Source organism: Pezoporus wallicus, unplaced genomic scaffold, assembly GCF_028554395.1.
Source record: "Pezoporus wallicus isolate ANWC-B61680 ecotype Strahan unplaced genomic scaffold, APGP_CSIRO_Pwel_v1 contig_4161, whole genome shotgun sequence".
In the NCBI taxonomy this organism is placed as follows: Eukaryota; Metazoa; Chordata; class Aves; order Psittaciformes; family Psittacidae; genus Pezoporus; species Pezoporus wallicus.
In genome coordinates this window covers 1,594,225-2,548,975 of record NW_026639584.1, presented here as the reverse complement: position 1 = coordinate 2,548,975, position 954,751 = coordinate 1,594,225, and the positions used below count along the sequence as shown (strand labels likewise).

At 40.5% G+C, this 954,751-nt stretch overlaps 7 protein-coding genes and 3 long non-coding RNA genes across 18 annotated transcripts; 6 read left to right on the top strand and 4 right to left on the bottom strand.

Moving 5' to 3' along the window:
- Nucleotides 1–9,402: 9,402 nt before the first annotated feature.
- On the bottom strand, nucleotides 9,403–528,261 carry SLIT3 (slit guidance ligand 3). Of its 3 annotated transcripts, none has more exons than XM_057415155.1 (37): nucleotides 527,995–528,261; nucleotides 527,654–527,906; nucleotides 500,640–500,711; nucleotides 496,430–496,501; nucleotides 475,829–475,900; nucleotides 266,004–266,075; nucleotides 240,558–240,629; nucleotides 219,577–219,648; nucleotides 214,299–214,462; nucleotides 199,099–199,240; nucleotides 184,425–184,496; nucleotides 177,548–177,619; nucleotides 167,185–167,256; nucleotides 155,274–155,417; nucleotides 153,185–153,348; nucleotides 139,422–139,572; nucleotides 138,137–138,211; nucleotides 129,693–129,836; nucleotides 126,431–126,574; nucleotides 120,945–121,108; nucleotides 118,150–118,282; nucleotides 107,862–107,930; nucleotides 106,667–106,738; nucleotides 106,410–106,481; nucleotides 100,110–100,181; nucleotides 90,537–90,700; nucleotides 86,354–86,478; nucleotides 71,405–71,502; nucleotides 65,064–65,203; nucleotides 51,311–51,404; nucleotides 45,266–45,403; nucleotides 36,893–37,133; nucleotides 34,747–34,877; nucleotides 16,508–16,662; nucleotides 13,805–14,090; nucleotides 11,554–11,762; nucleotides 9,403–10,493 (listed from the first exon to the last, which is right to left on the bottom strand). In XM_057415155.1, exons 2-37 carry the CDS (start codon nucleotides 527,836–527,838, stop codon nucleotides 10,255–10,257), a joined length of 4,563 nt encoding a protein of 1,520 aa, XP_057271138.1. In that variant the 5' UTR covers nucleotides 527,839–527,906; nucleotides 527,995–528,261; the 3' UTR covers nucleotides 9,403–10,254. The 3 variants fall into 3 exon arrangements, with proteins under 3 accessions (XP_057271138.1, XP_057271139.1, XP_057271137.1); XM_057415156.1 differs by having other exon boundaries at nucleotides 528,088–528,261; XM_057415154.1 differs by having other exon boundaries at nucleotides 527,654–528,261.
- Nucleotides 387,507–391,943, top strand: LOC130602356 (uncharacterized). Of its 2 annotated transcripts, none has more exons than XR_008972888.1 (4): nucleotides 387,507–388,424; nucleotides 388,731–388,841; nucleotides 388,920–389,017; nucleotides 391,702–391,943. It is a non-coding gene; the product is annotated as an uncharacterized LOC130602356 (long non-coding RNA). The 2 variants fall into 2 exon arrangements; XR_008972887.1 differs by having other exon boundaries at nucleotides 387,507–388,659.
- A 74,159-nt stretch (nucleotides 528,262–602,420) lies between the features above and the next one.
- Nucleotides 602,421–623,158, top strand: SPDL1 (spindle apparatus coiled-coil protein 1). 2 transcript variants are annotated; one of them, XM_057415119.1, is made up of 13 exons: nucleotides 602,421–602,443; nucleotides 603,836–603,883; nucleotides 605,705–605,880; nucleotides 607,307–607,483; nucleotides 607,794–607,988; nucleotides 608,311–608,460; nucleotides 609,021–609,119; nucleotides 609,985–610,095; nucleotides 612,653–612,793; nucleotides 614,255–614,364; nucleotides 615,432–615,619; nucleotides 616,551–616,896; nucleotides 622,703–623,158. In XM_057415119.1, the coding sequence occupies exons 3-13, from the start codon at nucleotides 605,722–605,724 to the stop codon at nucleotides 622,845–622,847; spliced, it is 1,821 nt and encodes a 606-aa protein (XP_057271102.1). In that variant the 5' UTR covers nucleotides 602,421–602,443; nucleotides 603,836–603,883; nucleotides 605,705–605,721; the 3' UTR covers nucleotides 622,848–623,158. The 2 variants fall into 2 exon arrangements, with proteins under 2 accessions (XP_057271102.1, XP_057271101.1); XM_057415118.1 differs by lacking the exon at nucleotides 622,703–623,158 and having other exon boundaries at nucleotides 616,551–617,510.
- Nucleotides 623,159–626,920: 3,762 nt separating this feature from the next.
- On the top strand, nucleotides 626,921–794,360 carry DOCK2 (dedicator of cytokinesis 2). 3 transcript variants are annotated; one of them, XM_057415140.1, is made up of 52 exons: nucleotides 626,931–627,235; nucleotides 635,343–635,426; nucleotides 638,231–638,271; nucleotides 639,988–640,043; nucleotides 640,183–640,297; nucleotides 641,659–641,807; nucleotides 643,320–643,455; nucleotides 646,136–646,290; nucleotides 646,894–646,975; nucleotides 647,458–647,593; nucleotides 648,173–648,248; nucleotides 649,242–649,318; nucleotides 649,668–649,793; nucleotides 650,663–650,787; nucleotides 652,260–652,358; nucleotides 653,646–653,718; nucleotides 653,800–653,903; nucleotides 656,032–656,215; nucleotides 656,318–656,415; nucleotides 657,104–657,193; nucleotides 657,442–657,542; nucleotides 660,086–660,220; nucleotides 663,424–663,532; nucleotides 670,226–670,296; nucleotides 670,974–671,080; nucleotides 682,498–682,646; nucleotides 688,822–688,917; nucleotides 723,707–723,805; nucleotides 725,218–725,312; nucleotides 741,114–741,192; nucleotides 751,534–751,634; nucleotides 751,723–751,781; nucleotides 754,616–754,764; nucleotides 762,039–762,124; nucleotides 766,324–766,480; nucleotides 767,762–767,802; nucleotides 768,363–768,453; nucleotides 769,551–769,670; nucleotides 771,009–771,098; nucleotides 772,460–772,564; nucleotides 774,803–774,944; nucleotides 776,553–776,634; nucleotides 778,314–778,398; nucleotides 779,865–779,951; nucleotides 780,284–780,460; nucleotides 781,735–781,818; nucleotides 785,037–785,174; nucleotides 787,473–787,600; nucleotides 789,299–789,479; nucleotides 790,802–790,922; nucleotides 792,010–792,152; nucleotides 793,540–794,360. In XM_057415140.1, exons 1-52 carry the CDS (start codon nucleotides 627,181–627,183, stop codon nucleotides 793,612–793,614), a joined length of 5,544 nt encoding a protein of 1,847 aa, XP_057271123.1. In that variant the 5' UTR covers nucleotides 626,931–627,180; the 3' UTR covers nucleotides 793,615–794,360. The 3 variants fall into 3 exon arrangements, with proteins under 3 accessions (XP_057271126.1, XP_057271123.1, XP_057271125.1); XM_057415142.1 differs by having other exon boundaries at nucleotides 626,932–627,235; nucleotides 640,201–640,297; XM_057415143.1 differs by lacking the exons at nucleotides 779,865–779,951; nucleotides 780,284–780,460; nucleotides 781,735–781,818; ... (4 more) ...; nucleotides 792,010–792,152; nucleotides 793,540–794,360 and adding an exon at nucleotides 779,673–779,857 and having other exon boundaries at nucleotides 626,921–627,235.
- On the bottom strand, nucleotides 693,424–702,011 carry INSYN2B (inhibitory synaptic factor family member 2B). The gene is made up of 3 exons (XM_057415144.1): nucleotides 700,427–702,011; nucleotides 697,390–697,464; nucleotides 693,424–693,928 (listed from the first exon to the last, which is right to left on the bottom strand). Exons 1-3 carry the CDS (start codon nucleotides 701,803–701,805, stop codon nucleotides 693,742–693,744), a joined length of 1,641 nt encoding a protein of 546 aa, XP_057271127.1. The 5' UTR covers nucleotides 701,806–702,011; the 3' UTR covers nucleotides 693,424–693,741.
- A 735-nt stretch (nucleotides 794,361–795,095) lies between the features above and the next one.
- On the bottom strand, nucleotides 795,096–826,119 carry LOC130602352 (uncharacterized). 3 transcript variants are annotated; one of them, XR_008972885.1, is made up of 3 exons: nucleotides 826,087–826,119; nucleotides 820,580–820,663; nucleotides 795,096–795,235 (listed from the first exon to the last, which is right to left on the bottom strand). It is a non-coding gene; the product is annotated as an uncharacterized LOC130602352 (long non-coding RNA). The 3 variants fall into 3 exon arrangements; XR_008972884.1 differs by lacking the exon at nucleotides 826,087–826,119 and adding an exon at nucleotides 824,855–824,940; XR_008972883.1 differs by lacking the exon at nucleotides 826,087–826,119 and adding an exon at nucleotides 820,940–821,369.
- Nucleotides 805,148–808,237, top strand: FOXI1 (forkhead box I1). Its single transcript, XM_057415145.1, has 2 exons — nucleotides 805,148–805,997; nucleotides 806,855–808,237. The coding sequence occupies exons 1-2, from the start codon at nucleotides 805,424–805,426 to the stop codon at nucleotides 807,406–807,408; spliced, it is 1,128 nt and encodes a 375-aa protein (XP_057271128.1). The 5' UTR covers nucleotides 805,148–805,423; the 3' UTR covers nucleotides 807,409–808,237.
- A 31,460-nt stretch (nucleotides 826,120–857,579) lies between the features above and the next one.
- CUNH5orf58 (chromosome unknown C5orf58 homolog) lies at nucleotides 857,580–894,802 on the top strand. The gene is made up of 5 exons (XM_057415134.1): nucleotides 857,580–857,671; nucleotides 892,730–892,840; nucleotides 893,292–893,374; nucleotides 894,170–894,263; nucleotides 894,696–894,802. The coding sequence occupies exons 2-5, from the start codon at nucleotides 892,813–892,815 to the stop codon at nucleotides 894,800–894,802; spliced, it is 312 nt and encodes a 103-aa protein (XP_057271117.1). The 5' UTR covers nucleotides 857,580–857,671; nucleotides 892,730–892,812.
- A 1,729-nt stretch (nucleotides 894,803–896,531) lies between these two features.
- LCP2 (lymphocyte cytosolic protein 2) lies at nucleotides 896,532–927,300 on the bottom strand. The gene is made up of 21 exons (XM_057415088.1): nucleotides 926,985–927,300; nucleotides 924,314–924,376; nucleotides 920,609–920,655; nucleotides 912,202–912,267; nucleotides 910,921–910,952; nucleotides 910,051–910,088; nucleotides 908,555–908,753; nucleotides 907,751–907,851; nucleotides 907,130–907,199; nucleotides 906,847–906,930; nucleotides 905,825–905,850; nucleotides 905,721–905,740; nucleotides 905,510–905,614; nucleotides 904,574–904,604; nucleotides 903,967–903,979; nucleotides 902,786–902,906; nucleotides 901,222–901,271; nucleotides 900,245–900,348; nucleotides 899,306–899,383; nucleotides 897,938–898,093; nucleotides 896,532–897,326 (listed from the first exon to the last, which is right to left on the bottom strand). Exons 1-21 carry the CDS (start codon nucleotides 927,060–927,062, stop codon nucleotides 897,204–897,206), a joined length of 1,605 nt encoding a protein of 534 aa, XP_057271071.1. The 5' UTR covers nucleotides 927,063–927,300; the 3' UTR covers nucleotides 896,532–897,203.
- On the top strand, nucleotides 905,825–908,548 carry LOC130602318 (uncharacterized). Its single transcript, XR_008972873.1, has 3 exons — nucleotides 905,825–905,889; nucleotides 906,610–906,685; nucleotides 908,348–908,548. It is a non-coding gene; the product is annotated as an uncharacterized LOC130602318 (long non-coding RNA).
- Nucleotides 927,301–954,751: the final 27,451 nt, after the last annotated feature.

The following is a 954,751-nucleotide window of genomic DNA, read 5'->3' as shown; positions in this document are numbered from 1 at the left end:
TCACTATTGAAATTTTAAACAAGCATTTACATGCATGTTAGAGGATACCAGAATTCAGCTGCTACCTGGAAGTTAACTTGTGCCTGTTCATAAATAAATATACACCGTGACTGTAAAATAAAGTCTTTCATTTCCTGCCCGTCACCCAGCTCTGCAGTGTGGAATGTTCGCTGTAAAATGAGCTATCCAGTGCTGCCAGACGTCTCTGGTGGGGTTGGCATGAACGGACCTGCAGGAGGTTTTCAGGACCTTCGTCCTCAGGCATTTTTTCCAGTGCCTGCACTCTGGCTCTGTTTCCTGCACACCTCCTAACTCCAGGGGAAATGAAATACCATCCCTGGGCAGTGCTGGTCATAAACACATACATGCAACTCCGACACCCAAGACAAACTCAGTATCCAGCCTGACAGCTGTCCAATTCCTGCTGTCTTGAAAGCAGCAGGAAACGTCCTGACCCAGCCTTTCACTACAGAAATGATAATTCTCCCTTTCCAGCAATCATAGAATCATAGAACAGTTAGGGTTGGAAAGGACCTTAAGATCATCAAGTTCCAACTCCCCTGCCATGGGCAGGGACACCTCACACTAAACCGTATCACCCAAGGCCTTGTCCAACCTAGTCTTGAACACTGCCAGGGATGGAGCATTCACAACCTCCCTGGGCAACCCATTCCAGTGCCTCAGCACCCTAACAGGAAAGAATTTCCTCCTTATATCCAATCTAAACTTCCCCTGTTTAAGTTTTAACCCATTACCCCTTGTCCTGTCACTACAGTCCCTAATGAAGAGTCCCTCCCCAGCATCCCTATAGGCCCCCTTCAGATACTGGAAGGCTGCTATGAGGTCTCCACGCAGCCTTCTCTTCTCCAGGCGGAACAGCCCCAGCTTTCTCAGCCTGTCTTCATACAGGAGGTGCTCCAGTCCCCTGATCATCCTCGTGGCCTCCTCTGGACTTGTTCCAACAACTCCATGTCCTTTTTATGTTGAGGACACCAGAACTGCACACAATGCTCCAGGTGAGGTCTCACGAGAGCAGAGCAGAGGGGCAGGATCACCTCCTTTGACCTGCTGGTCACGCTCCTTTTGATGCAGCCCAGGATATGGTTGGTTTCTGGGCTGCGAGCGCACACTGAAGCCGGCTCATGTTCATTTTCTCATCAACCAACACCCCCAAGTCCTTCTCCTTGGGCTGCTCTGAATCTCTTCTCTGCCCAACCTGTAGCTGTGCCTGGGATTGCTCCGACCCAGGTGCAGGACCTTGCACTTGGCATGGTTAAACTCCATGAGGTTGGCATCAGCCCACCTCACAAGCGTGTCAAGGTCCCTCTGGATGGCATTCCTTCCCTCCAGGGTATCAACCGAACCACACAGCTCGGTGTCATCGGCAAACTCACTGAGGGCGCACTCAATCCCACTGTCCATGTCAGCGACAAAGATGTTGAACAAGACCGGTCCCAACACTGATCCCTGAGGGACACCACTCGTTACTGGTCTCCAGCCGGACATTGAGCCATTGACCACAACTCTTTGTGTGCGGCCATCCAGCCAGTTCTTTATCCACCCAGTGGTCCATCCATCAAATTGATGTCTCTCCAATTTAGAGACAAGGATGTCGTGTGGGACAGTGTCGAACGCTTTGCACAAGTCCAGGTAGATGCCATCAACTGCTCTACCCCTGTCCATCAGTTCTGTAGCCCCATCATAGAAGGCCACCACATTGGTCAGGCAGGATTTCCCCTCAGTGAAGCCATGCTGGCTGTCACCAAGCACCTTGTTGATTTTCATGTGCCTTAGCATGCCTTCCAGGAGAATCTGCTCCAAGATGTTGCCAGGCTCAGAGGTGAGACTGACTGCTCTGTAGTCCCCAGGTCATCCATTTTCCTCTTCTTGAAAATGGGGGTTATATTTCCCTTTTTCCAGTCATCGGGCACTTCACCTGACTGCCATGATTTCTCAAATATGATGGACAGTGGCTTAGCAACTTCATTTGCCAGCTCCTTCAGGACCTGCAGATGGATTTCATCAGGTCCCATGGAGTTGTGCATGTTCAGGTTCTTAAGATGGTCTCAGACCAAATCCTCTCCTAGAGCAGGCCCAAGCTCTTCATTCTCACAGTCCCTGCATCTGCCTTGCAAGACTTGGGTGGTGTGGTCAGAGCCTTTGCCAGTGAAGACTGAGGCAAAGAAGTCATTCAGAACATCAGCCTTCTCCAAATCCTGTGTAGCCAGTTCTCCTGAGAGCTTCCTAAGGGGGCCTAAAATCTCCCTAGTCTGTCTTTTATTTGCTATGTACCTGTAGAATCCCTTCCTGTTAACATCCCTGTTAACATTCTAACTGGGCCTTAGCTTTCCTGACCTGGTCCCTAGCTTCCCGGACAACATCCCTGTATTCTTCCCAGGCCGCCTGTCCTTGCTTCCACTTATTATAAGCCTCTTTTTTCAATTGAATTTTCCTCAGGAGCTCCTTATCCATCCCAGGAGGTCTCCTGGCCCTCCTGCTGCACTTCCTTCTAGTTGGGACGCAACACTCCTGAGCTTGTAGCAGGTGATCCTTGAATATCAACCAACAGTCCTGGGCCCCCCTGCCCTCTAGGGCTGTATCCCATGGAACCTTCCTAAGCAGGTTCCTGAAGAGGCCAAAGTCTGCTCTCTTGAAGTCCAGGGCAGTGAGCTTGCTGCACGCTCTTCTCACTGTCCTGAGGATCTCAAATTCGAGCATCTCATGATCACTGCAACCAAGGCTGCCCTGGAGTGTCACATTTCCAATGAGCCCTTCCCTGTTGGTGAGCACGAGGGCAAGCATGGCACCTCTCCTTGTCGGCTCCTCTATTACTTGCAGAAGGAAGTTGTCTTCCACACAGTCGAGGAACCTCCTGGATGGCTTGTGCCGGGATTCCGTGATTCGGAGGTTGTTTTCCTTCAGTCAGGGGCAAAAATAGGTATTTTGTGCATGGGTTTCTTAGGAGCAGGTTCTGAATTTGAATCCACTTTGAGCTCTTTTATCTAGTAAACCCTCTTCATTTTTGTCCCCATCATGATAATTAATGAACTGAGGGCTGTTTAGTTAAAAACAAGATCAGCAAATCTGAATGTTTGGTTGAAGTACTGCATCACAAGGAGATGAAACGCTTTAGCTGAACATCACCAGTATATAAGAAAACAGCCCAAGCTCAGCTCCTAGCTATCTTTTGTCCATCTCCGAGTAGAGGTTTAGCTCAAACTAGAAGCTTAACTTGGCTTAACTAGAAGCTGGCCTGCAAGAGGCTCAGGACATTCCTTGATTTCAGATCAATCCAGGTGATTTATAGTTTTTTTTTTAGATTGGATTTACTTGTTTGTCAGTCAGCACACTGCTTTGAATGTCCCATAGGTAAGAGTAAATAACTCTGAAGGTGAGTGTATGACTTGCTGTATAAATGTATAATCAATTCCAAGCAATAGTCATTAATGACTACCTGAAAGTACTATACGGTGTCTGTGTGGGATGAAGCCATGTGAGAGGATTCTGCATAAGAATCTCATTTGTTTATTGGTATGATGAACTTGATCTATCTGGATCTTAGTGCTTTAACGTATTTAGCTCAACATAGTGAAGAAAAAAGCAAAAAACTATTAAAAACCCCAGCAGTTCAATGAGTGCTTTACCCGGAAGGAATTAAGGCAGCTGAAGAGATGTGAAGTATGCTGGTGTGTAATTAAGGAAGTTTAAGCTCCTCTGTAGTAACTGCCAGTTGTGCAAGCTCTTATCACATGCTGGGTGAAAATGTCATGTGCTGCGAAGCCCCAGTGTATATCACCTTGTGGTGTTTGGTCCCTGTAACTTTGCTCTGCAAGCAAAATCTCTAAGTCAGGGCTGAGTCATTTGCCTGTCATTAAAACCCTCCTCGGTGGAGGATGATGGCTTCAGTCCCCTGTCACTTCACAAAACCTTGGTTTCCTCAAGTGAAAATGCCTTGGTTATTGTCTGCCTTGTGCTGTGTCTTCAGCTGTATTTTTAGGTTTCCGATGAAACAGTTTCCAAGGATGAGGCTGGGGAATAACCCTGCGCTGGACCAAAGCCTCTTGCCGTTTTGCCATGGAGGTGAAATCTGTACCTAGCTTCCGGCTTTTTCAGTTCTTGTAGAAATTAATGCACTGCCCTAGAGCAGGATCTGGGTCTCAGCAAGGTGGTGGGGCAGGATGCAGGAGCACGGGATTGCAGCCTGCAGTGCCGCAGGTTCACTGTCCGTGCAGGTGAGGCATGGCACAGGAGCTGCCCAGTTGAATGCCGCTGGCGGAAGATGAGCTGGAAGACTGGACCACCAAAAATGTGGTGGACTGGCTCCCTGTGAGGTTTTAGCTGTCCCTTGAGCAGGGACTCATTTAACCCTCTTTCCTCACTGCCACACACCTCTGAGGTGGATGTGTACTTTGCCTCCCCAGCTACGACACATTTGTAAATGACTATTTTTATGTTAAAGGAGCCATCCTTGTGCCACGGGCACATGGTCATAGACAGAAGTGGAAGGTGGTGTCTTTCCCAGACTACCTTGAGCATCACTTTTCTTTGAAAGCACTGACTCCCTGGAAAGGAGAAGGTCACATAGGAACAAGATGCAAAGCCATGCAGTGATTTCTGTTTCTCCTGCTTGTGAGTATGCATGGTGGTGTAAGTTTGAGCTTCCTCATGCTAATAAGCGCTGCTTGCACTCTGTGTGTGCTCCGTTACATGCCTGAGGAGTTCCTTGCTGCCTGCAGGGCTCTGGGCACTGGAGGTGCTCAGAGGAGCAGCTGTGCTTTCCTCGTAGACAAGAGGTATCATGGGCTTCAGGCATGTGCACCCAGCAGCTCGGAGCAGAGCCCCAGCAGTGTGCATGTGAGCAAGCGGCAGGAAGAGTAGGGTAAACATCAGAATCGGTTGTTATTCCATCTGGTGCTAGCACCAAAGTGATGGTGGTACCACCGCCACCAGCCTGGTGATATTGCTGTGAGGGCAGTGTCCTGAGGCCACCGCAGAACATAGGTGCCAGCTGCCCCATGTTCCAGCACACAGAGCCATCGTGCTGCTGCAGAGGGGTGGGACCAAGGAAGTGCTGCACACTCTCAGGTCTCGCACGCGCCCGCCTGGGGCTCGGCAGCATCATCCTGCTGGGGAGCTCCTGCAGCATTGACCTGGTGCCGTGTGGGAGCTTGGGGGCAACAGGGGCTCCTTGCCTCACAGGACCAACGTGGACAATGCCAGGAAGTTGATGGCACGGGATCAATAAAACCTGAGAAAGTATTATTTAAAACTCCCCAGAAAATCCATGCACATGTGCTCCTCTGACGAGCAGCTGAGGAGGTTAGGCTTGTCTAGTTTGGAGAGCAGGATGCTCTGCAGCTTCCAGAGGAGGCGATATGGAGAGGGAGGTGCTGAGCTCTTCTCACTGGGAACCAGTGTCAGGAGGCATGGGAATAGTTTAAAACTGTGTTGGAGAGGTTCAGACTGGACATCAGGAAGCATTTCTTTCCCAAGAGGATGGTGAGGCTCTGGAACAGGCCTCCTGGAGAGGTGGTCATCGCCCTAAGCCTGTCAGTGTTCAAGGGACGTTTGCACAAAGCCCTTAACAGCAAGCTTCAGCTGGGCCAGCCCTGGATTGCTCCGGCTGTTGGACTAGATAGAAGATGGTTGTTGTAGGTCTCTTCCAACGGAAGTCTGGAAAGTCCATTCTATTCTATTCCATTCTATTCTATTCTATTCCATTCCATTCCATTCCATTCCATTCCATTCCATTCCATTCCGTTCCAGTTCCAGTTCCATTCCGCCCGTTCCCCGCCGAGCGCCGTGGGCCGAGCCCTGCGACGCCACCTGCTGGCAGGCCCCGCGCATGGCCGCGCCCCGCCGGAGCTGTTCGGGTGTGCTCGGGGGGCGTCGGTGGCGTTTGTCCGCGCGCTGCTGGTGTTTCAAACGCCCGTCACTACGAGCGGGGAAACAAGCGACCCCGACCGCCACCACAGGGGCGAGGAACAGAGCAGCCTCTGCCTCGGGCAGTGACTTGCCTCGGGACCCCGACCGTCCTGGGCTGGCCACGCAGTGATCCCGCCCGGCATCTGCAGGGATTACTGGAGAACAGCCTGGGCTTGGCAAAGCTAAACCACAGCTGGCCCGCTCAACTGTGGGGCTGTCTTCTGTGAGCTGAACTGGGAACGGGGAGCGAGCTCCTAAAAGAGGTCACAGAGACCAGAAGCAACAGGGAACAACATAGACCCCACAGCCAAACACCCGGCAAACAGCAACACCATCCAGGATAAAAACAAATGAAGGAACATGGTTTTTCCATGTTGTTCACCTCAGACCAATGGCTAAACATCAATACCTAGAGTCCTGCATGCAGGAGCACAAGCATTTCATCCTTAGGCTGTGGCTGCTTGCATCCTCACTGAGGAACCCGTGAGCTGTGAAGCCACGAGCAACACAAATAAATGTTGTGCAGACCAGTTACCAGTACTGAGGCATTTCTGAGCAATTCCCAGTAGCATTTTCAGTGGGCTCAGCTGGGTTTGCTTTAGGTGAAATGCTACCATCTGCTACAATTACATAGTTACTCTTTATAGTTCAGGCTTAATGATGCTTATTGAGGTTGAGTGTTTTTGTTGGCTGAGTCCTGTCACCAGCTTGGCACGGAATGGCAAAGGCAACTCTAAGGGCTGTAGTTTGAGGCATAATTAGCAATATGTGAGCATTTCACAGGGGCATGGGTGACGGAAGGATGTGGTGGGAGCTCTGCTTTATTCTGTGCTGAGGCTGCAATGCAGGAAACAGAAGAGGTCTGTTCCATGGGGGTCAACAATAATAAGCAGGCGCAGAGGTGTGGCAAGTTTGAACATCTGTGTGTCAGATCCCTGTCACCCACTGCTGGCTGTGTCACTTCTGTTTCCTCAGCCATGGAGGAAAAGGACCAGGTTCAAAAACTATGTGGCTTAATTCATCTGTGCATGTAAGACCCCTAAAAGATGAGGTTGTGATGCCCTGAAAGTGTGTAACCACTGTTCATGCTGTGTTTAACCCCGGCCATTCTCTGGTGGGTTTGTCCGAGAGGGATGTGTGTAATTCCTGCACCGTTTCCCATGAGCTACCTCCCATACTCCGAAAGGGGGACTCAGCACCTCACATACACATAAAAATGACCCACACCACACTGTGTGTTACAATCTTCCATAACCCAACAATTTATTTAAACTTACATCACAAGGAGAATCTATTAATAAAATACATCAGTTCACACCAGTCTGCATTGCCATTTTTTAAGGGTAAGCATCTTTCTTCACTTTATATTAAAACTTTATAGAGGTAAAAACTACTGCATTGTACCCGCAGTTCTGGAAATCTAGTGTAACATCAGGCAGGTTACAGAGGAACTTTCAGAGCTGATTACACTTCAGTTAACCTCACGTTTTTGGCACATCTGAATGCTTTTTATTTTCTTCTTAACATAAAATAACTCTATAGCAAGTCAGAGAATCATTGACATAAAAGCATCACTATCCAATGGCAAGTGCTGCCAAAAAGCATACAAAAATTGCATCATTTGGTTACAAAATAGATACTCTTAGTTCTTTACCCCAAGGCTTAACATCGAAGTGCTGCGGCAGAAAAGGGCCAGGACCAGGGCCAGCCTTGCCGAGCTGCTGCTGGTCACTTTGCTGCAAGGCTTTGCTTCCCTAAATCCCAGGGTGATGTGCTAACAAGGTGCCGGTGGCTTTCGCCTTGCCAGCGGAGGCTTCTACAGCACCCTCCCGCAGGAGAGGGTCCGCGGGTCCATGTCACCTCCTCCTCAGGAGTGCTGCTCGAGGGACACGGTGCACACATACAGAGCGGTGCTCAGGAGGGGCCGTGCTCCTGCACTGGTGGCCTTGGCACTGTGGTGGCTGCAGGTCCTGCGGTGAAGCACACAGAGCCGCTGCTCCGGCCGGGCTGCTCCTGCCTGGCACTGCGGCAGCTGCTGCCGTGCAAGTGTAAGCAGGAACAGATCACTGACGGTAGTGCTGGGCCAGGCACGTATTTGCACAAGTATCTGCAGTTGTCTTCACCTGCTTGCTGTGGGTTTGGGTGCTTTTTGTCATACACCACGAACTCCAGCTGCTGTGAGCTTTTGGTGTTCTATCCAAAGTAAAAAGCAGCCCTTGGTGCTTGCAGCCGGGGTTAGTTTTTCCCTGGCTGTTGAGCTGTACTGTTCCGATCGGTTTGGCACATGAACTAGTCATTGGTTTATGTTTCACTGGTGGCAGGCTCCACATGCTGCTGTTCAGTGAGATGGCTATTGTATTGGTTCTGTCCCTTCTGCTCATGTTGCTCTGGCAGAAACAAAGAAATAGGAGTGAATTGCTGCAGTTCAGGAGAGACTGATGTAGCAGATGTAGCACTTCCGAGCTTTCTGGTTGCAGGAGAGCTGGATGGTCACTTTTCTTTAAAGGAAAATGAATGCTGATAGCTGCATTCTGTGCATCTTCCCAAAGCTCTGGTCAAACAAAATCTCCTTTTTCTTGATTCAGCTCTCCTACTACTCCTTTGCTGAAGCCCCTTGTCTGAAATCCTTTCTGCTGAGGCCAGTGAGCATTCCCAAAAAGAGCTCAGGGCTGATAGGAATCCTCCTTGCCTACCTCCCCTAGAGAAACTGAAGAAAGGACCTGAATACTTGCTGTGTTACGGAAAGAAAGAAAGTACACTGATAGTGGACCAGTGGTTGATGGGATGTTTGAAACTTACAGAAGAGAAACAACAAGGTATCCATGGTACTCTTCGCATGTAACTTACTGACCCGGAAAGGTGGCCCTGACAAAAACCCTCCAAAAACCAAACTCGCTCACAAGTCAGTTTTTGCCTCACATCCGTGGTGAGAATTCAGCCCTGCACCTATTCCCATTTCCTGTTCAGCACTGGCTCTGAGCACAGCCAAAGCTGGTGGGAGTCCTTTGGGAGGCACCAGTGCAGGGCACGGAGCAGTGCGGATGGAGGAGCTTTGGCTGAACCGGTCGCTCTGCACCAGAGGCAAGAACAGGGTGGGATGGAGCTGCGACACCTCTCCTTGTGCAGAGAAGAGAGTGCTGCTGCAGTGGATAAAGCCAGCTCGATACCTTCACCCGGGTATAGTGCAACTTCTGCTCATGTAAAGCGCTGTGGGAAGTAGCCAGCTGCTTGGTATAGAGTGTGGATGAAGAGGCAGCTACAGCCCAGCTTTCACCCCTGGCTCCTGGGGCAGGAAGGGCTGTTCTGCTGCGGGTGTTACCTTCTGGCACCAGCAGAACGTTCATGCTCTTTACAACCTCTGCAAGTTAAAGTGTCGAGGCGCAACAAACTATGTAGCAGTGCATTCCTTATATTTCATGTACAAAAAAGGGCTCAAGGCTGGGAGCAAGAAGGCACAAACTTGGGAAATAACATAGCTGAGGAGTTTACACAAAAGTACTATGTCATTTATTAGGCATTACTTAGCACTTAGTTCACATTTTGCCCCCAAATTTCCCAAAGCAACACGTTTCCCCACTTCCTTTCCCTTCGTCCCCTTCTTTTGGATAAAGCTGCCTGTGCTCTATAGATACAGTTGCTGCAGAATATAATGTGAACACAGATAAATACAACATACACAGCAAAAAATGTAGTATAGTATTACAATAGTCAAATAATGTCGTTAGCCTCAAGCTGCGGCAGTGCCTATAGGGAACCAGTTCAAGAGGAGCAAGCGGAGCCACTGTACAGGAGCAAACAGCATCGGCAGTGTCAGGCAGAGCGAGGGACTGAGGGGACGCTTCCTCAGGGAGCCTGGGCAGGATGGATGGATGTCGGGAATCACGGGATCTGCTCTCCTGGGACACCCAGACAGCGCCTCGGAGACTCCTCCAGCCCAGATCAGTCCTGTGGCAGGTCCTTGGAACACCTTTACATCGGGTCACTGTGCGCACACCTGCAGTCACCCCACATTTCTCCTTTAGGCTAGGTTTGCTTTAGAATCTTTTTTTTTTAACTTTTAACTTTTGATTTTTTTTTTTTCTTACAACTGTTAAAAAAGTTTCATGGTAAAAATAGCTCACTATATGATACATATACCCAAAGTGGTGCGATACTTTATATAATAAAAGATGAAAATAGTCACTTTCCATAATAAAAATAAGTTCTATTTTTTGCTTATTTTACAATATACTTAATAATTCTTTTCTTCTTCTTCACTCTGAAAGTAAATAGGTCCCATTTTGATAGCGCTTCTGAGTCGATTAAAGTGGCAAGAGACTGGAGAATGGCTTATAAGCACTTGGAGCAGCCGCATTCCACATGTCTCTCCAGTTCCTCCATGAAGGTGGAGCCATCCATGCACTGGAAGAAGTATTTCCGCCGCTTGCTGCGGAGGGGCACGCAGCACTGCCCGCTGCCGCACGCGCCGCGGCACTCCAGGCGCGGCACTTTGGAAGCAGTGGCACACGACGTGTAGCCCTGCTGCTTACGGACAACTTCCCGGATGATGTCTCCTTGGCAGAGGTTCTCTGCAAGGCAACAGAGATGGGAAGGAAACAACATGTGGTAACTATTGCAGCAGGTATTCCCCAACCACCAGCCAGCAGCCCTGCGCTTGTAATGATGTTCAAGGCAAACAGACTGCATGAGAAGCACCTTCATCTTTTACTGCTTCGGACCTGCCATCAAACCCGAGCCGGTGTTACACAAATGTGCAATATCCGGCACAAGGCAGAGGCCTGCTCGCCTTGATCAGCACTTCTGGAAGTGCTCTAATGAATGCTGAGTGTTGAATCCTGCAACACTCCTGCAAAATATGGATTAGCTGGACTATGTCTGCTTCTCAGGCTCACGGGTCAGCCTGCTCCACATGGTGTTAGCGATGTGGGATACCCAAAAATGTGTGTGCTGTTCTGCAGTCACTGTGCAGCAGCCACATTCTGGTGGGGCTGTGTCTGTCTGTAATTTGGGAAGTTTGTGGTTCATTCACAGGAAAGGCACAGCCGGAATAAAACTAATACAAGCCAGCTCCTTCCTTCTGTACAGGAACACAGAAAGGCAGAAGGGATGAAGCCAGGACTCCCTGAGTTCCCAGGGAGCTTTTTCAGGTCAGGGCAGCACAGCTGGGCCCTCAGCAGAGCTGGAAAGCCCAGCATGATCTGTGGGATTCCCCAGGAAACCCACCCAGCTGCACAAGGGAGAGCAAGCTGGGAATCTTTCCTGCCACCTCGGGTGAGCAGTACCTCCCTGGTGTGCAGGCTGAGACCTTTCCCAGCACTGCAATTAACCGATCCCTGCTGGCTGAGAGTAAACCTTGCAACAACCTCTCCTTCAAACATCCCCCAGGATCCTGGGAGCAGCAAGCCTTGAGGATTCGGGACACAGAGAATTAGACTCTTCACTACCCATGTCACCCTTTACATACATTTGGATAGCAGCTCGCTAGCTATTGTGTGCGTCTTTCCTCCCCCCTCTATTGCCCTGCAGAGGCTGACTTGGCTTCATCTTCCACTATTTGCCATTTACCCCTAAATACAAGTCACATGGATGAGAGGCAAAGCCAAAGGTGTGACCCAGAGCCATACATACCTCTGTCGCAGTGCTCCCCGCTGTAGTTGGGATCACACTCGCAGTAGGGCTCCCCATGCTCTGACACTTTACACTGTCCATGGTTGCACTTCAGAGTCCTGCAGGGATTTGAGGAATTGTTCTTCTTGTCACAGTACATGCCTGTGTAGCCCTCCATGCACTTACAGGTGTAAGCAACATTGGCCACCATGCACTTACCGTGCAGACACCTGGAGAAAGAGAAGCATTTAGAGCTGGCCTGTGTTAGCTGCGGCAGTTCCTGTTCCCAGGGAGGTTTGATTTTGGCATTTCTGCACACATCATTCCAGGATACTAATCCAAAACTAGCAGTTCAGTGTCAAGCACTCTGAAGAAACTGTGAGTTTTCAGGGAATCCTGGATAATGTTCAGAGAATACATTTAGGATTTGTGATCCTACACGATCTCTTTGGGAACCATCAGGCTGCTCTGCGAGCATGGACCAACGCTTGGCATCCCCATGAGACAACTCACATCTACAGCACCACGTGTGGAGCTAAGTGCTGACAATCAAGCTGCATGCCCAGGCTTCCTTAGCAGAACTGCTCTACAAATACTATCAGGTGATGAAAAACAGTGTGATAAATGAGGGTGCCTGTGGAAAAGCCAAGTGCAGGCTTCCTGATGGGCAGCTGTACCTGAAGGGTTCTCTGGCTCACGTGGTTTGCAGGGAGCTCTGGTGTTCCTGAGGAATGCCACAGGGAGGATGTTGGTCCTCAGCAGGTTCTGACACCACCCCACTTCGGGGACAGGGACAGACCTGAAACGGGCTGAGGACAGAGAAGAAGGCAACACTGCCCAGCCAGGGAGAAACTGCTCAGGGCTTGTAAACCTTTGCTGTATCAGGCCCTACTTGACGTGAACCCATGTCTTCCTCTTATTTTGGTTTGTTTTCTTTCTGGTACTTTAAAATTGTTCTCTGCTTATGTTGAATCCCTGTACACAAATCACTTTAAGCTTTGAACTAAAAAGCACAAATAATAAAAGCAGTTTCAGACAGGTCAAGACATGCAAAGTAATAAAGGCAGTCACAGTCTATATAAAGCAGGATTTTCTGCCTCACTAAACAAAGGCATGCTTGGGTAGTAACTCTTGTTACCATCAGCTAGTCACCTTTCCTCTCCAAGTGCTGGAGCAGACAGTGCAGCTGGGCACCACACTGCCCTCCACACAAAGGGCTTAGCTTTAAGGAGGCAGCTCCAAAAGGCTGAAGTGATGTAATGAAAGGTGGAACAGTATGTGAGCATTAACAATATGCACAGCTACTTTTCCTTGAGAGAACCAATCTCTCATCACATAAACATCTGGAACTCCTTTATTTTTCTCTGTCCAACCAAAACATGTTGATGTTGATGTTGGAAATTCAAGGAGACATTTGGGTCTCTGAGTGTTTCTTCACTTGTGTCTTCATATTTGGTCTGTAAACTGTCAGGTGCTTCTCAACACCTTCCAGGGTTCTGTACTTTGCAGAACTAGACCCAGAAGCAATTTAACTCTGCCAAGTTAAATTTCTGCCATGAAGAGGGTGATTATTCACGGTGTCAATTTACCTGTCAAAAGTAGGTGCTTGTGAAAAGCTCCTTCCACCAATAGTGCAACCAAAGAAGCTTCTAAAACAAAAGTACTTCCATCTGCTTGTGGAGCTGCCCACTGCTCTGTGTCAGAGCATTTCCTCCAGTGCTTGCCATAAGTAAGCTATTTACCCAGTGTCTCTGATGGATGTGGTTACTGAGGCCTTTGAACTGTGAATGCTTTACACTCCCGCTCCCTTTGCATATGACCCCACGCTATCCTTTAAACTTGCATTTTAAAAGGGTGTTTCAGAGTGCAGTATTTAGAATTGTTCATGTTGGAGCCAATGACAGTGCTCAGGGCCTGAAGCTGCTGTGAGCATACCCCTATAGCATGACCCTCCACCTCACAGGCAGCTCAGCACCTCAGACGTGAGCCATGCCCATCAACAGGAGGCTTTGTATTTGAATGTGGAGTCCCAGCTGAAGGCATGGCCTGCAGTATTAGCACCTGAGCTCCTCCAGGACATCTGCTCATCTGCAGAACAAGCAGCATCAGAACAAGAAGTGGAAGCTGAGAGTTGCCACGGGGGCTGACTCACAACTCCATGCGTGAACCCAGCACCTCCAAAAATAGCCAGATGTGGGTTTGTAAGATGAAACGTAAAACACACATTAGCTGTAAAGCATCCGCCCTCCCAGCAGCATTAGTTTGAGCTTACCTGTGGTTAAGACACGGGTCTCCAGTCTCCTGGTCACACAGGGGGCCCGTCCAGCCTGGGTGACATTCACAGATCACACTTGCTTTCTCCAGGGACCGGCAGATGCCGTGCTTGCAGATGTTGCAGGACTTGCAGCCAGGAAGGACTCCCAGGGACTGCTGTGGTAAATCCTTGAAATCCTGCAGCTCGTTGTTGATGCGGACATCGTGGATACAGCCATGGAAGCCGTTCGGTGTCTTATCTGCACCCTGGCGCAGCGACGACAAGCCAGAGGAGGTTGGGATCCCTTCAGAGAGAGACATAAAGGGAAGGTTTGCTCACAGTTACAAGGGCAGTACAGAAACTGTAATTGCTAACGTTACTTTTGTCACAGGATCTTTAAAGAACTAATTTGCACAGGACCTCTGTAAGGTAGCAAAGACTCATTGTCCTCATTTTGCTAATGGAAATAAACAAAGGATACAGCACCACAGCATTGAGACAGGGAGTGGAAAGAGTCCACCCCATCAAAACCAGCGCAGGAGAACTCTGGAGACAGGAAACAACTTTAGGAGGCCAGGCCAAGCCTTTGTGCTCTCCATCCTGCTCCAGCGCTTGAAAGAATTCCCATGCTGAGGTGGCCAGCAGGTTCTTTAGGATGTTTTCCCCTCCCCACTGACATCCCCTTAGGCTGCACTAGCATAAAATCCCAGACTGGTTTCGGTTGGAAAGGACCTTAAGATCACCCAGTTCCAACTCCTGCCACGGGCAGGGATGCCTCACAATACAGTGCCTGATGAAGAGTCCCTCTCCACATCCTTGTAGCCCCTTTCAGACACTGGAAGGCTGCTCTGAGGTCTCCACGCAGCCTTCTCTTCTCCAGGCTGAACAGCCCCAACTTTCTCAGCCTGTCTTCATACGGGAGGTGCTCCAGCCCCTGATCACCCTTGTGGCCTCCTCCAGACTTGCTCCAATGGCTCCATGTCCTTCTTATGCTAAGGACACCAAGAATTTGCTATCCATAAGTGACTCCACTGTTAAAGGTGGTCTTAAAACAAGCCAGAATCTTTGTTTAAGTGTGTGATAGGAGGAAAGTTGCTAAACCAGGTGATGTAGTTGGAGACGGACCAAACTGGGGGTATGTGAAAGCCCGGGTGTCTTGAAGCTGAGTGTATGACGGGAACAACTGCTCCGGGGTAGTGCAGTTACTTTAATGGACCAGTCTCCAGTGGGAGGGCAGCTGCTATCTCTGGGTATGCTGCACACAGACCAGTGGCATATGCAGCACAGCGAGGGTTTAGAAAGAAGCAAGAAGGATTTTAATGGGCAACCAAAGAAGTCTCCACTGAGCCCTTCTGGCACCCAGCAGTCCTTCACTTCAGGTCTCAGGTTCGTCCTGTGAATGCATTTTTTGTAGGACCCTTTTGAGAATCAGTATTGATCCACAGAGCTCATCCATTAACAAAACTTTTCCACGTGGTTACTTCCAAGTTCCCTGTGGCTAAATTGCTGTTGGTATCTTTTATGCTATGCTAAAGGGAGAAATTGTGATGGCCTCATCAGCAAATCACCTTTGATGCATAATGCTCTTTAGCAGCCTATAACATTCTCAGTATGAGCCCATTATCAAGGTTCAGCTCTGTACAAAGTAAGATAAGCCACAGTTCTGATTTACAAGGGCAATATTCAGGGTTCCGTTATGAAAGTGTTATTAAGGGGAATTATATACAAAAGGCTTGACCAGCACCAAGTGAGGTTTATAACAGTTTCTACTGTTGGCTTCAATGAATTTCTTGGAAAAAGACCAAAGACCTTCTGAGTCTATAATTGTTCTGCTGACTGTTGTATTTAGAATTGGCTGACTAAAAGTTCAAGAACTCCATGTCACTGAAAGGGACAGATATCAGCATTCAGTCCAGAACAGAGCTGGAGAAGGGGGTGGCTGACGAAGCCAAGCCAACTGGGCAGAGGACAGCCTTCACTCTGTCTCTCATATTCGCACACCTAATCTGTGGGATACTCATTATTCTGGACATCTGTTCCCCATCCCACTTGGCCTCGCCTTCCCCCCACATTCAGTACTGAATGTGAACAAACTTCTTAACTGAAGTTTGGTCAGTTCTGAGATCTTTCTAATACTGGAGCTCTGGCTTCAGTTTCCAATGAGATAACTACAAGCCAAGTTCTCAGTCAGCTTGCGCTTATGTGTATTAATTATATGGTTTGGAGGTTTTAATCCCATTCCCACCTCTCCCTCTTTTTTATCCTGTATAAAATGCCCAGCAGCAATACCACTCATTTATGGTATATATATAAACCTACTGACTACTGAGCTGCTTTTTTTTGCTGTATCTGTTTGTGATACTTTAATTGTATTCTTCAACCACCACATCTCGGTGCCAGCCAGTTCTGAAAGCTTTAGAAATGACAAACTGTTGTCACCATAGCTGTATAGCCCAGGAGCTGCCAGTGCGGAAGTCAACTTCCCTGCTCTGTGGTGAGAGCTTGTGCTGCTGTGTGCTGGGGCACCCATGGACTGTGGAGCCAGAAGCAGAGCAGCAGAGATGTGGATTCCAGGCTTCTGTTCAGGGAAGCAGCCTCTGGCAGAGGGAACAGCAAAATGCTGGTTTCTCCCCGCCTGGAGAGTCCCCTCCATAGGCTGGAAGATGATTTGCTTCTGGGAAGACGTGTTACAACCTCAAGGTCTAGAGCAAGCCACTGTACCTCCAATGTAGAGTGGTGTGTTGAGGCTGACTGAAGACTGCTTCTGGAGTTTCCCCAGACTCTTGGGAGTCCCCTTGTCCACCACCAGGTTCAGAGTCTGATTCAGCATCACGAGCTCCACACTATGAAACTGCCCATCGTTTACTGTTTCCACGCTAAAAGTAAAAGAGAAAAAGAGAATTAGATGATGTTAATAATGAACAGCCTCTCTCCTGTGCCATCCTGCTACTACACCTTGCAAGGCACAGCTCCCATTCCATGCTCCTTCACAGTCACTGTGTTCTCAAGGTTTCCTCTAGTGTGAATCTTCAAGGTACAAATCTAAACACCACTGATGCAGGCATAAATACCACTGTGCAGGCAGTACCTCCACATATACAACACTCAAGAAAACAGCAACCAGGGGAACAGCTACTGCAGTTCTGCTTCCCAGGGCAGGAAGCCCAGTGCGTAGCTACAGGATATCTTGGCTTTGGTGACAAAATGAGTGACAATGCCCTGTTGCGTGCTCTCAGGCACAGCTTGCCATCCTCTGCCACACTGCCCATGTTGCAGGCTGTATCACTCAAATGATTTCCTCTTGCATGGTTACACTTGGAGCATTTACCAGAGCAGGGGGGCTGCAGCTTGGGCAGGAGACCGGGGGGGCCACTGAAACCAGCATTTCCTGAAGTATCTTGTAAGCATATGCTGAGGTGTAAGGAGGGGCTGAGCTTCTTAGAGCCAGAGAAGGAATTCAGGAGGTTTTGGCTTACAAATGGTGGGGTACTTTGACGAACAAAAGGGTGCTGGAGAGGGACTCTTCCTCAGGGACTGTAGCGATAGGAGCAGGGGTGATGGGTTCAAAGTGAAACAGGGCAAGTTCAAGTTAGATATAAGGAAGAAGTTCTTTCCTGTGAGGGTGCTGAGGCGCTGGCACAGGGTGCCCAGAGAAGCTGTGGCTGCCCCATCCCTGGCAGTGTTCAAGGCCAGGTTGGACACAGGGGCTTGGAGCAAGCTGCCCTAGTGGAAGGTGTCCCTGCCCGTGGCAGGGGTTGGAGCTGCATGAGTTTTAAGGTCCCTTCAAACACAAACCATTCCAGGATTCTAATAGAAGAGTCCTACCTGAATGCAAGGAAAACTCACAAGTTGCTATTCCTCTTTGAGGACCATTTTAGGTGGAGTTTGAGTCTTGAGAATAATACAGCGGGGACTTCTGGGGGCAGAGGGAGCAGGAGACCATCTGAGCAGACAAGATATTAAAGATGCCCTGTATTTACCCCTCAGGTGTTTGTAACACTGATTTTCCAATGCATGGAGCCTGTGGTGAGTCAGATAACTCAGCAGCTCTTTGTTAGTCTGCACCACATACAGTGTTCACCTTCACCCTCAGCTCAGGCTCCCCGAAACCAAAAGGTGCAGTGATACGATTTAATTTGCATCACACCATCATGTGTTTATTTTCAGGGCAGCTACAGCTTTCTGGCCTTTATGCTGCCTGTGGAAATGCTCTAAACCAACCTGATACCTTCATGTGCTGATAAAAGCAGGGAGGGGCAAGGGTGGGATTACCTGCTCTTGAGCAAGGAGGGGTTCATACTAGGCTGGCAGTTATAGATGTGATGGGACTTGTCCACTGCTGTAGAGGTAATTGAATGGTGCAGCCTCTGCTCCAGGCACATGCAAACACCAGTGCATAATAAGGATCTAATAGCAGTAGCAGTTACAGCCAGAATTAGCCCGTGGGCTATGTAAACTGCCCCCACACATGGTGCTGCCAACACACCTTCAGCCTGGCCTGCGAGCACCCTCTGCCAAATGCCTCCCAGCAGCTGGGTGGTGGTTCTGTAATGCATGGGTAGAGACAGAAAGCACCAAATGTGGGATTTAGGCATCCTGAGATCCTGCTTAACCAACAATATGGATTTGGGATCACTGCACAAGTGGTAAGTACCATATTAAAATGCAAAAGGTTAATATTAAGAATGGGTTTCTGTTTATTCCAATGGCCTGTAAGCTCAGCATTGTCTCAGTAAGCTGCAAAGCCACAGGTCTGGTTCCACTGGGGTGTTCTGTAAAGCTCCAGCACAGATGTCTCAGCTATTTTCCCAGCTTTTCCTTCCTATCAGTGAGAGGAACAGGCACACTTAAGGAGTCACTCATCTCTAGGGATGAAACCACCATTAAGATGTGTCTACCTCTTAACCTAGATGACACGCTGCCCCTCTGTAGTGCCCAGTCCTGCATAACTGATGTGCAAAGCTTTTGTAGCATGTGAATAGGCCCTCAGCTTCAGAAACAAATTACATGACATGGAATTTACTGGAATTCAGTTGTTTCTGGAAGAAGTCTCGTTTTTCAAGTGTTTTTCAGTAGACCTGACACAACCAATTATACATGAGCAATGTCAGGCAGCGAGGCAGCTCCGCAGGCGTTTCTGAGGGTGTGCTTGTCCAAGAGTGTGCTGCTGTTCCAGATCTGAGCTAACAGTGCTGCTGCCCCACAGGTTTTGGGACAGATCATGAGCACAAATGCCTTTAAAGGTTTACATAAGACTGCACAAGCTATAAGCTGGCAGCAGTGTGTGAGCACCTTCACTGTGCACCTTCACATAACCCTGAGGCTAGCTCTGTCACAGAAGGGGAAAGCTCAGCTGGACAAACTGCAGGACAGTGGCTGCTGCCTGTCCTCAGGGTGTTGAGGGACCCCAGGAGCCCGGCCTAGGTAGCCTGGAGCTGCTGGTGCCGTGTGAAGTGTTTTCAGGTGACCTTGCACAAAATCCAGGTGCAGTGATCCTGCAGCCTGCCTCGGAGCGCAGCTCTGCCAGGCACTGCAAGCACGGAACTGTGTGGCTGGGGCAGGGGGCTGAGGACTGACCCATTGCCCAGGGTGACCCAGCGGGTGTCACCACCGCATGCTGCGGGGCCCACACCTCCTGCAGGATGCTTCATTCAAATGAATTTGGGAACAGCCAGTCCAGACATTCTGTTTGGATATTCCTGAACCCTGGTAAGTATCTGTCGTGTTACATGGAACAGCTGTGTAAGGGTAGTATGCCGACGGGTGATCCCTGGGTGATCCCTGTGTATCCACTGCTGTGTTGCAATGCTGAATTCATAGGAGTGAAGTACTTCCAGCTGAAAGGTGAGAGATAAGTGGAAAAGCCTATTTGTGACTGTTGGTCTGTGCAGAAGCGCCAGTGAAAGGATGAAGCACAGCCAAACTCCACGAGTGTGTGAGCTGAGCACTGCAGAGGGGAATGGATGTGTGCAACAGGGAGCCCTTCCTGCTGGGATCAAGAGCTGAAGCTCACACACAAAACTCCATCGTTATCTGCAGAGGGCCAAGCTGTGACCATGTGTCAAAAGATAACACTATCATGTCTGGCAGCGCTGGCTCTTCCTAAGGCCAGGATTTCACTGGCATTAATCTCCCACTCCTCCGCAGCATGTGTGTTTCCCAGATTATGCCTTGACCAACAGGCAAACACAAGTGTGTGTGTCCCGATGGCAGCAGCCACTCCACATGAGGCCCCAGCCTGTCATCATCCCCATGGCAGGGGTTATGCTGGGAAGGAGCTGGTACATGTGCAGGGGTGTTAATTCTGACTCTTGTAACTGGGAGTTACAACAGTCTGTGCCTGGTCTCCGAGAAACAATGTGATTTACAGCCATCACCCGCACTGCAGGTTTGTAAAGCAGATAAAGTCCAAGCAGGCAAAGCACTCATTTGCTTTCCAAGACAACGCAAAGATACGATAGAAAAGCTGAACGTGGACAGCCAGGATGGCAGAGACTCCCCAGCCAGGAGACACTTGTGTCACAGCACTTCTGGCTGTTGCTGACAGAAAGATATTCAGATGCCTTTGGATTTTGACAGAGGAGACAACACTGAGGGAGAAACCAGTGCTGAGAGAGATGCTACATGAACTCTCCTTGGAGCCTCCTCTGCAGCCGGGCCTTTAGGAGACTCGGCAATCGTCTGAGACAGTTGGAGACAGTGGCTTGGCTGGAGATGAAGGGAGGAAAGCCACAGACATTGAGCAGTGCATCACCAGGCAGCTCTTAGCACAAACTGCTGCGCTCGGCTGGATTTTCAGGGGGCCTCTTCCTGACCCAGCATTCTGCAAGGGGTTTGCTGAAGTCTTGCTGGGGATCAGGTGGGTGTCACGGAGCCCTTCCTCCTGCAGCACCCTGAGGTGTGTAAATACCTGCCTCCGAGGAGGTCCATCAGCAATCTGCACAGTGCCAGGGGCTGTGGGGTGACCTGATGAGCTGTGACTCAATAGGTTGTGACCCAGTGGGCTGTGAGTTGATGGGCTGTGATGCGATGTGTTGTGACCTGATGGGCTGTGACCTGGTGGCTGTGTCCTGATGGGCTGTGACCCAATGGGCTATGACTCGATGGGCTGTGACCTGATGGGCTGTGACCCGACGGGTTGTGACCTGATGCGCTGTGACCCAGCAGCTGTGACTGGGTGGCTGTGACCCAATGCGCTGTGTCCCGATGTGCTGTGACCCAATGTGCTGTGTGCCTGATGCACTGTGTCCCGATGCGCTGTGACCCGATGTGCTGTGTCCCGATGCACTGTGTCCCGATGGGCTGTGTCCCAATGGCTGTGACCCGATGTGCTGTGTCCCGATGGGCTGTGTCCCGATGCACTGTGTCCCGATGGGCTGTGTCCCGATGGGCTGTGTCCCAATGGCTGTGACCCGATGTGCTGTGTCCCGATGCACTGTGTCCCGATGGGCTGTGTCCCGATGGGCTGTGTGCCTGATGTGCTGTGTCCTGATGTGCTGTGTCCTGATGCGCTGTCTCCCGATGCGCTGTGTCCCGATGGGCTGTGTGCCTGATGTGCTGTGTCCCGATGCGCTGTGACCCGATGTGCTGTGTCCCGATGCGCTGTGTCCCAATGGCTGTGACCCGATGGGCTGTGTCCCAATGGCTGTGACCCGATGTGCTGTGTCCCGATGGGCTGTGACCCGATATGCTGTGTGCCTGATGTGCTGTGTCCCGATGCGCTGTGTCCCGATGTGCTGTGATCCGATGGGCTGTGTCCCGATGTGCTGTGACCCGATGGGCTGTGTCCCGATGTGCTGTGACCCGATGTGCTGTGACCCGATGGGCTGTGTCCCGATGTGCTGTGACCCGATGGGCTGTGTCCCGATGTGCTGTGTCCCGATGTGCTGTGACCCGATGTGCTGTGTCCCGATGTGCTGTGTCCCGATGTGCTGTGACCCGATGGGCTGTGTCCCGATGTGCTGTGTCCCGATGCGCTGTGACCCGATGGGCTGTGACCCGGTGGCTGTGACCCGATGGGCTGTGTCCCGATGCGCTGTGTCCCGATGGGCTGTGACCCGATGGGCTGTGACCCGGCGGCTGTGACCCGATGTGCTGTGACCCGATGGACTGTGTCCCGATGTGCTGTGTCCCGATGTGCTGTGTCCCGATGTGCTGTGACCCGATGGGCTGTGTCCCGATGTGCTGTGTCCCGATGTGCTGTGACCCGATGGGCTGTGACCCGATGGGCTGTGACCCGATGGGCTGTGTCCCGATGTGCTGTGTCCCGATGTGCTGTGTCCCGATGTGCTGTGACCCGATGGGCTGTGTCCCGATGTGCTGTGACCCGATGGGCTGTGTGCCTGATGTGCTGTGTCCCCATGTGCTGTGTCCCCATGTGCTGTGACCCGATGGGCTGTGTCCCGATGTGCTGTGTCCCGATGTGCTGTGTCCCGATGTGCTGTGACCCGATGGGCTGTGTCCCGATGTGCTGTGTCCCGATGTGCTGTGTCCCGATGTGCTGTGATCCGATGTGCTGTGATCCGATGGGCTGTGTCCCGATGTGCTGTGTCCCGATGTGCTGTGTCCCGATGTGCTGTGATCCGTTGGGCTGTGACCGGGCGCACTGCGGGGCTCCGCCGAGGGCAGCGGCGAGGCGGGCGGGCAGCAGGGGGCGGTACAGCACCGCGGACGGGCCCGGGCCCAGCGCTGCTCTCGGCCGTGCGCGGCCCGGGCTCGCTGCTCTCCGGTTACCGCAGCACCCGCGCGTCCCCGCCTGCCCGCGGCCTGGCGCTGCCGGCCAAGGCCCCTGTGAGGGGCTTTGCTGCCTCACGGGGCAGTCACAGCGCAAAGCCACGGAGAGGGAAAGGGGCTGAAGGGAGAAGCTGCACGGCTGCTGGATGTGAGCCAGCGGCTCTTCTCAGGGCACCAACAACCAAGTCCTGGCCCTGGAGAGATCTCCAAGCTGTTAAAAAAGGGGGAAAATATAGGCATTTTAGCCAGCTTTCAACTGCAGTGTTTTGGGCCACTACCTCTGGATAGTGTATAGCTGACAGTAGAGACTTGCTGGAAGAAAGGGAGGAATTACGGTTGAAGAGTAAGCAAGGACTTTCAGGAATTTCGTAATTAACTTGCTAAAAAAAGTACGTGCTGAAAGGAACCAAAAGACCAGTTTCATATTTATATAGCGCCTGAAGACTCTTCAGGCCCCAAAGCCGCCTCAAGAGCAGGCTGGTGGGGACCCAGTTTGCCAGGCAGGGTCCCGACAGCACCTCCACGGGTCCTGTGGCCAGCCCGGTGCTGCGGAACCGCTGCAGCTCAGCTCCCTCCCAGGTGCAACCAGGTCTGGTCCGTGTCCCGCGGGAAGCGATGTACCGCACGGCCGGCTCCGGTCCCACACGGCCCAGCCGGGGACACGGCTGCTGCTCCCCGGGCTGCAGCACCCTCACCCTTCTCCCCGTACCTCTGACAGCCCGGGTACGTGTCTGCCACAGCCGTTACCCCACCTTCCCCAGCGTGAGCCTGGCCGCGGCACCTCACCAGCCTTGGCGCAGGGAAGCGCTGCGTGTGTGAGGAGAGCCCCGCTTCACGGGACGGCCCTGGGTGCTCCTGCTCCCTCTGCGCCCGGGGGGAAGCTCGGAGCTGCCCTCACCGGGAGGAGGCCCCTGAGAGGGCTCGGCAGGAGGCTCCTTCAGGGCTCCCATCGCAGGGAGCTCACCCGTCCGAGCAGCTCCAGCAGGGTGAGCCACGGATCCATGCACAGGGCATTGCACGCAGGTCAGGACATGGCCTCTGCTGCGGGCTCAGGCTCCAGAACACGAAGAAGTGAATGTGGAGGGATGTATATCCAACACAAAACCCTGGGCAGTGTATGAAAGAACTGATTCCCACTCTCATTTTTGATCTATTCCACTTCTGTTTTCTTCCCCCTCTACCCCAGCCCCAAGCACACACAGACGTTATCAACACTGACTCCCCGTGCTCCAATACCCATGAGGGATTTCAAGCGGAGCCACTATAAACACGCTAGCGAACAGAAATGCATTAAAGGCTTAAAGCATTCAATTTGAACTTGTAAAAATCAGGTTTCTGGGTTATTTTGTTTCACTGACAGACACCTTCAGCGCAGACAGCAGAGAACAGCAGGGCAGGGAAGTGAAAAACAAAATAGCTTTAAGTACCACAGCAAACCATGTCACTGAGGAAACATAACTATTAGTTATGCAAATGAGGACATCAGTTCATTAGCTACAGTCTCCAGATTTTCCTGACCTCTCTCTTAATAGGGACATGCCTTATCTGAAGCACAGAACAAAGCAAACAGAAGTGACTGGGGAGTGAAGGCCGAGGGGAACGCTGAACTTAGCTGACCTGTGAAAGCATCTGCAGTAGAAGGGAAGGAGCAAAAACACATGTCAGAAAGAGCACAAGGAGCTTGCAACATGTGGGAAGAGCAGGCACTGGAGAAGAGGTACCAGAATCCAGGAACACAGGGTGAGAGCTGCAGGGAACAGCATGAAGATGCCCGCAATGAGGGAGCTGTGACACTCACACCATGCCAGGCTGGCTTCAGGTATCAGCACTGATGGGTTTTCACCTTTCCAAGCTACAGTTACCTCCTGCCCTTAGTTCCAGTTATAATCAGTCCTTGGCCTAAAACAGATTTAAACTTCTCCATGGCAACAAAGGCAAAATCATAACTGGAGTAGTGTTTGTGCTACCTCTCCACTAACACATCACTTCAAGCACTGTCATCTTCAGAAGCCAAAGAAAAAACACATGTTGAGAAAAAAAGAATGAAAATGCTAATGAAGCGCAAGACTCAGGAACTAGGAGGTGAAGGAGACAGTAAAGCACTTGAGTTCATTTTCAGCTTAAAATATACTCTCTATTGTTAAGTCCTGTTTTATGTGACTTGAGCATTAGGTCTCCTAGGCTGAGATGTTTTTCCTTGATACCTCCATTTTCATTTGCTGGGTTTTAAACCTTTTCTCCTCCTTACAACTCTAGACCACCCAAATAAACCACCTTTCTCTTCCTGGTGTTTACAGCCTTTAACCACTGGCAGCTGATTACCGTATCTCCCTTAATGATCGTTTGGCCAGGCCAATGCATATCTAATTTCCAGTCATAATTCAGTTCCTGCAGCACCCCTGCCAACAGTCAAAGTGATTGTATTACAGACCTTCCAAGGGAAAAGCAGGACCTTTTTTGTACTCCTGCACCATGCAATTAACACAATCCTGAGCTCTTTCGCTGGGTTATTCAGGAAAGGGTCAGATTCATGGCCAGGGCAAACACTCCTTGTTCACAGGGAATTCTCACAGTGTCCTGACATGGGAAGATGGTCTGACACCTCTCTCCAGCCCCGCTGCTGGGAGCTGATGCTATGCTGCTCTCCTGCAGCATCACTGTGCCTCTGCAGAGCTGAATGCTTCATTCTGCTGAGAATTTGTTAAATGCAAGTGTAATGGTAGTAAAAATAGCTCCAATGAGCTCCTCAAGCTCAAGGCCCCTCCTGAATGACGGATCACAACATTCCTGCCTTCCCATCTTACTCCACCAGAACAAGTTCACACATCACAGCACACAGCACACTGTGGTGCAATGAGCACGTCTGTGCCTGCACTGTAACATGCACCATATAAAATAACAAACCCACTGAGTACAGAGTGTAACAACCGTCACCCGAAGATCCTGCAGTGCCGCTGGGACTCATTAAATCAGAAGGCAGGTCCCCGCACACACTGCACAGCCCAGCAGGGACAGGACCGAGCAAAGAGGTGACACTGTATGTGCGTGCTTGTGTGGCACACAAGGGACTGGGGACAGAACACGGTGCCTGGATTTACTTTTTAGCACCATTATCAAACACTATTGAAACCATCTCTGCCACTCAAGTGGGTATCAGATCTCAGGTTCCGATGAAGAAATCCATCACATGTCATATCTACAGCTGTATGCCACTCCTTCTACAAAAATAATAGAATCATAGACTCATAGAATGGTTTGTATTGGAAAGGACCTTAAAGCTCATCCAGTTCCAACCCCTGTCATGGGCTCGGACCCCTTCCACTAGAGCAGCTTGCTCCAAGCCCCTGTGTCCAACCTGGCCTTGAACACTGCCAGGGATGGGGCAGCCACAGCTTCTCTGGGCACCCTGTGCCAGCACCTCAGCACCCTCACAGGGAAGAGCTTCTGCCTTAGATCTAACCTGAACTTCCCCTGTCTAAGTTTGAACCTGTTATCCCTTGTCCTATCACTACAGTCCCTGATGAAGAGTCCCTCCCCAGCATCCTTGTAGCCCCCTTCAGATATTGGAAGGCTGCTATGAGGTCTCCACACAGCCTTCTCTTCTCCAGGCTGAACAGCCCCAGCTTTCTCAGCCTGTCTTCATACAGGAGGTGCTTCAGTCCCTGATCATCCTCATGGCCCTTATCTGGACTTGTTGCAACAGCTCTTCTTATGATGAGGACACCAGAACTGTACACAGTGCTCTAAGTGAGGTCTCACGAGAGCAGAGTAGAGGAGCAGGATCACCTCCTTTGACCTGCTGGTCATGCTCCTTTTGATGCAGCCCAGGATAAAATAAACAAAATCCACTGCTATTTGCCAAGCAGAACAGCCGCTGCCAAACCCACCTCTTCCAGCAGCACTGGGGCGTGCTGGCAAACACAGAGCTGTGGGGCACGTTTCTATGCTGGGAGGAAGCACTGAAGTGATTGTGCACAGAACCCTTGGTGCTGGTTCTGCACACACGGCCTCTGCCAGACTCTATCTATTGAATCCAGAGCCTGGTGCTTGGTATAGATGGGATACAGATCCATCACACATGGTACACATCTACACTCTGTGCAAGTTGTCATGTTTACAAGAAACTTACAGGCAGGAAAAACCCAAACATGTTGTATTAGCTTGCTACATGTTGTTGGAAGGAAAGCCCTCACAATTCAAGGCATGAGCCAGTAATTAGTGCATAGGAAGTTTATACAGTCATTTTGACTATGATTAGGTTTATTCCATCATTGTCTACTACAAGAATACTTTAACCTTTCTCCGATTCAACCATTATTAACTAACTTTGGCAATATACAATTGGTCTAATGACCTGTATCAAGGTATTTTCTCACAAGAGCATGCTTCCAATACACAGAAACCAAACTGACTGCTCAGAAGGTGGACTCACAGCAGCACCAGCTTGTGAGGGCTCAAGCTGCCAGGACCACTCTCCCAGTTTCACTGATGCTCTCACTAAAAGAAACAGCGGGGCCATGTCACAGACAGATGAACGACTAGCTCAGCTTATCTGCTGGGGTGGAAGAAATAGTGCTTAATTCCCAATCACTTCTGGTTTGGCTGGGCAGTTTTAAGGCTTGACGTGAACTGGCTAAAATTCACCCCAGCTACTGACTTTGAGTGAACAGGGAAAACCATTTATAATGCAAGTTTCTGCATTCTCAGCAGCAATTTTCTTTCGATAATAGAGCTATATTATTTTTAGTCATAAGTCAAATCACTGTCTAGAACAACTTTTGCCTTCAGCACTCATTTTGACACAAACCCAAGACTACTTTAAACATGAAAACCAGCAGGAACCTGTGAGGTGCTGAGCTACTTCTAGAGTTCAGCAATCTTTCAAGAGCAAAGACTTCTTCCTTCTTGATGCTCCTGGAAACACTTAGTGGCATTAAGGGAACAGTTAACAGTCTCCACTGCAAAGTGAAATGTCATCATAACTGGGAAGGATTTGCTTTCCACCTTTGCATGTAATCCCCTGAGGTGTCCAATACTGTCAAGAGAGAGGAGCTGCATGGGCCCAGTATACTGTGATGTGAGATTCAAACTAGAGGCCAAACTCAAAGTATTTTAACACATTGATTTATTTTGGGTGTCCCCCTGCTTTTGTTAGTTATGAGCTATCCCAAACTCATCACCTCTCGTTTCTTCTTGGGATTACTATTGGCATCTTGCTGACTTCATTATGTTTGTATTACTATTCTGTGCTGAAGGAAATCAACATTGTAATGTTACTGTACTAAAGTTATGTGTACACATGTGTACTGCACTCCTCTGTGTAACTCTTACTCCAAGGCTGATCAACAAAGCCACCAGTGGGGATAGACACAGCATATCTGCCCCAGCTTCCCTCCTGTCCCCTTCGGCTGAAGTTACAGAAAGAACAGCAGGAGCCATGCAGAGGACAGGGTCAGGGACTGTAGTACCAGGGTACACGCCAGCTTTGGGGTCTGCTTTAGAAAACAGCAAATCAATTCACCTAACGAAACACAGACTACTGACAGTTTGCTTGTGTGTTGTCTGTGCGTTAAAGCCAACACAGACAGCTTCAGAAGGGATCTGGGAGGAGGAGGGCTGCCTTCTGCCACCCACCTCTGGTTGGTTTGGATCTGCAGCACTATTCTGTTTCTTTTTCTAAACAATGATCAAAGTGTAGATGGCCACTTTCCTAATCAAAAGGATACAAAGAACATCTCTACTTTACCTTCAAGTGGTCATGATACAAGTTAATTCAAAGAATGAGTGAGAATGGGATGAAACCCTTTGTGGCAGAGGAGCAGCTACTCAGTTGATTACTTTCACTGACTGTGGCATGAGTTCTCCAGAGTTCAGTGATGAGTGCTGAGGGAAAGCCAAATCCAAGCACCCTACACACATGTGTAAGGTCAGAAATAAAGCTGTGAGGCTGCAGCACAGGGTTTGTGGGTTCTCTTTCAGAGAAGAGAATGAGCTGGGAGGATGTGAGGAGAGATGAGAAACAATCATCCTTGCAAGAGATTCTGAGGAGATTTACAGAGAGAAACATTAATTCAGCTTAACAAGACTTTGCCTGCTGAGTCCTCAGCATCCTGAAGGACAGAACTTTCCCCTTCTTAAGCTTCAGCTCAGCAAAAGAAAGTTTCTGAATTTCATGAAAGCAAATATTTGATTCTAAACTAATGATAAAAGTTAGATGATATTTTAAGGTGCTGGCCTTACATTTTCACTCTCCTGAAATCTATGGAAATGCAGTGTTTGTGGTTTGACAAGAACTCACACACTTGTCTTTTTTTGTCCCATTTATATACACCAGAGCCCTTTATCAAGGCAAAAAATTCAACTGTCCTTTGCCTGGGCTCATGCAAGATGTATAAGCACATTCAAATTTTACAACTTCAACTATGCAGGTCAGAGTTTAACACTGCTTTCTTTAATTATCTTTGATGCAAAGTCCCCAGGGAATACCTGAAAAAATAACATTGTGTGATAGAGTGAATAAAATGAATTGCAAAAATGCAGAATTGTTAAGAGCGCAGTGCTGCCTCATAGAAATCTATGAAAAACAGTTCATTTAGAGACCATCCTGCAGTATCAAACAGGGACAGGCACAGCACAACTGCAGACCAGGAAGAGATTAGGAAGAAAAGGACCAGTGATGCAGTGAGCTCTGCAAAGAGACTTTTGGTAAAAACTGGGTTTGACAAGCTCTAATAATGTACATCTAATAATGTACATTACATCTAAGAATAACAAATGTCTTCACTCCTCCAGCATGTTCCTCCCTACAAGGCAGTGAATTAATGGGGAAGCCTCCCAGGCTTTTCTTGCAGATAAGAGCCTAGAGCACAAGTGTGATGGGGAATGGCTGAGGGACCTGGGGGTTCAGTCTGGAGAAGAGAAGGCTTGGGGGAACCTGATCGCTGCCTACAACTGCCTGACAGGAGGATGGAGCCAGGAGGGGGTAGGCTCTGCTCCCAAGGAACAAGGGATGGGACAAGAGGAACCGGCCTCAAGCTGCACCAGGGCAGGTTTGGATGGAGCTGAGGAACAATTCCTGCCCCAGAGGGTGCTCAGGCATTGGAACAGGCTGCCCAGGGCAGGGCTGCAGTCACCGTCCCTGCAAGTGTTCACACAGCGTGGAGACAAGGGGAACAGGTGGACTGGATGAGCTTAAAGCTGTTTTCCAACCCGGTTGATTCTGTGATTCTATGACAAGCACTTGCAGCCAAGGAGAGGTGATTACACAAAAATCTCATCTCCCTCATCTTTGGCATGTCTGGAAGTTCTTCCATCACAAAAGCAACTGCTCATCCTCAGCACCAGAAGCAGAGGAGGAGTCCATGAGATCTGAGCAGAAAGCAGGGTCAGCTGAGGAGCAGCAGGGGCTGGGACATGGGGACATGGGGCTGCACAGTGAGTGCTGCTGGGTGACAGGGAATGGCACAGGCAGCTGCAGATGCTGCTGGATAAGTGTCTTGTGCTGCTCCACAGCCTGGAGGCAGGAGGGAGAAGGAACCTAACCCCCAGGACCTGCAGCACATGGCTGAAACACTTTATCTGCTTTTTGTGCATTTCTGTACTTTGTGTGCACAGATTTAGTTTGTCATCCTGCAGTCATCACACATGGGACAGATACAGGAAGAATTTACGCTCCCTTACTCCAGGCCTTTTGCTTTAACCACAAGAACATCCATCTATGGTGTGTAAGAATTAGCAGGACCATGAGAACTGCATGACACAATCTATAAGAGATATTTGTAACGATGTAGAATTCTTGAAAATAGATTAAGGGTAATTTTAAAAGGAATTATAATGTAATTTGGGTGGAGGCTCTACAGAAAGACAAATACAATTAGTTCTTATGTTTTCATGACTGCCTTCTTCCGCACTGCTGTCAGGAAGCCTGCATGAAAACACGCTATTTTATACCAATGACATCTGCATCTTGCTCTTTAGCAGATATGACAGTCTGTATGCAACATGGCAATCTGGGAACTCTGGAGGGAATTACATCAGTAGTTTGTGTCAAATTTCTATGTTCCATTTCTATTAGGGAGGATTAATATAGCAGCCAAATCAATATGACTGTATGGTAGCATAAAACCTATTTAAAAAGATAATTTACAAGCAAGATCTTATCTCTGGTTCAAGGAACAGATGCAGGAAAAAAGACTGAAAGTAGGAAGTTGAATACAGTTCAACAGATACCAGTATCAATGGCTGAATGCTGAATTACCCACTCTTTGTTAATTTAAACATTAAACAATTGGTGTGTGGTGGTAACTAAGAGCAGCACATTCCTCATCAGTTGGTATCTTTGCGATAAGGTGTCACTGTGAAAGATTTACTTTATTTCAAGAACTCACTGTTGGCTCAGTACTAAGTGCTGTCACAGCATGGAAGAGTGATTCTCACCAGTGCAGAAACCAGGAGGTCAGTAAAGCACTCAAGCAAGTTTTCGGTTCTTATTTGTGCCTCTATAGAGTAATTAAACTGAAAGAAACAGCAAATAGGAATCCTACTTCACAAATAGATCTCCTGTAAAATGCCTACTGTGATATCCAGGAACCCATTACTCTGCAGGTGACCAGTGAGGAGTTCCAACAACAGAGCAGTCAGTGAGTTCAATCCTTGCATATTCATGCACTAGTATTTCTTTCTAACTTGATGAGAAATGACAATACATTTTAGGTAGTCTTTTCCATTGGACATTTGCTGACCTTTATCTGACTAGAATGAAAGAAAAGCCCAAGGTCAACTCTAACCTTTCTATCCAAACATACCACAGGAATGCATACATGTAAAGCAAATCTGAATGTATAGCAAGTTAATCTTGGTCTTTTCTAGACTATGTACTGCAGTTCTACTTAAATCTGCTCAAAGGAGCAACAGCAATAGTCCCACTCCAATAGCCCTAGGAAACCTGCCTTCACAGAGTACATGAAATGCATTGCTCTTTCCCAGCCCACCTGCAACCTGCTGTTATGCCACATCCCTGCCCTCAGCCTCCTTTTCCAACATGAGGCCACCCATGGAATACACTGCAGAATAAATTCAGAGCACACACCTCACATCTCTGGTACAGACCTTCCCCTGGCTGTATGCTGAGGGGCTTGGGTCAGCTCTGCAGTGTCACACTGTGTACTTCATGTGTCCAGCACCCTTCTGCTGTAGACTGAGAACTACCACCAGGTTCACCATACACTCAGCTGGCTTCCCACCCTGTCTCACAACAGGTTTTACCTTATCTCTACAGAATATTACCTGCATTAGCCAAGTACTTCACTAATTTTACTGTTCCTAAGTACTATTAATAAATCTAATCATGAGGACTCTGATGAAGCTAATGTGGCTTGCCAATGACTTTCCACATCCCATCATGGGAGTACCTGAAATGCCAGCAAAACATCTCAGTTACAGCACAAGCCCAGGTCAGTCACTGACTCCCTGCAGCTGCAGCTGGCACAGATCCCTCCAGGCAGTGTTTTAAGGCCTCCTCCTCTTTTGGCAGACTTTTCTGAGGAAAAACAAGAGCCAAAGCACTGCTCATCTCTTCTGAGAAGTGGACCCTTTTGGAGGATAGCAGCACCTGATCCACCCCTCAGAATTAACCTAATAGTCTTTCAACAGAGCTTCTCAAACAGTCCTCTTTTGATGAGGTTGAGATTTAAATCAAGCATCTAAACAAGACGGCAAGGAGTAGGCAACAGAGCAGGGGACTCTTTTACCAGTGGGGAGGCTATGATCTGAATGTTACCGGTTCTCCTGGCAACCTTATTATTGATGAAAATGAAAAATGGCAGAAGTTGAAGAGTTCCCCAAATTCTTAGGGCTTAGGTAAAACGCATCGCACTGACTCAGCTGTTTGTTTCATCTAAATGCAAGTTAGGAGGCAATGCAATTAAAAGTACAGCTTAACTCATGGGAGCCAGTACCAGATACAAAAGCACTTTCATTTCCCTGGAGAAAGCCTCTAAACCATCCAGAAGGTATTAGCAACAGAACTTAGATGGCCAATGCCTGAATAATGAAATGACTGACCACTGGCCAAGCTACTAAAGGAAATGGGGGATTTTCCATTATTTGGTGTTTTCCTGTAGAAACTCGACGCCAAGCTGGAAGTCGTGTCTTAGCCAAACAGACTTTATGCCTTAGTTAAAAGTCAAACAGGCTCTACAGGGAGGTCAAACTGGATCCACTCACATCTTCTGCCCTTAAATCCCATGATGGTAAGCAGAGGAGCAGGTTCCTTCCCCCTTCCTCAGCCCTTAAGGAAAACAAGTCTTTTAATCTATTTAGAAGCCCTTTCTGACATTCTTAGCTGCAGTTTTTCTCAATCAGCCTAATCTTTCCCCATCAAGCTCCATGCTAATCCCATTTTGCACCACTCCTTAAACTAATAAAAGATTAGAGTGACATTTCAGAAAGGGCATTGTATTAAGCAGCTTCTCTCCCATCTCAACAGATCACACAATACAAAATATAGTGAACAGGCAATTAATCTTATGGTAATGAGGTGTCAGTCTGAATGGAGACCTCCTCCTTGATCAATATGAAGGGCGCAGGAACAATGAGGACACTGCTGCTCACCAGCTCTGGCAACTTTGCCAGAAGGCAGCAGATCCATGAAGTGTTGTGACGATGGCAACAGCTCTCGTCACCATAGGGCTCTGCCCTTGACAATGGAGAGCAAGCATTCACACTGCTCTGCCACCCCCTGCGCTGCCCACACATAATGAGCTTTTCCCTATGTTCTATTTAGTGGCATAAAACTGTTTAACAACTTCAGCCTTGCTCTAACATGAAATCAATCAGGATTATAACCACACACAGAGAAATTTTTCACACCTATCCAGCTGGTGAAAATCACTGTCAAACTACTTTCTTCATTCCTCCAGTGGACAAGCCTTTGCTCTTCCTGGTGACATGTCCACATCAGTATTATCCCATTTTAGACAGAAAGAATTTTTTCATTTTCTTAAACAAGTCACCATTCCCCTTCAAGAAGACTATGGAAAGACAAGGGGTGATGGGTTCAAACTGAAACAGGGGAAGCTCAGGTTAGATCTAAGGCAGAAGCTCTTCCCTGTGAGGGTGCCGAGGCGCTGGCACAGGGTGCCCAGAGAAGCTGCGGCTGCCCCATTCCTGGCAGTGTTCAAGGCCAGGTTGGACACAGGGGCTTGGAGCAAGCTGCTCTAGTGGAAGGGGTCCCTGCCTGTGACAGGGGTTGGAACTGGGTGAGCTTTAAGGTCCTTTCCAACCCAAACTGTTCTGCAATTCTGTAAGTTTTACCAAGTGCTGAGAAAACATTCTAGAAGAAGCACCAGGCCATCCTGGCCAGTGATACCTGGAGACATCCTTTCACTTGCTCTAATTGGATGCTTTTCCTTCAAGAGCCAGTTGGGCTGGGAAATCAGCTTTTCTGCATACACAATGCCATGAAGCTGCACCGAACATGAGACTGGTCACAGCTACATATTTACACTGCACAAATTTGAGCCACAGGGCTTAAATCAGAGTGGAGTTAAACCTGGAGTTATACCAGGGAAAGGGCTGCTAAAGGAGCAGTGGAGAATGTGTAGCACCTCTCCCTTCCTAGCGAAATACCTCTGTGCATAGGTTTCACTTTTACATTTGCTATTCTTTCTTGTGACTAATGAATAAAACCTCTGGGTTTGACATCTCCAAAAGTCAAGTGTCTGAAGGTGAAACTGTCCCACGATTTACCTTTGTAACTTGCGCTTTTTTTCGCAGTTTGGTAGTTACTACTGAGAGGGGTAAGAGTTCTTCCAAAAATATTCACCCTGTAGAGGGATTCAGCCCTTCTTCTACTTAACGTAGTGTAATCCTGCACTTGTACAGTCACTGTTCTGTCTTGGTACGGTAAATAAATGCTAAATATCAACATCAAAGAAACTGATTATCTGGAGCTATTTCAAAGACAACATTCACCCAAAACTAAATCTTTACAGTAGGTGAGAAAGCACAACAATTTTCTGCAATCACAGCAGGACACGGTATCCCTGTATTGCCAGTAAATGTCAATTTTCACCATGCAGCCTCTAGCTAAATCTTTATTCTGATTTTCTTATCTAATAATGTACAATAAAAGAGAGACCTTGAGTTAAAATAAAAGGTTCTTCTAAGAATCCTACCTCTTCATCTTTGTTGGAAAGTCACTGTCTTGGTAAAGCTCAGCTATTTACCTGTATACTGTGGTAGGTGGAGAATTCAGTGTGTCGTAGATGAGCCTCACGTGTCCTTGGTACAACTCCAGAGCCAAAGGATCGTTGTCTCCTTTGTATAATAAGATGCCATTGTCCTTGTCCGTTGCTACCTGTGAAACATTAATAGCCAGGTAAGGTTGCTTAGTAAGGCAAGGTAAATATGATTAATAAACCATATATAAAAGCAAGAATGAGAGCAAGCTCCATGAGACACAGGAAGGTCTTGGTGACATTGAGTGCACTTGGACGCAACCAGGTCGGCCTCCCACTATGGGATGGCTCCCTTGCTTCAAATGAGAACTAGCTGTCAGGAGATGAAAGCTGCAATTTATTTGATCCCTCTTAATAGACTGTTGCTGTATTTTTGGTGACAAAAAAGTTTATTTCCCAGCTACTACCCCAGCTTGAAGTGGAGGTTTAGAAAATCAACTCTGGCAGCAGGAGTGTGTCACAGTGACAAGGAAGCAGATTTCAGCAGGCACCGATCTGTTCACAGATATCTAATGTATCACGTATCACATGTATGTTCACAAAGAAGGGAAGAAGGACCTGACCCCATATCCACCATAGCCGTGAGTTATTCACTCAACCCAAGTTATTTGCAAGCCATGCCGATTTCAAATGGGATATTTAGAGAGTCAGGAAGAACAGAGTAGCCTTTATCCCCCACACTTGAGCCCTTTTAAGTAAGATGTCCTCTATCTTTTCTTAATAATCAATGTTGTATTCTAATTTTAATTCACTTGTGATTAATGACTGGATGCAATACTAAGCTGGGGAAAAAAGAATTGAGAACATCATCTGCATGTGTAAAAATCACTTTTGTTCTTCAAGCTCTGGCTGATGTAAGATGTTTTGTACACTTAAGAAAACAATGCCCATATTTTCAGCTTTAAAGTTGACCTGTAGTATGTGGAGCCTTCAGGGAGCCATATTTTAGAGTGCTCATATTTATAGAATCTCTTTTGTGGTCTTACATAAAAGGGATTTAAAAGGAAGAAAACCTGGAGTTTCAATTATACATGAATCAGCTTCATTTTCATTTGAACAGTATACTCAAGCTATTAAAGATAAATATTAATTATGGATTTTTTTTTCCCTTAGAATAACCTTTGCAGGAACCACCCTTTAAAAATCTATTCCTAAGGAGGAAATTTGTTCCTCTTTCCCATGTCTTGATGTTGCTATTTTAATTACAACCAAACTCCACCAAATAAGTCTAGAATATGATTTCCAACTGTGGAATACAATCTTTTCAAACTGAGAAAATAAATGCAATGACATAAATATGCAGGTGTGATTTTTCTTCTCTTGTCTTTTGAAATGTTAGGCTTCATTTGCAGGGGGAATCTAACATAGATACAGATTAGCTATCAGTGGTCTAAGGGAGATTATCATGTCATACAGGTACTCTACAAGCCTCTTTAGGAGAAAACAGATAAAGCTAGAAATTATCCCCTCATGTACTTTGGGATATTAGGAGGGGAAGATTAGTTTAATGTTTACTAGACTGTGAGTACAAATAACTTCAAAATCACTTAAATATCTTATTTGAGTAAGTGTCCAAAACACCTTTGATCCACAGTCATAAAGAAGCCAGTGGTAGCATGGCACTTGGATAGCGATTTTCCATTGCCGTCTGAATCTTAGACCTCAAACCCAATTTAGGTGTAACTACAGGACTGTAACAAAATCCTCCACCTTTCATCTACTGAACGTGCACTGTGCGAGAGTAAGCAAAATATTGTCTGGAAAGGCCATTTAAAAAAAGAGAAAAGAGCAGCTCTTAGTAAGGGTCCTAGTATTAAGAACTAATTCCTACAGGATGAGCCTCAATGCTGTCAATCAGTAAGAAGCCAGGGAGGTTTCCCAAACCATCTCTATTAAATCGCCAGTCTGGGAGTACGGGAGTGGTGAGATTCTGGAGGCAGGTCCACAAAAGTACAGTGGTGCCTCACTGTTTCTTCAGCTTTCAATAACGTCAGAGCAGGCCACTGGCTGACAAGCTGATCTCTAACTTTGTCAGCATCTTGGCCAACAGATCCCATTCCTTCAGAACAAAAACACCCATAAGAGCACATGTACTGTTACTTAGGGGAGCACTGAGCTGGCGACTGCTGCTCACCTGGAGGGAGATGTTTGCCTGAGGGCGGATTTTGGCCGAGGGCAGCTCCACGTAGGAATCCTTCCCCACGAAGTTGACGGTGATGAGCTTCTCGCACTTCTGGCCTGCGAAGCCAGCGAGGCAGCGGCAGACGGGCTCGTGGTGCACGACGATGCACTGCGCCCCGTTCTGGCACTCGTAGTTGTCACACGGGCTCGTCTGCAGCAGGACCATCGGCGGAGGAGTCTCACAGAAGAGTCCACTGCAGAAGGACAAAGTGGGCTCAGTCTCAGCTTGTTTTAAGGAAGGAGACATTTTCAGATGCTGACAGGATGCCACCACTGTGGGACAGCGACGTGAGAGTCAGCTGCCATGTGCCTGCTTTGCTGTGTGAAAGCCTTACAGCACAATGCTGTACAGAGACCTCTATGCTGGGTCTGAACAAGCCAGTTCAAACACTGAAAGCAGCTCATGCTGCACTACGCACTAGCTATTTAGCCCTGCAAGGGACAGCAGTCTGTCTACAATTGCTGCATTCCATACAAGTCCCCAGTAAAAACTGGGAGCAATTTAAGCCCAAACCTGCAATATCTCCATCCTAGGCTTTTTGATTTAAGTCTATCTCTGCTGTTGTAAGTGGCAAGCAGGAGGAAAATCCTCTACTGTTAGTACTTTCTACAGTCTCCTCGCTTGGTTTACTGTATATCAGAGTGTATCGACAAATGGACAACTGCTAACAGGCTTCAGAAGCAATGCACCAATACCACACTATTTGCTGGGCAGTGTCCCTGAACTGGTTTCTAACAGCAACAGAATCATTCACTTTATTTTAGCTGAGTTTGTGGTTGTCAGTGTCCTGGATCAGAACAATGCAAAGGAAAGGAAGCTCTCCCAGCATCAGTGGTAGCTGAGAAACAAATGCCAGGTCTGAATAATCTGGAGGAAGTGCTGTGGTTCAGCCATAACGATGTGAGAGGCTGAGCAAACCCCCCCGTCGGTGCCTGTGAGCCCTGGGGCTTGGGCCACATCACCCAGGAGCAGCATTCCTGGTCCCCAGGCTCCCGGCTCAGGGCGGCTGCACCCTCACCTGTGACGGGCTGTGCTGAAACATCCACCCCAGCGGGGCCGGAGCAGGGAAAAGGGACCATGTGCACAAAGCTGCAGTCATCGGTCACAGTGTGCCACATGTCAGGATAAAACCCTCTGCCCAGGTCACCCACTGGGCCTGTGGGACTGCAAAGGGACCCAGCCAGGCTCTCTGGCTGCTGCACACAGTGTGCTGTGCCTTTATACCCCAAACTTCTCATTACAGCCACTGTTCAAACCCAACAAACCCTTTCTGCACTGAGGAGAGAACATCAGCGCTTCGCATGGAGGAGTTCTGTGACTGCTTGAAAATGTGTGGCCACTACAAGGGTGAAAACTTGCTAGGTGGTGAGCAGGAAGCGAGTGCCAGGCTGTGCTGGGGGCACCTGTGTGGACAGCTGCAGTGAGGGCTGGGGCTCAGGCTTGAATCCTTGTTCAGCTCTGGGTCACTCACTACAAGAGAGACATTGAGGTGCTGGAGTGGGGCCAGAGAAGGGCAATGGAGCTGGTGCAGGTTCAGTGTGGAGAAGAGAAGGCTCAGGGGGGACCTGATGGCTGCCTACAAGTGCCTGACAGGAGGATGGAGCCAGGAGGGGCTGGGCTCTGCTCCCAAGGAACAAGGGATGGGACAAGAGGAAACGGCCTCAAGCTGCACCAGGGCAGGTTTAGATGGAGCTGAGGAACAATTCCTGCCCCAGAGGGTGCTCAGGCATTGGAACAGGCTGCCCAGGGCAGGGCTGCAGTCACCGTCCCTGCAAGTGTTCACACAGTGTGGAGACGAGGCCTCAGTGCCATGGGTTAGTGGTGGCCTTGGCAGGGCTGGGGTAAGGGTTGGACTGGATGAACTTAAAGCCCTTTCCAAACCTGTTTGATTCTGTGACTGTGTGTTACACAGCGCTGACAACAGCACCACCGCTGAGAGATGTCCAGGAGAGGACTCTGGCAGAGCTGTGTTTGTGCAGTGAATAACCCCCAGCCCCACCCTGGAACAGTGAGATCTCACTGGGAATTTCCTGCCATTCAGGGAGCACTTTGTGGAATCACAGCACTCTCATAAAAACAAAGCAAAAGATGCCCCAGCCCTTACTCCTCTCCACTCAAGCAGGTGATACTTGGAAGCTCAGGGAATTTCTAGGCAACCTTCCTGGATACAATTAGAATAGAAACCCAAGCCATTCCCCTACAGTATCTATTACCGATTCAAGACGTGCAAGAACAGCAAGTAAAAAGCTGCAACATACTCGAGCAATCTTGCTCAGCCACAGAGACCAGGACGTGCTGCCTGTGAAACAGAAGGAAATGGAGATGACTGCTTTCCTTTTCCCATTTTCCCATGTGGAATTTTGCACAGAGCACCATGGCTCTATCTTCAGCACTCTGTGGAATGAGAGCCGAAACCTCTCCCTGTCCCTGTTCTCCCAGCACACACTCTCTGGTCAGCCTCTGGGAAACACAAAAGAGAGAGGAATACGCAACAAATAGGGATAGGCTAAATCCTGAACTGCATCAAAAGCAACGGAGCTGCCCTGCTCTGAGAGAAGAGACCTGGAGCTTTACATTACTACTTGAAGAATACCTTGAAAGATGCAAATATTTGGGATTGGCACCTGGGAGAAGGTGAGGAAAGCTCTCTTTTCCCCAGGACTGCAGCAAAGGGGCTGGCACAGCATGGAATACCCCAACCAGCTTCCTAACTGCCCTAATCTGTATGTGGGCCTTGGGGCTGTCCTGCTCCAGCCCTGGCATCACTGGGGGTCACATACACAGACACACGGATGTTTCCTTCTCAGCCAGAACCACCTCTTGGTACTTCTCAGGAAGTGCATTTCAACACTTTTCTTACTGCATTGCCCTAAACTTCCTTTATTCACCACATGGATGGAATGAAGCTTCCCAGCCAGGCTCCCCATGGCCATCCCATTGCTACCTCGCTGCTCTCAGGGTAGGGAGATGTGGTTGACAGAGACCTCTGATCTTCCTTCTCTGCCAAGTGCCACTGGGGGCTGTCAGTGGGCACAGTCATGGGCTGCTAATAGCATTAGCTAACAGTTCAGGGAGGGGGTAAACATCCTCTACCAGAAGAGCACAATCTTGCACAGGGACAAGCTAATCTAGTCATTGAGACAAGTGTGCCTCCACAGCGTGATCTGGCAGGCAATGCTGCTGGCAGCCAACAAACCCCATTTACTCTGCTCCAAGGAGTATGTAGACGAGATGCGCAGGGTTGAGTGCAGTGGGCAGCAGTGGGAATGGGAGCATGGCAGGCAGGGGAGTAACTGCACATGGGTGCATTGGGCTTGTGCAGCAAGGTCTTGTTGGGGGGGGCTACAGGGGTGGCTTCCATGAAGCTTCTGCTAGAAGCTCCCCCATGTCTGACACAGCCAATGCCACCAGCACCAAGCTGGACCTGCTGCTGGCTAAGGCTGAGCCACCAGTGCCAGTGGTAGTGCCTCTGGGATAACAAGTTTAAGGGGGAAGGAGCAATTGCAGCCAGAGAGGAGTGAGGAGGACATGTGAGAGGAACAGCCCTGCAGACACACAGGTCAGTGCAGTAGAAGGCAGGAGGTGCTCCAGGTGCTGGAACAGAGGTTCCCCTGGAGCCCATGGTGCAGACCATGCTGAGGCAGCTGTGCCCTGCAGCCCATAGAGGTCCATGTGGGGCAGATGCCCACCTGCAGCCCATGGAGGTCCATGTGGGGCAGATGCCCACCTGCAGCATGGAGGTCCATGTGGAGCAAATGCCCACCTGCAGCATGGAGGTCCATGTGGAGCAGATGCCCACCTGCAGCCCATGGAGGTCCATGTGGAGCAAATGCCCACCTGCAGCATGGAGGTCCATGTGGAGCAAATGCCCACCTGCAGCCCATGGAGGTCCATGTGGAGCAGATGCCCACCTGCAGCCCATGGAGGTCCATGTGGAGCAGATGCCCACCTGCAGCCCATGGAGGTCCATTTGGAGCAGATGTCCACCTGCAGCCCATGGAGGACCCCACCTGGAGCAGGGGGATACCCAAAGAAGGCTGTGACCCTGGGGGCAGCCCATGCTGGAGCAGGCTCCTGGCAGGACCTGTGGTCCTGTGAAGAGAGGTGCCTGAGCTGGAGCATGTTTGCTGCAGGAACTGTGACCCCACAGGGGGATCACACTGGAGCAGCCTATGAAGAAATGCAGCCCATGGGAAAGACTCAGCATGGAAAAGTCCATGCAGGACCGTCTCCTGTGGGAGGGCCCCCACATTGGAGCAGGGAAAGAGTGTGGAATGTCCTCCCCTGAGGAGGAAGGAGCGGCAGAGAGAACGTGTGACCAAAACCTCCATTCCCCATCCTCTGTGCTGCTGGGGGGCAGGAGGTGGAGAAACTGGGAGTGAAGTTGAGCCGGAGAAGAAGGGGGGGTGTTTTAAGGTTTAATTGTTATTTCTCATTATCCTACCCTGATTTGGTTGGTGATAAATGAAAGCTGGGTCTGTTTTGCCTGTGCTGGTAACTGGTGAGGGATCTCTCTCTGTCCTTAGTGTGACCCACGAGCCTTTCATCCTATTGTCTTTCCTCTGCCTAGCTGAGGAGGAGAGTGATGGAGTAGCTTTGGTGGGCACGTGGTGTCCCTCCAGGGTCAGACCACCACAGTGGGAAATGGTTGTTTTTGTTCTTGGGAACATTTCTTTGTGAGCACACCTAAACTATGAACTAGTCATAGACTAAGAGACTTCCCCTTCCTGAGCCAGCCCCTTTGCTGCAGCTTCTTGGCAATCCCTTCACCCCCCCCCAGGCCACTCTGTTCCTGGAGGGTTAGCACAGCACCTTGGTGCACATAGCACCACTCAGCAACAGATCCTTTGGATTCCCTTTGCCAAGAAAACAAGGGAATATTGAGAAAATAGCAACAGCCTCATGGGAAGATTGATGCACAGAAAGCAATTCTTGCCAATTTAAGGTAGTTACTGTAGTAGCTGCCTCTTGGCACAGCAGTCAGGCCCAATGAACTGAGGTGAGGACACATCAGAGCCACGTCCCTACCGGCAGGCAGGCACTGAAGTGCACTGTCCATCTGGAACACTTCCCTGTTCAAAGCCTGCTTCCATTAAGTGTGTGATCTCTCTCCAGCGCACGCTTTTTGGCTGGCAAACATGTCAGGAGCACCAGCAGTGGGATCAAATGAGGTCTGACCTCTCAGCCCTGGCTGCTGTCAGGTGTGACCAGCAGAAAGGAGCAGAGCTGACCCAGCCCACGAGCTTTGTTGTACCTAATGCCAATCCCTTTGTTTTGTCTGTGAGCAACAAGTAGAATGCAGGAGGAAAGTCACTGTGTGTAATTCTAATTTTATGGAAGTTAAAAATAAGAATAATAAAAAACCCATGCAACCCGCAACAGCCTCCACTAACAGAAAGCAAATGTTGCACGAAGCCAGTGTGTCTGTGCTTGGAGCTGCTCTGAATGACTCCCTGAGCTCCCAGTATGCTCCTGCACAACCCTTCCTTGCTGTGGGATCCTCCAGTGGGTGGCTTTACAAGTGCAGCTGTCCTGCTGCTGGCATCTAGGAGCTACATTAGCAACAGCATTTGCCAAGGCCTTTTCTTCTTTCATTTTAAAATATTTTGAAAGTATATTTTTAGACATCATTAATACTATTTATTCCCCCAGCAGTGGAATGTGCAGCACAGCCCGCCTTGCAGCGAGCTTGGCCAAGCTCATTCTGCCTGGTACAATCTCATTTATTTCAGTAATCACTGCAGAGTTTCCTGCAGCAAACTATCCCCGTGGAGAACCCTGAAGCATGTACCCAATGGAGGAACAATGCTTTCCAACAGGCTCAGGAGCCCTAATGTGTGCTTCCTACCAAAGCAACATCAACCAGGACAACATTGCTGTGAGCCTGGTTGCTAGAGGGAAGGTTTGATAAGCCAGGTCTCATCCTATGGGGTTTACTTTTCAGGAAGAAAGAGTGTTGCTGAGTGGTAAGGAAAGGTGCTGTGTGGAGCACACTACACAAGAACAGGAGACGCTAAGATGGGAAAACAGGCGTGTGCGTGTTGGTACTATTGCTTTTTGGGGCTGTCACCAGACGTGTCATTGTGCACATGAGGCCCAACATGGTTGAGAAATACCAGCATGCCATTTGTTCAACTGTGCGAGGATGCAAGTTTTAACATCCTTCTAATGTGTGACTTCAAGTGGCTTTGACATACAGCACAGTGACAACCACAACACTGCTTTAGCTCTATGCATATATTACAACAGCAGAAGTACAGATAGCTGGGAGCTCACTGCAAACTCATTGCTGGGAAATGACTCCTGATGCTTAGCCAAGAAACTTTATAAATCCTCATCTCAGGTCTCCCTGTTACCTTTGTCAGACCACCCCTTGTGTTCACTCCCTCTCATCAACACTTGCAGCCTTCAAATACTTGCTAAGTTATCGCCTCGCCACACAGCCCAGCGCCTGAGGCTCGCTTCCTGAACTCTTGAGTCTATAACCCTGAACATCAGAAGGCTGAACTCTGCCAATCACCATCTTTGCAACTGCAATCTTAAGAGGGGAAAAAAAATAATCAGAACCCCCTTCAGAGCATCAGGCTTTAAACTACAAAAGGCTGGAGTCATGGAAAGAATAATGAACAGAACGTATTTTGTTAGCAGAATTTTAATCCTGAAATCAAACAAGATCAAGGACTATTCTGCATGGAGAACACAGGGGCCTTCAGCTTGCTCTCTGCCTTGGCAGGGGAAGTCTGATAGTGCTCACTGTGATGTTTTTCTTCTAAACCACTCTTTCTCTCTTGCAACTTGCACAGGAAACTCAAGGAGGTAACATGGACTAATGCAAACTAAGAAAGCAAGCAGGAGACCTCAAGTTAATCCTGGCTCTGTTGTTGACAGGCAGCAGGATTAGTTTCCTTGACCAAGCCTACCTTGTGCTATGAAGTGCTGTCTAGGCTAGTGGTTGATTTTGGAGCATTGTGTGGGAAGATGTTTTCTCTTAGAGGGCTTTAGTGGAACGAAGGCCCCTCACCTGAGTGAGGGAGCAGGCTGGGTCCTTGGTGTGAGATCAGCCAACCCAGGGCACTAATTGCCAGCAGAGCTGCTTCTTACACAGGAAGGGAGGCAGATCAGATTCCCACCTCCCCCTGCTGCTCTGCTCAACTGTGTCACACTCAGAATGTCTCTGACAAACACTGCCCATCACACTCATCACTGCCTGGTACTGACAGGCATCAGGAATCAGGGGACTCGCAGCAGAAGTCTCCTAGTCACTACCATATGTGGACTCCGGATACAGCTTTGCAATCCAGTTTTTCAACTCTAACAATTAGATAACAATGAGCATTTACAATTCCACTGTGGGATAGCCACTTGTAATCCTTCCCAGTCACCAATCTGCAAGACCCCTGAGGCCACTAAAGGGACTGAAGCAGAGAATGAAACATGGAGAAAAGGGCATGAATTTGCAACACAGAGGTATCTGATAGCCTGTAAATAACAAGTCTGATTCTGTGAAACCACGGGCTGACATCATGTTGTACATCAATGCCTATTCAGGGAAGGCTGTCTGCTTTGCAATAAAAATGTGTGTTGAGAGAGAAAAAAACCCAAAACCAGCAAGGATGAAAGCAGGAGGAATGAAAACAGTTGTAGATACGAAGCAGAGAAAATGATTCATAAGCGTTCCTGCGATTTCTTCTTTGTTGAGACTGATCTTTTCAGGTACTCCTTCTTTGTCTCACGTGTGTATTTCAAACACAGAAAAGGTTTAGCTGGAAGGAAGCCAGTATCCAGCCTCAGGCAATGATTAGTGAATCCATTTGGAGCAGCACACTTATCTTTGACAGACAGAGATTTCCAGGAGTCAGATATATTGGCAGCTGCCAGAATCAGAGGCAATTTACTGCCAAAATCGTGCTGAGCCCATCCACCACCAGGTACAGAGATAGTGGCACAGAATCTCCAGCCTTCTGTTTTCTTGCAGCCAGGTTCATATATCTCATTTTATTATCCTTTGCTCACTCTCATGCATGCACAGTTTATCTCCATATCATTTCTGTGAGGGTACTACCTAGTGTTTTACCAGGACTGCTGGGGCAGGCAGGCACACTAACACAGCACTGCACGAAAGGCAAATTTCTCTTTGCAAAGCAAGAATCATCAACCCCCTGCACTCCACGAACTACCTGAGACCTACTTCAAGATCTGAAGCACTGAGCTATCCATTCATGTAGGACTGATGCTACATATACAGGCTGATCAGCACTGGAGATGAAAACAGTTTACGTGCCCTATCAGTACAGAGGACAGTCTGGGAGGAGCTGACTCACGTACCTGAAGCCCTGAGGACAGATGCAGGTGTAGCCATTGACTGCATCTACGCAGACAGCTCCATGGTGACACTTATGGCCCACACAGTCATCATCATCTATTTCGCAGTGTTTTCCGCTGTAGCCCGGCAAGCACTCGCATCTGCAAGACCAGAGCACGGCTGTTAATAGCTTGTTTCACCATCCACATCATCAGCACACGCAGGTCCAGCACCGGTCTGATCCGAAACACAAAGGTGTTAGCAATTATTCCTGGAAACATCAAGCACAATTCCTGCCATCAGCAATGCTCGAATCACTCCTGCATGTCTGCAGCTGAGGTTCTGCAATCTGCTTAAATCCAAGCCCAGCAAAGCAATATCATCCTACTGCTTATCTTCAGCCAACTCTGCTGAGAAGGGTGATCATACAGTGCTCCCCTATTATGCTAAAGATGACAATATCTTCCCTAACCTTACAGCCTCACTATTCTGCCCTGGCAATTGCCCTGATGTCTCAGACTGTGATTCCGCCAGTGTTTGCACAGTGCCGAGTGTCTGAGGTTGACCCTGTGCAGCTACACAGAGCACAGTAAGGTTTCACCTTCCAAGTAGAAACAATTTGCAAGCAAGCCATCAACCTCAGCAGATTTTAGGAAAAACCATCAGTTTTGAGATCACCACTGGTCTGCCATTCATTTGCAAGGCACAGAATCATAGAATCAACTGGGTTTTCAAAAGACTTTTAGGGTCATCAAGTCCCACCTTTAAATAAACAGCAAATGTTGCTGCAACTATGGCAAGTTGTCTCTGAAGCCTGTCCTTTACCTGCTGCTATGGGGTAATGCCATTCACAGGAATCACACAATGGGATGTTCCCAAACCTGCAGACATTGGCTTTGTATTTTATTTTATCCAATTCTCCAGTTTGTTGTACGAAGGCTGCATCAACATTTCTATTATAAGCCTTGCAGAAGTTTATACCCTGACAATAGAAAATACATCCCCAAGTCTGACTTGGAACAGATCTTGCGGGATTGCTGAACAGCCTCTTTCTGAATGTATAGTGAAGACAACATTTAGTCATGAACACACTTTAGTCCACGAAACACGTTTTACTCCTTCCAGCTGGATGTTACTGCACATCTGGAAAACAAAAGGCACATTGCTTCGACCTAAACAAGGGAAGGGCTACAGTTAACTCCAGCAATAAAAAAGAGGCCTGCGCTCTTGCTGGAGCCCCTTGTTTAGACCCAGCAAGCTTGCCACTGAGAGCTGGAAAGGAAACAACATTATAAAGCTGAGGGAGGTGGCATCAGGAGAGAAACTACTGCTCCACCAACCCATTCTGCTGGCCTCCTCCTCCTCCTTGCCAGAAGCCTGGTTGGGTAAGTGCAGGAGGAGGTTCCTTAGGGACCTTTCCTTATGGAAATGCTTTTCAGAGGAACAGGACACATGGGAGGTGATGAGGAACAATGTCTGTACATTGCAGACAGCAGTCACTGCGCTGATTTGGTTCTGACTGACAGTGTGCTTTGGGTCCTGGCAGCTCCCCAGCTCATCGGGGCAAGGCAGCAGGTCCTCGGTGTGCTAATGACCAGTGCAGGGCTGCCACAGCAGCAGGCCTTCAGCAACCCCTAAGTTCAAGTGATGGGAGGAATGTGACCTTCAGCCTCCATATCAAAACATGGCTTGTGGCTGGCTAAAGAAGGAGGAAACAGGGCAAAGCCTGCAAACCTGCAGGCTGTAGGATGGATAATGTTATGTAGATGCACATACTTTCTTTTTCCATTCTCCCCAGAGGAGAGGCCCCCATCGTGACCCTCCGCAGCCATGGGGTGCTGGATGGTCCAGCCCTGCATGTCTGAGTTGCTCTTTTACCCCTTGGTGGCTCAGGGAATACTGTGATTAACATAACGGAGATGACAAAAGAGAGCAAAAAAAGCAAAACGTGTTCTTCCCCCAAGCCATAAGACACTAGTGATATTTTTTGGCAATGTTTTAGTCACACCTGCAAGCAAATAATGTCAATCAAAAGACTTTGAGGGGGGAATTGGCAGCATTAATCCTGTTGCTTTTTATTGATCCCTGCAGTCCTAATATAAAGTGATGTAATAACGAACGATGTGCAGTTCCTTATTCAGAGCTGCCATGCATCAATTTTATGATGTGTATTGGCTATCTCAGTAATGACAGAACCACCACTTTTCTCTGCAGGGCTGCATTAAATCAGCATTTTAAGCTGTCAGGTAATAATTCCAAGCTTTAGAATAATAAAGTATATTTATACCATGCTCCAACATCACTCCAGTGAATGGAAAAACATGCTCCTTTCCTGAAGGTTTTTTTTTTTGAAGTAATTTCATTGTGTTAAATGCTATTTTTTGTTCATTTTTGCTTTGTTTTCTTGTCTGGCATACAGAAAGCTGCTCTTCTTCTCTAGTAACAGCACAATAAAGATGTGGAGGCTGAAAGTGAGGAAAGCCACCTGCAATTTTAGCTTCAAAAGCAAAGTGTTCTGCGCAAACACACACTGAAATAGTCCAGTTTGCTTCCAAGCTTGGCTTTCTCTTTAGAAACATGGAATTCCTATTGGGCCAGTCATTTTGGAGCATTTAGTGTGTCACATCTATGTGTATGCCTGGAGGAAAGCAGATGAGAAGCACAGCCCCAGGAGTGCATCACACAGCCTCTTCCTCCTGAAAACCCATGGACCTCCCCATTATGGCCTGGGAAGGTATGTTAGCTCCATCCCTATCCCACACAGTGCAGCAAGTGATGAAGTGAAGATCAGTAAAGTACGATGCAGTACAGAGGTGACAAAGACACTTTCATAGTCAAATCCTGGTAAGACAGCAATTGACACCATTAGATCAGTTATTTCATTTCCTTCCAGTGACAACCTGACAGCAGTACACTGAAGATGTTGTTTTCTGCTACAGCCTAGTAGTGATGGCAACATTCCCAGGGAGTGCCTGAAACCATGTCTAGTGGTATTTAAAACGCTGGCCTACCTGAGGGGGTTTCCATCTGCATGCATTCAACGTCTGTTGCATTAAAGCTGTGAATCATGGCTTCTATTGCAGGGCCAGAATGGAATTTCCCTCCCCATATCAATAAATAACTTGGCTTCCTATTTTTTCCTGTCTTTGTCATCTTTTCCTCCCTCCACAAAGTTGCAGAGCAACTAGAGCTGAAGGCACGACAGGCAGACTGGCTGGTGTCCTTGCTGCTATGCTGGTCTTCACTGGTGTGTCCTATTTACCTGCCCAGGGCACAAACCTGACAGGGGGATGGTCAGCTCAAGAACAAGCCTGAACCCTGCTATTAATATTCCCTGTCCCTGGAAGCAGAGGGGAGGACTGATTCATGAGCCTGACTCACTCTGCATGTCGCACTGCACCACACCATTACGTGCTGGATGTGTGGTATACCACAGGTCAGGAGATCAAACTGCTCCAGCCATCAGCAGCAACACAGGACTAGAGGTGGCTGTTTTCAGTGAGACCCAGCAGGCACCACACATCACTGCAGAAGCTGCTGCAGGATCGCAGCCCATTTCTGAATGGTTTGAGGCAAATAAAGTATGAAAGAAAAAGCAACACTTGGACAAATCCATGTTCAAGGTTGGCAGGCTCCCTCACCTCTAAGTCTGGCATGCAGGAAAGCAAAATGGCACAGAAGGAATGAAATTCCAGATTTTTGGGTAGCATTCTATGAATAGTGGGAAAAATAATGCAAGAAACAGTAGCAGAAAATACTCACAAGTTGTTATTTAAACTCCCCTCAGGGTTTAATGGCACCACTATGAACACTTTTCTAGCAAGCAAGCAAAAAATAATGATGTCTTATTTATTCAGATTGTTTGGGTGACAGGTATGTAAATGTTTCCAGAAAGGGTAAAACCATTCAGGACCACAGATGCTCCATCCCTTCATACATCCAGCAACACAAGGTAATGTGAGTTACAAGCCTTTGCCTGGTAACATGATGTAGCTACTGGATTAGCTGAATGATGGATTAACTAGGAATGAAAGCTGGAAAGAACATCAGGGACTATTTATGGCCTGGTAACACACCTTCTTATCCAGCCCCTGTGCATCTTTTCAGAAACTATCCCAATGATTCAATAGTTCCGTCTTCCTCAAGGGCTGGAAATGTTTCTGTCTGGAGTGTTTTCCCCCCAAAGAAAGGCCCAAGTCGTGCAGATGGGTGTCCAGCACAGACCCAGCTGCCCTCCTGAGAGCCAGCAGCTCTGAAGTTTTGCTTCACTTCCTTTTAACTTTACGAAATGTTCTTTGGGCTGCATCAAAAGGAGAGTGACCAGCAGGTCGAAGGAGGTGATCCTGCCCCTTTGCTCTGCTCTCATGAGACCCCACGCGCAGCATTGTGTACAGATCTGGTCCTCAGCATAAGAAGGGTATGGAGCTTTTGGAGCAAGTCCAGAGGAGGCCACGAGGATGATCAGGGACTGGAGCACCTCCCGTATGAAGACAGGCTGAGGAAGTTGGGGCTGTTCAGCCTGGAGAAGAGAAGGCTGCGTGGAGACCTCAGAGCAGCCTTCCAGTATCTGAAGGGGGCCTATAGGGATGCTGGAGAGGGACTCTTCATTAGGGACTGTACTTGATAGGACAAGGGGTAATGGGTTCAAACTGAAACATGGGAAGTTCAGGTTGGAGATAAGGAAGAAGTTCTTCCCTGTGAGGGTGCTGAGGCGCTGGCACAGGGTGCCCAGAGAAGCTGTGGCTGCCTCATCCCTGGCAGTGTTCAAGGCCAGGTTGGGCACAGGGGCTCTAGTGGAAGGTGTCCCTGCCCGTGGCAGGGGTTGGAACTGGGGGAGCTTTAAGGTCTCTTCAAGCCAAACCAGTTTCAGATTCTGTGTGTCACTTTATTCTGAAGTGCCACTGGCGTCACCGGACACCCTCTGACCCCAACTGCACGTTACGAGGAAGACCAAAGAGCAGTACCATCTCTCCCCTGGGACAGCCAGCCAGCGTGCTGGGTGAGACGTCCCTTGCCAAATCCACAGCCCTGTCTTCCAGGAGGGATCCATGAGCACCATGGGTGCACTGGAGTCATGAAAATAAGCACAGAATGTAGCTCACACTGCACTGAACTCTCTTGAATTGCCTTCCTTTCTTACTTCTTTGATTCAAAGGTCTTTTCCTGACAAGCTTTCCACAAAGTTTGACTTTTCAATTGGCTATTTGCTAAATTGTTCTGCAATTCTGTCACCACACAAGTGATGAACACTGCTATATGCACCTCTCAAAACACCCCAACCCCCATATCTGCAGGTTGCTTTACTACCATTTAAACCATGGGGATTTATTTTGCCCCTGTGAAATGCAAATGCAAATGCAGACTTCACAAAATTAAGCATGACCTGGGCGAGGCTCCTCTCTATGGCCAAGGAAGAATGTGGTTCCTGGGGAAGAGTGTTCAGTTCAGCTGCTTGCTGCTGCTGTCCAGGACAGGAAGTGTGGGGAAAGGAGCCCCACTGAGGCCAAGGCTGGCCTGTGCCAGTGCACCCCAACACCTCCACCCATCCTGAAGGCAACAGCTGAAGAGGGGACACAAGAGAAGACTCCTGACCTGCAGCTTTCTGCTCTGGCCACAAGTTTCTCTTTCACTTCTCAGTGGTTAGAATGGGGATTGGAATTTCACACTGAGCCAGTATGGGCTGAGGAGAGCTGGTTTACATCAGTTAAGGCTCCTGTTACACTGCCTGAACTGATGGACACCCAAAGGAACAGAAGGAAACTGTCTTTAATTTCTGATGCAGGACAAGATACTTTGCAGTAACTGTTGCAGAAGTCCTCCTTTTTCCATGCTCTCTTCCAGAGGACTTTCTCTGTGCTGGTGGTACTTCCATTATTTTCAAGTAAGCCACAGAAAACTATAAAAGTCTGTATGGTTGCATTGGAATTAAAATGTGTCACAGTCTGAAGTATAAACAGTCTTGCACTGTTTGCATCAATCTGGATGATTTTTATCTCAAACTCACTGCCAGTTCAGCCATAGTCAGGCCAGGGGATGGATGTGCCCAATGTATGGAGACACACGCTTACCTGGTTCCTTTGTCAAGGGGAAGGCATTTTGACTCATGTTGGCATGGATTCAGATCAGGAACACAGTGGTTAATCACCTCATCACACAGCTCACCTGAGGAAGGAAAAAGCAACACTGCTGTAACACAGCTTGAACAATCCTGAAGCAGCTCCAGACATGATGGCAAAGGGATGGCAAAGCTCCCTAAACGTAAGCAGCTCAGTAGTTCAGCAGTAAGCAATGCTATTGTTTATGAAGGCACATGAGACTTCATTAAATTGAGCTCCTTTGACCTATAGCTGTTTCTATCGCATGAATTTGAAAGGCTGGTACAAAACGTACTGACATACAAATTCCGCTTGGTGACAGAGGAAGGATCAAACGGACAGTTCCTGACCCAGAACCTCTTCTATCAAACCAAGAAAGTGACACAACAGTGAAGTTGCTTGTTAGATGTCGTGGTTTAAGTCCAGCCGGTAACTCAGAACCACGCAGCCGCTCACTCACTCCCCCACTTCTTCCTCCCCCTGATCCCAGAAGGATGGGGAGGAGAATCCAAAAAATTTAAACCCCACGGGTTGTGGTAAGAGCAGTTTGGTAACTAAGGTACAACACAAACCCACTACTGCTACCACCAATAATAATAATGACAAGGGACATAGCAAGGGAAGAGAATACAACCGCTCCCCACCCGCTGACTGATACCCAGCCAGTACCGGTCTGGGGCTGTTGGTAACTGCCCCCAGTTTATATACTGGCCATGACATGCTGTGGTATGGAATACCTCTTCGGTCAGTTTGGGTCAGGTGTCCTGTCTCTGCTTCCTCCTGACTTCCTGGGCACCTCCTCCCTGCCAGAGCATGAGACTCAAAAAGTCCTTGGCCAGAGTAAACATTGCTGAGCAGCAATTAAACCATTGGTGCGTTATCAGGGTTGTTCTCAGGCTAAATCCAAAAAGCACAGCACTGCACCAGCTACTAAGAAGGAGAAAAATGACTGCTACTGCTGAACCCAGCACATTAGACCATAACATTTTCACACTGAAACATGTTTTAGCCGTAGTTACTGCTCTGCCAAAGAAGCTGGTTGGACATCATTCTGGAAAAGAACAACAACCCACAAGCCTTCCCCCAAAACCTCTGCGACTCTCAATAATAGGAACCAGCTTTAGGACTGCATGCAATTAGGGAACATTCAGTATTTGTAAGACAAGTACTAGCCCTATTGTGCTCACAGGGGATGATGTCTGTTCAGACAAGAATCCATCACATGTGAGCTCAGCTCAGCTGTTTCAAGGTATGGTGTGTTACATGCTATGCACCCCCCCGGATTTGTATACATTTAATAATTAATAGTTCTAGAAGGTTCAAACCCAGATAGTTTATTTAAATACCATCCTTCTTGGAGTCCTAAATTATTAGGTCACACTTCAGTACCCCAGGATTTGAGATGCAGCCAAAGACCACAGGAATCTTTGCCTTCCCAAGAAACCTTCCCCGTACCTGCCAAAGCCTTGCAGGCAAAGCAAAAGCCAGGTGCTCTCAACACGGAAACCCCTACAAGCTACAGTCCAAAGTCCCCTGTGCAGCTATCACAAAACCACATCTGCAGGGTTTCAGGGTTAGGTGTATTTTGTGCCTGTACACGACACATACCGTCACATGAGCAACACATCATGCAGCTAGTGTGGGGAAAAGGGTAATGTGGGAGGTGCTGGAGGGCTGGCAGGGTTTAAACAGGGTTTTCATGAAGCTGCAGCTCCACCTGCCTTGGGAGAAACTCCATTTTCAAAAGTCCTTGTCTTTCTGAATGTACTGGCTACACAGAAACACCTGAATACACAAGTCCAGCAAACCCCAAAGATTGCAATTCAGATGGAAATTGCAAATCAGAACCATTCATCTTCTAACAGTGATCTGGCAGGGATGATGGAGAGCACAGTTTCGAGGCTGGCTCTGGTGGTGACAGGTATGGTTTAAGTTTTTAACACCCCCAGCTCACTCCTTCTGGTTATTTCCCCCACATCTCTGGCCTCCCTTCAGTATGAGCCACACATCTCTTTATTAGGCTCTTAATATTAGAATGGAAGTATAATGTGTATTTGCAGAAATTACTCTATTTTTTAGTTGCTGTCTCTAACGTATCTGGTTTGGAGAGTTGTGAAGCATTAGTGAGAAAGTGCAGCAAGAATACAAGTCCTGGAAGCGTGAGAGAGGGTACTATCAGCATAAACTCTGTATTCATGTGCCGGGCATACCCTCATGACTTTTTCCTGGCTGAGTTTGGCAATACCAGAAAGGTCTGGCATGGCAATCTGCAGTGGACAGTTTATTGTTCATAGTATCAGTTATATTCCGTCTGGAGCAAAGGAATCCCTGGAAGCCACCACTATTAAATACTACCAAGTATTTTTACAGCCCTGAAGTCTTGGGCAAATGTAATGAATGTATCCAGCTCAGGAGGGGACATGCCAACATGCCAAGGAAACTGAATGCTGCAGATCTATGGGAACCAAGGCAACCTCATTCACTGGACTTGATGTTTGCCACTGTTCTTTGCTACTCCACAAAAGCAACTAAAGATGTTCAAGTCTTACAAACACGAACACAGCTGTCACTGGGGACAGCTATTAGCACACTTTTGAGGTGGCAGAACTGGAGACAGGTCTATTTAGCAAGCAATCCCCAAACCCACCGTCCACCAACCCTCCTGAATGCTAACAAAGTGACTTCCTCGGCCTTTGGGCATGAACATGAGCAGGTCAGTACTTGCTGGACGACTGCCAGTTCATCATCCTGGTATTCCTCATGTCCCCTGTGTGCTATGAACCCCACGTGAAAATAAACACACAAAAAAGCAACCGATTGGTGACATTAAAAGGACTCAGTGATCTAAAGCTGGAAATATTTTTGGAAGACCATTTAATGAGTGTGGACAGATGCCTTAAAACATCACTAAAAATGGTCAATGCATACTTTTGAAGTTTCCTTTGCTTTTTTACTTTGGTTGTTTCAAAAAAAAGGGAACAGGCTTTAGAAAAAAGAAAAAAAGAACAGTTTCATAAACTCTCAAAGGAAACCATAATTCTTCTTAAAGTATTCTCCTCAAAAGCCTTGACAAGTGCTTAGAGATCCAGTAAAAGTCTCCCCAAATGTCAAATATTATGACTCACTGTGTCATTCTGAAGGCACCACTATCAAAATGTAGGAGAATTCTAGGCTAGGTACCAAACACAGCATCCAAAAAATTTATCATTTTTCATGCAAAACTTGGAACATGTAAGGATCCTTCCTGTTATTTTTCCCATCTATCACTCATTAGGGAGCTCACTTGGGAATGCCTTGCAACTAGAGCAGCCTCATCTCAGGAAGAAAATTCTTCTTGATAGATGATTTCAGGCTCCCCCAACATTCGCTACATGCTGCAGAAAGCATGCCAGGGTAATAAAACACTTTCTGCAAACTTTTTCTGCAAAGCAAAACCCAAGGCACCAGCTATGCACAGACTTTCTCCTACTTTAGTCACTCAGAGAATATCTGGGCCAAAAAAATCTACCCTCAGACCTGGAAGTGCAATAATCATTGGCCACTTTAATGTCAGTATCTGAGGAAAAATCTGATCCTCTTTTTTTTGGAGTGACACAGGGCTGCTTCTCTGTGCAGCAATTAAAGGCCCAGTCCAAATTCCTCATTGGATAGCTATGTGAACCTAAAACCAAACTGGACATTAATCTTAGGCCAACTTCTAGCAGCACTGACTCTCTCTGTGGAAAATATCTGATCACCCTAAAAAACCCAGAAAACTTCAGTGTAAAGCCTTCCCAAAGGTAGAAAACAACCCAGCCTCCCCATTTTCCTCTCTCCTACATATTCTCACATCAGACCTCCAACTTGGGTACAAAAGGGTTTCTGAAATGGCTATATCAAAGTCAGCAAAATGACTATCTCTTTTCTAATCAGTTAAGCATTTTTTTTTTATCCCAAGTAATGTTTTCTGTTTCATCAAGGCACTCTTACTCTCTTGCTCAAGGCCAGGTTGGACAGAGCCTTGGGTGACACGGTCTATTGTGAGGTGTCCCTGCTCATGGCAGGGGGTTGGAACTGGATGATCTTAAGGTCCTTTCCAACCCTAACTATTCTATGATTCTATGATTCATCAAAGCCCAAGAAAATAGATTATAACATGCAATGCACCCCACCAAAAAACAGGTTAAGACTAGGTCAGATTCACAAGAGAAAAGCAGTTTATGCTGTCAGATTTTACTCTTCTTAATAGCTGGACATATTAGGTCACTGACGTTGTCTGGTATGTAGAACTGAGGTATGACATGAAGAGGGTACCTTTTTGAGGATAGGCACATCCTCAGCTCTGCGAGCACTGCATTTCAAGCTTCTTAAAGCTGGTGGCGGTGTGCTGGTCATTAGTGCTTCTTTAGGAGAAGGAAGCATTAGACACATGAAGGAAGCAGTATGATCTGCCACAAACACACAACTCTCAGGTGAGAACCAAGCTGTGCTGGCAGGTGGAATACTATGTGTGGATCTCCCAGAAAAAGAAACAGGAGAGAGAAACCCCCCCAGACATTACTAAAGCTCTTTTGCCTCTCTGAGCCTACCTCCCTCATCCCCTTCACCAGCACTGGTCGTTGCTTTTAAAAGAACACAGCAAAACATATTTTTTTTGTGTCATGCAGCATTTTCCTGGTCTTATTTTGTCAGCAAAATCATGAATTTTATGGGGCTTTCACATACACCTCTCACAGGGCTCACTGCTTATGAAGAGCTGCCAAGAAACATGCTTGGGCTTTTCTGTAGCCTTCCGCATGTCTCAGAAGGAAGCCAAAACAACAATAGAGCAATAAAGATGACTTTTACACATAGTTTAATAATCATCTTTCTTTTTTTTTTCCATTCTGTGCTGTCATGAGAGCTATTTATTTCATGACACATTAGACTTTTAAAACCAGGGTCCAACTTACACTATTTCTCCTTAATCAGTAAAAGAGAGATTGGATGCAGTGATCTTATTTTACTTAGTTATCTGTAAGTAAAGCTGCAGTTCTGAAAAGACAACCTAGACCACCACCACTTTGCAACCAATGAGTTCAATAGTTTTTCTCTTGTTTCACATGTCAGTTCACAGTTTCACATGGGGGATACTTTGGTCTCTCAGTTCAGAGTATTCACAAAGTAACAGATAAAGGAACACAGGAAATAGTCTCATCCTTAATGTAAGAGCAGCTTTTGCAGGGCCTGGAAGGCTTAAAGCAAAAATGCTGTCAAGAATTTCACAAAGGTACTTGAGAAAAGGAAAGTGCTTCCAGTGAAGAAAGGATGAAGGAAGCCTGGCCTTTATCCACAGAGGAAACTTCTACAGCCTGCACAGGGAGAAAATATATATTGGAATGGTTAAATGCTATGGTGCAATTTGCTGAATTTTGCCAGGTAAGTCAGAATGGAATCTTCTTTTTTACTGCTCATAAAAAACACTGCACTGTTTTTATCGTAAGAGATTACTCATTTTATACCTAACAGCTTGCATCAGAAGAAGATGGGGCTTGCATTTTGTTTTCCTCTTCTCACTTTCCAGTTATTAAAAAGAAGTCAGCGCCAACTGGAAATCTCAGGAGAACACCGAACCTAAAACTGGCTGAGTGGAACAGACATAGGCTGTTCCTCCAAGAAAACACTTCAGTGAGGAATGTTGTTGATGTTTGATGCAGAATATTTGAGGTTCATCTTCGAAAATAATAAAAAGTCTTCCAAACTGTTTCAGTTTGCAATGAAGAAAATTCAATGCAGATTTTCAGTAGCAAATGCACTCAGAGGCCATGTTAGATCCCAAAATGTACATCACCTGCATTGCACTGTAGCAGGATTCTTTCTGCATCATTAACGAAGCTTGCTCTTGCTCGCTGAACACTGCCCACAACACTTGGTAGGCAAAGAACCAAAAGTTATTTTAGGCTTTTTATTCTGTCCTAATGCTTTAAAAATTTAGACCTGAGTTTTCATGTATCAAGTTTTGGCCTCTAAGTGGGAACCTGGAGTTAGATTCTCCATGGAGATTCCCAAAGTGGCTTGCTTTTCAGAATTAAGGATACCTCTAATCTTGAGGTTAAACAACGGGATAACAATTAAACAACAGAATTTAGGGAGAGAAATAAGGAGATAATTCACTCTTTCTGAATCTCAAAGAAGGAATTCATTCCAGTTCTACGCAATGCCAAAGGATGAAAACTCACATTTAACATCACAAATGCCACACCACCACAGTGTGTAAAACATACACTGAACCAGACAATTTCCAATGGTGTCACAAGGTACTAACCTGCATATAGCATTATCCCCCAGAATGACTGGAAGAGATCTTCATTTTGCTGGACCCCCTACGTTTCTGAGCCATATTATTGCATATGGATGTTTTCCATTATGTGATTTGTCTGGAATATGTCTGGAATTTGTCTGGAATCTATTGGGATCAATTCAGTTATTCACACAATCTAGTACATCCAGCCACATCTGAGATGCCAGATATTTTCGGAGCCATCCTTTCCAGGCTGTCAGACAGGACACTGGACACGCTGTAGACTCAAGCTGGTCTGAATGGGGGAATGGCGGCTGTGGCCTGTTCATAAGGCTCTCTCTCTGCCACTCTCTTCTCACACTGTTTCCCTGCTCCAGCATAGGCTCCCTCCCATGGGATACAGTGCTTCATGAACTCCCCCAATGTGGGCCCTTTCCACAGGCTGCGGTTCTTCAAGAACTGCTCAAGCATGGGTCCTCACTATGGGATGGGATAGGGTTCTTCAGGAGCATGGGCTCCTCCTCTCCAGGGGCTTCAGCTCCTGTCAGGACCCTGCTCATTACATGGGCTCTCCTTAGGCTGCAGCCTATTTTGAGGTATATCCACGTGCATGGGGTCTTACACAGGCTTCAGCGTGGATATCTGCTCTCATGTGCTCCTTCACGGGCTGTGGGGGCAAAACCTGCTTCACTTCACTGTGGACTTCTTGGGAGAAGGGGATATTTCTGCTCCAGCCCCCCAAGTACCTCTTCCTCCTTCTTCTTCGCTGAGCTTGGTGTTTGCATAGTTGCTCCTCTCACATTTTCCATCAGCACTGCCGATGGGCTGAGCTTTGGGCAGTGGCAGGGCAGCAGCTCCTGATCTCTTCTCACAGAGCCACCCCTACAGCCCCAGCCCTCCCCTGCTACCAAAACCTTGCCACGCAAACCCAATACCATTTCTGAACCAATAGAGGTCTCTGGAGAATATTTTATATGCAAAAAGATGTACTCATTTCCTCCTAACACTGTAGAATCACAGAATCAGCCAGGTTGGAAAAGACCTTTAAGATCATCAAATCCAGCCATTCCCCCAGGACTGCCAAATTCACCACTAAACCATGTCACTAAGGGCCTTGTCTACATGTTTTATCATGGTGTTAGAATGCTGAATACACTGTCTATAGATGAACTCTGTCCCTTCCAGCTTTATTAACTATGCGTTAGGCGCCACCTGCCAGTAAGCAGGTAGTATCGGGCTTGTGGTTAACTTCTAATCCTCTGATATGCTTCTTCACAGATTGGATTTAATGAATTGTGAATCCCATTTGAGGGTGATATTCACTCCACCCATCCTTTAAGGCAGTAGTAGCTGACAATCCATTTTCCTAAAGAAAATGTGGTGACGAGAGAAATTCTCCGATATATCTGGTTCCCCAAATATGACACACTACATTTTACAAGTGGGAATATGACCAGTAAGGAAATCCTGGAGCAGAGACCCCAACATGATGGGACACCCACACTGAGACTAAAGACTGGCTGCAGCGCTGCCAGTTACTGTGCTATTTCCTTCCTCCCTCCCAGCACAGAGTCCAATCTGATAGCAATGGCATGTGGTTCTCTCTTATATAAAACAGGGCTGGGAATGGGTTTAGGCTCTCAAACAAAGCTCAAAACTTGCAGCTCTTCCAGCATTTCTCATTCATAGTTATACAAGTGGGAAATGTGGGAGCCTTATTATTTTTTGCACAGAAAGCAAACACACTTCACATTTGCCAAGCAACTAAAACTGAGAAACTTCCATGTAAGACAGAACTCCTCCAAATAAAAGGAAGAAAATCCACTCAACTTTGACCACAATTTTCTCTATTTGTCTCAAGGAAATTACAGCTAAAGTTTCAACATTTTAAAAGAGGCTGATAGTTAAATGCTTGTTTAAGCCTTCAGTGCTTATTAGGCAGTCCATATCCTTGCGGAACCACAGGGCTGAACCACGCTACCTAAAACCTTCCTGTTCCTATAGCACGCATGTAGTTAAAAACTCCCAAGGGGGAAAACCCAACCTACAGCGCTGCTTCAGCCTCACTCAGCTGGTACTGCTGCCCACTGGTGACTGCTGCACATCCAGCAATGGCTAGTGATGGGAAACAGGCTGGAGAGCTCCAGAAAAGGGTGTCAGCCACAACTTCTTTCTTCCAGAGCTGTTTGGCTTGACTGAGCGCTTGGCTTTGGCCATGCAACATTACCACAATCAGATACGCCAGAAAAAGGGACCATAATCACTACCAGTGAATAGTGTTCTGCCTAAAAGTAGCATAACTGCAGAAATCTCAGATACCATCTACCACAGGACACCACAGGTCCCCTAAGGTAAAATAGATCTTTGCCTTCTCTTCCAAACACATAAAATCAGAAATAGTTTCTAGCTTTTTTTCTGAGAGATACGTTTTTTCTTCAACATGTGATACAAACCGCTTACAGCTTTTTCCCAGGGACACAAACTATTTTCAACCACTTGCTTCCCGCTCTCCCTGCCGTGGAATGCCATGTATTTTAGAAAAGACCTATTTTCAGTAGTAGAAGCCACTGCCTGTTTCTTTTTAGGTTTCAGAACAAAGAGGTGTGGCTGTTTGAGGGTTTATAGGATCCTTAGCAAACCCTGAATATTTCCTGATTTGTTTTGGGTGTAAGCATACATATGTCTGCTTCTGGCTAAAATCAAACACATAGGAGGAAGAAAAAGCCACAGCAAACAAACAAGACAAAACAGACTATTAAGTAAAGCATAAACCCATTCAAAGTACATGTTTGGTACAGCCCATTTGGTCCTTTACATATGTTTGGACTCCTCTTCAAGTGAAAGCACAGAGGATAGTGAGACTGAAGAGGGGATCTCTTTTTGGAGGTATGAAACTACATGAACTGTAAGCAAAACAGTGGCTCTCAAGACAGTAGTGAATAGAAAACAGGAATGCAAAGGAAAAATTGTATGGATTTTGTCCTATGTTTCTAACCACAAAGTTAGGGAGACAGCATAATGTTTATATCATCAGCTGGAGATGGGCCATGTTAAAGCCCAAAAGATAGAAATGAGAAAAACACAAAAAGAATGAGGGTGACTGATCTAAATTCATAGTTTTCACTTTCGATGTTCCTACAGATGCTTGGTTTTGAAGAGGAGGAAAGCCTATAAAACTGTAAGGAGAAGCTGTAATCCATCAAAGGGTACAACCAGGTTGTAGACCAGCCCCCAGGCTGCTCAGGCTTTAGAGCTGGCTGGAGTTTGGGTACACGGTTATTCTGCAGGAAATATATATGTATAATTTAGCTTCAGGATTAAAATAACCACTTGGGGAGAGGGAAGAAAAAGACATCGGCTTGCAATAAAAGCCATCAGGACTCTGCTACACAGCACGAGTATCAGTCTGATCATGTAAAACCAGGCAACAAGCATTGAAAATACTGACTTCAGGAATTGTGAGGAAACCTGGCGGTGCAGGTCAGGGCCTGAATCTTCCTTTATGGCCATAAGCTCCCTGCCTATCCTCCCTCTCAGTTTCAAGGAATCTGTTTGTGTTTGCACATTGTTTTAAGTGAGTAGCTGGAAAGGCCCTAGGAAGGAGGTTATTGTGAGTGCGGGCTGGGTTTGGAGTGTGGGTGGGTGGTTTTGGGTTTTTTTTTTAAATGAAAGTGAAATGGAGCTGGAGTGTGGGAAATTCCTTCCCTCAGCAGTCACTTCACAAATGGGCCATTTTTCATCTCCCTGAGTGGGGGAAAAGACTGTCACAGAACTTTAAAGGAAAACACTGCAAAAAGTTATTAATTGAAGAAAGATCTTTGGCCTTCATTATTCCAGCCAGTGAAAGCAAAACTTCATTATTTGAGATATTGTTTCCTAAAAGAGCTGTAACAAGTAAAACTCGTCAGACAGAGATAAAGCAGGAAAATACTAAGGTATGGAAAAAACCAAACCCTGGATACTGCAACTCTGTTAACAGTCAGCAATTTCAACACATGCATTTTTAATTTGCATTTCATTTAGGAACATAGGATTTACTATCATCATTTAACCATTTGCCAACTAAACCGAAGTGAATCCTAAGTATTTCTTAACACCACCCATACATGCTCTTGGATCTTCTTCCTCCTTGTATTCAGAGTATTCTTTGTATGAAAACATACATTAATTCCATACATGCAGTGTTTACAGTAATATCATTGCAGTCTTACTCCAAGACTGTAAGAGTGATGAGGGATTCACACTACCTACTTCACAGTGCTCCCAGAGCCTGCCTGCCCCTACAGTCAAGAAAAGAAGCAATCTGCAATAGCTGAGCTGGACATTTCTAACCAACAGCCTGAATGTTACTCAAAACATCACAGACCATCAGTAAAGAACCATCTAGTCTGATCTCCGGTGTAACGTAGGCCATTCTTGAACTAACTTGTGTTTTAACTACAGCATCTGCTGAGAAATCCAGTTTGTATTTAGTGCCAACAACTCTTGTACAATTACACTGGTAGACATGGATGCTCTGGATCTGTTCAGCCATGAACGTCATGCTCACCAAAGAACCTTCTAAAGAAACTTCTGTTCTCCATCCACGTGTTTGCTCTGACTGCCTACGCTTTGTTAAGCCAAGTAAGTTTTTTCTGGAGGTTTTCCAGGACCTATTTTTAATCCCCCAATGTTTTTTTATCTTTCACCTCTAATCCTCTTTCCCATCTCTCAACCCACTTCTTGAATTCTGAACACCAGAAGAGAATATAGTATTTGGGCACAACATAAAGGGATACTGCCTATATTTTCTGTCTTACTTGATACACCCTGCCTATGGATATCACTGCCCTTTTAGGCAAAGTGTCACACCGGGTGCTTATTGTCCCCCAGATTACTTCATAGAAAAACTACTTCCCTGTAGATACCTCCATCAGCCATTCTTTGTTCATCTAAATATAGATAAAATCCATACACTTGGCAGCTCTGAAGCACACAGTTTGCTAACACGATGTTTAGCACAGTCAGCTCCTGAGAGGGTGGCAGGTACCTCCTGCACCTTTCTGAGCACAGGAATAAGTATTCCTGACCCCTCCAGTGACCTGCTTTCTCTCTGAAATGTTAGCATTCAATGTTCTTCACATATTCAACACAATGTTAAAGTCATCTGCACTTACCCTGTTTTTTTTAAGAGATACTGCCATAGTAGCTGCGTGTGTTCCTTCAGTATAAAAAGGTTTAAAGAGAGTATATACAGAGATGCCCTGAATGTCACAGGAGACTACAGGCAAACTCTTTGGTCAAAGATCCTTCTCTTTTCAGGTCATGTACACAAATCCTTTCAAAGTGTTTCTTCACGACTTGTTTATGTACTGCCAAGGAATTTGCTTAAGCTGCTGTTCATTCAATCAAGTCATTTCAGATAATGGCCAATTTCTTGTGTTTGGATTCAACTCTTAGAAGACCCTCAAAACCATGGCTCAGATTGACTTGGCTGGTATGTAACTTATGTTTGGCTGATGTTTTATATTCTTCCGGCCATTTCATGCTGTTCCCTGCCTTTCTGCTCAGAGAGGTTCAGGTGCACCTCTGATGGGTATTTCATCACAGCCAGCTGAGTCCTTCCCAGTGACTGATCAGGTGGGATGAAATATCCCTCTCCAAAATGGAGGTAAAACAGGTTAAGGCAATCCTTTCATCACCAAACTCTTCCTATTTTTAAGCAACATAAACTATTGTAACCCTTCAGGTTTTCACTTATGATTCATATTATGTTTTCCAGAAGTAATTCCTGCTCTTCTTCAACAATTCAGTTTGTTTCAACTGTAGTCTGAGCCATTGCCTGCATTGTGATAAAAAATGCTTATTGCATGCTATATCCAATTGTGTGCATCCCACTTACAAGACTGAGATTTAGTATTTGACAAACTCCTGCTAATAAGCGTAAGCACAGCACAGGCAATATTCAGGGAAAAATAAAAAGAGCTGGAAGTTGGTTAAAACAGATTTCAAACCTGATTGTGGATTATCATATGAGTCCTCTGGTCCCTGCCCACACCTCCACTTGAGAAGAAATCTCTATCTAGTTCTTTCCTACCTTTTTCGTCTGTGAAAAAAAAACCCCACCCTGCAACATGCTAAAAGGAAAGTGCATTTGCATATGTACTGCATTCAGTTCCTTACTAGATGTGTCTTGGCAAATTCAGGGCAAATATATTTCCTTTTGTAAATATAAAGACTCCTCCTCCTTGTGTAGAGTTTGACTTGAAACCACCCAGGAGCAGCTCGTATAAACAGTGCACAAGTAAGCACAATGGGCTTGACATCCTATGAGCAAAACCCTCTACTCCGCTAAGCTGAAGTTTTTCAGTTTTTTTTTGGCAGAAATATCATTTGAGAACTCCAATAAATGTACATTCAAGTCATAAGGCTTTTCTCAGCTCAAGATTTACATGGGCCCCCTTTGTATCAGCCACAGAAGTATTTTAAGAGTTTGGAAATTCTAGAAGCTTTCCTCCTGCCTTACTCAGCCACTCAAGCTTGATTCTCATTAAATCCCCTGACATGTAATATATTCCAGTGTACAAGAAGCCCTTCATTACTTCTCCATGCTTAGAAGGTAATAAACTCATTTCAAAGAATGGAAGTAGGAACTATTGCAGGTGTTTCCTTACCACTCCATGGTGAGCCAGGAAGGCCGTGCTAACATGGTTTGAATGAGTCAATGGTGTGCTCCAGTGATGACTTGAGAAAAAGCATTTTAGATTCCACTTAAGAGGGTTTCTGCTCTAGCAGAAGGTTTAGGAAGGAATTTATCTGAAATGCAGGATGGGCTCTGGAGTTACAGATTCCACTTCCAACTCAGTTACCAACTTCTGTCACTGTGGACATCTGCTGAGCTACAACTGAGCTCACAGTTTCTTACACAGCCTTTGCTCTTCCACTTGTGAAACGGACATAATGAACTCAAACAGCACACTGTCAGCTCATTTTACTTAATAACTAAATAAAGAGGAAGAAAAAAAGGGTAGGGAATGCGTCTTGAGGTCTCAGGTAAAAGCCATGCCCCTCTTCTCCTACCGTAATTTCAACAGGAACTATCTCTATTTTCCAAGATTCAGAACACATCATATATATCAGACTCTGCTCAGTACTGGGAATATTTCTGAAACACATTTAGAGACTGTGTGTGCAGAAGTACAGATACCTCTGATACCTTCAACTTCATTATTTTTTACTACCTTTTACAGTGAGGAATTGGTATTTTGACTCAGAGCTAAGTGGCCATGTTTGTGAGCATGTGTATTGCAATATCGGTAAACTAAAATCCTTCCAGTAAGGCATTCAGGTTGCTTTAAAATGGGACTAGATTCCTGGTTAATTATGCACTCTTGGACAAAGTAAATGTGAGTTTGGTCCCTTCCCTTCAGGCACTGAAGGGACTCCTCACGGATTCCTGTTCTTTTTTTGGTTGTGGCTCCCTCTTACCTGTGTAGTTAGGAGGGCAGATACAGACATAGTTGTTGATCCCATCCACACATGTAGAGTTATTCTCACAGTCATTATCCTCGCAGTCATCTGGGTTTATTTCACACCTCTCCCCCTCATACCCAAGGAGACAAGAACAGCTTTGGAGAAAGAAAGAAGATAATCTAAGTTAGCATGGCTTGGAAGGGGCAGGAGGTTTGAGGTATATAACTGAAATTAAAACATATAGTAGTGAGTTGCTGGAGCCAAATTCACTGCTGCTGTGCAGTACAGAGCACTTTAACCCAATGCATTTTGTGAAGGATGCAGCCTGAGGGTTCATGGGGTCATGCAATCATTTACATGAGACATAAAAGCAGCAGCAGGAGACAGCCTCTGTCATGCTTCCCTTTGCGGACTCTGTTGATAACGCTAGCTCTGAGTTGAAGTAACCAGCTCCAGGGTAGGAGAGTAAACACCACAATGTTCAAATCTTTGCCTTCTCTGTTAGTGATTTTGGGAGTGTGGGGATTCTTGCCTAGCAAGGACTGCACAATCACAGGGCAACTTGACAGCTTTTAGATAGCTCACTCTCTTTGAAGAACAACGGCTCGAATTGAGTTTACAGACATAACATTTTCTTCTCATTACCACTTTGTCACTTGTCCAAACAAGAAATGGTTGGGAATGATTGCTTTTACAAGCGCAATAAGGTTTCAGTACTTCTGCAGCTCCTCTAACATCGTTTTGCAGAAGAGCTGATGATGTCTAGGTAATTCAACTAAAACACAAACAAACAACGGTTCTGTGAGGATGTGGACACTACTGAAGAGTAATGACACCAAATATTTTCTCTCACAAGTCTGTGATGCATGGTCCCTAGAGGGAGTGTAAGAAACTAAGTGGTTGAGGAATGACATTTTTTTCAATCTCCGTTTCATCTCTAGATCTAAAAGTTCTGGTTGCTAAGAGAACCTTTATATTTTAAACTAGCTGTAAGTGGTGAAGAGGTGGAGGCCACAGTTTAAAAACACATGTTAAGTGCTCCAGGTATTTCAGTGGCTTCTAAGAAGCCGGCAATGACATTTGAAGTTTGGGATTGCCAGTATTGGTGTTCACTAGTCACAGAAGGGGGGGAGGGGGGGGGGGGGGCGGGAATGTGTGGAAGGGAAGGGTCATTTTGAGTCTCAGTCCAAACCACACATTCACTCAGCTTTTCATTTCCTTTCCCATGTAAGTTCTGGTGGCAGAAAAGGAACTGAACAAATGTAAAGCACTACTGATTGATGAGGATGAAAACCAGAAAGCACCAGCGTGGTCACACTAACTGCCATCCACTGCTTTCTGAAACCAGGGGCATTTCCCATGCAGAGATAGCTGCAGGGTACTTTGTGTTCAACTCAGATGGACAAGGTGGACCTAAGGTGGTTATCCCTCTTTCTGGGATAGGTGTCATGGAGTTGGAGTGCCCTGAATAAATAGGAGATTTTCAGATCTGTGAATGATTGCTCTCAGCATGACATTTGCTTCTCTTCCTCCTGTGTGCCACAGATGGAGCAGAGTGCAGGGACTCCCAAGGGAGGGATGGACAGGGCTCTGCATCTGCGTTCAGTAGGTCCTAGGTTGGACCCTGAGGATAAGGTTTGATTCTTTACGATATGTGCAACCTCAGAAACTAAAGGAATAACAAAGAGGAGGAAAAAAGGGCAGGAAATGTGTCTTCAGCCACCACAACAGTAAGATCTTGTACATGGGTACAGAACAGGCATATAGGTCACATGCTAATAGTCATCTTCATTCAGTTCTGCAGGGACCATTCCCAGGTCATGAGAGTCAGAAAACCTTCACTATGAATAACCAAAACCAAACTGCTCAAATAAATCCAATTTAGGACACAATAAATCAATAAAGAATATTTGCTTTTCCTGTCTCAAGCTCATTATTGCTAACAAAATACGCCCTCTTGCTGACCCTGCAATGATCCAGAGGATCACAGGAGGCAGATAAGGAAGAAGAGCTGGTACACCATCTTCTTTGTCAATACAACTGTTAGGGAGGGGGTTAAAGACATGTAATTAAATACAGTGACACATTCATCATGTCTCCCTTTTCGATTACAAAACCCCATTTTCAGGGGTTTCTAACTCAGCCATAAAAATATGCTCCAGGCTGTAACTTGGCATCCAAGGGCCCAGTTTGGGAGCACAAATTCTTCTCTCCATTTTAAGAAAAGCAACAAGAGTGGCTTTGTGCTGGTTATTTTTATGTGAATATAACACCATTTTCCTTCCACAAAAGGACTGGGACAGCTTGGATGTATGCAATTAAAAATGACATTATTAAATACTCTCACAGTAATTGTTCAACTCAGTAGAGTTACCATTAGTAACAATACATATGGGATTGTTAACATACAATTGCTCAGTATTAGGACACATTCCACACTGAAGGAAATGTCAGCATAATTGATGACATTTGGCTACTGGTCCCTGTGTATTACAGGGAGTCTTTACATGCTTACATATGATTCTTTATTTTGATTTGCATTCAAATGTGCCAAATCTAAGGACTGAAATTAAAGATAAAACACACAACTTGGGACCCGCATTGAAGCAGATGTTGAAAGAGTTGCAGTTTGGATTTTCTCAGAAAAAAACTAAGAAGAAAAATGAAGTTTGCCGAGTGAGTGGAAGGTCATCAACCCGGGCTCCAGCTGACCCAGAGAGAAAATGAATTCCAGAGGCAACGATGAAAACTTTATCCTGACTAAATAGTGAAGCAGTGTGAGACAGCATTTCATCTGGACCTCGGGAACAATGGAGCCACGCAGGGAAGAGTTATTTTCTAAGACACTGTGACTGCATTAAAGTCCAAATTCCCTATTCCTCTAGTTTAGAGAATTTCTGTTAGTGTTGTATTTTCCTACAAATGAATAAACTAAAACCGAATAAACCCCCATTATCCTCATGAAAGCAAAAAGGAACACAGAACTTCAGGGCAACATTTTTGGGGTAAACTTTTAGAGCTGAAGCATACTGACAATGTTGGTAGTTTACTGTATTAACTTTTTTCCCCACAAAATCTAATGAAACAATTTAGCATCTTCTTATTAAAATAGGCATTGTATTAAAATAGGCAAGTATCACCTTTCAAAAAAGATCAACTTTAAAAAGAGATAGTAAATTATTTCAGGAGTATTACAGTTACTTGGTAAAGGAGCTTTTGACATCTACATCCCAATGGAGTAGCCTCTAAGACTGGAAGTGCAGTGTATTTCCTTGAACAAGGCTGAATTAACACCAGGGAGTTAATCAGTTCCAGGATTTTACATTTATGAGGGAACCTAGAGTTTGTGGCAAATGCTAAAGAAAATGCTCTGGAAAAGGGAGGAGATTTTAGATGGAGAAAAGTTAAAATCACCCAGAGACTTGGCTTCCCAACACCGCAGGTTATCAAAGATAAGCTGGTTGCCTGTGGCTAACTGAAGCAGAGCTGATAGCTCTGCCTCCCTTGTCAAAGACTTACTTACAGGCATACTAAATGACTGTCTGATTGTCCATCTTTTTTAATCAGTCTCAATAAGCACCATTCTTGGCAACCTCTTCTCAAAGAAAACATAGATCAGATTAGATTAGAAAGAGCAGTTCAAAGGGAGGAAGAGCCAAGCCACACTGGCACTTGACCGTTCTTTAATGCAGAAGTCACCCCTACCCAAGAAAAGAGAATGTGAGAATTAGTCAGAATTGAGAACGTGCAAGAGTAAAAGACTATGAGGAGGACTCAAGAACTCAAGCTGAACCTCTGCTCTTCAGCTGTCCCACCAGGACCTGCTATTACACCAAATCTGAGCGTCCCAGTCCCCTGCTGCTGCCAGCCCTGGTGGGTACCAGGCACAGTAGGCAAGTCAGGCTGGACTCCCAGTCACCGCTAGGAATTTCCTGGGGAACATCACCACCTTAGCATTATTGAAAAGGTAATTTTCTTGTCTAAGGCTACAGAAACTTGAGAGTTAAACAGCTTGGCATTTCATAGGGAGAGAGTTTTGGCTTAAGTTTCCTTCTTACAAGAGTAAAGATTTGACAAGTTTGGCAGCAGAGCTTGTATCTGAATATATTTCCCTAGGGAAGAGAATATACAGAAGATATAATTTCTTTTACAGGCCACACAACAGAAAAATCCAAGGAGGCCCCTCATGAAAATGTTTTTGACATCCGCTTCCTCACGGCATATAATCTAAGGCAACGTTTTCCCACCGTGATGAACACAGTCTATATGCACGTAACTCTGACTGCTGCCATCCACTGGAGAGGACATTTCCCACCAAAAAACCCCAGCCCAATCTATCAACCAAACTGAATCACAAAGTATTTCTTTATCTTCCCTGTCACTGACTGTTCCATCCCACACCACATAACTCTATGACATGCTAAAGCTCCACGTTCCTCTTCTCCAGAGCAGCTGGGGCTATGGACTGACTGAATTAGAAACATGGAGAGAAAACAGAGCAACGCATAAGCTGAACATTCAATTTTATGAAGCAAGATTTTGATGAGATATGGTTTTATGTGTCTTTTATTAGACCAACCGAAACTATATAAATAACTATAAAAGCAGAAACCTCCCCTAAAAAGCCTCAAATGTTGTTAAGCAACAAAACCACCCCTGCAGTTTTATAAAGGATCTCAAAAACTACACGAATTTGGAACTGAAGCAAAGCCTCTGAAACTGTAAAATTCTTCATGAGAAAATTTCAGAAGTAGCTTTTATTTCAGGTCATTCCAAACTTTTTACTTTCTACCACAGAACAGAAGTGCTGAAGAAAAGCCTGATCCAAACTCCACGCTGAAGCCTTTATTCTAGTATTATGGATGTTATAAAATGTTTTACTAGCATATTTTTAGTATCAGCTAGATTTTGGAGAAATGAGTACTGAGTGACAGAAAACAGATATTCTATTATGGTATAATTCTGCTTTGGCATAAGCTGGAAAAAGCTATCTACACACTGTTACATGAAGGTGACCAGAAGGGAACCCAAACTGAAGACCACTAGACCTTTATTCTTCTCAAGCAGAAACCAAACCAAAACTTTTACTCCCAAAATTGCTTGGCCTGCTTAAATCTGAATCAAGAAGAGGTATATCAGATCAGAGTAGTGGTTTCTCCAAACCTAGAGGGTCTGTGAAGTACTGTGATCATTTGCATAACTGTGATCTACAGAGCCTCCTTATCCTCTCCCACCACCATGCACTGGTATGATCCTACAGACCTCTGCCCAAGAGATGTGCTCTTCTGCTGTGCTCAGCGCCTTGTCATGAGTGCGCAAGCTGAGGTCTAAACTGCCCTTCATGGGCCCTATTTTGAGCCAATTGTGTTTTCTGACAGATGATATGGGTTTGCTGACTTGGTTAACAAACAGTTAACCTCGGTTGGAACAGTCTTAATCACAGCTGAAACCAAACTGGAATCAAAATGCACTGGTTTGACTCCCTGCTCCTACCATTTATAAATCTTGCATTTTCATGTCTCCCTCCAGCTGCCATGGGTAGGCAGCTACACATAGGAGAAGACAAAACAGCGGCCTCAGTAATGTATAAGTTTGTAGAAGTGAAGCTTTTGTATATGCCATTGAAAGAAAAGTGCGGTGTACTTTCGCACATGTTTGGTGAAAAGAAAGTATAAATAGTGAGGACTAAATCTATGAAAATTTCAGCAACTCTCTTCTAAAAATAAAAATTCTATCAACTTTAATAACAAAGAGTGGCTGAAGCCTCAAACTTGTATTTTCTCAGCTGTCAAGAAGTGCCTTGTAGCGGCACAAATCTTTCAGTTCCTTCATGAAAATTTCTAGACTTTTCTTGGAGTATCCCCACCTATTCTATATCATTCTTACATGAGAAAACTGAAATCTGTCTTGTCCAGCTGCAAAGGTTATTCTCTGGCAGGCACAGATGGGGGGATCTCTCCACGTTTTCTAATTGTTTCTCCTAAGCTTGTTTGTCTACAAGATTCTTCAATATGAAAACATTTTGCATCTGGTTGTTGAGCAACAGATGCTTACTTTACAAATATAAAAAAAGGGTATGTGAGTTTGAAATGCCCCAAGGAAAATTAGCATAGAGATAACACAATGCAGAACAGGGAGACTGCTCAAAATAGCTCTTAAGAGTACATTCTGTGAGAAAATAAGGAGGCCTGTTTAAGAGGTAGTGATATGTCACACCAATGAAACCATATTAATTACTTTTTATGGCAAATAGAAGTGTCACACACTGTAGCTTTTATAAAGTGGCCATTATAGTTCATTAATACAAAGTAAAAACACATTTAATAGCTCATTTTAAATGAATTTTGTGTTACTACCTGAATCCATCTTTATTTGCCTCGGTGAGGTGGCAGGTCCCTCCATTCTGACATGGATTTTGGACACAAGAATTAATGGGCACGCTGCAGTCACGACCCTATTTGGGAAAATTCAGAAGAAACAAGGTTAATAAGACACGCCATCTCAATCAATGTCTTTTGCTCCTTCACCTTATGCACGGCACCATTTTCAAGAGGTCTGTGGTCTTCAAGTCACATCACCTAATGTTCTCTACTGATGGTTCACAATTTAAGTGAGAAATTGGGCAACGGGTCTGGTGGGTATCTTGGTATCTGTTCAGCTTCAAGATTTTAGTTAACTCTTTCATTTGCCTGGTTTAAGGAAACAGCTGGTTTTGTCACAACTTTAATACATTATCATCTCTAATGCTAGTTACAATGAAAAAAATTAATCACGACCACAGCTAAGCAGAAGGCCACACAGTCAGCACAGGACCACATAGCACTCTTTAAACCATATTTACCCAGTGCTCACTTAAAACACTGCAACAGTACACCGTGCTCATTGCTACGTGTTGTCAAAACCTGAAGGGGAAAATCCGTGTTTATCATGGGAGCTGAGTTTGAATTTCTGTACAGAACACACCAAATCCTGTTTCAGATATTATCACTGCATCAGTTCCCTTCTTAAAGATTGCCCTGAAATAAACATCCGTTCCAAATGAACTCCACTGTTACCAACTGACTGTTTATTGGCTCTTCAAGGCATTGGCAGATTTCTCTGGTCATTATATTCTGCTGATTACAACAGGCTATTTGTAAAGTTGGCAAATCCATCACAGAGTTTGCTCTTGCTTTTCAGTTACTCACACAGTAGGGTGGAATAAAGACACCTGAAAGCCTCAATACTCAAGGGATCTGTGCAATCACAAGAAGTTCAAGAGATCTCTCTACTCTTCCTCCTGAAGGTCCCGTTAGCAGTGGCCCTCTGCCAGCCCATCTACTGGAAAGCTGATACATGACTGCAATCAAGCTGAGGAAAATATCTCAGGAGATACATTAATTCAGTCACAGTTGCCAGGGCTTGTGCCTTGTTATTGCTGTTATTTACGTTGTACTTTAGAGGAATTACAATGGTAAATTTAGTTCTAAGTTTCTAAACAAAGAGAGCAGATGCCAGCCTGTGACACTGGTTCCTAGCAGCTGAAGCTTCTGTGTATGAGTACTGATCACTATCCTACCACTGCCAATTTATCCGGCTGACAATACTCAGAAGTCATTCCGTTCTCCATCAAATTTGCAACAGCCTCCAACCCTTTTCAGACTCCACATACCTGGTGTGATGTACTGGAATGGGGGACACTCAGATGACCGTGTTGACAAAATGAAGCATCTTGATGCTTCAGCCATATACTGTGCATGAGAGCACCAGCTGTTGTTTTTCCATCTAGCTTCGGACTTTGTTGTTCTCACAAGATACACTATTACATTAGAATTAAGAACAGACTTTGAGAAGCCTAACATTGTACTTGGCAGATACCTGACCATGATTGGTACCTGACTTGCCTCAGGATGAACAGTCGTGTTAGAAAAGGCGTACAAAAGGAATGTTCAAGGAGAGGGAGCAACTACTTTGGAAGAATACACTATAAAGACTAGGATTCTTCTGTCTAGAGAAAAGAAAACGGATGGGGGTGATATGACTGAGGTTTACAAAATCATGGAGGTGGTGAATGCAGAATTTCACACACTGAATCCCTTATCACCAGAGGGACACTTACTGATGTTAGAACATTAGTGTAATGCAGATAAAAGAAAACACTTCTTCTGAAGCATGAGCTCCTGGGATGCTTTTGCCACAGGAAGTTGTGAAGTCAGATAATATAAAAGCCATTAGATAAATTCACATACAATGGATCTAAATTAGAAATATGAAAGGCAAGAGGCAGACATGAGCTTCTCCAGTTGGATGACTGTGGGTGCTAGGAGAACTGGAGAGGAATCGTGTCCAGGCTTGTGTACTCTCCCCAGATAGTAAAGATTTGCTGCTGCCCCATGAAAGACAGAATGCTGCAGTAAATGCATCAGAGACCTATTATGGCATTTCTCATGTTCTTATGTTAAAGTTATTGAAAGACTTATTCGGTTCTCAACAAGGGAAATGTTCCCTACCTTTTCTTTTCAAAAGAACCAAGGTGTTCCCTGAACCAAGACTACCTGTCTTTGTGCATTACAAGGGAATGAACTCTAAGGAAAATCACATGCTCAGCTCTTGACCAGTGTGCGCATTTCCAACAATGTGCCCATCCCGGAGGTGACAAGGATTGTGCTGGTTCTCTGGCAGTTCAAGTTCCAATCATGCTTGAAGTACAGTATAAATAACAGCAACAATCTGAATTTGCCTCTGGAGTGCTTATCTTGACATTGGTGCTACCTCCATTAAGCCTAATCAAGGCATTAAAAAACCCAAACCAGCCTGTAGTGAACTTTACTACAGAGCTCATTTGATCTGGTTTGTCCACTCATGATGGTGGGCTCTCCCTTTCATGTAACGCAGTTCGGTCCTCCAAACAGCCTGAGATCTTCGGTATTTTGTCAGGTAGGACATATTGCCATCTGACTGCAGGAAGAATTAAGGCACATGGGAATTATGCTTTTGTCCAACACCACAGAGAAGTTTGTTACACAAACATAAGACAAAGCTGTATGTCCTGAGGCTCTGTCCCCAGCATTCCCAAGAGAGGAGAAGCAGCTCTGAGTGGTAAATTTGTGCAAATAGAAGGAAATAGGGACATCATTTTCCTTGGTTGAATGAGAAGAGAAACACTTCCAAGGAACAACAGAAAGTCCTGGCCAGCCCCTTGCCTCACTGTGTGCTCATTCCCCCAACACAGCAGTGCAGGCAGCACGTGAAGCCCTCACCCAAGACCTGGCAGAGGGCTTCTGCTTCATCTACGCTGCGCCTGCCAAGCAGCCTGTCCTTCTCCATTTGAAATCCCGAGCCTCCAAATGGCTCAGGGAAGAATTGGGAAAGCGCCGAGGGAAGCTCCTGCAGGTTTTATTTTGGCACCATGCGGTCCGCAGCCCTTCACGGATGTGAGCCATGCAGCATTAGCACTAATCCACTGCCACCCTTCTGCAGCACTGCCTGTGTTCTGTCCATCTGTGTTTACCACGTTATCCCAGAGGAGCTGGAAGATGCCATTTTGATATTTCTAAGATCACAGATACTTTTCCTGTGTCCCTGAAGAACTGGCTATTTTATAGATACGTCACTAGCATCAGTTACTTCTTTACATATGAACTCTTCATCCCTCTATCACTATATTAAGTCCTTTGCAGCTAAGCATAGCAAGAAGCAAAGCAGCATCTGTTTTTCTGAAGTGTTTTGTCAGTTGAACATGGTGTAAAACAGTCCCATCACTTCTACTGCAATTATTCAGATTATTTCGAATGTTCTTGTAAAAAATTAATGAAGATAAATGTGAAAATGAGAGCAAGGCATTTTCAGTCTCTCTCGCTGGCACATGAAATTTCTCATGACTTAGACTTAGCTCATTTCTGTACTGATCATGGCTGAATTATTGGCTTCTTGGGCCTCAGGCACCATGGAAACCGATTAGGATGTGCTGCCGAATCCAACTTAATTACAACACTAGGTTGCCGTGTGGCTTTAGGAAAATTACGAGTCTCTCTGACTCGGTTTACTCATTGTAATAAATGGGCAAATAACACTTAATACTTCAGTGAGGATTATCTTCTTCAAGCTGACTTTATCAATAGCACATTGAGAGGCCACAAAACAAGTACCATTTCTCTAACACAGACTATGACAAAACAATTCTGGAAGGAGAGAAGTTGCAGCAAATATTGGTACTAATAAATCTACAGCAAAGCAAGAGCATTTTATTTCTCCATGAGACTGTCACTACCCAGGAGAGCCTAAAGACATTCTAGAAACATCTTCCAAATGAATAATGGACTTCTTCAGTCTCAATTTGCAGTAAGACTGTTCTTCCTGGAAAAATGGAATTGCTGTCAAGCATCACTAAAATTAATTTATCTGTGAGTTGGGAAAAACTCTTTGAATTACATTCCCTGGAAATAACTACTGTTACAAAGGAGAATATTGTCTATTTGCTTCAAGATTAAAGAGCCTTTTAATGAGGTCTGAATCAGAAAAAGAGGTGCAGTCTTTGTTTCAAGAATAGGCAAGAAGATATGACTGTCTCAGCAATTCACAGGAAGAGGATGAAGGTCCCTCTGTGTGCAATATTTTATTTGTAGAGCTTTTTTAAGCTGCAGTAGTTTTTTTGTCTAGTCTGATAGGAAAGCATCTGATCCAAATGCTTTGATGCAATTTCTCTCATTTTCTGTAGGAGAGGAAAGGATTAGGTGTTGAAACATACCATTTCTGTAGCTAATCAGAAGACATATGTTCAGAGTCCAGCTGCCTTTTAAAATCAGAAGTATCTCAGCCTGTCCAGACTTTATCTGGGCTGCTCCAGCTCCATGTTTTGGTGAATGAGAACAGAAACTACCCCTCCTACTTAGAAAGTGTCAGCTCTTCATGTCATACTCAGCAGCAATTAACTGTACCGGGTATCAGTGCATATACAAGCTGTTCCTCAGTACTGCTTTGCCAAATCCTGGCCTTTATAAGTAGCCAGGACTGGAAAACATTACAGCATGATTAGTGAAACACCTGAGAACAAGTAGCAAAACCTAATAAGGACCTCAGGAGGAAGACCAGAGGATAATGTGATAAAAAAGCACTCATTTGCTTTGACACCGTTCCCGTCACTGCAATGATACTCTAAAATGAATTGTCACAAATTGGTATTGTCTATGGAAACTGAAAGCTTCATTCTAGATCGTGTGGCAGAGATAAGACCTCTGTCCATTTTAATGTGATCCTTCACCCATTTCTAACAGCAGTGGGCCCAGATAAGAGGTGGCAGCATAGAGCTGGCCACAACCATGAGGTAGAAACCTGCTGGTGTTTATACACCACGATCAGTGCTGACCACAGGAGAAACGTGATCCAGCCGGCGATGAAGGCACTGGCAGACAGGCAGCAGTCCGTCCAACTGCAATGGTTTGTGAATAGGGAGCCCTCTTTCCAGCTAATGATAGCCTTGTTCAATGACTATAATGTTCTAAAGCATGCTGGAAAAATGAATTAGACAAAAGAAATAGCAAAGTTTATTTGAGTTGTTAACAATATACAACGTGTTCATAATAAACTCTCTTTGGATGGTGTAAGTAGAGAACAGATGGCAGTGCTCATGTGTTTAGTAAAGATACTAGACAAAGACAAATATAGCTAATCCAGACTTTAAATCAAGAATGAGGAAATTTTCATAAACAACTTAATTATTGAGCTCCAAATACAACTAAAGCTTTAAGGGAAATCAGAAAAAAACTACCAGGCACAAAGATACCGTACTGCAAACCTAGTCCTTTATGTTTCTAATAGTGGAAGTAATGCATCTGCATAGAACTGTCCCCCTCACAAATATTCACCCACTTGTCTTGTGGGTGTCTTGGTCAGAAGTTAATAATCAATTATTATTTCAAGTAAAATTAACAGAAAGACAAACGGAGGCATGCACTGTGTTCTGTGAGGGTGCATTCAGGAATGTTATCCAAACTTACAAGTATCTGCCAGCTGTGAAATTTTAATCTCTGAATGTTGTGAAATGAAGAAAGATGGGACACCTCCAGCCAATATGTGTAGCTTTGCTCGGCTTCTACAGAGCTTGGGAAGTATTTTATTAAACAGCTTTTGAACAATTCTGATGTATGCTGAGAGCTCGAGTGTAAAACACATCTGCACATGCCTGTGGGACTTGTTCATATATTCATATATAAGCATGCATGCATTCATGTATTCAACCTGCAAATGTCTAACAGCAGAGTGAAGGGCTAAATGTAGTGTGCAAACAAGTCGTGGTTCCTGGTGCTTTGTATGGAAGAATCAGATGAGATGAGGTGAGATGAGAGGGGGGAAAACCATCCAGAAATTATAGAAGACTGAAACACAGCACAGAAAGTTTAACCTCTTGCATGGATTTTTTTTTTTCTTGACTTTAGCTTCGTTTTATGCTTAGTAAAGTGAGAACTATGATCAAAGCTTTTCCTGAAGTTATGGCATACAGCTATCCAATAAGGCATAAACTGATGCTACAGTCTTTTACCTAGTGGCATCTTTACCAGTATCTTCTTCCATCATTTGAAACCTTTAACCCTCTGTCATAACTAGTTGAAATTGGAGAGTAAACTGAAATATTCCCAGGGCAGGAAGGGAAAGAGTTGTTTCATGAACAAAGTTCTATCACATAAACCTGAATTCCACTAGAAAAATAAACTGGGAAATATGAATGAGGTACACAGCACTTTCCCTGTAATAAATACATTTAGCAGCCACAAATACAAAGGAGAAAGAAGAACAATTTTGCATAACTGGCCAAGGAAGGTCAATGCCATTAATTCAGCTACACACCCAATACACCGAATTATTACAAGTTTGGTAGGAAAAATTCTCTCAGGTTCTATTCATGATTGTGCATTTCAGAGGCTTTCAATGCAAAGAAACCCAGCATCTGCTGTAATGAGATTGTGAAAAGGGAAAGTGTTGCGTGAACTTCAAATCTTAAAGCAAGATATGAAAGCATGCCATCATATGCTAATCACAGCATGAAGGAGTTGATGGACACCTCTGCTACACACCTTTGTGAAGGGAATACTCACTTATCAAATAGAGATGTTGTAAACTGAGTATGAACAAAACTAACTTTAAAATATAAAAGTAATCTAAAGCCTTTTGCAGGAAGAGCTAAAAAATCTGACATTGGGAATTACTCTACTGAACCATTTGAAACGGATTTTCTAATGGACTGCATGGATATTAGGATATGCGTAGGCAGCTTACACAATGATATCTATATACAGTCTGGAGCACTTCAGTAGATCCACGTGATACTGCTCCCTTGTTTATGCTCTTTCTGGCCATGGACATAATGGCTAAGCCTCAACCTGGAAAAGATGTAGATGATGCTCACTGGCAAGGTCAAAGAACTACAAAAGCTGGCAGGGTGTATGCTAGATCCATCTGCTTAGGCATATATACAAATTATTTGGCAAGGCCTGGATAGTATCACAGCCATTTTGGATCAGATTGCTTTGAGACTGCCAGGTGGAAGTTGAAAGATTTTGATCATCTGTTGTTCACAAAGACGCTGTGACTCTTCCTTCTGAACACAGACCTTGCTACAGACACACAATGTCTCTGACGCCTCTAGGTTAAGATATGCACAGTGGTGATGAATTAACTATTTCTCTTTAGTCATCTGCCCCAATGGGGTAATAAAAATGTAGCTTCTGAGGATTGTTGCTTACAAGGCAATTAATTTAACATGAAAAAGCAATTAATTTCATCCAATTCTAGTTTTAAAAAGGTTTAAAACAAATTTGAATTTATCGAGACAATTCTGCTTCCTTTTTTTAGTTCACTATTGGTGATTTACAGCTGTACTTACACTGACACAACAGCACAACAAAAAATTTGCCCACTGTCAACAAGCATCATGAGAAATACTATTTGCTAAATGGCATACAAGCTGGACTATGAACAGAAGATACACTGATCCTGGTTTTGGTGCTGCCCCCCTGCCATTTGGCTGATTTAACTTCCTCTGAAAACTCATGTTACTGTCTGAAGTGAAAATATTAGTTATTTACACCCCACCATCTTCAGCACTCAATACTTACGTTCTATGCCAGCTAGCTTCATCCTGCACCTGATTAAACAAGGACTGGGTATGGCAGCAGCACTTAGTGACTTCCTTGTCCTTGTTAATAAATCACAATTGTCAGTTTATAGCAAATTAGGTGAACACTGCTCTCTTAAGCCTCATTTTATTCAAATCAGAAAGATTTATCATCCTCCAGGGTATAATACACCTTCCATTACCTCTGTAACTAGTAATCAAGGATATGCCTGTCAAAGGCAAAGTGCAAGGATTCATCATATTATTTTTAAAACTCTGGTTCTTCTCCTGTGAGTCTGAAATTTAATTCTCAGTGGACACCTGAGGTTTATTTTGCAATTACATTCATTACAAAGTAAATCCTCATTGTCCTTCTAAACTTCTCCTTACATAAGCACTTTGGGTTTCAATGCTCTTTTGGGCTTTTAATTGATGACAGAAGATATCTCCTCATTAATCTATCACTGAATCAATTCACATAGCACAGGTCTGAATTGAGTCCAGCGGTACCAGACTGGATGGGGCAGGTGCTCTAGAGCTTCCAAGGTTAAACTGCGTGATGCAGACTGTGTGAATGTTTTCAGAGATGCAGAAGAAAATTAGGGTCACTGAAAATAGTTGATTTTGCCCCGGGTTTCCTCTGTACATGATATCCAACCCAAAACAGTTGATGCAAAGAGGACATTGAATATTTTCTACGTAGTCTCTAATTCAACCAATATTAATGAATGAGAACAATATTTTTGGTACCTTTAAGGGTCTACTTATTTTAAAATACATGTTGCAGTGACCATAAAACTTTCCCTCTCAGGCTATCATAAGCCAGTGCCTCTTTTTTTAACATGAACACTGTAGAGAAAGTTATAAAGACTGGACATTTGTACAGAAACCATAATTCCTATTAGTAAAAAAAAAAAAAAGGAGTAAAACAAAATACAGATGTACTTTAAACTTACTGTTCAGGGCAATTAACCTATGCCTATCACTTAAGCTACTGAATGCAGCCTGCATGACAGAAGGGGGACACATGACATGCAGGAACCCAATAAAGCCTAATTCTCAAGCTAGACTGGCATAATAACATTTCTGTTAACAGAAGAAGGTTTACTCTCACATGATAAAGCAAGTTTTCTTTCAGCTTAGTCTCTTTACAGCAACTTCTCCAATTCCATCATCCCCAAAGGAAAGGGGAAAATGAGGCAATTAACCTTCTACGACAATCTTTGTTCATGTTTTGGACATGAATCGTCAAGTCCAGTCAATGCCAAGAAAGCCTCAAGGATAATAGATAGACAATCACAAGAGAATCTAACAGCAAGGATTTTCAGCTGTGACCACCTACTTCAACTGACTCAATTATGCAGAAATGGTGGGATGCAGAAAATTAAGAGCTGGTTAAACTGAACTTGATTAAGCAGAGTTATAGCAACCAGCAATCACTTGAAAGGCAGACAAACCACACGTGAAGAAAAATTATGATTTAGAGTAACAGGACCAGGCAAACGTAAGAACAAAAGCCTGAAATTCAGACTAAATGCCAATAAAAACTTCTCCTTTAGCCTGGGAAAAGAAAGATTGGAAGTCTGGTCTCTTAAGGCATTTAGAACTAGACCAGAAAAAAAGCAGTAAAAACAAAGTGAGGGGAACTAGTCCACATTGAGAAAGAAGTGAATGTGATGGTGCCCACCTGTGGGTATAGCTTACTATTATTCTGATGCAACACTGATCAAACACAGCAAATGCCTGAAGCTGCTCAACATCTGCTTTCTTGTTGGTCTAAGAAAAATGGTAATACTTCTTCAGAGCTGGCTCTATTGTTAAGAGCCCTCATTAGGACATGCCACAGTATATTACTGTGTTTTACAGGGCTTGTGGTGGGTGCACACATGCCTCACCACCTCCAGCCAGCAACTGTGGTAGTAATCCCTCCTTAAGCCTTTCAGTTTTATACTCTTCTAGATGTAAATCTCATTTTTCTTTAGAGCTACTACAGCAGAAAGGGTAAAAAGGAAAAAGGAAGAAACACAAGTCTGATGCATACTAAGCTTTATGGAACAAGAGCATGCAAGAAAACACTCTGATTTCTGCAGGGTTTCTTTCTGCCCTAGGAGCATTATATGAAATTATAATCACCTACTGCTGACACTGGTGTTTGCCCTAAAAATCCATACATAAATATAGGTCTACTCATTTTACACGGCCACCCATTACCTCTCACCCCTAAAGGCTTTTTGCTTTATTTTACTAAGAGTGGAAAATGCTTCTTCAACATTCATTAGTAAGTATTTTACGTATTGTTAAAATGAACAAACAAAACATAAACCACCCCAGATCACATAAACACACGCTCCAGGAGGATTTATTAGAATGAAAGTTCAAGGCAGAATCACCTTACACAAACAGGATTCTGCTGCCCTGATTTCTTCATATGAAAACTTGGCACTGAGCTCACATTCCAGTGCCTGTCCCCCGACCCTGACACTTGTTGAGGAAAGAGGCCAAGACAGAATAACTTGTGAAGGCAGAGATGTTTGCTCTCCTGTCTCACATGCATGAGCGGAGGCTGGCTTAAGAGTTCCTTCCAATTTCTCCTCCTTTTGCAATTTCAACTCAGGGATAGATTTGTGCTCTGAATAATGTATATGGGGACTTACATGCTTATAATAGATCCAAAGAAACAAAAGCATGGAGGTATGCTAACAGCATTAGCCTAACAAACCAGCCAGGGACTCTCACATGGCTGACATGTGCCAGCAGCCAAGCTCCATACATTCATATAACCCTGCCCAAATCAGCATAACCCAGAGACTGGCCCATTGCAATAAGCTTGCACTGTCTCGGCCTTGAGCTGTAAGAGCTGCCCAGAATACCCACAGCTGAACAACCACTGCCATATCTATGTTTTAAGATCAGGTCTGTGTGGAACACTGCTCAAACAGCCGCCAGTATTGCAGGACTGTGACGAATGATTCATGTAATGCTACAGAAGTACATGGCAAAGTGAAAATAGAGCAAACTGCATCTGCCCATGCTCCAGGGAAATGCCAGGCCACAGGCATCCTCCCAAACAAATGATGCAGCCAGTGCAGCACAGAGTTCATGCTAATGCTGTGGGGTCTGTACTGATGTAACCTGCACATTAGTCCTGTATGAGCAGTCACAGCTACATCGATCCGCTCAAGGGCTGGCACACTAGTTCTAACTGTGTACGACATGTGATAGACATGAATCTCATGTATCCCAGTGGCATTCTGCTCTGAGAGTCTCAATTTCTAACCCTGTTTCCAGGGATGAAAACCTGGCATAGGGGGCGGGGAGGAGGAAGAGCCAAATTCCTATCAGAACTTTGGAGCCAGCTTCCTCACTAAGTCACATTCTGGCTTCACTAGAATGCCTCCCACCACAAGAGTCTGGCTGCAAACAATACATCTCCCCCAAACCCAAGAGCTTTACCCAGGATTTTCCAATTGTATCTGCCATTCTGGATGACTGGTGAAATTGTCTGAACCCTTTTGAGATACTGCAGTGCTGCTGGAAAAGTCAGGACACTGGCTGAACTCAAAAGGGAGGTGAAGAGAGTTGGATAAAGTTTACAGAGCAACTCTACCAGACACGATCAGGATCTGTTGCCTCAGCTGTGGGCTGTGCTAATTTCACCTGTCTTCACTTTCCACTTCAGACAGCTTTTGGCAACAGCAGTGCCCAGAGTTGACAAACATCCTGTATCCCAAAAGCTCAGGCTCCCATTTATCTGAGCAATTGAGGAGGCTGTGGCGATGCCTGGGCAGATAGTGTGTGTCATGTTCCAGGCTGGCAACGGTCTTCTATTTCAGATAAAATACAGATAAAAAACTTTCTTAAAAAAGAGATAAAAAACGCTCTTTTCCAGTTCCACAAATAACTCTATTTGGAAGAAATAAAATTATTCATCTTTTGTTGTTAATGCATTTTAATTTATTTATTTTTTTTTTAAAGGGTAAAAGACACAAAAATCAGCCCCCCAAAAATCCAAGAAGGCATTTTCAGAATATAACTATAGCAAACTACACTGCTGGTTTCACTCACCTTAGTTTTTACTACACCTATTAAGTAAATCCTCTCAATGGCTTATTGATTATTCTCTTGAATTCTAATATCCCTAGACTTGATTGTACAGTATCAATGGGAGTCCATCAAAGCCACACACTCTGAAGGATAAATGAATTACCTCACTGTCTAACCCACACCTATTATTTAAATTATCTTTCAAAGAATGCTATGGAGAAGAGGAAAAATGTAGTAGTGAAGACTAAAACTATAGGCTTTTGAGACTGCAGCTCACAGAATCCCAGAGTGGTTTGTGTTGGAAAGGACCTTAAAGCTTACCCAGTTCCAACCCCCTGCCACGGGCAGGGACCCCTTCCACTAGAGCAGCTTGCTCCAAGCCCCTGTGTCCAACCTGGCCTTGAACACTGCCAGGGATGGGGCAGCCACAGCTTCTCTGGGCACCCTGTGCCAGCGCCTCAGCACCCTCACAGGGAAGAGCATCTGCCTAAGATCTAACCTGAGCTTCCCCTGTTTCAGTTTGAACCCATCACCCCTTGTCCTATCACTACAGTCCCTGATAAAGAGTAGAAGTACTGGCAGAAGTTCCTGATTCCATCAGGCACCAGTCTGGCAAGTGGTAACTCAGGTGTCTTTCTGCTAGTTGGCCTACTGTTTTTTTCCTGAAGGCTAGCATGAGCATGGGGAGCCCACAAAGCAGTCTGTAACTGCCTTCTCTTTCCAGGGAGCTTTAGCAAGCCGTCAGCTCATTTGAATGAGCTTACATTTGGAAACAGGGTGGGTTTTTCACTTTATTGATGCACTCTTCCACACAGGATTTTTTCAAAATCTACATCAAACAAGGAAAAACAAATGCTGAGAGGGCAGATTTAGGGCAATTTATCAAGGTCTGGGAAATAGCTTCCAGATGGATAGAGCTGTTTGGTGCTGGCTGGTGAGAAGGAAGCAAGGTATTGTTATTGAATTAGCATGAATCTCTGGTGGAGAACTGCATAGTAGATAGAGTGCTTCTTTCATATGGTTTGCATTTGGACTTGTCATAGTTCATTTTTATTCAAAAACCTGTGGTAAAGACACGCAGGTTTTTTTTGATTATTAAATTTCCCCCAATTCCCCCGGTACTGTTACCCAGTCAGTATTTTTCAACTCTGCTCTAAGTGCCATGTCTGGCTCTGTTTGCTCTTTGCCATGCTTGGATGACAGCTTGGTGCTTACAAGCTCACAAGTGGTTTTAGGCTTTACAGTCACACACTGAATGTTACCTGAGAAAGTGTGAGAGAGGAGAAAAGCTGGATGCTCAATGAGATGTTTAAACTGAGTAACTTCAAGAGTTTATCAAAACCAAAGCAAAAGGATGCAGACCGAGGTCTAATGCACACAAGAAAGTGATTGCTAGTATAACCAGAGGATTCTTCTTGTTAATAAAGCCTCCCTTTGTAAACAAGTCTTCTAGCAGTATAAATGCATCTATATGAGTGCATTTGCTAATACAGAAATACTGTAAAAGAACAAAACAAAGAAACAAAACTAAGGACAAAAAAAATACTCAAAACCAACAAAATTCTACTTTGAATAACCTGGATACCTCAATATGTGCCTTACAGAGTAAGACTCACAAAAAGATTTATGTATTTCCTGCTAGGTTTGAAAGCATTTACTTTTCCAGTTACCCGCACAGCCACCTAGTCCCACCTGAAGCATTCAACCTAGTTTATGTTACCATCAAATAAAAATGACAGCTCTTCTATTAACCTGAAGAGATAAACAGCCATAGTCCCTCACTGCAAAGACAAAGCAACTGCTACCAAGCAGTTAGTTTCAGTTAAACAAATTTCTGACAATGCAGAAATCTTTTAAGATCCTAGAAAAGTTGCTGCTGATATGCCAATGAGGAGAAGGAGTTTTAATGACAAGGCATTTCCAATGGCTTTTTCAGTTATTTAGGACAACTGTTGTTTTTCCAAGTAGTGGGTGTGGGGGCACTGGGGTGAAAGACAGGAAACACACTTTACATCTTCCCACTTCCACAATTACTCTTACCATCTGGGATGTATCCCAGGCAAACAGAGAAAGGAAATGGCAATTTCATCAGAACCAACTAATTCCTAAATCTTACCTGAAATGTAAGATGGATACTTGTGCTTACTTCCCACATGTATGTCTGGTTTTACCCTTCTTCCCCCCCCCCCCCCCCCCCCCAATTCTTATTACTCTGTGTATTATAAGCATCTGCTTCAACTGACCAAGACTCTGTAAGAAAGATGCAATGCGACAAAGAGAATCACAGTCTCCAGGATGCAACCTACTTCTTTGGCCATAACATCCAATCTCCCCCAGGCTGTGAACAGATCATATGCCTCATTTATTACTTATACTTAATCCTTAAGCTACTGACTACTGAGCTAGGTTTCCAGTTATATCAACTCTGAAACAAAGTCTTGGTAGCCTCAAGCTCTCATGATGCAGTGTTAGCAATGGCAGTTACACACCACTACTGAAGAACCTGTATTATGCAATGACATGATTTTCTGATTTTCAAATGTGCTCTAAAGAAGCTGACCCTGCATGCTCACAGTGCTCATCTACCAGATTTCTTTTGTGATTTGCACATCACTCTATGGACATTAGTGCTCAGAAGTCAAGGGACAGCTGAGCTAGTGGTTGTGTCTGATCAGTTATCATCTTTCTGCTAATCAGGCTGTGCAAGATGTAAAGCAGGTATCAGCTTTCTGTCACCATGGACCAAACTGGCCCTTAATTCTCATCTGAACTGCCTCCTCGTTGACCTGGCAGCATATGAAATGGTTAACTTGTTGCTGACAAAAGAAAGAAATTAAAATGAAGATAAAATCAGAGAATGCCAGAGGTTAGAAGTGACCTCTGGAGATCATCTGGTCCAACCACTGGACCAGCAAGTTGCTCAACTTCAACATCTTGCAACTACAGCAAGTTGCTCAACTTCAACATCTGTGTAGTCACAGCACAGAGAAATGCCTCCCCAGTTGTACAGGATAAATCTCCAGTTGTACAGGATTACATGCAATCTGCATGGTTAAGGGATCTTTTAAGCTCAGCTGCCTATAAAATTGACTTCTCATGGTACAACAACTAAGAAAACAGAAGGGGTGAGGAACACTTGATTGCTTTTCATGTAGTTCATTTGTAGTCATACCTTGAAGCCAAAAGGGCAAGTGCATTGGTAAATCTCCAGTGGATCATTGTTGCACGTCCCATTGTTCTTACATGGGTTGGAGAGGCAGGGGTTACACTTGGACACAACACTGATATCCACTGGCTCTGGAAAGGCAAAACACAGGAGTATTAATAGACAACTGGATTACAAAATGAATAGTTCCCATCTCACACATACATTCTTTCCTAATGCAGTATTCACCCTGCGCTGGCACAAATGCACGTGCTGTGGGTGCAACTTTCCACAACAGCATGGGATTCCCAGGGATCAGAGAGCTTCTAAGTACTAAATCAAGTGCTAGGCAAGTCTCAATGATGCTGATATTCTCCTGGACATGCAAGCATCAGCTCTGAAAAAACATGCTGGGAATCTCCAGAGAGTGGGCTTATATATATACAAATATATATATAAATAATATATATATACAAAATTGCTTTCAGTAATTTTTCCTTCTCTCAGTGCTGGAAATTCTGCAATAGCAACCCATAGGGATCTATAACGTGACATTTGTATGGCTGATAGCAAGAATGAAAGTGCAGACACAACAGCAGAAAAAGAAAACATGCATAAGAAAGATTTAGTTAGAGGCTTATGGAAATATTTAAGTGCAAATGTTCTACCATCCTTAATTTTAACAGAGGTGAAAACTGATTTTCTTCTTTTTTCTGCCCAGAAGTTTGATTATCAGCATTCTGCCATTGTAGGCAGAATGCAACATAGGCAAACACGCAAAGATGTAAACGGCTGCAGGTAAATACACATGGCTATATTTAAACCATTTAATAAACCACATTTTTTAACAGAGCTCTTTCAGAGAAGTAGCGATGTTTGTGGCTGAGCAGGGAAACAAACAGACCAACACAAAGCTAAGTACATTTGGGGTACCAAGTCAATCCATATGTTATGGTTGAGATTTTACAGAAAGCTAATTTAGACAGCTATATTTAAAGAAATAGTGATTTTGAAATGGCTACATTTCAAACAACATTGAGTTAAAGGCTTTTACACACAGAAAAGGAAACCTACCAGTTTTAAAGGGCTTAAATTGCATCAGATAGGAAAGACTCTAAATTAATTTTATTTTATTTTTAAGGAAATGCACATTAAAATAACTTAAAAATGGTCCTGTCCCAATCAGAAGTGGGCACAAAGTTTCTGTTATTGCAGGATAGATGATAAAAACTAAATTGTGGAACATCCTGAAAGTGAAGAACAGAAGTTTATCCTTGATATTAGAGAGAAGGTGGAGCTCTAGAAGGTTACCAAAAATCCCTTCCAGTTAAGGATTTGTTTTGGACCATCCTGTATGAGAAAGAAACTTTCATTATTAACTTTGAATAACTGCATGCATCAACGTTGGGTAAAACCGTGACAGAGATGGGTACCAAGGAGCCTCAGCTGAGAAGCACCTGCAATGCAAATACATATCCTTATCTTTTACAGACAGTGGTGTTATCAGGGCCACTGCCTGCAGAGTGCACCATGCAATAATGAGGACAAAATACACAAGCAACAAATCCAAACATTGAAATAAAAGATTGATGTTGTCCTCTTCTATCTTTTTGTTTCTGTATCACTAAATGCCATACATGTTTTTAAATTGAAGTTAGGACAGCAAGAGGAACTAATATCTGAATTTCTGGCACTGACAGGGGGTGGAATGTGACATATCTGAGCTACTTTTGTCTTGGAAGTAGAATATATGAGGAATATACAAAGGTAGCTCCTCAGAAAGCTCATGAGAAGGCAGCAGTGCTGCTCTTCCGGATTTAGAGGTCACTAAGCCAGAATTTGTTCTATTATGTATTTATTTCATAATATACACACATACATTTCCCATTTATTCCTATGGCATAGATCAAAGCTAATCAATGCAGGACCTAATAAGAACAGTGTTAGTTCCTAGCAGTTAAGTAGTTCCTTAGTTTGCCCTTGTGGATTTGATTTATAAATCCATATAGCAAAATGCCCTCAGCCCAGCACATTCCTTTCCTCTACTGCATAACTACGAGGGCAATTTAATAAAAAGCAGAGCTGAGTGTGCATGACTTGCACATTACATACTTCCATTTTCTTGGCTCTGCTGAGACACATAACCTTGTGCTCAGTCACAGGCTAAACCCCACATTTTTACTAGAGTAAGTTACACTCCACTTGGTTTTAATGTCAAAGTTACTGGAGGTCACAGAGGACACCTAAGCACTACGTTTATACAAGCACCTCAAGGTACCCAGCTCAGAGTGGCCTGACCCCTGCAGCAACGACGCAGGCTTTAGGGCCTGGGGGCTCAGCCCACCCTGAGCTATGTGCTAACACTGCTTGAGCTAGGACTGAATCTACAGAGGCTGAAGGACAGACAAAGCCTTGGACACTGTCACCCCACACACAGTCGTAATCTTCCACTGTCACAGGCCATGCTCATGGCTCCAGACCGAAGGCAAACCTGCCCTGGACACTGTAATAAATCCCCTTGCCTTACCATAAAAGAGCACCATTGATGTCTGACAGGATAGCACAACACATTGGATCTTAACCATGCACATGGGAAGTGGGTTTCATTAGGCTACCAAATCATGCATTGCTCTTCAAAATACATGTATTGTGATGAGAAAAAGTAATATTTTTCTATGGCCTGGAGTTTCTTGGAGTATACTGCAACTTGTCCAGACCATCAAGTCTCTTCTGTCCAAAGACCACCTCCAGATCAACACTTTTTTTGTCTTTTTCTATTCAGCTAAAGTAAGCCAGTTGGACAGCATGGGAGACAGCTCTCCAGCTTTCTACTAGACAAAACTAATATTTACACAAAAAACACAGAGGTGTTTTTAATAGTCTGGATCATGGGTTTACTTATCTCTTGCCTAAGAGTTGCTTGCTTAGTCTTGAGAGAAAGTGAGCGTGACTATTGAACTAGCACACTTTCAGAATGAAGAAGTCATCTAGCTTCTCTTCCTGGATTAATTTTCAGACCCTGTTTAGCATGTAAATATGATCATTTTCTTTGTTTCACTTTGCGTGAACAAGTACATGGTACTTTTAATATTTTAGAGTATAGCTGTACTTCATATTTGAGAGTCTGTAGTAGTGATAATTATAGTCAGAGTTCTGATAGTTTTGAAACTGACATTTCAAAGTAATTAAATTATAAGGTTACAGTTATTAAAAATATATTTGAAAGTACATAAAATTCAGCTCAGGCTTGGGAACTTGCATTCTAAACTTATCTCAACACAATCATTTGTTCAGCAGTTTAATCCTAGCCTCTATAAAATCACACTGCCGAGCAGTACTGCAAATGCGCATGGCACTCCAAGAGACATAAAACCAGCCTTTATGCCCTCATTTCCATTTCTAAGACCCTTTCTGTTATCCCTTTTCCACTGTAAATACAGCTTCATGCCTACGTACTTGCTAGTAACGTGAGCGAACCTCCAAAACTTACTTTACAAGAACATGAGAACTATTCTTACTGTAATATTGGGATACACAGCTATATCCAAACCTACCTAATGCAGTAGTAAACTACTTACTTTATCCACAAAGCGTGCTCCTTGTCCTTGCTCTACCTGCTCTCTCCTGCAGCATACTCTTACCAACAAGGACCCCTAATTGCCCATAGCTGACCCTCACCCCTCTCCTGAAGGAACATACACTCTATTCAGACATGAAACATTTTCCATGACCCCCAGTTTCTGACGCAGAGCTGATGAGGACAGTTTGCAGATCTTCAAATGCAAATGTACTTTTGGTAAATACTTGTTCCAGAAGAATTCTCAGTTTCCCAGTTTTCACGTAAAGGTACATAATAACCAGAGCGCTCTGTATTTTTAAATAACTCTACCAAAGTTTTCTGGTGTAGCTACAAAGCCAAGACCAATTTATTTGCTCAAATAAGTTCTAACAACATCCTATATGCTAACTTGCCATTATATAATCTGGTGCAGCAACAGGAACACTAACTCTTTGAGGTTTGCTGGGTTTCCTTCCAGTAGTGATGTCAACTGCGCTTTGTGGAACAAAATGCAACTTGAATGTAACGTGATGGTTCAGAAAATAAAAGCCAAACCTGATGCCCACCCAAACTCACTTTAAAACCAAAGAGTTCCCAAAAGTACAGAAATAAAGCACTGCACCTGAGGAAAAGCCTCCAGCTTGCCCCTACCTTTGCACTGGAAGTGGTGCGTCGGTGTTGTGAGCAGCAGCCTGTCCACCATGGCATCGGGCCCGCTGCAGCGGGCTATCCCCGGCTCCTTGTACCCAGCCTTCACCCACTCGGAAAGCCAACGGAGGTTGCAGTCACAGTGCAAAGGGTTGGTGCCCAGAGCCCTGGTGGTGTAAAGCAATGAGCAGCAGTTATTTTGGCTTGCAAGCAAAGACAACATCCCTGATCTCACAGAGGCACATTCTATTCTACCCTTTTCCAGGAATGCTTTACTTCAAAATGTGGAAAAGATCTTTGGAGTGTACAGGAAGCATTGTAGATTTATCTCTTCCAGTATTCCCACTCTTCTCCTTTCTTCCCATCATTGCTTAGGAGGTTGTATAAATACCTAACAAGAAATCACTTTTTCCAAACTATAAATCGCTTTTTCAAACAGTTGTGCTTGAGCAATGCCTCCAGATATATTGCTTTCATCACATTTATCACATTGGCTTATTCTACTTCAGTCTTTGGCCTTTATGAGCATATTCTGACAGTGAATTGTGTAATTTAGGTTGGATCTGAGGACTCGTGTTACTGTCTCCTCACCAGATGAAACATATATACAGAGGATACCCCTGTTTTACGAACTGCAACCTGGTGTCTGCTAAGTTTGTTTATGGCTTGAAAACACATTTCCTGGTTAACCCATCACTTGAGTTAGGTCAGATGGCTGAAGCAGATGTACTCACACAATGTAATTATAATGCATAGAACTTTTTCATTATTCATGGAGATCTATCCAAAGGAAAACAAACCTTTTAACCTTAAGTTTAGGTGCTGCCTTGCTTCATTTATACTATTTTTTTTGCTTAAATAAAGTGTCTTTTCAGGCAATCAGTCAATTCCCAACAAAGTTCAGACTTCAGAAAAATAAGTTTAACAACGAATTTTTGAATGTCTGAAGAAATGCATGTTGGAAGCCTGAATTTGTTTTGATGGAAGTAAATGTAAGGCTTTAGCTGTACAACACTTGAATTGCCATGGGAAGAAAATTAACTAAATAAAGACTAGCATTGGGAAAAGATACTAAATAAATCAGTAAGTTAAACTGAATTTGAGACTTCATTTCTATCTGCATATGTTATAAACTATTTTTAAGATGGTATTTTAAACTCAAGCTTCTTTCAAATAAAACCATATCAGACAGGATATTAAGATAGAAACCTCAGTAAATTTGTTGATACATTTCTATTAGAGTGACTAATGAACCCACTGTGCCCTAGACAGATTCATAATGGGAGTTCACGGGTTCAAACCCTGTCTAGGGCTCATTCATCAAAATTAAACGTGTACTACAGCACACTATTAAAAAATATCCAGCCATTCCTTCTGTAAATCCATTGCTTACAATGGAAAAAAACCTACTGAGTTGACTTTCTGACCCTGTAACTGTGATCAACCTGCTCACTTGGCCAAATTCAAACAAAATTCAGCAGTTGGACCAAGAAATTCACTTTAGCGTTGAGCAGCTTCCATATACAAACTGGAAGAGGGAGGACAACAGAAAACTAGTAACTGTGCTAATTAATCTTTATAAACTGCATTGGAAATAAATCATAGAATCTCAGACTGGTTTGGGTTGGAAAGGACCTTAAAGCTCACCCAGTCCCAACCCCTGCCACGGGCAGGGACACCTTCCACTAGAGCAGCTTGCTCCAAGCCCTGTGTCCAACCTGGCCTTGAACACTGCCAGGGATGGGGCAGCCACAGCTTCTCTGGGCACCCTGTGCCAGCGCCTCAGCACCCTCACAGGAAGAATTTCTTCCTTATCTCTAACTTGAACTTCCCCTGTTTCACTTCGAACCCATCACCCCTTGTCCTATCACTCCAGTCCCTAATGAAGAGTCCCTCTCCAGCATCCTCGTAGCCCCCTTCAGATACTGGAAGCTGCTATGAGGTCTCCACACAGCCTTCTCTTCTCCAGGCTGAACAGCCCCAACTTTCTCAGCCTGTCTTCATACAGGAGGTGCTCCAGCCCTGATCATCCTCATGGTCTCCTCTGAACTTGCTCCAACAGCTCCATGCCCTTTTTATGTTGAGGACACCAGAGCTACACACAGTGCTGCAAGTATGTAGAGAGTACTCCAAAGCTGCTCCGTGGACACTAGAAACTATTACCATCGTGTTGTACAACTACAGAAATTATCCCATGTATTTTTCTGTTCTTTTGTTTGTGTTTCTGGTTTGGGTTGTTCCGGTTTTGTTTGGTTTTTTTTTTATTTTTAATTTCTAGGAATTATTTCAGGTGAATTACTGTATTTTCATTCACGAGTTCTAACATATTCTATTTCTTTGCCCATTATAGCAAAACATTTCCAGAAGACAAAAATATCTTGTGCTGTAAGGAAATACCACCAGTAGCATTTTCAACATGTTGTGCAGATATTTCTGTTCAGACACTGTTTTTTTTTGAGGCAGCCTAGAATAAAGTCCATTAAAATAACTCTAGCCATGATCATGTGGAGAAACAGAGGAGGGGACAGCTTATTTTTATAGGTAACTAACATAAATTTGAGTAAAGTCGAGCTGATTCAACAGGATTAGTAAGATGAGCTGTTCATAAAAACCACATCTGACAGGAACACCTGCTGACAGCATCTATTCCCAAAGGCTTCCTTGGGCAGTCCCTGGAGCATCAAGAGGTCAGGTTATGTGTGGGCAGCATTTGGGAAACTGAGTCGATTGCAGAGCTGTGTGCACCAGTGAGTGGTGAGTACAGCAAACGCAGAGACTGACCTCACTGAGGTCTCATTTCTACCCCAATGGATTTGGGGTTCTTTTTAAGTATCAATATATGCGGTCCTTCTGTAGAGCTGTAACATTTTTACCATTGCCTTGGACTAAATAACTTAAGTCATGGCTTAGATGATTCTATGATGACCTCCCTGTGCCTTTAGCGAGGTGTATCAGGTACACAGTTTGCTGTAACAGTCACATTACAACAATGAGATGTTTACAGTGTCAGTTGCTGGGGTGAGCAGCTCCAGAGAGGATGCCTTCAACACCGGAGTGGGGCAAGCTCAGCGTCCAGGAGCCTCAACTCCGAGCGGCGAGAGCCACCGAGGGAGCCTCGGGTCCTCGCCAGGCCTTGCCCAGGATCCGGCAGCTCAGCTGAGGCGAGCAGGGACTCACAGGGAGCAGCACCAGGAGGAGCGGCACCAGCCCCGGGTGGGTAAAAACCTGCCCTGGGAGCGCGGCGAACAGGGCGGTCGGGGCAGGTTGTGGCGCAGAGCGAGCGGGATGGTGAGCATCGAATTATGGCCACGGCCCGGCCAGGGAGCTCTGCTCTGGCTGCCCCGGCGGCGGCAGCGTAGGCACCCAGGCAGAGGAGATGAGAGGGGAGGCTGCAGTGCAGAGCTCGGGGTGCAGAGAGTGCCTGCACTGGTCTGGTGAGGGGAGGGTGAGCAATGGGCAGGGCTGCACCCGGTGCTCCCTGGTGGAGGTGCTCCTGCAGCAGCGGCTGGGCTGCGGGATGCTATTAACAGACTGCAAGGTGTCAGAGAAGCTGAGAGGGAGCAGCACGGCTTGCTCCTGGCCCGAACTGTGCAGGTGCCTCAAGCGTCCCCTGTAGCTCATGGAGGAAAGAAGGAGGCCGTGAAACTGGGAAACAGCAACGAGGAAAAAAAACAACAAAAAAAGGAGGAAGAGGACAATTAAAAGCAAGGGGCTTCCTCCTGAATCTGTTGTCCCCACCCAGAACCGCTTTGCTGTTCTGCCGGGGGCTGATGAGGAAACACCCTCGCACCATGAGCTGATGCACTGGTAAAGAAGATCTCTACTGGTGCTGCCAGGAAAAAGCGGTGGGTCGTAGTAGTAGGGGACTCTGCTTTGAAAGGGACAGAAGCACTCGTCTGCCGGCCTGACCCCATCTCAAGGGAGGTGTGTTGCCTACCAGGGGCATGGATCAGGGATGTGGCAGAGAGGCTGCCTGCTCTAGTAAGTCCCGCTGACTATTACCCTCTTCTGGTGACCCATGTGGGTGCTAGGGATATAGACTGCAGCAGCCTGGAGAACATAAAAGAAGGACTACAGAGCCCTGGGAGATGGTTAAGGGTTCTGGAGCTCAGATAATCTTTTCGTCAGTTGTCCAGGATACAGGGGAGGACCTGAAAAAAGCTAGGAGGATTGGCCAGGTTAATAAATGGTTAAAAGGGTGGTGTCATAGTCAGGGGTTTGGGTGTCTTGAACAAGGGACCAAAGTTCATAGGCCAGGTCTACTGGGGGCTGTCTACTGGGGGCTGGTGGAGATGGTCTGAGGGGTTTTGGTAAGAGGCTTGCCAGACTGGTCAAGGATGCTTTAAACTAGCTGTTTAACTGTTGGGGGAGGGGGCATCATTCCATCCCAACACACCCAGTCACTTGCCAGCACCTATAATAAATACTCGGAGCAATGTAGAGATATCCCAGCCGCTCCAGCCAATGAGCTGGCTTCAGTTGGAGCTCGGCTCAGATGCCTCTATACAAACGTCTGTAGCATGGGGAACAAACGAGAGGAATTAGAGATGTGTGCACATCTACGGGGGTATGATATAATAGGCATCACAGAAACATGGTGGGATGGCTCCTATGACTGGAGTGTTGGAATGGAAGGTTATAGGCTCTTTAGAAAAGGCAGGCCCAGCAGGAGGGGAGAGGGAGTTGACCTTTATGTTAGGGATAGACTGGAGAGTATGGAACTCTGTCTGGGGACAGGTGAGCAGTTAACAGAGAGTTTGTGGGTCAGGGTTACAGGGAATACAGCTATGGGAGACATTACTGTGGGGATCTGTTACAGACCACCTGATGAAGAGGAATCTGCGGATGAAGCACTCTACAGACAGATAGGAAAAGCCTCATGCTCGCAGGCCCTTGTCCTCATGGGGGACTTCAACCACCCTGATATCTGTTGAAGGGACAGTACGGCCTGGCACAAGCCATCCAGGAGGTTCCTCGACTGTGTGGAAGACAACTTCCTTCTGCAAGTAATAGAGGAGCCGACAAGGAGAGGTGCCATGCTTGACCTCGTGCTCACCGACAGGGAAGGGCTCATTGGATATGTGATGCTCCAGGGCAGCCTTGGTTGTAGCGATCATGAGATGGTCGAGTTCAAGATCCTCAGGACAGTGAGAAGAGCGTGCAGCACGCTCACTGCCCTGGACTTCAAGAGAGCAGACTTTGGCCTCTTCAGGAACCTGCTTAGTAAGGTTCCAAAGGATATAGCCCTAGAGAGCAGGGGGGCCCAGGACTGTTGGTTGATGTTCAAGGATTACCTGTTACAACCTCAGGAGTGTTGCATCCTGACTAGAAGGAAGTGCAGCAGGAGGGCCAGGAGACCTCCTTGGATAGATAAGGAGCTGCTGCTGAAACTTCGAGGGGAAAAGAGAGGCTTATAAAAGGTAGAAGCAAGGACAGGCAGCCTGGGAAGAATACAGGGATGTTGTCTGGGAAGCTAGGGACCAGCTTAGGAAAGCTAAGGCCCAGTTAGAATTAAACTTGGCTAGGGATGTTAAGGATAACTAATTAAATTGCAAATAAAAGACAGACTAGGGAGATCGTAGGCCCCCTTAGGAAGCTCTCAGGAGAACTGGCTACACAGGATTTGGAGAAGGCTGAGGTTCTGAATGACTTCTTTGCCTCAGTCTTCACTGGCAAAGGCTCTGACCACACTACCCAAGTCTTGCAAGGCAGATGCAGGGACTGTGAGAATGAAGACCTTGGGCCTGCTCTAGGAGAGGATCTGGTCTGAGACCATCTTAAGAACCTGAAAATGCACAACTCCATGGGACCTGATGAAATCCATCTGCAGGTCCTGAAGGAGCTGGCAAATGAAGTTGCTAAGCCACTGGCCACCATATTTGAGAAATCATGGCAGTCAGGTGAAGCTCCCGATGACTGGAAAAAGGGAAATATAACCCCCATTTTCAAGAAGGGGAAAATGGATGACCCGGGGAATTACAGAGCAGTCACTCTCACCTCTGTGCCTGGCAAAATCTTGGAGCAGATTCTCCTGGAAGGCATGCTAAGACACATGATAAGGCACATGCAAGCACAACAGGGTGCTTGGTGACAGCCAGCATGGCTTCACTAAGGGGAAATCCTGCCTGACCAATTTGGTGGCCTTCTATGATGGGGCCACAGAACTGATGGACAGGGGTAGAGCAGTTGATGGCATCTACCTGGACACGTGTAAAGTGTTCGACACTGTCCCACACGACATCCTTGTCTCTAAATTGGAGGGACATCAATTTGATGGATGGACCACTCGGTGGATAAAGAACTGGCTGGATGGCCGCACACAAAGAGTTGTGGTCAATGGCTCAATGTCCGGCTGGAGACCGGTAACGAGTGGTGTCCCTCAGGGGTCGGTGTTGGGACCGGTCTTGTTCAACATGTTCATCGCTGACATGGACAGTGGGATTGAGTGCGCCCTCAGCAAGTTTGCCGATGACACCGAGCTGTGTGGTTCGGTTGATACCCTGGAGGGAAGGAATGCCATCCAGAGGGACCTTGACACGCTTGTGAGGTGGGCTGATGCCAACCTCATGGAGTTTAACCATGCCAAGTGCAAGGTCCTACATCTGGGTTGGAGTAATCCCAGGCACAGCTACGAGTTGGGCAGAGAAGAGATTCAGAGCAGCCCAAGGAGAAGGACTTGGGGGTGTTGGTTGATGAGAAAATGAACATGAGCCAGCTTCAATGTGTGCTTGCAGCCCAGAAACCAACCGTATCCTGGGCTGCATCAAAAGGAGCGTGGCCAGCAGGTCAAAGGAGGTGATCCTGCCCCTCTACTCTGCTCTCATGAGACCTCACTTGGAGTATTGTGTGCAGTTCTGGTGTCCTCAACATAAAAAGGACATGGAACTGTTGGAACAAGTCCAGAGGAGGCCACAAGGATGATCAGGGGACTGGAGCACCTCCTGTATGAAGATAGGCTGAAAACACTGAGGCTGTTCAGCCTGGAGAAGAGAAGCTGCATGGAGACCTCATAGCAGCCTTCCAGTATCTGAAGGGGGCCTATAGGGATGCTGGGGATGGACTCTTCATTAGGGACTGTAGTGATAGGACAAGGGGTGATGGGTTCAATGTGAAACATGGGAAGTTTAGATTGGATATAAGGAAGAAGTTCTTTCCTGTTAGGGTGGTGAGGCACTGGAATGGGTTGCCCAGGGAGGTTGTGAATGCTCCATCCCTGGCAGTGTTCAAGGCCAGGTTGGACAGAGCCTTGGGTGAGATGGTTTAGTGTGAGGTGTCCCTGCCCATGGCAGGGGGGTTGGAACCTTTCCAACCCTAACTATTCTATGATTCTATAATTCTAATGTGAATGAAATTTGGTGAACATTTCCTTGCAGGCTTTAAACAGCTATGGAAAAAGCAATTGAATTATCTGGATCTCGGTGTTGTTCTTCCAATTGCAGATCAATTTAAAGCTATTACAAAAAATTGATGAAAATAAAGTTTTGCCTATGCTATATGACTATTTCTTTGCAATTCTAAAGGTTGATTTGATACTTTCTCTTCCTTGCCCCCAACTGTACTGCTGCAGAAGGCCCAGGGTGGTGATCTGCTCACCACCTTGGGAGTGGGCCTTCTCCAGCCACCACACCTACCTTACTCCTAGCCACACAGCTTGTGTATTTACATAAAACTTTGCTCTCCCTTGCATTGTGAGTTTGATGAGTAGCAATTCCTTGTATAATTTCCAACATTATCCCAAGTGCACACTTCCTCCTTGAAGATCTGTGTATCAGAAGGAGCTCAAAATGAATTTATTCTCAATTATGTATGATTTTGCTTGGATAAGCACAGATTATTCTGGCATGTGAAAAGCAAAACCATGGTGGTTGCTGAAAGTTTCAGGATCCTTTTTAAGAAACTGGAGAACACAACTGCACTGTAAAATTCAGTTGTTCAACTGTGCAAATTACACCCCAGACAGGTCTTATTTATTTTATGGATCCTATTTATTACTGTTCATTTGAGCTTTGTGTATTTTACATTTCTGGCAGCACGTATATCTAAACAGTGAGACTGCAGTGCTTGTATTGGGCCAAAGGGGTTTTTATCACTCCCTAAGGTGAACAGTTTACCCAGGAAAATTGTATCTGCACTTCATTTAAAGTAAACTCTGAGGAAAATCCAAACAAATGGGGCATGATATGTTTATCTCTTGAATTCTAAAAATACCCTCAGAAGCCAGATTCCCATTATGGAAGGTGTCACCGTGCTTCCAAGAGGAGGTACAGGGCTTTGGCTCAGCCTTGCATTCCAAAACAACATACAAAATTACTTGACTACACTGGGAAATGTGAATACGAAATACATTTTGTGCAGAACAAGTATTTTCTCTGACTTGGATACCATGGCATAAGCTTGAAACAGAGAAGGTGATTTCTCAGTTGAAATTGCCTGAGCTGCTCACATAAGATTTCTGTCCCTACCAACCTAAGATACATTTATGTTTTGCTGTCCAGGGGGAAAAGGAAGGCAGAAAGCTGTTACATAAAATAACCAGCCTGAGGACATCCAGAAAATACGTAAATACGAACTGAACCTTGTGTTCAGGTGAGTGCTCTGGAGGGCATGTTTGCACTTGCAAAGAGAGAAACAGAGATAGAAATAAAAACCTATGTCAAATGCACACGTATCTGTATGTCTTGACTTGTATACATCAGCATCACATCATGTGCATGAGCACAGCATCAGAATCAACTTGTGCACTAGCCACTTCACAAAATCACCTAGACATACCCAGGTCTCTGGTTACTTCAGCACAGTAATTGGGAAACATGCTACCCAAATTACTGTTCCTTTACATCTACTGTCTAATGATGTGAAGTATTATCACACATTATCTCACTGCAGAGCCGTTTTCTGTTCAACTCTTTTGGCACCAAATGTTACACTTCAGGTTTATTTTGTAAGAATTTCAGCTCTTTGTCTTTACAGTTCTTTCATCAACTGAATTGTGTTAAAAAATATCCTGGACCTCCACGAATACAATAGTAATTTCCTGAAATAGCTTGAAATGTCTAGTAATTTCTGCTAATTATGGAATGAAGTATTAATGCTGTAAAATGACCAATTTCCATATGATTAAATATATGTCTGAAGTAGTGATTCATCAAGGAGTTCATATGCTGACAGCATTTCAGTATTCAAAACATATGACACTTATTAAGCAAAGAATTCACATTTGCTTAATATTTGCTCTTTGTGGGAGGTTTCCTGTCTCACTCTCAGACCATAACACACTCTGCATTTCACAGAGACAATACTGAAAGAAAGCTTTAAACACAAAGCCCACAGAGGAGAAAACTGTCACATTTGCTCATTTAGTTTTCCTGAAGAAAAATATTTTGGTAACTAATAACAACAGATTCCAGCATTTTTTGATTTCCTTTGAACAGATGCACCATGACCATCCACAGCAGAATATGGAAAGTGAGCAGGAAAACCAGACAAGCTGTACAACTTTTAATTTGTAATAACACGTACTGTTATACAAATCTGAAACCCTTAGTCAAACAGATGAACCCAGGCAGAAGTACTTACAGATGGGACAGGGATACCAGGTCGTTGAAAGAACCTTCTGGAACACTGGAAATATCGTTTCCATGGAGTGTCCTAGAAGAGGGGAGAAGCAGGATGGATCAAACCACCATATTTTATCTGCTCCATATAAGTGAAGGAATTAGGGCTTACAAAGGGTATTTAAGTCTGTTTCTTTGAGAGTTTCTATGAGCTTCACAACTCCTTAGCTTCCACGCTTTATTACTTCTACTTCTAGATTTTGGCATTTAAAATAGTGATACCGTTGGAACTGTTGGTGACTAATTACAATTTCAATTACAAAGGTGACATACTATTTATGCTATTAAAAGTGTATTGATGACAAGCAGAGCCCCACATATAGACCTGTATTCGCTTACAGAATCCCATTAGCCAGAAAGACAGAAAAAACAGAACAGGGAAAACAGGAACTGTGGAAGTTAAATTAAATATTGACTTCAGAATGATCCTAGGAGAGAACAAGGGTCCATGAGGGCAAGTATCACTGCACCTTCACATCCCACTTTCCTATTCTTACAGTAGGAAATACCTGTGTGGTATTTTTACAATCTGTTTGACAAATACATTTATGCTACCAGGGAAAATACTTGAAATCAGTTGTTTTAGGCCCTTATTCATCCTGTGCAAAGAAACAAACATATTTCTAGCAGAGTTTTCAGGCTCCTTGTGAAAGGGTTTTCCACTGTTTCCAGGACAATTGAAGCAGCCGCTTTATCTCTTTTCTAAGAAATACATTTATGTGTGTGTTACATAGGTAAGGATAAATGAAAAGATTTTTCTTGCAGCTTGTAGAGCATAATCCTTGTATTCAGAGTGGCAGACCCAAGAGTAAAATTCATTATTTGTGATTACTTGTGGTTTTCATTGCAATAGTAACTGAAGGCCCTGCAACACAGTAGGGCACCATCACAGATGCTTTGGCAGACAGCGCTACGGTCAGATGAGAAAACATGCAGCAACAAATGAATGTGAGGCAGGGCACAGGATGCTGGGGGTTTACAACTACATGAAACCCATTGAGAAGATACACAGTCATGTAAGATTTTATTTAATTTGATTTATAAATAAAATCAGCTACTCAGCTGCTGCATCCTCCATATCACTAGATAACTACCTGGTAAAACAATAGCATAAAGAAAAATAGTTATAGTTTATCCTCATTTTTCTAGTTTGCACGTCACTGAATAGTAGTTTACTACTACTCATAATAACAGACGGAAGTCATAACGAGCCAACAAGAGTAGATGCTGCTGGATCTCACTAGCTGATGTTTTGTTTTGTTTTTTTTTAAACAAAAGTTGGTAGAAAACTTGCAAAGGAAAAGGACATCAATATTTTAAAGTTGCATTTTTTTTTGCCCTTCTCCCCTGAGCTGGCTCAGTTCTAGCAAACTGCTATATTCTTTATAGCCACTTTCCCAGGACCAGGAATTACTGTCAGTGTTCCAGATGTGGCAGAGGAGGGTGGAAAACAGAAATCTGCTGTCAGTTTTGTAGCAGTTCTTTTCCTGGAGTCATTTATTTTCTAACTCACCTGGTGATTTGTGGAACACAACATCACATCTTACCTTTCATTTCTGTGACTGTACAGAGCCTTGAAAGGGTGCACACTGAGCTTAAAACAAACCAAACCTGTGGGCCCATGGAAATACACAGTAGCCCCAGATGAACATAAAACCATCTGGGTTTGCATCCTTTCTTCCCCAACATCACTGTAAGCTTCACCAGGATGTACATGATGCTTTATAACTCTTATGAATTCTTCCTTTACATACTACTTTACACCAGCATACACACAGCAAGGAAAGCCAAACTTGCCAAGGATACACCTTGCCAAACACACCTTGTCCTGCCTCACATGGCAGTGAACTAGGTTCATGGGGCTGTGAACTAGGTGAGCATAAGCAATGTTACCATGAGCACATTTCACAGCTGCTTATTACAGCTTCAGTTTCTGTTTTATTGTACCACAAAGCTTTTCTATAGAGCATGAAACCACAAAAAGCTACAGCAGAGTTATCCTTCTGGCATCTTTCTCCAGTTCTTAATGCCAGTACATCAGAAACTTCCCCTTCCAACATCTTGGGTCTGAGATTTTCTTTTAAGCATACCTAGGTTTTTGGCTATTAATAATACTGGCATGTAAGGATAGATCTCCAAGCAATTCATCTGCACAGGAAGGATACGAGCTCCCACGCAGTAACTCCAGATAAAGCACACTCACTAATTCTATACAGAATGACCAACTGACTGAGACATACCCCACAGCTACTAAATAGGAGTTATTTTTGTTGGTATGAGGATGCAAGATCAGGCCTGGTCAAAAACTTGTCATCCAAGTGTTTCCTCCTTCAATGAAATGAGCACATTTGAATGAGCAGCCACACAGAATGAGCCTATATTCTGATCTTTTGAACTACTCAGAGGTGTGCAAGACAATCCTCTCTGAACAGACAGCAGAATGTCTATTTATCTTCCTGTCAGATCAGTTGCATATATTCTGTGAAGGGGCGCATTTTCTTTCCTAGATGCCTTGGAAACTCATCACAAATGCAAGCCCATTTGCTATGAATGACTTCACTACATGTCTCAAAGACTGAGGTATGTTTCCTGCATTTTAATAAGAGAAACCACATCAACAACATCATCACCATGCAGCTAAAATGAAACGGTAAATGCTAAACCCCTTTAAACTCACAATAATAAACAGGGGTGAGAGAATTCAACAGTGTAATAAAATCTTCTTCCTCTTGGATCAACAACAGGAATCTTACACATTTGAACACTTAAAGCACATACAATTATGTGTGTATTCTCCCTCAAAAGCACAACTTCCTCTTGCCTAAACAGTGGTAAGCAGCAGGGGTATGGATTTAAGGTGATGTGGATCTCCTCTCAGAGCACGTAGTAACAAAACACTTGAATTTTTGAAACAGAAACTCTCTTCTACATGTAATCTCACTAACTTACTACTTTGCCTTCAGGTAAGGAACACTAGGTTACTTCAGACACAAAGGGAATGCTTTTTCAGCAAGCTATGATCTACCCTGTAAAGCCAGAAATGCGGCTAAAAGCTTGACTGAGCTTGCAGAGCCACATCCCATCAAAGGCAAACACCTACAATGAACCCCAAAGGATGCCAAACCTTGCAGGAAACAACACAACTTGGATGTCAGAGGAAGCAGGAAACCAAAGTGTCATTGCTCAATGTTCAGTACAGTGATGCTTCTACAGATTTATTGCATAGGTTCAAGCAGTCATTATGTGATGCAAAAAAAACCTCATACCAAAGCCAAATGAGTGCAGGATCCAATAAGGAAAATGTATTGCAAAAATTATTTCCAAAATTATTAGTGATAGCTTTATCATCAAACACATTACTATGTTTGTGTAGGCTTTGAACTGCAGTAAATATCCACTGGTTTTCATTAAAACTAGAACATCTTATCTTAGCAGAATATTCTGCAGCTTATTTTATCCATATAATAAATATAACATGGAAAATTGTTTAGTGATCTGAGAAAGTACTTTTATTTCTGGACTTTGCCTCTTCATTGAATCATGACAATATGTCAGAAGTTACAACATTGCATACAATAAGAATAATCTTGAAAATAATCAATTCAGGTCTATCAGAGAGTTCTAATATTTGTAATTATTTGTAATTAATTTGTCTCAATCTCATTTTTTTTAATCCATTCACATTTAGCTTCTAAAAAGACTAGCTTTGGACAAAAAGCCCCAAACAAAACCAAATTGCCAATGTTTCACTGCAGTAGCTTTGGTGTAAAAACTACTGATACCAACTTTTGCTTATTAAAACCTCTTCAGGTTCTATGTTGAAACACCTCCCCAGCACACTATGGCTGCCATTAGGGATAAGCCAGGTGAAGCCTGAAGAGAAAGGGCCTGATTGTGTAAAAACACTCATACATATTGAGGCTTAAACATCAACATGTTGACTCTGCAGTTTTCTCAGTTATGCTGATAACTGTAAGAGAGGGAGGACAAACACAGATATCTGTCAAAGACCAACTTCATCATACAGCTATGATTATTCTGATTTTCAAATAGATATTTACTATATAGGCAAAAAGCAAAGAAAACATAAGGAATTGGGAAGACACATGTGCCTGCATAAGAAGTGTCTGCTACCTTCAAAGGCAATGAGAGCTCTATTTTCATTAAAAAACGAAAGTGGAAATTGTTTTACTTTTGTTTTCTCTTTTAAATTCCCCTGAGAATATGGATAATAAATGACAATGCCAGATTGCACACTGTCACTCAGAAACCATTTTCTCCCTGGAGAACTGATTTTTACTAACAACATAGATGACATGTGGCAAAAGTTGTAGCTGATACCATAGTTTTGTGGGCCATAATAAATCAAATCAATCTGGAGGCTTCCAAATGCATGCAGCAGAGACAGAGATTTTCATTTAGGCTTCATTTTACTCATGCTGCTCTGTGCAAGACAGGGAGGGCTTCTCCCTTGAAGAAGGAAGATATTCTTTCAATTTGATTAGCAGATAATTTAAAAAAGCCAAAAGATAACAAACGTTATTAAAATACTGTCCTTTGTTTCTGTCCATATGTGGCCTTCAAGAAAAGAAGTAAAAAGGCAAACTGTAGGTACTGGAAAGAGTGAGACATGGTGTATCTACACTGTAATTCAGGGCAGAGAGTCCCACACTAGCTTTAATCAAGCTTGCGTATCAGACACAGGCCAGAAGACAGCTCCATATGGAATAATTTATTTGGCCATGAACAGAACATATTCATCTGTGGCTGAATTTCAGGATTCATGTAACAGCTCGAATGTGACCATCCTAGTGCACTAGAAATCAGAGTCCCAAGCCAAACTTAAAACAACAAATCCAAATCACGTATCTTTCTTGGTTTTACTAACGAAAACTGGATATCAAAAGCTGTCTTGTAAGTTAGGATGCTAAAACCTAGATATCTATTTTACCACTCAAATCACAGTGAAAGAGCTTGGACAAACATCATTGCCTTATTGCTTCCACAGTTACAGTACTGCATATATCAACACCTTAATTCCACACTTAGGGAGTCAGTGGACATCAACTACTGTTCTTCAAACCACAGAAACTTCTGCTTGTGAAATAATAGCATGAAGTTTCAAAGGACTCAGAACATACTCTTCAGCTCCTCCGTCCTGACCTTTCAGTGTTCAAAGACCTCTCTCCTGCAGCAAACCGAATAATCCCAGCACACACAAGCTATTGAATTCATTTGCTTTCAGTTGACCGTGCAAGTAATGGTGACCCACTTGTGTTGCTGGGCAAAAAAGGGAAGAACGTGAGGAAGAAGGTGGCTTTTCCACCTTGACGTAACAGCAGCACATGGGGTAATGTGTCCACACAAACAATGAAGCACACGCAGCCTAGGGTCTGTTTCTGATGGGGCAGGTGGGGAGTGGAAGACAGAAGCAGGAGTCAGTCTACCAGATGCCTAAGAAAAGCTGGTGGGGGGCTGCTTGCTGCAAGGAACAGACCCACATCCCATACTGAGACAATATAAAGATGACTTTCAGAAGAAACTGTAAACAAATTGTTCAATTCAGAAAACTGCTGAAAACAGCTACACTGGAAAGAAAGAGTACAGAAAAGGATCTCCAAAATAAAAAACCACACATGGACACCTGAGCATGCCACCAGTCAACATGAGGTGAAATTTCATTCACAACAACATTAGAGACAGACATCTCAGCATTACTGGTGCCTAGCCACTGGCTTCACTTACTCATTGTTTTAGTGGTGTTCTTCTATCTTACCTTCAGAAGATTGCATTTTTATGTAAACCTTGCCTGCAGGAATCTGAATTAATAGATAACATTCTAAACATTCAGCGGGTTTCCGTAGAGACACTCTTGCTGAAGCACCCAATGGAACCTTACACTCTAAAACATCAGTTTTTCACAAAAAGTCTTTTCCTGTGGGGCACCCAAACATTGTTTAAGTAGAAGAGACAGACCCTGTCTCTTGGAGGGCTGTTTTCATGATAGTTCTTGCCCCTGAACTATCAGAGGAAAGACATTTGTCCTGCAAATGTGTAATTGCTTCTTTTCAAGGTTTAGCATTCACCTGCATTAGTCATTACCGGACATATTGCACCTAAGTACAAGTACATTGAAGCTAATTGTGTGAAAATATTTACGACTACTGGATCAAGTGAAAGCCATCTGCTCATTAAACACCTCCTGCCACCAACAGCATTCTAATAAGCTGCAACTCAGCTGCATTGAAGAAGTGGTACTTACAGCACTCGAAGAGACCTGAGCCCATGGAAGGCATGGACTGGAATGCACCGGAGTCTATTGTAACTCAAGATGCTGGAAAAATGAGAAAAAAGAGTTACAGCATTCAATTTTTGTTGATTATTTCACTACCAACCCAAACACAAAGCGACATAGAAAGCCACATATGCTTAAGTAACAAATTATATACTAACTGTTCAACACCTAAGGTGGTATCTGAAAAGCAATTACAACTACTACCAAAACTCTGGACTACTTACAGTGTTGATAACTGAGTCATGTTGGTGAAGGTATAGTTGGTCAATACACTTATGCTGTTGTTGCTCAAATCACTGAAGAAACACACAGAGAAATATCACTTATATTAATGGAGAAATAAGTCTTTTTTAAAGTTTACTTAGTATCTGCAAAGCAAAATGCTTGAAGCAATTAAAAAGTCACATATTATCTACTGATGTATTTTGTAACCCTGAATAAGCTCTAAAAGCAAAGCCCGTCAGACTCCCCTCAAAAGCCTCAGTCAGAAATATTAAGGCCTATTTTCAGCATATAGCATTCAAAAAAGAAAGCATCAGTGAATACATGCAATATTTTTGAAGAAGGATAAACAATAAATGATACAAGCACGGGTGAATATGTACTGTACCAACTTGCTTTGCAATGTATCACAGACATACCATTTCCATATGTTCTTCACACTGACAGCTACTAGAACAAAATGTCATTTTTCATTTGGAAAAAGCCTTTTAGGCTCAAATAGAACATTTTGGTTTGTTGTTGCTCTCCCTTGAAAAACAAAATTAGAAATATTTCCAAAACCCCCCACTCTTTTAAAGCAGAATTCCAGCTTTCCTTCCATATTTTGGTCTGAGGTTGTTCTGCCCATTTGACTGGAGTATCTACAGAGCTGATTCCAACAGCATCTGAAAACGTCTCATAAATGGCTCAGCCAAGAAATTTCACTCCTGTGTATCTCAGGGAGCAATTTACTGAACAAGGTCTAGTTGTGTCTCTACCTGCATGAATGTTCAGAGCAGAAACACCTATGCAAATTTTCATTGCCTTAGCATTATAAATACTGCCTCACCTAGAACAAATTAATGCCATCTCCTCTGCTAATGACCTTTACAGCCTTGCACAGATAAATCTGCCAAGTGAAACTTGCAGACTGTGTGAGAGTTTAGTCCTCTCGCAGAGACTGGAAGCTCCTGCAGAGGAAAGGGCTCCGGTGCTCTCACTCACCTCGCTCTTTCTACACTCTTTATGAACATTTATTGGCAACAGTGGCCACTGTGAAATTCTTTCCAAATTTAAATTACAGAAGGGGCTTGGGGTTTGTATGGTTTTGTTTTTTTCTTTTCTTTTCCTCAAATACACACCATTTCTGTTCCACCTACAAGCTAGTGCAGAAAGAGGCAGGTAATTTTCCTGACATTGAAACCAGGTGTTTCTTACATCAGTGTGAGGTGTCTGAAGGTGGAGAGTCCCTTCGGCACAGCAGTCAGATGGTTTCCCTCCAGGTACCTGAAAAATGACAGATTTGACAATTACACAAACACGTTAACAAGAACTCTTGTCCTTCAATCTACAGCGTGAATTGTCACTCGAATCACCAAGGAAATGATCTTTGATTCACTGCTATGAAACTGTAACAGTTTCTTCTTTATAAGTGAATTATCCCACATGCAAAGCATATAGAATCATAGAATCATAGAAGAGTTAGGGTTGGAAAGGACCTTAAGATCATCCAGTTCCAACCCCCCTGCCATGGGCAGGGACACCTCACACTAAACCATCTCACCCAAGGCCTCGTCCAACCTGGCCTTGAACACTGCCAGGGATGGAGCATTCACAACCTCCCTGGGCAACCCATTCCAGTGCCTCACCACCCTGACAGGAAAGAATTTCCTCCTTATATCCAATCTAAACTTCCCCTGTTTAAGTTTTAACCCATTACCCCTTGTCCTATCACTACAGTCCCTAATGAAGAGTCCCTCCCCAGCATCCCTATAGCCCCCCTTCAGATACTGGAAGGCTGCTATGAGGTCTCCATGCAGCTTCTCTTCTCCAGGCTGAACAGCCCCAACTTCCTCAGCCTGTCTTCATACAGGAGGTGCTCCAGTCCCCTGATCATCCTCGTGGCCTCCTCTGGACTTGTTCCAACAGCTCCATGCCCTTTTTATGTTGAGCCTATTATTAGTTATTATTATTATGAGTTATTACTGAATTATTATTAGACTTGGAAACAAATAAAGGATCTTTGGCCTACAACAAAAATGATCATCTGGTTCTACTATGACAGCAACTGAAGAAAGGGAGAAAAATTGTACAGCTTGTGCCCTGAACCTAAGCTTACCTTTAACAAGTTACTGTAAGAATGTTGAGTTCTGACTGACCCTGTTAGGAGAGGTTTTGTCTTTGCACATAAGTTCCTTGTACAGCCAGACCTGGAAGAGGAGCTGCACTGCCATGTCTCTGTGTTGCACAAAGTCTCACTTGTTCCAGTGTCAACACAAACACCCATGAGTTTGGTGGCACATCCTTTACAGCACTTCCTGCTATGGGATACACACACTCATCACCTATCCTTTCCAAAGTATGCTGGTACAGGAGGAAAGCTTGGTACAAATTGAACACTGAAGACCAAATTCTCTTTGAATACAGGCTCCTCCTACAAGCACTAGGTGTATTTAAAACAGCTTGTGTTTCCAGGGTGGAAGTTGTCTGAGACACCATGGAATGTGTCTCTATTCAGACACATGAACAGCAGGGCTAAAGCACGTGGCAGCAACGAGATATGGGGCTTCTCCTATTTATTACCATAAAAAAGTGAGACAGAGCTGGCTTTGGGGTGAAACTGCACCCCTGGAAGATACCAAAGTAATAAGGCTCCAATGGAAACTGACCACTACAGTGCCATGACACTGTCAGGGTGACTCCAGACATCTGCCAGAAGCTGCAGAGAGACAAAACCTGGGAGACAAATCCAACCTTCTCAGAAATAGTGTGTAGGAAGAAGGCAGTCCTGGCCAAAACCAGGACACTCCCTCCACAGGTGAGGATACAAGGTGAAGTGGTATTTCCCTTCCTTACAAGATACTTGTGGAGAAAAGCTTACCCAAGGAAGTGGTGAATGCTCCATCCCTGGCAGTGTTCAAGGCCAGGCTGGATGGGGCTTGGAGCAAGCTGCTCTAAGGGAAGGTGTCCCTGCCCATGGCAGGGGTTGGAACTGAGTGAGCTTTAAGGTCCCTTCCAACCCAAACCAGTCTGGGATTCTGTGATTCTATGATTTTTCCTAAGGTAGACATGGGCAATACAATTGATGTGGTATGTTTTGAGAGATAAGGAAGCATAGCCAGGAAACGCTGCCCCCAGACACGACAGCACCCAGTGTGCTGCCTCTACAGCTAGAAATATAACCCAATAATCATGGTAAGAAGTTTTATCCCACACATACCGTTTCCTTTTCTTTGGCAATAGACCTCCTTATTCTGCATTTACTATAGCAAATAATAATAGATTATTACTGTGCTGCATGTTCTCTCTCCACATTAACTGTAACAACACAGAGATGTTTGTGTAAACTAAAGCCAAGAAAACTTTATTTTTACATCATTTAAAAATAAAATCTATAAACACCAATAATTCCTTATATAATGCACTTTATAACTGTTGCATCTTCCCCTTCTATGTCAGCACAGTGCTCTCTCACCATTTTCTGCTGCTTCAGCTCTCTTCTGAACTAAAGTACCCCAGGCTCACGGTTACCTGCTCTGTCTGTGTACAGGATCCCACTGAGGCAGAGTTATTTCAGAGCATACGGTGGAGGTGACCTTGCTCCTGCTAGGATTAGGCCAGACTAACAGGACCACAGGCTCTTGCATTACCAAAAGTAACATCCTTTCTTAATGGAAATCCCCCAGTTGAACAAATTCTTCTCTCCGTTCACAATGATCACAAGCATCAAGTGACAACACTGCCGAGCAAACAGACCTTGCAAAGTAGTGGCAGCTGCTCTGCTGACACAGACCATCACAAACCAAAGCATGGGTTAGTTATGCCACATTTACACCTCCCATGGACGTTCATATCCAGCAAGTGGAAAGTCACTTGCTTCATTTTGACTAGATTCGTTATAAATTATATTGAAAATTGAGTTCCTTGGTGAATTCACTCCATAAATTGTTACACAGAAGACCCTCAGAACTCGGGCACATGTGTTACTATTTAAACAGGGCAGATCATGTCTCATTTCCCCAGTCATGCTCTGTGATGGACGCAGCAAGCTGCTGGGAGTCTGTGCCTTCTCTTTCATCCCAGAAAGTCGCAAATCTTATACCCATGCAGCAGCGTAGGTTAAGGTTCCAGTCTTTTTTTCAAATGCAAAATCCAAGGGATTTCCAAAGGAAATCAAAAGCAGGTCATGCATTATGTATTTGGAAGCTATATATGAATTTCCTTTAGGAAAGGAGATTCAACTCTTGCAATGTGTTGAAATCTGCAGAAATATATTTTCAGTATATTCTCTTGTTGATCCCAATATGAAATAGCCTGCAATTTGAACAAACTGATGATGGCTAGCCAAGGCTTTCCCCTCGTTTTCCTCTCTGGTGCAATCAAAAGTTGAAGGTACACATTTTATTCCAGCACTTCATTATTCAGGCTAACAGACATGCGGACCCCTAGAGTTAAACCCCTACAGAAGATCTGCTTTGAATAGCTTTGGATTTGTACTGCAAGCAATTCCATGGTTATAGAAACGTGGTAGCAGAAAGCTGCAATGCTTCTACCAGTGGTATAATTTCTGAATAAACACACTGAAAAATTACCGCTAATATACTTCTGATGCAGGCATAAGAATAATTCCCTACTGTTAAACCTCTTACCACATTATACTAAGAATGGCAGCGTTTTCTAACAAAAGGCATTCATTTTGAAAGCACATTTAAGAGCAATGAATTTGAAATAACCAGAGCTTTTATGGCATAAGAGCATGCCAAGAATCAGGAGGATCCAAGATGCAACACTGGAAGACACCGGTTGCTGCAGGGGAGCTGCTGCTCGCTGCGGGCCAGGACTGTCGGAGCCGGGACATGGGGACAGCAGCTCTGCACCTTGCTGGGCTGAAGGTGATGTATGGGGCTGGAAGGTGGACACAGGGAATCGAATCACCCATTCCTGAGGGTGAAGGGGTGCAGCTCAGTTACAAGACTGCTTATTTATGTTTACATACATATCAGTGAGGAAACATGGAGGAAGCTACAGACCCCTGCCCAAACAAAACAACACAAGCCAGAACAGAATGATGCAGGGGGAAGATTGTCGCTGTACTTCTTTTCAATCCTTAGCCAAAGGAAGATGATATGCATGGCATCTGGTGTTCAAAGAAATTCTGGCATGAATGAAAGAATTCATGCTCAGAGTCAGGTTAATCAATACATAGCCAGAGTCAAGAGCGGGTGTCAGCTGCCTTAACTTAGACACACTGACTAGTATCCAAAGCAAACTCATTTGCTTCCTAAAGTCTCTAGATTCTGCAGTTGGGGTATCAGATTGGAAATTGGTTTTTACCCATGACTGCTGCTGGGAATCCTGAAGTCTCAATAATTTGTAACCAGGAAGCAATTACCAGAGCCAACACTGAAAAAACCCAAACCAAGCCACCAAATACCAACCAGGGAAGGCTTCTGTGGGGTCTGGCCATGCCTCGCTCCATGCCTGCACTGCAGAGCCCAGTGCTCGCAGCAGCCCCAGGGCTCATCCAGCAACTGCCACACACATTAACATCACATATAAAATATTTAAAACTATGCATAAAAGTTGACAGCTGTTCTTTTTTCCAACTTGTCTATTTTTATACTGAAACCACTTGGATTGGAGGTGATATAACCACCAGCACAAGGTGCCAAAGCGTCATGTAACGATTGGAATCACTTGGAACCTTTTTTGCACTGAAATGTCTATTCAGCCATAAAGTCAAGCTCACAGCAGCAATATGTGCTAAGAGAAGAAACTGGAGAGAGAAATCAGTTCTCAGGCAGTAATTGAAAAGGCACAAAGCATCTCCTTTAATTTCTTTAAATATTTCATGTAGAATGTTACCTTACAAAAAAAGATGGTACTTGACAATTTTATGCAGCTCTAAAGTTAAGTTATAGTCTGAACTTTTTGATGCAGATACCCAAGATCCTAAATTTTTGAGGCAAGCTTCATTTCCTAAAACTGGTGGTCTGGAAGAGAATTGGGCTGTGAAAGATGGAACATCCACAAAGCATGAATTTTAAGAGCTTCAATTACAGTTTCTTGAGAAGAAACAAAATTCTAGTACAGATCTAGGTACAAATCTGGATCTTGAATGTGCTTTACTTTTGGCAGCTCTGGATTTTGCTGTATTTGTACATCAGATCCCAACCTACAGGTTTGATGCACAGAAACATGGCTGTGCTTGGGAGAAAAGTGAAGCCCTGAAGTTAAACTCACCTTCAGTCTCTATTGGTGCTAAAGTCACCTTTCTGATATGTACTTAAACTTCGTCAGTTACTGAACACATTATTTGATATTACTGACACAATTTACTTTTCTAAACTCTCAGATTTGAAATGCAGATTTAAGTCCTCTATTTCCACTGTACCTAAAATATCCTTGCACAGAAATATCCATTCTCTCAATGAGAGGATTTTCCTCTGAAAATTGAATGAAAATTGAAAAATGAAAAGGAAAATTGAATTTCCTCTGAAAAGTGAATTAAGCAGGCTGTAAAACCTTTTTATGACACAGGACTATTTAAGCCCAAGCTTTGATCTAAATTGTTTTTCTCCTTTATTATCAAAGGAAAAGTCACTGAATTCTGTGTTAAGGGTCAGTGTATAAAAGAATTTGTATCCTCAAGCAGATGATTTTCATCAGATATCTCACTTCAGAGTTATCCTTTTGATCAAGAGCAGTATAGAAAAATGCAACTAAATGGCTACAATATTCTACACGTACCATAACTAACTGCTTAGAGCACATTTATTGCAGCAATTTGCATGGCCCAAATATGAGCCACTGGTTTTAGTCACAAGTCAAGAGAAAGCACAAATGCCTTGTTGAAAGATGGAAAGGAGGGTTGAGATTGGTGGTAAGTACCTCCAAGTAGATGTGGCAGCAAATTATGGGAAGCAGTATCCTCTGGCAAGTGCAGATACAGCTGAACAAAGCTGCTGTGCTAAGACTGAGGCAGCAACGGGCAGCAAACTGGAGGTGGGAACCAAAGAGCTAAAAGACAGTTGAGGGGATCTCTGCTAGGAGCCACTTGTGAAAACTGTTGTGCCATGTACTGAATAAGCTTGGAGGCTAGATGAACCTACCAAAAACACACGTGGGAAAGAGGTTTGTGAGGAGAGAGAGAGAAATGGCAAAAGTAATGCAAATATTAATACGTATTAACATAAATGGAAAGAAAAATGATCACTAACAGTGATGTATGGATGCAGGTTTTTCCTAACAATCCCATCAGTGCTATCATATAGCTCAGTGTCAAAACAACATTTGGAGTGTAGAGATGACATGATTAGTACATATTTATTCTAAAATACACCAGGCTCATTAAGTTACAGCTTATGCACACGCCGTCCGCATTAACTGCCTCCAGTGTTTTTCCCCAGTGCAAAATATGATTTGCTGTAGGTCCATAAAAGCAGCTGGATGCTGTCAGATAAGACTTTATTAGAAATACTCTACTTTTGTGAAAATAAAAAAAATATAAAAAAGAAAACCCTAGTGTTAGCATACTGAGGTAATATGGAAAGGGAATAAGAGCATGGGAAAGTTAGTTCAAACAGATTGGGGTGGCGGGGAGGGGATAAAGAAAAGGAAGGCCTGAAACACTAAGCAGCAGCGAGGCTAAGCTCCAAACCTGCTCATTGCATCAACATTTTACTTCTGAACATCTGGACTAGAAAACCGAGTATGTTCAAAAACCCCAAGGCTTCTTTTCACAGCAAGCACAGTGGGAAAGCAAGCAGGCAGTACGTAAATATACAGCAAAGGAATTTGTAAGGACAACGTAAGACTTGCCTATTCCCAAGAAGCTGAAAGAAGGCTTGCCCATGATGACGGGGTTTTGTGAAGGAATAGCTGGAAAACAGAAACTTCTTGCATCATCATCCCTCTAAAAAGCCAGGAGACCTAGTGATCTTTTCCACTCTATTCTAGATGGAAGGTTTCCCTGCCAAGGTAATCCCTCCTCCCAAGGGTGGTACAAACCAAACACAGGGACGTCTCCTGTCATTCCAAGCTCTAAATGTGAAGGAGATAATGGTTTTCACATGTTTTGTCTATATACACATCCAAAACAGAAACTCGGGAAGAAAGCTGGGAGGAGTGAGCCTGCGTCTCCAGTCCACCATGTAATAAAACATTGCCGTGGATCTTTTTCGCTGAGCTTAGGAACATGGAAATTTGACCCAGCAAAGGGTAATGTATTCCCTGTGCGCCTGTGCAAGAGATACGTTCATTTTTGCATGTTGCTATTTAATACCTGTTACAATGAAAAAAAATCTGTTTAAGGCTATTTTACGACCTTTAGGAGAATTTAAAAGAACTTCTGAGAAGGCTCCATTCAGACATAACAGACTGGTTTATCTCGATACATGGCCGTTCTTTTTCTTTAACCATGTTGTGCAAAAACACACTGCAGTTTAATCAGAAGCACTGCAGCTAACGTGCCTTGTGGATAAATATATCAATCGTGGAAGTTTATTTTTAAGTTTATTCAAACTTAAACAGGGGAAGTTCAGGTTAGATATAAGGAAGAAGTCCTTTACTGTGAGGGTGCTGAGGCGTTGGCACAGGGTGCCCAAGGAAGCTGTGAATGGCAGTTTTGAAGGCTGGGTTGGACAAAGCCTTGGGTGACACTTGGTCTAACATGAGGCATGTTAGACCATGGCAGGAGGATTGGAACTGGATGATCTTAAGGTCCTTTCCAACCCAAACCATTCTGTGATTCTATGATTCTATAAATGTCAGACTGGCACATTTGTAAAGATTCCACTAAAATGCTCCCCTGCATTACAGAATCATAGAATCAGCTAGGCTGGAAAAGACTTTCAAGTTCAAGTCCCTGTTGAGGCCTCTGCAGGGAGGGAGCTGTGGGCTACTAGGACAAGAGGCTCTTTTACACCCTTGTCCTCCCCTTGGCATCATTTCTGTTCCTCATGATCCTGGTTTTCTGTGAGTGCCTGGTGGGAGCAGGGAGACCCCAGCACACTGCCAGAAGTCTGACAGGAGAGTGTGGAAGGGGAGACAGGGAGCATAGGCTGCAGTAACACAGGGCAAGGGTTTTTAATCTATCTGAGCACCTGACCGCTGTATTGCTGAGAAAGGAGAATAAATCCCTGCCCTGGAGGCTGCTGTGGCTCTCTCAAGCCATGCAAAAGCCATAGTATCTTCTGCAGCAGGTAACTTATGCATTTCCTGGTTTCAGGTGCTAAACAGATCATAGAATCACAGAATAGTTAGGGTTGGAAAGGACCTTAAGATCATCCAGTTCCAACTCCCTGCCATGGGCAGGGACACCTCACACTAAACCCTGGCACCCAAGGCTCTGTCCAACCTGGCCTTGAGCACTGCCAGGGATGGAGCATTCACAACTTCCTGGGCAACCCATTCCAGTGCCTCACCACCCTCACAGTAAAGAACTTCTTCCTTATATCCAATCTAAACTTCCCATTGCTGCCACAGAAACAAAACAGCTTTAAGATTATAACCTTAGGACACAGTTCAAGGGACCCAGGACTGCCCTAGGGAAATGGGGGTATTTTAGTGTGAGGAGTGTAAACAGACTGAACAAGATCAGTGTCTTTTATCCTGTGTCCAGATATCTGTTGGGTTCTCTCTGCCAAGTTATAGCTGTCCTCAAAGAAAAGCAAGAGGTGGGGTTCCACAGAAGATGCTGTTTACAACAGCAATGACAAATCTCAAACACAGAACAATAAAAACACTTAAGTTCATGCTAGCAACTTGGGACCTAGGTGATATAGTTCCTTCTAGATTATGGGCAGCACCTTATCTCAGTCTGGAAGCAGAAGGCAGGCAAGTAAGATTATTTTTTTTTCTTTAATATGTATAATTTATTTCATTTCTATCACAGTTTTGACAGAGACATGACATTTTTAGTGTCAGTACCTGCAGCTCATCTTTTGGTATAGATACAAATAAGGAGCTCAGTTTATGTTGGTTGAGAGGAGAGTGAGATCAGGATTGAATTTTGAGACAGCTGGGACAGATTCAAGGTTATATTTGCAGAACATGAAATATTCAGAGCCAGCCAGGCCATGGCTGACTGTGTTCTGCTGACACATTTCTGGATTGAAAGCAGAAAGCTGAACTAGAGGCTTGCAGCGCCAAGAGGCTCCTACTGAAGAAGACAGTCACGTAAACTCTGATGAACTCAAACTGCTCAGTTCCAGGCTATTGCCTCATTTGCCAAGAAATAGCTGAAGAAATATAGCAGTTTTCAAGAATGTGAGATTAATTTCACTCTTTTTGTGAAAGCTATGTCACCAGTGTATCAGATAGTATCAGTAAAACTCAATATGCAAAATTGAAATAGAAAATCTTCTCAGTGTGGCAGTGGAAATCAAAGTAACATCTGTGAGTTCTTATTGTTGGCAAGTCATATTTGAATGCAATGAAACCTGAACAAGAACAGAGCAGAAACCACCTTGCAGGTTTTTTATCAAGGATGGCAGTATATAAGGGAATAGTGGGCCAGGACTTATCTTTTAATTCAAACCACTATTAACCATGACCTGGTCAACAGTGTCTCAAGGACATATGCTCCTCAGTCAGCAATAAAGTCTTGTATTTGACTACAACACCAGTAAAAACAGAGCAAACCCCATTCTCCCATCATTAAAATGATGTGTACTTTATTCACCAGCTGCCTTGTTAGAGAAGAGTAAAAATAATACTAGACACTAAAAAATGGCAGAATCAGATTATAATTCATTACAAAAGTCACTGAACATACCAACTAACTCAACCAAGTACTTTCACATAGAAATGTTGATGAGATTGTAACAAGTTTCAGTAACAACTCACCTGGGATAGATTTGAATAAGGACCTGAGGGGGAAAAGCTCAGTGTTTCTATTGCCAACTGTTAAGCCAAGCAGTTCCACCAGTGTGTTTTCTTTCCACGGAAAAAACCAAAATCGAGTATAAAGTCATAGCGAGGGGTAGATGAAAAGACTAGAAAGACGGTTCTCAACTAGGATGAATTTACTTTACAATTTAATGTAATTATCTGTTATTTTAGCCATTTCATGAGGTTTAGAGGAAAGAATTCATTGTTTGTTTCCACCACTGGCTTTCTTTTCCCCCTTTTTTAATCTCCTCAGAGGATAATTAGCTCACAGCTGGGTAAATCAGGAACATACTTTCATCATCCTTTCAAACTGCCTGTTGAGAGCTTAGGCTTCTCAGAAGCACTACAACATTGTTTGATACTAATATATGCATTTGTTCCCTACGTGCAAAATTAATAGGTACAAGGATAGATAATCTCTGTTCCTGTTACACAGCAATGTAGTCAGTCAAGGGACAAGTATAAAAATAACAGTGAAAACACACGGAAAGCACCAAAGCACAAAACACCAGTCACTAAAGTCAAAGGCAAAAACCCTGAGGACCTACAAAGCCTCACTATGATGTAATTTCATTAACTTCTCATGAACGAAGCTATGTAAAAGGTAACTTACAGCTCAGTCACGTCTTTGGGAATTCCTTTGGGCAATATCCGCAGCCCTTTGTTGCTGCAGCGTACCACTGAGTCCACACAGGTACACTGGGAAGGGCAGGGAGGTGAAAGCAAGCAGCTGCTTTCTTCATTACCTGCAGTGGGAGAGAAACGGAGCATTAGGGAGGCAGCTTTACAACCCAAAGTCATGCACCTTGAAGAGAACTGCTTACAAGGACCAAGGAGGAACATCCCTGAATCCAGGGTAACCATCACAATAAAGCAGATCCAATGTTTTGGATCAAGGGGCCTTCACACAGGCTCTGCAGGCAACATGAACAATGGCTCAAAACTCAAATAAATAGATTTTCCAATAAATGTTTTCTTCTAAGGAATATCTACTTCTCTCTAGTTTTGCAAATGACAGTAAAATTAGTTGTGTGAATCACAAAACCTCCCCCAGCCCAATGTACTGGTTGAAATGCAGAACTAGACCAGAACATTGCCCTTAAATTAATCTAGACAGAAGATATCTGCTATCTACTCTGCTTTAGGAAGATTTTTTTTAAATTCAGCTTTTTAGCTGTTTATTTTTCTCTTTTTAAAGTCAGCCTGGCACTTCATTTATCATCTGAATTGTAAAACCTCATTGTTTTTGACAAGGATAACCAGGCAAAGAACAAACTGAGCAGCATACTTCCAACTGCTGGTGATCCATCTGTGCACACATAAAAATATCTACTTTCTCCAAAAGTGGTTTCAAAGGTCCATAAACAGCAGATTAAATCTTGTAACAGAAGAACAATGGGCTTTCTGCAGAAGAAACCAACTCTTTGAAGTTAAGAACATTAAAGCATTCATTTTCCCTAAAAGCAACAGGCTTAGCAAAGCATAAGGCAAATGCATGCTACAGTGTCATGATGTATATGAAAGGAAACACTTAGTGGCACATTCTCTAGATGACAGTGAGAGGAACCACACAACTGTTGGTGAGTACAGGCAGCCTGAGCCGACCCGCATGGAAACACAGTGCTGCAACCCGCAAGCACACAACCAGCTTGCTTTAACTTTGTTCTAACTGCTCCAAGGACTAACTGAGACGGATCTGTTTCCTTCTTTGCTCTGCTGGAAGTGCCCATGAGCACCAAGATGATAGAATAAGACTGGAAGTCCTGATGCAAGATAACAAAATTACCCACCAATGTATGGGTAGGGAATTGTTCGTATTCAGAGGGACGGAGGAGCACAACCAGCCTACAGAAGAACAGGGAAGAATTTTTTTCTCTTTTTCTCTCCAGCAGAGCTTAATGACTGGAAACTGAATTCAAAGCCTTTCATAAACCTGCAGGAAGAGCACGTTTCTTCAGCATATTCAATTTTCCCCTAAGCTCTGTGTGTTACACCCTGCCACCATCTACCTTCCGTTCACCGCATCTGTCTGAGTGGCTTTCTGTGATACAGAAAGCTCTCAAGTGTGCAGTGTCATTCTGTGGGCTAGGATTGATTTATTTATTTCTCCCAAACTAAGAGAAAATAATTCTTTACTGACTAAACTGAAGTCCTTTGAGCTCTGAGCCCAAGCTTCGGGGCCTGCTGCCAGACTGTACAACTGGGACAGGAATTCATTTCCACTCTAAGTAGGAAACTTCTATCACCTTCATGGTCTCTGTAGAGCTATGACTAACTGCAGCTCTACCATATCTGGTCTTAAGAGGCACTCACAGCCTACAAGTCAAGTTAGTCATGCAGTTATCAGTCAGTTTTTCTCCTTACTATTCTCTTTAAAATCTGCTTGATCAGAAGACAAAGAACTACCTGCAGAATGAAAGAAATGTCAGTTGTTTGCTTTTTTTTCGTAAAACCTATATGGATTCAGCAAAGCATCACTGAGTACTTTCAAATACAACTGTGGTTTAACTCCATCCAGTAACTCAGAACCACGCAGCCGCTTGCTCACTCCCCACTTTCTTCACCCCCGAGCTCCTGGAGGGACGGGGAGGAGAATCCAAAGAATGTAAACCCCATAGGCTGAGATAAGAACAGCTCGGTAACTAAGGTATAACACAAAACCACTACTGCTACCACCAGTAATAGTAATGATAAGGGAAATAACGGGGAGAGAATACCAGCGCTCACGACCTGCTGACAGATACCCAGCCCGACCTGAGCAGTGATCTGGGCCTTCTTGGTGACTGCCCCCAGTTTATACACAGGGCATGACGTGCTGTGGTATAGAATAGCCCTTTGGCTAGTTTGGGTCAGGTGTCCTGTCTCTGCTTCCTCCCGGCTTCCCGTGTCCCTCTTCACTGGCAGAGCATGAGATGGAAAAGTGCTTGATAGGAGTAAACATTACTTAGCAACAACTAAAAACGTCGGTGTTATCAGCGCTCTTCCCAGTCTAAAGTTGAAAACACAGCACTGCACCAGCTACTGAGAAGGAGAAAAATGACTGCTACAGCTGAATCCAGTACTGTATTCATACCTATTATTGGTGAAACTGAACAGCATCCAAAACTAAAAGACTTTCCAAGCAAGCACTGTTTCCACAGGCTTCACATTGTTAACTAAGTGTATGAAAAAGGAAGTGGGAGGAAGGGCCAGGATCACACCAGTATTACCTAAAGGAGAGCATTTGTCTAGAATAATTTATTCTTCTATTTAGGTGTAGATAGTAGAAATTCAGAAACAGGAAATCAGAAGAAAAATGAACTCCTGATAGGAAACAATGATCTCTTCATCTCTAGATGGCTCTCTTCCTCATCAGTGCTCACAGAGGTGCCAACATTATCATAATTGCCAAGAATTGGCTTTTCTTACCATCACAGGTGAAGTCCTGGACATCTACATCTTGGATTGGAATATCCTTTAAGAAAAAGGGTTTCAAGCAGCGTGGATTTCCACTGACAATTCTCTTCTTCCTCAACCATTTTCCCAGCCAGGCCAAATGGCAGTTACAATTAAAGGAGTTAGCCAGCAAATTACTGAAAAGGAAGAAAACATAATTGCATCAAACATGAACATACAGAAATACAGAAATAACTACAGAAAGATGATGGTTCCAAATCCAAGCTCTTTCCTGCCATCTGTTTCTCTGAGATCCTCCTCTTTTCTACAGATCAGGGAAGTTCTATGCAGGCTTCAGACTAGGACTGAGGTTGTAATTAAAATATATGCATATACATGTTTATAAATCAAAGTACACACTGCTACAACTATTATTTAGAGATACTGACACCATTATCAGGGCTGTATTTACAGTGGATTTCAACCCAAGCTACCACTCACATCCAAGTCTAAACTCACCTCACACACTGCACCCACAAATCCATGATTTTCAACAGGATTACTTGGGGTAATGCCATGAAAAGCTTAGCACTGAGCTACACGTACCGCCCCCCATGTGGCTTAGCACACCAGTCCTTGCCCCAGTGTGCTCATGCTTCCCACTCACCTGTATTACAGCCCACACAAACCATTGTCAGCGGGAGCCACTGGCAAGCTGAATTTGGGTTTCCTATTGAAATAGTAAGGATAGCACTCTGCATGCACTAATGTACATCTAAAAAGCAGCATTGTCATCTTAGACCACTTCTTACGAAGCTTTCTAAGGTTAGTGTAGTAAAAAGAATCTGCTCTACTGGCCCATTCACTACAATCTACTCTAGTTGCAGCCTTGCTGCAACTGTGCTGTGCTGCGCAGTACCCAAAGCAACCACCTGACATCGTCTGTGAGAGGGATGGATTCTTAACTCACCTTGGGTTAGCGGCATTTAAAAAAAGGAAAGCCCTATCCAGCCTGTTTTAAGCCATGAAAAAGTAGATGTGCAGCAAGTTTCTCAGTAGAGCTCCTGTATCATTGATAGTACAGAAAATATATTATTCATTCTATTTCTTAATAGGCTGTGATCCTTTCAATGAGTGTGAGAGTTGTTTTAAGCATCCGTCTTTCCAAGCTAACTAGAAGTAGTGCTGAGTGTCTTGGAAAAACACTTTCCTGGAGTCCTGTGCTGAAATGCCTATCCATAACCTGTGCGTAAGGAGTTTTGTGACTAAACTGCAGATTAAGGAAAGAGGCTGATATTCCTTCCAAAAAACCCAGAAGGCTGACTATCTAATATATACAGACAGGGAGAATCAATGGCCTCAGTCTAAGGTTGCCTCACCGAAAAAAAATGAACTGTCAGAGCCCCATGTATGGTAAACAAAGTACCTAAACTAACAGCAATGGAATTCTCACATCATATCTGAATATGTCCAAGAGTTGTTATTTTGGTAATACAGACAAAAGATGATAACGGAATTTCTCTAAAGCACATCATATCTTAAAGACAAAAGAAAAAAATAATTAAGGCCTTAAAGAAACAGGCACTTTAAATGCAGGTGGAGTAGCCAAAGACCTTTAAGTCTTCACTTGCAACATGCTTTTACAAACCTAAACATGTAGGTTTTCAGCCAACCAATTCCTTCAGAAAACAATAGTGCTGAAGACAAAAACATATGGCACAGCTGAGGTGTGGCAGCAAGAAAACAAACCCAAAGCAGGTCTTAAATTATATAGGTTCTAGGCCAGCAGCACATACCCACAATACGACTTACAGCTGCTTTTGCATTGTAAAGGACCGTACTTCAATCACTACACTAGCCTGGAGCTCCGGGTGTGTAATTACATGTGGATCAAGCACAGGCTGTTGTACGTTGTGTGTAGGGGGAGAACTGGGGGCAGGAAAAAACTCAGCATAATTGTTCCATAATGAAAATACTCAACCTCCTTCATGCTGACTAGGGTTTGAAAGTAAGGCTAACTTGCAGTATAAAGGTGAGAAATGAACAGGTTCCGTCAGAGCTTTCAGGCAGAATGTGCAGAAAAGTCCTGAAAGGATTACTCTAATTCTAGTTACTTTCCTTCTGAATTGTTTTTCATTTTCTTTAATCCATAATGGGAACACATGCAGGATGCCTTGTATATTTTCCATACTGACACACTTTGGCATGAGCAGAGTGTTTAAACCAAATGTTTAAACCTCCAACGCTAAGTGAACCAATGCTTCAAAGGCCACTTGTTCCACTGATGGAAGTGAGTGAGATCATATTCACACAACATCTTCCGTGACACAAATCCGTTAGAATGAACTAATCCACAACTGGAAACAAGCAGCAGGTGTTTGTGGAAAACCAGCAGCTCTGAAGTAAAGAACATTTTGCACATCTAGAAAGCAACTTCCTGGGACACAGCAAGAACTCTCAAAAGCATTCAAATGGCAAATCAGAAAATGCTCCCATCTGAACAGTAATGAACCCTTCTACAGAGGAGAGACTGTCAGCAACAACCCACAAACCCTCACTTTCTTCTTGGCAAAAAGGTTAACACATGAACTAAAATTTATTAAATCCTTGGATCAGAATTTGGATTATGTTTTTCTTAGGAACTAAGAAATCAGGTTTTACAAATAAAATTAATAAACAGAGAAACAAACCTCCTGTTTTGAAATCCAAGAAACTGGGTAAAAAAGGACAAATTTCTCTTGTCATGCATTACACACATCCTCCTGGTGTAGCTTTACATACTTTAGCAACACCTAGATTTTGTTCTTTGTCCAGCTGCAGAGTGATTTGTTGCTTTAATGTACTATGAAGTTTAAATATGTCCCTGTGTATTTCCCATGGCAAGACTGTGATGCAACTTTTAGAAAAAAATGTAAGATCAAGGCTCTCTATAAGGGATCAGGGGGTTGGAACTAGATGATCTTAAGGTCCTTTCCAACCCTAACTATTCTATGATTCTATGTGGGACAAGAGATTCCCTACTCGAAAAGCAGCTGAAAGGCCAATTCCTTGTGAAGGCTTAATTTCCAAATCTGGCTATTCAAGTGGAGTTCTCAGGTCATACAGAGTAATGTTGGGCAGACAAATTGTTATAAAACTTCATCAGTAGTAATCAGAGTTTCTACGTGTAAGGCACTGATTTATCCATTCAAACAGAAGCCAAAGCTATCAAGCTTTTAGCAAAGATGTTGTACTAACATTAAATTCACAAGTGTTTACTCAAGGACATGGACATATTTCTAAAATCATGGAGGAATACAAGTCCTGAGGAATGAAATATGCATATCCAACTGCAAGTGTCTCCTAAAAACTGCAAAGAAACCATTAGAATACTAATGATTTAAATAGATTCTAGTGACCTGTTAGACAAACATACTGAAACCCATCTGCATACTGTTGAAATTAGGTTGAAAACGTATCCTGGAATTCAGGTTACATTTATTCTAGAATAGTTTCATGTCATTCTGATGAACCAGTTCTTATTCTGGCTCCACGCAGCTATCAGAATAATAATTCATGGAAAACCAGTTCTGCTCACAAATAGGCCCACTTGAGTGTGTAAAGACTGAAAGACATGACTGAACTCTCTGTATGCAGAAGTGCAGGCAGACTTCAAATTAGAACGCTATAGCAGCTAGTTTGACCAGTAACAAATAAAAACCTCCTATTTTTTTTACCAATAACTTACAAAATACATGTTCTTCCTCTATTAATAACCATTCATCAGGGCATTATTTCCAGAGCTGTTTGTGTATAGATAATATGAATGAGGCTGACTCACAAAGAGCAACAACAAAAGGAGCAACAGTTTCTAGTGCTGTAAATATGCCAAGATAAAAATGGAAATGTTAAACTTTGTATGAATTTCTGGCTCACATTAATAGATGCAAAAATAAGTCATTACAATACCCGATTAACTCCCAAAGTGTGGGTTGAACAGGAAAAGCAGTCATACTATCTATCTTCAGTGGTGGTGTCATCTAATACATCCACCTACAGTGGAGAACTGCTAGGAAATGAACACATCTGAATTTTGAATTTATATGTGAAATAGCACTATGGCCTTAAACCAATGCCTATAGAAGTGAAAAGCATCCCTTCTCCTACCTGAAGATCAAGAACAGGGTGAAAATGTGTCAATGAACAAGCTTTTCATCAAGACATGGCTAGGAACCTGCCATGAGCAGCATGATTAGAGATCATTGCCAAAGCAAGGCATTCTAATTAACAGCAGCTTTAATTGCTGTTGTTAGAAATAGTAATAATCTTTACCCACAGTTGAAAACAGAAGAAAGTGGGCTATCTTCTAACAAAATATGACAAACATGCTTTATGCAAACAAAGTAGGGACTTTATAGACTGACTCAGAGTCACAGCTATTAAAGATGCAAGTACAGGAGTCGCAGGCAGGCACTGCTTGCAGCACAGGGAGAACAAGCTTTCAGCAAGTAGCACTCGCTTTGAACACTGACTTGAAAACAGTCAATAAAATGAATCTGGTTGTGTCTCTCTCTTTGACCACCAATTTCAAGGAGGCTTTTGGGACTACAGAAAGTAAATGGAAGAGAAGTTCCTCATGCTGCATGAAGCTTAACGCCAAAATCAGAGCTGATCTGCTGGTGAAAAGTTCTAACAACAGAATGAATATATGAGCAACAAAATAACTGATATTTAACACTACTTTTTTTCCTCCAAAACATGATGGAGAATGCTTTCAAAACCTGAAATACAGTAGCACCAACAGTATATTTTGACTGGACAATTAGGATGTAGTTTCAGGGCAGACAACTTCCATTAACAGCAACATCGGGGGCCCCATTCACAGCTGGAAACAAAGGGCAGACTTTCGTTCCATATTTATCAGTCTGCACTTTATTAAAATGGACACACTACCATAAGCATGTGAACATATTTAAGAAGCAAGGGGAGTACTTCAAAGAAGGATAGAGGTTTATCAGAACAGCTTAGGATGGGATTTTTGAGTTCACATTCAGCAGGACTTGAGTATTTGTCCTCTTAAGCTCTTCTAAAAATCTAAGCATTAGCTGGTAGGTTTCTTCTGATATTTAACTAATTTAATTGAAATCCAAGAAAGCTGTTCTTACGAAATTAGACTCTACTGAAACTAAAGCAGCTTCAGGGAGCTAAAGTGTATGACAAACTATGCACTTCTGAAGCGGCAGAGCATCTTTTACATGAACTTCTGCTGTGCATTGAATAGATTACGACTGCACAAGAGTCGCCCTGCCCCAGCCTGGCAGCCTCCAAGTGTTTTCAGCCACTCCAGCTGAAGCAATTCCTATGTTTTTCAACTGTTTTCTTAAATACCACCTTGAATCCTCCAAACATGCAATTGCAGTAGGATGGGGTTTTCTTTTGCTAAATGGGGTTTTCTGTACATGAACAATAAGTAGCTTGATTTTGCAAAAGCACAGAATAACAGCATCATGACAAGTTCATACCATAAAAAGATAACTTACATTGTAGACAAAGAGACTAATGTGCTGAAGGCTCCAGGGGTGATAGTACTGATGTGATTGTCATACAGAGAAAGAAGCCTCACTGAGCTCAGTCCAGCAAAGGTGTCATTGTTTATACAGCTGATAGAGTTGCTCCTCAGCATCCTGCAAGGATTAAAACAGGGAATTAGGAACTATGGGGGGTGATGGGATGGTGAGGATGGTGGTGTATGATTTCAGGATAGGAGATCCTTTATCTAGGGCATCAATGCATGCTTTGGCAAGCACTGTGCTCTACTTTTATTGATTGCTGAAGTACAACACAGCTATAGGAGGGCTACATTCATGTAAACACTGTCTCATGAATTTAAAATGCCTTTCTTCCACACAACATTAGAAGCTGATGATCCACACCTCGAAGTAGGACACAATTAACATTACAACTAGTGAGAACCTTGAAATAAAAGCTAAAGTCTTCATTTAGTAAATATCTGAGAGTAAGCAAAGAGGTGTTTCAGAGATCAGCTGAGAAAGAATGCCAGAAATGTGTGACAATAACAATACTGGCTGTATCCTGTCTACTCCTGTCGTGGATGTAGAATCTGTGGAATCCACACTGCATAAGTATGGAAGGAAACAGCATCCTCAGCAGAAATCAAGGAATAGCTTAAGAAAGAACCCCAGACCTAACACAAGCTTTGAAATGTCATTATACTCATTAATTGACAAGACAGAAAGCAGTAACCATCCTATAAAATGGTCTTTGCTCAGTGTTTGTACCAGATGAATCAGTGCTGTGTTTTGGATGATACATCTCTCTGAGTTGTTATGGTAACAATGAATTCAACGATAAAGCCCAATTAATCCGAAAGGCTGTAGTATCTTGTTTCACTCCATAACAAAAAAGGCTCACGTATATTTGTTACACTGCATGCCAATCAACATCTGGGGCTGTAAGCATCATTACCCTGGTGTGATATTCCTATTTAGGTGAAAAATTACCCAGTAATTAAAGCATACTACCAAAAATCCACAAAATATATGCAGCTCATGCTGCTGTTGCGGTGAATTGATCCTCGTTAATTCCTTGGTATCAAATTCATGCAGCGAACAACGAAAATTCTGGCTCCTTTAGGAGTCTGGATTTAAATCTCAGATTGGTATCCACCAGATGGGTACTCAGATGCTACATCAATAGATACTTGAAAAATACCACAGAGAGATTAGACATGGCTGGGAAGAAATTCACAGTGTAATCACAAACACTCAGTGTTTAAGTCCTGAGCATAACATTGCTTTTGATTTACTGTTCTCTAGGTACATTTAACATCACAGGCTCCATGGTCTCAACAGTTCTGGTCTTGCAACTGTGGTGAAACTGTGCCAGAAAAGCATCGCAGGGCTCAGACCCACACACCTTAACATGTGGAGTACTAAGCTGCCTGAAAGCCAGGTCAAGATCACAAGCTCTAAAATGAAGGGGGCAGTAAACAGGACGAGTAAGACCTTAGCAACAGTAGGAAACATCTGAATTCTGTATGTAAAGTATCAGACTGTAGTACTGCAAGATGGGGTAACTGAATTTGGATGCCAGTCTTGCACAGTGCTTTATTACATGTCAGAAAACAGTCTTTTAAAAACTGGACCATGACCCTGTCCACTGAGGCCTCTTTATAAAAGATCACAATCTTAATGTTCAGAGAAAGTCAATTAATGGATAGAAATATATGTTCCTCAAGCCAAAACCTTTGGTTTCGAATCACAGTTCACGGTGCACTGTGTGCCCTTCCTGCAGGAAAACTTATACTTACAGATCCTCATATCATGCTGTGTATATTTAGACTGCTTTATGGGCTGGGGGGAAATGTAGGTCAGGTCAGCAGGATAGCTTGACTGTTAAGCATCTTTTTATTAAAAAAGGCTGAATTTTATTTAGGAGCACTGCCACAGGCTGCTTTACACTATAAAAATTAATTTAGTGTCTATGGGCGCTATTTTCAAATCCCTCACTAAAGTGCATACATTAAATTAAAGAACAGATGGCTGCAACTACAGAAAAAAATATTAAAGGAACAGCAAAAGGAAAGTTCCCTATTCATCATTACAGGCCAAAGTCCTTGAAGGAAAGTTTTCTTTCTACACTTGAGTAGGGACTGAAGTAATCATGCCACTATATTCTGTAACATATTTGTTGCAAATGAATAAATCACAGATTTTAAATTGCATTTGATTCCTAGAGTCTGTTTGCTGACAGCATCCACCTAGTCAAGTGCTTTCTTCCCACAGCAGGGAAGACTATGCAAGAGATGTATTTTTTATGTACACAGCATAGATACTGTCTGGCATGAATCTCTGCTGTCACCAGAAGCCTAGTCCCTGACTGCTTCTCAGGATGGTGGATGGGGTGGATTAAACATTATCTTGAAATCTTGTTTATGATTCCTCTTCCAATATAACTTTTAACATGAAGATAAATTAGTGTTAGCAGCTATGAGTTTACATGTGTTAGTTCTCAGAAATAAATCAGAGCACAAAAGTAATACCAAACTGATTCCTTATTCATCTGGGCTCTGTCTCCTTCACATTCTCCCCAACAACAAGCATATGAATAGTATACCCACACCATTTTTATGGTACTTAGCGTGGGCAAGAAAGAGCATGCTGTGGCTAGTCCAAAGCCATACCTGTGCTTGTGGGATATACACCTGGTGCAGAGCGAGTGGCCAGCTACCTTCTGTCAGCAGGACCTGTAACAGTTTGGTCATGCCTGCTCTGAAGTTGTTTAGCTCTACCTGTTTTGGTAGCAGTAATAACTTGAGTCTTTCCTTTCCCTACTGATTTCTTAAGAGTTTGCAGGATATTAAAAATCTTTTAGGATCCTAGCATACTCTGGGGTTTGGTTTAAGCAGACCAACAGTTTCAATTTGGGTGAAGGCTGAGCAGAAGGATGGATTAAGAAACAGCAAATGTGTTCCTACATGCCTTGTTTCCATAGGAAATAACAAAATAATAGAAGTTTTAAATGATTAAAGGTGCCTCATTTGATCATGAATTTCACTATCATGTTACTCCTGAAATTTTTGAAAATCTGTTTTTTTACACAAATAGCAGATAATTCTCAAAGCTACCCAGGGCTAGAAATATATTGAAGACTTCGTGACAGTGATGCAAAACCCTGCCTTGGAGCTTGCTGTCTAGAGACATATATTTTAGCAGGCACTGCTGAACTTGAGCACTCCCACTCAACTTAGAGGGATAGAGAAAGCCAGGTCTTTGCACTTACAATGTCTTTAGCCCTGAGAGGCCTCGAAACATGCGTCCGTGCACTGACTCCAGTTGATTCTCTGTCAGAATCAGCTCCTGCACTCCTGAAGCTCCATCAAATGTGCCTTCTCGGATCTCCTTGATCTTGTTGTTGCTTAGATTTCTGGAAGGACACAGCCAGTCACAATAAGAAAGTTGTTACTGTTCTATTCCAAACATATGTCATCACAAGGGAAGGAGGAAGATAGGAAGAATATGTGCCTTTTTGTAGTTATCTAGAGACATTCTTTCAGCAAGAGGAACGTAGAGAAGTTCAAAAGCGTACCTACTGTACTTACACATAGTTTGCCTTCACTCTTCAAGACCACAGTAATATCAGATATATCAAAAGTCTTTAAGTTAACAGTATTACCAGCTTTTACACCTCATGTCATTCTTGCTTATAAATGTCTCATGGATACAAAAAGTGGGGGTTTCTAACATCTGATTTATGTCCATGAATTTATGGACCACGCTTGGGACTGGGGGCTCACCCGGCAAGAATCATGTAATGTTACTACCACGGAAATAGGTGTCACACACTGGAATAAGGCCCACTTTTATTTCGCGTGCTAAGACCCTTACTCTTTTTAAACTCGGCACAGGAGTAACATACAAACCTGTGTAACTGCATGTACCTGATGTAAATTCCAATAGTTTCCCTCATGAACTTGCAGGCACCTCTCAAAATGAAATGAGCAGCACTTAATCCTCAATTCACAGTTTCTGCAATATGCAGCATTATTTTCTAAATATTTACTCTGCCTATAGAGTCTCAAGATGTTTGCTTACAGATCAGCCTGGGAAAAGTTCAATCTACAAAGTCAAATGAACTCTGATGAAATGCAAAATCACTCTTTTGAATATTTCATCTTTGTGCAAAACCCAGTGAATCGACAACTTCTGAATGACAAAACGCCATCAGAGATGCATTAAAATAAATGGCTTTTAATTATTTAAAACTTTTCTATAGAAGTCCTTAAGCACATTAAAACCTTGGGCTTCAGTCCTTCAAGCATCTCCTATGATGCCCTGTATAGATTACGATGAATGAACCTATTAGTTTAGGTTTACAACAGGAAACACTATTTATTCTTCCTTTTGCTGCCTATAACAAAAAAAGAGAAAGTAAAAGACAGGCTTTTGCTCCCAAGAAGATGCCAAATTCCAACATTACTAATCATACTGAATAGCACATTATTCCATAAATGATCCCAGTAGACATGCAGCATGAGTAGTAGTTTCAGACTCCAAGTCCAGGTGATATAAACAAGTGACAAGGTATCAGATTAACACCTGGGCCACTCTGCTCAGAAGAACAGGGCAATCTTGTTGGGATAAAAGTTGACAGAAGACATGGGAACAGCACAGCTTGGCCTCAGATAGAGATATGTGGGTCTTGCTCTTCGCAGAAGTCATCACTTAATAAAAGAAAGCCAAGTCTTGGAGCTGTGTTTCATGTGGGAAACTTGAGAACGCTGGTTCATTGCAGAACAACTGTCAGACAGTGGGCCCTACAGCATGTGGCCCATCACCTCTTGTGCATTCTGTGATCAGAAAGGAGTATGCCAGCTATCAGCCAAAAATAACATTAAAAAATACAGAAATACTTACATGCAGATTTTGCTTTCCAGAAGTTTAGTACTTTGTGCTAACACTCACTTGAAGAGTTTATGTTCAATGTCAAAGCTAGTCAAGGAAGGATATTCTGACATATGCATTTAATTTTGGGCCTCAGCTATTTCTTTAGTGGAAATGCTTATAGCTCAGCATCTCTTTTGAATACTGGCATAAAGAAATGCTCCCAGTGATCCTTTTCCTGGTAAAGATCATGTCATGATGCATATTTGCACAAAAATACATGAACAAATAAATAAATGCTTGTGGGGGGGGGGGAGGGTGTTACTACAATGCACAAAGACTTTGACTTTCAGTTCACAGACTGCAAACTGACATACTTGTAGTTACCAAGTCTTATTAATATTTTTAATATCTAAAAGATATTTAGGCACTTGGTGCAATTTTAATGGATGATCCAAAGCAAAAGAAAGAGCAAATACTGGAGAAAAAAGGCTGGCCATAATTTGTAAAGAAATTGGCACTTTCATACAATCCAAACCATCTGAGTTTTAATTGCTGCCAAAGAACTCCTGTAGATAGGCAAGTTCACTCAGCTGAGTTAATAATGCCGGATCATTTCAACAACACAGAACTATCCAAAAATATTCTAGTGGTGTTAGAAGAAGCCAGTTTTATAAACCTTTCCCATGCAAAAGATTTGAAAATCCAAGATCAAATGCTATGGTGAAACTTGAAAGTTGCAAGGCAGAGAAGAGACAAGCTTTACAATAATAAATAGGCAAAGGAGGCCAGGTTGGACAGGGCTTGGAGCAACCTGCTCTAGTGGAAGGTGTCCCTGCCTGGGGCAGGGGGTGAAACTGGATGAGCTTTAAGGTTCCTTCCAACCCAAATCAGTCTGGGATTCTATGACTGTCAAAGCAGATGTTCTGCCAACCTGGATTTCTTTATTTGTCTTCCTGAATTAAAGCTTCCCATAAGGGACTGCAAAGACAAAGAAAAGGTAGAGGACAGCTCTCATTTACTACAAAAAATTCTGAATGTGTCCTCCTGGAATCCTGCCCTACTTGAATAACAAACATGAGGAATTACACACTCTTCAGTCTACAGCTGCCAGCAAAAATGACCAGCTGATACAATCCTTGAAAGATGAAGGCACTGAAGCTTTGGCCTGCTTTGCAGCTCAGGAGAGCTCTCCATCATCCTTCCCAGCACTAAAGAACTTTTAATAGATGATCATGGCACTTGATAAGGAATTTACCTAATTGTTTTTAATCAGAAAAACACTTCTGCGACTTTACAGCAAAGTCCCATCAGAGAAAAGCCCATCCTCTTACAATGCTCAGCTTTTGTAAGGAATTCATGACATACTGGAAGACAATGAAAAAGAAAATGGATCTTGAGGAATTCCCATGATACCTGTGCCCTCTGGCAGGGCCCAAATGGGAACCTATAGCAACCTGGTCACACAAGAAACGTTATTGTTTCCATAAGAACTCTCTGATTTACCCTGGTTATAATGTTTAATCCTATTTCCAGACTTTTCTTTTGGGTAAGAGGTCAAAAGAAGTTTTCAGAAAGCCTGGGTTTACTTTATGTGGGGCTATGAATAGGAAATGAACAGATCCAAGGAGGTATCAAGCTGACTTTGCTCACACAGCTCACTTTCCAGTCAGATTTTACTTACTTGATGGCCATGGTTTATAATAGCATTATTTCTGTGGACCTTGTAACTTCCAGAAAATGAACTCTGTTCTGTAGAACAAGTGACAGATGAGTGCAACCTCCATTGCCATGGCAAAATTCATGCTTAGGGGAAGGAACAGTAGGTAACAGCTGTTTCCAAGGACACAAACTACTTTTACCTCCCCAAGAAACTTGAGATGCTGTTTTTGGAACTGACTGCTAGACTGCAAACTTTATCATGATTCAATTTTATTTTGCATGTGAAATGTGTTAAATCCTGGGCTGACACTCCATGAAATTCAATGTGGGAAAAATATTGACAGACAAATTAAGCCTCCAAAAGCAATGATACACTAGAGGTGGGTTTGGCAATACCAGCTATTGCCAAGACAGCCTGACACTTCCTAATGTAAGACCACGCTTTATGTTCACTTTGCAACTTTGGCAAGAGGTAACAGTATGAACTGTTAAACGTCCCTTTCAGGTTTGAAGGTATCACCTTGTTTGAATGCGAGCTCACTGCCATTTTTAACTCTACAGAAACAGCTGCTGGGACCTCAGTGGGAATGGCCAGTCCCACTGATCTCCTATAGGCAATGGGGAGTGGGCACGCTCTGGAGCTGACAGCTGGAGCTGCAGCCTGTCCCGATGGGTCAGCATTCCATTTCAGCAAGCAAGTGTATCTCTGTGCTCCCACTGAGTTACGTACCCAGGGGGGTTTGGAGCCTAAACCTGTTTGCCATGGCCAGAAGACGCCTCCAGGGTCTCACTGCCAATGGAAGCCCTGAAGCACTGGATTATTTCTTCAGTGATTAACAACTTGAGGTAGTCCCAGGGAGTCATGGGGTCTCCAGGCTTGCTTCAGGATCAATTTGGTCACTGCTGTCAGGAAAGAACTGCTACTTCCACAAAGGTAAACCCCTGACCTCTGCGAATGGTGGCGTTGCCCCTCACCCCTGCCTGACGTGGGATCTTGCTTGTGTGGAGTAGGATCTCCCTTGGGCAATACCGTCGTCTGTAAAAGGCAGATGCTTCCAGCTCCCAGGCTGGCAGGCAGCAGATCCTGGAGCCTTTCTATCTCACAAGGACAGCATATTCCCAAAACCTCAAGTCACAGATGTGCTCTCAATCTCATGGAGCTCAGAAATTCAGCCTTGTATTCAGAATCATAGAGTCATAGAATAGTTAGGGTTGGAAAGGACCATCTAGTTCCCAGCCCCCTGCCATGTGCAGGGACACCTCACACTAAACCATGTCACCCAAGGCTCTGTCCAATCTGGCCTTGAAGACTGACAGGGATGGAGTATTCACAGCCTCCCTGGGCAACCCATTCTAGTGCCTCACCACCCCCATATGGAAGAGCTTCTGCCTTATCTCTAACCTGAACTTCCCCTGTTTAAGTTTTAACCCATTACCCCTTGTCCTATCACTACAGTCCCTAATGAAGAGCTCCTCTCCAGCATCCCTATAGGCCCCCTTCAGATACTGGAAGGCTGCTATGAGGTCTCCACGCAGCCTTCTCTTCTCCAGGCTGAACAGCCCCAACTTCCTCAGCCTATCTTCATACAGGAGGTGCTCCAGTCCCCTGATCATCCTCGTGGCCTCCTCTGGACTTGTTCCAACAGTTCCATGTCCTTTTTATGTTGAGGACACCAGAACTGCACACAATGCTCCAGGTGAGGTTTCACAAGAGCAGAGGGGCAGGATCACCTCCTTCGACCTGCTGGTCATGCTCCTTTTGATGCAGCCCAGGATACGGTTGGTTTCTGGGCTGCGAGCGCACACTGAAGCCGGCTCATGTTCATTTTCTCATTGACCAACACCCCCAAGTACTTCTGTGCAGGGCTGCTCTGAATCTCTTCTCTGCCCAACCTGTAGCTGTGCCTGGGATTGCTCCCACCCAGGTGTAGGACCTTGCACTTGGCATGGTTGAACTTCTCCTGCACTTCAAGCAGATTCAAACTGCTCCTTTCAAACTGCCCTGCAAAATGCTGGCAACACAGCTCTTGGAGCCTGGAAATCACTGCAATGCGACTTAAGCTGTAGAGACAAGTCATCCCTTTGCGCCTGTGAGATCAGGTGAGGCAGGATGGTAAGAACACAGTGAAAACAACATCGTTCAAGGCAGTCTGGAAAACCCACCGGAGAACTCAGTAAATTACCTCTGGACTGGGTTAGACCTGTCTACAGGAATGCACATTGCCTTTTTATTCTACTGTAAAAAGCATCAAATATAAGGATGGGTTAAAATGTGAGTTATAAACCAGCATGATGTAAATGGGATTTTGCAGTTAATTATTGAAGTTGAGGCGTTGGGTTTTGTTTTTTAAAAGGCATATGCTGATGTATTAACCTTTTAAAAATCAGCCAAGGAATCTCAGCAATTTAAATCCTAAATAGCATGTGGCATAACTTTGCATTCTGGGTCTGTGACCTTTACATTTCTATATCAAGAATTCCATTTTGATTTACATTAAAATGTATTAAAACCTGCGCTGACACATCATACAATAAGGTTCACCTTAGAAGGAATACTTACAGACAAATTACAACCCAAAAGCTAATTATACATTAGAGGTAGCGCTGGCAGTACCACCTCTTGCAAAGGTGGTCTGAGACTTCCTTTTTCTTTGTATATACTTACTTTATAACATCTGCAATATTCAAGAGAATGAGCTGCCAGTTGAGGTCCTCCTTGTCTTTAGAGGTAGACACTTTCTACCTTTCTTTTTCTTTCTTTTTTCTTTTTTAAACGGAGGAAGGAAGTTCACCTATTCCAGAAAATGAAACTGACCAATGTACCATGGTTCCCATATCTCAAACCTCTTTTTGTGGAAAGACCAAAGCACTCACATTCTGATTTCAAACTTGTTACTTGGTAACTACCATGTAGGTGTTTAATTCAAAGGATACATCTTCATTGTGAAAATGTGTTAGGGTTTGGCTGAACTCTTAGTCTTTAACAAAGAGCTTTAAGATTCCTGCCACATCCAGGAAGACTATAAGACACACTTCTTTGGAAAATTTGTATTTCAGTAGCTAATTTTCCAGAGATTTTTTTTTTCAATTCAGATTCTTCTTCAGATGACATCTTCTGATGTCTCTCAGGACAGAGATACTGTAGTGACAGGACAAGGGGTGATGTGTTTAAACTTAAACAGGGGAAGTTTAGGTTAGATATAAGGAAGGAGCTCTTCCCTGTGAGGGTGCTGAGGCGCTGGCACAGGGTGCCCAGAGAAGCTGTGGCTGCCCCATCCCTGGCAGTGTTCAAGGGCAGGTTGGACACAGGGGCTTGGAGCAAGCTGCTCTAGTGGAAGGTGTCCGTGATGGTGGTAGTGGTTAAACTGGATGATCTTAAGGTCCTTTCCAACATAAGCCATTCTATGATTCTATATTCTATGATAATGAGGGTTTCATCACTATTCTTCCTCCTTAACTTAACAGCAGCTCGATGAAGAGCGCATGCATTGCATTCCTGCCACATACAGGGATTTGCTGCATTAGGACCATCATCAGCGGCAATCCCACCCACTGATCTTTCCCTACATTTCCCTTCTTGCATATGTTTATGGTTTAAATGTTGCTCCACTTACACAAAAAATAAACCCTTTGCAGAAAATCCCTTTATTCAAATTGAGATACTTCTTTCCAATCAGCTGGAAAAAGAGAAATTAGCTTAACTACAAAGACTGACTAAAGAGCCTCTGCTTGGAGGCTGCCGCTTAAAATCTGTATGACAGAGACCTTTTCTGAGTTGTAGGGCACAAGCCCTTTCTGCCATCCATCTGAACTGCACCTGTACACCTCGGTTCTCATGTCCTACCAAGAAATCTCTACAGAGCAGAAAAATCTTTTGTTTCCCAGGAAACAAAACCTCTTAAAAAAACTCTTGTAACTCTTTCATGTTGCATTTATGTACAACACTGCAGCCCAGTTAAGGCACCTGAGTGACTGATGGGAACAGAAGGACAGAGCTGGAATTTGCCCACATTAAGTTTAAATCCTTCCAGCTCTTACACCTCCCCGATTTTCCAGACTTAAATCCTGAAGGTTTCATGAGGACAGATGCTTTCCAATTCGTGTATACTTCTATATACCACACATTTTTCATGCCCACCGACTATCTACTTATACAGACAAAACAGCACTTCAACAATGTCAACAGCCTTTTCTAAGTGCACCGTAGCTACAACTTACAGATCATTCATAAGCTATGAAGCTGGAGTATATGATTAATTCCCCAAGCCTGGCAGCCTGCACTTGCACAAACACAGCCCCCACTCCCAAACCTGCAGCGCTGCATATGAAGCTCCTGCAGAAATAAAACTGACATAAGAATCCCACTACAGTGGTCTCCAAAGCCCCATAGATCTTACATGGATTCCAGTGGCAGGGGAGCTCCAGATGGTAGCAACCACGTGAAATGAATGCAGCAGAAAAAGCCTGGGTGGTTGGTTTCCCTAAATTACCTTGACTTGAGCAATAAAATCTTACTAAAGCAAACAGTTAGATGAGAAATTAGCAATGGGGCCATAGGGTTAAAACTTTAAATAACTTCAAAAAGAACCATTTGGAAGACTATCAGGAGGCATCTAACATATTATCCTCTTTCCAAAACACAGCTCTTATTAAATATAGACATTGCCAAGACTCAGGCTGTTAACAGAATCATATTTGAATGACTGATCTCTAAATTAGCTAAATGAGTCTCCTTTCTAAAATAATAATGATCAAAAGAAGCTGCCATCATCTGCAGCTTGTAATATTACTTTCCTTTGACTATGTGAAGCAATCACACTAGTTGGAGTCACACAATACAGTCAGAAGACAAAACCAAAATGCTAAATTCTGTAGCCATCTCTAACAATAAGCACAAATCTGAATATATTCTGGGACAGAATTCCCTCCAGTCTCCATGAGTCAAAGACTTTAACAAATATAGTCTAAAGAATAATGAAGTGTCAGCCTAGGGATCTTCCTGTGTCACTGCGGTTTACTTGGGTCTGTCCCCTAACAGGTAACTCACTCAGTTTCCTTAAATTCATATTTAAGAAGAGATTTCTGCTACTGCAGTACTAAATTCTAAAAACCATCATCCCTCCCCCCTTCCTTACAATCCAAGGCAACGTGTGTTCTAACAAGCAAGTGACTCAAACTTACATTTTTCGGAGGTTGGGCAATTTCTTGAAGAGCCCGATGGCTTCCAAAACAGAAATATCATTGTCATTCAGACGCCTGATAGGAACAAACAAAGAGACATTTAGTACTTCACAGATGCCTACAGATATATCTCTGTGACATACAGGGCTGCCACACAGAGAACTATGACCTTTGTTAAGCAAGATCCTATCTGCCATCTCTCTCAGACTGCCAGAGTGAAAAGAGTCTGGCTTTGAAGGAAAGGGAACATAGAAGAGTTTCCATAGTAAAAGCTTTAGATGCCTTTAATAGTGTAATGCCAAAGGACAGTATCAGAATGCCTCCTCCTTCCAATGCACAGGATAAGGGATTATTAACCTTAACCATTACACAGCCTTGTTTGCGTGACTAAATCTCCCTCATGCGTTCTGCTACAAAAGACATGCAATTGGAGATGTGGCCTGTCTAAAGGGAAGGGATCTGATTTCAGGTTCTTTCCCATCAAAGTCTGCTGGTCTTCAAAACCAGTGCAAAGGCCACTGGCTTATACTTCGCATGCAAAATTCTTCTCTGATTACATGTAGCTCCATTTTTCTGTGTAGAGACTTCACTGTGTTTCTGGTAGTCTCTCACATTTTTCTCTTAACTTCAGATCAACAATTTCTATGAGGCTTTAAATAGAAGTATAGTAAGAATATTAACACAAAAAGAGAACTGTGTTTGAAGGGGATACTAATATAGCAAGGAGACAGATTCTTCAGCTACTAAGTAATAAAGTAATAAATATTCTTATATCTCTTTAGCATTATAACTCTGAAGTATCTCTAAATGCAAATACATGTCACAAAATCACTTGTAGCTTAACAGCACATTGGTTTCAGTGAGAGCCATTTCACCCAAGCAGTAGGCACTGTTGAGATGGAGAGTTCCTGATCACAGATTTAACTCAAAAGGGTTAATCCATTTCTTAAGGAAAAATGACCAGATGCAAAGCCAAAGGGCACAAAGGCAGAATGGAAAGGAATCAGACAGCTTGGGCCACATAACAGGGCAGCACTTCAAGAAGACTCACACAGGCAGCTGATGCACAGGGCCACGGCTCTTTTCTCATCCCCACAGTTGGAATGAATGCTAAGGAAATAAGAGAGTTGTGGCGCTCCTTTGAAATAAATTAACTTCCCCTCTTTCACACAGGGTTTAAAGTAGAAGGTGCCTTCTTGAAATGCTCTGAGTCCCTTTTATAGCCTTTAAAAAGCAGAAAACCCAACATGCCCTGCTGAGCACAGCATGGAGAGCAAGCACTTACAGATCAGTAGTATATTCAGGAAGGTGACTGGGTAATCGGGTGAGTTTTTGGTTAGAGCAGTCTACAATTGTTCCCTCGCAGCGACACTTCTCGGGACAGACAAGGTCCATGAAACACTTCCCAGTGAATTTACTTCTGTAATCCTCTGACCCTGCAAGGAAAGAAAAACACATTCCAGCAAACAGTTCTGACAACAGCAGCAAGCAAAGGTTTCATGGAATCCATTCTCAGCACCACCTCTTGTCAGCTCACAGCTCCTGCATGCTATTTTAATACTTGCCAAAGAGCTTTGTTCAGCAATCTTTCAAGTTACTCCAAGACTGGCCTCTGGTTTTTCACTCTTCCCTCGACACACTGATTCCTTGTCTGACAAACCTACCTACCTGTTAAGGTATGTTCCAGCAAAGTCACTTTTCCCCCATGTAGTCCAGCAACACGGAAAAGGGATGTTGTGAAAGCAGGAGCTACCTTGGCACACTCAAATGACAAAGGATTTTTACGGATGTCATTAAAAAGTCCCAAATTTTCAGAGCTCAGCTCTTGGAGTTATGTTTGAAAGCAGTCTTTTACGAGAGAACCTTGTCAATTTTCCAACAATTAGATACCTTTATTAACTATGTTAAACAAACAGCAAAGGAAAGTAATAGCAGTTTAAATCATTTTCATTTTAATTAAGGAACGGGTAGACCATACTTAGTGAGAAGCACTCCCTAATGTACCATCATACCATGATTGCCAGACCTCTCAGACTAGGTTTTTGACCCGTTCTAATGAAATGCTTTTCCAATTAAGCCCAGTGAACTAATCCGTCCCTTCCAGGTTTGGTTTTTCTCTTTTAATAACAGCAGGTTGGAAATCTGATCTCTGTGCTTCAAGGAACCAGGAGCATTAATAAATGTGTATGTAAGCAAAGCGTTGCCAAGCCCCTACCATGCAATACTTGCCCACTCACTTCATATTTCATAATGGAAGTACTGGAATTGTCTCAGGAACCAGTGACATTCCCAACAATTGTAACTACCAAGAAGTAGTTTTTAACTTTTCCAGACTTTTAAAAGTCAATTGCAAGGCCTTCTCAGGAATGACGTGAGCAGGTTCCGTTTCTAAGAACCTGAAAACATCAATAAAGACTTAAACCTGAGATGAAATTGGTTTTTAGAGACTTGATGACATTCAGCACCTGCTTCCCCTTCCCAGACTGATAAATACACCTCTGCTCATTTTATGACCACATGCTATTTTCCATAAGAAAAAAAGAAGTCACCTAAACCCACTATTATTTTAATTCATGTTGCACATTACCTCCACAGGCTGAGGCACCGAAAGTGAGCAGTTCTGCAGGCACTCTTAACATTGTGATTCCACAGATACACTCCAGTCTAGCTTTGTAATTCTGAACTAGATTATCAGAAACATCACATACAGCTTTGGACATTACCTTCTGTGGTGCCAAGTACTTTGCAAGTTATCATGCCGATTGTAACTTCTAGATTTGTAAAGTCTAAAGTCAGACTTCACGATTGTTTTACAGGTTGACAGCACAGCACTTAAAATATTAGGATTACTGGGCATTTTAAAGTGTAACAAAAATACAGTCTAAGCCTTTCCCCACACCACCATCATTTAAACTTTCAAAACCCCCATCTGATTTCCAGGCCTCAAAAATCCAGGCTTGGTAGTCAGGCTAAAATATCAGGTATATTATGGCTTGGCTACAAGAACATACAGCTATTCTTTTTCAGGTCTATGGGACAGTACCTTCGGTTGTTTATGATTCCTTGGAAATAATGCTGAAGCTGAACAGTTGCCAGGACCAGAGTTGATTAAACTGCCACAGTTATAGTATACCTTGAAAAACCCACCAAACTTTTCAGTGATCAGAGAGTGTCTTGGAAATCCCCAAATCAACCCTTGAAGAAGCACTTCTAATCCTTACTGTAAAAGTTTTCCTGGAAAGAATAACCACAAACACCATGAAGTTGCACAAGGTAAAAGTTTATTCAGTATAATTTTTTGTCTACTGGTGGACACAAGATTCATCTTGCTATGGCAAAACAAAAGAAGGTTGGGAAAGTGGAATGCTTCATGAAAGACAAAAAAGGGGTATATAACATTAGAAGGCAAGAATCAGGTTTTGGTTTTCTCTCAAGCTTTCGGGCAAAGTAAATAAAGAACATTTATCACATTTTGACTTAGCAGCTTCACTCTCCTGAAGCCATATGACTTTCCACACTCCATCAGCTGTAAGAAGTTCATCTTCTAAGTAACAGTTACCCAGGTAAGCACTGAGTCTGAAGTAATCAATAGCATATATATGCTCAGCAAGTAGTCATCTGTTAGCCTGTGAGACAGCAGGAATCACCTGCCAAAGACTAGATAAAATTTACTATTTGACCTGAGCCTTGAGATTACTTGGGCAGGTGGCTGCTTTATTAAGATATTCCCATCTGGGGTAGTAATGTGAAATTCAGCCATCTGTTTGCAGAGCTATTTAAGTGTGTATATTCATTTCTCCACACAGGGCTTTACCAGTGTACTGCTGCAGGGCTCTGAGTGAACATGACTGGATTCAGGAAGTGCAGTTAACTGTCTCAGGTATGTAGTACTTCTTACACACTACGGAATCACCTGTGGAAACCCATTGAAAAGAGATGCAGGATGGAACATGGCCTGAGAGTTTCTGGTCATTTCTAAAATTAGAAAGAATTGTTTGCTGTAAAACAAGTAGCCAAGGCAACAGCAAGGCCTGTGTTTAACGGAGAACAACTGTGTTTACCTGAATTGCTAGCTACTCTTGATAACGTTTTCATTTCACAACCTATGTGACATCATGTCGTGGGTTAAGCCCAGCCGGTAAGAAGGAGTAAAGTAACTGTTAGAGCTGAACCCATTACACAGCACTGTCAGGTTCCAGGGCACTGCAGATCCTCAGTATCATAACCCAAACACACATGTCATTCTACAAAACAGCACATTTCCAATTTTAGATGCTTTTCTAATACCCACATGGAAAAATTAAACAGCAGAAACAAACACCTTTTGGTCCTATTCTTCTTTCTAGGCACTGTTTAGCAAAATAAGTTGGTTTTAAAACTTAGGTTTGCCCAAAGGACATAAAAAGAGTGCTGGATGATCTGTTCTGGAAAAAATCAAGCTGTCTCAACAGGGGCTTGAATATATTCATCCTAGAAAAGATGGATCCAGCTGCCTCAAATTTGGCACCAAAAATATCATCCCTGAGATCACTTGGGCCAAAACTTGGACAAAAATTCGGGAATCCTGACACTCATTTTTTCATATAACCATGAGGTCACAATTCTCATGGGTTTTCAGGGAAAAAAGGAGGTAAATTGTCATAGTTTCACATCACTACTATTAACCCTTATCAGTAATCACAGATTAAATCTAAGAATCTCAGATGTCTTCCTTCTGATGGCTCCACGACAGATTTGTAACAAATCTGTCAGATGAGGCAGCATTTCTGTATAAGAAAACTTCTGTATGAGGTTCTCAAAGTCCTTTATGAATAGGTGTCATTATCTCTACTTTACAAAGGAGAAAGTTGGGCACAAGCATGTTAAAGACCCATCTAAGCTGTCAAAGCTAAAATGGCCTATTTGCACATGCTGGCTCATCTGTGTGCTATGTAACTGCTGTATAAGGCTCTTTTCAGACAGGCCATGGTATCCACATCATTTTAAGAGATAGAAGCCAATGCTTTGCAGACTCTTCTGAAGTTCTGCTCCCGTATACTTCTTCAGAATGAAATTCCAGCACATTAGGATTGCTCAGCTGAGGTCCACAGTGATATTAAGTAGCTTGCTATTACAGAAATGGCATCCAAAGTGGACCTCAACTAGAAGGACTCACTGGACAGCTCAAATAGAGACATGTAGCACATGTTATTTATAAGGTAAGAAGACAAAAATGATTTTTCATCTCTGCAGGTATGTCTGGAATCACCCTTGATTCATGTTAATCAACAGGATGCCTAACTTCTTCATTCTAAGAGCAATTAAACAGATTAATTATTTAGAAATGGTTATTCTGCATGCAAGCCCTCCGGGAAGTCTGTCGCAAACATCACTAGGGCTCCCCCCTGCAGTGCCGGGAGCCTGGTCAAGCAACTCTTCACCTTTTGCAGTTTTCCTGTGAGGAAAGGGGAATCTCTCACCTTTTGATGCTTCTGAAAACAGCAGAAGTATCCCAGCATGCCATGCGGCAGGGAGTATGCAGCCTTCCATGGTGCTTGACAGAACCATGTTCCATTTGTATTGTTCTACCACATGGTTAGATCAAGCACAAAGGAAAACCCCATGAACAGCCAGAGTCAGAGTTAGGCAGCGCCAAAGAGAGAAGAGCGTTGAGAGGAAGCAGCATGGAGAAGCACAAGCTGAAGGTTCACGGAGAGCTGCTCTCCACTCCACCCATGCAAAAAGGTGCTGGATACAAGAGGTCATCCTTTATGCTCTAACTGCAGGAACACCCTGGAGCACAATTGGGGTTAGTGTACAAGAACAGAGCCCAGGCGAATTCAGAGACAGAACTAATACGACAGAAAATGCTACCAAAGGACTGCAAACAGCTTCTTCCAGGAAGGATGTGCGACTTTCACCACATATTGAGTGCCCAATCTATTCTGCTCTTTATTAGCTACTTACTCTCTCCTGGTGTCTCCTTTCAGTGTAAATGCTGTTTTGGTTTGCTCCATTTATTTAAGTGCAATCTCAGACATACCGCAGCACATATTAAAGGAGATTCTGAGCTGATGGCCAAGCTCTGGCATTAAATGCTCCCCAAGCTCCTTTTGAGCCTGATTTCAGCTCCTGGTGGCCTCTCACGCTGGTAGCACTTACACTAACAATCTGTAATTACCACTGCTTTTGTTTTTTTCGACTGCTCTTTACAGCAAGGTAGCACACACATGCTACTACAGAGTTATTAAGGCAACCAGGAGCATTTTGGTATTCTGTTCCTTGGCCTAATATTTGTTATGTTTTGTACATCATTTGCTGACGATGTATCATTCTCTTTCTGACATCCTGGATTATTTCAAACAGCTTTACTTCTTGTAACTCATTCCTGCAACTTTGACCCTGAAAGTAGGGCGTGAGGTTTTGGCTTGACTGCTCCCACCGAAATGAAACTCCCATTGACTTTAATGTCTGCAGAGCTATGCCAGCGGAAGGTGCTTGTGAAAGTCACATCTCAAACGTTCTTACAGCCTTCATGAATGAGAGAGGAAGTGCTTGTCCTCTGCAACTGCTCAGAACATTCTGCTGGACTCCACTGAAGGTCAATGCTTGTGCTCTTTAAAAAAATACCACTTTCCTTAGTAAGAGGTTTGCATTGCCCAAAGAACGCAGTCAGCATTAAGCATATTATTCATTGCCTACATGGAGAACAATGTGAGTACTTGAGTAGAGATGACAGATAATACAGCAAGGGGCTCTGCTTCACCATTTTGCTATGAACCAGCGTTACTATGCAGAAAGGCAACATACAGTTACTTGGGGACTCCAGAAAATAAGTACAGTGTTGACTTGGTCACCTCATACTGTGGGTTTGCACACAGCAATGGAAGTAAGACAATTGGATTTACTGTCGACCTTTACAACCTAAGAAAGCAGCTAAAGCAGTTTTTTAGGTGAACCTAGCACAACAGACCTTCATCCCCCACAAGCTGCCAAACAAGCCAGAGTCCTGAGACAAAAATTAGATTATTAATTTTCTCTTGTGACTCATGCAACATGGAACAAAGAACCATTAATTTTCTTCTATGATTCATCCAAAGTATGCACAACCCTGGAATCCACTCCTCATTTATTTACAGATTATACCTATAACTAGTATTCCTGCCAGTAATTTTGTACGACTCGAGCAAAGGATGATGCAGAATTTCGTGTTTCTACACTGGTTTGATAATGCAGCAATTCTGGCACGGGTTTTTCTGATAAATTCATCCGCATTACTGTTAAGCAGCGACAAGTAATATTTTGTGTCTTGTAAAGACTTTGATATTATATACCGATTTACAGTATTAAGTGGAATATCTGCAATAAACTCACTCATTTCGGTGCCAATGAACTCTTTCAGCCCTACTAGAAACAAATTTAGTCCGAGCCCTGCAAGCGTCTTCCTGAGAACCCCCCCGGGAACATTTGGAACAAGTCTGCGCCTCTGCTGCACTAATTAAACACCGCTTACAACAACTGCCTCAGCTAATCAGCAACTCCAACGAACAAGAGGTACCAGCACACAAAGAAAAGGCTGCCAAAGTCCTAATTTATGTCCCCAGAATACAAGAGAGGTAAAATAATCCACATGCACATTCTGGCCTTTCTGCTTGTTGCAGACTGTTGCAAAACATGTGCAGGAACAGAGCCTCCTTTTTTTTGGTTGGTTTTTTTTTTGTGCTTTTTTTTTGTGGTTTTTTTTTTTTTTTTTTTTTTTGTTTAAACCAAACCAAAACAGGGAAGAACATTATTTTAAATTACATATATATATATACATATATATAATCTTTTGGATGCGTATAAGATCATTCTGCATAAATGTTTCCAAAGGAAAAAAAAAAGGTTGAAAAAGGAATGACCGTACCTCCAAATATCTGCCAGTTTTCATGAAAACCTCTCCCCTTTTTGACAGACTGTATCCAGGCAGCACTGTATGGTTTGGCCTTGGCACGAGTTCACCTTTGGTAAGCCGACAGCTGTTGGTTTATCAGTCACCAAACCTGCAGTTTGCTAAGAATTTGTATCTAGGCCCCTGTTTTTAACTCCCATCAAGAGTAACACCTCAGGAGACTGCTGCAGTCTTGGAATAGTCACATGAAAATTTACTGTCCAACTGCAGGTGCAAACACTGCTGCCCTGGTTTTAGCTGATTAGCTCTCTTTATACCAATGCCCTCTCCAATTACTTTCTTTATCCTATTCAAGTGACCACTATATACAGACAAAAAAGTGCTAATTTTGCATCTCTGCTAAGTGTTGCTCAGTTTAATCTCAACACACACCATGGCAAGTGAGAGAAGAGAACAAACTTTGCCCTACTGTAGTTTTTGAGGTGTGTGAGTTACAAGAGCAACCACTCAGCTTTCTGGCATAGCTAATGAGGACACCTCCAGAGGACAACTCAGCTCTCAAGTGGGGAATCTATATAGCTCCGTACTCTGCCTACACAGGAAATCTAGGACAACTATGTTATTTGGAGGTCTAAGTGATCTGAGGGCAGCTGTGACTCAACATGCATTCTCCCTCAAGTAAGGATGTTGGCTGGTAACAAAGCAGGTCAGATATTTAGCTTTTCCGAAGACTACATCTACTTAAAAACAAAATGAGGCACAACCCTAAAATAAACTTTCTAACTGGGACATGTCAATTTGCTTTCTTACTAAGAACCATACTCTGCCAAACAGACCCACCTGCTCTATGTTAAGCTTATACTTCCGTGAGTAAACCAGTTTCCATCCTGCCTACTTTCCCCCTACTATAGTGCAGGAAACCTTCACCATCCTACTCATCATGAGCAAGGGAAGAGTTAGAGGAACTGACACAAATATTAACAGAAAGATCTAAATTGCTATCAAAGATTTAAAGAGAGGGCTATAATCAGAATACAGTACAGCCAGATTACTTCTGCAACAGGAACCTTTTGACAGGACAAGGGAATTCAGCTCCATTACTATTAGTCATAGCAGTCATGTTGTGCTCTCTAATGACTTCAACTTCAGGAACATGTCATGCAAACCACATCTCAGATATACTCAGTTACAGTGGACGGTGAAGACTTCAGGTTCATAATTATGAATTCAGTCCAGTATTTAATCTGCAGGTGATATGTTGCTGTTAAACAGCCTGCCATCCAGACAGAATTATTCTTGAGCACAACAAATGCATATTCTCAGTTTTGCTATGTTCAGAGTTTCTGAAGGTACTTTTGCTAAGTCTTTTACTGCATAAACCCAAACCAAAACACACAGAAAACCCCCACAGAAAGAACTCTGAATCCAGTTAACTTCCCAGTTTTCCAGATCACAGGCAATTTTTCATGGCCCTTTCCCTCATTCTGCTCAAGCAAAAGCCCTGTGGAGCAGAAGTGCTGGAGTTTGGCCCCAGAGAAGATTAGGTTGGATATTAGGAACAATTCCTTCCCCAGAGGGTGCTCAGGCATTGGAACAGGCTGCCCAGGGCAGGGCTGCAGGCACCGTTCCTGCAAGTGTTCACACAGCGTGGAGACGAGGCCTCAGTGCCGTGGGTTAGTGGTGGCCTTAGCAGTGCTGGGGAACAGTTGGACTGGATGAACTTAAAGGGCTTTCCCAACCTGGTTGATTCTATGACATTTCCCATTAACATGTCCATGCACCACCTCCTGCATGGACAAACCTCCAAGCTGCCAGGGCTTGGTGCCTGCTCAGGCAGGAGCTGCTGCAGACCAGCATGCTAAGGGCAGGCAGAATCGTGACTGCCCGAGCACGTGTCACTGCAGCACTGGAACCAGGCAGACAGTGCAGCTGGAGATCAGGCAAAAACAAAGACTATTTACTTACTAAAACTGGAAGGAATTTGTAAAGTTGTCATCAGAATGACTGGCAAATTACAGGAACGACTGGAGGGTGTTTCAACCAAAAGATCTGGATTAAATTCACTTGTCATTCATGACTTTTTTAAACACTGATGAGGAGTAACAATTTATTTCACCTTTAATTTTGAGAGATCAAAGAGTTTGAACAGTGTTTACATGTCAATAAGAGCAGAGAAGGGGATAACCTAGGGAGCGCAGGGGCCAGGAAACATGTAGAATACTGTTGGGACCAGAGAAAAAGCCTTGATATGCAGCCTATGTTTTCCTGACTGGGAACACTCTGTCCATCGCAGCTCTATACTTCTGCGGTTGAAACAATGCAGCAATAGAAGAGAGAAGGAAATTTCAGGTGATCACAAGTAATAGGAACTCTGTTTCAAAGTAGGCAGGTAACACAAGAAAGGTGAAGATGGATGAAGATAGAGACCAGAAAAGGCACATAAAGAATTAATACAAAACCTGCAATCAGTAAGAAGAGGTTTTATCAAATGCCGTCAAGAATTATGAGTGAACAAGCAGCAACATTACTATGTAGTAACAGGGGATGATAACACAAGAGATACAACATTAACCCTAAATATTCAAGCCCTGGATCCGTATGTACCACAGAGGCTGATTTTGATTTGGCTTGGGCTAACAAGATGCAGTGTCCAAAAAGGAGAGAATTGTGATGACAGATGGTTCACTGTCCTCCTCCTCTTATTCCCTGTGCTTTTGATTTGCACAGCACTATCTGGAGCTGAAGTCACTAATTGCAGTCAGTTAGATATCATGTATGCCCCAATGTAAGAGGAAGCAGGAAGACAGGTTTACTACACAGTATTTTAAATAATAACCATATTTCTAAGATTCTTATTTCTACCAGTTAGAAGGTAAAAAGCTTTTGTGACGTGATGCTCGTAGATATGCATATTCTTTGACCACTACCAAGAACGGCTTGTTTCGGAAGGGCAGGTGGAACTTTCATTGCTTTTGAAATACACAATATATTGAAAAGCATAAACATACCAAAGGGAAAAAAAAAGATACACAGCTGAACACAAGGGCAAGCTCTCTGCAAAAGCTATTTCATACACAGTGTCACACAGCAATCGAGGATTCTGCCAACTCTTGAAGTGACAATAAGCTACCACAGAGACAACACAATCTGCTCACAGATTCAATTCCCTTTCTCCTAAAGCCCAGTGCTGCTTTAGAAAACAAAGCTGCTGTGTAGAGAACTTAATCAAATGCTACTGGGCAGAAGATACTTGTTGTTCTTTTCCTCCTATTCCTACCAAGAAGGGAGCCTCCAGTGACCTAAGGCTGGCAAGTACCATTGGATCCTTAAGTTGTCACAGTGGGCAGATGAAGCCAAAAAGAAAATGATCATCAGAATTTTACTGTTGCTACTGAAAATGACAGTATTTCCCTTTTCTAAACAGAACAGGGAGAATTAGTCACAGCCTGTTCCTCCCATTTCTCTTTCAAGAAAAACCATTTTTAGTCTCTGATTCCATAGCTGTGGGGAGAGAGTTGAGCAAAGGGGAGGTTTATTATTATTTTGGTGCATCGCATGAAATGGCAGGCAGAAAACCACAGGAAATAGTATCCATTGCAATCTGAGGCTTAAACATATTTGATAGCATATTCAACAGCTTTGCTTGTCTCACAGCCCCAGGCAAAACCATGCCCCTTTCCCTGCTGTTCCTTCATTTCATGCTATAGTGCTTCCAATTCTCCTTTTAAAAAGAATTATGTACCTTATCTACCTGTTGCACCGAATATCCTTCCTATGGCCACTCATAACCTTTGCAGATGTTGCTCCATCATTCTCAGTAAAAGCTTGAGTCATTTGGTTCAGGGAGGAAAGAGCATCTGGGAGAAGTGCCTCGATGATGAATTAAAACAAGAAGGCAAGTTATTCTTGCTGATTGCTATCTAAAAGGACACTATGGAGCTGGAATAAAATCTGAGGGAAACAACAATATGCAGAATGAATTTTGCTAGATCTTATTTTTTTTTTTACTGTGCTGCTTAGCTTTGTCTTCACAGTTTCATTCAATTGATCAAATACAGTTCTATTTAGCCCATGTGCATCTCAGAATGTGTCCTCTTCACACGATCTTCTTGATGTTCCTCTACTGTTTCTGACTGATGAAGCTTCCAGCATCCCATCTTTTCTTCCCCATTCCTGCTAACCAGTCCTCTTTCCTATCCTTGTAGAAAAAAAGCACTTTCCTTGTTGTGAATGCTCCATCCCTGGCAGCGTTCAAGGCCAGGTTGGACAGAGCCTTGGGTGACATGGTTTAGTGTGAGGTGTCCCTGCCCGTGGCAGGGGGGTTGGAACTGGATGATCTTAAGGTCCTTTCCAACCCTAACTATTCTATGATTCTATGATTCCTTCCTTCTGCTAATGTCCTGAACAACCAGATTTTTTCTCATGCCGGGTCTTTACTGACAGTCCCCTTTATGATCCACTGTAGAATCCCAATGAATGGGAAAACACACAGAATTGCTTCAGGACAACCTCAGAACTTTACAACTTCAAAACTGGTCCTATTCCGGATTCCAAAGTATTAAGTTTACCTAAGCTGAATTACTCCTGTGTGATCCTGATGCTGGCTGAGTAACCCTATTCCCACAGAGCTGACACTTTCTGTTCATCCTTATCACTTTCCTAAGGTCAAAGACCAGGTCAGGATAGAATCCCTCACATTGCTTCCTTAACCAACCCCTCATATTCACTGAGTTCCAGCCCCACACTTCTCTCTGACCACTGCTTGAAATGTATTAAACAAACTACATGAAAATAACAGGATCCTGAAACAAGAACCCTTTGAGAAAAGGGATGCACATTTACTGAAGGATTTAAAATAAAAATTCTTTTCTCATACAATCAGCAAACGATGTAAAAACTCAACAGAATCCAACAACCAGCAAGGACACTGACAAGTTACTAAGCATTGCCATCCCAGTGGGATTGTGCAGGCTCATCCCTGAGTAACATAAAGCACTGCTCAAAAGTCCAACTTTGAATGATGAAGATTCATACCTCATGGCCTTTTCTGCACAAAGACGTGCTGTGTTAAATCCTGGGATGAAACATATTCCTCAAAATGAAACATGGAAAATTCCTGCTAAATGCCAAGTCTGAATCAGCCGTGATTCAAAAGGACAACTTGAGCAGAGCAGGTGCCAGGGATGTCTGTTCTCTGGATTGATTTACAAACTAAGATTCTTCTAAACTATTAGATGCTCCCTGTCTCATGTGAGCAGACAGCGAGTCGAGCTCAATGTATCTCATTGCCATCTGGAAACTCTACAGGCAAGGATATCTTCTCTATTGAGCTTTTGAATAGAATTAGTTTTCATCCAGCTGAAATCTTTGTTCTGAAGCTGTACAATCCCTGCTCTCCTCCTTCATAAGTCAAGTTTATGCCTTTTCCATGTGGTTTTGATATACTTGTAGAACTGGAGACCAAGGAAAAAACAGCCTAATGCCTCAAGGAAAAGACCCCCAAGATAAGAACTTACACACAGTATTATTCTCAGCATCACCAGGTACTGTGTTCTGCATTCTTACTCCTCTTAGCTATGACCTTTCATAAATGATATCAGGTGGCGTTTGCCTTATCCAATAGCCTGTACCATTGTTCAAGGCATGTCTGCACATACATAATATTAATTTCTCTAGCCTATTAATAAAAGCAGGAGAAAATAACAATTGCAAATTGGGTGCAGATTTATCCTGCTCTGTTTCTGCAGTCTATTTTCCTTTCTAAATTATATTTATGCATTTGAATTTCCAGTTTCTTTAAATATGAATATTCCTAATTATGTTGTTCCTATGATGGACACAATCCAAAAAACACCAATAAAAGTATGTCCTAATTTCAGTTTTGGTTATAAATTTTGTGGCTTGAGTCACAAGTGACTGAAGACTTAACATTCATACCCTGGTAAACCTGACTGCAAATGAAGTTATCTTTATTGTATTTTCTCCATAAAGAGAAGGTTTAGCTCAGCATATTGCTTGCAGAGATACACAAAGCACAACGGCTTGTTTTGGGCTGCTGCCATTCAGCTTCATGCTGCAACCCCATCTAGAGTCATTAATCTTTTACCACCAGAACACAATTAATCACGGTTGGTTGTTTTGTGGGTCTTTTTTTCTTTTCTTTTCAGGAGAAAAAGACAGAAATCATAGTAATTTTCACAGAAAAACATTGCCAGCAGTCTATCAATAACACTCATTTTTCTTCTCAGTACACACTAATAGGTTTGCTCACTGAAACGTGCTTGTCTTTCCGGTATACAAAATGCAGTAAACTAAAATACATATGACCAAGAGAAAAAACACAAGAAACCTCAGTCTGTCTCGTTGTACTGTGTAAGGCAATAAATGTCATTTTAGTGATAGCTGGGCCATAAATAAAATATGGATAGGCTTGAGAAAAAGGTGTTTATGTTACCTCAGAGCTTATTTTCAGGTGGAAACATTTTTTTCCATCTAGCTCACACAAGACAATATCTTTGCCTAAATTATGATGCAAGTTTTGATTCAAAACTTATTAAACCCCCCAAATCTTACCAACTTTGATGGCAGTTTTACTGGAATTAGCTCATGCTACTTGTGGATATAAAACCCCCAAACTTTAGCCCCAGCTTCCCTCGCATCCTAGGTCAGAAATGCCCTTTGACAGTGGTATAAAAATCTTACTTGTACTGTTTTCAGCCTTTTAGGTCTAAGAACTTACTTGAGCTCAGCTCTAATTAAGGTCAATAAGAGTTCTGCCTGAATACAAGAGACAATCCATCCACCTTCCTCCCCTTCAAAATATGACATTTGCCACATGGATTCACATACATCTTCGTTGTTTTCCTTAGACATTTTACAGCCTAGCAATTCTTTAAAATTAAATGTCACAAGCATTTCTTTCTTTTGTTTGTAAGAGACACAAGAAGTCAGCTACAGACTGCTCCCTTTTTTCTTTTTCCTTTTTTTTTTTTTTTCCTTTTTAATCCATAAGGTAATTGGCTTTCTGGAGAACTAACTCAATTTTCCAAATTTAATTTTCAAAGATGCTCCCTAATATCCATTATAGCAAACACTGTCCTGCAGATTCAATTAGTAAGCTCTCTGGACCTGCTTATTTCTGAATTGAAAGTGCACTACAGCCTGGATAAATGAATTACCTGAGCAGCGGAACTTCTTGCTCTTGATCTGGCTGATTCGCTTGTTGGCAAGGCGACGCGGATTGCTGCACCGAGCGCCGCTGGTCTCTATCGGATTATCCTGCAGGTAATCAGCCAGCCACTTCAAATGGCAGTCGCACACAAATGGATTCTGAGCTAAATGTCTGCAAGAAGGATGGGATGTTTAATCAGAAGTGACCTGTGACACTGTGCTCCATCATTGTTTTTCACACACGCGAACCTGAAGAGTAGAGTAATTGAATAAGCTTCCCCCAAAACCCCAGGCCTGGCGGAAACCACGCAGAGCTGCACATGAATGGGAGAATCCTGTCAGCTCTCACATTTCGGAGCTCATTAAGCCTGCTGCAAGTCCTTTCACAGGGGAAACAAAAATTAAGATAGCAAAACCTGCTTTAAAGGACACCAAGTCCTGTGTTTTCTCCTGACAGCCTGAAATGCTGCCTTTTGAGGGAAACGCACCTTTTCTGATGCACCTGACCTGACGATCATTTTGTATCCTGGCTTAAAAGAAATTTTATTGGCAAGCTCAGTTTCCTAGGGATCCAAATGTGATTAGTGAATCTTGGCTCTGGGCAAAGCCAGAAGAGATCCAGAAGTCTTTCCTCAAGAGTGAAATAGATATTTGCATATACTCATCCTGTGGAATAACATTCCCTTTATATGCATTTTTTCCTGGAGCAAAAATATTTTACTTTTGAGACTGCACTGTTTATGCAAGACAGAACTTAACTTTATCCTTTGCACAACGTATTCCCCACACAATCGGAAATAGGCATTGTAACATTGATTCTAACTGGATATTTAGACTTTGTTAATAGAAGTCTCAGAGAGAAACAGCATTTCTCTGCTGCTGTTATGATTCGCTCTGCTTGACAAAGTTGAGCGCTGTATCAGGGGAGTTTGCCAGGTCTTTCCCAGAGCCTGATTCTGATCAGTTAAGCTGACTTGCAGCAGTCCCTCTAACTCCCAAGGAAGCAGGGCACAACTCTGCAAAGACAGTTTTAAATAAGACAGATGTTTCAATTTGGTTTGGACAGAGGTGTAAAGCTGTAGCCTCACAAGAGCTTTGCTCTATTACTGCCAGTGTGTTTTTTCCACCTGAAGCAACTTCTTTTTCCTGTTTGCAGTTATATTTATGAACTGTCACTTAACAGAGTTAAGTACAGAATACAACAGGATTTCAGGGAGTGGGAAGTGAAAGCATAGCAAAAAGCGCCTCAAGATACTAAAGATTACTGTTGTAGTAGAGCCTTTCCTGGTGTGAAAGGTCCAAAGAACAAATCAGCACATAGAGAGGGGATATGGGATTGGTCTGTAGCTCTAGAAAAAAGGCAGAAGATGGCAATCACTTGGAGTACTAGAAATGGGAGAACAAATCAGGAAATTTCATGAAAAAAGTGGCTTGCTGTGAAGCAACAAGTCCATCCTATGTACTGGCCACAGGAATGCCAATAAAACCCCATGGAAAAGGAGGAACTTTTAAACCTTAAGGGTGTTGCCTCATAAGATTGACAAATCGTATACCTGTAAATGAACCTTCTCTGTCGCCCCTGTTAATGGATGCATCTCTGTACATACACAGCATGTTGCAGCAGCAGAAAGCATGGTAGAGGTGGGGAGCATAACTGGGGAGGAGTTGTACATGCTTTCAGAAATCAGGAACTATACAGCAGGATGCAGACCCAGTAAGGAGAGATGCCAACTCATTAGCCCATTAAAAACTGTTAGGCAATGGTTTTAAAAGAATTTGCTGCTCATATATTGTACAGGCTCAAATTTACATATTATCTTCCCTACAAACAGGATGAATGAATTACTCTGTGAGCTTAAAACACTTATGACATTCATGTCACTATTGGCAGGCTGCATCGATAGCTGGCTGTGCTGAATTTATGCAATACTTTGTTTTCTTGTGCCTTTTATTTCTGTCAGAAAAGGAGGGGCTGGTGTCTTTGGGGTCTCTTCCAATTGCCTTCACAGATTTTTGTTAAAAAGCCTTTGCAAAGACAGGCAACAGCTTTGGGAGTGAAAGAGAGGGCTGTCATTTATGCTACGCCTTCATACTCACAGAGTCTGGATCGATCGGAGAGGTGCAAAGAGACCCTTGCTGATGGTCTGCAGTTTGTTGTCATAAAGAGATAGCAGCTTGAGATTATGCAGACCTTGAAACGTGTTTACCCTCAGGCAGTTGATCTTATTGGCATTGAGAAGCCTGAAAACAGAGGAAGGGTTTATAATTCATTAATCTTGAAACAATCAAATGAAGATAAGACTGAACTGTGGAGTTAAATCTGAAAAAAATAACCCAGTCACCAAAGTCAACCCACATTTAAAGGTCTTCATTTGCCTGTTACATTTAAAAAGTGAAAACCCCACAGTCAACATCAGTATTCTCATAGTGGGGGAATACACATGTCACAGTGCTGGCTACCTTAAAATACTTAAAATATGTCTTTTTTTAAATGCCCAGGCCACCCCTCCCCATTTGTTCAAAATTCTATATAAATATTTGAAGGTGCCTTTAGCTGTGTATCTTCAGCTTGATATACACAAAAACTGCAAATACTCCCCACCCTGCAATTCCATGCACGCACTCATACACCAAGGCCACAGTGAGAAGAACCCTTTTTTATTCTGGTTTTCTCTACCAGCATCTGCCTTAAGTCTAAGTGAAATTGTGGAATTTTGTCCTCTTTTGATAAGCAGTGTGAGGATAATTTAATCATGGACAGAAAGAAAACCTGATTCTCCTCAGAGGCAAGAAGAGAGAAGTGTAGGGTCTGGACTAAAACTTACTGAAAGGCAAGGTCACTTCATAAGTAAGGGTAGGCAAGCCGTGCACCAAGTTGCTCAAAGGAGTTGTGCAGTCTTCATCATTGCTGCTGAATAAAGCCATGAGCAACCTTCTCTGACCTAGTAAGGAGGCTCTGGTTCTCCAGTCTCATTGCTAGCGGTCACCTGAGGTCCCTTTCAACCTCCGCTGTCCTACTAATCTATGAACCTACCCCATTCCAGTTACTCCAGATCCCTGTGGAGGTGTGGAAAAGCAGCACAAAGGCAATTTACATCCTTATTTTATTTTGCACCTCTAAACAGCAGCCCGTTGCCAGAACTAATCAGTTCAGCCAGAAAACCTTGGATGGTACTTGTGCAAGTTCTCTTAGATTGTTCAGCTAGAGTTCTGTCAGGTATAACAAGTAGATACTCTCAAGAAGCTGGAGCTCCCTCCAAGACACTCAATCACAAAGACACTTAAGGTTGTCACTGTTGTCTGCATATGCGGTATTTTACACTAAGAAGATAGTCAGGAAACGACCTGTTCTTCTCTCAAAAGCCAAAGCCCACATCTTTAACTACTATCAACCTGACAAAAATGGTACATTGCAAACATATGATGTTAACTCAGTTTTCTTGATCACAAAATTCTTGCTACTTAGTCAATGAGTTTGAAGAAGCTTAATATTACAACACTGTGGCACTCTATGAGGCACCATACTAATACTAAATCAGAAGACTAATGTCTTTCTGAGCAAAAAGGAAAAGATCTCCTCTATTCTTCAGCAAACAAATATACCATCTTAAACACATCTCTAACAGCACAGGGAGCTTCCAACAAACTGCAGATACACCACTACAGACAACAGGGCAACCCCTCAGGGAAGAAATGCATGCTAGTTAGCTGTTTTCCCTTTGCTCCAGAAGGTACTTCCTCTGCACAGCATCCTGCCTTTGCACTGCTGAAACCTTTGGACCATTGTACCCTCATTGCAGCTCCCTGCTCCTACTGCTGTTTTGGCAGAGCCCCGTTACTGCGGTAAATGGCTATGGCAATTGTGATACATAAAAGATGGAGTACTTGCGTAAAGCCCTTTACCCAAGGAGAAAAGGAATGCAGTGCTTTGGAATAAGAGGGCATCAGAGCCCAACTCACCTTCTAGCCTACGGAAAAGTCAATACCAATTTACCCAAATTTTCTTTATATGGTGTCAAAATCGAAGTTTGACCTTAGATAAGAGAAAGTCCCAAAGAAGGCAATGATGGATAAATGAAATTACCTCTTTTGCATGAACTAATAGCTAAAAATAAGCAGAGCTAGGACTGACCCCTCTGAAATCTGTATTTCGGTGACTGATAATTGCATGACACTTAATCCACCAGAAGTAAAAAGGTAATTTTCATATTAGGCTACAGGAACAGTTCCTCCTATGCATTTGACTTCTGAGATTCTGCTCCAACAGCAAACACCAATGTCATCTCTTGCTACTTGTTTCTTATTGCCATTCATACATCCAAGTCAAAGTAGTCTCATTCTCTCTCAGTTCTTGTGCATTATACATTGCTTTTTCAAGCTTGGACATTATTTATTCCATAAAAAACAGGTTAACACGTTATTAGAAGGCAGAATCAGCTACTTAGATTTATTTCCTGGCATGCACTCTGGTATTACAAACCCTTTGGTTTCTATCCCCTGCCCTTGTGCACTAGTCAAACATGGTCTTCTGGCATTGTAAATCAGCAGAGATTGGTTCCATGACAGACGCCTGGTACCTAGATTATATAGGAAGAAAACTGAAAGCAAGTATGTACTTCCATTTATTTTGGTGGATGCTAGTTTTTTCCCTAATATTACAGTAATATTTTATGCTGCAAGCAGTACTTGTGACAAAGCATAAAGCTGACATGAAAATAATCTCAGTCACAGAGAATTTATAACTGAACTACAGTTGTATTTGTATATGGGGACAACCAGTACGTCTTCCTGTGCTGCTTAAGAAGTGCTCACACAGCAGAGCTGCACTGTGCAGGTACTATTCACTTGCAGAGCTTGAAGTCTAACCATCATTGATCCCGCTCAATAAACCCTCGGATCAAAGCTGACCTAGAGCTGCACGGAATAAGCAGGACTCGAAGCCATTCTCTGATTAGTTTCAATAAAATACGAACAAAACCAATGCTGCAAATCAGAATTTACAGTGTGGCAAGTTTTCCTGGCATGAATGTTCAATGACTGAGTTCATGGTGTTATTATCTGTGGCAGTTCTGTAGGAGCCAAATACCAAATACGAAAGACGCTGATCCTGTAATAGCCACAAGTACAGAGACACACCCTCTACTTTAAGCATCAGAGAAAGCAACCTGGAACAGGAAAGTGCTTGTACAGGATGTTTACAAGTGGGAATTCAGATCCTACACAGTTTTCTGAGGTGACAACATCCATTCTGTATATCATCTATACACTATACATGCAGTCCCTAAATGTAGAGAGGACAGAGAGTGTGCTCAATAGTAATACAGATGTGGCCATACTGGATGGATCGTGACATAGATCAATGTCCCATTTCTGATCAGAATCTGCAAGAAAGGGGGGCAGGGCGCAGAGAGAGAAAGAAAGCAAAAAACTGTGAGAAAGCTGAATAAATAATCCCTAAAATATTTTTCCTCCTACTTCCTGGGAGTTAGAGGATGACTTTTGGCCAGAAGCATTAAGGTTCATGTTCCTTCCAAAAACTCTGTTATTTTAAAGTATCCCCTCTATGACTATTCCCCTATATAAATCCCAGTTCTTTGCTTAATCTTTCTTCACTATCATAGCCTCCCCAGTGGCATCTAATTATTAATAAGATACACAAGGCTGGCCTCACAGAGAGTTAAAAGTGGCTCTAAGAAAATGTTTTTAAACTAACACAAAGGCATATGAGAAAAACCTCCTTTAGGAAACAGAAACACTGACCTTCCTTAAACACTGAACCATGCTGTAAAATAGACAAAAGGTTCCTTTCCATTGGACTCTCACCAAAAGAAGAGACAGTATTAAAAATTGAGTCTTATTTTAGCAAGCATTAGATGGTATTTATTTTGCCCCAATTCATGGTGAAAGTAAATTCCACTGCTTTCCCTATTTTGTTATCAGCTTGATTGGCTGAGATTTACACACGGCCTCCAGATGTGGTGCAGCATTCAAAAGCAGGTTAAAAATTCAAGTCGAAATAAAACTGCCTGCTACCCAGAGGGATGATGGATTATGAACTCAAGTCTCCATTTCCATCCCTCTGGCTATGTTAAGAGCATAAAGAAATCTCTTTAAGCCTAGGACCACCACAGAACACAGGCAAATGGTTAAAGACCTTGTGGTTTACACGCCACTGAGAGCAATGAGCAGAGCAGTATTGCAATTCCATGAACCCATTTCCTGAAACAGTGCATTTGTCCACACACACTGAAATAATAATGTGTTTCAGCTAAGCCCTTTGAACGAATGTGTGCTGAAATGGCACTGTAATTGTATCAGCTGCTCATAAGGACCATCTGCATAATTAAGATGGTCCCGTAATTGAATTATATGCCCAAACACAGTTTCAAGTGATTAACATTTAAATAACATTTTGAACTCCAAACCCAAAATGAATGAAAAAAATTGTTTTTTAAGAGAAAACGGGGATGTTTATAATGGCTTTTACCCTTAGCAATATTTGTATTTTCAGCTCAGTGAAGTCCAGTAATCAAACTATCAGCAAATAACTATATAACCGGGGGAATGAAACAGCAGCCTAGCAACCTTAACCCATGCTGGAGACTGCAGGTTAACTTCTGGTGCTACAGGATGGACCAGAAATCACCCAAGCTACATAAACAAGCCTAAAAGGAAAGTATGAGGGAGAAAAGATGCACAGAGCCACTGGGAAACTTCTCTTTCCTTTTCAGGAGGTTTGTGCTTTGACAGCAATGACAGCATGAGGAGAATGAAAATGTTTGGCACCCCATGAACTGGCTGGCACATCCCACATGCCAGACTCCACTGCTGAAAATGAGAACTCACCAGAGAAAGGCAGATGTAAAATGCATAGGAGACTTGTATGGGAGAGGAGAACTGGGTAACAGTTTTGCATGGGTAACAGCAGAGTACAAATTGACTTTTATACAGTATCCCTAGCCAAAGGCTTTGCCTACATTCAAAGGCACTACAGGGCAGCAAAGAAAGCACCCTTGGCAGAGAACATTCTTTAGGATATACAGTACCTGTTATAAAATAAAAAATAAATTTTGCATGCTTTTTTTCAGCATTTTCTCTTGAAATTTCCAGGGAACCAAGAGTCACCTTTGATTTAACACAACTTACTGGGGAGAACAGCTGAAGCACCAATACGGAAGTACCTGATCAGGTACTGCCATCAAAGCAGTCAATGACAAGGAATGTCTAAGGACAGAGTTGTTTGTACCCCTGCTTACTTATTGGCAAAATACTTGTAGTAGGATCCAGGACCATTTTAAAATGGCCTGGAGTGTAGGGCAGCAATGTGATTGCCCCTCACCAAGACAGAGAATCCACTAAAATTTACATTTTCTATGTGATGACTGACCGCTGAAGAGTCTGTCAGTGCTTCAGCAACCAGTGACCTGATAACCAGTGTGAAATCATCATCATGCTCGCTTGAACCAGCTTCAAGGGTTCCTCCATGTTCAGGAAACTGGACGATGGTGATGAGAAATTTATTCAACGTGAATTAAAACGGGAATGTTGCAAGCTGATAAGGAGTTAAGAAGGAAGCACAGAGCATTTTGAAAGTCCTGTTTTGGAGAGATTTTTCAAGGCCTCCTTTCATTTCTGATCTGTAAGACTGCAACTCCAGTTGAACGCCATCCATAAAACAGTACTTGTGTTACTACTTTGAGAATTATAAGCACATGTTATCATAGCATCTGGACTTCTGTTCCTCAAAATTCAATAGTGTCTAACTTAGGCATGCAGATCAGGTCACGGTTGATTTTAGGTAACCACATAATAATTCAGATGCACAACAGAGTAAACACATTTTCTCTTCCTGCACTACCGGGAAGTTAGTTTCTTGTGCAATAACAACTAGGAGAGTTTCTGTCAGGTGAGTCCAGCTTGGAGCACCGGCATCAGAAGAGCTAATGAATTACACGCTGACGTACAAACTAGCGGTTGCTTTGGGAAGCTGCATGCAGATAGGCTACAGAAGTGATACAGAAAGGGCAGATGCTCTTGCAGTCTTTCATTAGTGCTCAACTGTAATTGTATTTCTGTGTCTGGCAGATGCTGCTCGCTCACTTTAACAGCAGTTATTGAGTTTAGTAATACCACAATAGCAGCCTAAATGCAAAAATCTGAAGGAAAAAAAGCATGAGGCAAACAGCTTGAAAACAACTCTAAAGCTATTAAGGAGGACTGTGCAGAGAGCATTCTGTCCTGGCCCAGAAGGACGAGGACTGCATAGTATCTCTGCTGTAGCCAGGAATATCTTGAGTAATCAAGGGGAAAGTTCACATGTCATTTTGCTAAGAATTTAGAATCACAGAACCCAGAAACGTCATAGCTTGCAAAGGCCCTCCAGAGGTCATCTGCCTTGAACACTGCTCAAAGCATGGCCAATTTATAGATATTCGATGCAGATATTTACTTTATCCGAGAAATAATTATTTCATCAGGTCACAGGTTAATCTGGACTGGCAGAAAGCTGGAGCAGATTCTTGTGCTGTCGGACTGCCCAAACCAGGCTGAGCCGTAAGGTCAGACCAGGTTGCTTTGAGTTTAACTCAGTCTGGTCTTTAAAATCTTCAAGGACAGAGAATGCGCAACAGCCTGCTCCACTGCTGGGCTTCTTGTGAAAACGTTTCCTCTTACATCTAGACAGAAGGTCTCTCTTTTAATGCTTGTTTACTCCAGGAGAAAAATGAAGAGCTCCATAGAACATGAAGCTTTTATACATCACTTAAAGCTCAGAAGATTGCTATGGGAAGGAGGAGAGGCTACTGTGCTATAAAGGACTTGGAAATGGAAAACTGTAATTTCTTTATTTTGACATTTATATACTGTTTAATGTTTAATGATGCATCACTCTTTAATTATGTTTATGTATCTACCAGTGTAATGTATACAATACAAAACAGTGGAATTCATGTACATTCCTCACAGTAATTTTGTATTTCTTTCTCTCTAAATATACTTTGTATGAGCTTGTGCTTCACGGGATTTTCTTTGAGCTTCTAACAAGCTCCAAAAGTATACAATTAATAACTGGTAGATTCTATTTTAAGCTCTTAAGTACTGGGATTCAACTCACAATTACAATTCAACACAAGCACTTCAAACTTGACAAATTTGCCATGGAGACATTTTCCAAGCAACCTCTCCAGAAGAGCTATGGGAGCACCAAGAATCAAGCTGTTCATCCAAGGAGAAACAGCCTAAAAAGCAGGTTAAAAAGAACTGCTCAAAGCAAGATTTCACTGGTTTAATTTTGGGAACACTGGTAATAGCAGTTCCTGACAGTACATCCATGACTTGCCACTTCATATTAGTCTATTTTAAACAAAGGTCAGCTGGAGTTGTAAATATGAGATCTAGCTCCAATTTTAAACCAGGTTAGATGCTTGGATCTGGAGGTCTAATTTTTCACCCCTTTCAAAGTTATTTTGCCTGTTAACATGTCAGACTTCAGGCACTAATATGATCATTGGTCTTTTCCAACTACACTGTTGAGTTTTCCCTAATGATCAGACATTAGGGAAAAGAGGAGAAGGCTGTAAGCCTTGGCTTTGTTTTATGAGAGAGGAATACAACAAACCTCTCATTTTAATATATATGTATCCCAAGAGTGTATCTACTTCTAGCAACATCAAAATGGAGTCCACTATGGGGATTCTCTCTTGCCCAGCGAGCCATGGGGATCTCAACCATAAGCCTTAGAATCAACACACCTGAGCACTTGTATGATCAGTAACTATGCAAAGTAAATTTCCTCAAGGAAAAGGATTTATTGAAAACTGATACTTGCCACATATTAGAAAAATGAGGTTTCATCCCCCTACATTATTCTGCTATACAATCTCTTTAAACAGTACAGATTTTATGATACTCCCTTGTTCCAGAAAACAGAGCACTGTGAAGCATACAGTGTATAACCATAATAAAAAGGCTCCCAGAATGTTTGTTTTAATATGGTTGCAGAGAGGAAGGTCTATTACTTAGATATGAAAAAGTCTGTTAACCAACTTTGTGCCCATTATCCACAGCTCGCTGTCCTGAGCCACTTAACTCCTGTTTCACAGCAGGCTGGCTCCGCGTATTTGCTCATCTGGGAGCAAGCAGGGCACCCGTCAGCTTTATCTGTCACAGGGCTGCTGAGAAAGGAGTTACACAGTGTGATGTGGTGTCCCCTGCGCAGTGACTGGCGGAGGTCTGGCAAACTCAAGGGCTCCTGAAAGAACTTGTCCACATTCCAGGAAAAATGAAAGACAGGAGAGAATGACTTTTAAATATAGTCCAGTTTCTAGGCAGATCAAGGTTAGTCAAAAGCCTCCTGGGCAGGAGTTCAAACTGGCCACATCTAATGGTTACTTGAAAACTTCCACCTTACACTGGAGCCCTTTTCATTCTTTTGATATTTAAATGCAAGTTATACACAAGATGATAATTAATCAAATACTATGTCACATCTTGGATGGATTGTGGGCCCAGTGAAATGAGTTTCACTTTACTGTAAAAAAAAAACCAAACCAAAAATCAGACTCCAATTATCCCTTTCTGGAAAACAGTGCAGTTCCCTAAACCCCAAACAGACCTGAAATTCTCAGAAGACACTTGATCCAACCTGCTGAACAGAAGAATGTATGAGGCTAGGTTAGAGCAGTTACGGTAGCTTCCTAGTAGCCTCTCTCCTGGCAACTTCAAACAGGAGATAAGGAGAATGACATAAAATCATAGAATCACAAAATGGTTTGGGTTGGAAAGGACCTTAAGATCACCCAGTTCCAACCCCCTGTCATGGGCAGGGATGCCTCGCACTAAACCATGTGACCCAAGACTCCATCCAACCTGGCCTTGAACGCTGCCAGGGATGGAGCATTCACAGCTTCCTTGAGCAACCCATTGCAGTGCCTCACCACCCTCACGGTAAAGAACTTCCTTATATCTAAGCTGCTGTTCCCCAGAACAGACATGTAGTTGGACTTCTGTAACAATGCTTGCTGCTGTGATGGTTACAATTGCAGACATAGAAAGCATAAGATTTGTGAAATCAGCAAATTAACAGAAATCCAATCATAACTATTTATTTGAGGACTATTAACTACTTAAGATAGCTAATTGTAATGAAGATTTCAGAAACAACATTTTAAATCAAACCCATGGGGATCAAAAAAATAACAACAAACCAACATAAACACCCCCCACCTTCCACCAAAAAAACTTCATTATCTAACCATGCCTGGCTAGTTTCTTGCCAAATATAATACAATATTGGCTTACCCACCTCTGTCTTGAATGTCAGAAATACAGAATTCTAATGCTAGCCAGGTGGTCTAAAACTTGTTCGGATTTCTTAATTTCCCAGACACCAGAGCCAAATGGGGCAGCTGAAGATGCTGTCATGCCTGAGCTGAGCATTACTTTGCCCAGCTGCAGTGTTTCTGACATCAGTGATACTGTCTGCAGATGTAAGGCACTTACACAAACCAATTCTGTCAGAATAAAAGTGGAATAATCTGGACCTATACAGGATATTTAAACAGAAGGAAAATGACATTTCTGAGAAACTCTGATGAGTCTTATCCAAACCAGTAAATAACAATATTACTGCTCTGCAATTTCTTAGTAATTACTTTTTCCTTCTAAATACAATCTGAACGATTTTATAGAGGACCCACAATAATCCCTTTGCTGATTGTGTCCTGCTTTACCATAACACCAGCGCACTTTCAGAAATGCTTCAGTTTAGGAAATTAGACTGGCTACCAGGGTACCTTAATCAGAGCATTCTTATCAGTGTGTCTCCAGACTAATAAGAAGAAATCCAATCTAGAGCCCACTGAACACTAAATTACATCTAATCATAGGGCACCCTTCCAACTGTTCAACAGCAGGTCTAAAACCAACGAATGCCATTTATTTTTTTCTGGTATCCATTAAAATGCTACAAGCAATCCATAATAGCTGCTTCAAAGCCACGGCTGGAAACGTGTGCAGAGATTTGTTTGCATTTAAAGCGTGATCATTCATCGCTTTCCTTGCCAAAAGCTACTTCAAACACTTTCAAGAAGATCCGGAAAGGTTCTAGAGCCACAATACTCTTGGAATCCCATAATAGACAACCTACTCACATGTTCATATGCTCAGCTTGAGAATGTTTAAAAGGTTGAAGTACAACACCTTTTAATGGCTCTCTGGCATATATATTTTGCTAATTCAAATTGGAAAATGACTGCATCTTAGCTTAAACATGTAAAAGCTGAAAGCCAGCACTATGTTCATGCAAAGACTATGATATAAAGAAGTTGAAACTGGCTTAATGCTTTATGCAAAAGTTCTAGACCCACATTTTTATAGGACACCATGAGCCACATGCTGTGTATGTTTCTTTTTCCACTGGGAAAGGTCCTATCTGTTAAGTGTCCAGGGTTAGACAGAGCAACTGTGTATCGCTCTGACCTTGCAACCATTAAATATTTGGGGGCAAAGACTATAATAAAGCTCAGATTTCTCTAATATAGTTTCTTTCTCAGAGGTCAAAGTGACAAGTTAAATTTTAGCTCTCATTTTGGTTGCATCATCTTCACTGTACTGAGTACAATCTGAGTCTGACAATGACTAACATGTCACTTATATCAGCATGTACCAAGTCCCAGCTTTGAAGGACTTTCAAGCTTATTGTTCTCTCACAGGGCAAAGTACTTCCCCACTAAATACACAGTGTTCATTTACTGCACAGGCTGGCCACAAAGACACTGAAGTACAATGAACTGGTGAGGGGTGGGACAGGGAGAAGAAAGAAGCTGCCAGAAAAAGTATGTGCAAAAGGTGAAGACAAGTGAACTGGCTGTGTGCAGGAGGAGATAAACAGCTTCCAAGCTCAAGGGTTGTCATAATCAAACCAGGTGCACTCTTGCTTGTCTGTCTCTAGAACAGGGTGTATTTGCAATTAAGATCTTATGGATAAATTACACGTCTGAGCAGTCCTTAACATATAGAGCAACTATTCCAGGCTTCAGTTCTTCGGTGTTGCTTCTGGATTTCTAATGGAAACCTATGCTTATTTTTAGATGGCATGTAAGTGCAGCAAAGACTGCTAGCATAGAGTGATAGGTTCAACGGGAACCATGAACTTTGGGATATTCATTTCTGGTTATGTCAACTCGGTAAGAAAGGCTTAAAATGGCATGTCTAAAAGTTACTTCATAAACGTTATTGTTCTGGTCTAAACCAGAACTGATGAATTTATCTTATATCACCTTTACTTTCTGAGTGCATCATCCATGATGGCAATCAGAATGTTAGCAATACACATATTAACCACACTTCACTTCTGCTCCCTCTATTGACTGGCTGAAATGATAGCTGATTTCTCTCTTTTTGAAGGAGTTACTGGTTCCTAAAGTGATTATGGAGACAAGAGTAAATGAAATTTGCAATTTCACATCTGGGTTAGGAAATTTGTTATGCTACATTAATAAATACTGAAGAGTGTATGTATACATCTTACCCTGCTCATGACTGTGTGTTAAATCACACATGGTATAAAATACTCAAACAATATATTGTGAAATTATTTCTGTTGCAACTAAGCCCCATTGCCATGTTGCTTCCATATGCTTGTGACACAGAAGCCCTCAAGGATCTATTCAAGCACAAATGCTAAAGGTGTAAAAACAATCAGGCAACATCCCCATCCACACATCATCTGGTGACCCAATTTCCTTTCTTGGACTTCACCAAGTCTTCATTTCCTCCCCACACTTAAATCCTCTGTGTCTATTATCCATTATGCACACTGTGCTATAAAACTGTTGGCACCTTCCTTTTTTTCTTGAGCCCTTGCATCCCTCTTGCCTGACAGAGAAACAACAGCCTAGCACATCCCAGTGAGTTTTCAGTGGAAAAGGTGATTATAATAATGTCAGAAGCTGAAAAAAACAGTATATCAAGCTAGGCTGTAAAATAAAGAGGGAGGGATCATACTCACAGCAGCTGCAGAGACACAAGATCATCAAAAAGGCCCTGGGGAATCTCTGTGATCTTGTTTCCATAGAGCACTCTGAAAGATTCAGGAAGACAAAATAAATAACAGACCAGTTTAGTGTCCTCCCACCTCTCTGCATTATCACCTTTATTGATCTTGTGCACCATGCCCAGGATCTGTGGGCATTTCATTTCACTACTTATCTCATTTGCTTTTCTAAGAGCACATGGTACTAAATGAGTCGTTATGATTCAGGCTTCGTCTGGTGTTGGAAAGCATTTTTAATGTAGAAACTGGACATCGTCCAACCCCCCTATCTGAAATATTTTTCATTCTGTTGAGGGATTTTTTTTTCCCACCCTTTTTAGAAATATTTTAACCATTGAAAGATACACTGTCTGATGTAAAATCCTAGAATTCTGCTCAGCGATACTGAATTTAAAAGCCAGGGGAGCATAAGCTGGTTGTAGGTAAAATTACATGTAAGTGAATTACTTAAGATACAATAATTGGCATTAAATGTGACAGAGGCACCACTGGATAAAATATTATGGCTTCACCAGCTGCTGTTACCATTTTAACTAGGTAATGAAAAGAAATTCAACCTGAACTGGAAACAGACATATATTTTAGAAACTCAAAAAAGATTTAGGTGGAGTTTGGTTATAAAAATCAGTAAAGACCATAAATATACATAACCTGATATCCATTATTCATTTTTAATATTACAAATATTTCCCTTCTAATGGAAAAATGCACATTTCTTCAGAAATTGAACTAAAGGGAAAACCAGACAAACCCACCATTATGCTGTGTTACCTAGCGATGAGAGCAGAATCATATGTGACAGGCACACCTGAATTTCAATCACAGCTGAAGTATTTACTTGTGTCATTTCTGCAGTTGGCAAAATTTGTCAAGCCCAGGAAGTGAGTAGGAGCTTACGTGTGTCCTGGTAAACGGGAAGAAGATTTCCCTCCCTCTGAAAATTTTACTCCTTACCTAAACATTTTAATATATTTCAAATAGGTAAAGCCAGTATTGATGTAATTTCAATGCTTTCTATAGGACACAGTAAATGCTTATAAAGCACCTCATGCCAAAACTTTGTTCCTTATGTGCCATTAAACTTGTTAATTCCCTAACGTTTTAATGTGGAATAACATGTTAGCAATTAATCAACTAGCCATGTGAGGCTTGGCTGCTGCCTGAAATTCTGGCTTATGCTGTCTTTCAACATTTACAACATTAGGGTGGGCTGAACATAGTGAAAACCAAACACTCAGTGTGATGGACCATTTACAATACCCTCTGGCCTTCCCAGAGTATCGCCACTTCAGTTTACTCTTCATCAGTCATTGGAACTATATCACCTCTGTGGGAGAGTTCCCAGAACAGCTCTTTTCTGAGCCTAAATAAAATGAATCTAAATAAAATAACACCACTTAGATAGGAAAATTTAAACTTGAAACTTCATTTTTCATTACTTTTGTAGTTTAGCAGGAACTGAACTCCTAACTCAAGAAACTAATGATCACCCAGCATTCTATTTTCTCTCAACACAAGTTTGCAGAGTCAGGAGGTTGGCTTTTAAATGTACTGTTTCACTTAGTGGCTTTTTGTGAGTAATGTATGCTAGTGCTGCTAAATTTTTCTGTTTCACAACTTCAGCTTCAGAAGACGCATGCTATTTCCTACTTTAACAAAATTTCATGCAATGTACATGGACTTTTATACTCTACCCCACACTAGACAGAAATGATGGCTGAGCTTTGAGAGGTCTAGCAGGTCCATTTAGGTAGCAGTTTCAAAGTCACTGAATTTCACTGGGCTCTAAACCAACGTTCACATGCTGACTCTCAGACTTCTTTCTGAACAAAGTAACTGATGTGAACCCCTTTATCAGGAAGCAAAACTTCTGCAAATAAAATATATGAGGTTAAAATGTTAAGTTAATGCCCACAGAACCCAGTATATTTCCACTTCAGTTTCCCCACTTTCTGAACATTTCTTTAGCAAGTGCATCATCTGTATACAAAGTTTAGATTCTAAGCTCTGTGATGTTGGATGAACATCTTCCTTAGTTTTGTGGAGTAGCAGGATCATCAATGCTGATCAATAGTGCACAATAATATAGCATCTGAAACCGAGTTCAGAAGCTAAGCTCTACAAAATACCCATGGAAAGTAGAAATAAAAATCCCTATTCCAGAATAAGAGTTATTCTGGCTTACACTTATGTAAGGTAAAACCTTAAAGAAATGTCAACACACCCAGTGCAGTTGCTAATCATGGTACTACCAAATGTAAATATCAAAATAAGACTCTTACTGGAGTAATTTTTCACTTTTACTATAAGAATCAGAAGGTCATAGTGCAGTGTTCCATTGAACTGAAAAGCCTGGATGTGTTTATATCTCCTCTATTATTTTGAGCAAAAGAAACCAGAATAAAATAGCTTACAAAATAAAATAAAGCTTCAATTTTCAGAAGCCATGTAAAGAAAAGCAGCATTTCCCAACCTAATTGGGCTTATGTGCATGTGGCACATTAACACTGGAACAAATTAACAGCTAAACAAAAGTCAGTATGAGAGCTCAGGCACTCGTCTCTAATTCATATTCATGTTCAGCACTACACGGAGCCAAATTAGCTAATGCCATTGTCTGCCTGCCATGGCAGAGCTGGAGTCAAATGGTCCGACAGAAAGAAGCAAAGAGGAGGGAAGGGGAAATACATAATGCATTGCATCTCATTTCTTCAGCTCCTTATTTCCATTTCCTCTAATAAAAAGCACAGAAACTCATTTTGTCTAAGACAGGCAAGAATACTCATATCAACAAATAGGAATCTTGGTCAGGTTCTTGATCCAAGATGTTTTTGTCCTGAATGTACCAAGTGCTGCACTGCTAACTACTAGGAATGAGCCAGCCTGCAGAAAGGACAGGCCAGGTTAGGTTAGGGACACCCTGTTACTGCAGCTGCTTTCCTGTATGTCCTGCCATTGGGTCCATCTCACCGCCATGCATCAGTATGTCCAGAACAGCAGCCTTAGGGAAAAGAGAAACCAAACAAACCCCCAAACAGAAATACAACGTCAAAAAGCCATAACAGGAACCTCAGCCAAGTCAATTAAAGAACTTCATTTAAATTTCCAATGTTATTACCAACAGGGATACATTTTAGGAGATCTGCCTATGGCATTACAAGTTATAAAACTCTGTGTTCACTTCTACCCTTCAGATGTGTTGCAGGACATGCAGGTGTCCTGGCTCCTGTGCAAGCTTGGCACAGCAGCACAACCCTCCTCCTATCCCCTAGCACCTGACAGTTTAGACCCCAAATATTTTTTATTAAAAATACACTAACAAAGTTAATATCTAATAAAATCAGCTCAGTAACTGCTGCCAATAGACAGCACATCAGTGAATCAGAATGACATTTATTAGAACACAAAAAAAATATGATACGTTTTATTGTGTGCTCTTGACTGTTCATTTGCTTCTTAACTTTGCTGAGAGACCAAGTTAGCCACACGTCTGACCAGCACCATTCACTGTTGGTTGGAGAAGGTATTGCCCTAAACATGATGTACATTTTTGGAAGAAAGAGAAAAGGGAGCTGCAGCTTAAGTCTATATTCACAGAGCTAAACTTAAAAGTAGTAACTAAAGACTAAGCCAGAACTGACTGAGAGACTAACAGGTATCCTTTTCCTTATTGCTCCTTTCTTTCTTTTCTCACCACATAAGAGTCTCTTTGCAAAGATGGAAACCGGTCCGAATGGAGAACAGTCACAAGGATGTGCAAACACACCAGACTTGCCCGTGCACATATTTTATCCTTGTCTTTTCCACGAGGCAGGTATATCGCATGCCAGAATGACCAGTTTGAAGAGTCAGTCACTGTATTTTTCACTCAAAGTTCTCACATTTTATTGCTGGTGGCTTTCTAATATAAGCAAGTTGCCGTTATAGCTCAGGGGCAGCTGAACCACCCGCTGAGCAGCATGTAGCATCAGCTCACCAGTTCCCAGCTAAATGCTTTCAGCAGGGCCACAAAGGACAAGCTGCAGCTCTTTAAAAGTACCTGGTGGACTGGCTCACTAATGGCAGCAGTTTTCAGGCTGCCACCAACCTTCCAAACAACACAGCTAAAGCACAGCCCCCCTGCTGCACTGAAAGCACTGGAGATCTCTGGAAGAAGCAGCCTATTCAGTTGAAGAGTTATTATGGATCTTTAATGAGAAATCATACAAATATATAAAAGACATAATGAGGCACTATGTTTCTGAAGCCTGGTTCTAGCATAGTATTTTCATATTTCCCAGAAATGTAGCTATTCCAAACCACAATATTAGATTTCCAATTAAACAATAGTCACTATTAAACTTCAAGTTTTGCAGATTAATCCAACTGACGTGCTAAGCAGTTTAAAGTGAAAATAGTCACTGCATAGCTTCATCTAAAAGCCTGGGACATACCAGACAAAGAAAGGACTGGAAGCACACATAGCAATGAGTACGTTACCTTGAGTGAGAATGTAATTAAGCGTGTAACAAACCTTATCTTGAAACATAAAAGTCTCACTGATTCTTCAGTGTAGACATTCTGACCTCTTGAACAATGTGAAAATTTGCAAAGACTTTCCCAACACACAGCCTTTCATACGCACTGAAGTTAACACACCACCTTCTGAGGCTGTGAAGCAGTAATTGCTGTGGTGTCTCTATTTCACAGTCCCTCGGTCTACCTTACTTGCAAATGTAGCTGCAATTCAGCTGCTTCGTTAAGTCAGATCCCAGAATACAGACATCTTCCCCTGGAAGGTGCCACAGAAATTTTTTGGGGTATGAAAGCCTACCACAGAATCCCTTACCCTGGACCATATGGTTTCCAGCTAAGTGTTGCTTTATTTTGGCTTGGCTGAAACATTCTTACTGAAGTGTCAAATTTTGACTTTATGCGACGTCTTTTTCAGTCCTCAAAATGCTTTTAACTTTCCTTCAGACTATGAAAACAATTCTTGCTAGGAAGAATTACATTTCCCAAACTATGCACCATGGCACAGGCTCAATAAGAATTCAAGTTTTTTAAGAGGAGGAATTGACAGGGATAAAAACAGCAATAAATTTCTCATCTCTGAAAAAAACGTAGACATATAATTTTCTGTCCCTGCACTATTTCATATTTCTTCAGAACAAGTTAGGCTAAATAAATCTCCGTAAAACTATCCCAAGCAATTTGTTACCTTAAAATAAGTTTGGCAGTTATTGCAATAGACAGTGTTTTACTGCAGATTTCAAATCACCATGAATGACACGACATACATCATCACCCAGGAGATGATGTCTAAATGGGACTGCTATGTCAAAATCTAAGCTGTCTCTTGTCTTTGTGCCCAGGCTGATCTAAGCTTTTAAACTGTTCACTAGCTTAATTCAGTATATGAACAAAACCAGAGGAATTCTCCCTCTGCAGTGGTCTTAACTTTAATTCATTTAGTTTAACACACTGAAGGCTTAGACTATTTTGTCATATCTCATAAAATGTCCCCAGACAGTCTGGATATGGCCTTCCAAACCTCCATTTGTGGGAAGTCTACTGACCCCAAGAATAACATTTATCTTCGATCCTATTAACAATAACCAAATGCTGGTACAATTCTCTTGCTGATATTAGACAGATTTTGAGCTGATTAAATGCAAAATTAATTTACTTCAGAAAGTGCATGCAGCAATCTTGAAACATGAAACTCTTCATAACTTAGCCCCTATGTTCCATGCCGAGTTATTAACCACTCCAATTCCAGCAAAGCTCTATTCTAACCACGTACAACATGTACCACAGCACGTCATGCCCGCTATGTAGAACTGGGGGCAGTTACCCGGAAGAGCAAGATCACTGCTCGGTCGGGCTGGGTATCAGTTGGCGAGTGGTGAGCGGTTGTATTCTCTCCCCTTGTTATTTCCCTTATCATTATTATTATTGGTGGTAGCAGTAGTGATTTGTGTTATACCTTAGTTACTGGACCTCTCTTATCTCAACCCGTGGGAGTTACATCCTTTCCATTCTCTTCCACACCCCTCCAGGAGCTGGGGGAGGAAAGGGGAGGAGTGAGTGAACAGTTGTGTGGTTTTTCTGAATTACTGACTGGACTTAAACCACGACAACCAGGTACTAGCAGTAGAGCATTTCTCAAAGTTTTGCTTAGAATGAAGATAACACCGTCTTTTGCAACCAACCAATTCTGCCACACTTCTCAAAGCAAGGGAATTATTTGCTCTCATGTTTATGCTGAAAGAAGTATTGGATGGCAAGACTAATCCCTCCAACACAAAAGCCATGGCTACACTACCATGGCTCACATCTGTGCTGCCTATTGTCATTTTTAGATTCAAATAATTCTAGGTTTCTCAGTTTCAATATTTCATATGGTCCCGAGTACTGCACTATCACTACCTCTCACAGCCTTTAACATATACACCCTTGTATCTTCTCTTTGAGACAGAGAAATACTTCTGCTTTTCCAAGCGGGGAGGCTTTGCTATAGACAAGCAGTTTATTTGTCCAACAGGGTCACTAGAATTATCCAACATAACTTCTTCCTCCCAGATCCCACAGCGGCACCTTTAACACTAAGGACCCTTTTGCGAACATCACCCTCCGTTCTCCACCAAGCTCTCTAAAACTCAAAACCAACCTGGATCTTACTATACCTTCAGTGTGGTCTGTAAGTAGGTTTGAAGTTTTCTTCATACCAAAAATATGCTAAGGATCTAAGCCCTAGTACCTAAATACTGAAAGGGAACTTTGGACACTGTAGCAGAACTAAATCCACAGCCCCAGAGCTGACCATGACTCACAGTGTCACTTCATGTGACACAATAAGGGGAAAACGAAAGGCCAGAAAACTCCTGGAAGAAGAAAATATGCTCTTAAAGAAAAATGATTCCAGTTCCTCAGGGAAAAAAAAAAAAAAAAAGAGAAAAGCAAAAAGCCCAAATACTTCTAAGAAAAATGAAGCAGAAGTTCCTTGTTCCATACAGTCATTATATGAATAGGGAACAAAATCCCACTGATCCCACTGAAAAATGGGATGGAGACAACTTCTTTCATGGAGAAGACAACTTCTTTTCCCCTGAGTGTGAGGAACGGAGATGTCTTAAGTCCTTGCAAGAACAAGGTTGCCTTTCTCTTGCTAAATGCAGAGAAAACTTAAGGTAGAAATGGCTTATTTAAAGTGTTAAGATTCTGTGACCTGTTTGACTCCCATAGGTGGATTTCTTGTTACAGAAAATATATAGATGTATAATGTATAAAACTTAAATCTTTTAAAAGTGCAAAGTGATCCATGCTAGCAGGTCATAAGTTTTTATTTTAAAAGATTTCAGTTTTATACATTTTGGGGGGAACTGCTTCTGTAATAAACATTCCTGTGCTTTGAAAACTATAATACACCATTTTTTCTTCCATCCCTCCATAGGTACAATAGGCAGAGCACTCTGAGAAACAGTTCTGCCTGGAAACACTACCCTAAGTTCGCTCCAGAAGAAAGTAGAGTAGCAACCCACTATATATAGGGCTCCATTAGCCAGCAAGACTAACAATGCTGGCTGTCTTCCAGAGAAGCACTTTCACTCTCCTAGACCCATAGGGAGCACTGCAATTGCATGCGAGCAGGGAGTAAAGGGAGGAGCAGAAAATGGGAATAATGCGGGAGGGAAAGGCATGGATTTTAGGCACTACAGCAGTACTTCATTTTTAATGAAAACCAAGTTGCTTACTTCCATTTGTGCATTAGCATTTTCCCCTCCTTTCTTTGTATTTTAACTCAGCTAGCTGAGATGTCCAGCTGCTCTGGCAGAGATGAAACCTCAATGGTGTCTCATTAAAATGTATGCCACCGGTCACATTTGACTTACATATACAAAAAATAACAGTTTCTCTCCACTGAGCTGAAGCATTGTATGCAGAGCAGCCTTCCTTCAGGGCATGCAGATGACTAAAGGTACTGGGCCCTCAGGCACCAAAAAGACTGAGCCGCTTAAAAGAGAAAACACAGGTAAGCAAACTCTCCTACTTCATTTCTGCCTCCTTGTTCTTTCCCCTTGGGCAGTTTCATTGGGAGGGCTAGCACTTCAAAGGAGTCATCTTCTCTAGCACTTGTCTAAGGTTGACAGAACTGTGCTGGTGGTTAGAGCAGAGATCAGATGAAAGAAGATCTTCTACTTTTCATAAGTAGAAACCTAGGGGAGGTTTCTTCAGAGAAACCCAGCTTCTGCAGAAGAGCAGATAATCTTGCTCCATGATGATATCTAGGGCTCAGAAACTGGAACACCTACACAAGTGACCAGCAGGGAAGAACCTGCCAGAGGTCTGGGTGACAGGTCATAAACTAACTCTTGTCTATCAGTCACAGGGAAAACACTTGTAAGACCTACCTGCAATGAACAGCAAGAGTAAAACCTTTCAATAGAAAGTAAAAGCCAACGGCACGCACAGTGGACAACCGAACCTAGAGAAGGAGTCTGACAATTTCAAGGCTGGAGTCAATACTCTCCGACAGAAAAAGGAGAAACAGACTGTGTGTTACACCAGCTTTGTGTGGCTGCAGAGGGAAGAAACTGAGGCAAACACTTAACAAAGGAAAGACTGCTCAGAGGCAATACCCTTCTTGTGCTGCATCTCATCTCTCTCCCCTCTCTTTTCCCCCTTGGAACCTCCTACTGTTAGCTTCAGCACTATATTACCCACTTGGATATAAACATATTCAAACATCATTTACTTAAAATACCATTCTGGATGACTGGGCAGAGAATACAGAGTCATGTCAGTTGCTTCTGTATGCAAGTCAAAACACTATAAATTCCCACCCAGTTTATATTCTCATTTCCTCTCTGTCCACTCTGATGTGTTCTGTCCCTCTCCTGAGGCCACCTGGGAGTATCTGAATTAGCTACAGCTAAAGCTGAATAACTTCTGCATTGGCAAGTCAAGCAGTAGAAATGTCTTGCCTGTCCAGCTTGCTCCCAGCCAGGAGGTTTGCCAATACCAGAAAGCTGTAGCATTGCAACATCAGCAGTAGTTTCATACTAAGCCAGAACTGTAGTGCTCAGTAAATGTCATTCTCTTACTGAATCATTTCCAGACAGCATTGGGGGATTTGACCATTTCCACAGCATGTTGAATAACACCGCCCTGACTACTCAACAAAGGCTAGCAACACTTAATATATATTTCTGGCATTCTCCCAGCTGGATTCAGGGCACAAAAAAAGGCCCATCCTTCTGCAATCTGGCTCAGAGTGTACTGAAACATATAAGCGTAGTACTGAATGAACTTCTAATATTAGCACTAGTCAACAAGTTATATAGGGGGTTTGAATTTTCCAGTATTCAAACAATAAAATTATAGCAGCTTTTAGAAATAAACTACATCCTTAAAAATAAAACTGTGTTACATGAATATTAATGAGCTAAATGTTTTAAAACTGTCTTTACTATTAATGCAGGCAAATATTATTCCAGTTGAGCTTACCCTCTTCATTTAACCTGGGGCTCTTTCTAACACTCTATTCTACTTCATTCTCCATATGCAGCTTCTGACCTTGCACTGCTCCTTTTACCCATTAAAAGCTCCACTGTTTTAATAGTGCTGTGGGTAGCTAGGTTGAAATATAGCTGCATTTAAATTCAACTTGGTGCTAAAACAGTTTCTGTGTTCTATAAAGAGAAAGGAATGGTTGTCAAGAGATCCTGCCTTCCTTTTATCTTTTGTATGGAGTCATATTTTAGTCCTCTTCCAGCTTAATAAAGTAGTAATTACAGCTAAGAAATAGAAACATTTTCTTAAGGGCTTAGGTTCTTCCATCACTAGTTTGAAAAAAAACACCAAACCCAAAACCCAATAAAACCAAATAAACAAAAAACTCACAAAAAAGTGTAATCTCAAGTCTTTAATACAGGAGAAAAATTCAGCAAGGAAGAATTCCCCCTAACTCCTCCCTGATGAACACCGCCAAACAGTGTCTGAGCTATGATGAGGGTTTTGTGTGCCATGATGAATTGGGGGCCATGGATTAGCCTGCAGGTGCACATGTACAGCGTATCAACCGATGCACTGATTTGAAGAAGTGAACTAATCAGTAACCTTGGGGTGTTCATCCACAAAAGAACTTACTAGAGATGTGTAAACAGTTCTTCCTAACCTTTGTGACCAGAGTTTCATTTGTAAAAGATCAGATGCTTCACACAAGCTGGCAACTGCACACAGAAATGTAAGTTCTCCGAGACAGCCCATTATCATCTTTATTTCTCTTACATGCGAGCTCTCCCCAAATGCCCATTCAGTTCTATTTTCTACTTACAAGGAAATGAGAGACTTCAGGCCTTTGAATGCATCAGGTGCAATGTCAGAGATTTGATTCTTGCTGATGTCTCTGCAAAGAGAAGGGAGAATGAAACAAAACAAATCATAAACAGGATTTTGATGTTTTGATGACAACATTTCAGCTGTAGTTTATTGGAAGAAGGTACCTGAAACAAACCCAGAATTAAACTATCATAGAATGTTGGCGGAATGATGAACTACATAAGGACACAGATAGGTGAATTGCAGGAGCTTTCAGAAAACCAGTCAGTACAACAGCCTCAATAAATAAGCAGCTCCCCTGTTAGTCAGGTCTTACATTATATGGACACTGAGACAAAGAGCTTTATAAAGAGCTTTGAAGAACAATGGTGAAGTTGATAAAACCATCTTAAGGGCTATTAATAATGGAGATCTCATTGTGACTCTGTGGGGTGGCCCTCAAGTGTGAGGAGCAGCCTCTGACAAAGCATAAAGTTTGTCTGACGTTTAAAGGTAGGAGTGGAAGGCTAACTTTATAACAGTACAGAAGATCATATATTGATTGTAAGTGAAATGATAGATAAGGTGAGGAAAGGTTCCAAATTAGCTGAAATGTACTGGCAGGACATGCATTAAGGAAGATGATGGGATTAATGGCATCAGCATAGTGTAGGCACCAGGGTAATGGCTTTTGTGGCAGCAAGACTGTCTACAAGAAGAAACTTTGTCATAAACAATATGTAAAGATGAAAATATTCAGCATAAATACCAGAAATGTAGTTTTATCAAACAAAATTCCCATCAAAACTCTAGAAAATTCCACTAAGAGCTAGTCCCAATCTATATAAAACATTATCAATAAGTCTTAGGATGAGAAAATACTTCTGAGGTAGGACTTCCTTTTCCCACACCATCTCTGTTTTATAGCAATAGGAAAGAGGATGGAAATAAACTACTCAGGCCCTAAATCCAAAGCAGGCACCAGTACCATTGAGTACTTTGGCACTGCAGCAGTTTTGTTTTTAATGGCCTAGAGAAAACAAGCAGCACAAAAGTCTACCATGACCTAGATCTGGTGAGGCAGGAGGGAAGAGAGTTGACACAGCACTGCCAGGTCTCACTAGAGTTTTCAGATACTTTGAGATTGCCATTTTCAAGGGAAAGTGTGTTCCTGGTTTGGAAAATACCCTTCAATTTTAATTATAACCAACCACCTATACAAAGACAAATACAGACTATGCCACAATTTCCTTATACATGGAGGCAAATTTATTACACTTGGGACCAGATGCTCAGAACTGAGTGCCTCTACAACTACCTGAGAGGAGGATGGAGCCAGGAAGTAGCTGGTCTCCCCTCCCAGTTAACAACTGACAGGAAAGAGGAAACAGCCAGGGGAGGTTTAGACAGAGATGAGGAACAATTTCTTCCCCAGAGCATGCTCAGGCATTGGAACAGCCTGCCCAGGGCAGTGCTGGAGTCACCCTGGAAGTGCTCACACACCATGTAGATGAGGCCCTCAGTGCCATGGGTTAGTGCTGGCCTTGGCAGTGCTGGGGAACTTGGACTTGATGATCTTGAAGGTCTTTTCCAACCTTGTTGATTCTATGGTTCCTATTACGACTGTCACTGCAATCCAATCTTTCTATCAATCAGTTCAACCAGGTGCTTAGCTACAGACATAACTTCCAGCCACCTCATTACATTCACTGACAGCTGGTATCAGCTTGTACCAACCAGTACTATCAAACCTTTACCCTGACAGCTGAAGCAGCAGTCATGCAGTATTTCATGTACATGTTCACTGTTATTTCCAATGGGGCTCGTGCTAAGGATCCCAGTCAGACTCTAAATAAACATCACTTGAGCAAGGACTTAGAAATCAAAAGTAGGAAGGTTTTCCATTCTAGATGTATTTTGAGCTACAAATACTGTTGGCTAAAATTTTTATGAAGTCCTCTAACTATTTTCAAACTTAGCCACATAAAGTGGGATTTTCTTCAGTCCTTTTATTAGGTTTGTTTCTTTCATAAAGCCTGTGAAACAACTATATGCAGTTTACTGATGTTTTCTATTACAACGTCATGCTTACAAGGACAGCATTCAATGAAGCTTTCTGGTTCTTCAGCTCAATTCACAGCAGCCAAATTTGTGACAGTTAAAGTAAGAATATTTATTTTTATACAGGGTTTTGTGAAACTTGGTTAGTGCCTGGTAGCATTTGCTGCTTTTTATCTAGTAATTCTTAGGTAAGCAGAAGTCTGATGTGAATCTACACTATCTACTGAGGAACATAGTAAAACCTATTACAATCACATGAAATCATGAGTTGCTGAACAATGACAAGCATCTGAAAAAGGGCATCTCGTTTTTGAAACAAGTATTTCAGCACTGTTTTTTGATTCGCTACATTTCAACATTCCCATCCTCTGTCTCTCCCCATGTCCGGATGCTAATGAGTGTATAACTAATGGTGCCTGAACGTGCATAAATGCCATGCTGGGTGATGACACTCACTTCATGCAGATGTACTACAATCAGCATTAGAAGATAATTAGACACATTATTTCCTTTCCATTAGAGCCCAAGCTCCACTGCTGTTGGATAAGGAGGCTCCATCTCCTTCAGACTTGACTGAGGCAAAGGGAGTCAATTAAGTCCTTGTACTTTTGTTTTCTTCTTTGGGTCTGCTTTGGTAAGATCATCCTATTCTGTGCTTGATTTACATCAAGAGAAAGAGATACAGGTTTTTCTAACCTGCACAACTAAGTCAATTTAGATCACATACGGCTCATCTTCACGCTTTAGGATATCTCTGAATCGCTCAGCAGAAATGTGGCTCTTGGGCTGGAAATGTAATAAACTTATCAGGATTCCACCCAGGCAGGGAAAACATTAGTCACCTCATTCTAGTCTCCCTGCACCTCTGACAGCACAGTAGAGATCTTCCAAAAGGCTGTTGAACACACCTTGGAGGGTGGCTATGTTCAGTTCCCACTTAGGGACATAAATTGGTTTTGACTTTGCACCAGGGGAGAAGGGGTACCCTGTGAGTCACTGTATAACATATGACTGTTTGGCTTAAATGTCTTTACTGTAAAAGGTAAACAGAATATATCTGTTCTGTTTGTGAAGCAGAACAGATTCATTTTTAGATGCAGCCAAATGGAAAACTATTGGATAAATATTCTTTTTGTTGATTAACATATTAGAACAGATTACTTGATTATCTCTAACATGTAAAATGGGCTGTTCTCATTTGATAAGAGTACTCAGCAAAATTCCGTGTCAATTGTGGTTTAGGTTTTAGGAGCTGCTTAACAAAAGTAGCAATGCCACAGAGCTACTGAGAAGACTGTGAAATCTGAATGTATTTTCTGCTAATATATGGTTAAATTAATCTGACAACATGAAATGCCACTACAAGCATCACAGCTGAAGAGGTACAACCACTTCTTTCAAATTGGCTCTATTTACTTGGCTCTTAGTCTCATGTTACAAACCTGCTAGTTAAAAGCCTCAAAAAAGCAAAGACAAAATGAGAGGTGATGACATAAACTTTGGAACTCTTAGGTTAGAAGTTACAGTACTATGGTACAAGCACAGCTGCTATATAAATGTCGTGGTTTAAGCCCAGCCTGTCACTCAGAAACCACGCAGCTGTTTGCTCATTCCCCCCACCCCTTCCTCCCCTCACTCTAGAAGGGATGTGGAGGAGGATCGAAAGAATGTAACTCCCACGGGTTGAGATAAGAGCAGTCCAGTAACTAAGGTATAACACAAATCACTGCTGCTACCACCAATAATAATAATGATAAAGGAAATAACAAGGGAAGAGAATACAACCGCTCACCACCGACCGACCAATACCCAGCCCGACTGAGCAGTGATCTAGCCCTTCTGGGTAACTGCCCCCAGTTCTACATAGCGGGCATGACGTGCTGTGGTATGGAATACCTCCTTGGCTAGTTTGGGTCAGGTGTCCTGTCTCTGCTTCCTCCCAGCTTCTCCTCCTCCCTGGCAGAGCATGAGACTCACAAAGTCCTTGGTCAGAATAAACATTACTGAGCAACAACTAAAAACATCGGTGTTATCAGTGCTGTTCCCAGGCCGAAAGCCAAAAACACAGCACTGCATCAGCTACTAAGAAGGAGAAAAATGACTGCTACTGCTGAACCCAGGGCAGTAAATTAATTCAAAATGGCATGTCTGGGCTTGGATACTCCATGCCATAATGACAACTTCTGTCTCCGGGGCTGGGATGTATCTCCCTCAAGCCCCTCAAACTTCTGAAGCCCTTGAACAACTGAGCACAGAGCTAGGACCTGCTACATTCACCCCCAAATCAGGGGAACCATCATCCCAGATGATGTAATTCAACTGCATATTTAAATCCTATAGGCGTCAAATGTTCCTGCTGAGACAGATTCATTAAATTTCATGTAATTAATTGTGTGAGAAGATGTGGGCAATCATGATGAAATCCAATACACAAAAGATTTCAGCTCCTTTGCTAAAACCCAATCCCCAAAATAACTTTTTCACCCTGGAAGCTACTGAAGAGACAGTCTAAACAGCAAATTCAGCTAGATGCAAATGCAACACTCGAATTAATATAAATACACCTTCTGCTACCATCTTGACCTATTAAGTCATACAAAGATAATCTTGGACAAGCGGCTCTTACCTAAACATTATTCTCAGTTATCCAATTATTTAAGCACAGAAAACTGCATAATCTTGCAGGAAATACTCAGTATCAAAATACTGAGAGTGCTGCAAGTGAGCAGTCCATTATCCCTAGCATTCTTGCATATTTATTCACTGGAAGGAGAAAAATACATTACAATCCCCAGTACTATCCTCTAAATTCTATTAAAATATTATTATATGTAATAGTTAATAGCAACAACAAAAATAATGTCCCTCACTTGTACCCTGGGTAGGGCATCAGTAAATTCAATCAATACTCCTCATGCTATTGCACTGCTCATTGAAATCAAAGTGACAGAAATGAAAAAAGGCTGACAACTTCAGTGATTCCAAACATGTCCTTCCTCTGTAAGGACAAGGAAGGATAACTCTCTTGCTTGAAGAGGTGCTTTTCTGACTGAAGTATATGTCTGTGTTAAAACCACAAGGAATCTTGCACGCTGTAAAGAGGATGTCAATAGTCTCTTCAAATAGTGAAATAAATGACCTTAATTAAACTTTATAGAACAAGAGTGATGTTCATTTAGAGCTTCACTGTCCAGCAGGAATGAAACTTTAACAAGGAGACAGGTCAATAGTCAAATGGCAAAGCATCACGTTTGTTATGGGACATTCTGCAGCCTAGGTATCTATCCCAAGTTCTTCCCCAAAATGCTGTCATATTAACTAAGCTTTGATACAGATCATCTGGCACAATAACTTATTGCTTAATTTCAAGTTCAGATCTCAATGAGTAGACAACTGTACTCCAGAAAGCTGTTAACACAACTTGCTAATGGAATTCTGCTGTGAAATTCTAACATTAATCATTCCACACAGTAAGCGCTGCATTGGGCTTAGCAGCCAGTCAAGTTAAAGAACATTTTTTGTCAATTCCCATAAAACCAGAGTTCACCAATCATGAAAAATGAAAGGATGGTAAAACATTGCCAAAATCTAAAATTAGTCATACCTCAGAAAGAACTAAGTAGAGACTTCAATAATGAAAAAGTTGCAAGTTAGGTCACTGAAAAGGGATCCATCATTTTTCACTGAAATTACTGTCTTGCTATCTAATACAGTACTTCTTTAAAAATACATACAGCTATATTGAAAGCGAGACAGAAGAATAGAGACTCTGTAAGATTGATGATTTGGCCTGTTAAATATTAAGATCTATATTTACAGCTCTCCAGCTCTAGGAACTTGGTAAGTTTGGACTGGCAAACACAGTAATTTTACCCTTAAATCCAAAAGTACAGCGCAAGATCCTGTCAGTTTCCAAAAGGATTAGCTACCTGATAAACACAGAATCATAGACTAGATAGGTCTTCTGTGAACTAAGCTGACAGTTTCTTAAATAGAGTAAGTATTGATTACATCAGAAAACAAGAACTGTAATGGCACCCTTTTAGCAGTCTGAGCTAAAACTGAGCTAACAAAGCCTGAATGACTTCTGGAAACTACTGGTCCAGTGGTACCCATCATTGACTTGATACTCTGGTGAAGTGGGAGTAACTTGCTTTACCACTGTCTGCATTACTGTACTACTGTCACAACATCTCTCAGGTATCACTTAAAACTGAAAAGAAAGGCCTACAGGGGGAATGCCCAGGTTATCTGCATGAGAGCACTGCTACAAATCAGGATTGTTTTATTTAAATCCAAAGAGAAAACACGAGAGCTAATGACAAAAGAATTGTCTGGGTCTCTACTGCTGATTCAGAAACAGAGAAAACAGGCTCCAGCAAGTGTCTTTGTTTCCTTCTAAACAGCCAAACCATTTCAACATCAAGGTATCAAATGCACTATAAAAAACCTTAACTACTCTGAAAGAACAGGCACTCCTGCTGTAACTGGGGTCAGCTAAACTGAAGTGGTGCAGAAACCAGAATGAATGAGGAAATAAATAGAACTTAAAGTCTTTTCTGAGGAAGCAGATTTGAAGTTTGAACAGACTAACAGCTAATTAGCTCACATCATTTATAATGGGAAATGAAATTAAGCATTATTAAGGCTTTCATGCACTGTTAGGCATCCTGAACCAAATTCCATTGTTGCTTACACTTGGAAGAGATTATTTGTGCAATCCCTGGTGATTTCAACATAGAAATTGCCAATATGTTTCTAAAATAAAGATACTGAACTTGAAGCAAGAAGATTCACGATTGCTCTTGCATGCTGGTCTTATTAAAACTTACATTCTCTTTAGCTTCTTGTACTGGGTAAAAGCTCCAGGGGGAATGATTTTGATGAGGTTTTGTTCCAAACGTCTGAAAACAAACAAAGTAATATACATGTTAACTACACAATTATAGGACAGGAATGACATTAAACATGATAGAAATTTTTATATAAATATAAACCAATTTTATAGCGTTTTAATAAGAAACAGCCTTTTCTTTTGAAAGTCACTAAATGGAGAAAATACTGAGAAAATAACTTTGAAAATAAAATAATCTCATTGATTACACAAAATCTGTCCAGAAAACAGACACAGGCTATAGACATTGCACCTTTAAAGCTCATGGAGTTAATAAAAAATAGTAGGTGTATTTTATTACTACTTAATCAAAGTTAAGGTAGCAAATGCAGATGTCTTCCTTGACTAGCTGTTGTAAATAGAACTCAGTTATCTCAACTAAAAGCTATGCTATATTGTGAGAGCTTAATAAGTAGCTTAATAATACTATCAGAGCAACTCAGGAGCAAAATCTGTGGGAATATGCTGAAAAATAAAGCAGAAATCCCTGATACAAGAATCCAGATTTTTAGGGAGGGGGGAAAAGTGTATGTTAAAGCGGAGCAAAAAGGACTGTATCTTCCTATTTTAACTACCAAATACTGAGGGTGCTCTAAAATATGGTCCAGACTACATTAAAATGCTGCTGCTTTCATTTCTGAGCTTTGTTTTGAAAGTCTTCTTTATGAAGTATCATAAATGCATGCACCACTAACATAAAACATAGCAGCTTTAAGCTAGCACATACAGTAGCCACTAAGATTAATTTCTACTCCTTCCCAAAAGTATTTTCAAGTCTTTGTCAGCAAGTTCCCCAAATTCCTGCTAAAAGGACTATGCTTACCTCAGATGAACCCAAAACAATCATCTCAATTAGAAATGTAAAACTGGATCCCCATACAATGAAGTCAAATAACCCTGGCAGCTAGAATTCCACAATCGGAGTTGGAACTGAGAGCAAAATTGGATTTTACCTGGCTCTTAGTTACTATTCAAACATTATGTATTTTTCCCAAAGATGTCATAAAAAGAAACAGTTTAAATAGCAAAAAAATCTGTGGTTGGAAATGGTTCAGAATTGAAACACAACAACATACTAGAATGATAGAATGAATCACTCCAGTCAGTTAGAGCTGCAGCAGCAATGCAGAGGGGAGAAGAAATTTTAAATCCAAGAACAGAGATAAAATGAGATGCAGGCAGAAGTAAACCATGGGTTTTAAAGGAACTGGGAATAACGTAGAGAAAATGTGTAAGGCACATCAACCCCCTATTGCACAGCCTCTTCTGTTGATGTGTGCTTTCAATAGACAAAAGAGGAATGCCCTTGAAAATAAGAGATTTTGCCAGCTCAGTTATACTCCAGGAAGCCATTAAAGTCCTGAATATCATGACACTTGCACAGTCAACTTGTGCAGTCAGTGTGCACACACTCTTTTATTTCTGTAGCATTCTATTTTAAAGGTTGTGACCAGAGTTAATTCTATTCCTTGTTTTGTGATTTGAATTAGTGCCCGAGATTTCCCTTCCAGTTGGTCTAAATATAACATGCTTCTTTTCTGGCAAGTCCACAGTGACATGCAAATTGCTGTAAGCTTCAGCACACTACTATTGAGTGTTTGTCACCAGAATTAGCAGTACACATACTCTTCCCATAAAGGCTTTTTGTCAGCTTGCCAGTTTGGTGTTTAACTCTTCCTAAGTATTTTTGTGTAGAGACTTCTAGGAACAAAGAAGGGCCATGCCTGTCCAATTCCCTTTACTTGGGATGGAAGCTGGGGGTTCACACAAACTGCACATGGACACAGCACAGCAGTTCTTACAGGGAAAGTCAGCTCCAGTGGCAGGCAGGAAACACGGCCCCTTTTCTGTAATCGATGAGAATTCCAAGGATATTTTAGTGACTCAAAGGCAAAAGCAACCAAAACTGGAATACCACAGATCCTGAGTAATAAGAAAAAATGAACTTTCTAGAGCAGGTGGAGAGGAATACAGGAAGAGTTGTTTCAGAAAGCCACCTTCTGAGGAGGAACTGGATTCTTCACCCATTCCTCTACAATTTGCAGCAGATGGCCTGTACAGGAATAGATGGACAAGGCTGTTGTCATCTGCTACTGTATTTTCACCTTAGCACCTCACATTTCCTTACGGAAGCTATCTGTAAATGAAGGAATAAACACTACACTTAACGCATTATGCTCAGCACACTGCATCTTGCAGATGCTACCAGAGATGCAACAAGCAGTACTGTGTGCCCTCATCAGGTGTGTTTGCAGGTGGATTCCAGCTTGGGCACAAACGAGTTGGTCTTGGAGCATTAGATAAAGTGCAACATTAAATTATCAGGTATTTTAAAAGTATGAAGTACTTATCTGACCCATAAATGCATGTTATAGATTGGCAGGCATTGGCTGAAAACCACAACGCAGTTACACAACCGAGACAGTAGAAACCAAACTATTTGTATTAATACCTTGTGCTTTCACTTCATCTGGGCTCATAAATGACATCTGAAAGACAGGCTTAAATATCCCTAGGAAACACTAGCTTTTGCCAGAAGGGGTGCTGGCAATTTCAAGGTGATGAAGGCTTAATTATTAACCAGTGTTATTCACAACATAATGGGAAACTGCTGCTAGAGGTGTCATCTTTCAAATCAAGTGAAAAACAGTTCTTACCTAGTAATGTGATTTTTTTAGTGAAAAGCTAATCTAACTTTTACAGCCACCTTTTATTTCAGAGAAAATTACCTCATTTACCTAGAATATGACCCCTGGAAAACTGTATTTCATGGTCTAGCCCTGCATACTCTGAAGTGCTGTCATATGCTATAAACCCACCTGTGCCTGTGCAAAGCAGTATCAGTGAGTTCATTTTCTTGTGTATCACCAGAACACACTATAAAAGAAATGTAAAACACACCTGAGTACAAGAGACACAGCTCTAAAAGGCTAAATTTTGATCGTTTGAACCATCACAGTCAACATTTATTATAACTTGATAAAATCCTCCTCTGGTATTTCATAATAAGATCTATTTAAAAGATAGATAAATACAATGCACAAAATGGATGAAATCCACTGGCCACGTCCAAACCTCTCAAGTGCTTTTGCTCCTCCTTTCGGTTACCCATTTCACTGTGCCTGCTGTATCACTCAGATGAACCGAAGCCTATCTCCCCCCTTGTGACACACAGCAATGCTGCCTGCCTCTTGAAGCTTTATTTCAGTCTTTGACAACATCAAAGGACAAGAACAATTTCCTTTCTCTACTCTCACATATTATTAGAGATTGGAACATATGAGGGCCCAATGGATCCAGACGCATTTTTCTTGTAACAATGTGATGCTAGACAGGACAAAGTCATCCTCCTTCCTACTCTCTTGAAATGACTTTGCAGCAATGAGAGCAAAAAGTAAACTTCTTGGAAAAACAAAATAGTAAAACATATAGGGGGAAACTATGCAGTTAAATCTGAAAGACTATCCTAGAGTAAAGAATAAGCACTCAAATTCCCATGCTAATACATCCTGAAGATCACTGAGGTACAAACCTTTTCATCACCTCCTCATCTAGTGACTGTACTGCTCACACCCAGGATGCCAAAACACAGAGGACTAAACTCTGCTTAATGCAGCCTTAATAGAGGCAGCTTCCTCTCAGGAGTGAAGAAGCCATTTGTCTTGAAAAGTGATTCCCCCTGCAGAGTGGGGAGACAGACAAATTAATTTGGACCTTAACTATCTCTCTTTCATTGAGGGAAAGAAAGAATTTGTTATTTGGGTCTCTAATGGTGCAGTTTGCTAGCAATTTTCCCATTTCAAACACTGTCTCAGCTGCTAATGTGTAATGTTTTGTCAAGCTTACCTACCCATAACATAGACAAATCACTCGCTTGCAGAGGAAGAGAAAGAGACTGAAGCATCAGTACTGATAATTCTTAGCTGTCAGGTGAATAGAGCCTACAAATGAGACAGCCATGCTCTATTACCAGTGCCGGCAAGCTCTCGGCTGAGACATGCCAGAAATGTCCCTCTGCATTGGGCAGTCATGAACTTCCCTGCTAGGAGCGAGTGAATGAGCTGGATGGCTCCTTGGATCACGTCGTTCTGCTCCCAGGGCCAGGGCTCTCTAGGGCTCGCATCACTCAGGCAGCCAATAACCAAAAGCAATCTCTGACAGAGAAAAAGCACAAGATAAGCTCAGTGTGCAGCACACTCTGCTCTGGCAGGATGCATACAACCTGTGTGAAGGTTGCTAGGAAGGGCAAACCCCTCCTTCTCTCCTGCCCCATCGGCAGGGATTTGCAGCGAGCTGGCTAAGGACTGTCTGGGGGAAATCAGCACTTGCATCCCTCGCAGTGACAAAGCCCAGGGCTGGGGATAGCCGTTTATATTAGGAAGGAAGAAACGTCTAGAGCACATAACAATCAAGAAAGAGACTGTTCCTCCTTGCCAAGGAGTGAGAACAACTGGATCATAAAATCTGCTTGGATCATTAGCTTACATTTATCTCATCTATGTATCTTATTTTACATTTTGGAGTCTGACAAAGACAAGTCACAGGTATATTTTCAGCATTTAAGAGGAAAACACCACGCTTAGAATCTGGTTGTCTTACTACCAATATGGGCTAGATTTGATCCCTGTTCTGACCCCTTTCCTGCCACTTTATTTGAAATACAAGCTTTATTCTTAACATCACAACAGGTTCAGGTAGCTGGACTGAAGTATTTACCCAAAGACAGCCCTGGGTAGGATGCATCCATGCCGGGAAGGAAGGCATCCTGCCCTGCATTTACAAAGCCCAAACCCACAGCCTATGCTGTAGTGAAAGATGCAGAAGCCGCAGTTATCACCCTTTACACCACAGCACTGCAGCACTGCATGGGGCGCTGCTCTGCAAAGTGCAAGGCAAAAATCTGCAGTCCTGTTGCTTCAGAATGTGTTTAGGGACCTACATTGCCAAAGAACAGCCTTTTTGTGGCTCTGTCTCTCATGCTTCAGTTGTCTGACAGGTAGACACCAAAGTACACTGTGGTGGCAGGATATTCAGCTTGTTTTAGCAGACAACTAAAGCCTTCAATCCACCTGAGCCAAAGACTCTACCAGCACTATAAACCCTCTAAACACATGGTTCTCCAAGACTTTTATACTGCTGCCTTTCATCGCAGCACCTGAATGACTTCCAAATGAAATTAATAATATGTATTATAAATCCCTCTCAGTGAGTCTGTCTTAGGAACTGGAGAGCTGAGAGCCAGTAAACTGTCTGCTTATATTAAGACAAGGTGACAGCTAGAGTTTCCCTTCATATCCTGATGTTTGGTGGTGATTTCCAGGGTCTAGCTGTCGAGCTGCTGCTATAGTTTTAAAAAAACCTGCTTCTTAAGTATTCACCTAAGGGCAGATCTTTGATAGACAAAATGCTATCAAGAATGAACTGACTTTTCAAAATAAATATATATATATCTAGAATGCTGCAGAGGTAATTCTGCTCACCCAAAGACATCTTTCACAATGAAACAAGATGTTTTGATCTATTCCCTGATAGCAGTGTACACCTAGGAGGAGTGCCAGTGATACTAGATTTCCTGACAGCAGTGTGTTGAGTTTAAGCTGACATAACTCTGTAGTTGAGCACTTGGTCAGGTTATCTGCTGGTAAATGCTGAATGTACAATGGCAGTCACATTATGAATCCACCAGATTCACTGTGGTAGGTGAATTTGCCATCAAATGCTGTGCAGACAAACAGGAAGACACCAGAGAGAGAAACCTGTATGCTGGTACTTCGCAAAATGTCTGACAAACACCAATGTCTCTATCAACATAAGCAGCTAGAGTGCAATAATACACTGCCAGACATCAAGTTTTCCATCTACCACTGTGATACTCCACATTCCCAACTGGAACTTTTAGCCCTTCTCACCACCTTTCACTGTTACTTCTCCTGCCAGTCTCATTCCTTGCTTCATCCCAGAGAGGGGATGCAGGCATGCACCGAGCACGCTGCTCCTGCCTGAGCTGTCTCTCGCTGCCATGCCACAACTGTCTGTGGGGGAAAACAGGGACTTTGAGTGATATTTGTATTAGATAAAAAAAGATCTCTGCCTTTCTGTTCATTCCATTCATTTGTATTAATAAAGCTAAATCTATGTTCCTGCTGGACTGAAGTGATCTCTCAGGAAAAAAAGAACGCACACTCAAAAACCTCAGTCCAAAAACCCCACCATTCCCAAACCTGGTAAGGTTACTAACTCCTGCACAGCTTGCCTGCGTCAAACTCAACTGCACATCATTGTTGCTTGTTTTAAAGAAATCTCACAGCAGAGGAGAAAAGAAGTAAAAAATGATAGCGCCAAAATGAAAATGTGCATGAAATCTAAATTTATCAAAACAAAACCATCTTATGCCTATAGATGACATTAGCAACATTTAATTTTACAAGTAAAGATACAAGAAATAAATCCTGCTTTGGCCCTATAGCAGAACCCCCCTGTGGTTACTGCTGGTTTCTAAAGCTGGGAAACAGCTTCCCATTTCCCTGAATCTGTCTCAGCACAGAAAGCACTTTTATTCTTAACATTTCCCATATATTTATATTTTCTCTACTGATTCTTAATGTAAACTATTTCTTTTATTATTTTTGTGTCTTGCCCTCATAGAATAGAAGATTTTTCTACATATTTTTGGCCAACAATAGAAACCTCTTTTTTATATTGAAGGCCAGGAGCGAATGACACAGTTTGCCTAGTGAGATCCAGAAAGCAGTAGTCAAGTTTGACATGCGACACTGTCCAGGGCCAATTTACAACAGTGAATGAAAATCATATTATAGGATGCAACTACAGAAGCCAACCTGATTCCCCAGGCAGAGAACTTGCCACCAGAGGCAGTTACGGAGCATTTATTACTGTGCTGGCTTCAGCTACAGTATTTACTGGAAGCCTGAGAAAATGATTATCATTTTCTTTTAAGAGAAAGAACAATACTCAATGCACAACTATTATCCCTCTATCCCTAAAGTTTACAGCTTCTACATACCTATAGTCTTGAAAAAATAATAAGCCTTTGCCTTTAAGAAGCAGAGGATTTCACAGCCAGTTGTAAATATACATGAAATTGTTATGGTGCAGTTAATTTATAATTTATGTAAGAAAGAATTGATTCTATTACAATAAAGAGAGTTACCAGTGCTCAATTGCTTTATAACAGCCTTTTTGCCTTTATTTTAATCTGTGGAAAATTGATTTTGAATATACCAGTGATTTAAATGCCTGGGATTTGTTGATCAACTTCTTCAAATCACAAAAGCTTCATCAAGATTTGTCCCAGCTCTCCTACAACCCAGACTCCTACAGGTAGAAAGAAGGTAATTTCTTCCCAAGAGAATCACTAAAGCACCAAAAGCAACAAACTCATCTGTCTACAGGTCCGTTCACAGCACTGCACAACACAGTGGTACCCTCATAACAGCAATTCTCTAAGTAGCAAATGCATCAGGAAAGCATTAATTAAAGGTGGAATGAGCAGAACATTACGCTGCAAAATTACTGCCTTGAAGGATAGTTGGTTTGTTTTCATTTTGACAAAAACATGAGAAAACCAACACTTAAGTGCATTAGATTCTCTCCTTAGTGGATAAACTCCATCATTTTTCCTAAGAGTAGAAATCATGCACCAAAATCCAGCACTCTTCACAAACTATCAGTCACCAATTCAGCTATCAATAGTGAGAATGATAAACTAAACCAATATAGAACAAGTGACTCAAAATTGACCTTAAGCCACACCTAGATGCTGGTGGGCAGGTTGCCATCCTATTTCACTCTGCTCAGAAGACAGACTGGAAACTGTAGTTATTATATCCACAGATATGGGTGCCTAAGCAGCACTTTTCTTTGAGGGACTGTCAGCCTCTTTGTCTGGAGTAACTAAATCAGCATTTAAATAAAAGGTCCCCATTTCTGATTTAGATACATCCTATTCATCATTACTCTTGCTTTATACAAGCACATTTCTCCTAATCTCACCAGACAGAGAGTATTGTAAAGGTTAAGTAACAGTGAAAAAACAAGCTTCATATGAAAAAACACAGGCTGGAAATCTAAGATCAGCTTTAAGATCTAAGGATCTTTAGATTTTGGAGTTTGATTTATAAGTCTGCAGATGACTGGGACTTGGCACTCCAAACTAATTAGTGCTGCACAGCACAACGTGTTCAAAGCACAGCTCCTATTGACTTCTGCTGCAGCTGCGAGTCCTCAGCACTTCTGAATGTCTCAGCTGAGTCAGCCAGAACCCGGGATTACATCACTAGTGACCACCCACGAAAGTTTGGGCAAGTCACTTGCCCAGAGTCAACTCATAAAACCACTGGCAGGAACATACATCCCAACCCTCTGAACAGCATTCCTGGGATGAGCTTCCCACAGCCCCCACTGGGGAATGTTCCTGTCTCTGCAACAAACAAACAGATCCCATACACACAGGCTTGTCTGCCACACAACCCGGATGCATCCCTAGACAACAAGAAATGAGTCCAGTCTTTTAACAGCAACATGAGACTATGCTGTAATTACAGTGCTTAGTACAACAAATATATACAAAAGCACTGAATGAAGACTGCAGCTACAAACATTCACTCTGGCATATTCTTTCTTCTTTTATATACTTCTTCTTTTTAATAATATATTTAATTTAGTGAATCTAAAACCAGAAGTTGAAATAACTAATTCCATCACAAGGAGACTCATGTGTAACAAAAGTACAACTTGGCCTTTATCTCTAAGTGGATTAGCAATGGTTAAAACAGTAAATTGCGTGTAGTCTAATACTTAATCTCTGCACATGGTCACTAGTGCACAGAGACACACAAATTACGGTTGGGTTTCACCAGTACGCTGTGACAAGGCAGGAAGGCTCTGGAAGACGCGTGTTTCCTGGTGGGAAGAGATGCTTCAGCTCCATCTTCACTTGTGTGCCTCTGTCCTGGTCCCACAGCCTGGCCAACCTCATTCATGCCACCCAGTGTCTCAGCCTCTCACCATATCCCCATAGCCCAATCTGTCGAGCTGGTGTCCCAGGCTCACTAGCAGCAACCTTAGGCCTCAGCGCTAAGTATTCCTCACTTTATCAGACATGTAACACTTACCAACCTGGCTTGATTTCCTTTGTTCCCAGCCTTTCTCATCATATGATTTGGTTTTTCCTCATTTGAGGTCAGCTGCCTTTTCTGAAGAGTTTCTGTAGCGGGCCAGACCAGTCTTTATTCTCTCAAGTGTCTGTCCAAGCCCACAATCCAGCCCTTAGCACTAGCAATTCATCAAATCCTTTTCTTCCACAACCTGAACGTCCTTCAGGAAAGCAGCACCCAGTGCCAGCGCTGGTGCCAGTGGTCACTGCCCCGCATCCCAGGAGCCTGCTCACCACAGCGTATGTTGTGGTTTAAGCCCAGCTGGTAACTCAGAATCATGCATCCGCTTGCTCGCTCCCCTCCCTTTCTTCCCCCTCCACTCTCGCAGGGATCCCAGAGGGATCAGCATTGCTCCCAGACTAAAGCTGAACACACAGCACTCCACCAGCTACTAAGAAGGAGAAAAAATGACTGCTACAGCTGAACCCAGGACACCCCTGCACCACTCACTCCAGAGCAGACAGCAGCAGGAGGACCAGCACTTGGGGGGGCTGTTCCCCACTTCCACTCAGGAAGGTCTTACACAAAGTTCTACAAAACACAAAGGCAAAAGTCAAGTCCCTGCACTGCTGCTTTAAGGTGTGCAAAATGCTCAGACAAAAGCTGTCTGGAATATCCTAAAACACAGCCTTGTTTGCAGCAATAAATAAAAAAAGAATAAATAAGCAGATCAGTCTGAAATGGATGAACAGCATGAAAACCTCATTCTGAAGAAGGACCAGTGGAACAGTGAGTTGGGCAAGAGATTGGGAGTTACTGATCACTCACCAGTACTGGGATGCATCAAGTGGACCTGGCCCACAGGATGTTGAAGCAAATACTGTTTGAAACCCCACAGCCAGGGCTAGCAATGCCATCATCCCAGTGCTCCACATCTGCAAGTGCAGGAAAGCTGTGCTTTCCCCAGCATCAAACCAGCCAAACACTGAGAATGGGCAGACAGCGCCAGAGCTCAGATCCATCCAGCCCAGTGTCCTGAGCCAACAACAACCCAAACCACATGCTGAGTGAAATCTGCTGCTGTGGCAAGAGTGTTTCTCACACCACCCTTCCCAGCTCCCACCAGCTGCAGTGCAGTGACTCTCCCAGGCACAGTTGGAAGCTTTGGATTTCACAGGTCTTTACAGTCTTGATGGGCTGAGCTGTCAGTCAGCCTGACAGGCACTGCCTGCAAGGCTGCGATCAAGTCTGATCAGAATAACAGATTCTGTGGAGGCTCTGTCTCCTACTAGTTTGGAGGTGATCCCTCCCTGCATCCAAGATCAAGTCCATTCTGAATTCACATTCTATTCCCTATTTGTCTTGCATGTGTTTTCTCTCACCCTTTCTAAATAAATGCAACCTTCTCCTTTTATTGCAGGTGCTGTTCCAATGCAGTGAAATGACATACTGTTCATTTACCACTAAACCATCAAGCCACGTTTGTTTGGGTATTTTGCAGTAAATGCCTCCAGGTGCTTAATGACTTTTTCTTCTCAAGTATTCATGCAAAACTTTGCTGTGCTTATTTTCATGTGTTTCTCTGTAACATACACTGTTCTCTTCTGAACAACACAAGAGAACCACTTTGTAAGCAGAGAATCTTTTATGACATTCAACACACAGTCTGTAATCCTCAGCTTCAATTTCTTGTAACTCATTTCACCTCTGTCAATTTGGCTGCTGATGTCGGCTCCACACTGAACAAGAGGCTTTAGAGAAAAATGAATTGCATTCTGAACACTCTAGCTACCTATTTTATGAAGTTATGGAAAACCAAGGCTGGGATACAGATTTCAAGCTTTTCTAAATTCCTTTATTTAATAAAGGGCATTCTTGCAATGAGGGCCTTCAGGATAATACACCTTGGGGAGAGGTGTAAAGAAGTAACACAACAGACTTCCAAGTCATACATGGCAGAGGTCAGCAGCAAGGGAAAATTAGTGTCATATGATGCTTATTTTACGGTTTGTGATAGGTTTTTATCAACAAAAACAAACCTAGGACTTGTTGGCAGCTTTGTCAGAGAAGGTTCTGCCTACCCATGTTAATGAAGAAAGAAAGGCTGAGTAAAAGATCTTTAATTAATACAAACCACAGTGAAATGTAGGTCACCTTTAATAACCACATTAGAGTAACAGCTGTGTGTTTGCTGTAGAACAGTTTGTCAGTCAAAGGGTTCCTGGCAAGTCCAATTTAGCTTATAAAGAAATCCCGAGTCAAGGGGAAACACAAAAGCAAGAAAGCTGTAACTGAATGCAACTAATAACCAGCGAAGGAACCTGGAAAAGCCCCAAGTGGAACTGAGGAAGGCAAAGGCATCATTTTAATACTATCATACAAATATTATGAATGTCCTACAATCTATGGGGGGAAATGTATTTTAGTGGAATGAGTGTTTAAAACATTAGCTAGAAACTGCTGAATGAAAAATACACCATCTCAAGTAGAATTCTACGTAGCAGCAACCCAGCCATGTAGTTTGTTAGTACCCCATTACCACAGGAGGTGAGAGTCTCTACTAAGAGTTACACCTCTCAAAGGTGACACGGATCAGATCATAGGACTGCAGAGTTCAGAAAGAAGCATTCAGCCAGTACCATTATAGCCACCTTTTATGAAAAGCGCCTGACTACATGCATGCCAACCATGGGGGATAAATCCCAATGGGAAAAAACAACAGTAGTGCTGAGAGCAAGATATGTGGGCTGCAGCACGCAGAGAGAATTTACTTGGCCCCATTACTATAACATTACAGCAAAAGAGTATTATTCTCCCTATTCTATCAAATCTAAAGACCATCATTATTCTGTGTGTAGGTGGAACCAGACCTCTGGATGGATTTTATATTGAATAAGCCCAAAGCAGCCTCAGACAAACTGACTTTCTGAGCAGTGTGACAGACTTCTGCATAAACCAGAATGGCTACCTTGGTCAAAAGAATCTATGTCACGACTTTTCCAGGAAAACTGTCGCTGCTCCTTCCATCTTTCCAGAAATGTTTTTCTATGTGGCTACATCCTTTACTCTATGAGACACTGTTTAATACATTGCCTTTGGATTTAAGGTTAATTGCTCTTTTTCATTAGTACTTCTACAAAGTGAAAATACCATTTTACCAGTAGGAAAACCCATGTCAATGATGTCACTTGCTAAGACTTATTCTGATAGAATCATAGCACCACAGAAATGGTTTGGGTTGGAAGGGAACTTTAAAGGCCATCTAGTCCACCCCCTTTCACCTCTGCCATTAACAGGGAGATCAACTAGATCAGGTTCTTCAGAGCCCTGTCCAACCTGTCCTTGAATGTTTCCTGGGATGAGAAATCTACCACATCTCTAGGCAACATGTTCCAGCGCCTCACCACCCTCACTGTAAACAGACAGAATTACTTAAATTTCTTTACGTATTTCTTATATATCTATTCCTTAAAAAGGAAATACTAGTGGGATTGACTCCATCAGAAAGTAGCAATAAATGTTTTCATGAGGGTTATGCTCTGAACTACGTGCTAGTGAACTGCAAAGGATATTTGCAGGATCAGAACAATGTAAGAGGCTTATCTACAGACAAAGAATCGAATAAGTACTGACTGAAGTGCAAAACGTCTGACGGATCTGAACCATTAAACCATGTGCTCAGAACTTTACATGGTGTTGTAGGGATCTAGCAGGTTTATAACCTTCAGGTTATGAAAGTTTCTTAAAATATTACATGCATCTTGACTTCCTACATTATCATCCGATCTAAAGGCTCTCCAAGTCTTCCTTCACTTCCTGCTTTCCTACGGAGACCTTCTAAGTTGCTTTTACTATAAGTTGCAGGGGTTAGGTTTGGGAGCTGGAGCAACCAAAATGGAGTCAGGACTTTCATACTCAATGCTATTACAAGCACACTGAAGGTGAATGTTTTCACTTGCTTTCTTACACTGAGGTGTGCCGCTGTATGGAGAGGGCTGGAGCACCCCAGCCTCAGTCTTCCCAATTCTCCTAGCCCAACCCTCATCTGTGAGCAGGTCTGGACCAATTTCATCCTCTGACTCTCATTGTTGCACCATTCATTCCAGCCACTTCTGAAAATTTGGAGGCCATCTGACAGAACTGGAAACAGGACTAAACACTGAATATTCTCAGTGTGCCAAACACATATATATTTTCAGCAGAATTCTAACTGACTTTCATGCACAGAAAACCAAGTATGTCATGCATATTCTGTGTGCCGCAATACACTGGAAGCGAACACAATCGACACATTCTGGACTTCCTCATGAGGAAGGATAACAGGCATTCAGAACAGCTTGCATAAGAGTTTATAGTTCCTGTAAACATCTTTACATGCTCTAGATACATTTTCAATAATGTTAATTTTAAGATGTTTTTATTTTTTGCATTTACTGAGCTAGTTTTTTCATTTCTAACATATCTGTTCTGTGGAGATGCACAACTGAGCATAAGCTGCCTCTAAACTGTTGTGCTGAGGTAGCAATCCAAACAAATTTGAGGTGATTCTTACATTGTAAAAGCAACTGATAAAGTGACTTAGAGGAGTGGTTGTGTAGAGTGGATCCCCTGTAAACAATGAAGCTCATCATCTTTCTTGGCCACAAATGTCACATTTCTGGCATATCATAGTGAGCCAGACTACATACAAGCATTTCAACTTTATGCTACTGAGTTTTGCTCTGCAGCAGTATTTCTACAACAAGGAGAAGCTGAATAATCCAGTGACTATACCAATATTTGAATTCATCCTCTGTAGACTGTAAATGCTGGTTGAATGCCAGTAACCTCTGTATGACAAGCACCTAACAGGAAAAGGATTGATTAGCATTCCCTACGGACTAACCAAAAGCAACTCGGTTTATTGTAACAGTAATTCAGGACCACAGTAGTACGCAGTCACGGACACAAAGATAGATGATTACAATTCCTAAAGGCAGTGAAGACAAACAAGTCTGTAAATCCACCATCTGATTTCACAACACAGAAAAGTCACAAAAATGTGAAAGAAGTGGGAATAACAAAATGTGAAGACAAGAAATAGGAGGTGATATCAGCAGGGACAATGTGTTCTCATGTCATACTTCATTACAAATGCATTTTGCCAAGCTAACAAAAAACCCTACGAACTCTCAGGGACTTCACCAACTAAAGATAAAACAATTTGATTTCAGAAAAGGGACTGTGCATTTCCTTTTCCTGACTATAGAACTGTAATGCTATATCTGTGAGATGGAAACACATTCCAGACATAATACACCAAGAATTTCATCTTGCTTAGGGCAACTCCAAACAAACTCAAACAATCCAAACAATCAAAAAAACAAAAGAAATGAACTACAATGTACCTAACTAATATCTGCTCAGAACATGTTCCTTTCTTCCACACAGGAGGCTATGACAGGGACTGAAAATGGAGAGACATGGAAAAGAATGGTGCATTGCATTGGCACTTACATTTCCCAAATGTCTTCTGGGAGGTTAGCTGGAATTTCTGTTAAGCCCTTTCCTCGACAATCCACCACATTGTTGCTGCAGGTGCAGGCAGATGGGCAAGTGATGGAACTGGCACTGCACGATGGAGGTTCAGACTGGGAACCTGAGACAATGAAAACATCAAAGGTTGGGTTTGAAAAACGATTGCCTGAAATTTTAACGCCAGAATACATCAGCCCCTGTGTTTCCACATCCTTTTACTATATTAACTGATAATTTACTGGGATTCAGAGAACATCATGTGCTACACATCAACTGCAGAGAAAACGCGTCAAAGATTACTGCGTTATTATTATTCCTCGGTCTCCACTCTACACATCTCTTCCCCTCATGAACAGTTCTTTGGTCGTCTCCATGATCAACCATATCAACTTCTTCAATAACCCTTAAGATCAAGCAGTATTTCCAAAAATTATCTTCGCGTAGAAATTTCCATTACACAAACATTCCTGGAGGATTTTTCCACACTGAGAGAAGACTGTCATCAACAATGACTTATGGTTTGAAATGAGGTAACCTGTTACGGCAAAAGGACTGCAAATATAAAGCTAGCTTTTTCAAGATCAGACAATACAGTTAATGGAAACACAAAAAGAATTTAGAAAAATGTGAATTCAAACCTTCAGATCCTGGCTTAATCTAATAATGCCACTGAAAGAAAGGAAGCTACTTACAGAGCAGAGGTTTAGCATGAGGAGTTGTTCTATTACATACTAATCAATCCATTGGATTCAGGTTTAATTAAGTTTCATGAAACTGCAGCAACTATGTCAATTTTACTCAATAATTATGATTCTTACATTTAAGATTTTGCTATATACATACACATAGATAAAACAGTTCTGCTACGCTGAGGTTATCAAGATGCAGCAATTATTGACTTATTTATGGTGAGTCATATACCCAAAGAACACATAACGAAGGAATCCTCAAGTATCTTTTTGACCAGACACTGACTGAAGGCTCATGTTGGTAAGAAGTGAGAAATTCACAACAGAAACCTGGTATTTCTTTTCAGGCTACAGTAGATTGTAATCACTAAACTTATTTGGTCTTTTGGTTTGAAAAAAACTCACTTCATAATTGTAAAATCACAAATCCATGTGAAAACATGGAAAACAATACATAAAGCTGTATATTTGTCTTGGAAAAGACACGTGAATGATACTTTCGTGAATTATAACCAGAGGTGACAAAGCCCAAAACCAGTTATTTGTATCAGTTTGCAATCAACTATCATTATAGCAATTAACATCTTATACCAGTGCAACATTCTATAGTTTCTTTCTTGCTCTATGCGTCTGGTTCAGTCCTTAACTCTGCATAACAATGTCAACTCACTCAGCAAACCTACATGTGTTCTTATTATCAAAGACCTGAAAACAGCTGTGAAAAGTCAACATCAACATGCTCAGTGGCACCTCTAAGTATCCTTATTCTGAAAGGCAGACACAGGTTGAAAAGATGTGAGCTGAAAAGCTCTACAGCTGGCTTTACACTTGCAGAGGGAGCCCTCCTGGAAAGGGGAAGACAATTAGTGCAAAATCATGCCTTCTGTTAGAAAGGCATCAAATTCTGATGTGAATTCACTTTGTTTGTCCAAATTTCCTTCACTTCAAGCAAGCAGTCATCCCCTTTAAAGATCATTTTGTAGCTGGGGTGACAGAACTGCCTTATATTAAAGCATACAGCTGAGTTTCAGGATCACATCCCTGCTTCAAGTGTGTACAAAATGTTTCCAAGTTAAAGTATTAGGTTTGATTTAAGTTTTTTAATTGGGTCATCACCTGACTTTCTGTCAGGACAGCAGGAAAAAAACACAGTTTTCATAGCCCTGTGTTTTAAATACAGCTTTCACCAATGCCCATCAGTGCTATGAGAGACTGTATTTTGACAGACCAGATCCCAGAACTCCCATTCAGACAACCAGAAACTAGGTTTTCAGAGGTAGTAACCATCTTGGAAAGGATCTCAGAGGACATTTGTGGCATGTGTAGGAGTCAAATTCATTCTTTATGAGAGCAGGCAGCTGCTTTGAGATGATACTAATGATCCTCTTTGCTAAAGTATCCCGTCTCATCTGTAGTCCACTTTCCAGCTTCTATGACAGTTGCAGATAAGGAGTTTACCAGCAACAGTCTTTTATCTCAAAACAGAGCTGGCTTTAGTGCTAAAGGAGCTTCACCCTACAGAATCAACTGGGCAAAAATCTACTGTAAAAAAATAATTTAACAATGTTATTAAAATGTAAATCCTAATGCATATAGCCCAAAGGAATCAAGCTCATATTTATCAGGCAACCTGAACTTTGACTTGTTCCAGCTTCAAAATCTTAGAATCACAGACTCAGAAAATCAACCAGGTTGGAAAAGACCTTTAAGGTCACCGAGCCCAGGACTGCCAAGCCCACCACTAACCCATGTCACTGAGGGCAAACTGATCTGCCCCTCATGGCTGCCCCTTATGATCTCCAGTCACAGCCACACATCTGCCCCCCCATAGTGGCCCACACTAGGTACCCTGGGGCCACTAGGGGCCTGTACCCCTCGTGGCCACCCTTCACCTCCCCGCAAGATGCCCCCTTATGGCCACCCCTCATGGCTGCCCCTGCTCTCACCTCACGATCTCTCCTCATCTCTCATGGCTGCTGCTCTCCCTCTCCCACTGACCAACGTCCGTGACGTGCCCCGGCACTGGTGGGAACGGCACATGTCCTCCCTGCCCACCCGCTTTGACTGCCTTGTCCCAGCACAGTCCACAGACGCGCCCCATGCCTAATGCAGTATTTCGGTTGGATAGACTTGAGCTCACCAAAATCCGCAGCAGTTCAGTATGTACCTGTGTAACAGGCAGGACAAGCAGCTCTCCTGGTCCGTCTTCCAGCAACAGAAATGCAGGTCAGACATACCGTCATTGTGGATTAACAGATTTCCTTCAAAATCAGTGGAGCTCTGCCTTCCACGGAGTCTAAGATTTTAACTGTGACTGCCTCCAAAAGTAGTTCATATTGCTTCAGAACACACACATGCCTCTGTTATGTTTGCGTAAGAACAAGAGATTTGTTCTTGCAACCTGACGGCTTACATTTTACATTTTCTCTTTGTCTGCCCACCTTGTGGTACGATGCCCAACTCAAAATGAAGAATTTTGATTGAAGCAAACTTTTAGGGATAGGGAGAATTTATCTGACTGGGAGGAAACGCTTCAGAGCAATCCTTGCTCTCTGGGAGGCAAAAAAGAAAGTTGGCAGCAAGGTCAAATCTTGCACACAGCCTTTATCCTCACACGTCTGATGTGCTTTCTGAAGAGACTTTGTAGAGAGGAAAATGCATTTTTCACAGTTGTGACATTACAACATACCTCTGTGGGTTACAGAAGCAATAATACACTTCCTTTTCATTAGGGCATCACATCAGACAACCCCATGGACTGCCATTTGGAGTTTTAAGAATCTGTTCCTGACTCTACTGCATCCAAATCAACAGGAGGAGATTCAGTGGAATTCAGATCATCACCACCATTGTGGGATGCAGTACTGCAGAGGTTATTACCTGAAAAGAGGTTATTACATAGAATGCTCTGAAAAGAGAGAGGAAAGACAGAAACCCATTTCCCTTGCACCAACAGCAGGTAGCAATGACAACAACGTGACAGTATCATACTACAGTTAGATAACATGCAACTTTCCATCAACTTTCTGAATGGAAAGGCTAAAGGCAAATCAGAACAGGATTTGTGCTGCCCACTGAGCCTTTCAGATCCTCTCCAAACAAACGCTGTACCATTGGTATGCTATCAGCATTGTTCTCGTACTAAATCCAAAAAGCACAGCACTGCAACAGCTACTAAGGAGAAAAAAATAACTGTTAGAGCTGAACGCAGGACAACCCAATATATAGAATCACAGAAGGGTCTGGCTTGGAAGGAACCTTAAAGCTCACCCAGTCCCAACCCCTGCCAAGGGCAGGGACCCCTTCCACTAGAGCAGCTTGTTCCAAGCCCCTGTGTCCAACCTGGCCTTGAACACTGCCAGGGATGGGGCAGCCACAGCTTCTCTGGGCACCCTGTGCCAGCGCCTCAGCACCCTCCCAGGGAAGAGCTTCTGCCTTAGATCTAACCTGAGCTTCCCAAAGCCAATAGGAGTCCTTTCATTTACCCTCAATTTAGACCCAAACCCATTTCCCTGAGATTTTCCACTATGAAAGAGGAACTTCAGTGTGGACACAGTTTTGATTTATGGCTAGTGAGTAAAACAAATAGTCAATTAGTTAATTAGGGAGGTCCATGATGTCAAAAGACAGACAGAAAGCAACATAATCATAGAATAGTTAGGGTTTGAAAGGAACTTAAGATCACCTAGTTCCAACCCTCCTGCCATCTTTACTCTTTGTGCAGACGTAACCAAAGGGGCATGAAAAAAAAACAGCTTATGCTGAAAGTAAATAAAGTAAAAAGGAAAGAGGCTGTCTTTGTGCACACTTTTTATTTTACACCACATATCATGATGATCATAGATTTCTCATTTCACTTAAAATAGGATGGAAAAAGAGAGTATTTTTATAAACTTATTTCCTCATTATAAGCTTGAAATCTCTGAGCGCCCCAAAATATCTGGTAGTCCTGCCACTTTCAAGTGACATTTTGTGCTTAGAGTAAAAATACTTTTGTTTCCATGCTGAAAACAGCCCTTTATATTTGGTGATTTCTTCCTCATGAGCAAAAGTAGATTTAGTCTGTAGACATACGAAAAATTTAATGAATAAATTACTCTCTGCATAAATTGCCACATTATTATCAAATGCTTTTGCTTATGTTTTTCCTTTGCAAAGAACAAGATACTGTATTACATATGCATAGTCAACAGGCATGTGGCACATATTCCACCAGCTCTTACACAAACAGTCATCTGTTCAGGTAAAGTTTTCTTGAATAATGCTATAAACAGAATTTCAAATCTGATTTGGGTTTAACTGCTTCAGTTAAATGAGGATCTGTTGGTAACTTCCTAGCAGATCCATACAATTAAAGCACAAAAATATCCAAGAGGGTTTAAGCAGTTTAAATTTGTGTAGTTGTAGAGAGGAAGTAGAGAAACACCTGGTCAAGAAAACAAGTCTAAGTAGGCTATGGAATATAAAGTTCTTGAAATTAAAATTTGGGTATAATTCTCATAGGTATGAAGAGTGTAAGCACACAGAGGCAACACAGCCTCTAAATAAGGATATTTGGAATCTAAAAATGAACTCTCCTTTTGCTGCCAATTCTTCTACAAATGATACAGGAAAAGTGAGAATATTTCAAGCTCCCTGTGTGTGTCCTTCACAAGTGCAGTGAACTCCTTACAGCGTGGATGCCACAAAGAGAAATGGCTGCAGACAAGCCAGCTGCATTTAGATGATTTCCCTTATGAAGTTCTTGTATCAGTCATCTTGGCATCTCAGCTCTTTTCTGATACACAGCACCGCTAGTTCAATAAGTTCATTATATTTTTCTCTAAGAGATAAAAATCAACACAATTATACATTTGGCTATTAAAAATGACACTAACAATACTTGGAAGGAAGCTCAGAACACGATTAACAAAAATTACCACACTTTTTTTGTGCCTGATGTAATGCAATGACAGCCTCAGTGATTATGGCAGTTAATATCTGGCACACCATTAGCCTGTTACAGTCTCAGACTATGGGTTAGGGGGAGAGAGGAGGCAGGGGAGAGACTTAGGACCCAGCAGTTTACAGAGAAATAAAGTGCTGGCTTTCAAGTAAGCATCTCATTGGCCTTTAGCCTTTGAAGAGCAGCAAATAGAGCGATCTCACAATTAGAATGGGATGGTTACGGTGTACAAATGAACAGCTTAAATGTCACAGGCATTTAAGGTAAATTTTGCAATTACTAAGTAAACTAAGCTCATTTGCACTGACACCCAGTGACGGCACACTAAGTGTGTGCTTTATTACATCCTCACCTACCCAATTGCCTCTGCAGCAGTTCTTTTTTGCTGGCATAATGGTAGTTATTTGTAAAAATTATGAATGGATTTTAAGATAAATCTTCCAAGATTTATGGTTAAAATCTGTGTTGACATTAAATCATTCTAAGTATAGCAAACATGAAATTATTGATCTATAAACAAAATACTACAAGCATTACAGATCTGTGGATATATTATGACCTTTTGTGGCTTAATTAAATACCCCATTGGATCTTCTTATAACACTGGGACATCTGAAATTAGCTACTACTTCATGAGCTACAGTTCTCACAAGGCTTCCAGTAATACAATGTCAAAAAGATATGTAAAGAGGATGTATTGTAGTCCTGCTGAGATGCATGTGCAAGCCAATCATAACTGACTATCTGCAAATTAACATCCCTTATTGATGGCAAATATTCCACTAATGGAGAAAACTTTGTACAAATATGTTTATTTTACAGCAATGTGCAGCAAATGGTTTATGCAAATATTTCTATCTCTGGTTGTTCAACAGCTTTTCACTGAGCACAGCATTAAGGATTGATGATAAAGTAACTTGAGCCCCTGATTGAGGATGTTAATACTATCAAGTTCATGGCATGCAAAAATTTGCTATCCATGAATATTCATTATTTGATTCAAGTTCTCTGTTTCACTGAACATTCCCAAACAGCAAAATATCTGCTAAAAATTCATGGCACATGAGCACAACCGTTTTGTACCAAAGCCAACACCAATTGCTTTACAAATTGTGAAGAATAAAAAAAGCAGTTATCCAATTGCAGTGAAAGGGAAGTCTGGTGCAATGAAGGAAGCCTACTGTATTCTACAAACACCTACTCTGTGTGTTTCAGAATGTATCAGTAAAGTAACACCATTACAAATCAGACCTTCGCATTGTCTTATCCTAAAAGCACTAATATTGCAATTACTTAATTAACAATCATAGCGCCAACATTGTATGGAATACTTCTAAACAAAATGGAAGAAGGTAGAACAAAGCAGACACCTGCAACTGAGGTTTAGTAGGTAGATCTGTCCCTCTGAAGGATTAGTAAAACAGAATCTGTGAGACAAGTCCTTTCAAAGCTATGACAAAGGTGGTTTTCTCTCAGAGAAATTTATTCCATCTAAGTCTTCCATAGAAGTGACTGAAAAGTCAGAGCTTGAACGTATCCTATGCCCTGTGCCCACTCTGAGCCTTTCTTTGAAGGTCTTTCTCCAGCCTTGTCAACACAGGCACTTTCTCCCTAAAGCAGCCAGAACTTAACTATTGCACCACTGTTAGCGTGTATTTGGTTCTCTGGGTTTGTATAATACTTCCTCTTCCAAAACAGGCTAAAGATTAGAAAATAATGCTACTAGGAAGTCTTAAAGGTGTAGTCCTTCTGCAGTTCAAATGACACCTAGGCACTGTAATGCTGTTAATGCCAATGCCATGAAGGCGCATACGGAGTGACATTTAAAAATAGGTCCAGAAATACTACAGTGAACTTATAAATATATTCAAGCATAAAAATGAAGAGGAAGATAAAATATTTAAGTTACCTGCACAAGGTAAAATGATAGATAACAGTCTTGATCAATTGCAAGCCTAAGACGGGAGTATAGTTCTGGGATGGCCTTCTAAACAGGTTATCCATTAAAGAACCTGAACTGTTTCACATCTGATGAAGTTTGACAAAGTTATGGAAGAGATAGAAAAAGTTTAAGACTATGCTTTGGGTCCCCTGAGTTAGATTTGCTGCTACTGGAAAAGGAGTTTTGAACACGACTTGATTTTGTTTCACTGCACATTTGTCTTTGCCTCTTTCCCCCACACCCTCACATCCTGCTGCAGCCAACATAGGTCTTTCCCTGCCTCGGCACGTTTTCTTCAGTAAAAGGAGGAAGATGGGATTCACTTCAGTCAGACGCAGTACAGACTGACACAGCTTTTGAGGGGGTGTCAGGCAGGAGATGACATTTCTCCTGACAATGGCACCTGAGGGGCCCAGCCTGGGCTTGAGCTCATCCAACGGCCAGATCTGAAACACTTAAAGAAACACTTTTTACCAGAGGAGTGGGCAAGGACTGAAGCTTGAGGCACTGCCCCCTTCCCAGGGCCGCTTTGGAATTCCTTGGACCAAATTCTCTGGCATTTGGAACATGCTAAGGAATGCAGGGCATTAGGGACCTTTCTTGCCTTCCTCCTGGGACGGGCTGAGGTTGCTGCTTTGGTCCTGTGCAAGAGACCTCAGGTACATTCAGGGATTTTATGGTAAGTGGATCTTGTAGAATGAAACTCTGACACGTCTGCCTGCGTTGGAAGGAGTTAACTCAGGGAGCCAGGGGATCCCCTCCGCTTCGGTGCGGGCGTCTGTGTGCTGGCAGCGGGGTGCAAGGCCCCGTGAGGTTCCACAGAGCCCTGCTGAAGACACAGCGAGCCCGCTGGGAAGCTGGCGTGTTGGAGGAAGGGCTCGACAGCCCAGGGCAGTAAGGAGTGAGGTAAGAAGTGTCAGAAACAGCCCCACGAGCAGCAAGGTCAGACACCGAGGAGGGGAGGAGGAGCTGGAGCCCATCTTCTCGCCCCAGCCCTGGTGGGGGGCAGTGAGAGCAGCTGGGCCTGGCAGCTGGCCATGGTCAGCCCACCACAGCTTCAACGCACTTATAGAACACCACTACAAGTCATCGTCAATGAAACAGCAACACAAGAACCTGAAGTTGACTGCATGCAGCTTTGTATTTGCCATCTATTCACATATGGAATTGTGCAGCCATTTTACAAGCAGCTCTATGGTGGGTTTTTTTGTAGTTACTCTTGTTAAGTGTCTGTAAACATGTTGCCAAATGCATACATTTATCAAACAGAAGAGTTCTACACATTTCATACTAAGGCTTGGCCGCTTCATCAGAGTCCTTTCCTTCAAATGTAACACCACTGCTCTCTGTGAACCAGCCCAGAGCAAAGCTGTGCCACTGACCCGGACCAGGACAGACCACCGAGGTGTGTTCCCACTGTACCCTAAACCACTGCCAACACACCAGTAACAAAACAAGCCCCTGATACGGGATATTAGCAGAAGAACTAATCCCATTATTATTCTTAGAACAACAGTTCAAAAGCTCAATGGCTGAATAATTATAACCCAACCTGCTGTTATTAAATAAGCATTAAAGAGCTACACATATTGCTTTGGAGAAAAGACAATTCCAGAAAACAAAAGTAATTATACTGAAAAGGTAAGACATCATTTCTGGGCAGTAAATATAGTGTAATATAAAGCCAGTTTTCAGCTTTGGTCTTCAAAGAAATATTAAGTGCCTTAATAAATATGTATTCATCCCTCAGATTTGCAAGACAGGCCTTCAAATAAAAACCACCATATGCGGCATCTTACATATGAAGCAATTCAAGAAGTAAATTCTGACAGTATGAAACAACATGACTGCTAGTGCAACAGTAAATTTAAATTTGTAATCAGAAACCTAATGGAAAGGGAAAACAAACAAGCTCTGATAAATCGGATTAGTATCTCTCCCAGCCTCCCACAGGATTTCATTTGAGGAGAAGCTAACAAACACACAGTATTGAAATGTTTCTTCAGACTAAATGTCAATGTTAGTCTGTGGCAACAATTTATAACAGGGGGTAAAAATTCAGAGTTCCACAAAAATTTCCTGAAACCAAATTTAAAGCATAATGTTTACCAAAGCATTTTAAAAGTCAGACAATGCCCACAGTCCTGCATGGACCCCAGTGTAAGGGCACTTACTGGGTCTGTTGATGGTCACAAAAGCATGAACCCACTTGACAGTGAGAAGACCAATGTTATTTGTCTAACACAACACACAGGTCACTCTTTCGGGAAGAGGTCAGAGTTAGATGAAATGATTAAGCTCACTTCTAACAGCAATAAAACATCTGCACAATGGGATGTTTCTGCATGGCAGAAAGTGACATTCACACACACACACACACACACAGAGAAAAGACCTTCTCTGACTCCTACTTTGTCTGTTCAGCTCCCTGTGACCACTGGGACCAAGGGCAGCTCTTGCCTGCATAAACAGGGATGGACTGCATGGAGAGAAACTGCTCTGCTCCCCCACGAGCAATTGCTACTGCCCAGCATCACCACAATCTGCATCAGCAGCACATAGCTGGTTTCAAGGGAGCACCTGTGTGGCAGTACCTGCATGTCCCATGTTGAAAGCAGCGGGTCTGCTGCTAGTTCTGCAGATACACTATCGCACAGCGTCTTTAAAACCGGGGCAGCTGGGGGGGAGCTCCGCTACTCACGCGCTTTTCCTCTTACAGCTTCTGAATGTTCTTATTAAGGTACTAAGCCTGAGGAGTGCTATTTTATTAGTTACTCATTGTTGGCTGCCTCCTCAACATTATGCTACGAAGTTATTAGGAGAAAAATGGAGCAAGACAACCTACTATGTTATGTGGTTAGAGCCAGAGAGTAACAGCTATGTTCAAAGACCATTTGACCTCACCTAAACAAATAAATCTGTTTCCTCATTAGGCTTCCAGGCTGCACTAAGCTGCAGGAAGCTAACATTATCTTCCTCTGCATTATACATCAGCTGCAGCCTCTCTGTATGAACCAGAAACTCTGGATCTTCAAGTGATGTTTGGATCAATCCACTGTTTTGTTAAAATCAGTATCAGTTTACTTAGCCAGAAATCACTGAATGCTTGACTCTGGTAATGATTTCTCTGTTGCTTCAATTTCAGACTCAATTTTGCACCAATTTCAGACTGAATTTTAACTTATTTAATCCAAATGATGTACCCTGATTTTCTTCAGGTTCTTGTAGATCCTTCAAATGGGAACTAAGGATCAAGAATCAGACAAAATGGTTTCTAATGACAAAGAGAATGGATACAGCTTCCCTCTCTACAATGCATGTTTCATTATTAAACTAAACTATCTTAGAATAGTTCTTAAAAATCACATATTTTAAACTTTCAAAATTTCATACTGCAAGACACAGAGCTCCAAATCAGCTCCAAATTAACATCAGGATTTTATAATCTGGTGCTTCTTACCTGAGAAAAGAGTGAATTCAGTAACTGTTAGAAGTATCAGTCCCTGGTCTATTCTACAAAATCTCATCCAATCTTCATACTCCACGGTAAATGCCACCCACTGTAAAATATCTCAAGCTACTGGCCAAAACTCTAACAGATCTGTATCAACCTTCACCTTCAGAGTCAACACCAAGCCCTAATGTACTGCCTGCCTCAGAACTGTCAGCAACAGAGGTGGTGCCTCCCACCACCCACTGCAACCAGCCCACCGTCCCTGCCTGCTTGATGACCAGATCATCTCCTCCAGCAGCCCCGGGAGCACTGATGACATTCCAGCTGTTCTGACAGCTGAGGACTGCAGTGGCTGAAGTATGCTACACATCAGTTTGAGGTACAATGCTCCTGAATGTATTTGCTTTATTCTTCGGTGCATATTCAGATGCATATTTATTTCTTCATGTATATACTTTGGAAAACCAGAATGATTTGTCATTTTAGTAACACCCAAATGGGGTCACTCACTGAGTCCTGCACAGAGCACTGAAAAGACTAAGGTGCTTCATGGACGCACTGCATCGGTTTGCAAAGCTTTATAGCCACGCTAGTGCACGTGAGAAAACACATCATGATTTAACTGATCAATATGTAGACTAATTTCAACTTCCATAAGTAAGGAGCAGGCAGAAGAAAAATCAAAGAGCCATAATAAAACTTATATGAGAGGAAAATGAAATAAAATTACCATCTTAAGGAGGTCAGAGGAGGACAAGAGACAGACAAATAGGCACTGAGAGAGCACGTGTGTTTGAGAGAGACAGAGAGACAAGGTTAGAGGAAGAGGAGGCAGTTCAACAGTGAAACATCTGAACATGGGAAGGAAGCTGGGTCTGATCCAAGCAAAGGCTGGAAGGCTCTAAGAGGTACTGAGCATAAGCCAGCATCCCCAGATGCTTCTCTGCTAGCTCAGGGAATATAAAAAGAAACCATTCCCAGGGAACAGAGCGCAGGTAGTGTTTCAACTGATATAAAGTCTTTGCTTAGTGCACTGTTTCCTCTCATCACAGCAATGTGGCAGTGAATTGCAGGGTTATGGTGGAGAGAGAGGTGAAATACATCATGCTGTCTATGTGCAGGACACCAACAGGGGCACTCTAGTTCCACACAATTTCCCCTTCTACAAGGCACCGTCTTGCAGGAGACTGGCTCACCAAATGCATCCCAGAGCTCAGCAGACGGCTGTGCAGGACGAAGATTGTGTTTGGAGGCTTTGTTGGGAACAGATGGCTTTAAAGCTCAGACCCAGGAAGGCTGCTCTGTTAGGGGTCGCTCTGGAACAGAGACTCTCCTATGAGGAGGAGCTTGCTGAAAAGCTAGCCAAAGGCTCTGGTGGGTGACAGGGCTGCCAGCAGCACTCAGTGTTCCCTCCCAACAGTGAGGGGTCATCTAGCCCCAGTCCTGCTCATTTCTGCTCCTCACCTTTCCCTTGCCTCCTAAGCAACTCAAATCCAATTAGACATATTTGCAAATCTACCTCCACGCAACTGTGCACCATTTAATCCTACACCTTCACTTACAGTTTTGACCCAAATGCTCACGGGCATGAACAAGTGAAACCTGGAAGAGCTTTTCCGCTGCTCACAACTTGCCTACATGTGCCATTTGAATTGATCTCAGTTTACACAGATATATCTGCATGTAACTCTGACCTCAGCAACATTATCTTGAGAGACTTTGCACCTAATGCTTATAAGCATCACAGCACAGGACTGCTAACATACTGTCCAGAAGGAATGCAACCATTTGGGTTCCAGTTATGGCACTTCTTCATCAGTGCGTCACTTATGCTTTTTAAAATTTCACTTCCAAATTTCACAAATGTTTCCAAAGGAACATCTGTGATAAAATTAAAAAAAAACCCAACACACCTATTTTTGCAGAGGGTTCAAAGAATAACCAGAAGTCAGTTTTTCAAAGAGGATTTTCTTCTTTCCCCAAAATTCTTTGATCCTACTCTTTCTGCTCTGAAGAGTGCAACAGGACAAGTTTTGCACTGGAATGCTCTGATGAAGCCCATTTTACAGCTGAGTTTTCTTTTGCTGCGATGAAATTCCCACTGCCATAAAAACACAAGTGCTTGAAGTGCTGAGCCTATACTGAAACAGAGAAGTTCACTACCTTGTATTTCAGCTCTTCGTAACTATGATGCAAAAGCAGCTTTCACTGCCGGCTTGGGGCTAGTTACAGTGATTCATATGAGCTTAAATTGTATAAAATTCCTTTGCAGAGGGACAAGATCAGTTCACTGTTCGCCTCCAGCCCAGCTTGACTTCATAGTCAAACATGAACAAATTACGCTGTAAAATCAGCAATAAGAACGGTAATAAGGAGCAGAGAAGATTTATCTCCTCTTTAAACTAGCTGTCCATGTAGGTTTCTGTCAAACTAGCACATACTGAGTACTCTGCTAAATCCTCCTCTAAAATGATCTCTTCAAACGCATTTCTTTTGCAGTGTATTTCATTTCCCAAGTGAGGGTCAGGGATGCACCTGACGGACTGTCTCAATGGAGGCTTCTTGCCTTGAATTTCTATTGATTTATTTTTTTTTTAAACTGAGGCCAATTGAGAGTTTTCTTGTACGTTTTGGGTCCAACAGGCAACTCTTAAAAACCTTTTCTGTTCTGGAAGCCACAGTCTGCACAGAAAACTCTTATCTAGATGAGTTCTGTGCACGCTACATTTCTCATTCAGCAATTATTATCTCTTCTCTTGATTTAAACAACTCCTTTTTTCTTCCCTTCACTGTATCATAAATCCAAATATCTGAAATTCAGACCCCATCTGAAACTTCATTTCATAAGAAAAAAAAAATGCTGTGGTAAAATCTGATTCTGCCAATAGCTTAATTTATTTTTCCCATTTCTTTTATCCTTCCTCTCCCAAGACTGTTAGATTTCTAAACTTTTAGTTAAAATTTGGATGTCATTTGTCAGGTATTCTGGGCAGCATCGAATCTCTACAACTGCGTAGAAGCTGCTCACCACTCTTGAAAATCATGTCACAAAAATCACTGGTCCACAACTACATTTGCCTTGTGCCCACAACATTTCCTGCCCAGCTCCAGCGCTTGGTATTAATCTACATCCATGATATAGTTATGGCGATCAAACCCTTCTTCTCTAACTACAACCACTTCTCTGTCATATGTAAGTGAAACCATAGAAAAAAAGCATCCCTAAAAACATTTCTAGTACAAGCACTTGTTCTGCATTTCCCTCAGTCACCCCATGTACTCAGAGGATAAAGCTTTAGAGCTGAGAGAGATGAAGAACCTGATACCACACGACTCACAGTCTATCAAGATTAGGGCTCACACTGACTTAGTAACAAGCTCCTTGTGCTACTTACCATTTGCCTGCAAAACTGTCTCCAGACTTGTGCCTGGGATCTTCCTTCTTTCCCACAGCACACGCACTGCCATGCCTCTCCCCTGTCAGATCAGTTCCTGTCAGTCAAATTCAGAGATCTCTTTTTCCAAGCTCTTTATTTTTCCCTCTCTTTTTTTTTTACTTTTTCTCCTTCTTCTTTTAAGAAAATGTATAACGAAAGAGCCAAATGCAGTTCCAGAGACTTCATGAATAGGCCCAAGATATAGACACATGGTTTGCGAGTTGGCTGTGTATTATCAGCCCCATTTATCATTGCAGAAACTTGTAGAATAGCAAAGTGCATTGTCTCCCTAAGCATCCTGTCCCTGGGATAAAATCTGCTCCTCATGTTCTATAGTCCAGTGATTTATCAACAGAAATTAGCATTTTCTATTTCGTTTCTTTCGTATTCCAGTCAGCTCTTGAGCTCTTCCCTTGAGAAATACCAGATTATCCACACTTAATTGATTTCTGGTGTTGATATCATTGGCAGTGCTAAAGCAGAAAACATGATTTCAAAACTGAAACGTTAACTGGAATCCAATAATCCTTATAAAGCTGAAAAAACTTAACAATTTGATCTATTCCATTACAGTTTAGCTGTGATAAAACCAAACAGGACTGCTACTGAATGGCATTCAAACACAACATAGTAATTTTCCACTCCCTGTTTTTATGTGAACATCAATATAAACCCATCAGCTGATAGATAAATGAATGGTTGGCAGCATTACCAGAGCAGACAAAGTCCTTCTTCTGCACATCTGCCACCAGGAAGCCGCGCAGGTTGACGGGGGCCAGGCAGAAGGTGAACTGCCCGATGGTGCGGCGCTGCCGCAGCCAGTCCGACAGCCAGGCCAGGTGGCAGTCGCAGTGCAGGAAGTTGGAGTGAAGCCGCCTACAAAACACACAAGAACCCTCAAGTTATCAACAGCAGTTTAGACATAAAACACAAAGCAGAGCAAGCAAGTACAAGTCTGTCTCTTCAGCACAATTTAGTAGGATCATTGCAGTTTATTAATTAAAGTTGAGCCAGGTCTTGACTCTCTACATTGACAAATAAGTTACAAACATCTACACATACATTAGTGCTGTTATTTAAAATGGCTTGGAAGAATGAAGTTAAATAATGGCCTGCCTACAGGTACTTACGAGCTGGCCATTCCAGTGAAAAGAATATGAAGAATTTAAGATTCCTCCAAGTAATCACTTTGTGATTTCATATCAGAAACAACCGCATGAATGTGGTATCTTTGAGTGAATTCAAAGGATGGCTTCATAAAAATGAGGACCAGGCTGAAAAAAAGGGTAATAGGTGATTCTCTCTCCTTGGGGAGGGGAAAGAGAGAACCCTCCACACACCAGCAGCTATTGATCCCTTGTATGCTCTATTTCGAAAGGCCACTATGGATGGGTTCTGGACAGAGCAACCTGGTCCAGTGGAAAGTGTCCCTGCCCATGGCAGGGGGCTGGAATGAGACATCTTTAAGGTCCCTTCCAATCCAAACCATACTATGATTCGGTGTCCCTGTGTTGCCTGGACAAACTCATCAATGCTCTTTTTATTGCGGTACTTTAATGCAAGTATGCAGTTTCTAGACAGGAATCTTCATTTCATGATGAAAAAGGGGACCATGATAGGGTGATGCCACAGAGCAACAGAGGGCTGCTCTTTGTAATGGAAAGTCTGTCCACCGGTTCCCTTCTCAGCCTGCTTCATGCCTGGGACTAGAGACTGGCAGAAGCATTATCTCATTGTGGAGGGAAGTCTGCAAATTGATGATGCATTGAGGGAGCAAATCTGGTCATTTTAACAGCTACCACACTTTAGGTCAAAACAAAAGCCCAGCATATTCATTATTTCATTAACTGTAATGAGTCAGACATTCACAGTGTTATACCAAAGCTGAAATGATAAAACAGACTGAAAATCCTGTCAGAAATAGCTAGACAAGGCATTATTCACTTATATTACAGGCATTACATTTAAAACAACCCACAGAATCAGTGTGCACAGGATTTTTAGCCTTGTCCATCCACCAAAGAAATCAACTGTCTATGCGAGATCTTCATCCTGCTGAGCAGCACCAGCACCCAGGCTGACAGTCCCCAGCTTTGTATGTTTGGGGTGGAAAGTCACACTACAAGACCACAAATCTGGAACTGAGAGTTTATCCTGTAGGGATGGAGGATGCTAGTCTCCTGGGAGCACTGTGTAACATAACTGTTGCAGAAGGATGCCTAGAAAACCTTGTGCCTGAAGCTATTTAATTGAAACTGCAGTAAGTCAGATTTCTAGCAAAATGTTTTGTTCTGATGAACCATTAATCTGCCTGGAACACTTTTTGTTGGTTGGAAGAATGAATAAATACATTTACAAAGAAAAGAGAACAAATATAATCTAGCCAGAAATTATCCTAAGACTGTGCTCTAACTGCAACTTAGGAAGCATTTCATTTAAATCCTTAGGGTATTTTCCCTTCCTACCATGGCAATCAAGAACGATACTGAGAATCATCTTCCTCCAGAAGAGCTCATCTCACACCATTCCCTGCATCCCCCGTGTGGATGCAGGCAGGCAGGAATAGTAACCCCACAGTTTCACAAAAAGGGGCAGCTTTTAGTCCTAAGAGTTGGGTTTTCTTACTCACTAAATTGGTACTGCTGGTGTCAGGGGTTCTCCATGTCAGCAGAGCAAAGTGCCACCTCTGCCAGCTTGCCTGACTCAGCAGAGCCCAGCCTCATCGCCTGGTCAAGTGTTTTGTGTGGATATTCTACAGTTTGCTTTGGAGAGGAGGCCATTCGAGAGCCTATCAAGCTAACAAAGCAGCATATTAGAATATATTTTTGATAATTATATTAATGAATACAGCCACAGAAAGACTTTTCACAGTACTTCAAATGCATAATGCACCAATTCCCTGTGAACATGAGAAGCATCAAAGTGATTTGGTACATTTTCAGTTTATCCTTAAATAAAAAACCCAAAAGAAATTATGCAATTACCTATCTCAGCAGTCCCTCACACATGCAGAGCCAACAGGCCACTTACCATTAAGCAAACAGGTGTGGGGAACATGTTTTAACATAAATAAAGCTGGTTCAAGCAAAGGAAAGCAGATCAATAAAAACTAATTCCTGTCACTTCCAATCAAGGCGAAGAGATCAATGAAACTTAGCAACAGTTAAATAAAATAGGTTAGCACAGTAAAGATGATTTCTTCAGGTGCTTCAAATCTTACTGGGCTTTTTATTTTTCTTTGCCTTGAGAGTTCTTGTCCAAGTTGAATATGCTCTTTACTTTCACTTTTCCTTCTCGCTTCTTAGACAAGCAGATTGTTTTGAGAGCCATGAAGACAAAGCTATTTATCCACAGAAGCAGAAGCAGTTGTGGCACAAGCGGCCCCAGAAGTCCTGCTAATGGATCTCACTAGTGTGTAAGAGGGACACACAGAGGTCAAACACTACCCATGCCACAGCTGGGTGGGAAAAAGAGCTTGTCCCTCCTTAAGTAACATTCAGACCAGGGATCCCCTACAAGAGCTTCTTGTAAGAAAGCCCATCTAAGTGAGAAGCTACTTGAGAAGCTGAGCAAACTGACGATCCTTTAAGGAAACAGTAGTCACCAAACTGTAATGAACATCATTCATGATCTGTTTGGACTGAATTTGCATCAACAATGAAGAGATTAAATAGTAGATCTTAGTCAGCCATTACGTCTCAGACTGCTTTCCCCTTTCATGCTAACTGCTCATTGAGGCTGTATATTAATGCAGAAGGTAAAGGTTATCAAGTGAAATAAATCAAAGAAACTAGGAAGATCATTAACATTCCCCCCCAAATAATATTTTATATAAATATTTTACATAAATGAACAAAACCTGATGAGTTTTAGATGTGTTTAAGGGTATGTTAGTTATTTGGTTATTATTAGCCATTTACCTAAAACTTGGTTAAATGAAAACAGTATTAGCCTAAATTCTGAACAGAAGAAATTCAGAAAATACTGAGTAAGATGCAGCTATGTAATCTTATTCTGACAATAATTATGGTTAATAAAGTATTAATTGTGAAAAGTGCTAAGATGGATAGAGGAAAAAAAATTACTATGAAGGAGCAGCTGAAGAAACTAGAAAATGCTATTTCATTCTTGTATTTCTCTTATATTTATTGCTATTTTGATGACTTCTCTGTGTCTGTTGAAAAAGGTGCAAGAAAATATAGAAAACAAAACTATTTTTCTGTATTTCCACCTGACTATGTAGAGGTTTTTAACTCCTATATTGAACTGCTCGGAAGAGCGCTGGATGCTATTTGGCACTCTGTGGAGACTGAAACATGCCATTTGATACTGATGAAACTACCTTTACAGAGCAGGAGGTGAATGAATATGAATGCAAGTTTGCAAAAGTTGCCCTTTTTGCCACAGACCTTAAATTAAATTTCCAGCAAATCCTTTTAGAGTGGGTCAGCATTCATGTTCTATAAATGTGGCTCTCAGAATTCAATATAAAAAGCTTCCCTTTATAAATCCTATTTATGACTTCCTTCCCCCTTTTTTTTCCTTTTCTTTTTTTTTCCTTTTCCTTAATTACAGCAGAGGGGGATTAGTCAGTGTAAGTCCCCAGGGAGCTATATACAAAGCCATCTCTGAAATTAAACTAAAGGGAAAATGACAGAAGGCATTGAGCTCTGGGAACAGACAAGACTGCCTAATCTGAAGAAGACAGGCAAATTTTCTGGACCACTGTGACTGAATGAGAAAAGGCAAAACTCCAGGAGCCTTCACCCTGCACCTTTATCCTCTTTATCCATTCTTTCCTAAAAGACAAACATCTAATTTCCATTTCATTACTTACATTAAGATCTGTGAATGTCACCATTTAATGAAGAAGGCAGATTTAAATCAGAGATTATTTTACTCTGGTTGACATGAGTAAAGCCATTTTTCTTCAGTTCTGTTAATTTACTTGATCTGGTTTTACACATGTGTATGTAGCATCCTTGAGGCATTTTAGTTTTTCGATGTTGTAGAAAATTTCCAGGCTGGCTACTATTTCTCTTTCTTTGCTTTTAGGACTACATAAATCTTGGTTGAGTTTGAGATTTTAGAGTCAAAACCCAGAGATACTTTGTTTAAACATGACTTTTCCTGAAGCTGTGTATTCCCTAAAGAAATTTAAAGGAATTATTTAAAGAAAATGGTTTTGGTAGACTATGGCTAAATTATACAAATGCACAGAGTCTTATTTCAGTCTTTGTATTTTGGTCTACTAAGGCTGAACAGAGCTCTTCCAGTGGAATGGTGCCCAGCTATAGAAACATGGATTTGACGTAAGAGAAGTCTTTATAAAAAATACATCAGATTCAGTGACATTTTGTTTCAGAAAGTAGCTGGAGAAGGAACTTTTTTTTTCAAGTTCTTTAAAAAAATGTCTTGTTTCAGAAATTAGTATTCTGAATTCAAAAGAAGAAATAGGATTTAAGGGCAGGATGTTAAGGAAATTAAGTAACTTGATCCATCTGAGCAGTTTTTACAAGGTTGATGGTGTTCCAGCGTGGAACACATTTCACATTATGGGTTTTCCTAGGTGGGGGAAATGCTAATTTCATTTCCAGGAAAATTCAAACTCTTGATAAAACCAGATCTAAGTTCACTGTTTAAACCCAAGGAACCACTGTAGGGCTCTGAAGGCACCCCCCCACCTTCACAGCCTGGCCCAGCCTCATTGGGGCTCCAGACCTGCCCCAGCCCAGCACTGCAGCACAGCCCAGGGGGACCACCAGCCCCTGCCCAGCACTGGCCTCCTGTCCCTGTCCCCATCCCTGCCGTGGCTCCCTGTGGGACGGGCCCAGCGCCACCTCCCTCAGGAGAGAGCAGTGAACTGGTCACAGTGGGAGAGGCTGGCGTAAGATTATCACAACACAACAAATACCCAAACATTGGCTTACGCCATCCTCCTCCTCCTCCTCATTATTATTATTATTATTCTATTTGAAGGTATTACTTACAGAGTCCTGATCTTTGGCATATGATTGAAACTGGTAACAGGAATGCGGGTGATGTTGTTATTGTTGAGAGTACTGTTAGGAGAAAAAAAAAAGAGAGAGAAGAAAATAACAGATTGATCAATTATTTACCTTTCTTCACCAACACACCATTTACAGAAACAAGCAGCTAAAACTCTTGGTAATAAATCTGGCAGGCTGCAAGCAGCAAGAACATGCTGACCAATACCTCAGACAATCTGCAGCCCATCATGAAGGATATTGTTAAGGCAACGCAATCAACAGCTGTATAAGAATGGCTGAAGGTTGCTATTTACCATGCCTGAGCACCAAGGAGGGCAGCAGATGAAGTTTTATCGACCACTGGAACAGATCCAGACTTTCTGGATAAGCTGCCACTTTGCTTGAAAAGCTGGTGCAACTGGAGCAGAGGAACATCAAACTGGCACACCGCAATGTGAAAGCTTCGCACTTAGAGCGCTCTCTCTCACATAAAAAAAGAGCTGTTGACTTGCCCAGGCTTATTAACACAGCCAGCTTATACGGCCAGACAGCTCCAATTGCCCTTTGAAAACACACTGACTCTTTCTTTAGTTGCCTTATGAAAAAACATATGGGTAGTGGAATGGATCAGAATAAAACATGTCATGACCCAGGCATATAAGGATTTCTGCTCCTCTATGAAAGCACAGCTTAAAGAGAAAATGATCCCAGCTGCTATAGGGACCCCCTGAGCGCTTCTTATGAAAAATGAACTGACTCGATTATCATCTTCTGAGTGTGCTGCTCCCATCTATGGAGCTCCTAATTATATCAATGACTCTCCAGCAAATTAGAAGATATAAAGTTTATCAAGATGGCACAGGAAATGGAAAGCACTCCAACAGGGCATAATTGCCATGCTCAAAGTGCACCAGCTCTGCAGCTCAGTTTGCCATAGGAATCAATGGGGCCATGTCCCAGCATGGCTGGTGCTGCTCTGGCTGCAGTGGGGTGTCCTCTGCTTTATGTAAGAGGCCCAGCACTCCACAGGATCACACTGGGAGAAGACAGCGCTTTTGTGCGTTTGTGCTGAAGAAAATACTGAAACAGCCTGAAAAGGCATGTGACCCTTCCCTGTGTGAACTATCTAGTTGTGCGATATTACATATTTACAAAGGACACTTCATCAAAAGCTCCTGAAGACCTTTACAGAAGTTCAGTGGCCCTCTTGGTCATCTGCTGATTTAAAAACATTTTTACCGTTCTGCCCAGAAATCCCTTGGTGACACGATCATCAGCAGATTAAAGCTAAATTGGATTATACCCTACTAAGACTGCTTTTCGGGTACCCAGGAAGACATACAGGCATACTGGCAGAGCCAGGAGGTTGGAGGTAACACAGCCATGCATAGGTACAGTCAGGAGGGGTGTGTGAGCAGGCTCTGGTACTGGCAGCAGCGGGCTGGTGCTCCTGCACTGCATCGCAGCAGGGCAGAACATGACCACGCTGTTAGTAGGGTGGTAGCTGGTACTTCAGCACAGTGCTGCACCAGATGGATGCAGTACTGATCTGGAGCCAGCCTGGGGACTGACATACCCATGACAGCAAACTGCACCAAAAGAGCAAGATCACCCTTCCTTTCCAAATCTGTGAGCAGAGGGAGTTATGGCAGTAATAGCAAAGTTTTGGAAAGCTGGAATCTGCATGTCAGATCTGCTGCCAGAGATCTGTGTCAGTCAAGTCACACACGTTCACACACCAGGCTGGTAAGAACTGTAGGCCTTAGTACACTGCCGCTTATAGTAGAATAGATAGTATTAATTCCAGATCTTCTGGAAAACTTGCTGCTGCCAAAACCTGGACAAGAAACACCCAGCTAAGCATTGGGATCAATGGGTATCAAAATCAGGGGTTTGTGTATTCAATTTTTCAATATGCAAAGACTCAAACGCAGTCTATTACAAAGTTACTGGATAAGATGAAGAGGGGAATAGTGCCAGGTTCAGAAGAAAACCTAAGAGTGAGCTCTTACAGCTGTCAGCCCTGTCATTTCCTCAGCTATGCATCACAAGCTGCACATGTCACCACCTTACGGTGGCTTCAGTGCTGCAAGCGAACACAGTGACTATCAGGGTATATCTGATACACTGTTGGCCTGAGCAGCTCTACCTTGGAACTCCTGCTAATGTCATGATCACACACATCTCCCACTGTGGCAGCTTATATGGTGCAAAATGAAACCCTCTGTCATACAACTGCTACTGCTCAATTATCTTATGCAGCTAGTGATGGGGGTTGGAATGACATGAGCTTTACGGTCCATTCGATGGGACAAGGGGTGATGAGTTGAAAATAAACAGGGGAAGTTCAGGTTGGATGTAAGGAAGAAGTTCCTTACTGTGAGGGTGGTGAGGCGCTGGCACAGGGTGCCCAGAGAAGTGGCAAATGCTCCATCCCGGGCGTTCAAGGCCAGGCTTGGGCGACATGGGGTGAGGTGTCCCTGCCCACAGCAGGGGGCTCAAACTGGATGATCTTAAGGTCCTTTCCAACCCAAACCATTTTAGGATTCTATGATTCCAACCCAAACCATTCAATTATATAATAAAAGCAAGCATACGCAATTTCAGCAAATGAACACAACCTCTCATAAGGTGCATACATCTATACATCAGCACACCCACCCTTCAATATCTGTATTTGATATTTGCATCTACACATGCATGTGGGGAAGCTCGAACAGGGCTCACAAATGGAATTTCTAATTGCACCACCTTTTCTTTTTCTATAAACATAGAAATATAATTCACCTTCTGCCTCAGTTGCCTGTGCCATACAAATGAGCTATGCACTTGGAAGCTTTTAGGTACACACCGATAAATAAAAGCCACATGGAAAGTCAGCTCATAACAATTAAATCACATACAGAGCTGATGTCTGCATGGGTCACGGCATGCACTACAGGAGTCAATGGAAGCCACAGGAGTTCAAGGGAAACTTTCTATTGATCTCAGAAGGACGTGGAGTGGATTCAGGCAGAACGGGACATGACAGCAAGCTTCCTTCTGCAAGGAGGGTAGAGAATACCCTGTCTCCCAGTGCAATTCTTCATCCAGATGCGGAAAGGTCAGCCTCTGCTGTCTGACTCTGTGATTCCAAAGTATTTTAAAATCTCTTAAAATATTTCTGCTCTACACACAAAACATTCTCCCAACCACAGAGTATTTCTACTCTTAAAATGTCTGATGAGAGTGGCTCAGGTTTTGCCCCTAATAAGCACAGGTTTCCCCTTATTCATCAACAAATACATAACCCTCCTTCCAAGAATCCTAAGTCACTGCTGAATTAAAGTACTCCTTAGCCACAAATTTCACAGATAACTCTAGCAGACAGCTAATGCGCACACGATTTAGTAGCATACTATTTCATTGATATTTAAATGTTAACCATAATGGAGGCAATAAAACATCTATGATAACAGCAATTATTTCAGAACAAAGAAGGCCAAACACTGCAAAGGGCACTAATTGACAGTGAACTGTGCCTCACAGGAGCTGTAGGAATTTAACCCTGCTGAGCAGGATGTGCCAGACACACACCTCCCACTGCAGGAACTCCATGGATTTTGCATGCGGACGGTTTCGGGTAGAGGTGGGCTCTAGAGGCACTCTGTAAAGGTTTCCCAGGCACATGAAGCATTCCCAGCAATGAGGTTTTGTGTCCTGACAGAGGTAAGGGCACAACACAGGGGCATTTTTAACGCATGAAGGAAAAAAATCAATCCTGCTTCACTGGTGTTCCACTGCTAGCGGCTCCGAGGCCCCTGTTTCATTTTGATCCGATGTTTCAAGTCCATAGAAACAGCCATGCAAACACCAGGAAGCTGCTAGAAAGAGAAAACTTCAAGAATCTTCCAAATCCTCCAACATCATGTGGGAGAACTTGTATTCTGCAGAGTTCTCCCCAGCTTCATACCTCCCGTCTCTTCCAGAACCCAATCTACCCTTGTCCCTTGAAAAAGCACTGTCCTCTCAGTTAGAAGTCCTCACCCTGTAAACTATTCACATCCAAAATGCTGAATCAGGAAACCGAGGTTATAGACAATATTATTTATGCCAGCAAACTTCCCACCTTGGGCTGTGATCCTTGTCAGATCTTGCAAGCTAAGCAGAAGCAGACTGCAGCAGTCCTAAGGATCCTCCAAGGACTACTTGGAAGATACATAATGTGGGATCAGCAGTCTTTTGAGGTGGTGCATCCTCCACCAGTCTGAGCTGTCACAGTCCCATTGACTCCAATTTACAACCCCAGAGGAACTGCACCACTAACTCATTCCTCTGCCAGTTGTCCAAACTGGTTAGAGGCACGCATGGAGCTGCTTTCTTCCTTCTGAAGAATAAAGCTGATTTATAACCCCTACTAATCAGGTCTCTCTAAAGGAAAGACTGCTCGCTCTGCAATCCTTTGAAAACAATTACCTATCTCCTTCCTCTAACTTTTTGTGCAAATTCAACTACATGCAGTTGCATTTCTATTCTCTTCTGACTTGCTCCAGATTCATGTACATCACTGCAATGTGATTACATTAAAATCATTAACCTCCAGAAATGACTGTCATGTGTGCATTTTTAACGTAATATTTATGCATTATTCTTTACTCTTCTCCACCCTCCTGAATAGGAATGCAGGTGTTCAGGACTAGGTGAGAGCCAGAAAGAGTCCGTACTCCTACTGCTAGGAGAAATTACACAACTTCTATGGAAGGTACTTTGGGGAAAAAAAAAAGAAGGAAAGGGTTTAAATTTTGAACCCTACTAATAATACATGTATTTTAGTTTAAAAACGCAGGAACTCCAAGCACCCTCTCATGTTCCTTGGACTGAGAAGGCAGAAATCCCTGGCTGTTAGATCAATAGTTAAACATTCTCAACTCTGTAAATTACAGAGTACACAGAGATTTTGTTTCTCCTACTTGGAATTCAATTAATGACATAATTAAGAGCGCATAATGAATATCAGAATGCCTGGTGATTTACTCATCTGAAACAATACTACTTTCATTCCCACATTTCTACCTACTGTGTTCCAGTTAAGTACTAGACATGAACCAAAAGGATCTTCTGGCAATGATGTCAGGAGAAGTTACACAACATAACAGAATTATCTGAAACATTAACTATTTAATTTCTTCTATTAGTATTCCCCTAAGGACACTGTAAAGTAGTAACAGTCTTCATGCTTTCCAGTCACATTTCAAGTGGAAAAATACGTCAGAGGTTGGGGTTTTTGTTAAACACATAACACTGATGACAATACCACCTGCTACATCCTAGTTTAACAAAAGCTGTCATATCCTATTTCAGCTTGGCCAAAAGAAAAGACACCATGCAAATGTCCATTTTCCTAAACACAAGGCATGTGGCATAACGTGCAGAGGTTACTAGCCGTGAATCATTACAACATCCATGGCCATGCTTCTTGTTTGCAATCTGAAGGGATTACAGTGAAAGGGGAAGGGGAGACCATGTCGTGTGCTGAAGACGTCCTTTGTTTTTTGATGGTAACGGAGACTGATTTCCATCTTCACATTCCACTTGTGCAGCCGATCAGCACAAACAGCTAATCAAATTGAGAAATTATATGGTAGATTAAATTTTTGATTAACACTTTTCCCCAAGCCTTAATAAGCATCTACCAGAGCCACTGGAAGTCTGCTGTGCTGGCCATTCAGCTTTTTGATACATGCCAGGCTGCTTTTGTGTCACATCCAGCTGATCACGGGACATGGCAGCATTTGCAGAAGCCTCAGTTAGACAGAAATATTCAGACCTGATTACTGATAGGTAAATGGAGAAAGAGGGCTAAAAAGGCACCAGCTCATTTATTGTATTTCTGGGTTTGAATGCCTTTTGCAATTGGGCACCAGAGATTCTTTACATGCTTCTAATATACATGATTCGATAGCGGGAAGCCTGCAAACAACAGTCCTCAGTTCTATGTGCCTACGGGCTTGACTCTAAAGTTACACAATGATGTCCATTTCCTTTTCCTGCTCAAAACTCCCTCAACACATTGTGGAAAGAACAAGGTGCTGAGCTGCTTCACGCTGTGATAAACCTGTATTTTGAAAGTAAGACTTGGAAAGGAGCAGAGAAGCGGGTGGGCATGGCTGGTGGGAGCAGGCATCTCAGGCGCTGTGGCACTGGTGCACTAACAAGTCTAACATTTCCTTCTGTCTCCTTCAATTACAGCACTGCTTTATCACTGTATGCTCCTTGGCTGCGTATGGAATCCGTGTGTTGTGCGTCCATAATACCATGTAATTGGGCCTAATGTAAGACTATTATCTACGTGCATGCAATGGATACTGCAAATGGGGCATCTGCAGGCTGGTAACATTCCCAAGGGTGAATTACTGTCATACTCCCCGATTACTACTTCTCCCACAGCTGCCATAGTTTCCAGGCTTCCTATCCCCAGTGCAACCATACATCAGTAAATGAGACTGGAAAATTTATTAAGCCTTAACCAAGGCATCTTCAAGCATAATTAAGCCTCTCATGTAAATAGTTTTCTTGATAATGTTATTTCTGTTCAGAAGTGGGTGAACGGATGCAGAAAAGACTGAACAGCACAGCCCAAACTGCCAGTGGGGCTGAGGAGAGAACACCACAGCCTGGCCCAGCAGAGACAGAGACAACTTCTGCAAGACCCCGAGGCTCTGGGGGTAGTGGGGTGTTGCTGAATGAAAATACATGAAGAAACCCTTCCACAGTGTACATGCGGACTGAACTTGTTGACTCCGTGCCAGATTAGACACCTCCATCAGTATTTATGCACATAAAGCAGAGATCTCGGGGTCTGTCTGAAACACTAGACATGAAACATGAATTTGGGTGACTGCATTAGCAGCAGACTTTAACACTGACAGTGACAGAACCCTAGACCTCTACATTAGCAGATTCACAGCACTTGCTCTTCAACCTCTCCCCAATTACATAAAAAGCCATTGCAAAGGGAAAACAAATTCTCTGTTCCTTGTATTCAGAAAGGGTTAAGCAAAGCAGTAACAGGTTTACATTTCAGAAGAGGGAGTTCTGATTAGGTTACTTACAGGAAAAATACAGAAAACCCCTGTTACAGGGTGTGCAGGCATCAGCAGTGACAACAGGCTGACCGAATCCCTGGTAGGACTGGCACAGAACCCAGTGGTCCTGCCCTGGGCTGGGACAACACAGGACCACTTCAACCCCCTTCCAGCCCTCGTGTACCACCTCATGTAACTAACAGCAGGGGCATTTTATCAATTGTGAATCTAGATACACTACTGCTGTAATTAATGGTTGCAATTAACATTGAGATGGTAGGGTAGAAGCTGTAATTTCAATAGCTGTAAAGAGCTGTTTTTCATACGGATCAGAAGGAATTTGCATGAAATTAAATATTTACTGTTTCTCACGGCCTGAGGTGAAAAAGCAAAATGGCTTTGGCACTCCATCCCTCAGCACTCAGCACAGGCCTCACCCTTGACTTTCAAGCCATCCACGATTTGCTCCTTATGCAAGGTCCAAACTGGATCTCTACATGGTTCTGGTAAGCCCCGAGTGTTTCTTTTAGTCAATCCTTTGATCTTCCCATAGACTCTTAAAGTTAAAGCCCATGGCTGCCATGTGGGTATATAATGAAAGCAACTGATGCTGCACTGATCAATCCATTACTCTCCACTGTCAGAAAACATAATGATCTCACAAGGGGTCTTATTCACTGACATAGCTCAGAAGAGCTCTGATCTGGCACCTCAAGTTAGCAGCAAGAACAGCAACAGCTGGGTTTTTGTCTCAATATTTGTACCCAACTCTGAAATGAGTTGGCACTGTGCAAGGGCTATTTTTAAACACAATGTTAGCCCAGGCAAATATAATCTTCTAAATAGTCTCCAGGTGACATGTAAAGTCCACTGAAATAAGTAACAATAACTAGTTGCCAGTTTGTGGTTTCTGTTCCAGTACTAGTCTTGCTCATGGGTTCCCGTATGTTCTTGTCACAGCAGAGAGGCTCTAGCACTGTTAACTTGGGAAGCTGACATCAGAAACATCACTAGTCTCAAGGATACAGAGGAAAGAATATGCTTTTCTAGAAATGTATGAAAAATAAATAAGTTTACCATGGAAGAATGCTCAAACCTGCCAGCAGTGTTCACTGCTGCAGCTGCCTGATTCTTCCCATTCTGTGGCTGAGTTTAATTTGCATATAACTGTTAGATTTTAACTAGTTAAGCTTATAAAGGCCAGATGTTTATGGCAGATTTTCTTTTTTCTCCTCGAAGAAGTGAGATTACTTTCAAAACCATCAAGCTTTGGGGAAAGTGGGTTATTCTAATAAAAAAAATTCTTTGCTTAAAATGCCTGTTTTGTCACTTGGCAAGAAGCAGGGTGATCCCATTTGCCCAAAGTGATCGCTTCACAGCATATTAACTTAAGTCCTGTAATTGCTGCATTAACTCTCTCTAGAGACTGGCTGTGCCTTGGCTGGAGTCTCTGGGACTGACAAGGTCAGGAGCTGAGGATAAGGGCAGAGGAGAGGGAGCGACAGGCCCTGCAGCCAAGAAAATGGTTGGGCAAAGAGACTGGGACAAGGAATATGTGCAAATAGCTAAAAGAGACCATAAAAAGACCCTACAGGCCTGTACAATCAAAGAATGCGTTGTCATGTGTACACAAGCAGCGGTAAAACTAAGGATGCTGGTGACTGATGCTCAAACTTTCCTAGTGTTATCTTTAGCCCTGGATTTACATTATAAGCGCACATACATATCATTTTGCCTGAATTTACTTACTTACACTGACACACAAATAAATAATATATGCTAAAACAAGATAAAGTAGAAAATATGATAATAGAATAGAATAAAATAAAATGAGCTAAGCCAAGGTAATGTAAAATACAAAATAATAAAGGTTATACAGAGAATGAGGCTACACGATTCATTTAGGTTGCGAACTTTGTTAGATATTAAGTCAAGAATGTCATTCACATGGTCTTACATGAAATGCCTTACTGCTTGCCCTCAAGGATGCTGCTCTTTTTACATAGAGAAAGACATATCTATTTTCCCACACAATCAAATTGCCTCTATCAGCTGTATAAAATACAGGTACCCGCTGCGGCCCCCAATTCTTTCTAACACCTATGCCCAGAGAGAGTTGAAAAAGCTTTTTAGAGAAATTTCAATCAGCTTTTCAATCTTTTACATGACACTTTAATTCTAGGCAGAAAATATAAATTCAATTCAGCCTGAATGGAAATTTTAGCTATAAAAGCATTGGTGCAAAGAGAAAAGAACACAGGTTGGAATTATTCTCCCACTGCTTTATTTTTAAATTAAGGAATCTCCAATGAGTAATTTTTCTAAACTCACATATGGCCCCAGAAACACTGCCTTTAGGTTTTTATGAATCATGGGATTTACTCAAATCTTTGCCCAAAGGCTGCACATTTTTAGTACACTGTACTGGGAATGGCTGCTGTGGCTCTATGTCCCAATTACATCCATACATTTCTGTAAGCACTTGGACTCTGAGAAAGAAAAGTATTTGTGCAAACACTGAATAAATGTTCTATATCATCAGGGTGGTTTTGATGTTTCTCTGTGGCAGCTGATTTCCAGGGCTGATACTATTGCCTAGAACCAGTGGGAACAAGTCCAATTATCATCACCCCCAGACCAGTGTCCACTGAACTCAGAACAATTCCTGCTGCTGATTTCAGCAGGGTCTGAATCTAGTCCCCGCAATCTATTTATTGAGGTGCAGATTTTCACAGGAGCCACAGTGACCAAAAATGTAATTGAATAAATTTCAGCTCACCCAGGCTGTGCTTTGTAGATTCATTTGAAAACCTCTTGTTCAATGAATAACATAATTAAATTAATAATAGGAATTTTCATTTATTTCTTTCCCAGCTTATACAGCGATCTCTCTTTTGGTGTTACCCAACTGCATGCACGTCAGGTACTGTAGTTTATGGATTCTGTGCTACTCCTGCCAAAATCAATGGAAACTGGATTGAGTTTTTGATGCATACAGAGGGCTGAAAGCCTCCAGAGTGTATTCATGAAAAAGAGACAACAAGAGTCAGATCATACAAACCTTAAGTTTGACGCATCAGTACTTCAGCAAAATACAACAGCTTTCTCAGGTTCCTGCCTGAACAGTTGTTTCTGCTTAGTCCCTTCTGAAACTAAAGCAGTCTTATAAACACAATCCAATTCAAACTAACACAGTCCAATTCTGTAATTTGAAAGGAGCAAGCGACTTGTGCCATTTGTTCAGGCTGAAGGTATTGAATGATGATTTCCAAGGTAAAAGGTTTCAGCATTCAGTCAGCTGAGTGCTGCAGTTTTCTTACAGGATTCCACCAAAAGAAATTCTAAAGAAACTGATTAAATCTGGATCAGAGGGGAACAATATAATTCTTCAATACTGTGTTTTAATTTGAGTACAGTGCAGCCTTAATGCTATAACCCTACAGTAAAAGCCTCTGTTTTGATAGATTTCCCTACCATAATGAACGTATTCTTTTCATACTTGTCAGTGTAACACACCCCAGGACAGAAAAGGCATTCCAAGTGGCAGACAAAAATTAGTTTTCCTTTCAGAGCTGGAGGAAGTGACACTGTAAGGGGCTGTGTGACAATATTCACTCTCTTTGGGGCGGTCATTGTGCCAGCCTGTTGCGACTTCATCAAGTGCCGCAATGCGGCACTGCGGATTCCTGCAGGTCCAATGGTGGCCACTAGGACCAAGGGAGAGACAAGCTGGCCAAACCCAGCGATGCAGCAGGCAGCGGCTTGGGATGATGTCTATTACTGTTGTATAAATCTTACAAGGAATAGAAATGGCACTGCAGCAGTTCAGCCTGAGTAGCTGATATAAGTGCCAAAGGTTTTGCTGAAGTCTTCAAGGAGCCGGGCAACAGGCAACCTTGGAGAGTGGGCTGCCAGAGCCCCTTGTTCCTATTCCTCTCCCACGGCAGACCTACCAGGTCCTGCAGGCAAAATAACAACACTTGTTCCTCTTGCCAGAGCAGCCCCTTAATTTCAGGAGCCCAGTGCCCCAGTGCTGCTGGCTCCCAGGGCCATTGGGATTCCCACTGGGAGAGAGGAGCGGGAAGATGCCCTGAAAGGCATCATCAGCATGGTGCAGCATGGAACCACACAGGCAATCCTTAGCTTTCAGCAGCAGAGGAAGGAAACGACAAAACTTTTAAAAAGGGAACCTCACCTTTACTGCCAAAGGTGGCTCCCCAAAATGCAAGAGATACAGACCACATTTGTGGAGTAATTTTATACTGTAGCAGTATGTGCTGCCCCTACCTGCAATGAATACATGCTGGACATGAAGGCTAATATATAAACTAATATAAATCCGCATGAACGAAATAGGGAACGTGCGATATACACATACTGTGAACTTAGACTTGCATGTATGAACAGTTGCTAAGGGAAAGTTACATTCATAGAGGAAAGAAATGTTTTGAAAGAACAAAGACAACACGCAGCTCCTAGACAAGGGCAATTACGTGTTTCTTGGTGAAACTGGAAAGGGATCTGCTTTCCATCAGGATTCTCTTTCAGTATATTAGCGCTGGATCGCGCAAGAAGGTCAATATGTTTAACAGCACCTCTCCAATTGTTAAATTTCTCCCAAACACCACCAATACCTGTTTATATTCATGCACGCGTATGCAATACAGCTAAGAAACCATAACAATTTGAATAGCAAATACTCACAGTGCTTCATTTGCGTTCAGTCCACAGAGTAAAAAGAAAGTGCAAAATAAAATATACACCGAAAAAAAAACGATGCCCTCATGGTCTGTTCAGGAATGTTCTACAAGCGCTAGAAGTAGCTAAATAAAAGGAGTTGTACAGATGCTCTCCGTACTACCTGCCTGCATACAGAATAAAACCTAACTGCCATTGTGGATGGTCTCTCCTGACTGCTTCAACCTAAGTCTTGGCTGAAGCGCCTCACCTGATCGCTACCGCCCTGGCGTGGATGGGAAGACGGGGTGTCTCGCAGATAAACTGGACCCAACCCTTTTAAGACATGACTGAAATTGCCCAAGGAGCCAGTCAGAAGCCCGGGTGCTCGCGGAGGGGACTACCCCTCCCCAGAGCCCGCCCAGCCCAAGCCGCCTCTTGCACCAACAGGGGCTTCTCAGCGGCCTTCAAGCGTCGTCGCAGAGATGCTGCATTGCGGCAATTTATTTATCACAGGAGCCAAGTCCAAAGCTGAAAGCCATGGACAAGAGCCGCTTTCCCCACCCTCCCTTCTCCAACAAAGCACTTGTAGTGACAGACACAATCTAAGAATCTAATGGCAAAAGATGCGAAAGCAAATCTAAATCACCAACCTGGTGAGCAAAGACCTCTCTCAGTAGATGCTCCTACATTGCTTTATCACAGCCACCAACGCAACTTCCACAATTTTCTCTTCTATTTGACCCTTAGATAAACCCCAGTCTCAGGCACAGTCTGGCTCTTGCAAACCACAGATACTTCACACCATCCAGCACAGTGAACACAAGAGGGATGAGTGCAATTTTAATGGCACTACTGTCCATTGTTTCCTTCAATGCCTTTATGTAGCCACCTCATTTGATTCTCTTTCACCTGACCAAGCTATTTCCTCAGGTATCCCTAAAGTACTCAAGAGCAACATGGTACAGCACAGCAAAGGTTTCTGGATGGCCCTGCAGTGTTTGTTTCTAAGGACCTGCAGATGTCATCCACCACTTGTACACACAAAAACAATGCATTTGAATTATTCACCCTAAAACAGAAACTTGAGAAATGTAATTCCGCTTCAGAAGTATCAAACCAGTTAACATGAAATTGCTTCATTTATGATAACATTATGATAAATTAACATAGAAATCATGATTATTTGGCTTCAAATTACTGTGAAATTGTTTTATACTTACACCCCTAATGCAGCTCTTAATTTTTCTCTTTTCTGAAACACAGAACTGGATATCTATGTAAAGAAATTGATGCTATTCATATTTCTTTTAGAAGTTATTACTATTTCTTTGCTGATTTAACCATAACATACATGTTCTTCTCATCATACATACTTACACTCATGTATACTTACACTGTATGCATAACCTTGCAAATTGCAGGAAAAAAACACTATTTGATTTAGATTTAGATTTATTTCAATCAGAAGCCTCTACCTATGCATTTTCCAGGTGCAGATGAAGCTATCTACTTCACTTATTAAGCTAACTACACATTACTGTTTTGATTTCCAATTTACTACAGACACAACATTAGTGTTGCAGCTAAAAATATTGAATACTGCTAATAAATAGTACCCTGCGCCCAGCAGCTGCAGCTGAAGCTTAAATATCTGACACAACGCTTCAAGTGGTAGACCAACAATTCTGCTGCACAGAGCTCCTATCATAATTGTACCCTCTCTTTCAGGAGAAGCCAGACTTTGGAGTCCTCTCTCATACAAAGACTGGCTGCAGCACAAAGCCTTTGTCTGTGTTGTCCTACCAGCACAGCAGAGAGACAAAAGCAAATGCTGAAAAAGACAAACCATTCATACCCTATAGGTCACATACAATACCCTTAATTGCACACAGGGAGAAAAGGCAGTGACTATTATGTGCTTTGAAACAGTTTCTGTTTCAATTTTTCCTGTTTGGTGACTGACCCCGGAGCAGGCAGGAGTTCCCAGAGTCACCAACAGTTTTGGACCCCAAAAGGTGTCACAGACAGGCTGAGGACATGTTGGTATATTTGATACTGGTGTCACGGAAACCTGTGCCATGCAGGCATGCAGCCTCCTTCCCCAGCCAAAGAGGCCTTATTAATGCTGACAGCATTCCATCCAGCTACCCAAGGACTGTCATCCAGCTGCTCTGGGGAGGCGAATCAACTGCGACTTCCAAATCATGGCATAAACTCACCTACCTTGAACTTGTTACTTTCACTCAGATCTCTGTCATCACCTCAACTTCATCTGCTGGGAGCTTTATTCCCATCATATTCTTCAGCTCAGCTTTTGGTTAAGGTGCCAAGCTGCATGTCTGCATTAAATACACAGTTGAGAGTCCTCTGGATTGAGTTGTTCACATTCATTTGACTTTCAACAGTCAAAATGCTTGTTCTACATCTTTTATATTACTGATGAAGAAACTGTATTAGTCAAAGGTGAGGGAGGGCAGGTCACAAGATGAGGAGAGCATGCAAATGAAACAGTATCATGGGAGAGGTTTGCCAGAAATCTCTGTCTCTGGAGTTTCGACTTTGGAGTCTGTCGAAGCAGTGACTGCAGCACCAGTGAAGGGCTTGCACTACACAAGCCTTAAACCCAGGCTTCCTCAAAAAGCATACTGGGCAGTGATTCATGAAACTAATAATTCTAACCTGGCATTGCTCTTATCTTGGTAAGTTCTGCAGCCTGCATGGCTCCAGGCTATTCTGAAAGGGAAAAAAACCTCCAACCTAATAGGAGCAGGAAAGGTGAATGAGCACAGCACTCAACTACTACATATGCTCCAGGAAGGGAAAAATCCATCTTTTCTAAACACGTAATGTAATTAGGCACCCACACTGAGGATTGATAGAAGTGTTCATCCATTTGCTGGGACATGCCTGGAATACTGCAGGATTAGCAAAATCATTGATCAATGAATTTATGCAAATATATTCTCCCCATAAAGACAGACTTACATTACCTCTGTAACAGGCACCAGTGGTTTTCAGAGGCCCTCTCTTGCCTGCTCTTATTTTGTTTCAGCTGGTCTTTGATATAAAACCTGTCACCACGATGCCATCTGGACAGTGTTCCTTTCACTGTCTTGTACCTCTAGCCTCACATTTTGCAATATGTTATAGAACGGAGGTTATCTCAGATTTCAGCTCCATATCTTGTGCAATGACACTACATCTCCCACCGACGTGTATCAGCACATAAAGACACTCCTTATCAAGCAACAATCCAACTACACCATCTTTCCTCCATCAATCCTTTACTGCAATTGTGTATCTCGTGTCACTGGGGTCCACTGGGTGTGCAGTGCCTTTCTAAGAGTTCTCCAGAAAAAGCCCTTGCTGCAGTTAATCTTATCTCCAACTGATTTATAGAACAAAACCCTTGTAGTAACCCGCAGGAGCATTTCTCCTTCTTTTAAGACCTACAGCGATACAGGAGGCAGGAAGAATGGGCAGCGTATAAACTACAAAACATTCTAATAAGTAATGGAGTAAAGAAAACTGGAAATTACTATCTGTCCACTGATACCTCTATACTGTGGGTGCACTGTTTCCCAATTGCCAAACTGACTTGTGTTCTTCTTCTGGCACAAATTGATTGTCTGGGATACAGGCTCAACACAGAAAACGGAGGATACCCTTAGAAAAGCCAAACTCCTTGGTTTTCATCTAATTTCACCTAACTGGTAGTTACTCCAATTACTCATATCCTACCAATGGTTACTCCCTTCAGTTCTGTGGCACATATTATGTACATGCTGACTGACGAAATAACTAAAGATTTTAAATTCATTTTCTTGATTTACATACATTTGAGCTAACATACACCTTTGGGTAAAAAAAAAACCAAAACACAATAATTTTAACTTTACTGTACTCAAGTATGAACAAGTAAACCAGCTATGCACAACATTTTAAATAGAATTCTCATTTTCATTATTCTATTTAGATATTTTGGTATCAGTTATAGGAACCCAATTTACAGAGCTCAAATTGGACCCTGATTGCCTCAACCGACCATAATTTCCAGCAAAATAGAGGAGGAAATCACATTTGTGTGGCATTTTCAGGCTTTCATTAAGCAATGACATCTCATATATTTAGAATTATGTCATGACATTCGCTCCCTGACTCTCCAGGTTGGGAAAGCAAATACAAATCTTCTATCTAGCTAAGACATGCCCAGAATAGCATTCTGCAAATGAGTAAAAGCGACTACATAACTGAGTGCTCAGCATACACAAGGCAACCCTGGGAACAATTAAACAGCAGCTGTAGCACAAAATAAAGTTTCTATGACTAAAGGTAGTGCGCATTACAAGCACGCTCACCCCGACATCTCTATCAGAAATTGCACAGGTTACTAAATGTTTTATGAAATAGAATCCTTTGTAACAGGAACATATTGGATTGAATAAAGTAAGGATGAATGAGCCTATTCTGCTTGTAAAATGCTCGGACGGCTGATGTGTCAGACAACGACCAGGGGTTGCAGACCACAGCTAGTCTGGCAGAGCATGCTAGGTCCCCTGTGCCGAGGCACAGACCAAAGGAAGGCACCGTGTGGGGCTGGAGCTGGGTGCTCTTCTGAGGAGCAGGAAGAGGAGGCACAAATGTTTGCAGAGAAAAGGTTAGGTATGCAAACACTAACTTGTTTCTTTTAGATCAAATATTTAGGGCTCACTTGGAATTGAAGTCCCAACTTAAAGTCGCAGGGAACATTTGGGTGGCTGCAGTTGCACCAATATTACTGGTGAGTGAATCGCCACAATTCAGAGCCGAAGGGTGGGTTCCTGCATGTGTAGTTCATTGCTGAAGACTCAATGACAGAATCAATGCTCATTCATTTAAAAAAGAGGGTGAAACTCAGGAAAAGAGGTTTTTCAAGCTGGGAGATATGGAAGACACACAACAATTAACATGGTTAACAACAACCAAACCCCCAAATCATCCCGTACTTGCTCTATACAGGAAGAAATCATTTTCTGCCTTAACAGAAAACTCTCCACAGACCTCCTAGGATTAGCTCTTGGTATGGTAAAAACTTTTGGGTGCAAAATCTGTTTTTTTTACAGAAAATCTGCAATGAATAGGATGTGTTCATGCTCCAGACCCTCCGGCTATCACTCAAAGTAGGGTGAAAACCACCTTTACAATATAAACCAAGGAGAACACTCCATCTAAGTTGCCAACAGCGACTCCTGATTCTCTCTCTCCTATCCACATGGCACAACTGCCATGTCACCGTGCAGGTTTCAAGCTACCCCCGTGAGGCAAGCCAGTAATAAATAAAGTAAAGGCTTTTTTTTGCTAAATTGAGTTCTGTATCTTACTGTCCAATGGGTCCTAAAAACACAAGTGCTGTTCAGCCCTTCCAGTCTAATGATAATAGCACATCCATTCACTTCAGTTTACCCAGTTCCAAAGAACCTGCTGAACCACCTTCATTTCAAGGAATTTCAAATTCCTTTTATTCATGTACCCTAAGAGACTGGAGGTGAAATTCTGGACATTTGGAAATACAGTTCTGGACATATCTCTAGCCTACAAAGGATATGAACACTGCATTGCACATGCGTTAAGGAATACGGCACAATTATTTCGAGGACTTTAGGGTCTGGGGTCTTTTGTATGGTTTTGTGAGGTTTTTAATAATCTTTCAAAGTTCTACACTAATACATATTTCTCAGTAATACTGTTATTGCCAACTACTGCCACAGGACATAACTAAAAATTAAGCAGAGCAGAAAACCTCCTACTAATAATGACACTATAGTTAGGTAAAGTTCCACATTCATTTTCTTCTACTTTTCTGCACATTTCCAGCAGGCCATAAGTTAGTTAATAACTTGTGCCACCCCTGCAAAAAAGCATGCTCCTTTTCCATTTTGTTACTGGTTCAGTGGTCGCACACACCTTTCTCTGCCTTGGAATGCAAGAAGAAACCCACTGAAATCTGCTTTATCATCTTATGAAAGGGGGAGAGGAAATATGTCAACAAGAAAAATCCTGATTTTAGCAACAGATTAAAGGCAAAACCTTTATGGGAATAATACAGAAAATCTGACAAATGAACAAACCAAGACCCACTGCAAATACCAGGAGCTTTTTAAGGAAGGATGTCAGTGCTGCATGTAATTTCTCAGATACTATTTCACCTTGCTGCAGGGGCAAAGACAATCAATAGAAGGCACCAAAGCACTTCATAGTCAACACTATTGCAGCTTTTTAACCCAAAACTCAGTCACCAGTAGCACTTGGCACCTTAATTACAGTCTACATAGGTCAGATCATAGGATCAGGGATTAGGACAATTGGAATATGGAAGCTCATAAACAAAGCAGTGACCAAAAGACTGTGTGTGCTCTGGGAGCTGCAGACAGCACCTTGGGCTGGTCCAAGCTCCAGCTGAGGTTAGCACCTCATTGCACCAGGTCAGGTACTGAAATTAGCCACAAATTTCAGCCCTGTTTCCATCTCTGCTCTCTGCTATTTGTTGCTACAGGGATGTATTCATAATGTGGAAAAAGAAAATAACAGTAGTGAGTGGAAACAGCTTGTTGATAGAAGAAATAACTAATGTGGACCATAGAGAGCTCTTCAGTTTGAAGGACAACTGCACAACTTTCTCCTCTTCCTACATCTTACCAAATCACCAAGCTCTTCGCACTCCTGGGTTTTGAGGAATTCAAGGTGAATGAAGAGTGCAATCCAGAAACCAAAATGCTTTTAAAGAAAGTGTTTGGGGTTTTGTTAAAGTAATGCTCAGCATTTGGTGCCCTGAGTTATCTGCAGAATTTAGAGCTCTGTAGATGGGTGGGTGTGCAGAGAAAAGATGCAGAAGTGGAAACGTTTGGTACCAGAAAGGTCACAAGTTTTCAGGAAGCTAAAGAGGAAATAAATTATTTGGTACTTTTGCAAACTCTCCAAGCAGAAAATTAGAGTAATTTTTGCCAGAACCATTAAATATTTCCTACACATTGCATTACAGGTTAAAACATATCTGCATAAAATACGTTGTGGGTTTGAAATGATGAAATTTAGTTTCACTTAATATGCTTTGATGGTTCAAATTGCTTTATTTTTTTAACATTTCTGACTTTTACAACTGAAGATATGATATTCTCTGGGGCATTAAGCTAATTAATTTTGATAGAGAGATTAAATACTCAAACTTTGAAGAAAAACTTGGGAAAAAAAATCAGATTAGGTTGGAAATAGAAAACTCCCATTTTGTGACTGCAAGAAAAATACCTCTAGAAATAGATACTATCAATCTATTTTCTCATCTTTTAGAAATAAGATTGATTTTTCCTGTAGCAGTATGTCTGTGCTGAAAATTAAAAATGCATTAAAGGGCTGATTAGGATGTATTTTATATATTCCCCTTTTCTCCCACCCACAAATAACTGGCATAGAATTAACTGATTAAAAGCAGAGCAGTAAATAAACTAATTCAACATTTAATACATTCTGGGGTGAAGAAATGCACTCCCAGCAACTTTTTCATAGCCTGCAGAGTCGGTATATTACAAAAAAGGCTCATTTATTATCCAGACTATTTCACTGAAAGCCATAGCACAGTCTGTCTGATTCACTCGCTGCAGATAGGGAAAATCTGCCCATCAAAAAAAGAGAAAAGCCTCAGTTTTAGAGGTGTTCATGATTTCTTTCTCCTTGTTTTCTCTCCCCACACAGCAGACTTTTCAATCTGACAGACAAGCAAAACTTCACAGTGGTAACACGTTACTTTTCCTGAAAAGTGCTATTCATAAAGAAATCAAACAATATTCTTGATAAGTTGCCAGATGAGGAACTCTGCAGGTACCTACTGTTAGCTCAGTATGAGCGACACACACTCTCTGATCCATAGCAGTACCCCAGCCTGGGACACAGAGGGGCCCAGCTGACTGTGATGGACAAACACACACAGCCACCTCTCCCTGGTCCCTCAGAAAACTGAACTTCCTTCTGCGGAAACTGACAGCGAAACTCCTTTGAGCATCAGTGCAAGCTAGGTAGAGCCCTTGGGGATGTTTCCCTGGGGAAACATCAGCTGTGTTTTCAAGCCACTGCGGTGTGTGGCACAGCACTGCCTATATACCCGGTTATTTTGCCTGCTTTCAGAAGCCAAAGACAATGTCTAGAGTCTGCAGGTGCCAGGTCTGTGTGAGGCAGGTGCTTCCTTTAACCATGTAACATTTGCTGTTTCAGCCCCTGTGACTTAAAGGCAAGGTTTCCAGCAGCCTGAGCAGGCCCTCCTTGCTGTATTTAAGTATACACTGCTTCAGTGCTGGACCAGCTGCAGTTCAGATGCTGAGGGTGTCTGCTCCCTACCACCCCGGCTCCCTCTCCATTTTGGCTGAGGACTGTGTGCTTGCACAGGTATTAACACTTTCAGCTTTGCAGTGTTAACTTTCAGGTAACAGGGAAAGCTTTGTATCAGTTCATATAGTCAAAACCTACCCCAGAAAAAGTCTCTGAGTGAACAAGTAACTATTAGTAATAAGCAAATTATCTACTCAGATACTGAGTTCTGGGTAATATTGGATTTTACATTACAGTGACGGTGCTCTAAATCCAATGTGCTTTTTCTCTGTTAGAGTCAGCATTCACTGTCAAATCCTTTTTTCTTTTTTTGGTCTGTGCCGCAGCCTTAACAGCCGATGTGTAAAGTTTGTGGTACATGAAGAGCACAACGTGGTGTTATTTCAGCCCTCAGAGAAGGATCCTCCCCAGAAGCCAATGACTGCACTGAACAAGCCTGCCAAACGCCTGTCTCTCCTCCCTCTTACATACCAAACACCTTTTAAACAGCTTTTTGTCTAGGGCGATCGTCAGATATCTCATAATATTGTTGCTCCCCATGAACCTGTTACCCATCCGCTCCCCAACATTACACAGAGCTGGCCAGGTTGCTGGCTGCAGAGCACAGCTCGGACGCACTTTGAATACTGCTGAACCCCATCTGTTCCACGCAGCAGCAAGCACGGCAATATCCCCATTCCTCAGGAACAGCAGTATAGAAGTCGTCTATTGTGGTTTAATTAGCAGTAACCCCAGGCTGGGGGAAGCGTGAGATCTCACTCTGCTACCTACAGCCCTGGTGCGAGGTGGGAAGGGAGGATAAAGCCCCCCAGGCTCCCCCAGCACTGCAGCACGGGCAGAGCTGCCCCCCCACCGCCCCAGCACAGCACCAAGTCAACTCACAGGATCTCCAGGTCGCGCAGGGCTCGGAAGGCTCCATCTTCGATGCAGCTGATCTGGTTGTTGTCCAGTTGCCTGCAGAAAGGAAGGGAGAGGATGAATGCTGGCGGGGACGGGCAGAGCTGTCTGGGAGCACCAGGCTGGGGCTTCCCCGTGTCCGAGGTGTCCCTGCACCCCCTCGCAGCGCCTGCTCCCACCCGGCGCAGGGCTGGCGGCTGCCACGCTGCGCTGGCGGTGCTGCTGCTGCCTGACAGCGCCGCACGCTCCCGCGCACTGGAGCCTGGCAGGTCTCAGTAAATATTAATTGTGCTTCTTTTTTTTTTTTTTAAAGGCAGAAGGGAGTAATTTCATTACATTGGGGCATCCAATCCATTATGAGCTTTTACCGGCATGTCACTGAAACAATTTCATTAAGCTAAAGGCCTGTAAATCATTGGAGGTCACTGGGCTGCCCTCCGTGACCTCCCAGAATGCCTTTTTTTCCGTTTACTGGAAGTTGGAGTCCTCTGTCCTGACAATACTAAATCTCCAGGCTTTATCTGCCCGAGAGCTGTGAGAGTGCACAGGGAATATACCAATTCCAAATTAGACCCAACTAATCTAATTTTATAGTCTTTTTATTATTCTAAGCACCAAATGTCTGTGGTGGTTCGATGCCTCTCTGCATTGTTACTGGTCCCATCTGGTAGCCCATTCTATTGAAAGATTTCTGACTAAATACAGATTCTGTCTAACTGCATCAGGGAGAGCAACCCAGTGACAGAAAGCATTATACACACATACACTTAAGACGCTATTTTGCTTCAAAATGTGTAATTTAATATTTGGATGGTGGAGTTCTCTCATTTGTCTCCCTGCATATGCATGATTTCAATACATTTTACAATATATGCGATACAGCAGTACAGCTACATCTGTCTCTTTTGCTTCGAAAATTAAAGATGTAAGTTGCAATTTAAAATTCAGTGATTAAATTTTCTGACATCTGATCTCTTAAATTTTACACTTGGAGAAATAAAATTATTTACCTACCCATGTGGAAGTGAAATATCTGCATTTCATAAAAACAGACTCAGGCTCCTGACTCTATATTATACAGTCCTTTGCACAACATAAAGTGTAGATGTAGTGAGGAATGGACGGTTTGTCCTGTGTGTGTAAAGTATCATACACAAAGATACCAAGATTGCATTGCAGTTTCTGGCTGCTATTAAAAAATACTAAATATATACACAGAGATAGCAAATACATTACACCCAAGTATAATGTATTTGTATAGTTATACCAGCTTCTACCCAATTATTTCCTGTGCCTAAGTTTTGGTCTAAATAGACATTTGTCACAACTCTTTTATTATACTACAATAAAGCACAGACAGCGCAAATATAATCTTTATGCACCTCTTTTAAGGATTGAGTTTGACCGACTAACATTGAGCATCTTGAATATGTATGGATTTGACAACTACAGGAAACTTATCCTTTGCAGTTTGTATCCTAATGTAGTCTGATCTCGATGTGCATAAAAACCCATACACCCATACACCCTGTAAGGTCTACTTCAACCTGACAGATACCGGCATGCACAATCATCCTAAATGGACTTTTCTGTAGCATAAGACTTAATGCATAGTATATATACATATGTATATAGGTGAAGACATACATATTTATGCTCTGTTTCTCCCACCACCTAGCATAGATGCTAAAAACTATATATTTTTGACTGCTGGGAGGACCAGTGGCTGCTGAGAGGCTTTTTCTGAAATCCCTGGTTAATTGTGTGGGTTGTTAAAAATTCATTGCTCAGCCAGAAATGATGCTACATTTCAGGGGGGATAAACTTAAAATGAGTTAAATATAATGCTGGTTGCACGACTGAGTACTTTATACTTTGCTTTATTAAGCATAAAGTTGTCACATGCTAGCATGATGAAGAGAAAGCACGGGAACTTGAGAAACACCTCTCTCTTTTTCTATGGGAAGTAAAGCACTATATATGGCCTATTTTTATTTGAGTTAGACTATAAACTGGTGTTTTTTTGCCAAATACACTAAAATGAGCAAACAAACCCAATATTCAGTCACAAAGTCTTCTGATTAAAGGGTTTCACATGAGGTGTATTGGATTTTTAAAAAAATGCTACTCATAGATTGATTTTTGTTGAAAAAGCATAATGACAATCATATTTCCATAGGCCCAGTCAGCTGGTGCTAACAACCAGGTTTAGTCTGTGAACAACTCACCTCTGGATGCCCAGAAGACACTCACCGAGCATGACAGTAAATAGGGAAAATATTTGTTTCTGTGTGCCCCATAGAAAAAATGGGCACATTCTCTGGGGACACCCACACACTTAATGCTTCTTTGTAACAGAGCTCACGTCTCCTGGTATCTATCAGGCTAAAGTATTCAGACCTGCATTAAACTCTAAGCATGAGAATTTCTTCTCAAAATGAGCAGAACTAAAATTAGGTATGACTTTTTAAGACCCTTCACCTCCCATTTATTTCTTTGTGTGTCAAGATGGAAATTCTCTTTCTTTGCCTCTCAAGAGCCCCCTGGTGAGAGGTTAAGCAGAGAGTAGAGATTTAAGAGTTTAAAGTCTAAACATCTTCCTTCCAAGACAAGGCTTAAAGTTGTGAGTAAACTTCACATGAAGCTTGAAGGCAAAGGCAGGTGCTCAACTCATACTTTTATACCTCTGAAAAGAAAACTCCTGTGATGTGGGCAATGCACAGAAGAGCCATACCTAACATTTGTGGATAAGAACATCTCAGAATCATAGAATAGTTAGGGTTGGGAAGGACCTTAAGATCATCTAGTTCCAAACCCCTGCCATGGGTTCTTCTTGCCTGAAGAAAAGTAATCATGTGCAGAGAAAATGAAAATTCAACTTTGAAAAAAAGAAAGAAAAAAAGGAAAAGTCAGAATTTTGGAACAGGCGGCACTTCCTGGAGGAACATGGGATGCTGCTCTTGTTTCTTCACTGCTGCCATCTGGATGGAGCAGTCGTACACACGGAGCACTGCTACCCCAGGCACAGATCAGTTGCTTACAGGTGAACTTAGAAAATGGTCTCAGCTAGCTAGATTTAAATGCCATCTCTATATGTCAGTGTTCATACCCCTTCTAGAAGATCTTTTCCTCCTTAGTATTACAAACAAGGTGTTAGGCATGTAATGGTGTAACGTAATGGCGAACAAAGGTCAGACAACACAAGCTCAGATTTAAGAGACAATTTTAACACGGACAAAGTCACTTTTTATTCTTCCATTTACTCCTGCCTTTTGAAGGAACACAGCATTTACCACAGACTATCTGAAACTACCAAGTGATTCAACTGCCTCTGAAGAAAATGAGGGTTATCATATGGAAAATGTGAGCCTCTGTATTTAAGAGACAAAAGGGTGAATGGAAGCCACAGCAACTGAGCTCTGTGAAACAGCCACACAATTCATGGCACATTATAAAAGCTACAAGCCAAACCATGGACAAATAAGCCCTGCCCAAATTTGAACCTCCAGATTTTTGCTACGGTACATAGACATCTAACTTTTATTTGGGTTAAAGTGCTTGTGTTAAAGCCAAAGCTCTCATGAACAAGAGACAACACACTGGACCTGGGCTGGGGATATCGTCAGAAGGGTTCCTGCTCCAACAGCAGTGAGAAGAGATCGCAGCCTGGGAAACCCAGCAGCTCATTTGTGATTGAATTACCCATTGTGACCCTCAGAGGCTCCAGGGATCCGAGATTTCCATGACAGGCAATTAGCAACGAGCAGCACCAACAGATACAAAGAGGAATTCCAGAAGATCTCGGAGAATGGAGAGAACCACTCGAGCAAGGAAAATAGTAAATGGGGATATGGGTTTGAGGTGAAGTGTGACACAGATTGATACTTTGAAAGAATACAAGAATTCATAAAACCATTTGGAGAATTAGGCATCTTTCATATGGTAGAGCTGTAATGCACAATGCTGCATGTAGTATCATAATCTGGCTAACCTTGACTAGTCTCGGTTTTCATTAAAAAGCAGGAAAATTGTGTGACTAAATTATATGCACCTGATTGATCTCTATCTTAAAAATTGATGTTTTAAAGAAAAAAAATTATATAATCACCTTTCTATGAAATGAGAAATAATGATGATTCTTAATAGATTGATATCGCTGGACAGTCTGTGGGTTGGCCAAGACACCACTTTAACTGTTTAAAACACAATTCCCTGACAGAGCATAACTCCAGCTTATCCATTTAGATTTGTACATCATCTATCATACATGAGAATAAAGTTCCAAGTAACATTTAGAATGAATAGGATTTTACAATGTTGATATTCTTTTGCCATTTGAAATCATCCTTTAAATACTGAGGTTTGGAAGTTTTGCTAACAACAATAAGGAATATTTACTTTACAAATGCATTTGAAAGAAAATTCCCAAGCAACAAAGCTGATAGAATTTTAATCATGCTATTAGAATTAAGGTTTTATTTTCTTCTTAACCCAAAACTATTCTAAAACATTAAAGAAGTGAATTCATCCGGGGCAAAATTTTCCAAAACAGAAATAACCTAATCTTTTACTAACATTAGTAACTACCAGCAAAAGTTCATGTTTAAAACGCTACATCTGTACTACTAGCATGCTTCCCCGTAGCACACCAACTAATCTGATGCCATACATGCTTTCAGTATTTTTCTGCAAATAGCCATCCTCACATTCATGAGAAAGAGGTCCTTCAAGCATCATCATTTCACAGTAATGAATAGTATCATCAGTGTTTTGCACTTCGTTTCAGTGATGGGGTTCTTTTTCCATTTACAAAAACTACTAAGGCCACCGGAGAGCTCAAATATTAATCTGGTTTTAATTATACTGTGACACTAGTTTAATTACTGTAACATCTTTCTACATTTTGTCCAGAATCTAGTTAAATAATTAAATAAAAGCCTGTATTAACAAGTACTGTAATAAATACTTCTCAGCTTTCTTTGTTTCTCATACTGTTCGGCATAAAAAGAAGTGTTAGAATAGTAGTGTATGAAATTACTCTGCTAATGTTACAGATATTTACTGCTACAGATCCCAGATTAAGCAAGAGCCATTTCCTCATTAATAAAAGACTTGCCTATTAGCCATAATTAAAGGTGAAGTATTTAAAGGAATTTTCAATAGCCATCTCACAGGATGGCTCTCACTGTAACTTATTATAGAACTTACAGAATTGTTAGGAAGACAAAGAATTTGGTTCATTGAAACTCCAAAAGACATTTTCCTCAAACCTATTCACTTTTTTCCTAATCCAGCCTGCTGGGTCTATGCTACCAATGTGCTGCAAAGTTTAGACCCTAATCCTGCAGCTCTTCACTAACCTGCAAGAATTAGAGAGATCCTCTACAACATTTATTGTCCATCCTCCAAAACAGCCCTTATATAACTTTGGGAATGTTAACACTTCAAAGGAAAGTGACACCAAGACATCTATGTGAAATTTCTCACATGGCAAACTAAGGTCCTTATGATTAAATTGATAAGGAAGCACCGTTAAGTGGTAATAGATGCTCCTTTAAAATCATACGAATTCAATTAAATTGAAAAAATATAGATTTTTTTCAAAGTGCTTTTCATGCATTTTTCATGTTTAATTTTTACTTTCTATTGATGCTTTACTAAAATCATTCTAGAAGAGCTTGCTTGTATTAGAAAACCTAGAAAATGGATACGTTAAATTCAATATGAAATTAACTCTCAAGTGGAGTAAATCGGTGGTTCAGAACAGCAGTGACAAAGCTGCTGTGAACAAGCTGAAATCTCACTCTGCGAATTTTACAAGTGTTCCAAAATTCCTTTTTTGTGTTTTTTTCCTAAAGATGTGGTTTTGCCAAAGGCTACAGTTGAAGCATTGTGCAGAAACAGCTCATCTGCATTAAATAATTGGGCACAGTCCTACTCTCTGCTTCAGTTATCATAACCACCCTATGTTGCCAGGTTGTTAAACAAGGAGGAAGGAATATCTGATCTGGAGGAGAGACTTGATTTTAAATACATACTCCGCAGACTATTCAAAAGTATCAAGTATTTACTGTAAGTTGTATTATTACGTTAACTCACAATTCCAGCTGTTGCTGTCAAAAAACAGACATCATTCCAGCTTAATGCAAAACTCAAGTGGCAAATGAGCATGCCAACTACTCGTGCCTCTTCCCACAAGGATAAATACAACAAAACCAAGATTTCCTTTCAATATCGGGGGGGTTACGACAATATTTTTTCTTCTTTCTTTAACTCTCATGGTTGCTGATGTAACAAACAGTGCATACCAAGCACAGAATGGCTGTCTCCATAGCAATTGGGGCAGGTTTTGCCGTTTCCCTAGTTACTCTTGACTGATAACCATCTGTTGTTCTCCTCTGCCATAGCCCCAAAGGGGAAAAGGGGAAGAAATGAGGAAGAAAAAAAAGGGTGTTAGAGAATAGGAAAGTTACTTACTATAGTGGTTTTTACATTTTTCAGAGGATTTGCACTTACTTAAACCTTTATTTACTGTTATTTTCAGTTGACAGGTATCAAACACCATACATAAAGAAAAGTTTATTCCTGAACGTTACTAATCATTCACTTAACTAACAGCAGGTCATACTGGGGAGTCATATTAGGAATGTTAATAGGAAGTCATATCACTAGGGATGTTACTATGAAACTGTGAAAAAGCTGAAACTAAGGCACTTATATAGAAAAAAAATGTGCAGATATTTAACCTAAATAATTGGTAGACATTTGCAATGTACACAGAGCATGGGATAGAGCAGCGCAGCATCCACTCAGCTGCTGCAGGTGGGACAGGATCACTAAGGCACTGCTACTTCCCATCTGAACTGCAACAACTGTTGGAAGTTACCTCTGTGGCGATCACTTCCCTCAAACCTTGAGGCCCTTCCTCCCCTCCAGCAAGCTTTTGTGGTGCTACAGGGGAGACACAGCGGGACCGCAGGGGCAGGCTCTCCATGCCTGCATCCTTCTTTGAGGACAGCAGCACTGCTGCACTTGCACCATGGGCAGCCTCTACGGTCCTGCTGCCCAAGGTCTGCACCAAGATATGCACCATAACAGGGTCACACAGACACACGGACCATCCCGGTATTAGTTACATGGAACTAATAGCACGTAAGTCATGCTCACTTTGAAGGAAAACCAAATAAGCCTCCACAGGCAAGCTGCTATGGCAGATCAATACCGTGCAGGCAACTGGGGTTTGGGCTTTTTCCTTGAAAATGAGGCTGTGCCTATGTTCTGGGTAGTAACAAATTCATTACAGAACCAAAATGTACAAAAGAGAAAGAATGCTTCATGCTGGAATATCGACATTTATATCAGATATCAAAGACAAAGGAAATGTACTTGGAGCTCTCCTACTACTGAGGAACTCCCCCCACTGTATTTCTGCAACATGGCTTCAGTAGGCCAGAGGACTGCAAAACACTGCAGAGCAGTACAAGGGGTAACGGTTGGACCTGATGATCTTAAAGGTCTTTTCCAACCTAATTGATTCTGTGATTTTCTATGATCCTAAGGAGGCACTGCTCTGCTGGGTCTTATCGGCAATGGGACAGGAGATGTGCTGGACACAGATGGCACTGTTGCTGCCCTGAAGACACCACCAAAGGGCTTCCCAGCTCCTGCTAGCGGGAGCTCCAGCAGCACAGGGCTGCCTAGGGCTTACCAGGACCACGGCTAAAGATGCTTCTGGTACTGCCAGGATAATAGGTGGGATGCAGCGAAGCAGTGTGGTTATTTAACACTAAGCAAGGGTGCTGCTTAGCAAAAATCACAATTCTGTTGTTTCATTATCTATACATTTTAATTTTTTTTTACTAATAATGTATGAAATTCAGCTTTAAGAGGAAAAACCAGAGCTCCCGTGCCTTTAAGAGGCTTTGTTTTTTTCAGCAAACATGAAGTGAAGATTACATGCTGAGATGGAGGCCGCGGCAGAGAGCAAGTGCAACCAACCTCGCGGTTAAGTGAAGGTAAACGGGCCCAGGGCCAGCCACCACAAGTACCTATTTTACACAGTTAGGAAGATGACAGAGCAAAAAGGAATCTTGACATTCGATTTCCAGCCATTTGTCCCCTTCAAAATCACATATTACATTAGATTAATTCCATCACCCGCAGTCATACCACAAATTGAGGTATGTTTTCAGGCTCTTAAGACAAAAATTAGGAGGAAATTATACCAAAACAGTAAATGTTGTGAGTAAAGACACAGCAGAGTGTCAAACTTGTTACATGGCTGGTAAATTTGGGCAAACCAGTAAAGATTCTTTTGGTTTGGTGACTTTTTTTTTTAATTAGAAAATTAATACTTAGTAGATGAATACCCAAATAATTATTTTACACTTACACACTGTGGTATCTTTGTATAACACACCAATAAATGTTTCAGGCAGATGTTGGTTTATCAGACTGTTTTGAAAAAAAAATTGGACAGTTACAGCTGTAAAGGGAAAAACAGGTTTAAACATCTCAGTGCCCCTGATACGGGCTTCCAGTGCTGATCCTGCTTAGCACAGGCTCCGTGGCTTCTCTACAGGGTTCCAAAAAGCAGACCATTACATCTTTAATACAGCTCAGAATTTAGGATGAATATGTGGCACTCCAGATGATGAAAGGTGTGGTGGGAGATGCTTCCAGGGTTTTTTGGTTGGTTTTGCCCCTTTTCTACTCATCGAGCAACAGCAACTTGCCTTTGAGACATGAAATTTAAATTATTCTAGTAATTTCCACTGTAAAACTGGCCATTGACAAATAAGCAATGAAAAATGAGTGTTTTCAATTATTGTAAGATAAGAAGCCATTTGACTTCACTACAGCTTTGTCTTATTCACTGCTGCCTATCAAAGGCAGGGATTTTGGTTTTAACATGCAAATGCTGAGGTCCACATGCAGCTCCAGATTCCAGCTCCTCATTCTGATTGCACATACCTCTGTTTTGCAGGTATGTGACTTCTCAGGCCTACTGAAAATGAGCAGCAGACCCAAGTACACCATGTAACTATGCTCCTAAGGCTGTAGCCCTCTTACTGATACAAACCAAGGTCAGCAAAGGATACTATAAAGACATCTGAAATTTGTTTTCCCGTGGTTGCTTCAGTGCACATGCAATGTTCTGATCCTCAGTTTTTAAGAGTGTTTGTATTTGTCACTTCTTAGCATCATATCTCATTTTGCAAGTCAGATCTGTGGTTGACTTTAATCAATACTAGATAAGCATATGGGCAGGTTTAGATGAGTTGGAGCTAAGGGTGAGAGACATTAGAATTCAACCTGAAGCTTCTGAGCTTTTAAGGCATTTACCTCAAACTTCATTCTCACTACTCAAGGCAATGAATTCAAATTCAGCATCCAAATTCCCACTAGAATTCCTTCTTATGGTGTGACTCTGTACTTCATTGACTCAAATTTGCTTGTTCTCCTATGTGATTTCAAACAAATAAGTTAACATAAGGTGTGCTTTGGATTTTTGCATTACCAGCTTATGCTACAACTTTAATGAACGGGTGGGTTCTCGCTGTGCACTTTGATGTATTTATTTACATTTGTACTATGCTCATAAAAATAGTACTCTGTCCTTCTTTGGGCAATCTGTGCTTACATATGTAACTTATGGAGATACATAAGTGCATTTGCTTACTCATATACGTGTAAGCAAATAACATTCTTGTTACTCTGAGAAGACTGGTAAAGGGTTCAAATAAGTGCTAAAATCTGTTGGTTTATTACTGTCACAAAGTGGGGTATCCTCATGAAACAGACTGGAAAAAAGAATCCAGTGCTCCCGAATGAGGGAAGATCCCTCACTGACAAAGCACTGACTGTCTAAGCGTGACTTCAGGCCTGAAGGGGTGTTGGGTCACCACCCCACCGGGGACTAGGAGACTATTGATGTGAAAGCACCTTTGTCACAGCCACCCCAAAACGTCAGGAGATCATTTCACGCTGGCAGGAGGTAAGCTGTGAGCAACTGCAGAATGGAGACCATTGCCTGGAGGCTGCTCTGGGCCATCCACTGTACGCACTTAGCTTTAACTTCTGCACTTCCACCAAACAGCCTTCTCCAAACTTGCAACCTTTCATTTCAGTGCTGTAAGTATTGCTTTGTCCTGTCTGCTACATGGTGAGGAAACCTCGTTTCTGTGTGTATTCAGAGCCTTGTCCAAGATTCCTGAGCAGGCCTATCTAAGGGTGACTTCTCATTATCAGCATTGCTGAAGTCCACTCATAGACATGAAATGGTTTTCTGGCAGTTATACATGGATTTGAAGACCTATTCTTCTTCCTCCAGAAGTTGTCCATACTCAATCATCCTATGACATCTTTCATGAAGATGTCATCACACAGACTATGTGACTTGCGTTCTCCTTTGCCATCCACTCTTTTGCCCAAGTCTCCACCACGTCTGGAACACTTGCAAAACACACCTACACTGTCAATGAAGCGCCTGCACATAACAAATGAAAGCCCAAAACACTTAACAGGTCATCTTCAGAACAAGGAGGGTTAGGAAAGAATAACCAAGAGAGAACTGCAGGAAAGGAAAGCAAAGGACCTGATACACCAAATGGGAACCAAAATTAATGTTGCTTTTCATTCTCTGGGGACCAATTTTTAAATACTTTGAGAAGTGCTATGGTAATACACAGCAAATCAGATTACAGATGATGACAAAAAAGCCATTTTGTTTGATTGTTTTCAAGCCAGCCAAATTCATGTCATGTGTGAAATATTTATCACCCGGGGTAAGGACAGCAATCCATCCTGCAGATTTATGTTTACAAGCACTCCGCACAAATGCTCCTATTTGAACACCCCTATGAACCATAAGCATCCAATATGTTTGGACCAGTGCATTCAGTTTTTGTTAGCAGATCATTAACTTGGTGAACAATGTTTTAGTGAAGCAGTGTGGCACTGCCATGCATCCTGCAGGAACAGGGCACAGAGCATATGTGACAACTCTTCTGCATATTCACCGGGGGGGATGTGTTCCCACCTACACGAAAGCATAGGTCTATTTCTTTTAATTCATAAAAGAAAATGTCATCCATCTATTTTAGGCATTTACGTGACTGCTGTAGTACTGCAGTCCCTTACCCTTAATGTATATACTCCTCCTCCCGTGGGTGCTCGTCTGTCAGCAGAATAGTGAGGTTTTACAGCACTGCAGGAACTGAACCCAGCACTTCCAGTTCCACTAACCTGCATCATTTCTAAATTCAAATAAGCTTCCCTGGCCTCAGGACATGCAAAGTACCAACACAGAACATAGAACAGGGAGAGTTTATATCCAAAGCGCTGAACACTACTCACTGCGATAGGCAGCCACTGATAATGTTACTACTGTCATGTTTATAAAGATACAGGTGAAGCATGTGTAGCAGCACTCATGCTTTACTGAACTGCAGTACTTTAAAGTAAAAATGTCATCAAACCCCCTATTACTGGTTTCTGAGACTCTCACATAAGTTTATATCTTGGGTAGAAGTTAAAAGCAGCCTAACAGGTGCTGAAGTCTGTCTTGCTGTTTTCCTTCTGGACTGCTATTCACTTGGAGAGATTAACTGCTGGACAAGGAATAACTTGACCCTGGATATGGAACTTCACAGTTTAGAAAGCTTCACACCAAGGGACAACCATAACCTCCATGACAACACACATTGCAGAAAACAGGACAATAGATCACCCTCAAAGGGCTTCATTCCACCTTGCAGGAGATTTGAGTAAGGTAACTAAAAAGCCTGTATTTATCTGTAAATGCAGGACTTCCAGTGAACAGAAATGTGAAATATTCCATTTAAAACTGGTAAAACAGCATCACAAAATAACTCCATCCCAATTTAAAAAGAAAAAAATATAGGTGGAAGATGGCTTACCATTAGAAATATTGTTGGTATTAATAACTAATTTTACACCTTTCATCTAACATCAACAGGAAATATTGCACAGGCAGTGTATATACATGATTTCCTAGAATTTATAACTTCAAGATTTTTCTCCACAAACTGCTAAGTTTTTGTTTTAAGAAGAATTTCGTTCTCAAATTAACAGGTGATTTCTTAAATATCAATGATTACACATCTGAACTGTTCCTTCACGTTTACTTAGCAGCCACTGAATAATGATTCTACAAGTATGACAAAATCGAAACTATTAAAAAAGAATCTTACAAGTTAACCCATATGATCTGAAATTTCCTTGCTAGGTGGTATTTTTTATTAGTATTTTTTCTTGACATTCCATAAATGTGTTCCTGGCAGAGGCAGCTGCTTCCTCTGCCAGGATTGTTTTAACAAAAAGGCAGTCATGTGCAAGAGAACTTTTACTCCCCAGCAGGATTAGGCAGCAAGTTGGGATCAAAAGAGCATAGCAGTTACCTTGCCTGACCCTTTAACCAAAATATCAACCATCTAATTCATACTGAACTGTGACAGCACTGAAATTGAACGGCCACAGAAAAGCCTTGCCCCAAAGTTTTCTTTCTTGCAATCAAAGCAACAAATCTTTTGTAAGTAGGTAAAGAGGATACCTGCACAACTGGCTTCCCAGACATTCCTCTCATCCTTCTCAGTCATCCTCCTGAGAGTGCTGCTTGCCTAACTTATTGGCAAGAGATTGCTGCTATCCCCCAGCCTGCACATTAACCCTTAATGATGCTTTCCAGCTGCTCCACAAGCAGTGAGAGCTCCACATCTTTGAAAAGCAAAGTGAACTGAAGGCTGAAAGCTAAAAACCAATCCACCACCACCAACCCCCCCATCAAACCAGTCCCCATAACTGCAAGCCCCCTTCTCCAGTGAATCATTCCAGGCAAGCCTCTTGACCTCCTTGCAGCAGTTATCTTCCTTCTAAGACTGGGTTTAAAAGCAGGACCTAATCAATACCTGATGCTGTATATGACCTGAGCTTAAGTGTATAAATTGAATACAAAATAAAGCAGGTTCAAAGGTGAAACTCATGGACAGGGCTACTGAGAGGTCACAAAAGAAAGTAGAAGGAAGAAGAAGGAAAAAAGAAAACAATCTCATTTCTAAAGCTGATTTCCACACCAGAAAGATGCATTTCCCACCACACATCATAACAAGCAATTTTTAATGTGGATGAAAAAGAATAATGCACTGAAAGGTAGTGACTTGGGTGCAGTGATTTGCATGTTGTGTCCCTGGATATGCAGCAAGAACTGCTTATAGGACCTTAATGAAAACCATTAGCCTGAAGAAACCCTGTGCACCACAACATTTTTATATAGCTCTTTAGCTCATCTGTTTAAATGAGTGAAATTCTCAGGTTTAGTGGTTGTTGGAGAAGCACCATTCTAGCATTGACTGCCTTTTAAGCAACTTCTGATTGTCAGGATCTTGAGGCAGAATTATATAGGGAAATACATTGATCCTTCTAGAAAGGCTCATGTTCCTTCAAAAGAGCAAGTAAATCTTCACTTGCCATAGTAAAATAAGAGAAATAAAGAAGGATTTTAAGTGTGAAGATGGCACATTGGACAAGCTGTGTATGCATATTCTCACAGTGTTACTGCACTACTGTTCAATGATTTGGAAAAACAACTCCAAAAAGAGCATTAAAAAAACCCACAACAGACTGGAGCAGAGGTTATTTCCACATGAAGACAGAATTCTCTCATTTGTTTCTTTGACATTTATGGGACCACCAAAGGGTAAAGAAAAGCAAAATTAGATCTCACAGGGTTTTCATAGGAAAAAAGTGGAGGAAAATTATATCCTGTAGCAGAAATCAGTTGTACAAATGAGACCATCATCTAAGAGCGCTTTCCAATGCTGCTCTCTTGCATTTGCCTTGTGTCATCTGGTCTTAAACAAGAGGGGTTTTATTCTTGCCTACCTCAAAGCTACTTTACTGAAGCCATTCTCAGATTTACACCTAGACAAACAACTTTGCGCTGATTCTACTCATCTCCTAACAGATATTTGCATGTCTGAGGACTCCCTCTGTGCTCCACTTAGAGTTAGATCCGTACTTCACATTGGAAGAAAACATTGCAGATCCAAGCACAAACATGATTTTTTAAAATAAAATGATCTTCTTAATATCCATGTAGGATTTACATGAGCTAAGCTGCTTGTGAGGACATTTTCAAATGAAGCAGCAATTTAGCTGTTTAAAAAGACTGCATAATATCCCTTGCTGTATAAATACAGTGAACATATGTTCATATAAAACCAATTTATGATGAAAAGACTGTAAAATACAACCATACCATTACAGTTTAATTCTTTTTTTTCCCTCCGAAAATGTCTGCCTTTCAAGGCGTAACAATTTTGGACTGAACTGTAATACAGGTGGCTTCATTTTGCTACAGCCCCTTTATCTCCTGGAGCCACCCAACTGCAAGATAGTGAAGCCCTGTAACAGACAGCATCACTGAATGAGACCCATAATCACTTCTTTCCATTCTGTAAATGTGGTAAGAAACTGCACAGGCTTTGTAGTCGTAGTCCTTGTTCTGCTCTGGCACAGAAAGCTGCAGATGAGATGAGGACTGACAGTGGCCATGCAGCAGCCTTGCTGAGGTGGCGTCAGGAAGGGGGACATTCATCTTATTCTGTGGTCAAGGAAGAGCAATGCAGGAAATCTATTCCCCCAGTCAATTACTGAAATGAATTTCTGAGCCTAAGTAATTGGAGAAAACAAGAATCCATTTACTTACTTGGTTTGCACTAGTGTTTTCATCACTTTTGTTAACGGGGTTAGATTAAAAATAGTAATTGTGTTACCCAGAAAAAGTGATGCAGTATTAAGCAAGAACCGAGGAGGTTTTATTCACTTTAAAAGGTAAAACAAATCCAGGAACACTCTTGCCCATTTACAAAACGCAATATCAAAACTGCATCCCAGTGAGATGGCAAAACAACTGGAGACTCCAGAGACCCACAGGATCTCAGCCTGGAAAGCCAAAAGCACTCCCTGCAGACTCCTCTCCATTCGGCACAGAACTAGTCCTGCTGGACACATCCCACAGCAAAGTGTGGCACTGCCACTGAATGAGCAGGCACCGCTCTTGTGCCAAAAGACCCTTTTTCTCCCTGGCTAAGACATGTGCTGCACTGACTGCAGAGCCAAGCTGAAACATGGGGAGAGGGGGAAGAACAACAGAACAGACAGCTCAAGCTATGGTTTTAACTTTGTCCAGCTGGAAAGGTCAAGAGGAGAAGGCAAACTTTATTCTGCTGGTGGATGGTATTTACAACCTCCATTTATTCATGGAGTCTGCACTAGAATGATATTGCTATGCTGTTTTGGCTAGAGACTGCCTAGGCTGACCTCTCCATGCCCAGCACAGCACCGGAATAATTCCATACAAAAGGTTTGCATTAAATGTAATGAAGCAAATGACAAAATCAATAAACCTGGAACGGTGCGGCTATCATAAAAATGACGTAAATTCAGAGTTCACAGTGGTTATGAAGCTATGGAGAATTATAATTAAAACCAGCACTATCTTTTTTTTTAGAATGAAAGTTCCTTTTGACAATCACAGATGAATGCTACAGGAAATCCTCAACAAATGTATTCAAAATTAAGCTATGGCACAAAGACAGCATAAATTATACAGTGATAAACTGTAAGCATAGGTTAGCCTAAAAAAGTACATAATGAAGAAAATTTGATTTTCATACTTTTTCAACTGCTGTCATATCCCATTTTAATCAAGTTTCATATCAAAAGGACTGTAAGAATACCACAGGGCCTGTTTTTAAATCGTGGTATTTTCTGGAGTTTGTTTCTGTCAAGGAGACTTTTGTAAGACTATTAAACCAGAAAAGGGCCAAATCTGCTATTCATTACTCTCCATCCAACAGCAGCACTGCACCACGGGTGCTGCATCAGAATTTATCTGGCCTTTATTAGGATAAAAGAATAATGAGCCCAGAAAGCACCGAGTGAGAGCTCAGCAGAATAAGCGAGCAGATAAGTAATCTCTGGGAATATCAGTTGTCACCATGACTTGTTGTAGCAGGTTTCAAACCGCAGATAAGAGATCCCATTCAGACTTGGGGGTGAGGTTCTTCTTTGTCAAGCTCTGCACACGGAGCTTATGGCCTCGTGTTAAAATTTACACCAGTGACACACGTAGACAAGTGAACTACACACAACTCCCCAGATGCCCCAAAATGAGTTTTCAAATATTTTTCACCTCATCAAAGAGAAAATTCACTACAACTTTTAAAAGTGACCCTCAAGCCTGGGGTTCTCACACCCAAATGCTGAACTCCAGTGCAAATGGTTCACATGGCTCTGTCAGACGGGCTGATCTTCCTGATGGGAGGCAGCACATCATGTCACACTTCAAACCCCCACTGATGACCAAGCTGCATTACTAGCAGCTACAGAAGCAGCCCTTTTAGGCAGGATCAGGCAATACATTATGCAAAATACAAAGCATAGGGCAGATCAGAACAGAATTTGAAGGAGATGGAAAGGACAACTTAGGCCTGCGTGGTCCACTTCATCTTTCTTGTCATCAGCATTAGGATTTTACTAGATGAACACAGGAAGTGCAGACTTTAAATGATCCTTGAATACATTTCCAGAAAAGGAAAAAACTGCTATTTATGCTTGCCTTACACCTGTTAAGTAGTATTTTAAAATCAATGGTTTGCCCCCAAATTGATATTGAAAACAATATATATTATGGTGGACATACTGAATACGGAAATGTGGTAAATCAAAATTATGCATGAGCTTACTATGGAGGTCATCAGCTTTTTTCAGAAAAATGAAAACTTTAAAAATATTCAATTCCACCATACTAAATGCCACCAAACATACATCCTCCCATACTAGATACTTCTACCCTTATGTAGCTGTATTTCATAGGTAGAACACACCAGGGAGGTATTTCAGCGTTTATTTATTGACATTTTACTCAGGGGAAAGCAACCTTTACAGTGAGGAAATCTGTTTCTCAGGAGTGATGGTTCAGCTTTTAATGAGTTGTCAGTGACAGATCCCTTGTGGCTAGCTGAGCCCACAGCCATGGGCATCCATGAAACAAATCCTTCCTGCAATGCAAGTGGACAGGAGAACAGAGCACACATTCCCTCTACTTAATGCAGCTGCTTTCATTTAAAATGAAAAATAAAATAAATCAGCAGTGTATTTTCAATCTGTGAAATCCATCTCAAGTGAAGTACTAGGGGTGGCGTAGCACATCCAACAGATTTAAGATCATTCTGTGCTGGTTAGTCCACCTGGTGTTTTATTTATGTGCAAGGGACATGGGAAAGGGGATTACCTAAAACAAAACCTGTTTTAAAAATGCAAGTATAGTCTGATCACACTCCCAAATATGACATATGTTTAAAGGCCTCATGAAACGGCTCTGGAGTTTTCCAGTATTTATCATGTGTGCTGCAGAATTTACAGGTTATCAGTCTGCACATGTTTCTGCCATTGCTCCCTGATGCATTTGGGACCATCCCAGGTTGTTCAGGAATAAAGCCAGGAATTATCATTCCTTTTAGCAACTCTTATAAAATACAAGAATATCGTGCAGGTTGGGACCAAACCATGCAGCTCACCACGTGAAGAGCTGACATAACACTACTGCTGAGCACTTGCAAGAATGAGCTATCAAGACTGAAATGAGCTCACTAGCTGGCAAGGTTAGTGCTGAGCCAGCATGTTTTACATCAGTGGACAATGCAAAAACCCCACAAAACTATCTTCCCAAGAAGGTCATTTTGAATAATGACTATTCTTATGATGTTACAAAAGATACATGCAAAAGTTTCAGGATTGTAATGTCACTGAAAACCACAATATTTCCTGACAGTCATGACAAACTGGTGAAGAGCACAGCTATTCTCACAGGGCACTGCCTGTGTGTACCATGTTCCAGAGAAACGCAGAATTAACTCCTTATTCAAGACACTTTACTCGTCCTCAGCCATCCTGCATGAGGCTGTTGTGTGAGGGAAGGGATGTAGGGACAGCATTCCACACTGCAGGACATGCACCCTTGTGCACAAGACACTGCTACAGACAGACAGGCAGCACAGATGGATGCATTGCCACTGCTGCACAAGTACAGACAAGAAGGCTGGGCCTAGTCACTGTAGGCAGAGAAGAGACTGCTGAAAAGGATGTGGTAGCAGCCATGATGTCCCTGGCATGGCTACACAGCATTTAGGTTTCCTTGCTTTTTTCTCTGCTTTTTTCTCTCACTATAAGATAGACAAAAGCAGATATTTCTAAAGATCAGGACAGGTAAATTATAAAGGTTAGTGATTCAGAACTGGAAGACAGAAAAGTGAAGGATAATATATGCCAACCTGTCCTCAGGTAGGATAGCCAGCAGCAGTTCCCAAGCCAAGCTGTGATCCACAGCCAGTCAGTCCCTGCAAAGGTGGGCCATGACTCTTAGGAGGCAAATGAAGTGCTCAGCTTCTGTGTCACCTGCCGCTGGCCCTGTGGCTGAGGCCAGCTGAAGGTGTGAAGAAATACACATTGCTGTTTCACAAACCGCCCACTCCCGGCACCCAGCCGCTGCTCGGTTAGTTACGCACATCTCACCCAGCATTCTGCACTGTGCAGGGAACATGCATGTGCATTTCAATCAATCATATCTTCTTAATGAGTTAATTGTGAAGTCTGTGCTTTCCGCATTTATTCGAAAGGGGAGAACAGATGGCAACAGCTCAACCCAATATATTCATAAAATTAACTTACGCTGCAGGTGATGTTTCTCCAGGAAGGCAGCAAGTTGGTAACGTGTTATTTTAATGTCATAATAATACTGCATTACAATGGAATTTCTAGGAAATCAAATGTGATGGCCACAGAGATCTCTCTTGAATTCATTACGGTCACTACCACAATGAATACCAATTATAGGACACAGAAAGGAAAACACTGTTGGAATACATTGAGAGCAGTGTGAATTTACAAATAAGGAGAAGGAAAATGATTTGCAAATCCTTAAGGCTGAAATAACACAATCTTTTCACACCCTAAAGAATGCAAAAGACTTGTCTAACAAGGATTTCCAAATAGCTGTTTCACTACCTCTGACCTGTTTGCCAGCCCTGAAAACACTCACAAATACCAGCTGAGATCAAAGCAACCTGAAATCTGTTCTGTAATAGAAATATATCCTTTCTTTAAATGTTCATGCATTTGTAGTTAAAACATACTGTGCCTTTCATGCACATCATCAAATACAGACACATGTTGTTCAGCCTATTGAAAGGCACATAAGCAAATACACAAGCCAGGATGTGATAATCAATTCTCCTCCGCTTTTATTTGAGGCCAACCACTGATTTCAGTAGACTTATGCCAGATTTTACACCAAACAAGTGGAAAATCTGGCCAACTGTTTATCTTCCTCCTTTTGTTTTATTTTACCACTGACTGCAACACTAACACTGAATACTGTGCACAATAGTCAAGAAACTAAGGCCAGGAATTTCAGAGGGCTCAGGATAAGAGTTTCCCTGGAGAACCCAGCATCAAGGAGTTAAGTTTTCTAGGCAACATTTCATTAAGATACACTGCATATTTCTGTATGGCAAATAATTCACCATCACTTGCTTTCTGCCAGGGAAATGGCTACACACAAATCAATCATTATTTCCTTGGGTTTGTTCAGTATTTTAACTTGGCAGGTCTGTTTAATTATTTCTATTCTATGGCTGAATGGCAAAAATTACAAATATGCTCTGCGGTGCTGGTGATGATGGATAAAGCATGGACAATTTGGTATTTTATGTAGGTGAATGTAAAAGACTTCTCAATGTAAAGAGCAAGTTCAGCTTTTTCCACAACCTGAATGTGCAATCTAGATGTTTAATTTTTGGAAAAGTCACCTGGATTGATGCTAATAGTAGCTGCATGCAGAAAAAGTAAAGAGTATCTTCTAAGAAAAGCCATTTCACAAATAAGAAACTCAAACTAATAGTCACAAAACCATTTTACAGTACTTGCAGAGCTCTGATTTTTTTTACATTGCATTGGTAATGCAGCCACTAGGAAAATAAATGTGTACTGACTTCCAGAAGTGTTAAATGTTACATATGTGCTGCTGCATTTTTTAAAACCATCTAAATGCTTACTTTCTTCCTCCAAAGAAATCTTTAGGGCTATAAAGAAGGATATTACCCACAATTTCCTAAGTGGCCCCAGGACGCCAGAAAAACAGCTTGCAGGTCTAGTAATATGAGCTATTATCTTATGTGCCACTGAGAAATATTTAGACAGAAATGCAATGAGCCTGTATTATCATGACAGATGAACCTGTTAGCTCATGTTTTTTTTCTGAATCTCAGTGCTACAGAATTCTCTCTTTTAGTCAAAGCCTCCAAAAGGAAAAAGGCAGAAGCTGAATATGCATAGAAGTGAGTTCCAGTGAATCAAGAGCAAGGAATGGCAGCAACTTCCCACAGAAAAAAGCAGTAACTGTGATTTCACATGGCTCTAGCTCAGTGTGGGGCTCAAACAGGGTGTCCACACTGTTTGGTCATCTGCCCCTCTGCTCTCCTCTGCACTGCACACGTATTCATGGTTTCCTTTCAGTGAATTATTCAGTTTCCTTGGCTGAGAGATGCTGATGTCAAAGAACTCATACACAGCAGCATGTGAACCTTACAGTATGGACACAGGCCAGTTCTTAACACCCAGCCCTGCCACCAGCACATGCTCCTGGATGTGGATCACGGATGCTACATTGACATAGACACCAACACCAATCTGTGCACTCTGCTATATGCAAGATGTACATTTACACCCTCGCTGCTTACAGAAGTAGCTTTTCCTTCAGTCTGAAAGGTGCAAGATGGGAATGGGTGACAAAGGAGTAAAGGCTTAGAGGAACAACCACCAAAATCCAACCAGTTTAGTTTCTGCTTGGTGGTAAGCCTTGGGCTATTGATTTTCCTTACCGCAATGCTGCAAGGCAAAGGAATAAACTGTCAAGAGATGGTAAAAGGACACAGGGCAGCAACTTGCCAGAAGGGTAATACTTTGAAACCTGCCCTTTCAATTTCTTATGGGGAAATGATCCCTGCAAGCACAACAAGCCCTGATATCATCATACCTCCAAGAATCACACACCCACAGTGCTTTGTGACCCCCATGAAGCTGGGCTGGTTATGGTCAGGCTTCACAGTCCTGAAGAGAGCACAGGAAGAGGAAGAGCTAGGAGCATACTGCCAATAACCACAAGCAACACCTTGAAAGAATGGTTGCTGCTGTTATAGGATCTTGATCTGAGTCAGCCTTTGCATGTTCCTATCTGGGAATCTGGCTAACCCAACAGGAACTGCAGGAATGCCTCATCAGGGAAACACTCATTTGAACGCTAAAATGTGATACAAGCAGGGCAAACGTGCAGAAATCCTAGAAGCAGCCCTATATATTTTGATGATGGAAGGCCAGGGCTGACAGTGCTGAGTTAGCCCAAAGCTCAACAAGACCCAAACCCATAGACTTTAATTCCTGAAATGAATGTGCTTTCTTAGGGCTAGATTCCTGCAAAAAACATTTCCTGTTCTCCGAGTAATAAGTAACAGAAATTGAATACAGGTGTGTACTGCAAGCTGGCCCTCGCCTGCCCTTTCTTGTTCAACTCTTTTAGGCCTCCTGAGCAGTATTTCTTTATCTATTCTACAATATATTCAAATTTTCAGTTTACACCAAATTCCCATATAAGTTCATTATTCCTAATGGACATTATCTGCTAACGATGCTTCCTAAAAGATGTATAATCATTTCTATATTTTAGTTATAAATAGACTTCCTAACTCACTCTTTGTGTGCAGGTTCTTCCTTTGATTTTATAGTCAAACAGCAGAAAACACTTCATACAAAAATAATTCACATAACAAAATTTCCCTCACTTGGGAGTTTTGAAACCTCATCTTGCCAGCCTCTGCTCTGGGTTTGTCCTCTGCAAAAGCACTGGCCTTCCTGACATTTACAACCTCTTCCTTCTAGCACAGCCCTTATGCCATCCCATCTTCCTGGGCTCACTGCTTTGCTAAGGGAAGGACAAAAGATAGAAAGGTTTTACCATTTAAAACAAACAAACAAAAAAAAAGCATGGTGGGAAATAGCCTGAAACATTGCTTTTTATAGCACTTCTTTCTTTCCTACCTTAATATTTGTTTTTTTCAATGACCAAGATTTTCTCCGTACCAAGCCACTGCTGCAGCCCTGGTGCTTGAGGGACATCACCAAAGGCTTCCTGGCTTGGCACATGCAGCAGCGCCTCAGCACCCCTTCAGTTCCAGATTTGCTTTCCACCAGTATATTCCACCCGGACAGAGCTGCCACATTGTGCTGCTTGGCACCCACAGGAATTCACACTGAGTCCTTAGGCTGCATATTTCACAGGCTGCATCCAAACAACATTCATGCCCTAGCTTGGACTATTGCATCAACTGCTTATTTTTTCCCTGAGGGAAACTTTCCAAGCTGCTGTTAAAGACAGCATCATTCTGGAGACTTCTGCGTGTTCTAGCACTTGCTGTGTCCCTATTATAATATCTAGAGTTATTATTTTTCTCAGAACATTTGGACACTTTATGTAGAAACTAGACTATGAAGCCATGTTAAATGTCAAGGTATGAAAACAGACAATTCCATTCCACCCTGTCCCCATATGAATTTTAAAGATATCTAGAAATGATTGGGGTGTGGGGGAGAATATATGACTACACATCTTCTGTCTAAAACTCTCCAGAATCCCTCAAAAACATGCTTTAGAAGGTGAAAGAACTCTGAGACACCACAATAAATCTGCAAAGTGATAACCATAGAAACGGCCAGCCCTGCTCTTCTCATGTTAGCACATGTGTCAGAGTCACCAGGCGACTGGCACTGCAGGTGCTGGAGCAGCTGAATGTACTGACAGGCACAGACTCATCCTCCTCCTCTAGGTGCTTCAACACTCGTGCCTGTTGGCATGGTCATTTCTGTGACTCAGAAGGGAGCAATTTGGCTGCCAAGTCTATACTGAGAATGGGAATTGGCAGGTTTAAGCTTACTGCTTAAAGCTTCAAGAGCTTTAAACATGAACTTGGTTCAACTTGTATCACACCCCTATAGCTACTGCCGCAGACATTTTAATGTGCTTCCAGCAGCAAGTTGGCTCAAGATTTGTCACATTTTTCTCAGCAACTCATAGGCCACTAGTCTGTGTCTGGAAGCAAGTCACCTGAGCCAATGACTCACCCTGGGCACACAGTTCACCCACTGCTCATAAAGAATGCCTATAGATCTGAGCGAAACATCTCCTTCTGCTGATGTTTATCTAAACAATCAGTTCTTGAGGCTCCCATCAGCAAATCTGTTCATTAGACACTAAGCTCTGTGCTGCTGCTGAGCCAGAGGCTGGACTAGGTGACCTCCAGAGGTCATTTCCAACCAGAACTATTCTATGATTCTGTCATAATTTCAGTATTCCTGAAAGACAGAAACAGTTGCTACAGGGAAGTACTTTTGATACTGAGACTTCTACAGCAAAAGAATGGGTATTGCCTAACTTGACAGTTACAGCTTTTTGAAAAAAACACAAAAACATCTACAGAGCTTCTATAAGTACTCCATCCGTCCCTTGATATTGGCTTATGTAAAGGCGAGACCCTGGTTCCTTCTGCACTGAGATTGGATGCATAAATTAAAGAACACTGATTTTTCTGACAGCTCGCCAGAGGTGAAAGAGGCAACTAATACTGAGTTATAGCTGGGAAGTTAGATTTTCTGAACAAAAGACCATCTATCACTCCTCTAGATGACACAATGTAAGTAAAGCTGATGCTAGCGTGATAAAAAAGCAACAGTTCTGTCTAAAATACAGAAACTTCTTCCCACTATAAACTATATTCTACAGTATTTTCCTATGTGTTAAAAAGCAGACCTGCTCACACAGGTCCTCTGATGCTCCTCCACTGAAGAGGAACATTAAGAGTACAGATTCAGAGGAGTTTAATTGGCTTCTTAAGATGTTTTTTCTTAGGCTGAAATTTTCAGGGAAAAAAGCCCTTATACCTGAACAGGTAAAGTCCTTTGTTGAATATACATGAAGTAAGTACCAAACCACTGAAGAAATACAGGCCTAGTACGGTGAATGCCTTCAGAACAGCTGTAAGTGTTACAGGACATATATAAGTCTTGATGTTCTGTCTCAGAGAGCACAGGGTGGCACAGCACAGTGTTGCTCCTGTGTCTGTGTTTTCCAGCCTAGGGGAAGTCCTGCTTTGGTCTTTTGCAGTACAAACCCCAGTGATGTGATATTCCCTGCAACACAGCATCACCAGAAAAAGTACAACACAGTGCTTTGCCCTTGGATGCAGATGTGGTCATGCTCTGAGTTCTCTTGACTGCCCTTAACAGTTTCCATGCTGTCTGTAGGAAAAAAAATCTAGCCTGGATGCAAAGGAGGTTGTTCATTGGGGCAAGAAGTGAAAACAGAGCACAGGTATGTTGCAAGAGTGTTTGTAGAAAAGTGCTTCTATTTAGATCTCCTTTAAGCTGATTCTTCTATTAAATAAACAATAAAAAAATCCACACTGTTTTTGCAATGCTTACAGCATGGAACGTGTTGGGGTAGCAGATTTCAGGTGTGTGGTGTGGTCATGCAGTGCTAATGCTAATGGCTCTGAAGTGGTTCTGAAATCCTGACTCGCTGCCAACTTGTGGGCTGTTATTTCCTTTTCCAGTTCACCTTGTGTTGACTAACAATGCCAATGATGTGTTGGCGCATGGGTATGTGCAGAAATGCATTTCTGGTATGTAACATGTCAGAACCTCTTGCAGCTCTGCAATGCAGAGCTGGAAGGCATTATCTACACATATTTCAGACTGTAGGTTACAGAAAATTGCTAGTTCAGACTCATTCATTAGCACAAACTGCAAAAGCTGGTTTTATCTTTTTAATGACTCTTTAAAGATACTTTACTTTTCACTACAAACTGTCAAAGCATGCACACAGCGCCTGCGACCGTGTACCACATTTTGCCAGGCTCACTTCCCACCCAAGTGCTGGGACATAAAATTTCATCTAAGTGATTTGATTTCTAACTCTACCAGTTCTTCCCTTATGCATATTTTGCACCAAGACCATGATTTCAGTGGATTTTGCAGAACAACACTACAGGGAGTGGAAAAGCCTTTAATGATACTTTTTCCTTTGCTCAAAGCTTCCCCAGGTGTGTTGCACAATGCACACGCATCCCAAATAGGCATGTGAGGCCCTTGATGATAACCTGCTGCACACAGCAGGGTCCACAGCTCCCTTTTGTGTTGCAAAGAGCTAATAACCATGTGGCACTCAAACAAATAGTAACAGCCAGATGTAACCTAGGGAGAATGGTTTTCACTACAACTAGTAATGAAGTTGTCACTTACAAATTCTTCACATCAACGATTCCTCGAAAGGCCTTTCTAGGGATTCCTTTTATCTGGTTTTCACTCAGGTCTCTGAATAATGGAAGAGAAAAAAAAAAAAGCATTGTATTAACAAAGAGAACCAATTTCTCAAATCTAAATAAAGGCACATACACAAGCTTGGCAAAGGAGATGTTTCTGGATTTGTTACACCACACGTTCTCAATTATCTCCTCCAGAGGTCTGCGGCATGAGCTGAAATGACTGTCCAAAAGAAACCACCAGGATTCGTGATACAAATGACAGAACTTCCAGAAAACATCACTTGTGGTCATGACATTGGCACGATGCCACGAGTCACTGGCAGAGTACCTGCAGCCAAACCTTAAGCCCTGAAATTGCAACCCTGTAGTGGAAATGTAATCTTCTCACCATGCTCCTGTTTGTTTACTGACTGCAAAACCCCTGGCTGCCCCTGCTCAGATTACAGCCCTTATGTGAAATTAAGAGTCAGGAAAAACATGACAATCATTCTCGTGTGAGCTTTGTGAAAAGATCTCGATCCACTGCATGAAAAAACCCACTGCACTGTGTTTCATTGGGAAGGACAATAGTTAACCTTGGCTAAACAAACCCAGCCAAACAAACCCCTCCAAGCCCCACAACAGCAGCAATTCAAAATAGCCTTCTAGTATTCAAATCATTTGAAAATATTTCAACTGAAATCACTACATCTGCATTGTGAGCACAGGTAGAGCATGAGGTGCAACACTGCACGCTGCAGTTTTGTGTTACACAACCTGCATTCAGTTGCTTTTTTCTTTGCTGCACTATAAATACTTCCCCTGGAATATTCCAAGTTCACAGCCCTCTCTAAGTGCCAATGGAGGCAGGAAGGAGGGCATCAGGAATGGGAGGGAAACGGACACAAAATCAGAAAGTTGGAATGATTTCAGGCTAAGGAAAAGCAGCATTCACAATGATTTCTTTGCTGGTGCCCTGTCAGCATGCAAAAGAGGGAGCGATTTCACTCCAGTTTGGGGTACAAACTGGGGGAAGAGAGAAGTGCAAGAACATGAAAGGAAAGCAGAAAAGTGGGAGAGAAAAACAAGAAATAAGCAAATGCAGCAAATGGAAGGCACAGGGATTGCTGGACAAAAGGACAAATAAAGGTAGTACCATGGCGCAGGACATTACAGTGCATCACTTGGTGTGGCTGTGTTCCTATGTTATACAAGCCCAAGACTTTGCTCCATTCTCAAAAAGAAACTCTGGCTTTCTAATGACTATTAAACCGAATGGCAGTCATCTGTACTAACCTCAGATACTCTTTTCTGTAAGTACATTTTGTGTTGCAGCAAGGCTCCTTTCTAGTCTCCACCAAATTAGCTTTATCAAATGAGAGGCCAGAAATCAGAGCCTGTCACAAAAGCCCACATTGACATTGCAGGTCAAGACGTGTCACACAGGGCTTTCTTCTGCTTTCCATCAGGCAGATAGGGAAAAAAAGGGGACTATGTCCTTGTCATGAGACTAATTCAATTTATACCAGTCAGGCAGTCTACACCAAATTCTCAAAGAAGCCACAATTGTCCATTCAGACTATTGCAAACACAAATGTGCTGCTGGGTACAAGTCTCTTTCTCAAGGCAGATTAACATTCTTTGCAACCTCCACAATTTGTTTAACACTGATCCACACCGTGACCCTTGCTTCACCTCCCCTTTCTTCTGCCAGCAACAAAATATTAGTTCTTTAAAGGCAGACCTTCAACCCAGACAAATGATCAGGCAACCCGGACAGAGAAGAGTCACAAGTAAGTGTATTTTAGACCTGTAAGAAGGAAGTCTTATGTTGAAGACCAGTTTCATGACAGGGAGTCTCTCTGGTGTGACAGTGAGGCACAGCAAAGCCATAGCTAGTGGTAAAATCCTGACAAAATGGCTTAGCAAGGCAAAAAACTGGTAAGATCGGAAAGCAAGAAATATGCAAAGCAGGACAAAAAGGGCTCCAAAAAGTACAACTGTGTGATCAAAGCAGAATTGTGAGATTAAATAAAACATTTTGCTTGCATTTCTCTGGCATTTTATTGTGCACTATTTCAAATAAGGTTTAAAAATTAATTAGTTCAAGTATTTTTTTTCCCTAATATTATTGTGGTCTGAAAGGGCTAATTCACATTTTGCTTTGTGCTTTGTCTTTCAGCTCTAGCAGGCAGGCAAAAAAAGGTGACAGTAGGAAATTAATCTATTTTCTATGACAACCTTCTTGTAAACTGCATTAATGTTATTTTCCATTTAGGCACTCTCCTCTGGCTAACAGAACTGCCTCTCTAAACGTCCAGGATCATGGCCCCATTTCATAAACCTCTCCAGTGGTTTGAAGAAGTGACACCTCAGTGACGCAGTGTGGAAGAGAGCTGACAAACATTGCTTCATTTCCCGTAACTGCCTCCTCACAGTTCTAATCATCCCTTTCTGAGGTCCTCAGCAAGAGTGCTCAGCTCTGCTTCCTACCACCCTGCCAGACTTTTGTTAAGCATCTTTCATAAGCAAGCAAACAGCAAGCAGACTCAGCCTCTGCATTCACAGCTCTGCTCTGAGGGAGCAGACGGCTCTAACAGCAACTTGTCTACACAGTCTGTCTTCAGGTTCTAGCTTTTCATTCCCTACTTCTCATAACATAATGGGAGGCTCTCACTGAAAGTATGTAAAGTAAGTATTAGCTGTTAACTGCAGAAAACCAGATAAAATTAAGGAGAGGCTAAAATAAAACCCTAAAAAAATATACAGAAAAGAAAATGAATCATGGCAGTCAAGAAAAAATACACCACTGATCTCAAGAAAAATACATTATGATTAGTAGGACATTTCCTAGTTCATAGTCAGAGGTTTCAAGCCACCTATTTATGTAATGGAAGACGTTCAGTGCCTGGGTGCATGGTGGATCCTAAAGAGGAAATGCGAATTTCCAACTTTAGAGAAACATACACTTCCAAACCCCCCCACCCTAGGAGGTGATGTTGGAGACCTGACCAAAACCACTTGACCTAAGTACAAACGTGCCACTTTGTCAGACGCACCCTCCTTTACAAGGGTCCTTCTGTACAGAAAGCAGCAAGCCCAGCAATGGCAACATTTGCATCTTGATAAACCAGACACTTTGAGCTACACAAATGTTTCTAGATTTAATTATTCTTCCTGGGTTTTTTTGATGCAAACAGGCAAGTTTCATCCCGTTCAATCTGCCGCACGGCTCTCAAGCAGTGCAGACAGCACAGAGATTCTGCAACCAGGCACAGCCTCCAGAAAATGCAGTCTTCTTTTGAAAGTGTCCCCCTGCTTCCTTCACACAAGGGTCCTGCCTGATGGAAAGGAGCTCCAAAGCCTCGGCAGCAGATCACAGAGGAACTAACTGAGGGGAAAGCACAGCAAGCGGTGATACTGGATATGTTTGACCAACAGCTTCCACAGCCAGCAGTCTGTGGTGAAAGCCCCTAAGGAAACAACACTCTTATTTCAGTGATGGGGAAATGAAGCCACAGAGACATTAAAGAACTTGGACTTCGAGTTTGCATAGATCAGAGATGCAGGAGCTAGCAAAAGCCAGCTGCTGTGGCTCACATGCCCTCGCAGCACAGCAGAGCACACGTTAGTCTAACCCAACCTCAAACAAGAGCTGGCACAAGTCAATAGGTTATTTTAGGTTTTATTTTAACTTAGCTAAAATGCTTTGGACACAGATTAACTCCCTCTGCAAGTCTAATATTGTTTTTCTGATCTTCAAATGTGAATTGCAAGAGCCTGACTGATAAAAGGATTGGAAAGGAAAAAAAACCCACCCAAAACTGCTGACGCTTTCAAAGTGCCTCTGCAGTCTTCGCTATAATGCTGGGTTTAGCTTCCTGCTTTAACGCTGCTTACCGCATCCTAAGGGAAATTTCATCTAACACAGCAGTCAAATACACAAAGACTTGGGTTTGTATTTTGCCAGTGTCAGAACCTGAATCCATTACTTGGGACACAGACCCTGTGAGCATTCCTAAAATATGAGTCTTCATTTGAACTACAGATCTAAAACATTACAAATAGCTACTTTAATATAACTTGCAACGTTACAGTGCTACTGAAAATAAGATGTATTACGTGAAAACAAAAAACCATTAACACTGAGAGCATTATGCTGAGGGTTATCTCCCTTTTCAAAACCAAAAGGATCCGCTAAGCATTTACCAGTGATTTTCCAGATCTTTTTTGGCAGATTCTGAAATTCAAAAAGACTTTTTAAACAAACAACTGCTCAGAAAGCATCTTGATTAAGAAGTATTTCTTATAGTTGAACTCTCCTGGCTTTATTACTTCTCCTGCTCAAATGGGCTAAAAGAGAGATCACCATTCAGTGATAGCCAGTAAAGAACCAGACGTGCCTTTAATGTCTAAAAAGTTTAATGCAAAACCTTACAGAACTAGTCATCAAGAGCCAATGCTTCACAGCCTAACATGTATCTTTCCCGGTATGTTATTTTATGTGGATCCCATCATAAAACTGCAAACCTACAGAGTTAAGCATTAACACATGGAACCCGTGTTCAGCTAAAATGAAGGAAAAATCCAGAATAATTAACCTGATTCCTTGAAGCACGTTTTACTTTATCCACAATCCAACTGCTTCATGGAATATGAAAGGAGAAGCCCCACTCTTTCTGCAGCAGCTGATACAAACCCATAAGACAAATACTGGTTGAGAGTGCAAAATAAATATTGTTTCCCATCACCTCTTCTCGATGCAATAATATTGAAGAGTTCATGTTGTTTTCTTGCTCTGTACAATAAAACTAATGGAAAGGCCTGAACAGGGATGCTAAGTGCCTGCTGTCACTAATGCTAAGAAGTACTTTGCCCGCCAGCCTCACTCCTGCTACAGAATGTGCACCTGAGAAAAAATGAGCATTAGTTAATCCATGTGGGTAGCTTGTTCACGTTCTTTTACCAAACAGCATTTCTGGGTTAAAAACATTACAGGCTTGTGCATTTACCAAAGTAAAATAAAAAGTTCTTGAGGTTTTGTGCACTACTAAAGTTTAGAGACTATTCTTCAACCCAACATTCCTTTACAAGTGCACTAAACCCAGACTGAACTACTCTGCCAAAGGTCACATACTTGACCCAATTTGGTCACTGCAATTTGTCTCATTAGAATTAGCTTTAATTTGTACAGCATGTTACACATAAACTCTCTCCCACAATGTTTTACTGAATTAAATAACACAATTAAGGAGTTAAAGAGTAACAGATGAGAGAAAATTAGAGAGTATAATCCAAAGAGAATAGGTATCTGTAAGTAACACATAATAAAAGATAAGCCAGTCAGTGAAGTGGGGAATGATGCAAGGCAGGTTTTCATAGAGAAAGAGCTGCAGGGAAGGTAACTTCTGCAGCCAGAGAGCAGGCACAGGGAGCAACAGCTACTAAAGGAAGAATCTGCAAGACAAAATGGGGTAACATGCAAAGAGGTAGAAAGACTAAGGAAATCCATAGAGGAAAAAAAAAGTTTATTCAAGTATATCTGTAACAATCACAGCACAGAATATTAATATCCACAGTGTCTCTTTCTTATAACATTTGCAAGGAAGCTTTGTTGTGCCCTGGACTTTCTATTCCAGTCTACAACAACATGCAATGCCTCAAACCCTGCTTAACCTCAAGCGTGGCATAACCAGGATGGTAAAACCAGCAGCAGAACAGCTACGGCACATATTCCCTTCCAACTGCTACAATATCTTCTTGCCCATTGATAGAATGCCCCATCAAAGAAGTGAGCAATATTACAGTTAACCTGGTCACATCCTCCTAGGCAGTTTCAGCCACTCATTTCCCTGCAACCAGTGCAAAAGTATGGCAATCCATCTCCTCTGCCATAAGCATGCCCTTGCAAAGCTGTGCCTTAAAAGTGTGTTAAGAGTGAGCCAAGAGAGCAATCACCATGCTTGAGGTATGCAAGAAAAGGAACTGAATTACTTGTGTGGTAAACATATCCCAGGCATAACTGCCAGTACACACAAGCTCAAGGATATAGACATTGAAATCAGATCAAAACAGACTTTCTAAATATATTCAACCACATCTTTTAAAATGGCCTCGTACCACATTAAGCTAGCATTCCACTTACAGCAAACAACAGAAGAAGAATTTTTCCTGCCTTGCCAAAATTGGGTGGCCTTTTTTTAATAGTTAAAATCAATATTTAACATTTTCAACAGCTAAACACTATTCTTATCTGTAAGCTATTTTCCCAGTCCAAAACCGGTCAGTATTAGAGTTTTTCCCACCACAGATGGGTTAACAAATAACTGCTGAGGACAATTTGGTAACTTTGAGCCTTGTAAACGCAAAAGATAAATTAAAGATATTTATCATCTTCCAGTGGGAAAAGCCCTGACCAAATGAGCTCACTAGGACAGCAATAAGAACAAGCTGTGGCAAGTGTGACTCTCATGTCAGCAACTCCATACTCAGGAGGGTCCTCACGCTCAGGGAAGCAATGACTTCTCCCTTTCTTAGGTTCAGTGTAAAAGATGGCATTTACCACACAGCAGCAGTTCTAGCTCTCTGAAAGGAAAAATGGTTGAGTCTTGTTGCTGATGCGTGACAAGGCAAGAGCTGAAGAACAATATATTGCACTATTCTGTGGAACTTTGTCATCGCTGCTGATATCCTAAAAGGAAAAGAAAAAATTGCTTCCTGCTACTCCTGCAATAGAAGGACAGATGTTGACAGCATCCCAGTTCTGCAAAACAAAAGCAGACGCTGCAGATGTTTTGTACCCACAGCCACGCAAGGTGATTGTGCTTTTGCAAATACAACACAGGTGGCTTTCAGTTCCTACTCTGGGAAGGAAGCTGCTGAGAAACTTCTCGTTTTGGTTTGGTTTGTTTGTTTTAAGGGAGGGAATTTAGCTCAAAAATGCCAATTAAGCAGTCCTCACTGCTTTCACACAGTCACACACCGCTGCGCAAGTACTACTGCTAAGCTTGCAGAAGATAAACACCACATTTTCTTTGTTGATCTGGGTTTACTGTGAGGTGATAGATGCTAACCCTGTACTTCTAGACTTCAACGCTCGGCCAAAGCTTCACACATTCTGATTAACCCAAGACACAGACACATCCCTTCATTCTGAAGGATCCTGACCAGAAGCTGAGTTTAGGGTGTTCCCTAAACAATCAAGGAGGAAAAGGATCTCAGCAGTAGGTAATTATCTTAGCATCATCTTCCACCTTCTCCAAGGCCAAATTAAAACCCATCTGTTAATGAAGACCTTCTAAGGGATCTGACGTGCATTGACTTTACAGATTGATGACTTCTGCCCTGACACAACTGCAGGGATCACTCAGTGCACGGTGAAGTCTTTCTAAACATTTAAAAGAACAGAGGATACATACTTGCGTGCAGATCATAAGAAGTTTCTAACAGTTTCTCATCACTTCAAATAAACAAAAATCTGCTTTGCTTCACTACACCAGACACAGTGCTACAGACCTGGCCCCACTGCACCCACCACAAGCCAGAAAACAAGTCAATCTACCAGAGTACCTCTTACAACACTAGAAAATATTCTCATATTGTTTGAAATGAACTGTAAAATCATCCATGTGTCAATGACCAATAAAAAGTAACATTTGTCTTTATGACTTTTACAGTTCTTTCTTGCTCCTCCTGCCATTTCAAAATGTCGAAGCAAGAGGGATTGGACAGGACTTGGGAGACTCTTCTGTTAAAACCACCCATCTCGAGACAGATCCGAGTTCTTTTAGAAAGCAGCATCTGTTTTGTCTTTTGAAACATACACACAGAAATTACATTTTACCCCAGTGCCTTTATACTCAACTTTGGATCCATCCAGGAGCAGGAATTGGAAACTGACTGACAGCAGACACAAAGGAAACCCTTGCAGAGAAGCACCCGTCTAGAAGTAAGATAAAGCTTCTGACTAATAAAGTACAATAAGGCTTCTTTATTAGGAGGATTTAATGTAGATTTTAGTGCTTTAGAGAATGGTATCAATTTGCTATTTTGTGGGAAGAGACAAAAAAAAACCACCACCTTGAAAGTCACATACATTAGGTATTCCACCTCATGCAATTTCTCCAGTAAGTCTTATGGCATGGGGTAAAATTGGCGTGCCAGTAGAGAGGCAGAATGCACAGTTCTGACAACACAGTTGAGTTTCATTTTGATAGGAAAATTTTCTCATGTGGAATTATCCTGTACTGCTATACATCTGCAATAGGATTACTGATAAACAAAGTGCCCCCAGTGCGATGCTCTTCTTACTCAATGCCAAATTCTACCCATGCATTTCTATTCCACTTTTCTCTGAGCAAGCAAGATTACAATACAGAGGTGCTGATATGATTTAGTAGGAATAACATACATCTCAAAGAGGTAGAAGCACTGACACAAGTGGCAAGAAATGATTCTTCCTGTGATTTTCCATTTTGGTGAATATTTGAATTCATAAAGCTCTCCTGCTGCTTATTAATGTTAATACTTTCTAAACTGGAGATTCAGCTATGTGGAGGCTCCTGTATTTTAAGCTAATAAAAAAAATCCCACAGGTTTTGTACTGTTAACCTGTCTGCTTTTTAATTCTGTGTGTTGAGCTGTACTGGAAGGAAACCTTGTGCATCTTCAGATTCTAAAAGCCAGCAGGCACTATTACCTTCCCCTGAAATCCACAGACCCAAACCGAGCCCCTATTTAAGCCCAGTGTCATCACTGAAGAAAAAGATATTTGCACTTTATTGAGTTTATTGGCTATATCTTTTTAAAACAATATGGGGAGCCTTTACTTTAGGAGATAAACACACGAAATCGTAAAGTACAAAACAAGAGCTAATAATGTGCACCATCACCGGACAACTGATCAGGAGCTGGAGGAAGAATTGCTCTTTAGTGATCTTTCCTGACCTCATTCTGCCTTTGTTAAGTATTTTTATAGTAAAGAAGTTTTTGCACTTTATTGGTATATTCAGAGAAACACCTCCCTGACCAGTGATATTGTTATGTACCCAACCATGACATCACAGAATGAGAACGATGGTCGTAACAGTATTCATTCCATTCAGGCTGTGACCCTGTACTTTGCTATGAAAATATATTATTTTCATAGGAGTAAGTACAAATTGCATGGTAAAGATCTGGGCTTTATTTGTTACAAAGTTCTCCTGAAAGAGGCCAGTGATTTAATTTGCTTGCACAATTACCACACACAATTGTGGCTATATAAAAGTCACAAAAATTATACAGGATCCACGGATAGTAAAAACAACTACATTGACATTCCATTTATTCTAGTGAGGTGGAAGTAAATTGCAAATTACCTGAATGCAACGCAGTGAGAAAAACAACGTTCTAGCTAATCCTGGGTTATCAAGAGCCTATTATTCTGTGGTAAGCCATGTACCAGCGGAAGAGCGGAACACTATTGCTTTAGCTGCAGTAGTAGTTTTACAAAATTATAATATTGGACCCACTGCAGTAATATTCAGCAGTTTGTACTCCACTATCAGGTTGCGAAGCCCCAGACAAAGGACAAAAGAGTTTCACGCATCTTGTCCCTTTTTTCTTTTATATTATTTTACCTTCTGTATTCCTTACCCAACTTCACCTTTGTGTATTTCTCCAGCTACGAATCGTTTCATCCCTGAAAGCCCCTGTGAAACACTTCAGTCTGCTTTGTAGCCTTAATTCATTTTTCTATGTGGATATGACATCTAGATTTATTAGACCACGATGTAATACCACAAAGTGGTTAATGCTATTGGGGATATTCATGCCAGATGCAAGTGTTTCAGTAATGCCGGCTGCTTGTTTTTAGGGTAGGTTCCATGAACCCACAAGCAATTCAATTATTTCAGAGCAGGTCCACCCTGACCATTACAGCTGACTGATACCTACAAGCCTCATTCTGCTACTTATCCACACGTACAGGGAAAGATTCACTGAAGCATAACCAAATAGTTTCTTCTTTTCAGTGACTATCCATGTAGGCAAAGCACTTTCATGTATCCTACTCCATGGACAGACAGTTTATCATTCTATAGTGCTACACTTTAGAAAAAGGCATTGAAATAGAATATAGGTGTTTTAAATACAGAAAATAAAAATGAAGTATATTGGTAGAACAAAAGTAACATATGTAAATGTAAAAAGTAACATAACATAGATCTAAACCTAAATTACCTTTCACGTCTTATGAACACAATAATATTTGGTGGAATAAATTCTACCAAAACAAAGTTAAAATTGGAATCATGTCAGTCAGCCTATTAGGTGTTTTGTTATTTGAATGCTTTGACATGTCAGTTCCCAAGGAGCTAAAACTTTATTGAAGACTAAGTTAAAATTAAGACAATTCACAAGAAGTAACATTCTCCCCAGGACTTCATTGCCCCTTACAAACAAGCCTGGCCTGAATAAGATCCAAGCTGAGTTATAAACCCCAAAGCCAACCAAATACTGTATTATGAAACCCTCCAGATTCCAATTTGAAAACAAATTCATGTTTTATCCCCAAACAAACAAAATCCTCACAGGGAGATGTGGGCATGTGTGACTTGTTTACAGTAACTCTCCAAGATTCTTGTGGTGCATTGTGAGCTTTATTCCTGAAGCCGACAAGGAAACGAGGGCACTGCTCTGATTCATCAGCAAATGCCTTGCTTCAGCGAGCTGCACGAGGCTTTATTTGCATAAAGCCACTTCCAAAAATGAACCCGGCTTTCCTCTGACTCACTATCAAGCATGTTGCTGCAGTTCAGATTGACAATGTCAGCTTGGAAAATGAAATTAAATGTAGAAAAGCTGAGTGGGGAGAGGGAGGAGGGCCTCCTGCACAACAGGCTCCAAAGGGAACCAACAAGAAGACTACACACTGCTGTTTCATTGTTGAAGCACTCCCAAATCAAAGAGTATGAAATTCCAGAGTGATCTGATTTCATCACTGCTGGGAATGATGATGACTTTCTCTAAAAGCCACTATAGATACGTCAGTCTCCAGGAGAAACTATGCCTGACAGTAACACTTGACTTCAAATCATCCCTAAAGTTTCTTTCATTAGGACACCTCTGTTCAAACAATTAGCCAAGGGGATGGCATATGTATATGGCACAAATAGTTCCATCTTATCAAAGCCCCCCAGATTTAACTTCATTATAAAGCTTGGAAAGTTTACATGCTGATATTATTTATTCACATCATTGCTTCCAGATGTATGTACAGAAAACCAACAATCAAGAGGCAGAAACTAAGAGTCAGTCAAAAGAAGAAACCCCAATACACAACAATTTCTGCCTCGCAATTCCATACACAGGGGTTTTTGTTTGGTCCCAGAAAGTAATTCCTGGTGGAATCTTGGTTTTATTCCAGCTCAGATGCAATCACTCTCCCTTTCTTTGAACAGTTAATTTCTGGAAAGACAACTCTAAATACTGGGGGACTGTGCCTAACCCAGAAAGTGGTTTTCTAATTAAACCTATCCCACCCTGTTAAATGTGTATGATTCTGACATAGACTATGCAACTGTAACACAGATGGTTCCAATGTTGTTTCTAGCTTGCACTCTTTGTTCCGTCTTTCTGAATCATAGAACATAAGAATGATATAAAAGAAGAAAGGCAAAACAAATCCTAAATGGTAGGGTTGGGATGCATTAGCAACACTTTACCAAGGACCGTAATACTGCAGAAGTATAGTTTTACACCCATTAAATAGTTTGAATTTTCACATGTAACATACATGCTTTGGTTACTAATACTACACAAGAGCCAAAGTTATTTCTCTCTATATGAAACATATTTGGAAGTATTAAACACAAGAATTAGAAGAGTCTATATTAATACAAAAATAGAAACAAAATCAAGGTCTTTCAGTAAATACTGAAAGGCTGATCTTGGCTAATGGAAGACAAAATTCACTCTAAGACAGGAGACTTCAGCTTTTCCACTGGGCCAGGTCAAAATCATGTATCACAAGAAAACATGTGCCATTTTCCTGAAATAGCCCAGGACTACTGCTACTGATTATTTCAGTAAGTTCTATACATCAATCCATAAGCTACCTCCCTGGGGGTTTACATGGTGATTGTGCAGTTTGTATGGCAGACAGCATCTCTCACAGAGAAGTCAGCAATGAATAGTCTCATTGACATCTGCCATTCAGATCCTGACCCCAGGTTATCTCATGAGACATTCAACAATCACTGCACTCTCACTGGTGACTGCTGCTCAGCCCAGCACATCTGAGCTGGTAAAAATGAGAAGACCCAAATGAATATGCTCTAATTCCCTCGGTTTTAACTCATCACCTTTAAAACAACCCTGAGAAGCATGAGAGGGGAGCAGGAAGGAGCCCAGTGCCAGTCTGTGAAGCCTGTGAGGGGAAATGCTTCACACTCCACCTCTGTTGAGGGCTTTGGCACACAACTGATGCCTTTGGACCAGAGATATCAGTAGTTGTAGTTTTAGCAATGCCATGGTGCTCCTCACTAAAGACACAGCAACACGTAAGATTTTCTTTACCTTGCAAACATCCCTTAGTTATCGTCATTCTTCTCTAGCAGCAGTGTAGCTTATGGAAACATTTTTCACTTTATTGTACTGAAGCCTTAAAATGTAGATAAAAGGTAGGATGAAGCAGTATCAGTGCACTGCAATGGTCCCTGGGGGAACTTGCTTCCTTCAAAGGCCACCTGCATGTTGTAGAAATAACATCAATGCCACCAGGACAACAAGAGATTGCTTATCAAAGCAAAATAGCGATGTGAATGTGTGACCAAGACTTAGGATTACATTTCTAACATGGGTAGGTTTCCACAGTGGTCAAAAGCCACCTACTGATGTGGAAATGTCCCTCCCAGCTCTCTCTGAGAGGTCTTCAGCAGGGCATGGGGTATGGCAACATGTCGCCCTGTGTGCTCCCTCATTTGTCCCTGTGCTCACAGAGTGGCTGCAGGAAAAGGCAGAGGAGCAGTTGTCCTTTTGGCTGACACAGTGCGCTACAACTGGACATGTTACAAGGGGACAACTGGATCTAAAGGGAATTTTTAACATTTCCTTAGGGCATCTTCTTCAAAACCAAAGCAGGTCACCCATGACCCTTCACTATCATGGATAAACCCTTACTTGGCAAGTTTCTCATGCATGCTCCTCTGGCAAGGCTGAAATAGTTCAGGCAACTGGGAAAATACCTAGATGACTGTGTCCAGTCCCATTCCAAAAGAAAGGATTTACAATGTTTTTGTAGAAGGGAAGTCACAGGAGCCAAGCTCATTTGCTTGTTGGGTTTACTCTAACCCTAAGCAAGGACCTTCCTTGCTTAGGAGCTTCCTGTGCATCTAAGGCTTCCACACTGCAAGCATCTTTGCTAAGACACCATAAAATTTCAGAGCACATAGTTAATGTTCAAATGGCAGAATATATTGATCCTCTGCCCATCCCCTAGTATCTTAAGTTTACCCAGAAGACTATTTTATTTAATTAACTTGGGGCTTTATTAATATAAATATTCCACTATTGATCATAAGAGAAGCTGACGCATGTTTGAGTCAGGCATACATCAGATCCATTTAATAGAGCTCCACTTAGAAGAGTAGTTGGCTCTAAATCAAGGTAAATGGTAGCAAGTGCTCCTTTGGGATGACAGGGCTTAGCTGGATCTATAACATTTTTACGGAGGTAGGTTTTTTAAAAGCAAAGGAGTATGGAAATGAGGTATGAAAATGGTCTCTCCTTGCACATATCAATTAAGCATGTCAATACCTTAATTAAATTGCTCAACTTAATGAGATTTATACCAATGAATATGGTTTATAGTTATAATAGCTTTTTTGGCTACTGTTCAAGGTGTCAAATAAATTGCGAAAAGAGGATTAAAAAAGTAGTAATTGACATTCTGAACCAAAGCCAGTATTTTTTTCTCTCCTTTTTTCCCTTCATTCATGTGATTTTGGAGAACATATAAATAAAGTAATGAAGCCTGTAATAGCTTTGCTTTAAAAAATGACTTTCTTTTCCAATTCTAATCCTTCTTATCAAATTCTTTAAGTAGCACACCATTTGAATTAAGGAGCACTTCAACCTAAATGATTACAGGCCTTTTTCCCCTTTGAGGCTCACTATTATGCCTTTCCTCCATGTAAAAAGGAAGCAAAAACTTTTTGATCCAGACATGCAGTTACTATAAAGACTTTTGTATCAGAGTAGGGTAGCGTAATGCCTCAAAGTAAATGGATGTAACTCAACCAGCAATGGGGACTTCTGTTGCCATCCTGGACTTACTTCGGTTTTGTATCCTCCATCTCTGGCCAAACGTAACTTCCCAAATCCAGACCACAAGTGAAGAAGTTGTGCAGAATTGTCTCCAAAATGTGTATTTTGGAGAAGAAGCTCCTCCTGCCATTCAATGCAGAGTGCTCTAACTTCACATTGCAAGCACCAGTAAAACAAAGTAAAAAACTACTAACTCTCTACTACTAAAGTATAACTCCAAAAAGAAAATGGTATTTAGTCTGCAAGCTGCCACCCCAGGTCTTGCTGGGCTCACTAGCTTCCCAGTGGGAGGCAAGTCTAAGTTGCATTGATCAGAAACACCTACTGGATTGGAAACTCTAGAATATGGAATCCAATTTTTTATGTAAAAACTATCCAACACAACCATAGAAAATGGCAGAAAACCCAAAAATACCTCTTGCAGTCAGAAAGATGGACGAATCTCATCTAGCGGTTAAAAATCAGCATTGGATGCTGCATTTCCTGGCATAATTTATTGGTTCCACCCTAAATATACTTTTGCAACCTTGACAAAGTCATCTTCTGTCTCAGCAACTGGGTTCTCCATCACATGACAAGGAACACATGCCTATATAGGTGAGAAATACCCCATTCATGTGTAAAACTGTGAATGTATTCTCAAGTGAGAAGTGTTACACAAGTGCCTTCCTGTGCTCACCAGCAGACTGAGGTGACCAGCAAACACAAAGCACCTTTTCCTCTGCCAAAAATAGACCAAGGAAAGAGTTCCTTTCACATGTCATTCTCTCTATTGCTGTTTAGTAACCAGTACAGGAAAAACTGAAGATAAATATCGTCCCGGGGAGCTTCGTGAACAAAACCCCCATGTAAAATAAGAGCATTTATTATATTATTCCTTCATCTTTCAGCTGAATCAGGTACTGAATTTTATTGGAAAAATAACATCTAGCGCAAGCCTCAGCATAATTTAAATTTCAGGTTTCTATACGTTTACGTTCAAGCTGGGAGATTTTGCCTGTAAATACATCCAGAAAGTATTTATTTTACAGTCATTTTATGATCTGTACTGGGCTTTGTAAAACCCCTTACTAAAGTGTACTTAAAAGCCAAGTGTGCCTTGACAGTGGTCATTCAGAAGGAAGAACTGTAACAGCTGTGTGCTTTTCCATGTCAGTCAAGGCCTTACTGCTGGTCAGCTTCCCCAGACCTTCCCCACTCCAAAGCTACCAGAAGTATTTCAAACTGTACACTTCAATGACAGTAAGAGACATGCATTGTGCTTTGACTTCATTTCTTATCCGTACTAAATGTTTCTCTGTAATGCCAATCTCATCTTTCTGCTCTGTCAAAACATTACATTGATTTCTTCAGCTGAATTCCATGGCAGCATATTGTGTGATAGTGAAGGATAAACTCCTTGATATAAATCAGTTTGTTAAGCTAAAAAAAATTTAAAAAATAAAGAAATTAAGAATGATGGCTGAAATGTCAGGAAAGAAGAGAAGGGATATTTTGTATAAGCCTCATCCTTCCTCTCTCCACTGTTCTTACACATATTTAAGATCTGAAATGATTTATAGTTGGTTAACACAAGAATTTGCTGTCTTCATAGCAGTGCGTCTCAAATACTGAAGTACCATTATTTAAATAAAATAGAAAAACAATTCATATCTGATTAGGATACCCACTATTTTGTCCAGAAAGCTGAACTACAACCAGCTGTTTTCTGCTGAAATGGCATTATTCACTTAGGTTGTTCAATTACACTCTGAACATCACCCATTTCGGTGCAGCTTTTTATCCCTCTACTCTGGTAGTCAACAGGTAAGGCTAAAGAAATACCAACTGCTAATTCCTCACACATTTATAACGGATAAACTACATCTCAGGAAGAAGATAATGTATTCCAGCCAGCTGATGGCCTAAACAGGATGTTATAATACAAAAAGCCAACGCTTTTCCACTTGATTTATCTCCTGTGACCTCTTGATAAGCAGAGTTTCTTCATTACAATGCGTGTGTGGATGCGGCTACAGCTGCAACCATTTTACAGCTACCCAGAAATCAGAGACCAGTGTGTTTCACAAGTGTCTTACACTGTTGTGTACTTTCAAGGTGAGTTTGCTTCCTCTGCAAATGAAGAGCAGCTTTGTGCCATTCCTCTTGCCTACTGAAATGCAGAATTTGACAGCCAAGCAAAGTGTCATTAGGTTTGTCACAGCAGGCACAGCTGAACTGCTGAGCTGTTGCTGGGGGCTTTGGGCTGGGGAATGCAAAGGATGACAACACTTTCACATATGACTTGTGTATACTGCAATTCAGGCTTTAGAACAGAAAAAGTTCATCCTTACCTTTAACGGTTGACTTTAAACCCTAGTACACTTCCAGAGCCCTACTACTGCTTCCAAAAGTCAGTGATGAATGCAGGTTTTATTCAATATTCAAAGTAGCATTTTTTTCCTTTGTCTGCACTGATGACATTAAATTGGTTTGTTATTGCATGGTACAGCCGTGAAGTAGCTCCCCTCTTTCATTCATGCCTAGAATTCATTCTCATGGTCATTTGTGAGACTGCAGATACAAGGGGAATATTTTTAACTTAAATAAAAATTATTAGAGTTTTCCTTTTGAGTTCATTTAAGACTAAACTTCATTTCCTGTAAAAAGCTGACAGATGTGACATCTCAATATCTTGCCTCTGGGAAACAGCAGTAGCTGCACCATTATCAGAAATTACTTTAATTTTTAGCTGTCTTAGGGAATGTTGGAACCCAAGAAACAAAGAAAGAGAGTATAACAAATTGACAGGTTATATGTAACCTTTAAACAGGCATTTATTTGCCTAGTTTTTCATCCACTAAAAACGAAAACCAGCACTAGTTTCAGCTTAGGCAACACTACAAAGCAGAGCTGAAACCCCCTGGTGATTACTGAAGTGTTCTGCATTTATGAATAATGGGGTAGATTTCCTTGGTTATGGGAGAGTAAATTTAGTTTTTCTTCACGGTGTTTGCTCTAAGCCAACTATACAAGTTTGTTATAAAATATGCTCTGTTCTTCTTGGAAAAGGATGCACAGAGAGGTGCCTGTATTCAAAGAAAAGAAAAACATTTAATCGACGACGTTATGCAGAACCAAACCATCAGCCACCCTTAACGAGAAAGTCCTGTTAGACTATTCACATGTTTGACTGATTATTCCTTATTATTTGAGAGGAAGATTGGGTTTTCTTCAGTGTTAATGAGACTGAAGATTTGGGGAAATGACTCTAAACCTCAGGAACTACAGAATCAAAGCTGGAATGCCCTAATGAGCAGATTTTCTCACTATTAAAGAAGTTACTCAGAATTACAGATAGATATGGATATATATATACACATATTACTAAAAAATGAGGTTACCACGTTTTTTTGACCACCCAAATGGCACACATGACTGCAACATGAAACTCAGCTGATGCTGTAGCATTTTATGGCAGCATTTTCTGTGAATAACAAGTTGCAGGAATCCGGGTTTTGCTGTAACACCAAAACACACTGTCCTTACTGCACAAGTGTCAGAAAACATTTTCTGGAGACATTTTTCCAGTCCTTTGATGCTCCACAGTACTCTAACTTGCAACTGCAAGCACCAGCAACATTAACAAAATACAAATCCACCTTCGTTAAAACATTGCTCCATTTGCAATATCCAGACTGCTCCATTTGTAAGCTGCTCCCCAGGCCCTGCTGGCCTCCCTGCACATCACTGCCTGTACCCCTCCACACCTTTGCTGCAGCAAAGACTTAAAATTTGATATTAAGACCTCAGAATTGAACCCTTCAATTTATAAACAGAAACACAGTTCATTTACTTGAAAACTAGACTTACAACACATTCCAAAGGAAATAAGTGTTCTTCAAACAAAACAGAATACTGCTTTAATGAGTTATTACTTTAAGTGCTACAGGATGAAGAGGTATATTTTACTTAAATGCCAAATTATTATTAAAAACATAGGGGCCAGGGGAGAATAATTAGAGAATGTTTCTTGTGAATAGATTTAGATTTAAAACAGTAAAGATGTTTCTTCAAATTTAAGTGTGCTCTTGTACAGAAAAGACAGTCACCATAATATGCAGGTTGCTGGCATATAATGCTCTATTATTTTTCACTTAGTGCTCTGTAGGCTGAAATAGAAAACAATATATTGTCTAAAACTAAGAAAATACTTTCAATGTGTAACAGTAATACTACAGATTTAATTTTTAAGCAAATCAGCTAAGATTAAATGAGCTAAGGATACATACAGTCAATAGGTATAGGATAAGGGACTGAGTTAATGCTTACTAAGGTAAAAAGTGTGTCCTTTTCTAGTGGGGCTGGTCACAAAGAGATTCTCCATGTATAACATGGATGTAACTCCTACCTACTTGAGCCAAAGTGAAGTCCATTCTGTCTTACCATCAAACAGTGTCACATCACATCTAAAACTTGCACAGCACTTCTGGTTTTCCACGTCAAATGGGAACTTTGAGTATTTAGTCAGAAGTGAAGGCCAGTATTAACCAGCTTGCATTAGAGCAGTGTATATCTGGGTATTCTGAAATTCAACATGTCCTTTTTTCAACATGCAGTAATGATGTTTTGAAATACTAGACAGATACATCTAGTGATTACCAGATCTTCTTTTCATGAGAAGAAAAGATTTCCTTCAGTACCTACCGGAGGCCTAAATAAAAAAGGTTCATCTCCTTCTCTGAGAGAAAGCTGACCTGCCATGTTCCATTTGGGTGGTTTAAGAATATGTCAACAACTGCACTTCTTTCTGTCTCCTCGTCCGTCCTTTCCCAGTGCTTACAGATCAACCAAGGCTAAAGCAAGCTGAATGTTTTCTAAGGGCAAGGCTGCCTCTCACACTATGGTCATAACACTAGGAAGCTCCATACAGTTCAGGCCTAGTGTAAAGATGGTGCTCTTAATGTCCTAAGCTTTGTTGTCTTATGGACAGCTCAGGCTTAGGCAGCTTCATGCAGCTCCATTGCACACTGAGAGTCTGCTTTAACCATAAACACAACCTATCAGGAATGCTACAAAGCATCCTAAAGGAAGAGAAAATGATCCCTGTGTCTCTGAAAAAGATCTTTTTGGTAGTAGCTGCTGGAGAACAGAGGATGGGTAAAATTTGCTGCTTGGGTGTTGGCAGCTTTTCTTTTCTCTCCCCCTTTTGTTTTGAAAGGGAAAAACATGAATCTGTAGGGGGTTCACAACTGCTTTTTCAGCTTGCTCTAATGACAAAGGTTGGCAAGCCTCATTTCCAAAAGCAAACTTGTTTTCTCAAGGAAATGGAGGATTTTCGGGTGACTTTGCATTTCAAAATAAGATTTTTCCGAAATGACCTTTAAAACCTCCATCCGTTGGCCAACATTGCCATGGCTCAATGAAATCTCAGTGGTCAACTTTTACTGGTTTTATTTGCAACTCAATCTATTAAGAAAACAAAGTACTCTCTAAAGCCTGAATGCTACTATCTGCTTGGGTTGAGTCTGCTGACAATGCTGATTGTTTGGGTCTTTAGAGATTTATCAAGAAATTATTATTTCATTCTAAATGACTATTGCATAGCAAAGATGGAAAGGAGGGTGAGAACCATCAAAGTTTTAGGGTGAACTTACCCTTTATTTTATACTATTCTAGGCTAAACAAATTTTTGCTGAAGGTATTTTCTCTAGGCAAATATTAACTAAGTGCAGGTAGGAGAGACAAGCAATGAAGAAAAGTTACTCAAATATGAAACTCAACTTCATTTGTTCTCCATAATTAAAGAGCAGCTTACATTCTCATGCTTAAGTTAGGACCTTATATCCTCCTTTCAAGAAAGCTTATACTGAAGCATTACCTAGTCAGTGTTCTTTGAGGTACATGCAGCTATACATATATGCATTTTTAATAAACTGAAATTAAGTGAAATTTCATGTCCTGAGCCACATTAATTAGAAATATTTAATTATATGAGAAACCAACAAGAACACCACCACTACACCTATGCACTACACACATACAAAACCCCATGGTTTTGTATATAATTCATGGGAATAGGGAAGAAAATCAAGAGTGTTACAACTTATCTCAGGTTGAATCCCACTATGAAGACAGATAAGGAGTGCAGTATTTTATTCTCCGTGACCACTATCATAGATTGAATGTCTGCAGATAGAATATGCTTTCATTTTTTCTCCTTTCCTGGGCTTTTGTCATGGATGAGCCACCTCAATCATTGCCAGTATCATTTTTAACTGAAGACAATGGGACTTCTCTTTATGAGAAACAAAACAACATAATGGGGCTGGGGAAGTCATGGAATGAAGAAGCTGATTTGATTTGCTTTTAAAGTTCTCTGGGCTCTAACCAGTCTCTCATCCTACCACAGAGGAACAATAACTAAGAGCCACAGGGATGTCTCTCTCAGTCCCATCCCCTATGCTTGACCTAGTACCTATGCATTCATCTCTGGTCACCTCTCACTGCTTCCACCTCTCATGTACTGCTTTTGGATATTTGAGTTTTTCCAGGAGCTCCTTGTTCCTCCTTGCCACATTTTCTTGAGCTGCTGCTCTTTGGGATGGACTAGTTGAGCCTGGAGAAGATGGTCCTTGAAGATGGACTCATTGTGCATCTGGTGCACTAAATGTCACACAGAGCCAGTCTGAAACTCTCTAATTACCTGGAGTTTAAAACAGTTCTATGTAAGGGTGCTTTAGAAACATTTAACTGTATTTTATTTCCTAGTAATATCTCTTTATGACAGTGGCCAACTAAGCTCCTTATGTGATTAGGAAAACAGTTTGTCCTCTTTTCTGTAGAGAATTAGAAATTTTGGCTTAGTTTTACATGTGAGGGAGTGAAGAAGGAGAATGGGAAAAGTGGAACTCCAACACACTGTAAATTAAACACATTTCCAAAGCAGTCTCACTGCTGTTAGTATCACAGCTTTCTTTTCTCTTACTGGAACTATGAATGCAGTGACAGTGCCATGGTGTATCCCAACACAGCATGGAGCAGGGGACAAGTTCTCATCTGTGTATATGCATCATTTACTGTACTTTGCACAAAGCATTACTGACTGCCCTTCATTACTGCTAATGGAATCTCAAGGTCAAAAACCAGTCAGAAATGTCTATTCTAAATAAAATGTATTGAAGACACTCTGCCCAATGTCTTTTACATAGGTTTCTGGTGAGACTTGGAGTATCAAAAACCCAGTTGACCTTTCAAGACAGAAAACATTATCAGCTGCATGGATTTAGATTTTAATCTGTTTCAATTAAGTGTACCCATGGAGATTATATATCTCCTGTGGGCTACTCACAGTTTGTGACATGTTTTATCAATATTCATTTTTGCTCCCCCATGCTCAGAGTATTCTCCCACATAGTGGTCTCCTATCATGCATATGTATGAAGCCTCTGGTGGGAGTGCTGGTATTATAACAGTGCTGGAACACTCTGGCATGCTGTTATTAAAAAATATCTCTTCTGGATGTTTAGTTTGCGTGTCTCTCCCTTCTCACATAAAACAGCTGGACGGCATTTAGAATAACCCAAACTCCTCACTGGGCAGGATGAATGACATGTTTGAATTCGCAGACAGAGAAGGAAAAATACAACAATCTGACAGAAAAAGTGAAAAAAACAAAACCAAAACCCAACCAATAAAAACCACCCCAAAGCAAATAAAAAGATTCGTTCCTCCCACTTCTGCTCAGAAGCTGCAGCACTGGACAGGCTCAGAGCATCAGCAGTGATACAGTGATGTGTCCCCTGTGTTAAACATGGAAGCTCATCCCAAGATCCCAGCAAGCACTGATTTTGATGACATTCAAACTACTGTCTCAAATATTTCATCACTTTTTGTTATCATAGAGAGAAGCTGATTTTCTGGAAGAAGGAGAAGAAGGAAGAGCTGAACAAAGTTACAGGTTGCCAGAACAGAACTACATGTTGGTTTTCTTCACTTCCCTGAAAGTAAATAAAATGAAAAGAAGTTTTTGTACCAAATAAAAAGTGATATTTAGCAGCTATCAGATCATCTGTTGAAAAGGAAAGGCCTTTTAATGACAAGTTGGTTTTAAACTCTGAAGAAGGGAAGCAGAAGGTTAGGAAAGCACCAGATAATGGACCCTCTGATGGAGCATATGAGGCTGTTACAACACACAACCAGCTCAAGAGTAACTGAAGATTGGATATCCTGTGCTACTTTGGACATATAAACATTTTGTATGACACTAGTCACTGCTGCATGAACATACTAGACTGCTCTACATTACATTCAGAAGTCTGACTGGTTTGGGTGATACTTACAACATTAGCAGTTGCATAAGGATTTATAACTTCCCCTAGAAAGTAAGTTATAGCACAGGAATTTATAACTTTTCCAAACAAGACTGACACTGGTTTATTTATATTGAAGTTTTGGTTTTGGGTGTTTGTTTGTTGTTTTTTTTTTTTGAGAGAAACATCTTTTGACAGTAGAATATACTGGAAGATGCAAAAGCACTGAACTTAAAAATGTTCTGCTGTTAAACAAGTTAAAAAGAGAACACAGAAATGTTTTCATTTGGATACATCACTTTTACAAGGCGAGAGTTACAGTCATACTGCGTATGTACCAGTCTGCTTAGACCACGAGGGTTAATTTTATAAGGGTTTGTTCAAGCATATTGTTTTTTTTCCAATGAGCTCCATTAGCCAGATGCCAAGCTGCTACATTAAACAGCCATGGCAAATCTAATGAATTCAGAAAAAGAGAAGCACATGAAGAAATTTGCACATGAAGAAATTTGCACATGAAATCAGGTAATGACAGGGAAGAAAAATTAAGATGTATTAAAATAAATTTAAAAAGTCCACCATTCAAGTTGTGGAGAGATTCTAAATGTGAGGCCCGAGATGGTGCTGTGTTTATCATACCTATGGATTTTACTCTCGTAAGTAAAACAATATTTATTTTCACATGGAAGCACTGGGACTTGAAGTAAATCCAGACACCAGTAAATATTCCCGACAAAGGATTACTTTTCTGTTGAGGGAGCAGAATAATTACAAGATCAATTAAAATGTTATCAGACTGTTTCTTGGAACAAAATTTTGTGTTTACCTACATTGCTGTGTCATTATTGCTCACAGGCCTATGGAGGCTTGGTGAACACAGCAAGCAAAGAGCAGAGAAGGGATGCCAGGGCTCATTTCAGATGCTAACAGAGTTTAATGACTAGTTTTCTTTTTCTTCCTTTTTTAAACAAGGTAAAAGTGATGTAGGAGCCCAACCGTGTTGCTAACAGAAGCCAAATGAACCACAAACCCATCAAAGCGGTATGATGTGCATTGTTAACCCAGGGCATGATAAGCCTCTATCAAGAAAAGTATTAATGGTCCTATTCTTTCAGCTTGAGATATCTAGAATTATTTGCAGTTTCAATCCCTTTTTATACAGATTAGTTAGAAGTGGGTAAGTACCTGAAGAAAACAGCCAGTGAAACAACACATAATGTATATATATACTGCAAGGAGCAGTAAACATTCTGTCAAACATTGACTGCTTCTCTTCACACAAAGAAGTGGTTCTGCTCACTGTTACATTGATGCATTCTGCTACCTTGGCTTCATCCAATATAGGCTTTCTTGAATACACAACCCCACTGCAAGTGGGGGTTTGCTAGTGCAACAAAACTAAAAGGGACCATCGTTACCACCACAATAACCAACATCTTGAATGAAACAGCAGTGAGACAGATCACTTTCTCCTGCTTACAAGATGCAAGCAGAAATTAAACTGCCCCAAAATCACCAAAATTCAGTAATATGAGTCCTCCATTGTATGATACAACATTATTAGTGACAAGATGATTCAAATTCAGCTCAGTAGTACCAGCTCCCACGTCTTCCCTCTCCGCCTGTAACATATGTGCATGTATGAGCACACATAAACATAGTATTAACTATTAGATAGCATATATAAAGATATGTATTTCAAACGCTATGACTCGAACACAGACCACATTTGATTAATTAGTTGCACAATCTCTAAAATACACCTATAATATATTCAAAATAAACATCGAACAGCTACATTTCATGAAGGAGCAACCATTATTTAGAAACTAATAGCCCATTACTAACTTGGCAGTTAGTAACGCCTGAATCTAAGCCTAAAGATGCCATGAAAGTACAAATTGTTACTATCAGCAGAGAAGTTTTTTGTTTTTTTTTTAATCATAGAATCACAGAATAGTTTGGCTTGGAAAGGACCTTAAGATCACCCAGTTCCAACCCCCTGCCATGGGCAAGGACACCTCACCCTGGACCATGTCACCCAAGGCTCTGTCCAACCTGGCCCTGAATATCCTCTCCAGGGGTGGAGCATTTACCACTTCTCTGGACAATCTGTGCCAGTGCCTCACCACCCTCACAGTAAAGAACTTCTTCCTTATCTCCAACCCGAGCGTACCCTGCTTTAGTTTGAACCCATCCCCCCTTGTGCTGTCGCTACAGTCCCTGATGAAGAGTCCCCTCTCCAGGATCCTGGTATAATCATACCACATTAATGTAAGGCTTCAGCGTAAATATAACCATGTCTACATAAAAAATCAGCTCTGCTATACTGGAACCACTGTGCTATTGAAAATTTTGATTCCTGACCCAACCCCTTTGTAATCAGGTTTCTTGTGTAAGAATCATTTGGGTGTTTTCTGATTTCTTTCCCATTTTGTAATAATAAGCAAATAACATGGGTTGCAAGGATATCTGTGGTTGTAGTGGGACAAAAATATATATCAGTTTGACTCGTGTACTGTACGCTACACTCAAAACACCTTTAAAATGTACATGCATTTTGCTACCTGCAAACTTAGAAAACGATTCAAATATATTTGCCAGAACAAAGCTTCTTTTCCCCAGAGAGGCTGATGTCCCAGCCCTCTGTGTTACTATGGAAGCCCTGTGAAGTTGAGCAGTGGTTGCACAGCGCTGTAGTTTGAAGAAACAATCTCTTCTCTGTATTTATGTGTACTTAGGAACATCTCATGAAAAACATACAACTCACACCTCACCATGAACCACTTGGTGTTTTTCAGAAGAAGTTTTAAAGCTAATAATACAACAGAAATGGCTTTGTCTTACATGACACAGCAGTATAGATGGTTTAGGAGATTCATTTGGAAAATCTGATGGAATCACTCGTTTCTGTCCTAGCAAATCCATCCCACAAATGTCAGCCAACAGTCCTGCTGTAAAACCCCACCTGGCTTTCTCCAACTGTGCAGAAGTCACTGCACAGAAATGCCTTCCTCATCTGCAGTACTACAACACTGATAATAAAGTGTATCAGTCATGGCTTTGATATTAGTCGGAAGATAATAATAACTAAATTGCAGCATACAAAATGAAAAAAGATCTCTTCCAAGGAGCAGTCAATGTTGAAACTCAATACAGTAATAAAGGTACTTGTGTAGCAAGCAGGCCAATCCTTACTAAATATACCAAATGAATCCTGACACAAGTCCATTTAATACACTCTCCCGCTCTCTATGCACGCTCTTTCCATTAAAACTCCATTGTGCTGATCTACTCTAATATTACCTTGTACTGAAACTACTGCCCTCAGCTTTATCTTCCAGGTAATTCTTAGCAACTGTGCACTTTGCTCATCTGCCTTTCTGCTACTAAGGAATAAACCAGCAAACACTTTTAAAAGGTGATTCTACAAATATTAAGATTTAAGCATAATCCAAACTGTGCCCTTTAGTGTCTGAGAAGGCTGCCTGGGGATGCCATGAGTGAAAATACAGACACACCTTGTAGCCCAGAGATTCCATGTGGGAGAAAATACATCCACCTGCTATGGAAAATGGAGGGATGAAGACCCTAAAATAAATGGCCATGCTTCCTCAGTAAAAGACACTGTGAGTATTATAGAGAAGCTACTTTACAAAGAAGTCTACTGAAGATACTGTTAACCTCTCAAAACCCATCATCTTCACTCACACTAACATCCTTTGCCCTGCAACTCTTTGCTCACAAAGAACATGGAGAAGCTCCTGAATGCAAATGATATGGATAGAACAAAATGCCCTCAGGTTCAAATCCTATAAACCACCTCTAGCTACGTTTTTACAAGCTCTTCCTCAAGATATGTTTAATTAAAATAAAAGCATGATATATGCCACTGTACAAAGCTATTCTGATAACCAGAGCAGCCAAGAAATAACGACATAAAAGTTCCCCTGAAGACAGTTATTTTAGAAAGGCACACAGATTACTGCAGCTGCAGCTTGTGGCCAATTTATCACATGCCTATTAATTTTTCCAGTACTTCAAGCGTGTTTCAGGAAGATTTTATGGAAAAGGAAAGATAAGGCTTTTTGTCTAATCTCTGCCTCATGAGGCAGAAAAGGATTTTATTCATGATAGCTTTTTTTGTTCTTTTCCTGAGGAAAACCTGAAAAGGAGAATCTTCTACTCAAGCCTGCTGGGCTTTAGTTGATGTTCTGTATGCTTTTAGTTAGAAAGTACACATTTCTCATTTGTTTGTTGTGGGTTTCCCAGGACAGGCTTGACATGACAAATTATTCCTTCTCTAGAGAAAGTGTTTGCAGAGGGGTAGTTTATGCCACACCAGACATAACAGTATCTGCTCCTTGTCCAAAGGCTGGGACAAATACAAAGCACATGGGGAAATGGAAGTACCTTCAGCCTCCTTGTGGTGATCGCAAAGCACTTCACTGGCCGGATCCTAAACATTGCAAGACACCTTTCTTTAATCTTTTTTAGTTAGGGAAAATGGAAGAAAATGGATTATCTAAGTCCTCACACAGATGCTATTTTTGGAGACAGAAAATAAGTTAAAACCCTAATAATTCTCATGTAACCCCTTCAACTTAGTACCATGCTGCTCTGGGATGGTAAGCAAGCTCTTCTCTTGGCTGGCAAGACGAAAACATCAGGCAGTGTAAAACAGGTTTTCCCCCAGCTGGGTTTGGAGGCCACAGGGCTCCACTCCGACTTCTGTCCCTGCAGTGTATGACTCTTCTGTCCTTTGCATATTTCTCCTTCACTGGAGAGAAGAGTTTATTCTTTGTTGTTCCCTATGCCATCTGATTATTCCATCCTCCTCATCTTCAACATGCTTTCAGGAAATCAGATGGCAAACAACAGTCCCTTCACAAACACCACAAGAAGGATCGCTTAAGCCAGTGACTATTATGGATTACCAACTATTAGACATAGCTTTCCAAGCAGGGGTGGCCCCTGACCCTCACAGCGCTGGCCACACAACAACCTTGCAGGGCTGTCACCGCCTCCTGGCAGTAACTAATGTGCTCAAGTCACAGCTGGAGTTCACAGGTTTAAGCAGCCTCCTTTGCACCACATAATGGTGTCCCACAGTAACTTTGTGATGCATTTTTTAGAGCAATGCCTTTTAATACTATGAAAGATCACTGCAAAGGCACAGGTCTGAATAACTCCCTCTGAAACTTCACAGAGGTACTGATGAACAGCATACACAGAACATACTACCAGCCTCAGCGTTAAGAATCTTGCCTGTGTGGTTTGTCAGAATTTCCAGCTTGCTTTATAAGTCTGACCTCCAGAACCCTGCCACGATCACTGCCCTAGCTATGAGACAGCTAAGCACAGATTTTTCTGTGAGGTTTGTTCTTTTCCACAGCACCAGTGCTGCTCACCATTGCTGTCCCACCAGAGACTGCTGCCCTCACTGGAATACCACCAGCACGGATCAGGGAAGTAGACCCACACCAGCTGAAAGGAGCCAAGTCAGCACTGCCACTGTTTACCAGGTTAAGCTAATGGAGCTGGATCAGGCAACAGACAAATTCCATGAACATCTTAACCACTGCCCACCAAAATGGGCATCTGGAATCAGGCTTTGAGGTGAAATCTTAGGCAATCAGCAGTAGCTGTACAGCTGGTGGCTGGCTGAACACAGGAAGGACCATTCTTGAGCTGGCAGGCCAAGCTTCCCACACTTCATCAAGGCCACAAAGCAGTAAGAATATTTAGAGGAGGACTCCTTAAGAAAAAAACAAGCCTTTGGGGCAGGAGATATGGAAGAACTCTGATTAGCAGCATGGTACTACATTTTTTGGCCAAACCATGACCTCAACACATTTTTCTGTCTGAAAGCAGCACTGAAAGGTGAAGAAAGGTGTAAAGGGAGCACAGAAAAAATAATTACCAAGTATCCTGGCATTCATTACAAAGAGCTGGATACACAACCACAGAGCAGAGAATCAGCTCAGTCACAGCTGAGTTGGGAAGACAGCTCTGGAGATCATCTAGTTCAGACTCCCTTCTCAAAGTAGGGCTGACTGGAACAGCTTGCTCAGTTTCCAAATTGCTACATTTTCTGTATTTCGATTTGTGCTGGTTGCACTAGGCACCACTGAGAAGAGCCTGGACCCCTTGTCATTACTTCCTCCTCTCAGGTATTTATACCTTATTATTATAGCACGTATTTATTAATCCCCCTCTAAACCTTCGATTCTCCAGGCTGAACAGTCTCAGCCTCTTAAGTCAGATGCTCCAGTCCATAATCTTTGTGGCCCTTTGATGAACTGTCTCCAGTAAGCCCATGTCTCTCCTGTATAGGGTCACCCAGAACCAGACCCAGCACTCCAGATGTACCACACCACTCCTTGCATCACCTGCAAGCTTGCTGAGGGTGCACCCTGTCCCACCATGTCATTCATGGGGATGTTAAACCATGCTGGATCCAGTAATAACTGCCAGGGTACCAGCACAGGCTGATCACTGTCAGATGCTGTTGCTGGTAACAACCGTTTGCAAGCCCGGCAGCTCAGCCAGCTTTCAAGTACCGCACTGTTAGTTCTCTAGCTCTACTGCATCAGATTGTCTGTGAGAATGTTATGGGAGATAGCGTTATGTTACTGATAGGAAAGTCACTTAATTTTCCTACACTAGGATCTCTGAACTTGGGGCAAAGTTTCAAAAGCCACAATAACAGCAAGAATCAGCCCTCCAAACTAACACTGAACAGAGAGATGTGTTTTTACATGGAACCAGAAGCTCCAGTTTCTCCCAATAGCTAAAGGGCAAGATACCTTTGCTGTCCACTAATCATATCTGTTTCCTGCATGCATGGATGTTGATATAGGGATCCGACTCCACAGATCAAGAAAGCAACAGTGTTGATGCTCAAAACTTACATTCTATTAATAACCCTGCTATACTTTGGGAATCCAGAAAGTCCAAAAGTCACATAAATTTCAGACACAGTTTTCCTGTTTGTATGGCCTTAAGAAACTCTCTTAAACCTCAAGCACAATGCACCATAGTACACAAGCACAGTAGGCATATGACACTCATGTTACTAACCTTGCTCAACTCTGCACTTATAAACATGAGCTGTAATTCAGAGATACTGATGCATATTCCAGGTCACATTTTTGATTTTAGTTAGACAGATCACAGATATAAATTGCACGGAATTAGCCTTATCTAAACCTATATAATATCCAGTGCAAGAGAGCTGTATACTATATGAAGGAACCCAGTATAGTAACTGTATTCATCACTTTTAAGTCATAACCTATACGTTTGCAGACTTCTGTTCTGACACAACAATTTGCCCATGTACAGTCCTTGTCTCGCAGGAAGCCAGGAATTTGTTCATAGACACACCCTGCCATTAGTTTTGTATCAGCTCCTTTCTGCTGCAAGACAAACCAAAAGTACTGCAGAGGACACAAAGACTACTCCAGCATAATAAAGTTCGTTTTTTAGCACCCTCCATGCTCAGTGATAGCTGAAGGAGCCAAGAACATATAGAATAAATTTTGAGAGTTAATGTGCACTGAACAATGTGTGTATACATTATTAGAAATTAAAATACCCAAAGCTTTTTCACAAGGAAAGGAATGCTGTCTCTCCCTGCCACGCTTTGATAAATGAGGATCATTAGCTAGCAAGAAATCAAGAGAAACCTCTGCTGTTAAATTGTTTTCTTTGCTCCCACAGGTATGACAGCTTCACACAGAACATCTCAAATCTAGCAGTCAGTTGTCCACTCCCCAATAACACTATTTCAAAGATCACCTGTAAGCTTATTTATAACTAACCCATGGCTTCTTATTGTTATTGATACCATTTGAATAAAATAGGTGAATAATAAAGCCTGGTTACAAACTCCAGTACCCACCACCTTTCTTGTCTTATCCTGTTACGTTTACCCTCCATGCCTTCCCTTTCAGACAGCAGCAAGCACTCTTTCAGCCAAAGGAGAAGGAAAAGGAAGCTTTCCATTCTTTCCTTCTGCAAGACAGCTTGGAAAACAGGCAACAAGCATCACACATTCTCTTCTGTTTGAGAGGGTTCAAAACCTGCCCTTCCCATCAGAAGAGGGAGTCCTTAACATCATCCCAGTGGCTCTGCTGGGGAGAGCAGTCTCTTCCACCCTCCCCCTTGAAGTTGTGCCACTGACAAGAAATAAAACAATCTTCCCTGGAAAGGTATCAGAAAGAAGCAGGAGTAGAGAGCAGCAGTTAAAAGAGTTGCCCGGAGGAAGGAAAACCTGGATTGCCAATCCTTGTTGCAAAGCTATTTATATACTTTATCCAGTGACACACATACAAAAGTAAAACATGAAAGTGATCTCTTGTAGAAGCTGGTGGTTTCACAGGCACTGGATTTTGCCCTCATCTCCCCATTACCGGTATCATGATTTCATACAACCGACTTTCAAGATGAATGGCTCCTGATTCACGGCTGGCTGCGTGAAGTCAGAGTAAACCACTTAATCAGATTAACTGATCTAGTAAGTAGGGAGCTGCACAAAGGTCTTAAAGCTCCAGTTTGCCTCCCCCAGTGCCATCCTTCACACTCATACCCAGAGGGATTTTTTATCACGGTCACAAACAAATTCTCCCAAAGACGCACCCAAACCACCTCAGCAATGACCTCGTTAGAGTCTTCAAATCCTTCAGCATCAATATTCAGGGTTAAAAAATAAAACCCCAGCCAGTTACATGTATTAAAATATCAGATGTGTTTTATTGTAGGTGTAGTACGTAGTACATTCCTTTAAATTAAAAGACATTTCCTTCCCCTCCTTTGCCCATTCCCTCTCCCCTTAAAGAGTAGGACAGGGCATGCTGCTTTTTCCTTAAGAAGCACACCAGATTTCCTGTCTCAAACACACTCTATAATTAACAACCAGCAAATAATGAGTACCCAGGATATATAAGTCTATTAGAGTGCTGGCAGTGCTAAAGACTCATGCTGTTTCACTGTGGGCTCCACTTGAAGAGGTGATTTATGGAGGACATTTTTTCATTAAGTAATAGCAAATGGTTTCCACCCTCACAGTACCCAGCAATCTTCTGGGAACAGAACAGCAATATTGAGTCCTTTTCTGGAGAGGAACATTTCAAGGACTTTGGCTAGAACATAAAATGACAATCACTTATTCAAGGTCAGGAAAAAATAAGGGCAAATACAACCAGAGGTTAAGCATAAGGTGCTTGATTGCATAAAATCTGTCAGTTAGAGAAATAATACAGTTGCTTTCAAAACTACCAAAGGCTCTAACTATACCCTTGCAAAATAAAACAAGGGCCAAATTGTCACCAGGTGTCTCAACTGATCATGACTATTGCTACTTCTCTGGTCATTATTGCCCCTAAACAGCTAAGCTTTTATTTCCCTTAATTACTATAAATACTTTTACCTTGAGTAAATCATATAGAAAGCTTTACTTATAAAGTGACAAAGCTTTGAGGACTGCCTGTGCGTCAGCTAATACCACCTAATCATTTGAGTTACCAACTTCCTTCTCCCCTAGGAGTAACCATACAGAAGAAGAAAATACAATTACAGTGGCACTCCTGCTATTGCACATCTACTTTCTCTGCAGTCCTCCAGTGCTATTTACCATGAGACTGTGGCTGCCAGTAAGGATTTCTCCAGTGTACAGACATGCAAGAATCAAAACACCTCACCTTCTTAGGTAACTCATTTGAGGCATTCAGATAGTGTAGCAATCTTTCAATAAACTTTATGAAATTTATGGTGTTGTGGTTTGAGCCCAGCCAGTAACTCAGAATTGTTCTTCAGATGTCATGGATACAAATGCTGGCTTATCAGGAAAAGTACACTCGGGTCTCAGCTCATTGATTTCCTCAGATGTTTTCTCCCCCCTGCAGTAATTAAAAATTCCTGCCTGCATTGAAAAATCTCAGTACAGGAGTTCAAGTAAGTACCTATAGCTGCTAACACAGCTTAATTTTCTGAGTTTCCCAGAGCAGATTTGGCTGTGACCTGGTCCCACAAGACAGGAATACCTGATAAAAAAAAATCACCTCCATATATTAAATTCATTTAATACCCCTTTTGTGTTACAATACAGGTTTTTCTTATGAATCAGTACAGTCTTACAATAAAGTATGACAACAGGATAGAAAATCTGAAGTCCCTATGTAATTCAAGGAGTGAGCTGAACACTGCAAAATCAGTTTATTTCAAATACACAGCAGAACTCTGAAAGAACCTATGTCCCTGTAACACCAATGTACCATGGCGAAGGGGAGAATGAAAACAGGCTGCAGGCAACACCAACACAGAGAAATACAGCTACATGGCTGTTCTCTAACCAAGGACATGCCCTTCTGCAGTACTCACTGGAAACACAGGCAAAAATACAGCTTCATCTCACTCCTGAAAGCACCATAAATGAGAAAGCACTGTTGCAGTGATCTATACTATAAGCACACAGTTTTCTATCAACACACATAACAGTTGGCTACATGTTTACCTTTCCATTTAAATTGAATTGTAATAGCCTGAAGATGAGAGGAAAACAACTACAGAGCCCAGCAATTTTTTCAGTCATCATCACTTTACTACTTTTCTTTCCCTCAGTACCTCACAGAATGGAGGGAATTTTGCAAAAACTCCAGCTCCACTCTGGAACAAAGCAGTTTTCCCAGAGTTCAAAAGAGCAGGAATGCTAGGTTATAATAAAAGAGGGGCTCTGCTTTCTGAGCCTGGTGAAGAGGGTGAAATCGGAGGCGTTCCATATCCACACACTCCCGCTGAGAGATGAGAAGCAGCTCCCTAGGGGCTCTGAGAAACACATGGCAGGCAGGGCTCCTCACATGGGGCATGCCTGGGGGATACAATGAATATATGCATTTTGGGAACGTTCTCATCCCAAGAGCTCCCAAGGCCAGTTCTACACACTGAGCGTCACCTCCTGCCTGCTGGATATGGTAACATGACCCTCAGAGCAGAGAAGCATTCTGCCTGTCACTGCTGAAGCTGGGATTTGCTGGTGAAATCCAGCAGGCCCAAATCGTACAAAACACTTCAGTGGTTATTATAAATCTTACATGGCAAAACATGCTTTCCATAATGTCTCTGTGAAAACACTCCCAGACTCTTCAGTAAGAATCTTAATCTGCCTCTCTTAAAAATACAAAACCTGCTCTATGTGCTCCCTAAGAAAAATGGGTCGTACTTGTTACTGCCTTCTGCTCAGTTTTCCATTTGAATGAAGCTATATTTTCAAAAATCCAATGTATTTTTTTTTTATCCTACAGGAGCTGGCTAATATTCCTACCCAGATGGAAGCCTTGGCCCTCTAACATCACATATTAACATGCTACAATGTGGCATGCACACAAGTCACTTACCAAGAGCAGCCATTAACAATGAGATAAAATCACACTACAACAACTTTAACATTAACATGCAGTTTACGTATAACTGTTTCAAAAATAACAATGTTTCATAAATAACTGCTCCATGATTAACTAAAACTTCTGTTCAATGCCACCATGCTTTTCTGTCATCTATCCACTCATGACATTTTCTAGAAATCTTATTTTTTCACATGTACTTTCCCATGCATGGCAAGGGGTACAATTTCAACAAATAAACCTTCCACGTGCCCAAATTTCTCCTCAATATGTTTAAGAGCATAAACCCTCATATTTTTAAAGATTTAATAACTTCTGTAAAATAACCAGTTTGCAAAAGTAGTTCCAGTTCTAACCCCTGGCCATGGGCAGGGACACCTTCCACATGGAAGGAGCAGGTTGCTCCAAGCCCCTGTGTCCAACCTGGCCTTGAACACTGCCAGGGATGGGGCAGCCACAGCTTCTCTGGGCACCCTGTGCCAGCGCCTCAGCACCCTCACAGGGAATCTCTCAAAAAATCTCAGAAAAAAGAAGACAAAGAGTAGTCAGCACAACTACACACATTTATTTCATGGGAATCCATGAAGTACTCTTAATATTCCTTAAACTGGACAACTGAAGATAGAAGCAAGGGTTCAGAGTCTGCACAGATTATCTTACTCAGAGTTGGATCCTTCTAATCTTAACTACTTTAACTGATGATGCTTAAAGCTAAAGTGTAGATTAGAGCAAAAGCTCAGATGCTTCAGCAATCCTATACTTGGGTTTTAAAAAGGAGGAAGGATTTGCAGAATTCACTTTTAGTCTAAGTTCTCACATACCCAAGGAGCCTGGATTTCATCCTACCAGAAGAGTGTGCAATACCCTTTTGACTTGGATAAACAGGGAGATCCCTGCTTACAAAAGACAATGCCTTTAAAGAGGAAGACTTCCATCTTATATTTACTCTAGGATAAATACTATTTTTTATTATTTAATATAAATACTATAATTAGCAGCTGAGTTAATATGCAGTATTTGTTAGCTGATTAAAAAACGCAGCTTAACTAAAGCCTGGTGGAAAGTGTATTTCCAGTGTTCCAATAAACAGTCTGTCTTCCCAACACCCACAGCTGAAGAACTTTCCCTACTATTTAGCAATATTGCAAAGGGTAGAAGAGGACGCTAAACATCATTCTGCAACTGCCACATAATTCTTCAGCAATACCACTCCCTTCCACTCAACTTGATCCTGCCTAATGTTAAAGATGAAAAGAGCAAACCCATTCATTATCCCAGGCCTGTTTCAGCAACTCTATAATTTTAAGTACTTTTATGTGACACAAGTGCATGTAGGAAAAAAGACGGATTTGTGTCCACTTATGCTGATACATAAACATTTAAGGTCTTCATCTCACTCTTGCTCCAGGGACAAAGAAAACTAGGATTTTGATTAGGATGTATCTTAATGAGTGTTACATGATGAGAAATTGGTAAAGTGTATCCGAATATTCACCTAGGATGGAGCAGCCCCTCCAAGCAGAATGACTGGTGGTCATTTCGTAGCGAGGCACTTCCCTTGGTGGTGGTAGATGTGTATTAAAACTCACTCAACTCAAAGGGAGCTCTGATGTGCATGTCCCACTCCCCACATTAGTGCCCTAGCCACTTGACTTTTACTTTAAAGGATAAACTAGCCTGAAAAGTTTGCTAAAATGAAGTCTAATTCTCAAGTAGTTTCAAATGCCTGAACACAGCTGGTGGCTAGCAGTCACTATAGTGCCAAACTTACGTTTTCTGACAACCATACACAGGAATGCATGGCCAACCCAAGGAAGTTGGTATCAGCTCTGCCAAGTGAACATCACTCAGCTCACAAAGCTATTTTTCCATAGAGCTGTTGAGAGTGTAACATTACTATATATGACTGACATGTTTAACAGAATCTTGAGTTTCACATCAAAAATTATAAAAGAATATAATTGTATTATTTTGCAGCTACATGAAAGACATGTTCTCCTGCAATATTATGGAATCTATTTCCTTTTCATGTACAGCATCTGAATAAATAATTTACACGATGCTACCAAACAGAAGATTCTGGTCAAGCAGAAGACACGTTAAGTTTAGTTCTTGCCAGTATCTCAGACATTTTTTAGCTCTCTGGATACTAGGAGTCTGTCAGGTAAATAGCAGTGTTCAGAATGGAATTTGTCAATAAGGGAATCCAGCTCACCTTGGAGCAATGCTGGGTTTAGGTACTCTGGTTTCAGGGATGTGAAAAGACAGAGCTTGATACTTGATACAGTGCTAGGAGGAGCACAGGAAAGAAAATGATAAGCTCTATCAGGAGCTAAGTGAACAATGCTGGAAATCATCACCACTGGTCTCTTTTTTTGGTGTTCATCTGAGTATTATCGACTGAGAAGGATTAGTATGAGCAACGAGTTTAGACATGGCTTCAAAAGGGAGTTGTCGATAACAGCACTGACTATCCTTGCTGACTAAGGCAAACGCTGCATATGAGTTACAGGAAACACTCACATGGAAAGGCTGAAGATACAAGTCAGGCTTTCACCATATCAGCACAACTGGTTTACAAAGATCACCCAAAAGGGTTTATTACTGTATTGGAACTAACTTGATATTCACCAGGGGCTGCACCACTCAACCATCTGCACCACGTTTCCAGCATGCTTAACAAGAGAACAGAAATAACTAATGGCAGTGTTAGACATTTAGCTGGAGGTACAAGAACAGGCTGAGAAACTTGCAAACATTTCAACTGACCCTGAACAAAAGACAGCAAAACAAATGGTATTCTTACACACATTACACATTAAAACATGATCTGCAGCCTAGGAACTCCTGGATTAAAACCTCAAAGTGTTACAGCGGGAAAAGCAAATAAATATCAATGAAATAGTTTGCTTTCTCATATTAAAATCCACTGTAGCTTGTTCATTAAGTACCAGTGCTCTCGTTATTTAATAGTGTTGCCTCAACTATTTATCATGCATAATAGCATTGCTAGTGTTTTCTTTACTCTTCAATGCCTTTAGGGAGGGGGACAAAAAATTACTTGTTTACATCGTTCTCCAAAAATCATCTAAAGCTTAAGTACTAAAATCATGGTATTACATCTATGCCGGATGATTGAGCATTATTCACAATATGCACAAAGTTTAAAACCATACTGAATGAAAGGTGTTGGTATAAAAAATACAAACTAATGTCTCAAAGAAGTCTTAGTCTTGATCAAATCTATTGAATTTTCCTTGTTATTTTTAGTCAAATAAAGATGTGTCTCCTAAATACTGAGATGCTTCTGGGATCCTTCAAAATATGTGATTTTGAAGGAAGATCTCTACAAAGCAGGTAACTGAGTGCAAATCCCATTGACACCTCACAGTCAGCATACTTCCTCTGCCAAAAATAGCCCCAAAGTCCCTCATATAGAAAAATCATGGAATGCCTTAATTCAATGCATAGCAATAAAGGAAAAGTTTTCTGAAAATGAAACTACTGAGATACCAAAAAGGATAAAATTCTCAGTAATAAAAGATCACTTGATTCATTTCTTTGACTTCAGCATTTCAAATTGAAAGTCTTTACCCTCCCCAAAAGTTTTGATTTCATATAAACAGCAGATTGTTAAATTGCACTTTAACTTCACTTCTTTCTATCACTCCGCTAACTGCCAGTGAAATCTCATTAGAGATGGACTTTCCAGCAGTACAATATGGTTCAAACATTCAGCCATGCAGTGTACCTAATACAAGAGACACCCTATTAAGCCAGATGATTAAAACACACACATATTCACTAGCTTTTATGGCAAAGCTGCTTTAAGACCAGCAGCAAAACCAGCAATGAAGTGAGACAGAACATTTTAGAACACACTTTAATGACTCACCAAAAGTAACCTCCATAGGGCCAGCTGAGGCTGGGCAGCCTGCGAGGATACCTGCTGGCAGGGACTGGGTGACACTGAAATTAGAGCAATGCCTGTTCTGGAAACAGGCTTATTCCCCACTCATTCATTACTTGGAAATGTAGGGAAGAGATTAACAGAAAAATGCTTAATTAATTATGAAGAGAAAAACAAACAAACAAACAAACAAAAACACAAAGAAGGATTTCAAATATACAAAATTATAGTTGCTTCAGATATGCATAAATTGAGGGAAAAGTTACAGAAAACCAGCACATAATACTGTCATGCAAAATACTGCAGTGATATAATGCTGGGAATCTGTGAAGTCAAGTGCCACATTAGGTAGGACCATCTGCTCACTAAAGCCTTCTTCATAGAATCAAATCTTAGAATGGTTTGGGTTGGAAGGGACCTTAAAGCTCATTCAGTTCTACCCACCCTGCCATGGGCAGGGACACCTTCCACTAGCCCAGGTTCCTCCAAGCCCGAGTCCTTTTTTCCCTATAAAAGTCCTTTATTTTTCTCATTCAAAGTAAAAGCTTCAAAAAAAGGGCTGGATTCACAGATGCAAAGAATATTTAGAGCTGTATTGAAGGGGTCTGCCATAGGGCCAGTAGCTTTTAGACAAGGAGTTTCAATTTCCCTAGGGCAAACTGAGAAATCAGCCAGGGAATACTGAGATAGGAACAACCTCAAGTTACTCCACAGGTGTCTACATACAGTTATTTGGAACAGCTACTGACTCCTAGTTTAATGCAATAGAAGACAAGCTCTGTGTGTCAGTCCACGCATATATTAACCTACTGCACTTTCACCTGTGGAAAAAGTCTTTTCCACACATATTACCAGATCACACATCATCCCATAGCTGCAAAAAGCTGCCTTCCAGCTTGTCCACCTCATAGATTTTTAAAAGTTCTCATGGAACTGAAAATTCTTCATGGAAATGGAAAGTTTACCCAAAAGTTGACAGGAAATTAACTGATCACAAGAGTTGAATTTCTGCACCAGTATCTCCTAAGGATGACCACGTCTTCCTTGCAGTCTTGCTGGCCTGGGAAGGGCCAGTGAGAAGCAAAGGAAGTTTCCCTCCAGGCTTAAATCTGTACCCATCTACACCTCACCCAGCAGCAGGGCTGCTACATTCCCCTTCATCCTATAACACAGACGCTGGACTACAGCAGTGAGACTGCATGGCACAAACCTGCCAGAAAATGGTATGCCTTGGGGTGGGGATGGAGGAGGCTGGCTTAGAAGCAGAAGTAACCAACAACCTGTAGCTGTCTCCTAACAACAGCCTGGCTTTTAAACAAGCACAAACCTATGTGCTGCTATTGAGGGAAAAAGATCCTGCTCTGAACGATTTGTAATCCACAGTCTCGAAGACTTCTAAACACTGTTATCCAAGAGTGCATTTTATAATTTATTTGATGAATAATAAAAGCTACTATCTGGTTTTCAGAAGAGAGGATTATAAAATAAATATTAAAATGTACATTCTCTATTCAGGACATAACAAACAGAAGTGAGACTCTCAGCTGGCTGGGTAAGCAGCGAGCTGTAATGACTCCATTAAATAAAATCTATTAAGCACATCTTTGAACAAAAACTCTCCTGGAAACACTGCCCACTTGAATGAGCATAAGGAAATACTTCATGTTTGCCTGTAGAAGTGGTATTTGCCTACTAGCAACAATAATACTGTAGAATTTTAAATTGTTTTTTTAAAAAAGCATTTTTAAAGGGGGTGATTTTTAAAAAAGTTCATTTCTAAAAGCTGAAGATGGTGTCTGTTCATATTCCAAATACAACCAAGCCAAAACAAATGCAGAAAAATATGAAGACTAAAGGATGTAAGAATTCCTTCTACTTCTAATGACTTTTTGTGATACAGCTAAAATTTATTTAATGCATTTAGTTTAATTAATGTGCAGGTGATCCAATTCACACTTCAGAATCAAGGAGCTCCTTTAACACAAGGATAATCTTTTACCTTCTGCAAAAGACTAAAATAAAATGACTTTTCTGTATCAACTACAAAGACTGACAAATACGTGCATCAATGGATAAACTCAGTTCTCACAAGCAACAAAAAAAAACTATAAAAAGGCATATATATTCATGTGCATTTTTTATTTTGCAGCTAACAAGAAATATGATTAATAACCAACTATAACATAATATCTCTGATATCCTGTGGCCAGATGCCTCTGAACATGATGAAACTTAAGTGATCCCAGTAGAAAACTTATGACTTTCTCTCACTCTTTCTTTAAAAGAAATAATTAAATGGCATTTGACACGATATTGTACATGCTGAAACTGTATTGTATATACTGAAAACCAGAGTGGCACACAAACAGGGGAAAAAAAGGACTCATTTTCATGTCCCTGGAGTAAGACTGGTACTGATTGTTTTGAACCTTGCCTTGCCATGCTTTTGCAAACTTCAGCATCAGTGCTTTGAGGAAATAACTTCTACACATGGGAGAAATTCAGTGTGCACATGGGCTTCAAATCTACAGCGCAGTTCTTCGGGGTTGAAAGACACTGACTGTAACCAGAAGGAGAAGAACTACTTTATAAGAAATTGTTATAAACTTCAGGTCAAACATTGCATTGAATAAAAATGCCAGAGGAGAAGAAAGAAGGTGGACCAGTGCTCCTTTAAAACAGGCTACAACAGGAGACATGTAATTTCAACATGAATATTAATGTATGTTTTGAGAAGAAAAAATAGAAGGAATCCCAAATAGCTCCATAATGACAGATTGTTATCACTACATTCTAAAATAGGAAGCTTCTTAATATGTAAAAAGCATTCATGCAAGCCTTAGATAATGAGGTTTGCACGCAGTGTCTGAGGAACACAGTGCAAATCAATCACACTGTAAGACTATACTCTCAAGTCTTACTACTTCAACAGCCTAGGAAGTGCTGCGAGCACCCTGCCTGATGTGCTGCGGTGGTGTTGTGAACTGGAAGTCACACATGAAAGGAAAAAGGTCACATACATGAATGTACTACAGTATCAGTCACACTGCAGATGAAATCATCAACACCCAGTCACCCTACAGCGCCCTAGTATCATTTTTTAATTCATAATATAATTTGTAGAAAGTGAACACAGTGCTTTAATTTCTTTGTTTTATGACTATTCAGGATTAGTTTAAGACTGTAGATTAAAGGTGTGAAACCAGAAGATATACCACACATACTGTAAATTAAACCAGCCCTAGAAGGTTGGTTTTGAATTTTATCAGAAATTAACTTTTAGAGCAAACTTTGTGAGTAATTCTAATTAACTTCAAAACATTAACATCATATATGATTCAGTATAAGCATCCAGGCTAGGAGCAACTAAAAATATTGCACATATTGGAGCATGCTCATATCCTCATAAAAATATTTTAATATCAGGTCAATACTCCTGAAAAGTTGAAGTTAAGAGGACTGAGCAAAGCAATCAAGAAGGTGTGACCTTATTCTTCAAGATTTAACTTTTTTTAATGCTGCCTTGGATAAACAGTGTACCTCCTATGCCTTAGTTTAAATCTCCTCTAATAATGATCACATACATCAATCACAAATACTGTTATACTAATATGCAATAGAGTAACAATTGTCAAGATACTTCAAGAAACACAAAAATATCATCAGCTTATGTAAAAGAAAAGATAATGCTATAGTAGCAGGGCAATAAAGCACATTATTATTTTAAATTGAAACAGAAAATACTAAGTTTGGAGAGGAAACGTGTTCATTGCAAAAATTAATAAGTTGAGGATGGTGGCAACAGTACCTGGAATTCTGAGACCTCCCAAATACTGCTTTTCTTTGATTCCTTCTTAAATTTACATATACCTATGCTAGCCCTTCCCAGTTTCACTGAAGAGAGAATACTTTTGCAGTTTGAACTAAAAGACTTGCAGAACTGAATTACAACCCCCAGAAAACAGAGATTTAATAGAAGCATCAAAGGACCACAGCTGCACTATTGGATACCACTCTAATTAATATTACATAATCCATACAACACATGTGATCAATTTAAAGGTCCCAGGCGGTTCTTAAGTGAATGAATGCAATTTGTAAGCTCTGATCTGTCACTTCCACTTAGACCAGAAGTGTCTACATTTCGTATTACGTTGTAATGCACGCTGGAAGCCTGTATCAGAACTCCAATTACTCATGTAATGATCAAGTTCCATGGGCATAATTATGAAATGGGGAAGACAGGACCTGTAAAATCATGAGATGATGGCAAAAGAAAGGTAGGGATAACAGCAGAAAAAAGTTACAAAAGGGTCAAGTGTAACCTGCTTGGAATAGGCTGCAGTTATTAGCCATTGGCTGGCACTGCAAAGAGGAATTTGTCAAAATCTGCCTTAATTTAGGGTAACTTTCCACAAAGTGGAAAAAAAAGAACAGCTTAAGCTCTGTACTTAAAGGAAAATTAGGTGCTGAATCTGGGAAAGCTTCAACAAAAAGCATGTCTTATTTCCTATGCTGATTCTACTACAGCAGTTAAGAGGAACTACAGTTTCAGTCCTTTAGCAATTCACCTGGTAAAAAGAAGACATATGTATAAATTCAGCGCTGACTGGCTTTGATCAGGAAATGAACTTGCCTTACTTGCCATAAGAGCTGCAGTTTTCACAGTAAACTTCGTAAGTTCCAAAATTTGAACTACTGAACTATAGTCCCATTTAGAAACTCTAAAAGGTTACACTTGGTTAAGCTTGAAACCCATCTTCATAACAGGAATTAGAAAACTGAAATGCAATAGATCTGAGATTTTCATAATAGGATAAGCGTCTTGTTTTAAAAGAACCACCAAACAAAACAAAAAAAAACCCTCACACCAGGGACAACAGGAATGGCATCTTTTTGGCAAACTTTTCAATTAAACAACTAAGTGTTGCAGCATCTTTAAAACCTATTCAGAAATTGCCCCCAAAATTATTATTATAATAAAAGACTCGGAAATGTCTGAATTTCACAGAAAACAAAGCTTACAAGCCAGGTTTGCTAGTGAATCAAATCCAAATACTACCATCAAGGAAGTCTCTAAGACAATTAAATTTTCTCCCCAGCCAGACTTCACATCCAAGTAACACTGTTTTGCACTGAAGCCAGGTACAGCACAGGTCTGGAAAGGAGGTTGCTGGCTGGCAACCCTGGGTCTGATACATGCACAAAATTTCATGTGCAGCTATTCACCTTTTCTGGCTTTCTTTTTTTTTTTTACAAAGTATATTACTTATGAGATGCTGAAACAAAGCAATTTGAAAATCATCTAGCATTGCCTACAGAATAGTAAGTCTTATTCAGAACTAAAATAAATTGCTTTCATGTTTTAGTGTATTTTTTTTTCCCTCAGATGTTACATAGAAGAAAAGATACTATAATTACACTCACTAAATATGCTCCAGGTAATTATTATGCTGGCTTTCACTGAAAGGAAAAGAAAAAAAAAGAAGGAGAAAAACCATTTCAGGAAGGGCAGGGGAAAAGCCAAGGCAGTGACTTTGGCAATGTTCCATTACACCCTACTTCAACTCTGTGGCAAAAATCTCATTGACTTCAACAGGGTCACAAATTGGTAGGAAAGAGACAAGCAGAATAGTTTCAAAACAATTTTAATAACTGTTTCCCTTTCTCAACTCCAACAAGCCACTTTTTTATGCTGCTGTTGTTGCAGTTCCTGTACATCAGTAGAGAAAGTGGCTCTTCGGTAGCCTCCGAAATGTTGGATTTTGTGCAGAGAAAACACACCAAGACCCATCATGCATGGAAGAGCATAATAATCAAAGTGAAATGTATTTAGTGACAGCGTGGTTAATGCGAGTGAAGTGTAAGGCTGGAAATGGAAATCTGCACGGTCTGACTGGTTAATAACAACCATCACTCACGATGTTTGCGCTGATCCAAACTGGAAAGAAAGAAGAAAGAAAGAAATGAGGGGAAAAAAAAACCAACCAAGCGATAAACTGTGTGTTATGGAAGAATCACACCTACCCGAAGTAAATAATTGAAATGATTTCTAATCAATCTAGTATTTTTAAAAACAGATCTTTCAGAGAGAAGACACAGCATCTCATCACTGTGATTAGCAAAATGGATTCCAACATTTAAAATACTTAAAAATTTGGGATGTTTTGTTACCCTCCAAAATGGACATTAACTAGCAGAGATGGCAACAGGCAGCAACTATAACGAGGAAACACAGAAACACTTCCCCGCTGACCTAAGCTAGTTTTGAGAAAACCCATCTCCAGGATGCACACGATTCCCACCACAGGTCAGGCGTCCTCAATACTCCGCGTCACTCCATGGAGCCGTGTGTCCCCGCCCGGGCGCCTCGCTCCGGTACGCTCAGCTTTTCCGTGGCTAATCTTTTTACAATGAACTTAATCCGGTTAACGGCAAAGAACAGTGAAATGTCAGAGTAATTGGATAACAGCCCGAGCTTCTGCAGTTGTGTCACGGCGGCAGCAGGCGCTGTCCGAGGCGGGGGACACCCGCCAGCGCTGACGGGCTGCAGCCGCCCTTGGCCGCTCCCTGCCCGCGCTGCTGAGGGCGACCGGCACAACTCCAGCAGCCCCACAAACATTCAAACCTTAATTAGAACACGTTTAATTTACATTACGTTTTTGTTAACTATGAGCTGAGCAGCTTCCCTTACCGGCTTTGGGGCACTATAAAATACCCCAATGGACGTGCGTTTTCCAGTGTCTCTCCTCAGCAGCCAGGGAGCGGTCTCCCCGGCTCACCTTCCCTCCTCGCTGACCCTTTGCTCTCAGCTGTGACCCGAAGCAGCAGGGTGAGGAACGCCATAGCCGCGGTGCCAACGAGGCCGGGACCTCAGCACCCCGCCGGGTCTGTCCCGCGGGGGAGCGCGGTGTCGGCTCCTCAGGGAGAGGCAGCTCTGTGAGGGGACCCGGTGGCAGCGGCTGCAAAGCCGTGGGGCCCTGCTCGGCGCCAGCCGGGCCCTGCTGAGCAAGGGAAGCGGCAGCAAGGGGCACACTGACTCGTGCGCCGCTGCCCCGCGGCCTCTCGGCCTCCTGAGGAGAGCAAAGGTGGCCGGGGCGCAGCCGGGTGCGGGCGGCCCCGCTGCAGGCTCACTTTCCACATCTCCCTACCAGTTCGCTCGGACGTGCTGGGGCAGGTGGGCAGAGAGAGTGTGTACGAATGGAACACGGCACTTCGAGCAGAAGAGTGTCGGCTCACATGTATAATAACAAAGCCCGCAGTATCCCTCTCCGGGCCGTCACCTAACACTGACCAAGGCGTGAGCAGCTGAAGCGCCCTGCCCCAGACCCCTGTCCACCGCAGAGGCACAGGTACAGCGGAGCTGGGGGGGCAGAGGAGGGGCGGCTGCTCCTCGCTCGCGCACCAACAGTGACACCTGGGGGAGGCAGCGGCGGGATGAGCCGGAGTCCTCCCCTCCGCAGGTGTCCGAGCCCCCGAGCGCATCACCCGTAACCCAGCGCTCGCCCTCACAGCCCGCGGGGAGTTACAGCCTGTCCTGACCAGTAACCAGCTCCTCAAGTTCTACCCCCTGCTCATCCACTTGCTGGATCTGACTGTGGCCAACTGTAGAGTGGCCTTGGCTTGCCGTGAGGAGCCACGAGGTCGCTCAGCACAACTGCACACCCAAAATTATGAAAACACACAGATACTTCTATTCTTCTGATTGGCAATGCAAGTTGTAAACTTTGCCTACTGCAGGTGTAAGATTCTTTTCACTAATGCACGTATATTTCCTCAAAAGGAACTACCATTTTGACTAAATATTTTACACGGAAAGAATGAGGTTTTTTTTTTTTTTTTAAAAAAAAAAGTGTGTGTGGGGTATTTAAAACTTGAAAAGCTCTGTAGTTTTTGTTAACTACAGAGTGAAAACGCAAACTTAATGGTGTACTCACAGGAAGAAATGACCTCCCACACTTTCTTCGCTCCCCCCAGTCTGGACCAGCCTCTCAACTCCCACACTTGACTTCTTACCTCCCCCCTGAAGAGCCTGACTCCCTGCCCACAGGGTCACTATTTATTTGTTATTCTTATCTCCAGGGCAAAGGACTGGAGAGGGCCCCTGCCTGCACTGAATTATCACCTGCCTTCCCCTCACTGCGATGGAGGAAGCCAAGCGGCTTCACCCGGCTTGGAGATGGGAGTCTTGGCCGCGTTCTTCCTCTGCAGTGCTGTTGGCATTGGTGCAGGCTGGGCACGCCGGTGGGGCAGTGGCAGCTCTGCAGCCTCGCACACATCAGCAGTATAACACTGAATGAGCAGTCCCAGGTGGTCACTGGAGTTGCTTTGCTCTGTGGGTGGCCCTAGCAATAAGGTCCAATTCTCTGAAAATAAACTGTACATCTCGAGCAACTAGTTCAGCATTGCAAGGAACTGCACAGATACATGTGATAACACAATGTAATCTCAAATGTTTCAGTTACTATAACTATGATTAACAAAAATCATTGCAAATTGCTCAGTAGTAATTAACTTGACAATAGCAGTTTCCTTCTCTCTGACTTCATTTGCTGTCCATAGCTCAAAAGCTATGTTGTTTCAGGGGCTTTGCATGGAGAATTTAGTGATTTTCTCTATTTTCAAGTCAACACCAAATGGCTCTTGGGAGACTTTGCTTATTTTCAACTCAAACTCTTCCAGAGAATGTTTTTAGTACAAGAACTTGAGAGAAGTGGCTCATTACAAACCTGTAACAACTTTTTTTCCTCCAAAACCTATTTCTTCTCCCTTACATGACTATTCTCTATTCCTTTCCATCAGGAGTACACTACTCTGCAACACCAGACCATTGACTCTTTCTAACAAACTCAAGAGATCAGTGCCTCAGGGAAGTTTTATGGTGCTGCTCAGGTTGCATTACATGACATCGGCAGAGATTTGAGCAGAGCACCCCTCCAAGAGCAACAAGCACAGCTACCAGCAGTGTTGTAGCTTTCCCTTCACAGCCATGTGAGCTGGACACTGGGGGGGTGAGCCTGACCAGAGGTGCTTACGGCTTGGGGACAGGCCAGGCCATGGCACAGGATCAAATACAAGCAAGAAAAGTGTGAGAAGGAAGCTACTGAAATATCTATGCTTACATTACAGGTTGTAATTGTAATTGTAATGTACAACATTACAGGATGTGCTTTATTGCTATAGCAGCAATGTGCAAAAAGCCTTTGCTCCTCCTGAAGATCATTTTCCTGTTTTAAGTCTGCCTTTTCTATATACTTCAGGTTAGGAAGCAGAAACCATTGCAGGTAGATGAGAAGTTTCCCAGACAGAACTAGTGATTTTATTTTGCATGAAGCAGCAAAAGCAAGGAATCTCAAATCACTAATAAGAAAAATTACTGTTTCTGGAGCATGACTCAAAATGTGAATTACTGAACATGTTTCATGTAACCAGTATAGAGAAAGGAGGTTTGGGAAACGGAGAGGTTTAAGGATACCACTCCAGTCTTCAAAAGGGCAAAACTAACCGGGCAGAGAACAAGGAAGTTTACTAAATCTAGTGACTCGATATACATATAGAAGTCACAATTTTTAGGTCTTATTTCATCGTAGGAGATTACATCTCAGAAATGGTGACCATGTAATTACTCAGGGCAGCAAATCAGACTGTCACAGGCAAAACCAACACCTAACACGCACACAGACAAGCAAGCAGACATCATCTTGCTGCACTGTCCCCTCTTGACAGCACACTTCTCACGTACTGCAGCAAGAATGAAAACTTGCTGCAGTCATTCTAGCAGTACACAGTCATCTCAGCTAATACAGCCAAAAGCAAAGCTGATTCTTTCTGATGGAAACAATCATAATCTTTTGCCTGTACATTAGGATATTTCCCCCTTGAATGCAAATAAAGGATGCAGTCAACAAATCAGAACAAAAGAGGATAGGAAGTGTTTATGCCATGATAAGGACTGAAAGAATACATGAATGAAATGCTGATGCCGAGTGGAACCTGTCAAGATAACAATCTTACAAGCTTCCTTACTAAATAAGGACTGAAAAACACTGTATAGTAAGCAGGACTGGAAATTCCAAGCACTATTCCAGTCCCTGACAGTTCAGAGTATAGTTTTACAGAACAGCTTATTAAAAATTATTTCTCTGTAATTGTATATACAAGAGTCCACAGAGTGACAGAAGTGTGGTGCAAGCGTAGTATATCAACACTACAGACCATAAAAAGGCGTAATGTTTTTGCACAGTTACATGCAAAATTTACAGCCTTTACAACAGCCAGATGACTTTTTAGTCATTCACACTCAGGATGTATTAGAACTGCACTAACTCACAAGGCTGATGTGTTGTAATTAGCTGGGAGTCCCAGAAAGCTATTGGTCACGGAACAATTGGATGTTCTGAAAATTTTCATCATTAATAATAAATTATCCAAGCGCTATCACATTATTAAAGCCAGGAAGAGTCATGGGATCAATAGAAAACAAACCAATTATCAAATACAGAATCGCTAAATCAGTAACTCATGAAAACCAAAGCTTTTTGAAGGCATGGCTCACTCCATACACTGTAGGAACACACAAATTTAATGGCCTCTGAAATATTACATTTGTAAGGTAAAGCCACAGATAAAAAATAAACAAAAAAGAAGCTTTAGAACTCTCTGCTCCTACAGTTGATGAGAAAATAGGGTTTGCCCTTAAAACAGTCACCCTGCTGTCACCCTGTTTCACAGTGTTGTCAGGGCAGAGTGCTCAGTATCTTGGATAGAAAGCAAGCGGTTCAGAGTCTTGGGCAGCGACCATGGGAGCCACAAATCCACCGGAGCAAGACTGACTGCCAGACTTGTGGCCTCCCGGGTGGCCACATCTACTGTACGAGCACCCATGGACACTGCAGACCAAGAACTGTTACATGGTAGAGAAGGAGAGACAGCACAAGCGCACACACCCCCATGTTAGCAGGGGTGCACAGGTCTAGCCTTAAGCCCTACATTTTCTATAATTGGATGAATTATCAAATGCTGCCACGCACTTAGAAATGTAATTGGTTGTGAAATATGCTAAGGAGTTCAAAAGTGTACTTTGATGTAAATAAAATCATTTCTTGCGAAAGATGTTGGCAGTATTGTATTTTATTTTCATACAAAAGGTTGGAAATGGTTGCTAACAAATTTTACTGAAGACGGATCACTGTTCTAAAAGGATGAAATGGACAAGGGGAAAAATAAATATCAGTAGAGGCCAGAGCCTGATAGAGCTGAAGTTAAAAAGAGACCTCATTTTTCTTTCCGTCCTGAACATTACAGCTGTAACAGCTTTATTACTACAGCTTTATATGTGTTTACATTTTTTGCTGATTGTTGGCATTACAGCCACATCTGGTATCATTTTTCTTAACTTGCCTTATTACCATTTGTAATGTGTTTCCCCCCACTCCCTGAGCCTCTCAAGGATCAATCTTGCCTTGCCATTCCACCCTACCTTGCCCTCCTACCTTCTCCTCTAAGTGTCATACTTTCCAAGACCTTCTTTCAAGAGGTAATGACAACATGAACAAACCTTTTTAACTCTTGATTTTTTTTAACTGAGGAAGAATGCAAATAGAAGGGCTGGTTTGACAGCGTGACTGTTGGGCTGTGCCAGCTCCACTCTCATAACCCTAATTCCAACTCCCACTCTAATCTGCTAGCCAAACAACATATTTAATTATATCCTGCTGGTAGTACCAGGCCCAGATAACTGTTGTGCTGGCAGTGTTTTCCTAAACTGACCCTCTGGCCAATATCTCAGCTTCTACAGCTTAAAATACATTTCAGGCTAGAGAGTATAAATTTATCACCTGAGAGACACCCCCCTGCTTCATTCAGCACTGAGTTATGGGGATGCTGCCATCCTCTGAAGCAGTCCACATCAAAGAAAAAACACAGCGTCTCCTTTCCTTGTTCTATGTTTCTAGCTTCAAGTAATTAACTATCGGCGACATTTGCACATTTTCACACTAATTGAGAACATACAAAATAATTGTTTATCTTAAGAACAGTTTTAAAACGTGAGGGAATCTTCCACTCCCGCTATTAATGAAAAAACAAAAGGTCTGGATTGTTTTGTTATGGTTGGAGGACTCGAATTTGTCATTATAATAGAATGCAGTTCACATTGGGTAAAATTAAAAATTAAGAATTAATGGTTCAAACTATTTCAGTTGATCAGAAAATACTTATTTCACACCAGCATTTCTACCGGGAAATGAAATGCAATCTTCCAGATCAAAATGAGCGTTACACAAGTGCCAAAGGAATTGTCAGGAACAGAGCACGGGGAATGCTCCTATCAAGGAGGCAACAAATCTAAATTTGGAAAAAGTCATTCTTCTACTGCCCTTGGAGGCATCTAATAGATATTTATTCTGTTAAGGAAACAGATATCTAGGTAAAACCACTGTGTAGGGGAAAAATAACCCCAAAACTGTTAAAGCTCTCTAGCAAGACTATAGGAAATGGGACACTTCTGGAATGGTTGTGCTATTGCCTAAAGAGACTTGTCACTTGGGGGTGGACTTCTAAGTGTTGAAGAAGCCTGGATTTGGTGGCTACTAGATAAAATCATAGCATCAGCACATGAAATCAGTAACCCCATCACAAAACTAGTATTTATATCACAGTGGAGGTTTGGAGCCATTGTAAAGAGGTAGGACTCCACTGTCTCATCCCAAGCAGAAGGACCTCACTTCCCAAGCAGAAGGACCCTGTTCCAAAGACATTCTCAAATCAAGATGTACCATGTCAAGGTAACAGTTACTGAGCCCACAGATCTTTTCAAGGATTTGACTTCAATGCCAACCTTACCCATGAGCTGCCCGTTACAGAAAATTTACACAGGTGGGGTCCATGTGCTAAACATGAGTATGTTTGAGGAAGTTTGAAAGGTGAAGACAACTCCGGGGGGGGGGGGGGGGGGGGAAGATGCAGCATCTCCTTGTGTTCATATCATTGCCAATGCCTGCATTTGGTGGGTTTTGTTTCCTCCAAAGTGTAGTAATTCCAACAGAAGAAATTACAACTGGAGATAGCTCTTCAGCACAGATTCGCTGGTGTTTAATCGTATTTAGAGTGCATTACATAAAGTTTTACCTCTGACACTCTATTTACTCCTGCCACTTAGAGGCACTCATGGTCTTTGAAAAGATGTGTCAGAACAGGCAGGTGTTTTTTATTTCATTTTGACATGCAGGTTTTAAGACATTATATGAATGACACTGTCTCTGGTGGTATGTATGGTTTCTAAAGTTGGACATGTGCTGCCGAAACATAACACATTTCAAAGACTGATGCTTATTGTTCCTAACATACAACAGAAGTTGTATGGTGAGGACTCAGCTCCAATCATTTCATTTTCTCTCCACAAGCTATTACGGCTCTACCCTACCTATGAAGAAACATCCTTTTTCACACCTGGAAAAGAAGGTGTAAAAAGCAGAGTGGTCTCTTCGCTTTCTAGTGCCAAGGGTTAAGAAAAACCCATGTGTTTTAAGAGAATGTGAACCTATGAAAAAGTTTTGCACTGGAACTGGCAAAGTTGATCCAATTTTTCTTTCTGGATCAACAAATGCTTGTAGACTCCTACTTGTACCTGCATACCTCCCACCCTAGCAGTACTGAAATGGGTGCAAGCTCAGGCCTTCAGTGTTCCACTGCATTAAAGTCACTTCAGCTATGGCTGTGCTCATGTTGAAGTGCAGCACCTCACCAGGAAACTCAACATTCAAAGGTTTGCTGCACAGATTTTGGGTTTAAGATCTGTGTTTATAGACAGATATATACAAGCTATATTTAATGCATGTTGCATGGTGCCCTTCCTAAACAACTGAGGAAGACCCCCAAGTGAGTAGAATCACAGAATCATAACCATAGAACAGTTTGGGTTGGAAAGGACCTTAAGATCATCCAGTTCCAACCCCCTGCCATGGGCAGGAACACCTTCCACTAGACAATCACCCAAGGCCCTGTCCAGCCTGGCCTTGAACAGTGTCAGAGATAGGGCATTTACCATTTCTCTGGGCACCCTGTGCCAGCGCCTCACCATCCTCACAGTAAAGAACTCCTTCCTTATATCTAACCTGAACTTCCCCTGTTTCAGCTTGAACCCATCAGCTCTTGTCCTATCACTACAGTCCCTGATGAAGAGTCCCTCTCCAGCATCCTGGTAGTCCCCTTCAGATACTGGAAGCCCTGCATGATGAGCTATTCCACACAGCCTCCAAATATTTTCAGTACAGAAAAGGTGGTTCTCTGCAGAACTAACAAAGATCAGTTATTTCATATTAAGATTTTTCTTGACTGCCTTTTTTTCTAACTCTCTAAGTCTTGTTTACACATGGAAATCAGGAATCATTGGGAGCTCTGCAAGAAAGTAACTATTTCAAATGAAGATGAAAATGTGGATATAGCTGATCAAGAGCATGTAATTCCATTTCTCCTTGCTATCCTGTACTTAATTACCTAGAAACCTAGAAACCAATCAAATTAATTATTCTTCAAATAGCACAAAATCACCAATACTGGGAACTCAAGTACTTCATTTTCCACCTCTGTTGATAGAGGCAGCCGAGCCAGCCACGCCATACAGGGAACACTGTGCAGTCCAGAGGTTGGAACTGAATGCTAAGACCAAGATACATACATTTGCACAAAACATGTTCCATTTTTCAGGGTTCAAGTTTATAGCATTCCCATGACAGAAGAAACGCAGTGTTATTTAAAATGGTTATAATAATGTGCTTTAGAAGGGGCATTGGAATTCATGACCTCAGGAGTCCCCTCCACCCTGAATTATACTAGAGTTCTAATTCAGATTGTTAGACATTTTTGTCCTCTTTCTAGCTTTCTAAATTTCAACACACAAACCTGATGTATATGGTAATCTAAAAAAACCCAAGTTTTAATTTTTGTGACAGTTTAAGGACAAAAGTAAGAAAAGGCTTCTAGATGGATAAAATCTGATTCAATAAACCAATGAGCATAGTCAGGAAAACAAGATAATTTGTCTGACCTGAGGACGGGTCTGCATTCTCCAAACCCTACCCTACTTCTTCCAGCTCTACCAGTAAATCTAAACCCAATGAACCTAGGTGTGCCTTAAAAAAAATGCACAGAAGGGATTTATTTCCAAGATCACACCTAAAGCAGCACAGCTGTATGTGGCTGTGTTGAACAGCTCTGGGTCAGTACAATCTCAAAACACCAAAGACCAGATGTCTCAAAACACCAGTGACTGAGCCACTACCCCATTACTGAGAGAGAGCCCAGACTCTCCTGCTCTTGCATCCAAATCCTCACTGTGCAAGCTCTGCTTAGTTTGAAACACTGAAAAATCTCAGCTTAAATTGACAGGACTTCATAAGGCAGAAATGAAGAAACAAATCAAGTGAAACTTTTGAAACACCTGAGGAAATCTAAAGACAGGCTCCTTCCCCTCTGTGCCCCTAAAACACCACATTGAGAAAATTCAGAAAAGAAAACGCGGGGTAAAGAGAATTGCAGCAAGTGTGTGAATCAGTTAAAGAGGATCAAAAATAAAGAGGAGGAGAACACTTCTCTACAGGTATTTAATGTCCTTTGCCTTGGCAGACACAAGAGAGATGGGGGAACTACAGTACTACAGCTGAACGCAGTCATGCAACTTTCAATGGAAAAATGTGCCCAGATCTGCCCCTCCAAACTTTCTTCCTGTTGCTTTACAGTAGGTTGGCAGTGATGGTTTTTGTTTTACTTTTCACAAAAACAGTTACCAAAAAACCTGCAGAGATACTTGGACTGCAAAATCCAGTTATCAGGAAATCTGGAAAGCCATTGTGGCGTAGGCAAACGGTGCCAGCCCTATAAAAGACAACAAGTGCTGTAAATGGAAAAGGCTTGGCCTCAGCTCCACATGCCTTGATTATTATTCTGATTTTCTGGATTTGTGTCTGGAGTTGGACACATAAAGGACTGGGGCAGCAGACAAGAACCAGCTAGTGGGAATGACAGCTGTTATCCATATCCTGACAGAAGGAGGACTTTGCTTCTCACAACTGGGACCAAAATATGGTTTTCTGTGAGTATCTAAGGATGGATAGGTAAGAATTGGTGGTTCACTGAATAGGAAGTTTCTTACAGGCAAAATGGGGTCAAGATGTTAAACGAGATCCTGTACACATTTTCATCAGGAATATAAAGGGTCTTTGTCTTTTAGGGGTGGGTGAAATCTTTCCTCTTATGGATTAAATATTTTAAATATCTTAGTATTTGTGCACCCAGGGGAACATGAATATCTTACAAACACAGTCCCAACCAATCATGCAATCTAAAGAGAACGCCAAGTCTGGAAGGCATATTGAGCGTGGCCTGCGACGATGATATCATCAAGGTTCCCGCAATGGGAAACACATGGTACCAATTCCTCGCATTCCCTAACCTGTACGCATGAAGCTTCATCCAGCTCTGATCACTTCAGTGACAAAAATCAAAAGACATCAGGACCTAAAATTATGAAAATAACAAGCTTGGGGTGCCTGAATTTCACACAAATGTCTCATGTTGGGATATACTTTTTTTCCCAAAACCCAGGTGTACTCTCAACTGCTAAACAGCGTTAGTCTGAAAGTCAGCAGAACAGCTTGAGTTCACTCCTGATGCAGAAATGTAAGCCGTGATCTGGAGTTGTTTATTACTAAGCGTGTCTCGGAAGGGCTGACATTAAAGCAAACTCCTTCTTCCAATATAAACATACATATGTTCATTGAAATACGGAAAAACCTGGCAAAAGAATTCCATAAAAGCTAGGTTACCAGATGTAAGTGCTATTGTCGCTGTTACAGCTCCGTGGAAGCACTTAATCATGCTGAGAAATGATGCTTCCTCCCTGTGAGCTGAAGTGCTATCTCCTTTGTCTTCCTGTGTGTTGTACACCCTCAGGAGCTATTCATCGTGCCTTCTGCTACTCATACTTGATGCAGTTCATATGCTTTCACATTCGTCTTTGACAGAGCTCATGGGAATTGTGCTGTCAGGAGGGAGCCAGACTAGATGGAGATGGAGACATATTTGAAATGGCAGAGGATGAATCTCTAACAGTGAACTCGCCGTACCTGGGGTTTGCTACACTTGCATTTTGGAAAAGCTTATTCAAAGCAAGCCATACATGTCTAGGAGATGTAGAATTCTGGAATATGTGGAAGAGAAATGTTTGCTGGCAAAAATTATGTATGAAAACAGCTTCTATGCATGTGGTCAGAGAATAAAATTCTCTCTTCCTACTGAGGGAAATGACACAGCTCAGAAAACTCAAAGTCATTTTCTGTCTGTGAAATTTAGAAAATGCCTTCAGTTCAGACAGCATCTCTTACTATTTTGACAAGAAGATACCGGATACTTCCACAGGCATCTTCTTCAACTTGAGAAGGAAATTCTCAAGACAACTTATTTAGAGAAAGAAAACAGGGAACACACCTTGTTAGTTCACTAACACATAGATTTTACTTATTGATTTTCCAGGAGAAATGTCTACTTTATTTCAGTGGAAACCACAGTACTCTCATTCCCACTTTATACGTGAGATGAACAGAAGCTCAGAAAGATAAAGGGACTTATTCAGGAGAAAACCATAAAATAATAGACTAGGGATAAAACCCAAGCTGTCAGAGTATTGGTTCAATGTGATGTCCTCAAGGAACATACCAACAGTTTATGGATTAGAAAACAGGAATAAACACTACTGAAATAGCAAGAAACAAGCCTGAAATTTCCACACTGATATTGCAAGGATGTCTTTAACAAGGAAAAAAAAGTATCTGGAAGTTTTACTTGAACTGTAACTGGCTGGAGTGTATAAACTACTCCCACGTGAAGCATCATACTGTGTCATTCTACATAAAAGCTCATTTGGTGATTGAGAACTTGTAAACAAAATGAAGCTCAAATGCAGAGGAATCACAGCCAGTGTATTTCAGAATAGTCACTGCGATACAAAAAACGTGTCATACAATTCCAGCTCCCTGTATGTCACATTCTACAGAAGGTCCAGATGTGTTGAGAACACAGCCACTATTTCCCAACTGCTCAACGTGCTTTGCAGATACACAAATGTTATTATGTCCCAAAATAACGGTCTCGTCTTTACTAACTATGATGACCCCGAAGAGCAATTATTTTTTCAGGGCCAGAAAGACAATGCCCAGGAGAGGACTAATGCAGAACTACCCAGCACAGCGAGTTCACCTGCAGTGTCAGCAGACTGAAGTGAAAAAGCTGAGATCTGCAACAAATTAAACTCAAACAGGTGAGCTCGTGAAAACCTTTAAAATATTCTGGGATTGCTCAAGACCTTTTAGATATGTATAAAGCCTGTAGTTTTTACATGTTGAGATATCTGCATGTATGGAGTCACGTTGCTCCATCTGGCAGCTTCTTCTCAAAGGACCTAGAGGACCAGGCAAGCATATGTGGGTCTAGAGAGGGGTAGAGTGGGAAAGCTCACTTATATCTGCCTTCAATTGTTTGGCTCTAGCCAGAGCTATGAAGATATTTAGATCCAAATGCATATGTATATTCACATTATAAATATATATATGTTTTTATACAAATGCGCATGAAATGATGCCTTTAGAAAAGGAATTTAAAACCTTTTTTCAAAAAGCTCTTTTTAAAAAATAAATATCTTTGTTCTTTGCTAGAAAGGAATACACAAGTAAAAAAATATATGCATCTTTCCTTGAGGCACTTCAACACTTCCTCTTTCCTCTCCCTTTCCTCTATTTTCCTTTATTTTTTTCTCCAACGGTTTATGTATAGTTTCCCATAAGAAAGAATTTACTATGCGACAAATGCTCCCCTTCCTATCTATCTGGCAACATGGTATCAGGATGCTTTTTTTTCTGCTGGATGCTGCACCCTGAAGTATGTTATCACTCTAATTACAGTATTTGTTCTAATAGGGATCTTCCTTACTGACAATAGTCCATAAATAATAAATATTCACTTCATAATAACCAATAATAATAAATACAGAGACTTCATCTTGAAGTGAGACAGTGTTGTATGACCTGTTTTCTCACATGCCTTTCACCAGAAACACTTGGCCTGTGGTTCTATGTAACATGGCATTTTTCAAGGACTCAGTTTGAGCCTTGCATTGGATGGTCATAACTGACCATTAAGACATACCTCAGGGCATTCTACTTTGAGCAGTCATAGCAAGTTGACTGAAATACATACTCCAGACATCAAATAAATTCTAACTGCAAAATAAAAATGCCACCTCAGAAAAATTCCCTGTTCTTCAGCTCAGCTTCATAACGTGAAGTGGCTTTGAGATTTTGGTTGTTTTTCTTTTAAATGACAAAGACTAAGATCACCTTTTAGTTCCTAAATACACAAGATAAAGAGCCCACATAAAGTTTCTCCTTGTAACAGTCATTTTCACAGAAGAAAAGAGGAAGTCCAACTGTTGAAGACACTCTGCAACAGAGACCTGCAGGCACCATTAACTCTGATGCAGCCGCACACATTAGTGCTTCAGCATAACAGCAGCTAATGACCCTGGACACTTCCTGAACTGACTGATACTGGCTCCTAATGGACAGAGGCATGAGATCTGCTCCATTTCTCTGTAAGATACCTTTATGACAGATGGCATAGCCTTTGGTTAACCACTGATCAATAAAGCATTTGTGGAGTTTCTTTTTAATATAATAGCTATTTATCAAAACTGTCAAGTCATTTTAACATATTAATAACAGTGTGGAAGCTCATGTCTACCTGGCCTGAGTTTCTCCTTTCTGTTGTTTATAAAGTAAAAATCCCAAGAACCCCAAGGCAAAGGAGTGTTCTGACTTTACTCACGATTTTAAGTTTTCTAGAAAATGGCAAAAAAAAAAATAAAATCCCACCTGAAAACTATTTAGAACAAAAGTCACTTATCAGGAATAAAAGATTTTTCCCTTTCCCATGTGTGATTCTTAAGCCAGACACACACAGGCTAGGATCTAACTCCCAAGTATAAGCTTCTCCCATAGCAAGACTGCAGTTTGCTCTTGTTACTGAGCAAGCTGAGAAGAAAATTGTATGAAAATGAAGCCTCTACTTCTCCACAAACTCTTCTCACACTCACCAGTCATAAATTGTGAACCTTAAGGAAACTAAGTCATGCACCAGACAACACAGTATTTAAAAGATACAAATGACATCTCCAAGCGGGTTTCCTCCCATCATTTTCAATGTGAGTAAAGATTGCTGAGCAATCTCAACCCGATGTTTTAAAAATAATCCCATTTATCTGATCCAGCACAAGTAAAATTAAATGAGGAAGTCACACATGAAATCAGGCAATACAATCAAAGCTTGTAGAAATCTACGTAAGATACCCTTATGTTGAACAAAACCTCATTCAAGTTCTGAATGTACATTCACCAAATGAACTCACAAGAATAAGACTGCTGACATGAGCCCTTGTGTAGTCTGATCTACTCTACATAAAACAAGGACTTAAGGCACTAGTAGAGACCTATAACAAACTGGACCAAATGTGTTTCCCAGGGATCTTGAAGGGACCACAACTCAGGACATATTGTCCTGGTTAAAAACGATTCCAACACAGACAAGGCTTCGCCAAAGGAAAATTCAGGATCAGGACCTAGGAAAGGCTGGTTCATATGAAAAAGTCCCTCACAGGATCTTGCTGGGAGCTCAGTGTAAGTTGATGTGTCTGAGCACCTACAGAAAAATAACTGGATTTCACTGTCAACATGCTCTGTCTAAAATGTTTCCAGTAATTCCAGCTCCAAGATGTGCCTTTCCATAATGCTGCAATACAACAGAATTGAACTAATGCTTTATTTCCTTAAAAACTTGTCTAGAGTTCAAGTTTTATTTATTTAGGAAGTCACATAATGTATAGTCAGCATAATAATTTCCCATGGCAAATTAAAGCATTGTTTCAAGACACATTCACACCTTGACATTCACATTACCTATTTAGAGCATGATTGATAAAAATGCCTGTCTGTATCAAAAAATACAGCAGGAGAGTGTTTCTTTAAGGATTCTATTTATGTGTTTTCTGTGAAAGACTGCATCTTATATTAAATTCAGTCCTTGAAATACTGTAAGTACTGTATAGTTTCCATTCTGTAACTCCTAATATTATTATTTGTTTAGCAGAATGCCTTAAAAGGTGCAAGAATTCTCAAGTCTATAGTTCAAGCCAATAGTCTAAAGAAAGAGAAGCAGTATAGTACTTAGTAAATTACTTAACTAACACAATTTTAATCCCATGTCTAGCCTATTGCTCTCATGATAGTCATCAGGGGGTAATAGAAGGAAAATAAAATTTCACTTTTCAGCATTAACTTTACAATTAAACCAAGATTTAAGACTATTTTTTTTCTGCTTCCCCCTTAAATTTGCTGATGACTTTAACTGTGACTCACACTTTTCAAAGCACACTCATGCTTTCTGAAATACAGGGATGCAGTAATATGGCTTTATGGTTCAGTTATAGCTACCTGATTTATCGAAACCGTCTGTAATTATACTGTGGAACATTCCATAAACAATTTCTGGATTGGCATGGTTTAAAATTTGATGGGGACAATTTGTGTGGAATTATGAGACCGAATCAGACAACTGATTATAACCAATACTAACAGAAGACAAACTGGACAAACTCTTTTAAAATGGATCATGATATTGGTAAGTGAATGATCATTTGCTGATGACAAAAAACAAACTACTTAGTGATCAGAACTCTGTTAGGAAAACCAGCATATTCATGGAATGTTTTCAGTTAGTTCATCTATAAGAAGAGAGTAAAAAAAGCCCTTAGCAATATGGACACATTTACACTGCATTAATAAAGCAGTGCATAACTATTCCAGGCAGCTAGACCAAATTATCTAAGATTAAAAGTGAACCTGAGGGAGCTCTAAGCCTGGATAAAACAAGTCACAAAATCACTTATATCAGCCATATACCGAACAGACCTAAAAAGATGCACGATAAAGGGGATGCAGAAGTCCGTGTAATCACTGTCCAGTTTCTGGCTACAGTAAAGGATATCAGAGCAAATGTGACCAAAGATGACCAGTCAAAGCACGGCTTTCCTCCTGCTGGAAACACCATCTAGACATTCATAGGATAACATTCCTACTCACACCTTCAGAGGAACTTTCTCCTTAGAGATTGCTAAAAGCAGCTCCATCAAACTAAGGGCAGCATTAAAGAATATGCAGGAAAGCCCAACCTCAGCCATCTGACCATAACTGGAGAAAGACCCTAGAATCACCTGCCGGAAGCATTTTGTACCTTGGATTTCCCCAAAGTAGACAGATATTAATTCCATGAGATCCTTAAGGAAAGAGCTTAAATTGTAAAGGAATTTGAACTGGTGACAAAAATCTAGAGCAGAAGCCACAGAAGCAGAAATGTAAGAACATTCTGGGATGTCCACAGTCAGAAAGAGCTTTAGTGAACTCAAACACCTGCCTCCTGCAGTGGCGCACAGCAGAGAACAAGAGAGGAGTGTGCAAAGAGGGCACTCACGCAGTGGTACTTATCCAACTAACCCACACTGGCCAGTAAAACACACCCACATCAAATAAATAGTCCGTTGACATCATGGCTTCATTTAATTCAATTTAAGAATAAAAAGGAAGCAAAGTAGATTATTTGGAAAGAATTCTGAAAAGAAAGCTCTCATAATGACACCTGAACATTCCTTGTTTGACTCTTTTCCTTGCTCAGAGCATTCCCTGCAATCCTAAAAACTGGAAATCAATGAGGGCTATGCACAGTTAAAAATTGCTTTAAAATACTCTGAAAAACTGGGAGTTATTGTTAATTTTAAAGTGGATTTTAAGTTTCTTTACTGTATCAACTTCAGTTTACTCAGAACTAACTTACGTCATCAGTGAAATAACACCAATGCCAAAGGGAAATGGCTGGAACTTTGAGATTTCTATGGCAATATGCAGCAGCTGAAGCCATGCCAAAAAGTTATCTTGTGCTTGGATAATTAATGCTGTTTACCAGCCAGCCACAATGAATTACCATATATTCATCCAGTGTGGAATATTTTCCTCTTCCTTTTTTGCACTGGTGCAAACCATAAATTTATTTCCAAAGGGATCCAGATGCAAACCCTCAACATTTCTGTAGGCAAAATAAAGTACAACGTATGTTCCTCTTGGCAAATACAACATGCAAAAGGTGCCTGGAGATATGCTATACTGATTATGAGATATTATTGTGAGGTTTTATTATCCTTTTAAACAATAAAACAAGAAAAGAAACCAACATAAAAGCAAGCAGTTCTGCACCAGATGTAAGAATTTAATGCTATCCAACCCTGACTAGCATTTGGAACATGTGCTTCAAATACGAAACTTTTCTAAGTCTCCCCAGGTGAGCAGTCGATCTTATCTTGCAATTCCTGCTTCTTTTCAAACAGTGCAGAGCACAACCATGCAGCTGAGTGATCCTAAGAACATTAAAGCTACAGCAAAGCAGGGGATTTGGTTCAACACCCTCTTCCTCGAGTAAACATTACACTCAAGAGGAAACATTTCATTGCACTAACAGCTGAGAACCTTAGGAGGGAACAAAAAGAAGATGGAACAGTTTGGGGCTTGTCCTCCCCCTACCACTTTCATTTTTAAGTGACCTTTCCTAAGATGCTCTGTGCAGTTAGTGTAAAAACTTCACTCAGTCTTAAAATCTCAGATTTTAAAAATACTTCTTGGTCACATATGGTGAAAAAGGTTTTCAAAGACATAGTCAAAAGCTCAATCCAAAAAACTGGGGCCGAGCTCCTCTTCTTCAATAGATCTGAAATCATCTCTTGCAAGCATCTCATTCTAAAATTGGAGATCTGCAATCTCTGAAGAAGACACATACACAAACATGATTTCCTCCCATATTTACGGCGACTTCAATAAAATTACAGCAAAAAAAAAACCAAATTATATGCGAATTCATGGGAAAAGAGCATTTCCTGGAAATGTTTTTCAGATGAACAGTACCTTTCCTTTATTAGACTCTCTTGCATAAGGTCTACCTTGAGGGAAGAAGAGCATCTGTAAAAAAGTTACTTTGAATTTCAGCTACTTTCTTTAAGTGGACATGACGGAGAGAGTTAAATGAAAGCAACATATACATGAACAAGTGGCAAATCAGCTTTCTCTTGAGAAAAACAGATTATGAAGATGTTTGCTCTCCTCAGCTGACATCTGTAAAGGCTTAACTGCTAAAAGGAGCATTTAGCTCACTTCAGAGAAATCTGAAGTACCCTGCTACTAAGTTCTGTTTTCCAACTAGTTCTTATTTACAGTGGAGATATTAAATATTTATTATAGCAGAAAGCAAGCATTTTCAGTTGTCCTGACTCGATGGCTCTCAGTGAAGTAATAGCTTGCTTAGGTTTTTCACATGAACCTACCATGTCATTGCCAAGACACCAACGGGCCTCCACCGCTTGACAAGGGCCTGGACACAGAAATACGTTCACCTGATTTCCTGACAATTTACAGGTTGACAGCTTGCTAAAAGAGGAAGAGCAACACTACAATAACAGCTGACAGATGCTGCTTCTACTAACTTCCAAATTCCTTAAACCTTTCCAAAAGCACATGCAGAAACTGATCTGCTCGCCTGTTGACTTTCGACTCCAAGCAGCGATGTTCAGATGCCACTGGCTGATCAGTTTACATGGGATATTTTTACATGCTTCAAATGCACGTGAACCACAAATGGCAGAAAAACCTAAAACTACTCGTATTTCTCCTTACTACTTCGAAGCAACACCTGTAGGAAATTTCTAGAATCTAAATTTCAATTACAAGTACAGTGTTAAATAATTGATTCTATTCCATTTCCAGGCACCTGGTTATGAGAAAGATCACACCACGGCATTCGTCACTCTGTGCTGATCTGTATCTTCTTCATTTTACATGGGCCAGCCCTATTAGAATGAAGGGCAAAAGCACCACTGTTGAAGGATACCTAACCTAGCCAACAGGGCTAAACCACTGGTGTGGATTCCCCATTTGATCGAGTGCCTTCTCTATTAGCATTCAATTTTATAAGTGCTGATGACACAGAAGTCGTGCTCTTAACAATTAATGTCATTTGGACAAACTTGGCAAAATCTAAAATGTTTGCTTTAGCAAAGATTTTTTCCCTACTCGTGTGCTTTACCCTTTAAACTAGAATGCTAGCAGATTTTTTCGCTATTTATTGGGAAGCTGTAAGCAAGAATGGATCCTAAAGCATACACTCAGTTTATAAGCTGTTGATGCCATTTCTTTCTAATGAGTACTGGAATTCAGTACATACAGATATGATTAATCTCGTCTCAACTACCTAAATGAACTTAATAAATAATATTTTTGGGGGGATCCTAAACAAAACAAAAAAAACCCTTCCATTTTGAATCACATCTTTAAAGTAATATCAAGGTATTTGCTAGTTTCGAGAGACTGGATCTGTCAATGTCTTAGTACTCCAACAGAGAAAGAGAAGATGCCAGACTCGCTACACCAGACTTCAGATGACCAGTGAAGCTGAAGTGTCATGGGGAGGCTGTGCCCTTAAATGCAGCACATTACTAGCAGAGGAAGAATGCACCGGAGCTGAACACATGGAGAAGGTGATCTTCGTTAAAACTTCTTCACACCAACAGTAGTGATGTGAGTTACTGTAGCATAGGATAGAGTTTGCAGTTTAGTTGCCTTCTCCTCAAGTCTAGGACATATATATTATACATGACACTCTCTTTGAACACATGTTTTTTTCCACCTCACTGACTTGATTTTAACTTCCACACTAACACCACATATGAAATCTTGGTGGTACCATACACGGAACTCACAGTCCAGGATAGGCAATTGTATCCTGAGGGGTGGGGTGGAGTATCTTGTTGGAAACATATATTATGGATGCTCAGATATTCAAATACAACTGACTTTTATATAGATGCTCTCTGCTGGCACATGAATGAGGACATGGGTTAACAAAAGAAGTAAAAATAGACTGGAAATACGTACAAACCTAACTGTTACTGTTATTCTCCACTGAGAATTACAGCATAAATATTTTCTTATCCCATCCATTACTAGGTAAGTGGCGAACAAATAAGAAAGAAAACACATAAACAAAAACAACCCCAAGAAATCACTTAATTAAAATATTTTTTCCTTGTGTCCCTCTTCTCATCTTGATCCTATAAGCACATGCACCACTGTGCTGCACTTCCTTTCTTCTGGGGAAATGCTAATCATGGCCTAAAGGTAAACAAGGTTTATAAGCAACATAGTTCCTTTGGGAAGGCAGGAAATAGTGTTTAATTTGCTCTCTGGTATTCAGAGGTGGTGTGCAGACTACAGCAGAACATACCTCAGTGCTTACCTAAACAAGTAGTTCATAAAAGAAGTCTGCAAGACTTAACACTCTATAGCTGCTCACAGAACCCTTTTGAAGAGTAACATTTAGCACCTGATCTGCTCCATGTGGCCCTACTGATGTTTCATGAGAAACCCTGAAGGATATTGTGGTCCCCCAGTTACTTTAATCATTGTTTAATTTCATTGGGCAAGACTTCAATGGGCTGACTGCTGTAGGCAAGCAAATATTAACTTTCAAACATTATTTATGTAATGGAGGAGATGATGTACAGCTCTCTTGGGCAGTTCCCATGTTTCTGTCACTGACTTGTTTCTGTTCAAAGCAGTCAGGGGAGAAAAAATAAGGCTGGTTTAGGATAAATCTGGGAGCTCTGCAGGTACAGCATACTTGATTGCTTAATGGCCAGTGTTAGATAATGCAAGATTCTGTAGTCTTCAACTTGCCTTAAGTCTCCAGCACCAAGGTCATACACATTAGGAATGTTCTCCTGTGCCAGGACTCAGCCTGATGCTCAACAAATCCTGTAACAAACCTTGCCACTCTGCTGAAAGTTATTTCCCCACATGACAGCAGGGAAGGAAGGGAAGCTGTCAATGTGTCCTTCCCACAACTGAGCACAGGAGTCAGTTAAACCACCTAGTTTACATGGGGGTTTCTAAATTCCTGCAGCTCTAACCTTCTGAAAACTCTTCTGAGAGGAACAAAGCCAGAGCAGAAGCTAACCTCCAAGCAAAGAAGGCTGATATAGGGCAGAAAACAGATCTCCATTTTACTGTAAGCGACAGCTGGATGAATTACACAAATCATCTGTGTCTCTTCATTTCCTACTGTCCATCAGCTGTACTTATGCATCCCTTCTTCTGCCTATCTTCAGCTTTAGAAGACATGTACAGTACAACTTGTTATTTTCTGCCCTGTTCTTTCTAACACCAGTCTCAGTTCATTGACCTGTATAACTCATTGATTTAGCTAATGCATTATCTGCAACACTGTGTATTATTAACCAAGCTTGGTCCTTTAAAACATTGCCATGACAACATATCAAAATAACATACTCGCATTTGTCTGGCCTATAAAATGATTTCTTCCTTTTCATATCATCCTGAGAAAAAGAAAATTAAGCATAGATTGCTGTATTCCTGCAGCAGTAGCCAGATTAGCACCTGATAGCCTAATCTTGTTTTCCCTGAATGAGCTGCAAGTCTCTCATCTTGGCCCCTTCCCCTTGTCACAGGTATTAGGAATCAAAGTTTTCTGCCACATTGACATACACTGTTAAAAAAAAACAACGGATTTCTGAGGATATAAAATGCTCTCAACTTCCACCAATTCCAAAAAAAGGCAGGAAACGTTCCATGCAAACACTAAATAAAAGGCTTTTTCAGAGGCACAACAAATACAGAAATGCACTGAACCACTGCCAGGAAAAACTGCAAGCTCTTTGCCCTCTCTCACCTAACTCAAATGTCTCATACCTCCAAGGAAGAGAATTCCAGCCAACATCATATTCTGTGTTTTCTGCAAAGTCATCACTGAATCTAATGTGTAGGACTGCAACCGATTATAGAAGAAATGAGAACATCATTAGTAGAGCTATAAAAAGCTTGAGAAATTATGTGGGGTGATGCACTCTGGTAAAAACATTAAAGCTAACTCTTACAGTTTGAAAAACACAGCTAATATCCATACCTTCCCTGCCTGTTTGTCCTTTCCCTTCTTTTATTAGAAAAGCTCCAACAGTTTGTTCCACCAGACCAGCAATTTCCCTCAGTTAAACACTTGCATGGTCTTTACAAACAGTGAGAGGTGCTGAGGACATTTTACTGTACTGCAAGAGGGAAGGAAGGACTGTGCCACTGCAGCACAATAAAACCTGCGAGGTTTCACTACTTAAATACTTATTTTCCTAATCAAATCATTTGTTTGCATCAATCTTTCTTCTTACTTCTTCAGGGGTAATGTCACAAACTTACATTTCTATGCAATGGAAATAAGCCAGAAGTTGGTGTGCTTTTTAGCAAAGCCTTGTTCATTCATTTTCTGATACCTCTGCTCATCCAGCAACTCTGGTGGTATGAATTCATGCTCACTCTCCAAACAGTTATCTTCTGTTGGTCCAGTTTGACGTTTTTGTGCCTTTTTCTTGGTTTAAGGATTTTGAATTGTAACTGACTAATCTGATTCCTTCTGAAATCACAGCGCAGAGCAGCTGAGCTCCCAAATGCTGCCAGTTCATGCGTAGAAGACCCGCAGCCTTTGGAAAGGCGATACTGGAGCAGGTTACTCACCTGAAATTTTCTCTTTAACCATATTCTGTAAGATTAAAGTAATGTTCATGGTCCAAACGCCCTAAAGCAAAGCCTGGACACTGAACTTCAGTCTCTGCTGAAGATCAAAGCCAAGTGCGATTCCTAGAACAGAACGGTGAACCGGGCCTCATCCTCTCGCACGCAGGTAGCGAGCAGTGTTGATATGGTGCCCTCTGCCGATCGCCGAGCAGCTCAGCCTAGTAACAGCCATAACTCTGCCCACCCCGGTTCCTGTTGCTTTGAGCATACAGGACACGACTTGGTGCCCTTTTAAAACAAGCTGCAATGATCCAGATGCACGCTCCCAGCATTGCTCGGCTGCCGTGGAGCCTTGTGCACCTCGCTGCTTCCATGGTGAGAAAGGGAGGAAAACAGGAGGCACCAACCCTGCAGGCAGTCTCCCCCAGACCTCACTTTTCAGCTGCTGCTGAGCAAGAGCAGGTTCCAGCAGCCCAGCTCCGACTACCGGGATGGAACAGCCCATTACTGGAGCAGCGCTGGCCTCCTGCAGCTTCTCAGAGCGAGAACAACCCTGACTTGCTGTTGTGTTGCCACTTCTTTTCTGCCAGCAAAATGCTGAGCTTCCTCCCTGGTAATGAGCTCGAATGAAGTCTCATTAAAGTTCAGCACTGCTGAGGCCCGCTGATCAAATCCAGGGCTCGCAGTGTTCATCCGCGACCGAAATCTGGACAGACTCATCACTCACAGCACTACAGACACCCAGGGTGCAAACTGAAGATAACAAACCCAAAAGCCATAAACCAGTGTATTTTGAAGCTCTTACTCTACAGATAGATCTGCTTCCTGAGGCTAAGCAACCAAAATGCAACCCACCATATTCACAGTATTAGACTGGCAGCTCCTTCAGGTGTCATGACTTGCAATGACTGCGCTCCACTCTTTCAAGAGCAAACCATTCCATTGCAGTAGGTTATAAAGGTTCCTACGTATCAGCCCTGACATATAAATAAATTCTGTATTTCATTTCTACATGCCCAGATGATCAAACAGAAAAAAAATGCCAAATACATTCCATACCTAATAGTTTAGACACTGACGTTGTTCAATGTTAAAAGCACTTCTTCAAGTGTTTCAAATATTACAAATGTAATCCATACATCATCCTGACTGGAACCTCTGCATAGCTCCATGGTCAAAAAATGGAACATTTCCTTTAAAATTTGGCTCCCAGGAGAAATAATCACATTTGTGCATTCTTTGCTATTTATCTTAAGGCATTTTCTAATTTGGATTAATATCTGTTCCTCACGCAAATATTCACAGTAAGAATTTTAGTCTAAGAATATTTGTGTAAAGAGAAAACCTGAAAACCCCTTTTCCTAACCCTCAATTTAAGGCTTCTACAACATCTTGGTTGTGCTTAAGAAAGGTATTCCACATGTTTCCCTTGTCACTGCCATTGAGACAAAAGACTGTCTTGACCATTGATAGAAGTAAAACTAGGATTCTAATATATTTGGGGTTTGCTTCTGTAACAAGGACACTTCAATATGTAAGATTATTGTATAACTATTTGTCTGTACCACAGTAAAGAGCCAGTTTTGCTCATAGAAATCTTACTCTGAACAAAACACTATGTTTACCTGCCTAAACTGCCTGGAGAAAACTGACACTATGTGGAATTTCAAGATAATGATTTGCCTTGCCATGCCAAGGGGAAAAAAATCCATGCTTCTTGCAAGTAACTATATGAGATTCATCTAAAACAATGTGTATGAAGTATGCTACTTAGATTCATCTTCTGTTGGTTTAGGTTCCGTTAGTGAAGGAAGCAGCCAGACAAAGCTACCACCCTGCCATCCCTTGCCTTTTCCAGCTTCCAACCACAAGACACTGTATCCCAGCAAACAATGCTCACAGTTAACACAGATCTAGCTACACAATTCCCTTATCAAGCCATCACTGTACGATGTCCATCACTGGTTCATTTGGGTGTTGGTAAGCAGAATGCCAGCCCTTCCTCCCCAGCAGTGACCTCAGCTCACCTGTCAGGACATTACCACATTGAGGAGGAGCTAAGCTGAGCTCACACCAGCCCCATCTGTCCTTAGTTCCGAGCCACACACACTTCCATTCTGCACATCACATGTTTTGGAGAAAGCTGGGCCCAGTGTGCCATCATTCAAATGTAATATGATACTTTCACCACCCTGTTTGTCAAAGAAAGGCTCTGGGATAAATGAAAGGTAAAATCCTTAGAAAAATAAACTCACGTCTGTAAAATATTAGCTGATGTTTTCATAACTTTTTCAGCAACTATAGTTTCTAATAGATCGGCTGTGACTATGCTAAGCTTTGTGAAGTCTGAGTGACAGGCACAGACATATTGCACCTTTTCCCATAATGCACAGGTATTGCATCCTCCACACTTGCTGAAAAGGACTGCTTGGGCTGTAATTTGTATTTTACATACCTGAAGGTGAACTGCAATTGGAAACTTTACAGCATGTTTTTGAACTGTGTTATTTCAGGGAAATTTATTGACTCCTGAGGTTGTGAAGGTATGAAACAAAGGCATATTTTTCCTATGTTAAGCAACTAAAAGCATCTTTCCATACTTGTGACTGAAATTCACGGGTAAATATTTTTCATGCAGTTCTCCCAGAAAACACAGGTTCACTGTTCACTGTATATTCACTGCAGACATAATCTAACTGCTGAAATAACCCATCTACAGCACCTACATGCTATATGGTTTTACTTCTCTCTTTTCCTAAACCAGATATTATTTTGCACCAAGAAAAAGTTTATTCTCTGCCTGCCCTGCACTGTTGGTCTTTCTCCTTCCCTAAGTTATTTTTTACTGTCTGCACTATATTTCCCACTGGTACTATAAACCTATAATACTGTTTTAACAAAAATCATTTAAGTCAGGTCCATGCAGAGATGTCATAAAAGATGTGAAATTCAGTGCAGAAAGCTGGGAGTGGCTGGATGGCCGAGAGCATCAGCAAAAATAAGCTTGTTCTGTCTGTACTTTCCAAACTTGCAGCTCCCTCCTCCTATGCCAGCTCAAGACAGCTCTTCAAGCTTGCAGCAAGAAGGTGAAGGAAGGCGGCAGGAGGATTAAACAGCCTGTTGCATGCAACAGTCATTGCTCACAAAACTCACGGTCCCTGTTTACTTACTGAACAAAACCACAAGCCATTCATTCTGCAATTCACATAGGAAATCACACTCTGAATATGGGGCTTTGATTTCAGTCATGTTCGCAGTGCTCAGGATGTGCCAGGCACTGTAAATACTGTCACAAGCACACATGAGCTGACACAAAGCAAACCAGCCAGGCGTTTAATACAGCTTCAGAACACACTCTATACACTGTCCTGATGAAGCTGTAAGACCCTCGAAAGGAGATCAGTTTCTCTGTAAAAGATGGTGATTACCTTTACATTCAGAACCTTGCTGAAGACAGACAGTTCTGTACAAAGACTATCATTTCTGTAATTTATTTATTCCTAGGAAGTGGATATTCAGCAGCCATCTGTTCAATGTGGTGGTTTCACACTGCAGAGGAAAAACTCCCTAACTGGGGGGGCCTAATACACTTTTACACCTGGATTCCTCCATGATGCAAGAGACTTATGAAAGATGAAAGGAGCGTGGTGAGAAAACTCCTCCTTACAGATAACTTTGCCAAGGACAAAACAGGACAAAAGACAAAGGTAAGGAGGAGCTCTTGGGTCATCTCAGGTATTGTGTACAGTTCTGGTGTCCTCAACATAAAAAGGGCATGGAGCTGTTGGAACAAGTCCAGAGGAGGCCACGAGGATGATCAGGGGACTGGAGCACCTCCTGTATGAAGATAGGCTGAGAAAGTTGGGGCTATTCAGCCTGGAGAAGAGAAGGCTGCGTGGAGACCTCAGAGCAGCTTCCAGTATCTGAAGGGGGCCTATAGGGATGCTGGGGAGGGACTCTTCATTAGGGACTGTAGTGATAGGACAAGGGGTAATGGGTTAAAACTTAAACAGGGGAAGTTTAGATTGGATCTAAGGAAGAAGTTCTTTACTGTAAGGGTGGTGAAGCACTGAAATGGTTTGCCCAGGGAAGCTGTGAATGCTCCATCCCTGGCAGTGTTCAAAGGCCAGGTTGGACAGAGCCTTGGGTGCCAGGGTTTAGTGTGAGGTGTCCCTGCACATGACAGAGGGGTTGGAACTGGATGATCTTAAGGTCCTTTCCAACCCAAACTATTCTATGATTCTATGATTGCTTTACTGTGGACTGTAACTAACGCAAAAAGCATCTGTTCCAAGTGGCACTAATGACATGAGTAACCATCTTTCTTAGACTTTTAGATTTATTTAAAACTTCAGATTTAAAGATCACAATGTTCAAACCTCTTCAGCTGTAACACACCCAGAATACAACAGATACAAACTTTGGGAGAAAATGTTTGTAAAGATATTCCAAACAGTTTACCATTCCAGTACTTGCAGTTTAGCCCATGACCTCTTTTAATTCTGAGCAGTCTGAAGAATGATTTAGTGCTATTTAAAGAGCTTAACTAACTTTAAAGTTTAGAATAGAATAGCCCAAAACTGTGTCTTACAGAGAAAATCTTTGCAAAGTGATATCTAGCATGGGGAAAACATTGGCCTCCCTGTTTCTTCTGCTTCCTAGTAAGGGGAAACCATAAAGCATAAACCACTTTGCTCTCCCCTCCTGCTGTAGAATCAGTGAAATAAATGTTCTCGACGTTAAAACGACATCCTAGCTTGTGAAAATACACTGAAAGCTACACTACTTAAAGCCTCTCACAGTGTTTGTAGGGTACATCAGGAGTGCACAGCCACTCACATTTGTTTTCCTCTTCAAAACCCCCACGTGCTTCAGTGAGTTACCCAGTTAATTACAGAAGACCAAGCAGGGGAGCAGAACAAAATCTGCATGAAGGTTTTACTGGTTTTAGGCAATTTTGCGTGGATTATTTTGCCTAAAAAGAAATAAAGGGAAAAAAAAAAAAGAAGGAAACAAAAGACTTGCTTTTTCTATTAGAAATAGAGTTTGATTTTGACTGGGTAATAAGAATTTATAGTGTTGTTGAAAGGCCGTGGAGACAGGCCTGGAACCTGAAGTCAGTTTTTGACTCATAGAACAAACACAAACTCTACGAGCACCTGCCCCAGGAGGCCGGTTAAAAGCCCCTTGGACCTGACCTGGAGAGACAACAGGCAGAGGTGAAGCAGGGCACCTCGCTCCCCATCCCACCTGCACCATTCCTATTTCCTACTTATTTAAAGACAGAGGAAGAGTGTGTGAAAACCAAATTTACCACCTAGGAACAGTTCAGGGAATTCTTCAGAAATGTGCTTTGAAAGCCTGCCTACTTTGAATGAAGCATCGGACCTTCTCGAGGTCACTGATGGGGCTTTAGGTCTTTGTTACTAAGCAAACAGCTAATTCTAGAGCCTTCAAAAAATGGGGGGAATAGAATATGAATTCACAGACAGACAGCAAACCCAGAAATAATAGCTACATTCATGAGAATAGCTGTTACTATTTAGATTTATGGAGTGTGATGTACTAATGTGTATAATGATGCAGACAATCTAATGACTCAGAGTGCTAAAAAGGGGGGAAAAATAAATCCACAGAAGTCACAGGATTGACTTTCAAGATTAATGGGGAGAAGCCAAACATTCCAGATGTTCTAATCCAGTCTTCTTGTCTCTATGCTACAGAAAAGCACCTTTTCCCAATGAAAGCACACCATCTTTCAACCTGCACTTTTGTTCCCATTACCTCTCATGAATAGTCAATTTTCATCAATCTGCTTTTGCTTCCACTTATACAATCAAACATAGGTGATGTATAAGACATATTAATAAGTCTCTCTAAAGACAAAATACTATATAGTAGAGGCATCCATAATGTGTAATTTATGAAGATGAAGCAGAACAGTGTTTTCTCATAATTGCTGTTTAAATTACACCAAAATACTGGTATCAGTTCTAAACCTGCCACTGTCACCATTTTTCTTCTGCTGGGAAACCAGCAGTATCGCAGCTAAGTACATGCTCTATTTACTGGACAAAATTTACTGTTCTAATTACTGGACCTGTTACAGCTAATGGAAAATAAGAGTTATTGGGGTTTGCTCTGAAGAGGAAAGCTGTTCAACAGCAAGGTAACAGTAGGATATAAAAGAGACTGGGGAATCTGATGAGTCTATGTCTTGCTGTTACTATGGAAACCAGTGATTATAACAAAATATTCACATTTTAATCGTGTTCCCTAGAGAACTGACATCCTTAAATTAACTCTGTTTTTGAATCCAAGATTTGGTTAATTTACTAATCCGATACCAGCCATGGAAAAGTCACCTAGTAAGTCACAGAAGAGCCAGGCTCGTTCACGCAGGCCCCATGCCCAAAGCTCCCACCGACAGGCTAGTATCAAGTAGCACAGTTCCATTTAAGCTATTGCAAACCCACCAATAGCTTCACTGAGCATCTGGACTCCAGCACACAGGTCTGCTGAATGTTGAGTTCCATTTGTTCAAAATGAAAGAACTGACCTCTGTGTGAATACCAGCAATTTTAACTCTCAAAACAACATCCTCTATTGGCAATGCCCAGGTTTTCTGAAGCACCTTTCTGAAAAGGACTGAGTAACATACAGCATAAACTGTGCAATCACACTACAAAGTACTCAAACCCCCACACCTCAGCATTATCTACAAGGCAAACACAAGTGTCCAGAACATGGACTGAACATAGGATACAGAAAACTGGAAGACTAAAGAGAAAGCAACCCCTTCAACTCTTAATAGTTTCAAGGGATGCCTGCTTAGATTTGAACTTCTGGGAGGTGTGAAAATAAGTTCTTCATCGCTGCCAAGACTACACTTCTATTCTTGACAGCTAAGAATTTGATTGCCTGGCTACTTGCAAGGCCTGCATTCTACTTGCAAGGCCTGCATTGCTCTCTCTAGTTCAGTCTAACAGTCACTGTGACAAATCTGAAAGTCAGCCCCTGTCATGTTTGGACCTTTTGTAATACAAAAAAACAAAACAAAACCAAACCAAACCAAAAAAACCCCACCTCTGAAGCTAAAAATCAGTTAAATGAAAAGGCTTTTTATAGAAAGAGTATGATAAACAGGCTTATGTAGGAAGCAGAATCTCAGAAGTGCTTTGAATATCACAGATACGTATCTGTGATGAGCAGAGCCTAGTTGGTTTGCACGGGTGGAGCTTGACTGCTGCTGGAGACATCTTTTGGACAGAGGTCCCTCAGAGATGCCAGTCCTTAACACTGTCTTAACACAGACCTAACTCTCAGACAGACCTTTAAGTAAAGATATTGGGGTTTTCCCCTTTGTATTTTGTTTCTAAGCATGCAGTCATACAGCCAACCTTGTACTTTGCTATATTTAACTGACTCTTCCTTAATCAGGTATAGCAAGAGAAATCTCAGCATGACCTGCCACTATGTTCCTTGGGAGCAACAACTTTTCATAGGCCCACAGTGTGATTTATAGCCAAAGGATATTTGGGGCTCCCCAAGAATTGAGGAGGGCTTTACCCAACAAACTGCAGAGGGCTGAGTGGCTTGGCAGGGTCAGTGTGGCAGGGCAGTGGTGCAGCCCTTCCACGACAGCTGGAATCACTGCCGCAGGAGAAGCAGCCGGCTGGAGGGAGGAGGAGAACTTTTGTGATTTTATAACTAATCATGCATGTGGTTGCCACATTTGAAACCCCACTCAGCTTCCCACATAACAATCATTCCCTGTTACAGAAAGTCACACGCCAGCTTTCGGTCTCCTGCCTCTGTCTACCCCTGTCAGATGGAATCTGGTGACGATGCAGAGCCAAGAATGTGCAAACAGCATGCCTGACTCTGCTTCTCATCTCTGCATTTCAACAGAGATGCTAAGAGATAAACAACTTGCTCTGAAACACAACTGCGCTCTGAGGACTATATACAAATGCTTTGCAAGTACATTATTGTTCCCGATTAAACAAAACCCCAATTCCATTTTGAAAAGCCTTAAAATGCAAAATCCTGAATTGTGTTTTTTAGAGGAGCAGTAAGAACAAGTTCAGTAAGTTAGCTTCCAAATAAAATAAAGAAACCAGCCTTTATTAAATTATATGTAAGGGGGTCAGAGATTAAAAATCCTCTGCCTCTCATTATTAGACTTGAGATGACAGATTCATTCCAGAGCACAGAAGGAAATATATTATCCCAAAACAGGATATGAAGTTCAGTCCCAATAGATTAGTCTCTGTTAAGTAAATTTATTGTCTAATCTTTTAACTCTCCCCCCAAACTGCTGCCCAAGATCCTCTTCCCTATCAGGATTAAATCCCCTTTCCTTTCCTCTACAACCCTGCCCCCAGAGCTCCTCAACAGCACTGCCTTCTGGTCTCATTCCCGGTAGGGCTTTGATGGTGCGTAAACCTCCTAGAAAAACAAGACGGGATGGAAGTAGAAGGGCAAGGACTTACAACTGCAATCAACCAACTAATAAAACCATGCTGTGCTCTGAATTGTTAGGCAGAAGAGGAAAGCAGGATAAATGTTTTGCTTGCTTTAAGCAGCAGCAGAAATGCTGGTGGTGAGCTCTCTCTGTGTGTTTGTGTGTGCCTGGAAACCACTTTGTAATTTGGATACAGGCATTGACAAAAACCTTCAAAAGAGCTGCATTAGCATGAGTACTTTCTGGGAAGAATTAAATGTACTATGTGGAGCTAGAAGGCACATCAAACAAAGAGCAACTCTATCCCCTTTTTGTTTACCAAGGCAGAAGCAATCTTCCATACAATGATACATTTCTAATACAGTGTTTAGTCTAACTTTAGACTCCATGAAATTATTTGCAAAGACAGGGATTCCCAAAAAATTCCAGTAGAAAAAGGCAGCCTCACCCTCATCTTCCCTTTCCCTCCCTTTAATTACATAAAATTTAATTGTATGATTTAATTGCATGAAGGAGACCCACTATGACAAAACCAGACTAGCAAAAGAATGCCCTTTCAGAGTGGTGCAGCTAGAAGGGTTTCTATATGGACTCTAAGATGGTTTTACAACCAAGGAGGACAAACATTTCACAAGGACCACAAGTACAACATGCAATACCCCTAGAATCCCCGACAGATTCAATTTGCAAAATTGCTTGTGATTTCTTCCTTCAACAGCAAATTATGAAAGGACTTCCCCTCAGCCCTTTGCATGTTTTCCTGAGCTGGGATGTACCATCCATATGCAAAAAAGGCTGCAAAAAATTTGGTTTCACCAACAGAGTGTGCTGTCAGTTCGTTATTAAATCGAGGGCATCATTAAGAGAGACTTTCCTTGTGGTTTTAGCTGGAGAGCTGTTGGAAAAACTCAGTTCTGTAAGATGTTTCAACAGCTATCGCCACTGAAAACAGTTGATTTTCACAGCATCTGCTACAAAATGCCATTCCTGGCTACGTCTTACACTGCTGATGATGTACAGTCCTGAGCTGCACAACTGTTTCTTTGCAAACCCTTCTCTTATTTACTTTGGAGTTTTTCTGTTTCTCTTTAGCCTGTGGGTGGAGAAGGCATGGGAATCACAAACAACACAGCTCGCATTACCAGTGGTTAAGATAACAATTCCTAGCCATGAAAGTATCCTTGCTTAGACTATTTTTTTCCTCAAAGTGACTAATTCTGGGATGGTTACTCCCTTGACTTGCACCCTCCCATTTCGGTTCACCCCATTTTCACACCATGCCGCATGCCAATTTTTATTACTGAAATTTATTTCTAAAACCATCACTGTGGAACAAGACCAGGTTAAAAACCCAAGCTAACTCAAGGAAAGAAGCCTTCTTTTCTGTGTAGTGTTGGTTTTGGTTTAATCCATAACTTTTTCATGTTTATACTGATCTTTAACTGATTTAATGATATCTCACGGCCAAATAAAGTGTTATAGATTCATTTTCAATGAACACGTAACACCACTCTCCAGAAAAAGAACTCTGTATTCTTCTCATTGCACCTGAATGAAAATAAGGTACATACAGCAAAACCTAAAGGTCTTCAGCCAGAGCCTGCATAACCCATTATACACATATTCAGCTTCTCTTTCCTTGAAAACCCATTCTTCAAACATTTACACATTTGTAAGTAACCAAAAAGACATTTGTTTCTTTCTGCTGATACAAGTCACGCAGCAAGCAGTGTCCCTCTGTACTCAAGCATCACTTGGAAAACTGGCTTCAAGTCATCTGGTGAAAGACTATATGGGGCTACATAGTAAACTGATCTACCAGACATCTGTAAATGACTCCCAGTGCAATGTACACGAGACGCTTACATCTGCATAGAACTATTTATGGGCACTTACAAAACGGGTGCTCACACACCCACTGAGCAGGCTCTGTCTCTTCTGGGTGATCAGCTGAGCAACGCTCTCAACATCCTTGAAGCACAGGTCTGACTTCCTCTGATAAGCCTTACTGGAGCTCAGTGGAACGAGCCACATAGGCTCTACTCGGAGAAATCATAGGTGTTCAGAGCACTGGAAGAGCTGATCGTATCTGCTGTTAATGTAAATACGATGCCATTAAGACAAATCTAAAGCAGCTACCCAGCTGGGACTTTGGGGGAAGCATACTAAGGACAGGGTCTATCTCTACCCAGATGTATGCAGCAACACTGCACAGTTCTGACTACACTAGACAAATGCTTTACCCACTCTATTTTATTTTTTTTTTTGTCAGTGACAAGAGGAATACTGAGAATCACCTACAAAATGATATCAAAGGAAAAGAGGAATCAGGACAGCAGTGCTACGCATGCCTGACTCTCTCTCCACCTCCCAGCACCAAGTCCCCTAGTCCTATTTCATGGCAGAATCTGAGAAATGAATCATCATTTCCATTACACACAAGCAAATGAAACTAGTTTTCCTTTGTATTATAAACATTTGGCTGAACTGATCATTTAATGTGAGAATTCTCAGATTACAACAGCAGGAGAAAGAAGAACAAACGCTAACACTACTAAGTCAAAATTCAGATGCATGACATGAACTGAAAGCCCAGATGCCAAATGAGATTCTATCCATAGATTTTAGACCAGAATAGGCTACTGTGTTTGTGAAGTCTAATCTCTTGTATAACACAGACTACACTTACCTACTGCTAATTTACAGGAGCCAGCAATACCACACCCTATCTATTCTGAGTCTTTAAAAGCGATATACATTCTCTACTAACCACTAAATGATCATTCACACATGCAGGATAAACAGTACATGATCACGGATATTTTTCTGCTATATTAATCTCTACCCTCAAATAAGCATTGCACCATGGATCAGATATGGTCAGAAACATTAACATCTAAACTATGGAAAGCCTTAGTCTAATCAGGTTGAAAGATCTCACTCGTGGGACTGGCTGCTTTCAAAGGTGACACTGATATCAGTAATAATACGCTATCATTCAACCAGCTACTTGGAATCAAGCCGAACTCTCAATGCCATGTGAACATTACTAAATGGAACTCTCCAAATCACACCGAGCACTACCAAACAAGAGAAAAAAAAAACCCAAAACACCCCCCCTCCCAGTTGCCACTCCATCGACTGCATCTTTAAATCACTTTCTGCCTGTTTCATTATACAAAACTTGACTTTCCTGCCTCCTCTTGGTCTCCACCTATTGTACCAGACTGCAACAATGATATTTTAAAAGTGAGTGCAACTACAGCAAAAGGATTCCAGGTGACTCATGAACACACAGGAACGTGACCCAAATGCGACAAATTCACACATCCCTCCTTCTAATCCCACTGGAAATTATGAGTGTACAAACAAGTGACAAAATTAGTCAAAAGTGTAATGCCTGGAGTTATTTATTGTCTACTCTTAGGTACAATCAACCACTGATTTAGAGACTCCTTAGAATTCCAACTCACAGATATAGTCTAAATTATACATACTGCAATGATCACTGTATAAGAACAACATTTGTGTGTTATGTGTCAGTGTCCAAACATGCCGTTCCCATGTTGTAACCTCCAGCCCAAGCATTCCTTCTCATTGTGTGCTGTGCATTTGATACACTGACTCAATCAGAACAGATAATCATCATGTATTTGGGTAACTCTTTAAACAGAATCTCACAAAACAGATGTAGACAACTCACGGAAAAAGTGAAATTTATTTTGGAAGTATACTCAAAAAAAAAAAAAGGAAGTTATCATCCTACGAAGTTTGGATTAAAAAATTAGAGTTCCAGTTTCATAATGAAAGCCAAACATACCAAGAAGGCAAGACAGAAATCCTTACTAAAAAGGACTGCTTTAGGAATCAGTTTCTGAGTTCAGAAACTAATTTAAAACCCAGTGCATTATAAACCCAGATTCATTGCCCATCGCTCTGCTGCTCTCTGAATGCCAGCGTGTCATTTCGGAAGGGTCACAACAAAACAAGCAAAGGAAAATGTAAGGATATCTCTTGATACAATAAAAATAGAGTGACTAATGTGCATGACTCAGTTGCATGACTTTCTACCAAGCGTATTCACAGGGACAGAAATAACACTAAATCACAAGGAATATATGGGAAAATTATTTTGGACCAGTAAAAACCAGTTATGCCACAAAAAAAATGCCTGGGTCTTCTGAGCAGTAGCTTCTTGTGCATGCTGCAGCTAACAATGGTAGAAATAGGATCTTTGTCTCCTCCTACTCTTCACCCAAATCCCTAGAGACACAGGATAACTCTAGCTGGAAGGGAAGCCTAGATTAGTGATTGTCCCTAGTCTAAAACAGGGCCAGCTCTGAAGTCAAACAAGTTTGCTCACTGCTTTATCCTTTCTGGTATTCCGAATGTCTGAGGACAGAGATGGCACAATCTGTTTGGGCAGCCTGAGGTCCACTGCTCAACTGTCTTCATGGAAAACCATCTGCTCCTTACCTCTAGATTTCAAGATACAGGGTGTAGCACACAGAGCAACAGAGCATCCTGAAGAGTAATCTACTTTTGCAGTAAAATTGTGAAGCTGATTTTTAAACACAAGGCTTCACTTAACATCTAAAGCATTCATGCTATATTGCTTACAGAAAGTTACTCTTGTCTGTCTTGTAGGTAACATCAAGAAAAGCTGCTCTTGTGACTCTGCAGATACCAGACCTGAGTGGAAGCAATTTGGGATTGAGAACAGTTGGTGTAGCTGAATGAGCACTAATTTGGGTCTACTTAACCTCTTCACATGGCTTAATGGGGAGTACAAACCCCAGATCTGTTACATCTGTCCAGCCCTAAGCATATGAACAATACCCACCATGCACCTGAGAGATTTTAATGCCATTAGGAATGGCAGAGTTCCCTGATGGATGTCATACCAGAAGCACACAGTTCTGCACTTGCACTAAGGAGAAGGAAGAGGAAGGAAATTCAGGAGTATGTGGTCATTGCCATACTATTATACATTACTTTGTGAATTTACTTCATATATATTAAGTATATTTGTAATATATCATAAATATGATTAAACAGCATTCCAGATTTGTTTCAGACTCAATTTGAGATGCTAAAATAGCTGATCTCCAAATGAATTATGAAGCAGCTTTTTATTTTCCCTTAGTGCCTACCAAAACCTGGAAACATTCACAATTTTAGAGTGAATAAATAATTAAAACACAGCAAGATACTAGAAAGCCATGACCATAAATTCAGAGTCTTCATAGCTGCTGCATTTGGCTGTGTGCACTGCAATGTAAAATAATGAAATTGTGAAAGTTATAATGAATTTGGTAACAAATGCAACTGTTAGCCCAAGAGAAAACTGTTAAAGTAGTAACTTGATTTTCTTGGCATCCCCATTCTATATTAAGCGAATGAAAGAAGAAAGAAATGCAATTTATGTAATGATTTTTGCAACAAGTATCTAATTGATTTTTCTGCCTCCACTACATTTTACAAATAGTCTCATAGTAACTGTTTGGTTTAACTGAAAATATCACACAGATGCTCCTGTAGTGATACTAATTATGTCAAATTTTAACCATAAGGAAATTTTTTAAAGCTAGACAATGTATTCTATAAACGAAACACATCTTACATTGGAAAAACTAAAATGCATGAATAATACAGCAAGAAAGTAGGGCCAAGTAATCTATTCTAATTGTGGATGTCACACTTGCCTCACTAGAATGTAACAGCACATCAGTAGGCAGTACAGCTCCAGTAGTGGATGGGTTCAGCACACTTCCAGGATACATACTTTCCTTTAGGTTTCAAGAGATGATTTTCCTTGCTAATGCAGGCATGCATAATATGACTCTCCATCCATTTTACTGCTCTTCAAGAAAAAACAACTAATTGTACCATCATTCATTTCTTACTGAGATTTTCGCATGAGAAGCTGGCATAGCTTTCACGTTTACCCAACTCTAGGAGACTACGTGTCCATCACAAGTTAATAAAACACTGATGTAGCCAGTTCCTGTCTTCAGTCCTTTCAAGCCAGCACCATCTGCCCATCTGGAGCTGTGCTGCCCTGCTCCATGGTCTTGCAAGGGTAGTGCCCTGATCTCCTGAGGTTAACAGTCCTCCCCACCACTACTGCCTGTCATGTGCTGAAGGAGGTATTTAATTTCTTGAGCCTAAAAATGAGTAATGCTCATGAAGAATGGAAATTTCTGGTCAGTGACTGGAATACAGATCTTCGAAGAAACTTCCATCACAACTGCAAGAAAGAATTATCTTTCCTAACTGACTAAGAATTATTTATTAACTGAATTTAACCAAGAGAACATTAGGTTTTGGTCTCCATTCAGACAAGCATTGGTGTGTGGTTTCTCTTAGTATTTATTTAGTGAGGATTTTGCAATCACTGAAAGAAGAAATGATACATTTCTGTTGGGTTTACCTCCTTGTTCCAGCACATGGTGGTTGTGACACAAAGTGGGCAATATAGCATCTGATCTGCAATGACTTCAGATGTTGGAGGCCGCTGTTAATGAGTAACATTCACCACCTGACAGCTGTGGATCTCTCTCTACTGGAGCCCCTCTGGAAGGAGCAAGCTTGCTCTGATAAATGCAGTTTTGCATGGAGACGACAGATGGTCACTCTTCTATCAGAATCAGAAGTGGGTGACTATTTAGTTCTGTTTATTCTGCATGTCAAACACTGGATTTGCTAACTCGCTGTTTGGACATGAAGACACCTAATTCAGGTGCTTGCTGTAGCAAATGGATACATCTCAAAGAGCTAAACAGGTAATTTTCCTCTAAAACCTCTTGAAACAGTAGTAGTGAGGCATTTCTCTCACATACAAGTAAGAAACTACACAACATAACACAATGTCTGACACTGACATGTACAACTGAGTAATCGCATGCAAGTGCAACAGAAAGCCATTGGTAATTACATGAGCAGACTTGCTATCTAAGCTTTGCTTGGCCTTTGAGTTATACCATTTAGTATGTCAATAACATCAGCATCTTTCTAGTTTCACATTTCTCAACTTTTCAATTGAGCCAATAACATGAAAGAACATTGAATTTACCAAACAACTGGGGCAATCCCAAGGAAAAGCTCCAAGCCATGGGCTAACCTCAAAGGTTCAGTTTTGTTTGTTTACCCTAAATGCATCTAAGATCCTTCACATGATACTTTGCTATAAACAAATAAGTTTTCCAACTGCATTATGTTCATAACAAAATCTTGACCCCTTATAGCCTATGATGATTACAGTACTCTGGAATAATTATAGAACTATAATAATTCCAGTGCTCCATGTTAATTTCTCAAAAGGGGAAGAATATATTATCCAAGTGCAGGCCACATTTGTGGAAAGCACCTGATGCAAGACATGTTCAGCTCTGGTTCCACAAGTCCTTTAAAAAGGACCCTGAGGTTTTTGAACGGCAGCCTTGATCTACACTCGCATCTGGTGGCACAGCCAAGCCGATGCAACACTGAACAAAATGCTTCACAAGCAGCAACACCACAGAACGAGAAATCACGGTGTCAGAATGGCTTTCATGGTTCATATGATCCATTTCTTATAGTCAGAACCACATTTTATTTTTCTTTTAAGAAAAAAACCCACGTAATTTAAAAAACTTGTTCCTGAAAGAAACCATTCTGGCAAACCACAGCTTTCCTGACTCAGTTTGCTTCAAACCAAAGCATCAACGTTACACCTTTTCAGACAGTGAGACAGATACAAAAATGCTAATCCTTGGTGAGAAAACAGCTCCATTTCTCTCAAGGAAAACCCTTCTGCCAATCTACTTCCACAAGGAGGAGATCAAAGTCTTCAGCAGGTGCAGAGAAAAACATTAATTAGATTATTCTGCACATTTCAGGGGGTTTTAGAGATTCTTAACCACAGGAAGGTAAAGAACCAACCTTGAACCCACTCTGCAATCCAGCTTCTGTTGCTTCAGCAACCGGGTAACTGACAGTGACTGAGACTAAAGTTCTAAACTTTAAAGCAAAGTCTGGCAGTGATTTTCCAAGGGTGCTGCAGCCAGTACTCACTTTAATTGCTATTGAAAAATCCTTGGAAAAACTACGCGGATTCTGTAATGAAGTATTAGGACATTAAAACAACTTTTTCAATGTTTCTTCCCAATAAAAACATACCATTTCCCTCTTTTTCAGAAAGATGTCTCATCAACACAGAACATTCATTTTGCCAAACACGAACTTTAATCAAAAGTCTGTCCTTTTGTAGAGGTGTAAGTAACTTTGTTATTTAATTAGCTCACTGGAAAGCAAGCAATTCTGACACCTTGCAGTGCATCACAAGGGAAATACAGCAAATGGGCACATCAATAGAGGACAATCGATATAAATTAAGTTTTTCCAATATTTTCTTGAAAGTGCAACACAGGAGAGAAAGAGATCTGGTTGTTAAGGAGAAGGAGGCTTGCTGAAGTACTTATTGAACAAACAACTGTTTTCATTTACACAGCTAAATGACTACTTCACATCTGTTTTAACAAAAACTAGTTGCATGCTAATTATACCTGTCTGGTTTGGATTACACGATTAACATTTTCTTCATGCACATCAAGCCACAGATAATTATTACTTCATCCACAAATAGTAGACATTATATTCAAAAGCCTGTATTGATATTATGCAACAACTATCATGTCACTCCTCGCTGCATGTCAAGGTTAGTGCCTTCATCTCCTCCACCCAATTAACAGCTACATCAGCAAAGTCTAGACACACACTCCCAGCAGCTGCAGTGCTGAGAAGCTGCCCTACAGCTATGCTCTCAGTTGCTTGTTTCCTTTGATAGCACCATGGCACCACAAGTTAACCCACCAAAGATCAACTGAGCCTATTTATATAGTCCTTCCCTTTCCGAGCCAAAGTTAAATGAAGTTGAAGGCAGCATCTACAGGACAAACCATAGTCACAGGCTTAAAGGATTAGAAGAAGCCATTGTTTTCATGTCAGACATGTTTTTATAATACAGACCATGTCTATTCTTGTTATTTCATTTTCATCATCACACCAGCTTTTCAGCAGTCAGCCGACCCTTTCCCACACCACAGTTTTAAAGGCTCATAAACATTATCTTTATTATATTAAGAGAGATTCAAACATTTTAAAACAGATGTGAAGTCGCTCCTGCCAAGAGCCTACACACAGTGTGATTCAATAGGATGTGGGTGCTGTAATGCACTCAAAACCAGTCATTCTAAAACTCTGAGCTCAACTTGCTGAACAATTATTTTTGTCTAGGAAAACAAAAGCTTCAAATAAATGAAGAGCTCCCATCTGCCCGGGACTAAAAGTGATCTGATGACCTGACTATGGATGCTCCTCAAAGATGCTTCCATTGACAGCATCTGTGGACACAGGAGTGATGGAAAAATAAGGATGATTTTTTTCTTTAGTGCTGTATAAGGCAAACAGCGTCCATCACATCCTTCATGGTGAAGAGAGACAACAGAAATTCTATCACTCACTGTACGTAGCTACAGGTTGGCCAAGTTTTCCCTTCACACCAGTGGCTCACAGGGGCTTAAATTCCTGTCACATACCTAACAGCCACGAGCCCAGCTCCAGCAGATCAGCTTTTCCTGGGCTGTGTGGTGCTCAGACTTCCCTGCCTCCTCCCTGGGATTTGCTGTAAGCTCTTCCCTCTGGCGCCGCAGCTCCTGGAGCTCTCACGGCTTTTTCTCCGCACCATTTGGAGCTAAATCAATGTTTTTCCCACAATGCAGAGTTGATCCATGTGGCATCAGTATTTCTGTTTCCATTTCCTCTCGGCAGCCGGTAGCTTTGGTTTGCTAACTTTAAAATCTCTCTGTGGTGATATCCGCAGGAGTTTTTCTGCATGTGTCTCTTGGAATTTACCACGTTCATCTGTAGGTGGTCAGCTTAACTTCTGAAACAGCTGAGAACTTTATGTAAAACAAACAGAAGGTAGTCTCAAGAAATAGCCTTTCCTCAGATAAGGATACAGTTGGTCTTGGTTATGGGGTTGGCTTTTTGTTGTTCATTTGGTTTGTTTGGTGGTTTATTTTCCCCTTTACTCCAACACAATCCCATGCCTCTTGTTAGTAGACAGAGAACATCTTTCAGTGGATGGCCAGGAGGGGGGACCTGCTATGGCTGATACACGGGGAGAGTCTGGAGATAAAGGTGCCACAGCTCTGCTCCGAGACACCTCATTTGCAACTTGCAAGGGCAGTAGCACAAAGGGAAACTGAAGAATGAGTTAATGAGTGTCTTCTGTAACTGGTAAAGATTCACATTTTCCAAGCAACAGTATACAAATGGATATTAGACTAATATTAAACAATGGGATAACAGTGAGGTTATTTACAGGTTATCATAACCAGTTTTTTGTATTTCAGAACCAAAGATACAGTACTAGGAAGTTGATACAAACTTTCTCCAAAACCACCCAAAGTAGCTGGCCCTTGGACTGGTCAATACAACACAAACCACTCCAAGCAGGAAAATCACATGCCTACAAACCCATTAAAGCAGATGGTGTGTCCTCTGTGGCGCATCCTCCAGATACCACGCTTTTGTTTCTTACTTAAAACCAAAGCAAAGAGCAATATAAAATCTTAACATACCAAACTCAGTGTGCAAGTAGGGATGTGCCTGGAGCAAAATATTCTAATTTTCCTGAAAACATGCAGTTTGTTCTTTGGATTAAAGCCATCTCTTATTCTGTTGGCTCTGCCCCCTCAGGGCCAGGCACTATTCAGCTCAATAACCGTAAGGTTCTCACTTGCAGGGAAATAGGAAGGAGTTTAACAAATCACAACATTTTGTTCATATTTTACTCAGAGGAAGCATTTTCTACATTTTCTCCCTCTTAGTGAAGTCTAGCGAAATTCCACCCAACCCTTGGATAACTGCTTTACTGAGACTAAAAGTTCACTGTCAGATCCTAGGGTTCCCTACCAACCAAAAAGAAAGAGAAAAGGGGGCAGGGAAGAGAAATGCTTCTATGGAGAGAATTAACTAATGAGCTTGCTGAGGCTTACTTATATTGCTCCAGAGACTTATGAAGACCAGGGCTGTGAACAGTGCTTGCGCATATGTACAATCACCGCTCACATGCTGCGGAATGCTCTTTCAACTAAAAAAAATTCTTTTGAAATTCCTTCCCAATGATCCAGGATTCATTGGAATTTGAATTCCCACCGCTGTTCAATGTCAAATAAAGAGGAAGATATGCGGGAGAAAACAGAAAAGATTTGTGCGATAGAAAACCTGACTTTCAGCCAGCCTGCCGGTGCAGTAAATGATACAGCCGCTGGCAATTGCTTTTATCACCTCAACGAAAGGTTGGCAAAATGGGAATCAGTGCACCGCTACTCACTGTTGTTGCTTTGATTCCTGTTTTGCTTGCTCTTGGTTCAAGGAAGCGAAAGGGACTGGGGGGAGAGCTGGCATTTTTGGTCCCCCAGAAGGCCAGTTGAGATAAGCATGGCCAGTGAGGACAGCGTGGGAAAAATTACAATTTGACTTCTCAATTGGGAACTGCAGTTATAGAAATAACTTCACCAAACAAGAGAACCATTTGAAGAGTAAAACGTCCCTTTGTTTGGCTCTAGGGAGTTGATAGAAAAGCTCCATGTAGCACAGATTCACTGAAGAACAACTATCCCAACTCTGCTACAATGGGATAGTAAGGATGCAGAGATAGGTGCACCTAATATTTAAACACATTTTTTCATAGAGAAATTCATTTACTTAATTTACTTTAAAGTTTAGAAATGAGGGATTTTAAACAGAGAAAATTAGCTTGAAGACACATTCTTTTGCAATATAAAAGGGTCTTTCATTAATCCCTATTTAATTATTTCTCCACACTTAAATCAGCTCAACATTCAAAGAAGAAAGAATGACGCAAATAATTTCCAAGGAAATGCTATATGAAGCTCAAGAAAAAAAACAGAGTTCAGTTCTACTTGTCCCTCTTTTTTTCTCCTCTAATACCTTCCCTTCCAGGCAACTGCTCCTGAATGCCCCAATGAACAATTTAATCTCATTTCCAAAAGACATTAAAAACTAAAACAAGGAGATATTGGCTACTTCAGAAATAGCTCTTCCAGCCAAATTTACTAATGTACTTTCAGAAAGAGATCTTAGACTGAAGGAGAAGAAAGGGCTATTAAACATGTACATAAAAAACCAGAACAACAAAGCTCTTAGCTGGGTGGAACAAAAGCAGCTGATGTTTACAGGCAATTCATATATTAAGTTTTTAAAAGGCAGTGAGGATGAAGAAGCTCCATAGGTTGAGGAGCTTCCAGGAAATCTGCCTTACTGGTATAGTTTTTTTCAAGCTTAGCTTTTCTTGATAAAAGCACAGGAAGGGCATTCAGGACCAAAGAAGATTAAAATACCAAGCCTTCTTTCCCATTTTTCCATCTTGCTTTTACCTCCACAGATCAAACAAACGACATTAACAGCCTACAAAGCTACCAACAAACAAAAAGCATGCAAAACCATGTAATAAAGAAATGCGTTTCATATTTAGAAAACAGCTTAGCATGATAGTGGGGTAAAGGAAAATCCTTTTTGCAACAGATCTCATGCAAAGAAAATTCACAAGTATATGCCAATGTTTCAGAAAGTAAAAACTAACAAGAGGTGCACACATCTTTAGCATGAGTCTCTTCCCAGCTTCTTTTCTCACTTCTGTTTTTTTTATTTCCCTTACAAAACTTTGAACTTGTACTTGAGATTCATGATATGGATTTTATTAATCAGCAAAGCAATCTATGCCTGCTGCTCACTGCAATTTGTCCTGCTAGAGAAGACAAAGTGCAATGGCAGTTCCCAAACAGCGTGGCCCAGGCTGCACCATGGGGCTGTTGTGTCTGCCTCTAAAATCAGTTAAAATTAGGCTCTGCTGGGAAGGGGGGGGGGGGGGGGGGGGGGGGGGGGGGGGATAGATGTGTCTTTTTTTTTTTTTTTTTTTTTTTTTAGGAAAAAATTAAAATTTAAATACAAAGCTGAGCTCATCAGGAACTGAAATTGCAAATTTGTTCTGGTTTTAATTGCGAATTACATTCTGCAGTTCCTTCACCTGTCCATGGAAGAAAACCTTTGTTCAGATTCTGTTTCCTACTCTGTCCCTCTTGAAGTTTGTCCAACATCAGAAGAGCTGCAAACAGCAGAGAAAACCAAGCCAAGTTAATGACTGCTCCTATCTTCTACACAGGAACACAGGCAAAGCTGAAGCAAAGGCAGCATACCTCTATGAGTAACAGGGGGAAAACACCTCTGCTCTTGGCCACAGTGGTGTCCCCCCTGACTGACTGCTTTTGGCGTGTTAGAAAGCCAGACTCAAACTTTTTTCATCAGATGTAGCATTTAAAAAGTAGATCCTCTGTTGCTTAAGAAAACCATGCTCTTGATACAGCCCTGTCCTCCTCCTGTCAGTTCTGAAGCCCGTCTTCCAGCTATCTCCAAGCTCTCAGGCTATTTCTATTAGAGGTGTCAACCCCTCTGGGAGATGATCAGAACCAAACATTGTCACGCATGTGAGAATGTGGCAGAGTAAACTTGGCCCTCCACAGAAAACCGCGCTGCAAAGATAAATCAAAATCCCTAGGCAGCATTACACATACGCAATATTTTCACAGATAGGTGGAGGAAACATCAGCTTTATTAAAAATGTGCCAACTAAACACTCCCCTGTGCAGTACAAACTGCTCCGCCCAGCACATCCTGCACACGTGCACCCATGGGTGCTGGCGCAGAGAGGAGGTGGCTCTACACCACGCTACCCAGGGTTCAGGGGAATTCTCCTCCTCCTTCATTCATCTCCCTCCCCATCCTCATTTTCCCTGCATCACACTCCTATTAACTCCTCTGCAGATTCCTAATGTGTCTTGTTTGGTGGCTCACAGCCAGCCTGCTGTCACATCACCCACAGCTCACAACACAAGACCGAAAGGAAGGAGGCGAAACTCCCCCGGAGCCGCCCGTGCTCCGCGGCACCACTGCAGGGTACTATTACAGGAAACACTTACTGGCAGTCCCAGTGTTGGATAATGCTGATTGATGAGCAATGACAGCACTTTTCAAAGTGTGGCATACATGGACATGCAACTAAAGTAGGAGATTGGGGAAGCACAGCAGCAACCACTATTTAGACATGAGTTATCAGATAATTCTGCTATTTCCTCTGTTAGGGAGAACATACAAAAGTTCCCCTAATTTAGCTTTAGTTAATATGCACTGCCTCTTTCTTACATTTAAATCTTCTGAAAGCTCCTTGAAACGCAACCAAAGGTTACACCAGAGGTTCAAGTCATACATGGCTTTTTCTGGGTGTTTCTTAAAGATGCCTGACATTGCTGTGCCAGTGGTAGCAACGGCAAGCACAGAAACAGAAGCATCTAAGCAGATACAGGAAGAAAAGAGAAATGTTGCAAAGGAGGAAAACACAACAGTAATGGGAGCCTTCCATTACCTCCATGGAAACTAGATAACGTCACATCAGGAGGCATTGCAGAGCCTACATCCAGGGATATGATTAGCAGCAGCTTCGCTGAACAGCCAGGCAGGAAAGCCACACGCAGAGCAACAGTTCACTTAACCCTGAGCAGTGTGTGGTACCTGACTAAATGTCAGCAGTGAAGAACTGCTCTGCAGTAGTGACCACAGCATCCTCCAGTGCAATATCCCTGCTGGAACAGAAAGAGGTAGCTTGTGGGATTTTTTGTTTAGCTTCAAAAGCAGAAACTGCAGAAAAGTAAGAAAAAGGAGTTTCTTAAATTATTTCAAAGGAGTTCAAAGAGGCAGTTGACACACTAAGCCTGTGGTGAGCAGCACAGAAACTATTTAAAGACACAACATTGAAGATTAAGAGAAAATACCACTTATCAAAAAGCACTTTAGAAGGACCAAGAGAAAGCCATCACAGCTGGAAAATATGGTAAAAGACACCACAAAAAAAAGGAGGAAAATATTTTTCCAAAAGCATCAATAGGTCCAAATGACAGGATTATGGACTCACACAGATTCAGTGCAAAAATACAATTAGGTGGGCTTAACAAAACCAAAACAACAAACCCCCCAAACCTGCCACAAAACCAACATGCACAAAAGAACTCACAGGAGTTCTTAAAACCAGTAACATTTATCAAAAGCGAGAACCCTGCCAGAAAGCCTAAAGGACCACAAGATAATCAAAGCACACAAGTAACATCCAGAGATAATGACAGAACAAACCAGAAAAAGCTTTCATTGTATCCATGCTCCTGCTGAAGGGAAGTTCTCATTCCAGGACACTTCTGTTTGGGGAACGCCTCAGAAGTATCATTAGTCTATGGACGATATTGATGAAGAGAACAGCAAGATAATTCTGGGATGAGAGCTCATCTGACTAAATTTCTAAAGGGTTTCTAGGATTAAGCAGTCAAAGCCATTGAAACATCACCTCAACAGCATTTGAAGAAAAGGGAAAAAAAGACAGAAAGAGGTATTATCAGGAGTAAAACAAAACACAAGTCATTATATCATACTTTAAATCCCAGGTGTGATTTCCACCTTCAGTTCAACCTTTAGTATTGTTATACTTGGTACAGAAGGAGCTGAAAATCATCTGGGGAAGATCCTACTGGTAAAACTGGGAAAGGGTCAGAGGAGGGCAATGGGGAAGAAACAGCTTCCTCATCAGAATGACAAAGTGAGCCAGGACTACTGGAGACTGAAAAGAAGCAACTGAGGGGGGGTACAACAGAGGCCTAGAAATTCATCTGTGACACAGACCGATGGGGTACAAACATTCACTACTGCTTATGGAAAGAACCAGATGCCATCTAAAGAACCAAAGGCAGCCAGGGCAAAAATACACCATGGAAGCAGTTCTTCAGACATGGTGAAGCTGTTACAACTTCCTGCTGAAATGATCTAGATGCAGAAGTGAACATGAACTCAGACATGGGTCAAACTAACTGAAAGCAGTTCTGCTGGAATTAACTATAAAGACACCCACTGTCTCCAGGAGCCTGGGACACAAAAGAGCTGGAGGCTGCCAGCATATGGCAGGGACTGTGGGCACTACCTTCCTGCTCGCCCCGTATATGCATCTCCTGGCACCTACACCATGACCACAGGCAGAAACACAGTGATGAGCTCGACAAAGCTCTGCTTTGATCTGATCCATTTCTTACAGAGCAGTTATTAAGACTGGAGTGGCAACCCCTGAAACAGATAAAAAAATATACCTTAAAGCACCTGAGCTCTCGTCTATCTGCTCTGAAACATGATTCACACCATAGGCTTAGTTAGCAAAGAAATATTAGCAAAGACTGCCCTGCATTACCTACTCCACCAAAGCCAGGCAGAGCTATCTGTGCACTTCACTGCTCCTGTGACCTTGTTGCATTACAATGAAATAACAGCAAAAAATGTATAGAGAAAGTCAATCTTTATCCCAAACCAAGTCATTTAGCACAAATTTTAAATCTATACTTACACAGACACACCACACACTTCCCCATCCTTAATTCTCAAAAAGACCCCAACAGAGCTAACAAAATATTGAGATGGGATTCAGCTAAAAGCATGGCCCAGAAATCGATTCTCACTTGCTCAGGATTCAAGGTATTACCACATTGTATCTTCATTGCGATGAGAGGTTTAGACACAGTGCTGCAAGTCCAAGCTCATACAAATTATATTAACTGTATGAAACTGCAGGGCAGCTAAGATCTTCAAGTACAAAAGGGGCTTGCATTTGCAATCCCTCTGATATTCCCAGCACTGTCCCGAAACCACATTTAAAGGCAAGTGGGAGGAGGGAGGTCCACTTGAAGTGATGGTGAAAGAAGACAGATTCCCCAAATCAGAGAGAAGGGCAATAATTCACAGAGGAGAATACATCCAATGCAGTGAACAGAAGACGGTGGAACTGGCAAGGAACTTTGTATGATTTGGTAGCCAAGTTCCAGTATTTTTTAATGCCATCCATGTTCCTCAGTTGTGTGTGTGAAAACCCCATCCAGGGAGGACAGGAACAAAGGTAAAGTTGGAAGATGCTGGGAAGAAAACAAAAATTGTGGTGACAACAGGTTCAGACAACTAAAGAAGATTTTAAGTTCAAGTGGAGAACATGCAGCTTGACTCTACTGGAGGTATTTTAAAACCTGGCACTTTAGATGAGAATTAACCAAAAAGTATTTGTTGATCTTTACATTTGACTTCAGAAAGAAAAAAGGTCTCCAAAAAGGAAAAAAAAAAAAGGTAAAAGCTCCCTCACATGTTTCACCAGGCTCAAAGAAAGAACTTTCTTTTTTTCACAGAGGAGTTTTGAGCTCGGTCAATTCGGTCCAGCTGGCTGGATTTTGATTGATAATATTATTTGAATGACATCTTCCAGCAGGTTTTGTAACCCAGGATTGCCAAATCGACACTCCTGATACTTGAGGTTCACTGCCCAAAATCAGTGGAAAAGTAAAATGACAACACAGAAATATTTTCCTACCATGAATGAGTTTTGGGAACTTTGGAAGCATTTCTTCTCATATATAAATTGACTTGGTGCCTTCTCTCTTCCCTGCAACATGTTTTGCCTCATGGGGTGGAGGTGACACCACTGCTCTGTAAACATCCCTGCAGGCAGTGATTCAGGTGCAAATCAACCAGCAACTCATCTTACAAACCAGGATTACAGAACACTCAGCACTGGGAAGCACACAGGAAAACACAGAACTTCCAAAACAACTGGGCCACAACGTGCATGAGAACCATCTGTGTCATTTCGTTTTCATTCCTCCTTTCTTTTGCAATTTCATTTCCTAAATTGTATGAGATGCGTGAAAGGAAGTGCCAGAAACCCTACCCGCCTTTTAGGCAAAGGAGATGGAAAAATAATGATAACGCAGATGTGTTTTTTTCTACAGAAATTATTAAATACACAAACCATAATCCGGCATTTTCTACAGATCATCTTGAAACCATTTCGTCATTCCAAAGCAAAGGTGTAATTTTTTGTTCCACTTACAAAGATTTAGGACATCTTGAGAAAGAGCAGTTGTTTGATTTACATTCAGTGGGGACTTACACCACCCCTGTGCACAGTGCACACTAATTTGCACATTAACATACAGTGACTAGAAAAAAAGCAAGCAACTGGAAAGCTAACTGTGACATTTTTCCAAATCTCATGTTTTGTTGCTGAGAAAATAGCTTGGTCTGGCTTCAGGCCTGTGAATGCTCTGTCAAAGCAATCAAAAGAACGATAAAGATACTGGAGTCAAGCCACACCAACTGGGGACTTCTTAAGGCCTCTTGCCAGATATAACAAGAGTAAATATGAAAAGATAATATTCCAGGAAAGAACTAGGATCAAGTCTGCAACCAGTAAATACCCAGTATCTTGCCAGCCTCAGACCTACTGCACGGACCAAGGAGCCCGCCCTCTCTCTGCAAGGCTGCTTCCATTGGAGTTATCACATCCCGCTCTCTGGGAGAGACTTCTCAGGCAAAAATCTGCATCAGCCTGTCACTACCCCTTGCTCTAACAAAACCACTAGATTTCAGACATAAGGGCTGACTCCTTCTGGCACTGCATAATTCCGTTTCTTTATTTTTGCTGTCACACTGCTGCTATTATTCTGCTTTGATCCTAGTCTTGGTATTGAGACTGCCACCAATACAAGGTAGAAAGGAGAAATGGAATTGGACCCAATAGCATCCCCACGATCCCTTCCAAACTGACCAACTCTGTAATCTCTGTTTTTGGTAGCAGCATCTAGATTTTGTGATCTTATCCAGGTAACAAATGAATGACCTTTCAGCTGTCCTTCAGAGTCTGGGCTGACCCTCCCTTTAACACCTACATTTCCCTTAGTTCCACACCAATCCAGACTCATCTCGCTGTTACTACTGCAAATCACTGACACAGAACATGAACAGGTTAGACCTACAACAAGGCAACAGGTTTAGCAGGCTTCATATTAAATTTTCTTGATTTTTAAGCTATTGCCTGAATTAGTGTTCTAAGTTTGATAAATTCAAAAGCAAAAAAAAAAAAAAAGAAACAAGTCAAAGCATTAAAAGCAAAGCATAGCCTGGAAAAAGGTACCACTGCTTTAACTGATGTTGTTCTGGAAAAAAGGAAAGGACCCCAGCCAGCAAGATATTAATGTGAAAGCAGAATGAAGGCCTGTGACAGAATTACTGTGTTTTGACCAGCTGTAGAAGTGGCCTTCCTTATTCTTGGCCTATTCTTCTAGTGGGATATCTGAACTTCCCCTCTTCGTTCAAATGCCCAAGTCCCAGAGAAAGACCTTACAGTAAGCAAAACTTCTATAAAGATTTTCATCACCCCACATCAAAGAATTAGTAAGGTTTTCCTAACAGTGAAGACACTTACCCTCCAGCCACAACTGACACACTATCAGTTCACAACCTATTCCCAGCACCTCTGCCACAGGTTTCAGTTAAAGAACACAGGGCAATACTAGACTATGGCAAAGGAGATGCAAGTCTGAATTCATACAAGAGGGAGAAGAGAGGCATAAATAACAGCAATTAATAATATATGCATTTTACAGAGACCAAATACATTCTTAATACATTCTTTAATCTCAGTCTTTGAAAGTCTTATAGAGGAGGATCCCAGAGAACAGGGACTGGAATTAGATGGTGCTGACAGTCCCTATTCATATTCATTACTATCAAAATACACAAAACCTGCCATTTTACCATTTTACCTGTTTTAAGCAAACAAACTATTTCGTAGTTACATCTTTGTAAGGTACAGCCTAGTTCAACCCCGTATACAAGCACTGAATCTTCTCAATAAAAAAATGAAACCAACCAGATTGCTCTGTCATATCTGCAATTCAGAAAGCACACATTTTTTACCCTGCTTCCAAACAGACCTCCACTTGCTGGGAACAAGCCACCCAGGCTCCTGCCTGATGTCTCTCTCAAGGCTTCCTACGTATCACAAGTTACAGTGACAAAGGAGTGACGACCTTGAAAGCTCCTGCTCATTACATCTTAGCTCTTATTATGGCCGAACCCAACATTTCAAAGTGTCTCAAGCTCAAAACCTGTCTTTTTCCCAGCGGTATTATAGTCCTAATATTGCATTTTTAGACAATTTTGGTATTATGGCTCCAGCATAGTAACACTTAACTGGGATAACATTAATCTCTCGTTATCATACATTTAAAAAACTGTATTTTCATTGCTTTTTCTAGTAGGAATAGAAATATCATGCACAACTATGGAAGAAAAAGATTTAATACAGTACACGGTCAATGGTGCAGAAACCTGAGCAATGATGCAAGAACAGCAGGGATCCATCTCTTTCTATACAATCTTTAAGCATTCCACTTTCAGGAAGCTCCCTAATCATAATCCATATTAATACTGTAGGAGTACAAAAGTGAGATTAGAAAGGATGTATACAGAATACATTAAGTTTTGGTCTAAAATATGCTGCAATATCTACCATAAAAACAGTAACCATCAATTAGATTTACCACAAATGTCAAACATATGTTTAAGCCAAACCAAGTCCTATCATAACTCTATAAAAACTTGGGAGCAAACCAGTCCAATTTTACATAAAACTTAATTCACACAACTTTTGATGTTGTCTGAAGGAGCTTTGCTAAGGAGCATCCACATTTTATAGAAAGTTAACTGAAAGCATAGAAAATTCCCCCAATCCCAACTTTAAAGTCCCTCTATGGAGAGAGGCTACATGTTTTCTCAGACAGAACCCATATGTTCTGGTGTTTGGAGGTATTCTGCACTGATGTAGGTATGTGCTTTTAACTTTGAGGCACTACCATACATGAAGAGCAACAGTTGTCAATGCAGAACGTAAAGCAGCATCCTAGATTTAAAAACAGACACATCAGTGTCACTACACCCACTTACACACCCGAGACTGGGAGGCCACATATTGCCAAATTTCAGCTGTACTTTTAATCTCTGCCAAATTATGTTTGCTTTGTGTAAAAGTGAACTAATCTGGTGATGTGTTATTCCAGCAATAGCACGCAAGTACTGCAAAAATGGCTGACAAACTACACTAGCACTTTTATTTAGTTGTGATAAAAGTCTGAAAATTCCAGTCATCAGCATCAGCTGCTCATTTTTCTCCTTTTAGGAAGCATTAGAAGTATTTGGTTTCCATACCATTCCCACTGCAAACCACTTATTTTCTTCCTCAGTGCCAGATCCAACATTCCTTGCAGCCTTTGAGGATTAAGTCACTTTTACTCTTTATCCCACACATGAAAAAATAAAACCAAAATTAGTACAGCAAGCCAAGTAATCAATATTTTAGATAAAGCTTTATGAATGATGCAGAGAAGAAATGAAGTGCAAAATAAATTCCAGTAATGCATTAAAATTACATTTTAAAGTTCTGGTAATTGCACATTCATGTTTACCAAGCATTTCTTCAAGATACTTTCCCAATCTATATTGCAACTGATGTGAAATCCTGGTGTAGGAAGCTCCAAAGACCCACAAACTGGGACACAGCTTTATTGAAGAGAACAGTAGTCGCCTAATAGTTCAACAGTATCAAACCCAGGACTGAAAAATTAGACCTCTCAGAAAAAGTCTTGTTATCGATTTTATCTTACCAAGTTACCTTCAACCTTAGCACATACAAGCATTCAGGTTTTCAAGCTTCTTCGATCCATCGGAGTTTTAAAGCTTCATTTTTTTATTCCAAATGAAAGCTTTATTCCTAAGTAATGATTTGATTCTAGGAACAAGAATCTTATAAAAACTATGTCTGTAAGATTAGAGTTAAGATCACCTAAAGGCTTTGAGCAATAACTATCCTTTACTACTCTAATGCAGAGACTTGTGTCTCACTCTCATGGAGTTAATCTATTTCACGCAGCCAGCATCAGCAGCAGGATGGACTTGGGACTGAAGGAGATACTGCCCCAACTCATGTGAGCACCTGGTTGGCTTTTGCTCTTCCTTCCTTCTGTAGAAGGACTGAAAAATGACTGTCTTCTAGCTGCACTCTTGCCAAGATACCGGGGATTAGTTCTGAAATCAAGGGTATGGGACTGTGATACCACGGTCACATCTGCCTTTACTGTGGGAGGCATCACGTCAGGAATTCTGACTCTGGCTTCGTTACTCAGTATCACAGACGCTTTTCTCTATTTCTACTTGGAAATAATTACATAATAATACATAATAAATAATTACAACTTGGTAACTTTAACTACCAGACTGCTTCATCTACACACAAACATATGATGTTAACGTAAGATTCTGCAATTCTAAAGGCTCATTAATGCGATTATCAGAGTACAAGCCATGTCTTGCAGCTTAGCATTTATGGCTTACCATTAAAAGACTGCAATAAATATCTATAAAAGAAAAAAATACCCCACACCTCAGAGCACATCAATTCTGAGGGACCACATATTGCTAATAATACTTCAATCCAAATACTTTATGCAGTGTTTTGTCTTATGATTCTAAAAACCATACTCCAGAAACAAACCTACACTACATTTGATATGAAGAGCATTTGCCAGCTGAAGACCTCAAGTGCAGGCTGCACAAGAGATGCTGAGGCTGATACACTGCTATGAAATGGCAGCAGAGTGGTAGCTTGGCAGCTGAAGACACCTCTGCTCCAGCTGAGAGAGCATAACGAAGCTACTGAGCAATACGTATCTACTGCTCTGAATATGTGAGCATCAAGCATCTGTACCTCACTCACTGCTCACCCATGTTTATCCAAGTTACTAAACAATTTGGGTGGGCTGACTTCAACGGAAATCATAAACAGATTCTCGTTTCACTTTAACTGGAGAGGAAAGGCCGCTCGCCTTTCCCACCACCAAACCGAGCAACCTGCTCAGAAATTGGAAGGAAAAAAGCCTGGGATTGAGGGAGAAGCAGGTGCAAGAACAGCTCAAACCAGCTCCTGACCCATGCCTGTTGTGGGTGAGCGATTACATGTTTTCACTGCAACAACTGTCTGCACTATGAGCACATCGCTGAGCTCCAAGCAAAGCATGTGCTGGTTGCCAGAATGGATTCTTGTTAAATGTATTGCTCCAGCACTGTGAGAAGACAGGCTCAGAATGTTCAGGATGAAATGAAGCTTTCTCGCACAGATACAGTTCGATGTACATAGCCAGAAAAGGGGGAAAGAAACACTTTTTCTTATAAATCACTTTTGAAATTGCCACTGCTTTAACGTGGACTACCATCTCAACAGATTCGTTGCCATGTGCTCAGTGAATCATTGATCTCTTTAATAAGGCAAGGGACCTACTGGAAGTAAGAAAGGAAGGGAAGAGGAAATGTACTTGTAAATCATTTTTCTCTCTCTACACTCATATTCAAACCTTTTATTTTTGTTCACGAAATGTGCTATCACATTTAATAATGGCAATCCTTCACTAGGGCAACTGAACAGAAGTAAGTCTTCATCATGACAACTCTATTATCAACGAAATCACAAACTGAGGTAAAAAAATTCTCTTCATCCAAATGTGTTTGCATCTGATTTCTGAACAGACTTAACACTGTGCAAGCAACAAGATTCACAGAGACCACTACACAGCATTTATAGGGCAGTCCAAACCTAACCTACCGTCCTTTATGAGCTTTCAGTCTTCAAGCCTCATAGAAAGGGAAAAATGGTCTGTAAAACTGCCTTCTCTGGAAGTGCATAAAGAGGCTACCAGAGGTTTGCAAACCCCTCACTATTACCCAGGTAGGTATTTGATCATGGGCTACTGCAGTGGCCAACACTGAAACCTTTCACAGATGCTGCTGGAAGCAGGGCCATCACAGTGGAGCTGGAGAAGATGCACTGCAGAAGGTCACAGGAGGTAGAGAACAAGTATTTAGAATACTAAAAAGCACAATCCATGGAATGATATTTAGATGCTTAAAAATTCAAAAAGAAGAGCAACCCAGGTGATGAAATCTGCCTGAGGCACTGCTGTAGACAACTCAGCTGCACCAAAAAGGGCTGGGAAGGATCCCACAGCCCCCCAGCCCAGCAGTGATTCAGGTGCTGCCTTTCTTCAGGCACAGCCAGGGGCCGGGGGAAAACCAAAACCCGCTGCTGGGCCCAAAGGTGCTCGACTGCACTGAGCAGTTTTAACGCGCTGAGCACAAAGGCAGTTCCATAAATCACAACCTGCCGTTAGCTCGGGGGGAATATTCTGGCATTTAAATGTTTTAATGGTATAAGAGCGAAGGTGTTGCTTGCCATTACTGCAATTTCAGACATCCCATCCAGAATTCATCCAAGGCAGTGTACGTACTCAGAGGAATCTGAGCCACTTTATGGTTCACATCCTCATTTCAGTCTGAAAGGTTAATTTATTTCCCAGAATTTCTGCATAAATTTCTGAAAATTATTGTCTGTTTCCCCCCCAGCAGAAAGGCTTTGAGATGACTTTAAAAATCATGTAAGTAAAAAACTGTATTGCTCACTGAGTAACAACCAGTTCCCTGTATTTGTCCTATGCATGGATCCACTAAAGCATCCAGATTCATCTGGCTGCGCAATAACGTCTAAGAGGATATTTAGAAGAATGTTTCCCTGAAGGCACAGGTGCAAATGGCCAAAACAAAGTCTAAATGTTTAATAAATATAAAGCCACAAAACCCAACACTTCAAAACATTCACTGTAGGTTGCTTTCTGTCGATTTGACTAAGAAGGAATGAATACATTTTTTCAGGTTTAGTATGCAATGTCAAATCGTCCAGAAAATGAACAGCAATTTATAGGAAAAATTTAAGACTCAAATCACAGATTTTATAATTATTTTCTATCAAATAAAGGAAGGACTTATTTAGACAAGAATGTACGGAGATTTCTCTCATGATTCCCATTCCCGCTCAGCATTCCCTTCTTCCAATCTCTCTCAATGTACTTTCCACCTACTAAAAAAACCTAAATTGATTTTTAATCCAAAAGAGTGCACATCTTTCAAGTTGGTGTGAGATCAATACAGCTCAACTACTCCCATAAGTGGAAGAAGGGGAAGACAAACATGTACCACTTAGAGAAATAACACTCTTTTACTATTAAATATTTACTACTGGAATTGAGAGGCTTGCAAGCTGAATTACAGAAGAAGGTATTTTTTATTTCTGACTAGACAATGAAATATTTTCATTAACAGATCCAATACTTGCCAGTAGTTATTTGTGTTGCAATAAAACCACTGCCTTTGCTTTTCTTTACAGGGTATTTATTTGTATTTTATTTTGTTTTCCTCTGTTCTGCCTTTTTTTATTGTTTGGATTCTTTGGTTTGGGGTTTTGTTTGTGCTTTTACTGTGCAGTGTCCCTCATCTCCTCATTTATACCAACCCTGTGATTGCTACTGAATGCTTTATAGACTATAACACTGTGACTTAAACCTCACACAACATCAGAACTGTATCACAGTGTATCAGAGCATCACTGCGGATGGACATAAAAGCTCAGGAGGTCTCTAGTCCAAGCTCATGCTCAGAGCAGGGTCGGCTCCAAGGTCCAGTCTGGACTGGAAAACCTCCAAGCTGGGGGATTCTCCTGCCCCTCTGCACAGGCTGTTCCAGCTTCATTATCCTCACAGTGACAGTTTCTGTTCCTGTATTTAGTCAGATCTCCCCCCACTTCAATTCATGACTGCTGTAGCTCATTCTCCTTCCACATCCCCCAACAAAGCCCCTGGCTCTGTCAGGCTCTTGTTTGACCTCTGAAAGCATCTCTTCTCCAGGTCAGATGAACCCAGCTGCCTCAGTCTCTCCTCTCAGAGCAAGTCTTCCAGCCTCAGCCATCCTGGGAGCCTCCCCTGGCCTCTCCCTAGTTTAGGAACACCTTTCTTGTAGTGGGAGCATAAAACTGGACCCAGTATTACACTTGGTCTAACAAGTGCCAAATACAGGCCAAGAATCACCTCATTTTAGTGATTTTGCTCCTCTTAATGCTGTTCAGTGTGCTGGCAACGTCCATCACGGACAGGGCACACAGGTGACTCACATCAGCCCCCAGGTTCTTCAGCAGAACTTCTCCCAGGTGGCCAGTCCCCAGCCTGTGCAGGGCATTATGCCATCCCCAGTGCACAACTTCCTAAAATCAAGGTGGACAATGTCTCCTGCCCACTGTTCATCCACAGCTACAGTAACTTCAACACAGAGGGTAATCAGGTTGGTCAGCTGTGGTTTACTGCTGGAGAAGCTGTGGTGGCTTCTCCCAAAACACTTTTCCTCTTTCACATGCCAAGAAATGCTCAAGGAGGAATTACCTCTTCCCTAATCCAGACCTACGCACACTCTGAGTGAGCCTCTCACCCCGAGTCCACAGAGGAGCTCCAGACATTGAAGCCTTTCCTTCACAGGAAGGGCAAACTTTCATCTTCCCTGCATGTCTTTACTGAGAGCCCTCTATCCACTCACTACCAAACACATGAGCTACCCACTACCCTCCTCCTTTTTTATTTCAATGGCATCATAGTTCTGCCCCCGCTGGCAGACTTCATTTTGAAGCGGTACCAATCCCACACTTCATGTAGGCCAAGAGAAACTGAGCTGTTTCATGCTTTCTTGCTAACACAGGCTGCACATACAAGCTTGAAATGAATACATTCATAATTTCGGAAACCTCAGATATGGGGATGCTACACGAAGCTTTGTGTTCTACTAGCGTTCTACTGTGCAAGTCTGGTGAGTGAATCAGAAACACAAATAACCCTAAAGCCATCAGACCCCCAGAATAGCTTCATTCCTTGTTGTTTCTGGAAAAAGCATACCTTGTTGGACTACTTCTGTTGTTTCATCATCTTTCTTGGTACCACAGACACCCGCTAAGAAACAATAAGCTCACTTGGTTGATGAGCCCCTAAGTGAAGATGCCGACACTGATTTATGAAGCAGCAAAATGTGCAATGAGTGAGACTGTCCCCTTGTGAATTTCTCTTAAGCCATGGAAAAATGTAATTATACAGGATATATGTTAGTAGGAAACTGTGGTCTGATGGTTCAATTACTGCTTTTACTATGGCATCCTACCATAGCATACCATCATACGTTAGAATTTCAGCAAGAGAATCAAAGTTATGTGACAAGTTTTCTTTATACATTTCTAATTGGGCAATTAATAGTCTTCATAGAACTGTACAATCAAGGCAGATATTTGTCATGTGCACACCAGGGGGTCACACGGAGAAAGGGGTAATCCTGTAGGAAGCAGAAAACACCCTTCCCTCTATAATGAAACTATAGAAATCTGGGTTAAGGCCATTCGGGAGGTCTGTGCAGGAGATGGCTACTGTAAAACCAACACAACAGCTTCATGTCTCATTACAGCCAGTGGCCCACCTGAGATTACAGGGAAATGACTATTGCTTTTTGACATCCCCAGTGGCCAGTACTTCAGGTACTAGTCAAAGTAAACATGAACATACAGGAAAGCACAACCTTCTAGTTTTAAATGTTGCTTGGAGCTGGTTTGAGCATCAAATGGAAGAACACACTGAGCTCAGTAAGTAAAAAGGAGAACTAACTGCACTACTTATGAAACTCAGCTGATGACCTCATTTTTTTGATAGGCAAATAACTGCTTTTTGCACAGCTGAAAATCAATGTTGACACAGCAATGAAATTTTACCTGTGTATTACACAAACATAACCTCCAGCATAGAAGATATAAAGACCAAATTAACCTGACCTTAGAAAAGTGCAGCAGGTAATAATATAGCACTAGCATGAGAAAAGCTGTAGGTAGAAGCCAAGGCAGCAACAAGTAATTTTTAAATAGAGAGCCATTGCTAAAGGAATACTCGGGTTTTGTTAAGAGTGTCATTAAAATTGACATCAGCTACACCAAAAGAAAGGTAAAACAGTTGAAAATCCTGTTCTGCATTTCATTTTTAAACCAAAAGTATCTACAGGGTGCACTGAGCCAAGCAGTACCACTTGATTCCACTTGGCTTTAAAATCCTTTATGTTGGTACCAGAGGTGAGCAGAATACTACATAGCTGATCCTTACAGACATATTCCAGCAGCTTTGCAGCTCACAGGTAGCATGATCTAGTCACTTCTGTGCATACAAACCTCAGCTCTGCATGTGCTATATTGATAGAGCCCATACAAGTATTATTTTCTATATACTGCTGGATTACACAGAGATACTTCTAAGATAATTCTGTTTAGTGAAATAAAGATACGATCATGAAATTATCTAACCAGATAATTAATACACTCTTCAATTGATTCTAAATGTTAAATGTCCTAAATTAATAGGTCCTGAAATTTCCAACCACTGAAACAATTTCTTTGACCACCGGCAAGTAATTTGGCAACATCGTAATTTAGGATCCTATAGCCAAAAGTAAAGTGCAACAGAGGAGACTGAAGGCAAGTACCAGTTAATCTCCCATTTAAGATGAGCAACATTACTACAATCAATGAGACCAAAGTCAAAAGCATGTTCATATGTATACGGGCAGTAGGAACCATCCTAATATAGAACAGCTGCATCTTGTGATGAGAAGTAATTTTTATACACTACACAATTTTAGATACCATAAATGCAGAAAAATAGATATTTCAAGTAGTGTAAGGATTGATTAAAAAGATGTAGGGATCTCGGAGAAATACCACCTTTCCAATAAGACATAAAAATGATGAGACAAGCCAAGACAGGCTCTGATGAATGACTTGCTAAAGGTATAAAATGTGCTACTATATTTATCTACATAGATTTCAAAAGCAAGAAAACTGCCATAGAGAATTAAAGGCAAGAAGTGATAAAGATGCTGTAGATATGCCCCCGAGACTTATGGCTACAGCAGAAAAGTTAAGTATAAATAATTACACTGGAGCTCAGTAAGTTCCCACTCTGGAGCTTTTCCTTAAATGAGGGGAGAGTCAGAGGAACTGTCAGAAATGAAATAGGCTTTACCTGAATTGATAAAATTCATAGAAAAATCACCTGGATCGGGTGTTATTCAAAGAGCAGTTCCGAGACAACCTGACAAACCCATTTGCTTTTTCTGTGCTACCTCAGGATAAGCTTCACATGTTACCCTATTCAGCTGCATTCAGTTCCTTATAACCAGCACAGCATTTCGGTAATAACACCTAAAGAGCAAGACTGACTTTAGCAGAAAACAACAGGTGACAAATGCAAAGACAATATTCAAAAGGAGAAAAGAAGATGGACTCCTGAAATCTTCATATTTAAATGGGGTCAAAGCAATTCAGGATTAGTAGACATATATTGACCTAATACAGCACAGATCTGCTAACATGGCTTCTATCAAGCTCAGTCTTACCTCAGAAGCAGCCAACAAGTACATTATTCAGGGTGACCTTGTTGTTACAGGTATTTTAATTTCTGAAAAGCTTTTTGCAAAGCCCTTCACCGAAGACACTTACAAAGACTAAGTAGTCACAGCATAAAAGGAAAGGGTCTCTGAGTGCATCAATGACATTAAAAAAGCAAGGCACAAAGATGGGAATGAATGGGGAGCTTTCACAGTGACAGGGAGTCTGCAGAATGCTTCCAAAGGCACTGGCACTGGTCAGTGTATTCCTGAAATAAAGAGTCTATGAGGCAACAAAGTTTGCAGATGATGTAGATTCTTTCAGTGTTGTAAAAACAAGTTGATTGCAAGAGGCAGCAGAAAGCCTCCATGTACAAAGTGACTAAGGATAAAGTGAAAGATGCATTTATCAAAGTTGAGCAGTGCCATGTAACACGCACCCAAACCCAAGATCATGACGAGAAAGCTCGGAAATGTGGAACTATCTCTGAACAAGGACAGAGACAGCTGTGGCCTTCCAGCTTGGAAAAGAGTTCAAGAGTGGATATACTGAAATTGCATGCACTTTTAGGCAGAAAACAAGAACACTCTTTTTTACCAGAAAGTGAATCCAAAAGCAAAAAGCTGTACTCTTTGATATAGCCGTGTGGTAGCATGGAACTTCTTCCTGGAACTCCTTGTGCAGATAAAATTAAATAATAAGACTTTTTCTCAAAACCAATAATGCAAATATTAGTGGGAGCAATGTACACCAATGAAAATTAAAAACCAAACCAGAACAACGAAACCTGCAGCTACTATTTATAAATATGAAGTATCTTCAGTATCATGCTTGTGGATGCCCATGGAGCTACCAGCCAGGTAGAAGAGTGCTCCTGTGCCAGTGTGACACACTGAACCCACGGCACTTGGCTCGCTGGACCAGAACAATCTCTTGTCTGGCCAGTTGGACAAAGCTCACAGCTCTGTTTGCTCAATAAAGCGTTAACCACACAAATCACCCTGATAGCACTATTGTAACAGGATCAATTCAGCAAAACAAAACGAAGTTTAAATCACTCCCTGATTTCTGCATACTCTGAAATATAATTAGGGTTAATACTTCAGAGTCAGCACTTCAAAAAGATTTTGTGCATTTAGGCAAGTGTCTTTTGAATGCTTTAGCCTTTGAAAGAGCTATTCTTGGGATGCCATAATAGTTCTATTAACAAACCAAAACATATGAAGCTTTAACCAAGCTAACATCTTTTCTGCTTTTATTTTATAAGTAACACAAAGCAAGGACAAACCTCTAAGATTTTCCGTGCCTGCAAATCACCCACACAGTGGATTTACAAGCAGAAGAAATGCACAGTAGAGGGAACCTCACATTCAAAAACTTGTTTCTTCATGACGGGATGAGTTATCCTAAATATTCTAGAACTGAATGAAACATAGATTCAAGGTTGAAATGTGAACCAAAGGAGGATCCTTTTCCAGCTGAAGGTCACATGGGGCAGATGTTGTTACACCTTAGAAGTGCACATAAATCTTACGATGTGGGGAGGAAGGAGAATAAATTATTTTGCTATCAGTTTTTGTTATGGCACCATTCTGATGTCTCAGATGTGGAGGTGCAAAGCTATCCATCATCACTATAGCTTAAAACTGAAAATGATACACAAAGACTCCAAGCAGCTAAAGATGAAAAGGTGATATTCATATGGCAAAAGACTCACCATACTACAAGTGAAAAAAGACAGATTAAACGCATATAAGGAAGACAGCTGAGGGATTTGTAAGGGAACAACAGACTTGCACAGGTCAGTGTGACAGGAAGCGTTTTAGCACGTTAGCAGAGTGCTGCAGACATTTTCATCAGGAAACGCAAGCGAGAATTTAAAGGGCAGATGTGGAGGAGCAGAAATGAAGGGTTCAGTAGGTGTTTACAGGGAATTCAATTCCTTCCTCGTATAAGGGTGGGAGTAGGGGAGGAAGAACTTCAAATCTGAAGGAAACAAACTCTCAGGTCACAAGCTACCTCAATGGTGGATTGCACCTCTGTTTTGAGGGTGAGTTCTGCAACTTCAAGACAAGCAGCTTCAGCATCACGCACACCCAGGGATTCTCGTCACATCTAAAGCAACAGATTTTGAGAATGACCTTTGCAGCAGCACCCTGGATCGACACCAGAAAGCAAAACTGTATTTTTCAACCCTAGAAAAGTGAATGATGCTACAACAAACATGGAAATCTCAGTCCAAATCAGTACTTATGAAAGTGAACCTGAATAAAATGCTGAATTGAGAAATAATACTCGCACACACACAATTAAGCTTCAGGATATCTAGGGCAAAGCACCCAAGTCGTGTTTGCTCTTTTCTTCTGACTTGGTGAAATAGAGTCTGTAAATCCTGAACACCTACTCCTTGCACTGCAGGCAATTTTAAGAAGTAGGTCAGAAGCCTCCAAAAAATAAAAATATTTTTAGATATTTGCCTTTTTAATCTGAACCTGAAGGATATTCTCACATACAGAATCAAAGCTGAGCACAGCTCATTATACCTTCCTACAGCCTGAAAATACAAGGATAGAGGTCTCTTTGGTTTCATAATTAAAACTGAAAGATGAACCCTTTCTTTCTGGAGCCTCAACTCCCAGCTCCAATTTCAAACCATTCACCTTCATGTTTATTAAAATCTCAACATGTCCAAAGTATTGAATTACTCAACACTCAGCAGCTGCTTGACCTCTCTCATTTAATCTCCTCCCTAGGTGAATACCCAAATTGAATTAAATGTTTACCAAATACATGACTCAGGGTGGAAACCTATGCCAGTTCAGAGCCTTCTGCTACAAAGGATGATGTTGATGACCAGCAAATAAGGAATTTGGTTTTCTTTATCCAAAAGGCAGTTTTATTGCAAGACAGTGCGCCAAATTCATTGCAAAACAAGCAGAAGGGAAAATACTTCTGAGAAGCTTAACGGATTCTTTTAGAACATATTTAACCACCACATTTCTGTGCTTTGCTATTTTGACTTTATATTAGCACTCTTCAGTATAGAAGTACCTATAACTTCAATACAAAGGCAAACAGAAGGTTACAGCGTCTTTGCTTAGCCTGCTCCTGTTGGAGTGGTTCTGTCCAGGTCCTAGTCTTTTATATAGCTATTCATCTAATAAAGTCTCACAGACCTCTGCTGTGGCTTGTCTGCTTTTCTTTTAGCCTTTAAAATGAAGAAATACCAGCTCTGTGAGCTTGTGATTCTTGAGTTCACCAGCTAGTTTGCTTCATTTCATCTAAATCTCCACCTTTCAATAGAAAACTTCAGAGATTTCAGCTGTCCTTCCTTCCTTCTCATATGCTGAATCAACTCATGGAGAATAAAGTAACCCAAAGAGTTACTTTAATGGGCAACGTTCCCCTAATGTGTTCATTACGTAGCAAAACTCAAGTCAGCAGAGCTTCCCTTTGCTTTGATTATTTTGCTATTTCCCAGATCACCTGCCAGTTGCTGCACTTGGGAATGGCTGGGCCATAGCTTAAGCTACCCTGTGCTGTTCACCATTACACATCACGGAACATGAAATCTCCTGCAAAGCTACAGGCTGCTGGCAAACCTTATCACATAAGGTCAGACAGTTCTTTATCCATCAGATCCCTAAAGCCACATAAGGAGAACTATTTTTTGGCATCCTTCCTGAATTCTTGTATGCACATTATCATTTATTATCTCTTTACATTATCAATTAAAATATGTTACTCCATTCACACTTTTTTTTTCCACCCCAGACTGGCCCTTGTCTTGGGTGCAGTCATCCTACCACAGAATCATGGAATCAATGAGGTTGCAAAAGACCTTTTAAGATCATGAAGTCCAACCTTTGCCCCAGGACTGCCAATGATCATCCTTCCTAAGGAGGAACCAGTAGCTACATCAAAAACAGGCAAAAGGAATTTAATACTAAAGAAGCAGAAGAAAATCTCAGACCACAGGCACCTCTGGCAGCTAGCAACGAGCTACATGCTGCCATGTATTAGGTACTTTATACTCTGTACAGGCCAAGAGCTACTCTCAAATAAAAGCTATAGTACTACCCAATTTTATACCCCCAGACCAAATTAAATAACTGTTCTGTCCTTTGGTTTGTGAGCATTTCATACTCATGAGTATGAAAGCCATACTTGCAGCTGTTAGGCAAGAGAACATGCTTAGCTCCTTTCTCCCATCAAATTACAAGCTAGCTCACCAGTAGCTTTATTCATAACACTGACATCTAAGTCATTGCAAAAGCACAGAATAGAGAATATTACAAGACAATAATAAAGCGAAGTACAGACACACCAAGTTAAACTGAAAATGGATCACTGTCTTCAGAGAATTCAGATGGGTGCACCTCCAAGCCAAATATTAAGCATCCATTTAGTCCACATCATCCCAAAGTTCCGCAGGAAAATTCACAGCTCCAGTCAGAGACCTGCTGAGCTCTCCCCTGTTCCTTCTGCAGAACATTTTCTATTGATTAAATTTAAATTGCCAAAGCAATGCCATTTACCCAAAATTTTACTCTCCAAGGAAGTCATATGCCATGAATTCTGAAATAAGATTAGGAACACAATAAATGAAGCTAAAAGACGCCCAGAAAACTGTGGGTAAGAGGAAAAAAATGTGGAATTAATATACAAAAGTGCAGACGCTAAAATCTTATACTAGAAGAGGAAAAATGAAAATACATAGCCAATTCTAATAAAGAAATTAGAACCAATTCATTGAATTAGGATACCTTTGGAAGCATCCCCTGTATCAGAGCATCTCTATAATCCAGACCTCAGATCAATCCTAACTCTTTTACCAAATTCATCCAAACTGAATAAAAGGATTTCTCCACCACGAAGTGGGAAGAGGGAGAAAGGGGAGCATTTATCCACCAGTTTCCTAGCTCCACTGTTTACTGAACTTCTATTTCTACTTCCCTGCCCATGGCAGGAGTTGGAACTACATGATCTTAAGGTCCTTTCAACCCAAACCATTCCATGACTCTACCATTCTCTCACTGTCAACCTGCTGTGTAGAGGAGCATGCACAGGCATCGAGAAGTATCCCACTGCCTTCCAGAACGCCTGAAACCCTGGGGAACGTGGCACAGGGTGCTGCTCTGCAGGCCCTAGCCAGGCTTCTGTTCCTGCCAGCTCTCCCTGTGTTGTGACCTCTTTAAGTGCAGAAACCTTTATCCTTTCCTTCACTCTCCCTGTGTCTGGAAAACAAAACATTCAAATCTGAGGCTACACTGGTCACGAACTTGAAAGGACCCAGGACTATTAAACATAAGGTTGAACAAACACATCTGTATTGGTTAAATAAAACCTTCACTCTTTGAACTACATTGATAAGACTGTCAAAATGGGGCAAGAAATAATAAAGCACTGAATTTCAGATACCTTCATTCAGAGGAAGCAGTAATTTACTGCACAGGGAATAAGCAGATTCATAAACTGAGAGACTAAATCCCTATGTATCATACTAGTAATTTATCTTAGCATAAATCACCACAACAGCAACTCTGTGTTTAATACAGTCTAACAATATTTAAAGGAAAGCAATAAACCATGGAATGAGATTTCGCTATTGTAAATTGGGCTAATATAGAGGTCAACAGTTCTCTGCATCAGTGATCACTAAGGAGATGCAAACAAATTCCCTTTCTCTCAGGTTGTATCAGAAGAACAACTGCTGCAAAACCAGTTCCCTGTCCACAGGCAGCAACATCATGAGAGGCCGGCCCTGTCCACTTCTGCAAAGATGCTGGCAAAGCAAAACCCAGTGTTACTGGGGAGAGACATGGAGCACACTTAAGGATAGATGAGAAACAGAAGGACACACAATGCCGGAGACAAAGCTGCAGCCACACATGGTGCTGCCAGCACCTGACCTTTCAGCTGTAGACTCTTCCCAGTGCAGGGACAAAACACAGCAGGACAGCCAGCAGCCAGGTCCCAGGGGAGCCAGCCGGGATCCAGGCTGCACATCAAACCTACCCCAGACACTGCTTCACCAAGACAGGAGAGAGTGGGGCTCAGTGTGGTGCAACAAGTGATCCCAGGATGTCACATCCACCCTATCACCGCACAGTGACCAAAAAACTGGACTGGAGACATCATTTCATCTGATTCCCATATGCTTCCAGGCTAAACCAGCCAAACCACAGCAAAAAAAAAAACCAGAAATACCATCAGGTCTCTGCCTCCTGTCCTGCAGCCATGGCAAATGTAAGAACACACCACACCTCTCACACAGCAACATTATCTGTCTGCAAAAGACATTAGGTATCAAAGTTAAAATACTTCTACATTTGAAGCAGTAACTAACCAAGCATATGCTAGATTATCCTGCAATGCTTAAAACAGAGCAACAGACAGGGAGACTTAGACTTGCTAAATCCTCTGTTTTTGTCATCATAAATTATGCTCCAGGATACAGGCTGTTATAAATTGTCATTACCAGCAGTGGGTTTTCAAGTTATAACCTTTAAATCTAGCAGAGAATGGGGAAGAAGAAATCTCACATACTTAACAAAGGTATACATCCCACAAACCATTTCAGAGTTGTGGAACTCTTCTAGCAGTTTTCTGAAGTATGTTTAACAATAACAAGGCTAAGAATAAAGGGGGAGCCAAAGGAAAACCGAGCAACAGTCCTTCAAGTTTTCTTTTCAAGACAAACAGCAGGCACAGTAGCAAAAAGCACCCTGTGAGTGAACAGATAAACATAATCCAGGCCAAGTTTGGAGCACAAATGCTATCTGAGGTAAGCAGCTCTGAAAGGTCCCAGGGTTGCACAAATGACACTCTCCATTTGGCTAACACAGGAGGACACATCTACATCAAGAGCACGAACAAACATTTCACTGCCTGGGACGAGAACACGACCCCACGGGCCACTCCAGGCTCTCACTGCAAACACGCGATCCGATACCTGTGACTGCCCTAAATAGCACTGTGGGATACAGCTCCCGAGCTGAAGGAATAGCAGGAAAGCTCTGCAAAGAAAACAGAGCTTTGAAGATTTGTGCTACCAGGGAGATTTAACAGCACTTCCATCTGGCCCTCACTTCTCATCAAGGCTCTATTTCACCTTAAGAGTACACGTGTAAGCCTTTCCCCCACTGCTCCCTCTTCAGGCACAAAAAAAGAGCCTAATCCAGTATCAATTGTGGTTTAAAGCAGAAACTGCTGCTATGCCCGGAATTGATGCTAAAAATCCACGTGGAATTAAGATGAGGGGACTTAAGGCCTGAAAAAGAGCATTTGTCACAGGAAAAATCACTCAAGTGACTTGCTGTGCGGACATCCTTTCTACTTCTGTGAATCCTATAGACTAGGAACACTCTGCGGACAAAAGTCTGCTCTTTATATGTGGTTGGACAGTACCTATGGCACAGGAAAGACAATTTTTATGTAAAAACCACAGAAAGAATGTCCATTTTGGTGGACAGGGCAGCATCTTAAGCATCTTTTTTTTAACACTGGCCACACACAGATCAGGAAGAGCAAAGGAAGTTAGAACAAAGTCAGAGATTAGAGGACTGGTATGAAAAACTATCGTATGCAAAGTGGTACAAAGACTGCAAAGATCAGAGAGCCACAAAACCAACAACAAAATTTTAACTTCACAGAAAGTGGCATGACACCAAAGCGTTAGTAATCATGAAATAATTACAAAGTAAATTACTTCAACAAATTGCCAAGTAAATATGCAAAGCTATCAATGCATGAAATCTGTACACTTACTGTAAATAAGATGTTAGAAATTACTGGCTTTTAATTAAATTTATTCTGTAAATTTAATAAAAATTCTGTTCTAACAAGGAACCCACCTCTGCAAACACAGCAGTTGGCTGGAATGCTTTAACACTGTTTAGCAGTTTAATCATAACAAATTCAATACCTTCGCCAAACCAAAGCACAATTGCTTTAAAGCAAACAGCACCATTTCCAACCTCAGTAAACCCAGGAGGAGTTAAAGATCACACAGCTCACTGTTAGACCACCCAGTGCTAAACAACATCCTATTTCAGGGAAATGTTTCTATAAAATCCATCAATACTAATATGAAGAAAGCAGCAAACAAGCCCTTCTACTTCATTTTTATGGCAACAGGAACTGATGTACCCAGGCTTGCATGAGGGCGAGGACACTCCAGCAGCTCATGGCTGGTGTGGGTCATGGGGGTTTCACTCAGGTTAATGCTCTCCCCATTGCATGGATTGGGTTTGGGATTATCATTTTGCTCTAGCGCTCTTCACCAACCACAGAATAACCTGGCTGCTCCCTAAAAAGTGTAACAGCACTCTGAAACAGGATCTAGGAAAGCTCTCTGTAATGGGATGTATTTTATTAAGGATTTTTCCACATGTGCCTACTCCAAAACTGAACACAGGGCTTGCTTTGCTTGAAGGAGGAGATCAAAAATCTAAGTGCTAAACGAAGATGTGAATCCAGGCGCAGAGGGCTCCGACATGATACAGTCCAGCCTCCTGTCCTGCACATGCCCAGCTGCAAGCATCCTGGTGACTGTGCCGGTGTGCTGGCCACATAACCTGAGCAGGCAAGGGGGGAGGAACAGCTTGCTCTTAAACATGATGCTTTTCATTTCCGTACCAGCGCTTGAGTTTTGAGTTCACACAATGCAGCCAGAAGGAGTTCAACGGTATTTGATATCTGCATCTGGACACATCATTATTCCTATGCCAGACTATAAATTCATTTTCCAATCATGGCAAGAACATGACTGCGCTTTGTGTTCAAATGCTTTATAGGAAAACGTATATCCCAAAACCCAGTGAAAACAGGGTGGTTAAAATACAACACCCAAATATTTAGGCTGTTGAGTAAGTTCAAACACAGGCAGTACATTAAGCACAGAATTCAGAGGCAGTTGGTGATTCCTAGAGGCATATCTAGGTACATCAAAGCCGAATTGCTTGCTGTTTACTCATTGCAATTCCCGTGCTATGTAGTGTTGGCTGTATAATTTATCTTGAAGCTGTTTGCTCTTTAACAGTTCAAATGAATTAGGATTGATTCATCAAGAGTAGGAAGAGCCCACAGCTAGACTGCATGCACTGAGAGCTGCTGGCTCCATATGGCACATCTACCCCAAGTCTCACAGTGTTTGGTGGCTTCAAAGTTTCAGGAGCTATGGATTCACATGAGATTGTTGGCTTTCAGTTTAAGAAAGAATCTAGGAGGGTTTTTTGGAGGTTTTTTTACACGGAAAAAGCTGAAAATTGAACTAAATCATGAAAAAATAAAAGGAATGAGAAATAAAGGAAAAACACGTTTTATTTTCAGTGTCTGACAGGCCAATTTTATGTCAGTTCAACGAAATGGCAGTGTTTCACTTTTAAAAAAGAGTGCTTATACACAAAGTGCTAGGAAATTCTGCAGCTGTTTTTCCTATCATCCTCCTTGAGATTCAGAATTCAGCTCCCTGCTAAGTTTGCCTCTGAAGAGCTTTGAAATCCGACAGCACTTCCATCACGAGCTCTCTCCTCTTAAGCTTTCCGTGTATTGTAACCGTAGGTGTTACAGAGGCAGCGGCTCTGCTGATCAGCAGTGAAGCTGCAAGCACTGAGCCCCAGAGGCCAGGTTTCATTTCAAGAGAAGCCCAGTGTTAGCCTGGTTACTGAGCAACTATTGGTAGCCAGTAATTCAAAGAGGGGTTTTGGATGTTTTGCATATGCACCAAACAGCAATTTTGTTCTAAGTACTTGGAGATGTGTTGAAACGGTTTCCAGGCACACTGGGAAAGGTAACACAGGAAACAGCTGAATTCCGGGCTACCAATGCCACGCTAAGAGCAATGTGCCGGAACTGCTCCCGGAACTGGTTTGTGTTTAAGGCAGGAGCTGTGAACTCCTTGAAAGCTGCTGGGGACTGAAGCGTCAGGAGAGCCTTGTGACACGAACCCTGGACCTCTCTTGGCTGCCCTGTTTTGTGACACCCGTGTCAAGTGCATTTCTCTCAGCTCTGCTGCAGGCTGCCCATGTCCATCACACAGACATCACCATGTGTGCCGGCACAATGGGCACCTCCCGGCACCACGCAGACACATGCATAGGTACAAAGCCCAGCTTCTTCCTACCTAAGTGATGGGCACACACAGGGATATTGCTTTCTCACACAATGACATCACAGAGCACAATGACATCACTGCAAAAAAACCCTGCCAATTAGAACACTTGTTCAAACTAGGTTCTAATATAAATATTACTATAAAAACACAAGTAAAAAAGTAAATATTCAGCATTTAACATTAAACGGCTATCCACAAAAGAAGAAAATTTTCCATTATTGTCAGCAGCCAGCTTGATTAAAGGAATTAAATCCTTAGAAGAGAATTTCTAATGATTTTCAATAATTAAAAGTGTGTTTTGAAGTCCAGAAGTCAGCTGTGTTTTAATGGAAGAGAGACTTTAAAAACTATAATTTATGATCTTAAATGGAAGCTACTACATGAAAAAAATAACTCTGTCACAACACAAACAGTAATACTGATGCTGAAAACATTACATAGCTCTAAAGCTAAAAACGGTTTTTTAAAGGCTGTGTGGCACAAACAAGGCCCAAGAGGCACTGTCAGAAATGGAAACAGAGTGCAGAAATGCCCAGCTCCAAGTGGTTGGGTTTGGGGTTTTACTTCCTTTTCAATACCAGTCATTTTAATCTCCATTTAGAAATTCAATAGACAGCCATGCAAAGAAAACAAACCATCCTTGCACAAATGCCAGCAGTTCCTGACACAGACGGGGGAAGCACACTCAACCAAGAGGATGTACTTAAGGGCAAGGGAAGAACCCTTCTGACCATCACCAAGAGTCTCTGATACAGACACAGAGAAGTGAAACGCAGACATTTTTTACTGTGCATTTAAGCCCTCCCGGTCTTTCCAAGCTAAGTAGTGTTTAATATTTTCTCCGGACTGCCAAGTAACTCGTGTCAGAAAACCACATGCACTTCGACATAATAAGCAGCCTCTGCTCAAGATCTCTGCTCCGAGAAAGAATTATGCACCTCACCCACGGGCAGGGTGGTCTGTCACATTAGTGCTGAAGTCTTTTTGGCAGGGCAGAGAGCATGGATGAGTGCCTGGTACACAGATAAAAATTAAAATAAGAGACAGAAAGAATTCTGCAGCACTTCCAGCACTTCACAGCCCAAAGCAAAACACATTAAAATGCCCCTCCCCGAAAAAATCCCTCTCATCTTTTGTGTCTGCAAACCTTCGCTCACCCCGCTGAGTATCACAGAAAAGAAACATCTTTACCAAGCTACATCAACCTGAGTGCGTGCTGAACTCAAGATACAATTTGTGCCTGTAAAGACAATATATAAAGCTTTAAAAAAATAATCCAGCTGTGGAATATATCACAAACTGCTGCATTGTGAAATCCTGGCTCTGTCGTCTCACCCTAGGAGAAGCCCTCTTGTTGGGAAGCTGCCAGACCCATTAGGTCTTTCCTTGTGTTGGCTTGGCCATACAGATGGCCCATGCAGGGTGTCCCGGCTGCTCTCCCTGCTGTATCCACACCACAGGGCTCTGATGGGCAGATGCAGGAGCAGCTGCCCTCAGAAGGTCAGGGCTCTCAACCACACACTGACAAACCGCAGCACCCTGCCTGCCTCAGGAGCACTGCGAGAGTCAAACATGTCCCACATGTCCCCCTCTGAATGTGTGCTACCATACAGCATTATCACAGTCTACTCCAACAGAGGCTCCACGTGAGCAATGCGTCTTCACTTAGAGGCAGTATGAAACAGGGATAGGCTTCCTCTGCTTGCCAAACATGGAGGTGTTCAGATTAGATTCAGTTCCAGAAATTTACTTTATCTCTGAAATAAATGGTTACTAGATGCTACTTAACTACTTCTAAAAAAGAAAAATCTTGCTTTCTTAAAGATAAAATTAATACATAATCTATTAATCATAAGCAATAACATGATTCAGGATAGAATCATGGAATCAAGTGGGTAGGAAAAAGACCTTTAAGATCACCCAGCCCAATCATGCCCCAACAGCCCTGCCAAGGCCACCACTAACCCACAGCACCGAGGCCTCGTCTCCACGCTGTGTGAACACTTGCAGGGACGGTGACTGCAGCCCTGCCCTGGGCAGCCTGTTCCAATGCCTGAGCACCCTCTGGGGCAGGAATTGTTCCTCAGCTCCATCTAAACCTGCCCTGGGGCAGCTTGAGGCCGTTTCCTCTTGTCCCATCCCTTGTTCCTTGGGAGCAGAGCCCACCCCCTCCTGGCTCCATCCTCCTGTCAGGCACTTGTAGGCAGCGATCAGGTCCCCCCTGAGCCTTCTCTTCTCCACACTGAACCCCCAGGTCCCTCAGCCCTTCCCCATCACACTTGTGCTCCAGGCCCTGCACCAGCTTTGTAGGGGAGTAGGCTACAGCTGGGCCCCACAGACTGCTTCTGGAATCGCTGTTTACAGGCCCTCACTAACAAGCTGCGTAACTTGGATTTAAGATTGTTTCAACACTTAAACAGAGGTTTCAACTGAATTGTGCTTGTGCATTCATCTGTATCCCACCACAGAAACTGGGTACACTCATCTAGTTATCTGCAGCACATGACTACGGCATCTATGCTGATGCCCCACACAGGCACAAGACAGCAGATATAGTCCACGGGAGAAAGCTGGGTAAGAGAAAACTAAGAGATGGCTGGGTAACCAGGGCTGCCCAAATTAAACAGCCATTGCACACACAGCACCAGAACAGCAGAGGGTTTGTGTGAAGAGATCACACCACCTAGCCTAAATTCTGTGGATTGAGAAAGGAAAAATAGCAAGGGGAAAGAAAAGGAGAGATTAATCGCACAGGGGGAGGGAGGGAGGGAGGGAGCACTCCCAAACACTACTGCTTTGCAAATTGCAGCTACACCAGCTCTGCCAAACACACTTTCTCCATCATCTTGTGGTGCCTGACCTCTTGCAATTTTACCTTGCTCTGAACACCCCTGTTTCTAGTTTCCTGCCATGGGCTTAAGATGAACGCAATAATCCACAGTATTAGCTAAAAGAGGAGAAAATTTGTCACAGAAACTAGATCTTTTTACCCTGTTATGCTTCCAGGCAACCAAATGAGAAACTTCCACTCATTTACATCTCTTAACTCAGACTCATCACTTCTTTCTTGTGTTTTTCAGTCAAAAGCATATAAAATTACACATTCTAATGCATCATTCACAAGTGGTATTTGGAGGAAGGAGAAGCAGGCAACTGCTCTATGGGACAAATAGCTCTCCACACCATTTGGCTAACAGAGCAAAGAACCCCAAAGAAAGCCTATGCAGCAAGGCTGAAGAGAATCAGGCAGGAGAGAACTTCAACCTGATGTGGAAGAAAACCTCATTGTTCAGCCAGCTGTCCAACATACATACCATTTGACTGGAGCTCATCAGAAAGTTCCATATAAAGCAAGCTTTTGTTAAAGAAAAATCTACTGGGTTGATTTAAGAACACCTTGGTTTAAACCACCAAGTTCAGAGTGTGTTTCTGGAGCCCCAGGCAGAGTCCCCAAAGCACTGGAAACCTGCTCAAGTGACCCTGGGGATGCTGCAGCTCTCAGTTGCTCCTGAAAGTGATGCTCACTGACCTGTCAGGACCTGGGAGCTCTCAGCTCATCGGGCATTTTTAAGAAGGTATTTTTTTACCAATCTTGGAACATACTTTTAAAGTACATTTGGTGCAGGATCCCCAAAACTGTGATAAACAGAAAGTTTGCAGGGTATCCTGTAACTTCTGATAATGCTTATGGATAGCCTGGAGTAAGGGCTCCCCGCAGGAGACAATTTTAGATGATGTAGGAATAGGAGAGGAGAGCACTCACCACTTCTGAACAAGAGGAGCACAATCAGAATATATCAATCTGAAAAGGGCTGCAATGCACATGTAACAGAAAATACAGAAACCTTACTTTCCAGAGTAAGAAAGAGATTGCCACTGCAACCATTTGCTGTAAAATTATGATCTGGGATTCATAGTGAAGGAGGAAGAAGAGTTAAACTGGTTTCTTTCTATGAGAAAATAAGTTTAGGCATTTGCATGCATAACATTTTTATGGCTGCTAACACATGGGAAATCCACTTGAATGTAGAGACACATTGGAAAACCTGCAGTCATCACTCAAGCATTTGTCTATATGCAGCTGAAACTTCTTCATACTGGTAACAACATACATTTTTATCCATCACACGCTACCAAAGGAGAAGACAAACAGGAAAAACATGCTATTACCCTTTAGTTCCCATTATTTTTGTCATGTACCCTGACATGGACACCTTTCTATTTTGTTGTCTTTATTCCTCTACATTCCAAAGTAGAAAATACACGTCGGCAAGCATCACTGGTTGCTCACTGGCACTTTTACAAGTAGTAGAAACACACATAACATTTTAATTAATCACATTCTTAAGAAATTAAAGCTAGGAGCACATTCTACTCTATTTTTCTACCCTATTTCCCAGAAACATCCAGCATTTCCTAAAATATCTTCCAATATTACAGCAGTTAATTTTTTGCAGCCTTCTGGCCCTTACTGATCAAATAACGAAGTTGTGCTTTCCATTCTAAAATACGTTCCCACACAATTAGTCCATTCTTATATAAATCTATGTTTTATATACATATATGCAATGAAGCTAGTTAGATATATATTATTAGTATTATATACAGATATTCTTATACAACTATAATAGGATTGGGAGAAAGTAAATAACCTGTCTCATGGCTCTGTTAAACAGGTAAGAATAAGCATGGCCTGGAGATATCCAGGATTTGTAAAGTCCCAATGAGCACTGAAATTTCCTCAAATACTCCAGGAAATAAGCAGTCCAAGACAGTTATCCACACTACTTCAACAGGAAAAGAAATAATTTCACAGTAAAATTTCCTTCAGATATATTTCCTACTCATTCTGGTCAAACCACAATATCAAGGAGTCAGAAGAGAAATACATAAAAGCATTGTTATACTTTTATCAGCATTTCTACCAGGAGCAGCTCTGTGCCATGCCAGTATTGTCATTCATACAAAGACAGAGCTGCTATTCAGTTACATTCTTGGGTATTCTACATTTAACCTTTCTTTTTGACAGGGAGCCTCTGATCCGGCCAAATGCTGTTCCAATAAGCAGCAAGCTCCAAATCCAACAACCAGGTGCTTTTTCCAGCTGCTGTTTGACTGCTGTAAACACAAGCAGCTTACAGCTGGTGCTGTGTTGATTGTCCTTTGGGCATCTCTTCCCAGTGATCCTAGAGTCTCTAGTAGACTCTGAGGAGCACTATAGCTGCTCTCACTCCTGCTGCAATACACTTTGGCCACTCTGCTGTATTGAGGCCTCTGTTCAAAGACTACTACTAATATTTCATTTTCCTATTCTTGTATTTCTGCATGAGAGCTCTACGAAAAACGTGTGACCACATGAACCTTCCCCATGCCACAGAATCCCTTCTACTGTCTATTTTTACAAACATTGATGCATTGAAGCATGTTAGTTCTCTGTATTGTGCAACAGTATCAATGCATTTTAGCTTTCTCCAAGTATACGAACACAAAGGGTTAGATTATTACAGTCTAACCAGAACACATGAATAAAGCACAAGAGATTTTTGAGTCATTTCTCAACATATTTTGCAGAATCTAATTTTAGAAAAGGAAAAAAATACAATCCTTCTCCTAGCATGTGAATATTGGTCTTCAAGTCTATTCCATCTATTTTTTATACTTTTATGAAAACCTCTTCAGATTTAGTTTATGTGATTTCTAAAAATGGGGCAATTGTAACTTTCTGCAATAGAAACAATAATAAAATGATTCTGCAGAGAGATGAATTATTTACTCTGCATAAAGTTCCTCCGCAGAGGCTGAGAATATTGTGTTCCTGGTTCACCAGAGGAAATGACAATAAAACAGCTGAAATAATCTGAACTCAGTTATGAGAACAGTTTGCTGAAGCCCCTGTGAAGAACATGAAGTTTAAATAAATCAGAAGCGAGGAAGCCTCTTTTTTAAAATATGGTTTCTGAAATAACAATAGCTTTTATCCAAATTCCAGGCTAGGGACATAAGTAGGAATAAAATAAAGTTGTCTGAAGTTGGCCTCTGGCTGTGGCAGCGTCGGCTCAGGACTGCTGAGAACCCTCAGTACTCATTTATGTCAACAGGCATTAGCAGTTCTTAAAGCAGGATTATGTGCTTTCACTTCTGGCCTCTTTACCATTCAGACATCAAATGCAGGGTGTTATAGACTGGATGTTTGATACACCTTCAGAAATAACACGCTCATCTATGTGAAGAAACAGGAGAGCTCTGATATTCAACACTACAGCGCTTGGGTCTTGAAGAAAAAAATCCCTCTGATGTAGAAATTCTGGGCTGTGCACTGTTGTGCCTGCCCCAGTTCTGACAGTTCTGATCTGAAACAGTAGGTGAACAATCTCAGCAACAGAAGGAACAACTGAAAATGCTCCCTTGGGAGAAAAGAAAGTGGAAGTATGATGGGGTGGGGGTTCCCATCCTTAACTGCAGTTGTCTCCCAGATTCTGATGCTGTAAATGCTGGTGTGGACTCCTACTTTTAAACTATGCATCTCAGGCATCACAGAGACCCTGCCTAGATCACCACTAGCACGTTTCTTGGCATAATGGAGATCAAAGTGCTTTATAACATCTGCTTATGCTCTCTGTGCTCCAGTGATTTAAAGATGGCAGTCTCAAACACTCTCTATAACGCATTGTTTGACACTACTTTAGAGTCTATGTAGGTAAGAAAAACCCTTAAAAAAATTCCCCAAAATCTTGGCTGGAGAGTCTCTAACAGCAAAAAAAAAAAACAAAAACAAACCAATCAACCCTTGGCTGAAGATCCAAGGGAAGCAATGGATTTTAAACATGCAGGGGAAAACGAATCTCTTTTTATTATGGAAAATACAACTCCAGAGTTGACTAAAGAGTGTGAAATCAAATGCCACTCAAGCAAAAGAGAATGCAGTGGAATGACTTCATTCCTTCCCGGTTCATAAAGAAAATGTAAATATAGAGCATTTAATTCCTCAATAGAGAAATGTTCTTTTCATTCACATGTTAAGCAGGGATTAAAGATACAACAGGTTATAACTTAATCCTTACTATGTTTGCTTTTCTTGAAGCATCACGGGATATTTTGGCATGAGTGGTTTTTTTCTTGGTTACCACCTCAAAATCAGGTTCCCTTAATTCTACGCAGTTTTTTGTTATTTAAAATAAATTCATTTTATTACTGTTTTCTTAATGCTACTTGAAGTACAGTTGAACAATACTCAGAACTAGCAAAAATCTCAGCTTTGAATTACTGAATGACATGTTCCCACAAAAGATCTGAGGGTGCCAGAGGCCACATAATCCAAGTCGCAATATTAGGCATCTTAGTCATATGAGTCTTTACATGACTGACTTCTCTTTCTCTGAGAAAAGACTCCCAGAAGCAAAGTTATACCCTATGCAGCATCAAATATAATGCGAGATTCTTCTGGAAATAACTGTGCATCCAAGCAAGATTTAACGCCTGCATTGAGCATGTGCTGCTCTTCTAGCTGATCCTGACAAATGGCACTGCAAACCACTTGTGTGCCTCCAACCCAAGCACACAAACGGAGTAGGAAATAGTTCCAGTGAGTTTACTGTTCTGCAGAATATCAAACAAACCTCCTGCTAACTGCAAACACCAAGCTGTCAAAGCAAATGTTGTTTTTTTTTTCCCCTGTTAAAATGGTCATGCAAAACACACTTAGCAATATTTCATGAGCACATTCAGGCCAGACAAAAGATGGGAACAGGAATTTAAGCAGGACACCTTAATTAACTTGTCACAGAAAGAGCAAAAGGGCTGCTGTGAGACACAGTGGGTGCCGCCCGAGTCTCAGGCTCCCAGCACTGTGAGTCAACATGCTACCATGGCACTGCGTTTACACAAGTCACCTTCCAGGTTTGGTTTGGGTTTTGTTTTCCCTTTGTCTGTGACAGGTGTGCACGCACCACAGATTGTCAGGCAACTTCATCCAGGCTCCATCCAAGGAGATGGCGGCATTCCTGTGCCTCCCCCCATCCCACTGGGATGCAGGCTATGCGCTCGCCTGCCCTGGCCTAATGCTTGGGGCAGGGGACACAGCTTTGCAAGCCAAACTGCTTTTGGCCCCAAGGTCGAACAGTGGCTCCTTCAGGTCTCTGTCAGACTGACACGGGGTAAGCAAGCATGAGTGCCCACCTCTATGTAAATGTTTTTCTTATACAGCCTCTTCAACAATCCTTTAAACTGGCTCCTAGAACAACTCTTCCCATCAGGGAATTGTCCAACTCTGAAAACTACAATTTATACTCTTACCTTGTTGTTTCAATGGGAAATGTAGGTTAGAGAAAGGCTTTAGATTAAAGACAGCAACCCAGAGTAAATGAACACAAAGCCAAGTATTTTTTCCCTCAGACAAACCTCCATCAGCTGACTGGCAGGGCATCCTACAGGTTCATGCCCAAACAGCACTTCTGTTAGGAACAGCACCTTTGCAAAACACCGTCAGACAGGTAAGTAAGAGAAGTTCAAATTCTATAATGGCATTCATTCAACAAATGCCAGGATCTTTTTCTCTGAAAAGAGACTCTTAGAAGCACGACAAGGTATTGCTTCAGAGGGATGCATTTATCAGGTGGCTGAAGAGACTGCCAGGACCCCTCACACTGACCACTGTGGTTCCCCTCTGCCTCCCATGTCCCCACACCAGCTCTGAGGAGATGCAGCAGCACAGTTGGTCATGGCTGACCTCAGGTTGACTGCACCTGCACAGGTCTGCTCTGTGTAGGACACAGCAACTTTCTAGCAGCTTTAACAGTTACTGTTAAAGACTCTTGATCATCACTTGGTTCCTTAAGCAGCCATGTCCAACTAGGTTAAAATGCAACATTCCAACCTCAGCATCACCTACTCCCAAACCTGACACATTTGTGAACAACTTCCAAATTCAATGTTTTCTCAAAGTCAAGGCTCACAGCTACTGCTTTTTGGCTTAAAAGTCCTGTTAGTGAACCAAAAACATTCTCAGGCAAAAATACCTTCTGTGGCTACCATTTTCTAGTACTTCAGTTATTGTGGAGACCAAAATGGAACAATACTCCTGTAATATCCCGGTAAAGGATTGGAGCTGGTTAGTAGAAGCTAGGTGGCTTCATAATTCAACTGCATTCCTTGCAGATGCTTTTTTCTGAAAATAAATCTTTAACCACACCAACAGTGAAAATGTTCAACAGCAAATCGCTGTCATGGTTGCATCATTATGACCACACAACTTTGTGATCAGAAGTCAAGTGGTTCTCAAGAGTTAAATGACTCCATTATCCCACTCTATAAAGAGAAAGACAGGAGATGTCAAAAGGACACTGAAGTAGTTAATCTGAGTAAAGCCTCAGCAAGGAACAGGAAAACCCATAAATCCCAAATTTGTAAATGTCTGTGCAAAGGAAACAACAAACAGTTCTCTGAAAGCATTTCTGTCGGACACGGGAGCTAAAACAAAGCTCCATCTGTCTCATAACGTGTCTCCCCTAGGGGCCAGGAGCATTGCCTCAGGTATTTACCTGCAAGTAAAAAAATATGGAACACGCTTGTCTCTATGCTAAAGGTTAGATCTGAACTACAGTGATTAATAGCCCCTGACAACGAGAACTGAACCATCAAGCTAGCATTCAGAAGGTAATAAATAGACCTAAAGACCTAGATATTGTTGAACAGCATATGACCTATTACATCACCTATTGAAGACATGCAACTAAATACCCAAAGAGAAAAGGAAGGTCAACTTGGACACATTTCAGGTGTGGAAAAAAACAAATTAACCTTTTGTTGCAAGCACGGTCGTAATACGCTGCTCTAAGGACAAGATTAAAAATCATCTTCAACTTTACTAGCCATGGTTTCTGAAATACTGGAACTTATACACAAAGTTGGCAATAAAACAGATAAGGGACAATGCCCAATACTTTGAATAAGACAACCCTATTTTCAGTTGCTTTTTGGGGTTGTTTTTTTTTTTTTTGCAAAACAAGCTAAAAACTTCAGTAAAAGTGATTCTACAGTTCCCCAAGAGATTAAGAGAAGTAGTTTGCCCATACAATGCACATTCTTCTACAAGTCTCTTGATATGAACCAGTGGGACTCCTACAGCTAAAATACCTGTGCACCTCCAGCAGTAACATGAAGTTCCATGTGAAGGAAGAGCACGGGCTCCATCAGTCATATTAACAATGTACACTGATGTCCCGTCCACCTCACCCCATCCAAATTTATCCTCACGTTGGAATCCAGAGCATAAAACTTTAGCAAAACCCTGCCTCAGCACCATCTTTTCCCTTTGCTTTTAAACTTAGCAAGTACATGAAATAGCTGAGCCTCAAGAAGATCTCAGCATACATATGTTCACACATCTGTTTGGAGTTTGTCTGAGGAATGCTCTGAAGGCTGTTTGCACTGGGCAGTCTCTGGGTAGAGAAAATCATTTCTGCTGTGACTAGTGTTCAGCTACGAGGACCTGGCCCTTCTGCTCTCCTTAACAGGGCCCGTGAAAGCTGTGGCAGCAACGGCTGGACAGCAACACTTGCAAACAAGGGACACACTTGAGTTGCTCTTGCTTCAGGGATCACCACTATGACAGATGGCCTCTCACTGTACCCTTCAACCATGCTGAATTCAAGACATGAAAAGAATGCCTCTATCAAGACAGCTTCTGCATCTTTGGCAGAAATCTTCAAACCTGCCTTCTTGAGTATGTGACAGTTTCCTAACTAGGCCACTCATTTTAATATGTTTTCACATAACTAACACTAACCAGAAATTATGTAAAGCTCAGCTCTTCTGAACGCATGTAACATCAAAAAATGTGTCAGGTATCACAACAACAATCTGTTAGGAACAGCAGAATCTATATATAGCTTAATATCTCCTGAGCTCAGATGCATATTAGCAGCCTGTTATAGCCGTAACTACCACAGGATTTATCATACTGTCATCAGAAAGTTAGCCCACTCTATACCTATTTGGAATTTTAGCTGTTATCTGGTATGATGCTCAAGGAACACTGGATTTTATACACAATGTACACTCCATCACATTCAACAATTAATGCAAGCTACTATAGTATTCCCTGTTTCAAAGTTTAAAGCTTAAAAAGCAAAACTACACTTTGAGGAAAGAATACTGACTTGGGCTATTTTCACAGGACATCACTGAATTAATCTTGGAGGTGATTTATGGAGACGCGTTGCACACAGCTCCTATCAAAACCAAGCACAACATGAGCCTGGTCTGGCCCACGGTGTTTATATTCATTTCCAGTTTGCATCACAAAAATAGATGATCTGTAATCATGGCCTGTCAGCTTGGTTTAACAAAATGAACATTTCTTTCAGGCTGTGTATACCTCCACCAGCTCTGTATATTGGCTTAATAAAACAGTAGTTAATCTGAGTAAGAATGTTAGCTTTCTGTCTCAAAATAATACACTCAAGTTTCAGGATCGCTTCATTTTAGAAGCTACATGGATGATGAATGACAAATATTTACAGGTTTCAGAATTAACTAAACTGCTCTTTGATCCTCCTCACACAGCTACAGTCTGTGGTTTTGTAGGTTCACACATTCTCTCCACGCAAAACCTCCTTCCCCTCAACACTGTCACTGAGACAGAAGATGAATGTTTAGTGCAGAGCATGACTGTGATTAAGCTCCCAGTGCATTCTTCATCTGTAGTCCACCTGGTAGCGCTTCTCCCCTGCTCCTCTCTCTCCTATGGGAGAAGTCTGTAGTTGATGTATAGAGCTTTGCAGAAAGGTGTCAGATTAAAAATCTCAAAGACCCTCCAAAACTTAAGATCTCCACATGCTATCCCTTATTAAGGGATAAAAGGTGAAACGTTTTAGGGCTCTGCCCAATCTCTTTTACTTGCTTGCATGTTTTGATATTTAATTCATAGTTGACAGAACTGCCTGAATTTTATGAAAGTTTATCAAGATGAAAACAAATGCATGTGTTTTTACAGCCTATCACTAACATTCTCTGAAACATCCCCTCATGCAAAAAGCAGCAACACCACAAAGCACAAGGAAGCTGTTTCTTGTCAGGCCAGTATTTACCCTACCACACCAGGAACAGAACAACTTGTACAATCAACTGGCAGCACCCACTGCTCCCACGCACCCATCATAGGGTGGCAGTAAGGAGTACTGAAGGCAGGGTGGACCTATTTAATTATGTCAAGAAGCATAGAAGAAACAAGCCCCAGTTAAAGTTCTCAACCAGAAGTCAGCTCATCCTGTCCCCCAGAACTAAAAGCTTTTTGCAGTCTCACGTAAGTGGATTATACATCACGTTAGAACATCAGTTTTCCAAAGATGTATACTAAAACCTGTGCTACCCAAGTAGCACATTGCACAGCCAAGGTATCAGTCACCTACACGGCAGTCTACACTGAGGACAACGGGCACCCCAGTGCAAAGTGTCTCCGGTATCTCTGTATGACCAGGAAAAACTGACTCTCCTTCTCAAAAAATCTCCCAAACATCTGCACATTCTCAGCTTTGAGCGAATGATTTCCTTCCAGCAGTTGTGTGTCTCACATGCTTCTCTCTTCTCTTCCTAGTTGTGTATCCTTGCAATTTCCAGTCATGGGACGGGTGACATGGGAAGGGACCCCTGCAGATGCAGTCCAACACCCCGGTCCAGCAAGGGCGGTTGCAGCATGTTGCTCCGAACTGTGTACAGTCAGGGTTTAAATATTGCCAAGGTGATCTCCATCAGCCCTCTGGTCAGCCTGTTCCAGTGTTCTACAGCCCTGGCAGGAAAAAAAACTGTCTTCCTTTTATATTTAGATAGATTTTCTTGTTTTTCAATTGCACATTGTCTCCTGTCCTGACACTGGGCACCACTGAGAAGCCCCTGGCTCTGCCTTTTTTAGTCCCCTTCATCAGGTATGTATATACACTGATAAGATCCTCTGAGCCTTCTCTGCTCCAGACTGGACAATCCCAGCTTTCTCAGCTTCTCTCCATGTGTTAGATGCTCCTTAATCAACATCATGGCCCTTTGCTGGACTCATTCTGGGAAGTTCATGTTGCACTGCTCAACTGAAGATAAGGCTCACCTCCCCCAACCCGCTACCAATTCCCTACCCAAAGCAGCCCAGGATGCTGCTGGATGCCTTTACTGCAAGAGCATGTTGCTGACTTAGGGTTATGTTGTCCCCCGGGGACCCTCAAGTCCTTGTCTGCAAAGCTGATCTCCAGCTGGCCAGCCCCAGCAGGTACTGCTGCAGGGCATTATTATTCCCCAGGTGCAGGATGTAGCTGAGCTCCATGAACATGCTGGCCTACTTCTATAAACTGGTGAGGTCCCTCTCAACAGCAGCAAAACTATCTGGTATATCAAACACTTCGTTCTAAATCTTGAAGTTTTCAGCTTCTGAATTTGGAGGCTAAAGCAAAGTTAGATGCATAAACTACAGAGACATTTTGTTAAAGAAAAGTAAATCTGTAACATATTTCCCTTCCACAACACCAGAATGTCTTTCACAGAAATGGAAGACTTCCTTAAACTTGAACTCACTCATGTAACAACTCAACTTCAGTGTAATCACTAGAATAAGATGATACTGACAAGTCTTCCTTCAGGCCCAGCTTCCATCTGGGATTTCTGGTTTACATTTTCCAGTTGTCTGCAGAAGGAATATCTGTTATAGACACAGAAGAACTACATCTAGCAACACTCACTTATTCAACTAACAGACTTCTGCTTTGCAGGGAAAGAGGATAGTGGTAATCTAGATAACATTTATTTTACAACTGGCTACAGTTTATTCTATGCGGAGCATAAGGACTATCAGACACAGATTCCTGTTCCCCTATTAACCTCTATGAACCACCTACTCCTTTAAAAAAATCAAGCAATTTTCCCTCCCCCTTGGTCTTTGTCTACCACCAGTATCTGCTAAAGCTGTCAAATATTCCCTTTTCCAGTGCTTTCTAACTTTACAAACTCCTGCTGTCTCTGAGCTCCAACCATTCCCCCTTACAATTGCAGCTATGCATTGCTGTACATGTGCAGAACTTTTTAAGCTATCAATCTATGCATTGATGTGTTGCAAAAAAGTTTTCACATTTGCATCTAAAGGCTCCACAAATCACAAGCTGGAAGTTTTCCTCCTTGTCCAAGCATATAACCAAAGATGCAGTACAGCAACATCACAGCCAAACCTACATCGAGTAACGGAGAGTGGAGCAGCCCAAATCCCACTGCACAGCAGAGAATGCCCTATTTAATAAGCCACAGGAAAAACTCCCATTTAGGCAATCCATAACAGACAGCAGGATCACCAAATCACAAGTGTTTCCAGCAGTACTGTATAACATGCAGCAGGAGGAAACTACTGTGCTAGAATGCAGTCGACTTCAAAAATACTATTGCCTACAAAATTCCTTCTTTTCACACTGTCTTGTGTGGTTGCATAAAATCCTTCTGTGAAACTGAATCTAACACCCCTTCCATCCACCCGTTAATTAAGGAAAAAACAGAAAATGTGGAAAGATTGCATTATGGTAAAGCAGAATGTACCAGTTGTGTAAGAGCCTTTGGAGAATTTCCAGCTCTATTGAAACTTCCCTCTTCAGAGGAAGATAAAAAAAAGGGGTCAGAAAAGGCCTAAATTACCTTTCTGATTATGGAAAGGCTTTACACAATTCACATCACACATTAAATAAAAATCCTCAGAAGCTAAGCGAGGTTTCACAGGAGCCTGAAGCACTGTGAATTCCTGAAAAATGAATTTAATCAGCAAAGCTGAGACGAGGCAGAACTGTTCTACATAACAAAAAAGTTCTCAGCCGCATTATTAAAATCATTGCTTTAAAAGATCAATTTATTTCAAAGGGTTGACTCCCTTCATTAGAAGTTATCAAAGACACATGATCTAAAAGGAGTCTTTATCAAGCATGCTGCCTGTCTGTTGTGCCTGCAACTGTGTTAGGACTGCAATGCCTATCACCATTTGATGTATTTGTGGGTCTGTTTGTATCTAAACATAGACACGAGATGGTTGCAAAGCCTGGTAAAGACAGAAAATGACAGGATTGGTAATACACACAAACGATTTAGTAACTGTAGTAATGTTTGTAGTTCTTTAAACTTTTGATATAAACCATTAGATTCCATTTAGTCCCCATTCTAAGCCAAAACCTGTAACCTGAAGCACACAAAATAACCTGTACATACCCAACAGCTTTAACCAAAACACACATAAAGGAACTACAGAAGGAATGACTTTCATCACCACCCCTCCCCAGCTTTACTGGAATAAAACAAGATTAATGTAGACATTTGGCCTATGGATTCTGCTTAAGTGTAATCTAGATGACCAAGAAATGCCACTGGATTTTCTAAGACCAAACTGCCTCACAGTATCTAGCATGTTTTCTGACTCTGCTTAAAAAAAAATCATCACTTAACAGGATTTACATCTCTCCAGTTTTCTCTCGTCTTTTAAAAACACAGATAGCTATTAAGGCACTCAATAAAGAACTGCCCAGCTCCTTTAATATCTCACCATCTGTATTTGACTCCACTTGAAAGATGTAATTCTGAGTCTACTGTTTGTGAAATATTGAGATATAAATCTTTATGATGAGATTTTCAACGTATAAATAACAGAAGACCCCGCTTCCTTGCTGCTTTGCTAACTGCACTATCGCTTCCCAGTAACTATGGGAAACCAAATGAAATCTGAATCCATTCATCAAAACAGAAAATACTCCTTTCACTGAGGGAGACTGTGCTTGCAGTATCTAAGTCAGTAAACAGCATGCCCTTTCCCACTACTTCAATGTTAGGTCATTCTTTATACCTGCTGATAACAAGCCATAACAAAGTAGAATAGAAAGACAATCAGACACCCAAAATAACAATAATCATAAAGAAGTCTTTTCCTCCTTCCATGTAGGAAACACTGGCATATCTGAATCAGAATAGTGTTTACCATGACATGTCTTGCTATATATGTTGTTTACAGGGAGCAACTATTAAGCTTTACATTTATACTACAATCCAATGTACAATAATCTGATTTTAGAATAGACCAGGCATACACTCAAAATGGCAATTCTAGCTGGATACATTTAGGCTTATTAATTTGGACATGTGTGCACAAACCCATTTACTTTGGTAATTCAATTTTCTAATTATCAGCCGCAAGTGAAATGCTAGGAATGCAACCATAGAATACTATGGGTTGGAAAGGACCTTAAGATCACCTAGTTCCAACCCTCTGCCATGAGCAAGGATACCATGCAGTCTCTGCAGCTCCCCTGTCTCACCATGACAGGAGACTGCAAAGTTTTTACAGAATACAGCATTTAATATAAATAAGTATGCAGAGATCACAGAATGGCTTGAGTTGGAAAGGACCTTAGGATCATCCAACACCCCTGCCACAGGCAGGGACACCTTCCCCTAGAGCAGGTTGCTCCAAGCCCCATCCAACCTGGCCCTGAACACTGCCAGGGATGGGGCAGCCACAGCTTCTCTGGGCACCCTGTGCCAGTGTCCCCCCACCCTCATGATAAAGAATTTTTTTCCTAAAATTTAGCCTAAATCTACCCTCCTTCATTTTAAAGCCATTCCCCCTTGTCCCACCACAATATGCCACATGCGTCTCTGAGGAAGATATTTATACCAAGCATGAGAAAATGCATTATAAATGGTCTGTTGCACATGTATCATTCCAGACTCTCACCTACCCAAAACTTTCACATCAAACAAGCACTGTCTATTGTAACTTTTAGGTAGTTGTGCATGGTTGAGCTCGACTGAATGAAAGACACAGCTGCGATGGTTTGGGGGCTTTAAACAGGCAACCTAGTGGGCTCCTTAAAAAAAAAAGGTGCAACCTCATAATTTTGAAGCCTTGAACAGCGGTAACCAGAAGGTAACAGCCTTTTAGAGTCAGTGTTTCCTAAAACAGACTTAAACTTCTTGTAAATTATTATGATTTTTTCATGTGAGTAAAATAGCAGGTGTAAAGGCTGTAGGACTGCAGCCTGAAAGGAGTTGAAGCACTCTTGAGGAATCCTATCATTTGCTTATTCCTTTGATGTTTCCGAGGCAAATCTCTTGTAGTGGCCACCATCTCCCTGCCTGGCCTTTGAATCTTGGCTCAAAAAAAAAGAGTTACATTCAGCTTGTTTCGAACAAATTTCTACTTTTAGTCAAACTTCTCTACTTTTAGAACAGATTTCTATTTTTGGTTTTTGAAGCCTCATAAATGATTAAGAAGGACTCAGTCTATCACACCCCCCCCCCCCCCAAACAGTTATGTGAGCCTTTGTGCATACCTGTTACTGTTCAGTTGGCGTTCAGTTGTCTTTTGTGATGTTTGAATCCCATGTCCTTTAGTGGCTTGCTTGTCAAATAGTTTTCTCTTTGTGTCCTATTCTCTAAATTAGTTTTGAGCTGCAGTTAGTAATTTTTGGCTGAATGCATCTCCAATGCTTTGAGTATGATCAGTACAAATACTGGAGGACCGTATGTAGATACACTATGAAATACTAATCCAACCTGTGATAGTAGGTATTGATTTTTTTCCCCTTCATGTTTATACCGCAAACAACTATTTCAGTGTTACTGTGGTGCTGCCAAAACTGACATGAACTAACGAGCACTGTATGGCTCAGTAGATCGGTGTGCCATTTACCTTTTCAAAACTGTTTGGTATCTTGGGAAAAACAGCATTTATTTCTCCTGAATAATTAATATGGGAATTGCTTCTCCATCTTTCGCAGGCTGGCATTAGCAAGTAACGCCGCCCGTCTGGCCGGGTCCCACTCAGGACTAGTGAACGGGAGCGCTGCACCCCAGTGCGCCCACCGCGCTCCCAGGGAAGCCGAACCCCACGTGCCGGGCACAGCACGGCTCCCAGCACTCCGGGTGGTAACGGGGGCAGGCGGCCGGGAGGGCCGGGCAGGAGGAGCGGGCGGGGCGGCGCGCACGGGCTCCCCGCACCCGCTCCGTCCTGCAGCCGCCGCTACAACGCCGTGCTGGCCAGGAGCGGGGGCCCCCTCCATGCCGCCGCCTGCCAGCGCCGGACGTCACACGTGTGTTAATTGCCACCCATTTATAAGGAATTCTTCTCCTAAACTCATACCAAACAACAGCTCCTTCCCCAAATACTACTGGCCTCTTTCTTCTGATAGCTACTCTTTGAACTGGAAAGCTCCAATAAAGGCTGCCTTTATTTGAACACCAGTTATCAGACATTGCTAGCCGTAATAACTGCAGCAATACTCCAAAAATAACAAGGAAAAGAAAAACGACAAACTAACTCCCCATCCTCAATTTGCTGCTACTAAGGAGCACCTTGCTTGGATAAGCCACTATAGACAGTGCAGTACCTTCTGTCATGAAATACCATGGCACGGGCTAGAAACTAAAATAAATAGCTGAACTAGAAAGATTTCCAGTTAAACAAAAGTTCTGTTGGCAAATCAGGTCCTACAGTAGTGAGCATCATTCCTACATGAGTACACCAGAGCTATGCAGTTAGAAAAACAAACGGCACAGATTTGCAGTTTACACAAGGAGCTGAGCTTCCTAAGTGATTAACTGGGGTATTATTAAAACCAAGCAATTTTTACCTCCAGAGGGGGGTATCAGCCTTGTCTGTGGGCTCAGCAGTGTTTTCTCTTTATTTGCTGCTTGTCACAATTACAAACTTTCAGTGAGGAACTGGAGCAGTCATGGTAATTTAGTATGAGATTAAGATCTATGAAGCCAGATGGTAGTTCACATTCTAACAGCTACAAATAGCTAAATTGGCATAGGAAATCTAGATAGCTATCAATTCGCTATTATTATTCCAGGGTTCTCATTCCTTCTCTATTTCTATCTTAACAATTCAAGCCAAACTAGACAGACATTTTAGCTCATAGCTTGCTAATTTTCATAGCTAAAACTAGGGCCTAATCACAGAATCATAGAATGGTTTGGGTTGGAAAGGACCTTAAGATCATATGGTTCCAAACGCCTTGCCATGGGCAGGGACACCTCACACTAAACCATGACACCCAAGGCTCTGTCAAGCCTTGAACACTGCCAGGGACGGAGCAACCTGTGCCAGCGCCTCACCACTCTCACAGTAAAGAACTTCTTCCTTATATCTAACCTGAACTTCCTCTGTTTCATTTTGAACCCATCACCCCTTGCCCTGTCACTCCAGTCCCTGATGAAGAGTCCCTCTCCAGCATCCTTGTAGCCCCCTTCAGACACTGGAAGCTGCTCTGAGGTCTCCACGCAGCTTCTCTTCTCCAGGCTGAACAGACCCAATGTTTTCAGCCTATCTCCATGTGGGAGGTGCTCCAGCCCCTGATCATCCTCGTGGCCTCCTCTGGACTTGCTCCAACAGCTCCATGTCCTTTTTATGTTGAGGACACCAGAACTGCACATAGTGCTGCAAATGGGGTTTCGCAAGCAGAGTAGAGGGGCAGGATCACCTCCTTTGACCTGCTGGTCACGCTCCTTTTGGTGCAGCCCAGCACACGGGTGTTTTCTGGGCTGAAGCACACACCAGCTCATGTTCAGTTTCTCACCAACCAGCAGCCCTAAGTCCTTCTCCTCAGCTGCTCTGAACTGTTTCTCTACCCAACCTGTAGCTGTGTCTGCTATTGCAGCAATCTAAGTAGGGACGGCTGCTTGTGACAACCTGAACACGTGCTGAAGATCTACTCCTGCCATGCATAACTATGTTGTAACTTAGTAGGATATTCAGTCATTTCCACAACAGACACCAACTTCAGTCTATGAATGCAAACATTTTGTTCATCATGCATACTAACATCTTAGGGAAGTTCTCTATTTCAGTAACCTTGATGTTTCTACTACCCCAAAAATAATTTTCTAAGACATTTGTGTTTCACCTCCAAAGCACAAATATAAAACCTGATGCCACCATCGCTGACAAAACCTCCTGTTGTCTCATACGAGTTACTAATTAGCTGAAAAACATATTTCCTGGAATCTGACCAAGTCTGATGACCTCCTCCAGCAATCAATAATCCAGGTAGAAGGAAAAGGCGGTTTGTTTGACCTTTCAAAAGTGTATCAACTTTACTTGGCCAAGACAGCTTTTAAAAAGCTATTTTTGTTTCCAAGGCTCAGACCTGGGGCACAGACTGGACGTGTCTGCGCAGTGTCTGCATTAGTCTCTTTAAATGCCCAGCTGAACAGGACAAGCTCAGAGGAGGAAATGAATTCACAACAGGAGATCCTCTAGCTGATTAACTTCCCCCTCAGTGGTGCATGTCAGTCATGTTAATTGGAATCAATACACAGCAGTTAAGGGGGCACAGGGATAATCAGGCAGGGCAGGGACAGGCCCATCAGTTCTTAAAATAAGCTATCTGTTAGCAGCTTACAGTGGTATGTGACAAACCTTCCCTGCAAAGGAATGCAAAGCATCTCTAAAATTCCAATTTAACACACAAATAAAGATAATTTGGCAACACTTAGCTTACAATCTAGCAATAAAGGAAACAGTCATTATAAATTAAATCAATGTTAAACTGATCAAACTAGTAAAATGAGAAATTAGGCTCCCAGGAAAGCCTACAGAAAATCTTTGATCCAACTTTTACGCAGAATATAAAGAGAAGCCAAGGTCTTAAAATCCTGCCATAGATAATTTTAATTATGCCCAGCTGTAATTTTATTGTACACCTAAGGCTGAAATTCCATGCACAGTTTCAAAAGTGGTAAAATGCCACAAGAGGAAAAAGGCATAAAACCCCAGAGTTCTTCTATTCTTTAGATAAGAAATCGCTCGTGATGCCTATTACTGTAGTTACATACTAAGCATCTCTTTCTCTAAGTCTAGCAGCATGCTCTGCAGCCCAGCATGCTACCTTGATCTGCAAGGGCAAGATTTGCAATGCCTGATACACAGGGTATTAGAACAAGACGTGTCCAAGTATTATTCCATCCACAGAAAAGCCTCTTGGATGGATGTCATCAGAAATTCCTGAAGAAAAATACAGTCCAATCCGTAGCACCACTAGTTACCCTTCCTCAAATCACAGCATGGTACTGGCACATGGGAATGATACACCAGATGTCATCCTGCATAACCTTACATACGAAGTTGAGAAATCTGTTTCACTACAATAGTAAGCCATATAATGTACTTGTAAGAAAATGTATCTTCATTTCTTTTAGAATACAAAATGCCACTGAAGTTGAGCTTCACAAGATAACTTTTCTTAGCCATTTAAACACAAGACAACACAAAAAAAGAGTAAATTCACCTTTGGCCAAGGGCTTTTGTATATCTCCTCTACTCCTTTAAGGAGTGAAATGAATACCAGATGTTTTATTGCAATGTCTTCATATTCTGAACTACAACAAATATCTCCAAGACAGGTTCAGGGTATTTTATTTGTTATTACAAAGACATCAAATAATATTTAACAGATTTATATAAAATCTGTAGCCATCTATATCTTATCAGCTTCCCCATTAAACTTAACCTAACCTAACCAATTAAGTGCACAGATTAATATCACTGTTTTTCCTCTGACCCACAGAAAGACTTTGTGAAATCTCGTTAAGCCCTTCAAGGTGGGAGGGTTTTTGTTAGGCTTCTAAGTCATTAGAAAGTGTAGCAGAAGGAAAGGAAATAAAGGCACTCTGTTCTTTACTGTCAAGATCAACTGGTCACTCCCTCTGCAAATAAACACATTTTAGAGAGCCCAAAGTTGTTAAAAGAGCTCTTAAGTAAAGAAAATCAATTATTTCCCCTTCAAAATCACATCTCTGCCATCTGCCAGTGCTGAAATCCAGACCCCATCACTGAGCAGGTCAGTCCTGCTGTAGGAGATGGTGGTGTTCCATCCACCATACGCTCACTTGGACACCAAGGGAAAGAGACACATGCAATTTGCTAATGCAGAGAGTGGCCTTTTCAAGCTACCAGGCTCAAAGCCACAGACACGTTGCAATGAAACCTTGTTTTAAATTACTGACAAAGAAAAATTACTGATACCACTCTGCACTTTAAGAGCCTAAAAGCATTACTTCCCAGTTCACCAGGATTATACATCAGTGTGTCCTAAAGCTATGCATCAGAATAGCAGGAGGTATAAACCCAGTGCTATCATACTGTTTGCTTAATTGAAGGTGCCAGTGTGTTCTTGTGAAAATGGTTCTCTCTCCAGTACAAACATGAGCACAAAGCACAGCAGAGCCCACACAGGCCCAACACCCATGAGGAGTTAGGCAATGTCTTCCATAGAACAGATTCCAGGCCTGTATTACCTGGTGTCTGGCCTGATGTCAGGTTTCTGAGTGCTCTGGCCAGCATACCCACCACATGATGCAGTGAAAGTCCATACTATCTCTTGACTTTCAGTTTCTTTGTATACAAAACCACAGAAATTACCACACCCAACAGAGTGCTTTAGAAAGTTTAGGATCTTCAAAGCAATGCTGTACTTACTACATATCTTACACAAAAAGCTCTGTCCACACAACAGTAATACCTGAATGTAAACCAGACATTACAGCACTGTGTTTCTTTGGGTATCTAGCTTAATTTTATTCACATTCCCACATCAACTACCTCAACAACAGACAGAATCATCTGCCAAGGGAAGACTCAGATGTCAAACCAAGAGACTTGCCCACACAGGCTATATAATAGCACTGAACGCACAAGGTATAATGTAGCAATGCTGACTGGATTGCATCACCCCACTATACTCTTAAAACTTCCAGCAAACAAAGCAGATATAGTTGGACACTTCTCAAGATTACTGTTAAGTATTGGCACAGCTGTTATTTTTTTCCCTGGTTAAATGAAGTATAAATTAAGATGCATTGGCTTCAGCAAATAATCCACTTTCAGACAAAATTCATATGGGAGAGTCTCAACATTCACGCTACTCATTCTTTCCTTTAATAACTGTTTTCATCAACTCATATGAGTGATAAGTTAAAGCAGCTGGGCTGATATTTCCCCCCAAAAGCTAATTTATTTTCTTGAATTTGCCTAACTTAAAATCTTCAGGCCTTTCATTCTAATAGGAGCACACGAAGCACCACACTACATCCTGCATCTTTTCTTTATCCCAGGGACAGGCAAAGCAAAGCATCAAGTGCTGTATGAACATTCAAGTAGCATGGTCTATGGTGAGCATGTTGAAATCCCTACAGCAGATGTGGGATCCTGGATGCAAACAGCACTCTATGTGCTGGTAAGAGAATAAATGCCTTCACTTGCAAACATCTGTCAGTCCCTGTGCTCACTGGTGGCCACACTTGGATCTTCAAGCTGCAGAACTCACTTCATTGCTATGTACATAGTGATGTACTTAGACACAGGCCTCCTGTGTTACTTCCTGATGAACACTGGCACACTGACTGATGCTTACTCACTTCCAAAGGGCAGCCACTGCAAACACAAGTCAAACCAACTCAATATTAACTGAGAAAGTCAAGAATATAGGCATAATTCTGGGTTAATCTCCAGTGAAGTTTTTTTTAGACCTGTAGCAATTCAAGCCCCAAGTTAACAGAAAAATATAAAACATCCTTTTCTCAATGCTTTTACATTAATAATTCCAAACAATAGAAACAATAGAAACAGAGAAGAGACCAAGGAAGTAGTCTTGACACAGCACAGCACTACAGACTAGTTGAATGTGATACACTGTAAAACTTAGTAACCTCAGAAATAATAAATTGGAGACAATTTGAATTTCAGCTTGATTCTGAAGCAACAAACTTCTCCTTTAAATCATGGCTAACGGAATGTTCTGCATTTATTGGAATTTAAGGGGTATTTGTCAACTTAGAGAAAATGGTAAGGATTTTTGTTCCACCATCACAAGTAGCTTCAATCAAAACTTGTGTCTTGTTTTGACAGCATATACATTTTTATATTATCTGTATCATACCTAGACTTTTATAACTAAATCCTAGAACTATTTCTATAGCTGGTTTCCATTAGTGGGAAAGGATTAAAACCAAACATTTTATTATAACAGCAACTTTCAGGTATGGATGTTTTATGCACAATGAAGACAAGCTAGTTCAGCAAAGCACAGTTTAACTAATGTTAACAGTGCAGATCTTGGCACAGTGCTGAGACTGCCTAGGTCAGCATTACAGGTCTTGACCACCTGCAGAGATGTGAAGAGACTTATAGGGTAGGCAGTACCACAGCTCCTTCAGACTGGAAGAGTGAGAATTAGCTGTCATTACTGGCTGCAAACATTTAAATTACCTTGGGAACTGTTAAATGCCTCTAATTGATGGATGAAGCCCGTTTCTCCCAAGGCCAGGGGCACTTGCACCTCTGGCCTATAATTTCATCGCTGTTTCATTCTGGAGGAACCTAGCCTGTTACTGACATAAGGAATCACACAAAAGCAGTTAACCGAGGAATTCCTACACTCAAAAAAATAGCCTGCAAAGCTTTAGATGAGCCATGTTTCTTATTAAGTGAATCCACACAGCATGAGCAGGCACTAATGTAAAGTACTTTAAACATTTAATTTAAAATTGGCAAAGTTATTCTAAGTCATTTCACATACACAACAGGCTGTAAACATGACTGAGGGCAGAGTCTCCCAGCAAGAGCATACCTGAATGTGAGATTTCCTGGAATAACATCAAGAGGGCTGGTCCCAGCATCATGTGAGCAAACTGCCAAACATGACTTAGTCAAAGTGTTGCTGCTGCTAAACACCACAACCAGGCAGAGTTTCTTCAGGGCTTCCATGTAATAGAAGGCCACACTGAATTCAGACTGAGCAGCTTGAAAAATTATGTTACCTTTTAAATCACTAAGATGAACAGAGGATTGAGGTCTAAAGCTGAAAGGAACGAGAGCCGTGTCATTGAAGCAGTTGATGGGAGGGTTTGCTTGAAAGCTTTGGGGTTTTTTCCTAATTTATTTCCTTCAGACAAGGAGCCACATTGAGACAAACCATATTTTTATGGAATACATCTGGTGCTCCATTATTCATTAGAGTCTCTAAATATTATCTTAATAAAAGCAATACTGAAAACCCAAATATGGTTTTTTGGTTGTTCTGAAATACATGAGAAACCAGCTCAAGTACGAAGAGCTGCAAAGTACAGGATTACCTGGGATTCAAGTATATGCAATTTGCATTCTTACAGATTACAGTGCATCAGCATTACAAAGATCACATGCCCTAAATTGCTTTTTAAAACATTTCTTTTTATCTCAGCATTGATGTGTAGCTAAATGTTTTAGAAACTAAGTAAATCACTCAAGATTTAAGCATGGTTGGGATTTCAGGGCTTTACTGTGGCCTTTCCTTTAAATCTCACCCTTAGTTCTTCTACTGAGATTACAAAGTTTCTCTCAGTTATTTATACCTTACCCCATATTAACTGAAGCTACACAGAAATAACATTAACTGACAGTGCAAAAAACAACTTGGCCACACCAGACCTGGGTCAGTGTTCCTACACCTCCTTCTCCTCTGTCACCATTACAAACCAAGTTTTACAGTAAGGAAACTGCAAGGGAGAGTGGCCTAGAAATGTCCTTGGTCAGGCAGATAGTGAAGAGTTCAACAAAAAACACTTCAGGTGAGGGTAAAGTACCTCTGAAAGTAAAACTTGAACACATTCCTCAAAAAGGGAGTCCAGCAGGAAGGAGTGATGAGGAACAGCAAGAGTCCATGGAAAAAGCTAATTAGGACTGCGCTGAGAGCTGGTACAAGGGAGAGACTGAGGAAAAGCAGAAGCAGCAGCTCAAGCCTATCTAGTAAATGAATCCACACATGCAAGGCATCAGCATTTAGAATGCCAATCCTCATCTCAATTAGCATTTCTTAGTAAAGAACAGGAAAATGGAGAAAAACTGCCTGCATGAAACACCACCCAGCAGTGGATCACCTTTCTGCACCCTCAAGAACTCATATGGTGGGTTCTTCATGCCTGCAAGACAGCACAGCGTCAGCATACACCCTGAGGCTTCAGCTGCTGCTGGGATTCTGGGGCAATACAGAGAGAATGGCGCTGCCACCTCACCTCAAATTCAGATCCCTTGGGAAGCCTGGTATGAGAGAGAGAAGCCAACTGCTGGAAACACAGACTGGAAAACTGTCAGGCAAAGAAGAGTCATGTGCACGTAGCAAATCCAGTTTCCACATTCTTTTGGTCTGACAAATCCTAGCTTAGATGCTGTTTTATCTCCTGTGGATTAGTAAATCAGACAAATACTTGCCCTGTGACAATGAGATCGAGTTTTGTTATCTCTAAATATTCTCCAAGTCTAGTCAGCCTGAAATAACATACATTAGGGTTGTGTTCCCTTTAACATGCACATTTTCTCTGTGAAAGATGGACTGATGGCAAAAATTTATCTGGAGCATCCTAGGACTACTGCTGGAATGTGTCTAACTCCAACACCAGGATTAGGATCCCTCAGAGCCAAGACATGAATGTCTTGTAGAAGCTGCTTAGCCAAAACCACGATAGTAACACTGTTCTTAAAGAAGGAACTAAAAGAGAAAAATGATTCTATCACATTACTGATACACTCATCATCCAGTCAAAAGCAGATGCCTTCTCCTTGCCTTGACGCAAATGCCTTGAAGAAGGTTAACAAAACAAAAGTTTTCAGTGCGGCTTAAATAGTCACAGAATTCTTGCATGCACATCATTATTTTATTAGCTACAGTTCAACCACAACATTAACTGTTCATGTTTCTACCTGGTTTTTTATGACAATATGCAACTAAATATTAGATTTTACTCACTGCCTACTTGCAGTTTTGTACTTAACTCCCACCAATTTAAAAGCGATGAGTTTGTTAAAAAGCAAGACACAGCAGGCTGAGCTGGATACAGAACAACAGTGGACTTCACTTTGAAACCCTAGCAGAGGAAAACGTCTAAACTAGACAGAGGAGTATCATTAGAACAGCCCCAAAGCTAATTTTCTTATTTTAGTAAGAATGTGGCTCTTAAAACCTAGAAACCTGTCTGAAAAAGAAGAAATACTTACCCTCTCACATGCTTAGTAAATTTGGGCCTGCTAAATAGAGGTAATGCACAACCACTGAATTCATACAAGTCCCAAATAGCCAAACTCTTGAAGACGTGGCACCCACTGCAGGGGTGGGTAAGGTCACTGTAAATGACATTAAACCACTCTTCCATCTAAGAGCCTATTGACAAAGAAGCTTATTAACTCCAATGCATCAGAGCTTTAAGTAACTTCTGTATCAAACTGAAACATTTTAAATCAGTTGAGAGTCAGGGGAGGGGTTGTGTTGGGATTTTTTAATCAGCCTACAATTAATTTTTATTCAAGTACTTCATATATTCATTGTCCTTTAAAAGTAAAACTACTTTAATTCACAGTATGTTGTGTGAGGGTGACAAACACTTTATTTGGAAAAGATCACCAGTGTGAATTGCAAAGATTAGGAAACAATGAAAATTGGGAGGGCTCAGCCTTACTACCGCTTGAAGCTCTTCAAATAGTTTTCTTGCTCCTACAAAGGCTTTCCCAAGGCCAGTGGCATGGTGGAATTCCATGAGTTATTTAAGTACTTCAGTATTGATAACTTGAGGACAGTTGTTACTTTCTGCTCCATTTGATGCCCAATCCATTGCCTTGGACTCCTTGTTTTATAGCAAAATCCACTTGCAGCCAAACTGGATACAGATGGCATGCAAGAACTAGTGAAAGCACTGCACTGGAAGTTGTGTGTGACGTCTTGTATTGTAAATCTGGATCCCTGTCAGTGTTTAAACCTGTGAAATGCAGAGGGAATTTAAATAATGATTCAGTTATGGGAGCAGGTGGTTGTTCAGCTTCCTGAATGTTCATCCTGCTGTTAACAGCTTACACATTTATACTAGAGTACATGAAACAGTAAAGCACAAGTAAGAATATAAGGTGTTAACAACCACTACAAAATATTTCTGTAAGGGTACATTTCCTCCATTTCCCATCAGCATAAATTCTGACAACAAAAACCAGTATTAATCCATGCATTCATTCATCTTTAGCATCTGCTTTTAATTTACACATTAATAGAAGGCTACATTTCATTATTAAGTTTTTCTTATTAGTGATTGAAACAATATTTCTGCCCCTTTGGTAGTGTCAGTTCATTAATTTCCTGAAGCTGATGAAGTTTATTTGGGAATTTCAAAAGGAGACCACATTCTATTTACAAACAGACAATAGAACACGCCGCTTCACACAGACTTCATGGCACAACTCCATCTCCTTATGTGGAATCACTTCTTCATTAGCAGCACGGCCTTCAGTTCCCATCTACCAGGTTAAGCCAAGTAATCACACCCCACTGGTGGGTACTCAAGTACAGCCATGTAACCAAAGACCATTTAATTGGAAAAGCCACACAATGGCCATGGCAATGCAATGGTCCATATTCTGTCACCCAAAATCTTTTTTCCCTATTCCTTGCTTAAATAAACACTACATTTTTGACTATTTTCTCCACCTTTATAAAGTCTTCAGTAATACCAAGTAGCACATAAATAGGCAGGCCTCATCAGAACGCAGAGGTTCATATTTAGTAACACAGTGTAAACACAGGGTGTTGACAATGCATTTATCATCTAAACCCAAAATTAGGAGAAGATGGAGCAAACCCCTGACAGCAGCATTCCTTACTAGTGCCTTACTGGTATTGTCAAAAACCAACACAGATAGGTTTTGCAGCCAGGAGCCCTTTAGGCACCAGCTTCACACGTGGGGCACACAGAATTCTGCTGACAGAGATGTTTCATTGACCAAGGACCTTTTTAGGCTACTCCCAAATCCCTCTGCAGTTCTAGGAGTTAGAAGTTGAATTATAAAATCATGATGATGGGAGGGATTGAGCTCCTGATCCCTCTGGAAATCATTTGCAGCAGTTTGATATACTGTCCCCTGCCAGAGGTTAAAGCCCTGACTGCAAACATGGTCACGGCAGCACTGCATAATCCTTTCAGGGCACAGACAACCAGGTTTGGTCAAGTCCTCTTTATGGGCTGACTTGCCACTGAAGCCCAGTAGGGAACACAAAGCCCTGCTTCTGCTGAGCCTGACATGGAATACAGAACTGAAGTGTCTTAATCCTCACGGCGAAATTTTGAAGGTGGAATAAAAGGAACTAAATCAAAACTCTCTTACTATGTGCTATAACAGCAGGAACTACTGCTGGCGAGCAGTCCTCTTTTTCCTTTCATCACAAGATTTCTTCTCAGCAACCTCAGGTGTACACTGCATCACATTTGGGAACATGTAGACAGTAGGGAGCTTTATACCGTGTGATATTTGTTATCTCTTTGCAGACAGTTTTTCACCTCGCATTGAGTTCTGAGGTCAGGAGTGCTGTGGGCTTGGTTTAGGTGTTTGGTTTGGCATTTTTTACAGAATTGTCATAGATACCCAGATGAACGTTAAACTAACCAAATCATTGCGCTTGTCAAGCAGACAGTGAGCGTAGATGATGAACAATATTCCTTAGTAACTCTGCAACCCAGGAAATAGGTGAAGGGCACTTCATACAAACAACAGCTTCGGTAGCTGCATAAAGGGAACGAAACAGCTGACAAAACCATATCACTTTTGTACTTGGAGATAATGTGTTTTGACAGTGTCCCAGTAGAGCACATACGTCAGTGACTTCTCATTTGTATCAGCTTCACTGGTGGAGAATCAGAGCTAATTTTCTAACTAAAGAAAACCACATGCGCATTTTACCACTTCCTGTCTTTTGGAAAAGCCTCACTCTACCTATGATTCCCAGCTTATGAACCAACTTCCCTGTTTCCTTTGGAAGATGACAGGAATCCACTAATGATGTTAATGACTACAAAGTATTAAAAATGGAGACAATTACCTCTTTCAGTCTCTGACCAGGTAATCAGTTGTGACCAACTTTTCTCAATTTGCTAACAATCAGTAAGTCTTAACTAAACATTTAAAAGCATAAGGACTTCATTTAAAAGTTTAAGTAGAATCGGTATAAAACTTAAATGACACCATCTGTTCTCAGCAGACCACATTCTTTAAGTGTTCAAAGTGGAACAGGGCTGTAGAGCTCATAAAAAAATAGAAAACTACATGCTAAAATTAAGAAAATCTCTTGAAATTCAACTCCAGAAATATCCTAAGGCACCTTCTTAATTATTATCTACCTCCAAATGGCAGCACATTCATTCATTTAGTGCCTGTTGCATATGCCACTGAAGGGTATAGAAAAACCCCATCCCACTGGGATTATGAAGTGAGAAAAAGATCTATAAATAACAATGGAAGATAATAAGAAATCCTGGTTTAACTTCAACTTGTTCTGTAAAATCAGAAAAGGTGTAAAAGGATTTAAAAGCATGAAAATACAGGCAATGTTTTAATAAGCTGGGAAGGTTTTCTATAAGCTCCAGTGAAAAGACCCATTAAGTATTACTTTAACAGTAAACAATTCAGTTAAGTTAAACATGATCTTCATTTGTCAAAAAATCTCAATCCATTTTCTAGATGACATTACCCTTCGTGTTGATGTGGCGGGGTAAAGGACAAGGTTTTCACAAAATGGAGACATGTTGCACCACCAACCACAGAGAGAGGATGGATACGCTAAAAATGAAAGTTGGGCACGTCTGTACTACAGCTGCAATACAAAAACACATGGAGTATTCCGTAACATTGCAATTTGGTGTTCTGAAAAATAGTCCTGTATAAGCCACAGTGAAATGAACTGCAGCATGTCCCCCAGGAAGTAGTCAGGACCTCGCATGCCTCCTCCATGGGGGTGAAAACCCCACCACAAACCATCCTGCTTCTACTTAATCAGATCTTGTTGAAATTAATATCGAAGTCCAAATTCTAATACCAGTTATAGCCTTGTATTTCTTTTCTCATTTACCAACTTTGTTGGAGCAGGAGTTTAGGGGGAGGAAAAACCCAAACATTCCTTGTGGAAAGCCTGTTAGAAAGACTGCCAGCAGGGAACCTAAACCACTCATCCCTTACACCTGAAATCATCACACTGAATACTTGGATCAAGGAAGAATTTGCAGCTGAGGACAGCAAGCGAAGTCTGTCTCAAAAATACAAACCCCTGTGGTGTTCTTTTGGTGTTTTAGTGAGTTTCTGAACAGAGTAACCCACGTAAATCACAGTTTTAAAGGCTGGGGGAGAGAAGTGAAGATCATAACACTCCCGCTGGAGCACTGCAGCATTCCAGGGTAGTCTGGGGTGACAGCAGGGGCAAGGGCTGCAGGTGCCGTCTACTTCTGGTGACTCAGGAGACAAGTCACTTTGTAAACCTTTGCTCTCACTCTGTCATCTGTAAAATTAGTACAAAAGCCTAAGTGATTCCCAGTGCAGTATTAGGATACACACTACACCCAGTTACAGCAACTGTTATTTCTGCATAAATGGAAAATGAAGAAGACACATCTGCAACCTAGAAGTGGTTTAGTTTAGATTTATGAACCTACCCTATATCACTCCAAGGCAGTGTTGCACTCACATGTGTGCTCCTTTCCAGGAGCACAAAGTCTCAAAATAAGTGAATGGTAAAAAAAATCTGTGCTATAAACGTGTATTTAATATTACAGTTTTGATACTAACTCTGCCAAATCACAGCTTGCAATGGTTTGAGTTTTTCCAAGTTAAGCCTTCTGAGATTTCACCATAGTCATTCTGGAAGAGCTCCCATGCCAAAATTATGGAGAACACAAAAAAGACTTGAGCCTATTTTAGATCACTGTCACACCTACCATCATAAAGAACTACACACTTAAAAAACGTCAATGCCAGCACTCAATATCCACCTAATAACACTATCTTTAGGCACATCAGGGAAGCTGGAATAGGGAGAGGTTTATTAGCCTCAAGAAACCTGCACCAAAGTTCCATCCAACCAGATCTTGAAACTTCAGAATCTCACAAGGAAATCATTGTCAGAAAATCTGCAGACTACACAAAAGCAGCACCAATGTGTTTCAGAGCCCCAGCCTCAACCTTCAGGTGGCAAGTCTGCACAGGCGCATACGCACAAAGAACAGCAACAGATGGGCAGGGAAGCTTCAGGAACAGCACTTCCACGACTGAGATTACACCCTTTTTCCTGCTCTCACACCTTATCTTCAAAGCATCAGTTTTCTCCCCATATCAACAAATAGCTTCCTTGCAACCTCAAACTTGTCTTTTCCACTGGATGGGAAACGAATCCTTGCTCAGTCAGCATGTTCCTTGTACAAACATGATAAGCTATTATTGAACAATCACACCAAGAAAAAATATTATCAGATCTGCTTTTGAGATACTTTTGATTTATCTCTGGTCCACTGTACGAAAATAAGAGTCATTTAATCTCTGCCTTGGTTTGCCATTCTGTACCACACAGATATTGGGAGCAGAGAGACTGACATTTAATTCTACCTAGTATTTTTATTTCTTGGGTTTGATTCCAGTAAATCTGAAGGTATCCACTGCTACAGAAGAGTATTATATTCTCATTCAGAAATGGACAAGATCAAATTTGGTACTCATTACATCATTTTCAATGCCAGTACACTTATATTCTTTATAGATGACATTATTGATTTTCACTCTAGTTTTATAGAGAGGAAGGCATTTAAGTTGCTATCACTTCATTTGTAAAAAGGTTATAAACGACAAGGGAGATGTATTGTCTAGGAACTGCCAACATAAGAATCAAAATGTGCTGAAATACCTGAATGCAATTCTTTAACTATGATAGTAATTAGCTGCTTTTAAATCATAGTAATGAGCTAATGGAGAAGTACTCCTGCAGAGGAAGTCAGTGGGACTCCATTATAAAGCCAATAAAAAGACAGTCTGTAGGAAGAGTCACGGGCTTTTCCCTCCCTATTAGATCACACCAAGTAGTGAACTGTGCACTTGGAAAATTTCTGCCAGCAAGGCTGGGCAGCACCACTCCCCTCGTGCCTGTAAAACCACAATAAAACTTTGCTTAAGGAAACCTTCTGCTTCAACAGGAGAGAGGAAAGGATTTTATTCTATTCAACGTGTGAATAGAATAAAAAGAGGTGAGATGAAATTACAAGTATATAAAAACATGCCCTGCATTCACGCTTACTCACTGACCATCTGTGCTGCACCAGCAAGGAAGATAAAGGTCCAAGAACTGAGTAAGCTAGAAGTTAGCCAAGCCTTCCACCACTGCTACAGTGCTACTCTTCCTCCAGCCGCAGTGGGCCGTTCATACCGCTTTCCCAGCCAGAAGGAAAACTTCACGAAAGAAAACAATGCACAGTTGTTCACTGTTTAACGATATTAACTTTACTGAAGCCTATAATGAATTATTTTAGTAATGACTTGTAATTGACCCGGCAGATAAAGATTTATGGAAGATTCAACAAAAAAAGTAGAAGCAAATACCTGAGCAAAATTGCATTGCTATTTTGGGGTGGGGAGGGGGAGAAAAGAGATGCCTAGGAGGCAAACACAGCTCCTAACACACCGGCTGCAGCAAGGAGCAGAATGATGAATGACTATGCTGTGCTGAAAGGGCACATGACAAGAGGATATTGTTCTCACCTGTGGACCTCTACTTCACTCAGGTTTTAATGAATCATGGACCTTTCAGTTCACTTACAAGTCTCAGCTCTTTACTCTGTAAAAGACTTTAACATTTCTGTTCCCAGCATTCCCAGAACTACTGTTGACTGAAGAATTTATTACTCAATCCAGTTGACAGTATGCTGGAAACAGAAGAGATTTAGTCTGTCTTTCTGTACATTCCCAACGACATCTCATTTTGACTCAGGAAATATATATCATTTTCTAAAATGTCCCCCTTGCTCCTTTAGCTGCAACATGACCAAGGAGTCAAAGAATAAAACTGTGCTACACGTATAAAACCACATACTTACTGAAAGGTTTTATTTAAAGCTTTTATTATAACTGTAGTCACAGCATGAAAAGCCAGTTCAGTATACCATCACTAATGCAAAAATTCCATTTCAGGGCACACTAAACACTTCACACGCCTCTCCTTTAAACAGAATTTAACAGACACATCTTTCTGCATCTATCAAAGTCACAACATCTGATGGGGATTTTTAATGTTTTGCCATTCTATTGCACTTGACAAACAAGTAACTGTCAGATAACCCAGCTAACTACACGTAGGTGTTTAAACACCTTCAGAGGTTAATTAAAGACAAAGATTAAAGGCTGCAAAGCATAAGTTTATTTAAGTTTTTCCTTAGTTTCGAGTAAAAAAAGAATTGAGTAAGTACTGCATCTTTGATGCGACAAAACCATCAACCTTTTATTTTAAGCACCTATGCAGCAGTGTACAGTCAGTTCTGTGTTATTCACAAAAGCAAATCCTTGCTTCCAGGTATTTCCCTGTATTCTGGTAGAAAAGCTTCAACTCTGCAGCAGCTTTCAGTGTTTCATGTTCAGTATTTATTGCCAGCAGTCACAACTTCTACTGTAACAATAGCAGAGACTCCAATTATGATTTGTGTGAGCTGCAGAGATGCTCTACACTGAAGTATTCCATAGCAGAATAGTAAAAATACTGAGGCAACAACTGTTAGTAAAGGATTTTTCCCTCTGATCACAATACCAGCAAATCTATAAACAAAACAAGTTTACTGAATCCCAGGACAGTGCCCTGTATTGATTCAAGTTGCTTCCTACCTTGTATTTTAAGACTCATGACTCCTAGTACCTCCTGCATTGGTACAGCACACCTTCCTGACGGAAGCGAAGCATTTTACATGATAAACCCCTGCTTTTAGAAGGTCAGAATATCAGTGAACCTGAAAGGGAGGTTCAGACTCCAGAAACTAAGTTTTACCAAAAAAAATCAGACTGAAACATTTTAGTGTGAAAACTAACGTAGTAAATGCCATTATGATGCAGGTGCTAATGTGCGACTTTAAAGTGATTCTTTTGCATTAGGTTTTACTTTTTGAATACAAAATGGGGATTATTCTAAGTTACCATATGAGTCATCTTTTCTCTCATCTGAAAACAACACAGTGAATTAAAAGTGCTGTGGTGGCAGGAGGGGTCCTCAGCCACTATACTCATAGTTTTATGGGTTTAGATTTTAAAGCTGAAGACATTTGGTTTATTCTAATTGAAGTTTTGAGGGAAGGGAGGTGGGGATGCAATCAAAAGACCACGTTCTCAGTAGTGGCAATGCTAAAATACTTCCACCACTTATTTTAAAGTAGATTTTCAAAAAGCTTTTGCATATATCTAGTGATACAGTATAAGCTGTACTTTGCAATGGCCATGCTAGTTGATTCCTTGCACAAAGGATGCTTACAACTCATCCAATATAAATCCTCAGGTGGGCAACCTATATACAGTAGCTTTCAAGTCACAGACCACTCATATAAAAGATATTAATATACTGTAGATTCTCAGCAAGTAAAATGATCAACATTAAGTATTTTTTCTAAATAAATACTGTAGTCATTTTGTACTTTATACCCCAACGGCCTTAACATTACAGTGGGTAGCGACGCTCATGGCCTTACAGCTGACAACATATAAACCCTAGAGCAAAGGCAAGTGAAAGAAAATAATCTTTGGCTAAATGTACGTGGCAAGAAATACATGTGATGGTGAAAACCCTTTTCCACAAATGACCAGTGCTTCTGGTCCTGTATTACAGTCAGGGTTTAGGTTCCTATCAATCATCCTTTAACTGATGTTTTACTTGCTCTTGAACATAAATCTGAAAACCCTGATTTGAAAAGATGAATTGAGAGGGAACTCAGTGGTTCTCAGGGTCCAAATCCCTGTAACAAAATCTGACCATCAATATCCTTATCTGATTTTTCTTGAAAACTAGCATTCACCAACACGTCTACCCACCTTAGCTTAAAAATTGATGGACTTTTAATTCAAACCATGCTAAATATTTGCCCATCACCAAAACAATGCCAAAGATTTTCTATGTCACTTCACACATTAAATATGTAATACATTATTATGCTACTACTGACCCCTTAAATGAATAATCTGAATTTAAGTCAATTGGAATCACTGCTTTGCTGTTTGACACTTCTAGCATCTGGAATAGCTTTAGCAATTGAAAAATCAAGCACAGGACAAAAACTATCAGAAGCAAGACCATGCTCAAGATAAATACATCACTTAAGCACATTTAAATGCAGGATCAGGTATCAGATAGTTTTCTTAACTGAGATTTATCTTCCTTTTTCTTCCCAGTATACTTTTAGCTGTGTAGAAGACTACTTTGATTCAAATCAGACAGTTTGATAATTCCAAGGCAGTGTTTTTAATTCCTCTTACATAATTGAATTCCAAAATCTGAAATGGAATTACATATATCATTTTTACATGTCCTAGAATTTCTCAGCAGTCTGATGCAGAAACGAAATGTGACAAGATATCTTTCACTTTTAGCTTCTAGTTTCACTGAAAAATTTGTTGGAGGGTGAAGAAACTCAAAATTTCTGTGGTCTCAATTCTAACTATTCGAGAAGTCATATATCTGAAGTCAAGCTTCCCATGGACAATGGAATATTCTCTCTTTAAAATTAATGGGGGGAAAATATTTGCAAGATGACCACCTGCAATGAGAAAACCCCCAAAGACTGCAGAACTAAAAATGGCGTTTAAAAATGTATCATCTTTGAATTACAGTTCGTGTGATTCCATATTCACCTAGACCAGCCAGATACCAGTGTCTTCCAATTCATGAAATGCTCATGAACATAGCGAAGTTTTTCACATTCTGAACAACCAGCACCTTAGCCCTGTAAACTGACTCAGTGGTTTCAGCAGTCTATATGCTCTGCAGGCTTGAGTTTCAACATCATTCATATTGGCATGCACTGTAGTCAAATTACTATCAACAGTAAAGCTAATGAAGCTATCAATATGAGCAATCCAAAACAAGCTCAGTGAGCAGGCAGGAACTTACCCATGCATGACTGTTATTTTTCCTAATACAAAGTCATTCCAGAGCCTTTGAGCAGTTTCAGAGATTTAATCACTGAAACAACTGACTGCACTTTTATTTCAGAAGGGTGTTATTTGGGGGGTGGGGGGGAGTTCTATCTGTCTATCAATCTGATATACAAAATGATATTTTCTTTTTGAGCACAGTCTCACAAGTAATTATATATGCCTTCCTGGCATAATTTGGAAACACTTCCTTATACTCAAACTCATAAAATCCTTTTCATGTTACTAAACCTGAATAGCTACTCTGTTCTGAAACCACAGAGTTACAGCTCACTACAAAGCATTTAAGCGGCTGAAGGGTATGAACTCAGAAATACTCTGAGCTTTGTATTAGTGCTTTTCCTTTGAATCTACCCACTATGTAGTGTGTTCAACAGGATGATGCTTTGGTCTGCTTAATAGGTGGGCAGCTACTTACGTGTGACTGTAATCTTTACTATTTCACCAAACAAAACCATGGATGGATAGTTCTGCATGGTACCACCTCCAACATGTGCTAATGAAGGATCATTTCTTCTGCCATCCTCCAATAGTAACTGACTACAGGTAGTAAGGGACTATGCCCTTCTGTTTACTTTCTTGTGGTGTTTTTGTTAATGTGGTCATATTCTGGTTCAGCTGAAACCTTCTAGGGAATGTGCTGAACCTTCTGTAGACAACGAAAGGCACAGCAAGGCGGCACGCATCTGGAGCACAAAGACAGGTCAAAAGAATCCTGAAAGGACCATCTACATCCTAACAACGTTGTCTGAAGCAAAGACTAAACTGAATCTACTATTAGAGCTGATGATGAAAAGGAAACTTTAAAGGACAAGTTACATGACATTTGTGGAAAGGCAGAAGTTCTGTGACAGAAGTACTGAGGAAAAAGATCCACTCAGCCAGAAATAGGTAGTGACAGGAGGCAAGTGCCTTGGTCTCAAAGTTAAATGGAGCTCTGGAAATAAGCTTCCAGGGTATATTACTGGTTATGTCAGTGAATCTTAGCGTGACCTTTACAACATTTCAGGCTAAACATTCAGATCTCCTGAGCAGCTGGCATTTCCCATTATCATCAAGAACAGAGGGGCACACAGTAGATCTGAAATCAAGAGCACAGTTTCTAGGGTTCTATAAACTAAAGAACATATATTCACTTCAAATATTTCTACCTTTAATTCATTCTTGGAAACACCACTGCAGTAAAAGGTAATTTATTACTGTGTCTACTACATTTACTTAGATGTCTCAATGATGTTTAAAGAAACTGTTTTTCCCCCACTAAACGCATTCCTCAGTTATCAGAAAGAAACCATGCCTAAAAGAAAAAAATCTTCCTTTAACAGTGAACTTGGGTAATATTGCTACGCTCAGCTTCAGAAGGTGTTGTGGTGAAGCGTGGTGATGCATGTGCACGTGCAAATAACTCAAGGCAGAATTGTTACCATCCTTGCTAGCCTCTAACAACAAAGTTTTCAGATGCATGTAGCAACACCGGGACTCCTACCAGGATCCTGCACAGCCCTGGAGTGGCAGGATGAGGGCAGGGCCGTATCCCAGGCCCTGTGTGGAGGCCGGTGGGGATACCTGCAGGAGCGGTACCAGCCTCGCTGCTGGAAAAACACGCAGAGTTTTACAGGCTGCAAGAGGTAGTTATGCATAGGCTGCACATTGTAAATTCTTTTACTGTTATGGAAATTCCTAATACTGTGTGGCCTTGAGAGCTCATAGGATCCCCTTTCAAAGGCCTTTCTTCAGAGTTTCCAGCTCCAGCTTTTTCCTACTGTCTTTCCCAGCTTTTCCGAGTTCACCTTTGCACAGCAGCGGGACTCACGGCTGTGGGGTGGGGGTAAGAAGGAAGAACTTCTCCCAGAGTAACGCATTCCAGACATTTTACTTGAGTAATAGCACTGTAGTTTGCGTTTGGGTTTAATTCCCTTCCGCCTCATTTAAAATACCGCTTCTTTGCTGTGTTCCTGTAGAAAACTCGCAGTGTTTCATTGTCAACTCCCTCAACCCCCATTTCTCCTGAGCACCAAAGGGAAAAACCCTAACTGCTGGGTTTAGTCACAGCCTTAATGTTTTGTGAATTCCTTCAGCTGCGTAAAGCAAACCTAATATTTTATAAACAGCCTGGGAGAGAGTTCTCAGGTAGTAAAAACCACCAAGTGAAAATCAGGTTTCTGTCTGCCCTCCCACCACCATTTGTTTCTTTTCTCGCTGTTAGAAAGGTGATCGGACATTTAGAAGATCTGCTGTTTCATTATCGTCCTCAGATACCCTGCTTGTGTGCCAGAGATGATTTCAAAGCACTTTAAAGAACAAAGCCCCAGAACAGACTAGACTCATTAGACACACCCTCAGAAAGAGGCACCCGTTCCGTGTCTTACAAATCCTGTGCCTGATTTCACACTGTTAAATAGCTGATGTTCTAGAAGCTAAGAGGATGTTTCACTAAATCTTTACATTCCGATCTTACGCCCAAAGCCAGGTAGAGGACAGTATGTTAGTTCCTCTGAGGACTTACAAATAAGGCTTTGAAAATCTTTGGGTTTAGATGTTCAGTGATTCACTGTTGGGGGGTTTGTGATCCTTGGTAAGTAACAGTACTTTTGTCCTCTGTTCATACACACACAAAAGAAGAAAGGTGTATTATACTAACAAGCTGTCTCTGAAAAGTTACAAAGGAATTGTAACAGAAATAACACACTGACCACATAAACAAAAACGTGGAGAACTCCAAACCTTCACCTGAGTGCCCATCACCTCCCCAGAAGAATAAAATTGTACTGAAAAGCCTTGAACAGGTTTAAGCATCCAAAAGGTCACTGCTCTACTAAATGAGTTTCCTTACTTAGATCTTGGAACATATTAATTTTAAATGAAGTCTGCTGGTTTTTTTCCTAGTGATATTTTCCAATGCCACAGATGATACCTCTGCAATGTTTGTCCTCTGACCCATATACTGAGGCACAATAAAACCTAAAGATGCGTTTCTCTTCAGGTTAATTACTGTTTGCCAGTAAACTGCTGTTTAGCCAAAACAGTGCTCAAGAGGTTAAGAAGTCTTTGGAGGCCACATCTTGCATTGAAATTAAAAAGGAAGGAAAAAGAAAAAAAAGGGAAAAAAAACCCCACTCTGTTGAGCTCTGAAATTCTCTCACTTCATCCCAGATACCAGACTATTATCCCAACCACAGAGTAAGAAAATGCGTATCTTCAGTTGAATCATTCCTTTATACTCCAAAGGTGAAGGGTGGAAAGCAGGCACTACTGTAATCACTTTTTGAGCACAAGATACTTCATATGGTACAACCTTGAGCCTGTTAATGTTGTCACTCTCATCTGCTTGATGCTGCCTGGCTGCACAGCAGACAGGGCTAACACTAAGGACATTTGCAGCCAGCACCACCCAGTTCCTCATTTTCTGAACCACGCAATCCCAAGCCTGGTGCTGACTTGCTAATTGCCAGAGGGCAGGGGCAGCCAGAGGTTTTACACTCCAACCACAAAGAATTTCAGGCCACATTCAAACAACAAAGGGTCAGCCAGGTGTTGTTCCATACAAGAAAATGATTTTCAGGTTCTGAACTGTACCTGCTGCTCTCCAGGGATATTGTTTCTTTTTGATTCATTTAAATAATAGTGTAAAAGGAGGAAAAGAAAAGGCTAAAAAAAACCCAAACCCACTGATAGAAAGTAGAAACAAAAACAAGCCAATAGAGCTGTGCTAAAACAAAGAGATTATTCTTATCTATACACAGAAAATGTGAGCCAGGAAACCATAAATTCTTAATGGAAGTTTACTATGTACTCTCAAATTCCTATACCAAGCGGGAAGCATGGATATAAAGACATTTCTTTCTACACTGTATTTCTAAAGAGAAGTAAAACAATTTTCTAACAGATCTATTTATAATTTGGAGAACAACCTTTCTGATATTGAATAATACAGAACTTTGGTATAACCACCAAGAGTAAACAAAAATTCCCCCCTTGGATCCAAAAGTCATTTCTAGTGAAAATTTGCACTGAGCAGACTGACCTTCGCTGCCGATAGCTTCATTTCATAGTTGTTATAAAGCATACATGTGCACACGAATGCATATATGTGCACATATATGAATCTACACACTGTGTCCATGTATGTTCGGATGTGTACTTGATTGACTGTACAGAGAATGACTTCTATGCAACTCCTCTGTTACCAGAAGTCTTAGAGAAATGTTACAGGTAATGGGGTTTGGATGGTTGACCATCTACTTCGAAAGAGATCGCGATGTTACCTGCTAAGTGAGTGTGCGGCAACATTTTCATATATAAAATGTACCTGTATGCATAAAATCATCTGTATGATTAAAGTAGTTACATTAGTATCAAACAGTAAGACTGTTTCTAATATTTTTAGTCTGATTTGCTCCCAGTTTAGTCCAAAGATAAAACAGTGAAAGAGTATGGGTTATACTAACCATGAATTCAGTTATCCTGAGGACATAATACAAGCAAATATCATTTTGTAATCTTGGCTAAAGCATAGAACAAAGAACCTTGAAAAAGAAAATAGATTACACTGCAGTACAAATAACACCATTCATTTTGGAGAAATCCTTAATGAATTTGACCCTTGTTACAAAAGGATCAACACGTGTGCCTGTGTGTCATATTTGCTCATCACACAGTAATCAAGTTGCTGCTGGGTGCCAGGAGGGGGCTTAGTCTTAGTTAACGCAGTGGAGCCATCACATTAAGCTGTATCTGAGTGAAAGCAACTAACAGGAAATTGGTCTTGTGATCGCCTGTTCTTCAAAGCACCAGCCTCTCAAATCTGTTTATTGGCTCAGAGTTTAATTACCACCTAGATGCACTGAATCCCTGCACAGCAAGGAACACAAAACACTGTCAAATACGCTCTGAAGCATCCCAGGCTACTGGAGAACACAAAGCCTGGCCGATGGAGCCACCACCTCCTCCTCTGGCCCCACAGGCCCACATTCCTCAGCTATTCCACTTGTATCTACGAACACTTCCAACCCAGATACCATGTTCCTCATCTTAAATCCATAAGATTTCAATTGAAATTAGAATGCCCACTGGTTGTGTAACAAACGTACCAAGGAAAAGAACATTTTAGGTATCTAGAATTTGACTAACCTAAAAGGTCTAGTACTAATTGTCAGGTACTTAAGCTTCTGGCTGATGCCCTGGAATATTTTGCAAAGCAGGCACTCAGGTTTCTTCTCTTATCAGCAAAGGAGGGTGATCTTCAGTTCAGAAATTCGTTGATAAGTAACAGCATTATTTCATGTCAGGAAGAGAAATTATGACCTTAACATAAGGTGTAATGGATAATAGAAAAAATTGTACAGATTAATCCGGTGAAAGACAACAATGCTCCAATAGCACAAATGTATTTTGGTGGATAAAAGTAAGCAAAACTGTTGGTAAAAAACACAACTACAGGCCTAAAAGGTTTTCCAAAGCTTGCAGAAAGTCATACGATTGAACTGCGTGCTACAGGGGAGAAATGTTTTCAACGCTACACAGAAATTAATCTAAAAAGTAGAAGCAAAAGAATTAAATTTACTCAGAGCTTTAAAACGTATTTCCTGCATGCAAGCAGTGAAGGAAGAACATCTTCCAATTCAGATTCTTCATAGAATTAGCCCAGAGAAAAATGATTACTACTTTGATGGCATCACCTCAAATTAATAAAAAGCCAGGACTATGTCTCATGGATTTTATCCGCTGCTGGTTTTAGGTTTTTGATATATCTGTAGACAATTACCCAGAGCAATGATAATGACAACTACAAACCAAGCCCATATTTATGTAGCAATAAAACAACTTTCCAGGTCAAGACAGACAGAATTATTGCTGCAAGTTTATACATTCTAAAACTGCATAAGGGACACCAAGGCTGTTAGCAGCTTCTCTGCAGAGATGCTTCCCATCTCCTGCACTCATTACCCAGCTTCTTAAATGGGGCAACACAAGTAGAGGACTGTGGAAGTAACTTGTTGACCTGAGTGTCTAATAGGAGAGTTTAATTTAGTGCTGAATCTCACTGCTGACAGTGAAGCAAGGCTTGCTGTCTGGTTGTCCTAGGCTAGAGAGACGAAGGAAGCAAACCAAATTAATTACATAGCTCCTTGGGGCACTGATACACCACCTAGCATAACCAAATCCCATTCATAGAGCACTTTTGCACATTATCGTGCATGACAAAAACCTGATCTTTTTTTCAAAGACCTATGTGGAGTCTAACACCCAAATTACTTATCTTGGGAGCTCATTACTCCAATTCCTTGCCCAAATAAGAAAAAGGAAACTTCAGAGTAGGGAAGGAAACTTCCTTACTGGCCTGTGTACTCATCAAGTGACAGACCCAGAAAGCCTCTTCCTTCCTCCAACTTCTCTTCGCCGTGGCTTCCCTTTTTAAGGTAAAGACCATTCAAGTACTTCACATTTTAATTACTTTTAATCTGCTATAAATCAGTCCACTGACACACATAACTTCCTCACAACCTGCAGAGGAGTACCACCTCCTTGGTTGAGAGCCAGTGATGAGCACAAGGTACGCAAACTATAATTTATCAACTGCCACTGAATTGGCCTCAGGGCATAATGTTTGGGAGGCGTAGCTAACAATGTATAGGAAATATGCGTCACACTCAGTTTAAGCCCTACTTTACTACTTGTTAAACAGCACTGATAATGCACAAGCTGAAATGAAGCTAATATACATTCATTCCCATTTTAACCAATGTCATTTCTGATTAGCTACAGAATTTGCATTAAACAGGAACCTATGAAAATCACAAACAAAAATTATTGTCTGTTTCAGTAAGAGATGGTATTTTAAAGGTTTATCAACTACATAAGCTCCTGGGGCTAACAGAAGAAAAATCAAAATAGAGACAACTTGTACTTTTGAATGCAAAAGAAGGAAAGCAGAAGACCTTTACAAAACAGGGAGGAAAGCATGAGAGTTTTACAGAATGATATCCCAGAAAGGCTGCATTCCTGCCTGAAAGAGCACACCTGTGCCACTGGGCTGCTGTGGAAGAGAAACTTGGTGTAGAAAAGGTCAAGAGGCAGGCTTGACATGCATACAAACACTGGAGGCAAACCAGAAAGCAATCTGCCACCTCTACAGGGTTGTAGATTTTCTAAATTCATAGCATATTTTGTCATCAATAAGGCCTGGAATAAAGGCCAGGCACTGAGTGAGTCACTGCAGAGAGCATTCTTTCCCTACAGATTTCCAATTTATAGACTAAACTTAGCACTGTGGAAAAAAGCTCTGCTACTGCCTAGGGGAAGCAGAAAGATTGAATGGTATTACAAAGTATAACTTATGATTTCACTTAATCACCACTACATTTACATTTCGCAATTCCTGAGTACATTTACATATTTTAAAGTAACATACTATCAAGATTAATTGCTTTGCAAAAGAACTGCCATTCAGTGTAGGACTAACTTCTCATTGCTGTTTTGGAAGGAGAAAAATGTTTTACAGTGCCACGATATTTAACCCAGCTATCAAAAACTTCTGTGGTAGTTCTGGAGTTTGTATCTTGCCAAGCTGAAACACAACTCTGGTGTATTTTCAAGCAGCCTAAGAAACTGTGAAATTGCAAAAGGAGTGTCTGCATTAGAGAAAATAAATTTTAAGCAGCAAAAATTCTCTAGAACAATCCATCATCTTGATTAGTAACTGAATAAACATACAGGAGGAAAACATCAGCATTACAAAGAGACCATCAGAAGTAAGGCTCACGCATGGGAAGAGCTACCTTCCCAAAGCAAACACCAACCAACCACCTTAAAAAGAGCTCCGGACTCCACTATCTCCCAATATCTTGTTATTTTGTTCAAGAAATAGCAGATCTGGGAGAACTTGGTTTTGTTCCAACATAAAACTACAGGCTTCTGACAGCTGGAAGTTCATAATCCTTCCTTAGGAACCCCATAGAAGCAAGGAGCCCCACAATCCACAGGCATGTTCCCAGCCTCTCGCGTTCCTGGTTCATTACTAGCATTGCCAAAGAACCGGTAATTTTTTAAGACTCCTGTTCCCCAATTGTGTAGCAAATCAATCTTCCTGGAGTCCACAGCTGTGAAAATAATATATATATATCTCTGAAGTATGTGGCCATACACATGAAGTATATGACATTTACAGGAAGTGGTCGAAGCAGGTCGAAGGAAGTGATCCTGCCCCTCAAACTGCTCTGGTGAGACCCCACTTGGAGCACTGCATACAATTCTGGCGTCCTCAGCATAAAAAGGACATGGAGTTGTTGGAACAAGTCCAGAGGAGGCCACGAGGATGATCAGGGGACTGGAGCACCTCCTGTATGAAGATAGGCTGAGAAAGTTGGGGCTGTTCAGCCTGGAGAAGAGAAGGCTGTGTGGAGACCTCAGAGCAGCCTTTCAGTATCTGAAGAGGGCTACAAGGATACTGGAGAGGGGCTTTTCATTAGGGATTGTAGTGATAGGACAAGGGGTGGTGGGTTCAAAGTGATAACAGGGGAAGTTCAGGTTGGAGATAAAGAAGTTCTTCCCTGTGAGGGTGCTGAGTCACCCTCAGTACAGAGGCACCCTCTGGGCACAGGGTGCCCAGAGAAGCTGTGGCTGCCCCATCCCTGGCAGTGTTCAAGGCCAGGTTGGACACAGGGACTTGGAGCAACCAGCTCTAGTGGAAGGTGTCCCTGCCCGTGGCAGGGGGTTGGAACTGGATGATCTTAAGGTCCTTTCCAACCCAAACTTTCTTGATTCTATGAAATATGAATGACATTTCTAGAAATGCTGTTTTGCTCTCACTATCCCACCTACCAAGACACGGAAGGGAAGATTGCTACAACCTACTTACTGGTTTGGTTTGGTACCTTTTTAGAGTCTGTTTTCCCAGGGATTAAAACCAGACTCATATCCACCTCACTTCTAACATTTTTAACTTCTAAATCTAGGAAGCGGTTTGGACAGGGTTGAGTGACTGTTGGATTTCACTTTCTTCTTCAGCCAGAAGACTCAAGAACCATCTGTACAATCCAGGGATGACCCAGCTGCACACATATTCTCTCCTTTTCTGCAGGAGACATGACTTCAGATTTATTTTGGAAGGGAGTGCTCAGTTACACCAGGGAAAGACATTCCATGTATTTTTTGCTGGTTTGGGTCTGACAGGTGTAAACAGTAGAAGAAGGATGAGGGAAAAGCAAAGTCTCCCTCTACAAGCCCATGTGCAGTCTTCAGAGCAGGATACAACTGACACTTCAGAATTTTTATGACATTCTAGAGTCTAGTCTGAATTATGAAATGACAGACTTTCATAACTTGTCACATATCCTGTTTCTCCAAGATCCTTTTCCAAAAATAACACCAGTTTTACTATATAGCCCTACATTGTGCTTAATTCAGCTATTATACACAATACTTTGAATTCCCGTCATTCATTTTGCAGCCTTTAACATACACTTTGTTGAATTACTGCTCTATACTTCAGAGTTTGCTGTAGCACTAGACACACTATGAGGGGAAAAATACATAAGAGCTTTTTGTAGCTATTTACATGTCTAAAAGAAAAGTAATGGATAAAAAATTTCAATATATTAATGTTTTTATTAACTTTAAAAAGAAATAAATGCTGCTAAACTAATTTTCATTTATGTCCTTTGTAATTTTGTTTTAAGCTATAAGCAGCTATGCTTTCATTATGCTTCAAGCATTTAAGTCCATTTATGTTGGACTAAAAATGTCCTGCACCCAGATTTCATGTCCATGGATAAATACAAGTATCTGTTTCCAATTGCACTTAGTTCACGTATAAGGGACAGAATTTGTACTATACTATATTTCATGATAAATTCAATAAACATTCTGGTCTACAAACAAACTTTGTACTTTCTTAATCAGAGCAACAGTTAAGCAAACCAGCTCTATCTACAAGGCTGAATACCTACAGCAGGGGTTCTATCAATAAAGGAGAATTGCTCCTGGGTATTCTCCCCCCTAATTTTGGTACCTATGCCATTTCTGGTTCTAAAAACCTTGTTTCATCTAATGCACAGAAGCCATCCTAAAGTTCTCCACATATCCCTCCCTTTTTTCCTTAGCCCCAACCAGAGGGCGGTAAAAGTGACCAGGCTGCCCAGGCAGGCTTTGGAGCCTCCATCCTTGGAGATGCTCAAAGCCCAACTGGACTTACCCATAAGAAACCTGCTCTTGTTGTTCCTGCTCTGTGCAGGCAGGTTGGATGAGGTCTCCAGGGGTCCCTGCCAACCTCAGTTACTCTATGATTTCCTTCTGCTAGACTTCCTCATATTCTAATTATCTTCCCATCCTCCCGTGTAAAAGTATTATTTTTCCCCTTGCAACCCCCCCCCATACTTCTTTTTCTTAATTGTGTGCTCAATTTAATAGAGTAAATTCTAATTTTCACTGTACTCACATTCTGCAAAGGGGAAAAAGCAGAAAGGAGATGGAAAGAGCAGAGAAATATTCTGCAAAAAACCCAAACCCGACTCCAGCTGCTATGAAACATGACATGCGTCAGAAATCGGTGCCAGCACATGCCTCAGAGATGTGATGTTCTCTGTCATTCCTCTTCTGTTCCTTCAAGGAAAGCTCTCTGGACTATCATGGGCAATCATCTTCCCTCAAGATGATGTTTTTTCTTGTAAGTAGAACCACACTGTATGTGTGCACATCGTGTGCTGCATTCTTCCACAAAACCCGAACCCACACAATAAATTTTACACTAAGACACTTGGAAAATATTCTGTCTTCTTTGCTTGCTCTTAGCAGAATCAGTGCAAGCTAAGGCTAGAACAAAGCAATATTAAATGCTCACTGGCCCTACCACTGGGTTGCTTTCAAAAAGGAAAGGAAAATAAATTAGGATGGCCTACAGTTGGTAATTCCCTCCATAGATAAATGGAAATGAAGCTCAGAATCTTGCTCCTGACCTTCAAAAAGCTCCAGACTAATCCTGTATGTCTTAAATTCACTGTAACCCACAGTGAGGACCATACTTAACGTATTTGCTACTCATTGGAGCACTCTCATTCAGAAGGAGAACAGGATCCCTGACTATGAAGCAATTCCAGGTTGAATGTTGAACTGCACTCACTGCTGACTCCAATGCACTCTCTTGCTAACATAGGTGAGTTTTGGTTTGAAATATTCCTCACAGACAGCTGTGTTAGAAGACAGGTGCTGGCAAATCAACAATTCCAGGTCTGATCTCTGTTTTCTCAATAAAAATGGGAAGATAAGCAGTGGGAAAGCTCTCAAAGACTGGCAGTTCAGATCAGACTTGCCCTTGAATTTATTTCAGTAAAGGTCTTTACATGCCTATGAATTCAAAGAAAATTCACTGATTTAATTTATTTCAAAAGTTTGGCCCTTTAACTTGACTTCAGAACCCAAGAGCCAAGAAACCATTCCTTCATTCCAAGAGGATTTACGTTCAAAGCTTTCTTAAAATTTTTATTAAAACTGAGTAACTGAGTATAGGAAATTCCATAACTGAATACTATGCTGGATGATAAATCTTCTTTTTATTACACTTCAGGATGCAAAAAAGGAGTGCTGAATGCTAGCTGGACAACTTTGGCTCTAGAGTCAAGTGAAGCAAGATAGCATACATGGAAAATGAACACATATCCTAGCAATCTGTCAAAAAGGATTTAGAGGAGCTTGACTCAGGCAATCTGAGGGGAGGCTGCAGGTAAGGAAATAGGCTCTGTCCTTTCTGAGCCCCTGGACTGCCACAAACAAACTGACATGCAGTTACCAACCCACTGCACTCAGACTGCTCCATAAAGCAGTCAGGGCTTCTTCCAGACAACCTGTAACAGCTCTTTGGAAGGAAGGTTTAAAAACGGGCAGAAGGTAATTTTCACCTTTCTCTCCGCAATCACAGAATCCCAGGCCGGGTTGGGTTGGAAGGGCCCTCAAAGATCATCCAGTTCCAACCCCTTGCCACCTTCCACTAGAGCAGCTTGCTCCAAGCTCCTGTGTCCAACCTGGCCTTGGGATGGGGCAGCCACAGCTCCTCTGGGCACCCTGTGCCAGCGCCTCACCATAATAACTTTCTAAGATTTATAACTTGGGCTCAGCACCTGCAGTCTAACAAACAGCAACGCATGAGAATATATTGCAAGTTAAAGCACTTAAATATGACTACCCAGTTTGGGGTGTCACACAGAGCATTTCTGCCTCACTGACTCTCTAAAGCTGATGGTGTTGCAGCCTGAATCAAATGCATTAAGCTTTCTTATCTTGTCAATCCTGACCAAGCTCACTTTCATGCTATGTGTATCTCACTGCATTAGTCCAGAATTTATCTTCCCTTCCCCAAATTAGTTAAACAAAACTGTCAGCTGTATCAAATACACTTCTTAATCCTACTAAATATGTCAAATGAAGTTCAGCAATTAATTAGCACAGGTTAATTTATACAGTTCTGCAGAGAGTGACACGTTTTTCTTTGAGTCTTTTGCTGATTTGCTACTGCACATAATAAATAAAAGTGACAAAACCACAAGAGAAACAAACAGTACAGAGACACTAAACTGCTTAAATTAATACTGTGAAACTAGAAACAACTACCAACGCGTAGCACACTATCTGCCCATTCTGGAACATACTTTCAATCTATCAATCATGTTTGGAGCAATGACAGAACCTGAAAATAGGATAGATAATCTGTGCAGTCATTCACGCTCTCACTTCATTTCTAAGTATTCATTTTCTTCTTATAGTTTAAATTTATAATCACAGTCCCAAGCACAGCTCTCCGCACCTTACAATGCTGTGCTTTTAAGAGTTTGGTGCGGGCTTTTGGGGGAACCTTTTCCTTCATTATCCCTCAGAAGTTACTTTAACCATCACTGCCTCAAATGTTCACTACAGTCTAAGCGTGAAAAGCAGTGATTGAAGATCATTCCTTTTTTCACTAGCTGCAAGATGTCAGGGATCTTTCACTGGAGGATGTTTTTCACTTCCTACTCTTTACATTTGCTTGTGAAATATAAATGTTGGGAGGAACTCCGAGTGTTACCACATCCGGGGATGCATATGTATCTGATGTTGTTTAGAAGAATATAGTATTCATCTTCTGCCAGGGCTTAAGAACTCAAGTCATATTTAAGGGAAACATCAAACTGCATTTAAAAAAATTACTAGAACATACAGCGAGCTTATTCCTCCAAATTATACCCTTGTTATGCCAGAAATAGTCTTTGCCTCTAAGTACCCTTGCTTGGGGACTGAATGATCAAGGGAGCAAACTATCAATGTTTGCAGCCCTTTTTGTGCATGTGGTTTCTGATCACAGGGAGCTTGGTTCCTTGCCTAACCACCTGGACAGGAGACTAGAACAAATGAACATCTCCCAGATGAACCAAGATTCAAAGCTCTGATTAAGCCACTGACACAACAACTGGCAACCACAGCTCCTGGCACTCTTTAAGAGAGTGATATGGCAATTTTACAGCCATATTCTCCCAATTAAGCAGTCAGAGAAACTTCAGCCACCCCAAAACATCAGTGCTAAATGAGGTGGAGAAGGTATTTCACTGCATTAGGAATGCCTTTGTCCTGTACAAAGCAACTCTTACAGCTCTAAGGACACATTTAGGCCCTCAACTCACTGTCTGTGCAACAGGTATGATGATGGAAGAACAGGCTCAATGGGAAGGGGGCAGGAGGCCTGTAGCAGCACTTCAGGGGTGCACTGCAAATACCCCTCATCACTCTCTCAGAGCTAATGATGTCAAATACTGTAAGACACATTTATGAAAACCCTTTTTTTTCCTCCCTAAAAACAGCTGCATACTTTATCCTTTCCTGTTTGCAACTCGGGACTCAACATTTCTACATTTTCTAGGATAACATTATCAACAAGGATGGGGGCTGTGCCGGTAGTGATTAACATCTAACAGCATAGCCAAGGTGGCAGTTCAAAATCCTTCAGGATGTTTGTCAGGATTCACTACAGATGTTCCTAACAGCACTATGTCAACCCCTGAGCACGAGAATGTGTGTTTTCTCAATGAAGAGTTCAAGCAACTGGTGAAGTAACCAGACCCAAAGTTATAAACAGAATATTTCAGGGAATAATTCAGGGATTACTACACCAAGTAAAAAAACCTTGCTGTTTTATGTTATATAGCACCGAAAAAAGTTCTTACAAGAAACATCTGTCTCCTTCATTGCAACAAACAAAATCCATTTACAAAAGCCTGGGTTGCAAAATGATTACACAAACTAAAGAACCGTGTTATCAAAAGCAGAAGAACAAAACACTCAAAGAATCCTCACTTGTAGGCAAACAAGCCCAGAGATACCCTGCACAAGCTGTTTGCTTAAGCTGGAGCTGAACTGAGCAGAGCTCAGAACAAGCAGCGAGGCTGCATTCCATGGGGATCTCTCCTCTTGTATTATCCTACTAAGGCATTTTAGATGGCTCACCTGACTTCATGTGCCTACCAGCACACACTGACCAACACATACCCAAGCTGTATTCTAGGTCAATGCCTGCCTTATGGCATATCCTTTAAAATGACAGAACTATCCAATAATTACTACTAATATTACGGACCTAAACCATGAGTCATGTGGTGAAGTCACAGGAGGAGAAAGTATCTCCAACTTCTAGTGTCAGCAAAGGCAGCAGAGGTGGTGGTTTGGGGCTCAGGTGAAGGAAGGGGGAAGGAAGTGGGTTTTTTTTTTAATCCCTAGTCCTAAAGTTATGAGAAGAGATAACTTCATGACCTTTAAAAGCCATATGACAAGCTTGAAAGGTTTCAGTGCACTCTGAGCACTCTCTCCATGTATTTGTAATGTGGAAATTCCAATGACCAGATTACTTGACTTACAAGTTTCAGACTCCATTAAGTATTAAGAATTGTCCTATTTGTGACACAGCTGAATTCTTGGAGTACTTCAGTGCCCTATACATGTTCCACTGGGATATGCCTGATACTCAGCAACAATAAAGATATAACTCAGACACCAGGAGGTTTCACAGATACTCTCTCCTATACTGCATGACACTGACATCTCTCAAAAACATTATGTAAATATGGAAGTAACATCCTCTCTTCTTCCCCAACACAAAAATCCTCCAGCACAGAGAAACAGAGGAATACTTGAGATGCTAAAACTCAAAACTTATGAAAATAGAATAAAAATGGGAGAATTTACTTTAAAATTAACTCATCTCTCACAGAACTTTCTACTTCTCCTAATGCTTGCTCTTTCTGAAAAATCATTCATTCAACAGATCTTTCTTTTCATCAAATGAATCAGTCTTTCTTATGTAGACTGCACATCTTAATTCTTGTGGAACAACCTAAAAAGACTTATGAAGCAGCTCAGCAAGAATGTACATCACAATAGCAGTTCATATGCAAATATCTAAACTGGAAAGACTTAAGTTGTGTTTAGAAGGTGAAAGACTAAAATATTTTCTTCAGGAATCACCCCTAGAGCAGTGCAGGTAAAATGTCCTAATTTACAGCTGGATGCAGACACTAAAATACCACAGAATAACAACATTTAACTTAACTAACGGTTGTGAAATAAAAGGAATATTTGCTTTGTAGCTTCTTCAATGTTAGATTTATACTTGGCATCCACAAAGCCTGTTTAAGTGTTCAAGCATTGAAGTAGAGCAGGTATTTGGGACTCCATCCTACCGAGCTGAACTCTACGTGCCATTGCCATTTTCATAAAACTTGGGAACCAGACTAGAATATGCTTATTTTATACCAGGTATTATGTATTAAAGAATTCACTCAGATGTGTGAAATACAGACTAGAGCTGGTTTAAGCCATGACATGCACTAGTGAACCTTCTGCCAAATTTTATTTACCAAGAGCACTGCTTGTGTGATTGCCTTGGCAATGACATGAGCTAAATGTGATTTTGACATTCAGGGCCAAATTTGACAGCCATTAAACTGCAAAACAAATCAGTTAATAGAAATCAGATTGGATTAGATGTATCCCAGAGACACTTCTACAAACATTTGATTTTAGTTAGTGATGCGTTGGTTTACTCAAGCTAGAAGCAAATTTCATCCCATTTACATAAATTTTCTTCTGAAAAACAGATCTGTCTTTTACACATTGAAGTTGAAAAGATGCCTTCAACAAGTGGGGGATCTTCTGACATGGGTCTGTACTCAAAGCCCATTGGTAGAATATTCTAGTCACTAATTAGTGGCATGTCCTGGTTTCCTATTGATTTATAGCTTCTGATTAGGCTGGTTGTGGAATGCATTACAAAACAGCATCCCATCTGAAGTTTGTTTCATTTTGGGCTAGCCTGTTCCTCATTTTCAGATACAGAGATTCTCTTAAATAGAACGTAAAATGAAGGCTGTCATAAGTATAAATTTGCGTACAATTGAGTCCTATTACATGCTTTGATTACAGAAATGGAGGTCTTACCCCACAATTTTCCCTGCTCAGCTCAGACTGCCTATTTTCTGCTCTTGACGTGGTTATTACTGCAACCACTGAAATTAAAACAAGACTGTCTTAGCGCTCACTGTATTATTTTTGGGAGCTTCTTTTCTTCAGACTCAAATGTCTCACACACACAAACCCCATTTCTTTGATAAGTGATTTCTGCAAAATGCAATAGCACAGGCTGGTAACTTTTTATTGTCCACTTTTGCAAAGAAACTAGAGTTCCTATAGACCCTGCTTAGATTTTGGCTGTTCTAGTGAGATTTTGTTCATCATTGTAGCTTCAGATGACTAAGAGAAATCTTAGAGATATATAATGCTATGAGAACTTACAGAAACATGCCATTAGCATAGCAAGCCACAAACAGGCATCAACCAACACTGCCACTGTGCCAAAGCAGAATGCATTAATACCTGCAAGTAAACAACTTTTCATAATATTAATCATAAAGACACATGAGAAATACACAAACGGGGGGGAGGGGGGGGGGAGGAGGGGAAGCATCCCCTGACTATATAATCCTCATGAGGCTTCCAGGCCACAGAATGCAGGATGACTGCATTCCTCCCATACCAATCCCTTACTTGAAGAAATCAGGCCTGGAATCTGTTTCTGGAACTCACTTAACAGACCTGTTTTTCCCAAAGTTGAGAGAATAGAGTGAGATTCAAAGAAATCTGCACAGGTGGAAAACAATGGATGCTCTTAATTAATCAATCACTCCCCCCCCAAAAAAAAAAGCTTTAATGTCTCCTATTATAAAAGTACACTTTTATAGATATTAAAATATGATAATTTAACATGCATCATGCTAAACGAACTTCTTTTTAGCAGTCATTAACTGTTAAAGGGTTCATAGTGGTTTAGCTAGAAAAGAATAAATGTACACAAATAAAATGCATGTCAAAGACTGGCGTTTCAACTCTGGAACACTACATTTTACCCAAATCCTGGCTGTCAGTGGCAGAGGAAGTATGGTGGCTAACATCTATACAGGGGAAGATGGAAATTACATTTAGAGAAGGACTTCAATATCTTAAATTGAACTTCTGGTTAAATTTAAGTGAAACCTGTGTAATTTGAGATCTTCCGAAACCCCTATAAGCCAAAATTTTAGGATACGAGTATATTTAAAAACAGTTTAAAACATTTTTCAATATAGCGGTATATTGAAAAACCTTTCAAAAAGCAACACCATTGGAAAGCAACCAACCCTCCAAATAGCAGATAGCTGATAAAAATGTCAAAACACAGGCAAGCGGTGATACCGAAGCGTCCATCAACATTCCTTTCTGAAGCAAAAAATGTTGTGGTGAAATAAAGCCAATTTCACAGCGTATTTAAGTTTGCCAAATCTGACAAAAGTGTCTGCTACAATTATTGTCCACCCATAGCCGTTACTTCCAAAACTATTTGTAGCCTCAGCTTCAGCGCTCTTCGTTTTGCTAAATCCTCTCTTCTCTAGAAGAACAAATGCACAAAGCATTGGCACCGTGGGCCTCTCCTGGTAAGGCCGCATTTAATCCTGGCTGCTACTTAGATGGCACAAATTCAACCCAGGAGAATGTGAGTTTTAGTTTGCTAACAAAATGCAGTCAATGAACCTTTCACTCTTGCATTTGACATGCTTGTTTGTACATCACCACCCACATACTACCCTTCTCAAACCAGAGATCTCGCTGATGAAGTGTTTGTTTCACATTAGCTTAGGACTGATTCTTTGTGAAGGCTATCTAACAGCACTTTTCCCTTCATGCATCTTTGAGTCTGTATTTCCAGTCTCTTTCAATTTAAAACATCCAGTTTAAAGCTTTAGCCAAAACAATAGTCTGATATTTTGGTAAATATTAATTCAAACAGACAACATATTAAATTTTTCACAAGCATATTTTAGATTATCTCTGTGATTGCATTCCTTGAAATATGTTTTATTTAATTGACAAGAATGACTGCAGGTAGGTATTCTGGGAAGCTGGTACTCTTAAGTTGTTGCTCGTTTTTTGTTGTCCTCTCTTGCTACACCTGGAAGCCAGCCTCCCCGCACCATGCTTAGTTGCTGTCAATATTTCTCATGCTGCTGAAGGCCTTCACCTGGCCAAATCACTGTGGTCAAACAAATCAAGACAGATCATGACCATTATACAAGGCAAATTCTGCTGGACTTAGTCATTGTCCTCCACAGCTTGCTTCAGCTCTTGCAGCATAGTATAATGCCCTGCACTTGTACCAGCATAGCCATTTGTGGCACTGTGTTGTAAACTAGATCAAGTATAGCTTCATTATTAACTTCTTAAGAGAACATGAAACTCAGTTTCCCATTGCAGCTCATCACACACTCTTGTAACCCTGCACAGGCACAGAGGAGGTAGTGGCCCCACTGCCAAAACCAGCTTTTCTAAGCACACAGCTCAGGAAACGCTCCTGCCTTTTCATGCCCCTGCACCACAGTTTAGTGCTGCCTCAGCTGAGCCAGTATCACTGTGACTGACAGTGATTCAGCTTTAATTCATATAATCACACTGAGATAAGAATCTGTTTTCCAGAACCAAAAGACTATCAAAACCGCAGATGACTTCAGTGAGGCCCACAATCAAGTGTATCAACAAAACCAGGAGAGCTCCAGCCTCACAGAAACAAGAAGTCAAAAGGCAGGGTGATGATGTATGCCAGCAGCTTTCTTGCTCTCAAGCCAACAACTCGAAACTGCATCCGTAGACACAAGTCGATCAGTCAGCAAACCAGCCTTCAGGAAATTGGTGCTTTTTGTCCTGCTGTTCACTGAATGACTTAAAATTTCAAGGATCTCACCTCTGAATTTCCCATCTGTGGCACATGTATTTCCCATCTGTGCTGTGCAGTCTGATTCCATGAGGATTTTGCACACAAATAAACCACAGCTACGTTTTGAAGGTAGTTTTATATTACCAGGTATGACTCTCCTTGGAAGAAAACATTTTATTTTGAACCCATGTGAGCCACATGCCCACATACAGAGAAATCAGGATAATGTACTGCCCTTGCACTATAAGAGAATTTGGCAGTAGACACACCATTCTGGTGCAGAGATTGTGAGGCAAGTGAAAAGAAACAAGGGAGAAGTTATTTACCATAACTTCTTAGTCAAAACACATGTAATATACAGACCAATGAGCACAGATCCAAAACTGGATCCTCTTAGGCCACCACATTCAAACCTTTAAGGTAGCAAGCCCAACAAGAAGAAACCTACATACCCTAAGGACCCACAAAAAGCCTAAATGAAGAACTGAATCTTCAGTCTGAGGCCAACTTCCTGGTTTTAGCACAAACCACTTTATTTTACATATTCCTTAGTAAACATTGTTTGTTTTCTGTAAAACAGCATCAGTGTACCTACCATGAGAGAAAAATTACATCCTTTTTCTACTTAGGTCTTTAAGTTAATGACTCATTTATCCTAAACAAGAACTAAACCATCCTTTGATCTGGGGATTGCAGCCCCATCTCACCTCACCAGATGCAATTTGACTGAGGTCAATTTTCCCACTGCCTCATCACTGACAATATCCAACACGGTGCCTATCACACCACATTGTCTGTGAATACCTTAAATATAACACACTAGGAGATCCAAGCAAAGGTGTAATATCTGCAAAAGCAGATGGTGTAATAGGTCTGGCCTGTTGGATAAAAGCCCAGGTTTTCATACCTTAAAAGTCAATTGAAAGTTTGAGCAAAATGAATCCAGCAGCTTTCTGAATATGTCCAGATTTGCACTTCAGCATAGTTTTTGCATGAGCAACCTTTCTTCACGGTCTGGAACAGTGCTTAACAAGATAAATGGAGAAAGCACGTTGCCATGTAATGAAAGTAAAACCAGAATCTAGAGTACAGTCTGAAGAATGCTATACAGCACATAAAAAAAAAAAAATAGATTTAGGCATACAGCTTCAACGGATAAAATATTCCCCAAATATATTATATTATATATATATTCCAAAAATGGCACAGTTAAATCCACGGCAGAGAACATTTATCAAAGGAATTTTCCTGCAGCATGCTATTTGTCCTTCTAGAACCAGAAATTGGGATTTGCATGTTTTCTTCCACCACTCAAAAGCCTCAGAGAAGCATCCAGAGTAAACAGAGACCACATGAGAAAAATCTTGTGAACTTAAACCTTATAATGGACTTTAATGTTCACCATTTAAGATTCAAGCCTACAGCAGGGTTCCTTAGAGTATATCAGTGCACCAATATGTCTAGCAGGAGGAGCCCCTCAAAAGCATGAAAGAACTTAACACAGAAACTGGATATTTTATTATTTTAATGATTTTCCTTAACATTTGCAGTGGGACTGCAACCCAGAGTTAACTATTTCAATATAAACACCTGCTTCTTCAAGAAACAAAGGCATTTGGAGACATGTTCGTATACACAGATTACACCACAGAGGACTTCTTTTATATCACTGATTTCTCCAAACACATAAATCAGCTAACTCTTCCATTTGATCAAAAAGAGAAACATCTAAATAATCTTCTTGTACACTAAGAGATTGCTACCGGCCTTCACACAGGAACAGGAATTTGTTTGTAGCTTCCAGACACAAGTATTTAACATACAATAGCCCTCTGGGGAAACACGATACAGTTCAATGTTCAACACTGCAATCAGCTGTCAACACTTGCTCGCCTACACTCACACAATGGCTAAAGGCAATCTCATGCTCGAAGGCTGCAGGCAGTCATCCTGAAGAGAAGCAATATCTTTTTCCTCCTCTTGAACCCCAATTGGACCCACGTTTCTAAATTTTCTTCTTAGCTTATTATCTTTTATTAGTTTAATTCTTTTTTTTTGCCTTTATTTCACCTTAATTGTTACAGATTAGCCACAACTCGTGATTGGATAAGGGAAGGGGTAGATCACTGCTGTGAGATCACATGCATGACAATGGCCTCTTTGCCCTCAGGTGACCACTTCCATAAGGAAAGTGTGCATTGGTTTTGAAGAGTTTACCTGTCTGTAAAGTAAGAATTACACTATTCTTCATTCTTCCTCTTTCTGTAACTGAAGACAGAACTAGCTCAAGGCTGATGCAGCACTTTGTGCAGGCCTCTGTGACCTTGCAAACTGGTGCTGCACTGGTCTCTGCCTGTGGCACACAGCTTGCTTTTCATGATCAATAAAACATTTAACTGCAGCACCTTAGGTTTTAGTGCACTGGGATCTAGGTGAAATGCAAAGCATGGCATACACGTAAATTGAAATAAAGATGGTTAAATAGCACTTCAGGGTCTTAGGCACCACAAAGTACAAAGCACTCAGACACTGAATGATGTCTCTTGAGAGATGATCATTCTCACAGAAGACTAGATTTATTTTGTTACATTTTTATCTCTTAGTATCATCTGAGCTTTTAAAAGTCAGCCTGAAACATGTATTCACTTCTTCACAGGATGCTGCGTTCACATAAAGATGTCCTCTGAATCCTGTTCCCCTATTTTGATACCACCCCCTTCCGTTATCAAATACTTCAAACATTTGCAGACTAAAACCATGACACTTTTAAATAGCATGATCTTAGTCATCCAAAGTAAAAACTACTCAAGGACAAAGCAGGAGTGTTTGGTTTTGTAGTTGCATTTCTTTCTAACCTCATTTAAACGGGTCTCATTCAATGCAGTATTCTTAAATTTCTGAAACTCAAGGAACCATAAAAATTTATAATAAGAAGAAAAATATATGTTGCATTTAATAAAAATACTTTGGACACCAGCTATTTGAAAGATACCAAATTGAGTTAGTTTACAGTCTCGGAGATCTAAAGAACAAGCAGTGGATGTTTTGAAGTGGTGGCAGGAAAAGCGATAGAGCCCTGTGGTCTGTTTATTTGCTGGACCAACTTGAGGTATGTTCACAAGTCATTTACAAACCCAAGTGACAAAAATAAACATTGCTTGGTTCAAAAATCCTCTAAACTAATTAAACCAAAAGGAAGCAGATACTCAGCTCTAGCTAGACCTCTTTTGTCACTTCAGTTCTTTGTTTCATACGCATTTGGCAATTTCTCTTGCCACATCACTTTTGTCTACGCGTCCTCCACCTTTTCTGGCCTTCTGACCAGCTCAATACTTCTCGCTATACTAGGTATAAGAACTTCATGCTTTTCCTCCCTGCCTCCTCACTGCTCTCACCTGCCACCCAGAGTACGTGGTAGTGGTAATTTGTGCCTACTGCTACATCATAAGGTGCCCTTTTACATTTAAGCACCAAGTCAGGCTCTATCACTACAATGTTTAACCTCCACATTCTTCGTGTTATACTAATGCACACAGATACTTCCTTAAAACCCTTCTGCTGAAAGGCAAAGGACATTTTTATTTTCTTTTAGTCAAAGCAACCATACTTAGGATTTTTAACTACTGTTGGAATGACATTAAGATTTCTATCCACTCCAACATCTTTAAATAACCTGGTGTTGTTTTTAAATTAAGGAAGCATCACTGTCGGCAGCATCTATAATATTTTCATGAGTTGCATTAACTCTCTTGAAAAAAAGTCACAAAAATAAAACAGTGCATATTTCAAAAATGCAGGGGTTTTTCAAATGTTTAAAATAGGTTCTGGCAATATTAACTTCAGAACAGGATGTTATGTGCACAGAAGGGATGTCCTACATGACATTAAGCACAAAAATCCTCCTGTACTATGTCAGCTAATTCAGTTCTCTGCCATAACATCATTATTTCCCCAGTATCACAGCACCTTTGTGAGAACTTTTTAGCATCTTCCATTCATTTTGTAATACTAACTAAAGGTTCTGACATTGGAAGGTTATGAACCTTGGAAGGTTATGAACCTTCCAAGTCAAAAGTGAGCTTTTTATAACTGTGGATACTTTCCTTAGACACAACTAAGTATACCCCTCTTATCTCTACAATAGACTTAATTCTCTGTTAGTCCCCTTCTCTGTGGAAGGCACTGAATTACCACACTTCCAAAACACTGTTTTCAAGAGTCTTTCCCACTCCACATCAACCTCTTCATCAACTGCAGGCAGCGGCTCCAGGAAATGTAATTATTGAACAGCCTTGTATGTTTTGTAACTTGAACTGAAGAGCTCTAGTCATCTAAATTCCCCTTAGCCAATCTTTAGCACAAAAAAGCCTTCTAATTGGAGCCACCAAAAAAAGGAAAAGTCTCTTATTAAAGGGTAGACCACACAACAGAAAAGGAAAACACAGAGACTCAATTTGATTACAGTTCTAGTGTATTATTGATTTTCACATGTTGTAGGTTTTGGTTCTGTTTATTTTTTAATAGACTGCAGAAATTTATAATCCCCTAAAAGAGATTGCTAAATTTGTTATATTTATGCTGTTTCTCTGTTAGTCAGTACTTCTCTCATTATTTACCAGTGTCTGCGATTTGAAAAGATAGTCTATACTTTGATCCCTAAGCAGCAGATTTAGTAAAAGTTATGTACAAGAACAAAAACTGAAGATAGTATCAGCAATCTTCCTACCAATATGATCACAAAAGACACTAAACTTCAGCTTAAGTATGTTAATTTGTTGCTATAAAAGGGATTAATCCATTTTATAGTACTATTAGAGACATTATAAAGACGTGCACATATGATATTTGTAGATGTATCTACAGCTACTAAAGTCATCATTACTATTTGCACAAGTCCACTACAAAAGTTGCACAGTTGGTGCAATGTCCAGGGCAATCAAAATGTCATGCTTAGACTGTGGGTGGCTTGAATTCATGCCTGCCTGATACCTGTCTGCAAAACACCACCTACATTTACACCTTTTTCCTTAGTCTTAGCACAATTATTTTTTTTTCCGTGGAATTTCAGCAGCCACGGGAAACGGGACCTTGTAACATCTAGAAGAAACAGAGCTATGAAGTCAGGTTTCATGCCTGCAAACACCTTACTGACTTTGCAAATTCCTCATAGTCCAAAGCGTGCCTTCTCAGAAGTTATAGTTCACTTTACAGCGCAGCTCTTCAGGAAGATACATCACCATCTTCACTTTTCAGCTCTTCCTACAACTTAACTGTCTTACTCTACAGAGCTATGCAAGCATGCTGCTCTCCAAGCACTCTCCACCATCAGTAGTCTGCTGGGTCATTAGCTGCATTCAAGGCCCCCCTTACAAACGGTCCCTCTGGCTACAGCTGCCTTCTTCAGCATGTTCAATACCTAAGGCAAAAACATCTATTCAAACATCACTGCCTTTTGACATTTCATTGCCATGCCAGTACCTCAGGGACTGCTTGAACGTTTTGTGTTACAAATTTTGTGCTGCACAGTAAGTCATCGTCAAATGAACTTCAGTCCAATCAGCAAAGCTCAAAAAGGCTTCATGGTCGTTGACACCTATGTCAAGACAATGGTAAACATGAAAGAGGGCAGCTCAATGACCAGATCCCTGTGCATCAGGTTGAGGTGCTGCAATCACTGCATGTTACAAATTAAACTCACCATGCACATAATTATTTTGCTCAGGTTTTGCTGTCATATTTCAGGTGATTCTCTAAATTGCTAATGACAACTGACTTTTGACATGACTGGTTTCCAGGCTTTTCACTTTTGAGAGTGCAATAGTGTTCCCAAAATGTAAAAGATCTTGAATCTATGAAAATAAAAGGCTTGAAAAACACTCAGTTATTTTATACACTCTGAAGAGCAGCATTTTTACATAATATAGCAGAGTCTTTCAAAACTACATTTGGCCAAAGTACTCAGTGACCCAACAGAGATACGAGATCAGAGAGTATTTCATTTCTTTGAAGTCCACAGACAAAAAGGAAAAATGGTAATTTTACTGCAGCATTTAAAACAAAGAAAATCTTCTGATATTTTGCCCCAGAACGACCACAAATAGAACTATTTTGAATAGAAGAGCTTGTGTATCAAAAGCTTTTCTCAGAAATAGAGGAACGCTTAAAGTAGACTAAAATGTTTCAGCTTTTATCCAGATTGCAGGTATTGTTTTCACTTCTTTGCAACCAACTGCTGGTGCCCTACAGCAACAGCCCTAATGCTACAGCTCTGCTTTGGGCCAGCATCCCATAACTAATGATGCGTTGAAATGCTGACTGACAACCAAATAAAGCACATGATCCTGTGACAATTCTGTTAGTTATTTGTTTCCAAACTAACAGGCCAATGGATCAGACCAAAGGCTCAGGCCTCATTCACGTTTTTCTCTCAGTGATGACCTACCATTTGGAAAAAACCTACTCCTCCCCCTATAGCCTCCAACAGCAGAAGCCTGGAGCAGAACTATTTTCTCCTGAACATGAGTTTTAGACTTCCTTTGACAGTGATTACCAAATCACCACAATAAAGGAGAAATTACTCTGCTTTCAATAGCAGAGTAATACACACAATGAAAATGAGGCACTTGTTTTACCATGGCACTTACAGGTCAGACTTCAGATGTTAACTTCTATGTAGCCATTAAGGAAGGGAGAGTTACACTGGAACAGCAAGTTGCTCACACCATGCAAGCCTGATGACATGCAAGTATATATATCCTCTATCAATTATGTCACCCAAAGCTTCCAACTCTAGCACAAAGTTAAGAGAACATCAGAAGCTCAAGCATGAGGGTCTAACAAAAAATACTAACTTAATCCTCTGAGTAACTTCACAATATACAACAAATCCTCTTTGCACATGAGAGTAGTTTAAAGACTACAAGAGAGTCTGATACATTTTCAAAAGCATGCAACATCATCCAGAGAGACAAAGGCAAAGTATCTAATCAGTGAGTCTGGAAAAACTTATCTGACAAGATTGTGATAATGTTGTAGAATTACTCCAGGTGGAAACACAGAACATCATATACCACACAGATCTCCAGATACACCTTACAGCTTTGTTCAGCTCAAATATGTAATCTGAAGATTAACATTTCAATAGAAAATGCTATGTAAAAACAAAAATGAAACGCTTTCCATTCCTGAGAGCTTTTCCACCCAGAGATTACTATGGCTCAAAACTGTACACAACATGTAATGTTTTAAATGTTTAAGCTTGTCCTCTGATAATCTGGTTATATTTTAACACATTTAAGTCTTTCATATCTTAAACTTAGTAAATTTACTATTTTTTTCTATGCTGTGACACTTTTTGGCTTTAAAATTACTTTGAGTCTTTAGGAAAAGGTAGTGAAAAGCAATTCCCACCCACTCTCAGGACTGCATAGAAGTGTCCTTCAGCAGAGCCCCTGCCTGCATCCCATTGCAGCCCCAGGTAAACTGGGCTCTCTGCATGGGGAGGATGCCCCCAGAGCATAGCATGGACCAGCCCCACCATACTCTGAACAGAAAGATGCTTGAACACATCAGTTGTCTGGGAAAATGAAAATTGTCTCAGCACTACCTTTTATTTTAGCTTTAAGAAAACCCCATAATGAAAACAGTGTTTTGCATGTGCATTTTACAGAGTTGTGCTCTGGCTTAACTCTCCTGCAAGGATGCCCTGGAGCATTCATTCCTTACGTGCCTGTGTAGGTGCCAGTCAGGCAGAGCTACTATCTACACAGAACCCCATGCAAGGGCAAGGTCCAACAAGCAGTTCTAAAGCTACTGGTGTTAAGCTGTAAAGAATCATACCTTCCATCTTTTATTGTAAGCATGCAGTGACAGCCCTTCAGGCAACAGAACACATCATCTCTCATATGCCTGGATGCCAAAGCAACAAGGTTTCACAGCCACAGGAATCCTGTGCTAGCCAATTGATCCATTCCAGCACAGCATCATGGAATCCCAGGCTGGGAGGGACCTCAAGGATCATCCGGTTCACCCTTTCCAGGCAAGCATGACCTAGATGTCCCAGTCCACGTTTTAGGTAAAGGTTTCAGCTGAGATAGTTACTGTTTATACACTAATGCTTCCTCAAGATTTTTAAACCTGAAAATACAACTTAGAACACAATATATAAATAGTGGGGGTGAGGTGTGTGTGGGGGGGGGATGTTTATGTGGGATTATTTTTTGTTTAATATCTGCTGATAGATTAAGATACATGTAAGAGCTGCTGGAGAACAGTAGCATTAATAAGAGGATGGTTTCCATGGAGAACAAAAAAGGTCAAATCATAATTTATTGAAAAGAATTCAACTCGTTCAGTTAAGACTGATACATAAGCTCTTAAGAGTAATAATGAACCTGGCATCTATGTCAGCTGTTTACACTGTTTATCATCTGCAACTTGACAGCAACTTCACAGGTAAAAGCTGTCCTGGAAATATATTTTTATTGCAAATAGAAAACTGATGGCAAGATAAAGCAGGTGAAAAACAGCAAAAGGAGAGAGAGCTACATGTCATGCACTCATGGGGTGAGGTGTGCACATACAACTTCATTTCTGTAATTAAATGTCAGGTTACACAAAGCAAGAATATAATTAGTTTGGCATAATTTAGTGCCATTCAGATGGACCTGGAGCCTTGTGTGCTCACCAAACAATTTGTACTGAAACAACACAAGCTGTTCAAACAAATTGACATTTTTAATTCCTACTTATTACAGATCTTTATTGTCAGTTCCTGAGAGAGGATGGTTGTTACGAATACAAAATCTTTCAAAATACGTTGAGAAGGATGAATCTAGAAAATGCCAGAGCGATTTATCACCGAATATTTCTTACATGAAGATAACACTGCAATGTGGGTCCACTTGCTAGGATGACCTAAAAAGAAGTCACTATATGAAAATAGGCAAATAAAATTCTGACCTTGATGAATTAATAGTTTTATTGGGTTACCCAAAACCTTTTGCACTGAAAAGAGATTTGGGTACTTCTCTATATGGAGGTAGAAAATATAAAAGCAAACCTGCTGGTCTTGATACTTTCCAAATATCCCCCTTCTTGCATTATTAAAACTTCCCTCCCTTCAAGCCACTCAAGAACTGAACTCTTTCAATGTTTAAGTCCAAATTATTTCATACTAATAACTGTAATTAATATTAAATACTTCTAGTAAGCATCCTTATAGAGGGTGCACTAAGTGCTAATGGTCTTAAAATACTCAGTATCCAAAATCGTTGCTCAAGAAAAAAAAACCTGGAGTCCTCAGGGATGAGGATTCAGACAAGCAAACCCACAAGCCGAGCTTCAAGATCCACCCCTACAACATGGAAATGTTGTTTATTATGGCAAAATATGACCAAGCTACTGTTTACCTGCTTTTACCTTTACTCAAAGCATTTTTGCATCAGAATATATTCCAAAATTTGCATTGATCCTGCTTCAAAAATAATCTTGGTTCTTCATCACAGTCAAAGCAAGAAATCCTGCATTTGCTGCATTTATCACTAATTACATTCAGAATCTGAATCATGTTGCTACCCACCCTTAATTGCATTTAGGAAAAGATTAACCTTTCCTGATTCTTCACCACAGAATCAGCTTTTGAGAATTACAATGCGAGAAGGCACACGTGACGCTTAAGCATCCTGCGGCAATAAAACTTTTCCCCTTACACTTATATTGTCTGTATCAGATCACATAAACAAGGGAATTTTTTCTGTATTTCATGAAATTCTAATTAGGAAATACCAAAGGATGTGTCAGAACAGTCAGTTTCTGTACAAGACAGAAAATGTTTTGATTGCTGAACACAGAGTAATTACTTCAACTCTACAGTAACGGAAGATGTGTAAATGCTCTTGTAGCTGAGAAACTAAGGTAAAACCTGACTGAAATATTAAAATCATTCAAAATACATCTATAGAAAATGAGCAATGCTGATGGTGAATATGATTTAACTGAATCCAGAGTACTGTTCCCCTCCACAATGATATCCTCAAGGGAACCATTTGAAATTAGGCTTCCTATCTGACCAATACTTCAGCCCCATATATTTTCAGATATTTTTAATAATTCACAAAGGTTCTTAAGCTTCCCACTTCAAGACTGTATTCATTCTTATTTTTAAACATCTACATGGGGGAAGGGTGTGAAGGAGTGTTGATAGCTGGAAACTGGTTCCAATAATAAAAGGGAAGGAATTCTTCCAGAAAACAGCTCAGACACAGATGTTATAGCCCAGAATTTACAGGAAACCCATGACCATCAATGAGGAGCGTTACAGAGAGCCACCAGTGGTCAGAAAGTGAAACGGGATACCACTAGATACAGCTTGCTCAAATGATTTCATATTACAGGAAGGAACTGGTAAACCACGTACTGTTAGATCCATGAAAGTCAGCTTCCTCCTCACTCACCGGGCTTCCCCAGAAACCACTTTCAGCGGCAGTACAAACCTCTGCATTCTAAGTGGGTATAATTCACACAGTACACGCCAGGGCTTTGCAGAAATAATGGTTAAGAAACCTCTTCTTTAGAGCTGCACATAGTATTTGCAGACTGAAGAGATTAAGATATATCCATGTGCTTAAAAGTGACTTTGTGACGACCACTGAAAAGCACATAAACACACACATGCAAAGCAAGGTAACTGGTCGTGTTTTGGATTCACTCTCTGCCAAATACTTTCTTAAGCTAATATTGATACTTTAACCACAGCTCAAATTCTCTGACTGAAGTAAATATGCCTTTATAGTGGATTGTTTTTTCTGGACATATGCCACTCCAGACATTATCCTTCGTTAATGACAGAAATGGGACTAGCTCTTGTCAAGAAACTGCTTAAGAGCACACAGTCTGTTTTTTCTTTTTCTGAACAGAGAATATGGAAAACATGAAGTTACTGAACTATACGCAGCAAATACTCCCTTAAAAATTAAACACTTTAACTTCTTTACTACAATTAATTCTCATCTCCAGGTATTTTTTAAGTATTCTTCTTACATGTCCTTGAATTCAGACTCTTTCGTCTCTGCAGAGCAACGAAGAAGCAGACCTTGTCAGATTGTTATTTGATTTGCCATGCTACAGTGAGTGAAATGCATTATAGCAGCGATTTTACAGCACTAAGTGAAATGACATGCTTCCTGCACATTATGAAACCATATATCAATAATATGTACAGCTTCTATGGTGCCTTCATATCCAGTCAGTTTCTGGAATTCTTCCTAGCCTCTAAATTCTCAACTTGGGCATTTCTCTTAAAAAATATTATCTATAAAATCTAATTAGCCTAACTAGAAATACAGTAAGTATAGCATAAGGATCCATTGTCTGTAGGTTTTGCTTTGGCTTGGGGTGGGGGGAGACAAAAGGCAGTTGCTGGTTCGGGCTTTTTTTTTTAAATATGCCTCTTTTTCCATTAAAAAGAGCATGTCAGCTTTGCTAACTGCATGCAAACTGTGGTGCCAAGGCGATTATTTAATTTCCAGTAATTCAGACTAAGAAAACATGCAAGGACAATGATGGCTCATCTGATGTGACATCCCAACAACGCTTCAGCAAAGAAAATCAAAGCGATCATGGCTACAAGCAAGTCATGGTGGATCCAAGACAACGACAACAGCTGTTAGTAAAACCCTGAAGGACCATTTTTCTTCAGTAGCTCTTATTACACTATAGCGTTAAAAAGTCTAAAAGGGAGTAACAGTTTTTCCTTCCAAAACCAGCACAAAACAATACCTCATTCTTAAATTTTTAAGTAGTTGGAAGTTACAGGGTCTATCACTATTTCTTTAAAGACAATTTATAACATCCTGTGTTTCAAATAGTCTCTTACTCTGCTTTTATGTTTAAAATTAGTTAACAAAGATTATGTCAGAAGCAGTTCCTATGACAGTCATTACAAATAAGCAGTCTTGAAGAGCAGACGCTCTGGATGGGAGACAAACTCTTCTTCCAATTCTGCCATGTCTCCATGATACAGAGGCAAGACCACTCACTTGTGGTCATTTTACTTACTCAGTATTTATTCTTTGTCTTCATCTATATGTGATAGCTGGCAAGAAAAGCAAGCCATCGTGTGCTATGTAATACAAAATACAGGAGAGACCAAGTGAGATCTCCTGTCAGGGAATTAGCTGTCAACTGTATTTGAATAGATTTGTAGAGCTGTACATAGCTGAGTTCCATTAAATTGCTGAAGACGATTTGCTGTTGGACAAATCCACATGCACAAGTTTGATGTTTTCAATATCTGTTTGCAAGTAGTCACAAACATGGAATTTCCATTCCTTTTAAAACTACATCAAGATTCAGAATCTTCAGAGTTAATTGCAGGACTCTTAGAAAAGGGAGGAGAATAGGAAAAGATGAAGTTTCGTCATCTATATGTACTCTCTCATAGCTCAGTTAATGACCATAAATTTGTATTGGATATTTGAAAGGTAACCAATGCACTGATTCTTAAAAGTGCTCTTAAATCACAGCATCTATAACTATAATATGTGAGATTAAAAAAAAAAAAGGTTAAGAAGATATATGCAGCACAGAGCTTGGATGAAAGAGAGCCATGCAGAGATTCTTCTCCCTTGTGGGATTTTGTGGTTTGATGAGGGGCTTTGTTTTGATTTGGGGTTTTCGTGTGTGTGTGTGGTTGGGGTTTTTCATTTATTTATTTGAATTGACTGCTCTAAACACAATACTGGCTAAGCCAAGTCACCAGCACTGCTGTTCCTATTGCATTATTGCTCATGAATCTTTAGAAGCAGCTTTTTCATTTAAAACTTTCATTTTAAAAAGGATGGGAATGGATCGAATATAATTCAGCCAGGGATCGTTTTCTCCCTTACCTTTTGCTCCCTTCTGCAGTTCACACATAGCCTATGGTGCAGTGAAAAATGGCGCAAAGTATTTGTGTATTTTTGTTCATTCAATTAGAATTCATATTTCAAAGGCAGCAAATGACAGTATCACATTCACAGTCCTCCAAGGGAAGAAAGGGCAGTTATTGAAACTATTCACACATATAGAGTATCAGTTCACTCAGCAAGCAGCCAAGCAATAGTTCAACACAGAAATGACTTCAAGTCCTGTTCTGCACGTCTGAGTGCCAGAACTTCCAATACATGGAATAAAGTGTCAATACACAACTTGCTGCTGTAGGAAAGCACCACCTTCTGCATACCCAAGCTTCCTAAATCCTATGCTGTATTTCTAGACCTCATTACCTGAAGAAGGTCAGTTTTCACTTTTCTGATCTAAAATATTTAATAAAGACTTGACTGATGGGGGGGGGGGGGGGGGGGGATGGAAAAAGGGGAAAAAAAAAAAGAAAAAAAGATTTGGTTTGTCTGCAAAGAAGAGGAACCAAAATCTCCATTTACAGGAAGATTCTGTAAACCAACAAAGAAGTAGGATCATGTTATCGAATGGTTCTATTTGTGAAACAAATAAACTAACAAATATTAGACTTCAGCGGAATTACAAATTTCATTACAAACAAGTGCTGAATTCAGACAATGCCGAGGTCCCAGCCCCACCTATTTCCTAAATGCAAGCTATTTTTTGTTCAAAGCCAGATTCTCACTACCTATTTTTTCAAGGGGACTTTCTCTCAACTCCAACCCACATATCAGTTCATCTTTGAATTAGTGTCAGGTTTGATTTTCGCTAGGAACTTGTATGAAAGGGAGATTTTTCATTACGGTTGAACTGACTCTGCAACATCTTTTGGAATATCTGAAAACTAATCTTATTACTGAATTGAGTTCTATAGCATTTGTATTTATAGAAACAACAACAGGTAGCTTCACATAAATATTTAGAAGTGTAAAAATGTGCTATTCCCAACATATATCTGACTTCACAATTCAGAGCTGTCAAATATCACAAACAGTTTTTGACAGCTTCACTTCAGCAAAAAAATCAGTAAAATGCAAACTCAATAAAAAAATACACCTATTGCCTGATAAAGGTAAATAAATTTGCTGAAGCAGTTACCACTATAAATTGCTCTTTGTGCTTATTCAAGGACAGGGAGTTTTTATACATCACTGTTTCAGGTGTCATATAACCCAACAACCAACATCAATTCAATACAATTAGCTAAAGTGGTTGGTTTCCATTTCAGCTTGCGTGAGGTTATACAGAGAGGTCCCAATCTTCTTAATGGGACTTGTCTGTGTAGCTCCATACACCAGCAGCTACGAGTCTGCATGGAAGCAAGTACAAAAGCAAAGAGAAAAGGGAATTTTCTCACAAAAATAAACCAAAAAAAGAATAAAAACAGAAACAGGAATAAAAAAAGGCCCAGAGCAACTAGCTTCTTATTGCAGAAAATCATACAATGCGTATTAATCTCCCAAATGCTATCTGTACTGAAAAAATCACTGACAAAACTCAGCTTGCCTCCATACCTCCAGATAACGCAAGTTTTGAAGATTCAAAAGGACCCCCCAACCTAAAGCAGCTCAATCAACCTTCACACATTTAGAGCTCTGCTGTGAGAGAACAACCAAGCAAAGCACCATTTCCACTCCGTGCAACTCGCTCCATCCTCTCCACAGGTTCAGTTTGTCTGCTAGGGGATCTGTAAGCTTCTCAAACTGAATGATGTTCACTTGTGTCCAGCAACTCCTCCAGCTGACAGGAAGGAGAACCGACAGCAGCACGCTAATGGGCACTGTGCGCTTTCTGCTAATAGAATGAATAGAATGGATACACCCGCAAGGGTATGACACAAGGAGCAGGAACAATCTTCCATGGCAAAAAGTGGTTTAACTATTTAAATGACCACACCTCCTACTGACAACAAAACAGTTGTTTCGTAAAAGTTACCCATACCTAAACCAAGAAGCTTTATTTAGCTTAACAGGTATTACGTTACAAAGTTTGCTCAACTACTTCCCTGTTCACCTAATAAATCTTTGAGGATTAAAATCTATTGCATCTGCAGTTTATCTGTTCTATATTCCATTTTATTTCTTACATTTCAAAAAGGATTTCTAGTGTGTCTGCATTCTGCAGCTTATAAACTGCAGCCTATTTCTGACTACAACTTTACACGTAGGTTACACAACTGCCCTGTATTAAGCAAGTAGCTGCAGTTATTACCTGTGAGTAGGCAGCCAAAAGTAACAAGCTGGGCTTCGTGGGGTCAGCCAGCCCCTTTTTAGCAATTCTGGTAAGATTGAAATGTTGTCACAACTTCTCAAATGCGGAAGTCAGGCTTTGGGACTTGTTTTTATCCCTTCCCCTCCCAGACATGAAGAGGAGGAACAAACACATCCCATCCTTAGCCAGATTCTGGAGCGTGCAAAAATCAACACCTTGAGCACCACATTTTCCCTCCAAATAAATCTCTACCCTCTTTATTTGGGAAAGATTTTTATGAAGTCAAAAGCTCCCAGAAGTAGCAGCTTTTGTGCAGGAAAGGAAGATGCACCAAACAAAGAGCTTGAAAAATAGTCTGGGCCAAATCCACTTAATTTTTTTCTGCTCTCCATAATCAGCCAAAGTTTCTGCATCTGTACACACAAAATAATTACATTTCATCAGGCACTTCTGTTTGAAGGTTACAATTATCACTGATTTGCTTTCAACAGCTAAATTAATTGTCCTGTAATGAGGCAGTTTTTCAATTAGAAACTGTTGATCTATAGACAAAAAAAAGGCTAACTTAACACAGGGACTTAATTTTTAACATGCTTTGTACTTCAAGAGAATGAAAAGCACATAGAGTATTTATTCTTCTGAATTCTCAGATAGTTAATATAGACAAATTTAACAGCTGGCTTCCTGCCTAAGTAACTACAAGAAAATTGTTTGGGTTATTTGGCTAACTGGATTTTAAAAAGCCCAGAAGAAAAACATACATAGGTTTCCAACAGCAAGTATTCAGAATATTTACATTACACGGCTCCACATCCCCGCTCACCTCTGAGGAATGGTCATTAACTTACTGTTCTCCACTTCAACTACCCCTGGATGCCACTATTTCACACCCAGCTCTGCACTGCTTTGTTGGCTTTGAGAACAAGTCATTTTTCTACACAACTGTAAGCATTTGCTCAACTCTTAATAGGATAAGCTCATTTATCCTCATTGTTCGTCTGAAAGAGGAAAGATTTCACTGCCTATAGGCACCTGCAGAAACATTTTTAACCGTACATGACTCGTACAGTTTATCCCAGTACTTCCAACTTCAGCACAAATACCATCTGTCAGCTATTTAGAAAGGGCATATAGGCTAAGTGTGGGTCACACAGAAGTGGGGGGCACTGATAAGTGGCATTGACAAAATTAATTCTTATCTGTAACTCTCACAATCCTGCAAACAAGAGAGAAGCTGCAGAGCCAGGCTTTAAACTGTCTGCCTTTTTAGGATAAGGAAGAAAACCAACAACAAACAGCTGTATGCTCTTTTCTATTTAAAGACTGACTGAAGCCACCTGCATCACAAGTTCACTAATAGCATAAACCCAGCCTGAAGTAAAGCTGATGAGCAGCCCTCCTCCTAAAATGACTAAGTGCAAAGCAGAGATTTAATCTCATCCCCTTTTTAAGTTTATATTTACTTTTCTACTTCTCTGCATAATCTCATTTTGCAGCAAGCTAAGAGGGCTTTTTATCATACAGCCTGCATCTAAAACTGCAGTGATTGCCAATGTATTCTTGCAGCAGATGAAATTAAAATTTAAAAGTCATTGTGGAAAAAAAAAAAGATATCGGACAAAGCAAGCAACACCTTGTACACAGAATCACTTTCATACAGGTTTATATGTATATTCTGTAAAATTCATACAACAGGCATGGAAAAATCATTTCACCCCAAATGATATGAAGTAGTAAGTTTATGTGGCCATGGATTACTTAAAAATTAGTCAGTCAAAATAAACATTGAACATTTCCCAATCCAGAAGTGAGATTCTGTAGTAATTGCACCTTTGACATAGCATGTCTGTGGCACAGTCAGTGCAAGCTTTATCTCAGAGTCCAAACTAAACATTAGAAAAAATAACAAATAGTACAAAAAAAGTCAAAGTCAGGATACACAACACTTCCAAAGGAAATAGCAGAGATAATAAACACCCAGCTGAAAGACATAAAGCCTCCTAGCTCACATTTTAACAGTAAGAACAGGTTCTGTGAGAGAGCAGTGCTTTTTTTATCATCTATATAAATATTTCCCCCCCCATTTTCACATAAAAACAAGATAGCTCTGTTAATAACCAATATTCTAACACTACACATCTTGCAGTTCAAGGGAAAAAAATGCTGAAGCTACTTTAAATTTCCAAAGCAACAGAGGTTATTTAATCAGTCTGTTAAAACAAATTCACATCTATCTGATCAGGATTTTGCAGAGACTGGTGTTTTAAAGCTCTCTTCACAAGCAGGCTAACATACTTACGATTCCAGAAATACTTCAGCCACATCCAGCCTCCACTGATAAGTCACCACCTCACTCCATACTTGAGTTGCAGAGCTTGAATGAATACCATGTACCACTGAAGACTAAAATCCTGACCCTAAATGTTGCAACTAAGGACAGGACACATAACCAAGATGGAAATGCTCCGTAGGAACTCCTTGTCAGCTGCAGTCAGCCCTACAAGCTAAATCCAGGCAAGGGAAGTTCTGCACAAAATCTTCCTTTCTTGCTCAATGTCACTTATCACCCAAAGTCCTGATGTATTTCCAAAGGTTTTTCCCCTCACTTAACCAACATTGCCAGTTAGTTTACCTCTCATTTTACATCTACGGACAGCTATTTTCTCCCTGCTGCAGCCGTTCTGCTTCACAACATTTTCCCAATGCAGGCTGATGAACAGCATCACGTGTCTCATTCTCATTATCCGAACACATTGAAATGGACAAAGCAAACTATGAACTTACTAAACTCTAATTTCACAGAACATTTACTGAGACATAAGACATTGGCTCACAAGCCTCTCTGCAAGAAACCAACTGAGAAGAGGAAAAATACTTCAAGTGATGAGGAACTGACAGACTCATGCATTTTATTCAAAGACAGCAAAAGATTTCCAAAGCTTGAAATGAGGATCTTGACTCAGCTTGGCTTCTCTTGGTGAAAACATCAGTCTGGCCAAGCCTTGGAACCGTGTGTGTTACCTGCGTACACAGATGTGACCATTGACCGGTGTACGGCACATGGATGAGTTTAACATACAATGGTCTGTATGGTGTGGTTGGAAGTATATCATACTTGAACTGGAAAGCAAGTTTAACCTCCAACATTGTATCTATATATAAACAGGGAAAATCTATTGTAAAATGAACTTCTGGTTTTAAAGAGGCATGCTATTTTTTATTGTTATTGCTAAGTCTGTGTTCTATTGCACTTGTATTGTGTATATTCCTATTGCAAGAAACGTATTCCAGAAAGACAGATATGACTGAACTCCTCCCCAAATGCTAGTGTGATGAGATTTTTAAAGCATGAAACAGCTAAGACTAACCAGCATAAGAGTTAGTAGGCTACATCAATAAAATTAACTCCAGAATTAATAGAGAGGCTGCTGGATTTTCCAAAGCTTAGGCAAGGAACTTAGTAAAAATTCCTAACCTTTCCTACAGAAAAAAGATCACTTAGTGGAATTAGATATTATTCTACTAAATTCTCTGTAAATTCATACCCTAATTATTAAATTTTCTGTTTGTCTGAATAAAAGACTAAAACCCTCAAATACACTTCATCACTAGCCCTAGGCTATGCTCTACATCAAAGGAGAATTTATATTTACCCCACAGAAAATTTCTACCTGGATTGGTACAGTCTATTTCTCTTCCTATAGCCCAAGAAGGACTCAAAAAACATTGGTGTGAATTAACTACTGTGTTCAATTACGTCTTGTTACTATAAAAGCAGCAGACTTTTCTCTGAATTCAACATTCAGAGTCTCTAATCTCGGGAGATTTTTTAATCACCAGAGTGAAAAATCTGCTTAGAATTTCATGGGACGGCTTCGAGCCATCTGAGTGCTAAATTCTCCTTCTGATCTTGTCTGTCAAAGTCATCTCTAGAACTTTTATGAACACCTTAGTAAAGCTCCATCTGTTTTGTGGCGAAACAGCAGAACTCCAGCAACAGCACTTGAGCTAAGTACTGTTGAGGCTCTAATGTGCATGTCTAACAGCTCACCTTAGTTTAGGTTCTGCTAAACTGAAAACCCACACGACTACCTTGCAGTTCACGACAAAAGCGCAGGCAAATTCACTTAGATACCAAAACCCCAGTGGTTTCTCTTATCACTACTTCTCAAAAAAAAACTCCACAGCAATCCAAATTCCTGCATTCTGAAGAGTAAGGTGCAAAGCAAAGAACAGCAACAAATCGGCCCCAGAAAAATAAACACAATATTAGAAAACATGTAAAAAATATATATACCTTGTACATCCTGTTTACACAAACACAATTCCATGACTAATAAGTTTATCCAGCACTTAAGAACATCATCCAGGTGTAAACCACAAACTCAGCATTACAGCACCTTTTTCTCCATGCTCATGCAACAGTCCTGGTCCACCAATCTGGAATGGAAACTGAGTCTAGCCTCTCATTCTAAGATCCTTCTTTCCATCTCTAATATTGTTGTCTTTGAGAGGAAGGGGGAAAATCCTCTTTCTTCTCATCATATGCCAGTTCTGTGCCTAAGAATACTTGCTCGAAGCTAAGGATGCAAAACCACTCTCACTATTTGCAGTAACTGCTATTGAAAAATGCTTATCTGTATGAGGTTTGATATGGAGATAGGTCATGAACTGCAACAACAAGCTGTATAGGTCTCTAAAAGTGGTTAGAAGTTGTGAGTATTTGGAATGGATATGCCCTAAACTGGCATGGAAATGTGGAGTCTGATGGATACTGACAACAGCCCTACTCAGCACACCGGCTGAGAACTACAATTACAGCAAGGAGGCTGCAGTGCACTAAGCCTCTGTGTTTCAACAGAAGCAGATTTTTTCTTAGTTTTAAGTGGTCTACTATCTGTTTTCTATAGGTCTAGTCCTGAGCCCAGCATGCAATGTCATTAAAGGTGCAATTTATAGCCTATCCCTCTGAGCTAGTCACTCCTGCCCGTTTTCCCTTTGGAAACTTCATTAGTTCCAAGCCCCATGTTTTCACTTCAAATAGCTCCTCAAGCACATCTCTCCCTCCAGCAACTCAACTTCAGTCATCTTATTACTTTGAAGACACATTAGCCTCAGTTCAACAAGGCAGCCAACAGGAAAACCATGTATGCTTTGCCATTAGAACAACACAATCTGATCTCGGACAATGCAGGCCTTGCCCATCAGGAGTTAAGACAGTTCTTTACAAATAAATTTCTGGAACATTAGCTTCTACACTTCCAGTATGTTAAGTGCCAGGAGACAGACTACACAGATCACAGAATGCAGTTGGACAGTTTTATAACTGTGCTCAATTTTGACAAATACAATAAGCTACCATATTTATGGACGTACTTTATGATTTGTTTTGTGCTGTAAACTGTTGCCAAAGACAAGCTTGCTACATACATCCTCTCATTTTTCCTTAATACATTCAGGGAACCCAAGAACCAAGTCATCTTCAAAACATGCATGAGTACTTTACATACGGAGATCTTCAAAGACAGAAGATTCCCTGCCATCTTCTTCACACAACTCTCAGCAGTTGCGCGTTTCCTTTTCGCCTCTGAGCTGATGACAGGGAACAACATGCCAGTTCTTCCAGGCACAGAGCTGTACTGAAAAGCTCTCTCACACCATTCACACAGTTGTTAGAGACCTAACTCTGCTTCCTATGTGAGATCAAAATATTTCACACACAGTACTACATGAGAACAATGTAATTAGAAACATACTTCAAAGTCTTTGTGCGTGCCAATCACGACGATATTCATACATTGAAACTACAAATCTCTTGTATACATCTGGCCATTTCTACACTTTTATCTTGCTTTAAGAATGCAGAAAACTTGGAGCTATTAATATATATTGCCAGGTGGCTCTGTTACCTCTCCATCCTTTGAAGGTTATCCCACAATTCCTACCTTTTCTTCCTTTCACCCCCCAAAATTTGCCAGAACCATCAGTGTATTTTGTCAATGGTTACACTGGAACATATCACCGCAGTACAGCACTGCCTCATCCTCCAACTCCAGTGGCTAGAAGTTCTGGCAGTGACCTCTTAATCCCTCCATTAAGATCTTCAGAGTTCTTCTGAAATACCTTTCAGGTCTTGCATATCGCTCAATGCAAACAGATGGAGGACACTGTGACAATACAGAACAACAGACCTGCATTTTGTGCTTATCAGTTCTATTCATCCTTTACAAATGAGACATGCCCAAAATGCAGTCTCCCACCAAACAGAGGCTCGGATGTCACCAAGGTGAACAACTTGATTTCACTGCAGCTCCTGGCTATTACTGCTGGGTTTAGCTCAGCTACTACTTAGTGAAAAATTCTTTTAGGAAATCCATGTTTTTCATGAGACAACACATGAATCTCAAGCACTAACACCAGTTCACTAGACTGCTGATATTACTTCAGCCCAACCTTGCAAAAATACTGTATGAAAAACATAGATTCATTATGAATACTTTTTATATGTTGCATACACTTTTGCAGGTTTGAGTTTTTAAAGCAGCACCAAAGCATCAGTATTATCACTGCGAACACTTACAGTGTGTCCTCCAGACACCTCCTACTTCACTGAAGTTCTCAACTGGCCATCAAATAGTTCCTCAGTTAAACCTGGGGCGATGGTAAACAAAGTTCTGAGCTTCCTCAGCAGTTATTAAGCTCTGTGTTGTGTGTCATGGACAATAGCGCTGCTTCTCATGGCTCTGTGCAGAGAAGTGGGGGAAGGACAGTTCTATGCGGGAAAGAACACCAAGATGCAGACAGTGTTTGGCACAGAAGCCTGCAAACCCCTGCTCATTTATGGTATTATTCTTGAGAAATTAACCACTAAGTGCTCTGCAATTACTAAAGAAATTGGCTGGAGAGATTAATTCAACCAACCAGATTTATACAATGAAATATAATTACTGACATATGAATTGCAGGGACTCACTTTTAGGGTAGGTTTTCTGTAGCTTTCACAGGAGTTAAAATGTGAAATTGTATTTACTGAAAGTCACAAAATGTAAGGAAATGAAAAATCAGAAAGATCAACTGGAAATGTCATTAGTATTGAGAGGGGAAGGAATAAGAAACAAATAAAAGAAGTCCAGTCACCAGAAAATAAATCACAGTTCTATATAAGGCCTGACAGAGGCTCTTTGGAAACCGTTTGATCAGCATTTCTTTCAGTTGCAGTTCTGGATAATCAGCCTTTACCATTTCACCTGCCCCTGCCTTGGCTGGCATGCTACAAATACCTGCACATGCGAAGGGCAAACAAGGCTGGATAACTTGAGAGTCAACCCAGGAAAAAGGACTTTAACACACACACAGAATGAAATCCTCCCTCTGGACCATGCAGAGGAGCAAGTTCCATCATCAGCTATCAGCACCCTGACATGGTAACCACAGGAAACGCCAGCTGACTGACAGGGCAACATAAACACAGGCATTTGGAGTAAAACTTCATCTAGGAAGAACGCCAGTGAGTCTAGAGCTCTGGCATCCCCTTGGGATGCTGAACAGCACCCACACATCTCATTGTTTTCCAGGGAAGAGATCCAGGAAGAGCCTGCCTAACTCCTTGTGCTATGCGTTCCTGTAGTGAAACAAGCTGGTACAATCAATCCAATCTACCGCCTCCTCCTGGAGTGATTCAGAAACATCAGAGAAAGGGTGTGAGGGGTAAATGACTGGGTTTGACTGCGGCAAGAACTGTGGTTAGCCACCACCTGTGTCAGGGATCAGTGGCACAACCTCACTCTACTCACCTCACTCTACTCACACCTTGGCAAAAGAGCTGCTCCAAGACCTGTGGCACTGCGGTTTGGGAAGCAGCCACAGCAGTGCAAAACAAAATGTCTGTTTACTTAACTGAGGTGAAGGAATAAAGAGGTTTGACTTGGAAAACTGCAGTGTCCCAGCATCAGGAAACTCCTACTTGAGTGCACTCACAAATCACACTCACAGCAGGGCTGGCCAATATAGCAGGTATTTACAACAGCTTGCCTCACCCAAGAAAAATTCAGTGCATTTTAGTGAATTGAGAGCAGTTTTAGTTCTCTACTTTGCTTTTAGCCCACAGTCATAATTGGTGTCCTTTTGGTATTTGTAAAAAAAAAACAAATATGTATTAAAAATTGGTAAAATAATTGATTAAATACTTCTCCCCATTCCCTCAACATGCTATATGATTTCTTTCAGTACAGGATTCAGAACAAATCAGTTGGAAACCATTTTGGGATCACTAACATATAAAACCTACCTTTGCCAATTTGTAGGCCAATTTTATAACACAAAAATCAGTGCTGATTCATGAAAGAATTCTTTTGATCCAAAGAAAAGGCAGTGAGTGGCTATTAACTGCTCAGATTTCCTTAGTATCTTTAGTATTTAAACGCACTTGTCCCAGCCCTTTGCTCCCCCATGCCTTGCTTAGGATAGACATGGCAGCAGCATTAAAATGATGGCACGCTTGACATCAAAAATAGTAATCTGCTTTTGGGTCCAGGTTTGGGGCTTTTTTTTCCTTCTCTTTTGAGCAAGTATGGCAACGATTTGATAGCCCAGCAGCGTTCTGCCCTCCTGAACCCTGGCAATGACCCAGAGGATTTGCACTCTGCTGCTAATTGCAGATCTGGCTGTGGCCATTTCCCATGACATAGCTGGAATTCTCCAGATCTTGCCCTCTCAACTTCCCCAGCTACGCCATACTGAAACTATTTGCTGCATCCTCAGGCTGTCAATCACAACACCCATCTCCCAGGCTCTGATGCAGCACCACAGCCTTCCATGGCACTCGGCAGCAAGGCGCAAACCTTCCACACTTACTACTGACCTGCAATCAGAAGTAGAAACTCCCTGAGGGAAGTAGTTTCTCCGGCAGATCTGCTGTTCAAACTGATATTACAACAGGAGGAGCAGGTGCTCTGATCTGACACACACTTGAAAAGGAAACCAAATGTTTTATTTTGAAGCTTAAGTTATGCACATATAACACATGAAATTTTTAATTTTCTATCTCAAGTTAATAAAGCTAAAGCCTGTTCCTATTCAACAACCTGGCTGCCATTCCAGGGTCACCTAACCTATCGCACATTCTCTTCAGTGGCACATGAAAATGGCTCTGATTCATTTTATTCTTTTATGTTAATATCAGGAGCCATGGGATAGACAGAATAAATTTTCTGATCTGTCCATATCTTTCTATTATGTCATGAAAAGTGGACAGTATTAGTAGCTTTGAAGAAAATTACAAGAAAAATTAAAGTTGCTTAAATCACTCATTCAGGTTTCACCATCTTCAGTACACAGTGTTGAACCAAGAAATTCCATGACTTTTCAAGGCAATGCACAACTAAGCCTTTTTTTTCCTGCCTATATACTGAGAGAGCATTTAAGTTATTCCCTTCACTTTCAGATGAATTGATAATCATGCAAGTAGTAGTGTATATTTTCCTTAGCTAGAGCTTTACCACAAGTTTCAACATACACAAGCTGGAAATAACATGTTTATCTCCAAAACACCTAGGAATACACTCTACATTTTTGAGTAAGTACACATGATCCCGCAGATTACAGACTCAACAATACTTGTCTTCACAGGGGCTCTGCCCCTTCACCATCTCATTTTATGTACTGTTTAGGTCTATTTGAATCTGCTCACCTTTTACTTCCCTTACCAATCCCACGTGACATGGCCATGATTTTGTAGTAGCTCAGAACATGTCTGAAATTCAGCATACCCCAGTGAACATTATGGTAATGTCTCCTTTTAACCATCCTTGTAAAACAGGTGGGATTTTGATGTAATTTAAACAGGCTGCTGACACTGTAGTGATGTTACCTTAGAGCTGTTTGGAAATAAATTTGAAAATTAAATCGCAATCACCAGATTAAGATCAGGAAGTGAACAATCCTGGAGAGAACAACTTCCGTAGTTGCAATACTCATGTTGGCAGAGCCACGAGCGCCCAGACTGGAGCCAGGAACCGAACTGTGCTGGTGGCCAGCTTGCACCTTTATCACAAGACCCCTAAGAGAGGCCACAAACTATGAGCAGTATCGATCCCCAGCATCCTCCTCCTGGGGATCTCATGACTTTTCCTCCTGCACAAAGCAGGAAAAAAATGAGGCCTCCAGAAAAAAACAATGGACATGTTTGCCCCCATAGGAACACTTAAAGCCTCCAAGGCAAGTCCACAAGTGAGGTAGGACATCTCTGAGAACATGATATGAGCCATCTATACTCTACACCCTTTTTTCTTCTCCCCCCCTCTTTCTTTAGTTTACTAGGAGAAACTGGAAGCACCTATGTACTTATGTTATATAATAATCCTAACTCAGCCTACTCTGTAACTCCTTCTGGTTTTGTAAGGCGGTTTTAAACAGAGCAGAACTGGGTCACATTCAGGAAAGGGATATAGCAAATATCTTTCTCTCACAATGAGCTGTTACAAGATAAAATCTAAAAATGGTGAACATGAAGGCATATCCTACCTTTGAAAAAGATACAGAAGGCAACATTACCAGCAGTTCTGAACAGCACAATTTAGGGAGGAGATAGCTAAACATCACCTCCTTGAGCAGCAGTTCATCAATTCTGGCTCCTGATGACTTTCAAATTCTGTGGGAGTTGAGAACCCTCCTCTCACACTGCTGCAGGATCCTGGTGCTGAGCACAATCTTGCACCTCTTCATCTTCCAGCACCCACAGAAATCCTGTCTACTACAGTTAATCTTTAATTTGTAATAGAAGGGGGGGGGGGGGGGGAAGAAAGAAAAACCATACAATCTAGTAACCCATCCACAGTAACTGCCAAACCTTGAGCCACCTAAAAGCTTCCAAACCCTGGCTTTAAATACTGTAAATAACATTTAACCACAGAATATTTCAGGTTATAGGGGACCTCTGGAGGTCATCTGGTTCAACTTCCCACTCAAAGCATGGCCATCTTCTAAGTTAGATGAAGTTAATATGCTTCACTCTTTCTTAAATGACAGTAAGAACACCAGAAAAATCTCTTTCTACAGAAGGAAACAAATGAGCTTGCTAATGTAGTACTAAATGGGAAAACTCCAAAACTAGGCACATTACTAGGGAGAAGGCCCAAGACACTCTGTGACTGCTGCTCCAAGACAAGCCACTACCTCTATGTCTCCAACTAATCCCCACAACCTGTACAGATGAAGTCAGTTGTGTTCCATGGAAAGTTAGTCGAAAAAAAAGAACAGTCAAGTATCTAAGTGATGCATAATTCAAAAAGTATAACGTTACACAGCAGTACTGACACTGGCTCTTCAACTCAGCAGGAGCTCTCGGTCCAGTCACCAGTACCTCTAGCATCCCCAGCACTCCTCTAGCATTCCAATACTCACTGGTAACTGGAAGAGCTGTTTCACTATGAATAGCTGAAATTTTCATAGATAAAAATTGCTTCCCCACAGTTTTTAACAGTGTTATCCTTTCAGGTCACCTTACGTAAGGGAGATGTCAGGCTGCAAGCCTAAAGAACAGCTTGCTCTGGCATTCTTCCTCCCATTCAAACTCTGGTGTATACACACCAAAAACAAGCTACAGAAATTCTTTGCTAACTAAATTTCTTTCTCACTTTGAGGCTACAGAGTCATGCTGGAGTCGGATGTCCTCACTTACCCATACAACTTGGTACGATCAATGTGCCTCAAAGGAAGAGAGAAATCCTTTTCCCCTTTTCATTTCATTGTTCTGAAAGGAAGGACACTACAAAGTGAATTAAGAGATTTAACAAACCTGGGCTGCTAATAAGTAAGTCTCAACTTTTAAAGTTCCATCATTTACACTTTCCATAACATTTTATTTATATACACAACTTATTTAACTACAGAGTGTAAAATACTCCAGCTCATAATTTTGCTGAGACTGATGTCAGACAAGGCCCACTGTAAGCCACAGACCAGACAATCTACTGCTTGGTTCTTTGTCCATGCATGTATTCAAACACAATGAAATTGGTTTACCTCAGTAAATAGGAGCTGGAATAAGCTGCAGCTGCAAGAGGTGGTCCTCATTTGTAAATGCTAGTACTGCCATTTGGAAAAAAGAGTAACAAGCAGTGAAGAAAAATAATTCCCTTCAAGCAATTGAAATACCAGTTCTGAAGATAAAATGGAGAAAACCCCAAAGCCAGTAAAAAGAAACACTGTTATCCTTTGAAGTTCACCACCAACTGGGGCAAGTGGCATGTGGCATTCCCCAGGCTTATGGGAAATTTGTTTCCTGTCGTGTCAGGAAAGAAACCACCGTTATTGCTATGGTCCCTCTGGAGCCTGTAATTACTGATGCATATAAATTACACTTTATCAAAATACATTGACAAATGTTGCCTTGGAAGTCAAAACTAAACAGTCCACCTAAGCAATGTTAGTCTAATTCTGTTCTCATTAGAGAAAGGACTGGCACAAATGGAAACACTGTGCCACACACATGCATTTCCCAGCCACATAACTAATACCAATGGATGATGGAACTTCAGGAGGTAACTCCTTTAGGTGAGTCATGGTCTTCCAGGGCAATGCTCTTGTTCAGGCATGGATGTGACACTTTGTCCTCTCCATAAATTCAGTGAAACGACACTACCAGATCTTAGGTGCTTTATTGCAGCCAATCCTACTCCAACGCGAAATCCTGGGACTGGCATTTCAAGTGTAGTTGCTGGCAGTCATATAAGTACTTACTATAGCAGAAGAAATATGAGGCCTCTAGCGTAAAGGAAGGGAAGTTGTTTAAGTGAAGTACCTCCTACTGACCAACAAGTACCCAGATCAAATAACACCAAGATCAGACCTTGGATCAGCTGCCACTTCTGGAGAAAAAGTTCAAGTGCTAACTAAACCTTAGCCCGTCAGCTCTGCTCCCAGTAAGGGAATGCAAGGTGGGGGGTCAATCAAGCAGTTGCTGGGAAAAAGTAGAACAGGATGGTCTGAGTACAAGTGACTCAAGAGAAAAAAACAGACAAAATCCCATTCTAATACTTTAAAATATACAGTTACTATGTGCATGCACCAGTTGTAGGAAAAGCAGTTTAGGGCTTGGAGACTGAAAACCTTCTCCTGCACTCAGCAAACTTCTTGGCCTCCAACAGTACAGAAAAGATGTTGAGGCAGGACTGACCCAGTGGTGATTACCAGAACTAACACTGGCAGTTCTATTCATGGGATTGTGTGGTAGCATACAAGATAATTCTTCCAACAAAAGAAACTGCCTGTATAAGCATAACACTTGGATTCGTATTGGGTGCCGTATTTTTCAACAGTATTGCCCTCACAGTTCACTAAGCACTGACGATGTACCTTGGACATAAACCACTCGCAACATTAAACTTAACATTCCTTTATATGTCAACAGGAATGAAGTAAATCCATATCTGCTGTCTCCAGAAGAAACTCTTTCATAGACACTTCTCTAGTAACAGCTCATCAGGGAGCTTAACAGAGCAAAGCAAAAGACAGGTACTTAATTTTGAACATTCTTTGTTCAACTTTCTCAACAGTATTTGCTTTTTCATTTAGAAAATGAAACTTGAACAGTGGTGATCACTGCATACCCAAATAATTTCAGTAGGTTCCAAAGTATTATGTAAGGGAAACACATTCAAGTTATCTCGTGGACTTTTTGTAACACAAGGTGCTCTAAGCCTTTGGTTTCAGTATGTTACACTGAAATAAAAGCAGCTCAGAGGCACACCTTGTGTGACATCTTTGTCTTAGTCATACGAGTAATATGATAATAAACCGCCCTTGCCAATCTATTCTTGTAGCACCATAGCATTTAATGACTCGCAAGAGGTATTTCAATTTTCCTTCATAAATAGTTTATACTCTTGTAAGTTTTACAATGTAGACTGCATTTGGGACATGAAACTGCATCAGCCTCTAGATCAAATACCTCCTGGTTCAGCTCCACGTTGACCCTTTTGACAGGCACGCATATGCCTCGGGCTACAATCCCATGGCTTCTCTCAACTGAAGGAGATTTGAATCATAATGAAATCCTGGATCATTTATGACTGTATTTCAAAAGCAAATGTAGTGCATTTAAAAGTAATAGCAGTATTCATTTTGGTGACCTTTAAGTGTTTGAAATACTTCGAACAGGCATGCCCTATTACCTCTGTGAAACACAGTGAAAAGTTCCAGAAAGCCTGACTTAAGCTTCCCATTGTACACATTACAGACTTTAAAAAGAAAACCAAATGAAAATTAAACCAAAGAAGTATTCAGTCTTGCATAATATCACCCACAGTAACCTTAACTCATGGGTCACTCCTAATATCCAATAAATCTCTGCAGATAAAGCTGAATTCAAGGAATCACAAGAACGGTTTGGGTTGGAAGGACCTTAAAGCTCGCCTGATTCCAACCCCCTGCCACAGGCAAGGCCACCTTCCACTAGACCAGGCTTCTCCAAGCTCCATCTAACCTCATTATTTGCAACTTATTTTCAAAGTATTTGCATGGACTTTTACCAGACAATGAATGTAAACTATTTTTTAACATCTGAATGACACCCTAGGATGGAAAGCAATGGAAATATTTACATCATTATTACTATATTTTTCCTGTGATGCAGATGAGATGTCTGTGCTTTAAGTCACCAGTTCAATCTGTTCCTACATTCACCTTGTACGAAAATAATGCTAAACATTCCAATCTCCTGTTCACCAGAAAAAGGAAGTTACATTTATTCTGCATTTTCTCCTAGCTGTACCAATGGAAGTTTACAAATGAATTTGCCACTGCTTGATGTTAACTGTGGCCAGGACTCCAGCAGCTCTGCACCACTGGCTCAACTGAGCAGTTGGCAAAATGCTTCTCAGCTCCTTTCAACGTACAGCCAATGGGCAAAGTGCAAAAAAAACATTAACATATGAATTAACCAATTAAAAGGAATTTATTAAACAATAAAAGCAATATCCGTCCAGCAATAAATTATGTGTAAGTTCACCGTGTGCTGACAGTTGCACGCTACCTCTAGCAGCGAGGCCAAAGAGCCGTGTTAACAAAGCAAATGCAGTAAATCTGACACACTTAGAGCGTGCCCAGGCAGACCAAGAGGGCTACTCAGTTTCCACAAAAGAAACTGCCTACAAGCCATCAGGTCAGAATCCCTACAGTAATCACGCACTTGCAGCTATAACCTAACTATTCTGACTGCAATCCACACTGCTAGTCAATCTGTTGATGTTCAACAGGAGCAGCCCATGACTTCAATAGCCAAACCCACCCTGCAGAGTCCCCCCAGGCTCCCAGAGCCACCACCACCCGAGCTGGAGGAACCAGAATACAACACTGTAGGGACACAGAACACTTGAACTGGTGCTAACAGAAACAAAAGACCAAAGTTCTGAAGACTAATGTAAGAAAATGCTAAGCCAGTAATGGCCACCCACAATTACTGTATTTTGAGAACCCTGTAAGAGCTCTTAGTCATGTGAAAGCCATCATAACAAGAAATTGAGTCACTGTGTTTCCCCCCCAGTTTTAACTTGTCACTCTAAACACAGCAGTTGAAGCCTGTTAAAAAGATGCATTTCAGAGTTGGCAGAGCATACACAACCACCCTCAGAAGCCATGTCTCCAGCTCCCGAGGTGATGACTAACCATGGAGTCCTGCTTGACTTGCCTTTCTGTAATTCACTTCAAGCAGCACAAGAGCCTGTGGAAGTTCAGAAAAGCCTAATTTTACTAAATATCTCCAGGATGTTCTCAAATATGTGGAGAAAAAACCAAACTCAATGGGAATTAGTGTCTAGCAGGATAAAGTGACTACACACTGAATTTTATCAATATTCCTTTTTGATACTGAGAATAAGGAAAATTTTAAGAAGCACCAGAAACTATTTACAACAGCCCTGATGTAAAGTCCTGGACGGGACTTAGTTAGTAAGTTTACAAGGCCACTATTAGTGTGAGTAAAATAAACTAAGCATCTTCCAGTTCAGGACTGTGTTGAGAATGCAGTAACAGAGTAATCATTTCTAATATATTATCTCCAAGACATGCAAGTTGAAACTAGAATTTGTTTGACAGTGCTTTAAAAGACAGTCTCATTTAGGAAAGCTGACACCCAGCAATATGGTTCAGGTTACCAAATAACACAGTGGCAAATTAAAGTCACAAATTGGGAGCCTCCTAATTTCTTGAGCTGAACACCAACCAAAAGCACCATGTCTCCTTTCTAATAGCACAGGAAAAATCAGGGAATACGAAAGGCAGTAGTTACGCAGCTAATAGAGTGAAACAGCCTATTTCCAAAGGAGACCTACGCTTAATCTGCACGTGAGGTATTTCTTCTGGAAATGTATAGTCCTTTGCCACAAACTAGACTCAGTAACTTACCAATAAGATGGCCCAATCACAGAAGCTGGCAATAGATGCCTTCTTAGAAGAAAGATGCCACTAAAACCCAGCAATCTCTTTGCAGAGCGCCCTTTCTTCTCCCATCATGCCTATGTCCCCTCAGAGGGGAAAGAACACATCTGCACAGGGTTATTTTAAATAACCGGTTTCACACAGGGGGAAAAGTAGCATTGAGGAGGCACCCTTCGGGTTTTCTGACATATACTCATTTGTTTTCTACTCTTACAATGATTAAAAAAAAAAAAAATCTTACATTCATCTTCTTGTGAAATTCATCCTCTGAACTAATTTAGACAGGAAAAATCCTGACTCTCCAAATAGAACTGGTATATTTGTATTTAAAAAAAATGCTACATACATTATTTACAACCAGAGCCAAAAAGAAGATATAAAATGACTTCAGCTTGATGAACGGTATAAATGTCATCCAGCTATCTGCAACACAAGCCTCTGACCTAATGCACATCTTTCTCAAGCCCAAAGTGCACCCTAGAGACCAGCACACACTTACTGTAATTATTTACTGTCTTCTAAAAAGACCTGCTGTGATCTATACACAGTAAAACTACAATTATTGGATGTGGATAAAACCACAAAAGCACGCTGTTACAAGCCCATGCTACTTTGTCATGGCAACACCATAACTCACACTCCTGAAACAATTGAATTGCCTTTAATGTGAAATGATAATGGAGCTCCAAGTCAGCAGTCTGAGCGAGCTTCCTTCCTAGAAAGAGAACAGAAAAATACAGAGGACACTAAGGAAATTTATGGAGTGGTGGCTTTTCCAAACACGGCTTCTGATGACATCCACGAGATAAAAGACTGCATTTGATCGGGAGTCATGATCTGATACTTGGAGCTTGCTAAGGATCAGGCTGGAAAGGAGGGCTTACAAATGACAGCTCTAGTGAGGCTTTCAGCAGCAAATTCTTGGCAAATCATACACATGTGAAACAACCTCCCAGCTACAACAAACATCTTGGATTTTACCAATGCTTGCTTTCCTTTGAGTGCTTTTATAGCTAATCCACACTGCACTTCTCAAATGCAAGCCAGGAGACAACTTCCCCAGGCCAGCGTCGGTCTGCAGGCACAGTGCAACAGAATGACATAATATGGCACAGGGAATCTAAAAGTTAAGTACACCTTCATACATATGTTTAACAAGGTCAGTTTCATAAGTAAGCAGTAACTAAATGGTTCCAGCTACTCCTACTAGGAACTACCTAACAAAACTACTTACACAAAATCAAATGTACACACTGCACAAACATTAAAATCTTAAGGAGGCAACTCAAGAAGAGATAGCAAATAGTAATGTGTAAAAATAAAACTAAAAGCCAATACAATAAACAATCAAACAGACTACATAAATTTATTAGACACTGAAAACCTATCATTAAAATTGCTTCAAGCATGTGCATCCACATAATAGCACACAGTTCTCACCGGTACCTTCAAAGCATATGAATTACAGGACAAACGTTGTTTCTAGGCAGTTTTAATGTGGTTTTAACACCCAGCTTGAGGAGAAAAACTAAGCAATGAAGGTACTAAAGCCAGCAAAAGTAATAAAACTTTGCCCAAAGAGCCTGCAGCAGCATTTGCTGTATTTTGTGTATGTTTGTGCAGGCACACTTTCTTCTTTCTAATCTAGCCTTAAAAATTAACAACAAAAAAGGTCAGAAAGATAATCAATTTTCACTGGTGCTCCTCCAGGTATCACACTCACATTGACTTACTTGACTGGTTTACAGAACATACAGATGTTGTTAGCTATGAATGGGCATTTATTGCATACTAAACTAGAAAACTTAGATGATCTAATACAATGCATAGCTGTAGTTATAAAAAGCAGATGAGATTGATATCAGTGTTTTAAATACATTATAAACAAGATGAGAGCAACATATTTTTCTTGTTTCAGGAAGAAAACATTTTAAAAGTAAATTAAATCTAATCAGATAGAAGACTATTTAATTTCATTTAAAATGACAGTGGATCAGCACAAGTTAACAAAGTTCCACATATTATCCTTTTTCATCCTTCCAAAAGCAGCCATTCTATGTGGAGGCAGATGCCAGATAATTCCTGACAAGCATTAACCTAAAGGAAAAGTGATACACTTCCCTTGCCAATTTTCTGCAGTGAAGTATTACCTAATTTATGTCTGAGTAGCACTTTAAAATGCAAAACATAATTACTGCTAGTCACTGCCATCTCCCTGGGAAGCATTAATGCACAACTAAGAGATGCATACATCAACAGCAAACTATAAGACTTATAAAAATCTTACATTTTCATGACTGAAGTTGCATGACCTCCAGCTAAGAAACCAAATAACAGGATCCAAGCTTTGTTCATGATCTATCTACTGTAAAATGGTTTTCCCCATCTAAAATTCAGTTTGCTTAACCACACATGAGCTAATTGGCACTACATATTGTACATGTATGCAACAGAACAGCTTCCTGTTTCTGCCTGAACATAAAGAACAGTTTTTACTGTGAGGGCACAGACTGACCAGGGAGGATGTGGAACCATTATTCTTGAAGATATTGGAAAGCCATCAGGACAACGGCACCAGTCTGCTCTAGGTGACCCTGCTTGAAGAGGTGTTGGCTGAACAAGATACTTCCAGAGGTACATTCCAACCTGGACTGAACTTGCATGGTAAGTGTTTGAGAGGGGTGTTGGTGTGCTACAGGGGTAGGGGTGGCTTTTGTAAGCAGCTGCTAGAAGCTTCCCCATGTCCGACACAGCCAATGCCACCAGCACCAAGCTGGACCTGCTGCTGGCTAAGGCTGAGCCACCAGTGCCAGTGGTAGTGCCTCTGGGATAACAAGTTTAAGGGGGAAGGAGCAATTGCAGCCAGAGAGGAGTGAGGAGGACATGTGAGAGGAACAGCCCTGCAGACACACAGGTCAGTGCAGGAGGAGGCAGGAGGTGCTCCAGGCCCTGGAGCAGAAGTTCCCCTGGAGCCCATGGTGCAGATCATGGTGAGGCAGCTGTGCCCTGCAGCCCACAGAGGTCCATGTGGAGCAGATGCCCACCTGCAGCCCATGGAGGTCCATGTGGAGCAGATGCCCACATGCAGCCCATGGAGGTCCATGTGGAGCAGATGCCCACATGCAGCCCATGGAGAAGCCCAGATTCTGTTACTACCTTAAACAGTGAGCTAATCTAAAAGAGAATCTAATGGATACTTCTACTCATCTGATACTTTTGGCATCAGGTTTCAGTATCTTTCAGTTTCCAGAGCCTGGTTTGTTTTATCAAGTGACAACTAAGACAGTTCATTAAAAGTGAATAGACCCAACAAATGTTCCATGGCCATAAATTCAGAGGAGGTATCAATTCTCACTGCACGACTTCAGTTTAGAGCACTTTTAAGAGGGTTGGGGTTTTTTCAGCCACACAAAGGAACTTTGCCTTGACTACTTAGCAGCTTTAGATATGAAAGTTTTAACAACAGAACAAATACATTCTTACATGTTGGTGGCATGGGGACTGTCTCCCTCTTGTTTTCAGAGATACTTAATAGACCCGTAGCATACATGGCCTTCAGTGAAAAGCAGACAGGCTCTGATCATTTTACATACCAGATGTGTACATGAAGGAAACTTAAGGATTCCAGCATGCACAAAGCTGTGTCTACAAACTTTGCTGATACACTTCACAACTCGTTTTGGATACCAGAAAATAATTACCTTGGAATCAAACCCTGGGTTTATGGCTGTTAAATTACATGGTTTGGTTTACTATACTTTCTGTGGGCATTAAATCACTTAGCTTAAGATTTATATTACCTTTTTCTTTATGGCTAGATATTAGTAAGAAATACCTGAAACTATACACACCACACACCCCCCCCAAATATCTTTCTTGTTTCCATTCCTCAGTTTATTAAAAGTGCCTTTTCTTTGATTCAGTTCTCATTAAAAGTGCCTGCAGTTTGAATTATTAGATACTTAATTATTTGTCCCAGATAAAACATTTAAGAAGCTTTAAAACCTGGGAAATTAAGGCAATAGAGCAATAGCAAACAATTCCAGTAGAGAATCGAGGGTTCATTCACCATCCAACTTCAACTTAAAACTCTTACCTAAACTAAAGCAAACAAAATCCATGAGTCTCAAAGCCACTCTTTCTAGAAGAAAAGGCTCAAAACCTCATGAGAAACTCATTTTGTGGGCCGTTTCACATTCCATCTAAGGTTTATTCCCCTATTTATATATATCTGCTTCTAATATCAACCAGATGTGACAACGAAGTCCAAGCAGCGCTGCAAAAGATGCAAGGATATCCTGTAGATCAGCATTTTGAGAGAGGCTTGGATAAGAAAGGGAAAGGTACCTGGAGCTTAAGTGATTAACTGAGGAAATAGCTATAATCTGAGAAGCATTCTTAATGAAAAGTTCTAGTTATCAGAAAGACTGCACTGCAGGAAAATGCACAGTGCCCTGACAGAAACACCTTCTGTGGACAAACCAGGAAATCATCAGGCTCAGAGCAGAGCTGTCCCACACTCCACAGACATGAAACAAGACAAGAACCCAACATCACCGAACAGGATTGTTCTCTAGCATTTCAAGCACATCATCAATAGGAAAAGACACTGGTCTTCACTACGATTTCCAACAGCAACAGGACTGAAGAGATTCTGTTGACCCTGAACTACACACAAAATACTGTTCCTTCCAGTAAACTCACAGGCAGATTTCAGCCCCGCTGACGGAACACTGAGAAAATCTACACGTTTGTTTTTGCAACCTGTAACTATTCCTTAAACATCAACAGGTCCTCCCTGAAAGCCTCCAGCACACAAAATTCCTGTGTATTTAAGCAGGTCGCTCACTCCATCTCCACCAAACCCAAATGCTAAGGAACATGCCCAACTTTCACACTATTGCCAAATTACGAAAATTAATGTGTCACCCTTGTGTTTAGTTTTATATCTTTTACAAAATGGAGCTTGGACCTTCAATATCCAAGTTGTAGGCTGTTCTGGTTCACTGCTGAAAGGAGCCACCAGAAGAATGACTGCTGAAATCACTTGTATTTGCTGGGTGGACAAGACTATGAGCTCTTCATTGCCATGAGTAAAATCATAAGGTACATTTTGGGCAACTGTATGGCAGTATTTAGTCCTTAAAGTTTTGCATCATTTGAGCTGTAGCAAGCTTACACACTTAAAATGCTCTATTTTGGACTTACTCATCAGGATTATAACTACTAAAAAAAGAGAATAATTGACTAATAGCTTAGTAGACCAGAATCAACAGTTTGAAAATATGACAGCAGAAATAATACATCTATACTATGGAAAATTAAAATGAAGATCAGTATTATCTACACGATTTAATGCTCATTTTAACTGACTCCTCACAAATTCCACAAAATATACATCACCCGTGTATCCGTCCCCCTGATCGACTTCTGCCTCACTTCTTTTATTCCCTGTCATCACTTTCTCAGCTATGCTTTCTTCTTGAGAGGCAAGGTCAGAGCAGCTGCAGGACAGGAATGCAAGCACCGTGTCTCTTCATCAAAGTGCTTTGCCCAGAAAGCCAGAGGTGGACAAAGTAGAGCCACACACTGCTGGACTGAAGACAAGTCATAACAGAAGTGAGAAAGAACAGCCCTCAAATCTACAAGGAGAAGAAGCAAGACAGTAACACAAAAAAATAGAAAGTAACCAACTAAAACACATACTTCTATTTTTCCTCCATGTCTAAAAAAAAAACCACGTGTATGTATTTTCACTAGTTCGAGTAGGTAGCAAATTTCTCATTCTTATCCCATCACTGAAAACCATACAACCAAACTGCATTTAGAACCATAACAGTTCAATTTTAGCTAAGATTTATTTACTTAAAATATACACTATATTTATATAACACTTGTATCTTCAAAAGAAAAAGCAAGTTTCTACTTACAAACACTGCTCAAGTGATCTATCTAAAGCACTACTCCACAGTAAGCAAGGCTTTGAATGAATGTCAGAGAATAAAGACAAATGTTTCGACAGCATCTATTGGGAAGCATTACAGATTACAGCATTCATATTAATCATTCTAATTTATGTGATTTTATTATAATCTTTATATTCTAAAAGCAAAATTATTACCCTTGTTAAGGACTATAATATATCATGATTACATGATCTACTCAAAAGTACATACTCTGCTATTGAAAAGCCTCAATTACTTTCACCTGGTTCCTTTGTGCAAGGTTCCTCACGACAGATGCACACAGGTTATCAAACACATGACTCTCCCTCAAACCCACAAACTACAACAAAGTTACTACCAGCCTATTGATAGACATGTTCAACACCACCATTCAGAGAAAGTTTCAACATGTTAAAGTGGAATTTGCATAAATGGATACAAGGAAACTCTGGAATTTTTATTTTTCTTAAAGCATCCCTGTTTCGTTAGACAACCCAGCTACATGAAGCAACTCTTCTATGAAATAAATGTAACTGGCATCTTTCTGAGACCAGATAAGGGCATCTGCAAGTAAGTACCAGCTTTATACTCAAGTACCAGCTTTATACTTAAGTACCAGCTTTATACTCAAGAGGAGTTTCAAGATACATAATGTCAAAAACATGAAAAAAAAACATGAGGAAACACAACCAAACCCCTCAGGCCTAGCAAAACCATGGAGCAAATGCTTTCTAGTGCATTAAAAAGTTATGACCAAGCTTGAAAGATCAAGTCTGTAAGTTTTTCAAGCAGATTTCAAGGCGACAAGACAGCTATACTTTGTAAGTATTTATATATTTTTTCATGTCCAAGAGCGTTTTTCACTTACTCGTACAGATTTTCATGAGCAAGCTTGGACAACAACAAAGCTCATTACAGAAACTCTCCAAAACTGTATCAACGTCACTCACAACAATGTTCAATTTGTCTGCTTTTAAAACATCCACAAAGAGCCTTTTCTAAAAATAGCTGATTGCAAAACTAACCTTCACCATCACCATATGTTCTGTATTTCCACAGGAAGACAAATTTACAGGACTGCCTAAATGGCTTGTTTGGTTGCATATAGAGGGATTAATTAAAGTTGTAACAACCTGTATTATGTCAACGTGAATTTCTAAATAAGACTATGCAACGTCTCTTTGTGGATGTCTAGACTATACTGGGTATGAGATGTTGACACATTTTATGGTCTCTATACCTCTACATAGAGAGTTAAAAATAATTCACCTTGAAGTCATCATGGTGAATATAAAAGGAACAGAAAAATTCGTGGTTTCTCATCCCTCTGATATTTATGCTCTACTGAATTACAGCTAGACACATGCAAACATAACACAGCATTTCAAGAGCCTTTACTATTTAGCAGTTCTAATATCACAAAGATTAAACTTCTCACCACAGTCAAAATACAAATGTGCAGATCTGCATAATAAGGAACATACAATAGGAACATAAATCAGGTTGTACTTACAATCTAGTTAACTTCTGTGTGTTCTGAAAAAGCAGCTCTGGAAGAACTTGCAATTTATTCTTGTTCAGACGCCTAAACAGTTACAATAAGAATAAAAAATAATTAGATTATCTTCCAATTTAAGAAGCTTATTCTATTACACATAAACTCATGAAGCTTCCATTATAGTAAACCTCACGGTACGAGCTCAGCACAGAATGTGCTGTGTACATTATTCCCACACGAGCCAAATGGATCATGCCATCTGTAGACCACCTGCCTATGTTCTTGAGGTAGGGAGTCAAGTGACAGTGGCCACAAAGTTGGAATGTTTTAACAGGGATGAGTACACAAATCACTTCTTTCATTTTCCTCTAGATACCTACTAACTGTGACTCGTATGGCCCCGATCGACAGCTTTCACTGCTCTGACGGACAGTTACAAAGGAGCTATCTGGAGCTGTTGTCTCCTTCTAAAGATCTAGGTTCAGTAAATGAAGTCATTTGACCAACTGAGATCATTTTCACATTAGCTACAGGATACACGCAAGAAGAGTTTTTATTTTAAAGACTTTTTTTAAAAACTCCACCTTGAAAATACGGGCACTGCTGTAGAACACAGGAACACACAGGTAACAGAACAACTGTATGGTGATTTGGAATAGAAACTTAAAGATTCTTCCAGCAACATGTCAGCGAACATTTAGAGCTTAAGGTTTATACCTTAGCCCATTTTATTCACTCACTGTGAAAACTTTTATACTGATGACCACAACTTGTGAATTTTAAGAAATCAACTGTTACAAGTTACTCCAGCCTAGAGGCTACAAAAAACATACGCTTCCTCTCCTTCATAAAATGTATGACAGCCCTGCACAATCTAAAAGCACTTCTGCTTCTAAGAAACAATCTTTTTCCACAAGCCTTTTTCTGTTGTCTAATAGCAAAAAGCCACTTGCTTTCACAGACCTAATGAATGTTATTTACTTAATGAAGCTGACAAACTAATTCCTTAGAACTCCACTGTTGTAAGTAAGAAGCCAACTTCTCGCATACATTCATACCTAAGCCTGTATTTACGCCTCCTTGGTGCAAAATCTACCTTAAAAGTTAACTTTAGTAACAGATTTTTGGTACATTTTTGATCATGGAAGACACCAGGAACTTTTAGAAACCTGCTGATACGTAGCATCCAATGTCTGCTTTCCAGTTTTCTTCCACATTGAGTAATTTCACTATCACAATTCAAGAATTTTTGGAATTGAAAGACCTTCCTCAGATCAAACCGATGTTGTGGGGTTTTCATATGGCAGAGTTTTCATATGGCCACCATATGAACATGTCCTGCAAGACAAAGGGGTGATAGAAGAAAAGGGAATATAAACTTCTCTTTCTGACACCTAGAACAGATCAAAGGATGCTTTGCAAGCTTGCTTACAGAGCCTACACATTACACGTAGCACGTGCCGCACGCGAACTTAAGCAGATCCAAAAACTACTTATTTCACAGTTTCTGAGATACATGAAGAGATCAGTAAAGGAAACACTAAGCAATAACACAGGACATACTAAGTACTGGTTCACATTTGGAAAAGTATATGGGAAGATTTTAAACTGGATTCCCTTACCCATGTGAAATTTCACACTTTTATACCTAATTAATCTTGTTTAGCTTAAATTTGATAGTAAAGTGTTACTGAATCCTCATCAAATTCAGGTTTTCAGCTATGCATGTTTATATTCTAGAAAGGGATAACAGGATGAAATGCAACAAAAAAAATTATTTACGATAAAACAGGGCTTCGCACCCCTCAATTCTGTCCTCTTTCAGCAAGACTCCCACTAGTTCTTGAGAAACACTAAATTCGTTCAACTTCTTCACTGGTCAGAAGAAAAAAGTCTGCCAGTGAAATGCATCTATTCCACATAGTTGCCTAATGTTCATTACTGATTGTCATCTCCACTCTCACAGTGTACACGTAAATATGCACTGTGAATCCAAAATAATCTGACTTATCTCAAAGCAATGTCCAAGAGTATTCTCATCTCTGCTTGCAAGGATTGCACAAATGCTGAGTTTATGCTTATTGCTCTAAGCCACTGAAATAAGCAAAATCAGGTTAAGTTTCTAGAATAGGAAGTTCCACCAACAAGCAGCCAAGAAAATGTACATAGTTAACAAAAAATGTATTTTCAAGGTTAGGAAGCTTGCAACCTGAGAAGTCACCATTTTGCAGTGACACAAACTTCTTAGAGAGAAAATAAAAAGCTAACATTTTTTTTTCCCTTAACTTACTATCAAATTAATCCAGAAGATCAATATTTTAAATTATTATCACCTATTATTTGCATGTGCTAACACTGCCCTACCTGTCATGCCTAAAGGACCGTGTTCCCAGCTGCCCTTTTAAATTGCCCTAAGCATTTTAAGATCTCATTCTGACATCACTTGAGCACTGATTTTCTTTCAAACACCACATGAAATGATGCTTTTGAAAGGCTCATACACCACCCACCCAGGACTTGTAGCACACTACACCTTAAAACTGCCTGTCCTCTTCTCCCATGTTAAACACGCACCCACCATGCAATCAGCATGTGTGCATGCACACGTGTGCACACACAGCACCAAACCACCACCACCCTAGCACTGAGCTACACCCAGAGGAAGGAATCTGGGGCACTGAGCCAGACAATATCTGGTCCAGGTTATTTGACCTGGGACTGCTGGATGTGAATGCAGCTGTTCAGTGTCTGCAGTGTTTTGAACTGGATGTTTTACAGCTAATAAGACCTGCAAAGTATTCCGGGAATTCGGAGCGCTGGGCAGAATGATGCATAATCATTTAATGCCACAGAACAGATGAGTTCCAGTGCTGGATCCCAAGCAGCTCTGGACCTGCACAGCATGGAGTCCAGACTAATAAAATCTCCTGGAAGCTGAAGAACTGTGCAGAGAGGCTCTCCAGGAGTCATATCAACTCTGGCAATACCTGCCTTGAGTCAAGCTTATTAAGTCTGATTAGACAGATGCTGACTGTAAGGTCAACAATCCCCATAACACTGCAACTCCCTCCATCTGCCAGCTTATTTTAACCACAACTATGCACAGGAAATAGAACTTTATACATTCTGTTCATTAGTCTTCTCCTCAAGTCCCTGTGACCCATAAAACCTGACCAAGCACCAGAAGAGTTCTGAAGACATAAGCAGTGGTGTTCCAGGAATCCATATGTCACCTCCAAGGCTTCCATGTAAGACCACCACACTAGCACAGTGTCCTCTCGCTAGGCTCAAATATATATTCACCTATGCTTCTGTTGGAAGATGTTTAGGAAGCTGGAAATGGTAAAGGCTAAAAACCTGTATTTCTGTATGCAGGGATTCACTACAGCAGTGAACTACTGTTTCTTCTGAAATTATTATATATCACTGACACACTTCTAGTAACTAAGATTGCTTAGTAAATTGAAAATTTCAGCCTAGGGTATCAACATATCTAGTTTAATAATGCTGGGATAGAATATGGCTTCATCCTCCTACAATCTCTCATATAGAACCAAGCATATAAGAGGTTCAACTCTTCTAATCACCTTACACAGGAACATAGAGTAGGAGCACTTCCATTGAATGTTGAACATTATTATATATAAATATTCATAACACTAGACATATATATGCAAAATATCTCTACCCACCATAATAGTTATGAATGATAGCTTTATGTAACAGAACTTCAGACTTACAAGATGTACCCATGAGTTTTTAATGAGAGTAACTCCTTCCTTCAATGCTGCAGACAGCAAGACATGTCAGCGTTATTTTGCAAGATATATAGCCCAGGTAACTTGTTGACTAATAAAGACTAATTTGTTGACTGATATGGTTATTGCATGACATTATTTCCAAGGAGAATATAAAGATAAATAGACATTAAAAAAGAAGAAATACTAGGCTACACCTCAAAAGGATCTTAATCATAATGTTCAGAGAAGGATGAGAACAATGATCAGAGTTACAGAGCAACCTCATGTTGGAACAGCTTAGTAGACTTCCCACTGGGAAAACAGCTGAGGGCGAATATGCTAAAGGTCTGTATGATTATGCAGCAAGGGAAGGTGATAAGAAACAGTTGTTCTCATCTTTTGCAATACAATAGAAAGCTGGGAACTATCAAATGAGAAAGCTTGGAAGTATCAAATGGTGGTGGTGGTAGCTTCAAAAAACAAATGGAATTAATTTTCCCACACAACATACTGTTCAATTGTGTACCAACTGATTGCTTATCATCGGTTACTAGTTTGTGTGGGTAAAGAAGACAAACAATTAAGAACATTAAGTAATATTAATTAAAAAGGCCCAGTTAAGGATTCAAGTGATCTCTGCCACAATATAATTTATATATTTGCTTTTTCTTCATTTGTTCTTCTTTAATGAGTTTCAACTGGAGACATAGTACTGGCCTACTCATATTTTGGGTCTGAGCTCACATGGCCATTATCTTCTGGCTTTTGGCACCTGGGTTTCTTTTCTTCTGTTGAGTTCATCAGAAAAGAATTTAAACTCAGTACTAAAAAATTTAATTCATACTAAACAATAGAAATTGAGATTTTAAGCCTCTATTCAAAGCATTTCTGCAAAGCCTCTTAGATTATGAAGCTTGCCTGCTGCAAAAATTTAGCATGCTCCCGAAAGAAGGCTTAAAATGACCATCAGTGGTCATTGAACACCAAGGAGCAAAGAAAAAGATTCCTCATTACAGTGACAACCAAAAACAGGTAGATGTGTGTATAGGCATATCTATGCATGTCTGTATATCTATGTATACATCTCTATGAAGATTACTTTCTTCTCATTTTATTTTAGCCAAAGCCCTCATGTCCCAACTCTGACACCCTCACATACCCCCAAGCAAGCTGCTCTTCTCCTATATTTGAAGCTGACTTTAATTTCTTATTAAATACATAAATACCTATACCACACAGCTGCATCATGTTACACACTGCATTTCCTTGCTTTTTGATTCTGATGGCCTAAAACACAGATTTACAGAATTTGTGACCTTTCAAAGTCACACATATACAAGCAATGTTGTCCTCCAGTCTATTATTGTTTTCCTTAGAACAGCCACATATAGCACCAAACACACTGCTTCAACACAGGACAAGCACTCCCCCTCACCTCCCGCAAATATTTTGCTCATATACATACATAACGAGTGCCAGTTTCCCCTTTCTCCCTCATCCTACTGCCCATTTGGGGATTCTGTGTCCTGAAGGAAAAGGGATAGAGGGAAACAACCTCAATGTCAATCACAGACTATCAAGGGCCCTTAGAAAAACAATGAAGAAGTTATTAACTGTGAAATTCCTACCTTCCTGGCTCCAACCAGGCTAATAATATTTCTTCCTCTGTCTGAAGCTGGGATAGGAGAGAAACTTAACTATTGAGATTCCCCTGACCATTAAAAAACTAAGTATGAAACAACCCCTGGATCTTCGAAACATAATGCTATCAGCCTAGAGGTAGACTGAAGATGTTTGTCAGGACCTTTCCAAGAAATAAATGGAGGAGAAGACCTACACTTTACAAGGGTTATTTTTACCTTTATATAAATTTTTGGTTTATTCCTTTTCTTACCTTCTGGAGGAGAAAAAAAAAACAACTTATTTTTTATAGGAAAATGCTGAAGTTGCTTTCAAGCCCGAGAGCCTGTTTCCCTGGGGGGGACACTTTCTTTGGGGTACTGACTTCAGCTGCATCCCTCATGTTTACACTACTGGAAGGGTCTCGTCCCATTTGCATACTGTTGTCTTACGGAGTTCCACTCACAAAAACAAACACGAGATAAATCTAACCTATATGAAAGGCCTGATCACTATAGATTGAAAATAACAAGATGCAGATGGAAGCACAAGTGTAACAGCAAGAAGTCAGCCAGCATCTTCCCAGGCTTTTACCCTTTCAACCATAGGACACAGTTTGTGTTACGGTAAAATGACTTTTCTTTTTCTTTGACATTTCACCCAACAATTTAAGTTGATACACTGGCTATGACAGAAACTGTCAGTTTTATTATTGGCTCTTTGATTATAACAATTATGTAGATTTAACCCCATGAATGTGTGTGATACTCACTGGCCTCCAAATTCTGCGTCTGCTTTTCTACTGAGCAGCAACAGCTTTACTACCAAACCACAGTACTTCATATTTGTCATGGACTAAGTAGTACTCTGTTCCTTTCCACACAAGTTCAACAACTTTCAAGTTTGATTTAACATCTATATTTGCATTGCTACCCGTTCTACAACTCATTCTCCAACAGAAAATCAAAATGACAGTGCTTTTGAATTATTTTAAAATGGGTGGCTATAAGGGAGCAGCCCTGGTACTCCAGGCTTTAATATCCAGAAATTATCTGAGTAATCATGGGTTCACTCCCCAATTTGGTCATTTGTTTTATTTCACACTCCAAACATCTGGGTCTTATTTGGGGCAATAAACAAGCTAGCTTGTTCGCCTTTGTTATTAAGAGCTCTGTGGCATTGTCCTTGGAGAACAGCCTCAGGGAACATGATGCAGTTGAAGTTACTTTAAGGGAGAAGTGGTTCCATCACAAGCTTGGGCATAACCAAGAAGCAATAAAAATGAATTAATGCATAACAGGAGACTCAAGACAGAAAGTCAGGAGTTACTGAACTCTACAGAGTTACTAAGTTTTCTCCTTTAAACAGCACTGACTTGGGAAGCAGTAAAGCAGGAGCCCTGTCCATTTCAGTCAATGGTTTCACCAGAGAATCCTATTAGCATCAAGAAATATGTTGTGGTCATTAATGTAACTTCTTCCTTTGCTTTGTATCACTTCCTTTTCATAAGGGGAAACAGCCAAGATACAGCACCCATTTAAAAAAGTCAACCTTGTTCATTCCTTTCTGTCAGCACCTCTTTATATTACTACACCAGGAAATAAAACCGGACGATACATGATGGAATTTCAGTGAGGCTGCTACAAGGAAGCCCAGCACAACCGTATTACAGGATTATGGTAGGGAATAAATGAACTTCTTTATTTACGTGACATGTTAGTACAGAAGCTTTCCCCAAAACTGCCAGAGATCCCGCTCTATGGCACTAAGGGAGTGTTTTCTGAAGGAAAACTGTTTACAAGAGTTACAACTCGGAGACCCCTATTACAAACCCAGCAGACTGGGTGGTCCTGGTTCTCATTCTCAAAGCTGTCAGAAGTAATAACCCTTATTAGTGACTTTTCATTAGGCTGAAATAGATTAGCTCCCCTCTACCAGAAGCAAGCTTACACGTCTTTGCACGAAACAGCAGCATACTCTACAACACTTCAGTTTCAATATGAGAATCCTTCCTTTGGTTTGGTTTCTTTAGGATCTCTTAACATAAAATGAGACATTAAGATGGAACATAGAGCCAGTACATCAGAGATGTCCCCTGGCTAGGAACAAATTAGTAACATAAACTAAGTATGAGGAACAGGTTTAAACTTCAGCCAAAGCCAACATGAAGAAACAAAAAAGGTGTATATGCATTAAATATTGAGGTCAACACCCTGAGTCATACAGAAATGGACAGAAATGTTAGTACCACCTTCAGTGAAGAAGGGAATAGAGAACCTTAAGAACCAGAGAGTGTTTATTAACAACATCAACAGCAAGAAAATCCTGCAAATCCAGAAGCAGCAGGCAAAAGTGCATGGGCAATCTCTTAACTCAGTAGCATATTTATAAAACCAGTTATATTCATGCAGGATGGGAAGCTATAGCTGCCTTTATCAGCCTTTCATGAAAGAATTTACGATTTCTCTTAACTATCATTTAAATAAATCCACAAAAGTTGATCAGTAAACCCTCAGAGATGCTCTCTGAAGCTGTTTCTCAGTTTTTGGAGTGCTTTTAGTAAGTTCTATTGTTTCAAATAATAAAAAAAATGGATTTACACAGAATCTTTCATTTTTTATATCTCCAAAACCCTAACACAGAAAAAACGTAGTTACTTTCTCATTATTCCTCAACAGACTACATGAATACAACAGGAATTTATTGAAGGAATATAAAGAAGCTATTGCAGCACCCCTCAGTGTCCACCATTTTTAGTACCTCATCAATTTTTGTCAAGGCAGTAAGAGTAAACCATGGTTAGACCATTTGCTGACACCAGACAGTAAACTCCCCAGGTCAGGGCTGAAACCGTGTGAGGAAAGAAGAGTGAGTTTTAGCATGCCTATCTCCAAGCTATGCTACCCAGCTGATAAGTCTTAAAAGTTGATATTAATCTAACCGTTTCCAGAAGTCAGAAATAGCTGTGAATAATCAGGCAGAAAACTCACAAGTAGGACTGTTACTGCAATGTTACCAGAAGCAATAGCAGACTGTCCCCGTCTGATCTGCTGTAATGACTTGATACCAGCCCGGCTCACCGCAGTCTCCATATATAGTAAAGAATGCTCCTGTGGCACGTCACTCCTGCCTCCCCGGGGCCATGTGCCAAGCAGCGCTGTTAAAAAGGAAGACTAGCAGAATCATCTCCTGCCCGAAATCAAACTCGATGTTTCACAGAGGGACCATCCTCCAAAGCCAGCAGAATGACTATAAGGGAATAATGAAGTGGAGCTAAGAGAAGCCCATACGCTTGACTTAAGCCTGAGAATGAAACACAGCTCTTGTGACTGCTTCATCACAAGCCGGTGGGAATTACCTATCGCAACTCATTCAAAGGACACTTGCTCATTAGGGAGCCACAAGGGGTAACCAGCCACAAAAAATCCACTGTCATTAATGAAGCTCTTATCTAAAAATTGAGCACACTCAGTTTTGCTGATAATGGCTTTTGATCCAATTCCACTTTCCCAGCAAGTTATCAAGTGCTTCAAACCTAGCAGTTTCCATTTCTCTTGTGCATTACACCTACCCCACTCAGAATTATCCACGAGAAAAAGTACAATGTACATCTAATATACATAACATCAGCGTGAACCCTAGAATCCTCCTGTCTTCCTGTGATCCTCACCATAACACCTCAAGACAAAGATCTAGAGAAAAGATCATCTCCAAGGAACTGAGAACACAATTCTAACATAAGGTGAACTATAAACCAACGTGAATTAGTTTGTTCTGTTCTATACGAAAGGCTGCAGCTTCTGGTGTGTTCAATGGACACAGTTAAAATGGAGTTGTGCCAGAGGAAAAACAAGATCAATATTGTACTGGTCTGACAGAAAGCCTTCAAGACCTGGATGTTCATACATTCCCCAAGAATAAAAACACGTTAAGCAAAGCACTCCAAATTCATAATCATTTCACAAAGGAACAGGATGATTTAAGGATTGCTGTGCTTGACACCATGAAATTCAGCCAATAACACGGTGTTTCTAAGATGGCAAGAAGTATAATCCTCCTAATATGAGGAAGCTCAGAGAAACAAAACCCTTTTGATAAGGTTATTTAAGCTAAACAAAGTTCAACCAAATTATTCCAGACCAGTGATGCAGCAGCTCTTACCCAACAGTTACACAGACCTTGAATTATTTCCTACAGATCATGGAGAAATGTCTGCTAAATCCTTTAAGTGTTTTGCTTAAGCAAATAACTCCCATAAATCTTCACCAAGTATAAAAAGCTGCTAAAATCAAACAAGCAAGCCACAGAAAAGAATAATGTTTAGAACTCTGAAGGAATATTCAGTGCTGATCAGCTCTTCCAACTGAGTTATGGTTACATTGTAATGGAAGTGTCATTATTCCATCTGCTTTGTAATCATCGCTTTCAGAAGCTGAAGAATCCTGTGGTTACAGAACCTCTTGTCTACATAAATGAGACCCAAATTTGTTTTTCCATGAGTTCTTATGGGTCAATGACCTACTATGAAAATGTTTTTGATGAAATCAAGCTCGTTTATTTTCATGTTGTTAAAACAAACCTTTTTGTTTTGTAGCCCTGGTCCGATGTACTAATGCAAACCAAAACCAATTCACTGAAGCATGCATCCTGCTTTCTTGCTAGCTGCCCTTTGCCTGCCTTGCACTTTTCCTGTGTTTGGATTCCTCCTGTGCAGAGCTATTGACAGAGCTGCTAATGGCTTCCTTCACAAAAGAGGGGCCAATTTATTTTTTTTAATGTGTACAAAAGAAATAAAAGCTTCACTCTTGCATCAGCAATAACAAGAAAACTGGGGCCGACCAGCAGTGGCTGAGTAATATGTAACTATATAATTATGTGCTACAGACAGACATAGTAACTATGAAATCTGAGGATATTAGTGCACTCCAGGAGTCCACAGTACATAAACACAGTTATCTGGAAGTGCCATTTTCCCAAATGCATATAACCAATTAGAAGATAGAACCACTACACATCTACACATCTCCAAAAAAGCAGTGTAAGTAGTTTCTCACAACTACTTTATTCACCAAATAGTCCCCAAATGGTAAGAAAGTGACAGCTGCTACATCATTTAAGAATATATTCCAACAACAGTGCCATAAAAATAAACACATGAAGAAATATCGCTCTTGTTCACTTGATTTAAGGACAACAGAGAGCAGGAGGGATTCATCCTTGAACTAGTTTATCACTGCAACAGGCTAAATTAAGGTAGTCCAGCAGAAACAAAGCAGCAGGTAGTTCAGGGCACTCAGACCACCATCTGATCAAGGCATACCCTTGCTTCTTTTACCTGTTCTTCCTATTTTCTCACCAGATTGCGTGCACAAGATGTAGCTCATGTAAGGCATTTAGCAGCAGTAGAAGGCAAAGAATGATATTTCTACTCTGTAAGTATGTTTGTGCCACTCACATCAACTACAGCTGCATATAAAGTGTCTCTCCAATTAGCAAGGACACAGACATTGTCAAACCTGCTGCTGATAGATACGGAACAGGTTTTGCCAAGTTGACCATGAATAATTTCCTGAATTAATCCACAACTACTTTCTCAGTCCTGAAACTACAAGCACAGCAATCAAAGAATTTGGTGGCAAACCGACAGTTTGCCATGTTAATAGGGTAACAGAAAGGGACAGGCAGTTTTTACTGTTTTCTCAAACTATCCTAAGACATAGAAACCATTTCCAAGCACATAACCTGTATGAGCATCAAACAACGGCTCAGCTGTGTACAAAGACAATTACATGTTTCGATGCCTGAAATAATGCTTAGCTAATTTCAATAAAAGCTCAAGTTATATGCTCTGAAATCAGGAAAATAGCCAAAATCGAGATCCAAATTGCAGATGGCTCTCACCCGAGGCCAAGCTATCATCAGACCACATTATACGCCTAAGCACTGCTGCTTCCAAGCACGCAGTGCCCACACAATGTCCAAAGTTTGCCTCCAAAAAGGACCCAGTATTTTTTTTTGTGTTGAAGCTTTTTCTTGCTCCTCTAGAAGAGCCACGCTTCTATATTTTGCCTTTCTGGAAAATAGTGTAATGCTTTTGTTTCAAAGCTATAGTGATAGCTCAGCCTTGTGGTACATCATCTGAAGTTCAATCAGTGAGTCCTTATGAATATCTACTGACCAAAGCTGTGGCCACAGTCGTTTTGAACACTGTTCTGAGGCAGGACATCTTTTCAGAGCTGCAAGAAGTGGCACTGACATCTGAAGTAGCCAACAGCTAGTTGCTTAGGTGCTGTAATGGACCAGGACCACAGCAATGACCACCACACACTGTTGGACTAACAGTTCACAGCAAAAGATACTGTAGGAAAGGCTAAAACTGGAAGTTGCACTACATATGAAATGAACAAAATTCAAAAGGAAATTGATACATTTTGGACTTCAAAAAGAATTTAATGTTATCTTAAAGCTTTAAGTACATTTCGAGACGTGCATTTTACTACTCTCTACATATGAAGGTGATTTACCATTACCGGACGGTATCATTCTACTTCAGCTAAAACAAAGTAACATTTTCCTGATAAATTAATATCAATAATAGAACACATTATTCACTATCTGAACTGCACATCTGCATGAAACAGGCCATACTGGAGTATTTTCTTCAGACCTTAGCTGTTGTGAGAATCTTGACTCTATATGGAAATGTATGTACTGGAGATCTTACAACATTCCTTTCCAACCAGAACAACTTTTTGGACTAAGAGTTGTAAATGTCCCTTCCCCCACCACAATTTTATATTGACTGTGTACTTGAATTGGGGGAACAGCAGAGATATAAAACCTTTCCTCACCATATCTGCTATGTCCTTTACACAAATGACCGACTTTCCTCTGAAGTCCTGGCAGTTAAATAGTAGAAGAAAAATACATTTGGGTGAAATCTTCCAGAGCAGCCAGTGTGCAGTAGCGAGAGAGCAGTGAAGTACGTGAGCCATGCCTTGGGAGCACTGCTTTTTGCTGTTTGAGCCAAGAGCAGCACATAAAGTTGAATCGAATCAAGAGCAGTATAAAATTAATGAGCTTCCTTCTTTCCTTCCAAGAATTAATAAAGGTGAGCTGACAGACTGAGCCAAGATGTGTCTCAATAAGACACAACATTTGCACTCCTCCCCAGTGATTTACTCAAGTGTACTATTCACACTCAAACCATCAATATCTGTTACTATTTTATTTGGAGACACACACACACACTCATACACACCAAGAACTACCATGTACTTGCTATTAGTTTTGTTCTGTGTGATTCTCAATGTAAACTGAGATACTGACTGTATCACTAAGCAATCCACCGTTTCTATCTTGTATAGCAGTTGCCATCATACCTCCTGAATAAATCTTGTAGCTATTTATCTTTGCATTACTGTTCACATTTCTCAGGGAAGCTAATGATTTTGCTTAGGATTATTTTTAAGTAAGTCTTACAGGAAACAAGGATTTGTTACTGCTGACCTGACGGCACTCCTTTCCAGTCAGATATCCAGCATGAGCTTCCTAGCAGGGCAAAGGTCAGCTGAAGTCCATGAAACACCTCTGCTCTAGCCATGAAAAAGCAGCAGAGCTTTCTGAAGTCTCAGGCCTCTCCAAGAAAAGCACAGGATATCCCTAGTACCTGAATTGTAGGCAGATAGTTCAGTACAAGGAGAATAAGATTTGGAAAAGATGATAAGCAGCTTAGTTTCTTGCAACAGATGAAACATCAGAAAACATCCAGTATTGGAACTGATTTCTAGCCCACCTAGAGCAGCATCCTGTTTCCAGCAGTGCCAATATGCAGGTGCATACAGAACCATAAGCACAGGACACACAAGCACAGCTTTGTTAGCTTGCAGCCTCTCTCAGATAGTCTTAGCTGGATCAAGTTTTTCATGTTCAGCATCCTTCAATGGATCTCTCTTTCATGAACACAGCCAACCTTCTGCTGACCATCTGTGAGCTTCTATTTTAGTCCTGTAAGAGCTCCAACATTTTAGGATTTCCCTACCCCTCCTCCCCTCTCCATTTCCCTGTTCTTCAACCCTGAATTGCATTTACTGTATTATGTCACAGTCACTCAATCTCATAAGGTACCTCCTACAATTCCGAAGATTGGGCATTTGGATTAAAACTGCCCATGAAGCAGTTTTCTGGAAGGATATAGAAGGCTGACAAGAGATGGAGTGGCTTGGGTCTCAGCCCCTCTGCTAACAGAGTAAATCTTGATCATGCTGGTTATTTTATATATAACTCCAACAGCACAAGAGGCAAATTCATACAAATTGGCTCTTTAAGAAAGAAGGGACAAGGCTGGAGGTCTTGGCTCATAGTTTAGCCAGTCAAACGAGTCAAGCCAGTTCCAAAATACTTTGTCTGGCTGGAAATGATACTTGTGGTTTGAAGGTTAGGTGAATCTACCTACCAGTATTTAGAAAGATTCCATGGAGAATTCAGAGACCATCGGCTCCAATAATGAGTCATAAACATCTCAGACTTAAAGTGAAGGTGTTATCCAGTTACAAGCCCACAAAACAACTAAAGACAACTCTTTCCTCTTGGAAGAAAGGAAAAGCATTGATGTAGACTAGCTCTGATTTAGCTATACACAAGAGACAGCAGAACAGCTCTGCAGCAAGACATGGACTGTTTGGGGACCAGAAAGTCACTCTGGTTTTACAGTACATAAGAAGACAGCACAGAGTAGGAGATCACAGCACTTGGATCAGCAATAAGAATGGCAGAATAATGAGAAAGCAGAAGTAATGACACAGACCAGTAAAACCTGTAGTAATCCAGGCTCACAAAAGAAAACCAGGAAGGTGCCTCTCATGCAGATGCCCAAAGAACTGCATGATGTTACAGGAAGATGTGACATATCACTGTGATGTATTTACAGAGCTTTCACACATGAACATTTCAGGACTCAACTTTTTATCTTCACATGGACATTAGAAGTCAAGAGCTTTTGTGTGGCTTCTGCCACAGAGGATGAACTAGAACTCACACAGCTCTCATGATGTCACTTTGGGATAGCTGCTCTCTGAGAAGAAGACAAAAGGCGAAAATAGGGAGAACGATTTCCTGTACTCCACAGAAACAGTAAATGCACACTGCTCCAGAGTAAAAATTAGAGAAGATTTAACCTTCCTCTAGGCTTCTGGTTGTGAATCAGCAGCAGGGTCAAAGTGTGGAACAAGTTTTGTGCAGCAAATTGACGAAGGAACTCATGAACTGTGTATGAGGGCGTTGCTGCTACTTTACTGCTACCAGGATGAGAAAATTATAAAGATTACTTACTTATATTGTGGTCCTCACTTAAGTGCTAAGAACTACACTATGGCCACTTGAAAGGTAAGACCCACACCTCAAAACACCACCACTCTTAAGAAAGCAGTAATGCTGTACCCATGCAAGTTAAACCAAACACTCCAAATAAAGTCCTGATTTTCCCATGTATTTTTCAGAGGGATTGTCTGAAAGGGAAGCCTTGGCCAAACCCCAAACTGTAAAGTAAAAAGGAATGGAAGTGACTCACATAATATTAGGAATACTGTGCAATACAGTGTGCTCCATGATTGTCCCATTGGCCTCCAGGAGCAAAATCAACAGCATCCCTTTGGATACTCACACCCAAAATGTTCTCATTCATCATGTTAGACTCATCCTAACGTAAGCAGTCACACAGACACTCCTTTGAAAGGCAGTGCTAAACTTGTCTTGAAAAAGCAAGATAAAAGAGACTGCCTTTTCACACATTGGTTATAGAATTCCTTTTTACTGTTTTAACTGGAATAATATCTCACAAGATATGCAACAACCATTATTAACAATATTAATTAAATATTAAGCAACATCAATAAATAATACTTGAAGCTGCAGCCATAAGCCAACGCAGCAAGGAGCTTCGCATTGCTAGCTCAGACTCAGGCAGTGCAAGAATCAAGTATTAGTCTATCCTTCAAACCAGGAGAACAAGAACACACCTGAAAGTGGTGCAAACCGAATTTCAGGGTTTAAACTCTTTGCCAGCTCCCACAAAGAGTGGCTAAATTTACAACAGGTCTCTGATAGAAACTGTTTGTGCCCATTTACAACAGATTACATCAGTGACACACAGACTGTGATCTGGGATTAGGCAGCACAAGTTTGTTTTATCCTATTGATGGAGATTGTTCGAGAAGTAATTCTGCCCAGTCTGAAGCAGTAACTCAAATTCTGACATATGCTATACTTGGTTCCTCAGGAATCAATGGGGAATGCTATCGTCTTTGACAGCAAAGAAACCCATCCTTCCAAAATGCAAAGACACTGCACCTTCAACATGCCTCCAAGCAGCCCCAATTCATGCCATTCATATCCTCCTCAGAGGGGAAGGTCCAGTGTCAGGAGCTGCCTGGGTAGCAGAACACAGGCACAAGGCTATCAATCCTCACTCCTGAAGCACCACCTGATCCTGGAGAGTTTGGTAGCAAACCTGGTACTACACCAACTTACATGTGGTAGCTTGAGAAGGTAGAGGAAAGTGTGCAAGTAATAAAATTGATTAAACATCAGATCACAGCTCTAAATCCATTTTAGTGTGTCTTTGTTCTCCAGCGTTTCCAGATAAGCATTTTATGATCACTGATCTCCAATTAGATATGCTATCCATAATGTCATAGGGAAATGCAGACATAAAAGAATAAAGCTTTTTTTCTGAAAGGTTACATTCAAACTGTCTTAGATATTTGCAAATGCATACAGCTTCATAAATACGGGTTGTGGACACAGTTCCAGAAATGCATCTACACTGCACACACTGCAAAGCCTGTATAAACACTATAGATCTGTCCAGGCTGCCAAAGACTCGCAATAAGCCTTTGTTTACAACAGCAAAGAACTGTCCAATGCTTTCATTGTTTTGCCCCTCCTCTGAAGCACTTAGCAATCTTTCCACTCAGCATGTTAATTACGGAAGATGCTTTTTGTATTACATGATTTATTTAAAGCCTCTTCAATCTCAATTTATGAAATCCAGATTGTGAAGCATCACAAAGCAATTTATTCTTCTCCTTAGCATCTCTGGTCACTAAGAGCAATCTTACAGCACACTATGCCAAATAAATACACTTTAATACCTTAATCAAGCATTTGGGAAACCAGTTACAAAGGCCCAATGCACAATAGCATCTCTGCAGTTAAAGGTCAAACGCAACTTCCATTTTGAACTCTGTCTTAGCACAAAATCAAGCCCATACATGCATAGGCAAGGATTAAAATCTGGATTTTAGTTTTTCATTTGGTTAAAGCTAATCATTTTTTCCAACTTAGAAAAGATTTGATTTGGCCATGCTTACACATTCCCCCCCTCCTCTAAACAACAAAACATATTTTTAGTATTTTCAGATGTTGAGATCTTTTATGCTAGCTACAGACACTAATTTGAGTAGAAAGAACCAGCCATCAGCCAAAGTCCAGCCTTTTGAAGATAATGCAGCTACGTGACAATTTCTGGCAGTTGGCTGTGGAAAAGTCAGGATCTGTTGGTGTCTTATATCCTGCCTCATTTTTCACATAAATGTGTGCCATACATCTGGCTCTGGAAAAAATCTCAGATCATCTTTTAGGCCCACCAGTATGCCTCTTTCTTCTTGATCCCCTCTGTACACGGAATATCAGAATCATTTTATCTTTAAACCATACAGAGTGTTAATAGCAAAGCATACAGCTGAAATGCTAAAATCCAAAATCAATGTGGGTGTAACACTTTGTACCAGTATAGCACTGTGTTTGTACAGGCATATGTACGCTACTTCAAACCACCAAAAACAAAACCAGGGAAGAGGATCAAAGTCAGACCTTTCACAGTTAACTACTAAGGGAAAAAAAACAGTGCAGAAGGAAACTAGCTAAAAAAGAACTGGAGCTTCTGAAGCCTTCCACGCACAACAGGCACAAGGTGTGGTTCTGAAACTGCTCCCCTGCTACTGGCAAGAAGGACATGACTACGACAATTTACAAGTGGCACTGTAAAGTTTAGCAGAACATTTCCATAGCTTCTTAACCACTTACTGAACAGATGCACACATCTGCCCGGCCCAGTCTGTCGTTCAACATCAGCCAGGAGCATTTTGGGGAAAGAAGCACTTCAGAGCTAAAGGAAAGGTGATCACTAGAGAAGCCTGAGGAGAAGCTAACAAGCCTGAGAGGAGACAATGGACACACACAAGTCATACTGAACCATAGGCTTGGCAAGCGGCGCAGTATTGCACTGCACCAAAGCACTGCTGGCTTGTCTGAGGCTCAACACCAGTGCAACAAGTAGAGGGTAGTAAGTGGTATGCACCAATTATATCCATTAATGTTGCCTCTTAACTTCTTCTGGTCAACTACCTCACCACAAATCTTTGTATTTTGGAATAGAACTATAGAAACTTATTGGAATAAACCCACTAGAAACACCTCTGGTTTTCCAATGTGGTAAGTATGACTGGTCATTCTGAAGAATTCTTAGGACTCTGCAAAATAACTTCTATTACTCAAACCACTGAATTTACTAAGAGGCGATGGCTAAAATTCCTGCGCCTTTGGAAAGCCGAGTACAAACATGCTAAAGTTAGAAGTGGCTTCTACATTCCACATTATTTCTTAACCTTGTACCATCCGTCATTTTACCATAAATTGCACTATGCGCTTCCTTCAGCTGATATTGACAAGCTTTATTAAGCTAATATAAAATTTTGGCAATATGCTGCTCTGTATCTAAACAATGCCTTTAGAGCCTCCAACTGGTATTGGGAGCACTAATCTCCCACAAAAACAAAAGTCAGAGTCAAATCCAAACACCTGGAGAAGCACCATCCTGGTGCCTGTGGCAGCAGTGGCCAAGAGCTTTACAGACATCTGACTGAAAATTTACTATTACACAGGACAGAATTCTGTTCATTTACTCCATTAATAACGATGGATTTGCTTCACTATCCAGACAAGTGAAAATATATTGTACTAAAATAATATTGGCCTAAGGGTATGTCCTTTGAATGATCACCATGGGGCGGGTGTAGGACAATATACATCCACTGTTACTTTGAATGGAAGACCTTTATATATGGTATCTTGCCAGGAATAGAAATTACTCTTGTTTTTTTCAAGTCTGACTCAATGCAGCTGCTGTGTTTCAAAAGTTAATGATTACTTTTGCATCTACTTCAATAGATCAAAAAGGAATGTTATTCCAAAATCGAAGCAGTATAAGCAATTTTTATTTGTTATTTGAAAGAAATTAAATGGAAAAAAGCCAGGTTTTTAAAATTTAAACAGCATACTTTCTTCATTAACATTTTGCAATGTTTGACAATACTTAATAAAATAGCTTTAATATTACCTAAAATGTTGCAATTTAGCCTTTATAAGTTATGCCAAACTTTCCACAGTTCATTCTCCAAAGCCTACTGACTCATAGTTTTGTCCTAAAAATGATTTAAGCTAAAATACAAAAAAGTTGCAAGTTTCCAGGCCTCCCTTTCATAACTACATTAATTTAGGAAATATTTTAATGACAGGCAATCCTAAAAGAGAAGCAGAGATGCAGTATGTTCAACAGGCCAAGTTAAGAGTCCACACAGGAAAAAGAGAGAGACTTTGAAACCTCACATCCTTAAAGAGACATTATCAAAGGTTTCACATTTCCTAACTTCTGGTTTCACAAAATAATGATTTTCACTTGCTAAAAGAGCAGGATCTTCAGAAAACAACACACTAAGATAACATTTGAGTATTATTTCTGGTTTCTAACAGCTAGCCCTTCTCCCAGATATTTTCTGAACTCATTCCATAGTTTAACTACATCTATCTCTGTCCAAATAGAGAAAGGTTTGTTTAGATATATAGACACACACATACATATATATATAGAATGAGCTTAAAACTACGATGCATTCAGTATACTGACTTGCGCAGATGACATATAACATGAACAAACTGTTTTCTACAGTGTCAGGCTATGCTTAATTTTGGAAAATTAAACTGTTCATTCTTTATTGCCCAGGAAACATGAGAGAAATCAGCTCTGGTGAAACTCTTTTCCTGAAAGTGCTTTCTAACTGAATATAGGTAAAAATGGGTTATAATCACAATTTAAAATTCACCTCCCTTATTGCCATAAATGGAGCTTTGAAATTCAAGACCAAAACCCTGAGTAAATTCATGTAAAAAGTTCAATGCACTAGTTAAACAACTTAAATGAGAATCTAATTCTGAGCCCATCTGAAACAGTTTTAGTACAGTATATGCTCAATACTCCACACTTCTCTCAATCTCTAGTGGGAACTTAACTTTTGAAAGATGCTTTAGAAAATAAGAATTAGAAAACACCAAGTCCTGCAACAAATGCCTTGCAGGTAACAGTTACCAAGCACAAAAACCTGCTTCTCCATTTAACAAACAGTGCTCCAAACCAGCATGAGATTTTATGCTAGTCACCTACCTCTAACAAAGAGTAATTCTCAGAAGTATGTCAGTTTACAGCTTCATGACAATGCTAAACAGTACAGACTGCTCAGAGGAGCAATTGGATATAGCACTACTGTGGTACTTCCTGATACTGAAGTTTATCCGCTTGCAGGGCCAGTAGTTTCTATAAATCAGATCCTGGATTAAGACCCCTCTTAGTGTCACCTTTTTTTAATAAATTAAACTGCTGCCAAAAGCAAAGGAAAACCAAAATGTCATCTCCACCAAGTCTTGCATTATACCCTGGCATTCACTAGTATCACTGGCATTGTGCAACTTGAAAGCAAATGAAGCTAAGGAGAAAATTATGTGTTAGAAACACTGTTGTTCTCAGAAGAGACAACTTCAATTTCCATTATCATAGATTTTATATATAGATGAATACAAATATATAATCTACATATAATATGAAATTGTTATAAACATATCTTCTTTCACCTACATACCAATCTAAACAGTTGCCCAGATAATGACCTTTTGATAATGTTATTAAGATTCTGGTGTCACTGACAGTTACATTTTCTTGGCAAGCAATTACACATTTTACTTCAACTATTAAGTATCATGCAATATAAATTCAATGGGGTTTAAAAGCGTATCTGAATTTAAACAGGCACCCCTCTCTTTTCTTGAAAGAAGTTTACTTTATCATCATGAAATACTGTAAATGACCATTAACAGTGAGGTAGAAAACCTGTAGATTTCCCACAGATATAGAAATAGACATACTTACAGCCGTTCAAGTTGTTTTAGATCCTGAAACGCTCCACGTTCAATCACGCTAATCTGATTTTCTTCTAAGTGTCTGCAATTCCAGAAAAAAGTTAATTTTAAGACAACAGAATACAAAAGCTTCCCTGCTTCTCTTCACATATGCTACAAAGCCATTTCACAGAAGTACAAGTAACAGTTATAATCAGAGATGATTAAAAACATGGCACTGTTTCTCTTGGTCAGTAACAAGAAAGTGAGTCAAACATTGCCTCCTGACTGCCAGATTTGGGAACTGTTTTTGTTCCTAAACTTTTATAGCCATAACCATTATGCTCAGAAAGGTGTTTGTCTTGAAGCTGATTGTTACATCTTTAGTATATTACTCTTTGTTTATGTAATGCAATTGAGATAACTGACTCCTACAGTCCATAGCAGGAACCTACTCAATGTCAACATATTTTTGTCCAGGCTTTGTGTTCTGCAAAAACTTCAGGCTTGACCCAGAGTAAACCACTCATAAGCAATCCAAAGGGGTTCAAGCCCTCTAGAAATACAGCCACGGCAGCTATGTGTCACAGCCCTGTATAGTCCTGCCGTACAACATGGTGTAAAACCCTAAGGGAAGAGTCCCTGGTTTCCACTGCATCTGACCCAGCCTTTTTTCACCTCTGAGACTAAGACAAGGAGAAGTTACAAGCAATGGAGACTCGCTCCTCTTTGATTCACACTGTACAGGAAACGACTGTTCATTTACACAGCTGAAATGCTCTTTAGAGGTATAGTGGAAGCCAAGGAATAGAAAGACCAACAGCTCCATTTAAGCCAAATTTTCCTCTCACACACCCATATTCTGCTTCTGTAAGAGCATTCACATACATAGACTTGGTCTCTAGGCCCTCTGAACATTTTATGTGGCTTTAGCTGTAACACAGAAAGGAAGAACTTGACACATAGTAAGTCTGGGCTCAGCCAAGACTAACTCGTGCAAAAAGCACCGTTTTTGCCTGTTCCCAACAGCCACTCCTCCACTCCCAACCCTATGAGATGCTCAGAGCGGTTCAACTGGATAGCAGTTGAGAAGAGAGACAGCAAGAGAGTATTCCACAGCTAAAACCACATAAGAAGATCAAAAAGTGAAATTTAGAAACCCCAAACACGTGAAGCAGAGAGGTATGCTCTTAAAAGGAGGGGTAAGAAAAACTGCACAAGGAAAGCGAAACACGATGAAGTTACAAGGGCTAAAAGGAAAACATGCACAAAGGAATATTTTGCATGTATGTTGTCAGTTTGAGACTGGAAGCTGGTTTCTGTTGCACTATTCTACCCGTTTCCAGATCATTTGTTTTTTGTCCGAAAAGAGAACTAGACTTCCTTTCTAGGAACTCTGGGACATGTTTTATGTTTCTGTGCTTTCAACTATATCCCCATTGCACATGGGGATAGATCTGTTTTTAATGGGTACATTCTGGTTTTATTTCTTATGACTTGTATAGCAAACACCTCACTCCTCAAAGACTGAATGAACATGTTACAAAAACCTGTACTGCATACAGAACAAAAAGAAACATCATGTAAAGATGGCAAGCCTTATTTTGCTTATTGTTACAGGCATTCAGGATAAATGACTGCAACAGCATTAGACAATGTCTGACACTATAAAAAACTCAACCAAACCAAGACAACTACTGACACTAACGATAATATAGTACATGCATTTCAATAGACTTGCAAACTGGTATTGACAGTTGGGATGGGAGCCAAGGAAATCTAAGTAACTCCACTGTTAGAGAGGAGAGAAACACCACAGGAACAAAAAGTCTTCCAATAGATTTGAAACGTTTTCTTAGTATATGACAACTTGCTCAAAAGTGTTGAGGTAGTAGGAGAAAAGACTGATCTCAATTCAATTCATTCATTCACAGTTCAACAGGTGCAGTTTTAAGGCTTATTTTAGAAGATACTCAAAGTAAAACATTGACTGCAGAGGGCAATCCTCAGAATTACACAAAGGAATCTCCAGTGAGCTGGTGAGATTATGTCCTGGGTGCAGCTGGTCATGTCCTGGTTATTTTTCTCCTTCCCAGTAGCTGGTGCAGCACTACTGTGTGTTAAGTAGCACTGTGTTAAGCAGTGTGTTACATCTGAGCGTTTTAAGTCTGAGAACAATGCTGATAACACACCAAAGTTTTAGTTGTTGCTCAGTAGCACTTACTCTGATCGAGGACTTTTCCATCTCATGCTCTGCCAGTGAGGAGGCGCACAAGAAGCCAGGAGGAAGCAGAGCCAGGACACCTGATGCAAACGAGCCAAAGGTGTATTCCACACCACAGCACGTCATGCCCAGTATAAAACCTGGGGGGAGTTACCCACAAGGGCAGATCACTGTTTGTGTCAGGCTGGGTATCAGTCGTCGGGTGGTGAGCGGCTGTATCAGGCTTGTGTCACTTCTGTTTATTGGTTTTTTACCTTTCCCTTTTTAGTTTTATATTCTCTCCCCATGTTATTTCCCTTCTCATTATTATTAGTAGTAGCAGTTTTGTATTACACTTTAGTTATTGGACTGTTCTTGTCTCAACCCATGGGATTTATATTCTTTCTATTCTCCTCCCCATCCCAAACTGGGGGGAAAGGTGAGTGAGTGAGCGGCTGTGTGGTGCTCAGTTACCGGCTGGGCTTAAACCAGGACAGATTACTTGGGTGTTTCTTGATTTTTGATAGCTGTTTGTTTCAGAAGGGGTCAACAGAGTGCTAAACGAACCTGCCTCTGCCAGCGCTGGGACCAACTCAAGATTAGGTTTCTGTCTCTGTCACTAAAACTTGGAATTAGAGTGCAATGGTTTAGTGACGTACGGCTGGTGAGCTAGACACCACACACACAGAATGTAGTCACTATCATGCAACTTGCTAAACAGAACTAGGTATCAATTCTTGTTTCTTTTAAAATAAGATTAGAAATTTGAGCTTAATCCATTGGTTACTGTCAACATAAATAACTTGGATGTTTCAGAAACGTTTTCAATATAAACATCTCAGCCACTGCTTATGAACACACATGTATATACAATCTCCTCGATAACACATCAATGTTTCTCATTGAGAAGCTTGCACATTTGCACCCCAACAGCAGCATTCAGTCACTCAGTGACCAAACACAAGCCCAGTGAAGGCAGAAACCAAGAGTTACTTTAAATGAGAGCTCCAGAAACACCAAGTTCCTAAGGGCTCAGCCTCAACTAATTCAGCACACTACATTCAAAACTATTCTAAATCTCTCATCTGCCTTTTTTCCTCCACCCTCTCATACATGCCCAAATGTTTAAAGCTAGATACTGGATTTTACATATAAAAGTAATGCAATGAACTTAATTTTCACGAAGCAAATAGAAGATCCCCACAGTATTTCTGGCAGAAGCTTCAATATCTAGGTCTGCTTCTGTGTTGATGTGAAGTGGATCTAAATTACTTGTTCAAGAAAATTAAAGGGGAAAAGTCCTGAAAGAACTGAAACATCTTCAAAATCTATTTCTGGTTCTTCTAACCCAAGATTATTTTCTTAAGAAAAAAATTCTATGTATAAGTACAATAAATATGTCTCAAGTAGGCCTGATTTTCATCACTAAATTAGCGGTGCCATCTGAGGTTCACAGAAGAGAAAACAGGAAATCCAGAATGACAAATTCTATAGACTGATGTTTGCCTTTTTGATGTTCAAAAGGCCCATTCAGAAGCACAGCTAAGCTCTTCCAGATCAAAAGACAGCACTACCTAAATCTTTTTGTATTTATTACTCCATATCAGACAAAGAGCAGCAAGGCAGCTTGTATACAAATAAGCTGTCTTTTAGTCAAATTCTGCTTCATCTTCTGCAAAAGTGCTATTAACGGCACTGGACCTTAAAGTGACTAAGTCTGAAAGTCCTGTTTGCTAGTGCTTCAGTGTAATTGATCTATGATCAGTGATTGGCAAGTGGACTGAACTTTTTACCTCAAGATTGATTAAAAGCCAGTGAGAAACACAAATAGCTCTGAAACTACTTTCAGACTTCAGCATGGAACTAAACTTTACTGTTTCACTACACAAACTGTTCCAGCTGCCTGATTTAAAACAATACAAACAACTGAATGATGTGCAGAAGTTACTAGCATCCGAACTCTAGAACTATGGACATTCTCAGGACCAGCACCCTAAAAGAGTCTTGTAAAGAAAGACAAGCTTTGTGTTGTACTCACAAGACACGGAGATTCTTCAGTCCTGTGAAGTCTGTCTTCGTGATTCTTGTGATGTTATTTTTTTCTAGATCACTGCAAAGGAAAAAGAAACAGCATTCAGACACTGTATCAGACCTCCAAAATTTGGTTAGCAGAAAGTATCTCCATCACTGGACCATCCATCAGCTGCTCAAACTGGGCAAACTAATGTTTTCAGTAAAAGCTCAAAAAAGCAAGACATCAATCCTGATGCATTTTGCCTCCTTCTCTGAGTACATTGCTCTCATACAAGGAGTTTTTTTCATTTTTGTTTCTAGTACCAGTCCTCACTCTATGTTTCTTTCTCCCTCAAGACTGCAATCTTGTAAGAGGCTAAATACACTCAAGACCCAATCAGTGTAATACAGCTGAAAGAGTATTGAGCCACAAAATGAAGGTCAAACTGGGGTTATGCTAAACCCAAGGGAGTCTAGCCTGCCACAGAAACTTAAGCTACACAGACCTTGAGAAGAGAACACTTACTTTAGTGACTCCTCTGCGTGATCCTACCCAGATGATTGGAAGATTTGCAAGGTTATGGTTTGTTGGGTTGGTTGGCTTGCTTTGATTTGTTTAGGGTTTTTTTTTTCAAGCACCTTCAGCCTCCTGATCCCAGTTTTTCGGAAATGCTGGTTTTCAGAAGATACTGTTAATCCCACTGCCCTGCTTCCCAAGTGTGCTCACCCTTTGCCAGTTCCCACCTTCTGTCTTTAAACTCTCAATTTCCTAACACCTCTGCTATGTGCCAACACACTTTCCTCGTGTGGTCACATACCAAGCATTACCTCCTGCACTCTCTTTCAGTCTGTGCTAATTTATGCTCCAGATTCAAAATTACTAACTGGAATCTTTCCCACAACAGGGAAAATCCAGTGTTAACCAGACTGGAGCTGCCCTTTTGTCTGCAGCTTTGCTTTGGAGTGAGCACACCAAAAAATATATACAAATTTCCAGTTTAAACTTATATCTTAGTAAAACAGATTCAAGATAAAACACCCTAGTTTTAAAATTGAGTCAAATTCAAAATAAAGGTATTTATAAACTAATTCTCCTTGCAAGACTGATCTTATACTGAAGGATAGCTCTCAGTACACTAACTTTGGAGCCTTTAGAGTCACAGACAACCAAGAATAATCCCTTTTGTTTCCCAACGAAACGAGTCTTTCTGTCATTTCATTTCAAAAGAGTATCCCAAATACCTTCTGGTGCTCCTGAGTTGCTGTTTTCTGTCTCCTAGACTTGCTCTGTTAGACTCCACTACAGTTCTCCCAGTTGAACATGTCCTGGGGACTGGGGTTTGGGGTTTCTTTGTAGTTTCTTTCTGTGCAGATGTTCCTACCTACCCTAGTGCTAACAGAGAGAGACAAGACACGCAGCTCATCTTTCTTCCTTGGTTTCAGCCATGCTTATTTAACAGAATAAGCAATATGCAGCAAACTTACAATTAATAAAACCAGATACTCTCCATCAGGTCACTACAAATGAGTTCCAAGTGTCAGTTCCGCTGGATACAAAGAGCCTTTCATGAGAAATCAATTTTCTACTATTAGAGGAACCTTTTTTTAATTCTGACTCCCATCTCATGTCTACCAAAAGCTGCTGAATTTCACAAATACAAGCCTTTGGGGTAACAGTTTTCATGCCAAAAAAACAGTCAGTATTTTTCTAGAGATCAGGCATTGTAAACAGCACGGTGTGATAAATTCCACACTCTACTGCCATCAAATGAAAATAATCTAATAGGAAAAAATAGCCATTAGGCTAGGCATTCATTTTCTAAAAAGACTATGAGATCACAGATCCACAGCGGGAAGTAGAGGCTTTTCCTATGCAATTTACTTTTACTATGGCTCCTGCATTAATGTGCACTGGGATACAACTCTCTTGTATTTAAAAGGTTCCACTTCTCTCCCATTTCTAGTAAAATTCAATAACAAAAAGATTACAGATTACAGTATTACTTTTAAGTACGTTTGTCAATCATCTGACACCTGCACTAACCTCGACCCTGAAATGCTTTCTGAAAATCAGACGGGTGTTACTAAGAGCAGTTTCAAGGTGATTATCTCGGTACAAAAAGGAACCCAAGGAAGGTGAAGAAATCAGAACTTACAGGAATGCCTCGACTGTCACATTTGTATTTGCAGAAACGCTGCATAGACGGCTGTCTAGGATGCTTCTAAGTGCCTGGCAAGTAATATAGCAAACACTGCAAAAGCTCTTCAAGTGTTGAGAACAGATTAATCATTTGTAATCATTCACATCCCAGCCTGCACGGCGGAAAAGTGCTCCTGGCTGCACAATTTCCAGTAATTCCCCATCACACATGCAGTTCCACAAAAGCTTTCTGGTACGGCTGCCACTTAAGCTAGTCTTTTCCCACCTCAGGTGAGGTCCTATTAGCAGGGTAGAACTACTACTAAGAAATACGTGAGTGTCCAAGCATAAATGAATATTCGTTTTCAATCAAGATCATATTTTTTCTGCAGACGTGAAGTAATATTCTTCTAAGGCATGAAATGAAAACTAATTGTCATGGTAACAAATGCAATTTTTCTAGTGTGGACCACATCATCAAATAAAGGCAGTTATGTATTTTGAAGTTTCACCTTGTTAAAGGGTATGTTTTCAATACGCATAGAAGAAACAGGACTGACTTGATAATCTAACAACTTCCCCAAATGCTTCTAACCATGAAAATAAAGAGGTTTTTCCTAATACAAACACTACCCTCCACCTATCACAACTGTAGATATTTAGATGAGTACAGGCAATAGTACTCATCTGAAGAAATATTTCCTATTTCTAACATACATAATTGTTTTCTGATATGTTCCCTAAATCTCAGATGCAAACAAATATGGAATTAAGCTCCTTTTACTGTCATTTTAACATGCTGGTGCATTCACTTACTGGAATTGAAAAGCTAAAAAACCCACTCAACCCAAGAACTTAATACAGTATGAGCTGCTTCAGAACTGCAGGTATATATCTGGTGCTTAGAAGCCTACAGTGACGATGATTACACTCACACTTCACACTGACAAAATCCCAGCCTAGATGTCTACAAGATTTGTGGCAGGGACAAACCAGCTGCAGTTCAAGATCTCCATCTTTTCCACAGCATCTTAATTTGCCACAGACAACAAAAAGAAAGAAGAGATTAAGGGCTACTTAAAAAAAAAACACACAGACCAACCAACCCCTAAAATTCAAACCGATAATTCTACAAATTGTCCATAATGAGAACTCTTGACTGAATTCTTCCATTAAAAACAGAAGCCTTATAGAGAGAGATAGTATTTTTTGCATCAATCCTACAGTGGGTGTTTCTAAGGTATAAGCAAGACATTAACAGTATTTGAAGCATGAATAATAGACTGGAGTGAATCAACAAGTGTTTTGTAATATTTCTATATAATCTGTTTCTGATTGCTATTGATAAATGTCAAAGTAATACTAATAAAATTCTTAAGTCATAAAATTGTTTAAAAACAGATAAAATTTTAGGATTTTGTTTATGCATCTTTGCATAGGACATAGTTAAGTAATAGAAGAAACATTTTCCTGTCAAGAAACCCATTTTCTTAAGCACAAATGGGTACTAAAAGGAGATGGGGGGAGAAATCCCTACATTTCAGCTAAATGAACAAGACAGCCAGTATCCTTGGTTGACCTGTGTCAATTATGCCTTAAAAACGTCCATTAAAGAAAACCCACAAAACATCCACCGCCATTGCATGTACCAGCCATCTTCTTCCACTGCCTTGATCCTGTTGATTGAATCGTGCTTTTCCCCAGGAATACCTTTGAATCACTGCCTACATTTTTCAGATTTTCCAGCTTAATTTCCTCTTCTGTTCTCAGTTCAGTTCTTCCACCCTAGTGCATCATTAACTACTCACTGGTGCGCCAGCATGACCCGATTGCAGGAAGCATTGGAAAGAATTAAATCTGAAATAAGCCACGCATAAACAGCTTGTGCTTTACTTGCATGTTGTTTCCCATCTGCTTTTCATGCCATTCCTTCAGAAGTTTTCCCTCGTCTCTATATCACAGAGGGTCTAGCAAAACACAGCATTAAGATAGTCAGAGTTCTCCAAGGCAGGCAGGAGACAGTTGAGGTGTATGTGGCAACAGAGTGTCGTTGGCCCCACTTCTGTCCATTTTGTAAGACCTAATTCCAAAGCATAGCTTTACTCAGGTTAAATGACTACATGCAGAACCACATTCCTGCCACAATACACAGCAATCTCCCCACCACACCACACCTTCCACCCAGCCTGAGACCAGTCTCACACACCAGCTCTATTCCTCTCTACTTTCAGCCCCAGGAACACTCCTGCTATTCAACATTCTTCCTCAGGTGAAACCTGCAATGCCCTATTCTGAAGATTTTAACATTCCTTGATCAATACATATCTTCAGACTGCTTTCTCCTCTACTCCCGCAGACTGGCCCACCTTACTCTGTATACATAATAGCAACCATTCTATTAATGCCTTCTGAAGGTTAGTGTGCAAGTCAAAGGCTTCCATTTCTGTAAGTGAAATTACTTGGACGATGCTCTAACTTGAAGAGAGCCATTGTTCATGAAGCTCACTTTGCCTAGACCATTTAGGATTTAACTGATAACTGCCGTCTCTGTCTCTGTTTTAGAAAGCAGTGTTCACCTTCTGAACATGTGCCTGCTCCAGCATGCTCTCCCTCAAGGCTTGTCTGCCATTTGAAGAAACACAGACTAAAACCTTGAACTACTATGTAACACTTCCTCCTCCTGTTCGCAGTAGGTCTAACACTGCTGCAAAGCAGCAGACTGCCACAGGTTACCCCCTCAGTCAATTAAACTTTGTGACTGAAGTTACTCAACTAATGCAGACATTAGTGGTTTACAGCTGGTATTTGTGGGCATCATAATATTTTATATTTCCTTTATAAAGTTTGGCAGCTGATTATGTGCTCACTAGCGGGTTTCAACTACAAAAACCTAAACCTTAACATCTAATCTTGGTTGCCTTTCAAACATACTGCTATTCATAAGAACCGTTGGAAGCAAGCACAGCTTGGAAATCATCTGAGTCAAAGGCACGGGGAAATTATACACTAAAGGAGAACAGAATTTATATCTGATCTATAACATCAACAAATACGTGAAGACATATTCATCCTACATACAGTCCTTATTGTGCAGAATTCCTGCGTTTTGCATAGTATGTGAGGCCAAGAGGATGTTAGATCTTGCTCAACACGTCCACCCCACCCCACATACATACAAGCCCAGCTACTACTCTTTGTCATTTCATGTTCAGATAAGATTGTCCCACCATCTATCAAAGAAAACTCCATTAAGGAACACAGGTCGCTTCTAGTGTGTCAGCAGCAAAGTTCATATCCCTCGCTTAAAAGAAAATGGAACTGTCATCTACATCAGCTTTAGTAAAGCTGTTGGTATCAGGTCTCTCTTGTTGATCTGTTTCCCTTTAGCATGTAACATGTTAAGGACAATGCAGGTGTGGCAGCTTTGAGAGAACAGGCATGGAAGGAATCATTTCAGTGGGAACAGAAACATGAATTGGACAGAATGGTACAAGACACCATGAAAGTGACTTCAGATGAACTATTAAAGGGAATTCTACTCATAAACATGTCCTGCTATGTTCTAATAACAATTTAATTCAATACATATTTTGTAGCTGTTGAAGATTAAGTCGCATAATATACACGCTTATTGCAAACAGGGATGCTTGGAGCAAGTGGAGCAAATCCTGCTTCATAGCAAGAATTCCTCTGACTTGCTTCACCTTTCAGTCTTCTTTAAAGACAATCTAGTGAACTTAAGACAACCTTTAAAATGTTTTAAAGCACCAACATTCTCTGGAGCATACCATTATACAGCTTCAAACAGCACCAGGAATGCACACATTTCCTCTGTCACACTGATGAAATTTCAGTTGATAATTATTGTGCTTCACCACTCAACACTTCCAAAACATCCGGACACTGCTCCGAGTCCCCACCCTATTCCTTGGACTGTAGGAAGTTTATGACTTGAGAAATAAATCCACTTGTCACTTCACATTACGTGCTTCTGTCTGCCAGACTCACGTACGTTGGCAAGTAACACATGCTCCTCTTACATAGCCTCTATGTGTCCAATATAGAAGATCAGAATTGCATTTGACAACATATCACCACTGCAATGAACATGAGCATTCTTACAAAAGAGCCAATAACAAAGGCAGATACTGAAGTCTTGCAACAATCTTCAAATCAATAATTCAATACTTAGAATAAAGAATCCTTATGCAATATTCAAATCCTTTCATATACAAGGATACAAAACCTACTAGGTTATAGCAAGTTCCTATTACTCAGACATCATTTTGCTACCTGCTGAGCCCCATATGTATTATAGTCTCCAAGATAATCCAAAGATTGTGCCCAAAGATTTGGTTTGTAAGCCTGTGAGGAATGGGCACTGTCCAGGTTCACAGGCACACAAGAGACTCTCAGTCGGATGTCTTCCTTCAAGTGGCGCATTTGCTTTAAGACAAGCTTCTACTCCATGCATCTTTAAGTTACAATTTGTTCTGATGTGGAAAACCATCAGACTCCAGGCCTAACCCTGTTAGCTTTTGGTCAGGAAACAAGTTGCTTAAATTTAGTTCTCTTTCTAGAAGAACCACAATTCTTTCATTTGCTTAAAGCCATTGCTGTCAATACATGTTGTTCTAGAGCAACAAAGTTTTCCTCCTTTTCAGAAACTCTCAGGTGCCAATGTGGCAAACACAGCGGCATTCCTAACACCAACACTGAAGATACCTCCGATGTCCAAGAATTCCTTGACAGTAGCTGATTTTTGCATCTCAATGACAAGCACAGGTCCAAGATGGGAAGTTTATCAGAAAGTATTTATTGATCTGTTTGTCTTTAACCTAGGAAGATAGGGCAAAAACTGAAAATACATGCAAAGTGAAAATGACCTGCTCTCTAAGGAGGAGGGAATCCAGAGCACCAGCTGCAACTTCATTCAAGTCCTCAGATGTTTGTTGAAAGAACTCGGTAAGAGCAGTAGAGAAACTACAGACTGTATTTAAGAAAAATTAACTGCCATACACTTCAAACGACAGCTCTTACCCAAGTTACACAGCACTAGGATTCTTTCCTGTCCAACTGCTTCCTAAGTAAGGTATGTATGCATTTCCAGTCAAGAACCTCAAACATGACATTTAGTTTCTGTTCCAGCTAAGTTTTCAAAGTGGCTACCACATACCAGCTCAAAGCTGTATACATTGTGTCACATTTGAAACAAGCGCATCAGCATAAACCCCAACACTCTGGAAAGAATCTTGATTAACTCAACATCCCACGTATCCCGCAGGGAAGATGCATTTGTCTTCATCTTGTTGGTCAGCATTTTTCAACAAGGGACATACAAAACTGCTATGTCACACAGGCAGCTCACTGGGAGTTAATAAACATCTCTGCTGTCCCCTAAGAATCAAACAGGTCAGTACTCAACCCACCATCTAGAACTCACATCAAAACAACCCTCAGCCAGGACATAACTCTTGGAACTTCAAAAAGTTTATGAAGAACAGAAGAAAAATAACCTTCCCTCAAATGCGAGGATGTAGCACACATGCTTTGTTATGATTCATTTGTAAACCATTCCAAGGGATTCATTTTCAGTTATAAATCAACTTGGTGGCAGCAACATGCAAAATGCGGGAGCTAAATCTGAAGTGATAACAACTGAATACAGATTCCTGACTCAAAAGAGTTACTGATATTTTTCATTAGCGCAATTGGTCCAACTACCTCCTGCAGCACACATTCCTGGGAAACAAGGCTTGTATTGTTCTGCCATTACAGTGCTAAAGGACTTTGTGGATCCAAGCCACCTGCTAGAGTGACAGCTGAGTCATCCGCTGAAAATGTTCCTGTTTGATTTTCTTCCCAGCCCCCAGTCCCTATGCAAGGTAACCATGAACACAAAGACAACACGTCTGAGCTGGGGGAAACATGCATTTTCACAGGTAAGTTAACCATTCACTTGCACTCCACAAACTTAAAGCCACGAAGAATACCTTCTGGATTGTTATGAAAGCTACCCGCAAGGTTGGAAGCAAATGGTTCTTAAGTAAAGCCTTCCTCTTCTCTTTACAAGTCCGCTTCCTCTTAGCTTGGGAACATGCTAACCACACCCATTAAAAGGAGAAAAACCCACTGCCATGTGTGAACGTGTCCACAGAAGAGCTTCTGGAAACCCTCTGCAGTATCTGTTTTATTATTTTAACCATTTTCCAGGATTCCTGCTATGAAGTTAATTTGTCTTTAATGGGTACGGACTGCCACTACCCTCTTAACCTTAAATGGCTATAATTCCCTATAGCTAGCGCTCAGCAATTCTCTTATGCCTTCAATCCAAGAACTTCAAAGTCACCATGATAAACTACTCAATTACAGCACTACCCTGCAGCCCTCTGGCAGCACAATCTGCATATCTCCACATTTAACGTATTTCCATCTCAGCTTTTGCAATGCAGCAAATAAACTCCTGGAACTGGATTTTATGAACTACACAAACCCCATTAGTTTCCAAATCACTTGGGCAAGTATGAGCATCATTTGTAAAGAAAAAAAAACAAAAAACTTCAAAATCATGTTCAGCTGAAGCAATTTCATATTTTAAAAAAGACAGTACCTCCCATCTCCATTTAAGACTTTTTAAGCTATTTTTTCTTCTTAAAACAAGCAATTGACTTGGCAAAGGAGCACAGGGATTCATTTTTTTTTTTTCTGACTTCTTGGAAGACTGGTACTCTATGAACATTTCACATCATCTAGTTCAAGAGAAAAAAGTCCTCCCCATGCAACAACTCGAGGTGGGGCACTGTCTGACCAGGGAGCTGCTTTGTAGTAGGGTTAGGGTGTTGCTCAGCAGAAAAGGAACCTCCCATGGTAGGGGGTGGGAAGTGGATGATCTAAAGGTCCTTTCCAACCCAAGCCATTCTATGGTTCTATGATCTTGGAATCCCATTGGGCCACGAAACATGAGTAGTGTGCCCTTGCACATTAAGGGCCACCCCAAACAGACTGTAGTAGCAGAGTGTAGCCAGAAGGCATTTGACAAACGGACTAATCCCTTGTATTCGGCATTTGTGACAGTTCATCTGCAATGCTGTACCCAGCTTCAGGCTCTCCATTATAAGAAAGGCATTGATACATTGGAAAGAGCCAAGGAAAGGGCTACTGAGACTATCAGGAAGCTGGAGGACACAGCAAGCAGAGACAACTGGCCTTGCTGAACTTAAGTAACAGGTTAAGAGGAGATATACCTACCTCGTAGGTAAGAGAATATAGGCCCCTTTTCTCTGATCTGCAGTGAGATGAAGTCATACGGGGAGGAACATCAGCAGAGAAAAAACAAGCCCTGCCACAACCACCAGTTCTTGAAAGGATTCAGAAATACTCTGCATAGCTTCAGAAATGGGTACTGCACAGAACGCCCTAACAGCAATAGTGGGACACAGGCACTATGCTATCACTTGCTATCCATGTTAAACCAGAGCAACAATAAACTTAACAACCCAACACTTAATAAATTTAGTTGTTGTTGGATTGCACCACACGCATGACACTAGGTAGTTTCAGTCTGCAGAAAAATTTAAGCAGTAATTAAATAGCCACACAATAGCTGGAATGTACAAATTCTTTGCTGCAGTCCATCATGCTTCTGTAACACACCTACACGATACAGCTCTTAATTCAAAGAAATTAGATCATTCCTTCTGATTGCAGAAGGCTTTCAGGTCTGACTCACACTGTTTTCTTTCCGTCTAACAATGGGAAAACTGATCTTTGAGGTTAAGTGCCCTAATTTTGTGAATAACCTATCCATTCTTGAGCCCATTACAGCAGTGCTCAGTTAATGACCCACATGAAGTGTCCAAATGATTTGGAACTGCTTGCAGGCAACTCACTTCTGTCCTCAACCTTATAAAAGTAAGAAAAATGACTTTGCAAACTACAGGTGTTAAGAAACACCAAGAAAAAACTACCTTTTGCAATCTGTACAGTGGCTGAACTCCCCACTGAGCAGATGGCTGTTGAAAGTCGTACTGAGACCTGCAGAAAGCAGCAGAATGGACTGAGGAATTTAAGTACTATGCTTCTTCCAAGGAGATACGTGTTTGTCCCAGCCTGCATGAACTCCTGGCTGATTATTACAGTTTGCAGATTTTATTATAAAGGAAAAGTTATGCTAGCAGAATAATGTCCTAACAGTACATTTTACACTTCCATGCCCTCCACCTTTGTCCCCAAGGTCTTGTAGTTACTGCTGGTGTGCTCAAGATCTCCCTTAGCAGTGTCATCTGTACCCTTGTGAAAGATAAAGAAAGCCTGAAGAAGAATAAACAGGTCAGGAGGTTGTACTGGCACAACCTCATGTGCCACTACACAAATATAAAGCTTATGAAACACGCAGGAAGAGCTCATTTTTGTGCTACAAATGCAGAAATACACCACCATTAGAATAAGTAACATGGCAGGAGAGCTCATGTAGTAATGCGGATGTTTGGTGATGCTTGAATACAGGGTACTCAGTAAAAATAGGCAAGGAAGAGGAGGAAGAGAGGCTGTCCCTCATATGAAGGAACAGCTCAAGTGTCAGGAGCTCCTTTATGGACCAGGCAAGAATCCCATTGAGCGTGCAGGTCTGGAAGTGACATTATCATAGGAATTTGTTACCAGCCACCAGCTCAGGGTGCAGCAGAAAACAACACTCCTCTTTAAGCAGTGGGAGAAGGCATCCAGATCACAGACCCTGGTTCTCCGAGGAACCCGAATGTCCCCGGCGTTTGCTGCAAAAGTAACACAGGGGCAGGCAAACAAGACAGGAGGTTTCCAGAGGGTGTCAGACACAGCTTCCTAAAACAGATGCTAGATGGGCCAACCATGGGGAAGTTTTCCTGATCTGCTACTCACAAACGATAAGGTGATTTGGGGTAAGATAGTCAGTGGAATCCTTGGCTTTAGTGATCATGACAGTGACATTCAAAATGCTGAGGGGTGTGAGGAGGGTAAGGAGCAAAGCATGACCTTCCCTTCTTCAGGAAAGAATTCAGTTTTGCAGAATTCTGAATTTTCTTACAGAATTCAGGGTATTGATGGGGGGCATCCTGTGGAAGCAGCCTAGAGTAACCTTAGCACAAGAGCTGACATCCTGACACTGAGGAAAACGAGCGTATATGTATCAGAATACCACCCAGGCTAAACTGGTGTCTCATGAGTGAGCTCCAGCACAGAAAAGAGGTTACAGTACAAAGGAGTACAGAAGTACAAGCATTAACTGAAGGTATTAGGAAAGCCAAAGCTCAACTAGAGATCAAGCTGGCAAGGGTCATCAAGAAAAGCTTCCAGCAGTACATTAGCTATAAAAGAATAAGGATGATATGATGGTTTAGTGACGGACTGAGGTATTCAATGCCTTCTTTGCATTAGTCTTTACTGGCACAGTCTCCAAATCTTTGTGTCTAAAGATAAGGTTCCAGGAGGAGAGGAACAGCCAAGTGGTGGCAGAGGATCAAGTCAAGCATCTCTTGAAAAATCCTGACCCTTACAAGCCTGTGAGAACAGACAGAATGCATCTGTTGGTTCAGAGAGATCTGGCTGATCAAGTGCAGCCTGGCTGTGACATCTCTGATACAAGTAAATATTATATGTTGTCTTCAAAAAGGTTCAAAAGAATGACATGGTGAAGTGCCAGCTGGTCAGCACCACCCTCATTTTGGTCACTGGAAAAGTCAGTGCCAATACTACTGGAAGCAATTTCAGCTAAAAATAACCAACAGATTTACCAAAGTGAAATCACACTTGAGCAGTTCAACTGCCTTCTATGCTAAAACAACGTCTGTGCATTAAAGGAAAACACTGTCTTCTCAACTGCACGGGGAATACCATGCCCAGTTTTGCACCCCTCAGTCAAAGAAAGAAGTTAATAAACTTGTGCAAAAATATAATGAAGAGACTTGACTATGTAAGATGAGTCTGAGGAAGCTCAGCTTGTTTAGTCTGGAGAAGGGCAGGCTTTGGGTGACTGGAGAGCAGCTTTCCAATACCTCCAGGAGAGTTACTCTGACAGAGCAAGGCTAATCTTTACTGAGGTACACAGAATAACAGGTACAATGATCATAAACTGAAACGGGAGATTCTGGTGTTCATAATAAAATAGTTACTATCAGGACAGTCAGACACTGGAACAGGTTGCATAAAGGTGCTGTGGCTTTCAAGACCAATTGGACAAAACCCTGCATATCCTGTCTGAATTGCATTTTGACACTGCTTTGAACTGAGGCTGGACTAGGAGGCCTCCTGAAGTCGCACCCAGCCTTCAGGATTCTATGAGTCTCCATTTTCCAGAAAGAAAAGGGTAAAACATTTGTTGGTTTCTTCTTGGGGTTGAGGTAAGGGATTAGTAGAAAGCTTTATATCTGAAGCACACGGAAAACTATGGAACATTTTAAAATACAATTGCTACAGAAACATGATTTAATATGAAATAACAAGGATGTGAACATTACAAAGAGAAAGTACAGTACTGTGTCATATTAGCTCAAGGATCATTTTCATTCATATAAAATAACCCAAACAGGTTAACAAATGAGTACGCAAAACCTTAATTTTTTACTTCTTTCTTTAAGTTCTTGATTTTATTTAACCATTCCTACTTAATGCCTCTAACTGTAGGTCATGTTTCATATCCAGCGTGCTGCAGCTGGGTATATGGACATCAGGTGGCTTCCTCAGGCCGGGGCTAGTCCAGCAAAGACCAAACAGTTACATAGGCATAAGTCAGACAATATCAAACATTTCTTTGGGCCATATTTTCCCTCAACTATTAAACAATCTCATCAGGATACGAATAGATACGTGCTTGCACTTCAATCTCCATCACTTTTGGACTTTTTAAAGGTTACCTAAATAAGTTTACATTCACTGTCTCAAATAGGAATACCTTGTAAATCAATGTAAAATATATGGTGATAACTCAACTTCAGAAAAATCTTCTAGGAAACATGAGCATTCTATTCTTCAGAGCTAATGCCATTACTGCAATTTATGGCAAGCACTTATACTTTCCCAAAATTTAGTATATAATACTAATTTAATGTTTAATGCTAATCTAATGTTAATTAAGGACTTATAGATGTCCTTAATTAACATTAGATGCAACAAAGTGAGAAACAAGGACTGACAAAACTCTTTTTCACAAGATTGGTTTTCACACTGACTCTTCTACACACTTCCCTTTTTTTGGTCAGCTTTGTGTGTTTAATTCCATACACAGTCAACCACAACAGCCTCATCTCAGGGAAAAACCAACACTGCATGTAAGCTTCAGCAAAATTCCCATTGTTTCACTCCACAGAGCCAGTATCTGCTGTTTGCATTTATGTCTATTTCTCTTAACTATGTGGCATGTGACTGAAAATAAAGCAGTGAAGGATCACAGAATGCTTGGAAGGGACCTTAAAGACGATCTAGTTCCAACCCCCCTACCCCCGGGCAGAAACTGCTGTCTGTTGAGGTGCTCTTCCCTAACACACACAATCCGATGTTTAGGACTTGAAATGTTTCACACCTGCTTCTGACTGCTGGAGTTCTTGATGACTTGCAGAAAAAGTTCCACCAACAAACAAATGATTTTAGTAAAGCCTGACATGAAATTCAAGCTTTGATTTCATCTCCTTGCTCGCTTGCAGACATGCACAGACTAGAAACTCCTCCCAGGAGATCTTTTCCTGGAAAGGCAATAGAGGTCTTGGGTTGTGTTAGGTTTTTTTTCATTGTTGTTTAGGATTTGCTGGGTTTTTTCTTTAATTTAACAAGCATTTGGTTTCATCAACTCGATCCCTTCCAAGTACCACCACCATGAGCATACATGTCTACTGGAGCCACTAAGGAGCAGATAAAAGTCAAGATGTTGCAGTAAAAGGTGTAGGACAGCTTTAATACATCAAATGAAAGTTGTGTGTTCACTTGACCAAGTTAACATCCAGATGTTACAATCACAAGCACTTTCTTCATTCTCAAGTAGATTCCCACCCTCCCTGTCTCCCATTCGTCTTCCAACGTATGGTTTTCAGCAGTTGACTTGCTGAAGCGCAGCTGAATTGATCCTGCAGTGTTTGCTAAATGAACACAAAAGTCAAGTTTTTCTAAATAAGACTTGGCACATGTATTTGATTTTCCAAGTTACTGAACTATTCATGCCTATAAAACTGCTTTGCACTAAGCTTATTATATGCCTAAGAACCATGGAAGAACAACCTTGGAAAATATCTGTTCTTTAAGATGAAGTTAACATCAGCTGGGAACAATTCATTTCCACTTCTAAAAAAACTTCCTCAGCAATTAGTTAAAGAACTTCCCAGAGGAAAAAAAAAAAAAAAACACACACACAAGCCCCAAAAAATCCATAAACCACTTTTGATTGCTCCTTATCTTTTGCTGCCATTTCATATGTTATCTATTAAAACTCACAACTCCAAAGGATCATTGGGCTGTTTCTTATACTTTCACATTCTTATCTGAGAAACTTATATCCAGATGTGTGTTTTCATCTCACTCTGAAGAGCCAGCCTTTGCCTTAGGGCTTTATTTCTCAATATCTACTTCCACTCCTAAAAAACAAGTTTTCTTTGCTCAAGAACTTGACTTGCGATCTGTTTCACCACTTCATTCCTGTCTCCAGCTTACCTCCCTACTGCATTTATTTCCGCATTTCAGAAATGCACAATTGCTTCCCTGTGCTATTTCCTTATAGGAAGTTCCCTTTTTTGCTCCCCAGCTATATTCTTAAAACACCATCTCCAACCAGCTCTACCACTTCAACAGGATGAGGCAGGCAGCCTCTTCTCATTACTCCACAGCTATTTCAGAGCAGCTCATGACCCACAAGTTCCCACCTTGCTGCGTGATGCCGTAACCACTGTCACCCTCAAAAAGCAAACATGTTTCATCCATTTCTTTCTGGAATTCCATTTAAAAAAATGTACTTAACATAAGGTCTCCCCAGCCTAAACAAACAGATGAAAGATAAATGTCAGGAATATCTGTACGTTAAGGTCCCACTAAAGTTCAGGCAAACCAAGCTTTATGACTAACAGGAAGGCACCAGACATAGAAATTGCTTTCAGAAAGCAGCTCTTCCTTGCTGAAACTTCTCAGTTATATTGAAAGAATACGACTCTTCATTAAACATTAGTGTCTCCATATCTGTGGACAACCAGCACACATATAGTGATTAATTTTAGTGTGCTTGATGTAATGTGGCCATTATATGAGCTTTAGATGCTACATATTATATTCTAAAACAGAGAGAAGGGACAGTCAAAACTTCGGCATACAAAGAACCTATGTGTTTGTTGTTTTCTTATCTATGTTCTTCCCCCTCTTAAGGGGGAGGAAAATCATCAATGTGAAGCTAAATTATGTTCTTACATTAAGCTTCTGGTAAGAATTTCAAATCTCAATCTCTAATTTAGAACTTCCTTGGCCATCCATCTTTGACAAGACAGCATATCCCAAAGAACACCATTTTCTGACCACATCACCCGAGTTCTGACCACACCACCCAAGTCTTGGAAGGAAGACGCAGGGACTGTGAGAATGAAGACCTTGGGCCCACTGTAGGAGAGGATCTGGTTCGAGACCACCTTAAGAACCTGAACATGCACAACTCCATGGGACCTGATGAAATCCATCTGCAGGTCCTGAAGGAGCTGGCAAATGAAGTTGCTAAGCCACTGGCCACCATATTTGAGAAATCATGGCAGTCAGGTGAAGTTCCCCATGACTGGAAAAAGGGAAATATAACCTCCATTTTCAAGAAGGGGAAAATGGATGACCCAGGGGACTACAGAGCAGTCAGTCTCACCTCTGTGCCTGGCAACATCTTGGAGCAGATTCTCCTGGAAGGCATGCTAAGGCACATGAAAATCAACAAGGTGCTTGGTGACAGCCAGCATGGCTTCACTAAGGGGAAATCCTGCCTGAACAATTTGGTGGCCTTCTATGATGGGGCTACAGAACTGATGGACAGGGGTAGAGCAGTTGATGTCATCTACCTGGACTTGTGTAAAGTGTTTGACACTGTCCCACACAACATCCTTGTCTCTAAATTGGAGAGACATCAATTTGAGGGATGGACCACTGGGTGGATAAAGAACTGGCTGGATGGCCGCACACAAAGAGCTGTGGTCAATGGCTCAGTGTCCGGCTGGAGACCAGTAATGAGTGGTGTCCCTCAGGGATCAGTGTTGGGACTGGTCTTGTTCAACATCTTTGTCGCTGCCATGGACAGTGGGATTGAGTGCGCCCTCAGTGAGTTTGCCGATGACACCGAGCTGTGTGGTTCGGTTGATACCCTGGAGGGAAGGAATGCCATCCAGAGGGACCTCGACACGCTTGTGAGGTGGGCTGATGCCAGCCTCATGGAGTTTAACCATGCCAAGTGCAAGGTCCTGCACCTGGGTCAGAGCAATCCCAGGCACAGCTACAGGTTGGGCAGAGAAGAGATTCAGAGCAGCCCAAGGAGAAGGACTTGGGGGTGTTGGTTGATGAGAAAATGAACATGAGCCAGCTTCAGTGTGCGCTCGCAGCCCAGAAACCAACCGTATCCTGGGCTGCATCAAAAGGAACATGACCAGAAGGTCAAAGGAGGTGATCCTGCCCCTCTATTCTGCTCTTGTGAAACCTCACTTGGATTATTGTGTGCAGTTCTGGTGTCCTCAACATAAAAAGGACATGGAACTGTTGGAACAAGTCAAGAGGAGGCCACGAGGATGATCAGGGACTGGAGCACCTCCTGTATGAAGATAGGCTGAGAAAGTTGGGGCTGTTCAACCTGGAGAAGAGAAGGCTGCGTGGAGACCTCAGAGCAACTTCCAGTATCTGAAGGGGGCCTATGGGGATGCTGGGGATGGACTCTTCATTAGGGACTGTAGTGATAGGACAAGGGGTAATGGGTTAAAACTTAAACATGGGAAGCCTGAATTGGATATAGGAAGAAGTTCTTTACTGTAAGGGTGGTGAGGCACAGGAAAGGGTTGCCCAGGGAAGCTGTGAATGCTCCATCCCTGGCGGTGCTCAAGGCCAGGTTGGACGAGGCCTTGGGTGACATGGTTTAGTGTGAGGTGTCCCTGCCCATGGCAGGGGGGGTGGAACTGGGTGATTTTAAGGTCCTTTCCAACCCAAACTATTCTATGATTCTATTATGAAATTCCAGGGAAACGTCTTCCATTTTAGGATGCATTTTTTGGACTTTCTGAACTAAAACTGAAGTTTGGAATTTGAATCTTTTCTACTTTGGGGCAAGCTGTTTGTGGAAAATGCTTTCCTAATTCAAGCTTTTGTTTCATATATTCTGTTAGAGTTATCTAATACTGTATCTAGTGTTAACGCTAATGTCATTTTTGCTAGACAGACAATAGAGTACTTCCTCAATTCCAAAAGCTGCTAAAGCATCAGAAGTGCTCATTATCCTCCGGTGCACACCCAGAGAAAGTGCCAGTGAAAACAGTACAGGAGGCCAGCTTGGCTGAATTGACTTAAAATACTTAATTTGTCTCTGACCTGAGAAAGTTCATGAGGCTCACAACTCACTGCCTGTATCTTCTGAACCTGTCCAAGTTGTTTAGCAGGGTCCCATAAAATACACGCAGGTAATACCTCACTATCTACAAATACATTCATTTTGTGCAAGTTAACTAACACATCCCTCACCTGCCACAGACACAAAGGAAAAAGACCAACTGAAAAATAAACCCCAAGGATTAAGAAACAGTCTTCTCACTATTAGCATGCACAAAATTGCATCCATACCTCTGCTTTCAGCCTGGTATTTCCATGATAGTTAAACTCTTATCTTTTGAAACATTTCATTCACATACTCTTCTTCCCCTTCACTTCGCTTCCTTACTTTCCCCCATGGGCAAGCAGCCAACCTTGACAGAATATAGCTCTTGGAAAAAAGAGTTTGGAGCCAGACATTAAACCCAGCATTTTATAGTGCTGTGATTTTGGAGATCAGAACCTCAGATTTACTAATATGGAATTTATTACCATTTTTGTTATCATGCCTAAGAGTGCCCTTATGCTAGCTCAAGATTTCTTCATGTTAAGTGTTTGATAAAGAAGTCCCAAACAGCTTTCAGCAAAGACAAAAGGAGCAGAGGGATGAAGACAAGCAGATGAGATGGTACTGACCAGTACAGCAGGCACAGTCCTCAGCTATAAAGGAACCTCAATTGTATCACACATTTTTAACTGATATCATGAAAATGACAGTAAATGTAAAACTGGGCAAAGCAACCTTGCTTGTTTAAGAATAAGGACAGCTCTTCCCAAGCAAGAACATCAAAATGAATGGAAAATAATATTAACCAAAATCAATCTATTGGAAATGGAGCTCATCACCATCACCCCACCCCTTTCTACAAGCACCTTCTCAGGCTGTTCAATGGGTTACTAATCTCCAAATCATTAACTTCCAGAGCAGGTTGTCCCTCCACTCACATGGAGCCCTGGCTGAAACAGAACCACCAATCTTCTGTCTATGGAGATGGGAACAACAGTGAAGACACAGAGAAAACACTCCAAAAAAATTACAGGCAACTGATTTGTCCTGTTCTTTTGGGTGACTGCCTTGTATGTACAGTCACAGTACAATGTCACTACAGCATCCCCACGCAACAGAAGAGGGGATGTTAAAATTAAATCTCCAATTTAACTCCTCAATACAGCATCACTGATAAAAGCCTTGCACCTCAAACTGGAATGAGCACAGGTCCACACAGCGGTCAGCAAAGTTTCAACAATAAGAACACTACCTCCCAGAATTCACAGTGTTGCTTGGACTGTACATACATTTGAGTAACCCGATTCTGCTTCCAAATGGCTGGTTCTTCCCCACGGCACTGAAGCAGGACAGCAATCACAATGACCTCTCCACAGGAAGCGTAGGAAGCTTCCTAAAAAAGCCCCTTCAACATAAGAAGTTAAGAATCATTTCTGCAACAGTACTGGAAATGTTCAGGAAAGCACAGGCAAAAGTGAGCTGGTGAGCAAGACAAATCTCAAAATAAGCTCACGATTAAATTTGAGATGGGTTTTCAAGATTGCTTGATGAAAAGTTAAGACCACCTTTAGAACACTGAGTTTTCTTCCTCATTTTAAATGAGCTGGTGTTTGTTGAAAATGCTCCCTTCATCAGCAAGAGAAAAACAAAGAACATAGCCATCAGTTGAAAACATTTCCACGTGAGGGACAAAATTAAATTAAGGCCTCAGAAAAAGAAGTAACTCACAGGTAGAAAGGTAAAAATCTAATTAAAAGCTCCAAAAATGAATCAGTATAGGTACTGATACACTTATATAACTAAAAACATATATTGCAGCCATCAGATGGTGTAAAACTGAGAGAGACAAATTTATTCTGACAGAGACAACCAACAGACCAGATTCAGCTAGAGGGGGGAGGGAGCTGAAAATAACCAGCAGAGAGGTAAGAATCTAATGCTCCTTTCCACAGATGTGATCCTCAACTCATCAATACTTATTCTGAGTACAAGACCACAGACCTGTTCCCCTTATGTAAATAGACAGAGAGATCTTTCATGTATTTAGTACCATTAGAAAAGACTGCCAGTTGCTCACAAGGCCATTTCTCACAGGGAAGAGGTACCTGCTATTGGTGAGAACCATTCAAGATCCTAAACAATATGTCTGGCTGGACAACATTAAAAACAGATCTGAAAATAGATCGTTACAGATCTCTGGAGAGAGACCTTTGCCACATGTCACTTCTACTCATTCTCCATTGCATCACCATTACTCGGCTCCAGAACACTTTGCCAGTTGAAGTTGGCTTCAGCTTTTCTCCCCAAAGTTATCTTCACTCCTTCCTTCCCTGACGTTAGAAACTTGCTTTGTCTCAACTTGCAGTGGACAATCAACACTACTTTGATCTGGCAAGAGCAAAAAATAAGCCAAACAGGAAAAGAGAAGCCACTTTAGGGAACTGTGGAACTGCAGGACAGAGGATACACATGTTTACTCCTACAGGTGCCATCATCAAGCCTCCACCAGAAAGTTGGCTCTGCTTAAAACTGCTCCTTGATCTGCTAGCACTGGAAAAGGATACTCACAGTCACACATTCTCCCCAACCAGTGTTGAAAAGGGTTTCAGTCCTGAGCCACAGAAATCCTTTACCTGATCCAGTCAGTATCCACCTGTAGTTGCAAGAGCTAACAGGTACTTAACAGAACTAAGAGGTACTAGGTTACTTACAGAGAACATAACCTTTTCCTGAGGTTAACACAGCATTAGAGATAATTCAGTAGTCGCAATATTACAAGACACAGTGAAGCTTATATCAAGACCAAAGTCCAGCAGCAGACCTGCACTTCATATAATGCATTTGAGCATACCACATTAACTTCAAAAAGAAGATTCCTCCCTTTAATCACAAGGAGTTCACTATAGTGTAGTGCCTCCTGAGGCTGGAGGCACTTCTGACGACAAAAGAAGCTTCAGAACTTGAAAGTTCATAATTCATTCCCAATTGGACAGAGTTTCTTATGTTACTTCAGTAACAAGATGTAGCTACATTTGGTAGGTTGACATTTAGAGAAAGAAAAGGATAGAAAAAAAATAAACAAAGGAAATCAAGAATTTCTAGGGGAGCAGGTGATTTATTTCTGAATTAGATATATTAAAAATTCTTTCAGTTGCCTGAAAAATTTCTTGGGTGGTCAACTACAGTCCTCAGCCAAAGGTGGAAGAGAGCTCAACTGAAGTTCAGCCTTCAGAAAGTTTATCTTATCACCACACCATCCTTACCAGGTGTAATATGTGGAAAACACGGAGTGCCACAATTGTGGCTAGGAAAGGATTCCAGCTTGGAACTTGAAGCAAAATGTTTTTCAGTTAATTCTAGTGCATCAAGTGTTAGCTAACACAACTACAATAGTAACCCATGGCTTCTGCTCTCTCTCTTGGTTCAGGAATGATCAAATCTTTTTAAGATTTATTTATTCTTTATAATATTAATTCTTCTTTATTAATTATTCTCAAGATCAAGTGAAAACAGACCCCACTAGACCACCAGAGAAACAGCTAATTCATATAAAAAGACCAGCTGCAGCAAGAGGCAGCCCAGGGAAATCAAGCACTGTGGATGCCACAAGAACTCTATCAAGAGTTGTAGAAAAAGGAAGCTTCAAGTCACTATAGCTGTGTGCCTGGGAGAGAACATATACTGATTTAAGTCTTTCGAACAGTCTCTCCAGTAAACAAGCTCAATTCTTCACATACATCAGCTGAAACCTTCTCACTGAATGTCCCTATTAGAGCCAAGATCTTTTCCACTATCTCCCTTAGAACTCCCCAAGCATCTTGAGAGATTTCTGTGGGAAAACCATTTTCCTTATGATCTGTGGAAGCTGAGGAATAGCTCAGATACCACTGAAATGCAGACAACAAAGCATATCAGATGTTAGTGTCTGTGCAGGATAGGCTATTTTTGTTTTAAATATAATCAGAAATGCTTGAACTGAAAGAAAAGAAAAAATGCTTCGCAATGACATTCCAAAAGATGACTTATAGTACTAAATATGATGATCAAATAACTTCATAGCAATTGGCTTACAAGTGACAGCGTACAACACAAGGGGTTTTATATAGGCTGCTGTATGACTTATAGAAGTATTAGTACTGTCTTATTTTTGGCCTCACAATCCATCTGTACAGGTAAGCTATCCTGACCTTAGTACACACTTCACCGAACTCATACACAGATTCCAGGGCGGAAAGCAATACTTGTAACCTAGATTTTAGGACTTCCCAAAAGAACATGGGTGTTCCTCAGAGGGACAACTTTCCTCTCACCAAATTCTTCCACATGAATCAACACTCAGCTACAGAAGTAAGAAATGAAAAACACAATCAGACTCCGAGCAACTCACTACAAAACTCTGCATTAATTACTCTGGTGCCTTTGATCTCAGAATCTAACCAAAAGTTGTGCAAACAAATACATGTGACAATGGCCATTATTTGCTTCTGTAGCTACCAAATTACAATAACTAATTTCATCCTCCTTCCTGTTTCCGTCACTTCAAAACGAGGTAACAAATTTAATAGCGCAAGACTCTGATCCTAGACAAGGGCACATCACTGGCCACTCTAGCACAAGTAGTCAGCATTAAGTTAGTATAGGGGAGTATCCAAATTAAATTGAGCAACTCAGTTACTCAGTTAAGTTTTCCCAGGATCAGTGCTCCGAGAGCAAGCTCAAGGCCAGAGCCATGTATGTCTACTTACTGACGCATGGCTTAGGAAAGTAAAGATTTGGAAATGCTCCGTGCAAGCCTTTGTAGACTATTACTGCAGACAGATGAGTGGTGATCCCGAGTGAGAACAACTCTGGAGAAACAGAATGCCAGTGTAAGAGTCAGGGTAATTACACCTGCAGGTGTTTAACACTGTTCGGCCGTAACATGGAAGCATTCAAGACAGGAGCTTAGATTTAATTTGGAGACAAAACTGAGGAAGTTGAAGACTTATTACAAGGCAGTGCAACTTCAGCAGCTACATGCACCTAGGCCAAAAATGCCATAATAATATATTCGTATAACAGAAACCCCAGACCACATGAAAACTCCAGAGTAAGCAGATGACTAAGCTTCTAAATTGCACCTAAATGTAGACACACTCAATTTAGTTACTCAGACAAAACACAGAACGGATTAGTCTTGCAGGCTTTATCAACTGAGTAAGGTAAAGAATCCTTCACAGTAAAAGACAAAACAAAGCAACAGCTAACCCAGGAGAACAATCCAATAAATAAGACTCTAAGCCACCAAGTATAAATTCATCAACAACTCAAACACGGCTAAATCCTCCAAAAAAACTTCTATACATATATAATGTGCTGAACTAGACATCAATGGAAGGCTCGTGCCTCATATTCAAAGAGAATGCAGATACTGACCTAGAAGACTGAGCAGTTTCTCCATGTCACTTGTTCCTTTCAGAGCTGAAGAACACAGCTGTCAAGTAGGTGGCTTTGATCTGCTCACTGCATTTATACATCATCTCAAGCTAAACTTGACTATCAGCATTATTAGTTGTTATAAAAAAATCACATGTATAATATTTTAGAGACATAGAAAACATTTCCACTGAATTACATAAATAATCACATATAAGACTGGAAGCACTGCTAAACAGACTCTGGTTAAAGGAGTTTGATAAAGGAGCTCTCTAAGGAACTTGTCAATAAGGTGCAAGATTTAAGATCTTTATGGATGCATTTACATATTCTTAATTTCTAAACCCTAACTTCTGCTTGCTTTATTACCATAAAACATCAATTTAAATCAGCTTAAATAGAAGAATCACTGCACCCATCCCCAGAAGTTAACTATTATTAGTGTTCTTCACAACACAAAAGGTCTATAAACTCTTTTGGGTAGGTATCAAGTTACTTAACAAACGTGGGATGAAACGGTAAATACTGACAACCAGCCACAAGGTCAGCTGCACCACCCTGCTCTTGTGCAAGGTCCTCTGCAGAGCATCAGATCTTGCCATGTAGGGAAAAATCTCAGACCTAGTTCCATGTGCCTCTCTTCCTGTGTGAGATGTTGGCTATTCTGAGAGTTCCCTCTCTAGAGCAAAGATAATTGGAAGCAACCCTTGGAAGTGACAACTATTTGTTTCACCACTTATTTTCTCCAAACTGAACAATTTCTTTGTGCAGCAGTATCCCAGCGTTCACCTCTTTTTAGCTCTGCTCAAAACCGAACTGAGCAAAGCTTCAATCTCCACCACACAATGAAAGGACTATCACAGAATGTAATAACAAGGTAAAATGCAACATAAACCTAATACTACTTGCTATATTTGTAAAGCTGCTATTAAAAATGAAGCTGTGTAAAAAAAGTTTAGGATAGTTTTACAACTCTGTGATCACTGGTTAATTTGTGGATTCCCCTCAAGACAGGCATCACAGGTACAACAACTCTACAAAAACTTCTCCTTCAAAGCATTCAGGGAGCAAGAAAAGAGAGCATACATCACATTTCTCATGAAGAATCAGTAATCAAAGCTCTGGTGATGCCCATTTCTTGGGTTATCAGGAGATCATCACAAGTTCATTTAATAGAACTTCACAATAAGACATATTTCCCCTTCTCCTCCAAGACATTTCCCATATTTTTCCTTGTTGTCTTCTCAGTTTTCCTGGGGTTTCATATTAACACAAATTTAAATGCTATTTACCTTGGCTCCGCTAGCCCAACCAACCTGTAACATCTGTACAAACATAATTCTAAAAGCTTAGTGGCAAAGTATTTTAAGTGGTGTCATTAGATCTCTTATTAATTAAAGAAAGCTTTCTGACTTGAACAGGTATGTGCACTTCTCAGCTCAAGAGGATGCAGAAAGAAGTGAAGAGCTTTTCATAGCACAGGAGTCTAAAAAGTAACCTGGTGTGTGACCATCAAGAAACTTATTAAAATCATTTTCCCAACATCTAAACATTTCTCTGAGATTAAAAATATCTTTGTCACTTCAGATATAATCAATTTGGGATTATTTATAAGTTAAACTAATTAAAGACTACACATCAACCCAGGGTTGTATCATGCAGAGTTGCAGGTTGCTGCGGACCACAGAGGAAAGTGAGATATTCCAGTATATCCAGCGTCTGGCTGGCAATCTACAAGCAGAACTTAGACTTGGAAGATTATAATGTTTTCCCTTTCTCTCACTGCTTACCTCGGAAAACTCAAGTTAGTGTAATTAATACAAGTCTGGATTTGACAGAATTGATACAAGCTTTAAGCACAGTAGTAACAAAGACGACAGTGAACACTATAAAACCAGTGAAAGGCTCATGACGGAAAATGAAGCCAGTATTTTAAAACATAGAATAATGTGTTACTACATGATCTGCCGCGTGCTATTTCCACAGGGTTTCAGTTTCTGAATGCTCCAATAATACACTATCTAAAATAAAAACAAAAAAAAAAAACAAAACCAAAAAGAAAAAAAACCCACAGCTACATTTCATATCCATCAGTAGCTATCTCTGAGGTTAAATATTCAGACTGAATATTGTGAAACAGCTGCTATTGTTCTTCATGCAGCCATTCATCTACAATTTAAATCTGTAAACACCACCAAAAATCATCAGGACCAAGAGCACAGCGATTACACTCTTTCATTCTTTTTAACACTTAACATACAAAAGCCAAGAAACATCCTCTTCTAGCTTAGCATTCTTACAGCAGACAAGGAAAGTTAACATCTCTCTTAAGTATCCTCAAAAGTGAAAACCCAGTAACACAATTCAGTCCCCCTAAAGCTTAGGCAATAAATGAGCATTTTGAAACTCTTCTCGGGTGGCCACCTAACCTTGCATTTGTGAATTCAAACATTTAATGCTAGGCTTTGACTGTTAAAACCACCTGAACACACATCACCAATGAAGCATACAAAACATCTGTGTTATCACCCATACATACAGTGGTACACCACTTGAGTACTGGTTTGTTGTGGGGTTTGTTGTTTTGGGGTTGGGGTTTTTGCTGCCCATCAGTTGGAGAGAACACATAAGTTCAGCTTTCTGTAACACTGACATCTGAAAACTATTGTTCACCCAGCTGGGGTGAAAAGGAAGGCTGATACAGCCACAAAACATGAAAGATGTTAGAACAGCATAGTAATCTATCTGCATATTGCTATCATTTAAGAGCTCTCAGCACTATGAAATGAATTTAGCAGCAGTCAAGGATGCTATAAAATTCCATTCTGGGACACAACTTAATCATTACGAGGATTATGCACAAAAACTTTGTTTGCTTAGTAAGTTCAGCTAGCTTCCTTTGGTGGAGGAAAATTTGCTTGAGAGCTCGAAGTTTCCCTAGCTCTATGATCCAGAAGGAAATGAATTTGGAAGTCAGGCCATACAACCTACAGCACCTGTAAACAAGTTCAAAAACATGGTTCAGTTATCAGCTAACCCACATCAGGCACAAGTCACGCCGGAGCCCAGCGCAGAGCCTCTGAAGCTGTTTAACATTCCATTCTGGACATCTTCGTATCTAGCATTGGGCACTCTCTGAAACGTGCCATATGCTATGCATTAAGCAACGTCAGAGATGCCGTCCTCAGCACCAAACGAGTGCCAAAACTGCATCAGAGAACTGAAGTTTCCTTTTAGCTTTCTTCTTATAAACTTATTAAGCAAGGAAAAAAAGTCAACTAAAAAAACTCATAAAAAGTTATGATACAGGAGATTTCTATGCACACATTCATTACATTCTTCCGTGGGGAGTCTGGAAGTGCCCCACAACATTACTATCATAAACCCTGAAGCAGATTAGAAATTAAATAACCAGCTTCCCCACCGCAGTTTAAGACAGAAATTAGAGGCTGCTTTAATGGGACTTCTTATCCATTTGAATCAGTTCATGGCAGTAGTCGATTTTTCCATGGTGATGAAGTCACCATGCTGAGAAAGCAAGGAGAAACTGCTACCAGCCACCAGGTGAAAGCACCCAGGTTTCTAGTCACCTAGTAAATCGGTGCTTGCATTGACAATGATTACTGCTGGCAATGGTAACCGGTAGACCTGAACTCCATTAAGACAAGTGAATGCAGAAGCAATCAGATGGTAAATGCACCCCAAAAATAAAAGGTGAAACTCTCAAAGCAGCTGATTTTCTTAAAAGCCAGAACAGCAGCAGGAGAGCTGCAAGTTCGGGAAAGCTCCTCCCCTTCCCTCCCAAAAACATTAATCCATGTTTGATTACTGAAACTGCTGTTAGTAAGTATGTTGCACCGATAGGCAGGTGTTGAGAAACTCATCCCAGGTGCTTCCACAAGTACTTGCGAGCCCTGAAACCATTTCTACTTACAGTCTCTCTGCATTCCTGGGAATATCCCTCGGTACAGTTTTGAGTCCCAGTCCGTGACAATCCACGTTGGAAGCAATACATGTACATTTATGTGGGCATCCTCCGACAGGCATCCAACTCGCAGAGCTCCAAAAGCTCAGTATCATTCCAAGGCACAGAAACGCACTTCTTCCACCAGACAACATGGTTTCGTGATCGCTTCGGTGGGTATAAAAGTGTACGCAAGCAGCCGGCCCTTAAAGATGAAATGCCTCTAAGAAGAAAGGGAAAAGAAAACAAGAGGCTCTTAGTACAGCCCAAGGGAACCCACCACTGCCATCATCGCCGGAGCACCAGCAAACCTTCAAAGGCGCCTGAAAAGGTTACGTTAGGTGGAAGAAGGTGGGGAATTGCCTCTCGGGCTCAGGTTTCTTTCTGTTATCTACGAACGGTACCAGGAGGCAGATAGTTTAACAGAGCTGGAGCCAGATGCGTCCTCAGATGAAAGAGAAACCGGGAGCAGAGGTAAACACACACAAAACATCCCTCAGAAGCAATCTCCAAAGCAGCCTCCTCCGCTCCGCATCGCCCCACCTGGGCTGGGCAGGTGACCCTCAGCGGGGATGACCGGCTGCCGGGGCACTGCCTCCCGCCGCTCGCTGCCGCTGCTGCTGCGGGCCCGCACCCCCGCGCTGGCGGCCGGCGGGGCCGGGGGGCGGCGCGGGGAGGCGGAGGAGCGGAGGCGGCGGCGCTCCCACCCGCTGCTGCGCTGGCCGCCGGCCGCCCGCGCCCCAGCGCTCTGCATGGCAGCGGGCGAACGCCCGCCGCGCCACCGCCCCCCCGCCCAAAACACCTCCCGCCGCGCCCATTGGCTGCCGCGGCCCTGACGTCACCAAACTGCCCAACTTTTGGAGCGCGGGAGGGGGGAGCCGCGGGCTCTGCGCCCCTGCCGTGCCCCGCAGGACGGGCAGCGACTCCCGGGGTGCGGGGAGCGCTCCCCGCTCCGCCCCGGGCAGCGGCAGGCACCGTGCGGGCTGCGGCGCCCGGCGGGACGCGGGCTCGGGTTTGGGTTTCCCCTCCCGGGGAATTTACCTCCGCCTTTTGTTCCCGCGTTTCCACTCCCCGAGTACCCTCTGGCGGCGGCGCCGGGACCGGCCTGCACCTCCCGACCCGAGCCCCGGCCGGGCAGACACCGGGCGACCGAGCCCTGTCCCGCTGCGCTCCGAGCCTCGGCGCCTCCCGGGGGGAGCACCGGTGGCTTGCCCGGGCTCTGCGAGCGCGGAAGTTCAGCGCCAGGTTCCCCCTTCGGGAACTGTTCCTGGAAATAACGCCAAGGATGCCGCCTTCATGCGGTAATTCCGTTCTCAATCCATGGAGCTGGAGGCTCAGAACATTCGACCTACGTGTACTAAAAAGCACAAAAAATAATGCAGCATACCCTGGAAATGTGATAGCATTTCCAGATCGGTTGGAAAATTGCAAGGCCTGAGAGACACACAAAAAGGCTTTTGGGTTTTTTTTCAAGGTAAGTGTTAAGGCTCTAAAGTAAACCCATGGACAGGAAGGTTTTTCTTGTAGCACACCACACGCATACAGTGACCTCCTGACCCAGAATAAAGTTGGTGTAAGCACTTCACGAATACCTGTGTCTTCTATATACATAGTGCTTTATTTTGCACACTTACAAGCAGTTCCAAAGGCACTTTTATGCATTACAGACATGGGAACACAGGTAACCTGTTTATCTGTGTTACAAGCTCTTGGTCCACAACGATGAAGTCTAGTTGGGAAAAGGTTTCCTTTTCATAAGTCAACAAGGATCATGGCCAGCACGACCATGAAACCCTCAGAATGCCTCCAGCGATTTGACAAGCCTAAGTAACAGCAGAACTCAAGTTCCCAGGTTGTGCTCAAAATGTGTTCTCAGCTTTTTTCTCTGAACATACAGATTGAGCAGTTGAAATGAAGGGCTTGTAGGAGAACAACCACTATGAAATGCTCACTAAGATATGGATATGGCACACTGGTGAGCAGCGGCACATCTTAAATGCCTGTTCACTTGCGGCAACATTTGCTTCCTGCTTTGATTACTGGAATCTGTCATTACTGGAGACATTCCAGTGATTTTTCCCACACCAGTGAGGTGTCCCCTGTACAGCCAGGAAAGCAGCTACTTCTCAACTGCTCTCCCTAACAAGCAAAGGCTTGGTACTAGAGCAGTTCGCTAAGAACAAGAGCTCGCCAAGGAGCACATGCAAGACCACAAGTTATCCTTCACCTCTCCTGGTCTGAAAAGGCACTAAAGTGATCTTCTCATTTCACAGGGAATTACATACATGAGAAACTTCATTTTTATATAGAAACCATTTTGATCAAGCCTTAAGATTGCACCACTCACACAACCAGACCTCAGAGTTGAGATATGCAGCAGGCACTCAATGTGTGAAGGCTCATGACAAATGACAGGAGGTTTGAAAAAGCACAGAGGGACTGCGGCCACTTCATACTGCTTCAGAGAAGAGTAGTAAATACTCTTCTCCCTCCTCTCCAAATCTACAGAAACCACACATTTGAGAAGGTGTGTGTAATTCTGCCTGTATCCCCAGAGGAAACTTTCCTCTCCTGGGATGGGACAAGAGGCAGAAAAAGATCACTTTAACCTCCTGTGTTAACAGACACTGTATGGGGCAAAGCCACAGCACTACCCCCTTCCTCCCCCCCCCCCCCAACATTGCAGCACTCCAAAGAGCAGCTATAGCTGTAGGAACTTGAACCATACCCCTCTCCTTAACCCTCTTGACAGAGCAGGAGCACAGACAGCTCCAGGCATGTCACTGCCACTCACTGCTATCTATTCTGAGGCAAGCACCCTCCATCAGTGCTAGTTTAGGAGAGATCAGCTCTTGAACAAGGGACAGCTGGTTCAGACCAGACACAGCAATCACAGTGCTTGTGAGGACAAAGGACACTGAAAGCTCCGAGGTCTCCTCCATACAGACTGGAGGTGAACATCCTTAGCTCAGTCAAGCAGAGAAAATACTTCTGTTGTAACCTATCTTTCCTTGGCAGCCTGGCAACAGCATTCCAAAGAAGACTTTTTTGCCTTGTTCAAGTTTACTAGGAAGCATCTTCCCAGCTTCAGAGACGGCCATATAGAAAGACACACACCACTCTCCTCGGGATGGAAGTACAGAAGCTTCCAGATACCAAGTAAATAGGATTACAGGTACCACAACTGTCACAGCCTGATGGCAGTTTTATTTTTACAGTTGCTAATGTTCAGCTGTCATTAACTTCAAATTCTAAAAAACGCTGAAAAACTCCCTAAAGCCTCTGAACCAGAGAGAATGGCAGAAAAAAAAAGATGAGCTGGAAGTCAAGCTTATCCTTGAAATAATTTCATTATTATAACAACTAAGAGGCATATTCCCCTACATTCCCATTAAAATAGCTTAAGAGGGTCCTGTACTCTAAAGCCAGACCACAGTAAAGCAGAGCCATGACTGCATTTTCTACTAGCCATCTACTGTGGCTTCTGGTTCCTGGCACTATTTGTGTCTTGGTGTGTGCTGGCAGAGGTCAGCACAGCGACTGTTACACAAAACACCACAGCCTATGGAGTAATCAGAGCCTCTCAAGTGTTTCTTTTTGTCTTTATACTCATTTAAACCAGTTACTTTTATGAAGCAATCTAAAGCTGGACAGATTTTATCTATAATATTTCCTGAAGTATTTGAAACAACCAACATCTCCATATATGTAAAACTCCTTATGAACAAGATGGTTATCAAAGGTGTGCTGTCTGCTCAGCAGGGATTTACATCTTGCCTGCTGCTTCTGCAATAAGAAATAGAATCATTTCTTATAGAAAATGAGTCGTTTTCTATATTTAGAATATCTTTGCATCAATTTGGAAATTATTTAATACATATTTTCATTTAACCTATTTGTTTTCAAGGGAAAAAAAAAAAAGTAGTTTTGCCTTTTTTTCTCCTAGTATGGAATAACATTTACTAGACAGATGTCCAGAGTATATTTAGCCAGGCAGAGCTGTCATCTAGGCATTCCAGGAGCTGCCTTCTCTCTTAATCCTACCATCAATACCCTCACAGACCCCACCATTATGCTCCAGTAGCACCCTTTGCACCCCTCACAGCGTAGAAGGGAACTCAGGCCCGGGAGCAGTGAGAAGGCAGGATGCGCAATGCCAGGAGATCAGGACAGCTGCTTTGGGAGAAGTGAGAGAAAAACTACTTCTCTAGACAATGCTGAACTTCTAACACCCTCTTCACAAAACACACAAGCACAGTGAGTGTTTAAAGGTTAATTTAAAGATAAATGACATGGTGTGGTATGCAAAACGTCACCACATTTCTTGTCAGAGACTTCCTGGCCAGTTATGCATTGGACACGCTGTGTACCAAATGTGACATGTCTGAGGAACGTAGGACTCACAGCACTCATGTTGTCCATGTGGCCTGCACATGTACAGTAAATGGGATGGCTCCCAAATGCTCATGCTTTTTGCATGCACAATAGTCAGTTGTCTAAAGGCCTGATGGGGCTGTAGCAGGGGCTGGTCAGCTGGCTCCAGTTCTGAAATCTGAATGTTTATGGGAAAAAATAAGACCCATTTAAGGAATCCAAGCACATGGTACTCTGGTTCAAGCAACAAAAAACCATCCTAGAACCTCACACTGCAGGGCTACATGCACAACAGAGCAAAGCTGCCACACCACCAGCAGCAGTAACTAGCAAGGCAGAGAGGAAATGAGTAATTTTGATCACTTCACAGAAATCCAGCCTTGCATCTTATTATCTAAGTCACAAAGCTCTCTGAGCAGCTCTAAGAGGAGGACCTCAGCCACATCCACCAGTGCTTAATGCTCTGTCACATGCTCAAGCCGATGTGTGCATTTTAAACACGGTCAGTCCAACCCCTGAAGTCACTGATGGACACGTTCGGGAAGCAGGGACACGCAGAGTTCAGTGAAGCGTCGCAGCACGCTACCTAAAAAAGACATAGAGCCCTGTCGGTGCGGCGGCACAGGAGCCCGGCTCTCCCGGGGAGCCGCGAATGGCGGGGGGCCCGGTGGGACAGTGTCACCCAGGGCGGACACCGGCACGGGGACCGGCGGCGGCGGCGCTGCGCGGTGCCACGGCGCCCCCCGGCGGTGGAAGGCGGTGCGCGCCGGTCGGTACGGAGCTCAGCGCCCTCGCAGCCCCGATGGGCGGCACGCAGCCGCGCCGTGTCCTCAGGACTACGGGAGTCAGCAATGGGGAAACCAGAGCACCGCAGAGGAGAGGAGGAGATTCCCCTGCTCAGACTCTGGTCTCACTGTAAGTTTCATCAGCCCAGAGGTTTAATGACACAGGTTTCATAAAGACACTAGAATTTTCTACACCCATTTCAAGAGAATAATTAATTATCAATTAAACGCTAAATATTGACTTTTACAAAGCTATTTTTATGGTAATTATTATTGTTACCTAAGAATGTGTTGGGCTGAGCAAACACTTTACCTGTGTCTTTATTCTTAAATACTATCTTTATTGAAGTATTAGCTGCTCTTAAACTAATCACACTATAAAATGAAAATCACCAGCAGATATAAGACACCACTAAAGAGGCTAGCACCTGGTATGAAACATCAGCTGGACTAGGAAGTTCAGCAACAGAAGCTGGCCTTATACTCCCCTCAGATAGAATAGAAACATGGGTATCAGAAGCTGGACATCTTTACCCCCATATTCATTCCTATTTGGAGATGTGTTGATGAGGAAGCAACCTTGTGTCCCCATACCACTGGCATACCATGATTCATGACACATTACCCAAAACCGCATGACTGTGAGCAGCAAAGAATTTAAACAGGATTTCTCTTACTCAGTGAGGCTCCCATTCATAGGGATTACTTAGATGATGATGAATGAAACTTAATAAACCATTTATTTTCTTTCTTGCTTAGATTCAGAGACAGAATTGCAATTGTCCTTGACATTCTGAATTACTCTGTCAGCTTAATTCTATTAACGGCTGCTATGGAATTCACCTGCTCCTTACACCAGTGCCCAACACACTGTGGCTCAGGTAGCTGAAGTCAGACTGGGGAGTGCCAGGAAGCAAATTGACTGACCTCAAGAAGAGATCCTGCATCCTCACTGCTGCTACAAATGCTTTAAATGTGTTAAAGAACTTCAAATTATAGCTTATGAAGAAAGCAAAAAAGTAGTTCTGCTAAAAGCTTCAGAAATTAAATTAGGTTATTTTGTGTTAGATTTATATCATGCAACACAAACAACCCAGAAAGCCTTCCATTATGTTGCCTTTGCTGCTTACTGTGCTGTGTATTCCATTGACTACAAAGCAGAGTTACCTTTGCTTACACAGTTCACAGATACATACAACTTCCTATAGCTTTTTCTGCTTCATACATAGCATTTAAGTAAATAGTAGTAAAAAAAAGGGGGGGGGAGGGCAAAACAAGTCCTGTTTAATGCTTTTAGTGCATGACAGGTACCTAATAGATGAGCATTTTGTTCTTCAACTGAGGTCTAATCAATAAGAACATGCTTGCACCTAGCAGTCAATATTCAATACATTTAATTGTTCCTAGTGCATATATGCTGCTGTAAGAAAGCACTAAATTAGCTGTAAAATCATTAAAATAAACAATTTAAATACTTATGGAACATATGAAAGGCCAAGGGGGACAAAACATAGGGTGTTACTTCTGATGCAAGGCATTGCCAAAACTTGCTATGGTTACAGGAGAGACTAGAGAATCAAGATGTATCAATCATCTGTGACCTTTACTGCTGCATGGAACAGGATTTCCTCAGCTTCACATTGTGGGTTGTTTTTTTTCAGCCAGAATCTGACATTTAACAATTTTGAGAGATTCTGCATTAGAGGAACTTCAGGGTTTTTTTTTGGTGATCATTGTTTGGGTGGGTGGCTGGGTTTGTGTGTGTGCTTTGTTGTTCTTTTATTCAAGGCATAATAATTCAAAATCCATAGCTGTGTACAGCAGTAGTTCTTACAAGAAATAATCAGTTGGAGAGGCACAAAACCAGTCTAGAAATGCTGTTTTCATAGACAAGGCATTACCAGATTCTGGTATAAACATTTGTTCTCTCTTTATACTTCAGCATACAGATTACTAGTTACCTTTGCACACATGCAACAATGCACAGTGGTTTCAGTGGTGGGAAGTGATTAAAAATTGTACCATTTAGGAGAAGGATGAGGTGGATGAATATGCTGAAGATGCACTTTTCTTCATACAAAACTTGCCACACAAAAAGATAATAGTTTCTTACATTTATAAGCTACTTGCACATAGATTTGAAACAATAGCTCCTGGTGAAAAACATTTTGGCATTCAGAAAGAAGTCATATCCCTTTCAGCACCCCAGAAATGTATCTGAGAGATAAACAGGGAATGTGCCCAGAAAAACAAATTCAAATCCAGGCTTCTAGTTCAGCCTCTGAAGTGTATTCAGTGCAGAGGCTTTCAGAGCAGTAAGCTCAGGAGTGAATACTTCTCTTGGACATAGCTAACAGCTCCATACTTAGAGACAAAGCAATCCTTAGGTGGAGACCATCATCTTAACAACATGAAATAAAAAACTGAAGTTTTCAAGATTTGACTAGTTCCTCAGTTTGGAACCTGAATCAGAAGGATGGGGCAATATACTCCTCTTACCCCATTTGAAGCCTTTTCACATGATAAAAACAATCTTTATTACCTTACACTGCCTGGGAGGATTAAGCTAACCTGAAAGTCCTGGCAGACATTCAGTCCTGGCATCCTTTGGAGAAAAAGCACTCAAAGCTGTATTAAAAACTTATGTATTGTTCTGTATATTTTGATTGAATATTGTTAACATTTGCAAATAGAATGAGCAATGCCATTGCCACAACATGAAACATTTCATTATCTCAGCTGTGGATGGCTCACCTTGCTCAGAACTGTCTTGTTTGGAAGCATCAGTAGCTTTCTAGGATCTCTCCTTCAAAGATACAGCAATAGAAGTAAGAAGCCATCTAGCTTCCATTGGCATCAGAGGTTCATGTCTTCATCTCTTCACAGTACAGTGGTTGTCACCTCTGATGTTGAAAAAGTTTTCACTGATGTATCCAAAGTTTAAAAACACATTCAGCGTCAGGCTCTGGCAGCTAGGTCCTGTTATGTCAACACACCAACATTGAAAAGTTCTTTGAGTACAGAAAGGAAATATCTGGTGCTTAAAGCAGGAACCAGAAAATCTGGATTTTGTTTCTGTGTTACTTCAAGGCTATGACCCTGGCAAGTCAGCCCTCTACCCCCATTCACTAGTTTAGAAAGATTGATAATGCACACAAGGTTATACAGCAGTCTGAGTTTTACAAAGCCTGTTTAAAGTATTATTTTCAGTCTAACTTAAATTCTGCATTAAATGCCAAGAGCTAGATGTATTCTGTAAAAACACAGTAATTTTATTGGTGTGACTGTTTTGTCATCTCTGACATTAGAATTTTCTTCCCCCCTTATGGATGTCTTGAATGAAGATTGTAATGGAAAACAAAGTACTAGAGAAAATCTCCAGCTCTCCCTGTAAGTGTTTACATATGTATGTGTATTGATCTGGGTGGCTGTAGAACAGGATTTTGAACACTACTCATCAATATCTACTCTGCATAGTGTATGAAAGAGACAGCCAAAGAACAAAAGATCTGGAAGTGTTTTATGCAAAGCTCTTGAAGAGGAAAATTTAATACCTAGTTCATCAGTGTTGTGGGGTTTTGGCTTGTTTGGGCTTCCTAATCCACCCCCCATCACTACTCCCCAAAATGAGCACGAGAAATTCCACAATGAAGCTGTAAATGTCAGGACAAGCAGGTGACTGAGCAAAAAGGATTTCTCCTCTGTTCTAGGGCACGAAGGCTGTCTCACATCATTTCTTTAAAGCCACTGCTTGAAGTGAAACTACAAAACTTCATAATGGCTTACCATAAAGTACTTCCCATTAAAGTTTCCAAGCTTGAGTTTCACATGCTACAGAAGATTACTAAACCCATTGGCATGAAGGCAGTTTGTGTCCAATATGGGTACCAATCAGAAAGACAAAAGCTGTTATTTAATGAACTCAGTGGTCACAAAAGACACACTTGTTTGAGCTTTCAGACACCAAGAATGATCTGCAGGCTTTTGGAATTTTAAGAGAGTTAAAACACAAATTAAAGCCCTAGATGTTAACAACGTTCCTTCTTCTGAAAAAGGAATAGTTATTTTTAGGCAAAATGCATTACTCGCCAATCTTCCTGCTGGTTATACCTGTCTTTTCTCAAGGAAAGTCACTTGAAATCCTCTAGAAACATTGTTTTAAAGTACAACTGTGTTTCCTTTAATCAGCAGGTAGACATATGGAAACAAAAGAACAAATTTAGAAATTTCCAGTGGTAACTCTTACAATTCACCTTGGCACTGGTGGGGAAGAAGAGCCAAGAACCCTATCTCCTCTTGCCAGCCACTCTCCAATCTGTCAGACTTGCAGAAGGAGGCACCTATTGAAAACATGTCTTGAGCACATTTTGGGGTCATTTGCTCCGACTTATTTTCCACAAAAGCCATCCTGATGACTATAGCATCCTTTTCTCACATCAAGTGGAGACTGTAAGTATAAAAGTGCCAAACAGGACACGGGAAAAGGAAGCAGCAGAAGAACAAAGTAGCAAGGCTCAGAATCTAAGCATCACACCCCAGCAAAGGTCTAGCACATGGATGACACTACAATAAGTGACACTGCCAAAGTGTAGCAATAGTCCAAGTTAAATGAATCCAATAAGCCAGGAGTGTTATAATCCGTTTCCAAATGCTGCAGCACTATGGGATGCCAAGAGGGAACACCTTGGAAATAATCATATGCTGTGATTCTCCCCTTGAAACGCTTTTCAGAGAGTTCCAGAAGGGAGTGGTGCATCTGTCCTGTGGCTGGGAGCCCTAATTTCAAACACATTTTTATTCATGCACATATGACCTAATTCACTGTAGAAGAAATAGCAGATAAATCTGGAAATTCTAGAACTTCATGTATGAACTCTCTCAAGATTTCATAATCTAATTTCTTTTTCTATCATTTTCTCTTCAAGATGTATTGAACTATTTTATGACCCCCCTTCAACAACCCACTTCACAAACAGAATACAAATTACCAGAAAATGCCTTATGCAATTAACCTTTTAATTCTTTCTTACTAAAAAATTGCCACTAAATGTCAAAATACCAATTTGACCTCCAAATGACTCCAAAATCTGGCTTCATATCCACGGTAATTTCTAAGCTTGGGGGTTTATACCTTTGAATAAACACCCATTATCTATCACTTCAAAAGAAAACTAATAGTATTGAAAGGTTACTCTTTCATTAGGAATAGCTTTACTGTTCCCTTTCTTTTATACGTCCTTTACTGGCTGTCATATAGGCACTCGTGTCTTTAAGCACCTGAAAAAGCCAAATTCACAATCACAGATGGAATTTTTTTCGAAGATGCTGTGCAAAAGATGTATTTGTCCTTTGCCAGAACAAAACGGGCTAAGACAGGGAGTTATGTTAATAAAGGTCATGCTTCAGTTTTCATGCATGTTTAAAAATGGAAATCGAGATTTTAACTAGAAAAATGTATAGAAAGATTTGTTAGTACAGTCCAGTATCTTAGAATTTGTATTTGCTGGTTACTTGAAATGGAATACACAGGCACACAACAGACCACCACAACTGAAGTGATCCAAACAAAAGCCCAAACCATATACTGCTTATACTGCTAATACTAATAGTGAAAATAATGCCATTTGTACAAACTTACTGGACACTGTCATAAACCCATCCATATACTTGGATTGGGGTTGGGGTTTTTGCTTTATTAACCCAAGTTATCTCCCACTGATTTTCTAGGTTCATTAAAAAATTGTTCAGCACTCTGAAAACTGGGGAGAGAATCTGGACCTTGAGATTATGGAATCATTTAACTATTAAATGGTTTTTATTCTAAAAAAAATAAAAACCATCTGTTCATCTTGTACTGGTAGATCAAGTGTTGAATTTTAAGTTCAATATGATTCTAAGTGCAGAATGTCTGCCAATAGCCTTATTCCTCCCTAATCAAACAAACAAACATTCACACCTTTACCAATCATTATATTCATTTGCATTGTTAGTCTGGTTTTTAATTATTATTCTCTCTCATTTCATCTCTGCCAATTGGAATTTTGGTTACCCTTTGCAGGATTCATGCACATTCAATGCACTGCGCTATTATCCACAACCATTTTGTGGTTTAGGGAACATGGCTCACTCCTGAAACAGCCAAACTGGGATACCAGACAGCTCCAGGATGAGGGCTGTTTGTGCCATAACAGCTTTGCCTTTATTCTGCACCAGGTGGTGATTACAAAATACCAGCTGGGCCACTTGTTCTTGATATTTAACTATCTGAAGTAGATTGAGGAGAGACTATAATCAAGAGAAGCAGCTAAACAAACATTAGCCAGTTGAAGATTTGAGGGCACAATAGCAAGTTAGCTTTCCATCTGTGTAGAAAAGTCAAAGCTATATGACCATGAAAGGAAGCATGAAAGTTATACTATTGCTAGATTGTGAGGTGAACTCCGAAGGTGGGAAGCGGTGGCTGTAGGAAGCCTGTACTCCTGCTCACTCTGTCAGCTTGAGTTTATAACTGAGATTTTTCCACCATTTAATTGCAATGAAACTGCTTCCTTGGGCCAAAATGTACAAAGTGATATCAAGAATTAGGACAAAATTTGTCTTTTGGAAATATGCAACCTTGAAGTGGTTTCCAGCCCAGGCTGTCGGGTGCAGTGTGGAGTTTTCTAAGGAGCTAATGAAAGTAGATTTTTAGGAGACAAAACAGTCAGGAGAAAGATTTAGCAAATTGCCAAAGGCATTCCAGTTGGAAGTCTCAACTCTTTGCCCCTCCATTTGACACAAACTTGGGTTTGGGGTTTTTTTTTGGATTTGAAATCTTTTCAGTATAATCAGGCAGAATAAATATGCAGAGAATAGGCTAACTCATAGAGCAAAGTGGTGTTGAGGGATTTTTTTTTTGGTATCAGAACAACATAGCCAGCTGAAATATTTATCTTTACTGGAGCTATGATTGACATTCCTGGTTATTTACACCTTAATACTACTCCTTAGAATATAAATTGTTACTGCCAAAGTATAGAAGGCCAATAACTCTGGCTAGTACTTTCCAAACTGATGTTATTGACTTTCATTATTAAAACGCAACATTATCTTCACTTACCTTTCCCATGTCACTTTTCCATTTTTCAGCTAACATCAACTCCTAAAATATGTGCAAAATACATACTAATTTCAAAGTTATGCTTTAGGCTGGACACATTCAAATTCTCATATAATCTGGTCTCTATCATGGCAGTGTCTGGCTCTTAAGCATGCTTCTAGTCAACCAAGCTTGATCTGCTAAGATCAAATGTCCATGCAAAACCTAGCATCCACCACCATATTTTAATGCCATCGCATTTCTGTGGTGTTCAGTTTACCATGTTCACATAAATACAACATGTGTCTTTTGCAGGTGTGGATGTTTTGAGACAGCACTCAGGCCAGTTACACAGCACGATTTCCCTCTCTGGGTGCTCTCCTGTGTGTCTACTGATGTTCTAAGGTCCTTGCTACATTACCATTTGAAGGAAGTTCCCAGCAAGGCTAGTGCATCTCTGCATGTTTGCTCCCCTACTGCTTGGTCAGTCTACCTCCTGTAGCTAGCTCACTGCTATTACCTACTTGATAAGATGCGTATTTAAACCCATTATCAAATAAAAGATTCAAGCCAGCTAGTCAAGGGCTCACTTGCAGTTTTCCTGAGCTGACATTTATTACTGCCTGACTGAAACAAGCTGGTCTAACTCTGGACTGGTGCCAGTGCTTTGTTCATGCTATAATGTCTGCAATTTCATTGATTTTATGAAAATGAGTTATTGAAGACTGTACTGAGTGGCAAAAAAAGGGCTTCTGAAAACTCTAGTCAAAGGCATAATGTCAGGACTGTTTTGGAGAGATGTATGACATTCTGCTCTACTTCATACTTATCCTTAGAAGATACTACAGTTCTCTAAATAAACAAAATATTACTGTACCAAAATCATACATGGCAAAACAGAAGGGGAAGCTTAATGGGCTTCTCATCCACATTCAAACCTTCATACATGAGCTAAAACTATTGCAGTTTAAAAATTTCAGGAAGTTAACCATGCTGATACTATGTATTGCTGTCACAAAGACATTTTTTAACCCTCTTTGAAGATCAATTTTCCCTAAGCTATTCAGCATGGTACAGTTGGCAGTGTTTTCATCTAACCCTCAGCACAGGCTTGAAGTGTTGTAACATCTGGCTCATTTTCACATTTAGCAGCCAGCAATTTAGATGGACAAGTTATTGAAAATAGTGACTCACAATAGGACAAAGGGCCACAGTGGATTTCCAGCATCAGTGAGGTTGCAGCACTGAACCAACCTGCATGGTTTCTAACAATTTTGCAACAGGCATTCTGAGATGCTGATAAGTTCCAAGAGATGAGCAAGACTGAATTCAATGCAATTACAGTTGCAGCTTTCACCTCTGAAGGGAACTTCAGTGCCTTATTCTGTATTGCAAAACTAAATACCAAGTAGTTATACGTACCATTTGCCAACATAAACAAAACCACAAAATGAAGTACAGGTTAGACAGTAAATTTAAGGTCAATCAGCAGTTTCAGAAGCAAAAATCAGTTCCATGACAATGGTATCTTACTAAGATGCATCTGGGCAAAAGAAGTAAACAACAACTCTCTTTTCTAAAACTTATCCAGATCTTCAGAGCTGACTTTGGCAGATTAAGCAAAGTTACTCACCTGTTAAATTTCATTTATCCAAATTCAGCATTACAACAGAGCAGCTGTTTACCATTACAGAATCCTTCTGCTGAGAAGACAAAACCAGAAAAACTTCCCGAAGTTGAAGTTTTAGCAACTGTAAGACTGTCAAACAGGTCTTACACTGTACAGATGCTTTTTCTATGCTAGAGGAAATACTTCTCTTTTGCTTATTTTCATGGCAGAGTGCTGTTGTCTTTCATGCACATCCTTTTATAAGTAGTAAATTGAACATCTATTTAGACCTGAAGCACTGTACACATACAGCACTGGTTTTCCATATGCAAGATAGCCATGATAAGCAGGAACACCAAGAGCGAGTAGAAAATGACAGGTAAATGACAAGGGTAAGAATACTTTCCTCGCATCAAACCCAGTTATAAATGGGGGACTAAAGAACAATCACCTTTTTCAGTTTTCAAACAGGCACAAAGCTCAGGTTTTAGAAGCTTATCGTACAATATAACCTCCAAACATTTCCCTAAAGAAAAATCAAATGCTTTAACTGGTAAGAGCACAGCCTCAGGAAAACACAAACAAACCCCAACCTTTTACACAGATACAGAGCTATGATTCCCCATCTGAGGGGAAAAGCAAAACAGCTTCCTACACACATGCACACAGTAACAGAAGAGAACTGAGTTGAATAGAAACCTACAGAAAAGGTTGCTACAAGTGACAGATACAAGCGCCATCAACAGATCTAGCAAGACCACATTTCCATAAGAAAGGCAGTGGAATTGAGCTGTGACACTATAAGCCTCTTCCACCACAAAAAGGTCCAAATATTTTTTCACTTCTGCTTGTTTGCACTGTAAAATGTTTTCTATTAAAACCTAAGTGCACACCTCACATTTGTTTTCAGTATGCCCGTAACCCACATGATGGAATGCTGAGTTCCCTTGTGAATACCAGTAGCCCCCTTGGTGTCATGCTGTTTTCCCTTCAGTGATGAAGTGAGTATTGGTGCAACTTGTTCTTCCAGTATAACAATGAGCACAAGGACCTGTGAATTTGTTTGTGTACTGAGAACTAATACGAACATTACAAGTTGTGCTCAAAGCACACAAAGTACTTCATACACAAGTTAGTTACCAAATAACCAAGAAATAGCAATTGGTGAATGCTCATAGAAGACTTTAAGCAGCAGTAAGTTGCAGAACATGAACAGCCAGTCATCAATGCACAACATGGCACAGTCCAGAGCTCCTTCCCTAATGATATCTCCAGAGATTTCCTTGGACCTGAATGGACTGCGAATTGTTCCAGTGGCCCACAGCACTACCCTGCTCCATAATTGCCTGGATACTTAGACTTCATTTGCCCCCTATGGACAGGGGTTGGATAAGAAGACTTTGATGGCTCCCCTTGCACCTATATTATTCTGACATTTTAATAGGCCTTCTTAGCCTTTGGAGAAAACTCAGAAAGATAAGTAAAAATTAAGCAGTGTATTCTGTATGTAAACAGGTATCAAAGAGGAATCAAGTAGACAGTAAGCACAAGAGACATCATGGCTAAGCTCAAGCAAAAAGAAAACTCTGAATCTATTCTAACCATCATCTCCCAAAGCAAGAAGAAACTTGATGAATCCTTCCCTCCAATCTGAGCAACTATATAAAGAGTAAATGTATAATCAATGTTCAGAAACACTCTTCAACCATTGTACTAATGCTGTTCATCCCCACCTCAAGAACCTTTGTAGAAAGGAGAACTTTAATTGTGCAAAATAAACTTGTGAAATCACTCCCCCAAATTAATACGTGTTAGAACTGGAGGGATATTTTATTCTTTTTAACCCTCAAGTTCCTGGCGTTATAATCAAGGAAGAGACTTGTTCTTCCTGGTGAAAGTTGTTACACATTAAAGTCTCATTAAAAATCCTCAAGCACCCTGGATGATAAAACTACACCAAGAAACCTCAAGGAATGTTTCTAGAGAGTAGTACAGTTATGCAATGTAGTCCAAGAATAATTTAACCATAATCAAGTCTGTTAAGCTGTATACTGTATAAGTGTATAGTGTATAAGCTATTTACTGTATGTATCACTGGTATATACAGATACAGAAATACACAGATTTTGTATAAGGCCTTCTGACCACTTCCATGGAATTACTGCCAAACTCTCTCTGAACTGTTTGGAATGGCTTAACACAAACATTTTGGTTGTAATCAACTCCTTGACTTTTTTTCCCAGCTCTCAGAGGCACCTTCATTAAACATCTTCAAAATTACCAATATGAAGAACTCTTATCTACAAGACGGCCTTTGTCCAGAATACAAATACTTACAAAAAGTAAAAAAAAAAAAAAAACACTTAAAAAAAATCATTTTTTAAAGCTGTGGGAGATTTTTTGTGGCTTTGTGGGTTGTTTGGGGATTTTTTTTGGTTGTAGCTTTGGGCTTTTTTTTCTTTGCTTTAATGACTGAAGCTACTTTGTTAGTTTATCATCATTTCATTTCTAGTTCACTGTTCATCTGTCAAACTAAATGCATTAGTACAAATTGCTATTCAAACATTGAATATCAAAAGCATTCATTGAAAAATACAAGTTCATTGCATCTAACTTACTTGCTCAGGATGTTGACTTGGAAAATTTTAGGCTCAAGCTAATGAATTCCTCCCTGTACATGTTATTTATTTTTACACACAAAAGGAACAAAACTTCAACCGTTACTCAGCTTAAAGTGCTTTCCAGAACTGAATAACAACCACTTCAGATGCCTACTGAGTTGCAGAGAAAGCTATCATTCCATTTAATACTCCAACCAAGAAAAGTCTGCACAGTTATTTAAGCACCCATCAAGATGAGGTTTTGAAGCCTCTGTGGATGGATCTAACCTAATGTAATTTCCAACACTTATTGCTAAACTACCTTTTAAATACTGATTGTTGTATTTATTCACTACAAAAACCAAAGCCATTTGAGTAAAATAAAAAGCATCAGCTATGAGAACAGAAATCAATATCTTAACTAGATATTTTCACACTTTCCACCCAGTTATTTTTGCCCAATATGATGAAGAAAAAAAGAAAATCAGAAATATAGACTTGTTTATGCACTCGCTGATATCCCGATAGTAGTGATTTGGATTTATTGTGTTATGCTTAGTGCAGACTGTTTGTGGCCAGTGCTCATCACAGTAATAGGAAATTTCAGATTATTTTTCTTCACACTGCAAGAGCCCAAATATCCAGGAAACCCTACAGACTAGAAGAACATGGTAGTTGGCTTTTAAAGGCTTATAGAAAGGAATGACAAGATAGTAACAATAGTAAACAATACACACCCCTCCCCAGCTCTTTAGTAATCCATCACAGGTTATCAATCATCACTGAACTTCAGAAATAATCGTTCAAAGTCTCTTTCAAATTCGATCCCAACAGCTATTCTCACCAGCACAGAGGTCCCTCCCAGCTCAAGCTTGTTCCCCTTTCTAGCCTTTTGCGTACATAGAACCCAGGACTGAATGCAGCATTTGGTATGCTGCTGAAAGTGGGTTTCTCCTCTCTGCCTGCATTCCCTAATTCTTTAGTCTCCCTGCCACAAACCCTTGCGAGACTCAGCTCCCCGTACATGACCCTCCAGGTTGAATTTAGAAATTCAGAGGTTAGTCATCACCCAATTAATGTGCTGCTATAAAACTGCAGTTATTATGACGCATGATGCAGCTCTGTCTCAGTGTCTGTGCATGCACATGCCCACCTGTTTCACTATGCCTCTGCAGCTCCGCTACATCTGCACAAATACCAACACAGTTCAGACCCAAAGCACTTCATCTGTGTGTCATAAATTCAGATTTTACAAACCCATTTTTGGAACAGGAAACTTCTGGAAGTTAGCTGTTATAGCTCAGTGTGCTGAAATACACAGGCAAAGTACTGTCCAGACGTAAACAACTGCGTACCTTCCTATCACAAGATGATGGCTTGTGCTACTGTGTACATCTTATCTATAAAGTCAGAAGGATGTCACAGCTCCATGAGCACAAGCTGTTTGATTGATGTCTTCTTACAGCATTCCAGGTTCTTCTTGAAGAGAAACACATGCTGCAATAACACAGCTCTTTTTCTACAGCCTTACATGACTTCATGCTCAGGGGACAACTGTTACAGAAAAAACCCTCATGATAAACTGCTTTAGTGTTTAAATGCTGTTTAAAGCAAAATCATCTGTCCTGATCAAAGCTGCAAAACAGCCAACTGCCTTTTCACATCATACCTGGCTAGTACACCAATAAGGTCCGAGATGCCTCAAAGCAGTGGAATAATAGGAGGCAGAATGACAAATTCAAGAAGCATATAGCAGGAGTTTTGCACATTGGTTCTCTGTGGCAACTACCATTGAAGGACAGTCTACTCTCCAAGGAGATTCCTTCAGAATCACATGAGTCATACAGAGGAACAACAGAAAACCGTACTGAAAGGCTCAGCTTTAGCACTAAATCCTGGCCCAGGATAAAATTAACTGAATATATTAATAAAGGCCACATCTTCAGTAATAATAACTCCACCACAAACAAATCATGATACTAACATTCTGAAAGAGAACATTTGTACTGCCTTAATATTGCCAAGGGGTACCTGCTGCTGGGGAAAATATTATGGTACAGTGTTTTCTTTCAAAACACTCAATTCAACATAGATTAGATACATGGTACACGATCATTATTCATACACATCTTTCAGCATCGGCTCTGATGTCTCCAGGTGTGTTTGCTTATAGGAAAAATTTTGCCAGGAGAAGAAGCTAGCTTTTCAGTAGACCTTCATTTAATGACATCAAACTTGGCACAGTATGTATTGGAAATTTCAAGGTAGCAAAAGTATTTTTTCTTATGATTATTAGTAATCCATTTATTCACCTGACAAATTAAGACATAACTGCTTGAATAAATGTTGGAATATGTTATCCTGATGTTCAGAACATATGCAATGAACACAGAAGGAGGACTTGTACTCTGATAAGCCTGGGAGGAGAGGATCATTTAGTACAGCAAGCTATAAGTATCTGTATTTTTACAGCAAAGTACTTTGTATTTAGGGCAGCTTGTCACCTTCCTAAGAGACAGTTTTAGAACCCCTGGAGCAGCCAGTATCAGGAGAAACAACCATTATGGTTTTGACTCCAAAACCAAAAGTTGAAAGAGTCAGTTGAAACAGTCCTCTGCTTCTCTGCTGTTATACAGAATGCTCCCATACTGATTTTGGCCACCAGAAACAGGACCTGCTAATTCATTGTTATATTCCAGGATTTGGTCAACAGCTGGCTGCCAAAAAATGAGACCTGTCATTCTACCTCCATGGGCTCCTTGACTTTACATTCCTTTCCCTCCCATTTCAGCTATGAATTCTTTTATAGTTATATTGGGCATAATCAAAACATGACTTGTACTTCCAATGAGACTTAGATACGTACATCAAATCTAAAACTTGTTACTGACAACCCACAGACATATCAGAAAGCCAAGACTGGGAAACATTGCAGAAGCATTCCCATGAAGTAGACAGAAAATGTGCGTTAATGGGATGAACAAGGTAAACACATTTGCTATAAAGTGGACAAACGTGTTGGAATAATTTGACTTTCCTTTTGAAGCCAGTTATTAAGCCACTGAGGTACCAGACCTCAGTCCCTAAACCAGCTAATTCAAACCCAGGCATCAAGAAGTATGTTTAAATAGCGAGCGTGTGTGCATTGTCTTTAGCATTGTTATTAAGAAGAACTAAGGATGGGAAAACATTTCTTATCTTGCCCACATAGAACTGGCTTAAAGCTAAGTCGGAATAACTACCTGAAATTCCTGGCATCATACACTTCAGAAGTAATCCAGAAGTCTCTTATTGTTAAAAAAAATCCCTAACCAAAACACAAGCCCCTAACCCCACACTATTCTCATGTTTCTTGTTAACACACAGTAGTTCTTGTGTTACTGGGAAAATGAGATCATTTGTTAATGATGCTACTGGAGAACACTCTTCAAGTTGGGCTAAGTGTTCCTTAAAAATGCCTAAACCCTTTCCTGAATTGAAAAACATATCAAGTGCTTAGCAAGTCTACGGCCAGATTCTGATGTATTTCATGCAATGTAAATATTTAATAGGATCACTAGTGTCATTTGTGGAGAGATCCTCTGAGTCTGGAACTAGATCTACATGAATTCTCAGGTATATCTTTAGGAGTTCATTTCATTTTTAAGGTTTAATACAGTGAAATTTCAGCTTGAAACCAAAATCAGTTGGATTACTATAGACTAGAAAATACTTGTAAAGTCAGTATTATCATGTCACAGATGCACAGGACACACACCAGCTTTAATAAACTAAGATTTAAATAAATTCTAATTAAGTACAAGGCAAAATAGCTTGGGTTTGTTTGTTTGGGTTTTTTTTTTATTGGTTTGGTTTGTGGTTTTCAATTATATTTTCAATATCTTGTAACATCTAAGTAAGTGATGAGTGATGTTTCCATCAAAAAGGTGTATACAATAGTCTGGGTATGAGAAATTATCCCTAAAGGTTGTAGAGGAAAATGACAGCAAGAGCTATTGCTTCAAGCTTGTGGACAGTCAATCCAGTCCTACTCAAAACATTACAAATTAGCATCTCTTCTGAGTGATGTATCTTGAACCAAAATAAGCAATGACAGAAGCTCCAGAAATACTGGGCCTAAAATTCCTTTGGTTCCTCACCAGAGATACTGGAACTAACAGTGAGGGAATGCAACAGGTGATGACAGTGGTCCAAAAGATGACAATTAGAGGTGTTGATGTGTTCTGCATGCTGTGAATATGGAGGGGGTTTGTCTGCGCCCATTCAGATGCCTGACAACATGCTTTGTAATGAAATCTCACTTTCCTGTGTGTGTCTGGCTGGCTCTACTTTGTAGCAAGAAATGAAGTTTGACTTTTGTGCATCAGAAACTAAACTTTCTGCTAACAAAATATATCTGTACAACCTACTGCTTGCAAAGTTGACTGTTGACTTGCACAATCCATCCACAGATGTGTCTCCACTTGCCACTTGGATCAAACTTTTATGTTTGTTAAGGCTGTGCAGTTGCCCGAGGGACAGACATCATGTATGACAGATATGCAGATAGCTTCCCCAACTGATTAACTTTCCAGAACCACAACTAGGCTGGTAAAATGAGTCCTGAATTAGAAGCAATGGGCATACAGGTGCTGCACTTAGCATTGCAAATCTGTTAATAGTGACAGGGAGAAGCAATCACTGTCTGTTTCTCTGTCCTTTCTCTATCACATTTCAAACATAAGTGTATCTGAATTTCTTAAAAAGAATACCCATAAAAATTAAGTTCCCTATACCTCAAGCCTTAAAGCTATGGAATGGTCATGCCTCTTATCCTCCTGTGACAGAGACCAAGATGTACCTGCTAGGTTACTCTTGGTTTCTCTACACTGTCCCCCACAACCATACTTTGATGGAGGGCTGGATCTCAGTCTCACATCCATGAACACTTTACTGAAGAAACCTGAAGCGCTTCCTCTGACACCACGTCCCCTGGTGAGTTTTAAAAGGCAGGCTAACGCACAGATTTAGCTCACCCTTCATGCTATAGCTATTAACTGCATTTGTGCTCTTATCTGCTTTTTGTGACCTGTCAGCTTCACTGTGTTTATGGTCAAATCCCCTTATTGCTGCTGTGGAGCAAAACTGCACATGAATTGCCTTTATCTTATTACCAGAAATGCAGAAGCTATAGGTGGCATGAGGTATTTATAGCTTCTCCAAATGCCACTGCCATCCACTTAGCACTAACTGATGAAATCATTCATTTGGTAACATGGGTAATAATCCAAACTACTGAAACATGGACAGTTTAGCATCTCTTGAACTCCTACTTTCTGTGTGTTACCAGTGAGGTTTCTTAATTGTTCTGGCATTTCCATTTAAATATAACTGGTGAACACACTTATTCCATAAGCAGGAAAGAACTTTAAGATACCTAGCATACCTGTTTTCTTCAGTGATAATGGGAAGCAGTGAAGTTCTCAGATCATTACATTCCTCCAGTTACAGAGGAGTACATTACTGGTACATCTTGGTTTAAAAAAGCCCCCTCATCCTGTTTCTTTCAAGCTCCCTTTCCTTTAGGAGGCTCTCCCAGAAAAGCCAGCTGGCACACACCAACTCTCACTGGTTATTTCAAGACAAATGTTTACTTCCTTTATGGAGTGCTAAAGTAGCACATCAGTGACAGTTTAATACCAGGACCAAAAGCAATTTCCTGTCGAAATCAAAAAAGTAACCTTGATTTAAACAACCTAGACCCAATTTTGAGGCACTGAGTTATCAGCTAAAAGAAGGAAGTCTAGAATTGAGTTCTGATGTATTTTTGCTTAGGTAGCATCCTACATTTCACTGAACAGAAAAATGAAGTTGCTGTTAACTACTTGAGACTTTAACTACTGTCTTGCAGCTAAGTAACAGTCAGTGCTGATTCAAAGGTCAGCATGTTGGGTTTTTTTCTCTAACATTATGTTGTGAACCGTCAATCTACTTCTCACTCTAATAGATGTAGACTTGTTTTTCTTCATAGTCATAGAGCAATAGTCACCACCTAATGTCAAAGATTTCTATTGCTTTTTCAGTATAATTTGGAATCTAATTTTGAGAAGCTTCTTTTAGCCAGGTTTGAGCTCAGAAGCTGCTGCTCCAAGCCAGCTACAGGAAACTTAGGTTCCACGGGGATGGAAAACAAAAAAGATTACTATTTTACTGTAAGATGTTAACAAAGAATGGATTTCTACTACAGCATACCCAGGTTAAGTATGATATAACTGATGTACACATACACTCCAGTCCATTTTCCTGAGAGAATTTTCCGGTAACAGAAGTAGAGTAAACCTATATCCATAAGTAGCTGAAAAACAGCATTGTTCGATTTTATATGTATTCCAAGATAATAAATTTACCAAGTCAATAAAAGACAAAAGCACCCCAAAATATTAAACCCTGAAGCTATTCACACTCACTATTTCTTCTGTGGTTTTTTTGACAGTTTAAGGCTAACAGTTTCTAAGAACCTTTGATCCCTTGCCAATTGCTTCCTTTTCCCCTGATACATGCCAGCTTGCTGCAACAATTTCCTTGCTCTTCCAGCACCTCCCTTTTTCTTAACTTCCTTACCTTCTCAGTTTAAGGCCTGCTTTGGGACATAGAGACACTAGATATACACATATATATGCTTCTATTCTTGCTCTGTAGCAAAACTACTTAGCCATTTTTTTCTGTAGTAACTACTCTCATGCATTTCATGGTTACAGCTGTTTTAGTCAAATCTTCCTCCTTTTTTCACTCTGAAAATTGCATGGTTGTGATATACAGGGCAACAGTAGACGTATTCACACTGCATGCAGCAAGATCATCCTACTGAGGCACAAGTTCGCTTTGAAATGTTTTAATAAATGAAACGAAGGTGCTTGAAAACATTATAATTTCATTTGTATTACCATATTTCTGCTGTAACTAAAACAATTCCATTACAATAGGACAAGGGGCAATGGGTTCAAATTTAAACAGGGGAGATTTAGGTTAGATATAAGGAAGAAGTCCTTCTCTGTGAGGATGCTGAGGCACTGGCACAGGGTGCCCAGAGAAGTTGTGGCTGCCCCATCCCTGACAGTGTTCAAGGACAGGTTGGACAGGGCTCGGAGTAACCTATTCTAAGCGGAAGGTGTCCCTGCGGGTGGCAGGGGGTTGGAACTGGATGAACTTAAGGTCCCTTCCAAACCAAGCCACTCTTTGATTCTATACAGTCAAATAAGATATTCTTCAGTTATCATCTTCTCTTTTATTGCTCTCTTCTGTGATTTACGATTTCTATCAACTGGTACAACTAAATAAGATTAACTAATCTGGTAGTTTTGTTGGGTTGGGTTTTTAAACACCAAACTGAAGGTATCCCTAGGTAGCTGTCTCATATGGTCTCTGCTCAAGACAGTGAGGACTATATTCTATTCCCCCACCCGCCCCCCAAAGTACAATCATAATATTCCATTCTGAGAATTCAACTACCAGGATGATAACAAGAAAATTCATCTAAATACTCAATAGCAGTGAAAAACTAGTTGGAGGAATAGCAAGCTATCCTGTCACCAGTTAAGGAAATGACATATTAACTAGGTAAACTTTGCTGATAATTGAGGTAAGCTAAGCAGCTATCAAGAAATTGCTTTCTAAGCACTTCTTCCTGAGGCCTCAGAAAGAACATCAACTAATTCAGGCTGAAACTAGTGTTCAAAGCTCTAGTTAACTCATTAGATTAAGCCTTGGGCAACTCAGTCTAGCATGAGGTATCCCTGCCCATGGCAAGGGGTTGGAACTAGATGATATTAAGGTCCTTTCCAAGCCATTCTGTGATTCGATCATTCAATATGATCACAAAGGGCTGTACAAGGCAAGAAGCAAGCATGGGGTTGTCTACAACTCTACCGATTCCAACAGTGGGAAAAGATTTCATTGACCCAATCCTGTTAAAACCATTTATCTGCTCTTCCACTGTCACATTTTATGGTGACAATTTACCTTTCATGGATTCTAACTCCATACTACTGGACAGCACGTATTCCACAGCCTTTAGTAAGACTGCGTAGATTAGACCTTCAAAAATAGAAACCTATAAACCGTAAAAGAAATCAGCTTCCCTTCAATACCATTTAATTCTTAGAGAGAAGATTTTTAGAGGGAAGAAACTTTATGAAGGTATGGGAGAATCCATTAAGATTCAGCCTGGGCAGACTGCAGACAACTAAGGCACAAAATATCCTTGAGAAACTTACCTTGGATACTAATTCCTATGATTCTTCTCCTAGCTTACAGGTTTTGACCTCCTGTAACTGAGCTTACAGCCCCTAGAACTTACCCAGCTGTATACTGCGCCACTGACACTGAAGTTTATTTATTTTTTTTAAAATTCCAGATTGTTCCAGTATTATCCAATGTAGTAATTTCTATTTTCATCCAACCAATTAGTAATAAAATGTATTTCATAAGCATGCAACTGGCAACATGTGGGATAAAGTAAGAGAACACTGGAGAATAGCACTGAAATTAAAAATTAATCAGATGTTCTTCCAGACTATAATGGCTATTCAGAAATCCAGAGTCCAGATTCCTGCAGACTGTTAATCAAGAACTCAGGCAAAGGAAGGGAACAATAGTTAGGGACAACAGTGGATTACAAAGCCTGAGATACATAATACCCTAGAGAGAACAGCAAAGGAACCAGGATGTTGCTGGAATACAGTCAGACACCCAAACCTCAGAGTCCAATGAAGCTCATAAATAACTGAGAACCACTCAGAAAGAGGGCAGAGGGAATGAGCAAAGATAATAAAACATTACTTAGGTAAGACTCAATGAGTTGGAGTGCAGCCTAAGGTTAGTTAAGGGAAGACAAACTGAAGTGCAGAAAAAAGTAATAAACCCATCAAAAACCCCAAGTATTTATTTAGGAAAGAACAGAATTGTTGCTTCCTCCACTGGCTTCTTGCTGTCACTGCAGCAAGAAGTTCTTGTTTAGTGTTAAGAAAAAGTTTATAATATGGGTAGTGAAAGACTAATTACTTCCAGCAATTCATTAACACCAGGGAAGAGTATTTAAACATAAGGAATATACCTTTGGAATGGTTAGGAAATAGAAAACCTGGCTAACACAGGAGTCTATTCCAGCTCTGCAATACAATGGAACACTTTAGTTATTAAGATATCAATAAATAAGGTCAATTTAGATTGAGTATTCTTCAATAATTTGTACATTTGTCTCATTCAGCAGACATGGAAGAAGCCTTCTAGTGAGTTCTCTGCCTATCACGTATTTAGAACATCATTGTGAAATGTTCAGTTACTGACAGCATTTTTACATGAAATTAATGTTAGCATTTCAGACTGCCACTGGTGAATATTCCATGATTGACAGATTATAACAATTTAAAAGTTATTATTAAAATTACTAGTTTTCATCATATGACATAACATCCCAAATTGTAATAACTACATTTGTACTACTACAACCTTCAGTTATTTGAAGAAAGTATTGCACAAGGCCAGATTAATTTGGAAGTTGAAGACCACAAGCTTAAAGGTTATGAACTTAGTAGAAATAAACTCTTAAATATATTTATTTCAACTTATATAAACTATCTACTTAAAGCAGTGATTTATCTCTCTTAATAACTCCTATTATGTCATAAGAAATGTTCAAGAACTCATTCCCAGTGTGCCTAACATCCCAAGTATACTGTCAAAGAGAAAATGAGGAAAATGGGCCAGCATTTCAAGTGGCCATGCATTTTATAGGACAGGTTTTTTGTGTTTGCATTTGAAGTTCAGAAATGCCTACCTAAACTTTCTGAGTCCAAAGGTGGAAGCAGACCTCCCGAGTGGTGCTGTGTACACTTATGTCCAGCTGAAAAAGTAGAATACAAGTTGAATAAAATCAAGTCCAAAACAACAGCTGCCCCATGTAGTTTTTACCTATGGAAACTGTGTTATACAAGCTAATTTTGTACTTTCCTGGCACAGTTTCAAAGCTGTTTTTCATCCATGGCAGATAGCAAAACCTTAGACGTATTCCTAGTTCATTCCTCCTGGGGTATTAACAAACATTGAAATTCTGCTACATGAAAAAGCAGCTGTTGTCCCTTACGTGGAGCCTGGTTTTGCCATCAGAAACAGTTGAGTTTGGTTATTCTTCACTAATGTTTTACTTTTATGTTGTAACGTTCATTCCACAAAGATTTAGTGCACTATTGACATCAATTACTATAACAATAGAATCTTTTTAGAGAAGAAAGTTGGAAATGGAAGTTTGGTTCACCATTTGTTCCAAGTTTCAAGGCTTAGAACTTCAGAGAATAATTGCCACAAAGCTTTGTCACTGCACAGAAAGCAAGATACCCCTTTTTTGCATGCACAAAATAAGAGAATGAGTGAAACCTTTGGATAAAACACACAAAGATTTTTATGTACTTCTTAATAACCTAAACACTTTATTATTTGTCCCTGTGTTGGGCTTGCCTATGAAATTGTCAGCTACTGACTCCCAGTCTACCAAATCCCAAGATGAAGAATTTTTGCAACCTTTGAGAACTTCATCTGTACCGCACTTGAGGGTCCATTTTACTGTGCTGATAACTGATTTGCCAAACAGTAATAATCCTCCAGACTACCATATTTACACCTTTGCTGGAATGACACACTACCCATCATGCAAGTAAGGAGATTTATACGTAGCATAAGTAATTCTGACATAGCAGAATGAAACCCTTACTACCAGCCTTAGAAAGAATTGATAATTGTTCATAATCATGAGAAAAATGAAAGCAAGAAAAATAACATATGTCAGAAAAGACCTTAAAAAACCTGTCAGTCTCTATAGAAATCATTTCTGCTTCTTGCTGGAACAGGTCCAGAGAAGGGTAACAGAGCTGCTGAAGGGCCGGGAGCACAGGTGTGATGAGGAAACAGCTGAGGGACTGGGGGGGGTGTGGGGGGGGTGGGTGGGTGTTAGTCTGGAGAAAAGAAGGCTCAGGGGGGACCTGATGGCTCCCTACAAGTGCCTGACAGGACGATGGAGCCAGGAGGGGCTGGGCTCTGCTCCCAGGGAACAAGGGATGGGACAAGAGGAAACGGCCTCAATCTCCACCAGGGGGGGCTTAGACGAAGCTGAGGAACAATTCCTTCCCCAAAGGGTGCTCAGGCATTGGAACAGATTGCCCAGGGCAGGGCTGCAGTCTCCATCCCCGGAAGTGTTCACACACCGTGGAGACAAGGCCCTCAGTGCCATGGGTTAGTGGTGGCTTGGCAGTGCTGGGGAATGATGGAACTGGATGACCTTAAAGGTCTTTTCCAACCTGGTTGATTCTTAGTAATTTTAAAGCTTAAATATGTAATATGAAAAAAGGATAATCTCACTAGAATATTCAAATTCAATTAATGTGCATCTATTGAAATTAAGATTGAAATTCATAATAATCATTGTGAAGTATTTCAAACTAGTCACATTTCTCATGTGCTGGGTATTAAAAAAACCAAGGAGCTGTTATGGTTTCTTGGTCACCATAACTCAGCACATATACTGGTTAAAACTGAAGGCAATGTCATGAGAACACCTTAACCTGCAGTCCAGGTGGAAACTCCAAGTTTCCACTCCAGGCAGCACTGATACAGATGAAGTAAGGCAGTATATTTAAATGTTCTCCTACATGCCCAGTTTAAGAGTGGATCAGTACACCACTTCTCTGAGCCATTCAATCTCTGCAGAAGATGCTTAAAAATTGCATCTGAAGTCATAAAGACAGCACCATCTGCATAGCTGTAAGATGCATTAGTTCTTTGAAAAGTACTGCCTATAGCACGGTTGGGGTTATCTCCTTTGTTTTTTCTTTCCCCCAAATAAACTTCTTTTGCAGCACCTAGTCAATGAGAAGTTCAGCTGTAACATTTTCAGCCTCTCAGTAAGTCTAGGACTTCACTGCTTTTCATTTGTGTGTTTTAGCCATTTGATCAAAGGCTGCCTTAGCTGTTTCACGCTGTCGGGCTTCAGGTGGTGTCATTTAAATTTGCCATAGTTCAGGGTCTTCCGGACTTTACAATAAAGCCTCATAAAAGCATTTTTGCTTTCTGTTTGTCTTAAACTGATTATAAGATTGGACTGGTACAAGCGTAGAAGCACTGACTTATTTGACTTAAGAATAATTTAAAAGATGGAGGTGAAGATTAGTCAATAATGCTTGTTCTGCTGGGGTAATATTAACATATTAGATGGTTTGTGACTTTCCACTTCAATAAAGCCAATCACCTAAAATAATGCTTCTAATATCAAGAGTCAGTGGAGTGCTAAATTGGCTTTGCAAAATATCGCTTACATGTTTACCAAAACAATTTAAAAGCTCATAATTCTCACTCTTCTCTATTTGCTGTTATGCTCAATCTACTAAGTCCCTGAGTCTCACATTCCACTGAAACACAGAGCTGGATGTCATTCCTATACAGCTATTTTACTAGAACACATTTCTATGCAGCCAGGGTGTCATCTCACACAATCACACCACGGCACAGCTGGGTTGTCAGGCTCTGTACCTGTATAGGGTTTCCCTGAAAGTTGCTAAGCCTTTAACTTTCTATGTAGGAAATCTTGTATTTATAAAGTTAATCTGAACCTTAACTCCCTCTGGGACACCTACGTACCTTTGCCAATCTGCTTAACTAGTCCCTGGTCCTCAAATGTATCTAGAGGTTTCATTCCCAATAGAGCAAAATATTTCATTGTATATCTAGTCTGCTGATGAGTTTGGCTTATATTTGGAGCCAACTGAGAACTCTGTAATCACAGTTAACACAACACTGAGCCCAGCTAACATGCCTAAACTCTCAGAGCTGATCTGAGCTCAGCTCTGTACTAAGCACGACTACATCACCTCCATTCAACACACCAGAGATGACACAAGTCAGCTCAGAAAGCAAGCCAAGGGATAGTCACATCCATTTTCAACTAGTTTCTGTGTTCTGGCTCATCATATGGAAGTGCCTCTATTCATTTACTATAGAACTCAGACTTCCTATCTTCTGAATTGTATTCAAGCACTCATGCTTAAAAGATACTGTGAAAAACCCAAGCATAAGGTTGCCTCTGCCAGCTGAAGCCATGAAATCTAAATGTCTGTGAAAACCTCACTTACTTTCTCAGATATCTTTTCTTCGAGTGTTTAACCACCTTTGATTTAGGGGCTGAGATCCAATCCTACAGAGCTATGAAGGAAAACTATTGAAGTATATGGCCAACTTTTAGCATCGGGTATCTTCAAGTTTAGCAGCATTTGTACTGAGCATGACTATACCACACCAGAACTGAGGAACAGAAAATGTAGCAGGTTTGTTATTAGCCAGCTTAGTGGGAAAGCTGCAGATTCCAGGACAGCAGAACACATATTTTCCTTCCCAATTGCAGCAGCCAGGCTCTCCCCAGTCCGTAAACAAAAACAACACACCCAGAATCACCACCAGAGGCTCAGAGGATGCAGCTTGTTTCCCACTACAACAGTTTGAATAATCAATATTTGAAGTGAAAGTTAAAACTGGAATGTAGCCGAAAAACTGAGGCGATCTTCACAAATCTATCCCCAAGTCTTTAAGGCACAGCGCTACCGACAGTAGCAGCCATGGCTCGTGCTCGGATTTCACCACTAGATGGCCTCAGGTAAAGCACAACCGAGCATCGCTAGGCAAGGTGTGTGGGGCAGCAGGCAGCACAAATCCCTTTTCCAAGTATACAAGGTAATTTGAGTGTTGCAAGGACAGCTGCAACCTCTGCTCAGCAAGGCAGATGTCCATTTTCACCAATGCAAGTAGTTGGAAACCCCAGGAATTAGCAGTTTCACCTGAGGCCATGAGCAGGTCATAATCATGGCATGTGACAAGTTTGGTCTCAGTTCAACTAATGTCTAAAATGGTGAGCTTCCTCCTTCAGGATTTGGCTGTGTGTGTCTGTTGTTGGTTATGATACACCAAAGCCTCAAGCAACCAGAGCTGGATCAATTCAGATTCTGATGAATAACCATTTCTGATCCCCAAACCAAATATTTTAAACTGCTACTGACATCCAGGGTATCTCAAAGTCATTTCCTATCATTCTCTGTTGCAACTGAGTCACAGTTTGTGGGCCTCTGTACTTACTGGCAATATTTTATCTTGAAGAGTAAAGTAAACTTCAACCTTAACATTCAGAACCTTTACCTTACTTTATGATAGTACCACTGCCCAGATGAGAGTAAGCAACTGTAAGAGCTCTGACAGAGACTGAATTCTGATACAGCTGGAATCATTAAAGAAAAAAACAAACAAACAGTTTTCTATCCAAGTAATTAGAGGGCTGGGGAAGAAATCTAAGTACGTCTTTCCCTGAAAGAAACACTCATGACCCAAGTGCTTTATCAGAACAGGGTCTCAGCTACCAGCCAGAGTAAGCATTCTGCCTTTGTTTTCTTGCTGAACATTTAATATATAGGTGACTACATTTATGTTTGATTCAACCTGCCCTTTATAGTAATCCTCAGTCATTAAGTCCTTTTCCTGGTTTTGGCTGGGATAGAGTTAATTTTCTTCTCAGTAGCTGGTGCAGTGCTGCACTTTGGCTTTAGTCTGAGAATAAGGCTGATAACACAGCAATGGTTCAGTTGTTGCTCAGTAGCATTTACCCTGATAGAGGTCATTTCAGTCTCATGCTTTGACAGCGAGGAGGGACACAAGAAGCTGGGAGGAAGCAGACAAGACACCTGACCCAAACTAGCCAAAGGGAAATACCATACCACAGCACATCAAGTCCAGTATAGAAACTGGGGGGGGGAAGACATCCAGAAGCAACCAGTCACTTGGGTCAGGCTGGGTATCAGTTAGTGAGAGAGAAGCAATTGTATTGGGCATCACTTCTTCTTGGGTTTATTTCTCTCTCCTTTTCATTACAATATTTTTATTTTATTTTATTTCAATTATTAAACTGTTCTTATCTCAACCCACAAGTTTTGCCTTCTTCCTCATCCCCAGTTCTCCTCCCCATCCCATGGGGTAGGGGAAATGAGCCAGCAGTTGCATAATACTCAGTTGCCAGCTGGGATTAAACCCCAGCAGTCCCAATTTTCTTAACTTTTAATTTACCATTTATTATTAAAAGAAATGCCATCTTATTTACTAAGGAATTTGAATGCCTTATGATTTCAATGATAGTTCTCAAACCTTTAAACACAAATATGTGTATCCCACTTCATAATTCAGTGCAACATGAATAGGCCAGAGGCAGCAAAGTCGCGCCCTCAGAGGACACCCGAGAAGTCCATGACACCATAAAAATCAGGAGTTAGTGTGAAAAAGAAGTTTCCCAACAAAAGACTTAATTTGTTTGCAAAAAAACCAACATGAAGAACATTCAAGTGACTTGCACATCCAAGTGAGTTTGCAAATTCATTTATAATTGAAATGACACAAATTAACACAACTGCATCAGAAGTATAACCTCTATATGATCTGCTGTAAACTACCGTGCCTGTAAAGCATATGGATCACAGTAGAAAACCAACTAGCTTAGTCTGAAAATTCTTAAACTTCAGAGAGTTCATTCCAGATTGGATTAGATTTGAAACAGTCAACTTTATTGTAAAATTCCTAATTATTTCATTTTAAGCATTTATTACAAATAATACTATGCTCAGAAAAAACAGTGAAAAAGATAGCTTTTTTGAGTAGTTTTGATATTATGTCACTTGATATATATAACAGACAAAAATGAGAACTGAGCTGTAAGGAAGAAGCAATCCATTCGCTATACAAGTGGAAACCTGAAAATAAAAACCACAAGAAACTGAAGCAATAAACAGCTTTTTAAAAAAGCTGTAAAACTGCAGTTGGGCTGCTGTTAAAAGCTGAGTTCAGCAATGTGGTATAACTGCAGAAAAAAAACCTTTCTTCATTGTCTCCCTTATAGTGATATTTTGCAGATGCTTTCAACAACAAAAAGAAGAAGATCTGAAAACTGCTCTTTATAGTCTTCCATGTTATACAGAAAAGTTTAACTCCACCCTATTTGTCTTTGGAATAAAACCCCAGGACATCTCTGAGGATACAAATAGCTGATTTTGCTGTTTTGATGGACTTGCAAAGTGAGGCAGAATAAGGATAACCTACACAAGCCTGAACTAAGCAGGATTGCCGTTTCTTTATCTTCCATCTCTGCCTAAAGATCTACAAAATTTGCGAACTTCGGTGGTCACAAGTTACATGGAATTTTTATGATATACTTGATTTAAATTGCTGAAAGCATTTCTTCATTTTGTTCTTAGGCTCTAAGTTGTGGCACACTCAAATAGTGAAGTGAAAGTATAGCTTTGCTGAGCCCTCAAATCTGCAAAGACAGTTCTTCCATCACTTGTAAAGCACCAGAGCATGTATGGAGTTCAGTGAAAACCAGGACCTTAGAGAATCATAGAATATGGGTTGGAAGGGACCTTCAAAGCTCATCTACTCCATGCCCCTGCAATGAGTAAGGATGTCTTCATCTAGACCAGGTTGCCTAGGACATTCAGCGTGGCCTTAAATATCTCCAGGGATGGCTCATCCACTACCTCTCTGGGCAGCCTGTGCCAGTGTTTTACCACCCTCATTGTAAAGAATTTTTTCCTCATACCCAGCTGAATCCCCTGAATCTTCCCATCAATACAAGTGGTTTTATGTTTGAACACCATCAGTCTTCTAGACAGAAGAGAAAGAACATACCTGGTTACCTCAAAAGTGACTGTGCTTCAAATACCCTAAGAAACAACCAAAGAGTAAGTTCAGCTTCCAACAGCATACCAGAGCTCCCCAGGATTTGATCAGGTCGCTACTGCCAGTTCTGAATGTTTGTTTTAGGAGCTGCTCAAGTTGAATTCTCAACTTCTGCTCAGAAGCCTACCTACCTCTCATACAGTATTTCTCTTTCTGACATTTATGTTATTTTATTAACTGCTATGCATTAAAGTGGCAGACTGCAAGAAAACAAATAGACACAAAGATGAATCACAGCCAAAGTTCTGGAACACTGGCTGGTTTGTTGAAGGTGATGAAGGAAGAGCAGATTGCAAATGGCTCTTCTGCAGAGGAGCATAGCCAGAGCTTGGTGCTGAAATCCAAGGATATTGCCCAGAGCCAGCAGCAGTCTCCTTGGAGAATCATTTGATCAGATACTTGGACTGACTGGGACTTGCCAACACTGTAATCATCATTATAGTGCATGTGGCAGACAGCATTCCTAAATACTTCCTTGAAAACTAACCAGTGTGCACCGGATTTTGGTCGGTGACTAAGAAAAATCTATTTAAGAAAAAAATATTTGGGGGATATATGGGAATAATTTTCCCAGTCAATATACTTTTAAATGATCTTTTATATTTTGCTCAACTACTTGAACTCAGCCACTGTTGAGATTTACAGTTTCTCATTCCTTTCAATATGAAAAGCTAAGCTTAACAGTTCATGAATTGCACTACGAGCTACAGAGAAGAACTTCCTGTGATAACATTTTTAAGCTCAAATTCACATCAACACAGTTCTTCACAGAGAAGGAAAAAAAAAATGTATTTGGTTTAGGCACAACGAGATATATAGCAACAACTAAACAGAAAGTTCCATTGTTAAATAGTCTGTGGAAGCCAAAAAGTACAAAAGCACATACAGATGGTGGCTTGGTGGGGAGGAAGGGGGAAGGAACATCTGTCAGCACCCAGGGCAAGAAGGTGGGTTGTAAAAGAGCTTAACTGTCTCTCCCTGTCCCTCCTATAAAGAAGTTTTAGTTTTGCGAGTACAATCGAAGCTGTCAATAAAACTCCATTTTATTTGCAGTTAATATCAGAAATCAGTTGCATTGTAATGTTGTGCCACCGTGACTGTGCTCAGTGGCACATCTGGGGACATGAGGAAGATATCCAGCAGCCTATGGAGTGCATGGGCCAAATCATGTACATCTTTATTTTCTCTGAACAAATGAGTCAATTTAAGTTTCTCAACCTGAAGTGCAATATTCAGCTACTCTGAACAGTAGCAAAGGCCTACCACTAAGGGCTCAGAATTCAGAGCATTGCAGCCAAATTTACCCACATCTTTATATCTGGAGTACATACAAATTTATTTCACCAGAGATATTCCAAGAATCAATGAAGGGGAATCATGTTTCTGGGAATAAGGGTCAGAGTTCAGAGATCAGAGTTCATAGATGCTGAGAACAAAACAAGCACTCCACATATCCTGGATAAGTAACTTGGGCAAGTTATGGGGACTGAAGGATACAACACACTAATTCAACTAAATTGAGGTACACATTTTTCAAGTATTTATATATGTTTTTATCTACTTTGACCTTTCAGATGAAAGTGCTCCGCTTCCCCAGAAAGACCGCTAGCTTGGAAAAAGTGCTCAAAAAATGTATTTCTGACAATACAACATATTTCCATTCCAACGCTTTGAAAGCTACACATAACCTCTGAAGTCAAAGTATCAAAGCCACAGAAAATAACCACTACCGTCATTTTATCTGAAAAACCTCTGATTCTTAGCATGGGAAGTGATGAGCACTGGTAACACTCCAACATAGTGGTAAAAACATAGAAAGAATCTTCACATAACTCTGCAGCTGGCTGGTTTTCACCAGCTCACATTCCTATCTGCAGCATCTAGTTCAGTTTAACTGGTGCTTGGAAAAAAAAAGTCTCTACCAGTGCTTGCACAGAAGTGCAATAAATACAAATTAATCTTGCTAATGGTGTAACGAGGGGCACAGAAAAGGAGAATGTTTTGCTGAGTCAGTATCTAGTATAGCATTTTATAACAGGGTCCAAACCCTAATTATTGTGTATCCAAACAAGATAAACAGTAAAATTCAAAGAGCAGAGCTGTTTATTTTGCAGTGAAGAGCTTGCTAAAACATGAGGCACTGAAGCCACTGACCGTTTCTAATGCTTCCACAAATGAAATCTCAACATCAGCATTTTGGCAATGCTGTAGTCAATGGACCCATGCAGGAGAGAGCTTTTTTATTTGCAAAACTAATGTAAGTGATGACTATTGTGTAGTTTGCAAGGACTAAGACCTCACAGGAAACAACTGCAAATAGTTCTTTGAAAATCCACGTTATTTGTGTTGTACTCTTGCCATCAGAGCTGGTATACTTCCAATCTCACATTAATAGCTAAACAAGAGCTAATGGAATTAAAGTATAATTAATTTAAGAAATATTTTACCTTCTGCAGAACAGAATGCACAGAAATAGCTCCCTATGTTTTAAACCTGGTGTGTCTATCCAGTATTTTTATACAGGTGCAAACTAAGGGACAGAAGTAGCAGCAAAAGGCATTTCAAAAGATGATACTTTATGGCTGTTATGAGTAACATGATAATTTGCTTTCACTGCTCTTTTCCCATACATAACGTGAGGGATTTACTTTGTCTTCTACCACTGCTAAAAGGATTTCCTCTCCCTTTTTCGGGGAGAGGTGGGTTGCGGGGGGAGGAAACAGCAAGCTTCCCACAAAGTACATTGTAACTCGAGATACGCACAGACTTGCTGTGTATTCAGTATACTTACATGCTTAATAGAGGTTAAAAAGGTGTGGGGTTTAAAAGAACATCTCACAGTAAGATCACTCAACAGCCAGCTCTCAGGCAAAAAAAGCAGCTGCTGGAGCCAGTATGATTATTTCAGTTATCCAGCTACTATCTGTGACATCATCTGTCTAGATTTGATTATGCTTGATACTTACGGAAAAGCATGTACTTCAGTTCTCCAGACAATGAGTCTGGAGTGCTTTACATCAACCTATCAAACCTAAGGGACAAAATTCATGGCTCTTTACATAGTTGAAAGCTACCTTTGGAGGCATAGAAGCATAGTACAGCAAACACTTTCAGCACAACAGCTTTCCAAACAAAACTGAAAGAAAGACAGACCTCTACCTAACTGGTATTTCATTTGGTGACTGCAGTCATACAAGCATTCTTCCACATCCAAACCCTCACACCTCCTTCTACCCCTATTAGCTTCATCAGAAACTGAAAATTCCTGGGAATTGAGTAAGTCAACAGCCAGTGCATTGAGGACTACAGTTGTGGGAAAAATTATTCAACTATAGCGGGTATGTCTGCCCAGTTGGTTGTTGACAGTTTTTAGGACAACTTTAAATGCTGTAAAGGCCCAATTATAGCCATGGGACACACATAGATAAAGAAATGGAAGCAGATGCTTAAACAGGTGTATTTCTTTGGTTATCATCACTGGATAAATTTTTGGACTGTTATCACACCAATAGATTCTCATCATGACTGTAAATGACCACCTCCTCTGAAAGCACAAGCCAACTTGTTTCGTCTTGCAATGGAACTGACTAAACTTGCTCCTACTAAGAGTCAGTTACGGGAGTGGTAAATCAAATTTCTGTTTGCTCTTCATTAGTTTTCAGAGATTTGAGTTAATTAAATTACAATTATCAGAATGAACAAGACTCCTAAGGCTAAGATTTTACATGAGTCATCTCCCTTTCAACCCAGTGAGCCAAAATCTGTAGGGCCTATGTATTGTTCCAACTAGGGAGATAATGGAGTCTGGCATCTTTGATGCCATGCTTTTCTTGATAATTATAGCACACTATTGTATTTCCCTCAACACAGCAGAAATCAAAAAGGGCAATCTTTGTTTATAGTTCCAAACCACTTCTAATAAAACCTTGTACCAGAAAGGTAAAAGAGCTTTTATTTCTGGCAGTGAGAAGTAGTGGGAGGATGGGGATGGAATGTCACACTGAAAACCTTTGCTCAAGGTACACTTACAGGTTGCTCTGTCCATCCTTGGGCCCTTCTCTGCAGCAGTTCCTGTTGATCTCACATCTCTCCTGTTGATACAATACCTCCCAGAAGGCAGGTATCCCTCGCCCAGATCCCTTGAGGGCTCTACTCTTGGAGTTACAGTCTCCTAGTTGACCCATTTCAATTCAGTTGACTTCAAGGAGAGAGGCACACTAACAGCCTTTGGTGTGTTAGGTATTAATGCGTATAAAAAACAGAGTATCACAGTTTCCCTCTTATACAGGATAAAAAGCTCAATTAAGTGTTTTTTTGCTAGATGTACAGGACTTTCTACATAGATAAATTTCCTGTTATTCTAATTCCAAGCATGTTGTACAGACACTATGGAAACCAAGACAAGAGTTTCATTAGTATTCCCCAGGTAAGAGAGCACCTAAGCCAGCAGTCGCTTTCAAAGAGAAGTAACCAAAGAAGCCATGCATCTAGAGTTAGCCAAACAGCCCGTGTCATTTCCTAAACATGTATTACCCTAGAAGCAATACAGGTGATAACATCTTAGACATTCCTCTCAAAAGCATAAATGACTGGTGGCTTAAATGCTATCTTATAACAGATATGTAGGACAAAAGGCAAAACTGTTTTCTACTTGCTCTCCCCCAACACTACAGGCCCCAGGGAAGAAACAGTATCAAATCTAGACTTTCGTATAACCACTGAGGTGCAGAAATCCCTCCTAGGTATCTGTGATCAGATTTTAGTAAAAAATAAGTTAGTAAAGAGTTATCTGCAAGAGGAGAGCCAAGACCTCATGGATGATGGTCACATAGCAGTCACATGTTGCTTCCCATTACAGCATCCAAAGAGGCTAAACTGCTACAGCCACACTTGTAAGAATACAAGTTAAAGAACTGTTCAAAGCATCTGAGAAATCTAAGTGACCTCTTTGCATAATGGTTTTCTTTAACTTGAGTGAGCTAAAGCCAAGTCAGTCATGTCAGATCACTGCACAAGCAGCATACAGACAGAAGCCAGGCTTCCGATTTTGTTTTGGGTCCCAGAAGGAAGTGCTGATCACAAGTGTCAAAACTCAGCTGGGGCTGGAATTTCTGGCTTTTGTGGTTGTTGGATTTTTGGGTTTTTTGTTTGTTTGTTTGTTTTTCTTGTTTGTGGGTTTTTTGTTTGTTTTTTTTTTTTACACAATCATTTGGTGTTCAAAATGGGAAAAGCTGGTATCATTTGAAATACACAACCTATAGGGCACAGCGTCAGGATATTCTTTTGTCAAACTAGAGTTATTATATCTCTGTCAAGTGACAGCCCATCTTCCTGCAGAGAAGAGAGATCATCATGGTGAAATTGCTTGTCTTTCCTTTGATTTGCTAAGCAATGTTCTTTAATTGCTTTCATTGGCAATAACAGAAGGCAAACATTCTGCTCTCCTCTGAAGGGGGAACAAAGCAAGAAGCAAAGAATTCAGATGCTGAGCACATCCCAGAGCACTGTCACCAGTGCCTGACCAAGTCAGATAGACTGGACCAGCTACAGCATAACACAACACACTGCTCCATGAAAACTCAGCAGCTGCCAAGCTCAGTCCAACTGTTACATGCACATCACAAACCCCAGGATCATCACTAGCCCTAACTGCTTCATCAAGTGCAAGGTTAATTAAAACGCTCACGTAACAGTGATTCTTAACTGACACCATTATGATTTTCATAGCTTTTCTTTTTGTTTCTAAAACCAGTTTCTTCCCATTTGACTTCATTCTGTATCTTCAGACTAAATTAGTTTTCCATTTAAGTTTTAACCCAAAAGAAAGGCCAGCAGTTTTCCCTAAGAGTATGATTCTCAGTCTTCTAATCCCAGAAGTTCCAGGAAAGCCACAGATTCAAGAAGCCCTAGTCTGAAGGGTTAATTAATGGAAGAAAATCATAGATTTTATTAAATACGAGAATATTTGACTAGCTTGCAGTACAAATCACTCACTGGAATATCAGGATCATTCAATGCAATGCTATCACATGCATTTTATGACAATTTTTCTAGACAGATTTGCTAGCCCTCAAAGCTCAAGTTACTGTATTAAAAAAATACATTTCCTAACACCATACAAGAGAGTACTCTCACAAAAGCCAGAATACAGTAGGATAACTAATTTCATTATAGGTTCACTAACAGAGTTTTCCTTCTAGTTCTTGAAGAAGTGTTACTCCAGAAAACAAGGAAATAAACCTGTTGATCCCACAGACTATCTGCCTTATAGTTACTGCTATAATTCATGCGTTGGTGGTGCTTAAATTATGGGTCAGGTGTTACTCACGTAGTTTCTATTAATGGACAGTGAATTAGTAAGCACTTCATAACTAGAACTGGTATTCACATTTACTGATGACTCAAAGCACAGACTTGTATTAAGAGTTCACCTGGTCAGCTACTCCGATACCTTGGACCTTATGCATTGTAACTGGCAATGAGCAGTCGTAAGAAGCATTGGTTTCTGCTATAGTCTGTGCCAGAACAAGGCTCCACAGTTCCAAGGAAAATTCTCCATATACTTGAAAATTATGAAGCACGAAGCAAACAAGCTAATTCAACCTATGGGTCAGCCTTGGTCACTGCAGACTAGTAAGACGTCAGCTCACTGTCAACCTCCTGATCCAGGATTCTTGCAGGCATAGGAATTGTTCTGGTGACAGAGCCTGATGTGACCCAAGGCATTATCTTCTTCTGGAAGCTATTTCTCTTTATATTTCTCTTTCTTTTTTCTTACTTTATGTAAGTTCTGGGAAGCTATGTGGGTAACAAGTCACAAAGCCTGATTTGCAAGCACACTCATGGGATATGTAGTGGCAAACCAAAAGGTATGTCCTCTGAGTATTCCACAAAGCAAAAGGCTTCTTCATGGCTGGTTGAGACAGGAAGACGACAGAGGCCAAATGGGATCCAGGAAGCTTCCACTGAAAATGTGAAGAGATCTTGTGTATTATGGCCTTTCAAGAAAGCAAACTGGGAAGAGAAACAATCACCTCATCACTTCAGTTTCATATCTTCTGTTTTGTTTTAAAGCTTACTAGCAAGAGCTTTCAAGTATCTGGGGAACTTCATTTTGTTTAAGTTTCCAGTCTTAATGTTTGTTTAATAGATACTATTTGCAAGCTTATAGTGTTGCCATGTCCGATCTCTATTTGTATTTATTTCTCCAGCATTTTTCCTCCCTCTTATGTTTATTTTTGTATTGACATCAAGGGAGGGCCTACTTTGGCACACACTCCTGCCAAAACAAATTGTTTTATGCACAATTTCCTTTCATCAGAACATCCAACATATTAACAAGTCAGTATATTGCATATAAGTATATACCAGGGTTAAAAAAATTGATGGGAGGAAGAATGGTACACATGTTGAGGCAAGAAAGCTTAAAGGAAAACATTTCTCTGAATTAAAGCCCTCTTAGCATTGCAGATGAAACTACGCCCTAAGCTTTATTTTGTCCTTAAGACAAGTTCAACCCCTGATGAAATCATGTTTACAAGTGATTTGAGATCAGTCTTCCTCTCCTGGAAACAATCAACAACCAGTTTAAAGCAGAATACTTTCTTTTTGGGAGGGGATAGGGGTGAGGGCAGGTAGCTGAAGTTTAAGTTATTAGAAGAGTAGAACTAATGCAATTAGCTATTAGCTGTCTCAAGGTTGCCCATGAACTGGGAAGTAAAACATATGGCAGTTTAATAAATGGACTTTGGTCTGTTAAATAGCATTGATCCACAGAGCCCACTTAATGTGGGCATTAGCTTCCATGATTATTTTCTAGATACATATTTGCAGGCATTCACTAGAAGAAACATAGCTTAGTACTTGACATTCAAAATTGAAATGTAATACAGTACATTAAGTACTCTCTATTGACCAATTTAAGTCAGGCTCACTTAAGAAAGGCTCACTTTCAAAACCATTTTCTTGCAGATCTGATCTGAGACAGTCCATGCCTTGTTGGCAATGCACAGAATTTTATCCAAGTCCTTCACACTAAAGATGACATGCTTTACATCATCTAGATTGTTTTGGAAGATATATTTCTTTAGGAATGCAATGTACAATAAACTGATGCTCATTATGAAGCCAGTATTGTCACACAAGGTTAACATATATGCAAGCAGGTAGGAACTGCCCCCAAATATATTTGGGGGATGGGCTTGTAGCTGGGCTTGCCCCAGTGGGGCAGCGCTCCAGAATTAATGAAGACTGGGAGGCCTCCTACAATCCTAGGGTGAAATCGGTGTGCTCAGCTCGCTCCCTGAAATGCCTGTACACCAATGCGCGCAGCATGGGAAATAAGCAGGAGGAGTTGGAAACCTGTGTTAAGTCAGGAGATTATGATCTGGTGGCAATTACAGAGACGTGGTGGGACAGCTCACATGACTGGAATATAGTCATGGAAGGCTATGTCCTTTTCAGGAAAGACAGGCCAGCCAGGCGGGGTGGTGGGGTTGCACTTTATGTGCGGGAGGAACTACAGTGCACCGAGTTCTGTCCAGGGACAGATGATGAGCGAGTTGAGAGTCTGTGGGTGAGAATTAAGGGGCAGGCTGGCAGGGGGGATACTGTTGTGGGTGTCTGTTACAGACCACCGGATCAGGGTGAGGAAGTTGACGAGGCCTTCTACAGGCAGCTGAGAGCGGCCTCACAGTCACAGGCCGTGGTCGTCGTGGGGGATTTTAACTTCCCTGATGTTTGCTGGAAGGACCACTCGGCAACCCAGCCACAGTCCAGGAGGTTCCTCCAGTGTATGGATGATAACTTCCTCCTGCAAATGGTGGATGAGCCGACCAGGAGAGGAGCGCTGCTGGATCTCATCCTCACTAACAAGGAGGATCTGGTCGAAGCAGTAAGGGTTGAGGGCTGCCTTGGTTGCAGCGACCACGAGATGGTGGAGTTCAGGATCTTGTGTGGCAGGACTAGTAGAATACCAAGTAGAATTGCAACCCTGGACTTTAGCAGGGCAAACTTTGGCCTTTTCAAGCAATTGCTAGGGGAAATCCCATGGGCAAGGCTGCTTGAAGGTAAAGGGGCCCAAGATAGTTGGTTGACATTCAAGGACTGCTTTTTCCGTGCTCAAGATCGGAGCATCCCGACACGTAGGAAGTCAAGGAAGAGGGCCAAGAGACCTGCGTGGCTAAACAGGGAATTGCTGGGTATGCTCAAGTGGAAGAGGAGAGTTTACAGGTCATGGAAGGAGGGGCTGGCCACTTGGGAGGAATATAAGGCTGCTGCTAGAGGATGTAGGAAGGCAGCTAGGAGGACTAAGGCATCCTTAGAATTAAACCTGGCAAGAAGGGTCAAGGACAGCAAAAAGAGCTTTTTTAAATACATGGCAGACAAAACTAACACCAGAGGCAATGTAGGCCCACTGATGAACGGGATGGGTGCCCTGGTGACAGAAGATAAAGAGATGGCAGAGTTACTGAATGCCTTCTTTGTCTCTGTCTACTCTGCTGCGGGCAGTCCTGAAGAGCCCTGTACCCCTGAGACCTTAGATGAAGTCAGGTCGACGGAGCGGTTTGCCTTAGTCGATGAGGAATGGGTTAGAGACCAGTTGAGCAATCTGGACATCCATAAATCCATGGGTCCAGATGGGATGCACCCGCGGGTGCTGAGGGAACTGGCGGAAGTCATTGCTAGACCACTCTCCATCATCTTTACCAAGTCTTGGGAAACGGGAGAGGTGCCTGAGGACTGGAGGAAAGCAAATGTCACTCCAGTCTTCAAAAAGGGCAAGAAGGAGGACCCGGGTAACTACAGACCGGTCAGCCTCACCTCCATCCCTGGGAAAGTGATGGAACACCTTATCCTTGGTACCATCTTAAGGCATATCAAGGATAAGAAGGTTATGAGGGGCAGTCAACATGGCTTCACCAGGGGGAAATCATGTTTGACCAATCTCTTAGCCTTTTATGAGGAAATAACACGGTGGATGGATGATGGCAGAGCGGTGGATGTGGTCTACCTTGACCTCAGCAAAGCATTTGACACAGTCTCCCACAGCATCCTCGCGGCTAAAATGAGGAAGTGTGGACTGGATGATCAGGTAGTGAGGTGGACTGCGAACTGGCTGAAGGAGAGAAGCCAGAGAGTTGTAGTCTATGGGGCTGAGTCTAGTTGGAGGCCTGTAACTAGTGGAGTGCCTCAAGGGTCAGTACTGGGACCGGTATTATTTAATATATTCATCAATGATTTAGATGAGGGAATTGAGTGTACTATCAGCAAGTTTGCTGATGACACTAAGCTGGGAGGAGTGGCTGATACGCCAGAAGGCTGTGCTGCCATCCAGCGAGACCTGGATAGGCTGGAGAGTTGGGCAGGGAGTAACTTGATGAAATATAACAAGGGAAAGTGTAGAGTCCTGCATCTGGGCAGGAACAACCCCAGGTTCCAGTATAGGTTGGGGAATGACCTGTTAGAGAGCAGTGTAGGGGAGAGGGACCTGGGGGTACTAGTGGACAACAGGATGACCATGAGCCAACACTGTGCCCTTGTGGCTAAGAAGGCCAATGGCATCCTGGGGTGTATTAGAAGGGCGGTGGTTAGTAGGTCGAGAGAGGTCCTCCTTCCCCTCTACTCTGCCCTGGTGAGACCCCATCTGGAGTATTGTGTCCAGTTCTGGGCCCCTCAGTTCAAGAAGGACAGGGAGCTGCTGGAGAGAGTCCAGCGCAGGGCAACAAAGATGATTAAGGGAGTGGAACATCTCCCTTATGAGGAAAGACTGAGGGAGCTGGGTCTCTATAGTTTGGAGAAGAGGAGACTGAGGGGTGACCTTATCAGTGTCTATAAATATATAAAGGGGGAGTGTCACGAGGACGGAGCCAGGCTCTACTCAGTGGCAAACAATGATAGGACAAGGGGTAATGGGTACAAACTGGAACACAAGAGGTTCCACTTAAACTTGAGAAGAAACTTCTTCTCAGTGAGGGTGACGGAACACTGGAACAGGCTGCCCAGGGAGGTTGTGGAGTCTCCTTCCCGTGATACTGTGATATTTGCCTACACGATCTATCATTCCAGAGGCATTCACTGTGAACTACCAGTCAGTGCACATCAAATAGCTATGGAGAAGTAGGAAATTTGCATGTGACCATTGTACCTTGCAGCATAAGTAGTTTGTACACTATTGATACTTTCTAGAACATTGATACTTACAATCTCCTATCATCGCTACTATCCTTAAAGGACAAGAGATTTTGAAGAGAAACCCCAGCATATCACTCACATCATAACATTAGTACTTCATATCTGTGTGTCAAATACACATAGCATGCCTTTCATTGCAGGGTAAGCAAGCGTTCCAGACATAGTACCACAAAGGAAGGGGATCAGGGAAGCAAGGGGATGATAACATTTACAGCAAAGCTGACATGTAGGCTGCTTAAAAACAAGGGAAAGACTTGCTTTCTGTTTGCTAAGTGAGAAGTTGATGGATTATCATTTACAGAAGACTTAGTGGTGGGTGATATTTTCAGGTGGATGTGAGCTCTTTCACACACTCTCCCCCACCTCCATTTACATTGCAACTTGTCAGGTAAAACCTGATCAATGTGCAAGTTGGTTTCAGGTTCTTATTATTACTGAACTTGAATAAAAACACAAACACAACCAAACAAGCGCCATGTCAGTGAGATCATGAAAGCAAACACACATACAAATGTAAAGTGAGAAGAATCAGTCATACAAGTACCTGGTCAATTTAGGTTTTTGGGGAATCAATTTGGGTATTTTCATCTTACAGGTTAGCCAGCCAAATGCCACAAAACCTTTACTCCCTGCTTCAGAAGAATGTTTACCTCAGTCATTCAAGTGTGGGCAGTACTATTTTCTTTGATATCACAAAATTATTTTGACAGCATCCCACCCCCATCCTTTAAACTTTAACTAACAACTATTAATTTACCAAGTTCAACTTAACATCTTTCTGCGTCGATTACATTTCAGTCAGCCAACCTCAAGGTTATTTACGAGGCAGCTTTACCTTCAGAAGCTGCAGACGAACAACATTAATGTTTCCAAAGATTTCTTAGCAACTTTCCAATTTTAGACCAAAATGACATTTGAATGATGTTCACACCAGCATGCTAGGATAAGAGGGAAACGCAGATGAACAAGATGAGCAAGATGGAAGGAGAAAAGCTATAAGCACTGCTGCCCAGCACCCATGACTGAGACTTGTAATTTAGAGGAGAAAGTTCCCTCTTTAAGACAAGGGATGAAGATGATGCATCAGCCTATATTTAACAAAATGTCTGGAGACGGCAGTTTCATTTACGAATGTGACCATTTAGAAATAAGGCCGAGTTTCAGATCAAAGTAACCCTACTAATTGTAACAAAGTAATTCAGTTTGAATCATTTGGCTGATACAGAAGACTCAGCACACAGAGGCACTGCCTCGCCCTGCTCCTCAGTGCCGAGACTACAGTACAGACATGCTGCAAGAAGACTGCAATCCATCTGATATAAGCCAAGGTTTTGTCATGAGTCAGTCAGTGGTATTTAAGCCACATAACTCCTTTTGTACATATATCCAATGCAGAGGAGTTAGTCTGTATTAGAGTAAAAAAACAAAAAAAGAACAAAAAACCAAAAAAAAACCCAAAACCCAACAAAACCAAAACCCCTTTAAATACCAAAGCAAGCTCAGAAACTCACCAATGCAGCTGAAGGAAGGTTAATGTAAAACAAGTCTCATGAAGCAACTAGCCACAAAACTGAGTTTAAATGAAATTCAGTCCTTTTTCTTTATGTAAGGAGTAATTTTACTGAGATTGCAGATGACCAGCAAATCATACAGCTACATTTCATAAACCTATGAATCCCATGTCTGGCTTCAAAACAGTCTTACAAGAAAATGGTTAGAATGCTCAAAAGCTGCCCATAATGTTAAGACAAAGTTAAGCTACAGATAGTTTATAAGCATGTGATGTATGATTTATACACCTCTTCCCTCTTTGCCCTCAAATTCTTCCTCATCACCCTCACTGATGAGGCTTCAGTTTATTCTGCTTTAAAACTTGTATGAAGCTTCTGCAGTAATGGGTCACCCTGCCTGCAAGGCACAGACAGGGAGAGCAGGGGAAAGGTGGCATGAAGCTGAAGAGATCCTGAATGGAAGCTAGGCATTCAAACCAACCAGCTTTAGCACTTCCATCCTTTTTCAAGCTAAAAGTTAGCTTCTGCCCACTGCAAGTTTTATCAGTACAAATAAAGCAAGGATAACTTGAGGACTACAGAGGGAATGAGATGTCAAGTTGAAAGAAATAGAGGACCTTGGTAGTGCCATCACGTCTTTAAAACAGAATGTCAACAGAATTTGCTTAAGTTGCACATGCATTGGCATTTCTCTCATCAGTCCCAAACATAAGGACAAAGTTTTCCTCTTGATTTACAAGGAAATTTAAGAACAGTGGAATAAGCAATAATCATAATGGTGCTATATATTATTATATCAACAATCCCCATTTGATCATACGCAGTGGAAAGTGTGTCCTCATTCTTCCCCTCATTTCTGAGTAATCTGTTGTTTTCTTATGATGTATACTTGCAGTGTTCAAACTACCAACTTTTAACATGACAGCTGTAACTGAATGCCTTAACAGAAAACATTTTTTCACTTATATTAACTTCTTACTTACAGAACTCATCCACCCATTGCAAGACTGAACTGGATGTGTTACAACAGCTACGTATAGTAGCAGAGAGCCCATCATCTGTTACGATGTTAATACAACTCATGCTATCCTCTTGTACATTCTTGTTATTTTTAATGTGTTTTCATCACCCTACTATCTCTAGGCTGCCTCTCCAGGCTCTATACTGCTGCTTACCATCTCTGTCCTGCCCAGTAAGCAGGGCGTTCATTTTGCATACATTCAAGGCTTCAGTCTTACAAAACACAACTAGTGCCTGCAAACTCTGATGAAAGGATCATTCCACAGACAAACAAAGGCTTTGGACCCCCCACTAACAGTAAAGAAAACTTGAAGGAAGGAAAAGTGGGGAGTTGGCAGAACTAATTGCATTTTCATAAGATAGATAAGATCTGAAGAATTCATATGCATTGGAATATTTCTGTCTTGCATGTTTGAGACCTCAGTCACATTTGCTATGGTTAAAGAGAGTCTGTGAAAGAAAACAAGACAACAAAAACACAGTAAAAAACCCACCCAGGCCCCTAGAAGATCACAAGACATCTGCCAGTCAGTGCAGCTTTGGCACGGAACAAAAGACGTTGATCTTGCCTGATTTTGATTAAGCAAGATAAAGCCTCAAAAGCATAAGTATTGCCATCTACCAGGACTTGCTTCAAAAGAGAGGTTCAGATGCACATGAGACCCTATTATCTTCAGCTATGGCTTTCGCCCACTACACAAGAATTATTCCAGTCTGATGGATTTGATCACATAAAAAAAAAAAAAAGAAAAAAGAAAATATTAAATCAGGAAGCAAGGATACACCCTGGAAAGAAGAAAAGCAAAACTGGCCAAAACTGCTAAACATCTCCTTTCAACACGTAAAAGTGCTCCAACGTTCTGAATTGGGGAACTAGCAAATAACACTTGTTAAATCCAACAGCAGCACAGTATCTGAGTTCTTATGCCATTTTGCCTGAATTTCACTTCAATGAAGAGACCCAGCTGTGAAAATTAACACAGAAGCACAGAATGCAGGGCAAGCATATGGATTTTTATTGGTGCAACACCACATATTTCTTTGGTTTTGCTTTAAAATGCAGCTACCTATATTGCATTCATATTGCTTATTTGAAAACCCATACGAATATAGCAGATGAACAGTGACAAGCAAGGTAGGTGCTAGTGATATTGCATTCGCACTTTTCTACTCTAACCCCTTCTCCATGATCACACACCCTTGTAAAGGAGCCAGCTACAGAAACCGCTGACATGAACATTTTCATTTGGTTCAAGATGTGGTAAACTTCTTGATCAGTTATTACAGCTTAGCTTTGCAGTGCCAGCTTTTCAGTAACTTAGTAGCATACTACAGAGTACTGCTTTCAGAACCTGGAAGAGGTAATTCTTACTGGAGAAGAGTATTATGACTTCACTGCTGGAAGAAAAGCTTTCATTGTTTAAGTTACTGGCAGCATTTCATAGAAGAGAAGGCAGAAGATAAGCTTATAGCAGAATTTTCCATTCAGGCACATATCCATATCTTTACCTGTCTTTGTCTTAGAAGTTGCAGTTGGTCTATGATTCACCTTTCAGCTCTTATAATTTGGATAACATGAACAAAAAAAATAAAAAAAAGAAAAATCACCCAATTAAGGTTTCAAATAATTGAAAGCTCTTAAGTGAAAAGACTTCAACCCTTTAGCATCTATACCAGATCTGTATCAGACTTAAAAGGATACAGCAGATGATGTAGTGAACTGTCAAGAATAGACTGATAGTCCTCCTGGGTAAAAATCAGGATTATTATATCCTTAGAAAATATGTTTAATGATTCTAGAATGAAAATTCACATGAGCTGTACATCTACAAGGCACAGGAACAGCTATGCAGAAACTTAAGTCGGCAGGTTGTACTATTTGGCTACCCCTTTCATAGCAGTACTAGGGCCAGCCTGAGTAACCGTCTTTTCATTCACCCAGGTTTAATCTAGTCCAGGAAATTAAACTGGTCCTGAACCAGCACTGGCATATCCACAGAAAGCAGAGTAAATGGCACAATCTGGGGAAATTTAGAATGAGCTCCATATGAGCTGCTATAAAGCACTGAGGATTTTTTTGAGCTCTCAGAAGTTATGTTTCAATCCAGAAATAAAGAAGAAAAATCAGCATTTGGAAGTTTTATTCCAGTAATAAAAGGAAGCAGCTGAGACTAGATAACCATTAGCTAATGTCTGACAGATAGCCTGGCAAGACATTCACCTTCATGTAAGTTTAATATTGTTCTTCTAGTTTACTGCCAGAGTCAAATAAAATGCCAGCACCAGTACTTAGACAAAACTGTACATGCTAAGGGTTTGGTGGCATCAAGACCTAAGAAACTTACAGTACTGTTAAACTTAACTTCTTTTTCCTACTGCAGTGGCTACCCCTCATCCAGCAGGAATTAATACCGCAGATCCAAGAACACACATATTTACAGCAGTACACACAGCTGCTTACAAACTTGAAATACTGAGATGTTTGCTTCAACTTAGTCACACATTACCAGCAATGCTCACAGGGGCTTTGGGCTACTGTGCAGTCCTAGTGACTAACTATTAAGGGCAGGGGGGAAGTAGACTGCGTGGTTCTGATTTACGGCCTGGGCTTAAACCACGACAGCCTTGTGTTCAGCAGGCCTAGGCACCACTTCTTAACCCTTTAATGAAATTGAAAGGCCACTTTGCACATGTTGCAGCTAAAGCAGTTCCTCCAGGTAACAGGAACGTGATTTCTGTCAATCACAGACCATACAAATTTGTGAACTTCTGGAACAGTAAGTCTGATGAACAGTAACCTTCCACATTTTCCTGCCACTCCAATAAAATATTCCCAACATATAGGGATCATCAAAAACAATGCAGCAGAATCTGTGATGCTTAAAATACGACCTGGAGCCAGGGTCCACCCAGGGAGCCCAGGCAGAAGCAAAAGGAGACAGGGCCAAACATGGGGCTGGAGGTCATCATCATCATGGCTTGACTTCACAATCGAAGATTTGGAAAGGGCTTTACCCGCACTTACTACAAGCATGCTGATGACTGAAAAGGCCAATGTGGGATAGGCAAATCCAGATGCTTTTTGCACAGTGAAAGGTCTCCTTGGGTGGTATAGGCAGGGGCGCGATTCTTTCTACGTTGTCTTTTCTCCTCAAGACTTATTCTGCGTGAGTTCTCAAAGGAGACAACAGCATTATGGAGCGACCAATGTCCTGAACCGCCTGCATGCAGGGTTGGGTCTGCGACTTCCAGTGTACCTTATCACCTGCCATTTCATCCCTTGCCTGTCTCTACAGGGCTTTGCAAGTGTGGGTAAACCTTTCAGGCTGCATAGTGGATTTTTCAGGTGTGGCACAGCATGCATGGAACTGGCCCCACCCTTTACACCTGAGGTATATCTGACAGGGCCTAGAGAGCTTGGACGGTGACAGCAAAGTCCTCAGGTCATAGGTTTGATTAGAGTATCCTTCTCTTAGATGGATGGCCTTACAGAGCTAAACAAGCTCCATCTGCCCAGGTTTGAAGTTAAGAGTTGTCCTTCTCCTAGGATGGTTGCCCAAAGGCTAGTGAGCCCATCCTGCCCGTGGAAACACTTTGTCTGACCCTTCAGTTGAGAGCCGTCTGGCATGGGAGACCCTACTGGAGGCATATGCCACCACCAGCATGGCTTCCAACTTCACAAGAGCATGCAAGCTCTTTCCCCATGACAAGTGAGTGTCCGTGAAAGAGGGGGCTGGAGGTAAGGTTACCATATATGGCTGGGGGTCCATGCAGGAGACAACCTACAGGATAGGGTTGAGGTCCCTCCAGGAGGCAGGGCTAGAGACAGACATCCTATGATAAAGCTTAGGCAGAAATTAAAGCCCCAGGTTGAGCTTAGATGAGGCTCATGGACACATATAGGTGGGGTTGTGTGGATCCCACATGAGGTTTGTCTGGACTGTTAAAGCCTGTTAGTACCGTGAAAGCCCTGATTTTGAGTAGTTCTTGATGAACCAAGTTTAACAACTTACTGAACTACATAGCTTCAGTTAAGGAATCAGGCTGGAGAAGAGGTTTGCTTTTCTAACAGTAACAGTTCCAACAGAAAATGTGCAACATCAGATTTAAAATTCTAATCATATTATCATTACAAAAAATGTCAAAATCAAAACTGCAAAAATAACTGAGCAAAATCAAGCGTGATAAACCCCCCCTCTTCCCCCTTCTGTTTATAATTCCCAAATTTCTTTTCAACCTGCACAGACAACTGCTTGAGTCACAAACCCTGCCTCATGAATGAGGGGCATATGCGTATTATCTATGCTATGAGCCTGCCCTTTCCTCTCTTCCATTCATATCCTTGCTTCCCCTGATGTTCATATCCCTTCCTCCTACCACCCATTCCTTGCATCTATATAGAAGAGGCAGCTTTTCTCTTTCTTCATTTGACAAGTGCTTCCCAGCTCCTGAAAGAAAGTCTGTGTATGTTCCGTATATTTGCAGTTTATTTCTGTTGCCTAGAGTAGATTCCTGAGGACTGCAACAAGTCACCCAATTGGATGTCACTGTACACAAGCTTTGCTAGATAGGGTCATACAAGCACAACTGGAGGCCACCCATGCTTTAACACCTCCTAGAACACTTCTGGGTTTTACACAGGCCCTTCTTTACAACCCCCTAAACACATGAAGCAACTCCAGTATATTCAGACAAATTCAACACAAGTTCCAGATTTCCTTTTAGTTTGCTTACTTAACCCATTACAACTGGAAACATTGCAAGCCATCACTATCTACAGTATGGATTCAATATAGATACAGACAGTTTTGTAGCTTCAAGCAGCATTACTGTAGAAAGTTCCCCACATACCTTGAAATCTAAAACCAGACATGCGTAACCAAGGCATAAAAACCTCATAATAGGTTTCAAGCCTGATAATTTTTACAAACACATGCTTCAGCAATTAACTCACTACTACAGCTGTCCCATGACAGAAATACAAATATATGCTTCAGAAGTAAGCAGATGACACCATAAAACTAAGACAACTCTCAGTTCCAAACAAAAACCTCACAAAGGTACAGCCATGCAAATAACTTTTTAATCCAAATTCTAAATCTATGGATTCCGACTCTGAAGCCTGGCTGCTTTGTTTAGGTAAATTAGTGTGCCATTTCATTACCTCAGCTTGACCATTCAGAACACTATTTTGTCCCATGTTTAGCGTTGTTGCTAACCAACTTCTAGTCAAGAGCATTCGGGCTGTATAGATGAGGCCCATCTTTCCACAAGAGGTATGAAAGTTTATGAGAACATATACCTCCTTCTGCAAGATCTCATTGTAGAAGGCAAGCCAGAAGAGTCAACAGTATGTTTCTGCAGTAAAAGCCAGCCTAAAGATAATGATTACTATTTAATCACCAATATTGGGACTCTATGGTTCAGGGTCCACAGGAGTGCCATTAAAGGAATCATTACATTTTGAGGCTATTCCCAGACACAGAGATAAGCTTAAAGTTTTTATTCAATACCACAAGCCACTTGATATGATTCTATTAAGGTTAACTTTACTACAACTCTTGCTCTCCAGCTTTACCTTGCATGTTCTTATTACTTCAGTAACCAACTACAAATCAAAGTGTTGCCTTTTTCATTGCAAGATCCATCAGTGTGATACGAAAACAAAATGGTGGATTTTAGGATCTTGTCTCTCCATTACAGAAAACTCAATCACTGCACAAGGTTCTATGTCATCTGATTAAGTGTATAATACTCAATACCATCCATTTGGCAATTGGGATCAGTGGCTACATTCCAGAAATATAAATGTATGCAAGTATTTGCATTTATTAACAGTTTTGCTGGCTAATTTGGTGAGCAAATATAATCAAACAGGTCAAATGCTTACCATAAAAAGCTTAAATTATTACCTTCTGGGAATAGCCATGATAAAAATTTCCCCAAATTAGGAAGCAACAGTATAGCAGAACAGTCTAAAAGCTGCATCTGTTTTCCAAGATACTGTTCAACTGGCAAGAAGAGTTACCACAACCTTTTTAGTGTAGTAACGGAACACTGCGTGTGCATCAATGTTAGTGGAAGCAAAAAAAGAGTGTAAATCCTGCTATAGCTTTGAGAAGACAGTTAGGGAATTGCTAAATGCTGTCATGGCTCCAAAGGTTCCATCTATGCACACTAACACTGAGCTAGAAATTTTCACTGTTAGAGACCTTGACACTTTGAAAATTTAGGTTGACAGTTCTAGATTTGGGAAACTTAAGTCTGCTCTTCATGTGTGACTTAAGTGGCAACCACGTATCCTCTCTACTCTTGGAGATCTCAGTTACAGCAGTCTCCTGCTTCACTGGGGAGACTTCCATGAAGATTTTTGCAAGTACGACATTCTACAACACAAGTTTATCTGAGGGTGGGACAGCTTTCCTCCCAGGTTAAACTTGGGTAAATAAGTAAACTCATCTGTCTCTAACAGGAATCTTGCAGCCTAGATGTTTATAGTAAGGATGTACTTAATTCACACACTTAAAAATATATTGAAAAAGATAAATCTAGCCTTATAGGGCAAAGTAAATAGAAGTTGATCAATAAATAGTGCATTCACACACCCTTTAAAGAGTTAACTGCTTTAGGGCTAAGGTTTTTTTTTTTTTGTCCCATCATACTAAAACTGAGTTGTTCTCCACCTGAGGACACATCCCAAGTCTTGTTGCAAAATTATTCTCCACTTGGTAGGATTAATTCTTTATACCCAAACAACAGATTAGTTAGATAGCATTCAGGGAGATTCATCAACTAGGTACTAGCTACCAACAGCATTTTTACCTCCACAGAAACAAAACCAGAAATTACTTAAGTTATTTTCTGACTGCCTGTGTCACACACTTATGCTCCAAAAGAAAGAGTACTTTCACCTGCTAGTGAAGTAGATACATGGAAAAAAATGTAGGATAATTTACATAAAACATATTGTGACATTTTCACCAAATCCAGAGTAAATTAATACTACATTTCAACTTGTAGGGGAATAAGTCAAAGTGTCATCAGCACAAATGCATTTTGGAAAAGCGTCATTTCTCAGTGATGTTCTTACCTACCATAGGGAAAGATACAGCAAGGTCATTGTTTGACTTGTCACTGGAAACAAGTTGCAATGCACATTCTCTAGAAAAGACTATGAATCAGTGAAATTATCCCATCTACCTCTATTTGGCAATATCTATGAGGCAGATTACTAAAGGCAACACATTACAGAAGAAACAGTCCTCTAATAAGGAATAAAGAGTACTTTTTTCTTCCTTTTTCAGAAAGGGCTGCTGTGAGGCAAGACAATAGAAATGGCACCATCTGCTACTAATCCAATTAGGAAGTTTCAAAGCAACAGCTAACCAAGCTAGCTGCTAGTGATTTATTTTTTTAAACATATCTTTCAATTACACCACATGGAGGTCCACATGCTTTGTAATTACATTCTACTTGGAAACAACACAATTCATGGGATCAAGGAGAAATTACATCATGGGGTAATGCAAAACACAATATTTTCCCAGTTATATTTTTGTCTCCAATACCTCTATAGATTTACCACCTTTTCCTCATATTCCCCATGATACGTGATGGTCAAACATGTCTCAGACATTACTTACAGCAGAATATTCTCAGAAATTATCTAGGATACACCCTCTGTTCCCACTTGGTTTATTTGGACAATTATCAGATGCACAAAGACAGCAATAACTGGCCTACTGTGACTAAACACTCTGAAGTGTTGTCTTTAGGAAGCAGTTGCTACTTAACCTTCGAGGTTGTTGAACAGAGATGGGAACTTAGCTAGCATTGTTTAGGTGGATCAGGTCTTTATGCCAAACAACTCCCTGGCTCTTGTCCTTTTGCTGAAGCCAAAAAAGAAGCACACTAATGTCTGACTATGTCTTCAGAAGACACTGACAACTTTGGGAAAACCAGTTTCATCCTAGTTACAGGAAACAGACAAATTAAATTACTTGCTCAAGGCCCCACAAGTATATTCATACAGAATTAAATGCTGCTGAAGTATTAATCCCTAATACTGCAACTTATATGAACATTATATGAACAGATATGGCCAATGAATTAACATGGCCACACATGACATGGACCATAGAACTGCATCAGTTTAAAGTGCTTAAGGATTAGAAACAACCTGTCTTGACAAGAACTTTGCTGAACCTAGAGGCTTAGTTCTTATTCTGCCTTCAGGGTCCTCCCATGTATATTTTCACATCTGTCTAACAAATAGAAGATACTAACTGATGGTTGTGCTGTAAAAGAAGCCGCTGACAGCCACAAGCAACCACTCCTAAAATACCTCATTTAACTTTCCAAGCCACTTGAGTGCAATAACTTGATGAAAGTGGCTCAGGGTTCCTGAATTTCATAAATATAAGCCAATACGTCACTGTACAGCAGCTCTAAAAATAATGTCAAGGGCTGGTCATGGGTTCCTGTTGCACAAGGAATACCTAGATGCCCAAATCTGTGAGGCCAGCAGAAAAACTTGACAGTATTTGCTGCTCCCACTCCAATAACAGCCTCACTTTTGTCACTCTGTAAAGAAGGCTTTCAGGCTTTTTAAAACTTGGAAAGCTAAAATTAACCCTTTGAGGGTTGATTTATCCCCCAATATTGTCTACTATACTAAATCTATAACAATATTACTTTCTTCTTCACTCACCTCTAGTACTGCAGTGTCATTTAGCTTAAGTTTTGCTGGCAGCTTAAGAACAATTTAGAGTTTAAACTTAAGGTGCCTCACTTGTGCTTGGCAAGAGCTTATAGCTATGTAAAACCGAAGGATATCTAACCCTAGATCCTATGTCTAACAGGAGCCAATAGCAATGCCTGGAGTGTGTCCAATGAGGCTATTCATGTAGCTGATATTTGAAAACCATCTTTAACTAGGCTCATTTCAAGTAGCATCGACATGAGGCTCAGTGCCTGCTAACCTACTGTGCAACAGCAGGCAAGAGAAGATGTAGACAAACTCAAGGGTTTCATCACCTCCTTGACTGACAGTATACCTTCATTGAATAACATACAACAAGAATACTCAGCAATTACAGCCAAATATTCCCCAGTTGCTCAGCAATATTTATCCAGTCAAAAACCACAAGCAACCTATTGACTTCATGAGCAACTTGATCTCATGTTATTTCCTATTTCTTTCCTATTCAGATGCTCTGGGCCAGAGGTTAGTATACAGATTCTTGCTCCTACCAGTTACTGAAGAAAATGAAGGTTTGTCTAGCATCAACACTACTGAAACAGTATCAAGACTTGGAGCAAAATCAATTGGCCTGCTTTCTTCATATGCTTCTGGATGCCATCATAAACTTGTGCCAAGTACAGTTACAAGAACTCTCAGATTCTATGTTCCTTCACTCAAAAAGATAGCAAGTCCTTCCTTTTTGTATCCTATGATTACATAAGCTAAGTAGTAAATCATGCCCTCTGTGAAGGGTTAATTCATCACAAGTAACTTTCAAAGTGATAAAATCAAAACTTGGCTCAGTATTTTTTGCATGTACCTGTCATTTTATTAAACTTGTCATTCCCAGCATCCCCAAGATTGATAGCTTTGATTCTTTCCTGAATCAAAGTATAGTCAAGAGATCCAACAGATCCCGAGATTGACTTGAGATTACCAACTTCAGAAAATTTCTGTACATGCTATGACATGCATTCATTTCTAACATAAATTGATAGCCTTCATTACCTGCCATAGCAAACTTGTAACAAGCAAACTTGCCCATTTCCAATACTATGATCTGGTGCATGAAGTAGCTAATGAAGATGAACATGAACTGGGGAAGGCAGAGAGGTCTGCTATGAAAGAAACTGTATAAACAGAAGTGACTTATAGAGTGGGCAGCTATATAAAGTCAAGCTTGCATTACTGAAAATTGCAGAAGTTCCATAAAACTGATGCCCCCAGTTGAACTCATCATTAATGAAACCTTGAGAAACTCCAGTGCTCTATCAAGTATTAATAAATTACCTTTCCTGGTTTTAGTTTAACTTAGCCACAAACGTTAAGGCAGAATATGAAGCTGGAATAAGCAAACTTCATCATTATGTTTGGAGACACTTAGAACTGAAGAGATATTCAAGGAAATCAGTTCAAACATAATAGGCTGCAGATGAACCCTGTATGAATGAGAAGGTTTGATATCCAAGCAAAGCCTCTGACTCCTCACAGAATTAAAAACTAGTCTTAGATATATAGTACAGATGCCAAATGGCAAGAGTAATTTTGCATTTCAAACAGGCTGTATGGAATGACTTGTCAACCTTATGCAGTTTGTATTCAATTCTTCATTGTTCTTGTGGCCTTCTGTTTAAAGTCCCAGTTGCTTAACTAAGATGGTAGGTATTTATTAACTGTAGTGTAGGCAGGAGTGATGTCATTACAGATAAATTACTCAAAAGGGATTTTTTTTGTTTAGTTCCATTTTTCTTTTAAGCTTTTGATAGATTTCTTCACACACAAAAAAGGAATTTGCCAGTCAACTACCTTAACTTGAACAGTTATATGGCTCAGGCCCAATATATAACCACTGTGAGATGAATATCTGATCTTATCTATTGGCAATTAAGAGTGAAAGAATGTCAGGGGATAACTGATAGTGAGCTGGTACATATAAAAGTGGCAGGGGATTGCTCAAGACTTAAACAATAAGTGAGCAAGTTAAAAGAATCAAATGAGTTGCACTCAAGGCAGTCTTTTTTTTTTCCCCAAAGGACAGTCAGATAACTCAATACTGTATCACTGGGCAAGATAAAAGACATCTTCAACTCAAAGCTGTATTAAAGAGGCCTAAATCACACCAGTACCCCAAATAGTTACTGTGCTTGTTTTATCATAACTAACAGGCAGAAAGGCTCCTTCCAGATCAAATTTGAGAAGGAGTGCAACTGTGAATTTGAAGCATTAGAATTTATCTAAGTCTCTGATGGGACATGAAGAGGCTAACTCCTGTTCTTGTGAGGAGTTGCTTTTGACAGAGCTGGTTAAATTAACAATGAGTGCCCCACAAAGGTGAAGGGATAGAGCTGTAGAAATATTTGGAAAGTACAATAGTGAAACATCACATTTCTATTTATTTCTGAAAAGATACTGAATAAAAAATAACAAACAGTATCTTTATAGGATGGTTCCCTAATTCACATCAACTCCTTACATCTCAAACACTTGAAATGTTGTGGGTTTAACTTACAAAGAATGTCCAGCCACAGCAGCATTAATAAATGCATTGTGAAACTATGGCAAAACTCTCAGCAAATGTGTCTCAATCCCGATGGTGGGAGCAGCAGCAGCATCGTGAGAAGCCCTAGGCACAGCACAGCAGAGGAGGGCAGCCAGGGGCAATACCTCCCAGGCCTTCAGCAGGGCAGGGAGCCACACTCTCCCCTCCAACGCAGCACAGAAACACTGTCATTCAGGAGCACTGGTCTGTGCCCAAAACCTAAGGAAGGTATAGGTGGAAGTATAAAAGCTATTTATGAAGAGTTCAATTTCTGTAATGCTTCTGGTGTTAGAGGCCCAGAAACTAACCTGAACATCAGCTCAAGGCGTAAATTAAACTACATTGTTAATAACAGGGAAGATATCCCCTAGTACAGCACACAGTGGAGTAACATCACAATGCATTTTCACTACTACAAATTTAACTTTTATATGTCCCTTCATGTTTTACCTAGATTCTTCCTTCTAAAACCTGTTGCATTTGAAAAAGCTACACAGAGCATTACTCAGATAACGCTTGCCTTGTTTGCTTCCAAATTTAATTTGTTCTTTCATGGCAACTGTAGCCCCTGTCCTCACTTGAGCATTCAGTATGCCAAGAAATGAGATCATCATGAAGTTTTTAAGATCAAGAAATATCTTCATGACATGACACTAAGACTGCATTTGATGGACAGCTACAATTTCTGTTTACCATACAGGTCCAAGGAAAAGATACCTTTCTGAGCAACTTAATTTAAGTTTTATTCAGCTCATTTGCCAAGAAAAAGATGCTATAGCACAATATTTTAATGTAATCTATATATTGGTATGTGATAAGTCAATATGCGATCAATGTCACAGAATACCTAATACTCACTTGAGACTTTGACTTCTGTTTTCCAATAACTAAACTATGAAAGTAAGGAAAAATAGTGCATAAAAAATTCTGACAAAGGTACACTGCACCTGGATGTAATGAATAACAACAGAAAACCCAAAACAAAACCCCCAAAAACTCCATCACAAAGCTACTGGATATTTAATACTGCTTCTTCTGCCTTGTTTGCACATTTAACATTGAGAAATGCTATTTTTGAATGAGGTACTTCTGAATATTTGATCAGAAGATCAAATTCCACAACAGTTTTACTTGAACATCAGTTACTAGCTCTATACCACTTTCTGTAGATTAAAAAATCAATTACAGACTCTGGAGATGCCGAGCTGCTGCTGCAGGGTGTAACTATTTCCATATTCACTGGCATTGTGAAAGCCACTGTCTGAAAACACAACAGTGGTCCTCAGTAAACCCTTCAACTAGACTAGGACACAAATCCTGGTTTTTATTTCTAATCCACAATTTTAAAGTACTTGAAAATTAGAAGTTTAATATCTTCCCTGTAATGCTTACATTCAACTAACTGTTTCAGTATTGTACTGAATCCAGACTGGGCATAATCAGTACAAACTGATCCTTAATACTTTGGTACGTGTGTAAGTATAAACATCATGTAGTACTCCAGCAAAATTTCAAGAGCCAGCTTTAGCATGTGAGTATAGAAACACTTTCCTTTGGAAGTATAGCTCTCCACTAACCTTTTGGTAATACAACATGATTGAGGAAGAATACATAAGCTACTGAAAATAGCAAGAACTACATTCACCAATACAGGTTCCATTCTCAGTATAAGCACAGTATTTCCCATCTTTTTATTAAAGTTATACCAGAACTGTAAGTGCATTCTGCTCATTTCAAGTCATATTACAAATGCCTACAAACTCAAGTACATAGTGATTATTTCCAATAGCTGTCTGTTGAGACCTGTGTTAAAGCAACAGAAGTTTCTGTACTCAAGAAACAGCACAACAAGTAACTGATGGAAATTTACATACCAATTTTTCTCTTATTTATTCTCACCATAAACCAACTGCTAATAACCTAAATGCCTTTCACTGACAGGTCTGCTAGTTAGACCAAGACAAAACAGATACATTTCTAGTGAAGCTAAAATCCATCAGCCACTGATGGCTGCTTTCTACAGTTCTACTTTTGAAACTTGCTTCACTCACCCGCAATTCCAGAAGCAAGATGACTATATGCAAAGGCAAAGGAGGAGGCAGCAATAAGAGCTAATGCAAGTTCTATGCTGGAGATTAGATGCACATAATGGACTAAGAATTAAAAAACAATCAGAAAAAAAAACCTCAACAAATTGTCCAGTAGCCAAGATACGTCAAGATCTAAATGACTACACTAAAGGCTGGGATCTTCAGGACTCCTGAGGAAAGGCAGGTGCTCAACATGTAACTATTTCAAACACTTGTTTGAAGATGCCAGCCAAAGATATTAAATGAAATGTGGTCCAATTCATTTAAATTCATATTCTGTTGGAAGGAATATTACTTGCATAACTTTTGCCAGTTTTCTGCCTAAAAATTAAGCACATTTGATTCTATTCCCCTGAAGGAAAAATAGGAATAAAGTAACTCCATCATTATAAAGGTGTATAAAGAGTCAGCATAAGTGTGCTCAAATAAAATGAAACTGTGGTAAACAACTGACTCAGTGGGTGAGTCTTCCTACTCCTCCCATCACATTTAAAGTTTGCCTAAGGAAAAGCCTTAATTGAGGCTTGCTTTCTCAGACTGGGAAGTGATTGCCAAAACACTTTGTGCTAGAAATTAACAAATTAAAAATTCCAAAACCACCTTAAATAAATTATTTAAGACTAGGGAAGCTTTTAAATTTAAGGTAGGAGCTAAGTGTTATTTAGGAGTTAGGCACTCTATTTTATTCTTCTAGGTGGTAAAGTACTGCGCTTGTATAACGTGACAGCACAGAAGTGGAAATAGTATACCCAATAGGTTTATATATACCATAGAAAGGTTTACAGTGAAAGTGTAACTAGTTCTATAGACCCATTCTATTCCCTCACCTTAGGAAACAAAGCAATCATCATAAGAGCAATTGCTTATATGTATACACTATATCTAGAGGCATGAACCTTTCAGATTTCAAACCAACTCTAAGCACAGTAACTCTTTAGTTCAGGTTTCTAATACACTGAACTTGAGCTAAAAAGCTTCAGGCACAGCTACAGGTTAGATGAAGAAGTGATTCAGAGCAGCCTTGAGGAGAAGGACTCTGGGGGCATTGGCTGATGAGAAAATTAACATGAGCAAGCTTCAGTGTGTGCTTCAGCCCAGAAACCACCCTTGTGCTGGACCTGCATCAAAAGAAGCGTGACCAGGAGGTTGAAGGAGGTGATCCTGTACCCCTGCTCTGCTCTCATGAGAACCCGCTTGGAGCACTGTGTACAGTTCAGGTGTCCCCAACATAAGAAGGACATGGAACTGTTGGAACAAGTCCAGAGGAGGGCCGTGAGGATGATCAGGGGACTGGAGCACCTCCTGTATGAAGACAGGCTGAGAAAGTTGGGGCTGTTCAGCCTGGAGAACAAAAGCTGCATGGAGACCTTATAGCAGCCTTCCAATACCTGAAGGGGAGCTATAGGGATGCTGGGGAGGGAGTCTTCATTAGGGACTGTAGTGACAGGACAAGGGGTAATGGGTTAAAACTTAAACAGGGGAAGTTTAGGTTAGATATAACAAAGAAGTTCTTTACTGTGAGGGTGGTGAGGCACTGGAAGTGTTTGCTCAAAAATACTGGTAAAAGCTCCATCCCTGTCAGTGTTCAAGGCCAGGCAGGACAGAGTCTTGGGTGACACGGTCTAGTGTGAGACATCCCTGCCCATGGCAGGGGGTTGGAATTACATGATCTTAAGGTCTCTTCCAACCTGAACCAATCTATGATTCTATGATATATATATATGACATTGTATATATAAAATATGATGTACATAGCTGTTCTTTTATTAGAGTTTCACATTCTGTGCTGAGTAACTAATGATTTTAATTTCAAGCTTCATTATACTTTTCATTAATTGTCCAGCTAATCAGCAGCATTCTTGAAACCATAAGAATATACTGAACAGAGAACAAAAATAGGATAGCCAAGAATTTCTTTTTAGGATCATATATAGCTACCTGGTTCAGCTCAGAAATATCAAATTAGGCCATCCATCTTTTAGAATGAGGGCTAGGGACCCAGCTGAGCAAGAAAATTAATGACAACTGATACAGTAGTAGGGAGATGTAGCTCAAAATCTAATGCAAAGCTAACTGAAGTCATAGGTAAAATCCCTTGATTTCATTTTCCTGTTAAAAAATTACGGATGAAGAAATGTGCCCCTTTCTTCAGGCTCAAATTTCTTGCTGTCACTGAGCATGAGCATAGTACTAATAGTAAATTGGAAGCCAGAGCAGAGATTCAGATATAAAACACACGAAGTTTCAAAAGACATTTTGTGCTCAAATACAGATTTTTAAAATCTTGTAGTCAAAGCGAGAGAAATAGTAAATAGCATATAACAATATAACAGATTGCAATAACCAAAAGTCACATCGTTTTGCTAGAAAACTGTTTAAGTAAATAAATGTTGTCAACTATAAAGGCTCTATGCCTCTCGAGAGTTAGGTTAAAATCTTAATGCTCAAGTCTGTTAAGTGTGTAAAATGAACAGCCTCAACAGAAGGCACTAGGTAATGAACATCTGTCTGTCCTGGGTTCAGCTGTAGCAGTCATTTTTCTACTTAGTAGCTGGTGCAGTGCTGTGTTTTCAACTTTAGCCTGAGAACATCGCTGATACGATTTTGAATCTCCTCCCCATCCCTCCAGGAGCAGGAGGGGAAGAAGGGGGGAAGAGAGCAAGCAGTTGCATGATTCTGAGTTACTGGCTGGGCTTAAACCACAATATTGCCCTAATCAATTACGCGACTTAGATACTTCCCTCTTTCCCTCCACCCCCAACCCCAAAATGATGGGAGCTTTTCAATGAGCAGCTTCCAGGTCAGGTAGTACAAGCAGCCAAATGAACCATCTCTATCTCAACCTGACAACTGATTATGATTTTTACATCTGGCTTTGATTAGTTTTCACTTTCAAAGTTGGTGCACAACACTGCATTTGATACCACTGAACTCTAGAGAAGCAATAAAGACTTAAGCCAAAAATGCAGCACTTTGCTAAAGGTCCTTCCAACTGAAAAATAAAATTCTAGTAGCTCATACATACATGCTGCAAATATGTCTTTCTAAATGTACTTTCTAGAACACTTACATACCAATAAAATCGTGAGATCATTTAGAAGTAACAAGTCCTTTCTGCAGAATAGTGGCTTTAGGGAACAGTCCTACTGCAGATTCTAGATTATAACCAGTTTCCATGTAACTTTCAACACAAGGCTACCTGGCTTCAGAGAACAATATTTTAGGATTGAGCAAGCCTCTAAAAAGTTTGTTAGAGCTTGAATAAACAAGAGATGGATACTAAAGACTCATCTTGAGGACTGTAAAGATTAAAGCTTTACATCTTTAATTTGATAACATTGCCTTTAAATTCATGCAACTAAAGGAAAACAGTAACACTTTACATTGCTGAACAGACCTCAAGGCAAGAGAAGTGCCCGCTTCCCTTGGAAGCAAACTTTGCTGTGCAATACTATCTGTAAGATAACAAAAGTAGTAATTGTTTGGTTTATGCAATATGTACTTCTTTCACGCCTTTCATTCTCCTCTTTTCTGTACACTTGCTATTCCAAAGACAGTTCATAAAGATCTCATTAGCCTGTGAAGATCATGCTTCGTAACAAGTTAGTGCCACATAAAGTTACTGGTTATCCACCTAAACTGTGAACAGTGTATATACATATAATGCTTTACGGCTGAATATATACATATAATGCTTTACAGTTTCCACTAGATTTAAGCTTATAGGAATCTTCTCTGTGAACATGTAATTTAAAGAATCAAGAGATTTATAAATAGAGAATAAGCAAGAGTTACATATTCATTATGTGCAAAGACTTAGCAGAATGAATTAATTCATAACTAACAAAGTAGATGACAATTTTAAAAATTACCAGCTATTGATAGGAATGCTATTTGTGCTGAGAGGGAAGAGGCTGATAGAAAGCTGAAGGTAACTGATATTTCTAATCCAAAATTTTCTGTAATTTAACTGGTAATATCCAAAGAGCCTTTATTCAAAAATGTTTCATGGAAACCAATGTGAAGGAGAAGATGTTATGAAATTAAGACTTGGGTAAAGCATCACAATCAATCCACTAGTCTTCTTTGGCAAGAATTACTATCCTGGGTATATGGGAACAATTAACATTACAGTATTTTTAGAGCATGCTAGTCTTACCTTAAGCAGTGTAGTTTGCTTCTTATCCATGTGAAGAGCTATCTAGAGTTCTAAACAAACACAAGAAGCTATTGAATTTCACTCCAGAAAATAAAACTTGACACCTTAGAGGAAGCTGCACTCAGTAAGGTGAAAGGTGCAGGCAGCCGCATGGGGTACTGCAAGTATGAATCATTTAGTGAAAGGAATAAAGAAAGGTATATTTACAGGTATATTTACAGCAAGTAAACTGCCATATCCTTCAATACTCACTGTAGGGGTAATCATACTGGCAGGAAAATATAATAAAGAAAAAACATATCAGTTTCCATGAGATAAACGCCCCAAGACAATACAATACTACCCTTAACGGGATAAATCATCCTAAAGGAGCCTACTGTCATCCTAGATGAAGGGTTGTTCATGCCTTCCTTTGACAATATTTGTAGTAGTCATTCCTAACTCCACAGAATCTGCCTACTCTAATAATAAACTGCTGGATAGAGCAAGAGCAATATTTCAAATCATGCTGGTTCCAATATGTTGGACACAGACAAGCACCCCTTACTAGGTGTCTAATGTTCATCTACTTCCACAAGAGAAGGAAAAACTCCTCACTGGCTAATGTGTTATATTTATCAGCTGAAACACAATCAAGCTAAACTAGCAGTGTCAGTCTAGATTACAATAAACTATACCCTATTTGATTGTCTAGGCACAGGAAATCTGGAATGGAACTTAGCTGTAATGCAAGTAGCTTACCTAGAGGAGTATCTGTTAATGAATAAGCAGCTTTCACATATTCTGCAAGAACATGATTAAGTTCAGGTTTTGGCTTTACAGGTTTCTACCTTAATAGGCAAGAGTGAAGGGCTTATCTTTGCAGAAGCCTAGACAACCTGCAGTTTTGTACAGCTCAACAAATTTAGCTCAGAGGGTCTGATCTATTGAGAAATCCACTCATACAATAATCTGTTTAGTAAAACTCTTCCACATCTGTTTGCTCGTCAAAGGAATGAGGAAGTATATTAGCATGTCAGAAACTCCACTGTCAACAAATCTTCTCAACTGAGAAGACAGTTTGATTTCATAAAAAGCTTTACCTTCACAGCAGGTAGTTATTTGCAGCTACACTGCACTGAACAAAACATTATTTAGCTAGCACAAAATACTTAAGTATCACTCCTCACCAAAGAAAAACCACAGGGTACTACCCAGGGAAGCACTAGCATCTTTATTTCCCATGCCTCATCTACCGACTGTAACCTCAGCTGGCAGACCAGTAAGAAAACCAAGTCTGCAAGTTCCAGGAAAACAAGCAGCAATTTGGAAGAGAAAGCACTTGTTATTGCTGGGGAAAACCACCTCTAGAACTGTACAACAGTACATGCCAAACATGAGAGAGAAAGTTTATAAGCCATCATAAAGTAAATACACAGGAAACCGAGATTCGTTAATTTTGTAACTCATGCAGATAATACTGCTTTGTAGCTGTCAGCATGTAAAGCCAGCCAAAAACCCAAGAGAAAAATAACTCCGTGGACAAGTGAAACATCTTGGCTGTAGGCATCAGGAAAAGATATGCAAAACAATGTTTATGATAAAATACACAAAAATTTTCAGGAGAGATTGAAACATAATGGTATGTGTATTTTAATTTTCAATTACTCATGAGAAACAGAGAAAGGCAAGGTGCAGGAGTCAGCCCATCTGTAGGGATCTGTCCCTATTATTCCCTATATAGACTTCAGTTTCCTAACCAAGTTCCCTATATTGTGCACTTCAGAATAAGCAGTTCAAATGGTTCTTCAGTGTTTTACCAGTTGAAGTCTTCCTGTAACCATTGCTAAACATATTCAGAGAAGTCAAAACCAGTAACTGCCCACTTAATTTATCACAGTATCGAAGTAAAAACTGAGCTTCGCACTTGAAGAAAGACAGTGACATCCAGTGGTTCATTACTTAGTCAGTGACGTGTTCTAAAAACCTATTTTCAGAACTATTTCCTAAGTCCTATTATTCATCTAAATAGGATCATTTAAAGCAAAGCCAGATCCCAGCTGCTCAAATCAGCACGCAATTTAAAACAGATCCTGAGACATTACAAAGACATTTTGCACACCACAGGAAAAATGTAGGCTTATTGCAAGTTTAATATTGCTATTCTTTGATATGATCAGTGTGAAAAAAATCTGTTCACACTTAACATAAAGAACATTAGACTTAAAATGCCTAACAGAAGTTAGCTGTTTTCATTGCTTTGAATTGCTTTCATTGTTTTCAAGAATAAATGGCTATTTAATGACTACATGCATGAAAGTTTATGCTAATTTCTATTTCAAGTGCTGTATGTGCATATCTTACATGAATAATATCTGAATATATTCATTGTTGCTAAAAGAAAAGACCAAGTAGCCCAAATCTTTTCACCAAGTTGCTTATACTCAAAAAAACTACTTTATTGCTTCATGCAGACCACGTAAGAGTGCAATACCTGTCACAGGTAAAACTTACCACATTTTAAGGTTTACCAAGATGATCAAAAAGTTTAACAAGTAGTTTCAAAATATATAAATAGTATTTTATAAACCTGGTACTAGCCAAAATAAAAATACGAGAACAGCAACATCAAATATTTCAAAAGCAATAAAAACTCAAGCAAATAATGTTGAAATCAACCTCTGATACTACTACTCCCAGCTACACAAAGTACACAATCATGATAAGGAATAGAGGAGAACCCAGGTAAGTCACTGAATTTTAACTTTGACATTTTTATTTTTATTTTTTTTAAGTTTTACTTCCATTGCATTCATTTATGTTTTAACTTCTTTTACCTTACTTTTCAGTAATGAGGATCTTTCCCAGTAGAACTACTGCTTCCCTTCACATTAAACTCACCAGCAGAAAATAGCACCCCAGTAGTTTGGGAGAAGTAGATATGCCTTAAAACATTCTGTAATGGGGCAGACTCAATCTACCAAAAATTGGTCCTGAATACTGAATATAACTGTTTTGCTGCTTTCCTGAACTAATCCCTAGAAGGAAGCCTATATATTTTAGAAAAATAATGTTTCAGTGCTCAGAACTGCTTGCATTTCTACTTTAACTGAAAGAAGCATTTATGCGTCATTGCTGCAATTTGCCCCCATTCCCACTGGCATTTTCTAATAAATGTTGCCCAAGCTAAGACTTAGGTGAGAAAATATATGTAACTGGATATTTTAGCATGACATCACAATTGGTATAGAGCAGTGTTCGTCTTTTGAAGTGGTAGACTTGGGCTGAAAAGCCCAAGACTTAAGTTAGAGTATCTAGGCTAAGTTTGGCTAAAGTTAGACTTTGCAAAGGCTGATACACTGCTTCAGTAAATGACACGGTAAATTCCATGATTGGAAAGTTTTGTGCATCATGTATTTCAGGCCATTCATACATAATTTGTCTGTGCAAAAGGATTAATTGTATTACTAAAGTCACTATAATCATTAACACAAACCATCAGGAATGATTACAGGCCATCTTCCCTGAAGCGCTTTGTAAGATATTACACTCAATATTAAACAGTTCATTATTTTCAGATACAACATAAATATTTAACAATTAAATAAAAGTAAATTGTTTTTAGAATTTTAAAATTAAAACAGGACTCTAAATTGTTCATCTGCCAGTAAAGCTATTGACTGGTATCATTACATAGCAAATGAGGTTGAAAATATGTCAGAATATTTTACCAGTCAGGGCAAATACAGAAAAAAAAAAAAAAAAATCAAAGTGACTGGACCCGTCAAAAGTAACTATAAGGGGAAAAAATTAAACTGGCGGGGCAAAGTCACAAAAAGGCTGTTGGATTTGTTTGTTTGGAATTTGGTTTTGGGGTGTTTTTTTTTACAAGCTTTTATCAGAAATTTTACAAGATATACCTGCCTATAAGCAAGACTTCAACAGCTCGAGTCATTTCCAGCCTGCCCAGTCCCAGAATGAAACTATTTGGTTGCTGTGGTTGAGGATATGCTTGTAAAGCAGTAGACAAGCAGGCAGCTGAAAATAGAATTAGTCAGCAGTTAACTTTTACAACACCCACTTTTGTCTGATTCAGGCAGACTTATGTCATGCTGTACAGCTCTACAATTAGAACAGGACCACTTAATCCCAAATAGCGTCACATAGATTTTTCTTAAGAGTAAGAAAACACCCATTAGGATGGTAGTGATAGGACAAGGGGTAATGGGCTAAAACTTAAACAGGGGAAGTTTAGATTGGATATAAGGAAGTTCTTTACTGTAAGGGTGGTAAGGCACTGGAATGGGTTGCCCAAGGAAGTCGTGAATGCTCCATCCCTGGCAGTGTTCAAGTCCAGGCTGGACAGAGCCTTGGGTGACATGGTTTAGTGTGAAGTGTCCCTGCCCCAAGAGAGGGGGATTGGAACTAGATGATCTTAAAGGACCTTAGGTCCTTTCCAACCCTAACTACTCTACGATTCTAATAGTTTTACCTAATTAAATACTTGAGCTCACATTTTAATGAGGACAGAGACCAGCATTAATTTAGGATACATTTTCTCAACTAAGCCTAAAAAAACACAACAAACCAACCAAAAACAAAGAAAAAAAAAAAGTTATCCACATTTCAGTGCTTATAACACCATTTTTCTATATAACATGGGATGATGCTTAATTTAGACCCTTTTGGAACGTTTCATGATACTATGTTTAAATAATAGCAGGCCTTAAAAGTAAAATACACTCCTTGAACATTGAAACATTTATATATCTAAATACAGCTCTTAAAAGTTACCACACTTGATTTTTGTTTTTATTCTTCTTCATTGGCTTAAGTATGAGCTATATAATCCCTAAATAACATTTTCAAAACTAGCTTGTAGAGAATAAACTGATAAAAAGCAAATTAACAAGAAAACCAACACAATCCCACTATCTTTAAACATCATGTTAGAATTAGTAAGACAAGAAAAAGTCTATGGATTAACACATTTCACACAAAGAAACACTAAATAAATCTAATAGTAGAAGTTTAAAAAAAAATAAAGAATTTCCTTTGTGTTTTACACTCAGTTGCACAGGACACACAGACTCATATCTCTAGGGCAAGTAAAGATCTTTTCTAGTGGGCCTGAAATAAGCTTCAGGTGAAGGCTAAGTGGTTTTGATAGTGAAAAAGCTAATGACCTGCAGTTTGCAAAGCTGACTTTTGCCTCCAACTGATTAGAAATGCACGGTACAAGTACTAAAATTATTGTCCAGAATGAAGCTGATCTGTATAAAATTAAATTTAAAGGTAGTTACCCTGTTCAAGAGTTTATTGAAGAAAAATGCAGTAATGTAAATGAATCCGAAACATAACTTTTATCAAAATGAAGCCATATCGCTTCATAAATATTTAATAGCTGTCACCGGCTTCTCGTTATACTTGTCTTTCAGTAAGAAAACTTTTACGGTGCGGGTAGAGGACTGCTGTTCCACCCGTGCGAGACTGCAAGCTGTGGAAGCAAGCAGCAATTAGACATGATAGCCACAAGGTGGTGCTGGGGGTCTGCGGCAGCTGGGCAGCGGCGGAGGGGCCTCCATACTCTGACACGGCTCCTCATTACTCTGGGCGGAGTGAAATCGGCTTGTAAAAGCTACGTGGCGGGGAGAACACCGGGTACATTAGGACGTGACTGTGCTAGGGAAGCTCTGCTGTTAGTGAGTGTGTGTATATGTATGTACATAAAACAAATAAGTTTAGTTATTTATAAGTAGTTTCAATAAACTACTTCTAAATAGTAAACTACTTTTGGGGTTAGTTAATAGTCGTACAACTAGAACTGTTATTGATCATGTCGATATGTATATATAGTTATATACGATATATAGTTCATATATCGTATATATACTATATATCTACTATATAACTATATATCATATAACTATGTAACATATATATAACTATATAGTTATATAACATATAACAGTTTCATATATTTATGTCACAAAATGTAGCTTTTAAATACTCATTTGATGTTGTTACCAAAATGCTTTTCTATGGAAGAGGAAAGTAGCATTTAAATACTGAATTAACTACATATTAGTGCAGTAGGTTGAATGTTGGCTGGTGTCAACTAAATAAATGCATAATGTGTAGAAAAAAGCAGTGGGGATTCTGAACCACCATTTAATTACAAATTGATCTCAATGGATATCTGACTTTCAATTGGATATGAACTTAAAATGGCTTGTCCAGGTACTGCTTAAATGAGGAAAAGCTAAAATTAATTTGAGTCACACTATGTCAAAGGTTTTATTGCATGTTGATTTAGTAAACCCGTTATGATACTGAGCAAGATCTAGAGCTACCAGATATATTCAAACAAAATAATCAACTCTCTAAACTTAGTACTATAAATAAAACTTGTACCATTATCTTGTTGGTTTTAGCAGTATCTTGCAATTATGACTTTAACCATGGTTACTTAGAGCTTGAAAGGTATAGTCAATTTAACCTGATATAAAAAAAACAAAAACCAAAAACGAAAAGGAAAAATGAAAGTATAGTTTACAAGCTGCTAGTGGAGTTACAATGTGAATTTCCACCATATTTTGACTATAAATTTATGTACTGAACATGAAGAATGCATGTTTTCATAATTGGACCCCTTGGTTGCATAAATCCAGGAATATTATTGTGAGGCTCCTGACCTACTCAAATATGTAGTAAAGAATATAACAAATCTAAATAAAAGTACTGGAAAGTTTTCATAAGAGAATACCTGAAAGCTTATATTTGAAAGCCTCTCACACCTACTAGCCAGATTTTTGCCAAGTAATGATGTGAACTCACAGAAGTCTGGTTACAGTTAGAATGGTAAGAAAAAAAGCCAAACATATTTGTTTAGTGAAGATGACTGAAGTAGTGAGATGAAATCATTTGAATGAGGTCAGTCTCAAATAGTACAGAGAGGATTAGAAACACTATGTTACTGACCCTCAATCTGGTATAGAGAGGATTAGAAACACTATGTTACTGACCCTCAATCTGGTCCTGTAATTAAAGAGCTACGTGAATTCCTTACAAAACAGCTTGGGTGTTAGTGTTACTGCTCTTGGATTTCACAGTAATAAATTAAAACATATACACCTGTAAATTCTATTTAATTGGAGGCAAAAGTGTGCCATCAAGAAAAAAAAAAAGGCAGAACAGTTTAACATTTAGCAACTGGAATACATGGAAGGGGTTAAACCTGAGCTTTTATGAAGTTCCACTAGCAAATAAAGTAACATGACTTTAAATTGTGTAAAATCGAATGTTCTTAAATAATTAGCAGCAACAACATGCACACAAAAAAAAACCCTCAACAACCTAATGCTCCTAAGTTTTGACCACAGTGAGCCCTGGATCTCATGTGCCAAAATGACTTGCACAGCTACACCCCTGATGAGGTGCTTCTCAATAGGCTGCTATTAGTTGCTGGCTTCATATACCATTTGGGGTCTCAAGCACGTTAACGTGTTTGCCAGCTCATAAGTGATACTGAGCAGCTAGCACGGAATGACTGTGGGGGCTTTATAATGTCATTTGACTTTATGTAAATAAAGGTAACAAGCCCCCTGTTTAGAGGGTTGGGAGGGGGGACTCAACACATCTACTTGATGAAATTATTCTACTAGTTGTATGCAATTTTTGCCTGCTAGCATAGATGAGACTTACAAACCACGCATTTACATTTTATACAGGGTCAGCAGCGCATCAATTAAATTTAGTGATCTAAAATGTCAATAAACAAAAGTAAATATGCTTAGGAAATATTTATGCTCCAGTAACTACTGGATTTGTAGAATATTAGGAAAATAGCTGTTATTGAGGTCATAAGCAGGAGAAAAGTTTCTAAGAGCAAATATATAGTTGTATTGGCAAGCAAGGGACTAGATACAACCCAAACTGAAGAGAAACATGAAACGTACAAGTTTTCTCATACCTCAGTGGGGCAAATTTATTACAAATGATGGACATAATGACCTGATCATTCTATACTCTTAAGGAAACAGCTAGCTTCAAAGCTAAGCATAACTCCAGCTATACACCCAAACTATAAATAGTGGTACAATGAAACTATTAGATATTGTAACATTGGTGAACGACCTTGTAGCAATCACTCCACTAGACAACTCTATATTGCTTGTCAGATAATAGCATCTAATGTGTGCGTTTTATACTCACAAGAAGTAGATGGTATCTGTAAAACAGTATCCTAGTATCCTAGGGGAAAGAGAACGGTTCTGAAGAACTGTTCTAAACAATGAATTGGTTACTTGTATCTAAACTCCTGACTCTATTTTAAAGGCATAAATTGAAATTCTAAACTGAGGAAAATACTACGGAGTTTCTACCGTATTTCATATTTCAGCTGCTCCACATGACAGTGGAACTGAAGGTGTGGGAGAAGCAGCAGCTATTTTAACAGTTTTATGATTTATCATGCTATAGCAGTTAACTGATCTGGTGGAGTAATCATGTTAACACTTAGCAGTTACAATGTATTTTATATTTTTCCAAGATGCACTCTACTAAATGTGCAGAGAATTATACAGATTTGTTAAATAAGTCACTGTTATCCTTGTAAAACAAGGGGGTTTAGCTGTGGGTATTTGGTGTGGTTAATCACATGGTGAATGCAGCAGAATCAGGATTAGAACAGGATTCTCATTTCCTAACCCTGTTTTAATCAATTCGGCATTCTTGCCAGTTTAGACAAGTCTCTATTTAATGTTTAAACCCATTTCTATTTACAAAAGCTAAACTCACATTTTGACAGGAGGGCAGAAGTAGTATCATTCTGACAGTAGTGGTAGTTTTACTGGCTTCCTCTGTAGAATTCTACACTACGTGTTTATTTTCCAAGCCCTTTTTATCTTAAGACATCTATTTCTGTCCTGGCTGCTCCAAATCAGGTCATTATCCTTGCATCTACTTAAAGCCCGTTGCTTGAATTTAACCTTGCATTACCAGAAGCATGTTTCTTTAAAGGCAGAATCTGCTTTCTGTGCAATGGCTTTTGTTAGGAATGTTGCATTAAATATGAGAATAAACCTTCCAAACTCCCTGATGTGGTTAGAGAAAGTGCAATAAATACATGAATCCTGCAGAACAAACTAAAAGTTTAACCACTGCGTAAAAGGTAAAAATTACTCAGGTTCTCCTTTGGGGTAGAAAAAATGGTACATAGACAGCTATGCGTGGGATCTCAACCATCAGAACTGCATAGTGAAATGCTCCATCTGATTAATTTTGTTCATCTTTGTGGGCATTACTGAGATCTTCAATGGCTTAGAAAATCTGTGAGTTCTGGACAATCTAACACTATGAAATCCCTCCCTGATGCATGACTTAAAAATGAGTAGAAATTAGAGCAAGCTGAGGAGAAAAACGGGAAGTTAATTGTTTGGCTGATAGGTGCGCTGCGAGCATTGTAACTTGTGTAGCTCTTAGTTTGGATGTTAACCTCTACAGGCTCCAGGGAAAGGTCTGGGTTAATAAGAAGATGGTGACATCCCCTCACGGGCAGGTGGCCTCAGCAGCCCCTGCTGAGGAAAGCGGGCATTGGGATAAATCACACTTATGCCGTTCTATTGCCAGAACCAAAGCCTCTCCTATAGAATATTGTGCAGAATCCTCTGCTTTGCAGGTTTCCCAGTAACACGCAGCACTAGGTACGCTTTTCCTCTCTTCACTTACTCTGTGTGCTTCCTTTGCGTGAGGGGGCCCTGCCTGTGGCTCTGGAGCCAGGCACATCCTCTGCACCTCCAGTCTCCTGCGTTCTTCAGTAGGTACGGCCGGTCACCTACAGCTGGGCTGCTAACTTCACTGCCTCCGCTTTCCTTCTGAACATAACCCGTGGTCTCTGCGCTAACGCCCCCCTCACCTGCCTACTCCGCACCATACCAAGCTTAGAGGAGCGGCTTCTACACGACACGCTCAGGAGGGACAGGGCTGCGACGCCCGCACAGCGCTCCCGCCTCAGGCACTGCCCCTCACAGGAGCGCGCCAACCCGGGTGGGCGGTGACGCCACGCGCGCTGGGGCGGAGCTGACGGGAGGAGGAGCAGGCCGGTGGTTGCAGGAGCTCTCGCGAGACTTGGGGCGGTGTCGCGAGGCCGAGTTTGAACTGCGGGAGCGGCGGCTGCGGCGGGCGGTGAGCTGGGGGTGTGCCTAAGGGCCATTGTAGGTGGTGGTCCGCGGGGCTCGGTGTGGTCCTGTCTCCTTTCCGCCCCGCAGACGTCTGAGACCTGCGGCTTGCAGGTCTGTTCCTCTCTGGGTCTCGTTGTTTGGGCCTTCCGCTGTTGTTCCGGGAGAAAAAAAGGCTGTTCTGTGCCCTGCGGCTCCGCAGGTGCTGCGTAAAGCGAAGTGGGTTGGGCGCGCTCCCCCTCTGCCGTTTTTTCCTGTAGGGTTAACGGTATGGGTAAGGGGACTCTTCTGCCAGAACCGGTCATAAGCCCCTGCTCGGGTGTGAGGTGCTGAGAGGACGTGCCGGGGCTGGCCGGCCCCCCGCTGCAGTCGGTGTGGGACTTGCTCACCAGGGAGCGGGTTTTGTGGGAGGTGAGGAGCCCTGAGAACGTTTCACCTGGCGTGTGCGATTTGGGAGGTGAAGACCTGGACGTGTTAAAGTAGCTGATCTGGAGCGTAGTGGGGATACCTGCCCTACGGGAGAGAAACTTCCTAATGATGTTAGCGGTCAGAAAACTGCATAGGCGCTTGCGAGCAGATCAGGACAGAGAGAGCCGTTGGGTGTGACCTCTAGGGACAGCAGTTAACTACAAGAGCAGTTAGTGGGAAAGGAAGCTTGCGCCCCAGAATAGTGCTTTCCTGCCTCCTACCCCAGTACTTTTATAAAGGAGTGCTTAAATGGTTGAATAACCAAGGACCGGAGCCGTCAGCACAGAAGCCATCATAAAATGTTCGAAGATTATTAGCCAAAAGCGGAGGACCTCTTGTAACTTCTGGTAGGATAAATGGAGACAGATTTCTAGTATGTTCTCTCCTACCCGCTCATCTTGCTACTTTTTAAAACATTATTTTCAAGGTAGTTTCCTTAACCTCACATATAGTATTAAATTACAGGTAATTACCACCCTATACAATGCAGCTTTATGAACAAAGCTACCTGAACTTGTTTATTTTCATACAGAATTGATAACAAAAGCTTGAGGAAGTCTATGCTCTAAAGGCAGCTTTGATTTAAACTTCAACTATAAAATTAAAGCCTAACATCTTTTTTTATGACATCTCTGTGTAAATGATTTATGAAGAGCTCAGAGATGTTGTGTGTGAAACTGGAGGAGAGCATTTTGAATAGACAGAAGAAGTAGGAGGGAACAAGCCAAAAATCCCCAAATAACCCTTAAAAATTATGTGTGGTAGAACGGTGACCCAGGGTGTAGTCTGTTTACTTGCCCCACAGGGTGCAAGATCGTCTGTCCTTTGGCAACATTGCCTGCTTGCCTGTTTCTAAGCTGACAGCTGCCTCAACTCCAATTTGAATAAGATTTGCATTTCTGTGGGGTTTTAGCTTGTGATCTGCATTTTCATGAGACAGCCCCAGGCGTTAAGTTTGTATTGAGAGGACTGTGCTGTAATGGCAGCTTGTACTCATCTGGACTAGACAACAGTTGCGCTTTTTTCTTATTTCTAAAGGTGGAGTTCAAGAATAAGGTCAAGAAAGACTTAAATGGACTTCTGAAGGTGAGTTAAGAATGTAACTCAAGTTTAGCTTAGTAAGCTAGAAGCTATCAAATTGCTATGTTGCCTCTATACTGGTGTTTGTTCAGAAAATAAAGCTCTTTTTAAAATGCTGCTAATGAAGTGATTAGTATTAATTAATCTTTTTTACTAATGTGAAATGCATGCCCCCAGTGGTTAACCTATATGCTTGAATTGATTCATCTTACTGTTTAATGTTTCATTATTGAATTGTACCTGGCCTTGCAGTAGTAATAATATTGTTTATTCTCAGTTGTATGTATGCCAAATTCCTGTCTTTCAGTGGCTTACTTTAGCATAAGTGTGCAAAAATAGTATTTCAAGCCTTGCAAAGGTTAGATGTGAAAAACTGGCTTTGGAGCCTGGCTGGATAAAGTCTCTTTGTGTTAAACTCTGATAACAGTGGCAAGTGTTGGAAAATGAGTAAACAAGAATTTAATAATTTCTATCTTGTAGCTCAGAAAGGAATTGGCACAGTGTTGCCTTGATATACTCCTGCATTTTAAAGTTGTTTCCATTTATAGGAAGCTAGGTAACTAGTAAGAATTACCCATGTAGAACAAGAGGTAGCAAAAATAAAAAGTGAAGGCTATACATTACAATAATGACTCTTAAAAATACTCTTATATAAATTTGCTCTTTTAATATCAGGATCTTGATAATATACATCAGAATAATATATGTGCTAGTAAAAAATGGCAGCAACTAAATTCCTTATGTAAAAAAGCAAAAGCACAGAATAAGACCTTCAATGAAAAGTTCCATTAATCTTTGAATTATATAAAAAAATATGAACCTTGGCTTTGAAAAATAAACTGCAGGGGTGGTCTTTATTTGTACATCATTGGTGCTGAATGCTTTGAGGGAACTCTTGAATTTTGCTGTTCAGTTGGTTAGTATTTTCAGTTGGTTAGTTGTTGAGTTGGTTAGTATTTTCTGTCTTAATAGGATTTGTTTGCAGTGTGCTGGTTTAGTAGGCTTGGGAGCAAGCAGTCGTGCAAGCTTATGGTGTTAATTTAAGTTTTATTTTTTTAAAATTGCATGTTTGGATTTATTTTGACTAATTTTTGCAAAATTTACCTTTACTTGTGTCTTTTGTTATGATACAAGAATAAAACAGGTGAACTTTCTGAAACATGGTAGAGGTGGCAGTTAATAAGTAGGTTACCTGCAGCAGGTTATCTGAAGTTTAAAGACATGAAAGACTCCATTAAGCACTATAAACAAATAAATAAATCTGTGTTAAAATTCCTTGTCTTTTGACAGGTTTTCTATTTTTGGCTCTTCACCTTTATCTCTTTCTGTATCCCACATAATGTTACTAGGAGTAAACTATCCTCATACAGCTGCCTAAATGGATTTTGTTATTTGTGTACACTATAAATGATATATTTGAGGGTTTATTTCTAATGCCACAGGAAATATTGTCAGCCATATACATAGAAGTGTATTTTCAATGTTATTTCCTAACCCTCTCTTTTATACATGGCAAGGTAGCTATATGAAAGATTAACTCCGGTTCTGGTGGGCTAGGAAGTTGGTCTGTACACAGGAGTTGTTTTGTTGCATGCTATTAGTTAAGACATAGGTAGGTGTTAACCAAGTTTATTGAAGAAATAGCTATTACTTCACTGTTCACAGGAGTATTTGTTCCTGGCTGTCTTTTTTTTTTTTTTTTGTCTTAATGCAAAAATACATCCTTGTATCCTGATTAAGACAGGAAATCCAATCACTTCTTTCAGATTAACTGCTGTCACTTACTACAGTGTATTTTTTAATCCTTTTGTGTTTGCTATGCTGAAGTAAAAAAAGGAAGAAAAATGGAGACTGAGACCATTTTAAGCCTTAAAAACCAACTCAAGGAAGCAGAGAATGAACGAAGAAAGGCAGCACAATATGGCTTGCATTTATTGGAGTCCCAAAGTGAAGTTCAAAATGAGTTGGATGAAACACGTCGCGAATTGACTGAAAAAACAGAGGTGAAGTTTTAAACTGAGTAGAAAAAGTAGTCAAGAACTTTGTTTTCACTCCTTTCTGAATGTCACAGGTGTTTTAAATGCCTTTTAGAGCCTAGGTTAATTTTAATAAGCCTCTTAGTATAAGTATTTGTAGAGAGGGCTTTTCATCTCTTCTCTGAAGATATTCAGCATAATTTTATCGAACTGGGGCAGGGTTTCATAGCTAACTGTGTATCAAGCATTCGCTATCATGTAGGAATGTAAATTTAATATGAAGTGCTATTTTTGTCTTAAAGTATGCGTTTTGGGTATGTTTAGTAATTAATTCTTGTTATGCTCTCCCTGTAAGCTTTGTATCACTTGAAGCTATAAAAGGAGCACTGGCAGCAAGACTGTAACATTGAATTCTTGGGTTTTTTCAAATATTCTAAATACTGAGGGATTCTAATTTGTATTATTACATTTCTTTACAGCTCAGAAAAGAGTAGTATAGTGTTGAAATACAGAAGTAGTACTTAGTCAACCGTATTCTTCATAGTAATTGTTTGAGAACATTCCAATTGGGAAAATCTCTTCCACTTCTTGTAAACATGTTAATTTTGATGCTTGTTTGCTGCTGCAAAGCATAAATGATAAGGAAGCAGGGAAGGATCATACTTTTCTGCTGATAAACGCCTGTGGTAGCTAGTGTGTTGAGAAGCTGCATCCGTAGGCTGTGATCCTATGTTACAGGCTGGAGCACAATTATGGACAAAGCTTGTCTGAGCTATATCAGTTGATAACTTCCAAGGGCAGAGGGAAGGAATTGTCTGCTTTCATGCAGTGGAACAGCATCTTGTGTGGGAACCGTGGTTATCCTACAGATTCCTTTAAGTTTTTGAATCTGTGGTTCTCTTAGAAATCTGCGAGCCAAGATAGTTACCATGAGCACAAGTTTTAACAGTAGGCACAAGGGACGTTGAGAAAAGTCTGTGTACTCTTCTGTAAAAGTCTGTGTAGTCTGTGGGATTTATTTCAGAGCAGTAGACAATTTAGGTGTCTTTAGCAGACATTGAAGCCTTGTGCAGTAGGGAAACACTGAATGGACTGTAATAAGTTCTAACATAATTAGGTTCCATAGTGGTAGGAAGGGCACCTTAAGCTCTCCCTGCATTTCTAACACTTGTAGAAAAGATGCCCACAGCCTTAGTGGGGGGTGCAAAGAGATACTCAGTTCCCATGAGGAAGAGAGTGTTGCACAACCAAATAAGCCATAAAATTTCAGGGCAGTTTTTCTTTTTTTAAAACACGGGTCTGATGATTCCCTAAATGGGACTTTAACAAAAGGTTGAGTGAGCTACAGGTTTGAGGCTTTGAGTGTCTTGATGCTGAGCCTGTATTGAGTAAACTGCTCCCTAAACATTTATAAATATTACATCTAGCTTTATTAGTCTGTTATTTCTTTCAGAAATTTGAACAAGAGAAATATTCTCTCCAGAGAGAAATTGAACTCAAGAATCGAATGTTGGAAAGCTTGAGTTTTGAATGTGATTCCCTTAAGCAGCAGCAAAGCATGCAACTGGATAAACAGAAAGAACAGCTCGCCAGGGTCTATGGACAAGAAATCAGTGACCTTAAAAACAAGGTTTGCCAACTAATATAAAGCTAAAATGTTGCTAATAGCATTTTAAAGAATATGTGTTTAACTCATAATTGCACATTTACTACCAAAACAGCTCAAATAGTTAAGATGTGTAGGAGCTTGCTTGGTTATTTTTTAGCAAACATCTGCATAGTTACATTGTTAATTATAAAAAATTTCATAGCTTATTTTCAAGAGTTTACTCTTACGTTGTATTTCTAAGACATTTTCTGTGGTTAGAACAGTCAAAAGCATTGTATGTTGCAAGAGTTTGTTTTAAAATGGTACTACTTACTTATCCACTGTCTTTAAGTTGGAGAGCCTGAAAGCAGAACTAGATGAAACCCGGCTGTCTGAGAAACAACTGAGGCACAAAGTAGAGCATCAGAAGGAAATAATTGCTGCCAAGTCAGAAGAATTACATATCATGTCTGAGCGTGTACATGAGACCATGTCTTCAGAAATGCTCAGTCTTCAGCTAGAACTTACTGAACTAGAAAGTGTGAAGGTGAGTGACTAATACTTCATGATTAGCAGTGTAGGCTAATGGAAGATAAAATCCTGCACTTTTGCTCTTTTCAGTTTTCAGTACTTTGTGTATGTTGCTACCTTATGACTGGCTGACTATTCAGAGAATGCGTACTGAACAAAATGGCCTTGCTGTATTTTAGGGCCATACAACGTCTTCAAGATAATAATTGGTTTTAAAAGTAATGGCTACTGACAATGGTATTTGGTTCACATGGTCCTGCTTTTCCTCATATTGTTTTAAAAATACTTTATTTTCTACTTTTTATTTGTTTGGGGTTTTTTGTTTGTTTTTTGTTTAGGCCAGTGTTGAAGAAAAGCTGAATGAACTAGAGTATGGTAAAGAACAACTAGAACTCATAAACAGTAACCTGCGTAATCAGCTGGAGCGTCTACAGGGAGAAAAAGAAGAAAGGGAAAAAGAAGTTGTTTCTTACTGCAATGCATTAGAGGTATTCTCTTCATGTTATTCAACAGTGGTAGATGATCCCTGAATGGCAGAAGTTGTGCTGTTAACTTTTTAGTGAAGTGTGAGTTTGGAGGGGGAGGATATTGGCTCGTCATCTTTGGTATTGCTTCTTGCTAAATACTCTGTCTGTTGGCTTTCGTTTGTGGAAGGCTGTGTATGAAGATCTGTGCAGGGCAGAATTCTGTCTTATAATGGGACCTTCTCACAGGTCACTGATAGAATTTTGATTTTTATTTCAAGTTTCTACTGAATGCCTTGGAAAATTTTGTACTAGGTAGTAGAGATTTGTGACAAAACAACAGAACAAGGCTAATAGTCTCAGTACCATTAGTTCAGTAAGGAATAAAGTGGAATATTAAGCCTAATAGTGAAGCAAAATTGATTCTCTTATTGACTAGAACTGTATGCACAGTTAAGTACCACAGTGCAATATAGTCTGTGCTAAAGGCATAGGAAATGAAAGAGGTAAAATCATCTGATTAAATTCATACATGCAGTATATCAGATGCTTAAATGGCTAATACCCTCTTTGCTTTAATCTAGAAAGCTCGTGAAGCTAATCAGGAGCTTCAGGTTCAGCTGGATCATGCAGTGCAGCAGTCTTTGGACCCTACAAGAAAAGGCAATTCTCTCTTTGCTGAGGTACAATTATTCTACAGATAACCAAAAATATACAGAGGAGGGAAGAAATATTTCATAAGGGTTTTTTTTCTTATATTACATTGAGAATATTCAAGTATTTGTATCTGATCTGGCCAGCAGGAATCTCTGATCCTCAAATGTTACTTCATTGTTGAACTGTCTGGGGACTGACCTATTGAAAACAATTCTTATGCATGCTCTGAATTTGAGGAGTTAATAAACTGAATGGAATAACTTAAAGTGACATTGCTGTCAAGATAGAAGATGGGACTGAGAGTTCATGACAATTCTGCCAGCAGCTTTTAGCTCTTAGTAGCTTTGTTCAGCTGGTAACTGGTCTTTAGTGTAGAAGATAGTATGTGAAATATAAGAAGATGCTGATGAATACTGTCTTTTAGAAACAAGCTGAAAATGGCTGGATGTTTGCATGTTTGGGAGAATTTTTGAATTAGCTCTTTGAATAGAAGTTCAGCCACTGTTAAATGCATAGGGAGTTATTTTGTTCTCTGGTAGCACCCAGGGGATGGGTTAAATTAGTACACAGTTCACTTTTTTTTTTTTTCCTCGTGCCAATGGATAAACCTGTTCTACAGCAGCACTGAATCATATGCAATGTTACTTGGATATCAAAACGTAAATTTGCTGCACTTTAGTGCTTAGGCTTCAGCTGCTCCAACTGTGTGTGCTCACTTTTATCTCAGAGATATTGACAGTAGTGCATCATTTCAAGTACGCTTGCTGGAAAAGCAGTATTTGCAGAACCAACATGGATTGCTAGGTAACACCTCATGTAAAACTCATCATCCACTTGACAAGAAGTCATGTTATCGTTTTCGTAGTAATAACTGCTAACAATGTTCTGTAGGTGGAGGACCGTAGGGCAGAAATGGAACGGCAGCTGATCAGTGTGAAAGTAAAATATCAGTCCCTACAAAAGCAGTATGCGTTCACTAGAGAACAGTTGCAAAGAATGAAGGTATGACCATTACTGCAATACTGCAGGGTTTCCTTGGGGTCTGACAAGGTGCTGCTTTGGTGCACAGGATGGGGCTTTGGTTATCTTCTGAATATGTTATAGTAGTCTGGGGGAGGGAAATGGGAGAGAAAGTAAGTGAGATGTCATTGTGCTATTTGACTTTTATGGTACGCCAATGTTTTTCTGTTGCTAGTAGTGCTGCTACTTTATCCTGGAACTTCATGTTATACTGAAGGTGCTGTGTTTGCTTACTTTGAAATAGTTGTTAAATGGGTAAACCACAACTCCTGTCATTCAAACCAGCATTCAGTTAGTCTTGAAAACGTCTGTCTTTTTTTTTTAAATCTAATTCTTGTACTACCTGAGTTGTTTACTTGTGGATTAACTATGTTTGCTAGGAATGAACGTAAGGAAAAGGGGTTGTGCCCTGTCCTCTCATTATACTGTTCTGTTCCTTCTGTCCAGGTTGCTTTCTTGTTTTGTTTGCCCATATTTTTCTGACCTTATCTGTAGTGCAAGAGAAAGTAATAACTTTTGTCTTAACTATTTAACTATTTAGACTCCCATAGGATGTGAGCCTGTTGGTTAATACTGTCGAGAATGAGTTAGCAGAAGCTAATTTGTAAGATAATGTGAAGGGGATGCTGCAAAACTGCCAACTGGTTTCATGTTGGTCTTGTGATTTTTCCAGCTCAAGTGTGGATCCTTTCATTTGTTCAAATACTTGAACATGCAGTTTGAGGAGAGTGCTTAAATATCCATAGTGATAAGGAGTAACACTGACGGTAGTAAGTCTGTGTTACCTGGCTTGTGAGAAGAAGTAGGTGGAAAATAATTAAAAAAGACAACTGCTGATGCAGCAAAGGAATTATCTTTTACTTAAATCTGACCTTGAGAGCTAGATACTTGAGGGGGTGGTTGAATAGGATCTGTTTCTTCAGAAATGCCCTGCTTGTAACATGAGGGTATGTCAGTCATACTGATTGAATGGTGTAAAAAACATTCCTAATACTGAAGATTTTGACCAAGAACTGAGGCAAATTGCTGTCACTGTTCTTCTACTTAGTGGTTTTATTTGGAATTTCAGTTTGTACTCAGTTTCTTGCAGTGTCAACACTGGAGACAGGCAGTTTGTCAAGACAGCTGTTTTGCTTACCTTGCTATCTTAGATCCCTGTTAGGATCCTCTCTACTTTGTGCTGTGTTATGATGCTGTATGTTAAAGCTCAATCTGTAGCTAACTGATTGCTTCATTCAGCAGCTGATTCCCACAGTGTACTTAACTGTTGTTGCAGCTGTAATTGTCAGAATGCCTGACTTTGGTATTTACTGATGACTTCGGTAGATCTGACTCCTGAACAGGTTGTAGACAGTGCTATTGGGAAAGTTTTACCGTGTCTGGTGTATTTTCCACAGCCCACAGTATCCCTTACAGTTTCTGTTTTGGTTGGTTGTTGTTTTTTTTTTTTTTGTTTTAAATCTGCTATCTGCAGTTCTGCCAGTTAGCAAGTGGGCTTGTAAACAAAAGGAAAATAGGTTAATGTCTGCAGGCTTGGGAAATGTAAGGACAGCTTTAGTCAGCTAGTGGAGGTTAAAATTTTGCCTCCCTTATGTCCTGTAGGAGCCATGAGGAGATGCCTCAATCTTTCTTTAGCTCTAGTTTGTGTACAGGATCATTGACCTCCTTTACTAGATATAGGAGATTCTGTAGGGAAATGCTCTTCTCTGTTTTTCTCTGTTAATCTGTAGTCTTAATTTAAGTTGGTCCTTTCCCTGTGATTTCTCTAAGTGTCCTACATTGGTACCTTATCCGTACTGGCTGGACTGGGAAAAGTGCTACAGTTACCTCTAAATCCCTGCGAGGTCTTTCTGTTATTGCATTTCATATTGTTTCTCCCCATGTTTGAACATCTGATGTATCACATTTGACTGTATGTATTAATGCCCTTGTACTATGATGATATTGTTAATGGCATCAGAAAAATCTGCTATAAATGCAAGACTTGTTGATAAACTTCTCCTTTTGTAATGAGAGGGCGTTGCCTTGCTTAAAAGGGTGTGTTCCACTAAAGGAACATCTAAAATTCTTGGATTGGTATTACAGAAGGCAAACTTAGTGTTAGCTATACCTCAGAATCAGGATGACTGGAAAAAAAAAAAAAGGTTTTTAAACTCATTGATGAGCTAGAGTGTGTTTTTTCCCAAGTAAGATGTATACAATAGATGCATTTTGGCTCTCATAAACAACTTGGACTGCAGTTGGTGACTAGGTGTTCATGGTTTGAGTGTGAAACGTTGTGTGTGTCCTCGACAGAATATTTATAGGTTCCTTAGTCAATATGTGGAAAGACATGACACCTCAGGACTAAGCTGTTCCGTAAGCTTTCAGCTGTCCTAAAGATTCCTAGTGTCAGCTTATGGTGGTAATTGTGAAGAATATATTCAGGATTAAAATGACAAGGCTTCCATACCCTTAATTCTTCTGGGTAAGAGGCTGAGGTTTTCAGTCACTTAACCCAGTATTTGTTGTAAAGATTTTGTTTTCCTTTTTCTTGTAGCTGCAGATGGTTACACTGCTCCAGCTGAAAGGCTCTCAAGCAGAATTTGATCAGCTGGAACGCTTGCAGTCAATGTTAGAACAGAAGAATGGTGAGATACAAGATCTGCTTATGAAAGTGAGGCAGCTAGAAAAATTTAAGGTATGTGGACTGTAGTTAAGTGGAGAAGTCATAATCAGAAGCTAAAGCATGAGAATAAGGAAGATTCTGAGACCTATCTGAAATCCATGCTTATGTTTGAAAAGAATCCAAACAACTTTATTTAAACAAAGTTTTATTTCACAGCTGGTGAACATGCACTTATGAAGCTCAGAGAAGCAGGACATTCTGTACCACCTAGTCCCTGGTTTGGAAAACAATCTTTTCTGGGTTCCTGTGTGTAGCAACTTTGTATTTTACATAGTTACTTGTGTTTAAATTCAACTATGTGGCAAAGGTCATTGGTGTGACCTGATTTTTTTTCTTGAAAGGCACAGCCATTTCACCCTTCAACTGTGTGTTCTTTGGCTTTACCACTTTTTAGTTTCTCAGTTATATTTGATTTCTTAGATGTTTATTTTTTCATGTGTCTCAACTTTGCAGTTGAAGCATGCCCTTTGCTAGAAAAACTGACTTGCTTCATCATCCTTTAAAGCAATTTCTTCAGTCCTCGTATGAGAGTTGGTATCACCTTGTTGTATTTTTCCCCTTCCAAAATATTACAAGAAGACCTGTGTGTACTGTTACTGAGGTTGGTGTGTATACAGAGTTAAAACCTGTAGCTTTCTTGTGTGTATATATATATGGACTAGTTTGGCTGTTTCTTATCACAGCTGTGGCATGTAAACTTAGCATATTAGCTTATGCATCCTCTTTTCTGCATTTAACCAGGGTGGCATAAAGCTAGGCTTAACCCATTTTGGTAAGCAATTAGACAGCTCAATTGCTTTACCACTTCTGTCACGTGTAAGTTTGAGTATTTTTCTTTGTCTCAGTGCCATAGATAAGTACTGTCAGGAAATTAAATAATTGATTAAATAACCATCTAAAGTACTGGTAGTATTAAACCTTGAGTGCTTGAACTGCTTGTTCAAAAAAGAAAAAAAGCCCATGAAACAAGCCCCGAGAATGTCACATGTTACTGCTGTATTTTATGGGAAGTTGATTGTGTTAATGGCATCTTTATTATGAACCAACTTTCTTGTTTAAGAGATGTAATTGATTTTTGAGGGCTTGGCCATTGTGTTCCTTTGGGGTCCAGCTGCTGAAGCTTAGAAATAAAGACTGAAACAAAATCCCTGCAGGTTAACTAAATGGCCTGTATTTTCTAGTTGAAAGGAAGATAACTGTTTTTCGGTGCTACTTGAAAACCTTCTAGGGTTAGGCTAACTTGTTTTTTGTATTTTTCTTTGGGTGAATGCGAGAGAATTGTCAGTTTCAGTGCTATCTGACATCTGTAACCAGTGAGGAAGTACTTGGAGCAACTGAGCTCTCTTGTGTGTCGAAATGCCTCTATGATGAGGCTTCTCCATAGAAATACCTACAAACTGTCACCTGAGGACTGAGTTAAAGTGCTCTGAAAAGTCCCTATTTGACAACCTGATTATTTTTTTTCTTTATCAGACTTTGTATGAGAATGTGGAAGAATCCAAAGCTAGTTGTAGCTCAAAAGGAGGGGAGTCTGAAGATGGTTACTATGTGGATTTACTGCAAATGAAACTTGACAACTCCAAGTAAGTACCTAATGGTCCAAGGCCTAGATATTGCTTGTAGTCTGGTTATCTTCCAGCCACTTGGTCTTATTCTCCCTTTTTTGTTACTATTTGTATGTAATCCACTGATTGTATGTGTAAATATACTCATTGTTTTATTCTCCAATGTTGTGGAGCCATTCTATCTTTGTTGTGGGACTGTGAGTTGTTTTGGTTTTAGTTATTGTTGCAAAAGGATAGCAGCAGAACTACTTTTAATTCTTGTTGCCTTCTAGAATTATTGTTAATGCTCCAAGATACAGGCTAATTGAGAATTAAATAAAATAATCTGTAAGGGAACTATATTAAGCTTCTTCAAGACTACAGGGTGTATTTATGTATTTCTCTTCTAAAAACAGCCAGATAATAGCACTTGAAATGTTTATTGGACTTTTTAGTTGTATTTGTTGGCTGGTGAGTTCCATATCTATCAATTAGAAAGTCCATAGTCTTGAGGACTGTTTTTGACCCCTCAGATTGAAGTATTGCACATGCACCAGGAGGCAATGGTCTGCTGTGTGAATTCCTGATAAGTGTGTTGCCTCACTGTGGTGCTGCGACGAGAAACTGGCACGATCCAAGTATTTTGGAACTGCCAAGGAATGCAGATTCAGTGCTTATGATGTGGAAGTTAATGGCCTCTGAAACAGAGGCAAGGAAATGCACTGAGTATTAACATAACTAGTTTTGTGTTGGGTATTTAAAGTAACACCTCTGTGTAAAGTTTGTATTGTCTGTTACAGGAGTAATTATAATAATTTATACACAGGAAATTTATACTAGAAAACTCCCAGTGAAAGAGTGAATTTCTAGGTTACGGAAGGTTTCCTAAGCCAGCATACAGCTTTGTTTTTAACACGAGTTTTATCTCTGGTAACTAAACTCACTGTTTTATGTGAAGTTCAAGTGAAAACTTTCATTGTATTGGAAGAGGTCTCTTGCATTTCCTACTACAGTATAATCCCAAATTTTATGTGCAGAATGCTTAGTTGACTTTGTACTGCTTTACTTAGAACCTGTATAACTCTATCATTTTCCTCCCACCCCAGCAAGGAAACAGAAACCTTGAAAAATGAACTGTCTTTACAGAGGATGAAGGCTCTGCACGAGAGCCAAAGGGTTCTAGAAGTTGAAAGGAAACTCTTTGCAAATGAGAGGTGTTTGCAAGCTTGCCAAAGTGAAAATATGAACTTGCGAGTTAGGCTGGATGAGCTAAAAATGAAGTATGAACCTGAAGGTAAATGCTACTCTTCTATATGGGAAAAATGAAATCTCTGATCTTCTCAACCTTTGCAAGGTGAATGACATTAAACAGGAAACACTGGATTAGTTAAGATATGAACTAATATTTAAATGGCTGCCTCTGTGATAATAACCTGGTCCAAAACCTGCTGAACTGAAATAGTAAAGTCCTGTCTTTCTCATCTTATGTCAGTATGTATAAAACACTGATATTGGGAGACAAAAAAGTACATGTTACAGTGTTCAGCAGTTTTATAGATAACCACAGTCAAGTAGGTGGGAACAGATTCTCAGGAGATGCTTTTCATCAAAGTAGTAGTATCTGTTGATGAGAAGTGCTGGGTTTCTGAATGCAGGCAGCTTGAAAGGAGCTTTGTGCAAAGCATTTAGAGGAAAAACTGCTTAGTAGCTCAAGCTAATGTGGATTAAATTTTGACAGCAGAGGCTCCCTCAAAAACCGGCTGATAGTCGGGTATGTGCAGAAACAAGGGAGTTCCAGCCGGTGGAGGAGAATGAATGGGGACCCAGAGGGGTGAATTGCTTTTGATGCTTGCCCATGCCCAGAGGATTTAATTTTGAAAACCTAGTTGTGGAAGCTTACCTCAGGAGCCTCCAAAATGGAGATAACATAATAGAGCATTCCCATGTAGTGCAGATCATGTAATTTGAAAGCCTTGGTAAAAAGGTGGAGTGAATGGGGAGAAAGAGTTTTGTCTCTTTTTCAACCTAACGTCTACTGCGATGCTTACTTACTGTAACAGGTTAGATCAAGGACAGTCTTTAAGGGATGTGAGTTATCTATGAAGAATTATTCCAAGATCTTTAGTCATGTAAAATGTTCTTTATTTGCTTTATTCTGAACGTGTTGGTGGGCAAGTTAACTCCAGCTTCACTTGTGTACAAAAAATATATTCCTTTTTTCTTAGAATTATTTATGGGCACTAAAATTAAAAAGAGGAGGGAGAAGGCTCCAGTGGGCAATACTTGTGAATACTTGGACAGCAAAAATACTTCAGTAAAAGAAACTGCTCTTACTCAGTTGCCAAGTAAGGAAGAAATCAAGATGACTTCCATGAACTTGGAGCAAAGTGGTGCTTCTCAAAAAAAACATGATCCTGAAGCAGCGCCAATGAATATGGCTGTTCAAGTAATGCAGAAAGTAGCTGAACCTGAAAGAGAAAGAAAGAGAGTTAAAATTGAAGATAAGAATCATGATGCCTTTACTTCATGTAGCAGAAGTGGAAGCAATTCCTTGACTTCAGCTGCCCCCAGGTCAGTGTCGGCTTCTGTCTATGCTCAAGGCAATCAGCACAGACCTGCATCTCTTTTCTTTCGCTGCATGAACTATGCTATCCACTTCTTTATCTATTTCCTCAGTGTTGCATGCAGTGTAATTCCTCAGCTCCGGCTGCCTGCGTTGAACCTCTCAATACCTTTAAGAAAGACTAAGATGATGACTAGTAAAAGAGACTCTTGAAACTGTAACAATCTTTGAAATAACTTTTGCGCTGCTTGAGAATGCTGAAGGTGTGCACGTAGCATGACAGCGCGTCCCCTGTTTCCTCTGATGTCAGAAATAGCTCTTCTGTTTTCTTGATCCCTTCAGAGCTACCACATGCCTGTAGCATATCATGTAATAAAGGCAATAGCTGTCATGCTTCAGTTTCAGACTGAATTTCAGCCCTCATCAACTTCAAGATTTAGCTGAAACCCAGAAATTATTTAAGTAATTATTAACCTGATTAGATGAACAGAATTTGCATTGTATGAGAAAACCGACAATTTATGATGCTTTTTGTCAGACAAATGACTTCCATAACCTGGATGCATGATAACTATAAACACAACTGGTAAATTAAGATCAAGTTTTTTCCCTGAACAGAATTTCAGTTACTTTTTGATAGATGAAGTGACTTCAAACAATAATTACCTTAAACTTTTTTTACCTTGGTAAAAGGAGTGCTAATTTCTCTTTCTCAGCTGATGCTTTTGTATTCTGTTCGTATTCATAATCTTTGTAAATGTGTTTAAGTGGTTGGGGGGGGGGGGAATCTGGGATAATTTAGATACTTGGAGCTTAGAACCTGGTAATGTCTGCTAGTAGAAATAGTTTGACTCCAAAATGACAGCAACTTGAGAGGTGGAGGAAGGTATAACATGGGAATCTGTGTGGTATACCCTAATCAGTGGCATTAATTTTTTAACTGGATTGATTTTTTTGACTGTCAAATCAGTTATTGAAGGTCGCATTGGATGCGATAAACAGTTTTAAAGTAACCAAACAGTACCATGTTTTGAAACAGTCTGGAAAGAATATGGCAGAATTGGCACTTTAAGGGGCTGTGTCAAAATATGTGGGGATTTAGCGACAAGGAAAGATCACAGAGGTCAAATGTGGGGGGTGCAAGTTGAGAGGAAATGCTGTATAGTTTAGTGATGGTGTTGTGTTTTGGTGGTGTTCTATACACAGCAAGGAACAGATAGCTTGTAACCAGGGTGTGAAGAGGTCAACTGATTTCCTCCTGTTTCTTTTGGAAAGGAAGATCCAGTGTTTGCCAACAGGAAGTTATTGGAAACGGTTTATGCGAAGTGAAGGGGAAACCTACCAGAGAGAGGGATGAGGAAAGTATTTTGTGGAGTTGATATTTGAAAGCAGAGTGAGTGGAAAAATGTACTAGAGGAAGGTGAAGTCAGTTCATAGGGTTCTAATCTTGCACCCATTGCTGTTGACGCAAATAAGAAAGAAATCATAAATCAATGGATTTAAAAAGTATAATCACCAACACAACAGGAAAAAAAAAGTCACATAACTCCATGTAAGTTTTTAAGTTGTTTTCAATGGTGGTATGAACCTGTGAAAAACAAACCCAGGCAGAAGGTTCCATTCAATTTTTTATGTTAATGAAATACTAACTCCCCAGTTAGTGATAATGATAAGATTGAGGATTTACTTAACCCTCAACTGTTATCATTTATTATTAAATAGCAAATCCTGATAAAATCTGAGTATTTAAGAGGCTGGGTTTCTAAACTCCAAATCCCTGGAGTGTTCTGTGGTGGATGTGGCCAGACACTAGATAGGAACACAAGCTAAATGCAAAGACACAAAAAATATGGACAACTTGAGCAGGAATGGAGAAAATGGACCCTGAAAATGGAGACTTTGGGGAGGAAATAAATGTTGGGCAGTTGTCAGTGTTTTACTTTGTGATGCTCCAGCTGAGAAGGCTGTTGTGGTCCTGGGGGATATTTTTGCAAGTGGAGTAGTTCAGACATTAGCCTAGCTCTGTCATCACAGATCTATGAAACGTGGCAGTGAAAAGTCATAGTAACTGTGAAAGGATTGCAGCCTTCATTTCTAGGAAGGGTTGGTTGAAAAGCTTTGTTATCTTTGTGGGGGGGTGATGAAGTGTTCAGAAGTGATCGGTATGTATTGGTATGGGTGACAGATTTCTGTATTTGAAGCTGCTTCTTTGCTGATGTGATTGAGTAAAATGAGGCTGGGTAAGGGGGAGCTAAGAGCATCTGTCTGTATCTGCAGCACATGTGTGTACTTAAAACGAGTAAAAACTGAAATACTGGATTTAGGTGGTGGTGCTGATTATGTTATGGCATGTGGATGTTGAGAACATACTACCTGAGAGTAAAGATTGAAATTTTAAGTCATTATTAATTGTGAATTGCTACTGTAGTTCAGGCAATGCAAAGGTTATAGGCAGTGATGGCTTGTATTAGGCCAGCTGGTGAGTAAAAAGACACAATTCTGCATTGAAATACTTTTCTTCATGTTTGACACCGATATGCAAACACCAGACCTTGCTGCCCAACTTAGTTTGCATTTAGATTTGAGCTTGTCTGCTTTAGTTTGATCTCAGGTAGGGTTTGTGTGCCTAAGAGCTTATTTGCTTTTTAAAATTTAGTTGGATTATATACACCAAATCCAACTCATTTAAACATGGTCCAAATGCCTGTAGCCATTTGGCTCAGCAGGAGATGTGGATAACTGTACTCTGTGGAGCTTTAGTGATGATGTTCATCCTCAGGAAATAATGCTCCCATCTGATGACGCTGCTTGGTCTTACTCGAATGGGTAGAAGGAGCCCCCATTACATCTAGTTTTTGGAGTCTGTAAAGTCACAGCTTGATAGAATCATGTCACAGTTTCACAAATGGGTCTTTTCGAGTGAGAGTGTTTAACTGCCTTCTCTCCTTTCTGATCCATCCCTTGCCCTGTGCTAAAACTCGGTGAAATATGCCAATGCTGTTAAGGGGTGCTCAATGCTGTGAGCTGGCCTTGGTATGAGGACTGTGGTGGGTTAATATCTTGCTGCCAACTGCCCACCCAGCTGCTCTCATTCCCTCTCTTCAACAGGATGGGAGAGAAAAGAAGGTGGAAAAAGCTTGTGGGTTGAGGTCAAGACAGGGATCAATTAGTCGTGGGCAAAGCAGACTTGGGGAATAGCTGGAGAGTTCATTGTCAGTTCCAAGTAGTGGGACAGTGAAAAAGAATAGAAACTATCTAACCCCTGATCCCCAGCCCTTCTTTCCAGATTCAACTTTACTCCTTCATTTCCAAATTCTACCTCCTCCTTACCACGTGGCACAAGGGGAATGGGGGTTGCAGTGAGTTTATAACATTTGGTCGCTACTGCTCCTTTGTTATCATAAAGGTTGGTAGAAAAGAATTAATCTGAAGGTGATGATCAGCTCTTTACTTGAGAATGTTATCTCTGTAACCTCACTCATTTGTCCCTTGTGATATGTACCAGCCTGTAGACATGATCTGTCAAACACTAGTAAAATGTGTTCTTTTCAACAAAAAGTAATTCAGTATGCTAAGTAAAGTGCGGTTCAGCAACTCAGGCTGCAGAATAATCATCCAGAGGCTTTTGCAGGCCAACTATGAAAGACTTAGAATGAAAGAGGAAAAAATTATTTGCTTGCATTGTCCATTGTCACATTAAAGCTCAATGATTTGAATATTCAGGCATTTTTGAATACTCACTGTCACAAACTAAAGTTTTTGTAATGAAGTAGATTATCGTGATTGATTGCCGATTCAGAAAAAAGCTGTCACTAACATAGAGGTGTAGCTTATAATATGAAATGGCTCATTCCATTTTCATAAGCCAGTGTCAGTCCTCTGATAAAATCACTTCAGATATTTACTAAGGTGGCTGTAGTCTGAGGAAGTTAACTCACTGTTTGCTGCCTTGTGTAACCATCCTGGTGTGCATTCAGAGCATGCAAAGGTGATTCTTTTGTCTCTCCAAGTAAGAGATTCTAACAGCTGTTTAATGCTATGAAGCAATCTTGTGTTTCTGCTGTGAATTTGATTTCCACAGTTCTTACACTGCACACTCACAGAATTACCTTATAACGTAGAAACGGAGTATTTTGTATAAAACCCAATTGTGCTGCTTTAGAATATAATTTAGGTCAATTAAATTTTGACTTGGCTTTTTGGTTTGAGTTATTTCTTTGTTCTGGATTTTTACAGGAAATTCCTGCTGGAAATTATGGCTGCTGGAGTACTGTTTCTGGTGGCCTTGGACAGAGGGTTGTTTCAAGGTAGCATAGTGGAGGGACAAATGAAGAGCGTCTACCACAGGAACAAGCTCTCTATCCTAGATAGAGCTGTCAGGGAAGCATGGGCTGAACTCCAGACTAAACACTAACCAGATCCAGATTAACATGAATGGACTTTATCCCTTTCCAAATAATTACTTCTTGTGATAACCATATGATTATTGGGCTACTTGCAAGTAGCAGCACAGCTAAAAGGGAGAGCAGCTGGGGAAAAGCCAACCATAGACAAAAATGATTACCCATTAGAATTACAGGGGTGAACTTAATGAAGAGCAGTGGTGGGGCAACACTGCTGGCCTAGGAGGATGCACAGCAAAGCATAGCTTCCTTTCAGTCTGTTGAGGTATAATATGTAGGTTGCTTGCAATGGATAAGAATAGTTCGATATATTATTGACTGGGGGGGAAATCTGTAGTTAAACTTCACAAAAGGCCTTTGTTACAGCTCCTTTCATAGTCCTCATCTTCAGCTGTGTATTTCTGTTGCAAATACATCTCCAGCAGCTGCATAGCAGCTCTTCTTGTTTGGAAACCCACTACTGAAAGCAGCTGTATTGCAGGAGGTTGCTCACTGGAGGCTCTTGAGATCACTAGAAATCCACAAAGTCACTAGAGAGATGCTTTTGCTAGTGTAGTGGTGGAGTAGCATAGTATTTGTGTTAGTATGTGATGTTTTGTTTGGAATTTGATTTTTCCGTAACTTGTTTGGCTGTGTATAACTCATTGTATGTGATTTGGCTGAATGAATACCATTATTTGTCAGTCTGTTCTAATGACACATTTGTATGATTATGAAGTAATTCTGAAGTAATCAAAACACCCAGTTGTGCTCAGATGTCTAAATCTCATTGTTACCTTGCCTCTAACAGCAGTGTGGCAGCTGTGTTACCATTTGCAGTCACAGCAGAATTGAAACATGTCAGTGGCAAATGATGTCGTTCAGAGCCTGGAAATAATTGTTTTCCTGTTGAAACAACTTAGTTTCAAATACTTGGGCATTAAGATAAAGGCAGTAGTAATTTAGCACTAGGGGGAAACTAATATATTGCTTTCAGTGTAGTCCTTGATTTGGTTTTGTGAAAGCAGAATGTTTGACTTCCTCTCGTTTGTGTTCCATTGCTGGGACTTTTCACTTGGAGTTGTGCTTTTGTGAATGATTTCCTGTATGTGCATGGCACGGGCACTGTGCATTTGTGAGGTTTAAAGGCTGATCCCAAACCATTAATACATTCTGTGACCTTTTTTACCAAACATTTCAGCAGGCAAGGGCATGAGAGGGGAAGGCGATACTTCAAGCGATGAGATGTGACTAGGACTGATATAAAAATGCTTTATATTAGTTTCATTTTACTCTTAAGCACTGCTTGCTCTGTCTTAGCATATGAATGGACTTGTATGCCAGTTGGCTTGTTGACTTTGCTTGAAACTCTTATCTTAGCCCTCTTTTTCAATAACAAAATGTGTATTTAGAATGGTTGCTTTGCCTGTAGGTTAACAGCTGAATCCAGCTTTGAAACTACGGAAAAAGGAGATGAGAAAGAAAATAAAGTCAAAACCGAGAAGAAAACGCAAAAGTACGCAACGTTGTATGTATCTTCTAAGGCAACTTCTGGAACGCAGTGTGCTCAGCAATAACAATTCTGGAAGGCGCCTCAACAATTTGGAGTCCTGCTTCAGCAGGCAATACTGAGTAAACTGTTGTCACACATGAATGTACAGATTCTAGACTTCACTATTGATCTGCCTGCTCTGTGAAGAGTATGGTGGCATTAATGAGAGTTGCACTTTTGATACCTTAGGGCATCCTAGAGGGCATCTGATGGTTCCCTGGCACCTGAAGTGTTACCTTGTCTTGAATCTTGGCTAAATCTCTAAACATGTAGTAGTTGTTACTTGTTTGAAGCATAGTGCTATTCTGAAAGATGAGTTCTTGCTACAGGTCTCTTAACATAAGAGGGGTCAGCCCTGAGCAAGAGAGTCTAGACAGCTTTGATGCAGAATTCAGCTAAGCCACATGCTCCTGAATTTCTTCCCTCCTGGACTCAGAATTCTTAATGGCTTGTTTTTCCTCCTTATGTGTAATTGTTCTACTTTCAGACAGACCTGATTGCAAAGGTGCATGTTAACCTCTATGTATTTTTGTGGGACAGTATTCGAAACTACAAATTCTTTTGTCTGTACCAGTATTTAAAATAAACCTTTATTTCTCTTCCTTTCTAAAATGTAGTCCATATTGCATTTGTGAGTTTTCCGCCATCAGAATACTTCTAGATAATGTACAAATGTACCTTGTAGATGCCACATCTGGAGTTAAGTAATCTGTAGAAACATGATGATATTTGTTAGTTTGTGGTGGGGGGAAGTCAACGTGTTGTGGTTTCTTGTATGCAATAGTGTAGGAAGCTTTTGGAGAAATCACTCACTAGATGTACCTGATGAATCTGTGAATGCACTTGTCTAAAACAAGTGTCGGGATGTGCTCATTTACAGCTGTGCCTGGTTAGAAGTGATGTTGGAGTCTGTTAACTGTGCACACTGAAGTGCTTTGCTGTCAGTTGCTCATCTCCATATGTACTGAACTGTACCATTTGAAGTGACTGAAGATGTGGCTTGTCACTTTGCAGTGCAGTTTGAACTTGTTACCAGCCCATTTCTACATAGTTAAATTTAGGCACAGCCTGGTGACTGTTACTGCTGTTGTTGAACAAGATAATTGGAAATCTGTGCATCACAGAATCTAATTGTGGCATGTCATCAATCTAAGAAGTTACTGTTACTAATTAAGTCTGCGTAAACTGAGAATATCTTATTTGTTAACTTTTATTAGGATGTTCCATGACATTACAGGAAGAAAACATCTATCTATCGACTCTTGACTGTACATATGAACATTACTATTATAGTGAAGAAAGTGTTTTTCATGCTACAAAATATAAGAAAGCCTTTTTCATACATGTGGTGACAGCTTTGTTTACTGTTGCTGTACTGAGATGCAACTAGCATAAAAATGAAGTACAGAATTGCTGTAATAAGAGAAAAACCTGCAGTAATCTGACATTAGATGTATGTACTTCAAACAGAGCACTGAGCTGTAGACGTCTACCGAGACAGTTAATGATGTGTTTAGCTACTTGCCATATGACACTTCTGTTTTGTGGCATTTATGACTTACTCCAATTAAAAAAGAACAACATTAGGGTGTTATTTCAATAAATGAATAGATCTGATCAGAGTTACCTAGTTATCCTGAAAGCAGCCCTGCTGTGGCTTACTTTGAGTAGGTAACACCTTATCTAACACTTGCATGCTTATCTTTTGCAGATTCACAGCTAGCAGGTGGGGGAAGATGTTTGGAATTCAGGGTGTTGTGATGCTATAACATGCTTCAGGTATTGTCCTTGAAGTGCGTGAGAATACCTGGTGTATTTTTCTTTGTTTAGTTGCATCAGTTGCTTTTTTACAACTGTGCTCGCAGGTCTCGTCATGTAATAGAATTCAGAGCCAGTTAAATGCGACTGTTGTGTTCTGGTTAAATTCTTCTGTGTTATAGAAATGAGCATAGCTAAAAATTGAGAGAGCCAGCATTCACCAAGATGTTGTTTTCTGAAATTGATAGCAGTGTTAAGCAAAAATTCTCTCTTCTTTTGCCAGCTCCCCATAAGGTAAGTTCTGCCCATGAATTCATAAAGATTTTTAGCTTTTGGGGAAGCAAAGAATTATCTACTCTACTGAAAAAGACTTTCTGCCTGGAAAAAAGACTTCAGGAAAAGATGACAAGGTATGTGACAGCAATGAAAGATTACCTGTTCACTGTTTTCTGTGGAATAGTGATGCGGAATGGTAATTGCACAAACCAACAAGTACTTAGAATAAAATCCTCCACTGAGAAGGGAGTAACTATTACCCTGAATTCTCTAGAGCCATGTTGGGGGCTGCCCTGTACTGCAGGGTTACCATGCATGCTTTACTCTTTGGATGCTTTTTCCTCTTCAAGCTGAATAAAGATTCCGTTGCTCAACCCATTTGTTAAATCTATCACCAGGGCTTTGTCATACACAGGAGGTTGTCTGAGCTGACTTATGGGAAAGTGGTGGTAGGTCTGAATAGCTGTGAGATGCAAAAGCATCAGCATCATAGTAGGCGTTAGTAGCTAATGAGCTGTAAAAGCATCATCATGAAAATATTCCACATGTCAGCTGTTACTTCCTTCTGAGAGCTGAATGTGGGGAAGGGGATGTCAGGTGGGAACCAGCAGCAATTTGAGCTCCGAGGTATGCATGGTGGTATTCAGGTGTCTCTGTACTCTGCAGAACCCAACTGCAGGTGGGAGAGATGGAGGGTGTCAGACAAGTATTGCACATTGGATCCCAGTTTGGAGGTGGAATTCCTGCATACAATTACTTTTCAAAATATAGTAGCATTTATTACTTAGGCTTATTAGACTTACATGCTGAAGTATGTCTTTAAATGAGTGCTAGAGAGGAACGATTTTCTTCAGGACTTTTGCATGACAGGAAAGCATAACGAAGAAGAACAGTGTAGAACAAGAAAATAAATGCAAGTCATGACCTTTAGGCCAAATAGTGTGTGAGAAGGGGTGATTTGCTGCAGCATGGGGTCAGAGGAGTGAGGGAGATAGTTATCACTGGTTAGGAAGTTATTACTCAAAATACATGGTAAACTGAAAGATGAAATGGTTCAGCTTCAGAATCTGTTTGATAAACAATTATAAAGTGGGTGTTCCATGGAAAACAAAGATACAAACTTTTGATGAAGCTGATAGTCTGTAGATGGAGATAATCTGAGTTGCTCAGAATCATGCTCACTTTCATAAACATGGATTTCATAGTGGTTTCCCTCCAGAACTATGCATCAGAGTTCCATGTGCAACAAGGCAGCCTGTGCTTCTCATGATTGCTGGTTAAAACTAAGAACCGCCATGTCATGTGCTATCAAAAATATCGTGATGGATGTAGCACAGACTCTGTTTCACGGCTCTGATAAACAAGGATTGCTAAATTGCAGTGTACCATCCAGGGGACAGGATTGTCACATGAATTTGTTTACAAACAGTAAATATTTTAAAGCATTTTCTGTTTAATTTCCAACTACAAGTAAAGAACATGAATGACGGTGCCATACTTGTCTTCAGTTCAGTAATCCAAATTAAACAAAAACTTGGCTTGATCTTTGCACATCCAAAATACTCTTTGCTCATCCAAAATACTCTTTGCTCTCACAGCAGCCTGTGTGAAAGTAAAGGCTGAAAAAATACACAATAAATTGCTGTTTAAAGTTTTGTCTTGACAGTAAGTCCTTAAGGAAGTTCTGCTTTTAGAGAGTAGAGACACTCTGCTACTCTCCTCCAAAGGTAAAATGACAAATAAAAAGGAACGGGTGTAGCTTGAAATGTAGCTTTGTCTTCATTTCTCTTAAGAATGGAAGTCTATTATGAAAAACAGCTTCCCAAAGTAGCTTCAAAGATGGAGTGTCCTGTGGAGTCAGAAGTTTAACATCTAGTTTGGGCACAATGCAAGAAGTAAGGGCCCTGTGGTGTTTCAGAGATGAACTTGCCAATGGCTAGAGACCGTTGGTGTAACGGCTTTGCATGCAGCAGCCTTCCAGCTTAGAGCTGAAGATCAGTGGTGGGGCAGTCACAGGCTGGTGTTTTTTCATTCCCTTTTGCTTGCTTATGTGTTACTGCCAGTGTCGTGCAACAGCAACACCCAGTTTGGGATTCCCCTCCCCCCTAACACTGGGGTATGAGATCTTGTGTTGAGAAAAGAGGAAGGAAGCTCAGCTCAGAACAGCAAATCTCGCAGCACCATCGCAGCTGCCTCAGTCTGCTGCTAGTCCTGAGTGACAGCAGCTGGGAAAGGGATCTTGCTTCCAGTGCCTTTGTTCCTATCTTGAAGCCTGTGTCCTATAAACCTTGGTTCCCTTGGTGGTGGGCATCCTTCAGAGCCTCATGGATTCATGTACAATGGCAAGATGGAGCAAGACAGACAAGAAGAGTGGCGTGGGTATGTAACTGGGTGAACTGCCATTTGAGTGTTGCCTTCAGAACTTCTGAACAGGATGTGGGCAGGTGTTTGCTGTAGTGTGAGGGCTGAGCACTCTGTTTTACCATGGTGCCTTCATTAAGATGATCCATTTTGTACAAAGTTGTAATCGTTCAGACATAATGGCGAGCAGTACATGAGTGCTAGTGGTTTTGCTCTCACAGGGATATAGCTTTCCCCACCTTTGTATTTTAGAGCAGATTGGGTATTGTGTATAACACAGCAGCTAGAAGGAAGGGGCAGCAAATACAGGGGGAGGGTAGTCTTACAGTTGCTTCTGAGACTGTCACTTAAAATTAATGTTAGAGAGAAACCTATAATGAGTTGGCAAGTCATACTTTTTGGAAGAAAAGTCATCTTCCAGCATCAGTTTATCTTGAATGATGTTCACTTGCATAAAGGACTGAGTTGGGTGGTTTTTTTTATTTTTTTTTAAAAAAAGGCCTTAAAATTAGGACTCAGCTGAAGTACTTGAAGTTAACTGCAGGTTCTCAGTACAGAAGACAGTCTTGTACTACTTGTGTTTTAGTTTGCTTACTGGGTAGTTATAAATGTGGAATCCCCAAATTCTTCTGGAAGACACTTGTTATTTTAAGGAGGCCATATTGTGATACACATTAAAAACAGAAGACCCTGGCTTCATGAAATGAACCTTCAAGGAATCAGTAAGAGGAAAAGAATGCCTTCCTGTTCAGCTTCATTGTGCAGCAGTGGCAGAACTGCAAAATGGAAGTAGCCTGTTCTGGTGGCGGTTTGTATTGCAAAATAAAGGGTGCTGATATTTTCTCTTTCAGTTTTGTAAATAGCAGAAAGTACTAAATTTTTCACTTGTTTTTCTGAAAGCTGCTGATTTGGGAGACTGACTGGATTTGTTGTGTGTGGTATCTCTATCCTATGTATGTGATGGATGTTAACTCGTGTGGATGGAAGTTCTAGGTACGCATCAGTTATTTCTGGGAACAATATAAAATAAGCTTTGCTTATAGCAGCCTCTTACAAGGTCTGGGTGAGTTTCATGCCATTACAAAGAAAGCTTGCTGCTGTTGTGCAATCACTGTTAACATTATGGAGGCCAAATAACCTGACTTGATGTTCAGTGTACTATGGCCTAGGGACCTTATTGCACCTATGTCTTCAGTGGACTAATGTACCAGGTATGAGGAGGCCCTGGTTGTGATCTGTCACTTGCTCAGCAGGCAGCTGCCATGTTTTGCTTGCAGTGAAGTTCTGACTGTTTGGAACTTTGCAGCTGGTGTGATCACTGAGTGGACAAAAAGCCAGTATGATACAGAAGACTCCATTGTATTTGGAGGGTGCAGCAAACCACACACATAATAAAAACAAGCTTGTGAAACAGGTTACTTCATCAACTGATGCCAGTCCTGTGAAGTTTATTTTCATGATACTACAGGGTGGTTGGATTGAACAATTTAACTTAAAATAATCAGAATATGCAATTTTGTAAAGCAATAGTCTTTGCTACCTGTGATCTAAGAATATTTCAAAATAGTACACCTTTTAACTGAAGCACTTAGCATGAGCACTTAATGGACAAAATGAGATCAGATAATAGACTGTAACATTTAATTGTAGTAGTTTGATACTGTTAAGCTTAAAGTACCGTACAGACAACACAAATGCAGGAGTTTTTAAAAACTCTGGACTAGTTTTTCTTGGACCAGTGTTCCTGCTCTTCAAATACTGTCAGCTCTAACAACTCCGGCACTTGTTTTAGAGGATGTACTACGTGTGGCTTGTAGGGTGACCTCAGTGCAACCCCTAGTCTGTACAGGTACTGCTTTCTGAAACATGGTCTGTACAAATATCGCTTCTTCTCTCGCCCATCTCCCTAATCACCTTCAGTCAGGTTCTTTAGGTTTACAACAGAGACTGGAATCATAAGAAGTCTGTTCCAACTCCTGTTGTGCCAAAGACGTGGATTATTCTTGTCAGTCACCCCACTGAACACTCTTCAGCCTGTTGCATCATGCGGATGAGGAGTCCTGAGACTTGGGATATTTCCAGGTGCCAACACAGTGACCTGTGACTTGTGTACCAGGTGTTAGAACTAACTGAAAGACTAACCTGCTGTTCCAGAAGCATTTAAGCCATCAGAGATAGTTTTGTGTCAGGAAGAATGTAGATCAGGGCAACATAAACCTCCGTTGTTGGGGGGAGAGAGAGATTTATTTATTTGCAAGTTTAAAAGTTTCATTTCCTGCTGCAAATTAAGGAGTCGGCGCTTGACCTGCTGTTGAGATGAGCTCAAAGAAACAAACTGCCACTGTCTGACTAGAAGAAATCTGCAGAGAGCGCAATTAATGAGATGGGATTAGGGAGTGCACAGAATAGGAAATGCTGCAACTGATTATATGTATATTAAGGAACTTTACTAGTGTTTCAAAGGAGACAACAAATGTATCAAAGCTTTGATACTGATGAGTTTAAACTGCCATAGAGACAACACGCATACAGGTGTTGATTAATGAACTTGGAAAAACCTTTGATAAATTTTCTATAATAGGTACAGAAAGTGATGTATCCAGCTTGTGATGCAGCAGATGGACTTCTGCCTTACAACCTGGTAATTCTTAAAGATGATGCTTTTTCCTTCGTAAACAAGTAAACCTGGTCAGCCAGGAAGTCGCTTGAAGTCACGAAGTCCAGAACAAAGTCTGCCTAGACTTGCCTGTGCAGGGCTAGTAATGCGCCAATGAGATTAGGCCTGATTCCCATAGAGATAATTCCATCAGTCTCATGGCTCAGGATAAATACATTTATCTGGCACATATGAGATCTTAAGCATTTCAAAGCTGGAAAATAACAGCAGTTCTTTAACACTGCCACATTTGCTTTGAGTATACATTCCCTCTACTGTAGTTACCGTAGGTGTTACAGATGGTTGCACTACTCTACAAATTGTTTTAGATGTTTCCTCCGTGTCTGTTGAACTGATTCCTGCAGAGTAGGCATGACAGTGCTTTCCAATGTGAACTCCAAAACGGGGAATCACTTTTCTAGTGCAGGTCATGGGGGAGACGTGGCACTGTGGTGGGGTTTCCTTCTGCTGTGCTAGGCTACAAGCACGTGGGTGACATTGATGTAAAAGGGGATCTGTGCAAGCTGCGTCACTGTGTGGCAACAGTACACTTGCTGTTTCTCTGCTCACCCTAAGTAGGTCTGTTTCCTAGGTTAAAGAAGGTTTTTTCCTGTTAAATATTGTGTTATAAGACTTGTCATGCTTGTATGTAAAAAAAAAAGTCACAATTGTAGCAATGTCTGTGGCTTACAGATGTCAGTTTGAAGCCTACACTGGGGGAGGAGTGCATATGCTCAGCCTGAGAGCCAAGAGCTGTGACTAAGTGGTCTAATTGCATCTGCTGAAGACCTCTGAAGATGATTCAGCATCTCTGAAATCAAACAAGGTTGAGCTGTAAGGGAGGCAGAGCTTTGTTCAGGGTGGGTTGCCTACTCCATAAAATGCAACCCTTGAACCCCACAGACAGTTGGGAAACAAAGAAAGGGTAACTTAAGTAAGGTGAAAATAAAGCTGGGAAAGGAATCTATTAATCCACTGTTTTTCATGAAAGGAAAAGCACAGTTAAACACTCTTCATGAAGAACAGATTTCTAAGGAAAAGAACCATGCTACTATTTTTTATAAAAAGATAAGGGGTCAGGAGCAGTATTGTCATATAACTAGTTGGGTGTGTTAGAACTTCCTGGTTCTTATAATCTGTACAGGCTTTATTGTGTTTAAGAAGGGAGATAAGTAGCTCAAGTCAGCTAAAACCTCCATCTGGCCCCAAGATTAAGTGCAAGAAGAAATCTGTATTCAACTACTACCTGAGCTAACAGCTTCCCATCTGAGAAATGAAGGGTTACCCTTTGCTGAGTGTGATTTGTAATAAATGAATTCAGCCTTTACCCTACCTTGAGTTTTGATCCATTCCTCTGACTTGTGAAATAGTCATCGGCAGTGTGTCACTGTCATGTTCATTATAGTAGGTGGCTCTCTGAGAGTTACAATACTGCAATACAGATTTTATAGGTTTCTTTCCAGAAGTCAAGAAATCCTTTTAATCCTTTTAATCTTCAGGTGAAGCTTGTCAGTGTTCTTGCTGAGTGATTTCACCCTGTTTTAAGGAGAAGAAAATGATAACTGAACACAAAGAATTGATGTGTAAGGAAATGTTACTACTCAGGAACAGGATTCTTGCTGAGGCTATTCATTGGAGGTGTTTGAATATGCAAAACTCTTAATGAGTTATAACATAGAAATCATTCCATATACTCCTCCTATTACGGTAAAGTGAAAGGAAGAGCTGGTTCAGCAAAGCTACACCTCAGCAATGTTGTTTCTAATTCTCTTTAAGTGGTAGGGTGGAAAGTAGCCAAGGAGACCCACTTGAAATGTGGCTTATTACTACAATGTGAGTCTCAAAAAAGTAAAGAACAGGGTAGGGTCTTCACATGAAGGAAAACGGGCAGAAAAGATGGGTAGGAAGATCAGGGTAATAAACGGCTTCAGTGTTGCAAGTCTGTGGGATTTTCTTAACTCACCATTCCCATCTTGCAGTAGCTTACAGTCTAATCATGTAAATACCATGCGCGTGGGGTTTTAAAGTACATAAATACTGAGGAAAGCTAGCTTTCTGAGGAAGGGATTCTGTTACCTGGATTCTTGTGAGTTTGTTAGAGAGTTTGGTGGGTGAATCTTATCAGTGAGGTACAAAGTATGATTTTTATTCCACTTTCCCCTTTTCACCACTTCTCATCTCCTAAATGGAAGGCATGAAATTTAAATTACAAAATGTTAACTGTGCTTCTGTCTCAGTTTGTGCTTGTTTGAATTTAATTCTGAATTCGTAGCAGGAATCTTCCTCTGAACGGTATGAGACTGTTTCACTTACCTTGTGTCTTCTGAAATGCCCTCTACAGATTTTTCTCTACTCCACTTTGGAAAACATGTACATACCTGTGTTGCTTAATTGAAACAGGCTTCATAGCCACGTGTGTAGTGACCAGCATTCATGCATCTGTATACAGCGGGAGTGATGTGCATATCATATCTGATGGCTCTGGCTGTAATAGATATGTTGGAATGAAATGCAAACAAGAGTTTTCTTTAACGTTCATAGTCCTTTTTTTGCTGCTGGGATGGGCACAGGTAGCTGTCTTCACTTGTGCTCTGGATGGATGAATGCGAGAGTGGTAGCAGAATCGGACACAGAAGCTCTTTAGAGTAGCTGTCTTTACAAGAGGTCTTATTTGCCTGAACGAGAACACTTCCATCTTCCTGAGGTGTAATTCAAATCCTGCTTTTGCTTTAGCATATTTTAGTTTGGAGAATCTTTTCTGGTATTTCTTTAGGCTTTTGTTCTGAAGCAATATGGTTCAGGTGTGCTGGCTTCCAGCTCAGCTCCTGAGAATCCCCTAGGATCAAAGGGGTTTGCACTAGGGTTTTTCGTTTCTGCATGGTGCATGTGTGTCCTGCTGTAAAATTACCACTGAAGTTATGGGGACAAATTTGCTAACTCTATTCCTAATGACCTGTGAAGTCCATATTTAGGATGATTGTCTTAAGGGTCGTTTTCCTGAGCATTTTCTATGCCATTCTGGGAGAATGTGACAGCATCTGTGGACAGATACAGTATTGATGAGAACACCTTAGTCTGGTGCTGGCTGCTGGGTATATGCTGTCGTATGCTGTCCAAATCTCTCTTGCTGATCTTACTGACATGGTGTCAGTTGTTCCTGAGGCCAGTAATTGCTACTGGGATTTAGAATAAATGCTGGGGTCTTCAAGCAGGCCACCTTCTGTGCCTTGAGGATACTGTCCCGCTTTGCATTTATGGCTGAGATATGAGATGCCAGGGAGTGGAGAACTCTGGTGGTTAAGTCTGGGGTGATAGTTGCGGTGTAAGAGAGTCACAGTTTGTAAAGGAAGTGGTATCAGTCGCAGCTGACAGGAGACATAACTGGATGGAATAGTCAAATTTTGACTCACAGTTGATAATTCAAAACTAGCAGATGTGAAAGTCAAGCTGTCCGGTGCTGTAGATAATGCAACTGGACATAAGCTGGCGGTATTAATATAGAGTTTTTTGCAGTGGTATATGGGAGACAATAACAAGTCTGGATAGCTTAAAGCTTTGAAAAAGAATCTGTGAAACTCATCCTACCTACCAATCCAAAATCTACAGTCAAATCTTTCTCAGGTTTCCACTTACTCATTTAGAAAAGCCTGAGCTGATAAAGCCACTTCCCTTGTTTTTAAATGAAAGTTTTAAGAGCACAGACCCAATATGCAATGTGAATATATGGCTCGGTGAGTTGCATCCGTATTTTGAGGTCAATACACCTGGAAGGAAAGCAGCATATCTTTTGAAATATAAAGTAGCTGCTAGTCAACAGTGATCTTCACCTGTATGGACCCTTCAGGAAAATAGTAAGGGCTCTCCCACATCCCCCAAACACTCTGGTGGAAGTATCTCATGAAGTATGGGAGGCTTGTTTGCCATCTTCTAGTTCTTGAAATCTGTGTCAAGATGAACAAAAGGAAGCCGGTCAGAATATAGCCACATGTCCACCATACAAATCTATACTGAAATTCACATTTGCGTTGAGCTAAGGCAGTTCTCTGGATCACTGAGGAGGCAGCTTCAAGATTCTCTTGAATCTGGACAGCAGAGCCTCACTTTTCAATTAATTTTTCTTTTTCTCTTTTTTTTTTTTTTCTCCCTCCCCATTATGCTTCATGATTGAAGCCCCCCTCTGCCCAGTCAGGAGGAGAAACTGGTGGGAAGGCCTCTTCATCGTCAACAAAAATAGCAATTTACTTTTGGTCTAATAAGCCTCTTAATTAAATCTGGAATTCCTTCTAATTTTTGTCCAAGAAATATAATAAATATAATGATGGCAAAAGAAATTAGAAAGTCGATTTATGGAACTCGAACAAGTGAAGAGGGTGAATCTGATTAGCTCTACCCTCCTGAGACATTTTTATGAAAGGCAATTAGATTTGAGATTTTAAGCATAATTTAAACTAAAATGTGTCATTAGTATACATTTTGGCCTAACAAAAATGAATATCATGTTTTAGAAGCCAGGGCGGACAGGCGAGCAAAAGGTGTGTAGGAATATACTGAAGTGTTATGTAAGTTTGACTGCTCTATGTCTGTGGATTGGGACACTGTCAGGAGGAAAGGAAGCAAACTGCTGTCTCTGCTGAGCAACAGAGGTCATGTTTACCAGCCAGTGTGCTGTTCCTGCCTGGGTAATGTAGTCATGGCTTCAGGCTTACTCATTTGATTCAGTTTCCCTGTGTGATACTACCTTTAGTAACCACTTCTACTCTGTAATGCTCCTGTAAAAGTCTATAACCATGCCCATGAAATAAAAATACACAGAAACAAATGCTTAGCAGAGCAGCCCACATCCGGTAGCACTGAGTGTAAGAGCTAGTGAAGAAGCTGATGTTCTTGAGCTCTCTCTGAAGCATGGCTGTTTCTTAACCACATACAGATAAGCTTCTGATTAGAACACTGCTCCTGTGATCTTTTCAGAGTGATTAAGTGCAGAAGATGAAACTTTCTGCTTGTTTCAATATGAAGCACAGTTTCATGTTAAGATGAAGCATCTAAAACCAGGAAAGAACTGGGTAAATTCAGGTTCTGTATGCATGTCTGTGCCCCTTCTCACCAGGGTAGCCATAAATTCCTGTAAACTGTGCACTGGACTAACAATTCTCCAGCACAATCAACATGTATATACTGAAGACCTGCATCTAAACAGGTGCTCTTAAATCCTGCGCAGTAGTGGTTATAAAGAACAGCTTGGTTTTATGTGTATGCAGATTTGTTTGTTTTCAGCATTGTCTGTTTTCAACACCTTTGCATTTTCATAAGAAAAAAGATTAAATAATGGTAACAGATGAAACTTCTTGATAGAATTATGATTCCCTTTGTACTAGTGTATCAGAATCTTAGTAACGCTGTGTAGTTTTCAGTTTAATTCCGGTTTATGGCTGTATTGAAAAACATTGTTTTCATCCTTCAATTTTTCAGCTATATACAATTTCAAAGGCACAGGAATACCACAACTGACTTTACAGATTGGTGACGTGGTCCATATCTTGGAGTCCTGTGAAGGTAAGTCAGTTGTCTCCAGGCAATAGGTTTATCTGAAAAACTTAACCCTTTTACTTCATAGCAATTCTCCATGTTGCATAAGCAGTTGTCCCGTGTTCTTATTTGTACTGGTGGTGGTGTATTTTGAGAAAGAAACTATTCCTTTCTGGAGAGCCAAAATGAGAAATGTTGCAGTACATGTGCTTTTTTGGGAAGCTGTTACTGAATGAGGAAGGCATCCAGTGAGTCTGTGAAGTTCATGCAGCTGTAGTATACCTGATGGGAGTTACAGTAGATTCGATTGATGTTTTAAGGGAGTTCATTTTTGTCTCTAAACTAAATATTTGTTGCTAGGAGATACTCAGCACCCTGATCATCCTGTAGCGCAAGATGGAAATGTGGTATGCTAAAGTGGTCTGTAGGTCAGCACGATCAAACATTTCTGAAAAGCATCCAGCTTACAGAACACGCTAAACAACAGAAATCCAAGTCATGCATGACAGATAGCCAATATGCTGATCCAGGCTTACATAGCTTTGTACATTTGTGAAGCCGAATTCACTGTTGATACTGTAGTGCTAGTGTATTCCTCTGCATGGATTTGATCTATACTTTCATGATGTTACTGAGTTCTCTCCCAAGTCTGCTCCAGCTACTGAAGTTCTTATTAGTATCAAACAATAGGGTGCAATTATTACTAACTCAACAGCTATCTGCAAATGTCCACTGTAATAGTAATTCGTTTTCAGTCTGCAGTGATGTGCTTGACTAAGTGAGAGTTAAAAAAATAAATTATGAAGTGCTTCAAGCTTTGCAAAACGTACTGGAAAATCATCAGCTTACTTGCACCGTCTGTCAGTGCTATCTTATTAACTGTAGTTACATTAAAAGAGACAGGCCAGCTGCTGCACTATGCACTTACAGAGAGCTTGGTGCTGAAAGGCACTTTTGAGCCCAGCCCATTTCATTTCACAGAGCTCTAGGTTGTTTTGCATGGAAACAGCAAAGTGTTAGAGAGAAAAGCATCTGAGGAACCATACTTTCCATGTTTGGAGAGCAGAAGCATGTTTTTTTCCTCTTTTGTTTCTAAGAAAAATTCAATATCTCGAAGTATCAGTGAAAATACTGATGTCACTCACTAGATGCTTAGTCAATAGATGCATCTCTGTCATGAGTAATATTTGTGTCCTCTCCTAAAAATGAAAGATCTGCATAAATCTGTAAGCCTCCATTCTAAACATTTTGGCTAAGAAAGAATATATTGGTTATCCAGAAACCTCCTCATCCCTGTGTTGTCTCTGTTAATGGCAGAAACAACATTCCAGGTTCCTGTCTCCTGTGGTACCTTTGTTGTCAGCCCAGCCTAGCAAGTTGAGTGGTGAACTTGTGGTGGTTTTTTATGTAAAAGTCCTTTCTGAATCTTCTGCCCTTTACATGCGCTGTCACAGCTTGCATTATGCAATACATTTGCCGGTGAAGAAGTAGATTCTTTAAGCATTGTGCCAGTAAGTTGTCTTTTATCAGATATCTTATGAAACATGCTGCCAGCTGCGGCTGAAGAGTAACCAACAGTAGCAGGTTTTCCCTACGCTCATTATTCATGCTATTTTAGTTTGTTTTGCATGCACAGAATATGCCCAGACATACACGTGCAGTAACAACAAATGGGATTAAATAGATTTGACACACTTGGATGTAAATTGGAGACTATGTGCAAGTAATTCGGTTTGAGAAGTAAGTAGGAATTTTATTGGTAAGAAGATAGTGGGGAAAAAACATCCCAGTGCCGAGGAAAAAATCCGGGGTCTGTTTTTGAGGTCAGTGATTCTCCTGAGTCTTGCAACATTGCCGTTCTCAGAGGACTGCTTCGGGTTTGGGATTTCTTTGTTTATGTTTTGGTTGCACAGCTGAAATACCTGTTATAAATGGAGAGAGAGAAAAGGTATTATCTGTTCATGAAACTATACCAGAAAGTGTATGCTGTTCATCATAAAATGCTTGCTTTGGGTGAAATAGAAGAAATATTCAACAGAGTTGAATGCTGTTGCTATGCAGGTAATGTTTCATGGTAGAGTGTGTGCACATTGGATGTGGCTTCTGCTGTAATTTAGTAAGGGTGAACTCTTTATGTTCTTCTTAGATGTTTATTGTGACTGCACTGGGGCATAGATGGAACAAAGCCTGAACTAGTACTGCAATGCTGCACTCTTTTCTTTCAGAAGGGGTTCCTAGTTATGAATGGAGAAGGAGCCCCATAACAGTCCTTCATTTTCTTGAGGTTCTGTCTTAAACTTTACAGTAGGAGTAACTTTTGAGTTAAGTCCAGAAGCTGTAATTCCTTATGGCAGAAAGATGGCCTGTTCTTACATTCAGGGAAGCTGGATGTATAACTACCATGTACTGTGTTGGATTAATAGGACACCTAGAACACAATTGGAAGAGCTTGATGCGCTATCCAGTATCATGAGTGATCTTGGTTAAGAGATATATATGTGTGTATTTATTATATATATTGCATTATAAAACAGCTTACCCTACCTTTTTTTAATGTGAGTGTGCAGGTATTATAATCTGTGTAAGATTGTGTGTGCTTACTATGCAAGACTTGAAAAGAGACCATATAATAATACTTGCTAATGTGCAAGTCATGCTCAGTATGCTTCCTGATATTTGATTTGCTTTCATCCATGTAGTTTTGAACTAATTATTAATTTTTAACATCTTATGCTAGATAGTTCTTATATGAAACAAACCTCGTGATTTTCTAATATACTTTTTTCATGCATATGTTCTGTCATACTAAGTGCATTCTTTCTTCTTTTTAGGTTGGTACAAAGGTTATCTAGTAAGACATAAAGGATCAGAGGTAAGATCATGCTGTTCACTCCTATGAGACTATTTTTAAGGAACTAACCCATGAAGGTTTTATTAGTATCTCTTGTCAGATAGTCCTCTTGTGATCTCTGAAGTCAGCTCTTTCCTGATGAATAGAATGATCAGCGTTTGTCCTGGACAGTGTTGGTAAATACTGAAGGACTGGGAGAAGCAGATCAATGAAGACAATATTACTGTGCCTTCAGGCTAACACACTGAGGAAGACATCATTTGAAATAACTTTTTGAGTGAATTTGCTCCTACCTGTGTCTGGTTCTGCACTTTTTTCTAAGGATTCTTTAGGCTACATTCAATATGAACAACTCCCATGAGACTTAAATTCTGAAATACATGTAAAAAAGTCATATTAATAAAACAGTCTGTATTCCTATTTCTAAATATGGAAAGCCACAAATGAATCATTTCTACCTTGTGTAGGATGATGCCTGACTTAAGTAGCAAGAAAATTACTTTTTAGTTTCAAATGCACTTTTCTAGAAGAAAAGCATTTCTTTTGAAACTTGCTCTTAGTACCAGATTCTTGTAGGGTGCAGCACTGCAAAGGCATTGCAAGTTAGAGACTCAGGCCTACATTACAGTAAGAATGTTTGGTGGAAGTTGCATCTCTAGCCTGGAAAAAAGATGTACAAACCCTTCACAATCCCTGAAAATGTGATATCTGGGGAGCAGAGGGACCATTGCTGGCAGAGAATATGCATCAGAAAAAAATCAGAATAGTCTTTCTTTTGCATTTCCCCTTTTTCTTATTCTGTATTCAGTAGCTTGTAGGGATTAACAATAACTTGCATTGACTTAGAGTAACTAATTTGTGTCCATTTTCAAACTGCATGTGACAGTAGAATATTCTAATTTCCTTTTGGAAGTATTAGGTGCTTGATTTACTGTTTCGTTTCATTGCTCAATGACTACACATCCTAAAAGACAGAGGAATGAATAACTGTGATCTCCAGACTTCTGCCTGTTGTTTCTCATGTTCTATGAGCTCCAATACAACTGCACAGAAATGGAAGCAAGCAAATAAGGTGAACTAACTCACCAGAAAGGAGGGGGGAGACAGGCTAGTCATAGGGGAATTCGCCATCAGTTCTTGATGCAATGTAGTATTTTAGTGGAAGCTCCCAAAGGAGTTATCAGCTGCCTGGTCTGTGATACTTGAGGGTTGATATGAGAGAATGGCTTCCCGTCTTGTCCAGTACTACTGTGTTTTAAATACTCCTTTGACGTTTCTTTTGGCTCAAAATGCTATAGTTGTTTAATTAAAATTTGTATTTTAATGGCCTAAAATTGAATCTAAAACTAAAAAGGGAAAATATTTAACAGTACTAACCACTTCCTTTCAACTAATTTTTAATATTGCTAAAGGGTTTCAAAGTCAAAATGCATTGCATATTTTAAGAAATATTATTAATTTCATAAGATTTCAGTAAACTACTGTTTAAATCTTCTGTTTTCTGGGGGAGTACATTGGGGAGTGGAAGATGGTGTTTCTTATGAAGAAATGTAATCCTATGTGTTCTGTGTTTGCAAAAATGGATAGGACAAAACTTCTATTATTTGTCTGTCAGACAAATGCACCTATCTGGACAGAAAACTACATAGACAGCAGTTTAATTTGGAGATTAGTCATGGTTGTTCCCTAAATACTCTTGAAGAATAAATGTTGATATTTTTTGTTCTCCTTCAACAGGGAATATTTCCTAAATCTTTCATCCACATCAAGGAAGTTCCTGTTGAAAAGAAAAGGTATTGAATGTTTTATTACACTAAGGATCTTACCTGCTGAAGAATGAATGACTTTTAAGGCATTTACGTGCCTTAACCATGGTAACTATAATATAAACCTGTGAAATTCAGATACTCTTTTTCATTTTCATTGTGTTAGAATTTCTTCTCTTTCTAGACATTCAGAAACTATAATACCTGCTGAAATCCCTTTAGTTCAAGAAGTTACCACTACTCTTTGGGAATGGGGAAGCATCTGGAAACAGCTCTATGTGGTATGACACTATTGCATTCTGTGTGTGGCCTGGTAATTAGTCCTATTCAAGCATCTTGAGGTCTTGTTCGATTTGGTGTCTTTTCTTAGATGCTTACTGATGAGGAGTAGTGTAACTGCATGTTTTTAGTTCAAACCCTGAGTACCCTGTACATGATAAACTTTTCATAACTGCTCTTTTTAGAGTTGACAAGTTTCAAGATAGGAGTATTAAACATGACTAGAATTCATTTGAAAAAGATTCACCAAGTTCTCGAATGTTACAACAGAAGTTGTTCTAATGTGTATTGGAAGCGTGTAGCTATTAACGACAGGCAGTTTCAAGAAGTCAGTCTTTTTACTTTCAGTATCTTAACCTACATCTCTTAAAGAAAAACATTTATTTACCTTTTTTTCATCTTGGAGAAAACCATTTTTTTTCCTGTGAGCACTTTTACCAATACATACAAGCACAATGAATTTGGAGGTATTAGTCAAAAGGGCCACTGCATCAGCATCTGTGTTAATTGTGAGCAAGCAGCCTCTACTCATGGTGGTCTTTTGCATATGCTTGTAGTGTCCGCAGTGTCATGTGGAACTTAGAAGTGATAAATGCATTATTTTTGATTTATCTGTTTTATCTTTCTTGTTGTAACCCTACATTAATCTCTACTGATTCTAGTGACTTGTTTAACCTAAGCCTGCTGGCCAAAAAGTCATCAAGTGTTGAAAGCATCAAAAGATAGTGAATTCCCTAGTACCTGGGTAGTCTCTTCTACTAAACTGTTTCAACGACTTGCACTGACTGCTCCAGGATCTCAGCCACTGGATTTTGCTTTTTCTCTGCTGGGGCAAAGAAATCTTGACTATGGGTGGTTTTTCCTCATGAATATATTTCCTGAAACTTGTCACTTCTGAGTCTTCCTCTTCTTAACGTCAACGATTAAAACTTTTAATGTTTCCGTGATGACACTGGAACTGCTTTAGTGACTTCTGTGCATTCTCCCACTATTCTCTTGAGTATATTCGTACCACAGCGTTCTTATCAGTATCTCATACAGACCTAAATTGCTTTCATAATGTTTTCTCCTGATGAGACTCAGTTCATGAATTTTAAAACAGCACAATTAAACCCAAAATAATGCAATTCCCTATCCCCATACAAACTATTTACATTTAGTGGAATTTCTTTGTGGTCACATGGAAGGTCCTGTCCTTAAAAATCTGTGGGATGAGAGGAGGAAAGAAGCCAGGGCTAGTACTTAGCCTAATTCTTGCTCCTACAATTACTTAGCATTAAATAGGACACATCCTTGCATTGTCAAGACCAATGCTTTGCTTCAATGTCAAGTTTGAAACCTACTGTTTTCTTTTCTATCTCAGATGAATAAGAAGGAGCAGTTCCAGCAGGTGCAGTCCATGATGTATGACCTCATGGAGTGGCGGTCACAGCTTCTGTCCGGGACTTTGCCAAAAGATGAGCTGAAAGAACTCAAACAGAAAGTCACCTCCAAAATTGACTATGGTAACAAGTAAGTGGCATACATTCCTTCTGGAAAACGTGATTTATTTTACAGCAGCCAGCTAGAACAGAGATGATGATCAAGTTTTCCTCTTTGCAGTTTTGTAACTCATTAATGCAAGATGTAGACAAAATGAACCTTCCTTTTCAAACTTCTGCCTGTTATTCGTGTGGTTACAGTAACTACCATGTTAAGGCTTCTCATAACCAATTGTTATTGCTTTTTCAAAATAGTCATTTATTTAACTACAGACATATGAGTTTGTCAACTGTAAAGATTTGAGGTCAGATAACTGGTCTTTGTACATATATAACATCAGTGTACTCAGGACCCAAAACGTTTCCAACTTTCACAAACACAGCTTACCACCAGTAGTATTGGCTACCACTTCAGAAGTGTTCAGGGAGGCCTTAGTGTGGTGGATGAATAGCAAAAGTCTGAAGTGTACAGAGCCTTTGCTAGAGGCAATGCAGCACCACCCTCATCCCAATTTACTTAGGGAATTTCCAGGCAAAACTCTGGTTCATAGAAGTGAAACTATCAGGGATAGAATAGCTATCTGACAAAATGCTTTGTTTCTTGCCAGTGAAAAGCCACTGCAATACAACACATTTTAGGTAAAAATGGGGTTATCTAGGGGCAAGATATTTAAAATGGCTTGGGGTTGTGTAGAGGAAAAGTGCAAGTTGGGTAGTATTTGTAAGTGTGAGAAAGTGTGGGTTTGAGTTGTGATGTGTGAAGGAAACATTGTGGGGAAGGAGTAAAGGGGAATGACAGTGGAGGCTGAATGGGAAGAGGAGATTGAACATCAAATCTGGAGAGCTTGTGGGTAATCATGTAAGGTGATGAAGATATCTTGCAGTCTGATCCAGACTGCTTCAAACAACATTAACAGTGACAGAAGGGCAGCCAGTGCCTCTAGAAATTGTGAAAAACACTGTCTGGCATGAAGTAGTCTGATTTTGGAGAGTCATGGAAGAGTGAGATCCTGGATAGGCAAGAAGGGGTATCTCTTGACTGAGGTGACACTAAGACACTGTGGACAAGAATGTGTAAGGACATGTGGAGGTAAGACTTGAGGTTTTTAAGGTGGGGGAAGAGTGGAAGGAAAAAAGGCATGATTTGTATGAAAGCAAGAAAGCAGAGCATAGTAGTTAAGTAACAGGACTAGGAGGCTAGGAGAGCAACAGAAAAGCAGAAACCACCAGAAAAACCTAGGCACCTTGATTGCAAAGGTTATATGTTAAAAAGCGAAAGAGATGAAGGCTTTGAAGTCACTGAACATGGTGAATCTACTTTATATGAGAGGCATTAAAATGCTTTTTTGACGTTACTTTAAATTCCCAAAATGTATAAATACTGTACAACAGCTTGAAAAGAAAATCCCATTGGGTTAATATTTTCTTCAATGAAATGCTATTACATGTATTTAAACCTTGAAGCAGCTCCTGCATTCTATATCTAAGCTTTATTTTCATAGAAGGAAATAATCCTGCTTTTATGCCCTTTGTATTTTCACAGAATACTTGAGCTAGATTTGACAGTTAGAGATGAAGATGGAAATATTTTGGATCCAGATAAAACCAGTGTCATCAGCCTATTTCATGCTCATGAAGAAGCAACTAATAAAATCACTGAGCGAATTAAAGAAGAAATGGTAGGAATGACTGGTAAACTTAATCAGTTGTACTGGATTTTCATTTTGGTTTTACCTATTAAAGGGTTGAAGGTAGTAACCTACCATGAAAGCCAGTGGAAACTTTTGCCTCTGACTTAAGAGTAGAGTCACGTTCATTTGTTATAAATATGGCAGAGCCTCAAACTGATTTATCTGCATTTATGCACTAGATTCAGGCTGTGGGTTAGGATGAAAGACTGTTCTAAAGTGGTTTCTAAATCAATTATTGGGTTCCTAAATGGAAATACTTTTCCTCATTCTATCTGTGAGTTACTGAGTAGGCTGATTCACTTAGTGAATAGTTATGTGCTTGGAATTCAGCCTGCAAGCTATGAGTAACCAAAGCTTGCTTTTAGAAGATCTTGTGAGAAGACTAATTGTTTGCTGTATGTTGCTTGTTAGCTAGTGTGATGGAGTTAAAGAATTTAAGCTCATTAAAGAGGGACTCAGGTGAACTCAGCATAATCTTGCGGACACCAGAAGTTAGCATGCCTAAGCAAAGCTGATGAGTGCATACGTTTCATCTTTTACAATGCAAAGGTGACTGCTCTTCCTTGACCTTTCTCTATATTAAATCTGTTCAGGGATTTGTAAGATAATTGAGTTCTTTCCTGGATTCATAAGAAAGTAAACTGTAATAAAGCAGGTTTGGGACTGTGAGAATGAAGACCTTAGGCTCACTGTAGGAGAGGATCTGGCTTGAGATCACCTTAAGAACCTGAACATGCACAAGTCCATGGGACCTGATGAAATCCATCTGCAGGTGCTGAAGGAGCTGGCAAATGAAGTTGCGAAGCCCCTGGCCACCATATTTGAGAACTCATGGCAGTCAGGTGAAGCTCCCAATGACTGGAAAAAGGGAAATATAACCCCCATTTTCAAGAAGGGGAAAATGGATGACCTGGGGACTACAGAGCAGTCAGTCTCACCTCTGTGCCTGGCAAAATCTTGGAGCAGATTCTCCTGGAAGGCATGCTAAGGCACATGCAAGCACAACAGGGTGCTTGGTGACAGCCAGCATGGCCTTCACTAAGAGGAAATCCTGCCTGACCAATTTGGTGGCCTTCTATGATGGGGCTATGGAACTGATGGACAGGGGTAGAGCAGTTGATGTCATCTACCTGGACTTGTGCAAAGCGTTCAACACTGTCCCACACGACATCCTTGTGTCTAAATTGGAGAGACATCAATTTGATGGGTGGACCACTGGGTGGATAAAGAACTGGCTGGATGGCCGCACACAAAGAGTTGTGGTCAATGGCTCAATGTCCGGCTGAAGACCGGTAACGAGTGGTGTCCCTCAGGGATCGGTGTTGGGACCACTCTTGTTCAACATCTTTATCGCTGCCATGGACGGTGGGATTGAGTGCACCCTCAGCAAGTTTGCCGATGACACCAAGCTGTGTGGTTCGGTTGATACCCTGGAGGGAAGGAATGCCATCCAGAGGGACCTCGACACGCTTGTGAGGTGGGCTGATGCCAACCTCATGGAGTTTAACCATGCCAAGTGCAAGGTCCTACACCTGGGTCGGAGCAATCCCAGGCACAGCTACAGGTTGGGCAGAGAAGAGATTCAGAGCAGCCCTGAGGAGAAGGACTTGGGGGTGTTGGTTGATGAGTAAATGAACATGAGCCGGCTTCAGTGTGCGCTCGCAGCCCAGAAACCAACCGTATCCTGGGCTGCATCAAAAGGAGCGTGACCAGCAGGTCGAAGGAGGTGATCCTGCCCCTCTACTCTGCTCTTGTGAGACCTCACCTGGAGCATTGTGTGCAGTTCTGGTGTCCTCAACATAAAAAGGACATGGAACTGTTGGAACAAGTCCAGAGGAGGCCACGAGGATGATCAGGGGACTGGAGCACCTCCTGTATGGAGACAGGCTGAGAAAGTTGGGGCTGTTCAGCCTGGAGAAGAGAAGGCTGTGTGGAGACCTCATAGCAGCTTCAGTGTCTGAAGGGAGCCTATAGGGATGCTGGGGAGGGACTCTTCATTAGTGACTGTGTGTTCAAGGCCAGGTTTAGTTTGAGGTGTCCCTGCCCATGGCAGGGGGTTGGAACTAGATGATCTTAAGGTCCTTTCCAACCCTAACTATTCTACAATTCTAAGCAAAACACCTAACTAAAAGAAAGTTGGGCCGTTGTGCCACTTGATTAATGCCCATGACAAATCACTGGAAAGCACCTTGTGAGTTGTTCTCATCAGTGTCACTGAAGAAGTCTTGTTTCCCAGACATCAGAATGTCATTAACTGACAATATAAGGAAAATGAAACTTAGTAGTCTGCAACAGATCATGTTGACTTGTTTTAAAAATGCGTAAAAAGAGCTTTAGGACATTGAACAGTAAGTAGCTGTTCCTTGGTGGTTAAAGTGGGATGTAGGTAAAACTTGGAGTCTATTTCAGAGTCAGTGAACGTCCTCAGCTGTGTCCTTATCTCAGCTGTTATTTGTTTCCTCTTCAAAGAGGTGCATTTTCTGTTGCTAGTGCTCCCAGCGTACTGAAACCCTATCATAATGTGGATAGTAGGCTTTCTGGTGTATCCTACTGTGTTCAGACAACACATCTTCCAGACTTTTAGGCTTGCCTCTGTAGGGAGAGCTTGATGCATTTTCTCTTTACAAGTGATAGTAATGTAGCTAACTCTTTTCCTTCTTCTGTGTAGTCAAAGGATCAACCAGATTATGCATCATACTCCCGAATGTCTTCATCCCCCACCCACAGTCTGTATGTCTTTGTGAGGAATTTTGTTTGCCGAATTGGAGAGGATGCAGAACTCTTTATGTCGTTATACGACCCCCTGAAATCAACAGTTATAAGGTAAGCTTTCTTTTTATTGCAACAGAGTAGCAAAAGGACCTAGCCAAAATAAAGCAAAATAGCTGCCAACATGCTAGTAATACAGAGGATATGTAAATGAAAGGAAGAAAACCCAAAGGAAAGGGAAGTGTGGGCAAATGTAGTTGTTGGTGGCTATTAAAGAATTCCGAGGTGAGGGATCCCAAGTAGGTTGATGGGAAATTCCTGGGCTAAGCATTTCAGAATTTTGGGGAAACCTGAGAACACTTCAAAGCTAAGTGATTATTCTTGATGGGTGTCCAGAGTGAAGTACTGAAATGGGGTGAAGGGGACAAAATGGAATTAATTTATAAGTTCAAAGATAGATTAAGATTCTATTGAGTATTCCTGTCAAAAAGATTATGATCACAGCAATGCTTCTTCCAAAAAAGGTGCCATCCTGTCTTGTGTTCAAAGTATTTGTATAGCATTCTTCTTGTCTATTTAGTCTGGTATTAGATTTAAGCACTCACCAGAGACTGCTGTCTGTTATGCAACCTTTGTTACGTACTGTGGGCTCTGATGTACTGTGAAAGGGAAGAATTTTTAAATCCCATGACAACAAAGTATTTATCTTCGAAACAGTGAGAACTACTTGGTGAGATGGGGGAGCAGAGGCTTTCCAAAGGAAATTGATATGCTCAACAATCTTAAAGTAGTATTCACAGTAAGTGTTCTCCCATTTATCTTACTTGTATTTGCAAATTGGCTTGTCTTTTCCCTGTGGTCACTGTCAGAACTCCTGAAGATTGAGCAAGGTGAAGAAGGAAGCAGAAGACATCTTAGCAACAGAACAAGATGACCAGTCACTGAGTGCTTTAAGGCAGTGACAATGCTTCAGTGACCTTTCTTGAAACCAGTTTGCTGCCTCCCAAATTTACTGTTTCCTTTATTATTTTTATCTGTTGTACCTCTTGATTGCTACTGTTTACTCTGTGTTTCTTACCTTGTATTTTCTTCAGCCTTTACACTGTCAGGTTTTCCATCCTTCTGTGGGCTCAGTTTGAGTGTGTTTGGTTTTTCTTTTGTTTTTCTTTTTTTAAATCCATTCATTACTGAGACTCTATTTATTAGTGGAGCTCCCATTTAGATTTCAGAACCTACTTCTGCCTCAACTGATCCTTCAGTTCTTTTTCATTTGTATCTTAGGATCTTGGAAATAAAGACCTTAGCCGAGACAAAATTTATCTAGTTTGTCAAATAGTCCGAGTTGGAAGGATGGATCTTAGAGACAGTAACTCAAAGAAGTACACACAAGGACTAAGACGGCCCTTTGGAGTGGCAGGTAACTGATGTCTCCTGTGCTGACTGTATCTGAGATAGGACCCAAGTAATACTTGTCAACGCTGGACTGTAGTATTCTGACATGCCTTGATAGGGTTGATATCAGCTGTCTTCCATGTCTGATTTTTTTAAGACCATAATGGCTGCACATACATTAGCATTTTCAGGTCAGAAATGTGCTTTTGAATTTATTTTCCTAATAATTCATACTTACTGCTATGCAGCGCAAACCAAAACAGTGCTAGAGGATAGTAACAGAATTCTTTGCAGATGAAATAAAACCACAACTGTGTCCCAAGAGCACCACCAATGCACTCATACCTGTATTCGTGGGATTAGACCAAAAGTAGTCTGAAGTAATTCTCCCTTTACACAATGTCATGTCTGTAGTGTGGACTTTGTGCTACATGTTCTGCCCCTAAGGTCTACCCCTATTGGGCTGCACTGTTTGCTAGTGGGATAAAAATAAATCCATATTTAGCTAGAAGCACAAGGACATTAATGTACACCATGCAGAGAGAAGAGAAGCTATTTTGTGATGCTATTATATGTTTTGATGATTTTTCTGTTACTCTTCTAGTTATGGATATTACAGATATCATAAAAGGAAAAGCTGAAAGTGATGAAGAAAAGCAACATTTCATTCCCTTTCACCCGTAAGACAGTCACAGATACTTTTTTTTTTTAACAAACAAAAATATTTCTATGTTTTTGGCTGTAACAATCATGAAATGTTTCAGAAAAAGTAGTTTTTCCTTTTAATAACTTCATGATTTAATAGTGCTAGTGATTTAAGTATCTGTTTAAGAGGCATTTAAGACTTAACAGGGGCTACTTAGTATATTAAATGAAGGTATATTTCTGTGAATGTGCTCCTTCAGACAGCTGGTCCTGTTTAACAAAACCCGAGTAAAACAGTTACACATGCTCAACAGAAAGCTTTACACATATGGATGACTAGTACTTTATGCATGATTCTGGCTTGGATTTGGGAAAAATCTGTTAAAAATTGGGTTTCAGTTAAAAAGTAGTTGAATTGTCACCCATTAACTGCCTTTAAAAGAAATGCCAGGCCAGCTGCCTGACAATATGATTATGATACTTGCAGATCAAATGGAGACATGCCAGTATCCACTGGAAACATATTTATGCATTCTACATAACACTGATGCTCTGTCAATCAGAGAATAAATTTAATTCTGCAAGACCTGTGCATGATGCACTCTCCTATTGTTTCACTTGTTTAAAATTTGATTCACCACGTTTGTTATGTAAGAATTTGTTCCTCTTTGCAAAAGTAGCTGAAAATGGTTTAAGTTCGTCAGGCTTCTTATCAGGGAAAGAGGACTGGAGCAGCATGTTGGTGAATGCACTCACCTTGTGCATGCCTACAAAATAAGCTTTCATATCGTCACTTTGTCACAAAATGCTGTTCGTAAACTTGCTGACTGGATCTTTTTCACTTCAGTGGACACGCAAGGTGGATGTTAGTGGTCTGCAACTGGGAGTGACAGTTATGAAATTACAGAGTGTAACACAGTAAGGTGAAGTACTGCAAAGTGGACTGAGCCTTTTTGTTACTTCTGTTCCGAATGGGGTTCGATATATTTAGCACTTATTCCTAGTAGAAATTATTGTTTCTCCCACAGGGTAGTGGCAGAGAATGACTTTTTACACAGTCTCCTAAGCAAAGTCACTGCATCGAAAGGGGACAGTGGCGGACAAGGTAAAATAAATTTGTTTGTTTGATTTTAAGTAACAAGGTATTTTTGTCTAACTTCATTTTCGATGGTTTACCTTTTAGAGAGGGTCTGTTAGAGCTGTATCCCCACAATGGAGGTTGGTCAACTTTGATGGAAGTGAAGCAACAGGAGTTTGTGGCAGTATCTCATTTAAATTACTAGCTACAGTGTTGAATTACAGAACTTTCAGCTAAATGAAGTAGAGGAAATGAGCTCTTATCCCAATTTTGATGGGTGTTGGAGGCAATCATCTGAAGACAGATTTTTTTTTTCCCTTTTTTTTCATTGCCATGAATGTAATCTTTGTCGTTGTTGTTATTTTTCTCTCAATAGGTCTCTGGGTAACAGTGAAAATGCTTGTTGGAGATGTGATTCAAACTAGAAAGGACTATCCGCATCTTGTAGACAGAACTACAGTTGTTGCTAGAAAGCTAGGATTTCCTGAAATCATCATGCCAGGTAGGAGGTGCTTTGTTCTGTAATAGGAATAGAGTTCTTTTCTCCCATTCCCTCAGGTAACGAGCATCAGTTGCAGTCTTATTTACTGATTTCTGTAATGGGTAACTCAGAGACCCCTTTGCATTCCCTCTTCATGGTAAGTTTTGTTCCAGTGTTAGAGGCTTATATAAAATACTTAAATTCTTGGAAAGTATTTTCTAGTACTGAAACGGAAAACCAAAATTATGACAGACAGGGATAATCCTAGCTGGTACATAGCTTTTTTTTTTTTTTTTTTTTTTTTTGGCTTCTAAATAGATTCTGGTGGATGCTTACTTGAATTTTAAATTAACCTTATTTTTATTGCAACTTATCACTGTCATTTAGTAATAATAAACATATGAGTTCACCATCTGTTGGGGTTTTTCTTTCGATTTATACTTTCCAATTCAATTTGCAGTCTGTAGAGCTCCTTTATGAAAACAAACAAAACCAGCACAACACAACCCATGCCTCCCTTCAAGTCAAATCTCGATTCCTTTAAAAGGCGTATTGATTAGTTCAGAGGGGAAAACATATGAAGATTCCTCGCAAAAGAGAGCTGTAGAGCTAACAAAAATGAGTAATGGCCTCGCCAGCCACCTCACCAGCAGGTGTCAGTGCAGGACGGTTATTGCCTCGAGTCACTTTGAGGATTCTCATTTGGTTCGTGTCACATCGCAGTATCTGCTTAGCTAAGAATAACAGCTGAAAAATTAAGTTCAGGAGGAGAAAAATTGATTTTTATCTGTTTCACCGCAGAAAAAGTGGTACTCGTGTGACACTCAGGTGACCCCGTGCTCTCACAGCTTTTTCATTGATTTTTGTTAACTTTTCAATTTCTTGCGTAGGAGATATAAGAAATGACATTTATATTACATTGCTGTATGGAGATTTTGATAAATACAATAAAACAACTCAAAGAAACGTGGAAGTGATAATGTGTGTCTGTGATGAAGAAGGAAGAGTGATGCCAGTAAGTTTTCTTTTTCACGTATGATGGACATAGATACATGAGTTGCATTTTAGAAGTAACGCTGCATTTTCTATAAAAATACCTTTGTACAAAACCTTACAGTTCCCCCACGTGTGACATCTTGTGACTGATAAGTTTCATGGTGTTTAAAGTGGCGTATCTATTAAAGTCTTATAAATGTCTTGCATTAAACTGTACCAAGAAAAACCATCGAATGACCTATTTTAGCTGTGCCAAGGAACAAATGCTGTTTCTGACAAATCTGCATCTCCAGGGTTTTTCTTGTGGAAGTTCCCAGAGGAATGCAATTTGCCTGTTAAAATGTTAGAAGTACCATTTCTGCTATATAACAAACCAATGATTTGTGCCAGGAAGGCTGTGTCATTGTCCCTTGAAGGAAGTACATAGACAATAACTAAATTAGTGACAACAGAGGAGCATAGACACTGTGCATATACGACATAAATATTTACAGTGTGTTTTTGCTTGTCTAATTGCATTTTAAGGAATGTTTGCCCTTTCCTGAGGGTGTTTTAACACAAGGGGGATTTTTGGCCTTTCCTTTTCTGAGCTTTCATTAAATAAGTATTGTGATCATTAGGGTGGAATCATAAGGACACTTCTTGAGATGAAATGAAGATGGAGTAACTCACTGTGGTTCAGGACTTACTAAAATGGGTTTATGAACTACAATTAAATGCTTGACCTTAAGGGTATCTTTAAAGCTTGAATGAAGAAAACCCTAAACCCATGTAATGCTCGGAGTCCACATGACAAATTGTAACCCTGATTACAAAACACTATCTATGAAAACACCTAACCACATGACTTGCATTTAGAGACGTTAACTTTGTTAAATTGGCTTCAGCGATCTCTATTGACAGGTTATATGCTTAAAACACATATACCAAATATTTCTTAACGAAATTAACCTATTTGCAATGCATTAAATATTGTATTCCAGTGTTATACATGTTCAGTTCTACAGGAGCATCTTTTCTCCAAATGCTAGGAGAAAGTGGATTTGTCACTTTGTCTACAAACTGAAATACATGTTCAGTTCGTGCTTGCTTTCTGTGGGTAATATGCCTTAGATGTGTTATGGCAACAGTTTTGAGAACTTAATTGAAATGCTGTTAAATGCAAATAGTAACAGAAGTAACTGATTTTCCCTTTTAGCCTAAAAACTCAATGAATTCAACCCATGAGTTCGTATTAATTTCAGATTTTCTGATTATCCATAGATCAAAACAGGTATATGTTCACTAAACAGCAGCCGGCTGGCTGTGCTTAGGTATCAAACTAGTTTCAGCTGAAGAGCTAGCACAAGATTTACTGTTGCATGTAAAAGGCATTGTGTTCCAGGTGAATGTCACAGAATCATTCAAACAAGCCTCTTGGTTGTGCTCCATTCAATGATTTGCACAAGTTAATCAGCCACTAAGCACTGTTTCTTCCCTCCTTTTGGTAAGAATGCTGTTTGCCTGGGAGCGGGGGACAAACCCGTGAATGAATACAGATCCGTTCTCTACTATCAAGTCAAGCAGCCTCGTTGGATGGAAACATTGAAGGTATGCTGTAGATACTTTCCACCTGCCTTTTCCTCTTCATTTCTTTTTACCTCACACAGAAAGTTGCATGGCATCAGCTTTTCCTGAAAAATAAAAATCGTTCCTGACTACAGCTGTAAGGACGGAGCCTTACTCATACATCAGTTGTCAGATACATGGTTACTGAGGCTGAAAATTTGGCCTAGAAAACGATGTTAGGATTTTGTTTAGCAAAATAAATGAGGTCCTCTTAGATAACCTTATGTCCTAACATGGCTCATAAAGAATGAAACATTGCAGAATGAATTCTATTGCAGTGAGAGCATGTGGAGCTACAGTTGCATGATTAAACCCACAAAACTCCCAAAGAAACAAAAACCCCATACAACCCATATTCCTTCTCCCCACTATTGTGACTAGAGGGGAAAAAAACCTGTCTTGGATATCTTTTAAGGCACACCAGTAATTATCTGGATTTAAAGTCTTTGACTGGAAAATGCTCAGAAGCTTCCAGCACTTCTTATAAAGCACGTCTCAGGCTTGCTAGCAACTATGATTTTAAGATGACTGTGGAAAGCAATATTGTCATGTATGACGAGTCCATAATTATTACACCAAAGTGTGTTGCTGAGATTGGGCAGCGCAGGGAGGGAACGGAAGTTGGAACAGAAACTTATTTGTTGCTTTGAAAACATTGAGCCATTCTGGTCATTGCTTACTGTATTAGTTTTAACCATTAACAAGTAGTTAATATGAAGGAGTGTTATGCAGTGAGGTTTTTAAAGGGAAATTGCGAATGAACACAAGGGAATACAAGTCTAAAGTTTCAGAACTATAAACATGATAATGTGAAAGTTTGTTCCCATTCTTATGCAGTTGAGCTTTTTTGTTATGTATTTTTTATAATTATACCTAAATTTTTCACTCAAATTTTCATACCTTTTTCACCTGTTTATTAAATTGGTTGTCAGTTTATATGTGTGAAATAGAAGTTTTGCAGAGCATAATTTGGTTCAGTTACCAGATAATAAGGCTGCAGTGTGCTTATTTTCTGGTGTACAAGCACCTGTGTGTTTTAACTCACTGGTTCTTTGGTGGTGCTAGACTTTGAGCAAAGTCTAACAGGTAATTGCTTATTAGCCAGCACTTCTGCTACTGTGAGCAGGCTCGATAGTTTTAAATGCGCTGTGGAAGGCATGGAGCCGGCAGAAGCGATGCTTATTTGGTCTAAAATAGGAGCTGGTTGGATGTGAAACCAGCTTCTGCCTCCCCCATAACTCTACTTGTTATTTTCTGATTTTAAAAAAGGTAGCAGTCCCTATTGAAGACATGCAAAGGATACATCTGCGCTTCATGTTCAGACACAGGTCATCTCAAGAGTGTAAGTAGGGAATTTTACTTTAGTGAATATTCATTCATTAATTTATTAATTTCAGTCAACTGAAAATATTTTTCTTTGTAGCTAAAGATAAAGGAGAAAAGAATTTTGCAATGGCCTACATAAGGCTAATGAAGGAGGATGGAACAACTCTTCAGGATGGCACCCATGATTTGTTAGTCTTAAAGGTATTGGATCAATTTTTTTCTATCCCCCACAACATCTTTTTTCACACTGTTGTCCTTGACTGCATTGTGTAATTTCTTAGTGAAGAATTTTCTAATATTCTGTCAAAGAGAAATACGGTTTTCATCTGAACAACAAAAAAATATAATATAACTTGTTCCATGGTGAGTAAATGTTGCTTCAAATTGTAATTAGGCAAAGATGGTTTCTACGCACAGTGAGAAACAGCTACTCTTCCTACTGTCTTCATGGAAGTTGTGCTTTTGGCCTTCCATAGTATAGAGGAAATTATGCTAAAGCTCAGTACCTGGAAGGGGGAGAGGGGGAGGGAATTGTTTTGATTCATTTAGAATCTTTGTCACATGAATAATCAGGGAATGCAGTCTTAGAGAATTGGTTGGTTGAAACTGCTCTGTGTAGCTACTCAGGTACAAAAGTGACAGTTTCAGGAATCTGATTGAAATCACTTCCAATACAGAAGAAATTTTACTGTAGGTGTTAGTGATCTTTTCTATGAGCTAGTTTGCCTTAACATTAATGGCAGTCGAGATGCATATGAGTAGATCAAGTAGTTTAGATAGTGCAACAAAAGTTTATGGCGGTGTAATAGTATTTATTTTCATTGCTGCTAACATTGATAAATACTTAGACCATAAGGAAAATAACAATCCTGTTGTATGACTGTGTGGTTAATGTTGGCTATGAAATTCCAATTAATTAATTTCTCATTGATGCAGTAATTTTTCCTTAAGTGACGCCATAGATGAGAAATGCTAAATGGAGTTGACCCAGTTTGTTTGGGAGACTTAGACAGATTTTCTGACATATGTTTGCCTATTCTAGTATTAAGAACAGTAACTGTAAACTCTAAAAGTTTCAAAGAGTCATACATCTGGCCTCTCAAAATAAGTGATTTGAAAACTGAAGTTTAAACAGTATACTTTATTTTTACTGCCTTCAGGCATTGAAACTTTTTGAGAGACTTTTGGATCAAAATGTCAAGCCTTTTCCCTTTTTTCTGTCTGACTTGTCTCAAAAAGAAGGAGTCAAGGTTTTCTTTGGGTTCCAAAAATTCTGAGAAGTAATTATTTGGCAATCTTCATACAATCCTAAGAGTTAGTAATCCTGTCTTGCTGCATAAGGATTTTGCCGTTGTCTGTCTAGGTCTCTATATAGTCAAATTGAAATCTTACTTCTTGTCTGAATAGGAAGTAGTCTGCACATCTACACAATTGGTCACAGAACTACAGAGTATTTTTCTAGATCCTGGTTTCTGCAGTTCCTTGTTTATGCACAATTGTAGACAAAGGGTCTGCAATTGAATCAGATCTGTGACAGTGCTTTAGGTTTAAGTGGCAGCTCTTAAACTCATTGGGGGAATTTTACTGAGCAGGGTTTCTGAAGAAGAATCATATCTCTAAGCACTGAGTATATTTTTATTGTCTTTGTCTAAAGCTGCTTTCCTGTCTGCAGGATGAATCAAAAGTTGAGATGCAAAATAATCTGGGAGGGCTGTGGCATGCAACTTGATGAAATAAAGGGTGAAAAACACCTGTTGGCTCTCTGGTTTTCTGGCATTTATTCTACTGAACAGCATAAAATCTGCTATACCTTTGTCAGTTACTGCAGCATATTGTGTAATTTAAATACAATCTTACCATGCTCTGATATTTGATAGTGCTGATGTTCTTTCCCTATGCTGTCTTATTTTCTTCTTGTATGCATACATCATAACTGTGTTGTGTGTATCCTGTGTACAATCTTGAAGGTGATGCTCAATAGTCTATTGCGTTTTGTAGCTACTGACGTTTTAATGGCAAATCAGCTCTTTTACTGTGATGCTGATGTCACACCTCATAGTTTCTTATTGCACCTAAAAAACACATACTCTTTATAACTTCAATGAAGCATTTTCCATGTGTGTTCATTGCAGCCTTTCTTGCTGACTAGCATTGGCTCCTGGTTTACCTCTACTGAGTCACGTTGGGACTTAGGTATTCTTTGTCTTTTAGTCCATGTATTTAAGCCCGTAGGAACAGAGCTTTTTGTTTATTTCTTATGAAGTACAAAATAAATCTGATTTTAAATCCAGTGTGTGAAATATGTAATAAATGCTATGTTGCTTTTCAGGGGGACAGTAAAAAAATGGAGGATGCTAATGCTTATTTGACGTTACCTTCTACACGTCAGCACATAGAAAGTAAAGGAGTGACCATAGGCAGGAACTCGAGTATTGCAGGCGGGCTTTCAGTAAGCTCACGAGATGCATTTTATATTTCAACTCTTGTTTGTTCTACAAAGCTAACTCAGAATGGTATGTATCTTCTAAGCAGGTAGAAGCTTTAGAAAGCAGACATTTGTGCAGATGATAAATCACATCTTCAATTTTATTGTCTGTCCATTTATTTTCTTCTAGTGGGGTTACTAGGTCTCTTGAAGTGGCGTATGAAGCCAGAGCTGCTTCAGGATAACCTGGAAAAACTGAAGATTGTGGATGGAGAGGAAGTTGTGAAGGTATATCTCTATCTAGTTATTTCTGTAACGGTTATTCTTCATGTCCTTTCATAGCATGACAGAAATAAAATGCTGCATAGTTTCAAAAAGGAAAATAAAAGAAATTGAAGGGTCAGCTAGGTAAAGATAGGAACTTAAGGCAGCCTCACAATTACGCTTTCTTTAATGAGTTTCATTCAGTGTAATGCCTTTGTTAGGGACAGTTTGCAAAAGATTTCTATACTATTAAATTTGTGTTATTCTTCAAATACAAGCATTAGATGTCTCTGGAGAGAAGGAAGGAGGAAGGAGAACTTAAAACAGAAAAGAAGAAAAAAACTCAGCTTTGAATCAGACCACAGTATATAAAGTGTTTTTTTAATCATCATGTATATGTGACAATAGCAACTGCTACTCAGTATCACTAAGAAACTAGGAATACAGTTTTAGATAGTTATGTCATTCATATTATATTTTTAGCTTTTCCATACTCTTTGAGATAGACATTTACTATTTCCTGCTCATGGTCTGAGGATGTAAGCTTTAAAATTAAGGAAACTAGAGCCTAAATCGTTGGGAATGTTTCCTGAATATAAGTGACTTTTCAGTAAAGGCCTTTAAAATTCAAACTTGAGAGAAACCAGGTCTACTCTCTGAGAACTGACAGGTTGTATTGGTTGCCAATTTGTCTTTTCATGTTGTTCTATAGTTTCTCCAAGATACGCTGGATGCCCTGTTTAACATCATGATGGAACATTCCCACAGTAATGAATACGATATTCTCGTCTTTGATGCACTGGTAAGAATCAGCACTGAAGGATTTTATTTGTCAAGAACCCTGTATTTCTGAATGGGCTATCAAGATGTTTAATTCAGGGAATGTTTTAAAATCTGTGCAGAACAGCTGGAATATTACTATTTTCACTGAAATGTAAATTTCTTTTAAAACTCCTAAATAATAGATGTAAAAAATATTTCAGAAGATTAATATTAAATATTTAAAATATGTCTTTATGAGAAATGCTGATTATGTCCATCTCTGTTTAGATCTATATCATAGGGCTTATTGCAGACCGTAAGTTTCAACATTTTAACACTGTTCTGGAAGCATATATCCAGCAGCATTTTAGTGCAACGTTGGCATACAAGTAAGTTTGTTTCCTTTGGTTTCTCTTTTTTTGCTGAATCTCCATCATCACGTTAAGCAAAGTAAATCGTGTTTGTGACTTTTCTGATGTAATTTATGGTGACTGTTGTTTTAATGCTGCCGTTTGCTTATCTGGAAATAAACCTGCCTCTGAGAGAGATATATGATTATGTGTAGAGTTGACTGACAGGTAGTAATTAAGTTGTAGTTAAATGATTCTTTTGGTATTCATTTTCTCTTGTCTGAGCACTTCACCTGTATGCTGTCAAATTTGTTAAAATATACTTTGCTGTAAAGCCCCTCTCTATATTCTTGGCCTTGGAATGCCTTAAGTGAGGACTTGAGGATGTCCTTAACCTGTTTATAAAGGTTTCCATGTCTTCTTTTACAGCAAACAAACTCATGGGGGAAAGAAATTTTCTGGGAACTGTCAAGTCTTCATGTGTAGCTCACAGTTAGCTGCTGCACCAGGCAGGTTTCAGTGCACTGAACTAGAATTTAGGTGTTTGTTATGTGGTCTGCTGTTAACTGGAGTCTGAGTATTTGTTACGTGGCCATGCAGTGGGCAGGTGGACAGGTTTGTGCTGGGGTTTGTTCCTTTTCTTTTATTTTTGGAGCATCCAGGTAATGCCCAGATGGGAAGACATGGCCTCATAGAAAAGAATGAAAATGAAACTCTGCAGTCATGTGATACAGTAAATTTAACGCTGGATTTTACTGTATCTAAACTAAATTTTCCCAGATTATGGTAGGATAAAATTGCTTTGAATGATGAGGAACGATAACATCTTCTGTTAATGCTGATCTTGGCGAAGTGCTATAACAGGGTAGTTGTATTTTTTTAACCTACCTGAAGAGTTCTTCTGGCAGCTTAATGGGATGTCAGATTGAAGCTGAACTTGAATTTAGGATATGAATAGTAGATGGAAGACTTTAGCTGAAGGTTTGGAATAGTTGAGAATGTCTTGCAGTTTCCTGTGCTGAATTTGCATCAGTTCCAACTCAACAGGAAATGTCACACAGATTGAGCACTAGAACATGAATTTGCTGTGCTGAAAGGCAGTAGTGCACAATCAATCCTTTCTCACATTCTGGGAAAGCTGAAGTTAGCATTACTGGGCTCAGAAAGCTCAAGCGCATACTCCTCTTTAGTCCTCCGTCACTCCGTATGTAATAAGCACATTTAATTTAATGCTTTATATTATTGTGAAGGAAGAGAAGGTTGGCTGTGGACATTTGGGACAGCCTTATTTGCTTAAAGTATTTCTAAGATTTACCTAACTGGGAGTTTCTGATGATTTAATCAGTCACAGGAGCAAAATGATTTTTATGAGTATTCCCACTATCGTGAGTTTCCTTGGTATCGTTGGTTCCATGCACACTGTGGAAGATGAACTGTGTTTCAAGTGTAGGTGACAATATCAACAGATAGCTGTCTATGACCTAACTCATAGTTAGGAAGGAAACACTGTGTCTCAGGCATATTATGACATATTATGAAATTGTATTTTGGCCAGACTCTTGGTATACTAACTGGAGAAGGCCTGTTTGTTCTTCGGTTCCTATTTAGTTATCCATTTGTACCTAGCTTTTATACAGGACTTCACATTGACAGTTGAGGCACCTTGAGTGGACTGCCCCTGCATGCAGGTTGGATAAGTCTTGTTACAACTCACGACAAATTACTGAGCTGTGACCTCAGAGAAGCTGTAAAAAGGAGTAAATGGAAACACACAATGGGTGTAGTGCTCAGAAGGCTGAGAGGCTGAAAGCGTGATATTTTGGTCCTGAAATGTAAGTTAGGCTAGGGCAGTGGGGCTGAGGATGTGCCTGTTCGTTACACAGATGGAGAAAGAGATATTCACACACAGATGTATATATTCTCTGTGTGATTGTAAGCAGTTCTTGGTGCTATTATTTGCATGCAAGTCTGTTCCAAATATCATCGTGATCATTTACTCGCGTTTCAACAGTCCAGTTGGTGAACTGTTAAGTCTCATCAACATGCAAGTGCTTGTTTGTTTTTTGTTGTTTTGGTTGGTTGCTTTGCTTTGCTTAGGGTAGTGGATGGGATTTTTGTAGTGCTAGAGAAAAAACAAAGCAAACCAACAAAAAAACCTCACAAAAGAAAAATAGAAAACAAACTAAAAGCAACCCCCCAAATCCAACCCCCCTTAATTCTTATAGCTGCAATAAGCTCAATATTATATCGTTATTAGCCAAATCATTTAAGATGAAACTATAACTATAAGTTAAGCGTCTTAGTTTTAGATGAGCTTTTGCACTCTATCAGGTAGTGTGTTTAACAACAAATTGCCTTTGGATACAAAGCAAGGAAGTCTTTAAATGAAAGAAATGCTTTAAGCTGATATTGCTGTGTACCAGAATATTGTACTATTTTTACATGCAGTTAATTTAGAGCATGTCATAACATTGGGGGGTGTGTGCTTGACTAAGCAGAAACATTGATTTGGAGTAGCCAACCAAGTTAGAGAAGTTAATTAAGAAATTAAGAATTATTTTTAAAATGTGTTCTAACTTCAGGAAATTAATGAGTGTTCTGAAGACATATCTGGATACCTCCAGCCGAGGGGAGCAATGCGAACCTATCCTGAGAACCCTGAAAGCACTGGAATATGTTTTCAAGTTCATTGTTAGATCAAGGACATTATTTTCACAGTAAGTACCCAGGCAATTGCCGTTTCACTTGCAGCTCAATAACAGGACTAGAAGTAAAGCTGAGAAACGGAAAATATTGCTTCCAGAACAGGACTGTATCTTTTGTTTTCACAAATAAAACATAAAAACTGGTAACTAGCTGAAAATACAGACATGCTGGAATATTTTTTTTGAGAGGGAATGTTCAAAAATCTGCTTTCTGATTCACAGTGTAAGTTCCAGAGGCACGTTCATCATCATCTGATACTGTTCAGTAACAGCAGCCGATTTCAAAGGGTGATTATTCTTCGTGCCAGGTGACTTGGCCTAAGACCAATGGATGGCCAAATGTGACAGATGGCTTGAAGCTCGATGCTTGTCCTTGAGATCACAGTGTTCAGCAGCTCAGACTGTGCATAGAACAATTAAATTTTCAGTAATCATAGTCCATTTGCATTTAGAGTTTCAGATCTCCAGTTAAGGAATTTATATTTATGTTTTGGACACATATAAAAAGAGTGTAAAGCTGTGTAAAGAAGGAGATGATGCTTATAAGAATAGAACATTAGTAGTTCAAAGCTTTAGTTTAAATTTAAACTTAAATTTTAAATTTAAGGTGTTGTGGCAAAAGGGGACAATTAGAGTTTTGGGGAAGGAAGCATCATGTGGAGGATTGTGGAAGATGTTTTGCATGGAAGAGTTTTGTTCTGGGGAGTACTTTAGTCATCGGTTTAATTCCTAGTAATAGCTGCAGCAGCATTGGACAGTCTGGCAAATGAGGTCTGAAACTCTAAATTCAGTTGGACAATTATTATTACAGGCAGTAATAGCTCTTGCAAACAGTAGCTTTGGGCAAATACAACCAACCAGTGAACAGTATCATCTGATACTGTATATTCTATCTGTGATTCTATTTGTCTCTAGATATTGTGATCTAACTTTTTGGAGACAATTTCCTATTGTCAGACTGGTCATGAAAATGAAGTAAATGTGGAAAAGAAATGGATTAATGTATTTTCTTCCCATGAGAAAAGTTAGGGTTTACAGCTGAAGTACTTTGCTTTCAAAGGTTGAGATTAGCCTTCTTGGAGACAAATATTTTGAATTAATAGAGCTGAGACAGATTTTTAGATCATTCTCTCATTAATTTGATGGGCTGCTGAAGAAACTAAGCTGCCTTGCTGAAAGGTAGGAGACGTACAAAGTGGAAATTGTGTAGGAAAGAGATGAATAATGATTTCTAATGTTAGACATAAAATGGGAGACTTTTTTTATCTCGTTGTCAGGCAGATACATTGACAATAACCAAGTTCTACTTTAATTTACATTCATTCAATCAATCCCGTGGAAGCTGTACAGAGATGTCATGAAAGCAGATTTGGTTTTTTACTCCAGTCAGCGGAACTAAGGTTAAGTCTTGCAGCTGTTTGTTCAGTAACTATGTTTTGCTGAAAGGTCATATACATTAGTGAAAGGTTTGCATAATACAGACTCTGAAAACATGAAATGTTTACTTTCCTCCTTTCATTGGCCTATGTATATGTTTGTTGCTGAAATTCATGTGCGCTTTTGGGATGAAGTTGTTTCCAAACAAATAATTAAACATCTTTTTAAAATTTGTTTTCAGAACGAGTGATTTTGATTGGAATTTAACACAGAAAATTGTTCCTCAATGGACGCTAGATCATGAATCAGGAAATAGTTATAATTCTGCCTGGCATAATGAATCCTAGTGGAAATTCTAAGAGCATGTTTAATACATGTTGTGTGATGCTTCTGCCTCCCTCCTTGCTCCACAGATTGAGTCAAGAGAACTTCCAGTTTCCTCTTGCATTACAACAATAGGTTTAAGAAACTTCCTTTACTTTTGCAGCAATGTTTTACCATCAATAAAAGTATCAGTGCATTAGCCAAATGAACACTTAGAGACAGTCACATTGCCACAACTTCCGTTTACTTCATTCCCATTGAAAACCAGATTTAAATAGCCCCCCATGCCAAAATCTCCAGTATTAAAAAAAAAAAATCAAGCGAAACACAAGCTCCTAGAATATGACTTGATACTAAATGAGATGACTTTTCTATGTAAGTGTGCTTATACTAAAACTTACTTGTTTCAAGATGCGTTTCACGCCTAAGTTTTTTGGGTATGCATTTTTTGTTCAGCTACCACACCTCAGTAGGGCCATACCTCAAGCAGTGAGTATTATGTATGTTTTTCCTATGCAGGTGATGTTTTGGATCTTGGGGTTCCTTTCCAAGTACTGACTTAAATCTCATTGACAAGCCATAACCTGATCAGTGCAGATGTCATGGGCCTGAACAGTGGCACTGTTTCCCTTTCCTCGAAGCTTCTTGCCAGTCACTGTATAAATAACAGTTTTGACGTTTCCTTGCTGTAGACAAAAGCTCTTAATTTGCCTTTAGGTCCTTTAAGGAACTCAAGTTTCAAGTTGAAAAGAAAAGAACATCATGCTGGCGTACATGACTTGATAAAGAAGGATTTTTCTCTTCTGGTGGAGCAGGCAGTGTTCTGATAGGTGCAGCATTCAGTTCACAGTGTTCTACACACACTTCTGACTTCTCTTGCTGCCTCACTTTTTTGCTTAGCTTGTTTAACTTTTGACAGCTATTTCAGGTAATTAATTTACCATGTCACCAGTGGCTTTTACTGTTCGTGGAGGCAGCATTTAGTATTAATAGCTAGTATGAACAATACAGGAGAGAGAATCTGAAAGGTTCAGACTTTAGGACAGGGAATGAAGAAATAATGGAGTGAGCTTGATATAAATGTGCTATTTCACTTCTGAGCATCAAATAGAGATTTTTCAAAAAGCAGACTGGTTTATGGGGACAGTAAATAGAACCATTTGAGAAAATGGCAATAGCAGAAGAAACAAGCAGTGAGAATATGTGACAAATATCTTAGAGTACCTTTGCCACACAAGTCACTTTGAAAGTGAAACAGCGTGCTTACATAAGCTCAGATCTGGGAGGTATCATTTGTTAGAGGTTTTTGAATGAAATGGAAATGTTTCTGTTGTGTTCAAGATGAAGAATTTCTACATCATGCAGTGAATAGCAGATATAACCCACCGATGAAACACCTAGGTACATAATTTTGGATCAACTTTAAATATATTTGTAAGGTAGTGTTAAATCTGGTACACCTAGGACTATGACATTTTCTGTTTCTGAAAGGATAACCTGATGTGTCTCAACAGATTATATGAAGGCAAAGAACAAATAGAATTTGAAGAATCTATGAGGAGACTCTTTGAATCCATCAACAACCTGATGAAAAGCCAATATAAAACTGCTATTTTATTGCAGGTTGGTGTGTGTGTGTAAACAACAGGTTTGCTTTGGCTTTTTATATGGTTTGGTTTGTGGGCTTTTTGTTCTTTATAAATTGCGGAAAAGACACCTGTGGGAAACTTATTTTTGGTGTCTCTTTTGTAATTCCCCTGTACTGGAAGACTGAGTTGCCTAACAGAGTTTGAAGCATGAGTTGAAAAGGTTAGGAGAAGAAACATTTATGTGGCTGTATGAATGTACCGTGTGAAAGAACCAAAACACAGGTGCTGGAATCTTTCAGGGAATCTAATGAAGTGAAGCCGTCAGTGGGAGCTGAATATTTAATTCCTGAGTTTCTTCAGATAATGCTGAACAGGGATTCCATCATCTTAGTTTGAAAAGTAAACAAGACAGTATCAGCCTTTTGGAAGTATGTAATTTAAACAACAACTGAAAGTAGGATTAAGGCTTCACATTCATGTCAATCTTAGTTATTCTAACACTTTGGAATCTGATGTGAAGAAAATCAGAAAAGAAAGAGCTAGTAAGACCATTAATAGCAAATAATTGGTATGTGGTTCTGCATTAAAACAGAAAACTATCAAGGCTTTCTATAAAGTAGGAAGCAGAAGATTTTACTAGACAACTGCAATATTGATGCTTTGTATATTCTATGTTATGTAATAATTGTATTTATTGGTCTTGACTTTGCTTCTTCTTTTGTGTTTGATTTCTTTTGATATGGCTTATACTAGAAATAAATTGGGGGTGTGTAAAATAAAAACATTCCACTCCATTGTAAACTCCATGGGCACGTCAGTCATAATAGCTTTCACAATGGACAATGTTTTCCTGTGCCTATTTGGAGAGACTTCAGTTATGATACTTGAGACTCCTGCTGTGGTAGGCCAGGAAAACTGAGATATTTTCTGCACTGGGTGAGATGGAGCAGGAAGGGGTAGAAGTAATTTCCTAAGTCTGCCTCTTCCTAAAGCCAACACTGCTTTTTCTTCCCCCCCTGCCCCATATTGAGTTTTGGCATGACAGTGATAGATGATGAAGTAGTACAAAGTTAACTTTGCAGGGTAAGGGAAAGGTGGTTATGCAGAGCTATTACAAATACACAAGTCTCCACAGGTGTTACACTTTGCATACCCAGAGAGGAAAGTTCACAAAGTCTATTGGAAAAATACACAAATAATCAGAGTATCAAAGTAGCCTTAAATTTGAAGTGATTATTGATATTAATTAAGGGGGAACATGGATTGCTAGGATCAACTGAATGAGTCCAAGTGGATTATACTCTGATGGTAACAGACAAGAAAGTTTAAGGAGCTGTGGAGAAAATTAAAGTAATTTGGTTTCCCAGGATATTGAGACTTAAAATGCAGTTTGTAGAGCCTTAATAAGAGTTAAGAATGTGAAATCTTAACTCTTATTTAACCCTTAGTTCTCCAAATACCTCTGATGTTTAGCTCTTGAAGATGTAAAGAATTCTGTTGAAACCTGAAATGTCTGTTGGTCTCTAATAATCTCTAATAATTTTTTTATCATTTTTTTAAACTTGGCCCTCAGTGTTTTAGTCCGTAGTGATATCCCAGTCATTTTTACTGATAGCGGTCAGACTCAGGCTTGTATTGAATATTAATTCAGCCAGGAAAAACTGGGGTTTAAAATTACATGTCATATGAAACAACCCAGTCAGTGCCAGGAGCACTTTATTGTTTCAATTTAGTTTTATCATCAGAGTAATATCTTCCTTATCTGTTACATGATGCATAAGTTTATAAAGTTTCAAATCTAACTTTTCAATCTCTTGTTCTCAAGCTGGCTGCAGTAGATAGATGCTTTGCCTGATTTTACTGCCTGAGCTTTGAGGAGGGTTGATATCTGCTTCTGTTTTGCAGTACTGTTAATGTCAGCTTTGGACAGCTGAAGGCTGAATTTCCAGTTGGTAATTCTCAAATCGATGAAGTTACTTCTTTTGTTTAAAGATACAGACAGAATGCTCCTCACCTTCAGCATTGCAGGAAGTCATTTCACTACAATTAGGATTAGAATTTCAATATCCTAACTTAGCTGAGGTTTAAAAGCAACCGTGTGAACTGGAGAGTGACCTCTTTCCAGGTCTTGGGACGTTACTTTATAAAGAGATTCCTCCTTGTAGTCGAGACTGGGAATGTTCTAAATTCACTAGTATGAATGTGCATCTTTTAAGCAAAGTGTGCACTCCTTTTAAGATGTTTCTCACAGTTTGGGGTTTTTTTTTTTACATAATTTAAAACAATCATTTCTGAACTTGTGCTTACTTAGTGGTGATGGTGGCCCTCCTCTTCCTTGAAACTAGACTTAAACCTTCTCCATTTATTTTGGCTGGGATGATATTGCAGCTCTGTTTCATTTATTAGCTGCTTCTCTGTAGCCACTACTGGTGAATTTTTGTAGGTTTTAAAGATAGTTTTTCCTGAAGTCAGTACTTCTGAACTTGGACTTCCTGAAATTGGGGAACCTGTAAGTTTATTTCTAGAACCTGCAGTTTGGTCAAGGGAGATTCTAGGGGCAAGAGGGAGTAGGGAGGTGTTAGCACCTTCTTTACTTCCCTTAGCTCTCAGGGAGCAAACATTTTCTGCAGATGTATTTTCTGTCTACGTAAATTAGCCTGTTTCTGGGGAACTAAATCTGATAAATTATTTTTAAATTTCAGGTTCTTTATTTTTCATCAGGTCATACTGGTGATGTGTGATTTGCAGTCCGTGAGTGCGCGCTGTCATTGACAAGCCTGTGCTCTCAACCTTCAATTGCAAATCCGGCCCTGGTTCTCTCCCCCAGCTGACACATCATGTTTGACCTAGAGACAGTCTTTTCTGTTGCAAATCTCAGCTACGCCCAGCTCGGTACGAGGGACTGGTTTTACAGATTACTACTCCCAGTTCTATGTATGTTTTCAGAAACCTTATAAGACGCAGTCTCAAGATCAGGAAGACACAGGAAGGAGATTGACTGTGACATTGAGAAGTAGGAAAATAATGTAATATGAAGATGCTACCTTTCTCTTCTCATTTTTTGCCCACATTTTTGACCCATCCTTACTGCTGCAGTAGATTCTAAGAGCTTAAAACAGTACAGGGATGCATAGATTACTTAACAGAGAATATGGTTAGAAAGGTACTGGCAGTGGCACTTTGACTGTGGTGTACAATAGAGTTGGCACAGTAACTTGTTAAAGCTGCCTTGATAGCAAATAAAATTAGACTAAGAAACAGAGCACTGATGATTTCTTTGAATGTTCTTTTCATCTCATGGGTACTGAAATTTCATGAATATGTATAATGTAATGTAACAAAAGAGGGCTAAAAATAAGCTTGGTCAGGAGTAAAGGTGAAAATAAATTTAATAGTATATGTTATATGTAAGAAACAATTTCCTGCAATGCTGTGGGTTTATCTCTAAGGTCTGAAGAATGCAGAACATCTTGTTCTGCTTGCTGAGAGATTTTTGACTTCATTAAGGGCAGTGCTCACTTGTGTCCATAGCGCATCATTTGAAGTAATTACTGCAAATGAAACTTGGGACTTTAAAATAACGCAGGGGATATACTTGTTATTGCCCTGCAGTTGGTACTACAGATCTGCAGGGACGTGCCGGCTGTACCCTTCCGACTTCCCTCCTCATAAGGGTATGGAGTAGGGAATACGTGAGAAGAGAGGCAGCACAATAGACAAAGTGTCACTGGATTACTGCCCAAAGTATTTTGTGGCCTTCTCCTTTATCATTATATTTCACAATGTGAATTGGTGTGAAGGAAATTCTGTGCTGCTATTATACAGTATCTTCTCATAGTATTTGATGTGTGAAGTGGAAGGAACACCACATTACTGAAGTAAAACTGGGTCTAAGTTATGCTTCTAGTCCACCACAGGTATTTGTAGAGGGGTTATAAATAGCTCTGATGTTTTACAGTCTTGATTTGGTTTGCTTTTTTTTTATTAAAACAACATAGAATTTTTTTCTCAACCTATTTCAAGGAGCTAATAATGCCTAAGATCAGTAGGAGATACAATCTCTGCATTGAAGTGGCAATGGCTTTTAAACACTCCTTTGACCTTCCCAGGTTTGAATTGTGGGGATGAAATCTGCAGAGGAATGACTTTATCTGAAAGAATCTTAAGCCATCATCGAGTCTATCTGAAAAACTGTATACAGCCTCACAGAAGCTCACAGCAATAAAAAGCTTTACGGTGTTTAAAAAGCCTAAATGAGAGCCAAAGCAAGCTGTGCTCTGATTGTCTTTATTCTAACCTCCCTACACCCAATAAAGAAGAAACTAAGTTTTTATCAAGGAATTTGCTGTCATACAGATACAGAGGCTACATGTGCTTCATTCAAAGCCTCTTGTTGAAAGCCTCATACTTGTTGAAAGTTTTGGTATAGAAGCACTGTGATGTTGGTAGCTATTGAGGAAGCAGTAGACACCTGCTCATTTAGCAACCAAAAGCTTGTGAAACCATCAGAACACTTAAATTTCAAATTGGTAACTGGAAAGAAAAGTACTTCTTCCTTGGTCTTTGCTGTTTCAGCTGTATATTCATAGTAATGTTCTCCCACTGCTGATAAAATCTCAGGAAATGTAAATTCCAAGACTTTGTTGGATGCTTTCTCATGTTTTGTGGCTGAGATTCAATGACTTGTAGGCAGTGATGAAGCTGCAAGAAGCCATCTGAGGGCAATCAAAAGAGACTTCAGGGCCTTGGGGTGATTGGTTAAGGAATGAGGAGCACAAGCAGTGTTGGAGGGAATGACGTGGGAAGGAACAAGGAGCCAGCAGATCAATACCTGGCTCCAAGCCTGGTGTCACTGGCAGAATTTGTGGGTTTTTTTGGACATGAGTTCGTCTACACAACACAAAACCTGCTGGCAGCAGATGGAGTACAGCTGTCTCAAAGGGGGGAAAGGATCTTTGTGCAGGAATTAGCAGGGCTCACAGAATTAGCTTTAAGCTAGATTTGAAGGGGGTGAGAGGTAAAACCAGGCTCACTAAAGATAAGCTTGATAAGCATGATATGATTGCACAGCATCTTTATGCAGATGTGAACTTCCATAAAAAGGATCTACTGTACATGACCTATTGCAATAGAAAGACGGAAGGGAAGGAACATGGTACCAGATCTATATCAGTGTGGCCAGGTTTTCCGTTTTGACTTATTAGGTAGTATTTTACAAAATATATTTTTAAAACCAAAAGTCAGTTTTTGCTTGGAATGTATTTAACGCAACTCCCAGCCAAGAACTATGGCATATCCTCAGGTATTTAAGAAATACAAGCTTGTTAGTTGGATAAGTCACAGGTCCTTTTGTGAATGTAAAAATCATCATAGGCAGCTCTTATTATCTAAAGGATAAGTAGAGAAATAAGTGGACATCTGCCCAGCAACTGTTATAGATGTGTAATGCGTCTGCTTTTTATGGCAAGACTTTTCACGTTTGCTTTCAAAAGGTATTATAAAGGTGAATAGCTGCAACAGAACTTTATGACAGTGTAATGCAAGTGAGTCTTTAAGGATTTTAGCCTTAACATCCTTAAGTTAGCCTTAAGTTTTTTTCTCTCTTACTTTTCTTTCTTTTTAAGGTTTTGATTATTCCGTTGCACTGTCAAAATACACCTCAGCAATTAATAGGATAAGCTAAACCACCAGGTAGTTTAGCTTCAGATGGTTAGGGAGATGATGCTGCATTTGATCTGTTCCAGAAAGTATAGGTTTGGGGTGGAGAGATGACTGTTATTGTGACTTGTGCCTCCTGCACGGCACATTTCTGGGATGGAATCAGTACAAAGTATGATCAAAAAGCTTCTGCTTTGCTCAGTGCTTGGTTTACATATTTGTATCATAATGACAGTCTTAGTGGTCTGCAAAGAGAGTATGACCTACAAAAGAGGGTCTTAGCCCTTCCAGGCTTCTACAGAGAAAATAAAAAGGACATGGAACTGTTGGAACAAGTCCAGAGGAGGCCACGAGGATGATCAGGGGACTGGAGCACCTCCTGTATGAAGACAGGGTGAGGAAGTTGGGGCTGTTCAGCCTGGAGAAGAGAAGGCTGCGTGGAGACCTCAGAGCAGCCTTCCAGTATCTGAAGGGGGCCTATAGGGATGCTGGGGAGGGACTCTTCATTAGGGACTGTAGTGATAGGACAAGGGGTAACGGGTTCAAACTTAGACAGGGGAAGTTTAGATTGGATCTAAGGAAGAAGTTCTTTACTGTGAGGTTGGTGAGGCACTGGAATGGGTTGCCCAGGGAGGTTGTGAATGCTCCATCCCTGGCAGTTTTCAAGACTAGGCTGGACAGAGCCTTGGGTGAGATGGTTTAGTGTGACGTGTCCCTGCCCATGGCAGGGGGTTTGGAACTGGGTGATCTTAAGGTCCTTTCCAACCCTAACTGTTCTATGATTCTATGAAATATGATCCACTTGGTACTACTGGATTTAACTGAATGGAATTGAATTGAATGCCAAAGTTCCTCTGCATATCCCCAGCATAAAAGCCCTTCTGTGACCGTGTACTCCATTGTGAAAGAAATTAATATTTAAATGTAATGTAAAATGTCAGTCTGAGGAAAGAACAAAGTGATCATTGCTTGTTTTGTGTGTATCTGTTTCAGTGGTGAGCTCTGTATTGTTACATGCTGTATATGCAGATAAACATACAAAATTAACGCGATCTCTGCATCAATTCAGGTTGCTGCCTTGAAGTACATACCATCAGTTCTTCATGATGTTGAAATGGTCTTTGATGCCAAGTTACTGAGGTGAGCTGCTTCTGAGCATTTGGTACATGAATCACACGGTGTATATGATGCATCGCTGCTGTCAACAATGAACTCTTGGTGATCAGCTTGACTCCACAAAACTGTGTCGGTTTGTACTGATCAAGACAGTGGTGGAACACAGGGTGTATGTTTTTAACGCAGAGTTCTTGCCTGACTCACATAATGAATGAATTTATTATGGCAGCCCAATATTTATTGAATAATTATTAGTGAGTTATTGCATATTTATCAGTGAATTAAACACACAAGTGGAACAATCTATCTCTTTTTCTCTTTCTCTCTCCCTGCCCCTCCCTTGAGTAAGTCCTATTCCAGAAAACCAAAGCTGATTTTATCGGTTTGAAATAAGTATCTATCTTTATTTGTCAGAGCTCAATTGCCTCTTCCACACAAAAATATCTTGGTTCTATTGAAAACACTGGAAAGTAATAAACATTTGTAAACACGGCCAAAATCTAGTTCGTCCTCATCTTGTTTCTCTTGAAAGTTTTCTTTCTAACCTGCTACTGATCAATGTTCTTGATAAGGTAAATAAATCTAAGCCTTAAAAAGAAATAAATGGTTAGAAAGATCTGATCTTTTGCTTTTTCTGTCTTTACGAATACATGATGAATTAATCTGTATGGTATTCATGACACTTTTCCTTTCCCATGCAGTCAGCTACTGTATGAATTTTATACTTGCATCCCACCAGTGAAACTACAGAAGCAGAAGGTGCAGTCCATGAAGGAAATAGTACGCAGCAACCTTTTTAAAAAACAAGGTAAATATAAAATGCCTTTCAGGCCTCAAATAAGTAGGTGTGAAAATATTGACTGGCTTTTTGTGCAATTCATGTTTGAAATTGAGTGAAACCAATACTGAGAGGTTGTGAATGCCAGAAGCCTGACCTCTGGAGAGGATTTTCCTGCTCAAGGTGGCTATTGCGCAAAGCCTGACTCCTAGCCTAGAGCCAGGAACAGGTGGGTCTCAGAGGAAGAGTTTTGTGTGTTTTTCCTCTGCAATAATGGCTAGATGGACGAGCTGCATGTATCCTTTCAACCCTTTTGTAAGCACTAAAGGGAAATAGGAAGTGAAACCTTGAGAACACAGCTTTTGTTATATAAGGGCAGAGGTGAAAAAGCCTGACTGTGCTGTAGTATAGCTCAGCTGCAGTGCAGCATTCCCAGTCATAGGAATTACAAGGTTTCTTAACTTTCACCAGAACTTGGTGGCCTCCTTCACTGGCAGATGTAACAAGCAGTACTGAAATATCTCCATCAGCCTTGCCCTTAGTTTTCCTTCATTTTATCGTGGAAAGGGAGTTGCTGCTAAAGGAATCCTAGCAGAGAAGTCCAGTTTTACATGGATGACTTTATCTTGCCTGCTAAGTGTTCTCTCTCCTCTCTTGTGGACCAGATGGCTTGCTTCTCTCTCAGCATCTTAACTGCTGTGTAGAAGATCTCCAGAACATTGAAGGCACATCAGCTACTCAGTGTCCATTTTGTCCATTTGTTCAGTTTCTGACAATTCATAGATCATTCTAGGAACTTGACAGTTTAACAGTGGGTAGCAAATAGTACTGAGCATGAGTACAGAGGAAGAGAGGATTGCTCTCATCTCATCCTTCTGTGTTGCCAGAGGGGTGTTGCAGTTCTAACTACCTAGGACAGATAGAAATTCAGCTGTATTTGAAGACCTGTGTTGCATTCTGTTGAGCCTGAAACATATATTGTAAGCTATAACTATAATTATCTGTGTCTGTTGTGTTTTGAGACCATTATAGATTTCCTGGACAAAAATCTAGAAAGTAAAATAGTTAGGATTTTTGCTTAGATTAAATTAGGTATATTTTAACCCATATTTGTATTAGTAATTTCAAGTGTCACTTTTTTTTTTTTAAACTATGTGTAGGACTCAAGGTTGCTTGAATCAGTGGAGCTTTCATAGCTATAGCTTGAATATCTACAGACATTGATCCTCTGTTAAAAGCAGAACCAAGCAGCTGATTTTCAAGCAGATCTAATTCTGTATTCACATTTTTTCCCTGTAGTTTACTGTATGTATTTTACAAGTACTGTGTGACACATCATTGCATTGCCGGTTGCTTTTACTGCTATGGCTGCTAAGGTCAGAAGTGCCAGCCTTAATTTTATCTCTGCTTCTTGTGGTGAGTACTATTTAGACCAGAAGGAAAAATATCCTGTCACAAACCTTAGAGGCTCCTGGGTTATAATAACACACTGTTGAACTTCTGATCTTACTGGAATTCAGTCAGGTACTTTCACTGTGTTTGAATCTGAGAAATTAAGTCATGATGTTGTTAACCAGGGAACATTCATTTAAAGATTTTACGCTTCCGTATTTTGATGAAGTTACAGGACAAAACTGCTTCTTGCTGCACTTGTAGAGTTTATAATTTATACGTTCCTGAACCTGGCAATCTCCTTCTTGTTGTTTTTCCCTTGGTGGGAGAAGAGGGTGCAAGCATAACTTTAACCACCCCCAGTGCAGCCCAGTCAGGGTCAGGTAGACTCTTGTAAGTATATTTTCTTTTTCATGAGACCATTCCATTCCAAAGTTGTCACGCCTGTGACAACTTAGTATGCCCAGCAAACCATGTTACTTTTGCCTCAGTGGTGTTACCCGAGTATCTGTTAAGGTGTTTAGTCATCGAGTTTCTCTTTTGGGTGATGATCTTCATAACTTTCACCCAAGTCCTTTCACTGCCACATTACTAAAGGCAGGAGGTCAACTTCAGCATAATCAGTGCTTTATATCTAACTGTAATTTAAGGGATTTTTATTATTATTTATATTTTCATTTTGTATTACTTGATTTTAAACTTTGGGCTGCAATTACTATAGGGAAGGTTCACAGCATGTTTAAGTGGAGGCACCGAAGAGTAGGAAAAGACCAATACACAATTAAGTATTGTGTACACGATGGAGCATTGTGTGCAGTTCTGGTGTCCTCAACATAAAAAGGACATGGAACTGTTGGAACAAGTCCAGAGGAGGCCACGAGGATGATCAGGGGACTGGAGCACCTCCTGTATGGAGACAGGCTGAGGAAGTTGGGGCTGTTCAGCCTGGAGAAGAGAAGGCTGCGTGGAGACCTCAGAGCAGCTTCCAGTATCTGAAGGGGGCCTATAGGGATGGTGGGGAGGGACTCTTCATTAGGGACTGTAGTGACAGGACAAGGGGTAACGGGTTAAAACTTAAACAGGGGAAGTTTAGATTGGATATAAGGAAGAAGTTCTTTCCTGTCAGGGTGGTGAGGCACTGGAATGGGTTGCCCAGGGAGGTTGTGAATGCTCCATCCCTGGCAGTTTTCAAGGCCAGGTTGGATGAAACCTTGGGTGAGATGGTTTAGTGTGAGGTGTCCCTGCCCATGGCAGGGTGCTGGAGCTGGATGACCTTAAGGTCCTTTCCAACCCAAGCTATTCTATGATTCTAAGTACCTCTCATAGTAGTATAAAAAAGTTTCTGTGCTGTGCTATTGCAGTATTTTGCACAGTAAATAACAAACAAGTCATTTTTCTTGTACGTTATTGTGGTTTAAAATAGAAAATTCCGAAGATGTTTTCTGTTAAATACAATTGATTTTAAAATTAATTGGGTAGAGAACCAGCAGTGTGTGGAGGGTGTCGACAGTGCCTGATTCATTGCTTCATGCACGGAGGGAGAAGGTAATTTACGAGAATGAAAGCGTGTGTATTGCATCACTAAGTAAGATGCAGCATGATAATTAAGGTAAGATTGCCAACAGTATCATTAACTAAAGTTCACATTTATCTGCAACAGGTAGGATTTTTTTTCTGCCATGAATATGGATTATATTTAACTATATTGCTAATTACAGTCAAGTCTTTTCATTTGGGTGTGTTTCAAATTATCCGTCTTTCCTCCAGGCTTCAGTATTTAGTCTCTTTCCGTGTAGTTCATACAGTTCCAGTGCAGTTAATTTACCTCCAGTCCCAAAGGTATTGGCTTTATAATTCAATTGGATTTCACATATTGGTCATTTCTTAACCCTACCCACTGATGTTCACAGCATTTGCTAAGGAAGTGGACTTGTGAAAACATGAAAATGTGTTTAAAAAAGTTAAAAAAAGCCAGTGAAACTTGTTTTTGAGAGCCTTGAGGTTAAACTGAATGTATTGGTATGTATTCCCAGGCATTCCAAAGTTTTCACTGTAGACTGTCATGGGCTAGAGTGCAGTTGTCAGGTAGGATGCACAGGCCTGTTGACTGTTACTGCATGTGATCTTTAGAAAGCCCACAGCACTACAGCACTTTCAGAAGCCTTTAAATTACATTGACAGATTTTTTTTGTTGAGGCATTGAGTCCTTGTTCCCACTCTCAAGCTATAATACAGCTTAGAGGGGTTATGAGGTGACAGTTTAGAGGGCTCAAGTGTTTGAGTAGCTGAATGTAGCAAGACCGATGCTTTCAACTGCTTATGCACATTCACCATAACATTTAGGAGCATTCTACCAGGATATATGAGTACACTCACAGGCATTTACCTAGTATTTGCCTTCTGACAATAGGTCCTTGATCAGAGGACAAGAAATCTTAAACTTTTTGCACTTTCTTTTTAGATCATCTGATAATTCATTATTTAAAGGTAGCAGAGGGAAAGAAATTATCGTCTTGTCCTGTATAAGCACCACAATGGGATTTCAGAGTGTCATTTATATATAAGAAACTTTCCCTGGCATATATTCCTTTGTACAGTGGGGTGTAACAGATTATTCTCTGCCTCTTGTGAAATTCCCTATTAGGCTACCAAAGAAAAGTTTCACTAGAATTGTTTCATTTCTATGTAAAACTGCATTTTACATGAAAAATGCATGGAAAATTACTTAAATCACTGTGGATTTTCTTTTTTTTTTTTGGAAACCTAATTGCCAAAATTCCCTGATCATTTCTCCATGCTTGAGAAATCACTAAATTAAGGCATAGCTGTTCACATGCCATTTTTATTGTAGTTAGCGTTTCTGAGCTTATGGTATTTGGAGCTAGATTTTTATTCTAAGCTGGCATGAAATATCCACTGACATTATGCCAAATTTTTTTTTTCCAGTTAGCCTTGGGAGAATTGATTTTTATTGGTGCGAAATGAAAATAGTGTTTGAAGAGACAATAAAACGTGTTTGTATTCACACTGCTGCTTTGGACTTGGTATTCTCTAGAGTTCCACTCCTGATGAGGAGTTCGTGCTGTAGCAGAGCACTGTGAGATCTCCTCCAAAGGGTAGAAAATCTAAGTAGGTCAGACAGATGGTCACTGGCAGGGGTGGGAATAGAGTTTCAGTCTCTTGGCTCAAAATCCAGGTCCTCTGCTCACTGTGGCCGTAGACATAGCTACTGCATGTTCAGCATATGCAAACCACTTGCTGATTTTGGAAGAACAGCAGCAAGAGACATATGTTAGCAGCAGGGGTTAATTTGCCAGATGCCAGAAGAAATATTGAGACTATAGTAATTTTTTTTCCCCTAACTGAGGAACTCTTCCTGTTATGCTGCTGTTTAAAGAAGATAGGTACCTGCACATGCCTGTAATGAGACTCCTTTCTAGAGATTTGCATTTGGGACACGGGTTATGATCTGTCAGGAAATGCAGGTTTGTGTAATATAATGCCAGTGTTGCACAAGGAATATGTTTGATTTCTTTGAAGGATCCAGCTGTAAATCCATGTTGTAATTTTGGATACATGCAAGTCAGGGTCAACTAAGAAAATGTTAAATGATGCCATATAATCTGTGTCAAGCCCGTGTTCTCTCTTCTATGTAACCCAGTTAAAGATGTTGAAACAAGTGTGTTGTCTTTGCATTTAGGACTGTTAAAAGAGATATAAAAAAAATAGAAGGAACATTGATTTCTGATAAAGCATCTTTCAGTTTAATTCTTATTACCAGAATTGAGTTACAGATACTGATTTTATCCAGCCTTGTAATCTTGACTTGTATTTCTACTGATAGGAGTTCTTAAAGCAAAGTTTTACTTTTCATTTTCTGTGCTTGTTTTCCTGCATACTTTCAACACAATTTCTCAACGTGTTAGAACGTTTGAACCCAGGAATTGTTAATGCATTAGCTACTGGAACAAAATAGAAAATACTCACTGTCCATGAATTCCTTTAAAACACAAAACCTTTCCTGTGAATTCATTCTTGAACTTTTTGTTTAGCTTGGAGGAGAGTTGAAGAAACACTTTTCTGAGAGGGTGTTTGTTTTATTTTCTCCTTCCTCCTTTTGTAACACGCAGTAGTGTTTTTGAGGATATAATTCCTTTAATGCATCACTTTAACTCCTGTATTCATTTTTTTGCCATTTCTATTCCTGCAGTATCTTAATATGGACAAGGAAGCCATATGCATATTTGTAGGTGTTTATCTGCATGTATTTGTGATGAACACATGTTTGTCACAGTGAGAAAGCCATTGCTTTCTGCTGTTTGTGGAGTAGTAGGTTCTCAGTATTGCTACTGGTAACTTTTTGTTGGATGTGATGGATTATGGCAATTATTTAGTCACATTTTTTTGAGAAGCTTGATATATGGAAATGTAAATCAAGTTAGGTGAACTCGTTAGCTTTAACAATGAGTTTCTGACCGTGTGTAAAACTTTAAAACTAGAAATAGGAAAGAGAGAACTCAGGTGTGTTACAGACATCGATATGAAGCTTTAGCAGCATTGTGTGTCAATTAAATGGAATGTGGAAACACGCAGATTGGAATTTATTGATACAATCAGAACACAAGGCAAATTGTGAAATCTGCTAGCAAAGAAATGCTTAAAAGCATTCATGGCAGGCTATGATGGCTGGAAAAGGCACTGAACATTTGAAGTGTTGTAGCTACAGCAATGGTAGTGTTAGATGTTGCTCTGGCTGCCCTTGAATACATGGCATTACTCAGCTCCTGTGAGGAGTGAAGAAACTAGAAGATATGCCTGGAAGTGTGGAAGTGGATGTATCCTGCAGTGTATGACTGGGTTGCAGTGGTGTGCTGCGACCATTAACACTGTAGCTGTTCTAATTTCACTTGCTTGGAGTGGTCAGCAGCAATGTTGTATGGTGGCTTCAGAGGATCAACCATTGTGTTTCTCCTTCCTGTGTTAGTACTAGATTCCAGGAGACTCAAATTTGCATATAAAAGTGCTATCAAAATGAGCAGGTGACTTATAGTACCTCTGCTTTCTACGGCTCTCATCTAACTGTGAAATTCCAATTTACATTTAGAAATTAATAAAATATATACAGTTTAAAATTCATTACATTTGTGTTCCCAGCAAGAATTAAATGGCAAATAACAAAGAGGGAAGACTTTTAATAGAAAGATGCCTGCCAGTTGTGACTAGATGTTTGTGAAGGTCCGTGGTGCTTTATTTGAGCACTGGCTGCCATCAGAATTCTCTCCTCCTTGAAAGAATGTTGTTCACTGATTTTATTTTTAAGGCTTTGCTCTAGATCTGTATTCAGATGATACCTGTGTCCTTATTAATACGGCATGCTAGTCTTTAAGTGGGCATGAAGCCATCCTAACAGATGGATATGACTACAGGCATGCCAGGGAATCAAGAGTAGTGTTTCCTAAGGGAGACAAAAGTGGTGTTAAATCTTTATTACCATTTTGGCTGCACAGAGGAGGCAGTCAGGAATGAAGCCCGTCTGTGATCTTTGCTGAAGGAGACCCAAATGTCTTTTGTTTTTAATGACGTTATTACGTTAATGACTTACCTGGTACGGAAGAAATTGTTATCTTCTGAAAGAGAATAAGGTGAATAATGGGGTTCAAACCTCTCTCCCCGCTCCCCCCCCCCCTCCCCCCCCAACATATAACTGCTTAACCTTTTACAGGAATGCATCTACCTGTCTTTATTCAGGAGTGTGCTACCAGGGAACTTCTGAGAAGTGTGGTGGAATTTGTTGTTGATAAATACCTGGACCATATGTCTCTTGGCAGACCTTGGTGAAATAAATGCAAGGGGCTCAAACTGTATTTTGATGTTGTATGTGTTCAAATACAGTTTGGAGCAGTACACATACTCACTCAGCTGCCAACCAACACTCCAAGTCCTTTCCTGCCAAACAGCTTTCCAGCCACTCTTCTCCAAGCCTTGGGTTGTTGTAGCCCAAGTGCATGACCTGGCATTGAGCCTCGTTGAACCTCGTACATTGAGCACAGCACATCGATCCGGCCTGTCCAAAACCCTCTGTAGAGCCTTCCTGTCCTTCAGCTGATCAACATTCCCAGCCAATGTGGTGTCAGCTGCAAACTTACTGAAGATGCACCCAGGAGGGAGTTCAGATCATCAAATACCAGAACTGCAAATTTTACTTCAGCTGTTTATTTTCTCAGTTACTGCCTTCCATGAGGTTTTTATTCCTTTTCCTTCAAACGAGCACTTAGCTCATTTTGCTTACTTAATTTATGCAATGATACCTTCATATCTGAATTTACATACCCATTCAGTAAACATTCATTTTCCCTACATAACAGAGCATTTTCAGATTTTATATAACGTTCTAGTGAAATGGTTTTAACAGGGTTTTTAAGATGAGAAAGCATGACTGCACTTTTGTGTTAATATTGCAGGCTCAGGCTGAGGCCAGGTATTGTTTGCTCCAAATGCTGTTAGTTTTCAGGAACTTTGATTGTTTGTGTTCATGAGAACAGGATGGAATTGCATCCTCATAAAACCTAGTTAATTTACCTTTTTTAAGACTATTGTTTTTTGTTGATGAATAATGTCCTGGAAATACATTAGCTGAGTTCTTTACTCCACACAAAATTAAGGAACTCTGTATTGGCTCAAGTAAAAAGCTGAGTTTGTTTAGCAGACAGTCACAGAATCCAGGCATATGGCCTTAATGTAAACCAAAATAATTAACACAAAAAGACAGTTTCATAATGAAAATATGTTGAGCAATTTCTCCATTATTTACAGTTGCAGGGTTTGTTTTTTTTTAAGGAGACACTATAGCTAAGGCTGGTTAAACAACTTTTGAATTTCCATGGAGTTTGACACTTCAACATTGTTCACATCTGAAAATGCACTGTAAATAATTGATCAGCTGCCTCTGCTAAGTCCTTTTAATAGATTCTGTGTGTATCAAATATGGTTCAAATTTTAATTTCTAATGTAAAGTACAACTGGGAGTAATGAAGCTTGTAGAGCAATTAGCTCATAGAACTGGAGGAAATCCATTGTACCTTCTGCCTCAGCAGTCCGCTCAGTGCTGTAGGAATGTTTAAGAAATATGAGTGGTTTTATGCAAAACAAAAATTATGTCAAAGACTTTTTTGTTTATTTATTATTATTTTTAACCTAAATGCACATGTTTGTGAGGTTTTTAAATGATGGACAACAGAGTGCGTTTTGCATTCTCTGGACTTGGTCCAATTGTGTTTTGAAAACCTCCAAGGACAGAATCTGTGGAAGCTGTTCATTCCACTGCCTGACACTCATGAGAAAGAAGTTTTTCCTTATATCCAGTTGTTTCAGTTGTGAGTCCAATTTTTATTAGGTCCACTTTTGAGTAAGCTAAATGCATGCCATCTTTCAGTAGCAGCCTGGAAATCACTGCAGTCCCATTCTGATTCCTTTTGCAACTTCGTAAGCAAGTTCCTTGCGTGCATCTCACTGAGGTATCATACTCAGCAGCATAGGGACTGCAGGGGGAAGTTACAAGTCTGACAAATAACAGTCCAACTGTGCAGCAGGAATGAAGCAGTCATTGCTGTGTTAGAGAAGTGGGTGTTCGTACTAGTATGTTTAGCAGGGGTTTACACTAATAGGCTTAGGGTCTTTCTTACAACCATCATGAAATGATGTTAGTTAGCAATAAATACTATATATAAAGGAAAAAATATTTTCAGTATTTTCATAGTGGTAAGAACCTTGATAAATGAACTTGTTGTGATATGAATTGTTTCCCCCCTGAACAACGCTGGGCTGTTGAAGGACAGTCTCCACAGATTGCTATGAAACCAGACTGAAAGCTTGTGTTTTAGTTTTTTCACAAGTAGGTTACTAATAATCTAATTTACAACTTGTGCTTATCTATTTCCTGAATATATAAGCCCTTTCTTTATTAACAAAAAAAAAAAGCAAGCCACCAAAAAAACCCGACAAAAAAACAAAACCAAAACCTATCACATTTCATCCAGCTTTAAAGGTATTGAATGTACCTTTTAACACTGCTTATCACGTTTCTTTGGTATAGTTTTTGGTCAAGAAGCTAATGGCACTGCAGTTGTTGCATTTAGAATTAATAGAGGTGGTTCATGTGAGCAAATCAAGACAGAATTTGCTAATTATGAAATTACAGCTCAGTTTCAGAAACGCGTACGGTGTTGAGTGTCTGCAGGTGGGGATGAGGAATCTATTGGCATCGGTGACTTTTGGAGGGCAGTTTGTCTCCAGGGAGGTAAATCTGCACTGGAGTACTTTAGAAGTTTTAGTGCGCTCTGCTAAGTGCTTTGTAAATGCAGCTGTTTGGTTTCTGGATCAGAGGTGTTGTCTGTGTCCTGCAGGAAGTGCAGGAAGCTTTTCTAAGTGCAGAATTGGTCACATAAATGAGATGTAAGTGGTGTGAAATTCCTTTTTATGCTGCTCATTGAATAGGGCTTGTGTTGATATGTGTTCTTTAACCGCTGCTGCACTGGAGAGCTTCTAAGTTAGTCAGAGAGTAAGACTGCACTTGTAGCTTGGAACAAGGGTCATATTAAAATCAGGTAAGTAGTGTTTATTCATGTTGTGGCATTACCAGGAGCAGAGATTCTTTCTGAGGCAAGATATTATGCTCCTCCTTAGACTTGATGAAAAGCTGCTGGCTTTATATGGCTTGGAGCTGTTACTTGAAATAAGAATAATCTGCATGGATAGCTTCTGCTGATTCACCTGCAACATACAGAAATGTACAATCTACTTCCTTTTGTTTTCCTCTCTCTTTCTTTCTTACCCTTCTGTCTTTCTGTACTAGCACCCGTATTTTGGGGGGGTTCTGAGCCTGTCTTGTTTTACATCACAGTGGTTACAGTTTCACTAAGGCTCACCCTTCACTTGTTTATCAGTGAGTACACTCTATGTTCAGGAAATGTGTTCTTAATAGTTGTTAACAGAAAAAATAAGACACAGCCTAATTGTTGTTTGCAGCCATTAAAGTTTTCTGGTTTTGGTCTGTTATTTTCAGAAGCTGTGATACGTGGGGTTGATAGAAATTAGTATCCAATCGCTGGTACAAATATTTTTCCAAAGGGTTAATACAGACAAGAACTTAAGCCCTGGAAGATCAGCTGAGAGGAAATAAGGAGGAACTGCAGCTCACTGTCAATGTGTAGAATGCTTCTTTAGTTCTGTAAGATCTGATTCTGAGGTAGAACCTTCGAAGCTGTGTTCAGCTCTGTCTTCTTCCCAGGTTATTTTTGTAACTATAACAAATCTTTGAAGCATCTGCTCAGCGTTACACATCGTTGTGCTGTACCCTCTTTAATTACATAGCACCGTGTAAGCAAGTTGCTACTTAAATCACTTGGTGACATGTAGCAATTATATTAGGCAAAACCCTGTGAGGTTTATACTTTGGTAGGTAGTGCCTTCAGTGGAGTTACTTCAATTTTGTGTCTTGTCCTCCTGACATTCCCTGTACACATCTCTGTCCTAAAAAGTTCATGTTCATGTGAGATGTAATGCTTGCTCTTTGTGTCAGCTTCCTTAAATAAGGATAAACATATGCATAGGCTGCTTTTTATTAGTCTTTTCCTTATCTGTGTTCTTACAAGGTATGTTTCAAAATGATGCACATAGAACAATTCTGTTGGTGTTTGTGTCTTATTTTCAGAAAGAATAATTTTATATTTCTGGTATTTTTCTTACATTACAATATTTCCACTGCTTACCTGCAGCTATTTCCGGGTGCTTTGTACGTAAAGTGAAAAACTTGTTCCAAAGTGTTTGGGCCAAGTGTCATTATCAGGGTTTTTTTTCTATGTGAGGACTTTAGGACTTTTGGCTTACAAAATTATCACGTAATTTTGAGTATCCCTGAAGCATAATTGGGAAATCAGCAATTCCACATCAGAGAGGACTGTGGCTGTTAGAGCATGTTGTGCTTGACTGTTTGGAGGAGGATTTATTTGTAAGTAGTATTTGATTTACATTTGTTATGATAATTTGCTCTCTTTCAGAATGCAGGGACATTCTGCTTCCTGTGATTACAAAAGAGCTGAAGGAATTACTGGAACAAAAGGATGATCAGCAGCTCCAGGCCCAAGAGAAGAAATACTGTGTTGAATTACTCAATAGCATCCTGGAGGTTCTGAGCTGTCAAGACCCTGTAAGTATTGATGATATAGATGATCCAAGGCTGTGGTAAGCCTGAGCTGATGAGGTAGTAAATTATTGATGCTGATAAATCTCATTTAAATTTTTAATACAAGTCAGTGGCAAATTGAACTTTTCTCCTATTATTCATGAATTTAAGTTAAAGGGCAGTTGAGCTATTAGAAAAGTACTGAAATCTATGCTGTCCGTTCTTATTTCACTATTATATGTTCTTTAAATAGTCAGCTGCTATAAGTCACTGTAGTATTAAATGCGGTGAGGCTGCTATGTTTTGCCTAGCAGAGGATTAGACACCTGGTTTTCAGTAGTAATGTTCAATGGAACCCATTATGTTGTGAAAACTGCTGAGAATTTAAAACACACGCAAAAAAACAGTAGTTCATCTTCAAGAGACGATGCAGATTTCTTTTGAGAGCAACACTGCAGTTTATTTTTGAACTAAAGCGAAAAATCTTGTTTCAAGAATATACACTTTTGACTTGCACTGGGAAATGCTTTCTGTCCCATACTTGCACAGGTGAATGGAAAAGGTTCACTATATGACCACGTTATTATAATAGTACTATTTAGGTGATCTCCTTTGCATACCTTTATTTAGGGTGATCTAGATAACGAGAAGTGTTTTGGTAATTGCCAAACTGGTTTTTGTAGGATTGCCCTTGAACCTTAAAGTTAATGCAGTTTCTATTGAACAATTAATTTCCTGCATCTTTCAGTGACTTTCTAAGAAAACAGATGATTTGACCTGCTAGAGAACAAGACTTCAGGCATTAGTGGCAGACTCATCTCACAATAGTAGTTATAAACCTCACTCTGTTTTGAAAACACTGGCATCTTGTCTGTATTTCTTCTGGTTTTCCATCCCAATTGATAAATCTGTTTGGATTAGTATTTCAAACCTTTTGCCAACTTAACTTTGATATTTTTGCATTGGATTTATTCTGTGAAAATCACCAGGAGCAGACAGAAAAAGACAACGGACAGAAAAGAAACGGCAGTGGTTGATGTGTGTTTGTGTGCTCAGATTTTACATTGTGAGGTGATCTTTGAAGCTGTTACGTTTCGAAAAATATGTTTTCTTTGTCAAAGAAAAAGGTATTGCTTTTCTCTAGTCTTTTGTGCTATGCTGTTTAGGGAGCGGAAGCATGGGAATGATCGGATCCTTGCCTTCAAACCCAGCTGTCTAGGTGCTGGGTTCTGCAGGCAGCAGGTGCATTAAGAGCACAGGTTTATGTTAAGGACATGATTTTGATGAATAGTCTTTCATTGTTAGGCATCTGGGCAAGATGCTTATGTTTCATTTTAAATTGCCTCTACAGCAAGCAACTTTTGGACCTGGATGACATTGTTTTGATTGAATCATGTCCAAAATTAGACTTATAGCTTTGCGACTGTGTGCTTTCAGCACCTGTGAAATGCAGTTGAAGCTCAGAACTTCAAGTAAATTGTTGACAAAGGTCATGGTGAAATCCATGGCTTCTTGTTTCTGTTTTAATTAAAAACACTTCCCTTTTCCCCCTTCACAACAGCTTTGATGCATGCAGTCTGACAGCCCTTCATAAGGTGACTTTGTCTCTAATCTGATCTATATCTTATTGTTTAATATTCACTGTATTAGAACAAGGTTTTCTTTTTAGTGCTTACACTATAAAATATAATGGTGAACTTTGACATGGAAGCTAAAATAAACTCTTGGTTGAGACTGCACGTGGAACTGAGATGTGTAATCCTTTCCTCTCGTGCAGAAGGTGGGAATTGGAAGCAGCTGCATTTTAAGCTGTTGATTCTATTGGCAAACGAGTCTCGAAGCATTTTAGACTTGCCAGAAATTTGTCAAGCGTTTGCTTAAGTTACGGTTGATCTTTAGAGAAAAAGTACTTCAAAGGAACTTAGGGAGCCTGCATGCTCTTTAAGGCCGGTTAGCTTACGTTCTTCTGCAGGCAGTGTTCAGTCAGCACAATGCATTATGAACTATGGGTTTAAAAAAAACCACCCCAAACATCTATCTCCTTTTATGTAGGCTCTTTTTTTCTGTGTATGTCGGGGAAAACCACAAAGTTATCAAACTGGCTGCGTAAGAGCACGAGCAGAATGGATCTGCATGGTATAGCGTTAGCTTTCTTTGTAGAGGCTCCTATGGTGCTGTGGTTTAGGTTTGTGACAAACCGGTGTTGATAACACACCCATGAAAACGTTAGTTATTGTTCAGCATTGCTGGCACAGTGCAGGTGCCTTCTCTGTTTCTCACTGTGCCCCATGCTGGGGCGTAGGCTGGATTTGGGCAAGAGTTTGGGAGGGACACAGCTGGGATGGCTGAAATGAGTTGACCAAAGTGGTATTTCCAAGTGGAAATCTCAAGTACAGGTTGTGTAATCTTATCATTCTGAAGGAGACCGTTTGTCACTGTCCAAATAAATGAGACCTCTGTCATAATCATGGCTGACTCAAGGTAATGAAATCATTCTGAATTTTGTCCCAACCCTGTAGAAGTTTAAATGGAACATGAAAACTAAATCAAACCCTAGCTACTATTACTCTGTGCTGGCATTTTTGCAGAGAGTGAAATTTTGTTTGGTTTGGATTTTCTCTGGAGTTATTTCTGTACCCATGTGTGCATCTATCCCATCAATGAATCTGAAGGCATTTGAGTTCTGTGAGGGAACTTTTCACTGCTGACCTGCATATATCACAAATGAGCTCTGATTGTTTCATGCCTTGCTAAGACATACATTTGTGGTGACCATATTCCATTAAATGAAACAATACAGTTCATGTTTTGCAAGGGAGAATTTATATATAGTGCAAGTTGTTAATTTAGCTTCTGACAAGTCTTATGTTTAACCAAATGGACTGCAGCCAAACGGTGGGGGTTCCAGGTTTCACTAAAACTTGTGTTATTCTTGTGAATTGTGGTCTGCATACAAAATGTATGTTACAGTGGGTTGCTAGGCTGTCTTCTGAAGCTTAGAAACAGTTAAAATGAAAGCTGAAATCTTGTGTATAGGCAATGTGTGAAAACATCTTTTGTTATGTTAGCAATGTCAGTATTGAATGCCTAATTGTTCCCTAGATTATCAAAAGAAAGGTAGACTCAGTTTCATAAAGAAACCGTTCTCATTGATTTGCTAGCACTTCTCTGCAAATTCAAAGGCTTAGCAGAAAATAATCTTTGCGTGCTTGAGTGTGTATTAGATATTTATCCAGGAAAGGTGCGTTATGTGCTTCTTGTGGATTCAGGACCACAGTCATGGTCTAAATGTGTCGTACTTTAGGTTGCTTTACCTTTCTCTACTGCTCTGGTAAATGGTGGCTGGATAAAATTGCACGTGGCAGGCAGCTTGCCATATGCTCCCTGCTGGCCCAGGATGCATTCTTTGGACAGCCAAGAACACTGGTTTGAAACAAAATGCTAAATTTTGACTTGATGCATTGGGGTACGCTTCACAGCAAATCTTGAAAGTATTTAATAAATGCAATGCTCTAGAATAAGGGAGGGCACACAGCTTTCAGACAGGGGTACGCAATCATAAAATGTATTGTTATAGTCAAAGTATAAGAAGAATATACTAGAAAAGCTTAGAAAAGGGAAAGAAAAAACCAAAGCCAACAGAAACCAGGAAAGCTGCTGAGACCTCTGTAAATAAACCAATATTCATCAAGAGTGTGCTCTGAAGAGATATCAAAACCTTACCCAGAGAGGAGCAGCTAATTATTTCCTGTAAGTTGCAGTTGGCATTGCAGTATTGCTGGTGAATATGGAAAGCATTCAAATGCAAAGAACAAATAAGATGCCTTTCACAAAAGAAACACAAAATAACTGCTGAAAAACACAAGCATCTGGAGCAGGCAGATGGATTTCACTGCAAGTGTACCACAGAGATCCATGGCTCTACATCCGTGCTCAACATTGCAGTTTCTTCTGTTTTTCACTGCGTAAACTTTCTCTGTTAAGTAAAGAATGTCTAAATCTGATAAGAACAATACCTGGATGGAAAGCATTTTTTTCCAGTGATTTTCACCAGTGTTTCCAGTAGCAGAGTCACATTTGACAACGTGTTGCATTTCATGTCCTGAAGGCAATGGATGAGATAAGTCTTCTGTATATTTTCTAGTCCAAGAAATTATGCTATTTTGAGCATCTTGGTGTCATTTTTCCTTCCTGTGGCTGGCTCATCGTTTTTGACATGCTTTTTCCCCTCTACTTCACGCTGTCAACATCTGTCTGCTTGTCCTTTTTTCTGACTTCTTGTGAGATGCCATTCCCCTCTGAATATCTTTCATATTACACTCTGCCCCTTGTTCTTAGTTTCAAGCAGGGTGCAGTAACTACTACATTGTATGGGGAAACGGTAGTAAAGAACCTGTGATGCGGTTCAATGTGCCTGTAGTGCATTAGTAGTCTTGCAAAGAGAAACGAGGCGGTAAGAGTGACTTGTGTAGCCCCTTAGTCTGATCAAATTTATAGTGTTTTACAAGGGATGTTTCAAATAATTTTCTTTCTGTCAGTATAATTAGCACCCCAAAAGTGAAAAGCCTGTGCAGATACTGTAGTACCGGGGCAGCTGTTGTTCAACTACAAGCAGAAGCAGCAAGGCTAGATCTTCCTTTTTGTACTGCAAGGCCACTCATCAGGAGAACTAAAATACATTGCTTCTGCAACACAGAGGCCAAAAGGTTCTGGTTGTTGCTCTCTGAACGAGCATTTTCTTTCTGATCCCAACTTTGCATAAGCCTGAAAAATTTGCTTTGCTATGTGAAAAAGTGCAGTTCTGTTCTATTGGAAGGTTTTTCAGGTAATTAACAAAAAATGAAGAGAAAACTATAGAGTATTTGGTTCATAATTCAAGTTGATTGGGGAGAGATGCACTGTGGGTTTTTACTTTTGCTTTCATTGTTATTTCCAGCAGATTTAATATACAAGTGTCAATGAACTGTGTGGGTTTCATATTATTTGATTGGCATAAATCTTTAAACTTATGGTGTGTGTATTGGGAAGCAGAGGAGATGGAAGAGAAATCAGCTTTGGGACAGCAGTGCAATAAATGTGTGCTCTCTGCAGCAACTGTCAGGTGTAGTCTTTTTATAGATACTGGACTATACTTAAGAAATTTAAATTAAAGAAAGAAAACACAAACCATATAGTAACTTCTGAAATGCTGCGACAGGAGAGAGCATCATTTAAGCTTAGTCATAGTCAAAGGGCAAAATAGGACTAAATGGTGATAATGAATAAATGGCTTGATATGAGGATGATCTCTGTTCCAAGGGTTGCTGGCCTGATCTGAGTTAATCAAAACAGGAGCGACAAAAGGGACAATGTTGGATATTTCAGAGGAGAAACAGTCAGAAGCAGTTTCTCCTGGCATGATACTGGGGCTCAGTCACCTCAAATACTTCCAACAAATCACCATGGCTCTGTGGCTGCGATGCTCTCTCCATGTCACTGTTTGTGACATTACAAAGGTGCCTTGTTCCCTGTAAGCTACTTTGATTTTTCTCTCAGAAATGTGTTTAGAATTTCCTTTCTTTGGTTGTTGCACGCTGATTTCCAAAGTTGTCTAGTCGGTGAAGGTGATGAATGTTAAGGTTATACCCCTCTGCTGAGTGTTTGAAAGCAATCAGATGTCCTTTTGCAGCAACATGACCAGTACTTTGGCAAGGGGGCCAGAGAGCAAATCATCTTCAGTTTGCTCCCTAACACAGCTACAAAGTGAAATGAAGATCGCTTTGTCCTGGAATAATGATATACTTTGTGACTGCAAGCTAAGAATATTACTGAGCTTCAGACCCCCCTGAGGCCCATTGACCGATGTGGAGGACTATGGTAGAGTTTGCTTCCATTTTCTCTTACCAGGGAGTCGCTGTTCAGTTACAGGCTGCTCAGTGACTGGGAAAACATGAGACCCTTGAGTGAGGGGTAGGAAGTGACTGTTTATAATGAAAAACAGTTGTGGTAAGATAGGGCTAAAATTGGGCTGCACTACTTGAAATGAGTATTACACTGGAATTGCTGGAACTAAGGAACATTGTGAGCAAGAAGAATTAGTGTTCTTTTAATAGGATGGTTATGTTCTACAACTTGAACTGTCAGCATGCAAATAATTGGTCTCTCTTTCTTTTACAAGGCATACAGATTTAATATCAAAACTGTTATCTTTTGTTAACAGGCATCAACTTATAAGCACATTCAGGAAATAATGGTGCAGTTATTGCGCACAGTGAACAGAACTGTTATTGCAATGGGACGAGATGATCCCTTAATCGTGAGTAATGTTTTAATATATTTTTAATGCTTTGCAAGTGATTTGATACCCCTCTTGGGGAAAAAAAAAAAGGCAAATATAGTATTTGTGGGGTCCTTGTTTGAGGACCTTTTAGATTTAAAATGAAAGGGCTAAAGCTTTTCTCTTGTTTCATTTGCTGTAGTTGGATACTGGGAGATTTGTGCATTTCTTAAAAAGAAAAACCCCAGACAATAAAACTCAAGTTATTTGTTTGCAAAAAGAAGGCTGTTTCACAAGCTTACATAAAGTGCACACTTTAACACACTGAAAATAATGTTTCCAGTAATCTGAAGGGGAAGTAAAACTATAAAATAGGTTATTCTGAACAGTTTACATAAATAACGGGGGCATGCTGTGTTTCTCCCATTTTTTCCACATGCTTTACTTTTTGGTGGGTTGGAGTTGCTATGAAACAGCTCTGTTCCTTGCTCTGTTTCTGGAGAAGGATGATGATACTCTAATACCATGTTATACTAATAAAACGTTGCTATTTACAAGACCTTGCATGCGATTGGGTACTGGATTGTTGCCTTTATCTGAGTGGTTTTGCTTTCTGGCAGGGTTAAGCAGGTTAATTTTCAAATTCAGGTGTCCTTTTCACAGCGCTCTTGGTTATTGGCTGAGAGGGAGTGAAAAGGATTTGGGGTTACAGTTTCCTTTATTTTTTCTCGCTACAATGCCAGTTGAATTAAGGGAAAGTGCTGCAATGTGTTCAGCTGGTAATGGCATGCTGTAAACTCGGGCATGTAATTACTGGAAAAAGTCAGGCTCGGAGGAGATAATCCCGTCAGGAGAAGGTGCTGGTGATGCAAAAGTAGTTTGTGTCTCTGCAACTACTGCAGAGAAGACTTAGATGCCAGTCTTGACTTTGTTGTGATGTTTGGCAATTGAAAGCTTTAACAGCAGCTTGGTTATTTTCAGTATTAAAAAAAAAGCCTTGGCTGTTTAGTTCTACAAGTGCGTCTAAACTTGTAACAAAGGGACAAGTTCATTGTCTGAAATTGGCTCTTCAAGCTTTACCTTAAGTGCTTGATGAACTTTAGACTTTCGTTTAAAGGGTGCTGTGATGCAGTAGATTAAGTCTGACTGCAGTGATTATAGCAGGAAAACATATCTAGAATACAGAAATACTTGTCTTCAGTATTGGCTTGGTTAGGTAGATAAAAATACCATGAATACAGCATATGTTCTTGACTTTGTTCACCATATCATTTCAGCATGATGGAAAGGCTGCAGTTCTGCTGCACAGAAAAGGTTTTAGGCAATATTTGTGTAAGTTACTGTGCCATAAAAGATTTTGCTGAAAAGAAAACAGAGTGCTCTGTTAACCGGGGCTACTCTAGATAGCATATTGGTGCAAAAGGCAATACTCACTGGGGGAATAATGGCCTGAGAAAGCATTGGGCAGAGCTGCGGTACTTGGAGAAGATGATGGTCTACCTAAGAGTTACAGCTTTTATGTTCAGCATTCATATTGTAATCCTTTCTCTACCTAGAGAAGTTGAGGGACCTGTTTGCTTATTTACCTTTTGTTTTCCTTTTCTAAAGGACAATTGTTCATTTCCTTTGTAATCCAAATGCTGTTTGTTATTAACTGACTCCTGAAACCCAGGAAAAATATCTCATTTTATTGCAAAAGATAACACCACATTTCAAGAACCTAGAAATTTACAAAACATACATTAGACAATACATTTCCTTAGGAAGATGTTTGGTATCTAAGCTATTAGAATTACTCAGTATTGTTGCTTTTTTGGAAAGAGCTCAAAGTACACAAAACTATAAAAGCCCTACTTGAACTGCTGTTTTATGACAGAGAGAAATCAGTATTTTATTCATACAGTCTGAATTCCTTAATTGAGTTTGACTCCAGTAAACAGCAATTTCCAATACAGTCATTCTGGAATGTGCCATGTTCCGTGCAGCTTTTTAGCACTAATGTATTGTAGCTGTCATTGAAATGTGTCTTTCAGAGAAGGCTTCAATATTTTGTATGCAAGTGCTGTCAGCTGTGGTTTGCTGTTGGGTTCTTTTTGTCTGTGTGTGTTTTTAGGTTTTATTTAAGACTGCGTTTGTATGTATATCCAGCATCTGTTTTCTACTCTGAGAACTGGTCTAGGCATTACATCTTAGTTTTGTAAATGAGAGATTTTTATAGCCAGTACCATTCTCTTCCAATAATCTACTAATTCCTATTGCTTTTCCAAGCCCAACATCATAAATTGCATAGTGTGTCTGGTAATTTTTAGATTTCCTATATGAATTAATAATACCAAAAACTTTAAAAAATATTAAACAATAAAAATAACCCCCAGTGCTTACATATGAAATCTTGACATAGCTCAGATTCTCCCATTAGGTGTTACAAAGCTGTTTAATCGTAGGTGTTTTGCGTTGCTAGGATATACAGATTTCTATGTTGAACGAGCCTAAACAAAACAGATAGCAACTCTGCAGTCTTCCCCTCTTGCTGTGGCTGATGCGTACCCTGACTTACACATTCCCACTCTTCCCTTTCAATGTAACATATAGCCTTTTGCTCCAGTGTTGCCTCTGAAGTTTCATGTAGAAAGCATGTTGTGTGTGTTACGTGTGAAGTCTGGTTGTAGCCCAAAAGATCAGTTCACTGCAGAAGACTTGCTGATTTTGCTAGTGTTATGCCTGTTGGTATTGCTTATGATGATACCTTTACCTTTACAGAGGATATTAATATTAAAATGTTATTATAGTACATAAGAAACATTTACACCCTAGTAAATCCTTCATTGTCTCATTATAGACCAGTGCAACATAGGAATGTTCTTGGCATGCCAGCATAAGCAGTACATGTATTTGAGTGTAATATAAGATGTTTTGATTTAATAATTTAATTCTCACCTTTGTTATTGAAGAGGTTTTCTGTCTTGCTAAAGGCAGCCTTTTTTGCTCGTAAAAATTCGTAGAAGATTTTTCTTCTGAAAAGCCTCTAAAATAATGATAATTTTATGCCTGTCGTTTCTGCACTGACTGAACTCAGCATGGAAATGTTTTTTAACACTGTCAGTCCTGTCCAAGTGTAATAAATTAAGCCACGTCACTTTGCATGCACTCTTCTACATGAACACCACTAGTTCTAGCAAAAAACTTAGTTCTTCAGACAACATTCTGTGCAAAATTGGTTTTAATGTGTTTTCAAATGTGTAATTAACCCTAAGAATTCAAGGAAACAGAAGTGTGCAAAAAGCATACAGACATCTTTAACTAACATTGTACAATTCATACAGCATGATTTAGAAAAATAGGATCCAGGAGTTAATCTGTGGAACACCCTGGCACCGTTTGAACTGATTAACCAGAGTCACATCCAAGAAAAGGTCTGCAGGACATTCCACTAAACATAAAATACATCATTTGGGCTTTACAGTGTGCCCTTTTGGAAAACCTGCTCCTTTCTTCCCCCCCCCCCATATGAAAGATATCTGTGTTTTCATGAGGAAAATAGTCTCATCAGCCCTAAAGTAGATTACATTGGCATACTCTGTGCTAACTGGTAACTCTGCTGTTTCTGAAGGAAGGAGATAGCTCCATTGACATCAGATGAAATCTTTATAGCACTTATTTTTTTTTTTTATAAAATGCAGATTAGTTCATTAAATATATTAACTTATTTATATCTTAAGGCCAAAAAAAAACATGTCTTTTGGTGCAGTGGTACAGGTAGGTGATAGACAAATTGGGCAAGTGGTTTAGCAAGACAGTAGCCAGACTGGTTATACTCCTCACTCCATTGCATGATGACATCTGAGGCATTGTGTCCTGTTGTAGGCTTCCAAGTAGATGAAATTCACCAACTTACTGGAGAGAAACCGCCAAGATGACTGTGGGATGCAGCACATAACATGTGAAGAGAGGCAGTGAAAACTGGATATGTTCAGACTTGAAGTAAAGGCTTAGGAAAGAGGTTTTATTATCTGTCTACTTCCTCTTAAAAATAAAATTGAATGGGAAACAAGTAACGGACACAAGTTTTAGAGCCCAAAATATAGAGATTAGATGTTAGGGGGGAAAAAAATGGCAGCAGTTTTCCCCAGGAGGTTATGTTTTTTTGTCTTTGGAGATCCTCAGAACTCAAATTCACCTGATTAGACCTTGCTTGAGTAAGGGGGTTAAACCTAGAATGACTGAGTTATGATTCTCATTCTTTTCAGAGTAGTCACTGAATCATCTAAATGATTGCTTTTTAAGCTGAACCAGTGAAAGGAGGGAGTAAAACCAAGCCTGAAAGTCTTCTTCTGTTGTTAAGTATTAGCTGATAACAACAACAACAACAACAAAAGAGTGGGGATGTGAAATACTTGTCTCCTTTGAGGAGGGATTTTTTGAACAACATAGGTTCCCCTGAATTTGTTCTTGATTATGTGATTTGTTTAAAGGTCAATGAAGTTGTTTCCTCTTAACGCATGTTGCTTATAGGAAACAAAGACTCTGTGAGGCCCTTAGTTTTGCCTACCGTTGTGTTTTAAAGTAGAGATAGTTATTTTTTGTAAAGTTGGAAAGAAATTCTTTACAAAGCGTATGAAAGTGTCCTTGGAAAAAAATGAGAAAGCTTCCTTTTGAAAGAAACAGTTTCTTTTTGAAAATAGTATCCTCATGCACCTTTACTGAGTGAGGTGATTTAAGTAAATTTGATTCTTTTGATTTTTCCGATACTCTGATTAAACATTCTTCATCTTTGTGATGTTGGAATAGCAGTTTTTCAGGTGTGTGCTCTCCAACCTCTTCGGGTTTAGTGTTTTTTGAAACGTAGAAGGTTTCCTAAGGAAGTCAAATCCACCAGAAGCATTTTCTTTTCACCTTTTTTGGTTTTCTTCTCAACTCCTTTTTCTCTGGAGCTGGATGATCAGATGGCAGCTTCTGAGGTGAAGCTGGAGCTGGAGTTTGCTCTGCCTGATCCAGCGTTTTCAAAATCTGATGAAATCTTCCTTCTTGTTGTCTGAAGTCATATTCTACACTATGGAAAAATGAAGACATTTGAGGTAGCAAGTGAGAAATTCCCTCAGTAAAATAGATGTGGAAAGGATGAGAATAATTTGGCACTATTCAGTATTAGACCCTGGTTAAAACACAAAGTGCATAGGTTGATGCTTTGAGAAGTAGTTCATCTCTTAATTTTTCTAAGAGAAACCTTTTTCTTTCTATGAGTTAAGGACTCAAACACTGTGCCCATGAAATGGGACAAAACTTAAGGGAGTTAAAAATGAAAATGTATTAAGATGACCTTTCCATGGTCAGGTTTTGATAGCGTAATCTAACTCAGTCATAGGCTTAGCGTGAATTCAGGAATCTCAAGTGCTTTAAAGGGGAATGTCTCCGCTAGGACCAAAAATATGTGAAACTAAGTTAATATGTAAGTCTTTGAAATAAGTGCTATGAATTAACAGAAAAGTTGAGTGTAACTCACTTTCTCCACTGAAACCCATAATTACTGTTGATGTCAAATGGGAGCCAAGAAGTCTATTACAGAAGAGCAGATCTGTGCAAGGAGGTTCAAGTAAGGTTCAAATCTATGCGGATAGTGATTAAGCCTGTCTCGTGCAACCAGCAGCTGTACTGGTGCTGTATGACTTTCCTTTATTGCAACCACCTTTTGTAGACAGGAGAGTGGGAGATGTATAAACCCTGCTTGCCGTGGAGGTTTTAGCAGGCAGAGGGGAGAGTTAAAGGGAGCTGGTTGTGATTTCCATAATGCAAGCTCCTTGGGAGGAATAAGGTATTATCAGAAGGATATAGAGATACCACAATAAAGCCATGAGCCTCATTTGGGCACCGAGTACAAGAAATGTGTAAAATTCGCAAATACGCATAACTTGAAACCCTATTAATTGTGTGTATTTGTATGTATATAGAAATCCATAAACATTGTTGAGTAATATGTTAAAATGAACAAGAAGCTTGTTTCCCCTATAATTAAGGTGGTTTGGAGTGTTTAGTAAAATAACGTAGCTTGTGAAAGGAAAGCAATAGGACTATTCCAATTTAGAACTGGAGAGTGATCCCAGGACAAAGAGCTATATGTAGTAAACAGAAGAAGCTGATATAAATGAAACATTTGATCAGTGTCTCTTGAATTTTATCTGACTATTGCAAGAAACTGCACTTAATTTTCAGTAGTCCAGATCACATGCTGGACAATGAAATGTTCAGCTTATAGCATACGTGTGTTCTTTTTTCAATTCCCTTCTTCAGTGTTTCTAATTTACTGTTGGAGAGATCATCTCTAGAGGCAAGAGGTCAGTTCAGTCTTGTTTAATACTGTCTCTTACACTCCATGGTAACAGTGGTTTCAGTCGCTAATTGCATTTGTTCGTTGTAGTGTAAACATTTGCCTTGCAGGATCTAGGCACAAAGTCCCAAGTAATGTCACATAATCCTGCTGGATAGTTAATAAAGCTGAATTTACAGCCACTATTCTATGTACCTGAAAAGCCTTTTATTACTTTATCTATCAGTGTAATCCACCCGAAAAGCCTTTTATTACTTTAGCTATCGGTGTAATCCACGCTTGGATTGATATGAAATTAGTGTGTTGCTTGACACAGGGACTGCTTAGAATGAGCGTGATAAAGATGCTTCAGTGACATTAACAAAAAAACAGAGGGCAAGACGAAGCACCTGGTTCAATAATTAATGCCAACAGGGATGCTATGTTAGTAGAAAGAAAGAAATGCTTACACGGCTCTTTTTGGCTTCATAAAACATAGGGATTGTATGGGTTTGTCTAGAGCAAAACCTGGTAACAATTAGTTGTTTCAGAATATTGTCTAATGAATATTCATGACCGTGTCTGTGGAACATCTCTGCAAAGTGAAAACTATCATGTTTCCTTGCTCTCTCTGGTTTTGCCTCTTAAAGCTAGAAACTTTTTAGAAGGGCTATGTTCTCTTGTATGTGTTCTATTAATCATTGCACTGTAAGCCCCCAGGCACCATTATCATTGCAAACTACCTAATGACCAAAAATGCACATCAGTGTTTTGCTGCTTCCCCTGTTCTTTAGTTCAGGTTCTTGTGCTTGTTGCTCAGGGTCTTTCCTGTATTGAAACCGTGTAAATTAAAAATGGAAGGGACCCATCATAGTTTTTTGTTCTGAAGGGAGAAAGCAGTTAACGGGTAGCTGGTACATAAATTCTGTAGTCACCTCTGTTCCTGTACAGCCAAATAAAAATGCACAGAGATTGTTCGAAGACGATGAACAAGAAAATCTGTTTTCTCCTGGATCTCCCTTGTTACACAGATCCAGTCTGTGCCATTGGATAAATCATGTAACCTCCTGAAGCATCTGGAGGGCTGTGGAGAAGACTAACCCCTTTGTCTCAGAGGAGCTGAGGTGTTCAATTTGTGACATGACAATTACTTTGTGGTTTTGTTACCAGAGGTTTAGGGCATTGGTACTCGGCTGAGCTGTATGTTAGCAACAGGTTCCAAAGCTGTGTCCAAGCTTCACTTTATCTAACAAGCTTACAAAGCACTTTAAAAAAATTGGCTCATGTAGAAAATACAGTGTGAAAAACTCTTCCATGTGGATATAACTTATTCATTACATCCATAAAAATTGCAAACTGGCAAAGCTAAAGTTCTGTCATGTTCTTTGAACCAAAGGAAAAGTTTTCAACCTAAAAGAAGAGTTCTCTTACCCTTTATTTTTGTAAATGTAATCAAATAACTGAAGATGTGTGTTTTCTGCCTCACGACTGAGGTTGCAGAGATTGGATAATGTGTTTCTAGGTTGGCAGAAACCCTATAAAATGCACAAGCTGAGTATGTGGTATAACTAAGGGTTTGTACCTGCTGATGCCTGGCAAGCTGGGGACTCCTGCAGTGTGTCTGTATAGATGGAGCATTCAAAGCACATACGGCTCCCAGAACACAGGACTACCAAGGGTTTTGGTCATAAGAGTTTAATGTAAACTGCAGTTTAAATCTGGAGTAACTTACACTCGGGTTGCACTCCCTCAAAACAATTGCAAATAAACATCTAGAGCAGTGGGAAGCGTGGGAGTTTGGTGTTGGTTTGTATGTAAACATGAGCTGTAGCTTACTGGCATTGGAGACTGAGTTGTTTGTCTTTTCCAAGATTTACAATTGTTACTGAAATCCTCGCTTTAAGAATGTCGCACACACGGAGAACTTCATCGTCAGAAATGGCATCGAGGTTTTTAAAAGCATCCTGATAATAACAATGCTGGGAAACATTACTGAGAAATTTGTTTGAGTTCTCAGACGTACGTCTTTCAAATAAGACCAGCATTGTTTTCTACGTGGGAAAACAAAACCACCTCACTCATATCACTTGGTCTTTTGTTAAAAACCAGGTTTAGAATAATTGAGATATTTTCTAGCTGTAGGCAAAGCATTCTATTATACATCTGTGAAGTATCCAGACAACACAAACTGACACAAAGGAGTTGGGTACCTGTAAATGATACATGCGGTGTTCTGGCAGGTGCTGCAGTTGTTGAGGTCTTGACCAGTGTGATAGAAGTTACGCCTGTAACAGACAGTAGTTCATGTCGTGTATTTACACCTACATTAACAGATCACTGAATCTTTCTTTCTCACCTCATGCTAAGATTCTGGTTGGTGGTTCTTGAATGAATACTTGTGAAAACGCTTAGACATGCAACTGCTTCCTGTAAATACTTTAAGGTATTTGAATATCCATGCTTTTGGTGACTTGATCTGATTTCTCCCTTATGCTTTCCATTCTTTCCCTTTTTCATGTTTCCTCACTTGAGGTAACCAAGTCAGGCTTTTCCTGCTGAGAGTGTTTGAATTTGGAGTGTTGAGAAAACAAATAAAGTGACTTTCATACTTCACACCAACTACAGTTCAATTATGTTTATGATGGACATGCAGAAGCAGCTTGAGCTCGGTGGCTCATTACATGTGAAGGATGCAGAACACTTTGAACGAGCTTTATTTGAATTACAGGAGTTCAGTTTGTACCAACATAATTTTCTGATTGCTTTTGGACCTAAAGTGGAGGTTCTTCACATGTGTTATTGTACTACCTCCACAAGTACTTGGGATGTTCAGTTTTACTGCTAGATGATTCTAGCAGCATTGGTTGAAGCTTATCATTGAAACTTAATGTGACACTGACCGGTATTGGGCAAAACCTTTGGTTTTAGCCACATGGGAAATGAGCAGAAATGGACTGTAAATATTACTGGGTCATCTGAGCTAGCTTCACTTCAAGTTACTCTTTGTAATGCTCAGATTTTCAAACATCATTGAAAATCGTCCTCTGTCAGACATAAATACATGCAGGGGACAAGGAGGGGGCATTTTTCCTGTAATTTCCTGCAGAACTGTAGTTGGGTTTTAGTTGTATGAAATACACTATAGACAAGTGATTGTTTAAGGTTGACACACGGGTTTTTCTTTCCACCCCCTGCCTTGAATCTTGCTTCTAAACTGAACTTTTGGGTTTTGGTGTTTTACAAATGGTTTTGCCTATTTGCTATCAGTGTGTTTACATGGGGTTTGTCTGCTGTGTCTAGGTTTGTACAAAGTTGGAACTAGAAAATTGTATGGGCTTTTCAGATAGAGAAAAATGACTAAGCACAATCCTCTGAAAAAGGATAGCTGGAGCTGCATTATATGGGGAAATGCTACATGGAGTAAAAATATATGAAGTCACAAAAAGCTAACAGAAATATTTTCACCTTAACAGTCAGGTGGACATAAATGGTTAATGTTTCCAGAAAAAAAAGGTACTCTGTACAGAGTAAAATCACATGTTAACGTGATATATAGTGTGTTAATTATTTTAATGAGTGTAAGCCATCAGAAACTGCAAGGAGGTCATTTCAATTCCCAGATAAAATACTTGGAGAAAACAAAAAAACCTTCAAAATGGATTTGCTTTTCTTCAGAAGCTGTTAAAAAATTGGGGCATATAAAATCGTGGCTTCGATTAGTTCTGTCCTGACAGTCTCTGCACAGCCACACAACCCTTTCCTGTCCACATGGGAGCAAGTGCAAAGACGTGGGGCTGGGTCACAGGAGCAAGTCACTGTCATGTTCTGTGCTATTTCTGTGCAAATGAATCTACCCCAAAATCTCCATGTCTCACATTTCAGTACACTTTGCAGAAACCACAAGAAGAACGCTGCACTGTCAGATTTACTCCTTAACTGCAGCCAGTAAATACTATTGATGCACATGATCTGATTTTAAGGATGCAGTTTTGCACTCGGACCAGTGGTGCATAATGATTACTTTAGATGCCTGAGCTGCCTGAGTAAATGATGACATAGATTTAACATTGTTTTATCTTTACAGAATAAAGTAAAATGGAACCTTTGTTCTCTCAATACTTTGACAGATTTATCTGGGATTTTTTCAAAGGCAAGAAGTATTTGATGGATAAACTACGTTATCATAAAACAGAACTTTAAAATGTATCCTAGCTGTATTTACTCTAAGTAGGAGCTGCTCTTCATGGTTTGGAAAACATTATTAGGATATTCTAAAACCTGTATTGAGCGTAGATATATTTTAAATTCTATTTTAACATTGTTCTATCAAGGTGTCCAATCTTTAGCAATTATTTGCATTTATAGTAGTAGTATTATTTCTGATGCACAAATCAGTTGCATGATTAAGTTACATAAATAATGCTGGCTGCCTTGGCTATAGTCACTATGAGAACAGGCTAAAAATAAATAATAGGTCACAACATCTCATGACAGTGCAGAAAGCAGCCATTGACACCTGAGATTCCAAAGCGAGCTCTTGCTACCTATCTCCACACGCTCTATGTTCATAGTTTTAATCCCTTTTAAGCACCTACCTCCATCTCCCATGAAATGTTCCTGACATTCTGGAGCCCTTGAAGTTTACCTGTGCCTGTTTTCAAGGCATGCCCTTTAAGCACCTGTGGTGTCATGACATACAACTAGCAGTGTTGGGGGGGGTCCCAACTGTCTGCAGATGCTGGGCTTTAGCTGCTAATCCTTTTACTTGCTTATGAAGGCAGTAGTAATGTGTTGCACAGAAGGAGAGTTTTGCTGATAGAAACCCTTTCAGCTGTAGGACTGCTTTGGCACTAAATGCATATCTGATCTTGCTAATAAGAGGTAGTTTTCTTGCTAAAGATTTCTATTATACTACATTAGCCTGTAGGGTTTTGTTCTGCATACAGGTTTTAGCTGGATCTCAGGTGTCAGTGATTTTGTATGTGACACCACGAATCTAAATAAAACAGGGAGTTAATAAAACATGTCTTACACTGGGTTTAGTAAAGGCAGTATCAGCTAAAGGCAAATTTTCAAGAGACTTTCTTCTCTGCTGAGGTACAAACGCCAGGAAAAGGGTGTAAGATACCATTTTGCAAACTCATCTCTAAATATTTCGGGAAAGGGTTTTTCAGGAGCAAAGGTTGCAAGAATGCTAGCATCTACTATACACTACTGCTGAATTACTGATATTAAAATGCACCATACCCTTCACTGAGGGCTCTGGATTTTTCCAGGTCTTGGATTACATTCAGAAGGACTTTAATCTTCTCCTGGTTGGACTGCAAAGATTCCTCTACAGACTGCAGCCTGCCTTGGAGGGCACAGAGTTCACCGTGTGCCAAATGGATTTGATTGAGTCCGCTAATCTCTTTGTTGGTTTGTGGGTTTATTTCATTCCTTGGCAGATAAGACTTTATGTGAAATCCTTCTAAACAGCTGTTACACTGGGAAACAGCTGGCTGGGTAGAATTGTTCTCCATTTCAGAACTACATGTCAGAATAGATTTTGACGCATTACTGCTGGTCACTGAGATTATTGTGTGACCATCGTTTGTTAATGTCACACAGCTGGAATCTGCTTTGTGCTCTCCTGTCTGTTGACAGTCTCTGAGGAAACAAGATGAATTGTGATGTGATGGAGATGGGAATGGAGCAGGTTCCTTACTGCTTTCATCTTTGCTGGCTACAAGTGACTCCGAATCACTTCTATTTGCTTCACAGGACTCAGCATGAGCATTGTATTCACTGCAGTTACTGGAATTGAGTAGGCAAGGGTATGCTTTTCCAGAATTAGACAGCAGCGTGCTGCTGTCATTATTTCCATTGATATTTATGACAGAAGAAGAATGCAGTGAATTACTTAAATTCGTGGTTGTGTCTGGTGCATCCATGGAAACATTGCTGTCTTTTGGAAAACTCACATGTATGTATTCAGGCATCTGTGTAGAAACAGTTGTCTTCTCTGATCCTGAGAAACTGTCAGTCTGGATAGGTCCATTGCTTTGTGCTTTTGATGGCCTTTGACTTAACTGACCATCCACCTCACTCTCCTTAAACCCATCTTCCAAATGATTAGTTATTCTTAAGTAACAGAGATCTGAAGACATCATGTCTTGATCAGAAAGGTTGCCGTTCACCTGGACAGAGTTTGCAGGCTCACTTGACATCTCCGTTAGTGATTTGCTGACGGTCAGCTTTTTTCTTTTAAAAACTGGGAAGTGTTTCCTGAGGCTGGGAGATGTTTGTATGGCAATATTCTGAAGCCCCTTCTGAGCCCTTGCAGCAGATGGAGATCGATGTAGCAAAAAACTGTGATCAGGAAATATTTCTGGTTTTCCAGCCATGAATGCTATATGTTGGGCAGGGTTAGGATCCAGCTCGTTCTTTGTGTTCACACCATCATCCTTGAATCGAACCTGCTGAGATTTGCTCCTGCGGTGCTGTGGCTGCCTTATAAAATCAGCTGAATCCAGACTGTTCCTTTTCAGGAGCACTGGGCGCATTCTCATGTTTTGCTGGGCCATTGAATCACAATTTAAAGTCTGTAAGTAACGTGTTTCTTTGCGACCCATTTCATTTGTCATTTGAACTGAATATTAAGATTGTTCCTAAGGTGCAAATGAATACTTTGCTCTTGAAGAAGCTAAGCTGTTCATTCTTCTTGTTATGTGTGCTTTTAACTGACATTCTCTCTTTAGGAATGCCCTTTCAAATTTAATTGACCAAATACTAAAATAAAGAAATTCTATACCATATTTAAGGAAAGATTTCTTGTAGCAAGGGAGTGCAGAAATCTTCAGATTACAAAATTACATAGGCTGTTATGCTTACAGTTAGACGATTTAAAGGTAAGGTGGAGTCTATGGCTTTCCTGATGGCTCTTGTGTGACAGTCAGTTCTCCATTGGTGATCCAGCCTTTTTTTATGATGGACCAGTCACATGTGCTTTATTTGCATGTTGTTGAAACAACAAGCATTATAACTTTTGGGTGTATTTTCATTTCTGATGCATAGTTTTCCTAGTGAAATATACCCATTAATGCCAAACTGAATTGCTTTCTTTAGAGAGAGTTTTTCTTCTTCAGCCATCTTTTTAAAGGTGCAAATGAAACTAATCTTCCCAAACAGCTAAGCAAACTGTAATCAATTCTGACCAGGTAAAAATGCAGCATCCAGTGGGTTTCCGTGGGGGAAGTTATCGTTGTGTAGCTGTTACTTCAGTTTGTGCAAATACAGGGCCAGTCACATCCAAGGGACTGTTTCACTTGGGGAATTTCTGTAAATACTTTGGCACCAGGAGAGCTGTCCAGTCTGAAGAACCAGCAAGTGCGGAACAGCGGGAAATGTTTCCTGAAAGTAACAATAGTTGTAGATGAACAAAGTGCCAAATATGATAAATTTCTTATGCTGTCTCCTCAAAATTGCCATCTCCATTGATTTTGTATCTTTGGTAGTGAGATACGTGTACAGAAACTTAAAAATGTTTCGTAATGTTGAAGTGCCTCAAGTTATCCTCATATGAAATACAAAATACTAAAGATTGATACAAAACATTCAGAGGGGTGGTTTTCTCTTTGTGATCAGTACTCATTCTCCTACCCAGATCATTCCAGAATAGTTGGAACTAAAGCTTGGTATCTACAATGAATAGTAGCAGCTTTTAAGTCCTGAATTTCACAACTCACCCATGAGATGTACCTGTGTGTGAAATATGCTTCCTGTATTTTTAATAAGGAATGCTAAATCTGAAATCAGCTGCTAGAACAGAATAGGGCAAAGAGGAGGCATTTATGCAGAATAGAGGAAATATTCTATGGGATTCTGAATAACCAAGCCTAGTGTGCTTTTAGGTTTGCAGTGATTTTTAACACTGCAGCTAAATTCCCAGCATAGTGTCAATTTCCCAGTGATCCTCTTCCCTGATTCTGTTATCAGCCTTGTTACTTCTGTTGCCTTAGTGTATCTTTTGTTGAAGCACTGCAGAAACTTTACCATATTTAATTTGCAAGAATCGATGAGATAGGTGCAGTGGGTGAGATCTGTTCCAGAATACAGCAAACTGTTCTGTAGCCTCCTGTACCATTCAGGCAATGTGATGTAATTAAAGTAATTATGTGATATTATTCTATTATTAAGTTTGAGAAGAAAGTGAGCATTGAAAGATTTCACGACAGAGAGAAATGTTGTGTGAGATATTGAGGAAACAAATACGCACATTAATAACAGATTTTACTTTCAGGATATGCTAGCATTAGGTCGCTTAGCTCACTGCACTGCCTGTTCAGTGGAAACAAGTATACACAATAAACAAGTCAAAGTGTTCCTGCAGATAGAGTTCCAGTGCCAAGTTCTGAATTCTCATATTGTCCACTAATTACTGGAGGCTTTTTTGCAGTTTTGTTTGAGAATGTATCCAAATACTGCAGTAGCATTCTCCATTTCCCATCACAGCTGCTGTGCTCCAGGCAGATGGACTGCTTTAAAAGTTATACTTGCCTAATTACCTTTGGAAAGAGGCTTTAGAAATCTAATCCTTTGTATTTTGACTACAAGTAAAAAGCCCTTAAGGGCTTTAGGAGAGCTGTCTGCTTTGGCTATAGAGGCATTTGAGCTGGATTCCCGCATTCTTCATTTGCAAATTGCTATTTTAATTCTGTGTGATTTTCAGCCACCTTGGCATTCGCTAGTCTGGGATTCCTGTGAATTGTTGTAATCAAAGTCAAACAAATTATTAAAACAAGGTGAAAAGTGTATAGGGAGGAATGCTCTACTACTTGGACTGAAAAGCCAAACTAGTGCTTTCACCGAGTTATAGGTGTCTGTGTTCAGATTAACAAATCAGTTGCCAGCGACTAAGTTTAAATAACGTTTTCCCTTGCCTGGGTTATCGTTCTCCATTCTTTTTTGGTGCAACCGTTTCCTGGTCTTGGTTTGCTCATTGTTTCACATTGACCGAGTATGAAAAGTTCTAAGCATCTATTTTACAAAAATGCTTTCAATGTATTAATGTAATGTGTGTCGCTCATAACAAAAAGCATGCGCCAATTTTCAGTTTATGTCTTCTAGGAGTAATAATAATATCAACAGTTTTGGTAGGAGAAATGTAGTAGGATTTAATGTGTGCCAGGCTTCCATGACCTCACATCCAGCTATCCATCTTCTTTGTCCCCATCCCTTCCCTTGGCAGCTGCTCATCACTCCTTAGGACATGCCTCCTGACTTGGTTGATTTGCTTTATTAGCACTGTGGATTCATCTCAGTCTCTTCATTCACTGGTTGTTGAATCAAGTGGTCCATGAGATGCTTGAAGGTTCATGTTACTTTAAATGGTGCCTATTTTATGCTCCTCTTTTCAATGTCTTGAGTATGTGAATCTGACTAATAAATATAATTACATTCTTTTCTATTACACTTGGCTTATACTGTTAGAGCAGATCGTGGTTTTTAAACTCTTTGTATGCTTTGCACACACACTTCATAATGGTGAAAATTAGTCTTCAGCGTAAATTTATCCTAGCTCCAGTGTGCAATAAACGAATTGCCTGGAAAAGACTAAGGTGCAAATCTACTACCTCAAACGACAGTGGAACTCCGTTTCTAACCGCAAGATTTTGTTTTTGAATTCTTAGAAATGGAGCATAGATTTTAAAACGTGAATATTGGGAAAAGTATGCTGAGACAGATTGGTGCCTATTTTTCTTCTGAGATGCAAATCTTAAAGCTAGGTAAAAAAAAATACTTTATCCATCATGGAAGCAATCTTTAAAATCTAAAAGTATAAACAAATTCAATAGGTTAATGGCTCTGTGAGTGTCAAAGTTCTTAATGTTGTTAGCCAGAATTTTCTTTGTTCAGTATTCAATCAAAGCTAACTCTAAAGCAGCAATCACAGCAAGTCATTCTAGGATGGACTGTAATGCACATTTGAGATTTTTATAACTTAAGAAACCTCAGTGGAGCTGAGAAGCTTATTTTTTGCCAACTTCTAAGTTCAGTAAGGCCAGAAATGATTTCATCACAATCTGGTGGACTGCAGAATAGTTTTTTTTGTCCTAAAATGTCTACTGAGTATTTTTGAAATATTATTCATTTTCACTACTCAGTTAATCAGTGATAGATTTTTAAAATATAGTTTAATGTCAGTACATATCAGTACATACTGCCGGGATAATGAATATGGGGAAATGAAGAGATGTAATTGAAATTGTCATTTTATGAGGAAAAAAAAAGATCAATTGCATCTGAATAGGTTTTTCCTCTGTGTATTTTCCTGCCTTGTCTCAGGTTGCAGGATGTTTTGTAATTTTTAGGGTTTTTTTTTGGGTTGGAGCTGGATTTGGGTATTTGTCAGGTCAAGCTAAAATAACATCTCAGCTATTCTTGCTACCTGAACCATTCCACATCCAGTTACTTGGTTTTACAGTATGTGTAGCATGGTTCTGCTCCACTGATTTAATGAATGTCCCTGGGCTTCCCAAGTCCAAACCAGCGATGGGGAATTTTCAAACTATGCAGGATGGTCAGTTGCTGTTTCACCACCAATCTCTCGGTCTGGACTTGGTGCCATGTCTGCCTGTGAAAAAGGTGGCATTTAATTCTGATGTTCAACCAACAACAGTGGCTGTAAATATGGACACTGCAGTCAAGCTTCCTTTTTCACCTGACACCAGTGCACAGGTTGTCCTATGTAGTACACTTTTGTTGCCTATTTGCTTTGGCCTGTACACGGAATCTCCTGCTCTGCTTGTGTACGCTGCCATAGAAGAGTTCTCTGTGTGTTCCTGTATTGAACTACTCAACTGTTCCCTGCTGCAGTGGGTTTGGAAATGAACCTCACCTGGGCACCTACAACATGAGGACCTAAGGAGAAAGGGTGAACTTTTTTACAAGTCCTGCTGGCAGGTTTTGTGAACCACGTTAAGATGGGATCAAGGTGAATGGAGAAAAGGATTTAACACAGATAAGGAATACAGGGTGGGATGTGAGCTTCTGACTTCAGAAAAGGAATGTTTCCATGATGAAAGAGATTACAGGATTTTATCTCTGAGTACTATTACAGCAAGACTTGTAAATTACTTCAGGTTGGTGAGACTGGGTAGAGAAGATGCTGTCATATTTACTGCAGCAGCAAAGTGGCCTAAGTGAAGCAAGTTTTAGGAATAAAAAAAGGCTTGGCTACACTTTGAGACGATGCAATGCCATTCCACGTGAAGATGCACTGAAAGATAAAATGATCTTATTTCTGAATATAGTTTTCAGAACTATGATACTTAATTCTTTTATTCTACTCTAACAAAAATAGAAGTTCAACCACCTCCTTTGAGAGATGATACATTTCATTGGCTGTTATGGAGCAAAAGGCTTCATGGATTAGAAAATATTTCTATGTCAATATTTGTTTTGGAGCATATATTGGTAATCCTTGCGTGAACAGCTTCCATCGGAGGATAAGACAGGAGTTAATAAATTCAGTCATGTATCTACAGTACAGAAATCATAATGGATTTTTTTGCAGTGTTACTTTGCAAAGACAAGTGTACTTAAAACTGAGAAATTTCTCTTGAAAAGTGCTCCAGTGCCTACAGGGAGATGGAAGTTATCCAAAGTGACAGGTTGGTGAGCTGGAAAGTGTCCAAATAGCTGGTTCATGACATAACATTTCAGTGCTTTTTCTTGAATAAATCTGGTATTCTGCTCTTTTCCTCGTAGTTGAAAGAATCCCGGGAAGTACTTGGTGTTTGTGTAAAAGGACGCACACGTGTTACATCTTAAATTACTGTAAATATATATCCTGGCCTTATAAAATGTTAACATATCTCTATCTAACTGTAGATAGATTGATGTAAGTAGGTGGGCTGTGGACAGGTGGATACACAGCTCTGTGTGTGCATGAGAGCAAGCTGCTACCCAGGCTGTAGCAGTTTGATTACAAACCTATCAGCTCCTCAAACCTGCCTTTGGAACTTTCTCTTTGGCTGTGTAGTTATAACAACTCTGCCCCTTATAACAACAAACCTACGTATTTTTCCTGAGTACCAATCCCCAAAGCTAATTCTACTGTGGGTCTTGCGGTGACATCTAGCTACTCCCCACCAACTTTCTGCTGGCTGTCTTTGTTGAGCAGGCTGCTACAGGAGATGTCTGCCATGTATTTAATATATGTGTTTGTCACTTAGCTCTGCTATCCCCTACCTTAGCTGACACTTCTGAGTGATATACAGGCTGAATTTCTTCTTCCTTTACAGTGCTCACCACTCCTGTTTGTTTCTGATCACAAGTAGTCAGCATCTTTTCTAGACAGAAGATAAAAAGGCCAAAACTGTCTGAAATGTCTCTTTGTAAATCTATAACGTAATCCCTTCCCATCATCCCAGAGGATCTTGTTTGCTCTCCGCAGAACAACAAAGATCAATTTGTTGTTATGGCACAGAGGTAATTTTGGTACAGAATTCATTTCTCTCTTCAGTGCTTGGCTCACTCGTATTTTCAGGAATCCTTCCAAAATGGGTGTCTTGTGTTATGCACACATCTGTGGTAATCTTTACATGTGTATGTTGGTTGTAACATGCTGTGATAACTTTCAGCTTTTACAGTGCAGTTAAGTAAGTATCCAGTTGAAGGCACCACCTGCATGGAGAGGGATAAGCAAGGGCCCACTCTGGCTGTGAAATAGTTCCATTCAGTTTAACTTTGCAATGTATTATTCAAATTTGAATTCCACTCCATCGCATGCTGAGAAAAGATAGCTTTAGTTTCAATCGTACTGATTCACACAAATAAAGCCATTTGTTTCCTTATTGGAACTATTTTATCTTCTGATAATTAAAGCTCCAATTAATTTTAGGAGAAAGTAACATAATGCCTGCTTAAACTTTCCTACACAGAGCATGATTCTTCTGTCTTCATTTGTGAGCTGCAGAACTCTTTGATTTGAATGAATATGCTCCTCTCAAACTGCAATCCAAACACTAGCAAAATGATACTGCATGCTTTGTTAAGCCTCAGTCATTAATGAAATGTCAAGATGGTTGTGAGCCCTCGAGGAATATATCCATGCAGTGTGCAGGAGGGCTTTAAGTATGTAACAGGAAAGATTTTGCCGTATTGTCTAACAGTGTTCTCCAGTTTTACTGTTTGTAATATGCTGTGCTTCTGGATTTTGAAAACATAGTAAGGTTCGTGTCTTTTCCTATGGTAGGTGTCTATGTTGGGAATGCCTGGTAACATGACAGTATCTGTCCCAAGTTGTGCAGTTGTTCATTGTGGGTATTTACAAATAATTTTGGTCAATATAAAAAATCGCTCGATTATTGAAGACAATTTTGCTTTTTCTATACAGGCTGTTTATATTGGCAATGCATTCTAGGTGGGAATAGAGGAATCTTGGATGAACTCCTAATACTAGACACAGTGATTCCATTTAAAATATGTGGGCCACTGCATTAACAGTGCAGTTTAAGCTGGGCTGAGAGCTAGAGCGTTATTTCTTCCTGCAGGGCCTCCCTGCTGATCTGCAAGTATGATTTGCACGTCAGAACTGGCTCTCAGTGAACCTGTTGAGAATATGACTAGAAGGACTGGGACTTGTGTTCTTGTGCCCTGTGAAAAGCTCCAGGGGATACTGGGGGCAAAGAAAGGAGTCCAGTATTAAGCCTGTATGGATAACTGAGAGGGTGTGTTGTCTTTATTCCATGGTTGCTCTCGGTCTTCCTTGTTAAAATAGATTTGCAAACTGTAACTAGAGTGAACATTGTTATCCAGAAAAGAGTTTTATGTGTATTGTGTAGAGGCTTTTATACTTTGGTTTTCTGGCAAGATTTATTCTGAATTCCTCAAGAAAGAAGTTTTTGTATTTAGGTCAGTTTTAAAACTAGCTCATTTGCTTTGTACCCATGGATGTATTTGGTGGAGTGATTCTTCTGCTCGTGTCCACTTGGATGCATTCTTCATATTTTATTTCTTGGGTCAGTATGAAAGGATGGGTTTGGGGGGGTAATACTGCTTTTGTACATTAACAGCTACTATAGACATGTAGGGTAGGTGTAGCTAAGTGATTTTAACACCAGGGAAAAAAAAGACTATTTCTACCCTAAACCATTTTAAATCAGAATAAAGCACTTGCTGAAGATGGTGACATCTGCATTTGAGTTGTTCTCACCATTACAGTATTTATTTACTTTTAAAAAACAACTTCTGAGCGTCTTTGCTGCAGCCCCTTTGCTTTCAGCTGGTTTCTGTATTCTGCTCTTTCAATCAGTTTATCACTTCAGAGTAAGAAGAATGACATGGCAAAGCCGAGTCCAAAAATACTGAGCAGTCTGCTGAGCTGCAGCCTTGTAAGCATCATGTTCTTAGCTGTGATCCATCAGGAGCTCCATAACTTTTTTTGCCACATCAGTACGTGGGAGTATTCAGTAAATGTGAGGAGTCAACTATTGCTCTCACTTTTATCCCACACCTGGATATACTGGGAGCCAGGGAAGAAATCGTGCCAGGTTCCTGCTGAAATACACTCTCCAATGGCTTCTGCGTTTCCTATGGAAATATTGAAACCTGTGTTGAAAGGCTTTACCAGATTCATCATAACAGGACTGGAGTGTAAAATCTGCAGCTTGAGGCTTTTTTACCTGTGTTCCTTCAGGGCATGAATGACATCTGAAGTGCAAGTGGCAGCATATTTCGTCCTCCGGAGATGCATTTGTGTACTTAGCTGAACAAACCTTGCTGTATCTCTTTCTAACTACTGGCTTTGAAAAACATTTTCAGTGTGAGGGAATTGATTTGTGGCAGTTTAGAGACTGGGTTACAGGAAAATGGCTGACAGTAACTGCTGGAGAGACTGAAATTACGCTTACTGGCTTTGGCAGGGTCTACGTAGAGAATGACGTTTCCCATAAGCTCCCTGCTTCTGGTGTGAAAAGCTGCAGGTGGAGAAGAAATGTAGGTTGAGAGATAATGAGCTGGGGACTCCTCTGAGAAAATCTGCTATCAATTGTGATCATGACTGCTTCTCAGCATCAGAGAAATCTTTACTCAGGTTTTATCCTTCTGCAGTGTAGTCTGCTAAGACTCTAAGGCATTGACATGTCTTTTCTCTGGATGTTTGCAGAATGAAGCAGTGATACAATTGTCCATAAGGCTGGTAGTCTGGGTTCTTGTATGAATTCTGCTTATTTTATCATCAGCCTTCTGGGAGCCAGAATTACCCATTTTGAGGGTGGCTGGTGACAAGAGCAGAGCAAGCGAGAACCCGCTGCTTATCACAAGCTCCTGCTACATGTAATTTTGCTTCATCACAGATTGCTGTGTTCTGGAGAGCTCAATGACAGGTATTTTGTGGGGTACAGTTAAAAACGTGAGAATTACATGATAAAAAGTCTTTGGGTGTGCTTGTTCTCTTCCTTTGCCTTCGCCAGTTTTACATGTTTCATGCTGTCTGTAATGCAGGCATTAGGAAACTCAAAGTGCAGATTTGTAAGACTTACAAGAATATTTATAACCAGCACAACTTAGTATCCTGACAGGCTCTTTAACAACCCAACAGCTTGACGTTGCTAATATATAATGGGCAGTGACAACACAGGGACGTTTTGCTTTGCTTGCATCTGACCTGTTGTGCAGTGCTTCTCTTTCAAGCCATGAGAATGGACGCAGGTATAGTTTCCTTCACAAGCATTCTGAAGGCAATTTTTTTCAGTCATGTTTTCAGCCAGGTGCACTGATTGATCCATAATTCTCTGTGACTTTATTCTGTCATCTTATAGGCCACTTCTGTCCTGTTTAATGCTTTGCTTGTGAGGTGCACAGATTATTATGCAGGGCAGGTGCCTTTAAAAATTAATTGTACTACCATTACTGCCTGCCTACTTCCTAAAAATAGAGAGAAGTTGCTTTGGAAAAGCCTTGCTCTTTGTAAGGAGAGGATTTGGAAAAAAGCCCACTTCAGTTTATAATTTGCAGCCTGAAAAGTAATTTAGCCTTGCAATGGCTCTCTAAGTTTTGCATCAATGGTAGGAGCACCAGGTATTGAACACAAGCTCCAGTGCAGCTTGCTCCCTGACAGAGACACCGATTCTAAGTTACAGCATTATTGCCATGTGTAGCAATGTTTTAATACTCCTGCTGTCCTGTCAGAGCAGTAAAAGCTCTGGCATTATGTCTGTGGAATATGACTGAATCACTTCTGTGTGGAGTAGAAATAAGTCTCAGCACTGAAAATAAAACCCACGAATGTGGTGGTTTTAACTTCTGAACTTGCTGGGATCATTGTTTTCCTCTCAGATGTTTGGTTTATGGTAAATCCCAGGAGATTCACAGTTCATTAACGTAGAAGCATCTGCGTGCAGTTAGTGTTCCACCTGTGGCTGAGGCCTAGCAGGGGCAAGAGGATTGTGTTGCTCCAGACCAAAAGGTCATCATCTTCTTGTCAGTGCTCAAGATGTTACCATCGCTGCCTTTCAGAAGACAGCAGTGCCTGATCTGTACCCAGCCTGCTGCTGTGCTAGAGGCATAAACTGGCAGGATGGTTTCTTTGTCTCATCACAGACACAACTGTGTGCAGTTTTTCTGCTGTTTTCCAGAGAAACAAGAAACCAAGCGACTGCATGGCCCCAGGAGTGAGCAAGGCAGGCAACCCAGAACTTGTTATTGAAGCTTGGGTTATCTTAGAGTGTGTTAGCAAAAAATAACTAGGTATGCAATTCCGCTTGATGTGCTTGGGTTTTGTCTTGTAAAATGAGAAAACCTAATCACAACACTTAAATGTGCTAGAAACAACAGAAATGTTGCTGTTTATTCTGTCAAGATTACAATGTTATTCTCCTAACAGTAAGTCCAGAAAAAGCTTTATAAGACAGCAATGTCAGGCTATGTGAGTGGCAGCCTAAAGGCATAGAATCATAGAATAGTTAGGGTTGGAAAGGACCTTGAGATCATCTATTTCCAACCCCCTGCCATGGGCAGGGACACCTCACATATTCTTGTATAACAGGAGTGACCAAAAATTTCCTTTTTTTTTTTTTAAATTTTTATTTTTGTGTACTGATAGAGACATTTGTGTTCCCGCTATTATCTCATGAATAGCTTCCAGACAGCCGTAGGATTCACATAGTTATGACTGCTGCAGACTGTGAAAGTTTATCTTCACACACTGCATGTCCCCATGATACCACATAGACTTGTACTTTAGGTTGTTTCCTCCTTTAGCTTGTCTTGAAATGCTGGTGTGCCCAAACCTGTGGGGGAGCACCGCTGGTGAAGGAGGAAGAGCCAGCAACAGAGAAATTCATCTGAACAAGGCTAGGTTTGGGATTTTTTCAGCTGCTAACAGTGACTGGTCTAAACTACTCTGCCCGCCCACTGCCCATATCCTACACAATGTCTTCCTTAGTTTCTTTGCCACCAAAGAACCTCTTCCCTACACAGTGCTATGAAATCCTGAATAATATATTCATGAATTCAATAGAGTGCAGGTGCTTTTCTCTCTCCTCCAAGATCCTGGTGGCTACGTTATTGATTTCCTGGTTTTGTGCTTGATTATTCTGTTCTTCCCTAGCATCTGTGACTTGGGATGTACGACCTGCTCAGGCCAACGTAATGTCCTGGAACTCTCTAATTGCAGCACTGTCATTTAGGTTTTTACAATGATCTGAAAGGGGTAAGGGAGCTCCACTACTGTTCCAGTGCTTCACATTTGCCTTATTCATTTGGCAGCAACACATACACAGTATTGTTTCTCCTCTTATTTGGTTAAATTCCTTTCTGTCTTTGGGTTTTTTAAAAAGGGGTTGCAATTAGTTGCTAAAATTATTTTAATATTTCAATATCTGTATTTAGCGATCTCACAGGCTGGGAAGTTAAACTGAGCAGTAAATACAAGTCACTTTCTTTAAAAAGTATAGTAGTACATGCTTTTTTGAAAGATGTTTTTTAAAGTCAAGAAGTTCAGTAGGAAGGAGTGTATAGCATCTTGTACTGTTTATCTGGTTTCGGGGGACAAAATGCTGGCACTGAGTTCCGCAGTCCAGTGATTCTGATTGAAGCTATAAAATGCTAGCAGTATCCTTTAAAATTGAAACTGAGCAGAACAAGTTACCTTTTTCCTTCTCAACAAAACATGCCTTAAAAGCAGATAATGATCCAAATGGAAATTAAGATTTCAGCTCCCTTTGAAGTTAAATAAGAGCATGAGAATCACCTCTGGTTTTCCAAGCTCTTTTGTTACTATTGTCAGCTTGCAGCCATAATTCTGAGAGGGCTTTGTTTGAATAGAAACCACACAATAGATCACAGGAAGCTGTAATGTAACACTCAGCTCAATGTGTTTGTGCTAAATTAGATGAGAAAAGAATTTGCTTATAAAACATACTATAATGATGCCATCAAGAGGTTAGTCCTCTTAAAATATCTTGCAAATTCTTTTGAATATGTGATAGTAGAGAATCTGCCAAACGCTTGTCCTCTCTTTCAGTCCCATAGAGGTGATTGTGTATTCATTACTATGTTAAAATGACAAAAACTTACTGGCTTCATAAGCAGCTCCTTTCGTGTCATTTCAATGGAGTGGTGTAATAAGGATGATTCTATATACCATGACCTAATAAGCTTTTATCAACAGTTTCTGTAGTATAGTTCTGAAACTGCTATTAAATCTAATAGCATTAATATAGAAAGGTAATCAGTGGAGGTGTAGCTTGCAATAGTTCTAATCATAATCTTTTTTTCTGTATGTGTCATTAGATATGTGCAGATGTTCCCACACATTCTGTATCGCAGTGACTAATCATAAAAATAAGAGACTTAGAATACTGATTTTTTTTGGCAGAAAAGCAACACAAAGCAAGAAGTTTCTTTCTGGTGTGTAGTTGTCATTCCCCAAAGGGTGGAAGGATCATATGGCCAGAAGTGCCGGCACCACAAATACCTTGATATTCACGTTTGCTAATGTGCAGGAAAAATGGTGGAAAATTAACGTTTGGGAAGACCTACTATAACAGTGCTTTTGTAGCTATACTCTCACGTATTCTGAGGAGGATTTATGTTTGGGGGGGCTTGTCTGTATGTGAGGTGAATTTTAGAAAGGATATAATTTGTTGACAGAAAGATTGAATGCCACAGTCGCCAAGGTGTTGCCTTTGAACATGCTAATGTCTGTTACAACAAAACCTCATAGAAACCAAACAGAATCCCCCAAATGCCTAAAACCCCAAAATCCCACTCAGCAACCCCCCAGACAAACCAGGGACTTGTCCTGTTTCTCTTGTCTGAGTGCCTTCATTGAGCAACTGAGGGACAGTCACACTAGTGGTGGAGCATAAGCCAGGGCTTTCTGGAATTCAATGTGGTCTCCTCTTCGTTGGCAAAGTTGCTGTCCCAGCCTCATGGGGCAGATTAAGTGGTCAAATTGAGAAGCTTCCCAAGTAGATACAGTTCTAGAACTGTTTAGAGCACATATGAACAAAGATGGTTCTAAAAGAGTGTTTTGTATCTAAGTATGGTTATGTATTTACCCTTACATTTATAATTATGTTATTGTTCATCTCCCATAGTAATGGCCTTACCTTTTTACAGGCTTTTCCCTGGCTTCTCTCTTTCTTAGTTAGAAAATGGAAGAAAAAAACAAGAGCTAAAATGTTCCCTGATTTAGTTATTCAAAGTAATTTCTACTCCCATCCTCATCCTAGTTTTCTAGAGAGTGCATACTGAATTCAGCTCTCTTTGGGCTGGTGCAGAGTTATTAAACCAATATTCTTTATTCTGCCAGAGCCCAGGTGGCATGTGGTAATATGACAGAATTCCCCCAAAGGAGATGTATGTTTGCAGACGATGCTCCTTTAGTGATTTGCTCTGTGAATTACCACAGATTGAGGATTCTTTGGTTCTGTGATATTATAACTGAAACTAACACATCTGGGACATGTTAGACGTAGCAGTGCCTAGGAAAAGACACACTGAGAAGGATGCTCAGTTGGCAGTAGTTAGCGGAATACCCACAAACAGGTCGTTCTGTAATTTGTGAGGTTTCATCCTGTCATGTTTATACAAGTGTTCCCATGGGGTTTTCTTCTTTCAGACTATTCCTTATGCTTTCTGTTAACTGTGTTACCTCAGATTCAACATGCAAAGAGCTGTCTTAGGGTTTGGTTGTATTTTTTTCCTGTGAACTTTGAATTTTAGGCTCTCTAACCCAACCTTAAGATTTTTTTCACACTTAAAGGTGGAGCCCCCCTTATATGGAAACTAAAAACCTAAAATATAACCCCCTGTTGGATAGCATTTAAGCATTTTCGTATGTCAGATGCAAAATAAAACTGCTAGTTAGAAAATGATAGCAGAGGTTTCTATACATGCAGTGTTAACCCTAACCAAGTTTTATGTCAGTACATCCTCCTTCCTTGATGGGAAAGTCCCTGTTTATGCACAGTGGATGCATTTTACATGATTGTCTGATGTAGTAGGAGTTCTTTTCAAACTCTGTGGGTAAATTCATATAGATATTGTAGCTCCAGTGCACACACATGCTTGAATCTATCTCAATTCTTCCATTTTCCCCTACTGTAGCTGTGAAAGAGCAGAGAGCAACGTTTTTTGTAGCGCGAGTCCCTTGGCCAGGGTAGTGTTGGCAGCCAACTGAGTTAGCAGGGCAGCTTCAGGGCAAACACCTCTGCATCTCCATGAATTGCAGCTAGTTTGCTACCACAATCTTGAGGATCCTTGTGAAAGGCTAAGGGTGTTTGGGGATTTTTTTGGTGCCCCTTCATATATTCATTATCTAGGTCCTGAAAAAGAACTCTTCATAAACATTTGTGTAATGTCATCAACAGCGTGCAAATTAACCTCTTTCTTTGAGGCAGGCTGAGTATGAAATATTGCTTTAAAGGAAATACTGACATTACTCCTGGCTTTAGGCAATGTGTATGTGCCGGGTACGCTGAATATGTCTTGTTGTTACCCTTCCCCACCTCCACAGACCAGAACAGACCATAGACAGGTTTAACCTCATCACAGCAGTAGTCAAAACAACTTGAAGATACGGAGGTAAAGATAAACTAGTATTTAAAAGAAGCTATAAATACAGCAGTGACTTCCTAACTCTTGCCATTTGCAGCCTGGCTTTATCATTCTTTTTACAATATTAAACAAATGACCAGAGTGCCAATACGATGCTCTTGCTGTGGAAGGGAACAAATGACAGTTGCAACTGCCAGGTTAAAAGCTCTTTGGCATTAGTGTCCATCTAAAATACCAGGAAGAGTACCAGGCTCCTCACGGAAAAATTGATCTGTTTTTTACAGCGGCTATAAAAGTCAGTGATTTGAAATTAATTTCATTTTAATTTCTCATCAACTTGGGTCTTACAACTTAGCTATGCCTAAGTAAAAGGGTAGACACTGACCTTGCAAAAGGGTTATCAACCTCGCTGATTTGAATCTCAGCCTAAGAGATGGCTGCACGCTGTCATTTGCAAATGTTTGGGTACGCTGTGGTTTTGGAAGCTCAAGTGCAGCTGTGCTATTGCTCAAAATGCAATAATACAATAAAAGCTTACATAATTTACAAGGCAATGTATTGGTGGGTTCCTTAGAGATTGCTATTAATTAATCCTAAACATACACAGGTGGTAGATTTGTTAGTAATAGTTGCAAGTTGTTGGAAAATTGTTTTTATTGCACCTTCTTTTCTTTGTAAGACAATTAAAAAGTAAGAGGGAAGTTTCTGGAGCAGTTTTAAGCAGAGCTATTATGATAAAGCTCTGCTTTAACCATCCACAAATATACTGTATTAGTTTCATCTCTGATCATGTAGTTGAAGTTTAATTTAATTTCTCTGTCTTCAGTGAGTGCAGCTGAAAAAGAACAAAATCAATTAAACGGTGGCTGAGTTCTGGGAATACAGGAGGTGGCTCTGTTTAGTTTTAAGGAAATGAATCAGCATATAAGACACTTATCTTCACATGTGTACATGTGAAATATATGGCTTAGAAATAAAAGATGTTATTGCTCTTTAACGAGCTTAAAGTGTTCAGTTCTAGTCTTTCCTGTTGGTCTCCCTTGCAGCTCATGTGTTTGCTTTAGTCCTATATATTGCCAATCCCATCTGGGTTTTATTATAACCCTGGGCAGGAGACTAGCTCCAGCTCATTCCAGCCACTGTATCATGTCCGTCAAAGTTCCCAGTTTGTTTCTAGTCCCTTGAAATGCAAGAGACAGTGAACAAACTGGGTATAACATTTTTAATCTTAGTCTTTGCTTGTGTTTTGCATATGTGCTTTCGTTGTTTCTGTGGAATACTGACTGCACTGTCTTTAGCACAGGAATGTGTTCACTGGGACACTTGGCAGGACAAGCCATGCTTTGCCAATTTGGCTGACCATCTGGTTTAGTGGCAACAGGGAAATGGAATGGCACTTCAAATAAGAAATCAGTGAAATAAGCAGCCTGACAGCACCAGGATACTTGGGATTGGGACCAGGGCAGGAAGTTTCTTCTGGTCTATGAGACCAGTCCGGAAACTAAAGTAATTGTGGTGAAACAGGCAGTGTGTGGCAGAGGAAGAGGGAAGAGATGCAGCATGACGCTGCACAGATCCCTGAAGGCAAGGATAGAAGATTTCATCTGATACAGCAGAGCCGAGGTGGGGAGTGTGGGCAGCAGTGGTTGAGTGAGGAGGTGAAACACTGACAGTTTTTGGTAACTGCTCTGAACAAGCTAGTTCAGTTTTCAAGCAGTGACTGCTCATTGCCTTCCTGCTACATAGAATCATAGGATAGTTAGGGTTGGAAAGGACCTTCAGATCATCCAGTTCCAATCCCCCTGCCATGGGCAGGGTCACCTCACACTAAACCATATCACCCAAGGCCTCGTCCAACCTGGTCTTGAACACTGCCAGGGATGGAGCATTCACAACCTCCCTGGGCAACCCATTCCAGTGCCTCACCACCCTTACAGGAAAGAATTTCTTTCTTATATGCAGCCTAAACTTCCCCTGTTTAAGTTTTCACCCGTTACCCCTTGTTATCCAGATTTTATTTGTACCTACTTCTTGAGGATTAACACAATGTTAATATTCTGGGAGAAGTGGTAAATAACACAACTATGTGTGAGCACTGACTTAAGCACAAGCTAGATCAATTACAGTAGAGTGTTGATGCTAGCCAGAGACTGAAGTAGTAATTCTGGAGTGGATTTATGGCACAAACCTGATCAAACAGCCAAACCTACCAGCAGCAAAAAAACATTGCAGAGAATGAAAAATCTTCTTTTTGGAATATTGCTGAGAAATAAAAAAAAGTTAACAAATAAAAATAGATGTCAAAGGGTATGTTCTAAAAAAGTTATGCTGCTTTTACGTCACAGCATAAGCCATTCTCTTACTGCTTTTATCTATGTCTGAGAAAGTCTTAACTGAAGTAAGTCTGGAGTTGCCTTGATTGCCTAACTTGTGACATACCTTTAAATCTTACAGAGCAGCTGTTTTACTCTTTCATTGTGTTATAAAATTGTCCTATATTTTTCCATCTGGTAGTCATCTCTTTTTATAGTTGCAAATCCTTTTGGATAAATCATATGAACGTAAAGAAAACAGTACAGCAAGCTAAACCAGCCCAGCATGTTTTCAGCCAGAAATCAGAAGCTGTCAGTAAGATATGGAAGAAGGATGCTTAAGCTTCTGTTCAGCTATAAAAGACAAGAAGACTGTGAACTGTGTGAATATATAAATGGGAAATGAAAACCTCAGACCTACTGAGAGTAGATGAATCTGTTATTGTGAATTATTAGTAAGGTGTGCTCATTGGCGAGCTCCAGGTCCATATGGATTAGGAGCTATTTCCCAATTCAGACATACTCCACACATCTGATGAATACCCTGGGTTGTTGCATAGCAGCCTATTCTTATGCTTACATTTTTGCACTTTTACAGCTAGAAATGGTACATTTTAGGACAGCACATGCATTGGCAGTGACATCTATTTCTGGAGAAGAAACAGAACTACTCCATTAGCATTTCTGCTTATTTTTTCATTTCAGAGTGCTACTGTTCAGTGTTTCCAGAATAAGATAAAGATGTCTGTGCTAACCTCTACATATGCCACAGTTCTCAAGGTTTAATATGGTTTTCTGAGGATCTGTGGCTTCAAGCCACTAAGGTTTTTTATGACATCACTAAGCATCTTTCATACTTGGCTGGTAATTTTGTTGCCCTCTGCTCATGATGCTGCATGGGTGTGATGACTCAATGATTCTGTGATGACAGTATTTTCAGAGGCCTTCTCAACTATGTGTTCATGACTTTTACCATTAGCTTGAGGCAGTTGATTGGTTAGCTTTGCTTTACTTACGTTAGAGGTAATATATTTATTACTTTTCCTCCAGAAAGTTTTTTGCACTAGATTTGAACATAAAGAAAAAAGACAGAACTGTTTGGCTTGTAGAAATCCTACATCACCCTTTTTGTGTGCACCGTTGCTGCAATTACAGTTACTAAGATGTGATGAGTTTTGAAACTTCTGGCTTCACCTGAAAGGGAGCTCAGAATTAAATCTATACTAAGCTGCAAGATCACTTCCTACCCCACAAAAATGTTGGACCTTCTGGTCCAATACAGAAAACTGCAGTAATCAACATAAACCATCATGAGTGAATATGTAGTTACAGATTGTGAAGATGGTGGTACAGGAGTCCTCTTAACTTACATTAATTATGAAGGTAAGTAAAATGAGCATTTGAAACATCCACTAATCTGCTAGAAAGGGGATGTAAAACCCCTACATCATTTTTGTCCTTCAGAAGCCTTTGGATTATTAGCAGTTATTCATGTTTCTATCTTGTCTGCTTTTTAATGATGAACATGTGGCTATATGTTTACACTCAGGGTCTATGTTGATCAAGTGCTCTTTTAATGAAGATAAATGTTACTTAAGTGCCAACACAAAATAAATAACCTCCTTAGTCCTTGCACAAGTACACCTGCCTGAAGGTTACCCACCCTAGAGCCACAGAAATAGTTCTGCCAGATTTGGAGCAAAGTGTAGCTCCATTGGAGGTTATTTTTGTTGCTCTTTGATTTCTAGTGCATTTGCTTTATTCTTGCAGTGCTAGTGTTATTTGAAGTTACTACGGCAACCTGTCACCATCTGCTATTAGAAAGTATGCTGGGATTTAGTTGCTAGGTGTTGAAGTCTGTCATCTTACTCATATGACCCTAATATTTTCAGATATTTCTTTTCCTGTTCATATTGCACCCACAGCTAATATGTGCTCTAACAGTGCAAATCATTCCGCATTCTTTCTGCCTGACCTTAGGAAGCTCTATTTGTTTTGCACAATACAGGTCTGATCCTTTAGATGTACTTTGTATAGACCCAACCGAAGCAGCATTTCTTTTACCTAAGCCACTCTTTTGCAGTGTTTATACTGGAGCCAGCGTTAGAGGTCATTTAAGTTTGATTTTAATTATGCTTCTTTTAAGTGGGTGGGGAATTTGAGTGCTTCCTGACACATTTTCTCCTCCGTCTGACTGTCATTTGATTACCTGTTTCCTCATGTTCCTGCTCCTGATCAAGCACAATGTTCAGACTACTGATTCCTTATTTCTTCACACATTTTATGAAGGGCCATCAGCCAATTGGCTAATTAAAAATTAGAATTCAGTGCTGTTTCCACTCCAGGTTCTTTTACGTTTCAATGGAATGTTTTAAGGTTGGAAAACGTATTTTATTAAATCTCCTTGTAGCAGTGCAGTGTGGTCAGAATTATTTCTGTTAATTTTCCTGTGAGTGTTGTCTCATTAGTCAACTTTGTACTTGGATACGTTTACCTTTTTTATACATTTGATCTAATTCCAATCAACATTTCCTGCTGTAATTCACAGGATAAATCCTAACAGGCTGAAGCACAGCTGAAGAGACTTACTTATTAGGATTCTTTCTGAAGAAGTTCACCTTCTCTGCCACAGCCTTTTTTATACTGTTCCATCCCTACATACAATGCTTGACTTAATGAAATGAAGGTTTGAATTTTAAGCATTAGACTTGTATTTGTAAGTGGTGTTTGATTCTGAAGTTCCTCTGTCCATCCAGTGAAGATGCAGCCTGCATGCAGAGTGCAATGAATTGTTCTCGTGCAAAACTTACTCTGTTTTCAAGCAGTTCATGCTCTTTGCACGTTCCAGTAAGAGGTATTTATACACCATAGGAGAATTTAAGTGACTATATAACGATATCTGCAGATTTCATCACAGCTCTTTATAGTCCTATATTACACTTAAGTTCTAGCAGTGAGAATGGTGATGCTGAGACTGCCGAAGTGCCTCAGAGATCTGAAGCTGCGTCTGAGAAACAAGTCTTTATTGCTGGCATTGGGGGATTAGGAGGGAGGGGCAAGCTTTTAACCTATAAACCAGCTTGCAATTCATTTCTGATAGTGGAGATTGCTGGCAGATAATTATCAAAGATCAGACAGTATTTGTGTATTTTGCTGCTTTACAGCTACATGGAAATGATGGAGGAAGTTTTTGTAGCAAGCAAGCTTTACTGTCACCTTTTTATCTATCATTCAGTCCCACCGATGTGAATTTGAGAGGCTGGGTGTGAGGTACTGGCACCAATATCTGATCTTTGCTTACAGCTCTTTTCAGTAATCAAGGCATATCGTCTGTTAATTTTAAAATCACCATACACAGGTCCTAAGAACAGGCACTCGTGCTGTACCAGAATCACACACATAGCCAGACACATCTTGGAAGTTGGTTTTGACAGAAGAAATAACCTTCTTCAAGTCTGTGTGCCTTTAAGCATCATAATACATCTGTTTAATGCTTGGGAAGAAATGCTGCTTTTTGCAAGAAGTGTCTGTCTAACACGGGTCTGGAAAGGCATTCTGTGCTGAACGTTCAGCTGCTGGAAATAGGAGCTTTCTGCATGTGCAGTTCTCTAACTTCTGTCAGTAATCTTTTTGCAAAATCAAGACATCAGATGGCAACCCCTCCCCAAATTCATTACTGATTCCTTTGCAATTCATTATTATTTTCAGCTACACATATAACATCACAGAAAGGATTTTTTTTCTGATCCATAACTGTAGAAGTGAACTACTACAGCAGGAAAACCAGCATTTCTTGTTAGAAGAGCATCAGTACCCGAGAAGACACGGTTCCTTACCTGACAGCTTTTGGTTTACCTGCCGAAAATGTGTCTTCTTAGGCTTAAAAAGTAGACAAGCTTCTCAGTAGCACTAACGTGACTCCAAAAGAAGGCAGCATAGCTCCTTTAGATTGTAATTTTCAGTGTTTCTAAGCAAGAAGCGCTGGGTCTGCTCACGTAGGAATAAATAAGTAGAAACCGGCGGCACAAAGTGCACGGCAGCTCCATGTGGAGGGGAAAGACCCCTAGTGGCCACAGCCTGAAGCTGAGGGACGCTTCCCTGCCCTGAGCGGGGACAAAATGGTTGGGTGCGAGAGACTGCAGCTTCTGCCTCGGCGGCGATGGGTGCCTTCCAGATGTGACGGGACTATAAAGGGGATCGGAGCTCAATAGAGAATCTGGTCAGCCCCGGCTGGACGGGAAATTCTGCTCAGAGTGAATTCCAGCGCGTCCCTTGTATCCATTCTAAACCGGTCTCGTGAAAAAGTCCAAGTACATCTAGACAATTATTTTCAATGTTTGTCTACTTCTGAGTCTCTTCTTTAAATAAAATCTGAGGAGTTAAAGCAGCTTCACTTTAAAAACGATGATTGAAACTTCAGCAAATGCAAAGGCATCGATAGGGAGGATTCTTCACTATCTTAAAGGAGAACTGCAAATCACTCACTGTTATTGCCAGAGAGATCGATGTCTTTGTGACTTCCAGTAAATCACAGTGAAAAGGCAGGATTATAAATCATTTCTGTCTTCCAGCATTGAGAAAATATTTTTCAGGAATTGAGAAAAAAGAAAATATTTCCTTCTAAGGGAGTTTGGAAGGAGTTGACGGAGGAAGGTGACAGAATTGCACAGAAGTTTCCCAGAGTGCAGAAGTAGCTGCTTAAATGACTGCAGAGTGTAAAAACATACGCTTTCTTACAATATTTCTTCCTGTGAACAGCCCACATTCCTAGAATGATCAGCAAATATTTGGGCTGATATATTTTCTTCCCATAAATTCCTAATGGAAGAATTCTGGCATCACGTGCCTTTTAGAAATCTTAAGGTAATATGGAGATGTGCTTTGTATCCGGAGTTCTTGTCACAGTGTGTGTTTCCATGGGGCATTACATAAACAAGGCAACTTTCTCACCAGAGCCTATCCCTTGCCAGGGCAGCTTTTGAATTACCCTTTTCAAGTTAGTAAGATGTTCCTTTCATCTGGGCTTACAAAAGCTTGACTATTATTGTATTTTACACACATAAAAGGGTGTACCAGGCATTTAGAGTAGTTTGGCTTTAGAAAGAGCACGACCCAGTATCTGAAGCTATCTGCATGTGTTGATTTCTGTCTCGTTTTCTTTCAGAGTCATTTTGTGGCATGCATGACAGCAATCTTAAACCAGATGAGCAACCAGCATTATTCAGTTTACATTGAAACTTTTCAGACAAGTTCCGAACTAGTGGTGAGTACAAAATAGCCACGGGGGATGAGAAATAATCCCCCCAAAAATTTCCTGTGAAAAATCTGTAGTATTGTTTTGGAGTATCTTGTCTGATTCTTCCTCGAATTAAGTCTGTGTCTGTACAATTTCCACCTCTATGTCATTGTAATGGTGAGCTTGGCCAATACAGTAGTCAGAGACATAAATGCCACAGTTGTACCCTAGTACCAAGGTAATAATCAAGAATACGTAATGGAATCTTTGAGTTATACAGTTCTGAAGAGGGGAAAAACCCAGCCCCTCCCCCAAACCCACAAAACAACAAGCAACAAAAGCAACCCTCAACTAACTGAATCCCCCCTCCCCACGTCACCCGAGGAGAGTGGTGTCCACTTTTCATTTCCACCATTGAGTCTACTCCTGGTCCAGATAACGTTCTAAGCTAAATGCAGTAAATGCCTTATTCTTGCAACACATTATTTTATGCCAGCTGTTTCTGGCATAATTTACCAATATTTGGGGTATATTCTCGTTTGTACCAGTAGTCACTGCGTTCTAGAAGTTTTCAGTAGTCCCATATCTGTCCTTTAACACTCCTGATATAACTCTTAAATAAGTCTGTGTGTTGGCAAGGGGTTTGATCACACCACCTGCAGTTTGCCCATGGAGGTAATCTTTTCAGTTGGCAAGATTTATTCATTTTCCTTTCTTTCTTAAAGTCAGAGTGGTGCCATAACTGCAGTGCTCACAGATCAGATCTTAGGCAGCATTTGCAATTCTTCATGTGCTTTAGTTTATTTGAAAACCTAACACTACTGTAATATAATTTCAGCTTCCAAGCAGCTTGGCTACTTGGTCCTGGAAGTTTTGGTAACCCTTGAACTACTTCCAAGAGTTCTGCAGAGGGAGGGAAAAAGACATGAAGGAGACCTGAAATGGTTGTGTTTATTTTATTTAAGTTCATTATGCAGTCATCTCTAAATACTTCTAGGAAAAGTAGCAAGTGTTTAGTTTGTTTGGAACCTTTGTCAGTGCCTTCAGTTTTTAGTTTAGAATACTAAATTTGGACTAAATAAATATCCTGTATTTTTCAAATCTATTAATTCTTTATGCATAGTGAGACTGGTTTGCTAATTAATAAATAATTCAACAGCTTTACTCCAAAGTACTAGAACTTGTTCTTTCCATTCATTTATGGTTTATCTCTTTTGAAGAGCCCAATGTAATGGCTTTTAGCTTTCATCTGCAATCTGAGACTGCTGTTTTGCAGAACTTCTGTTCCAATCTTGAGCATACTGATATCAGCAGGATTTTTTTCCATTGACTTCACTGGAAAGCAAAGAGGAACCCTTCATCTTAGTTCTTTAATCACAGCAAGAACACTTAAACTTTGTGTTACTTGGTCACAGGCTTACTTTATTTTGTTGTTCTAGGACTTCTTGATGGAAACATTCATAATGTTCAAAGATCTCATTGGAAAGAATGTTTACCCTTCAGACTGGATGGCAATGAGCATGGTGCAGAACAGGTAAAATGGGGCTGGAGGATGAGTGCTCATGTTCCATGTGTTTGTGAAAAGTGACTTGTTTCACGGCTCACATAAAGTTTTGCTGTGTAGCCTAAGATGAATATATCATTCCATTTGGTGAATACCAAGGTCATAATCTGACATAATTCACTGACAAGGCATTAAATAGCTAGCTGCTTCCTCTTTAAGTACACTTACAGCGGAAAGGCAAAACCAAATTATTCAACAGTAAAATGGGAGTATATAGTTGGTCTCCATGTTGACAGTCAACAGAAACCGAACTGTAAAAGGCCTGTTGAATCTTAAATGTACAATTTCTGCGCCTGGTCAGAATGTCTTCACTAATATGTCAGCAAGTTCATTGTGACACAAGAGTCATCAAACACGGATTTCTTTCTGAACTAATATGGTACTTGGATTGTTAAAAGGTCTGAGGATAAAGACTGAATATTTGAGCACGACACACTGTAGGAGGAGGTTGGATCCCTGGTGCTTGCTGAAGCTCACATCATTGAGGAAATGTGTTGCTAGACTATGAATTGTTTGGGGTTTCATCATAAGCAATTACTAAAACCTCAGGTATATTGCTTCTACAGATCAAGATAGCACCTAAGTAAAGTTTGTATAATCAAATCTTTCATGTTCCCTATTGTTTGCTTTATGAGAGTTTGCTATTAATAAGACGTATCTGAGCACTCTTCTATTTTAAAGTAGACTGAAGGAAATACCTTGTGGACATAAACTGTGCAGATTATACAACTTTGCCCACAGCTATGATATGTCTGCTTTGGTGTCACCATAAATGGTGGTGGGATGAAAAAGGTGTTGTTTGATCTCTGTTAAGTCACAGGATCTCTGTTGTCTCAGTGTTAAGATTGCAAGTGATGTAAGTGAAGTTTCATGTTACATAGATTTTGCTGCCACGACCTCTTTTCAATTTATCATTTCTATGTCATGGGATACTGAATTAGGTCAAAATGGGAAGTGATTTTTGTATGTCTCCAGACTGAGAATGGTTTCAGACAGCTGGGCCACCATTTCACAGATGGATTTCTTCAGTGTCTTTGAAATATTGCTTGTTTGAAGAGTAAAGGAAATGTTCTTCCCTTGAGGTGTGAGGTTGTTATTATGGGCTTCAGTTAGAAATGAATGGTTTTGACTGCAAGGAAAGACTAGTACATAGGGTACAGGACAGGTTAGGTGAGGATTTATTTCCTAATAATTGTTCCTAGCCATTCTGAGGTACTGACTTTTCTTCTAGTATAGAACAGAAGAAAGCAAGGGAGGCTTGGGCTGCGAGTATAAAACATATGGCTTCTCTAAACAAAGCTAGTTGGTTCAATGTATTTATTTGTGGAAATTGTGAGGAAGAGTTTCAAACACGGAGGTTTAACAGGCGCCTGTGTGTGCAGAAGAAATTGAACAGAAAAGTAGCCGTGAGCATGTGACCACTTTACCTTGTGGATTAATTTTTTTGATTTCCTGGGTTTCCTCCTCTTATATAATCATAGAATAGTTTGGGTTGGAAGGGACCAACCCGCCCGCAATGAGCAGGGACATCACCGTGCAGATCAGGTTGCCCAGATCCACATCCAGCCTGGCCTTAAATATCTCCAGGGATGGCTCATCCACGCCTTCTCTGGGCAACCTGTGCCGGTGTTTTACCACCCTCATTGTAAATAATTTTTGCTCACATCCAGCCTGAATCTCTCTCTTTTAATTTAAACCATCACCCCTTGTCCTGTCCCAACAGCCACTGTTAAAAACTCTTTCTCCGTCTTTCTTATAGGCCTCTTTTAAGAACTGAATATGGGCAGGGACACGTTCTACTAAGCAGGTTGCTCCAGGACCTATCCAACCTGGCCTTGAAAGTCCATAGATGCCGTTTATCTGAAACGTCACAGTTATGTAAATTCACTCTTCCAGTTTTATAGTATTGAAAAAGAGAGAACAGATGATGCTTAATAAAGCTGTTAATCTCCTGAGAGTATTTGGTCTCGAGGAAAATATTTGCTAAGAAAGGTTACAGCAGTACGATGTTAAATTTTGGTATTGGATACCTTTTTGTCTAGGGTTCAAATGGACTAATGTTACATGAAAAGGTTTTCTTTTTTGTGTTCCATGATTCAAAGTGAGAATTGTGTTTCTAGTGGGTACTGATGTGGCAGTGAGGCCTCAGGTGCCTAAACCTCACTTTGTCACTCTTGCACTCGTGGGGAGATCACGAGCTGCTCTTCTGAGGTGGGCAGATACAGATAAGGTGTTCATTCCAGGTAAGATTTTGTAAATGATACTAGTTTCAGCCTACTTGTTTCTCTCTCTGAGCCAGCCTTTGGCCTACAAAGGTAAAATCTAATCGGTGCTGGTGCTTCAACTGGCAATTATTTTTAATGTAGCAAGGATTATGCTTTAGAAGTATTAGCTTAGTGCTAAAGGAAGCCAACAGTCCTCTATTGTATGTAAGCACATCAAACCTTTCATATGTGAAACCGTTTCTCTCATCTAGGACTACTGTTAACATCTGTATTATTCACAAGTACAGGGTTTTCTTTATGGGGCAGGGGAAGTATCAATCCTTGTTCAAAGAACATGCCTTTGGGGCTTGGTTTCACTTGGTAGCATCTCTATTGCCTCAGTTACTGACAACAGAAATGCACTGGTCATGCTGTGAATTCACTCATAGCGCCTCCTAATGACTGACCTTTGTGGGGCAGTGTGGTGCAGGCAGATTTTGTTGCTCTACACCTTACCCTGCACTGGACAAGTTAAATGAAAATATTTAGAGAAGGAAGTCAGCATAAAAAAAAACAATAAACCATTAAAAAAAATCCAGTTCAGAAGCTATTTAACAGTGCTCTGTAAACACATTGCCTACCTAAATTGCCTTGGCACTGTTTATACTCTTTGATGGTGCTGCTGTTCCTAAGATTACATAAGGAAATGAGTTATTGATCTTACTTTCATGTCTTAATTTTATGTTATACCAACAACTGGGAGGGTAGATTTTTGTTGTCGGTCTTGACAGAAATCTGGTTTGGGGGGTTTTGAGGGGATGGGTGTTCTGTGATATAAACTGGAGACTAATTTAGATTTCTAAATTTGTCTTATTAACGTGTTGTACTTCAAACTAGAGAAGTAGCAGGAAAAAAGTCACAAGGCTGGGGTCTCTTGAAATAACAGTGAGAGAAGAAAAAGAAAACCCAGACAAAGGGTTAGCATAGCTGTTTTGCATCCTTAATTCCCCTATTCTGAGCAGGAGGCTACATGCATTCAGACCTTCTTACACTCTCAGAAGGTATTTTACCTCAAGAGTCTCCCCTTTCTGAACTTGCAGAAATATTAGTTACAGGCTGTAAGGCATGTCTGTTGTGTAACCTGGCCAGTGGCAGAATGGAGCTGGCACTTCTTCCCTACAGGCATTCAACAGAGCCTGACAGTCTCCCCCGGATGATCTCTTGTGTTTTGTACCTTGCAAGGCAAGTGGGCACTGGAGGAGTTTTGCTGTAGGATATACTGCAGTACAGGAATGTAAAATCAGAGTGCATTTACTGAGAGGCAGAGGAAAGGGAAGAGCATAAGCAGCACTGCAAATGTGGTCCTGGTAGTGAGTAAAGGTGTTATTAATAAGCAGGTTACACACATTACTCTTATACATAAATAAAGTCAGACAGTGCTTTTATGATATCAGAGATAGTTCCACTAAATGTTAGATGTCTGCTAAAGATCAGGGAAAAAGAAAGAGAGAATGACTTCTTATAAGGGCCAAAGGAATGGAAGATGGACACATTCATGTCCAGGAGAAATTGTGGTAGGTGAATTGAAAGAATGAGAGCAGAGGCATGATTGACTAAACTTAGTCAAGCTTTGCCATATCAGGATGGAATGATTTAACTCACATTACTTTAAATCACTTCTGACTAATGTCCTGTTTGTTCTCAAACCATGTTCTGATTCTCAAAGGCCATATGAAGGAGGCAGAGGCTGTGTGTACTAGTACCACTGTACTGGGGGTATTCTATTAGCAACTGAGAATCAAAAAGCGGAATGAACTCCAATTCTTCCCCTCCTCCCCTTCCATTAACAGCAAGATGGGAAGTGCACTTTCTTTTTTGTGGCATGCTAGGTGTGGCAAAACACTTTGGGAAATAGTAAAATCCTCATTAAGGATTATAAGAATATAATATCTGAGTCATTTTTGTGATCCTCCGTGGTAGATTTAATTAACTTTTCTTCTAATGAAGGTTTCTTACTGCACACTTCCTACTAGTTGATATTGCTTGTATGTGCACTTAATTCCACTTACGGTACTTAGACTATTGGTTATTAGCTTATTGAAAGCAGTAATTTCTAGGTACATGGCATTTGTGGGGAACTGCTTACTGGCTCAGGTAATACCAAATAGTTTGCTTATCTCTCACCTGTTCATAATTTGTACTTAGAGACACATCATTCTCTCCCTGTGTCCCCCCCAGGAAACTCCCATACCTTATTGTCAACACTGAAGTGCATAGGGCGTCAAATTTACCAAATAAAAGAAATTATACAGGGAGTTAGCAAGCAAAGGGGAACTTCACAACCCCTCCTTCTGTTCTAGCTTTGAAATGGAGGAGTTTGAAAGCACTTGATCTTACCACAGGCAGTACCTGGAATCAGTTTCAGTTGGTGTCCAGTCTGAAGTGGCTTAGTAAGCACTCTCCTTGTCTGTGTGTCCATTTGAGCTGGGGTTTGAACCTTGCTGACATATTTAAAAAGAAAACGAAATGTTTTTCACCAGCACATTTCGAGGTCAGGTCCTATTTACAGAAAAACTCACATGAGGCTATTTTCTAACACCAGCAGTTAGGCTTTTTCTAAAACATGTGTTCATTATCTGAGTGTTTTCAGGCATCTGTTGCAGTCAAGTGTTCCCCAGCCCCTTTAAAGTCGAACTTGAAAGGTTTAGCACTACAGGTATTTGGCAACAGAGCAGGAAATACTGCCAATTTCCTTTCATTGTACGCACTAAAAATAGTTGCTTATTTGCTGATAAATGCTTTGTAAGACCCTCAGGACCTGGTTCTCATGTAGCTCACCTGTCTGGGCAGCATCATTAATTCAGCAAAATCCTATTACGGCTTCACATCAGTGCCACCTGCATCCCCAAGTGCCTTGCCATTGCTCATGCTGCCAGGAGCTAGAGATTCTGCCAGTGTCATTAGTTCATGGCCAACTGGGGAACTGAGGCAGAAGTTCCTGCCTGTCACCAAGCAAGGGGCTGTAGGGATTGCTTTCCTGGAAAGGACAGCAGAGTTTTCATAGATCATCTGTGAATGGCTCTGTTAAACCTGACTTTGGAAAAGCATGTTTTCTGTACTGTATGTACGTGTGTATCTGAACTACTCTACCTTTGGACGGCAGAAGTCCTCTCAGAAGTAGCTGCTTACAGTATTGTCCTGTGAGACGACAGAGTGTTGCTTTATGAGGAGGTGGTGTTTTTAAAGGTGTAGCCTCAACCTTTAAGTGACGGCAATGGATGTTGGGCTGCTTTTTCTTTGGAATTTTCTGAAGAGAAAACTTGCACAGCTGTATCCCAATTTAAGCCTGCTGTGTAAGAATGGTATTTATAATAGAGGTTCGGAGAGAAGGGAAACTGAACACAGTTGGCAGAACATAGGGAAACGTGCATTTTGCAAGCAGAAGTTTAAGTATTTATGGGAGGTATTTACAGACTGTATTGCTACTACCAACTCACCAGATTGCAGAGTCATAGAACGTGTCATGTTGGAAGGGAGAAACCCCCAAAAGAATTAAATTCTCAGTTAAATATCACGTTAGTTCAGAGTCTTCCACCTATCTGGAAATGAAAGGTTGTCACGTTTTGGAAATATTTAATACTGTGATGTATGTACTGATGCCAGTGGGTACTGACTAAGGGACCTGACTGCACACAAGGTGCACCAATTCAGTTGGTAAGAGCCTGTATTATCCATTTCTCCAGCTGGTGCTGTAATATGCTGTTAAATTTATAACAAGTGTGATGAGATTCTCAAATAAAGAATAACATTTGAATTATGAAAATAGGAAAAAACCTCTTCCTTAACTTTATTTCCTTGATTATTGCTATGAAGTGCTTCTGCTGTCATAGGAAATGTAGAAGAAAACTCAGATATTTTCCCTCAAGTTATGCTTCAACAGATTGCTCAAAACATTGCTTAGCTCATTATTTGTTTTGCAGAGAATAAAAAGGACATTTATTTATTTATGCTTAAGATGAAAAAGATAACACAAGTACCTTGGGTTAGTTTTACTGTTCTTTTTCAAAGATGTATTGGGAGTTAAGCTGCATTTGTGTAGCTATGGTTGGATGACGGTGCAAGTTGGATGATTTTGTGCAAGTGAGGCAGAATTTAGATGGCTGAGCTGTTGCATACAAGTAACTCCTTTGATCTCCTTTTCCTCTGGCAACTTCTGACTGGCCTAAGCATACTTGACAGAAATGCAGTTGTTTTTCATAAGGGCTTGAATTTTCTGGGGGTCAGAATGCATTTCCACATGGCCTTATCGCATATTGCAGAGCTGTGTAAATTTAATATATGGAAAAGTAGTTTAAGCAACAGGTATAAATATCTAATGAGAAGATTCCTCTATGCACATGTGCACAAAAGGGTTAATGAAGCGGTATAACAAGTTCAAACAGTTTGTGCTGTCTAGTAATTCCTTTAATGATGTATAATATTAAGATGTTTCCTTGGACAGTTTCATTTTGCTATGAGACTGAAAATGTCCTTGCTGAAATGCAGTTTCCCCATAATGTGAAGCTGCTTTCCAGAGGCAAAGGACATTTTGTTGATAGATAGATTGTTTTTCTTGCTGGACTATTTGCCATACAGTGTCTCAGGATTCTTAAATTTGTATCTCCTTGCAATTACAACAGGGTAACTCTGTTTCCTAGTTGTTTTTCCCAGTCCCTGCAAAGTACTTGTAACTAGGGCAAATGGGGTAAGGTTAGTACTGGGGAAAGGAATAAGGCAGATAAAGGGAAGAGGCAGTTGTTTCACTGTGGGTTGTAAATTTGCTTCCATGGAGAGTTACACTTCCAGCTGTGGCTGATAAGTCTAACTCAGTCATTTAATGCTTTACTGTCAGTTATGAGCCTAGCAGAGAGCATTTCTTCTGTTTGTAGGTGTTTGTGTCTGATGTAACCCTACTTTTCAATCACTGCATCTTTCTAGCCCCAAATACTTCAAGATGCTTATTCTGCACTAACTCTGCATGTTGCTTGTTGTTACCCATGTGGTGGAATTATCTTCTTACCAAGAATCTAACCACTTAATTATGTGGTGACTGCAGCAGATCATCCGCTCAGCAAGAGAGGCTATTGCATATCATGGCTGGGGTGCACAGTGGATGCCTGCTGATTTCTGACTGCAGTCATCCAGTCTTTTATCTAAAATGCAGAGAAAACATGCTGTGAGAGACCCCTTTCCCACTCCCACTACAGAGCATCTCATCTTCCTTGGCATCAGCTGCTAGGATGCTCCTGCCTCCAGAGTAGGAGGTCCCCTGAACCAAAAGCAAAACTTCAGTGGAGAGAACTCAACACAGAAAAAAAACCCAACCTGTTACTTTGATGTTTGCAGCTAGTCAGTAAGATACTGTTATTTTTCTGGATGCAACTTTGACTCACAGAAATCTCTCAGGTTCTTTGCTATGTGCTCTGTTGTAAAAATTTTTTTTTGTATGTTTTCAGGTATTTTAATTTTAGTAAAACATTTAGGGGTAAGACAACGAATAGTATTTTCCACTCTGTGGAACATAGGTGCAAATGAGTAACTTCAGCCAGCACTTCTTCCCTTGAAGGGATTTTAGGGAAATTAAATATGTAAATTTTTCTCATATTTAGCATTGTTTTGAACAGTTATTTTCATATTTTTTAAACAGCAGCATCACAAAATAACCTGCTAGTTATGCATAACGATCTGTTTTAAAATTCATAATGTGCTAATTCAGAGCAGCTTCTGCATGGATAAAGTTTGGGCTGTAAAGTACTAAGCTCAAGTGAGCAGCAATTAGAGAAGAGGCAGATGCATAGCTGTCTGTACCTGTAATGAGAGATCCTGTTCTTCACTTCAGATAAAGCCAGGATTCCCTAAAAGAAAAGACATTATGTGTTCACTAAATATTTTCAACAAGAATACCTAAGAAAGTACATATGCTATAAATATAAATATGAGGCAAGTAAAGAGAAGGGATTTAAAATGCAGAAAGCTCATGTGGTGGGGGAGAAGTAAAAACAAAGCCCATATGCTGCATTTTACCTTTAATGTTTTATGCTGAGATTATGAATGAATACAGAGCTACTTAAATAAAACCACCCTAAACCCAAGCAAACAAACCCTCAGTGTTATCCATTCACTTCATGTAATTCTCCAATTTTATTTTTGACTTGTGAATTTCTAGAAATAGGCCCTAGAGTCTGTGTTTACTGAAGTATCACCTCTGCACCGTACTTACCTGTAGAGAAATGAAGATTAAATGATAGGTACAAATATCACAGTCATGGTCAATTAGTGTTATTAGGTGGAAAATGTATGGAAGAATGGAGAGGTAATTTCACAATATCAGTTCAAACTTCCTTCGAAAGTGAAGGCCCTAAGGGTTTCCTTTAGTGTGTGACATCCTGATATACCATGTTGTTGCATTCATGTTTACTGACCAGGTTTCAGCTTTTCATCTTCCCAGCCTTGACCTGGCACCAAAGACACATGTGATCTTTAGTTTCATTTTAAATTCAGACTGTTTCTACTCTGCAGACCATTAGCTAGAATACACTAAAGAGGAAAGCAGACTGAAGTGAGACACTGCTCCCAATACAAGGCAAATTACTGACTATATCTTCCCAACTGAGTTATTTCTATCTGAGTCCATTAGACAGCTTTTTGTGCACTTAGTTTTCAAGCTATGAAGTTTCTCAAACTGTGCCAAACATCAGATTTTCAAGAGTTTGCCATAAATGTGCACCTAATGTGCAGATCGGAAAATGTATTTTGATTCCTAAATGGAAGATAAGCAGTCTTTAAAACATGCTTTGGGGAGATGCTGAAGGAAAAGCTACACAGAGAGAGACTCTGGGCAAAGTCAAGGGATCTTGAATGGAAATTTAGTTTCTACAACCAAGGGCCAAAGCAGTTGCTCATTCTTGCCTTCCTCTGGCTGTTGCTGTTGTACTGCTGCCCAATTGATACCTTACAGCAGATAGTGGTTTTGTATGCTTGGCATAGCTACTCAAGGTAAACATTCAAGTAATACTAATAAAGGAAATGAATTGTACATAACAAAACGTTTATAACTGAGACAAGAGGAGCTGGACAGCAGTGGTTTTTAAGCAGTTATTTTCTGACCATGCTATTTGTATAGACTCTCTGGCCATACATTGGGTGTTTAGCAGAATGAAATTGCTTTATCATTAGGATTCAATATTACTGTACAACATAAATTAGTCTGTAGCGGTACTGAGTTGACACAAGGGAAAAGTATGATAAATTAAAATACATTCTTTGCACTACTGGCCATTTTTTGCCAGTTTCCATGGAACTCGATTACTTCCTGACTGTTACCATTATTGTGCTTAATAACCTTAATCACCAGGCTTCACACAGCTACCAGGTTTGCAGTAGTGTTTCCATGTTGCATTGCCCTTTGTTTCTAGGCTGTGATAGCTTGCCATGCTCTCAGGAGGTAATTTCTGCTGTTGCTTTGTATGGGTTTTTGTTATCTTTTCACCAGTTTTCTCAGGCTTTCTCCTCCTGCTCTGTTTTGGTCACTGAAATAGTAAGTGTGCATGTTTAATCTCTCCTGTCTCGCTGGTTGCTTCTCTGAGCTCTCTTCTGTAGAGTTCATATCTTCCAGGTTTAGTTTATAATTGCTGATCACTGTTTCAGCCATTGACAATGATCACCATTTGGGATTGGGTTTTACCCATGTTGCTGGTCTCTTTATTTTACATACCACCTTGTAGATTTGCACATGTGAAGGTAGAGGCTTCACTGATGAAACTGGTGATTGGTCAGCCTTTGGAGACAAACAAATTGCCTGCCAAACTGGAGTTACTGTAACTCCTTCTGGCTTTGTGGACCAAAGTCTCTGGAAGAAAAGCACATCCCACAAAAGGGTCTGTGGGAACAAGTTATGAGTTTTAAGAATGGTCTTCTTTTAAAGATGTCCTTCATTGTTTTTCAGACATGACTTGAAAAATACATATATTCCATCATTATAATGGTTTCTTTCAGTAAAAGCTTTCATAATGACTTAGGAAATAATACTCTTTGAAAGCTTATCTCTACTTATCTGTGTCTGAGTTTCTGGTAGAAGTTTGTACTTGATTAACTCTTTCCACCTGTCACCGCATCAGTCATCACAGCAAATGTGACACAGTCTGAGTTGATGCTCATAAATACCTAAGTGAATTAACTCAGCCTTCAGTCAATATCAGCATTACTCATCTCAAAGTTGAAGCAGTGAACTCCCAAATTTTAGAGCCTTGTGAACTTGAAAAGGCATTGAAGAGAATTTCACTGCTGCTGGACCACTGCTGGAAAAAAAAATCCTGTGTAAGAGTCAGAGGAGAGGGCAACTCATCATTTTGGGAAGGTCTGTAATTCTGCACCCGATTTAGGCGCCTTCCCCAAAATAATTTTGAGGACCCAGAAGCTCTGGGCCTGAAACTAGGTGCAGAAAAAGGCCAGCTTTTGGAGAGCCACCTAAGAACAGGCAATGCCAAACTAAGGGGGCTTCTTTGTTGGGTTTTTGGTGGTGGTGGTGGTGGTTTTGTTTTACTGTGAACATCGCTTCATTTTTTGCTGCAAGGAGTTGATGCACCAATTCTAACTAGTTTGGTAAAAATAACTTGGAGTTCCAGATCTATATTTGAGGTTTATCACCTATTTGCACTTCAAAAGCAAGGACAATATGCAGACCTATTTTACTGTTAAATAGAGTCATCATCTTCTAAGGAATAGCCTTGAAATCCTACTTTGATTAACACCATGTTGTTTATGAATACAAAATTGTTTCTTTGCTTCATGTCAGCCCCTCTGTTTTGGGTTTGGTTTTTTTTTTTTGAGAGAGAATCAGTTTGAAATCACATTGTGATATTATGTTAACATAAATTTTCTTCTTTGTCTTATTTATATGAAGTACTTGTGGTATTGTTTTACTCCTATTTGTAACATACATCGAATTGTTTGAACTTAAGTACAGTTGCACTGAATTCTATTCCTTAGGCTTTCTTTCAAGCCCAAATTTGAAAGCAATTTCTCTGACAATACAGTAGAAGCAAAGCAGAAATCTAGGAAGCTAAAGGAGAGAGCAGCAGTTGAACCGTGATGATTCTGTTGCTGTCTGATGCCAAAACCTCCCCTTTTTATACCCAGATTGAGCCCAGAGACTGGCCTGCGTAGATCATACATAAATCTCCAGGCCCAAGAGATTTGTATGAACAGTAAATTAGGAGCATCAATTCCCATAAACTTAATAAATAGCATGGAAATTATTGTGGGTAAAGGAATTTCAACAATTTTAGATCACAACTATTTAAACTTATGAGAAATTAGTTTCCTATTAAGTAAATGTAGAAAAGTTAGCAAAATTAGACACCTGAAAGAACAGATTTGTAGTCCTCTGTGGTGATTAAAAATAAGGGAAAATGTGAGAATGTTAAACAGAAAAAAACATCTCGTGACATCATCTGTATGAGAAATCAAGATCCACTCCTTTAGTCAGTCTAGGTCAGTCTGAGCTTGCAAAGCAAAACTAAGCAGCAAGCCTCACATTCAGAGAAAAGATAAGCTCCAATGATCTGCTACAGGAGCAAGGGAAATGAGGTTCTGTGGCATCAGGACAAGATAAACCCTTCCAGTAATTTTTCTCAGTAACTTCTTCTGAGGTCAGACAGTACATATTGTATTTTCTGAGCTGTTCTGGGCACACTTTTCCTACCATCTCTTTTCTAGCTGTACTTTCTCTGTTAGGTCAGTTGTAACTGAGAACTGATGTTATGAATAATCACGAAAGGAATACTGACTTCTCCAATCAAATGACTTCAACCCTCTCCTTCTGGATCAAGGTTTCGGTGTTTAAACAGGGATATACTATCAGTTATTGTGTTTTAATGATTTTTAAAATTATATATTCTTTTGTTTTCATAAAAATCTTACAGCTTCCTACTTGTGATTAATTAATTGCCCCTTTATGGTGGAAGGGGAGATTGAGGCATATAGAACAGGAGTCATTGAGGTAGGACAGCATGGCATTGGCAGGAGCTAGGAACAGAATTCAAACCTACTGCCTGACACCCAATGACAGAAATAGGATACACCCTTCAGGCAAAATACAAATGCATGGAAATATTTGGAACCTGACAGTCTAGAATTATTGCATGCTTCTTGCAGATGTGTCATTTCACTATGTCAGATAAAAATATCTGTGAGAACGAAGAGGGTAATCGCAGAAGATAGGTCACATGTGATTATACTGTATAGAAGACCATAAATATTTTAAATATTATCAGTAATTTTTACTGGGCATTAAGTACATCAGTAATTTTTGGGTGTCCCTGAAGCCCTTCCTGTATGGCTAACATTAAACCACAAGCTCTTCACAAAGCATATAAACATGACACACAGTATGTTCATTTTATGAAATAGATTGGCACCAACAAATTTCATGCGTATTTTATGATTATTTCTATTATATCTTGCATGATATTTCTGTGCTAAAAGACAAAGTACCTAAAAGTGTGGGGTTTTTTAATGTAAGGCAAATGATCAGCACCATAGCAGATTCTGCCTAAACAGGTCAGGTGGGTGACATTTTTCCCTGTAGGTGCTGGAGTAGTTTGTAAATAGAAGGAATTTGGGGAACTAGAAATGGAGGGTACCCCCTTCTACTCCATTCAAAGAGCTGGAGTGAAGGGAAGTGCTATCTCCGAGAAGCGGGAGCTGAGGAGCTTGATTACGTGAGTTGGCAAGAAATACACTTTGTAAATCAAAGGAGAATCCAGAGCAATATAGTTCTAGAGAAAAGACATGATGCTAAAAAGACCTTGCTTGACCCCAGACTCCTACTCAGAAGAGTAATGGGGCTGCTGAAGGACAGGATAACATGTGGGCGCCTGCGATTCTGCCTCGCTGTGTAATTTTTGTGCCGTCTCAAGTAGACCATTCATTTTAGAATCTCCTTTTTTTGCAAAATCTTGAACTGTTTGTGTCAAGCATGTGGCAGTTTTGTAGAGATAAATGTACCCATAAGCGTGAAGCCTTAGGGAAGAATGTGTTTATCTGCTTGTGGGTAGCGTGGGGCAGCTCCAGAGGAAATCACATCTTCCAGAATAAGATTTAATCACACAAAAGGCTAAAAAGGAAGTACAACAGCCTGGTCAGACCAACAAAGGCTAGAACTGCAGTGGGTGCAGGGGGCAAGTCGGTGAGTACACAGATGTTGTGTAGGAGAGTGGCCATAACCTGCAAGAGCAGTATTGAGCCAAAGTAGATTTCCTGAACTTGAGGTGATCTGACGGCAGCATTTCACAGGTCATACCCTTAATTCAGCTGGCAGGATTAGCTGAGCTATGTTACAAGATGGGACCAGCCTATGCCCAGACCACTGGAGAGGCGCTTATCTGAACGTGCGTGGTGATGCAGCAGAGCAACACAGCACCTTCAGAAGTCTGTTACCTTTCAGTGCCACAGGTATTGTTGTGATTGGTACTGTGGTGCCCCTCTGACCAGACTAAACAAAAGGACTTGGCAAGATGTTAACACCGTGCGTAATGACTATTTCCTTGATCACATCAGCATTCCAGAGGAATGTTGCCAATGCAAAGAAACTCTTCTTCTTTAGGTTTTCACAAAGAACTTTTTCCTCCTGGAAAGCCAGGATCATAACCAAGGACTTCAGTCTGCCCAGTCAAGGTGTTGCCCCAGTGAAGCAGTGAGCTTCTTTATACTGCTGCATTGTGGTTAACCAGCAGTCCCTATCATAGCCCTGCCAAACCCTGAACTTTTGCATTATCCCTCAGTAAGAAACTGAATTTAGCCCATGAAAGGTTTTCTTTTTCTTCTTTTGGTGCTGGTGAGAGTGAAATTCCTTTCAGTGACTGTTCTGCTCCAGGTAGTCCCTCAGGAACGGCTGCCTAGGGAACAGTATAGCAGCAGAGCTGGGAAGAAGTAGCACTGTTTGCTGTGGTCTCCCAGCCTTCAGTGGGCAATGACATTTACTAGTCCTCCCTTCCTTTTGTCTTTGATCTGTCTGATCACTTCTAAGCCAGTATAAAACTCAGGCATTCACAGCATCCTGCAGGAAGGAGTTGCATAGCTGAACAAGACTAGCATAAAACCTCTCACTCTGCTTATTTGAATGCACACTGATTTTGTTCAGTGCTCTCAAATGCTTGTATGAGAAATGGTGAACAGCAGGTTTCTCATCTCCATGGTACTTCTGAGTTTATAGGTTCTGCCATGTCCTTCCTCAGGCATACAGTGTCCCCTGACTAAAGAACTCCATTAGATGTGTTTGGTTCTTTCTTTGTCACATTTATTTGCTTGTTTTCTTCTCTCTTAGTTCTTTTTTTTTTATGTGCTTATCTTATTGAGGTGGGAGACCAGACCACCACACAGAATCCAACACCAGGGATACCGTGTTCCTTTGACAGTAACCTATGGATATCCTGTGGTCCCTGAATCTTCTGCTAATGATACTAATTATTGCTTTTTCAGACGTTATGAACACTAAGATGTTGTGGGGGGGGGTGGACCTTATGCCTGTTAGACCTTTTCTCTGATTACTAATAGCTAGTTGACAGTTCGTCATTGCATCTGAACAGTCTGGGTTGGTTTTCCCTTGTGTTCACCTCTTTTGGCTGCCACGTTTGCTCCCACAGCGTTTGCCCTAGAAATAGTTTACCTTAAAACTTTGAAAAACTCTTACCTACGAAGCAGAGGGAAATGGATCACTTGTTTTCAAACTTGTCAATGGACTGAAACTGAATTATTTAAATGAACTTTATAAATATTTAGACATACAATTGGGTTTTGTTTTACAGTGGTACTGGGCTGGAAAATTAGACAAAGAGTTTAGTTGTAGAAGCATGCCTTAATCTTGCTGCGTTAATAAAGAGCATAAATAGGTGCTGCTTTTCAAGCCAGAGGGATAATGTTCACTCTCATCCTTTTGGAAGAAATAACTCCACAGTAATAAGCTTTGAATATGATTTTTATCATCAACCTGAGGAGCAAGATGGGCAGTGGCGTTTCTCCCTGCTCCCTGCCTCCCCAACCTCTGAGGAAAACCAAAACTGCACAGGATATCTTTGAGTTGGGAAAATGCAATGGCAGCTCCGAACTCATAATGTAAGTACAGGAACTCTTTCAGCTGCCAAGCTCAGGAGGAGAAGGCAATAATGCTTGTAAATGATTCGGGTTTGTCAAATAGAAAGTAAAATTGTGTTTGAAAGGATTGCTCTCTGCGGTTTCTCAGGAGTGCAAAGCAGTGTGCAGAGGGGAAAAAGAGATTACATTGTCTGAATTTTTCTATGGGGACCAAGAAACCTTTTGAATGAAGAAACAATTGTGTACTTGTGTTTTTAATGTATAACAGCCTATAAATAACATCCCGTTGCACAGAATGTCATCCGCTGTGTTCATGTATGTGTGAATTTACTACTTCTAGTGTGTTCAGTGTTTAAATATGTTTTCATCAGTATGGTTGGAAGGGATTCCCAGAGATTATATTCACTTACCTGTATCCTCGCTTTTCTTTTTTTAGGGTATTCTTGAGAGCCATCAACAAATTTGCAGAGACAATGAACCAGAAATTTCTGGAGAATATGAATTTTGAAGTCCAAGTAAGTATTTAGTCTGTAAAGTAACTGTTCTGGTCTGTCAGAGCCCCTTTTGACACTTCATGTCAGTATCAAAATGAGTGTGGATTTGGGTGTGGATTTGTGCCAGGAAAGGAAAATCATACTTTGATTATTTCCGATAATGCACCCAAGCAGAGGAGTTTGTACTGAGATTCCCTCAGAGCTGGCAAGCAGAAAACCCTGTTCTCTTTTTTTCCTTTGCCAGCTGAGTGTTCAGAAAAGCAATCTTTGATGTCCTGCACGTAGCCTTTCCAATATCGCTTCTATGAATGTAGGGCAGAAAGAGCTTAACTTGATTTGATTATCCTACAGTACTTAGAATTTATTTTTTTAACTTGTAGTCCTCCCTTATAAGTCTATCTTCATCCATTTGTTTTTCCTGTTATTTTAGTAGTAATCATATCTGAAATAATTTAAATTAGGGCAGCTCTTTCAGTTTGCTCTGTATCAGTCTTCGTAACTTATCTATTTGGTCATGCATTTTACCATACGTTTGGCTTGCTTCAGATAAAAATGAAAATGTCTGTACTTTTCACATTCATTAAGTTGTTATTAAAATGTAAGTACAGTTTTAGAATCAGGATGTGTCACTAACTGCTACCTGATTATGGTGTGTGCTATAGATAGAAAACACAATGACATGGTATGAAAATTTACTGTTTCACTGTTTATGTTAACTGTGGTTAACAGGAAATGTTTTAAGTTAAAAAAAAAATACTCCTGATTGCAAAAATCTAATCTGTTCATTAGGTAATAACTTAGTGACCCTGCCATGAAGTTCAGAGAAGGCTTAGGGCTCTGCCTTCATTTCTTGGGTTTTATATTTTATCTTTAATCTTGCAACTTGCAATATGGTATAAGTGATCTACTGCATGTTAATGTTTAGGCTTATGCTAACAACTGTTTGGGTTCTGGTGTCTCCCTCCTTAACATAAACCATTTCAGTCACAAATAGCTGGAGCAGTCATGTCAGGTGTTACACAGGAAAAGTTGAAAAGACAATAGTAAAAAGAAAGGCAAAAAACATTCAGTTCATATTCAGCTACAGTGGCCTTCAAGCATGAAATGTAGAGCTGCTTCATTAAATAATCATTAAAATAATTTAAATCAATAAATATCATTATTGATCTATAGATCATATATGATCAAAAAAATCATAGAATCATAGAATAGTTTGGGTTGGAAAGGACCTTAAGATCATCCAGTTCCAACCCTCTGCCATGGGCAGGGACACCTCACACTAAACCATGTCACCAAAGCCTCTGTCCAACCTGGTCTTGAACACCACCAGGGATGGAGCATTCACAGCTTCCCTGGGCAACCCATTCCAGTGCCTCAGCACCCTCACAGTAAAGAACTTCTTCCTTATATCCAATCTAAACTTCCCCTGTTTAAGTTTTAACCCATCACCCCTTGTCCTGTCACTACAGTCCCTAATGAAGAGTCCCTCCCCAGCATCCCTATAGGCCCCCTTCAGATACTGGAAGGCTGCTATGAGGTCTCCACGCAGCCTTCTCTTCTTCAGGCTGAACAGCCCCAACTTTCTCAGCCTGTCTTCATACAGGAGGTGCTCCAGTCCCCTGATCATCCTCATGGCCTCCTCTGGACTTGTTCCAATAGTTCCATGTCCTTTTTATGTTGAGGACACCAGAACTGCACACAGTGCTCCAAGTGAGGCCTCAGGGGAGCCGAGTAGAGGGCCAGGATCACCTCCTTCGACCTGCTGGTCATGCTCCTTTTGATGCAATAAAAGTCAATAAATTGATGGAATAAATCAATAAATAATCATTAAAAGTTTTGTACCTTTGAAAGGTGTGACTTTACAAATGTATATGTAGAATGTTATTAAGATTTTTGAATCATAGGAAAAGATTCTGACAAACTTGAAGTTTCAGTTTACGAAGTATCCCTGCTGTAAACCCTCATATCCTTGGTATACTTATGATATAATCTCTCTTAGGCTGTATCAATTTATTAACACCCACTTTGTAAGCTATCATTTCTATAACACTTGATCATTTTTACTGCTCAATGTGTCAGTACCTTTTAAAAGCAAATAAAATAGGTCTGATGGACACGAGTATGTGTAGGCTACCAATACCTCCGACTGCTATAAACACTGTGTATCTGTCAACACCTGAAGGTGTACACTGCCTCTTCCAAATGTTACAGCAGCAGCCTAAACCTGCCACTGTTATTTCAGATGTCTCCTGTGGCAGTTCTGTGCATCCCCAAATGTTGTCAAGCAACCAGGGATGTTGTAGTTCAACACTGAACCTTGTGGTTCAGGGGAATGTATTAATGCATGCTCATTTATTCATGACTTGTCAAATACCTGGAGGCTTTGAGTAAGCTAAACAACAGTATAGGAAATAAGTAGTGCCATCAAAAGCATTGTCAGACCATTACAGTTTTCACAAGAGACTTATAGTACAAGTCAGGGAGATAGATTAATTTCCTTCCATGAATAAAAGCAATGAAACCTTTCTCACAGTACCCTAAATATACCCATTAAGAAAGCTGATACTGGACTAAAGGTCTGAATAATGCAGAGCATCTTGTCTAATTTCCTTAATTAAAAATGAACATTTGATTTCCCACTCATATGTATGTATTCAGATCAATGATAGCTGGAGCTTTTAATGGTTTAAAGGTTCTTTTATTGTCTTTTTAGATTTTAATTTTTTGAAAAAATTATAAATCAGTGTCTTGCAACTACTCAGGCTATGAAAACTTGATTATAGAGAAGCACTAAAGCCTAAACGTGTTATTAATCGGCACGAGGAACTTGAGAGGCCCCTTAGTGCACCCTCTTCCTTTCTGAGGATCAACTTTATTTCTAACAATAATTTTGCATAACTATGCTAGACATACCTTTCATGGTAAGAGTAGTCTGTGTCGTCCCTAAACACTTCATTGTCCTTAAAGTTACAAAATTGTCTTTAAATGCTTTGAAGTATTGAGGCACAATGGACAGGAACAAAGAGTGGGAAGTGACTACAGTAGAGCTAGTAAGTAATTGTATACGGAGTTTCTATGAAACAAATGGAATTTCATTGAAAAACCAAAGCAAAACACAAGAAGTGTCTATTTGAGGGTCAGTGGTGCAACACGCAGCAGCCTTCATGCAGTCTAGTCTCCTGTTGATTTCTGGTTTCAAAGACAAAGGGATGAGTGAAGTTCCAATCGCTCCTGAGCACATGCAACAAGAATGAGGTCTCAAGAATCTGGAAGCTAAACCAGGGACAACTATTGTATTATTCCTGATTAAGGGTAATTTAACTACAAAAATGGAATATATTAGGATAGGGAAAATAGAGATGTGTTTCTCTAAGTAAGTTGCACCTTTAAGTTCTTTGTAAACGAATGAATGACTTATGCTGTTTGTAGGATGGTGTTTTCAAATCTGATTATTAACAAATAGTTGAAGAAAAGTCTGAAGTAAAATATTTTAAAAAAGGGATTTAAAGCACAGTCAAGTAGATCCAAGGATTTGTCACTTGGCTGAATGCTTACACGACAATATATATAGCAGACAAACACACTAAACAAGTAGACTGTGAAGCAACCAAGCAACAAAAAAATGCGGTTTTAAATCAAGACAAAAATCAATGAAGAAATTTTTGCTACTCTTTTGGAGCTTGTTAAATGGAGGTAAAAAAGGTTCCTGGCCAAAACTGTGCTCAGAGAACACTCAAGAGCTCATCACTGCAGCACTGGAAGTAAACTGCAGATTGAAGATTCAGTTCCCAGAAATCTGAACTTTCAGTAGAAATTATTGGAATAGGTAAAAAACTTCAACATTTATCAGTTTATATTCTATTCATGTCTCTGTATTTGAAATAGGTTATTGACTTGCATTTATGTTAGACATAAACACAGGTGTATTGAAATATGTATTGAAGCAGATTATCTAGAGAGGCTGGGAGATGCTTCTCGCTTAAAAGATTCTAAAGAATGGATGCAACAGAGACCTGTCTGAGGAAGGTTAGCAGACCTTGCCTTGGGCTGTGGAGCTGGAATAGCTGACCTCCCAGGTTTCCTTCCACGTACGCCTTCTGCGTACATGACTAGGAAAAGTTCACTCAAATGTAAATTGTGTCATTGAAAGTTTGCAACTATGGAAAGCTGAATAGTTTAAGAATCTTTATTCAGAATGAGCAAATTGAGATAGTGGAAGGAGATATATTGATGGTGTACAAGGAAAATGCTAAAAGTAAGTTAGGGAAGCAGGTCTGGGGTTAGGCTTTTCTCTGAAGACTAAGAACAATATATGCCTTAATGGTGTTGAGTTTTATCTTTGACTTCTTCATGGCATTTGGTCTCAATAAAATATTTTACCTGTGTTGCTCATATTTTCTCTTTCCCCTCTACTTTTTTCCATTTGCTCTCAGTAATATACTATAGTATACTGTTACACTAGATTTAAATGCTATAGATATTTATTTAGCATTTATAGTAATACTCATAAAGAGTCTCTTAACTGATTGCAGCACTGCCTTCTCAGCCAGGCAGGATCCTCCCTGCTTGCCACATACTGGTGCTCATGAGCCAGGATCCTGTTAGGTAGTTGTAGAGGATCTGTGTTGTGGGTTGGCTTTGGTGTCTGGGGGTTCTGCAGGAGCTGTGGTAGGATGCTGAAGGGTAGAACTGGCTTTTTGTTACCAGATCCTACTAGTAAAGACAATTTCGGGAAATAAAGCTATTGCAGGTATTTCAGCTGTGTTCAACACATGGATTTGAACGAGATGCAATCTTTGCGGGCTTTTGCTGGTTTGTGTTTTTCCTTTTTTGCTGTTCTATATCAGGTATCAGCTTTGTAAGGATTTGCCGGTTTCAGATGCAGAGGTCAGATACTTGTCCAGATCCTTGCCTTGCTGCTGGGCTTTTACAGGGTAGTGGAACAGACACACCAGAATAATGTGCAAATTCCTGATTTAGGATGAGTTGAGATGGATTCTTCAGAAGAGTCTTAACAAACAAACAAAAATATGAATGGTAGAATATACTTCGGAAAAAATGCTCCCTGAAAGTGAGCATTTCTTGGTTTCTTGAGTTGAATTGTAACCAAACCTTTGTGCAGTTCTGTACTTAGGCAATATACGCATTCATAGTATTTTCTATGAGTGTCAGAGAAGTATACTTCATATGTGATTGGTAGGAAAATCCCTGGACTTTACAGTATAATTCTCTTTTATCTTTTGTGGGAATTGTCTCATCTTGTTCAATCAAAAATGCTAATGTTGCTTGACTGAAAGCTTCTGTGTTTCAAGCCCTACCCCCCTGGTGTTACATAAGTGACAATAAGCAGGGTGTGATGTGGCTTCCTTAAGCAGTCTCAATACCTTTGTCAGAAAGACAAAGTGCCTTTGTACACCCTTTTCTATGTTATACCGAGGACCATCCAGCTAGTTGATTTGCCATGTATTCAATTCACAAGGATTTTAAAGGAAGCAAATACTGGAGGGGAGTTCAATTTTGAAGACAAATATTATCTCTCCATATGGATACAGAGTTGTAGGTATGAAATAAAAAAGCAAGCTCAAATGTGAATTAACTTTTTCTTTGTTGTTATATAGAAATAATTAAATGACCTTTCTATTTTTGAGATATCTTAACTGTCAACAGTTTCCCTATTTTTATGCATTCAGAACAAGGAGGTTTTATTTCTTCTTTTTGTGCCTTCAGAAATCAGTTTTTCAACGTGAAAGTTGTGGGATTTTATTTTAATTTTATTTAGTTTGAATGAACTCTAAGCCATCTTCCATCAACAGAAAGACAAAGATAACAGTGTTTAATGGTTCGCTTGAAAGTTTCAGTTACATTTTCTAGTGTGCATGTTTACCTTTGTAGAATCTACAGTGACCTTGGATGACATTGCTTTGTTTTTTGCTGGTATCTGTGTCCTTAGCAAGCTGTTGTCTTTGTCATGAGGAGCAGGGCGTTTTCACTCTGTTGTTATTGTCAGCTCCTCGCCCCATCAGTGTTGGGGTTCAAAGTCCTGCTCTGTGTAGGAAGCGTCCCCATGCAGTGACCGCGCAGTGGAGCACTCTCATGCAGTCAGCACCGTTCCTGCACTTAATGCCGCTGCACTTATTGAAATGAGGGTTTTGTGCAATGTTCTCTTTATGTTTCTGACAGGAGGTGGCAGCTTCTGACATATTAGAGACAGGGAAGAGTGAACAAACAGGACCTGTTTTGTTGTGGTCAGGCACAGCTATCGTAGGGTTTCTGCTGTGGAAGATACAGTGCTCTTGATTCCTGTTCCTACCCTTCTCTTCTGTTACTGCTGTTTTTACAGGGCATTAGAAAGAATTACATTTTTAAGTCTGTAATGTTACAGCAATTGTAATTTAATACTAATAATCTATATTCCCGCCACAGAATTTTGTTATAAAAGGCATAGACCCCATCCATTATAACATCATTCTGATTTAAAAGAAAATGTTTCTTTTTCAGGTTTAGAAATGGTAGATGCCTGGAGTAGAAACTATTTGCAAGTATTTTTCTGAAGTTGTATCATTAAGTAAGGAGCATCTGCCAAAACCAAATAGAGAATGAGATTATGACAACAAATCTTTGAAGATGAAACCCAAAACGGACTTCTGTTGGTTTATATAATGTGATGTGTTTCTTCAGAGCTTCTGTAAACTTATTTTCATTAACCTGAAAATTTTCTACCTTTGTTCATCCCTTTTGACGTACATAACCAATGCAAAGGAATTTTGGCAGAGGTCCCACAGGATTCTCAGTTCTTTACTCCAGGATGCTTAATACTCTCTTCCACCTCACAGCAAACACTAAACCTGTCATGAACCAAGCTGCAGAACATGGGAATAAACACTAAATATTGTGCTTGTAACTTACAGAGTTTAGGATTGAGTTGTAACTCTGAAAATTATATTTGTTAAGACTCAAACAGAAAGCAGAGCTTGCTTTGCTGAAGTTATAATGGCTGTCGGTTGGTGAGTTATTCTGAATGCTGGTCTTCACATTGTGCTTATCCCTCTGTTTAGCAGCATCCGCTTTTTTACTGTGATGCCATAAAAGACAATGCAGAATAATTTTCATGAGCGATGAAATGCAATGTTAGGACTGTGTGATGCAGCCTGTGTGCCGCCTGTGTGACTAAAGTTTAGTCTTTGAGGCTGATTCAATGAACCGATTTCTTTAAAACAAGTTACTGTTCATTTGTTTAAAGTTGTTTGTATTCAAAGGCTCACAAAAATAGTAAAAAATAGATACTTCCTTTAAATTCTTTAGTTTTAAGTGATGAAGAAATGTATTCCAGTGTGTGAAAGAGAACATTACTGACGCAAAATCATCACATATTGAGAATGTCATATATCCCGAAATCAATAGATCATTTCTTATAAATGCTATTCAAAGATTCTAAGTGTTATTTCAGGCTGATCTACCTCAATAGCTTTGTAACTACCAGCAATTCTGCATACAGGCCAAATGTTTAAGTGTCATTTATCTACAAAATCCATGTAAAGAACCCAGTATCTGTCTGAAAAGTTCTGTCTGCTGCTCTCAAGGGGCTGAACTTGATTTTACCACAATATTTAAAGAGAAAAAAAAAAACAACCCCAAACTGAAACTATCATCTAGTCTGTTTTATAAAAGACCAGAGTACCTTTAGGGTCTGCAGTAATTTGTCAGCACTTCAACAGTCTCCAAGGACTTCAAGTTTCTCCTACATTATCAAAAAGAGTTGAGCATAGAGGTATGTAGAGAAAGCAGGGGCTAAAGGCTAGGCAGTCATGCCATAAAGGCTTTCTTCCAGAGGGGTGTCTGAAGAGGAGGCAGCAGGGCTAACCTGGGGTAGTTATCCTGAAAATCATGCAGATCTCCTCTTCTTTGCACAATGGACAGGAATTACTAAACTAACTCCGCGTGTCCCAGTGGAGCAGCTGTCACATTTTCTAGGGGGAAGGCACCCTTTGCTTTCTTGGGAAAAACAATCCCACAGTTGAGAGATCCTTTTCTCCTAAGTTCCCTTAGACCTGTATAGAGGGGAATAGATCTGAGGCCCTCAGCACGCATGGCTGCACCGTGCTCAGGCAATGTAGTTGCCATGTTCTGCCTGTGCTGCTGCTGTCACCTGCTGCATCTCAGCATGGGCTTGCAGTGAACAGCTGATACCTAATGACAGAGACGGGTCCCTTCTCAGCTCGCATTCTGTCTCCAGCACTCTGTCCCCAGCTGACAGCTCAGCACTGGGGTTCATGTTCAAGAAACAAGCAAAGTGCAGGTGTCACACAAACCAGAGCATGAGAGCTCTGGTCCTCTCACTGTGCTACATCACTTCAGCCCTGCTGCATGCTGGATAACTACATATTCACATGCAGACCAGCTTGGAATGTTATTGCAGGCCTGAGAAAACGGAACACGTCTTATATGCGTAGTTTTTGCATTTAAAAAATCTGTTTATTTCAGCGTTTGCCAATTCCTACTTTTATGAGACTGTTTTGCCTCCTGGGATTTAAAGTTAGTTTTGGTGCTTAAAAGCTTGCAAGTCCATAATTTGGATATGCTATCAAAATGTAAAGGATCGTCTTTTTTTTTCAGCCATCACAGGGTATTATGAGGACAAAAGAAACCATATTTTCTATATACAGATATTGAGTCCTTAGGATGTGTCTCTGGCAAAAGTGTCATTGAACTTGGAGCTCTTAGGTGACTAAACAGACTACTAGCTGTAGCAATAGGTTTCATTTTTCTCCCCATAGTCTAGAATGATTTGAGAAATTTTCCATTTTCCTGCTATAAATGACATATGCAAAGAACATTCCCTACGTGTCAATAAGTGCGGCTTCTCAAGGGACTGAGGGCTCTAAACTGATCAAATTCATCTTTTAAAATGTTTGATGGAGGGGGGAACAGGCCTTCAAGGGCATAAATAACACTTTTCCTGGGGGAAAAAGGGCTCTGAATTAGTATGTACTATTAATATACTGTCAAAAACTAGATATGAGCATAATTTAAATGTTTGAATTAAGGGGGGAAATAGCTGCTCATACTGAAATGTAGTTTTTAATAAGGCTGGCTTGGGTGCATTCAGAGCATCTTTGAATGGTGCGCTATACACCAGTCACTGGTGTCTCCAGTGCTGTGCCACTTGCAGCTGGCTGGCAGCAGTGGGGTGACTGCTCTCTGGACTCAAATCACTTATGGATGGGCACAGCCCTCCTTAGGGCTTTTACATGAGCAAGTCTGACTGGGAAAGCTTTAGTTGGGCCTCAAAGAGAAAATTGAATTATAGGCAGGATCTTCACATTGTAGAGCATGTTTGAGAATTTTACCTACTATAGGAAATGTCTGCGTGTGTGTGTGTTGGTATCTATTTTTCGTGGTTATTTGTGCCCAAGTTTCCCAGGTTATAAAGGACAGAGGTCACTTGTGGTTTAGATGAAACATTTCTAGGCTAAGCGAGGGCTCCCAAACTGGGGTAATAATGTTATGTTTTGTTTCTCTCCTTTCAGTTACCACTGAATGCATTTGCCATTGTCTTCCTACCATCTCACTGATACCTTCCATGCATATTTTTAGATGCCGCTATGTTTTTAAGTGTCTAACGTCACTGCTGACTGCTTAGAAGATTCTGAAAATAGTCTTTACTTCCTTAAATTTGTGTTTCCTAGTGAAGTGTCTTTTTTTTCCCTCTCCATCTCTAGCATATAAAAGAAGTACCTCATTTTGTTTGTCTGGAGTACAAGTGATTTGCTTCAGAAATGCAGGGTTGTGCACTGGAAATACAAGGGTTTGCCTTTTATTTCAAGTACATGCCTCACTATTAGTGCTATTAGTAGTTATTTAGGGATGCGTTTTGTCCTTGTTTCATGTAGAGAGCTCTTAGCAAAATATATTGGAGCTGCACAGAAATGGTTGTTGGATTAGATTCCAAAGAGAAGCCCTTTGAAGTAGTTCTGAAATACAGTGTGATTATATTGGATGCCTTTAGCTCCATGTTGTTAAGATTCACTGGCACGTAATGTATTTCACTAGGCCTGCTATGGTTCATGGCTTAATGTCATTAGCTAATGAATCTCCTGTGAATCTTTTTTTTAGCAATATTTATTCAGCTGCTGTGTTATTAAGAGCAAATCTGTAGTAGTGGCCATTAAAATGCATATTTCCTGCTTTCTTGCTTGCTTTCCAGCTAATTGCATAATACCGATGATGTACATCTTTGCATAATATAACAATCTCATATTGCTTGCATCATTTGGTTCCATAAATTATTCAGCATTATGCATAGTTTAATATGATTCCTGCTTTTCTCAAAACTATTATAATTTCCTTATATTCAATTTACAGCTGTGGAACAACTACTTTCATTTGGCTGTGGCTTTTATTACCCAAGATTCACTACAGCTAGAAAACTTCTCCCATGCAAAGTACAGCAAAATCCAGACCAAGTAAGCAAAACCGATACTTTAGCTTATGTCTTCATTTTTTTAGTAAAATTAGGATAATTATAATGCCTTTTTTTTTTTTTTCCTCTAGATATGGAGATATGAGATGTTTAATTGGCTTTGCTATCCGGGACATGTGGTACAAACTTGGTGAGTAGCAAATGGGCTTGATTCAACTGAATCCACAGCATATTGCTTTTCTCACTGACAACTATCTGACATGAAGGGCTTCTGTTAATAGTTCTGCTATTTGAACTTACATATGTTTTCATTGCTGTGATTAAGCTTGGGACTGACATGAGATACAGTCTGACTACTGCTCATTGCTTATTCCTAAGAGAACACACAACCTGCTCTCAGATTTCTGAGATGGCTGGAATCAGAAGATTTCAGAAACATTATTTAGCTGAAATAGAGACCAAATAAATTTTCCCCAAGAAGGCTCATTCTGAATCTACAGTTCCAGGAATTACTTGGCTCAGATTTGCAATCTGCTGCATTAAAATGCCAAAATGTTTTTACATGTGCTGTACAGTCTTGTTCTGCTACTGCTCCTTTGACAGTTGATGGTGAAGGGAACAGCAACGGGTTGTTATATGAATATATGTAAGATAGAGGTTCTTTGAAACATACAATGAAGACAGTTATGATGATACTTTAAAATGCAAGCCAAATGTGTAACTTTTTGCAAACTTCTCATATTAGGACATGTGAAAATTCTTTATGACCTCTGTAAACATTCTAGCTTCCCAGGTGCTTGCCTGGGGATTTGAAATTATCTCATCACCTTGCACATGCTGCTTCTGGTGATATATCCCCCTTCCAGTCTTTCCTTTCTTCTTTTTTCTTTTAGTATTTCTTATTCAAAAATAAGTTTTAATGCATTGCTGTGCTGTGCTGTATCAAAAAGATGTAGTCAAGATTTTAAAGGCTGTGATAATTTTGGTGATTAATTGGTGAACTCTCCAACCTGTTTTGAGCACAGTCATTAATTCCCTCATTTAGCACCACTGTCCTCCTCGCTACTGGTAGGTGTACGTTTCAACTTAATTGTTTTCAAATGAATTGTGGAACCATTCAAATGAATCCTGAACCATTAACATCTGTTTCTTAAAATAAACGTTCACGTTTTCATTTTACAACAAAGTACAACAAATCCTGCAGACGCACTCTTCCTCTTGTGTGTATCTGAAATTTGCTGTTTGCATCCTCCTCAGGCTGGATCTGAGGGTCCAGAATAAAACCAGCAAACCCAATGGTTTTATACAAATTTAAGGGCCTTTAACAGTTCCATCTAGCAGAATGGTGAAGACCAAAAGTTGTTTTCTAATATCCACATGCATTATTAATTTATTTGAATAATATTGTCTTACATTCCTAATGGGAAAAGTGAGACATACAGATTGAGAAATGTTTCTAACTAATAGGCAGTAATTCTCACTTAAGACTAAATGCCCCTTCTATTTATTTTCTATAATTTTCAGGCTTCTTCTGTAGCTTTAACGAAAAGGAATCTGCATTCTGACGAGCTGTGGAGCATCTTTATAAATCACAGTTGAGGGGTACATGTACAGTAGGACTGAAGCAGGCAAATGCATGTCAGAGAATCTCATACTGTGACCTTCAGAGGGCCTTTCAAATTAAGAAGTGCCCTGTTTTCTGGGGCAGATTGTCTTCCTCTGCACATTTCAGTCACGGTGTGGTTTGAGATGTTACTCTTGATTCCGGCAGTGGAAACAGCAGTTGCTGATGGCTGGATAGTCTTCAGAAAGACTTTTTATATTTTTAGATGTTTTTATGTGTTTGTTTATTTGAGGCTCTGTGCTAAGTTCTTTTGGGTTTAAGTGTAGGATTAGCTTCTGGGCCAAGCAATAGCACTGCTGTTGCTTAGCTCAAAGTTTGTCTTTTCTACTCGTATCAGAGGATTGTCTGGTAAAGTAAAGATTCTGGAGGTGAATGGATCACGATGTAATACATGAATTTCTGTAGCTGTTAAGAATTGCAGACCTGAAGGGTCTAATACATGTAGGCATTGCAAGCTATTCAGTCTCTGTAAGATTCTTTTAAACCTTATTGATGTTACTGATTTAACAAGGATTAATAGTGATTTTGGTCAACATGAGTGGAATTGAAACTGATGTTGCATAAACAAAGTCATAGTTCACTTGTGCTTAGAATTACATGAGTGTGGCACCCATGTGAGAGTAAAATCGCAATACTTTTCAGTTACGGAGCAAAAGACCAGACATGTTTATAACAGCATTTTTATCTTCTTACATGTGGTAGGCAGTATTGACACTCTTACACAGGGCAGGGGATTTTGCTGGTGGTTTGCTCCACATACCAAATGTTTTTCTTTCCCAGCAAACAAGGAGCATTTGAAGAATATCTTGGACCTGGTTGAGTTGTTTGCAGGTTTGGATGTCTTTTGGCAGCTGATAACAGCTGTGCTGCAAGATGATTTGGTGTGGGTTTAAGGGATAGTGTTTCTGTTGTTGCTTGCAATGTTTGTTGCTCTGGTTGGTTTGAGATATTGGTTGCCAAGTTTGATGCTATTCAGAAATAAAAACAAGTAATGTTTTTCCCTTTCATAAGCCAGCAATGCTACACCATGAGATATTATCCTGTGGTGCTCTCCTACTGATGGAATTTGGGGTATTCTTAGGGTGTTTTATTATTTTCTACTTTGTGTTTTTAAAAGGCAATACCAAAAGCTGAAAACCAGACATGGTCACAGGAAATGCCAACTGAGTGGCATACACTTTTGCACTCAATTCTAGTGTCTTAGGCTGAGGCTGTAGCCATTAAACATGCTTTCAGCTTCTGACAGGGAATAGGGATGAGTGACTAAGTTGTAAGACTTTACCAACACAGGTGGTTTAAACCATTGCTTTAAATGATTGCATGTCCCAAATGTATTCTTAAAAGAGATGTTTTGTTTTTTTTCTTTCCTCTCAAATACCCAATCTGTGTTTCTGTTTCAGGCCACAATAAAATTTGCTTTATTCCGGGGATGGTTGGCCCCATCTTGGAAATGACCCTAATTCCGGAAGTTGAACTACAAAAAGCCACGATCCCGATTTTCTTTGACATGATGCTGTGTGAATATCAAAGGACAGGAGAATTCAAGAAGGTAATTAAAAATACTCTATGAGAAAGGAAATCGGTTCAAATGCTATGCAGTCAGTTTATTTCTGGGAAATGTGTTGTGTAGGCTTTTGTGCTCACAGAAATTAAAATCCAAACTATTAAGAACAAAGGAATAGCTCTTGTGCAAGCGACTGTAGGCTCTCCAGGGTGATTTAGTTGGACTTAAATATGACAATGACAGCAATGAGGTGCTGGAATGGGGGCCCAGAGAGGTTGAAGGATTTTCATCCAATTCTTTATGCAGAGTATCTGACAGAAAGAATACTTAATTCTGTATTCCCAGATTTCTAAGGAAACTCTAGCTTTTCTAAATATTTATTGTAAGAAAAATAACCACTGTGAAGAACTGACATGCCTAAAATATGTTCTACAGTCATTTGGAAAAGGAAAATGATTTTAAATTTACAAGTATTAAAGGTTTTTGATTGATAGTGGCATGGTGGGCTAGGATGGTTGGGAAAGTGATCTGAATCTCCTGCCACTGCTTGCTGTGTCTACCTGGGCAGTTTCTCTCCTAGCTGACTTTTGTGTTTCAGTGAGAATAAGGCCTCACTTTATTCTGTGTTGGCACACTGCCTCTCACAGTGAATTTCAAATTGGAGATTCAGGCTTTGTAGTTACACAAATAATGAATTCAGAACAACCTGTGTAACAGTAAGTGGCAAATGAGAAGTCATAATTTTAGACATTCATCGGGAAGTAAATATAGGTCTCTCACTTACATGTCCAGCTATGTTTAATGCTTATAATCACATGGGGCATTTCTGTGTCAACCACGTGTGAAACAGGCAAGCAGATGGTATTTCCATTTTGGTCTGTATTCCACAGGGCAAAGCTTCTGCTTCAAGGCCAAGCTTAAAAGCCACATTGCTTCTGTGCATCTGTTCCCTCAGTGTCCTAGTAGTCCTGTATTTGGCTTCTTAAAAATGTTTTCCTGCTCTTGGCTCATATTTTGTCTCTTGGGAGAGATGTACAGATCTGTACAGAGCAGAAATCCTGAACGCTCATCAGTCATAGTGACTGATTAACAGGAACAGCAGCTTAGGAGCCTGGAAGATGCCAGGCACTTGTGTCACCCTTAAACCACTTCTTATGCTAATATGGGTAAGTTTCAGGTGCCATTTTTTCAGCGCTTTGGGACACGGAGGCTGTTTTTTTTGCAGGTTAAAAACGAGGTAATTTTTATCAGATGGCAGTAAAACTATTTCATAATTGAGCAGCTGAGTCTCACTGGTTTCTAATGATCTGCTTTAGGAATTGCAGTCATTTACTGTTAAGAATTGCAGGTTTTATCCTCTCCTATGGATCAGGTAATTAAGATACATTTCTTAAACTTGGATCTGTAAGTTTGGCAGTTCTGGTGAGTATTTAAGAATATCTATTTTAAAGGAAAGGCACATTAAGTTTTATGACTTAATATTCTTACCATGTTAATTAGAAAGGGCAAAGAATGAATATGAGTGGAAAATTATTTGATGCAGGAACATTTAAAGTGTACCTTTTGCCAGTGGCCAATTTTCACTAACACATTGGTAGTGAGCATTATAAAGGATATTGTCTTCAAGCTTTAGTATGAAATTTTGAGCATGTTATTTCAAGACTGCCTTAGGCATTCAAGAGCCCAGGTTGACATTCAATTAAGACATCATTTTGCTGAACTTTAAACATAAATAATTCATTTCTAATCTAATCTTCTCTAATGAGATAGGGGAAACAAGCGCAAATGGAGCCATCTTTACTAGTTGAGGCTGTACCAGCACTTGAACTAGAGCTTGACTGGTGCCTGCCAGGTGATTTGATAAACCTTCCCCAAAAGATTGATTTCCACACCCTGGTATGGTCCTGTGCCAGGACACGTGTGTGGCAGGGCTCCCTTCTGCTGGACACATGTGTCGGTGCTAGCTCACGAGGCTGTGTCCTGCTTTATGCACACAATAGATGTGCACTAAGGGTGTAAAGTTATTTCAATTTATCCAGCAGGGGTTTTATTTTATATAGCTCTTTCTAGGAAATCAACTAATCCCAGAGAAAACACAATTCCACCTCTGCCTATCTCAAGAATGACATATTATTCTTAAAGTTGGTGTAATAGGATATACACATAGGTGTATAAAGGGAACATAATTGCCTTTGTGTTGGGCCCATGTTAAAGGAATCCCCTCCTGAAATGTTGATAACCCATCTTTCTTTGCAAGATCAGCTTGTGCATTTTAGTAAGACTTCCTAATGCAAGGCACATCATGAAGCAGCCTCATGCTATTTGTTCTACCTGATCATGTGAGGCCAGAAACTGAAAAAAGACTTACTTAAAAAAGAAAACAAAATTTAAAAAATGGCTCTTTGCAATGCAAATCAAAATATGATTTAAAAAACATTGATCCGAGTTATGTTATGGATTTAAATTGGTTTAAGAAAGAGTAATTCATCTGTGTTTATATTCTTGTTCAAATAAGTCCTTCTGTTTGTGCTTGGTATTTTCAATTTAGTCTCTCCCACTGGCTCCACCAGTTGCTGAAGCCATCTGGGGAGGTTGGTGGCTTTCCACTGTCAATGGATTGTGCCAGAAAATAGTGCTGCCTGATGGTATGCTCTTGGGCTTGCAGACTTACTGGTAGAGGATAGACATTTATTCTTAGTGAATCTGAAGGAGCCCTTTGTCTTCCTGAGCTAACAGCTGTCAAAGTTTACCAAAGGAGTGAATAAAGGTATTCTCAGCAAGCTCCTCTGCTGCATGTGATCTTTAATTGCTGTAAGCACTCATTTTTCTTCCTTGAAATTTTATTATGTATAAAGATTTCAGAAGGATGTGAGATCAATCCGTTAGCAGACACCAGGTTTGTATGGCTTGGTGCTTTGGACAGATCCATGTAGAGAAAGATGGTATGTTTTGTAGTTTGGTATTAAAGTGTGTTCAGAGATGTGGAGAATTCTGGGATCTATTAGATAGGTAAGCAGGTGTTTTAAAGGCAGATTTTTGCCAATAACAATTAGGCACACTCTGTTTAAGTGAGAGGAGAAATACCCTTTCCAGAGCTTAATTTTGGCACAGACACATTAAAACTTTTGTCCTGGTTTCAGCTCTAACAGGGTTTCTTTTTTCTTTTTCTTAGTAGCTGGTGCAGTGCTGTGTTTTGGCTTTAGTCTGAGAACAATGCTGATAACACACCGATGGTTTAGTTGTTGCCCAGTAGCATTTACCCTGATCAAGGACTTTTCAGTCTCTCATGCTCTGACAGTGAGGAGCGGCACAAGAAACCATGAGGAAGCAGAGACAGGGCACCTGACCTGAACTAGCCAAAAGGGGTATTCCACACCACAGCACGTCATGGCCAGTATATAACCTGGGGGCAGTTACCCAGAAGGCCCAGATTGCTGCTTGGCTGAGTATTGGTCAGGGGGTGGTGAGCAATTGTATTGGGCATCACTGCTGGTTACTATTTTGGGGTTTTTTACCCTTTTAGTTTTATATCCTCTCCCCTTGTTATTTCCCTTAACATTATTATTTGTGGTAGAAGTAGTAGTTTTGTATTATACTTTAGTTACTGGATTGGCCTTATCTCAGCTCTTGGGGTTTACATTCTTTCCATTCTCCTCCCCATCCCACCCAGGGATGAGCGAGTGGCTGCTGGTGCTGAGTTACTGGCTGGGTTTAAACCACCACAACTTTATTCTATATTTCTGCCAGCTATTTTATCTGTTTTGGTTCAAGCAACTGGCTTTGCTGCAGTTTGTTGAGAAACTGCAGGAAAGATGCTTAGGAAGAGGTTTTTAGTCCTGATCCAGCGTCTGTGAAATGATTGCCTCTTAGTGAAGTAATCAATTCTCTACCTGCTGAATAAGTGCTAGGAAGGATTTAAGAGGTGGATGGTTTTTAACTGGCGCTTGACTTGCACTATATTCACAGATTTATGTCTTACCACAGTAAGTCCACAGAAAAACCTCTAGAAAATTACTAGATTAGGTGGTTTTGCTTAATATTGCCTTGTCCTGAAACTGCCATGTGACTATATTACCCACTTAACATATATGGACTAAAACACATCGTATTTACACATAGAAATTAATTCTGAGTCCTCTAAATTTCTTTTGCACCCTGAAGCAGCCAGGGTAATTTTATTCCCCCCCTTGTTTCTCTATATGTCAATTATAGCACTTTATTCTCTGGTATTGGTATAGTATGTACTGTTCCACTGTCAATCTTTAATTTGTATTGAAATTAAAGAGAAAGAACTAATATTAGAGCAGCAAAACCTGCAAGTAACAGGACAAAGAATTGTTCTGGATCACAGAGTCCTGGTGCTCCTAACAAACCAAGATTTTTTGTAGCCTCTAAGGAAAAAATAAAGTTCCCTCTTATTTGACACTCTTGTAGAAAATAAAAGCAAGAAATGGCACCAATGTAGTAGTCTTTTCCTTCTACTCAAATCAGAAAAAGGGATTTCTGTTTCTACTAAACAATTTCTAGTTTTCTCTGAGAACATTATGGGAAGTATTTTGCAATGGAGACTCTGAGATCTGAAGTCATTAAGTATTTCGAGGAGCAGTATAGAGCCTATTCAGTGTGCCCAGAGATGAAACATGTGCTGCAAGCTTCTGTTGGAATACTGGACTAATGCTGCTGAGTTCTGGAGTTCTGTTCTGCTGTTAATGTTTCTCATGTGCATACTGTAGAGGTTTGCAAATTCATATTCAGCAATGACTTTTTATATGCAGGCATCTCAGTGATAATTAACAGCACTGTATGTTCTTCATCCAGGCAGCAGACTATTTTAACCATTCTACGTCCTTTTAAACCAGTGCTATTCATGTTTTCATGAACATTGCTTTCCTACTCAGTCATCTTCAAATGTGCTGATGATCTTTAAGGTCCCTTCCAACCCAATCTGTGATATTTCACACCTCTTGAAAATACTATCATAAAATCATTTTGTATTGGGGAGGGGGGAGAGGGGGAACCCAACACAAAACCTTTCAAATACCTTTTGTATTTCTGTTACAAGTCTGATGCTGAATATCAACTATTTGAGGACATTTTTCAAACACACAAATCAATCCTTTTAGGTGCTTAGAAAATGGGGACACCCCAAACAAACCCTATGTATGTATACCCTCAGGTTATTTTATTAATTTGCCCTAAGAAACAGGTATCTGGAGACAGTCAGGTGGGCATTATTCAACTGGAATGCATTCAAGCATTTAACCCTTCACAGTATCACAGTATGTTAGAGATTGGAAGGGACCTCGAAAGATCATCTAGTCCAATCCCCCTGCCGGAGCAGGAACACCTAGATAATGTTACACAGGAATGCGTCCAGGCGGGTTTTGAATGTCTCCAGGGAAGGAGACTCCACAACCTCCCTGGGCAGCCTGTTCCAGTGTTCCGTCACCCTCACTGAGAAGAAGTTTCTTCTCAAGTTTAAGTGGAACCTCTTGTGTTCCAGTTTGTACCCATTACCCCTTGTCCTATCATTGTTTGCCACTGAGTAGAGCCTGGCTCCATCCTCGTGACACTCCCCCTTTATATATTTATAGACACTGATAAGGTCACCCCTCAGTCTCCTCTTCTCTAAACTATAGAGACCCAGCTCCCTCAGTCTTTCCTCATAAGGGAGATGTTCCACTCCCTTAATCATCTTTGTTGCCCTGCGCTGGACTCTCTCCAGCAGCTCCCTGTCCTTCTTGAACTGAGGGGCCCAGAACTGGACACAATACTCCAGATGGGGTCTCACCGGGACAGAGTAGAGGGGAAGGAGGACCTCTCTCAACCTACTAACCACCCCCCTTCTAATACACCCCAGGATGCCACTGGCCTTCTTAGCCACAAGGGCACAGTGTTGGCTCATGGTCATCCTGTCGTCCACTAGGACCCCCAGGTCCCTCTCCCCTACACTGCTCTCTAACAGGTCGTTTCCCAACCTATACTGGAACCTGGGGTTGTTCCTGCCCAGATGCAGGACTCTACACTTTCCCTTGTTATATTTCATCAAGTTACTCCCTGCCCAACTCTCCAGCCTGTCCAGGTCTCGCTGGATGGCAGCACAGACTTCTGGCGTGTCAGCCACTCCTCCCAGCTTAGTGTCATCAGCAAACTTGCTGATAGTACACTCAATTCCCTCATCTAAATCATTGATGAATATATTAAATAATACCGGTCCCAGTACTGACCCTTGAGGCACTCCACTAGTTACAGGCCTCCAACTAGACTCAGCCCCATAGACTACAACTCTCTGGCTTCTCTCCTTCAGCCAGTTCGCAGTCCACCTCACTACCTGATCATCCAGTCCACACTTCCTCATTTTAGCCATGAGGATGCTGTGGGAGACTGTGTCAAATGCTTTGCTGAAGTCAAGGTAGACCACATCCACCGCTCTGCCATCATCCATCCACCGTGTTATTTCCTCATAAAAGGCTAAGAGATTGGTCAAACATGATTTCCCCCTGGTGAAGCCATGTTGACTGCCCCTCATAACCTTCTTATCCTTGATATGCCTTAAGATGGTACCAAGGATAAGGTGTTCCATCACTTTCCCAGGGATGGAGGTGAGGCTGACCGGCCTATAGTTACCCGGGTCCTCCTTCTTGCCCTTTTTGAAGACTGGAGTGACATTTGCTTTCCTCCAGTCCTCAGGCACCTCTCCCGTTTCCCAAGACTTGGTAAAGATGATGGAGAGTGGTCTAGCAATGACTTCCACCAGTTCCCTCAGCACCCGCGGGTGCATCCCATCTGGACCCATGGATTTATGGATGTCCAGATTGCTCAACTGGTCTCTAACCCATTCCTCATTGACTAAGGCAAACCGCTCCGTCGACCTGACTTCATCTGAGGTCTCAGGGGTACAGGGCTCTTCAGGACTGCCCGCAGCAGAGTAGACAGAGACAAAGAAGGCATTCAGTAACTCTGCCATCTCTGTATCTTCTGTTACCAGGGCACCCATCCCGTTCATCAGTGGGCCTACATTGCCTCTGGTGTTAGTTTTGTCTGCCATGTATTTGAAAAAGCTCTTTTTGCTGTCCTTGACCCTTCTTGCCAGGTTTAATTTTAAGGATGCCTTAGTCCTCCTAGCTGCCTTCCTACATCCTCTAGCAGCAGCCTTATATTCCTCCCAAGTGTCCAGCCCCTCCTTCCATGACCTGTAAACTCTCCTCTTCACCCTTGGGAGCATGTGATAGAACAAACAATCCTCAGATATTCTATTGATGCCATCTTGAAATGTGTTTGACCTCTGGCTATCTCCTCTATGTTTCTTTCTTTCTTAGTTTGAAAATGAAATCATTCTGAAGTTGGACCATGAGGTGGAAGGAGGACGAGGAGATGAGCACTACATGCAGCTGTTTGAGTCCATGTAAGCAGTGCATCAGAACAAATGCCTTTGGGATGTGGTTTTATCTTATTGTGTTCACTTCTCAAGCTGGTAACCTCACTTAAAAATAACATAGAATCTTAACATCTGTTTTCATGAAGGGATGGAAATAACATATTGTTTGAGTAAACCTGGTTTGGATTGTGGTTCTCTCATTTGAACTATTTTTCTAGTAGCTTTTCAGTATTCTGTGTTCCAGTTAAATTATGAAGAAATTATATCTAACCTGCATATCTCTATCCAACTTTCAAAGAAAAACAATCAAATATTCACTTTTTTAGTCTTTCCCATTTATTTTTCTTTATAACCTTTCATGGTTTTATTTCACAGTAGTAAGAAGTTATTTTAGAATGTCTTCCTTGCTTTTCTCAATGTGTAGCTTGGACTCCAAGGGGTTATTCTCTGAATTTACATAAGGCAACTGGAATGAGAATATTGCAAAATGTGGCAGTTTACTCATAACATTTCTATTTCTCTGTTTCTAACAATCCCAGAGCCTGATAGAACATCTCCTCCTCTTGGCTGCCCACATTCAGGTTTATTCTCAGAGGTGCTCGCTGTGCCTGTGGCAGGCTGTGTGTGGGATGTACTGGGTAGTGTCGGAATCCTCATGCCTGCCTCTGAGACTGTGTCCCTAGCTCTGGGCCTTGGACTGTAACAGTGAGGAAGCACATTGCTCCTCCTGTGCCTTCTGTAGCGCTGATAACCTAATAGTTATTGAGTACAGCTACCTGACAAAATCAATACAGGCCTTGTGACATGTAGCACGTATGTTTTTTACTTTCTCCAAGTCTGTTACCTTGTATGTATTGTACTTTTGTGTAAGGGGTAGCAAGCCTGGCAAAGTCACATTGCTCACCAGGTGAAGCATCAAATCCTTGTGTATTTAGCAGTGGAAAAAAAATCTACTTTCAGAGAAAAGATAATTTTGTAAAAAATACTGAACTCTACGATCAAAGTATAATGTGTAAATGATATCTTCTGCAAATAACACGTGATTATGTTCTGATTAAATAGTAACTTTTAAAAGAAACATCATTTAAATCAAACATAATTTAAATGTTTGCTACTTTAGTTTCATTTCTGGCCTATAAGGAGGCAGATAAAATGTAGAGACAGATCTGAAAAAGGTAGAAGTACTGACACTTTTAAGCAATATGAAATTGTTCTTTGAAACTGAAACACTGGCAAGGATGGGGTAAGTTTTAAAGATGTTTCTCTCATTTCCTGACGTTCAGTGACTATGTGAACTGGGAGCAATGAACTAATGTTTCCATTTTGAATGTGGCTTGGCTTCAAGTGTTATGATAGCTAAGAGGTGATGCAGGTGTTCAGAGCAGCTAGTGGTGTGACCAAAACCAGGTCTGTGAGTGCGTCATGTCTTACTTACACCACTGCAAAGCCTAAACTGTGATGCCTGCCTGAGCTGTCACTACAATCACTCATCTCTGAATGTGCAGATTCAGCTGACACAGGGACATTGACTGCACTGCTAAACTTCCCTTGCTGTTAGTAAGCTTTTTTCCAGCTATCCGTACCAAATCTTCCTTGCCTCAGTTTAAGCCAGTTATTTCTTGTTCTACCCACAGGGGACACAAAGAATCATTTTTTCAATTTGTCTTTGTAGCAGCTTTAAACAAATTTGAAAGCTGCTGTTCAGTTTCCTTCAGCCTTCTCTTTATGGTAAACAGCCCCAGTACTTCAGTTTACCATATGGAATGTTCTCTGAACATTCCTACAATGTCTAATTCGAAATATTTCATTGCTGGAGAAGGTAGTCAAACTGTGAGTTTAGCAATGCAGAGAGAAGAGCCTCCTTCAGATGTAGTGCAGGAGGCTCTTTGCAGTTCACTGTTTCTGAGCTGTGTAACTCTTTGCTTGTCTTGTTTGCAGTTTACTCTTGCATGCAAGTATTTTTTAGAGAACCGGTGTAACCTGTGCAGTTAAACCCCATCTTTGAGTCGTGCAGTTAAATAATCTCATCAAATACAGTTCAGAGCATTTGCCTTTCCAAAGCACCCTTTTTTCTTTAATATACCTATTTTTTCCCCTTGATACGGTCCCACATTCTACAAGACTTTAAGTTCAAGGTCTCCACACATCTAAAGATGTCACTTCATATTATCTTCAGATAATATTTGTTTTGTTCCACCCTTGAACTCGTTTAATGATGCCTGCAGAGGAACAACTGAAGCAGAGGCTGATGACGTGTCTGTGGTAGGACCCGGTTCTCTCCTCTCTGTTGGTTGTATGGTTGGTTAGGTTTAAACCTTCCTACCTCCTCACCTTTCACAGCAGGGATTTCAAACCTCTGTCCCCAACTCCCTGTTCCAACTGGATAGAAACCCAGTTAAACTGGGCTCCAGATTTATTCATTTAGTCATATTTTCATCAGCTCATGTCCTGCACAGTTCCTGTTCCCACCTGAATGCAGATTGTAGCCATAGTCAGTGACTCCTGTGAGTTGGTGCTGACTTGAGCAGCCAACATGTACCCACACTGGCTGGTTGCCAGGCGTTTACTCATGCCCCACAAACTGCATAGGGTCAGGAGATGTGTAAATGGTGCTCGGCATTTGCCCATAGCCCTGAGTGTTGGCATGTGCCATGGTAGGGTGGTGACCTGTGCAGATGAATGCTGTCCTGGACACCACCAAGGAAGAGTTGGGATAATGTGGAACACATAAGAGGCTGCTCCCTACAGGCAGAATAGACAAGGCTGCCCTGTTTTGGGAAGTGGAGGAGAATCGAGCTATGTGAATATGAATTGTGTCATGCCACTTGGCCTCCAGCTCAGAAAATGAATTCTGGCATAGCTTAGTTACTAATATAGGCACAACAGAAAATAGCATTTGGAAGCTTTCCAGTTCCCCATCATTGCAGTGGCCCATGTTATGCAGTTGTTGTCTTGAGCTTTAATGAAAATATTTTGTCTTTTAAAAATTCTGGTTTTTTTTCAAGCTCTGTTTAAAAATTCAAAGGTTTCTTGCTCCCTCCTGGGGGAAAAGAAAAAAATCTTCTGAAGTTTTACAGCTTCTTTTTATTGGGATTACTGTATAAAGCTGAGCAAGACAACGTTTTAAGTCTTCCCTCATGAGACAGACATTCCTCTCTTCTGTTCTGTTTGCAGTTCCTTTGGTCACTGGGCTCAGCTCTCCAGGCTGTGCCCACCCCCAGCCTACTGGTGAGGGGGATGTTGGAAAGACAGCCTTGATGCTGGGGAACACTGCTCAGCTGTAGCGTGTTATCAACCTTTCTAGCTCCCAACACGCAACACAGCACTGTGAGGAACATTAACTCCACCTCAGCCAGACCCAACGCATGCATCTAGAAATATATACGTGAAAAAAAAACCAAACCAAAACTACCCACAAACCCCCCATATATGTGTATATATATACAATAATGCAGTTTCTCAGAGAGAATTCCAGTGGAAAACAAGAGTGCTAAGTAGAGGAAATAAGCTCTTAAGAGAAAGAAAATAATCCCTAATGAGATTCTGATGATCATTTCATAATGTTTAAACAGTTAAGCTTAAAAACAAAGCTGTGACAGTAATGTGTAGTATCTACTTCTTAATCACTTCAGCACTTCATAGAAACAGCATCTGCTAATATTGTTAATGTAAGTTGGAATATGATGTATAAAACTCACCTTCCTATATTTTTATCACTTAGTTCTAACTGCTTCTTTTCAGTCTGCAGGAAGCTTTATGTTTGGGTTTGCTTATTTCTCACAGGCAAATTGCTCTGGTTAGTAAATATCTTTTTTGACCTGAAATTGTTACTTATGTTAGTTTGTACAGTGAAGTGTGAGCAGAAAGTTCAAAGAGAAGGTACTAACTGTTGCATTTTCCTTTGCACAGTAACAGCAGAGAGGAAGATATAGTTTTTAGCACAGTGATGTGCCATTCCAGAGTCCTGAGTTGGTTATACCACAGATCCAGGTTGAATTTGAAGTTATCTTCAGCCAGAAGTAAATGGCTCATATTTTTATTTATTTATTTATTTATATCCCACCTGTCTTCTGGATTTCTAAATTACCAAGGCACAAAGGGAACTTCTAGTGCATTCTGCAGTTGCTTTAGCCCTAATTTGGTATTGGCCTTCATGTCCAAAGAGTTTTTCAGCTGCTGGACCACTAATTCTCACAGTACTATAAACCCATGGTCTGTGTTTGCAGCCTTACAGAATGTGCAGGTCAGCATCCCGGCATTTGCCACCTGGTGGGAAGGTTTGTTTGCCTAGTTAAAGGCCTCTTGGAGAAGCTGCTGGATTACCGGACTGTGATGAAAGATGAGAACAAGGATAACCGCATGAGCTGCACCGTGAACTTACTGGTATGTTCTCTTGTCATTCCTGTGTGAGGACAGGGAAGAGCTTTAGAATGCAGTTTGTAATGGTAAAGGTAAATCTTCCTGGGGGCAAGAGTGGCTGACAATGCTCAGTAGTGATTTAAACTCTGATATAGACTTTTATATCTGTTTGTGTGGATATATGCACAAACCTGAAAGCAATGTCCTTCAGTTCTTTGGTTTTGCTTGTGTGTTTTATACACTTTGATTGTGTGGATAAATGAGGAAATCTATTGCTTGTATACCTTTTGATAGGCTTAATGTAATAGTGGGCTATTCCAAAGTCAAGTTTTGCATCAGAAGCTAACCTGCTTGCTGCTTTAGCAATTCAGCAATTACAGTTTTAATTTCTGGGAAGAAATCTGCAGATGCAGATGCACTTGCACTGAGGTGCCAAGAAGATTTGAGTCTCTGCTCTGTAGGCCACCCTGTCTTTTTTCTATTCCTATTCTGTGTTGAGGCTATCACATACAGAGATTCCTCTACCAGAGAATTCCTCTAAGCTGCAGAGGAACCTTCATCAGCGTAAAGGTTGGAGGGAGAACATGGTTAGTATGTATTGTGCTCATATACTCTTCCGTTCATCAATAATTGCTGTGCCATGCAGTATTGATTTCTGCAACTCTTGAGGAGGCAGCTCTTGTCAGACATTGTGCATAGCCTTAGCAACTCGTACACCCACAGAAGCGCAGTTGTTGCAAAAATGGGTTGACTCCTGGAATCAGCCCTCTAGAGGTATTACACAGCAGTGTTCCATACCAACAGCGTGGCCTATCAGCTTCAATAAATACCAGCTTTTTTACTGGCCACCATGTGTAGCCAAAGCCTGCAGTTTATTCTGTTAATACACTTGGATAGCCATATTCTCCTCTTCAACAGGAAAACTTTCACTAATGATTTCATTAGTGAACTAGGAGAAGTACACATATGTATACTTCTAATTAGTTATTATTATGCATATGTATGTATAATACACTGTGTATTATATATACATGTTATATAATATATAACCTATATGTAATATTATACATTCATATACATATATACATACGTATTATATAATACATATTATACATATGTATGTATAATAATAACTAATTAAAATCTTAATTGTAATAGTGCCAGGTTTAAACATAAGACAGTCTGTAGATAATGTATTTATTGCTCTGTCCAACTACCAAGAAAAGTGAAGCTTTAGCACATGTATTTTTATCTTGTTTTAATAAAAGAAATTAGGAGATAACTTCTAAATGTTTGTGTCCCTAGAATTTCTACAAGAACATTAACCGTGAAGAGATGTATATCAGGTATGGCAGTTGTTCTGTTGGATCTGTTTTGGAGAGAGCAATGGTGTTCTCTTGTGAACACTGGCAACATAGAAACTACACTTCTCCCCATGCCACCTTCCAGGTTTTACAGGGACTTGCTTTGTCTTTCTGGGTTGGTTTTCTCCTTTGTCTTTATCTGTTGTGCGAGCACTGTTTACATGGAAAATGTTTAAATGCAATCCAACAGTGCTGCAGAGGAAGGCATCTATCTTTAGTAAAGAAATAATGGACTCAAGAGGTCTGATTTAGACCTTGAGTCTAGTAGTTCCTCTTTGAGGTGGAGCTCACAGCAGTTCACAGAAGTTTGATTCCTTCTCCTCCTTTTGTGCAATGTTTCAGCACACACAGAGAGCACAGAAAAGTCTGAACAAATGCACAGCACTTTAACCCACTCAGAGTGTCCTTAAAGATTCTCTGAGTGGTGACTGCATGGCATCTATCTTGAAGCTCCCATTACAGGTGTTATGTACAACTTTTGTGACACTTCCTATTCCAATCATGTCAATATCTAGTGTCATTCTTGTTCTCTTCTCTAATAGATATTTGTATAAACTGCGAGATCTTCATCTAGACTGTGAGAATTACACAGAAGCAGCATATACCCTTCTGCTCCACACCTGGCTCTTGAAGGTTAGGTTTTCTCAATATATAAATAAGATCTTTCAATTTCCAAACTTATAAACTAAAAAGTGGTTGTCTTAATCTCTGATTTACTGTGTATATGAAACCTTCCATAGGAGTATTCAAGTTTCTAGTTAAAAATACTGCAGTAGGTAACACAAAATGAACATTCATTGTTGAAATAGTGCTATTTTCCATAGGTGATTAAAAGCTAAACTAAATATTGTAGCAAAAGTACTTTTCTTCATGGAGATAACTTTGTGTACAAATTCTGAAGCCACTTAACTTTGACATGGGTTTCATTTTGCCAATTTCTCACTATCCCAAATACTACGGGGATGAAAATTAATTGCAGTTTCTCGCAGCATTCACAGGGGATGTCTGACTTTTCATTTCAAATCATACAGATCATTCTGTCAAATTATGTTTGATTTCTCTTGCAGCTGGTAATGATTTTTTGCTACAAGTAATGGTTGTTGTCACTGAATCTGACGTTATAAATAGAAATGGTCAGTAAGATGCACTTCCATTTCAAGGGAAAATTCAACACTTAAATGTTCTTCAGCAAAATCTGATTTTTTTTAATGGAAAAACTCATTTCAAAAGAAATTATGGAATTTCTTTAAGTGCAGAGCCACATAAATATTGCTTTTCAAAGTGCTATTTTGCTTAAACTTCATTTTGACTTTTCTGATCATACAAAAATATGAAGCAGATTTTATTTATTGGTATAGACAAAGATAACATTACATGCAAATATTTTAATACAAAACCACCACATAACCCCCAGATCAGTCCGGATGACACCACTGAAATAAACCATTTTTTCTCACACAGACTTTTTATCTTAAATTTCTGTGTGAGGGGCAGGAAGGAACAGAAGTTTTTAAAGTATTTTGTCTAGTCCTGGCTATCAGATGAAGCAGAGCATGCATTTGAGGAGATGATGGAAACATTTGCAGTGCCTCTTCGTGGTCATGTAAAAAAGACTGGGGGAAAAAACCACTCAGAAAATCCCAGGGGACCAGATCTTGGGGCAGGGGAGATGTGTCTGTGAAGAGCTGAACTCCAAGAAGTTGTGGGTTTTAATGTGGCTTTATTCTCAGTGGTCAGATGAGCAGTGTGCACCCCAAGTTATGTCAACAGAGTTCCAGTGTTCACAGACCTATCGCCAGTTGAAAGAGAATTTGTATGAGAAGATCATTGAATACTTTGACAAAGGAAAGGTAGGTCTGAAGAGTTCTCCTGCCAAATTTCTTTTTACTGTGTTACTTTGTATAGTTATATTTAATGAATATCCTCTGTATAAAACATTTGTGTAGGAAAACCTCTTTGAAATGTGGGTCAATTGCAAGTTGCATTCTGAAGGGTTATTCACAGTGCGTATCTTTGTATGGACATAATTTTTTCAGTAACCATACTTACCAAGAAAGAGGACTGATGTTTACGCTAGTCATGAGCATCTCTGTAAGGCAGCAATAAAATAGTAACAGCTCTTGACTGTACTTCCCTTTACTACACAAAAGCCCACGGACTACACAGACCTCACTGCTGACCCATTCCGTCATTTTCTCCTGATACCAGACAGTTCAAAATGGACATACTTACTTCTGCGAAGCCAGAGAACTGCATCCCAAACTGAATATGTTGCAGTTTGATGTTCAGCACCTGGGGTTAGTTCAGCTTTCTTAAAAACCCCTGTTAATACGATTGCCTGTCAGTGCAATGACAGTAGAGCTGAGATTTCTGAAAATCAAGCAACGGGCTAGAAAGCAAGGAAAAATTCTGCACTGCTGGATAAGGTTCAGAACTATCCAGCCTAGGAGGACCTAGGACCACCAGAAACCCCCTTTTGTCTCCTCCATCCTGAATACGTGAGAAGACTGACAGAATTTGTGGATATACCCTCAAAAGAGGGCATTTCTATCTGCTTTAAGACCACTTTTGTGCTGCATACATTAAGCACCTATAGCAGAAGAGTATAAACTGTCCCAGGCTTTCCAAAGCAGCTTGGTAATTCCTCACAGTAATTTTCAGAGCTGGTATTAAGCTGTGTGGAAGGAAACAAGCTGCTACTCCAGGCAAGTGGCAATTGAAATCACATAAGTTTTTAGCTGATATGGGGGGCTCTTATGCAAGTCTACTGATGATTATGTGTCCTTCTGAATTTCCTGTGAAGTGTGCTGGGTTTAAGGAGAGGCAGGTGGCAGTCCCTTTATACACTGCTGCTGTGCTTAGGGTATATTCTGCATGTTATGCACCTTAGTGCTTTTCTCTTCTTTTTTAACATATCTGAAAGGTCAGGTGATTCTTTTGCTATCTCATTGTAAAAATGAAGTGGGTTTACTTGTTCCTTCCCATAATGAACCATATAACACTCTTATTTTTTACATTAATCTGCTTTCCTAAAATTTATGATTGCCTCGAGTCTTCGTTCTAAACGTGCAGGTAATAAATGACTTCAATTTAAAGACAGCATAACCAATAAAGCTGTAGTTAAACAGTGATGCATTAGAAACTTGTTGGTACTGGAATGCCTTTATGAATATGTGGTTGTATTGCAGATGTGGGAGGAAGCCATAGCTTTATGCAAAGAACTTGCAGATCAATATGAAAAGGAAGTTTTTGACTATGAACTTCTAAGTCAAAACCTGGTAAGTTTATTTAGAGGTCTTAAAATTATTTCAGTCACAGAAATGAGTGCTTTTGAGCTGTCAAATGATAGAGCTGCTTATGAGCTTGTTGTCTGAGTTGGGTTTTTAATTCATTTGTCAAAGAGTTGCTATGATTTATTGTAACCAGCCATCACTAAAGATTCAGAGATTCCTAAAGAACTTTGTTCATGTTGCATGGACATCTGCCTAGTAAGGTATTTTGAAACTTCTATAGATGAATCAACATGTTCTCAGCGCAATTTAAAGACATGCATAAATAAACAAAATAAATGTAACAGTTTTTGAGGCCTTTTAGGGTACATGTTAGGGTACACTTTAGGTACATTTTAGGGTAGAAAAAGCACCTGGATGCATTTTTTTTTCATTGAAAATTTTCTTTAAATTTTAGGAACTGGAATCTTGACAAACCTGAGGAACTCTGTCCTAATCAGGGACTGGGGAAGTAACACATTACAAGGAATTAGAAGTAGGTCCAAAGGCTAGAAGGAAGATGAAATGTTCAGTAATTTGTTTTCATTAAAATTGAATTAATCTAAAGAGATCCTCTCTCTCCCCCACATACCTTCTCTTTTTACCCCAAAGATTCCACACTCACATGATCTGTAACAAATATTTAGGGCTCATTCAATAGATATCCCCTCTACAAAGAAAGCACAGGAATCAAAACAGGATGTTCATGAACAGTGTTGAGTGCAGAAAGAGTTTCTTTTCCTCCCAATAAATTCTACTTTTAGCACAAACTAAAGGCTCAAGACAAGCTAAAGACAGTATTTTTGCCAGTTCCATTTCAGTTGCAGTGCTGGGTGTCTCCTAGCTATAACACAGGAAATACAAATAGTAACCCTAAATGACACTTGGTATTTTAAGGAAGACATGCTTCCAAGCCCTTTACATAGTGTGTGTCCTTAGCATGATGCTAGGGCAAAAGTGTGAGTTGATCCATAGCTCTGAAAACATTTGAGGCAGGGAGTTTTTCCAAGTGGGTTATTTCAGTAATGCTATCAGTGAGGTGTTTGAAGTGTAAACTGTGGCGTGGTTGTTTGTTTTTCTATTCCTGAAGAAATGAAAGGTAAGGCTGATTCTGAGACCACAGAATTCAAGTTGAAGCCATAAACGTTTAGCTAAGTATTATATTTGCATAGAAATGTAAACAGTGTTTAACGTACTGCAGCAGTACATGTGCCAGCGCATGCAGACTGGTTAGTGCTGTAGCTCACTGACTGGTTGGTAGCTCTCACATATTCACTGAGAGCTGTAGCACAGAGCCTAGTATTGCTGTGCAGGTTAACAGCAAAAAAACAAACCCAAACAGAAGGAACTGAAGTTGCTTTTGCTTTCAGATTCAACAGGCAAAGTTCTATGAAAACATCATGAAAATTCTGAGACCTAAACCGGACTATTTTGCTGTTGGGTATTATGGCCAAGGATTCCCCACATTTCTAAGGGTAAACCTGTTTAAACTCTTACTTTTTTTTTATTTTTCATTTATTTTCATATGCTTCTAAAAATGTGAGAGTGCTCTCCTAATGAATCTCTGGGGATATTTGGCATGGATTTAGTTTTGCTTGGGTGCAGAACTGTAGAGAATCTGAATTGTCACTTGTACGGCTGTGCATGAAAAGTTTTCAGATGCGTTTTTAAAGTTGACTATTTCTCTTAGTTTGATTGTAGGAACTGGAGGATACTTCAGTAGTGAAGGTGATACATGACAGCCAAACGCAGCAATATGATGTAATTCAGTTCGGGTAGCTCTTTATGGTTTATGAGTCTTAGAACTGGATGATCTTAAGGCCCTTTCCAACCCTAATTATTCTATGATTCTGTGTTTCTTGGATGAGTCCCCACACAGGTTATTGGTAACTAGTAGAATGCTATTAACAAACTTGTGTCCAAATTAAACCCAAAATTCTGTTTCACATGAGGGAGGGATTTTAAGTGGGCCTTACATGAACTGCCAAGAGTTTCACTTTTATGTTGCCTCTCAGCTACAACTGAAATACATTGCCAATGTAGAAACAGCATATTTCTAAGACCAATGCACTCTATCCACAAATATTGTGCCTTTAACAGTGTGAAGTAGTAGTTAAGTAGGATAGGGAAGAGGAGTATAATGTAGAGCAGATGTGTAGTGATACTGACCCGGTAAATATTCCCTGCGTACCTGATAAACAGCTTCCTGGGCTGGAGGTGACAGTTTTGTTTTCTAGCCCTTCATGGATTGTTCGACAGTGAATTTGTCCAGTTGCTTTCTGAACTAATGCCCTCCAGAACAGTGGCCTCACAATATGTGTGCTGGAGATTTGCTGTTGCCTTTTTGTTCTTGTATAATAATTTCTCTACACTAATTCTTACAGGGAGACTGAACAGTTTTCCTTTAATTCCTTTCCTCATCCCATTCATGCTATATTGTTCCTTATAGTTTTGGTTTGTCTAATGCAACCACTCCATATGTTTAACATCCTGGTACCCTTGCTGTCCATGTCCTAGTTCATGAGATGGCAGGACAGGAAGTGTACATACTATTTGAAATGAGGATATACTATAAGTTAGTTCAGTGTGATATCGATTCTTCTTTTCTTTCCCTGTTTTCCTTGTAATGACCCAAGTTCACATTGCTTTTTTGATATCTGATGTGCATTGAGCTGACATGTTCATACCAACTGTCTGCTATGACTCCTGAATGAAAGTTTTTTCCTGAATGGTAACAGCTAGTTGATATCTTAGGACAATTATGGTAAGTTTGAGCTGTTTTCGTTAAACAGACCTCTATACACTGAATCTACTCCCAGTTTTCTTTGTTTTTCTCCACTTTTGACTACTATGTGAAAAACAAGAATCCAAAGGGTCTGTTTTTAATCAGGAAATCTGCCAAACTTAAGAAGTCATGCACAAATGGTTTTTACTTTATACTTTTATGTTTTACTGGTCTTAAAAGAGCATTGCTTTCTTTTAACCACAGTAGTGCATGTCTTCAGAGCATAAAACCAACCTGAATATTTGATGTTTTCTTGTAGCAAAAGAATCTTTTATTACATACTACAATGAATATTGTAGCTTTCGTTACTCTTGAAAAGCGGTGAAAGACTTCTCTTTGCCAGTTTTAAAGGCCAAAGTTGCCTTGAAAACAGGGGAAAAAATATGCTAATATTACACCAAATTAAGCATTCACCTTTTGTTTCTGGTATTATAGATGTACCCCGTTTAACAAAGCAAACCGAACCACAAATGAAGTTACAGTATTGTAAATGAGGACATGTCATAATATCAAGGAGGAAGGAGCAGGATCAGGCAAAGGAAACATATACATTAGTATTAGAGAGCTGTGAAACCTGGATCCAGAATGTTTTTGAAAGATGCTTTTGCTTGACAGACAAGAAGAAGAAGAGTTGCAGGACTTTCCTTACTTCCCATTCTGATTTTATTCTGCTCTACAGGAGCATCCTTAGTGCTGATGCCACTTTGTCTTCATTCTGTCTAACAGCATCCAGTAGGAACTCTGGACAGTTAGTGCTGCCTTCTAGCACACAGTCAAAGTTGTGTCCCGCTTCATAGTTAATGAATATTCAGAAAGCAGTAACACTCACTCCAAAATTTGGAGATGCTGTTGTGCCTTTGTACTGACAAACATGTATCTCTAGCTTCTGCCTCAGTTTCATATAGCCCAAGAAATGTATTCCTTGCAGAACAAAGTATTCATCTACCGTGGGAAGGAATATGAGAGGAGAGAGGATTTCCAGGCACAGCTGATAAGTCAGTTTCCCAGTGCTGAGAAGATGAACACCACCTCAGCTCCTGGAGAGGAGGTGAAAAGCTCTCCTGGTCAATGTATCCTTTAACACGTGGGAGATGAGCGTTTATCCATGTGGAACAAGAATTTCCTAAAAAGGAAGCAATGTGGCAGCTCAGTTTGCACTTTGATGTCCTTCATGTATTTTATGGTTTGTTCCTGAAGTGTTTGCTGGTTTTCTCACAGTTCTAAGCGCTCTGTCTCTTTCAGTCATCACGGAATCATGTCGGTTTGAAAAGACCTTAAAATTGAGTCCAGCCATAAACCTAGTCCACCAGTAAGCCATGTCCCTAAGTGCCACTTACACACGTTTCTAATACCTCCAGAGATGGCGACTTGACCACTGCCCTGGGCAGCCTGTTCCAGTGCTTGACAACCCTTTCGGTGAAGAATACTCATTCAAGTCCATAGATGGTTTACCTTTATTTTCTTCAGGTGGCAAAACTAGTGATGAACACTTGAATGGCCAAGTTTAAAGCAGTGATTTGTCAGTTACCTCACATTCCTAGCTGTTACGTCTAGATACTAAGTTAACGTCTTCCTTGAACATTGTTCTGGCTGACACTGCACTTGGCTATCACTTGTATGTCTGGCATCAGAAATAGGCCTTGTGTCAGTCTCAGATATTTTCCTAGGAAAAATTAACTCGTAAACATCATTGACCACCTTTTAAAATACCCCAAATTATTCTTGTTTAGAAGTACTCGAACGGTTGCTTGGATGCATTATCTTTTTCTTCATGTTTTGATTTAAATCATTCCTGGCTGAGCAGATATGAAATCACCTGATTGTATCAGATATTTCTTTTTTGTCACATGTTGATTTTCCTTTATTAATTCTCAAGGTAATGGAACATTTCACACACTCTCTTAGGTGCAGCCTAATAGAACCTGCTGGAGGAGAAAAGAATCCTGCTTTCTGTTCACATGGTTGGGCCTTATTACAGGCTTTCCTAAAGTCCTACATTAAGCTTGAGGCCCAAGCTCTCATAAGTCTGATTGGTATCTTAACTAATTGTATTTTTTTAAGATCATATGCTTCAGTCCTTTCTTAGAGTAGAATTGCTCAAATCTAACAGGAGATATGCACTACTTACACATTTCAGAAAAATCTAACCAGAGGACATGAGTTTCAGATAAATTGAAATACATAGTATGATATATTTACTTACAAGTACAGTATTCAGCTTCAAAAATAACACTTTTGTGGAAAAAAATCTGGAGTAAGAGGGATGCTCAGTTACAGATTTCCAAGATGAAATTCTAGACACGAGGACCTTACATATGCTTAAAGCTAAACAGTGAAATCCTTAACATCAGATGTTGTTGATGTTTTTTTTTTGTAAATTGGCAGGGCTTTAAAATTTAATGAATGATTCAGTGCAATAAATTTGGCTACAAATACTCAAGCTCAGTAAATAATAAAAATATGCAATTCAAAATGAATATTAATATACATTCACTGGTTACTAGTGGCAGATTTTTCCTTTTCAGCAAAGCGAGCAGCACAAATGAAACCCTGAACCTTGTAAATATTTCATCAGGAAATGTCTTTTTTTTATTATAATTCTGTTTTTCATTTCCCCCCCAGCCTGCACTATTTCAAACCAATAGTTAATGACATGCCCTTAACTTGCATGGTTTCAGATATCCAGTGTTTTACAGTGCAACCAGTCCTCGAGGAGCAGCCCAGATTCAAAAATAAGGCTGTACCTGATCAAATTATAAAGTAAGTGAATTTCTGTAGTAGATAATACAGTGAAAGGCAGGCCATGCTCCTAAACTGACCACCGTTACTCTGTGGATTCAGTCATTTGCCAATGGATCTTTTATTGTCTTAGTTAACTGACTTATGTATTCCCTAGGGATGTCATGAAAGAATATCTACCACTTAAGGACTAGCATATGGTGACAGGGTGGGGAGGTGGAATCCATGCTTTGGGTCCAAGTTAGTGTGTTTTCAACACAGCTTCTTAGGTAAATGATGGAGAGAGAGGTCTTAGAGGTGGCTGGCAGCACAACAGTGGTTGAGTTGAAGGCTCTTGTGCAACAGAATCTTGTTATGACTTGTTTCCCAAGTGCAAAAGACATTGAGCAAAATGGTTTCCATTTGTACTATGGTCAAGATTTTGTAAAGGAGAAAAGGAAATTAATTGTCCAAATCATTTTGAGACCAAACTAGCTAACCTTTGTAGAACTGCTTGAACTTACTACAGGCTCCTACTTAAGTGCCCCTACTTAAGTATACATCTGAAAAGTGATAGTTCATTCCAATTGCTGATGCCGAAACTGCATAAGTAAGTACTGGAATATTGGCTGACTTCAGGCTTGTGAGACTTTTGCCTCCAAATCCATCAATATATAAATAATAAGATGGAGAGAGAGTCAGGCCTGTAGTGACACAGTGATGGAACTGTACAGTACTTCCTTTTCTTTATTGATGCAGATAACCTTAGTAGGTTGGATCAGAAACCATATGTTCCTATGAAATACCATACCATAAGCTTGCTTAGCTCAACTGTTTGGGGTGTCTTCATTGGTTTCTTGCTGTAGGTTTCCAAAACATGGCTTGTTTTTACTGTAAAATACTTTATTTTCTCTGCAAATTTAGCTTTTACTTAAAATATAATTAATTTTTAAGGACAAAAATTGGAAAAAACAAAAGGAGAGGCATGTTGGTTTTGCAGAGAGACAGAACTGTGCAATCTCTGCTTTTGAATCAGCCAGTGCTAGAAGCCGAGGGGTTACAAGGTCAGTGGAAATATGTGCTTATAGGGATTAGGAATGATTCATTAGCTAAACAGAATAGACCATAACATGAATTTGCAATAGATTCTTTACACTGATGTCCCCTTCTGTGAGTATTTATATATATTTTCTTGTCTGTCACAAAAAATTCTTAGTAATGGCTTCAAATGTTTAGTTTCTTGAGTACCTCTAGTTCAGCATTGTGAGCATAATTACTAGGCATGATTAAACTGAAGTGGCATGTGCTGTGGAGGAAAAAACACATGTATTTCAGTTCAGGTGAATAGAGCCACTCTGTTCAGCCAGTTATTTTGAACAAAATATTTTCCTTTTCTATGTCATTCTAAGGCAGGCAAGCAGTGTGCATGCCACAGCAAGAGACAGGAAAGCAAAAATCTTTTCTAGACCTTCTGCTGGAGGTTTTAACATAACTACACCCAGTCACAAGCTGAAGCTTCATACTTGTAAAATACTGTGTGTTGACCCTGATTTATAGATAAATAATTGTCTCCTGAGTTTTCAGTAAAGTGTCTTTTTTCTGAGCGGTAAATTTACTTTTAATTAAAAACTCAACTGCCTCAAAATGAAATATTTCACTGAGATACCAAGATCCATAAATTTCTGAATTCTGTATTTTACAATAGTTTTTTATTCTTCCAGTTTTTACAAATCCAACAACGTGCACCTGTTCCACTACTCAAGACCAGTCAGAAAAGGATCTGTTGACCCTGAAAATGAATTTGCTGTAAGTAGATGAATGACAGAGTGATGGATGAGGTTCTGGTCACTGTGACTGAATTCTGATCTAGATCCTTTCTTAGTCTCAGATCACTCCTTACAGACACCCTAACTTTAGGATCTGGTTCAAAAAACTAAACACAAGGGTTTTCCATTTCAGCATTACTTCTATTTACTTACTCAATGATACATCCCTGTTTCAGTTGCAGATAAACATTATGTAGCGAAGTGTGTTCAACACATTTGTGTTAAGCAGTAACATTTTCTGGTACAGATTTTCATTATGAAATAAGATGCCATGTAAATGAATCTCAAATGTTTTGCCTCTTGCAGCTGACAGCACTTGAGTCAGCTGCCAGCTTGTCAATGAAGAGGTATGTGTTGACTGTCTTCATCAGTCCTCCCAAATCCAGACAGACTGCAGTACTACCTGTGTCATTTTTTTTCCCATTCCCTATGGTGTAATACTGAGAATGGTCTTTGTTGTTTAACTATTCTAGGAAATCTGCAATACCATACATTATTTTTTAGTGTCGTGCATAAAAATGTGGTAAATTTTTATATTTTCATTATATAGATACCTGATACTGTATAGTTTGTCATGGAACCATGTCATCCAGTCCTTAAGGTTAAAGCTGTGCTCTTGGGATAGTGGTGGGAAAAGCTATTTATTTAAAAGAATGGACCGTTTCAGTTCTGTGTGTGTTGATTAGTCCTGTCAACAGTTTCACTTGAGAAGCTTCTCACCCTTTTAATTTAATATAGTTAAATTCAATACTTCAAAAGCAAACTCTACCTTGACATCTCAGCTTTGCACTGTATTACCAAGACTCATGATGCACATCAACTTCCTTTGCAAACCAGAGTTTTGAAACCATTTATGAATATACTTTGGAATTGGTTTACAAAACCTACATCATTAATGTTTTCAGTGCTGATGACAGTAGATAATATTCATACTTGCTTCAGATAGCTGAAGTTAGATGAGCTGATACTGGTAAAATAAGGAGCAATAGTGTAAATGAACTAGTGGCATTTTAAACTACCAATAGCTAGTCTTGTTTGGAGAAGAAAAGAAAGGAGCAGAAAAGGGTAAGAATGCTGGCAAATTGTTGCAGGGGTATTACTGGGTTTAATTCCAGAAATATGTGGAGGGAGGAAGAATAATCTGAGTAGAGGTGAGAGTAGGTCATTTAGTTGTGGTCATTCAATCTGTAATGACAAAAATAGGAATAGATAGCAAAAGATGCAAAAGTGATTTTCCTCTGCTTTGTGCTACAGATGATGTAATCTGAAACCAGACAAATGATTTGTGCAGATTGCTGTGCTCAATTCATTTTGTAGAGTCCTTTAACGCAAAAATGTGCATATAGTTTCCATCTATATGCTTAGACTCTGACATTCCAGAAGGCAGGAAAGATTAAAGTTTAAATCCTGACATACCATTTTCTCCCTGCTATGTTTTTTTAATAGTCTATGTGGATTGAGAGAACATCGTTTGTTACAGCATACAAACTTCCTGGGATTTTACGATGGTTTGAGGTTGTCGCCATGTCACAGGTGTGTATTAACATGCTGAGAACCCAAAAAACATGTATCTATACATATCCTTGTGTACAAAATTGTGAATTTATCACACAAGACTATTTTAGTTACTTATTTTTATATCTACAAAACTGTAACTACTTACATTTTATCTTTCTATTGCTAGGATCGATGTATCTTACACCTGATTCATAGCTTCAGCACCAAGTCCTAAGAGAATTGAATAAATCTCTGTTGGTTTGATGAATATTAAGAATGTTGTGCATATACATGAATAACAGTTTCATAAAACCAAAAAGACCTTTTTATCTCTTTATTAACCTGAGAAGTTTTTTGTTTCTTTATAGACTACAATTAGTCCTTTAGAGAATGCTATTGAGACTATGTCCATGACAAATGAAAAGATTCTGATGATGATTAACCAATACCAGAGTGATGAGAACCTTCCTATTAATCCACTTTCTATGCTTCTGAATGGAATTGTTGATCCAGCAGTTATGGGTGGCTTTGCTAAATATGAGAAGGTAAGAGCTTTTAAGTCAATGCAAAGGACATATTCAGATACAGTATACCATAATCCTATTACATCCTTTGGTCAAAGTGGCAGTGAAATGTGGACTGGGATTATGAAAGCCGTAACTCCAGTGATTAAGAGATCCTCATATCCTGGTCACATCTGTCTTTGAAAGCAGAAACTAGCAAGTAGAGTAACTGAATCTCAGTATTAATTGCAGTTATGAGGGATTTCATATGTTTGTGGGACAAAAATACCCTTTTTGTGGCTAAATAGGCTCTCACACATCAAAAGATTTGGCCCAAAGTAAATGAACATCTTAATCCTACAGTGGGTCTGGAGTATTTAGATGTCAGTTAGCAATCCAGCTGTCACCAGGTTTCCTCAGTAACAGCAGTTTCCATGTAGCAGGTTTTGTTGTAAAAAACAGGAACACAAATAAAAACTGTTCTGGCAATACATGGAAAATAGAATGTCTTTTGGAACTGAACTGTAGAAAATTTGTCCCTAAGGCCACCTTGTGAAGGTGCAGCAGGAGAGAAAACAGGAATGCTAAAAGCTCATATAAATTTAAACTCTAAATTATTGAAGTTTGGGATTAAAATCAACGTGGGGTTACCCAACAGCTGCAGAAAAAGCAAGTGCCATGCCCAGGAGCAGGCTCAGCACATCAGATAGGCTCAGTGCTGAAACAATGCCATATGTGCGTGTATATATATGTACACACATGAATTATATGTGTTAAGCATGAACTATGCTGAAGGAGTATGGCTTATGCTATGTTAGTCCTCAAGTATCATTTGTTTAGCTATTTGCCAGTAATGGACTAATAGCTTCATTCTTCTTTTGTACATGGGGGATGAGATCTTTGAGCAGCAGGAGGCAGTGTGTACACAGCGTCTGGCTCTGCTTGTCGATGGCAGAGAGAGATTCCTGTGTAAGGCTGACTTACGTCAGTAAGTAGGGTACTTAAATAAAGTGATCATTTATCCAAGTAAATCATGGTACTCCAAATATGCAACTCTTTTTATTTTAAGTGCAAGCTTAATAAAATCGTAACTGGGTTTCATAGTAAGTGAAGTGAAGTTTAGAAGTGTTGGACACAGACTGAATACATTTTACCAAAACAGAGCACCTCAGTCCTCAGCTGGTACTATGAGGAATTACTGTCTAGTTAAGGAGCATGCATGTGTCTCTCTGGCCATCAGTCGGAGTCACTGCAGTAATGACTGATCTCTTTTACTATCAAAATGATGGACTGAATAATTATGTTTTTTGTCTAAGGCTTTCTTTACAGATGAATATAGCAGAGATCATCCACAGGATCTGGAAAAGCTGAACAGACTCAAAGATCTAATTGCTTGGCAGGTAACTTCTTACTGACAGCAGTCATCTGAGCCTTCATCAGCTATTCCTTTAGTCTGCTCTTTTCTATCAGGAGAACATAGCATTTAGATGACTCACTTTTACCATTTAATTTGGGGGGGGGGGGGGGGGGGTAGGGAAGGGTATGTTGGTTGTTTGGGGTTTTCTTTTACTGTTTCCCCAAAGCAGGGAGGGGTAGAAGAATGAGATTCTTGTTACAGATTTTCCTGCCTAGTTCTGTGAAGAGTTCATAGAGTATTTTGAAAAAGGATTCATAGTAAAACACTCCCTCTTAGGCTATATGTTATGTTTCAGAGTATATATAGCTGTAAGAGGACTATCTATGTATTGTCCTGTTTAGATATTAGTAGTATGAACAATGACTTCAGTTCTTTCCATTTTAATGTGGACAACAGGAAGCATGTATTACTGACCCGTTCAGATCACTGCTGGAATCTCACAGCTATGACTCCTCATCCTCTGATGTGGCATGTGATTGCTAATACATTCTTGGGGATCTAAGTGATCCTGTCCTTCAGGTTTTTTAAAATCTGTGCCTAAACTGGAGAAATGGCTTAATTAAAAGATTCACATCATATTTCCTGAGGAGTGTCATTATTACAGTGTCAGTTGTTCGATGAAATGCTGCCAAGAGTCAGGGGTGTTACCCATAAATCTCTTTATGTCTCAGGGAAAGCAGCAAGCCAGAAAAGCACTCTGTAGAACACATCGTTTGGAGTGGTTCATCAAAAGCCACATACTGTGGGCTACATTTACAGTTAAAAGGGCCAGGTTTTCAAGCCCAGGTTGTATTCCCAGAGGCAAACCAGAGCATGACAAAAGTCATAAGCCTTAATGAATTTCTGGGGAAACAAACAGTTGCAAATGTTAGAAATTCTCTTGGGAAACAGCTTTCCTAGAAGTGGGTGTTCCTTGGTTTCTCTTTGTTTGTGGGGTTCTTTTTTTTGCATGAGAAATGGAGCGTTAGTTGCTCTCAGGAGTTACATTAATGCTCAGTGAACCTACAAGATTGCTGCTACCTGCCTTTTGTGTGACAAATAGCATGGAAGGCCATTAGGAAATATTTGTAAGCTCTATCTCCAGGGGAAAACTGAATATTCTGCCTGTACTAGCAGCACCAAGGTTATTTGTTGTCTTGGTTTCGTTTGGCTAATTTATTTATCTATTTATGTATTTATTATTTATACATGTATAATTATATAACCAATAACATACATATATATATATAACCAGTACTGCAGGAACCCTTTCGCCCTCAAAGAGGAAAATCCATCTATAGGAGGTGGTAACAGAAAACCTGCTCTTTTTGCTTTTGCTCATTTTCATTCAAGGGAAAATGGCTCTCTTTATTGACCTAAGCATTTGTCATGATAATGGAGGGAAGAAAAACATGACCTTAGAAATCATCAATTCTATTTGCATTATCTAGTCCAAATAGGAATTATTACTATCTATATTTATACTGATGCTCGTCAATTTATACCAGTGCTGCGAGGGCTGGAGCAGCTCTGCTCTGGAGCCAGGCTGGGAGAGCTGGGCTTGTTCAGCCTGGAGAAGAGAAGGCTCCTGAAGGGAAGACCTTAGAGCAGCTCCAGGGCCTAAAGGGGCTACAGGAAACCTGGAGAGGGGCTTTGGACAAGGGCCTGTAGGGATAGGACAAGGGGAATGGCTTTAACCTGCCAGAGGGAAGACTGAGATGAGCTCTTAGGCAGAAGCTCTTCCCTGTGAGGGTGCTGAGGCGCTGGCACAGGGTGCCCAGAGAAGCTGTGGCTGCCCCATCCCTGGCAGTGTTCAAGGCCAGGCTGGACACAGGGGCTTGGAGCAAGCTGCTCTAGTGGAAGGGGTCCCTGACTGTGGCAGGGGTTGGAACTGAATGAGCTTTAAAGGTGCCTTTGAACCCAAGCTGCTCTATGGTTCTATGATTTATCTCTGTTTCAGAGATGAGAAACAACAAGATTTAACCATTTATTCCTCACAGCCTTTGAAATGAATCTTCCAAATGGTTTTAACGTATCTATTTTATTTTACTCTTTTCTTAATGTTTCTTAATGTTTCCTGTTTCATTTCAATTGATCTCAGTTTGATTATTGATTTGAGTTACCAACCTTTACAGCTTCTTCTGTATCATTGCCCACCACAGGCTCTGTATAAGGTTGCTTTCTGAGCATCTGAAGTACTCAGTGGATTTACTGGTATAAATTGATCATAACACCATCTGGCATAAGGTGGTAATTTCTGTCTATGCCTGCAAATCCCTCAAAAGAGGACAAACACATCTCTGTAATAGATGGTCTTTAATACCATGTTTTTAAAAGTTATATTGAAATTGGCCTTTCTAAAGTAGGATCAAGTCAGTGGTGGACTGATGTTTACAGTATTATTTATGGGGTCAGAACACCAAACGGAAGCATGGAATTTATTTATTAAAATAAATGGATTTTACAGAAGAAGCTCCAAACATTAATGCAAAATGGCTATCCCAAAGGATGAGCAGCAAATCCAAAAAGCACAGGGGTAGAACTGAGCACAGTCAGCCTGGATAGTGCAAGCTGCCTCTGTTCGTGGCTTGAGTTGTTCATTGTTGTATTGACTATTTCTTGACGTGTGGGGAGAACAGAGGAAGTCTGCAGTATAAAATTGAGGAGAAAGGAAGAGGTCACCTTCAGTAACCAGACATTCACATACTGAATTGTTGCAGCAGTTGTCAAAGTGATCACATGAGGAAGCCCCGAAAGATTGATTGAAACCTTTCCCTTAAATTGCTTAATCCTCCATTTGAAAGAAAAGGGTATGAAACCACCTGCCTGGAATCCATTTGGATATCTTTTCATCCTACCATCTTTGTTGTAAACTATGGCAGGCACCTTCAGAAGCAGGTGGGATAGGAGTGTAAGAATGTTTTTAAAGGCTCACATAGTGTCTTTAATGTCATAAGGGATTAACATTAAAACACACAGGAGAGGCAGAACAGTCACTATGAGGCAGCCAACGTGCCCGAAAAACTTACTGAGCAAGCCCATTTTTGAAGAGTCCTTTGCATCTTCTCTTGCTGTTAGAAGCTGAGATCAACTGACAAATCTATCTGCCAATCACAGGAAGAGTTTTGCAGTTGGCTTAGCAGATACTTTAAGTGGAGCCAGAGGGGTTGTCAAACACTGTCTAATATTCTCACTTCCTCTTTTTTTATCCCCCTACTTAAGATACCTTTCCTTGGGGCTGGAATTAAAATTCATGAAAGAAGAGTTTCTGATAATCTTCGTCCTTTCCATGACCGTATGGAGGAATGTTTCAAGCATTTAAAAGTTAAAGTGGAAAAGCAATATGGAGCCAGAGAATTGGTATTGTTCTCCTTTCAACCTCTTTTGCAACTTCTCTTTACTTACTACACATCTTGCTGCTCTACACAAAAACACATACCAAACTTCTGCTTATGGGTTTTCTTGTGATGTGAAGGTAGTTGGACCTGAGTTCTGTAGTCAAAGAGTTGATTCAATTCTCTGATGTATCTGGAAGGCTTGGAGTATTTTATTATGTCTATTAAAATTACAATTCTTTACTGCCTTCTATGGAAGAAAAAGCAAATTTTCATGTTTCTTCTCTTTGTAAGTTTTCTTAGTGGTTTAGGGCTTTGATCTACAATTGATGTCTCCCTGTGCTAGCCACTTCCAGCTCTGCTGTGAAGTAAACCCTCTCATGTGGATAATACTATAAATATTAGTTGACACCAAGATGAAATATATGGGAATTGAAGGATAACTTCCAAACGCAAACTCTCCGGACAATTCTTCAATAAAATAGTCTATCTGAGCTTGTGCAGGCTAGCAAGAATGATGTTGGCTGCTTTTTGTGATTAAACAACAGTTGCCTTGGAAAAATATTTTATGTTGTTGCTTTCATGTTGATGAGTTTATAAAAGTATTTTTCTTCTGTTTTAAGGGAAAAAGTAGCAAGTTTCTAACCTAAATTTTGGATGTGTCCCTGCCCATGGCAGGGAGGTTGCAACTCGATGATCTTAAGGTCCTTTCCAACCCTAACTATTCTATGATATTGTGCTGTGTTACAAAGCATGAAAATGATGAAAGTTCTATATATTCATCTGAGTGTTTTTCCTATTTTCAGTCCCATGCCACCATCCTTGCAATAATAAAGAGGTTGTAATCTACATTTAGCAATATTGCTAATGCTTGAACCCTTCAGCACTCTTACAGATCAGCACTTCAGCAAAAGCAACCTATTTATAAGTTTGCAAGAGCAGAGAATGTTCTTTACAAATGGCACTGCTGCCCTTTTGCCATGTCTTAGACTCTCTGGTGGCTGGCCTGAACTTTTCACTACCAGAAAAGAAAAATATCCAACCAAGCTGTGCAGCTATTGTGTCTGTATCTCAGGATTCCAGCCATTCAAAGGATGAGCAGCATGTAAACTCACTGCATGTAAACTCTGCAAAACACTTGAAAGTAATTCTTGAAATAACAGATGTTTCCCAGTCTTCTGCTAAGTATTGGTCTTAGTGAGAAATGACAGCAGAAGCAAAGTGTTTGGGAATTTGGCACAAGAAATTACACATGGATTTTTAATATTTTCTGGACAATCAGAACATACTCCTGTACTTTTCATATGAAATGTTTTTTGAAGTTGTTCATATCCTGTTTATAGGATAGAAATTGAGGGAGGTTGGAAAATTAGTTTATGATTTGCATGCATGGGGAAATTCTCCAAAGCCCGTCTCATATCTCGACACTGATAAGCTAACTCGAGAGAGATGTGCCCACCCAGGAAACACTCAAACACAAAAAGAGAGAAAAGCTAACTGCACTCCACAAATTTAGATCCCAGAAGTCACCCCTGATTAGAAAGAAAACAGTTCTAGAATTAGCAAAGAAATGAGACCCTTGTGTGATCTTACTAACACGGGTAACAGGAAGACATTTGGAATTAAGTCAGATTGTTTCAGTTAACTTTGTACCAGGCTGCAAAGTTTAATAAGCTTTAATTAAGCTTAATATTTCCAGTGTGACAGCTAAATCTTCTTCAAGAAGATCTGGAGTGGTATCTCCTTTTTCTCCTTCCACTGCAGAACATACGTGTACTCTTCAACCTTTGCAGAGAGAGTTGGTGCTGCTTGTATGGATATGTGGTGACATGCAGAGGAGTCCTGTTCTTCTTCTCTGGCTACTAGGGCAATATTAATTCTGTCCAAATTTGCAAACATATAATTTAAAAGGCCACATTAACATACAGAGATGGCAGAACCTGTGGTCTTGGAGACAGAGCATGATTACCATCTTGGAGCAAGGACTAACTAAATCCATTTACCCGAGCAAGTACATTAATGGCGTGCCCCAGGTCTGATCAAAATAAGATCAGCAGACACTGTTTCTCTTCATTTCTTTTTCAAAACATACAGTTTATTATGGCAGTTGTAGTTTGTTTAGCTACTCACTGTGTCATCAAGTTTGGGAGGTCTTAAGCGTAAGAGTGTATTCAGCCAGAAGGTAATTAATGATAGCAAATAAGTTCTTTCATGACAGATGTGTTAAAACATCTGTACTATTGTCAAGACCTAGTGACAAGGGATGAAATGAGGTTCACACCAAGTTGTTTGATAGAATGTGGTTCTCTTTTCCATCCTACAGCCAGATTTTGATGATAAGAGAGTAGGACGGCCAAGGTCAATGCTGAGATCCTATCGCCAGCTGTCAGTTATTTCCCTGTCTTCCATGAATTCAGACTGCAGTACTCCAAACAAAACCACTTCAGAAAGGTTGGTTATGAATACAATACACATTTTCTTTCAGTACTGTTTTTTAAGCAGTTTTATGGGATGAAACTAAAAGACATTTTTAAAAAGTCATTCAAGGATAAAGACCATTAACAGTCTCTTCAGGCTATGCCAAAATTATTTTTAATAGTAGCTATCACTTCCTCCAGGCTTAGAGCCTCAGTATTGCAACCTTAATACACAAAATATACTCAACTCTCACTGAAAAACTGGCATTTCATTTTCAGAAGACAAGTGTTTTAAAATCTAAGTGACATTTCAAAAAATAAGAAAGCCTATAAAAAGAAACTTTGCAAGTTTCTTTTTCTACAGCTTTTAACTTAATGAGCATCTTTTTGCTTGTCAAAATTGGAGAGGAAAAGGACATCCTTCACAAAATTACTGGTAAGGAGGTGGAACATTTTAGTAAAGCCTGCAGTAATGTGACGTTTGCCTAGTCTGCTTGTTTAACTGCAGCGCTGGGAAGCACAGAGGTTGAGAGGACAGTTATAGGTATACTGAGTAGATTTTTCACTCAGAAGTTGTTTTATTTGCTTTATAAATTATCCTTTGGGCACACTGAACTTCTTCCCAGCCAAGGTACATGTAAAATGGATCTTGCTGAGCAGTGTTTCATTGTGATTTTTTTCAAACATCTGAACTCCTTTTTTGATTCCTTCACGTTTTAGAAGTCCAAAGGTGTATGCCTCTAACTTGGAGTGCTCCTTCTTAAGATACCCCTCTGTTCTGGCATGATTTACGGTCAGTTTGTGGTTTAACACTACTTCAGTTTTCTGAGCTGCCTAACAAGATGTGTAGTATCACACATTATGAGAGGCCCCAGGCTCCTATTCCTGCCCCTCAGCTTCTACTCAAGTAGGGTGCAGCACACAGCCATGATTTGTGTCACATCTGCCAGCCCCAGGTCCCTAGGAAATCAAGACGCCTCTTATGGAACCAGACAGCTGAATCATGCAACTATTTTCAATTCTTATGATGCTAATTTATTTCTAGGAAGCGCAGGTCAATAGATTCACCAGGCTGTTTCATTTATCAGTTTTTATGTTGTAAAATAAGTTCAGGAGGGGAGTAAAGTAAGTTCAGAGGGGGTAAAGCCAGCACCAATTTAATATCTGTTTGGGTTTTTTTTTAATTAAAAATGGCCTAATTTTTGAACTATAAAAATTAGAGGAAGAGGAGGGAGATTTGGGTTTGTTGTTGTTTTGTTTTGTTTTGTTTTTTAATCAATTATATGTTTTGTTGCTCAGTCTGGTGAAATAAATAGGAGAATACATTTAAAACATGACAATAAATACTCTGTTCCACTGTTTTCAATAACTGAAAGAGCATGTCAGCACCATCATCACTGCACGTAAACTTGCCATATGAGCTCTTAACTCCATTTAGTTTAGTTCTTAAGCTAATGCACAAACCTTTAAAAAGGGATTTGAACTCATATTAATATTTTACATTCTTTGCAAGATTTTAAGACAAGGTCATACCCCTGAAGGTATTTCCTTTGTTTCTACAGTTGCCAGCTGAAGTACATCGTATACGTTTTGCCAACAGTTTGCAAGGCTGCATAGAAAGTCAAAGGAAAGGATGACCCGCATTTATATTTCATGGGGAAATGACATCAGAATGCCAGTGGCTTTTAAAATATCACTCAGCAACTTGTACTTTTTTCTTTTCCTCCTGCAGCTTTGATCTGGAGGTAGTGCTACCAAAGCAAGCAAAAGCAGAATCAGAGGAGACTGCTCTGCAAATTAATCCTCACCCTGAAGTCAAGAGGAGAAAGTCCAAAAAAAGAACAAAGAGAAGCAGTGTGGTGTTTGCTGATGAGAAGACATCACCTGATATCTCTATGTCTGACACAAAATGTGTATGTTACTGACTTACAGTAGTATTTTATATTCCATAAAAAAGAGGACATTACTGCTTTGCATAGGAAAATAACTAAACCCACATAAAACTGCCATAAAGGGAAATATGCAGGATGCAGAGATGGTCTGCCCTGCTATGAATGAAACCTGCGAGGTGCTGAGGAAGAAACAAATCAGGCCAAAAATCAGAACGTCTCCTCTTGCTTATGATGACAGATAATAGAGCCCTGAAGTTGCAAATTTTGAATCTCGGTTAGCTTAAACTGGGGGTACTGCACTGGGCAGGTTCAGCCAGCAGAGAGGCAACTGCCTGTGCTGCCATTTCATGGCAGCTCTGCAGTCACGGCTGTTTGGGAAGTGATGAGCCCTGAACATTTTGTACCTTGTTATGGAATATGCAGCTGTTAGGAAACTGCAAGCTTGCAAACAGTGTTCCTTAAACAGTGCCAGACTGAAGTTTGGAATCACTGGCGTCTCTCGCTCCACAGATCATCTGGGTGCTTTTATTGCACTGCTAGATCATTAAAATGACTTATGGACAGAAACAATTTTGAAAGGTGTCCTCTTGCTATACAAGCCCTATGGAAATTAAATTGTCTGGCAACAAGAAATTGTTCAGTTCCATGGGGAGAGCATAAGTCATTTGATCAAAAAAAAAATTGTAGGAATCATCAAAGGTAAAGTGAATTCAGTAGAAAGCTAAGATTCTTTTGGGGAACAAGGAGAAGCTTATGGAGGTTCTCTTAGACTACATGTCCTCAGACAAAAGAGGGCTATATAGCACAGTCATTCTTTGAGAAGCATTAATATCCAAAACCAAGCAACACCTTTGTCCTGTGATTATATTAGGTAACACACACCTTGCTGTGGAAATCTCACTGCTTACTGAGTCACAGGATTTTCTTTCGCTTCAGAAAAAAAGTGACAATCTTGCAGTAGCCAAGGGGGCTATGGAATTGCAATAGTCAGAAATGTATTCAAAACTTCATTTTCCTTTGCAGATCACAGCCAGAGCTGTCTGATGGCATTATTCCACAGATAGGATAGGAATATCATATATAAATCATCTCCCAAATCATGTCATATTTTTTAGCTAGTATATAATATTTGATGTGGACCCAGTTCTGATGCTTTTAATTACTTTTAGTTTACTCCGCAAACAATCCCCAAAAGGACTTGGGTTAGGCATAATAGTTTGGTTTTTAGTTATTTTCTTTTATGCTTTTTCACAAAATCTTGTTTTGCTTGCATCTTTGTTGCTCACATCTCAATTCATCATTAATGGACTTTGGTTTTTTTATTGGTTTTCTTTATTAAACAGGTGTTGAGGAAATATGAGTTCATGAGTGACACCAACCTCTCTGAGCATGCAGTGGCACCTCAGAAAACGTCTGTCCTCAAGCAGATGAGTCCTGTCAGTCGTTCTATGCCAGTTATTCCAGGTAAGCTGCTTACAGTAAGATGAGAGTTCTGCACTTTTTTGTTGCTGTGTTAAGGAAGCAGCAATAAAGGATTTGGCCCAAGCAGAGCAGGTAGTGCTGTCTGTGACTCCATGCCTCTGAGATGGAGATTACAGTAAGTGTGTATTGTGTGCGTGGGCTGGACTGCTGCTGCCACTGCTTGTTGACACTGTGCTGCCCAGTTCCAAAAGCATTGCTGCTGCCACTGCTTGGTGACACTGTGCTGCCAAGTTCCAAAAGCATTGCTGCTGCCACTGCTTGGTGACACTGTGCTGCCCAGCTCTAAAAGCACTGCTGTTGGAGCTCCAAATTTGGCTTTGTTGTAGTGTGGGCATTCTTCCTGCCTTGAAAGAGGAAAGGTCTATTCATCTTCCTTACCCCTCACAGCAGAGGGCAGCGTTTGAAACGGAAAGAGAAGATCTGTGCTTTGGCAGATGAATATCCCCAGAGGCTGGCCCATAGTAGGGTGTCAACTTCTGCTTTGAATGTTAGAGAGGAAGCCTCATAAGCCTCCCTCACAGGAAGAGGAAGGAAAAATAGCGTAAGGTAACTGCCCACTAGAAAGACTGACAACTGCATGGCAGAGAAGGGGAAAGTGTAAATGAAAGTGGATCTCATTTCCAGGCCAGGGTGTGTAAAGAAAATGTGCCCCATTTCCATGTTCTTTACCCCCTACTTCTTCCATAACATATCTCATTTCTTAGCTTGCACTTCCTCTATCCCTCTCATTGTCCCTATCTTTCTAGATGCCTTTAACAGACATTTAGCACAACACAACAGACTGTCACAGCCCACTTCTTTTTCATGTATTTATCTATTTTTAATTCTTTGACCAGATTGGTTCATTATTTCACTATTCAGTTTTCATGTAATGAAGTTTAGCGCTTCCCCTCTAAACTTACTCAGTAAGCTTACTTACTTTTGTGTTCTAAGAATTTAGTTACAGTAAAAATATCTAAATTCTTTCTAGCCATTGCAGTAGCTCATTATTTTGAATTCTGCTTTGTCTTACACTCTGACTGTCCTGTTTTGGTTTTGTTTTGTGCAACCAATATGTTTCTGTTCTAAGGATTAACCCTGACGGTTGGCCCTGTGGCACCTGACGAAACAATTGCATCACACAGGTTGAGTCAACCAGTGTTTCCTTCCACCTCAGATGGTGACAAGAAAACCTTAAAAAAAAAGAAAGTGAACCAGTTGTTTAAAACAATGGTAAGTTGTGTGTGCTTATGGGGGAAGGAGAAAGTGTTGCTTCTTCAGGAATTCTAGGCTATGAAAATGAAGTCATTTTAAAATAACAGAAGATTATATGTCAAACTCTTCTCCCCCCCCCCTTCCCCCTTCTGTCGTCAAAGAGAGAGGTGGAAGCTCTGTAGGGATGCAAACATGTGCCTCTGGCTGCGCTTGCTGAAGCACGGGGGTACATCTTCGGGTGTTTGAAAAGCAGCCCCGATGTGCAGTTCTGCTTCGGGACCACAAGAGGTCTCATGTGACCTAGTCATTTACTCGGATTTGCGTTTGATAACGTTTATTAGCAGCAGAGGAAAGCGATTGTTTGTTGCTCGATTTAATCACATGGGGCAATTAGCGCAGGCAGCTGAGTAAGGTAAGCATAGCATATGTGGCAAAACATGCACAGTGTGGTCAGTCTCTGATGGCAGAGATGCTGCTTTCGAAGTAGGATTTAGCTTATGCTGGAATAGTTAATGCTGCTCAAAACAGGTTGCCTTTGAAGTAGAAAACCTCTCACTCATTTCTGTGGAAACTTCCCACAATTAAAACAATTGATTAATGCATCGTATGAAAGCAAATGATGTATATTCAGTGCAGATATTAAGATTAAAATGTTAAAAGGTTTTCCTGTTCTTTCAGGTAGCGGGTGACATTTAATGCAGGTGCAGGTAGCTACTGATAGGCATAATGCATAAGCATTCTGTGACACCTACAATGTTTGATGTATCAACTTTGCTGATCTTTCAAAGCTAAAGTTAATTTTGTTTTGTTTTAGTTTATTTTGCTTTATTTTGTTATTTATTTTTTTCTGATGGATAGGTTTCATTGCTATCCATTTGTTTCTGCAGTGTTTCAAAAAATATAAATAGTGACTTCTGGGACAACTGAGCAACATTTAGGAAAATCTGCACTTAGGTGTGTTCATAATAATATTTTCCTGGTAGGAACAAAATTAACCCATTAATTTGAAGTCTGTAGGATTTCACTTCAGTTTATCATGTACTTGCTCTTTTCAGACCCCAGAGTAACAGCTTTTCAGTGTGATCTCATCCAGTCTCATTTAAACCTAAATAGGATATAAAATGTCCCTTTTTATAAGTCTGAAAAAGGACTGAACAAAGCTACAAATCCACTTGTATAGTGCTTCACAGCACAAGTTGAATCATGTGGACAGGTATAAACACAGGTTTATGGCTTTGTGGAACAGAGAATTAATTCAAAATATCCAGGATTTGATCAACATAATCTTTTCTCTAGCCACAGCTTGAGGCCACTAGCTAGTAATTAATATAAATATTACCATACATACTGAATCCAATGCAGCAGTCATTTTAACATATGGCACTCTGTTCCTCTTGTTTTCCAGCGCATTTCCAGAGTTCTAGAAGATGGAAAGCAGTCTGTGGAGCATTATTTCAAATCTTCATCTACAGATCTGTGATTGAGTCTGTTACAAGACCACTTCTCAACTGAAAATAATTATCTATACATACATCTCCTATTTTAAAGTCCCAGCTACTCTAAAGGAAGTTCACATAGATGGCTAATAAAAAATAGGAACAACACTATTAATAAGCTCTGATAAGTGACTTGTGATACATATACAGGAATAACATTTGAAGAAAATACAACAGGACGTGTCCACCAGGACATGCAACAGAAGTTCACTGAGCCTTTGGGCATAGAGTTCAAAGGACATTGGGTGTTTCCTGATGACAAAATTTACTCCTCAGAAGAAAGATGTATTAAAAGTCCACCTACAGTGCTTGCTGTATAATGTAAGTCAGATCCTGTTCTTTTCAAAGAGGACAGAAGTTACATTTTTTGTAGCTGGTACAGACACATTCCAGCTATCTTTTAACTATTACTGGCAGTGTAGTCAAGGCAACAGATGGCTCAGCACAAAATAGCCGCTGACAATGTACTCTGTTTCTGGATTTACAGTCCTTGGATCCCTCTGCTGCTCCCAACACACTGCTCTGTATCCTCAGTCTTTCTCAGGGTGATGTCTGTGACTCTGACACCATATGCCTGAGTTATATTCAGAACAGTGGCTATCATGTTGAAAACATGGGCAAAAGTTTATTTACACATGTATGAGTTGCTATTACATCCAGCAGCACAATAAACAAAAGCTGGTTTTTTGGCTGTTCATCAATAAAATGTTAAAAATTTATTTGCCTTGAACGTTTCTCCCTGAAATCTCTAGATATCTTTGATAGGAGGTAATAGTTTCTTACTGACAGCAAATGGAATTCTATGAGTCCAAGTCTTCTGCTTTCAAAATTGATTTTCTATGTCTCTCCAACTCATGAGGTAGAGTTGGAGGATGATCTCTTGTTGGCATAAAGCTACACGGCACTGCACGTCAGCATCTGAGGATTCTGTAGCCTGTCGGTTCTTTCTAAAGGCAAGTATGTTATCCACATATAAACATGAATAATCGATTTTCTTTGTTCATCCCTCCATGTTTCAGATACCTACGTGGGTTTGTATTAATAAAATATGACCATGAGTCATGCTGTGGATGGTAAAGGCTGGCCTTGCTGCCATTTGCATGGATATGGGAAAGACTGAGAGGTTAAAATTGTTCCTTGATGAACAGTTGAATCAATGGGAACACATCTTTGGTTTGTTCTGAGCATAACTATTTCTATAAACACTTTTATGTTCAGCATGAATAATTGATGTAATGAATTTAGCCTCTCTTTGCAAGTTGTCAGTGTGAAGCTGTTTTCTACAGGAATAATTAGCAATTGTTTTCTGTGAAAAGTTTGAAATGTTTGCCATTGGAACTAATACTGTGCCAAGAAATACTTTTCACTAGAATAACCATAGACAGCAAACCAAAATGGGGCCAGTTTCACAGTAACCACAGTATTTGCTGGCATGGATACTGAGGGACTTCTTGTTTCACTTGCTTTTTGCAGAAAATCCTGTGGTACTGCTGCTGAGGAAGCACAGAGGAAGCACAAAGTTTTTCTAGCAAAACAGCTCAGTTTAATAGAGCAGGTTATCTGGGAGTGGAAGTGAAATGTTGAGGGGTGCATCATCTTGCTAACCTAGAGGAAGAGAAGAGAGGGTACTAAGGTTGTCCTTCAATACTATTTGCAGATACACTGAAGAAATACAGATATCTCAAACTAAAGTATTCTAAAAGACGAGGCTTTTTTTTCTACTGAGAATGAGCAAGAAAAGGATGATTTAGCAATTGTTTCTTCTTTGTAAAGATACTTGTTGAAGGATTTCTTTTGTTTATTGCATATTGCAGCTATGTTTTCATGTGAGAGTGAGAGTTTTAGCTCAAGCTGTTATTATAAATTCTAATTTAAGTACTGTGATGAAAAATAAAAATGGTCAAAGAATGAAAACAAATACCAGGAAGGCAGGAGCCTGTCTGAAGGAAGTTTGGTGTTGAGTCTTTAGCTATTGGGGCAAGATTGATACGTGTGTTTTGCTTGGGGTTTAGTATAATTTTTGATGAAGAGCTTAGATTCACCAAATTTACCAAATATCAGCAAAAATCCTGATGGTTGTCCCACATCACAGATTTTCTTCTTCTTGCCAGACCAGTTTTTGATCTGATTCAAGCCTGAAATCCGGTAAATCAACTTTGCAGCAGAGCAAAATTAACTAAGAAAAGAATAACTGCCAAGAGCAAGGCACACATGGGACTGGAATTTTAAGGGTGTTTGGACAACAAGCTCCAGCCATTCACAAGTTTCCAGGAACTGTGGATCCTGGGGCTTAGTCCAGCTAAACAACATACTGTGAAGAATAAGTGATGCCCTGGGATAGCAGAGTAAAAGTATGGCAATCTGGCAACACCTCTTTGAAATTGTAAATCAGCACCTATTGTCATTTCTGTCACAAGCTGAACAGGTACTGCTTGACATTGCATCACACACAGTCTGTAACCTTCTTTGTTAGACAGTGGAAACTGAGAGTAAATAGAATTGTAGAATGGTTTGGGTTTGAAAAGACTTTAAAGTTCATCTAGTTCCAACTCACATTGGGCGCAGTGGGTGCCGTGTTGGTTATTCTGTATGGAGTCCACAGGCACATTAGGCTTCACTGGAGCTCTTTTTTCATTTGCCTTTTTGATATTCCTTGGTCTGGCTTTTGGCTTTTTCTCTAGTTCTCTAATTTGTTTCATCCTTTCTTTAAGGATTCATTAATTCTGTATTCTTACTCTCTGTCTTGGGACACCAGTCTTGTGTGGGGGAGAAAGAGGATTGTATTTCTTCATAGTTTCAGAAGTGCAGAATATAAAATTAACAATTTCCTCCTTTTCTAGCCTATTCATAGTCGATAGATGGTCACAACAAGCAAGTTACATTAACTCAGAACAGTATGTTAAAATAAAGGCAATACAGCATTGTAGAATTTCCCGGGTGTGTTACTAATGCATCACATGAACCTTAGTAGTGTAGAAGACTGAGAATGTGAAATGTGTCTAATTTCATCATGCTTAAATTGAAGCAACCTTGTGCCATCCTGGTCTGTGGAGAGCAGACCTCATATAATTGACATGGTGGACTATTCTGCTTTCCACAAGAGGTTTGAGATGCAGAGGCAGTATGCTCCCACAATTACTAAGACAAAGAATCTGTACTATACAGCTTCCATAAGAAGCTGGAAAATTCTCCATTTCCATTCTCAGCCATCAAGTTGCCTGAGCAGTGATGAGGAGTTTCAGCACCAGCTAGTAAATTCTACTGTGTTTTTAGGCAGCAACCATTTTACTGTAAAAACTGGCTGAAGAGCAGCTCCTAACCTGAACTGTCAAAGAGCAATAAACCCATGCCAAGCATTTGTTCACAGTTCTTAGAAAAGCAGGGAGTGGGCAGACAGGTTAATGCTTTTATGACATGTTACTGAAGTTACTGAAGTGTCAGTGACAAAGTGGATTTAGAGATTGAGTTGCTCCCTTTAACCCATTTGATATATACAGCTTTTGTTGTTTAGCTACTTTGCTGCTTGCTTCATTGCTAGTGGCAATGATGGAGCAGAGGCTTTTATTCAAAATGAGTTTAGGGTATGTGTGAAGAATCCTGCAAGACAAAAATCTGGAATGATGACAGGAAACTGCTAAGAGGACTTGGATGATCTGACTTGATCAGTTTGAATAAGAAGTATCAGCAACTCTACAACTGAAGTCTGATTAAATCACAAAATACAGTCCATACCCAGAGTCATAATGAGATTTTACACTGATTGTAATAATGAGTAAAAATCTCTGCTTTGGACTATGATAAATCCATAAATATTTTATTGTACTTACAGCTATAGAGATTCTGGATCAAGCTGTTCACTAATGTCACAGTATTGCAGCAGCTGTAGCATGTCAGGCTTATTATGAGGGATTTTTTATTTCAGCCCAAGTAAGAGCAATGGAAGCATCTTTGAAATAATGATAGAACTTAAATCACTAAGAGCTTGCCAAGCTCCCAGGTAGGTCTGTTCCACCCTGATCATGGGATGAGGGTGCTTTTAAACAAGAAAAGCTGTTAAGCCAGCTGTTAAACCTGATTTTAAACTCTCAAGGGAGGGCAGGAGAAGATGTTTTGTTTGTTATGATATCTGATTTCTCTTTAAGTCAGGTCCAGGAGTTGTGTTTAAAGCCATCTAATTACATCTTTCTCTATGCGAACTTGCTATTCTATTTTAAAGGATATTACTTTAGCCATCATGAAAAGACTAAAAGATCCTTTTTTGTTCCAGCTTCAGAATAACTCCACCAAACAAAGGATCCTTCTCATGTAGAAATCAAGAGAATTCAGCCGATTTAAAGCCAAACTGTCTTTTGTGTCATCTCTTTTTTAAAACTATTTCTGAGGAGTGAAAAATAAAGTTTAAGGATCCTTTTCCTCATTGATTTTTGGAAGTGGATATCCCCATCTTGTTACATGATTATTTTTTTTCTGAGGAATACGGAAGTCTATGGAATAAGTTTGCAGCCATCTCCAAACCTGGATGCCTTGGAGTAGTCACTAGTATTATAGTACTTCTATTTCCCTCCCAGAACTGAGTTTCTGCTTGCTCTTAGGCATTCAAGGTCCTTTTGAAAGGGAGCATTGAGCAACATTCCAGGGACTGCCCTCAGTTGTAAGGACTTCAGCATAGGCAATGTTTGCTGCTATGAAGTGAGGAGAGTAGTTGTTCTTTATTGACTCAGTCTGTAATTTTCTATCCTGATTTGCTACTGTAATGCAGTGTGTGCTAAAGATTAACACTGTAAACGAATAATTGCTCTGCAAACAAAGCTCATGTAGGCCATGGATTCCATAAACTTTAAAAATGTTACATAATCAGGATTTTAAAGCAAGGACAGTTTGATCTGGTAGGATTTTGGCTAGAATTATCCCTTTCAGTATAGGTCTCTGACTTCCAGGATAGCAGAAAGCTCCATTGTGCCATGAGTGATCTTTCATGTGGCTGACCCTAGAATTAGACAGACACCGAGTGTTCGTAACAAATACAGTTTCATGAGTATTAGTGGAGGTCCATATGTGCCCCAGTGTGCATGGGTGTATTCAGCCTATCTTTACTAACAGGTTAATGTGAGAGGCAGGAGTGGTCTCTCATTCATAGGCCTTCCCTTTACCTTGAATTAGTTCAGCTGATGGTAGCTAGCTGCTGATGGTGTTGCAATGGCTTTAAGTTGTGATTGATTCAGAAGGCACACGAAAGTTGACGGGGATCAGAAACTAGTCCTTTAAGGTATTTATGCCCTGAGTTGGGCGCTGACTGCCAGAAAAAGGATGGTCATGTAGCAGGAATCTTCCACTGTTGTAACTAGAAAAGGTCTAAAAAAACCCTCTGTGTTTGACAGATATATTGAGGGATTTTCCCAGAATGTTTTTTAGACCCAAGAAAACAGCCCTGGGTAGAGTTGCTTTAGATGCAGCTCTTTTAGCTGGGAATATCATATTTTATCATACAATAAAGCATGTGGATACCTGGATTTTACAGATACTGAGAAACATGAAGTCCTTACTACCTGACTTCTCAGTCATGCTTCAGTAGTGCTTTGACACGCTCACTCGTACTAATGCACAGTGCCTGAATTTATAGAATCTGTCTTAACAAATGCATTTAGGCTTCCTTCACGAGACAAGAAAACAGAACTATTGGAGATCAGTACTGGAAAAGAGAAGAGCAAAGGAGGCAATCCTAAAAGAAAGACAAAAGTCTCTAAACTTACAGAATTTTTGCACAGGATTTCAGAGCAAATGAAGGATTCTAATACGAAAAATTTACAAATGTTTGCATATTCAATTGGTTATTTTGACAGATCCCAGAATTAGATCTAGAACTATGTAATACTGGTAAGGGGCCAGCGATCACGCCAGTGTAAAAACCTGTTGCGAAGTTATCTCTAGGGGAGATCGCGACTGATTCCATATATTTCCCAGAATTGTCACTAGGGGGAGATAAGAAGTTGCGATACTTTGCGATATAATGGATCTCCAACTACCCAGATACTGGAAAACTGAAGTGGAGCAACTGGAAGTGCAAGGATTATTAACACTGTAAATCATCTTATTCACAAGTTAGATGATCTTAGTTTACTGCAGTTAAACCCTGGTACATTAAAACAAGTTTATCTATGACTGGGTGTGTCTGTAGAGTAGTTCACTGCACTTACTTGTTCCAATTCACTTATCAGGTTTAGTTGTTAATTAATTTTCGCCAAGTGTTTGTGTTGTGTAAGTACCAAAGGGCGGAGAACATCGTGAACGGGGCGGGGGGGGGTCTGAAAAATCCTTGGTTCTGAAATGTCTTCTCAATAAGATCTCCATTTACCTTGTGGAGTGGGAGGAGCTGATTAATCCAGACAAGCAAATACCTTGATGCTGAAATCTGACTGAAACAGAAGTTTTAGCATGTCACTTTTTCTACTTTAAATTTTAGCATGTCACTTTTCTTCCTTTGTATAAATCCTGCTGTGCCTCTTGCTGAAATACACAATAATTTAAATTGTAAAGGCATTTGGAAAGGTGCACAGTTTAATTTCCATGGTAAATACTATGTTCATACATCACCTCATTTGATTTTAGCACCATTTATTCGTGGTATGAGCAGATATTTAGTGGTAAGCATGAACATATAAGCAGATAATCTGAAACAGGCAAGCATTTCAGATGTTTGGAATTTGGTAGCAGCAGCAAGGTTCTCCAAGTATGATCGATTGAAGTATCTCTAGCTGTACTCATTTCCCACAGATGAGAGATGCCTGGGATTCTAACATGAGAGGAATTTGCAGCCTAAGCTCTCCATGTCTGGCTCAGACTTGAGGTATCCCTCTGTGACAGGGCTGAGCATGTCTGTGTATCTAAATGCAGCAGATCTCATGGAAGCCACCCGCAGCCAAATGGAAGCTATAGGTCTCTTGCCTGCCTGCGGCCTGTCATGATTTACATATAAGTCAGGGGACATCTAATCCCCTCTGCCGTATTATCTGTGGTAAGAAGGTGGATGGCTTTTGTTGAAGCAGGAGTTATGACTACTTTTATTGCACAGTTCTCATAGTGAGAAAGCAGCTATGAGCCCTCATAAGGTTTTACAGTCTTCTAAAACCCCAGTTATAAAGTTCCTTTAAAAATCCGCAGTGGTTTCCTTCTGAAAGACTTAAGAAGTCTAAGGGCATTCTAGCATTGCAGCATTTATGGCTCATATCCAAATGATCCTGTCTTTTCCATTAATTTAATGTTCAACCTGCGTTTCTCGATATAAAGCCCAGTTCCCTTGTTTTGCAATACTGTAGTTTACATTTTGTATGCTTTTGGAAGGACCTTGAGATGACATTGTTTCACCTGCTACACCTTGTTTCTTCGGATGGTGTAGTTTATTTTGTGGGCAGACAATTACTGGAGTAAGACATGAGGACTTCTACATGTAATCTCCTAGACAGCTGAGATTATAGATAATTCATTTTTATGTGAAAATATGTTATTGATGGATATGGGAATGTTTCTGATGTCAGTGTGTGATGTGTTTGAAACAAGGTAGGCTGCTTGGTAAACTGAGTTGGAGAGGAACTCTTTCCTTTTAAAAGCAGTTTTTCCCTCATCTTTGTTACCACATGAATAGCTTGTATGAACTTTTCTTCAGCAAGGTGTTAAGCTGTGATAATACACCACAACTGGGGTTATACACAGTCTTAACTGGCAATATGTATCAGGATCAAGAGTAAACAATGAATTGAATTTCTGATGAATTAGTAAAGTACCTGATGCAGACTGCTTTATATTGTCTATATGAGGGACAAATGATATGCAGGATGTTATAGAGTTGGCCAGGATGAAGCTACTACTACAAAATCTGGTACCTGTGTGAGCTATTAGAGTGGGTTTGCACTATGTTATACTTTGCATCATGCAGGCATGGTACTTTTGATTTAAGTTCTCTAAAACAGTCACCCTGTGAAACAGCTTGCTGACTTAAAGGTACTTGTGAGACTAGCAGGTATCATGCTTTATTTTGCTTTATTGTTTTGAAAGATCCAGTTAAGAAGGGAAGTAGGAGTATCTCGGTCAAAGCACTACAAATGTGTACAGCATTCCGCATATTATTATCTACTTTTTGACACCTGTGCTTCTGCTCCCTGCTGTGTGCTGGTGTGTATGCACCTCTCCCAGGTCACTGCATTTCAAAAGCACTGGACAGGTTACTTTGGAGTCTAAGTGAAAATGCTGAGGAATCCCATTTTTAAAGGAATCAATCTGAACTTTTCATAACCCAAGATTTCAGGCAATTATGGTTTCTTTTGTTCAAGGGCAATGAGTGTGAAGAAATATTAATCTTGGCTGGAGCAGAGAGGTACGTAGGAGTTGATCTAAAAAACCCTTATGGACATCAACAGTTTTGCAGGGGCTTGGCCTCCACCTTGCAGGTTCTGGAGTTTCACTTAAGAAATTGAGAAAAAGAAAATATTCAGATAACACAGGAGCTGACAACAGTCTTTGACTTAACAACAATCTGTGTTTGATCAGGCTTCCAACTGGTAGAGATGTGCTTTCAGGGCTGTACAGTACTGTACTGCAGTAAAAAGAAATGTTAAAAACATGACATGACGAATCTGTCATGGTTTAACCCCAGCTGGCAACCAGGACAGCATCCTGCCTAGAAGGACCTCAACAAACCCAATGCTTTTGGAAGTAATGATTACTAAACTCTGACTCCAGCATCAGCCTCTGTTTTATTTCTAGAGTTTTTGAGCCCTAAACATGATCTGTTAGCATAGCTTGGTCAGCATATAAGATTTCCTCAGCCTCTTTATATGGAAGCTACACAATTTTTCCTTCTCCTTTCTCCATTTCTGGGATTGTTACCTTCTCCTCCCAGCCCTGCCAGGACCAGGAGCTTTAGGGGTGAGGGGCCCAGGACAGTATTCCTGGATGGACTCAATTATCTCCAGTTCTGAGCAGCCCTGCTCAGCAACCACAGTTTGAGCAAAGTTATTCTTTCTTTGCTGCCTTTTGCCTGCATGTGAGCATCCGCATCAGAAGTGCTGTACAGGAACATGCACTGCAGTGACTCCCGAGTAGTGAGGTGTGCCCATAGGACTGGCAAAGGACCACTTTTACTGGCAGTCTTTATACTCTGAGCTGAGTAAATCAGCATAGTCAGTTGGAAGAAAAAATGTTGCTGATGGTATTGTATCTCTGCTAGAGGCTGTGCCAACACACACATGCCAGGGAGGGATCGGACCTTTGCACTTCCTTTCTGAGCTCCATGGGCAGAAGCCTGCAGTTGTCTTTGTACTTCATGTCTCTAAAAGCAGTACTTGCTATTCTTCACCCTTGCTTTACCTAGTTGTGTGTGAAACTCTGCTCAGGTGGCACATCAAGGTGGGTCTGGCAGTAACATGCATTCTCAGGCAGCGGTAGAGCACAGCTTGGACTTGACCATGCTAAAAATGCACTGCACCAAAACTTCAGAAAGATTAACGTACAGAGGAGGTTTTACAACCTTCATCAGTCTCTGGTTGCAGAAGTAATATTTTCTTCCTTTGTAAAGCCTGGCATCGCTTCAAAGCATGTATTCACTCAGCACACACTTCAGTGTATTTTAATTGTAATTTAGTGTGCAGAGCCCCTCAAGGAAGAAGTATTTAGATGCGACCCATGGAAGTCCATGAGGCAGTTAGCTGAGTATTTACTTCTTGGAATAAAAAAGCTCTACGTAGTAATAAATTTGCAAGTTTTTCTTGTTTTTAAGAGGGGGGAGAGGTTGGCACTTCTTAAATGTTTTGCTCCTCTTCTGTAAATAATGGGTTGTATTATTAGTGATATTTGTAACTTTAATATTTGCAGGACTACAGATTCATTTAAAAACATAGCTATATGTCAGTTGATTAGGAAGCTGTAGGCGATTTTGCTCAAGCAGCATTTTGCAAGTTTGTAACTCAGATTCTACAGAGAAAATTATTATTCCACATAGCTTTCTTGAGGAGGGAGGTCTCACATTATTATATCCTAAAAAATTAATCATTTGGGGTTTCTGTCCAAGTCCCATTTTGCACAGAAGTTGTCATTTAGAAAACAAGCCAGCCCCACTATGTTCTGCTTCATTTTTGTCTGTTTAATGTGTATCTATCTCTGCATAGGCTAGGCAGCATTTACAAACCGAATTCTCAGTCATTCAAATTAAAATAGCAACTTGCTTATCCCTAGTTGTGGTACAAATGATTTTCTGTGCAGTGCAGGCATGTGTTTTAAATACCAGCTATGGAGATGCATTTCTGAGCTGGCAAGGTGGCTAGCTCCTGGCTAGCTTTGTCCTTTGCATTCAACATTCCAGTTGTATTTCCAGTGATTTTTATTTATTTTGTTTTTTTTGTACCTTTCATAGCAACAAGGATATTAATGTGATATTGGTGAATCACTAATGCTTGGGGAGTAGGGAATCTTGGTGGTGCCGTAGCACAAAAGATTAAATGAATTGATGAATGTGTGACAAAACAAAAAAGTCTTTGGTACAGCCAGGAATTCAAATCCACAGGTTAAAACTCATGTTTCTGCAGAAATTATAGGACTAGAGCCAACTTAAAGGCCTTGTCATACCGACTTTCTTTAATTGCACGCAGTATTAAGGCTGAGACAAGTTCCAAATGTATATATGTTCTTTAAACATAAAAAAATATGCAAATATCACTTCTGAAGGTAACTGCAACCCTGCTTTTAACTACAGTGCAGTCTGTCATGCAGCGAAGAGCTGTCTCCATTTCTGAGACAGGTATCAGTGAGATTGCTTTTTCCTCCTTTGAAAGTGTGGGGTGCCATGCAAGGCAGTAAGTATGTTTCTAAGTCATAAAAGTGCTAGAGGTTTTTCCTTGTTACTTAATCTTAAAGAATCAACTTTTGTCTGTATAGATACAAAGGAAGGTATCGGAACTTTGCTAAAAGAGCTGTGCTGAACGCTGCCTCTCTCCTGTTTGCAAATTCTGCTAAAAGGTTTTATGAGCTCTCTGCACCAATCCGGCAGCAAAGAGGAAGCAACGAATAATGATTTCCCATCTCAGTTCACCACTTTAAGCTCTAAAGAAAGGTTTGATGATTAAGCTTGACATTTTTCTTCTCACAAGATTAATCCTTACTTTAGGGAGTAATTCCATTTATATCAGCAAGATTACTCACGTGAGTAACCAGCTACAGAATTTGCCTGCAGTACTGTGATTGCCTAGGGGGAAGTACAAGCAACTCTGCAATTAAAATTACAGAAGCAAAAGGAGGCCTGACCTTTTCTTTTTTCTTTTTTTTGTGTGTGTATATATATATATATATGTCTCCTGTTTAACTGATGTCAATGGCTTTTTCATTCTGAGGTGTTAGTAGCAGCAGTACAAAATGGCTTTTCTTTAAAAAGAAAGAATAACTAAATGCTAAATTGTGAAAGACAGAAAGAGGAGGATCTCTGATGAGGAGTTTTAACTTCAAGGCACCTTACACTTTCCTTATGTGCATCGCATTAGTGGAAAATTCCTTCATTCATTTAAGAAGATAAACAGTTGTAACTTTCTCGTTTGGTTGATGTGACATCAATGACTAGCTGGGACTGCCAGCATTCCAAAAAGGATATCGTCCTCATCTGCAGCCACTCAGGGCTGTGGGGTGGAGCCTGCACACAGGCTGAAGCATTTACAGGTGCATAAGTAGGTAGGGAAGGGCACAGGTGATGCACCTGTCTTGAGAAGGGAGCACAAGCACAGGTGTGTCATAACTTCTCAGCTGCTGGCTTAGAGCATGAGCTTCTTTGATCCACAAACGCACTCTCCACAGCGCTGCAGCCCACAGTTCCCAAATATTGGTCAAGAACCTCCAGAGATGAGTATCTACTATGAGAACTTTTTCCATCCACAGAACATCCCTAGTCCACAACGACCCAGCACCTTTGAGACACCGGATTACAACACCACTCCTAATCCTTACCTCTGGCTAAATGGACCTTCCATTACCCCACCACCGTATCTCCCAGGATCCAATGCCAGCCCCTTCATTCCTCAGTCTTACGGGATGCAAAGGCAGCTCTTGCCTAACATGCACGGCTTGGGAGGGACTGACCTTGGCTGGCTTCCTCTCCCATCCCAAGAAGAGCTTATGAAGTTGGTTAGACCACCTTACTCCTACTCTGCACTTATTGCCATGGCTATTCATGGAGCACCTGAAAAGAGGCTTACTCTCAGTCAGATCTACCAGTACGTGGCTGACAACTTCCCCTTTTATAACAAGAGCAAGGCTGGCTGGCAGAACTCCATACGACACAACTTGTCTCTCAATGACTGCTTCAAGAAGGTGCCCCGAGATGAAGATGATCCAGGTAGAGCTCTCTCCGCCTTTTCCCCCTTCCCCCTCTACCCCTTCCCCCCAGTTGAATTTGATTAATCTAAAAACGCTTATTGCATTATAAGGAGTCATAATAGCCTAGATATGGGACATACATATGGTAGTTTCATTTTCATAGGTCTGAACTAGAATAGTTGAGGTCTGAACCAGTGTGGCTATTAAACTTCTGCAGGGAAGGGGATTCTTTGCTGCTCCAGGTCTTCCTGAGAACTGATCAATGTGATGAGCAAAGGCTCAGCAAGCACAGGAGCAGTCAAATGGAGCAAGTCACATTCAAAACCCATTCAGTGTAATACATATGGCTTATGTCAAACGGAACTGGGAGTTAACAGAAAGGGGATAAGGCAAACTCAGATTTGTGTTGCTTTAGGGAGTCAACAGTAACTCTCAAGAGGAGAGCAGGCTGCTTTTATTTTGTCTGTTTCAAATAGTTTTTGCTTGGAATCACATCTCTGCTGTTTCCAACCCTTTGGCTTCTATGCAGTCAGACTGTTCCTTTATTTATTGTTTTCCATCAATAGCTGTTAAGAACCACTGAGAACATTTAAAAACCATTCAATTATGCTGCCTCAGAAGGCAAAAAATGTGGTTCGCTCTCTTTAGAAACCTATCTTACCTGGAGAAGCAGCCGGTATGGGGCTATGTTACTCTCGACTGTATATTCAGAGGACCAGCTACATAACAAAAACCTCCTACCCTCACCCAGGAAAAAAACAGAAAAAAAAAACCTCCCCATGGCTCCACTTGTAGTTTTATCTGTGTGAAGAGTCAGGGCTTTTCTGTCTATGCATATTTTTAAGCTAAAAATATGCCTTTCTTCCCCTTTGACAGGAAAAGGGAATTACTGGACTCTGGACCCAAACTGTGAAAAGATGTTTGACAACGGAAACTTTCGCAGAAAAAGGAAAAGGAAGTCTGACATTGGAGCTAGTGCTGCCACTCTTGCATCTGAGAAATCAGAGGATAGTGGCCTGACTGGCAGCCCCAAAGCTGTAGAGCAACAGGATATCTTGGAAAATACATCACCTGGGACTGACAATTCACCTGAGAAAGGATCTCCACCTCCAGCTTCCAGTAGCCCATGCCTCAGTAACTTCCTCTCCAGTATGACTGCATACGTTAATGGCTCTAACTCAGGGAGCCGCATGGTGCCTTTGGGACTTAACTCTGAACCCATTGACAAAATGGGTCAGAATATGGTAGGCTTTAATTCCTACTCTTCACTCTCTAATATCCCCAGTCATGGTGTGGGAGAGTGGTCCAATTCTATGCCTTCTAACCACCTTGGCCACAGCAACTCTGTGCTCAACCAGTTTAACACCCACTTTTACAGCAGTATCAGCACAAACAACACGCTGTATTCCAGGGAAGGAACAGAGGTTTAAATGAAGAGGATTCTGAGACACTTAGGTATAGCTGTTCATGAGAGGAAATGATCTGTGGGGAGATGATTAGCGTTAGCCTGTTGTCTCTGGGACCCACACTGCATCCTACCTTCTGCCAGATTCAGACTTGTTACCCATTATATTTATTCAAATCACAAACACCCCACATCCAGCAGCTCCACATAGAAAATGAGGGATCATAACAGCAAGGATAGTGAAGAGTTCTGAGAGACTGTGCTTGTCGTGCTGCCCAGCCATGGTCCTCTACAGACATGCTTGATAAGCTACTATTTGCCTTGGGCATGAAACTATTCTGGCATGGCACTAATATTGCTATACTTTTTAAAGTACAAATAGAAATGTTGTCACATCTTTAAATACCCTCTCTTGCTGGTATAGGCTGGCTGTACTAGACATGCCTAGCAAGTTCTTATTTGGCCAGAGCTGTCCTGAGACACTGAAGGATCTGTAATAAAAACTACTGGATAGTGAGTAACAACTAACCCTTGAATGGTGAGTGCCATCTTTGGTTTTCTCTCAGAGTAGTGCATACACTGGCTAAATTGTGATCCCCTTTCAGCCCCAAGGAAAACATGGCCGTGAAGCAAGCTAGCATCCTCCGGGACCCAACTGTCCATGTGAAGGGGAGCATAACAAAATAGAGTGGAATTGCCTACTGCTGCTGCAGTTGGATCTTCATGTTTCCACAGTGTTTTCAATTTTTATAACAGGGTCTCTTTTTTTAATTGCCTCCTACATGCAAATCTCTCCACATAGGGAAAACAGGAGCTGTCCTGAATATATATATATAAAATACATGTGTTTTCTAGGAAGAATATACATTTATTCTATCTTAACTGATAGAATAAACTTATCTACCTGAGTAATTTCTACTGAGTAAAGAATCTGAATACTGGGCGGGGAGGGAGGAGAGAGAGAAGAAGAAAAGGGAGGTGGAAAGTTTAACTGTCTCTGAGTTTCAATTCCAAAGGCTGGATCTTTCTAACCACCAATTGCTGATATTGTGAAAAGTCCCTGTGCTGTATTTTTATTTTGTTTTGTCGAAGTCCGTGCTGTTTGTCCTTGTGTAGATATTAGAAATAATGCTTATTTTTCTACTCTAGCCACAAACAAAACTTCAAAATGGATATGAAGTTTTTTCAAACCAGCACTTGAATCAAGTTTCACATTTACATAGGGTGAGATCTCAAACTGGATAGCCTGCAGCATACATAGACAGCAAGTTTAACTGGGTACTCACCAGACTTCGGGAATGATAGAAAACATATTAATGCATTGCGACTGATACCATTTTGCCTTGATTTTTTTTACGTTACATGGGTATAGTTTTGTTACAGACCACTCCAGAAACATTTTTAATAAAGCATTTGTATCGAAGAGGGTGTACCTGTGTGTGTGTGTGTACACTATACTACTTATGTCTTTAAAAGTCTCCTTAATAGTTTGACTCAAGCAATTTGCCTGAGGAAGGAGCAGTCTAATAGTCACATAAGGTCAGAGACTGAGATGGCATATGTCTAGGCAATCAAACCTGCATGCCTGAGGAATAGAATTGGCTGCTATTATGCAAGATAATATCACTAAATAAAAGCCATATCTGTTTCCCTGCTGGAGCTGAGTGGTGCTGATCATCTGAACCTTCAGAAACCGGACTGTATTTTCACATGCCCATTGGCAGATATGACTGCAATCTTTTCTGAATTATTATGTATTATTTTCATGTTTAAACATTTTCAATATCAAAGCTGCCCTGACTATTCACAGTTTTGTACCCACTATGATAAGTACTCACTTGGGAGTTGAAACCTACCTACACTGCTAACATTCCTGCCTAAAAAAAGAATAAAATGACCTTCTGGTTGTGTCCTGCTGTGACTATAACTTTCTCTGAAGTTAGGCACGTGCTGAGGGCTGAGCTGTAACTCCTGCCCTCAGAATTTTACAGCCCTTCCAAGAATCTCAGCCCAGTAGGTGGGCCATAATATGCCCTGCAATGCAGCAGTTGGCAGCAGAGAGACTTGCTCATGTGACAATTGTGAAGTGCACTCAGTCAGTGCTATTATGTCTTGGATTCAGCAGACGCACGCCCAGTTGCTCAGAAATGCAGTTCCTGTGGGGTATACTGCTCACAAAACCGAGAGAAAATTGATACCTCCAGTGCTGACATATAAAATATTCCATTATGGACTTACAGAACAGAGGGTAGGGAAAAATTAGATGCGAAGTATGCTAAGATGAATGATGTTGCTAAAAGGCAGCAGAAGGTAAAAAGCAACTCCTTTGTCACTGAGCATTTTGTTTGATTCTCTGAGTTCCCAGTCCCAAATAATAAAAGGAAAGACATAAAGGTATGAAAAAGGATGAGTTTGTCCCTCATTGCTTCCCAGATGCTGTCAACCAAATACCACCTTCAGCTTACTCACAAAGAGGAAGTGCTGCTGACGTGCCGGCTCTTCACAGACAAAGGTATGTTTTGCAGTGCTTCCCTGACCACAAAGATTAACTGGCTCCTGTGCAACCTTTCAGCTTGCCTAACACATCAACTCGCCTAACACCTCAGCTCAGTTGATGAAGCTGCTGTTGAAGGAGGAGTGGAAAGATGATTGCATGCCATTTCTTCTCAAAACAGAGCTACTTTGTAACAAAACACATTAGGAGCACTGTTCTTCAGCTCTATTTTTGTGTTTTCCGGACAGAATTGGTTTTGGTAACGAGTTATTTAGATACGTTCGTGGAGCTTCTGCATATCAGTCTAGCACCTGCAGGGGAACTTAACTACTGTTCTTACGTGAGCAGCAGCACTGCTCTGTCAAAGGTACACTATTTGTGTAGTTTACCGCTCTGGTAAACATATGGCTTCTGGAGGGAAAAGCATCTGGTTTTTAGGGGATGGTTTTTGTTGTTGTTTTTGAGTATGATATTAAAGAAGCTGTTAAACTAGGACCTGTAACTAAAATACATTTAGAACATTGCTGATCTTTACAGACCTATAATCTGATTTACAAACATATTTACTGATTCATGCTCATTCCTACCCATCTTTTAAAGCAAACATGTGCGACTGTTACAAAGTGGAGGAACAGTAAAGCTAGACCACAAACCTGAAAGAATTGTACGGAACTGTAAGATTCTGGAATGCCTGACCTTCCAGATGATAAATTGGTGGGAGCTTAAGTGTTAGTCTTTGTTCAAAGATGACACCAAGAGGTGTGGTGCAGGTATTTGTAATGGAAAATCACATTCCAGTCCTGCCAGTATTTACTTCTCCACTAAATAGCAGTGGGAACTTTGGCAGATAGGCTCTCAATCACAATGCACCAAACTTTCTCTCATGATGGGATACTTTATGAATTCTTCACAGTTTAAAAGTGTCAATAGTTTCTTTGTTGCTTCATCTGAAAACATTCCCCGGTGAGGAAAATAATGAACTTCTTCCCAGTAGATTTGCCAACTCTTAACACTTCCAGTGTATGGCACTTCACAGCAATCCTTACAATTATTCGCAATGGATCTTGGAAACAGCTGACTCAAATCTGTGTGATTTTTTGCCTAAGTGCCCACACCTCAAGATGTGTAAAGTATGAACCAAGAGCCTGCTGTACACTTCTCATAACCTCTAGCTTTCCCTGCATTCAGTGCTGACAACTGCAAGAGTAGTGCTGTAGTCCTGGAGGTACTGCTGTTAAGTACATTTCAGTTGGTATGCTTGACGTGCTAGAAACCTGCAGGACTGTAAGTACCTGGGCCGAAAAACACTGAAATTTTTCTTATTTACATTGTGGATCTAGTTCTAAGATGGTACAGACTTTTATCTACCCAAACAACCCTTCCTGAGTGGTCTTGAGCAATGTAATGCTTGCTGATGTCCTCTGCAAACTCATTTTCAGGATACCTCTCTAAAACTAGTTTTTGCATGTCTTGTGTTGGCTAAATTGCTATATTGCAATTAAGCCTTACATCTACTCAGTTTTGATTGTTTTAAATCCTAAAAACATTCCTCTACAAATCTCCCTGCAGTAAAGTGTGGCTTCAGCTTTCTGCAGCATTGCTCTTGAAAAAGCAAGGCAGAAAGTCAAGCCAGCTCTAGAAGTAGCTAATCCTAATTTTTAACCTGCCTGCTACTGATTTCCTATTTAAATTAATTGGAAAAAAAACTATTAATTTTTCCCTTGATAGAGATTCCTGATAAACTCTTCTCTCATGGAGTGGTCTTGCAAAGTATCAAGAATCCCAGCTCCTCTCTATTTAAACCGAAGCCGGGGAGCTCAGCTCCTCACCTGTTTAAGCCAACACTGATGCATCTCACTGTGCAAGTACACCAATACTGTGCGGGCATGAGAACCCCTCTTATAGCTCTTTGGCTTCAGAAGGCCTCTGCCAGTACAAACCAGTTTGCTAGGCTGGGATCTAAGGCAGTGATTAACAATGGATTTTTTTTTTACCTGTTTTTTCTTTTCCAGTGGTATTTGTATATATCACTCCCAATGCTTCCACACTTACTGAAATTCTTCTCAGAGACATAAATGCTGTCTTTTGTTAGAAATGACTGTCAGATGAGCAAAAGTACCACCTGTTGTCTGCTAAGTCCTTACCAAAATCTAGTGTTGGAAATGGTACCTGGAAATCAGATACTTGATTTTATATTTGTGGTAGCAGAAACTACACAAATGAAGACTTGAAGAATTATTGAAGGTCTCTAAAGCACTTGTAGGGTGGGTGTGCACAGCAGAGCACATTCATAATCCTGTTTTGCATCAGTAAGTTCTTACTTTCAAATTCTTTCGCTTTTCCTTTTTCTCTTCTTACTCCAGCAATTTTGCATAGTTTTGTGTCTCCAGTTGATGTGAGCCATATGATATTACTGGCATACTGAAGAATCAAGCAGGACATCTAACTGCCTTGTTTTCAATTAGCAGCACAAAAATCAAGCCAGAGTTGATCTGATCTTTTATCCCCCTTTTAATAGACCCCATTTTTTAAACTTTTATCATGACTAGAACAATCAACAGAACAGCTGAAGAGCATAAGCCTTAGTCCATTGTTAAGATTAGTATATGAGTGAACATAAACATCCCAGGAAAATAAAAACGTTAAGGACATGCTAAATTACACCAGCATCTTTATGGTTTGTGCCAAGATTCTTACATTTTTTTCAGAAATGATTAGTACCTGTCTCACATCTGTCCCTCTAATTGTTCTCATTCTTTTACTGTAGATGTTTTAGATTCAAATTTAGCATAGGATGGATGACAGCTGCTAATCTGCTCCTCTTAATTCAAAGCAGCAGGGCAGTTGCTAGTATATAGGATCTTAGATGGTGCTTAGGAAGTGAGTGCTTTCTATGCTGCACGATTTGAACCTTTCTGCTAGAACAGATGTACCCATGTTTGCTGTAATCCCATGGAACCACATCTTTTACCACCATGGAAAATGGGTTGTTACAGCTGTATATTCTTCTCCAAGTCAAGAAGATCAGTATGAGCAGTTAGTGATGCAGACCTAAACCACTAGAATACCATATAACTGAGCTTCTAATTATTCTGGTCCCAGTTAAAAGTTTGTGATCTATATAAATGAATTGCCTGCACTGTCCTTGCCATATCTTAATTTACCTAAGAGTATTCTACTTCCCTGCATGGGTTTCCAGATTTAAGTTTAGGAGCTATTCTTATTAACATCATGTCCTTAAAATGTAACATGGCATTACTTTCACCTGTTAAACACCCATTTCATATCAGGTGCAACTGTAGTTTGGTGGCAGATGAAGTGGAAATGTGAATGATTTAAATATTATTGTGTGTATGTAGGATTGCCATAGTAGACTGAAGCAGACCAGATGTGCAGTCAGTAAGTAATGCAGCCTATCCACAAAACAGCCAGAGTCATAAGTTACAAGGGAAAGTACAGTAGTAGCAAAATCAGCTACTTCGGTTCATACAATCATGGAACCAAGAGGCAACAGAGCCATGCCTTTGCTCCTGGGAAAATAAAGAGCTTCTGCAGTGCAAGCTAAATGCATTTGAAACAGAAATATTGCCAGAGCAAATAATGAAGTCTGTCTGCTCACAGTTTCTTAATGCTGGAGATGGTCCTTCATTTCTGCTGCTTCAGAGGCAATCTGAAGGGAGCACCCTAGCCCTGAGGTGACAGAACCTTTGTGCACTTAATGTATTCTTAATTTTTTTTAAATTGTACTTTTACTACATGACAAAGACTTCCAGCAATATTCTCCAAATATTAGGTATGCTTTGGTTAACTAACTGCCCCAAACTGTTGCTGCTGCTCTCATTCAACATTTCCTACTACCTCTTATTTATTAGCGATTAATTACATTAATTCATTCCCCTTGCTTCTGTTCCTCTGACAGATTCAAGAGGCCAAGTAAGGTAAGCAGGCACCAAGCAGGCTTTAGCATCAAACTGTATGTGTAATTCCAATAGGTAAACAGATCTAAACCTTAGCATGCTGATACTTTCCATGAAGAGCTGTCAAAAGCTGTGATGTAAGTATGTGCCACATCAGGAGAGTTCTTCGCTGTGTTTCAAATTGTGTCTGGGTGACCTACAACATCAGCATGTCCAGCTCGACTAGTAACATGTTTTATTCCTGGAAAGCCAGAAGTAATTTGCTTAAAAGTGATGCCAGAAGTTTAAAGTAGCTAATACACGTTGCCTGAACTGCACATTGAAAAAGAAGGGGAACATTTGTGTCATCAGGGAAAGCTTTTTATACTCATATATTCTGAATACAGGTTCATCTAGGACTCAGGATTTCCATCTTGTCAGGATGTCCCTCAAAGCAATAGAGATTATTCGGATTGCAGCACAACGAGAGATACAAAGCTGTTGAGTTTATTTCTTTTTGTTGCCTTCCAGAGGTGCAGGTTTGTTGTGGCAAAGTACAAGTAAAACAAGAGCAGTAGTAATACTGATGTGCCTTACAGCTCAGTAGCTATTTTATGCTGCTGTTTGAACAATGTGTTCTGACATGAGCAGCTTATTGTTTGCTCATTGATGACAAGAGTTTTGGGTATGCAAACTTGCATGCAAATCAGGCTTTATTTATTATTCTTGCCTCCAATAAGCTTGGAGGGAAAAAAGCCCTCACCGTTTAGCTTTAGCAATACATTTTCCTATGAATAGGGCAGCTATTAAATGATTTGTGGAGAGAATGCCAAGAATGCAAGAAGTTCAGAGAAGATGGAGGGATATCTTTTTTTCCTTGTCAGCTGGGAACCTCTTAATTTAGTGCTGATAATGCCATCATCTAAATTGACTTAAACTATCATGTCCATAAAACATACCTGCATTTCACTGTATCACAAGTGGGCAGAGCTCCAATTATAGGCCTTACTTTTAAGAAAGGAAAGGAAAGGAAAGGAAAGGAAAGGAAAGGGAAGGAAATAGTTCAGCACAATTCTTGCATGGAAGAAGAAATTATGAGGGGTTTGATATGCACTCAATATCTCTGTCTGTTGCTTTGCAGAGAACAGTGTGGCTTCAGCTGCAATTTCTTTCCCACCCTCAGGCCTGAGGAATTCTCTTGGACCTGCTCTTTAATTTTGGCACTGGACACAAGTGCTCCTCGGCCAGAATGAGGATATTTTTGGGATGCTCCAACTTCTTTAAACACCAAAACTTGCATGATGATTTACTTTCTGCTGCGAAATAGGTAACATTTCCACAAAGGTAAGGTTTTTAGGGTCTTCTTCTTTTTGATCAGATAATATTACCTAACTTAATAGAAAATAACTACAAAATTCTACAGGATGAGTTAAAATTAATACTAATAAGCTGGCCTTCTGATAGATCTTACTTGGAGTTTCATTGTGCAGACCTACATTAACAAGCAATAAAATGAGCATTATTTTTTATTAATTTTATTAGCTTCATTCCTATGCAACATGTCAGGTTGAAAATACAAACATTCATGTTAGAGGACATGTATTCAGTCAGTGGACTGAATATCATTTGTAAAAGTTGATGAACAAACATGTGTCCTGCATGCAAATACTGAAAACTCCCTATTCCTGGGATGCTACATGGTCCTTACTAATTGCCATCAATTATTTAATCTGTCTCCCTTTCTATAACAGGAAAAATTTAGAGCCAGATTTATCTGACACTTTGTTGCCTATAGAAAACTTAATGGATTGCTACAGAGTTAGTCTTGTTTGTTCTAAAGTCCCAGCTTCTTTGATAAGACTAGCATGCTTCTGAATTTTGTCTCTGAAAAAGTATCTCACTTTACACTGAAAGCCATCTTCACTCATAGTACCATCAGTGTACAGAGTTATAGCTTTGAAAGATGTTATGTACTGAGACTATTTTAACTGCTCTATCATCTCACATATGCTCTCATTAGTTAATTAGCTAGTTAATTGTTTGCTTCTTATTTGTCTAATCATTAAGTTTTATTGACCCCAGATTTGCTCTAAGGAAAAATGCAAAACCTGAACATTTTTCCAGGACCACAGAATCATTTCTTGCTCTGTTTGGAAGTCACAAATATGAGCTAAATATGGCTAGTTATGGAGCGAGATACTCTTCAAATCTGGATTTGTCTAATCCTGTCACCATACACCTTAAGGAGATGTGTGATGAGCAAGTATGCAGAGCACTCATTGTTTTCCTGGTATATCACGTGTACCCTTTAGTATTTTCAAACTACTTTGGTATAAAATGGAGGCATCCAAAAAGCATGACAACCTGTAACCTTCTCCCCACAAGCAAGGATAGGATAATGTAAGTCACCTAAAGGTTACTTGCAGTATGTTATTTCTGGTTTTCACAGAATGTTATTTAAAGCAAATATTGTAAATTTATGCAATTTTGGATGTTAATGTTCATGCAAATAAATATGCAAAAAGGCATGGTTTTTTATCCCCTGACAAGTTAGTAAGGTAGCCCTTAGATGTTGAAAGCCCTCAATCAGGACTTCTTTTTTTTTCTCCTCTATCAAAGTGTATTTAACATTCCTAACCCTGCACAGGAGGGGGAAAATAAGGTCATAGCTGTGGAAAAACCTGTTGATGATAACTGATAATACGAAAATGAAGCAGTCAAGCAGGCTGTGGATAGCATAGGTCAGGTCTATTTAAACAAAAGCAAAGTTAGAAATGCAGTGATAGAAACATGAAAATTCTGCAACATGAGTGAAACAGAAGCCATCAGTTGTGGCCAGATTAATCCCTTAATACTGCTGTTATCATTGTCATGTGGCACAGGTGATGGCTGGAGTGGCCTCTTATTCCAAATAACTGCTTAGTAGCACTGACAAACGTGACATAGAAAGGGCTGACCTAACCCCTGGAGTGTGAATTCAGAGCACCGATGGGCAAACAAAAAGTCTGCAACTTACACTGATTTCAGGTTCATACCTGGTATCAAAACAGCCTACACTCTAGATTCACGCTGTCCTCTGAGTCTGTTGCAAGCTTTAACCAGATTTTAAGCAGATGCACACCTGGGTTGGAAAGAAGCCACTGGCACTGCGGACTTGGCAGTTATTTTTAAGACAACGGGATAATTACATTGGTAGAAAAGAGAAAATGAGCCACGCACAAATTAAAAATGAAAATTCAATACATGTGTAATTAAACACAAATAATGGAACAGCCCAGTTTAAAAAGTTGCTTATGAAACTGCATTAGACTTGGTAAAAAGGGCCACCGGTTACTCCTGGAAGGAGGCTTTTGCCACTTGCTGGTATTATCTCCAGTTTGCGTTACAAATTTAAGGTACACTATTGAACTAAAGTGAGTGTATCTGTTTGTACTCCACAGTGAAATACACTGATGCCTAGAGTTTCTGCAGAATTCTAGAGCCTGGGAACCCGTAATATTTACTAATCGATGTTTGTTGTAGACTAAATCTAGGTGGAGAATAATGTAAATGCAGTAAATGCAGCCTGATGTTTTCCTTTGTGCCTAGTGTAAGTTTTGCTTTCAAAGGAAGGAAAATGCTTTAGAAAATTGCCTTCTGCTTCTGCTGCAATAGTGCTATGGATTCTGTTTCAAATGGTACTCAGATCTATCCCCAGATGGAGTCCATTGTAGTAACTACAGCACCTAATTGAAGTCAACCTCTTCAGTCAGTAACACAAGACATTTACTTCTACAGCTGAAAAGGAAAAAAAAAAAAAAAGAAAATCCTCCTTCTTTAAATTACTCTCTAGAAAGAAAATGCACCTTAAAACCAAATAATTTTTCAACACAGAGTCCTTGGACTACTGTTTCCAAATTTGCTCACACTTAAGGCATAGGGGTAATTTCTCTGGTATTGTAGAAAGTAACCTACTGTTAAATCTGCCAGAAGTTCCAGTTTTTAGAGTCTATTTCATTTTCAAACACTAAGCTACTATTTACTTTTGAAATCTGTTGTCAGCCTGTCTCTTCTTTGAAAAGACTAAGTAGAAGGTACCATGAAACCACTAAAGCATTCCTCATCTCACACAGTGTCCATACAGAAACCTGTGGTGGTAATTAGTAGGCTTTCCTGGATCATGCAGGTAGCTAGCTGCGAAGCAGTACAACTATTCCTATGATATCTTTCGTTAGAAATTGAAAACACCAACTTGGCTGTCCTGACCACAACAGAAGAAAGAGATGCTTCATACATTCTATCTATCTTGTCCAACTTTAAAAGCTTATGGAATCAATTTGAACCAATGAGTAAGAAATGCCAGTAACTGAGGGGAAGATGATTGAATTGGCTTTCCCCATACTATGAAAAAATGAAGTCCATCTAGCAAAGCCCAACAGTCAGGTCTTTTGCCCAGACACACAAACTTTGCATTAATACCTTACAAAATCAGTTGTATTTCTTTTTTCTAGAGGACCCTGCCTGACTTGTATTGAAGGGAACTGAAGTGAGAGGTGGCTTGATCTTGGCAGCATAGCTCAATTAAGGTAAAGGAATCCGTAAAAGTCCATTTGCCTACTAAAACTGCAGGGAGAACAATTAATCTCTCCCAGCAATAATGTAATTACATGGATTGGCTTTACAAACTCGGTGCTTTGTCTGCCTTATATTTACATTTGAATACTGCTAATAGTTGAGAATAAGTTTGTAATCCCTAAATGCAGCCTGATATTTTCTTTTATGCCCAGAGTATTGTTTTGCAATCAAAGTAAGGAAAATGCTTTAGAAAATTGCCTTCATTAGGCTTCCCTGTAAAATACAGTTTCTTGCAAATTTTCAAGGCTGTTCCAGAAATCTGGAAGAGATCTCAAAATTTCCATTCCCACTTCTGATTGTGGGACCCCAGTATCACAGAACATATCCCCCAAGGCCTGCTTGTTTATTTCTCCCTTTTAAGAGACTTTAAATCCCTTCCCCTTTAGTCTGTTCAGCAGTGTTGTTACCATGATAGCTGACAGTCACAGAGAGGACAAAAAGGAGATATAACCTGGGTTATGATGTGCTTAGTTAAAAATTGTAGTACAATGCAGTGCCCTATACTGCAATCAAAGGTACTAGTAGAAACATCAGCAACCTGCTTTGCGCTAGACTCCTTATTCTACCTATGTGATTATATCTTACAGCATGTAATTACCTCCTTGGTGCAGCCCCCTAAAGAAACAATCATCTCTCCTTTTCTGCAGAAAGGAGTTAACACATATTTCCAGTGAACAGACCTACTTATACTGAACTATGATGGCTCTTTAAAGAATAACATTATCAAACATTTAATTTGTGTATCTATATTTTAACCTCATTATACAGATTTTTAGACTCAGCAGAAGTCATCTTTAACTTTCTGCATTTTTCCTAATTTAGTTAGAAAGCTATCTTACAATGGAGCAGAAGTTGAGCAGCACTGATCATTCTGCAGTTATTTCTGATGTGTGCTAGTGAACAGGTTTACCCTACACTTGCCATGGTATAAGAGGGACAATTGCAAGAAATACAGTCCTTAATTCAACACGTTTCACATAATAATTGTGAGATAAAAGCAGAAGAGCTATGGATAAGCTAAATCCTGTGAGAACATTCTTCACACGTTGATGATGCACATTTATAAAGAGGCTTTCCACTGGCTGAGTTGGTGATACAAATATAATTGCATTTGCAGTTTCCTAATGTCTATGGCATACAGTTTGTAACTGCATTAATTCTGTTACCATGCAATTTGTAGCACTTCTGTAATAGAAGATCACTTATGTAGTAACAAGTGAAGACACTGTACATTCAAATAAAACCACTTCATACATGAACACGAACATAAACAGCGCATGAAATCAAAGAATCCAAGCACAGATATGATTGTGTATATTCATGATCTTAGAATGTAGAAAATTACAGTGAAGCATGCAAAAATAAACTTAGTTATGCGTTATTTTCATAATGAAAATCTCTATAAATCTGTAAAGTTGTGTTCTGAAACAATTCACTTCTGTTTAGATTATTTTTATCAGTTTAATATTGACTGAAAAACCTAAACCTATTAGGAAGTTACTATTCTTGGGTTCAGTTTTACTTTTTGTTTCTTTTATTGAAAGAGATTCTTCAGAAGGTGTATTTGAATTGATATTATTGTAGGTCTTAAACGCTCCTGACCTTCAACTCATAAGCAATATCCCATCACCATCTGTACTGGCAATGAAACCTGTATGAAAAGGGGTTTCAGTGTCCAGATAGAAACAGAAGAGCAGAGGCTTGCACAACACTGTAACTGCAATACTGCTGTTAGTTTTTGCAGTTAAATTGAAAGTAAAATTTGAAAAACACTCAGGAAAGAAATAAAACAAAGTCATGCAAATTCTTGTGCAACTTAAGGTTGAAACCAAATGCAAGTAAGTCTCATGCACTTTCCTTTTCCATTTGTCTGCATATGCTTTTGTTTTCCTGTAGGAAGCCCACAAAGACATTCAAATTCAAGATTTCACTGGTATTTTTGGAGCAACTAAGTCAACAAATTTTATGTTAAAACAGACATTTTTTTCTTATGAATAAGTAGTTCAAATTTTTCCCTTAAGACTTTTGAGTATCCTTCCAAAAAAAGAGCTTCTAGTGTATGCCTTATTTTCTTTCACAGCAACTTAAGAAATTATGGAAATGGTACAAAATGTTAATCCTATGAATAACAAAACACAATCATATATTCTAGTTACTCTGTTTGAAGTGTGATGTGACAGTACTGAAATTACCTCATAAAATCCTGGGCAGTTTTAGACAGTGTGGAGAAGGATCCATGCAGCAATAGCTGCTGTCTGTGATGATGAATTTTGAATCTGTAAAGGAAAAACAATGGGGAAAAATATTTTTGTTAATGGTCATTTAGACAGAGACATTTTCGTGAAAATGACAACTCAGTAATGTAGAGAATAGAGAAAACCAGAAATAGTAATTCTCATAATACTGTCAGAAAAATGTCATGTCCATTGTATGGATATATAATAAGGGATTGAATGGAAAATTATGGAAATAAATGTATTGATTTAATCATTCACATTTGCATCTTGCTGAAAACACCTAATATTTAAGAAAAAAAAACAAATTAAACAAACCCCGCAAGTAGTATCAGTCCTATTGAAGAGCAGAGCAAAGCATTTTACTCTAATTTCATGCATGTGTAAGTCACAAGGTGCCACTATATCCACCTAAAATTTGTAAAAGGGAGATCAGAATCAAGCCCAATTCTTGGGGAAAAAATATCACAGATCTATGTTTATAATATTTAGCAATAAAATTTACAGCCCTGTTATCATCTAGCTATGCAAAAACAAACACTCGTGCAGGTGGAGTGTGCCACATGTTTATATGTAAACAAATGGCCTAATCCTGCCTTAGGGCACTGTAATGTTATAGAGCACAGCTCCAGTGAGATAGCACTGGTTTTGTAGAAACCAGCCAGCACAGGAGAAAGTTAATTTGTCCAAACCACCTAGAGGCAATCTGAGGTGAATTTCCAGTCAAAGCTAAAGTTCACACGTATAACCAGACTGGTGACTAGGCATAGATCAGAGTTGAGGGAACAAGTAAAGCAGAAATCTGAGCTTGCCCAATCATCCACATGGAAAATCAGTTTCAGGAGAGCTGCCTGACACCTGCCCAGCCTGCTGCCAGCGTGTCAAAGCCGAACGATGTTTGCTCCATATGCTTTTTTCAAGGGTCTCGCTACCATTGGCGTCTTCTTTGTGCCACTTTCCAGTCATGAGGAGAGGGTAAGCCTCTTCAGGCATGCTACACTAACCTAGGAGGTACTCCAGTGATGTCCCAAACAATATAAAGAAGTGAAGATTGTAGAAGGCTCTGTGTTTCTCGTATTTTCCTGAAAAGCTGTTTCAGGTCATTCATTAAATATGGGCCATAAATTATGCAATACATAGCACCCTCAAATTGCATTTTTTAATACAATAGATAATCTTCCAGTTATGTTTTCCAGCCACAGCTAGGGAGTTTGATAATTAAATTGAAAGTAAAGGTTTAGTGGCAGTCAGGCAGTTTTTCTTGAGGTGGCTCATGGTACAGATGAAACCAAAAGTTGAATGAATGCTACCACTCCTGGAAAGCCAGTTTGTGAAAGCTTGACAGGCTCTCAGCACTCCGAGTTTGTCTGCACTAGAGAGAAACTGTCTTTCTGCTATGAATGTTGAGATTGGTGTTGGTCAGGTGTCAATTTTGCTACACAGCAAGCTGTAAGGAAATGAATGACTGTCACCAGGGGACAGGACAAGAGCAGAAAACTATGTAGTTATATCCTTTCTGCAGAGTGGATTTGCTTCCTGAGCAGACTGAAGCGGTTTATGGCCTTACCCTGCACACTGGAAGAAGCAATTAGTAAGCCCCGTAAAGCTTGTTTCAGAAACTTTTGTGGGGGTTATAGAAAACTTCTGACTAAAAGCCCATATTTATTGTGAAAATTAGCCCTTTGGTAGAAACAGGCCAAGGTAAGCTAGGCCTTAAATAAAATAATGATTTGTTGCATGAGACATCTCAAGCCTATCTTCACTGCTATAAAAAAAGGAGGCATTTAAGTCATTATGCATCTATGATATGTGGTGCCCATGCAATAAGGTGCACTGTTTTGCTCTGAAGCAAGACACAGTTTTATTCTGTATACAACTGAAGGTTTTTTTGGCTAGGCTTGGGAAGGGGATTTTTGGTGGTTGTTTAGCTGTTGTTGGATGGTTGGGGTTTGTTGGGTTTTTTTTTCTGTTATAGTTGGTTGACATCATAGATGTAGCAACAGAGAAGACACATCATCTTTAGCTCTAAAAGCTTTTTTTCTAGTAGTACAGGAAAGGAGCTTTACTTAAAAAGCAGGATTAAAGAGAAGTGAGTCATGAATTGTACTTACAAATAAGTTGCAAGGCTCATTTTCTAAGGCGGTGGCCTTACTTATAAGGAGGCCATGATGTCATTCAAATGAACTCTTAAGTGAAAAAACAAGTGCTTTTTTTTTTATTGTGGTTTTGTTTGCAGGATTGATTTCTCTGCTCTTGTTCAGTTTGCATGCTTTTGTAGTGAATTTACTGTGTGCATTGCTGACTTCTTTGCTTTTTTGCAAAACAAAACTGGCCCAATATATGTCCAAGTTTCTGGAGAATTGATGACTCCTCTCCAATTCATAATAGTCCAGCCAGTCTTTGGAGCTCTCTTTCCTCCAGCACCAGTTGCAGCAAAGCATAGAGGCACAAACCTAAAACTGAAGTCATATGAATTTTACTGTAACATAGAAATGACATACATGTCAATGATTGCTAAATTGAAAGTGGTTCCTTTCTTTTTTTCTTAATATGTTATTCAATTTAGGGCAGAAACAGGTCTGTGTCTCTGCAAATGTTCTGAGTTCTGTATGGGAATGCTTAGGACACACATTCATTTCAAAGATAAATAAATCAGTACTTCAGGAAAGGTTCAGTCTGACATTGAACTGTTTAGACAGAAACAACAGATGGTGAGGCTATTGCAGATCAGGAATAACAAGAAAAATTATTAGCTGGTGACTTCCTCCTTGTCCTTCACACTGTTATGTTTAAAACCCAAGTATCTTGCTGGTTTTATTTTAACTCATTCTCCCGCCTTTAAAATATAGGGTATATTCTGTGTTTATAATTCTACTATTGATATTATCAGATTTGTCTCTTGAACAAAGGAGATTCCCCACTTCCCATTCTAAAGTAGATTTAAAAGTAGGTTGATACACTTCCACATTGAGGCCGACCAGCTATGCATAAAACAATTCCGCACCACAAATCTGAAACTGTAAGCTGAAACCAAGGCATGACAGAGTCTTTCCTTTCTGTCTTGTCTACACATATCTTTGAGGGAAACATATCCAGACAGTTAGTTACTATGAAGAGATTCTTTTAGCCAGATCATTACAAAATAAGCTTTTCTTCTTGCTGCACAGGAACAACTTATGAGAGCTCAAAAACTGACTTTGCCTCAGTAATAAGTCTGGATCATTTGCAGCGAGCAGCAGTGTAAGGACAAAGTATTAGACATATTAATATTTCAACAATAGGTTCTTTTCAAGACACCTGTAAGCTTGCAACAGATTGTCATCAAGTCTTCTGCAGAGAACAGATATGTTATGCTCCATATTTAAAAAATAAAATAAAACTAAACTGGGAATGATAGGGGAGCTAGGTAATAACCAAAAACCAAGCGATGAGGTGATGGACCTCAGATGGAAAGCCAAGGATTCAGGGTGATGTGGATAAGAGACACCTTGTAAACAACGATACAGGGTGGAAGGGGGTCCCCATGAAGTGGTAAGACAGTGATCTTATTATAAGATCATAAATTGTGTTACTGATATAGCTGAGAAATGAAACTCCTGTTGTTTTTTAGGAAAATCGAACCCCAAAATTCCAGCCAATCATAACTGGCTTGTATATGCATAGAGAATGGAATTCCAAGAGCGTAGATCTTTCTTCTGGATTTAATCTGTATTTCTCTTGTAGATAGTTACAATTATTTTCATCAGTCCTGCAAAGCTCCTTTTCACTGAAGTCACTTCAAAATCAGAAGTGCAAAACTGGAAGATCTAAGCTGAGTTGCTTTTACAATCACACATGTGATATTTCTTACATTTTCAGTTACCACTTCAAGTGCTGCTCACTTTGAACTGGCAGTTGCTCACTTTGAACTGGCAGTTAAACCAGAAAAAACTATTTACAGATGTGGTCACATTACAATGCTGTTTCATTATTATTAATCTTTCATTCATGGATACTGTGCATTTAGTCATTGCCTGTTCACTATTATAAACAGGAAAACCATAGCTGGCTTTAAATTAGAATTGCTTCCTAGTTAGTGTTTCTTGTACAGGAACAAAATGTTACATGTTATATTCTCAACAGGATCTGTAGAGCTCTGTTGGAAGTAGGGAGTAGACACTGGAGCACTCTCACAAATTGTGGTTTTGCATATAGTCATTACGTACATATAAACATAAAACTTCAGCTATTCACCTGTTACCAATGGGCTCTGCCCTAGGAATTTCTTCATTGTACCCAGCCCCTGCTTTCAGAGGCTCCACGTCACCATTTGTTTCAGCGACTCTGATTTCCTTCATTTCAATACTGTGAATAGTCCACACCATTTTACATTTTAGAATCATAGAATGGTTTGGGTTGGAAAGGACCTTAAGATCATCCAGTTCCAACTCCCTGCCATGGGCAGGGACACCTCACACTAAACCATCTCACCCAAGGCTCTGTCCAGTCTGGCCTTGAACACCACCAGGGATGGAGCATTCACAACCTCCCTGGGCAACCCATTCCAGTGCCTCACCACCCTCACAGTAAAGAACTTCTTCCTTAGATCCAGTCTAAACTTCCCCTGGTTTAGTTTGAACCCATTACCCCTTGTCCTGTCACTGCAGTCCCTAATGAAGAGTCCCTCCCCAGCATCCCCATAGGCCCCCTTCAGATACTGGAAGGCTGCTCTGAGGTCTCCACGCAGCCTTCTCTTCTCCAGGCTGAACAGCCCCAACTTTCTCAGCCTATCTTCATACAGGAGGTGCTCCAGTCCCCTGATCATCCTCATGGCCTCCTCTGGACTTCAACAGCTCCAATCTTGAGTCTGATTATAAAGTATTTTTATGCATCTGACATTGTGATAAAGGAAGCCCAGTCCCTCCTTTCTAGCCTAAATCACACTTTAAATCCTTCACAGTATCTTCCCTTGCAAACCTCATTTTCATTAGGATCCTTGTATTCATTTCTAATCGTCTGTTCTCCAGTCTGTATTTTGACTACAGCCCTCTTTCAGAAAGGTGGATTACAGCTGCTGAGTTACTTACTTTTGTTTGCATGAAGCAAAAACTCTGAAGTTGTGATAAAGAGCACTGGAATAACGAAACTGTGGACATTTATTTATGAAATAGCAGCAGAAAAACTAAGACTTGAAAGCTCTGGTAGTTGCTATGGTTTACCGTAGCTTGCAACTGTGAGAAACTCTTCCCCACATGCAGAAAAAGTTCTGTCCTTGGAAAAGTTTCTTTTGTTCGATGTCTACCAGTCTTCGTTTGGTTATATTATTATGTCTTCTTGTCAAAACCTTACCAACTTTTTCTCAGTAGAAAATATGAAGATCAAATATGAGAAACTCCGGTTAAACTGAAGAAAAGGCAACTGAATTTTGTTCGAAGATGAAGTGGGCACTCGTTGCCCACTGCAGCCACGACAGCCGTGAGGCTCACGAGGGAAACGAGCAGGCGAAGCCCCGCTACACAGCGGGGCCGGTGCCGGAGCCAGCCCCGGGCCCGGCCGGGTCCTCACCAGAGGCGCCATCAGCGCCCTTCTCTCTCACAGCCAGCGCCTCCCGCCCTTAGCCCGCCAGCGGCCGGCTCGCGCTCCCTCACAGCGCCCGCCATGTTCCCGCGCCCAGCTCCTGTCAGCGAAGCGAGGCGAGGCGAGGCGCTGCCCCCGGTGCCGCTGCCCCCGGTTCCCTCTCACAGAGCCCGGATTTGGAGCGGGAAGGACGCCGACGCCAGCTCCAGCTATCAAGCCTAACTGCGCCTACTGAGGTACAGAGACAGCCCTGCCCTTCAGCAGGGTCTTCGGTGAGCCTTGTAATGCCCCTGGAACCTCCGCCTCTAAAAGCACACCTTTTGCATAGAATGCCTCAAACAATAGCGTTGTTATTTAATATTTGGTTAATAGTGTTCACTTTCTGGCCGGAGGGGGGAAAGAGCAAGCTGGAGAGGGGAAAAGTGAAAAGGTGTTTGTGCTGCTAGCTGGGTGATGAGCGACACAACACTGGGCAGATTGTTCTGAAGATCGCTGAGTGGAGTCTTCCTTCTGCTGCTGCACCTTCATGGCAGTATTTACTCACAGGCAGGGGGAAGCTTCCTCCAGGCACTGCTCTCCTGCCTTAAACAAAGCCCCTCCGCTGCGAATTGAAGGCTCCCATGCTCCCAAAATGTGAATCTCGGTGTCTGCCAAACCGCCCATACTGTGCCTGCATTGTGCGCTCTAGGCCGTACACTTGTACTGGTTTATCATTACATTGTTCTTACAAAATGAATGAAAGATTTGAATTATTCACAGTTCACTTTTATAGAGGAAGTGCAGGCAAAACGTGGGCTTTAATGGGGTTTAGGTGGAATTGAGTAGTCCTGTTCAGGTGCAGTTACTGCTGTTAAATTCTTCTTAAACAAAAACGTAGCGACTGCATATCTCTGCTTTTCAGAGCTCCTGGTTTGATTTTAGATGGAAAATCTTGTGATGGTATCAGCCAGCTTCATAGGCTGCAGAGACAGGTCTCAGAGCTGAGAAACAAAAAATAATTGAACCCTTGTTATATAGGAATCTGAATGGTCTCAGTTTGCTCAAGCCAACGTTTTGAAAGCTTGGTGTTGATAAAATGACTGCACTGTACAGTGCAGATATTAGTGAGAAAGGCTTGCTGCCCTGAAACAAATCAAAACATTACCCACCCAGCCCCAATTCCTCATATTTTACAGCAGTGTCATGTACAGCACTGTGGTAAGGTAAGACTGGAAGAGAATCCTGTAGTTCATACTATGGGAAAAGGAATCTGAAGCCTATTTCCCTCTCTCGTATAGTTTGGCTGTTTCAGCATTAATTGTTAGCCTGCAAGGGTCATTGTCTTGGCTATAAAATTAGATTTAAATAGACCTACTAGAAAGGCATAAAATTTAGTACAGTCCACTAGACATTTTTCATTTTCATGCAAGAAACCAAACTGACATATTTCGAAATTGCATGTTACCACAATGTAAAGCAATTTGTAATATAGGAAGGATCATGTCAGCGTGTGTATAAGGGCAGTGCTGCAAACTATTTTCTACTCTGTCAATAAGCAGCAAGTACCAGTGTATTTCTCTTGTGTGTAAGCTGCCCTGAGATATGGTACCTAACATGAATGAAGTATTTCAGCCTTATTTGTAGCCAGGGTGGGTTTCTGAGACTCTGGAAGGATGATTCCATTTAAAAAAAATCCTTAAATGACATTAAGCTTTTTTTAAGCCTTTGCATTTCAGATTAGGACAAGATGTTGCAGGCCTGGAAGTCCACTATATCTTGTTTCAGAAACTGATAAATGAAACATTTCAAACATTTTTTGCATTAAAATGCAGTTTCTGAGCTCCAGACTTAGTTATTTCACAAACTATTTTCCTTCTCTAAAGTCTAAAAGCTAAAAAAGCTTGGAGAAGCCTTGAGAAGTGGAACTTCTGTGGCAATCCACAGAACTGAAAAATTCAAATATTCACTTTTATTTTTCTTTATAAGCCATCATATATATTCAGATAGGCATAAAATTTGTGTATTGTGCCAAAATTCAGTGAGACATGCATCAAAACAATTCTGTAGTCTACATTTGTTTCATGTAAATAAAGATCAACAACTGCAATACTGCAATGGCGATTTAATCTCGTTTGTGTGGGGTATGAAGGAAGTGACATGAAAATGTTTTACATATGTCAAGTCATACCTACCTCTTCCACTAACCTCCTTGCTTTCAGAGACTGGGATTTAACTCAGCTTCAATAATGAATACAGGAAAGAGCAGGCTATGCATGTTCACAGCTGCTGTGAAGTAGGTTTTTTCAATTATAAACTGAGCTACAGCTGCTCAGGGTTGTGAGTTTCCTTCCTTTAGGTGTAATAGTAAAACTAATTAAATAATATTTTGAAGAACTGTTATGGAGCTAAGAAGACACTTGTTCAAAAGCACAGAGGTACATAGCAAAACTCAGTGCAAGACAGTCACTTTAATTTTATTGCTTACAGCTGTAGACTGTGAGAAAAGCAGCTGCTTCTGAGCAGGTTGTGTTAAACTTCTCAGCTGTTTGACTCTCCTATATGCAAGGTAATGTGGTTTTGTGACATGTAAGCTTTTCTTTCTAATGTTAATGAAGCATGGCTTAGATGTTTGAAGGAAGGTGACAGGATTCCTGAAATCTTTACATGTAGGTGTTTCTTTCTCAGGGTGAATGTAACAGCATTTTTACTGTAGCCAACGGACTTAGACTTCCTTCCAGTCCTGGGGTGCTAAGCAGACTTCCAGTTCAGTCTTTACATATAACAACTCACAGTAAACAAATACAGGCTTCAGTTTTCATCTGTCTGTTCAGAAAAACAGAAAATTACAGAAAATACATAAATTTGGAGAAGGTGAGTGTTAATGGGCTACCCTTGATGGCTTTTCTTCATTTTTCAGCTACTAACACATCTTTTCTTGCCCCAAGTGAATATAAGTTCCAGAAATCTATTTCATCCCCTGCAATGTTAATCCTTTTTTCCTGTCTCCTTTTCGCTCCACTGGGATAAAGACAAGTATAGCTACACTCTAAAAGCAACCCAGCAAGCAGAGAAAAAACTCTTGAGACCACAACTTGAAAACTGGGACTTAAAAGTTCCAAAATAATAATAATAATACAGAAGCCCTCCAGTCTCATGACTATGATGAAGTAATTACTGAACGAAGAATACAATGGTAAAAGAAAGGCCGAGGCATCACTTGAAAAACAGAAAGCTTTAGTATTACGGCTTTGAAAAGGAGTTCCTGTGTGTAAGACATGATATTTGCAATGGAATTCTTTCAGAACAAGTATTTAGTTTTAATTAGCAGGGTGGTATCTTGGTTAATGGCATTCTTTGAATTCTTCAGTGGCTGTGAAACATTGAGCCCTTATTAAAGAAGAGCATAGAGAAAAAGAAGCCATGGGAGATGAACAGGCTTTCCCAATTTCCCAAATTGAATGTTCCAGGCATACATGTTCATGGTTTCAAATTTAAAATATATTGTTAATTGAAAGAACACAATGAATGTTTATGGAAATGCAGTGGCGCATTCAGGGGTGTAGCCCATCTTTCCAGGCTGCGTATATGCTGCAACCAGAGTTGCTCTGAGCTTCATTCTAGTTGTGCAGCTCCTTATACACACTCCTCTGCTGGTCTGAGAGTACTTTTTATGTGATTATCTTGGCTAGAACTACTTCCTGCTTCTGTGAGTTTATCAAACAAATAAGTAGAAGATACTTCTAAGCCAGCATAAAAGCGCTGTGTTTGGAGAGGCAACAGTGATTCACCTCTAGTGAAATAGTTTTGACTAAGTTAGTTTCAACTGTAAATAGTTTCAACTAACTTAGCAACTTGACAATACCTGTGTGACTCCAGTCTTTTTGAGAACAGATGATATTTGTTGTGAAGCAGAGACCTGCCACCACAGAGTGTAAATACCTGATGTGGTCTTTATACATGAAATACATGTATAATGTATAATAAATGGCACTCAAACTAGTGATCCAGCTAGCTCAGTATCCTGTTTCTAACAGTGTGAAGATTTGGAAGACAGCGGTCTCCTTAGAGATCCTAAAGGAGTCTATATCCAATATGCAAAATACTAAAATCACTCTAATAGCTCTCCATAAAGGTGAACCAACAACATGCTTAGCTGACTTCCAGTTACTGGTAATGCAAACATAGATATAATTCAAAGCTACAGTCTTCTGGAATTAACAGATTAATCTGATTAAATGAATAAATCATCTCATGTTACCCCTAACAGTAACACATTTAGTATTTGCATATAGTTTGAATAGAGGTTGTCAAAGACATGCAAACTAGAGGTTGAGAAATAAAATTTCTAAATAGATAGAGATCTTGAAGTGTAGACTTGGTCTCTGCTGACACCCAAACTGCATTTACAGATGTCTCTGTTTAGCTTTGTCCCCCAGGCTTTCGTAATCCCTCAGAAAACCTTTTCAGACAGTTCATAGAGAACTTCCAGTATTGCATTCTCTTAGTCCTCAGAAACAAACTTGTATCACTCATGAGATCTACTTCTTATGCTATGTATACACACAAAATACACACTGTAAACTGACTAAAGAGCTCTATAACAAACTGTAAGTGGTCACAGATGGCACTATGGTCTTAAAAGGGGTCATGTCTAGTCTTTATTTTAATAGATAAATACTATATTCTATGGTTTATAATTTCAAAACAGTTCTAAAGGCTTAAGTCACAGTGAATTCCAGTAAGAGATAACAGCCTGTATGTTAAACATGCCCAATTCTATACAGTTTCCCTCCGGGGCTATTTGTAACAATTTGTAAAAAACACCCTGTAATGTGTTCATGTTGGAAACCAGTCCTAGAAACAGAATTTTAAAACTGAATTTGATACTTGAAAAATGCTGTGACTTTCTACTAGGGAAAATACCATAACCAGAAGGTTGAAAAAGCGAAAATACATCAATAAATTGAACTTATGTATTGAAAGCCCTTTTTTGGCTTGTTTATGTCTTCCCACCTACACATTTAAATCCAATAAGCAATCTGCCCTACTGCAAACCTCATCTCCCCAGTTTCCTTAAATATTTGCAGTTACAAAAGCACTGAAATTACAAAATTATTAAAACTCAACAATGGGTTGAATAGCATCCATATAGGAACACTAACTACATGTACAAACCTGATTATTTCAATATAAAGACTATTATTTTATCCTTATAGCCAAATGAATCCTGCAGTTTTATATGTCTAAATCAAGCCAGCCCTGTGCTGTAGCTGCATTCTTCATTTGCTGAACTAAAGCTGTAACTAATTTGCCAAATTAGGAGTTTAGATTAAGCATTTAAAACCCGTAGCATCTGGTGAAAACAGAATACCTTTAAAATTGTTTTTTTGTTTTTTGGACTTCTCCTGAAAAATCTAACAGTACATAACCTATTGAGAGAGTCTAAATTTTTGTGGACAAAATTTGAAATATGCTTTTATAATCTGTTTTAAACAGAACGAATTAATCCATTTGCTGCTAGCTAAAAAAACATGCCAATTGAAAGATTATTTTTTCTTTGATATCCGGCTCCATTCTCCTGAGAGGTATCCTAGCTTACTCCTCAAGAGAAGGAGAACTGTACTTACTACACCTTGATAGAGACACTACATAGAAAAAAAAACAAATAAACCTCACTGAAGCAAAACCTAAATGCTCTCTTATTCTTGTTAACTCTTAGAATAGACTTAAAAGTGTTGGAGAGTGACTGTAAAGCATTATCTCAGCAAAACAAAGGAGCAGTTATTTGATTTGCGTAGCCCTTTCAACACAGTATAAAATACTATTACATGAATATCCCACTTTTCAGAACACAAACCAAACTGAATACATTCAGGCTTTCAGTAAGTTATTCCCACAAACCTGTTTGGGAAAGCTTCCCTTTGCTGACACACTGACTTTTCACTAATATTTTCACGACCCCTGTTTCTCTGAGGGGTTTGGTTTTGTTCTTGACAGAGCTCCTATTTTAGCATATCTGCTTCTTGAAATACTCCTAATTAATGCAGTGCTTCTAATTCTTTGTATCCATGTCTCATGGAATGAGTGTATTTCAACCCCCTGTTGGCAGTGCCATATCTGATTTCTGCATTTGTGGACAGTAGTTCTGCTGTCTATTTACGGTATCTTGTGCTTTGGGAACACTGTGCTTTGATCAGAAAGCTTCTGCAAGAGCTCAGTAACTTTTTGTACAAGCTGAGACAATAATGATTTTATCCAGGGAGTGTTGAACTATGTAATGAATTCTTCAGCTCAGATATAGAACATTACGATGGGAAAAGCCAGCACAGGTATATCTAATTAGATTATGTAAAAAAATGAAAGGAACTGCTGTGGCACTTGGCTCACTAAATATGGTTGTAGGATGCAGAATGGGTACAACTGCTTTTCTCCTGAAAGTGCCAGCAATCTTTGCTAAGAATTTTCCAATATTATGTCTGTAATCACAGTACAGATATCTGTGATAATAACACTGGCTTAGTGGGGTTGATGCTTTCCTTTATACTTTCATAGTTTATCTTTAGACATGATTCAACCTCAGGGATTTTACAGAAGTTATTGTGAGAAAGGTGTAAAATAATCTTTGAGGTTCCATGACATCAACACTTCGACAGTCTAGGTGAGTGTGGTGGAGCAGCCAGAGACCCAGCGTACGATAAGTAAATTCTGATATAGAACATGTAGTCCTGAGCTCCTTTTGATTTTAGGGTTGTCCTGGGTTCAGCAGTAGCAGTCAATTTTTCTCCTTCTTAGTAGCTGATGCAGTGCTGTGTTTTTGACTTTCAGCCTGGGAACAGCACTGATAACACCGACTTTTTTAGTTGTTGCTAAGTAATGTTTAGTCTGACCAAGGATTCGTGAGTCTCATGCTCTGCCAGGGAGGAGGGGAAGCTGGGAGGAAGCAGAGACAGGACACCTGACCCAAACTGACCAAATAGGTATTCCATACCACAGCACTTCATGCCCAGGAGATAGAACTGGGGGCAGTTACCCAGAAGGGCTAGATCGCTGCTCGGTTGGGCTGGGTATTGTTTGGAGGGTGGTGAGCGTTTGTATTCTCTCCCCTTGTTATTTCCCTTATCATTATTATTTTGGTGGTAGCAGTAGTGATTTGTGTTATACCTTAGTTACTGGACTGTTCTTATCTCAACCCGTGGGAGTTACATTCTTTCAATTCTCCTCCCCATCCCTCCGGGAGTGGGGTGAGGGAAGTGGGGGAGTGAGACAGAGACTGTGTGGTTCTGATTTATGGCTGGGCTTAAACCGCGACAAAGGGTTTTGTTAAACCTAAATTCATTTTTTTTTTTATTTTGTTAAATCTAAAATTCTGTCTAAAGCTGCAGAAGCAAAATTGGACCCAAGTTAGCAGCTAGGCTGGGTTCTTGGGCTTCCTTATCTTCCCTGAGTCAAGTCTGTTCTGGATGCTTTTCTTGTCATCTACTTTTCCTGTTGATTTTGAGAGCAAGAGGTACCAATCAGCAAGGTTAAGGAGCTATTTAATGTTGAGAAAGTAACTTTCAGACTAGCGTGGCTTGCTATTGTCCATTTGTGCAGTAGCACTTAAACTACTTTTTCCTTCACTGGAATTCGAAATCCTGATAAAGCTGCTGAAAACTCTCCTCTCCAATGTAATCTTTAGGTTTTGGACTGCAGTATTAATAGTGTGTTAGAATTCAACACAATCTGTTACTTGAACTTCTGCAACTTTTTTTTTCCCCTAGACTGATAATGTTAATATCTGAATTTAGCACTGAAATACAGAGCTTGATGGCTGCATCCTAAACCCACTGGAATCAGCAACATTTTTCATTGAGCCTCACTAGCTGTAGGACTGGTCATTATACATCATTTAGCATTTCCCTGAAATTGAGCAGCATAGGTCAAAACTTAGTTCTAAATCTTCATTCTGACCCAAGGGAATATTCCTTCAGTCACTTTATTGAGTTTGCTGGTGCCTAACTAGCGTAAGACAAGTTCATAACAGAGCTTTTTCTTCAAGCTGCTTGGAGTGGGTTTCAGCCTTTTAGACTGAAGTTAGCACTTTATATTTTTACAAGCAACTCCTGGGTAATCTTGCAGTCCAGTGATGCCTAGTGTTCCAGCTGTATGTTCTGTGTGGGTTCTTGCAGGGACCATAAACTGTAGAAGCTCTTTTATTATGGTGGTCTGATCTTGTAAAAGAGCAACCTTTATTAATAAATCTGTGATATTTGTATTGTCCAAGTCTGTGTTTAAAAAACTTAAGATACCGCTTTTTAGATTTGCTATGTATTAATTTTCATACATTTTTATGATGTGTCAGTGGGCTTGTTCCTCCAGCCCTTGATCTATGAAACCCTAATAGTGAGATGTCCAGAAAAAGTAAGATGGGTCCTATGAATTGGAACACAATAATGGAAAAAAACTTGTCTAGAAATATATATGTTTTTGCAAATGCTTAGAGCCCAAAGCACATATTATCATGTCTGCAGCAGTACTAACATGAGATGTTTTATGTCACTGTGCATCATACTAAAAGAAAACAACTGCCTGCTGATTCTGTGCTAATGACAGGGTTTTTTGAGAGGAGGGGGCTTAGGTGAATTGTAGGAATTTCATTTCTTGGTTTACAGGGGGTGCTTTTTATTTTTTTACTGCCTATGTGACAGTGCTGTTTCATGGTTGTAAGCCAGAATAGTTGAAGGAGTGCCACTGATGAAAACAAATACATTTGATGTAAGTAGTAAATGAAGCCTTTTATAGGGTATTAATTGCGATGTTAAAATTTATGAATACAGTGCATTGTGCTTTTCTCAGAGAGAAGAACAGATAGGTGGAAAGCTTTGGAAATCTCTTTCATTTGATAGTAAGGGTATAAGGAGAAGACAGAATTTTCCAAAGGGGGGAAACAAGTAGGGATAGACTCTCCAAAGATGCCAAGTGGGTACTTAGAGCAGTCCCAAGAAAGGTCCTACAGCTCCCATGCAGCAGCTGGGATGATGGGTGAAGGCATCCATACTTTTTCCTTATATCAGTAGCAGGCTGTACTAGGGCTTTATCAATGAGGCTGAACACAGCTTTGCAAGAAAATGTGCTTTGTGGATTCTTCACCTTTCACCTCTGTGTAAAATTATAACATGGTTCTTGACATTATGCCAGGCAGGAGCCTGTGTCTAGAAGGAACAATGTGTTTTTGCAGTCTCAGCTTTGATTGGGGTTGGCTGCTGATTACATCACTCTTGGCAAATTCCAGGAGGTATAACAGGGCTCTGGAGTCCTGAAGAAGGAACAGAGGAAGAGCCATCAGCAAGTTAACATGATGATCTCTTTTCTTGTTTAATTAATAAAGTTCTTGCTAAGCTCCCTGTAGGAAATTCAGAGGTGCAGGAAAAGAAAGATTTTCTTACTCAGGGCTCAGTAATTAAGACACTATTTTCAGATTTGCTTGTCTAAGCCTCAAGGATGCAGTACTAAGAGGTTCTGTGAGATCAGGACTCATTTGGGAAGCCAGAGAGGTCCAGGGGCTTGGGCATTAACATAAAAGTCAGAAAATTTGAATTTTGCTCCCTGACTTCATAGATGATTTTCCTTCAGCAAGTCACTTCATATCTCTGTTTTCTCACATTAATGTGTTAGAGCTGGGCATTCCTCTCACTGTTTGCTGAGTGTCTATAACATGATCCTGATATTTTTAATGGACAGTGAGTTCTGCTACAATACATACAAAATAAATGAACAAATACAGAATCAGGCCCAGCTTTTGGATTCCAAAGTGTAAAGTCAGATTTTTTTGGGCTCTTGTGTGCACATTCTTAGGAATTAGGTTTCAGGCTGAACGAATCTATTAATCTGTCATAGCCCTTTAGACACTACTTACCTATGGAACTTTCCAGTATCCTCTGAGACTTGCAGGATGTTGTTGATTAAGATGAAATACTTCTTTTGTGAATACTTTTACATGCAGCATATGTTTTTCAGTGCATGTTAAATATTGCTATGGTTAACTTGATATGAGGAACAGGCATGCTGCACCATGTTCTTATTTGCTGTGAAGGGATTTAACAAATGTTTGAACAGCTGTTGCTTAGTAAATCCTGTTAATGTGAGTGGTGGAATCATGAGAGCTGGTGTTTTGTTTGTTTACAGTGGAAAAGGATCAATCAAATAATTTTTGGCTTGCATAAAGGACTGTATATAAAGGTAACAGAGTTAATGTAATTTATGATAAAATCTGTGAAATCTAACTTTGCATGTGTAAGTGGGTTTATCAGACATGCACATTTCTGGCCTTTGACAAAAGGTTTTGGCTACTTCAGCAGTCAAGACAGGAGAATTGGCTTGGAGAACAGTCAGGAGAGCTGCTGATCTTGACAGTACTTAACAAAATTCTTTCAGTTCCAGAAATGAACAGCCTTTGCACCATAATTCTAGCTGGACCAACAAAGTTACTGCCACACAGATTGATCATTTGTAGCAGAAAACCACCACATTTGACAAGGAAAGATTCTACTTTGCACTAATGTTAGCTTGCCAATATGTTTTAGTGTCAATGTGGTAGGGGGAAAGAATATAGTCTATATACAGAAACGAGTGCTATTAACCGAACAGAAAGTATTCCTAGAATACCGCAAACTTACCAAACAGGAGAAGAAAGTTAGGGTAGAATATTTTAATGGGTTTTACTCCTAAAAATGGAAACCACATGCCCAGATCCCAAAGACCCTACTTGAACTTTCTGCTTGTGTTTTGACTTCTGGTAAGAACTAGTTTGTAAGGACAGATTTGACAATGGGCAGCCAAATAAAGGCCCTACATGTAAGCACAGTGATTAATTTTTTTGAAAGTCTGCATGCTGATGTTGGTGCCTGAGTTGATCCTGTCTGAACATCTGATTGCCATGATTCAGGATTGAAAGAGAAGACTCAAAAGGTTTAGTGGTGGGAAGCATGGTGAGCTGTTTGCAAGAACTGCGTGCTTGTGGTCAAAAAACCAGGAGGTCCTGGAGTTGCGTAGGGACAGTGGTAATGAAGTGAATCAATCCTCATCCCTTCAGTATGTTACTTCGTACTGCTTTCAGCAGGAAATACAAGTGTAGAAGAGTCTTAGGGAATGAATTGCTTTCTGATGGGCTTCATGGAAAGGAGAGCTGAGGTGTGATGACAGGGAGCTGCTAGTGTTTATGCTGTACTTCTTTGGATGATAAAAGAATTTAATGTCTGTAATGAAACAGGTTTAATTTTTTTTTCTTTGTTTTTATCCCTTCTCCTGTTCCTTCTTGCACTACAGTGTATTGCATTGCCCTGGCCTCTGAGTGGTTCCTCCCATGTTTTATAAAGAAGAAAACATGTAGTGGGACGTAGAAAGGACTTTCTTACATTAAGAAAAATGGCATACTGAGCTATACTTATTGCCAGACTGATATTACAAGGAAGTAATCCTTTCCAGGAGAGTAAAGAGTAACTGAGATGCCTTTATTGCAGGGAATGCTATGTAACAATAAAACGTTCAGTAAAGTTTATATTGCTGCTACCATAATCGAGACACGATATTTAAATAAAATAGCACTGCTTTTATGAGCGCACTCTGTGATACGAGTTATCAACCAAAAAGAGGAGTTTAACTAGATTTTATTTCTTCTGAAGGATAAAAGCTGCCAGACTGCGTATTGATATCTGCAAGGGTATTCCAGGTAGATTACTTGAGATTAAAATGAAGCAGTGGCTGTGGGTGTGGAGGCATTGTGATGCCCTCCACTAGTGATATGAAATGTCTCTATATAGTTACTGTGCTTTGGAGGACAAGTCCTAAAATCTTCATGCTTTGAATTGTGTTCATCTTGGAAGCCTAGAAAGAGACACAGCCAAGGTATTCCATGCCTATTGCCATGAAGGCAAGGCCATGATGGATGTCAAGGTGGACTTGAATACAGTCAATGAGAAAACTTGTGCTGTAAATCCCTTATTGGTGTCCCACTTGGCTGGCTTAAAAATGTCTGTGTGTGCTCTTTTGTTCTTATTTTTTGTACTATAAGTAAATTGCAATCTTTTTTTATGGCTGTATTTAAGTTGTTTTAATTAAGACCTGGTCTTTCTAATGAGCCACAAAACTGGTCACCTAGACAATCAGTGGAGAAATCAGTAATATTAAGGTAAGTGTTGAGGCGCATGTCTTGATGAGCTTTAATGGTAGCAATTTCAGTAATCCTTTCCCTGACAGATAAAAGCTGAGCTGCAGATAATGAACCTGCCTTCAGGAAAAGCTGAGCTGTAACGAGCTGGAAAAAGCAGTTGTGTTAATTATGGTAGTTTGGGCAGCAAATAATATGATACTTGCACTTTATATATTTAATATTTCGGTTAACTATGGGCATTAAGGAAGATGAGACATCTCAGAGATACAGATTCAATCCAGCATTTCACGTAAGAAATTATAAAAATCTGTCTGAGAAAAACAGCAGTATGAAGGAATGAAATGTTGGAGGAAATGAGCTCTTAGACCTGCTTCCCTGACAAACATATAGTGTCTTAACCAGGGCAAGAAGGACTGTATTTGAGCACTGAAGCTCATCTATTTAAAGTAGCTGAGGACCTGACCCATAAGCCCACTAAAGACCATATCTTCCCGCGATTCCACCTTCTGAACCAGGTGTCTAAGCTGCTATCCTATGAAGCGGTGCGAAACAGAGACTTACTCCCTGGTAAGATTAGGGCAACCTCAAGGCTATTTCCTTTAAAATCAATTTATGAATAGACCTTTCTTTGCAGTGAAATGTCAAGTCTTTATGAATTCAGAAAGAAAAAAGTCATAGTTCTGTGTGACACTGTATACCCAGATAATGCCTAAGTATCCTGGAAATTACTGGGTTTTCTTACTTCATAGATAGTATTGATATTTGTTCAGCTTTTTTTCCCCAAAACTTCATTCTCAAAACAAGCAAAATAATCTTCACATTCACATTGCTTTCTTGCATAATAAATGTTCAACTGTAATGTATAAACTGATTGGATACTTGACTGATTAAACATAGCCAATTCCATCCAGAAATCTTTATTTCCTCAGTGAAAATACAGCCTTATTCTGTAGTTATAAAATAGACTTAAAAGATATGTAGATGTGGTATTTAAGGATGTGGTATACTGGTGGACTTGGTAGTGTTAGGTTAGCAGCTGGACTTGATGATCTTAAGTCTTTCCCAATCTAAATGCTTCTATGATTCTGTGATATGTAATAATGCCTTAGAGAAGCATATTCATAATCTCCTCCAAAACAAAAGCAGTTATCTGTGCACACAGTCTCTAGTTCCACAGAGTGAGAACTACACTGTGGTTGCATTTCTGCTGCTCACTGAAACCTCAATCACTACTCACAGGCTTTTCTTAAAAGTTGTTTTGGGGTTGTTGTTTTGTTGGGTTTTGTTTGTTTGTTTGTTTAAACTTTATTTCCTTTTTTACCTGAGCAAACCTCTTCCAAGCATCAACGTCAAATAAGTTACTTTCTGCATATGACGTTAAAAGATGGTACTTGTTAGTTTATTGCAGTAGGTAGGTAGTGCTTTAGTCCTAGGAGCACAAGAGTTGGGGCCTATGAAGAAATGATGTGGCTATTGAAGGGTGAAACCCAATTACCACTGTACCAGCTAAGACATTCCTGACCTAGGTTTCATTTTGGATGCCTTGACTGTGAGTTTCTTGTTAGACACCAAAGACAAGCAAAAGACAAGTTGAATTGTTTAAGTAAGGGTGCAGTATGTTCTGACCCTTGGGAAAAGAGTGCATTGTGTCTGCAATGTAATATGCATAAAAAGAAAATAAGTTTAAAAACACTTTGCTTTTCCAGCCTTGTCAGGTGCACCAAGGAATTCACTCGGACTTTTTAAAATGCAGGGGAAATGTGAGTGCTGGTCTATTTTAATAACAATGGTCCAGAAAGGAGAGGAAAAAAAAAAAAAAAAGAAAAAAGTGCTGGTATTATCTGAGATGCTTTCAATAGCTGTCTCGATAAGGACAATGAGAACATTGAATCTGTGGCTGAATTGAGCAGGTACTTCATTCTAGATATTTTGGTATTTGATGGTGCGTTAGTCAGAAACATCAGGTAAGGAAAGAAAAGATGAAATGTGTAGCAGCATTTGTTACTTAAAGGCTGTAGTCTGAAACTGTAGCTCTTATAAGGTCATTGACTGTAGCTTTTGTAAAGTTTAAAGTAAGTAAAGTAAGCAAAAAGTATGAATTGGAAATTGCTGGAAAAGACCCTGCTTCATCTGTCTTTTAATTGCTAACTAGATGGCCACTGCACCACCAATCCAGTTGAGTATCTCAGAATCATTAATTGATTTTATCCTCTCAGCATTCCTGTACAATACAGTCTAAGTTTGCAAATGATGAACTAAGCATGTGAATTAAATGACCAAAGCCACAAAATAAATCTATGTTTAAGCCAGTGGTTTATCAGGTACTGTGAGTTCATGCCCTACCAGCATGAGTTGGTGGTACAGCACATGTCCTGTACTTGCGGCGTCATTGGCTCCCACACTTCCAGTTAGGCTGGGTCATCTCTTCAGTGAAAAGGCAGCTTGAGACCTCTGCTGCCTTTCCAGTGTCTTGCCTGGAAATGTATTTCATATTGCTCTTTTTTGGAGACAATTGGTTTGGATCAAGCTGTTTCCGTAGGGCAGACAAGAGGTATTGCTGCAGTTTGTGTGGTCTTTTCTAACTATCTCTGAAGTACCTAGTTCTAACACTATGGGCAATGTGGATTGACAAACATCTGAGGAGTGCTTTCAAATACACCACTAGTAGTGCCTGTGTTAATTTCGACTCACATAGACAAGCTGCAGTTACTATAGTATGTATGCCCTCACAAATAATTTTTAGGGAGGAAGCTGAAACTGCAACAAATGAAGCACAGATGCATGATCAGTTGTGCTAGAAAGCAGTAAGGAAGGTTTGTGCAGTGACTGAGCAGCTGCACAGCTGTAATAGTAGCAGAGGATGTCATTAATTTTAATTTTCTACCCAAACGACAACCTTCAGCTACCACACCAAGACCAGTGCTGCTTTACATCTCACTGCACCACCTGCTGCCTGATTCTTTGGCACATTCTTCCTGGAGTGAAAGCCCTGCAGTTCCCCTCTGAGGGCTTCTCCATCACAGCTGGCTGCTATCTATCTTAGTCTCTAATCTGTGCTATAAAGCAGGCCCATTTTCCAGGCAGTGTTTACTGAAAACACAGGAGCGTGCCTGGCTCCCTTAGCCATGCCACCTCCTTCCCTCCCACTCCCTGGCAGCAGCATGGCTGTGGAGGTCAGGCTGCAGGACACCTTTGAGCAAGTGTGGACTGAAATCACCAGCCTGTAAGACCATTAACCCTGACAGGTTTACAGTTGCTCCCTCTGAGATTCAGAAAGCTCATTCTGCTTTCAGCTAGTCAAAGTGGCTGACCATAAAGCAAACAGTAACATGATTGAAATCTTCATTAAAGAGAAAATTGGGGCACTAAAGCAAAGATTTGGTACAAGAGAACATAGTGCAAGATCAAGGCTTTCAGTGACATCCGTCATTTAAAAATGAAATAATCATTATTCATTATCTTTTCTCTAAAAAGAAACCCACAAAAAAAACAACAGACAAAACAGAGAAAAGCTAATGACAGTGGTCAAAACCAAATAATAAGGGATAATTATGAGGTTGATGTCACTCTCAGGTGTCACTGGAGAGCTGAGCAGAAGAAACTGTATCTTGCTATAGTACCTAGTACTAGGAGGTTTATCTGCCAGCGCCTAGCTAGCTTGAATGATGGTCCTCATCACGCTTATAGTAAGCATGAGTAGGCCCTTCCCAAATCTTCGTTCAGGAAGCCAAGCCATCCATCAAGTACTAGGAAATGTTTAAAAAATGGAAAATCATAGAATCATAGAATCGTTAGGGTTGGAAAGGACCTTAAGATCATCTAGTTCCAAGCCCCTGCCGTGGGCAGGGACACCTTCCACTAAATCATATCACCCAAGGCCTCATCCAACCTGGCCTTGAACACTGCCAGGGATGGAGCATTCACAACCTCCCTGGGCAACCTATTCCATTGCCTCACCACCCTAACAGGAAAGAATTTCCTTCTTATAGGAATGTATGGAATGTATGGAATGTTTGGAATTGTAACTTCCTTGTATTTGCTGCTGTAGATTAACTATGCTAAGTCCCATATATTCCGTCATTACACTTCTGTTTCTGTAAGGATTCACTACAGACGTTTTGGGAAGTAGAAACTGTCTGGAGCTGCCTTCAGCAGCATTTTTGTCCCTATTTTCTGACAGCTGGAACTATGGAAAGCTAATTAGGTACTTTGCTTGAATAAAATATTTCTTGATTCCTTTGCAGCTTGTTCTGAACTAAACTACCCATTCCTACCCATCTTGACAGGTGACCTGTCTTATTCTAAGGGCGAGAAGAGCTATAACCTTTCTTTTCCTTATTGCTTGATCAGACCATATCAAATGGTCTGACATGTCCCAAATGGCAGCCAGCATCAGCATATGTCATACTGGCTGCACTTGGACATGTTTAGGGTTTTTTTTACCTGGGACTTAAAGGGAGTAGAAAGGAAGTGGGCTATATGATTTTTGTCCTGATAGCAGCTCTTTTTGTTGCCTGGTGTCACAAAAGCTCCACAGGCAGTTGAAACAGTGTTGTAATGGGGCTCTGTACAGCCTGTGAAATGTTTTAAAAGAGAGACTTTAAGGAGCCTACAAACTCTTGTTAAAGCCAGTGAGCATCCCTGCTTGCCAAGTGGAAGTGAGATAAGATTTCAAGTCACATCTTGTATTTCTGTATGTTTTCCTGTGTGTCTGGAAATTTCAGTTATCTGCACTCATGGCTAGAGATTATGACAGCTGTTTGAATGTTTAGTCAAATAAGACAAATAGACCTCAATTCTCTCTAGGTATATATTTATTCAGTAATCAACACAACTTGTTCTTTGTTTCTTTAAATCTTTGATGTAGAGGTTAGGACAGTGATCTCCAATTAAGAGCCACAAGAGAGGTCAGTCTGACAGCCAGAATGGGCAGGAGCCACTCCACATTCCACAGGAATGCCAAGGCTGTTTTATTCTACAGCCCTGTCTGCTGTTTTAATGTCCGTGGGCACTAGCAGGATATTTTGCATGTGGTAGTGGGTTTTTTCTAGCCAGTGTTTCTGGTAACAATTGAGGACACAACATATTTTCTGCTTAGAATTTTTTTTTCTTGTCAGCAGTTTAGCTCAAGGGAGAGTACTTATTCCACAAAAAAAAAAACCAAAAAAAAACCACAAAAAACCACAAAACACCCTAAAATGTGTTCAAATGTGGCCTGTCACAACTTTATTTCTCTGTGTTGTGCTTCTTAGGCTGCAGTGTCAATAAAGATTAGTGTCATGTCTGGGTTTCAGCTCTAGGTTGCCCCAGTTAGGGAGCATCACAGCATTTAGGTATGTCTCCAGCAATGAGGGAAAGAAACCCCACTGCCCTTCTGCATGACTAAAGGAAAAATCTGATGATCTGTTTTGATTTTCTGTAGATGTTAACAGAAGGCTCAGAGGAATCTGAATGACACCCACAGTGAAAGCTGGCATGAAATCCCAGAATGTAGGCACTTCCAGTTAAGAGTAGCTAAAATAATTAAATATTGATTAAAATTCGTAGCAGAAGAACTATGAAGCCTGGTTTTATCACAGATCTATTTTAAAAGAGACCTTTAGAAGCAATATTGAGGAAAAAGTATCATTTTAAAATGTAATTACCTACAAAACAAGATCACCCATCTGGAAACAAACTAGTTGTACTTGGCTAGAAAGCAGTTGCCAAGAGTTTTATTCCATGAATTATTTTTCTGCATTCTGTATTGGAACCTTATGCAATATAGCTGAACAGTTTGTTCTTTTCTTGACAGGAGTTATGATAATGAGTGCCAAGGGTTGGATGTGTAGGGGTTTTATCCTCCCTAGGGGGCCTTTCAGAATTAAGAACTGTTGGCAATTATTCTTTCCTTTCTGTTTGAAGAATCTTTTGAAAAATGAAATGGTAACATTCCACTTAAAGAACAAAATGTCTAGAATTTATTTCACTCCTGTTACTGAAATGATTGAATCTTGAACAGATTGTTAGGGGGAAAACTCATTTAACATTCCTGTTAACCTTGATGGTGTTTGCTTCTCCTGCTGGTCTCTTCTGTTTCTTCTTTCTTTGCTTTATAGTGTAATGAACTGATAGAGTCAGAACTACACCTTACTTCAGACAGAAAAAACTTCCAGTTGGGCAAGGCAAGTTATGAACTGCCCCACAGCTCTGAAAATTGATTAAACAGTCCAGTATTTGGTATTTTGATTTGATACAGTTGAGCATTTGCCTGTAATATCTGTGAAAGCCTTGGAGGGGAAAAAGCACACATTAAAATTATATTGTTTCTATCCAATTTACTATTTCTGAAATATGAAAAAAAGCCATTTTGTGGTTTGGCTTTCTGATCCATTCAACTTCAGGAGTAGGTATGGACTCACTGTGCTTTTTTCAGAAATTTAATCATCAAAATACTCTTTATTCAAAATGAAATCACAGGAACTGTGCCAAGAAAGGATATTATCTTCCACTTAGTACTCAGTGTTTTTCATTCAAACGGAGCATGAATCATAGGGTTTACCCCTGCTGTAGGTTGCTGAAAATACAGCAAATTGCTGACAGAAATTGAAAGCAGTTTGTGAAATGGTTCAAATTTTTATGTGGCAGTGGAAACGTGTTTTATTTTTAGAGATCACTATATGTTCTAAAACTTTTCTGACACACTAGGGTCTGTGGACCACTGTGAAGTCCATCAAGACTAAGCTAATGCTCTGACCACACCACCCAAGTCTTGGAAGGCAGACGCAGGGACTGTGAGAATGAAGACACTAGGCCCACTGTAGGAGAGGATCTGATTCGAGACCATCTTTGTTGGGCAGAGAAGAGATCCAGACCAGCCCTGTGGAGAAGGACTTGGGGGTGTTGGTCGATGACAAACTGAACATGAGCTGGCTTCAGTGTGCGCTTGCAGCCCAGAAAGCCAATCATATCCTGGGCTGCATCAAAAGGAGCGTGACCAGCAGGTTGAAGGAGGTGATCCTGCCCCTCTACTCTGCTCTTGTGAGACCTCACCTGGAGCATTGTGTGCAGTTCTGGTGTCCTCAACATAAAAAGGACATGGAACTGTTGGAACAAGTCCAGAAGAGGCCACGAGGATGATCAGGGGACTGGAGCACCTCCTGTATGAAGATAGGCTGAGAAGGTTGGGGCTGTTCAGCCTGGAGAAGAGAAGGCTGCGTGGAGACCTCATAGCAGCCTTCCAGTATCTGAAGGGGGCCTATAGGGATGCTGGGGATGGACTCTTCATTAGGGACTGTAGTGATAGGACAAGGGGTGATGGGTTAAAACTGAAACAGGGGAAGTTTAGATTGGATCTAAGGAAGAAGTTCTTTACTGTGAGGGTGGTGAGGCACTGGAATGGGTTGCCCAGGGAAGTTGTGAATGCTCCATCCCTGGCGGTGTTCAAGGCCAGGTTGGACAGAGCCTTGGGTGACATGGTTTAGTGTGAGGCGTCCCTGCCCATGGCAGGGGGTTGGAACTGGATGATCTTAAGGTTGTTTCAAACCCTAACTATTCTATGATTCTATGATTCTAAGACTGTGCTCACACACAGCCCTGGCTGCTTGTTCACTGCAGACCTGGTGCAATAGCAAGCTGTGTGTGGAGCCTTTTCTGAAATCACTTCTTATGTAGGAACAGAAGCATTTATGCATATGATGGGGCACCTGAAGCAAAGTTGCATGTTATGCTGATATTAATGCATTTATTAGTCCATGTAGGTAAGGAAGAGTTAGAAGTTTTTTCCTTTCAATTTCTTTGAACAATGCTTTTACATATGCATTTTATTGTATAGGTTATTTTCTCCTGACGTAGCATTATTTCAATTTCAAATGTTCTGATAAGCTCTAAGGAGAGAGTGTGATTATTTTAGAGGAATGAAAAAGAAGAATTTGTTTTATTTTCTCTTTGCTGTCTAAAATGGTACTTAAAATAATCAAACTGTCAAAAATGCTGATAATAGTCTCTCTGCTACTTTACTCAGGGGTAAAAGGTAAAAGATAAGCCTGTTGTCAACTAGAAACCTATTTCAGCAGCTTCTGAAGTGTGCCACAGACAAGTCTGCAAAGACATTTCGTAATATCACTGATAAAGATCATGTAGTATTGAACTGATCTGCAAACATGCCAACACAGACTAAACTTGTGAGTGGTATTGTGCATATGGGTTCACCTACATTTGTGAGCAAGTGGAAGGACAACTTTTCAGGAATTTTCTAGTAAAGTAGGAGTTTATTGCTCTGTTATCCAGTTGTTCTTTCTTTTTTATTCTGTTTATCATTTTTGGTGCATGAAAAGAAATGAGATACTCGCAAAAATATTTCTGACTCACTGATACAGCCATTACATGACAGAACAGTAGATAACTTTTTCAGCTTTAAGGGCTAAGGCTATATAAAAGGTAAGGGTACAAAAGATGGTACAATTATGCTTGGCTTTCTTTTGCACTGTCAATGCTGCCTTCTAGAATCCACACGTTATTCCTGGCTGCTAATTAACTCATTCAGTGGTTATCTGAAAGTCAGCAAGCAAGGATTTTCTCTGAATCTAAAAGCAGTTGTCAGTATCATAGGAGTGAATAGGATGGTAATGGGAGATGGTTTCTCCATTCAAACAGTAGCTCCAGTCTCACAGAGCTCACATTTAACCCTCTTTAACGTTTTTAAGCTACCAGCCATTCTGCCTGCTTGGAATCAGTGTGACTTTTCACATTTCTGTTAATAGCACCTTGGGTGTAAATCTACTTCCAACACTGTGTGAATTTAGATATTCTTGACAATGCTTCCTCTGTGACAGGACAGAATAGACTTTCACTGGAGAGAAAAGTAGGATAATAAGGAAACAGGATAAAGCAGAGCAATAAATGAATGGTTTGCTAAGAAAATCTACCTGAAGTTTTAAAGTCTGAAAGTAGCGTATTCTGCTTTTTCCCTTCCTAGCACCTTTGTGTGGGGTCACATCAACAGTGCTGTTCAGTCTGTGACTGGCACTAAAGCCTGTGCCATCATTTGGATGAATTTGGACTAGTTTCTATTGAATATTTGTGGCATGTAATAAAATACAGGATAGTTGGGATGGTGTTTGTTGGGCAGAATTGGGTAAATCTGACAACACCAAATTAAGCTTTGTACAGGAGAGTAAGTGCTGTTGCATGCATGTGATGGTGTTGTGATTATGGAAAGAGGAGCCCTGGTATGAGAGGAGCATCTTGGGTGCTGCCTCTTTCTGAGCTCAGAAGCAGGGATGGTTTATAGGGGCTTAAGGGAAGGAAATCTTTTCCAGCATCTTGCACGTGTCCTGTATGTGTCTTCAGCCCTGGCACCAAATTCAACTGCCTGGTCTTCTTTCACAAAAGATTAGTGGAACCAGTAAGAGCAAAGTGTGCCTCTTGAAATCAGATCTGAGATGTTAAATATGTCTGTCAGAATTTTCCTGGAAGAATGGAAATTTACAGTAAATGCAGCACTGAAAGCAAAAGTATTATTCTCTAGTACATTTCTGCACAGGTCAGCAGACAAAGCAGATACATTATGCAAGCCTGGCAGCAGAGATAGTCTGTCTCAGAGGCATTTTATCAATTTTCCAGGAATATAAATCAAGGTGACTTCATGTTGAATAAAGAATAAGATATCTTTGCTCTCATTTCCAGCGTCTCAGTAATCATGAAGTACAGCAAAAGGACTGTAAGAGAATTAGCTTTTTGACCCAGCATTCACCCACAGTAGATTCTGCTTACAGTGGGAATGGTCTTAATGAGCAGTTTGCAAGAGAAAGATTTCTGTATTTTCATTAGAGGCAGATTTTGTGAGGTTTTAACTTTCTGGTGTGAATGGAAGGTTTGAGCCAGTTACTATGAAAATAGTAAGGCTGACTATGGAGATAAAATGCCTTAGAAAAATTGAGATGTAATTTTCCAGGTCTTGGTGTTGAGTTTAATCTGGATGGCATGTCATCTTGCACTTGCATGCATTTCAGAGGGTCCCTTCTCCACCTATAAGATCAGCAGAGATGAGCAACAGCCTCTCAGACTCAAAACAGAAGGTAGATGTAAATGCAAATGATCATATATGTTCAACACGTTCCAACTTCTCTTCATATTTCCACAGTTCCAGACTGCTGAGCCTGCAAAGCATACATTTGCTGTACAATGGTTTGACTTTTTTACCTTGGTTTGAGTGGCAGCTGGTAATAATCTCTTTAGCTTGATCCTGGATCTGTCTTTGCATAGGAAAAAGAGGAAGGGAAAGGTAAAGAGGAAACAATGCACTGTTGCTGTGGTGGAGTGTACCTCGTACAGGGTTCTAATGGCAAAGGACAAAAGACAACATCAAGGAACTTTAAGCTAAAAAGAAAAATGCTTGGCAGTCCTCCTCCATCAGGAACCAAATGTTTGTATATAGCTGTCTCAAGATTTAGCACATAGGTATACCTCCTCTGCATAACCTTATGACATGGCCCGTCCTTATCTGGGTGAAAATGTCCCATTCTGGAAGAGTTATTTTTTCTGTTCTAACTCAGCTACTCGTTGTGGGAAGTGGGAAGAATGAAGAGATCATTTACAACTATTGTAAGAATGCTATGCAACATCTGCAGGGACAGGTAGGACAGGAGCTGGGACCCCATCTGATTCTTCAAAGGCTGGCACATCACTTGACAGTGTGAAGCAGTTCTGCTACTCATCACTCAAAGATACAGTACTGTATCTAAGAAGGTATAAGGCTTCTTAGTAATCCAAAACTTTAGCTAAGAATGGGTTGAAATCAGAAAGGATGAAGGTATGAATTATTATTAGTTCTTGTGTGGTACTGTTGTTATACTTACTAAGAGTGAAATTTTCTTTGGATATCCTTAGATGAATGCCTGCCATTCAAGTTCATGAGAATTTGCTGTAGCTTCAAAATGAAGATTACTTCTATGTCGTTTTTGGTTGTCATTCTGTTTCTTCATAACCCTTAACAAGTCTGTAGTTATTTATTGCATACCATCTCTCATCAAGAAGGGGCTCATTTTTACAATGAGAATCCCCCACAGAGCTCTTCGTCAGAAAAAAAAACAACCTTTCTCTATTAAGTGGGGATAAGATAAGGAGGCAGAAAGTAAAAGCAGTTGATGGTGCTCAGCTCTTAAAAAGAAAAATCCAAACCTTTTATCGTATTCTGTAGGTATTTAGGATTAAATATTTGCTTTCATTCAAGGTGTTTCAGCCTGAAACTTGGCTTTCTGCAGCATCTAGTATAGTGGCAGCTTGTTGCATGAGTGTTACTTCCACATTCCACACCGCAGGAATTTACATTAACAACAAGAGCAATACTGCTGGTGCTTTCAGAAGTAGGGTGCCCAGTGAGCCATCCCATGACAGCGGTTCAATGCTGAGTCTGGCACAAACGTCCCCACTGCTGAATTGCAGGTACAGCTATCAATAGCACCCTACAGTACAACAGTAGTTGTATGAGGCTATGGAACCGCATGTGGCAATCTCAAGGTGAGCTTTGTATAGAGTGTATTGCAGGTAAGTCCTGGGAAGATGATCTGCATCTGCTTTACTGGATGGGAAATTAGAAATGTAGGACTTTCTCCTAAGACTTATCACAGTGCATTTGACTTCCTGAATTTGCAGCAAATCCGTACTGCAAGAGAAAACACAAGGAATGACTGGAACAGAATCAGTGTTAGCTAAATTACTAAAACCAACATTCTTCTTTCATGTTAGTGCAAAACAGTGTTGCAGCCTGAGTTATAATAAATTGCTGACTACTAAGGCCAGGACTAAGTCATCTCTTTTTGGCTAATTCTTGTTCAGCTTCCCCAGATATAAAACACTTATTAACGAAAGTTTAGCAGCTGTACTGTTCTCTGAGGCATGAAAAATTGTGATTAAGGTCACTATACTGGAGTCAATGAAGCTTAAACCTTGATACACTGGGACACAGAGAAGGGCCAAACTAGTTTTATACTTGACGGTGTCCTACTGCCCAATCTGCAGAGGACTGCTTGTTTTGGCCTCTAAAAAGCAGCCTGCCAAACCTCCTGCCTATAAGATAAGCATCATGTTATCTGTGCCTATCTGCATGGTTAAGAGCAGGAAGCAAAAATCCCTGGTCACAGAGGAAAAGGGCTGGAGAGTTTAAGCAACCCTTGAGGCTAAACTTCTGGCATTTCTGCTTTTGGCAAAGAAGAATTTGCCTGTTTCGGGAGAAAAGATCATCTTTAAGCTTTTCGGACTTTAGGTATTGGATTTGAGAAATACGTGTTTCAGCTGCCTATTATAGTTGCCATAATAGCTCTAAGGAAAGCTGTGCCTCACAGTATTATTTAAAGCACCATTTACAATATACTTGAGTGTAACTTAATTAAAGTATAAATGCAAAATGATTAGTGACTGATACAAGGTGATCATTTGGTAAGTCAAGTTCTATTCTGAAACATACTGGTAAAACTCGTAATAAATTAAGAACAGACATAATTGGGTCTTTCACATATGTAACAAGACAAAGTTTCACCTGCATAATCCTTTCTCTAGTTGTTACAGAAATGATTGTTGAGCTCAGTGTACAGTCAAGTCACTCACATAAGCGCTGATCAGTTTAGCCTATTTTTAATATTAGGATTCTAGGGCTGTTTGTTACAATAAGAATGTTTCTCATTAGGCCCTGAATTTTAATTCTTATCTGCAGCTTTTCTAATCAAGAATGCAGGTTTCTCAGAATAAGTGTCTGGTTTTCCTGGAACAGGTTCTGTACTCATTTATACAACATAACTCCAGGGACAAGAAAAAAAGGTGGGAATGAAACAACTGGGGTTATACTTGTTTATATAGCAGCTGGCAATGTATCAATGAGTTTGTGGTGTTCTCCATGCAGTTCATTGCCCCTGCTACAAGTTGTCTGATCATATTATACCTACCTGCTTCCGTCATGGATAGCAGAGCTGGATAATTTGACCCTCTGTGGTGCATAAAACTTCTCTGCCCTTTGGGAGAGGATGTTTCTCCAGCTGTCATGGGTGTTACTGGCTTTAAAGACTTTTCCAAGATGCTGCAAGGAAGTAATTCAGATGTGTGGAGTTTCCGCTGCCAGTCACCTTCAGCTACTCTCTTGAGGTCTAGGCTTTCCTGGGACTGAAGCCTCTTCTGTTGCCTGAGTGGGGGAGCATGGGGCCAGTGAAGGAAGATCTGACACACTCCTAGAATTATTCCTCCCATTTGTTTTTTCCTTTAAGGTGTTTCTGTCATGAAGTTATGACTTGGCCTGATTGTATCATTGTACCTGCCTCAATTAATGCATTTGTGTCTAGAATGAATAATAAATACACACATTTTTTACTGGCTAAATTAAGATTTTTTTCATCCTGAAACCGAAGAAATTACCAGTTATGTCACCTGCTAGGATAGATCTTATGTAACTGTTAAGCATTACTTTCACAGATACCACTGCAAGGGCATTGCAAGGACAGGATGTAGACAAAGGTAAAAATGGCATCCAGAGCATTGAACATATTTGTTATTTCCATGTAGACTGTTAGTCTGTGCAGATTTTACTCCTGGCTTTGTTTTTCATTACTCTCATATTCATTCCATTTTTTTTGTGCCTCTCCTGTATTGATTCAATTGTAGATAGAGAGATTTGAATAGTACGATGTAACTGAAAGGTATAACAACTAGCACAAAGCAGGAATGCTAGCTGATGCAGATACAGTGCTGTTGCAGTCCCAGGATTAACTGAGGTTTGATTCATGCTTTTTTTATACGAAGATTTGTTTCCATTCCTTCCATTAATTCCTTTATTGGGTTTGATGTCCAGGACATTGAATTAGATCTGAAAAATTGGGAAAAAGCTTCATCTAGAGTTTGATTTTTGCTTTTGCTCAGTTTTATTTGTCAGTCCTTACAAGGAATGAAATACATGTATTGCTTTTCCATATGTTTTCATTTTATACTTACCCTGGCAAGGATTAGAAATTACATTCCCACAGATAATGAACTGCTGTAAGCCTTCTGATAAGAGTATATGAAATAATTTTTGATTTCTTCATTGATTAATCTCTAATTATAAAATTTAAGATTAACTCCCCCCCCCAAAAAAAAAACCAAAACATGGAGATTAATCTAAAAGAGATTTCATTTGCAGTATAAACCTAGAACATCTTTCTGTAACTCCCACTCATCAACTGCTATTGCAAAACATCTTAGCAAGGAAAGAAGGGATAGTAGCTGGACCAAGGCCACCTGAGGAAAACCCTGATTGGGAGATTGCAGTTATAGAATCAAATATTTTTTATGATTAATGGAGATTGGCTAATGAGTAACTGACAAAGAACAGTTCATACCTCTGTATTGTGGTTATTTAGATGTAATTGGCTTTAGTGAAATCACATGGCTATTGTGTTTTATTTGTATAACCTTGTCTGATTTGCTAAAAATCACTTGAAGGTTTTTACAAGTTTGTTTCTTTTTTTATGAAAGCAGAAAGTCTGACTCATGGTTGGTAATCCATCTGTACACAGCCAGCCTCTGATGTGCATGCCAGCATCCATATTTAGAGAGGGTCAGAGACTGTAAGTTTCTGTGAGTGTAAATGGCAGCAAATCCAGAACTTTGGTGTCATACTATGCATAACACCTTTTTCTGATCTGTGTTCTAATTGTAAATTGACTGGTGTTTCTACATATAGTCTTGGGGTTATGGTATAAAATGTTCAAGGCAGTACTGGTTTTATATGTCACTCAGTGTGTTCCTTGACAGCTTTTGTGGATGCGATCTGCAGCAAAAAGCAAATGCTTGTGACAGTTAGCTAGGTAACTTTTATCCTGGCCATTCCTTAACTATTTTTATCTGTTGTTTTGTTGGTGACGTCTGTTTGGTGGGTTGCTGTTTTGACACGTACAACTCCAGTAGGTCATCTTACTGCAGAAGTCATCAGTAGTTAGAGATCATGATAACCATAAGGCATGTAGTCATGTTGTCATGTATCTACTGATGGAGTTTCCCAGCTTTATCTATCTTCATTGAAGCAAGAGGTAAAAAAGAAAGGAAAAAAAAAAAATTAACCAGTTCTACCATAAAAAGATCAGGCGCTTTAGTTAGGAAGTGTTTTCTGAGTGCACATTGCAATAATTAAAGACACAGTGCTCAAAAATACAATACAGAAGAACTTAAAAATAATGAGGTTTGGTTTATTTCCTGGAAGAGAAAGCTAACATTCTAAGCTGTTTTGGTGGACATATGAATATCCTACTTTCACTTCCCTAACCTCTTTTTCTTCTTCCCCTTCTCCAAACACATTAGAGGACTTAAGTTATTTCCAAGGACTCCAAACAGTCTGCTGTAAAATAATAACTTGCTTTTTGCTTTTGTAACTTTGTTATCAGTATATTTTATAAACAAATCAGTAGAGTTACATGGGTCTGCTGGAGAAACCACATTTAATTTAACTCCCAAGTAAAGTCTAACATGAACAGAAATTAATAGCCCAGTTCTTTTAGCCCGAACATACACTGGTTTATACTATGGATAAATTCTGTTTGCTAGAATGGACTTAAATTTGCCCTGTATGTAAAATGTAGCCTCTGTGTTCACAGGCTTATGAGCGTGTATTGTGGCAGGTCATAAAATGAATTGCGGATCATCGTATTTTCCTTCTTCTTGTCCATCTTCTTTCTTGTAGTTTGCTGTCATTTCTTGCTATACTGTTTGTTCAAATGTCTTGCGCATCATCAGAAGTGAAACATTTACACTGCAAAGTACTGCCACACTATTGTTCCCATATAAGCAGATAGTAATATTAAATATGACTGGTAATAGACAAGAAGAATTGGAAATGTAAGCTGCTGTGTTAAAGTGTTGTGAAGTATGGATAAAGTCTGCATAAAAAGTCATCTTTTTCTGTTATGATAGACTGGAAAGTTTCTGAAGAGCCTCACGTCACCTTCTGTAGTGTGTAATCTCCCGGGAAGCTGGAGCAGCAGGACAGCTAATGTGAGCAAACTACTGAAACAAGGACTTTGAATACTGAAGCATTCCTTGTTTAAGATACTTAGGGGTGATTGATTTTTCCAATCATCATGCTGTATAAACTGTGCAGCTGAAGTTTTTAAGCATGCAGAATAATCAAGTATTTTAAAGTCTTACTACTTGAGGTAAACTTATATTAGCTAGTATCCGCAACAACAGATTTACCTTACACAAGCCAGAAGAGGCTACAGCAGGCACAATGACATAATTGCCTTAGGTCTTTGAAATGTCGTTGTTAGTGTAAAATCTAATTCACGGAGCCTTTATATTTAAGCTTTTTTGGTAACAATTCAGATTTTTTGTGATCAGATGAAAGAATTCCTGCAGCACTGACGGCAGTAAAACAGGAACTCTTTGGTTTTGGTGGAAAATGTGGTAAAAATAGTTTAAAAAATTGTTACGGAGTCACATTCTAATCTTTCCTAACTATTTGACTGTACTAGAGATCACTGGAACTGAAAGGAGAACCGATATTCTAACATTTGTATTCATCTGGGATAATTTGTTTGCACTCACACAGATCTTAAAACATTTGTGTACAAAAAACTAACAACATCAAATATTATTTATCATTCTGGGAGCTGCAGCTGTCCCTGTCTTCCATTTAATAAATACTGTTCACAATAACTTTACAGCCTTAGGGTGAATCTGCAGGACAGAAAAAAACTGAAATGTATCTTAAAGAATAACAAACTCAGAGATTGCGCATGAATTCCTGTCAACACCAAGCTGGACTAGTCTAGTTCTTAGAAAAGGCCTGTTTCAGGCTGGAGAATGCAGTGTCTACTGGAGATATATGAAATTAACTACCAAGAAGGCACAATTAACATGTCCTGCATTTTCCATCTCTCTGGAAGCCTATTGACAAGGTGTCTAAAATGAGAACCTGCAATTTGTACTTAGTATAAGTGCCTTGAGAACTGCGGAGTGAGCTCCTGCTAGCCTTGCTCTGATTCTGCCCCATCCCACTGTGGCTTTTTCAGCCCAGGGTATTCTCTGCTACAGTGTGAATAGAACTGGCTTTAGCTAAGAAACCTGCTCTCAAGTAGATCAGAGTAAAATTAGTTTACCTGGTGTATTTATAATTTGCCCTGAATTCATTACAGACACTAATGAAGATGTTCATTTAAATGATTTCTCCTAGGGCTGATTAAGAAAGCGATTTGAAAGATAGGCCTAGAGATAAAAAACCCCAACTAATGCCTAATTCAGTACAGTACATTTTTCTGTAATATAGAGATTCCCATGATAGTTTCTTCTTTGTATACTGAAATGTGCAGACCTCTGCCAAGGACTGTTTGTCACTTCCTTTGTTATACCCAACTCTTAGAACAATTTTCCATAGTTGTGCAGCACAAATGGTCATCAGACAGGTACATCCTTCAGTGTAACCTGGAGTATGCAGTAACAGAGACAAGAAGAGGATTACATCACTGGAGTTTCCACTGAATTTAATATATTGACCTCAGGGATTTTTTTCCAATGCAGGAGATAAAGAAACTATATATGAATAGCAGGCTATTTGATCAGGAAAACACTTTTGAAGTATCTTGTACTTGAAGGCTTCTTTGGCCTTGGATTAGTACCTTTGCAGCTGCACGAGCTGCATTTCTCTGCTCTACTCTTTTTCCTCAGAAATATGGTCAAAACTTTAAATGTGTGGTTATGAGAACATAAAAGTTATGATTATCATCTGCAGCTTTGCTGAGGAGAGTAGGTCATATTTGTTATCACTGCTTTAAGACCCATTACCCCACCTAAAGAGTGCTATCCTACCTTCTGGAGTAGGCCCTAGGCAGTGTGCTGCAATTGTGCTGCATGGCACAAATCAGCGTTAAGTGCAATGAACCCGAATGTTTGGAGCTCTTAGGTACAGTTTTGAGCTTCTGTTGGAGCAGTGTATGCAGGGGCTTGCTTTCAAGAGGGAAGACTGTCTCAAGAGAGCCATTAATAACATAACTCATACACTAGGAGTGGGGAGAAGAAAAGGCCCTTTTAAGGCCTAAGTAGATTGATAGGTTGTGCACTTGCACACCCTTCATGTTACCCTGTAACAAGATGAGCAAGTGGATGTGCTAGTGGTTACGCATTTATGAAGAGTATATATGGCACATGCACAACGAGTTCCCAAATGCCTTACAGGCATACAGCACATACTGTTGTGAGTGCTGTAGTATAGCTATGAATGACAGGAATCACTAGGGTTAAGCTGTTGATGTTCTTCCTAGTATTCTTTGAAAACTAGCAACTGGATCAAAATGAAATTCATATTTCTCAAAAGCATCCAAGCATCTGCCACACACTGTTTGTACTTATTGCCACATTGGATTTTGAATCGGAAGCTGGAGGGATGGCTTCAGATCTTACTTGCATCCACACTAGGCATCCAGTCTTACAGGAGAAACATACTACTGCACAGAAAGCCAGTGCTTGAGGGGATTCTGCATTATGTACAGGGTTAACAGGAAAGCAGCAGGCCTTATTTATATGTAGTACAGGAGCTGCCAGAGCAGCAGAAATACTGTTTTCTTTCAATGATTAATGTGCTCAATAAAAGTGTAGCATCTGCTGCCAGCTTTCATTAACAAATAAATGAAAAACAAACCCTCGTGGTAGGCAGTGTGTCTGGGGACAGCTTAAACAGGACTGAGCTGCTTTGGATTTCAGCTATTTTCTTTAGCGCAACAGTGTGGAGCACTTTCTTGTTTATAGGATAAATACAGGGGATTGAAGTGATCTGTGTAGCACACAGGAGCAGTTGCCAACCCATAACATTCTGCAGAATGCAAAAATTCCATAGCTGCTCCCTTGGGAGTCATAGCCTACAATCTTCTTGCATGTTGGTTTCAGTGTAAATAACAGTTAAATCATCAGAACAGACAAGCTGCCAGTAAAACTTTGAATAAAGTACTAGTTAGTTCTTTTTCCTTGCTTCATAATACAAGTTCAGCAGACTCAGAGCTCAGTCTTTGTATTGGTTCAGGAGATGCGGTATATCGCACCACGTTAGAACAAGTAGTGCATCAATTTAAGTCTGTGTGTGCTTTTTTAGCTTCTTTGCACAAAGCAGACTGAAATACAATAGATAACTTTATTTTTAGTCTTATTTTCTGTGTTGACTTTCTCTTCCACCTTTTGTCCTTATAGCTTCTGTACCACATTGGCTAGTTCCACCCTTTTTGACAAGAAGAAAAAGGGAAGAAGGGTTTACATACAGCACTGTCTCAACACAGGGAAGGTTTCAGTGTCTAAAGACACCACAGAATCCACACGCAGCAGAGAAAGAACCACTGTGAGTATGCAATCCTCATAGAAGCTTTGACTAACAATTGCTGACTGAAGTGAGTCCATGAAATGGTAAGAAGCCAGTGTTTCTCAGCTCTGGTACTGCTGAAACTTCTTCCATTAGTGGAAGTTTGAGAGTGATGGGCCAAGGAGATCTCGGGCTAGATGCAACTTTGCATCTGTGACAAGAACTTTGTTGAACCAGTCTCAGGATGTGTAGAGACTGGAGTATTGCTTTCAGCATTTCCAGTTGCTTCAGGCTTTTTTGTATAGAAATTAAGTTGTTTTAAACAATCAAGTAGAGACTATTAACAGCAATAACGTGGCTGTCCTTCAGACTATGGTAATTCAGCAATCCTCAGAGCCATCTGTCTGCATATTTGCAAAATACAACTTATTAATTCATAGTGGAAACACATCACAGAATGGCAAAAACATTTCAGTACTGAAAATAAAAGATAAAGAACCATCATGATCTGAGGCAGGTAACAGAGCAATCCCTGCAGGTTGTATGGTGAGGACAGCTTTGGGATTCTAAGATATTTGTTCTAAACCCCGATGAATGCACTAAGCTTAATGACAGTACAGAGTAACTAGCCGTACCTTCAGCTATACCCGAGAGCTGTGCTGAGACAAAGGAAACCTTCCCTATAAATGTGAGATAGGAGACCAATTCATCTGCACTGCTGTGCCCATAAAATCAGCCTCTCCCAGTTATCGCTTCTGCAAAGAGAAAATTATTTCTGGATAGTAGAGAATAAGCAGATCTCAGCAATCATGAAGGCTAAGCATGTATGTACCAAGCAGATGGGGTTAGATTACCGTTTGTCTGTACATGACTTTGGTGCTTGGTACAAACTTGGTACATGTGAAGCTTGTACAGTGGATTTCATGGTTCTGAGAAGAGAACCTAGGCCTGAGTCATGACGTATTCTAATCATCACCACCATGTAAATGTGAATATTTGCTAATGAACAGACATCTCCATATGCAATTGCATCACACTTTTCAATCTTATATTCTTTCTGTGGCGATTATGTTCCCTGTCTGGCATGACTCATCAAACTCTTCAGGTATGTACAGTGTGTGCTATGCAGAGTGATGCATTGAGCAGGTGTGGCAAAGGACAGGGCAGTTCGAGTAAAAGGAAATTGAAATGTATTTTCAAAGAGAATGTACAAATACCTTAGTGTTTGATTTCCAGGGTGGTGATTAATTACAGACTGTAAGATAAGGACATACAGGACAAATAAGAGCAATAGCAGTTTGTTATATCATGTAGTAGATTCACCTCTGGTTTAAGCTGGCTTTTGGTGGTATGAACCAGAAAGCTGGGACTCTGGCAGTGTGAGGAGAAGCAAAAGCCTGAACTCCCTCTCTCTGGTAAATTCTTGGGGCTGGCAGGCTGCGCACAGAGGACATTTATCTCAGCAGTCTGAGTAGGCTGATATTTTCTGGGACTCTGAGGCCATAAAAATGTTACCCCTATCACATATGATGGTGAAAATTATAACGTGGCTTGCCCACATGAGTTTGTAGACAATACCCATGCTAATGTTGATCATGCTCATTTACATGTACTTGCTTCTGCTCGAGAACAGATCTTGGCTTGCACATGCATTCAGATTTCAGGGATTATAAAGTGACTGTATTTAAACCCTGAACTCAGATGCATGCTCAGGAGGTGCAGGGTGTCACCATACTTTGTCCAGCTTATACTTGAGCTAGCCTAAAAAGCAAAAGAAATTTGGAGCTTTCACCTCTTTCCCTCGTATTTATAAAACCACTGTAAGCTTTGGTACAACCTGCAGTTCCAGCTAAAAGTTGTAAAAGTTGCTGTGTTCCAGGTCATAAATTGGGGTGAGATGGCAGTGCAGTGTGATGAGGCTTGCACAATAGCCATGCAGCTTATATCTGACTCAAGGCTTTGCTATTAATTCACTTTCATGAACAAAATCCACATCCTGTTCTTTTTCCACTCTCTGAAGAACACTTCCTGTCACATGCCACAAGCAGAAATCTCTTTCTGGACAGTACAAAATTCCTTGAGATGTAATGCAGTAAAGCAAGATCATCTCTGAAATAAGGTTATGCATTTCCCCATTACCCAGTGCCTCACACCACTGGAAAATGAAATGAGTTCCTGGCCTGAACGTTCCTGCTGTTATCTAACTCTTACTGTACTTCATGTCAATTATTAACATCAGCAATGATAGAAATCTTAGTACATGTTAAGAAACAGGACTCCTACTAATTTGTGTTAATCTGTATTATTTTACCCTATGATTTTCTTTTAGGAGCCTGACTTTCTCCATCTCCTTTTCCATTGTGCTCTCATAATTGGAATGTTCTGGGCTGATATATTGCTTTCAGTCATTGGAGGAAAGGGTGCAAAAGCTGTTAATTGTCTTTTTCACCCTCTAGCCAAACATGTTGTTCATCATATATAAACTTTCTCTTTATAAGTTAATTTTACCCAATAACACCACAAAGACTCTTTAACAGAAGACAGTAGAAACCACTAAATGACTTAGCTGAGCTCTCAGATCATAACATATTTATATATATTAAGGAAGTCACTGAATATTTGCCTGAAGTGTGAAAAGGTTTTTTGTTGCTGGCTCACTACATGTTTTTTCAGTGAATTTCAGACACAGTAATGATCCTTTTTTTTTTCTCAAGGTAATAAATAATGCAGTTTAAAACCTGCTAACTGCTGGCAAAGCCAGCACTCCAATTGTGTAAAACTGGGGGTTGGGAATGGAGGGGTGTGGGTGGATGTACAGTCCAGGCACTTTGAATGAGGCATGAATACAAGGGACTGATTTGGCTTTGCAGGTTTGAAACAGTACATGATGACCACAGAGTGCTTGGGATTCTCCAGCTGGGAAAGCTCAATGTGTATCCAGTCCCCAGGAAACACTAATTTTGTTATAGCATGTGTGTTGGGAATGGAGGAAAACGTGACCAGAGACATGTCTTTCTGCTGTTCAGAGGACACAGTTTTAAGCTTTGCCATCTGGCAAGTGTCAAAGCAGATTTCCATCTCCTTTACCCTCCTCCAGGTTTGGGTCTTAGGGAAGAGACTCAAGGAGCTATAGCTTTTCTCTTGACAGCCTCGCTATCCATGCCTTTGTCCAACAGAACATGGTTCCATCCTGAATCTGGCTTTTCCAGCTTCATGGAGCTTTATCAGAAGAGCTGTTCCAGCATTGCAGGGGTGATCTAGGGGTTTATTTTGAAGAGTAGCAATCTGTTCCTTTTCCTCGTTTGCTTTCTCAACTAGAAAAAACCTGGCAGGACTAAATCTGTAGAGATGAGTGTGCTCATCCTTCTCTGCAGGAAACTGATCTCTGCATCAGAATGCTGAGAGAAGTCAGCTAGATGTCAACAGGGCTGGAAGTTGCCATCCTAGTACATTGCCAGTACAAGGCTGGTACTGCCATCAGTAGAAGCCATACATTACAAGAAGCAGTAGTGTTGAACAGTACCAGAATGAATCAGTGATTCAGGCATGTAGAGGTGCTGCTTTCAGATTCCTAGGAATTATGTAATTGCAGAGGCCACATGGATTAGAGAGCAATATAGGTCAGTCATGAAAATGTAGCTCCTTCTCTTATCATTGATCTGTTTTATCTTTTATGCTGTAAGGCGATTCAGTCTGGACACTCTTTTGTGTTTGTTTTATTTCACATCAAATCACCTGTTAAATATGTAGAAACATTCTAAAATCAAGAACATCTAATGGAATTTTTATTTTAAGTGCAGAAGTCTTAGAACAGATTTCCTGAGTAAACTTTAGGATAGCAGGACAAATTCCTACTTGGAAAGAGAAGGGACAGAGTTATGTTGATGGACAAAAAGAGTTTGCAAACCATTTGTTGAACAAAGAACAGCAGAAGAGTAACTTGCTATCGCCTTTTCTCTTGTGTTAATTGTGGCTAGCTGCTGAACTACACAGCATGCAGGACAGAAAATATCTGCCAGCACTTCCTTGAACCCTTTTTTGAATTCTGTGGTTTAAGGAGCTCTCTGTGTTTCAGCATGACTGGAATTTGTATCTAGACCAAGGACTGAATGAAACTTCCTCTGTTTAAGATGTTGTGCTGTGCCGAATACCCTGGATATTGCGCTGTTTCATGGTGTGTTATTTCATTTTTGCAGAAGGAAAATTGATTGCTAGATGTAAGCATAAGGCCAATGAGTGTGGTAGATCTTCTCCCCCTGTAGCACTGCTTATTTCCACCCAAGTCATAAACACAGAGTTGTCTGTAATAGAATTGTGGCTGATAGGGCACTGAATACATCTCACGCAGAGATGCACATATATATGAGTAGCACCCTGTCATCTAGGAGAGCTTTAGCACTCACTCAAGTCCTGCCAGTGTAAGTTCAGCAGTGTTTTGATGCTATCTCAATGGCCTCCATTAGGATTGGCATAGCTCAGCCACAGATAATTTGGTGTGAGATCAAAACACACAGTGCTAAGCACAAATCCTTTTGGAAGAATTGATATATTTGGGATGGATACCAAGTATGAGATCCTGTTTATATGAGAAAAGCTGCTGGTTGCCCAGGGAAGTTGTGAATGCTCCATCCCTGGTAGTGTTCAAGGCCAGGTTGGACGGAGCCTTGGGTGACATGGTTTAGTGTGTGTTGTCCCTGCCCATGGCAGGGAGGTTGTAACTAGATGATATTAAGGTCCTTTTTGACCCTAACTATTCTATGATTCTAATGTTACTCCTTTGTGCAGTCACTGGACACTTTTCTGTCGCCTGGAGCAGGTGCCTGTGTTTCAGGTCAAATGCTTTCCTAGCAAAAATATAACCTGCAAAGAAATCAGAAAGAAACAAGTTTTTATTTTGCAATGTACTACAACTTGGAGAAATAAAGATACAGAGAAGCAGCTTTCATAGAAGTGCTTTGTGAAATTTTCTCCTTAGTCCACAGGATTTATGATGAAACTAATCACACCAACTTCAAGGATAATTCCAGAGGAAATTCTCCTGGAATGAGACAGGCTTGCTTTTAGAAAATTCAGCTGAAAAAAGGAATCATCATAATATGTATCACTGCATAACTTACAGTAGTTCACATCAGTATCAAAGCTCTAGGCTGACCTTGGGCAGATCACCATGAGAATTACAGCAGATATACTGTGGTAGTGAGTTCAAAAGTATGCTAGAGAGACATAAGGTTTGTATTAGATTTCTATATAATCTTGTGGTATCAGTTATCTAGTAACATGGGTGTATCTTATCGCCATTCTAAAATGAGGCACTTGAGATGCAGTCTTGTTGTCTTGAACTGTTGCACAGTGATGGAACAATTGGAACTTACAGCTGCAGCTAACTCTAAGTGTACTCATCCTCCAGCTCTTCAGAATATATGCTAAGGTTGCCATCCCTAACTCAGCAGTGCTGTTAAAGGGCACATGTGGTGACATGATGAATTTCCAACCTGCTTGAAGAAGTATTAAGGCCAGTAATTATTCATCTGGAATATAGTTATCATCTATCATCTGTGCTCAAGGAATCAGATAAAAATTGGAAGAGGCAGAGAGAATTGTTACTAAAATAATCAAGGAATTGAAAGGTTTCATCATAACATAAAAATAGAAACATAATTAACAAAAAAAAGGTAGTGTAGGGGCTACAGATATCAACAGATAATGTTGACACAAGAACCAAAAGATACAAGTTGGATAAGAATAAATGTGGAGTGGAATTTTTATATGAAATAATCTTCCAAGAGAAGTAGTGAGAGGGAAAAATAATCTAATTTTAAGATGGAACATAATACTTTTATAAAAGGGCAAAATGATGTGGTATCATGAAAGGTAACTGTACTCGGTTACCCAGATCACCTTCTAGTCAGTGCTCCTATAATCCTAAATGTCTATGTACCATCTGAAAGCATTGAGCAGAACTATTGCCACTAATGCAAGAATTGCATTATCACAGAACTGAGCTGCTCCTTGCCCTAGACACAGTGCTATCACACACAGTTGCTCATTGTAAGTGTTGGCTAAGAATGAACTGGCACTGAAGGATACACCAATGCAGCTGCTACAGCATATGCGACATATCTCTGAGCGCTGCAGTCCTTCATTGTCTGCTACTACCAGCATCACATCGCCAGCAGCATCACAGGTGAGCTAATGATATTGCCATGGACTTACCTTACACTTTTTGCCTTTCTATTACAATTAATATTTACAACAGCCTCAATGTTATGCTGCCATAAGAGCCCACTGTTAACCCTAACGCATTACGAACTTTTTGGAAGGTGATTCCTGAAATACCATGCTGCCCTCTTGAGGTTGCATAATATATGTTTTGAAGTTGGTTTTTTTTTAAAGAGTTACTGGAAAGAAGAAAACATTTTAATGACAATTTGTTATTTGAAATAAGCAGATTAGACATGATCATTCCAAAGCCTTCTCCGTAGTTTGGATGTTCCAAAAGGAACTGGGCATGCAAGTCCTTGCAGATGTCTGTCTTAATTTCTCCATCTCAACTCTTCAAAAGATCTAGAGGGTCATGTATAGAAGTGCCAATGGCTGGGAGTAGAGATAGGGTTGTTTGATTACAAACATTGTTCTGTGTAGGTCTGATCACAGAAATGATTTGCAGCAATGGGAAGAATCATGTTTCTAGTATTCTGCACTGGTCAACAGTCTTGCAAGAGTTTGGTCCTGCTACAACAGTAGTAATGCATACAGTGACTGATACATGCTCTCCTGCAGAGATCTGGCTGCCTGATAGTTTCTTCCAACTGTGGTGCCTCATCTGAAATGATTGCTTAAGAGAACCGAATGTGTCTATATTGGCAAAACGAGAAAGGCAAGTCGTTAGAACAAGTGCTGGGAAGCACATGCAAAGTATAAGCACAGAGGAGGAAAACAGCATGACAGAAATTGCCTCTGACGGTTTGGGGGTTTTTAACGTTAAAAAAAGGAAAGTTACTGGAATGAGTCTGTGTAATAGCCTCTCTTAAATGAATTGTTTAACATGAGACCAGATGGACAATGGTGGGAATACAGTTAGGTGAAGTAGGTTGCCTAATTGCTCAGGTTTATTCATTGCTCTGGGAATCAACTTATAGTACAATGTGTTCATTGGAGACAAACAGACTGGAACAAAAGAGGAAGGAGCTGCTTAGGTCCCATGTGTTTCTGTGCCACTGTAAGCCTTGGATTTGACAGGGTATGAGGAGATGTTTTGGCCATCTGTCTTCTCCCCTTGTGCTCCACAGTGGCTGTGATATTCCAAGGGCTTCCTAGAGAAGATGAATGATAACAGCTAGTAGCAGAGTCATGCTGGGAGTGATTTCTGGTGGCAGAAAGTTTGGCAGAGCTTCTACTGCCGTGACTAGAGCTGAAGGTTTTCATTTGTCTATCTAGTTTTACAATATTTGCTGCCTGTTCCTAAGGGTTCCTTTCAAGCCTCAGCTGTGTTAACATGAGTGGGCCTCAGAGCCAGGGCAATACTTGGTGAAGCTCTTTTCACACTGGCTGCCATAGCTGGCAGACAACGCTTTTTTGGCAGTAAAGATGGGAGTGACTGGCAGTTGTAAAAGCAGTGCCAAGATGAATGCTAGCTTTTGCACTATAAATTTCCGTTCCAGCTGCTCAAACAGGAATCTTGGGTCCCTGTAGTACATCTTCAGTCTGCATGCCTTGACTAAAAACTAGTAATTGTACTTCACTGAGCAAATACCCATGGAATGACTAATGCCAATGAACCTCAAAACTATCCAACGCCAGGTGTTAGTGTTATGAAGTACAGGAGAATTATGTGTTCTAAATATCACATAAAAGGAAAGCTGGTATCTTCTAAAATCTTCTGGTATCTTCTAAAATTCCTGAAAAATAGACAATAGTCTGTGTATTTATTTCTTCAAAAATATATATAAATGTGCCTAATTCAGCCTGTGTAGAATTTCCCATCCCCCAGTACCGTACTTCCTCATACTTGCATTGGAGTATTTTTGTATTCTTATATTCACTGTGTATTCTTGTATTATTTCTGCAATGATTGGCACATATCGTGAGTGAACACCACTACAAAAAAGCAAAAAAAAACAAGTGAAAAATGAACCAGAAGTGTTTATAGCTGGCTATGAAAGAGAGCTTCCTTTTTTCACAGCTTGCCTGGTTGAAAAGCATTTGCTTTTAAATGAGAAAACATTTATTTGCAAATCAGAACATGCCTGATGAGCCCCCCTCCCCTTCTCCCCCCACCCCCCAACCCCCTCAAAAAAAACAAAAGCTTGATGGAGTTTTATTTCAAGTATGAAATAGTGTATTTAGAAACAATTTAAAAGCAGGACTGCTGATGCAATAAACATGTTTCTTCTTGAGATTTAATCCTATTTATCGACACTGTTATTTTTCACAAACAAAACATTTTTATGTGGAGAGAGCTTCAGTGAGTACAATCTCCTTTGCCTAATGCAGAATAGGTATGCCTGGTTCCTCCAGGCAGTGTGCCCCTGCAGCAGCTCTCCTGCCCAGTATAGCATGTCTTTTCACTTGTGTGGTTCATCACTTCTAGAAACTTACAAATTGAAAATATTGACATATGTCCTCATGCCCTAGATACTAGTGCATAAGTGCAGCAAAATAAATACTGAATAGAGAAAAGATTCATGTTCAGCTGCCTCCCATCTCTCTTGTGATATTTTTCTTGTATGTCCCCTTTTTAAAAGTCTGTTTACTGGAGCAGGAAGTAATAGATAAAAAGAATTATACGATCATAGAATCATTTAGGTTGGAAAAGACCTTTAAGATCATTGAGTCCAATCGTTAATCCAGCACTGCCAAGGCCACCATGTCCCTCAGTGCCACATCTTTCAAATACCTCCAGGGATGGTGACTCCACCACTGCCCTGTGCAGCCTGTGCCAGTGCTTGACAACCCTTTTGGTGAAGACACTTTTCTCAGTATCCAGTCTAAACCTCCGCTGGCAGAACTTGAGGCCATTGCCTCTTGTCCTGTCACTTGTTACTTCAGAGAAGAGACCAACCCCAACCTCACTGCCTCCATTCGGATAGTTGTAGAGTGATAAGGTCACCCCCTGAGCCTCCTTTTCTCCAGGGCAAGTGTACTGTTGATGATGTTATGCCTATAACCTCTAGAGCAGTGCTTTTCAGGTTTTCAGTGAACCCCAGGATAATCCAAGTGAAAACTTGTTTAGACATTTCACATACAAAAGCTTCTGTAGGGCTGTTGTAGAGGTTCATGTGCTTTTAATACTTGCTTTATTGCTTTGTTCTTTTTCATGGAAATTTCTGTTGTAAAGTTCCTAGTTTTCCTTTTATTGTTACAAATTAACATTAAATAGGGACATTGCTCATGTATGCTTACTTTTAATATTTGCTGTTATCCTGGGGAAACATGTCTGACATGAAACCTAGGTGCACAGGAGCTGAGAAATATCTGTATATTTATGTGCTACATTTCATCTATTTTACTCTGCTAGCCTTCATCTGTATCTTATTTCCCTGAGCTAGTGTGTTACACCTTTAACAGGAAAACTCACGCTTTTGTATGTAGTAGAAATATGCATCAGTAAACAAAAGCAGCAGCTGTGAACTCAGCATCCATAGACTGTGCTGTTTTATATATTACTCTTCTTTTTAAACTGGAGTTATACATAACATTCTGCTTAATGACTAGGCCCAGTACATTTTGCCTGAAGCCATATGACCCTGAACTCCAATGCTGTCTGATTTCAGGCTAAACAAGGTTGGTCTGGATGGGTACTAAACTGGAAATAAACAGGAAATAACCTTCAGTAATAACACTCGCTGCTTGCTCAGAGAGGACATGATCCCTCAGAAAGGACACATTTTTTCCTACATTGGTATTGAGCAAGGTGGGAGGCAAAGTGTTGTTATTAAAAATGCTGGCCAAGTACAATGGTGTCAAAAACTTACACATTCACTTGTATCCTAAATTATAAATCAGATCTCTCTCTCTATCCTTCTATATCCAAACTAGAAAAATACATCAAAACCATATATGAAACAAATTGCATGGAAAGTATTGTTAAATTGTAACAAACTGCTTTTGACTCAGAATTTGAGGAGAAATTTGATCTTTACAGAGCCAGATATGATTTTTGATGAAATCCAGTGGGATCTTATAAAAGCAATATTCTTTCAGCACAAGTTCCTATAAAAGCACACATCTGCAACAATGTATGAAGCTGAAAAGAAAATGTGATTTGGCTTCAGCAGATAATCTGGCCTTCTCACATGTTTTGGAGGTTTTATTGATAGAAGTGTTCGTAGACATTGTAGGCTTTAAAGCAGCCAGTATTGCATTGCTAGAATTTGTTATGCAACTGTTTTCATGGCTTTGTGTAAGACTAGTATTGTCATCCTTAGGTAAGTGTAATTAATAGTAGTAAGTTATACAATTTCTCATCTCAGATTCTGTTTCTTGCCAATGGAGCATTTTGTTTTGCTTGGTTTCAGTCTCCTACTTTATACACATTCCTTCTGAAGTGGAGTAACTCTTAGCTCTTTCAGATATCCAGACACAGAGTTAAGTTCTGTTGTTTTCTACATAGACCTGGAATCCCTGATTTTCAGACAGCCAATACAAAAACGGCAAAAGGTGATGTCCATAGAGAATAGAAAGTATTGTATATTCTCCCTTAAATTGTCATGGGCATCTTCCTAGTGAAGAAATGAAGGAAGTTACTGAGGACCTTAACCATAAGCAAAAGGCATGAAGAAGCAAAAGACATTTGCACAATTGAAAAAAAACTGGCCTGGTGAGAAGTTTCTGTCTCTGGAGGTAATTAGAGAAGTTGGTGAGAAGAATAGAGAACTTGCCCTATGGCTTCTTACTCATTCCTGCTGCACTGCGGCGGGAGAGAAGTAGTTGTGAATTTCCATATAATAAATATTCTATATAGATAATGAAAATGAAAAATTTGAAGCATTGCTTTACTCTGAAAATTACTACAAATTGTAATTCATTATAGATCAGATCTTCATGAAGTGCAGACTCGGTTGTAACTTCTTACTTTAGATGAAGAAAAAGGATTAAAGAAACACTTCTGAAACAATAGTCCTACTAACCCAACTCAGCTAAGAATTAGGGTGCTGGATTCATTTTCCGTTGTATCAACAGCATTTCTTGTGAGGTTCTAGGTGGTGACACCTAGGCAGAGACCCTTTGGTCAGCACAGAGGTAACTGAATCACTGCAGCCTGCAAATAGCTCCTGATATTGGTAGTTGCAGGTTTAGAAAGAACTCATTTGAACTGATAGTCCACAAGACTGGAAGTTAAAGGGAAAAGAGCATGTGACATGATCATAGTAACAATTTAAGCACTTTACAGACGCTGTTTGAAACAGAGGATGTGTTGAATGTAAAAAGAGTACTAACAAACCTCATGCCTTTCCAGAATCTCGAAGGAATACTTTATACAGACTGCATATATTTTACTCTTTTCTCTGTTCTTTTTCTCTTTCCTTCTAATTGACTCTCCACACAATTTTCCCTCTGTGATTGTAAGTCAGCCTTGGCTCAAGTGTCCTGGAGGACATGTAGTGGTCCTTAACTATGCAAATGCAGATGGCCATCTAGCCATAATTTTAAGAAAGCATTTGCAGTTTTATAGATAATCCACCATGCAACTGGGCATATTTGTTATTTGGATATAATAGAACCTATTTACATTAAGATTGTCAGTTAAAAACTTTCTGTGGTATAAAGTTAAGCTTCATTATAAGTAAGAGTTAAAATTTTAAATTTAATTATTTTGACAGCATGAAGGATTTTTTTTCAAATATTAGGTTACGTTGAGACATCATCTGTATGTGACCTTCTGAAGGTCATGATGAAGAAAAAAGTTTTAGGTTGTTTTGGTAACAAGTGTATCACCAACAACGGCGAGCAGGACAGACTGAACTTATAAACATTACATCAGAGCTGTTACTAGAGATAACATGTTTGCTAAACTTCTCAAAATGAGCTGATACCACGAGTCATCTCATTGTGATCAGCACTAGGACTATTTCCTGCTAAGACTGGCTAGCAGACTGGTATGTTATTGCTTGCCCAAAATACTAAACTTACGAAGTCAAGCTATCTTTATTTTGTGTAAATAAGCACAAACGTGCTCTCCTGAAAGGACAAAAAGGTTGCTAGCAAAAGCAAATAAAGGAAAAGACCAGTGTGCTAGTCATAAAGACATTTGAAGTTAATCTACCTTTAAGGAAATCTTATTAGTACATTGATAAGTGCCAAATTTATACCTTTCAGTCTTTTCAAAGCATATCATATTTTGAACTCAGCAAAACTGGGCTTTGATATATAAATAGGGTCTTTTAGCATGCTACAGGATGTATCTTGAATCTGGGAGGTTCAGAGCACACTAAACTTAGTACTGCATGAAATAGAATAGACAGGTTTTTAGGTTTTGCTGTGTGCTGTTCAGTGTCTTCTCAGAGTTCGCTTCAAGTTTTGGAAGTTCCCAAAACCAAGGGAGAACAGAGCAGAGCCCACTTCATGAGGAGGGATGGGATAAACACAAAGCAGAGACATAAACGCATGAAGCTAGGTCAGAGCACGTTCCTGCGTTTCTTGAAGGATGTCAGTTGAATGGGTTAATGTGTTTTCTGTAAAAGTGTATAAGTATTAAAAATAGTCTGTAGCTATTCTGGTTAATTTTAGGTGGGCTTTAGAGCCAGATTGGACTGTAATGACCCCTCATGAACTAGTAATGAGTCTGTGGGAACTAACAGACTAATATCTTGTCAAATAAAACAGCAGTCATGTTGCGAAGGTTGTTTCAGTTGCTGAACAGAAAAAGATGAGTGTTTTGTATGAAGAAATGTGTCCCTGTTCCTTGCACTGAAAACCCACTGAGGCAGTAAAGACTAATTTACTTTGCTGAGAAACAAGACAAAATTAGCTTTGCTCTCTGTGCTCTGCAGCTAGATTCTACCCACTCCCTTAGACACCACTACGTTAACACTAGTGACGCTCCCAATGTGCCTTTCCCTTGGTTTTGTGTCATAACTTGGAAGCGTTCTTAGCAAAGCAGAATGTTATTTGTTGTCTAACAGGCAAAACCCCCATATTTCACATATTTCTGATGTACAAAGGTGTTACTGAACAAAATTACAAGCTAGACGTTAAAGTCAGCACTGCTTCTGCTGAAATGTGTGTCATCCCTCTTTCTGCTGCCGTGCACAGCCGTGCTCAGGGTGGCAGCAGAACTGGTGCTGTTGTGCAGTAGAGCAAATGAATGCAGATGGAAATCGCGGATGAGTGCTTGTGTGCAGAAGCTCTTCTGTTATGTGGTCAGGCAGTACTATGGTAGATAAGTGGAAACCTGAACACATCCTCATATTTATTTTCAGATTTCAGTTGACACCCTTTTGAAATCATTTGGGTTTGAGATCAGCCTTAGGAACATTCCTTATGCTACAAGAGAACCCCATCTACTCAGAGACTCAGAGAGCAGGTGACCTTTCCTAGTAGCATATGCTGAATATGCTAAAGGTTTGGACTAATTTCAAATAAAGAAATAGGTCATAATCTTTATCTGCAACAGAAAAATTCGAATGACCTTGAATGAGAATTAAGCTTTTGTCCAATTCTGTATTACCTGATATTCGTTACTTCTCAGGATTCTTTTTGTCTTATGGGCTGCAAATTTAACCAAAATGTCAGATAAGTAACTTTGAGAAAGAGTTGAGCTGAGAACAGTATAACTCTTTTTATATCTCAGAGCAGAACTCCTGAGTACTTTTGGGAATATCAGTGGTAACCAGGGAATTCTTGTAACAGAATTGTTATAAGCAAAATCTTGCCTTCCCTAGGACTTCATGAGTCAGTTTTGATTTCTGTATCTATTTCTGCTCGTGAAGAATCATTAAAGAAAATATATTGGCCAGAATTGCTTAGAAGGAACATGGGCAAAATTCAGAGAGTTGAATTTGCACTTAAATTGAAATCTGGGTTTCCCTTTGACTTTAAATTGGAGGAAAGCAGAATTTAGCCATGACCTGCTGTTATGTATTCTCAATAGTTTGAGCAACTGTATTTTTATCTCCGATTGTCATGAGACTGTGACAAATGGAAGCATGTACTGGATGTATGCAACCAAAGCCAACTGAAGCCTGCCTGCAGTTACTCCTCTTCATCTTCAATGAAACAAATGGATTAATACAGGAGAAATATTTTGCTACATGTTCACTTACATGTTGCTATAAATGGTTACTTTAAGGAAAGCATGGCCTTATAATGATCATATGAAGCATTAGAATGCCAAAATTTTGTCTGGCAAAAGGTGTCAAGTTGTTTGGCATAAAGGAAATAGGATTCTTTTTTCCTCATGGGTACATTTTCCATATTTATGGGATTTATGTACTTGCAATGAAATGACACCACAATGGTCTTCCATGTTTCTAAACAGCAAACAATCATTTGAACTCCCTTGACCATGTACAAAGTATTGTTTTACCAAAAAAAAAACCCTTTCCTTGTTAAAAGAATAGGGAAATAGCACCATCAGTTTTTATCCCTGCAACTAACAATAGTTATGGAGGAGAAATTGAGGCACACTGTCTTCGGTTTACAGCCTTTGTGTATTACTCTGAGTTACATCTTAGCACAAAGGACTACGGAGCCATAAATCTTTACAGTTGTACCATACAGATATTGCATATATATGACAATTAAGGTCCCACTTATCTGGCTGCTGCTATGATTTGAAATCTCTTCTTCTTCCATTTCAGAATTCAAAGAAGTAATGCAGTAGTCTTGCAGTAAATCCACTGATTCGAAAGGCTTTACTATTTCAGCCACGAACAAGTTAAACATCGTTATATTAAAACCCCTATTGATGGCCCTGCAAAAAGGACATCCTTCTTCTAAAGTTCTTCCATTTGACTATTTGTCCAAAAATTGAATGAAAATATTTACAAAGGCAGTTGTATGTTATCTCCAAAAGCACCACTGCTCAATCTCCATGTTGTTCTCAAGGTGCACTTGTTAGTCACTTATAGATACAAACGCTACTTTGAATTTGTCCGTCCTCACAAGTATCCATTTCCTGTATTTAGTTAAACTTTATGTGCAGAAAAGACACAGTGTTTACATTTCAAATCTTAACATACTACTTAATCCATTTTCTGGTGCTAGATTTGCATTTAATTCAGGATTTGAATTATGCTCAACATAATTGTTCCAAGTAATTGAATTTATTCGGGTAAACAGGATACTGCAGATACTGAAAATGATAGAAACAGAAAGCTAAATTGCAAAGCCAGCAGTGGGGGAGAAAAGACCAGCAATTTGGGGTGACTCCACTTTGGAAAGCCAAGGTGTTTTGAAAGCCTTGCTTTCAAAAAGTGACCCTGCAATTTCTCAGAGTGCTGAGATGATCTGTCAGGATTTCTTACTAGTCAGACTGAGTCTGAAAAACACACTCTGTACATTTACCAAACTGGTGTCAGACTCCTTGAGTAATTGAAAAGAAAATGAAAATCTTCTATTCTGCCTTTCTTTTCATATTTCCTACCCTAAGATAAGACAGACTATACTAGAATTTATGTTCAGTACTTTCAGGAAACTCCTCTCATATTAATACAATTCTGATGAACCTTATGAGACTGCCTTCTCAGTTGCTTACAGGTATGATAAATTTTTGCTGTTTGTGTTAAAAATAAGCTTCATAAAGTAAGAAGAGGAAGAAAAACATCTTTAAAAATTATCTAGAAATTGATTCTTTCATTTAGTGAAAAATGAGACTATTAAATTAAATTAATGAGCTTTTAAGGTACCCTTAAGCAGGAGGATGTCTTTTTAGAGAACAAATTGAATAACTAGCAGATGTGGATCAATATTCCTGTAAATAAAAAGTAACTTCTTGTTTCTAGGTATGTGGCTTAAGATTGATGAGAATTTCCAGCTGTCTCATGTGTCACTAAAATGTAAAAGTAAGTAAAGCCAACCTAATTACATACATATCTCCATACATTAGAAAACATGTATTATCTAGAGCACCAACTTCCATAACTCTTCCTTAAAAATAAATGTTTGACAGCCATTTCTTACTCTGTCCCCCCAGTGCCACAGTAGCTTTGCTAAAGCCCAGAATTTCAACTAGTAATAAAATGATTTCCTTGCCTCCCTCCTTTCCCATCCTTTCCATGGTAGATTTAAAGTACTAATTAGACTAAAACAGCTTAAGATTACTTTGCGTTAGGAATTGTCACCCTTGAAAATGATTTGAATGAAATAATTCAACTAAAAAATAAAATCACTTAAAAATAGCCTTCCTGACTTGTACTCCAAACTTATAGCAACAGTTCTTATTGAAATAACTTTCCCATAGATTCAGCCAGTAAACGATATTGAAACGCCATATGATCACCTGTGTCACTGCATGGTGCTATCCCAAGAAACGGGGCTTTCTCAAAGTGGGCTTAGTGGATCTCTGCTCTGGGATTTATACAATGCAATAAAAAATGACAAAAAAACAAATGCAAGTATATTTAAAAATATAATATTAGCATTGTCAACATGGAAGACTTTATTTACTGCACAGGAAAGAAAATATGCAGAATAGTGTAATTTGTTTCGGGGAATGCACAAAAAAGTTTCAACAACTAACACACAGTGTTTCTTTGCAAAATAGCACTTTGCATGATGCTGAAGCTGAAATGGTTTTTGCCCAGTGGTATCTACATTCTTGTAAAAGAAGGTCATTAGCTCGTATTGTGACTGCTCCTTTTGGATTACCTGTCTTTATCTTTACAGACTTCAAACAATAAATAAAGGTAGCCTGTTAATATAGATTAGAGGTTAAACTGTTATTTATTGTCATATTTTATGGAGAGATTCTGTAGAGACTGTTATTGAATTTCTGTGCCTACAAAATAAGAGTCATGTATTTATCCCAGGCAATCCATTTGCAGTGAAAAACACATTACAGTCTTCCTGAAAATGTACAGGCATGCATGCAGGAGCTGAGATGCTGTGTAAATCCTCATGAGGAGCAGTTGCTAAGTTAAAGTGCATCACAAATTCACATCATGCTATGTCTCTGAGCATACTAAATGAAGAAATGGTTGAGAAGCAACATATTTCCTCCTGCAAATTTTGAAGTCTTCTTTTAAACATTGTCTGGAATTTGGATAGAGTTGAGCATAAGAAAGTATACAGCACATTTTCATTCCTTTGAGTTTATGTAGTAAAGAGAGCTATAAAAGTAAACTAAAAAAAAAAGGAGCATTCTTTTTCATGTGTAACTTACTGTACCTTAATCATAGTAACAGCATGCCCTTACATTGGCTTGTGACAGTACTTCTGCAGCATACCCTAAATCTGAACACACTTCAGAAATAGCTCTTGTAAGGGTTGCTATAACCTTGAAACCATGAAAGAATTCCTGACTGCATCTAGTATGGAAGCTTCTTCTTGCAATTAAAAAAAAACAAAAAACAAAAAACAACCTCCTTATCTGAACATCCTAAATTGTGAAGATGTCTGAAATCCAGACTAAGACTTCCCTAATGCTAAAAATAGAAAGGAGATAAAGAAAGAGAAGACCCCATAAAAAAGTAATTTTCTCTTGTACAAAGTAGCCACAGCCTTCTGCTTCCTCACCCAGTCTATCTTTCAGGCCCAGACCTGACCAAATTTTGACCATTTGAAAAGCTTTAAAAGCTGCTTCTTTCTGTATCCTTTCCAGACTGCCTAGTTGTCACTTCACCTGTGACCACACCATGGGATTACAGACAGAAGTAACTGAACTATAATGTCTCTTTGCACAAGAAATTATATCCATCCAACACATGGCCTTCTTTTCTAGCCTGACTTGGAAAATTGTGTAAAAACATGCTCAGAGGAGGTAGCAAAGAGGCCTTACAGGCAGCTAGATAACTAGTGGTAGTATAGCTCCACATCACAGCAAAAGCGGAGTAGGGAAGGGAGTGCTCTACAGCCCTTATGAGGTATGTTAGAAGTGGTGACAAAGAAACTGTCTAACATTACTTCTGCACTTTGTCTTTGCAAAGGGTTATATGGCTGCATCGCTCCCTTGCTGTCCAGAACTAAAAAACCTGCAGGACACTGTGTGGCTGCTGAAACTGACAGAGGTAAGAGGGCAGTCATTTTGCTTACTGCGTCTTCCTTGTTTCAAAAGCAATATGCTTAGAAAGATTAAAATATTTCAAATGCTGAGAAAGTAAGGTCATGGCTCTTTTTCCAGCTGACATCTGGGCAAGTATCTCTGAAGTCTGCAGCATTTAACTACTGGAGAAGCACTCTGAACAGTTTAACATGAAGTCATGGAGTGGTTTGGGTTGGAAAGGACCTTAAGATCATACAGTTCCAAACCCTGCCATGGGCAGGGACACTTCACACTAGATCATGTCGCCCAAGGCCCCATTCAGCCTGACCTCATTTATTCTTCAGAGTCCCAAATTCTCAAATTCATTAAACAAGACACCCAGATAAGTAAGTCCTTATCTAGTGCTTTACTACAAATATCATTACAAAAAGTACATGAAAAGCAGATAGGAAAAATCATAAAGAAAGGAAGAAATTGTAGCATAGAAGTAAGAACCACATTCTTCAGAAACTGCTGAAGTTCTCAAGAGGATGTTTATCTGGAACTATTGCTGTAAAGGTTAGATCTGAGTGTACTAGCCACAACCTTGGAGATAATGCAAGGTAGGAAAAATGTGAAGTAAGACTTCATCCCCTCAAAAGCAAGTGGTGTGCTCTTGCTAACAGCCTTGTTCTGCCTGAAAGTTTGTTGAGTTCAGTTGTGCTGCCCTCTTTGCAGCAGGTGCTCTTATTTGGAAAGAATGTCTGCACGTTGGCAAGGTTTCAGTACTCAGGTATTTTTGAGACAAAACATACCAAACCTAGTACTGATAGTTTGTTTGCAATAGATTGTTTGAAATATGCCTTGCTTTTAATTTTTGTAGTTGCCTTCTTGGAAAAACTGTCATTTTAATAAACGCAGGTTTTTTTCTCCTTGGAAAAGTCTCGGAAAAGACCAAAATCTCCAAAGAAATTCTTTTCCCTGGTAGCACACTGGTTCGTATTTGTACTTACTCTTGTTTTTAGACTCCCCAAAGCAGGACCTGCTGAATGTCTCCTAATTTTGTTTTTGTTTAATATACAAAAGATTTCTTACTTCCTTGCATTGAGCACCCTTTAAATTGAATCCTGTCTCCAAACACCTCCCAATGTCCCCCACAAATTTGATGCCAGTTTTTATCCTTTATATATTTAATCCTTGATATATACACCTCTGTTTCTCTCTGAAGTATCCAAACATTTGTAAATAAGGAAATTCCATCTCATTTTTCAAAACTCTATCTTAATTTAGTAGTGTATTTGACAGGACTTTGACTAAGGAATACAGTAAGCAGAAATAATTTTAATGAGAGTGATTATCTTCACCTAAAAGTGACAAAAGGTTCAACATCTTTGCGAGATGCATGTGGTTCTATGTTTCACGTTAAATGCATGACTTGTACAATTACATTTTTTTAAGTGGAAAACAGGTGGTAAGGGACATGTAGCGAAACAGTGCCCCTTGCTGGGAGTTCGTGTTACTGTTCCTGATTAGGCTGGCTTTGACAGCTCATGTGGAGATCAGCTTCTCATTTTGAGTTCATTCCTGATGGAATATGAAATGCATTATTCCTTCCAATAAGCAGCACCTTTTTAACGTCACTGAATTATTTTAGTACTGGCTATAGAAAGAGGTGGCTAAGGTTGGGAATGGAAGGACAGTGGCATTTTGATATCTTGCATTCACAAGCATGTGCATTAGATCTGTCAAAATGTTATCTGTAAACCTGAGTCTCAAATGGCAGTATGGGTAAATTTAGATTAGATATAAGGAAGAAATTCTTCCCTGTGAGGGTGCTGAGGCGCTGGCACAGGGTGCCCAGAGAAGCTGTGGCTGCCCCATCCCTGGCAGCGTTCAAGGCCAGGTTGGACACAGGGGCTTGGAGCAAGCTGCTCTAGTGGAAGGTGTCCCTGCCCATGGCAGGGGTTGGAACTGGATGAGCTTTAAGGTCCCTTCCAACACAAACACGTTTGGGATTCTGCGATTCTGTGGGCTTCTGCCCTGACTGTGCCACAGGGATCCAGACTGCTTGTCTCACCAGCTCTCAAACAAGGCCATTTTATGCCTCTGAATCTTGAGATTCAGAGCTACAGTGAGTTCTTCTCAGCTTGCAAATGATGAACAATAAAGACACTACAGTACAAATGTTTTCTTGAAACAATTATTCCCTTCGGTGATGGACAAGCTGGCAGAGATTCCAGTTTACGTGCTGGTTTTGCTGGGAACAAAAACCAGAAAAAAAATCTATGTTAATGAATAGAGCCGACATCATGCTAAGTTTAAGCAAGGAGCAATTTGTTCAGTGAGGAACTCATTTCAGATGGTAGTCTTGCTTTAAAGGAGTTTCATTTTGTCTTAGGTAGCTTGGATGCACTGATGTAAGGAGGTTTGAAAAGTATAATTAATTGACTTCCCCTGCTGTCACAAAAGACAATACCTATCTTTCATTCTTTCTTACTTCCTTTATTGTGAACATGCTTTGAAAAATGCAGAATACTGGAATAAATGGATGGCCTTTCTTACATAACAACATAATCCCTGAAAAACTCTAACATTTACCCTGAAATATCTGAAAAAGTCTAATTTCATAAATCAAATTAACTCCTTTTCTTTCCTGTGTGTGAGTCACAGTGAGCAGACTGCTATATGTACTGTTTCTGGCCCCATGTCTCACTGCTGGCATTAGCTATCCACATCACAGTGTTAGGGTGAGTAGTTTCTGATGCAGTCAAATTAGCATATAACAATTCAGTCCAAAGTGCTTCCATTTAGTGGCCACACTATTAAGGCTTAAACAAATGAATAGGAACAGTAGAATTGCTAACTGTTAATACATCATCTGTCCTGACACATGTATTCCTGAGTAATGTGCATCATACTTCAGGTACACCTACATACACAATGAAATCTCTATTTTTCAAACCCAGCAAGATGATTTGAAATATGACCTTAAGACTCACATGTTTTGCTGACCATATTCCATCCATATCAGAGTTGAATGTTTTTTTTTCCTCAGATAATTTTATTATTTCTAATGTTATTCATTTATTTATTATTATCATTTATTATTTATTATTATAATTTTATAATCTTATTATTCAGTTATTTCTAGTCAGCCTTTCTTTGACCTCAAATAGAGAGGTGCATTTTAGTGGCAGGTTACTGCTACTACTGCAGTTATTCAGTTTCATTCCTTCTGAAAACTAATGAGTTCTTACTAGGCATATTAATCAGGTTACCATTCACATCAGGAGATGTTTGTACTGTCCAAGAATTTCCAGTCGCCCTACAGGTGTAGAAAGCTTTATTTGAAGTGACTGTATGTCACTTGCTCAAGTACTGTATCGCATAATCACTAGGTTACTAGTGGCGGACTTCCTAGGCTCACGAGCTCTCTGCAGATAAGGTACGAATGCATCATTGACTCATGCTCTTACTTCACAATCAAGCTTCACCTTAGACTGAAGTACATTGGTAAGTGGAAGTTTAATTTTCTTCCACATCAGCTGTAATATTTTATTTGCTCATTTTCAGGCTGCCGGTTTGCAGCCAAGTAAAATCAAATTTACAGACCTTTTTAAACCAAGATTTGAACTTAATATATTCCAAGGGCTCTAGAGCTGTGTACTATACAGAATGTTAAAGATGCTTCATTGCTACCAATTCAGCAGCATGGAAAGAGGGATTTAATCAGATGAGAGTGCGTGGGCAAAGTAGTAAATCATACAACACTTTCCAACAGTGGGCAATGCCAGTCTGATTAGGCACAATGGACTCTACATCCAAAGCATTTAAAAGCCCTAACAGACATATATCTTATTGCATATCAGCAGTTACCAACAAATCCTTGCTAATGTGATCAAAATTTTAATGAACAAGAGAATGAAAGTTGCTTCTTGAAGCTTTTTCAGGAAGTGGCCTAGGCCATGCTACCATGCTGATTATATGGTAACATTCACCTGCTGATAGGCCTTTGTGTTACAGGAACTTTCAAGTAAGAGGCAATAAAACAACATTACATGAATCATCTTTGCAAAGTAAGTTGTCCTTATTTTGGAATGACTATATACCTGTATTTTTAGGGCAGTTTTTTGTCTTTTTTTTTCTACCGGTACAGTTATCCAAACCAAATGTATACCAGTTAAAAAATTGACTTCTTGAGAATAAAACCAACCAGTAAGTAATAAAACATTAGTATTGGAGAACTGATGCCTTTTTGCCTCACTGAAGGCTGATTTACAAGAGGGGCTACGATTTGTTATATGTGCACCATGCTCTGGTGAGATATGGTGATCAAAATAAGTCATTGTGGGATTTTGCCCTTCAGATTTCCTCTCTTTACTGTTCTTGTACTTTTCTTAAACATTTACATTGAAAGTTCTGTTAAAGGAAACAGCTATAAAAAGCAGTCTCTGAAGCAATGTAATCTGATGCTATAAAAAGCTTGGGCAGTAAAATGTCATCATTTTTCTCCAGAAAAGGACTGCTGTCATGTCTTTCAGGGGAGTCATATTGCTTCCTTTAAATAATAAGGCGGAGCCAGGAGAGCATGTGGCTAGTGACAGAAGATAAAAACAGGATGAGCACAGTGACACTGAAATGAATCTAAAGCTTAGTGACCAGCTGCTGGTAACAGCTGTGCCAAGGTAGCCAAGAGCACAACTCAGGATCATATGATAAGGCATAAAAATTACTGTGTAAATTACTGAGGGATCGTTACCAGACTAAGGTAATTATCTAAGCAGAGGCATTTTATGCCATAATACTTATTCTTCCTACTTTCTTTTTGATTTTAGAGACATAAGGCAGATTATAACTGTTCAGCTACTGCAATGACACAGTGCTTAAGCCCCTAAAAGCCAAACTTTTTGCTGTATTCAAACCTTCGCTAGCACAAAGGTAAAAACAAAAATCTTGTACTTCTTTTTGTATATCATTTTTGTGCTTTCACAGATTTAGTTTCAGTTCTTCCACTCTTCAGCAGACCCTGGATTCTGAGACAGCTCCCCAGGGATCTCTGCTCTTACAGGCAAAGCCCAGACCGTAGTCTGGGTGCTGCTTTTTCCAGGGCTCCTCTTTGAGATTTCAACTAGTTCCCGTAACTTTCCAAGTCAAAAGATTTTGTGGCTTATTGGACCATTTCCTAATTCAACCACTGGCTTTTCTGGCCTTTCACATGTGCCAGAACAAGATAGATTTGTTAACAGTACAGCTGGGCTTCGGTCATTCTTAAAGGCATTAGTTCATGTGGCTAAAGACAATGTTAACCTCACTGCTGTGTGGTATTTGCTTGGCTGTTACATCTCCTGCTCCTGCTCTGTGTTCTCTCTCTCTTCTTCCTGAGACCCAGAAATGGACAGAAGTTAACAGAGCAAGATTTCCATTCAGTCATATTCATTCACTATCTGTAGTCTTTATGGGGTTCTGTTTAGAAAATGAAAATGCAAACACACCCCTGGAATCTGTAGTCTTGCTTCCTGAAGAGAGGAAAGTTGCTGGGTGGGAAATGAATGTCATTGACAGCAAAGAACTGTCACAGTGCATGAAGGAAATGAATGTCACAACCTTGATTTCTCAAGTTTGTGAAGAAAAAATCTGGTCTAATTGGGGCATAATTCAAAACCTTAACCAAAAAAAAAAAATATAATGATTTGACAAATCATGATCAAAAAAAGAAGTGAAAACCTTTATTTACCTGTGATACTTTAAAGATAGCATTGAGGACGCCTTTTGAAATTCAGCTTCATAGGTGTTGATTCACTTTTATGAACATTTTGTATTTGAGTCTGTGCTTTTTAACAGAATAAGTAGGAGGATAGAACAGTTCTTGATCAGCTGCTCTGCTTACCTGAGAAGAGGGGTGGCTGATCCTTTTACAGCATTTGTAACTTGCTGTAATGATTTTCATTCTATTCTGATGTTCTAAAACAAACCTGCTATTAGTAAATGTGCTTTTGGTTTAGGTACTGCTATATATGTGTCCCATCATACGTAGCCTGCTTACCAGTAGCTGGCTGTGGCCAAAAGTAGCACAGAGATACCCTCAAAGTGTATTCTGGGAAACCTTTGCACATGCAGGATGCAGAGCATGCAGAATGGAGAACATTGCAGAATACACTTGAGGAAGAATTGCTTGGGAAACCTAGGATGAGCCTGGGCACAAAACTGGTAAAATGCCTAAAAAGGCATGATGGTATTGTCAGGGAACTAGAAAATCTGACCCGAGGCACAGTCACCTCCTCAGTTCTATAACAAAACCTGCAGATTCACTACAACCGTGAACAGGAGCCTGAGCAGCAGTGAACAATTTATTCTATAGTTGGCCTTTTTTGTATGTAATCTCCATTGCAAGAGTTTAAATTCACAAGAAAATATCTTTGTGCAATACTAATTAGGATGAAAATTACAGGAGGGGTTATGTGAATAAAATATTGAGATAAGTTTGCAGAAAAGTAAATATTTAAACAGGTAAAGAAGATTTTAATTTCATAGTTACTTATTTATTTAGAGTTTGCACTTCTAATGATCAGCAACAAAACCCCTGCAGTATTATGCATAAATCAGCAATTCATGTCAGAATATTCTTATAATTTCTGGTTTACTTAATTTCAGTATACCTCATTTATCTTTATACAGAAATTCATAGTGATTTATGTGTCCCAGAGGTGCCAAAAGAGACATTAAGCAATATTAGGCATAAAAATTAATCTTGCTTTATTGTCATCCCTTCTGTGGACTGTGCAGAGGAGTAATGTGAGTGGATTAGGAACCTGGTGTAATACCTGTCAAGTAATGTTATGTGTGAACATCTATGAACTCTCAAAAGTTAAATTATTTTATATTAACTTCCTCAAGTGCTTGGGGAAAAAAGGAACAAAAATAACCTACTGTCAAATTGGCTTGCAAAGATCCACTTCCAGATGGCCATTTTTATTTTCTCGGTGCATAAAAAGCCTAATTCCATGTTTTTTAGACATGTTTCTGGTTGAACCTGTAGTTCTCTGCTGCAAGGACCTTTCTACATCTTCAGGGAGAGCTGAGCAGAAAAGGGGGGAGCTTTGCAATTTAGGTCTTTGCCATCATAGGAGAGTGCATGGGTCTGCAAATGTTTTAGGGTACACAACTCCAGTGGCACTCCCACTATATGTGGCATGCTCCCTGCAAGCCTGGATGACTACCCCTATTCAAGCACTTAGCTGGAAGATGTTGCTCTTACTGTTGATGGTTGTAAACTGAGTAAGCTAATTTCAGGAAGCAAGTGTTGTCTGAATGTAATATACAGATAGCAAACAGAGCACCTGTTTACATAAATATTATATGACCCTTCCAGAAGGTAAAACTGGGATGTCAGGGGAGAAAGCCTTACAGCATAACTTTATGAAGGTTCAGGAAATGGACTTTGTTTGGTCTAGAGTAGGATATTTTGATTGCAAGCATTCATATAATAGGCAGTTCTGCCGAGGTTCCAGGCCTTGTGGATTTTAGTGTATCTGTGAGGAGGGTGGAAGGTACTGTGTATAGGTATGAATTAGTTCTGGATTTATTAAAACCCAGAAAGAGCTGTTATTGGTCCTTTTAACAGTGTCAGCTGTATAGTGACACCAGCTGGAAATACTGTTTGTGGGTCTTCTGGATTGACCACACAGCTGCCATAATTACAGAAAGCAGCGAGGCAGTTGGTATGGCTAACATGCCGCAACTTATACCTCTTGGTGATTGGAATCTATTTCTTACCCTTCTGAAATGATACACAGGTCCATCATGGGCACAGAAAGGCTCTGAAAGGATGCCTGGATTCATAGGACAAGTATATTGTCACCTGTTAATAACTCTTGACAGCCTTATTTCACATTCCATTTTGTTAAATTTATATATGGTGGTATTTCCTGTTCAAATAATTTGAAGATGTTAAGACTGACTTCCTTTATTTAGAACTAAAGCCTGCACCTGTAATAGTGGTGGAAACTGGAAGCAACAACCATTTCTTTGTGTGTGTCTGTAGTGTCCATCAATTGGGTAACCAAATTAACACGGATCCTTTTATGATCTATCTAGCTTCCACACTTCTTGAGAAATTAGTATAATAAAAAAAGGATTGTGAAATATTGCTGTGGTTAAATGTCAGTGCTAATACATCAGAAAGCACAGAAATGGGTACTGTGTGTAAATTATAGACATTTTGCTGCTTTTAACTGTGCCTGATTTGTCATAAAATAATCTCTTTGTGGTTCCAAAGAAATCCAGTAATGTGGTAAGAGTCTTCACCATTTAGAATTTACAGGAGAAATTATCAACTCAGACTGGTTCCTGGAGCACAACTTGAGACTGTTTCCTCTTGTTCTTTCTGCTTGTTACTTGGGAGAAGAAACAGACCCCGCCTCACTACAACCTCCTGTCAGGCAGTTGTAGGGAGCGATAAGGTCCCCCCGAGCTTTCTCTTCTCCAGACTAAACCCCCCAGGTCCCTCAGCCATTCCCCATCACACTGGGGCTGCAGGCCCTGCACCAGCTCTGTTGCCCTTCTCTGGCCCTGCTCCAGTCTCTCTTGTAGGGAGGGACCCAGAGCTGAACACAGGATTCGAGGTGTGGTTTCACCAGTGCCCAGTGCAAGGGTTTGATCACTGCCCTGGCCCTCCTGACAACGCTAGTGCTGATAAAGGCCAGGATGCTGTTGTCTTCTTGGCCACCTGGGCACATGCTGGCTCATGTTCAGCTGCTGTCAGTCAGCACCCCCAGATCCTTTTGCACTGGCAGTTGTTCACTTTACATTTTAATTTGTGTAGGAACCTTAAGAGAAACCTTAACTTTGACATGTAGAAGCATTTGTTAAACGCTATCTGCCTATTAAGATTATCAGTGGAGTCTGAAATACCAGGAGGATGGTATTATCATAAGTTAATTGGCCTGTGAGCAAGACAAACTTCTGAGATGTTAATGAGTCCATTTATCCTTTGCAGGGAGTTGAAGCTTGATTAGACTTCTAAAGATATCTTTTGTGTCTTATTTCAACTGTTTTTCATGTTGATATCCTTATAAAACTAAACAATTATATGGCATACTTCATTGTTCCTGATCCCTCCAGCAGACAAAACAAAGTTTTCCATCTTTGCTCTCATCTAGACCTGCCAGGCCTTGTACATTATGTGTGAAGTTCATTCAGTTGGCATCTGCAGCTCAGTAACATTAATCAAGCAGCAGCACAGTCTCTCTCTTGCTTGATGATCCCAGATGCTAAATGCAGGAGAGAGACAGAAGCCATTGTGGTTATTTCTTTTCCACTCTCTCTGCTCTGCTAAATGATGTACCCCCCCAGTACGGCCCCCATGGCATGGGATTCAGCTCACATGCTTTCAGATATCGGGTCAGAAAACTGTTGAGAGCTGTACCTGCTGAATTTTACAGGTATGTTACATTTACTTCTCAACTTGTCCCATATCCAGTTCCTCTTTCTCTCACCAAAAGTATTTTTAACATAAATATTGACTTTCATTTATGTTAACAAGTTGTGTTTTGTGCTCTGTTTTGTATATTTGTTTTCAAGCTAACACTCGCATTTGCACCTGACCTAACGCATTTAACACAATGTGGCCATTGTCATTCTGCTAGAAATCCAAGCCAGGACATGCAAATGTGGGAAGATGAGGTCTTGGTCTTTGGTGCCAAGTAGTTGCCACAAAATGATCACAACTAATAACTTGTTAACTTGTGACATAGCTATTTCAGAGCAGTTATGTTCATATTTGAAAGACTGTTAAACTCCAGCTGAAGTAACTGATTTCAGGCATTCTCTCTTCTGATAAAAGAATCTGAATGAAATGCCAGTATTTCAGTTTACTTGTTTCAGAAGATAAGGCAATTTTGTCTATGTCTGCATGTTCAATATGGCAGCTCATCCCAGTAAGCACATGATGATTTTTGATCAAACACAAACACAGCCATGAGATGTAGATAAGAGATTTTCCACAAGAAAAAGGCAAAAGCCAGAGTCAAAGACTACCAGCTTAGTGTTTGTAAGTTAGCAGTCCTCTAAACTGGATTCTGTTTCCTGAGTTCAATAAAGAAAACAACCTGGATGAACTGATTTTGTGGGAGTTTCACACTGTAAACACACATAGAACACAGCAAAGCACATTTGTGTGTGATATGAGACCTGGAAGAGTTGCTCGTGGGAAGCTAGCTTCAGTAAGCGTCTCTCAAATGCCACACTAGTCAACAGAAAGGAAAAGGTTTCCTTTTTGTGTTACTTGAATAAGCCTGAATTTCCTGCTGAAGATGGCACGGTGAGGGATAATCACTGCGACAGTACAGAGGGAGCCTTGTGTGAGGAGCTTTGGTGAGTCTTCCTTCCTCTTCCTACATCCCTTCCCCTGTGATTACAATATCACCGAGTGGGCAGCTAATACAATATGCTATTACAGCAGTGGCATTAATTATCTAACATCTATTACAAACTTGTCATTTCCACATTTGGACTAAATTCCCAATCTTTTCAGCCATGAAGATTGCTGCTTGCAGTTTACTTTTGCCTAATGCATTCTAGTCGTGGGAAGGAGGGCCTCTAGTGGCTTCTCTCTTGTTGCTCTCTAGCTCTACCATTCCCATTTTCAGAGGTTGCAATACTTCCTGAGAGTGCATTAAGTGGATTTTGTGAAGCAGTTGTAGTTATACAGCACAAACATCACTGGAAAAATAGAGCGTTTTGTGGTTTTTTTTTTCTTATTCTAGACAGCCAACTTATGAACAGCCTTAGCTACAGGGAAATGCCCTAGTCCAACAGCTGAGATGGGATAAGTCATAGAGTCATGGAATGGCTTGGGTCAGAAGGATCCTTAAGGATCATCTAGTTCCAGTTGTTTCAGGATCTTTTGTTGTGCCTCCTACTAATTATTTAAATGAGTTAATAAAAATGAAGTCTCTGATAAAGCAACAAAAGTAATCAAGCCTGTAATTTCAAAACAATAACAGAATTTCCCTGAGCACATTGGTATCTTTTTGTTCTCATTTCTATACCTCTAAAGCTTATAGGGTATTTCATGTAGTAATGTATGCAAGTTGGCAAATGAAAAATAATGTAGATAATTACACTAGAAACAGCTAATAGAAGCTGTAATGTCTACATTGTGTCTCTAACCATTATAGCTTATAGTATTAAATGAATTTAAGTGAAGATGGGATAATTTGCAGTGTAGCAAATGGTAAACCTGACTTACTGATATTAGCATACTCCCTTATTTCTCTCTGCAGTATTTCAGGCAGTATGCTGTTACTGCTGTGAAAATCTAGGAAGGTAAAACAGCAGATAAAAATCTGTAAAAACTGAGCTATTAAGCAGCAGATAAAAAAAAGCTGTAAAAACAGAGCTGTTAAGCAGTGCCATCTCAATCAAAAGGGCTCAGTGTTTTCCCAGAGGCAATCTGGAATCAGTGGTTTCTTAGGATCTGAAGACACTTTCACAATTCCTTGCTTTATAAATTTACTTTCTCCTTGTGGATGAGGAAAATCTTGCTGAATGGCATTTGGTATGTGAAATGTGGACAGAAGTATATGTGAGCGTATGTGAGAACTAGAAGCAGCTACACTTGTATAGCTCTGGACAGCTGCTTGCTAACATTAAAGGTTTCCAGCTGCAGTGAAGTCCTGTGTCATGTCAGTGCTTTTATTATGAATGGGGAAAATATATAAAAACATCAGAAATCATTTTTATTGCAAAATTCAAAATATGGGAAGAATTCTTGAATGCTTCTTGAAAGTCTTTCACCCAGCTCCTGGCTGTATCTGAGTTCACTTAAAAAAAAAACCACCAGGTGAGTTGTGCTTCCAAATTCCACTGGTTCAGACTTCATGTCAAGCAGGCCTTCTGTTTTCATGAGTGGTTCTCCCTTTCCATGATATAAGAACCATGAAGAAAGCCAAAATACTTTTGCATCTCCTAAAGGTTCATTAATCATACCTTCTAATTGCCCAAACTATCCCATCAGAAACTAGTGGATATTTACTGTTTATCTCTTAAAAACTCACCACCTAATCACAATTCTTTACTAAAAAACTGAAAAGCAGAAATGTTTTTATGAAGGATCTGCCAGAAATATGCCTTTATTTTTACACAAAAGGTATTCATATCAACTAAGTAGTTTCCACAGATGATTCCATCTGTGTTGGCAGTATACATGCACTTCTCTTCAGTCATTGAATATTCATATCTTTAGCATCCCATGTAATTAACTTAAATACTACATTTAAGAACTACTTAAAATCTATTGTTTAAAACCTATTACCGTGTAAAAGACCTTTCCATATCACTAAGTGGAGACCTTCCAGAGTATAAACTTATGCTGTCTGTTGTTATTAGAAAATAGTTTTCAGGAATATATTTCAGAGCAGTGGGAAGCACCTTGTAGGTTTAATGTTAGAATTGAAAATGTCCACGCAAAGAAACAGAAGACGTGAACATCTGAGATGTTAAATGATGTGCTGTGAGCTTGAAAAACATAGCACTGGCCAGAAAAATACATCCTGGTCAAGCAGCAGAAGGAAACAGAGCTCTGTACAGTGGTGCCACTGTGCGTTTTCTTAGCTCTTTGCTCACTGAAGGGAAGGCATTATGGTAAATGCTTAGGCAGGCATCCTCATGTGTTGCTTTCTATAATCCGTGTTGTTCAGGGTCTCCTTAAATTAGTATCTAAAATAGAATGCAATGATACATGCTTCTAAGTCTGATAATACGCAAACAGCAAGCAGCAAACCGATGTGGACAAGCGCTAGGTGGAGTGTTGGGCTTTGCATGGTCTGAACAGTTGTCTGATTTTGTTACATGTATGCAGTTAATGCAATCAGTTTCTTAGGAAAAAAATGGACTTTGGTAGGTGGCTGCTGTGGGTGGGTTTCGGTCTGTAGGTGGAACGCTTCCAGTTTTAACGTTTTTCTTAATCAGGTTTATTAACGTATTCTTAGGAAAGTGTTTAACGGGTTAGATAACTTTCTGAAGTTTTCTGGCTGAAAACTCTCTAAGCAAAGGAGTTTCACAACCCAATATTCTACATCCCAAGTATGTGTTTTAGCTTGGTGTTTACCCCTCCTCGTTCACAAGCAGGTATTAAGGCCAGTCAGTTCACTTAGCAGTCTTTCCTACCTGTCACTGCTTGCCTCAGCTTTTCAAGGCAAAGTCTGGCTTGTGCTTTACTGTTTTGTACTGTGATCTGGTCAGGCTTTTTTTGGGCCTTCATCATTTACCAGTTTTCATCATGCTTGTGCTCTAAAGCTCATGACAGACATTGTTTCATCAGAAATAACTGTCATATTTTGAGGTTTGGTGATTTTGTATGTGAGTTGGTTTGGTTTCTATTTGACTTCCCTTGTAATCTGGATTGGCATTTTTCACACTTAGGCAGTGGTAAAAAAGCAGTTCTTCTTTTGTTAGAGCTTTTGGGGTGAAAGTTCAGTAAAATGCACTGAAACTTCAAACTGTCCTATTAGACACACTAGGAATTGCTATGAAAGCTAACGTTTTCAAACAGGAAGTAGTTATATTTTCAGAAAAATTTCCTTATATCTCACCTCCTATGTATTACAGTGCTTGTAGATAGCATTTCCTTGACAGATTCTAAAAAACAAGCCATTCACTAAACTATTGTCTTTAAAGTGAATAGATTTTCTCTACTTCCCATTAGAACAATTGCTTTGAAATATTGTTGTAACCGTGAGCTACAACATGAGATCAGTCTCTCTCAAACAGTTGTGGATTAAATTGTTTTTTTTTTTTGCCTGAAGTTGCATTCAAAGTAATTTTACTACAGAGGTGTGGAAGGCAGTTTGTAAAGGGATCTGCATTGATTCAGTTACCTGCAGTGCTGGCTGATTCACATCATGATCCTAAATTCATGAGCTGAAATATATCTGTAGTGCTCCTGATCATTTCTCTTCCTTAGAGAGCTGGTTTGGTAGTAATTCTGTCTTTATCTGGGATTCACAAAGGCGGCTGAGCAGCTTCACCTTCCATAACTGAGCGTGTTCTCAGGAAGTATTGAGGGAGCTGGTTGTTCCTCGTGTTAGCACAGCTCAGCTAGGTCAGGCCCTGAGGAAAAAGAGTTAAATCCACTTCACCTGCATGTATCTTTGCACAGAAACCTGTAGGTTTCTCTCAGGCAGAGCTGAAACTGCAGCTCCTAAACTGATAATGCTGGTAGGAAATTGTTAGCAGCACTTACACACCTCACACAGAAGAGAAACGTAGTAATTTAGATTATTAATTTCAGGGTTTTGGTTTGAAATATTAACTTCTCAAGAAATCCAGGAGGTATTTTAGTTCCAAGTAATTTTGATTGTAGAAACTAGATCTCTCTTACTCTCTTTTTTTCTTCTTAAAGGAAAATGCCTTGTACAATCAACTTCCTACGCTGTTGGTCATCTTGCTGGTTAATACCTCAGATTATTGAAGAGTATTTTTAGACAGGCCTTGCCTTTATGACCTGCTCTACTTGATTTGCGGATTCGTCTGGCAACTCAGTTCATTGCAGATACATTAAATATAGTTTTTCTTGTGATTTTGATATTCTATTTTTCCTTCCACAGGTAGTTCACAAATGAATTTAAGTACAATGTGAAAGATTATTTATAGGATGTGGGGAAAAAACAAATGTGGAAAGTAAACTTAAAGAAAAGATTTGAACAGAGGTGGAAGTGCCTTCCATATCCTGAGGAACTGCCCCTTACTCAATAGTTCCCTTCACCTGGGGATAGCAGACTTTTTCCCCTTCCCTAACACCACCCCAGGATACTAAACCTGTTTTTCCCAGCAGTGCTCCAGTAAAGCAGGTGCCTGTTGGTCTTCACTGTAGCTCCCTCCACTAGCCCCATTCCTGACAGCCAATAAAGCATTCTCCTTTACAGGTTGGTGAGGAAATTAACTTCTGCTTAGACTGTCACAAAGGTTTTCCAGTAGTTGCTAGGCTACTGTTTTACTTTTTTATATACACATATTTTATATACTCTTTCTGATATAGGAGATATATAAGCCCACCTTGGTTTACATTTGCTTTGTACACACTCTATACTCTGGCACTCTGCCAGCAAAACCACCAGATTCTTGCAAACCCTGGGGGACTTCTCCCTAGAGGCACACAGAAAGGGCAAAGCTACCTTATTTGCACTAGGGTCCTTGCAAGACCTGATAAACTGAAAGACTAGATGTACTACAGGAATTAGTGCCTGTGTCAAGTGTTTCCTGCCCTGCATTTCTCACCTTCAGAAAGCCCCACAATCTAAGCAGCCTGTCGTACTTTCTCTTTGAATCACAGTTTAATCTAACAGAAAAAGCTATTCTGAGGTGCAGTTTAGCTTCACTCACAGTCACAAAATGCTTCATTTTAAGGAAGCTTTTTGAAAGCACACCCCTGTAAACAAACAATGGAGAAAGGAATAAGTAAATGGGAGGCAGCTGACTTCTCCATCTGTTGTCCTCCACTGCACATCCAAGTACTTCCGTGGTCCTCTGAGGTACTGGTAGCCCTTCTCCACCCATGCCAAATGGCAAGTTCAAAATACAGATGAATGCTGAGCAGCAGGAAAAGTGCTAAGGGTTGTTCCCTTCCCTTGCTCTGTGTCCCTGGCTTTAAGTTCTACAGGGCACACTGGGGAAGAAATGGCCATTTCCCAACACCAGCTCGTTATTTAGCAGGTTTTGTTGGTTTTGACTCAAGTCAGATATGTGCATCTAAGGGCAGTGTTTATTGTGGCAGTTGAAATCGATAAATCCTCACAGCTGTGTGCCTTTCTTGTCTTCCTTGAATTTAGGTTCTTTATTTGATCTTTACTTATTATAAATTACTTGTATTCTTTCTGAATTTGAATTGATGACAAGAAGGAACTGACTGCTTGGAAATCAGTTGCGGCAACATTCAATAAGAGCAGGGAGGGCCTCAAAGGACAAGGGGAAAATAACCATTTGCTACCCCCTGTTGACAGCTCAGTCCTCTCTTCTCCATTTCTTCTTCAGCTCTCACAGCATTTGCGGTTACCTTTTTCCTCCCACTCCTAAAATCACAACTACAGGGCTCTTGCAACCTGCTGACATTTCATGTGCTGGAAAAGGGGTGCATTGTGTTTTCTTCCTGCACAGGGACATGCCCATCCTCCTTCCCAGGCTGCTGCCAGCCCCAGGCCAGGGCACCCCTGATGCGTCACTGGGCTGAACTGGAGTGACCAACCCATCCTGCTGCCAGCCAGGAGGAAGCTGTGGTGCAGCCAGGTTGTGGTAGCAGCAGGCTTCTTTACTCTGTTGGAAAGAGCTGCGCTGCTGCCGCCTGCCCACAGACCCCACCAGGAGCTCTGACATCAGGCAAGCTGTGGTTTCTGCAGGGACAGCCCTGCTTGTCTCCATGTTACCAGAGGAGGAAGAGGAGTAAAGTCACTCTGAGGTGTCTGGTGTTGTGTGAGGTTTGCTGCTAGTAACTGGGCTGGGCCATCTCTGCAGGCTATCCCTGGGGGCTCTGAGGCCTCACGCTCCTGCATGCGGTGGTAGAGTTGGTGCCGATGGTTATGACTCTGGTTAAGTGTACCTGCCCATGAAACACGCCCAAGAACAGGGGAGTGCTGTCACCGTGGCCTGACAATCTGTGAGGTGGCTATCTGTCATCGCTCTACTTCAGTCCTCAGCCTCTCCCTGTGAGGCACCCCTTCTGCAGTGCTGCTGGGTCAGGACAGCCTCTGGTAACAGGAAGACTTCAAGCCTTGTGGGGCTCCCTTATGGCTTCATGATGGCTCCTGTGGCAATCAGAGCTAGTACCCTCCTGGGAAGGGCTTCACCCTGTGATCCCATCGCGAGCCCCACAGAGAGGTTTCTCTCACTGCAGGCCATTTGTGGATGGTAGTAAAAAAAAGGGCACCCTGTTTTGTCTGCTAAGAACAGGCTCTGTTCATTTCATTGCACCCTTTCTGAACAAACACAGTACCAGGGTGAAATAACCCCTTGGTTTTTTCCTTCTCTTTTCAGTGCTGAAACAGTTTCCCAGTGATGTTCTACAGTTAAGCTTGCCTGAGGGTGTCCTGTTGTGCAGGGATTGAAGAGTGAAGAGAATGGGGGAAGAAAGAGCCCAGGGATCTGGTAGTAAATCTCAGCTCTGCTATTGACCAGCAGACATCTAACACTTGACTTATTTTGTGTGGGCTTTAGAGTCTCCTTCCATAAATTGAGGGAAGAAACCAATTGCAATGGTCTTTACAGATATTTTTTTAATTTTTTGACTAAAAAATATAGAGTTTTGTGTAAGGAATTCTTCATCAGTATTATAAATATGCTTATTTACTATTAATAATTCCATATTTAACTCCTAAAAGATTTCTGAGATGCTGTTTCTGAAAGAAAGTAAAATAAATATATCCCAAGAATTTAGTATTTCTCAAGAGGAACTAATCAACCCATTAAACTCTACTTTCAAATGACACTAATGATGTTAAGGTCTAATCGTTATATTTATTAAATGTTATTATATATTTGATATGAGCTCTACCTATACTATATATATTACTCTGTCATGATTTGTTGTTCCTTCTAGGATCTTTGGCCCTGACTGCTGACCTCAATGCAAAGCCACTGTCTGAAGGGAAGAGAGACTTGGACAATGAATCGATGTTAAATGTATGTTTGGTTTCTTGGTTCTCAGCATGCCGAGGTGTTCTGTGCATTATTAATGAACCACCCAGAGGTTTTCTATGTTTTATTTTCAGCATTTCTGAATGGCAAATAGAGAGCTTATAAGTAGGTGAGGAAATATAGTATGTGCAATTTTCTTTAATGGTTTTCCTAAGAAGAAAAAATAATCCTACAAAGGAGGGTAGCATAAATTTACAAATTCAAATAGTACTTAATGTCAAACAGCTTGTAGTCTTGTCTCTAGATTTTGCTTTTTTAAATTAAGCGTTAAAGGGAGGGAATATGACCTCCAAAATAAGCAAGAAGATGTTGATTATAAAATAATTGCCTATACAGACACAGAGATATATGGCATGAATTAGCATATCATTAGTATTCAGTGTTAACAGTGATTTAATTTATTTTGCTCATGTTACTGTCACGATAGCGCCATCTTGTGGTTGACTGAATATTACCTGACGATTCACTGTCATTTAGATTCTAGGGGAAAAGTACAGTCGAAAACAAACACGACAAACTCCGGGTGAGGAGAGGAAATTTTAGCTGTGATTAATTTCATTGCAAACAAAAATAAAGCCTGAGTGTTTAGTCCTTGCCTTCAGTAGTTTAGCTATTTTTGCCTTATCTAAGCGGGTAAGTATTAGAGGTGGGAAGTTTTACTTAAAATTACTATTTTAGAAAATGAAAGAAAACATTTCGCATAGCTTGTGATTAGCTGGATTACTGAGTTTGTGAAGCATATGTGCACTGCCCGTTATGTTTTGTTTCTATTTCATACAGGTGTTCAAAACCGCTGCTGCTTGTCAACAGTTCACCCTTGAAGCTGCAATTAAAAACATTGACGAGATGTCCAGTGAGCTGAAAAAAATGACTGGTAATTCTGAGTTCCTTGTCCACTTAAACACAGGTTACAGAGTGTGCAGCTGTGAATGGCTTGGGTTTCTGCGTCATGCAGCTGGTTTGTATTCTAATGAAAGAAAGCAGTTGCTCGTCTTGTTAGAAAAATTAATGAAACAGTAGTTGCCTAGAAGTGGAATGATATTGGCTAACCATGGCAAAAACCTGGTATCCAGTCAAAGTCATTCCTTTGTGGGAACAATAATCCTTTTCTGGTAGAAATATTAGCAGTATGCTAACACCAAACTTTATTTCACCATCCTGAGGCAAAGAAAACGAGGCAACCCTTTGCATGTTTTAAAGCGTTGATAGATGAACACTTCAGAAAGTCCAGTATATAAACTGCCATTCTGTTAGCATCTACCATTCAATAAACGTGATAGTGATATGCTGCCCCTTTGTCTTCCAGTGGAAAGCCAGTTACTGCTTTGTGACCTTATCCTGAACTTTAACCATCCTGTGAAGGCCAAAGATTTAAGAGAAGCTGAAGAAAAACAGTGGAGCTTGACAGATTAATAACATCCATTTTCATGCAGCATCTTCTATTAATACTGCTTCAGTTTGAACTGTAAAATTATAGCATGCTTTCCTGCAGTTAGGCTATTCTTATTTTAAACTGAAAATGTGGAGTGGAAAAATGCCATAAGTAGGTTATTGATCTTGAGATGGGTTTTTTTTCAACCCAAATTTAGTCCACTAGGGCTGGGAAAATGGATAGAATTAACTAGAGAGGTCGGGGATCTGGGCCTGAAGGTTTTCATATGTAGTTGTTGCCTTTGAAACAAAGATGTACTGGAACAGTAACAAAAGATTTTCAGTCACTTCAAGTCAAGTCATTGCTCTCTTTTCTCAGTTGTGCTCTGGAAAACGGGATAAGGAACAGTCCGTAGAGGGGAAACTGCAAGTTGTCATTTGATCTTCCTTCCTCATTCTGAAAGTGCTGCTGAGGAAGGGGGCAAAGAGCAGACTACTTCTGGTAAACCAAAAGTACTTTCATTCTGGAAAGCCTGCAGTGACTTACTGGTTTAGAGGTCTGAATATTCTGAAATCTCAGCCCAAAATCTGAGTAGCCAGTATTTTCATGTAGTTCATTGTAATAAATATTCAATCTTACTTTACTTGTGGGCATGTTTGAATGTTGAGGCGTGTTTTGTATTCATATACAAATATATTTCTCTGAATAATCAACTCAAGATTCACTCTGCTGAAAAAAATGAGCAGTGTTATATTTCTTGTGCTGATTTGCATTACATTTCTCTTTCACTAAGGGCTGATTTCAAACAAATCTAACAGTTCTATGGGAGGTGGTTTGAGGCTGTCAGATTTGCAAGGCAGTGCAGTGAAATACAGTTTGGCTCACAGAGTCACTGGTAATCTGGGGGATGTTGTTCGTAATTTTAGCATGGTTTTTAAAACACGCATTAGACCTGACTCCTCTTTCACAGATGAGGAGTGAGTTTTTTACAGATGTTGAGCTAGAAACGGATTTGTCAGCTGAAGCACTTTTGAAATCTTATTTTTCATCTTTTGTTTTTTGACTCGTTGCATGGAAATGAAATTCACTGACTTTGAATTCCAGTTCCTAGCTAAATGTATTAGAAAGGAAGATAACATTTACCAAACATGTAAAGTAAGACTGTTGATGAAATCTGATTGTTTCACTTGAGAAGCTATTCAGATTACATAGAAGATGTTTTTCTGCCTTGAATTTTGGTTCAGATGTTTCAAGTGATATATCCACAAAGGACTCTTAAAGGAGAAGTGTCACAAAGTCTAACGTAACTATCAAACCAAGGTCTTGGCAGAAAATAAAGCTTAGTAGAAACCTGGGGTTGGATGAATCCCACTCAACAAGGAATGGGAAAATCCCTTGGCGTGGTGTGCTTCAGTGGTCTCAGTTGTGACTGCTGGTTTAGAACTGAGGATGTTACTGGTTTTCTTGAAAAAATACAGTCAAACCAGAAAGCAGTTGTGTAAGAGGAACCGAGTTCAGGCTGAGCATGTGTGCCTGCTTTCTAAGAGATGGGGGGTGCTCTGCTCATGAAGAATCATGTGTTGAGAATCTTGTTGATGTGGTTCCTATGAAAAAGGAGTTGCTTAATTTAGAGTCAGACACAGCTAAAGAGAGGTCTGTGCTCAGGGAAAATGCTTGTTCCTGACTGAGGTTAGAGGCTCCTAGAGGTACATAATTCCAGCTTGCAGGCTAAGACATGCCATCAGTGAATCACCAGTGGTATGGCAAAGAGAATATGAAAGCTGCAGATGCTTTATTTTCCTCAAAAAATGTGAACAAAGACAATTTCATAGCTGAGTAACACAGACACAGACGTTGACAGGCAGCTGCATATCCAGTGTTAAGGGATTCTTGGTGTCTCTAAAACCCACGTGTCCTTAGGATCCCGATCAGAGGCTCACTGTTTTCACAGAAGTGGCCATAGTTAGATTTACTGGGAAGCGGATTGATGGAAAAAATAGGGCCTTTATTGTCTTTTGTCTACTCCTCAACTTTGACAAGGTTTCGGTCTACTCTGTGTCACTTTACATAACACAACTGCTGCTGCTGTTCTGATCTGAAAAATAGCTTTTTCCTTTTCCTCCGATGAAAACAGGGGCTTGTATTGGTGTTTATTTCTGGGTGCTCTAACTAGGCATGGAAGTCATTGCAAGAAGACACACACAAAGGTACAATTTTCTCATGCACTGTATGATTAGTGGGCTGTAATAAACATATAGTAAGAAAATCAGATTCAGAGTGCTGCATTTAAGGCATAATTTAAAAATAACATTGTCCTTTTTGCTTAAAATCAAAAGGATTTTTAATGACTTCATGACTTGTGTTTGCTGTAAAAGTCAATATCCTGATGTTTACAGACTTCAGAAGCATCAATATTATATGTAATCTTCCTTAAGGTCTCATTTAAATATGTCCTGCAGCATATTTTAACATGCACTGGTTTCTTGACCCTCTGTCTTTCCCATCAATCAGAAGGAGAGGCGTTCTTTGGAAGTAATCTATGATATCTGCTACAGAAGAAAAATCCTGTGGGATGGAAAACAATGAGAAGGATATGGCACAAATGTCAGAATGATTCATAATTAGTAAAACCAAGGTTTTTTTTTTTTTTTTTAACTCTAAATATTTAGCTGTCTTATAGGGTCTAGTAAATACTATCAGATCATGCTTGCCATGATGAGCGCACCTGGAAGTTCAAAAAGATGACTGATAAATTCAGAGAGCTATGACTCAACCAGAACTGTGGTACATGTGCTGCCCAGTCTGTCTGGTGCCAGGAAACCCAACCTGTATGCTGAATGGAATAAACCAGCTGTCTGGGTCCAAAGCAGTAAAGTTGGCAGATACGGATTTGCTCTCAGATGTTTACTTCCCTTATCTGGTATCCTAGTGGTAAGCAAACATTCCCAACCAGGTATATGGATTTCTTATAGCTGCATTCTAAAGCTATCCCTTCATTCCCTGAAGGGAATCTGATTTCACTTCCAGCAGTAATATGTTCTATCAGGAATAACTCTACGACAATATGCAGAATTCCACTGGAGTAAAACAGCTGCCAGGTTAAGTGGCCTGACACATAGGAATGAGACAGGAGATACCTTGAGATAAAGGGAAGTAGTATGAAAAACACGTAGTACCTCTTTTCCTTTTAAGCCAGTTCCTAACAAATATAAGTGGTTTTGCTCCTGGTAACGAATCTGGATGTTGTATACTTTATCTCTGTACAACACCATCAGGACATAAGGGTGAGTAGCAGTTTTTCTTGAGCTGTCTCTTACCAAGAATGTTCCATCCTGAAAGATGAAAAAATGAAGGATGACAAAACCCCATCACTTCTAGGTTTGAGCAGCATAACAACCTGAGCTAGAGCATTCATCATAGAATCATAGAATCCCAGACTGGTTTGTGTTGGAAGGGACCTTAAAGCTCATCCAGTTCCGACTTCCTACCATGGGAAAGAACACTTTCCACTAGATGGGGTTGCTCCAAGCTCCATCCAACCTGGCCTCATGTTTTTCAATGTTTTTTCTTTCTGAAATGTCTTTCCTCCTGGTAAGAGAAGCTGCACTATTAAAGAGTTTAGACAATTTCTCTAATGTTTTATCTTTCAATTTGCTATTTAAAACTTTCCTGTCTGATACAAATGCAAATGTTTTAGAGAAGGGAAGAACACTGTTCTGTGATGAAGAGATTCCATTGAAGGAGGAAGTAAAATATCAAAGGCCAAACCTCACATCACTTGAACCGGAAGAGCAGTTCATTTCCAGTAAGTGCCACTCAAGGATCCTGTGTGATCTATTTACAGACAGCCTGAAGTAAGGATAGTGTCTGTGTCATTTTAGTAAAGGCAGTGACATTGTCCAGCCACCTCCCTCTGCTTTTCTTCATTTCAGATCTTTTTTAACAAGTCTTCCATTGAAACACCCTTTCTTAAAGGTACTGAATGTGATCTGGACCTTGGTACAAGTCATGGAAATGTTTTTTGTGTCATCTTCATCGCATGTGCTGTGAAGCCTCATAGAGTAAACAGATTTCCTACAGCAATGGGGTTCAGTTTGGTTCATCTCCACATGCACAGTTAAGCCTGGGTTTTATCTCTTTGTGTCTCTACTTCATTTTGCTGGTAAATGTGGCCTAGAAGAGGGTAGGATTTACCTCATCTAACTCAAGCTATCTAAAACTTGAGGGTAGCAACAAATTCCTCATTGGTGACAGGGAGTTATTTCCAGAGTACAAGTCACTGCTCCTAAGAGAGGTGAGGTGAAACTGCTTTGTGGAAACACATCATTTATTCTCTTGGACTATGGAAACCAACAGCCTTCATGTCTGGTTTAGACTAGACATGTAACTTCTGTGTGTGTAAAGATACTCAAGAAGCATCCCCCACTCCAAGTCGTTATATTGGCACTATAACCTTAAGCTGTTTTTTACCTTCACTCTTCCCATATGACTGCAAGGACATCTAGAAAGGGGATGGTGGGAAGCACCAAGGATTTAAAGGGTACCTTGTTTATCTTCCGAAGAGCTGCTTCTGCTTCTGGCCGGCTAACATAGGCAACGTACCATTCATTGTGTAGTGAGTCCTGGGGGGTATAAGAGGGGAGAAAGCTGTGAAATTCATTAGCTTGTGATGTTAACAACATACAAACAGTATGAGTATAGTAAAATAGTACAGAGAAATAGTAAAGAGATAGTACAAATAGTAAAGAGAAATTGGATTGTGAGGGACATTTGGGATCATGTGCAGAATGTCTGAGGGAGCGAGCTTCAGGGATTATACCAGTATGGTGAGTGACACTACATGATTTTACTATGATTGGCTTCTTGGATAAATCTGAACATGCTACAGACCTAGTTAAAATGTGTCTTCAAGTAGGCTGGAAAACAGAAACTTCTAAATATTTTCAGTACAAGATAGATTCAAAATGACATTTTCTCTTCTGTCTGCCTAGGGCATGGTGGTGGCTTTTCTAATAATTATTTAATTTTTCCTTTTTTCACTATCATCTAAGGCAACCTGCAGCCTTCCTGCAAACATGCCATGTATGGTTGCCAGCAGTGTTATCACCAGGAGTGATTTACTCTAAACTTGTCATGTTTAAAGAAATGTGAAACAAAAATGCACTTAAAAGGGTATGAATTGTTTACACACCTAGGTTTTGTGGAAGGAGAACCCAAGGGGTGATGGTAGTTGAAAACAATTGTGCAAAACAAGTAATCCAGCAAACAAGTATTTTTCTTACTTTGTTCTACTGGGTTTTTCCTATAGTCTTTCTTGGGGAAGACAACCTAAGGAACTAAAGTCAGCACAGGAAACTGAAAGCACATTCTGACATCCTGATACTGACTACTTTCTAGAAAAACAACTTTGAACAACCCTTCTTTCTTGAAATCACAACATTTGCTGTTCAGCAGTGATGGTTAACACTTGTGATGTTTTGTACCTCATCTTCCTCCGTGTTAGTTTGGTGAGCAGTCTGTCTGCTAGGAATTGGCAGAGGAGGTCTTATGTCAGCTGCGCCTCTTGAAGGGGATCTGCTGTAGCTTCCTTCAAAGATAGAAAAAGAGGAAAAATGTTAAAATTGGGAAAATAATTTCATCTATCTGTGGAGTGCATACAGGGAGTACAATTTGGATTTTGTGAGGCATGAAGAATTTCTGTCCCTCTGATACTGACACATTTTGAACTGATTTGAAATTAGATTTAGGCTGCTGTATGAGACCCGGCTTTACATAAATTCATCCTTGGTGCACGGGGACTTTAATGAACTCCTGCAGTTCAGTTACGAGCAGGTGAACTTGAAACAGAGGTTACAGCTTTTGAGCTTCTGTACCACAGTTATTCAGCTGAGAACAGCTCTGGTTTCTTAAGAGACAGTTAGATGTAACGTGTCTCTTTGCATTCCTTGCCTTCTTAGCATGGAGAAGGTACAAAATGTCACTGTAAGACATCGGCAGCTGTTAAACATGTGGAAAATTATTTGCAAAGCAATCACTTTCTAAGCTTCCTTTATCTATCACTTGTTATTACAAGCTAAACATGCAGCATACTTCACATGGAAAGGGGTTGCTCCCTTTTCTGAGAGTATTAGTACACCACAGTGACTTGCAGGTAATATTGCTCAGCTCTCAGTATATATAAAATATGTATTTATATGTATCAGTATATATTAAAAAGATGCTTATATGAGGTTTTGACAGTGGTTTAGCTAAGCATTAAGCCCTAACTTCATTGGAAAAAAACATCTTTGATTCAGGCTAAGTTACACAAGATGCCTTTCAGGAACTTGATGATAGTTTTCTGTTCACAGTCCAACCAGAAACATCCTTAGAGAAAAGCCATTACATTGACTGCACTGAAGGCACCTTTCAACCTTCAGTCATTTTTTGTACAAAAAAGGCAGAAATGCAGGATACAAACCTAGATGTAAGCGTGGTGGTAGTGAGCCAGTTGAAGAGCAGTTTCTAGCACTGTTTAAAAGGAAAACAAAGGAGTCAGTATAACTACAACACTGCTGTACATTTCTATGCTCCGAGGAGCCTGTTTTACAGAACATAAGATCCTCTTGAGACCTATGCAGGATGAGGGTAGCCTGCCCTCTCCTCTTTCTCTTTCCTTTTTTAAGTGTAAGTAGATCCACCATTATGTCTCCGTTACTGGAGATACTCAAAAGCCATCGGGACATGGTGCTGGGCAGCTGTAGGTGACCCTGCCTGAGCAGGGAGGTTGGACCAGGTGATGTCCAGAGATTCCTGGCCTCCTCAACCACCCTGATTCTCTGAGCTGACAGTGGCCCTGAGTTCATACCCACAGTGCCGTAACACCTTTGTGTACCTATGATCTCCCTCCTGTATTCATTTCTATTCTTTTTGGTTAGAAAACCTACAGTTCCCTTTTATGGCCTGAGTACTTCATTGGCAACAAACTGCCTGCACTCTTTTCCTTTATAGTTCATATTTCTCTCCTGCTTAAATGAACAGTACAAAAAGCTCTGCGATAAATATGTTAATTATGTTTGCAGAACAAAACCATGCTATCATGACTTGATTCATGGGAGAGAATCAGCCAAATGGGGCCTCTGCTATAGCAAAATTTGGCAACGCTGTTTGAATGTAAGCAGAAGTGTTCATCATAGGAATAGTTCCTATTTGCATATGACCTTGCTTTTGCTACTGCAATATTTGTTCTACTGAGGTGTCAGCAGCTCCAGAGGATGACGGTAAACAGGAGGAATTCATCAAAGAGCCATTAAAAAAATACAGAGCTTAGAAAATGTACTTGAGACTTAGACTCAAGGAGTCCACTGTAACTCATCAAAGCTTGGTCTGTTGCACACTGCATCAGAAATCAAAATTTAATTAAGGGCTCTTCCATCTAGCAAATGAAGACATAGCAATCTAATACTTAGAAGCTGAAGCTGGAAAGAAAACACAACTGAAGCAAGGCTCACAATTTTAATAGGAATTTTAATGGTTAGAGTATATTCCACATTCAATTCTAGACAGCGAAGGTGGTGGGGTTTTAGTTCTGAAGCAATTATTAGTCACAGCTGTAGCACTTAGGCTCCTATAGAAGAACCTCTGCCCTACATCCTGCACAGGTTTTTATGATGATTATCCTTTCCCAAAAGGTCTTGTCATTCTTAGGGATCCTGGAGGCAATGGCAGAGAACAGAAGCATTGGACCATGTAGGCCCTAAAATACTGCCTTGATATAAACCTGAGAGACTGGTTTTATTTTGTTGCCATATGTCCATTATCTGCTTCACTGGATACAGAGCTTCAGTTATATGAAGGATTCTCCTTGATAGTAGGAACAACACAAATTATCATGTAGTGGAGGCAAGGATATAGCCTGAAAAATAATGGACTACTTCAAGTCGTTGCCTTGTGTTCACCTGAGAACCCTGTAGCCACCTACATACCATTATTTGTTAAATTGCAGAGAGATTCACAGGAATGACACAATAATGGGTGAAACAAACCTTTCTGCACCAGGCAGAATGTTGGAGCTTGGTTTAGGTGGAGGCTTGACAGATTTGGATGGGAATGTATTGGAGCTGTATGGAGGCAAAGATATCTGTGGCACTGTTCTTTGGGGTGCTGCTGTGGAGAGAAAGAGAAGGAAATGTCAAACTTGTGAGATAGTCTTAAAGGAGGTAGAATGAAGAACTGGTGTCACATTGCTGTTGTTTAACTAGATAATCATAATGGAGGAAACGTTCTATAAAACGTCTTTGATATCTTAGTTACAGATTGTAAACTCAGATGGTCAAGTGAGAACTTAATCTTAAATATTAAAATGACAAACTGGAATGGGTTGAGCAACATTTACATTTACATGTTCTATCTTCAGTTTTGGACAAGCCAAAATTCAGATGACTGCCATGGAGCTGAAGATGGTACGTAACTATCCGTTCTCTGTTATGTTGCTTCTAAAGAGTGCACTAGAGGTTATCTTCCTGAACTTCATTCCTTTGTGAAATTTCTCCCATATCATCATAAACAACAGCATAAAATAAAAGATTTTCTTCTGCAGTGTCCTCAGAAATCAGCTACTGGTAAGAGGGGAGTAGATTAGCTGCTCTCTGCACAGCTCAAACAGCCCTCTTCTTCATTGAGGCTTAGAGGCAGTGGTAATTTATAGACTTGGCCGAATGTTCTGCTTCTGTTAGGCCATCACTTTACAAACTTCATTTTAGGAACCAGGATTCTGAAGTAATTTATAAATACCAGTATTACATGAAACAAGTTCTACTTCTGTCCATTAGAGTAAACAACATTGCACAGAAGACCAGCAGGGTCTGACGGGATGTTTGATTGCAGGCTGGGAGGATACCAGGTCTAACATGCCCAGCTGCCTGATGTTGTTTGATGCTGTGTGCAGACCACAAATACCTAAAATGAAATGTATTTCAAGCTAAGGAGCCCTGCTGTCCTGTAAGTGGCTGACTATGAAGGGTCTATTAGCTATTGATTTCCTGTGTTTTGCAGCTTTGATATATACATCTGTAGGAGGTGTCTTATAAGCACTCTACAACACTTCAAGATACCACCCGACATTTTGAAGTGGCTTTAAAGAAACAACTTTGCAATCCCTTTTTTCTTTTTAGAACTAAGACCAAGAAAGACTTAAAGTTTTAAAAATCACAGTGGAGATACTCACTGTCGTCTTCTTCCTGGGGAGCCAAAAGAAAAGAAACATTAGCAACATATTATAGCACAGGTCTTAGGAATGTTTTACAAAACAAAAACCTGGAAGTTGGTGAATTTTAAGTATACAAGGACTCCAATTCTATACTGTCACTTTCATCCAAACTGCTGGGATTTCTATCTTCATCCAACACCAAATCATTTTTCAAGCTCTATTATTACAAATAAGGTGTGAGGTAGATGGATCTTGACCCAAAGTAGTAAGAAATTCTCAGCTGATGTAAACTTTCCCCATTCCATCAAGAAGTGCAGGCTATGAGTTATCTGAAAGTGAACTCCTTAGGCCAGCTTAAGCTGGAAAAGAACCCCCAAACCTAGTGTAAGCAAAGTCACTTCTCCCATGACAGAAAAAATTCTGGTCTTATTGTGTATCCAAGATAAATTACTCTGGGAATAAACTGAGCTTGACATAGAAGAACTGTTCAAAAAGAAACCCAGAGTATTTTTTATAACTGATAAAAGAAATGAGTTTACCTTTTCCAGAATTATTAATTTATACAGGTACTTCATTTTATTGTAGTCCCTATACCTTTAAGCATTTGCTTTGAGACTATACTTACTTGAGGTGTTTTGTGTAGTGGCCAACCCTGCCTGAAATGAAACAGAAAACAAAACATGAATCACAGGTGGAATGTTACTCATGTACTTTGTGTGCATTAGGCTGTATTTTCAACTAAGATATGAATTTGTAGCAAGTATACAGACCTAATGAATGCAGAAACATTTTTTCCCCTCATAAAAATACCTGAGATTCTAATTTCCACCTCTAAGATGTCACACTAGTCCTTAGCCCCTCTCAACTCTATCAACAAGGAAAACATCTGATGAATTAATCATGATATTAGAATTTAAAACAAGTTTGTACAATTATGGAGCGTTAAACTGCAAGTCTTAAACTTCTTTCTAGTCCTTAGCAACACTGCTGGAGCACACACTAAGCCTTCCAGTTATCCTTTCGCTGATAAATTATCCTGGCCGATTAGCAGATCTTGATTACTTTCTTTTCCTGTTTTAAGAGCAGTCACACTATTGAACCCACAAGTTATCTAGAAAATGCTGGAGAATGATCTAGTTCTGCTGTTTGCTGCTGAGAAGGAGCTTTGCAGGTGAGTAAAATCAATGGTAGGAAAGTAAAGCTTTCTTTTTCTAACATCCTAAAAACAATAGCCAGAGAACTCATGAAGGAATATTCCCCAGAGCAAGAACTTGATCCGGTCAAGTTTTTGATCACCCTTCTGTTTCAGTTTTAGTAAAAATCACGGCTCACACATTTCTTTGTGCATCTTGGCTGTTTCAGATGTGGCTGGGGAAATCTCCTGCATTCACACTCTTCTGTCACTTACAGCATAGCCCATGCATGTTCATAGGGCAAAACTGATAACCACAGGCACTGCTGTTATGCAGAGACAGTAAGTTCTACCATCCTGTATTGCTTATCTGTGATTTTATTGAATTGAATTCATCCTTTATGAAATTTCAGTTAAATGAACACTTACTTTACAGGGGTTGGCTTCCTTAGAGGAGATGGATTGCCTCTTTCGTATCTGTCACTGGGTGGGACAGGAGGTTTTGGCATCATTGCTAGCTGTTCGCCCAGGGATCTGAAGCAAGAGCAAGATGATAAAATAAAGGCAAAAAGCTGCTTACTAAGGAATAATTGGGTAATACTTGCAATAAGAGTCTCATCTCCAGAGGCAAAACTCTTACCTTAGCTGTAAAGCCAGAGGCTGTAAAACAACAAGGAATAGTTAAGAGGATGTGTATCAAAATAGGTGAAATATATCAATAAGCTCCAAACAAAAAGACTTTACCTTTTCAGGAGTGCTGGGCTTCCTCCCTGAAAATAGTAAAAGCTTACATTCAGAAAAAATGAAAGGTAAGATCATTGAAATTTCTATGAAACAAACAGGTTTTGAACATCATTGAATGTGAATTTTGCAGATTGAAGCATTCGGCCTCCTGACGCGTAAGCCAAACAGATTTTTTGGCTTTGCAAGGAATGACAAAACTGCAGTATCCCTTCTTATACATTTCAAAGTGGCATGGTTTACAAGCGTATTTTCTATGGTTCAACTTTGAACTGCTGGATACTTTTATGCCATTTTATAACAAATGGAAGTGTTTAATAAATAAAAATCATAGAGTATTCTGTTTAGATTTTAATAAATAAAAATCATAGAGTATTCTGTTTAGATTTTAATAAATAAAAATCATAGAGTATTCTGTTTAGATTTTAATAAATAAAAATCATAGAGTATTCTGTTTAGATTTTAATAAATAAAAATCATAGAGTATTCTGTTTAGATTTTAATAAATAAAAATCATAGAGTATTCTGTTTAGATTTTAATAAATAAAAATCATAGAGTATTATGTTTAGATTTTCTGTAAAATGTGGTTTTCAGGTCTGAAACAAATACATTTGTTTTCCTATTTTTTTCCAGTTCTCATCATTCTTTGAAGTCTGGGTGCCAAATTACATAGAGTGATGTGTGCAGTTTCCTTAGGTTTGTATGCAAAAGTTATTTTCTCTTTTAACCTACTAAATATTTCCTTGTTCATTCACTTAAGTAATTGCCTCAAACCTTTCTTGCAGAGGGATCTCCTAATGTCTTTCTGTTCAACTAGTCCTGAGCAAGGCTTGCAACTTCCCAGATACAATTTCTCTTGCTTTGTAAGAACTGTTCATATTGTTTATTCATAAACACATCACCTTGAGTGTGATTGGATTACAGTTCCTTTGGTTGAGCCTTGTTCATTTGCATGCATGATATTCAAACTGGTAATTTTGAATAATTAAAAAACCCATTGATATTAACACAAGCAAATACTGACCTGGTCCAGGGCTTTCTCTTTCAAATGGTGGAGCAAGGCGGTCCAGTGAGGGCTTTGTGCTTCTGTCTATAGAAGGAGCTGGGGCTAAACACAACAGTTGTGTAAGATCATTTTCTACTATAGGTCAGTATGGCTTTATTTTGCATGGCCATGAGCTGCTGTTACTGCTTAGAATAACATCTGAGGCTACATATAGTAGAAGAGAGTGGGGCTGAGGAGCAAAAATGAAGCACTATATAACATTTCAGGAAAGCTTTATAAGGAGAAAACCAGCTGTACTTACGTTTCAAAGGCTTGATATTCCTGTCTCTACTCAAGTCATTGTTGCTTGGTGGAGGAGGAAAAGCTGGCAGCTAAAACAAATGTTTTACATATTGTTAAAGTGTGTCTTCACCTACCCGTTTCAGTTTTAGTAAATTAACCTGCCACATCACATCTGCCAATCTTGGTCTCTGGTATAGCACAAGGAATAGGTCTCTGCCCATTGCAGGAAGGATGGGAGCCATTAGCGCTCCTGAAGAATGACCTACATATACAGGGTTTTGTTACAGGCAGAATTGTCTTAATCTGTTTTGTCTCACAAGGAATGAGAGATGTTATCTTCAGGGAGGGCATGAGTAAACAAAATAGCAAAGATAAAAACTGGGAGCTTCAACAATGCTGTTGTGCCTTTTCTCCCTTCAATGCAGTTCGTGCTGGTTTTAAAGTTAGGGGATGTAAATTTGAAGTTGGGAAATATATATTAAGTCTGTGTTACCGACTGTTGCTGGGTCAGACAGCACTGTGCTGTCAGCAGCTGCAAAAGATGTTGGCATCTAAACCTAGATTTTCCAGACAGATGCATTCCAATGTTGTGGTTCCTACTGCCAAATGAAATAGATGAAGTATTAAGAAGGAAACATACAGAAGCACCTCTTCCCCCAAAGGAGGCTGGTACTGGGGATGGGCCGGGTCGCTGGGGTGGTACTGGAGGCTGTTGCGATGATCGAGTGGTTGGAGGTCTGTCTAGAGGAAACAAAAATCCCAAACTAAACAACTACAGAGTTTGATTCTTTTATTCTCATTAGATCTTTATGAAAAAGGCCCCTGCAATAGCCTGTGTACTTAATATATCATAAATGGACAGTTGCTTCATAATCAATGGTGTACTGGTAGTTACAGGCTCATGAATCCCTTTGCCTCTGAGGTGGCTATCTGTGCTAGTCAGCTGGCCCACACTATTTCTTTTCATTCCCTGCAGTGCAGGGACTGTGTGAAACACCAGCCAGTCTCAACAGCAGGTTTGAAGCCACAACTGCAGGCTGCTGAAGAATCAGGCATGAAAACTTTGCAGGCAGAGAAAGGGACACTTTTTGCCACTTCTGTGACAGCTTGCTCTGTTCAAGATTGCATGCTAATGCTGATACAATACGCCTGCGTGTTTAGCTTCATACAAGCTCAGACCAAAGGCCTGAATGTACACATCATGTGAAACTAACGAAACTTACCTTTAACCCAACAGAGCTTGTCTGAAGTAGAAAATCTAGCTTCAAAAGTCACAGAGCCACCAGCATGCTGTAAGTCTGTCACTAAATCTTGTCCATGAACTACACGGCTGACTTCAAGAAAAAGCTTTCTATATTCCATTACCAGATATCTCAAACATGGCTGATAACGCGTGGAAATACCTTTTACAAATTATTAATAACACTTCATTTTTAGTTATTACCTATATAATCTGTGTTGTTTGCAAGTGACTTGGCAGGAAATATGACATTGTGGTGTGCTTCATCATTACTGGATGGAGGAGGCTCATAACCATCACTGTCATGTTCTGCTTCCTCAAGTTCTTCTGTTGGTGATTCATAGTCAGCCTCATCTTCCTGTTCCTGGTCATCATCAGGGCTTTCATAGTCATCATCTTCATCCTGGTAAATGTACATAAAAAATGATTGCTGTACCAGGATACTAATAATCACTCCAGTGCAGTTTCCTTGTGGCTTTTCACTGTGGTGGTTTTCACTCTGGAGGATATAAAGGTTTTACAACCAGTTGGAGTGAAAAACTTCACTGTGGAAATAAAGTGAGGAAAGGAGGCAGCATTTTCTTAATGCATACAGCATTCACCAGCTTCAGAAAGGAAATGAGTATCATTTTATAACAGGAAGTGCAGGTGAAGGTCAAGATAAGGTGATTGCTTGTTGAAATACACAATGCCTTTGTGTTAGTTAACAGGCAAGGCACCCTGAAAACACACTGGAGCAGCAGTTGATGCCTGTTGGTATTCATTCTTACTTAATAACATGTACTCTGCAGCCTGCAACTCAACCTTGAAAAATGCTTCAGAAAAAATGAGGTCTTTGGTATGGATCCTGGTGCCCTCCACTGACCAGAACCAAACCAGCTTCACACAACTTTCAGGACCTAGTAAGATCACAGTGAAAATATGGTAGTGGTCACTGCACACAACTTCTGTGCAATCTGCCAAGGCTGCAAGGAAAAGAATGCTCAGTTTGTCATTGGTATCTTGGCTGAAATTCTCAGCTTAAATCTGCACTGAGGGGCTCTGTAGTTGATTACTTTTACTTTTTGTGCTCCTAAAACAGCAGCAAATCCCCTGCAAACCTATTAGCAAGTGGGTTTTAAAAATCCTTCCCCATTTTCTGCAAAAAATCAGACTGGCATCAGTCAGATTATCCATTCAGCTGGCTGAGCTGTGGGTGCTTCATATAATGATGTTCACCAAAGCATTTTCTGTGCTGAAAGGCAAAAGGAACTTTTGCAGTCCAATTGGCTTCAGAAAATCAGATTCTTCAACAAATGAGCTGTAAAGAATAAAATGCCAAGACTTTGCCATTGAGTAACACAGCAATCTTTCCTTTACCAGCCTCCTCTGCAAACAGCTTGGAATCAGTATATAAAATTCCGCAAAGGTTCTGTGGAGACCTGGTCATAGGCTGTGAGCTTCTACTGGAGCCAGTGTTATTGGACTGCCATTCTGAAGCACTGCATTAAGTTACTGGGGGAGACCCTTTTCTCCATGGAGAGATCTGTGTGCAGTGACTCCAGTCATTCATGCTCCTCCTTCTCTTTCTCCTCATCCTAACACCCCCTGCCATTGCTCACTCCATCTGTACTGTTCAAAGTAGACAAAGTAAGAAGGGATAGACCATATACAAGAGGAAATCCATTCAACCAGTAGGTTTTGTTAATCCTAGTACTCACAAATGAAGACCAACCACCATCGTCTTGACCTGCATATCCTGTGTAAAGAAACATAACATGAGGCTTCTTAGCATGCACAGCTTTAAACTACCAAAATGTAACTTGACAAAAAGGACACAACAAATCCCAGATTGATTCTGAACCATGATATTATGTCACAGGAACAAGGTAGGTCTTTCAAAGGCAGGCAGGCATGAAAGGTACCTGAAATAGCATTCTGATTATAGCTATCCTTGTATGAGTTGGTGTACAGGCTGTCACTTCAAGTTTATCCTGCGCTTCAGTTTTAAGTATTATTTGAGGCAGAATGCTTTCAGAATGAGCAGAGACTTTTGATCTCTTTGTTTAATACTATTTTAGCTTTTGTATCAAAAGGTTTTTTTTTAATTTCAGTAGGACTGGGGGAACATGGCAACTTGCAGAAGTTTTAAGTGCTCGTGGCTGCTTAAGAAAGTGATTGAAATGAAAAGTCAGGACATCTAGAAGCTTCCCCCTCTGATAGAGGGTGCTGTTAGGAGTAAGGGCAGGGGGCAGAGGTGTTGGAACAGAAATATATAAGCAGTAATACTTTATGTTGGATTCAAGAAAGGCAGTTAGTGGATGCTCATGCAAATTGCTCTGCTCCTGCTTTTCTTCACCATTTTTTCTATTTTAAAAGTATTTTTTCCTACTGGTTCTCCTGTAACTGCTCTTTATTCTTATTGCAACTGCTTCATGCTCTCGTCTTTGCCTGTTTATTGTTTTGGGTTCTGTTCCCTTGTCCCCTCCCTCCTCTTCCCCTCATTTACTGTGCCCTGCAAGGATTAACTTAGTATTTTAGTATTTTAAGCATTTTTTGTTGTTAGAGGCTCTTTGCCAGCTCACACTCACCTGGGGCTTCAGGACTTTTTTGTGTTTGGGCCCTACAGCAAAGATACAAAAAAGTTAAAGTCCTTCCATTTGCCATTCTTAAAAGTTTGAAGCATACTAAAATCTGTTGTGAATAAAGGTAACAGTTAGCTTTAGCAGTAGAATGAACTTTGCATGGATGAGTTTAACTCTGCCCAAAATGCCAAAATCACACTGCTTTGTACTTCACGTACAGGATCCTAATGTAAGCTAAACTGTCTTGAAACAAATTCAAGTCACTGAGGTCAAGGGTTTAGAAACAAGGGGACTCAGAAAATAAATCTAGCAGGGGCCTCAGTGCTGAAAACTGAAACTTTCTTTCCTAATTCCAGTCAAGCTGCCGAAAGTCAAGTTCAGAAATATTTGTAGGCTTGCTAAATATTCTTATGGGTTTCGATTCTAGTTTTCAACTCCAGTAAATGCAAAGGTGTAAACTCACGTCATCAGCTGATGTAGAAACATGTTATATTGAGTAGGCTTAGATGTTCACCACATAGGAACATAAATTGTTCTTTTCTCATTCAGTGTTCTTGCAAGTTTCTGCTCTTTTAGCTATTGCAAGAATATTACAGAATCACAGAATCATAGAATAGTTTGGGTTGCAAAGGACCTTAAGATCACCCAGTTCAAAGCCCCTGCCATGGGCAGGGACACCTCACACTAAACCATCTCACCCAAGGCTCTGTCCAGTCTGGCCTTGAACACCACCAGGGATGGAGCATTCACAACCTCCCTGGGCAACCCATTCCAGTGCCTCACCACCCTCACAGTAAAGAATTTCTTCCTTATATCCAATCTAAACTTCCCCTGCTTAAGTCTGAACCCATCACCCCTTGTCCTATCACTGCAGTCCCTAGTGAAGAGTCCCTCCCCAGCATCCTTATAGGCCCCCTTCAGATTATATCCAATAAGTTATAAAGTATTAAAAAGTGTAATGATCTATAGGAGTGCAAAATGCATTAATGATGACTTATTTATTCAGTAATGTGTGCCTAAGCTTTTAGCATTCCTAAAGATTGATTGATCTCTGGTAGAAAACTGTATGAAATGTATGTTACTTGGTTCCAGGCATGGCAGAAGTACCTGCGGTCTTTGTGGGCTCAGTCTTTGCTATTGTTAACAGACAACATTAACTAAACAGACTTGGATTTTATATCATTTCAGGCTATCCCTCTGACCCAGGTATTATTGATCAAATGGAGAACAGGTCAGAAAGGATAGATCTGAAAGCTTTGACAAGAGAAGCTGAATTGGTTTACTTACCATTTTGGAAGGAAAGAAAGCCTCCCTTCATTCCTGTTTATTTCTTTGCTTAATTTACTTACAATTCTAGTTAAAAGAAAGACAAAAAATAGTTAGAAAAATATCCTTGAAACTTGCCATTTTCTGAGCTGCTTCCCCTCGATATTTGCTAAACTAACTAAGAATATTGAATTGATCATTGTGCTGCAAAGTTGCACTACAGCATGCCCAATTGAAAACTGGGCTTTTTTTACAGAGACAAGCTTCCATGTTGTTGGATCAAGTTTAAAAACAAGCATTAAGCCCAGCAAGCCTTAGATGCTTAGGGTGTGCTAGATGTCACGCACTAGAACACTGCTGCTTTGAATGATGGCAACTGAATTTGTGTTATTTTGCATGGAAAAGCAGATAATGCTTCAGGAAACAGCTTCCACCAAGCTGATGGTTGCAAAAGCAGGGTTACATGTCCCCTCTGTCTGCTGTATTATTCTGTCTCCCTCCCTCTACAAGATATCACCACCAAGATACACCTAATCCGGGGTCCTTCCAGTAAAGAAAGTACAAAGGTTGTTTTAGTTCCATGTTATAACACATTTGCAGGGCAGGGCAGAAATATAGTGGAATGCATAAAGACTACAGCTTTATGTCTAAAGAGATTTTTCCAAGGCAATGTGTTTGTTGTCACTCATGCATGAGTTGTAAAGAGCAGTAGGGTGAGTATCAACCAAGGAAATGCAATCCTGAGCACAACTGCAGTCAGGAATGTTTATTTCTGATTCTAATTCTGCTGCCATCCACAGCCAGAACAGACATTGGTACTGAGAGTTTTCTCATTGACTCCCCGAGAACAGTGCTGAGGTTGCAGGGCAGGCATCCCTGAGCTGAGTACTGGGAGCTGCTGCTCTGCCATTAATGGAGTTTGCCTCAGCACCTTTGAGTTGAGGCAGGCAATTTTGTTTCAAATAATGTTTTTGTTTCAAGGAGAGCTTATGATCAGTCATGGGCTGAAACTGCCTTTCTTACTCGCTTTCTTTCTGAGTGATGCCCCACCGAGAAGGTCCCGTGACAGCCAAAGGAAATCAGTTGCATACATCTGGTGAAAAATATCCCATTTGACTTCTAGCTTATATTATTTAGGTCTGTGTGAGACAGTAATTGCGGATATAAAAGTAATATGAAAAAAAAAACATTAATTCAACATGACTGTCTCAGATTCTAAATTCTGTACAATCTTCACTGTGTTGTTTGTTAGTGCAGAATTCTTTTCCAAACATCTTATTTTGGGTCAATCACACTTCATCTCAGTATTGTAGAATCTGTGTTTATGGCCAGGCACTCACCACTCTATTTTGCTTTTCTTCTTCTTCCATGTCTTTTTTCAGTTACTCTGCAATAATAATCCCCTAGGTTTTTCCAAGTGACCTCATTTGTGTTTGCTTTCATGTCTAACTGTTTTCTGGGCTGGGACTTGAGGACAAGCTTTCTAGCAATCTAGTATTAAAAAAAAATGCCAACATCCTGAACCATGCTAAAATCTTTCTCTTATTTTGACCATCCCTTGTCTTGCCCTTGCTACTTCCCTAATACTTGCCTTACTGTACTTCAGATTGAATGTTAAATTCAAGACATAGGGTTGCTCTGTTGTATTAGGGAAAATTCTATGGTGAGAGATAAGGCTGCCTGCAAGAACAGGCGATTTCAGATCAGCATGGTTACGCTGTCAGAAAAGGGTGAAGAGTAATGTGAAGTTGAGGATTTGTACTTAAGGATCCAGGTATGAAAATAGAAAGGCAGAGGGAGAACATTTTACATTTTTCTTAAGACAGTACTTGGCACTTTTCTATTTGCAGCGAATATTGCATCACTTGCCCCTTTGGAAGTAAGCTTATGCACAAATGTTAATCATTTAAGAGGGATTACAGCTAAATCTGACACTGTTACCCAAGCAAATTGTACAAAGCAAGAAAAAAGCCAAGTTACAGGCATATGCTTCATATGAGCATATAATGTATGTTCTTTCCCATGCCATCAACATTCCTCTGCATAAGAACTGTCCTGCTGCAGGTGGTAAGGAAGTTGCCGTGTAAATAATAAATTCCACGTGAAACACACACCAGGAAACATTCCAGGGTTAACAGTGCACTGAGTGCACCAGTGCTTTGGTGGAGAAGTGGATTACGGAACTGGTGTGTGGCTTGTTCTCTGGTGTGGAAGAGGTGGAGGAAGGATCTTTCGTAATACTGTGGGTTTTTTTCAGCTAAAGAAATGAAATGAAGATCACTGGCTTTAGAGCTAATCATTCTGGTTATTCAGACTTCCGTGGATAAGAATGAGATGTGTTAGGAAGCTTTCTGGACTAACCCTGGCCTGGCTGCTGTGACCATTTACATCAACTGGGTTTTGAGGAAAACCTGAAAGGAGAATGTTGCTCATCTTATTTTTGATGCCAAAACAATTACTTATTTGTTGCTTAAAGTAACAGTGTCTAATCTTCAAGCTTATTTGAAATGTTTCAGAGCAATGGCTTAGAAAGGTTGTTAGAAGAAAGCAAAGTTAAGAAGGGTAATGCTTTGCAGGCAAGGTTATGACAGAAGTGGGTGCGCTGAGCAGCTGAGTTTGCAGCAGTGAGGAAGGAAGTGCCCAAACCACACTGCTTTCTGAGCCAGGGAGTGGGCGATAGGCGCCGATAAGGCAACAGCACTTGCAGAAAATGTTACTCAGACTTCTCTTTCTCTTTATGCCTCCTCCACCTCATGCTTGGCTTCAGACTGGGAGGAAGATGAAAATCAGAAAAAGTGAAACCTAAACCCAGCCCCAAAGCAGGACTCTGACTCGGCTTTTGCTCACTGAGTGCACATACTGGTCTGAATATAATCCATTCTACGAGAAGGGGATAAAGGAGTTAAGATAGGAGAGAAAGATGAAAGGCAAAGTCCTCTAGGGCCAGGAGGTTGCAGAGTTGCAGACTGAACACTGTCGAGAGCATAACTGGTGCTGAAGTCTTTGTTTTGGCCTTTGAGAAAAGTCTGTTGGGCAGATGCAATACTACTACATTAGCTTCAAAACTGGCTGAATGTCCATTATGTTCTAAACCTTTCAACAACCTTTAGCCTCCCAGCTGAGAGAGAATGTGTGCACACACACCCACCTCTGCCCATGGCATACCTTCTGGAAAGACAGGGTCCCCACAGAGTGCTTAATGCTTACATTTGCACTTTAAACAGAACGACTTTCAGGCTGTGCTGTGTTTGTAGGGTCCGAATGTGTCCCCTTCAGAATTCAGCTCACTTCCATGTTTGAACTGGCAGATGCAGTGATCTGCTTTAGTGCAATGATGCTCTCTTTATGACTGAAAAATTGCACAAGTGCTATGGCTATGCTACAAGTTTCCTGACCAAGGTGGAAAATTTCCAGTCCCAGATTTGCCAGTGCCCTGCTGCTGAGGAGCTGAAGGGATCAGCAGCCTGGAGCAGTGCCTGGACTTACCAAAAACTTTGAAACGTCTTCTCTCAAGACAATAAGCAATAAGAGTGTCAGTGATTTATATCATGGGTCAGGTACTGGCCAACCACCGATGTTATTCTGAATGAGACCTTGGCTTTTTCGTGCTCACTGATTCTGATCCCATCAACTGAGGTGCATTCTGTTGAATGTTCTTTAAAACATTTTGAAAGACTCCCATTTGTTGACCACAAGTATAAACCTTTATGACCTTATGTTACTGGAAATAATGATAATGAGCAATAACAAAACTCCGTGTGTCCCTTGAGCCTTTTGTTTCATTAGATTCATGATCAAAATGTTAACTGCATCATGATTAGGTCTGAGTTTCGTTTTGTGCAGAGATTCAGTGTCTGCTGTGTAATATGTACCGTATCCCTTCCCTGTTGCACCAGTGCGCCACTCTTTCAGGATGCCGTGTGTTGTTTGTGAACCTTCAGGTGTGTGTGTTAACCCAGCAGCATTAATATTAACTTAGATGGTTCTTCCATAAGATACAGCAAGTACAAGAGTAACATGAATGAGCTCAACAGAACCCGTAACACTATGGTTTTTAACAGGTTTTCATACTGCTACAAAATGCCAAGTGTTAAGCATAGTGTATGTTTGAAGAAAGCAGGTTGTAACTGATTGCTAAGCTATTAATAACTGAAGAAATGGTTAGGTCAACCCTGATGCTCTCTCTTACTTAGGATGACAGCTACATTCCCGACTAAAAAAAAAAAATCTCTAAAGCTGATGGTCATGCCACAATTATTTATCTTAATTTCTCAGTGGGAAAAAGGACAAAATGTAGGAACAAGATGTTCCTACTAATAGATTACTTGTCCCAAATGTTGCTGGTCCTTAAAGGTCTGTGGCAATGGGATAATGACTGAATGTCTCCTGGGCCACAGATTTCCACCGAGTGAAACCGGGAAAACCCTTTGTGGTCTGGAACCTGGAGACTGGAATCCATCACCTGTAATCAGGTGTTCAAAGCTTTGCCCTCAGCGCCGTAGCAGATCTGTGTAGGTCGCTGGAACAGAAAGGCATGTTTCTTTCCATGGAATGGCAACAATGCTTAAATTCTTAAGACATGTTTAGTATTCTTAATTTTCCACCACGTGACCTGAAGGTGATACTCTGCATGTTCAAACAGACATGTATATATTCAAGTAGAAATACTATGTGGTGGCATTTTCTGTTTAGCCGGAATAAGCGCCTAGAGCTTTACAGCAGCGCCAGAATCTCTCTCCACTCCCACTTCCCTGTGTCCACCCAGAGCAGTTCAACTATGGCACGGAACTGGCAAAGAACACGTGGCTTTTCTCACCTCCCTTTTGTCCAAAGGAAAGGGTGAAGGTGGTGAGCGGGGCTGTAAACTGCCTTTTACTTTGGGACCTGGTGCCTCAGCTACGCTTAGATTCTATGTGCATGTAAGTGGGAATGAAAGCAAGGCTTCCATGAGGAGTCAAAATACAGCATTACACAGTTGATTTTATAAACTTTTCTCTAAAACTCCTTTAATAGCAACATAAGTGCAAGAGATCTCAGGGTTCCAAAGAGTTACAGCACCATCACCCTAAATATTCTGAACGACAGTAAAACTTATTATTTTCTTCATTCAGTCAGTCTTCATTTTCCACCTCCACAAGATGTAATGCCCCAACAGACATGTGGAAAAGATTTCCTTAACGATGCCAGTAAAAATCACCTGGTGTACAAGACCTCTCTAAGGCATACAAGAAAGGTAGGAGGCGACCCTAGACGAGAATGGGGATCCCTGCTGGGTACGTGGACTGTGGAGTTTATGATCCCTCAAGAAATCTGTGTATGGCCACTGCAAGTGCAGTGCATCCTGTGCAGACTTCTTGTCCATTAACTCTTTTGACTGCAGAAAGGTTGCCAGAATAAAACTTGCAGGACTGTTTGGAGATGTCAGCCACTTTTATATGGTACCCTTACACATGTAAATGTTTTAGCAAAGCTTTCCGTAGTCTGCAGCCCTTTTAATGGAGAGTTTTAAAGATTTTGTGAGATATTTTAACTTTCAAAATGGTGTTTAAATCCTTTTTTTTTTGATTTAAAAATAAGCCCCAAGAAAATTCATGGAGATGTGCACCTGTAACACAGCTGACGAGGATTAGCTCTCAAAACTTCCGTTAATAGTAACAGAAGATTGCAGAGGGGTTCTCTTAGTTTCAGGAAATGGCCCATGATACTTCACAGAATCATAGAATCCTGAACTGATTACAGTTGGAAGAGACCTTAAAGCTCATCCAGTTCCAACCTTCCACTGGAGCAGCTTGCTCCAAGCCCCTGTGTCCAACCTGGCCTTGAACACTGCCAGGGATGGGGCAGCCACAGCTTCTCTGGGCACCCTGTGCCAGCGCCTCAGCACCCTCACAGGGAAGAGCTTCTGCCTAAGAGCTCATCTCAGTCTCCCCTCTGGCAGGTTAAAGCCATTCCCCTTGGCCTGTCCCTACAGGCCCTTGTCCCAAGCCCCTCTCCAGGTTTCCTGCAGCCCCTTTAGGCTGACCCAGCCCAGCTCTCTCAGCCTGGCTCCAGAGCAGAGCTGCTCCAGCCTAGACACTTAAAGGTTATTGTAAATGTCACAGAATCACCCCAAGTAATGACACGTTTATATTTAGCACTTACACAGTAGCTTTACTCAAAAGTATACATTTAGTATACCACATTTAGAGCCACATACCAGGCTCAGGAGGTGCAGATGGATGGAGGCTGTGGTTTGCAAAGCCTCTGCAGTTGTAGTGCTGGCTTGTGCACTGGGTACATGTAAGTCAGCATAACCCTGCTACAGTTACTGGAGAGCAATGGCTCTTGTACATGTACATTTTATTCCTGCCAATGGCTGCAGGTGCGACTCTTGCTATTTATATTAGTCATTTTTATAGAACATGCTCGGAATTTAGCACTGTTGTTAAGCAACAGATACTATACAATATGCTAATGTGTGTTTCAGCTTGTAGAAAACCTCTTCCTATTAGGTGAGGTTTGCATTATGATATGAAAGTAGGGTATGACTGTTGTAGTAGCAGTCAGCAGCAAGCACTTTGCACTTTGGGGAGAGTGTGGAGATTCTGAAGTGGTGAAATTAATGTTAAAAACCTGACAAGTTCTTTTACTGATGTATTTTATTCTGCTGGGGCTTTTGGTTTGGTTTTGTTTTTAAATGGCAGCTGCTTCTCTTCCCCATTAAAGCCCTAAATTCCTGCTGCAAACAGTGGCATTACACTGAGGATCCCACATAACATCACCCTTGTCCCATGTGTATTCACAATAGTCTAGTGAACTGTTTCCCTTTTGTAAGTGTGGGGAAAGTTGAGAACAAGGGCATTAGTTCCAGAACTTTCATTCAGATTGATTAATTTACTTAATCATTCAGTTCTTCAAGTTGGGCAACAAGTTTAAGTCTTCTTATAAAGCTCTTAATTTCAAGTTCTTTTCTTGTTGGGAAGCCCAGATCTGACTAGAAAAGGCTCTCTGCTTGCTGCTGGGCTGAAACAAGGCAAGTGACTGTGAAAATCAAATTTCCAAAACATTATAGATGAGGAGATTTCAATTTCCAAACATCATAGATGAGGAGACAGGAGTAAATCCACCCTGTTAGATTTCATTTTGACTATTCACCTATGACATTAATAGCTCTTGTATGTGTGGGTTATTAGACCTTCCACTGACTGCTTGTGACTCAGAAATTTGAAAGCAAATCAGAAGTTCTCAAAACCAGAAGCTCAAACAAGGAGAACACACAGCACTTTTGCCAAATGCTGAGCCATTGGGGCATCTTCTTTTGTAGGAAGGTCTTTGATACTTCTGGTCCCACTAGCTAATACTCATACACCACCAATCGCTATTGTGTGAAAGTACAGATATGATCTGAAGAAACACGTAATGTCCTTGCATATCTGATCTGAATAGAGGTATCTGCCTGCCCTCAAATCTAGCCACCAGCTTACCCAGAAGCATGTGAATGTGACAGACCACACAGGTGTTTCAGAACGTTTCAGTGCTCTTGGCCTCACCAAAACCTCTTACACAAGCCCTGATGCATCAGAAAAGGTGAAGCAGACCATATCTGATGTAGCAAAATTGAGAAATGCATAGAAGGCGTGAGTGTGGAGCTGGGAAATGATCAGCAAACCATGTTGGCATAACTTGAGTTGAGTTCTTTTTCTCCTCCTTACTTTGTTTAGAAGACCATGAAGAGCTCCACATGTCCTATGGTTAGGAACCTCATAATGTCCAGCTTAAATATGTACCACAGAACTCACAGCAAAATAAAATCCTTTGATTTCCACCATAAAATATTAGAAACAGCTGATTTCTCTGTTACTCAGTTTAACTTAATGAGGTAACGTTCTTCATAAGTAACTTCTTTAAAACTCCAGAAGCTATTCAGATAAATTAGAAACTTTTCCAGGGCCTGATCCACAAGAGCTCAGGGAAGCTGAACAATTGAACACCAAATCAAATGTTCCAGACTGGTTTATCCTTAATGCCTACCTACAGGAAAAGCACATGATGAAAATCACTTGCACTTCTCACCCATTGTCTACATACCGGACTTTCTTTATTCCTTTGAGTTAAAGTTAACAGTTAAACACCAAACAGTTAAATCATACTTTAAACATAGTACTTGCAAAAAAAGTTTAACCTTTGTGTAGCTGCTGTCAAAGAACTTATGGATGAGTTGTTTTGAACATCCCCCAGACAATAGTTCTGTATTGTATCATTGTGCTGGAGCAACCATGACAACCCTCCTTTCATTTTGGAGTAACTTTTCTTTCTAGAAAAGTCTAGAGACCGCAATCAACAGGTCTCTATCTAATCACTTGCAAATCATTTGCCCCCTATTTCCTATGAGTTTTCACTGCAGACCAGCTAAAATAATTTAGTGTTAAATTGGCTTGGCTTTACTTACGGCACTCGGAGTTTGGGGAATTTCTGAATGTCATTTTCAGTCATGTTCTGAAAAGGAAGCACATGGTACATGTCACAGAACTGTGCATGGAACGCCCTGCCACAACAGAAGTTTGCATACGCAAAATGAGGCATCAGATCTCAACTGGCAGGAATAGCAAGTGCATAGAAAAGCAGTGTAAGATAACAGCCTGTCCTTCCCATAGCTTGTAAGAGAAGTGAACCCATTGCCGTCAAAAAATCCTCTCTCTCTTTTTCTGTTTTTGCTGGATATTGGTCTTTATGTTATGTAGCTGCATAAAACCAGCTGGAGGTTAACAAACATCATGGGTATTCAGTTACACACAAAGGACTTCAACAGAGTAATCACATGTAACTTCAAAGAGAAGTATTTCTAGAATATGGCTGCAGTGTTTTAATGAGAGCTTGTCATAATGACCTGTAAGGAGAAGTAAAATCTTAAACCAGCACTTCCCAGAGGAGAGCGTTTGTTTGCCAGCAGATGAGCCATTCTTCCTGGATTAATGGGATTCTGTGCAAAGTTAAAATCAAATCATTTGCTTTTCTGATTTGGGTTCTAATCCAGTCCTTTACTGATGGTGTAGAGTCACATTGACTTACAGGCAAGCTGCTTCTCAAAAGAACTGGAATCAAACCCTCTTCTGCAACAGCTTTCTCCTAGAGATTGTCAAGATGCTGAAGCTAAAGCGGGTGGACAGACAGTGACCCAAAGAATTCCAGCACTATTTTTAAGTCTTCTAATATTTTATCATTTTGTTCTCTTGCTTTCTGGATTTTCATTGTACATTGCCATCACCTAGCATACAGGAAAACATACCCTTGAGATACCATAATTCATCTTGTTGGACAGTGTCAAGCAACTGATAGAGAGCTACATCCTGGTAACATCCTGTGCTACTGATTATGGTGTGAGGCCAGCAGAACATGGTCTGCTTGAGCCCATCAGCAGTGGCATTCCTCCTGGCAACTGTGGAATTATGCTTCTCACAGAAAATATAAACGGACAGAACACTTTAAATGCTCTTTTAAACACTTACAGTTTTAAGGCAATATGCAACAAAATGCCCTTTGTAAAGGGCTGTTCCTGGTAGGGAAGGCAAACTTCTACCATAGATTCTGATTTTAGGCTATTTTGCTTCACATCTTTTTAGTGCAGGTAAAAAATATGGTATTTAGGTGACTTCAGAAGCTAGATATATTGAATTCCTTTATGTCTGCACAGTGAAATCAGGCAAAGTTGTGCGCAATTGCGAATTTTCATGGTAAAACTGTAGATTTAAAATAGAACAGCATTTGCTGGAGTTTTGTGCTCAGAACCATACCTGTAGCATCACAGTACATGTAAAATCACATGTTCTAGTGGAGATATGGTTTGAAAACTCCTTGGACTTAAGAGCAGCCTTTGCAGCCTAACAGAAGTCTTTCTAGAAACTGTGTGTGTGTTTCTTCCCCCTTCAACCATAACCCAGTGATTAGATCACAGGTTACTCCTGACCTGAAGCTGAGCTGCGCTAAGTCTTGAGAGCTTTGCTATGCTGCTGCAGAGAGGGTCAGCCCCTTTCTTCTTCCATTATGTTCAATGCTGAGTTTAGGACAGAGTGTAGTCACTCACAAGCTTCACACACTCTCTTTGGAACATGGATGATAGTCTGGTTCTTTCTGTCTCACTGCCAACAGTAAGAGGTTTCTAATTCTGCATTGGTACACAATGGTATCAATGATTTTCAGCACAGGACTAATCCCATCTCTGGTTTCCAGCACTATTTTGCCTCTGGGAATACTCAGGAGTAAACCACAGAAAAATTGTACTCTCTTTTTTCTAAATTTAGAATTTTTGCTAAAGACCTTTTAAAGCGTCTCTCTAGAATTTTATTCTGGCAGTAAAGCCGATAAAAGTTCTCAGTTTAAACTCTCATAAAAGGGCTATGGTGCTACTTTAGATATTAGAGAATTTTATTAGAATAAGTTACATGGGATCGCTGCAGTCTCCTTCCTACCACGGCTCAACTGGACTTTCCTGGTGGTAGCCTTGTAGTGGGTACAGAAATGTGGCTTTGAAACTAGGGTGTTCTGATACAGCAATACTGTTACAGTCAGGTTTACCAGAGAGATCTGACAGCAGACAGAAAACCTGCAAGCCCTCAGTCCGAACAGTTCCCTCTGCGCTACTGTAATCTGGCACGTTCCAGTAACTTACAAAATGTAAAAAGGTATTGCTGAGAAAAAGCATTCATACAGAGCAGTAATTGTTTTCTCAAGATCGCAGTACTCCAGCATGCTCCCCTGAAAGCCTCCTTTGTTCGGTTTCACAGGGGAACCTTTCTATGTAATGACAAGATAGAAGTTTTTATACAAATGGCAAGTAGGTCAAGAGGTTAAAAGCTGAAGCCTCAGCAGAGGTGAGCAGCTGCTTACTTAATACAAAAGCATCCTTTGCATCTGCTAGGATGCTTCTGAAGAACTGCTGCACTCTGAGGCATGGTTTAGTGATGGACTTGGCAGTCCTGGGAGAAAGAGTGGACTTGATGATCTTAAAGGTCTTTTCCAACTCAGTCGATTCTATGATCCTGTGTATTTAGAGAAACATTCTGGAAATACAAAATGATAGCAGTCCCTTAGGAATCGCAGTTATTGTTCATCTTATTTGTACCTCACAAACCCTGGAATTTCATAATGCTTCCAGAGCCAGAACTCCCACTCCAGCCACAGCTCCTCGGTGCTTGAGCCAAGGAGTAGCTCTTAGGGGTTGGTAGGATAGATCCTGTGACAGTGACACACATCTGAATAATTCTGACTCCACCCAGTAGGAGGGAGGTGTCACATCCTGTTCCAGTGAAGGGTGCCTGAAAGTGTGATGTTCTCTGTCAAAAAGCTTGATCCATTAGGACAAGTAAATGAAATATAAGGCTTTAGAAGAGGTGTGCATAGCTTTTCCCACTTTCATTAATTGTACAGATGATCAAAATCACTACTTTGGGGGAAAATAGTGTAGTTAATATTTGGAAATAAAATAAAATAAAGATAAAATAAAGTAATAATAAAAGCCCTTACACATCCTCGTGGATGTATATGTAAGGCCCAAAACCATTTGCTGTGTTAATGGAAGTTGTCAGCTTTTCTAAAGTTAAGCCATGTTGTTGGTAAAGCCTGGAGCAATGTTGATTTAAACGCAGTAGGACTTTTATTTTTAAACTATTACTGGTTTTGCTGCTCTTTAAGTTCACTGATTTTCTACATTTCTATATACAAAATTTAAAGAAACCTAATTTCAAGTATATAGGCATGAAATAGTGATTACACCAGAAAGCCAGTCATCCAGCCCACGTCTGTATCTTCTTCAGTAAGAGAGGACAATTAATAAATGTGAGTTTTCTGTAGTTAGTACTTCAAAGCAAGCACTTCCTATAAAGGAACAGATGAACTCAAGACAAGATTGTGGTTTATAACCTCCCTGTCATTTAAAAAGTACATAAATAGATGCATATTAAACAACATGCTTGGGCTGCCAGCGCTCTGTATGTAAAGGAGGTGGCTGGCTGATTTTAGCAAAGGCAATTACTTCTCATATTTATACCTGAATAACCACCTCGAGCTCAGCACTTTGCATCTGCTGATGCAAACTAAGAAGTTGAAGCAATCACTTGGTGGGAATCTTACAGGAAGGAATTTTTACAGATCCACTTACCAGAAACCGTTGTCCATTTATGCTGTGCTTCCTCACGACTTTCTCACAGTCCTTATACTTTAACTGTCAATGATAAGAAGATGATTATTGCACCTTCATTTTAAGAACGGATGAACACACTTAGGCATATCATTTGCTTTGAGTAGATGCTCCAAATCACCATTTCATATGCCGGAGCCTGTCTAAATGGCTCATCTTTTTCTGTAAACATGGATTTTTAAGAGAAAAATTCTGCAGTGGACTTGACAGTTCCATCCATTTAGTAACATGTAATTCCTCACATTTAAAAAACAGTTGCATGGCCCAAAGAAGTATCTGGAAAACGGATAGTTGTGGTAGTGACAGTTGTGGAAAACAGGAAGCACAGCAAATACTTGGTATCTTGGAATACTGAAGTCCTGATCCCAGTCTCTGAATTCATTGTGATCCAAAAGCTTCCTCCTCTGGATAGATATGTTGCTTGTTAATCCTGGAAATTATCTGTAGTATTTGGAAAGTTTTTCCACAATATTCTGTTTTGTGGTAGTATTTAGGACAAGGACAGGCAGTTTAGAAGCTGATCACATACATAATAAAATAAAGCTCCTGGTCCTACCATGCAAAAATGTAACAGTAACTTGAGGGACTTAAATAAAGAGCAAACCAACAAGCCCAAACCTTAGCGATGTATAGCAAGACCTGATCCTTAAATATTTCCAGTGGGTGTCTTCAGGGTTCTGTTTTTTTTTTCTTTTGTTTGATCAGAAACAGCATGTGAGAACACTGCTTGTATTTTTCACCTGGTTAGAATGACGTTTTCCTGTTCCAAGTTGATCAGGTCCGTACCAGAAGGAACCCAAAGAGTGGGCAAAGTGACATTTGGGACCCTTCAGGACAGAAGAATGGCTCTAGTCCTGCTGAAACTTTAGTTAGGGAAAGTTAAGCAGACACATGATCCTGTACTGCTGCGACGGTTCCCCTAAAGCAGAGAACATATTGTAGGGAGCATTATGTCCTTTCTTAGTTTTATCTTATTTATTCATTTTAAGGAATAATCTCATAGCTTGGTGTTATATGAGAACAGGTCCTGAAAACATCTGAACAGCTGAGAGGATGTTTTTAGGACACTTCAGTTACGCACATGCAGAAACAGTCCAAACTCTGCTAAACGCATCAGGACACAGAGCAAGACATTTGTGCAGACTGAGGACTTCAAGGTGCAAATACTGTCTCTGTCAGTCAGTGAGCGTTGTCATGATGTTACCAGCACAAGTCTGTGTGCAGCAGTGAGCAGCTGCCATACTTGGTAGAATACATCAGTGGGACGGAGACCTAATCTCATTTGTAAAGTAATTGATGAAAAATACTGTTTAGCTATTAAAAATAACTATTTCATTAACATATTACCAGTATGAACAGCTTTGCTTTTACGTTTTACAGTGCATAGTATAAATTAGCAGAGGCTTAAAGTCAACTCACCAGATGTTACTACTCTTAAGTGTGAAGAATTCTTACTTGGCAGAAACTGAGGAACCTAAAATTAGAGGTTTGCAGGTAGTTGGTAGTTTCCAAACACAGGCTTTGTGTTTGAGCTGCTTGTCTTTATTAGCTGGTTTTGCATTCTAGTATCAAACTTGCCTCAACTCCTCAAATAAAACTCTCACAGAGTTATAGGAGCCATTGAAACAATGAGCTTTATGTGATTTTAAAATGAAGCCCAAACTCTTACAGGCTTTTTAAAGCTGGTCTGGCAGCTCACTTGAAAATTAAGCACCTATGCTGGCAGTGCTTGAAAGTCTTCCCAAATCTTCCCAAATCTTCCCAAATCTTGTTGATCTCAATGTTAAAATCTGGACTTTGGGAGGAGCAAGGGACACAGAGCAGGCCCTGTCTCTGATCCTGAAGAATGAGGAATTTACAGAGAACACAGAGAAATGAAGCTGTAGTAAAATTGGCTCAGTTACACGTTCCTGGGCAATCAGAAAGGTTTCAGCATTCCTGTACTGCCTTTCAGAGTACTTCTTCAGTGTGGAAACTTCTCTGCCTTTTAAAATGAAATGTATAGATAGTCACAAGTGAAAAAGATGTCAAAAGAAACGGAAGTTCCCAGCTGGTCACATAAGGAACATCAGAAAAAGTAACCAGAAAGAGGGGACAGCTACTAACCTTGAGCCATGGGTTTTGGCCAAGAAGTTTTAGAAGGGGGAAGTCAAACCAAAAGGCAAACGGTTTTTCCAACTGAGGCTAAAAAATGTGGAGTCCATGTACCTACAACTGTGGAGTTCTTGCTGGGTTCTCGTGGATGTGATTAGCAAAGACATTCAGAGGCACACTTGTGAACACTAAGCAACTTGAAAAAACAAAACGTCTTCTGAAAATCATTGAAGAAGAGCTAAAAAACTTGTACTTCTCACACATTAATGCCTTCTACAGTTGTTAATGTGTTATATCAACAATTGTAGCAAAGCGTGTATTTTCTTGAAAAGCCACAAGTTTCTCTTATACCCCATTTCAAACACCCTTTCAAGCTTCATTTACAGAATTTGCTGGCCGGTTTAGCTGAGCTTCTTGTCAGTGATTTTGCTTTTGGTTTTGCAACAAGTTCTGCCCATTATAAAAATATGTAAATTTAGCACCATGTTGCAGCAGTTTGCTCCTCCATCACACAAAGACAAAGCACAGCTGAACTTACTGTCCTGAAGTAGTCTGCCAAGTCGTCTGGGTTCCAGGTAACCACGTCTGAACGGTACGGAATGTTCCTTAAATCCATGGTGAAGTTTTCTCCCCTAGGCAGTTAGAGAAGGTTCGAGCAGTACTGTTGGTGGAACAGCCATATATTCCTTGTGCGTGACCACCTCCAGCGTGTCCAGGAATCCTTTGCCTAATGCTCAGCTTCTTCCGTGTAAGAGCTGTTGTTTTTGTAAATGTAGGACTCCGTTGTTAGGACCTCTGAGAGATATACAGCTTCCTCTGACACAAAATGGTCTCTTCTCAGAAAAGCTGTCAGCTCATCAGCCTTACCACTTCCTTTGTCTGAACATAAATAAGTAAACAAGGAAGCACAGCAAAGCATTGAAAATGTTCTGCCTGCTGCACATAAGTAAGCTCCTGTGGACTCTTGTTTGCTTGTAGTTGAATACATTTATGTACACACTCCAGAGTATAAAAATAGTGGCATGCTATCTGCACAGACATTGGCTGTTGTGCAAGTCTAGCCCAGGCAAGCACCCCTCCAAAGAAGAAAACATTCACTGGAGAGAAACTTCTTCAACTTGCCTCACTACCTGAAGTGTCACATCGTCTTTCTCTGATCTCTGCAGCAAGAAAGGGTAGTTGGAGCTGCGTATAACATGGCATGCATGAATTAGGGATGGGATTAGAGCCAGCATTCCTTCAAATAAGAAATCTCTTGGTGAAACTAAGAAATGGACAAGCTTAGATGAAAAATAATTATATTGACATTGTTTCAGAGCTTCTTTATTCAGCTGCATCTAATGAGGAATTTTGTGTCTGAAAAAGAATCTACAGAACCATAATATCATCACCACAGGGACATATGATAGACTGCATCTGTCATGTAAGGCGCTTCAGGCATCACCACATCACAGGTCCCTTAAAAAAAGCCACATGTCCCCTTCTCCCTGTTCCTGATGTGGAGCTTCCTCCCACAGCTGCATTGGTGTGAATGCTTGGGGTCACTGTTCACAGCTGCTCCGTCAGACTGCACCAAAGGTGGTATTTTGTGAGCTTCCTGTATTAGTAAGAGTATATGCATAGTTCTGAAGCACTGGAAAGGAAAGTTTCTCTCCTTTCTAATGCATCACTCTCACTGTTTCTAGTCATTGAAGACCTTCTAACCTTGGGTCTGTAATTTGCAAGTGGATGGCATCCAAGTGCCTGTATTTGAGATCTTATCTGCAGGTCAGTATAGTGTTGTACAGAAGAGTTTTCCTTTTGAACTTCAGAGTCTGATTTAAAGTACCTTACTTTTTCTGCAGAAATTTTGATAAATGATGGTAGCAGCATGGTATTTAAAGCTCTCTAAAACTAAACTGCTCTAACAGCTGTTACAAACTGTGTAGCATCTATCAAATACACGCTATAGCTTTGTTTTATGGGTTCTTATTTGAAATGACCTGCATGAATCATCTGAGGCATGTACTGACAGTATCAGAGAAATATCACCACCTTTTCACTGTAAATCTAGGTTTGGGGATGGAATAGGACTAAATTAACTTGTGACAAAGAATTCCCAAGGGAGAAGTTATTTTGGTGGTGCATTATCAGCAGTGCCAAAGGGGAGATTCCATAGCATACATCTGAGACACCCCCTTATACCCTCAACATAGAAACAAGTTTCTTACAGTGCAGAGACAGGAAGAAGCCTCTGCTATAATTCCAGTATTTCATTACATTCTAATCTAATTTCTATCCTAAATGCAATGTAGAAGCTCTAATTTCCATTGTCCTATTCCTTATTTATACTGATATAAAACTAATCAGTCTGGTCAAAATTTAGTAAGATGATGGTATAGAATAATCATAGTATCATTTGTTATGATGCTGAGATAGGAGAAAAGCAGTCACCTTTAAAATCCATCTTCTAGTCTAGACAGCAACCACCATGGAAGTCCTAACACATTGATCTAATTATTGTTGTTTGCTTGGATCCTGTCTGTCACTGAGTGCTTTACAGCTACATGCATATTTCATGCACTTTGTAAAACCCAGCTGCCCACGTATTGAGCTTTGTCTTTAGAACTTCTTTTGTAATGTGCTAAAGACATAGGATGTGATGGCCAGGCGAGTCTTGCTGAGGAAACATCCCCTTGTATTTTCTCCATTTGAGTTTCCTGATACTGTGCTAGATCAGTGTAACAATTTGAAAGTGCCTTTCCAAACCATGTCTGTATTTGAACATGTCAATGGAAAGTGTTGTTCAACACACAAATAACCATGCATGAGTCATGGCCCCCAGCTGTGACCAGACTGCAGGGAGTTGTTTTGAAAGATGCTTTTAAATGTCTGTCTTTGTGGCCCAGAAGGGCAATGTGGCAAATCCCGTATTCCACACAAGGAAAATCTAGATCCTGGTAAAAAACTCACATTAATTCCTCATGATTTTAATTGTTCTTTCCTACTTATTATTGTTTCTCTCTTCAGAGTCACTGTTACTACCTTCAGAAGTAGCACTTCCACCCATGTGCTCCTGATGTTCCCCGTGTCCTGCACTCAGAGAGGCAGTTTCAGCATTGATGGTCATCAAGAAAGAGAAAAAGTTGAATATCGACACTAGTGCAAGCCCACATGCCAGAACCTAATCAGACTTGGGTAGGAGTCTGCAGGAGGATGCCTGGGAAGCAACGGCATCTGAGGAAGACAGAATGATGGCAGGGAAAGCTTTAGGGGAGTTAAATGAACTGCAGCTAACAGACAAGGCCACATAGACAGGGTTCCTGGGGAAGAGCGTCAAGTTTGACAGGCTGACTGCAGCAATTTTGGGTGATAACTAAACACGTTTCAGAGGGGGCAGTCCTAACTGTCTAGCGGGAATGATCACATGCTTTAAATCTTAGTAGTTCAACCTTACATTGCAAGAAATGGAGACATAAAATGTAGGCAGCACAAATGTATCTGTTGCATAATATAATTTGTTATATAATTCAGTTGGCAATCTTGCATTGGAATGGATCTTAAAGCATTTAGCTTTTTTAATGTTGAGAAACATCGATATTATGACTATTATCAGGGTTCTTTCCCATGTGACCTTTTTTGTTTCTTTTTAAAGAATTAGGCCTTTTGTAGCTGATGCCTGCTGTGGCACAACCTTCACATAAAAGATGTGTTGTCAAGTAACATCTGCCTGTGGTACAGTGCTGTAAGATGTAGTGAGGGTTTGGTGGCTGGTGTTTGGAAATGTGAGAGCCTAACCATTTTAGGCAGTGCAGGAGGGAAATTCACACGGCCCACATGCTGCTGCCTTCAAAGAGAGTCATTATTTTCCATCTTCTCTCACCTCTTTCTGGTGGTGTTCTGTTCCACAGCACCCTGTTTAAAGTGGAGCCAAGGGCCCACTTTGAAAAGCTTTCAAAATAGCCTGTTTTTCTAGAAGAACTCGGTTTAAACGTCAATTTTCCTAGAGCCAAGCAAAAAATGTTCAAACCTCGTAAGAATTGTCTTCATGTTCATCTCAGTCCCAAAGCAAAGTGAATCTTTATGACATTTCTTTTGTCCTGCACAATTTTGTTTTTAAAAGACTTGGGCACTTTTTTTCCTTTCATCCAGGGAATATTTACTATTGGCACCCTATATTTCCTCTTTTAACATTACATGCCTTATTCCCAAGCTGTACATCTATCTATATCTACTTTCACTTTCATACCCTTTAAAAATCACTATTGTCATATATTCCTTGTTGTCTTTAATAATCATTGAGACACATTTTCTACTCCTCAAATGTCCTCTCCATTAGTTCTTGCACTCAAGTGTTAACCTTGAATTCGCAATGTCTGTGCATTAATACAAGATCCCAAACTGAAGCTTTGTCAGCTCAAACCCGCGCTTTGTAGGAACGGAACTATGAGTCTTCCTCACCACCTAGTGGGTAACTCACAGACTGGCACCCAGCCCTAAGGACCGGCACCCAGCCCTAAGGACAGGCACCCAGCACTAAGGACTGCACTTCTCAAGAGCAAGGGTGGACCCTGACCTGCTGAGGCTGAAGTTGAATACATGAGTTATATATATGGCACTTCAGTGGCACTAGCAGTCAAGTGGATGCCAGCCAACCTACCCGCATCTGAAATAAAACTGCATCTGAGATACTGGCTTCAAATCTGATTTCACACCAACAAAATCCTACATTCCCTTTCTGAACTGAACCTCAGCAATGACTTTGCTGGATGGAAAAAAAAAGAAGTGTGTACTTGAAGAAGCACATTTTCCATTGTTAGTAAATCTTGTTGAGTAAGTGGAAATACAGAGTTTAGGCAATTCCAAAATGCCTGAGATCCTTGAATACAGCCACTAGAGTGCAGCTGAACTCTATTCAGAAAACAGAGCATCAGATATCAAATATATTAAGGTGCTGTAAAAAAAAAAAAAGGCCAGTATTTGAAGATATTCTAGCAAGAGTGCTGTTTTTTCAGGCACTTATTTTGTTCCACTCTGGTAGGGTCAGAAGTGGTGTAACATGTCTGGTTTGTCCAGAGACCCTGCAAGCAAATGCAGAGAACACCTAGCAGACCTTAGAAAGGATGTCTCCAGAGGAAAGACTGAACTAATGTTTTTCTTAGTCTGCGAAAGGGAAGGAAAAGGAGACACTCGTGTCCTCCCTGCAGAGCTGGGCTGTACCCTGCTGTGCTGTGGGACCCTGCCAGCCCTACAGGCAGGCCTCTCCCAGTGGCAACTGCTTTGAGCATTTGGGGTTTTCTCAAAAAGCAGAATTAAACCGAAGCTCAGTGTTGCTGTTACAGTGAGCCTGCAGGTTTGTCCTGGCGTTGAGGAGAGGTGATCAGACTCAAATTCTTTTTATCAATGCTGTAGTCAAAAGAGGTGATCAGCAAAGTCCCTGAACAAAGTGATAAAAGCTGGGAAAGGGAGAGAAAAGACAGAAGTGTATCAAACTTTTTTATCCAAGGGACATTTCCTTGCTATGTCTTAGGTCTTATATGCCCTGGTTTCCCTCTGAAGAGCTGAAATAGGTTGGAAGGTGCTGTGACATGATCAGCAGCATACAGATGGTGGTACCAAGCAGAAGCCATCGGAGATGAGGCAAATGGAAAGTGCCCACCTCTGCAGCTACTCAAAAGGATGGAAGAAAGGCTGGGTACAGGACTGCTCCTGACTGGTTTTTTGGTGTAGTTCCTCCTTTCCTTGAAAGAAATCTGTTGTTTTAAACCCTTTAGAGTCAGTGTTTGTGGGTGGGATAATGCTCCCCCTTGCACACCATTACGTGGTGTATCCGGAGCTGCATACAGCTTGCTGACTGAATACTGACTGACTAGTGGCCTCCATCCAGGCTGAACCCTCCCATGGCGTGAGGAGGTGCAGGCCCTGGGCACCCACTTCAGTACTCGCAATAGCACAGACAGGGAAGTTCAAAGGGATTTTAAGCTGCAAGGAGAAGAAGTTTTCTCTGCAGTTGGGTGAAATACACGTAAGAGAGAGTTGCTTTTAAGTATTATTTCGTTGAGAGGATGGCTTTGAGATCCAGGAATGCAAATGCAGGAGCACGCGTTTGTGCTCACCCTTAGAACTCAAGTGAGCATCCGTGCAGCCGTGCTCCCTAGATGGCGCCGGAGCCCTGGGTATTCCGGGCAGTGCTTCTGTAGCAGCCTTCCATTTGCTTTGCCCTTTTGTTTTGTTTGGTACCTGTTTATTTAAAAGAAATAAGTAAATAAATAAATAAAATGGTTCTCTTCCAGCAAAGATGAGTGAATAGTAACAAAAATTGTGATTTTTAGTTCCTTAAGGTTTTTTAAGCAGCAGTATTTCAATTTTATCCAATTATTCTGACAGTTAAATACAGGATGATTGAACTCAGCCCATTTTGTTATTTTTATGAAATTAACCATTGACACCAGTAAACAGCTTATTGTCCCTGACATTCACATTCTTTTTATTTAGAAAAGCAGTTCTTTTCTTAACCTAAACAAAGGTAACTCCACAGAACTTGCAGAGTTCATACTGCTTCCAGCTGGCATCTCGACTGGTTAACATCAAGTTTTGGTCATTGCACCCATCACAAGAAAGGCTCCACAGCTCCATCAAGAAGAAAACCATTGCTGTTAAATTTCAAGTCAAAATCTGGAGTGACTGTTGCAACCACAGAGCATCTTGTCCATACACAGACTCACAGCTGGATTCTGATCCTGGTAAATCTTTAAATGGCTCACTGAACAAGAAGAAAACTACTAGGGATTTTGCAATGCTGAGAAAAAGGAGACTGCTTCAACAGCTATATACTGATGTGTGTTCATTGCAGACCTTCATGGGAAACACTTTTGTCAATACTGAAAGTTTCCGAGAGTGAATTTCATGCCAGATCAGAAAATACGTTACTTAGTGAGACAAGGTGGGCACAAAATCACAAAATGAAATATAGAAACCTTTAGAATCAATTTTAAGTAATGTTAAGTTTGACAGCTTTGTAACAGTAGCAGTGGAAAATTACTGAGGTGCATGATTCACAGAGAAAAAATAGAGTACATCTAGAGAGCATACTGAGAAATTTGTATAAGATAACCTGTTGTAGTTGACATAGTTTTAGGCCCTTATGACCTTAGTACAAAATGAGTGTAAGAAAAACAGACTAGAAGAACAGGACTTAAGGATAAGGAGTATCTGGGAATGGCAGGTGTCCAGGATGGGCTGCAGCTAAGCTAACTGATAAGTAGAAGGACAGGATGATCGCTGTGTCTGTGGTGTTAACAAACCGATTAAGCTGGTATGAGTATCTACTGCGTGTGCTTTGAAGGCTGCCAGAAGTGCTGAAGATTGTTGGAGGAAGTAAACGACCCTCAGAGCCCAGCACCACAATTCTGTACGCATGCAGGGAACTTTCTGGAAAATGATGTAATCCATACGTAGCCTCATGAATATGTATGCATGCCCGGTGGCTGTGTAAGGACGGTTTAACGGGGACACAGGTTAGGAGGAGCTATCCCCCGTGTCTCCCTGCCCTGCAATAAAGAATACCTGCTTGTCAGCTTGAAAACTTTGTTGGCGAGTTTGTTCCTGGAGTTTTCTCCGAATCATTAGGAGACCATTGTGATGAAAATAATGATATTTCAGCTTCTTAGTTTCATTTGCAGCCCAGTGGTGCTATTGGCACTTTCCGTTATTCCTGCAGTGTTCCTAGCAGACAGCAAGAAGCTGGGATTCAGAAGGAACGTTTAGCATTCCCATCTTTGCAGCATAGATTCTTTTCTTGCAGGCAGAGAAGACACCATCCTGTAAGTGCCAGAACATTTCTTCCTCTACAGATTTCCTCAGGGCTTCTGAGCCCTGAGTTTAGGTGCAACTAGACCAGCATGGAGAAGAAAAGAGCTGCTACTAACCAGCACAGTCCCAGGTATACTTCTGGGTTTAGTGTTAGTTTTGTTTTCAGTGTTTATATTCCTCTCTCCACTGTCTCAGAGTTTCCAAGGAACTGAATTCTTGAACACCCCATGCTTTTCAGATATGCAGTGTCACCTTGTATTCAAAATGAAGTGTGCCCAAAATAAGAGATACTTTTATCTCATAAACAAGCATCTTGCATGTATATTTCATCTGTACACATGTGTAGTGCTGTGAGTGGACTGAGAAACTGTTCTTTTTAATCCTCTGGCTCATGAAGGAAGGTCAGCACAGATCAAAGGTAATTATTCAGGAGGGGCTGTTCTAATCAGTTAGGTCTTCCTCTAAGACATAGGTTAAAGTAACATCAATGTCAGGGTAGGAGCTCACCTTACTGCTTGTGGATGAGTGATACAATAGAGCTGTCACTAAGGACAGGAGCATCCATTGCTCAAAGCAGGGCAGGGGTGTGATTTAAGCGTCCTTCTTTGGCAACAGTGGTGTGAGATTCAAAACCTCAGGAGGAAGACCCCTGACAGCTCAACTTTCACAGGCAACTGAAGACAGCATTAGCTGGGGCTGCAACTGCAAGACATGGTCCTTTCCCAGCCTCTGGGTTCTCTACTTGTGCTGCTCCTGCTTGTGTCAGCATAAGCATTGTCATGACCACAGCAGGAAAGAGGAACAGGGATTTGGCTGTGTTAGCTAATTTCACAGTAAAAAATGATGAAATGGTTACTTTCAGACTGCGGCTCTTCCCTGCTATGGCTTGCTGTGTGACTATGCAAGTGGTTATGCCTGTGCAAAGTAGGATATGCAGTACAGCAAGAAACATTTCTGGTGCTGGGTCTGCAGAAAAGTTTGAGCTGTTTCTTGTGGCAGCAATGCCAGTTCAAAGTGTGCATTAATTATAACATAGGCAAAGTGGATCGTCCCCCCCAAAATGGGAACCCTTTTATTTTTTAATTAACCCTCATTTCACCATCTTGCTCTGGCAGATGGGGCATGCACTCCTTCTTGTTTAGGATTTAAACTTACAGAATTAAAATCCTATTTTCCAGAGAAAGATAAGCATTCTTCTACACATTCCTTACTATTTGACTGTTACCCTCTGTGTCATTTAACATGTTGCAGAATTTAGACATTAGTTTCAGATAGTTTCATTATAAGTGACAAATAACAAGCTGTGCCATTGAAAGAAAGCTGAAGGCAGACACTGAGGTGTCTGAACTGTCTGCTACCTCGCACAGTAAATGCTGAAAATTTCCTACAACTCTCTATTTTTAACTGTTCAGCAAAACTCCCACTTTTTTCTCACCTCACTTCTCGTAAATCGTTCAGGTTCAACAAAGATTGTGCATTAAGCTCCTGGATGTTTGTATGAACAGGATGTATGATACCAAGTCTGAAAAGAAATAGAACTGTTCTTTGTTATATTTGTCTTTTACATGTTTTTTTTTATGCACAGTTTGTCACCGATCTTAGATTCTGTGAACAGAAGACTTCAAGCACCTGCTCTGCCAGCAGAATGCCTGTGTGTATATTGTATGACAATATGAAAGACTTGGCTCTACTTTTCACCTTGTTCTTATGGAGAAAAATTCTGTCCTTGGATCACTCAAGGATATTTGTCTGTATCATGTGTTCCTGTGTATCAGGGTCCTAAGGGCACTGTTAGGCCCTAATGGCCCTGACCAGCTTCACCTGGGGCCTTCACCCACTCCCTGACACCCTTAAAAGCTCAGCCCAGGACCCTGTGAAGGCATTTGTCATTGAAGTGTTCCATGGGTAGAGAGAGGACTCCTCAGATAAGGTAATGTTTGCTTTCCAGTAAAACTTCAAAAGCTTTCTTTCTGCTTTCCATTCTTCATTGCTGCAGTTAAGAGGCTTGACCTAGTGCATAAGTGGGGATGATGAATGTCTGGATTGCTCTAATTATAGTAATTTAAAGACATGGGTTGCTCAGTGCTCATATTTAGGATGCTGTATTACTTTAGGATGGTCTTGGAAACAAATGATCTCCTAATGCTGGTAGTTTCTGGAGGGTGCACTTGAGGGTATGCTCCTTGCTGATGTTCTGAAGTGTGTGTGGGACTGGGGGGTGCCTTCTCCCTTTCCCAGCACTACTCTGGTGTTAGAGAGCTGAACTAGTTCCCTTGTAGATAAGAGGAGTAAGTAACTAAGGAGTTGTATGAATCTGGTTCTTTGCTGTGTAAGACACATAAACTGCATCCAGGCAGAGATCAAGTGTGTATCCTACATAGCTGGGTGCTCACAAGCTGTGGTGCAACTCCAATTGAGAAGCTATGTAGCTATTTTACTGACAGTCAAACATAGGCTCTGCAGGACTCTAAATCCCTTGTGTCACAACTATGCAGCTGTTTCTGATTGTACTTTTCTGGTTAGTGTGGCCATGAGAAAAAGGGCTGTACTTTTTCCCCTCCTGCAGGCTGTAGATGCTACACCTGCAAGACCACTCTTACTGAGTTCTGTATGTATTGTCCAGGCTCATTAATCCAGACTGCTTGAATGTTTGTGCATAGCCCCATTAAAGGTTGGCTATCTAAGCTTGTATGGAAGCACCTCAGCTATGGAAAGCTTTGGAATTGCTTTTCATCAATTTCCATCAATTGCCTTGATTAACAAATGTACTTCATAAAGGACCCCAAAGTTTTCATGCTGCTGTGGCTGCTGGTGCTCTTAAGACCAGGCCAATGGAGGTTGGATGTGGTTGAGATACCTACTATGACCTGGTAGAACCAGACACTCTTTTATATAGGCAGACTTGTTCTTGCTTACTAGTTTTGAGCGTTTATAGATTAGGAACAAGTGAAATGCTTCTTGCAAAGTCAGGCACTGATACTCTAGTGGGAAGAGTAAATTAAAAACCCTTTCTAAAACTTATGAATAAGAACATTTTAGGTGTGGGGTGAGACAGCTCCTTTATTCCTCTGCCCCAAAGCAAATGCCCTGTAAGTATATTCTGGAACAGATTTCAGGCCATTTTTTTCTCTCTTTCTCTAGGCAGTATACAGAAGCTCTCTCTTCATCTTTGTGCACTTCTGCACCAATAGCCTTGCCTTTGTGTTCTGAGGTATGGATGTAGTCCTGCAGGGCTTATCACGTGAATTGATGAGGTTTTTGTCTTAATCCAACCAAGAGTCATTATTGATCAGCATGAAGTTCTGTAAAGAGATTAACATTGTGTTAAGGCTCCTGCAAATGGATCTCTATACCAATTTTGAATTTACTTGGCCTTTCCTCAGTTAAGATATCTAAAGTAAAATTGTTATTGTTTATGTGGAGATTAATATCTATAAATAGGAGTAAAGGGGGGAATCTCTTCCATGGCACATATCCCATGTGAGCAACTTGCTCAGCTAAGTGCTTGTGCTGCTCAGGCAGATGGAGAGCTGCCAGTTGCTGACTGCTTTTGGGTACTGTTGAGACTGTAATGTGCAGCAGAGTTCCCAAGAGTGCTTTGCCGCCTGTGTTAGGGGGTGGACTGGTTAACCAGGGAAGCTGCTTGTACACAGGGAGCTCAGGTTCCCGTTTGTGCTCAATGCCAGTCAGAGCTTTGTTAATACAACATCTGTCTTACTGCAACTGCACATACAATCACATTTAGTTTGCAGGAGAGCTCATATTAATGATATAGTAATAAAAGTCACTTCTCTCTGGGTATTTTTAGCTTCAGGCTCCAGTTTCTTATATCTCAACATATTTATTGAGATCCTTTTTGGTAAGTGCAGAAGGTTTTTTTCAGTAGATAAAAGCAATAGTGTGCTTCTATAGGTGTGAGCCAAATCAGGCTTTATTATGCTGGGCTGGTTGTCAGAGCTCAGGTTCATGTCATTTAAATCTAAATGGAGGAGGAGCTGGTGTGTGTCAGAAGTAACACGGAGGTCCTGGTGGGGAAAACAGGTATGTGTTGAGGGTAGGTCTTGAGGTGATGAGGGCAGCAAGGACACCCTGTTGACTCACTTAGTGTTTGGAGGGTTACTGAGGAAAAAGCTCCCAGGCAGGAGTCCTTATGGAAGGAAGGATTATGGGGTTGGAACTGGATGTGATAAGCTCAGGCCAGATCTGGTACAGAGGTATATGGCCAACGATCTGCTGACATTTACTGGGTTTGAAGACACTCAGTGATACCTCTGCAAGAAGAGGGAGAAGCCCCTGACCGGAGCAGAAAAGGGGCACAACAGGCTCCTCTTGTTCCCCCACAGGCTTTACTGTGGGGTGACAGGTTCCAGCCTAGAGCCTTGTGCAAAGCAGAAAGGTGTGTGAGGGTCAGAAAAGTGCAATTTGTTGGAAATGTGCCTTAATGACTTAAGAAATACTTTCCTCAGAAAACATGAGACACTTTATATGCTATCCTCTTTGGGGTAATATAAAATTGTTGAACAGTGTGTAGAGTCACTGGTTGCAGGGATAGGAAAATAGAGCACTTCTGAGGCAAATGTTTGCGGAACCATGAGCAGTAAGAGATGAGAGCATTAACTGCAGTCATTGAGGGCTCGCATCAACTCAGAGCTTCAGCTGAACCTGATCTTTTTCAGTTCTCTTGACATACTTCATCTTTGCTTTAAGTGTTATGTGTTGGTCTGAGTCTTTTGCTTATGGGTCACTGACGGGGAATTAGAGGCCCTGATCCAAAGCTAGGTGGATAGCACAGAAAGACCCAAAAGCTGGGGCTTGCTGTGCCCTTGGGCTAGAGCTAGTTTGTTACCAATGAAGGTACTGTAGATTTTTTAACTCTATGATCTTAAGGTCCTTTACAACCCTAACTATTCGATGATTTTAGAAATACTTTTGTTCCAGCAGTTAATATTGCATCCGGAATTACTTCTGCAGATTCATAGGGTAAAGGATTGTAGTAAGGAATTGTTGGGAGGAGCAGGGTGGAAAACGTACTGAGGCAGAAGCTGGGCATGATCCACTTCATATGTGGGTTTGGGTGCTTATTGTTTGAAAGAGTTGATGAAAGCAATCAAAATCATTTGAGACTTCTCAAAGAGTCAGTCCCAGGTGAGGAATATATAAAGAGAGGTCTGGGTGGGAAGGGGAAAAAGGTTGACTCTAGCATTATATGTATGTATTTTACTGCAGCATTTGCTGGAAGAGGTCTAAAAAAATGTTGTTGTATTTTAAATGGGCACAGGCTTTGGGTGACTCCGTTGCTTGCAATGAGGTGACACTTGCTGTTTTTCTGGAGAGGAAACCCAATAGGCAGCTGTTAATTCTGTAATGTCACCTATGGGAGCAGCTTTGCCATGGCTGCAATGTGCTGCAAGGCAAACATTTTTATTTCTGAAAACAAGTAAACAAGCTCAATCTGTGGGTAGGGCTGGGAAAGAATTCGAATAGCGTTTGAAGCATAGCACTTGCTGAGGCAGAGTTAGTTATATTCCTATCTTAAGCCGCAGTATTTCCATTTCCCAGTGTTTATTAGACTGGAATTATTCATAAGTTTAAGCAGGGTCTAAACACTGGTCTTTGACAGAAGAATTTTAGATTTCCTCTCCAACCAGGCATATCACCATTTCCCAAAGCAAACTGCTGGGAATAAGGTATGTAGAGTGTAACATTCAGTAATTTAATTATTCCCAGTGATGGCTTTCCTGGAAAGAAGTAAGTCACAAGCTCTGAATCTTGTACCAGAGAAAGGTAATTTACTGAACAAGCCTCAGCTCAGAGATGGAGTGACGGGGAATCTTGCATGGGGAATGTCTGCATAACTGATGGCTTTCATTACACTTAATTTCCCCTGCAAGAGCTGCATGCAAAGGAGACACTCTTCTAAAGTGCAGGAGGAAAGGAAATGGTGTCTGTTTCCATCTAGACCGCAGTGATACTTTAAATATCTCTTTCACAGCTTTCTCTTGCAGTACTGCTTTGCCACAGCTGAGAATGAGACTTATTTAGCAGCTACTTCCTAAAGACACAGTTCTCACCCCAGGTAACTTAAGGGAAGATTCTTTGGGAGTTTATAGAAACTTCTCAGGATCCCAAGATCTGTAAAGCCACTACTTAATATTTAGGTATTTCAGCCTTACTTTTGCGCAAGTACCATGCATGTCTATGAAGCACTGCTGTTCTGGGGTGCATTCCTCACAGCTGCCTAGTGCAAAGTGTTGTGAGACAAAGCACACAGTGCTAGGTCCTTTTAGAGACCCTGGGATACATATGACTAGGTGAGCTGAGAAGAAAAAGAGGGCTAATTTACACTTTCCAGATGAGGGACTGAAAACCTTTGAGAACAGTTTAATTCTCTAGGAGTGGCTGACAGTCCTAGACACCATCTTCTTGTGCGGGTCAAAGATCTGTTCCTTTAAACTTTCCCTTTTGCTAATGCAAATGAGCAGGTGTGGATGGGCTGGAAGGTGCTTTCATGTTAGATGGATGAGCATGGCGTAAGAGCCTTTGTAGCACAGACTATCACCAAGGTCACACGCAAAGCACATAGCAAAGCAGCATCTTTAGCCCAGGTACTCTGAATTCCAGGTCAGTGCATTAACTGTCCTCCAGAATTACTCATCACTTGGCATAAAGCTGAACAGCCTTGCAAATTTGCAGTTTTGCAGTGCAGAGGTGTTATTCAGTTATTAACCCAGGTATTTCCTGCACTGTGGGAGCATCTAATGCATTTTTAGCCAGAAAACCATTTTGCTGTTACTTAGTAAAAAAGGATCATTTGTGTGGGCAAGGTGTTGCTGTGCACCTGTTTACTACTCCAGCACCTGGCAATATACTCATGAGAGTACAAATAACTGTGGCTATTTTGAGTTGTGTGAAGATGCTGGTATGCTGAGAGCAACTACTACAGAGGGAGAGTGTAAAGATGACTTAGAACCAGTTTTATATAACCATGATTGTCTTCTTTGGCTTGAGGGAGAAGAATCCTCTTCCCCCATTTCAGTCCTATTCTTCTGATTTTCCCCTCTGTTGTGATCTGTGAATGAGCTTGCTTTGAGTGGACATGAATCCAGTGTCAAATCAGATGACTTGGAACCAACAGCCTTTGTTAGGCTGAATGCATTAAGACAGGCCCACTTGAGAAGTATTTCGAACCTGTTTATAGGTAGCTCCCAATGAGCTATATTTAAAAGGAGTTGCAAGTGACACAATTCATCAAAATTTAACTTCACCCTTCACAAAAGAACAATTCTGAAAAGGAAAATACGTTAGGAAATTGAATTAGATTTCCCACTGTTGAAAGCTTATGAACAGCAGCTTAATGTGGTAAGCCTAATAATGAGGATGGAGTGCAGTGTTAGCAAAGCCTTGACATTAAAGGGAAAATCAGATGATTTTATGGGACCAAGGTGTTGCGAATAAATGATCTGTATTCAAAAGAAACTATAGAACAAACATTAAACTTTAATGGAATCCTCTCAGGGGGGAGGTTATTTTCATGCACCTTAACATTTTCTCATTCGCATAACACATGGTCATTTCTGCAACAAGTGTAATGATGTTGTTCATCATTCACTTGTTCTGTGTAAAGGCTAAGTCTCCTTGGAAGTATAGGCAAATAAAATAGTTAACTATCCAGTTTGGAATGCAGTTCTCCCTGTAATGAGGGCGTATTTGTGTTCTAGGCACTACTTCAATGACAGTGGAAACTACACAGGGGATTTTGACATATGAAAGAAAGGGTAGTGCTAATGCCACCATTAATGCTATTAGCCACCTTTGGAGATCAGACTTCCTTATGAAATGTCTGTGTGTACTCATCTTGATGTGTCCTTTGTGAGATAAATGGGACTCTTACACTATGTGGCAAGTATGAAGAGAGGGATTTGATCCCAAAATTTCCAGGCTGGGTCCATGAAGCGAGGAATTCTCATGCTCTGAAGAGTTCAGTGGTGGCAGGAACTGGCTTATTAAAGGTGCTTAGAAGCTGAGGCTCTATTTTGAATGGTTTTGAGCCCCAGTGGTTGCCAAGGTTGGGCAGGGCTGATTGGTCACAACTTCAGCAGTAAGTTGAGGTGCACAGCTCTGATAGTAGACCATGGATTGCACTGGAAATCAGACTGTTGGGAGTTGGTCACTGCTTGATTCTTCCTTAAGTTCAGAAGGATGGTGACCTTTGTGAGCCCTTTCCCTTTTCTCTGCTGCTTCAGCTGTGCTGTGTTCATTTGTGAGAAGAAAGAGGAATGGCTTCACAGGCTTACTACGGTCTGCTGGATGGATGGTCTTAATCATGGAATTAAAATACTGTTGTTAAGTCACAAGAAACAGGGTCCCTCACAGAGACAGCTGGGATTTTGGTGGCTCTGGTTGATAATCAGCAGAAAGAACATGTACAGAATGCTCCATTACTACTCATTATTTTGGGAACACTAACATATAAATATGTATTTGTTGCAAATGTAGGCTGTGACTATTAATTCCCTGAATTATGTCTATTCATGTTGTATCAGGAGTTCAATTTTTGCATGTAAGAACCACCCACTGTGATTTCAAATGTAAAACAGCAGGATTTGTGCTCCTAACTTGGAAGCTTTCATAAATTCTATGCAGGAAGTCTATTTGCCATTCTCCCCTCTTAATACTGTAAATCATGATTAAACTCTTTCAGTGTGTACAGGTTTGTATCCTGAAGTGAAAACTGTATGGTGAGGTTTCTTATTTTATCATGAACCTTACAATACTCATTTTTCTGCTTTAAAGGTCTAGCGTTTAAAATGCTTAGATTTTCATTAAAAAAAAAATCTATGACCTTTGTAGTAGAGATGAGAATTCAAAGATCTCAAACAACAGGATCTTAAGCAAACTTAGTGTGTACTTAAACAGGTAAAAACTCATTTATGTAGCTTCCTATTTGCTGGATTAAAGTCTTATGAGTAACACAGAGTATGGTAGACTTCAGACTGAAAATGTCTTCTACGGAGTGCTTAGTATCTGGAACAGGAAAAAAACCTCCCACAAAAACCAAACTAACCCACCAGACAAAACCCACCTCAGGCTTTAAATACTGAAAACTGGATAATGTCACTGTTCACAGTTTTCACCAGTTATTATGGTGTCTCTTTTGCTAGTAGATATTAACTGAAGCTGTTAAAAGCTATGGGATGTTTTACAACATGATCATTTTAAGGAAGACATTCAGAATACTGAAAGCAAACTATGAACAGTCACTAAATATCTCTGAAATGTGAACCCTGTAATTTGTCACTCATGGAGAAGTTACACAAATGTATACTCACTCCATCTTCGGTTACTCATAAATCTATTGTGATAAGCCAAGGCTTTTCCTAACTTAAAGTGATGTCTCTGATAGTAAAGATTAGGCACTATATACTGCTAACACTTAATCTGCTTCTAAAACCAGGGATGATTACTAAGCCTTGGTCCTTTGCACAGTTTGCTTTTACTCTGTCATGCCACTTGAGAAATTGGAATATTATCGTGTTATTCAAAACTCATCTGGATGATGACAGGAGGCACAATTTGAAGTGAGTTTGGGGGGAGAAAAAAAAGGAACCAGAAAAGTCCCTAAAGACTATAGAAGAGATGACTAACAGTGCTTAGGTTTGTGATTTACGACTGGAGCAAATGCCAAGCCTCATTTGAACTGAGAAGCAATGTCCATATTTTGTTACAAACAACAGCCAGTATAAAAGAAGAATTTAGAACATTTCCCAGCAGTAGGTCTGCCATTGCAAATTGCCTAATCTATCAAATATGTAGTCAAAAAAAGTGACCATGTCAGCTAGTCTTGACTTTTAAGGTCTATGTTTTTCTGTCACTTTTTAAATGGCTGAAAGATTTCCCTGGTGAAAACAGTTGAAGCTTTGCAATTTGTCTTTGCAAATTAAGATGGGCAAAGCATTTATGGAATCCTGTCCCATTTATTGCGTTCTGAGAGGGAGCTGCATGATTTTACAGGACTTCTTTCTAGTTTTTGACTTGTATGCTGATCCTACTTTGTCTCATAACAGTAAAAGTAACGCAGTGTCTGTTACCAGTGTACCCTGTGGGAAGCATACTGAATGGCTCACAGTTTGTTTTCATTTTAAATAAATATTGACCCTCTTGTAGCAAAGAGAACAGTCTCTGAAGGGTTGCACTACTTGTTGTACTAACAGATCAGCTTAAACAAAACTTAAAGGTTGCTGCGTAAGAACCCGCTTGATTACTGCAGTTATCTGTCTGTAAACAGGTAAAACTGCATCTGTGAAGAAGATGCTTGAACTTGGTTTTGTGCTTCAAGACGCCACATGTAAAAGAATCAGCCTTTGTGGAGGCTTTGCTCCTTAATACACGCATACTTGGGCATGATTCTGCTTTTGTAATCACTGCACCATTTTTTTTCAGAATAAGCACAGCCAGTGTGTCCTCAGCAAGGGTTATTTATGATGCCACAAGGCTGGAAGCAGACCTGCAGTAGGGATTCTCTAAGGAGGACTACAGTAAGACAAATAAGCTGCTCTACTGAGAGTGGGAAAAGGGAAAAAAGGACTCCTAGTTTTTCTTCTTTTACAAGTCTCATGTTTTAGAAGACTTGAGACGTGTGTATCTAATTTTAAGTGAATGATATAGGTGTAAGCGCACAGTGATCTTAACACGTTATTCAGGAGTAAGATATTGTGTCTGCTGTAACAGCATGTTGTCCATAAACTAAAGCAGTGGAAATTTACAAGTGAAATACTGAAATCAACTGTATTTGTAACAAGTAATGAGCATTTTCTTGTCAAATTCACTCCTAGTTATAATCATCCCATCAAGAGACAATAACAGGATAGACTCAGCAGGTATGTTTTAGCTAATGGAAATCACTAGTCTACGCTTCCAATAAAGGAAAGGGAAGTATTTGCTTTGGGTGCTTCAATGTAAGTAGAAGAATATAAAGCTAGTAATACTTCAGAGTTGCTTGGCAGTCTCATGGACTGAAGCCATTTAGAATACACTGTTTGGGTGTTTTCCCCATGTTGTGACTGTCTTTGCATCTAGCCTAGATTTCAGGCTCCACACTGTGACAAGTTGTAACAGGTTTAAATGAGTTTTCTTGGATTAGAATACTGAATTCCCTTAAATGGATGCAAATAAGCTGCATATCACCACCATGGTATCAGGAATCTTACCTGGCCCTTTTGTCCTCCCACTAAACATCTCTGGGACACCTAAAATGTTTCAGGTTCTGGAAGCTATCAATGGGAGATGGTTTATCTTGTGATGAATCCAGTAAAAAAGCCTTCATTATTCTAAATGGAAATAAAAGCAACCATACAATGTTGATTCTTTTATTTCCTTACCACTACTGTCTTGCACTAGGTAAATAGTCAGTGTATCATGACTACTATTAGTGACATTTCTAACTTATTTGTTCCAAGCAGTTCTTATCACTGTATGTTCAGTTTAGTTTCAGCAATTTTAAAACTGAAAATGCTGATAACAAAAGAGCTCCTTGGGTGTATGGCTTTGGATACTGGGTAATGCTGACTTTGTCTTCCTTCTTACAAAAATCAATAGAAAGGCCTGAGAACCATCAGTTCAGAATTGGTCTGAGCCTGTATACATTTGTCCTTTAATAATTGAATTCCACTTGGAAACGGTGGCAAGTTTGTTCAAACTATGCTTTTATTGGAATAGGGAAAGGCAAAGAAAAGGAGCCATTACTTTTATTTGAAAGAAATACAGAGGAAACGTAATATAGTTCTGTTTTCCAGGAACTACTTAGCATTAGCTAAACACATGCTATCCAGTAAAATGTGCCTTTTACTTTGCATGAAATCTCTGTTATCACAGGTGAATGTTTTAATTGCTCCTAGTTGAAGGTATGATCCACTTTTGAAGTCAATTATGAAACACTTAATTTCAAAGGTTTTCTGAAACAAGCATACTAAAGTCAGCCTACCTGGTTGATTTATGGCTGTCTCTGGCCTGTAATGTATTAAAAAGGATTGGTATGTCTCCCACATCAGTGGTAGATAAAATCCCTTTTCCCTTAACATTATGCATGCAGCCCCACAACGCTTTGGGGTGCATAGTGGTAATGTTTACCTGCCTTCTACAGCAGTAATGTTTTTTTCCTTATGAGGCACAGATAAAATCTCAGCTTGGAACTGCTGAGTGAAGAAGGAAGCAGAAGAAGAGAGACTAGGCAAATGAATGTTTGGGATCACAGTGCAAAACTCAGTTGTTTGTTAACCAGTTCCTATCATGATTAAGAAAGAGCCCCATTATGGAGGGACAGCTGGAAGGAGTGGAGAGAAATGGTGTTGTACTCCAGTAAAGAAGGCACTGTTTGAAGGAGCAAGGGATGAAAATTTATGAAGGAAAGGGAAAGCCAAGGGAATGACTTGCTGAGGCAAAAATGGATGAAAAGGTGATGAAATCTTCAGAATTAATCTTTCATAGTAGAAACAAAGTTTAGAAGGGAGTCCAGAGGCAGTAGTAATCAATGGCTGCCCACCCTCTCTTCAGGAAAGGAAGAGAAAAAAAGCAATTAAGTCTGCACTTGTTTGCCTAGTCAGTATGAGACCTACCCAACAAGGACTGCTCTTCTGGAAGATGTGAACAGCATTTGTAAGGATTGTGAATAGCATTGTTGTTCATCTGTGCAGGTAGGCATGTGCTTGAAATACATTTTAAAGAGGAATATATCAATCTCTTCATTATGCTCTACCTGTACTGGTCTGGGGTATCTGCATCACAGTAAACAGGATGAATTCCACTGGGTGAATTACTGTTGGAATAATCATATCCAATAATGAATCAAGACGGACTAGCTTTAGCTTGCCTGTCTTTAGTCATCTGTTTTACCTAATCTAGCAAATGGAGAGAGAGGCATCTCTTATTTGTTTCCTTCTTTACTCAACAGCCCTTGTCTAGAAATGCAATCATCTGATGGTAGCTGGGTTTGTTTGTTCTCTAGAAATGTGCAATTTTTTTTATGGACTTTCAGGAGAGTTGAGGGACCAGGTTAGCTTGGAGAAATAACATTAAATGATGCAAATAAGGCACTAAAAGATCCTATTGCCCATCTTACAAAAAAGATGTTTTAGTATTTTTAGGGATTTTTTTTGTTGCAGTTTCACTGATTTCTGCTTCAGACTCTCTTGGGAGATGTGGTGGCATGACTTTTTTGTTGCCAGTGCTTAGAGCACTCATTTGAACTTAATAACATGTTGACTGAACCTAAATGAGTTGATTTTCCTGCACAGGCCTGGGGGCAGTTATACTAACCTAACTAATCCAAGAACAAATGAACATATTGATCAGGTGAGAATGAAGTGGAGATCTTGTTTGAAATCTGTAAGGTCTATACTTAATTCCACTTCTTTAAAAGAGATCAGCAGCCTGAGCATGTATTACTGTGCTAGATTGGCTCTAAGTATATTTCTTTCACTCATAAATTTGCTATGTGCTTATAGATGTATGAGCAATCCTACGATCTAATAAACTGCTTCCCCTGCAGTGATGTCTCTTACAATACTACATGCGTTTGTGTGCTTTCCTGGGGGTGTCTGGGGGTAACAGGTTCTTCAGTAGCTGTATATTTCTGACTGATGGGTGTATCTAGAGTGGATAAAGCAGATAAAACTGAGTGTTTTGTTTGAGCTGTGGAGTCAGTCCTTACACTCAGTTCTATTTATGGGACCAGTTACCCAGTTAGTACTCAGAAGACTATTCTTAGTCTTGCATTCCTACAAAGTTAGGGAGGGAGCTTCCAGGCAGCTCCCCATTAGAATGCTGATCCAAGCTATTGGCAGAAACCATTCTCCTAGTTGGGAAGAGGAGCTGGCTGCAGAGCCAGTTCCCTGATGTGCTTAAACTTATTTTTTTGGGATGTTTAATTCCTGGTACACAACAGGTCTCAAATAGCAGCAGATAATGTCCCTGTGCTTGTTACCACATTGTCTCTGCAGCTGGCACTTTGCTTTGAGATCTTCTCCTTCCACTCCTAAGGGGGAGTGACGCTGTGTGCTGTATGTCATCTTCTTGAGGGTCTCAAACTTCAGAACTACGTCAGCCACTTTCTATGCCTTTGCCTAAGAAAGGTGCATTTTCCCACATTTAGACTTCTTCCTGCTGTTTCTGCTACACCATTATGTGAAGATGTGTAATTCCTTCCTGCAGGAGTACAAAACAGCAGTTACATCCCTACTTCCCAGCACCTTCCTTGCTTTTAATCACCCCAGAAACAGACTTGCTTAACCAACATGAATATTATCATCTTGCTACAGCATGTCTGGCTTTTTTAAGATAAGAAAATCTGCTGTTACTTTTTGAAAACAAAGAGTTAGTTTCTGGGGAAAAAAGGAAACCTGATTTTGCATTCTGTGCTTGCCTGTCTGAGCTACATCCGGATAAAATTGATACAACTTTCCAAAATGGTCAGAGAACCTGCTCATAAGACTACCATGTTCCTAGTGTGAAATAGCTCAGGTTCAGCTGTCCTGTCCATATCTAGTCCTACAGCCTCTGTATATGCTTCTGAAAGCTTCAGAGGGTCTTAGGTTTTTCCCTTTTTTAGTAACTACAGTTGTTAATATTTCTTATTCTAATAATCCCACTCTTATTAGTTTGCTTGCTCTTGCACTCGGCTCTGGGAAATTTTTTCTTTAACCATGTCTTCCCAGCTGAATAATATTAGAGAATTGGCTAATAGGATCTAAATGTGGGAATTCCTTAGTACCTGTGATCAGTGTGATTTGGCACTGTGCAGCAGAGGATGTACAGACCAGCAGTTATCACAACTGCTACATTTAATTTTACTTTCTTTGGTGACAAAGCAGATAAAGGTGAGGCACTTAAAATGAAAAGATACAGCATTCCAAAACTGTTTCTTTGTCTGCAGATCAGTTCTTTCTAGACTACCCCCCGGGGGTTTACAATACTAGTTCTTTAATGGTTCTTGAAAGCTTTTGAGTACAGTATCATGGTACTCCCACAATGAGCAATGGGTTTTTGAAAATAAGTGTACTTTGCATCCTGAAACATCCTCCCCCTCAGCTCTGCTGTATGACTGAGTATTTCGAAGAGCCAAGTGGGAAATGGAACAAAGGAAGTAATTATCATTTTAGAAATCTTCAGAGAGCTGCTGAAAAGCCTCCATAGTTTTTTCTCTCACTCCTTCGTGATGCGCTCTCATGCATGACACTTTGAAAACAGTGGTAGGTTATAAATTCATACATAGGTTAAACAAGTGGCAGAGTTTGGACAGGCTTGACAAATCCTTTCTCCTGCATAAGCATATATAGCTGATAAAGTGAATGATAGTCAGGCCTACAGCACTCGATATAGTTATATTTTAATGTGGAAAATCGCTTCATGTGGTGTGTGTTGTTTAAAACTGTTTGACTGCGTTTTGGTGTCGAAGCAAGGTGCAGCTTGGTTCTGCTGAAATGGCAGAGAGTTCTTCATCTGAAACTTTAGACTGCCATTCAGTTTGAGAAGATGGTAGTTATCTCCCCTGCTGCATCATCTGAAAACACAACTCGTATCTTCAGTGTGCTGCTTCAGAAAATAGTTGTGCATTGAAAGCCAGCGGGAAACAGAATCAGAGTCTTACCCACTTGAATTATAATTCAAATTGTTGAAGCCCCAGCATGACTTGTAAGAGCTCGTTTTAAAGGAAGCACCTGACTACATTGTAAGTGCAAAGCTTGCCCACTTGTCTTTATTTGTGCCATCTGGTCCCTTTATGTTTGAAAGAACATGCTTTGTAACATCCCCAAAGACAAAAGTTTTCTGTATTTCAGTAAACTTCAGGGCAGTAAGCAGAAAGGATCACATTCACTGGTGGATGGATTGCCTACCCAGGACATCTGCCTGAGGACACCAGAACTGGAGTTCAGCTCCAGATTCTTACAGGAGGGTGACAGGCTAATCTGCAAGTGCCAATCAAATTAAGACGCATATAAACACAGAATGTTCTAAACCACAGCTTGGAAGGAAACACTGTATTAATTTGGGGTGAAACACTGAATGAATTGACGGATTGCAATTTCTCTGCTGCCTACTTCACACTCAAACACATTTAGATCTCAATCTATTCTTTAAAGTGTCTAGAATGAAAATCAAATCCAAAACCTGCAATATATGATGGTGGGGCACAGCTCTGACAAATCAGTTGAAGTATCACCACAGAAGAGTTGACCCATCTTTATGGAACAGTCACAGCCCTTGGGTTGGCACATGTGAGGGGGCTCCAGTAGGGTTCAGGCTGCAGAGACAAAAACTCCAGAGGTAAAGTTGCCAGGTCTTCCTTTGTACCCGTACAAAAAAAAGTGGATGGTGCTTGTAGGTGCTATTGACATATAATTGTTATTTCATTTTTAAATTAAAAATGCATTCTCTGACTTTCAAAGTAATTAACATCAGGTTTGGGGTAAAAAGTGCATTTACTATTGAAATAAAAGAGTGTATTTGGGAGCGACTTGCCATAGGCAGGTTCTGTTTGGTGAACATGGTTGGCTTAAAGGCAGCAAAAGCCAATGTCAAACAAAACCAGCTTGAGGCCAGTATGTTTTACCCTGCACAAATATGTATGTAAGCAAACTAAAATACAGCAGGCTGTTTAAACTGCTCTGAAGAAACACCCATAAAGAACAGGGTAAATGAAATATTTTATGGTTAAATGCACAGGGTTAATTTGGCATGTACATACACAGACTCAAGAACATCGGAGTATCCCTCTTTATGAATTTACAGGAGGGGATCATTCAGCCAGGAAAAAATTCAAGAGCTTTTCAAGACCACATAAAAGACTTACAATCCTTTTGTACAAGTATTTATATAACATCTTGTATTAGTCTTCCTTAGGATCATTCCTTTCTAGGAGAAAAATCTTTATCCTATGTCAGATTAAAATAGTATATCATGATTAACTCCATTACTCTAAAATACATCAGGATCATGAAAAAGCAGGACTTTCTCTGCTTTTACACTTCTTCTCTCTTGCCCTTGGAGGATGATATTTTAATAGCTTGATCTCCACTGAAAGTGCTCTTTAAATATACAGCCAGCAAATTTTTTATGCTGAACATCCAGTTAGTTTGCTAGATCTAACCCAGGGCTTCCCCACAGCAGTCTCACCTTCTGTTCCTTTGGACAACATATTATTGCAAGTCTATCTTTGCCAGTTAAATGTGCCTGGTATTTACTCCAGAAGTTCATGTCTCATTAATATTTTCATGTTTTGTAGCAACTTTCAGGTTTCAACCCACTTGCTTAGTTCAACTGACCCAAGAACTTGGTTACTGAATTAGGAAGACCATGACCACAAATTCCTATAGATACAAACTAATTTGGCTTTGTGGTGGAAGTATTGACATTTTAATGTATTCCCTACATCTTTCAACAGAAAGATAGCAGATGTCTGGCTGGCTTGGCACAGATTTGAGTGAAGTTGCTATATAATTTATAGTAAGTGCATGTACTGTTCAAGTACATTCCTTACAGTATGAGGCCTGAGGCTCAGTATAGATACTAGGAGTCATCAAGGCCAAGGCAAAGCATTTGATATGTCATTGTATAGTCACTCATAAAAATAATATGATGGGTATTTTAGCTAACAGGAAAGAACAAAGCAAATATTGAGTGGTGGGATTTTTTTGTTTGTGTTTTTCCATTTGACTTTGAATCTTGAAACTTGGTGATTCACAAGCTTTGCCTACTGGGGCTGAATTTTGAAAAGCACTATTTTTCTTTGCATCTGATGGCTCCATAAACCATCAACCTTTCCTTAATCCTGTTAGGTGTGAGAGCAAGGGGTAATCAAAACCATATTACAGTTAGTTCTACCTCTCTGGGTGTCTGGGAATGCATCTGTGCTATTATGCAGTGGTGACAATACTGAAATTGTGGCCTAAGGGCTGCGTACACAATTTTAGAAGCCATAAGAAGCTGAAAGAGAAAATAAACTTAAATGCTCTTCATCGACATTAGAATGCCAAATTGGGAAAACGGATTAGTTTGTTAAGCAGCTCCGTGACCAACTCCAGGGTTTCAAAGTAGACTCATTGTGGTGTTTTAACCCCAGCTGGCAAGTACTATGCACTTGCTTACTCCCCCCCAGTGGAAGGGGGTGAGTCAGAAAAGTAAAACCTATGGATTGAGGTAAGAACAATTTAACAGCAGAAATAAATTACAATATAGTAATAACTGTAATGAAAGAGGAGTCAAACCCAAGAAAGACAAGTGATGCATGATACAGTTGCTCCCCACCCACTTACCAATCCCCATCCTGTCCCTGAGCAGTGGTTGACCCCTTCTGAGTAACTCGGCCCAGTTTCTGTACTGAGTATCTACAGGATGGAATATCCATCCCTTTGGCCAGTTTGGGTCAGGTGTCCTGTCTGCTCCCTCCTGCCTCCTTGTGCCCTCCTCACTAGCGGAGCATGAGAGACTGAGCAGTCCTTGATGAGGGCAAGTGCTACTGTGCAATAACTGAACCATTGGTGTGTTACCAGCTCTGTTTTCATCTTAAACATCCAAAACACAGCACTGCACCAGCTACTATGGAGAAAATTAGCTCTATTCCAGCTGAAACCAGAAGCTTCATAAAACATGGGAAGTCATGTAAGAGGATTTGTAAAGGGTAAGGAAAACCATGGGAGAACAATGTTTTAAATAATCCCTAAAACTAGTGAGACAGTAGCACAGATGTCTCATAAGAACTGGGCCTACTGAGGCTTGCCCACTCCCTTTAGAACCAGAAATGAAAAAACTGATCCTTCCTCTCTTCAAGCTGGCCTGTTTTGCAGGATCTAAAACTTACTGAGCTATTTTCACATTGCATCAGTAAAGTTTTCCCTAGCTCCTGTGGCTGTTGTTTTAGTCTATCTTCAAGTTGATTGCACAGCTGCAGGAGAGGTAAGTATTCTATCAGTCTTCTCCTGCTGCTACACAGTCTGTCATCTTATTGCCTCTTTGATGAATCTCAACAGCTTTAATTGATTTTAAAAATAGAAGTGACAAAAATAGGATAAAACCAAAAACATATCAGCCATTTCTTTTCTCATATAGTGTATTATAATTGACTTTCAGAGCAGCCAACAGCAATGCTCATGAAAGCAGTTTGCCCAAGAATTTCTGAGTTGGACCCCACCTCTACCATGCCAAGCGCAAGGTCCTACACCTTGCTCGGAGCAATCCCAGGCACAGCTACAGGTTGGGCAGAGAAGAAATTCAGAGCAGCCCTGCACAGAAGTACTTGGGGGTGTTGGTCAATGAGAAAATGAACATGAGCCGGCTTCAGTGTGTGCTTGCAGCCAAGAAACCAACCATATCCTGGGCTGCATCAGAAAGAGCGTGACCAGCAGGTCAAAGGAGGTGATCCTGCCCCTCTACTCTGCTCTCGTGAAACCTCACCTGGAGCATTGTGTGCAGTTCTGGTGTCCTCAACATAGAAAGGACATGGAACTGTTGGAACGAGGCCATGAGGATGATCAGGGGACTGAAGCACCTCCTGTATGAGGTTAGGCTGAGAAAGTTGGGGCTGTTCAGCCTGGAGAAGAGAAGGCTGTGTGGAGACCTCATAGCAGCCTTCCAGTATCTGAAGGGGGCCTATAAGGATGTTGGGGAGGGACTCTTCATTAGGGACTGTAGTGATAGGACAAGGGGTAATGGGTTAAAACTTAGAGAGGGGAAGTTTAGATTGGATATAGGAAGAAGTTCTTTACTGTAAGGGTGGTGAGGCACTGGAATGGGTTGCCCAGGGAGGTTGTGAATGCTCCATCCCTGGTGGTGTTCAAGGCCAGGTTGGACAGAGCCTTGGACATGGTTTAGTGTGAGGTGTCCCTGCCCATGGCAGGGGGATTGGAAATAGATGATCTTAAGGTCCTTTCCAACCCAAACTATTCTATGATTCTATACTTCTACAACATGAGCAGTGTCCAAGGGGTAAGATGGGTTTTCTGTTACTCAACCACAAAGAACTTGGTAAGGGGACCAAGTTCCATAGTCTGTGTTATGAAGGAAGTCAGGAGGCACTTGTCATTGTTGGGGAATGTGACGCTCACATAAGCATGTACAAATTGTAAAGTCTGGAAGATCAATTATGAGATGTCTCCTTTTACCTGCTGAAACTGCTATTTCTGCAGATCTAACCTGCCCCACTTAGGGGGACAGGGAAAGCTTTTAAATTCCTGAGTTCCAGGAAGGGATGGAGAATGATGATTGAAATTGGTCAGATATTTCAAAGTCCAAGTGTCTAAAATTAGCAAGATACAATAGTCTCTGCTTTTGTTTTTGAAAATGGTAATAGTCAATTTTTAATTTACCACATTACTATTGACTCACTTCTTCAACTGAAAGTATTTCTGATCTTTCTGAATGAGAGCTGCTTGGCAAATGGCTGCCATTATAGCCTTGTTCTAGACTGGACCACCTGGATGGTACATGTGCAGTGAGAAGCAGTACTGTGGGACACTGGAATTGATA

What these genes read in the sequence shown, in the direction of transcription:
- SPDL1 (XM_057415118.1), top strand. Translation starts at nt 605,722, where the DNA reads ATGGAGACTGAGACCATTTTAAGCCTTAAAAACCAACTCAAGGAAGCA. An exon ending in AATTGACTGAAAAAACAGAG is followed by an intron (nt 605,881 to 607,306) that starts GTGAAGTTTTAA and finishes TATTTCTTTCAG; the next exon opens with AAATTTGAACAAGAGAAATA. An exon ending in ATGAAACTTGACAACTCCAA is followed by an intron (nt 614,365 to 615,431) that starts GTAAGTACCTAA and finishes CTCCCACCCCAG; the next exon opens with CAAGGAAACAGAAACCTTGA.
- LCP2 (XM_057415088.1), bottom strand. Translation starts at nt 927,062, where the DNA reads ATGGATTTAAGGAACATTCCGTACCGTTCAGACGTGGTTACCTGGAAC. An exon ending in TTCCCCAAACTCCGAGTGCC is followed by an intron (nt 912,268 to 920,608) that starts GTAAGTAAAGCC and finishes TCTTTTAACTAG; the next exon opens with AATTGTAAGTAAATTAAGCA. An exon ending in AAGAGAAAGCCCTGGACCAG is followed by an intron (nt 905,851 to 906,846) that starts GTCAGTATTTGC and finishes TACTATTTTCAG; the next exon opens with GGAGGAAGCCCAGCACTCCT.
- SLIT3 (XM_057415154.1), bottom strand. Translation starts at nt 527,838, where the DNA reads ATGTTGTCTGGTGGAAGAAGTGCGTTTCTGTGCCTTGGAATGATACTG. An exon ending in CTCAGGTCTCTTCGAGTGCT is followed by an intron (nt 100,182 to 106,409) that starts GTAAGTACCACT and finishes CCCCTCTTCTAG; the next exon opens with GACACTCCATGGAAACGATA. An exon ending in CGGGGAGCACTGCGACAGAG is followed by an intron (nt 10,494 to 11,553) that starts GTATGTATGGCT and finishes GTTGCCTTGCAG; the next exon opens with AGAACCTCTGCCAAGGAGAC.
- FOXI1 (XM_057415145.1), top strand. Translation starts at nt 805,424, where the DNA reads ATGAGCTTCTTTGATCCACAAACGCACTCTCCACAGCGCTGCAGCCCA. An exon ending in CCGAGATGAAGATGATCCAG is followed by an intron (nt 805,998 to 806,854) that starts GTAGAGCTCTCT and finishes CCCCTTTGACAG; the next exon opens with GAAAAGGGAATTACTGGACT.
- INSYN2B (XM_057415144.1), bottom strand. Translation starts at nt 701,805, where the DNA reads ATGACAAATGAAATGGGTCGCAAAGAAACACGTTACTTACAGACTTTA. An exon ending in TCCAGAGCCCTCAGTGAAGG is followed by an intron (nt 697,465 to 700,426) that starts GTATGGTGCATT and finishes TGTCTGTTACAG; the next exon opens with GCGTAACTTCTATCACACTG. An exon ending in ACCGCATGTATCATTTACAG is followed by an intron (nt 693,929 to 697,389) that starts GTACCCAACTCC and finishes ATTTTTCCATAG; the next exon opens with TGTAGAATATGACTTCAGAC.
- DOCK2 (XM_057415140.1), top strand. Translation starts at nt 627,181, where the DNA reads ATGGATTCATGTACAATGGCAAGATGGAGCAAGACAGACAAGAAGAGT. An exon ending in TCCACACCTGGCTCTTGAAG is followed by an intron (nt 768,454 to 769,550) that starts GTTAGGTTTTCT and finishes CTTTATTCTCAG; the next exon opens with TGGTCAGATGAGCAGTGTGC. An exon ending in GAAAAGCTCTCCTGGTCAAT is followed by an intron (nt 774,945 to 776,552) that starts GTATCCTTTAAC and finishes GCATGGTTTCAG; the next exon opens with ATATCCAGTGTTTTACAGTG.
- CUNH5orf58 (XM_057415134.1), top strand. Translation starts at nt 892,813, where the DNA reads ATGGGGGAAGAAAGAGCCCAGGGATCTG. An exon ending in ACAATGAATCGATGTTAAAT is followed by an intron (nt 893,375 to 894,169) that starts GTATGTTTGGTT and finishes TATTTCATACAG; the next exon opens with GTGTTCAAAACCGCTGCTGC. An exon ending in TGAGCTGAAAAAAATGACTG is followed by an intron (nt 894,264 to 894,695) that starts GTAATTCTGAGT and finishes TTTGTCTTCCAG; the next exon opens with TGGAAAGCCAGTTACTGCTT.